This window comes from Leopardus geoffroyi, chromosome C1 (genome assembly GCF_018350155.1).
Source record: "Leopardus geoffroyi isolate Oge1 chromosome C1, O.geoffroyi_Oge1_pat1.0, whole genome shotgun sequence".
Classification (NCBI taxonomy): domain Eukaryota; kingdom Metazoa; phylum Chordata; class Mammalia; order Carnivora; family Felidae; genus Leopardus; species Leopardus geoffroyi.
In genome coordinates, this window is record NC_059328.1 from 125,772,294 (window position 1) to 126,925,726 (window position 1,153,433).

At 41.4% G+C, this 1,153,433-nt stretch overlaps 7 protein-coding genes, 3 long non-coding RNA genes and 1 pseudogene across 31 annotated transcripts in view; 5 read left to right on the forward strand and 6 right to left on the reverse strand.

Moving 5' to 3' along the window:
• Positions 1 to 14,119, reverse strand: part of LOC123598844 — a 233,583-nt gene extending 219,464 nt beyond the window's left edge. For both annotated transcript variants that reach the window (XR_006712823.1, XR_006712820.1), the window contains exon 1: positions 14,032 to 14,119. This is a non-coding gene — a long non-coding RNA (uncharacterized LOC123598844). The remainder of the gene's footprint in view (positions 1 to 14,031) is intronic.
• Positions 14,120 to 116,495: 102,376 nt separating this feature from the next.
• LOC123596741 lies at positions 116,496 to 118,855 on the forward strand. Its single transcript, XR_006711843.1, has 2 exons — positions 116,496 to 116,545; positions 118,284 to 118,855. It is a non-coding gene; the product is annotated as an uncharacterized LOC123596741 (long non-coding RNA).
• Positions 118,856 to 148,769: 29,914 nt separating this feature from the next.
• On the forward strand, positions 148,770 to 488,344 carry MGAT5 (alpha-1,6-mannosylglycoprotein 6-beta-N-acetylglucosaminyltransferase). 6 transcript variants are annotated; one of them, XM_045479603.1, is made up of 19 exons: positions 148,784 to 149,179; positions 195,762 to 195,811; positions 273,004 to 273,386; positions 291,673 to 291,837; positions 338,323 to 338,439; positions 345,148 to 345,224; positions 346,282 to 346,371; positions 361,864 to 361,935; positions 364,315 to 364,476; positions 367,857 to 368,026; positions 371,278 to 371,412; positions 377,800 to 377,933; positions 393,548 to 393,681; positions 438,643 to 438,792; positions 448,300 to 448,446; positions 456,098 to 456,214; positions 463,546 to 463,620; positions 476,515 to 476,672; positions 482,231 to 488,344. In XM_045479603.1, the coding sequence occupies exons 3-19, from the start codon at positions 273,146 to 273,148 to the stop codon at positions 482,427 to 482,429; spliced, it is 2,343 nt and encodes a 780-aa protein (XP_045335559.1). In that variant the 5' UTR covers positions 148,784 to 149,179; positions 195,762 to 195,811; positions 273,004 to 273,145; the 3' UTR covers positions 482,430 to 488,344. The 6 variants fall into 6 exon arrangements, with proteins under 6 accessions (XP_045335563.1, XP_045335559.1, XP_045335560.1 ...); XM_045479604.1 differs by having other exon boundaries at positions 273,007 to 273,386; XM_045479605.1 differs by having other exon boundaries at positions 148,797 to 148,891.
• Positions 488,345 to 489,309: 965 nt separating this feature from the next.
• TMEM163 (transmembrane protein 163) lies at positions 489,310 to 729,975 on the reverse strand. The gene is made up of 8 exons (XM_045479622.1): positions 729,664 to 729,975; positions 723,998 to 724,117; positions 592,852 to 592,895; positions 591,378 to 591,469; positions 538,136 to 538,232; positions 500,066 to 500,177; positions 491,599 to 491,740; positions 489,310 to 490,323 (listed from the first exon to the last, which is right to left on the reverse strand). Exons 1-8 carry the CDS (start codon positions 729,863 to 729,865, stop codon positions 490,263 to 490,265), a joined length of 870 nt encoding a protein of 289 aa, XP_045335578.1. The 5' UTR covers positions 729,866 to 729,975; the 3' UTR covers positions 489,310 to 490,262.
• Positions 729,976 to 826,726: 96,751 nt separating this feature from the next.
• LOC123596877 lies at positions 826,727 to 827,039 on the reverse strand (annotated as a pseudogene).
• Positions 827,040 to 831,938: 4,899 nt separating this feature from the next.
• On the reverse strand, positions 831,939 to 837,184 carry LOC123598857. The gene is made up of 2 exons (XR_006712831.1): positions 836,965 to 837,184; positions 831,939 to 832,201 (listed from the first exon to the last, which is right to left on the reverse strand). It is a non-coding gene; the product is annotated as an uncharacterized LOC123598857 (long non-coding RNA).
• Positions 832,151 to 889,812, forward strand: ACMSD (aminocarboxymuconate semialdehyde decarboxylase). Of its 3 annotated transcripts, none has more exons than XM_045479620.1 (10): positions 832,151 to 832,266; positions 838,371 to 838,415; positions 847,054 to 847,150; positions 852,339 to 852,388; positions 853,818 to 854,054; positions 858,873 to 858,966; positions 861,544 to 861,639; positions 862,674 to 862,846; positions 882,467 to 882,565; positions 889,743 to 889,812. In XM_045479620.1, exons 1-10 carry the CDS (start codon positions 832,210 to 832,212, stop codon positions 889,782 to 889,784), a joined length of 990 nt encoding a protein of 329 aa, XP_045335576.1. In that variant the 5' UTR covers positions 832,151 to 832,209; the 3' UTR covers positions 889,785 to 889,812. The 3 variants fall into 3 exon arrangements, with proteins under 3 accessions (XP_045335576.1, XP_045335574.1, XP_045335577.1); XM_045479618.1 differs by lacking the exon at positions 889,743 to 889,812 and adding an exon at positions 886,990 to 888,085; XM_045479621.1 differs by lacking the exons at positions 832,151 to 832,266; positions 838,371 to 838,415; positions 852,339 to 852,388; positions 889,743 to 889,812 and adding an exon at positions 886,990 to 888,085 and having other exon boundaries at positions 847,076 to 847,150.
• Positions 889,813 to 897,281: 7,469 nt separating this feature from the next.
• CCNT2 (cyclin T2) lies at positions 897,282 to 938,184 on the forward strand. 9 transcript variants are annotated; one of them, XM_045479612.1, is made up of 11 exons: positions 897,313 to 897,527; positions 898,332 to 898,413; positions 900,349 to 900,375; positions 918,552 to 918,680; positions 920,070 to 920,130; positions 922,405 to 922,467; positions 925,623 to 925,668; positions 927,276 to 927,439; positions 931,413 to 931,483; positions 932,006 to 933,164; positions 933,266 to 938,184. In XM_045479612.1, exons 1-11 carry the CDS (start codon positions 897,370 to 897,372, stop codon positions 933,331 to 933,333), a joined length of 2,028 nt encoding a protein of 675 aa, XP_045335568.1. In that variant the 5' UTR covers positions 897,313 to 897,369; the 3' UTR covers positions 933,334 to 938,184. The 9 variants fall into 9 exon arrangements, 8 of the variants coding, with proteins under 8 accessions (XP_045335569.1, XP_045335568.1, XP_045335566.1 ...); XM_045479613.1 differs by lacking the exon at positions 900,349 to 900,375 and having other exon boundaries at positions 897,282 to 897,527; XM_045479610.1 differs by having other exon boundaries at positions 932,006 to 938,184.
• Positions 938,185 to 941,641: 3,457 nt separating this feature from the next.
• On the reverse strand, positions 941,642 to 1,013,166 carry MAP3K19 (mitogen-activated protein kinase kinase kinase 19). 2 transcript variants are annotated; one of them, XM_045479588.1, is made up of 16 exons: positions 1,013,041 to 1,013,166; positions 1,006,592 to 1,006,690; positions 1,001,774 to 1,001,876; positions 996,002 to 996,197; positions 984,272 to 984,460; positions 981,636 to 981,790; positions 979,341 to 979,456; positions 977,194 to 977,309; positions 968,622 to 968,718; positions 960,313 to 960,391; positions 959,064 to 959,314; positions 955,215 to 955,258; positions 950,769 to 953,216; positions 948,409 to 948,558; positions 946,641 to 947,338; positions 941,642 to 941,995 (listed from the first exon to the last, which is right to left on the reverse strand). In XM_045479588.1, exons 4-16 carry the CDS (start codon positions 996,173 to 996,175, stop codon positions 941,929 to 941,931), a joined length of 4,584 nt encoding a protein of 1,527 aa, XP_045335544.1. In that variant the 5' UTR covers positions 996,176 to 996,197; positions 1,001,774 to 1,001,876; positions 1,006,592 to 1,006,690; positions 1,013,041 to 1,013,166; the 3' UTR covers positions 941,642 to 941,928. The 2 variants fall into 2 exon arrangements, with proteins under 2 accessions (XP_045335544.1, XP_045335546.1); XM_045479590.1 differs by lacking the exon at positions 946,641 to 947,338.
• A 54-nt stretch (positions 1,013,167 to 1,013,220) lies between these two features.
• On the forward strand, positions 1,013,221 to 1,128,162 carry RAB3GAP1 (RAB3 GTPase activating protein catalytic subunit 1). Of its 5 annotated transcripts, none has more exons than XM_045479597.1 (25): positions 1,013,221 to 1,013,291; positions 1,013,392 to 1,013,447; positions 1,017,877 to 1,017,952; positions 1,035,350 to 1,035,482; positions 1,039,419 to 1,039,497; positions 1,065,231 to 1,065,350; positions 1,066,845 to 1,067,010; positions 1,071,770 to 1,071,869; positions 1,075,176 to 1,075,257; positions 1,081,778 to 1,081,846; positions 1,083,368 to 1,083,441; positions 1,086,538 to 1,086,630; positions 1,087,106 to 1,087,275; positions 1,089,056 to 1,089,145; positions 1,090,276 to 1,090,448; positions 1,091,638 to 1,091,692; positions 1,091,938 to 1,092,297; positions 1,102,118 to 1,102,255; positions 1,106,186 to 1,106,413; positions 1,120,290 to 1,120,386; positions 1,120,480 to 1,120,583; positions 1,120,716 to 1,120,831; positions 1,122,264 to 1,122,366; positions 1,125,485 to 1,125,505; positions 1,126,367 to 1,128,162. In XM_045479597.1, exons 1-25 carry the CDS (start codon positions 1,013,274 to 1,013,276, stop codon positions 1,126,601 to 1,126,603), a joined length of 2,958 nt encoding a protein of 985 aa, XP_045335553.1. In that variant the 5' UTR covers positions 1,013,221 to 1,013,273; the 3' UTR covers positions 1,126,604 to 1,128,162. The 5 variants fall into 5 exon arrangements, with proteins under 5 accessions (XP_045335553.1, XP_045335554.1, XP_045335558.1 ...); XM_045479602.1 differs by lacking the exon at positions 1,017,877 to 1,017,952 and adding an exon at positions 1,027,575 to 1,027,630 and having other exon boundaries at positions 1,013,276 to 1,013,291; XM_045479598.1 differs by lacking the exon at positions 1,125,485 to 1,125,505 and having other exon boundaries at positions 1,013,222 to 1,013,291.
• Positions 1,075,622 to 1,076,593, reverse strand: LOC123598855 (40S ribosomal protein S27-like). The gene has a single exon (XM_045479623.1). It carries the CDS (start codon positions 1,076,429 to 1,076,431, stop codon positions 1,076,141 to 1,076,143), a length of 291 nt encoding a protein of 96 aa, XP_045335579.1. The 5' UTR covers positions 1,076,432 to 1,076,593; the 3' UTR covers positions 1,075,622 to 1,076,140.
• Positions 1,128,163 to 1,153,433: the final 25,271 nt, after the last annotated feature.

The following is a 1,153,433-nucleotide window of genomic DNA, read 5'->3' on the forward strand; positions in this document are numbered from 1 at the left end:
CTTCCTCAAACTAGACACAAACACACACAGACATACATGCATACACACACAAATTCTAGATAGATATTGACCACAGTGATAATAATGGGATTTGAGTGGTGGAATTATAATTTTTTAAGACTTCTCTTATTTTTCTGATATGTATTTCTGATATGTATTGTTTTCAACATACATACCATTTTTTGTAATAACGTATTTTGAAATATTTTTAAAATGTGCCAAGTACCACTACCAAGTATTTAATAACAGCTAACATGTAACCAAGCTCACTCTATGCCAGATTCTGTGTCAAGGGCATTACAAACATTTTCTTATTCAGTCTTCATGAAAAGTTGGGGTAATTGGCAGCAATATTCCCATTCCACTGAGGACAAAACAGAAGGCCTGACAGGTTGAGTAACTTGCTAACAGACACATAGATAGTCAGTGGCAGGGGCAGAACCCAACTCAGCCTGTCTTCCTGTCAAGCATGTGCTCCTGGCCAAACTGTCATGCAACACTCACTGGCCAACAGAAGCCCGAAGGAGCTATACAATGCCAAAAAATGTTAAGGGTCTAGGATTTCACCTTACATTTCAAGCTAATAAGCTACCCTGTTGCTTTTTCATGGATATTGGCAGAAGACACAAGACTCATGGGTCAGAGACAAAAGCCTTTGGCAGTCACAACCAATAAAGCATGAAAATTCTGTTGATTTGTATCCATTCCTCATGCCCCTCAAGTACCAGAGGGTGACACAGGCGGACGTTGATGAATGCCTGCACACACGGTGGACAGTGTGGCAAGGAAGGAACACTGGAGGATCCACCACCTTCACAGCAAGTGGAAGCAACCTGCTTTTTGTCTAAGAGATTATCCCATTTTTCAAGTTGCTTGTTGCAAACACAGTGCTGAGAAATATCTCAAGAAAAGATCACTCAGTGCCTTGCATATCTAACAAGAAGGTGCAGGGCCCATGGAAGGTTGCTCCCCAACATATAACCAAGACTCTTTGAGCTGCAAATTCTAGAAATCCAGCTCAAATTTGTTGAAACAAAGGATGAAGAAAAATGAATTGACTTAAAACTCCTATTTCTTTTTCTTTCATCTCCTTTCTTCTACATTGTCCCCACTCACTGATAAGCATTCTCCTTAATATCATAGGAGGGCTGCCTGTAACAACAATCCCAAACCGGAACATGACTTGTTCCAGCCCTTCTAATAGAAGTCCTGGAGTTAAGTCTCAGTGGCTATGTTTGATCTGCATTGGGTCCCATGTCCATCCTAAACCAGTTGCTGGGACCAGGTGAAACAGTGCTCTGGGTCCCTTCCTGGGTCCCTTACCCACTTCTAGAGCCAATGGTGGGGTCCATCCCACCCTAATCATCTGTACTGACGGTGGGATTTTCCCTACAGAAAATCAGAGTGCTGTTAACAGAAGACAAAGTTGTGGATGCTCCACAGACAAAATACACGCTGTGTCTAGGAATGGGCTGTCTCTAAAACATCACACATAGCAGACAGTAAGCTAGTTGGACTGACAAGATGAAATGTAAGGTATTCTGATAAGATTTGCAAAATTCCACATATCTCAGGGGTACTTATGCAGAAATGGTTCCCAACTACTGGTGCTCCCCATGACTTTCGATATTTGAGGCAATTATCAGAAGGTTGTAGCAGCTTGACTGCACCCAAATGCAGTGTGCATGGGGATTTGCCAATACAAAAAGGAGGAAGAAAAAAAAGAATGAAACAATTCCAAGCTAATTGGTTTATAATTGATTCCAGTGCTCTCCTTCAGTCTCATGCGTTCTTTCTTCTCAACTCCCCCTACAATGAAGAACCAGGAATAAATAATATTCAAATACAATCATACCCAAGGGAAAAATTATCTAAATACCCAGGATTGCTTTTGTTAGAACACAATATTTTGGGTGAGTAGGGAGCATACCCTTATAGTGGCTTAAGTATCCTTAGCTAAAAGTAGCAGAGTCAAAAAGATTGCATCACTCCCAATGCATGGGCTAGGTTCAGGCTCTTAAGGAGGAATGATAATTTTCCAATGGAGATTTGTCCAATTTCTCCTTTATAGCTACCACTATCATCACCACCCCTTTCTGTTTTCAATAAAGTAGCACCTAAATTTGTTATAAATGTAGTGATGCCAGATGAGAGACACTCACTCAGAGCTCCCCACCTCACAGAAGGGATAAGGACTAAAGATGTCTCTCACAGGTACAGTCCCTCCTGGCAAAGATGTCCTCAATAAAGGGCTATTCAGTGGAATATAGAACAGATAACAGGGCAGACAAGTATATGAGTATATGAGATGCACCTGAGTATAGAATGGGAGCCAAAAAAAAAAATAATTGGTAGTTTGAGCTAAATTCAATAGTAGAACAGCCTGGCTTTCTCCTCTCTACCATGCAGTGCTACTTCTCCAACTCCTGCCAAGCCATCAAGTGAAAATGCAAATATTGTCATTTCAAGAAAATGAACTTCTGTAAAGAGAATGTGTTGGCTAGAGGAAACGCATCACAGACCTCAAAAGCCATTATTGCCTATTCAACGTTCTGAGTCTCCCCTCCTTCCTTTTCCACCTCCTGAAGCCTAACTAACAGAACCCATGTCATTATGCCCAGCTTTTCCATCTTCATTCTCGGGGATGCTCTTTCCAAAGAAATTTCATCATAGAGAAAGAGTTACTGGAGGGCAAGGAGCATGTACTACTTATTTATTGCTATGTAACTAGTAATTCCAGACCTTACCACTTTAAAACAGAAGACATTTGTAATCTGTAGTTTCTGAGGGTTAGGAATCAAGGTTGCTTAGCTGGGTGTCTCTCCTAAGGCTGCAATCAAGTTGTCAACAAGGACTGAATCATCTCAAGCTCTAACATAGGAAGAAGCCAAGCTCCCCTACATGGCTGTTGGCCAGGGACATGAGTTCCTTTCCACGTTGACCTCTTTATGGGGCACCTCGCAACATGGCAGCTGGCTTTCCTCAGAACAAGCCAAAAGAGAATGAGACAGAGTGAACAAGATGAAAGTCACCTAATATTGGATTCTAATGTTGGAAGTGGCACACCATCACTTCTGCCTTTTTTTTTTTTTTTTTTTTTTTTTTTTTTTTTGCTAAAAGTCCTATCCAAATGGAGAGGACATGGTCATAAATACCAGGAGGTTGGGATCACTGGGGCCTTCTTAGAGGGTTCCTACCCTCTATCCAGTCATGTGATATGCCTCACACCTAATAGGGAGCCAGGCAAATGGTCAGCTCAACAATACTTGCTACACCACAATTAATCCAGTCCAAAGGACTCATACAAAGCAGAATAGGATACAAGGAATAAACAATGGTGTGGTAGGTATGAATTTTATTCTGCCAACTCAAGTGTGCAAGAATTAAATCTTCTATATCTCAGCCTAATTTTTATTTGAGTCCTCATCCTGCCTGGATGGCAAAAATGTACTCTCAGTCCATGGGAATCCACTTCCCATTTGTCCTGGGCACAAATTTGTAGTCCCATTTATAGTTTTTCATTTCAAAAGAGATTATTTAGTGGCAAGACCATGGGGGAAGAGAGTGGGGGGAGGGCATCTCCTGGTCCTTAAGTCACAGGTGTTGGAGGAATTATGTCTCACCCCATCTGCTCCTCAGTCACCCAGGCACAACCTGAGATGTGTGCCTTTAGGGGCCACTCTTCTCCGTTCCACTTATGACCCACTGTGAAGTTTCTGAGCCAGAATGGGACACAGAATTCTCTCTCTGGTCCATCTTGTGAGATATCTTGCTTAGACACCACTCATCTAGGCTCTTGTGGCCTCCCAGGACTATGGTCACAGAGAAAGTTTGCAGAACCCTCTGCTCTCCAGTGCCTCCAAATTCTCTGCAGCTGCACAGGCTCCCAGGCCCTGCCTTTGAAGTAGGGTGAACAATGGTCCTCTCAGACTCTCAGACCTGCTAGCTTCTCTGCTCTCATTGCCACCCCTCTTTCTCTCTCCTCTTCCCTCTCAGCCCAACCCTTAACCCAGAGGACACTTTACTATGCACTGGATAGGAAAACAGAAGACCCGATTCTGTGTTGACCTCGGACATTTTCCCTCAGAGGCACTTTCACTTCCTCTATCTTCACACTTTCCCATTATGCCCCTGCCCTATCCAGGGCATTTCACCCCTTCTCCCTCATGGGTCAGGCTTCAGAAACATAAAGCCAGTGCCTGGCAGGCTACCTCCTGCCCTTCGAAGCCCTTACCTGAGGCACTGAACACAGAATGGAATCTTATTTGCACAGGAAGTCAGAAAGAGAGAGGAGAAGGGAAATCAGAGGGGCTCTTCCTTCCTTCCTTCCTTCCTTCCTCCCTCTTTCTTTCTTTCTTTCTTTCTTTCTTTCTTTCTTTCTTTCTTTCTTTCTTTCTTTCTTTCTTTCTTTCTGTGATTCTTTTTAAAAACAGATCATTTTCCACAAAGGCAAATAGTTTGCACCATGTTGGAGACCTCGGAAGTGTTGGTTGACACTCTGCAAAAACAAAAGAGCAAGCTCAGGGAGCCAAAGGGCACATAAGGGTAAAAGTGATGTTAGTTACACGGATAGGTGGGAGACTGGAAGAACAAAAACTGCTCTGCTCGTCTCTCTGACAGATGACACTTTCTGTCCTCTCTCTGCTGGCTCCCTTGGTCTCACTATACATGGGCCTCTGGTCCACTGCCTTTAACCACTGCTTCAAGCAGACACTCCTGGTGTCTCCTGAGATTTTCATGATGTGGGCATACTCCTGAAAAGGTGCACAGCCTCCACTTGTCCACATAGACCCATGCCCCTCTGGAAATAGATGGCCCTTTAGAAGAATCTTGGAATCTCACGAGGTGGCAGGCACATTATTATTACTAAGGAAATACTATACTAAAAATTTTTAAAGGAGCATTTAAATTACTAAACTACCTTACTTCCTTTAAGCTTCTCCCAATTCTCACATCCAAAAGTTAGCTATTAATAATCGTATCACTGATAAAGAAACTGAGACCAGCAAGACTGGGATTCAAGATGTGAACTCAGTCTCATGCTAAAATCAGTGATCTTTCCATTAAAATATGGCAAAATGAACCTTGGCAAGTAAAAAATAGTAAGGAGCTGAGCAATTTTTTGGACTAGTATAAGCAATCAATGTACTTAATTGATAGACATTCATTTTCTGCACTTTGTTCCAAATATTAAGAAAGGTGGTAGCAGCAGGAAGATTAGAATGTTCTCATGTGATTTCTGTTTGCTTGCTTTCTGCTTTTACAAAGAATGGTAGCTGGAGGTATCAGAAAAAATTTTAAGGTATTTTTGTGGCTGATTTGTTCATCTGAGAATTATTGTCAATTAGCTCAATTGTTAGGGTATCTTGAGAGCAAGTATTCAAAATCCAGGTGAGACAATCAGCATGGTCCACCCAAGACAGCAGGGGAGCAGCTCAGTATAGAAATTCCTTCTCCCATAAAAAAAAAAAAATCAACTCATTACAAGTATTGGGTTAATCATGGGATAATTCGCATTGTTATTTAGTTCTCAGGGGCCAGTTCTGGCCAAGCCTCCTTCTGTGCCTGAGGAATTCTGTACAGAAAGATGGAACTGCTACCACAGAAGGACTTTCATGGGGCACCTGGGTGGCTCAGTACTTTAAGCATCTGACTCTTGATTTCGGCTCAGGTCATGATCTCACAGCTCCTGAGTTCAAGCCCCATGTTGGGCTCTGCACTGACAGTGCAGGACCTGCTTGGGATTCTCTCTCTCCCTCTCTCTCTGCCCCTCCCCTGCTCATGCTCACTCGCTCGCTCTCTCTCAAAATAATAAACTTAAAAAAAAAAAAAGGACTTTAATGCTGACCAAAGATTCTCAAAGTAGGAGCCAGCAATGATTTTGCAACTGGTACAACAGCCCCGAGTAAACCACATGTTTTCTGAAGACAGAGCATTTAATATTTCTCCACATTATCCTTTATGATTTCTCAATTATACATAGATACCATTATGAATTGATAAAGCACACATTCTCATAAAAAGCATTTTTTAATTCATAATAGATTTTGTCTTTGTGTACTAAGATAACAAAAGGTTACTATTATTGAAAATACAATTTTTATCCTTTGAGGAGTCAACAATAATGTTTTGTGTTATAAAGGGATCTTGATGCTTTAAACGGTCGGGAATCACTGATGCAAGTTACCCAAAGGATCCATGCTCACACATTCTGGAAGCAAAATAATTGAAACTGATCCTGGATTAATGCAATCTCTATCAAAATCCCAATTTTTGCAGAAATTAACAAGGTCAACCTAAAATTCATATGGAAATATAAGGAACCTAAAATAGCCAAAACAGTGCTGAAAAAGAAAGAACAGGGGCCCCTGGGTGGCTCAGTTGGTTAAGTGTCCAACTTCAGCTCAGGTCATGACCTCACGGTTCGTGGGTTCGATCAAGCCCCACATTGGGCTCTGTGCTGAATGATTGCTCAGAGTCTGGAGCCTGCTTCAGATTCTGCGTCTCCCTCTCTCTCTGCCCCTCCTCTGCTCATGCTCTGTCTCTCAAAAACAAATCCATGTAAAAAAATTTTTTTTAAAGAAGAGAAAAAGGAAGAACAAAGTTGAAGGACTCACATTTCCCAGTGACAAAACCTCCTACAAAACTACAGTAATCAAGACAGTGTGGTACTGGTATAAGAATAGGCAAATAGATCAACAGAATAGAACTCAGAATCAATTAATGAAGCCTAACATTTACAGCTGACTGATTTTTCAATGAGGGGGTAAAGACAATTCAATGGGGAAATAGTAGTCTTTTCAACAAATAGTGTCACATGCAAAAGAATGAAGGTGGATCCCAACCTCACACTATGTACAAAAATTAACTCAAAATGGATGATAGACCTCAATGCAAAAGTTAAAACTTTAACACTCTGAGAAAAAAAAAATGGGAGTAAATCTTTGGATTACTTTGGTTCTTTGATATGGCACCAAAAGTACAAGTGACAAAAGAAAAAACAGATAAATAGGACATCATCAAAATTAAAAGCTTTTTCTACTTCCAGGAATGCCATCAAGAAGTGAAAAGACAACCCACAGAATGGGAGAACATATTTGCCAATCTGATAAGAGACTACAATCTATAATATGCAAGGAATTCTTACAAGTCAACAATAAAAAGTCAAATAACCCAATTTAAAAATGAGCAAAGGATTTAAGAGACATTTCTCCAGAGAAAATGTACAAATTGAAAATAAACACATGAAAAAATCAGTATCATTTATCATGAGGGAAATTCAAATCAAAGCCATAATGAAATACCACTTTACACCCACTGGGATGACTAGAATTTAGAAAAACATGCAATAATAAATGTTATTAAGAAGGTGGACAAGCTTTCTAAAACAGTTCACCAGTTCCTCAAAATGTTAAGTGTATAGTTATTGTATGACCTGGAAATTCCACACCTAAGTATATACCCAAGAAAATTAAAAACTTATGTCCACACAAAACCTGTACACAAATGCTCATAGCAGCATTACCCATAATAGCCCCAAAGTGGAAACAACACAAATATTCGACACCTAATAAATAAAATGTGCTATATCTACACAATGGAATATTATTTGGCAATAAAAAGAAATGAAGTCTGATACATGCTACAATATGGATGAACCTTGAAAACAATATGCTAAGTAAAAGAAACCAGTCACAAAAGGCCGCATATTGCATTATTCCATTTATATGAAATTTCAGAAATGGGTGTATAGAAGTATATAGTAGATTAGTGGTTGCTGGGGCCTGGGAGCTGACTGCTAATGGAGGTGTCTCCTGGAGTGATTACAATATTCTGAAATTTGGCAATGTAATGGTTGTATAATTCTGCAAATGCACCAAAAACCACTGAGTTATACAGAGGTGGGCAAACCATTTCCATAAGAGCTAGATATTAAATATTGTAGGTCTTGTGGGCCATACAGTCTTTGTCATAACTACTCAACTCTGTCATTGTAGAGCAAAAGCAACCATAGGTCATGTGTAAGTGAATGGGTGTGGTTGTGTTCTAGTAGAACACAGCTATTATTTACCAAAACAGGCAGCAGTCATCAACCCACAGATGTAGTTGCCAACCCTTACTCTAGATGGTGAAGTCTTTGAGGCAGAGGCTATGCTTTATTCATTTCTAGGTCCCCTGAGTGAGTAGGGTGTGCTCAGTATATAACTACTTGAACTGAACGAGAATGCCCTTGCACCATTTTCCTTCTCTGAACATAAGGAGTTGCTAGTATTTCTTATTCCTCTTGCCCTCTGGAAGCACGTGGGGATATAACAACCAGCTGTCCCCTGGTTGGCTGTGGAAGGAGCACTGCAACCTGCAGAGAGCTGGCCTTAGATTGAAAGGAAAGGGATGGAAATAGGATAAAAGCAAGTACCAACCAAGTGATGAAAATTAAACAGGAAACCCACTTAACACTTGAGTTGCTGCCATCTACAGCGTTCCTACCTAGAGCAACAGTACTGGTCAGAGGAAATAGCTCTGGTCTAGATGTCTGCCTAGAGGTACAATTTAGTGCAGACCCATGCATCTCTAAAATGTCTATCACACCAAGTGGAAATAGAGTCTGTGTTTCTCCCCCAAGAAAGACTTTGACCCATTTTTCTAAATCCAGCTAAGGCTGTGTTACAGTCTTTACCCAGGAAGCCCACTTGCAACATTTATCCAATATCTCCAAGGAGGAAGGAGGGTAAATGCATTACATTTGCCATCCTGACTTAATGAGGTTGTTTCAAACTGTGCATGTCCCCAGACTCTTTGCTCCAGCACGGGCTAAGAAGAGAGATGGAGCAGTAGGGTTGTGTTCCTTTAAGGGCAGTGAGAGAAAATAGGGCGCATTTTCCCTCCCTGGGTTTTCCCAGTGATGAGTGATGAGGATGTTCCATTGATCATTTCTGTTCCTCTGCATTCATAGGGCTCAGCTCTCTCCAAATAACACAGCCCTGGTGTTCTCCCTTTGGGAAGACACCACAGAGTGAGCAATAAGAGCAAGCTCTGAGCTGTCTGCCAGTGGCAGGGATGGTCACCCTCTCCCTCTGATCTACTTAGAACTTAGTGACCTCAGTACAGTGGCTTATTGTAGATACCACTAAGATAATTAAGGATAAAAACCAACCTCTATAACACCACCTTAGAGTTGTTTGCTATTCAAGTAGAGAATATGTTGGGGGAAAAATTAAGGAATGTATTAAGGAATCTTCCATGTCACAGAACATGTCAGAAATGGTGCTATAAGGCTGTGCTTCTGTTTTTGCACAGGGCTAATTTGCATGTTTGTTATGTCAAGAAAAAACAGAATATGATATTTAGAAGATATAGGTAGTCAACATATTCAACATCTTGATCTGTGTGTCTTTTATTATCTTTTTAAGTTTTGGATACCAGAGGGAAAAGTTAGCAGATGCGTTAGCATTGAGCTAGAAGGGACAAGAGAAGTATCTCTGTCTGGTGTCTCCTCAAAGGCACATGGGAACAAGGATAAATGGGTATTGCCAACTTGGTCACAAGCTAACAATTGGAATCAAAGATCTGTCTTTGTTCAAGACGAGCACACATAACTCATAATAATTCTGCATGGCTGCGATGCTCTGAAATTACCAGCCTGGCTCCTTGCTGCATCCTATTGGCAGGCATTTCAGAAATTGTTACTGAGGGTACCAGGCTGGGATAAGTTGTGGACATGAGGATAGAGCCTCCCCATTGAAGAAGTGAAGTGGTTTGCAAACATTTTTACTTACAGAATTTCTAGGTTGCAGTAAAAACCCACATCATTGTGTGAATTTTACTTCCATAAATCAAAAACAACAAAACACAAGGCTATGTCATTAGGACACTTGCTGCTGCCAAGTAACTGAACTTACTAAGAAGCTTATACCACAAGTTATTAGATCACGTAATATGAAGACCAGAGGCAGGGAGGGGACCAGGAGCAATGTATCAGAGTTCAGCTCTGTATCTCTGCAACTTCTTACTCACACATTCCTCTTGTGCTGCCGTCATCAATAGACTAGTAGCTAGATGGTTATAGCTGGTCAAGGCATCTGGACAGTAACAGCGCTGAAAGGAAAAGGTCTCTACCTTGCAGCCCTTTGTTGGGATCAAGAAACCCTAGATGCCTCCCTGCAGGATCACCTTCATGCTTCATAGGCCAGTGGCTCAAGGGCCAATTCTGACTGAGATGGGAACCTTGTAAGTAGGAGGCCACGTGTTTCAGTTATCCATTGTTGCATAACAAACTGCCCCTGCTTAACAGGATAACAGGCAGTTAACCATTGTTGCATAACAAACGGCTTAAAGAAACTGTTATTGGGGTGCCTGGGTGGTTCAGTCGGTTAGGTGTCCGACTTCGGCTCAGGTCATAATCTCCAGGTTCGAGGGTTTGAGCCGCACATCAGGCTCTGTGATGACAGCTCAGAGTCTGGAGCTGCTTCCAATTCTGTGTCTCCCTCTCTCTCTGCCCCTCCCCTGCTCATGCTCTGTCTCTCTCTCAAAAGTAAATAATAAAAACATTTTTTAAAAAAGAAACTATTATTTTATTTGCTCACAATGCTATGAGTCAGGAATTTGGTTGGACCCAGTGGAGAAGATTCATTTCTATTCCATGATAACTGTTTCTTTGGACAATTGGATAAGACTGTTCAATCAGGGCTATATATCCGGGACCTAGAGTTTGGTTCTTGGCTGAGTTTCTTGGTTGTCCTCCATGTTGAGAGCTCATATGGTTAACTTGAGCTTCCTCACAGCATGGTGATCTCAGAGTTCAAAGAGCATAGTTCCAGTGTGCAAGTGTTTAACAGACCTCTAGTTTATCACATTGCCCAATATCTCATTGGCCAAAGCAAGTTATCTGGCTGAGCCGAGAGTCAATATGGGAGGGAATATACAAGTGTAAATACTGACAGACATGGCTTACTGGGGCTATGAATACAACAGTTATCACATCAACAGTCTGGTTCATCCTGAGTCCTATCCAGCCCTGATCCTGTGTCCCAGTTCTGATGATTGTGCTTCTGTTGTCTCCAGTGAACGTCTACCTTTAGCAGCTTTCTCTATACCCACAATCTAAGTCACAGGTAATCTATAAAAATACAGCAACACCTTTCTCCTCTGCACCTCAGAAATTTTTCCAGACTCTACCTTTTTCACTCCCCTTTGAACCTCTTCTCTCTCATCTGCTTATCCATCTTTTCTATCTATGAATGATACTATATCCACCCTCTCTTCCTAGCATCTTTCAAATGACAACTACTACATAGGACAAGCTGTTTGAGTCTGGGCTTCAACCCAGATTCTGCCTCTTAGACTATCTCCTTATTTACATGCACCAGAGTCTACTGGATGTGATGCTCATCCCAGGGTTCTGCCTGGGCTTCTGGGTCCAGCACTTTAGACTCTGCATGGCTGAGGAAAGCACTCAGATGTCTGTGTTTGCCTCATGATCCTGAGCCCTTGACTTGGAATTTATTTCAGACCATGTTCCTCTACGACTCAGCTACCCCTGTTCTCCCCACAGGAGAAGCCCATCCCAGATGTGGAGATTTTGCTGTTGGCTGAGACTTCTCCGTGGTAAAAAGAGTTACCTATCTTTTAAGATGTCCAACATCCCCAGGTCCAGGGATCCCTTTACATACTGTCTGCCTGGGAGGGAATCCCTGCTGCTTCATTATGAACAGGACACTCAAACCAGCTTAGGCAGGAGATGGGGATTTATGGGCTCACATAATGAAACCATGTGAAGGTGGAACCAGCTCCAGAAATAATGGATGCGAGGACTGGAGCATAGTCTGGACCTGCTTTCTAGTTCCACCTCTCACCGTGATGTCTCCAAATGTTGGCTTCACCTTCACTTTCTTTTTTTTTTTTTTTTTTTTTTTTTTTTTACTTTTTTTTTTTTTTTTTTTTTTTCAATGTTTATTTATTTTTGGGACAGAGAGAGACAGAGCATGAACGGGGGAGGGGCAGAGAGAGGGAGACACAGAATCGGAAACAGGCTCCAGGCTCTGAGCCATCAGCCCAAAGCCTGACGCGGGGCTCGAACTCACGGACCGCGAGATCGTGACCTGGCTGAAGTCGGACGCTTAACCGACTGCGCCACCCAGGCGCCCCCACCTTCACTTTCTAAAGACAGCTTTCTCTAATGTCAGGAACTGTGGCCATCAGGAGTCCTGGAGTCTCTACAACACTCAGAGTAAGATTCTTTAGCTTTCTCTCAGAGCAGATGATTGTATGCCAAAGCTAGTTAGCAATAGAGACGAAAGACAGGTTTATATCTTCTTTTAAAGTGTTTATTTTTACTTCTTTTCCCACCCTGTTATGACCTGTATATGGAAGGGAGACAAGAAGTAGGAGAATGGAGAATAAGCAGCTCAAGTCCATAGGTCTCTCGGGTCCTAGGAGTCCCCATGGCAACCAGGTGGGTCCAAGACCCATGAAGCTTCCCCTCCTTAGGGTGGCTAAGGAAAGGCTTTTACACACTTGGCTGGGTATATAAATCCAAAAACCCTTATCCAAGACCTTTAGAGTCAGATGAGTTTTAGAACTTCCCTGATTTTAGAAACATTATGTATAGAGTACATACCATGTATTATATATCACCCCCAGTGGGGTGTGAAGCCACATTCCATAATCAAACTCATTAACTGTTCTATGATAGAATGTATGAATATTCACACTTCTAGGATAAATGATGTTTATATGGATCCTCTTGTTAGGTCAGCCTTTGCTACTAAATGCATAATGTAAAAACCTGTTGGTTTTCAGAAATTGAGGATTTCAAAATAAGGGATAAGAGATTGTGGGTCTATAAGGAATGTGGAAAGTGATAACTAATACCTGGACTATTGGTCCCAGTGTTAAAGACGATCTCTGATGGATCTTGAGTCTGTGATCAATTGAACTTGAGTCACGTGCTTATGCCTGTGTCCCACATCCCTATCCTACCACACCATGGCTCCACTATCAGGAACACCACAAAGCACCCCTTCCCCAATATTCCCTGCCTTACTGCTACCATCTGACAACAACCTACTTTCAAAAAAGAGGTGACACTTACAATGGATTGTCTGTCTCCTATCAGAAGATCATCAGTGCCACCTCCATATGGCCCTACATTCCTGTTGCCCTAGATTGTCATAAGATGTCCACAATCTCAGGTCTCTCTTCTCCACCTGGCCTCTCATCCTCATAAAGTTCAAAATATCCCCTAATCAAACCCAATTTCCTATTCCTTCAAACTCTCTTACTGTTCCCTCTGAAACTTACAGTACACCATCAGCAAATTCTCTCAACTCTTAAGCACTGAATGTTTCCTTCTCCTTATTCTGGTGAAGGTATGCTCTTCCTGAGGACCCCTTCCCTCACCCCCATAGTCCTCTCAAGTCATAGATTTATCTCACCCCACTCATACCACTAAGCCTGAGAGCAGAAAATGTCCTTACTCCTCACTGCCATTTTCAGACTTTCATTTTTCCTGTATAAACACACACATACACATACACACACAACTTCTTTGAAACTTATGCCCCATACTACAGCATCTATTGCTCCTCCTTATTGGAGTCATTTAAAGGTCTTTGGGTTACTCCTCTTCATTTCCCTTTCTCTCCCTCTTACTGCCCCTACACAACTTGGTGATTTTGCTACAGATGATAACTCCAGGACCTTTACTTCTCAATTTCTCGATCTCATCTCCACCTGCTTTGCCCACCCAGCCTCTACTTACCCTCACGTTATTCTTGTCATTACCATTTACTGAACCCTTCCATAATCTGTATTTTGAATATCCCATTCTCCAAACACAGTCTCTCAAGCTTCTTCCCTCTGTACTGCAATTGTACTGATTTTTAGACCACATTGAGACCTCTAACCCTGCCATCATTTGACTGTCCAGTTGTACCCCAACTTCCTTCATTAGATTTCATGCTCTATTATCATAAACATTCCTTCACAGATATAATCAACTCATTTGCTCCATTCTTCTTCCGTCATACTCACCTGGCAGAAAACTCAGTCCTGGTTAAATCCAACTTTCTGCCTGCTCCATACCCGCAGAGCTGAAAGTGGTCAGAGAAAAGGCATAAAACTAGGATGACTTGTCTCTGTTTAGTCACTCCAGTGAGCCTATAGTGCCATTTGTCACTCCTACCACATTCCTTAGTCAGCTCACTCCCACTCAATGGTGAGTAATTCACACCTTCTTTTCTCTTCTCAACTTGCCCACCCTCTTCCCATTCCTACTCTAAGCTGAAGACCTTGCCTGTTATTTCATGGAGAAAATAGAAATAATCAAGAGAGAACTTTCATATGCCTCCATATGGTTTTCTCACCCTCTTATACTCATACTTTTTTTTTTTTATTATTCTATGTGATCTTTCATTTCAACTTTTCTCTGGGTGTTTAGTTCAATCTCTTCCTTCTGAAGATCATCATTCCCATCTCACTTTTTCATTACCATGAATTCCACTATAGCCACCTCAAATAGGTAATAGTAACTTCCAAGACCACCTAACTCCCAGTAGGAAAACCTGATTAGTCCAGCTTGGGTCAAGTGTGGATCAAGTGCACCTCCAGTCCAATCAGCTGTGGCCATGGAAGAGGAGTTACATTGCACATGAGACTCTTAGAAAGAGACCTTGCTCTGAAAAGATGGTGTCAGGCAATTAAAAATAAAGGACGGGGAAGAAAAAGGGAGAAGAAAATATAGGGTAGCAAATAGCCAAAAACAAAACAGAAAACCACTCCAAAATTCTGTCTTCCACCAAAAAAAAAATATGAATATAAGGCATTTAACAATTTAAAGAACATGGCTTTGTAGAAACTACTGAGGAGAAAGGGAGCATTACAAGAAAAATCTGAGGAAAGCATAAGTATAATGAAATACATATTCTTTCTGCATCTCATAGACTGTAAGAGTTCCAGAGCCCATAACTGTCCCTACCGATATTTATAATATAGTATGTAACCTGGTACCTAGCATCCAGTATTTGTTGGATTTAATAGAATCCTCTAGAAAATAATGTGGGGGAGGGGGGTGGGAAATGACAGAATCATGAGCCCTGCAATTCTCCTCATCTATTGACAGCCAGAATTCAAGTTTTCCTGGAGAGGTGAATTTTTCTCTAGCACTGAGTACTGTAAGGAATTATGAAGATAAATCTTTATTTGGGTGACATTTGGTCACATAATGGACAATGGTTTCATCTAAAGCTTTGCAAAAGATTTAGAAGTGCCCTTCAACTGTCTGTTTCTTATATTATCCTTCTCTAAAAGCCAAGGGCATAACGCTACATCATAACTTCGGGATGGCATTTCCATGGAGAGATGAGCTAATGTGGTGAAGTGGGCTGCTTTCTGACCAAAGGCAGGAAGAAAGCTGAGAAAACCTGGGTATGTGGTACTGAGCTATGGGTGGAGGACCGGGAGACAGAGAGATAAATCAGAATCATCTGGGAGAATTTTTCAAAATGTAAATCTTCCTCCCCTGCCCCCAAACACTGTGATTCTAATATTGCCTGGGTCCCTGAAAGTAGGGGTAGGGAAAGATCAGAAAGAACACTGGCATATATATTTTGAAAAACACAGCTCCCTTTCCCCACCTCTCCCCCTCCTTTTCCCCTCACTGTCTTGAATACCAATGACCTAGACCGATGCATTTGTATTTGATACGTCTTTCTCAAATATCAGTATACATTTTATGTATGCATATATGTACATATTTATATGCCATCTCATTCCAGAAAGGATGGCAGATGGCTTACAAAGCTACACAAAATACAAAAAAGGAGCACAAAAAATAGAAACAAAATACCAAAGAGAAAAAAAGTTGGAAATTTAAATGTGAGTAGCCCTAAGTGCATTTTCGCAAAATTCAGTTGGCTTCGACTCAAGAGAGGCTGAGCTCACTGAAAGGAGACACAGAGCTGAATGCAAGCTGGGTATTCAGGGAGCACATAAGACTTAGGCACCAGAGAAACCAACCATCTGTCACCTGACTCTTGAGTTCTTACAAAATGGAAGCAAACTTACCTGAAAGAGAGGTGGGCAGCAGGAGTCCCATTTTGTAAAACCAGGGGTGTTTCAGGGCCCCCATTAGAAAGCCTGGCAAAGATAAAAGTTAGAATTTAAGGAGTTAGCAGACAAGGTTAAGGATTATTATTATTACTTGGTCTTCTTATTATCTCTCCTACTCAGAGAGATGCCTCAGATTGAGACATCTGGAATCCAGCCTGCCTTTCTTTCTTTCTTTCTTTCTTTCTTTCTTTCTTTCTTTCTTTCTTTCTTTCTTTCTCTTTCTTTCTCTTTCTTTCTTTCTTTCTTTCTTTCTTTCTTTCTTTCTTTCTTTCTTTCTATTCAAGTTAGTTAACATTTAGTGTAGTATTGGTTTTAGGAGTAGAATTTAGTGCTTCATCATTTACATATAACACCCAGTGCGCATCTCAACAAATGCACATCACCCATTTAGCCCATCCCGCCACCAACCTTCCCTCCAGCAACCCTCAGCTGCTTTTCTATATTTAAGAGTCTCTTATGGTTTGCCTCCCTCCCTGTTTTCATCTTATTTTATTTTTCCTTCCCTTCCCCTGTGTTCATCTGTTTTGTTTCTTAAATTCCGTATATGAGTGAAATCATGTATTTGTCTTTCTCTGATTGACTTATTTCACTTAGCATAATATACTCTACTTCCATCCCCATTGCCACAAATGGCAAGATTTCATTCTTTTTGACTGCTGAGTAATATTCCAGTGTGTGTGTCTGTGTGTGTGTGTGTGTGTGTGTGTGTACACATACATGCATACATACCACATCTTCTTTATCCATTCATCAGTCAATGGACATTTGGGCTCTTTCCATAGTTTGGCTATTGTTGATAGTGCTGCTATAACTCAGATTCCATCCTGACCAGTCACTGAATTACAAATTAGATGTCTATGTCTTCCTAATCCAGGTTCTATTTGATTGATATTGCTTATTACATAAAACAAATGTATACCTGGAACATGACCAGGCATTTATGTGAGATCCCATGATAGGACTGAAAATATTGATATACATGCAGACTGTTAGGGCTGGGAAGACATTTAGGTGAAGGAAGGCAGAGTATCAATTAATTTCATCCCTGGATAATAACGATTATACCTAATATTACTCATGACTTGTTTAGTGCTGAATAAAATAAACCAATCATGTATATGTCTTAATACTCTGGGAAGAGTACATTCTGGTTTGCTCTATGATTTCAAATCCTTCATGTAGTTATCATAAGGAATTGTATATAGGTATTAAAGATATAATTTACTAATTATACAAGTTTCAGGATATATAGGGACAAATTAACAAGGTAAAGCAAATACTTAAGAGTATTTATGTAAAAGGATGAGAAGAAATTTTTCTCTCATGGTTAGGTCTAATGATAAGAATAGATACTAAGTATTTACTAAATGCCTGCTATATACCAAGCTCTTTACAGTGTCTCTAATCCTTGCAACTTCCATGAAGCCATACCCCATTCAAAGAGGAAGAAATTGGAATCCAAGTTACGTTTCTCACAAAAAAGGAAGAAATAGGAATAGAATCCAAGTGACAATAGCATCCTTTCCCAATTCTGTCATCAATTCACCTCAATACTGAAAGTTAATGATGCAAAGATAAACTAATTAAGAGAAAAATGAGCTGCCTTGTTAGTTTGGAGAGGTGCCTTACTAATCTCCTTGGGACCCAGTAGAATGTATGTCATGATATAAATGTTGACCAATGAGGTCATTAAATTATGTTGATTCTCTCTCCTAAATTCCTCCTCCACTCCTTCTCCACTCCTGCCTTAGTTCAGCTGGAAGAAATGTAAACTTGAACCAGGCAAAATTTACTGGTAAGGGCTCTCTAATGGTTAATTTTATGGGTCAACTTGACTGGGCCACAAGGTGCCAAGATACTTGGTCAAAAATTATCCTGTGATGATGTTTCTGGATAAGATTATCGTTTAAGTCTGTAGACTGAGTAAATCAGACCTCCCTTCCTAATGTAAGTGTACCTCCTCTAATCAGTTGAAGGAATGAATAGATCAGAAGAGCTAAGCTTACCCTCAGTGGGGGAGAGTTCTCCTCCCGGAGAGCCCTCAAGTGAAAATATCAACCTTTTCCTGTCTTCATACTTGAAATGACACCTCAATTCTTCTGGGTATCAAGCCTGCCCACCTTCAGACTGGGACAAAACCATCACTTCTCCTGGGTCTCCAACTTGCCAATTCACCTTACAGATCTTGGGGACTGGCTAACCTTCATAACTGCATGAGCCAGTTCCTTATAATAACTTTGTGTGTGTGTGTGTGTGTGTGTGTGTGTGTGTGTGCATGCATGCACACGCACACACACACACATCTCATTGGTTCTCTTGAGAACTCTAATACAGGCTCAATGAGCAGAGAATCGATATCTGATGATTTAGCTCAAGGAGATGGGAATATGGGAATAGGTATTAACATTTTGCTTGGTTGGTTAACAGAAATATGCATCCAAAGGTGGTCTCCAATAAATGATGAAATGCTATAATATCCTTGGTGTACTGTACAGGAAGGTATTCAAGGGCCCAAGGAGATTAGAATGCTAGAATGGATTAATCGCATAAGACCTCCTCATCCATTCTGGAAGGACCCAGAGGACACACTCTTCGCTAAGTCTGTAATAATCATGAAGGGACCTTCTCCCCCAGCATCCTTAAAAGAGTTGGTGGCTGCTGTTCTCTGTAGGTCAGATATTAAAGGTGAATTGTGATTCCTAAATGCATTGGGGATTATAGGATTCTGTGGGGCCAAGTGACAGAAGAGTCAACACAGTAATCAAAATAGTCTGGCTCACAAGCTCTTTGGTATTGACTGGTTGATCATGCTGTCCTTAATACTAAAATAGGGAGTCTATTAAAGTCTTATTTTAACTGTATAGGCAGAAAAGCTCTACGTCTAGTGAACAGAAATCTGGTTTAAGTCACCAAACTATACAGTCTATAGAGTCTACAGCCTCTCAATCAATTCCCAGGCTTGAGCCAGTTTACCAACACAGAGTCTGTGGGCCCTTAAAGAAAAGGTCTACTACACTGTTTATGTTGTTTACCTCCCTCCCTGCTTTCTCCAAAAGGATCTGTGACTATTTACCAGGGTGGCTATGCATTAAGGAAGGAGAAACAATAAGACTTACCAGGTATTAGTGGGACACACAGTCTGAATGGCACTAATTCCTGAAAGTCTGCAGTGTCACTGTAGTCTACCTGCCAGAGTAGGGGTTTATGAAGGTCAAATGTCTAGTGGCCTTTGGTTCAGGTCCATTTCATAGTGGGCCCAGGGGGTCCCTGAAACTATCCTGTTATTTCTCCAGTTCTGGGGTACATCGTTATAATGTACATACACAGCAGAATCCCCACATTGGTTCCTTAGTCTGCAGAGGGGGGCTAATATGGTAGGATAGGCCAAGTGGGAGCCACTAGCCCTCTATACCTAGGAAGATAGTAAACCAAAAGCAACACCACATTTATGGAGAGACAGAAGAGATTAGTGTCACCATTAAGAACTTGAGAGATGTACACATTTTTCTATAACTTTGTATAACTAGCCTGTAATAGTTTGCCTATAAGGAAAACAGCTGGGGAATGGCTGTCTTAAACATAATAAGGTGGTGACTTCTATTGTAGCCACTCTTTTGATGTGGTTTTGTTGGTTGAAGGAAACCAACACACCTCATGGGACCTGGCATATGCAGCTATTGGTCAAAACTCTTTTCTCTATTAATAAGACTATCAGAACAATGCCAGCAATTCATCTTCACTGTTCTACCTCAGAGCTCTAGAAACTCTCTAGTCCTATCTTATAATTTAGTCTATAAGGATATACCACCTGGTCAAGATGATGAAATGGCCTTTTGAAGACTCAGTTACAGCTCTGGGTAGGTGGCAAAATATTGAAGGGGTGGCACAGTGTCCTCTAGGAGACAGAAAGTGCTCCGAATCAGCATGTGATGCTATTTCTCCATAGCCAGGATTCACAGGTTTGGGAATCAAATGGAAGTGGTACCACTTACCATGACCCTTAGTGATCCACTAGAAAACTTTTGCTGTCTGTCCCCTTGACTTTAGATTCTGCTGGGCTAGAGGTCTTAGTTCTAAAGGGAGCAATGCTTCCACTAGCAGCACAACAATGACTCCATTGAACTGGACTGCCATCTGGCGATTTTAAGCTCCTGTTCAAGTTAATCAACAGGCCAGAAAATGTGGGGAGGGGGGAGTTACTTTCTAGGCTGGAATCATTGATCCTGCCTATCAAGGGAAAATTGGGTTGCTACTACACAAGAACAGTCAAGAGGAATATATATGGATTACAGATGATCCTCTGAGCCACTTCTTAGTATTCCCATGCTTTGAGATTATATTCAGGTAGGACTACTAATGGCCCAGACCCTTCAGCAATGAAAGTTTGGGTAACCCACCACCAAGCAAGGAAGCTCAATAAGATGAGGTGCTTGTTGAAGGCAAAAATATGGAATGAGCAGTAGAAGAAAATAGTTATAAAAACCAGCTACAACTCTGTGACTAGTTGCATAAAAACTGTAATATTTATGAATAGTCCTTATGTCAGTATGAATGTTCATATGCTTACTGACTGAATATGTTCCTTCCTGTCTTCCCCTTATCATCCTACATCAGCTGTATTCATAGATATTAACTTTATTTGTGAGTATTTAAAGTAGAAGATATACAAGAGGGAGTATGGATCTCCTAGGGGAAGAATGAACATTATCCAGAGCCAAAAAAAAAAAAAAAAAGAACTTTATGTCCTCTTTAAGAGAAAGAGTATTTCTGTTTGCCCATAGGTTAGTTGTGTTACAAGGGAACTTGGCTTCATTGTCTTTATTTGGAGATTAAGTATGGTTTCAGGAGTGTGTATGAGTACCAAATGGTCAAGAAGGGGACTGTGGTAACTTTGCAATGTGTCAACATGAGTTAGGCTGAGCTACATTTGCTGGAATTCCCTTTCCTGTATGTTTCTGGTCAGGATGAGCCACAACAGCTATTCTTGAGGGAGACTGGGGTGGGTGCTGGCAAAGAAAGAAAAGCGGCAGGTGCTTTGTAGCTCACACATGTTCTCACTTATCTGCTGGCTCATCTCATTGGTGTGAGGGAGTGCTCAGGCCTGCAACTGCTCTAACTTCCCCTAAATCCTTCTTCAACTTCAGCAACTCCTGGGCCTGGTGTGTGTTTCACTCCCAGATGAAGAGCCTGAGCTTTTGCGGGATGCCCATAACACCAAGGACAGAGGCAATGAGAACTGACAGGGGTTTCAGTTCATGCTCATGCTCAAGGGCTCCAATTTGCCCTTACTCATACTTCACAAAGTTTATATGTATATATAATGTATTACATATACTTGACTGTGTAGAACAGGACAGTCCCCACTATTTATTGGTAAGGAGATACAGATATATAGATATACCTAGACATATATTCCCCTGGTGGTTCTGCTTCTCTGATTGAATCCTGACTGGTCTGATACGGGATACTGGGGGAGCTCTTGGCGACAGAGACCTCAACCACGCTGGTGTCAGGTTCTTGACTTTGCGAGAAAAAGATTCAAGTATAACAAAAGAAGTTTTACTGCAAAGCAAAAGTACATGGTAGAGAAGAGAAAGTTTGGGCACACTCAGAGAAAAGATCTGAGTCTTGTGGATCTGGTGGATGTGGAACTCTGATTCTTATGTATACAGAACATTCACCTGGAGTTCTGGGAATAGTGGGGGGGATTTCCAAGAACACTGTGTATCATTGCACATGTTCTATGTTAGCTACTATGTGTAGGTGCAGTCTGATTTTTCTGGCATATACACCAAATATACTCTGAATGTGCTATTGTCCCTGTAGTGTCCCCAGTGGAGGGGTCATTCACGGTCACTTGCAAACTACATGGGTCTTGTGCCTGTGCATGCCTTGGGCTTTAGCAACATTAGGATTCTCGTGACACTGAAAAACTGCAGGTGTATTGCAAGGTTGCCTAATGGCCACAAACTATGTTAGGTGTCAGACTCAGTTCCCTGTTTTTTGTTCCTCGGGCAATTGCCCAGCATTTCCCTATTCTACCTGCTTCAGGTACATAGGTCTAGCTCAAAGGGCTAGAGACTCGTGACCACCAGGCACACATCCCATGAGACTTTGGAGAGTTCCCATCCTGGGCAACTGCCAGCAAAAAACTCCTAGCTCTGTGTCTAAAGGAGAAGACTTCACACCTTCACGGCCTCTTCTTCTAGCCTGATTCTTTTTCCCATTGCACTGTCTCAGGGAGTGGTTTATGATAGGGATGATTGCAGAGCAAGAAAAGCTGAGTAAATGAGAAATGACTGCCAAGACCCTTGAATTATGTCCCAGGACTAGAAAAATCACACATCAGCTGTGCTTTTCCAGGACCCAAATTTCCTTCCTTATCCCTGACCATCTTGAGAGAATATGATTTCCTGCTCCTTCCCAGTGAACCATGAGCCTCCTCCAGCCTTTGACTAAGAAGCACATATTCCTGTCATGTGAAACTGCACATATTCCTGCTCTTGTGTGATAAAAGGCTGTGAGTTCCCATTCTAAAAGACTTCTGTCCTGCCACCCACTATCTCTAGTGTCTTCTCAGTAAACTCCACCGCTCCCCCACACTAGCAGTTGACCTGACCATTCCTGGAGGGCCGATAACATCATCTTCCACCTTTAATCATCCTGATAATATCGGGTGTGTAGTCTCCCAAAGCTATTTTTCTAGTATGGATCAGGAGCAGGGAAGGAGACAGAATTTTCCACTCAGGAGTGAAGAGGAAGGCAGGACTCCCCAACTCTCCCCCCTCACTCTGGGTGTCAGAGGGGTGCGATAGGAGCCCCCTCTCTCTCCAGGACATCTCTACCCCCTCTGACTCCCTCACACTTCTCCTTCCTCTGGGACAATATCACCCGAGTCATAACCAGGGGACCCTGTTTCTCAGCTACACTGCAGGGTGCACCCAAAGGGGCTTGAGAGACTGGCCAGAGTGAGGGGTGAAGTCCGGAGTAAGATAACACCAAAGTCAAGAGCCCTATTTGGAGAGTGAATCCTTGATACTGACTCACTTAGCATGCAGGAGTCATTAAAAATACCCTTACATTCTATAAACAAAAAAGTATATATAGGGTGTTTATCTCAAGCACTCTGTGGAATACTCAAAAATGCCAAACAAGGTGAGTGTTCAATAATAGAATATTGAGCAGCTATGAAAAATCATGTTTTCACTATTTTTAGTAAAAAAGAAGTGACCACAAAATTCTAAATCCTTTTTAAGAGTAAGTGAAAGAATGATATAAGCCCATTAGTTTATTTGCTTCAAATTTTAAATTACTATGTGTCTCCCCACCCCCCAAAAGTCTCAAGCTTTTAGCAGTGTTTCCTTTGGGAAGTACATTTGGAAAGGCAAAAATTTGTCTTTCTCATTATATGCAATTCTGAACCTTGGGTTTACTTATCAATAATTATTATTATTGTATATTTTTAAATTACAATGGTTTTGAAGACTGGAAGAATGGTTTTAATTATCATGGTTTTGAAGACTGGAAAATGACACAAAATGTTTAGGACAGGTTAGTTTTTTTTTTTTTTTTTTTAATTTTTTTTTCAACGTTTATTTATTTTTTTTGGGACAGAGAGAGACAGAGCATGAACGGGGGAGGGTCAGAGAGAGAGGGAGACACAGAATCGGAAACAGGCTCCAGGCTCTGAGCCATCAGCCCAGAGCCCGACGCGGGGCTCGAACTCACGGACCGCGAGATCGTGACCTGGCTGAAGCCGGACGCTTAACCGACTGCGCCACCTAGGTGCCCCAGGTTAGTTTTTAAAAGTAGGACACAGAATACGTAAAGGGTAAAAACCCACAAAATATCACTAAGAAAAGGTGGTGGGGGGGTGGAGAGAAATGTATTGAAAAGAACGAAATAATTCAACACGTAAATGCAGATCATTTCTGGGTATTAATATTATATGTGACTTATGTCCTCCAGGATACTTTTTGTATTTTCAAAACTTATTTTTTTAATGTTTATTTTTGAGAGAAAAAAAGCATGAGGTGGGTGATGGGAGGCAGAGAGAGAGGGGACGGACAGCTGATTGCTGACAGCAGAGATCCCAATGTGGGGCTCGAACTCACAAACCATGAGCTTATGCCCTGAGCCAAGTCAGATGCTTGACTGACTGAGCCACCCAGGCACCCCTGTATTCTCAAAATTTCTAAAACATAAATTACTTTTTAAATCAGAGAAGATAGACATTATTTATTTTTATAGTCAGGTTTTCTATTAATATAAAGCAAAGCACTAGGGCCAGGGCAGCTGTGTGGAGCTCACATTTCTTTATGTTTTTCCTCCAAAACAAAATTCTTTGGGGACGGTTTTTCTCATGGATACTGCAGTGGCTGTGTTCTTGTGGAGAAAGTTAAGGAAGAAAACTTGGGACCATCTTGCTCCGGGAGTCAGCTCCATGGGCCACTTGGACTGTTGGCTGCCTGGTCAGGCACTCCCATTGTCAAGGGCAGCTATTGCCTCCACCTTATCAATTAACTAGTTGTTAATTAGCCTTCCTCTTACGCAGACTCTTTTTATCCAATTCTCTAATTCATTTCTGCTTTCAAGCATCACTCCCTGTATTTTACCCATAATATATATTGAGTGGACAGTATTTACCTCATTGCCAAAAAAGCTCTTTCATAGCAGGGCCAAAACCAGACATGCAACTCAATTATTCCACCATTTATTCAAGCTCCTAGTGTGTGCCAGTCATTGCTGACGCTAAGGATTTAAAACTTACACTGGCATAATCCTTGTCCTTTGGGTGTTCATAATAAGTAGACAGGGAAGGGAGCCAGGGAGGAGCAAGAAACAGGTTTAAAACTAATGGGAGGGGCGCCTGGGTGGCTCGGTCGGTTAAGCGTCCGACTTCGGCTCAGGTCATGATCTCACAGTCCGTGAGTTCAAGCCCCACGTCGGGCTCTGTGCTGACTGCTCAGAGCCTGGAGCCTGTTTCAGATTCTGTGTCTCCCTCTCTCTCTGCCCCTCCCCTGTTCATGCTCTGTCTCTCTCTGTTTCAAAAATAAATAAACGTTAAAAAAAAATAAATTAAAAAAAAATAAAACTAATGGGAATCACTAGTAGTGATGCTAATGAGCAAAGGAAGACCATAGTCATTGCCATAGAAATAGAAAACGTAGGATAGGGCAGTGGAGGAAAGCAGAGCTCAAGCTTATCCATTTTCTGAGAGGTGTGGTCCCAGAATCAACAGCAGCAGCATCCCCTGGGACCTTGTTAGAAATGCATATTACTGGGCCCCACCCCATCATCCTAGAAATCAGAAACTCTGGAGGTGGAACCCAGCCATCTGCACTTTAATACATCCTCTTCCTTCCCCCCTTCTGTCCCCTCAGCCCAGCCCCCACCGTCACCATGGTGTTATTCTGACACCAGCTGAAGCTTGAGGACCACTCATCTCAAATTTAGTGAGTGGCAGATTCTAAACTCAGGAATGCAAAACCACAGCAGAAAAAACCTGGCACAGATGAGTCACCTACGCCTCCTGGAAAGACCAGAAAAGGTGCCCCTGATAAAGGCTCTCTCAAGATAAGCTACCAAAATGCCCCATTCCAATTGCAAATTGAGATCTGGGACCATTTATGATATGCTAGTTCCAAAGGTGAGTTCAATGCCTATTGGAACAACTCTGAGGAAGTACTCTATCGCCTGTATTTCAGCCCTTCCCAGGAGTGCTGAGCTCAACAACAGCCAAAGTCCATGAATCTAGAAAATCATGTAAATTCAAGCCTGTACAGGTGGTGGGATGTGATAAGTGCTTTATTAGAAATTTGAACACAATGCAACAGAGCACACAGGAAGCAATCACTGCTGCCTGGAGACAGTTGAAAGAAGGCTTTACCAGCAGATGACAGTTAATATGGAGCTTCAATAACTGGTAGAATTTTACCAGGTAGAGAAAAGATCAGGAGCAAAGGTCAGGGACGTCCCAAAGGGCTCTGGGTGGGCGAGAAGGATAGAAAGGTATCCTTGGGCCACATTAGGAAGAGCCCAGTACCGGGCCAAGGAAGATAAACTTGCCTCGGCATAAGGTGGAGACCTTGGAAGGATATGAAGCAGAGAAATGGGGCGATGAAATAGACAAATAGATCATTTGGTACAGGAGAAAATGGGTTGTAGAGGGGCCAGTTAAATGAGATGCTGGGTGATTATTATTGTTAGTTTTTTGTATTTTTTTTCCATCACAAATGTAGTTTAACGACCACTTCCTTTGTAATTAAGAAGTGCAGCCTTGGGGCACCTGGGTGGCTCAGTCGGTTGGGCGTCTGACTTCGGCTCAGGTCATGATCTCGTGGTCCGTGAGTTCGAGCCCCGCATCGGGCTCTGGGCTGACAGCTCAGAGCCTGGAGCCTGTTTCGGATTCTGTGTCTCCCTCTCTCTCTGACCCTCCCCTGCTCATGCTCTGTCTCTCTCTGTCTCAAAAATAAATAAAACGTTAAAAAAAATTTTTTTTTTTTTTAAAAAAGAAGTGCAGCCTTGAAGAGAAGTGACAGAGGACACAGATGCCCAGGAGAGCCACCTAGACTTAGGAGCTGAGAAGAGCAGGGATCAGGGCCACAAGCAGAGCATTAGCACTGGCAAAGAGGAGGGGCCACTTGTCCTTTGAGATCAGAAAGAAGGGGATAAAAATTCATGAAATACAAATTTTTGGAAGTGGAGTAGAGTTGAGATCATTTGTGCCAGAGTGCTCTGTTTCCTCAGCAATGAAAACAGCAGGATCATCGCCCGAGAATCCAGGGCCAGGGCTGGAGGTGGGAGCTGGAGGGGAGCAGCAAAGATCTAGAACTAACAGCCAGCAACACCCCCTGTGGTGTGTGTTATGCATCAGGCACAGTGCTAAGTGTCTTATGTGTATCAGTTCATTTAATCCTCACAACAAAATCAGGAGGTAGACACTATTATTATCATACCCGTTTTATTTTTTTAAACATTTTTTAATGTAAAGTTTATTTACTTTGATAGAGAGAGAGAGAGAGAGAGCTGGGGAGGGGCAGAGAGAGAGAATGAGAATCCAAAGCAGGCTTCACGCTGCCAGTATGGAACCTGATGTGGGGCTCAAATCTACAAACTGTGCGATCATGACCTGAGCCGAAATCAAGAGTCGGAAGCTTAACTGACTGAGATACTCAGGCGCCCCTCTCATACCCATTTTATAGAAGAGAAAACTGAGGCACAGAGAGGTCACAATCATACAGGTGGTAAAAGCCGAAGGCAGGATTTGAACCCAGGCAGTAACCAACCGGTGTCAGGCTTTAGAGAAGGAGTACTCTCCCAGGATGACCAAAAGATCATAAAGTGGTACTGAAACCTCAGACGACTTTAAAAAGCACCTCTGTGCCATGGAGCCCATCAGAAGTCCTGTTTGACCCTCTCCTACACGGAGAAGGCTGAGAAGGGCTGTGGCACGTTCTCTGGAGGAAAGACTTCCGGGCCACCTTCAGCGCTGCGGGGCGCAGATCTGCAGCCCCCACGGCCTGTGAGAAACCCGGGGCTGGCGCGTTCCCATGGGGAAGGCCGACCGTGGGCAGCAGGCGCCTGCTGAGCAGCCGGCCTCGTCTGGTAGAGCGGGAGCTGCGGTGGGAGGAAGGCCGCTTCCCAGCCCGGAGTCCTCGCCTCATCCAAAATGCCGAATTGGAAGTTCTTCAAGTATTTGGGGGAAGAGCAGCTGCCAACTCAGCTGAATCAAAAGATCTAAAAATAGTTAAAGAAAACACAAAGACAGAATGTGAAAATCAGATTATTTGGGAAGCCGAGCCAAACTTAGGAAGACTACAAGATGGGGGTGGGGGGGGGGCAAGAAAACAGAAGGGCAGCCTCCCTCCGCAGTGACAATTACACCCTTGGCTGTTGTCTCTTTGCTTAGCTGTGCTCTCTCCACCGCTCCTCGTTGGTGGAAACTCTCAGGTCACCCTCACTGTACACCAAGGCATTCACCTTGGCAGCCCACCTTGTCTAGTCCTGTGCTCGCGTCGAACAAAATCCTGGGATGGGAAAGGGTTTCAACACCATTCTCTCCCATCTGTGGGATGGACCCGCCTTACATGCAAGGGTGCTAATTAAACCTAAAAAAGTGCCCAGGCCCTTGGTCCTTACATGAAACATTTTGAGGTGCTCACAGGAGACCCAACTAAGGTTTGGGTCAGTTAGGATGCATTTGGCTGCCACATCAGAAAACCCTCCCAAACAGTGACTTCACCCATATATATATTCACCCTGCATTGTCAGTGCCTCAGTGTAGTGGGGGCCTGGAGGCATCCTCAGTGTCTGCCACCTGAGTTAGAGGAAGGCTCACAGTCTGCTCAGGCTGACTTCTTAACACCCTCCTCTTCCTAGGGGGTGACAACAGGTTTCCCAGCTATGACCTGTGTTAGTCCCTCTGGCCTTCTCTGTCTTCTGGAGGCAACTTGCATTCCTCAGCTTATGGCCCCTTTGTCCATCTTCAAAGCACGTCACCGCAACCTCTGTTTCCAAGGTCACATCTCTTGCCCCCTCTTCTGACCTTTTTGCCTCCTTCTTTATAAGGTCCCTTGTTGTTACATTGAGCCCACCTGGGCCATCCAGAACAGTCTCCCGATCTCAAGATCCTTAATGTCATCTGCAAAGTCCCTTTTGCCATGTAAGTTAAAATAGCCATAGGTTCTGAGGATTAGGACATGGACATCCTTAGGGGGGCGTTATTCACCCTACCAGAAGGTCTGAAAAGTATTTTGTTAGCTATGTTCTCTCTGCTCTCACTCTAGGGAAACAAGCCACCCTTCCTAAAGATTTATGTCAGATAATTCTAGAAATTTCCACATGTGTTCCTTAGCCCTGTGGGCTACCCTGTGGCAGTTTGGCTGTCCCATGGCAGATATAATTAGGTTAATGGTGACCCTTTAATTTAGATCACCATGGTGATGCTTCTTGACAGTGTGTGTCAGGGGTTTCCCAGAGAAACGGAATCGATTAGAATATAGATAGAGCTTTGTTATTAAACATTGGATCACACAATTATGGAATCCAACAAGTCCAAAATCTACAGAGCCCAGTTTGAGTCCAAAGGCCAAGACCTGCCATAGAACCAGGAAGAGCCGACGTTCCAGTTTGAAAGGTACCAAGAAGGAGAATTCTCTCTTACTCAGGGAGAGTCAGCCTTTTTGTTTTATTTGGGCCTTCAACTGACTGGATGAAGCCCACCCACATTAGGGAAGTCCATCTGTTTTACTCAGTCTGCCAATTTAAATATTAATCTCATCCAAAAATACTCTGAAAGAAACACCCAGAATCATGTTTGATCAAATATCTGGGCACTTCGTGGACCAGGCAAGTTGATGCCTCAAATTAACCATCACACAGTTTCTGTGACAGAGGTGGCAGATGTCCTGCTCAGGCCCCACTGAGCCCTGCTGGCATGGGTGTCACCAAGCACTGACACAGTCACTGGTACCCACTGGTCTGCACTGGGGGTGCCCAGAGGCCCCCAATACTAATGCCTATCAGCATAGTCGACACCAGTGGGCTGCTGCAGGCAGCCTGAGGTCCCACAAAGAAGGCAATAACATAACCAGTGTTGTTTGCATCAACCCCTTATTGGGGTCCCTGCTCCCAGCAGAGGCACGCAACATGGCCCACCTCACTTCATCTCCTTCCTTACTCTTTGAACCAAACCATGCCCTTGAACTTTCTCTTCCCTTGCCTCTCTTACCTCCTCCCCCACCATCAGGTATCCATGTGATCAGCAAGCCTGAATCGAAAGATAAAAACAATCCACAATTTCAACCAGATTGGGGAGCCTGCTGAAGATCTCAAAGTCTTTGAAAGGAAAAGAATTAGTCTTTGATGTCAGCAGTGCCCTAAGTATCTGGGGGTGGAGAAGAAGTGGGAAGTTGGGAGGCATTGGGATAAGACTGGGGGCCTCAAGTTATACCAGATAGGCCCTGTCCTGTCTGCTGGCTGAACAGTTTTTCTAAGAACAATCCGGTTTACCAGCCACCCCCGACAGAATCCGGCCTCCGGCAGCCTTGCTGGTCTTGAGCCACCCTGGAAACCTGAGCATACGCCCTCAGGACTCGTCTCCCTCCCCTGACAGTGAAGGGCAAAGCAGCTGAACAAAAGAGTGGCTCTCCTCAGCCTGGCTTATCAGTCAGCCCAGCTGATCTGGACAGATACAGATTTCCCAAGACCATAGGAAAAAAGCATAAATATTTCATGGAAACATAATCTAGTTGAGCGTGTGGAGGTTGGATAAGAAAGCCCTCGGGGGTGGGCAAGCAGGATCAGCACAGTGCAGGTGGTGCCCTGAAAGCTGAGAGCTCAGAGGCCCCCCAGAAGGTGGCTGACTTCTTGGGCCTGGCCCACAGAGGTAGGCGACAGCAGGGCCATTGAGCAGGTTTCAGGTTCAGGGAGCACAAGCTACTCAGGGGCCCTTAACAGAAACCTTCCAACCGGGTCAAGGAAGGGGCTGACTTTCAATCTGCCCCAGACAGGCACCTGTACAGCTTGTTTCCCAAGGGTGAGCCATGAGCACTCGGCTCGCAGCACAGGGTAGCAGCTAAGAGCACAGGTTTGGAATCGGCCAGCTCTTGGTCTCAATTCCTGCTTGGCCCTTTGTAGGAAGAAGATATGAAGCCATTTCATCTCTGAGTTATGATTACATATCTATAAAGACCTGTCTCGTGTGAAATTTAATGCCAGCATCTTGAACAGCTCCACAGTGTCATTAGGGACCTAGATTTCTCTTTCTACTGTGTCTTCCTAGCATGTGGCTTCCATTCTCAAGGTTACTAGTGACCTAAGAAAGCCTTGGAGCTTCCAAATGGCAGGCTAGAAGGAGGAAAGTCAAATGGCAAAAAAAAAAAAAAAAAAAAGAGAGAGAGACCTCTTCCAGTTTATTTTTAAGCAGCCTATCCTGCTCATGTGACATACATGTATGCTTCTCTTTCAAAGAGGGAGCCTGGTCTCATGACCAAGCTACAAGGTACAGGGGCACCTGGGAAATATGCTTTTATGGGATTTGTTGAATTAGGTTTATTGCTCACCACCTCCAAATAAAATCAGGCTCCTGTTACTAAGGAGGTAGGAGAAATGAATGTCCAGGGAGGCAACAAACAGTTGCCACAAAGCCTCTATCCTCATGAGTCCCCTTTTAGGTCACCCCATTACAGCTGTCCTGCTCACTTCCTCCACTGGCTAGGACCAGGGGCGGGCTTCCAGGGCAGGACTGGGGCTAGGTCACAAAATGTAAGGAGGCCGTCGCTCTCAGGTTTGTGCCAGTGCTGACATTATACTTGCGTGAACCTGAGAGTGAGATCCTCCTTAAATTTTGCATCTAAGGCACCTGTTGTGGGAGGGGGGCGGGAATCTCATCCCTTCTTTCTTCTTATTATGCAGAGAAACTTCTTTCCATTCCATCTGGTTTTCCACAATAAACAAACCTATGTGAACCTCAGAATTTAGGTTAGCTTAGAGTTCTCAGAGATCTTGGACCTCTTCTGACCCTCTAGAACACAGAGGTCTCACCCTCATAGCCACATACTCATGCCCCCCAGAGAGCAGATGAACATGTGTGGATGCTACCTTGCCAGGATGGGCAAAGCCAGTCAGCCCCATGGCACAGCTTCTCTTTGCTTTGGATTTCAGAACTGCTGCAGAAGGCTTGGAAAGAAGCAAGGGCTGCGGCTGGCATTGTTTCCCGCCCCGCCCCCCCACCTCCCACCTCTGTTTCAAGTTCTTCCAAGAACACACCAACCACACTAACACTAGCATTTCTATACCAGCTGGCCGAAAACAAGTTTGGATATGTTGTGGCTTCCATATACAGTGGGTTAATTTCCAGTCCAATTATAATAATGGTAATAATTGGCCACACGCAGGGAGCTGGAAATTACCACTATTTTTAACTTGCATCACTAAGGCAAATGGTTTTATGTACAGCTGGTTCCAAGAGGGCTGAGTTTTCTCCAGCTGGGAAAGTCATGTACCAGAGTTACAGCCCATCCCTCTTTTCTGATGTTCTTATTCTAGTATGGCATCACCCACGAGTCCCAGGCTCACGGGACCATCAACCTGTTTCTTCCTTCTTGCTCTTCCTTCCCAGTTGGCTCTCCAAACCAGCAGAGATCTGATTTATCCTATTACCACCAGTGGATACCCAGTGTCTCTTGAACTCTGAGCCCCACTCAGGGGCTCTATCCTTACCCCAACATTCCCAAAGAATGTGTATTCCTAGTTTTATTTTGACAACGCTCTTTCTGAACCCTGGCTTGGGTCTCCTGGCTCCAGGCATTTTTCTGACATCACCACAGGGCTGATCTCCTCTCTCACAACCTTTGCCAAGAGAGAGGAGGTGTTGGCAGAACACCAGGAGGCCCACACTTACTGGGAATCAGGAGGAAGGGAACAAGGCAAAGGAGACCCTGCAGCTTTCATGTCTTGCCCCATGGATGAGAAGGAGCGGGTCTAGAGAATTTCTTGTGAAGGGCCTAGAAGACTTCTGGGGCAGACAAAAGCCCCTGGGGAGGGGGAGGGGCCTGACCCTTGGTTGCACCATCTCTTTCTGTGATGCTTGGGTCTATCTCGTATCTCCCCTTCTATACCATGAACTCCTTAAAGGCAGAGGTTGTGTATTTTGCTGTCGTCAGCCAGGACAGTTTCTGACCCTGTCTGTCCCTAGTAAGTATTTGCTAAATGAACAAATACCATTGGGCACTTCTACAACCTGGATATGCTCAGACCTCACCAACCGAAGATTGAAAATAAGTCAATGATAATATCATTCATGTATCATATATGTCATATTGGAAGAAGCCTATAGACAGTTTTCCTCTGTGTGTTCCTCACTGGTTGTAACAAATGGATAAAGGAGAGGACAGAGAACACTAGGGTGAGGAGAGAAAGGCATTCAACTTGGGTACAAAATTTAAGAGGATACCAAAAACTTGGTGATCAAGATAAATAGTATTGTGGGGCGCCTGGGTGGCTCAGTCACTTAAGCGTCCAACTTTGGCTCAGGTCATGATCTCGCGGTTCATGAATTTGATCCCACATCAGGCTCTGTGCTGACAGCTCATAGCCTGGAGCCTGCTTCAGATTCTGGGTCTCCCCCCTCTGCTCCTACCCCACTCATGCTTTGTCTCTCTCTGTCCCTCAAAAAAAAAGTTAAAAATTTTTGAAAAGATAAAATAATATTTTATCGCACCTGTGTTAGTTTCCTAGGACCACCGTTATAAAGTACCACAAGTGGATAGCTCCAAACAACAGAATTGTACTCGGTCGCAGTTCCGGAGGCTAGAGGTCAGAAGCCAAGGTGTCAGCAGAGCCGTGCTTCCCTCAAAGGCTCTAAGGATGAATCACTCCTCGCTTCTTCCTAGCTTCTGCTGGTTGAACAAGTCTCTGGTGTTCCCCAGCCTGTCACTGTGTCACTCTACTCTCTGACTCTGTCTTCATGTGTAGGTCTTCTGGTCTTCTTTTTGTGTCTCTGTGTCTCATGTGACCCTCTTACAAAGGCACCAGGCACTGGACTTAGAGACTGTCCTGCCCCAGCATGACCTCATCTTAACTAATTACACACACAAACACCCTGTTTCCAAATAAGGTCACATTCTGAGGTTCTAAATTTGAGGGGGCATTATTCAAGCCAATAGAGCAATATTTTTTAATCAAAGTTAATGCAAAAAAAATTCATGAAGAGGAAAATTTTTAAATTCTAAATAATTTTTTGACTTTTTTTTTTTTTTTAAGTTTTGAAGAGAGACCGAGTATGAGCAGGGGAGGGGCAAAGAGAGAGGGAGACACAGAATCTGAAGCCGGCTCCAGGCTCTGAGCTGTCAGCACAGAGCCTAAGGCAGGGCTCGAACTCATGAACCGCGAGATCATGACCTGAGCCGAAGTTGGATGCCTAACCGACTGAGCCGCCCAGGCATCCCTTAAAATTCTAAAGATAGGATCCGCCCCTGCACCAGCATGACGCACTTCATTCACCTCCCCACACGCCCAGCCCTGATGGAAAAAGCCTCCACAACAGTGTCGGGGAGATAGAAAGACACTATAATCATGGGTTTCTTCTACCAATTTGCTCTGTATACCTTCTGAGGAACTGCTGTCTGTTTCTGGGATTTGACCTCTCAGGTGTCAGGGAACACAGGCAGTGTTGCAAATACTTCTTTTCCCTCTGCTGCCAGTTGTCCATACTCACAAGATCCATTCCTAATGAAAGACAGGCATTTTGGAGAGAGGCGGGGCCCATGCTCCCTGTCAGATGAGATCTAATTATTGCCAGTGAGGGTCTGAGAGAATAAGTCTGAGAGAATGAAGACAAGAAGAACCCTCCCCAAGGCTCCAGCCCTGCAAGGAACCCTAGGAAAACAGACCTGTGTTTGCACAGCAGACTTACCAGAATTTCCAGAGAAGCCTACCCACCCTTTTACAGAACTCACAATTTCTACTTGTCCGTTGGTTTCTCAGCAAGGGAACATAAGAAATAGCACCGCCTGGGTTGCAGTGATTCAAAAAGTAGGTCATAAATATCCTTGAATCAAATTACTGGGGCTAATGGCTGGCAGCGGACACCAGAGCGTGCAGCTTCCACATGGTTTGTTTTTCTTTCCGGAGTTGCGGAGGCAAAAACACCAAAATTTTCAAGTCTCTCTCACTGTGAAGTAAAGAAATGGCAGATAACTCAGTATGTTTAATATCTACGGATTTTTTAGTACCTACAAAATTCCGTGTGCTTTCTAAATGTAATTTCCATGAAATCAAACCTATGAGGTTGATACTGAAATGAGGAAGTCTCAGAGAGATATCTGACTGGCCCAGTGTGGCCTTAAGCGTGGTGTCAGGATCTGAACCCAGGATGTAGGCCTTCCTCCGAACACCCTCCATCTGCTTCACAGACCCAAAGAAACTAGGAATTCTGATAGATTCATGATGCTACAGCTGACTGTTCTCCTGGCAAATTCAAAGACTGAAAACAAATTTGCTCTATATCACAAGCCTTTGAAATGGGCGTTCCATGACCCAAGCAAGTCCACTTCTGGGAATTTGCCCCAAGGACACAACAGATAGTACATGCAAACTTGATCTATAAGGCTGCTTCTAGCCATGTTACCAATGATAGCAGAAAATGGGGGGTGGGGAGGGGAATATCCCAAATAAGAAATGTTTAAATAAATTAATATACACTTACGGTTAAGGTAACCCAGTCTTGTGTAGTTACCCCGTTATTTAATACTCAAGTAAAATAACTGGACTTCTCATTCTTTATGACACAAGGATTCCTGAATGTGTCTCACAATCCATGGGAGTAACGGTAGTAGTTGGAGGCAGCTGTCACTCCTGACTTATGCTGCTCTTAACGTCTAATGTCTTTTGGCCGTATTGTTACCCTCCTTCCACCTTACTGAAAATATGGAAACAGCCCCCCTTCCTTCCTTTCTCAAGGAATCAATGGGGTGTACAACTGTGTGGGCAATAATCTTTCCTTGATTTTTATGATAAAATAATATAAGATAAAAATAAAGCTTAAGTGTCAAAGTCAGACATCAGCATCCCTACATCCATCTTTTGTGCTTCAGTACAATGAGCTTCTTGCTGACAATCTCACCTCTTTGTCCTGGCCCATCTTCTTATTTTCTATCCAAGTCCTTCTCCCTTTCCTGGGTCCTAGGCCACAAATCCCTGACTCCAAACTCCCAAAGAAAGTCAAAACTCTACAACTCTCAGAACAACTCAAGGAGACAACATTTTTGCTGACATTCATCTCCCTTCTTAAAAAATTTTTTTTAATCTTTTTTAAGTTTATTTATTTATTTTGAGAGAAAGAGAGAGAGAGAATCCTAAGCAGGTTCCTCACTGTCAGCGTGGAGCCTGATGTGGGACTCAGACTCACAAACCATGAGATCATGACCTGAGCTGAAATCAAGAGTCAGGTGCTCAAACGTTTGAGCCACCCAGGCACCCCATATCTCCCTTCTTCATCTAAAACTTTGGCTCCAGTGAAGGCATTAGTTCTTGCCTTTGTATAATCTAAAGGCTCATTAAAGTGTTTCTTTTATCCCAATTAAACAATAATAATTTCTCCCTTACATAAATTGTGCTGCCACACCCTAGAGAAACCAAGAAAAACTGCCAATAGCTTTGAAAATAGCAATGTATTTTCCTTCCCACCAGACATTTAATTGAATTCCTCAGAGCCATTAAAAGTCATGTTGTAGAAAAGTATTTAATGACATGGAAACAGTGTTCATGGCATATGGATAAGTGACAAAAAAAAAAAGACCCATCACAAAGTACGTGCAGCAGAATCCAAATTATGTGAACGTTGTGTATATATTTGATTATGATGAGAGGGTAGGATTTGGAAACATATTGTTGTGTTTTTCTATTTTGCCTTCCTACATCCATCTGCCTCTGGGCCAGGCATTGTTACAGATGCCAAGAGAAAGAATTACTCTTCAGCTTTTGACATTCAAAATAGGAATTTCTACCTGAGATGAGCTTGAAAGCTGGGAACTAGTAAAAGAGGGTCATTCAATATATCAGTGGCTTTGCATAAGGGATAAGAGGGAAGAGAAATGGAGACAGTTGGGGAGATATTAGGGAGAAGAAGCTGTGTCCCCTGAGCTCAAGGGACCGAGGGCAGACAGAACCTTACCCTAGTCCCTCTGGAAACTTGGGGCAGAGACCACTGTGCAAGGCAAGCTCAAGGCACATGACCAGTAAGGCAAAGAGACACAACTGAGTCCAGCTAGCATCCCCTAAGGTCATGGACTCCTAGTTAGGACAGGGACAGGTGACAGCATGAGGGGACCAAGCCAGTCAAGAATAAATACAAGATACAGCAGAAACTAAGGGGTCTATAGTACCTCTGGGAGCTATGGAAAGACCTAGCAAGCAGGGGAAGGTCCCTGGCCCCTAGCCAATCTGAGAAAGAACAGGGCACACATCAGCAGTCACAGATGTCAGGAGCACATGCCAGCAGAATGTCCAAAGATGAGACCATGCCAGCTGTCTCTCAGCACCAGGGAGGAACACCAGCACAAGGCCAGGGGTCCCTCTGGCCATGTGGACAAGGACATCCAAGGCCCATATTCCCAAATGCCATTTTGAAAAGACCTGGATGAGGCGGGCAAGGAAAGAATCTGAAAGACTGAGCAATTGTCCCAAGAAGACACATTAAACCTGAAGGGACTGTGTAAATTATTGGCATGAACTAAGCTGAAACTCCAATGAGCTAAACTGAACATCTTTTCTAGCAGTCCCATGTAGCAGATGGAGTAGGAGTCAGAGTGGGGCACAGTGGTTCACAGGGTCAGATTATAGAGCAGTAGTTCTCAGACTTCAGTGAACATTAGAGTCACCTGGAAGGCTGGTTAAATCAGACCATCTCTGGGCCCACCCCCAGAGTCACTGACTCCTGAGAGGTCTGAGGTGGGGCCTGAAGAGTTATATTTTTAAGGAGTTCCCAAATAATGTCTATGTTGTTAGCCTGAGGATGACACCCCGAGAACCACTCTTATGGAGAGTCAAGAAGCTCCATTTTCTTGGCAAAACTAAATGTAATGATGTTAGGCTTGTCTATCTACCTACTGTCCTGTCTATGACCAGAAGTACATATACCAAATGGTAGTGAGGCTATGTGGCTATAACAAAGGTGTAGGATTATAGACAATTTGTATATTCTGAACTTTTCTAATGACCTAAAATGCACATGTACTACTTTTAAAATCTGAAAATATATATATATATATATATATATATATATATATATATATATATATATATATCAAAATTGTTATTCTAAAGATAAAAAGAGTTGGTAGTTGGGAACCATCTTACACAGTCCAAGAAAACGAGACTGATCAAGAGGTCAGACTCTCACTCTTCCTTCCAGGCATGGGCTGGTCCTTCCCTTATCTGAACCTTGTTCTGTGGATACTTTACAGGAAAGACCGGTCTCTTGTATAGATAAAGCAGTCACAAATTAGGTGTTATTTAAGTGATGAAGCAAATCCCACAGACCCTTAAACATCTCCTTCACCTGCCTGCTGTGGTACCAGAAATTATTCAGTAGACTAAGCCCTAAAGAACTGTTGGAGATGTCCAGTCCCTGACTTGGCCTCTGTGTTACCTGGTAAGGATCACTGCTCGCTTTCCAGACAGGAAAGCTGTCATATAATAGAACATCTAGATTGACCACAGGTTAGTAGGAGACAGCACGGGTCTAGGGGGCTGGGACAGGTGACAGAATGGTTTTTCTGGCAGGTTCAGTACCAAAAGTTCAGTGCACACAACCCAGCCTGAAGTGGACAGCTGTGGACATCCAGAGCTCAGTCCAGGGAAAGCGGACCTGGAGAGAGGGTCTAACGATGGACTTGCACAAACAATGTTAAGATTGAGAAGCTCGTGCCCCTGGCTTGGCAACGGGGCAACTTGGGATGTGCTGCAGTTCCCAGCCGGACCCGCGCTGCCTCAGGACAGCTAATGTGCACAGGGGTTTGGCGGAAGACTTGCTGCAAAGGCCAAACGGCCAACACAGGTGCGGGTAGTGCATTTCACACATGCTTAACTTTTAAAAGCAGTGGGAGTGTTTGTCCTTTGAATGCATTGGGATATCTCATTTTCCTAAGGCAAAATTGTCCACACACGAAGTGGTGCTGGAGGCTCAAACCTGGCTCAAAATGAAAACCACAGAGTGTGTGGGGATTCTTTTTTAAGAGAAACTTCCAATCTTACAGAGACCCGACCTGCCCCCCCACCAGCACCACCATCCCACCTTATTTCCAGTCTGTTGCCTTTGTTTATAAAAACAGCTCAAATATAGATTTCTTCAACTCTGCTTCAGGGGCATCCCTGGCTTAGAGGCTGAGCAGGCTGATGTATGGCTCTGAGCACACCAAAAGGAGCCATTTACTTAAGGCATTAGAATCCATCCTGTTTGGCTCTAACAGTCTGTTGATGTTATTGCCCTCCCTGCTCAGGGAACAAATCCTTCAACAGACAACATTAACAAGCTGTGGAGTGGTTCTATTGAATTCTGCCCCTGAGCTGACGATCCATGACTTCTGTATACAGGGTGACGCATACATTGCACACAGGGACACGGACGGCCAGCTAGCTATACAGCATTTGTCCATTCCCTGCTATTCTCCCTACTTGTCTGTGAGCTTCTCCAGGACAGGGTAGAAATCATGTCTGAATCTTCACTGTAACAGTGAGTGCTTAGCCCTGAGCCTGGTGCATGGCAGATTGATCAATGTGTGTTGAAGGAAAGTACAATTCAGTAAATACATAATAATTATAATGGCTCCCATAGAGACAGCATTTACTATGTATCTGAGAGTATGTTAAACAACTTACTTTTGTAATTCCATGTAATCCTCCTAACAAATCATTATATGGATAAAAAAAATGAGTGGGGGTAGGAGAGAATTAAATAGGAAAAGAAAAAAGAGGGAAGAAAGATGAAGGGAGGGAAGGAAAGAAAGGCTGAGGGGAGAGGGAAGGAAAAAGGGGTAGGGTGGATAGGGAGGACAGGACAAGGAGGGAAGCAGTGAGGAGAGGTGAAAAAGAAAGGGATTAGAATGAGAGAGGGAGAGACGGAGGGAGGGAAAGATTTAGAGAGACAACAGCTGGCATGTGCAAGAAGCTTTGCCCAAAGGGAAGCCCTGGTCCAGCACAAGACACTGGAGATTCTAGCTGCACCGGCAGAGTGCACCATCTGGAGGGTTGACCAGAGGAGCCTGGTGCAACGCCAAGACAGCAGTCAGCACCAAGGGTCTGACGAGAGTGACCTGCTGGACAGTGGGCTCTGGCCAAAGGATTCTCCCTGCTGGCCAGATTTGAAAACCGAGCAGGCAGGCTCAGTACAAGTCTGTCAGCAAGTAGTGAAGCCGGACATGCTGGATTAGGAACAAGAGCCCACACTCTAATCCAACGTTACAGAGAGGCAAGAATCCAGTTACAAGACAGAAGCACAAGGGGAGACTGTTGCATCCACAGGACTCCTGAAACAATGCTACAGGCACCAGTGACAGTCACAACAAAGTTTATTGCGATGAGAGGCAAGGCCTACTGATCGGGACGGACACTCTTGACCAGAGTGCGGTCTCTAACAGCCGGGATACAGAGTTTTTATAGCTGACTACATCATCTTATTATCACCTGGGAACAGAACAAAGGAATAGTTCCCAGGTGGAAACAGTTCAAACAGGCCCTTGCCCCAATCCAAGCGCTAATCCGTCCCTTGATTGATAGGATAAGGCTGTTATCTCTTAACCTATAGTGTTAAAACAAAGCTGTTATCTCTTAAAGCTACAGGTTAGCCCTACCCTTTCAGAGACCAGGCAAGATGTCTCATCAGACACTAAGGGGAGATAGTTAATATATTACAGCAAACTGTTCACCTATTTGTTTTTAAAGTAAGGGCTTCCTTGGGTGGGGTGGGGAATGTGATCATGATAAAATAAAATTAAGCAATACAAAATAGAACAAAGATCAAGTAGAACAAAGGTCACAAAATAAAACTTTTTAGATTGCATTGCCTAGGAGTAAACCTTGTTACTGTTAGATAGATTTCATTTCAGACAGCTCTCTAAGCACATATACACAGGGAAACATAACTAAATAGATGGATGGACTCACTTATGGAAACTTGGATAGGTAGATATTTAACAATTGTTACTTTCGGAATATTAAAATTCATTTTACTTGATTTTACTTAAATTTTACTTAAATTTGCATCCCAAATTCCTACTTCCTCATGGGTTGAAAAACCTTAAGCCCAAAACGTGTTTTCAAATCATACCAGACTGTGATATTGCCTTAAGGCACTGAGCAGAAGCAAAACGCGTTTCTTCTTTGGAGGATCTACCTTTATCCTGGGTCCCTGAGAATTACTCCAGAACAAATTCCAAGGAATACAAGCAGCTTAGAATTTAATGTCACAAAACAGAGGAAAACAAGGCATCATGTTTGAGAGTAAGCCAAAAGAAAAAAGGTCTGAAACAATATGAAATATTTTAGGTATTAGAATTGTCAGATGTATAATTTATAATTATGTTTAATATGTTTAAAGGAATAGAGGGGGCACTTGAAAATCAGCAAGAGCTAGAAACATAGAGTATACCCAAATAAAAAGAGCTGAAGAGAAATTCCAGAAATAAAAAATAAAAAATAACCTAATAATTGAACTTATAACTTCAATGGCTACAAAGCAGATTAGTCACTACTGAAGAGAGATATGGTGGACTAGAAATTAAGCACAGACAAGGAGATGGGAAAATTAAAGAATAACAAAAAAATAAATAAACAAAGTTAAAAAGTATCAAGGATGAATTAGGAAGGTACAACATATGTATACTTAGAATTCCAGAATGGAGAATGAGGCAGAAGCAATCTGAAGAAATAAGAGCTAACACTTTCTAAAGGTGATAAATTAGTCTTGTCCACAAATTTTAAAAGGAGAATAGATAAAGAGAAATACAGCCTGGGATGCATCATAGTCAAACTGGAAAATACCCAAAACAAACAAACAAAAAAATAAAAAAACTATCATAAAAGTAGCCAGAGAGAAAAGACAAATTAATTTCAAAGGAATAAATATTAAACTACAAACCTCTTTACAACATAAACCAGAATGTAGTGGGATGAGATCTTCAATAGTAGAAATAAGCAATTATGTGGTATCTGTAATGTGCCTAGAAAAGTTCTAAAAGCTTAACTTGCATTAACCCATTTAATCTTCAAACTCACAATGAGGTAGGCACTATTATTACTCTCATTTTGCACACAAGAAGACTGGAGCAAAAACCTTAAATAATTTTTCCACATTTATACAGCTATTAGGTGTCAGGATCAGAATTCAAATTAAGTTAGCCTTGTTTCTGAGACTATGCTGTTGACTACTAAATTAATTTTCTATATTGAGAGAAATAACTCAATTTTTTACCTGTGAAAGTATCTTTCTATAATGAGGCCATAGGTAGTTTCCTCCTCTGGTAATGGCAGGCTACATAATTCAATTAAAATCTTGAATCTGTAATTAAAAGCTTTCCCACAAGGAAAATCCCAGGCCCATCTGGCTTCCCTCACAAATTCTAACAAATATTTAATAAAAAATGAAGCCAATATTACCCAAACTCTACCCAACTAAAGAAACTAGGGAATATCCCAAATTCATTTTTTGAAGCAAACATAATAATACTGATTACCCAAATGTAGCAAGAACATTCTAAGCAAGCAAAATTATAAGTCAGTCTCACTCATGAACATAGATGCAAAATTTTTAACCTAAGCATTAGCAAGCCAAATCCACTAGGATATTTGGAAAAATCTGTTCAGTTAAAAATGCATTCATTCTATGATCAGGCAATCACAGTTCTGGGAGTTTGGTCTATAGATTTAACTGCCCTCATATAAAATGACAGTGTTCACTACAGTATTCATTGCATCATTGTTTGTATTAGAAAAAAATTGGAGACAACCCAAGTTTTTAACAATGCAGTCCTCATTAAATAAATCATTGTACATCCATACAGTGGAATATTGTACAGCTACATTGAAATAAATAATGACAATCTTTATGTATTGATATGAAAGATTTCTAAGATATACTGTTAAATTTTAATAATCAAAGTATAGAACATATATTTACAGTATGCTGGCTGTTCTGTAAGAAAGTAGAAAAATAGGGGCGCCTGGGTGGCGCAGTCGGTTAAGCGTCCGATTTCAGCCAGGTCACGATCTCGCGGTCCGTGAGTTCGAGCCCCGCGTCAGGCTCTGTGCTGACTGCTCAGAGCCTGGAGCCTGTTTCCGATTCTGTGTCTCCCTCTCTCTCTGACCCTCCCCTGTTCATGCTCTGTCTCTCTCTGTCCCAAAAATAAATAAACGTTGAAAAAAAAAAAAAAAAAAAAAAAAAAAAAAAAAAAAAAAAGAAAGTAGAAAAATAAGAATTTATATTCACAGCTATTTGTATGTGAATATTAAGAAACACCAGAAGATTACAAAAATCCATCTTTGTGGGAAAATGTGTGAGGAGGTGGATTGTAGACAGTGATAGGAGAAAGAATTTTTTATTGACCTTCCCCTTTTATACCGTGTTTTGAATTTTTGAACCATGGGACTATATTATAAAAATGAAATGAATAAATATCAAAGAATAATAATGTGGGAAAAAGTAAAACAAGATTACAATGAAAATATATGACAAGAACGTATAAGGAAAGAAAGTAGAGCATGACTGGAATTGATATCCATTATTTGAGATATTGAGCAAACATGTTGGTTAACCTATTACATTCATAATAAGTTAAGTATTAAGGATTTTCATTCATGTTCATAGGCTTTTACCAGAAGAATAGATATGGTATTAATTAACTCCTGAATCCATAAGAGAAAAAAAATAGAATAAGAAAAAAATATTCAACTCTTCCAAAAGAAGAGAAAAAAACCACAATGGAAAAGGCACAACAAATACAACTAAATATAAATAAATCTAAAAATATAAGTAAATAAATAAATATATATAATAAATATATAAATAAATCTAAAAATATAAGTAATAACAATATACGTAAATAGATTGAATGTTCATTAATAAACAGACTGCCAGAATTTTTTAATTATGTGCTGTATATGAGAGTATGTAAATAAAATGTGCAGATACAGGAAGCTTGAAAAAAAACAAAAATAATAGAATGGAAAATCTATGCCAGGTAAATATTAACCAAAATAAAACTATGGAAGTTATACTAATACCAGAATATATCAATTTTAAGGCATAAAGCATTTCTTGAAATAAAGTTTAACTTATTGAACATTTGATATAAGATTTATTTAATTGAGGGCTGCCTGGGTGGCTCAGTTTGTTAAGCATTCAACTCTTGATTTTGGCTCAGGTCGTGATTCCAGGGTCATGGGATCAAGCCCCACATTAGGCTCCGTGCTGAGCATGGAACCTGCTTAAGATTCTCTCTCTCTCTCTCTCTCTCTCTCTCTCTCTCTCCCTCCCTCCCTCCCTCCCTCCCCCTACCCCTCTCCCCAACTCACACTCTGTCTCTAATATCTATTTTAAAAAAGATTGCTTTAATTGGTATAATATGCATCTAATAGCATAACCTCAAAAAATATAAGGCAAAATTTGACAGAACTGCTAAGATATATAGATATGTATCTCACAATCATAGTGAGAGATTTTAATTTACTTGGAAAGGTATGGTTTCAAGCAAACAAAAAAATAAGTGAGGATTTAAAAGATTTGAACAACATAAACTATCTTGACCTAATATCCATACATCTAATTCCAGACCCAATTATAAGAGAGAGCATGTGAAGCACACATTAGCATTTGTGAGAATTGACTTTGTACCAGGCCATAAAATACATCTCAATAAATTCCAAACAACTAGTAGCATCAGACTATGCTTCATTACTTCTCTGCTATTAATATAGAAATTCACAACTAAAAATGCATATTACATTATAACATCTAAAGAAAATCAATTCCAATCTTACCTAAGCTACCAAGAGGTTATAAAATAAGAATAGCACACTCCAACTCATTATGAGGTGAACATAATCTTGATTTGGAAACCAAGCAAGATGCTATGAGAAAGTAACATTACTGTCCAACCCCACTCATGAGCACAAATCCAAAAGCTCTACAATAAACATTATGCTCTAGGGGCACCTGGGTGGCTCAGTCAGTTGATCCTCTGACTTCAGCTCAGATCATGATTGCACTGTCCGTAAGTTTGAGCCCCATGTTGGGCTCTGTGCTGTTAGCTTCAGACTTTTTGTCTCCCTCTCTCTCTGCCCCTCCCCTGCTCTCTCTCTCTCTCTCTCTCTCTCTCTCTCAAAAGTAAATAAAGATTTTTTAAAAATTTCTTTTTAACATTATGCTCTATTAGAAGAGCAAGAAAGAGTGGTAGAGATACCGAGGCCAGAATAGGGGATGGCATAAAGGCTGCATCAGACCAAGGAAGAAGGCACCCATAGCCCCTGCTCATCACTAGAGGACTTCAGCTCCCTGTTTTACAAGAGTTCTGGGTCTCAGCACCAAACCCAACTTTAGCGTGTGTGTGTTGGGGGCAGGGCACAGAGGGGAGTCTGCACCTTTCTACTCTATGATCAACTTAGCTGTAAAATCTTGGAGTAATTCTATCTTTGCCGCAGAACTTTGTACGTGTTATCTCACTGTGTTCTTTCACGTCTTGTTCCACCAGTTCTTTTTCCCATGGCCTCTTCATTCACCTGTTGGTTGACTCGATTTTATTACAAAACAGTTGTTGACTTCTTTGCTTCCAGAATGGCTCACATGTACTTATTCTCTATTCTTTAATGTTTGTTAATTTCTGATATAAGTGTTTCTTCATCATACCTTCCCTCATATGATTGTAGATACTGTTTCACTGAGTGTTGCTATGGAAGGTCTAAGGATAACCTGACTCTTGTTAAAAAGACTTTCTTGTCCTTCATGGCAACCTAAAAAAAAAAAAAAAAAGATTCTTTTTTCTTCTCCAATAAATTTAAAAGGATATATCTCAGGGTCTACCATCCAGACTAATGTTTTTCTACAACACAGTGGTCTTTTACATCCAACTCAGGCATTCCTTTCAGGGAAATTTTTCTTCTATTCAATCTTTTAATAATTTGTTTTTATTCCATTTGTTGGGTATTCTACTTCATATTTTTCACCACCTGATTATTACCACCTTTCTTTCATAGTTGTTATCTTTTCTTTTTCTAATTCCTTTAGTTTCTTTCAAAATCATTTAAATTTATTGAAATTATCTCTAGCTTTTCCTGGATCTCAGTGATTACATTTCCAGGCATAATTATTATATCCCTCCCTATTTCTAATTTAGTTATTACTTCTATAGTGATAGTGTTTTCTTGAGTCTTCGTTTTTGTTCCTTAGCTTTGCAACCTTCATTTTTAGCTCTTTCACATGCTATTATCATGTAATTTCTGGGCTCTTCTAAAAACTGAATTCAAATTCTTGTTAAATGGTATTAATATAAATATTTGCAGAGAATTTTCCTCTGTTTCTTGGATTACTTTTCCCCAGAATAGAATCTTCAGCTGTCAACTACATTCTATGCTCCTTTCTCTTATTGTTATTATTTATATTATTACTATTATTTTTGATTGCTATAGGAGGTTGACTTAGTGTTATTTGGTTTCTTTTTATCTTGCTTATGCTTACCAGGGATGATTTCTCCTCTGATGGAAGAGGAATGAATTCTCACTGACTTCCTTCCCTCCTGAAATCTGTTTCCCATCACTCCAAACTTTAATTGAAGGGCTAAGTATGAAACTCTATCTACGTGAAGGCAGAGGAAGGAATTAGTTTGATCTCTGTAGGGAAATTGGAAAATGTGTCTTGGTTGGAAGATTTTGTTGGAAAATGTGTCTCTGACCTCTCTCATGTTAGCTTCAGCTAAATGTCTTGTAAAGTGTTCATTCCACTTAATAAAGTGGGCAACGTTAGTGCTACACATCAGCTCTGGATTATACTCTTAATGCAGCGTGACTCCTTAGAGACTACATGTCATAGGAGACTGTTGGCTCCAGTTGCTTCCTCTTTGCGCCCATGTCTTCCCAGCAGCTCCTCTTACTTCCCCACATGGAAATGATCCTAAGCTTCCTCTTCAGCTCTTATTCTTTTTCCTTACCAATTTGTGGGTATTTTCAAACATTCTCAGGATTTTGTTGATTAGTCTTCTTTTCTCATGTCCTACTTCTTGGAGTTGGAAAGAGAAGTATTCAGCTTCTCAATCACCACTTTATGATGGTGTTGTGTGTGTGTGTGTGTGTGTGTGTGTGTGTGTGTTTTAATTTGGTTGCTGTTAGTTTTATATTTGTATTTGGTTTTGTTTTTTTGATGTTTTTATCTCTTTAGACATAGAGGGAAATAAATCCTATGCCCCAACTTCATTCCACTACATCTATGTGGAAGCTAGATGAATACATACTGATATAGAGAGATAATATATAAGTTGTTGAATAAAAAAGCAGGTTATAAAATAGTATTTGCAACTATTTTGTTCTTGAAACATTTGATCAATTTAGGTGTGCACGTATCTCTATCTATATTGATGTGTCTAGATATAGATATAGAGATATAGACTGTATATGTATCAATATATATAGATACATATAACTACAATATATACATATTATTTTTATATAAACTTATATTGAATAAATCTTACATATAAATTTGACAAGATATATACCAAAATGTTAATATTGGTATTCCCTAAGTGAATAGTTTTCACTTTCTTCTTTTTCCCTTACTACATTTCATAAAATCTCTATAATGCACATTGCTTTTTTTTTGCATTGCTTTTTTTTTTTAATGAGACATGCTATTGTTTCCTTTTGCTCTTGATTTTATTTATAGCCTGTCTTTTTCCAAAATGTATTTTACAGGGTTTTCAGCAGAAGAAACATACAATGAGATTAATGAAATAGAAAATCAGGACCCAGGGAAAAACAAAGAAAGCAAAAAAGAAAAGGGGGAGGAGGAAAGGAGCTGCAAGGGTGCTATAATTCTGTCGCAAAATAAGGTGCTACCATCTCTGGCCTGGAGGGGCCAGAGGCTGTGTTGTTAGTCAGTGGGATCCACTTAGGAAAGGGGAGTCATGCAAGGGGATGAAGCGGAGACTGAACCTACCTCTGCCCTGGAGCTGGAGGTTATTTGCCCATATATCCCAGCAGAAATTACAATATGTAGCCATGTCTTCAATAAAGAAGCTGCTCTTTCCGCCCAGAGGCAGCCCAGCCAGTGCCATCAAGAAACAGAGGAATGTGCTTATAGGACGATTCAAACAAATCAACATTTGGAACATTAAATAGGACACTAAAACTGAAAGCTAACATGGAAACAGTTTTGGAAAATGGCTAATTATTCTCCGCTGTAGGAATAACGCCTTCACATGACTGTAATGTTTGAGGTAGATTATTATCTAAGTATGTGGGTTGGATGAGCAACCCAGCTGCCCTTCCCAGGCACACATACCTAGACTCTTCTCTTGTTTGATGCTGCCTTATTTTTGTTAAGCATGGCAGAGTCCATTTCATCACCTACCGCCTACCCAGCCCCAATCCTAATGCCTCCTCACACTGTCTACAGGATAAAATACAACTTCTGCAAACTGATATTTAAAGCTCTCAACAATCAGTCACACCCCATCCAACTAAATTATTTCCAACTCAATTAGCAAAGACTAAATTAGACTGATAGATGGGGGTGTATAATGCATAAGCTGCTCCCTAAAATCTGATTGCTTCACAGGAGAGATAAGTATACAAATGCCAATAATACAATGTAATGGTAGAATAGTTTATTCCTCTCTGTAAGGTGAAGAGGCTGATAGAGAACCTGAAGTGGATAGGTGTCATCTGAGCTGGGTCTTGGAGTAGGAGGGGAAATTTGCTGGTAGGTAAGCTAAAAAAGGTAATTCCAGGCAGGATGAGAAAAAAGTACAAAGGTGTGAATGTACATTTGGGGAGGGGGGAGACAGAGAGCAATCCAGAGATGGTAAAGTATAGCAAGGCTGTTTCTACAAAACACAAGGATATCGATGACATCACATTCAATGGGAGGCCATGTGTATGAAATACCATGTGAATAGTGCCCCATGAAGATGTGCAGCATCAGTGGCCCCTAAGCATCCAAGGGAGAATAACTGTACATGTGCCTAAAAAGATAGGTTTAGACGAGGTTATGAGAGACTTGAAATTCTAAGCAATTTATACTGTGTTCTGCAGAAATTAAGAGAACTATAGGGAATTGGTAAGTCTTGGAGTGACTTGATCATGTTTGAGTGTTCAAAAAGATATATTTCTTGAAAGATCATTCTTAAAGGAGGCAGAAATGTGTGTGTGTGTGTGTGTGTGTGTGTGTGTGTGTGTGTGTGTGTGTAGAGAGAGAGAGAGGGAGGTGGGGAAAGAAAGAAGCAGAGACTAGAACTCATTGAGGAGGTGATTATAATAGTTTTGGCCAGTGATCACAAGGGCCTTGACTAGAGCAGTGGCAGGAGAATCAAAGGAATGGGATACATGAGACTTTTCAAGATGGACTCCGGTGAAATCAGTGACCCACTGATGCGGTGGTAAGAGAAAAGGGGGAGTCAACACACCCAGGGATTGGGTGACTGGATGCATGGAAATGGTATTCAGCAAGACAAGAAATTCCAGGTAGGAGCCCAGTTGCAGGAAAAGATGATGAGTTCCATGTAAGATATGTAAATTTAAGAGGCTTACAGAACATTAGGATAACTAGAGAGGTTTGGGATTCATTAGCAAGGTCCTGACTCAAAATAAAGAATTGGGAATTATCATGTCAGTAGCAGTTGAAAGTCATGTAGTTAGGTTTCCAGCTTTTGGCTCTGATGTAGACAATTACAGTGGATCATCACACTCTCTGTAACAACCAGAAAAAAAACAACTATGACTTCCCCAAACTGTATTTTTAGATAACATTAGAGAGTTGCAGAAGGAAAGAAGTCTAAAAGACCAAAGTACCAACAAAGGGTGAGACCTCCCTGAGTGAGAAGAGACCAGCATGTCTCTCTGTGAGTCTTGACCCAAATCCGTGGAGAATCTAGTCTATGATAGGTAGAAGAACTTTATAGGGATAAGGAGAAACCAGTGGAGCTTAGAAAAACTTTGTGGCTGGCAAGAAAATTGCAATCTGTAAGAGCTTTAAATGCTGAACTAGTCCCCTGTGCACCGATTCTGCCTGTGTCACTTTTGCTGGGTCTGCAGTCACAGCAGCAAAGGAAGCTAGAGCTGGGCTGGAGAGCAGAGAGAGACATCCACAGTCATACAATGCTTGGCATCCAGAGTCCTGCTGGAAGCAATGGCTTATAACATATACAGGACAGTACCTTAACCTCTATCTCTCACCATGTGCAAAAATTAACATGAGGTGGATATGTGAAATGCAAAGGCTGAAATTATTTTTTAAAATTATCAAATTGGACTTGGTCAAAATGAAAACCTGATAAAACACCATTAAGAAAATTAAAAAGTAAGCCACAGCCTGGGAAAAAAATAGTCACCATCTATATCTGCCATAACTTGTATCTAGAATATGTAAAGAATGCCTTGGAAATCAGTAAGTGAAGCTACCCAATTAAAAAAAATAGACAAAAGAGTTGAGAAGGCATTTCAAAAAGGAAGATATCTGGATGGCCATAAAGCATGTGAAAAGGTGCTTAAAATAATTAGTCATCAGGGAAATGCAAAAGAAAACCATGGAAATACCACAATACAACCACCAGAATGAGCTAAAACAAAAAGCTGACAACTGCAAGCATTGGTGAGGATGTGGGCGATTAGATTCTCAGAAATGGCTGGTATGAATGTAAAATGTAAACCACTTTAGAAAACTAGCACTTTCTAAAACATGTAAGCATAAGCTTTCTCTATGGCCTAGCAATTCCACTCCAAGCTAATTATCCAGGATATTATAAAACTATATATCCACAAAAGTCTTATAAAAGGTTTTTCATAACAATTTTATTCGTAATGGCCAAAAACTACAAATATTACCCATCAACAAGAAAATGGATAAACAAATTGTGAGATTTTCATACAATGGAATACTAACAGACAATTAAAAAAAAACAAAGAATGAACCAGTGATGTATACAACATAGAAGAATTTCAAAACATTGTTTTAAATGAAGGAAGTAAGACATAAAAGAGTACCAACTGCATGATGTTATTTATATGTAATCCAAGGACATGGAAAAGTAATATACAGTGATAGAAGGAAAAATAATGTTTTCTTGGCATGGGGGGTGGGAATAGGCATTGACTAGGAAAGGGCACAAGAAAGCTTCTTGAGTGGATAGAAATAATCTAGGTGTTTTTTTTTTTTTTTTAAATGGAGCCCAACGCAGAGCTTGAACTCACAAACCATGATATCATGACCTGAGCCAAATTCAGATGCTCAACTGAGTGAGCCACCCAGGTACCCCATGAAATATTCTAGATTTTTATTTTGTTGGTTATGTAATATACGAATATGCAAAAAAAAGTCATCAAACTGTACACTTATGATTCATGCATTTTCCTGCAATAAATTATATACCTCTAGATCTAAGACTTTGAAAAGACTATAATTTTACCTATGCAGTATTCTGGCAGAGAATGCATAGCCTCAATCTAATCTCAAGGAAATATCAGATGAACACAAAAGGAGAACATTTCTATTTTTTAATAAAAAGTTAATGTCATAAAATATAAAGAAAGCCTGTGGAGAAGTCCAAGATTAAAGAAAGCTATAGAGACATGATAACTAAATGCAATGCCTGACCCTAGATGGAATCCTGAATTGGAAGGAAAGAGTGCTATAAAGGACAGTTATTAGAACAACTGGCAAACTGGGATGTAGACAGTAGGTTAAAGCATTGTATCAGTATACATCTGTGAAGTTGACAACTGTACCATAGTGATGGAAGAGAAGAGCCTTGTTCTTAGAACATACACCCTCAAGAATTTATAGATAAAGGGTCATGATATACATAACTTGCCTTCAAATGATACAGAGACAGAGCAAATGATAAAGCTAACAAGATTAAGATAAATCTAGGTGAGTTTACGTTTCATAGTATTGTTTTAATTTTTCAAATTCTTGTTGATATGAAATTATTTCCAAGCAAAAAGGTTTTTAAAACAAGAACATTTTTAAAGATGCCCATAGAGTGCCTGGATGGTTCAGTTGGTTAAGTATCTGACTTCCACTCAGGTCATGATCTCTCTGTTCATGAGTTCAAGCCCCACATTGGGCTCTCTGCTGTCAGCACGGAGCCCGCTTCAGATCCTCTGTCTCCCTCTCTCTTTGCCCCACCCCCCATCCCCGCTCATTCTCTCTCTCACTCTCTCTTTCTCTCTCTCTCACTCTCAAAAATAAATTAACATTTAAAAATAAATAAATAAAAGAGGCCCATAATAAGAAAAGAACAGGTTATGTTGGATATGTGTTAGATGACCATCCCAGATTGTTAACAGTTGTTGTTTCTCAAAGGTGGGTTTTTGTAGAGATAGGGGATAAACATTAAATTTTTCCCTATTAATTGAAATTTTCTGTTTTTAATATTATCAGTGAAAAGGTTATTTCAGCCTTTCAGGTAAAAGGTTGGGTTTTTTGTTTTTTGTTTTTTTTTAAGTAAAAAATGATCATTGAAATGTGCATTGACACATTTTCTCTGGTAGCTCAGGCTTGGAGCAAAAACCAAAACTTAAAACACCTAAGTCTGTTTCATCATTTAAGACTCAGCTCATATTCCACCTCTTTTGCAAAGCCTTCAGAAAGGATTCTTTTAGATTACAAGTCACACACACCCAACCCAAACTAATAGATACCAGTGGTGAGTATGTTGGCTGTTGAAATACAAGGAAGGCTTGAACAAATAATACAAGGAAGGAAGAAGTTATGGCTGGGCTGTCTGAACAGTGGGAACCATGGGATAAAAGGCCACCAGACTCTCCATTTTCTGAATCTCTCTTCATTTAAGCCCATTCTTTCACTGCAGCCCATTTTTCTCCAAATGGCAAGAAATATGCTGCCTACAGCGCATTGGAACTTTCCCTCTTATAATGTACACTCTTAGAAAAAAACGGTAACTCTCAATTTTAGTTTGAAATATTTTAGGGAAGGAAGTAGATAGGTCAAGCTTTGTCGAGTTCCTTCCCTGGATCAATCAACTATGAAATCGGAGGTATGGATCAGCTTTTGTGATGTCCCACCATTAGACCAAGACTTGAAATTATGTACAGAGTTGGAAACTCTTTCAGAAGACATAAAAGGAGATAATACAATAACACTCTCCCATAATTCTTAGTTTCCAGCTCTCAGATCTTCCACTTGTGTTATGCTATTTGTGTGTTTCCCATAACTCATCAGTAGACTGTAAGTTTATTGGGGTAGGGACTATATCTTTTTCTTCACAGATATTCTCTAAACTGATGGCATAATGTTTTCCATATAACAGATAAATTATAAGCTATAAGAGGAGAGAGATGTTTTCCACCATTTTCACTGAAACTTGAACTGTGTCTGGAGCATGGTAGACAATAAATATTTGTTGACAAAAGAATAATATATACTCAATCTATATAAGATGGATGGGTGGGTGGATGGGTGGGTGGGTGGATGGGTGGATGGATGGATGGGTGGATGGAATGGAAATATGGGTATTCTTCTGGTAAAGAAGATATCCTCTGGGGAAACCAAGGTATGCTTCCTAGTCCTGGGTTGGTGGAGCTAATTGTGGCCACGAGGCAAGCACAGTTAATTAGCATTGGAAAGATTAGGCTCCACTCTTGACTTCATCATCAGCTACCTGTGCATTGCAGCCTTAGGACTGTGGGTGAATTGGAAGCTAAATCAGTCTTCAAAAACTCTCTCTATGAAAGATGAAAAGATATCTAAAAACTCAGCATAGAACACTTGATATATGTATGAATTCAATTAGCAAACTTTTTTTAATATGTATATTTTTAAGCTTATTTATTTATTTTGAGAGAGAAGTAGAAGGAGAGAGAACTTGAATAGGGCAGGGGCAGAGAGAGAGAGGGAAAGAAAGAGAATCCCAAGCAGGCTCCACACTATCAGTGCAGAGCCTGATAAGGGCTTTAACCAACTGAGCCACCCAGGTGCCCCTCAATTAGCAAACTCTTGGATACTTACTGTGGACCAGATCCTATTCAACGTCTGGGGGCCTGGTAGAGAACCAGACAGAAATAGATGTGATAGTGCTGTGAAAGAACAGTAAATATGCTAGCAAGGTATACAACAGAGAGATAAATCTAACCTAGCCTTGGGTCAGGAAGGTTCCCTAGAGGAAGTGACATTTTAAGCTCAAACTTGAAGGGATAGACAGAACTTAACAAATTAGAGATCCTGGAGACAGGGAAGTGTTTCAGGTAAAGGGTATGAAAACCCACAGCTTGGCACTTAAGAGAGCTGAAAAATAACCAACTATGTGAATCAAGAGTTATCAATAAGAATGACCATTATAGTCTCATTTATAGGACTGAAAAATAAAAACAACAAGGGAATGATTCAATAAACTGTGCTGTAGAGAATTTTTAGGGCAGTGAAAGTCATGGATACATGTCATTATATATTTGTCCAAATCCGTAAAAAGTACAAGAGTCAGCCCAAATATAAACTATGGACTTGTAGTGATTACATGTGTCAATGTAGGCCTACCAAGTGTAACAAACATTCCACTCTGGTGGGAGATTTTGATACTGAGGGAGGCTATGCATGTGTGGGGTCAGAGGGTATGGAGGAAATTTCTGTACCTTCCCCTTAATTTTGCAGTGAACCTAAAACTTCTCTTTAAAAAAAGTCTTAAAATAAATTAAAATGTCTTAAATAAAAAACCTTAAAAAACACAAATAAGCCATGCTATCTATACAAAAGAATCCAACAAAGCATTAAAAACAAGACTACAGGTGAGGTGCCTGGGTGGCTCAGTCAGCTGAGCATCCAGCTCTTGATTTCGGCTCAGGTCATGATTTCATGGCTTATAGGATCCAGCCCCACATGGTGCTCTGTGCTGACAGTGCAGAGCCTTCTCCAGATTCTCTCTCCCTTTCTTTACCCCTCCCCTGCTCATGCCCTCTCTCTCAAAATAAACATAAAAACAACAACAACTCTACAGATGACAAGATACATTAAGTTTTAAAAAAGTGCAAGGTGGGGTGCCTGGATGACTCAGTCGGTTAAGCGTCTGACTCTTGATTTCGGCTCAAGTCATGACCTCACAGTTCATGGGTTCAGCCCCACATCAGGTTCTTTCCTGAAAGTGCAGAGTGTGCTTGGGATTACTGTCTCTTTCTCTCTCTGCCCCTCCGCTGCTCACTCTCTCTCTCTCTCTCTCAAAATAAATAAACATTAACAAAAACAATTTTTTAAGTACAAGGGTATACAATCAATATGATCAAAATTTTGCTCTATCTCAATTTTATTGTATGTGTGCATTGCACGTATAGGCTGATCATCCCACAACTCTACCTATAGTATCTGAGTAGTGGAATCCAAGTGACGATTTTCTACTTTGTGCTTTCCAGTATTTTTCAAAAATTTTTCAAATGAACAGATACTACTTTTGTTGCAGAAAAAAATGTTAAAGAAGAATCAGTCTTGCTTTCTTGCTCCCTCTCTCAGTGTGTTCTCCCCTGTGCAGAGCACCAGTATGCCTAACGCAGGCCAGGCTGATTGCTCAGCTAGCAGGCCGGGCTGTGCCACACAGCAAATCTGCATCCCTGGGGTCCCTGTGGTGCCACATTCCATGGGAGCCTTCACTCAGGGTTACCGGGGGTTGTGCCGATCCTGTTCCAGCCTCCTGATATGCAGGCATTTTCTCCCTCATGCAGGTTGTTTTACCTTCACTGCATGAGTGCCAATGCTCTGAAAGTGACCTGGCTCAATTAAAGGAGCTTTACTGAGAGACTTGACGGCAGGAGGAACACAGGAGATGGAGCCAAGCTGCTCCTAGTGAGTAGTCTGATGACAAGGGCTCGCCCCTGTGAACACAGCCCCAGGAGCAAGTAGGCCTGAGTCTCCGCTGAGCAATTACAGGCTGCTGCCTCTCTGGCACCCATCACCACCTCCCCACCCGATGCAGCAGGGGAGTCCCTCTGCCTGCAAACAATGGACTCCTTCCAAGATGGGAAGATCCCATGAGCAAGGCAGGAATGGGGTGGGTGGACGCTTCTGAATATGTATGCATGCAAGTCTTGTTTCCAAGCATTTGCTCTCAGCCTTGCCCCACAGTGGGAATCCCTTGGAGAGTTTTCCAAACTACTAAAGCCTGAGAGCCACACCTAGAGGTCCTGACCAAATTCAGCTGAGATGTGACCTAAGCCTGGGGATCTGATGCCCTTTTCACCTTCCCTTTAAGCTTTCATTGCATTTTCCCTGTTGAGCTGTTCCCTGAACAGGAATGCCCTTCCCATGTGGCATACTGCCGTCTCTCTCTCCTTTCCATCTTTTTTTTTTTTTTTTTTTAAGAGAGAGAGAGCACACACCTGTGAACAGGGGAAGGGCAGAGAGAGAGAGAGACACAGAATCCAAAGCAGGCTTCAGGCTCAGCTGTCAGCACAGAGCCCGACATGGGGCTTAAACACACAAAGTGTGAGATCATGACCTGGGGTGAAATCTTACGCTTCACTGACTGAGCCATCCAGGTGCCCCATCTCCTTTCCATCCTTTAAGCCAATTCTGAGATCCCATTTCCTGGAGGAATTTCCAGTTCTGCTGTTAAGGCTGTGTGGTCTTAAGGCAAGTCTTCCAACACTGTAGGGTCAGCTTCAAGGTGTCCCCTCCCTGAGATGTCAGTAACAGCCAGAGTGCAGCCCTCCCCTCAGCAGTCTGAGTTTTGGCTCCTCCAAGTGTTAATAATTCCAGCCCCTTCTCTTTGTTCCCCAGTTCTAGAGATATAAGCTGCTTCCTACAATGCTACCTCCTTGATACAGTAATACTGAGCAGGAGTAAGCAAATCTTTCCCTGGCAAAGGACCATATGGCAATTATATTACACTTTGCATACTACATGGTCTCTTTTGAGACTATTTAATTTTGTCATTATAGCACAAAGCAGCCATAAACAATATGCAAGTAAATGAGCATGGCTGTGTTCCAGTAAAACTTTATTAACAAAAGGGTACCTCGGTGACTCAGTCAGTTAAGTGTCTGACTCTTGGTTTTGGCTCAGGTCATGAACCCAGGGTCATGGGATGGAGCCCCAAGTTGGGCTCTGCACTGGGCGTGGTGCACTTAAGATTCTACCCCTCTTCCCACCGGCTCATGCATTCTCTCTCTCTCTCAAATAAAAAGAAGGGGGAGAAAACCTTTATTAACAAACACAGGCAGTAAGCCAGATGTAGCCCACAGATTGTAGTTTGCACACCCCTGCCATACTCTCTTTTTATCCACTCAGTTACCTAGTGAACAACTTTATACCTAGTTATCAATTCGTTATATTAAATTCTTACTGTTCAAATAACTATTGTGATTTCTGTCTGCTAACTGGACTCAGCCTGATATATTTTATATTAAGTAGGGAGAAAAATTTAATGTATTCTCTTCAACACTACTGGATTGTTTGAATTTTTTATAAGCATATTCTTTTTTGGAAAAATTAGACCTAAAAATGTGTTTGCCTTTAATAAGCACTTAGTACTGCCGTTTGTCTGCTTTCACAGCAGAGGGAGATTATTTGTGCTACATACTTCATTTCATTTAAATTTTCCCTCTGAGGATGAAACAGTTATATTCTCAGAAGTATCGCTGCTTATTCCATTGTGAATTTTTGCTCAGATTTTGGCAAATTGTGTTTGAAATATATATTTTTAGGAGAGGAAGAAGTTAAAAAAAAATCTGCCCTGTCAACCTTAGGGTGGTTGTGAAAAACCAATTAGATAATAGATGGACAAAAAGCTTTGAGAAGTTAAGAGTGCTGCACAGATATGAGGAGGTAGAAGGAAACACAAAACCTTTTCAGCCTTCCTAATAGCGGCTCTTAATGTACCTTAGGGAAATACTTAATCTACTTATTTTCTGGTTTTTAAGTGTATTTCTTGTATGAGCGGATATTCCTTGTGTGTTCTTCCTAGTCACCTGCGTTATGTGTGCACAAGATGTGGCAGGCAGGGGCCATGTGTCCACCCTCAGCAGAGCAGAGCCATGGGTCATTGAGCACTTAGTAAAAAAAATGCCTTGGGATTAAGAGTTGGTAGGTGATAGGGCCTGCATCCTACTTCTTTGTCTGTGATGGCCCCTAAGAGAATCCCCTCTCATGGAAGCTTTGCATTCCAGGGTATTCTTTGCCAGGGAACGTCTGGGGAAGGAGGAAAGTTACATTACACCCTAGAGCAGAGTTCTTGTCTAGGGTCTGTGTCCTTGGTTGAACAAAAATACTGAAGTAAAGCATTTCCTTTCATTCTAATATAGGTAACAGTGTTGGCAGTACCTGTGACCTTATTCCTGCACTAACAGAAATCACGGGCATTTTCACATCACATTACAATTGTTATATCTGGAAATATATCCTATGCTCACCATTGCTTTGAAATCCAGGACGGTTATTAAACCCACTGCTTTTTTTGGGTAAAATGTTACTACGAAGCACATATGTTACAATATCTTAAATTTGGGTTTTTTATGTATTTTGGTAATTAAATTTCAATATAATTGGTTTCCTTTATAATAATATATATTTCATGTTATGCATTTAAGGAGACCTATAGTCTTCACCAGACTGCCAAGGAGTACAGGGCATATAGAAGGTTAAGATATGGAAAATAGATATGTTCTCCAAAGATGTTTTGTTATTTTTGTTTTTCAGTATATATCTTCATCCTCACTGGGTGTGCTCTTTAACTCCCAGATTCTTATATGCACTCATCCCAACTATAAATTCCTCACCCCACTCAACTACAGAGAGCATTCACCTCAGCAACCTTGTCAGGTTGCTCGACAAAATGAGGGTCCCTTCCTTTGAAGATGATTGACAGATTATGGGTATTTTTTTTTCCCTTGAAGAAGACCTTGAGGTCTTAGTTACTACATCATTAGCTTATTAAACTACTCTGCTCAAGAGTAATTTTAATACATTATTGAAGAAAATAAGACCTCAAATTCCAGGTTTTGAGGAAATCTTTATTATTTACCCAAAAGCCTTGGGGCGTCTGGGTGTCTCAGTCAGTTAAGCATCTGACTTCAGCTCAGGTCATGATCTCACAGTTCATGAATTCAAGCCCCAGGTCAGGCTCTGTGCTGACAGCTCAGAGCCTGGAGCCTGCTTCTGATTCTGTGTCTCCCTCTCTCTCTCTGCCCTTCCTCTGCTCACACTCTGTCTCTCTCTCTCTCAAAAATAAATAACATTAAAAAAAATAAACCAAACTGATCATGGCTAAATGTGCCAACATGGCAAGATAAACTCTGTGGTTGTTTTATTTTCCTTTCCTTTCCTTTCCTTTCCTTTCCTTTCCTTTCCTTTCCTTTCCTTTCCTTTCCTTTCCTTTCCTTTCCTTTCCTTTCCCTGAAAGAGAGAGAAAGAGAGAGTGGGGGAAGGGCAGAGGGAAAGGAAGAGAGAAAATCTTAAGCAGGCCTCACGCCCAGTGCAGAGCCCAACTCGGGATTTGATCCCAAGACTCTGGGATCATGACCTGAGCTGAAATCAAGAGTCGGATACTCAACCAACTGAGCCACCCCAGGCACCCCAATTATAATTGACTTTTAAAACAGGTCACTCTATTTGTTCAGGAGAACTAGAACTTCAGGGGTTTGTTGTTGTTGTTTGTTTTCCAAGGTCTAAACCAGCAGTATGTGACATGCAGTTTTATTGCTGGGGGATGAAAAGAGGATAGATTTCTTCTGCAGAATGTCATGTCTCCATCTTACTATACCGAATTTATAGTTTTTTGTATGAATGACACAGGGAAATGTCACATGGTAACTATCAAGTCAAGGAGTTGCAGGGCAGGGAAAGAACAATTTTTCCTGGCAAACAGTGGCAAGCTGCAAAAGCAAGCAAAGAATGTTGAGAATCACACAGGCCACATTAAAACCCAAATGAGCCTACCATTTGGGCCTCCATATGATTCACTGAGACTTCCTTAAAATCTTCACGACCTCTATAGTGGATGCCAGAAAACAACACTTCGTGATTTTTGACCTCATCCTTGAAAGATATTTTCAATGGGTACATTGAGTTGTAAGTTGGCAGTTGTTGTTTTGAACCAGATTGAGGATATGATTTTCTGGCATCCATGTTTGGTGTTGGGAAGTCAGGTGACAATCTAATTGCAACTCCTTTGGTTGTGACCTGTCTTTTCTTTTGGTCTTCTCTTAAGATCTTTGCCATTAGTTTTCTGTAGTTGTGGATTTCTTTCTTTTCTTTGTACTCTTCCTTAGGATTTCTTATACTCCTAAATCTGAGGATTTGGGCAATGTTCTAAAAAAAAAAATCTCATAACATTGCCTCTATCCCATTTTCCATCTCCTCTATTTCTGAAATTCCAATAGCATGTATGTTAGAACTTCTCACTATATTCTCCTTGTCTCTTCATTGCTTTTTCATATTGTCCACCTGTTTGTGTCTCTGTGTGGCTATCTGTAATTTCCTCTCACTCAGATTTTGGCCTGAAAATTACAGGCACTCTTGTCATCTCTTCAATGCTTTTGAGAAGATTTTAAAACTATATTTTGTACAGCATTTCTGGTAGTTTTCATTAGTACAGTTAGTTTGTATCCTTAGGTCACCATATTCCCAGTGGCTAATGTCTGTGGTTGGAATCTGATGATTGAAGCTATACTTAGGTGTTAGAAAATTTGTCCCATTAAATGGGAACCTGGTCTAGGTGATTTGTAGGGAACCTAAAATATGTAAACATGTTTGACCACATGCATGTGTTTATTTCTGGACGCTGTATTGTATTTCATTGATCTATGTGTGTTTTTATGCCAGTACCATACTGTTTTGATCACTATAGCTCTGTATTAGAGCTTGAGATCAGGAAGTGTGATGCCTCCAGCTTTGTTCTTCTTTCTCAAGATTGCTTAGTCTATCTTGGGTCTTTTATGGTTTCATACAAATTTGGGGGCTGTTTTTGCTTTTTCTTTGAAAAATGCCATTGGAATTTTGATAGCATTTGCATTGAATCTATAGATGGCTTTCAGACTATTTAGTAATATTTAATAATATTAGTTCTTCCAATTGATGAACATGGAATACCTTTCTAATTTTTTGTGTCTATTCCATTTCTTTTATCAATGTCTTGGAGCTTTCGGTGTACAGATTTCTCACCTCCTCGATTAAATTTAGTCCTAAGTATCTCAATGTTTTTGATGCTCTTGCAAATAGAATTGTTTTCTTTGTTTTCCTATCAAATATTTTATTGTTAGTATATAGAAATGCAACTGATTTCTGTATGTTGATTTTCTATCCTGCAACTTTACTGAATTCTTTTATCCTAACAGTGTGTGTGTGTGTGTGTGTGTGTGTGTGTGTGCACGCGTGTGTGTGTGTAATCTTTAAAATTATCTCTATATAAGATCATGTCATCTGTAAACACAGATAGCTTTACTTCTTCCTTCCAATTTGGATGCCTTGTATTTCTTCTTGCCTAATTGGGACTAGGTTAGAGTTGAGTATGATGTTGACTATGGGTTTGTCACTTAGGCCTTTATTATGTTGTGTTATATTCCTTCTATACCCAATGTTGAAAACTTTTTTATCATGAAGTGGAGCTGAATTTTGTCAAACAATTTTCTGCATCTACTGAGAGGATAATATGATTTTATCCTTTATTCTATTAACATGATATATCATATTTATTGATTCAGATATGTTAAAACATCCTTGCATCCCAAGGATAAATCCCAATTGATTATGGTGTATGATATTTTTAATGTGGAGTTGAATGTGGTTTGCTAGAATTTTGTTCAGAACTTTTGCATCTATATTCATCAGGGATACTGGCCTATAGTTTTCTTTTCTTACAGTGCCCTTAATTTCAATTTGGTATCATGGTAATGCTGGCCTCATAAAATGAATTTGGGTGGGTTCTATCCTCTTCAATTTTTTGGAAGAGTTTGAAAAGGACTTACATTCATTCTTCTTTAAAATTTGGTAGAATTCACCAGTGAAATCGTCTGGTCATGGGCTTTTTTTGTTGAGAAATGTTTGATTATTGATCCAAACTCCTTACTTGTTATTTGTCTCTTCATATTTTTTATGTCTTCCTGATTAATTCTTGGCAGGCTGTGTGTTTCTACAAATTTTTCCATTTCTGCTAGGTTATCCAGTCTTTGCCAGGTGACGTTTTTGTAGTTTTGTGGTATCGGTTATGTTTATTCTTTCATTTATAATTTTGTTTATTTGACTCCTCTCTTTGTTTTTCTTGTTGAGTCTCACTAATGGTATGTCATATTTGTTTATCTTTTCAAAAAACAACTCTTAGTTTCACTTTTTTTTCTATTTTCTTTCTAGTTTCTTTAATTATTTCCTTCCTTCTGCTAACTTTGGGTTTACTTTACTCTTCTTTTTCCAGGTCCTTGAGGTGTAAAATTAGGTTGTTTATTTGACATCTTTCTTTTTCTTTAATGTAGGCATTTATTATTATAAATGTTCCTATTAAAACTGCTTTTGGCTATATCCCATAAGTTTTGGTATGTTGGATTTTCATTTTCCTTTGTCTGAAGATACTTTCCGGTTTCCCTTTGATTTCTTCCTCTATGACTCATTGGTTATTCAGTAGTGTGCTGTTTAATTTCCATGTCTTTGTGAACTTTTCAGTTTTCCTCGTGCTATTAATTCCTAGTTTCATACCATTGTGCTTGGAAAAGATGCTGGATATTGTTTCAGTATTCTTAAATTTGTTTAGGGTTCCTTTGTGGCCTAACATATGATCTATGCTGTCAAATATTCCATTTGTGCTTGAGAAGAATATGTATTCTGGTGCTGTTGGATGGAATGTTCTATATGTCTGCTAGGTCCATTTGGTCTGTAATACTATTCAAGACTACTATTTCCTGAATAACTTTCTGTATGAATGATCTATTCAGTGTTGGCAGTAGACTATCAAAGTCCCCTGTCATTAGTGTATTGCTGTCTAGTTTTCTTTTCAATTCTGTTAATATTTGCTTTAAGTAGATGCTCCAATGTTGGGTGCATATATATTTACAATTGTTACATCTTCTTGATAAATTGATCCCTTCACCTCTACGTAGTGGCCTTCTTTGTCTCTTGTGATCAATTTTAGCTAAAAGTTTATTTTGTCTGTTGTAACTACTCCTATTCTGTATTGGTTACATTTTCATAGAAGACCTTTTAGCCAGTTTATCTATGGGTAAATACAGTATTAGGGTATTCTGAGTTTGACTACATATTTATGTTTACTAGTGAGGGTTTTTTTTTTTTTTTGAAGTTTATTTATTTATTTTTGAGAGAGAGAGAGAGAGGCAGAGAGAGAGGAAGAGAGAGAATCCAAAGCAGGCTCCATATGGTCAGCATAGAGCCTGATGTAGAACTTGATCTCACAACTGTAAGAGCATGACCTGAACCAAAATCAAGAGTCAGATGCTTAAGTAACAAAGCCACCCAGGCGCCCCATCAGTGAATTTTTTTACTATTATATGTTTTCATGTTGTTACTAGTGTCCTTTTATTTCAACCTGAAGAACTCCCTTTAGCATTTCTTGTAAGGCAGGACTCATGGCAATGAACTCCCTTAGCTTTTGTTTGTCTGGGAATGTCTATCTCTCCATTTATGAGGGATAATTTTTCTGCGTATAGTATTCTTGGTTGGCAGGGTTTTTTCTTCTTTCTTTCAGAACTTTGATCATCCCGCTCCCTCCTGGCCTGGAGGGTTTCACAGAGAAATCCTCTAATAGTCCTGCTAGGGGCAGGAGTTCCCTATATGATGAATTGTTTTTCTCTTGCCACTTCCAGAATTCTTGTCTTGTCTTTGACATTTAACATTTTGATTGTGATGGGTCTCATAGTAATCTTTGTGATGATCACATCTGGGGTCCTTTGAACTTCCTATACTTTAATGGCCATATCTTTCCCAAGATTTAGGAAGTTTCCAGCTACTATTTCTTTAAATAAACTTTCTTCCCTCTTTTCTCTCTCTTCTTCTTCTGGGACTTCCATGATGTACATGTTCATTTTCTTGATGTGTCCTATAATTTACATAAGCTTTCTTCACTTTATTTCATCCTTTTTTGTTGTTGTTGTTCTTCTAACTGATTATTTTCAAATGATCTGTTTTTGAATTCACTGATTTTCTTTCTTCTCCTGATTATCTGTGGTTAGAGTTCATCACTGAATTTTTCAGTTCTGTTATTTATTCTTCAGCTCTAGGATTTCTGTTTGGGTCTTTTGTATGAATTCCATTTTCTTTATTAAACTTCTCATTTTCATCATGCATTTTTTTTTTTATTTTGTTGTCTGTGTTCTCTTGAATTTCATTCAGTTTTGCTAAGATAATTATTTTGAATTGTCAGGTGAACCATAGATGTCTATTCCTTTGGGGTCAGTTATTGAAGATTTATTACTTTCATTTGGTGGTATTATATTTAATGGTTCTTTGTGATCCATGTAGCTTTGCATTGGAGTCTGTGCCTTTAAAGGAACAAACATCTCTTCCATTCTTTATTAGGCTGATTTCATTAGGTAAAGACCTTCTCCTGTCCGTTCCCTGGGCTGATGGGATCACCTCTGGAATCATAGTTGTGCTTGGTTGAAGCCAGATATGAGGCTGTTGTTTGATCTGCATTGGAGTCCACAATTGGCCAGCTTGTTATGAAGGGCTCAAGCAGGCTTGGATCCTATCTAGTCCCCAGATGGATGGCACTGCTTCCAGTACTTTGTTCAGTTGATGGCCCTAGGACAAGAATTTCCAAGATAGGGTCCTCAGTCAGCAAGCCCATTCCCATGTGCATGGTGGGTATGGCTCCCACCAGGCTCCTGGGAGGGCTGCTGACTGGTTACTGGATAGGTTCCTGAGTAGGAAGGAATGGCCCTGTACTACAGCTGGAAAGGGCTGGAACAAAGCCCCTAGGCCATTTCAGGTTCCACATCCATCATTCAGGTCTATAGACCTGGCTTTGTTACAAGGACAACAAAAATTAAAATAAATAACTAAGACTACATCAAACTAAGAAGCTTCTGCATAACAAAGGAAACTATAAGAAAAAAGAAAGGCAATCTTCTAAATGGGAGAAAATACTTGCAAATCATATATCTCATAAGAGGTCAATGTCCAAAATACATAAGGAACTCATACAACTCATAGCAGAAAATCAGGTAATCTGATTTTTTAAAAGGTCAGAAGATTTGAACAATTATTTTTTTCCAAAAAAGGCATACAGATGACCAACAAGTACATGGAAAAGTTCTCAACATCACTAATCAGCAGGGAAATGCTAACCAAACCATAATGAGATATCACCTCACACCTGTTGGAATGGCAACCATCAATAAGCCAAGAAATAGCAAGTATTAGTGAGGATGTGGAGAAAAGGGAGTGCTTGTGCACTGTTAGTAGGAATGTAAAGTCGTACAGCCACTTTGGAAACAGTATGGAGAAGGTTCCTCAAAAAAATAAATAAATAAATAAAACTACCATATGATTCAGCACTTCCAGTTTGGCGTATTTATCTGAAAAAAAAAAAAAAAACAAACACATGAACTTAAAAAGATATATACACCCCCATGTTTATTGCAGTGTTATTATATTATCCAAGATATGAAAATAACCTAAGTGTCCATCAATGGATGAATGGATAAATACATACACACGATGGAGTATCATTCAGCCATAAAAAAGAAAGAAATCTTGCCATTTGTGATAACATGGGTAGACCTGAAGTGATTATGCTATGTGAAATGCTAAGTGATTATGCTAAGTGAAATAAGGCAAACAGAGAAAGACAAATACCATATGATCTTACTTATATGTGGAATCTAAGGGAAAAAATACCAAGCTCATAAATACAGAGTAGATTAGTAGTCACTAGAGGTGGGGGTGGAGGATGAGAGAAATGGATGAAGGGGGTAAAAAGCTACAAACTTCCAGTTATAAATAAGTCATGGGGATGTAATGTACATCATGGTGACTATAATTAATAATATTGTACTGTGTATTTGAAAGTTGCTAAGAGAGTAGATCTTAAAAGTTCTCATCACAAAATAATCATAACAGATTTAGTGACAGATGTTAACTAAACTTCTTACTTCATTTCACAGTATATACATATATTGAATCATCATGTATACCAGAAATGAAAACAATGTTATATGTCAATTGCATCTTAATTTTTAAAAAAGAATAATAGAAAATATAACTGAGTTTAACAAGATAAAATACGTTGTATGATAAACAAATAGTAGAAAAATGTAACAGATATTACACTGTGAAATTTTACTCAGAACAAGAGAAAGAACTACATATAATTGCTTAAAATGGAATGTACAAAACCTATAAAGGAAAACTGTAAAACATTCCTGAAGGTAACAGGAGCAAAAGATTAGAAACAAGTAGGATTCCAGCAGTAAGAGATCAGGTGAATAGAGCATGGCAAAACCATGCAGTGGAGTACTCTACAGCTAGACAAAAAGGAATGCAGAGACTTTCTATGTACAAGAAAAGAAAGATCTACAGGTTGTACAGTAAGTGAAGAAAGCAAAATGTTTAACAGTGCCTTTACTATGCTACTTTTTTATGAGAGAAAGCAGGGAAATCAGAAATATTCATACTTCTACTGCAAAAAAAAAACTGGATAATAAACCAAAAATTAATGTAAATAGTTACCTATGGGGAACCAGCTGGGTGGAATTGATGGAAAAAAACTAAGAGTGAACATCTCTTACATACTTTTTTGTGTTGTTTTGATTTGATTGAAACTGTATTACCTATTCAAATAAAATAAAATTTATCCAAAATGTTCAGGCAGGAACATTTCTTTAGATGCATATATATTTTTTAGACTCTACTAAAGGTTTTATTAGCACCAATTTACAAAAGGTGCCATTTTTTATAATTGTAACTAGCATAACACAATTTCAATTCGTTTCAACTGAAATCCCACATTATGTTACATTTGCATAAAGCAATTACTCCTCTCTATGGAGAAAAAACAACAAATCACATTCTCAATATTAAAGTAAAATGTTAAATTTCCCATTCTCATTATATACTTGTTTTTTAACTACCTTCTAAAGTTTAAAGGGATATTACACAAAGTTCTCTATATTAAAAAAAAAAACATGTTTTAGAATAACAAGATTCTGAAAGTCACAAAAATCTTTAAAACAAAACAAAACAAAAAAAATACCTCCACATTCTTGCTATTTCTAGAACCAGAAATTTTTATTCCTTGGCTTGTGTTCTTTTAGTAACAAGTTAAAGGTTTTTGAGCTTAACACTATGGTGGAAAATAAAATTCTTGTTTTTCAAGGACCTTAATTCATAATTTTTAGTTTTATACAAATAAATTCCCACACTTTTCCTAGCCATGAAAGCACACAGATTTTAGGAAAATATTTCAACAGAAGCACTTATAGCTTTATCAATAGAAGCTTCATATTTTCAATTAAGTATTTTTGAACTATTTAGTTGGAAAGAGTGTTCCAACTTGTCAGTCATCCTTGAGACTCTGCAATCACGAAATAGCATTTTAATTCAGTACTCAAACAAATCTGTGTTTGTTTTTCTGAATGATTTTATCTTTGGGGAATTTGTCATGATCCAGTATGTTCCATTGTGACCAGTCATATGAAATTTTGAGACGCATAATGGTTATGCGTCACTCTTGTGAAGCTTGCTGGGCCTGTATGTGACCACGCTGATGGGTGTGCAGTAACTTCCCTGGCATAATTCCACCTATATTTCTGTCTAGAGGGCTTCACCCAACCAATGGAACTATTCCAAAATGAAATATTTATAGTAATGCCATGAAGAGAAGACTCACCATCACCAAGGAGGCCATACACTCAAGCCCATTACTGACGTGTTTTCTAGTGCATATCTGCTGAGGTTAGGAAACTGATTACTAAACTATCTGCTGGGGGTATTGGGCACAGACGATCCAGATGAGTAGGAGCTCAGAGACACTGAGATATGAGGAATGTGACAAGAGGGCAGGAGGAAATGTCTTTCTAATAGACACAGCTAATGGCTAAAGCAAGCGAAGTAAAGATGGTTAACAATTCTATGGGAATATGGAAATTCAACACTTTCCAGTCTATGTCTCAAGTCCCGAGGTCATATGACCTGCATCTACGAAGAGTTCTCTACTACTTCTTTGCCAGCTTCACATAGTCTCCACTCAGTGGATTCTACAAGGTGACCCCTTTCCCTCTAAAGTAGGGGTCAGCAAATGTCTTTTCTATGGAACCAAGGGACCCTGGGTGGCTCAGTTGGTTAAGCATCTGGTCTTGGTTTCGGCTTAGGGCATGATATCGTGGTTTCGTGGGTTCAAGCCCTGTGTCAGGTTCTGCACTGGCAGCATGGAGTCTGCTTGGGATTCTCTGTCTCCCTCTCTCTCTGCCCCTCTCCCACTCGTGCTGTTTCTCTCTCTCACTCAAAATAAATATAAATTTTAAAAACATCAAAAAAACCAGATAGTAAATATTTTAGTCTTCGTGGATCATAGTAACTCAATTGCAACTTCTCAACTCTGCCAAAGACAACACAAAGACAATGGACATGGCTGTGTTCCAATAAAACTTTATGGACAGTGAAATTCGAATTTCATATAGTCTTCACATTTAATGAAATAATTGTTTTTTTTTTTTCTCTTAACCATTTAAAATGTAAAAACCATTCTTAGCTTGCAGGCCATACAGAAACAGGTGGCAGGCCAGATATGATCTGTGGGCCATTCATTGTGTGCCAACTGCTGTTAGCGCGAAAACAGAGTATAAGTTGGAACCATCCTGGGCCATCCCCTTACAATATTACATGGGCTGAGCTCTCTGACTGCAAAACCACATGTTCATTATGATAATTGGTAAGGCCTCAGACCATTAAAAGTCTGAGAAAACTTTAAGATCTTCATCAAAAAGTCTACCTAATTCTTGCTTAATGTCATAATTTTTGCTCTCTGTCTTACCCAAAGCAATTCAAGCTTATGGATCTTGGGGTTAGAATTTAATGTTTAAATCTTTACACAAAAATTGGAAAACTTATACCATAAAATTGTAAATTTAATCTGAGTCTATGTTGAGGTATGTGTTTTTAGAACAATGTCTTGGTAGGGGCCTCTGGGTGGCTGAGTCAGTTAGCCATCTGACTTCGGCTCAGGTCATGATCTCGCAGGTCACGAGTTTGAGCCCCACATTGGGCTCTGTGCTGACAGATCGGAGCCTGAAGCCTGTCTCGGATTCTGAGTCTTCCTCTCTCTCTCTCTCTCTCTCTCTCTGCCCCTCCCCCACTTGTGCTCTGTCTCCCCCTGTTTCTCAAAAATAAAAAATGTTTAAAAAAATAGAGCAATGTCTTGGCAAAGTAAAACATCTGTTTTCCTCTAGGGCAATCATTCTCAAAGTGTGGTCACCAGATCTATAGCATCAGCATCACCTGGGAATTTAGAAATGTAGATCCTTAGTCCCACTTTAGACCTATTAAATGAGAAATTAAAGATGAGGCCCAGAAATTTGTGTTTTAACAACCCCTTCAAGTGGTCGTCATATATGCTATAGTTTGGAAACTACTCTCCTAGGAAAATCTTTGGACCCTCCAGAAAATAAGCATATTATAAGTAAGACTTGGGATTACCATTTCATAAGAGAAGGTTGAATGTGTTTGACCTGCTGGTGGGTGAAAGGCATCCAGTTTCTGGTCAAGTCTGGGATGGTTCTGGACCAACCTTCCTGCACTACAAGCAGAGAGCACACATGATGACAAGCTGCTATACTGGATAATCCAGGCACACTGGTGGTCCTGATTTGTTCTGGCCCATCTCCTTTCCCAGGTGTCCCCTCCAGCTGATAATATTGACTATTAGAAGGGGCATGGAAGTTAAGGGATGACTGTATGGGTGTAAACAAGCTGTAAACAGGGTAAAGGAGACACACTGCTGGCTTTCTGATGGACTGTTTCTCATCAGGGCCCCATTCTTTAAGTCATATAGTTGTATCATGGTTGGTAAGTGGCAAGAGGAAATAGATAATCCTTAAGAAAAGCAGCTTTAGTGGTTGCCACAGCCCACACAATTTCCTGACTAATCTCATCTGTGTAAGTGATATGAGATATCGGCCATGGGAGAAGAGTTAAAAGGTATTGGGAATGAGAATATCCTGGAGAGGAGAAATAATGCATTGGTAAAGTGAAACACCAGAGACCTGAGTTGGGATCCTGAGTTAGGAACGATGGCATGAACAGGGTGACATATGCAATAATGTGCTGTAGGTTCTCAAAAAAGCAGCAGACTCCTCTGTTCACTTTGAACACAGGTGTTAGGGCATCAAAGTGGCCACATAGACATTTTGACTTCGGTTAGAGCAGAGGGTGCTCTAAGCTGATTTCTTATCTCATTCAGGTAGCTGCCCACAAACAAATGAGACTTCTGCAAGGGTTAAATCCAAGCTGTATAGTGCTTGTGCCTTAGTCATTGTTAGTTTTCCACTGTAGTTTGTCCAGATAGGAGAACCTGGTCCATATATTCCATGTTCAAAGTGCAGAACATAGCTATATTTAATTTACAAAGTAAGTATAAATTCAGTATACATAAAAGCCAAGGAGTAAGGTGTGTTCCTTCATGAAGGGTTCAGAGATAGTTTGAAGTCATCTAGTGAGATTATGACTTATTGCTTTCCTTTTGTTCTTATAGCAATAATCATATAACCATATAGTGGACAGCATACACAAATGACAACATTGAAAAAGAAGCCCAAGTGTAAGAAAACTGTGTATTTCTATCTGTGATGGGATGTAGGATTGGTAGGTGAAAGGCGAGAGAAATGTTAGCAGGAGTGGTTGAAGCAAGTTGGAAGGACATCTTACATCCTGTTTAAATATAGGGCCAATATGTGGTAGTTTCTGAGGTCTCCTAGGACATTAATTTTGCCAATGCCCTGAGTTTTAAAATAGTAGCAATTTATGGATGGGGTTTAGAGTGTGAGGTTATGATCCATTGCTCACACTTCAGAGTGTGAGGTTATGATCCATTGCTCTTGTAAACTTTTAACTTGGAGGAACTTAAAATTAGCTTCCTCCCTTTCTTTAAGTTTTAAAGCAGGATGGCTGCTCAGATGAATTCAATAGTCAGTCTTGGCTTATTGAAGGCTGCATTTTGAATTCTCTCAGAAACTTGGGGAAACTGTCCATATACTAAAATTTGGAGAATGTTCCCCACAAGGCCTTCAATATTCTCCACCATGGAAAATTGCCTGTAGAATTTCAAGCATAAGACTGAGATAGGCAATTCCCATCCATGATATTTACCACGACCTGGGATAAAAGTACAAATGGATATCCACATATCATTTCTACAAACACTTAAAAGTTATAAATCAAAGTTGCAAATTTTTAAATAAAAGATGTTCTATCATCCTACGTAGAAAAAAGATACTTTTATAGTTTCCTGGAAGTCCATATTCAAGTTAAAATTCTCAGACTCCTGAAAATTCCATATCAAACATGGGAACATGGACAGAGTCAGGCTCAGGTCTGGCCTTACTCTTCCCAGCCATGCTCTGTTGCATAGTCCCAGGGACTGCTCCATGTGCATAGACACCCAGCCATATGGCTAAGCTCCATCCAGACACCTGCAAAGATTCCCCTTCTCCCCACATACTTACTGTGGGCCTACGCGAATGGAAACCAATGGTACAATCAAGAACAAACTCAAGAGAGAGCACTGTGCAAGTTCCAAAAGCAGTCTTGGACCTATTTGTACAAGGAATTCTGGGTACCCAAGCACCCAGAGCATGATCTAAAAGATGATAGTGGTGGAGGTGGCGTGGGCTCCTGGAGGAAATTAGAGGGACCAAACTGGTTTGTCTGGATCTGCCTGACATGCTTTTAGCTCTGAAAGTCCACTTTCCTGGGAAACACTTCAGCCAGATGCTAAAAGTCTCACTTTTCAATGTTATATCAAAAGATTAAAGACAAATTCAATATCCATAGGACAGCCTTCAAAATAGAAGCTGAAAGCAACACTGTTTTTAGTGTCAAATGAATATGGTATAGATTATCCATCTTCCACAATCACTGTCTCATTTTTCCCCTGGCCCACCCCCACCAAAAAAAAAAAAAAAAAAAAGAGGAAGACTTTCCTAATGTGATTTTAAGAACCTTGAGGGCATTTGTCTGACTTCTGTTTATACCCCACTAACTTTTGGATAATTATCTCTAATATAGAACTCGTAGGTACACTTTCCTTATGTTATGTATTAATTTTTTTCTATTTCAAGCTAGCCTAACACAGAGATAAGGAGTTCTAAAGGGATCTAAAAGTTCTTCAGATGGAGGGACAAAGATGTGGCTGGTTGACCTCAGGAAGAATTAACAGTCACCCTTGTTGAGGCTCAAAGCTCCTGCCAGAACCGTTTTAACCTCCTCCTCTGTAAGATCTGCTATATCAAAAACACTTTCAAGCTTTGTAGTGAGTCTTCCCAGTTCCTCTCTAAGTTTTGCGAACATTGTGGACATGGCTACTACTTTAAACCCAGCCCAGGAGACACAGGATCCTGAGGGACAGGACAATAGATGGATTTTGACAAAGTGGTTCTTAGGGTATAAGTTTAGAATTATAGATAATTATAGAATATTATATATTATAGAATTATAGAATATTATAGATAATATATAGAATTATAGACAATTGTAGAATTATCAACATTAGTATAATATTCATTCAGTGGAGGCCACCATATCTATATAATATGCATTCAAGGACTCTTTCTCATTTACCATGAAAAATAGAACTTCCTAGTGTTACCAAATGATCTATGCCAGCTGCTAACTCAGGAAAGGAACTTGTGAGCCCTGGCACTTCCCCAGCCAACTGCTCCGACCCAGGGAATCCCAAGGGGGCCGGACAAATCGGAAGCACAGCTCCTGGCTGGGTTTGCCAACACTGTCGCCAAGCAAATTTGGATAAACTCCTCGACACAGAAGCCAATCTTCAAGAGTTGAAGATTTGGAAAACAGAAAAGGAGAAATTTATTTCAGGTCCCAGCAGCAGGGGGAGGTGGTTGTAACCCACCTCTCCGCCTGCAAGATGGATACTAGAGTTTTATAGAGAGAGATTTTGGGGGTGAGGGTGGGAAGGACAGGCAGTGTGTACAAGAGAGCAGGCCTAGAGCTTGTGGTCATGGGCGGAGGTTGGTATGTGTTCAGCTCACATTCATGAGCAGGGAAGGGGATGTGTGGGGAGTCATCTTGTGGGCATTCCATTGCAATCAGGGCTTTTGTGGCTTGGCAGTTGGAATGATTTAATCATTGCAAAACACCTTCATCAGTGCCTCAAGAAAGCACATTGAAAAATAAGAACAGTGGGTTTTGATTAGAGCATGAGTTAAGCAATCTTGTCTATTTCTGGTTTTAGCTGTTGGGGTCTATAGATGAGCAAGAGGGCTTCCTACCCTAGGGTAAAAAGCTCAGTATTTTTTATTCATTTTATCTAGATAATGTTCTCTAAGGGAATTCTCAGCTCTTATCAAGATGCAGAGGCCAGGAAACAGTTCCAGGGCCATACTCTGGTAGGGCTGTGGGAAAAGCACTCAGGAAGTCTTTTCTGGGTACCTAAGAAGGCCTTTTTTTTTTTTTTTTTGAGTGTTGAGTCAAGTTTTACACACTTTCTAGGGTATTTGTGTGGGAAGCACTCCAAAATGTATCTCATGTAAGCATCTCTTCCTGCTTCCATCTTAACTCCATCTGCTCAAGATAAATACTCCACAGGTTTTCCCTACATTATGACCCATCAGAAGGAAAGCATAATTTCAAGTCCTCCCTTTCCATATTTTAACCAACTTTATAGACCAAGTAATCTAGTGGCTTCACATGAGCTAAGTAGTTATGGGAATCTTTTTCAAATCCTTGGATGCAGCAGTGCCCTATGTGTGGTCAACTGATTTCGACCAGGGATAAAAACTGGACACTCAAATGTTTTATGGAGTTATTGGGGAGGACAAATTTTTCTTTACCTGTCAAGGTAATTGTGGCTGGTCTAAGAATAAAATTGATATGAGACAGATTAACAGGAGAAAATAGGATTTAGTTATCTACTGACAGGGTCTCCATAAGAATATGAGGCCCATGGGTAGGCAGGCAGGCAACTGAGGCTTGCAGCCATCCAGAGTTAAGGAGAAGAGGGTAGGGAACTGCGGCTTCAAGGGGAGGAAGCCAATTCATAGGAAGATGGAAAAGAGTAAATGTTTAGTAAACAAATGTTTGCTGGGCCATCCAGAAACAATAGGACAGAGAGGAATTTTAACAAACACACTTTGCAAAGTTGCCCCCTGTCTACCAACCCTTAGTTCATATTATAATGTAACTATCTATGGTGTTGATTCCTTCCTGGGACAGCATCTCTAAATTCTTTCAGGCAGTTAGGGGACGGAGACAGATTCTTCCCTTTATTTCATAAAAATCATCAGACTAGGGAACCCTGGGTGTCTCAGAGGGTTAAATGTCCAACTTTGGTTCAGGTCATGATCTCATGGTTTGTGAGTTTGGGCTCCACATTGGGCTCTCTGCTGTCAGCACAGCGCCTGTTTTGGATCCTCTGTCCCCCTCTCTCTGCCCCTCCTCTGTTCTCTTGCTCTCAAAAATATAAAAACTTTTTTTTTAATTTTATAAAAAAATAATAATAATCAACTAAAATAATCTGGCTAAAATAATCCACATGCCCAAAGGACACATTTTGTGTGGCAAATTTTGCTTCCTCCCAGGTTTTTACAGAAAAGCTATCATAGGTAGAAATGGGTAACAAAGAATAAAATCAAGGACAGCCTCTGTTTATGACCAGAATTGAAATGACCAAGCCTTGGGGCACCTGGGTGGCTCGGTCAGTTAAGCGTCCGACTTCGGCTCAGGTCATGATCTCACGGTCCGTGAGTTCGAGCCCCGCGTCGGGCTCTGTGCTGACAGCTCAGAGCCTGGAGCCTGTTTCGGATTCTGTGTCTCCCTTTCTCTGACCCTCCCCTGTTCATGCTCTGTCTCTCTCTGTCTCAAAAATAAATAAACGTTAAAAAAAAAAAAAAAAAGAAAAGAAAAGAAATGACCAAGCCTTCCAAACTGAAACTGTGTGGGTTCAGCGACAGCAGCGTGGACCTCAGATAGTAAAGGGAAGTCAAGAGTAAGAACTGAAAGTCCAGCAGTGGAAGGCTACAGTGTCTGCCCTTGGTCCCCACGGTGCTGTCCTCTTCACTGGCCTCCGGGGCCACAGGGTCATAGTTCCTGCTGACTACCTCAGATTGGAAAAAAATGCCAGTGCCTCATATTTTTTAGTAAATTCTGTTATCCACTAAAATCAGCAAACAGGACAAGGAAGGAGGAGCACATTATTTCCCAAAAGCAAGTATTTCATTTCCCCGGTCTTATTACTACCTTAAATTTGGGGGTCAGCAAGCCTTCTTTATAAAGGGCCAGAAGGAGAGTAAATATGTTAGCCTTTCCAGGCCATATGGTCTCCATCATGGCTGCTTAACCCTGCTGTTGTAGTGGAAAGCAGCCACTGAATGAGTGGGGCTGTGTTCCAACAAAACTTTATTTGTGGATGCTAAAATCTGAATTTCATATAATTTTCAGATGTCAGGAGATATTATTCTTTTGATTTTTTTCAAAAGAATTAAAAAGTTTCAAAGCGAGGTGCCTGGGTGGCTCAGTCAATTGAGTGTCCACCTCTTGGTTTTGGCAGGTCATAATTTCACGGTTCATGAGTTCAAGCCCTCTGCACTGACAGTGTGGAGCCTACTTGGGATTGTCTCTCTCTCCTTCTCTCTCTGCCCCTCCCCTACTGGGTCTCTCTCTCTCTCTCTCTCAAATAAGTTTTTAAAAAGTTTAAAAGCCATTTCATTAAATTACACAATTTAAAATGGTTAATGGTTCTTTTTTTTTTTTTTTAAGTTTTTATTTTAATCACCCTGTGCTCATCACAAGTACACTCTTTCATCCCCATAATCTATTTCACCCATCCCCACCCACATCCCCTCTGGTAGCCATCAGTTTGTTTTCTATAGTTAAGAGTTTGTTTCTTGCTTTGTCTCTCTCTCACTTTTTTTTCTTTGTTCATTTGTTTTCTTTCTTAAATTCCACATATGAGTGAACTCATATGGTATTTGTCTTTCTCGGACTGACTTATTTCACTTAGCATAATACTGTCTAGCTCCTTCCATGTCATTGCAGAAGGCAAGATTTCATTCTTTTTATGGATGAGTAATATTCCATTGTGTATATATACCACAGTTTCTTTATCCATTCATCAATTGGACGATGGATCAATGACTACTTCCATAATGTGGCTATTGTAAATAATGCTGCTATAAACATAGCATATATATATAGCACATATGCTATAAACACAGCATAGCTATAAACATGTATAAAGGGGTACATACATCCCTTTGAATTAGGTGGTTTTTTTTGTTTTTGATTTTGGTGTGTGTGTGTGTTCTTTGGGTAAAGACCCAGTAGTGTAATTGCTGGATCATAGGGTAGTTCTATTTGTTTAACTTTTTGAGGTATCTCCATACTGTTTCCCAGAGGGGCTGTGCCAGTTTGCAATCCCAGGTTAATGGTTCATTTTTATGTTACAAGAACCTCAACTCAATTAAAAAAAATAATTAAAGCTATTTTAGCTTATGTGCTCTACAAAAACAGACAATTGGCTAGTTTTTGCCTATGGGCTATTGTTTGTCAACTCCTGCCTTAAAGATACAAATGTTATTTTAGATACCTTTATGCAGAACTAGATTAATACTTAATACATTATTTTATGTAAGATCTACTAAGTAAGCTATGTGTGATAATCAATATTGTTTTAGAAATGAAAAAAAACAAGGTATACATAGATTCATTAATCTCCCCCAGATTAGGTCCCACAACCTAATTGTCAATGACAATGTAAGGATCCTAGGTCTTTCTGTGTAACTTTTCTTCATGAAAATTATAAAAGCTAATATATATTGAGTATTCAGCATGTGCCAAACACTGCTCTAAGTGCATTGGAACAGTGCTTCTTAACCAGAGACACTTTTGCCCCTCGGGAGAGGGACATTTGGCAATGTCTAGAAGTCTTGTCAGTTGTCACATTGTGGGGAAAAGGTGTTTACTTGCATGTAGCAGGTAGGGGCCAGGGATGTAAACATCCTGTAATGCACAGAACAGCCCTTCATGACAAGGAATCAAGCCCAAAATGCCTATCAGACTGAGGCTAGGAAATCCTACCTTAGATATATTATCTCATTTAATCTTCAGCATAACCCTAAGAGATAAGTGCCATTGTTATTCCCCATTCAACAGATGAGGAAACTGAGGTATGGAGAAGTTAAGCAACATGCCCAATGTCACCCAGCCAGCAAACTGAATTTACACCCAGGAAAACTGGCTTCCCCATGCTATACTTCAGAATCACAACTGAAGTTGGTAACTATGCATTAATTGGTGAGATAATTTTATTCTTCCCCTAGACTCAAAGGGGCTTGGACCATATTCTTACCATTCTCTTCTTACCATTGTATCCCCACTACCTAGCCCAGGGCCTGCTCCAGGGTAGATAGTTGGTGAATGAATGAATGAATGAATGAACGAACGTATACTTTAAACACAGGTGACTTCAGAACCTCTTCTTTTACCATCAGTGGAACTTTCCATTTCCCTCTTTTTCTCAACAGATAGGTAGGTAAAATGATAGATAGATAGATAGATGATAGATAGATAGATAGATAGATAGATAGATAGATAGATAGATATCCACATAAGTAGATTCTTCACTGAACTAAAAATCACCTCTTTCCCTTCCAAAACCCTTTTCCTCCAGTTTTGGCGAGAGCTATTTTTAAATCTTACTGCACACATTTCTTTGCCTTAAACATTGAGCTGAATAATTAAACTCAAACATTTACTTAGTGCTTTTAAACTCACAGAGGACTTTCTATCTATATTATCTTGTCTTCACAAGAACACTGTAGCAGGTGTTCTACTATTATTATACACCTCACCCCCATTTGGCAAATGTGAAACTGGGGCTCTGAGAGGGACAGTGACTTGCTGAAGGTCACACAGCCAGTAGATGGTGGACCTGGGACTGACCGCCATGTCTTCTGAGTCATTTCCTCATTTTCTCTTCACTTAGGCCTGCTTCTGCCTCCCATCAGGTAACTCTGCCTTGAGAATTCAGGGTCTCCTTCTGCCCGTGGGTTGCCATATGCAGGATCCACTGGGCTACATGACAAGTGGTTATGCCCCAAACAGTTCCAGGTACTGTGTTTTCTGTGCATGTGCATTTATTATGTATATAATAATACAGGTTCTTCTTCCCTCAGTCTTTCAGTCAGCATGCCCATCTACAGCAGCCTCCCCCCCCCCACACACACACCCTATGTTGGCCAGGGTTCTCCAGAGAAACAGAACAAACAGGATACGTACGTAGGAAGAGATTTATTGTGAGCAATTGGCTCATGTGATTATGGAGGCTGAGAAGCCCCGTGACCTGTCTTCTGCAAGCTGGAGGCCCAGGAGAGCCAGGGGTGTAATTCTACTCTGTGCCCCGAGACATGAGAACCAGAGGGGCCAATGGCATGAATCCTAGCCCAAGGGCAGGAGAAGACGGATATCCCAGGATTAAGGGATATCTGTCAAGCAAGCAGGAAACAAGAGGCAAATCCCTCCTTCCTTGGCTTTTTGTTTTATTCAGGCCCTCAAGGGATCACATGATGCCCACCCACACTGGGAAGGTCCATCTAACATTACTGATCCACAGATTTGAATGTTAATCTCCTCTGGAAACACCCATACAGACATACCTAGAGATAATGTTTAATCTGGGCATCCCTTGGCCCAGTCCAGTTGACATGTAAAATTAGCCATCACATATCCCAATCCCTTCTAACATGATGCTTCTAACCTGCTTCAAGATAGAAAGCCAGCTATGTGGACTGATCAAAGTCATACCCAATAAGAAAATAAACAGGTTTGAGTGAAGGCCTGGGAGGTGGTCTTTTGAGTAAGAAGTAGGAGCTTTGAAAGCGCCTGGGTGGCTCAGTCAGTTGAGCACCCAACTCTTGATCTCAGCTCAGTTCCTGATCTCACAGTTCATGAGATCAAGCCTCACATGGGGCTCTGCACTGACAGTGTGGAGCCTACTTGGGATTCTCTTTCTCCCTCTCTCTCTGCCCCTCCCCTGCACATGCACTCTTTCTCTCAAAATAAATAAATAACGGGGAAAAAAAAAGAAGGAGTAAGAGCTTTCGTGCCTGGTCTTCAATTAGTTGTCATGTAGCTGAGTATGCAGGATAAGGACAACAAACTCGATAATCTGCATGCTGGGTCAGTAGCATGGGGTTTGGTAGAGCTTCATAAGGTGGCCATCAGGAAACAGGCCACTAAACAGTTTTAGCCTGGGCTTTCTAGAGGATAAAATTGGTCTCAGAGGTGGGAAATGTTCAGGCCAGCTCTCAAGTCTGAGTCAGAGATTCATCTAGGAAATGCTCTCTATAGTCCTGGGTAGCTGTGGGAGCAGCAGATTTCCATCTCCTTTGTCCTAAAGAACCTAGGACTCCTGCCATCTGCCACTGGCTGTCCCCCCAGCCTGTCTAGATTTAAAGAGACATCTCTACCTGAAAAACTCCCTCCTTCACCACCAACATGATTCTGATGGAGGCAGAGGTCTCCCCAAGAAGAACTGACATGGAATCCATACGGCCCAGGGCTTAGGGTTGAATGATTGTGTTAGGGGTTGTAACTATTGTACAAGTGAGATGAAAGTATGCACATCAACGGCTTCAAACCATACTTGAACATTCAGTCAACTCCAGTTACTATTGCTGCTTCTATTATTTTACTACTTACTATTCCGTAGAGATCAGTCTATTAAATCCATGCCAATAACTCCACAGCTTTCGGGGAGCTTCTCAGTAGAAAGTATCTTCCATTTTGTGTCTTGCAGTGATGTTGTGAATGGATAGAAAATCTGGACAAATGGCCTTATAAGTGATGTGTGTAAGAAAGTATAATGTAAGCAATGTGCCAGCACCACATACTTCCTATGTGCCTAGGCGCTTTTCAAAGTGAGTTCTACATAGGTTAATTCATTTCATCCTCATATAACAAAGAGGGAGACGGTATTATTATCCTCATTTTACAGATAAGGAAATGAAGGCACAAGTTTATTCATTTACTAAGTTTTGCTGTCAAGATCACACTTCATACTTCATCCGCCTGGAGCATTCTCCTTTTTCCTCATGCTTTCTCCCCCTTTATCCCCTACTCACAGTTGAAATCTCACTGAGATTTGGAGGTAGATTTCTGACAGCAACCTCCTCCCAAGTGACCTTTCATGATCTTGCTAACTCAGTGGGTTCCTTCCCTTTTGTGAATCCTCCGGAACTTTCTTTTCTTTCTCCACCTCACGCCCCAAACCTGACACTGCCTTATAACATAGCTATTTGTGGTTTTGTCTATATTCTATAGTAGAGTTTGTCAAAGCACAGGTGTGAAACCAACTAATGTGTACTGAAATGAGTTGTGAGGTCGTGATCAGCATTTTCAAAATTAATTAGAATAGAGTAAGAGTAAGAGTAAGAATCAGAATAGAGAATAGAATAGAATAAAAGAAAATATCAGAGTGTGTCCCATGCAGTGAGAGCAAGTATCATTTCATGAGATTTTTATATCAGTGAGCTGTATGTATGTGTGTGTGCACATGCTGTGTTGCAACATAAAATAGACTTCTGCTGGAGTTGTTGTTTAATGGGTATGGAGTTTCACCTTTGCAAGATGGAGAGTTCTGGAGATCTGTTACACAACAATGGGAAGTACTTAACACTACTGAAGTGTATACTTAAAAACAGTGAAGATGGCAAATTTTGTATTATGTGTTTTTTACCACAATTACATATAAAATTTTTAAAAGGTATTTCTTGCTATATATATCAAGGTCCTAAAATTTTGAGAAATGTTGTTCTACTAGACGGAAATCATTTTAGGGCTTAGAACATGTGTGATTTCTCTTTTATTCTAAGCAACATACACCTAGCACAGCTCAGAGTAAGCTCATTACATGTCCCTTGAATTGAGTATGTCACTTATCATGAATGTGCTTCAGTGGCCCATTGTGAATAATCCATGCTCTCTCCCTCCCATAGTTACAGCTGCCACAACTGTCTCTGACAGCAAATACTGGGGTAGGAAAATGGGGAAACCCAGGGTGAGGTATATGAATGGAAAACAGTTCTCTGGTCCTCTATGTCCCCTGCATTGCATTAGGGTAGGTAATCTGTTTCCTCTTTGAATGGGGATCCTTCCATACAGCCCTCAATATCCCAGCTGTGTACTGGACAGTGTTAGCTGCTTTGTGCTTCTCAAGAGTTCGTGCTGTCCCTGCCAGGGGAAGGCATGTCTTCCCTGGGTGTGGAGAGCCCCCTGAAAAGCTGATGCCTTAATTCCTCCCAGGACAGGTCCCCAGTGACTGCCTTCCTGCCGCAGAGCTGAGAATGGGCATAAAGGCTGTGCCTAGAAGGTGCCTGGAGGTTCTCATGGAAACTACAACCACGTGAAATCAGAGAATGAGTGTCCCTCCCTGGAGAGCAGTATTCTTTGTATTGCCGCTAATGGATTAGTGGTCTCTCAGTGACACTATTCTTTCGCAAAGGCCCAGACAAGCCTAGAAGGATTGAGGTGGGGTGGGCAGGAAGAGTGTTCTCACATGACCATAAATAGTACTAGAAAATAATATAACCTATTGTGGGATGGGTCCAGTGCATGAATAAATGTTCTATGTAGGGAGATATTTTACTTTATTAATATGGACTAGAGAAATTGTGATATCTGAGAGAATTAGTGTATGTCTTTGGGAGTTGAGTCCGTAATTACCCCCAGGAAAGCAGAAAGAACAATCTGTGTGAGTAAACCTCACATTGACAGCAAGAGCTCAAAAGCGACCCACCTCGAGTGCCAAGGCCCACAGAAGACAGCCCTGCTCTGCTTAGTGCTGGAGATGGCTGTCTCCAGAGGGGTTGGATGGAGGAGAGGGAAGCGGAACTTAGGTAAGCCCAGCCCTCTGGGCCAAGGCAGTGAGCCTTTCCTGAAGCCCTGGAGGTCTGAAGGGACTCCTCTTCAGGCTGCTGCACTACACAACTCCAGGGGCACTGTTTCCACTACACTCGAAGTAAATGGCACCTCTTGAAAGTGAGTAGCGAATATACCAGTAGCCTCTGGTCCTCTTTCAAAGGAAGCTGACCTGAGGGGAGGGAACAAGGCTAGGACCTGGGGCATGTGTCACTCTAGGAAGAGCTAGTGGGCTTTTCTCACAGTTACCACAGATGATAATATAAAGTACAGTGTAATAACTGTTTTCCTCCCATGTCGCCATTTCCTTCCTTACCCCTCCCCACCCCTCAGTGAAATCACACTTCCCCAGATGGCCTTAGGAGAGGTTGCTGGGAAAAATAAAGGGATAGGGTGACAGGTCAGAGGCTCTGCCCAGGTTCCTGTCCTCCGGGTGGAGGCAGTGACACCATGGGGCCAGGAGCAGGAGTCCAGGGCTACTGAAGCTGGCTGGTGTGTGGAGGTGGCTGTGGTGTATAGGAGGAGGCACATGGCTGTGCTGGGGGAGGGGAGAGGAGCCTGACTCACAGAGGAATACCTCAGGGATGCACATTTGATAAAAGATTCTTCCCCCTGCAAATATTTCAGAGGAAGCACCCCTCAAAGGGAAGGGCAGACACTTGGGTTGCACATGCCTTTTGGGTCCAAGGGGAATGAATTCACTGTTCTCAATTTTTCAGAACTGTGGAATGTTGTCTGACTTTTGACCTGGAGAATCTTTTACCTTTTTTATTTTTTCTCTTTTTAAGAGAATGGCATAAAAAAAAATAAAAAAATAAAAAGCTATGATCTTACAAATCAGAGGAAAAATATTTTTTCCAGCTATTTTCTCTTGGAAACAAATTTCCTGTTCACATTTCATTCCTTCAATCTTCGATTGATGTATCCATTGAGGAAAACTCTTTTTTATTTTATTTTTTGAGAGAGAGAGAGAGTGCGGGCTGCAGGCAAATGGGGGAGGGGCAAAGAGAGAGAGAGGAGAGAGAGAGAATCCCAAGCAGGCTCCGCCCTGTCAGTGCAGAGCCCAACAACCCATGAATAGCTAGATCATGACCTGAGCTGAAACCAAGAGCTGGACGGTTAACTGTCAGGACCACCAAGGCACCCCAAGACTTTTTTTAAGTTGATTTATTTATTTATTTTGAGAGAGAGAGCATGCACACGCAAGTGGGGGGTGGGGTGTGGAGCAGAGAAAGAGAGGGAGAGAGAGAATCCTAAGCAGGCTCCTCACTGTCAGTGCAGGGTTTGATCCCACAAACAGTGAGATCACTACCTGAGCCGAAATGAAGAGTCAGCCACTTAACCGACTGAGCCACCCAGACACCCAGAGGAAGACTCTTAATAAGTTTCCCCCTTGCTAGGCCTGCTAAGTGCAAGAAACCAATAATGGCAGACCAGGTCCTAACATAGGAATTGCTGATGTCCGTCCATTTGAAGCCAAATAAAAGCAATCAGTGACCAATGTCAGCCTCTCATAAAAAAAAGCATGTGTCCCTCACAGGAATTCTCTCCATGGAGGGAAGGAGCAGTGAATCAGAATCTCAGCTCTGAAGGGAATCTGGTATGCCCACCTGCAGCAGCCTTGTTCCCAGGCTGGGAACCCCTTGTTCCCAGTACTGAAGGAGCTCCATCCCCAGTCCTTCAGAAGAAGTGACATTTTAGCAGTCTTGAAGTGAAGGAAATGTTTCTCAGGTAAAGAAGGCAAGGAAGGCTGCGACTCAGGCAAAGGGACCAGAATATGTATACAGAGGCACAGACCCTTGGAAAAAATGTGAGCATTTAGGAAACTTCTAGAGGTCAGTCTGACTGAAGGGTGCCCAGATGGGTGGCAGGTGGGAGCAATGAGAAGCGAGCCTGAGCAGGGAGAACCTGATCAGATCCAGGCTTGAAAAGCTGGAGAATCCATGCAGCTCTCAAGTATTTCCTATGTGTTTGCAGCAAACTTGTTTTCCCCTATTTGGATAATAGTAAGTATTCAGCTGCCAGAGAGGGGGGGGCGGGGAGAACTTTCAACAAGGCTCAAAGAAACCCATACCTTGACGATTCACTCTATCTGATGAGCACTAAATTAATTTCCATATTAATGCATTGTGTGGAGATAAGACACAGAAACACGAATTTCAAAAGATACGTAGGACTCCTTCTAAATTTCTGAGGAATGTAGCGTGTGCATTAGTCTGAAGCCCAGGAAACCTAATGCAAGAGAGATTTGCAGGGAGCAGCTGAACAGAGATGGATTACCCTGAGAAATAGGTTTGGCTCTGGAGCCGATGTTTTCTTTTCCTCTGTGAATGGAACAAGATAAGACACATTTCTTACAAAATGTAACCATTTCTGGCATGCTTTCTCCCAGATTCCCACCACCCTGGTAAGTGCTGCCAAGCACAGTGGCCTGCTCTCAGCAAGACCCAGAGAGTTCATTATCCAGCCCCGTGGGCCTCTCCAACCAGGGCCCCGGCGACCCCTGCTGATGAATTGTGCAAATCCAGGGAAAATGCCAGCTCCTGAGTGTCTCAGGCTTGGCTCTGCCCTCTGTCAATCCAGCTTTGGATGATGAATAGATGAATTTCCCATGTGGCCAGAGGCATCAAGGCAGCAAAGCACCATCGTCACTGGACTTCATCCTAATGCCCTTTTAACCAGGCACCAAGGAGAAAAGATTGACTTGAAAAAAATTCCCCAGACAGGCTCAACGGAAGCCAGCAGGATAAGTGCCACTTTCTTGGAAAGGCTAATGGACTGGGGGTAGAAGAGTTTTTAGAAAGTACCAATAAGGGCTTCAGGCCTCCCTGGCCAGGGCGGAGACTGGCTGGTGGCACCCTCAGGACTGCTGGTGGCCTGCCTGGTACCTTTCTACACTTCTGCAGAGAGTCCCTCACATGCAGAGCATGTGAGCTACCCTGTCCTGGAAAGAATGGATGGAGACCAGGACAAGAATTTTGTCTGCCCTGACCTGGCCGTGTGACCTGAGGCGAGCCATTGAAACTTTCATTTTCCTCTCCCATTCAATGAAGAAGTTGCCCTGAATGATCTTTAATATCCTTGTAAATGTTAATATCCTATTATTCTTATTATCCTGTTAATTAACAGCACCTTGTGCTTTCACATTGTGGAGACACTGTGATGAGCCTCCTAGATGACCCTTCAATGAAACCTTTAATTTCCTAGCAGTCAAGAACATGAGTGAGAAGATCTGACCCTGCGGAGAGAGCTGCCTTGCCAGAGTCCCAGCTAGTCCTGAGACATCTCACGTGGATGGATGTGGGGTATAAAGGCCTCTCCCCCCCTAATGACGCTACACCAAGAGGCATTCTAGCTCCAGAGCTCTCCACGCAATTGGCCAAGGGCTTCATTGGGTCTCAACTTCTCCTTCTGTCAGTCATGCTCCAGCCCCTTGCTTCCACAATGGTGCTCCTACAACTCCTTCTTAACAAGCAGCCTGCATGCTAACCCCCTTCTCAGAGTCACTTCTAGGGAGCCCAGCCTGCCACGCCATTTCCATAGAGGCGTGCAATCTGAGCCTCTGACTTCACCCCTACCCAGTCCTTCTCCTTCATTGTACAAATGAGGAAATGAAGACTCAGAGAGTGACTCACCAAATTCATTCCATTGGCAGAACTAGGGCTACATCTTTAGTCTTGGTCCTGTCACCTTTCCATCATAACCTGCTGCCCTCCCCAACCCATCTCATTTTCCCTGAGCAGTGGAGAGAGATGTGTAGGCAGAGAGATGAATCAATTCATCCATCCATCTCCACGGCAAGGAAGAATAATAAGCAAATGCATGAATTCATGAGTTATTCACTGCCTTTACTTTAAATAAATAAACCATCAGTTTTCATTTGGGAATTTTTTTTAACCTTCTTGAGAAGCCAGATCACGTAGTCACAATGAGCTCTGGGTTAGGAACCAGGAAATGAAGTTTGGTCTCAGCTCCTCACGCTTGCATTGCAAACATGCTGCTGTTTGATATTAGGCTTTTTCAGATTCCAAGACAGACTTCTGGGGGAGAGAGGGCTGGGGAGGTGGTTAATCATGCTGTCAAATAATAACCAGTGATGATGATTATGTAAGATGTCATTGGGGGAAGCCGGGTGAAGGGTACATAGGAACTTTCTGTGTTATTTTTGCAATTTCTTATAGTCACAATTATTTCAAAAGAAAATAGCTTTAAAATAATAGTAACCAATGATTTCATTTATTCCAACAAGAAATGGATAACTTGAGGTGGGTGAAGGGGAAAGGTGGGTGGGTAACAGAACATATCCAGATTCCTTTGTTGCAGGCCTAGTATATTCTAAATGCCACTCAGAGAGATGGGGAGTAAAGAAGATTGTACCATCAGGCATGTATTTTTAAAAGTATGTCCTTCGCTGTACGCCTGGCTGGCTCAATCAGTGGAGTATATGATTCTTGATCTCAGGGTTGTCAGTTCAAACCCCACATCGGGTATAAAGATTGCTTAAAAATAAAACCTTAATTAAAAAATGTTTTCAAAATATGTCCTTCGTGTCTGAAAAATCTAATGACTGACATTCTTTAAGTCAAAGGCTTGAAAGGTGTCTAATGTAGCATGTGCTATCCTATTTGAGTTGAATCTCCAAGTGAGTCTCCCCTGCAACCAGGACTCCCCTCCACTGTGTCTGACAGGCTTCCTCATTTTCCAGGTGAAAACCTGAAGCCCTGAGAGGTAAACAGCTTGTTCAGGTTGCCCAGAGAGTGGCTGATTTAATATAATAAAAGCAGACAATTCCAAGTTGTAAACAGACACCCAGCCAATGGTTTGGAGAGCATCTTGTCATGTTTCAAGAGCCTAGTGGGGGCAGCGGGAGCCACGCACAGCTGGGACCGCTGGCCTGTGCAATGGCATGAGGGATTGTCCTCTCCAGCCACAGTCTCCAGTGAGCACCACCAACAGCACAGTCAGGCAGGGTGTCCAGGGCAGTCTCCTGGGAAAGCAACCTGAAAGCAGGAACTGTTCACGAATCACTCAAGAACTGAGCATTTTCAGTTTCAAAACCGAACCGCATTCCAGCGTACTGTCAACTATAAATCAAATGTCACTTTGAGAAGAAAAAGAACCTAATCAACTGAATGGAGACCGCTGCCTCCTATTACAATGCCATGCAATAAAAGGTCCATTTCTTACCTAGCTCTAATTTCCTCCTAGGAAAAGGCATGTTTTTGCAGTTCCTAACTGCAGTTAATTTTTGCAGTACTAAACAAAACTGCTTTTGAGTCAAATATAAGTTACCTCGGCAGTATTTAACATCCAGTAAAATAACAATGGCCTCTATTTTGTGTTTCAAAGTCAGAAGTCCTAAGAAGAAGGGTTTGAGGTTTTATCCATGCACATTTAAAAGCATATATATATATATATATGCTTTTAAATACATATATATATACACATACACACGTAACACACATAGACACACACACATATATATATTTTTTAATGTTTATTTATGTTGAGGGAGAGCATATGCACATGCACAAGCAGGGGAGGGGCAAAGAGAGAGGGAGAGATAATCCCAAGCAGGCTCCGTGCTGTCAGTGCAGAGCCCGACACAGGGCTTGATCTCACAAGCCGTGAAATCATGACCCGAGCCAAAATCAAGAGTTGGCCATGTAACCACCAACTGAGCCACCCAGGTGCCCTGAAGGCATATACATTTTTCTTTCTTTAAAAAAACATTTTTTTTTAATGTTTATTTATTTTTGGGAAAGAGAGAGAGAGAGAGAGAGAAAGAAGGCAGGGGAGATGCAGAAAGAGAGAGGGAGACACGGAATCCGAAGCTGGCTCCAGGCTCTGAGCTTTCAGCACAGAGCTCAACGCAGGGCTTGAACCAGGAACTGGGAGATCATGACCTGAGCTGAAGTTGACGCTTAACTGACTGAGCCACCCAGGCGCCCCAAGGCATATATATTTGTTGTTGTTGGAAGTTTATCAATTATAGATTTATAGTTAATTTACATATGGCATATATATTTTTAACTACTTTTTCATTGAAGTATAGCCTCTATACACCCAAGTGTATAGAACTGATTATACATATTATATACCTACCAACAGTCTCTCTGGCCAAGATAGAGAACATTTCCAGCACCCCAGAAAGTTCCTAGAGTGCACAAATGTTTACATAATATGTAAATATTATGTAAATTGAGGCCACCATCCTTCGCCATCTGGTTGGCCATTTCATCTGAGACCTGGGATAGACCCCGCCCCCCCCAAGGTAGCCAGCTGAGATGGGACGAAAGATTTATCCTAAAGACACACTAAAGGCACACTACTCCAGCACTCCCCACCCATGCCCTTGAGGATATTTTCTTGACAAAGTAAAAGAAGCTTTAAGGCAAGGAAAAAGGGGTTGAGTGAGGATGGTAATGAATATGAAATTTAAGGAAAATCCAAACTTGGGCGACGGCAGAAAGGTAACAGTGAAAACTGAGAGGCTCAATGTGTAAATTACGGTTTTCAATTAGGAATAATAATGCTTATAAGTTTAATAGCTACTGCGTGGTAGAAACATCCGTCTTGGTATTTTTAAATCCCTGAATTGGCGTTTGCATCCAGCTGCCTTATCTCTCTTTTTGATTGTTGAATCAATGACTATGCATCAGTCTTCATTTTTGTTTTTTCCAGTGGGAAATTTCCTTAAACTCTGAAGTGAAGATTGAAAAGCACACAAAGCCCCTGTCAACCCAGGATTTTGGATCTGACTTTGCCAACCTTCTTCATTTTAGGACACATTTAAAAATCCTTCATAATTAGAATCTTCTCCCCGGAAGGTTTCCTCTATGGGAGGCACAACTATATACTCCTCAAATTTAATAACTTCTCTCTATCTTCCAAAATTCAAATCCTAGTTCAAAACAGAGGTTTAATAGCTTTCCCCACCTCCCAAAAGCACAGCCTCACATGTTTCCCATTCAGGCCTGGTTAGCTGATGAATTGAGCCAAGCTGTATTAAGGACTTTTTTTTTTTTTTTTTTTTAAGACTTCACGCCCAGTGTGGAGCCCAACACAGAGTTTGAACTCAAAACCCTGAAATCAAGATCTGAGCTGAGATCAAGAGTCAGAGACTTAAGCAACTGAGTCACCCAGGTTCCCCATATTAAGGACAATTTTTTTTTAGTTTTTAAAACTTTTTAAAATATGATTTATTGTCAAATTGGCTAACATACAGTGTGTATAGTGTGCTCTTGGTTTTGACAGTAGATTCCCATGATTCATCGCTTACATAACAACACCCAGTGCTCATCCCAACAAGTGCCCTCCTCAATGCCCATCACCCATTTTCCCCTCTCCCCCCTCCATCCACCTTCAGTTTGTTTTCTGTATTTAAGAGTCTCTTACGGTTTGCCTCCCTCCCTCTCTGTTTACAGCTATTTTTTCCCCTTCCCTTCCCCCGTGGCCTTCTGTTAAGTTTCTCAAGATCCACATATGAGTGAAAATATATGACATCTATAAGGACAATTTTAAATAAGACACCTGACACTGTGGACTGGAGGGAGGCCTTTCATATCAGGTGGGATTATTACCCCATTAGGTGACCCCTGACCAGCAAAGGAAAGAAGACAATAAGAAGACAGCATTTCTCAGAGGAGCCAATTCATTCTTACAATCTGTAAGCCCACTTAGCTCCCCTTGCAATCTACTTTAAGTGAGAATTTTGAGGAAATACCACCTCCCTAGGAGCTCAGAATTTTCTTTTTCTTTCCCAAAAGTTGGGGTTTGAGTCATCCTGTTTCAATAGGGATGGAAGACTATGCACATGCAGAACAAGGGATCCCAGTTGAGTTCAAATTGAAGTCTTGCCCCTGCTATGGAGCTACAGGGCTCTGGTCATGCCTTGGAATTTCTATTTACATTGAACCGATATATACAGAGAGATCTGTTTTCTGGCTTCAGGAAGGAAGAAGTGTTTTGTGCACAGATGTTTGGAGAGAGAAATCCCACCTTGGCCTGAAGTCTTACTTTCTTTCCCACCAGTTATTTCTTACAATGTTTTTCTGATCAGTATACATAAATATCACACGTTTATTATAAATATTTCAAACAATTTATAAAAATACAATACAGCAAAACCTTGGTTTGCAAGCATAATTCATTCCAGAAACATGCTTGTAATCCAAAGCACTTGCATATTAAACTGAATTTCCCCATGAGCAATAATGGAAACTCAGATGATTCATTCCACACCCCAAAAATATTTATATAAAAATGATTACAATACTGTAATACAATACAAGATAATAAAAAAAAAACAAATATAAAGAAAAAGAAACAAATTAACCTGCAGTTCGCTTTGAAAACCTTTGTGGCTGGTGTGAGGGAGATGAGAGAGGAAGGTTATTGTAGGATGACTTTCACTGTCACTAACCGAATCACTGCTAGCCTATTGGCTCACTGGAATCTTTTTCTTTTCCATGCAGCTTTAAAAAGGAACCTATCCAATGATACTTGCTTTTGCCTCCTTTTAAGGATTTCACAGAGATGTGACATTGCATGGTCATTAAACAGATTCATTGATCACACTGCTACAGCCTTATTTGGGTGGTGATTTTCTAAAAATTTTGCACGGTTTCCCACATTTTACACATCTCCTTAATCTCATTTTAAGTGAGGGATTCCTCTGCCTTTTCCTCCTCCTCCTCTGCAGATGAGATCTCCTCCATAACCTCTTGCTGTTGCTCACGATGCAGATCCATCAGTTCGTCAGTGGTCCGCTCCTGGCCATGTTCCTCCACCATCTCTTGAATGTCATCCTCATTCACTTCCAGTCCCATGGGCTTCCCCAAGGGCACAATTTCATCAACACCTGGTGGCTCCCATTCACGGCAAGCCCCTCTAAGCCATGTCCAAGAATGCAATCAGACCACAGTTTTCTCCTAGCAGAGTTGAGGGTTCTCTTTGTGACCCCATCCCAGGCTTCATCGATGATCTTGAGGCAGTTCACAACATGGAAAGGATTTTTCCAAAACTCTTGGAGGGTAAGGTCTGTTCCTTTGGTCACTCGAAGCATCACTGAAATAGTGCTTTGGTGTAAAGCTTTTTAAAGCTCAAAATAACTTGCTGATCCATGAACTGGAGGATTGGAGTGGTGTTTGGAGGAAGGAACTTGACCTTCATGAACTCAGATTTCTCCAGTAAATCGTTCTAAGAGCCTGGAGGATGAGCAGAAGCATCATCTGTAACCAGCAAGGCTTTGAGTGGCAGATTAATTTCCAAAAGGTATTTCTTCACTGCAGGACTGAAGACCTGGTTGAACCACTCAGTGAACAAGCTACGAGTGACCCAAGCCTATCTGTTGGACCTCCACAGACCATTTAACTGGCTCTTCTGCACCTTGCATTTCTTGAAGGCTTGTGGATTCTCGGGATGATATATGAGCAGGGCTTGACTTTAAAATCCCCGCTTGCATTAGTACAAAACAAGAGAGTGAGATGGTCTTTCATGGGCTTGTGACTGGGCATTATGTTCCCTTCTTAGGTAATGTAGGTCCTCTTTGTCATCGTTTTCCAAAAAAGCCCCATCTCATCTCAGTTAAGAACTTGCTCCTGCAGGTAACAGTTGGAAACCATGAGTTTCTGGAACTTGTAGCGAACGCCTCAGCTGCCTTAGCATCTGAACTTGCAGCCTCTCCATGCCTCACTACTCTACAGATGCCACTTCTCCTCTTAAAGTTATCAAACCATCCCCTGCTTGCCTTGAATCCTTCTTTGTTTTCTGTTGACGTACCTGGCGGTTTATTTACAAGGTCGGTATACAAGGCCTCTGCCTTCTTGCAGATAAAGTTCTCAGTCACAGTATCACCTGCTAGTTGCTTCTCGTTTATCCAAACCAGAAGCAACTTTTCTACATTTTCCAGAATATGTGGTCATTGCTTTGATATTCTTGTGACTCCTTTTGCTGCATCTAGGCCCCTTATTTCTTCTCTCTTCTTTAATATTTTGCAAATGGCCAACATAGACTTCTTATAAAATCTTGCAATTTCAGCCACTTGCATGCCTCGTTCATACTTCTCAATGATTTCCTTTCTTAACTTCCATGATAATCATCTCCTTCTGCTTACTGCCTTTCTGTTCAACCTCCTTCTGCATGGGAGCCATTGTATACGCTTGCACAGATGTTGACTACAGTCAACTTTTGTCATACACTGTAACTGGCAATAAGACAGCAGAGAAAAGGATCTGTGTCTGCAGGCAGCCTGACCTAGAATGAAGCAAAGCGTCCCTAAGCTTACTCTTTTATGGGAAAGCAAAGGACTGTCCATAGGTGCTTTGAATGACAAAATATACATAGTGCCAGTTGTGGGCACCTTCTAATGTTCTGAAAAATCACTGATTTCTTCCAAACACCATGGCCTGAGACCAAACATCTGAGCATGGGAGATGATCACCCACAATCTTTCAGTGAGAGAGACAGAGAGGGAGAGAGAGAGAGAAGCGATTGGCTCAGTTGTGATCATGTGACATTCAACATCACGTAATACTCGTATTGCAAGACATCCCTGATTTATCAAGTTAAAATTTATTAGAAATGTTTGCTCATCTTGCAGAACACTCACGGAACAAGTTACTCACAATCCAAGGTTTTACTGTACTTTAAAAGTATAAAATATAATAAAATATATCACACTATTCTAAGATAACCAACACGAATGTTTGGGTGGCCATCTTGTAAGCATCTCTTTATGTCTACATACACACAACAATGTCATTTTGCAAAAATTGGACCTAGCACAAATGATGATTTTTCTTGAGGATACCTTTCCCCACCTCTCTCTATCCTGACCCATATCAGCAGCCCACCCCCATTTTCCACAAGTAATTCATGTGTCTTAGCCAGAAAGCAGAGCCTTTGGCAAGGGTTTGCATGCAAGTTTACTTGGGGAAGTGGCCCAGGGAACAGGAATGAGGGGAAGTGACCCAGGGAACAGGAATGAGGAAGTGGAAAGAGTATAAAGCAGGGTAGGAAAAAAAGCAAATGCAAGGGTGCTTTATTGAGCTGGTCACTCCATGAGCAACCAGGGCTCCCTCTAAGGAGTTGTGTAGAATATACCTCAGAGTTGTCCACCTGTGGGAAAGAAGGTGGAAGCACATATTCATTCACTAGCTTCTATCTCTCATTGGCTAAGGATTGCCACATGGAGTATTAATGCTCTCTTAGAGATTGTTCATGAGTGAGCAGATGCCAGACTGGTTCAGAAATCACCTATAGGGTGGCTTCAGAGAGGCCCCATGTAGACATTGAGAAATGAGATACAGCTGAGGGAAGATGCTGGAAGGTTATATATCTGCACAAAGCTGGTCACTGCAACAATAGACACAGTTAAAGATAGGCTGGAGAGATGTAAGGCATGAGGCATGAGAGATGTCAAATGTGGTTTACTTCTTACACCACTCAGAAACACTCATGCCCTCCTTGGAGTCTGGTCAGTCACAGGGTCCTTAATGTGGTAGCCAACAGAAATTTCTACAGAAGGTGTCATGCAGGACAGTTAGTGGACTAAGCTTCAGTCCTCCCAGCTACAGATGGTCCCAATACCATTGGTGTTGAGTGTCATGTCTCCCCTACACCCATTCCAGACTTCCCTTACCTTCAGCCAGACCTCCATCTTTGCAGAGTTGGGCCTTAGTTCCCTTACCCCTATTGGGTCATGGTTACTGGGATGGACCATTTATACATAGCACTTGGATTGAAGCATAAACATTTCATAGCTTCCAGACATGCTCCTTTCTTACCCCATTGGGAGTGGCAACCCTAGGTCTTCATAGTATTCAGAGTCAATTATCCCTAACAATAGAGTTCTTTATGATCCACTGACTCAAGGAATCTAAAATGACTAGGCAACAGTTGTAATTTCGAGTTCATCAGAGCCCTCTGGTGTAAGCATGCCTCAAAACCACTTACCTTCAACCTGGGAAACTTCTAATCTAATAGAATATAAAGTTAAAAGTGGGAAGTATAAATTCCTCAAGTGGATCACTGGGAGTAATGGCAAGAGTGGCTAATCCTTCTTTTACCCCTTGGTTCTAGGATCCATGTATCTAGCTATCAAGACACAAACCATTGGTATCCTGACCATTGCTATCCTGACCATTGGTTCAGTGCATATAACACATCCTGAAAGCTACACTCCAACACCACTGAGTGTTGTGCCCAAGATTACATCTTAATGGAGTCTTTAGCAAGTTTTCATCCTTCTATTAAGCTGTAAACTTCAAGGTGATGTGCATTATAATAGAATCAGTGACTCCTACAGTTATGCATTCAATGGCACACCTCCTTTACTTATCTGAAGCAATGCTGTATATGCTCTATGCTTGTAAATCGGGCATTCTGTAGGCCCTTGGATGGTGATGCTGACAGCTGGGAAGGGGATCTCATATCCTGAGTAGGTGTCAATTCTTATAAGAACCAATTGCTACTCCCACCAGGGTGAAGGCATCTGAAGAGATCTACCTGCCACCAGGGAGCTGGCTGATCTCCTTGAGTAATGTTATCACATCAAGGGCTTGTCTACAATTTATTTGGCTGGAAATCTGGCATTCATAGTGGCAGTGGCCAGATCAACCTTCATAAGAAGAAGCTCGTGCTGTTGGGCCAGATGTATAGCCTTGATCTCTGTTACTCTGGCATTCAGGGAACTATTGAAGAAGCCCTGGGGTGGCCAAGGAGAGAGGCTGGCTGTTATTCACACAAGGTGGACATTCTCCATGGGAGATGCTCTCTGGTGAGAATTAACATGAGACCCAAAAATCTTACCACCGTGCCCACTCCAATGGGCAGTTATGTCCTTCCATTTGGTTCTTTATACTAATAGAATCTTACATAAAGACAAAAGTAAACAACTCCTTTACATATACACATATACTAAAACATATGTTGGGTTGAGTTGTGCAAAAATGGGACCACATTTCATATACATTTCTACAGCTTTTATTTGCAACTCAAATCCCTCCAAATCATCCAAAAGATTTCTAATTCATTCTGATGTCTGCATATTATTTCACAGTACAGATATATCACCATTTATTCCACCAATTTCTTCTCCTGATGGAAAATCAATTTATTTCCAGTTTTTTTTTTTATGTGAAATTTATTGTCAAGTTGGTTTACATACAACACACAGTGCTCATCCCAACAGGTGCCCTCCTCAATGCCCATCACCCACTTTCCCCTCCCACCCCATCAACCCTCAGTTTATTCTCAGTTTTTAAGAGTCTGTTATGGTTTGGCTCCCTCCCTCTCCAACTTTTTTTTTCCTTTCCCTGCTCCATGGTCTTCTGTTAAGTTTCTCAGGATCCACATAATTTCCAGTTCTTTAATATAAAACACATCTGCAACATACATTCTTATGCACATTTCTGACATGTGCATAGTCAGAGTTAAGCTCTATGTGCATAGTGTTAAGCTCTATGGAGAGAGGGATTCAAGGCTGAAAGTCATAAGGACATATTGAGACTAGATATAAGCACTGATGCTTCAGGACCTCAATGATAAAGCACAAGAGCTCACCATAGACCATCCAGAAGTCTCATCATTGGAGGACACAAATAGCCCAAGGGTTTAAGGAACAGTGGGTCAAGAAGAGAGTGTTCTCTCAGGGACATCGGCAGCAGGCAGGACAGGAGCAGATGTGTTTCTTTTTCTTTCTTTCTTTCTTTCTTTCTTTCTTTCTTTCTTTCTTTCTTTCTTTTTGATGTTTTTTATTTATTTTTGATAGAGAGAGAGAGAGAGAGAGAGCAAGCATGAGCGGGGGAGGGGCAGAGAGAGAGGGAGACACAGAATCTGAAGCAGGCTCCAGGCTCTGAGCTGTCAGCACAGAGCCCCATGCAGGGCTCAAACTCACAGACCATGAGATCATGACCTGAGCCGAAGTCGGATGCTCAAGTGACTGAGCCACCCAGGCGCCCCATAGCAGACGTGTTTCTGAGCATAAGTGAAGCACTCCTGGAGACTCCCAGAAATCACCGGGGAGACTGTGCCCAAACCTTGCATTTCCACAGTTGCTCCATGACAATTTGTGCCATTGGGTTGCAGCAGCTTGGGGACATCTGGGTTAAACAGGAAAGGCCCCCATGTTCCTTTTCAAAGTAGCCATGGTTCACATCTCTGTTTTGAAAAATTCAAGGGATTTTAGACACTTGAAATCATCACAGGGGTTCTTCATTTTGCAGAGCAATCTAGAGAATTGCCTAAGCAGCTTTGTTTCTCCTCAATAGTAAGAGTAAAATAAATCTGGCAGGCAAGGATGCTGGGAATATAAATGGCAAGTGTCAGAATGATAAAAGATTCCATAAAGTGTGTGGTATGAATAAGAGAGAGAGAGAATTTGGACACGTTATCCATTTTCCCTCCCTCTTGTTGGCTCTTAATTCTCCATTTTATTATCATCCTTTTAAAATTAAATTCTCCATGAGGGACTTCCAATGGAGGAACTATGTCCGGAAGACCCTGCCCGGGGACCCACTCCATTCACGTTTATCAGTCACCTGGGTTTATCCTTAAGCTCACAGTGTACTTAAGTAGCCAGTAGAAGAATGGTCAAGTGTTCACTCTGGGAACAGTCTGTGTAACTGCTAAGTCATTTACATAATAATTTCCATGGATCTCTGTGCTGTCTTCACCTGATTCTACTCTTCCTATGCATTCAGACATAATTACAACATTTTAGATATCTTTAAAACTCAGAGGGTAGAGAAAAAGACAAGGCAGAGCAAGAAAGGAAAAAATAATTAATTTCTGAAATGGCCACAGATTTCCTGCCCTACTACCTGTTCATTGCTATCTTTGCTGCCTCCCCCTTTCAACTAGAAGCTTGAAACCTATCCCCAGGGCTCTGTGATGCTTGCAGGATAACATTCAGTCTCCCCTACCAGGTTTTCCAGGCCACCCCCAGAACTCACCTTTCAATTTGATTTCCTGCTGCCCCCCTCCCTAAGCAAAAACTTGTCTTGACCACTCCTCAAGTCTCTCATTGCTTCCCACTGTAAATATTTCTTCTGTCTGGATTTCATACTCTTTGTCCCCCCTCTGATGTCTTCTCTCTATCCATCAGTCTCCCCTTCCTTTAGAATCCAACTCAAGCCCCACTCCCTTCAAGAATGTTTCCAAGAATGTTAGCTCCCCATAGGGAGGGACTTTTCAGCCTAATTCATTTACAGATCCTTCCCCACGGTGCCTGACACATAGTAGCTGTTAAATAAATACATTTGCTAAATGAGTGAAAAGCTAAGTCTACTCCTGACTCAGTCCATCTCACCACCCACCAACTACGAGAACATCTTTCCCTCTTACCACCTGCACTTAAATCCTTCATGGTACATTGCCTCATCTGATCAGGCAACTGTTGCACATTTTGTCTTCTTGTCTTCCTTGTAGACAGAAGGATCCTGGAGGCTAAGGATTTCTTTCAATTCACCTTTCCTTTGAGCTGTCAATTGCTAGCACATCACTTGGTTAATGCTGTCAGCTCTGTACTTTACTTTTAAATTCTGCAGCATCAACAGTGTAATAAATACACACATTAATTTTCATCCTCTACCACCCCCAAGGACAGGGGTTAGTTAGTTTGAAATTTCTAATCAGGCATCCACACACCATGAACCTTTAACCACTGTTATATCCAGTCGACACTAGAGGGTTTCCTGAGAGCCTAAGGGATGCTAGAAAGTTTTTTTTCATCTCTGAAATGTGTAGTGTTCCAGGTATGTGAATTGCCTACAAATATTGTTCAGGCATCTCTGACATTGCTTAAACAGAGCACCAGCCTCTCTCTCTTGGAAAATAGCAACAGCTTCCTAGCGCAGTTCCTTGAACCCCTCTCTCTCCTGTATAGTCTTCAAGGAGACTATCCAACTCTAATCCAATCTTCACCATGCAAAATAATATTTCAAAAACATGAATATAGCTGCTGTTTACTCATTCTCTTAAAGCTTCCAGTGGCCTCTGTGTGATGCACAGCAGCTGAAGAATTTTAAGGCCACTGAGTACCCATCCCATGCACACTTCTCTATCCTCATCTGTCAACATTGATGCCCTGCTGTGCCTCCTCCCACCACACACACATACACACAACCTTTTTGTTCCACATGTACTTAGACCATTCATGCTGTTGGATGAACAGAGTTTGGGGATTCAGACACATGCCATTTCCCACCTTATCTGTGCCTGCTGAATGACAAATGGTGAGTTGTGTCTAATAAGCCTCTGTAAGCCACTTCATCTGTAAAGCAGAAATACTTCTCTCACTGCTAATTCTTCCCTGCAGGGATTTCAACGAATCCATCGAGGATTCTATGATTTTCATTTCTCAAAGTTTGGAACACAGGGTGACTAGAAAAAAAGAAGCTTTGAGCAGAGGGAGAAGTTGAGGGTGAACTCTGTGTATCTTTGCCTCTGTGTAAATTCTTTTCAGTCTTGGGATATAGAATAATATACTAGTCAGGAGAAGCTGTATTCAGGGATTGAATCTCTGAAGCTGTATTGTTTGAGCTCATATCCTGGTGTCATCACCCACTTCCTGTGAGACCTCAAGCAAGTTATTTAATAGCTGAGTGACTCATTTTCTGGATCTGTTAAATAATGGTAGTAACAGCATCTATTTCTCTGGATTTTCATGAGAATTTAATTAATTAATTAATTAATTAATTAATACCTGTAAAGTACTTAGCCTAATGCCCGACACATACTGGGGAATCAAAAGGGCATTAATTATACAGCACTCAACTGATAATCCAGAGATCACTTTATTGTTACCTGGATGGTATTATCACAGGCAGAGGGCAATGGAGCTTGGTTGAAAGAACACTGTGTTGGAGACCTAATTTCCAGTCTCACTCTGCCACTTACTGTGTGACATTTGCTAAGCCCTTCCCTAACTCTGCCTGGTTTTCTCATTGAGAGTATTGCAAGAAGCAATGCTATTCAAATTTTAGCAGTGGAACCCTTTTTCTAATGATACCTTTTTTTTTAACGTTCATTTATTTTAAGAGAGAGAGAGAGAGAACATGAGTGGGGGAAAGGCAGAGAGAAAGAATCCCAGGCAGGCTCCCCACTGTCAGCATGGAGCCTGATGCAGGGCTCGATCTCACGGTTTGTGAGATCATGACCTGAGCTAAAATCAAGAGTCAGGCACTTAACCTACTGAGCCACCCAGGCGCCCCTCTGATGATACCTTTTATGGAATTGCCGATACAGAAAACAGAATAATGCTGTTGCTACCTTCCAGCTATCCCTGCCCAAACCCTCCGAGATCCCTCTGGGCACCTCAGAAGTTCTGGCCACATAGTTAATACTCAATAAATATTAACTATTATCATTGTGGTTGGTTGTGGATGATGACAAGGGAAGCACTGCTGTGCTTGGCATCCTGACTGGCCATTTATTCATGCACGCTTTCAACAAATATTTTTCAGAGAGTTGGGTCATTTGAGGCACGTTGTCTTTCTACCATGAGGGTGGTAAATTCTCTCCATGGCCCAGTCGCAGTCATAAGTCATAAAGAATCTAACACAGTGATGGGCGTCTGTAGGGACTGGTGCCGATTCCAGGTGCATTCCACAGTCACTTTACTAATTGTTCAAAAGCAAAACCAGTCTCTGCCAACTAGTCATTTCCTTTTTTAGGAATAGCTTTGCAGGAGGTAACACTGAGGAAACAGCCTGAGTTGTCAACCCAGGAAATTCCTAGATGACTCAGTGTGCAAATAAGTCAACAGTGGGGAAGTGGTCCCACCTGGTTGCTTGTATATACCAGGGAAGAGAAGAGAAAAGCAATGACACCTTTGGGAAGGACATCCTTAAGAGGGAGTAGAAGTCCCTTCGTGGCCACCATTAGTAGGGAGAGGCTTCTGGAGAGAAGGATAAATCTTTGGGGCCCAGTTTCCAGTGATCACTGCACATGTGGAGTTTCTCCCCTCACTTGCAACCATATAGGATGGGATGGCAGTTTATTAAGGAAACCAGGGAGATCTCCTCACAGATGCTGCCCTTTACTATGTATCACCCTATGTGACACACAAAAGCTGTGTGTTTTCCACCTATTTCTACATTGGTCTGTGCCCTTCCCATCTCTTTAAAGAACTGGTCCATGCAGAGGCAGGTGGGGTGAGGGTATTGGCAGGCTGACCCCACAGAGAGATTGGGCTCTCCAAAATTCAGTTTTAGGACACTGCTAGGGAGTGAATGGTGTTCCCCTCCCCCAAATTCATATATTGAATCCCTAACCTCTCATGTGACTATATTGGAAATAGGGTCTTGAGGAAGTAATTAGGATTAGATCAGGTCATAAGGGTGGGGTTCTAATCTGATACAGTTGGTGCCCTGGAAGAAGAGATACCAGAGAGTTCCCTCTCTTGCTCTCTCTGCACACATGCTTGGAGCAAAGGCCAAGAGAGGACACAAGTGGGGACACAGAGAGAGCTGCCATCTACATCACCACAAAGAGAAGTCTCACCAGAAGTCAAACCCTGCTGACACCTTGATCTTGGACTTTCCAGCCTCCATAACTGTGAGAAGATAAATTTCAAGCCACGCAGTCTGGTATTTTGTTATGGCAGCCCAAGCTGACTAAGACAGAGACGTTTGTATGGTTTAAGGGGATGTCTCGCATAAGGCTTGGGCTGCTGAGCTGGCTGAGGAAATGTATCGGGGCATTTTATCATTCCCTAGACAGAGACTTTATGCTGGCAATCAGAGCTGACTCCATTCCACTCTTTATAACTCTCTGGAAGCATTCAAATCCTCTCTGGCAAGGCATTTGTTCCTTTGCAATGTGGCAAATAGAGCTTCAAAAGCCTCTGTGAGACCAGGTTTTTGAAAACCTGGCTTAGAGTATAAATGACTCTCGGGGAGGGTTTGGGTTTGTGCAGCATCACTGCTAACGAACTCAGAGTGGGCCCCAGGCTCCTCCACACAGCACGGCTGAGTGCCTGGTGGATGGTGGTAGAAACATGCTTCCAGTCCAAAACAAACCACATTGTAAAATAAATAGCAATGCATCCACATAGATGAGGCTGGTTATGACTGTAAAAATGCTCATTGTAGAAAAATTGAAAAATTCATTTAAGCATGAAGAAATTTTAAATTGCCCATAATTCCACTGCCTAGATGCATTTCCTTCTAGTCTTATGTGTATGTGTATGTGTGTATGTACTTTTTTGAGAAGAATTGTGATCATACTATATAAAGTAATATATCTTCCTTTGTCATTTCATGTTATGTATTATAAGCATTTTATCAAGCCATTAAGTCTTCTCCGGGAAAAAAAAGATAGTATTTTAGTGACATTTAATAATGTCATGTGATTTTTACCTAACTCTCTATATTTACTAATATAAAAACATGAACGGGTACCTGGATGGCTCAGTCGGTTAAGCGTCCAACTCTTGATTTCAGCTCATGTCATGATCTCATGGTTTGTGGGATTGAGCCCCAAGTCAGGCCCTGTGCTGACAATGCGGAGCCTATTTGGGATTCTCTCCCTCTTTCTCTGACCCTCCCCTTCTCACTCTCTCTCCCTCTCTCAAAATAAACAGTTTTTAAAATTTATAAAAAACACTAAGGGTAAAGGGAAAGGGGATGATTGTAGCTGAATTTCCCCATGTTTAGCACTCCTTAGTAGTGACCGCCAGTTACTAGAATGGTCTACCAAAAGAAACTGTATAATGTTCTTTCTCTAGAAGAGTTTGAGAACAGAATGTAGCAGGATTCTTGCACAGAGAGTCGTGACACTGAGGCTTTTCTTTCCAGGAAGCAACTTTACTCTCGCCGGCATGGCACAGCTCAGTTGGGTTTGTATCCGAAGAACTGAGCCCCGAACACCATGTTGCATAGTTTTTTATATATATTTCTACTTCTTTGTCTCCCATATATGGTAACACACAAACATGCGGTCTGATTAAGTGGTCTCATGTTACAAGGTCATGAGGGATATTGTCACATATGCATATAGCCAGGTTGCCTTGAGGGTTTTTTTTTTCTTTCCTTAGGGAGGGTACCCTACCACAGGAAGAGTTCCACCCAGCTGAAGTGGCTTCAGCAGGTGCTGCAGTAGCAAATCAGGACAATTTTTTTAAAAATATCCAGGCATGCTAGGCATTTGGGTTCTACTTAGTCACTTAGTTTTTTACTTTTTTCCTGTTGTCCAGACACAGCATTAGGAGGATGCTGACAGACAGGCAGGGGCATTGGTCTTCCTGCAGCCTGACACCCAAGATCCTAGATTGACGAGGCCAACCCTTCATCTCATGGGTCAGAAAATGAGGCCAACAGAGCCAAGGGTGAGCATGTGTGGGGGCAACGCTAAGAACTCAGCCCTTGCCCTTGATGTTGACTTCCTGTCTTGGTCTATTCCAGCAGCTGTAACAAAAATGCTACACACTGGATGGCATATAGATAACAGACAATTATATCTCACAGTTCTGGAGGGTCTACGTCCAAGATCAAGGTGCCAACAGGTGTGGTGTCTGGCGAAGGCCCACTTCCTGGTTCATGGATGGCTGTCTCCTCATTGTGTCCTCACATGGTGGAAGGGGACAGGGAGCTCTGTGGGGCCCCTTTTATGAGCACTAATCCCATTATGGATTAGTTCCATTAGGAGCCCTCATGACCTAATCATGTCCCAAAAGTGCCACCTCCCAATACCATCACTTTGGGGGTTAGGTTCTAACATATGTAACATAGATTTGGGGTCACATTCAATCAATAGTACCCTCTTTCTCATTTTTTATTATAATGAAGACTTTTTCAGGCATAGAAAAAAGCACAGTAAAATAAGGCAAGTACTTTGTGGCCACCACTCAATTTCAGAAATAAAAATATAAACAAAGCCTCCCATGTTCCTTTTCTCCCATCCTGCTCTTCCTCCTCTCCTGACCCCCAAGTGGTGACCACTGTCCTGAATGTCATTCTTCATGCCCACAAGGATTTCATTATCTTTACTACACCTGTACATATTAGATAGTATATATTCTGCATGCTTTAGTTTATATACTTACTGTCATACTTTGGGCTTCTGCAACTTTCTTTTTTTCATTCAACATTTTAAAAACAATTTACCCATGTCTTAACACCTGTAGTATTCTATATTAGGGATATTTCATAGTATTTTTACCTATTGTCAGGTTGTGAACATTTAGGATATTTTCGCCATGAATATGGTGAAAATGAATATTCTTGCACGGGTCTCCTGATACTTCTAGTGCTTTCCACTAGGCTACACAGCCTGTGATGATAGTAGTGACTCCACAAATATGTGTAGATTCTAGTTACATACATGCTGTCAGTAAATGTGTGTTGTGCCATCCTGGAGAGAGTGAAGAGGGAACAGAGAACCAGTGGAATGGATGAGCTGGACCCAGAACAACATGGCAGGTAGAACTACATGTAAGAAAAACCCTGCTAAAAAGTGGAATGAGGATGTTTACAGCAGTGTATTGACAAGAACCAAAGCATGGAGAGAGCCCAAGTGTCCATCGATGGATGAATGGATAAAAAAGATGTGGTGTGTGTATACACACACACACACACACACACACACACACACACACACATACACACACACACACACACACACACACACACACAACACAATGGAGTATTACTCAGCAATCAAAAAGAATGAAATCTTGCCATTTGCAACAATGTAGATGGAACTGGTATTATGCTAAGCGAAATTAGTCAAAGACAAATATCTTATAACTTTACTCATATGAGGACTCTAAGACACAGAACAGATGAACACAAGGGAAGGGAAGCAAAAATAATATAAAAAAGAGGGAGGGTGACAAAACGTAAGAGACTCTTAAATATGGAGAACAAACAGAGCATTACTGGAGGGGTTGTGGGGGGAGGGGATGGGCTAAATGGTTAAGGGGCATTAAGGAATCTACCCCTGAAATCATTGTTGCACTATATGCTAACTAACTTGGATGTAAATTGAAAAATAAATAATTTTTTTAAGTGGAATGGGGGAAAGAAGCTCCAGGAAAAAGTGTGTACCCCACCCCTTCCCCAATCAATTCCTAAACTCCTCTCCTGGAGGAGCTCTGAGGCCTCTAAGAGATGTAGGGTCATACATCAGTATTTACTGGTTAGAAAGGGTTCAGTCTGACTCTGATTTTGTTGATCATTAAATTAAAAATGCCATGAATGTGAAAGTTCTTCTGAAATATTTGACTAATTACCTGGATCTGAAACTTTTTTCCACCACTGTCTCTGAATTTTTTGGAATAGCTATTTAAAAAAAAATTGTTTTAATGTTTATTCATTTTTGAGAGAGAGAGAAAGAGACCGTGTGCATGAGCAAGCAAGTGGGGGAGGGGCAGAGAGAGAGGGAGACACAGAATCCAAAGCAAGCTCCAGGCTCTGAGCAGTCAGCACAGAGCCCAACGCGGGGCTTGAACCCACAAACCATGAGATCACGACCTGAGCTGAAGTTGGAGGCTTAAGCCACTGAGCCACCCAGAGGCCTCTTGGCATGGCTATTTTTTAAGAGAATGCATGCTCCAGAAAACTTCAAGTAACCTGTAACCTGATGTTTATTCGTCTGAAGTTCTACATCCATCACCCTCTGGTTTTTGTTTTATTTTGTTTTAATTCCAGTGTAATTAACATACAGTGTAATATTAGTTTCAGGTGTACAATACAGTGAATCAACACTTCCCTACATCATCCAGTGCTCATCACCACCAGTCATTCCTTAACCCCCACCACTTACCTCACCCAGCCCTACACCCACCCCTCTATTCTGTTTTCAAGATTCTCAGAAAAAGTTAAACATTTATTATTCCAATTTAGTCTGCTATAGCAAGTGCTCAGATTTTTGCCCTGAGTTTGGAGTTTTTAATGAAGCTAAAATTAAAACTGCTCTCTTGACCCAGCTACAAAGGCCCTTCCTTTATGTAATGGCCTTCACTCACATGAGAATCAAGCTTATTAGTCAACCATCCCTCACAGTAAATGAAATTCTCTAAATCTCAGTGAAACAATGTTTGCCTTTGGCCCTCTTTAACTAAAAGAGAGAAGGGTTTAGACACAAAGAAAACAGTTAAAATTTGGGTTCCTTTCCTCCCCAGAATGTGCTTGCTCCAAAGTAGGTCAGACTGTGGTGTTATAAATCTTAACAATTCTCTTTAATTCTTTCACTGCTACACTTGGGGGCTTGGAGGAAGGGGGAACTTGTCCAATTAATTAAAGAAAAATCACAGTAGAAAAAGAAAGGCTCCTCAAGTGTTGAAGGTCTTCATCTCTACCCCCAATGAGTTCATCAACGTGAAATTTATTATCATAAGAATCACTGGTGCCGAGGCAGTTATACAATGGATGCTTCAGACCGCAAACATTCAATCTCCCTCCTGGTGTCTAAGAAGGAAGCTGACCCAGCTCCGGAGAAAGGGCAAGACTGAGCTCCTACAAGGGGAACCTATAATGAACCTTCACCATTCTGAGCTTGATGTTCCTACCCAGAAAGCCCAGAGAAGGGCTTTTCCAACTAAGGATTCGGCAGAAGCTTGCTAGAAAGCATAGAATTTAATGGAGGTGTGTGTGAGTGATGTGAACACGCTAAACGCTTTGATATTCTCTGTGTGCATATTTTTCCTGAATCCAAATCCTTTCTTTTCTTTGGCCCCTAACTTATACTTCTACCTTAACCGTGGAGCGGTACAATTGTTCCCAAGAGCAACCTTGCCAGAAAGTAAGTAGTATAGTTTTGCCACCTGATCCAAAGTTTGTCAGTTAAATTTTTTTTTTAAGGTTACATATCTGTGTCTTCAAAAACGTTTAAATTCCTTTTTCTAAATCATAACAGGCCAGCAAAATCTGCAGGGCTTTAAGGGATTAAAAAAAAAAAAGAAAAGAAAAACCTATAGCGTATTCTCTTACCATGTCTGAGTCTGCAAGAAATTATTCCAGAAAAATGACTCCTTATTAAACTATCCTGGAATAAAACCTTCCAGTGTCCTCCAATTAACCAATCCAGGACAACGCAGTTATCATCAACACTCTTACTTCTATGTGTCTAAAAGATAGAGGCCCTTTTATAGCTTTCACTGAAAGGAAATACATTATTCTAATTAATGTCTATAAAGTTACAATCTTAAATACATTCATCAACTATTGCCCAAAATATGTGGCCTAGTAAACAATCCCAAAACTCAGTGATGTAACGGAAGTATTGATTTCTTGCTCAGGCATCTGTGTGGGTGGTTAGATTGACCTCAGCTAGGTTGGCATCAGGCTGTGGGTTGGAACTTGGGCTACTCCATTTGTCCCTCATTCTCCTCAGATCAGTGGTTTCAGATGATCTCCTGGTGGGGAAATGCAAGAACACAAAGAATGAGTCCATGCCTACTGATAGATTTAAAGTTTGTGTTCGCTCTGTGAGTGAATTGTTTTTGTTTCTTTTGTGGGGGGTGGTATTTTTAGTTTAAATGAAATATTTATTTTAAATTAAAAAATAAAATAAAGTCTATGCTCACTTTCCAAATAAAAACATTTCTTTGGCCAAAGCAAATCACATGGCTAAACCCAACATCAGTGGAGTAAAAAAATAAACTCCACTTCTCATGGTAGGAACTGTATACTCACAAGTCAGAGGGTATGGATTGAAGAACAAGTGGGATAAATAATGTGATCTATCACTCTAATGTTTTCTAGTTTATTTTTTAAATTAACAAAAATTTTTTTAGAGAGAGCACAAGCAGAAAAGAGGGGCAGAGAGGTAGAGAAAGAGAGAGAGAGAGAGAGAGAGAGAGAGAGGATCTTAAGCAGCCTCCACACTCAGCATGGAGCCCATTTCAGGACTTGATCCCACGAGTCTGGGATCATGACCCAAGCTGAAATCAAGGGTCGGACGTTCAACCATTCAACCAACTGAGCCACCCAGGTGCCCCTTTAAGTTTTTATTTTAATCACCTGGTGCTCATCACAACAAATGCACTCTTTATTCCCCATCACCCATTTCACCCTTCTCTCCCACCCACCTCCCCTCTCTAACCATCAGTTCTCTAAGAGTTTGTTTCTTGCTTTCTCTCTCTGTCTCTTTTTTTCCCCTTTGTTCATTTGTTTTGTTTCTTAAATTCCACATATGAGTGAAATCATATGATATTTATCTTTTGCTGACTGATTTATTTCATTTAGCATTATACTCTCTAGCCCCACCTCCATCCATGTCGTTGCAAATGTCAATATTTTGTTCTTTTTTTATGGCTGAATGATATTCCATTTTATATATATAAATACACACACACACACACACACACACACACACACATCCCATCTCCCTTATCCATTTATCAATTGACAGACACTTGGGCTGCTTCTGTAAGTTGGCTATTATAAATAATACTGCTATAACATAAGGGTGCATGTATCCCTTTGAATTAGTGTTTTTGTATTCTTTGGGCAAATATCCAATAGTGTGATTACTGGATATTAAGATAGTTCTATTTTTAACTTTTTGAGGAATCTCTTTACTGTTTTTCAGAATGGTTTCACCAGTTAGCATTTCCACCAACAATGCAAGAGGACTCCTTTTTCTCCACATCCTCACCAATGCCAGTTGTTTCTTGTGTTTTTGATTTTAGCCATTCCAACAGGTGTGAGGTGATATCCCACTGTGGTTTTGGTTCACATTTCCCTGCTGATAAGTGATGTTGAGCATTTTTTCATGTGTCTGTTGGAGGTCTGGATGTCTTCTTTGGAGAAATGCCTGTTTGTGCCTTCTGCCCATTTTTAAATTGGATTATGTGTCTTCAGGGTGTTTAATCTTTTCTACTTTAACTAAAGCAGCAGCCTATAACCCTTTTAGGAACCTTAGAAGACTCATACAATCTGATAGACACCCTGGATTTGAATGTTGGCTTTTCCACTGACTGACTAGAAAAACTATAGGAGATTATTCATTTTTTCCAGGCCCAGTTCCTGAATCTGTAGAATGGGAGAGTAAATAACTTTATATGACTATTCAAGCAACTGAATGAGTCAGTATATATATAAAGCTTAGAATAATGTGATGTCCATAGTAAAATGGGCTCAGTTGATAGTAGCTGCTGGTATAGGGTCATTCAATAGACATTTATTGAGAATTTACTACATGCTAGGCATTTTGCTAGTGTGTGGTGATAGAAAGATAAACGATACAGTTCCTGAAGATGAAGAGTATTAATTATGTTTGAAACAGGTAGCAGTCACTAGGATAGAAATGTATGGGGAAGGGAAGAGGTACCTGAAGCATCGGGAAAAGACTCCTGGTAGAGATGACACATAGAGTCTTAGAAATTGAATAGAAATTTGCCAGATAGGTGAAGAAGGGGATTCAGAGAGGGCATTTCAGGCAGAGGAACAGGCAAATAGCTCAGATGACAGAGTCATTCAGTGGATATGTAAGAAGGAAGGAGAGAAACTGAAGAAGTATGGTTGGGACAGGGGACAAGTTCAGTCATCAGAAGTTTACTAAGAAGTTAGATTATATTCCCAAGTCCAGTAGCCCTCCAGTTGTGTTCAGACTGGAACTATTTACTTAATGACATCTTCTCCAATTTGCATCAATGTTACATCATCCCATTTAAATTCCTATGACCTGGTACAGAGAGAAGTTTGGAGTCTGTTGGAAGAGAGATCTTCAGTTATAGTTGCTAGAAGAGAGACAGGAACTTGGCTGCACCTTCAATTCTATGAAATTCAGCAAGGGTTTAATGGAGTGTCCTTTTGTGCCAAGCACTCTCCTTGGCACGTGGGATGGGGGATTGGGGTGGGGTGAAAAAATGGGACCAGACATGAGCTCCGCTTCCAGAAATTCCAAACCTAAGGGTTGGGTTCTAGCTATAGGAAACCCACAGTATGTCCCATAGAATAGCTGCAGCGGTCACATGTGCCCTATTCCTTCAGCCTCCAACAAGCTCCATTCACTTTGGGGGTTACACTTCCTGCATCAGTAAGTGGGGATCACCTCCACTGGGCAGGATGGGTGAGAAATGCTTTCCTGGGTTCCACCCAATGCTGACCTTTCCTCTCCTCTCCACACTCCCCACTGTTATCCTGAGGAAAGAAGATGGAGTCAGCAGGGGGAAGGTTGAGGAATAGGAGAGGCTTGGACACAAGATATGTTGCCTCTACTTTGGAAAGATAAACTGCTTGTAAAGCCCAATTCTGTACCTCATGAGCATTGAAGACACAGATTTTAGGAATGAATCAGTAATGAGTTTCTGCTGAATTTTTAAGTTTTAGCTGTCACACCATTCAGTGGTCATTACCCCTTTTTGATGAATCCACAAGGTTTAGCTTTGTAATTCCCAAGAAATTTTGAGCTTCAAGAGAGACTCTGTATTGTATGCTAGTGAATCCCTCAGGCCATGATTTTTATTTATTTATTTATTTTTTGTTCTGTTTTTGGAGAGAGAGTGTGTGAGCAGGGGAGAGGGGCAGAGGGAGAGGGAGAGGGGGAGAGAGAGAAAGAGAGAGAGAGGGAGAGAGAGAGAGAGAGAGAGAGAGAGAGAGAGAGAGAATCTTAAGCAGGCTCCATGCTCAGCCCAGAGCCCAACACAGGGCTCGATCCCATAACCCTGGGATCATAACCTGAGCCAAAATCAAGAGTCGGATCTTCAATCAACTGGGCCACCCAGAAGCCCCCATGATTGCTCTTTCTAACAGTGGATCTATACCTCCCCATCTAGAGTGCTCTAGTCCCTGGGGACCCCTCATGCTGCAGCATCCTCCTGCAGGATCCACCTCCCTAGATCCTCATCAACCTTTAGGCCAAAACACACTCTGCTTCAGCCACCTGAGTTCATGCCCTTCTTTCTCACCATAGCTGGCCCCAACCCTTAATGCCTGGACCTCTAAGAAAATGGTCTTGTCGTCTCCTCTTATGAATATTGGGTGCCATTTTATTTCATCTCACCTCAAGACATCTGGAGCCAAAGATCAGCTCCTGACATCTGGAGTTCCTTCTAGGCCAGTGGATAGGATTCACCCTCTTTTATGGATGATGTTGATGGAACTGACCCCCACTAGGAAGACATTGGAAGCAGGCCTTGCCTTGACCTGAGTCAAGCAGGATCCAATTTTCCAATTCTGTTCATTCCCTGCTGCAGCTGTAACAACTTACCACACACATGGTGGTTGAAAATTGTCCAAAGGGATTATTTTACAGTTCTGGAGATCAAAACTCTGAAGTGGATCTCACTGGGCTAATACCAAGGTGTCAGTAAGGCTGCATTCTCTTCTGGAGACTCTAGGAATCCTTTCCTTGCCCTTTACAGCTTACGGAGGCCACGGGCAGCCCTTGGCTGGTGGCCCCTTCCTTCATTGTCAGAGCTAGCAATGGCGGATTGAGTCTTTTCCCTCTGCATCACTCCAATGCTGGTTCTTCTGCCTCCCTCTTCCACGTTAAGGACCCTGAGATTACACTGGGCCCCCTCGACAATCCAGGATAATCTGCTTTAATCAGTCAGTTGATTAACAAGCTTAATTCCTTTTGCTCCTTTAATACCCCCTTGCCAGGTAACCTACCATGTGCACAGGTTCCTGGGCTTAGGACAGGGACATGTCTGGGGAATCACGGTCCTATCAAGCACACTAATCAAGGAGAGGTGCAGGACAGACATTTCCCAAGCCTGGTTAGTGGGACAGACACAACCGGAGACAGCCACAAGGTGGAATGCTTCCAAATCGGAAGGGCAGAGGAAATACAGTAAAGCATTTCCTCCCCTCAAACTTGTCTTATCCTCAGTATTTCAAGCTGCCAAAAAAGCTGTGGCGGGGGTGAGGGGTGGGGGTGGGCTTTCCCTTTGTTTAAAGCTGTTGCTCTGACATGCTAATGATGGAGAACTTCTCTAAGCCTTCAAAGAGTGGAGAGGGCAGATGAGACAGGAGCTAAAGCCTGCCCTTCTTCCATCTGCTAGGGGTTACTTAACATTGTTCTGCGGAGGTGTTCCTCACATATTCCAAGAGGATTAGGCCATCTGCCTCCCTGTCTGTAATTACTTGCACACTTGTGCTTCTGCTCCTAGTGCACTATGTTATTATGTTTTGGGCTTTTAAAGTATGACGTGTGCCTCCCTTTTCTGAATTCAGACTTCCTCAGACGATGGCACAGATTTTCACTTTGATTCTAAGCCTCTGCCCCTTCAGTGCCCGAGAGAGGGCACTGAGCTTAGTGGGTGCCCAAGCGGCTATGGCACTGGCTGTATAAGGAATCTCTGGGGGATGTTTGGAGTCCTCGAGTGGCAGGGAAGCCATAAGCATGCTCTCGCTTCCCGGGAAGGAGTTGCAGTAAACAGGAAATCGTCTGCCATCAGTTGTTAGCCTTGTGCGAGCTGTTCTGCTTTATAACCCAGGACGGCATGGAAGGGCTGCTGGGCATCTAGAGCAGGAGAGACTAGGAGGGAGGGGGGAAGGGGATGGTAAGCTGAGCGTGGTACATCTCACCACTTTGTCAGCAAAGAGAAAAATACTGGGATGAGAGCCAAGCAGAGGAATGGACAGATTGTCCCCTGTGTCCCCAACCTTAGAGGCAGGGACAGTGATGGCAATGGCTTCATAGGTGATCGGAGAGTGAACAGGTTAGAAAAAGAGCAGCAACTTCCTCTGCCAACTTTGTCTGGTGTCACGTGCTCTTGTTATAATTTCAACATAATACTAACAACCAGCAAATCAACAAATTACCTGGTGGGAGAAATTATTGAAAGAGCTTTCCTTTTAGAGAATGTGCTCAGAGAAAGTAACTGCTGCCCTGAGCACCGGCCCCAGCCGCATCTCTACATCTCTAGTCCATTCCACCTACCCACCCATCCACCCATCTGCTCACGTGCACTCATGTGTCCACCTGCCCATGTGACCACCCCTCATCATTCTCCACCTGCCCACACCACTAACCTACACCACCACAGCATCCAGCCTCCAACTGCCCGCCCCCCACTGTCTTACACCATCACCCTCAGCCAGCATCCACCTGACTGCCCCCTCCTCCCCTGCTAACCCACACCACAGCCAGTTCATCCATGCTCCATCTTTTTTGCTGAAAAGGAGACTACCTCAGCAAGATGGCAGGATAAGAGGTTTTCATTCCCAATGAGGAGGACTGGCAGACTGGAGGGCAAGAGAGTCAGAGCACGTAGTCTGTGGCTCTCCCAGAGGCACATGCTCTTGCGGTGCGAGGAACCACACATCCTACAAGGATGGACATCTTGTCTGAGTGTGTGTGCTGGGGAGAGTTGACCTGGGACCTGCCCTAGTCCCCAGCCAGGATTCTGTTGCCATTTTTTTTGTTGGAAAGGCACAGAAAGCCCCAAATGAGTATTCAGAATTCACCTGTATCATAAGACTTTAGCTAAAGCAAATTCTGGGTGTGAACATAGTGTCTATAGGTGAGATCTTTTCTTTTTGAGTATATGACATAGTCACATGCTATTAAATTTAAAAGGAACAAAAGGATACACGGTGAAAAATCCTTCCCCCACCCAACCCCTGGCTCCAGGTACATAATTACTTCACTGAAAATAGCTAATGCAATTAATTTCTTGCATATCCTGCCAGAAAAATGAAATGCATGCACAAGTAAACGTGTATAAGTATTCTCTCCCCTCCCTTTCTAATCTTATTTTTAAATTTTTAAAAATAGACTTTTCTTAAAAAAATCAAAATATATTAACATACAATGTTATATTAGTTTCAGGTATACAGCACAGTGATTCAACAATTCTACACATTAGAATTGTTCACCATGGTAAGTATAGTCACTGTCACCATACAGTGTTACTGCAATATTATTGACTGTATTCCCTATGCTGCACTTTTCATCCCTGTGACCTATTTATTTTATAACTAGAAGCTTAGAACAATTTTAGGTTCAGAGCAAAATTGAGAGGTAGGTACAGAGATTTCCTATATACCTCCTGCCCCCACACATGCAGGGCCTTCCCCATTAGCAATACCCCCCACCAGGGTGGTACATTCACTATAATTGATAAGCCTACATGGACACATCATTATCATTCAAAGCCCATAATCTATATTAGGGTTCCCTCTTGGTGTTGCACATTCTAGGGGTTTCGACAAATGCCTGTTGTGTATCCATCTTTATAGTATCAGACAGAATAGTTTCACTGACTTAAAAATCCCCTGTACTCCCCCTATTCCCACTGACCCCCTGGCAACCACAGATTTTTTTTTACTGTCTCCATAGTTTGGCCTTTTCCAAGATGTCATATAGTTGGAACCATACAGTATGTAGCCTTTCCAGATTGGCTTCTTTCACTTGGTAATAAGCAATTAAAATTCTTCCGTGTCTTTCCACGGCTTGGTAGCTCATTTCTTTTTAGCACTCAATAGTATGCCATGGTCTGGATTTACCACAGTTTATTTATCTATTCACCTACTGAAGGACATCTTGGTTGCTTCAAAGCTTTGGCAATTATGAATAAAGCTGCTATAAACATCTATATCCAGGTTCTCATGTGGACATTAAGTTTCACCTCATTTGGGTAAAATACCGAGGAGTATAACTGCGGTGTTGAACAGTCTCCCGTCTCTTTTTATCAAAACAGTAGCTTTCCATGCACAATGTTCTGCATCTTGCTTTTTAAATTTATGTTTTGGAGATCACTCCATATCAGTTCTGCTTAATTCTTAATGGCAGTTAAAAAAAATACATGGAAAGGATCACGAATCTAAGCCTATAATAACCAGGACAGCTTTTCCTTTGGTGGCTTTCTTACGAGACATAATCTGGAAGATGAAATTTCCTGTTGAGGAAGAAAAACATGGTACAAGTAGTTCATCAGCCTTAAACAGTTGGGCAGGGGATTACTTTCTGGAAATAGGGACATCACCATGGGGTACACAGGATGGTAGCAGGATTTGAAAAAAAAGAACAAAGGATCTGGAGACTGAAGCTGATTGAGAGTCTGGCTTCCTCTCTTACTAGCTGTGTGGCTTTAGATGGGTCATTCATGAATAAGGACCCTCCGTTTCCTCATCTGTAAAATAAAGCCAATAAAAGTGGGTATCTCTGAGGTTTTGAAAGAACCAAAGGAGATAGCACCAAATGGCTCGCTCTGTTTATTCTCGCAGCAACATTTGCCAAATGCTGGCTGTACATCACACAGAGTTCCAGGAACTGGGATGCTGGGTAAAAAGATGGCAAATTCCCTCATGCCGGTGAAGCTTCTGCTCTCCTGGTATGGGGAGACTGAACATATAAGCAAACAAAAGATTTCGAGATGGGGAGCTATGAAGGAAATAAAACACGGGGACCCAGTAGTGAGTGGTTGGACGGGGAGGTCGTAAAAGTGGCCTGCTCAAGAGCCTCTGCAGGGCTGGCACCCCACCCCTGCAAGGAAGGAAGGGTGTCGAGGCTGTGAGCAAATTCTCCGTGCCCACTCAGTGCCCAGGGAATGCCACCCTCGGGAAGGAAGGTTGGAATCTTTTTTTTTTTTTCCAACAGAATCTCCTCTTCCTAATACTTTCTCTGCCATAGGCATGTCTGGGGCCGAGGGCACGAAGCAGGGCAACAGAGGCCATGGGCCTGTGTAATACTTCTCTGGAACAGATCTGGACAGAAGACCAGGGGGTGAGCTCCCCCAGCGAATGCATCTTCAGTGCTCTGCAGCTGGGACAAGCTGCTTGTTGTTTTGTTTGCGTTGTAAGGCGCTTTTTTTTTTTTTTTTTCCTGCTAACACTGCAAAGCCGTGCATTTGCGTATATCTGTGCTTGTAAAATGGTGTGCATCTAAAAGGGGAGAAACCAACACATATATAAATGTATACACATATGCAGCAGTATTTCTAAGCTCTTGTGTACTTTTGAAGTACATTGAGAACAAAACAACTTCTCAGATTCACCCTCCGTTCAAAAGAAGGACTGGTGCAGCCCCAGGGGAGGTGAGAGAGGGCTGGTGTGTCTTAAACAGCAGTAAACTAATCCGCAGAGGACTCGCCTGGACTCCTCTCCCCAAATACCCCAGAGATTACTGAGAGGCTCCCAGCCCAAATCCAAGTCATTCCCTAGCAACCTTGTAAATAGTAGTAGTAGTAATAACCATCCTTTATTGAAGCATGCTGTACACAAAGTCCTCAGGCTAAGTATAGTCCATATATGTCTAATTCTTACAACAAAACTCCAAGATTATTACTTCTGAGGTGGGTCTTAGGAACTTGTAGGCAGGGGAGAAATCAAAAGGAGAATCTGTGCCATTCTCCAAGGAAGGTTTGATTTAAGTCATATAACTTGACTAAAGACACAAGCTAGTCAGTGGCAGAGCTGGGATCCCTACACAGACCTATCTGATTATGAATTCAGCATCTGTCTACCTGGAGCACTCCATTCAGGCCCATGTCTCCCCCTACAAGTCACCGGAACTGTCAGATTGCTGATCTGCTCCTCAGGGATCCCACTAGACCGCCAGGCAGAGCCAGTTTCCTACACAGTGCCCGTGTTCTGGCTCCTGGTGGTGAGAAGTTCCGTGTAACCTCTGACTGCAGCTTGCAGCATGGAGGGAGGCCTGGCCCTATCTGTGTTGCTGTCCCATGCGGATCCCTGCCTCTGTCTGCCCTCCACTGACCAGCCTTAGCAAGATGGAAGACAGAATAGAAATCTATTCCGGTCTTTTCTTCTTCAATCAAAGCTTACCTATTCCAAAAGTAGTTTAGTTGTTGCCCAAGGCCAGGTGAGTGGGGGAATGGGGCATGACCACTAATGGGTAATGGCATTCCTTATTGAGGTGATGAAAATGTTCTGGAATTAGATAATGGTGATGGCTGTGCAGCACTGTGTACTAAAAATCGCTGAATTGATCAATTGTATGGTACATCAAATATACCACAATAAAGCTATTGAGAAAAAAAAAAAAATCCTTAGCTGCCCCATTCCCCATCTTTTCGTGGCTAATGGGTGATCAGGTGTGGTGAGTTTTAAATATGTCTACAAATCTTTGATACTCTTCCATTCGACAGATGGCATTTAATTACCTTCCCCTTGAGTATGGGCTGGACTTAGTTACTTCATCCCAAGGAATGGCGTATGCCAGCAGTGAGAGAGTGTGATTTCCAAGACTAGGATATGGACGACATTTGTAGCATCTTCCCTACTTCTCTCTCTCTCTCTCTCTCAGGTCACTCACTCTTGAGGAGAGCCCACAGCCATGTTGTGAGGATACTCAGACAGCCCCCCAGAGAGGTACACGTGATGAGGAACTGAAGCTTCTTGCCAAGAACCATATGAGTGAGCCATCTTGGAAGCGCTCAAGGCATCACATGCAGACTGCAGCCCCTGCCAGCATCCTAACCACATCCTCATGAGAGACCCTGTACCCGAACTGCCAGCTAAGCTGCTCCCAAATTCCTGACCCACACAAACTGTGAGATATAAATTTTTACTGACTTAAGCCACTAAGTTTTGGGACAATCTATTACACAGGAAGAGATAACTTTAGATACAGTAAAATACACATTAGATGGTTCATTAGATTTTATTGGCTAACAATGTGGACAAATGTTGGGTTACTGTTTTATCCTTCCAGAATAACACCTTTCTATTTTAACAGAGGGACCCTGGAGACACAGTGCCCCAATTCAGAAGCACCGTGACAATGGTGAGCATTTCAGGCTTGGTGGCAGATCTGTTGGGAGGTTATTTTTGGTCCAGGGCTGGGAAGTTTATGTGACTTCTAATCACTCCATGCAGCCAGCTGCCTGTTCTTGGTAGGAGTCTCCCTGCCCATTCCTCAGGCGTCCGAGAGAGACAATTCCTGTCAGAGGCAACATGGGCAGAGACTCAATAATGTCACCACTGTCCAAGTGACAGGAGAATGCTCCTCTCTCTGCAGGCTCTCATTCCCCTTGCTTTTTTTCATGGCACCAGCTCCCTTCACTTTATCTCATCTCCCATGAATAAAGGTCAGTCATTCTCTCCTTTATCTCTTTCACTGAGGGGGTCTTTCTATCGCAAGTAAATTATGTCTTTGCTGCCTGCTGACTTTTTCTTTTTTCTTTTTTTTTTTTCATTCCCTCTGTCTCCTTTGACATTTGTTTCTGCTACAGTCCTCTGGAAATCCTAGAATTCTGCTAATTTACCCAAAGCTGGGGATTGGGGTATAAGAGCCCCGGAGACCATAGCAATTACTTCAGAGGTTTTTATGCTTGGCTGAAACAGAAAAGATGAGCACACGCATGCACACAGCACACCATCACAAAAACAGCAAAAAGGGGAGCGTAATGGCTCAAACTTCGCCATTGACAGGCCTTCCTCCTCACACTGAGGCTGAGGATTGTCACTGTATAACAAAAAACAAAACCATTCCTAAAGGATTAAAAATAATCTGTCAAGCCTATAATATCTCCTTCTCTATAATCTGTACCTTCCAGTGTTTCATTTCTCCATCTACTTTGCATATGTTCATAAATATTCCGTCTTTCCCTAACAGTATAAACAATTGCTCAGTATCCTAACTCCAGGTTTTGAGTTTCGTGCTTTCATTGCTAATCCTCTTTTAGAAACCAAGAACTATGTTGTGACCCCAGGTTTCCCATATTGAGTCCTCAAAGAGCACTGTAGGGAACTCACAGGGGAACACAGGATATTTTACCTCTTTTGATGGAAATGCAGCAAGACCCCACATGGGGGGAGAGTAGTCTGAGATAGTTCACAGTTTCACCTTAGCCCCAAATAGATTCTTTTTGAGAACATTATGTATTTGAAAAGCTGGGGTTTTTGTGGGCATGATGATAAAAAGGAAATGTCACCCCAAATTCAATGTGGAACAGAAAATGAAAATGGCAGTCCCCAATCTGATTCCAAGGTTTGAGAAATTATATAGTATCCAACAGCTACATATGCCCCATTCATAAGGAATTGTGATCTTTTAAGAATGGAATCATGATACTAGTTTTTTTCTTTAATTTATGTGAGTTTTTTTCACATGGCAATGATTGTTAGGACATAAATACCTATTATGCTGCTTCGACCCACCTACTTACCACGTGGTATTTCTTTGGGCCTCAGGGCACTGGGGAAAAATAACTGACATACTAAGAGAGCAGTGAACTGAGAAAGTTTAGGAATCTCTCTTGTGACCTGTTGTGCCCTGGCCTCGCCCCATCCATCTCTATATTCCCCTGTCCTCTGCATCCTATGCCTTGTCATACGTAGAGCACTGGGCTCTGTTCCTCGCACTCACCATGTCTCTTTGCCTCTAGGATTTCACGCATGCCCTCCTCTCTGTTGGGAATGGCTCTTTTCTTTTCCTTGCTGTACCCTCTCATAACACCTGTATTTGCAACTATAATAGCACCTATCACATCGTGTTGCATTTATTTGCTTGCTCCCACTAGGCAGCGAGCTTCTTGAGAGTGAAGAACAGATCATGTTCGCCTTGGTGTACCCAGCATTGGCTGACAAAAGGATAGGGGGTAAGCCTGTTACTGGAAGCTTAATTGAAAATTCTGCTGGCTAGATGCTGCCTCTTACCCTCTCCTACACAGACAATCCTATTATCCCCAACCTCCCCTGCATCATCTGTACTGCAAGCACAGAGACCAATCATGGATCAGGTGGACTTTCTTCCCCCAAAAAGAACATCATTTAACATTTAACATACTAACAAGGTGACTTTCTGTTCCTCTGAGCAAGGCTCTTCCTCCCTTGGGTGCTCAGTTGAATTACCTGTGAAGGTGAGTATAAATATGCTCTATCTGCCCAAAGAGAAGGCAGTTACCAGTTCACCTCTGAAGGTACACTCACTCCAAGAATCCAGGATTGTACAGTGATTTATGAACTTAGAGTTTCCAAACCACTAGAGCAGAATTTATGTGCAAGACAAATGGACCAATCACGTGCAAAAAGAACTTGTTCTTAATGTGAGTGATGAAATTCATTAAATAAAGGAAACTCTTTTTAATTGGTATGTCCAGATAATTGAGGACTCAGTTCTTTGTCCTTGGCCTAAATCAGTAGATATTTTGCATGGGTTTAGGGCAGGTCTGAACCTTCAGTAAGACCTTCCCAGGGCCCAGGTTTATTCCCAAGGCCAACTTTGAACCCAAATAATTAATTTTTCCCTACCTTTCCCATGACACTTTGCTCAAAACCACACGATGGTCTCTGTCATTGCCTTCTTTGATATTTTGGATTGTTTACTCACAAATTTCACCTTTTTTCCCTGAACTATTCTCTCCTAGACCTTCTACTCTCTTTTTCAGGTTTTAGACCCCATCCCAACTGGTTCTTTGCCGAAACTTGTATGCGTATTTAAGCCTTATCCAAAAGATAAACCATCTTCCTTGGTCCCTACACGATCCCGTAGTTCTCCCTCCACCCCATACACCCAAGCTTCAGGAAAGAGTGGTCTGAGCTTGCTTTAACCAGCGTTACTAGGACTTACCTAACCTCCATCTAGAACATACCCTCTTCAGGGCTGATGTACCCGACCCTATGGTCAGATGTCCATAGCATCTGCCTCTCTCTTCTCTGATATTACTGGTTCTCAGATTTCCCTGGGAGGGCTCGTTCAGACAAAGATTTCTGGGATCCATCTGAGAGTTTCTAACTTGGTATACCTGGTCTAGCACATACGTTCCTAACAAGTTCCCTGGAGATGCCAAAGCTTCTGGTCTTCGGGCCACACACTGAGAAGCATTATGGGGAATAATTTTGTCTACTCTCCTGTTTGCAGTGCCCTGACCTTCAAACATTTGGAAGTATCTTGAGACATTTTTTGGTAGTCACAACTTAGGGTGGGTGAGTGGTACAGGGATCTAGTGGGCAAAGACCAGGGATGATGCTAAACATCCTAAAATGTGTGGAACATTCACACACTTACCCCCAATAAAAAATTATATGGCCTAAACGGTTAGTGTTACTAAAGAACCCTTGAGAAACCCTCCTCTAGAGATTCTGTCCCAGGCTGGCTGGTCTCTGGTCACCTGCTCTCTGTTTATCCACTCGATCCCTATTGCCCTCTGTTCCTCTTCGTGTATATGTCTTATCCGTCTCTAATTTTTCATGTCACTATCCCTCCTTATTTAAGATTTCATCATCTCCCATATGGATTACTTACTGCAGTAGCTTCTTCAAGGACTTTTTGACAATAAGGTCATCCCTTCCAAATTGATACAAATTCTGAGCATGTGGCATCCCTAATTAAAAGCTATCAATGCCTCCCTTCCCCATCAGTGCCTCAATGAGGAGATGTCAGGACCTTGGAACATGCTGACTTCTGCCAGCCTCATGAGTCTGTTCTGCCCCTTCCCCACACACCATGTTTCTGCCCTGCAAAGATAAATACAGTTGCCCAAAGATGCCACTTACTGCCTCATCTCCAGGTACATATTCTGTTCCTTCTTTCTAGAAGACTCTTTATTAATCTCTGCTTGGCTAATTCTTTTCCAACCTTTAAGACTCAACTCTAAGTGCCACATCCTCCAAAGAACATTTTCTGAGCCTACTCACTGGCTGAGTTAGGAGTTATATCTGTGCTCATCTATCCTAATATGAATCTCATGGAAGGGGCAGCATAGCACAGTATTCAACACTATACCTCTGACCTGAATTGCCACGACTTAAATCCCAGTTCTGATGCTCACTAGCTGCGTGATCTTGAATAATCTACTCAACTGTCTGTGTATCAACTGTTTGTCTGTGAAATGGCAGTGATATGGTACCTACCTCATCAGGTTGTTGTGAGAATCAACTGAGTTAATATGCAGGCATACCTTGTTTTATTGTGATTCACTTTATTGTGCTTCTCAGATATTGCAATTTAAAGGTTTGCAGCAACCTTTGTGTCATGCAAGTCCATTGGTGCCATTTTTCTAACACCATTTGTTCAGGTCATATCGCTTTGTCACATTTTGGTAATTCTCTCTATCTTTCAAACATTTTCATTATTATTACACTTGTTATGGTGATATGTAATCAGTGATCTTTGATGTTTCTATTGTATTTGTTTTGGGGCGCAGTGAACCACACCCATATAAGATGGCAAACTCAATAAATGTTGCATGTGTTCTGGCTACTCCATGAAATAGCTATTCCCCATCTCTCTCGCTCTCTTTGGACCTCCCTATTCCCTGAGACACAACAGTATTGAAATTATGCTAATTCATAACCCTCTAATGGTCTCTAAGTGTTCATGAGAAAGGAAAAGTCACTCATTTTTAATTTCTTAAATCAAAAGTTGGAATGATTAAGCTCAGTGAGGAAGGCACGTCAAAAGCCAAGATAGGCCAAAAGTGAGGCCTCTTGTGCCAAACAGTTAGCCAAGTTTTGAATGCCAGGAAAAAATCCTTGAAAGAAATTAAAAGTGGTACTCCATGGAACATATGAATGGTAAGAAAGCAAAACAGACTTATTGCTGGTATGGAGAAAGTTTTGGTGCTCTGTTTAGAAAATCCAGCCAGCCACATCATTCCCTTAAGCCAAAGCCTAATCCAGAGAAATGTCCTAACTATATTCAATTGTCTGAAGGCTGAGAGAAGTGAGGAAGCTTCAGAAGAAAAGTTGGAAGTTAGCAGATGTTGGTTCATGAGGTTTAAGGAAGACTGTATCCATAACATAAAAGTGCAATATGAAGCAGCGAGTGTTGACGTAGAAGCTATCCAGAAGATCTAGCTAAGATAATTAACAAAGGTGGCTACACTGAACAACAGATTTTCAATGTAGATGAAACAGACTTCTACTGGAAGAAGACACCATCTTGGATTTTCATAGCAAGAGAAGAGAAGTCAATGCCTGGCTTCAAAGCTTCAAATCATAGGATGACTCTCATGCTAGGAACTAATGCAGCTGGTGATTTGAAGTTGAAGACAATGTTTATTTACCATTCTGAAAATCCTAGAATGTTTAAAAACTATGCTAAATCTATTCTGCCTGTGTCCTATAAATGGAACAACAAAGCCTGGATGACAGCACATCTGTTTGCCATATGGTTTACTGAATACTTTCAGCCCACTGTTGAGACCTACTACTCAGAAAAAAAGATCCTTTCCAAATATTACTACTCACTGACAATGCACCTGGTCTCCCAAGAGCCCTGATGGAGATGCACATGAGATGAATGTTGTTTTCTTGACTGCTAAAACAACATCCATTCTGCAGTCGATGAATCAAAAAGTCATTTCAACTTTCAAGTCTTATTATTAAGAAACACATTTCATAAGACTATAGCTACCATAGAGAGTGATTCCTCTGGTGGATCTGGGAAAAGTAAATTGAAAAGCTGTGGAGAGGATTCACCATTCCAGATGCCATTAACGACATTTGTGATTCATGGGAAGGGGTCACTATATCAGCATTCACAGGAGTTTCAAAGAAGTTGACACCAATCCTTATGGATGACTTTGAGGGGTTCCAGACTTCTGTAGAGGAAGTAACAATAGGTGTGGCAAAAATAGGAAGAGAACTAGAATCAGGAGTTGAGCCTGAAGATGTGATGAATTGCTACAATCTCATGAAAAACTTGAACAGATGAAGAGTTCTTCTTATGGATGAATGAAGAAAGTGGTTTCTTGAGATGGAATCTACTCCTAGTGAAAATGCTGTGAAGGTTGTTGAAATGACCATAAAGAATTTAGACTATTGCATATACTTATATGATAAAGCATCAGCAGGGTGTGAGAAAACTGACTTCAATTTTGGAAGTTCTACTGTGTGTAAAATGCTGTTGAACAGTATCACATGCTACAGAGAAATCATTAATAAAAACAGCAAATCCACGCAGCAAACTTCATTGTTGTCTTGTTTTAGGAAATGGCCATTGCCACCCCAACCTTCCACCATCCTCATCAGTCAGCAGCCATCAACATCTAGGCAAGGCCTTCCACCAGTAAAAAGATTACAACTCTGATTACGACATCTGAAAGCTCAGATGTTGGTTAGCATTTTTTTTTTTTTTTTTAGCAATAAAGTGTTTTTTAATTAAGGTCTATACATTTGGGTTCTTTGGAGATAATACTGTTGCATACTTAATAGACTCTTGTGTAAACACAAGATTTATATGTACTGGGAAACCAAAAAAATTTATTTCACTCACTTTACTGCAATATTCACTTTATTGCAGTGTTCTGAACTGAACCCACTATACCTCAGAGGTAGGCCTGTACACGTAAAGCACTTAGAATAGGGCTTAGCAATTAATAAGCAGTTTCATAGTGATGGCCATTATGATTATTATTTACTTCTCCCTTTACCTCACTGAATGGTAAGCTCTGTGAGGATAGCAACACGTCTTTGATTTGAGGCTTTGCACCTCAAATAAGGATAATAGAGTTTCTCGCTTTCTTCTGCTACCATAATGGAAAGCCATCAGGAGATAATGAATGTATGAAAAGTATAGAACAATCATCAACTGTAAAAGATTTATTTTCCTTACCCACTTTTTTTTTAATGAATCTGGAACAATGGTCACTGGACTAACCTATGATTATTTGCATACTGCTCTTCACAGAAAAGTTACAGAAAATGTTAAGTGAGAAATAAATTTGCTGAGGCTCTAAGAAGCTAGAAAATGCAGGGAACATCTTCAGGTTACAAAATCATGCTGGTCGGTGATCAGCATTTTCCAAGGAGTATGTCAAATCATTGTTCCAGATGATACTAACAAATGTTTTCTGCTTTTTAGTTTGGGGTGGGAGAGTGGATCTATAGTGAAATAAATTTGAGAAATACTAGATTAAACAAATCTAAACAAGTTCCTTTGTGGGATGACTTTTCAGAGACTTTAATAAGCTAATCAGCACCATGAATTTCTAGGAGGGGATCTCAGATTCATCAAGGGGACAGAATTTCCTAAAGCTATCTGACTTTAGAACACTTTTCCATCAAGGGTCTTGGGAAACAAGTGTTTCGCTGTACACACTTTCAAAACACATGGTGGAAAACATTGATTCAGGCTAGCTCTCATGGATATAACATATATATTTTATGTTATATCCATGTCTGTAAATAACTTAAGATATTAAATAACTTACCCAATTGACACAGCCAATGCAAGAGTCTGAGTCCTGCCTGGATTTTTCCAAACCATACTAATGCCATTCTCTTCTTAAACTCTCAGAAAATAAAGGCCTGATGCTTCTGATTTTGTTCCAAAGTGGTTTTCAACGTCAAATTCCAGATTCTCAAATTCTCAAGAAATTTCACTGCGAAGTTTGCGAAAAACATAAATGAAGTAGATTTCATCTACTTTCCAGTCAAATTTTGAATGATCCTAACTTCTCTGAAGTTCTAAATCTAACCTCCCTCTCAAGACCTCTTCTTTCAAGGCCTACATATAAGAGGAGCTCAGTTAATACTCACTGAGCATTGAATCTTCCATAATTTTTCCTATCAGTGAGAGACCATCTCCTTCCCCCCAAAATACATTTTCTGTGCTCTTCAATGGTAGTTTTCATAACCTCCCATATAACTATTTATACACATTCTCTTTCCAGTACTAGATTACAAAATCCTAAAAGAAAAGATCTTTGTCTCATCCATCCCTATAAATTGATACCAAAACTTGATCCCAGGGAAAGAGCGCCTATAATCATTTACACATTACTATAAATTAATGTTCATCATTTCTCATCCCATATTAAACCAAGCAGATTAAATTTATGCTGCAGTAACAAACAGCCCCAAGATCGCAGTGATCTAAACCAATAAAATTTCCTCACATGTGTTACAGGTCTCACGTGGGTCAGCAGAGAACTCTGCTCCATATAGTCATTCAAGATCTAAGCTCATGGAAGGCTTGACCAGTAACCTCCTCGGTCACTATAGCTGGGAAGAGTGCTAGGGTCTCACATTCAGCATCTCCTGTCTTGACCCAGAAGTGACACAAGCTACTTCTGCTCAAAGCCTGTTGGTTAGAACCAGTTGTGTGGTCTTTCCCGACTGCAGAGCTGGGGAGGGGGGCAGAGGAGCCTAACCATCTCATGTGACCAAAAGAGAAGGAAAATCAGGTGTAGGTAAATTCTGTAAGTCTCTACCATACTGTGAGTCTGTAAAAATTAAGCTTTATTTCTAATAATGGAATGAGGACATTATACCCTTATTAAATGCTTAGGGTAACTTGACTAATGAATGAACTGAAAGTTAGAGGTATTTCCAAGAACAGAGAGTGTTCTCTCTGACCTTGGGCAAGTTTGATCACCACTCTGGATCCTAGTTTTTTTTTAGTCTGTAAGACAAGAGAGTGGATGACATTACTTCTAAGATCCTTTCTTGCTCAAATATTCTAATATTCTATGGTGTAGTAGGGGCATTTATCTCCCAGATTGTCCTCTTTATCTATAAAAGAGATCTTGTTAACAAAGCCCCAGCCACACTGGACAGAACTATATCTTGAACACCAGTTGTTTTTTTGTCCGAAATAAATGGGAAACTACAGAGGAGAGAACAGTGCAGAAAGAAAGGATCCAGAAATAGCCTTTCCTTTCAAGCTGGAGTCAAGCAGGAGCCTTGAGCAGACTGGAGACATCCACTTTGCTTTGGGGAGATGCCAAAGTTGTCTCTTCAATCAAAGAGGATTTTAAGAGGAGCACAAAAATTCTTTAACGTTCTCTGAGCTGCTCTCTGGCCCTGGCCCAGGAAAGAATGTTATTGTAACTGAGACGCCAGGACATCTGGCAGTGTTATATTCTTGTTTGGCCCAGTACAGCTCTTTATTTATTAAAGCCTCAGGTCTCCTCAGGCCATGGTTCAGTGTATTAATTTATGTAGTTTGCCTCCCTAGAGAAAAGACCGATTTGAATACCCTCAGCTTCATTATGACCAGGTTTGTTGCTGAGATATTAATGCTGAAGCTTTTTATTTCCTCTCCTTTCTTATTATGTCTGTAATAGGAATGTGGGGCCCATTCTAGGCAACATTCAAGATCCAACACCTCTCCCTTCCCCTTTCAAGTGCCCCTTTCTTGCTTCGCTGTACCAATATGAATTGGACTCTGGATTTAGTTCATTCCATTGCAAGTGAACAAAACTGATATTTCTTGAGTGCTAAATAGATGCAAGTCCTATGTTAGTGTGAATTAAATGAGACCCAGTCCCTGCCTTCAAGAACCTAGGAATGGACAGACAGTCCCTGACAATAGTTCAACTTATGATTTTTTGACTGTAGGATGGTATGAAAGCAATAAGAACTCAGTAGACACTGTGCTTTGAATTTTGAATTTTTATCTTATCCTGGCTATATGTTATACAGTATGATATTCTCTTGTGATACCACAGCTCCCAGTCAGCCATGTGATCAGAAAGGCAAACAACCAATACACTTACAACCATTCTGTACCCATGCAACCATTCTCTTTTTCTCTTTCAGTACACTATTCAATTAATGATGAGATAGCCAACACTTCATTATAAAATAGGCTTTGTGTTAGATGATTTTGCCCAACTGTAGGCTAATACAAATGTTCTGAGCACATTTAAGGTAAGCTAAACTAAACTATAATGTTTGGTAGGTGAGGTATATTAAATGCATTTCCACTTATGATATTTTCACTTTAGGATGGGTTTATCAGGACATAATTCCATCTTAAATCAAGGAAGGATTGTACAGGGGAGCCATACATGGAGACAAACTTCTCCAGAAGAGTGTGGCAGGTGCAGAACTAGAGATCAGTCCAAGAGGAGGGTTGGGGAGGAGGGAGTGGGCAACCCTGCCCAAGAGGTACAGGTGAGGCAGATTTCTAGAGAAGGATACTTGACCCGGGTCCTGAAAGATAGGTAAGAGTTTAGCAGATGTGGAAGGGTATGTGTCTGGGACAAAGTGTGATGGGGTAAAATAACATTCCATGCTTGAGGAACTTCAAATAATTTCAGTTGGCTCAGGCATGAATTCACTCAAGCATGAGTGAGAAGAAGTACAGAAGTGAGAAAGGGGCCAGATCATGGTGGACCTTGTTCTTTGAAAATGATTTAAACCATTGTCCTTCCCAAGAGTGTTTGGAGAATGGGTTCCCAAAGACCAAAATGTCTCCTGAGGTCCTAAAATACATTTTGATTGTCAAGCAGAGTCCCAGGGGAAAACAGCACTCTCACATTATATGTTTATTTACAAAGGGACCATTGGGAGGGGCATGGTATAGAATAGCCACAGGGAAAGTTCAGTGTCCAGGAGGCCAGTGGCAAAGGAGCTGTCATCACCATCAGGCTGAAGGGATGAGGGGAAGGTGTAAGTCTTGGACCTCAGAAGGGGAGAGTCATGTAGAAGAAAGATGTGTAGAGTGCAACCAGTAGAATAAATCCCCCAAACACCATCTCTCTTTTCCCTCCAGTCTTCTGCCAAGTCTTATCCGTAGGCCCTAACTTAACCAGAAGCTAGAGTCCATTGACATACCTAGAATCTACTTTGCAGGGTATGAAAGACAAAATGCACCAGATAATTAAAAAGATGATATGCAGGCTATTGCAATAGAGAAAACATTAATAATGAGCAATGACTCAAATAACAGGAAAGGGGTCTGGGTTTTGTAGAAGCAAGTAAAGAGGGGAATTATGAAGAAGAGTAGAGATGGGTCTTACCTACATCATATGGGAAAGGGTGATTTTTTGTGGTCAGTCATTTCCCTGAACACAGAAGGATGGGAGAATTTCTTGACTGTAACTTGAGCATAGACCTCAGATGAAGTTCAATATTGTTGATTCCTCTGTCATTCAAGATGAATGTGTATTATTCATTCCTGAACATCTCGGAAACAATCATAAGCCTCCTGAGTGGGACAAAGCAAAATCTAAGAAATAGTCTATCAAGTGGGAATGCAAGCTGGTGCAGCCACTCTGGAAAAGAGTATGGAGGTTCCTCAAAAAACTAAAAATAGAACTACCCTACGACCCAGCAATTGCACTACCAGACATTTATCCACGGGATACAGGTGTGCTGTTTCGAAGAGACACATGCACCCCCATGTTTATAGCAGCACTATCAACAGTAGCCAAAGTATGGAAAGAGCCCAAATGTCCATCGATGGATGAATGGATAAAGAAGATGTGGTGTATATATATACAATGGAGTATTACTCGGCAATCAAAAAGAATGAAATCTTGCCATTTGCAACTACGTAGATGGAACTGGAGGCTATTATGTGAAGTGAAATTAGTCACTCAGAGAAAGACAAAAATCCTATGACTTCACTCATATGAGGACTTTAAGAGACAAAACAGATGAACATAAGGGAAGGGAAATAAAAATAATATAAAAACAGGGAGGGGGACAAAACAGAAGAGACTCACAAATATGGAGAACAAACTGGGGGTGACTGGAGGGGTTCTGGGAGGGGAGATGGGCTAAATGGGTAAGGGGCACTAAGGAATCTACTCCTGAAATCATTGTTGCACTATATGCTAACTAATTTGGATGTAAATTTTAAAAAATAAAAAATGAAATTAAAAAAAAGTCATTTGTATAAAATAAATAAGTTAATTAAAAATTAAAAAATTAAAAAGGAGTGCACATCCTGTGATGAGCATCAGGTGTTGTATGGAAGTGTTGATTCACTATATTGTGCAACTGAAACTAATATACTGTATGTTAACTAACTGAAATTTAAATAAAAACTTTAAAAAAAGAAAAAAAAAAGAAATAGTCTATCAAGGATTGTTGTTGGCATTGTTCCTATAAAAATCAGTTGAACCATTTGTTAGGGGTGATGGCAAAAATCAGGGTTTTTTTTTTACTTGTTTTTTGAGAGAGAGAGAGAGAGAGAGAGAGAGAGAGTATCTGTGTGTGAGATCCAGGGAGAGGGCCAGAGGGGGAGAGAGAGAAAATCCCAAGCAGGTTCTATGCTCAGCACAGAGCTTGACATGGGGCCTGATTCCATGAACCTGGGATAATGACCTGATCAAAATCAAGAGCTAGATACTCAACCAACTGAGTCACCCAGGTGCCCCCAAGATCAGTTTTTTTGAAGTTATGGATATCTGGCATCTTACATGAAAAAGAGAAATATTAATATAGAAGGTTGTATGTAGTCAGGAGTTGAAACTTGAGGGTAACCAGTCTAGTGGAATCCAGGTCAGTGGAGGAAAATCTTTCAGTTATGTAACACCACTCATTGGGTTTCTTAAAGCTAGAATGTCAGTGCTCTGGGGATGTGCATGGCATTGGTTACCTCTCATATATGGACATACATGATCTGAGCATTTCACTGGACCTGCTTCCTTAGTGGCCCCGACAGCAGCTTGTCCAAGAAGACATCTGGCTTATGGTCTGCTACAGTGATGACTCCTCCAAGGCTTATATCAAGTCATTGGACTTTGGCTCTCAGAGCTTCTTCAAAGGCCCAGAGCAAGGCAACTTAGAGTTCCAATAGACAAGAATCTGGCTGGTCAGGTTTTAGTTCTCCATGACACCAGGTCAGGTGCGAGGGAGAAAAATTGAAAAACTTAGTGTGGAGTGTTGTAGCTAGATACCTAAGGAAATGAAAAGAATTGAAAATTTGGTATTATTGACAATGTGAGCAAAGTGACAGGATCCAATCCAATTTTCAGATAGATACCACAAGTGGTTTTTCCAAGGGATGGAGAAAGAAGAAAGTCAGCTAAATTTCTATCACATAGTGACAGAATTTGTTTATCAAATTATCTGCTCTTTATGTAGGAGCACAAAATAGCTCAAAGGCAATGAACAACAGGGCCAGAATCTGATAACTGGGAAAAAAGTGCTCTGGGCCATGCAGTTTTCTACTGACACAAAATTTCCCTTTACACTCACCCTCCTCTTATTCAAAAATAATCTCAAAGAAAGGCTATTCCTGATCTGCAAATAAGGATAGTCTCATCAGATATGGCCTGATGATTTATATAAATGAAGCAAGAATCATAATTTACCATTATATAGGTCTTCTTAGGTTTGCTCTTCTGGAAGCTTTCAAAAAGAATCTCAGATTGGACTTTTAAAAACCTTAGGAAGCTAGGAAGTCAAGGCAAGAACTTACCACAGATCTCGTCTGTAGTACCTATAGATTTTAGTGAAATCCACTCTTCTTGGGGTTCCAAAAAAAAAAATCCTAATTTGCTGGTCTTCCCAAATATGTGACTTTTATACTCACCTGTTACACTAGAAACTCTTAGTATAAGGCAGATATAAGGACAGTTTTTCCAAGACAGCTTTGTAAGCATTGGCTCCCTGAAGTCAACCTTTGTTTCTTATAAGTGGTCATGGAGCATCAAGGTGATTTAGTCAATTGAGTGTCCAACTTCGACTCAGGTCATGATCTCACAGTTAGTGAGTTCAAGCCCCATGTCAATCCGAGCCTGCTTCAGATTCTGTGTCTCAGTCTCTCTGCCCCTCCCCGACTCGTGCTCTGTATCTCTCTCTCTCTCTCTCTCAAAAATAAATAAACAGTAAAAAAAGTGTTTGGTCATATATGGTTAAATGAGCATCAATCTCAAATATGTCATTCCAAATAAGGCCATGGTTGCATGACTAATGTTTCCAATTGTGTTGCTAACATGGAAGACTGGTAAGGATTGAACCTATTCAAATAAGTATATTGCCATGAAGAGAGAATATTTAATAGTTCCTGAATGCTGGAGAGCTCAGGCAGGGAGAAAAAGTTAAATGTGTTATTTCTGGTTTTTGGGTTTTTTTTTTAATGTTTATTTATTTTTGAAGGAGAGAGAGGCTGAGTGTGATCAGGGGAGGGGCAGAGAGAGAAACGGAGACACAGAATCTGAAGCAGGCTCCAGGCTCTGAGCTGTCAGCACAGAGTCCGACGCAGGGCTCAAACATGCAAACTGTGAGATCATGACTTGAGCTAAAGTCAGACGCTTAACCAACAGAGCCACCCAGGCACCCCTGTCATTTCTGTTTTTAAAAGCACAATCTATTAAATTGTTATGAGTTATAGACAGCTTAAGAGAAAAGATACCTTAGTGGCTTCTTTATATCCAGAAAATAGGATATTAAAATATGAACACTATTTCTAACACAAGCCACATTCATCCTTCATCAGTACTATATAATAAATTCTCTTTCCACTGCAACTTGAGTCAGCAATCTCATGAACCCATCTGTTTTTTGACTAATGTCTTGGAAATTCTGATTCAGTCCATTTGTCTCTAAGTTGTTTAAGTGAGGCTTTCAGAAGTCTGTGCCCAAAAGTACCTGGCAAAGTCCCTTTCCTCGGGTCTCCTGTTGAAGAAAATCCACTTGGGCATGTACCTAAGTGGTACAGGCAAGACCACTCACGGAAGCATCAGAGTAAAGCAAAACTTATCTGTAGGTGACAAAAGACTCAAAATGATTGTAGTTAATTTATTACCGATCATGTTCAAAAGTGAAAGATCTGAGGGCATGTAGCTTGCTCAGTTGGTAAAGCATGTGACCCTTGATCTCAGGGCTGTGAGTTCAAGTCCCATGTTGGGCACAGAGCTTACTTTAAAAAAAAATTCAAAAATTAAAGATCTGATGAAAGTTCATTATAAGAATAATGTAGCTGAAAAGTAAATTGAGATGTTTCTGTGGTGTGCAAAACAAAGTGAATCTAAGACATGTTTTAGATAAACTATAAACATGATGATTCGTCCTATTTTCAAAGAACAGTAGATATTGCATCTTTTGTTGTTTTTCAATCTTTATTTATTCATTTTGAGAGAGAGAGACCGAGAGAGAGAGAGATTGAGAATCTCAAGCAGGCTCCACACTGTCAACCCAGAGCTTGACACGGGGCTCAGTCTCTTGAATGGTGAGACCATGACCTGAGCCCAAATCAAGAGTTAGATGTTTAACCGACTGAGCCACCCAGGCTCCCCTTCATCTAACTTTTAAAAATGAATGAACATAATCTTTAAGAGAAAAATATCATCAGATATAGCATGTAATAATCCTGGGACATAATATACAATGAATATTAAGTGCATAGTTAAAATATACCAGGAATATACTGATAGCATCAAGTAAAGAGATTCAGTAAGTGTGGACTAGGTCCTAAGTATCTGTATATTAATAAAATTCTGTAGGTAAGTAATGTGAATCCTCACTTGAAAACCACTGGCCTGGATGCTAGATTCAAATTAAAGAAGTAAAGTTGTTACCAAATTAACATTAAAAAATAAATTATGACAACAGTACTGTTGTTTAATATTATGCAAAGTAGCACTAAGACTTTCGTTAATAGAAGCATATCACAGATGGGGAGACTGGGTGGCTCAGTCCGTTAAGCAGCTGACTTGAGCTCAGGTCATGATCTCAGGATTTGTGAGTCTGAGCCCCGCATCAGGCTCTCTGCTGTCAGCAGAGCCTGCTTCAGATCCTCTGTCTCCTCTCTCTGCCCCTCCCCTGCTCACTCTCTCTCTCAAAAACAAATAAACATTAAAAAAAATAAAATAAAGAAGCATATCACAATGAGGGAGCTTCCCATACATCATATCATTTCTAAACATTTATATTAGTAACATTTTACCCATACAGATTTAACCTAGGGAAGGTTAGCTATCTTTTCTGATTTGACAATGTTTTCCATACAACTCATCTATGGTAACATATCAAATAAGCCTAATTATTTCCAGCACCTCTCTTCTCATAAGGGAAAAGAACAAATCGCTTGCGATTTTTCTGGGGACCCTCTGGGAAATCTTAACGACAGACTTAAAGACACCATTTAGGATTCAATTTAGGAAATGCAAAATACCAAAACTTGTCAGGAGAATTTGAACACTGGTTAAAATTAGGTCATAGTGGGAGTTGGGGGGGGGGGGGCACCTGGGTGGCTCAGTTGGTTGAGTGTCCGACTTCAGCTCAGGTCATGATCTCACGGCTTGTGAGTTCGAGCCCGGCGTCAGTCTCTGTGCTGACAGCTCGGAGCCTGGAGCTTGCTTTGGATTCCGTGTCTCTCCATCTCTTGGCCCCTCCCCTGCTCATGCTCTGGGTCTCTCTGTCTCTCAGTAATAAATAAACATTAAAAAAAAAAAAAGATTAGGTCATGGGTTACTGAGAATAATACATGAATACCAATGTAATCGAAGTGACAGTAACAGAATTAAAAAGCAAACATAGGAGATACTGTGGTGATAACCTAAAATAGCTCTTTCAGAAGTGAAAGACTTTGTTCTCAAATAATCACAGACATGACAAAGTCAACATAAAGCACAGGAAATTATTCTTATAATACACAGAATCTTTGTCATCTGGGCAGATTACACAGAGGATACCAATAAACTTTGATAAAGCAACCAATAATCTCAGAAAATCTTGTCATTTTGTTAGGGAAAAATCTGTTGTATCATGGCCGACAGGACTGATAAGGGAATTTCAGTCCTTGCCTCAAGACGTCCCTTCCCCTTCCCGGTTCTTGTTCCCACCCTGCTTGCTTCAGGCGCCAAATTACTACTAATGAGGAATGCGGAAATGGCAGACTATAAATTGTCCCCTCTGTTGATGCTCTGGGCTCAGATCTCTGGAGAATGATCTCCTCTGGGCCCACCAGTGTAAAATAAACCTCTTGCCTTCCAAGATCTCCGTGTGCTGGTTCTTCTGCTGGATGATCCAGACCAGTTTCCAGAACAATTTTAATTGAGAAAAAAGCAAATTCTAGTTTTCATCAGTACAATTGGCGCTAAAGATTGAGAAAAAAAAAAAATTAATGTTTATTTTTGAGAGAGACAGAGTGCGAGCAGGGGAGGAGCAGAGAGAGAGATAGGAAGATACAGAATCTGGAGCAGGTTCAAGGCTCCACACTGTCAGCACAGAGATGGATATGGAGCTCAAACTCAGGAACCGTGAGATCATGACCTGAGCCAAAGTCGAGGCTTAGTCGGTTGGGCAACCGACTTTGGCTCAGGTCATGATCTTGTGACCTGACTGGGTTCATGAGTTTGAGCCCTGCATCAGGCTCTGTGCTGACAGCTCAGAACCTGGAGCCTGCTTTGGATTGTCTCCCTCTCTCTCTGCCCCTCCTCCACCCTCTCTCACTCTCTCTAAAAAATGAATAAACATTTAAAAACAATTAAATTTAAAAAAATCTTGTAAGTAAATTATAAACCTTAGCCAACTTTGATCATGTCAAGTAAAATTCCCTTCCTTCAAGCTTCCTATAAGCTTTTATACTTATTGAGGTTTATCCTAAAAGTTCCTATTTCTCATTTTGGAACAACCAATCATTTTACTTTAGGACAAAACTGCTGTCTCTTTCTCTCTCTCCCCCACCCTTTTTTTTTTTTTAAACAAAAACAAAAACACACCCCCTTTAGTACAATTTCTGAAAGTGGCAAAAAGTAAACAAGTTTGTTAACAAACCCAAAGATATAGCCTCTCTGTATCCTATGAGAACTTTAGAAATATTCATTTCATGTAAGTGCTTATTTATCTTTAAGCCAATCAGAATAGAGTTCTTTTAAGAGATTTTATAATCTAATTTGATAATACCATCTGAATTTTAAAATATATTATAAACTCACAGACACATATACACATGAATCCAGATAGTGTATAGATTCAATTTTAAATTTCACATAAACACAGATATAGAAAACTTCATATCAAAGAGCTGTTCTCTTATTGGGTATAAATTCTTAATCGATTTGAGCTAAAAACAGACCAATTGACAATGGAAAAGAGTAACATGATAGATTATCTGTCATCGCTCACCCATCAGAGACAAGAGCTCTATAAACCATCAATCTATTTGCAGAAATCACAAATGGTCAGATCATAAAACTGGATAAAGCTGGGATTCAAGCAAGTAAAGGTACCTCTGCTTCCCGCAAGTTTGTGTTCTGCCACTCCACTGTCAGGAAAGACCTACATGAGAACAGTACCGGCTTTTTCCATAAAACTGAAAATCCTTTTCAGATTTCTTCCCATTACTAGAAACAGGTACTAATGTAAGTCTTTCATAAAAGCAAAATGGCATAACTCGAATTTTGGGAAAGTGGACATGTTCTTTGTTTTATACCATTTCAGTTTACAAAAGATTTCATAGGAGCGCTCTACTTTCAAATAGTGGGGGGAAACTGTCCTCAAAAAGAATCAAAATAAACTCCTTACTGTACTGTCAACGGGCAAGAGTCTGCAACAGGACTTGAAGTCAGACGCACCAATGGGTCCCCCAGTCACCAGTCACAAATGGAGCACAAGGGGTCAACACAGGGGTCTGGTTACTTGGGTGGAGTAAGTGAGCATCTGAAGGAGAAACCCAAACCTATCTGCGTCATGGCACCAAACTGTCAAAGACAAAATGCACTGGATGATGGAGGAGGTGGGTTGATTCAGGCTGTTGCAATAAGGAGAAAGTCTATTAATGGGGAATCCCAAAGAAAAGGAAGAAGATCTGGGGTTTTATAGAGCCACGTAGGTAAGGGAATTGTGAGGAGCAGTGGAGGCTGTTGTGATCTAAGTCATAAAGGAAGAGGGAATGGTTCTTTGCCTTCGGCTGTTTTCTGAAACTCCAAAGGGTGGGGGATTTCAGAAAACCAAAGGATAGGAGGATTTCTTAACCATTGTTGTTTTCCTTGGGCTCAGGTAAAATTTAACATTGTGAGGGCTCATCAAGCAAATACACGTAAGCTGATGGTTATTATTGTTACTTTAGTGGCTTTGACTTTGGCATCATACCACAACAATCATTGTAATCCATTATAAGATGCAGCATCAGATTTTTTTTTTTTTTTTAGTGTATATAATTCAAACACTAACATTTAAAGGTGATTTATCTTTTGAAACAGGCCCCATGGAAGCACACAGCTTGTGCAAAAGCCTCCACAAACTGTGCTGGAGCTTCGGGGCCTTGAGGGTTAGGTGAGAAAAGGTGAGGCTGAAGAGACAGCTAAGGACAGGGTGAGGAGGGCCCTTTGGGCCCCTTCACTAGTTAACAACCCAGGCTACAGAATAAGGGGCATGATGCCATTTTGCTAAGAGCCTGAGACTTGGGGCCAACCTCTCTGGGTTTGGAACCAGATTTTGCCTCTTACTGCCTCTGTGATCTTGAGCAAGTTACTTAACCTCAGTTGTCTTTAGTTGTAAAATGATACTAACAGCATCTGCTTCCAAGGACTTTTGTGATTTAACACAAATAAAACACCCAGAACTGTGTCTGCAATGTACTGTTAGCCACAACGACTACCAGAAATTTGATTGTTGTTGTCACTCTTTTCTACTTTTCTTGGTTAAATGTTGCTCTCTGGGAGCACTGTCACAATGCTGATATTCCCCTATAGGTGTGGCTCATTGACCCAGTCGGGCTGGATTTGGAGTTGTGGGGTGGGTAAGGGCTCCACTTGATACTGCCTCTGCATAGCTATTTAGGCAACAGTGACTAGAGTAATTGATCAAGTCAAAGAGTGAGGTTTTGGAGATTGGGGTGTGGGTTAAGTCCTGTTTTTGTGAAACAAAGTGTTAATAAGGGTTTGCACTATATGGCTCCAGGAAGCTTCCCTTGACATCAGTATCTACCCAGTGCCCCTGTCTAAACTTCTGCTACAGTGAAAATGGGGAATTCAAGTGAAATGGACAGGAAGAAGCACCAAGGGCCTAAATATGCCTGAGGCTTGGAATGCACAGAAAGTCATGAAGCAAAAGCAAAACATTCAGGGTGCGCCTGGATGGCTCAGTCGGGTAAGTGTCTGACTCTTGATTTTGGCTCAGGTCATGGGATCAAGTCCCACCTTGGGCTCCGGCACTGAGTGAGGAGGCTGCTTGAGATGCTTTCTCTCTCTCTCTCTTTCCCTTTGCCCCTCTCCCTCCCTTGCACACACTCTCTCTTTCTACAATAAAAATGATATATATATATATGTACATATATACATATATATATTTAAAAAATCAAAGCGTTCAGTTTGTTTATCGAAATACATAGTGTGTTTCATCAAAATATAGAAATTCAAAGAAAAGCAGCATCTCACCCTTCTCCTAAGGGTAGACACACAAAAGTAGATTTGAAGATTCTTGTCTGACACAGAGATTGTTCCAGACTTCATTACCAATGCAAACTTGATTTGCATCTAGTTCCCAGTCCAAGAGAGCTGGTGAATTATTCTGGAGCCTGAGGTTTCTTAGATCACTGTGCAAGTGCCTGCTGGCTGCAGACAAGAGCCACTAGCATGGTTCAAAGCCAGCTCTGTCCCATCTCACTCAAGAATGGCACTGCTGGGGCATGGAGCATGGACTGAGAGAAGGTCAGCAGGGACCACCACTGTCTTTGGAAGTCATGCAAGCAAAATCCCCATTCTTTCCCCATTACTGACATAAACTGTAATTTGTAGCCTGAAAACATTAGGGTGAAATATTCACACACGCACACATACACACACACACACACACACACACACCCTATCCCCCAGCTCCTGCAGCTGCATGGAGGACAAAGAGCAATACAGAAACTGAACACCCACAGCAGAAACATCCATAGAAAAATGCCTATTTCCAAATTAATTTGGGTAGTGTCACCATTTGCTTTACTGCCGTGTCAAGCTCTGTGTCCAGGGGCAGAAATGTTGTACACAAATAGATTGTTAGTACTGCAGGGAGTTGAAGTTTACTCAATCACTATAAGGGCCATGGCCTTCCAAGCTTTTGACCATGACCCAGAGTAAGAAATACACTTCCTATTAGGACCCAATGCGCACATCCATAACTGAAGCAAGATTTCCATGATCTAAAAACTCCCACCATGGCTCAATGCTAGCTATCATCCTGATGTCACCAAACCACGGAACACGGAGTCAGTGAGAGATGCACACAATCGGCTGTTGGCACACAACTGCTACACACCCACAACAGTAACAGCATAATTAAGACAGCTGAGGGGCGCCTGGTTGGCTCAGTTGGTTAAGCATCTGACTTTGGCTCAGGTCATGATCTCATGACTCGTGGGTTCAAGCCCCGTGTGGGTCTCTGTGCTGACAGCTCAGAGCCTGAAGCCTGCTTTGGATTCTGTGTCTCCCTCTCTCTCTGCCTCTCCCCCACTCATGCTCTGTCTCTCTCTCAAAAATGAACATTAAAATAAATAAATAACTTTTTTAAAAAGACAGCTGAACAGTATTGCAAAAAACACTTTCAGAAACCCTTTCTAATTTCCAAAATTTGTAAAACAAAGAAGAGCATCAACACAAAATGCCTGAAAGCGTTCTTTAGATAATTTTCTGGTCTTTGAAAGTCTTTTTCAGTAAGGCTGAAAGTCTCCCTCATTATTTTAACTTCTGTTGAGGACATTCCAAGAAAGATGATCCCTCTCTTTTACATCATTGCCTTCTCCAATTTTTCTCTGGTCCCACTTTGATTCAGCCCAGACATTTTCTTTGGAAGCAGTTTTAGCAAAGCCCTGACAAATTAAGTTTAATAAGCTATAAAATGAAGAGTGTGTATGTGTGTGCTAAATTCACATGACTCTAGGTATTCTGAACAAATGTGACCATTGGTAGCTCTTCCTTAGGCCTTAAAATTATTGTGCAAATAAAAGAATTATATTGCTGTTTAATAAACTACCCTAAAACTCAGTGGCATTCAACAATAAGCATCCATATCTCAGATCTGAGTGTTAGCTGTGGAGACTATCTGCTCTTACCTGGGCTTACTCTTGTGTTTGTGGAGCAGCTGGGGGCTCCTAAGCTATGTTTGCATGGGGCGGCTTTTCTCCACAAAGTCCCTCATCCAGCTCGTGGGATCACTGGACTAGACTCATAGAAACACTCCTCGGGGCAATGGAAATAGCTCAAAAGACAGGAGGAGATTTGAAAGACACATTGAAAACATCACTTTTGCCTCCTGTCTATTAGCCAAATCAAGTCACAGGGCTAGGCCCAGAGTTCAAGGGTGGGGAGGACACCCCACCCACAGAGAGAGGGTGCTACAAAATGACACCACAAAGGACATGGTTCCAAGGAGGGGTGAAGAATTAGGGCCAGTGGTAGGCTGAATAATGCATGCCAGAATGGCACATCCTAATCCCTGGAACCTGAAAATATGACCTCATATAGCAAAAGGACTTTTCAGATGTGATTAAAGTAAGGGTTTTAAGATGGAGAGATTATCTTGGATTTTTGGGTGAACCCAATGTAACCACGGATACTTCTAAGAGGGAAGTAAGATCAGAATTAGAAGAAGAAGACGGGGGTGCGCCTGGGTTGCTCAGTCTGTTGAATGTCTGACTTTGTCTTAGATCACAATCTTGCGGTTTGTGAGTTTAAGCCCCACATCGGGCACTGTGCTGACAGTTCAGAGCCTGGAGCTTGTTTCGGATTCTGTGTCTCCGTCTCTCTCTGCCCCTCCCCTTCTAACGCTCTCTTTTTCTCTCAAAAATAAATAAACATTAAAAAAAAAAAAAAAGAGAAGAAGGATATGGGAAACAGAAGGAGAAAAGGTGATGTGATGCAGGGCCACGAGCCAAGGACTGAGGACAGCCTCCAGAAGCTGGAAAAGGCAAGGAGACAGAATGTCCTCCAAAGTCTCCAGAAGCAATGTAGCCCTGCCAACATCTTGATTTTAGACTTCTGACCTCCAAACTATAAGAGAATACTTTTATGTTTTTTTAAGGCACTAAATTTGTGGGTTTTTTTTTTTTTTTTTTTTTTGTATAGTGGCAAATGAAAAGCAGTACAGATTTTGGTATCTGAATGTGAGGTGCTGCTGTCACAAATACCTAAAAATGTGGATGTAGCTTTGGAATTGAGAGCATGATTTAAAGTTTGAAAAAGACTAGATTGCCTTGAACAGACTGTTAGTAGAGATATGGATGTTAAAAACTGCTTATAAAGGCTCAGGAGGAAATGAGAAATATGTTGTGGGAATATGGAAGAAAGGAGATTCTTGTGGTAGAAAGGTTAGCTAAATTGTGTCCTATATTTATGTGGAAAGAATTTGTTAGTGATGAACTTGCATATTTCACTGAGGAGATTTTTTTTTTTTTAAGTTTATTTTGAGAGAGAGAGAGCATGTGTGAGCAGGCAAGGGATAGAGAGAGTGGGAGAGAGAGGATCCCAAGAAAGCTCTGTGTATTTGCACAGACCCTGACACAGGGCTCAAACTCATGAGCCATGAGATGCTGACCTGAGCTGAAACCAAGAGTCAGACACGTAACAAACTGAGCCACCCAGGCACCCCAGCTGAGGAGATTTCTAAATAAAGTGTTGAAGATGCAAACTACCTGATTCTTATTGTTTGTAGTAAAATACAAGAGGAAAGAGATAAATTGAGAAAAGAAATGTTAAGCAAATGGAACCAGGAATTAATAATTTTGGAAATTCTCAGCCTATCCAGATTACAAAAAAGACCAAAATTAGGAGACTTACAATCAGGAAAGAAAGCCTGGAGAGGAAGCTGAGTGTGTGGGTGGGCAATCTTCTGGAAGTACCTGGGAAGAAATAAAATGTCACTATATTCTGTCTCACAGAGGGCTCCTTGAAAAGATAAAGCATGTGACTAATGGATTTCCTCAGCCATCTCATGGGCCTATCCAGGAAGAACCTGTAGAGGAGACTTTTGTCTAATGGTGGGAATCTCTGTAACATACATGGGAGACCCACAACGTTCTTGATGATGTTATATAAGAAATGTTGTCACTTTGAACCAAAGGGGACACAGAGGGGACAAAGTAAAAACAAAACACTCTTGGACTCCCCAAGTTCCATAGGCAGGAAACAGGTGGATCAAACTACTTAAGTGAAAACATGTTCTACTCTTCATGAAAAAGAAAGAATGACTCAGGATAAACTCCCATCCTCAGGGATTTGAACCAAAAGCCACAGAGGTTTTTAATCACAGCCCTTGAAATAGTTTTCACAGGTGGATTTCAAAATTGTTTGGGATGAATGACTTCTTCTTTCCCTCTATTTTATTCCTTTTTGAATGGGAATGTCTATAACTATAGTCCTAGGTCTGTCTTACCATTGTATTTGGGGGAGCCAGTAACTTGTTTGTTGGTTTCACAAATCTTTGGATGGAGAGGAATTTTGCTCCAGGATGAATCGTACCCAGAGTCTTATTCTTGATTTAGATGAAGTGATTTGGGACTCTTGAACGGATAATATTCAGAGAGATTTTGAGCTTTGGTTTGATGCTGTGACAGGTTGAGAATTTGGGGCATAATGGAAAGGGGTAAATGTATTTTTCTGTGGGATAGATGTGAATCTTTGGGGGCCAGAAGGTAGAATGTGGTAAGCTGAATAAGGATCCTTTAAATATGTTCACATCTTAATCTCTGGAACCTGTGGATGACCCTCTAAATGGCAAAAGGGAATTTGCACCTATGATTGTTAGACTATTTAGATGAAGAGATTATCCTGTATTTTCCATGTGGGCCCTAAATATAATCACAAGGGTCCTTATGAAAAAGAGGCAAGAAGGTCAAAGCAGGGAGAAGGTGATAGGATAACAGAAACTGGGATTGGAGTGATGCAATGAGGAGCCAAGGAGTGCCAGAGCTTCTAGAAGCTACAAGAAGCAAGGGGCAGATTCTCCCTTGGACCATCCAGAAGGAACCAACTCCTGTTGGCACCTTGATTTTAGCCCATTAATACTCATTCTGGACTTCTGATCTGCGCTGTAAGATAATACATTTGTGTTATTTTAGGCCACTGTGTTTGTGGTAATTTGTTACAACAGCAACTGGAATATATATATAGGACCAATATAGGACCATTAACACAATCTTATGTAGAAATAAGCCTAGCTCCCCCACTTTTACATACACAGTAAAACTTTGGTTTGTGAGCATAGTTCATTCTGGAAACATGCTTGTAATCCAAAGCACTCATACATCAAAGAGAATTTCAAGAACCATTGGCTCAGTTGTGATCATGTGATATTCAGTATCAAGTACTACTCTTATTGCAAGACATTGCTTATTTATCGAGTTAAAATTTATTAGAAATGTTTGCTCATCTTGTGGAACACTCACAGAACAAATTACTCACAATCCAAGGTTTTACTATAATGCCATCTTAAGCATTAGAATTATTTTTTAAATATAGGCTGTTATTTCTAAATATAGAAATATATTTAAATATAGGCTGTTAATGGGGCGCCTGGGTGGCTCAGTTGGTTGAGCGTCCGACTTCAGCTCAGGTCACGATCTCATGGTCTGTGAGTTCGAGCCCTGCATCGGGCTCTGGGCTGATGGCTCAGAGCCTGGAGCCTACTTCTGATTCTGTGTCTCCCTCTCTCTCTGCCCCTCCCCTGTTCATGCTCTGTCTCTCTCGGTCTCAAAAATAAATAAATGTTAAAAAAAAAAAATTTAAATATAGGCTGTTAATATAGGCTGAGCATTCAAAGATATGCACTTTGTGGACATTTGACATTCTCAAATGTGACTTGGTCTTCTACTGGAACCAGCTCATTTTCCAAGAGAAGGCATCTTTACTTTAAAAATGAAAGTCAATGATAGGGTGCCTGGGTGGCTCAGTTGGTTAAGCTTCCAACTGTTGGTTTTGGCTCAGGTCATGATCTCAGGGTTTGTGTGTTCGAGGCCTGTGTTGGGCTCTGTGCTGACAGCACGGAGCCTGCTTGGGACTCACTCTCTCTCCCTCTCCCTCTCTGCCCCTCCTCCACTTATGGTCTCTCTCTCTCTCTCTCTCTCTCTCTCAATGAATAAATAAATAAATAAAATAAAATGAAAGTCAGTAATAGGATCTGAAATACAGAAATCTATAAGCAACTGTAAACACAATTAAAAAGTTAAAGTAAAAAATTATATGTGATGGAACAAAAATTATTGATGTAGGAGCGCTGGGCATCACTGAAAGGAATTTTGCAGTTACAAGGCCCCTTCCTCCCTTTTCATTGTTGCTTGTTGGAAGCCAGGAAATCTACATCATAAAGGTGGAAGCAGTAGGAAAGGAGCAAGGAGAAAAGAGAGAGAAAAAGAGTTGGAGCAAGATGCCCTGGAGCTTTGTAGGCTGTGATCAAAGTGGATAGAATATCGAGAAAGGGAATTTTTAAAAATATATTGCTGTAAATGATATAAATGGATCCTCTTTAAAGTTTTCAGGCAAGACAGAATAGCAATATATACAAGTTTTGGATTTCTTCTGTGTGTTGGAATGAAGATACATAGTACATATCTGTATTGTTATTTTGGATCCTTTCTCAAGAGTTACTTTATCGTTGAGGAGTACTTTGGTTTGCCAAGTGTTAGAAAAGGGAGATAGATTATATCTTAACAAGTAGGGAGGGATTTGTTTCCCTCACATAACAAGAAGCCTGGAGGCACATGGTTTTGGGCGTGGTTCTTCAAGAGCTCAGGTTCTTTTCATCATAAGTACTGATCACCTGAGTGGCTTTTACATTTAGACTTATATCCTATATTTGAATGATGGCTGCTACAGTTCCAGGCATCATGACCTCATTCAAAGGCAAGAAGTACAAGGGTGGCCAAGGTGAGCACCTATCTCCTCCTACATCTCTATTAAAAGGAAACAAATCATTGTTTTCAGCATCCCTCAGCACACTTTTCCTTAGATCTCATTGGCCAGAACTGGGTCACTGGTTGCCCCAACACCCAGTACTTGTAGACAGGAGAATGCAAGAATCTGGCTTTCCAGACTCTGTAGTAGCATGTAGTAAAGAAAATGGGACTGGGAATGGCTTTTGGATGGTTCTCCATTGGGGTTTGAGGAAATGAGCAGTCTCTCTTATTTTCAAGGGGCTCCTGGTTGGTGGTCAGCAGATTTGGGAACTGAGTGAGGGCTACAACTCTGTTGTGAGGTCTGGCCTCCAGAGAAAAGCCACAGCAGTGCTTTTCAAACATGCTGGCATTCCCTTCCCCAGTGGGCTTCTCAGTGCTGAGACAAATATGTCTTCTGGGGCATCTTGGAGAACATACTAGTGGAATAGATAAGTAGGTGACACCTGCTGAATCTTTTATGTCATTTTCCCTAAATTGTTGGATTGCTTTCCCTACATAGTATCAAGGTATTTCTGGCATGTTGCCTTCATAAGAACTTCAGCATAGATCTTAAAAACCAAGACTCTAGAACCAAGCTAACTGATTTGAATCTCAGCTTCACCACTTACAAGCTGCATATGGGAAATTGCTGTGTTGCATCCACATGACTCCTGAAACAGAATGCTATGGGCACCAGTGACAGTCACAACAAAGTTTATTGCAATGAGAGGCAAGGCCTACCGATCGGGACAGACACTCTTGACCAGAGTGCGACTTCGAACAGCCGGGGTACAGAGTTTTTATAGCCAACCACGTCGTCTTATCATCAACTGGGAACAGAACAAAGAAATAGTTCCCAGATGGGGGTAGAAACAGTTCAGGCATGCCCTTGCCCCAATCCAATCAAGCACTAATCCAGTTGATTTTCCTTGAACTTTTGTTCCCTTGATTGATAGGACAAGGCTGTTATCTCTTAACCTACAGTGTCAAAACAAAGCTGTTATTTCTCAAGGCTACAGATTAGCCCTACAATACAATTTAACCCTTACAGTTGAAGCTTCAAATGCCTCAGTTTCCTCTTTTATAAGTAGGCATGATAATACCTATCTCAAACTTATTCTTAGGATTGAATAGCAATATATGAAAGTATTGCCTTTTTTATAACTTTTCTTCTTAAAATTTTTTAAGTGTTTATTTATTTTTGAGAGAGAGGTTGGTGGAGGGGCACAGAGAGGGATCTGAAATGGGCTCTGAGCTGACAGCACAGAGCCCAGTGCAGGGCTTGAACTCATGAACCGTGACATCATAACCTGAGCCAAAGTCGGATGCTTAACTGACTGAGCCACCCAGGTGTCCCAATATGTGAAAGCATTTTAAATAGTGCTTGGTACCTAGCAAGAGCTACATGTGTGTCAGCTAGCATTATTATTTATGCTCCCCATGAAGTCTGGATTTCAGCACCAACTGAGCAGATGATTAATATTATCCCCAACTGCTCACATAAGCACTTTGGGTCTAGAATTTTGATAACTGCTTCCATATCAATAGAGTCAGCCCAATCTAAAGCTGCCTTCTTCCTTTTTTGGTCTAGAATTTTCAGAATCTCTTGCCACATGTATTTCCCGGACTTTGCTCTTACAAGTTAGCAGACTGTCAAAACTCCATGTGATGGTTAAGTTTTCTTCAGGGTTTATCTTTTCATTTGGTCTCTTGAGGTATGCTAGGAACCTCATCATTGCCTTCATTTGTTTGGCAAGGGAAGCCAACACATAGAGGGGTGTGATGTACATTAAGTCATCTGAATTTTCTCGTGTCTCTCCATTCAGTCATCAGAGTCCTGCTCTGTTCTAATCAATGTCCTTGGTTTCAGATAAGAGAGTGTTTAGGCTGTGAATTTAAGTGATTTTGTAATTCAGTGACCCACAAGATCAATTTTTGTTTTTAGTTTTCACCTATCTTGACTTCTAGTTGCTAGAAAAAAGAAACTTTATTGTTATTGTTGTTGTTTGGTTGTTTAACTGTATTAGAAATCACAGAGAAGTCCCTCATGTATATGTCCTTTGAGCTGAAAATTTAGGAGTTTGAGCTGAGAAATTAGGAGTCAGAGCTCATTGTTCTCTTTCTCTAAGCTAACTCCAGGAAAAAAAACAACAGTGACAGCCACTTTACTCCCACTTTAGTTCTTGTGTTCCTAAGCTGCTACTTGGTTTCCCCAGAACTGTTTTCAAAGGGTGCTTCATTCTAGGTGAGCACAGTGTTAACTGAATAAAGCATTTTGCTACTCCATGCCCTAAACTGCCTGCATGAAAACCCTGTCAACCAGCTGGACTTTCAGTCCTCCTTCTTATTCAAATTAGATAACCCAGCCTTCACTTCTTCTGTTTTCCTGAGGGTTTGTGTCTGTTGATCCTAATGTCTGTATCAGTCAGGCTACTTAACTACAAGGAACAGAAACGTACTCTACCTGATTTAATGAGAAGAGGAATTTATTTAAAGGAAAGCTTAGAGTTGGGCTCAGAGGCACATGCATTTAGAAACAACGGCTCAGATCTTTTCATAGAACTGGTAAGGTGAAGACACGGCTTTCTCTACCACTGTATACGAGCCATGCCAGCTTCCACTATCAATACCATGGCACTGGTCATTGTTACCACTGTCAGCAGAGCCATCTCAAAAACTTGATCACCTTTGCCATTGGAGTCTTTAACTTCCACAGGGATTACATAGTACATAAATCCCAAGCTTTTAAAGATAGTTCAAGTCCTGAGCAGGAAAAAAAAAAACAAAAAAAAAAAAACAACCAAAACATATTTTTATTTCACAGAGACCTGCTTTAAGACTGAAGCACATAGTCCCAGCTTTATAAGGTTTAGGTACACAATTGTTATTTGTTGCTTATAACTTTCATACAACTTGAATAGGTTAAGAAATGTGATTTGTGTTTCTTACCTTAAATATCCCCTTTAGATTTTAGTGTACTCTTCAGAGTGATTTCTGCCCTGATCTTCATTTCTTCTTAGTTTCCTGGAGGTGGGCATCATAGTGTAATGGAAAGATTTGAGCTCTGTAGTTTGGAAAACTTTGGATTCAATCCTGACTCTGGCCCTAATCAGCAGTGCCTGTTGGTGGGCATATTACTTAATTTTTCAAAGTCTTGGCTGCTTCTTCTATAAAATGGGTATAGTAAATCTGCTCCATGAGTTGTTATGAGATCAGTATAATTCACACAGAGCTTAGTAAGAGATGCTGAGAAACAATGGGTTTGATTGTGTAGACAGAATTGTGTTTTCTACATTTATAATTGAGCAATTATCTAAAGTATGTTACATGGGACGAATATATGGAAAGAAGTAGAGGAGACTTAGGAATACCAACAGACACTGTTGCATTGTTGTGAAGTAATGCCAAACATCTTCCTTCTTTTAACCTAACATCCATTGTTCACAAGTGGTGGAAATGCCAAAAATCAACCACAGTTCATCCGGTAAGCATGACCTTGACCATCAGCAGCCAGGGCTTTCACTATTGAAATCTCACTGTGTTATTTTCTTCCTCTCTAAGTTTATAATGAATTCTCTCTTGAGAGGACGTGATGAAATACACAACTCCATCCTAGTGAGTATCTTTATGTTCATAAGCAGTATCCTTTAGTAATTATTAATATAAATTATATGTTAACTCTATAAGAAAAATACTTGAGATAGTATTAATTTCCTTCAAAGGCATTGTAAGTATATTATTTATATAAATAAATAGAATCTATATATATAATACAAATATATTTGTATCATATAAATACATATAATGTGTGTACATATGAATATTACACCCTTAAACTTTATTTCTCTATATATACATATATTTTTTAAAAGGTCCTGAAATAATCACTGTATGTAATATTCTCTATAGCAGTGGGTCTGTGATGTTTAAATGACTGATGTCTTTCAGAAATCTCTAGGCAACCCAGTGGTACAGTTATTAACCACCCGCAGGAACTTGGCTTTGAAGCAAATCTACTAGATTTAGAATTTGTACCATCCATATTCAAAGCCCAGAAAGTCTTGGCCACCAGATGTCACTCTTCTTCTATTTCGCTTCTAGTGCCCTAAGCACTGTGAGACCTTATTTTCTAACAAGGGACTGAGAAAAATACGTGCCTTGCAACGTTCCTGGGATTTCACCAAAAGGTCTTATTAAGAGGAATAGTCCTGCCCTTACAGATTTCCTTGTGGCTCTTGAGTATCACCTGGAGAGTTTCAGACAGCTGAGAATTGGGGGCTCATCCGTTCAAAAAATGTGAGAGCTGTTTACTTGAGCTTGAAGTAAAAGGTAGGACTGACCTAATGTGCCTTGAGATAAGAGCTAGCTAAATGTAAGAGAGGCCATGAGGTGTGTTCTACTAAGATCCTGGGGTCAGAAGATTTCCCTAACCACTTGGGTGGCCCTGAGAGCTCACTTACAAAATGAGAAAGTGGGGCTAAGTCATTTCTAGGGTCTAAAAATTCCATGATCAGTTTTTAAATGCCTCTGTTGAGGATTGTGGACAGTAAAGTGGGGTGATCTAAATTCAGGACAGAAGACCCTAAGGAGGACAGGTAGAGATGGAGAAATCCCACAGGGAAGGTAAAGGGAAGTTGAACCTGATGTAGTGACTAGTTACAGGGCCTGAAACTTGCTGTGGTTATGAATCCTGTCATTTTGACCCCTAGGTGATCCACCAGGCCACTCGTCTTCCATTCTAGATCCTACTTAACAATGATCTATAATGCTCAGCGATGCAACTGTACAACATTGTCTCTCCCAGGGTTTGGTTGGATTTAATATGTCTTCTCAGTCAATGTTTGTGGTACCTTTAGGGCATGGGATGTGTTTTATTTCGTTTTGAATTTACAATAGTACAATGTTCACCTAGCTCATCCGGAGTGTTTGTAGAATCCAGGGAGGGAAGGAAGAAAAAGAAAGAGAGATGGGATTCATTTATTGAGCGCCTACTATATGCCAAATATACCTAAATACTTTTCACATATTTTATTTCATCTCCAAAATAGACTCCTGAGGCAGCATCATGCTCATAAAGAGGCTGAATTCAAATGGCTAAGTGACTTGTCCAAGGTCAAAAAAAAAAAACCAAGTGGTAGACTCAGAAGGCTACCTATAACCCGTTCTGCAAAGGACACTGAGACTCAGGACATTTATTAAAGTTGCATGCACCTGTAAATGGGTGAGCCCCCAGTCTTCCCTCACTGGGCTTCACTGCTGGAATGCCCCTAGTGCTTAAAAGCCCCTGGACTGCACCACTCGGGAGGATGCTTCGTCATATGAACATTTGCACACTAACCCTGACCTTGCTAGAATATTATTTATGGCTACGATTAACCTGTCTCCCTCGCTCCTTTCTCCCTTTGGGCTGCGGAATTGAAAGGTTGCTAGAAGTCCTCTCCCACAGAGTTGAGAGTTTGCAGACGGCCCCTGAAAAGCTGGGGCGTTCCGAATTGGCTGAGCGCTCTGCCTGGGAGGGCGGGGAGTTTGCCCAACGTCTCTGACCAGAATCCTTGCCTTCAGGAGCCGAGAGCCCAGAAGCGGGGAGAAGTTGGAGAGGTTAGGCAGGGGGGTGTTGGAAGAAATTGCGGACAGACCCTCGCCCTGGTAGGCTAAGTCCCCGAGGAGTGTTTCTGCCGCGTCCGGGCCGTGTGTGGACGCGCCGCGCGCGGCCCCGCCAGGGCTGGGAGTTTGTAGACCGTCCCTGCCGCGGCCCGCTCGGCGGCGGCCCTGCGGCTCCGGCGGCACCCGCGGCGGCCCCGGGCGCGATCCAACCCAGGTAGCCGCGCCGCAGGCTCGGGGCGCCGCGACCCCGTGCCCCGCCGTGTCGTGGGCCCCGCGGGGACAGCGGCTGGCGGGCGCTCCCTGCTGCTACTGCTGCTGCTCAACAAGGAGGTGAGAGCTACTGGGTCGGGGAGATCGCGTCGGGCTTGCCATCCCCGCGGAGAGATGCACGCAGAGGGGACCACGGAGGGCGCGGGGAGCTGAGCGCGGGCGGCGAGAGCCTGCACCGAGGGCGGCGCGGCCAGGGGCTTCCGCCCGCCGCCTGCGTGGGTGCCCTGGCTGCAGCCGCTCTGCGGGACCCGGGAGTGCAGCGGGGGACGCGCCTTGAGGCGCCCACCTGCCCGGGGCAGCCCTCCCCAGGGGAGACAGGAGGCCCCCCCAGGGCCCTTTGGGAAAAGGACTGACCAGAGGAGGCTTTGGTGGCGCGGACCGGAGGCGAGCTGCCGGGGATGGCAGATGGGCGCTCGGACCTCGGAGGAGGCTGGTGGGGTCGCGCTGCGGGTGTGGGCCGAGCTGGGGTCCCCGGGACCCGGGCGCACAGGGCGGGCTCCGCCACCGGCCAGGGGAGAGGAAGAAGGGAGGTTGGCCCCAGGCCCAGAAGAGAAGGGATGCGGCGGCCGGAGCTCCTCCGGGCTGGGGGACCAAGGAAGCCCGAGGAAACCCCCACCCCTAGGGGCCGGCCGCCGGCCCCGCGATCCCACCCGCGCGCTCCGCCAGGCTGCCTGGCCGAAGAGGCTGCGGGGAGCTCAGAGCCCACACCCGCGCACACACTCCCCGAGAGCATGCTCAGTGCGGCCCTGGGAACTTCCTGCCGAGTCGCGAGCCGCCCCGGCCCCCTCCGGGTCGGCTGCGAGCTAAGTTGGGGGAGACCGAGCGCGTGGGTGGGGGGCGCGGCGCCCGCCTGTAGCCCTTTGGTGCCCCTGGCCCCTGCCTAGCCTTTGCTCAGCTCCCGACGCTACTCGCGCCGACCGCCCCCGCGGCTGGGAACGGGGGTGTGGATGTCATCCCTCGCTCCCCGAGGCCAGGTCCGAGGCTGGGAGGCCAGAGGCCTGGCGGTGCGGTCGGACCCGCTCTCTATGCACTCGCTGAGCGCGCGGACCTCGCGCAGGAAGCAGACTGGGTGGAAGGGGGTGTGTGAGCTGGGGACGTTCGCGCACACACTTGCTGTCACACACAAAGCCGTGGTTTCGTAGCTACCGCGCGCAAGAGGGAAGAGGTGGCGCTTGCATTGTCCAGCCGCGTTGTGAGCGCCAGCGGGGTGCTCTGCGGGAAGCAGGCGATGCTTGAGGTTCTCAGATGCCGGGGTCGGGGTCTAGAGCCCGGTGCTCCTGGTTCTGATTGCCAAGCCCGGCTCAGGGGAGGGCACAGTTTGTTTGCACCTGGCTGTGGCCGCCCGTTTAGGGAAGGTTGGGCATTTATGGAGCTGTGAAGTTGGGGAGGGGAAGGCTAAGGCTTGTACCGGGCTCGGTGGGATGGCCCGGTGCACCTGGAAACACAATTCAGATTCGAGCATGAGCAGCAGGATCTCATTGTAAAGAGAGGCAATTGGGGGGCTGGTGCCCCTGCCTGTGTTCATTATCAGGACCTGAGCAACTTGGCTGGGTTTTACTCCTCGAGCACCCCCTCCCCACCCACCACCATGTTAGCTACTGCATCACCCTTATCCTGATCCTTGACGCAGGATCAGACCTGCCTTGTTTTGATTCAAGAAATCAAAAAACAGTTTTTCGCGATGGGCAAGCCCATCACAGATCTGACTTAATAAATGAGTTTTCACCACCACCCCCACTTCCTGCTTTCCTACAAATTCTTCTTGTTCTTGTTCTTGTTCTTGTTCACGGCTGAGGTAAGCAACCTTAACTTTGTCAGGATTAGAGTGACGCTCCATTTTCTAGAGGCCTTTTTAGTTTTCTCCAGTTACCAACTCAATGTAGTCGGAGTGAAGTGGAGAGGTTCTGAAAAAGGCCACGATAGAGGAGGGTGAAGAGGATGGCCCTTCTGCCCCTTCTAGGTGCTGTGACAAGAGGAGAAGCGAGTGCCTCTGCCTGACACCTACACTCTGGCAGAGCTGGGTGCTGGCTTTTCCTTTGGTCTCCACCTTTGTTCCAGCTTGCCTGGGTTTGGGACACTTGTGACCAGAATCACTAGGAGAAAGGAGTCTGCAGGCCTGGGTTGGGGCTTTGGGGGTTTGCACCTACAGGAGCAGTTGCCGGCTGGTGTTAAGGTGGACTGCAATGGCGGGAGACTGGGGGCTCAGACTCTGCCCATATCTGTCAGTGGCATATGGGTGCTCCAGCCGTGCTGCAAAGCTGCTCAGGAGCTTTGTGATCCCAGCAGTGCACATTTCAAGCGCTTTGTGTTCCAAGTGTGAATAGAGCAGACATACACACTCACACGTATGTATGTATATGTACATTCTCATAAAGAAGTATGTGCCTATGCAATGTTCTTCAGTAGCATCTTGGAGCTGGAAGGGACCTCATTTCAGGAGAGCACAGGAATTCAAATTTTCTCCCTTCCCATTCAGTTTCTCAGTTTAAAAATAACTAAGCCAGCCTTCTGCCCAGCTGGCCTCCAAAAGCATTGAAATGCTAGTCCCCCTGTGATTCTAGCCCAAGGGGAGGCCTTTGGTTCCTCCCTTAGAAGTGTGGCTCCTCAGGGTCCATTGTAGATGTCCCTCACTTAACACCACCTTTCCAAATGCTCCATGTGGCTTGGGATCTAAGTCATTGCAGAGTCACCCTCAGATTGATTTTGGCAGGGGACAGACAGTGACCGGTATGTGCAGCGGAGATGTCCAGAAAAGTGCATAGAGCGGTCATCATAAGACTTGGGTTGGGAGGTTCATGTCCTCTCTCACACTTGTGATCATCCAGGTGGGTAATTGCCCTGCTCCTTGCCAAGAGATGTAAAAAGTAGTGGGTACTCATTTTATTCCCTCCTCCTTGTGTCTTTCGGCCTTCTGGGCCCAGAAAGGAGGGGTGGTGGTGGTGGGGGGTGGCTTTCTTTGTTGATATCATTGTAGTAAATATCAGGAAAGCACACACTGCCAGGAGCTTTGTCTCAGAGGGTTTATTGTGATGAGTGTCAAAGTTTGAGAAAGGGTCCTTGTGTCAGGTGATCAGTTAATTGATAGTTTTGGCTGAAGGAAGATGTATGTGTTCCAGAATCCAGGTACTTTTTAAAAAAGAAAGGGAATAATTTTATATTGGGGGAGGATGCCATTGTGGGTGACAGTTGAGAGGTTTGGGTCACAAATAAATCTGGTACTTGTCAATGCAAGTTTTACTAGGCTGCCTTTAAAGTTCTCAAGTGCTTTGAAGTATAGAGTCACTCCTAATAACCAGAAGATAATTGTACTTTCTAATTTGTTTGAAATTGAGTAAAGATCTCCCGACCCTTGTTAAAGTTTCTTTCCTTAAAGATTTTTTTAAATGTTTTTTTTTTTTTTTTGAGAGAGAGAGAGAGGGAGAGAACGAGTGGGGGTAGGGCAGAGAGAGAGGGAAACACAGAATCCAGAGCAGACTCCAGGCTCTGAACAGTCAGCACAGAGCCCAACATGGGGCTTGAACTCACGAGCCGTGAGATCATGACCTGAGCCAAAGTCGGACACTTAACTGACTGAGCCCCCCGGTGCCCCTTAGAGTTTCTAATCTAAGTCTTGTCTCTGTGGTATCTTGCATCTTGTGTCAACATTAAAAATCTGAGCATGGTGTGACCTCTGCCAGCTGCAGGTGTGTTCATTGAGTGTTTATATGGCAGCTGCCATGAGCCATGCCCTGTGCCGGTGCTGAGTATAAAGACGTCCTTCTTCAAAATTACCTTCTCACTTTTAATTTATCTGACCTTCTCTTTCAGTGTGTTAATGCAAACTAATAGCTCTTGGAAGGTCGCCAAGTTGGGTCCCAGGAGCCTTAGTGCTTTTAACCATGTTCTCTGTTGGCTGGAAGCATGGGGACTTGAGCTGTGTTTGCCCACTTGGGCTGTGTTATTTATTTATTCTTTCATTGCTTAAATTCATGTTTCCCCGACTTTGTCGCATCTGGAAAGCTGTATGTGTGCAGGAGAGGGGTTGGAAGAATCACTTTATTTCTTCAAAATCCCGGAGCTGTCTTGTCTGAACACATAACTTTCTGCAAAGAGAACAGGAGCCTTTCTGTCGAGGCCGTTTGTCAGGTCTGAAAAATCTGGACAGGCCATGGGGATCAGCTTTCATGGCTGGGTTTGGTGGGGTTTTCCCTGTAAACCGCCCCCACCCTGCGATGCTTGTGTTAAGGCCTGCTGGACCTTGGCCCTAGCTGGGGAGGTTATATATGATGGCGAAGGAGTATTTCTCAACCCTGTTGGCCATGGCATGAATTTAGGAGTGAGGTGTATCTAAGTACTTTATTACTTGCAAGAGCTAAATACTGGTGTTTGCATTTGATTCACTTTTTACACCTAGAATAGAATAACAGCGTCACTTTTGCATCCCTCTGTGATTTTTGTGGCTGGCCCTGGTGGGAACGTGTGCCACCCACCCACTCCTGTCTAAGCTGCAGTCCTTAGTGTTGTAGTTCTGAGCACAGACGGCTTCTAAGTCCTGTCATGCTGGTGAGATGCTTTTCATAAGTATCCTACATAGAACAGTCTTCCACTATAATAGTTTTGGAAGTATAATAGTCTTTCATGTCTCAGTCCACCCATGGAAGTGTGTTGTGTTGGTGATCATCACAGATATTATGTGTCTTAGTGGAGAAGTGTCAAGAAGAGGTGAGCAAGAAAATAGAGATGGGATGAAAAAAAATTACCTTCTGTAATTGACATGGTTGCAAATGTTTCTTTTGTATTTCCTTTACTCTTTGCTACAACAGTAAGGTGGATACTATTGTTATTCCCATTTTATATATTGGGAGACTGAGACCTCTGCAAGGTCGTGAAACCTGGCCCAGGTCACGTACAACTGGCAAGTGGCTGGGCCAGGATTCGAACCCAGGTGGTCTAGGTCTAGAGTCCATATTAGCTGCACTATGCTTAGTTAAGGCTAGCAAGCTCACCCTGTTCCAGCCAGCCCTTCCTTTCCAACCAAAGCCAAGAGGAAGCTTAGACACTCAGGGGTTGAAAAGCAGCTCAGGGAGATCCCTCCTGATTCCTTCTCTTTCTAGCTGAGGGCATAGAGGTGCAGAGGGAGAAGGGCTTATCAGCCAGTGGGCAGTAGTGACAAAGCTGGGTTTCACTTCTGACCCTTGGTCTATAGGAGCAATTGATAACAACTGATAACAGATGTGTACCTGCTTTGTCTTCAGAAATGATTCAGGAAGCAAATGTGATAGTTTGTCATTTGACATCTGTCTCTCCCACTCCTAGAACCCCCTGTAGGCACACATCCGACTTCACCTTGGAATCTGGTGGGGAGCAGGTGGTATGTCCACATCTTTTTACCATCCCCATGTGGGAGAATCTGAGCAACTTATATTATACCTTTAAGTGAGGTATTCCCTTCTGAATGTTAAGTTTGACATTTTAAGAGTACAGTCTGGTATCGATTTTACATTTCACTCTTAAATTCTCCCTCTCTCCTTTTCTGTGTGTGTGTGTGTGTGTGTGTGTGTGTGTGTGTGTGTGTATGTGTGTCTGTCTGTTTCTGTCTCTCTGTCTATGTGTGTCTCAGGGCTTCTGGCCCCACTCAGCATTGATTTCCATTCTATAGGAGCATGGGGTAGGCAAGGGGTGACCTGGCAGAGGCCTCAGGGCTTCTAATAAAGGGCCCGTGAGGACAATCCCACAGTGTCTGTGGATTCCTGGAAGGATTGCTGAGGCCCTGAAAAATATTCCTCTGACCACTGGAATTACCATACTTGGTGGAATCTTCCAGTTGGACGCAACAGCAAGCACCATTTCCTTTCATTTTATTCCTTGAGTAGGACTAGCATTGCATTGGGCATCCCGGGGCTCCTGCCTGTTCCAGATTCTGAGTGTTTCTGGTTAATAAGTAGTCCCTAGGTGCTCAAGGAGTTTAAAGTCTAGGCCTGGTCAGGGCCACACAGAAGAGTTAAGTTCAGTTAGGAGGCAGTATGCAAATGAAGAACACATTAAGTCAGCCCTTGTGACCACTTTGGGCCTCAGTTCTTCTGTGGAAAAGTAAGAGGGGATTGAATGAGCTCCAAAGTTCTGTTCCGTCCTAACGTTGTATAATCCCATACATATGGCAAAGGAGGTGTGGCATGAAGAAAGAAAATTCCCTTACTGAATAAAAAAAGATTGAGGAAAACTCAAGTTGTTTTTGCTTTTGCTGGTAGACTCCCTGTAGTAGACAGTTGAAATGCTTACCTAAGAGGAACCAACCCTCTATTATCACTATTCTTCTGGACTGTTTATTTTTGTATATTTAGAAATAAAAAGCCTTGGTTCTTACTACTCCGCCTAGAAATAACCTGTTTCCCCTAGTGAAGCTGTTTTTTCCTTTGGGAACTTGAGATTCAAAGAGCAGAAGATGACCAGGCTCGCGGATTTCTGTGGTTATGTGGCACAGTGCCCTGGGGAACGAGGCTAAGGATTTACCCTGCCGCAAGCTGGGCCAAATTCTGTGTACATACGTTCATTACAGCTTCCCGCCAAACAACTACATTAAAAGAACAGGCAGTTTGATATCAATCTCCTTGTAGGTCCTTTTTTTTTTTTTTAACCATCTGTTATTTTCACTTCCGATTTTTTTAATTTACTAGTGCTCCTGCCAGTGAGTTTTCTACATGACCGACTCTTTCTCTTATGTGTTTTAGGAGAGCTCCACCTCTGCCTCATGCTAAGTAGGATCTTTCTGTGTTCCTTCGGTGCATTTCTTGATATTTCTTTCCTATTTCTGTGGGATTTCCCTCACCCCCTCTCCTGTAATTTTTCAGAGCCACTGGGGTTAGAGGCAGAACTAAGTGGGGATTTGGAGGGGAAGGGCCTCCCAAGGGGACATTATGTGGGTGATCTTTCACTAGTCATCATTTAGGACATACAGATGTAATTCTCTTAGGTGAATGTTACCATGTTTCTTCTGTAGTTTCACCATTCCTTTTTTTTTGTTTCTTATTTGCTTTTCTGAGGTCCAATAAGCTTCAGAAAGGGAAAGTTGTTTCCTAGGTTGGCTAAAAAAAAAACAATGCATCTAGCCCCAAGGACTTCTCAGAAAGGAGTATAGAGCTCTAGAAGGCACCCTCCCACAAGGCCTGTGCCCCTGGCCGCTCACATAATCAGCTGGGCATCCTGGCATCCTGGGTAAACTTCCACCGTGACAGGCGGGCCTGTCTGCAGTTAGCCGGCTGTCTACATGCAGGTCAGTTCAACGTTCTGTGATTTTGTTTCTTCATGTGTCATACGAGGCATCTCTTAGCTTCTCCTACATACGTGGGATTCTTCTAGTATGCCTTCTTGGTTGGGTTCAGCATGCTTATCTAACTCTTCTTTCCGTAATCTGTCCTTAATATTCTAGGTGTTTTCCTAGTTTTGAGGGCCTCTTTGGTTGTGCTTGTTTACAGTTCTGTTGTTTAAATCAATCAGAGGACTTTTTGTGGACATTTTTTCCATAGTAAGAGCACAATTCTTGGGCTCATGAAACCCAACAAACTGGTACTACTGTGTGAAATTGTGTGTGTATTCATGTCTACGCTGTTAGCACTCTTTGCCTCATTGTTCTGTTATCTACAACAAGAAGTAGGAGTGGTCAGATTGGAGCTGCAGATCTGGAGTAGCCCTCAGTTAAAAGAAGTCTCCAGAAAGTTGGTGTAGAAGGATTTTGTTAATACTGTTTTTCTCCTAGCACAGGCTTATCAGCTGTAGCTAGGATGTCTTTGGAGATTGTATGGCTAATGATTTTATTACACTCTCCTATAGACTGCAGTAAAGTGTTTTCCATGATAATGAGTTGCTTATTCTATCATAGTGCCTTTTCTCTAATTGCCCCTAAAACAGAATCAGATACAGCTTTCCATTTTTGATGCCGTGCCTGGTTAGTGTTCTCCAAGTTCCGGTTTCTTCCTCCCACTCCAGTGACTTTGAGAGAGACTTTTCTGTTTTCTCATCGTCAGCCTTTAGTATGAAGATTATAAGATTACGCAATCTTTCTATATATAGCCACAAATTTAGTGGCTTAAAGCCACACAAATTTATTGTTTTATATTTCAGTAGGTCAGAGAGACAACACAGGCCCCTTCGGCTAAGACCAAGTGTCCACTTCTGGAAACTCTAGGGAAGAATACACTTCCTTGCCTCTTTCAGCTTCTAGAGGCCACCCACATTCGTAGGCTTGTGCCCCCTTCCTCCGCGGTCAGAACCAGTGATGCTGAGCTGAGTCCTTGTCCCTCTGCCATCAACCTGGCTCTCTGATGATAGCTGGGAAAGGTTCTCCGATATTAAGGATCTATGTGATTAGATTGGGCCCTCCCAAATAATCCAGGATAATCTCATCTCAAGGTCCTTAAAGTAATCCTGTGTGTCCTGTAAGGTAGTGTGTTCACAGGTTCCAGGGATTAGGACGTGAACATCTCTGGGGCCATTTTTCTGCCTCCCACAGTGCTCTAAACTCTTTGTAAAGAATTGCTTTTTGTTTGTTTGTTTGTTTGTTTGTTTTACTGTTTATGTAGATCTCCTTCTTTCTGTTGAGGAACTTTACTGTCATAGGAAATTTAGGCAAGTTCCCCTCATCTTTTTGAATATATTAAAGTCAGCTATTTGCAAAACACTGTATTTAGGATTTGAGTCCTGCTTTGGTTGGACATTGAGCTATGCACATTTATGTGTCCAGCCTTGTGTAATTATTACCAGTCCTACTTCTGTGAGGAAACTGAGGTACTAAGGAAACTTGCCCAGGGTCATGAAGCCAGAATGCAAAAGTGGATCTCATTGATTGTGAAGTCTGTGTTCTTTTCACTCTGTCTTTCTGCCTCAGAAGTGATAATGGAAAAACAAAATGAGAAATGGTAAGGGAAATGTAAAATAATGTCAAATTTCTCTGCTTCTGCCAACATGATAACAGACAATAAATATTGCCTGTGGTAGATTAATTGCACTGATGGCCCCAGTTAATGGCCTCCCTGTCTCTATACTTTTTGCCTTATAACTCTATAGTCCCCTTTTCTTCCCTCCCCCACCACTGGGATTGGCCATGTGATGCTTTGGCTAGTGGGATGTTAGCAAATATCCTGTGAACAAGTTTAAAAGAGCCTGCATGTTTCTGATTGCCTTTTACACAGCTGGACTTGCTCTCTTAGATCCCTGCCACCACCTGGCAAACATGCCTAGGCTAGCCTAATGGAGAGTTCTGAGAGACACACGGGATGAGCCAAACTGTGTCAGCTGAGGCCACCCTGGACCAGCCAGCCTCCAGCTGAACTGTTGGGTGCTTAGAGTCTCCTGAACATGCCTTGGCAAGGTCAGGTGAATCTGTCCTAGATCACCAGAACCATTCAGCTGACCTGTAGAGCTGTAGAAATAATCGCTGATTGTTGTTTCAAGCCACTGAGTTCTAGGGAGCTTTGTTACACAGCAACTGCTAACTGATACACCCCTCGTCTCAGATGTTTGAATAGCATAAGAAGTATTTTTAATGTCTGTTTGAATATCATTTTGGACTACTCATAACTAATTAATATTTTTATTTTTTAATGTTTATTTTGGGGGGGGGAGGGGCAGAGAAAGAGGGAGACACAGAATTTGAAGCAGGTTCCAGGATTTGAGCTGTCCGGCCCAAGAGCCCGATGTGAGGCTTGAACTCATGGACTGCGAGATCATGACCTGAGCTGAAGTGTGACGCTTAACCGACTGAGCCACCCAGGCACCCCTAATTAATATTCTTGTAACACATTTAATATATTTTAAAATATTCTTTTAAGGTTATAGTTTAGGCTGGAGAACTTGCCCATTGTATCTACCCTTTTTCTTTTTTTTCTTTTCTTTTTTTCTTTTTTCTTCTCTTTTTCTTTCTCTCTCTTCCTTCCTTTCTCTTTCTTTTCTTTTCTTTTCTTTCTTTCCTTCCTTCCTTCCTTCCTTCTTTCTTTCTTTCTTTCTTTCTTTCTTTCTTTCTTTCTTTCTTTCTTTCTTTCTTTCTTTCTTTCTTTCTTTCTTTCTTTCTTTCTTCCTCACCTGAATGTCCTTTAAATTAGTCCTAAGCAGACTTGCTTTTCCTCTTCAAAGTATTTGTTATTTCTAGTACAGTGAGTTTGACCCCAACCTACAGTAATAAACACATATTAACTCTTAACTCACATATACATGTATATAACAGTAGGAAGAGTTTCAAGAAACGGTAGCTACTCCCCTGCCACTGATGTCCTCAGATGTTTTCTATTCCAGGGGAGCCTGGTGTCTTGATTTTGACTTAGATTATGATATCACAGTTTGTGGGTTTGAGTCCTGTTATCAGGCTGTGAACTGACAGCACAGAGACTGCTTGGGATTTTCTCTCTCCCTCATTCTCTGCCCCTCCTTCACTGTCTGTCTCTCTCTCTCTCAAAATAAATAAATAAACTTAGAAAAGATCTATTGTATTCTATTCTATTCTATTCTATTCTATTCTATTCTATTCTATTCTATTCCATTCCATTCCATTCCATTCCATTCCATTCCATTCCATTCCATTCACTTAAAAAGTGCTGGTCAGGAGGCAGCACTATGGCCTGCTGCTTATTTTGTAAATAAAGTTTTATTAGAACACAGCTACTCCTATTTGTTCATGTTTTTTTTTTGTCGCTGCTTTCAAGCTCCAATGGCAGAGTTGAGTAATTGTGACAGAGATCATCTGGCCTGCACAGCCTAAAGTATTTACTACCTGGCTCTTGAAGAAAATGTTTTCTGACCCTTGCACTGAATTGATTTCATAACCCATCAGTTAGTTGCAAACCTCCATTTAGAAGACACTGTTCAGGTGACCTTTAGCTCTCCTGATACTCTTCTGCAGGTTACACTAAACAAATCTGGCACATGTGAAAACTACTTCTTTTCCTGGGTCATACTCAGACTTTCTTTTCTATTAACTTAGATTCAACAATTAAGGTTTTGTGATTTAACATTATACCCGACTGGGTTATATAGGAAACTTTTTAACCATTTCTAAAATGTTTCATTTACGGGCGCCTGGGTGGCTCAGTCGGTTGAGCGCGTCTGACTTCGGCTCGGGTCATGATCTCGTGGTCTGTGAGTTCGAGCCCCGCGTGGAGCTCTGTGCTGATGGCTCAGAGCCCGCCCGGAGCCTGCTTTGGATGCTGTTTCCCCCTCTCTCTCTCCCCTCCCCTGCTTGAGCTCTGTCTCTCTCTCTCTGTCTCTCTCTCCCTCTCTCTCTCTCAAAAATAAACATTAGAAATTTTAAATAAATAAATAAAATGTTTCATTTTAAGAAATATTATCCACCCCCTACCCCCTTTTCAAATGTAAATGAGGCTTTCTTGTGGAAACTAGCTGGAATTAAAATGGACACAAATTCCATTCAAGTGCTAGTTATTTATTCATTAGATTGCAGCAGTGCTTTTTTTTTGTAATATAATGGAGTCCATTAGTGGAAGAGGTAGAGAAACAGTGATCTTGGCCTCTTTCACCACACCTTTCTGGCAACTGGTCCTTATTGCCACATTTCTGAATTAGGGTGCTATTATTCCTGAGCATAATACACTTTAAACACATTAAATCATGGACTTTTGGAGTTGGAAACACTTTGGGGAAAAAAGTGTTTTTTTCATTCAGACCCCCCCATTGGGCTCTTAAAGGCCAAATTTTTCTCACACTTAAATTTTCCAACTCTGTCAAGGAAGGACAAAAGTGTTATTTATGTTGTAGGGCTAACGTGATTGATGAGAAGGAGCTGAGGCAGGAAGGGTTTCAGAATGATCTGGATATATCTTTCTAGAATCTGAAATGCCAGGTGAAGAATGGTCACTGGCTCACTTATTTATTGGCAGTAAAAAAGAAATCAAAACAAATGAGCTTCAACTATAGCATGGAGAGTTTACGTAAAATCTGAGAAATGTCCCCCAAATGAGGTAGCTTCTTTGACATTAGAATAGATTCTCCTGAGAATTTTTTTTTTAATTTTTAATATTTATTTTTGGGAGAGACAGAGAGAACACATGGGAGAGCAAGGAGACACAGAATCCAAAGCCGGCTCCAGGCTCCAGGCTCCAGGCTCCAAGCTGTCAGCACAGAGCTGGACACGGGGCTCACACTCACAAACCGTGAGATCACGTCCTGAGCCGAAGTCAGATGCTTAACAGACTGAGCCACCCAGGCGCCCCTCTCCTGAGTATTTTTGATCCTAGCTGCCTCCCTTAGTTCAGGTGGGTGATTGGACAGTTGTTATTAGTAAGACCCTTCTGGCAACAGAAACCTGATGGAGCTTGCTTCAGTAAAAGTGGAGAATTCATATTAGGGCTCCAGGAGCAGGAAGCCACAGTCCATCTTAATTCTCCCCCTGCTTTGTGTTTTTTTTTTTTTGTTTGTTTGTTTTGTTTTTTGTCCCAAGGACAGGACTCTTGGTAATAGCATTCATTAGCTACAGGGGAAGCCACCCAGCAAGACTAGTCGTTCCTTTGTAACACAAATTCCAGTTTCCTGGGCAGTATGTCTTCAGTGGCCCAGCTTGACATCACCCAGAAGTGGCCAGAACTGGAAATTGCATTGTGGATTTGGGCTAGCTCCAGGGAGTCTTATGGGGGGCTTTTTAGAAATTTCTGGGGGTAGTTTTGGTTGTTAATGATTGAGGAGTGCTACTAGCATTTATTGGTGGGGACCCAGGATGCTAACCATCTATGATGGGTAGGACAGTCTTGCACTCCAAAATGTATCCCATGTCCCACTATGAGACAGTCATGGACAACAAAGCCTGTTTACTACCAGAACCTAGAGACCTATTTTAAAAGAAAACAAAGAACATTTTGTATGTTTTACTTAGCATTGACTTTCTCAGCTGAAGAAGAAGGATTGTGCTTTGTTTTGTTGGGAAATTTACCAAGAGGTGTTTTCCATTTTGGAAAAACATACTACCCATGGCATCACCATGTTACCCGTGTCAGTCCACATTTGTAGCTGACCCATTTGTTTTTTTTATTTGACATTAATACACAAGCATCTAATGACCCCATTATGCCTTCTAGATTTGTCTTGCCCAACTAATTGCATATGGAAATACACGTTAGGTTTGTTATCAGTTATTTTCCTTTTATTCTCATTTATGTTACTCTTAGGGCAACAAGTATATATGTTTGAAATTGTGTTTAGGAGGGTTATCTAAGAATTTGATTTCAGTTAGTAAAGGGATATTAGAAGTTTGTATAAGCTGGGAACTTTAAGGCTGATAGAGTTTAGAACACAGCACTAGGAGAAGTCATTTGTAAAGTCATTTTTTCCTGTAGCCTAATGATTCAACTGAATTAAATACTCTTGGCACTAACCATGTAGAAAAAAAAAAAATGTGTCTCCTGCCTTTTGTGTAGCTGACTGTGAAAAAAGGAATAGAGATGTTGGCCCCATACTGCTTCTGTCTGTGGATGGTGGACTCTCCATGGTGCAGACCCTCCCCCCGCCCCCACCTCCACCTGCTCTGTTTGTGGTTTCTTGCTCCTGCTGGGCCAGGGCTTGCTTGTGGGTCTCCTCATCATCCTCTCCTGTGGAAGAGCCATAGGAATAGAGAATGAAATCAGATTATCACATAAGTTTCATATGAACTACTGCAGTCCACTCTGTCAGGTTTCAAGCTCAAGCTGTGAACTTTCATGGGAAAATATTCACATCTTGATTTTCACTAACCTCTAACCAAAATGGAGCAGTCCTTAGCTCTTGAATATTGGCTATAAATTGCAGTAATATTGGTATTGTCTATGACTTTGTCACCCATAGAAATTCAATATTTTCATATCATAGATGTCTGACAGATATCTGAAAATATCAGTACTCATTATGACTTTAAAACTATGGTGGCTATTACACCTGCTGCTAGATAGTGTTATTTAATGAATGAATAAAGGAGCATATGTGTTGTTATATCACAACTGAAAAAATATTTTGGTAACTGTATTTAAATATAATTGACTTCCTCCTTAATCCTTTGTGTTTCATTTTATGCATTTAAAAAGTCCTGAGAAGGGGTCCATAGATCTTCTCAGTCTGCCAAGGGGATTGATGGTGCGGAAATCCCAGTGTAGAATGGTAGAGTGCTCTGGATGGTGCTGTCGCTGTCCTCTCTCTTCTGTGTCTTGGTAGTTGACAAGGCCTCTTAACATGGCCTTTCCCCAGGACTGCCAGATATGGGTGTGGAAGGGATGTGGGTTTATCTCCAATTGGCTTATTTTCTTCTTAGACCAGACCTGGTCAAAGGAATGAGCTTGATTCACCCTTGGCTCATTCCTTTATCAGACATGAGGAGACAAGTTTGTCAGAACATTCCTCTGGCAAGGCTGTATTGATCAGTACAAGGTACGTGATGCATTTAAAGCCAGAACATACTGGTTATCTGAATCCTAAACAGAAGTGTGATTTCTGGTTCAGTTTTTCAAGTAGAGAAAAACCACAGACATTCCGCAAGAAAATTCCCTATGTACATAAGAACTTCTGTCTTCCTCTTTGTCTGCTTCAGAGTTACATAATCACGACACAACTCTAAGAAATGCCCCTTGCCTAAGAAATGTGTTGCACAAATGGCTGTCAGGGGTGTTCTTCTGTTACTGTATGGCTTGTGGGGGAGGGGCATTTCCTAGAAGTTAGGGTTTGGGGTCCAGGTAGAGGCTCCATGGATGGTCTCATTGCTGCCTTGCCACCCAGTGAGCCCAGCCTTGGAGGGTGCTGTGCTGTAGCTGTAACTGGATTTCTGGGAGTGGCCTTAACCTTTTTCTGTTTCTGGAAACTTCTCAGTAGGAAATGACTTTGCCATGGAAGAGCCCACTGCACTGTTCTTTGCTGTCCTCCAGACACAGAGTCATTGTGCTGCCATGTGCATCTTTTTCCTCTCACAGCTTCTAAGTCTATATTTAGAGCATGAAAATGCTGAACATTTCCTTTCTAATTTTTTAGAAGTTGAGCGTCGGGAGGAATCTTCACGCATACAACATTAATATCCTGGACAGCCATATTACATAGTAATGGGAATAACATTTTTTTATTCTTTGTTTGAAAAACATATGCTGAAGATTGGAACTGAGTAGTTTCAAATTTTTAACCTCCTTTTTCCTGTGGGTTTAGTGATTGCTCACATTTCTCATGGAGCTGCCTACCCCTGCCCCCCGCCGTTACCTGATAACGTTTCTGTCGTGTTGGACTGAGGAGAACATACGTGTATGTAACAAACTTATTAATGAAGTGACAGCGTCTCTCTCACTCTCTCTGTCTCTTTGGAAAAGGGAACAATAACATTCTATCGATCGTGAGCTACCAACTGCTGTAGATTTATATGCAAGATTGGGGGTACCACGTGGCCTAATTTTGTTTTTTTTTAAGTTTTAAGTAAGTTTTTATGCATAGCCTGCTTATTGTTTTTTATTTTAATTCCAATATACTTAACATACAGTGTTCTATTAGTGTCAGGTGTACAATATGGTGGCCAACAATTCTACGGTATTCAGTGCTCAGCATGATGTGTATGCTGTTAGTCCCTTTCACCTATTACACCTGTGCCCCCACCCACCTCCCCTCTGGTAATCATCAGTTTGTTCTCTGTAGTTTAGAGTCTGTTTTTTTGGTTTCTCTCTTTTTTTTTCTTCGTTTGTTTCTTAAATTCCACATACGAGTAAATGAAATACGTTATTTGTCTTTCTCTGACTGACTTATTTTGCTTGGCATATATACCCTCTAGATCCATCATTTGGCCTGATTTTTATTTTATTTTATTTTTTATTTTATTTTATTTTATTTTTTAATGTTTATTTATTTTTGAGAGAGACAGAGTGCGAGAGCATGAGTGAGGGAGGGGCAGAGAGAGAAGGAGCTTCAGAATCTGAAGCAGGCTCCAGGCTCTGAGCTGACTGCAGAGAGCCTGATGGGGGCTCAAGCCCACAAACTGTGAGATCATGACCTGAGCTGAAGTTGGATGCTTAACCAACTGATCCACCCAGGCGCTCCCGGCCTGATTTTTAAAGTGAGATACCTCAGATCCTTTTATCAAGGAAACTGCCCTACATTGGATCCATAGGCCAGGATTCTTTTGGGGAAAAGTTTGAGAAAGCAGGAAATTCACCAACTTCATTGGCTGAGGAGTGGTGATTTTTTGCTCATTTTGAAGGCTCTCTTACCTCTCCCCTCCCATTTTGAGCCCCATTCACTTGGTCTGGTGTAGTATGAATTTTGATCTTAATCCTGACTTTGTGGAAAGAATCAAAAACATGCAAAAGACCTGGAGGACAGGGACTTAAATATCCATGAGTGATCATCTCCTGGTCAGGTGAATGACAGAGTTAAATGTGCAGCTGCTGGGTTCAGATAGATGCTGTTACCATTTCATAGATCTTATCACAATGAAAAGTGGAACATCTATGTGCCGTCTTCAAACAGACAATCGGAAGGTGAGGACCTCCCATACAGAGTAATACCTCTAAAAGTGGACCTCTTGAGCATTTAGCTGGTGTTCAGGGGAAATACCAGGCACTCCTGGGAACCAAGCCTGGAGCATATTGTCTAATTTCATGCTGATGACAGTCCTGTAAATTAGATTCCCTTTTTTTCATTTAACAAATGTGAAACGAGGTTCGGAGAAGTTAAGTGTCTCATCTGCAGTGACTCACATGATTGTCAGGTGGCCATATTATTTTATCATCCAAATCTGAACACTTTTGAGTGTAAAAGAGGATGCTAGTAATGATTATGCTGGGATTATAGGCATCCGTGGTAGTTATGGCCCCCTTGCTAATAAAGTGCAGATTGGGAGTTTAATTCAGGGCTCTGGTTCCAAGGCCTGCCTATTCTCCATGAGATGTATTAGATCAGGTTGCCTCATCTACCGATGAGTTGGTCAGGCATACACTGAATAACCTTCTAAAGAGGAGTTTTACGCTAGGTATAGAGCCAAAGAGAAATGCCTCTGAGGCTAGGTAAAAGTTCCCTTTGGCAAGAGAAATGTCTCCTAGGGATGTTCTTTCATATAAAAATGTAGAAAGGGTTTTCTTGGGAAGGCAGATGGTTTTTCTCTTCCTCAAAAGTGGTTTTCCATTATTTGTTTAAAAGAAGGGGTCTGCTTTAGCATTTATAAGAAAGATAAAGTGAGACTCATAAACTCTCATATCCAGGCAAACATCTTCATAGCCAGTAGCTGTGATGATACAGAGTGATATAGTAGATTCTTCCATAGTGAGGTGTGTAGATGAAATTTACTACCCCTGTTTTTAGCACTCTGTCCATGACTGTTATTATCAAGGCAGATTTGTGTGGGATAATCATTACTGAGGGATGTTAAAATGAAATCCCAGCACTTGAATATATAGCACTGCCAGTATTGGACATTCCGGCTTGTGATGAGCCTCTGTGCCTCTGTGAGCCTCAGACACACACATGTGAACACACTCAGCAGAGGTGCAGACACAAAGATAAATGAAGCTCAAGGTACTCATAACTGACATTACAGCCCAACCATGAAAAGTAATAGAGAACATCACATAGCTCCCCAGGATTATTTATTCCCTATGTCATATTCTCTTGCTGCCTTCTAGGCCCATTGAGGTGTGAAAGCAAAAGTTTCCTAACAGCAGTTCTGTAAACACCAGGCCCCTAAAAAAGTCCTGCCGATTGCCATTCATCAAGTCAGCGGTGTCAAAGAATGACATGCCATTCAAAGGCACTGCTGGAAACCTAGACCCTGCAGGTGGATGGGTAAGAGGTATGTGGTTGGAAATTTGGGACTTGGCTTTCAATTGAGAGCTGTTACTTGGCCTTCCTTCTACACCCAAGTGCCTTGGGGCTCTGCCTTCTGAACCTTGGAACACCCCTAAAAGACAGTCCCCGAGTGAACAAATGAAACCTTCGGTGATGAAGCCTTCTGCCATCAGGAGTGACCAGTGGGCCAGGAGAGATGGACATTGGGGGGGCAGGGGGCTCAGGGATTTGCACCTGCTCCTGTGATTTGTTTAAGCCACTCCCTGAAGGATACAACAATCTCTGGTTGTTGTCTTTCTAACATCCAGACTGTAAAAACTACAGATCACAAGACGAACAAGAAAACAGGGCTGGAGGAGAACTGTGAGAAGGGGAAGCAGGGGATAAATGAAGTGGCCTAGGTAGCAAACAGCAGCCTTTCTGTTGTGGGAAGTGACAGATCATGGAAGCTGCAGAACAGCTGTACTGGCTTGGGTAACGAGGGTCTTCTGGAAATGGAGGAGGAAAGATAAGCTGGGAAGTCAGAGGTCTGAGGGCTCATGCTTTCCCTGCCACTAACTAGCTCTGTGAGCCCCTGTCTCTTCTGCAAAAGTGGTCAAGTTGGGTCAGATGCTCTCCAGCGTGACTTCCAGCTCTATAAGTCTTTGATGCTGAGCCACCAAACCGTCTTTGTAGGGCTCAGCAAACATTTACTGAGTACTTAGAGGTCAGGCATAGGGACACAAAGGTGAGTGCAATGTCTGACCCTGTGTCTACAGTGGGGGCCTCTCAAACCCTCCCCTTGTTCCCATAGTAATAAGAACAGCTGAGTCTTATCAGTGTTTGTTATGTGCCCGGGAGTTATGGATACTTCCCTTTGATTTATATCTGTTAGCTCTTTTAATCTCCCCAAAAACCCTGTAAGGTAGGTACAATTGTCCTAGTTTTAGAGATTAGGAAACCGTGACACCGAGAAGTGAAGTAACTTGTCCAGGTTTTACGGTTAACATGTGGTGGAACCAGGATTTGAACCCCGGGAGCCTGGCTTTAGAACCCACACTGTAGCTCCTGTGGTGTGTTTGTGTATGTGGTGGGGGTGGGAGTGGGGCATCACACCTTCTTGTTGTCACCTTTGCTGGACTGTCAGCTGCTTGAGGGCAGCAACCATGTTTGCCTTGTTAACTTGTATTCCTAGTGTCTGGCTTAGTGTAGGCCCTGGGGTGTTTTTGTTGAATGGTTGGGTGGGTGGGTGGATGGATGGATGGATGAGATCAATAGGGTCTTCCGGGGAGCTTGTAGTCTCAAGAGGAAGACAGATCCATAAACACCTAATGGTGGGCATTGTCAGGTGGAAAGAGTGCTTTGTCTAATCTGGGGCATCAGGGAAAACTTCCTTGCAGATGATGCCTCAACTGAGCCTTGAAAAATGTGCTGCCGAATTTGAGGACATCAGGTGGGAAAGGCATGCCAGGCAGGGAGATAATACTCAGAGATAATGTGGGATAACTCTGGCATTGCTTCAGTGGTCAGCTGTTCCTGGAGCACCTCTAGAGGGCAAGGCAGAGAGGCTGTTGGAAATGGGGCTTTCCCTAGGAAGGTGATTGGGCTTGCTCCTGAGAACTGTGGAGAGCTCCTGAAAGGGTTTAACCAAGGGAGTGACGTGGGCAATTTTGATTTTCAGATGGGGTGTTCTGGCTGCAGTGTGAGGGGTGGAAGGAACAGGAATGAGGTTGGGGCAGGGGAAAAGCTCCTGTGGTGGTCTCAGCAAGGGATCATGGCAACTTGAAGTGGAGGTGCAGGGAAAGAAAGGAGGCTGGAGGGGTGAGAGGGGAGGGTGACTCTTATCTTTGGACATGGTAAATTCAAGGCATCCTAGGTACTTCCACAGGAGTGCAAAGCTGGGCTGAGTCTGGGAGGCTAAGGACCGGGGTCAGTGTGGGTTAGGCATTGCTCATATCAGGTGGTGGTTAAAGCCTAGAGAGTGCATGACATCACCCTGAAAACAGTGTTACCCTGGGAGAAACAGTCCCTGGAGGCTAAGCCAGAAGGAAACCCTGTGGGAATATCTAGAGAGGCCTGGTCCTGCCAGAGCAGAACATGGGTTTTATGAGATGGATAATCCTCATTGTAGTGATAACATTTTTTTGAACCCTTCTGGGGTGTCGGGCATATTTATGAGCACTTTGGGTACTTTTACTTCTTCTTCATAGAAGCCCTATGAGGTAAGTGTTCTGATCCCCATTTCACAGCTGAGCAAAGTGAGGCACAGAGAAGTCACAGTTACCAAAGTCCACATGCATTACATGACCAGAGGGCTCTGGTGAGATGAGGCTGCCTAAGTTTTTAATGTGGAAATCTCTGAAGACCTTTGCAAATTCCACCAAATGAATCAGAGTCTGAGAAGAGAAGGGAGGGTATTGGAGCTGTCTTGAGGGCAGGAGGACTTAGGGTCAAGGTGGTTTTAAAGAATGAAAGAGCCAGCTCAAAAGGGGATTTTGAAGATGTAGTCAGGAGCTGGTCTGGGGTCTCAGGACCACCGCATTAGGTGAAGGATCATTACCTGCAGGAGGAGGGAAGAGGCCTGTGGGAAGGGGGAGAAAGAGGAAAGGGGGAGGGGAGGGGAGAAAAGTCAGGGAGGGGAAGGAATAAGAAGGGGGAAGCCTGGAGGGAAGAAATCTGGAGGAGCAGATCTGTGGTCAGCCAGGAAGTATCCAGAAAGGTAAATCCCCCTAGACAGACTGAAGGCAGGTTAGTGGTTTTCAGGAGTTGGGATGAAGGGGAAACTGGGGAGTAACTACTTAATGGGTTTCTTTTTGAGATGATTAAAATGTTTTGGAACTAGACAGAGGTGGAGGTTGCACATTATTGTGAATGTACTAAATGCAACTGAATTGTACATTTTAAGGATTAATTCAATGATAAGTGATTTCTGTCTCAATAAAAAAAAATTGAAAGGGGAGAGGTGGGAAGGAAGCAAAGTGGGTCACATCCGACGACCAGATTTTTCTGGCCCCTGCCCGCTCCCTGTTATGTAATGGTTTTATTTTCATCACCTGCCAACAACTGACAGAATGCTAGCACTGTGAGATTCAGTTCTGTCTCCTACAGGAACAGCATGGGAACAGCACGACACACAGGGAGTGCTCAGTACTGAGCACTGTTGGAATGAATGAAGGAATGTTGAGTGGATGGATGAAGCAAGTCAGGCAGGCTTCTGGAAATAGACCCAGGGAAGGGGGTGCCGGTTTGGAATCCTTGGTTGAGGATAAAGGGAAATTGGAGCGCCCTGAGGACAAGAAAAAGCCCGAGTTTCTGGTGTCAGAAGAGCTGAGGAGGATGGGAGCGTGAAGTCACCTGGTAACACTGTTCATGTGCTTTCTGTGTATTCATCTCCTTTTTCTGGTACTGCTCAACTGCCTGAGTGCAGAAGAGAAGGTAGACTCTTGTGTGAGATCAGGTTTGTTGGGCATTTTGCTGGATGATGAGAGTGGGAAGACAAGGACTTGGGAAGAGAGGGCTTTGGTAATAAATGGCTCAGGGAGGTAGGGGAATCTGGGAGGGGTCAGCTCTGAGCCCTAGAAAATGGAAACAGAACTCTTAGGTGTGGGGGCAGGCCATCAGTGTTGGGAGTGGAGACCAAGACAGCTGACCTGGATAAGGTATCAGGGATGTGGCTCAGGTGGAATGAAGGTGAAGGTCACTGGGCTCCAGGTGGCTACTGCGTTGCAAGCCCAGACCAGTGATTTCCAAAATTTGGGACTCAGGATACCCCGTGGGGTATGGGAAAAAAATGTGAACAGTTTAACTTACATTTATTTCCATTAAAATCAAGGGCCTATGTGTTAGCAATATATACATGTTTATTATTTTAAAAAGAATGAACAAATCTTAGGGGTGGATGCTTACTTCTTACGAATGGGATAGGTGACCAAAGTAGTGGTGAGGACTACTGGTTTGGTCAGTTGGACAGGTCCTTGGATAGTCATGTTTGGAGGTGAAGTCATGTACAAGAGCAGGTCACATGGCTTGCTGAAACAGAAGTTCTGTGTCTCCTGTGTCTCTGTCACCATTTTCTGGTTGACCAAGTAAGGGTGGATACCTACCAGAAGGGCATAAGGTTTCCCTGGAGTGAGTGGCTCTTTGCAAACCCCTTATGTGCTACAGACCACATTTTTCAAGTGACTACAAACTATGTGTTCAACATTCCTCGTAGAACTTGAATACCCACCAACTTCACTAGTTTCTAGAATTCATTTCCACCCCTGAAACCTGTTTTTGGGGGGTTGGGTTTTCGTTTTTGTTTTTTTAAATTGGATATTTTTTCCCATTTTTTTTCTGACTTTCTGGATATTCACTGATGTTCTCCCCTCTCCCCAAGAGATTATGACTTAGGGAAGTTTTGTTTTGTTTCGTTTTGAACCTGGGATACCTTTTTCCTTGCAATTGAAATTTGAGCTGAGACTGGCTCACAAGATCTGAGGAGGGGAGGGGGTGGGCATGGAGGAAGAGACTGGCCCTGAGCCAAGGTGACCTGGCTTCTAATTCTGACTCTGCTGTTCTGTGCTTCTGGGCAAGTTGCTTCACCTCTCTGACATCTGTTTCATCTTAAAACTGGAGGGGTGATTATTTGATAGGTTTGGGGGGAAATTAAAGGAATTAATGATACATGCAAAAGTCCCTTAAATGTGCTAGGACTCCATATGCTAGTTCTTTCTCCTTGACACTTCCCACCCCACCTCCAGTTTCCTCTTAGGCTCGCCTCTAGTGGACTACCACTCTGACGGAAGAGACGGATAAGAAAGAACAAAGGGCATTATCTCTGAGACTTCCTCTGGGGCTGGATTAAAGGTGTCCATGATGTGGGCCAGCCCATGTTTTCCTCGTGATCTTTGGTGTGTTCCTTGCCCCAGCCTTTATTCTGATTTAAGGACAGTTTGGGGCATCATCCCAAGTTCTTTTATGGTGTTAATGTTGAAACAACTCATTAATTATGAACCTGCCCCTGTGTTGTTAAATGTGTTCATAAGGAACCGATTTCATAGGGGGCAGAAGAGAAAGTAATGTTAACCCCCACCCCTAACCCCATTTCAGATATTAAATCAAAGGAAATGAGTTCTGAGAATATTTTGAATTAACATGTTTGAGTCGGGTCATTTCAAAAGCCCTAGTGTGCTTTTGGACTAGGAAGCTTCCTGTTTGAAGATCATCATGTTGTCCGTGGCCAGGAGACCCTTCCCAGCCTGTTTGCAACATTCTGTAGCCAGGTCCTGGGGAGTGCTGGGTGCCTGTCCCCGAAGCCAGGTCTTTACCTCTGCATGAAGACATGTGCTTGCTTGCTGGATCTGACTGTGCTTCTCTCTGCATTTATTTGGAGTATTGTTACTCCTTCAAGAACGGAGGAAGAATGGCAGAAGTTTAAACATCATTCTGGAGTCTTTAGAAACGTTGTGAAGCAGAATAGGCCTGTGAGCTCCAGGTGGCCAGTGATTTCCAAAATATGGGACTCAGGATAACCCTTAGGGTATGGGGAAAAAATGTAAAAAGTTTAACTTATATATTTTTTTCATTAAAACCAAGGGCCTGGGTGTTAGTAATATATTTATGTTTATTATTTTAAAATGAATGAACATATCTTAGGAGTGCATGCTCACTTCTTACGATTGGGATAGGTGACCTGTCTGTTGCTAGGATAATTGGGTGTGAAGGTCCCTTCCTACCCCAGGAAAATATTTTGTTGTTTAGTTAAAAATGACTACCTTTTCATTTATAACTGGAATTTCAACACAGATATTAATGTATTTGGGGCTTTCCCCCCGCCCCCGCCCCAAGAGAGTTATGATAACATCAGGCTCTGTTTTGAAATTCCTAATCACTTTACTTCTGTATTAGTAAGTGGGCTAGTAGTACAACCCAGTCGTGAGCATCAGAACTAACTCAGGAAGAGAGCCTAGCACTGTCCCTGAAGTATAATGGTCACTCAAGACATAATAAGTGGTATTCTAATTTCAGTTTAAAGAAAAAAAGCACTCCGATTCTATGCAGGCAGTGTAGCAGTGTATGAAAAGGAACCAATTGATTAAACACTTAGAAAGTTTCAAAAACCTCCTTTTAAATCCCAAGATATTGGCATTCATGTGATGGATGTCTTAAGGAAGATAAAAACAGTTGAATCTTTTTAGTGGAAGAAACAGATCCTTTCACAGGAAGTGGTACTCGAAAAATACTGCTGTAATTAAAATATACACTGGAGTTAGTTTCCAGGAAATGTACCGTTTTCATGGCTTGAAGGAGCCTATCAGTTAGGAAAAAAAAAGAAAGAAAGGAACAGCCTCTCCTGGAAATTAGCATTTTTCCCCCCTTCTCTCCTGTTTGGGATCTTTCACCTGGTGATAGAACTGATGTTGGGATGAATGGCTCCTGGAACTCTGTTGTAACAGCGCCTCCCCTTCCCCGTCTATTCCTGGGAATCTGTGAGGTTGAGAGGGAAACACATTCCATCTTTATGCACAATGAATGCTAACTGGAATTCGGCATTTTATTCATTTGTGAACATAGGCAACAGACCACAGTAGTATTAGAAGTATCCTGACATGGTGCGCCTGGGTGGCTCAGTCGGTTAGGCATCCAACTCTTGATTTCGGCTCAGGTCACCATCTCACGCTTCCAGAGTTCTAGCCCCACATGGGGGGCTCCGTGCTGCCAATGTGGAGCCTGTTTGGGATTCTCTCTCTCTCCTTCTGTCTCTGCCCCTCCCCTGCTCGTGCAATCTCCAAATAAATAAATAAATAAATACTTAAAAAAAAATTTATGGAAGTATCCTGATTTCGTCACCAGTAAGTTCATGTCACATTTTGGTGGTTGCAGATATCCCCAAATATTATTACAGTCCTCACTACTTCAAAATGATTATAGATAACAGCTGCTATTAGATCTTGTTACTTGGTGTCTTGATAAAGAGCACCCATTTTTGTATCACAGTTAAAAACTAGTGTGATAACTAAATCTGAGTATAGTTTGTTTACTCTGAAATTCTTTGAATTTCATTTGATGCCTTTGAAGAGAATTATTCAAACATCCAGGGGTCGCACTCGTTTGCCAGTGGGGTCCATGGCATACAAAAAGTTAAGACCCTCCTCTTCTCCTGGGGTTTAAACTTTACCCTAACAGACTAGGACTGGTGGAGTGGCTCTCAGCTCTACCTGCCGATTAGAATTGCCTGGTGATTCCCAGTGCCCAAGCCATACCCCACACCAATTAATTTGAACTCCTGGAGGTGGGACCTTAGTGATTACAGGTGAACCCAGTGTGCAGCCCAAGTTGAGAACCATTGGTCTGTATGTTCAGATCAACCATTCTCCTCTTTCCCTTCCTTGCTTAATGTTTAAATAAGAAATTAAGTTTTATGCTCATGGCAGAAAATTCCAACAGCACAGAAGAGCAGAGCTCTCCCACTTTTCTAGGGATAACTGTTGCTAACAATTTTTGTGCATAAACAGTCATTAGAGACCCACACATCCACACGGTATATCTACAGTGGGATTGTATGCATGTGTTACACCATACAGACATATTTTACACATTGTTTTCACTTCTATCATAGAGAGCTCTCATTACAATTTCTGAGCTAGATTGGTCCTTGAGATTAGAAATTCTCTTTCAGACTTTGGTGTTTTTCATTTGCCTAAAACTAGGGAGCCTGATCCCTGTAGGCCCAGTTCAGGAGTAATTTGGAGACCATGTATCCTTATTTCCTTTTTTTAAGAACTGGTGCAGTAGAGAGGAAAGAACAGCATCGGCCCATCTGGGGTGTGGGACTCTTGGGGGGCATATTGCTTATCCATGTAAACTTCTTTGAATCTGTGTGCTTATCTGTCAGTTGGAGACAAAGAATGCCTCCTCACAGGGCTGTTGTGAAAGGTGTACGAGGTCCGTGACAGGTAGCTATTATCATTATCCTCCTTGCTGATTGTGTTCCCCAAAGGAGGTTGAAATGTTCCTTGGGCGCCTCAGAGTTCCTTTTCCTATTAGTGTGCAGGTAGTGGAAAGCACAAGGGAAATTAAAAAAAAAAAAAAATCCTCGCATACCTACTATAGAGACTCTACAGACCCTACCCCTATATCTTGGGGTTGCTATCCTCTGGTTGGATTAGGAGTTAGGTTCAAGGCCACACTGATGATGATTTTGCCTTATCAGCTCTTCTTAGCTTAGTGCATATACCTGGTTAACAAACTCATAGAAAGGCCTCCACATGCTTATTGACCCACATCTTTGCATTTCATCTCACTTGCAATTTGTGTTCAGAGTGAGAGCCAGTATCAGAGCTCCTGGCAGGAAACCGAATTCACCCCACATGGTTTGAATGAAGACTAATGAAAGGGACAGTCAGTCACAGAGGTGCTGGCTAGACATGATAAGGCACCCAGGGACTGCCAGTAGGGGAGAACCAGTATCCCACTAGGGCCAAGGAGGCAAGAGGAGGAAGTAGGTTCACCAGAGCCCAATGAGATCTAGGATTGGAAAGGGGCTTCCCAGAAAGAGCTGTAATCTAGAAGAATGGTGCCCAAAGATGTGGCATCCAAGGAGAGAGGGAGCTTGGAAGGAATGCCCTCACCTCTTTCATCCTTTCTGCAGTCCCCTACTGGGCCTTTGGTTAGCTGCCTCAGTGGGAAGGCCAGCAGGCAGGGGAGCCCAGGTGATGTAGTCTGCAACTGTTGGTGGTCAGGGCACAGAATAGGTCTGAGAATGGGTCGGGCCGGACAAACAATAAGCACGTAACCAGCACAGAGCCGTTAGATGTTGAAACTGTGTGAAGTGCCTTCCAGAGAACGGAGTACGTAGATGGTGCACAGTAAAATTTCCTTCTCCTTGCCTTGTAGGATTTGGATGGCAGCTTATTTACACTTTTCTTAAAAGAGCACAAGGCCATTGAGGCAGAGAGCAAAGGAGGAAGAGCTTCACGTACTAAAAAGCAAACCCTTGAATCAAGATTTGTCATATTTTTCTGAGCTCAGAGAAGCTGTCCATGTAAGTTGTCCCCCAGTTCATGGCTGCCACAAGACAGGCAATATCCCAAAGACATGAAGGTCCAGTCGAGGAGATGTTAATTTGGAAATTCCCTCTCTTGCTCCTCGTGACACCCATGCCTGGAGGTTTCCGGTAGTCATCTCTGGTAGCTAGGAAATCACACTGGTGCTGGAGTGGCCTCCCTTTCACTCTACAGGTTGCATCTCAGTGCTCAAGACACTGAGCTGCTTCCGTAAGTTGAGCCTTCCAATGTATTTGAAAAGTGAGCAAATTCATGTTAAGATTAGAAAAACCATAGGGAATCTTAAATGTTTGCATAGAAGAACGGAACGCTTTTTAACACAGGGAAACATAATACAACTTAATCATGCTTCTCGCAAGTTAATTATAGGAGTTACAAATATATGGAGACAGCACGCTATAGGTGGTGTGGTCTGGTAATGAGGTACCAGTTCAAAGTCAATGACAAAATGCCTTCTGTTTCAACTCCACTGTATCTCTGTGAGGCTCTGTGACTTCTAAGTGTTACAAGTCTGGATTTGAGGCTGCTGTAAATTGGGCTCTTGCCAAATCTACACCCCGTCTCTCCATGTTCAGTGCCCTTTGATTCTTGTTGCCTCTGTGCCTTCTCTGACTCAGGCTTGGAAAGAGTCAAGGTTGGAGTGTGTCTGCATTTTGCATAATTATCCGGCTGACAGAGCATGAGGAAGTGAACCTTGCAGGAACTTCCCTTCCATGGGGACAGCTCTCCCTTTTGTCTCCAGATGTTGACTTTTTTAGATCACTGCTAGTCCACAGAGACCTTAGTGAAGGAAAAGAAATGAAGTAAATGTAAAATCAATGTCTTTTTATTTATTTTTTTAAAATAATTAACCACTGTTGAAAGATGTGGGGCCCGAGTCTTGGCTGATGAACATGGAGAACTGTTTTTTGTTTTTTGTTTTTTTTGTGAACTGTTTTGTCTCCAAGTTACATGCAGGTGTGACTGAGACCCTCTTTTAAAAGTAGAATGGTTCTCTGACTCCAGCTGTAGATCATCAGTGCGTTAATGAAATAGAGAAGGGGTTTGAAGCATCAGTAACATAAGGACTGAAGGAGCTTGTTAAAAAGGCAGGTAGGTCTCAAGCCGGTCCCCCATTCCAGTCCCAAGGTACGGTGGTGCCCCATCTCAGGTGGTTCAAGAAACAGAAACACTGCAACATAGGACGTCGACCCCCTGTAGCCTTTTTAAAGGTGCTGATGCTTGATCAGATCTTTGGTCTTTTTTTTTTTTTTTTTTGGTCAAATCAGCATTGTAAAATTACTCTGCACCTTCCTCCAGACTACACTTTTTTGTTGAGTTTCATTTTGACCCCCTGAACTTCACACAGCCTGTCATTGGCAGGACAGATGCTCAAGGGCTAATTTCCCTGGAGAGGGATCCTGCTGTCACATGGTGGGAGATGCTGTCTTGTTTAAAAACAGAGAAATAAAACCCTCCATTGAACTCAGTGGTCTCCCTGAAGAGGTCTGAAAAGTAATCCAGTGGCGTGTGTTTGTTTCAAGCCTGTGTTGTTATTAATCCTGTTACAAATGATAATGCTTTCCATTTACAGGCTTGCTGTCTCAGAGGAGTTTTATGTATTGCATACTAGACCCTGCTGGGTGATTAAGCCACTCACTCGGCATCTTACAGGCCACTCGAGGACTATTTGCTTATGGCAGACTACCGCACTTCTTGGAGCGTTTGCTGAGTGGCGCATTCACTGGTGGTTATGGCTCCTTGGGAAGGGAGTGTCCTCGGGGCCTAATGCTTTGGGAGTTGAGGCCCAGAGAGATGGGGCTCTCCTTCTGATCCTATCCCTTTATCTTTCCTACATCATTAGAAGCTTCTTTGTGGGGCAGGGGCAGGACTGTGGCTTTGTTTTTATGGTCTCTTATCCCATGGGGAAAAAATACGGGAAACCTTTAAAAAACAAGAGGTGGTTATCTCAGTACTTTTGTAAATAAGAGGAAGACACAGCATTTTCCACTCCGTGTTAAAGTTTCAACCTAGAAGACAGAGAGACCTGCTGGCTAATTAAGGCAGTGAGGGTAAGGAGGAAGAATATGGGACACATGAATGGTGGGGGGATGGACAGATATGCAAGAGAGCTTCCGAGGGGCAGTTTGCCCACTTCTGTAGTGTTTTAAGACACAACGCTTCCAAGCTCTGAAATCCATGTGGCCCTTTCAGAACTGAAGTAGGGAGGCTGTGACTGATTTACCTAAGGAACTGGTGCTATCATTGTCCGCCCTTTCCCCAGGCTCTGTGCTTGACCAGTCCATGCTGCGACCGGACATGCCAGGCAGAGGGTGAAAGCAAGTCTCATCTGGGGAGACTGGAAGCCCAGCAGAACCCCCATTCCACCTGTCATGGGAGACAGGAAACCCAGCGGCTCTACTGGTTGGTTGGTGTGTCCCCACAGCTGGCACGGATCTCAGTCAGTGGCTCTGATTCTCAGGCTCTGTAAGATGACCCTTTCATCTGAAGTCGGCTAACAGTGATCACACCCCTCAGACTCTAAAAAAAAAAATTTTTTTTTAATGTTTATTCATTTTGGAGACAGAGGCAGCATGAGCGGGGGAAGGGCAGATAGGGAGGCACAGAATCCAAACCAGCCTCCAAGCTATCAGCACAGAGACTGATGTGGGCTCAAACTCACGAACTGTGAGATCATGACCTGAGTCAAAGTCGGATGCTGAACCAACTGAGCCACCCTGGTGCCCCAGCTCTCCTCAGACTCTAAATCTAACCCAAGAAAATGGCCGAATACCAGCTCTCTCCAAGACCTGTACATTTTACCAAGTCAGAGGTAGATCTTTTGCAAGCCACTCTGACAAATGTGCTGTCTGTCATACCCTCACTAATGAGGGGTGAGGCAATCCAGGCAAATGAAACTCCTTGCTCAAGTATGACCGAGAAGCCTCTTTTTACATCTAAGTTTGATTCTGATCATTGTTTATGAGGGTCCTGTGTGAGGCTATCTTGGCCATGTGTGGCCTTTCCTGGTGAGTAACTGCATCCATTCTAAACAGGGAAGGACTTTTTCCTCAAAATGCTAAAGTTTAGGGAAAACAGTGGCTCAGATTGAAGAGGCCGAGTGTGATATTTCTGTCACAATGACAGCCCTGTGTTTTGGGTTAGTCCCACAGGATGGGAGCCCTCTTTTTAGCCCTTATTCTAATTCTGTGATGGGAGATGCAGGGGTGGGTTAGGACGCGTACTGACTTTGTTTGGGACTTTTAGAACTTGGCAGGCAGCCTCTGGGAGAATCCCTTCTTTCTCTGCCACCTGGGCATTTCTCTTGCCTGGACAGTTGTCTCCACCACCACACTGGCCCAGGCCACTACCACTTCTTGCCTGGAGGATGCAGTGGTCTCTGCCTCCATCTGTGTACACAGCATCCACAGAGAGCTTTTGGAAATGCAAACCAGATCACTGCCATCAGCCCACAGCTCCTCTCTCCCTCTGAGAAGCAGCCTTTCGAGGCGGTTGAGGGCTTGAGTGCTGAAGTTGGCTCAGCTCTGTTCTAATTTTCACCAGCTGGGTGACATAGGGCAACTTAATTAACCTCTGTCCTCATCTGTGGAGATGATGATGCTATTAGAACCTGCATATGAGTGGTTATAAGGATTACATGTTTATTGGAGTATTTAGACCAGTGCTGAATGTTAGTTAGGTTTATTGTTAGGGTTCTGCCTAAAATTCACGGCATCCTTACAAGCTTAGACTCCATCTCATGCTCTTGATGAAGCCTATGGGGTACAGCAAGATCCAAGGCCAGGCAGCTTCTCTAGGCCAGTTACTCCTGCTTCCTTCTGAGTTTTCTACCCATGCTGGCTTCTCTAAAGCACCAGGCTCTCTTCTTCCCCAGGGCCTTTGCACAAGCTTGACCTCTGCCAAGAATGTTTGCTTCCTTTCCTCTTTTCTTGGTCAACTCCTGCTCCTCCTTCGTATGCCAACGCAATTGCTTCTTCCTCAGGGAGGCCTCCCTGGATGACTGAGGTGAAAATAGGTCCACATTATTGTCTGTGGTATCCTTCCCCACCCCCATTCTTTTCTTTCATAGTGTCTGCCAGAGTTGGTAATTCTGTATTCATTTGTATGTAGGGTTGCTTGATCTTCAAGCTCTCCTGTGCTTTAGGCTCCATGAAGCCAAGGATGGGCCTACAGCACCCAGCACAAGCCTGGCTTAGGGCCTGCACTACTCCCTAACTTGTGATGAATGAGTGTTCCTACCCTAGCTGGAATTGTGAGCTTCTTTCCTGGACCCTCTGTTGTTGTATGACATGGTGTTTATTTGCAGAGACCTTTCCAAATAACATTTCTAGGTCATAGGTCAGCCGTAAGGCCAGGAGATAGAGCTTAGTGGTTCTCAAACTGTAGCATGCATTAGAAACACCTGGAGGGCTTGTTAAAGCACAGATTGCTGAGCCCACCCCCACAGTTTCTGATTTTGTAAGCATGGTGTGGGGCTCTAGAAGTTGCATTCCTTTTTTTTAATTTTTTTTTATTTTTTGAAGTTTATTTATTTATTTTGAGAGAGAGGAAGAGGGAGACAGAGAAAATGCGAGGGGAGGAAGGGTAGAGAGAATCCCGAAGAGGCTCCACACTGTCAGCGCAGAGCCCAACCATGGGGTTAGAACTCATGAACTGTGAGATCATGAGCTGAGCCCAAATCAAGAGTCGGGCCCTGAACTGACCGAGCCACCCAGGCGGCCCTAGAATTTGCACATCTGACAGGTTTCCAGGTGATGCTGGGGCTGCTGGTCTGGCGGCCACTCTTTGAAAACCACTGCTAGGGGAACTCCAACAGTGCCCAGAGGCCTGCTAGGTCATGGAAGGTCACGGAGGGAATAAAGGGCTAGGAGAAAAATAAACAAGCTGGCTTGTTATGGGCGCTTCAGGTAAGTTTGTCCTGCTTCCTGCCGTCCTCACTGAGCATAATTCTCTGTGCGGTTAACAACCTCAGAGTGGGAACACCTGCTCTTCCTACTTCTTTTATTGCTCAGGTGGCCAAATGCAGGGGCTATACGGGTTTGAGGTCTGGGATCCCTCAGGAGAAGAACGTTTTAAAGGAGCTTGTTGTAATCATGCTGTTAAGACCCCAAAGCTAGGACCCCAGGGGTTTGATTGAAGCTAGATTTAGCATAGTTCTTGACGGCAGCTCCTTCTGCGGCGTGTTCTTGCAGAAACGCGCCTTGTGAAGGACACTTGAGTGGGCCCTCTCGGGCTCCTCTTCACTGACTGAGAGCGACAAGAAAGCTCTTAGTTTGCAGTGGTCCTAGAATAGGTAGGCACTTTCCAGAAGCGTGATCTCCTTCCTCATCATCACAGCCACCATGCTGTGTTCATGGCTTTCAGGGGCTTTCATGGGCCCCAGCGGCAACTTCTCCCCCTGTGTCGGAGCGGGGGACTGGTGTTGCCGCAGCCAGGCCTTTGGCATCCGGTACATCCAGGTTTGACGTCGCTCCTGTGGATATGCCTTCAGGTAACTAGCGTCTCGGTCTTTCCTGGCTTATAAGATGGGGATGATGCTACACAGGGCAGCCTATGGTGTAGGGGTGAAAGCAAAGGAATCAAGTTGAAAAGGCTTGCCACTTCTTCACTGCTGTGACCCCGAGCAAGGTTGAATGTTCTGTAGTCTCCGCATCACCCTTCATCGTGTGGGGATTAGAATGGTACTTGCCTCTTGGGGTTTTTGGGAAGATGACATACTTGGGAGAGCTAGTGGGATCCAGGGCAATCTGTAGTTGAGATAATGGTGTTGTGCCGACGTTGAATGCTTGGTTTTGAGAAATGCATTGTGGTTGTGTAAGATGTTCACGTTAGGGACTCTGGACAGTATACAGGGAATCTGTACCGTCTTGGCAACTTTTCGGGAAATGGGGAATTATTCCCAAAGGAAAAGTGTATTTTATCTTAACATTTATTCATTTTTGAGAGAGCGTGTGAACGGGGGAGGGGCAGAGAGCGAGGGAGACACAGACTCCGAAGCAGGCTCCAGGCTCCGAGCTGTCAGCACAGAGCCCCACGCGGAGCTTGAACCCACGACCCGTGAGATCATGACCTGAGCTGAGGTTGGATGCTTAACCAACTGAGTCACCCAGGTGCCCCAAGGAAAAGTATATTTTAAAAAGTGTGAAGCATCCAGCAAAGTGCTTGGGATTTAATAAGATCTCAGTAAACGGTAACTCAAAGGGTCATTTTAACCAAAGTGTATTGTCTGGCTGACTACTTTACAAATGATATATTAGGGGGCACCTGGGTGGTGCAGTCAGTTAAGCATCTGACTTCGGCTCAGGTTCGGTTTGTGAGCTTAAGCCCCACTTCTCTGTCTCCACCCTCACTCATTTGCCTGCTCTCTGTCTCTCCCTCCCTCTCTCCCTCCCTCTCTCCCTCCCTCTCTCCCTCCCTCTCTCCCTCCCTCTCTCCCTCCCTCTCTCCCTCCCTCTCTCCCTCCCTCTCTCCCTCCCTCTCTCTCTCTCTCTCTTTCTCTCTTTCTCCCCCTCCCTCCCTCCAAAACAAAACAAAACACAAATGGTATATTAGTTTTCTACTGCTGCTATAATAAATTGCTAACGAGTAGCTTTAAATAACACAGATTTGTTAACTTAGGGTTCTGGAGGTCAGAAGTCCAAAATAGGTCTCATGGAGCTAAAATGAGGGTGTCAGCAGGGCTGCATGTTTCCTGGAGGCTCTGGGGGAGACTGTTTTTTCCAGCTTCTAGAGGCAGCCTTGTATTCTATGCCCCATGGCTCCGTCTTCGAAGCTAGTAATCAAAATCACTTTGACTTCTGCCTTCATCGTTATATCTGCTTCTGACTCTGACCCGCCCCCCCCTCCCTTTTTTAAGGATCTTGTGATTACATCTGGCCCATTTGGATAATCCAGGATAATCTCCTTTTAAAATCCTTAACTTAATCATATCAGCAAAGGCCCTTTTACCTTGTCAGGTAACATGTTCATAGGTCCTGGACAGAGATATCTGTGGGGGAGCATTCTGCCCACCGCAAGTGGTACCTATTCTTTGATTTCCTTGGGTGAAGTTTATGTGCAGGGGGCAGAGAAAGGAGCTTTGCTCTCCAGCTGTTTACCTTGGAGGTGTGAGCTCTGTGTGGGTGGGTGTCAAGGGTTCAGGCCACTGTTTAATGTCTGTAGATGTGTGTGATGCACAGCTGAGCGTAATGTTACTGAGTGTCCATACGGTCCGTATTCTTGACTTGTGGGCTTGATACTTTTGGGCACAGAAACGGGGATGCCAGGTATGTCTTAGCAGATCATGCTAATGTATGTTCTGTTGAGTCTGAAAGCTGATAACCCCAAACCCCTTATAAGCACGGGTTGTGGGTCATAGATGAGACTGGATGCCACACTCCCTTAGTTCCTTGTTCAAGGCCCTTTTCCTACTGCTTCTCTTTCTCTTTACCTGCCCCTCTGTCCGTCCGGGCTGTCTAGCATGGAAGCCACTTAGCACCGTGTGTTTGGCTGTTGAGTACTTGAAATGCAACTCATCTGAATTGAGATACGCTGAAAATATAGAATACACATCGAATTTTTTGAGGTGAATGTGCTAACCACTATACTAGGGACACAAGAATACACATTGAATTTTGAAGACAGTGTGGAGAAAGGAATGTGAACGAGTTCATTAATGATTAATACCAATTACATGTTTTACAATACTTTGTCTACGTTGGGTTAAATAAAATACGTTATCAAAATTAATGTCACCTGTTCCTTGTTACTTTGTAATGTGGCTTGGAGAACATGTAGACTTACATATGTGGCTCCTATTATACATATTTTTTGGACAGTGCTAGCCTAAATTCTGCTAATCTATGGTCTGTGTATGAAGGGTCCCCGTTATTTCTGTCCGTGTCATGTAAAAGCCTTCCCCAGAACTTCTTTCTTTCTTCCCTTCCCCCCTCCTTCCACCCTTCTTTTTGTCTTTTCCTTCTCTTTCTCACTCCACACTCCTTTTCTGTTGGCTTGCAAGGAGCCTGCTAAATGAATCCGTGGAGTTGGGAGTGTTAAATCATTTGAATCATGACAAGGTTGCTCAGAGAGAAAGGTGGCTGGTGCTTTACGCTGGCTCGCGATGTCAGGAAGTTAATCACTATTTGCAGCTCACGATTCTTCCTCTTTCCTCCCTAGAAGATTCTGGGTTTTTTGTTTATCTGTTTTGTTTTAGTTGGGGGGTGGTAGCATTTTTTTTTTTTTTTCTTAAGAGCTCCCTCCTTCTCTCAACTGTGCCTTGAAAATAGCTGCTCTGGAGAAGGGCGGTGATCTCATGCTCGCAAAAGGGCCCCAGAATCATCTGGGGAGCGAAAATGCAGATTCCTGAGCTCTGTGCTGCTGAGTTTTGCCCAAAATGAGGCTGGATTTAAACCCAACAATTCAGTAAGCACATGTGTCCGACTGGTGTGGCCGTACAGCCCAGGCTAACATGGTGTGCCTCAGTTTCCAGTCTTGCAAAGTGCCCACTGGTTTGCCAGAGCCACTGGTGGGAAATACTGATGAGGAGGGGCACCAGCTGTCCCTGGGGATGGGGTTGGGGGGAGGGGTCGGCCAGTGTCCTGGGGACATAGGTGACCATCCCTGCTTCCTAGCACCCAGCACCTGAAGATGGCTTGTCAAACCTGAGACGTCATTCTTCATTAGCACTCAAGTGAGAGGTCAGTGAAAGGGCACACGGTCTAGAGGGGCCAGTCCCGAGGTGATGAGCGAGAGCTCTGTGGTGAGACAGTTGGGGTGCACGTGCTTGGCTCGGCCACCTGTCAGCTGTGCGACTTTGTGAAGTTGTTCTGACTCTGTGTTGCAGTTCCTGCTTTGGCACGTGGTTGTAGCTCCCAAATGGGGCTGTCCTGGAAACTGCACGGGGGCCTTGGCGGGTAGGTGAGCGTCCAGCAATATCAGCCGCTGCTCTGCTGCCCTGCAGCCTTCACTGATGTTCTCCGATACTTGTCGGGAGCGTCAGGCTTCCACCGGCCCGGAGGGTGCAGCTGACTTGGCCGTGTGATCGAGCCCCACCTGCGAGCCCCGAGGTGGTTGTGGGCCGGGGGAGAACAGGGAGAACCGGGCAGCTGGAGCAGGTGAGGCGGCCCGGGGCAGAGAGCTGCCTGCAGTACTCACAGATGCGCAGTGAGTTGGCGGGTCTTCAGAGAGATGGAGGCCCTTGTGAAGCAGCCCGGTTAGCTCACGCCCCTTGGATTCTGACAAGCTCTCCCGCCTAGGGCCTGCATCGGAGGGGAAGCTTCTCTCTGCACCAGATGACTTGGTAAGGTAAGAGCCTGTGTGCCCCAGCAAGCCCAGTGTGGTGAGCCTGCTGGGCCCTGCTCTGGTGGCCGGGGCTGGGCCTGGGAGCCCCCAGAAGAAAGTGAAGTCATTTTCCAGCACTGTGCAGTAAGGCTGTGGCCGAGAGGACACGTATTTCTGGCGCGAACCTGGTTACCTGGTAACTCCTATAACTTCTGAGCGCTGGCCTCGTGCCCTTCCTCTGCCCTCCAGCAGTTGAGACCTGGGACAAGGATTCCACCACCTCCCACCCGCGATGCACCCCCCCCCCCCCCCCCCCCCCCCCGTGGGCTCCATGACAGGACCTTGAAGGAGCAGAAAGAAACTAAGTAACCCCCCGGGGCCCTAGATAGGCAGAGAGTGGGAGCTCCTGGCCTCCCTGTGCTGTGACTGCCCCTCTGAGTTTGCAAAACCTTGCAAAATGTATCTGAAAGAGCTTTTTGTTTCTTCCGGTTAAAGGGTATCCTCCTGGCTGGGACTGTCTTTAGTGAAGTTTGTAACATCTTATCCACTGGAATGTTCATTCCATATCAGTGAATATTTTTTCTCTCTGCACTTGGGGCTCTTTTTTGTTAGACTGGTTTCAATCACAGATTCATTTTTCAAAAAGTAACCAATAGTAGCAGTGTGTTTTCCATTCAGGAATGGCCTTGCTAGTGTTATGTGTAAATATGAGCAGCTATGAATATTTAGAGATTGACGAAGCTATAAAAATGAGGAGGCACATATTTGCCTTGAGGAAATGAGTCTCCTTGCAGCTCTCAATGTAATTTTTATGCATTCCCTGTGTGAGGACTCTGGCTCATGACCCAGGAGGTGGGGGTTGTCAGCCGAAAGGCCGGCCTGGTTTACGAGCTTAAAGAATGTGACCGGAAGGAGATGACAGATGTGAGCAAGGAGCACGATGGTTTTTTTTGTTTGTTTTTTGTTTTTTGTTTTGTTTCCTTTTCCAGTTGTGTTTTGTTTTGAATTAAAATCCTCTTTAGTAAATGCCATTAATTGAGCTGCTCACCATGTACTGGGAATTTCAGATATAGTCCCTCACTTAATCCTTAGACTGACTCTTTGAGGTTGATTATTTATCACATTTTAGGGATAAAGATACTGTAGCTTAATGGTTGAATAATTTCCCCCGAGGTCCCACGGCCAGGATCTGAATAGAGTTGGGATTTGAACACAGGTGATTTTAATCCTTGTAACCGTGTTGTTTCTATGCTACATGTCCCCCCCGCCCTTTTAAATGTTTATTTTTGAGAGAGATCCTAAGCAGGGAAAAGGGCAGAGGGGCGCAGACAGAGGGTCTGAAGCAGGCTGTGTGCTGATAGCAGAGAGCCCAATGAGTGGCTCGAACTCACAAGCCGTGAGATCATGACTTGAGCCAAAGTCGAATGCCTAACCGACTGAGCACCCAGGCGCCCCTCCTGTCCTCTGAAGGAGGCTTACTAATAATAGGAGAAAGAAGGGTAGAGTAACATTTGTTGAATGTCTACTGGGTGCTAGGTGCTTGGCTACGTGCTTTACCATTGTCTTGAACCCTCCGTGCTCCTGGGGGTAGGTACTATTATTACCTGGGTTTCACAGAAGGTGAAAGGGAGGTGTAGAGGTATTAAATGCCTTGCCAAGCAAGTGGTGGAGCTGGAATTCATGAGGCAGAGGCAGCCCAGAGTCTGGGCTCCGTCCTGCAGCATGGAGCCTCCATGGGCTTATGGTGAATAAGGGGTCTTAGTGGTCTGAGAATCCAGTCAGACTAATGGGCTTACAAGCATGGATTGGGGCTATTTTCAGTGGATTATCAAATATTTGAGAAACATCGGTTTTGTGTAAGATTCTGAGTCTAACATGCTCCTCAGAGATCTGGAAAAGTATGACCTGCCCTGTTCTTGAGGAGCTGACATTCTGGTTGTGAATGTTACCACACACAGGAGGGAACAGCACTTCAGGTTTGGGAAAGTTTCCCAGAGTAGATGTTTGTGATGTGGGAGGGGTAAGTTGGATGTGTTGGGGGCAGGGAAGACATGGTGACAGGGAGAAGAGAGACTAGTGCCTTGTCTGCCCTGATTGAGGAGGGCTGACAAGGCCAGGGTTTGATCTTAGAAATGGTGGCCTAAGCCACCTTGTGGGACGGTGTGCGTGCATGTGTGTGTGTGTGTGCGTGGGTGGGTGTTCCTGAGGTGCATCTGGCAGGTTATCAGGAATGGATTGGGAGCGAGGGGGATGGGGCGGGAGAAGGTCCACCAGGTCACAAAGCTATTGTTGTGAGCCACTGAGCAGGAAGGGTTAATGCTAGAACTTTCATTAGGTCTTGTAATTCCATGGGCAAAGGTGAGTAATGCCCTGAAGATAGGCAAGGGTGGGCCTTACTGATATGACTGAGGTGAGAGAGGAACATTTATCCAGGATCAGATGATTTTCATAGGCTCTAAGAGAGGAATGTGTTAGTTTATCTCCCTTTCACTCCACAGGAAAGAATTGATTTGCATTTTTATTAGAAAACTCTCCACCTGGATTTCTTTTCCTAGCTCTACAGAGTTCCCATTCATTACTTTCTCATCGTGGTGAGAGAGGCCCAGGTGTGATCTGGAGTCTGGGACTGATAAGGGCAATTACCTGAAGGAGTTGGCATTGAAGGTGGCACGTGGACTTGGGTCCGCCACTTTATAACCCATGTTGGCAGCCATGGAGACTGACTTGTCTTGGGCATGTTGTGAAGATAGGAGGGAGCATGGGAGAGGAAAGCAATGAAGAACTGACCAAGGGAAGAGCTGCTATGCTCAGTGCACTTGGAGGTTGTAATCCTCAAAGGTCAGGTCAGTGACCTTGATGTTTAACACTCTGTGTGCTGTACCCCAGGCTTTCTAATCTAATAGTAACCAACAGTATGTTCTAGGATCTTGGCCTAGATGGGAGCTGTACCCAGAGTTTCTCAAATTTAATTCCTGGAAATCTTTGAAGTAACTCCTTCCAGGTCAGATGTCACCACAGGGACAGAGGCTCTCTTTTCTAACCTTCTGTCAGACTTTGATTGTCGCCAAAGGCTTGTCTCATTGCTAATTATCCAACTTTTAGTGAAGCAGTTGGGTGAAAGTGATTTGAGAAGTGGTGTCCTTGCATTGATTTCTTTAATCATTAGAAACAAGAGACCAAATTTGGGGATTTTGTCTTGCCAAGGAGGAATCGGGGAGATTAACTTCTTGAGAGAGTGTTTCAGTGAGGGTATGCCTCAGGGACGCCCTTGTGCATGCGGCTGTGGTTGCTGCTGAGTCTTTCCTGACCTACAGTTGGTTAGCATGGTTATTCTCAAATGGAAGGGCTTAAGATGATTGTGTCTTCTCATTTCTCTTCTGCGAGGCCTGTTCTTTATTTCTAAGTCTACAAATGACCTAACTTGTCACGGAATGTTATTCCTTAAAGGATGAGCTCCAAAGACCCATAGGTATGGCCACAGTTGGTCTGATGGTGCCCTTGATGAGTTCTATGGCGAACAGACTCAGTCCTCCTGCACACTGTTGGTAGGATATTAAATGAGAGCATGCCTTCTTAGAATATCTCTGCACCAGCACCACCCAGTAGTACTTTCTGCCATGACGGAGATGTTGTGTAGCTGAACTGTCCAATATGATAGCCACTAGCCACATGTGGACATTGGACCTTTGAAATGTGGCTGGTGTGTCTGAGGAACTGCATTTTTAATTTTATTTTGTTGTGATTGAATTGAGCCACATGTAGTAAGTGGCTACCATACTGGACAGGACTGCTTGAGACCATGACCAGAGATGACCGATCCCTGTGTTAGGACTTGGATATAGGTCTCAGTTGGGCAGGTTTGTCTGTGCAGGGAGGGTTAAGACACTGCATACTCTAGTGGACATTAGTCTAATAGCACAGAACTGTGACATTGTATTTAAATGTTGAGATGCAAACAAGACTTAGGTCAGTTGGAGCTAGAGTAGGCAGGGAAGTTTCTTAGAGGAAGATGGCATGTCTGTAGTTTTCAGGTCTTCTGGAATAATGTCTAGGAGCCATAAGTGTTCTATTTACTCATGCTCTGGGGAAGTAGTGTGGAATGGAAGACTCCAGGCTTGGGAGCTTGACAGATCTGTGTGAAGATGGTGGTCACTTAAGCAAGCTAGGTAGCTTTCTGAGCCTCAGTTTCTTCATCTGCAAACTGTGTGTAATTGTACCTCAAAGAGCTGTGGTTATGTTAACTTATACAAGGTACCTGGTGTCTTGGTACATAGCAGGTTCTCAGTTAATGTAGGCATTATCCTAGAAAATAGGATTAGCATGTATGTGCATACTGAAGCTGCATGTTGAGCCTGAGTTTATGCTCCTTTTTATCCTCTGTAGAAGGCAACCTGTCTATTCAATACCTATTGAGCTAGGAGTCCTGAGACTGTTGTAGAGAGCCTAGAAAACAACAAGGGTGGGAAGAGATAAGTAATACACAGAGGGACCCTTGGAAAATTGAGAATTGTAGTGTGATAAATCAATTCATCTCTGGAGTCAGTGGTAAGGGCACAGGTTTATTGGTGCATATTGCAGTGTTCAGAACTCTGGCCTTTATTCTCCTCCCCTTCTGGAGTAGTCAGTGGAGTTTACAGCTTAAACACTCTGGGTTTCTGGGCATTTATTTGCATGGCACCTTAAACACATCCTAGAGACAATTCCATTATCATTTCCTTATCTGCATTCTGTGTTTACTTGAACATGAGGTTGATTTAGTATCTTACAAGAACTGAACACTGTCTTCCAGACATCATTAATCTAACCTTTCTTATCCAGCATAAGTGTGAAATTAATCAAAAAGGAAAGGGAAACTAATAATATGCTGGTATTCACAATTCATCAGGAGACCTCACAACAAGTATGAAATTAACTTCTCCAAATTAATTCACATATCAACAAATTAAAGGTAGGGAAAAGGATTATTTATTATTTAGGAAATGCTCCTTAATGCTTCCTGCTTTGATAATTAGTTAGATGATGGGTGTTGTCTGGTGGTAACTGTTGAGTATTGTGAGGTTACCTTAGGACCACAGAATGCATTAAATCACCTCCCCCAGCCCCCATATTTCACTTAAATAAATGAGATACAGCCGGATGGCTAACGTGTACTTGTTTGATGTCAATTGGAAAAGGTGTGCCCAAACACTTGGAGTTTTGATTTCTATTTACAATAAGCTAAATTTGATCCTGGGTTCTGTGTTTCCTTGTTATGACATGTGGTATGATCACTTTCAAAGGATACATTATTGTGAACACATTATGGGAAAGAATGGAGTGTTATAATTATAACTCTCTATTACAGCTTTCGCTGAGGTTGATAAAGGACAAGCTTTTGTTACTGAATTTTTCCTGTAATTACAGCAGAAATAACAGGCAGCAGTCACCTTCCATTAGGGGTGGGCAAGAAGGATCCTTACTATTTAAGTGATCACATAAGGTGCCGAATGAATCATCATCAGCCTCATCATGAAGAATTAAAAATAAACGGAACAGCTGACATCATCCTATAGCAGGTTTTATGGATCCGAGAAATGCCAGATAGTTGAAGGAAAAGAGCTGTATGTTCTGATGCCCCAGCCCATGTGTTAATAGCCTATTGGAAGTGGTTCTTAAACTTGAGCCAGCATCCGAATCTCCTGGGTCCCAGCCTAGTGTCTCCAATTCAGTAGGGGTGTGGTGAGGTCTGAGATTTTGCATTGCTAGCTTCACAGATGATGTTGATATTGTTGATTTGAGACTGCGTGTTGAGACCCTTTGGGCCAAAGGACAGAAACAGGTGTAATTTGGGGAAGGTTCAAGCAACTGAATTCCAAGATTAATTCCTTAGTGCCTGTTAAAATAATCTTGATGAAAATACTGATCACTCTTGGGGATGGTGTGCAAGCTTTGTCAAGGGATTCTGCTCTTCCTGATGTTGTGAGTGAACCATAAAAAACAGGGGCAAACCTAGATAAATGGTGTCCCTGGCTCTCCCGGCCCACTGTCCTCATGTCTTGGTAAAATCTTGGATAAATGTGTTTTTTTAGCATTATTTTATTAAAAAATTTTTTTAATGTTTATTTATTTCTGAGAGAGAGAGAGAAACAGAATCCGAAGCAGGCTCTGCACTGTCAGCTCGGAGCTGGACACAGGGCTCAAAGTCACAAACCATGAGATCATGACCTGAGCAGAAGTTGGATGCTTAACCAGCTAAGCCACCCGTGTGCCCCTGAATCTTGGATAAACTTTGATGGATACAAATATCTCTAGAATTCAAGTTACCTATGAATTCTCAAGTTGCAAGGTTTGAATTTTTTTTTTACTTGTCTATCAAACACATTTTACCTGGGGACCATCTGGAGGAGAACAGTCATTTTAACTAAGGGTATTGCAAGTCCCCGGCCACTGAATCATTGTTATTGTCACACCTGCCGTGCAAAATAGCTGTTAGCAAAATGAAAGTCTGATGTAACCAGCATTACGAGAGGCTGCGGTTCCAGGCTTCTGACTGGTTCTAGAGCTGCCTTTTTTTTATCCTATGAATGATCGTTCAGCAGTAGCAGCCACAGCGGTAAGAATCCCTAATATTTGTGGAGGGTTCCCTGTCTGTCTGAGGTGGTAGCTGTGGTTCTGGCTGTGTTGTGTTAGCTCAGATGAATCCCACTGCCGTTCTGTGAATGAGACACCATGATCACCTCTGTTCAGACACAAGAAGATGGAGACTGAGAGAGCCACTTGGTGGTCCTCACACAGCTTGTGAGCATTGGACTTCTCTCTTTGAGTCCAGGCAGCATGAGCAATGTGGGGCAGATTTAGATTGGACTGTATTTGGGGGGAAAGTTTCAATGGCATTGCGATGAGAGGCCTCCCTGAAATGGAAAGGTGCTAGAAAGTTTTGAAGTATGTTGCAACCAAAAGTATTTAAGGTTAAGGTTGTGTAAGTTCTGATGTCAAGGATCGCTTTAGATCTTTGTAACTGTGCAAAATTTCACTGTGTGGTGAATTTAGCTGCCCTGCCCCACATAAGATGAAAGCCATTTGAAGCCAGCATTGCCATTGTGGTTTTGTTTTGTTTTGTTTTTTTGCTATGTGACTATCTGATATTATCTGATATTTGATCAGGAAGATTGAATGATAAAAGCTTATAAACATGCTTATGATTCTCTCGTGGGTACCAGTAAGTACATCTTATCATTTGAAATGATTTCTGTAGGCATGAAGATACTTTGGACAGAGCCATACGCTCCCTTCAACTATTTTCTCACATGAGTACATGTATGGAACAGCGTTGGTGCTGTCCGTGAGCCACCTTGGCTTATTAACCTCCAGGAAAGGAGACAGGGAAAGACTGTTTTGAGCTATGTCCACGGTTGTTTGGCATCACGATTCTGAGACATGGAGAGACATGGTTCATAGGGAATAAGACGGTGAAAAACTTGAGTGTAAACTTGAGAAGGGGATCAACCCAGAAGATTCTGGTGCAGAAGGACATGAGGGGTGAGGAGGTGTGAGACCCCTAGGTCTGGAATTGGCCACCATCGTCATGTGTTACTGGATCCAAAGGAGGTTCTGTGGTGGTGATTCTCAAACATGCAAGGGAAGGGGGTGGGAGGCAAGAAACTCCAGGGCAGATTCCTTATAGAATACCACCCTAGAGTGCAGAGCTGGTCAAGTAGGGTATTTTGCTACCCATTTGTAATCTCTTTTATCCAAAATAACAAATCATGGGGCTAAATGTTGGTTGAAAATGGGATTCCAGCTTTTCCTGGCTACTTTTTCACTTTGTCTCCTGTGATCACCACCTTTTTCTTTTTAGATTGAATTGAGTTCCCATGATGCTTTACAAATGCTCTCCTAATTTAGGTGTAATTAAGAAAGGGAGGAAAATCAAAGCGTGAGCCCAAGAAGAGAGTGAGGGAGGCTATTAATGCCCAGAAAACAAACGTGTGGGTGAAATCTTCATGAAGCTGTAAAGTGCTGCTGTTCTGAAAATGTGGAAGGAGAGGGGTGCCTGGGTGGCTCAATGGGTTAAGCATTAGACGCTTGGTTTCAGCTCAGGTCATGATCTCATGGTTTGTGAGTTTGAACCCTGCATCAGGCTCTGTGCTGACAGTGCAGAGCCTGCTTGGGATTCTCTCTCCTTCTCTCTCTGGCTCCCCACTGCCCATTCTGTCTCTCTTTCTCAAAGTAAATAAATAAACTAAAAAACAAAATGAGGAAGGAGAAAAGACTTCCTTCCATGTTTTCTTGATCTAGAGACCTAACTAGAAGTGACTATAAGTTCTCAATGTTTTACTTATTTAGCGCCTCAGCAAATGATAATTTAAGATGAGTTGAACATGAAAGTTTGCTGAGGGTAGGAATGAATGGCCCTTTGGTTTCATAGTGACCATGAATTTTGCTAATGATAGAGCCAAGGGTAATGCACTCGTTTTCATAGCACTTGAGGAATAGCTTGTCTGATGCTTAAGGGGAAATCAAGGTTGAGTTTTTAGTTAATGTATTATCAAAGAAAAATTCAGATTTGAGAGCATTGAACTTTTTATGGGGGGAGGAGGCACATCATGCACATTTAAAAAATCATACAGTCTTAACTGCTCGATCCCAGCCCTCACTCAGAAAATTGCCCTGTAATGCACCAGTTGAGATGTTGATGAAAACAGACAGAAAAGAGCAAAAACACAGAAAGTAGGCCTTTATCATTTAGGTCTAAGGCACATGGACATTCATTTTGCTAGCTTATGCCACTACACATGATTGAAGGGGTTTTGGTATTGACCAAAATGCTCAGGATTGTTTTCTTAAAATACATCTTGATGACTGGACTTGGTGGAATTAGCAGCTTCTTTGGTTTCACAGTATTGCATCCTTATAAACTGTTCTTTCACCTCAGAGCTGTGTCCAAATGGAGACTGATATGAAAAGGGGGCCACACGATCACTGACACTGACGGAGTGCTTTCTAACCTTCCATCCTTCCTTTTTTTTTTTTTTTAAATGAAGTCCACTTAAAAATTTTTTTTTAATGTTTATTTGAGAGAGTGCATGCAAGTGGGGGAGGGGCAGAGAGAGAGAGAAGACAGAGGATCTGAAGCAGGCTCTCTGCTCTCAGCACAGAGATGTGGGGCTCGAACTCCTAACCATGAGATTATGACTTGAGCCGAAGTCGGCTGCTTAACCGACTGAGCCACCCAGGTGCCCCTGACCTTCTGTCCTTCTTCAGTAAACATTTCTGAGGTAGGACTGATGGCTGGAGTTGGTGGTTTGGAATGACCGCTGGTCGAGCCTCTTCCAAGTGCCCTGGCACACAGCTGTCTGGTATTGCTCAGAGATCATTGACACACAGGTGTTAATGCTGCGAGGGGTAGTTAGTTGTATGCTGTAGACCATATAACAATTTTGATGTAAAAGATTTTGATTTAAAAAATAACCAAACTCAGGGGCGCCTGGGTGGCTCACTTGGTTAAGCATCTGACTCTGCGTTTCGGCTCAGGTCATGGTCTCACTGTTTGTGAGTTCAAGCCCCCGCATTGGGTTCTGCATTGTCAGTGCGGAGCCTGCTTGGGATTCTCTCTCTCACCCTCTCTGTCTCTGGCCCTCCCCTGATTGTACTCTCTCTCTCTCTCTCTCAAAATAAATAAATAAACTTAAAAAAATAGCCTAATTCAGTCATTTTGTATCAGAAAATGATGCATCATGTTCTTCCATGAGGTTCTTCAGTGGTGAAGCAGTTGGTTAGTCTTAGAATACTTCTGGGCAGTCCGCTTGAAGATGGGTCTGTGCAGCATGGTTTTTATTTTTTTCTCCTTCTTCCATTCCCCCTGTCTCCTTCCCTCCCTCACTGTTGAACTATTTCAGTTTTCTAATTCTCTGATGACAAATTCCAGGAATATCAGAAACATGCAGTATATATCTATTAAAGGACATGTACCCCCCCCCTTTTATTTTATAAAGGAATATTATAGAGGGAAATACTAGCTTTATCAGAAGCACATAGATCTATTTCTAAAATGCTTTTCACTCTTTTTTTTTTCTTCTTGAAGGTGAAGTGGCTACAAGTAATCTGTTCCATTTGAATGAACAGGCATGTAATTCAATTGGGTTTATCTTCTATTGCAAACTCTTTAGTTTTTGGTAAAAGAGCTATCCGTTTTTAAAAATGTGTGCATACATATATTTGGAACTGTGTGTGTATATTAATGCAGTCTAGTCCGGAAAGCATTAGAATTGGTAAAAGCTTGGGTTTAATGCCTCCTGAGATTTGGAGAAGCCCCATCATTGCCAAACATAGTCTTGCTCCTACTGAGCTAATAATGGATGATTTGGGGTCTTAACACGTGCGATCATACATTTTTTTTTTTTTTTTTTTTTTTTTTTTAGGTGACTGCCTTTGGGTGTTGAAGTGATCGGGCTTCCCAGCTGGCTATTTTTAGGCTATCTCTTTTTGGGAGACTGTGTTGAAAGGCAATTGGGTTCCAAAATGGGAGAAATAAAGTCCATAGAAGGTCTTTGTCAACCTGTTGGCAATAGATCAAGTAGTTAAAGAGGAGAAACTTAACAGTGTCTTTGTCTTTGTGATTTCAGGAGTGATTACTGTTCTGAAGTGAGCATTGGAGGAGAATCCACTAGGCCATGTAAGTACTGAAGTAAGCAGATATTCATGTGGCCGATTACAGACCCAGGATATTTGCCGTTGGGAGGGAGAAGTGCAAATAGTTGAGTCAGATGTTAGCATTTGGAACTGTGAGAATATAGACACCTAGTCCCAAAGGGCTGAGAGGTGGCTTTGCTAGTGCTGCTCCAATCCTGAGGGGACATCTCTCGCTATCTGGTTAAGGCCTGGTGGAGCTTAATCTTTTGGAATAATTGGGCAAGGATATTTTAGCTGGTTAGAATTAGTCAGGTGACTAGAGCAGAAGTCCATTGATTATTTTATTCAGTCATTATCAAACACAACTTGATTTAGCTTGATCATGGCCAGTTACCCTGACATGGAATGGCTGGCTCCTTCAGAGCCAGTCATCCCAAACCTGACACAGAGGGTCATGGTGGGAATAGAAGTCAAACCGATGAATCGGACAGAATGATTCCTAAAGACTGCACAGTCTCCGAACTGTCTATATCAAGGAGCCATTGCTCAAGAAGTACATGTACTAAGTCCTCAGTTACGAACATATTTTATGGGGGAGGAAATGTGCTAAGTACTTTATTATTTGAACTGTCTGAATAGCCTGTAGCAATTAAAATCAGTGTCCAGGCCACCCTTGAGGGTTACCTTGATGAATGAGATGTTCGACTTGGGAGCAGAGTATTTGGATTTCACAGTCTGATAGGATTTGGGTGTCAAGGTTATGGGGCTAACAAAATGAAACATTAAACATACTTAATTCCTGTTTCTTTGATGTATGTGGGTCTTTGAACACACTTTGTCTCTAACAACATCACAGGGGAAAAAAATACCACAGTGGGGGGAAAAAACACCCCAGCAACTCACAAGCAGACGAATGTCTGATAGGAATAAAAGCCTTAATGTTAGAGCTAGAAAATCATATGACCATGTGACTTTTATCAGAGGCTTCTCTCTAGCTGTCACCTTCAGAGTTTGTCCTGCTGGGAGGAACCAGAGAAACAAGAAGTGTCTCTTTTGGAACCTCAAAGGGATTCTGAATTTCTGAAGATGTGGAATTTTGTCTAAGATGAAACAGGCACATTTAATCCATCTCCCCCACCCCACCACGTACACACATGACTTAATTGTAATGGGACTTCATTTCAGGGGCTGGACAACTGAACAGTGTATCTTCAGGAGTCTGTTTGGAAGTGAGTTCACTGCTGACAGAGCAGTTCGTTTACTGCCCTCTGAGACTTGGCAGGCATGGCAGCTGGGGGTAGTGGCTGATGTCCTGGAGACCTGGAGCTGGGTCTGAGGTCCCTGATCCCCAGCTGCTGGGGCTTATGCTGTGGGAACGATGAAGATCTTTCTGCCTATCCTGTGCTGTGATCCCCTCCTCCCACCACCCCGTGTCTGTGTCTGCCCTTACCTCCTGCTCTCAGCTGTGCACTCTGTGGGGTTGACAGCCTTCATGGAGCAGACAGACGTGTTGGCATTGTGTGGCACCCCTGGGCTTTGTCTATCTGCCACCAAATATGTTGTCATCTTCCCTTTTGAGCCTGCCATATCTAGCTGCCTTTGAAGGAGGCCTGTTGGCTCCTTTGGGAATGACTACTGAAAGAGCAGCTGTCTGTCAGCCTCCTCCAGAGCCGTCGAATTGGGCTATTGTCAACCTGTTGTTGGAAGGGTTCCCAACACAGCAGACTTGGCTGGCATTGACATTTGTAACTGGGAAGCCATATCACAGATGAGTTTGCATTTCTTTTTTTTTCTTAATTTATTTATTCATTTATTTAGGGAAAGAGAGAGCATGCATAATCAGGGGAGGGACAGAGAGACAGGGTGAGAGAGAGAGAATCCCAAGAGGCTCTGCAGTGTAAGTGCCGAGCCCTATGTGGGCTCAAACTCACGAACTGTGAAATCATGGCCTGAGCGGAAACCAAGAGACTGACGCTTAACCGACTGAGCCACCCAGGTGCCTGAGTTTGCATTTCTTATAATCCTTTTAAGTAGCCTTCAGAATAGGAAGCAGGTGGCTTTCACACACTTAGGCACCCCCCAAGAGTGTGGACGTTGTTGGGTCTTCCTGAAGGCAGAGAAACAGATCACCATTCTTCCCCCACCATCTCCATTCTCACTTAGGAAGTAGTTGCCCTGGCTTTATCTTTATGTTGATGCGTAACCATATGAATCAGTTTAGGTCAGGCTCTTAAGAACAAATAACTGTTTAACTCTGATTACCACAGAGCCTGTGAAAAGAGAGGAAAATAGATGTCAGATAAGGCTTTTCAGGGGTACCTGGGTGGCGCAGTCGGTTAATCGTCTGACTTCAGCTCAGGTTATGTTCTGATGGTTGGTGAGTTCGAGTCCCACATCGGGCTCACTGCTGTCTGTCCCGCCCCCCCCCCCCCCCCCCCCCGGCCCCATCTCTGTCCCTGCCCTGCTCTCATGTTCTCTTTCTCTCTCAAAAATTCAACAACAACAACAACAAACAAACTTAAAGGCTCTTCAGATGGGCCTTGTAGATCCCATACCTGGTTTTTTTAATGCCCCAATTTTTCAAAGAACCACCTTCTAACTTTGATTTCTTAAGACCTGACCTGAAGAGAAAGATGCAGTGTTTGTGGTAAAAATAAAAACCAGAGCCACACCGGGAGATCTTGTGAACACATACAGCCAAAGAAAGTGAAGAAGGTGTGAAGTGGAATCAGAATGCCTTTTACTTACTGTGGGTCTAGTAGACTGTAAATTCCTTGAGGGCTAGGATTGGCCTTAACTGTTCTTCTCAGCACTAGTGGCTGGCACAGCTCCTGGCCCATGGCAGCACAGCGAGCTGAAAGAATGAGTCTAGAGCGGGAAAGGTTTTTGGTAGAAAAAGGTGTGTGTTTTATTATTCCGGTAGTATAGACATTGAAATATGTTCATCACATGAAGATTATGGGATTTCAAGTTAATGATGTTTTCCTGTTGGCATCAAAGATGAGTAATCTTGGAAGAGGTGGGGGCTTAGATGGCAGGCCTGAGATGTGATTGAAATGAAACCCCTTCTCTGCCTGTGCTCAGATTTCTTTCTGCGGTTCTCAGGACATTAGTCATGTCTTAGGAAATTTCAGTGCCTGACCTTGGCTGTGTGCTGTGCAGCCAAGTCCAGTGTGTAGGTGGCTAGCCTGCCTGCAGTGGGGGTAGGAAGAGACTCTTGAGCCAGCTTGATAGTGACCACAGGCTTTGGGAAGACTGGTACCTGAGGAATATCTGTCACCATCCTGGCCCTTTGCCTGTGGTGCACATTGGCATCTCATTCCTCTCTCTCAGAGCCCAGCAAGTGCCCCAGAGACGGTAGGACTGCATGCTGGGTAGCCCCCGCCCAGTACTGATGGACGGGCACGGTGGATGAAACCCTGCTTCTCTCCCTGCCCGAGGGAAGGGACGGATGTGGCTGCGGGGGTAGAGGACGTGTCATCGCCAGGGCACATGTGTAAGGGTAGAGCAGTTGTCTTCATAAGACATGCCTGGCTTTGACTGGACCTAATCACAATTCTTGGTCCCTGGCAAGAGCTTTCAAAACAATGTCATGTATCTTTCTCTGATTTTACCTGAAAAAAATAAAATGTTTAAATATTTCAAGTATCCAGAGAAGTGCGGAGACTTAACTAAAACACTCAGGTACCCCCTCCACCCCTTCCTCACCGTATCTGGTGGCTCCCTTTCTGATCTCCTGATTACACATGTCTTCTTAACTGTGAAAGATGCTTCTGTTAAAATTACCATACTTCTGTCCTTGGACATTAAAAAAAATTTTTTTTTTAATGTTTACTTATTTTTGAGGGGGTGAGAGCGTGAGCAGAAGAGGGACAGAAAGAGAGACACAGAATCCGAAGCAGGCTCTAGGCTCTGAGCTGTCACCACAGAGCTTGATGCAGAGCTCGAACTCATCAGCAGTGAGATCATGACCCGAGCTAAAGTCGGACGCTTAACCAACTGAGCCACCCGGGTGCCCCAAGTCCCTGTACATTTTTAAAAATGGGGTCTGCCTGGAACCTAGACCTGTAGCACCCCCCAGCATACCCACACTCTGAGGATGGTTGGTGCTATCTGGATCTACCCTTATCTGTGGTTTCCTTTGTTCATTCTTTCCTTATGTCCTTGCTATCAATTTGCTTTTCTCTCCATTCAGTTTCAAGAAGATGTGTATGTGTTTAAATCCCTCTCCAGCTAGTTCAGGACTTCCTTGTTTTTTGTTTTTTTTTGGGTTTTTTTTTGAAAGTTTGTTTTTTGAGAGAGACAGTGTGAGTAGGGGAGGGGCGGAAAGAGAGAGGGAGGCACAGAATCCGAAGCAGGCTCCAGGTTCCAAGCTCTCAGCACAGAGCCCAACGCAGGGCTCAAACTCATGAACTGTGAGATCATGACCTGAGCTGAAGTCAGATGCTTAACCGACTGAGCCGCCCCTAGTTTAGCACTCCCTTGTAACGGGCAATTCAGTTTGCTGCTTGGCACAGCTAATGCTGTCTCCACGTCCTATGGCCTTGCAATGATGAAGGCTGTTCACTTCATCATACCTGGTGCCACACGCAGAGACGACTCACTCTGTTGAGAGCCTCTTATGTCTCCCAAAGCCAGTATGTAATTTCCCATGTATGTCAGCCTCCCTGGAGGGGAGAGGTGATGGCCATTTTATTTTGTCCCTTCAGGCTTGGAGTGATGGATAGACAGCATCTGTGGGGCAGGCTGAGGCTCTCCCTCAGGTTAATTAACATGGGTAAGGCCCATGGACAGGTTTCTAGTCATTTATTCTCTTACTGTGACCATTTTCTGGGACCAGAGTCCTGTGTTATTTTAGCTGTGTTGATTGATCATTCACTTAACTCTTCATTTTGATCAGAGCCTCCTGATAGCTTACAGGAATCAGTGCCCACAGCTCGTGTATCAAAAAGGCTTCTGGGAAGTTTGCTGCCACTTAACTAATGAGATACCATCTTGAGAGGGGGTGGGTGAGCGAGTTGCCCAGCCAGGAGGTTGGAGAACAACCCAGGTGAGGCAGGGAGGATTGGGGAAGGCCATGTGGGAACCCTGGGAATTGGGCTGAAGAGTTTGGGGGTTCTTGATGACTGGAGAAACAGCGGTTTTTAAAACTTCTAAATTGGGGCGCCTGGGTGGTGCAGTCGGTTAAGCGTCCGACTTCAGCCAGGTCACGATCTCGCGGTCCGTGAGTTCGAGCCCCGCATCAGGCTCTGGGCTGATGGCTCAGAGACTGGAGCCTGTTTCCGATTCTGTGTCTCCCTCTCTCTCTGACCCTCCCCCGTTCATGCTCTGTCTCTCTCTGTCCCAAAAATAAATAAACGTTGAAAAAAAAAAAAAACTTAAAAAAAAAACAACAAAACTTCTAAATCATCATAGATTGGTACAACAAAAATAAATGATTAGGAAGTGAAATTAAAAGAAAACAAAAAAAAAGTCCAGAATACAAGACTTCAGTTTTATTAGTGGATTCAAAGCCAGAAAATTATCCTGTCACATTGCCATAAAAGCTTCCAAAATACTTACCCTCAAGTTTGGTGCTTATTCTTTACACACTAAGTACTTTGTACACTGGCCCTGCTCTGTGAACCCCCCACCCCCAACTTTGAGTAGCACTGGTTTAGGAGACGTGAGTCTTAGCTCTGTACCTCATATGCTGGGAGGCCCACCTTTGCATCTCTGCCTCTTGGTTTTTATGCTAGAAGTTGAAAATTGGTTAGCACAGCACTGTTCTCCCCGACAGGAAACAGGGGACCAGGAACAGGTGCTTATTCCTGAGTCTCCTGCCCAAATGGGTTTCCTTGTAGAAATCTTTATAGAAGGAACATGCTGGGGATTATTTCATATGCTCCTTTGGTCATCTCAAGCAGATGTCTGACCAGTTCTTTCGGAAGGTGTGTGTCCTGCATGAGGGACCTTCTGTAACAAATGGATCTCCCTTCATGTATGTGTGTGGCTGTGTGTGTGGTCGGTTTGCACCCAGTGTAAGTTTTTTCTAGTTCGTAGTTTTAGGCTAGTGGTGGTGGTGTGGGGTAATGATCCTTTTAGAAGTCATTTGGTGACCAAGACCAAATCGGTCCTGACATTGAAGACAGGCCCTTCCAGATGCACTCTGCAGGGGTGTCTGTTGTAGTCTGTGGTTTGTGGGGAGCATGCAGCAGCCAGCCACGTAGAATATTTCAGCCAGGCCTCGTAGCACATAGCCCCTTGCCATTCATATTCCATTACCCAGAACTCAGTCACCTGGCCCACCTTGCCAGAAAACGTAGTCTACCTGTGTGTTGGGGGAGAAGAGAACGTGGATTCACTGAGTAGCGAATGTTGTCCATAGCCTCCCTTCTCCCGATTCTCTGATTGACTTAGCAGAACCGTGTTCGCTCTTACATTCTTTTATCCACGTGAACTCATTTGTTCCCCCTTTTATGCCTGCTCATGATGATGGTCAGGCATTACATTTTTATGCAGTGGGGTGAGAAACAATGGAAAGCAAAGAGAATGGAAGTTGCCTCAATTCACGGACAGTGATTACACAGGCTGCTGTCAGCAGCCAGGAATGACCAGTGCTGACTAGGAGAGAACATTGGCTATGTGCCATAGGCCGCATTTGGGTTTTTTTTTTTTTTTCCAATCCAGGTATTTATGAGTTGAGAGTAATGCTTAGTATTTAAGAAGTAAATAGCACTTAAGCAGAAGGAAACCATTGGTGCAGGGGCAGCCAGTAGCCCATGTTGAAAGGTGGCCGTGGTGATGTAATTTGATAAAAAGCTGAAGTAGCTCTAATGTTTCCATAAGTACGCTTTTTCTTCCTGCAACAGTGAATTGAAAAGCGCACACACATGCAAGAAACCCCCAAACCCTGAACACTTTTATTTGCTCTCAATCCAGGGAAGCCAGAGAGTCAAAGTAAGGGAGGTGAGATTGTGGGAGGGTGCGGGGTGCAGGTGAGTATGGGGGGAGAGTCTGGACAGAGTTGCAGGGCATAGCATCCTTTGGGAGCCTGTGTGTACTTGAGTGGCGGGAGAACTCGACTAGAAAAGTGAGTATGGAGGGGATGGAAGTGGTGAGATACCAAAAAGGCTATCTGTGGCAATCCAGAGATTAGCAGCCAGGAGGTTGTCACACCCCTGGGGCTGCAGCATGGTGGGAGCTGGTGGTGGAATCACAAAGGTAACACGGGGCCTTGTGGGAAGAGCTGCATCCATGGAGGAGATGCTGCTGGGCAGAGACCCTGGCTTCCTCCCTGTGCTGCCCTCCTGGCTTCTGCTGGTGCCTCCCGTAGGCCAACCCTGCATGGAAACCAGATGGCAGTGGGCTTTGGGAGATGTGGTTTCCTAGCATATGTTGCAAAAAGGGCACGGCGTGCAGAGAATGGATCTAAGAACAAAAAGGTAGATGGTTGCCACAAGGTATGTACCTCTTGGTGGAAAGGAAGGGAAATAAATAGATACAGTGAGAGATTGAGGGAAAGAAATAGGAGTTTTGGGATCTTTCCTCCATGCCATATTCCCTCTGTGTTTCTCTGTTACCACCCATGTACCCCTTTCATCAGTTTGTTAGGCTTTTTACACCATGTAATGTTTTTTGGAGCCTTTTGTCTCCCCAGTAATGGCTAACATCTATTGAATACTCACCGTGTGCCATGATGGTAGAGTTCTCAGTGCTGTATCTGTCTTAATTCATTGAATCATCCGAGCAACTCTGTGAGGCAGGTTCAGTCAGTCCTCGTTATTTGAAGATTCTGTGAGATATTTGCCTCCTTGTTATATCTGTAACGGCAAAATCAATAGTTGCGGTGCTTTTGTGGCCATTCACAGACACACCCAGAGTGCAGGGAGATTTGAGTTGCCTGATGTGCACATTCCTAGCTGACACTGACCAATGCAATGCTCTACTTTCTTGTTTCAGGTCTCACACTGTGCCTAAGTATTCTCCTTGTGGTCTAATTAGTACCCCTCCTTTGGGGGAACTTTTGAACTTTTCTTGGGTGATTTTATGGTTTAAAATGGCCCCTGAACATCGTGTTAAAGTGCTGTTTCGTGTTCCTAGGTGCAGGAAGGCTGTGATGTACCTTACAGACAATTGATGTGTGTTAGGTAAGCATCATGAGGCATGAGTTACAATACTGGCTGTGTTAATGAGTCAACAATATGAAATAGGTGTCTTAAAACAGAAACACAAAACATGATTATGAATTGATCAGTTGACAGAAATGTGGCTAGAGGCTCCCAGGAACCTAATGCTATGTTTCCCGTGGGAGCACTCGTTCAGCATTCCCTAATTCAAGGTTCACTGTGACTTTGTAGAATGTAACTGTGGCAACTAATGACCATCAGCTGTACTAGTGTTATCCCAAATTTCTAGACAGACTGTGGGGCATGTAGAAGTGAAGGAAGTGGCCCAGTGTCACCCAGTAGGATCAGAACCCAGGCAGTCTGGCGCCCGTCACTTTGCAGCTCTGTGCTCTACTGGCTGTGTTACCTGTTTCATACTTGTTTCCACCCTTATGGATCTGCTGTTGCTGCTGGTGAGTCCAACCCTAGGGCTGTTTTCAATGATACAACTCCTTGTGGTAAAGCCAAGGGTTATCTCTGGTTGGGAATCATGATGTGCCTAACTCTGCAATAAAGGTAATAATATTTGACATGTGCATAAAAACCTCTGCGTGTTTCATGTGAGTTAGTTCTCCCAGAGGCTAAGAAGGTGGTAGAACAGAGTTTCAGAAACCCAGGCTTCCTGGCTTCAAATCCTTTGCTCCTTTTGCAAAATTGATTAGGGCTCTCACTGAGGCCCTGGGGACTGGATGCCTGCCTGGCCACGGATACTCTCCTTTTCTGTTTTCATTCCACGCTGATCTGGAGCAAGTATAGAATTGTGTGTAAAATAAGAGATTCCAAGGACAAACCAGAAATATTTTCTTTAAAATGACTGTGTAGGGGCACCTGGGTGGCTCATTCGGTTGTGTCTGACTCTTGATTACGGCTCAGGTCATGATCTCATGGTTCAGTTTGTGAGTTTGAGCCTGGCATCGGGCTATGCCCTGTCTATGCGGAGGCTGCTTGGGATTCTCTTTCTCTCTTTCTGCCTGTCCCCAACTTGGGCGCATGCGTGCGTGCTCTCTCTCAGAATAAATAAAAATAAAACTTAAAAAGAAATAAAATGACTGTTTATTTCCATGTATATAGAAAGTCTTTCATGGGCTAGAATGAACATTTCACAAAGATGTTGATTTGTTTTTTCTGTTCGTGAGGGAAATATTTGAACATAAATAAAAAATAAAGGAAAAATAATTTGAGAGGGCTGCGGGCATTTCCACAGTGGCATACTCTTGCCTAAATATTGTTCCTGCCTTGTCTCTTTAGTTTTTTTTTTTGTATTTAAGTTTATGTTTCAATAAGAAATAGATGTGCTTGTGAAGAGTTAAAAAGGTACTGTGGAAAAAAAAAAAGCAAACCAAAGTTCCCCTTCCCGGGGGCAAGCACTGTGCCTGATTTCTTGTGTACTTTTCCAAAGGTGTTCTAACGTCCAACACAGTGATTCTCAGCTGGCGGTGATCAGGGAACATTGGCACATAGTGGGTGGAAGATGGGAGAGTGTTACTGGCCCTGAGGTAGGTAGAGCCCGGGGGTGCCCATGCACACCCTACAGTGTTCAGGACAGCCCTACAGCAGAGTATCAGCCCCTATACTCAATAGTGCTGAGGTTGAAGAACCCTTCCCCACCTTCAAAGTAAACTACAAGGGCCTTCTTAACGTGTGAAATACAAAAGCTTTTATGTTTGAACTCTGACATGTATTTTGTGTCTTCAGAAGGCTTTTGTTTGCTTTTTTTTTTTTTTTAAGTTTATTTATTTTGGGAGAGAGCATGCGCGTCCCCACCCTGTGTGCATAAGCAGGGGGGCAGAGAGAGAGGGAGAGAGAGAATCCCAAGCAGGTGCCTTGCTGACAGCATGGAGCCTGACACGGGGCTCGAATCCAAAAACTGAGATCATGATCTGAGCTAAAATAAAGAGCTGGAAGCTTAAGCAACTGAGCCGCCCAGGTTTTTTTTTGCTTCTGGTTGTGCCGCAGCTGCTGCTCCCTGGTGGGTCCCTTGGGCGTGGTGGTCTCCAGGTGTGCACCAAGGGGTGTGTCAGCTATAGAGACTAAAAGCAATGAAACTGACTTCCGCTCACCTGGTCTGTTTTTTTGTTATCACAGTGCGTGGTCGGTTCTAAACAAAGCCAGTGATAAAATACTCATAAAATACTTGGGGGAGGGGGGGACGCTGGTTCGTCTAAGTTCTAAATAATTGCTGCTAATGATGTTATGTAAATAGAATATTTATTTGTACGTACACGCTTAAGATTAGTATATGCTACTACTTACCATTTAATAAACGTTGTATTCTATATGAAAATTAATTGAGAGAATTCCCTGTCCTGGCATTCCTGACACTCGTGGACTGAGCTACAAACGTTGCTTTGATAGTAACTTCCTAACAGTTCAGAGCTGTTGGAACTCGCTTTAGGTGCACTTGCTGCCTCCAGCCCTTGTGGTACAACATATCCCTGTGTTTCCAGAGAGCTTTACAATAAATGGTAGCGCAGTTTAAGAAGAAAAAAATGGAACTTGAGTTTCTTCAGTTCTGTCACTCTGTGTGACCATTTGGAGTTTTTACGTGTGATGGAAATTTAACCGTGAAAGATTGAGAACTCCTAAGTGTAATGCTGTTTGGTAAGTATATATTTCACTTCATAGAAGAAACATGGTACTGAATTTTAGAAGTCACTTTAAAAAGTGACAGGTTAAAAAAAAACGTTGGTTTAAAAACTAAAGAAAGACTCAAGAATGTAACGATGATGGATTATTGTATGCACATTGCTGGAAATAATGTCAAATGGAAGTGGGACTGTTAAATAGTGATCTACCCTGAGTATCCCCTATACTAGGTATGCTGTGAGGAAGATTGAGATCTTTAAGAAAAATAGAGGTGCACCTACCTGGGTGGCTCATTCAGTTTAATGCCCAACTTCAGCTCAGGTCATGGTCTCGCAGTTTGTGAATTTGAGCCCCCATTGGGCTCTGAGCTGATAGCTCAGAATCGAAACATTCTGTGTCTCTCTCTCTGCCCCTCCCCTGCTTGCTGTCTGTCTGTCTGTCTCTCTCTCACAAAAATAAACATTAAAAAAAAAACATTAAAAAGAAAAATAATTGAAATGAAAGTGGGCCAGGAAAGCACTTGGTTGCTTCTGTTGATCTGGTTTCTGTTTGTGTAAAATCAGTGCTCTTTGAAACACCACACAGGATTGAAGTTCTGACCCATTAAGGTCTTTGTGAAAGTAGACATCTTGCCCTCCATTGTAATGTTTTATTTTTATTTTTTAAAGTTTATTTATTTTGAGAGACAGAGCACAAGAGCAGGGGAGGGACAGAGACAGAGGGGGAGAGAGACAGAATGCCAAGCAGGCTTTGTGCTGTCAGCGTGGAGCGCAGTGTGGGGCTCAAACTCGGGAGCCAAACCGTGAGATCATGACCTTAGCTGAAATCCAGTCGGATGCTTAACTGGTTAAGCCACCCAGATACGCCCACCCTAATGTTTTAAAACTTTGTTGATTTATACGTAGAGAACAGTGTACAAGTTAATTGTGTGCCGTGTGATTAATTGTCACACCTAAACACTGCTGTGTCAGTGTACCCAGATCAAGAAACAAAACGTGAACAATACCTGGAGGCCCCCGGTGCCCCTTTGTAGTTGAGATTTCCAGTGACCCCCATCTCAAGCATAACCACTGGCCTGACTTCTAACAGCACAGATCAGTTGTGCTGTTTTTGGATGTTACATAAATGGAATTCATCATACAGTACATAAAGAGAAGACTAATTTTAACCCATCTCTCAAATTTGATTGTGACTAGAGACATTTGAAATATTTCAAAATGTGCCAGTTAAACATCTTGACGACTTTCAGTGGTAGATTAACACAAATTTCCAGTCTAGTTCGTGTGTGGCTTGACCAGTAGAAGTGCTGGCCTTCAGGGTAGTACCATTTAATATGCTTGTTTCTGTAATGAAGAACATAAGGAACTTAATTATGATGTGACTTGCTGGGCTTTGGAGTTTTATGCGGAAGGCAGAGAATTGTATGGACATTAAATCGGAATTTGTGTATTGAAGTAATCCAGTTCATTGGAAGCTAGAGTAGCTTACGGGCTTATAGTGTGGTCAGTAAGTTGCATACACCATCTAGAAGCTTGTAATTGGATTTAGATTGGAAACTATAACATGGCAGTGGAAATGTATTGCATCAGTGTATTAGTTTCACACTAACGTTTTCTGAGGAGTAAGCATATCTTGTCCATGGAGACAGAATGGATGGGCCGTTGAATAGTTTGGGCCGCGAGGGTCTGAAATTGCCCTTCACGTAATGGGAGGAATTCAGCACTCAATTTGAAGGCCCCTGGGAATGTTGAACTCTTCAATTAACATAAAAGTATTATTTAGAAAAAAATAGCCTTGTCTGCAACCGTCATCCATGGTGAGAATCTGTCTTCTCACCCGTTTCTGGATCTGTCAGAGGCTGGCTCATTCACCATGAGCTGTGGCGGCCAATTCGGGAGGTTGGTGTGGCTCCGACTGAGGTGTTACGTGGCACCGGGCCACACAAGATGTGAAAAGTGTTTGCCGCACAGCTTCTCTTAGTCCCAGCAGAGATGAAAAGGAACAGCTCTAGCGAAATTGCTAAGTCAGGGATGTTTGTCTCTGGGAAGCTGCTTTTTGCTCACTTAATTTTTTGGTCTATAAAAAAACATTCTTTCTTCCCTGCTTAGGGGTGTCTAGCCATCTCAAATTAAAGCAGGGAAGAATCCTATATGCCTTATTCTTTGAAACTTCTTTATATCCCCTTGCGAAATACGGGTTTTTTGTGTGTTGGTTGGTAGGTTGGTTTTTTTTGCATCTTCAAGCCTCAGATGCAGGAGAGGCAGTGCTTGCGAATAAAAACCAGTTCAGGAAATTGTATCTGAGAGGGGAATTGGATCATGTCACTCCTGGCCTTCAGGCTCCACCGATTCTTCAGCTACAGGGGAGCCGCAGGTCCTGCTGTGGCATTCAAGGTCCCTGGTCACCTTGTCTTGCTGCTCAAGCCTTGACCTGGCACCCCTGTTACCCCCTGCATCCCAGGCAGGTAGGGGAATATGCCCTTGAGTGTGACTGTTGATTGGTGCCTCTGTACCATGCACAGGTTTTTTTCCCTGTTGGGGATGCCTTGCTCTGCCATCCACATTTCATCTTTCAGGGTTCCTTCCAGGGCTTTCTTTTTTCAAAGAAGGCTTCCTTGATCCTCCTGGATAGGATGAGAGGCATTTCTTCTGTGTTCTTGTGATATCCTGCATATATCATGTACTCTTTCGTGCATACAAGTTCTGCTGTGCGTCCCGCATCTAGAGCAGTACCCTGCACATAATAGGTGCTCAAATCACTTGTTGAAGTGAATGGACTTCACTTTTTATGTTCTAATGATCAATGGATGTGTCTGTCCCCTCATGACAGTGTGAGAGCAGGGCTTGTGCCTGTTCATTGTCACATACTCTATGCCTGACGAAGGTACTCAGAAGTGTTTGAATGGAAGGCAGGGGAGAGCATTGGAGAGGCAAGGGAGAGTTTTCCCTGTATTATAGTCATCTGTATTAAGTCATGAGTGTATGCACAGAACCTACTCCTGTGGCTTTGTGGTCAGGTGTATCAGAATCCCAGAATGCTGTGGGGTAAGAACTCTAATATTCGTCCCACCCCAACCTCATCCCCACCCCTTGTTTTCCAAATGGGAATGTCTCTGCGTATGGAAAAGTGTTGATGAGAGTGTTGATCTCCCAGAGAAAATGCTTGACAGTGATGATGTTGATTAACTTGCTGATTGCCAATGCAGGAAAATAATCAGTAAAAAAGAAAAACTAAAAAAAAGGAGGAGGGAGGTAAAGAAAAAGTGAGTTATGTAAAGGCAATATTAATTATCATCCTTTAGAAGAAATGGTTGTCATTTTCGATATAATTACTGTGCAGCCCCATAAAGGCTCTGTGTGTGGCATGTCTTATTTTGTTGCTATAGTAATTTTGGTGTTGTGTCCCCAGTTCATTATAAAGGTGTTCTTTTTTCATTCCAGAAAAAGACAGTAAGTGATGGGGTAGAGCTTTCCTATATATTTGAGTCTTTCTTTCCCTAACCTGCTCAGATCTTTGGCATTCACTTACTTGCCAGTGAGTGCCAGTGGGTAGTGAGATGAAAAACTAAGGAAAAAACAAATTCTGTAGAAAAGCAGAGAGAGGTGACTTTTAATATTGAATGCATTCTTTGAAGATGCAGAGGCCCCTGCCCATATGTGCCCTGTCCTGTCGGTTGGATTGTTCCTGGTTCAGAAGAAGGGATTCCATGTTGCAGGATTTTCCCTGGTGTCCCGAGAGCCCACTGTGGTAGAGGCTCTGCTGCCTTCACAAGTTTGAGGACCCCTGGATTACAAACAAATATCAAAAGGACATTTCCTTTCCCAGGCCTGAGCTGGGAAGGCTCTGTTAGTCATGGTGAGCCTGTCTGCTGCATCACTACCGTTGTCCAGGGTAAAGTTGGCTTTGACCACCTTGAAAGTATCGAAGGCAGCTTTAGGGGTGAAATTTCAGGCAGCGGTGAGGTTTTCCTCCCCGTCTTTCTTCCCCTTCCCCAGTCTGTGATGAGATCCCCACTTTTCACTCAGGCCTGTGTTCCATTGAGGGGGCCTAGAACATACCCTCCCAGACCAGAACACCTGTCAGTCACTGATTCCTCACAGTAAGGTGTAGGGACAGATACATGTTTTCCCCAACAGCAGTTTTAAAGTACAAAGCATTGAGGTATATAAGCGGTGAGCTGAAATATCACCAGTCTTGTCTGTCTCCCCTACTAGACTTCAGGAAGCCCTCTGACCTAGGGCCTGTTGGGGCTTATCATGTTCCCAGGTCTGGGCCCACAGTCACCACATGGAAAGAACTCAGTGAGAGGTGGCTGAGTCTGTGCATGAAAGGTGGGCACTGGAGACATTTTCTGCCCACTTGGAAATTGTCTATCCGTTTACTCATGGAAAGGATTTGAAATGTCTACTCCTTACTTCACATTATGGGTGAGTTTATCAACTGAGTGGCTCTTTGGGGTCTTTGTGTAAATGTTGGGCTGTCAAGTGGTTTTGTAGGGTGACCTTGTCCTCTTAGTATTGGAATCATAGGGTGATTGGAACAGCTGGCTCTGTGGAAGGGAAGACGTTGCCTTCTGGGTTTGCAGCCAATAAAAACTGATCCAAGAGTGGGTTGTCCCTGAACAGGTGGTGTGGACAGCTTGGATGCACAGGATTGAAGATCACGAGTTTGACCGCATCATCAAAGTCATTCATTCCTTCATTTGACATGTATTTATTGAGCTCCTACTTTGTACCTGGCTCTGTTCTAGGCAGTGGGGATGCAGAGGTGAACAAAAACAGAGGAAGTAGAGAAACTGGCGAGTCACCTGTCAGGTGGAGAGGTGGGAGAAGAAGAATCAAATAAGACAAGGGGTAGAGAGCGAGTGTTGGGTGCCGTGTTAGATGTTGTGGCCCAGGAGGCTGCTTCAGGGAGTGATGTTTGTGCAGACACCTGCATGGCAACAGAATCCAGGCAGTGTCCTGGGTGAAAGGAGTTCCAGGTGGCGGACACAGTATGTATAGGTGCTTGAGGCAGGAACAGACTGGACCCATCATGGAGGCATGTGGGTAGAGTGAAGGGAACAAGGTGCTAAGTCTAGAGGTGAGTAGGGATAGAACATGCAGAGCCTTGCTGGCCAAGGTACAGAGTTTGGGTTTCATTCTGTGATGTATATGTACAGAGTTTTGAGCCTGGGGGTCAGGGTGACCTGATCTGATTTGTATTTATAAAGGTCATTTGGCTTGTGTGGAAAACTGGCTGTAAGGGGCAAGGGGCATAGAGCTCAGGTAGGAAAGTTGTCCAGTGTAAGGTGTTGGTGGCATAGACTCAGGAGGGGAGGGAGATGGTGACAAGGGGTTGGGTACCTCAGGTCAGAAGGATGTGACCCCTCTCTGTCTTTATCTCCCACTACCTTTCCCTTGATTGATTTTACTGCAGCCATATACATCTTCTTGTTCTTCTCCCACATCTATACTCATTCTGTGTCTCAGAAACATCACTTGTCGGGGCACTTGGGTGGCTCAGTCGTTGAGCATCTGCCTTCTCCTCAAGTCATGATCTCGTGGTTTGTGAATTTGAGACCCCGTATCGGGCTCACTGCTGTCAGCACGGAGCCTGCTTTGGATCCTCTGTCCTCTTCTCTCTCTGCCCTTCCCCTTCTTGCTCTCTCAAAAATAAAAATAAAACTAAAAAAAAAAACCCCCAAAATGTCACTTGTCATAGCCTCGAATTCTACACATGTATGCACGTACACATATGTGCTCGCACTCACTCATTGCTTCTTTGTGTCTCCTGCGGACATGTGAGTGCCATGGTGTCAGGCAGGTACTTTTGTCATATTTATTGTGGAGCCTGAGTGCCTTAGAATGCTGCCCAGCACGTCGTAAATGCTCAAAATATTTACTGAAGGCGTGCATCAGGTGGAAGGACAGCCAGCTGTGGTCTTTTCTGTATAATTTCTGCTTGAAAAATCAGCACCATGACTGCCCGAGGTTCTAATTGCAATGCTAAAGAAACCGAAAACATCAAAGTGTAATACCAATTTAATCAAAAAGGGGAGGCACACTGAAGAATATAAGTAATAGGGAAAAAAGAGGGGGGAGGGGGTTTGTTGATCATGGGAAGGTTCTGCCTATGGTAGGGGAAATAACCAAGGAGCAACTAACTTTGAATCTGTTCATCTACTGCAGTGAAATTTGCCAGTTTCATTTACATCTAGTACTGTCTAGCTGTTTGTTGTCGTTGGAAAAGACTTTCGGGGATATAATTAATCTCCCCCAGTGTTACCTGTGTTCTCAGTTAGTTTTCCTGAGCTACAGTTGAAGCTGGATAATTCTGTCACCAGAATGCACACATTGTACAAGGAGATCAGCTTGTGCCTGTCCTAAGGACAGAGAATGGGAACAAGTGGGGGTAGAGAAGAGCGGTGACTTGGGGCCCCTCAGAGGGGTGGGTGGCCAGCATTCATGAGTTTTCCACCAGGCTTGTGACTAGGGGTCAGCTTCTAGAGACAGAGGGACTTGTTTTGAATCCTGGCCCCTCTACCCTGTGACTTTGAATAAGTTCCTCAACCTCTCTGTGCCTCAGCACCATCGTCTATAAAACAGGAGTAACAACAGCACAGACCCTATGAGTTTACTATGAGGAGTGAGTGAGTTAATACACGTAGAAATTCTTAGAATTATGTCTGGGATAGCAGTTACTCGAAACATTTCAGTTTTTATTAAATGGGGGAAACTTTATGATCATTAATAGTTGGCATAAAGTTTAGCGGTTAAAGGTTCTGTCATTTGAACCTGGGTATTGGATCCCTGTACAGCACCTGAGTCAACTGGAAATGTGTGTGTTTGTGTGTGTGTGTGTGTGTGCGCGCGCGCATGTGTGTGTGTGTGCGCGCAAGGTGGGGATGGACTCTGATACCAAATGATATACTGCAATAAATTTCTGATGCTAACCACCTGGAATTAGTGCAGATCCCATAAATTAAAAGGTACAGTCCCCAACAAGACAGCTTCTACTTCAGATGCCAGCTGCAGGTAGGGTCCCCAAACCACTAACGCTTCTAGCCAGCTGGCTACTAATCTAGGAGTTCATGACTCCCTCAAGTTTGATAACTCACTAGAATGACTCACAGATCTCAGGGAAGCACTGCATTTAGGATTACAGTTTTAATCTAAGGGATGTAAATCCAGGCCATCCAAATGAAGAGACACAAAGGGTGAGGTCTAAGAGGATTCCAAAGCTGAGCTTTCATGCCCTCTCCTTCTGGGGTTAGGGTCACCTTCCTGTCACATCAACATATTCATCAACCAGGAAGCCTCACTGAGCTTGGTGTCCAGAGCTTTTATCAGGCTTTTCGTTGCATAGGTATGATTGAGTTCATCTACGTGGCCAATGATTTAATCAATCTGAGCCCCCCTCTACTTCCCAAGATTGGGCAGGCTCAAGATCCAGCATTCTAATCGCATGGTTGGTCTTCCTGATGATCAGCTTCCAGTCTGAGTCTTCTCATCTCTTAGCATAAACTCAGGTGTGATCCAAGGGGCTTGTCAATAACAGACACTTTTGTTACTCAGGAAATTCCAAGGAATTAGTATCCCTTTTAGGAACCAGGGACAAAGGCCAAATTCTTTATTGTACAATAGGGGATATTTAAGAGAGCAAGGCACAAGATGGTGGCCTGGGAAGGGAGCCCAGCTCTTTGCTTGTCTCTTTGTTAAGTGCTCTAATGCAATGTCAGATTGGACTTCCTGTGTCAGGTTGGGCTGATGATGAGGTAGTAGTAACATATATTAGCTTTGATAGCTCTAGCTTTCCTTTCTTTGGAACGACTTTATTTAGTCTCATGGTGATGAAGTGGTCTTTTGGGATTTTAGAATGACCTTCTATTAAATAAGTCACTAAGACAGCTTTTTTTGAATTTGAGTCTTTAAAAAATAGAGCTTTGAAACTATTCTGTGGTGCTGTGTGAATAGAGGAAGCTGCTGACTGAGTTGTCTTTTTGAACCCCAGAGGTAGCCTTCTCAATAAGTTCACCCCAAATCTGATTGGACATGGGGTGCTAGCATTTGGATGGGCAGTCTTTCTGCATCAGATGTTCTAAACCACTGATGACCTCAGCTCTGTTGATCTATAGGCTTGTGATAAGACCTTTTCCTGGGGCTTCTTTGTTATTCTCAGTAGTCATTCCTGAAGGCTCACCTGATTTTCCCATTTGTTCTTTGATTCCTGTAGCAAATGCGGTTTTTACAGTCTATTTGATTCTGTTTTTCCTTCGGTATTGCAAAGAAAATGTGAACTCACTTAATGTGAGCATCACAGTATAAGCTGGTCCCTGCAATTAAAGATTTAGTGTTTCCAGAGACTTTTTTTTTTTTTTACCTTTTATGAAGCATTTATACCATGCTCCCCAACTTCTGTTTGATAGCACTTTCCAGAAGGGCTTATGAGGATCTGATTAGGGCCCAAGTGGCTGAGGCACCCTAAATAGATACAAAACTCATAGGAGGCCCTTTATTTCCAAATCCTGTTTTGTTTTTATTGTGGTAAAATATATATAACGTAAATCGTATAATCATTTTGTAGTGGTCAGTGGCATTAAATACATTGACCTTGCTGTGCAACCATCACCGCTACCATTCATCTCTTGAACTTCTTCATCTTCCCAGCTGAAACTCTGTACCCGTTAAACAGCTCCCTCTACTTCCCACTCCAACCCCTGGCAACCACTGTTCCTTTTCCTGTCTATAACTATGCCTATTCTAGGTATGTAACGTAACATAGAATCCTACAGTATTTGTCCTTTTGTGTCTGGCTTCTTTCACTTAGCATGTCTTCAGGGTTCATCCGTGTTGTAGCCTGTGTCACAGTTTTCTTCCTTTCAAGGCTGAATAATATTCCACTGCATATATATACCACATTTTGTTTATCCACTCATCTGTCACCGGACACTTGGATTTCTTTCATCTTTTGGTTATTGTGGATAATGCTGCTGTGAACATGAGTGTGCAAGTATCTGTTACGGTCTTTTCAGTTGTTTAGGATATGTACTTACAAGCGGAACTGCTGGATCCCAAATCCTTTTTTACACAAGAAAACAAGCCCATTCTCTTTTGTGTGATTAGTGTGAACAGGTATATTGTTAGATGCCAAAGGAGTAAACCCAGGTGACTTTTTGGTGAGTGAGCCAATGAAAAGTTAATAGTCTACTTCCGATTTAGTTTGCTGGATCAGAGGATGGTGTCCATCACTTAGAGGACTACCACACAAATAATCATGTTGAATATGTTGAATAAAGATTAGGGAGCGATTGGCACGCTACATTTTCATTGATCCCTCTACCATGTGTTAATCTTGTCCTTTCCTCTCATTCTTTTTGATAGTTGCCTGTGTGATTGCATGGTGTCATGGTTAAGAGTCTAGACTCTGGAACCATTGTTTGTGTGGGTACAGACTTCAACTCCAGTTTGCAGGTGGACACATTACCTCACCCTCCTGTGCCTCATTTTTGCCATTCATATGATGGAATTAATATACCTCAAACATGTAAAACCCATAAATAGTACCTGGCACATAATAAGTGCCTAGTAAATGTTGTTGTTGTGGTTTTTATTAGCAATAGTCATTTGCACCTATTTAGTTGGCAAATAATTTAATTGGCACCTATCTGATTGGCAAAAAATGGTCAAATTTAAGGGACAGTAGAATATAGATAATAGAAGCTTTGGTAAAAGCATATGGGATACGGGCATTCTTGCACTTTATTTCTAAGGAGTGTAAATTGATATAAATTTTCTGAAAGAAAATGTGGGAATATTATGACATCAAAAGCCTAAAAATCTTGTTAGTTGACTTTGCAATTTCTTTACTCTAAGGAAATATCTGAAATTGTAAAGGTAGGACTGAAAATTTATTATTTTTTAATATAGAAGAATAAATGCCTAATACTGTGGGATTATTTAAGTAAAACATGTATGTGTAGCAGAGTACTATTTAGTTTTTAAATTGTGGTTGAAAAATATTATCATGGCAGTGTTTAAAATGTGTTAAGACATAAAAGCAGGCTATAAAAAAGCAAGTATAATAACGTGATACATATATACGTGTATGTACACACTGTGTGTGTGTGTGTGTGTGTGTGTGTGCGCGAGAGAGAGAGAGCGAAAGCGAGAGTGAGAGAGGAGGTGGAGGGGTGGAGAGGAAGGAAGAACTATCCCAGAATCTTACTAGTGATATCTGCAGGTGGTGGGATGATAAATGGTTTTTAAAATTTTTTTGTGATTTTCTGGTTTTTTGGCATTGAGTAAGTGTTATGTTTCCATTAGAGAAAAAGGCAGTAACTTCACTTGGGAAAAAGAAGATTCTTGTTGGTTAAGATGAGGTTCAAAGACAGCAAGCCCCAGAGGGAGAGCACTGCCAGGTGGGTTCCTGGCACCCAGCGATTGGCTGGCTTTGTGCCCAGGCTGTGCTGTCCTTGCCCCTCTGGCCCTTCTGCCCAACCAGACTCCTGAGTCTTGGCTTCAGCGTGAGCAAACCGTCCCCCTCACCAAGTCTTTTGGCTTCCGTGAATACAGAGCAATCTCTCCTTTACATGCCCAACGTCTTCATGGTTTCTTAAAGAGTTTCTAGCGGAGACACTGTGGTGTTTGCTGGGATTCCTGAACGTTGGAAGGACGTTGTTTAATCAAGCACGATGAAAACTGGTTTTTGCGGGATCCCGTTTTTGGATCTCATTTTCCAGTCTCGTTAAGTCTTCCTGGCATGCCTAACGCAGACACTTATGTCCTTGTAGTTTTGTGCATAAAAGGGTAAAAATAAACTTGCTTGCTGCTCAGCATTGATCCTGAGCAATATATCTTCTGCTGGACACGAGCGCCAGATGGTGTTGCACCTCCTACTGGTTTAATGAATAGGCATTTGCCGAGAACCTTGAATTGCTCTTGAATCGTTCTGTGCACCTTAAATGTGAAACTCTGCCAGTGGCAATTTGCATTTGTTTCTTTTTTTTTTTTTTTTTTTTTTTTTTTTTTTCCTCCCCATCTTGATTTTAGGAAGGAGAAAGAGGTGACATTGTCTCTCTGGAATGATTTCCTATGAGTTGAATTAGTTTTATTGCTGGTGTTGTATAGATAAGTCTTCCTAAATAAACATATGCTGTGCCAGCTTCTGGGAAAAGTAAATTTCTTCTCTGAGCATTCTTCAACAGAAGCTTTAACACATACTTGTACTTCTGCATTAGGTGGAACAGGATGCATTAGGTGTGCATGAAGGGGGCCAGAAAAAGTGGTGCTTGTGGCTGCAATATCACCTCTGTTAGGATGGTCCACCTGCTTTTGGGATCATTCATTCTCAATAAAACCTTGGGCAGTGACAAGGAGGCAAGTGGTAGAATATGACCTCTTGAGTCTACCCAGTAGTTGGCCAGCAGCTTGAACGAAGATGAGGTGTCTTGCAGTAATAAAAAAACGTTTGAATCAGTCTAGTCTTTGGCTCACAAAGTTGTAAAATAACAATGGGGAGGATGTTTAGAATTAAGAGTTTTGGTCTTCCCAACATGAATTCATTTCCTGCTCCTGGAGGTGTAGACTCTTCAGACTACATATGGAATTACGGTTTTGCTCCATTCGTTCAAGTGGGTTCTGAAATCCTGCCTCTTCACCCCCCCCCCCCCCCCCGCCTTTCTAGAATCTTCCTCAATATGGCCCTCATTTTCTGTACTGGTTAAGTCCCTGGTTAAATACCTTCTGTGAGTGTTTGTATCTCTCCTTGTAATTGGTATTTTGTGGTTCTCAGGGTCCATGCTGCCCTTGGAAGCCAGTACAGAGCTGAAGTTGAGGGCTGTTGTGTACTGATGTACAGGAGTCTCTTCTCTGTGGTCTGTGTGAGTTGCCCAGGCTCTTTAGGTCCAGCAGTATTTTATTAGTGGCTGTGGCTGTGGCGGTCAAGTGTCCATTTTACTTCCATGGTCTTTGATCTCCCCAGAACACAGTTGCCATTGGTGTTGTGCTGAATGGAGACTGTCAACCTCCAGGACTTTGGAATATTCCTGTCCACATTTGGGATTTGTTCAGGTTCCCAAACCAGTGGTTCATTCCTCACCCGCCCAAGAAGGTACTTGGTTCTCAATTAGCAGGTATTGTATTTCATTCGAATTCGTTTTTGAACTTGACTTTGAAAAAATTTTCAAGTATGAATTTCCTTTTTTGGAGAATGATTTATCTTTTCAAACGTTCTGAAAGAGTCTTTTGATTTCAGTCTGGGCCTTGTGTGTAACAGTTGTTACTTTTTAATTCACTTAAGTTAGAGTATAATTTTCTAGGAGCTACCCTAGAAATTAGAGGAAAGAAAGATCCAAACGTTTTAATCATGGAGTCAGAAATGTCCCGTAATACCCTGTTTTTATCTCCAGTATTGGCCATAGCATGTGGTTTTGTAATTCATGTAGGCTCTTTTCCCCTTCACTTACTGTGAGCTCCTTGTGGAATGCATTTGCTTTGGTCTCCTTGATCTTTGAATTCTTAGTACCTGCTGCATTAAGTGAATCCCATTGTAAGGTTGCCCTTTTAAATGTCTGTAATCTTTATTGCTGGGATGTGTGTGTGCACCTGCCTGTGTTTGGGAAAGATCTTCATAATGCGCTCTGTGATCACCTTTACCAGAATTGGTTTTGTTTGTGGAGATGGTATTGTGGGAGCCTAGTAATCAGTGCTGTGCCGGAGAAGATCCCGGGTTAGATCTGTGAGCACCTGGGGATGGGGGGTGTGGTCTGGGCTTTGCTGTGTTTACCACTGGTTTGTGTTCTCCAGCAAGTCACTTAATATACCTGGGCATCTAAAACAAGTGATTTTGAAAGTTAAGATCCACCTTTAAATGCTATGATTTTAAGAATAAGGAAGATCTGTTTTACTTTTGGGAATTCCAGGGTAAAAGGTTAAGATGATCCTCGCAGAATAAAAAATAACTTTATCCCAGTTTATCATTTGAGGTAGCTCCTCTTAGGCCTCTGTTGAGTACCCTCAACATGGTATTTTTAATAGTTGAATTTTCTCAGTGGCTGTATTGTTCTCTAACCTTTGTTGGAAATTTGTTTAGTCCCTCTGCCAAGCTATATGCAAATAACAGAAGTGGAAAATTTCTGAGCCTAGACTTGGTCCAGACAGACTTCCCTGTGCTTGGGAATTAGGACCTATGACCTATCCTTAATGTCTGAAATAATAGTTTCTTTTCTTTTCTTTGAAAAGATTTTAGGCTGTTGCTCAGGTACTAGCATGGGATGTATGTAAGATTTTTGTTTTCCAGATCTTAGTGTTAAAAAAATGGATATATCTAAGAAAGCTTCTTAAAACAGTGTTTAATGTATATATAAGTGTTTTCTTTTTGATTCAATGTAGGATTTATTTTCAAAGCAAAACGATAACAAAATGACAGCTCAGATTTCGTAGTGTGCTAGCAAATTGTTTTTCTGTTAGATGTAAAATTGCTTTTCCATTAAGTGCAGCTTCTAATAAATAATAGTTGATGCTCATAAGTCTCATGGATCTTTAACTCCATGTTTATCCTTAAAGGCTGTGTTTTCTAAACAGACTAAGGTGTAATAGTTTCTGGGGGATACTTGTATTTATTGGATTTGCCAGATTTCCTTAAGTCATAGGCTGTGCCTTTGAAGTTTCAAAATTCCTCTCCAGATAACACAGTTAATTCAACAGTTTCATTCATTAGTTGACTGAACATTGATGGTGTTCCTGCTCTCCCAGGTACTGGCATGTAGTGGTGGAGGTCGGGGGGTGTGGTCAAGGATATAAGGATGAATAAGTAGTTCCTACCATCGAGAACCTGGCAGACTCAAGGGTTAACAGGAAAATACCCCACAGTATACTTCAGTACATTTTTTAAAAGTCCTCTAAGCCCTTAGGAGTTGGGACATACTTACATTTTAACTTGGCTGTGATGTTGAGGAATTTTCTAGGTCAGGAAGGGCCTTCTAGGCAGAGGGAACAGCATTAGCATTGGCAAAGCCATGCTAGACTTGTTCCAGAAATTGTGAATAATTTACATGGTAATTATTGGAAGAAAATTGACTTCAAAAGGTAGATGGAGGCATTCATTGGCCAAAAGAGGAAAGCTTGTATTTTCAGGTGGGTCTAACACTTAAAATTTGAGATTTTGGATTTTAGAGAGGTTTTGAGGTCTCCTGATTAACTTGCTATCCTTTGGAGTCAAGGACGATAGTGTCTGCCATATTGTTAGGTGAAGGAGGAAGAGGTGAGTATGGAGGGACCGTTTCTTGATATCAGTTATTCTTACCATATTCCCTGTAGAAACGAAAGCCCTTTTATAGGATTCTTGTGTAGCTGCTTTAACAGAAACCCAAGACAGCAGTGACTTATACAAGATACAGTTACACTAAAGTCACCTAGGGTGGCATTCTAGTGTTCTGCTGAAGTCTCCGGCCCAGGCTTCTTCTATCAGGTTGCTGTCCTGTCTCCAGTACTGCTCTTTGTATGGCCCAGGATAAGGGAGGAGAAAGGATGGGTAGACAGGAGAAGGGGGGGAATATGACCCAGAAGTTGCACATATTTCCTTTACCCCTATTACACTGGGCAGAATTTTATCTTGTTGCCACCCACTGCAGGAGATACTTGTGCTCTGCTCACTTTGTGATTCTATAGAAGAAGGAGAATTTGGGGGAATGGTAGCTGTCTAACACAGCTCTTTTTGGACCTTGTTATCCATAGCCGAATCTGTTGGTAACTAGAAATAAAAGGTGCTTTAAACCCTGAGTAACCAAGAAGGGTAGCCATAGCCTAGTTTCTTGGAGTTCCTTGTATTAAAGAACGAAATAGATGTTATTATCTCTCCCTCTTCAGACTCACTGAGTCTATTAGCCATCGTCAAGCAACCCTCCATGAGCTTCACCATCCTGGGCCATGCAAATGCAGTGCTGGGCATGCATATTTCTTGCTCTCAACGTCTGAAGATTTCCAGCTTTCTGATGCAGCATTCTGCAGACCTGTCAAGCAACTGGTAGCAGTGTCCAGGAAGTTTACTGGAGGATGTCTTTTGCTCTTGAGTCCAACTGGATGTGAGGCATGGCTGTCTTGGGCCATCTGGACTCCCTCCAAGGTGGCTGAGATCTTTGGGGGCATTTGGGTGGAAAGCAGCCTGTGAACCTGAGTTCTCTTAGTGTGGGTGGACACAGTCAGCCCACTCTTGGCATACTTCTTAAAGCAGCTGCTCACAAACCTTTCTCATGATCAAATCACCTGGAGGAGGGGCGGGTTAAATTTGTGGCTTCCTGTCATCCACCATAGCCAACCAATTAAGCAGGTTCTCAGGGGTGTACAGGAATCAGTAACATCCTCTGCCATGTGGGTTTGGTGGTGGGCCAGATTTGCCGGCCACTGCTTTGTTGTAACCTTTCTCTTACTACTTGAAACTCTTAGTAACTGTATATATCACATTTCCCCTCCCACTGAAGAGTGTATATTACAGCTCAACTTGTGTTAGGCACTGGGCTGTTTCTGACCCTCAGTAAGTATGAACAAGACAAAAGTTGACTTTCTGAATGAATGGTATTTGCGTGTAGCTCCCTGGTTCCCTTGAAATGTATTCTCATGGCATACTAAGTTGTCTTAAAACATTTTGGTTAACAGAAGGTAGAAATTAGCACACCAGGAAATGTTGCATGTGTATCATTTCAGAGAAATTAAATACTTATCATATCTTCCAAAATTGGTGATAGCTCTGAAAGTAAACATTAAATTCCGTTCTGGAGTTTTTCTGCGAAGCCAGTGTTTCTTAGGGAAATCTTTGCCACATCATTTGACTACATTCTTCGAGTACTGAATTCCCTTCCTTTCTGAACGGTGTGTCTGTGCCTCCCTTCCGTCACTGCTCACAGGAGGGCAGTATGTTTTCTGGTTTGCTCCGAGGACTCTGACGCCTGTGTATCTTGTAAGACAGAATCTCCTAGGATGGGGCTGGGGAGTCTTGCTGCCAATCAGGCAAAGTGGTAAAGGCTTTGGGACCAGCTGTTGATTGAAAGCCACTTTCTTTTTTGTGCCACCTATGGACCGTCAGGCTGCTCTCTTCTGGAAGCTGGCTTTTCAGGGCTGGTTGCTGGCTGCAGCTGTATTTCGTGTGCTTGTTCCATTTTTTTTCTAAAAGCAGTAGCCAGCACCTCGTTCTTCCATTCGCTCTGTGGGGATGGAGCATTAAATCTCTGTTTAGAAAAACATAATGATTTTTACCCTGTTCTGCATGCTGGTCCAACAACTCACAAATCACATTGTGTGATTTTTTTTTTTTTTTGTAACTGATCATTCAAATACCCATCCTGTGGTTTTGTTCCTCTCCCCAGTCATGATTTTCTTTTGAGGGCTGACCTGGATTCCTTTGCCTTCCCCCACCCCGCCTCGTTATTAGAACCTTTAACTTTGGGGAAGGTTACCCAGAAATCCTTCCCTTGGGAAATGTCTCTGCATAATGGTTAGTATCCATTGTTGCTCATCAATGTTGGTGAGTGAGGGAAGCAGGTATTAATTGGGTACCGACTGGGTCTCTGTATGTGGAGGTAGAGCATATGGCAGTGTTGAACATGGTCCTTGCTTGCAAAGGACTTCAGTGGCCTGACAAAAATAGCGCCCCATACACAAGGTCTTAAAGTCATTGACTGAAAGTATGTTTTGGAATACTTGAGGATTTATTTACTGTCTCAGGTCCATGCCTTTGAGATTAAGATTGGTTACGTAGTCCTGTGCAGACAGCGGTGTCTTTTGTTTGGACAGTCAGGACTATTTTACCTGGCCCTCCTGCTCCACAATAAGGGATGAAGAAGTCACAAGTTTGGGGAAGTATTCCAGAAATAGGTGGATGACTGACCTTGGTAAGGGCATTACTAATAGTCAGGCTTGAAGGGTGTTAGCAGTTTTTGTGCCAAGGGAGTGGAGCCTTTGGCCTGAATGCTCCAGACAGGGCTGCTTGGAAGTCCCTTGATGTCATCGTCCTTTGTGAGTTCTTCTGGAAACTTCTCTGATACCTGAAGTGATGCTGCCTTGTCAGGGAGGGGCACAATTGTTCTTCTGGACCATGGCAGGTGTTGGCAGTTACTCTGGTCTCTCTCTCTCTTTTTTTCCCACTATTTAGATGCTCTGTCTTTCACCTTCACACTCTGTGCTTCTGTCCTTGAATGTAATTTGGTTCAGGTCAAGTGTCCTTCAAGATGTCACCTCTGATAGCTATTAGCTCTTCTCCATTCATTCACTCACTCACTTAAGGAATAGTTGATCACTTACTGTGCACGAGGCCCTGTTCTCAACACCAAGGATGCCGTGGTGAACAAAACAGATGAGTTCTCTGTTCTCGTGGAGCTTATATTCTGGTATGCAAAGTAACCAGGGTAGTTTCAGATAAATATCCACCTGCGAAGGAAAGGAAAAGTTAAAGAGGAATAGGCATTTCATACAATGGTCAGGGAAAACCTGATCCCCAACACTGGAATTACGAGTCCAAGAGGAGTCAGCGTGGAAGGGACTTGCCGTCAGAGGAGAAAACATGCACAGAGACCTTGTGAGGTGGGAGCGAAGTGCTGCTTTGTGTCGGGGGTAAGAGAGTAGGATGGAGTGAGGTTGGTGAGGTAGCAGAAGGCCAGATCTCCACCGTCTGCCTGTGGCCAGAGGAAGGAGTTTTGAATTTCCCTCAGGGGCAGTGGGAAGTCCATGGAACAAAGAGGACAGCCCTAGGGAAGCCGTGTACGTGGCCTCATGTCTCCATCAGTGCCAGTGTTCTTGGTTAGCTGCTTGTGTGTGGACATTGGAGACCCACGGGCCAGTTACAAATTCTGTTTCCTTCCTGGAAGTGACATGGCCTGCCATCATCACTGCCTTAATAGATTGATCCCACACAATCAAGGCCTTGATCTGCCACAGCAGAAGCTGTACTTTGTGATCATCTTGACTAGTAGAGGTGCTGCGGAAGGAAAGTTTGGGCCACTCTGCCTGCCTGCCTATCCCCATGTTGCTGTGCTCCTTCTTAACTCCCACTGGTGTGGTGACAGGAAAGGGAAGGTGAATCAAGGGTGTCTAGGGCCAGTCACTGTTCCCCACATTCCCAGGGCTGTGGCTCTCTTTGTGTGTTCTCCTCTTCCTTTTCCTTCCCCATTTGGGGCTCTGCCTAGTTTTCATCTCCTCCTCTATGTTTCCTGTAAAATATTATCAGGGCTCATAAAGACTGAAAGGGCTATATAGCATAATGAAACACACGTCCATGGACTTTCAAGTTACAACACTGCCTGGGTTTTATATAATCTACTTTGGATTTTGAATACAGATGGAAAGAAAAATGGATTTACCCTTCAATTTGTGTGTGTGTGGGGGTGCTTATTTACCTGTGGTATTTATTTGTTCAACTGCCTTTATTAAAGGCCCTCTTTGTGTTTGCTCTTACTCTTGGTGCCATTTCCCAAATGGGTATGGGCATGGCCTGATGCAGGTTGACCTGTGAACCAACTGGTGGAATCAAGTGTTAAGTGATAGTATAAAGGTGGGGTCTGTGGGAGCACCAAAGAGGTGCTCTTTGGTCTGCTGTCTTTGAACTGGTAGAATTGGGAGGTGGGATGTTAGAATCCTCTCTTAGGCTTTGGCCATAGTAAGTAAATTGTTTTTGCCCTGCCCTTTGTATTAACGAGCTTCTTTGCTTTCATATTTTCTCTCTGGGAACCAGTGAGTAGGAGAAAAAGATGGGATGATGGGGAGGGTTGGAGGAGAGTACGCAGCCACATGCCCCTTCAAAGCCCCGGGAGGCCCCTTGGAAAAGAAGCCACTGTCTTCTGCCACACCCAGTCAACCTATGACAGCTCAGAGTCAGGGTGGAACAATTTTTATGATTTGTCTTCGGATCCTTTTCTCCTTTTGCCTTCAGGGTGACCTGTGCCTGTCAGATCCCCGGAGGCATGTGTTATTGTCGAGTGAGGTAACAGCTGCACAATGCTAATGAGAAAACTGAGTGGTGGTTTGAGGTGGCCTTGGTGGCCGCCAGGCGCCAGCATCTTTATCTGCTTGACACATGGCTCAGGAGTCCACGTTCCCCATGCCAAGTGCCTGCTGCTTTTTCTTTATTGTTATTAATATGAGAACAGCAACTACCCATCCCTCCAGAAGCTGCTGATTAACACTCAGGCTTAAACTGCTCCAGGCTAATATGTAGTTTGCTGTTTGTAATACAAGCTGTCAGCATTGGGTATGGTTGTTAAACTATTTTCCTTTCTATGATTATTAATATAATAGTTGAGTGATACTAATGAATACATGCAAATAGTTTTATAACATTATTATTATTATTACTGAACAGCCTTGAACCCACCTAATCTAAGACCTTGGACTTGCCAGTAACCCACATCTGTGTGTTCCTGTTCTCTCCCAACCCCTGCCTTCTGCCCCAGCAACTGCTGATGAGAATTTGAAGTTGATTGTGCTCTTGCCCAGCCTGTCCACCCTGTGGCTGGCCCAGGGTCTGTACCCTGATAGGAGTGCAGCTGTGGGTGTCCGCCTCTTGCTGCCAGCCTGTACGGCCGGCTCACTTTTTCTTTCTTTTTTTGTGAGTCGGTAGGTGGGGGGTGTCTTGGGACTTCCCCTGATAGTGAAATTAACAACAGCATCTCAAAGAATAGGTTTGAGCCACGACCTTTTTTTTTTTTTTTCACTTAAAAAAATTTGTTTATTTTGAGAGAGAGCACGAGCAGGGGAAGAGCAGAGAGGGAAGGGGAGAGAGAGAATCTCAAGCAGGCTCTGCACTATCAGTGTGGAGCCTAATGTGGAGCTTGAACCTGTGAACCATGAGATCATGGACCCCAGAACCCCAGAGTCAGACGCTCACCTGACTGAGCCACCCAGATGTCCTGAGCCAGGACCTTTTAAAATCCTTAATCCCGTAAGGCCCATTGTTTGCTTTTACAACAGTTACTTTGTAATGCTCTCTGTGCCATCCCAAATGCAGGTGATAAATAATATAACCTACTAGCATGCACAGTTAAAAACACCAGTGCAAGTTCCTGACTAATATAAAAGAGAAATGAAAGTAATGTGTAATCATATAGGTAGTTCATTATCTAAATGCTTGCCCCTCCCGTCCCCTGCTACACTGAGAAGACGAAAGGAGGTAGTCAGATCCCGGTACTTACTGGTAAAATCACCTATAAATGTAACAACTCTGAATATGGGGTCAATTTGGTGACTCATATTCCAGAAGTGTCATTGCCATCAGTGATGCAATTTTATTTTAATGGTTAATAGCTTGGGGTAAACTTCAGAACAAATAAAGTATATTCTTGGCTCACTGTACATGATAGTTGCATTCTGGGAAAATTGAGATTATGTTAAAACTGTGCAAAAAAGTAGTTTGTCCCCATACATGCACCTGTCTAGTAGGTCCTAATTTCCACAGCAGGTCAGAATCCCTGGCACTGCTTCTCATTATAATGCAGATGCCTGGGCTCTACCCCTGGTGATTGTGCAGCAATGGGCTGGGACTCTGGAATCTGCATTTTTAGGGAGCATCCTAGGTCATTCCTGTGTAGTTACTGGGTCCGGGGACACGATTTGACACACTATGTGAAACTGTCAGTCTTGACTCACCTTGAGTGCTCTCTGAGAGATGTTCTAGGGAAAGGGGCTACTGAGGGCTTAATATTTGTTAGGAACAGTTGTCTTCTGGGGTGCCTGGGTGGCTTAGTCGTTTAAGTGTCCAACTTGGGCTCAGGTCCGATCTCACCATTCTTGAGTTCAAGCCCCGTGTTGGGCTCTGTGCTGACAGCTCAGAGCCTGGAGCCTGCTTCAGATTCTGTGTCTCCCTTTCTTTCTGACCCTCCCCACTCACACTCTGTGTCTCTCTCTCAAAAATAAATAAACGTTAAAAAAAAAAAAAAAGAACAGTTGTCTTCCAAGTAAGCCTTGGGTCAGTCATAGGAGGAATGATCAGAATTTTGGTGATTCCTGTAAAGTACATTTCTAGCTCCATGATTCTTGCATTTAAAAAATCCATTTCTTCTTTTTTTTAAATGTTCGTTTTTTGAGGGGGGGAGGGGCAGAGAGGGATGCATAGAATCTGAAGCAGGCTCCAGGCTCTGAGCTGTTAGCACAGAACCCGACGTGGGGCTTGAACTCATGAACGGTGAGATCATGACCTGAGCCAAAGTCACACGCTTAACCAACTGAGCCCCCCAGGTGCCCCTATAGTCTGATTTTAGAAGAACAAAAGTATTTTCGTGGGCCTGTGAAGGTGTCATGGGCCCTAGGTACTGTGCGTGCTAAGCTCTGCGGGTGACCGGGCCTTGTACCTTTCTGAACATTGATTTCTGCACCTGAAGAAATGAGATAGTAGTTACTTGGCTGGTATGTTGTAAGCATTTGATAGTATGTGAGCACAACCTCCAGCATAGCTACTACCTGGCACAAATGGGAGGGTTGTACAAGGGCCAAGAGGAAGCATTGTATGTAAGAACGAGCTTTTGTACTGGCACTTATAAAAGGATCAAACTTGTCCTTTCACTGCTTAATTTTTCGTACTTAATCATGTTTGCATGGAGATCCTTTTCCTTATCTTCCTTCTCATTCACGCCAATATTCATTGCATGTATCCTCGTGATTCCCACCATCTGTTAGGTTTGACACCCCTCCCACCCCTTTGAGAGGATCCTGCGGTCACGTACAAATCTTTTAAGGGAGAGTGAACCAAAATGCATTTGCTCTTACTACTGGTGGGAGTGTTTTTCATCCCGGTACTAGAAATTCTAATTTCCGCCTAAACGCACTTGTGCTGTACTGTGTCTTCTCCTTCCCAGGCCGCTGACATGAGCTCTTGGGAAGGTGAATTGAGAGACTCGAAAGAAAACTTGAGTGTTTGCAAGTGGTGTGGTTCCCTGGGGTTGAGAACCTGGGCAAGCCAGAACTCTGTGAAGGAACAGAAACAATACAAAATGGAACATTAGGGAGCCAGCTGGCTGGTGGAAAGGAGAGAACAGGGCACACGCAGGGCAGAGAAGCCAAAAGAGGGAGTCAGGATGAAGGGCATGACCCCAGGATGGAGAGCTTGGTGCCTTCTTGTAGTAGCCCAGGAAATCATTCTTCCTTAAAACCAAAGACACGGACTAAAACAGTACCTTTTAAGCTAATCTGATAGTGCCCTTGGGTCGTAAATCCACTCAGCAGCTCATGAGCAAGTATTTATTGAGCTCTCGACAGGTGCCAGGCGCTGGGGATACTGTGGCACAAAGGGATCTGCCCTCAATGAGTGTGTATTGTACTGGAAGGAAATCACACCCTGCATCAGTAAACTAAGACCATTTCAGGTATCCCTGTGTGTTCTGAAAGTGGCAGAGTAGGGCAGTATGAAAGCATGTGACTGAGGGGTTGCTCTCACTAGGCTAGAGTGAAACACGTTTGAGACCAGGCTTTAGGGAGGGAAGAGGACAGTAGTGCCTAGATCTGGAGGAAGGGTATCCACGGCAGAAGGGGCAGCAAGTTCAAAGGGCCTGAATCGGGAACAAGCCTCAGCATGTTCCAGGAGATGACAGGTGGCCAGTGCATGTGCCTGCTGGTAAACAGGGAAAGGAAGGAGAGATTGAGGGCTAGTCCGTGGCCAGACCACATACATCGTGGCCCAGTGTGGACTCTGAGTGTATCTGGAAGCCCCTGGATAGTTCACACTTGGGAGTGACCTCTGATTTATACTTGAGAATGGTGACCACCTGCTGTGTGCAGAGTGAAGGCTGGTGGGTGGGACCTGTTGCTGTGACCTGGGTGGGTGGTGAGGTAGCTGGGATTGGGATTGAGGGGGTGCAGATGGTGGAAAACAATCAGATCTGGGGGAAATATTGGAGGCGAGCTGAAGGAATTACTGATGGAGTAAATATGAAAGGTGGGATGGAATGAGGAGGATGTGAGGGAGGATGGGGTTTTGTTTGAGCAGTGGGTACCATTTATTGAGCTGACGTGTGCCTCCGCATGAAATGAGCAGATCTGTTTGGGGCCGGCTGTGTTGAAGATGTTCCTAAACGTTCCAGTGGAGCCTATGAGCAGGCACTTGGATATTTGGCTCTGGTGCTCACCCATGTGAGGAGTCCAGGCTGGATAGATGAATTTGATGTCATGGGACAGGGTGCACACACTAGAGGAGAGAATAGAGCAGAGGTCTGAGGACAGAACCTGGGGGTGTCCCAACGTGATGAGTTCTGGGAAAGAAGTCAGCCAGGGAATTGCTGTAGTGTCCTGAGAGGGCAGATGAGTGAAAAGGAGCAGTTCTAAAAATAGAAATAACTACAGATGACAAAGAACCAGCAGTATAATGTGCCCTGAGAAAGATTAGTGATTAATAGGTGCTTAAAGCTAGGATGTTCTAGCCCTGGAATGCTCAAGAGCTACCTGAAGAGGCTCTTCCTAATTGAGGAATATGATCCTGTAGAGTGTTACATTGTCTTATATTTGTGGTAGGGATTATTGGCTTTCTGAGCAAAGCCCTTTGACATTTGTGGATGGGAGTATATTCATTATTATTAACAGGAATTCCCTGAAACGAATGTCAGTTCTTTTTTCCCCCTAAGCTTTGCTGTCTGAATTACCATAAAGTTTATTTAAGGAGCTTGTGATTGGTGAGAGGAAAGAGGGAAGGGTGATTTCTGAAGCTTCTAATGGCCACTTCCTGCCAAATCTTGGCATTCTTTCACAGCGGATGGGGAAGAGGGATGTCATCTGTAGATACAAAGGGCCCCCAGGGTGCTGCTGGGAATAGTAGGGACGGGCTGACTCCCTCAACTCACCCGGGCCCTCTCTTGATCTGTAGCATATTTGGGAGAAAGGGGGGGGGTGTACTAGTCTCCTATTGCTGCTGTAAGAAATTACCACGCTTAACGGCTTAAAACAACACAAATTTATCTTAAGGTTGTAGAGGTCACAGGTCTGAAGTGGGTCTGTAATAGGCTGAACAATGCCTTCCAAAGATGTTAGGCTCCAACTCCTGGACCCTGTAAGGGTTCACTAGATGGAAAGAGGCTTTGCAGATATGAGTAAATGAAGCATCTTGAGATGGAGAGAGTATCCTGGATTATAGAGATGGACCCTGAATGGCATCACAACAGAGCAGCAGAGAGAGGAGGGCTGTAGAGACACAGAACAGGAGAAGTGTGGTCATGGAGGCAGAGATTACAATGACGGAATCACAAGCCAAGGAATGCTAGCAGCCATCAGAAGCTGGGAGAGCAGCGAATGTAATGTCCCCTCAGGCCTCTGGTGGGAGCATGGCCCTTCTGACATTTCATTTCAACCCACTAAAATAGATTTGGGACTTCTGAATTCTAGAACTGAGAAAGAAAAATTTCTGTTGTATGAAGACACTAAGTTTGTGGTAATGTGTTAACGGCAGCAGTGGGGAAACTAAATACAGAGTCGCACCGTGATCTTTTCTGGAGGCTCTAGCAGAGAAAGTTACCTGACCTTTTCAAGCTTGCACGGGCTGCCCCCTTCTTTACCCCGTGACCCCTTTTCATCTTCAAAGCCAGTCTTTCTTGACACTTTTTATTGATTGATGCTGAAATCTGGGTCAAACATTTGTTGACACTTTTTATTATTATTATATTTATTTATTTTTTAAATGTTCATTTATTTTTGAGAGAGAGACAGAGTGTGAGCAGGGGAGGAGCAGAGATAGAGGGGGAAACAGAATCCAAAGCAGGCTGCATGCTCTGAGCTGTCAGCCCAGGGCCCGACACGGGGCTCAAACTCATGAGCCGCGAGATCATGACCTGAGCCGAAGTCAGAGGCTTAACCGACTGAGCCACCAGGTGCCCCTTGTTGACACTTTTTAGACATTGACTCCTGTGCTTCTTTCATCCACATGTCCCTTACAATTACATGGGACCCACCTGGATAATCCACTATACTCTTCTTAAGGTCCTGTGCTTAGCAGCCTTCATTCCGTGTGTACTTGTAATTCTTCTTTGCCATGGAAGACCCTCCATTCACAGGTTCTGGAGTAAGGACAGGGACATTTTGAGGGGCCATTATTTGACTTACCACAGGGTGGCAGGTATTCAACACTGGTATGTCAGGTGAAGAACTAGCTCTTTCTGAGAAATCTAACTCACTCATCTGTGGTTACACGGCATGTTTTCTCCTCCTCCACCTGAGGCTGACACACATTCACGTTTTGGCCTTCCAGATCAAGCTTTCTTAAGGCACAGGGCAAACCCCATGATGATCCTAACAGGACAAAAAAAAGATAGTTGCCTTCTGGAGACTCTAATCATTTGCTCCTTCCAAGCTCAAAAGTGATTTTAAGAGCCTAGCAATGAATGAGCTTCGAAGGCCCTGCCTTGCACAAGTGTCACTGAGATGAGACACCAGGCTGAAATGATACGTCTTGTTTGTGCTTTGCTCGGTGCCGTCCCCTGCTGCTACCAAGCCGACCCCAGGAGGTCAGTGCCTGCAGTCTTGACAGAATGGCTTTCCACAGCTCAGGGAAGCTGCCAGGAGAGGGATTCACTTTTACTCTATTGGCTTGTTACTTTGTGGTCAAAACTCAGTAAAGGTTCATGAATCTTAGCTGGACAGAAGCCACACCTTGTTTGAAGGTGAAAAGACCTTGTGTTCTATTTTTCAAAGATTTCCTATTTGTCACACTGTCTCCTAACCCCATCAGTTTTGTTGCTGTCATTCTAGTGAGGCCTGCCTGGGGAAGATAAGTGAAGGATCCCTAAGGACACAGCCAGTCAGCCCTTAGAACCAGTGGTTTCTGAATCTTGACTGATTTTTTTTTTTTTTAAGTGAACCATTATTTTCGAAACTTCAGCCACAGTTTTTATTATGTCTGTGTTACTCCCTGTGTTAGTTCCTTAAAATACTTGTTTTCACATTTATTCTAAGTCATTTATTTTGTTTTATCTCATTCTCATTGACAGCCTATGCACACTTGGGGATTTCATGTGCTTGGGCATGCTAAAATAAATACTTCACTGTTAGAGTAGAGTGTATGTATTGTGTGTACCACAGTTTAAATATACCACACTTAGAAAAAACTGTATTAGACCATGCTGACTTTCTCAGGAGTCCAGTGGCCAGGGAAGATAGTCTTTGATGACTGAGTCATCAGACAGACTTGTTTTACCTTCAGCAGCTAAGCAGGTGGCAGCCTAGCCAGTTAGGAGCTTTTCAAGCAGAGTACCTGTCAAGCAGGGAGTGGACATACCTTTATTCCCGGCAAGCAAAGGGGTGCAGCTTCTTGTTCTAGTATTTGCAGTATAAATAACATGCATATGTACATACATGAAAAACCCTTATCTCTATCTCATTTGGGGATAGAGCTAAGGGAGAACTTACATTACTTGTGTATGAAATGTTAAAGGAAATAGGGTCAAAATAGAGCCTTTGCCTGAGCCATGGTAAGCCGTGAAACTCAATATCCAAGGGATGTAAAAATTTAATAAACGTAACTTGCTGTATCTACTTGGTCTTGTTGGCTGGGCTTTTAAAAAAATTATTATGGGGCACCTGGGTGGCTCAGTCAGTTAGGCATCCTACTCTTGATTTCAGCTCAGGTCGTGATCTCATGGTTCGTGAGTTTGAGCTCCACATTGGGCTCTGCACTGATAGTAGTACGGAGTTTGCTTAGGCTTCTCTCTCTCTCTGTCTCTCTCTGTCTCTCTGTCTGTCTCTGTCTCTCTCTGCCCTTCCCCTGCTGTCACTCTCTCACTCTCTCAAAATAAATAAACTTAAAAAAATTCTTTTTATATCATGTTCTTTGTTTAAATAAGACTTTATCTGACTCTCAGCCTCTGGTGAGAATAAAAGAATTAAATAACAAAGAGAATCAGGAAAGGAAAGGCCCCATTGGTGTGATCAATGTCAGTTTTTCCAGGTGTTGCCTATTGGTCACTGTTCTCTCAGCATAGAGGAAGCTACGTCCATGGAAAGACCATGACCTGTCCTGGTACCCTGTGTCACCAGCATTTACCTGTCTTCTTCTTTCTATTGCTTTGGGGTCTTCTTTAGGGGCAGGGAAATTGTGCATGGGATTGGCTTCTTTGTACAACATCCTAGAACACCTTAAAATGATGAACTTGATTTCTGGGCCTCTTTTGGGCCAGCTTTGAGAGAATGTAAAATCAGATTTCTCTGGAATTGGGGAGCATGCCCAACTTCCTTAAAAATTAAGGGCCTCCTTTTACCTGGAAAATTATGAGCAAGACTTGGATTTCCCATGCTTGCAGTGTGTTTCCCTCCTCTCCATCGTCTTCCCATTCTTCTCCAGAAATACTCTTTTATGATTCAGTTGTGACGTATTATTTTTTAAGGAGATGTCAATAAGACCCTGAGACGTGCGTGTCTGTTGAGTGACCGTAGTAAATGGACCTTCTGGGATGCTGAGCTCCACGTGGCATAGTTGCTGATTTGCTGAAGCTGATGCTTAAGTGAAATGTTTGACTCCTCTGCTCCTTGACATTGAGATACTGTTTTGCTTTTTGGAAACGCTCCGTCTGGACAGGCCTTTTGAATATTTGCATTTTATTTCCAGAGAGCCTATGCTGCTGACTTGGATAAGGGCCTCATGTTGCATACCCTCTCACTTCATTTTCCTGGAGGAAAGAAAGGCAGCCAAGTGACAGGCTGGCAGCACATTGGAGTACCGGACTGAAATTGCAGGGCCATAAATAGGTGGCTTGGTGGCTGAAGTGCCATTTTGTCTAAACAGATATTGGCTGGCTTTACAAACGTTAAACACATCCAGGTAGTGAGACTTGGGAGTCTCTCCTTTGAAATCTTGCATTCTGAGATAAGGAGAGTCATTGTCAGATGGTTTTAGGTCCCAGCTGGACCCCAAACCCTTGGCCTGCTTCCACCTGTGATTCTGATGCACATCATGAAATCCAGGATTGGGGGAATGAATGAGAATCTTAGAGTCTTTTTTTTTTTTAATGTTTATTCATTTTTGAAAGACAGAGACAGAGCACAAGCAGGAGTGGTGCGGAGAGAAAGGGGGATACAGAATCTGAAGCAGGCTCCACGCTCTGAGCTGTCAGCACCAGAGCCCGACGCGGGGCTCGAACTCCCCAACCGCCAGATCATGACCTGAGCTGAAGTCGGACGCTCAACTGACTGAGCCACCCTGGCTCCCCAGAGAATCTTAGAGTCTTGAAAAACTAAAGCTGGGAGCATACCCAAGCCAATATTCTTGCCTTTTTTTTTTTTTTTTTTTTTAACCAAATGAGGGAGGTTCAAAGAGTGAAAGAATTGGCCCCAGGCCACAGCACCAGGGAGTGCCTAAGCTGACTAGGTACTTTTTCTAGAGTAGCCATCATCAAGAACCTTGGACCCACCTAACTAATCTGCATTTTGATGGAGAGTCACTGAGGCAAATAGTCACATAATTAAGAACCTAGTACCCTTGATTTTATTTTTAACTTTTTATTGAGATACCATCTATGTGCAGAGAAGGGCGCCCCACAGGTGTGTAGCCTCATCGATGAAATTCCACGGACTGCACACACACTCCCCCTCACCACCCAGATCAACAGGACTTTTGCTGGCACTTCCAACACCCCCTCGTGTTCCTTTTTGGTCACTCCTTGTCCTATGCCTGCAACCACTGTCCTGATGTTTAACAGCACATGCTACTTTGTTCTGTGTTTGTATTCCTTCTGTAAATGAACTCATGCAGTATGTACTGTTGCATGTTTTACTTCGGCTAAGCATTTGTGAGATTCATCCGTACTATTGTGTATAGTTGCAGACCATTCTTAACTCATTGCTGTAGAGTATTCCATTGTGTGAATATGCACATTTATTGGTCCATTTATTGATCTGTCCATTCTACTACAAATAGGCAATTGGATGATTTCCAGTTTTCCACGATTAGGAACAGTGCTTCTCGAAACACCAGTATATTTCTCTTGGTGAACATAGGTCCATTATGGTTGAGGATACCCTGACTGGTGGAGCTTCCGGGTCACAGGGCATGTGCATGTTCAGCTTTTGAGATATTGCCGGTTTTCCTCAAATATTGTACCAACTTAGACTTTTGCCAGCAGTGTCTGAGCACCTCTGTCCCTTATATCCCCAGTACGCGTAGCATTTGCTGTCCTTTTCACCTTGGCCATGTTGGTGGGTTTGCATTGTTTCAATGTTGGGGATTTTCAGCTGACCCTTTATATTTGATTCTGAAGGAGTTGCTTATGGGCTTTTGTTTTGTGCTCATAATGGCCTTTGTAATCTTCACTGTTTTTAGATCCTGACCTTAGAAAGACATTATTAAGTTTCCAAAGAGGCTGATGTGTTGTAACAGACTTCATGATCTTTCAGCTGTTCAGCCAGAGAGAAGCTTGTGGAGTTGGTGGCTTTGACGAAATAACATTCTGCTCTCACCATATGTTTGGTCTGTTGCAGTGAGATCAGCAGGAATAAGGAACAAGGTCCAGATCAGGCTGGCTCAGTTTGGTCTGGTTGAATTTGTTAGCACCAAACCTGGACACTTTCAGTTCTACATGGGGGACTCGGCAGGTGAAAGATGGCTAAGTCTGAAGCTTGTTCACATCCAAGTTCTGAGACTAAACTCGATTTGCTGCTTTTGAGTGGGAAATTTCCCCTGTCTTAACCATGCCAGAGGGGTTGCAAAGACGGAAAATGAAGATGAAGTAACTCAGAACCACTTGACAATTGAAAACACTACCATAGAGCTGCTTCTTAGTCCAGGCTTTTTGTTGTAGTTGTTGTTGCTGTTTGTCAAGGCAGTTTAATGATCTAAAGACTTTAACGTGAAGATTCTGGACGCAAATTGAAGCTTAGCTAGAAAACAGTGCTGGTACGTGAAGCCTGCTGGAGAGACCCAGGTCTCCTTAAGTAAGCAGGTAATGAGTCATTTTCCGGCTATTTTCCTGAGAGTTTCACACCCAGCATAGGAAGGTGATTAACGAAGACAGATCTGGCATTGTTTTTAGGCTGCTTTCCCATGTCTGCTCTTCATCTAGGCACTGTCTTAGGTGCTCTGTGAAAGAGGGTGGTGGGAGTTGGGGTGAGGTCTCTAGAGATGTGATTCCTGTGTTTGACATCCCTTGAATTGGGGGCCAGCTGGCTGAATAGATTGCAGGTCTGGTCTGCATAAGACAGGAGTCTTGATTAGCATAGGGATGCTTTTGCCAGAAAATAAAGCCACTGTGGGCTTGGCAGAGAGACTGCCTTCAGTAGGGCAATGGGATGCTGTTTCCTAGGACCCTGATGACTTGTTTCCTCATTAGCTACTCTTTGGATTGTGTAAGGAGGTTGTTAGCCTTTCTAGGAAGAGAAAAGTCCCCAGAGGTTGGTAGGATCCTTAGGGGCTCCATGTCTGTCATACCCAGCATGGTGTTGGGGAGAAATTGAATGAATATCTATGTTTTCGGGATATGACTTTCAGGACTTGGTTATTACTGTCATTACAAATGTGTCATTAATATTGGGTGGAAGGGGATGAGTGTGGCCTGAAGGAGTGTGTGTGTTGGGGTGTGTGTAGTGCACTATAGCAAGTGTGTTTTTGTAGCTGAAATGAAGGAAAGAAACTTTTTTTTGAGTACTGATAGCTGCCAAGGACTGTACCAAGGCTTTGGATTTTCATATTCTCTCATTCAATCTCATTTGATTCTCCACTCGCATTATGTGAAACTGAGGCTTGCAAGGCTTCCTAATTTGCTAGAGTCTCCTGGGAGAGTGTTGGGAAATAGGTGTGGCTAATAGCTGAAACTGAACTGAAAGCCACCCTCAAGAGGAAATACATCAAGGAAAGACACTGTCAGCCCCCAATGCATTGTGTGCCCTCAGCAAGGCCGTTTGTTAACGTATTTTATTTCAGAAATTTGGTGGAGTTCAGAGGCTTGCTGCACCACTGCAGCTACAGCCAAGGCAGGTTTGGTCACTAGGACTTTTTCAATTTTGAAGGCAAGCCCTGGGGTTCCTGACCTGCTGGGCATTTCTGACTTTTACAATCAGAAAAGAATAAAGTGGGGCTCTTATCTAACCTCTTGCTGAGAGAAGAGGTCCACCAGAGTGAGTTTGCCGAGTGCTGAAGACCTGTCTGTACTGAGACATGTGGAGCACAAAACGAGGCATTTTACTGACTAAAGGGGGGAAACAGGGAGGGAACTGAAGGACAAAAAGGGATCCTGACTAGAAAAATGTTTTTATACATTGCCCTTTCCAGAAGGATTTGATGGCATCACCAGAGACTATTGGGTAGGTTCACTGAGAGCTGGCTCACGGGCAGGTGGTGTGTGTAGAGGGTGGACAAGATCGGCCACCAGTACGTGTGAACCACTGTTACTATTGGCTGCCAGGAAGGGTGATGGGAAGTGCATTCTTGATGGTCCTTTTATACTTCCTTTCCTCAAGAAAGCTGATCAGAATGCAGAGTGGTAGTGTTACAGATAAGGGCACTGAGGAAGCTAACTTCAAGTAAATCTCTCGTACAGTTTAGAAATCGCTTGTTCAGATACCTTCCAACAGAGCACGTCCTGAACACCTCTTAACATGTGGCCATGCCGCCCAAGAACTGTGGTTCTCAGTGCGGCACAGAACAAAAAACTCCTAGTCCTTCATTCTACAGACATCGCTGCCTAGAAGTGAGACTGTTAATTCATTGTCAGTTAGCTATTGCCACATGACAAGCTACCCCAGCACTTAGCGGTTGGAAACAGGAAGACTTTTATTGGTGTTCCTGGGTGTGGGGTCAAGTGGTTCTTCTTGTTGCAGCTGGATTCACTCACATGACTGGGGGTCAGTTTGCTGGTCTTAGCTGGGCTTTCTTACATATTTGGGGCATTGGCTGGCTGAGTCTGGTCTAGGATGGTCTCACCTGGGATAGATGGACTGCCTTCCACATGGTCTTCCCTCTTGCAACAGGCTAGCCCAAGTCATTTTTGTTATGCTTATAACATATAAGCACATATATGTTATAAGCTTGTAACAAACCATAAGCTTATAACAAACCACAACATATATTTGTGGTTTTAAGAGGTAAACAGAACCATGCAATGAAAATCTTTTGATACCCAGGTTCAGAACTGGCATACCTGAACTTCTGCTGCATTATCATTCAAAGCAAGGTGCAAGACTAGGCCAGATGCATAGGGTAGGGACCCTTTTCGATGTGAGCTGCTATAGAGTCTCATTGCACAGGCCATGGGTATAGGGAGACCCTTAATTGGGGCCTTCAGCCGTTCATTCTTTTATTATTTATCCCATAATCCTTGGGATTCCTGAGCAATCCTTCATTGTCTTGTTCCATTCCTTAGTCATTAAAACTCAGGAGTCGGGGGCACCTGGGTGGCTCAGTCCATTAAGGGTCCAACTTCAGCTCAGGTCACAATCTTGTGGTCGGTGGGTTTGAGCCCTGCGTTGGGCTCTGTGCTGACAGCTCATAGCCTAGAGCCTGCTTCAGATTCTGTGTCTCCCTCCCTCCCTCTCTGCCCTCCCCCACTCATGCTCTGTCTCTCTCTGTCTCTTAAAAATAAATATTAAAAAAAAGAAAAACTCAGGAGGGACTATGTACCATTTATTGTGCATAGTCTCTAAGGAAGCCACCAAGACTAGTAAGATACCAGCCTTGCCCTGCAGAAGGTCATAACCAAAAGGATGGGAGATGGACATGAAGGTGACCAAGAATGAGAGAATTAGAGGAAGTCTGGAAGTCTGTGTCCAGAATGGCTGGGAACCCAGATGGAGTGCCCCAGATCTGAGTGGTGCAGCTTCCAGAAGAGGAACTGAGTCACCCAGGAACTGGGAGCAGGACATGACTGAAGACAAGGGCTGAAAGAGAGGGTGCCCAGCAGGTGGAGCAGTGCCTGCCTGGGTAGGGGAGGCAAAAGAACCTCAGGAGCTTCTTCCGGAATGCTTGGTTTCCTGTAGGGGGGGAATGGTGGGAATTAAGGTTGAAGAGTGTCCTTGGGCCAGGTGGAAAAGCTTGCCATCAAGGGCTGAGACATAATTGATGGCCAAAAGGCCCTTGTTAGCACAATTTTTTTCTCCATCCCAGTGACTCATGCACTAAATTTAAAGAAGAGACAAGACTGTATGATTGTTGTACCCTAATGCTCTTTCCTGATCAAAAAGAAGAAGGCAGGGAAATGTAGTTCTGTGGATTCCAGATCATGTGCTGAGGGGCTCTGTGGGGATCACAGGAGAGTCACAAGGGTGCCATGGGATATTCCCAAGTTTTGAGGAAAACACAGCTACATCTGCCAGACACTACTCAACTATTAGCATTGAGTTGTTTGGACCTAACTGCATAGGAAATGGAGCTTTTACTATTACTTTTGAGCCTAAGGGTATCATGAAAAACTACCGCATCAGTAACGGCGCCGTAAAGTGAGCAAGTTTGAGCTTGGGTACCTCTGGTGAAGTCATTAAGAGTACTTGGCTGGAATCCTGCCCTGTCCTTTTATTAGAGGTGTGACCTTGGGCCATGCATGATTTTCTGTGACCTGTTTCCTCATCTGTGAAGAGTGGAGATGGCACTCTCCCCCCTCCCCAACCCCCACCCCCTCCCCTCGCCAGGTTATTTGGAAGGAATAAATGAGTTTACAGAAGCAAAGAGCTTTAAATGGAGCCTGGCACAGTGTAAGCACTAGTAACAGTGGCTGCCTTACTACCCTTGTTAATTCAGCATTGCCACCGTAACTGGACTCTTGCTAGGTCAGTTGTCTTTTCTTGAAGGCAGGGCAAACACAGCACAGGTACCCCTGTTGGGGAAAGGAAGGTCTGCAGAGAAGTTCATGAGCCTTTGAGCAGCAAATAGGACTTGAAATTGTGCCTGAGATTGGAGCTGAAATGGGACACTGCTGCACATCGTTATCCTCATCCAGAGGATCTCCCTCCCCCCACCCCCCAGGCTCTCATTTCAGGAAACTTACTTTCTAAACACAGCTCTGGTTTCAAAGTGATGTACTCAGGCACATGCATTCATATTTTGTCCCTTTCCTATGTACCACTTCCCCCACCCCAAGTCAAATGACCCATCTCTTTAGAAAAAGGCTCAGATGAAAGGAGCACGAGATAATGTCTCTGCCTTGTCGGGTTGTGCATTAATGGAAAGGAGCAGGCCGGCCTGATGATGTGGGGGTGCGGGCAGGCGGGAAAGGCTCCTGCAAGTGCGGGCACATCCTCTCTGCACATCAGGTAGGCTTTTGTCTGTAAGTATAAGCTGATTTGTGGCAGCTCAGGCGGCTCATTGTCCCCCATTTCCAGTTGGTGTCTTTTTTTCTGATGAGAGCATCAGCTTGCGATGGGGTAGATTCGTGGGCTGTGTGTGTGTGCACACGCAGGCGCACACACGTGTGAGCCTGTGGGATGCTGCTGTGTTTCGTTTTCTGTAGCAGGGATCTACCCACTTTCCTCCTCATCCCTCTGTCTCCGACAGTCAGTCCCCTTTTGTCCAGGGAACTTTTTTCTTGCCTTGTCCCACAAATGTCGCTCTGACTGCTTCTGTCTCCAGCTCTTAGCTGGGAGTTGGCTGTGGCCTCATTTCTCATTCTGATCGTGTTCCTTTCGGATTCTGCCAAATCTCTTCTGCATTTGTTTTTCACCTCGGCACTCTATTCTGTCAGCAGTTCAGTGAGCCCTTTCCAAGCTAATTTTTCCCCATTTGCTTTTTAATTAGTTTTCCTCTCCTGCTTCTCCTCTCCATACCTCCATCCCGCCGTCCTTCTGTGGATAACCAGCACACATCCCACGATTTCTTGCACGCTTTGAAGAAAATGTGGGTCGGAGCAATGCCAATCATAGTTATTGTTTCCAGGCTTGTGGCTTTGTCTTGAAATTTTCAGTTCATTTGTCATCTTGCTCTGGAACAAGGTATGCGACCTGTTTGCAGGCATTTCGTGATCTGCAGTAAGTTTCCAGAGACAGGGACTTGGTATCTCCCATGGAGTATTTGTTGGAAATGATTTGCATTTTAAAAATGAAGTGCTCTGAGTGTTAACCTGTATCTTTAAAACAAGCCTTGCAGAAGCCAGGCTTTATTGTATAGATTCAGGCACAGTCTAGGAAACTCCTGAGATGTTAAATAACCTTTAGTGTCTGTGTGTTTTTGGGGGGAAGAGTGTTCATAGCTTTTATCAGATTCCCATAGGAGTCTGTGGCCTCCAGATATTAGGACGCCCTGCCTGGGTTATTTAGAAAGCCTACAGAGACTTGAAATTATAATATGTGATCTGGAAGCAAAGGATAGAGGCTGCAGGAGCACACAGAAACCTGTTTCTAGGGAGGATGAAGCCCTTTTGGGGCATCTGGTAAGGCACAAGTCCAGGATCCAGAACTATGACATTTAAACAAAGTGGTACTAAAGGAGCTTGAGATGAATTTTTGAGAATGTGTCCCCTGCCACCCCCACCCCCACCCTCTGTACTAATCCCTTACCCCTTAAGGGGTGGCTTCTGATAGATTGATTAAAAAAAAAAAAAAATGTCGTTGCCTTAGGAATTTCCATTCTAAAGCACACCGCACCAAGCTCTGTCCTCTGTGGCAAGTTTCGCTCCGGCCCCCAAGTTAGAGCAGGGTGCAGCTGCAGGGAACAAAGATGGCAGTGACCCCTGCTGGAGCTCCTTGGTCTTTGCTCCTCAAAGTGGGGGCGCACAGAATGGCAGTGTCAGCAACACCCGGGGCCATATTAGATAGGCAGACTTGGAAGGCCTAGTGATTCACAACCCACCGAGTAACCAGATTCCGAGGTGATTCGCAGGCACAGTAAAGTTCAAGGAGTCAAGTTCTCTTGCAGCCAGATCTCTCTGAGGCATACTGTCATGGGTCTGTCCCCTCGGTGTTTCAGATGAAGTTCTGATTGCCTGTCATGTTGATGATGAATTTTCATGCAAACTGATTTAGACACCTGTCTATATGCCTGTATCTGATTTTCTACCTTTGGTTTTGTACCTTTCTGTAAGCATTCACAGGCAAATGCATTGGATCAGAAAAATAATCCTTTTTTGACTATCTCCTTGAGGTGGGGATAGAAAAATAACATCATGCCTGCCAGGTGCAATCACCATAGAAGGTCTGGAGGATTCAAGCACTAAGACACTGGTTGTGCTTGTGAGAAGTCTGCTCCAAGGAGACAAACATAGAAGAGGGTAATTTCATCTCCTTGTATTGTGTCTTGTGATGGCATAAGGGACAACACAGAAGAGAAGGTGGCTCTTTGCCCTACTGCCCTGTAGTCGCTAACACCAATATACATTGGTAGGTATGATTAAGACATTTCTAGAGCTTTTCCAGACTTCTGACCTCTTGAGGGAGCTGCCCTCCTGCCTCCTCAAACTGAATGAATAGCACCTTTTGTGTGTTCACGTAAGTAGCTTAAGTAATCATTTGTTTGCTTACCAGCCTGCTGGTGTGTGGCTTGAGAGACAACTGTGTGTTGAGTACTTGTTCCACTGCTTTACCACTTGGCTAAGAATTCCTGCTTCCGTTAAGGGGAATGACTTCCCCTGCTAAGACTTTGTGTCTTCATGATCTCCAGTTGAAGGCATGTTACGTGATCTCCAATTAAAGGCACGTCACGTTTAAGTGTAATGCTTTTCCTTCTGAATTGCCTAGCGGAAACATGGTCACTAATCTCTGTGGCAGAATAAACCCCATTTGAAGATTGAGGAGGTAGATTTTGGCTCTCTTGATGCAAGATTGTTAAGAGGTTTGCAAATGACCCTACCTTATATTTATTTTCTGGTTACAGTTACGGAACAAAGACTATCTGGGAAACAAGTCTCTTGTTTGTAAATCAGCCTTTCATTTTTTTTTTTTTTTCCTCTTCTTTTTGAAGTAGGATCTCTTTTTCTGTACCCTGACTTAATTTTCCACACCTCTTCCTTTGCTTTAGAGTCCAATAAACTTGGGATCAAATTCTGGAATCACTTACTTGCTGGATATGCTTTGGGAGTACAGTTAGCTAACTCTCTGAACGTCATATGTAAAGTGGGGAGCAAATATTTTAACAATGATAATTAAGAATGAAATGTGATGGTGTATGCAGAGGGTCCAATAGAATTTAAGCAATCATTTATTTGATACTGAGCGCCTAGTATTTAGCAGTTGCTGGAACTATGTGCTAAGCACTACATTGAAATATACTTTGAACGAAAGCAGCAAACATGACCTGCCATCGTTAGATCTTACAGTGCTTTACTGTCCAACTAAACCAGCATGTGAGTCAGGGAGCACAGAGGTGTGAAGTAGCCTGCGTTAGGTTCCGTGGGAGGTTGGAGAACCACGACCCAGTACTCCACTCCTGCCAGGGTCCCCTCATAGGAATGAGTCCAGTCTTAGTGGCTAGTCCCATTTTTCAGGAGATGCCAGAAACCCAGATTTTTATGTGAAATCTCCCTGTTTTTCACTTGTTGGTAACTAATTAAAAAATAAAGAGTCTTCCTGACCTGATTTCTAGTCTAGCATCAGATAACAAGGGTGTATCCTTATGAACAAAAGTATTTTTGATGTTCTGCCCTCTCTGATTCATTGCTTCACCACAAAGCACAGCCCTTATCTCCCTCCCATCTTTTTTCCATCCTCTCTCCTGCCAAAAGGATACGTACCCAGGGTCTGGGTCCCAGGGCATGGTCTCTACTCTCCTTCTTGGGAATCATGGGTTATAACAGTAAGAGACTTGACCGTGGAATTGTCATAGTCTGTGAATCAAAACAGTTTAAAGGGCGTATAGTGGATTGAGCTCTGGGTGTCGTCTTTTTATGACTTTTTTGTTTGTTTGTTTTTTTACAATTTTTTTTTTACATTTATTATTGAGAGTGCGAGAGATAGAGCACAGCAGGGGAGGGGACAGAGAGAGAGGGGGAGACACAGAATCCAAAGCAGGCTCCAGGCTCTGAGCTTGTCAACACAGAGCCCGATGCAGGGCTCAAACTCATGGAACTGTGAGATCATGACCTGAGCCAAAGTGAGATCATGACACTTAACTGACTGAGCCACCCAGGTGTCCCTTTATGACTCTCTTCTAATAGCTGTTTATGATTGAACCCCAAAATTAAAACCTGAAATGGTAAGTTTTAGAGACGAGCTCATCTTGGCAGGACCTGCATTCATTCTCCACAGGGTCTTGCATTTATGAGCCCTCAAGTTCTGAGGTACAGCTTTTGCCTTAAACAAATAAAAATGCCCCCCCCCCCCCAAAGTTGGCACCAGCCTCTCTGTTAGTAGGATGTTTTTAATAGGCTGTATTCTGGAAAAGTTCAACTCTTAACACACACTTTCTTACCTTTGAATTTCACTGCATGGTTTCTGAGGGTGAACTGGGCAGGGAGGGCTTCTTCAATGAGACAAGGCTCTTGGCTTACTCTAGGATAGCATCTCACATGGCCTCAGAATGTTTGGTGAGCTTATGGTGGGTGGGAACTGCACATGCTTCTGTCACTGCATGCATTCTGGAACGGCAGCTGCTGGTGCTAACAGGTTGGTCAGTAGCTCTGGAGATAGCAAGTGGGAAGGAGCCATGTTCCTTTTACCTAGACCAGGGCCCCAGCATAGATTTCTGCTCACCTGCTACCCATTAGAGAGATCAGGCACAGCCTGGTGCTCCAGCAGGGAAGAATTGGATCCAGAGAATACCAGGCTCGTGGCAGTGGTTTCCAAGTGAGAATAACAGCACAAAATTGGAAGGATTTATACAAAGAGAGTAAGCTTTCTGATAAAAGAGGAAAGGTCAGAGATCTCTTGGTTACTGTTTCAGGGCATGGTAATGAGAATAGCACAGAATTAGCATGGGATCAGTCACAACAGTAGCACCTGTCGTTATCGTGTGTGTGTGTGTGTGTGTGTGTGTGTGTGTGTGTGTGTGTGTGTGTGTGTTTAGGAGGGCAGAGACAAAAGAGTCAAGTGGAAGTGAAGAAGGGTGTTCCTTTGAAAGAGACTTGAGAAGGATTCTTAGTAGTAGAAGGTAAGCCTGTGGCAGACGACAGGGCAAAATAGGCCCCAGCCAGAGGGTAATACACAAGTGACCTTCCCTAGATACATGTCTGCCATTTCCTAACTGTATTTGAGAAATGTGTCATTACTGACTTGTGGCCTCTCAACTTCAGATTTGTTGCTTTGTCTGTTCTGTGAAACTTGATCTGGGCCCTGAAATAGTTTTCCTTTGCAGCTGGCACCACATTAAGCTTTGCCAGTAGAGGGCACTGGAGAAGCATTGCAGGAGGCAGGAGTTTTAGAGTCTGATTCTGCTCTCTGGAAGGGCTCTTCCAGAGTATGGGTCTTCTCCAGTGCCCTGTTCCAGTGGCCTTTGGCAGCCAAGAGCACATACTGACCAGCAGTTTCCCCTGGAATGCCTTTGGGTGATATTGTAGCACAGTGCCCCCATTGAGATACCTCTTTGTTCCAAAACTGTTCTAAAAGGTTAAACACGTTTCTTTAGTACCCTAAACGACACGTTTCCAGATGGCCAACTGGCACCACAATGGCTTCTGTGTCATATAGCAAGTCCTAGATGTACCCTTTCTTACAAAATCAGTATCTCTACCCTGTGGTGGGTGCTTCTTCCTTATGTGTTCTGTCTCATGCCTGGAGTAATAGCCAGTCTTTGTCTATGCTTTAGAATTCCTTGTATTACTTGGTGCTAGTCAGCCTCTTGTCAGCCCAGTCCCTGGTTGGAGTTCATGATCGTTTATGTTAAGATTTTCTTGTTCAACTTCTTGTTCAGTTGCTGTGTGATTTCCATTGCATGATTGAATGCTGAATGATGTAACACACCTTAAAAAAAAAAAAAAAAAAAAAGAATTGTCAGGAAAAACTGGGAAAGACTCTGAAATAGGCAAAAAAGATCACTTAGTATCCAGTGCACCTTTCTGGGTTATCTGTGCCTTTCATTTTCTTTGAACTGTGTTTAGTTTGGCAAGTTATAGAAAAGGATGAATTATAGTAATGGATGCAAGTGATAGTAATGGAAACGATTCTTGTTCAGAGAAATTGAAATTAATTCTGTTCAGTGGAGGGACTGTTGATCCCTCCCAAGAAACCAGTTTTATATGAACAAATTTATTTTAACTTTCCTGATTGCCTACATATGTGTGTGTTCTTTGTATTCTCTTTGAATCTGTTGTGATAGCCTTCTGATTCCCTTTTAATTAATGAGCTAAATAAAATCTTTGATAGATGTTCATTTTATATTTGTAAGATATATCTTTATCTTTAAAAAGATTTTATCTTTAAAAAGAATCTTATAACAGTATGATGTGTTAAGAAGCTCATGAGATATGCCCACTTAGATTTAAAAAATACCACAGCAAATGGTGATAAAAATAGCTAGAAAACAGATTTAAATGCATTTTTAATTCTTTATAACTGGACACAAATGAATAAATAACACCATTTTATTTATAAAGAGAAATATTACAATCAGTTTTGAAGATGGAAGGTAAGACTCATACCCACAGAATGGGAGAAAATATTTGCAAATTACATACCTGATAAGGAATTTGTATTAAGAATATATTAAAAACTCTTAAAACTCGATAATAAAAAAACAAGTAACCGAATTAAAAATTGGGCAAATAATAGATAATCCCCCTAAAGAGACACAAATAGTCAATTAGTGCATGAAAAGACGCTCACCATCATGAGTCATCAGGGGTGTGCAAATCAAAACCAGAGAGATACCACTATATACCCACTAGGATGACTGTGGTCACAAAGAGATAAATGTTGTTGAGGGTGTGCAGAAATGAGAACCTTCATACACTGCTGGTGGGAATGCAGAATGTTGGAGCCTGTTTAGAAAACGTTTTCATAGTTCTTTAAAAGGTTAAACGCGGAGTTACCATATGACCTATGCTAGGTCATATGGTATAAAAACAAGAGAAATGAAAATATGTCCATACAAAAACTTGGACATGAATGTTTATATAGCATATTTAGTCATAAGAGCCATCAATTGATGAATAAACATGTGATCTATCTGTACAGTGGACTGTTATTTGGTTATAAACAGAATGAAGTATCCATCCGTACTAGAAGGATGCACCTTAAAAACATTATGCTAAGTGAGAGGAGCCAGTCACAAAAGACCACATATTCTATGGTTCCATTTATATGAAACGTCCACAGGAGGCACTTTTAGAGACAGGAAGTAGGCTAGTGATTGCCTATGGCTTGGGGTAAGGATGGAGGTGATAACTAAAGGGAATGGGGTATCTTCTGGGGTGATGGATATGTTCTAAAACTGTTGCCATCATTGCCCAACTCTGTGAATATACTAAAACCTGGTGAATTGTATCCTTTGACTTGGTGAGTTGTATGGTATGTGAATTGTATCTCAATAAAGTGATAGAATTACCAAAGAAAGACAAATAAGCACCAAATAGGCCACATACCTCAGTGGGGGGTGGGGGAGGTGGGTAAATGCTGCTTGTGCATGAATGTACAGATATATTGTCCACATGTCAGAAGATCACCATAGATTTTCCTTTTAAGATGTCCTCTCATAAGGAGCTTTTCTTTTGTTTTTTTAATATTTTAAAGTTTATTTTTATTTTTTTAGAGAGAGCAAGTAGAGGAGAGGGACAGAGCGGGGGACAGAGAGACAGAGACAGAGAAAATCTTAAGCAGGATCCACAGTCCGTGCAGTACCTCATGCAGGGCTCAATACATGATCATGACCTGAGCAGAAATCAAGAGTCAGATACACAACTGATTGAGCCACCCAGGTGCCCTGGAACTTTTCTTTTTAACTGGGGACACCATTCTTTCAGGGGAGATTACTGCACAGTGAAATGAACAGTTGCACGATTTCTTGAAGGGTGTACTTCCCACACCCTTCAGCCTCCATGGGGAGCACTTTGGAGAATTGATGGTTTGTCTGAACTGTTACTTTTCCTCTTTTTCTATCACTACTTAGTTGTTTGTTTTATTTTATATCCTTGTCTCTCAGGATCTTGTGATAGTGATTGCTGAAGGAATCTAATTTAAAATTATCTAAGTTACAAGTGATAGGTAAAAATGACATCTAGAATTTTGATCTACAAAATATTCAAAGAAAACCAATGGGCTAGAACAATGGACCACAGTAACCATATGAAATGTATTGGGAATAAACAGGAAGTTTTGCACCTACATTCGGAATAATCAATTATACCAATCCAGAATGGAGAAACCTGGCTTAATGACCATTCCAATGATAAATAAAGCCATGTTGATTTTTAACTGGGGTATGGCGAGGAGGAAGGTTGAATAAGAGCCAAAGTTTGCTGTGGCTTTCAGAAAAGTGAACTCCGTTTTGTTCAACCACTTACTAACTGAATGGCCTAGGGCAGGCTACTTAACCTTACTGTATTTCCATTTCCTCATCCATCAAATGGGGTAAGAGTATTAGCCTTAAAAGATTATTGAGACTTTAAGCCAGGTTAATGTTTGTGAAGCCTTAAGGTTGTACACGACATGTAGCAGGCGCTATATGATGATGATGGAAATGATAGAAAAGTTACAGAGGTAAGGGAACCAGATTAAGGGATGTGACAGTGCCAGTCCCAGTGCTTGGCAAGACTCAGGCCCCACTGGGAACACTGGGATCTGGTTAATGGGATCATTGATTTAAAGAGCGTATGGGCGGAGGGTGGCCCTCATGGGGGAGGGGCTGGGAGCTGTGAATGCAGTTTAAGCAAATAATTACTATCTTTTGTAGGAAAGAACTTTGGTGTTAGAGGACATGGGCACAAAAACCTCACACATCACATATGTGATGTGGAGTAAACTAGGGCCTACCAGAATGGCACTCTGGGTTAGCACAGAGGGTAGGGGCTGTGCCCTGTAGTAGTGTCTCAGCCTTGGGTTTCTCATCCATGAAGTGGATATTATATTGGCTGTGAGGATTAATTCAGACATACATGAAGCACCTAGGTGGTACATAGCAAGTGCTCAAGAAATAGTACCTCATTTTTTTTTTTTTAATGTTTGTTTATTTTTGTGAGAGTGCATGTTGGGGAGGAGCAGAGAGAGGGAGATAGAGGATCTCAAGCCAGCTCTGTGCTCACAGTAGAGAGCTCGATGCAGGGCTTGAATTCACGAACTGCAAGATCATTGACCTGACCCGAAGTGTGATGCTCAACCGACTCAGCCACCCAGGTACCCCAAGAAATAGTACTTTATATACAGCATCCCCAGTAAAATAACCAGAGAAATAAGACAAATACAGAAACAGCCATGGCACAGACATTTAATGAAGGTCAGGAGAGCGGTACAGCGTGCTCTGGGATTTGGAGAAGGGACAGATTGTGTCTGTTGAGGACTTGAGGTGGCAGTGCTACATTTGAAAATGGCCTCTCTGTCGATGAAGATAAGGGGGGTAGAAGATGAAGAACATGGTGAAGAGGCTAATTTCTGATAATCAGTGACATTGTAGAAAGAATCCTTTTAGAGAAGGTAATAGGGGCTGGCTATTTCTCAGCCCCCTTCTACCTTTACGAATGTTCCTTTATTGAAGGGGTTCCTGGAGTTTTGATTCTCTTCTCAAAGAAATGCATTTCTAAGTGAAACTTGAGCTGTGGCGCTCTGCCCGGGAAGTGTTTGTGCAGGACAGGACCCTCTTCCCGTCCTCCATAACTGGACTCCTACCAGAAAGAAAAATGTGAAAACATTGGTTGTAAGCAGTTCAGTTTTGAAGAAGGGATGGGGGGAGTCTTTTTTTTACCTCTGATTCCCCGTGGCATTTAGTTCCTTTTATAGGAATACTAGAATCCAAGAACCTCTAGATCCTGTGGGGCATCTCAGTTGGGTAGTTGGATAGCCCTTTTCTAACCGGAGGTCTGTGGGGTCATGTGACTGCATATGTGGTTGGATGGGAGAATGAACTGATCACGGCTGCTGTGGCAGAGCAGTGATCGCCCTTGGCACCTGCTGTGCCAAGTTGTGCATCTCCTGGTACTTTATGCCCAGTCAGCTGAGGGAGGGGGAATTTTTACACTCAGGAAGAAGACTGTTCTGTCAGCAATATATCATCGAGTGCTGTAGAACCTTCAGGCAGGTTTCTTAATCCTCCCTCACAGACTGGCTCCTCCCATTTCCTGTCTTGGTGAATGACACACTACTTTTTCTCAGCTGACCAAGCTCTAAGTCTAGTGGTCATCCAAGCTTCCTTCTCCCCCATTCCCTCCACTGGTCACTGCCCATTGTTCTGCTGATTTGACCTCTTAAATGTTTCTGGCTCCTGGTTTCTACCTATTATCCCCACCACTACTCTGTTGAGGTCTTTATTTGACTCATTTGTCACCCAGAGTTGCACGAACTGCCTCCCTGGGCTCCTGGGCTCCAGCTGTGTTTCTTCTTCAAATTCCCTACACAGCAGCCAAGATCACATATGGAGTTCTCTCCATTCTTAAAAGTCTCCAGTGACTTACGTTGTTGGGGTAGTGGTTCTCACCGAACAGGGGAGATTTTTCAGAATCCTCTGTAGACCCTTTTCAAAGTATTTAGGGATAGGTCCCATGCTGGACCCATAAGTAGAAGGGGAGCACAGGGAAAGGGGTTTGGGCTTCTGTGTCATGAAAAATCTTCCCAAATAGGTAAATAGGCAATAATTAATGCTTTAAAAAAAAAAAGCTATATTTATAAATAATTATTTCATGAGAACTTGTGTGAAGAGTGTCCCATGAACCTAGTTTTTCCCCGATGGTGTCATCTGATATGCTCTAATACAATGTTAAAACCAGGAAGTTGACGTGGAGATCTTGCTGTTAAGTAGACTACAGACCTCAGTAATGCATTTTAACGCCTATTTCTCTTGCCAGGTTGGAACGTAGCACTTCCTGTTTCATGGACTATTGGATTATTTCTTGACTTCATTGGCAAACACTTTAGGAATAGCATGGACAAACTTGATTCTGGGAGTGGTGGTAGTGTGTGTAAGATTTTGACAGCTACTACTTGTTTATCCTTATAAAGTGGATTATATCCCAGAGAGCTTGCCAAGAATAAATTTGAGCAGCGTAATTCTATCTGGTGACCTAAGGTCATAACTTTCTTACGTGAAAAGTCGAACTGCCACAACAGGTTTTGTGCTAGAAGAATAGTACAGACATTTATTCTTCTTGAATCTAAGATGCAGTTCTCTTAAAATTATGTCAGTGTGAGTTGTTTCCCAGGCATGTGTAAATCTTGTTTTGTTTTATCTTGTTTAGATTGTAAAACATAAAGGCACAGAGCTTATTTTATTGTTGTTTTTTTGGTCTTGTTTTGGTCATAATTCTAAAATACAGCATCCGCCAATGTATGGCTCCATACAGTGAATCATAAAGAGTAGTTTTGCTGCGAGAGGTGGAATATTACTATGGGTTATAATGAATTCAGTGGAATGCATCTCAAACTTGTAGGTGCTAACCTAGGAGATGGTTTGAAGTAGCCATCTTTATTAATACTGGGAATTCGTTTTGGTGACTGAGTTCAGCTTGGCTTCCTTATCAAAACTGATGGACCAGATAGAAGCATCCTTTGTATCAGTTGTGGTGACATTTTGCTGACACTTGCCTGCATTTTTTGTGTTTCACACAGACGTGCTTGCATCTTCTGAGAAAGGGAAATAAAGAGCAATAGGAAAACCACTATCTGCTTCAGAATAAAACTGGGTCAGAGAAAGCAGATAGTAGGTTTTTAAATGAATTCTCCCATCTGAATCTCAGAAGCCTTTGGGGCTCCTTACAGGAGTCCTGAGACTTCTTCAGGAATACCCATCTGTTATCAAGGGCTAAGCAATGGACTAGACCCTTTGCAAAGTAGACAGGATCTCCATTTCTATAACTTTCCAAAGGAGAACAGGGCCAATTCATGCCAGTGCTGAGATTTGAATCTAGATCGAATTCTCAAATCTTTGTACCACTTCCGATTTCTTCCCTCTCCAAGCAAGATACTCTGCATTCAGTTCTGACCCTCTTGAGTAATTCTAACGCAGGCTTCTGAGAGGAACACAAAGGCAAACTTCTTTCATGGGCGAGGAGCTGCCTTCTGAGGTATATCTCTGAATGGAGAATTGGGAACACACTAGGTGCCATTTCCCTTGTTGGTGGGTAATGACCTCATTAGAGGAGAAGGAGACTTCATGGCCCAAGGAGAGAAAGAGGCATCCAGCTTAAAGTTAGTTACTCATTTGATTCATTTCTCTGTTTCTCCTACTTCGTGTTAGTGAAGTAGGAGAATGCCTATATTTTCCAAGGACAACACCAGCAGGCATCTTTATTGACCAAGGGACTTCAAGGACTTTTCCCACCGTATATTGAGTCCATTTGTAGAAGGACATGAATCTCTTCATTCAAGGAGTATGAATCTTAACAAGGAGCAAACTGTGAAACCAACATGTATGTTCATATAAAGAATTATCAGATTATAGGGGGTGGGCGGGCATGCACAAGGGACAGCAGTGTGGTTCTGTCTTTCCTCTAGGGTGACCGACCATCTTACCCTGCCTGTGATGGGAGGGTTTCCCCTGGGGGGCATTGCCAGTGCAAACACTAGACAGGATTGGTCATCCTTAACTTCAGTCTTTGGTGGCCCTGGGCCTGTCACTTAGACTTTCTGAATACTGGGGCCTGCATCTCTCTTTTTCTCTAGATGACTTAGAATCAGCCATCTTTCCAGTTTCTTAGGATTGGCAGTTAGATGTGACTCATTCACAAAGTTGCACTGGGTAGAGCATGTGGACTAAAAGCTAGTGCTCTGTAGCCACTGACAGTGATGATCAGAAATCGTTTTTTTTTTTTTTAATTTTTTTTTTTTCAACGTTTATTTATTTTTGGGACAGAGAGAGACAGAGCATGAACGGGGGAGGGGCAGAGAGAGAGGGAGACACAGAATCGGAAACAGGCTCCAGGCTCTGAGCCATCAGCCCAGAGCCTGACGCGGGGCTCGAACTCACGGACCGCGAGATCGTGACCTGGCTGAAGTCGGACGCTTAACCGACTGCGCCACCCAGGCGCCCCCAGAAATCGTTTTAAGAACAGTACTGTCTGCGGTTGAGAATGTTAAGAATGGTTAGACAAATAGGATAAAGTAACACACTTGTTATGATGTGGACTGAGCAGATGAGCAAGATTGTAAAACTCCCTTAAACTTTGGCCCACCTAGAATTCAAAGAAAAAAAAAAATGAAAACAAACAAAAAAACTAAATTAATGCTACCATTTATAAACAGATCTGACCCAAAACGCTGGGTTTCTGGATTCTCTGGAAAGTGTGGACAATCTGGTCACCCCAGACTATGTTCTCCTAAGTTATCCAGGGGCTGGAGCTGAGAGGTGGTTCCCTTTATAGATGGGGCATGTGGTCTCTGGCTCATCCCAGTCCCCCCTCCTTCACCCCCCCCCCCTTTAGATGCGTTTCTCCTCTTTGCTCCCTGCTTACTTAATTATCCATCTGGTAAGATGTATACTTTAAGTCCATAATTCTCAACTCTAGCTGCACCTTAGAGTTTTGGGGTGCTTAACATTTATAATGGTTTCCTGACCTTCTCAGACCAATCGAATTGTAGTCTGGAGGAGGGGGCTGGGCTGATAGGTACATTTTAAAAGTCTGTCCTGGTGATTTTGATGCCCAATGAGGATTGAGAAAGTGCCTTAGCTTGATCCAGTGCCTTAGCTTGACCCTGGGGTGTGGTTTTTGATGGGGAGAATGCTCTTGGAGGAAATGAGGAAGCAGTTTACCTGATCCCATTGATTTGGGGGCAGTCACAGTGTCAGTTAAATGTTAACTCACTGGGGAAAAAACTAGGAACTTTTAAAAAGTAAATATCCCAATAGCATATTCACAGCACGTTTTGCTAAGGTATTAATAAATTCCCCCCAGCTGCTGCTGTACTTCTGTAGGCATTTAAATCATTATAGTAATGACCACGGTTTTTTGCATGGAGTGATTATAAAAGTATTTTTAATGGGCTTGTAAATCTAGTGGTTATGAGAGGCAAGTGACGTGAATTTAGTGTATTTGAAACAAGGGATAAAATGGAGGGGGCACAGTTAAAATGAACTTTGGTGGTTTTCTGTTTGCATAATGGCTTCATTTGTCTATAATTCTCTCACTGTAGATCAATTTCTATAATCTGTTGCCCCCCCCCCCCCGCCCCGCCTCCTTCCATGATCATATTCTGGTCATCCTGAATTATTAAAATAGCTAGCATATAAAATTTTGTTCTTCTCATTTGATACTTAAAATGGTAGGGACTTAGCACCTATTTCTGCTGCTTGATTTTAAGGACAGACAAAACGAAGTCTTCGAAATGTTAAGTGGCTGGTTCAAAGCTCTGCCCCTTGTCCTGGAACTCTTTGCCTCATGGTTCCCTCCCTTTAGTCCAGGGTGGTTCCCCCCAGGTCTGTTACCTGCAGAGAATCCAGCTATCTCCAGCGCTGTGTACCTTTCCCTAAGCTTGTCACTTGCACTCAGTGACTTCAAGAACTTTGTTTTATTCACCTTTTATCTCCTGGTGTCTAACCTGGGGCCTGGCAGTAGCTGGAGTTCTGGAAATGATGGATAATGAAGAAAGAAACTCAGTTCAGTTCATGGGTCTCCATGAAACCTCCTGGGGCTTCTGTCCAGTCCCTGAATCTTTGAGACCCACTGGTAGTGAGCCCTGGCTAGAGGTCCCAGTTGGCAGCGTTCTGTGCTGCCCTGTGTGTGTTGGGGGGAGTGGGAGTTTTCTCCAAGGGCAGGGACTATCTCTTGAACCTTCAGTGTTTTCCCCATGATCTGTAGGACCCTGGAGAGCACACATCGAGCCCTTTCATAAATGTTTGTCTGATGGGGTCTCAGTTCTCTAGTTGGCCTCTCATTGCCCTTTTGTCCAGTGTTCTGGAAAATACTCTAAAATGCCACTCTGATGTCACTTTGATGAAATTGCAAAAGAAAAATAGATTGATTTCTCTTTCTAAACTGGTGACATGTGTTAGTAATCTCTCATTTTCCCCAGGATAGCTTCTGCAGTTGACGGGATGTGCCCTCTTGCTCTGTACCTGGCTGGCTAGTCCTAGGAGCATACCTGCTTTTGCTCACTGCTTAAATTTTACCTGTTCCTCCTCATCTCTTTAAAATTAAGTTCCCACCATGAGGTTCCATACTCAATTTGTTCTGGGTTCTTCTCTCTGTCATGGGAGCCAAGACACCTTGTAGCAGAGATGCTTCCCTGACTGGGCTGGGGGTTAAGGGGAAATGAGGGGGTGTTTGTGGGATCACTTGGGAAGTTGTTATCATTTAAAATCCCCAGAGAGAAGTCCAACCCAGAATGAGAAAAACTGAATTTGGAGAGGAGGATAAGCGAGGCCTCTGCTCAGAGCTGTATTTTTTTAAAAAAAATTCCAGGTTTTGAAAAAAATTCCAGGTGATTGTTACATACCTTTCCGGTTCCTCATTTGAAAATATTTGGCATACAGGGTTTCCTTGAAGAAGCGGGGGCAAAAGCCCAATCCTCAGTGGAAAGCAGGTCATGTTGATGAAGTGTTTATTGTTATATGCCCAGTCACGTGATTTAATCCCTTTGGTTTTTTTTCAAGGTTGCTCCATGTATTTATTTCAAAAATTTGGATACCTTCTGGACATCAGGCTATCTGGCTAATGCATCCTAGAGCACTGGTTAAGAGGCTGGACAGCTAGAGTCTCTAACAGCTCTACCGCTTGGTAGCTGGCTGACCCTGAATAGACTGAGTAGTCTGTGCCTCAGTTTCCCCCACTGTGAATGGGGGCTGTTGTACCACCTACCTCATAAGCTGAGAGGATATATAAAGGTGATAACTGCCAGCTTTTACAACAGTGATGATTAGGACAGCCCCACCTTCATGGAGCAGATCGTTTGGTCGCAGTCAGGGTTCAGAAGAGAAGCTGCATGGTCAGCATATGTGACATACGGGGGGCTTTTGACCCCATCAGTGCTTTTCCTGTCTTATCATACAGTCTTCTCTCCTTTCGCACCCTGTCCCCCTTCAGTGCCTTATTTATCTATAGATGAAGAGCTCACCTATACGAATTTTTCTAGAAATCTTCCAGAACTCTGTGTTTACATCCTGTTAATGAGTGATGTGGTGTCATTATTATGAAAATTGGCTTTGGTTGGAACCTACTTAGAGTGGTGCTCCCAGGCACTCCTGAGATCTCTCTTGCCCTTATGCTAACTGGCTCTCAATGACTGTCCTTTCCTGCAGCTACCTTTTGTGCTGTAGTCTTCATTAGGGAACCCTCCATACTTTGAAGATTCCTGATCTGTTACTACAGGAGTAGAACTAGAGGTTAACAGTAGAAACTAAATGACCAGACTTGTTATGTCAGGGTCCTTGGTTTTATACAAACAACTTAGTAAATAGATTTCTTGAGGAGAGACTATTCTGTCTTTGTGATCTATCTTCTTCTTTTTTCCACTTTGAAGGGCTCTGTGATTACATGGAACCCCCCTAGGATAATCCAGGATAAACCTGTGTTATGGTCAGCTGCTTAGCAACCTCAGTTCCATCTACACCCTTAATTCCCCTCTGCCATGTAATATAACAGGTTCTGGGGATGCGGGTGTGTACATTATTCTACCTACCACAGCTGTCTTGCTCTTCCTTGTTTAATTATGTGGTATCATGATATGTTCCAAAGAGGATAAACAAATAATACAGGAAGATAAAAATACATTTAAAATTTAGTCAGAAAAAAAAAAAAGTGAGGCCAGGAGAAAAGAAGGATGGGAAAATAAGAGTCAGGAATAAGGTTTAAATCCAAAATAGACACCAGTTTACCTTCTGGAAGGGGACTGTGATTTTGGCTCTGAGCTTTCCCTACAAGCTCTCATGAAGAGGGAAGCAATGCCAGTTAAGAGTGTACTGTGTGATGGAATAAAATCTGACCAGTTGTTCAGATGCCTGGATGGATATTCTTCCCATCAAGATGAAAGAGAACTTCCTTCTCTAGGTCCTCCTGGGTGCATGCAGTATAATCAGCAAAGCCTTTGCCAAATTAAAAAAAAAAATTAATGTTTATTTATTTTTGAGAAAGAGACAGAGTGTGAGTGGGAGAGGGGCAGAGAGAGAGGGAGACACAGAATCAGAACTGCTGAGCTGTCAGCACAGAGCCCGATGCAAGGCTCGAACCTATGAACCGTGAAATCATGACCTGAGCCAAAGTTGGACGTTTATCCAACTGAGCCACCCAGGCGCTCCAGCCTTTGCCAGGTTTATAGTGAAAACCTAGTGATTGGTTTTACCCCTCCCTGCTTTTAACTGCTTTCTATTTTAGGTCAAATATGCATTGCTTTGAAGACTTCTTTCCAGATCTGTGGTCAGCACCAGGGCAAATCCAGGAAGATTAGAAATCTCCAAAGCCAGTGGTTCCCATCTGGTAGTTCTCAGGCCCTGGGGATTCTTGAGGGTACCTTGCCTGAGCTTTCATTCCAAATGACAGTGATGTCTGTCTGTTGTACCTTTTGTTTGTTTGTTTGTTTGTTTTGAAGGCCATTAAATAAAACATGTTTTTACATACACAATCTTGATCCCTTTTTAAGATGGGAGAGTTGGGAGACCCACCAGCATTTACCGAGAGCTTAGATCATGGTTAGTAGCTTTCAGAGGAGTATTCTGCACTAGGAGGTTGGGAGGTGTTTGAAATGATATGTTATAATAAGAAAAAATGTTTATTTATATCCCTAATGGACTGTTGGTTAAAGGCAGGATGCATTAGGAACCCTCAGGTCAAAGTATGAATTATTGAGCATTGAGCTGATAATTCTGCCGATTTTCCTCCGGATTATCTTCCCTCTCGCCAAACGTTGCATTCATCTGATCGGAATTCTTTTTTGGCATATCTTACAGTATTTCTTAAAAATCAATATTTAGAAAGAGAAAATATTATGACTGTGATAGTCATTTCATCTTTTAATTCATTAGGATTAAAGATTCATACACCTGCAATGTGTTATTTTGGAGAAATGCTTTCATATTTCTACTGGAAACCACCTGTCTTACCCTGATATTTAGAAACCAAACAGAAAAAAATATAAAAATAAACTTCTGGGGGTTTGAAGATGCCAGTTAATCACACCCTCCCTTCTGGGTTCTGAACTAGAGGAAATAGAAGAAGCCAGACAAAGATGAAAGTACAGTGCCAGGTACATTAGAGTAAAGCTGAGTTGGAAGATATGTCTAGGTTGCAAAACTTTCTGATCTGCCTGAGATGGAATCCACACTTGTGCCCAGGTGATGGCCTGGTAGCCAAGGGTGGGCTCTGCTGGGTGGGGAAGCCCTGTCCTTTTGACCCTTGGAGGCCAGAAGAGAGTGAGAGTGCCCCTCCCCCCCCCCCCCCCCACCAGGGCAGGAAACCCAGCAGCACCCCCCTGCCACTCCAGCTTAGATGCTGTCCTTCCTCCCCTCCCCAGGGGCCTATGAATGTGCTGATGTAGGAGCAGGAATAGTCCCCTTTGTGGTTTCTTCTGCAAAATGGAGTGCACATTCTGCAGGAAGACATGTCCAGAGGAAGTGAAGAGTCCTTCCTTTATAAACCATTTGGTTTGTTTTTAAACTCAGATGTAAGAAATCCAAACATTGGGCAGTCTTGTTTTGATGCTTGTCTTGTTTTGATGCTGGGGCTATTAATTAGATTGCTATCTGGTTTTGAATATACATTGGTTCCCACACCAAATGCATACTAATAAGATATACTTTTGGGGCTCCTGGGTGGCTCAGTCTGTTAAGTGTCTGACTTTGGCTCAGGTCATGATCTCACGGTTCATGAGTTCGAGCCCCATGTCTGGCTTTGTGCTGACAGCTCAGAGCCTGGAGCCTGCTTCGGATTCTGTGTCTCCCTCTCACTCTGTCCCTTCCCCACTCTCACTCTGACTCTGTCTCTCTCTCAAAAATAAACACTAAAAAAAAAAAAAAAAAAAAGACATAATTCTGGGGGTGCCTGGGTGGCTCAGTCAGTTAAGCATCTGACTTCAGCTCAGGTCATTATCTCATGGCTCATGAGTTCAAGCCCCGCATCGGGCTCCGTACTGACACACCCGAGCCTGGAACCTGTGTCAGATTCTGTGTCTCCCCCTCTCTCTGCCCCTCCCCTGCTTGCACTCCATCTCTCAAAAATAAGCATTTTAAAAAAATTAAAAAAAATATATACTCCTGGAATTGATTTTATAGACAAATCATACTTTTTTCTTACAGAATTAAGTGCTGTGTGTTACAGACTAAATGGGCAAAAGGTGATTTGTCATTAATCATTTTGAACATTAACAAAGATGATATCAAGATGAGTGGACTTCATAAACCTCACTATCTTGTTTTAAAAATGAAATGTGATTTTATTTTAATGTTCCATCTTGGCCATATGTATGTAAAAATTAAGACATGACTAAAAAGTTCTAAGGGGTGTGTGTATGTGTGTGAGGCGGGGGGAGGGAGAGAGAGAATGTTAAAGGAGATCATTGTCACAAAAAGTTGAGCTAAGTCAATCTAGAACAGTGGATGGATTGTGTATCCCTTAAGTCATCCTTCAGATATAGTTTCTTTCAACAAAGCTTTGCAAGGCTTTCAGTGGCTCTAAAGTCATTTATGTGCCCTGGAAAATATCAGATATAGAGGCATTTCCAGAAACTCAATATTGGTTGAGATCGTCTATGCCAAATTAAGGCAGCTTATGAATATGGTTACCTTATTTGAAGGCTATTCACTTTGAATTCAGCTGGGAAAGTACTAGTGACTGGTAAGTGGGTGTTCTAAAGCGAGCCCGTCAGCAATTATAAAACAACAACTCAGCCCCAGTGATGTTGAGCTTTGAGCAGAGCAAGGTATATGTTGAGAGGGTACCTGGGGTGACTCACTGTATGGAATTAATTGCTATAACAGAGTTAAAAGTTGGAAGACATGTATATAAGCTGTCTTTGATTTTAGCACAGTGGGTCAACACCCCACGGTCAGAAAGCATGACCAATTGTCTTACATGTCCTTGTAGTTCACAGTGATAAAACCATGCCCTCTGTATTTATAAGTCTCACTTCAGCTGGATGTTTTTTACAGTAATAAGAGCGTAAGACAGCTAGTCTTAGTGACATGACTCCAGCTTATTCAAAAGTAATATCAAATCACTGAGTTCTGTGTACATTACAAAAAAAGGGAAATTGCACCATATTCATCATCCCCTCCTGAAAACTAGTGTCTGATTTGCCCCCATTCGTACTATACCAGATGAGAGAAAGAGCAATGCGTGTCAGACTTTAATGTGCATCTTGTTGTAAATACCATTTCTGATTCATTCAGTCTGAAGTTGGTTCTCAGATTTTGCATTTCTTTTTCTTTTGAGAGAGAATGCAAGAGCCAGGGGAGGAGGGCAGAGGGAGAGAGAAAGAGAATCTTAAGTGACCCTGGGGTCGTGACATGAGCCAAAATCAGGAGTCTGATGCTCAACCAACTGAGCCATCCAGGTGCCCCAGATTTTGCATTTCTAACTATAGTCCTCTCAATGCTGCTGGTCCACAGACCAGATTTTGAGTAGTAAGGTTAATAGAAGTGCTGGTAACTACAAACATTGGTAGACATTGAGGGTGTTAGAATAACCTCAAATAACTTCTCATCTTTGGAGCCAGATGCCAAGGAGAGGTTGATAAAAGCCCTAACAGTCCAGTTTTATTCTCAGTAAGTCCTTCCATGGTCTGGTGGTGATCTAACAGGGCTCTGTAGTGGACTACCTCTTCCTGAAAGGCTGCCTCCTTGGACAGGGTTCCTTGTTCATTGGCCTGGTAAGAGCAGCTTGCAGTTCTTTAAGGAGAAAATCAGTGTACCTTGCAGAGGATTGTATAGTAAGCCAGTGGATCTACATTTGGGAGCAGAGAGTTGATCACAAGATAAACTCTTTTGAAATGTTCAGATAAGGTCACATTTTGGGTCCCACTGGATAGGAACCACAGAGTTGATAAAAGGATCATCTTTCCGAGGATGTCATAGTTCTCATGTCTGGCCTGGTATTAACATCATTAAAGAAGCTTTAAAATAAGAATACCCCTGCTTGGGCCACACCTCAGACAAAGTGAATCAGAATCTTTTGGTGTGAGACCTGGACATCTATGTTTTTTAAAAAAGAGCCCAGGTGATTACAGATGGCATCAAAGTTGAGAGAGTCCCAGGTTTAGGCAGTCTGTAACTTGGAGAGCAGAGAACTCTACTGAGATGCTTCATTCTAGCTTGAGTTAATTTATCATTTCGTGTAATCTGAGGGCTTATAACCAGGTCACAGTCAGGTTGACCCAAGATACTTAGTTTTTTAGGAGAGTTAACTTAAATTTAATAATTGGGGGACAAGTCAGCTTATCAATTAGCACCTGATGATTGAATTTTTCCCTAAGAGAATCCAGTTTTGGGGGCACCTGGGTGGCTCAGTTGGTGAAGCATCTGACTTTTGATTTTGGTTCAGGTCATGATCTCACGGTTCATGAGTTTGAGCCCTGAGTGGGGCTCTAAGCTGACAGCGCGGAGCCTGCTTGGGATTTTCTCTCTCTCTCTCTCTCTCTCTCTCTCTCTCTCTCTGCCTCTCCTGCTCTCTCTCTCTGCCTCTCCCTCACTCTCTCTCTCTCTCTCAAAATGAATAAATGAACTTAAAAAAAAAAAAACTCCAGTCCTGAAGCATTTATAACTTGGATCTGCCAAAGCTTAGGGGTCTGCGCTCCATGTGGATTTACTGTAACCCCATTTTAGAAGTGATGAGAAGTTCATTAGAAGCTTTAAATTGGATAAGACTCTGGCCACGTCACATTGTGTGTGTTTGCACATACGCATGTGTTTGCACCTTCTCGCTTACCAGCTAGTTTAAAAAACAAACAATTTAACTTGGTTGTTTTTATCAAATCAAGTGCTTGGAAGGCCATCCCATTTCTGCAGACAGTGCAGCTGAAACACTCATGGGATAGGCCAGCACCCAGCCTATGTCTGCCAGCTGGAGAAGGAGAGGTCTTACGGGTGGGGTGATTGGTTTCTAGGGTTCAGGGAGCACTTAAAGAATAATGAGCTGCTATCTCGAAGGCATTGCCCCCCTTTTTGGAAATGATTTTGATGGTATTTTTGACTTTTTAAAATTAGTGATGCCATTTGGGGCCTGTTGTTTTCACGGGTGCTTTCTGGATACAGGAAGTTGCCAGAGTCTGATCCTCAGAGAAAAAAGTGTATTGTATACTTACCATAAAATTATTTTGTAGCTTTTCTGTCCTTTGGCTTGCAGTGAAAGTGAATCTTTTGAGCATTTTAACATTGAGGAGACCTACCTAACAAATTTACACACTGTGATCTTTTCACAGACCATTCCTTTCTTTCTCCTTAGTCATCAACCTGTGATAATGTGAGTTCCTGGTTTCTTGGGCTAGAAGCCAGGTGACAGTCCTGCTGGATTTTTAAAAACTGATGCAGCTCGTTTTTGCCTTCTCCAAGACTTCTTCCCTGTGTCTGTTGATTTATAGACTAGGGTCTTTGTGGGGTAGAGCCCCAGTGCCATATACTAATTAGTAAACGGTGGCACAGCCAGCCTTGGAATGAGCTTCTCATCTGGCACCAAGATAGTTTTGGCAGTAAAGGATGTGAAAGAGAGACTCCTCTGTCTGTCAGGCAGCTAGGGGCAGCATCAGGAATCAGCCCTCCTCCCTGTGGCCTTCAACGTTAGCACAGGGTCTGTGCCTGCTCATCTTCAGGGCTGGTGATTGATTCCTGAATTTACCTTGGTTTGCTTCTCCTCACCTTGCAACCTCGTCCTTGGGGCTGACCTTTTTGGAGTCTCTTCCTACTGAGTGGGTAAGGTCCTCCTAATTGGTTAAGACAGTAGTTCTTAACCAGGATGCTTTTTTCCTTTAGGGAACGTTTGGCCGTGTCAGGAGGCATTTTTGATGGTCACAGTTGGGAGTGGAGGGTTCTAATGTCTTCTAGTGGCGGAATTTCAGAGATAGTGCTACATCCTACAGTATGCAGGACAGTGCCCCATGACAAAGAATTGTCTAGCCCAAATGTCAGTTATGCCAAGGATTGAGAAGCCCCTGGATTAAAGGAACTTACTATATTTTTCAAAAAGCTGTGCTTTTTGCTTTGTTTTAATAGATGTTTCTGAATTCTTGGAGTTGCTGTGGTTTCAATTTTTTTGGATGGGAAATTCTGTGAACTGTGAATAACCTATGGGCGTGGTGAGTGAAACTCACAGAAAATGTGACGATCTTATCTGATCCACCAGCGACGGCTTCATTCTTACTCCTTTGTCCACCTGTCCAGTAGTGTGCACACCCAAAGAGGCTAAGCCAGAATGAGATCAAGTGTTGGTTTCCCACTGTTTGCCTTCCCTACCACGCCCTCTGGTGGAGATGGCCCTCTGTGAAATGGCCAGAGGACGGTTGGGAGTGAGAATGAGGGCGGGGTTAGAATAGGGCCGGCAGGAAGGAGGGCCTGTTCTAGATGCAAAGTCATTAACGTTATTACTGTATTCGAAAATTAAGTTTGCTATTGATGCTAGATATGGAGCCCTGAACTGCATTCGGGAGGCAATGTAAGTGCAAGGCAAAATACCTACTTCAGGTGGGTGGGGTTGGAGGTTTCTCTTTCCCCACCCACTAAGAATGCAGGTGCAGCATAAGAAATGAAAACACTGGGCACAGGACTGTCTTGGTTTGATTGCTTCACATGTAAAAGGGACTGGGCCATTTAAAACCCAGACATAAGAGAAGAACAACACTGAAACCCAGACATGAAAAAAGCTTCCCCAAGTATCCTAAAGGTGTGTTGTTTTAATGGGTGTCTTTCAGTTAGTGACTCAAAATAGGACTTATTTAACCAGGTCTAAAGGGAGCAGGCTGTTTTCACTGAGAATGTGTTTTTCCTGTTTATAAAGAAAAGTACTAGAATGGGTCAGAGGGCCAAGTCCTGAAAGTGGAAAGGAAGGGCTCCTGTTCACACCTGTTGGAGCCAGCACTGCAGTTGGTTCCTGAGATCCTCTGCTCCCCAGGATGGGAGGTGAGCTCAGTGGTCCTCACAACTGTCAAGGATTCCCACTTGAGATTTGGGGCTCTTGCTGGGCAGGCCCTACAACTGGTTTCAAGATGGTGGTACTGGGCCTATGTGTCAGGGCCCTCCAGGTTAGTGAATAACCTCAGAGCCACTCCCCAAGACTTTGGACTTACTTTGGAGGGAAAACGTGCCTCTGTTTCCTTCTGTTCTCCTCAGCCTCTACGTTTAATGGCACGAGGCCACCCTATTTAGAGCAAGAATCTCCCCCAGTCCGTCTCTATTCCCTATACTAGTAATGCCGTTAATGTGTATTTTTCTTCCTATCTGTTGATTCTTCCAGCCCCTGGAGGTTGGTGGGACATGGCATTAGACTTAGAGTTCCTGCATATCACTGGAGTGTGATTTCTGATTTGTGTTTCATATTGGTAAGTCTCTTCCATTTTGAGTTTCTGCAGGCAGCTGGTTAGATGTGGCTAGGTATGCTGGAGACCACATCGCGTTAGGAAGCAGGACCTGGCTTGATTCTGACTCTAACTGAAAGACATAACGTTTTCTTGTCCTCAGTGTCCTCTTTTGTAAGTTGAGGGTCTGTACCTAGTTACTGTTTTCCTAAGAAAGACCTAACATAGTGTCCCAGTCTGTCTGAAGGTATTTTACATATTTTAATTCATCATATTTCCTTTAAAAGTCGATTAGGCCAGTGAGTTGCTCTGGGGAGTGCAGTGGGTTGTTTGGTAAGATGGTGTATGGTCTTTACAAGGTTAGGACCCACTTGATTTCTGTATCACATTTTGGTTGCAGACTTGTGGAAACACAGATTCATCTCAATGGCAAATGGTAATGATGCCTGTTATTTTTTAAAAGTAGTTTCCCAGGAGCACCTGCGTGGCTCAGTCAGTTAAGCACCTGACTCTTGATTTGAGCTCAGGTCATGATCTCATGGTTCGTGGGATCAAGCCTGCATCGGGCTCTGTGCTGACAGCATGGAGCCTGCTTGGGATTCTGTCTCTCTCCCTCTCTGGGGAGTCAGACAAAGAAGTCTCTGAAACTTAAAATTTATGACTGACCCACATCTAGCATTTAATTAGGGTATCAGACAGTTCTTTGTCATGGATATGTAGTCTTGAATTTTATAGAACAAATAAGGAAACAAAACCACTGCCAAGCCTTAACATTCTGACCAAATAACATAGAAATTCAAATTTCAAACTCCACATGTACAAAGATAGCTAAGGAAGTTTTGTGTAAAAATTTTTCCAACAGATTTTTTTAAAGAACATATTTTAGGGGTGCCTGGGTGACTCAGTCGGTTAAGCATCCAACTCTTGGTTCCTGCTCAGGTCATGATTTCACGGTGTCGTGAGTTCGAGTCCCATGTCAGGCTTTGCACTGGCAGCATGGAACCTGCTTGGGATTCTCTCTCTCTACTCTCTGTCTGCCCTTACCCTACTCGTGCTGTCTCTGTCTCTCTGAAATAAATAAATAAATAAATAAACTTAAAAAAAAACAACACATTTTAGTTTTTTTATTTTTTATGTTTTTATTTTTGAGAGAGAGAGAGACAGAGCGTGAGCAGGGGAGGGGCACAAAGAGAGAGAGAGAGAGAGAGAGAGAGCCACAGAATCCAAAGCGGGTTCCAGGCTCTGAGCTGTCAGGACAGAGCCCGACACAGGGCTCAAACTCGTGAACTGCAAGATCCTGACCTCAGCCAAAGTTGGATGCCTAATTGACTGAGCCACCCAGGCGCCCCCAAACGGACATACTTTAAATGAAGAAAACCAAAATTCAAATGAAAACATTTCTGGAGCCTCAGAGATGGAAACCTCTCTGGGAACCCTGAAGTCCTTTAAGCCACAGTTTGAAAACCAGTAACTAGGATCCTTTACCCCCTACTCATCCAGCTCTGACAGTGTTCTGTGCTTCTGTGACTTTCCCCCTTTCATACATGTAGAAACTGAGATGGACTCATCTAGGATAACATGGCGCCAGTGAGTGGAGCAAGCTGTAGACCCAAGGTTTAGGCCTGGGAGCACGTATTCTTTTGGCTCCTCCTCACCACCCCTTCTGGCATCTTTCTGTGATCATACCATCTTGGATAACCGGTTATGAAACAAGCACCCGCCCCCCTCCCCCCCCCCCCCCCCCCCTTTCCCCTTCACGTCTCTTGTCTTAGATACCTTTTTGTTCCCACAGTCATTGTCCCTTCTGGAATTTTTTTTCTAGAGGTTTGTGTTTTTTTGTTTTTTGTTTTTTTTTCTTTCTCTTTTATTACCTATCTGCCACCATATCCTCTGTAGTTTAACCCCATCTAATCAGGGCACAGTCATTTCCCACTGCGACGTGACAAGATCTTGGGGTAAAAACTTCTGACGGGTAAGGTACAAATATAGACTCAGAGTGCCCACGTTCTTTGTGGTTCGCACCAGAAGGAGGTCTTGGAGGTCATTGCTCACTTGTGTTTCTTCATCTCATTTCCACCATCCTGCCCTTTCATCTAGCAGACACTTAATGACCATCCACTGTGTGTAAGATACCACTATTCCTTGCGTTTCCTGTCTTTAGGGTGCCTATACACCCTGTAGCAGAGATGTAAGAAAGGATTATCCTATAGAGTAGTAGGTAAGAAGCCCCTCAGAAGAAGCACAGACTGCTCTGAGTGTCCCAGGGAGGATAAGCTCTCTTCAGTTTAGGGAGTCATGGGAGGCTTTATGCAGAAGGTGGGGTTCAGTTGTGAGATATGGGAAGGATTCCCCAAGGTGACATGGATGAGCATGGTTGACTTAGGATTTCTTGAATGTTACTGCACAATAGGAAGGAAGATAGGAAGTAGTTGAAGTGGTACGTGGTGCATGGCTAGGACAGAAGAGGGATGTGGATGACTTGGTTTAAGCACACCTGGCCCATGTGAATGTTGGACCAGCCAGCTGTGAAGGGATTGTCCTGTGGGGCCGTAGGAAAAGATGAAATCTCTGTGGTTGGGGTTGGCATTGCTCCTGAAGGGACAGGCAATCCCAGCCTCCTTCATCTTCTAAAGAGAATGCTCCTGATGTAAGAAATGGGCCCCCCAAGGATATTGGATGGGTTCCTGAAGGAACTGCTTCCTCAGTCTCCATTGGAGCTGGGCTGTTGTTCTCTGTGTTCGCACGTGGTTTGAGAAATTGGCATCTGGCAGGCAAAACAGGCCTTGCCTTGTAGGGCAGCGTGTGAGGTTGATTGGGAGCTTGTAAGAGCAGCCATGTCTGGTGAGCTGGTGGCAGATTTCTCCATGTAATTTCCTTCTCTTAGTAGGCCTGTGGTCAGCCCTTAGTAATGGTACCACTGGGCTGTGGGGAGTGGGGAGGCGGGGAGAGGTGGGTCCTTGCTGGGTCTGCAGTGGTCCATGCCACTGCCTTTCATCTGCCTTTCTCCTAAGTACAGCTCCTCTTCGTGCCCCCAACTTTGGAGGTGAGTTTGCTTTTTACAGTAACAGCTTTATTGAGATATGATTTATATATCCTAAAATTCTCTCATTAAAAGTCTATAATGCAGTGTTATGAATACATGCACAGGATTGTGCAACCATCACAATTAAGTTTGGAACTTTTTCATTATCCCCCAGATAAACCCTTGGTCGTCACCTCCCAATTCCTCCATTTTTGCAAGCCCTGAACAATGACTGCTATATTTCCTGGGTCTGTAGATTTGCCTCCTCTAGACATGTTATAAAAGTAGAATGATACAATATGTAGTTTTTTTGTGTGTGTGTGACTTTTTATCGCTTTGCATAGTGTTTTCAGGGATCATCCATGTTGTAGCACATATTGCAACCTAACTTATTCTTACTGATTTAGTAGTATTCCATTATATGTATTTTTCTCATCTATTTGTTGGTTGAGGGACTTTTGAGTTTTGGGAGGTTTTCTGGTCTATTATGAACAAGGTTGTTGTGAATGTTTGTGTACAAGTTTTTATGTGTGGGCATATACTTTAATTTCTTCAGGGAGAATTTTAGGAGCGCAGTTATCTGGGTCACATGGTAATTCTGTGGTTAACCCTTTGAGGAAGTGCCAGAATATTTTCCACACCAGTTACACGGTTGTACATTCCCACTCATAATATATAAAGGTTCCGATTTCTGTACATCTTCACCAGTACTCGTTCTTGTCTATCTTTTTGGATTATAGCCATTCTAGTGGGTATGAATTGGTATCTCATTGTGGTTTTAATTTACATTTCTCTAATGGCTAATGATTTTTCTCATCTTTTCATATGCTTTTACTTTTTAAATGAAGAGAACTGACATATTTCCTTGCCAAAGATCTTTGATCAGTTTTGGAAAGGTGGAAGCCAGATTTTATTGTGTGGAGGAGTGAATGGGAAGGAAGGAAATGAATGCTGCTATTTTTGAAGCACAGGAATGGAAGAAATGGGTCTTAGGGCATTGAGTGGCAGGGATGGACCTAGAAGCTTAGCTCATTGCAAACACACTTGGTGCAGACTTCTTCATGGAGTCGTGACCTTGGGCTGGCATTACTCAGGTTGGCAATAAGGGCTTCTGAGATAGACTGTCTGCCCTTTTAGTGTCTATTGGCTCCATTTTGCCAGAGGATTCTACCTACATTAGAAAGTCTGGAGACAGGCAGATTCTCTGCTGGATTGACTGCTTTTCGATCACTATTCTGCAGCCTCTTGATGAATTTTGTGGCCATTACTGATGGTGATCATTAAGTCCTTTCATGGCTCCAGCACCTTCTGGTGAGGATTGCTGTCCTGTTGTCCTCCCTTTACTGTGGAAGTTAGGGGTGTCTTCCTGATAATGATTTGAAGAGGTTTTTAAAATTCTATGTTGGTAGGAATTGTACAGATGAGTTCTAATCCACTTCTCTGCATGTGCTGTTGCTGTGCTAGAATAGGTGCTGTTATTTCACACTGTAGATTCCACTGGAGAAGAGACTATTCTGACAGCTCTGTGGTTACTTGAAATCTGGGCCTTCAATAATCAGAGCTATTCTCTGAGTTTGGGATTGGGGATTTTCACTCCCAATTTGTATGTCTCTGAGCTGGTGTCATTTAACCTTGGCTGGCTTTCTCGACCACCTTTTTTGCCCTGCAAATGTGCCACCTGGGCAGTTGTGACTCTTCCCAAGGTCAAGGCAGAGAAGCACGCCACCTTCTACTGGGGGCCCTTGTTCAGTTTTTGGACCTGGCCTTGCCCTTGCTTCCACTTTGCAGCCTTTAGCAGCTTCTTCACGGGATTCACTGATGAAGTGGAGTGGAGTTGCGTGTCTAAAAGTTAACAGGTAATTCTTGCATACATTTGGGGTTCCCCCTTAAAATAGTAAAGAAGATTGCCAGATGACTGTCATTTTAGTATAGCATCTAGTGTACTTGCCCTAGGAAAATCCCTTCAGCCCTGGGGTACAGTTGACTCACTGCTGTGAGTTATCAAACAGGAAGTGCAGTCACTTCCTAAGGACCCAGGGGCAGCCCCCAGTTCGAGTGGTGGCTTTAAAACAGAAGCCCCATGAGGCTGAGATCTCTCTTGTGTTGCTTGTTCAGTCCCTGGGGACCGGTGGCAGGAAGTGCTCAGGATCCACCATAGAAGGAGTGGAGGAAAGAAAAGGCAGGTGCTGCTCACCTTTATTTAGAAGGGCTGAATAGGGGCGTCTGGGTGGCTCAGCCAGTTAGGCATCCGACCCTTGGTTTCGACTCAGGTGGTGATCTCACAGTTGGTGAGTTTGAGCCTCATGTTGGGCTAACAGTGCAGAGCCTGCTTGGAACTCTCTCTTTCCCTCTTTCTCTTCCCCTTCTCTACTCACGCTTACTTGCTCACTCTCTCAAAATAAAAATAAATATATTCAAAAAAAAAAAAAAAAAAAGAAAGAAAAGGAAGGGCTAAATAAAGTGCCAGAGTGCCTGGAGGACAAGTTTGCTGGGCAGCAGGTGGTGTATTGTGCCCCTGGGGCTGGTGTCTTTCTCTGAGAATGCACATGGAGGGAGGGTCCCTTAGAGGATGTCATGGGATCCCACTCAGGTGAAACTGGCAAATAATCTATATAGACAAGTGTTTTATTTTACTTTTTATTTAAGAGAGAGACTACACACATGGAGGGGTAGAGAGAATCTTAAGCAGACTCCACAGTCAGCACAGAGCCCAATGCGGAGCTCAGTCTCATGACCCTGAGATCATGACCTGAGTCGAAGTTAAGAGTCAGATGCTTCTTCGGGCTCTGTGCTGACAGCTCAGAGCCTGGAGCCTGCTTCAGATTCTGTGTCTCCCCCTTTCTCTCTCTCCCTCCCCTGCTCATGCTCTGTCTCTTTCTCTCTCTCTCAAAAATAAATAAACATTAAAAAATTAAAAAAAAGAGATGCTTAACTAAGCCACCCAAGCGCCCTAACAGACAAGTGTTTAAACTGAAGACTAGCAAGGGACCTTATGGGCTGTCTGAAGGGCTGTCTGAAGCCATTGTGACCAGAGTTGGGGCTTGGGGAACAGACCAGGTTTGGATTTATCAGTGTGATCTGCAGAGGGCCAGCCAGGTAGGGAGAGCAGCTTGAGTGAATACGGGGAGACCCTGGAGAAGGAGTTATGGTGTGGGGTTATGGTGATAACTGACCAGCAGGTGCAGGGGGTGTGCCTGGGATGGAAGAATTGAAGTGTTACAGTATTGCAAAAGGGAGTTTGAGCCACACTGTATAGACAGTGCAGTGGTATAGCATAGAGGTGACATCCATCTGCCTGGGTCAGAGGCTCTCAGACTTGAGTAGGCATCAGAGTCGCCTGGGAGACTTGTCAAAGCACTGATTGCTGCCTGCCCCTCACCCACCCTCCAGAGTTGCTGATTAAGTAGGTCTGTGTTGGGGCCTGGGCATTTGCATTTCTCACTGGTGCTTCTGCTGTGGAGTTAGGGACCATGCTTTGCAGAGCCAGTTGCCTAGAATTCAGAGGGTGGTAATCTTGCTCTGTTAAGGGCCAGTAGTAAGTGTTTTAGGCTTCTGAGCTACATAGGATTTCTGTCACATTTTCTTCTTTGTTGCTTTTTACAACCCTTTAAGCGTGTGTACAAACAGATGTTGGCCACAGATAAACAGGCTGGTGGGGAAAGAGGGGTGGCATAGGGGAGACAGGGCATGGTGGGACAGGCTGTACTATCCTAGGCTGTCCCTAGCTTATCTTTCTGCCTCATAGCTGGTGACCTTTGGCAAGTCCATCTCTCTGTGCCTTTGTTTCTTCATCTCTAAAACAGATGATATTAGTAATTTTTACCATATAGGACTCTTCTAACAATTTAGTGAACTAAGGCACAAAAAGCATTTATCCCACTCCCTGGGACATACCTAGAATTTATTTATCAGTTGCTGTTGGCAGTGATACTACAAGCTACTAATGGCTGTTTGCAGGTGAGGAAACAGTGAAAAGGAAGACCAACATAGATCCACCGTATTATAGATCCTGAAAGCCAAATGCTCCAAGAGCTCACCATCATTTCTTCTTAGATGGCGTACAAAGAAGAATGCTTTGAACTAAAACATAACGCACACTCTGAATACATCCTGGGTTAGTACCCCATAGGAGGTCACTGCTCAGCTTTTCCCTTGGCACACTTAGGAAATGGTGCCATTTGTAAGCTGGCTGGTCCTTGGGCCCAAGACTCTGATTGAGGGGTTGGAGAGTTTGGCCTACTTATAACCCATTTACAACCTCTACTTGAGCCTCATTTTTTTAGGAAGACTGATTTAAGACCTTGGCCCGAATAGGGCACCAAATAGGATCTGCCTGATCAGGATCGAAACTGTGCCTTTGTACCTCACATTTTGCTGCATGGTGTGAGTGAAAGTGAGAATTACAGGAAAGGAGTCTTAATCACGTGCTCCATATTTTCTGAGTTGAAGTATGCAAATGAGTGCCGAGGTGCCTCTTTCACTCATGGTAGCCAGAACAGGAAGATCACCGGGTACCCTGGCATAGCTTCTCTGCGCTGGTGCCCGGGGAGAGGCCACCTGGTGGTTCCTGAGAGATCCAACTCCTCTCTCTCTGGACACTGCTAATGAGAGCTGGCCACACTTACATAATACGGGGACTTTCTCCCCTTTCCTGGTCTAGCCCCCTGAGGAGGCGCCCACTTTCTTGCTCACCTCTCCAGCAGCATGCTCAAATCTTTGCCAGAGCACATACTAATGACTTTGTAAGCTCAATTTACAGATGCACACGACTACCCCATGTTGATAGGGCTCTGCCCTCCAATTGGGTTTTTGCTGACATTCAGTAGAATACTCTTCCATCTCCTCCCCACCTTGTAAAACAGGCTTCCTGTTTTTGAACTTGGTCCAGACTGGAACAGCCCTGCTACACCTGTTAACATAGTCAGACACACATTTCCTCCTCTGTATTTGTGCAGCTTTTGTCGCCTAGCCAGATTTCCCCTCTCAGCTTACAGATCTGGAATCATAACATAAGATATTGAACCAGCAAATGAAGAAAAAAGGAAGTTTGCATTTTGGAGCCAATTGAGTGAAAACGTGGCTTCTGGTTTGTTTCACTGTGTTTGGCCACGACCACTCTACTAACTTTCCCCCTTCTTCACAGCAGAATGGAAATGAGGAAAGGAAATCAGCTGACGCAGGAGCCGGAGTGAGACTGACGTGCCCACAAACCCAGCCTGCACCATGAACTTGTGTCTCCCTTCTGCGCTTTAAGAGCCAAGGGCAGGTGAAGTTGCTGGAGAGCAATGGCTTTCTTTACTCCGTGGAAGTTGTCCTCTCAGAAGCTGGGCTTTTTCCTTGTGACTTTTGGCTTTATCTGGGGTATGATGCTCCTGCATTTTACCATCCAGCAGCGAACTCAGCCTGAGAGCAGCTCCATGCTGCGTGAGCAGATCTTGGACCTCAGCAAGAGGTACATCAAGGCGCTGGCAGAAGAAAACCGGAATGTGGTGGATGGGCCATACGCCGGTGTCATGACAGCTTACGGTAAGCGCGGTGCTTCTGGGGCTTCTCAATGGGATGTGGCTTTGCCTCAAAGTGACTCCAGAGGCTCGCAGCCTTGGTTTTTATCATGGATTGAGTGCCTCCCTTGCCACTGCCTTCGTGGCAGGGAGTTGCACACAGAGGGACACTTTTAGAAAGTTAAAGCCATGTCCTTGGGGAGACTGAGTTCTTGTGCACACTGACACTCAGTCCCAGGACCAGTGGGGGCAGAGCAGTAGCACTCAGTTGGTTGTATGTGCAGCTAGCTCCCTTTCCCACAGCACATTTCTGGATTGCACGATCTCATCCGGGAGTATGATCAGGGAATGTAGAAAAATATTCTTGTTATCTTTCCCTAAACAAAACTTAATTAAGGCTGTGTGGTGGTAAGGTACAGAGGGTGGAGAGGAATGCAGGGTCGAAGGAGGACTAGGGGAGGAGGGTGAGGTAAGGACAGGGGGGTGCGGGGGGGGGGGGATGAGAAACTCAGTCCGATGTGTGCATCCCTCTGGCTGGTATGTAGGACACTTGGTCTTATGTGCTGGCTGATAGCTTTAGTCTTCAGCTTCTTCAGTGTTGCCTGCTCTTGTTTCTTGCCCTTGCCTCTCATTGCCCTTATTTCGAAAGAAGTCTTTTTGTACATGTTGCTTTTTTTTGTTGGGTACCTAAAAACTCTTCTAGAAATGAGGTTGAGGGGAAAAAATACATACAGAATATTATTTATTTTTCTTTTGGCAAAAGTTATGCTTAATATAGAAAACTTTGGAAGCTGTAGACATGCAAAAGAGAAACCCAAGAATAAAGAAAATCACATATAAACCTACTCTAGGAACTAACCACAATTAACATGTCACTGTATATTTTTCTGATATTTTATGTATATGCACAAAAATATGTGTATATGGATATATGCAAAATACTTGAAAAAAAGCATACATACACAATACAAACAAAAATTGTAGATGAAATTTGGATCGTAGGACGTCGTGGGGCGCCTATCTCCCAGCTCTCCTATGATCACCAAGGATGAGAATGGACTTACTCCATAGAAGATGTCCTGTCATTCTTGCTCATTAACAAGTCTAGTCACTGAATGCAGACTTTAGTGGCCTCAGGGTTTGGGACCCAGAGGTGTAATATAAATGAGATGCAAGAATGGATTTGGCTGAGGTGGAAGGGTTTGCTGTTATACATTGTGACACCGCAGTTACGGACTCTAAAGTATATGAAGTTCAAATGGTGATTTCCTGAAAATGTATAGCAGCATTTTGAAGCTTGAATTCAAAGACAGGAAGTTATACTTAATTTGACATAATTTGCTTTTCTTTTTGAAAGGATCCAGGAAATGTGGTTACTTTTAAATTTCAGCTATATGTTTTGGTAAGGAGAAAATGGTTGCTTTTAACGTAGAATGTGGAAATTTCTTTTTCACTGCCTACTGAACACTGTCAGTAGTGCCTACTGTTGGAATAATCACTCTGTCTGCTTTTAATCTGTTGGATTTGGCAATGTCAATAGGCATGGGCTCTCAATATGCCTGAATAAATGCCACCTTTTTTTGATCTGATGGATTAAAAAATGAGACTCCATTTTGAGAGTCCGCACTGAAAAACAACTAGGTAGTTTTTCAGAGTGGATTTTTAAATAAATCATGGACTTCAGTCTTCTGTATTTCCCAAATATTGTAGGTAAGCCATCAGAACAAATAAATAAAGCAAATCGTCACCATTAGTGTCACTCATGTGTAACAAGTCAATATAACAAGTAAAATAGACGCCTCTTTCAGGTTTCTGGTTCGGTACATTCCGTGTTAAATATTTTGGGGAATAGGGGAGTAGTTTCTCTGTAATTTCCTCCTTCTGTTTATCTCAGTCTGTCACACTTTTTCCGTGGGAAAGAAGAAAACCCATAAATGATAAATTTATAGAATTAAAATTTTCCTAGTTGTTTTGAATGTTTTTATTTCTTGTTTGCTGCCGAACATCTTCCTAGGCTAGGCTTCCTCGGTTTTCTAAAGGGTAGTGATCTGGTCTTAGCTTTCAACCTCACAGACCTCATGTGTTGTAGAAAGTTACCAGAACCCCAGAGTAGTCTGTTAGAACTTCAGCCCCACATTATATGCTTATAAACATAGGAGTTTGGAGCTCAAAGATACTATGAAAATTGATTCCAATTTCCTTTCACAGATAAACCTTAGCAAAGTAATTTTTCTTTTTCTCAAAAACAACAAAGAAACAAACAAACAGGCCCTGTCGGCAAATGCAACACACACTGCTGTTTTTCTCTTTTCATCTCATCAGCTAGGCATGTCAATCAAAGTGGTCTTTGGAGCTGAGTTTGTGGAATTTAATTGGACTGTGCCTGTGTGCTTGAGGCATTGGATCATCATGTGGTGAAATCCCACTGAAACAGTTTGTCACCTGGGCACTTGTGGCATGTGGAGCTAGATAATTCTTTGTTGTGGGGATTGTTCGTTCATACAGGATGTTGAGCAGCATCTCAGGTGGCCCTACCCACTAGATGCCAGTAGCACCCCCCCTGGTTGTAACCACCAAAAATGTGTGTAGACATGGGGGGCAAAATTGCCTCCCTCCCCACCTTGGAGAATCACTGCACTAAGAGTGAAACAGCAAACACTAACAGCATCTTATGGAAGTTTTCAAGCAGATACCTGGTTCCTGTCACTTAAAATTGGACAGCTTAGCTTTCTCCATTTCTCAGTTCTGGGCACCAACAACTGGGATTGAGCAAGGCGATATAGTCCAGGGCCAGTCATAGAAAGCTGGAGAGCCATTCTGCTGATGTGTGCTTCCCCTGGAATCCATCAGTACCAGTTGTGGGCACATCAACAGCCAGGCAGCTCTGGTGGTTGATGTCAGAAGATGATGCCGGGGCGCCTGGGTGGCTCAGTCAGTTAAGCGTGTGACTCTTCATTTTGGCCCAGGTCATGATCTCACGGTTCATGACTTCGAGCCCCCCATAGGGTTCTGCACTGACAGCGTGGAGCCTGTTTGGTATTCTCTCTCTCTCCTGTCTCTGCCCTTCCCTTGCTCGCTCCTTGTTTGTCTGTCTCCCTCTCTCTCTCTCTCTCTCTAAAAATAAATAAATAAACTTAAAAAAAAAAACACATGAAAAAAGATGCAGGGACTGCAGGATGTTCAGTGGTTTAGTTGGATTGGTGGAGTGGGGATGAAGACGCATGAGACATGGGTTTGCAATCTCTTTTTCGGCCACAGATGCAGCCCGTGTACAGAGCGCTGGCTAGACGTCTGCTCTGAGAGAATGAAGAACTGATCCTTTATGGCTGGGATCTGTGCCCACTACGAAGTAATCCCATTAATAGACCAGAAAAGAAAACCACCCTCTTTCTCCCATCCCCATATTGGCATCATCAGAGGCTCTCAGTATGCTACAAACATGTCTTCAGTAGCCCTGGAAGGTATTTGAGGAATTGTATAGCTAACTTTAGATTATTACTGATTTTTTAGAATCCCTGGCTTGAGGTCCTAGAGCTGAAGAGTTCAGCAAACTATTCCCTGTGGGTCAAATTCGGACTTCTGTCAGTTTGAGTAAATCAACTTTTACTGAAACAGAACCACTCCCAATTATTGATAACAACTGTAGTAACAGAGAAACATGGTAAAACAGGATTTATTTTACGGGACACCTAAAACCTGCTGACTCCATCTTTCAGTAGTCCCCATAATTCAGTCTGAAACACTCATTGGTGTGCCCCTCCTTGACTCCACAGTTTCCCAGGACTTCCGGGGTCTAAGCTATGGTCAGCAAGCTCACCGTGGGTCATAGCATCCTGTTCTTATTTGTAAAGCCTTTGGAATCCTCCTTGTCTCTTGGTTTGTCGCCTAGGGGTTTTTGCATTACAATGGCAGAGTTGAGTAGTTGCCACAGGGACTAAAGCCTAAAAGGTTTACTGTCTGCTCCTTTACCAAAAATGTTTTTTCTTTTTCTTTTTTTTTTTTTTTTAAAGTTTATTTATTTTGTAAGAGAGGGAGTAGGGGAGGAGCAGAGAGAGAGGAATGGGAAAATCCCAAGCAAGCTCCTCACCACAAACACAGAGCCCAACTCAAGGCTCAAACCCAAGAACCATGAGACGACAACCCAAGCCAAAGCCAAGAGTCAGTCCAACCTACTGACTGAGCCACCCAGGCGCCCCCCCTCCCAAATGTTTGTTAAGCCCTGATCTATCCCCAGGGGAGTCTCTCTAAGGGATTTTGTTTGGTATGCTAAGACTCTTTCATCTCTGCGTTTGAATTCACTGAAGACATCCTTATAAGATGTACGTCAACATGTCTTACTTCTCTGTTCTCTGAAAATGCTTCTGAGTGGCAGGTATGAGGTTAGTGGTTAGGGGGAGCCAGCCAGTTTGGCTTTGCCACATCCTGGCTGCATGGCCAGGGCCTTAGGGACCCATACTACTTTGAGAGTGGGTATCCGTTCCTATCTTACCGTGTGGTTGTACCGTGTGAACAAGGTGCTGCATGTCAGGGGGTGTTAGTTTGATTAGTCCTCAAACGATAGCAGGACTTTCAAACTTCTCATCCCCCATCCTTGTTCTGACTTGAAAAGAGACTTCTCAACTTCTTTTGGGGTTTGGTAATTCAGAAGTAGTGCCTGGAACACGTCCCGGGTAGCCCGTGTAGAACAGTTGGAACATTCGTCCGTGGGGGATGGAGGGCGTTTCTCGTGTGCTCGTCTGTCAGTCCATTCTTGGGGGAATGTGCACAGCCAGGGCCTTCTGTGCAGCCTGAACTGCCTCTCCCAGGCCCGTGTGGCAGGGCCATGCCTGTCGCGGGGATTGTGTCATGAATTCTGTTACCCACCCTAGTCAATGCCCTTCTTATTTCTGAGGTGAATTGATCTCTGTCTCTGGTGGCCTGACCCAAATTCTGATGCTCAGTGATCACCTCTTAGCTATGACACAGGCCCGGTCCACCTGTGTTCTCTAAGTTAACAGGAATGGAACCCGGGGCAGTGAGAGACTACCTCCCTTTGTGGCCCATCCACATCTTATTCACGTTGACCTTTCTCGCCTGTTTGCTGCTCTGGATGCCGGGACATGGCTCTGGACTGGTCACCAGCTTTTCTGCTCCCCCCTTCCCCTATGCCCAGTATTCTGTTTCCCTGCTGCCGGCTTCCCTGCTTGATCTCCTGCTCTGCCTTAGCTCCTGTCTCCTGGTCTCCCCTGACTTCTTGAGCCTCTGCTGTCCCCTTGATTGGCTGTTAGCCTTCAAGCCTAGCGCTTTGGGAAATGACTGTGCCCTTCACAGATATATAGCAGTGCTGTATAAGCTTTGTGCATACAGCTAGGAAAAGATGAACAAGGTCCTTGCTCTCATGGAGGCTGTGCTCATTATGGAAGGGAGAAACACTAACTAACATAACCATCAGATAGTAATAAATTCCAGGAAGAAAAATGACACAGGGATATGTGATTCTATTATTTTTTTAACGTTTGTTTATTTTTGAGAGAGCGAGGTAGAGAATGAGCAGGAGAGGGGCAGAGAGGGAGAGAGAATCCCAAGCAGGCTCTGAGCTTTCAGCACAGAGCCCAGCGTGGGGCTCAGTCCCACGAACCGTGAGCTCATGACCTGAGCCGAAATCAAGAGTTGGATGCTTAACCGACTGAGTCACCCAGGCGCCCCGGGATATGTGATTTTTAAAAAAAAAAAGCACTTGAGGAGCTACTTGGAATGAGAAGGTCAAAGAAGGCCTCTCTCGGGAGGTGTCTATTAGCCCTACTGACACCAGAGGTTGCCGGGTAGGGTGCAGAGGTGGGGGCAGAGCTCAGTTGAGGCAGACGGCAGGGTGTGTGCCTAAGGCCTGCATGCACCCTCTAGGGACCCAACAGACTTGCTGTAGCTGAACGAAGTAAGCCAGGAACCATGTGGAAGGTGGGCCCTGTGGGCTGTGGACCTCAGTGTGATGGGAGAGGGAGGGAGGTGAAGGGGGATGGATGTTTCTTGTGAGTGAGCCTGGCCTGCCCCTTCTTGGGGGCTTTGACCCTGCACTGTTATCCACTGTTACCTCCACCATGGGAAGGGAGGTAAGTAGAAAGGAAGTGCTTCCTGTTACCTTAACGAGGTGGGGCTTGCATACCGCAAGCCCTGGAGAAACATGGTAGGGTTTTTGGTTGCAGATCAAGGTGCAGCAGAGCAGTAACCCCTTTGGGCTTTAGGTGACCCTCATTGACCTGGGGATTCCCATTTCTGAGATGTTAACATCACTTGGGGTTCTGCTCATAGGCTAACGGGAGACCCCCACGGTGATGCCAGTGTGGCTGCCTGAAGTAGCTCATAAAAGGTAGCCCCTGCCCTGTATTGCAGACCGGGGTAACGTTTGGAGAGTCAGAAGAGTCTTTATATGTGTTTCATTCCACCTCTGCTATGAAAAAGAAGATGAAGAAAACTTAGGTTGGATTTCACTGGAGATAAAAAAACCTGTGGGGACACCTGGGTGGCTCGGTCAGTTAAGCATCTGACTTCGGCTCAGGTCATGATCTCACGGTTCGTGGGCTCTGTGCTGAGGAGCCTGAGGCCTGCCTCGGATTCTGTGTCTCCCTCGCTCTCTGCCCCTCCCCGACATGCGCTGTCTCTCTCTGTCAAATATAAATAAACATTAAAAAGAAAAATTTTAAAAAGCCTGTGAATGGTGTTTTAAAATTTTACTTATTTGCTTTTTCCTTTTTGCCTCTGTTCCTACAAATAGGATCAAGGGCCTGTTGTGTTGGAGGGCTGGGGTGATGGGGAACACCACCACTGTCGAAGCAACGATGCTCACCCTTGAGGGAAAACACACTGATTTGGAGGGACACTGGTAGGCAGAAAAAAAAAAAAAAAAAAAGAGCTGGGCTGTTTGGTGTGTCTGAGGAGGACGTGATTACAGGGATGTGGCTGGTGTGATTAAAGAAAGGCCTTTTCTGCTTTCAAAAGCTTAGGACCTAAACCAGGGCTCTCTGGGCTTGAGGGCTTCTCCAGGGGGGTGTGGTGGCTGTCCCCCCACGTGGCTCTCCTCTCCAGGCTCCCCGCCTCTGCAGAGCCAGGCCCGGTTCCCAAGCACGCCCAGCGAGGCCCCACGTCTGAGGAGCGCCTCAGGGGTGACAGTCAGAGTGTGTGTCTCCGGAAGGGACTGGAGCCTCTTCTGCTCCCCTGGTTGATGAGGCCTGTTGTTTCCTGCTTCACTGTTGCTTCAAGTCCCAGCTTGAGGAGAGAATGTGCGTGGTGGGGTGTGCCTCTTGGACTCAGGGTGTCCTGGGCCCTGAAGTGAGGTTGCTCCCCTTGCCTGGCGGCCTGTCACAATGGCATGCCAGTGTGGCCACCCTCAAGAGCTGTTGACCCTTCCCCATCTGCCTAGAAGCCACAGCTGTCTTCTGGGACCAGCTGCGTGGTGGTGGCTGAGCGATGCTGGTCCCTGAGAATCTGCCTTTGCTCTTCCATGTGTGTGCCTTCCCTCCCCCCATAGCTCCTCCTCTCCTTCTGTTCTTTCTCTCTTTCATTCTCAGTCTTCATAACGTTTAAATCTCCTATCGGCACGTATTCATTGGATTTGTTCATCGTCTCTCTCCCCCACGTAGCATGCAAACCCCCAGAGGGCAGGGGTTTTTGCCTCTCTGGTTCCTGCTGTAGCCCAGGGCTTAGTGTGTACCTGGCACTTTCTAGTAGCCAGAAGTGATTAGCAGCAGCCCCCTTGTCCTCACTCTACCTGTGTGGAACAGTTACAGCTGGGGCTAATTTGAAAGTAGTGTTTTTAGTAAGACTGGGAAACAGAAAGAGATTGCCTGTGGACTGTCTGTCCAGGTGGCTCCAAGTAGCTGTTATGTATGATTCTGACCTGGGGGCAAGTGTTTATTCTGGAAGGTAGTTAGAGAGCGTTTATAGGTGGCTATAGAAGGATTCCTTACCAGGTGTGTGATCTTGGGCAGGACACTGATGTAGTGTTTTGTTTGTTTGTTTTTTAATTTTTAATGCTTGTTTATTTTTGAGAGAGAGAAGAAGGAGACAGAGTGTGATCAGGGGTGGGGCAGAGAGAGAGAGGGAGACATAGAATCTGAAGCAGGCTCCAGGCTCTGAGCTGTCAGCACAGAGCCTGATGTGGGGCTCCAGCCTACAAACTGCCAGATCATGACCTGAGCTGAAGTCGGATGCTTAACTGACTGAGCCACCCAGGCGCCCCGGTAAATGAGGTTTTAAAAGCCTGCTTCCTCTTTTTAAAAATAGAGATATAATAATATCACTTACTTCATAGGCTTGTTGTAAGGATTACATGTTACAAAGCTTATTTAAACGCTTAGATTAGTGAAATGCATTCAGCGTGGTGAATTATCACTAACCTTGGCATGTATGTACCTATATCTGTTACCACCCAACCAAAATTCTTCATGTGAACCAGACACTGTTTCTGTGTTTGAACACAGGGCTTCAGGAATGTGTTCCTGTAGCTGTCCTCGGCATTTACAGGGGATGACCTGAGCAGAAGTAAGCTCTCCCCCAGAGGGAGGAAAGCAGGCTTGCCACTACCCTCCTTCACAAGACTGGGTGATGCTTGTCTGCCAGAATCACCCTGGCAGCACCCTTGATGGGTCCCATGCTGGCCAGGCTCGAGGACAGCTGCCCTGGTCTCCAGACACATGCTGTTTGGCTCCTCCCTGGATCCCTTTTTAAAGCGTGTTCACTCCACAGAGTGACTTGAGCATTTTGGAAGTGGGAGATGTGATGGTCGTTACCCTGTTCAAAAGAGAAGGCTTTCCCTTGCGGGCTGTGAGATGAGCTGGATTTGGTGAGCTCACTTTGTCTCTGAAGAAGGCATTGCTATGGGTCCTGTTCCTGGTACAGGAGGTGAGGGAGAGGGAGTAGTGGGCTGTGGCTGCCCTTCCCTGACAGGGAGGTGTGGGCCCACAGGTCAGATCGGGACCCTCCATAGCAGTGGGCTTGACCTCCCAGAGCCCAAGTTCATTTCTCTTCTGTAGAAAGGGCTGAAATGCTTGACTCCTATTACGTGCAGCTGGCTAGGTATAGGAAAATTGACATAACAGCCCAAGAGTTCCATTCTGGATATCTGTAGATTCCATAAAGCACTTGATATCGTCAACGGGCCTAGATAAGATCTTTTCTCAGATTCCGCTGCCTAGAAAGTTCCTTGAAATACTAGCGACACCCCCTTAGCACCTCAGGAATAACATTTGCTTCTGGTATGCACTGGACTCAAAGCTTAAAGTGTGTCTTTGCAGCCTAACCCGGGAGAGAGCAGTAGTCAGCAATACTGAGCATCTGAGACATGGTGTGGGTGCCTGTGACAGCTACGGGAAGAGGGCATGTTTGTGACTTTAAGTACAGGTGGGTTACCCACCAGGTGGCTTTAAGAATTCAAATGGGAGGGGCTCCTGGGTGGCTCAGTCGGTTAAGCTTTGGACTTTGGCTCAGGTCATGATCTCTCCCTTCATGGGTTTGAGCCCTGCGTCAGGCTCTGAGCCTGGAGCCTGCTTCAGATTCTCTGTCTCCCTCTGTCTCTGCCCCTCCCCCACTCACACTGTGTCTGTCTCTGCCTCTCAAAAATGAATAAATGTTAAAAAATAAATAAAAAAGAATTCAAATAGAAGGCAGTGAGGGTCAGTCACTGAAATGTTTCCAGAGGTGTCTTCTTACCTGACATCAGGTCTTGGGGCCACTATCTTTGAGTTGTAAGGGTAGAACTCACTGCACCGTATGTATTTTCAAATAGCTTTTTTTTTTTATGCCTTCATGATTGTCAGAGTACAGTGAATATTCATATAAAACTGAGGGCACGTAGACTGGAGGTAATGAAAAACCTTGGACTCTTTTCGGCACTTAACCTGGGTAGGCTTGTTTTCTCTCCTAACATGAAAGAAGAAAAGTTCATTTTCAGCTTATGCAGCTGTTTGAGTCACCATTTCCAAACGATTCAGCACAAGATAGAAGATGCTGTCAATAAAACACACAAGGGCAAGGATGATCCAAGCCCATTTTTTTAAATGTTTGTTTATTTTTGAAACCGAGAGAACATGAGCAGGGGAGGGGCAGAGAAAGAGGGACAGAGGATCTGAAGCAGGCTCTTCATCGACAGCAGCGAGCCCCAACGCGGGTCTGAAACTCGCCAACCGCTAACCGAGAGATCGTCACCTGAGCCAAAGTCAGACACTCAGCTGACTGAGCCATCCAGGTGCCCTTACCATTCTTAGAAATAAAGAAGAATATAATGTAAAATACTTCTCACCTCCAAATCCAGATAAATTTTGATTTCCCTCCTGTCCTTTTTTAAAATGTGGAGAGATACATGCACATCTGCTCATTTCTAAAAAAAAATTGGAACACTTTATGCGCAGCTTTTAAAACTCTTCTTTGTTGTATTTCCTTATGCCATCAGGTATTTTTAATGGCCATACATGTGTTTTTCATCCATCCATTCAAAAAATAATCAGTGAGCTCCTGATGTTAATAGCCAGTGGTGATAAACAGAGATGACAAGACACCTGCTCTGCCCTCCCTGAGTTCCAATCCAGTGATTTATTCTCTTATGAATGGATGGACATAGATAACTTAATTTTTTTCTTGGGCATTTGGGTAGTGTCCCGATGTGTCTATAATAAACAACACTACAGTGTCCTTGTATGCGATGAATGGACTGTATTTTGCATATTACTAAAACTGTATTATCTTTCTGTGGAAAGGTCATTTTAAAATTAAAAAAAACATAACTGATGAAAGTTGACATTCCTGGCAGTGAGTGGAAATGAGAGGTTGGGGCTAATTCTTTTTTCATTAGCACCTTCCTTTCTCATTAGCGCCCTGTCTTTGCTAGTTTCTCCCAAGCAGCAAGTGAAGCCGTTTCTTGTTGGCACTCTGCCTCTCAGGGCAGCCTTGGTGAAGAGGGACTTGGATTAGGAGCAAGGACAGATGCAAATTATTTTTTGAAGTTCATATGTAAATCCTTGTTCATTGCACAGTTGGTTCTGTGTCAGCGAGTCATGGTGGCCACACCTTAAACATAGCCAATCGTGGCTGTGCCCAGAGTCCTTGATTCGTGGGGTTCTATAGATTCTGATGGAGTGCCTTGAGGACAGAGCCTGGTAACGGTTGGCCTGGAGGACAGCAGGCTGGAGAGCCACTGCTTTGGAAGCATGAGCCAAGGGAACGGAGTAGGATAGCATCTGCCCCAAGTGCTGCCTTTCTTGATCATTCCTCAATTACTGATTGCCTGGGTGATCTGGGCAGTCGGGGTTTGCTGTCATGTCTCAACAGCTTTAGCCAATAGACCTATATACTGATAGACCTTCTTCCTACCAGTAGGACTCCCTTTCTACTGAAATCCCATCTCCTTGGGCTCCAGCTCAGGCAGCAAGTCTAGCTGACAGTGCACTCTCCTTGGCTGTCCTGTTCAAGAATGTGGTAGCATCTTCCAGCTCCTACTCACCCCCTAAAGTCATGGCTTTCTGAACGTGAAAACTTAAAGAAGCTGTCAGGGCACCTGTTCTGAGATTTTTGTCGATCTTGCCCTTGATCAAAGCACTTCTGGCATGATAGAAAGCAAAGCTTACTTTCCCCAGAAGGACATTTTATATGTTTTCAATTGCTTTGATCTCATCTTTATCATGTACAGTAAGTTTTAGGAATACAGAATTGCGGTAGTGATGTTGGGATTAAATTTTTATGGCTAAGGCTTTGAAGCACAAACAAAATTTTAAAAGCCTTTTAGTAATTGAAAATTGTAATCCTGCTGAGGACACATTTTACTGCTATAATAACTGTAAAACACAATGATAAATATAAAAATGTTACACTAGAATTTGGAGGAATATATTTGCCCTAATTTCTTTGCTAAGCTCTGTAGAAATTATTCTTGGGTGAACAGTCTTATTGGATAAATGGATTATCATTAAGACTAAAACACAAAATGTTCTAGTATTAATTTAAAATTGCAATAAGACTTGTATTTTTTGCAGGTTTAACTGTAAAATGCAAAGGTGAGAAATAATTTCATCACCTACAGAGGTATAATTTCTTTAGCTTTATTGGTGGGAAGACCATAGTCCACTTACTTGTTGGTTCATTCATTCATTTGTTCATTTACTTATGTAACACACACATAACTGAGGACTATCATGTGCCAGTTGGTAAGGATACAAAGATGGGCTTGAAGCCCTGTGTGTTTTATTGACACTATTTTTTATCTTGTGTCCAGCTATCTTAAAATAGTGACTCAAATAGCTGCTTGTTGCAAATGACCTTCTTTCATATTGAGAAAGAAAACATGCCTGTCCAGGTAAAGTGCCTAGACAGTCCAACTTTTCTGATTGCTTTATATTCCATTTTCATTTCAAGGCTGCAGGTTTGGAAATGGAGACTCTTGATTATTTTTGGTGTTGGGGAGTTGCTCACAGAAGAGTGGCATCAGTGAATCTTGAGGATGGTTGGCATATGATTTAACAAAAACACATGGCAGAAGCCCAGAGGTTAGTCCCGAGAAGTGTGTTCAGAAGCAGCAGGTCAGAGATGCTTGCTGGCTGGTAGGTCCATAGTGGTTCTTAAGAGGCAGTGTGGCATGGTAGGGAAGAGCTGTTGGGTCTGGAACCAGACTGTTTGAGATTGAACCCTCAAGCTGCAGTCACCTGGAACAAATTACTTAACTTCTCTGCTATGTTTTATCATCTATGAAGTGGAGATGGTAACAGTGATACATTCCTCATACTCTCATGGCAGGACTGCATGTGTTAATCTGTGAGAAGTGCTGAGGACAGTAGCTGACACACAGAAAGAGCTCAATTGATGGCAGCAGCGGTGGCAGGGCAGTGGCGGTGGTGGTGGTGGTGGTACAGGGTCGTTGTTGTGATAGTGACCGTCGGCATCCTTCTCATCATCGTGACTTCCTTTAGTTGTACCATGTCACACAGTCAAAATGGTCACTCTCTGGTAGGTGGTGTCAACAAGAGATGGTGGGTCACCCTTATTGGGGACTGTATTTTAGGAATCAAGAAAGACTATCTTCTATTTATTTTGACTTTTTTTTTTTTTTTAAGTATAGTTGATGCATGTTATGTTAGTTTCAGGTCTATGACTTAGTGATTTAATGAGCTTATTCGTTATGCTATGTGCACCACTAGTGTACCTACCATCTGTCCCATCACGTTGCTGTTACAATATCATTGACTCTATTCCTTATGCTGTGCCTCATATTCCTGTGACTTACACATTCCATATGTGGAAGCCTGTGCCTCCCACTTCCCTTCACCCATTTTGCCCGTACCTCACCCTCTCCTCTGTGGCAGGTATCTGTTCTTTGTATTTATAGGTCTGATTCTGCCGTTTTGTTTTTCTTTTTTCAGATTCCACTTATGAGTGGAACTATATGGTATTTGTCTTTCTTAGTCTAACTTATTTCATTTAGCATAATACCCTCTAGGTCCATCCTTGCTGTCTCAGATGGCATGATCTCATCCTTTGTTATGGCTGTGTAATATTCCTGTATGTGTGTGTTTGTGTGTATGTGTGTACCACATCCTTACCCATTTGTCTATTGATAGGCACTTAGATTGCTTCATAAATGGTTACTGTAAATAATGCTGCAATAAACATAGGGGTGCATATATTTTTTGAATTAGTGTTTTCATATTCTTTGGGTAAAAACTAGTAGTGTGATTACTGGATCATAGGGTAGTTCTATTTTTAATTTTTTGAGGAACCTCCATACTGTTTTCTAGAGGGGTGAAGCAGTTTGCATTCTTAGCAGTAGTGCACGAATATTACTTTATCTCCACATCCTTGCCAACACTTACTGTTTGTTGTGTTTTTCATTTTAGCCATTTTGACAGGTGTGAAGCGATGATACCTCATTGTGGTTTTGTTGTACATTTCCCTGATGATGAGCTATGTTGAGCATCTTCTCATGTGTTTGTTGGCCATATGCATGTCTTCTTCAGAGAAATGTCCATTCGTGTCTTCTGCCCATTTTTTAATTGGCTTATTTGCTTTTTTGTGTTGAGTTGTGTAAGTTCTTTATATGTTTTGGAGATTAACCTCTTATTGGATATATCATTTGCAAATATCTTCTCCCATTCAGTAGGTTGTCTTTTTGTTTTGTGGATGGTTTGTTTCCTTTGCTGTGTGAAAGCATTTTTTTTTATAAAATTCATTTTTATTTTAGTAATTCATTTTTGCTTTTCATTGCCTTGCCTCAGGAGACATATCTAGAAAAATAATACTATGGCCAATGTCAGAGAAATTAATATCTGTGCTCTCTTTCTCTTCCAGGATTTTTATGATTTCAGGTCTCACATTTAGGTCTTTAATCCGTTTTGAGTTTATTTTTGTGTACGGTGTTATAAGGGGATCCACTTTCATCCTTTTATGTGTCCAGTTTTCCCAACACAATTTGTTGAAGAGCCTGTCTTTTTTCCATTGAATATTCTTGCCTCCTTTGTCATAGATTAATTGACCATACGGTCATGGGTTGATTTCTGGGCTCTGCATTCTGTTCCATCGGTACCTGCGCCTATTTCTGTGCCAGTACCATACTGTTTTTAGTACTACAGCTTTGTAGTATATCCTGAAATCTGAAATTGTGATACCTCCAGTTTTGCTCTCCTTTTTCAAGATTGCTTTGGCTCTTCAGGGTCTTTTGCAGCTCTGTACAAATATTAGGATTATTTGTTCTAGTTCTGTGAAAAATATTGTCGGTGTTTTGATAGTGATTGCATTAAATCTGTACATTGCTTTGGGTAGTCTAGACCTTTTAACAATATTCTTCCAATCCATGAGCATGGAATATGTCTTTCCATTTGTTTGCATAATCTTAATGTTGACGTGACAGTTGTGTAATCTACCTAAGAGGGTGCTCCACCAGTGACTGTCACCAGTAAGTTTGGGTTAGGGGGCTCTGTCCAGTAGTCCTTGTTGCCTTTTAACAAAAAGGCAAAAAGTTGCAAAAGATTACCAGTCCTTGAGAGACCATCACCCTGGGCTAGGCTTCGCGAAGCCCCTGTAGGGAGGAGGGCCGATTCTTTCATTGTTTTTCCCATTGTATTTGTAGCAATGTCTGCAATGCCTCAGGGGCATCAGTGAATTGAAGTCACACATAATGCAAGTTCAGTGACTGTTCTCATACTTCCGTTTCCTCTCTACAGAGGGGCAGTGAGGAAGATGAGGGTTAGGAGAATATGCTTCATTCTGTGGTTCTCAAATGGGAGCAGTTGTTTCCCCCCCTCCCCCTGGGACATTGGCAATGTCCAGAGACATTTTCTGTTGTCACATGAAAGGATTGCTACTGTTATTCACTGGTTAGAAGCCAAACACCCTTCGGTGCACTGGCCAGCCCTCCACAACAAATAATTACCTGGCCCAAAGTGTCAATAGTGTGAAAGCTGAGAAACCCTGATTTAACCTGTTCTAGAGGTTCAGGGCTTCTGTGTCTAGCTAATCTCAATTGCTGGTAGTAGTTAAATACCATTTTTACCTGTGTGGACTCTGGCTGGTGCGAGAGCCTGCAGGCAAAGAGGCTGGAGGTGGAGGACGTTGCTGTCCTTTATCTGAGGGGTGGTTTCTTAACACTGTGGCTGCTTCCTCGTGGTACCATTGCCCCCATCTGCCTGGCTGGCCCCTGGCAATCTTCAGAATTCTGGAAAAGCAGTTGATGCTTTAGGTTCACTGTAAGAGCAGAGCTGGTGGCTGACCCCTGCTGTTTCTGCCAGCTAAGGATGTGCCAGGGGCAGACTGTGAGTCATGCAGACCGTGGGACTGCAACTCTTGGAGGAGAGCGAGCTCATGACCCTTTGGATAAAGTGGCAAAGCTCTCTGCATCACTCAGGAAGAGATTTCTTGAGGAAAGATGAGAGCATTTCCCAGAGGAAGGTTTCATTTTTTTGTCTATGTGTATTGCAGGCTGTTACGTAGTGATTATTAAGGACATTTTATACATAGTAACTCGTTATGCCCATGTAACAACCCCAAAGAGGCAAGGGTTCTTACCACTCTTTTACAGATAAGGAAATAGGAGTGGAGAATGAGGACGTAAACTCAGAAACCTTGGCTCCAGAGTCTGGGCCCTTAATCACAATGGTATGGGTGAAAGACACCGAATTTCACACTTGGTTTCTTCTTCTGCTCTCGCGCTTGACTTTTGGCTGGGCCAGTGAGGCAGCCGGAAATTAGGCCAGCCTGACTCAAGTCCCCATTCCGGTTTATTATTTCTATAGCTGTGAGCATGTTATTTCATGTTCTTATCTGTAAAATGAAGTCATTTTACCTCACCTACCTCACGGAGAAGGGGGTTTCTTAGATTTGCGTGTGGCTTGCAATGGGCATTGGGGAAACATGAGTTCCCTTCTGCCCTTCTCGGTTATAATGATATTTGTAGCTCTGTTGCTCTAATGTTGTGGCCAGCTTCTTCTTACCTGTAGGAAGTATATATGCTGAAGAGCAAAAAAATAGGCCCACTCTGGTGTTTGTTAGAATGAACCGACGAATCACTCCAGAAGTTAACAGGGTGAACAAGTCTAATGTTCGGTTTGGGGAGGGTGGTGGGGAGACCATGCTTCTGCCCAGCACAGAACACCTGGCTTCCAGGACGAAGGTGTAGGCTTGGTTTCTGCTGGTAATTTTTAATCCACTCCAGCCATGCCTCCCATCTGTAAACCACTAAGAAACACGAACTTCCATGCTAATGACATACCTTTGCTTCCATTCTGAAGACTTTCCTGTCCCCTTGGCAAAATGGGACTGCCCGAGTGCCTCGCGGCCGGGGTTCAACGTCAGTTGGCTGTGTTCTGGGGTTGGTGAATTGATCTGGTGTATACTTCTTTCCTGGCCAGGTGAGATCACCTGCTCGGCTCAAGTTCACCCTGTTCCTAGTAGGACGGGAAGTGGCATCCTTGCATTTGTCCCTGTTTAGGACTTTGCACACCCTACTACGCACATCATGCACTTCTCCCCTGGACGGCTCCCAATTCATTAATGAGGCTCGATTCTATTCACATGGGTGGCTGGCCTGTTGTCCTTCTGACTTCCTCACATGTACAAGTCAATATCTTTCTTTAATTATGAGTTTCCAGAGAAGAGAAGCTAAATTAATCTTGTACATGTGGAATACCTTGTGTACAAACTTAGTAAACATTTACGTATACATGAGGATAAAGTGTCTGTAGTTTGTCCAGAGAGAAGTGCAGCATTTAACCCAGTCAGATGTGTAGGAAAGGAATCCAACTCTATTTTTTACTTATGTTTATTTTGAGAGTGAGTGCATGAGCAGGGGAGGTGCAGAGAGAGGGAAAGAGAGAATCCCAAGCAGTCTCTGTGCTGTCAGCACAGAGCCTGATGTGGGTCTTGAACTCATGAACCATGAGGTAGTGAATGAATGACCTGAGTTGAAATCCAGAATTGGACACTTAACCAACAAAGCCATCCAGACTCCCCAAAAGGGAATCAGCTCTTTAATATAAGCATCACGAGAAAATAGCCCCAGCATCTGGAACAGTGCCTGGCACGTAGCACTTGTTTCGTAAAAATTTCTTGCATGAATGAATCTGGTCTTAATTTAAGTATCTTTCTAAATTTCACTACAGATACCTTTGAGTTACCCAGCATGCCTAGAATCTAGAATTGTAGTTTCTATTATTTCTGTAAGTAACCAACCGAAATAAAGACTTTGCAAAAAAAAAAAAAAAAATTAGGACATACTAGAGTATATAGCACTAAAAATAACAATGAAATTGATAGGATGCTAAGTAACCCAGAGTCTTCTCTATCAACTTAGTAGCTGGAATTAATTTTATGTCACTTACTGCCTTACATGGACTGCAGAACAGACTGATTTGTGCTCTCTGGGCCACTGTCATCTTTAAGGTATGGTTTGTTAAAGGGGCATCTGGGTGGCTCAGTCAGATAAGCATTTGACTTCAGCGCAAGTCATGGTCTCACGGTTCGTGAGTTCCAGCTCTGTGTTGGGCTCTGTGCTGACAGCTCGGAGCCTGGAGCCTGCTTTGGATTCTGTGTCTCCCTCTCTCTCTGCCCCTCTCCCCTGCTTGTGTTGTGACTCTCTCAAAAGTAAAATAAACATTAAAAAAATAAAAAAAATAAAAAAAAAAAAACAGATATGGTTTGTTAGGGTAGGTGTTTAAGCAGTACTTTTTGATTGTGCCACCCTTTGTTCTTCATGTCAGAGACAGAGAGGTGGTGGGTGGGAGAAGAGAAAGTGTGAGCGAGCGCATGAGCCAGACAAACATACAAGGGCCAAAGAATTTTTCAACTCTTTGCATTTTCTTTCACAGATCTGAAGAAAACACTTGCTGTGCTTTTGGATAATATCTTGCAGCGCATTGGCAAGTTAGAGTCAAAGGTGGACAATCTCGTAATCAATGGCACAGGAACAAACTCGACCAACTCCACCACGGCTGTTCCCAGCTTGGTAGCACTTGAGAAAATTAATGTGGCAGGTAAGAGCAATTGTCCCTGACATGGAGTCAGACCCCGCTTACAACTGGGAAAAGAGTAAAGCAGTACAGTGGTTCTTACTGGTATAAATCCCATAAACGTGGTATGGCCCTGGAAAAGCTCATTTTAAATTTATTTTTGATGAACATGTTAAAACACGTTTTAAGTCTCATCATGATGTGTAATATCTGGTGGTTTCTGTGACACATTTCATGAAATGAGCTCCTGGAATTCACATTTAATGAGGAGATTTGTAGCATGGATAAAGATGAAATGAAACAGGTTATCTGGGAAGCTCATGCCGGTTAGAGGTTCTTTCTCCTTCCCATTTTTATCAGTTTCAAAAGTCTGTTCCATATAATAGACTGTCTCCTTCCTGTTGTTCAAGAAGAGCCACCGTTGTAGAAAATGCCTCCTATGTGTATATGGGGAAATGTAAATTCTAGAAATGGCACTTAGGAAATAAATGGCCCCTGCCTGATCTTGGCCTGATTCTGTAGCCGCTCATGGACAAAACCCTGCAGTTTTCACTGGGATGCATTTTGTCTAGTCCCTTCTTAAAATTGGATGAGAGAAGAAAAATGGATTAAAAACAATGCCCACGTCACACACAGCACATATTGTCCATCGCTTACATCAGATTCCCCATTGCACTGCCTGGGGTTGGCCTCTGGGTCTTTGTGGTTGAGCCAGGACTTGGTCTTCTTAGGGTGACCACTGTCATTTCTTAGAAACCCAGGACAGAGCGAAGAGCTCAAGGTTAGGATGAGGTGCTTTGAGTGAACAGTTGTGAGTTGTCTACACTCGTGGTGGTGGTATCCAAATTCTAGTTAGTGGATAAAATAAGTAGCTGGGTTATTTTTTGGTACTTTGAAAATCTAACTTAGTACTTTCTGGTTTACCTCTACCCCTGACTTGTAGAAGTGCATGGACTTAAGTGGGAGCAATTCTTTTCCTTTCCTACCTCCCAGTGTCAAAACATTTAATTGTTTCACATTATGCAAGCTTGTTGTATTACCTTTTTGTTCTGTTCTGCCCTTTAGCAAGTATTAAATTACAAAATATATTTCTAATAATCCAAAGTATCCAACCAAACAAAGGTATTAAAAATAACTTTTAATTACAACACAGAGACAGTGTCATCTGGGCCATAAATCCTATCTTCCCTGCAGTTTCCAACAGCTTCTGTAATTAGACAAGAAAACCTCCCACTGTGTTGAGCTGCTTATTAATAAATGGAAGCCATGCCTCTCCGGTCTCTACTCCCCCATTCCTGTCCCCAGTAGGAAATGCTATTGAAGAGGTCCTTTCTGAGTTCATGGCATTCTGCATTATCCTGTTTCCAGACGTGGAGTGGGGTGTTCTGCCTTTAGCTTTGCTGCCTCTCACTGCCTCTGTTCTATGAGGCCCACGTAAACATACCTGTTGTCATTCTCGGCCCTGGTAAGGGATCTTGCTGCCACTGACTGTCCTGTTTGTGTGCCAGGCTTACAGGGAGACTTCGCTGCCTGGGCTCCAAGCCCCAGGGTATAGAATTGTGGGTAGACGTCCAGGAATGAAATAGGGGAGGGAGGGAGTTGGTGGCTCCTTCTTTCACATGGGGTTCCAGCCCCACGTATGGAGCTAGCTTACTCAGGTAACACAAACCTCTTGAACACATTCTCTAAGTTGTTGGCTCTGAGTGGGTCTCCTTTTGATGTGCCACTGGTTCTGCGTTTACGAATAATTAAAGAACCAAAGTATTTCATGTGTTCTTTTAGGGGGGAGGAGGGAGAAAATTTAGAGTTGTGTCTAATAATTAATTAACCTCATTGTCACTCCTTGGTATATTTTGCGTGTGATACACTTTGAGACTTTTAATGGACACTTAGGAAAATAATATATATGCATAAAATCACACAAATGGTGATCCTGTAAGTGGAGGTAGCTGTGAAGGCTTCTCACACAGGAAGGTAAATTTTGAAGGTGGGTAGGATTGAGGCATAGGGGCCTCATGGAAGAGTTACAGACTAGAAATGCATCGTGACCCAGAAAATAATTGGAAGGAAGAGAAGGAAACTAACATCTAGCAACCTCCCAGTAAATAACCAGTTACTGTTTGGAACTCTTGGAGGCACATGATTGTACTCTGTCTTCTCAACATCTACAAGAAGCTAGTGGTTTCACTGGTTTCGTGGAGTTTAAGTGTTTGGGCAAGGGGGGACCTTTGGTAGGGACCTGGAACCCCCTGAGCTCAGCTTAAGACCAAGCACCATATAGAGTGTGTGCTCCATCTTACTTATAAATCATCTTGTAGGGGCGCCTGGGTGGCGCAGTCGGTTAAGTGTCCGACTTCAGCCAGGTCACGATCTCGCGGTCCGTGAGTTCGAGCCCCGCGTCGGGCTCTGGGCTGATGGCTCAGAGCCTGGAGCCTGTTTCCGATTCTGTGTCTCCCTCTCTCTCTGCCCCTTCTCCGTTGATGCTCTGTCTCTCTCTCTGTCCCAAAAATGAATAAACGTTGAAAAAAAAAAATCATCTTGTAAATCATCACAAATGGGTGAGTTTAGAAAAATAGGTTACTATTTTCTTAGAGGTTCCTGGAGAGCTGACAGTTTTCTGGGATATTTAATAACCTGTCTGATAAAAAAAAAAGTTCTCTGTGTCTAATTGTCTGTTTCTTTGACCAACCTTTGCAAAAGCAAGCTTGTCCCTATGTGTGCATGTGCTTTCCTCCCTTAGCCACTGTGATGGCCACAATGGATATAGAAGTGAAAGAAAGAATGGAGGCATCCTACTTTATTTCTCCCAGAGGGTGGTGGGGCCTTTATATTTTGTCAGTCAAACAACATATTTCTAAACTATTTGCCATACCTGTAGATTGTGGTGCCAAAAAGAAGGACAAAAACTTAAATTTATAACCCTTGTTCAGGAAAAAAAAAAAAAAAACCATTTATTGCTGCTTTTGCCCTCTCTCTGATCTGTGGCCATACGGTCCTCATTACCTCTCTTGTCGTAGCAGAAATGGCACTTGAGCTGTGAGAGGGTTCATTTTTATAGGGTTCCAATGCTGATTGAATGAAGTTTTTCTTTTTCTCTTTTTGCATTAAGACATGTGGTAATTGCTCAGAAACGTTCTCCCTGGTGTGTCTTTACTGCTTACTCTGGTGTCTTATTGCTTGCTGATGTTTCTGATTGCTTACTGTTGTGTCTTATTGCTTGCTGATATATCTTCTGGTTGGCTATAAACTGCTTCTAAATTGGGTACCATAGCAGTTGAAGAAGGGTTCCTTAAATTTATTTTCTTTTTAGGGATAGCTCTGTGTGTGTGTGCGCGTACTCGTATGCATGTGTGCACGTGCGCGTGTGCACGCATGCGTGAGTGCTCCCTTTCTCTGTTTAGCTGTGTTCTCTGTACCTTTTATCCAAAATGGCTTATCACTCCTGGGCTTTTTTATTATGTGCAAGTGATGTTCCCCTAGAGAAGTTTAGCTGGAAATGAACTTGATTGAAATCAAGAATTAGATTGAACTGCATTTTCGAGCTTGGTTTATCTTGTTGAAGATGAAGGTGAATCGAAGAAATGAAAACCCAGATTTAAGAAAAATTCACACCCTGCAACCAATTGCATAGTAAATCAGTTTCTCTAGATATATTCCCTGAAAGAACTCAAATGTTTCTTTGCCAAAATTATCCACTTTCAGAATGACATTTTTGTTTTTGGAAAGACCAATTCCTCTTTTCTCTACTTTTGTTATCTTAAATGATGAAGTGGAGGGAATGGCATTGGAACTGGAATAGCATCTTTGCCATGTGCTAACATAGGGAGAAGGTAAAAAAAAATATGTGACAATGACAATGCTGGCCTTCTGGGGACTGACAGTGTCCACTGAATCTGTTTTGTCCCTAACGTCTTATTCAAAGCCTCCCTGTTGGGAATGCTCAGTAAATGCCCACATTGATTGGATTATGCTGGAGGGGATGGCATTTGGTTTCACTGCTAAAAGAAGTTTCTCCTTCTGGTTTCTCTTTTCCATTTCTGCTCGTGGGGAATTGCTTGGAAGTGGTGCTTGATATCTTATTTCCCTCTCTCAGACCTTAGAAGACATCATCAATGAAGTCGAATTTTTTTTTTTTTTGGGGGGGGGGTCTGTCATGTCTGAGCTTTGTAGAGATCCTTCTGTGCTGTGGAGCTTTTATAGAATGTGATGGGTACAACTCTAGATTATAATATTTTGGGTAATGGGCGCATTGTGCCTCTCTCTCTCCATCAGTTGAGGCAATAAATGCATGTGTTCCTCTGCATTTATTTATTTATTTATACTTTAAAGAGCTAGTTGTTGTCATTCAACATAAGCTGAATAACTGGCCAGCATTCAGGGTTAGCTAGAAGGCACAACTTAATGATAACATTTCTTTCCTGTTACACTTACAAGGTCATTTGGGAAACACAGCCACAAAATTGAAGATGCAGGCACAACTCCAGTGGCTGTTTTCTAATATTTAGTCTAAACTGAATGTTAGCTAGCCCAGCATTTTCCAAACATCAGTAGCCACATGCAATGTATTGCAGGTGAAGTGCAACATATTTGAGCCTGGATGCTGTTCTCAATAATAATAATAATAAAAAAAGAACCATAATTATTATTCTACCACTTAAAAGTTGAAAATGAAAAATGTCCCTGCTGAGTTTCAGGACTTGCATTTGGAAGTGCAATTTTCCCCCTTTCGTGCTGCTAATGGACCTTGAAATTAAGTTGCATCTGTGTTGTTTCCTTGTTTGGGTTACCCACACTGTCATTTGTGGGTTGGGTAGCACCTGAAGTGCCCCAACCCTGTGCTCAGCTTAACAAGTGGCTTTCTCAGGATCAGGTAACAGCCGGGCAGTGGCACCCCCCCCAAATGCTACCAAAAAACGGGGCAGAGAGCAAGAGACAACTGTGTCTTTCTCCTGCATGTCTCTTTCTGTTTCATTCTTTGTAGGGGCAGGAATAAATATGTGGCTACCTGTCAGGAACAATTCTTATGGTATCTTCCTAGAAAAATCTGTCATTGTTGGTGTGGTTTTCACATTGTGTGTGGTCATGGTGTTTTGGTTTTTATCATGAAGAGGGAGGAGGGCAGGAAGAGGAAGACAAAGAAAACTATAGTTCAGAAGAAATGATGCTGACCTTTGAGCATGGTATTTATAGCTCTCATTCTCAGCTGCAGGCGATTTTGCCCCCCTGGCCATACTTGGCAGTGTCTGCAGACATTTCAGTTGTCGAACTGAGGAAGTGTTATTGACGTCCAGTAGATAGAGGCCAGGGATGCTGCTGAACATTCTACAGTGCACAGGCTAGCTGCCACTACAGAGAACTATCTAGCCCAAAATATCACTTGTACTGTGGTTGAGAAACTCATATCTACAGGATATTGTTGGAGGTGTTCCACTTATTACCATTGCAGAAACATGCTGGAGATGTTGCACTTTCCTGATGAGCCAGCTGAGACCTAAAGTCTCCTCTTCTCTTCCTAGCAAGGTTTGTTGTTGTTGTTGTTGTTGTTGTTGCAAGTCCTCAGCCCCAACAACTGTTAGCTTTGCAACCGATCTTTGAGACCTCCAAGAAAGAGATTTCCATAAATTCCCAGAAGGCACTTTTGGGCTCCTGACCTTAAGAAACTCCTTTCCTGGACCCAAACCAGTAAATTTTTGGCAACACACATTTTACTCCTGCTTATATAGAAGGTAATTATTTCTTTTCATGAAAGAGCTGCTAATTCAGAATAATGATGGCAAAGTAGTCTGAGTGGATTTAAATTACAAAAATGTTTTAGAGGAAATTCTATTTTATTAATTTTAAGCAGAGTATATAATTATCAAGACATGAGAGAGTAAATTAAATTAGTTAAGGAAAATAAGACAGGTCCCCCAAGATCTACTTTACAGCATGGAACACCCTACACAGCGTGTTTGGAGCAGTAGAAAAGGAGACCATCCTGAAAAGGTAGGTTGAGGGAATATATGAAGAGTTTTCCTTGTAAAACTCAGGAGTTTGTATTTGTTCTGTAGGCAGTGACAGCTGAGGAGGGTTTAAATAAAGGAGGATAATAAGATGAGACCTGTATTTTCAGAGAAGAATTGGTGGCCATGTGGAAGTGGGGTGCTTTAAAGGGGGTCCTCTGGGAAGCCAGGTGAGAGAGTTTAGTGCACTGGGCAGGGGAAGGCCTAAAACGAGGCATGTGCGTGATGCCCAGGGGAAGGGGGGGTTGGAAACCCATGTCTGGTGGAGCTGATGTGAGCAGGACCTGGTGGACCATGAGCGAGGATGAGGGAGGAGCTGGTGTCATGACTGGGTGATGCCTTTATTGATGAAACAAGCCAGCAAAGACGGGATCTTGTGAAGACAGTACCCATATGTCAATGTGGATTGCTTTGTTGCGAGCCACTTGTTTAGGAATATCAGCGTAAAGGAAGTTGGGACATTGGTTTCAGTGCTCAGGACATGAAAGACTTCGCGGAGGGCAGTGTTTTGCAGCCAGGCTGCCCTGGTTCAGCTCTCGGCTCCGTCAGTTCATTCCTTTGTGACTTTAGGCATCTTAACCTTTCTATGGCTGTACAATTGGGGAAAAAATAGTAGTTACCCATTTCATGGGGATTATTTGTGAGGATTGAGATAAATAAACTACTTAGACCATGCCTCATACAAAGTCAGCCCTAAATGAGTGTTTGTTGTTTATTAGAATATCACCACTGATAGTGAATGAAATGACTAATATTTGTGTAGTGCTGTATAGATTAGAAAATATTTTCATACATGTTTCTTCATTTGAGTGCTTTAAACTTTCAGTTTCCAAATAGACCTTTTTTGTCAATCCTTCCTGACCTTTATGAAAGGCTTAGTAGGAAACCCACCTGTTTATCAATAATTTCTTTGCAAGAAGCAAAAAACCGTAAACAGAAAGGGAGTTTAGGGCCCATGCAGTTAGCTAGTTCCAGAGATGGTGCTGAGCTCAGCACTGCTGGCTATAGACGTGGGGACCATCTTTAAGAAACTCAGCTGTACTGCCTTCTGAGTTGGCTTCATTCTAAGTCCATCTTCCCAGGGTGGTGGCAGAAAGGGTCACAGAAGCCTCTAGGTTTCTGGCAACATTCTCGGGGAAGATTCTGATCATCTTGCCTATCCATGACCTAGTCACAGTGCTCAGTGACATCTTGATTGGATGTGACTGGATCATGCAGGTCACCCTGGGGTTTCAAACTGGGGACAGGGTCCCTAAACAGATTGCAGGCAGCAAGCAGATAAAATAGGAATGACTACCAGAGACCCTTACCACACTGTGGTTTGGATTCCCACAGTTGTCCTAAGGCTGACTCCAACTTTTCTTGAGGGTTCAGAGGACAAAGCTTCTAGAATGCTGACCTTTCATCTCCCATTTTATTTTATTTTTTTAGATGTTTATTTTTGAAACTGAGAACAAACTGAGGGTTGATGGGGGGTGGGAGGGAGGGTAGGGTAGGTGATGGGCATTGAAGAGGGCATCTTTTGGGATGAGCACTGGGTGTTGTATGGAAACCAATTTGACAATAAATTTCATATATTAAAAAAAAATGTTTATTTTTGAGAGAGAGAGAGAGAGGGAGGGAGGGAGGGAGCATGAGCAGGGGAGGGGCAGACAGAGAGAGAGACAAAGAGAGAAAGAAAGAATCCAAAGCAGGCTCCAGGCTCCGAACTGTCAGCACAGAGCCTGATGTGGTACTGAAACTCATGAACTGTGAGAACATGACCTGAGCTGAAGTTGGACACTTAACCAACTGAGCCAGCCAGACGTTCTCTCCTGTGTTAAAGGCTGCTGTGGCTGAGTGCACCAGCTGTGCTCGAGCCAGCCACACCCATGCCATGCTGTTTGTTTATGCTCTTATACATTTACATGTTTTTGTCCTCAGCCTGGAATGACCTTCCGTTTTCCTGGCTCTAATTTACCATCTTTTCCAAGACTCATCTGAAGCACTGTTTCCCATAAAAAGTCTTCCTGAGATCCTTCCAAGCCTTCCGGTGCCCTTGCTTTGTATTCGCACGAGTGCTGTGTACATCCTTGGACTTTCCTATGCTTTGCCTGTCTCCACAGCCAGGCTCTAAGCTCCTTAAAGGCATGGGCAAAATACCCTACATTTTTCTTTTGGACCTAGTACCTAGCTGGGAGTCTGGCAAGATAGCAGATTCTGAATAGGTATCCAGCTGAATACCCTTCTCCCTCTCTGGGACATGTGCCAGGTCAACCACTGTCTTAGAACTTTTATCAGGACGGTGGCGACCACGTGGTCAGTTCTAGATCACTGTGTCTGCCATGGCCTGCTTTGACAGTTTCCTGAATAGTTTAGTAAGTCCCAGAAGCACCTGGAAAGCTGACTGCTAACTTGTTCAAAGGGGAAAATGCTTTTGCTCTACTACACTTTCTGAAAACTAAGGTGTTGTAATAAGATAATCATTTTGTAACTTTTGGTGGCTAGTTATTAAGTAGGATTTCAACAGTTCGAACTAGCTATACTACAAGAGATTGCCCCGAATGAATAGTCCTTGCAGAAATGCAGGAACCTACCAATCTTAATGCCTTTGGACTTCTTACTGACCTTTCAAAGAGTACGTGGCTTTTCTTCATTTTAAAACATCAGAGTATGTATTCCTGTGGAGAATCCTGTTCTTCCCAGCCACTTGAGGGTGAAGAACAGGAGCCCTTAGGAACGTGCACTGTGGGACTGACCTTGACACTTGTGTAGGCTTTACTTTTGTTTATAAAAATGTCCCCACCCAGGGCTGTTGAGTGGATCAGAGATGGGACATACTGAAATAGATTTGTTTGTTTTAATCAGAAGGCAACCGATCCCACTTAGTCTAATTTGGCTAAATGAGGTATGTATATACAGTTGTGCTATCAGTCTACATATGGTATTGATTTAGTAGACATTCTGCAGCCACAGCATAGCATGTGGTTTCTCACAGATACTCCCTTGTCTTGGGCACTCCATCCTTTACCTGTTTGTTTGTTTGTTTGTTTGTTTGTTTGTTTGTTTTAATGTTTATTTTTGACAGAGAGAGACAGAGCATGAGCAGGGGAGGGACACAGAGAGAGAGAGAGAGAGAGAGAGAGAGAGAGACAGAGACAGAGACAGAGACAGAGACAGAATCCAAGGCAGGCTTCAGGCTCTGAGCTGTTGGCACAGAACCTGACCTGGGCTCAAACTCCTGAACCATGAGATCATGGCCTGAGCCAAAGTTGGAAGCTTAAATGACTGAACCAAACTGGCACCCCCATCCTTTACCTGTTTTTGTTGACACATATTTTAGTAGAGGCATTCCAAAGCCTGAGATTTAAAAATTGGGAAAAATTGTAGAATTAAAGTTGTTTCAATGAGGGTGGGGGACTGTATCTGTTTCTGGGTAGTTAAAACAGTTTCTTAGGTACAGAAGCTTGTGGGGTTTTGATGGATTTTCTTTTAAGCTGTGCTTTTTGGCTTTGCATACCCATAGCTTCTAAAATTAGATGATCTAAATGAAAATCAGTTACTAGTTTTTGTTGATGTTTTTTCCTTCTCAGTGTATCTCAGAAAAGGAAGAGAGAAGGCCGATGTGGTGAAGGTGGCCTAAAATTTTTTGCTGAGTTTAAAAAGGAAGCAAAGAGGTATATAGTTAGATGTGTCACTCAGAAGGACACAGCTGCCCCACAGTTCTGGGCAGCAGATGTCATCTTCATTACTGGCCACAATGGTCTCCTTTTTCTATGTCTCCTTTACCTTTGCACGTTCAGCAGACCTCATGCTCAGGATCACAGCACCCAACTCCATTTATGTCAAGCTGAGGACCTGTAGCATTGACAGAGCCAGCAGGGAGCTATGTGTCTGGGGTCGACAGAAAGTTGAAACTGCATTTTGATTGGCCTTGTGAGAGCTGGCCGATGACACTGTTAGCTGGTTTCAAACTGTCTTGACCTTTCATGTTGGTGAGCTTTTTAAGTCAACATTCACAGTGGGAACTTTCTACCTCCATGCAGCTAGAGATGGGCTCTTAAAACAGTCATTACAGAAGGGCTACAATGAGCGTCAAATGAAGGATTTGTGCTGATGCTCTCCCTACACCCCCTTGTTGGTGACAAGATTGAATGGCAGCTATAGGATTGTGGTTTAGACACAGACTGGACGCTGACAGCCTGGATCCAGTTCTAGCTGTGCTACCTATCTGTGTGTCTAAAGTGTATCTGTGTGTCTGTGTAGACCCAGTCAGTTTCCTCATCAGTAAAATAGTGATAAAGTACCTGCACCAGGGGATTGTTTTGAGGATTCTGAATTCATAAATGGGAACCACTCAAGGCCAGGCACAAATTAAGAGCTTGGTAACTTTTGGCCATTGGGACATGCACTTCTTAACCGGACTGAGAATTTGACCTGTGAGCCAGAGTGTACATGGTCATTGCTTATTGAGTATGTAAATTACCCAGTCCTAATGCTGTATTTTGTAGGGAAAATAGTATAGACAACCTGGGGAAAGGGATTTTTGGAAGCTGCTTGGCAGTCACAGGCTAGACCTAGTCTTTGGCGTTAGACACTCTTGAACAGAACTCCTGGCCCCCTTTTTTTACTCCTTGTTGGCATCTAGTTTCCACTGAGCCTCAGCCTCACTCTCTGTACAATGGAGATAGTGATGCCAACGCTTATCCTCACATGCCCGTGAGGATGCAGTGAGATCATGTATCTGAGAGCCTGGCATGGTGTCTTAACCCCACTTACTCACAGACACTGCCCTTTGGGGTTAATAACCTCATTAAGAGGGAGGGGGCACAAACAGAATCTGGCAAACACTGTCGTATGTTTTATACAACCAACACTGCCGGGATGGTGCCAGGCCTTGAGTCAGACAGCGGAAATGCAGCCAGGTGAGAAACTAGGGCTTCTGTTGTGAATGGAGGACCACACCACATACTGGAGGAGGAAGGAGCGAGTATTTGGCAGTGCTCACAATACCTTTCTTGACCCTCAGCCTAGAGCTTCTTTCACCCTAGTTCAAGAGGACCTGTTGGCTTTTCCTGACCTTTTGGCCTTGGGAATGACCTTTAAACTCTGTAGCCATCCTAAGGACAAGGTTAGGGATAGGAGTGACTGACAGGAATTGGCACAGAGGAGTTTTCATAATCCTATGGTAGAAGTCATGCAGTCCTGGTGACAGCAAACTGCAGAAGTCTAGAAACTGTGCCTGACCCCTCCCTGTCTTCTCACTCCATAGTAGGGAGGATAATTCCTGTACTGTAGAGCTCAGCTCTCAAGGGAAGACAGTCATTAACCTGTCTAAACTTTATGCTAATAGAACTTTCTCAATAATTGCTTTCATTAAGTATGGTTAATATAAGCAGTACAAGTTATGGCAAGATTAGCAGGAGAACAAAGTAAATATTTAGGACTTTATTTCAGGGTTCATTGGGGTTGGGGCAAAGAGAAGATTAGTAAAAGCTTAATCTAATGGTGTCTGCCATCGAAACATAATAGACCACTTGACTGAAGTTCCACTGGTTTCTCCTCAGTGGCTCTCTTGATCCCAACCGGGTGTCTTACAGGTAATGGTTTGAGCTATGTTCTCTCCTTACATTTTGGCCCCTATCAAACAGAATAACATGGTGAGAAACTGCCTTCCCTCTACTTCCAGCAATGTTGTGAGGATTAACAAGGTGGGTTTTGGCCCATGGCTATGCCATGTAGGGAGGACTGTTATTCCCTTAAAGTAGAGGGCTGTTAGTAGCAGCTGAGTTGGCCAAGAAAGCCCATGATGAGTGCTTGCTTGTGGCTGGACATGCTGACCTGTCATCTAAGTGTGCCGAGGGGTTCCCTTAGCTGTGGTTTTCATGCTTCTAGGCTACCAGTGACGAAAAGTAGCCACAATCTCTATCTTTGACTTTATGTAATAATAGGGTGGTGTTTTCAAAAGGAAAGACTTTATGTACTTTTTTATTATAAAAAAGGATAAAGTTCTGCTAAAAATTTGCAAATCAAGCAGTAAATCAGGTGAGGAGAGAGTGGGGAAGGGGGTACTGTTTCACATTGGGTAGGTTGTCAGGACAAACCTCTGAAATGACACTGAACAGACACTGAAATGAGTGAGGGAGGGATCCATGAGGATCCCTGAGGGAGGTTGTTCCATGTAGACAGAACGTGATGAGACCCAGGTGTTTGCAGCGACAGGAGTACAGGCTCCATGCTCAGGCTGCTGGGGTTTGAATCTGAGTTCCAACAGTGGTGTGACTTGGGCCAGCATGTGGAGGGAAGTAACATCTCTATCCCCTCATCTCTACTGTAGAAGCTAGCTCCCAGGACATTGGGAGGCCACATGAAAAAGTGCATATGAAGAAGGGCTGGCACACAGTGCTCGGAAAATAATGGTCATCGTTATAATGATCAAAATGGTTTTGGCAAATGGTTTTAAAAGGCTCTCTGTGTGACTTTGTTCCATAGACCTTTTAACCAACGTTAAGGAGCTTTAAAATTGTATGAGAGGCACCAAAGTGGGGGAAAGTTCTATTTATTTCAAGGAATAAGCTAAATATAGTCAAGACTTTAGCAGAAGGATCACACATTTTGGGTGGGATTTGGGCTTTTGGTCATGAGGTGGGCATAGTTTGTGGAGATCAATTTCTTGTATATATGTTCCTGTCTATTCAAATAAAAAAACATTATTGAAGAATGTAGTGTTCATTTTTTACAGAAACCATCCTCTGGTTTGGGAGTGTTAGTGTGTGACCTTGAGTCCTCAGAAAGCCACAGTGAAGTTGTCATTAGTTCTATGTGGTATTTGTGAGGCTTGACCTACACTGGGTTTTTGGTCATGGTTTAATGTGTCCTGAAAGATGGTACTTGGATAAGTAAGTCATAATGGTATGTCTAGACCCAGGGTCCAAATTTTCTTACTGTTTGAGTTCAACTACTCTGCTCCCTTTGACTTGGGTTAAAATCTTGGGAGTCATGGGGTGAAGGTCTGGCCCTACCTCCCAGTCTGCAAAAAGCTCCCTTCTGTAGATGACATTCGGTCTCTGACAACTCTGGTCTTAGTCTCCTGGTGGGGAGACTCACAGATTCCCCTGCCCACTGGGTTCTCTCTGTGTGTTGCCAGGGCAGCAAAGACTGGCTTGGTGGCTGGCTTGGCTAGGTGGCATTAAGAAGATTTCAGAACATCAGCCAGCCACAAGCTGAAGGATACCAGGCTAGGAGCTGTGAGCTCTGTTGAAGGAATATAGGACCAGGACCCAGAAGGTCTGGGTTTTGGGCCTGCTGCTGTCAGAACTGACTGTGAGATCATCCATTTTGTCTATTTCTCTTTTCAGAGCCAGGCTTTCATGGCCTTTTATATTTTTTATTTTTTTAAGTTTATTTTTAGAGAGAGAGACAGACAGACACACACACGCAGAGGGACACACAGAATCCAAAGCAGGCTCCAGGCTCTGAGCTGTCAGCACAGAGCTGGATGTGGGGCTCACACTCAAGAACCACGAGATCATGACCTGAGCCAAAGTCAGACACTTAACCGACTGAGCCACTCAGGTGCCCCTCATGGCCTTTTAGAAGTGAAAGAGATTAGCATGACCTAATCTTCCCTCCGAAATGAGGAACTCTGACCTTCCAAAATCCTTGATGCATGATCCTCCAGCCTTATCTGAACAATTCTAGATGTCACACGAATTCCGTGGACCACATTTGCATCATAGTCTCCGTCAAAGAGTAGCTGACTGTGGCCCATGGGCCAAATCTGGTCCACCGCCTATTTTTGTAAACACAGATTTAAAATACAGTCTTGCTTGTTTGCCTTCCTTACATGGCTGCTTCTGTGCTTGTGCTCCAGAATCGATAAGTTGTGGAAGCTGTCATGGAGACCTTATGGCCCCCAAAGCTGAAAATACTTATGATCTTGCTCTTCATAGAAAAAGTTCTGTGGCCCTTGGTCCAAATGAATGGTGCTCCCTGGAGTGCAGCACCAGCCTGTGCCCTGGGGCCCTGGGAGGGCTCAGCCACTGTAAAAGATAACTGCCTAGGTTCTTCGGGCAACCCTTGGTGGGTGCTTCCACTTGCTGATCCTGGCTTCGCCTTCCAGACAAAGTCCTACTCATCTTGGCAGACTTGGGTGATGTGTCCCGTGGCGTATTTCTTTTCAGGCATACGTACTCGCCATCCTCGGGTCTGCCACCGGGCCATTGCTGGTACAGAATCTTGATCCCTTCCCGTCCGGTTGCCCTCCTTTGAGCACACTCCAGTTTGCCAGTACTCTCCACATACAGTGGGAAGCCAGAACTGTGTTCATTCCTCCAGAAAAGGAGGGACCCAGAGCTCAGAGGAAAAGAGGGGCCTTGCCCTCTGGTTCTGTGCCCTGGGCCTCTGTGTAACCTGAATGCATAGCAACCACAGCATGCTACAGCTGTGACTCCAGGACCAAAGCTTCCAGTGTGTTCTGTATGGGCTCTTGTTAAGCCAAGTTGTCTCCCTATCCCTGTTCTTCTTTGGCCCCCCTGTCACACTCATGTCAAACTTATTTATATTCCTGGAATATGGAATTTTGCCTTGATCCCTATTAAGTATTATTTTACTTATTTTGTAAATATTTAAATGTTATATTGACTCTTGAACGTTTTTGTTGTCTGCTGAATTGTTAGTTTTCTCTTCCAGATGGGTCTTCAGTATTTCATTTGGCTTTCAGTCCACACTTGAGATAGCTTCCAAGTTGACATGGTTCCATAGGTGAACATTGTTTTAGTATAATTGCTCACCCCGTACAAATATAGCTAGCTAGCCTGTCACTCTCCCATCATAGTGTGAAGGGGTTAAAGTCAAGATGTCCTGTCATGGGACATTTCCCTTTTTTCCCCATTCCTGGTCTTAGTACCCTTTTAAAAAGGGGCAGGGAGGCAGCTGTGGATACTGTTAGTTTAATTGGTATTCTCAGTACTGTTAAGTCATCTGTTTAATAACGTTCTCTAGAATTTTGCCAGAAATTCATGAGAAGCTTATTCTAACTTTTCATAATCGTATGCATTTTACAATCTCTGGTCTTCTCAACACTTCCTTAATCATGGTGCAAACCTTCCTCATCCTTCAAATCTCATCATACTTTGCCGTTCTATAGATTTTGACAGTAGAAATTCAAGGCAGAGTTATTGAAGGCGATACAGAAAATACTTAAAGCATTATATGAAATTATGGTGAAAATAATCACCTAGGTATGCCTCGTGTGGCTCTAACACATTGTCCTCGGTAAATGCCAATCCAACTAATAGAGCTCTGATTCATTTGCTTTCTAACCGAATAGCTTGTTACTTTGCTGCTAAACATCTCTTGTGTCTCTTGAACCTTCGTTACTTGCAGAAGAGAGCTCACACATCCTTTCCAAGTTGATCAAGTTCCCTTTGAAACAGCCACTTTCTTAGTAAAAGCTGCAGTTGTAAACATTTCACACGGTGGGCAAGTCACTGCCCAGTACTGGTCTTTGTAGCCATTCTCCTCTCACCCATTCTCAAACCTGGCACTTGGGGCACATCGATTCTGAGGAGTCCATGGAGGGCTGAGTACACGGTGTTTATTCCTGAATGTAGCTGAACAGATCAGATCTGTGGGTGTTTACAAAACAGAACCAAAAAAGATAGGACCACTGTTTATCGATGGTAAACAGACACAAATAATCATTTTAAAATACTTTATTTTTCTTAGAGCAGACCTACAAAATAATTACTCCAATTTCAAAAGCAAAGCAGGGTAGGACATGGTGTCAAATCTGCCCAAGCTGGTGAAAGCCTGAGCGGGATTCAGACCGCAGTTGGATTGAACCTGAGTCTGTGTTCAGAAATGCTGCCCACAGCTGGGATGATAGAATTTCACTGAACATCATGCAGAAAGATGACACATGGGGTGTTTTTTAAAGACAAGAATAGTTTAAGCCCAGGAGGGAAGACAATCTAAGAGCCAGGACCTTTTTGTGATTTGGATGTGATGGTAAATGTTTCCAGTGCTAAGCATACTTTGTTTTCTGAATTTTGATTTTTTTGGTCTTCTTTTTGTTGTTGTTGTTGTTTTTGTTTTTTGATGTCATGTATTAATTGCCGTTGAATTTTCTTCTTGCCGTTAAATATTCCAAATGAGATCATTTTCTCTCGAGAAATACTAAGAACTGTTTTCCAATTTTCATTTTTTTTCCTGCCTTAAAAATTGGAAACACTGTAAAAATGCTTGATAGAGTGATGCAAAGTCATTGTAGGAAATTTGGAAAATAGAGAAAAGAATAAATAAGAAATAAAAAGGACTTGCAATCCTATTATCTAGAGCACATGACTGTTAACATATGATTATTGTTTTCTACTCTTTTTCCTATGCATAAAAACGACAGTTGCACTCCGTGTAATTTTTAAGTCCTGATTTTTAAGGGAGCATTCTCTCATTTTTTTTTTATTCTTTAAAAGCTTTAATTTTTCTTAAAATTTTTTTTTAATGTTTATTATTTTTGAGAGAGAGCAAGCAGGGGAGGGTCAGAGAGAGAGTGAGACACAGAACTGGAAGCAGGCTCCAGGCTCTGAGCTGTCAGCACAGAGCCCGACGCAGGGCTCAAACTCACAGACCGTGAGATCATGACCTGAGCCGAAGTCAGCTGCCCAACTGACTGAGCCACCCACGTGCCCCAGCTTTAATTTTTTCTTAAGTTCATGTATTTTGGGGGATGAAATGGGGAGGAAGGGCAGAACAAGAGTAGAAAGAGAGAATCCCAAGCAGGCTCCACACTGTCAGTGCAAAGCTCGATGCTGGGCTTGGACTCAGGAACCATGAGATCATGACCTGAAGTCGGACACTTAACCGACTGAGCCACCCAGGTGCCCCTAAAAGCTTTATTTTTAAAGTAACTATGTAATATAATCTTATTTCCTTAACTAGGTTCCTATTTTTAAATCTCTCCTCCCTTTTTTCCTGTTACAAAGATGATTGTAGTGAACCCATATCCCTATCTCTGATTATTGTCTTGGGAGAAATTCTTAGATCTAGAATGACTAGGCCTGAAGTATAAGCATTTTTTAGGTTTAATTTTAATTTTTTATCAAATTAGGACATGTACATAATTTTAAACCTCAAATACCATGGGCTTATAACAGTCACAGTCCCCTGCCCTATACTTCTGTTTCTGCCCCCATTGCTGACTTCAGTTCCTCAAATACAAATATACCTTTAACTTTTTGAGTTATTTCTTCTATGTTTTCATATTTCTCATTAACATGTTTATCCTGCTTTTCTTTATCTTGCAATTTTCAACATTATCTACTGATTTTCTGTAACAGGGGATGGGAGCTTAGCTTTTTGACACTACTTACAAACCTACATTATATTTTGTGGTTCTACACCATTGCCCACACATTCTCCCTCATCCTCCAGAACCCTGATATCCTGATGCTGTTGTTGTTGAATGAGGGGTCAGTGCTTACTCTATAAAGACACTGCTTAGCCATCCAGTTAAATGGTATGATAATGAATTGCCTTTTTGGTATATCTTTTTGTTTCTCTCAGAGTTAATTCTTAAATTTCTTAGTTTTAATTAATTAGAACAATAAATATTTACTAATTACTTTCAGAATGCTGGAAGTACATCAGTGTGAACAAAACAGACAAAAATTCTTGGCCTTACCAAAATTCAGCTCTGAGTTTTTCCATCAGAATTGCTCTTCATATGGCCAGCAGATCAAAGAGTCCATTAGATACATTTTTTTTTTTTAATTTTTTTTTTTCAACGTTTATTTATTTTTGGGACAGAGAGAGACAGAGCATGAACGGGGGAGGGGCAGAGAGAGGGAGACACAGAATCGGAAACAGGCTCCAGGCTCTGAGCCATCAGCCCAGAGCCCGACGCGGGGCTCGAACTCACGGACCGTGAGATCGTGACCTGGCTGAAGTCGGATGCTCAACCGACTGCGCCACCCAGGCGCCCCGATACATTTTTTTATTGAACACCTTTCTTCCCAGAGCCTTTTACCCTGCTGTAGTCTGACCTGGTGGCTTTCTGGACCTGCTGTTCAGTTGTCCTGGGGTTGTCTGTTCCTGTGCCTTGGGAAGAACCTTTCCCTTCTCCTGTGTTGTTGGGTCTCCTAGTTCCTGGATTCATGTCTTCCTCTTTTTTGGTTTATTCCCTCAACCGGATAAAGCTCATCTTCTAGTAGTTTCCTCAGTACAAGGGGAGAAAATTTTTGAAGTTTCTTGAGTATTGGAAAATAAGATTTTAAAAAATTGAGGCATAATTGGTACATTATATTAGTTTCTGATAAACAATACATTGATTTGATATTTGTAATAAGTCTAGTTAATGGAAAATATTTTTATTCTATCTTGAATGATACATTGGTTAAATGTTAAATTAGTTGAATGTAAAATTCTAGGTGTAAGAATTATTTTCCTTAAAAACCTGAAAACCTGTTTCTTTGGTTTTTGGTGTTGTTTTTGGGAAGTCCAGTGGCATTTTCCTACCTGGGTGTGACCTGTGGCCCTTCTGAAAACTTCTGGAATTTACTCTCTGCCCTGTGTTCTGACATTTCTTGAGCTGGTGTGGGCCATATTTCATCATGATTCTGACCCCTTCATGGACTCCTGCCATTGAGATGTTTGGGTCTTCCTTGTGTGGAAAGTTTTCTTGAACTATTTATTTAATCGTCCTTGCTCCTTACCCTACCTCACGTTTCCTTTTAGAACAGTAATTGGAATTTGCACATACATGATTGATTTCCCCTCTCTTTATGCTTAACTTTGCTCTCCTCTTACCCTTCTGTTCATCTTTTTGCACTATTTTCATAACTTTGTATGCAGCTTTTCTCCTGAATGTGTTAATTCTTCTATTTTAGTCTTCATTTACCAGAGTGCTTGTTCTCTCAAGGTTCCTTTTTTTTTTTTTTTTTTTTTTAAGTTTGTTTATTTTTGAGAGAGAGTGAGAGAGAGCAGCAGAGGGGCAGAGAGAGAGGGAAACAGAGGATTCAAAGCAGGCTCTGAGCTGTCAGCCAGCACAGAGCCTTGATGCTGGGCTCAGACTCATGAACCATGAGATCATTACCTGAGCTGAAGTCGGATGTTTAACCTACTGAGCCACCCAGGAGCCCCATCCTTCTCTCTCTCTTTCTTTCTTTCTTTCTTTCTTTCTTTCTTTCTTTCTTTCTTTCTTTCTTTCTTTCTTTCAATAGCATCCTTTTCTTGTTCTGGTTTTATGAATCAATATATTTTTTGCTTATCTGTTAGATATTTATTCCAGGATTACCGTATCATTAAATAATTTTGTTTTCTGCATTATTGCTGTTTCTTCTAAGTTTTGTTCTTTTTCTCTTTCTCTTAAGGAGTTCATTTTGATTTCTTTCATGTTAGAGTGTTTTCTTGAATGTTTGGTAACCTATCGGTGTTACTTCATATTTGAGGGAAGGCCGTATGCAGTGCTGTGGTTTGCCGTGGATGAGGGTTGACAGCTACTGGGTCTTCTCACAGGGAACCAAAGATGGCATGAGAAGACCCCAGATGTTTGTACTTGTCTTTTCTCTCTCTGATTAGTTTCCTCAGAGATGAGTTCGCAAGTGCCCAGGGGACCAAAAGTGTCACTGCTAAAACTCTGCTGCACAGCTGGACACAGGGGCCTTTGAAAATAGGGAGTAGAGACCTCACTTGCACTTCTCTAGTCTCTGTGCTACTCTAGGTCTAGAACCTTTTTTGTTCCAGCGTCTCCAGAGAGCGAACCTTTGCTCTTTGTGACCTGAAGTCTCTCTTGTTAACGTGTTAAGACTTGATCGACATTACACGTTACACTCTCACCAATTAAATGAGTATTCCTGTTTTACATTCTCTAAATACTTGGTATTTTCTTAAAAAAAAAAAAAAACTTTGCTGATATAATATATAGAAAATGATATTTTACAAGTGTTTCTGTGATTACTAGAGAAGTGGAATGTTTTCCCTGTTTCATGGGACTTGTATATTATATGAATGTCCTGTTCTTGTCTTTGTTTTTATTCTCCTGAGCACCCACTGAAGTTTGGATTCTGTTGCTGCTGTCTGGAAATGAAGGCCTCCTTTATTTTGTTGGTTTTGTATGATTATCTCCCCGACATGGCATTAGCAGCCTCCTTTGAGGATAGAGGCACTGAAATGCTTTATCTGGCACATGATAGGCATTTCTTATCAGAGAGGTCAACATCAATTCAGCTAAAAGCCTCAGTGGCCATTCTAGACCTGTTTCTGCCTCTTAAAGTGCTATATATGAGTTAGACCAGATGGCCCATAGGCCAAAATGGACCCCACAGCCTATTTGTGTAAATAAAGTTTTACTCGAACACAGCCATGCTTATTGGTTTAGGTATTGCCTATGGCTGCTTTTACATGACAGTGGCAGAGGTTGAATACTTGTGATAAAGATCATTAAAATCTACAACATTTATGGTCTGGCCCTTTAAAAAAAGTTCACCAACCCTTGAACTAGACATTTGTTTGTTGCTTAACACCATGTAAGTATTTGCAAAGGCTCGTGAAAATTGATGGTTCCTTATTCTCATGAATAAAAACTAATAAGTGTGATTGTCAGGCCTGCTGCAAAAACTAATAACTAAGCTGACACTGGCAGTTCTTTTTCTTCAGACGATATATGTGAGTGAAATCCTACCCCTCTGTAAATTTCCCAAGTACTTGGTTTCCAGGAATATTGCTTTTGTAGCCAAATGGTACCCAAAAGCCATCCCACTTGCATTTTCCCTCTCTTTCTCCATTCCCCACACCTTCTAGAAATACCAGATGTACAAAAGGGGCTTAATGTGCTCAAACCTCTCGTTGTTGCTGTTTTCACAGCACTGCAGAAAGAAATTGTGTTTAAACAATAATAAGCAGTAGGGGCCCCTGGGTGGCTCAGTAAGCATCTGAATCTTGATCTCAGCTCAGGTGATGATCTCACGGTTTGTGAGTTCCAGCCCCACATCGGGCTCTGCACTAACCATGCTAAGCCTGCTTGGGATTCTCTCTCTCTCCTCTCTGCAGCCCCTTCTCAAAACAAATGAATTTAAAAAATAACAAGCAGTAGACAGATGCCAGTGGTTAGCATGTGGAAGCTGAAAGACTCTTCACGTGTTTAAACCACCAGTGGTTTTTGGACATCCTTCAGCTCACTTGTCTGTAGGGCCCCAGGCTTCCTCCTGTGGCTTCACCATTGGGGCCATCACCTCCATCTCCTTGGAATCCAGAATTCTCAAGGGCTGTATTTCTGCCGGGGTGGAGCACCCTGGCTTGGCTGTCGCCTGTTGCATGGTCATTGCTTGATGAGGCTGCTTTTCTGCCGTGTAGACCTGGCCCTGCCTCGCGGACTTTAGGAGGAGAATGACTGCTGGGCGCCATGCTCTCGGAGACTGCCTCTCTCTTGCTGTGTGCTCACATCCCCTCTGTGGCTCTTCCTGAGCATATGCCAACACAATGCCCATCGTTCGTGGCCTGGACCCAGAGCTGTCAGCGACTGCTTCTCACGTGCTCACACGCGCTGTGTGAGGCAGGGCGTGCTGACGGCAGCACACTGTGTGTTAACGGATAGGGATGTGACAGACTCAGGTATGGTGTACAGCTGTATATGCAGAAAGGGTCAGCACAGCAGGTCTGAGTGCTGTCCTTGGAAAGCCCTGCTGGCAAGGTTGGCCCCATGGCTGGCATCTGGGAAGTGGGATATTGGGAGTGTTCCTGCCATTCCCCAGCAAGAGTGGCTCACTCTGCCTAAACTGTGCAAGTAATATGTTTATGCCAAACATGTGCTTTCCTCCTGGAAGTCATTACGGTTGTCATTTGTGAGTCCACTAGGAGAGGACTCTAAAGCTTAGGCCTGGTGACCTCTGGACTGCACCCCCTGTGCCTTTCCCTTTCCTGACCTCGTCTGGCATCCCTATGCTGTAATAACTCTTAGCTATGAGTCCTCCACCAAAGTTGGGAGGGGTCCTGGACACCTCCCTCTGGTAAAAGGCCTTATTCTCAGGGCTGGCTCTCAGAATGTCCAGACGTCTCCAGGCTATGTGAATTCGAGACAGACCAGTTAGTGTCTGATCGTTCTACACACGTATTCTTACGTCCATTCTCTCTTTCAGAAAGCGTACACTTGAAACCAGTGGAGCGATATCCAGAAGAGCCACCCCCACCAGGTTTCTCGTGGCCAGTTGATGCCCGGTGGTGTGTTCTTCTCTTTGACTCTTTGACCATTTCTGGTGGGAGCTGTGTGTTCGTTCTTTCTCTGGTTATGTGGCCAGAGGGGGTTTTGTGGGAAATTAAAGCAAGTGATAGAGACCATTTCCACTTAACAGTGCAATAAATTGGGGGCTGGTGGTTTGCTTGCCTTCTTCCTTCTTGTTTTGTCTTCACATGCAAACCTGCATTCCTTCCCGCCTCGTATTATGTCTTAACACTTTGGTTTGTACTGAACTCCAACCCCATAATGGTCCCTCTGAAACCTCTCCGGATCTTCCTTCAGTTCCCCATTGGACATGTGGCTTCCATGGCTGGTTTTAAAAGGGGCGTTCCTTCCCTTCCCATGCCCCCCCACCCCCCACCCCTGCCTGAAAATGGCCACCATCAGGTTGTCCAGGCATAACTAATCACTGTGATGGAGGGGCTTGCCAATTCTGTGGCTTTGTCTCTATTTGGTGTCTGCTGTCAGCAGAGAAAGAACACACCAGAGGGACCGAAATGCAAAGCAAGACCCAACTCGTTAGCAATTTACCATAATGATAAAAAAGCATAGCAGAAAACACTTCTGTTTGGTGGAGCCAAGTAGAGCTAGAGCAATCACTTGGTGATTACATAGGATACATGGAGTCTGAAAATTAATTGAGCCTCTATTAGCTGCTGGGGCCATAATGTAAGATGAGGGCGACAAAGACATCACTTTCAGGGAGCTTGCATTCTAGTTGGGGATACAGGCAGTAGACAAACAGGTTTGTGTATGATAATAATGTCAAGTAGCAATAAGAGCAATAAAAACCAGCAAGGTTAAGAGAGAGAAAAAATTACCTCAGACAGGGTGAGAGTGCATTTTGCATGGTTGGGAAAGGCCTCAGAGAAAGTGCAGTGTGAGCCAAAATCTCAATGAACTGAGGGAGCCACTACCTGGAAAGACACTGAAGACTGAGGAGATGGCCAACTGGGAGACAAATGGTCCAGGAGTCCATTCCGTGGCATGTCCATAGTCCAGAGTGAGGCCCCAATGCCCCAGTGCAGCAAGTGAGGGCAGGAGGGATTGGAGCTGAGGTAGGAAGCTTTGTAGGCCAAGTTAGGGTCATTCATTGGCTGGTGTGAGGATATTTTTATGCTAACTATGGAGCAGCTGCCAAGATTACTTGTAGAGTCAGTTTTTCCTAGAAGCTTATAAAACTTGGGCCCTGCTAGAATAATATGATGTTCTTTATTTGGTGGTCACTCAGGCAGCATCAAGCGTTGCTTCGTCTCCCCCTTGTATCAGACAAAAACTGGTCCTCTTGGGACCTTCCATGATTATGTATCTACAGGGTTCCCCTCACAAATTTTTTCACACGGAGGTTGTGTCAGACCAGGATGGGATGACATATGTGATTATATCATCTTTTCTTTGTTTGGCATTTGACATTTTTAATTTGTGAAAGTGTCAGGCTCACTTAGAATGAATGAGTAAAATGGAAGCTTTCCTTCACGTTGGCAGATAAACAGTGCCTCATTTAGTGAGTCCTTTTTAGGTTGTGTCTGTGTCTTTGGAATGGAGTGTCTACCAGGAGAGGTAGAACAGGAAGCAGTACTAGAATGTTCACTGGTGGTCTGTTTTGGAGAACCGTGAAGAATGTCATGTGCTCAAATGGTCCTGCCCTTAAGCAGGAGAGCTGGCTCCATGCTCTTTCCAGTCTGTCGTGTGGTATCTGGTAACAGGAGGGTCTGCTTCTGTTGCCAGCTGTAATCAATATCTTTTTTAAAAAAAGTTTATTTATTTATTTTGGTGGGGGGTGGTGCAGAGAGAGAGGGAGAGAGAGAGAAAATCCCAAGCAAGCTCTGCACCATCAGCCCAGAGCCTGATGTGGCACTTCGTTTCACCTCTGAGATTGTGACCTGAGCTGAAATCAAGAGTCAGTCACTCAGCTGACCAATCCACCCAGGCACCCCACTAATCAGTAGTTTTCATTAAGGATACATTCAGTTCTCGTTTCTTTAATTATGAAATTAGAGGATTTGGGTTCCAACCCAGACTTCTACAACTTTAATAGGATTTAGGTTTATTCCCCGCCCCCACCCTGCCACACCCCTGCCAGTCCAGGGTCCCAAATGTCACTGAGTGGGTTTTCTTCTTCTTTAACTTGGGCCATAGCTGGTGGCTGAATTTCCATTTGAAGTTCTCTGTTCCATGAACAACTCTTGGAACCATTGGTTTACCTCCTATAGACTTTCCATGACACACAGGGAATCTATCAAAGCACGTGACTTCCTGCTTATACAGCACTTTAAAGAGTCACTGTAGTTGAGCCAGATACCTAAGTTGATAAGAACTGGTAGGTACCTGGAAGGCTGAGTTTCAAGGCGGGGCCTCCAGATAGCTTCCCGATGAAAGAGGTTATGGGCCTCCACTCCTCCCTTCCCGGATAATGTGCCTGGCTCAGGGCAAATCCACTGTTGTCACTGGTAAAACTAGCAAGCAGTCATGCCTCTAGGTGAGTATAGGTCCTTAATAGGCCTTCATACGTGAGAGGTAGTGTATTCTTGTTTAATGACAATTTGTTTTGGGTACCACTGTGCACGCTGGCCCCTTCTGCCTGCTTTTATAACATGTATATGATAATAAGTGTTACTATTCAGTGAGTGGAAAATATGCAGATGGAAAAATGGATGGTGGATTCATTAAATTGCAAACAAATGCATTATCAGTGGGCATTTGGTTCTAAGCACTAGGATGGTTACTCATGCTGTGATTTTAGTATAAAAAGTGTGAAGGGAAATTAATGCATGCCTGCAGGTATTAGTATGAATAAATGCTTTGCTGCTTTTTTTTTCTTCCACATATCTACCTCCGTCTTTCTCCTTCCCTGCCTCTGTTTATTCCTCTTCCTGTAAATTGAAGAAAAGCCAAGCTGGAAAACTGTCTGTATTGATAACGGCCAAGCCCCTTGAAGCTAGATTGACTGACATGGGGCTATACAGCAGCTCCCAGGGCTGAGTCTGTGGCTTTGCTAGAATGAAGTGAGAAACTCTTCTGTCCTTACTCTAGGTCCCTTCTTGCACAGAGCACTATGGCAGTTGTAAAACACACTGGGGAGATGGGAGGGCTGGACCACATGCTCTGGAAGGCAACTTGATCCCTTGGCTCCCCTTCCAGTTTCCTGCCTTCTTGTTCTCTGGATGTTGGAGTGTCCAAGCAGGTGAATCATGCAGGGAGTAGTGTTTGAACTGCTTCACACAGCATTTCCAATTCAGTAGAGAGGGCCTGTCCACTTTTCTGGTGCCTGAGTGAGGGACAAATAAAGGAGAGAAATGAAATTGTATTCCACATTCTTTCATGGTGGCTGACCTGCACTGTTCCTGATATTCATTACAAATAGCACCACCTGTTGTGTGGCTTCATGGACCTTTTAAGCAGTGGGAAGACCTTCATGCCAGCATTAAAGTAAGTGTCTACATTTTCATGTTTTCATTTTTATTTTCCTCTATTTCCAAGTCTTAACCTAGAGTCCCTACATAAGGATTTTATTGGGATGTTACATGATTTTGCTTCAGAAACCACTAGGATTTAGTAGTCAGGGTATGAGATTCATACTTCTGGGACAAATATAGACAACAAAGTAACAGAGTCTAACAAAGGGTTTTTATCCCAAGTTCTTCCCAGTGCAGGTCAAGTTCTGTCAGAGGCCATGGTGGTTCTGCATGGTGAGGGCTGTGGTTTTATAAAAGGCAGATCCAGATACGTGGTTGTCGATGCCATATACATCAATTTACATTTGGTGGCTCTGAAGGGGTTTGAAGATGCCAGAAAAAAGAAAAAACTGGAGACTTGGAGTGGGCAGAAAAATCTAGAAATTACGGTTAAGTTGAATACAGTCATAGTAGAGCCAGACTGTGCTAGAAGGATGTGCTGAGGCTGGCTGTGGAATAGAGACCCATATCAGCTATGTGACTCTCCTCAGTCAGGCAAGGAAAATGCAGTCATTCTGGGGTCCTCTTTCAGTCATGCCCAGACATTAGAGCTATGAAATAGAATGTAATAGGAAAGTAATCTTCATGGTGTCGATAATGGATTTCCCTGTGATTGGCCTTCTCTTTTGTTCTCTTTCTCTCATCTCGGTCTTTATTTTAGTAGGTGGCTTTATTATCATTATGATGGATATTCATTCCATTTTGAACAGCACACAGATTCTCCCTAAGTATTACAAGAGCAAAAGTAGTGGCCTTGCTGGTGACCTGTCAGTGATGTTGCTGGCTTCAAACAAACGGGCAAGGGCTATTGAGAGTTTCTGTAGGAAGCATCAGGAGTACTGTGGGGCAGTGTTGATACCCAGCAGGACCGGGTTCAGGAAGCTTGAGTGACACCAAGCTGCAGTTTGTATTTCAGTTTCTTAAACCTTCTCATGACAAATACTCCCCCATCTTCATCCAGGTTCTCCTTGAGGATAAGGGGGATGAGTGCTCTGATTTCACAGCTTTCCTTCCAAAGCATGGGAATCTCTGGGTTTAGGATTTGTGGTGGGACCTCAGAATGACTGCGGCTTTATTTGAGAGGTAGAAAGCAAGGTGAAAGCCTTCGCAGGTGAAGGGTGGTTCATCTAGTAGCATTTGGCAGCTTCAAGCACATGTTTGTTTGTTCATATTTGAATTTTGACTCTTTAGATTTGCCATTTAGGCCAGGAGGGGAGGTGGAGGGAGAAGGGAGTGGGCAACAGACTAAATGCATTAAATTTCATCTAGCATGGAGGCAGAGCCAATTATATTTGAGCTGCTGTAGTTTTCTACATGGCTGTGTACCAGCAAATTGGGGTGGACACCTAGTACTCCAAAAATACAAAAAACAAAAAGAAAAACCTCACACAATTTAAAAGTCCACTACTACCTTATATAGCTAGGTGAACCTGGACATCAGTTTCTGGAATTTGTGGGCACTAAACACTAAATGTTAAATTTCTTGGTTTGTTATTGAGGGAGTGGCTGGCGCATTCAGTTTGTCTGATTTCCTGTTCTTAATATCCTTGGCATCAAGTTTACATTGGTAGAAGGTTGTTAAATATTCTTTTTTTTTTTTTCCCTTTGTAGCATATGACTAGAATTTAAGGTTCTTTTCCTTCCTCTTTCTTTTTGACCCTCTTTTGTTTCTCCCTTTCACTTTCTGAAATTAATTTTAATCCTTGGAAGAAAAACCAGTTATTCTTTACAGCATATATGAAAGACAGACAAAAATAGAGAATCTTTTTATACAGCTGACCTTGTTTTGTACATGTTGTAATCTATGTCATGTAACCTCTCTTTTTTCCATTACTTACCTTACCTTGCTAAAATAGCGGAGTTGATAGCCTTATGCCTGGAGTTGCTGCTGTTCTTGACCCCAGCTCAGCAGGGTATTTTCTAGCAGGGCAGGGCAGGCTGAGAAAACCAGCAGCTTCATTGACATAGAGGGGGAGGCTGATGTGATTTGGAGCGGAGTATAGCAAAATCCCATGTCCAGTCAGTAACAGTAGTGATCTTCGGAGACAAAGGGGAGCACAACTGGCGGAGCTAGATTAAGGTTGCCTTCTGGTTTGGGGCAAGCAGTGAACCAGAAGACTAGCCACATGTTTAGTATGGAGATCTAGGAAAGAAGCCTGGCATAAGTAGCTTTTCTAAGCTCTTCACAAATCTGTGCAGGAGAGAACAGAGAGGTCCACACTGTCTTCTCCTCCTTAGCTGACTATGAACTTGTGTGTACCTACAGAGGCAACACAAGAGGACACAGCAGAAAATAAGAGCCTGGAGAGATTTAAATACTGCTGAATATTGAATATGCTACTGACAAACCGATCTCAGACCAATATTGGCTGGCTACTAAGCTGCACAGACATAAGGGTGATCCCTAGGACTCTAAGCTTAAACACTTTAAAAACTTAGAATTAAAACACAAACCAGGGGCACCTGGGTGGCTCAATTAGGCAGCCGACTTTGGCTCAGGTCATGATCTCAAGGCTCGTGGCTTTGAGCCCCACGACGGGCTCCGTGCTGACAGTTCAGAGCCTGGAGCCTGCTTCAGATTCTGTGTCTCCCTCGCTCTCTGCCTCTCCCTGCTCAGGCTCTGTCTCTCTCTCAAAATAAATAAAATAAACATTAACAAATTTTAAAAAAACTCACAAACTTAAGCACAGACATCTCAACAGCCAGATACAATGGAGGAAATGCATTCCACAGATTTAGTCTCAGTAAATTGCTAAACATACAAAAAAAATAGCAACAACAGCTCTGGAGGTGGAGTGAGGATCAGAGTCCAGAGCTGCTATAATATATATCCAAGATGTCTATTTTTAGCAAAAATTTATGAAACATGCAAAGAAACAGCAGGTGATGTATACTTGTGGGGGAAAAGTGGTTACTAGAAACTGAGTAGGCTCAGATCACGAACTTAGCAAAGACTTCAAAACACCTTTTAGAAGAATGTCAGGAAACCATGTTTTAAAAATTCACGGAAAATATGATGACAATGACACAATTAGGGAGAAACTATAAAAAAGAGCCAAATGGAAATTCAAGAGTTCAACAGTAAAATAACTGAAATGAAAAAGTTCACCAAAGGGACCCATGGTGATATTTGAGATGTCAAAAGAAATAATTAGTGGGCCTAAAGATTATTACAAATGATCCAATCTGAAGAATAGAGTATAAAAAGAATGATGAATAGTAAAGTCTCAGAGACCTGTGTGAATTCAAGCATATTAGTATGCTATATATATATATATATATATATATATATATAGCATACACACACACACGCACACACACACCAGGAGCTGAAGAAGAAGAGGAAAAAAAAAAAAAAGATCAGAAAAGACATTTGAAGAAATAATGGCTGAAAACCTAAAAAAAAATGATAAAGACCAATATATTCAATGAATCCAGAGTAAAAAACACAGAGATTAAAAATAACTATAACGTTGAGTTGATAACACATATTGTGATTTAGAAGTTTAAACATTAATATTAGAAGAAAGGTTTCAATCAATAACTTAAGCCTCTACACTAAGAAACAAGAAAACGAGGAGCAAAACCAACTCAAAGCAAACAGGATTCAGAAAATAATATAAGGTGAAAATCAATGAAATAGAAATCAAAACAATAGAGGAAATCTGGGGTGCCTGGGTGGCTCAGTCAGTTGGGCGTCCGACTTCGGCTCAGGTCATGTTCCTATGGTTCATGTTCCAAGCCCTGTGTCGGGCTCAGTGCTGACAGTTCAGAGCCTGGAGCCTGCTTCAGATTCTGTTTCTCCTTCTATCTGGCCCTCCCCTGCTCACTCTCTCACTGTCTCTCTCAAAAATAAATAAACATTAAAACAAAATTTAAAAACGATAGAGGAAATCAGTGCAACCAAAAGTTGGTTTTTTGGAAAGATCAAGAAAATTGACAAACTCTTAGGTAGATTGATGAAAAAGGGAACAGGAGATAAAGCTACCAAAATCATGAATGAAAAGGGAACATTACTAATGACCTTACAGAAATTTAAAAGATTATAAGGGAATACTATGAATAAGTTTATGCCATCATAGTAGATAATTTTGATGAAATGGACAGATTTCTAGAAAGACACAAATAATCCATACTGACTCAAAATTGTCTGAATAACTTGATAACAAATAATGAAATTGAATTAGTCCTGAAAACTCTTCCTACAAAGAAAACTCCAGGCTTACTTGGCTTTACTTGTGAACTTTATCAAATATTTAAACAGGATGTAATCCCAATCTTTCACAAACTTTCATAAACTATAGGAGGTATTCCCTCCCCACTCTTTCTATGCATCCACTCTTACTTAGTTGAACAAAAACCTCACAAAGAAATCTACAGACTATGGACTCCTATGAACACAAACACAAAAATTCTTAAAATCCAAAAATACCAAGTCCAGCAACATATAAAAAGGATTACACATCATGACTAATTGAAATGTATCCCAACAATGCAAGTTTGGTTTAACATTCAGTAATTATTCACATAATGCCATAGTAATAGAACAAAGGTTAGAAATCACACATCACCTTAATAGATTGAGAAAAAGCATTTGAGAAAGTTCAACATTGACTCATGAAAAAAATTCTCAACATCATAGGAAAAATCTACAGGTAGTATCATATTGAATAGAGAAGAACTGAATGCTTTTCTCCTAATATCAGGAAAAAGGCAACATTAGCAAGTTATTTCCATAAAGACTTAGAAAAAATAACCTAGATTATTAAAAAAACTATTAAGTCCATAAGAATGTTGTGTTTTCTTTTTAGCTAAATTGCTTAAGGTCAGTTATTTTCTTTTAGAGTATAAATGTGTATCTCTTTATATGTTAATGTTGAATTCTCTGAATAAATAATATAATTAAAAATTTAGCATTAGAATATTATTTCCATTTTCCACTCCATAAGTCTTGTCCATATTTTTTTCACCATCTCTAATAATGCCCAGAGAATTGCAGAGCTATTTTTAAGGGAACTGGACATCATTCAAATCAAATTCTGTTGGTACAAATCTTTGCTTATCAAAATTTAACACCAACAAAATAAATTTCTGAGTTTCCAGTTCTTGGAAACTATTTTCATTGTGACATAAATTCAAGACCACAGATGAATTTGTATGGTCCCTTGAAGTCTGTTTCCGTTAGATGTTACCCGAAGTACCTCAAAGAACCAAATCTGGGCTGGGAACAGGGGAAGGGGTGGTTTTCTATGGTGGTTGAGTGTTGATGTTTGGTTGGGGGCTATTTGTGTTTGGCTCATAGGGGCCATGGGTTGGAATTGGGCTGGTTAGGTATAATGTGTAAAAGCTGAGACGATTGCAAGGCAACAAGCATGAATGCAGGTTCAAACTCTAACTTGCTCTGAATGAGGAGGGTGAAAGAAGAATGGAGAAAGAAAGTGACATTTAAAAAATGATTCTTCCCCTTTCCTCTGAAAAGAGAGATGTCCCCATTTGAGAATAATATTTTTGCCCAGGTCTTTTTGACAGCACTTTTCCATCTTGACCAGAAACACATGAGCTTGTCATTTCTCCTTCTCCCTAGGGGTTCATATTTGAACCTTCCCCACCACCATCACCATATTTAATTCACAGAACCTGTATCAATTGTGGGAGATGTTGTTGTTCTGTTATTCTGGGGAATACAAAAAAATAGACTGGTACATGGCCACTGACCCTGCAGAATTTAGTCTTTATTGACTTTGCAATTATTTTTGAGTTATGCTATTGTGCACATGCAAACATACCCCAATTAGAGGACAAAGTGAACACAAGACAAGCTCTAGAGGGTGCAGTACAGACGAAAAATTTTACGGAAGTTCACAGGCAGCCTGTGGGTATCTACTTGAGCTGATGTATTCTTGCAAAATTTCACGCAAAAGGGAGAATTTGAGCTACACCTGCAGGCTGTGTTGGATATTGGAAGTTACTTGAATGACCTTCAATAAGTTGAATAAATGGAAACAAGATTTCTATGTAAACTTCTGTAACTCTTTGATTTTGCTTTATTTTTGAAAATAGGGGGCACCTGGGTGGCTCAGTTGGTTGAGTGTCTGACTTTGGCTCAGGGCATGATCTCCCTGTTTGTGAGTTTGAGTCCCGCATTGGTCTCACTGCTGTCTGTGCTGTCTGTGCGGAGTCTGCTTCAGATCCTCTGTCCCCCCCCCCGCCCCCACCTCTCTCTGCCCCTCTCCCACTCGTGCTCTCTCAAAAACAAAATATTTTTTAAAATGGGACGCATCTGCATCAGGATCTTGTTTCAGCATGATGAACTACTAGTATTGATGAGGGTGGTTGCACTGTCTGTTCTGATTCCATAGTGGTAGGTCCAAGCCAAATGGGAGGAAAAGCTAAAAGAACTTGGAGAAATTCTTTCCCTCTCTTATCTAGGATTAACATAATATTTAGATAAACATTTAATATTTACCCCCTCTCTCGTCTTTTATTCCTTAACAGTTTCAAAATGGGTATGGATAGGCTCCATCCAAAAAAAAAAAAAAGAAGTTTCCTCTTCAAAGCTGTCTTTAACGCCATAATGTGTGTCCAAAAACCTCCTTCGGCAATGTTCCCTTCCTATAGGAAGCACTCACCCCTGGAACATATAAACCTTGCCTCTTCCCAGCTTCTACCTCCCTGGCTTTCCCTTTGCCATTCATGGAACTCTATGAATATCTCTCATTTGGTATCATTCAGTTTTTGTCAAATAGTTATGAAACTCATTAGTGATTACTTTATAAAATTTTTTTATTATCTTTAATAATATCCTGTTCTACTCTTGTGATTCTAGGGAGTTTTCATTCCAAGAAATGAGACATTTATTTTTTATGTTGCTAGAATCCTTGCTTTTTACTTGTATATTTCATTATCATTTGAATTACTTAAAAAAAAATTTTTAGTATACTTAACATACAGTGTTCTGTTACTTTCAGGTGTATAATATAGAGATTCAACAATTCTACACATTACACAGTGCTCATCATGATAAGTGTACTCTTAATCCCCATCACCCATTTCTCCCATTCCCCCACCTGAAATCATATGGTATTTGTCTTTCTCTGATTTATTTCCCTTCACATAATACTCCCTGGATCCAGCTGTGTTGTTGTATTGGCAAGATTTCATTCTTTTTTATGGCTGAATAATATTCAATGCTATATACACACCCCACATCTTTTTTATATGTTCGTTCATTGATGAGAACACTTGGGTTGCTTCCATAATTTAGCCATTGTGAAGCTGCAGTAAACATAGGGGTGCATGTATCTTTTTGAATTAGTGGTTTTGTATTCTTTGAGTAAATAGTAGTGGAATTACTGGATCGTATGGCAATTCCATTTTTAATGTTTTGAGGAACCTCCATACTGTTATTCACAATTGCTATACGAGTCTGCATTCACACCAACAGTGCCTGAGAGTTCTTTTACCTCCACATCCTCAACAGCACTTTGTATTTCTTTTTTATTCCAGCCATTCTGACAGGTATGAGGTGATGTCTTACTGTGGCTTTGGTTTGCATTTCCCTGATGATGAGTGATGTTGAGCATCTTTTCATGCGTCTGTTGGCCATCTGGATGTCTTCATTGGAGAAATGTCTGTTCATGTCTTCTGCCCATTTTTAAATTGGATTGTTTTTTTGTTGTTGAGTTGTAAAAGTTTTTTGTATGTTTTGGATATTAACCCCTTATTGGATATATCATTTACACATACCTTCTCCTATTCAGTAGATTGTTTTTTTGTTTTATTGATGGTTTCCTTCACTATGCAAAATCTTTTTATTTTGATGTAGTCCCAAAGGTTTATTTCTGCTTTTTTTCCCTTGCCTGAGGAGACCTATCTAGAAAAATCTTGCTATGGCTGATGTCAGAGAAATTTCTCTGTGTTCTGTGTTTTCTTCTAGGAATTTTATGATTTCAGGTCTCACATTTAGGTCCTTAATCCATTTTGAGTTTATTTTTACATAGGTTGTAAGAAAGCGGTCCAGTTTCATGCTTTTGCATGTAGCTGTCCAGTTTTTTCAACACCATTTGTTGAAAAGATGGTCTTTTCCCATTGCATATTCTTGTGTCCTTAGTCATTGATTAATTGGCCATATAATCATGGGTTCATTTGGGGGCTCTCTATTCAGTTCCATTCATCGGTGTCTGTTTTTGTGCCAGTACCATACTGTTTTGATTACTACAGCTTCGTAGTATATCTTGGGATCGGGGATTGTGATACCTCCAGTTTTGCTCATCTTTTTCAAGATTGCTTTAGCTATTTGGGGTGTCTTGTGGTTCCATACAAACTTTACGATTATTTGTTCTGGTTCTGTGGAAAATGCTACTGATACTTTGATAGAAATTGCATTAAATCTGTACATCTCTATGGGTAGTATGGACATTTTAACAATATTTGTTGTTTTAGGCCATGAGCGTGGACTATCTTTGCATTAGTATTCAGTTTCTTTCATCAGTGCTATATAGTTTTCAGAGTACAGGTCTTTCTTTTCCTTAAGTTTACTCCTAGATATTTTATTCTTTTTGGTGCAGTTATAAATGGGATTTTTTTCTTCATTTCTTTTTCTGTTACTTCTGTTAATGTATACAAACGCAATGGATTTCTGTATGTTGATTTTGTATCCTGCAACCTTACTGAATTCATTGATCAGTTCTAGTAGTTTTTTGGTGGAGTCTTTAGGGTTTTCTTCATGTAGTGTCCTGTCATCTGCAAATAGTGAGTTTTACATTTTTCTTACCAATTTGAATGCCTTGTATTTCTTTTTGTTGTGTGATTGCTGTGGTTAGGACTTTCAGTACTATGTTGAATAAAGGTGGTGAGAGTGGACATTCTTGTCTTATTCCTGATCTTAAGGGAAAAGTTCTTAGTTTTTTACTGCTGAGGATGATGTTAGCCATTTTTTTAAATATATATATATATGTATATATATATATATATATATATATATATACATATATATATATACACACACACACACACACACACACATATGTTGAGGTGTGCTCCCTCTAAACCTACTTGGTTGAGAGTTTTTATCATGAATGGATGTTGTACTTTGTCAGATGCTTTTTCTGCATCTATTGAAATGATCATATGGTATTCTTTCTCGTTGATGTGATGTATAGTGATTGCCTTTTGATCTGCTAGTAGGTGGCAGAAGTTATGATTAAATTAATGTCTATGTTCTAGTGAACAGAATGGAAGTAAAGTGAGATTAATTCCTCCCAGTATTGGTTGTTCACTGTAACTTTTGCAGGAGCAACTGTTCTCTGACCCTTCAGTTAATTACTGTATGATCGCTGAAAAATGAAAAATTCCTAATTACTCCTGTTTCCCTCACTTAGACTCTTTTTCCCTTTTCAGTACTTGTTTAGGCACTTAGTTTGAGAGGAAGCAAGCCACATATCACAGGCTGAGAAATCAGGTTGCATGTTGTAAACTGAATTCAAGTGATTTCTGTCAAAGGCTACAGACAGGGAGGAGTGAAATCACAGGCTTTCCTCTGTAAGTGTCTTTCGGATGATTATGTTTCAGGACTGCTGACTCTTTGTGCACACACGTGGCTACATTTTAGAGCAAAGGCCATTATTTAAACCCCTCTTGAGCTTCAGGCTGAGCACTGTAAATACTCCATTAACTAGTCCACTCCAAATAAGGGGCACCTAGATGCAGTCAGTAATCGAGAAAAACACATTACCAACAGATTGTACTTGGCTCTGAGATTATAATTTCCAGAACAAAGATTAAATGTCAGCTCTCTCTGTGCTTTTTTAACCAGTGTAAACTAAGGGAGCCCCTAGCACAGTCACTCCACAGTAGAACAGGTGATATTGGAGGCCCTGGAAAGTACAATTATTTGAGATGCTTTAAGACCTGTATGAGTTTATTGGAGAATAAGCCTTGCCTTCTGAAGGTGCTTGGCAAAGGGTTAGTGGAGATTAGCAAAGGAAAATAGTGTTCCTTCATATGTACTCCTCAATCGCAGAGAAAGCATACATTTTTAAAGCAACTTAGCTTAATTTTTATGTCAGAGCAAAATTACATAGAATGCAAGGCACAGATCTTAAGTGGCACCATTTGATGAGTTTTGATAAATGTGTACATCCACAAAACCAGCCCTGCAGGGCAAGATACAGAACATATTCATCACCCCAAAATGTTCTCTCCTGCCTCCTTCCATTCAGTCTCCATCCCCCATAGGCAGTCATTTTTCTGATTTCTATCACCATAGATTAATTGTATCTGTTCTTGTGCTTCATAAAAATGAATCATACAGTATAAACATTTTGTTGTGTCTGGCTTCTTTCAACAAAATATTTTTTTAGAAATCATCCATGGTGCTGCCTATATCAGTAGGGTTTTTAAAAAAAAATTACAGAGTAGTTTTCTGCTTTATGAATATAGCATAATTGATTTATCTGTTTTCCTGATAATGTACCTGTGAGTCATTTCCAGTTTTGGACTAATAGGAATAATGCTGCCAGAAATACACAAGCTCATCATTTCTTCTAAGTAGTAGACTGTATTCCTGTAAGTTGTTAATAATTTTCTCTTATTCTTTTAACGTCTGCATGACTTGTAGTAACATCCTTTTTTTAATTGTTTATATTGCTCATGTATGTTTTCTCTTTTTTGTGATCACTTTTGCTAAGGGTTATACATCTTATTCATCTTTTCAAGGAACCAATTTTGGCTTTGCTAATTTGTCTCGCAGTTGGGATTAAATAGAAACATAGAACACTCGGAGCGGATGTGTGTGGGTGTGTGTGTGCAGGTACATGCCCACACAAGTGTGTATGTTAAGGAATTTGTTGAAGGGCTTTGACCTTACAGAGTAGTGGGAGCTGGTTTAACAGTTTCTCTAAGTCTTTGTGTCTGACCCTGGAGCTTGAAATGCAGGCTAGGCAGCCAAGAAGTGAGGATATATGTTAACTAGAGTAAAGTAAGAACCTGCTGGAACCCAGAAGACTAAACTGGAGTCCATGATGACAATAGTAATACCTCTTGTTTTTATTTTTTGCCTCTCACCTTGGGATGTGGATGTTCTATAGAAACTGGGGCCCTTTGGGGCGCCTGGGTGGCGCAGTCGGTTAAGCGTCCGACTTCAGCCAGGTCACGATCTCGCGGTCCGTGAGTTCGAGCCCCGCGTCGGGCTCTGGGCTGATGGCTCAGAGCCTGGAGCCTGTTTCTGATTCTGTGTCTCCCTCTCTCTCTGCCCCTCCCCCGTTCATGCTCTGTCTCTCTCTGTCCCAAAAATAAATAAAAACGTTGAAAAAAAAATTAAAAAAAAAAAAAAAAAGAAACTGGGGCCCTTTGCCTTGAAATGAAAGAGATTTGGGTGGAAGTAAATCATTACTGCTCTAGCTCCTAGATACCAAAAAAAAAAAAAAAAAAAAAAAATCTGTAAATAGTCACACTGACAAAAGGACTGTGTAGGAAAGGGGTTGACAAACTTTTTCATAAAACACGAGATAATAATAAATAGTTTAGCTTTGTGGACTGATGATCTCTGTTACAGGTGTTTGACCCTGCCATTGTAGTGCAGAAGCAGCCATAGACACTGTGTAAATGAATGGTGTGGTTGTATTTCATTACAGTTTATTTACCAAAAAAAATCCACAAAAAACAAACAGTGGACCGTGAACCATGGACCAGATTTGGCCTCTAAGCTGTAGTTTGCTGTCCCCTGTTGTAGAGATTTTGATATACCTTTTCAACTTAGCCCAGTCGGCCTAGGGTTAATATTTATTAACTTTGTGTTTAGTTCCATTAATCCTGTACCCTTGGTTCTATTGTTAAATATTTTACATCTTCAGATGTTTTTAATTTATTTTTTAAGGTTTATTCGTTTTTCAGAGGCAGAGAGACAGAGTGTGAGTGGGGGAGGGGCAGAGAGAGAGGGAGACACATAACCAGAAGCAGGCTCCAGGCTCTGTGCTGACCGGGGCGGAACTCAAGGACGGCGAGATCATGACCTGAGCTGAAGTCGGACGCTTAACCGACTGAGAACCCCAGGCGCCCCTACATCTACAAATGTTTTAAACCTCACTATACCCTATTATGACTTTCGTATTAGACGGTCAACTGATAAAGAAATTAAGGGAAGGAAAAAATGATAGTCTTTGATATTTCCCCCGGTAGTAGCATTTATGATGCTTTTCATTCCTTTCTATGATTCTAATTTCCATTTGATGCTATTTTCCTTTCAGCACAGAGAACTTTTTTCTTTCTTGCTTGCCATGCAGGTTTGCTGGGGTGAATTCTCTCATCATTTACTTACCTGAAAATGGCTGTTGCGGGGCCAGCATTTTTCAAGGGCAGAGATAAAGAATGCTGGTAGAAAATTCTAGGTTGATGGTAGTTTTCTTTCAGCACTTCAGAAATACTGTTTCTTTATTTTCTGGCCTCCATCTTTTTCTGATGAGAAGTCAGGTCACATTTCTATCTCTGTACCCTTTTATGTAATGTGTCTCATTTTTCTCTGCTGCTTTCACCATTTTATTTTTGGCTTTTAGCAGTGTGGTGCTGAGAAATGTCATTGTTTTTGTCTTTATGTTGCTTGTGTTCCATTGAGATACTGGATCTAAAGTTAATGTTTTTCACCACATTCGGAAAGTGTTCAACCATTATTTTTTAAAGTATTTTTCTTCCCCATTTTGTCTCTTTTCTATAAGTGTTTTCTCCTTAGTTTTTATTGTCTTCTGTCTTTCAGATTGAATAATTTCCATTTGTTTCCAGTTGATTGATCCTTTCTTTTGCATCTCCAAACTGTTGTTAATTCTGTTTTGTGGATTTTTCATTTTAGGTGATGAACTTGTCAGTTCTATTTTTGTCAGTCTATTTTTTTTTAAGTGTTCCTTTCTTTGTCTTTAGTCATATTTATAATAGCCACTTTAGTTTCTTTGTCAACTGCCACACTTACATCATCTTGGAATATATTTTTGTTTACTGCTTTTCTTGACTTTGGTTCACTTTTTCCTGTCTCTGCCTGTATACTAATTCTTTATTATATATTGGACATAATAATGATACATTGTAGTGTGTCTGTATTCTGTTATCGTCCTCAGAAGAGTGTTGATTTTTGTTCTAGCAGGCAGTTAAATTACTGACTTACTACCTTGAACTTACCAAGACTTGATTTTATAGTTAGTTGGGTATGCCTGTTTCAGTTTTTTTCCTAGTCTTAGGAAGTATTAAGTCCTGGAGCTGATGCAAGGACTTTCTGGGGTTCCAGTGGAAGGCCCGAAATGTTAACCAAACCTCTCTGTATTGTGAGGATTCAAATTCAGACTCCCCTTCAGTAAATAGCAGCTCAGCCTTTGAATACCTTTAGAGCTTTCCATGGAGTCTCTCCTACAAATGCTCTCTTATGGGGCAATTCAAAGATTTCAGGGTAGTTTACGTGCGGATTTTAGGGCTCCCCTTCTTTGGTTCCCTCTTTCTGGGAATATCCTATCTCAATTTCTGGCTACCCTGATTGCCCAAACATAATCCTAAGACTGTAGCCTTTTACTTACCTCCTAGTCATCTCTCACCACCCAGACTGAGAGGTCCCCCTCAGGGGCAAAGTGATATAAATGTGGATCTTATCCAGGGCAGTGCAGTTCACTTCTTTTAAGGATCAACTTCCTTCTGTCTACCCCTTTTCCTTACTCTTCATTGTCTTGTTGTAAGTATTACCTGTGGGAAGATTATGCCAGGGTAAGCTTCTCTACAATTGCCAGTATATAATTTCTCAGTTTTGTTTTATAAAAAACCCGAAGTTAAATTGATCACCTAGTTACTGCCCTAGTAGGACAGTTTAGCAGTCTGCCACGGCCAGCAAACAGTTGGAGTTGTTTTCCTATCACTGCTCTGAAGTTCTCCTGCCCCTTGGTATGTATGTCAGGTCTTTTTTGCTTTTGATACAACAACCACCATTTCTAGGTTGGCAAGGAGAGTGTGCCCCTCCCTCTGCCCTGGACACCTTGGCTAGGGAGTAAGTGAGTGAGTGCAGTTTGTTTTGGATACTGGCATGGTGAGACGGGTCTTCTGAAGGAGATCTTCAAGTAGTAATCCCCCCACTAGAAGATGAGAACCCTCAAAGAACTGACTGAATTAAAAATGAAAATTCCAGTCTAAGGATAGACCACTTCCTGAAACAAATTCCCAGGCATTTGAAAACCTTTGAGTTTCATTTACTAGCCTTTTCTATTGAGTAAATGAATAGGATTTCAGGGTAACACAGTATTTAAGAATATGCACATTACTCTTACAACTTGATAATCTGAGTATCCCTGTCCAAATTTACATGGTCTAAATACCAGGCATGATTTCTTTCCACAGGAAGAAAAACCTACTAAGGGCTAAGAGAGGTAAAAGGAATTAAGTTGTAAGACAGCCTCATTTTTAAGAGACCTACCTAGCCAAGCACCTTTCTAACAGGCATGGTGTGTAGGTTTCATGCCAATGGCCTAGCGGATTTCATGCAACTCTGGGTAAGTCAAATGAGACCTAAAAATTAAGCAGCTCTCAGCCTTTCTTCAAACTTACATCCTCAGTATTCTGGGACGTTAGCTTCTTTTTTGATTTTCAGTTTCTTTTTCCAGTAGCCCAAACTTACTATCGGGGTGTCATCTTAATTCTAAATTAACTTATAATTTATTTTTCCATGCTAAAAAGGGAGAAGGGAAGCTATAACCAAGAAACCAAAACAAAATGAAAACCTCAGTTCCTATGAGAGAGTGAAAATAAAAATTTATCTTGATCGCCTATGTAAAGAATAATCAAAATACTTCCTTGTTGCCTGTAGATGTCTTGGGTGTCCAATTAGAATCTCTGTCCTTTATAGCAGCTGCCATAAAGGCTTGTGACAGGCAATTCAAAAAAGGGTCATTGTGTAATGTGGAAAGAAAACACCTATTTTTGACAGTTGGTACAATTAAAATAGCCTAGCCCATCTCCCACAGTTACTAACTCTGTATTTCTTCCCTTTCTTCAATTTCAACAAAGAAATAAACACACACTTGCACACGCGCGCGCGCACACACACACACACACACACACAGTGTAAACATTTCTCTAGTTTCCTAAGAAAACCCAAACTCCAAGCACCTTTGGCAATTTGAGAGAACAGTCAGAAACGTGTGAGCTTTGCTTAAGTCACCTGTTTTAGATGAAAAATGGAATCACTTGTATTTGGAGGAGATGAAGAAAGGGGCATACACTCCACACTCCAGGGGCATGCTTCTGTTCTAACTGGGGCGTTATGCTTTCTTTCCTCTACCAGTAAACTTCATATGAGAAGGGCAAGTTATTTTTTTTTCCAGTAAGCAAGGGCTGTGTGCTACCTGGCTTATTGAAAAAAAATAGGTGTAAAAATCACTTTGGGTCCCCAACCTGAGTATTTGATGTAGTTTTGCAAGCATAATGTTGAATTTTTAATGACTGTCACCTACTTTCCAGCATATTTTCTTAAACATAAATTGACGACCGGGGATGCACCCAAATCTGTCAGTATGGTATGTTATTTTGAAAAATATTACCTACTGAAACTTTATTTCCTGGAAATATGACATCAGTATAATTTTTTTCTTTTGTTGTTTTCCTTTTTATTTCTTTTGCTTTTCATGTATTCTCCCAATTTAATGACTGCTGTGCTCATTTATTGTAACTCTGTGTGTGTGTGTGTGTGTGTGTGTGTAGTACCCATGTGGAATATTTTATGTCCCTTATATTATTACTTAAAATGCTAAAGAACATTTTGTTGCAGAAGAAATGATAGCAGAAATTAAGTATAAACTTACAGAATATGGCATTTGCATAGAAATGAATACATGTAGATTTATGCATAAAGAGAACTCTGATTATCCAAATCAAATTGCAAACTCAGTTTTATTTTCTAATCCCAGAGCTATTAGAATATATAGTGCATGCTGTTGTGCTATTTATTTCAAAAGACTTGAACTTTTTTTCCTTCCATAAATCCACAGCATTTTTATCACTGCCTGTATCTCACACTCTCCCAAACATTGTGACATAAAATGAATCAGAGATGGGCAACACAGACATAAAGTGTATGCAGACAGTAGGACAAGGGTATTGAGCAAATAGATGAATTGAGTGAATGAGAGCTGGTGTGGGGACGTTTCTGTGTGTTGGAGGCAGTCTCTCTTCCTCATGGTCTTATCTCCCTCGGCATTCCACATTTGACTTTGAAGGTGTCCTGAGGGTGACGTGAAGCAGTAGAATGAACACCAGGCATAGTACCTGGCATGGAAGTGGTAACTCAGATGTAGAAGGTTTTGCTGACTTTATTTATTGCATGAGGAAATGTAGACTTGTGATGGTTCACTAACTTGCCTAGGTTGTCTAGCTGGTCAGTTGTAGAGAGATATTCCCTGCTGAGGTCTCTTAGATGACCCTTCCAGCCCTGCCCTTTACAGTACAAATTCTTTGCTCACCTTTTCTACCATTTCCATGGCTGAGGCTGTGATGTGGTCAAGTACTTGAAAATAACAGCGTACAGGAGTGCTGCTCTGTCTTAGGATGTTTTACCATGCCTCCTCCAGGAACAAGTTGCTTCCTAGTGAGAAGACATCCAGCATGGTGGCCATGATGGCATTTTTTGAGAGGATTAATCTACCTTTTGAAGATTAGAGAGCACAGGTTTTTATGGCTTTATAACTTGAGAGGCTGATGTCTTGTCCTCTTAAAAATACCTGTGAAAATTTGCAAAGGATTTACTACTTACTTACAAAGTAGGCACTAGTGAGAGTTTAATTAAGTGAAAATGACATTTTCAAGGGCAATTTAAGAAAGGCATTAGAAACTGCTATCATTGAAAAGGAGGGGTTGAATCTTGACTACTGTCTTTATAGACCCTGTGTTGGAGAATATCTTGAGTTTCCTGACCAGCAAAAGACACATTTTGACTCCTTGATGACAACTCACTTTAGATATAAACTCTTTTCCTGAAGACTTCATACAGTAGTATCTTTTAGAGTGCTATGGTCAAAATTTTATTCTTAAACTATGGCTGGTGCCCCCTTAAAACTTTTTTTTTTTTTTATTTTGTATTTTTCAGCATGTTGCTTCTCTACTCAGAGACTGACTCTGAATTACTGCCCCACACCATTCTACCCAACTTTGCAAGTGTGTGCAGCCATCCTCCCTTTTCCTGTGGACGCGAATTGTGTTCTCCTAAGCTGGAATTCACGATTTTGTAGCGTAACGTGCTACAAAAGCTTGCCCTTTCCAACCTTATTTCTTGTCCTGCGTCCTCTGCTTTAGCCAACTTGGTCCCCCTTCACCCTCCCCACCCTCTCAGACATTGATGATTGATTGGTAATGCTTATCCACTGGGGATGGACTTGCTTTTTTGGTAGAACACTCTGGGAGTTGGAATGTGAGATAAAAATCTGTTTTCCATTTCTGGCCTTTCCTCTTCTTGAGTTTCCCTGCCTTATTTTACCATTTAGTCGACTGGTTCCTAACGGTGGCTGCCCATTAGAATCATCTGAGGTGAGGGGAGCATAAAAAGGGACAGTGGCTGAAGCATTCCCCAGACTATTTAAATCAGAACCTTGGGAGGGTGGGGTATCTTATTAAAAGCTCCCCAAGTGATTTTAATGTGCAGAGAGGGTTAAGAAGGACTGATTGATTCTGTGATCTTGGCCAAGTTACTTAATCTCTCTGGGCCTCAGTGTCTTCTATGAAATGAGGATTACATGCATTTATTGCTTGGGCTTCCTGGGAGGAGGATGTGAGATAATGCACGGGAATGAATTCTAGGAGGGCGTAGTCGGCGTTCTGTCCACGTTGGCCGTTGCTATTGCTGTTCATCTGTGTGCTCAGCTCTCACATTCCCTCCTTACTATTCCTACTTGTACTTTAAAGCTCAACAGAAACCTCACTTGTTTGCTGATGACCACACATACAAATTAAGCTCCTGTAACACCGAGACCTAAAAATGAGTGTTCAAATGAGACGGGGTGGTTTCTGTTTCATGTGATAACCCAGTAACAAGCAGTCCAGGCCTGACGGTGCTGCTCCGCACCGGCCCTTCAGGACTCCTGACCCCCATGTTGCCGGGCCGTTGCGTGTCCATCTTCCAGCCCACAGGAAGTGGGCCAGAACTATAGATTCAGCCACATGGATTGGCCTGAAGTTGGAGGTTGCTGACAATTTCCTCTCCCATCCCATCTCTTTGACCTGAACAAAGTCCCACTGAGCTACAAGAGAGGCCCTAACTGGGTGGCCAGGTGTTCAGCTAAACGGTGGCATGAAGGGAGATGAGAACTGAGAGAAGGGCAGGGGGCCTGAGAAGTCTAGGCCACTGCACTCAGCTTCTTCCTCTTCTTGCCTGCACATCTGTGGTCTGTTGTTGCCAGACCGTATTCTGTATTGCACAGTATGTTAACTACCCTTTCTGTTTTGTGAGTTTTAGTTAAATTCTAGACTCCCTCGAGGTAAAGGTGGCTTTGTATTCCTGCAGACACACTTCTTAGGAGGGTGCTAAAAGCATTACAGATGCTCATGTAGGTGCAGTCTTTGTTGAAAGAACCAGTGGCAGATTTTTGTTTTTTTTATGATTTTTTTTTTTTCAACGTTTATTTATTTTTGGGACAGAGAGAGACAGAGCATGAACGGGGGAGGGGCAGAGAGAGAGGGAGACACAGAATTGGAAACAGGCTCCAGGCTCTGAGCCATCAGCCCAGAGCCTGACGCGGGGCTCGAACTCACGGGCTGCGAGATCGTGACCTGGCTGAAGTCGGACGCTTAACCGACTGCGCCACCCAGGCGCCCCGTTTTTATGATTTTTTGTAACAGGTTTATTGAGATAATTTGCGTACCATACAATTCATCCATTTAAAGTATACATTTCAGTGGCTTTCAGTATATTCAGAGTTGTGCTACCACATCACCACAATTTTAGAACATGTTTATCACCCCAGAAAGAGATCCTGTACTGTGAATTTTAACTACCCCCTCCCAACCTCTACTTCCCCCAATTCTAAGCCACCACCAATTTACTTCTCTCTCTATAGATCTCCCTATTCTAGACATTTCATATGTATGAAATTATTTGTCTTTTGTGACTGCCTTCTTAGACTCAGCTTAATGTTTTTAAGGTTCATCCTTGTTGTCACATGAAGCAATATGTCATTCTTTTTTATGACTGAATAATAGTCACATGGCTATGACACATTTTGTCTATCCATTTATCACTTGATGAACATTTGGGTTTGTTGCCACTTTTGGCTCTTAAGAATAATGCTACTGTGAACATTTGTGTATAAGTTTTTGTGTGGACAGAACATTTTCATTTCTCTTGGGTGTGTACCTATGAGCGGAATTGCTGGATCAGATGGTAACTTTTATTTTTAGCTTTTTAAGGAACTTCTAGACTGTTTTCCCGAATAGCTGCACCATTTTAGATTACCACCAGCAGTGTTTGAGGATTCTGATTTCTGCACATCCTTGCCAACACTTGTTACTATCTGAGTCTTTAATTATAGCTCTTTTACTGGCTGACATGCTATCCCACTGTGGTTTTGATTTGCGTTTCCCTGATGACTAATGATGGTAAACTTTCTTTTTCTTGTCAGTGGCAGATTTTCTGCCCACTACACATATGTGCTCCTAGGTGTGTGATAACTACCCTTTTTTTGCCTGGATATTCCTAGGAATCTGACATGTTTTTATCAATAGAAAGTGCCCGGAACATTATCAGAATGGAGGGTGGTGTGTGTGTGTGTGTGTGTGTGTGTGTGTGTGTGTGTGTGAGACATTCTTTTAGACTTGGCCTCTCACACTGGAAATCTTATGCTAAGGTCCTCTTTTTAATTATGTTTCACCAACAACATGGAAAACGTTATTAATGGTGACTTAAAAGTTTGTTTGGCAGATAACCCTGAAAAAAACCACAACAATATTGCAAGAGGGTATGACAAAGGAGAGCATAAATACTCTAGGATTATTTGGCTGTTACTGTGTTTTCATGGTCCTCACAACTGCCTTCTTTTTCCATATTGGTTCCATTCTTGAAAAGTACCTGGAGAAGCTGTACATTGAATATGATTTTCTCATTGACTTGCATGACGCCCACAGCATTGGTGTGTGGGCAGTCCTGAGGCTCTCGGTGTTGAGCAAGTCCATAAGGTCCTTGGAGGTGTAGCAAGGAGTAAGAATTTGTCATTTCAGTCTTCATTATTGACTTTTGAGATTCCCTGTGCAGAACGTGAAGGTGGTGGTTATGGTAGTGGTGGGCCTTTTAATAGCTGGGAACAGTGTGGTGGTAATATCTTGACTAGATGATAGAGGCCTGGCTTGAACATGTAGCATACCTTGCATATGGGAGATGCTTAATGAGTTTTCCTTAATCACTGGATGAATAAAGCACTTCATCTCTGTAAACCTCTGTAAAACGCATCAGGAAACATCAGCAATTTGCTGATAGGGCTTCAGAAGTCCTTTGCAAAAATTTCTGGTACAATGATTGTATTTCTAGCTTCCCAAGTTAAAAAACAAAATACACACCATTCTTTTCAAGGTGCCCAGTATATATCCCTCAGGGTCTGTGAGTGAGTTGTGTATGTTACCCACTGTTGTCCCCGGCTCCTTTTGGTGGGCAGAGAGCTTCCTGTTCCCGTGAACCCTGGGGCTGGAGTGACTCAGTTATAGAAATTAAATCACTTTTTTTATAATGCCAATGTAAAGTGGCCCTTAATGAATATTTGCCAAGCTGAGAATGACCGGTGAGGTCATTTTTAATGGGAGATTATATTTCACCATGGCTGATTTCTGTCCGATTTATTGCTATTAGCTCCTGAAGCCAGGCCAGCTGATGGAAGTGCTGGCAGGAGTTTCGTCTCCAGGCTGAGAGCAGAGATGGAGTCTGTTCCCAGATGGCGAGGAACAGCTGGGCCAGTGGCGTGCACACGTGGGTGCTCTGCAGGGGCCATCTGATAACGGGGGCTGCATGTTCCTATCAGGTGTTCTGAGAGAAACACTGCCTTGTCCTACACACAAAATGCAATCACTGGAGACCCTTTATCTTTTGAGAGGAAATATATGTGGGGTGCCTTTTGGCGGAATCGAGCCCTCACTCGTGTAGATGGTTATCTAAGCTTTTGGCAACGGAAGTGGACGAGGATACTAAACTCAGTTCCCTAAAACTTCCTGGGGTGAGGTTTCTGAGATTTTTTTTAACCTACTTTTTTCTTTACTTTCCTTCCCCCTCCCTATAAAATAGCTCTGAGGGAATCAGACATCCTTAACCTCTCAGATGCATATTCAGTTCTAGATCCAGAGTTAATGGTACTGTTGTATAAGTATGTTCTCCAGTGTTCCACACTTGAAAACAAGTGCCATTTCAAACACTAGTCATCCTTTTTATAATTAATATACAGAAAACTGTGTGTTGACAGAGGAAGCTGTCTTCTTGGTAAGGTCAGCTTTCACTCTGAAGTAACTGTTCTGTGTGGGACTCACTTATGACCACCTCCCCCTCCCCTTCTCTGTCCCCTCCACGTCCTCACTTTATCATCATTGCCTAGGATTATGGACTCAGGTTTCTTATATACAACGCCACCTAGGAGCCTTGATAGAATCAGGATTAAGGATGACACCTAATTACAGCCTCCTCTTTTTTTTTTTTTTTTAAATATATATGTATATCTCTTGATTTCTCTCTTGTTCAGCAGTAAAGAGCAGTTATTAACTTGAAGTTAGCATCGGTGAGTGTTTCATGAGGCAGCATGGTTAGTAGTTGACGATGCTTTGAATAAGCACACGACAGTCTCTCCGTGTATGTGTGTTGAAGTGGGCAGCTAAAACAGAGGGATCCTTGTACGGTACCCAGTGAGTCTTACATCGGATATAAAATGTAATGACATACATGCTGTATTTCTCACAAAACTTATAAGCCTCTCTTTTTAAAATCCAGTAAGGTTGGGGCGCCTGGATGGCGCAGTCGGTTAAGCGTCCGACTTCAGCCAGGTCACTGTCTCGCGGTCCGTGAGTTCGAGCCCCGCGTCAGGCTCTGGGCTGATGGCTCAGAGCCTGGAGCCTGTTTCCGATTCTGTGTCTCCCTCTCTCTCTGCCCCTCCCCCGTTCATGCTGTGTCTCTCTCTGTCCCAAAAATAAATAAACGTTGAAAAAAAAAAATTTTAAATCCAGTAAGGAGCTATCAGTAATTCACATGGGGGATAGGCCATGTCCTGCTCCATGCGTCCGAAATGACTCTTCTTTGATTGCTGCACCTTCCTGCCATTTTTCCTTATGTCAAACCCAAATTCCTTTGCCTTTATTGATGTGTAATCCAGAACTTGAAATGCTTGGTACAGTTACTAGACATGAGGATTTCCTACCCCCTTTCTTCTGTCTCTCTTACTCCCTTCTCTGGAACTTGAGCTTTTCACTCCTTTGTTATATTCGTCCATCTGTTTGTTGATAAGAGTTCTGTGCATCTGGCAGTGTGCCAGGTGCTGTGTTGGGCACTGGGCCAAAGCACTGAGGGGCCTGTCCTGCTTTCCAGGGGGCTGGCTCAGGTAACGTGTATCTTGCTCTGTCATATGAGGACCCTCCACCCCCACACCATGAGGGCGCAGCCCATGTCTTGTAGGGATACAAGCTTTGACATTTCAGCACGTGGCAGGCAGCAGGCGTTTGAGAGACAGTCCTGGTGACTGTGGGCTGAGTTTGGAGGTACATGCTGAGGATTTTAAAGTTTCCCCTTTCCAAGCTATAAGATGAGGTCACTGCCTTCCTTTTCAGGAGGCTGTGGTTAGTATAAAATGTAACCATGTATGTGCCAGCACCTTAGGAAGGCAGGTGATACCTCCGGGGAAGTTAGCACCCGTTTTCATTTCCTACATCACCTATTTCTGTCCTCAACTGTCTCTGAGCCTGTCTGTGCCCTCCTTCCTTCCTCAGAGGCAGGCAAGCAGGAGTAAAAATCCTCAGTGTGTCTGATTCCATCTCTTTGTCTCTGTTGCTTCCATGTATTTATTGAAAGTGCCACTGTTTCAGCACATCTCTCCCTCAGCGTATATGCCTATGTGGGGACTGTCACGGAGAACTTGACTCCACACTTGACAGGGACACCTGCTCTGTGTGTGTTTATGACCTCTTTTGCCACTTCTGTTCCTCCTGCACATGTGTTGTTCCTGAGTGGTGAGCATCTTTGAGCATAAGAAAAGGGTTTTTTTTTTTCTTTTCTTTTTTTAAAAAAAATTGTTTTTTACATTTATTTCTTTTTGAGAGACAGAGAGCACAAGTTAGGGAGGGGCAGAGATAGAAGGAGACACAGTATCCGAAGCAGGCTCCAGGTTCTGAGCTGTCAGCACAGAGCCTGATGCGAGGCTCTGACTCACAAACTGTGAGATCATGACCTGAGCCGAAGTCGGACGCTTAACTGACTGAGCCACCCAGGCACCCAGGGTTTTCTTTTTTTCTTAATGTTTGTTTATTTTTGAGAGAGACAGAGTGTGAACCAAGGAGGGGCAGAGAGGGAAGGAGACACAGAATCTGAAGCAGGCTCCAGGCTCCCAGGTGTCAGCGCAGAGCTCATTGTGGGGTTGGAACTCAATGAGCTGTAAGATCATGACCTCAGCCGAAGTTGGATACTTAACTGACTGAGCCACCCAGGTGCCCCAAGAAAAGTGTTTTCTTAGGTTAAACCCAATATCCAAGCCCCTGCTGTACTGTGTGGGTCCAGGTGACTGATACAACAACACAATTTTCACGCCTAGGCCGTCTGCCTTTTGTGTAATACCTGGTTGACAATGCTATACGGTCAGTGCAGAGGTGAAGTCTTTGGTGAAAGACACGCTTGGGCTGGTTTGGGAGGGTAAGGGATGAAACTGAATCCTGAACAGTAGTCAAAGCTGAGCTTCTTTTCTTACATGATCGTCTTTCTTTTCCCCTTGCCTTTTTACCATGAAAAAATTTGACACTGGGAGAAAGAACCTCAGGTGAATGTCAGAGAGAAGAAGCTTCCGGTAACATACTGTGGCAGAATCCAGTCCCTTTTTTGAAAGTGCTTAATATATAGTAAGCTAAATCTCCCCTGAAAAGCGGTAACATTAACCTTTTTTGACCTGAATTTTTGTTTTTTAACCAACCTTATATTGCAGGGTCTTTCTCTAGGTAGCAGTGTCTTCTGTGTACAGACTAATAAAACGTCATTGAATGAGTTTTCGTCTTTGTGATCGAAACAAAACGGGGAGCTTTCCTCTTAGATGTGCTGAGACCCCTTAGGACCTGGGAGGTGATGGGGGGTTGTGCTCAGTTTCCTGGGAATCAGGTTACTGGTGGTTGGATTTAGGGAGTAGCTCCATCCCTCCCTGGGAAGGCCAGCACTTTCTATTTCTTCCTTTCATGGATCCCTCCAACCCCAGAGCCTCAAGCCATTTAACTCCACTTCTGGACGGCATTGCTTATGCAAACTCGTCACTCTGTAACTAAATAGAAAACCCGTCATAAATTAATGGAATTGCAAAGAAAACCCTTATGGATTAGTTGACGAACTGCCAGGTGGAAGAGAAGGAAAAACGCTGCTCCAGCACAGGTCTCTCTGCTCAGTCTGGTTGTCCGTGAGCTGAAGAGTCAGCGGGGAGAGGCGAAGCAGGTGCAACAGGTGTGTTTATTCAGTCAGCCAGCACTTACTGAGTGCCTGGTGATGGGGCATGGAGACATAACGTTCCCATCACCGCCTTACATCCTAGGAGGCAAGTGGGCACATGTGGAGGAAAGAACGAGATCACTCACTGCTGTGAGAGAGACTTGAGAGGGAGGCAGCACTAAATCCTAACTAAATTCTGGTTTGGCATGGGAAGGAGGGATTGGGCCTAATTCTTCCCTGGGTGAATCTTGGGCTGGGTCTTCAAGGGCGGGGCTTTAACCAGGTGGCGAAAGAGTAGGGGCAGAGGAGTGTCTGCAGGAGTCCTCAAAAAAGTCATTTCATCAGATCTTTGCAGCAACTAGGATCCTCATTTTGTGACTGTCTTGGCATAGCAAATATAGGGGTCTGTGCCTGTTTTTGAAAACAAAGTTTTATTGGAATACAGCCACGCCCATTCATTTTCCTATTATATGTGGTTGCTTTCCTGTTATAATCCACAGTGGCATAGTTGTGGCAGAGACAGTGTGGCCTGCCAAGCCTCAAATATTTACTCTCTGGTCCTTTGGAGAAAAGGTTTGCCAACCCTTGGCATAACATATTGTTATTCCTTGAAACTCTTTATGGAAAGGACCCACGCTGTCAGCAACCAGGCTTTCCTTGCAGGCCTTCGTGGACTTATTGGTTTATGTTACCATCTGGTGATTTCTGTTCACTCCATGGTACCGTACCTCTAACTCTATAGTCTCTAGTTTCCATAATTTCTGGCTCTGGATGTCTGGAACTGGTGTAGTGCTTATAGTGTGTGAAAGAAGGGGGGAATTTCTCTGTAATCATCCCTCTAAATGTCTGATTGCCCCGACCCCCAGCTGTTTCAGACTCTGCTGTCTTGGATCCTGTGCTATTTATTTGCTTGGTAAATGTTACCAAGCAAAATCAGAGACAAAAATAGGATAAGTAGTCACTGAAAAGTGCCTCTGTCCTTTGGTGAGGCATTTGTTAGTGGATTCTGAGGCTGGCTGTCCCCTTACAAGTGAGAAAGGAGGAGAGCTATAGGGAGATGTACCACCTCAAGCCTGCATTTATCTCAAAAACGCAGAGAATGCGTTTCTAGAAGATCCGTGCTTTTGAAATATTGCTTTCTTAGATAGAGTATAAGTGGCATGGAATTATATAGTGAATGCCAACTTTTTAAGCACGCACTGTGGTCTGTGGTGAGAGTCAGCTGTTGGGAGTGCCAGACTAGATTTTGCACAAATATTAACTTACTTAATAAGAGCTGGATGAAATAATGGTACAGTTATTTCAGTGCTACAGACAGAGAAACAGAGGCTCTGACAAGCTAAGTATCGTCCATGTTCACTACTAAATGACACTGCCTCCAGTCCATGAGAAGGAGGGTATTGATTTTATGCTGTAGTTATCCAGGTGGCGGGTGGAATGGTGATGAGAACACTGAATCAAGAGGTGAAGAATCTGTTTCAGACTGTCAGAGGAACTAATTTTCAAGGGACAGGTACAATTTCTGTTTTAGCCCCAGCAGCCACCAACATTGTTTGAATAGCACTGTCAAACAATACTGTAGTTTGGGATCTAATTTCTCATTAGTACTTTGAACAGAAAATTGTCAGCCATAAGTAATCGTGGCATTTTCCAAACGTGTCTGGAAAATACAGTTGGTCCTCAAAGAGAAACATGTAGTTTTAGAGCTGTCCCAGTTTCCAGCTAAAATGATCATTCCTAAACATAAGGCTGATCTTAACTATTCCTTTCTTAGAAGCCTTCAGTGCCCTGCCCTTCCCTTCCCTCAGCTTAAAGTCTTTATCAGGGCAGGGACGCCTGGGCGGCTCTGTCCATTAAGCATCTGACTTTGGCTCAGGTTATGATCTTGTGGTTCCTGAGTTCCAGCCCCACAACGGGCTGTCTGCTGTCAGCACAGAGCCCACTTTGGATCCTCTGTCCCCCTCTCTTTTTGCCCCTCCCCCTGCTCACTCGCTCAATCTCTCTCTCTCTCTCAAAAATAAACGCTTGAAAAATAAATAAAGTCTTTATCAGGGTGCTTGCTTGAAGTCTTTCTGGTTTGGGCCCTGCCTGATTTCCTTTCTGACCACTCAGTACCTCCCATTTCTGCATTCGACTCAGTGCGCGTCCTTGCATTTGGAGCCTGTTCCTTGAACACCATCTCTACCTTGCCCCTTCACCTGGCATACTCCTGCTTCATCTTCTTATCTCCACTAAGATGTCACTAGATCCAGGAAGTCATCTTTGACCCTAGAGACTGGGGTGGGTGTCCTTCCCTTGGCCCGCCCCAACATAATGTCTATTACACTGTTGTTCAGTGGTTTACTTGTTTGTCTGTGGTCCACCACTAAACAGCAAGCTTTTTAAAGGCGTTCTTTTTTGTTCTGACTCTTGTCATCAAAAGGAATAGGAATCCCCTAGAGCTAGCTAATAGAAAGGGAGTTTACTGTGAGGAAATATTTGAAGCATAAGGAGATCTTTGCAGAAATGTAAGAACCACGTCCAGAAGATGCTGTACCTTGCTGATGTGTCTGGTGGCTTTCTCCTCCTCTATACTACCGTTCTATTTGCCTATTTTTTGCCAGCTTCTCAGCTCAAGCACATGTCACGAAGGTATTCCTGACCTCAGTTTGTCTGCACAACCTGACATGTTCCTGGTGGTCCCTCCCAATCTCATGGCTTCATCTCCTGCTCTCCACTTGTTTGGTTTCTCTTACCAAGTTGCAAATTTCCAAGCAAACCCTCTGATTGGTGTAGCTCACCCGTTCAGGCTGGGCCACATGCATCATAGGTCTCTGGCCATCCTACAGGTGGGCTGTTCTTGGGCCAGGTCCTCACTGCAGACCAGCTGGACCTATTGGCAGCTGGAGAGCTTCCACAGGTCAGAGCATGGCTCCCAGTATAGACTTCCTGTTTCTGTTTCTTTCCCTGCCCATTGCTTACAAAGATGGTAGGTTTGTGTTTCATAAACTTCATGGTATCCTTTGTTCTGTTTCATCTTTACAGATATCATTAATGGAGCTCAAGAAAAATGTGTATTGCCTCCTATGGATGGCTACCCCCACTGCGAGGGGAAAATCAAGGTAAGGCCCAAGTAATGTCTATTCATTCCCTTCACCTTTTGTCTTCACTAACACCCTCTTCCTCTCCTCCCCTCCCCTCTCTCTAACTCCCCAGCAATACAGATGGCAAGCAAGCCCTTTAAGGGAGTCATCGAAGGGATGCCTCAATTCTGCCAGTTTGGGGCTGTGGCCATGACAACCCTTGTGTGCTTATGCCAACTTCATGGGGTCAGTCCACAATGGCTCTAACTGGTCAGAGTGAAAGAGCCTGGGCCACTTCGGGCTCCTGCTGTGTCTTTGAAGCTGCCTCCCCCTGGCTTCCCCAGCCTCCAGCAGGTGATCCTTGAAGGGCCATCGACAAGGAGCTGCCATTATATAGAGCCCAACTTCCCTCTCCCCCAGTCCCCAGGCCCCCCTGCGACGAGGTCTCCAGATTGTGATTTAAATGTCACATTTGCATTTGCAGCTGAGTAACCTGAGACATTTGGACACTCTTTCACTCTTAGGATTTTTTTTTTAAAAAGTTCTTTTTATATGGCCTGCCCTGAGGGAGACCACAACCCTACTCACTAGTTTTCAGAGAAAAGTCTTGGTTCCAGTGTATGCTTAGGATGGTGAGCGCAAACCCCAGAAGCATTAACATGGTTCCTCTGTGGGACTCACACATGCCATGCACACCTTGCACGCCTGCTCTAATTCACGCTGTCTGTTCCAGGACCTGTCCTGTGGCTTATGCAACTGTAGCTCTCTGGGCGAAAGGGGTTTTGATTAGGCAGTTGCTTTTGATAAAACTCGCCTGGCCACTGCCTGTCCTGGGCTTTACTGCCTGGTGGTCTCACGGCCTTCCTCCACCCTGTGCACCTCTGCTAAGGCCCAGCTCAAGCCAGCGTCTACCTGTGAATCATCTGGAAACTGGGCATCTGTTGTCCTGACCTCAGCTCACTGACAATGAACCTCAGGCCCCAGTCTGAGCCATTCACTTCTCCTTGCCCTTCATAGCCTTCTCTGTCATGGGATGTACAGGGCCACCGAACACGGTCTGCTTGTAGATGTCCTTACCTGGCTCTTGTTGTTTCAGTGGATGAAAGATATGTGGCGCTCGGATCCCTGCTACGCAGACTACGGAGTGGATGGGTCCACCTGCTCTTTCTTTATTTACCTCAGTGAGGTGAGTTACTTCTTTGGCTTCAGGGTGTGGAAGTAAGTGGTGAGCCTGTTGTACAGCCTGAAATTTGTGTATTGTTTTTACATGGTGGACCTGTCGTTCCCTTCTTTAATAGGTTCCCTGCTCTTTAATAGGGTGATTTTTTTTCCCTTGAGGGGGGAAAAAAAAAAAAAAAAACCGGGCTAATGTAGCTATTTACATTTTCTTTCCTCAGTTAAAAACGATCTAGTAAAATAGGGGCACCCGGATGGCTCAGCTGATTGAGCATCTGACTCTTGGTTTTGTCTCAGGTCATGATCCCAGGGTCATGGGATCAAGCCCCATGTGGTTCTCCTGGCTGAGCCTGCTTGAGATTCTCCCCCTCTTGCCCCTCTCCCTTCCTCCCTCTCTCTCTCTCAAAGTAAAAAAAAAAAAAAAAAAAAACAATCTAGTCTAATACATGTAACATAAAATTTGCCATCTTGACCATTAAGTATATAGGTCAGTGGAATTAAGTATATTCATATTACGATGCAACCATCACCACCATCCACCTTCTGAACATGTCATCTTGCAAACCTGCAACTCTACCCATTAAACAATGACTCCCCATTCCCTCTTCCTCCTGTCCCTGGAAACAACCATTGTAATTTGACTTGTGACTACTCTGCTTGTGACTATTCTCATTATTCATATAATTATACAGCATTTGCCTTTCTGTGAGTGCCTTATCTACGCATCATGAAATCAAGATTCATCCGTGTCATATTATAGCGTATGTTAGGCTTTCCTTTTTTTAAAGCTGAATAATACCACATTATATTATATACCACATTTTGCTTATCCATTTATCCATTGTTGGATATTTGGGTTGCTTCTACCTTCTAGCAATTGTGAATAATGCTGCTATGAACATGGCTGTACATCTCAGTCTTTGAGACCCTGCTTTCGGTTTTTTTGGGTGTATATCCAGAAGTGGAATGGCTGAATCATATGGTAATTCTGTTTTTATTTTATTGAGGAACCACGACACTTCTCCAAAGTGGTTGCTCCATTTACATTCCCACCAGCAAGTCATGAGGCTTCTAGTGTCTTCACATCCTTTCCAGCCCTTGTTGTTTTCTGTTTTTTGAAGTAACCGTGCTAATGGATGTGAAGTGGTAACTCATTGTAGCTTTGGTTTGCATTTTGTTTTAAAAATTTTTAAAGTTTATTTATTTGTTTTGAGAGTGTGTGTGCACGCAAGAGTGTGTGTATGTGTGTGAGTGTGTGTTCAGGGAAGGGGCAAAGAAAGAGGGAGAGAGACAATCTCAAGCAGGCTCCATGCTGTCAGCATAGACTCTGATGCAGGGCTCGATCCCATGAACCATGAAATCATGACCTGAGCTGAAAGGGATGCTCAACCGACTAAGCCACCCAGGCGCCCCTGGTTTGCATTTCATTGATGATCAATGATGTTGAGCATCTTTTCCTGGGCTTTTTGGCTGAGTTAGCAATTTGCTTACAGGCTGAGTTATTTCCTTTTACCTTTTTATCTGAGCTTCTTTTCCATTTCTACCCTTGAATTTAAATTGCAGCTTATTTTCTTTTAAGTGTTGCAGGACATTTTACAGACCATCTGAAATTTGTCCCAGGCTTTGATGATTCTCATGTCACCCTGGAGAAAATGGTGGACGTGGGGTAGATTCAGGACCATATGGGGACAAGTACAGGGGAAGAACTGAGTAGGGGATCAAAAACTGGCTTCCCCTCCACGCTTCATGGACAAAAGCAGCCCGAGGGGCTTGTGAACTGGGTGCTGTCTAATTTCAGAGGATGTGCCCTTGCGTGTGCTATTGCCATAATAACAGCTCCATGATGCTACCACACAGGAGAATGCGTCCGTTTTGAGCCTAAATGACATAGTCTTTCATGTGGGACTCAGGCACCTCTCTTCTGTGTCACGGGGTGACAGGGAACAGCTTTGGGGGATGGAGGCCAAACCAGTATTGCCACAGGGCCTATGGCCCTGAATTCTGTGCAATGTGTCTCTTTACTTTATGTCCCTTTCCTTTTTAAGATCCACTGAGACCTTTTTTCTTTTTTTTTTACATGGTCACACCATGGCCACCCCATGAGACTTTTTTTTTTTTTACATGGTCACACCATGGCCACCCCATGGCCATCATAAGAAGCCTCAGAGCTAATGATAGTTAAAATACCTCTCGGAAATTAAAAGCCCAGAGAGTTGGTTGTGTGATGCTCCTATTAGCAGACTGCCGGCAAATTAATTCTGTAGCATTTGAGCATGTTTTTGGCTGAGGTGGCCTGTGCCCCACCTTCTCATCTCCTTCTCCAGAGGAGTAAGGCCTGGGGTCTTGGGTGAACCTGTACTCCAGTGAGAAGTCAATTTAGAAGCACCTTTCTAGCCCTGAGGAAAAGGTTCCTCATTCAGTTTAATTTTCAAAAGTTGCCTTCCTCTTTCCACTTGATGGAATTCAGCCAGAGTCCAGCTGTGCTCCCTGATTGACAGGTGGGGCTAATTTCATGCCTTTCTGAGAGTTTGCATGTTGGGTGTGCTACTGAGTTACAGGTAGAGCATTACCTCCCATGTCAGCCTTCCCTCCATCTCCTGAGCCAGAGCTGGGAAGGTGTGGGAGAACAGTCCAGATGGAAAGGGACTGCGATTATTGGTGACCCTGTTCCCTTCTGTTGAAACTGCCATGCAACCCAACTCACAGTGAAGGCAGGATGTCGATAAGGTGAGAGAAAAGTGAGGTTCTGATGAGTGTGGGACAGACTGGGCTGTGCAAAGATGTGATGAATCATATATTCTTTTTTTAATGTTTTTTTGTTTTTTGTTTTTTGGTTTTTTTTTTTGAGAGAGTGTTAAGTAGGGGAGGGGCAGAGACAGGGGGACAGAGGATCAGGAGTGGGCTCTGCACTGACTGTGGCAAACCTGATGTGGGGCTTGAACTTAAGCTTGAACTTAAGGGATCATGACCAGAGCTCAACTGACTGAGCCACCCAGGCGCCCCAATGTAGCCTTAATACTGGAGCCCAGGTGTTTCATTGCAGAACCTGTAACTATTTTTTCCCTTTCCAAGGTGTGGAATGGTGCTTTATTAACCTTTACCTCACTCTTCTTATGCAGATGATCAGGCTTTTGTTTTTGTTCAGCTGAATTCAGTTCAGTGAGCACTTACTGAACCTCCCTTATATTCATTGAATGTCAGCAATTGGTGAGAAGGAGTTTTCTTGGCACCATGGTATGCATTCATTAAGAGTCTAATGGAAGAGGAAGAATGGAGGCAGGTGGTGGAGCCAGGACAGGGTAGAGAGAATTTCCCTGAGGAGAGAACCAGGAAACCCTTTTAGTTTAAATCTGAAAATAACCTTGGAACGCTGGCCTTTTAAAAAAAAAAAAAAATGCGTTTTATCGTAGCATCTTAATAGGTACTCTTTAAGAGCTGGAGAAGAATTTCACCACTGTGGCCTCTTGGATGGCAAATACTGCCTTTCAAAAGTAGTAATTTTAACTTTGTCTTTAAAGGATCCTACCGTGAGGATTCCTGAGTGTATATGGGAACATGGTTAGAATAGAGCCGGGCAGATGGATGACGTTCAGTAAACATGGTCGGCACTTTTATGGGTTTTGATATTGTCATTATTTGCGTTCAGTTATGGGGACATTTTATGTGGGAGCTCGATTTTGTTTTATAATTAGAACCAATTTCTGGTTCTAATTCATCATTCTAATTTAATTTTAGATCCTTTGACTTCTGGTAACGTAGAAATTCAGCTATTCCCTGTGACTTCTTCTCTCTGCATATGGCCCTTGTGTTTGCATTGGAGCTGTGAGCTGGCCCTGTGGAAGAACATTGCGTCCCTGCCGTCGTTAATCTGAAATGACTAGAGGTGGTTTTTAAAGCCAGTTAATTCTGTGCTAGTATTTTAAAAATCCTGGACAGCATCTGGTTTCTGGTCTCGGCTTTTGTTTTGTTTTCCCTCTTGCTTTCTTGAAACCTTCCTTCTTTTTTTTGTTACTTCATTTAGCCACATATCATATGCCAGGTTTCTCTTGGAATTGGAAAGACAATTAAGAGAGACATCTTCATTTGATTTGTTTATTTGATCAACAGATGTACCAGTGACTTTTCCTCTTAATCCTTCTTGAAGAGCCAGTTCTGGCTTCTATCTCTGTGTTTAACCTCAGAGCTTTGACAGATAAAAAAAGGACTTGAAGTAACAACAGTCAGTCACCAGTTGAATTGAGGCATTGAGATTCAGCCCGGTCCTAGGAGGTGGCACTCTGCCTTCATTTTTCTTCCCCTGGGTCGTCTCCATGTGCCAACTTCCACTGAATTATGGGGCTGTAAACTTGTGCTTGTACCCTCACCAACTTGCAGTCTACACGTCTTTCTTAGTAAATTCCAGAAAGTGCAACCATCAATATTTCCCCACATTATTCCCACAGATGCTTGCTATGTGTTTGACACTGGACTAGGGACTGGATGTGGTGGTAAGGAGTTTGGTGTTGCCCTTGTTTGGTGGAAGACATTAGGAGAAGAATGAAACATTACTGAGCCCCACTGTAGGCCAGACACCTCAAATGTACAACCTCACTTAAACATCTCCCCCGCTCAGAGTAATAGCCAAATCAGAGCGGCTCAGAGAGGTCAAGTGCTTAGTGTTTCTGCACTTGGTGTTACTGTTGCCCCTTCATGTCAAAGGAAAACTGAACTCAGGTAAATAAGTGATTTACTACCTTTGACTTTGCATTCACTTCTATGCTCCAAGCCTGTTGTGTTTGAAATATGGCTCTCTATTTGAGCTAATTTGAATTAATGAATCTTCATTGCTAGTTTTTGAATACTCAAAATTTTGATACCCTCCCTCAAAAGGAAAAACAGCACTGATTGTCCTGAGGATGTAACTCATGAAAACCAGGTGCTCAGCCATTCCTAGTGGTGACAGTGAATGAATGATTCATTAGGCAGCCTTGCATTTCCAGATCATCAGGCAGTTTATTCTCTGTATCTGTTTTTGCGAGCCATGTAACTATTCCCCTCATAGAGACAAGGCTCTATAAAGTAATTACTCTGTCATTGTTTCAGGTATATTAACTTAGCTCTCTGCAGGGCCTTTTACTGCTAACAGATTTTAGGAAATTTAGAATGAATTTCTTTACCTCTCTTGATATTACATTGATAGATGATGCTGATATACCTGACACCCACATAGTTTTCTTCTTCTCTTTACACAGTTATTCTAGCAACTAGCAACTATCATACCCTTCTAGACTTCTTAATTTGTTTGTGCTGTTTTTTTAAACACTTATGTTGCCTTTGCATGTATAGTTGCTCGGAAGTAAGCAAATTACCCAGCGATCGATGGCTGGATCTTAGGATTTATACAAGCCTGTTGCTTCAAATGCCAATTTGGGCTGGACTAATGAGTGTGTGTGTATGTAGGTGTGTGAGACTCCTTCATGAAGGAACAAAAGAAGCAATTTCATGCCTTACTCATCAATCTGTGTCTTCTATTTCACGAACAACAGGCAGAAAGGTCTTTGCCTCTTTCTGTTTTCCCTTGGCAATATGTAAAACTAATATTGGCTGAGTATGCTATTAACCTTGAGTTTAAATTCAGCGTACTTAATCCCTTGATTAATGCCAAGATTAATGCCCAACAGCAAAGGTTGAAAGCTTAAATGTTTGTGAATGCGAGCATGAAATGAAATCCTAATAACCAGTACAATGATTTGGATTTATGGGCTGTGTTGGCTGCTAGAGATAACTTAGAAATGGTGTTGCATAGACTAATTTGTCAGAGTGGGCAGCGATGAAGAATTGACTGTTTCGGTTGCGGGAGAAAACCTGAATGAAAAAACATAAGTAACATTTTGGGACAGGTCAGGGAGTTCTTTAAAAATATCACTAGACTGTTGCCTGAGAATACCAACACATACCTTTTAAACGTGTAACCATTTGAGATGGGAAATCCCCTTTCTGTGAGATAATATTTCTTGGCAGTAAAGCAGGTAGCAGAAATTTATGATCTTCTTCTTTCTACTTTTTGAGCTCAGCCTTTACTGGTACCTTTTTCATCCGTGTGTTTTCGCTGCTCTTATTACCTGAATTCTAACGCATCCTTAGAAAATGATTTTTTTAAAACAGTTCCTGAGTCTACAGCTCAGTGTTTGTCAGTCACCCTAACGGATCTGTTGGTTCTGTGGGCTCAGACTCCCCCACACTCCTCCAGGCTTATCTTCTTGGTGACGCCTCCTGTTGGTAAGTTTCACATACGACATCATTTGTGCTTAGAATTCTTGCTCTGCCTGCCGCCTTAACAAAAATTAGAAGGGAAAATTCCAAGACTGGCAAACCCCACACCAACACCCCTTGGCTCCTTCCTTGAAACCCATGTGTCAGACAGGGCTTCAGTGCAGTCGCCTCCAATTTGTGTTTTGCCAACTTTTCAATACTGTCTCTTGCCATTTCTATTGCATGCCAATAAAATCACTGTAAAATTTTTATGTTTTGAACTTTTTTAATGTGGAAAATTTCAAACATACCAAAGAGAAGAGTATAACAAAGTCCCACGTACCTATGACTCAGTTCAGCAGTTGTCAATTCATGGCCAATTTCATTTACTCCCTCCGCTGGTCCATTATTTTGAAGCAAATCCAAAGGTCTTAGGATCTGTGAATGTTTCAAAATGCATCTTTAAGACTCCTTGAAATCCTGAATCTACTCCCAGTGTAACTGATAATAATACCATCTTATATCTAAAATTAACATAATTCCTTAATATCATATAGTCCCAGGTTAGTGTTTGCATTTTCTAGGCAGTCTTGTAAATTAAAGGTTATTTATTTGAACTGGGTTTCAAGCAGTGAGCATACATTAGAATTGTTGGTGTCTCTAAAGTCTCTTTTTAATTTTAGGTTTCCTTCCATCTCTTTCCCCACCCCCTTTTTTTTCTGTTTGTTTGTTTTGTTTTTAAGAAACTTCTTCATTTGTCTTAGTTTGTTATACTCTGAATTCTGATGATTACATCCTTGTGTCATTGTATAATCAGGTTCTCTCCCCACTTTATTTCCTGTAAATTGATAGGTAGGTCTGAGACCTGATCAGAGTCAGAATTAATTTTTTTTTTTTTTTTTGCAAGACTTCTCCATGGATGGTATTGTCTACTTCTCTCAGGAGGCACACAGTGCCCAGTGTCTCTGTTTTTATGATGTTAGCACCTGTTGATGATTGGCGCCTGGGTTCATTAATTCATTAGGGGTTCCTTCTTAATATACCAGGAATACTTGATGAGGAGAGGTGACCCCTCCTCTAGTATGTAGTTGCCAGGAGAGGCGGCTCATATAGGAACCATTGTGTCTCTGTTGGTTTACTAACATCTTCCATTGGGCCAGTATTTTGTTAGTATGCTTTTTGGTTTTATCATTATGAAGTCATTGATCGAAACATACTTGATATGTTCAACCTACTCCAATTATTTTCTTACTGGTTCTCAAACTGCCCTTTCGTTGGCCAATGGGAGCCAATTAATACTGTCTTCTGAATCCTTTTGACATGACTCTCATGGTTTCTAATAGTTTTTATTTATCTAATATGACAAAATCTTCCAGATTCATCCTACACAATTTCTACCCTAGACCTGAAATCGGCCGTTTCTTCAAGAATCACTCGTTCCTGTTAGTAGGAGAGCACAGTTTGGGTGCCAGAAGCCTTCATTGCTCTCGGATTTTGCTGGGTGCTGGGGGATATAACAATGAACAGAAAGGTGAACATTCCTCATTAAGGTTATGTTTTTATAGGGGAAGACAGCCAAAAGCAAAAGTAAAATATATATCTTTTAGATTGCAATAAGTGACGTAGAGAAAAATAAGACAGGAGAGGGTACTAAGAAGTGCTTACGAGGAATGATGGTGTCAGTTTTATTTTATTTTTTTAAGGTTTTATTTTTAAGTAATCTCTACACCCATCGTGGGGCTCGAACTTACAACGCCAAGATCAAGAGTCACATGCTCTGCCGACTGACACGAGCCAGGTGCTCTGATGGTGTCAGTTTTAGATAGACCAGTAGGGAAATGCCCTACTGAGAAGATGACAGGATGATATTTGAGCACCAATTTGAAGGAGGTGAGAGAGTAAGAGGTGCACATGTCTGGCAGAGGTGTTAAGTGAGCAGTGGCAACAATAAGTTCAAAGGTCCTGGGGTGACCATCAACATCCATTATTTTTTTTTTTTAATTTTTTTTTTAACATTTATTTATTTTTTGAGAGACAGAGACAGAGCATGAGCAGGGGAGGGACAGAGAGACAGAGAGAGAGAGACACAGATTCTGAAGCCAGCTCCAGGCTCTGAGCTGTCAGCACAGAGCCCGACGTGGAGCTTGAACTCACCAACCGCAAGATCATGACCTGAGCCGGAGTCGGATGCTTAACGGACTGAGCCACCCAGGCGCCCCTAACATCCATTATTAAAAACAAGTGCATGGAAATTAATCTCTGGGGAGATTTTTGTCTCTTGTTCACAGAAATAATGGTGTCTGGCATACATATTTATTGAATGAAATATTTTATTTTAAAGGCTTTTTAAAAAAAAGGCAATAGAAGTTTTATTTGTTCTGAGTAACTTCTCCCAGCTATCACCTTTCTAACCTTGAGAAAAATGTGAAATTTGTAGCATTGAAAATCTGTTAAAACATTAAGTTTGAGATGTGAAGCCAGGGGTATTTCACGCACTTATTAACAATTGAAGATAATACTCTTTCATATTAGACGTATGAGGCGTTGCAGGGGTTCAGATTGGACGGTTAGAATGGAATGGACCAGTTTTATTAGAAGGCACAGGTTTTTTGCCCAAGTTTTATTCTCACTGTCACTTTAGCATTATTTGCCTGGAACTATGCCTCAGGCAAAATTGCCCATGAACAGAGAAGAGGAACTCTACCTGCGTTTAGAATGTGACTACTTGTGTAAATTGGGTGCCTTTGGCTATCAAAGTGTGATGCAGCCCAGTGGGTCCAGTTTGCCACTGGGCCTTGCACAGCAGGAAGCATGCCTGGGGACAGCTGGCTGGTCATAGGAAGCATGTCAGTGCATCTCCGTGTGGTTGGCTGCAGAGGAATTCATTTGCTGCCTCTCCTGTGTGAAGGAAGATTGACGCTGCTTCTCCTGCAGTGATTTGGGATGGATTTTTGAAACTCTATGACATGCTGTCTTTAGCACCTAACTAGTTTTTGGCACATGGAATAGTTACTGTAGCTTTGGTTTAAGTTCTTACCCTTCCCTAACCACCAGAGAACTATGTTGGATTGCTCAGCCCTTGGCTCCCTCTTGCACATTGGGACTTTTTGCTGAAAACATTCCTGACTCCCTTGATAGGGAGCAATAGTACCATATTCTAGAAAACACATGAGGCTCCATTGCCTGCCTGGATACAACTACCTATGTTGCCTATAGCTTTCCATCTCGTTCTTCTTCACTGAGATCAAGGGAAAGCCTGTCTCACCTGCCTTGGTTGTATTGTTGGAAGGTTCTCATGAAGTGATGAAAATGGGGAAATGCCACATATGTGGAAAAGCATATCCTCATGAATATCTTTAGTGCTCAAGTCATGTCTTTGAATTATTCACCACTCAAACTGTGAATATAATTTGCACAAGTAGTGAGTGTTCCAAGGGGGGAAAAAAAAAGTAGAGTAAGGACACAGAGTGGCCAAGTATGTGGGTCAGGAAGGCTTCTCTGAAGAGAAGTTAGAGCATAGTGTGGAAGTAAAGGACTGACATATGGAACTCTCTGGAAGGAAGAGTGTTTCAGATGGAAAGAATAGCAAATGCCCAAGTCCTGAGGGTTACCAGGTAAAATACAGGGTACTCAATGATAGTTGAATTTTGGGTAAAGAGTAATTTTTTTAAAACTCTAAGTAGGTGACAAAGACTACATGGGACATACTTGTACTTTAAAAAAATCATTATCTGAAATTCTGATTTAACTGGGTGTCCTTCCCCCACCCCCACCCCCACCCCCAATATATACACATGAATCTGGCAAGCTGTGTGAGGTAGGAATGTTCTGTTTGGACTGGCCAGGATGGTCTCATGTGTAGAGAAGGGGGAGTGAGGCAGGCAACGTAAGGATTGAGGTGAAATTCTATAGGATCTCAGTATGAATTCTGTGTTTTATTCTAAGTACAAGGAGAAAGCCACTGAAGGGTTTGAGTTAGCGTAGGATGTGATCCAATTTAGGCTTTAAAACAATCACTCTTGCTGTACAGAACAGACATTGGGGGCAAGAGTTGCCAGCAGGGAGCCATTCCTGCTTTCATTGCTTTTATAGCACTTGCCACACAGTAGGAGCAGAGCAAACTTGTTTTGAAGGATTTTATATAAAAGATTTAGGCAATAATATTTTAACATTGAAGACCATGCTTGCGGGAGTGTAGGACACAGAGGTCTGGTTTCTGTGCACATCACGTGGGGATGAAGCATATAGGCTCTGGGGCAGGACAGATGGCGTATCAGTCCTCAGCTGTGGGTCCTTCCTGTTCTGTGTCTTCATCTGGCATGATAAGCGGCCTTTCCCAAGGGATTATTTGAAGACCAAATGAGGTAATCAGGTGCTTATCCTAGTGCTTGGCTCCCAGGACAGTATAGCTTTTGTTTTTATCCTTTTTTCCCTCGCCTGTCCCCCATACACAACCATTTTGAACAAACAGTATGGCCAAAATATTAATCAGCTCAGGTGTTTCATGCAGAGGACCAGTCTGGAGAGCTAAACCACTTACTGATGTGTAGACATCTTTGACCATTTTCATTGGCATTTTGAAACTTGAGAAAGGGGAATGAGTGGGGTAGGGAGTGGGATAGAGAAGTCTTTTTTTTTTTTAAGTATATATCTGAATGAGTAACTTGATTTGATATGTCATCAGTATGACAAATGCATGTATGTATATGTGTGTGCCTATATATGTATAGTCAGTGTATTAAATGAATAGGTACATAGTCAACTATATCCTTTGGATATATAACCAACTGGCCCCATAGGATGATGTAAAATTATCTTTTCCAGATGTTAGAGTTTAATCAGTCGGATTACAAGAGGTGAGTGGAGCCAGCTCCTTGATTTTGTAGTTGAGAACACTTAGAAGCCAAGTGGTTTAAGGTTATATGCTAGTTGTTGGTAGAGCTGGGCACAGAATTCATTTTGGCCAATTCCACATTCAGGGCTCTTTCCCTACTCAGCAGCTATCTGTTCTCCATGAAGGTTGACCTTTAAGGATGGCTGTAATGTGTCCCGGTCAGGGGAGAGGCAGGCCGCATTCGTCACCCACCCCTGCAGCTCACTGCTGAGCTTACCTCTGGAAGTCCCCAACCCCTTGGAGCCTTGATTTCCTCACATGTAACCTGGTGATGGTGCCTGTGTCACAGGGCTCTTCAGGGGTTCAAATGATGTAATGCATGCTAGCTTATTTGTTTCTTTCCCCAGAGACCTTCACTTATTATAAACCTTCAGTAAATGTATGCTTGTATAATGTCATTCCTTTAAAAATTATTCTATTAATAAACATTCATTATAAAAAATCATCGTGTGCAGATTAGCATAAAGAAGAAAATGAAAAGCACCCATAACACCATCATCCAGAGATAAGCTCACCTTTCTTATGCACTTTTCTCATTTAATTTTGATTGCACTTACTATCTGAAAAATACAGCACGAAATTCTATATGTCAGTGATCCATTAGAGCAAAACACTTCACATTAATCACAAGAGAAGAGGCTGTAACAGTGCCTCATCATTATTCTTTCAGAAGAGTAGAACGTTACTATAAAGAGTTATACCAGTTATGCATAAATACATGCATCTGTGTGTTAAATCTCCTATTAGTTTTTGCTGTAATCTTATTACTTCTTTTCTCTCTTGTAAGATCTAACTCAAGGGGCACCTGGGTGGCTCAGTCGGTTAAGCATCCAACTTTGGCTCAGGTCATGATCTGGCAGTCTGTGAGTTCGAGCCCCAGGTCGGGTTCTGTGTTGACAGCTCAGAGCCTGGAGCCTGCTTCTGATTGGTTTCTCCCTCTCTCTCTCTCTCTCTCTGCCCCTCCCCCGCTCATTTTCTCTCTCTCTCTCTCAAAAGTAACCATTAAAAAAATAAATATATAAAATCTAACTTGAGTCGTAAATGTATCTACCAGCAATTTCTTTTTTCTTAAGTATAATGAATTGTCCATTCTACTACAGAACTTGAAAGTAAGCGTGACCTACTTGAGCCGTTGAGGGCCTTTGTTTTTATTCACATTGTGTGTGATTAAGCTGCAAAACTTTCTCAGGTCAAAGAATTTTACATCATTGGGAGGGGGCATGTCAAAAATCAAATCAGTTAATTTTGTATCTCCTCATTCCAGAAAGGTGATATATAGGTCCCTCTCTGTGGAATACATTTTAACGTTCCAAATTTCTAGCGTAGCTGGTCTTTTTCTGTTTTTCCTTCCTCTTCATTTTGTGGCCTGAAGATAGTGTGCTAAAAAGATTGGTTCTGTGAAAGGAGTTTGCCTTCAAATTGAAGGTTATTTGAGTAATGGTTTGGCTCCTCTATTGATTTTTGTGTGCCTACTGCCATGAACTCAGGTGGTTTTCAGTTCTTAGACGTGCTGTGGTGATTTGCGGACTATCCTTGGAAGTGGGAGTGAGGAAGAGCTCCCCCAGTGCCCAGGAGCCAGGCAGGGGTGGGAGTGGACAGTGCCACATCCTGCGTTCCTGCTCCCAGGGCAAATACAAAATCCTGTCCCAGGGAAGGCCCCCAGGGTCACAGTTAGAAAGGTATGGCTAAAGGAATGGGTGGGAAAAGGGAGCAGGCCAATGCAGGCCCTGAGGGTTCTGAGAACAGAAGAGTTGGTAAGAATGATTTGGACTAGAAATCATCCACAGCAGGAAAGCGGTGGGCTCATGCTGGGGTCCAGCTTTCTTGGTAGGATGCCCTGCTAGGGGGTTAGACTCCTTAAACGGCCCCAGGTAAATCAGGCAGAAAACAAAATTAGGGATTAGGAGGTTGAGTTATTAGCCTTGAGCAAGATTTTCCCTGAGTGTTATTAATGACACTCTTATTTAGGAAAATGTTGCTCATTTGAAGGCTGTTTGTTTCAGTACTTAGAGTTATTGCCAGTACTGGCTTGCTTCCAATCTTGGTAATCCTCTGAGGTTTCAGGGGGAAAAGAAAGTGTTTTTTTCTCCCCATGGAGAAATAGGTTTATGTATAATTTAATTATTTTGTTGGCCAGTCACCCTATCACTGTGTACAAAAACAGCAACCTTAAAACACCGCTATCTTCATTAGGTGTCAAGATGTTCATGATTGGTTTGTCCTCCATTACGAGTGAACATGTAGCAGAAAGATGCCTTGCTAAAAGCTACAATACACTGACTCCATATTCTGCACTTTCAGGGATGCCCTTGAAGCCTTGCAAAATATTACCCAGTGATTTAGAGTAACAAGAAGTGAGATGGGTGATCAGTTTCAAAGAGGAATTAAAGTTTTGAATATTCTGTAGCGAAGTCATATTTCAGAAGATCACCTTGGACAGTATTTTCATCAGAGGGAGTTTTGGAAGGTTCTTTTTAGGACGGAAGAGTGAGGAGGGAATGTGTTCTCCTTTATCATATCTCGTCTCGCTAATCCCTCTCCTTTTGGTTGACTTTCTTTATTCATCGTCTTGTTTCATCTTTCCCTATTATGCTATTTGTGGGGAAATTTTTTATCCTGACGTGTTGCCGTGAACATTTTGTGACTGACTTAGTGTGAGGCTGACTTCAGATCTGTGCTCTGGTTGCTCGTCATCCTTCTTGTATGAGGACGAAGCTCTCACAATGGAAAATGCTAGCTGCGGTCCATTCGAAGCCTTCACGTTGCAAATATGCTTCATAGCAATGTTTTATTTAGTGCATTTACAAAAATTTAATTTGAATTAAATAATTCATTCTGCTCTAAGAATACAAGGTACAGATGTTTGCACTGCTGCTGGGACCAGCTGAGGCTTCATCTGCTTGCAGGCTGCTTTTCGGCTGATTTTGTCTCATTTTTCACATTTGTGGAGCTCCAGATATTGCTTCTCCTGGTGATATTGCTGTAAGGTCTCCGTAATTAGACACGGGCATCCAAGGCAAGCTAGTATTTTCGTATTTTATGAGTAGAAGCCATTTCAGCTTTCCTCCTGGGGAGTCCTTTTGAGTCTCTGAAGTCATTCACAAATATGGTAGAGTCTAATTTTGTGCCACAAGAAAAAAAAGAGAATATTGCTCTTTTCCTATCCAGGGATTCCACCCTCCCCCAAGCTTTGTTCCCCTCCACTTACTGCTTTCACTTCATTTGCAGCGGCAGATGGCTTTATGCAAATCACCCGGTTATTTTGGTCATAGTAAAAATCACCTTGCATTAAGAGCAATTTCTAGATTAGGGAAACTGCTGTGTTTATTTGAAAACACACCCAGGGCTGGAGAGCAGACCATCCCGACCGAGCCTGTGTCACTGACCTCCAAGGCAGTGGCTGTACGTGTACCTGCCTGCTCGCTGGCCCTCCGAGTGCCCCCTGCCCACTTGCTCTGTTCCTACAAGTCCATCTCACCAGAGAAAAATTGTAGAAAAAAATACTTTACATGGCTCTTTCTTAGCCATCTTTAATAATCTCACTGCATATTTGTACGTGGGTAACGTGCCACCTTGGAATTGTATGGCCAGCAAGGTTAGTCAGTGCAGTTCTCTTTTTTCTTTTATTAGAAATGGTGATTTTTGCCTACTTTTCTTCCATAACCTTTTTGAAGTAATTTCTGTAAAACCTTTTCCTCTTCCCCCCAACTCTCTCAACTTTTGTGCATTTGACAGAGCAGTCCATCTTCTAGAATGCCTCTCACAAGATTACTGAGGTGTTTTTTTTTTTTTATCCTTTTTCCTTTGATCTCTTTCTCCAATAGTTTTTACCATCTTCTTCCTTGAGATGAGATAGTGTGCAGTGAACAGCCAGAAAATGAGGGAAAGCCTTGATCAATTAGCCTTAAACGATCAGCTGCTTTCCTAATTCTGAGATAAAAGATTGAGCTCCGTGCCTAAAATGCCCTGCTGTTTCCTTTCCAGACATGCCACAGCAGATAATGAATCATTCCTGCCTTCCATTCTCATTCCCCTGCAATCTCAGTCTTGTCCCTTTCTGCCGTAAGACCCCCTCTCCTTCTGGTGGAGACACGTGAGGCTTACCCGGTGAAGGAATCAGTCGCTGTGAAGTACTTTGAAGGACAGATGTAAAGTGTGGACTGTGGGCTTCACAAGACCTTTGCTATTATTGTTTCATCTGAGGGGGCACCTGTCTCTGTACTACTAGCTGAAATCATGAAAGTCTGACTGATAGTAGTAATAACCACTTAAATGTAGTGCTCACCATGTGCCAGGAAGGGTGTGTGGTGCTTTGTTCATACATGAATTCATTTCCAGGTGAACCAGCATACTTAATGTCTCCGATGTATTTTTCAGGTTGAAAACTGGTGTCCTCATTTACCTTGGAGAGCAAAAAATCCCTATGAAGAAGCTGATCATAATTCATTGGTGAGTTGGAATGTTGGGAACTAGGCTTACAATGTGGTTCTGATGCTAAGTAACACGTGTGAACTCTTCTAGAAATGCCAACTGTAACCTGAAATAATGGTAAACTGAAGAACTTGTATCCGCAGGCCTGTGCAAATTTGGATGGTCAAATCAGTTAAGCCGTAGTGTCTGTTTATTGAGCAATTCTCTGAGGGTTCCTGAGTGATATGCTACCCATAGGAATAAGACCTGGTGCCAGATGTGGGGGCGCTGTATGACCTAATGAAGGTGATGGTTGAAAACAATGTCCGCACCTGTGCAAATGCTGAATGACAGTCCGGTGGAAATGAATGTGGAAGTGATCTTAGCCTTCAGGGCTTAGGACGGGTCCACAAAGAGACAGTGTCTTTAGAGCTGAATTCCAAATGATGAGTGAGTTCATAGTAGATCAGGGAGAGGAAGGTGTATCTGATGTGCAGCAGAAAGGTGCACGTGCAAGAGTTGGTTTTCAGGGAGTAGAGCATGATTCAGTGGAGAGGCCATAGGGGTTTGGATGAAGATGGTTTGGGGGAAGGTGAGATTGAAAAGATCACGAGTGACGGTGAAAGGTTTTCTGTGCCACCCCAAAAGCTTAAGTCTTTATTCTTTAAACCAGGGATCAGCGGAGTTTTCCTGTAAAAAAGACCAGATGGTAGGGGCACCTGGGTGGCTCAGTCGGTTAAGCGGCCGACTTCAGCTCAGGTCATGATCTCGCGGTCTGTGAGTTCGAGCCCCGCGTCGGGCTCTGTGCTGACAGCTCAGAGCCTGGAGCCTGCTTTGGATTCTGTGTCTCCCTCTCTCTGACCCTCCCCTGTTCATGCTGTGTCTCTCCCTGTCTCAAAAATAAATAAACGTTAAAAAAATTTTTTTTTTAAAAAGACCAGATGGGGGGCGCCTGGGTGGCGCAGTCGGTTAAGCGTCCGACTTCAGCCAGGTCACGATCTCGCGGTCCGTGAGTTCGAGCCCCGCGTCAGGCTCTGGGCTGATGGCTCAGAGCCTGGAGCCTGTTTCCGATTCTGTGTCTCCCTCTCTCTCTGCCCCTCCCCCGTTCATGCTCTGTCTCTCTCTGTCCCAAAAATAAATAAACGTTGAAAAAAAAAAAAAATTAAAAAGACCAGATGGTAAATATGTTCATCTTACCAGGCTGTAAGTTCTCTGTTGGAATGGCTTAGTTCTGACCTTGAGTGCAGAGGGCAGCATAGACAGGATATAAATGAGCAGGCATGGCCATGTTCCAGTGGAACTTTAGGTTACCAAAATAGGCAGCAAGGAGGATGAGGTTCTGGCCCCCAAGCCACAGTTTGCTGACCCATGCTGTAGACCGTGAGAATCTTGGGAGATGGCTGGGTCAAGGAGGGATCAGGTGAGTTTTGAGAATGAAGTGTGATGACTCCTGAGAGAGGGAGTTAGCATGTTCTACATGTTAGATGAAATAAATACAAGTGTTACTGTTTTTCTGTTATTTCAGTCACTGGTTGTATCCAACTACATTAGAAAAATGTTCTTCCTGGCTTTTAAATTATTCTGTCCTGAATTTTAAATTTTATTTATTTATTTTTAAATTTTTTTAAATGTTTATTTATTTTTGAGAGAGAGAGACAGAGTATTAGTGGGGGAGGGGCAGAGAGAGAGGGAGACACAGAATCCGAAGCAGGCTCCAGGCTCTGAGCTGTCAGCACACAGCTACAAGCGGGGCTTGAACTCACACACTGCAAGATTATGACCTGAGCCGAAGTCGGATGCTTAACCGACTGAGCCACCCAGGTGCCCCCTGAATTTTAAATTTTATTTAGCTGTGGTAGGAAAATGGTATTCCTGGCTTTAAAGTCCTTAGAAAATAATGAACTTTTGTTTGTTTGGGACTGGGACAAAACTGTAAGATGAGCATTTGTCCCCTGCTTAACTTTGTGGACACAAGAAGGATTTTTGGCACCCCCATAATGCCAACAAGCCTGTTATGAATTGATTTTACTTTTTCCTGGAGTCTGCTGCCTCTCAGTAGATCCAAGGGGTGATAAATTCGGGTGTGGAGAATTTCAAGGTACATCAAGCATACCATTTGTAAAAAAAAAATAAAATAAAAAGGCATTTTAATATAACTCAGGGCTTTGCAATGACTGTGCTGCCTTTCTCAATTTCTAATTTTTTAATGATGTCCCTTACAGCATATCAGCAGTCAGGGGCCTTTAATTTGTAATCCTGGGGCCTTAAAGTAAAGCTGTGCAGCAGACAAGCCTCACTTTTGAAGCCCTATATTTAATTGACTATCTCTTTCAAGTTTTCAAATGTCACATCATGACAACTATTATGCTTTCTGACTTTTTATCTTCTGTTCATTTTTTATTAAATTTCTGTTTCTAGGCAGAAATCCGTACAGATTTTAATATTCTCTACAGCATGATGAAAAAGCATGAAGAATTCCGGTGGATGAGACTCCGGATCCGGCGAATGGCTGATGCATGGATCCAAGCAATCAAGTCCCTGGCAGAAAAGCAGAATCTTGAAAAGAGAAAGCGGAAAAAAGTGAGCTTCTGATTAATTCAGTTCAGTTAGATGCCAGTTTTCTTTTAAAATCGGATTTTGCTTGGAAACAAGACTAAGAGGAATGTCATGTCTCCAGTGATATTCCCTCAGGGCGAATCTGCTCAGTGTCTTGTACAGCCATTTTTGGGCTTTCCTCTCCCCAGTTAAAATAATCCTGCTTACCAGGGACCGGCACACATGTTTCTTGGGTGAAGCCAAGCAGGAATCTCTGCCTGTAAGATTTCCCTCTGAACCATCCTGACTGTCTCCTCTTGTGGCATCAGGAGACTTAACTAACCCTCTTGGCTCTACCCAGGTACAGCCTTGGAGAGCGGGCTGTTCCATTATAATGGCAGTCTCCTGTTTGGGGTATTTGTCAGTTCTGGGGTTTGGGCAACTGGTAAGTTCCACTGCTGCTACGTTGGGTTGGTACTTGGGCTTATGTTCCTGAGAGAGAGAGATGCTGTCAATTAAACTAGAGGCAGTTTGTTTGAAGTTCATGAGGACTTTATTCGAAAACCTCTGGAATAACCCTGAGCGTGAAGGATTTTATACCCTGTTAGTTATAGGTTCAGTGGCCTTGGCTTTAGATTAACTGTTCAGATGACAAACAGCAGAGCAAATTAAACAGTCTTTAGTATCCGCATATAAAAATTAATTAAAAATGACTTTGGTATTCCTAATTTGACTAATTTGATATCCTCAAGAAAAGGAAATACAGATGAACTTGCGGAACCCCAAGTCATACTTGATTGCTTCCATTTAGTTTAGATTCCTTGAGTTTATGAGACAGCAGTTCCAAATGTTCAGGTACCAAATAGTCCTCTGTAGAAGAGTATGAGGTCCAAATTCCAGGTGAGCTGTGAGAAATAGAGTATTTTTATATAATCCTATGCAATAATCTCTAGGATATATTGTTGGAGGAATAAATATTAGGTGGAGAAATGTGAACATTATTTTTAAAAGGAAGAATTGTATATATCTGTATACCTACAAGTATACGTAAAGTTTTGTACATATGCACACATGACCTATATATAATATTACATTTATGCTTCCTCATTGTTAAAAATAGAAGGATAAACCATGAAATTAAAAATAAAGGAGATGGATAATGGTGTTGGTTACACAACATTGTAGATGTATTTAATGCCACTCACCTATACACTTAAAAATTATTAAAACGTTAAATTTTGTGTTAGCGTATGTTGTACCACAATGAAAAGGGTCAAATATGGGGAAAGAGGGACTAGCATGGAGGCATAGAAACTAGACTTATCTAAACACATCTTACTTTGTAGATTTGGTGCTAGAAGCATTTTACATGGTGTAAAACAAAATTTCACTGCAAGAAAACCGTACCTAAAAATCACTAGGAAAAGAAAACATGAACTGACTACATACTCAGTTTTGCAGTAAACACACAGAGAAGGGCTGTTCTTAGTGACTAGAGCACAGTCAGTCAGCATTTCTGAAGGAGTATCACAAAGGACCAAAAAACTGCAAAATATTTTAAGAGTTTTACTAATTGTGTAATTGGTGATGGTGTAGATATTCTCATTGTGAATCCCTTGAGCATATTAGAATAAAGCAAAATACTTATATTAGTATCCTTGAGAAGTGGGATTTTCAGTGTGGGAGAGAGGAAATAACATATGTAAGGTAATGTTGTGTAAAGATCCTGTAATCCTGAGTTTGAAGGGGAAGTACCAGAATGAATTTATGATGTTTTATCCTGGAGGAGAAATAAATTTCCAGCTACATCCATCGAAAAAGGCTGTGGACATTGATCAACCAGAGTCCCCTAGGCTCCAGACCTTGAACTTTGGATATCATCTCCACTGGATGGTATAAGAGGTTCTTGGAAAAATTGTGAAGGTCTGAGATAGAAGTTGTACATGATGAGCTTGGGACACCTGTCATACCAGAGAGCAAAGTAACTCTCCAAGCCTACTAGAACTATGTCAGGAGAACTTAGAAGCCAACTTGAACAGCCTCCCATTGGCAAGAAGGGACAATGTGATAATCCATAAGGATTATAACTACGGTTTATTGAAACACATCAAATATACTTCTATCCATGATTTGATAATGACACCTTTAAAAAATTTCACTGATGGTCTTTAGAGTATGCTAAAGAGCAAATTGGTAGTTTAAAAACCGGTAAGTGAAGGGCAAGAGTCAAGTATTTACCAGGCTTTTTCTATGTAAACTGTACTTCAACAGAACCAAATAGTTGATGGAGAGGGGGATGTTTTAGCTAGTAAGTACAGAAGGAGTGATAGAATATGACCATTTTGCGACCCCTGTGGATTAATGCATCTAGTTAGTGATCATCAGTAGCTGCTAACATCACCAGAGACACGCGATGTCCCCACTGGCGGAAGTACACGGCACTACCCGATGCGGTAGTATTGCCAGAAGCATCCAATGTGAGTTTGATCAGGCCTGTATATCTAATTACTAATTTACTATAAATACAAGGGATGGAAGAGTCTGGTGTATAATCAGCAAAATCCAAAGTGTAAGAGACTCCACTGGAAATACTACCCAGTCCCTTGGACAAATAAGTGACAACTCTCCCCACCCCCAAAGGATGGGGTTAAAGAAGCCTAAGACGTAAACGAGACAATTAACAGTTTATGTACTTTATTTGACTTCTGACTCTAAAAACTGCCGTTGGGGAAAAAAAAAAAAAAAAAAAAAAGGAACAGTTGAGGAAGTATAAACATTAGCCGGAAAATGAATGATATCAAGGAATTAATAGTTTTTTAGGGGTGATAGTGATGTTACCGTTATATTTTTAACTGAAGATTTTTTCCTTCTAGAGATACAAACTGAAATATTTGCAGATGAAAGGGTATCTTCTCTAGGATTTGCTTCACCATAAGCTATAGTGGTTGGGAGAAAATGAAGGGTATACATGAAATAAGATTTGCCATAAGTTAATAACGGTGAAATTTATGTGATGAGTATGTTGGAATTGACTACATTGTCATGTCTGATTTGGGATATGTTTGAAATGTTCTATGTTAAAACCTTAAAAATATCCCAACTGTGGGGGAAAAAAAAAACCCAATATTGTTAAAACGATATTTTATTGCTCTGGCTTACTCTCCATTAATTCTGATTCTCCAAATATATCCTTATTTTTCAAAACAGATTGTCCATATCCTATTCATAGCCATAGAAAGGGCAGTAGTGACCTTATTTCCTTCCATTTTTGGGGTACTTTCTAGAAAAATGTTACGGCACATTATTTCATTAGAACGTAAACAATACTTTAGAATTGGTTGATTGCTTTTGGTGTGTTACTATGGAGTTTGTACTCGGTTCAGTAGGAATCAATATATGCCTCTCCTTTGTTTTGTTTTTTTCAGGTCCTTGTTCACCTGGGACTCCTGACTAAGGAATCTGGATTTAAGATAGCAGAGACAGCTTTCAGTGGTGGCCCTCTTGGTGAATTAGTTCAGTGGAGTGATTTAATTACATCTCTGTACTTACTGGGCCATGACATTAGGATTTCAGCTTCACTGGCTGAGCTCAAGGAGTAAGGAGATTACTTTTCAATTTTAAAATCAGAATACAAAAAAGAAATTGTAAACTCTTAAAGCCCTCTATTAGTGTGTAATTTCTTGTGGAGGAAAATGAAAGTGATAATTCACTAAACAGGAGATAAGAAGATTATTTTCAGGAGCTAAATACATACACTGTGAAAAAGATAATATGTTTTCATTGTAGCTGCAGGCTCCAGAGGCTTCGTAAATGAATGCCAGAAAATTCAAACTAAGGAGCTTATTCTTTGCTATTACAGGTGCTTCCAACATGTGCACCACAAAACATTATTGACTTCCCTAATTCCCTGTCTCTTGCTGAAATTCATACCACTCCCTACTCAACTTCAAGTTTTCTAAATCTTAAAACAGAGCAGATTCCTTTTTTATAATTTAATTTGGGTAGAATGAGTTTCTTGAAAGCTCTGATTCCATCCTTTTTTTCAGTAAAGCCATCTTTCTAGTCTGACTCTGTTCACTCTACCTGGCTTTTCTGTTTCACTGAAACCTACTTCTGGCTTTAGCCCTCTCTTAATCTCTTTTTAGATTGACACAGCTGGCTAGGCAGGAATGCTTATAGCCCCCTTCACTCCTTTTGGATAGCTGCCCACGGAGACTTTCTACCCAGCAGCCAAGTGATTGTGTTGCAGTGTCAAATGTTCCAGATGAAATGCCTTGAGAGAACATTCTAGAGCTGGAAGGGTGTTAAAATATATCCCACCCTGCGTCTACTTTATTGTCCAGGATACTGATGCTGGGAGAGGCCACATGTGTTAGGTCCAAAGTCCACATACCTGATACGTGGCCGTGTTGAGGTGAAAGCAATAATATCAGCAAGATGATACAGTGTCATATTTTAAATGAGTTCTATATGCTAAAACCATGATAAGGGCATTAGTTAGTGTAGTGTCAACAGTTATGACAACTGGAATATTGATGATGACTAGTAACAGCCAACATTTGTCAAGCACCTACTGTGCATCAGATACTGAGCATTTCATGTATTCTATATTACTCAGCCCTTAGCACAAACTTTTGGAAATAAGTGCCATTGCTTTCTGCATTTCAAAGATGAGGAAACTGAGGTTTTCAAGGTCACGTGGAAAACATGTGAGAGAGCTAGGATTTGAGTTTTATCCTATGACTGTGTTCTTGACCACTATACTACAATGCTTCTTTCGGATCTAGATCAACCTGAGATCTTCTGAACCCCTAAACACCACCCTTGTCCCTTCCACGTGCTGCCTCCTGCTTACTTTAAAACATGTTGTGTACATGACCCATGAAGTAGATGCATTCGTACATTCAGTAGTCGTTCATTAGTGCTCTCTGTGCACTAGTTCTTGCTCTGGGATGTAAGGAGATGACCAGCATGTGTTCAAGGAAATGCCAATCTTTTGGTAATCACAGCTAATATATTATATAATAATTACACTAATTGCACTGTGATTAGTACTAATTGAGGCATGAATGCTAGAATGTAAGCCAAGGGAGTGCAGAAATTGAATATTGCTCACTATGGTGTATGTGGCACCTAGAATAGTGCCTGGCACCCATTGGATGCTCGTGACTATTTACTGAGCAAATGAGAGATGCGGTGAATGAATGAATGAATGGGTGAATAAATGGAGAGCGTGGGATCCCTAGGGACAAGTGCTTCCTAGGGAGATCAGAAAAGGCTTAATAAGGGCCTACCAGGCAGAGACTTAATTTGTTGGTCAAGAAGTCTATAGAGGTCTTTAAGCATTGGTGATGGGACCAGAATTATGGGCACAACATAGAGCAGCAGTTCCTGAATATGCCTGCACATTAGAATCACCTGGGGATCTTTATAGACTCCCAGAGCCCAGACTATGTCCCAGACTAATTAAATCACAATCTTTGGGGATAGGACACAGGCATGAGTATCTTGATGTCTCCAGGTAATGCCAGTGTGCAGACAAGTTTGGGAACCCCTAAAGAGACAAGGTGGACCAGGAGTCTACCAACTCTGGCTCAGCGGGCCGAATGCAGTCCTCTGTCTGTTTTTGTTACTAAGTTTCCATGGGAACACAGCCACACAGATTGTTTGTTTATGTATTGCCTAAGACTGCTTTTATTCTATGAGGGCCGAGTTGCGTAGTTGAGGCAGAGAACATGTGGTCTGCAAAAATGAGAGGATTCACTACCTGGCTGTGTACAGAAGTATTTTCAAATTCTCGGGAAGAAATACACAGCCTCGTAAGGTCAGTAGGCCAGATGACAGGCGAAGGGTGCCTGAAGCAGTGTCAGTGTGGAGCTGCAGAGCAGAGCCCTCCTTTGAAGTAGGACCGCCATAATTCGGTGAAGGACAGTTATGGGGTGTGGGCAGGGATAAAAGGCACCAGTGATGACTGATGTTTGGGTGAATGGCAGTGTAGTTTGGTTAGCACTTTTTTCTCCCGCATCTGAAGTTGGCATACAATCAGGTACGTGGGTGCTCTCAATGCAAGGGTGGGTTTCTATGGATGGGTAAGGAGATGGGTGGATGGAAGAAAGGGTAGTGAAAAACCATAAACCATGGTGCCAGGTATGTAATACAGTCTACTTGGAAGGAAAATTTGACACAGAAAAAAAATAGGAAACAATATAAGACAGTATAGAAGTTTATATTGTAGCAGCTAGAAATGGACATTTAGGAGGTCAGTATGGTCTGGAGTAATGAGAACAGATTATGTGGGGGAAAGTGAGAGTCACAACTCAACGAGTATCTGATATACATTAGGCACTTTCTACTTCATGCCTCATGTAACCACCCAAAGAATCTCTGACAGGTTGCTATCTTACTGTCTTTTCTGTAACAAATCCTGTTTTGTGGTAGGTTGGGGGTTTTTTTTGTTTGTTTTTGATGAGAAGGAAAGACCCAGAGAAGTTAGTGACTTGTCTGAAATCTCACAGCTGCTAGTGGATTTAGATAGTAGAGACAGATTCAGAGCCAGCTCTTCCTTAGTTTCAAAGTGTGTGTGTGTGTGTGTGTGTGTGTGTGTGTGTGTGTGTGTGTGTGCGCGCACGCGCGCCTCACCATTTGCTTTTGCCAGAGTCAGAATCTGGGCTCTGGATAGGCCTTGATGAGTGGGTAGAATTTGGATAGGCAGCAGATTGGGACAGGCTATGCCATCCTCCCCGACAAAATTCTTGGGAGGTATATTTGGGTATTAATGTTGCTAAGTGTAGTTAGCTTGAAATAAATTATTTTTTCTATGTTTCCTCTCTTGTGCCCTTTTCCTAGAATAATGAAGAAGGTTGTAGGAAACCGATCTGGCTGCCCAACTGTAGGAGACAGAATCGTTGAGCTCATTTATATTGATATTGTGGGACTTGCTCAATTCAAGAAAACTCTTGGACCATCCTGGGTTCACTACCAGTAAGTGCTACATGCTGTCCTAAAGTTTATAGAGCTATTTTATTTTTTATTTTTTTAACAAGGGTAACATGGTTACAGACAGAAAAAGCTTCTCAAATATTATCTTTTGAATAGTGTGGAGTGGGTTTCTCATTCCTAATTGAAATTCAGATTTTCCACAGTGACTTTATACTTTCAAAGGCTATTCATTCTTTTCACTGATTTCTTTTAGAGAACAGAAAGGGTCCAACTTCCTCTTTACCTTCCCTGATGCTCAGCTTACCTCTCTCAGTGTGCCTACGCCATTCTCATTTGTTTAAGTAACAATTCGGATAAAACGTGGAAAATGTCACTTCTTGTGCTCCTCAGATTTGAGAGGATGACTCATTTCTCTTCGCCTTTCCCTCATCAGTTGTCATTTTTGGAAGAGAAAGCTGTGAATACGTTGTCTGAATGCTGGGGTCTTGCACTTTTTAGGACAAGACCCCTGCTGAGCATGACTTGAGTGCAGGTCTTTATCACTTCAGAGAAGAACCCATTGTTCTCTGCAGTGTGGGAGTGGGGCCATGTTTTTTTGTTTGAAATGATTTTACATCGTGCACAAGCATGGCACTGAATAACAGTGAATTACATAATGAAGTTTACCAATTTTTCCATTTTCTTCCATTCTTTCTAAAAAAGGTTTACTTTGATGCTACCATACCTCCAGCATGTCTTATAACACTTACGTGCATTTTTAACAAAATGAGTGTAGCTGTAAGTTTCAGCCTTAGGCAAAGTATCCACTTTGAATTTAATAATAATTTTTGAAGAAGCATGCTTTTTTTGTTAGCTTCCACTTACTACAGCTGGTACTGACTTTTATTTATGGTCTCTCAAACTTTACAATAAATGTAAATAAACATCATATTTTATTTAATGGTGTCAGTGGTACCTAAATTTGGTTAAAAAGCATGATGTTAGTACCACTTGACTGATAGCGAATGTTGATCTACAGTTTAAACCAAATTCCTAAGAAAACATTTGGAAAATCTTTCAATTAGCATGACTTAGAAATTCCTCCATGTGTTTCTCTTTTATTGTTTTTGGGTAAAGAGATGTTTTGATGTGTTCTTCTAACTTAACCAGTAATTGAATCCTTAACGACTTGAACTAGGTCTGTTTCAGGTTAGTTTCTAGTTTAACATTATTTATTAACTTTAAGCTTATGTCAGATTGCAAGTCCTTTAGAAATTCAAAAGAAATAAAAAGTCAAAATAGTAGGAATCTTCTCCAAAACACAGTAGAGAAAACACCCATTTTCTGTAGAATTTTCTTGTCAGTAGCTGTAATTTTTCTCACTGGGCGGTGAAATAGTGACAGAGGAAAGGGATTCATTGAGAAGAGATTGTGTATTTTTCATTTTGTTTTGGATATAGTTTCATGAGAAAGCAAAAGCAGAATCTTGGTTTGGGCCAGGATAACACTCTACCTTCTGCACCCCTTTTTTCCTGTTCTTTTTGGTTTTTTCCTTGAAACCTTCATACATCTCAGTTATGTTCTCATCACATTTGTTCTCAGTTATGTGGAAATAACCATCTTTCTTTCTGGTTAATAAGCCATGTAAGTAAATAATCATTTTTCCCCCTTTTTAGCTTCAGTATTAAAAAAAAAAGAAAAAGAAAGAAAGAAAAGCAGAGCTCTTGTTCTCTGGCATTTAGCAAATGGCAGGCATCTGGTAGATGTGAAAAAGGAACAAGGCCTTACGGGCATCTCTAGACTCACATATCCTCACCATTAAGAAGGGCTGTTGGGTTGGAAAAGTGTCCTCAGTGGTAGTGTTTAGGTCAATTAAAAAGGACTGTTTCATTATTAAAATGGTTACCACTGATGGGTATTTGAAACTTGTTGGATGAAAAGGGACCATCTCAGAGGGGTTTTATGGAAGGGTGTAATATTTATCTTCCCTTTCTTTAATTAATTATCTACATTAGTGATACTAGCTGGCAGGAGGTCTGTTAGGACTTTGGCCCTGCGGTCTTTGCTATGTGATGAAGGTAAGATTTCATCCAAAGACCAAACAGGTCCTCTAGAAAGTTACTTGCCCATTTCTTTCCCTTTTGAAGATTAGACATTTTCAAGACTGTCTGAATTCATCTTTGTGGATGGTAGATGCTATGAATTCCCTTAAATCCATTAACTCTGATCTTTCATTTAGGAGCAAACCTTGAGTCCTGTTGATCTTGGAAGAATACTTTTTTTAAATTTTTTAATTTTTTAATGTTTATTTATTTTTGAGAGAGACAGAGACAGAATGTGAGTGGGTTAGGGGCAGACAGAGAGAGAGGGAGACACAGAAGCAGAAGCAGGCTCCAGGCTCTGAGCTGTCAGCACAGAGCCCAACGCGGGGCTCGAACCCACGAGCTGTGAGATCATGACCTGAGCCAAAGTTGGACGCTCAACCGACTGAGCCACCCAGGCGTTCAGAAAAATATTTGTAAATTCTGTCCAGTTTATGTGGGGACCCAGGAAATTCAGTTAAACCTGTTTGCAATGCCTACATGCAACTAGTATACCTAGGGACTGCAAAACTCATAACTATTTTGCTTCATATGAGTTTTTAGCTGACATTGAGGACACACAGGAAAGTGAAACACAAATAGTACAAGATATACCATGGATTTTTTTTTGCTTTATTTTAGAGAGAGAATGTGAGTCGGGGAGAGGGGCAGAGGGAAAGAGAGAAAGAATCCCAAGCAGGCTCCACGCTCAGTGAAGAGCTCAGTGAGGCTCGATCCCCTGACCCTGGGATCATGACCTAAGCTGAAATCAAGACTTAAACATTCAACTGACTGAGCCAGCCAGGCGCCCCAAGATAAATCATATTTTACATCAAACTCCAAAGTAGAAAGTAAGTCCTGCCAAGGAAGTTGTGAGCGTCCATCTTATAGTAGTGTGGCTTGCAGCTAAGAGAATGTTCCAAGAGTCATTTGGCATTACTGCAGCGATTCCTGTTAGAAGGAGGCCAGCTGCCTCGGGCAGCAAGGCAAATATCTTTTTAAGTCATCGGGCTGTTCCTGATGCTTCAAACACACAAAAGGCATTAGAGGAACTACATAAATATTAATAGCACAAACCCAGTTCCAAACACACAGCTGTAGAATGTGATCGAAGAAGCAAAACTATAATGTTAAAACTTCTCTGCTGTACACAGAGATCATTCCCCTGCCTCTGGTTTATAAAACAAACCCAGGTCAGCTAAAAAAAAATGGATGATTCCCAAACCAAGGCTTAAGTATAAGGATGTAGAATTACCAGTTTCTCAGACATTCAGTCATTCATTCTATGGCTTTCTGCTGGGAAGAAGCCAAACATCAATAGCGCTGTGTCTAAGTCTGGGCTTGCAGGCGTTAGGCTCCTACCAGTCCTCTTTACTCATCAGGGTTCATCTTAATGATCCAAATTCACAATAAAACCAATAAAACACAAAGTTAAAATAACAAGCCAAAGCTAGAGAGGAATATACCCTGCTAGAGTCGATTGCAAATGAGTAGAAGTAGCCAAAGCCTTCAAGACAAAGGTTTCTCATGATAAGGGTGACCTGTTCCTCCCCACTGTGCCTGCACAGAGCACTGTAATCTTTGAGTCCCAGCCCTGGCCCTTCGACAGGAGCTGAGCAGCTCCATCTGTCAGTGTGTGTCCCTCTGTGTCCTACTCTTCTCCAACGATCTTCTACAGAGCAAGCACTGTCATCCCTGCTGTTTTCTGAACGATGCCATCTTTCGCAGAAGAAAATGCACTGGTTTCAACCAGTGGCTTTTGTATCTTATTTAAAAATATAAGTTAAAGGGTTAATTAATGTTAGAAGTTTAAATTTTAAAAAGGGATTTTTATATAAATTTTTTAATGTTTATTTTGAGAGAGAGAGAGAGAGAGAGAGAGAAAGCGAGCATGTGTGATGGAGCTTGTGGGAGGGGGAGAGAGAGAATCCCAAGTAGGGTCCATGCTGTCAGTGCAGAGCCCAATGCAGGGCTTGATCTCATAAACCATAAGATCATGATTGGAGCTGTAATCAATAGTTGGATGCTTAACCAACTGAGCCACCCAAGTGTCCTTTCTTTTCTTTCTTTTTTTTTTTTTTTTTTTGTTTTTTACATAAAAGTTTTTGTATTAAAAGGTATATAAGTTAAGGAATGGGAATCTTTTATTAAGAGTAAAGGAAGTTCCCGAGCTATTCAGAGAATGGGGAAAACACACACTGGTCAGTTCTTGGGTCCCTAGCTTTCTTTTTCCTGTACTGTGGGCTTCCATTTCTGTCCATTTCTTGGCTGCCAGGCTGAAGATGTGTTCTTTGTGATATTGTGAAAATTGTCAGTGTAATGGTAGCATGTTCCTTGAGAGCCACACAGGAATCAAAAATAAGGAAACATTTTGTATGGTCGGCTTGTATTTCCTTCTGCCCTCTTCCTTTTCCTCCCTTCCTTGTCTAAACAAATGGTGGTGATCTCTGATGAGAAAATCCTCACACTAAAGTGGCAGTCTACTCTTGATTTTTCTGGAAAATCCAATCTGATGTTTGCATTTTATTTTTCTGAATCACACAGTGATGTAAAAGAAAAAAAAAGTTGAGAGAATGCCTTCATAATAGTGAGAAAAGGAAGAAATAAATGGAATCTGATACTTAGAACTCACTTGCTATTATCTGATTCTAAAATGTGGGTTTTAAAATGTATTTGCTTTTATGCTTATTGGTCCATTAACAGCCATCCAGAAGTTTGGCGGATGTATAACCACAGAAAACAGAGCTATTTTTATTGGCCAGGCACAAGCTAAATTTACATTAATGTTTTGAGAATCAGTAATGAAACGAATGTAAGCAAATTCAGTAAATTCTGTTTCAGCATCGATTCCTTTCTTGGGATTGGGATTGGTCACTCTCTGAGTACTCTAAAGCAGTGATCGGCAGGCTCTTTCTGTAAAGGGCCATGTAGTAAATATTTTAGGCTTTGCTGGCCACATGGTCTCTGTGGCAACTACTGAAGTTAAATGTTAGTGAGTAAAAGTAGTCATAGACCATAGGTAAACAATTAGGCATGGCCATGTTCAAAGAAAACTTCATTTTTGAACACTGAAAATTGAATTTCATCTAATTTTCATGTCACAAAATACTGCTTTAAAAATTTTTTTTGACATAAAGATCTTACAATAAGTGGTAGAGCAGATTGGGCTGACCAAATTTGAACACTTTGCTGAAAAAGCCAATGAAACATCTTCAATTTCACTTCTTCAGGCTCTGGAAGAAAAGGGTAATGTTCTGTTACCGTTAAATACTTGTAATCAACACTGCCTATTGAGTGAGATTCTAAATTCTACCTAAAATTAAATACTCTTATTAATTGATGAAAATGATAAGTGATTGTTGAAAGAGATAAGGTATGCCGCGTGCTTTCTGGAGACTAAAACCTCTCTCTTAGTCTGTCTGGGCTGTCGTCACAAAATGCCACAGTCTGAGTGGCTTAGAAATAACAGTTATTGCTCACGGTTCTGGAAGCTGAAGTCCCAGATCAGGGTGCTGGCGTAGTTGAGTGAGGCTCTCCTTCATCCACATCTCAGACTTCTTGCTGTGTCCTCACCTGCTGGAAGGGACAGGGGAACTCTTTGGGATCTCTTTTAAGAACACTGAGCCCATTCATGAGGGCTCCACCTTCATGACCTAATCACCCCCAGAGCCCCACCTACCAGTACCTTCACCTTTGGGGACTAGGATTTCAACATAAGAATTTGGGTGGAGGGACACAAATATTCAGACCAAAGCCACTTATAAAAATGGTAATTCTTTGTTTCTTCAACAACTGCTCATAGGTACCATGATATGCTCAGCCTTAGCTAGGGGTACAGTAGGGACCATGGCAGTCTACAATGCCAGCTATCATGGGACTTTTTATTTTGCTGGTATCTGAGCAATCTTCTGTAACTAGTCCGCTAACCTGAAGCAGATGGGATCTGCTTATAATGGTTTGGGCTCAGAAGTCATACATGGCGATGTTTGGTATATGTATTCTGGAGTCTCTCACTACCTGCCCAGTAGGGTTTCTGATTAAAAGTATTTATCAGGCCACCCCATGGGCTCAGTCGGTTAAGCGCCCAATTTCAGCTCAGGTCACGATCTCATGGTTTGTGAGTTCTAGCCCCACATTGGGCTCTCTGCTGTTGTTGTGAAACCTACTTGAGACCCTGTCTCCTCTCTTTCTCTCTGCCTCTCCCCCACCCACACACAGGCACTATTTCTCTTTCTCGAAAATAAATAAACATTAAAAACAATTAAAAAGTGTCCATTTTTGGCTGTCCCTGTAGGAGGGGTTAGAACTTTTAACTTCGGAACTTCGGGGTCAAGGTTGTAGTTTTATCCACATTGCTTTTTCCTTTTAGGTGCATGCTCCGAGTCCTGGACTCATTTGGCACGGAGCCAGAGTTCAACCATGCTAACTATGCCCAGTCTAAAGGCCACAAGACGCCCTGGGGCAAATGGAATCTGAACCCACAGCAGTTTTATACCATGTTCCGTGAGTATTCATGCCTTACCTTGGCTTTTCAGAATGCCACCGAAGACAAATGGGAAAAGAAATTAGATGGCCATGTATTTTGGGTTATGATTTCCCAGGGCTCTTAGCTGTAGGAATGTGTGCTGTGGAGTCTTCCCTTGGGAGTAACTGGGTTTTTTTGTTTTTTTGTTTGTTTAATTGGAATTGAAAGGCCATGTGAGCATTTTGCGAAAAGCCTTAGAAATTTTCTAGAGGAAAAAAATGTTCAACACGAAGTATCACTGGAAACCATTTGGGAAAGTACTTCGCGTGGACTCTGGACTGGCAGCCACTAAACACAGTTCATTCCACTTGGTGCTGCATAGGATCCCCTTAATTACTGATGAGGAATGAGGTCTTTCATGTAGACACACTTTCCAAAAAAATAAGTCTTAATTATTTAAGCATCAGACCTTGTAAAGAAAAAAAGTCAGCTTTTTTTTTTTTTTTTTTTTAAGTGAAACTATTTTAAGCTCAGTTTCATACTTAATCAGCTTCTTAGGTACAGGCCCCACAATGAAATCTCACTTTCTCTTGCTCACAAGGTGTCATTGTTGCCAAGAGCAGTGATAATTTTAGGAGGTGTTAAATGGACACCTAAAAAATGATGTCCTAACTGACCCCAGCAGTAGGTATCTGCGTTTTCCGTATTGTTCCTTTCCCACTTTCACCATTTCTTACTGCTGCTATCAATTTATCACCTCTAGCCTCATTACATTTATAATTAGCTGAGGACTGTGGAGGAAAATCCCAAATTTGATAGTGATCATGCCAAAAATAAGTTCATGGTTGAAGTCCACATACCTTAGTGATGAGATGAAGTCCTATTCTGGAAATGAAGGTCATGTGAGTGAAACATCAGTTCATTTGGATGCTCAGAGTGGAGAATTCACATTTTCCAAAATTATCAGAATGATTTTAATCCAGGGATTTTCATCCTGGAGTTAGCATCTGAGCTGTGAATCTCTTTGCTTTGCTAAGACCCAAGGGACCTGTGGCCTAGTTTTTCCCTATGTGGTTGCCCCTCCCCTTTGTCTGCAGTCACCTGAAGATGACCTTTTTCTCAGTTTCACTAAACATCACGAAGAACACATTGGACTCATGCTTACAATGTGAGGTATGAGACCGAAGAGTTAAGAAGGGTTATGGCAATTGGGAGATGGTGATTTAAAAATCAGCTCATGGCCAAGCATTTTCTTTAGCCCGGAAGGATTTGTGAGAGCATGTTACATGCATGGTGAACATGATTATTGTCCCTGGAGTTAGATCATCCTGCTATTGCAGCCTGTCCTGGAGCACAGTTTAGGAGATAAACTAATATATGGCATGTTGGGTGTCAGATGGCTGGCCAGTACAGTAAGGCATGATTGGAGTTAGCCTTTGGTTTGACTTTGTTGTGTAACTTTGAGGGGCTGGGATGAGGTGGTACAAAATAACATAAGATGCGATCCAGTGATTTTCATCAGATCAAATGTTAGTTGTGTCTAAAATGGCCAGACTTGTCTGAATGATATGCTATGTGTATGCCATCCACAAGATGGTGTTGCCCGTATCCAGGAAATAGAAATAGGAAGTGTTCCAGAAAGTATAAAGTTCTCTTTTACAGTGTTGAAATTCAGAGTCCTAACTACCTGTTTTATTCTCTGTGAATGGAGGATTTCAGCAATGTTGGTTGACTGAGTTGAAAGAAATTCACTGCTTAAAATTAAAATGAAAACATAGATTAATTCCCATTTACCTGGGAAGCGGATGAATTTCCTAAGTGACTCAGAATTCAGCAGGAATCGGGGAAAACGGATACATTTGATGACCTTTGAAAAAAAAAGTAAAAAGAACCTATGGGGCAAAAACATAAGCAAATTCTATCTTGGAGGGTTGTATTGTTTAATATATAAAGAGCTTCTAAAAACTGAAGAAAAAGTGGTGTGATGCAATAGGAAAATGGACAAAGGCCATTACTTGTTTAGAGGAAAAAGAAGCTTATTGTTCCAAACATTTGAAAACACATTACCCTCACTCATCATAAAGAGAAATGCATATTTTAACTTCACCAAGACACCATATCCCAAGGATCAGGTTGTCCAGAATCCAAAAGTTGGCAGCATAGCTATTCCAGTGGTGAGGGTCCGTCTTTTCCCGCCCTGCTAGTGAGCATGGTACTAACTGGGGGACTGTAGTTGTCACAATTTAGCAAACCTACCAATACATCTTTCCTTTGACTGAGCAGGTCATATCTAAGAGTCTATCCCAGAGATAAGTGAACAAAAATTAAAAATGGTGTGTGCACAGGTCATTTGTTGTGGCACTATTTGTAATAGGCAAAGACTGGAAATAACCCAGATGTTTTTAATAGGGGACTGAGTGAATGACATGGTCCACTGATAGAGGGAAGCAATGTGAAACTGTAAAGAGCAGTGAGGGCAGATGGGGCACCAGGGTGGCTCAGTCGGTCAAGCATCTGATTCTTGATTTTGACTCAGGTCATGATCTCACGGTTCATGATTTTGAGCCCTGCATCCAACTCTGCACTGACAGTGAAGAGCCTGCTTGGGATCCCCTCTCTCCCTCTCTCTCTCTGCCCCACCCCTGCTTACACTCTCACCCTCTCTCTCAAAATAAATAAATAAATAAACTTAAAAAAAAAAAAAAAAAGGCAGTGAGGGCAGTCCCCACTGTCTGGGGAGATGACTGGGATACTTTATGTGATAAAACCAAAATGCAAGGCAGCTTCTCAACCTGTTCCCTTCTGTCTAAGAAGGCAGTGTGTGTGTACATTAGTGTGTATGGATTTGCCTGTACTTTTGAAAGAAATTATGCAAGGATAAATAACAAGCCGATGAAAGTGACTTCCCTTGGAGGAAAGGTGTGCAGGATCAGGGATAGAAAGTAGATGTTTTTTTAATGTACCTTATTTTGACTTTGCAACCATGTAAATGTTTTATGTAATTAAAACAAATTATTCACTAAAAACTGAAAACAGATTGAAAACATGAAACAGGCCCAGTGTTCTATCTATCAGATGAGTGTGAGTGTCCCACACAGAGAAAACAATTACTTCGGGAGTGACTTTTAAAGCTCAGTCTTTGGTCCATACATTCATAATGGGAAATACTTAAATTGATATTTGAAACCTTTACAGGTATACTCTAAGAGCCGCAATTTTCAGGATATGAGATCAGGGGGAATATTTAAAGAATTTAAGTAAAGACTGTATCATCTTCAGCTTAAGTAGGAAGTATCAATATAAACTCATTCTTTATCTTTAAGAAGGAAACGTTTCCTAGCTCTGTACTTTGCAAAGGATCAAGAGTAAAGACAACCCAGTAGTAAGGAATATCCTTGGTGCTCAGACTGGGAACCCTTACATACCTTTCCCACTACAGGGAACCTCATACTCAGATAAATAGCTGACCCCAGGTCTAGCGTGGGAAACTTTCATAATGGGACATGTCGACATGCCGGAAAGCAAGGAAACTGGGGTGGAGTCAGAAGGATGGCGGAGTCAAAGATGGGGTAGTTTGAGAATCACAAAGAACAGCTACAGAGGACTGCAGTCAAACCGATGACAGATAATCCATGAGTCCAGGATGATCCTCCAAACAAGAAAACCCACAAAATCAATCTGTCTCCCTTTCAAAGTTGCCAGGACACCACTTCAGTACTCTGTAAAATAAAGGGAAAGAATCCAACTTTGATGCTGCCTTTCTAGGACAAATTGTACTTGAAGATAATCAAAGAGCTGATGAAAGAAAATTGTTAATCATGAAGAAATCACAGCTAATAAATGCCAAAGGAATAAAGAATTAGAAAATCAGCATTTTGGGGGCACCTGGGTGGCTCAGTTAAGTCAGTTAAGTGTCTGACTCTTCATTTCAGCTCAGGTTGAGCCCTGTATCCAGCTCTGCACTGAGAGCACAGAGCCTGCTTGGATTCTCTCTCTGCCTCTCCTTCTGCCCTTCCCCTGCCTGCACTCTCTCTATTTCTCTCAAAATAAATAAACTTTAAAAAAAATCAGCGGGGTGTTTGGGTGGCTTAGTCAGTTAAGTGTCCGACTTTAGCTCAGGTCATGATCTCATGGTTCACAAGTTTGAGCCCCATGTTGGACTCGGTGCTCACAGCTCAGAGCCTGGAGCCTGCTTCAAATTCTGTCTCCCTTTCTCTCTGCCCCTACCCCACTCATGCTCTGTCTGTCTGTCTCTCTCTCAAAAATAAACATTAAAAACTTTTTTTTAATAAACTTAAAAATATAATCATTTTGGTAGTCCTGAAGAGACAGTTGAGCAAGGCAGGGGTCGTCTGTGGTTGCTTCAGCCATCACATCACAGGTTGATGGCAAGCTTTCTCATGGATGACACTGTCTTAAATGGAGGAAATAGGGACATGAAGAAGGAAATTAAGCAGTTTGAGACCTTTATCATGTTGTGATGTGTCTGGGCTGGAGAAGTGACACAAAACAGTGACTCCCAAAGTCTGCCCACAGAGAACTCGAGTGCCTCCTCAAGAGGGGGTCCCATTCTTTCCATGTGTCAAAAGGGTGGATCTGGTCTACCATAGTCATCCCCACAGAATCCATTCCCTCACCTTCCGGATAAATGTGGCTATTCTAGTGGTCTGAAGGGGAAGACTGTTGCTTTGAACATGAGGAAGTATCAAGTTATATTTGTGTATTGTTAATTTTTTTTAATGCGACAAATTTACTAGCGTTTACTGTGTGGGTTGATAGTAGGCATTGTGTAGTTGAGGTATAAATCTGCACATGTATTACAGGCACACTAGATGGTGCTCTGCTGGTAAGTTGCAAAATGGAAAGTGTGGCTCCGCAGGAATAGTGTTGCACTTGTAGAAGTCTGTTGTCTTTCCAGTCCGGCTGTTGTGTGACCAGATTTAGCAGTGTTCGGGCACGTGTGGAGTACAGAGGGAGGCTGGGGAAGCTGGTCAGAAAGGACCCAGAGGAGGATAAAAAAAGAAAAGGCACCATTGCTGACACATCTGGAGGATCAGTGACCTGAGGTTGTCCTGACCAGAGCGCTTTTGCTTTTAAACATTCAGAGCACACTTCTTGCTCTAAAGCAGCTTCTATTTCTGCTCTAACTCATCTCCTCCCTAAGTTGGTGGAGTTTTTACAAGTTGAAAAACCTGATTTTTCTTTACTGTTTGCCCCAGATCTCAGAATTTCATGGAAACCGTTCTCTTTGTGTATTCGGTTTGCATTAGGGCATTTTTGTGCGTGTCATCAAAGACCATTCTGGACGCCTCCCTGAGTGGCTTCTACACGGACCAACTGAGTGGTCAGACAACACTGAGTCCTTTCGGCTACATGTACTGAGTGATGATTTTTTCCAAGAAGCTGCAAAGTCTGGTGGTTCCTCCCTCACGGCGGGCCCCTCGTGCTTGCACTCACCTCTTGTCCACGCTCCAGGTGGCCTGTGGGCTGGGCACTAAGGCCATCTCTTGCCCCACAGTGAGATCTTGAGAGCTCAACTTGGTTTGGGCTATCCCTGATCAGAGACCACGGTGCCCTCCCTATGCCCTTCTCTCTCCACCTCCGTACCCCTCCCTGGATGCTGGCCCCAGTCCCCCTGACAGCCTGCTGGTCTCTGAAGATGCCCCCCCAGATGCCTCCCCACTCTTGCTTCCTTCAAATCACTTTGAGAGCAAAACTGTATTTTTTTTTCCTTGAAGACTCTATTTAAAAGACTTCCTCTATCATCCCAGTTAAGTTGAAGACAAAGGTAACCCAATTTCAAAAACAGAAAAAGCTTCCCCTGATGGAAAAAGGCCCCCCATACCCTAATATAAGCATTATTTTATTTTTCGTGGGTATATTTTTACATAGTTGTAAATACATAATGAAATTCTGTATCTCCTTTTTTCCTCCTTCACTTAAGAGATCATAATATTTTTCAAGGTTCTGCTTTTAAAATCACAATTTCCAAGGCTGTTTTATAGTCCATCAAGTGACTAGCTCCTAATTTGTACCTATTTGGGGAAACTTTTGTTGTTTTTTGTTGAAAATTAACTGCTTTCTCTGGGCTTGACAGGGACTTGGCTTGACCCTATATTTAGGCATTATTTCAGTCGGCAGTCTGTGCTCTAAGGTACATACTGCTTTTTCTGAACTCCTAAAGGCTGTCTTTTATGTTTCTCAGTTCCCGACAAGGTGTATTGTACCTCAATAAATGAATGCAAGCCATTTTCCCATCCCATTTCCAAGAGAAAATAAAGCCCTGAAGTTGATGACTTATACCTGGAGTTACCCGTACTTGGATAGCTATCATTACCTGCATGACACCCTCTTCCACAGCTTCATTTGGCTTATGTAAAAACATCATCAGTGGTAAAACGTCTTTATCTGAGTTGTGTTTCTTCCTCCCCTTCCCTGGAGACGATAGCTGAAAGTAGAAATAGCAGTGATAACCAGATTCCTCACCCCCGGTCTCAGGCAAGTTTGTCCCAGACATCCCATCATTGGAAAATTTCAGTAACATCCAACTGTCCGCTGAACAACCTCACCGTTTATGTCACCATCAGAGAACATTTTCTGTTCCCTACACAAAATCCATTTGTATTGGTTTATTTTTAATTAATTAGTGAATTAATGTTTTGAGAGCCTGCAACATTTCGGCTGTCATTCACAATCTGAAGACACCAATTTGGCTTCTGGGCGCTCACATTGTGCACTTGCAGTCAGGGCTGGGGAGTATTCAGCATTTCTCCATACATGTAGAAGTTTGGGGCAGAAAAGACAGGGAGCTGTCATGGAGTTAAGTGAAGAGCAGGCTGGGATTCTGGAGGCATTAGTTGAGAGCCTTCCCATTTCACCTCCACCCCTCTCCTTTCTTTACACCATCTGGCCTGTCTCATGCTGTTCACCTCCTCTTGGCTTTTATGCATCTTCCAGGGTGTCACGTTTTCTCTGACATGCACATTGCGTGTGTGTTCCTGGGTCTGGAAGCCCCTAGCCCTTACCCCCAACACATATACCCTTGGTTATCCTTCAGGGAAGCGTCCCGTCCTCCAGAAAACCTTCTCTCTCTGAGCAAGGCACTGCTGCTCTACGATTCTTGCACCTGTGTTCCAGCCCCAATTCCTACCTTGTGAGCCCCATAAGCGTACTCACTGCTCAGTCCTCCATACCTAAAGTGGTAAACATCACTGGTGATAAATAATTGTTGAATGAAGAATAAAAAAAGACTCCATTTTCCCCAACTACAGAATGGCACTAATGAAAACATAAGTTAGATCATGACACCAAGATGCTTACAAAGACATGGCATCTTACTGTAGGGAAAGACCAGTCATCCCAGTGGCCTCAAGGCACCAGTACCTGTCTGGCCTTGTCTCTTACTCCATGTCTTCTTCCTCACTGCTCTGTAGCCCCCTGCCCTGTGCCTTAGGTGGGCCAGGCACGCTTCTACCCCTGGACCCTTGGATTAGCTATTCCATCTTCCGAACATTCTTCCCTTAGACTTCTATGTCTCTTTCTTGAGGTTTTTAACTCAAATGTCACTGCAGTAAGACCAACCCTGAGTCCCCCTCTTTTAAATACAACTTCTTTTTCGCCCCATTTCCTGTGCCCCTTCCCTGCTTTATTTTCCATGTATTACCAGGCAACATTTATGCTTCACTTTTTTTTTTTTTTTTTTTTTTTTCCCTGCCCTGGAATCTGAGACATATAATAGAGCTTTTGTCTGTTTGGTTCATTGCTGAAACTCCCAACACCTTGAAGAATTCCTGGCTTCTGGTAGGCATTTATAAAATAGTAATTGAGTTAAATTAAATTGAACAATATTGCCTGTTCTGTTTTAGTCCATGCAACAAGGTAAGGAAGAGTGAGATGTGTTATACAAACTTAAAATTACAGAAGCTTCTCTGTTGAAATTGCATTGTACACCTGAAACTAATGTAACATTGCATGCCAGTGATACCTCCCCCTCCAAAATAGGTTAAAAAAAAAAAAAAACAACTTACAAAAGTTTCTTAGGGCCAGTGGCTTCGAGTTGCTCTCTTTTCTTCCCATGGAATTTGTTCATGTGGTTGGGATTTCCAGAGTTCATTTCATACTCTTCTTGTCGTTGACATTCTAACTCTGAATTTCTCCCAGAATTTGGGGCTCACAGTCACGTTTATTTGCATGATCCGGTTGAAATAGTGGCTTGTAGACCAAAAAATTCTGCCTGACAAAACAGGACTTAAAGAAATGAGCCACTTTCCCTTCTTGCAAATGATAAACCTGTTGGCTTCAGCTGAGATCAGTTGCTTCCATATACAATTTTATTTTTAGGGCCTGACAAGCCAAGGAGTTGTTTGTGATTCAAACTGCCTTTTGGCCTTTGACTTCGATCAGGAGGACTCTTGCCTTTTATTTCTGTGCAGACCGGTGAGTGATAGCATCAGGCTTACAGTTCCTTTGTCTGAGTCTCAGCCTTCAGAAGCGATGTTCTTCTGAGGAGTCCATTCCCTCCTAAATTGCTTTTTGACACTTGAGAAATTTGCTCTCCTGTGCCTTTGTCAACATTTCAGGTGCCCATCATTTCGGCCCAGCTGTACATAGTAGTTTCCCTAGCTTGCATCCTGACCTCTCCTCTCCTCTCCTCTCTCTCTCTCTCTCTCTCTCTTTCTTTCTCTCTCTTTCTTTCTCTCTCTGAGCTCATCATCACCACCATTTGAAAAAATTCAGTTTTGGTAAAATTTGAAGTATAACATCACTAGCTGTGTAGATTTTTTAAAAGCAGGTAACTTCTGGGGTGATGTGACTGCATTTTTCAGTAAAGTTTTTTCTATGATGCCAGTTACATCATCAGAATCCGCACCAACATCCTGAATGGCAGTCAGTATTCTTCTTACCCTCTTTGTTAACAAAGTCTTCAAATATACAAAAAGGGTGAAAGAAGTGTACAAAAGAAACCCATAGCCTAGACTCCACAATTAACAGTTTTCTTTACTTGCTCTGTTACCTATCAATCCATATGTCTCCCTTCTCTCTATTCATCAGTCCGCATTTTTTTTTTTTTTATGCGTGAAAGAAAATCCATAGGTGTTCAGCATATCATTAACTAGACTTCAATACTGGTCACCAAACCAATTGTTTTTCTTTTTTTATCTGTAACATTGCATTATTTTACTCTTTGTGTCCCCAAATGAATGTAAGCTCAGTAAAGGGAGCTTCATTTATGCTGGTTTTGTTCACTGGTCTATGCTCAATTCTGCCCAAGTTGTTTTCTGGCTCATAGTGAGTATTCAACAAATGTGCTGCTGATAAATGAGTTGATAGTACTTAGAAACCTGTGATGTTAAAATTTTACAACTCGGCATCACTCATTTGTTTCCCTTCTTCCCACCTTCAACTTTGTGACCTAGATTCAAACATAGGTCAGTTTATCAATTAAAAAAATATTTATTGAACACCTGTCAGTAGGCATGAACTAGGTTATGGAATAGAGTGATAAGCCGCCTTGGCAAATGGTTAATTCCACAAAGAACAGGCTTTAGTTGTGGAACTTTTGTGCAAAGAGCCTGGTGCTGGGAATAGTTTAGGCATGACCTCTGATGCTTGTTAATGTAGATCAACCTACATCACTGGTGTGAGTCTGTCACACCAGTTAATTAAGCATTCCCCGTTGACTTAGTCATGTGTGCTAAAGATATTTGCTCAATTCCTACTATGCTCTGGGAGTCGGCATAAGACATGGTTCAGCCTCAAAGAGCATGCAATCTGTCATGGGAGATATTAATGTGTGAACGGGGCTGTAAGTCTTCCTGGACTAAGAGGAGGGCTACTTACCTCAGTGTCAGGAAGTTAGGGAATCCCTCAACTAGGAGGTGGAGGGAGCTGAGCCTTCAAGGGAGGAGGAGGTGAAAGGTACACCAGACATGTGCTAGCACAAGACAAGATGGAGAACATGCATTGCAAACCCCGAGTAGGTCATTAGCAGAAGTATCAGAGAGTGACCTGAAATGAAGCTGGGATGACAGGTAGACTGGCCCGTGCTTCATCCGGAAGGCGGTGAAGATTTTTAGCCAGAAACTGCCACAGTTACATGGTTGTTGCAAAGAATACTGTGTTATCACAGATGATGTATTGGAACAGGGAGCAGGGAAGGAGGAAGGGCAAGGCTGACGGTACAGAGACCACTCAGAAATCCACTGCAGAAGTTAGAAGAGCGAGGGACGCCTGGGTGGCTCGGTCAGTTGAGTGTCCAACTCTTGATTTCGGCTCAGGTCATGGTCCCAGGGTTGTGGGATCGAGCCCCGCATTGGGCTCCATGCTGAGCGCAGAGCCTGCTTAAAATTCCTCTCTCCCTCTCTCCTGCTCTGCCCCCTCTGTCCTGCTTGCTTGTGTGTGCTCTCTCTCTCTCTAAAAAGAAATAAAGAGCTACAAGAGTGTGATCATCTACAATACTAGTTGATTTCGAGTTGGAAACATCCTAAACATCTTGTAGGATGTATTAATCTGGATTTCTGTCTTGTCAACTTGGTCACAAGGTTTCTTTGGCTCTTGTCCCTGGGAATTGTTGAAACCAGCTTTAGGTTGAGCTGGATTTGGGCTTGGAGGATATCTTTATTTTCTCCCTCTCTTGGCTTTGCCTTTCTCTGGATTCGCTGGCTTCATTCTCACATGGGCACACAGATAACATCTGCAGCTCTAGACTTCCACCGTGTCTGCTTGGTGATTGAAGTAGCTGACTTGTCTTGGAGCAGCTGTGATACGTGGGACTTGGATCACACACCTATCTTTTAAAATGAGCCATAGTCACGTAGAGTCTTCTGTATTATGTGTCTATCCTTGGAGGCATGGGGCATGGAGACAGCCAAGGGGTCAGGACTGGTGGCACTCCAACCACCTAAATAAAACAGAATTACATGACTTGGGGTAAGTGTGGTTCTATAAAGCGATCTGGCAGACCAGAACCATGGGGCATCCCAGCTGATGGAAAGAGTTCATGCCCTGAAATACTATACTAATTTAACAATCAGTGATGAGCTGTGGGTATTAACCCACAAAGATGCCTATGGTGCATTTGTAAGTGAGTAAGAGTAGGTATAGTAAGATCCGGTTTTGATTTTAGGATAAAAAAAGTCGTAAGTATAGGGGAAAAATCCACCAATGGTAGTTATTTCTAGGTGGTAAGGTGATGGATGGTATCTTTTTTTCTTACATCTTTATCTATGGTTTACAGTAGAAAGTTTTACACAGAGGCTATGTCTCTGTTATAATCAGGAAAACCTAAATAGTCATTTCGATGAGGCCAAAACAAAACAAAACAAAAAAAAAAAAACCTTCCCTATTACAGAAGTCCTGACAAGAATCAAGGTCAGAACTAAGAGTGGTGCAGAGGAGGAAGAGGGTTGAGATTTTGGAGCAAGTGAACATCATCAGGACTTGATAAGGGCTGAGGGAGGAGCCCAGGGTGGGTCTGTAGTTTCTGCCCTTGGCGACCTGCTGGTGTGGGAGTCCTCAACGCGCGGAAGCACCAGCTGTGGTTAAAGGCCAGCACAGCAACTTTTAAAACGAATATTTGCACATTTTAGTGCAAGTGCTTAGGACTTAGTGGTGGAAAGACAGACTTCAGAGATGTAGGCACTGAAAGAAGGGTCGATTTGACTGAATGCAATTTTTTTAAGCTTATTTATTTGCGAGAGAGTGTGCTCACGCACACACATAAGTGGGCTAAGGGTGGAGAGAGAGAGAATCCCAAACAGATTCCCCAAACAGATTCAGCACCAAGCCCAATGTGGGGCTCAAACTAACAAACCAGGAGATCATGACTTGAGCTGAAATCAAGAGTTGGGTGCTTTAACCAACTGAGCCCCTGACCAAATAAAATTCTTGAATTAAATTTGAAATGAGGATGTTATTTATTATTGCTTAGTAGGAATAAATGCCTCATTTATTAAGTAGTTGGCAAACTGTGAGGGCAGAGACTCCTCTTGGTGTTGTCATCTCTCAACACCTCGCATTTAACCTGGTTTTTTACAGAGTGCTCTAAAATGGTTGTTGTTGAATGAATTATCAAGCTAACCTCCCCATAGTTCTTAGAAGAAATCATCGCTGTGATCTGCTTAGGAAGCCCATCAGGCTGATTTGTAATCATTTGTAAATAGGTGCTTCCAAAGTACTTAAAATAATGCTTTTCTTAAAAAAAGAAAATACTTGTTCTGAGTTATTTTAAGGCCACTGTTAATGTTTAGCAAATCCCCTTCTGTTTGTCACATGTAAAAAATCAGCTTGGTCCCACAAATATGTAGCATAAGTCACTCAAGAAACTGGGGTAATCTTAGACACATTTTTTCCCCTTGGGTCTTTTCGTGTGTATTTTGGTCTACCTTGTAGCATTATTTTCCTCAGAAGTGTGTTTACCACTGTAGACAGAGCCCAGAAAATAAAATATTTGGACCACGAGGCTGTATGTTAAAATGTTTTAAGGAGCTTGAGCTCTGAGACCAGCTGGTGTGGCTCTGAATCCCAATGTGTAATTTCCTCGCGTGCAGACTTGGGTAGTTGAAGTATCTCCCCCCATTTTCTCATGTGTACAAACAAGTTAAAAGATTGTCATGAAGATGAAATGAAACAGTCACTGTAAAGCACTTAGCACAGGACACCGCACATAGACAGTACTCAAATCTTAGCCATTTAAAAGAAAGTCACATTTGTTCACCACCTGGGATGAGTAATTTCCAAAAGTGCAGGATTTCCTGTATCCCACTTATGATGAAAAGTTTTTTTAACATTTATTTATTTGTGTGTGTGAGAGAGAGAGAGTGTGTGAGAGAGATAGAGTGCGAGGAGGGGAGGGGCGGAGAGAGAGGGAGACACAGAATCTGAAGCAGGCTCCAGGCTCTGAGCTGACAGCACAGAGCCCAATGCGGCGCTCAAACCCACGAACCAGATCATGACCTGAGCTGAAGTCGGATGCTCAACCAACTGAGTCACCCCGGTGCCCCTATGATGAATTTTTTAAAATTTGCCTTGACGTGTAAATACTTTCTCTTTGAAACCCTCCCACCACAGCTAAATTCTCTATTCCCATCTTCAGGCAGAGCAAAAGACAAAGCTTGGGATGAAGTTGGATCTCCACAGAAAGGTCATTTCAGAGAGCTTCAGTCTCTCTTGATGACTTTTGACTTATTATTAACTGATTTTAGGAATATGTGTGTTGAGACCATGGCCCTCAGGGACGATGTCACCAGGCAGGTACCCAGCTGCTGGCCAGCTCCTTGGAAGGGAGCCACATCAGGGCCTGTGGCTACTTCTGAATCACCGGCTGGGCAGGTTTCAGCTGCATGACCCCTCCTGGCCCCCTTGCCCGGTGTCCTGTGGCAGGTTCGGCATTCCCTGGGAAGATTCATGGGAGGTCTGACCAGCGCCAGTGAAATGTGGCCGTGCCATTGATAGGTGCAGCCTTGAGTCTTCTCCATGGTCCTTACCAGCGCTTACAGGCTGCCCATCCCCAGCTAACACCTCCAGACCAGGGAGAGGAGTCAAAATAAAGTGTTGGCGTGAAAACTCAGAGAAGAGCATGTTTCTGTAATTGTTCATACAATGTCAAAATTGATTTAGTACCAAATGACAGTCGTAAAGAGCCCACCGTTTCTCACAAGTTTTTTAAATAGGTTGTTGGCTCTCTCACCCTCACTGTTTAAGCCATAAGCTATGGGAATTTTTGACGCAAAAGTACATACATGTATGAGTTATTCTTTTCTTTTTGGGGCTTTGATGATTTTATTTTTGACTCTACCTTAGTATGTTATATTTTTTCACCTTTTAAGTTGTTTCAGATGATAGATTCAAAATTCACCCTTTTAATGAAGTGCCCATAGAGGGACTGGATAACTGAATTTCAGAGAAGATTACGTAAAGCATGGAGGTTTAGTCACCGTATACATTTTCTGAAGGTAAAAAAACACAGACTCAAAGTTTAGACAGTTTTTATTTCAGAATTTTGACAGCTAGAAGTTTCACAAAGAGATGTTTTAAGCTGCATTACTGACCTTTTGAATGTGCTGCGCTCTCTTCCCCTCCCTCATCCTCCTTCAAAGCCCCTCACCACCAGCTCCTCAAAGAGAAAGAAAAGGCAACCATTGCCCCTTGTTGACAGTAGAATTTATTCACTCATTTACTTTCCAGCCAACTGCAGCCATTGCCGTCGCCTCTGGGCACTTGTTCAAGAACACAGAAATGAAATAACAGATTGGCCAGACTGAACACAACTCCCCAGTCACAACCCTATTATCTCCTCATTCTGTCACCCCCATTAGGCAGAAGCCTGGGAGACTAGATGGTGATAACACAGTATTTACGCAGCTCGTTCATGTCCACAGTTCACGGCTTTCCGCTGGCGTTCCCTCATTCGTCTGTGTGCGAGGGCAGAGGAGAGTGAGGCCTGGGGCTTTAGGTTCCTAGGTCTTTGCACAGGCCTCCCCCTGCCCATTGTAAAGGGTTTCTGTGCAGGTCCCCTGCCTGGGAAAGAGCTCCTGCAGCCTGAGGAAACCAGAGTAAAACAAGGGGGCCAACCTGCTCTGTGTGCTTACCACCTCCTTGGGGAAGGAGTGTGATCAAAGCCATACGTACCCTGCATTGTGTGGATTTGTCTGAATATTAAGTGTCTCTCCATTTAGGGTATTCATAGCCGCTCTATTCAGGTCAGAATCAAGCAGAGCAGTTGCTTTATTTAATATTATGGGGCCTCTGCAGGGTCATTTCCTGAAAAACACATTTCTCTGGGCAGAATGTGTAGCAGAGGAGGGTCTCTGTTTCGACTACAGAGAATTGTTTTCTGATTGTTGCCTTCCAGTGAAATTCCTCTTAAAATGATAGGCACAAGAGACCAGTGTTGGAGGGAGATGTGGGGTTGCTTCCCCACTGGATCAAGTGTTGAACTAGAGAAGCTTGAGAACTCATGTGAAAAGTGATCCAGAGGAAGATGCCTTGCTCTTCCAAGATAGTCTGTCTTGTAGACGAGACACTGCTCCTTGTGGTGGTTGGCTTCTCAGGGTGGCTTACATCCCAGTGAGTTTCACCTTTCTTTCTGTCTTCATTCCCTCCATCTGTTCAGTGTAGTTCCATAAGGACATCTCCCATTAGTGAGTAATTCTTAGGGGAGGCGTTGATTGGTTTGGCCCCCATCTCCCTTTTTACCCAGCTGGCATGAGATCACATGGCATGGGGCTGCCAACAGCGGCCTCACCCCTATGAGAACCCTTGATTCAACCCTGCTGTGGCCATTTGTTGGTAAAGCCAGGAAGGCAACATTTCTGTCGGGAGATAGCGGGCCTTGTGCTAAGGAAATAGGAAGGAGGAGAGCACACAGCAGAATGCTTTTCAGACAGATGTATTTTATAGGCGGGGGTGGCGGGAGAAAAAGGCAGGATTTGGTTCAGGTTAATCCATCCTGGAGAGAATTCTTATGTGAAGGTTCTGCTAGGAATATGTGGGAGTAGGTAATCCCCTGCCTCCCCCTTCCCAGGTTAAGAAATAGAACAGGGTAAAATGAAAACATCTAATTATGTGCAAGGTGGTTTATCTCAAATTTGTGATTGTTGCTTCTTCTTGCTGATTAAATCCTAACTGCCCTGTCCTTTCCTTTCCACATCAGCTCATACCCCAGACAACAGCTTTCTGGGATTTGTGGTTGAGCAGCATCTAAACTCCAGCGATATCCACCACATTAACGAAATCAAAAGGCAGAACCAGTCCCTTGTGTATGGCAAAGTGGATAGCTTCTGGAAGGTGAGTCAGTCTGTGTGTGTGTGTCTCTCTCTCTGCCTCTGAAAAGAAGCTTGTTGGGTAATTTAATTTAACTTTGATCCAGGGAGTAATCAAGCCAAGTGCCCAGGGCTTAATGGGATCTGCTTAGAAGTGAACAAGACTATGCAAGGATTTGGCGGTTCAGCATGTGGGGGTCTAATAAAGGCTGTATCTGCTCGTTTGCACAGTGGCTGCACAGAAAACCCCTCCACTCTTTGTTGGAAGTGACATGTTACAGCTTCTTTCACATCCTGTACTTGCTTCTGAAAGCGAGGGCCTTGCAAGGGCTGGATATCTTTCTGGAGCAAGGCATTGCACGGAGAGCTCCCGTACCAGGTGACTCTGCCTGTGCCTTTTGGGACATGGTGTGTGAAGCTAGAGCAGTGCTCTCTGCCTGGGGGAACGCAGTGGTCTTCTTGTGCCCTCTTAGCTGTGGGCAGCACCAACTACCCGGGAAGGGAAAACACCTGCCAGAGCTGACTACAGGCACTTTCCTCTGAGGGAATCTCGGGTGAGGCCACATCCTTGGCTATAGCCTGAGCCAGGTTTTCCAAAATCACTGGACTTGGGGACCTCCTGGATGATTTCCAGAGTCCATCTGGGAGAGGTACAATAGGAGAGGAGCTGGACGAGAGTGTGATCTGTTGACATGACTTCCAAACCTTTTTATATGCAAAGTCTGCCTGTGTATGCCACTGCCATAATTTTGATTGAGGACATGTTTGTATAGGACACAACAGTCTCCAGAACTTCAAAACATGACTCTTCCTAAACATAAAAGCGATCACTTTCTAGAATGATCAGGGACTGTGATCTCTTGTGTCTCTTGTATTGAGGAAGTTGGAAATCTGACCACTGAGTGAGCACAAGTGGTGTATGGGGTAAAGAACTCCCTGCTGTTGATTTTCTGACCCCGTGTTCAGAAAAGGAAAAGACTTGCTGTCCTCTCTTCAGTTCTGTGATGCTAATGATACCAAAGGGACAGTTAAATCAGCCTATTTCCAGGGAAACTGATTTAATTCCAGGTAACTGTCTTTGCTATAAACAACTAGAATTCTCCCTTAGTTTACTACTGTGATCCTCATCGGGGGACACTTTCACCCCCAAGGGACACTTGGCAGTGTCTGGAAACCATTTTGGTTGCCATGACTGAGGGAGGTGCCATTGGCTTCTAGGAGGTAGAGGTCAGGGATGCTGCTGACAGGGCACAGGACAGCCCCACAACAGAATTACCCGGCACAAAATATCAGCAGTGCTGAGGCTAAGAAACCTGAGCTGGTAAATAAGATTTATTTCTTAAATCCATTATTTCGCATTTTCTCCTCTTGAGTAAAATAAAATCATGCAAGACTAAATGGTTATTTAAGACGTTCCCATGCACTTAGACATCTTTGCTTCCTTTGCATCAAAACCTGCCCTGTGTCAGCAGTTTTCAGCTGACTTTCAGCCAAAGAGGTTAAAAAGAACACTTTGGGTGTTGTCATTCTCAGCTCAGTTGTGAAGTGAGTGAATCATGGCACTGGGTTTAGGAAGACATGGGCTCTTTAAAAAAAAAAAAAAAAGCGTCACTCCTTTCTCTCCTCCACACCTGCTCAAAGGAAATAGTTTGCATGTCTGTGTGAACTTGACCTTGCAATTATATCACTTCTGTTTTGGAACCAAGTGCAGCTTCCTTTTAGGTGCCTCTGGCAGTTTTTCAGTTTCCCTAGAAAAACAAAATAATACATTGGTTCTGAAAGCTTTTTGATCACCTTTTTTGGGATAAAGGAATATTTGACTCTGAAAGAATGATTTTGTTGATGCCAGTCAGAATCCCAGAAGTGTTAGCTGTGTTGGCCCAAGGGATTTGTGGCATGATTTGGAAATCCTTCTGAAACTCCACAAATGACCCAACCTTCCTCTTACTATGAGTCATCCAAGTATTAAAAATGGGTGAGTGGCAGTGTGTCTAAATTAGTCTTCGAATACCTCAAATCTGGGGTGTTAACTTCACTTTTATAGATTATTGCCCAATACTCTTTCTTTTTAATGTTTATGTATCTTGAAGGGGGGCGAGGAGGGAGGGAGGCCGGTGGTGGGTGGGAGCGGGGAGCGGTGGAGAGAGAATCCCAAGCAGGTCTACGCTGTCAGTGCAGAACCTGTTCACAGGACTTGATCTCATGAACTATGAGATTATGATCTGAGCCGAAATCAAGAATCAGATGCTCAACCATCGAAGGCCACCGAGGCACCCCTATTGCCCAGTATTCTTGGATGAGAAAAGGCCCAAAGGATGAAAAATGTGGTGAGGTTTTTACATCAATTCAGGACATCTCAAACTTTTGAACACAATACAGTGTGTGAGAATTGTTATTTTTAACAAGACATCCCCATCCTCATAGTGGCTAGTGAGTGTGCACAGAAAACAGACGTACCTTAAGTGTGATGTTAGTGCATCCACATTTCCAGGGTTGCATTCATCACTGCCTTTAGTCCGCAGGAAGTATTATATATTGTTTTTCCTAATCCATGCCCAGTCTCTCCCCCCCCCAATCTCCTTTGTTTCTAATCTCTTTGGGAAGAGGGGTGACCTCTGTCCTGGGAGGCTGAGGATTTTAGGGGGGGCATGTGGGCAGGTACATGTTTGAAGTCGACCATCTCGGGATGTTCTCCTTCTCCCTCAGATTCTAAGACTCGCTGAAATTCTGAATGTATCTGCTGTGCCTTCAATCCTGTTGTATGTCCTCCCCTCTTTTGAGGGAATCTGCCTAGCTGCTGGGGCACTTGAGTGGGGGATGCCACCACATGCCCCCTCTGCCCTTGGCTCAATAGCTCAGTGGGTTGTCCTCTGACCCAAGGCAGCCCACAACACTGGTGTTTGGCAGCCATGATTCTGGCTCAGAAAACCAAGCTGGACCCAGGAGATTCTTCCCTTGGCATTGGAAAAAAGAGGGGACCATGAGCCACACAGACAGGAATCAAAAGGATATGTCCAGAGTTGTGATCAGGCTGAGGCAGAAGCTTCCCAAGAGTGCAGTAATGAGGAAGTGGGACCGATTTGGAAACAGGATGCTGTTGAGAGAATGATGGAACAGAACCCCAGGGAAGAGAGGTACCACCCTGAGAGAGGTGGGGTGCTCTGGAGGAGCCAGGAAGGAAGAAGGACAGAAACCACCCATGCAATGTGCAGAGAAAGAGAAAATAGCTGCCAGAGTTCCTCAAAGTTTTTTTTTTTTTTTTTTTTTTTTTGGTAGATCATATATCCCTTTATCACGCTCTGTTCCCTTGCAATATCCTAAGGGGTTTCTGTTCCTTAGAGTCATATGTAGGATAGCTACTAAATATTTGTCTTCCCTGCGTTGGAAATGCTTATGAAGAAACATAATTTGTTAAATACAGAGGCTAAGAAGGAGTGGGCTACCTCTTAAGCTCCCCCCAGTTCTGCCTGAAATTGATGGCAGACGGACCTGTGGTCTTATCCTGATGTTACAGTACATAGTAGAGAGGTGGGAGGGGACCTTGCTGCCAGAATGCCAAAGGCACCCACTTAGGAAGCATCACTAAGCAGCCAAGACCCTTAGCACCACATGAGACTGCTAACAGCTTAATCCCAAGTACAGATGTCTGTTTTAGCCCAGGAACCTATGGGTCTGAGTTCTTGATGTCTTCCTCTGGGGCATCCACTGATCAATGTGATCACTGGCATCCACTAACACGTGCCTAGAAGAGAAGTCTACCCAATGTGGTGGCCAGATTCAAGGCCCCTCAACATCCTATTACCAAAGTCATTAGGAAATGAAAAATTGGTTGATTTTGTAAAAACAAGACATTTAAAACATTGTGGAAAGTAATATTAATTGCTGTCTTGCTTAGCTGTATTATTTATTTCCATATTTCTTTAAAAATCCTATCCTGAGGGGCGCCTGGGTGGCTCAGTCGGTTAAGCGTCCGACTTCAGCTCAGGTCATGATCTCACGGTCCGTGAGTTCGAGCCCCGCTTCGGGCTCTGTGCTGACAGCTCAGAGCCTGGAGCCTGCTTCGGATTCTGTGTCTCCCTCTCTCTCTGACCCTCCCCCGTTCATGCTCTGTCTCTCTCTGTCTCAAAAATAAATAAACATTAAAAAAAATAAAAAAATAAAAAATAAATAAAAATAGTATCCTGAGCCTAACTGAATCGTGTATTGATGATGCAGGGTCAGCATTTTACATAGTTGTGATCCCACCTTCGTGTTCTCATTACTTACCGATGTATCATTGCTGTGAAAGTAAATGTCTTTAAGGTCTTGCTTTGAGCACCTCAGGGGAATAAGCACAGCCTCTGAACAACCAGCCAGGGCAGCTTGTGAGGTAATTAACTGCTTTGAGCCTTAGGGTCCTGGTCTGTGAAATGGGTATGATAACACTACCACATAGAGCAGGGCTTCTGGGATGTACTCTTGCATATGAATCACCCAGCATCTTGTTAAAATGCCGATTCAGACTCAGACCTTCAGGGCTGGGGCTGAGACCCCCCCAGGGGTGTTTCTCACAAGCACCCAGGTGCTGTTGATGAAAATGCATTTCAGATAGCATGGCCTTGGGGGTGTTGGGGATTGTGTGAGGTCCCTGGCCCTGACTAGCTGGCCAACCAGTGAATAAATAATTCCTTTTTCCTCTTTCTTTTAGCTTTCCTGCTATATTTGTCAGGCTGCCAGCTATCACTCTACTTCTCACTACTGTTAGCACCTGATTACAGTGACCTACTCACCCCCCCACCCACCCAACCCACCCAGTCTCATTTCCCACTAGCACATTTGTGGAACCTGGCCCCTTAGAATGGGGTAAACCTGTGGTAGGCTGCGGGCCCTGAGAGGAAGTGAGAGGCGTGGTGTCATCTGCTGTCCTGCTTTGTAGCATCTGTGCCTGCTGGGTCGTATTGCACAGTGGTCAAGGACACAGGCTCGAGCCGGATCGCTGGGTTCAAGTTCTGCCTCTTGCATCAGCTGCTTGATCAGGAGCAAGTTCTTAACTTCACTTGGCCTCTTTTCTCAGAGGGATGGTAACAGGGTTTCTATAGCGATTAAATGACTTCATATTTGCAAAATGCTTGGAAGAGGGCTTGGCACACAGTGAGTCCACACAGTGATATTAGGAATAGCACTACTGGGCCAGATAGAAGACATAGAGGGAATTGATGGGAGTATAAGATGGAGAATAGAGCCTGTGAGGAACAGGTAAATACAAGCCTGTCCAAAGATATTCAGATTCCATTTTTTACAAATACTTTCTCATGTTTATTTATTTCTTTTGAGAGAGAGAAAGAGACAGGGCACAAGCATGGGAGGGGCAGACAGGGGGGGGGGGGGGAATCCGAAGCAGGCTCCATACTGTCAGTGCAGAGCCCAACGTGTGGCGCGATCTCCTGAACTGTATGGTCATGACCGGAGCTGAATTCAAGAGCCAGACACTTAACTGACTGAGCCCCCACTTTCCAGTTTTTTTAAACTATGTCAGTGGTTGGCAACCTCTGGCTCTCTAGCCAAATCTGGGCCTCTACCTATTTCTGTAAATAAAGTCTTACTGGAGCACAGCTACACCTGTTTGTTGTCTATGGCTGCTGTTGCACCCAAATGGCAGAGTGGTATAGCTGTGACAGAGACTCTATGACCAGCAAAGCCTAAAATACTTATTATCTGACACATTACAGGAAGTTTTCCAACCCTGAAACTACACCATGTCCCATGTAAACCAAGTCTCTCTTGGAGGACACATTTGGCTAACCATCCTAGGCATGGATCTCATCAGATGTCTTTTTAGCTTATTCCAGGGGCTCTTGATCATGTTCTGTATGATTGAGGCTGATGGGTAAGCAGCACATGGAAAAACAAAGTGTCAATTTACCAAATTCCCTGTTACTCCATGACAAAGCCTCAGTCCCTGAGCCCGGCATTTCTTAACAGGCATTTCACACAGTCTGCCGCTTATTGGATAACTGTCGCCTTGGTGGTGAAAGAGGATCTCAGCTTAGTGCAGGGTTAACATTTCTCTGAGCCCTCCATAGCCATCACTTAAGGAGGTACTCTCCGATTCCTCATGAGATGGTGAGACAGCGGCAACCCTCTTTCACCATCTTGGTTTATAGATGAGGAACTGATTCAAGGAGGAGGAGGGACTTGGCTAAGGTCCTGCAGCACATGATGTGACAAGTCCAGAACCAGGATCAGGGCTCTCTCTGTCTCTCACCTCCCCTCTTGGGCACATGCCTCCTTTGCTTGAGGAGCTGTCCTGTGTCCTTCCCCTGGAAGGTGGTTCCATGTTGAGAGCAGGATTCAGAAGCCAGGAAGCAAGGTCCGCATGAGTGGCTAACATGCACAGCAGGCGTCCTGGGCAGAGGCTGGTGTAACAGGTAAAACACTGCTCCTGGTTGCTCACTACACAAACGGGGAGGCCTGCAACGGCCCTGCAGCCAGTTTTGCAAAGGGTAAGTAATAGACCTTTGTGAGCAATTCAAATTATTACTGGCTCTGGACCCACAGGGCCTGGCTTACCTGAGCCCTAGCCTGCTCAGCAGCAGCCAAATTCATCTAGTCCCCACTGAATTTGAAAAGCTTCTTTTTATCTAAACATCAACGACCATGTAGTTCTAAAGCATGGTCTAAGACAACATGTAGGCCCATAGCCAGAGGCCTAAGAAATTGGGCACTAGGCCATCTAGAAATGTGATGCAAGCTTTGCCTTCTCTGTCCCTAACTTCCTAGCTTTCTAACTTTGTTTTCTGTGCAGCAGCAGCTGCCAGAGTGATTATTTTATATATATATTTTTTTAATGTATATTTTTGAGAGACAGCAAGTGGGGGAGGGGCAGAGAGAGAGGAAGACACAGAATCCAAAGCAGGCTCCAGGCTTTGAGCTGTAAGCGCAGAGCCCGACCCGGGGCTCGAACTCATGACCGTGAGATCATAACCTGAGACAAAGTCAGATGCTTAACCGACTGAGCCACCCAGGCGTTCCAAGAGTGATTGTTTTAAAAATATAAATGGCATTGTATTACTCCCTTTCTCAAAACCCTCCAGTGGCTTCATTTTAAACTTAGAGCACCTTACATTTATGGTGAAATGCCGTCTCCGTCAAATGGTTTAGTGAGGTTCTCTGCAAGCAAGCCATGTCTGCTCTGCACCCACCATCTCCCTCAGCTCCCCTAGGCTCTGGCTACATGGAGTCCCACACACCGCTCCCTTCCCCCCGAGGGGCACAGCTGCCGGCTGGAAGGGCTGGCTGCTTCCGGCTCTGGCTTGCCCCAGCCCTAGCCTCCAGGGGCCACCCTGTCACATGCACCCTCAACCAGATGTCATCCCCCCCACCTCTATCACAGCATCCTCTTCCTTACTTTTAAACAATTTTAATCATTTTGTGATCATGTATTTCTTTTTCTGTCAGCCTCTCCTGGTTAGACTCTAAACTCCTTGAGGGCAGAGCTCACTGATGGTGCTTTACCCAGCACAGTGCCTGGCACATAGTAGGTGCTTACTAACTACTGGATGAATGAATCCATCTCCTCTCAATTTCATCTAATTTATCTGATTTATCTGGGAATCTTCACATATGGCTTGGAATGTGTTTCGCTCTGGGCATTGCCCTATGCTCTCTGGTCCCAGGGACACAGGAAGAAGGGATTTGAGGAAACGGAGTGGAGCTACATGGGTGCCAACTCTGCAGCCCCCACAGATGTGTCAGGAGGTTTTCAAAAACCCTGGTGACGTGAGCAGTGAAATGGCCTGGAAGGAGGACATTGCGCGGGGAGGCTGGGGGCCCGGCTCGGGGCCAGCCCGGCTGGCATCTCTGTGATTTGGGGGCAGGCACCCCCAAAAGTATGCATGGAAGTCTTAGGGAAGAGGAATGAATTACTGATCCACACAACATGTGTGTACCTCAAATTAGTGCTGAGGGCAAGAACTAAACATCAAAAGAATCTACAAGGTTGATTCTGCCTATATAAAACTCTGGAAAATGCAGATTGACCTATAGCGACAGAAAGCAGATGGGTAGTTGCCTGGGGAGGGGTGAGAGACAGGCGGGCTCATGTCCACTGTGGTTGATGATGGTGTGATGGGCTCACGGTAGATCTTTATGTCAGCACGTATCAAATCGTATGCTTTAAATATGCATGGTTTCTTATATGCCCATTATACCTCCGTAGGGCTGTTAAAAATAAATCCATGTTGGCCAACAGTGACCTGTGGGACAAACCTAGCGTCTGGCCTGCACACTAAAAATGGTGTTTTTACATTTTGAAAGTCATAAAAAGAAAAACCAAAAAAGCAAAAGAATATGTGACAGATCTTGTATGTTCCCACAAAGTATAAAATGTTTATTGGCTGTCCCTTTGCAGAGCAAGTTTGCTAACCCCTGAGTGAGAATAATAATTATTCCCCTATGTTCTTTGGAGCCTTGGGGACTAGCTACTATGGGAAGTCAGGGGGCAGCCTCACAGTGGCCCCACCTATCACAGCAGCTCTGATTTACCTGTGGCATAGGTTTGGATTCCCAGTAAGACTTCACTGGGGAAAGGGTTTAACTGCTTTAAACAACCAAACGTGTTGAAAGTCTCTAGACTAGTCAACTTCTGAGTCTGAGATAGAATCCCATTCTAAAAACTATATAATTATCTAGCTTACTAATTTGGTTGACTTGGGCTCAGTTTAAATTAATGCAAAATTGGAAATGGGAGTAGTTTGGAAAAATGCCATCTTATTTTGCAATAGGAATTAGCTGCTCTTAGTATATTGTTTTAATGAACCCCCAGGGACCTTTGTAATTAAAGAATGTATTGGAATCCTTGAAGCGAACACAGTTTTATAGGTAGGTTAAACCTTGTCCTGTTTGTTTTTCTGAATTTTTTTTTTTTTTTTTGGCTAGACTTTTCTTCCCAGATAATGCAGAGATAAACCAGATAAATTTAAACCTACCTTGAGTTAAATGGGTATACGTTTTGAAATAATGAAATTGGAATCAGTTCTATTGAGTTTGCTTGAAAATTAATGCAATCATGGTTCTTGCTAAAAAGGTATTCCAAAACATCCTTCTCTCTCCCCAGTTTTATTCCCCATGGGGGAAAGCTTAGGTAGGAAAGATCCTCTGGGGGTATAAGCCTCTCTAGGGCAGACACTCAGCCATCCTCAGTCACTTGTGCATGGTTTCCTCTCTGGCTCAGTTTCTGGCACATGTTAAAGTGCAGTCAAATCACATAGCCTTTCTGCCAAGTTGAAGTACAAGCTTGGAGTTGGGGGGAAGGGAACAGAAAAGAGAAACCAAATTCAAAGAGAAATATCTGAAACAAACCATCGGCTTTTAAGTTCTAAGGACTATGGTGCAGGTGACTTAAGGATTGTTCAAAAACAATGTTGGTTGCGTGCTAACTGTAACCGAACCCCGGGTGCTATCCGCTGTAAGCACATCATTGTGCGGTAAGCAAATGAATGCAGGTTTGAACATCACATTGGGAACTCAGAGAAACAGTGGGCAGCCTTTTTTCCTGTCTCATCAGCTTTGTGGTCTGTTGTTTCTGTTGCCTGTTTCAGCAAGCTTTTTGCTCTCATCTTAAACCCATTGAGGTTTCCTTGTCCACTGGCAGAGAGAACATATTCTCCTTGTCGTACTTGTCGTACTTCTGTTTCAGCCCAGAAACACTGATTAGAGACAGTCTAGAGCAGTTGGAGGAGCCCTGGATGGAAGAGCAGGCACCCAGATTCTAATTTCAGCCACACCACTCCCTGGCCGTGCCTCCTTGCAGTTCATTAGCCCTTGGGTCTTGCTTTCCTCATCTGTAAAATGAGGCAGAGGACTGAATGTTCTCTTGTTTTGCTCCCTAGAGTTCTTATGATTCTGTAATCTAAACTCTTTCTTGGCCTTCTCTAATTCCTTCAAGAGCAAGGGCACAGAGAAGATGGCCTACAGGACAACTTTATGGGCCATTGGAAATAGGGCACAGGGATGATAATTGGGCCAGGCCAGGCACAGAGTCCATAAAACCCACTGTCCAAGAAAAGGATGAGGTTGCTGTGACTTAGCGTCCATGTGTGTAAAAGAGATTTAAGGGATTAGTTGACAGTAAGCTCATGTGAGTCAACAGTGTGGGAAGCTGCCAAGAATTGATAATGGACCTTCAGTTGAGGCATAACATGTAGAATGAAGGGCCAGTAGTTCCCATCCATTTGAGAGCACCTAGCATCTCCAGTTCCTGCTAATGCTCAGGGTATGTTGGGGCACTTCCTTCCTCTGCTGGGTGAGGCTGGCAGTGCTACAAGCATGGACTGCAGGGCTAGACTGGTGGGGCTCCATCCTGGCTCTACACCGATGAGCTTGTGATTGCAGGCAGGTGCCTTAATCTTCCTATGCTTCTGTTGTCTAATCTATAAAACGAGTGGTAATAATAGCACCTACTGGAGGGTCCCTATGAAGATCACATGAGTTAATAAATGTAAAACTGTTAGTTTTATAGTTCTATAATGCTTGGTATTCATTAACGTCTGTTAGTTTTTGCTGTTACTAATATTATTATCTAGGCAAATTAGAGCTTTTGGGTTGAAAGGAGTAAAATGTGGGGAGACTCAGAGCTTACTTTATGTAGGCTGATGGAAGAAATGACATGTCTGGCCAAGAAAAAAAGGCTTCACTGAGGCAGGTGGGTGGGTGAGGACTCCAAAGGGATGGCAAACAAATTCGGAATCAGATTGTCCTGAATGACCTTCTGAAGGGTGGGAAGTGGACTGCTAGTGAACCTTCTGAGCTTTCAAAGAATAACGGAGGAAGCTCAACTCAACTGCCAGCTCCATCCAAAGATGAGGTGAGCCACCTGAGAAGCCATAACCCCCTGTCATTGTTGGCTGAAGGGACATTGGCAAGGCTTTGAGAGAGGTATCCCTAATTCCAGTAGGACATTGGACTGCCGAAATTGTACCAGTGACTCAGAGTTCTGTGTTTGTAGAATTCAGGTGGAAAAGGGTAGGAAGACGAGGGACAGGAAGGAACACTCCAAGGAGGAAGAATTTATTCATGGGCTGACACTATCGAGAAAACATGCTGGGGAGGGGGGCATCTGGGGGGCTCAGTCTGTTAATCGTCCAACTCTTGGTTTCGACTCAGGTCATGGTCTCAGTTCATGAGTTTGAGCCCTGCATTGGGCTCTGTGCTGACAGTGTGGAGCCTGCTTGGGATTCTCTCTTTGCCTCTCCCCTGCTCGCTCTCTATCTCTTTCTCTCTCTCAAAATAAATAAACAAACATTAAAAAAAAAAAAAAAAGGAAAGAAAGAAAACATGTTGGCCAGTTGACTGCTCTTTTGTGAAGGCCCAGCTGTATGCCTAAAGTAACAGATACAGCCTCAGACCCCACAGACCAGTTTTAACTCACAGACATTTTTCTTTAACCAGTATAATATTTTTTAAATTGGGGAAGTTTTCCACTTGGGAGAGTTCATCTGAAAAGCCAGAAGTCTCAGCTTCTCTTGACAATGCAGATGGTGTGGCAAATTGGACTCTTAATTCCTCACATGCCAAGCATTGGCTGGAGCTTAGTGGTGGCTGCACCAACATATAGGTTAGGGGTTGTTCTGGGGATGACAGTCCTTCCAGGACCTTCTCTAACCCCTGTGTTTGTCCCTCAGAGGTATTTGAATATTTGACCTTGTACTGGGGAGGCAAGGGAGAAGATATTTTTGTCTAGTTCTCTCAGAGAATAGGTTTCCTCTGAAGAAGGTAAAGTTCGAGAAGGAACTTTGAATGCAATCCTGAATTCCATGTTTCATCCAGGCCAAATCATCTCTTGAATGGCCTGTTCAGAAGTCTGGCACTTTTTGAGGCATGAGGGTGGGCCAAGCAGAAGACCGAGTTCCTTTTTCCCCTCACACAGCTCCAGCAGGAACCATAGGTTCTTAAAATCTTTGTTAGACTCAGAGACTTTTCTTTCTTTTTCAGAGCCCATCCCATGAGCACTTTCCAGTCAGCAGCCCAGCTCTAAAAGGAGCTTCCAGAGCTGCCTCTGACAGGTTACCTTGTGGTTGAAACTAAGTTTTTCCTTAAGTTTTTTCTTTGGGTTGGCAGTGAGGGGGTGGGGGTTGGCATTGTTTAGGGAAAATGCATGGCTGGAAACTCTGTACCTAGTACCTGGAACCTGTTGGGTCATTGCTCTTGCATAATGTAATAAAGTCTTCAGGTTTCTTTCCACCTATGAATGGAGACCTCTCTTTAGAACTCCACTGACAGATCCCCCCATAGCTGCAGTTGGAAACCATAACTCTGTGTTAAGTCCATGCAGACACCTGGTGTGTTCTTTGGCATAGCATTGATTTATTGGTTGTTGTTGTTTTTTTTTTTTTTTTCCTACTGAAATGATTTCCAATCTATGTTCCAGGGGATGGCCCAAAAGCTTAAGTTGGTTCTCATAATCTAGGTCAATGGTAAACAAATTTGCCCGATGTTAAATTCCACCTGGGAATTTGTTAAATACCCAGATGCCAGGGACTCCCCTCCAGCTAGTCTAATCAGAATCTCCGGGGAATTGTATGTTCAACAAATGTTCCAGGTGATTTCTTTAAGAAGGCAAGTTTGGGAAACACTGTGCCAGCTAGTCACCCATTTTCCTACAACAGAAAAATTCTACTTGCTTCCTTTCCACACACGATGCACAGCTGCCGTGTGGTCAACAACCACCTCACACTGTGAGCAATACTTACGCCCTTGTTTTACGAGGCTGAATCCTGAGTCTGGGCCCTTGATTCCCAGGGCAGCACACCAGCCTCATGGCCCGTCCCCCACAGATCCGCCTTTTTATTTCCATGGTAATAGCAAGTCCCCTAAATAAATCCATGCAAGGGTACAGTCAGCTGACAGAGGTTCTCAGGAATGCTTGCCTTTTAGCTCAGTCACTCCTATGACACTTAGCAGAAATGGGAGTGGCTACAGAGCACTTGCACATAGAAGCACGTATCAGTTTCACAGGTGATAAAACAAAGTCTGAGAGATGGTTAGGAGAACCAAACCCACCTTAAGGTATGGAGGAGTGATAGTCTTGATGTCATTCCTTGGACCGCAACATTTATACTTTAGAAAAGTCACTGATGGTCCAAAGGTTTGGATGATGAATGGGAGAATTTTAGGCCTTGTCTCAGGTGGCTGGGGAGGCGTTTGAGGGGCCTCAGGGTGGAGAGTAGTTTCCTTGGTGCCCCTCGTGAGAACCGCCAGCAGTTGCCTACTCTGTCAGAGACTGGCAATCCTCCCAGAGGCATAAACAGCTGAGTGCGAATGAGTGCAGCTGTGAGAAGAAAACATATAAAAGTATCATGGGTGAAAAGAGGCCCCTTGTGCTCAGCAGAGGGTCTCCTCCAAAAGCCAGGACTGGCTTGGGTAGCAGGAGGCTGAGGCAGCCAGCGAACATCCTGAGGGCGGGGTGCTTCTGGAAGGTTCCAAAGCACTGCCTGCCTGCTCTAATTGTGCTGGGATGAGTTCATTTGTAACTCTTAGTAAACACAGCTGTTGTGGTTGTAATTTGCCTCGAGGCTTTTTACTATTACTCCAACCCTAACAGTTTGGCAGCCAATCTGGGAACAATGGTGATTAGGGGATGGGGAAAGAAGTTGCTGTCTGAGAACCAGAGGGAGAAGAGCAATGGCTGTCCGTGGACAGAAGCCACTAAGCGAGTCCAAGTGTGTGAAAGCACACACTGTAGACAGGGGGACAGCATCCAGGTGGTGACCAAAGGGCCTTAGGTGGCCAAATGGTGAATAGCATGGGGAGAAGTCCAAGAACCCGTGCAGCATGGCAATATTGTTCATTCAAACAAGAAAGGGTTAAGACTGTGCTTGGAAGGAGAGACCTAATCCTGTGAACTTAGGACAGTCTGAGAGTCCCAGCTTTCTGAATGTGATTGGGCACTGATGTGTAAGAATAACTGAAATGATGTATCGATGATGTTATTTTCCCCCTATTGGACACTGTTAAAGCACAGCGTATAGGAAAACTGTTTGGGATGAGAATTCTAGGTATAGTCTGAACTCTTCCAAAGGCAGAGTTGCAGCTTGAGGGGACATACCTATACCCAGCCATGCCAGGCAGCAGTGGTTGGGCCAGGGGGGCAGAGATGCATTGTTGGATCCTGAGATACTGAGGACCAGGGCAAAACTATGGGGGGGGGGGTAGGGGCAGGTGGGGTTCCCACACACCTCCTTGCAGCTTCTCAGCCCGACTGAAGTTGATCAGTCCCAGGGGACTTGAGAGATTGCCAAGGACGCTGCCACCCTCCCAACTCAAGGAAGGCTGCCTGGGGAGGAGAGGAACTTGGATATCTTCATTCTTTCTTTGGTTCAGGATTGAAAGTCCCGGGGCTGTCCCAGCTTTGTCCTGGGAGAATGAAGTTCATTCCCCATGAGCACTGCTGGGGAGCAGTTCAGACATACCTGAGAAAAGGATGCTTTTAAATGAGTTCCCTGTGGTCTTTACATCAACCCTTGTTTGGAAGCTTAGCATAGAGAGCAAACTCGTGGCTGTAGAAAGAAATCAGAAATTGGATTTCTGGTTGTTCTTGGGAGAGAAAAGCAAAGTAGCAGTGTTGTTTTAGAAGGAAATAGAGAAGCAACTGAAAAGTCTGGGAATGTGGATTCAAATAGTCCAGTTGAAGGCAGTTTGACCTCTTTCTGCTGCTGTCTGCACTGCCATGGAGAAAAGGTATGTGGCTGCTGGTGTGAGATGGCCCCCAGTAGTTTCCCATTCCCACTGGAATTCTTGAGAAATAATTTTTGGTAGAAGCTTAAACCATGGAATTTACACTGTGGAACCTGCTACCTCACTGAAGAGTCCTGTCATTGAGACCTTAAAACAGGTCCTGCAAGGACAGAGCTTGTCGATAGAGTTTTATGTGAAAAATACAGAGTGGGAGCATATTTCACCTTGTGGGGTGTTTGTTGGAAACATCATCCACCATTGTATTATACAAAGAGGTAATATAACATTGAGACACAGTGATAAACCAATTTAGAAAAAAATTATAAATGTACTGTGTGTGCTTCTAAAATCATATTTAGTGTCTATATACAATTTCATACTTAAATAAAAATCATATAAGCAGCATATGCTCATAAAATCTGGCTATGCAGCCCCCAGTACTGAGAGTCCATCTGTACTCAAGATAAGTCAGGACTCCCCCTCAGGAATTCTGGTCCAGCCTCTAGGGACTGTGGAGCTCCAGGGAACACTGGAGTTACTCTCTGCTCATTTGGAATGTTTACAGCTGGCTGGCCTTTGCTTCTCCCTTCCCTGATTCTATTTCTGACTGGATAGAGCCCCTTGGGGAAGTGACGATGGTAACTGCCAATATTTGAGCACTTCCTGTGTGCCAGGCATGATCCTCGAAACAAAGCGGTCAAGTCAACACTGGTATTAACCCCATTTTCAAGTGAGGCACGAGGCAGGTGGAGGTGAAGTTCTCCCAGGCAGTAAATGGCTGAGTCAAGCTTTGAGTTGAAGTGGCATATACTGTAGCCAGTCCTCTCTATGGCCTCCTAAGGAATGGGCTCTGTCTCTCTGTGGCAACTTCTTCTTTCTCGTACATGTCTCCTCAAATCTCAAGAGGCCGAATTAAATCCATGATGGCATAGGACACATTTCAACAAATAGTTCTGTAGCATTCTTAGTGGAAGAGCTAGTGAAACTGAATGGGTGAGACTTCTTTGCCTTTGTCTCAAATCTAAAGACTTTTATAATAATATAATACAATAATAAAAATCTGGCCATTTTTATTATTTGTAGTGATTTGTTGTAATGACTCTTGTCATCTAGGACCAGTTAGGAACCTACTTGTATATCAGGACTTGCAGAGACATGTCTGCCCTCTGGGAGCTTGGTCAGAGATAAAAGTACTGATCTGGCCATGTGAAAAACAGGGGAAATTGAAAAATGAAATCAAACACTAGGTGGTAGAGTACCACGTGATTTTGAAGGATAAGTCAAGAGTCTCCACACAAAACTCACAAGACATAAGTTCTGGTCCACGTGCTCTTGGTTTGGGGGAATCCACCTCATTTCCTTAATTAAGTTCCAACAGGCATCTCCTAGTGAAAGAGGGAAGAGAGAGCCAGTGGTTATGATTGGTGGGAGGCAAAGGGCCTGTGAAGCCTTGACCTCTGTCCTTCTCCGTCCAGGCTGCTGAGGGGTGTTGACTGCAGAATGGGAGTGTGTAGGGCTACCCCATAGACTTGTCCACTGTACAAGCCCAGAGGACACCATTCCCATTGCACGGAATGGAGTAAAACAGGGTACACCCCCGTCATTCCAGACCAATTAGTGATCATTCCAGGTCGTCAGAACCTGCTAAGATTTGGCCAGGCCTCCAGATGGTGCTAGCATACTTGCCGGGAGTAATGCCAGACAGGCAGGAGCTTCCCAGCAGCCCTATGGGACAGCACAGCTACTGCATTTTCCCAGGAGGAAATCAGGGTCTGGGAGACACGGATTTCGCGCCCCCTGCCAAAGAGAGGCTGTGCCTAGTCTAAAGGCCTCCTTTTTCCTTTTTTCCTCTATTTCCTCCCTTCCCCCTCCTTTTTACTTTTCCCTTCTTTCCTCTCCTCCCCCTCCCTTCTTCTCTCTTTTCCTTCTCCCTTCCCTTTTCTCTTCCCATTTAAAATAAAATTTGTTTCATTGGCTAGAAGTGATGTAGATCATTGGCTGCAGTTGATGGAAAGAATTGTCCTAAATTAGTGTCTCTGTTTTTTGTTCCTCGGAACTCCACGATATTTTTGTGGAGTTGGCATTTGGGTCATTTAAACCAGTGGCAGTTTGAGGGGTGCCTGGGTGGCTTAGTTGGTTAAGCATCCTGACTTCAGCTCAGGTCATGATCCCTCAGCTCATGAGTTCCAGCCCCGCATCAGGCTCTATGCTGACAGCTCAGAGCCTGGAGCCTGCTTCGGATTCTGTGTCTCCCTCGCTCTCTGCCCCTCTCCCACTTACACTCTGTCTCTCTCTCAAAAATAAACATTTAAAAAAATTAAAAAAAAAAACAAAACAGTGGCAGTTTGTGTAATAACTCGGAGAGGGAAAGGTGTGGCTGCTTTTGCAGACAAATCCCTCACCACTTGGACCACAGGGTAATTCCTCCTCAGGCACCTCTAAGCACAGAGTGCCACCTAATCTGGAAGAACCTTGTTGGTGAGCCATGGGTAGGAGGCAAATGATCCCTCCTCCTTACCCAGTACCCTATTGGATGCAGCTGGAACTGCCAGGCCTTCTTCCATTCTTCACCTGAGGCCAGGATCCAAAACAATACATGAGTTTTGCTTACTTACATCTTGTGAGAATGTACTAGCTCTTGGAGGATCATAATGCAAGGGTTGCGCCTCCCAACCTGAAACTCAGTTGGCCAACAGGGTAGGTGTTTCTACCGATGCCATCCAACATGTGACGACCTCCGTAGACCTGGACAGATCCCAGCTCTGACCAAATCACATCAGTGCCTCAACCATGTGCTTACCCTTCAGATGGGCTCAGAGCACCTGTTATGCCTGAAATAAGAGTCAGACAAGAGATACTTGTGAAAATACTTATTAAACTATCCCAAGTTGGACAGCATGCCCATGAACTTCTCCCTTGGATCCACCAGAAGTGCATTCAGCTGAAATGAGCAAAATGCCTCACCAACAGGGATCAAACAGGGCTTACCCCTCTCACATAACAAGGTCTTGATGTCAGCAGCCTGGGGTAGGGGCAGCTTGTCCACATTAGAATCACTAAAGACCCAGGTCTCTTCTGTCCTTCTGCTTTGTCATCCTTATTAGCACATTGGCCTACTGCCTTCTGCTCACAGAGACTGCTGCAGCTCCAAGCAAGTATCATATCTGTGGTCAGAGCAGAACAAAGGGTGAAGGGGTTGGAGCTGGCTATGTCTGTTCCTTTTATTAAGAAACAGAAGCTTCCCGGGGCACCTGTGTGGCTCAGTCGGTTGAGTGTCCGACTTGCTCCCATCATGATCTCACAGTTCATGAGTTCAAGCCCCGCGTCTGTGTTAACAAAGCAGAGCCTGCTTGGGATTCACTGTCTCCCTCTCTATCTTTCCCTCCCCCATTTGTGTGTACACTCATGCTCTCTCCCTTTCTCTCTCTCTCTCTCTGTCTCTCTCTCTCTCTCAAAAATAAATAAACATTAAAAAAAAAAAAGACACAGAAGCTTGCCCTGGTCATCTTTCCAGTATATTTCTCATCATTCAACCTGGGTCACATGGCCATCCTTGGTCACAGGGGAGGCAGGGAAAGTGGAGGAGGGGACAATTGTGATTGGCTTATCAATCAGATTCATTGTTCCTCAAGAGTGTTCAGATTCATATAACAAGGTAGAAGGGAAGGGAAGGGAAAGGATTTTGTGTGTATGGCACATTCGCTTACCCCTTTCTCTTTCATCAAAACCAACAGTTGGGATAGCAGAGCACATCAGACACAGTATTGGTAGAGACAAAGTCAAAAGCCTGTGTCCTCCCAGGACTCTGGCTTCCTTAGCTGACGTGACTTGGTTTTTCAAGGGATCCTACCATCAAAACTGGTAACTTTTTTCATAGGTTGGTCCTTTCTCCTTGACCGGTTTCTCTGCACCTCTTTCTAGATCAGACCTGCTGCCAACTTCTCTTGTACAGAGAACAAGCTAATGCTCACACTGGCCCTATCACCAGGTGTGTGTCCAGGCAGGTTCCTCAGGCTTCATTCTAGCAGTCTTCAACAAAATCCGTGTGGTTTCTACACCCAGCATGTGCCTAGCCACTTTTCCTAGCCCTCCACTCTCTGCCAGCTGCTGGCTTAGTGCTGCTCACCTCCAAATTCATCCTTTCTAACTGCTCTGTGAAAACGAATCTGGGCCCTAGAAATATTTTTCCTTTGCAGCTGGCAGTAGAGGGTGCTGGAAAGACATTGCAGAAGGAAAAGGATTTTTGTGCCTGGTTCTCTAGTGGCCCCTACAGCCCCCAAGTCCTGCAGCCGTGGAGGGGACATGGGGACCATGAGGATGGGCCAGAGTATGTGAGCTCAGAGCTTATCAGCTGGGACACAGAGCCTGTGGCAAGGTTGCAAAAAAATTTTTTTTAATATATCATCTCTGTCTCTCTCTAATTTACCCCTACCACAGTCAGATTTAACAGGCTGTCCAGCCATATAAGTATAGAAAACCCTAGAGGCAGGATGTAGCAATTAAGAGCATGGGCTTTAGAGACAGATCAGGATTCATTTCCAGGCCCTATCACTTACTCTCTATGTGCTCTTCTACCCAACACCTCACTAATCTGAGCCTTAGTGTTCCCAGCTGTAAAATGGGGGTAGTAAGTACTGACCCACAGGGTTATCTGGAATGCTTGAGGTCATTGTCACCAATGAACATATGTACTATAGGGCTGGGCACATAGTAATCTCTCCATAGATACTCAATAGCCGTGGCTATTGTGGAGGCACCCCGGCTCTCAGTGGGTGGTTGGCCTGGATAATTCCTTAGTGCTCACCACTTTGCATCCTGGCTGTAGTGGATGGGCACCTGGCTGCAGGCCTCCTGCCTTGCCTCATCCACGTATCTGCTGTCCCCTCTTTCTCTTCTCTGTTCTTACCTCTCTGTCCTGCTCTTCTTTGTTCTAATGCTTCTCTCAGTTCTTTCTCCCTATATTTAAGCTTCTACTGTAATGAATTAACAATGTTGGATGAAACAATTTAGAAATATTTGCTTAGGGCTTTGCAGAAACACATGTGCGTTTGTTCTGAATATTTTATTCTCTTGTGATGACGCGCTAGTATTACTTGTCTCCAGGGTCCCGTGTTCCCTTCTAGTTTTGTTCTTTCAGAAATGAGATAAGAAGGAAGCATGATTCTGGCCGTGACCCAGAAGACAGATGAGTCACGGCTCAGGAAGAGACACAAAGGTCCCGGTGTAAGCAGTTTCTTGTCCTTGTGGGGAAACATCTGTAACTTTCGAGGGCTCCCCTTCACCACCTGGATATGGAGTTCAAAGAATTAAATTTCATGCAGGCAAACCAGCAGACAGCGACAGTCCCCTGGCACCTGGAACCCAGAAAAAGTGGCTGTGTAGGCGAGTGCTGCCTCTGATGTGGCCGGGACTTCCACAAGCCAGCGGCTGGGGCCATGCTGTGGCTTCCTGATGGCAGGCACCCAGGGTCCCATTCACATGGTGAATCCTCACTGCCTGGCCAGGCCCTGGCCACAGGAGTAACAAAATAATATTTGAAGAGAGTGAAATGTGAACATGTGGACCGGTGGACCCAGAGAAGTGTGCTGTTGATTCCGTTAATAATAGCAGCTCTAGCCTTTTTCAGGGAAAGAAAAAAAAAAAAAAGTGGTTGGCATCCTGGAGCCGTGTTCCCATGGCGAAGGAATTAGGCCATGGGTTCTGGAGTTGGTCCTGACTCCATCAGTTGCCCCCTGGCCCTGGATACATTTTAACCTCCATAGACCCAGCTTTGTCCTCTAGAAAAACAAGAATGACACCGACAGTGCTTGGGTCGTAGGGCTGTAGAGATGAAATAAGGAAGGTCAAAGAGGGCTTAATTTAGTGTCTGCCACATAGTAAGTTCTCAAGGAAGGTTTGCGGCAGCTTCCTCTCCCTTAAGTCAAGGAAGGTGTCGCTCAGATTCTTAGAGCTAAGAAAGGGATTAAGAGATCATTTTCTCGTCCTCTGTTTCTCAAACCTCTTTACCCACCAACTTTTTTAAACTTCATCAGGAAATAGGGATCATAGTACACATCTCACAGGCTTTGGGGCAGGAGTAAGCTAGAAATATACATGCAGCGTGGTTCCTGGCATATGGTAAATGTGCAATAAATGGTAGCTATTATCTTACTACATCTTATTATTCAGCACCAAATCCTTATTGTCTGTGATTGCACTTAAGTTAGAAAACAGCTTTATGCCATTACAAGGCAGGTGAACTTTTCCCAGGCTTGCTGTGCTGCAGGTAGTGTGGAAGTGGGGGGGCTCTGATGAGGGGCAGACCACTCCCCTTGCCCCCTCACCACCCAGCACCTGTAGCTTTCAACAAGCCACCTGTTCTCTCTGAGCTTCGAGTTCCTTATCTACTGCCAGCAGGTTTGCTATGGAAGATGTCAAAGGAGAAGGGTGTAAATGTTGGGGCCATACCAGAATGGGAGCCGTTGTTCTTAAGATTCTGTCTTAATTCCGTGTTATTTCGCTGCCATCCATGTGGTTAGCTGTTGACATATTTAGCTATTTGTGTATTTGCTCTGCCCCAGCCAAGTGGGTTATATTCAATTTCTAACTTTCCACAGGGCAAGAACCTTGCTTCATTTATTCAAAATACATGTGTCTTGGGTGCCAGACATTGTTCTAAGGTCTGGTACTGTAAGAGTAAATAGGTTGTAAACTTGCCTTCAAGGAGCTTGTATTTGAATAAGGAAAAAGAGGGCAATAGATCACTAAATAATTATATAGTACAGGGAAATGTTGAATAAGCAATAGTAGAACAAAGTAAGGACATGGAGAATGATGGAAGCCCCTCTTTTTTGAGTGGGGTACTCTTTTTAATGTACCTCTACCCTCTCCCCAAATTCTAGTAAAGCCCTTAAAAATAGAAGAGGCTGTGCATTTTGTGTGGAAAAGAGTTCTGATTTCTTTCTGAATCATGGGAAGGTTGAATTTCTGTCTTTGACCTGATTATCTTGACTTTATAGAATAGTTGTGGTTCCAGGTATCCAGATAAATGCCTGATAAGAGTGGTTGTTTCCAGAAATGGCAACATTTTTCGGAAATCCTGCCCAGACTCCCTAATGAATTTCATGGTCTTAGCAGTTTCAAAACTTGCATTCAGCTGTTGTGAACTTGGCCTTTAGAGGTCTGTTCTCTCAGTCATTTCAATGAGCAGTTCTTTAGAAGTTGATTTTAGCTGCCTACATTCCCTGGGCCCTTCCTAAGTATGGATGTAGGTCTTTTATGGGAAAAATATATTCAAAATGTGTATTTTTTAATGAAAACGGTTACTTGCCTAATAAACTCCAGTGATGTGAGACTGGTTTGAGTTCTCAGGAATGTGGAAGAGCCTATAGGAGCTGCACATTTATAATGTCAGCCCTGGAGTGTTGTGGTGGTCCCCAGCCCTACCTGCCACTCTTAGGTTACTTGGAGAGCTGTTAAAAATACCAGTGCCCAGGCTCCTCCCCCGACCAGTTGGATCCCAATCTCTGTCACCCAGGTGAAAGCTCCCCAGGTGATTAATGGGCACCCAAGGCTAACCACCACTGTTGTAGCAACTTGTGGGAAGTTTTAGGCTGCCAGGCAAGCTATTTCAAAGGGTGGTTTTCAAATAGAGCATGCATCAGGATCACCGGGAGCTCAGCAGAAGCAGGGATCATCCCAAGATTTGGATGCAGTAAGACTGAATGGGACCTCAGGATCACAGATGTTTGAGATGATTTTGGTATAGGTAGTGGGTGAACCAAACTTAGAGCTTTTCATCCTCTGCACCACCCCCACCATGATTCCAGGGTTGAGAACCACTGTACTGGAGAGGTGAGGGTAGAGATAAGGATCTCTTGACCAACCTCCACTTCTCAAAGATCTGGTTAATCTGTGTCTGCTGTTGCCTTTGTCAAACATCCCAAGGCCAGCAGCCCTCAGAAAGTTGGAGCTACCGCAGTCTCCCCCACCCCCGGCCAGTGGCCATGACCTTCTGCACCCATGTTTTGAGTTGTCTGCACAGCAAGCGTCAGGTGTGTCTGCTACAAAACCTGTTCATGCCACATACCTGTTTGGAATTACATAGTCCCATTAACTATTATCTATTTACGTAAACCAATGCAATGTAACGTGAAAATAAAGAACAGTCATTTATGTACCAACATGGTTGTAGCTTTGAACGGATTTGATGAAGGTTAGTCCTCCAAGAAAACAGATTTGCTGCTAAATTATGGGTGGTTTAGAAACCAGTAAAATAATGGGAAAATAAAAATTTCGAGGCTCCATTTACATTGTTCCGCAAGTACCTTTAAGTTTACATGACATTTTAAGGAAACTTGAATGATCACATTATAGTTTTAGGTTAAAATAAAACATTCATGATATATAGGTATCTTTTACCATTTTTCTCTGCTTTAAAGGATTCTATTAGCTGATAACTACTTCTCCCTCTTATGTCGACTAAGAAACAGTAGTGATGTCTGTTGTGGGTGAGAGAAGCTGTGGTTAGCAACTAACATACTAATACAGCATCAACTTTCTACTTGATTGTTATTATTTTTTAAATTTTTTTAATGCTTATTTTTGAGAGAGAGCATGAGCGGAAGAGGGGCAGAGAGAGAGAGGGAGACACAGAATCCAAAGCAGGCTCCGGGCTCTGAGCTGTCTACACAGAGCCTGACACAGGGCTTGAACCCACGAACTGTGAGATCATGACCTGAGTTGAAATCAGATACTCAACTGAGCCACCCAGGTGCCCCTCTACTTGATTATTTAATGTTTGTTTATTTTTGAGAGAGAGAGAGAGAGTACGAGTGGGGTAGGGGCAGAGAGAGAGAGTGAGACAGACTCTGAAGCAGGTTCCTGGCTCTGAGCTGTCAGCACAGAGTCCACACAGGGCTAGAACTCATGAGCAATGAGATCATGCCCTGAGCCCAAGTCGGATGCTCAACTGACTGAGCCACCCAGGTGCCCCTCTACTTGTTTATTTAAACAACAGTACATAACTTACTGAATTTTCTAGTTTTCTTATAAAACAAAGCACCTCTAATTTAAATTAAACACTGAAAAGAGAAATTATCCAAGGACCCATTATTTATCTAGCTAGTGAACTGTGTACTTCTTTAAAAGATTTGCTTTTGGCGGGGGGGGGGGGGGGCATGTATGTATGTATGTTATTTATTTATTTATTTATTAAATAGTTCTTTAACAAATTGGTTTCCATACAACACCCAGTGCTCAATCCAACGAGTGCCCTCCTCAATGCCCATCACCCAGCTTTTGAGAGGCTCCTGGACGGCTCAGTTGGTTGAGCATCCAACTTTGGCTCAGGTCATGATCTCATGGTTCGTGAGTTCAAGCCCTGCATCAGGCTCTGCACTGACAGTATGGAGCCCACTTGGGATTCTCTCTTCCCCTCTCTCTGCCCCTCCCCCACTTGCACTTTCTATGTCTCTCAAAATAAATAAACTTTAAAAAATAAAAATAAAAAGATTTGCTTTGAAACTTTCCTCTCGCTGGCCACCCTCGGCTACTTTTGGTACTGTTGTTGTTCACTTTTACCAGCTGGTATCCAATTGTTATTTATACGTGGTTGATTGCATCCTTAACAGATCTCAAACCTTTGAATCAGGGGTTGGCAAACTGACCCAGAGGCTCACCATCTGTTTTTGTATGGACCATGAGCTAAGCATAGTTTTTATGTTTTTAAATGGCTTAAAAAATAAAAAAATCAAAGAATAATTGTGATATGTGGAAAAATACATGTAATTCAAATTTCATTGTTTCATAAAGTTTTATTGGAACACATCCACACCCATTTTTTTTTTTTTTTTTACTACTGTCAGTGTGTGCTCTCACCCACAGTGTCAGAGGCCAGTAGTTGGAACAGAGACTTCATGGTCCGCAAAGCCTAAAATATTTTTTTAATTCAATTTAAACTTTAAAAAATAAAATTCACCTATTTCTTCCACCTCCTCGACCCCCCACCTCTGGTAACCACCAGTCTGTTCTCTTTATCTATGCGCCATATATATATATATACACATATATATATACATACACACACATACATATATTCACACAGAAGTGAGATCATATGGCATCAGTCCATCTCTTTCTGACTTGTCCTTCTGACTTATCTCACTTAGGATAATGCCCTTAAGGTCTATCTTCTCACAGTGTTGTCACAAATGGCAAGATTTCATTCTTTTTTTTATAGCCGAGTAATATTCCATTGTATGTCTATACATCTTTATCCATTTATCCATTGATGGACACTTAGGTTATTTCCATATCTTGACTATTTTTACATAATACAGCCACGAACATGGGGGTACCTATATTTTTTGAATTAGTGTTTTTGTTTTCCTTGGATAAATACCCAGGAGTGGAATGGCCGGGTCATAGAGTAATTCGATTTTTAACTTTTTAAGGAAACTCCATATTGTTTTCCATAATGGTTGCACCAATTTAAATTCCCACAAGCAGTGCATAAGGGTTCCTTTTTCTTCATACTTCACCATTACTTCTTGTCTTTTTGATAATACCCATTCCAGTAGGTGTGAGGTAATAGCTCTTTGAGGTTGTGATTTACATTTCCCTGATTAAGGATATTGAGCACCTTTTCATGTACCTGTTGGCCTTCTACATGTCTTTGGGAAAATGGCTATTCAGATCCCTGCCCATTATTTGATTAGGTTCTTTTTTTGCTTTTGAGTTTTATGAGGTGTGTGTGTGTGTGTGTGTGTGTGTGTGTGTGTGTGTATGTATGATATTAAACCCCTATCAGATAAATGACTTGCATATATTTCTTCCCATTCTCTAAGTTGCCTTTTCATTTTTTGATGGTTTTCTTTTCTGTAGAAGCTTTTTATTTCGATACATTCCCACTTGTTTATTTTTGCTCTTATTACTTTTGCTTTTGGTGTCAGATTAAAAACATCATTACCAAGACCCATGCCAAGGGCTTATCACCTACGGGCTTACCACCTATGTTTTCTTCTGGAGTTTTATGGTCTCTGATCTTACCAAGTCTACAATACATTTTGAGTTAATTTTTGTGATTGATGTAAGAAGTAGTTGTCAGTTTTTTCAACACTATTTATTAAAGAGACCATCCTTCACTCATTGTATATTCTTGGCTCTTTTTGCATAAATTAATGAGCCATATATGCGTGAGCTCTCTGGTCTATCCCATGGATCTAATGTCTGTTTCTATGCCAATAACATATACTGTTGCAATTATTATAGCTTTGTAATGGGAGTTTGAAATCTTCTTTCTCAAGATTGCTTTGATTATTTGGGGTCTTTTATGGTTCCATAGAAATTTTAGGACTGTTTGTTTTATTTCTATGAAAAATGTCACTGGAATTTTGATAGAGATTGTATTGAATCTATATATTCCTTTGGATAGTATGGACATTTTAACAATATAACTTTCTCCAATTCATGAGCACCGAATATGTTTTCATTAATTTGTGACTTCTTCCATTTCTTTCATTAATGTCTTGTAATTTTCAACATACAGGTCTTTCACCTCCTTGGTCACATTTATTCCTGGGTATTTTATTCTTTTTGATGGAACCTTAAATGGGATTGTTTTTCTTAATTTCTCTGTCTGATAGTTCATTATTATATAGAAATGCATCAGATTTTTGTATATTGATTTTATATCCTGCAGCTTATTGAATTTCTTAATTCACAAAGCCTAAGGTTTTTTCTTATCTGGCCCTTTAAGAAAAAAGTGGTGGACCCCTGACCTAAATGCCAGCTCTGCTTGAGACTCTTGCTTTTTCAGCTGTCCTTCCAGGCGGCCACTGTTCCTAGTCCTACATTGTTCCACTGTCCTTGAGGGCTTGCTTGTAGCCTGCCTTTAAAGGAAATGTGTTGAATGTAACTGGGTCAGTTTTTCAGGGGTTCTTTGTTCACCTACTTAATTCTGGCCAATCCTCTGGTGTTTGAGAACCAAGCTCCGAGTTCTCTAAACCATAAAATATTTATAAAATCAAACCCCAGCTTTTAAAAATGCAAATGGTTTCATAACTATTTGATTTTTTACGAATACACATTTATTTTAAGTTCTGGAAATTTATTTTGGTGTCACCATTACATTTTTGAAGTTCGATGTATGAGCACTTCTGATAGATCGTGGTATTTGCATTCCTGAGAAATCTCAAATTATGAAGTCACGGACTAATAATAGAATTTATGAGAAAAGCAGAGTTGAGCAAGGCCAATGCAAATCTAAACACCTTTAACCCACAGCCATTATAAAACATAACAAGCCTAGTAAAAATGGTATCAGAGTTTCAAAGGACACATTTAAAGCCTAAAAAGTAATATACTAGAGTAAATACACAACTTTACCCTTAAACAAATCCAATTAGCATGCTTGGGTAGTGGGGGACATTGGGATGATTTGAGGCTACTTTTACTATATGAAACAGGGTAGTGTGCACAGTGAGGGACAAGAACCCCACAGGAGCACTTCCATGACGGAGCCTGTGGCCACAAAACAGGCGTGTTGTGTATTGTGTACTACCATGTCCCTGTGTGGCTTGTTGCATGCATCTAAGTGATGTATTTTGCATGAAGCTGCTGTTACTGAGTCTACAGAATACTAATGTGCTGGGGAAAGATAGAACGTGAACCACAGTGACTTACGTGCTTCACCGACATCCTTCCCTACTTTATCCTTCCTGTATGAGCTTATTGACCTTGAAGAAACATGCATTTTAACAGAACTGCCTGCACCTCCTCCTTTATTCTCTCTCACTTCTTTTCTTTCTCTAAATAATATTACTCATGAAACAGCAGGATTGGCAAGAGAAACTGAATCCAGTGACTGGCCCCAAAACCAAGTAGATTTCAAGTAAGCGTTAAAAATCTCAGGGCAGCAGTCCCGTCAAGACAGCATGTATACACCACAAGGTATATTAAATCTACAGAAAATGAAGAATAAAAGGGTGACTGGAATGCCATTAATCACTTAATCCTTCTCCTGCCATTTAAAGCCCCACTTCTGGCTCCCAGTTTGGGAAACTCTCAGCTGCTGATTGAATAGCCTGTTCACATGGGCTCCATTATGTACAAATACACATCAGACAAACTGGGGTGAATGTGGAGGGCAATAGTGTTTGTAATGCCACTAAAATGCAAGGTAGCAAGGTAAGCCCCAAAGAGCAGGTTATAAACATACATATGAAAAATTTTAAAGACATGTAAGGTTGGGTACTTACTTAAAAATATGTTTCAACACATGTATGGGGCATGACAGCAGAAAATGAAAAATTGTTGTTAATATGACACTAGAGAAAGATAATAAAACCACTGATGATATAGAATATTGAGCATTCTCTGGAGGAAGAAGAAATACAAAAAAAATGAGACTTTGATAAATGCTTGTTAGAAGGAAGATAAATCTAGCATTTTTTACACAGGGCTTATAAAGTGAGGTCCTGTTGTTCCTAATGGATGGAGAAAATATGGAACAGCTAAGCAACAGCCATGCTAAGCAACACTAAAGCCTTGGAAGGTGAGATAAGGTGTGAGTAGCACCTTGTTATCAGCCAGAATCACATCACAGTAAGCTCTGAGAGCATTTTGGTATGCTGACAGAAATCCTTAAAAGAATGTCAAAGCAAAAATTTGTTGCAAAGTATAGTAATGGGTTATTTTTAAATGTGCAGAATTAGCTTGTGAGTGGACTATGGAGAATCTGTTCAGTGTCAGAATATGAGCAGCTGTCAGAGGCAAAATAAGAAGTGTTTGAACAAGCTATTGATGGAAACTGCAGAAAGGTGAAATAACGTCAGAGGTGTTAGAAGAAATGCCATTCAAATGAGGGACTAACTAGATAAAATGGTAGTAGTAGTTTCCCAAAACTAGAATGTTGCAATGGGTAAGTATATCAATTAAATTAGGAATTTAAAAAAGGCAATTTAGGGCTATTTTAGTGGCCTATTATCAGGGACCCAGGCTGCTTCTGTCCTTCTACTCTGCCATCTTAGTAATGACGCCTGTCTTCAAAGTTACCTCTTGGTCCAAGATGACTGCTGGAGCTCCAGCTGTTATGCCCTCAATCCACTTAGGATGCAAGAGAACGAAGGGAAGGATAGAAAGGGTGTACTTCCCTGCGAAGGCAAGCCACTTTAAAGAGCCCTCATGGAAGTTGTACCCAGTCTTTACCTCACTTCCTAATAACATTGGGAAAAATGATCTCTCAGTGAGGACTGTTGCTGCCCCAGATCAAAGTGTGGTTCTGTTGAAGGAAGAAGAGGGTAGCCAACAGCTGTCTCTACCACAAAGTGGATATGTGCTAAGCCAATCTTTGTATTGAATGAAAGGGTAGGGGGAGGGTAGTAGTATATACCCAGGTAATACATTTGCAAGGGACATCTTAGCATAAGCAGCAGTTAGGGTGAAGATGAAAATAAAAACACAACAAAAACCTTATCAGAGTAGGTTTATGTCAGAGGCCACTTGCCCAGATATAAGATACATATATTGTGTTCTCTTTAACAAGCTGGCACAAAGACTGGCTTTTGTAGAACGGTGGCAAAGAGCTTCATTCCAATCCTGATTCTGCCATATAACTTATTAGATGACCTTACTGATGCAAGTGTTTTGATGTCTGTGGGCCTCAATTTGTCCATTTGTAAGGTGTAAATAGCAGTTAGTCCTTTCCTCCTAAGACGGTTGTGAGGATTAACTGAAATCCTGCATAGAAAGTTGTAGTACAGAGTTGTGAGCTCAGCACACAGGGGCACCACACCCACTAGTCTGGCTGTGTCTGTGCTGCTGGAAGTCCTCTCTAGCCAAGAGTAAGTCACCTGCTGGTAAGTCACCTGGCGAGCTCTTGCGTCATGTCCCCTTATGCTGGAGGGGGAGGGAGGAATCACACCCATCCTCACGGCCAGTCCTGAACAACACAGAGAGTTTTTTGTTGAAGGGGAACAAGAAAGAGCAGGGAATAGTAGGGGAAAGCAGTCGTCCCATAGCTGTGAAGGGTTGGATATTCAGTTATGTGCCCAAGAGCTCCAAAGCCAGAAGAAAAATGTGTCTGTGAATGGGAGACTGTCAGTGGAAGGCCCCAACAGAAGATGAATGGTTGGGTGATTGTGAGAGAATCAGGACACTTGCCACACAGAATTCTGTGATCACAGCAGACACAGGAGACAACAGAATCACCAGTTTGATTTCATGGGGGTCAGAGCTGGGGTTTTAGGATGCAAAAAAAAAAAAAAAAAAATGAATTAAGGAGAGGCAGAGAACTAAAACATAAGGTTAGAGCTGTCTAAAGCTTAGAAGTTGCCACCTCTTACCCCAAAAGTCAAGGACAACAACAAAAAAGCGTTCTCCCTTTTGAGAGTTTGAAAGCTTTTCTCGGAATAAATTATAGTGACTCTTATTTAGGTGGAAAATTTATCCATTTATCATAGAAAAAAAAATTAAGTTTATTTGAAAGAGAGAGAGAGAGAGAGAGAGAGAGAAAGAAAGTAAGTGGGGGAGGGGCAGAGAGGGAGAGAGAGAATCCCAAGCAGGCTCCGTGCTGTCAGCACAGAGCCGGACGCGGGGCTCAGACCCACGAACCGTGAAATCATGACCTGAGCTGAAGTTGGATGCTTAATCAACTGAGCCCCCCAGTCGTCCCTATCATAGAAAACTTGTAATGAAAGTATAACATAATGAGCTCCCATGCACCCATCCAGCTTCACCAGTTATCAACTCCCAGCTCTTCCTGTCTCCTCTGTATCCCTCACCCTCAGATTATTTTAAAGCAAATCCAAGACATCATTTCACCCCCACGTATTTCAGCCTGTACCTCTAAAATACAAGGACTCTTAAAAAAAATTAACCACAATACCATTATCACACCTAAAAATAATTGATAGTTCTTTATGTTGAATACACAGCCCGTGTTCAGATTTCATAGATTGCCTCATAATTTCTGTTCATTTTCTTCAATCAGGTTGCCAACAGGAGCCACACACTGTGCTTGGGGGTGTTCCTGAACTCCCTTTTAATGGGAGTCTGTTAAAAGAACCAATTTATCCCATAGAGTTTCCCCCAGCCTGAATTTTACTCAATGCACACCCGTGGTGTGGTTTACTTTCCTCCTCTCCCCTCTTTCTTTGATGGGTAGATAAGATATTACAGCTTGATCAGATTAAGGTGTGATTATGCAAGGCCACTTCATAGGTGTGGCTGGGTAGTAACGTTGGGAGACACTGAAGTCTGTTTTTCTTCCTTCCCTTGATGTTCTCAGCCATTATGACTCATTGCCTACATCCATTAGTTCATTAGTGCTCGCAAATGGTGATAGTCTAATTAAGTGTCTTTATGAACTCACTTAATTTAAATATATTTGATGTTTCTCAGCCTGCTGAAGTTATTCTTACTGATGTTTTATTGACTTTTAAATTTAGCCCATTTAAATTTCATAAATGCTAAGTTTGGGAACGTCTGAAAAGCCATCTGAGGGGAAAAGACCTAGCTAACATCTGCACTGAGATAGCACCCCCTGCCTTTTCCAGAGTCCCTCCTTTTTTTAAAGGAAAGCTTTCTTACTGTGATTTTTTTTTTTTTCAAGTAGAGTAAAGCCTTGGCCTCTGCACTACCTCCATATGCTTTACCAGCTGAACTAGAAGACCTACCAGCTAGATGGGTTCCCCCATGATTAATTTTTTTTTTTTTTTTTCCTGGAGACCCTGAGGCCTGCAGTCATGCACATATGGTACCTAATGGCTTGGTGGGTAACTTAGTTAATGGTGTGTGAAGGTGACCTGAATAAATTTGAGATCAGAACTAATGTGGAATATGGCAAGCTGCTCTGATAATAAATGTGGAGTACTTGTGTTTCTGCCTAAGTGGGTGTTAGGTGACTGTGGGGGAGAAAGTACATAGCCCTGAGCTCAGAAATTCTGTCAAGGACACAGGAGACCAAATGCCTCCTCTTCTGAACCTTTTTAATGAGGATGTTCACTGTCCCTTTACCACATTCTACTGGAATTTTAAAGCTAATTGTCACTCCCCTTTTATAATTACTCTTTCTCATTGGGAACTGCAGGTGACCAAGACAGGGGCATTGGTGTGGTTTCATCAGGTTTTTCCCAGCCTTCCTTCTAGGAAAAATAGATGAAGACAGAATTTTACTTGTTCACTCCATTTTGTTGACAAGTGGTTATTTGCAAGCTTCTCTTCAGGATGAGACTGCCATTTGGTCTTCAGTTTGTTTTTGATTGTGGCAACCACGTCAGTGCAAAAAAAAAAGCTGGGGGGGTCAGGACCTCCCAATCCATGGGTATTAATTTATTAAAAAATGTATAGTGCTGTAATAATACTATGTACATTATAATAACGTTGAAAACCGTAAGCACAGATTTCCATATTTTTTTCTGCCATCCCGGTGAATCTTCCAGTGCATGTTACTTTGTGCAGTCCACTTGATTAGTTAGATCAGGGAGAGTGTGAGGTTCCAGCAAACACTTGGTACCCTCCAAAGAAACCAGACCCCAAAAGCAAAATTCAGCTTCAGCTAATTTTTATAGTCAGAAAAGGTGGAAAGAAGTTAATTATCTTCAACATAAAAGTTTCTATTGTTTGCAGAAGTGGAATTTTATTTTGAATCGCATGGCAGGGCCCCATAACCATTTCAGAGGGAGGACTTCTCCAAAGACTGTACTCTGTTTCCACTAGTATCTGTCTGGAGTTGCCTGTGCCGTCACAGAGGACACATTTAAGTCACATGATGTCTATTCTAGTCTATGAGAATTAAACCCCTCAACCCCGGAATCTGGGACCATGGTCACTGAATTTTGCTAAACAGTCACTGCAGAGTTCCTTTCAAACATGAAATGATTTGGGCCCAGATCTTCCCCAGGAGTGGACCCCTTCTTACCCACTGCATGGTTTGTCTTACTGAACAAATGTCACATCTTCAGTATCAGGCCAACTCTCAGACTTCTGTGCTCTTTGCCTTGTTTCAGACCTTAGAGGTCTCTGTTCTTGGACTCCTGTTTCATTTAGTTTCTAGACTAATGATCAGAGGTGTATGGACTAGGTCCTTGCCCCTCCCCCCCCCCCCACACACACATACACCCCAGGAGCTTGGAAATGAAGGACAGTAAGGACACACACCCAGCTCAGTCCGTGTTGAGCAAGGTAGGAGACAGTACAGAGGGGGGAATTAGGGGTCTTTTGGCAGACAGGGCAGGGGGAGGGTACAGGTCATGCTATTCGTGATTTGCTTGAGGAAAATGTCAAGAAGAAGTGTCACTCTGAGTACTTCAAAAGGAGGACTGCCTGGGATGGTCAATGGCAGGCAGCATTTAAGCAGGAAGGAGTCTCTAAAACAAAGACTGGAAGCAACAGTTAGCCATGAACATGGCATAGAGAAGAAAGGCTTGACTAGTATAGAACACAAAGTTTAGAAAGTGAAGTCCTGAGAAGATCCAAACCATGGCACAGCCTTTTGTAGTTCCAGAACCACTTATGCACATCATCTCCTATGATCTTTGGGGCCTCTCTGGAAGGGAGAGTGGTTATTACCTGAAGAATCTGGGTGCAGGTGGGTGAAACCACTCACCCAAGGGCACAGAGGGAGAGCTCAAGCTGAAATCCAGATCTGACTTTGGTCCTTTTCCCTGTACCTACCTCCCTAGGACAAGTTATGGTGGGCATTTGAGTTGGGGAAAGACCTTCAGAGCTCGGTGCCTGAGAAATGTGAGGAGATGGAGGAAAGGTACTGATTGTGTGGGAGAGAAGAGTATGGAAAGTACAAAAGAGATTTTCCAAAATGATAGTTGATTATGAGACCTCAGCTTTGCTTCCGCGTGTATCATAGTTGTGTCTGTTTTCAAGCTCCTGCTTCTAAATTAGATACTGTAGCTGCTCTTCCTTCTAAAAACACTTATTTGCAGCATTTTAGATTCAAATGTGTATGAATTAAGCTGATCACTTTTACTTTGCTCTCTTTATGTTTTCAAAAAGTCAGGAATGAAGGGAAGAAATTTCAAGAGATGTGATTTATTTCAAGGAGGTATTTTTCACTTCCTTCTTAAAAAACAATCTTTCATGTAAAGGCCAGTGGTTAGCTGTCCTTTGAAGGGAACCTTCACTGCTGTGCCAAAATCAGAATTTCAGTCTGGACACTGTGGCTTCCTCAAAAAATGCAGAGAGATTATGCCTGGAATTTAGAACATTGCTCTCCATTTGATTGGAGCAGGGGAAGGAAGGGGCCCAAGAGAGACTTGTGTTTTAAATGGCCTGGTTTATCACATGTCAGGTCCTAGCCTTTACAACAAAGATGTGTTGACACTTACTATTCTGAGGAGAGAGATTATGCACATTATTACAAAGTGACACATCCATCATGATGAAGTCGTGGGTATTAATGGGTATGGCACTGGGCTGAATGCCTTGGAGAGGAAATTTACCAAGCACAGCCCTTATGCACTCTAGCTTGACAGAGATGAGGAGCACCAGAAGCGAGCTTGTGCTGTCCCACTCACAGGTGGAGCTCCCCTTGGTCAGAGGCCCAGTGTCGAGGTCAGAAGACCCCTTGGGGAGTGAAGGGTCTGCCCTACAGCACATGGAGACATTGCACGCTCTGAGATCTGTGCCTTGTCTCTGACATAACAGAGTGCTGGGTGGAGCTTGGAGAGGCACAGTGGAGAGTGGGGTGTGTGATTGTGTGTGTGTGTGTGTGTGTGTGTGTGTGTGTGTGTGTGTCTCAGACAATGTAGTGGGAATTGTGACCCCTTCACATAACAATAAAAAAAATCTCATTTGTTTTTGTGGATGCTCCAATGAGATAATAGGGCAGGTAAAAGAATAAAACCCTACATCTCTTTTCATTCTTGACCCATACTGCCTACTGAAATTTACACAGATGTGAATGGATGCCCAGAAACAGCCAAATTACTTCAGATTAATGCAGGGATAGGGGGTGAGGGGTGGAGGCCTGGCCTGCCGGTGGAAAGGCAGCCACAGGCAGAGACCAGTTCTCTCCTCTCTGACTCTGAATAATGAAGCAGGATTGGTGACAGGTGACCCACCCTGCCATCCATTGTCGAAGACCGTTTTTACCCTGAATGCCTGCTGCTGGTAAGAGCCACCAAGCAAAAGGATCTCCAAAAAGTCCTGTGTCTTTTTGAAGCAGTGCTGTTCACCCTGGCTATATCCAGGGAGAACTTCCTGGCACACTAAATTATGTCTTCCTCGGAGATGTCACCCTCCCGTGCGGACTTTGCACTCATGATCTGGGATGGCATCAGAGGGCACGTTTGTGATCTGTATGAATCTGTTTATTTGTCCTGATTACCCCCAAAGAGGTGCTTTTTATACTCATTAGGGCTCCGAAGAGAAGAACTAATACTACCATAGCATCAAATCATTGTATTCTCTTAGAGGAAATTAAGTAGAAAATGAAACGTTTTTCAGTCCCTGACTATGTGTTGCTGTGTTTCTCTACAACATGGTATCCTAGTTTTGTATTTTTTTTTTTTTAATTTAGAATCACATTAATAGAACTGGTCACAGTCACCCACCCCCTCCCCCCCGATGCTTTTGCACAGTCCACGGAGAAACACTTCACTGGAGTATAAACCCCTGTCCTTTGTGTGGGGTTCAGCAGACTGTAGCTTTCCTTCTCATTCTGGGGTGGGAGAGCCTCGCAGGAGGGTGAGGCCTGTCGGGGGCCCTCTCTCTAGAACGCACGCAGTATGCACTTCCCCAGGGAGGTGGGTTCTGGCTCATAATGACTTTTCTCTTCCTAGTTGCCCCCTCACTTCCCAGATTTCTACCTTAGTCACTACATGTGAAATGTGTCCCTTCAGGACTGCCAACTGTGATTTTGGACATAAGTGTTATTTTTTTTTTCCTGTTTGTAAGGTAATTACTTGTGGAAAAGCTAGAAATTGCAGGAAAGCAATTACTTTTCATCCCAGCATGCAGTGATAACCAGGTTAGATATGTGTCCTGCCTGTCACTTTGTGGGTTGTATATGTATCTTGCATCATATGAAAGAAATTGTTTGAAATTGGTAAAAGTGTTCTGCGGTGAACTATAAGGTAGATGGACAAGTACAGCTGTACTGTCCATTAGCATGAATATATGAAGAATGGATTCTGACAGAGTCAGTGACAGATGTACAGAATTTATTAACACATGAATGAAAATAGAAAACGTGATGGAAGAGATGAAAATAGAGATAGGTTTTTCCCCTTTTATAAGAGTATATTGAAGTTACTAAAAAGTTTTATAATCTATTACTTTTTTGTTTTCACATGGTAATCCTTTTTAATTCTTTATTGACATATCCAAAGTTCAGAAAATAAGGTGTCCACTTTTCCGGTCGTTATTCACTTTATTCTATGGTTACTACTGAAAATAATCTTTGACCTAAAGGTGGAGTGTTAACAAATGATCCCCTTTGGGCGGCAAAGGCTCCAGGTGCAAGTACTTCACGCATTTTCACTTGGAGACCAGCCTGGGTCTGATTCTGAGGGAAGTGGAGGTGGAAGGTGGATGGTTCCAGAGTTGGAACCGCCCCCCCCCCCCCCCCACCAGGTCATTGGCTGTCTTCAGTGGAGGGCAGTTTTCTATTCACCTTAACAATAAGCACTAAACAATCAGGAACAGGTTTGCTGGTAGGAGAGGGAACCTGGGTGGCCATCAGCAGTCTCTGCGCCTCATTTCCTTTGCAGACTATTAGCTGTGTAGCCTCTGGGAAGGCATGGAGGAAGGTGCTTTAAGTCACAATTTAAAAATCATGGACAGGGTGCCTGGTTGGCTCAGTTGGTCAGTTGGTTATGCCTCCGACTTCAGCTCAGGTCAGGATGTGTGCTGATAGCTTGGAGCCTAGAGCCTGCTTCAGACTCTCTGTCTTCCTCTCTCTCTCTCTCTCTCTCTCTCTGTCTCTCTCTCTCTCCCCCCTCCCTCCTTGACTTCCTATCTCTCCCTCCTTCCCTCCCTCCCTCAAAAATAAATAAATATCTTTTAAAAATCGTGGACTTTAGGGCTCAAAGGACCTTCAAATCAACAAGCCCCTCATTTTACAGCTGAGGAACTTGAACTTGCAAAAGATAAAGCAGGTTGTCCAGGCTTATCTAAGCAGTACTGGGTAACCTGCAGGTTGTAGCCCGGTCTGCTGTCTCCTACACACTTCACCCTGAATAGCCTTGCACACATTTACCCAAGAAAAAGACTTTCTTCAAATAGTGTGAGAAGTTCACCAGGGAAAAGGTCGTTCCAGGTCAGACCCGGGGAGTGAACTTCAGGCACGGTGTTTGCCGAGGAGTATGCAGTTGGCAGCTCCCACGGGGCAAAAGTGTGGTTTATGAGGAAGCTTTCCATCCCTGGATTTTTTTGCAAAGTGAGATGACATTAAGGGAGGGGAGTTTACCACCTTTTCCTTTAGACTCTCTGACCCATCCAACCACCCACCTCTTCTCTCTCTCTGCACCCTTATTGCTTAGATTTTGCCTGGTGCCTCTTGCCCTTCTCTGTCCTGCTGTCTGATAAAGGGAGTGACCTGAGTCCCCTGCCATGATCTTGCCACCAGTGTGGTTGGAAGGATGGCAGAATGTGGCCTTTCCACACCTCTTAGTGAAGTGAGGCTCTCTATCACACACTTCTTTTAAGCATTAGGTTCCAAACTAAAGTCATCCACACCAAATCCAGATTTGTTACATGCATACCCCACCTGGACTATTAATTACTTAGTATTTTTAATGGACTCATTTTGAAAATAGTTATTTTAGCTTTTTCCTGAAGAGTTAATAAACATGAAACGCCATGGGTGTGTTTTTCTAAGCCATATTTAATAGGCTTACAACTATTAAAATTAAGAATTTTTATCTGTGCTCTACCTAAGATCATCTCGTATATGTAAACATTAAGTTGAAAGAGTGGGATTCTGTTGAATTCAAACATGAAACAACTTTTTTTCTCTCTTGAATTGTACAAGTCTTTTTTGCCCCTTGGATGCAGTTTTGGGCAAGTCCTATAAAACTCGCAATTAATAATTAAAAAAAAAAAAAAACAACTCTGTTACTTTTAGTTCTAAGAACCGTCCAAGTGCAGTAATTAAAATACCTACTCTGATTTAGTAGTGGAAACTTTGAACATCATCTCAAGTTAAGCTCCTTTCCTTCTGCTTCTAAGTGCTGCTTTGCCTGAGAAGCCTGAGATGGACTTATGGCACCCTCCCAAGGCTGTTTCCAGCAGCCCATCCTCCCAGTGTCTCCTCCTCGAACAGAGCCCTTCCCCGTAGGATCCAGCTGGGCACCACTCTGTGTGGTCCACACCTGCACCAAAGGAAACCATTATCCATTCCTTGGAGAAACCCTGGGAGCTCTGGACATTGCTGACTCCTCCTGGAGGGCATCCTCCCAGCTCCAGGCCCCAACCATGAGGCGTTTCAAAGCTTGGGTCTGGCACTAATCTGTGTACCCCAGAAGTGCCCAGGGATTCATGTGAGGCTCTCTGAGTGGTCCTCTAGAACCTTGCTCACCTGCTTAGGTAGAGAAGGGAAACCAGCCAACAGCTTCCCAGGGATGACCTCCCTCCTCCCCTTCAGGGTGGTGGTACTTTGAGTACTTGGTACCTGTTGTTTGGTTGCTGGCCTTTGGGACCTCAACTTAATTGGCAGGAGAAGGCCCAGGTTCACACCTGTTACACCGCCTACCGGTGTGAACATGATTCTTTGAATCCTTCCCTGAAGACACACAGGACAGTCCCGCCAAGTGGCCACTTGTCCTCTGCTTTTAGACCACATCTGGTTGTTGGGCTCTGGTCTAAACCCACCAGGACCACATCTCCTCCACTCTGTCAGCAGTGGATGAGACTCCTGGGTCACCTCCATTCAGTCTACAATTCACTGACCCCATGCATGCTCTATTAAAAAAAAAAAAAAAAAAAAAAAAAAAAAATGCAAGTTCAGTTTTGCCAAGGCCACCTCTTGGTTTTCTTTTCCCTCCATTTTGACACCTGGAGGGGTGGCAGGGTCTGTTTTCAACCCATCAGCCTGTTTTCTGAGCACAGTAGCATAGCTGGTGGGCTTTGTTGCTCTTGGCCTTAGCAATCAGAGCAGAGTAAGGGGCATCATTATCCCTTAGTGACTGCATTTGCATGGGAGGGAGGGGATGTGAGGGAAGCCAGCTTTACAATTTGAAGACCTCCTGCCCTTCCCATAGTAGAAAGGAGAGTTGATTGTTTTCACAAACTGGCTGGCAGGTCCCCAGAGCCCTTTAAGAGGCATTTGTTAAATTGCAGAAAGCTCTCGTGCTGAGGCAGAGATCCCTGAAACCTGAAAGTGCTGGGAAAATGGGGAAGTGTGCCAGCAAATCATTGGGTTCAGACAGAAAGGTCTGGGGGTGGGGCGGGCTTGGGTTCCAGTTGGGCTGGGAGGCGAAGGCTTTAGCCATCTTGGGACTCATTTCTAGCTTGTCCCTTTTTATGGTGTGGGGGTAGTGTGAGCACTATATATTTTTAAATAAAGGTGTATATTTAAACAGCTTTCATGTACATTGTATTCCCAATTCTAGCTCAGCACATATAAAAGGTGTCTAATATAATTGGGAAATGATATTATCCCATATTCCTCATTCTATCAGCAAAAACAGGGCTGATGGCTCTTTGCACATTACCCATTCAGCCACAGAAGTCTAAATTTCTTCTGAGAAATCTCCGAAATTTCAGCACCTCTTTAGGCCAAACACCAAAATGTTCACCTAACCAGACAGTAGAGAGTAAGTCAAGGACTGGTGAATATAGTCTTCCCTTTCCCTCATTCCACATCCATTCTTTATCCTCCACCCAAAACTCTGAGGTAGGTAGGTTCTAGAGCCACTGGTATCATACTTACAGAGTGCAGCTTACATGCAACTACTCGCCCATTGCCCTGGATGAGTTGTAATTTATGCCACATGAGGTCCAGTCAAGAATAAGTGTGGAGCCTGGCACAGTGAAAGGAAAAAAATTCCCTTCTTTTTGTTTTGCCCATGGGCTCGTAGGTGAGCCACAGTCCAGGCTGGAGACAAGAGTGCAAGTTTCCCCTTATTATTCCCACTATAATTATTAAACATCATCCTTTCTCCTGGAAAGGTAAGGATTTAGAGAGAAGGGGTCAAGGGTGGTAGGTTTGTAGAATCTTAGCTTCCCAGAGACTTCCAGATTTCTAGGAGGCCTGACTGAGACTTAGCAAGGACCACCCCTCCCCAACACACGCACCCAATACACACCTTAACCTTGGGTGGTTACTTGCAATAAATGAGCCAAGGACTGTAACATCTAATTATTCTATAATGCAAATTGTTTCTACTTCACTGCTGAAATTCACAGATTTGCATTTTAGAACTTCTAATCTTGCAATAAAAGAATTGTTCATCCTTGTTGAATTTTAGACTTCAGAACAGGCTGATGAGGTAGGGTTCTGTATTTTATTTTATTTTATTTTATTTTATTTTATTTTATTTTATTTAATGTCTCTGTCCCTTCCTCCCTCCTGTCTTTCTACCTCAAAACTCCTGAGAGAGCTAGGTTATAAGGAAGACAGCTCGTCTCTGAAATACAGCTTGTGTGGTTTGTACCTCTCATTTTATTTTCATTAAAATACACCCTTAGGTAAAGTCATGGACCTTAAGCTCATTTGCTGGGAGAAGGTTTTGTTGCAGAAAGAAGAATCTGGCTTCTGAGGCAGGGTGGGAAGGTGGGCAGGACTGAGTGGCAGAGTTAAGTCTGAGATCCATTAATAATATTGTGCTCGGTGTGTCCTCTCTGTGTTCTCATACAGCCAGTACTTGCTTCCTGAGCTCCTGCTCTGTGCCAGGCCCCTGCACACTGAGTCTTCAGTGTCTGCCCTTGAGAAGTTCACAGTCCTGTTGGGTGGGAAGACAATGATAAAGCAGCCCAAAGAGGCCAAGCAGGAAGTGACTGTTAAAAAGATAAACTGAGGCACATTAAAAAGGTTAAGAGTTTATTGGAAGAAAAATCAAAGTCAGGCAGCTCCAAACCTGATGCAGTTAGGAGCACTTCCCTGACAGTAGCTGGGGAAAGACTTACGTAGAGGAGGTGCGAAGCAGAGAAAGGAAATTATCTCATTGGCTATGGCTTACAGCCTTGTTGGCTGTTTGTGATTGGTTGTCTCCGGTGTTTTTATTTCATAACCTTGAGGCATTTGCCAGCTCAGCTTATGTAGGCCACCGTGGCATTCGAGCCACCTCAGTCTAATGGCCTCCTTGTTTCATTAATTTAACAGTACTAAAGACACAGAGGAGGCGGCAGCTAACTTCACCTGGGTGAGCCCAGGGATTGCCATCTTGCAGAGGATGAATGGGGAGGAGTCCAGGAGAGAAAAGGAGGCCAGAAGAAAGGGGGTTTCAGGCCAAGGCAGTGGCAGGTGATATGTATGCAGGAGAGCAGAAGAGGTTTGGGAGCAAAGACTGAGCCAAATGTAGGTAGACCTGACACAAAGGAAAAGAAATAACAGGAGATGAAGCTAGAAAGCTTGGAGAAGCCCACATTGTGAAGGGCCTGTGTGCATAGCTGAGAAGCTGATCTTTCACTGCCATGAAGAGCCTTTGAAAACTTCATATAGGGGAACCAAATCTTCATTTTTGGAAACTAGCCCTGAGGACAGTAAATTGAAGGGTTGGGGGCTTAAGGTCTTAGCCCAGGGCCTCTAGAAAAAAAGGCCTGAGGCAGATGCAAGTATTATTCCTTACTGGGGAAGGAGGTGCAAGGCCAGAGGCTGTAGGAGTGGAGGAGGAGGGAAGCGAGGCCAGGAGAAGCTCATGGTGACAAGATGGAGCGGACAGCCATGTCGGCTCCTGCTGAACAGACATTGCAGCGTGGTCCCTGGGCGCTCCGCGCTCCTGGAAGGTTTGCAGGGAAGAACTCTACTTTGGTATAGTCTGCAGAAGAGAGAAAGAGGGGAGTTTTATTTGCCCTGCCCCCTTCTGTATTCTCATTGTCCCTGGCTCACCTCCCCGGAAACTAGTGGCCCTGTCCTTCTGGGATGCTCTTCAGCATAGCAGGCCCCACGATCCCCCACCGCATCTCACAGTGTAGCTTCTGTCCTGTCTGAATGCACAGGGCAGCGTCGGTAGCATGAGCACCGACTGAGTGAGAAAATAGAGTAGGCAGTGAGTGGTGTGTGTGAGCGGCTCCCCTGCACCTTTACCTGGAGCCCATGGCGTGATTCACCCTCAGCACATTTCTGCGCAACTCTTGACAGGCGGCAACAAGAGGCCTGAGGTGAATCACCTAGCTGTCAGGTCAGCTTCAAAGCTTAGGGTTCTGTTGGAAACATTTGTTTTCCTCTGATAACCTGTTTGATTTTGTTCTCATTCCTGAAATTACCTCTCTGAAGGTAATTTCTCCTTTATGATTTGACCCGGCCTTAATGTTAATAAATTCACAGACTTTATTATTAGCCCCTGCACATGCTTCCTTCTGAGCTTGCCCCCTTGTTGTGTTTCAAGGAGGCCCAACCTCTTCTGGGATTGATGGTGATACATGTGTTGTATCCTATATATCGTTCACTCCCCAGGCATTCGGTCCAGGAATCCCAGTCTTGCGAGTGTCTGTCTGCAGTGAGGATGCTCCAGGACAGGAACCAAGTGGGCCATTCACTCTTCTTTGTCACCCGCTGGCCAGACCTAGTTCATGGGCCTTTGGTCTATCTTCACTAGTTAGCAGCTGGCTTTTCACAAGGAAATGTCTCTTTTTACTTAAAGGAGAGAGGCCTGGCCTGCCCAATCCCTGAACAAAAGCCCAGCAAGATGTCCTGACCGGCCTCCTTTTGGATGATAAGAATCCACCCAGAGTAGCTCAAGCAAACTGTGGGGTGGGGAAACGTTTGGGCAGCTGCTGTTGTTATTACTGGAAGAATCCAGAAAGATCTGGGAAATTTAGGATAGGGAACAGCTGTGGATGGAGTGGGACCGGGTTTTCTCTCTTCTGGGTCTCTCTGTTTTCTTTTCTCACTCTATCTTATCATCTCCTTTCCTCCTCCTATCCCTTTCTTGCTCTCTCTCTGTGTCATGCTTAGAGGGGTGATGTCTAGGTCCCTATTATTACCAACTGTCTGGCTCAGTCTTTCCCTTTCCTCCTTTCAGCTCTCATCTGGTTCTCTTTCTACTTCCACCCCCCAAAACTGGCAGCTGGCTTCCTCAGAACTTGTATCTGGATCATAATTACCCAGACTCCAGCACTGAGTGACCTTTTGGCTCTATAGCCCACAGCCATCTGGCAGTGATCTCTCTGTGTACAAGACTCTGAGCTCCTGAGAGAGGCTCCTATTGGCTCAGCTTCTCCTCCCGAGCCTGGCCACACTGCCCCAGGCTCCTGCCTAGCCTAGAGATGGGTCCCCCTTGGGTCAAGCACACCCCACCCTGGGCTGGTCAGCAGTGTCAGGGGGCAGGGTCACCAGATTTCGTCCCCACCTACCAGGGGCTGTGGATGAGGTTGGGATCCCTGAGAAGGGGTTTTGTGGGGACAGGAGTTACCGGGTACATGTGGCACAAGAACTGTATGATAGAACCCCTCAAAGTAATTTATATCAGCGAGGTGATCTTAAGTTTGTTTCAGCCTACAAATAGGAAGCCATAGTTTATAAAACTGTTTCTAGTCACCTCTGCATTATTTCAAGGGTGTACATCTCTGAAGTGATAAATTTAGTATCTTCCAGCCATACTAAACATGGCATGAAAATTAAACTTTCAGTCCACGTGTTCATTTTCTTTGTACAGTAGGGGGCAGGCATGGACTTGGTTGATTCTGAACAAAATCATCTTGGTGCATAAAATGGGGAATGGGAACTAGACTTGTTTTTCCAGCCATGAAGACTTTTGATAATGGGGTTTGAGATATGCGTCTCACAAAATTGAGCATCCTTTGTGATCTTCTCTACCAGGGCAGTGCCTGGCAGAGGGCAGACCCTGAATCCAGCTCAGAACTTTGTGGGGAGGCAGAAAAGTGCTGCTGCCCTCCCCCCATGAGAGCCCCTTGCCTGTCTCCAAGCTCTGTGGCTGCTGATGCCACATGCCTACATCCCTTGCAGTCTTTACTCATAAAACTGGCTATTAATACATTTTCCTGGAGTGTGTGAAAACGGGCTTAGAATGGGGGAAAAAAAACTTGTCCCACTTTTATACAACTGGAAAACATTACAGAACTTGAATTTTTCAAATTGAAAAAAAAAAAAAAAAAAAAAGCAACCTACCAAACCCAGCCTGTGCTTCTTAGTCACACGGAAATGTGAAGAGGAAAGGAAAGTCACTTCTGCCTCACAGGTGGTTTTGATTTAGAAAATGTGCCTCGAAATTCAGTACAGAAAAGAGGTTTTGTTTTGCTTCTAATAAAAATAAAACTACTTTTGAATGTTTCAGGGTTCATCAAAGTTTACATTTAGTCTTTTTTACATTTTTGTCTACCTGGCTATTCTCATGATCTCTCCAGCTACCGAGCCAATCAGTGTATATTGTGGGAAACTCTCATCTTCCCCCCGATCCGAAGTAGGTGGGATCCAGTTCTGACAACATGCGTTAATCATAACTAGAAATGCTGGCAAGAGCTGGGGATGTTTGCATTCCTCGGGGACAGCTTAGCATCTCCAGCTAAATATTTCAGCCCAACTGACTGCCTTCTCTGGGCTTTCCTTCCCCAAACATCCTCCTCCGTAAGGCAGAGGAGCCAAATGCAAAGTGTTGGGTCCCTAATAATTTACAAAGTGAGGATAATACTTTAAAATTCTTGGCCTTGAGAGGCACCTGGGTGGCTCAGTTGGCTAAGCCGCCAATTCTTGGTTTCAGCTCAGGTCATGATCTCATAGTTTGCAGGTTCGAATCCTGCATCAGGCACTGACAGCATGGAGCCTGCAAAGATTCTTTCTCCCTCTCTCTGCGTGTCCCCACTCGTGCTCCCTCCCTCCCTCCCTCTCTCTTTCTCTCTCTCTCTCTCTTTCTCCCTCTCAAAATAAATAAACTTTAAAAAGATAAAAAAAAAAAAAGTTGGCCTTGAGCTATCATTGGTATTCAGTAATATACTGCTATATTTTCTGTTCTTCCTTACAGAATTGTACAGCAGCAATATGACTATGTTTGCCCTCAAAATCCAGGCATATCACTTTTAAAAGAAATATTGGGGGTCAGATTGCCAAATTCCTACAATTTCCATATTAAGAACTCCATCTCTGTGGCCTCCAGCTATGAGACAGGTTGTTAAAAGGATGAAAGAAAAAAAACGCCTTCCCCTTGTGTCCCCTCTTTAGAATAAGAAAATCTACTTGGACATTATTCACACGTACATGGAAGTGCATGCGACCGTTTATGGCTCCAGCACGAAGAATATTCCCAGTTATGTGAAAAACCATGGCATCCTAAGTGGGCGGGACCTACAGTTTCTTCTCCGAGAAACCAAGGTAGGTTTATAGGAATTTTTAAAACATCCATCAGTGATGTCTACTGGTTGTTTCTGTTGGTGTTGAAAACGGGATCAGAATCTCTCGTGCTGTCTTTTCAATGCTGTAGTAACTTACGAAGTCATTTCTGGGCAGTGGTTTTCTAGATCAGCTATAGCTTAAAAGTTCGTGAATTGTGGAAAGAGGTTGCTACAGTTGAAAGCCTGCTTACCCAGGACCTACTCCGTGCCAGGCATCAAGCGAGGGGCTGGGGATACAGTGGCAAACAGAAAAGGTAAGGTCCTGTCTTGAGGGTCAGACCTTGCGATAAAGAAGCAGCTTTCCCAGCAAGCCTGGGGTGCTCAGCTCCCCTACCTGTTTAATCAACATCGCTCAAGGAATCGGGCCACCAAGTGGCTTTTCTTGCACCTCTTCATTCACAGATTTGTACTGGACCCTGAAGAAGTTCAGATGGGGGAAGAGTCCCTTCAGGCTCTGGGAGCAGGGAAGACACTGTGAAAGATGTGGGAGATGAACAATTGGCGGGTGGGGGGCAGGTGATACCCAGGACACACAAGAAGGAGAGTCAAGTGGTGGAGACAGAGATGACACATTCAGGAGAGAGCCACAAAGCAACCCAGCTGCTGTATTGCTGGGAAATAGTGGAAGGTAACTTTTGGTAAGGAGCTGAGGGGCTGGTTGTCCCAAGCATAGACCCCAGGGTGTAGGCAGCTTCAGACCCCATGATGCAGGCAGCCGGGGGAGCCACTGAGCGAGGTCTATTTTAGTGACATGCTGAATGCGTCGTTTTGAACCGGTGCCTGTAATTCGGCCATGAAAGTACCAAATGATGTTAGGGACTTGCAAATAAACCAGAGTTTGGCCTTAAAGGGCCAGACCTAGTGCAAGGGATGTAAGAGTAAGAAAGCCAGTGTGAGCCCTGCCTTGAAGCATAGGACAGCTTATTACCAACAGTGATTTTCTCAGTTCTGGGCCCTGACTGGCTGTGTTTTCATTTTTAAGGTAGCAGGGAGGCTGAGTGGGTGAGAGGCTCTGTGGCTTAATAGTGACTTTTTATCATTTTATGATACTTGGATTTGGGAGAGCATATTCACATATGCTGCCTTGTTTGATTCTCACAAACAAGGGAAGGTACTGTTAACTTCATTTTAAACAGCAGAAAGTAGGCTAGAGCATTTGGCTTGCTCACAGTCACTGACTTTGCCTGGGCGGGGTGACCCTTACGCATGATTTTTTTTTTTTATTGCAAATTAAAGGTCTGTTAGGCCCTCAAGGCACCATCCTCCTGAATAAACACCCAAACTGAAGAACATTTATTGGACACTCCCTTCCCAACAGAATAAGCATATCCCTCCTGCCTCAGTTTCTCCATATGTAACTGCATTTGATTCTTTCTATCTCTAAGTCGTTCGTGTGGTGCCATGAATAAAATAGATGGATGAATTATTTATCTCCTTGGCCAAAGATCTGGTTTGTATTTATTAAGATTTCATTTCCTTACAAGGTCATCTGTAGTCTCATGCCCGTGTGTGGCAACCCCGGAGTGAAGTGTGTTCCCCACTTTGTACTCTTGGCTTTCTGTTCTTTTTCTGTCTCAGGATGACATTTTAGAATCGTGAGGATGTCCGGGCCCTTTAGTGGCAATGCTATTTTTGCCATTTCCCTCATTTTACTTCTCCCCACATCAGCTGGTGGAAAAAGCTCGAGCCTCTTTAAAATTACATTTGGCAACGCTGGCTCTCAACAGCGTGTCATTACTGTCTCGCGCACTCCTATTAACCCAGCCTCGTGAATGTCTTACTCAGCCTTGGAAGTTTTAAAAGAACCCTGACTTACCTCCCATCCATTTACCCTGTCAGAGAATGGGGAATAGGCCGAAGCAGAGGCCGCTGATATCCCAGGGAGGAAAAGAGAAGAGGCTTGGAATATCCGGGCCGTGATGTCAGAGACTGCCTAACAGCCAAGGACTGCAGACCGAATTTTGAGTGTGAGGGGCATATATTTATCCTTGAAAAACGGGTGCCTTCACAGGATGTCACTGATCCCATTTTGTATTGCCTATTCATCTGACTAGAATATATTAAAGCCCTCCGAGTGGAATTATGGCTAAAACAGTTGGCAAATATGATGGAAATGAGGCGCTGTGTCGCCGAGACTCCCCTTATACCCAGAACACAGCAGCAGGCACTAAAATGAATGGATCTTGGGCTTTGAAATAATGACACTAAAGACCAGTCAGGCTTTGCATTTATAACCCTTTCTGCCTCTAACTCCTTCCTCTGTGTCTCTGAGCAATTTAAAAGCGATTTATTCCAATCCACGTTGAAAGTGGAGAACTGGAGACACAGAGAAGTAAATGTCGGTAGAACGAATGGGATTCACACGCTCCTCGGGCTCACTGGAGAGGAAAGCGAGTCTGGTGCTGCTTCAGGTTTGGAGGCGGGCTGAACTGACTGATGTTTAATCAGCTCCTCTCTTATTATTTTTCTTTATGAGACGTCTTTGAAGCCCTGCACCCAGGCCCAGGAAACCCTTTGCTCAGCAGTATTTCGCCCTGGCATGCCACAGGGGCCCATGTGTCATCAGCGGAGTCCGGCTGCCGGGAGCCTATGAAGATTGAGGAATTTGGTGTGACACTAAAAAGGGGCTAAAAGAGCCAGGGAGTTGTTGAATCTAAAAGACTCTTCTAACAGGCATATAAATTTGGATGCATTAATTATTTATCGGCAGACTATAGACAAGGCTTTCAGTCCAGCAGACTCCGGGAGTGCAGTTGAAGCCAGCACAGGGTGGCATGTTTTTATTTTGGGGTTAAGTCCTCATCGCTTTTGATGTGATTTCTTTCTTCTTCCTAATTTTAGCCTCTTCATGTCCACCTCCTCCCCAGTCTTAGCATGGGAAGCTCCTGATAGTATGGAGCATTCCTATCCTGTATTAGATTGGAGGCACGTTTGGAGTGAGCCACAAGAGAACGTATTTTTCTACAGTAAAAGCCGAGAGCAAATTCTGGCTGTGGCAAACAAGCAGGGAAAGCCACTGCTGTCTGTGGTGTTACCCTTGGTACCCAGACCTCTGGCCATTCACCCTCCAGCACTTGGGTGGGTCATGACCTGTTTCCCTAATCTATCAGCTCATCAGCTTAGCTGTGGAACTCACTTAGAAGCCTGGGCAGGATTGGAGGATATGCAGTATATGCTGTCCCTTTTCCATCCCATCCCCAGCTCTGGCACCCACCTCCCCCGCCCCCATCAACCATGACTCTTCCCATGAGCTTGGATATAGTTGCCCAGTCTCTCAAGAATCCAGGGCTACCACCCCTGGAACCAGACTCTCATGCAGTTCCATGATGGCAGAGGGGCTTTGCTTGTTCTGTTTACAAGTACATCTTCAATGTCTAGAACAGTGCCTAGCTTGTAGAAGGCTTTCAGAGAATTATATAAAGAATGAAGGAAAGAGTCAAGATGAAATCCATTAGCCATCTGGGATCTTGGGACCATGCCCGAAAAACTGAGTTCTTGCTTTGCTCATGAATCACGCACCTAAATCTCCAAGACTTCCACAGCAAGCGACACTGTCCTTCTGACACTGCACGCCTGCCTCTCCGTGGTATTGCCTACACATCACACAGGTGTCGCCTGTGAGGGAGAGCCCAAGGGCTTACTTACCGACAGAGCAGTCCACGTTCTGTCTCAGATGCTGAAATATTCACCCTCAGACAGTCAAGGAGGCTTCATCTTATGGCCAGTATCTAAGGTTATTCCTATTCCAGCCAGATGGGGAAAACATTTTGTATACACATGTAATCCTCTCTCCCTCTTTCCCTCCCACGTATGTATGTACAATTGCACAGTTGTAGCGAGATGATTCAGTACTTGCTCTGACTTCAAGGACAAAAGTGCATCCACACACTCAAATACACACAAAAACATTCAACATCTCTTCATCCTCATGAAGACACATGACTGCTGGAAAGATCTCATCTATTAGTATTTATTCTTTTGCTCATTTTACCTACTGAATACATTCCAGGCCTCATTCCAGGCATTCTTGCTGCAGGGATGACTAAGGAGTTTTGCCCAAGACGAGCATACAGGCATGGTAGAGGAGACCAGCACGGAAACTGGGGACTATAGCAATGCAAAAAGTGCACAGGTAGAGGTAGTAATAATAAAAAATAGTAATACCGATGTAGAACTTCTGGGATATTATAAGCAGGCTCAACCATTTAGTTGTGTAAAATGTTGCACCGTGACTTGTGAAGCCACTCATATAAGAGGATGAGCCTGCTCCTGGAGGACAGGAACTGATTATCAGCCACATTTTAACACAGCGCATCTGTGTCATCATGGTGCACATGACTGTGGGGATTTATTATGGCAGTGACAGCCATTTTCTCTCACCCTCACCTGTGCCTTCTCCATGAATTATCTCTTATCGTGAAAGTCCTCTGTGCTCAGTACTATGAGAGCCCATCCTTAATGTGACGTGAATAGGCCTGTTGTGCTGCCTCGCACCTTCTAATGGTAAACATTTCATGCTGTCATGGCGGAAGATGGACAACATCCACAGTTATCAATTTACCCAAATATTTGCTTACCCCCCCCCCCCCACCATCTCCATCTCCAAGTCAGTGCATGTATAGTGAATTGTAGCACATTGGATTATGAACTGGGGTTTCCAAATGACTGAAGTGTATGAACTTTTGGTTTTGATATTGTGGTTTGTGTTTGGTTGTGTTCTGTTTCATTTCTGAAAGTCTACTTAGAAAACAAGGATAATCTGGGTGTCTACCCAGTGAGCTGGTCTCCAGGAAATAGCCTCTGACATAGCAGCTGACTCTGACAAACTTTGGGCACTTAAACATACTTGACACGTATCATTGTCTTGTCTCCTTTGCCTTTCTACCTCTTCACAAGAGAATCTTTTTGTAGTTTAGGTTAGGGGCTTGGGCAGCCCATGAGAAAGTGTAATAACCAAACCTGTATGGAAGAGATTTTGGCCACTGTTCTGTTTCTTCATCATCAAGTACAAAAGGGAAGACACATGTCCAGAAAAGGACCCTTCAGGCCACTTGAAGGCATAACCTCTCAGGAGAATACATTTCCTCCACAATCAGCCATTGTATGGATTCTTTTTAAAGATATAAAATGTATACCTATTACCAAAAATCCGGGGATTTCCAATCATTATATGAAGAATAAACAAGTAAGGCTTAGCAGTCATACATGCTCATGGGACTGGCCTTTCCATGAGGCAGTCACTGTAAACCATGTCTGCTTCCTCTTCTAATGGCCATCTCTCCCTTTTTTCCTAAAAAGTCCAGCTACTTTATGAAACAGTGAGAATTCGTAAATACACATGCAGGTGCTGAACATTGTGTAAAACCCACAACCACAACTCGGGCACACCTAAACCCCAGCTAAACAATACAAGGTCACATACATGCAGCTGCATGAAGTTGAATCTGGTTTTGAATTTGGACTACTGTTCAGTGAACGTTCACTTCAGTTCCAAACCTTGAAATACATCATGTGCATGAAATACCTCATTTAAGCCTCACACCTGCCCCGTGAAGTAACTATTATTTTCACCATTTTACATATGAATAAACAGTGTAGAGAGCTTGCGTGACCTTGACTCCGGTCCCATAGCTGGAGAGAATGTTATAAATGGACCTCAGATAATCCATAGGAAGTGGCAGGTAATGCTTTCCCTCAGTTACAGAACTAAGAAGTGAGCTGGTCAGGATTTGAACTTTGGTCTGCAGTTAGACCCCGTACGGTTAGTTACCGCATTGTCCCGATCACTGGGCCAATATTCAGTTTATTGGATAAGCTGAGATTGATTCGTTGCTCAAACTCCCTCCCGAGCCACTCCGCCAATTTAGCTAGTTCAAACTAGTCAGAAAAGCTTATGTTGAGAGTGTGTCTTCTATTTTGGATTATCCTGCTGTTCCCCATCAAGAGTGACTGGAAACTGGATAAACCCATGTAGAGTCTTCCTATGAGCCACCTTTATCCATGTTGAAAGGAGTCCATGTTAACTACTCCAGTTAAGGGTTTAAAACAATTGTTTCTCCTTTCACACAGAGTAATAAGACTGAGTGGTTTTACTGAACCGTTTGTCAACATGTAGGAATGTCAACATGTAGGAATCCTATGCTGTGAATAAAATCTGTGGTGCTCCATCCATTCTCTTTTAATAGTACTTCAAAAACTTAATTTCAGAGCATTTAATCCCTGGATTTAGAACTGCTTATTGAGGGCACCTGGGCGGCTCAGTCGATTGAGCGTCCAACTTCAACTCAGGTCATGATCTCACGGCTCGTGAGTTGAGCCCCGTGTCGGGCTCTGTGCTGACAGCTCAGAGCCTGGAGCCTGCTTCAGATTCTGTCTCCTTCTCTCTCTCTGCCCCTCCCCTGCTTGATCTCTCTGTCTCTCTGTCTCTATCTCAAATGTAAAAAAGTAAACATTAAAAAATGTAAAAAAAAAAAAAAAAATGCTTACAGATGGGACAGAGTTGCAGCCGTGAAGATGTTCTGTCATCTGGAATATCCTCATTAGATTCTGGGCTTCTGCAGGCCAGATGAAGTATAAATAAAATATGCCCAGTTTCCTTCTGAAAAGTTAAGCCTCTGTGCTTGAATGCATTCTTAATGGTGTGCCTGTTTCCCCCATGCTAAAGATATCTGTAGGGAGCACAATGGAAGCTGGGGACTAGGGGAAAGGAAATTTAGTGTGGTAAAGGCACCAGTGTGGCAAGGCCATGGCATTCAGAAGTTTATGGGATGTTCTTTGGTGGTGATGAACTCTCTCTGCCTATGCTTTTGTGATTCAAACCTCAAGTGTGTTATTTGACCTTAATACATCTGCTCCATTATAACATCACAGGTAATGAGTACACGGGAAGCAAGAAAAAATTGCTTATTGACAGAAGTGACAAAGAACTGTTATTTTGGTGTTTCCAAGTCTTGCATTTCCTGCAATCCTAATGAGTGTGACGAGAAAACTCGTTGCCAAGAAATTGTATGGTATTTGCTTAAGCTTCATTCTAAAATTGTGAGGCTTTGGAGAGTTAGCCTAAAATGTTTACTTTATGTGTCCTGAGATATTTTGATGCCAGCAGGGCAGCAAAGATGGTGCAAATTGTTATTCAGATATCATTAAACCTAGGTCACATTCAAGTCCATTAAACAACAGCTTCAAATCCTTTTAATTAATGGGTTCAGATTGGTTGGTCTGAAGGAGCTAATTACATTTTTTTCCCAGGATTTTCTATTTAAATAGACAATCATTGTGCTTCCTACATTTCCTCCAAAGTTCTTTGCAATTTAGAGTTGATGAAGGTATCAGCACTTTATGGCAGGCCCTGATTTTCAGAGGTCAGGACTCACTGTAGGCTCAGGTCTCTGGCTAAACCCACAGAGACCCCTGTCTGCATGTTCCAGCACCTTTCTTCTCAGAGTCAAAAGGATCTGGAAACCCTGTGCTTTCCTGTACCCAACCACCACCTGAGAGAGGTCATCTTTCCCCCTGGGGAGATCTTTCCCAAATTCTGATAGGGAGCAGATCACAGAGCTCAAGAGCCTGAAGGATGGTAACCCTGGATTCTTCATATTTAACAAAGCTGTGATCTCTTGGGACTAGTCCTTCTCACTCTTGCCTTCCATTTCTCCTGCTGCTGTCAGGCGTCCGCCCCCCATTCCCACCCCTGAGCCACATGCTCAGGCCACACCCTGTATGCTTAAGTTCTCTTTGATAATCTCACTCCTTTCAGCTACTTAGTAAGAATAAAGAACATCCAGAAAAAGGGCCTCCAGATGGTGGTGGAAATGCCCCTTAAATCCTCTATCTTCCAGGCTCCTGCTAACAAAGTGTTCCTCACCCCCATGTCTCCAGTGGATCTGCCCAAGGGGAAATGCCCCCAGCCAATAGTGGGAGCTCTGCTGGCCACTCAGAGCCTCTCTCCCCAGTTTACCCAGTGGATGTCCCTGATGGTATATTTGGTCATGTCAAGGTTTACAAGAAACAAAAGGATAAAACAAGCAAAAAAAAAAAGTTAACTACCCTGTTTCGTGCAAAAAAACATACAGTCATAGGATAGGGAGTCTAGCCACAAAACCTGGGATTTTGTTTCTTGTCCCAGAAAAACTCCTGTGGGGGCTCCGTGATTCTCCTGTATGCCCAGCAGGTGCCAGCTCAGTGTTCAGTCCTGGAATTGAGTGCCCAGCACATACTTTCTGCATCTCTCAGTGGTGCCCAGGGAACCTGGCAGCTTGGACTCCAGTCTCCCCAGACAGAACCATTCTAAGTAACAGTTGATTTTAGCAGCTGCAAAAGATAGAATTGTTGGGGAGAGGGCCCCAGGAAAGGAGAATCAGGCATGCAATATATCCAGTTCACCAATATCCTTCCCTCTCGGGGGGGCCTGGCTGTGTGGGTGTTCCTCAGTGATGGCAGAAGGAACGATACCCTGGGGCCCAGTTATCCTTTGGCGATTGATATACCCTTGGAGGCTGGAGTGATCTCAGCATTGGCTCCTTGGTGTGGTAGGGAAATCTCAAATCTCACCAAGCCCAGACTTGGACCCTGCCGTCGATAGCTTACAGCCCTCCAGCAATGTAAAAGGTCCCGAGAGGGGGAGATGCAGTGAGGCATTTCCCTGAGATGCCGTTTCATTTTTGGACCCAGGAACCATTGCCAGGGAGCTGCAGCAAGGCCCCTTTGTCCCAGCAGCTCTGAGCTAGTTTGCGCGAGGACTTGAAGAGTGTGTTTTTGCCGCCATCTATTGTCTGCCATTGGGAAAGCAGACTGCTGGCTGCCCATTTAGCCACTCAGCACCCTCTCCCCTCGACTGAGGGGGGAGATAAAAACAAAGTTGTTGGTGTCCCCCAGTGAAAACCCCATTATGAAAACCTGTGTTTACTGACCTACCATCATTTTAAAGCAGCTCCGTTTGAACTGTAATCAAACCACCAAGTGACCTTTCTGTCCCTCCACCCAGCATCACTGAAAGGGCCTGTTGTTCCTTTGCTTCAATGAAGAAACCTTCTGTTTAGTTAAGCAAGTGTTTTTCCAGTCATGTCTCCTGGTGAGTTACAGAAAGATTATTGTTGGGTCTTGGTTTTTGTTGTTGTTTTTTATTCTTTTAATACCCCCACCTCCGTACCTCCTCAACCGCCCACCTCCCCCGCAGCCCCCTCCACGCGTATTTCTTCACTTTTGTTTTTGTTTTTTTTGTTTTTGTTTTTGTTTTTACAAAGGAGGAGAACATAATGAGCTGAGCAGCTTCATGATCCTGCAAAGGACTCTGGTACTGTTTTGCAGTTCCTGATGTGAGCTGCCTTCTCTTCACCACCACTACCCCCCATCCCCGCCCAGGGTCTGGGAACCTTCCAGAGTCTCTGGGCCTTCCACATGGGAATGAAGCACAGAAGAGCCCCCTGTGAGCCAGGGATGCCAGTCCTGACTGATGTGTTTATATGTGGTGTGCTTTTCTGTGTTACAGTTGTTTGTTGGACTCGGGTTCCCTTATGAGGGCCCAGCTCCCCTGGAGGCCATCGCAAATGGATGTGCTTTTCTGAATCCCAAGTTCAGCCCACCCAAAAGCAGCAAAAACACAGACTTTTTCATTGGCAAGCCAACACTGAGAGAGGTAAGCATCTATCAAAACAATCATTCTACTTTCAACAATATGAATACCAGCTACTTACTGAGTGCTAGGAGCCCATTCAGATCCCCTAACGTTGGGCTGTTGGTATCATCAACCTCACTGGACATAGTTGGACGGAAGAAGGAGGCAGAGGATGGGCAGGGGCTCAGGGAGGAATGGCCGATGCTGTCTTCTAACTTGGTGGTGGCACAGCCAGGACTTGCATCCAATTCTGTCCCTCTGTGAACTGTGGCGTCTTTCCACTCTGCCTCAGCCCTCTCCTAAGGCACGCAGACATCTCCAGCCTTCTAAGTAACTGAGCTCTTTCTGAATGTTTAGAATTTTTTGAATAAAGAAATCAACTGGCTAATGTGTATTTTTGAAGAACCAGCTCCCACGATAGGCTGTGAGGAATAAAGGGTGGGCAGTGGAGTCCTTAACTGTCAACCTTGAGAGACTGAAGTCATGTGCCTGGTATTTTAGGCCACCATCAGGAGGCACCGTTCTGATGCTTGAACTGTTTGCAGAAGCCTTATTTGAATTGCTTTCAGAGATCCTCTTGAAAATCCATAGTGGGTGATGAATCACCACTGAAGGCAGTTGGATTCGATTTGGGGCAATAAACAAGTCATTTAGAGCATGTGAGTTATCAAGCTGGGTGTTTCTGTATCTAGTCAGAAACAGGTGTGTGCAAGAAACCGTAAGATTGATTTTCTTATTATTTCTGTGGCTCTGTGGGCTGCTCACAAGGAGGAAACCTCTATGAGCTAGAGTCCTTGGATTGCCCCTGTCATTTGGGGCTTTCTACTGGGGGACGACACAGGTGGAAACCCATGACATAGATGCAATATAGCAGCACTATTATTTTTTTTAAGATTTTTAAATTTTTTTATATGTTTACTTATTTTTGAGAGAAGGAAACAGAGCGTGATTGGGAGAGGGGTAGAGAGAGAAGGAGACAAAGAATCAAAAGCAGAATTCAGGCTCTGAGCTGTCAGTACAGAGGTGCAGGGCTTGAACCCACGAACCATGAGATGGTGACCTGAGCCGAAGTCAGACGTTTAACCGACTGAACCACCCAGGCACCCCAGCAGCGCTGTTATTAAAGCATGCGTTTTTCACTTCTGCTACTTTTAAACCTTTCCGGGTAGATTCTTCTGACACCTCCCCCACCACACACACCAAAAAAAAAGAAAGAACATGAAATGCATTTTCCATGCTTATTGTTTTTGATCAGTCAGAGATCTTACCAATTCACCGAGCTGATTATTTTGAGAGTTCTCTTTTCTGACCCTCCCTGTCAGTCAGGGTGACAGTCCCAAAGGGGATGGAGGAAGAGATCCATAGGTTTTTGCGATCTACAGATTATCCTCAAAAAGAACCTGTTGCCCACACAACCTCTGAAAAGGGTTAACTGTGTGTGTGTCATCTTGCATACTTGCTTTTCCTTCTGCTAATAAAATAAATTTGAATTCTTCACATTGAGGAGTTGTTCCTGTTGGGGAAGTCATTCTTCAGCAATACCTACTGCACACCTGTGTGCCAGGTGTTGTGGGAGGGGCCAGGGCACAGTCCAGGAGCGTTCAACCTGGCACTGAAGAGCTGATTCTTGGAAAGATTCGAGAAGATGTTCCATGGCAGTGAGAACATCTCAATCTAGGAATCTCTGTAACTGACAGAGATGTAACTGACTTCTCTGGAAACTTTGGAGTTTGGGATAGAAAACTTAGGCTGATAACTTCAGCTCAGGTCATGATCTCATAATTCATGGTTTCAAGCCCTGCCTCGGAGTCTGTGCTGACAGCTCAGAGGCTGGAGCCTGCTTCGGATTCATATTTTCACCTCTCTCTCTCTCTCTCTCTCTCTCTCTCTCCCCCTCTCTCTCCCCCTCTCCCCCTCTCCCCGCCCTTCCCCTGCTCATGCTCTCTCTCTCTCTCTCAAAAATAAATAGATGTGAAAATTTAAAAAAAAAAAAAAAAAAGAAAATTTGGGCTGATAAATCATGCCCACATTTTAATTTAAGTGTAAGAAATCTCTGAAGTTCTTCTGCCCACCTTGTAATAATTATTTGTAATTTTGTTTCTTTTTCCCCTTTTTTTGGGATTAAACATACATAATTTAAAACTTAGCATTTTAACCATTTTAAGTGTACAGTTCACTCGTGTTAAGTATGTTCAAAGTCTTGTGCAGCCATTGCCACCACCTACCTGCAGAACTTACTCATCATTCTAAACAGAAACTGTGTTCATTAAGCACAACTCCCCATTCTCCCCTCCCCACAGCCCCTGGTAACTTCTCTTCTATTTTCTGTCTCTCTGAACTTACCAAGTGAAATCATATAGTATTTGTTCTCTTGTGACTGGCATGTTTCACTTAGCTTAAGGTTTTTAGGGTTCATAGCATGTGTCAGAATACCATTCCTTTTAGCGGCCAGATGATATTCCATTGTGTAGATATACCACATTTAATTATTTGTCTGTTCATCTGTTAATGAACACTTGGGTTGTTTACACTTTTTGTCTGTTGTGAATAATGCTGCTGCGAACATTTGTGTACAGGTATCTGCCGAGGTTCTTTTAATTCTTTGGGGCATACACCTACAAGTGGAATTGTTGGAATTTACTTTTTGTTTTGAAATAATTTTAATCTTATGGAAAAGTTTCAAAAATAGTACAGAGTTTGGGTATATCCTTCATCCAGCTTCCCCTAATGGCAACACATTACAAAACTATGGTAATCAAAGCTAAGACATTAACCAGTGTTACCTAAACTACAAACTCGATTTGGACTTCACCTTTTTTTCCGCTAATATCCCTTTGCTCTTCTGGGATCCAATCCAGGACCTACGTTGCATTTAATTGCCACAGCTCCTAATCTCTTCCAATCTGTGACAATTGTTCAGTAACTTAATTGTCATTCAGTTTTAACACTTTGAAAGAGTACTCGTTGGGCTTTTTGTATACTGTTGCTCACTTTGGATTTGACTGATGTTGTCTCATGGTTAGTTTGAGATGACGCATTTTTGGCAAGAATATCACAGAAGTGATGTGGTCTTCTCAGTGTATCATACCAGGAGGTGTGTGATATCAGTATGTCTCATTCCTGATTGTGTTAACCTTGATCTCTTGGTTATGGTAGGGTCTGCTAGGTGTCTTTACTATGAAGTTACTGGTTCTCTCTATAATGGAAAAAATATTTTGAAAGTATGCAAATATTCTGGTTTTCTTCAACCTTTTGCCCATTTATTTTTACGATATGTTGGTTGGTCTTGCCTACAACAGTTATTCTGGTGGTTCTGTACTGATTTTCTTTTTCCCTCATTGTGATTTTTTTTGAATACATGAGCAGCAAAGAAACCTGTCTCTTTTTACTGCTGTTTCTATATATGAGCCTTTGGACAGTGATAAATCAAAAGCATCTTTACGACTATATTGACAACTGGCACCTTTTTTTATTGGTGATTCTAAAGATTTTGATGACTCTTTGCTACAAATGAGTATTTTTTCCTGAAAAAAATTTAGGACACTCAAGCACAATCTGTTTCCCAGTGAATGATGTAATGTCACATAGATCAGAGCAGCCAGTATGAAATTATTGAAGAACGAATGTTCATCATTTCCTATCAGTTGTCATCATTTAGTAATTTGCTTTTCATTGAGATCGTGAAGGGCTTTGATTTTTCATGGCTTAAAGAGAATAGGCGTAAGAGCTGCCCCCACCAGGCGCTTGGTCCCTCCCATCCCTTTAGATAATTCCACCAGTATGTAAATGAGACTCGAGTTAGAATGGCTCTCTGGGATCCTCAGCCATTGCTCAGCAAGTGACTTCACACAGATGACTCCATCAGTCCTGGGCTTCCGCAGGAGGGCCTGGATACAGAAGGTCAGTTGACAGATGCTCGTTGTGTCCCCACAGGGTCCATGGTACTAGTTGCTGCATTGGGGAAATTTATCAAGACCCATTTCCTGTTTTCCAGGAGCTCAAATTTTGATATGGAAAGAAACAGCTAGGTCAGTCACTGAGAGGGTGTCGCCTGGGAGTTCTGCCAAGTGGAGAGTGTGCTGGGTTAACTGAAAAGGAGGTGGTGCAGGAACTGTGCTATAAAGGCAAAGGAGGAAAGGGGGTTTCACACTTAAGAGGCATGAATGTTGATGAGCTGCAGGGAAATCCCGAGAAGGTCACTTTGCTTTATGCAGGAGGGCAGGTTCCATCCGATGTCTGTCTCCTCTGCTAGAGACAGTGCAGAGAGCAGGCTGGGAGCCAGCAACATCACACAGTTTTGGGAAGACTCAGTGAAGTTGACCTCAAGGCCTGGTGGGCCACTCACTCTGCTCTTTCAGCCCACAAAAGCCACAAAATCCCCCTGGCCAAAGCTACTTTTCACAGGGAGAGAGCTATCGAGAGTTCTATAGATGTTGAAGGGTCAAAAATCTCTAGAAATTATTTATTTATTTTTTTTTTTACTCTGCAAATGGAAAAATTTTAACCCAAGTAGACATAATTACAAAGCAATTTTTTGGCTCCCTTGCTAGTCTTTCCAGTTAAGCAAAAATTGATCCGTATAAATCAATCCATATAAATTGCATATATGTCCCTCCTTTGCTTTGAAGAGAAAAAAAGTCTAAGTTTCTAAATGAGAGTTTCATTTTATTTTTGTCTTTTACATTGGATCAATTTTTAAAACCACGATGTACACTCGAGGGAAAAAGTTCCATAACGCCTTAAGTAATGTTGTTGGTTCAAGCCATACTTTCAATGTGATATAAATTGGATTTTTATCTTTATACTGGGAAACACATTAGTGGGTTCTTAATCATTATTTGGACATTTTGTAAACCATTAGAAATTCTCTGGCTTCAGGATTTTTTTCCATAAAGAGAACTCATGTTCTCCTTAGAAATTTAATAGCCGCTCTGAAGTAATGTCTCATATTTAATAAGATTTTCATTACTTTTACAAACTATACTCCAGTAAATTTACTGATTGATGTAGCTCAGATCAGACGGTTCTCAATAAATTAATGGGGAGGAGCATAACATTCAGAGGGGAATAATGAATCACAAAACGCCTTACTCATAAAATTAAGTAACTCTCAATAAATGTAAATGAATAAAATAATAAAGCCTCGGCATTTTGTATTTTCCAAGTGCTTGGAGCAACCTTGCAAAAAAAAAAAAAAAGGGACCTTATCAAGGGGAGGGGGCGAGAGACTGCCAGTATGTAAATGGCTGCATAGGGACATTGACAGCAACTTTAATTTACCCTGATTCCATTGGAAGAAGTCATCAGTTTGTTCTCCAGGCCACCAAGTGAAATGGTGTGACGTTTTGCTCATCTTCAGGAAAGGTCTAATTCAGGCATAAATTCAGTCCTGAGGTGTTTTTTTCAGGTTGGCAAGTTGTAAGAGCGGATTAAAAGCCTGGAGCTTACTTTGAGCTTCATTTGGTCTTTGCTTAAGAACCCAATAAATACTTTAAATTTGTCGTCTTCCTTTCTGTCAAAAGCTAATATGTTGTTGAAGGATCTAGATTTGAATTTACTCTGCTCCTTCCTGGCACTGTGGTCTTGCAGAATTGTAAACCGCTGTAAATCTCAAAATCCTCATTGATACCCCGGAAACCTGGTAAATTATGCAGATGCAGGTGATTAGCACAGTGCCTGGGCCAGCCAGGGGCTTCATTGATAGGTGTTGAATCTAAAATGTGAGCTGAGGGGAAAAAAAGAAAAATTGATGCTTCCAGGCCTATGAGGCCACGGTCATCTTGTAGGTTCTATCACTGACCATGTGGCTGAGCAAAAGAAGAGGGTACATGTCAGAAGAAAGGGGAACGTAACAGGCCAGCAAGGGGCATGATTCTGACAGAGGAGGCAGGAGCAGAGTCTAGGATATCTTCTCTTCAGAATCATGCTTTTCTTGAGAGGATGCCGCTGACGGCTGGGGGCTGAGGCCTGGTGACCTATATTCTGAGTTCCCTGCCCTAAGTAGTGTGGGCACACAAGTGGTGAGGTGGGATACGAAGAATGGCAGCTAGGAGTGAGATGGAGAGAGGCCAGTTAAATCACCCCATCCTCTGAGGATACCAGAGACGGAAGAAAGAAAGAGAACCAGCTTAGCCTCTAAAGCAAGAGCCTCAACCCTACCAGACCCAGCACCTGTTTCTACTACAAATATATTATAACATCCACTCTTGTGTCCTGAAACAAAATTAATAAATAATATGCCCTGCCTACTTATGTAATTTCAAAAAAGAATGATTCCCTTAACTCTAATATAAAGGAAAATCATTCACAATAAGGAAATACATATTTCAGTTTGTAAGTAGTTAAGAAGTATACCATTCCCAAGAACTATAGTAGAAAACATGTCTCATCCCTCCTTAGAATGAGTAAGTTTGTGTCTGAGAAGAGTAAAACATACAGCTGAACATGATTAGCTCTTTTTGCTTATGAGTGATATTATAAAGGAGAAGCCAAGTTAAAAAGTGTCTATACATACATAAGTATATATGTAATTGCCGTTTATGTGAGAGCTACAAACACAGACTGGTTTTGGGTATGTTGTAATGGAGACTCAGGTAATCTGAGTGACATTGACTTTGCTGCCCTAGTTTTTCCAAAGTTGGTAACAGCTTATTGGTGAAGTTCCAAAGAAAACAGAGTACAAACATCCCTTGATTTACATGGTAATTATGTTCCTGGGAAATTCAATCTATATTAAAACTGTGCCAAAGAGTTAGATTCTGTGAACCCACATGAAAGCCAGCGGGGCACGTGGAAGCTGTACGGGAAGTGGATGGCCTGCCTTGGGCAGGACTGTAACCCATAGTGAGGCATCATCTACACTCCCTGGTCCTCACCCACGGATTCACAGATCAAGGGTAGCACCCCCAGTATTTGTGCAAGCTGAGAATGCTCTCACAAATGTCCAGAAAGCTCCCTTCACCACTGCCTGAAAGGATACAAGAAAAAGGTGGAAGGCAGTTGGAGGGGTAAATTTAGCTGTCAAAGAATGGACTCTTCAAGAACTGAGAATCACCAGCTTTCATACTGGGTTTCTTTGGCCACCTTTGTTCTTAAAATAAAACCTCTGAATTTAGAACTTTGCTGAATCCACATTATCTTTAGAAGTATTGAGGGTCCAGTGTTATGCTAATGATCACTCCTGAAAGCATGTCAAAATTCTCTGTTTTTCTGTAGCCTTATTTCTTTCTGTCACATTTCATATATACAATTACTCACCCTCCTATGACTTTAAAGCTTTTGACTGTATTGTAATTTATTTATGCTTGCCTGTCCCAATTGGTGTTTTATAACAGATACTAGTTTGATCTAGGTGATTTTCAGGGCTGGGTTGTGACCAAGAGTGAAATGTTCATTATATCTTGGTGTGACTTTGGGGGTTGAAGCCACCTGTACCAACTGCTGTGTTCTCTGGTTTTGACCTTTTTCCAAGTGGGATTCAAGCTGTGGAGCTCTGACAGTTTTGTTGGTCTCCACTTATAGGTCCTCAGGAGGTTTTGATCATCACGGAAGGACAAAAATGTCTTGTTACCTATGCAAGCACAATGCCATAAAAAGCATAACACTTCATCTAGCACAGAAGGTGGAAGAAACAAAAAGTATCTGTGAGACTGAGGTGCTCTTTCTTTTCCAGCTGACATCCCAGCATCCGTATGCTGAAGTGTTCATTGGCCGGCCCCATGTTTGGACGGTTGACCTCAGCAATCAGGAGGAAGTGGAGGATGCCGTGAAAGCAATTTTAAGTCAAAAGGTTGTCTCTTTTATTCCATTTTCCCCCATCTGTACTGTGAACTGAAATGTGTGGGCCTCACAGGCCCTCTAGTTGAGTAATTAGAAGTTTTCCTCGCCAGCTTCCCTCTGGGATGAGAAAAGGGCCGTGGTGTAGGATGTGGCCGGGGGAGGGTTCATGAGTGCTCTGGCAGACAGGAGCAGAGCTGGTACTCCTGTGTGGATTCTACAGACCCTTTTGGCATGACTGCTGGATCCCAGATACAGTAGTAGGAGTTTGAATTACACTTGTTTTAGTGCCTAATTGTGTACTTCTCACCGAGATTGGAAAACACAAACCTGCTCCCCTACAAAAACTAAGAATGATAGGAACTATTAAGGAAATACTGGGAAGTGTTTTTATATAACATTTATTTATTTGGTTTTTTTTAACCTACACATCTTTTTGTTTAAGTTTATTTATTTTGAGAGAGAGAAAGAGCACATGTGTATATGTAAGTCAGGGAGGAGCAGAGAGAAAGGGGGAGGGAGAGAGAATCCCAAGCAAGCTCCTTGTTCAGCCCGATGCCAGGTTGGATCTTACCAACCATGAGATCATGACCTGAACTGAAACCAAGAGTCAGAAGCTTAACTGACTGAACCACCCAGGTGCCCCCAATTAAGTACCTACCATATGCAGAGCACCCCTGGAGTCCCTATAGGGGACACTCACTTCTGTAGACAATTGAGGCTAGCTCCCTGCCTGTAGAAGCTCACCACCCAGTAGCAATGGGCCAAATTAGCCTCTCCCAACCCCTAGACTGCCTTGGATGCTCTTTGGGTGCACCCTGCTCTCTGGACTCCTCCTTCCAGACACTGCTTACACTCTGTCACAGAGAAGCATATAGACATGGCTGTACTGAAGACAGGCTGGAACGCTTGAGTTGAGGTTCCAGCTCTACCACCTACTTGTAGTGTCCCCTAGGGCAGTTACTTAATCTCTGAGCCTTAGTTTCTTCATCTCTAAGTAGGCTTGTATTACCTACTATATAGGTATTGGTAAGGATTCAGTGAGATAATGTAAAGCCCTTAAGCATACCATCTACCACATAATAAGTGCTTAGTTGACATTACTAAGTCACTATTACTAATACATATATAATCATCTTATTTTTGTTACCAACAGTCTGGATTTGCACTAGACTGTCAGCAACATGAGGACAGGAAATCTCTCTCACTGCTGTACTCTGTACCCAGTATAGTGATTTACCCTGTGGATTAAGAGAGAGAAGAATAGGTGTTTGCAGACTATGTTCAGTGCCAAAAATAATATGCAAAAGGTCAAGAAGCAGAAGTAGGGGGAAGTTTCAGGAAAATGCATCACTGAGTTAAGTCTTTTAGGATGAGTAGGAATTTGCAAAGCTAAACCAAGAAGTGGACCCAGATGGGCATGGGTCCAAGGCACAGTGTGAATAAAGGGGAAGAGGTTGAGTGGAGTGTGGCCCCACTGGGCTACCTCAGAATATCTGCCACACATCCATGGCCCCACCACCAGGGAGTCATTCCTGTGGAGATCGATGGTTCTTTCTTTCTTTCTTGAGTCCCTGAGTCCCTCAGAGGATTAGCTTCTTAGGGCTACCATAGGAAAGAACCACAAACTTGGTGGCTTTAACAACAGAAATTTATTCTCTCACAGTTCTAGAGGCTAGACATCCAAAATTAAGATGTCGGCAAGGTCATGTTCCCTCCAAACAAAGCCTATAGTGGGGGAGTTCTTCCTTGCCTCTCCCACCTTCTGGTGGCCCCAGGCATTCCTTAACTTGCAGCTGTAGCACCTCAATCTCTGTGTGTGTGTGTGCACCTGTCTTTCCCCTTCTTGGAAGGACATTGGTCATACTGGACTAGGGCCCACTCTAATTCATTACGACCTCATCTTAACTTGGTTACCTCTGCAAAGACCATATTCTCAAATATGGTCACGTTTACAGCTCCTGGGAGTTTGGAATTCAGCATTATCTTTCTGAGGGACATAATTCAACCCACAGCACTTGCTTAAGTGCACATGCCCTTGAAGATGAGTAATTTAAAAGCTAATATAAAGGCAGAAAATATTGGATCATTGTGTACAAACTTTTTAGGTACTAGATCCCTTTTGTCCACCAAATGGGAATGCCTGATACAAAGCACAGAGAGTGAGGCACACGGAGTTGTACTTGATCATTCCTACATGAGATTGACTTCACCCCATGGAACCTCTGGTGCTCTACATTTTAAAACCCTGATCAATCTTTTTCCATCTTATTCCAAAAACTATTTAAGATCACATAAGGGGGGAAAAAAAGTTGTTATAATAGTAGCTCTTATGTAGAGAGAACCTTCTACACATCTAGAATCTATCTATATCTATATGAGCCTAGTCTCATTTAATCTCACTTAATTCTTGTACAGATGAAAAGATTGAGGTTTAAAAAAAATAACTATGAAAAAAAATTAACTATGGGCATCTGGGTGGTTCAGTCAGTTAAGCATCTAACTTCGACTCAGGTCATGATCTCATGGTTGGTGGGTTCAAGCCCCACACTGGGCTCTGTGCTGACAGCTCAGAGCCTGAAGCCTGCTTCAGATTGTGTGTCTCCCTCTCTCTCTGCCCCTCCCCCACTCACACTCTGTCTCCCTCTCGTTTTCTCTCTCTCTCTCTCTCAAAAATAAATAAACATTAAAAAAAATTTAAAACAATAAAGAAATAAAGAAATTAAGTAATTTATCCCAGATCACATAGCTAGTAAGTAGTAAAACACCTGGATTGAAACCTAGGTCTTTTTGACTAGTGTGTTAAGATAATATAAAATTTAAAAAGGAGAAGAAACATGGAATGAAGTAAAGGGAAGGATAAGTAAGTAAGTTGAGTAAATAAATATCTTTTAAATGAAGGCTGAAGTCAGTAATGAAATTAATGCAAAAACTTATTGCCATAAAAATCCTTATGCTTGTTAGAAATGGGTCAGAAATTTAGTGCCAAGCTTTCTCGTATTTAATTACAAGACTTTAAATTTCATGACATTCAAAAAGTCAAGGTAGTATGACCCACCTAGAGATGACCCAGATGTTGGAATTTATTCAAAAGCAACTTGGAAGTGCTAAGATAAAGTATTAAAAGATTTGTTAAAAAAGGTGGGCAGTGGGGCGCCTGGGTGGTGCAGTCGGTTAAGCGTCCGACTTCAGCCAGGTCACGATCTCGCGGTCCGTGAGTTCGAGCCCCGCGTCGGGCTCTGGGCTGATGGCTCAGAGCCTGGAGCCTGTTTCCTATTCTGTGTCTCCCTCTCTCTCTGCCCCTCCCTCGTTCATGCTCTGTCTCTCTCTGTCCCAAAAAAAATAAATAAACGTTGAAAAAAAAAAATTTAAAAAAAAAAAAAAAAAGGTGGGCAGTATATGTGAGCAGATGGGGAATTTCAGCAGAAAGATGGAAACTTTTTCTCAAAGCCAAAGGAAAAAATACTAGAATTGAAAAATACATCAGAAATGAACAACTCTTTCGGTGGTCTTATCACCAGAGGAAACTACCAGTGAACTATTCAATAGACTTATCAATAGAAACTATGCAAATTGAAACAAAAAGGGGGTGGGGTGGGGAGAATGAAATTTAAAAAGAATATATGAAACCTGTAGGACAATTTCAAACAGCCCAGTTTATGTGTAATTGGGACCGCAGAAGGAGGAGAGAATGGCCAGAAGAAATACTTGAAAAGATAATGGCTAAGAATTAATGAATGACATCACCCTGCAGACCCTGGGAGCTCTATGAACCCCAAGCAGGATAAATATGAAGAAAAACACTTAAGTATACATCGTTGCCAAACTGCAGAAAACAAAAAGTTAGGGGAAAAAATCCTGAAAGCAGCCAGAGAAAAAATGTGAAAGCAGCCAGAGGAAAATGTATTACATTTAGGGAGATAAAAATATGAAAGACCACCAATTTCTCATCAGAAGTAATGGAGACCATAAAAAGATCCCTTGGAGGCAGAACGTGTAGGGCCTTTAAAACAGGCCATGACAAGGATTCTGAGCTTTATTTTAAGTATGATGGGAAGTTTTGAGCAGGGGAATGGCATGACCTAGTTGCCATTTGAAATCATCAACAGAAATTGCAGAATATGTCTGATGTAAAATCCTAAAGTTAGTAGAGGAGATCATTAGGACTCAACTCCTGGTCTTCTGGTACCTTCTGAGACCACCTCTCATTGAGTGATGCCAACCCGCGTCTGTCAGGTGGGACCATGGTGGGGTCAGCTGATCTCTGAGAGCATTTCCCAGTAGGAACTGTACTCTGACTTAATGAGTGGGTACTGAAGAGACAGTACATCTCAGAAGAAGGGAGGTAAAGAGGAAAAAAGGAAGGAGAAGGTGGGAAGTTATTGGGAAGTTTGTAGCAGGAACTACACAGTGCAGCCTGCAGGCATCCATCCTGTGGCCATACGAGAAGCAGTCCTTTTCCCACAAAGCAGGATGACCAAGAACACTTCCCCTGTTTCTCCACAACTGGCCCTACTTGGGTTTCTCCAGGTAGGGATGTGGACTGAGCATTCCCTTACATTCTATTCCCCAAGGAGGCCTTGACTTGCTGAAGGATTGTCATGCAGAAAATTATCACACCCCCCCTACTCAAATCCACACAATAGCTCCCACATCAAAGGCTTAGCAGTGTTCTTTATATCAAAAGCCAGGAGTCTAGAGAACTTTCCCACACAGAGGGCCCTCCCTGTTCCTGTCCACAGCAGGATGGCTAATGGAACTCACTGGTAGGGCTGGTTTAAGAATACAATTACCCACTTTTTTTTTTTTTTTCTTTGCTTTTCCTGTAGAGGAAAATTATTTGGCTTCATATTATTTAAAATAGTGAATGGGCCACAAAGCAATTAATGAGTCAGCATCCCTTTGGTTAAATTGGGTTAGATTTGTAGGAGGATACAGAAAGAGCCGTTTTTCTGTATTTATTGCATTGAGCCCTTTGAATTAATTCACTTCCATTTCTAATAAATGACCTTTGGAATAAGTTGTAGGAATGGCCCCAGAGTATTCAGCCTGTTTCCCATCACATAATTGGATCTGTTGATGTCATGGCAGATGGCCACTCATGTTTATTTCACTCTAGAAATTCAACTTGTCACCATATAAATGAGCTTGAAATGCCAAGTCTTCTGCTGTAGTTTCTTTCCATTCCTTCTGTGAGCCTTTAAGAGGAGACATAGCTGTAGGCCAGTCATAGAAAGCTTCTAGAACCACTCATAAATTGAGTAAATAAATATCCTTTAAAAGAAAGGGCTATGAAGGGCTATATCTGGGTCAGAGAGGGCAGAGCAAGTGTAAAAGCTTGAGATGAGAAGTGGCAGGCTTGCAACATGGAAGTCAGTTTTCTAGGTATTTTGAGCTCTTTTGAGGTGATCTATTAAGGAACAAAATGACCTGTGTTCCTGCAGAATAGCTTTGTCTTGATAGTATAATACTTATGGCTCAGCCTCTTTTAGCTCTATCTGGATGGTTGTGGGCAGGAAAGGCTGAGATAAAACCTGTGTGATTTTATGATTGCTGATGTGAAGATATATTATGAAATTAACAGTCATGGTTAAAGAAGATTTCACATATAATGTGTGAATCAACACACACACAAAAGGGGAAAAAGTGCCTTGATACCAGCTGTTTGGCTGCCCGTGGAAGGATGTCTTCTCTGTCAACTGTTCCGTTTTACTCAGGCTTCAACTCTTAAGTGTTTTATCCAGTTCTCCACCCTATAAATTTGAGATAAGCAAGTGTAGATAGACCTAAGTGGGAGATAGTGAAGGTGGCCCTCTATCCCGTTGCTGGCAAGTACTGTTGGGTTCTCTGAAGCTGTAACAGACTAGATTGCTAGTGATTTTGTGCCAAGTGAAATTTCCATTTCAGTTGGTGATGTTTGCTGGCTGCCCCCAAAACACAAGCCTTGTAACGTTGGCATATTATACTGTGCAGCAGAGATCAAACCTACATTCTTCCCCTTTACCAGGTGTCAGTATGTTGATCATATTGTCTCCCCAACCCCAGAGAAGCACCTTCTGGGATATCCCAGAATCTGGTAAGATGCTCAAATTCATAAGAAGGCAATTGTTAGGAGCAGGGCTTTAATGGTGAAGTTGACAGTGTATAATTCTGGTATATACCATCAAATAAAGCTTAGGCTCCTTAGTGTAAAAATCCCTTTGTGGAAGGGTTGCCTGGGTGGCTCAGTCAGTAGAGCATCCAGCCCTTGATTGCAGGTCATGATCTCTCAGTGGTGAGATCGAGCCCCACATCAGACTCTGAGCTAGGTGTGGAGCCCTCTTGGGATTTTCTCTCTGTTTCCCTCCACCCCTCCCGCACTTGTTACATGCGTTCTCTCTCCCTCTCCGTCTCTCCCTCTGTCTGTCTCCCTCTCTCCCTCCCTCTCTCTCTCTCTCCCTCTCCCTCTCCCTCTCTTGAAAGAAAGAAAGAAAGAAAAGAAAATTAAAAGAAAAGAAAAATCCTTTTGTGGAAATGCAGTGAACCTCTTCCCAGCCTTGTTTCACCAGCCTTCCTGATCCCAAGCTCTACCCACCTGCTGTTCTTCTTGAATGTCTAACCCACTACTTGCTCTACCTGAAATGCCTTCCCCATTTTGGCTTGCTAGAATCATAAATGGCTTTAAAAGCCCAGCATAAGCAGAAGTCTGCTTTGACCTTCTGGCCTCCCAAGACCTATGGCTGAACCCTTGGCGGCACTTAATTACTCTTTCTGCCCCACAAGTTCTTTACGTATGTGCTCACCTCACCTGCTAATGCAGACCAATGCCTTAGTCACCATAATGGGTCCTTAAAGTAACCATCATGTGCTTTTCTTACACCATTGAGCATTCATGTATTCAACAGGTGTTTGCTGAATTCCTACGTGTGCTGCCCAGCTCAACACTGGGATACAAAGACAGCCCAGCAGCCATGGAGCCTGCCTTGTGGGGCTTTCACTTCTAACAAATGATACGCTCCACCTTTTCTTGAATGCCTACTGTGTTCTAGACCCTGAACTAAGCACTTTACTCTTTTTTTTTTTTTTTTTTTTATTCATATAACCTTCAGCTTAAAAGAGGTAGATTTTTCTTATCACCATTTTACACATGAAGAACCTGAAGCTCAGAGATGCTAGGTAATTTGGTCAGGGTCCCACAGCTAGTGTGGAGCAGAGTGAGGTTGTAAACCCAGGGCTGTTGACATCTAAGTTCATAGTCTTATCCCCTCATGAGGCACCTGAGTGTGAGTGAATCAGGGGAGGATTGGGTAAGTGTCCTAGGTTCTGTGTCCTCCTCTTTCATGATACCATGTTCTGTTTCCACAGATTGAGCCATACATGCCATATGAATTCACATGTGAGGGGATGTTGCAGAGAATCAATGCTTTCATTGAAAAACAGGTAAGGCTCTTCAGATGTTCTTTTGGCCCATGACCCCAGGGAGCTCTCATGAATAGCTAAGAGCTCACCATGTTTCTGTGGTTATTTTCCTGCTTTGGAAGACTCCAGAAGCTGGATAAATGCTTGGTGAAAATTTGAAGCACACACTGTCATGGTCATGCAGGGGACTTAGCCTGTCCTTGGGTTAAGAATGTTTTTTATGATGGTAGAAAGTCATAACGGAAACTTAGGATGGGAGAGACGGGATGATCAAGGTGAAGACCTCCATAACTATCAGACTTGTGCCCAGAATGGGTTCTGAGGGGCATCACAAAGACTTGGGTGATGAGGGAGAGAGAGAAATGGTTTTCTGATCTTGCTAGATCTTCATTTATTACCCTAAAAAAGGCAAGGATTAAAACCAGGGGGTTCTAAGCATTCCCTTAATACATGTTCAAAAATTCCAAATATGTTAGGACTTTTCAGTGGTTTTCAAACATCTTTTAAAACACGACCCCTTTTCAAATGAAACTTTACACAAAACCTAAGTATCTAAAACAGATCAAAGGAGGGCTTTGGTTCTAAAGTAGGGGGAGGGTTCCATGAGTCCCATCACCCCCAACAGAGCTTGCACACTGTGGCTTGTGCTCGGGGCAGTAAAGGCCAAGAGCACCATTGGCATCCTTCTATAAAATCTCAATTCCTTAGTCTTCAAAAGCAGCTCAGAGCTACATATAGATTCAGAACCCCTGTGGGCAGAGCAGTATGAACTCCTTGACCACATTTCAGAAATGGGGGTCTCCTCTTCAAGGGCAAAGCAGAATGTCTTGGGGCGATAAAGAGATCTTTACACAATAGGGGATGAGGACTGTGCAGGCTAAAATAGAAATGGCTTGTTGAAAGTGTAAGTAGGCATAGACTGGAGGTCCAGGGTGGGTTTCCAAGGAAAGGTTTGAGGTGGTGGACTGGATGCTGCTGTTGGAGGGGGAGAGCAGGAGGCACAGGCTCCAGGGTGGCATGTGTGCTGTTCTGGGTGCTTGTTAGTGGCCAGAGGGCATGCTCTGCAGCCCCCACAACTGTTTGATTGTATGACTTGGACACGTTACTCACCTTTCTGGGTCTTAGTTTCCTCTCCTATAGAATAAGGACAATAATAGAATTTGTAGGCACGAAGTGGTTAGAACAGAGCTAGCACATAGTGCTCCATACATGCAAACTAGTACTGTTGCTTACATAATATGGTGCTATATATCCTATCATAGTCTATAATTATATTGTGATACAATATAATGCAATACGATACAACTCATTGGACTTCACCCCAAGAGCTAAGCATCTGAATCATCATCTTATTCAGTCTTTAAATTTTTTTTTAATGTTTATTTATTTTTGAGAGAGAGCATGAGTGAAGGAGGGGCAGAGAGAGAGAGAGCAAGGAGACACAGAATCCAAAACAGGCTCCAGGCTCCACGCTGTCAGCACAGAGCCCGATGTGGAGCTTGAACCCACAAATGGTGACATCATGACAGGAGCCAAAGTCAGATGCTTAACCAACTGAGCCACTCAAGCACCCCTCATTCAGTCTTTATATAATGCCTCCATTAAGAATGACCACATCAGGAGCACCTGGGTGGCTCAGTCCCTTGAGTGTCTGACTTTAGCTCAGGTCACGATCCCATAGTTTGTGGGTTCGAGCCCTACGTCGGGCTCTGTGCTGACAGCTCAGAGCCTGGAGCCTGCTTCAGATTCTGTGTCCCCCTCTCTCTCTGCCCCTCCCCTGCTCATACTCTGTCTGTCTGTCTCTCTATCAAAAATAAATAAACATTAAAAAAAATTAAAAAAAAAAAAAAAAAAAAAAAGAATGACGACATCAGCATCCTAAACTGGAAAAGCCATTTACCTACAGATGTCATGGCCGTGAGTACCAAACATGTCACGGGCACACCGTCTCATTTAATCCTCGCAATACCTGGGAGGTGGTAGGAATAACTGCTGTCTGCATAATGGGGACCAAGATCTGCAGTTGTGGGCTCCAAGTTTGTTGCTGGTTTGGTCTGAGCCCAGGCCTGTGGTGGTAGATGCCCTGGAGCTTTTCTTCCCATCTTCTTTTACCTCACGGAGCCAGCTGCTGGCCCTTCCCGAAGGTGCAGAGAGGAGCAGTGGGTTCTCCCCTGGCAAAGAGTTTTAAGCTATCACAGCTCTTACCACCATTACAGGAACCAAGCTGAGATTTTACTAGAATCCCTGCAGCAGCTTCTGAAACCACTTCCTCCTTTCCTGTCTCCACTTCCTCCCAGGGAAGATGGTTACTCACCACCACGTATAAAAAGACTCTTTATCAAGTTCATTTGGAGGCTTGAAGACCGTTGAATCTCAGCCAGTCCTTAAAAGTTCTCATGTGGGCTGTTCACTGTAAATCTATTACTAGCTTTCCCTTCACACAGGAAGCTGGTATTCCCCACATTGGCCTTGCTAAACGCTCCATAATGCAGGAGCACACCTGGTCCATTCACCTCTATGTCCTAAGTGCCCCACCCAGCACACAGTAGGGGCACAGTAACACCCATTGGAAGGAAAGAATAAATGAAAGAGAGCATGTGCACGTGCTTATGCTTTTATTCCTGTGTCCCAGGAGCTAAGAAGCTCATCTTGAACCTTAGGATTTGGAATACACGCTAATACAACCGCTTTCACTCTAGCTCCTTGGCCCAGACTTGTGCAGAGCTCTGCAGTTCGCAGAAATCCAAAGGCTTCTTTTTTGCCTGCTGTTGTTGATTCACCCATCCACTGGGTGAATGGTTGTCAGCTGGAGTTCCCTCTGGACTGTGCTGGGAGGCAGGGAAGATGTCAAGGGACGAATTCCCATCCTCAGGTAGCTTTGGGTCTCACAGAGACGCTGGTCAAGTCCATAGGCAATGCCACCATGTAACTGGGATGCTTAGGGATCACATCACTCAGGGGGAGAGATGGGGAGAGTCTATCCAGAAGCATTTTGCAGGAGAGGAGTCCTGACGGCAAACTGGGGTTGGGGAGGGGCGATGGGTACAGGGAGGACTCTGCAGGTCACTGTGCAAAGGCCTGGGGAATAAAAGAGAAATTGTGGTGAATTATCAGAAGTTTAGCTGTGACTGAAGAGAGGTGAGGTTGGACAGGCTGGAGGAGGAAACACATAGTAAGACGACACTCAGTTTCAGCTGAAGAATGCAGATTTGATTCTGGCACAACAGGATGAGGGCAGGGGGACTGTCACATTGGTATTTTAGGAAAATCCTTATAGGAATCTTGGTTTGGGGCATTTCCTACTAAACATTCTTTCAGTACTGCCCACAATCCCTCAGGAAACCTGTTTCAAGTTCATCCCAAGCCTCTATGGGAGAGTTTTGTTGAAGCCGTAATGTTGCCCCAACTTCAGAGTGGAGATGGGAAGTCAAGACCCCATTGACTCACAGGTTGGGTCTTCTACCTCTGACAAATATCTCCAGGCCTCAGGATTTTAGAGTGTTTGTTATTTCTGCAGCGAGAATATTATCAAAGAGCAGTGAGACTGGAGAGAGGGGTGTTTCTGGTGTGAACAGGAAAGCCTCAAGCTCTGAAGAGGTGCTGGCCGCCCAAGCTTCTGGTCCCTCGAACGGTAGGAGTGCTGCAGCCCTAATTAGGCTGATCTCTGCCTTCAGAGTCTTCTGTGTGATCTGCGAGGGGAACAGGGAAGCTTTTATCTCAGAACCTTTTCAAGGTTGTCCGTCATGCTCACACAAGGCAGCAAGAGCCAGAGGAAGCCAATTGACTGCAACTGAGAAAGCCCCAGGCTTCAATGTACCTTGAGCGGTTGACAGCTGGAAACCTACCTCATACCCAGCCAACCCCGGGCTCACTCACCCAGTGGGAAAGAGTCCTGACTTGAGGAAAACCACTTGCTTTTTTCTCCTAATGTCCCCCTCTACACACCACCCCTGCTTTGCTGGACTGGAAATGTTGATTGTTGCGTGCTCTTCTAAAGCAGATCTCTGCAAGAGGTGCTGTCTCTAGCCGTGGGGGAAAAGCCAGAGGGTGGTGGCAAGGCAAAAATCCCTTGTAATCTAAAACCAAGAGCATTTTTCTTCGCTAACCTGAACATCTAGGCCTGTTAAGGTTCTCATTACGCATTTCTTGGGAAGGATTTAGGTATTTGCCTCAGGCCAGAGAGTATAGAGCAGGTCCTTCCCAAGGAACGGCAATGTTCAGGTTGATTTCTGAAAACCATGCATTTGTTCCTCAGTCTTGTTTTCTACTTCCTGTAAAGACCCTGTAAATACACAGAATGACTCTGCTCATATTAAAGAGCTGTATAATTCATGGGAAAAGCATTCTGAAGATACAGAGGGAAAAATGAGTTAATTCCCAAGAGTCACTGTGAAATCAGCTTCAGCTCCTGGGAAATACGGCTTATCGGGGACCATCTTAAACCTCCCTGGGGAGTGTTCTAGATGCAAAGACAAGCCTAGTAGTGAATCTGAATAGTCCAGGGTAGCAAGGAATGGTGGACAGAGGATGCAGGGAAAGATGTAAAGGAACTAAAGAGGGGAGAGGGTGGCCTTTAGTTTGGGGAATGTTTGCTCTTTGGAAAAATGGATGGCTGCTGTTTGCCTAGCCATTCTCCATCTCAGAGAGACTGAGTAATGATTAAGCACTGGAGCCTGGAGTCTGGCTCTTGCCCCACTCTCTGTAGCCTTGGGCGAGTTCCTAACCTCCCTGTCCTATTGCTGCTTCTGTGCAGTGGGGATAACACTACCTACCCCATAAGGTGGATGGAGGAATCATGTAGGGCTGAGAACAATGCCTGACACAGAGCAGGTTCTCGGAAAGCCTCAGCTACTTGCTGCTGCAGAAACCCAGCACCCAACTGAGGTATGCTTTTTAAACAGTTTCATTGACATGTAAGTTACAGATCATAAACTTCTCTGTGAAAGGATACAATTCAATGATTTTTTAATCACATTGATAGAGGTGTGCACTTACCACCACCATCTAGTTTTACAACATTCCCATCACCCCAAAAAGCTCTTTGCCTCTGTGCCTCTTAGCAGTCAGTCCTCACCCCAGCTCCCAGTGACACACTGGTCTGTGTTCTGTCTCTGTAGATTTGCCTTTTCTAGAGACAGCTGGCTTCTTTGACTCATCATGTTTGTGAGGTTGATGCAGTCGTGTAGCAGTGCTTCATTCTTTTATTTATTGCCGAATAGTGTTCCACTGTATGGATACATCACTGTTTATCCATTCACCAGTTGACGGACATGTGTGTTATTTCCTGTGGTTAATGTGAAGAGTGTGGCTATGAACAGTCACATGCATGCAGATGTACGTTTTCCTTTCTCCTGGGTAGTGTCTCAATACAAGATAAGTAGAGGATGTGGGACATCTGTGTCTAACTCCTTTAAGAGTGAGCTTGTTGGCTCGTTGATTTGCACGTGTAGAGGTCATCCATGGAGACCAGTCGCTACACTTCAGCATCACACCCACCTCCTGTTGTACCTGTGGAGACACACATCCACGCCCACTGCTAAGAATCAGTCCAGGGACCACCTGTGGACAAAATTGACTCTTTTGAGGACAGCACAGGTCAAGAATGGTGGGTACCAATGGGTAACAGAAGTCTTTAATCCAGTCTTTATTAAACACCGTTTTTGTGCCAGACCCTGTGTCTCCCAGCTATAACCTAAATAACAAATGTGATCCTTACCTTTCTGATAGCTGGCTGAATTTGGCCCAGACCCCAATTTCAAGGCCTAAAACCTGTCCCTTTCCCTCCCCCCGCCACAAATTCCTGGCCTTAATTTCTCTAGATCCTGCCCCCAGACCTGAATCTGAACCCATCTTCTTGGCTTCACACAATGAATTTCTGCAGAAATCCACTTGGACCTAATCTATCATGGATGTAGTAATGGTTTGGCCAGGACGGATGGGACTGGAGGGCTTGTGGAGGAGATCCTATCACAAACAAGGAGAGAGAGGAACAGGCAGGCCCCTCCCCTTCATGGGGGAGGGGCAGAGAGGCAGCATTCCATCATCTTCTCTAGCTCTTTGGCTGTTTCTGGGAGTCACTTTTTCTCCATGCTCGGACTAAGCCTTCACTGCAAAGGCAGCACTCTTACTTCTTTTCCACAGTAAGTTGTCTTCACTCATTCAAACATTACTTTTTCTCATAAATTTGTTGACGGTAAACCTTCCTTATTAGAGTCACTGCAGGAAAATTTCAGAATTGTCATGCAGATTTAAGGGAATTTGGTAGCTGGTTGGAATAGTTGTTAGAGAGGAATGCAAGTGTTCTCTGCTCGAAGTGGGCTTATTAACCAGATTGGAAACAACTGTGTCTCATTCTGGCTGTATAAAGCCGCTCTGAGTTAGGAAGATATTGTCGGTTTCTCCTTCTACTCTCAAAGCCTCAGGACAAAACCATTCATTTCAGTTCAACAGCTCTTTATTGAGCACCAGTTATCTGCAAAGCACCATGTTTGTGGTACTTCCTCCTGTTCAGCCTACAAAACCCAACCCAGAAGTCTCTATTTCCTGGGACCCTTGACTGAGTGCTCCCACCACCACACTTGCCATCCCCTGAGAGTTAGTCATTTACCTCCTCTAGGTGGCCTTTACATCCTGTTTGGACCTCTACTTTCTATTCTTCTGTAATTCTTTAAATGTTGGCCTCTCTTGCCAGACTGTGCGCTGAGGCTTTGAGCCTAGAGACTGTGTTTCACGTATGTTCATGTTTCCAGCACCCAGCGTAGAATTGAATAGGTTTTGGTGAATGGATGAATGAGAACCTTCAAAGCCACCACATGATACAAATGTTTCACAGAGGTGTGTTTGAACTCCAATGCCTGGGTCAGTCCAAGGCCAGCCTCTCTATCCTGCCTCTGCTCCTGCTCTTGCTGTCTTGTCTGAGCACAGCACATCCTCTCACTCCTGCCCAGAACTTTCCAGTGGCTTTCATCTTACTCTTAAGGAAAAGCCAAAGCTGTGTGGGGTGATTCCCTCGGACCTCCTGGACCCCATCTCCTGCTGCTTTTGTCCCCCAACACGCACACACACTCTGCTCCTACTACGTGTAACTCTGTGGTCCCCTGGAAACCTGCTAAGCACTCCCTTGTCACAGCCTGTGATCTTGGTTTGCCTCTGCCTGGAATGTTCTTCCCAGATGCTTGCAGGGCTCATTCCTTTACTCCTTGAGACTTTTCTGAAATGTCCCCTTTGTCAGTGGTGCCTTATCTAGACACCCTCTCCCCTAACAAATCTTAATCCGTTTTTCCTCACTCATTCTTTCCTAGAGCCCTTACCACCTTTGAACATATATATATATATATATATATATATATATATATATATGTATATGTGTATGTGTATGTGTGTGTATATATAAATGTATGTATACATGTATATATAACGTATGCATGTACATATATATGTATACACACATATATATACATACATATATATATATATATATATATATATATATATATATATCTTTCATATTGACTATAAGGAGGCAGGGGTTTCATTCCTTTTTTCTGAGTCACCAGTACCCAAGGGCCTAGAAAAGTCACTTGCACAGAGAGTAATAGTAAGAGCCAACCTGTAGATGGCAGTATTTATATCAGGCACTTTTCTGAACACTTAAACATTATAGTAGCTACCCCTGATCTGCAGGGTATGTGTTCCAAGACCCCCAGTGGATGCCTGAAACCTCGGATAGTATCAAATATATATTATATGTTTTTTCCTGTGCACACATACCTATGATAAAGTTTAGTTTATATATCGGCACAGAAAGAGATTCACAGCAATAATAAAACAGTTTTAACAATATAGTGTCATAAAAGTTAGGTGAATGTGGTTTCTCTCAGAACAGCTTATTGTCTTGTGTTCACCCTTCCTGTGATGCTATGAGATGATAAAACACCTATGTCAGGAGATCAAGTAGGTGAATCACTCAGGCACTGTGAGGTAGCATCAGGCTTACTATTGACCTTCTGACAAACCCTCAGAGGATCATCAGCTTTGGGACTACGGTTGACCACAGGAAACTGCAAATGGCAGTAGGTTTGTGGGGGGATGGAGGACTACTGTGTAGTTAATTGAATCCCCTCTGCAGCTCTGTGAGGTAGCAAATGATACTTTATCTTAAAGTTGCGGAAACTGAGGCAGAGAAAGATTATGCAACTAGCCAAGATTACTTAGCTAATAAATGGAGGAGCTAAGATTCAAACCCAGACAGTCCAGAGTTCTGAACCCATGGGCTTTCCTGCTTCTTAGCAAGTGTTTTGTTGACTAGATGCATCTGTGAATGGGTAAGAGAGAATGAGTGCTTCCAGCCAGAAGACGAGGCAGATCGGCACTGACATATTTGCCTGTTCCAAGCTTGGAGGAAACAGTGAGGGCTTGCACTCAGAGGTGAGGCGAGACCTGTTACCGGGCTACCAGTTTGGTTGTGCCCTGCAGGCACCTGGGCAAAGAGGTGGCTTTCACAGGTGAATTGTCCTGTCCTGTCCTATTCAACATTTACCTCTGGATCTGGTAGCAAATAATGTTCTGCCTTGCAATATTATCTCTACCATCTCTAGGTGCCTTCTTGAGAGTCCCCTCATTTTATCTCACCGGAACTATATAAGGACTGAAGGACAAATGATATTTTCTCCATTGTAGCTGTGAAAGCAGGCAGAGAGCTCGAGGGCCATCTGTGGGTGTACCATACCTGGTGGCCAGAATCGTAACCCTGGTCCCCACACTTCCTCCTGCCTCACCTGGTGTCATGCTTACCAGGACATCTTCAGAGTTTCCAGATGGCTCACCAAACCTTCAAAAGGTCCCGCTGCTGTTTTTACTAATTTTTATCCTACTGGCCCCCAGACCAGCCCCCATGAGCCATGAAGCAAGCATGACTGGGGCCCAGAAGTTCACGTGCGCTTGAGCTCAGCTTGCCTGTTGAAGGGAGCCTGGAAGAGGCTGGCTAGAGTGGTTGACTAAGAAATGAGCAAATGGGGGAGGTCCACCCTGCAGCATAGCTTTGAGGGCACATCCCTTCACGCAGACCTCACAGTGCCAACCTGCCCTTCATAGGATGTGCTGGGCTCCACGTATCCAGGGCCGCCCTGGCTTCCGCAGACGCCAGCGCTGCTGTGCCCCCAACCCCTGTACAGGGCAGAGGCGACCCCTCTGTGGAGGGGCAAGAGTCAGGAGATGAGTGTCAGTGCAGCACCTGGCTGTTGGCCAGCCTTCTGTCAGCTCTGTCCCTTATAGTCTGTCAGCATCGCTCCGCGGACAAGCAGTGCAGGCAGGAGCAGAGCGGGTAACCTGCCCGAGCCAGAATGGGGGCACAGCTCACATCTGCTCTCTCTTAAATCGAAGCACTTTCCTTGGCACATCACCTCCTGGCCTAACACAGCAGACAGAGTATTTCTGCTTGTTCCGGTTTTACTCCTTGGACTGCTTCACATTCTTCACAAGGCTGAGAATTAATGAGAAACAGTGTCTTAAAAGAGTCTACCAGATTCAGGGATGCGTAGGCGGCTCAGTCAGCTAAGTGTCCAGCTCTTGATTTCTGCTCAGGTCTCACACAGTTCATGGGTTTAGGCCCCACATCCGGCTCTGCATTGGCAATGTGGAGCCTACTTGGGATTCTCTCTCTCTCTCTCTCTCTCTCTCTCTCTCTCTCTCTCTCTCTCGCCATCTGTCTCTGCCTCTCCCCTGCTTGCGCTCTTTCTCTCTCTCTCAAAATAAATAAATAACTTTAAAAAAGAAAAAAAAGAGTCCACCAGACTCAACAAGTGTAGAGATACTACCCTCCACTCTAACTGCCTGTAGGTGTCATCTGAGAAAAGACATTCTGTGTTTTCTTACAAGGTATAAAAGCCAGAATTTGAGCCATTAGCTCTCTTGGGTTTCCAGTTCCCCAACCTAATCCAGGGTTGGGCCAAGCTAAATTCTGGAAGCAAAGAAAAATTCTCACTTGGCTCCTAGTATAGACAGTATAATCTGATTTGATTTCCTATGTGTTTGTCCATCCTGTCTAGTCACACAGCAGGCTTTGGTGTTGGATTCAAAATCTCTTTATTATAATATTTAAAGTCTGTAGAAGTTCTAAGATAGCTTGTAAAGAATTATAAGCAAAGTTGCTTGCATTAGTGAGCCAGAAAAAGAGCCAAAAAGCAACACTTAACGTTTTCCAAATATCTGTGCACCTACTCAGTGCTGACCAGTAACTCCAGTGATCATCACGTGCTTTCCTTCTTCCTGTTTGGTGACAGCCACCTTCATGGGATGGACAGAGTACCAAAGGCCAGCCAGTGAATTTCCATATGCTCCCAGGGAAGGGAGGGACAGCCACCAGTGAACAGTGATCTTCTGTGGGGTGCTGTGGGTCTGTGCAGTCACCCAGTTATTGTGCTGCCCATGGCTTAGCAGGCACATGGATTGTGTTCAAGATCATCGTGAATCTGAGGAGTCAAGTAGGGTCTGCTTACTGCTCTGTCTGTGGTAAGCCCAGACACTCTGCTCCCCCTCCCACCATGCATCACTTTCAGCAGGTTAGCCTGGATCCTAATATCTCTAAACAATCCAGTGTATTTCTGTCATCTCTGCATTGTTAGGCTCTCTGGAATCTTCTGTCTTCAGCTGATGTGAGTCGGTGTTCAAGGTATCTCAACCACACGCAGTAAAGGCTTTGTCTTCGTTAGCCACCAAACTCACTCAGCCTCGAGCAGTCCAGTCCCCTCATGATAGAATTGTGTGATATGGAGGGCCACAGTGGGTTTGCCCTACTTGTTGGGGTCTGCGTCACTGATTTGAGGAAACTAGAATAGAACCCAGCACTGACTACTCACTACCTGCCAGTCAACTTTCTCACCATGTAACAGTATCACGTCTTTCAGGGAGGAGGCGAAGAGAAGCAGGAGCCTTAAGAAGTCTCAGTGTCATCATCTTCACTTTCCTAATGAGTCAGGATGTACCCTCAGAACTGGCTGCCTGCAGGGCCTGGGGAGTGTCCCCTTTGCTCTTTTCTGTTTTCTTTGGCTCACTAAAAGTCGTACAAACCCAAACTTAAAAAAAAATGCAAGCAGTACAAAAGGGCCCTCCTGGGTGTAGCTCCGGCCCACTCCCTGGGGCTGCACCCACTTCATTACTAAGGGACAGGACAGTGGCAGGCCCTGCCTGCAATGCTCCAAGTGACCAGCCCAGGGGCCAGGGGGGGTATGAAACATTTCCTCTGCTGGTGCCAGTTCTGGGAGCCCAGGGTCCTGAGATTACAAATCAGCTCATGTACACAGAGCAAGGAAAGGAAACATGAGGACACAAAATATTCCAGGAGGATGTACACTGAAAAGTAAATTTCCTTACCACTCCAGACCATGTTACTTAGTTCCCTTCTCAGCACCACCCACACCAGGCAGATTCTTGTAAGGAGCTGATGCGTGTTTGGAAGAACGTTTCCAGCTCCTCCCCCACTGCTTGACACAAATGGAGACACCCTGTACACCAGCCTTCACCCTGCTTCTTTCAGCCCTTAGTATGTCCTGAAGAGGTCTGCATGTCAGGACATAGGAATCTGTTACATTTTGGAGTATAGTTTGTGTTTAAACAGTTAGCTGTAGTCTTTTGCTTCTACTCTGGCAGTGCCGCTGTGATACCCTGTGTGGGTTTCTTTGAACCCCATGTGTCCCTCCCTGTATGTCTGTAGGGTGCATTCCTATCAGTGGAATTCAGAGCCCAGGGTCCTGAACCCCTCTGAGTACTCCCAAGAGCTAGTCTGCCCCAAGAACAAGTTAAGCACACGTGGCTGCTCAGGTGTCCTGCCCAGACGCCACCTTCTGCAGCCTGGACAGCCCAGGGACTCCGCAGTTTCCCAAGATTTCCAACTACACTGTGCAAGCCAAGCAAGCTCTGGGAGCCAGATGTGCATGAGTTCCCACCACTGGTACCTGTTCAGGGTTGCCTCAGCACAGCCCAAGTGCAAGCCTGGGGCTCCAGGTCACAGAGAGCTTCCTGCTCCTCATCAGCCCTTTCTCCAGCTCCTCCTGGTCTGCTCGTCACCCAAGGCACCCGATCGTGCCACACAGTGGCCCTCCCACCCACATCCCTCTACCCACACTGTGACTTCCTGGGACACGGTAGATTCCTGAACTCCCTCTAGATCCCAGAATGACTGGCCCTGCCTCATTCTGCATAGAAGCTACAACGGGTAGCTGTAGCTTCTATGCTGCAGGTGCCTCTCTGTGGGAGGAGGGGGGGCAGGAGGGGAGGGAGTTGGGGAGGCAGGTCCCTTCACGTCCTATCCTACATCTTCTATTTCTCTAGCTGTGACATTTGTGCCCCGTTATCATTATTGTCACCTAACGAGCCCTGAGCGCCACCAAGGCCGTGGCCCCACAGTAGGCTCTCTCAGCCACACCTGCACACTCCCTTGCTTCATGAAGTCTGAACTAGCACTCATACGAGGTAACTGCCAAATTAGGTAGACACGGTCAAAGCCTTGGGAATCAGAGCCAGAACAGAACAGCTGGTGAAGGTGGACCCAGAGGTAGACCTTCAGGGGCAGTGACTTCTCATGCTGGGTGGATGGGAACGATGAAGATTAACAGCAGCTACTGGCAGGCACGATGCTGTGCACATGCCTTGTGCTCCCATTCATCCTCAAGCCCTGCGTGGAAGATACTGTTGTCCCCCTTTGTGGCTGAGGCAGCTGGTGGGTAGAGAGAGGTAAAGACCTGGCCCAAGGATGTGTTCCAGCTGAGCCCGGTTGCAACCCAAATGTGTGTGGCTCCCACCTCCTGGCCTTCGCTGCCCTCTCGGCGGGATGCTTCACCTTGTGTGGGCAGCTTGGCGTGACAGGCAACCCCACCTGAGTCCTTGGTCCCTGGACTGATGGTTTCATTGTCATTTTAGGATTTCTGCCATGGGCAGGTGATGTGGCCGCCCCTCAGTGCCCTGCAGGTGAAGCTCGCTGAGCCCGGACAGTCCTGCAAACAGGTGTGCCAGGAGAACCAGCTTATCTGCGAACCTTCCTTTTTCCAGCATCTCAACAAGGACAAAGACATGCTGAAGTAAGTGCAGGGGTGGGGAGGGCCAGCCCAGACTCCAGCTCACCTCCGGGCTGCCATTGTGCCGAGAGGGACAGGGTTTGGGGAGCAGGTGGCAGCATGGGCCCCCTCCCCGCCCTGCCCCACAGAACGTTAGGCCAGCAGTTCTGGTGTTAGATGAGATCACCTGGCATGCTGATATATTTGGAATCCATATGGGGGTGTTGTATTTGCATAAATAACACGGTGTTTGGAATTGGATATTGTGGGATGTGTTCATTTGGCTCATGTTACACCCAAGATCTGTGGGAATGGAGATGGGCACAGAACCACAAACATGGAGGGTCCTGCCCCTGGGCTCCCCTGGCAGAAGCCAGGTCTGCAGAGCTTGATCCGTGCAGGTGGCAGGTCATGGTCCATGCTGAAGCGTGGAGCCCGAGAGGAATGTAAAATCAGCGTAAAGAGCTGGCTTAGAACTGCCCACGGCACATCCCTTGCCACCTTCCCCAGCTGTGGCTCCCATCCCCTTTTGCACTTGATTGCAACACCCTTGGAATTCGGTACATTACAGGGGCCTGAGCAGGCCTGACTTCCCAGCCCCTTGGCAGGGAGGTGGGTGCAGCACAGGCCAGAGCTGTGCCCAGAAGAGGCCTTCTGTATCGCTTGAGTTTTTTCTCCTCTTGCCTGCATTACTTTTAGTGATCCCATTCATTTCCCTTTGCTTGGCATTTTGATTTTGGCATTTGCAGATCCCAAATTTCTACATGAGGATTCTTCTGGCCTCTGAGTCATGACCTCTGTCCGTGCTAAATCTGTGCTCCCAATTTCTATTACACCCACCCTGGGCCACATATTACTTAATTACCTAGCCCCTCCCCCTCCCCCCTTAGTTGCCCTGATTAAGCACTTTCCCTTAAGAGACTTGCTGTGTCCCAACCCTAGGTACTGAGGAGAGCCGTGGTACCATCCAGTGGTACCGTCCAGTCTCGAGCAGGATGTTTCAGGATTAGTGCACTCACTGCCCATGGCTTGCCTGTCTCCCATTCTGGCTTCCTGCCCTATTACAGCGGTTGGCCACTGTGGTTGTCTGTGCACAGAGGTCTGAGCTGGCCTGGTCCTGTGTGTATGTCTTCTTATTCTCAAATGTGGTATAAAACCCTTCTTAGAGAGTTTGGCCTGTAGCATCTCAGCTGCAAGAAAGCTCTCAAGCAAGGATGTGGAGCATGCTATTTTTTTTACCATTCTTTTTATGTGAAGGCCGAGTTCAGAGGCTACCTTGATTCCACTATCAAAACAAATGCCAGAAGAGAGGCAGTGTGGCACCCTACTCTGCGATCAGTGAAACTTTGTGACGGGGGGGTGGTGGTCTGATATTTAAGGAAAGACTCATGGTACTAGAAGCTTCCATTTCCAAAGTATATATCCTGAATTCTCGGGTTCCAGGAGGGGCTTCCTATTGGCTCCTTTTGCAGATAACTTCTGTAGCAAGGTTGCTTTTTGAGAACCCTGAGTATCTCTCTCTGGTTATATTGGAAGTGTGGTTTCGCTGGGGATAGACTGGGGAGTGTACATTCCTTGTCTCCACCTCTGGAAGAGGAAACATAAGGAGCTGCATCCTGGGAATGGAACCCAAGTGAGACTCCTCTACTGCATGGTCCTTGATTCCCGGCCAGGCAGGAGTCCGGGCTCCCACCTATGTATGATGATCACGACCTGGTTCAGATAGGACAGAGCCCCACACAGCAGGCCTGTCTCTGGGACAAAGGTCTAGATCCAGTGGAGGGACAGGAAGGAGAGCCAACGGGTTAATTTCCTCTGCTCCACCCATTTTCTTACCTGTAAAATGGGAGTATCCTGTGTGAGGGTGAGATAATGTGTAGCTGGTGCCCAAGACAGAGCAGAACAGCCCCTTCATCCAAAGAGCCTGGGCAGTGGAGCAGGCTTGAGGCTGCCACGCTGAGACCAGAAAACCAGTCGCCTCCCCAGCCTCCCTCTGCACCTCCCCATACCATGCAGAGCCCATTAGAGTGGAAGGCCTTGTGGGGCTGTCCCATGGCCAGGCCCTGTGCCATGGGATTGGTTAACAACCCTCTCCCAAACCCCATCATAGCTACGTGGGTTTTCTCCCAAGGAGGCTACAGTGAATGCTAATTTTGCAATAAAGCTGCCTGAAATTAATTCTCTGAATGTAAGAGCCCTATTGAATACCTTGTTCTTGCACTTGTAAATACCAATAATGTTGTAGAACCCCAGCTATCTGGTGGTCTATTGAGTACCTCCTCACTATGACACAATCCTGGCTCATCCATATTCATGGCCGATTAGCAATGAGTGGCTCCCACAAGCCCATGCTACTTTTTCTTCTCCAACTTGGGGCCTGGTCTGAGCGTAATCTCCTTTTAGTCTTTGGGTGTCCGTGACCTTGAAGGTCCACCTATCCTCATATCACATAGATCAAGGCCTTTGGAATGTCCGGTGCTCTTGTCCTGAATCAGGGGGAATCAGGGAGCTGATGCTGGAGCTCCTGTTCATGCAGAGCCTGTCGTAAGTGCTGGAGAGGCGACCACAAAGTCTTGTGCACAGAACATGCATGATTCAGGTGTGGCCTGACCTGACACAGACAGACCAGGGGCGGGGGTCCAGAAGCAGAGGCCCCAGCAAGAGCCAAAGTCCATGCTGGTGTGGCCCTGTAGGGAGGACATCAGTTCCATAAACAGGAGCATGTGTTCATGTGACACCTCATTTGTAAGTTTGCTACCTATTTTGGTGCCTGAGTCCGAGTGTTCACAAGTGAGTTTGGGGGACTTGGTGGATTCAGGGTTGGAATAGGCAGGGGGAGGGGGTGAGAGAGGGGAGGAACTCAGGAGCAGGGAAGAGACCAGCAGATGGGACCCTGTTTGCATCCCTTCACCCTGTGTGTGTCTGTATGTCAGGAGGAATGGGTTGTTTCTATCCCCAAAGTTGGGGCTTTGCCTTTTCATTCTTGGTCAAGAGCTATAAAATGTAAAGCAAGAGCTGATGGGCCTCAGAATCCCACTGCCATCCTGTAAGAGGCCATTTGGGGAGAGGTCATCACCACAGGGTCCTACAGAGAGGAAACAGTGTGCTAAGGGTCTCTGAGAGAGAGAGAGCGAGCGAGAGAGAGGGAGTCTGTGTGTGTGTGTGTGTGAGAGAGAGAGAGACAGAGAGACAGAGACAGAGACAGAGACAGACATCACAGGAACAGGGAAACTGAAACAACACACATGCTCTGAAAAGGCAGGGGATCCACCGGTGAGGAGTGAGGACTGCTGGGGCGTGGAGGCTGGTTTCCAGATGCACTCTAGCAACTAATTCAGCAAGGATGGTGGAGTGCTCTTCCTGCCTGCCCAGTGCTGTGGGACAGGGGCCTACATGCTAATAGAAGGGAAAGCTCCCTGGGGGCCAGGCGGTTGGATGGCATCCACAAGTGTGTGGGGCCCCATATTAGCCGAACCCTCAGGGAGCTGCCTCGTGGCAGGTCACATGGAGTTCTGGGGAATACCAGCTGCTTGAGCATTGTGTGGTGGTATTTGGACCCCATCCCCAGGCAGGCCGCTTCTGCTGCAGCCTCAGCTGAGATGTGTTCACAGACAGGCACACGTGTGTGCTCACATCCCAGGAGCATGTGCCTGGGGTCTGAGTTATGTGACCGGGGGCAAGAGCCAGGAGGCTTTCTTCATGGCTTCTCCCAATTATACCCCTCCCGTGGGGTCTCAGACTGGTTGTAGAGATTTCCAACTCGGGTCAGCATCTACTAGGCAGATGGCTGGAGCTAAGACTTAGCAGCTGCTAGAATTCACCTAAATAAAGAAATAACCTAAGCATAAATCTGTATTCTAAAGCTACATTCCATCTGGACATTTCTAATGCACAGTTGAGTTTTGGAGGAACCCTTTCTGTGCGTAGGCCAGTGGAGGGGTCCTGTGAGAAGGACCTGATAGCCCCAAATCTCTGACTCCTTTTTTCTCAAGGAAACCCATAAATCCCCACTTCCTGTCTGTGCTGTCACTGTCTGGGCACCCACACTCCGCAGCTGGCACACCAAGACCAGAGGTGTTAGGGCATTTAGAGAAGTCACAGAGCTCCCTGGTGACTACAGGAACAACATGACAGTGGGTGAAGCCCTCCTGAGCACCAGGGACCAGGCAGGCAGGCCCAGAGAACTCTTCAGAAGCACCAGCAGACGTGCTGGGAATTGCCCAGTTCACATTGGCAAGGTCAGGCGCGGGCCGGATAGTTTATCGGCTGGAGGAAGACGAGAGGGGGCAGGAATAACAGTGAGTACGATGCTTTTCCCCTGACATTTGGAAGCTTCCCAGAGGCAGCAGGAAGCCTAGAGTGCCCCATCTGGGTCCCCATCTTGTCAGCAAGAATCAAGATTTATGTGAACAAAGCAGAACAGAGATGGTTGGCCTGTGTGTAAATTCACACCCTCCGGCAAGGGAGGCAGGTGACAGAGCCAGTGTCTGCCAGGCCAGGGTGATCATGGTGACAGTGGCGGTGGTTGTAGTAATGATAACGGCTGCTGTTTATTAAATACTTAACCCAGAGCTACCCTCTGTCCAGTGCTCTGGAAGCACTAATTTAATTTCTGCATCTCCCCTGTGAGTTAAGGATTATTTGTCCCCCCTCTACACAGACAGGCTTGGTCATTTCTCCATGGTCTCACAGCTCATAAGGGATAAATTCAGGACTCATACATCTGTCTGGCCCCCCTATACTTTCTTCTCTGAACTAGTCCCCACCTGGCATATAGGACACGGTGCTGGGCACCTGCTGAGGCCTCCTTGTTCAAGGGGAGACCGTGTGGGTGGGACCAGTGTACCTCAGGCCAGAAGAAAAAGGATACAGCTCTTCTTTGAGGTAACAGGCCAACACGGTTGGTTATCCCCAACCCGAGGAAGCAAAGCCACAAGGGTTTGCAGTCAGGGCTTGGATTCAGACTCATGCTCCACATGTCCAGAAGCCTCAGGCGCTCATGTCTCAGGAAGTGGGCGGGAGGGAGGCCGCTATTGCCACACACCAAGGTGACTGTGGAGGTCCAGTGAATTGATGCCCTGGGACAGCACCCTCCCCTGGGAGACCATCTGATTGCCCTCCAGTGGGAGACTAAGGCCATGTCCCATGAATTTTTTTAAACCATCAATAAAAACATTAAACATCATTTTTGGAAATAATTAAATAATGTCCATCTTTGCCCCAGTCTCACTCCTCTGAAGTAACCATTGTTAAGGCTTTAGGGTGTAGCCCTCTTACCTTTTTAAGCACAAGCTGATCCCAGTCTCCATCTCATTCTGTTACTTAACCTTCCTCAGGTTACATTACAGACAGTGCTTCTGTAAGCAGCCTTGAATACACATTCGCGCGCGCACACACACACACACCTTTCTCCAGCCTGGATTCCTAGTGGTGGGGGAATTGCTAGGTCAGAGGGTGGCTACCCTGTCCTTTCTACAGCAGATGAACCAAGTGTGCTCCCCACCCCTGAAGTGGGATGGAAGTGCCAATGACTAGGACAGTGCCCGCATCTCCAACCCTCATGCCTTTCTCTTCCTCTCCAGATATGAGGTGATCTGCCAAAGCTCAGAGCTGGCCAAGGACATCTTGGTGCCCTCCTTCGACCCCAAGAACAAGCACTGTGTGTTTCAAGGTGACCTCCTGCTGTTCAGCTGTGCGGGCGCCCACCCCAGGCACCAGAGGGTCTGCCCCTGCCGGGACTTCATCAAGGGCCAGGTGGCTCTCTGTAAAGACTGTCTATAGCAGCCACTGACTCGGCCCCACACACACTCTGCTGGGGAAACGGTGGCCCCAACACCATCGGGGCAGGGCCAGGGGGCAGACGTCATTCAGGGACTCTCGCCAGAGCCTGAATTTGATGGTGGAAGGTTTCAATTTGGTATTGCTCCTTCTGTGGTCAGAGCACCATGGCAGAGTTTTCCCCAAAATGAAACAAGAGCAGATGTCAAGTGGGGAGCCTGGCTTCTCGCTGGCACAACTTCATTTTTTATTTCTTGAGGAGACTGTGTCTATGAGGCTGCTCCGAGGTAGAAGGAGAGTCTCAAGATGCATTTAAAACAGAACCAGAGGAGGAATGGAGCTTGTCGGAAAGAACTTGATATGGGAACATTCCTAAACCCATTAACTTATTTATTTGGGTGGGTGGGAGGGGGAACAGGGGAGGGCAAAGAGGGATTGATCACATGTCTTGTTTCTTTGATTTCCCACTGTTTACTGTCCACCTTCACTGTATTATTATTCCCGTCTGCTTCCGGAAGGAAGCAGGAGGGAGACAGGGTGCACTGTGGGGCTGGTGGCTCGCTTGAGGGCAGCTGCGGGGATCTGGCTCCTCAAAGTGGATGGTGGCAGAACAAAAGAAAATCTTGTGTGTGCTTGACAGATGGCAGCTAGAAGACGTGCACCTCCTGGGTGCGGGGACGTGCCTGTGTTGTTCTGAGAGCCCAGCCAGGGACCAAAGATGGGGCTGCTTTGCAGTGAGAGCTCCTTTCCTTGACCCTCCCACTCGCCCATCACACACACACACACACACACACACACACACACACACACCTCGGCCCTAATTTCTGATGAGGATCTCTTTGGGAAAGAAGGAACACGACTGGGAAATTGACATTTGCTACTTTGTGGTAAATCTACCCTCCCTTAAATGCCACTGGAAGGAGGAAAGTACAAAAGGGGGACTAAAGGTCATGCTTATTTACCCCTAAAGAGGCTTATCTGAGCTGGGGTGTGGACACCCGTGAAGCTGGCCCCTGAGAACCAGTTCCACCACCAGAGCTGTGCTCCAGACACATGGACTGTGTCTAGTCCTTCTCATGTCTCATGTCACCGACATCCCTGAAATGAGGCTCTCAGTGGACCTGATGTTGGCCAGGGGAATAGGGCAGGCCAGGACGAATGTGGTGGGCAGTGCTGGCCGCTTACCCTTGGGTGTGGGTGTGTGTGTCTTGCATGGGGTTGGAGTCTGATGCTGCCTCTTCCTCAAGGCGTGACTATTCTGAGGGGCATATTCTGAGTTGGCAGGTTGGCCCCGTCCGTCATTGGATGCCCCTTCCAAACCCTGGAGTCCCCAGTCTCTGCCTTGGTGTGAGTTCCCCGCCCCCACCCAGCACTGTTTCAGTGCTCCGGCCAGAAGTGTGTGTGTTTCCTGTGAAGCTCCTGGCATCTCCATGCTGATAACAATGAGTCCTTTTCTCCCTCTTACAGAACATCCCAGTTATGAGCTGTGGTGTCATCCATCTAGCCCTCACTGGTGGTTTTGAGTGCCTTGGTCACCTACCACCGTGCTCCCCACCTCCCCCAGCAGTCCTGTGCTTCCTAGCCCACTCCCTGCCATCTGAGACAGCCAGCCCAGCCTCGGCCAGACAGAACTGTTCGGCAAGGCTGATGGCTGGGTGGGCCTTAGAGAAGTGAGCTAAATCACAAGGATCACACGGCAGGTGGAGCCTTTAGGTAGCGGAAGTTAGATTGTGTCTGCTTCTCGATTCTTCCCTAGTGCAGAAGTAATATCAAATGCACAGCCAGCCTTTTTTTTCTTAGTCTATCAGTGGGTCTGAATTGTACCTCTGATCCCAGAGAGTGAAGGGGGTGAGGCGGAGCAGCCAGGGTCTTCCCCACCTCTCAGGTGGCCCCTGAGCACATGTGACAGACTTCTGATAGGGAGACCTCTGCCCTGAGCGTCAGTGCAGGGGCCCCTCAGGAACTAGCAGAGAACAGCCTCTACCTGGGCCCAGCAGCAAGGGTATAAGTCTAAAGGGAGTCTTGGTTATAGGGTGTGAGTGTGTGTGTGTCTGTGTCTGTGAGTGTGCGTGCATACGTGTGTGTGTGTTCCTGAAGTTTTGCAAGGGCAATGCCTGCTGTGAGAGAAGCAACGGCCTTCTGTGTTGTTAGGAGCAGCTCTTCCCTAGGAATGGGTCTCTTGGTTTCACCCTAGGTTGTAGGAATTTGCTTGAGTTCCCAGGGCTGCAATTCCTGGGCCAGTGCCGCCCTCTCCTGGGCTTTTGTGGGAGCTTCCAAAAGTGAAGATATCCTGCAGGCATTGGACCAGCAGGGGGAGCCTACGGGCTGAGACCGATTTCTCTAGCTCAGCCAGATTAACCCATTTTGCAGAGCTGTTTAAATAAGCACAGGGACTCAGAAAACAAGGAAGTTGGAAGGCAACATTCCCAGAAAGATGCTGTGCCTGCATGGTATTCCAAAGGCTGCAGGGATTTATGGATTTATGGCTGTCCCGTTTGCTGAGCTCAGGGCCTCTCCGCCTCCCCATTCCTCTCCTCTGTATCAGGACTCAGGTCAAGCAGTCCAGCAGAGCACTTTATTTCCTGCACTTGAAGATCCCAGCTGCCCACCCCCCAGCCCAGTAGTGGCCGGAAGTAAGAAGAGTTCTGCAGGTGGGGAGCTGCTGCTTCCTGGGCAAACCCACACCCCAGCTGTCCAGGGCTTTATGAACAGAGGCGGCAACACCCAAATGTACAGCAGCTCCCAGGCCACCAGAAGCATGGCCCAAGTCTCGTCTGTGACCCACAGGAGGAAATTGGAGAGGGCATCTCCATCTGCACTGTGTGAAAGGGGCACATTCCCTGGCTGCCCTGGGAGAGAAGGGTGCTTCTCAGAGTAGGAGCTGGGAGCCTTTGGTGGTTCTGCTACTGCCAAACTGAACAGAACCCTAAACCCATTTTTAATTGATGATTTCCACAGGGACAGAAATCCCGAATCAGGATCAGTGTCTTCCTGTGTCCTAGGCACACCTTGCCTGGTCTGTAAGTTTTTGTATGTTTTTTTTCTAAGTGAAATTTGGCTTCCTGCTCCCCACCCCCCTGCAATGTTATCCTAAATTCTTAAAAAAAAAATGAGGAAAATTTAATTTATTAAAAGAGAGAAAGCTTTCCTTTGAAACATAAACACTTTGAGAAGTAAAACTCCTGAAAGGGGAAACACACTTACTTTAATGCCAGTAAACACCTCATGTATCTCATGTATATAGTTTGATTTGCACATGTACAAATGGAGATACTTTTTGCATTTTTGCCTGGATTGGGTTTTTGTCACTGCTTTAGTTGGCTTTTTTTGTGTGTGTTTGCTCTGTGTTTCGAAATATTAGGAATCTGTTTCTTTGATATTTATTGTTTTCACTTTTGATGTGCCTTTTCACTTTTCTTTGGGATTGGTTTTTAGAATCTGGGTACCATTTAAGGAAGATCACAGACTCCTCCAGCTTAGAAGACACATCCTTGTATCACTGCAGATGCGCAGGCTGGGCTCCAGAAATGCCCTCCAAGCCCCCTGGACCACAGCATAAATGCCCACACACCCGTACGAGGCCACAGGAACCCTCAGGAGAAGGACTGGCTTCCTCCAGACCAGTCTGTGCCTCCCTGGCCGCTCCGGGTCTTTGGCTCCGAAGACAGCTGGTTGCCAGTGTGCTAGTGGGCCCGTGCTGCCTGCCAGCCATTCCCTGGGTGAGGTCTGAGTTCATGAGCAGCACTAGCCCCAAAACACTTTTTCTGATCATCATAAAGGGAAAAGAATAGGCACCCTTTTTGTTTCCTTAGGGAACACAGGGTTTAGTAAAGGTGATGAAACCATATGCTATGTACAGGTGCGTTTGTGCTTTTTAGACCAGACTGAGGGAGGCCACCCCATTTCTCCAAGATGGTTTACCTAGATTGTGTATATAATTGGGACAGTACTAGCCTCTTCCATGACCCCCAAATCCTTGATTTAAAAAAAAAAAAAAAAAAAAAGTCTATTTTGTTAACGACAGGCTCTGTTGTGTTACTGTTCCAAGCCTGGATTGCTTTATTTATTTGAAAGTATTTTATTTTCCATATTGGCTTTGTTCTAATCCCATCCATCCCGTAGGGCTGCAGCGCGCCCCCCAAGGGCAAGAGATGGATGGACATAAGTAGATCCAGACTTCTTTAGGAAGGTGGTAATTTCCTAAAGCCGAGGGTGAGTTCCTTTCATTCTTGTTGGCTTCAACAAAAACCGGAAACTCAAGTTTTTATAGCAAAAGGCCAAATTAGCTGTACAGTCTCAGAGGCAGAAAAAAATTACCCTAGCTTTTGTAGCACCTAGGGTTTTTGTGAGGATTCAGTGTTTAGCAGTGTCTGGCACGTAGTAAGCCCTCGTAAATGTTAAGTATTGTTATTATTAGCATTTCATAAAATTTGAGAAATAAGGAACTAATACCTACAGGAAAATACTATTCCCAGTTGATGGAATGTGGTAGGAATTACTGGTATAGGTTATCCAAGCCCCTTGCGTGCCTGTCCTGCTGGTTGAAATGTTACTGAACGCACTGATTTGCAAATATGCCTGACTTCAGCCCCAGATGAAACTAGGCTGTATGAATGTGTAAACTGGAGATGAGAAGGGTGACCCACATGCTGGACTTCACCCCTCTGGTGTCTTCTGGACCATTCCAGGGTTCTTCTCTGCAGAACTTTTTGAGCTAGAAATTAAAAATAAGTTCTCTAACAGACTCTACCCCTTAAATCAAGCTTAACTACATTCCTCTGAAATGAAATAATAAAGACTTTCTGTGTTGTTATTTACGGAGAAAGGAATGACCAATTGAACACTTTCTCATCCCCCAGGAAGTCCCTTTGCTGTTCCCTGCCGGCCAGGGTGGCTCCTTCACAGTCCAACCCACAGGGATCAGACCCTGGGCTGGTTAGCTGCCATGTGTTTGTTCTGGCCCCAGTCCCCGAGAAGACTCACCTCCCCTCCAGGCCAGCTCAGCCTGGGGACCCCCAAGACTGACCAAAAATGGAGCCATGGGGCATGAAGGGGTGGCAGGGGAGGGGGGGGTTAGAATCACTCCTGAGGGCTACTGCGTTTCAGTGGTGTTTTCCCAATACACCTCTGTCAGTTTGCTTTTTGTTTTATTGGGTTTTTAGTCTCTCTCTTCCTTGATTTATTAGAGTTTTGTCTTTCTTGGCACTATTCTGGATAGACTGCAATTGGGAATATGGAGGAATTTGCTGGAGTGTAGGGTTTTTCTAGGTTCCTTTGGATGCTTTACTGAATCAGCAGTCCTGTACATCTTTGGGTATAAGATTGGAATTTACCTTCTTAAAAGCATCGTTCCCTTTACCCCAGATTCTTTGGCGCCTTAGGACCATTCCCACCCTCCCCGTGTGTTGAGGCACAGCAAAGGGCAGCTGTGTGCTCCTGTGGTGGGGGGCCCATGTCTGGGGGGGGGGGTGGCAGGGCTGGTAGCGGGCACTCAGGTGGGCAGTGCCACGGGCCTTGAAAGCCTTGCTGGCACCGGAGGATGGGAACTTAGCAGAGTCCACCACCTCCTCCAATGCCAAGGTGGGACAGACCTGGGAAGCATTTTGCTGTCATGCCCAAGTATTAACAGGACAAGAGCAGGATAATCGATGCCAAAGGAGATGGTGATACCCCTTCTACTGTAGTTGCTGTCATAACCTTGACGTCCTTAAGCTAACGGCCGTTTGCGTCTGTGTCCCCAAACAGCTCCTGGTACCATTTTCTACTGTTCACTTCTGGGGTGACGTAGTGCAGGATTCTACAAATAAGGTGTCGCTGTCCAAGTGTACTGTACCGGCATAGAGAACACTGCTTTGTTTTCCACTGTTGTAGAGAAAACTAGGGAGAACTTTATTTTTCAATAAACTTTTGTTGTGTGACAGGTGGCAGTGGTTTTTGGGGGTCGGTGGGGGGGATGGTGCAGGGTCACCGATGGAACAAATCCAGCTGTGTCCTCCAGTGCCGGCATCCACTTGAGGACATCCCACCATCTGCAAACACCCTGTGGAAAATGCTAATGAGAAGGTATGTTTAAGGGGTGGGGAGGGAAGGGTTTTACTATGGAGTGTTCTATCACATCCCCCAGTACTGATGTCAGAGCACTCCCCCTGCTTTACATTCACCTACAAGGGAACAGAATTGGCAAGAGGATTCGTGGGCTTTGTTTTCTTTTTGAGATGCCCTGGAAACAACAAAGGTCACGGCCAGCCTTTCTGCAGCCGGCGGTATTCCTGGCTACTGCCTGGAACGCAGACACCATGCAGTTCTCATCATGCATCTATGGGACTCAGGTCCCCAAAAGTGCCAGCAAAAACTTGAATGCTTAAGTTTGGGGGGGTACTACATCATAGCTTCCCCTCCCTGAGCTTCCACAATGTAGATAAGCTACAGGGAGAAAACGTGCAAAAAAGAAACCTATCGAATCTTGCATTTCCCAGACCCACTCATACAGTCGACCCATTTTCCCATGTGACATTTTAACATCCCATAGAACCTCCTCAAAATGCTGTTGGAGGAAGGAAGCTATGCAGGAAGCGTCAGATTGACTCAAGGTCAGTGACCCCTCAGAACAAACCACCTCCCCTCAGCCGGCCTGAGACAGCCCCATGGGAGATGGGGCATGGCGGGCAGGGGTGAGGGCTGGGGGGCAGAACCCGGCAGTCCCAGGCACCCCCACATGCATGTGCAATCACCCTACCTCACAGGGTCTGCAGAGCCCATTAGGACCGTCCTTCAGGGTCTCCCCACTCACCACCCCCAGGCACAAGTGACTCCTTCCACATCATCCTTCACACCGGAGTACCTACCCAACACGGTGACGCTCCAAGATAACCTCCCCGTACCATACAAAACAGGTAAAGGTCTTTATTGGTCAGACACTGTTGCTTGGACAAGCTGCAGTGCCAGAGGTACAGAATGTTGTGTGTCAGGGGAACATTTTTACAGAATCTATACCTAACGTTACATCAACGGAGAACATCTTGTTCCTTACAGAGGGGCAAGCCATCTCTAACAGACTGTAATGTACCATTACCACTTAACACAGCATATAGATATATGCATAAATGGATAGATTATATAATTATTTATTACAAATAAACTGTAGTTTCACATCTCTCAAAAATGGATCCTGTTTTTACATGTATGTTCAGGTTCTGAATGTACAAGAAAGGGTCATGTGCTTAGTTCAACCATGCAAAGCTCATACGTGTATCACTAAGTACTTTTAAAAATAGAATGGTCTCCTTTTGAACTCTGTTTAGATTGGGGATTAGTAAAACAGTATGAAACTAATGAAATACCTTGATAGAAATTAGGAAGTGATCTATACTGATGGTTCTGGGTATGTAAAGGGGTGAGGGACAGAAGGTATGGTCTTCCCTTAAAATCTGCCAGGAGATACGAGAGTCTGGAAGTGGAGGTGGGTCTGGGCAGGTGCTATCCAGATCAGGCTTCAAGCACCACAGAGGAGCTTCCTGCCACGTAGAGACTGTATCCTACCCACAAAAACATTTTTACTCCAGGAAGTAAAAAAGGTCAGTTCTCGCTGGAGGTGGGGAAGCCTGTCCTCACCCCTGTGCGTGTTGTCCTAACATATTTGACAGGGGCAGTGGAGCAAGGGGGAGCGGTGTGGACCGACCAGCTGGGCAGACCTTGTTCCCAGGAACACAAAAACCTCCTAAAAAGTAACTGGACGTTCAGTTAAATATTGGCACCATCTGCCTGCGTGGAAACCTGGTCCTCTTGACTGTCTTCCTGCGGATGCCGAGCAGCCCGCTCTGGCCCCGCTGGCCGCTGTCACTCAAACATCTCGTAGTGGCGGGTCTGCCTCACCCTGGGCACCATGTCAATGAGGAGTCTGCAAAAAGCAAACACGCAGGTCACCCCAACAGCCCTGGAGCTTAAGCACTTGGGGAAGCAAACAGAAGGCTTTTTTAAAGCTATAAATCACATACAGTAACATTCAACCTTTTTATAAGCAATTCAGTGTGTTTTGGTATATTCATAGATTGCACAAACCCTAATTAGCCACTGTCGAATTCCAGAACATTTCTATCGCCCCATCCCCCCTGCAGTCAGGCCCCGGAGGTCCCCTCCTCTGGAACCTACTCATGCACTCTTGGTCTTTATGCTTGGGCCTATTCTGGACGTTTCGTATGTGTGGAATCACATACGTGATCACATAACGTGGCCTCCGTGACTGGCTGCTGACACCATGTCTTTGAGGTTCCTCCATGTTTTGGCATGGGGCAATACTTCGTTCTTTCTGGGGCTGAGGAATACCGTGCGGCTCTACCATACTCATCCACTCACAGACTTTTGGGTTGTGCCTACTATCAACAACTTTGCTGTGATAGTTGATGTGCAAGTCACTGCGTGTTTTCATGGCTCCAGAGTAGACAGCAAGAAGTGGGAACTCCGATGCTGAACATTTGCGGGAATGACTCCTGTTTGACATTGAAACCAGCAATGGGTGATGCTCTAGTGTCTCCTCATCTTGGCCAACGCTTATGGCCCATCTTTATTATAGCTATCCTCACGGGAGCCAGGAAGTATGTCAACAATTAGAAACACAACACCTTTTAGAAACCGTTCTCTCAAAGCCTGGCTCTAGCCCGGATGTGTGAACACCGAGTCAGTGATGGCTGGGCAGCATTTCTTCAATGAGAGGACTTATGGTGGGTTTATCCTCACAAGTGGTCCTTTTGCACTGACAAGTCCCTTTTGTAAAAAGTTTCCTTAGGTGGGGTCTGTCCGGGTGGTGCTGCTGGGCCCTGACCCCTAAGCATTCCACAGAAGCAGGCAGCAGGAGGTGCATACCCAGTGTATCATTACAGAGAAAGGGAAGGACACACATCCTCAAGCACAAAGAGTGAAGAGGAAGACCATGGAGCAAGCTGTCAAGACCACAGATAGAAGTAAGCCTCTGACAAGTGGCCTAGGCTTTAACTCCTAAAAGCCCTTGGCTCCTTTCTGTGCCAGCCACAAAAACCTCTGACCCCTGCTGGGGGCTTTTCCAGTCACCTAATCTCTCCCAGGCTCAGGAGTGTCACAGGTGCAAGGGGTGACTGTCAGGAGTGAAAAATATGGCACTCCTGGCCACTGGGAAAGCAAAGACAAAAGGAGAACTTACTTGACCCCGTAGGCAAATATGGTGAGGCCGATGAGGACACCTATACTGCCGTCCAGGTACCAGACGGCCGCGTTATGCTTGAACACCTCCGCGCTCAGAAGGATGGAGAAGCCCATCACGCCACCCACAAGGGAGTTAAACCCTGGAGAGACAGCAAAGAGAGGCTGACAGCAGTGCCAAGTAAACTTTCTTAGCCACCAATGAAACCACCCAAAGGCCAGGCGTGCCTCCACATCCCTGAGCATGTACCGCAAGGAACATTGCCCAGAAGCACTCGAGAGTGACAGCCACCACCTCAGACACCCACATGGTGCCTTGGCAAGTGTCCAGGCCCTGCCAGGTGCCGAGGCCCATGTGACACGTTTGTCGTCACTGTCCCACACATGAGAATGCAGACCTCAGGAGTAGCAGGGGCTTCTATCCCTGTTGAACTTGTAGGGTCCAGGACAGCATCTGCACACAGGAGACACTCAAATCCTTGGTGGCTCAAATGTCTGCTGGACCAAAGACCAACCTGGAATCTTCTGCATCGTATCAAGTCAGATTTTTATCCCACTTAACCAGCGAGAGAGCTAAGCTGAGCAGAGTGAGGTTCAACCCGTTGACCGAAGGTTACACAGATTGAGAAAGGCAGGGCTGGGACTCTACCTGAACCCATGTCCTTTCCCTCCAGAGCCTCACATCAGCTAGGGATTTTCACTCTCCAAGAAAGGAAATGCAAAGTCTAGAATTTGTGACAGGGTTGCAGAGATGGCAATCAAAACAGAACTGGCGCTAACAGATACTGACCAGAGTCTCCTTTCACAGATGGTGCCTCATTTGATCCCCACTTCATTTGACCTATGAATTTTCAAAAGTCACATGGGAATGAAGAGCTTGGAGTGGCTGCCGGGGGTCACACCTGCCTCAGCCTGACAGTAACCCCGAGAGAAGCTCTAGGCCCACGCACCTCCCCCACAACAGGCGCCCCTGCGTGTCTGGGGCAGCCCCACCTGCTCAACTCAAAAGCGTTGGCATCAGGTTCAAGCACGAAGATCGGGACTGAACCACCTCATGTGCATACACAGGGGGCCATACATGTGGAGAGAGGTTCTAGATAAAGAGCAGGGGAGAGAGGAGCTGAGCAACGCCTACATCCAACCCCTTTCTCAGGACCCAGGGAGTGGACTTGGGCAGGCCACTCCCCGGTGATGGGAACAGCTGGACCTAGCGGGCAAGGACTGATGGTCACTGCATGGGACCCTCCCTCTCTCCCCTCAAGTCTGCCTTCTCCCCACTCCAGCTGTCTGCTGCTGCCATGACCACGGACTGCTTAGAGCACATTGGTCCAGACAACACTACATCATTTTCCCATCACCAACCCACCACCCACTGTCCGCAGCTGCTGTCCCTGCATAGAGCCAACTTCATCTCTGTCCCCGCTCCTGAAGCCTCCTTCCTGGGAGAAACCTCACATCCCCCTTCTCAGACTCCTTCCTGAACTCCATGCCACCTCCACCACAACCTCAGCTCTGCTGCCCTTCACACAACTCCTGGAAGAGCTGTCTCCCTGCCACGGCTCCTGCTCCAGTCACCCTTCCTCCTCCGGCTCCACCGTGGTGAGGTCATCAGTGACCAGGCTGCCACCTGCCAGGGATCATAACCTGTGCTCTACTTCAAAGGGCTGGCTCTCCTCTCTGTCCTCCACCCATCCCTTCCCCATCCTGCTGCTGGATCCTTCTCCTCTCCCCTGGGGGCGCCCCCTTCCCCAGTGCAGTTGTGGGAACCCCTCCTCTGCCTGTGCCCTCCCCACGTGCTCTCTTTGTTCTGACCTTCTGCTGAGCTGGAAACCCACCCCTAAGCATCTCCAACTGAATATGGTTGAAGCGAAAATCTCAATTTTTGCACCCAAACACCTGACCCTCTTGCTACCTTCTCTGTATATGGTGCCACCATCCACCTAGTCCAAAAATCTAGGACCCCGTCCTTAACATCGCTCACACCCAAAATATCAAGTCTGACCAGTCAAGTGATTCTTTCCAGCTGTTACCTCCCAAAGTCTACCTCTCACCACCCCTGTGCGCCTGCCCCTTGACTGCACCCCTGCAATAGCCTTTCAGCATCTTCCCTGCTTCTCTCCTCCCCACACAGCAGCTGAAGGCCTCCAGTTGAAAAGCTGCCCAATTCTGAATAGCATCCAAACTCTGCAAGGCTGACATAAGCAACCCCAGCCACCTCTCCCCCATCACACACACGGACCTCCCAGTGCATTGTGCTCCAACCACACTGCCACCTGCATCAGTCAGCCCTGGCATCCCCCAGAGCCTCTAGACTGATCACCGTCAGCCTGTACCCCTCTTTCTGGGGTGTCTCATGCTGCCTCCTTCCCAGCCTGAACTCTCAGCGCCTGAAAGTGATTCCTCCGTACCCATCCCTCCTCTCCTACCTTCTCATTCGTGCTGTTATCATCCTTCTGCAGAGCTCTTCCCTTCCAAAGATGGTATTTGTACTGTTTTTCTTGTTACAGACATAAGCTTAAGGAGAGGGGTTTTCTCTCTTGATATATTCCAAGTCCCAGAACAGAGGCTGAGGTGATTACTGCATTAATTAATGAGTTAATAGATGGAGGAGAGGAGGGAAGGAAGGCATGGAACATGGCCTGGGCTGTGCCAAGAGGGCTCCTACTTAGCAGCAGCTGGACTCAGCTGTCCTGAGAGAGGAAGCCATCCCAGGCAGGGCCTGTGGTTAGAGTGCTGGAGAGACACCCCAGCTCCCCACCTGAGAGGGGAGGTTGGGAGCTCAGGCAGAGATTTTGTTCCCGCAAGGCAGAGGGATAGTCAGATGCTCCCTGGAGACTCAGCTTCCCCACTCCCTTCCAAGCTTGCTCAAGGGTCATGCCTGGAGAATGCTGCCAACTCAATTTCACCTGAATAAAGGTGATGGGGACTGGAAAAGGCAAACACCTCCACCTTCCTCCCATCCGGGGGCCACATCCTCCAAAGGCCAGGCCAGGGAACTATGAGGACACAGAGGCCAGGACTTGCTGGGAGCCTGGAGCTAGGGAGGGCTCTGCCTGCACTCCCATGTCTAGCCAGGCCATCCCTGCCTGCCACCCACAGTAAGCACCTCCACCCTTCACCAGAGGTCTCCTCTGATGGCCAGCCAGCCCAAGAGCTAGCTCTAGGTGCCCTAGAGAGAGCAGGCCCCACCCCATTTTGCCTCCTCGCTTCCCCACGTCAGTGTGGCCCCTGTGTGGTTGTTATTTATGGCTTCTCTGTGCTCACCTACCTCTAGACCATGAAGAAATGGGCTCACCATCCTTTCCATCTCCACTGTCCATGCAGCGCCTGTAGCAGACACTTCTAAACCCTATGTTTTAAAAGCATCACGGCCCACCTGTAGCCCTTTGCCACGGCAGTGGGAAGCTTTGTGCCAGCTGAGTCCATCCCAGGCCCTGGCATGTGGAGCACCCGGGCCCTCCCTCCCTCTTTGGTTAGCCCATGATGTTGCCCTCTGCAGTCACATCCTCAGTGGTGCCTCCACCCCTCGTGAAGTAGGCAAACAGCAGGTCCGGAGAAGCAGAATTTCCTTCCTGTCCACTGATCCATCAAGATCCCATTTCCCCTTCCTATTATGAGAAGCACGCATTGACGCTCTTGCCTCCAGCTGTCCCTTGAATCTTCCTGTCCTTTTTAATACAAGGACACAGGCTACCTGGGCTGCAATTAACATCTTGGGCTTTCTCAAAGTTGGGGGAGTTTTGTTTCAGGGTGGCTAGAAGAAAGAGGGAGACAGGGAGGAGCTGACCACTGCCCCAGGGCACACTGGATTCATTTGCTCCCCGCTCCATCTGTATCAGGGGCACAGGTGAGCCCCTGGAGCCCTCAGAGAAGCAGGTGGAGCTGAGAAGATGCAGAGAACAGTGAGAGTCCCCCAGTCAGCCACTAGGTGTCCGCTCGGCTCCACCAAGTCACTTGCTCTGCGGGGGCCCAACCCACGCAAGCAGCTAGTACACAGCTAGTGAATTCACCGAGTCTCCCCTCACTTACACCTTCTGGGAGCAGCTTCCGACTTGTTTGGCTCTGCTCACCTTTGCTTAGGGCGGAGCCTGATGCAGTTCAGCCCCACCTCCATAAGCCTGCGCAAGAACACTGGGACAAGCACCAGGGACTAGGAGACAATCCCCTCTTTGCCCTGCCACATCCTTCTGAATTGAGAGCCTTTGCAGCCAATCATTTCACATGAATCCGGAGCTCACAGTAATGCTGGCCAGGTGCATGCAGCACACAAGGCCCGGTGATCACTCACTGCTGGGTCCCCCCCACCCAGGCTCACAGCTTGTTCCTGACCCCTTGGTTAAAACCAGAGCTGTTGTGAAGCGTAAATGCCATTATCACATTAAGAATGCAAAATAACATCAGAGGCTTTAAGTAGAGGCTCTGCGGCAGCTGGGTGGCTTAGTGGGTTGAGTGTCTGACTTCAGTTCAGGTCATGGTTCACGAGTTTGAGCCCCACGTTGGACTCTGTGCTGACAGCTCAGAGCCTGGAGCCTGCTTTAGGTTCTGTGTCTCCCTCTCCCTCTGCCACTCCCCTGCTCGCTGTCTCTATATTTAAAAAAATATTAAGAAGCTCTGACCTTAATGACTAGGTAAGAGTCTGCATAATTAAACACATTAATTTTTATGCAGAAAATTCTAATTAAAGTTTTTCATGTGTTTGAAAGCCATCATAGCCTCTTGGTGTTCTAGATCTTGAGGGAATGAGGACAGTTGGCCCAGACCCAACTCAGGTTTCCATCTGTCCCTGCTGGCCCCTAGCTCGGAACCTCCCCCAGGCACCTTTCCACAATCTTCCTCTGTTTGATTTGTACTATTACCTTGCTGCACAAAGTCATTCTACCTTAATGTTTATTTTGAGAGAGAGGGAGACACAGATTCTGAAGCAGGCTCCAGGCTCTGAGCTGTCAGCACAGAGCCTGATACAGGGATCGAACCCACAAACCGTGAGATCATGACCTGAGCTGAAGTTGGACACTTAACCAACTGAGCCACCCAGGCGCCCCCTTGAATAACACAAAGCCAACTTCAGCCTAGTGCTGACAGGAACAATCTCATGTTGACTGAATATTCAAAGCAAGAAAACCAAATAAGATTTATTGCACTGTGTGGCAAGAGTGGGAAATTCCAGAATTTGCCCATACTCTGTTGTCCCCCTTTTCCTAAAGATCCGCTCTCTGGCTGTAAGGACACAACCCAGCGACAAAGGATCTGGTGGAGTCAGCCCGACCCAGTTCACACACAGCTCCAACGTGGGAAGGGCCACCACTCCAGGTGACAGAGGAGGCCTGCCCACGCTTCCTGCACCAGAACTTACTTCCCTCTTGGGAGAGAAGCTCCGGGCTTGCCCCCAGCCTTTGGCCAGACCACAGGAGGGGCACTCCCAGGCAGCCACAAAGGATGCCCTCCAGAACCAGCCCCTCGGAAAAGCCCCTGACAGTAAAGATAGGCATGGCTCCTGAACCCCACTCTGCCCCTGCCTCCCAAAGGGATGGAAGAACAGAAAGGAGATAGTTACACACAGTTCCCTAAGATCTGCTAATGAATGAATGAGCAAAACTGGGACCCCAGATGATCCAGTTAGCAGGAGGCTGTAATTACTGCTGCACAGTTGGCTGGTGCTCCCACCAAGCAAGGGCCTGTAGAGCTCGCGGACCCCCCAGGGGCCACTTATGGGTAACAGGCTTGGGATGGGGAACTGGCCACTCTGCACTTTGCAACAGTGCTCTCTGTTCTTCTGTGTGTGTGTCTCTCATCAACCCCATGGACAAGTCAACTCGGAGCCCAGCCCATTTTACAAATACTATCACCATTTCAATTCCCCCCATCCTCCAGCCCTCTGCCCTCCTCCGTCCCCAGCTTCTGCCACCCCCTTGGCTCCCCAGAGACTTCTCCCTGCTGCAGATCTCCTTCCCTTCACTCTGTCCTCCACCCTGAGAGCCAGAGGGCTCTTTAGAAAACATCCATCATGTCACCTCCTCTGATAAATATTTAACAAAACATCCAGAATCCTACTGTGGATCTGAGGTCCTGCAGGATCTGCCCTGTGCCCCTTCCCCCTGCACCCTTCAGGTACCCCAGGCTCTCTCCCCATACCATCCCCTCTGCCCAGGAATGCCCCCCCACCAACTTCTACCTGTTGGTGGAACAGTTATCACTCAAACTGTCCACTTCTCTTTGTCATGACCCCTCCCTGGTGCAAGACTGCTTGTGTGTAGTTGGTTTTGTGTGTAAAAATTAAAGAGTCAGAAGTGAAAATTTTAAAAAACATACTTATGGGGGCACCTGGGTGGCTCAGTTGGTTAAGCATCTGACTCCTGGTTCCGGCTCAGGTTATGGTCTCATGGTTCCTGAGTTCGAGCCCCTCATTGGGATCTGTGCTGACAGTGCAGAGTCTGCTTGGGATTCTTTCTCTGCCCTTCCCCTGCTTGCTTGCAAAATAAATAAAAATAAACTTAAAAAAAAACAACAACATACTTATCATTGTGGTCTTCTTGATACACCTTATAAAATGGTGGGAGTTTAGAAGGACAATGAAGCCTAAACAGAAACTCAGTATCTGGAATATCTAACTTTAAGTAAAACTATCACTCAAGGCAGAGGGCCCCTTATTCTGAGAAGAAGGAGTCAAGCTCCAGGATCATGGTGGGGGGTGGGAGGGCGGGTCTGACTGCTGGGTCCACACTCAGGCTTCTGGGGAAACACTGCCTGTGTCTCCACTGCAGTCAAGTAAACAGATAAAATGCTGGTGCTCTGCAAGCCAGGGGGCTTTGTGATTTAGGGGCCCAGCTCAACACTGGAAGAAGAGCCCCAGGTGAGGACGTACCACTGGGAGCCTGGAAAGCTGTGCTGACCGGCCCAACCTGCCCCACACCTGCCTCCTTTGCCCCTCATTTTCCAGGTAAAGAGACACAGAGAAGGAGGCACAGAACCGCCACTGGAGAAGCCAGGGTCCAGCCAGGTCCAGTCAGGCCTCTGCCCTGTTTGGGCCTACAGGGCCCTGTCAGAGTGGTGTCCCTCAGAGAAACATAAAGGAACCTCAAAGGTGGCTGGAGAACCCACACCCAAACCCCTGCCTGATGCCCATACAGCCTTTAGCTCTCAGCCAAGCACACCCTGTGCTGTTCATCCTGGAGTAGAGAAAGACTCTGTGTCTACACAAGGCATTTTCTTTCTCAGGTTACAAAACACCAGACCACAAAGATCACAGAGAAAGACCACTCCTGCTCAGATTCTGGGTGTGCCCCCAGAGAGAGAAGGACACCCATATGGGCCAGGGTCTTATGGGACCATATACTAGGCTCAGCTTAATGCAAACCGCCTATAAAGCCACAGTGTCTCAGTGGGTGACAGAGACCTCAGAAGATTGGTCCAGGCTGTGGCCTCAGACATTCTCATGTGACTGAACCACAAGTTCTTCAGATCTGGCTCTGGGAGAAAGCAATCCATGTATCTCAGAGAGGTTATCTAATTTTCAACTCCACTTCTGGGAGCCAGGACCCTTCACAACAATGTGACAGAAACCTGAAAGAGGTGATTCTGATCCTGTGTTAGGAGGTGGTTTCCACAGCTAACGTGGCACTTAGCACAGTACCAGGCACAAAAGAACTCTGTAAAACCCAGGTGGTCCCTTGCTACTGCAGCATCATGTTCTAACAGCAGCAAACACAGGGCCTGATGTGGGCCGAACCCTGCCCGCACCCAGCCTGCCCCGGGATTCACCTGGGAGCTTGAGAAGCCAGGTTGGGCCACCTGGGTTGCACACACAGCGTCCCTCACATTGCTGAACACAGAACAGCAAAGAGGAGGGCTCAGTGCCAGTTGCTGATCCTTCTGCTATTTTAAACCGCTTTTACTGCTTAAAAAGCTTGGGTTTCATATGGGCAAACGGCCTCCGCAGCCCAGGAGAAAGGTGGCACGTTCCAAGTCCAGAAGCAAACACCAGGCCCTGTAGGAAGTGGCACTTGAGGAAGACTGGAAAGCTGGTGGTCAAAATGTCATGTAGGAGCGCTAGACACGACAGGGTCCATCTTCCCTGGTGTGACGTGGGATCCTGGCCCCTTGGACTGGCCATGGAGGCAGCACCAAATCTCAGTGTGCATCGAACGGGCTGGGGCGCTGGTGTAATTATGACTTCCTGGGGTCTGGCTCTGGAATCTGTATTTTTAACAAACACCACAGACTGGGAAGCCCCAATCTACCCTGTTAAGAGTTCCGAGTGGAGGTGACTCATGAAGTTTATTAAATTCCCAGGGTACCAGATATCTGCCCTAATATGGGAACTCTGAGAGTCATTAAACAGCCTGGGGAGGGGAGGATGGTGAGGAATAGATTCCAAATTGTTGAGCTCTTGTACAGGACAAGCAACTGAATAGTATCTTCCCTCACTGGGAGCTCAGCCCCCAAAAATCAGGCACACTGGCCTTACTCACCATCTGTTATGAGTGCTCTGCTGGTCAGAACCTTCCCCAGCATAAACTTCAACACAGCCAAGATGCTGCAAAGGATCCCACTTAAAATGGAGACGCTGAATAGGAAGTCATCCTAGAAGAGAAAAGTTCCAGATTTCAACAGTTCACCTCCTGCTAGAGCAGATTATCTGCAAACCACTTGCCTTAAAGATCAGCTTTGTTCCCAGAACAAATAATCAGGTGAGTATGCTGCCACCAGGTGGGAGTATGTTGCTTATTCTCATACCTCAGTTACCTGTGTCACTGGGAATTGGAAAAGATGATCAAAAACAATCCAGATTTATATTTCCTTAGACATTAAGTATTTCTTTTCCTTCACGATATTCCCCTTCATGCTATTCTGCCAAAGTGTTTGGCAATCACTGATCAATAACAGAATTGGTCAAAATGCTAAAATCAGCATGTGCTATGTGGGGTTTTTCACAAATAATTCAAAAAGCAGCTGGAGAATAGGAAAACATGTAAGTACACCACTGGACTAAGAACACTTCAACACAGAGCCGACTGAATTGGCCACAGGGTCAATTATGGCTGAAGCTACCTAGAACCATGTTTTAGCCTTAAATTCACACAATGCAATTAGAAGTTCAAATATAGCTGTCAAGGTGGGGAAAAGGCATCTAAAAATATAGCCTGCTATTGACGTTATCTTAGCACTTCCTATAAGTTTTTACCTTCGCTTTGCAAGCAAATGAATGAGTCACACACACAAAGGCAGGCACCACTATCTCATGACATTACGGTCCACCGAGCTCCTCAGCCTGGAGCTCCCATGCGTCACTGCCATGAGACTCAGCCTCCAGACTCTCTCCAATATTAAAATGCAACTTCCAGCAGAAATGTGATAAAGCATTACATATACACAAAGAAATAGGATTCCTTAAGCATCTTATTATCTAAATTCACTAACCTAGCAACAGAAAGCTGGGAAGAAGGAAGACAGCCTGTTTTCCCAGTTTTGAAACTAAATAAAGTCATTTGAAAAGTCACCTCCCTGGAAACATGATATCTGCAAGGCATGAAAGCATCCCCCCCACAATACTAATCGACAGTGGTTGATTTTAACTTAGGTGCCCAGATCCTTTGCGAATACTTCTGGGAGGTGCAGCTTAATTCCCTCCTCCCTGAGTGTGGGCTGGGCTCATGATGGGTATCTAACAAATAGGGCATGAAAAGGGGAAAATAGTAACCTTTCAGTGGAGAAGCCTGGCATTAATAAACCCATTAATAAGTTATGCCAATACCATGTGCTTCCTGATGTGACATGATGAGAACACGTCTTAGTGTTCTATCCAAAAATCCATAACCTCAGCTGAATCTTGAAAACCACCAAACAAACTGAGGGACAGTCTACAAAATGCCTGACTACTACTCTTCACACATGTCAAGGTCTTGAAAGACAAAGAACAACCGAGAGAAACTAATTGGAGACTAGGGAGAGAAGGAGGACTAAATCCAACATGGCGTCCTGGATGGGATCCCTGAAAAGAAAAAGGATATTAAGTGGAAAAGCTGGGGAAAAAGGAATGGAGCCTGGAATTTTGTTAACAGTTTCGGTAATCTCATAGTTTGGGCAAATGTGCCCTAGTAATCTATGTGAGATATTAACCTCCAGGGAGGCTGGATGAAGGGTATACAGGAACTCTCTGTAATATCTTTGTGACTCTTCTATATATCTAAAGTTATTTCAAATTTTAAATTTCTTTAAAATAATCACCTCACTGAATTATTATTATTTTACCTCCTCAAATTATCAAACTTAGCCTCTTGGCAGATCCCAAGTCCCTGCTGTGGATGAGGTGACAAAGCAGGGTCAACAGGGGATGAGGATAAGCGTGGGGCAAGGATCTCCAAATCCCATCACCCTTTGTGCAGGGACTCATTCTAATCATGGGTGCTGGCACCCACAGGACATAATGCAACTGTGATTAAGGAATCACATATCAACGTAGACCCAGCTGCTGACAGGCTTCAGAAAGCCTAAGTTGGGAGAATGACACAGTCAAGCACACTGAGACCCCACATTCAGAGGCTGAATTCTCACTTTGTTCTCCTCATACCTGAAGCCTTTCTGATTCCATTCAATCTCTCTGTTGACAAAGCCCTCATCTCTAAATTCCCAGAAGGAGAGAAAGTCTGCATTCACCCCATCTGAGTCCCAAAGAGCTGGGGTGCCCCCCCAGGTGCATCTTTAGAAGAGCCACTATGGCTTTGGCAGTCCTCTCCTGGGTCTGCTAAGCCCAGGGGGCTCACTGCTGAACAGGGGCTTGGCTGAAGGGCAGTGATGCACCAGCAGACCTTTGCTCAAATCTGGACTCCACTGCTTACTGGGGAAACAAGCCTGAACTCTCAAATCTCAATTCTCTCTTCCATGGGGTAGCAGATAATGTGCAATAAAAGGTAGCAATTGGTGTTAAAGGGCCCAAACACATTATCCATGCACTAACTGATTCCACCAAACAGCCACACTAAGTGCTAATGACAAGCCCCAAACTATGCTAAGCATTGCTGTAAAAGAAACGTAGGGAACTTGTTACCCAGAAAAAAAGTATGCACAATGAAATGTAAATAAATAGAGGAAAAACTATTAGTGGGACCCACAGTGGCTTGTCAAAGTTTCTGCTACAGATCACCCATGTCTCTGAGGCTAGGCCAGTAGGGGTCAAATGCAGTTCCAGTCCATCTTCCAGTACCAGTTGTCCTTGCTCTGCTTTGCTCTACACCCACATTTCCTTCCTTCCAGGCAGCCCTGCTGACTTCAAGGACAACAGCCCGACAGATGCTTTTTCTGCAGCCCCCAACCACCCTGCAAAGTCTCATCCCTGCAATAAAACCCTATTCTGTACTATTCAGAGTGGTTCCAGTTCTCTGATTGAACCCGAAATACTACTTCAGAAGGGTGCTTCAAAGTGCTTAAAACGGTGCCTGGCTGCTGAAGAAGGTCATCAAGAAGACGTACTGCCAGGTGACCTGCAAGCTGGACCGGGCAACTGGAAGCTCCCCAACCCCCACTCTGTCCTTAGAATGTGATTTCCACTTGCCTTCCCCACTACCAGAAGCTGTCCCAAGGATACAGCCTTGAAACAGAAACGTGGTGTTGGGGCTGTCTGGACGGGGTATGTGTCTGAACCCAGTTAAAACCTCTATATACAAACGTTTGAGATCTGGTGTACAGGTTTATGGAAATCTGCTTATCTTGTGGCCACCCAAGACAAGCCTCATATATAAGTTCACTTGCTAATAAAACCTGCCACCTACCAATCTGAAGTGGTCTTCCTCTTTCTTCTATCTCTCCCTGCCCTCAATGCATGGGGGCCAGTTTCAGATTACACCTGGGAAGCCCTGAGGAGCTTGTGAACTAACAGCTGGTGAGCCAGCCAGGAATGAGGCATCTGCAGGGTAAATCCTAAATTGGCCATCAACTTCTATGTGGGGAGAGATGGCCCATATATTAGATGCTTGTGGACCACTATGTGAGAGCGGAGGTGGCCCAGAAATACCAGTTGTTTCAATGCACTCATCTGAGGAACCGCACAAAGGACACCGAGCAAAGAGAAACAAATGGTGCCACAGTGTGCTGGCCTCAACTGTGGGCAGTTCGGCTGGACACTGATGGCCAACTAGAGGCTGGAGTTCAGGTTGGAGTTGGAGGAACAGCTGAGGTTAGAGAAGGACATGCAGTGGTGCGATATTCTGCTGGCTTCAGGGCTGGCCAACAAGGTGGGAGAGCAGGATAAACAGCCGGAGCCCTTAGTATGCCCTTTGGCAAAGCTAGGAGGGTGCAAGGACCTTGGGTGAAGATCTAGGCTCTTGTGACAAAGCCTTGTTAGGATGCTAAGCGGTGGAATCTCTGGTAAAGTGAGGAGAATGAAGAGGAGGATGTGGTGGTAACTGGTGAGGAAACAGACCAAAGAGCCCCATGCCATCAACCTTTAATAGAAAGGAAAATTTTAAATGGCAATTAAAACACTCCTAGGAGAAAACGTGCATTCCTTCTCGGTCCCTTTAAGTTGTAAATCTTATCTTGCCTTTGAAATGTAAGCACCCCAGGAGATAACCACAAGAATCCTCACAGAAACTGAGGAGGAAAAGGGAGAAAGAGGATTTTTAAGTACAGACTGCTAGAGGAATTTCTTTGTCCCAAATCTAGTCATCAGCCTCCATCAGGTTTCAGAATGAAAGTGATGGGGTCTCTATTTATATCTGTATGTTTATGTATGTCTATGGATCTATGTTATGTGTGTGTGTTGTTTTTATACCTCCAGAGGGTACTGACAAAATTATTCTGTAAAGGAGCCCTATTTAATTAGCTTTAAGAAAAATAAGCTTTAATAACAAACATGAACTAAATAACATAGAACTAAATAACATAAAACTAAAACATAGTTTTCTTTCATCTGCTAAAAGGACAGTTTTCTTGCACTATTGGTCTTCTTTTGATGAGATTATGAAGTTTTTATTTACCTTTTAAGTAATCTATCCAGGAAAAAAAAAAAAGATTGTTTTGTCAAAATAATTTCCTGTGCTTCATGTTATCTCTATCATGTCTTTGATTACTTAACAAAACTGCGTTTCTGACAAAAAGGGAGTGTGTTTTTTACAACTGTGTAACTTTCTGTATTTGCCTTTGAAGTCTTTGTCACTTTGGTTAAATAGATAACTAAATATTATTTCACCGTGACCTGTGATCCTATTTAATCAAGTGTTTTTAAACCTTTGGGTATTTTTTATAAGCTTCCCCAAAATCAAATTCTCAATGAAATCTGAACTATGAAAAAACTTTGGAATATTCCAGAGGGTCGCCAGAATATTTCAAAAGATACATGTTCTTGAATGAAATCTGGCCATTTGTAGCAACGTGGATGGAACTGGAGAGTGTTATGCTAAGTGAAATAAGTCAGGCAGAGAAAGACAGATACCATGTTTTCACACCTATGTAAATCCTGAGAAACTCAACAGAAGACCAGGAGGGGAGGGGAAGGAGGAAAAAAACAGTTACAGAGAGGGAAGGAGGCAAACCATAAGAGACTCTTAAATACTGAGAACAAACTGAGGGTTGATGGGGGGAAACGGGGAGGGGAAAGTGGGTGATGGGCATTGAGGAGGGCACCTGTTTGGATGAGCACTGGGTGTTGTATGGAAACCAATTTGACAATAAATTTTATAAAAAAAAAAAAAAGATGTATGTTCTCCTTATGAAAGGAAGATGTTGAACTAATTAGGCTTATTTGGTATGTTAAATTTCTTGGGAAGCATTGTCAAATATGAATGCTGCTAAACTTCCTTTAGGCATATTTGTTTGAAATTTCTAAAAATCTGGTATGTCCTGGTAAAACACTGTCAGTCATAATTTCAAAATGTATGTCATAGAAATAACCACATTCTCTTAATTATGTTTTAATGAATTCTCTTCAAATCTTTAACCTTGGACATTTTTAAGTCTTTTGTCATTTTCAGATTTTTATTCTGATGCTTTGACAAAAAGTGTTCCTGCAAAAGTACTTCATCGTCAAGGAGATTCATAGAAAAGATTCTGACTAGTAACGGTTTCCGATAACTAAGATCCATTTTCCCTCATGTGGAAGGGACAATAATGAACTTTTCAAGTACTCGCTCAAGGCTACCTGCATAGCCCCACAATATGTCATGGGATGGTAACTTAAGACCTGTCCCTGTGTCTCCTTTCCCCCTATCGGTAAAACAGGCCCATGACACTGATGATCTAACGTTAACATGTGAAGACTGCCTTTGCTGCAGGCACTGTGCAGGCTTCACTGGAGTATCTGCAAGGGGGAAAATGGGCAGTGAACCCACAGAAAACTCAAGGCCAAGGTGCCGCAATAAGGCTCAAGGAGTTGTTTGGTCAAGTAAGATTCTCATTGTCTCAGAAGCTGTGACTGATAAGACACCAGGCTGTTCATCCCCTAGGAGTGTGAAAGAGATACAAGCCTTGGTAGGGATCTGGAGTTTTTAGATGATTTATATTACCCACCTGGCACACTGCCCCTCTCTCTCATGCCACCTGGTAAAGAAAGGGCACATATGGGACTGGAGATTAGAGCAGCAAGTCATGTTTGAGAAGGCAAGAATATTAATGACACAGATGAAAGCTCTGGGCATCTCCCATCGAGAGCTACCATTTGAGTAAGATGTGTCTATGACTCCAGAAGGTATGAGTCATACCACAACATGTGGCAGAGACAACAAAGGAGAAAGTGCCCCTAGGATTTTGGGTCCCAAATCTGGAAGGGGACAATCCCTGATATACCCCCACAGAGCAATTGCTCCTAGCACTGTGTATAGCATTCCTCCAGATGGAGCCTCTCCAGAAGGAATCAACTGCAACAGCCACTTGGCTGCCCAGAGCTATCCGTGAAACCTAGCTATTAACTCTTGGCACTGACAGTTGGGCTGTCCTAAAGAAATTAACCTATGGCTTAGACAGTGAGAAACCAAGGGATGGATGAATCATAAGTAGACCCTTGTGGGATCAGTATGTATGGAGGGGCATTAGGTCTGCCTGCAAGAGCCCTAGGCAGTCCTTGCTATTTTCTACATCCTGGCTAATAAGGCATTGGATACCTCTGACAATCAAGAAGCTGATGCCCTAAAAAATTAAAAAAAAAAAAAAAAGAAGCTGATGCCCTATCCCAGAACGAGCCCCAGAAATGGACCCTTCAATAGATACCAAAAGAACATTGGGTACATAGAGAGTGGCCAACACAATGTCATGAGATGGCATATTGCCAAGGCTGCCAAACGACACTTGAAACACAGTGACTTGGATATTGCTGTAACAGCGTGTCATGTGTATTCTAAACACCCAAGGCAACTGCCAAAGGGGTCCAAGGCCAACTACCACAATTCTCAACCGGTGAGGGTGGCAAATTGATTAAACGGGTCCCCTCCCTCTGAGTGAGGGTTCTAAATATGCCTGGTTTGGGCAGACACTGAACCTGCCCTAAGCTTTCCCATATCACTGTGCAAATCAGGCTGCCCCTTTAGGGGATTTAAAAAGCTAAGTACCATGTATGGACACCCTTGTTGAACAGACAGTGATCAGGAGGGGTCACATTTCAAACATCACAACAAGCAAGACCAGGCAAAAGAACATGACACTGAATGCAGGTTCCACCTCCCCTATAACCCATAAGTAGCAGGGTTGGTATAAAGGAAAATAAGAGTATTAAAGCAGCAGACTAAATTACTAACAAGTAAAACCACCGCAACTGGGTGGACTAAAGTACTGTCTCAGGTCTTAATACATTTAAATGAGCAATCAGGAGGGTCTGTAATGCCATATGCCAGACCAGAGACCCCTGCCGAGACCCCCAATACCATAAAGGTATGGAAGCTGCCGTAAAGAGCCACTGCCCTGACTCTCACTGTGGATCAACACCGAGAGAATACCAAGCCCTCTGACATCAGGGAAAAGGAGTTACCTACTGGAATTTGCAGTGGGATGTCTGCCAAGGTGGGTGAGTTACTTCAAACCCTGGGGTAAGGTGGAATTAATCTCCACCGAGATCCTGTTGCCCTGATGCATGCACCACTGAAAGAGGGGCAAAGATGGGGGTCTGGTGTGTCACATCTCGCCCCCAATCCATCATCCTCATACCTGACAGTGCTGCGTCCCCCAGCAAACACATAGGGCATACACCACCAGGTCAAGTTTCTAAAGCTGCCAACCTCCCCATCCTCAAAGCTAGGTGGGCATTTTTTTTCTTTCCCACTGGTACAATCATTTGACTGCCATCTTTGTTCCTTCTACTGGCCTGGGGATAGGTTATAGCCACCCAGCAATCCTTAAATGATAGCCAAAAGTCCTGTCCTTATTGAAATGTCGGTAATGAGAAAGCTATCCTCCAAAATTGGATAGCCTTGGACATTATTACTGCACGATTATCTGAACAGAAGGTTCTCTGTTCGTATCTGATGAGTCTGCTAGTGTGTCATCTTTATTAAATCACATGATGGTACAAGTGAATACCGAGTGATGTGATCCCCAGCCTAGGGAACTTACTAAATTGTTTGAATCATGGGGCTCTTGGTGGAAAAAGCTGTCACCTGATTATGGGAATCACTGTCTTACTTGTTTTTTCTCTTGCACATGCCTGCATGGTTGCTGTGGCATCTGCCAAAGAGCTGCCAAATGAGCCACTTCCAAGCCAATGGGCCCCCTTGCTTGACCAATCAGAGAGAACGGTGGAACAGGGGCATGTAAGATTGTAAAAGCCGGTCATGAGGGCTGAAATGTTGGAGGAGGTCATCAAGAACACATGACCACCAGCTGGCCTGTAAACTGGACCTGAACACTTGGAGGTTCCCCACCCCCTCCTCTGTCCTTGGAATGTGAGTTCCACTTGTCTCCGCCACCCCACCCTCCCATTCCTAAAAGGTGCTCCAGGGATACAGCCTTGAGACAGAAATGTGGTGTTGAGGCTGTCTGGACAACGTATGTGACTGAATGCAGTTATAACCTCTATATAAACTTTTAAGATTCTGGCAAGCAGAAATTACTCGTCTTGCAGCCGCCCAAGACAAGCCTTTTAAGTCCCCTTGCTTATCACACCCGCCACCTACCTATCTGGAGTGGGCTGTCTCTCTTTGGTTTGTCTCTGCCCTCCACTTATGGGGGACGGTTTCAGATTACACCCGGGAAGCTTCCAAGGAGACTGCAAACTAATGCTGTCACAGAGTAAATGCTATATTTAAATACGGAGAAGCCAATATGTAAAACTCAGGCTTTTCCTGTCCGTGGATTATTTCTACCAACCACCCTCTGCTTCCAGGATCAGCTCTGAAGGAAAAACCACTTTCCTAAAGTCTGGGAGAACAGAGATTGTGGCCATCTCAAAGCCTCCTCCAGAACTAGGAGGTTTTGTTCACCACTGCTGCACTGATCTGCCTCAGAAAAAAGTAAACCCTAGGACCTAGGCTAGCATAGACCTGCCAAACTCCCTTTCCCAAAACCAGCTTTCAACATCCTAGAAATCCTCTGTAATTTCCCCACCCAAGCCCACCTGGCTCTCCTCTCTCCACATAATGTCACAGAGAAGTAGTCATCAGCTTGCTTGACACATCAGTCCCTGTTATGGACTGTCTGTGTTCCCCCAAAATGTGTATGTTGAGCCCCTAACCCCAATGCAATGGTTGTGAGATGAGGCCTTTGGGAGGTAATTAGAGTTAGATGAGGCCATGAAAATGAGGCCCTCATGATGGGATCTGTCCCCTTCTAAAAAGAGGAGGACATCTCTCTTGCTCTACCTGCATGCCCTGAGGAAGGGCCAGGTGAGCCCCTTGTGAGAAGGCAAGCTGTTTGTCATCTAAAGAGAGATCCCTCACCAAACTCTGCTCCTGTTGGCACCTTGACCTTGGAGTTCCAGGCTCCGGAATCATGAGAAATAAATTCCTGTTGTTCAAGCCCCCAAATCTATGGTATTTTGTTACAGCATCTCCCACGCTGACTGAGAAAGTCCTGAATGTATATAAAAAGGAGTTTCCGTTGGGGCGCCTGGGTGGCGCAGTCGGTTAAGCGTCCGACTTCAGCCAGGTCACGATCTCGCGGTCCGTGAGTTCGAGCCCCGCGTCGGGCTCTGGGCTGATGGCTCAGAGCCTGGAGCCTGTTTCCGATTCTGTGTCTCCCTCTCTCTCTGCCCCTCCCCTGTTCATGCTCTGTCTCTCTCTGTCCCAAAAATAAATAAACGTTGAAAAAAAAATTTAAAAAAAAAAAAAAAAAAAAAAAAAGGAGTTTCCGAGAGGATCCCTTCCCAAAGGTCAGGAAGCCAGAGCAGATATGGCTAATGATGAAAAACTGCAACCCGCGCAGGTATGTGCCGCCACTGACTTCTTTCAAAGCATAGCCATACCAGTCATGTCGCATTTAATTCTCACAGCCCAGCCACGTGGGAATCTGACGTGGAGAAACAGATGCACAGAGGCTAAATGACTTGCTCAGGGTCACTCAGCTAATGGCGGGACCTGGATTTGTTCCCAGCTGTAACATGTACCAGAGTGTCTCCTCTATGGTCTCGTCAATCTCTCTCATGTTTTACTGAACTGTGGACTCTGTTAAACAGGGTGATAGCCTTCTCCTGGTTAGGTATTCAGTTTTCACTGTTAAAGGCAGTGGGCCCCATGGTTTCTCACAGCTGAATCTTTATTTAATGAATAGAAGATCAGGGCAAAAAGGTTAAAAAAAAATAGCTACTCACTCAGAAGCCATGGACAAAAATATATTAAAGGTAAATGATACCTGGGTTATGTCCATGCTGGCAAGCCTCTTTATGACCTTGTCATGATGCAAGCCTTTTATAACCATCTCAAAGCTACAAAAAATTGATATACTTTACTACACAAAAAGTAAAACATATGCAGGGGATATGTTATATACAAATACACAGTAGGAAAAAAATATTATCACAAAGGGTTAACCTCCCTAATATATAAACAGTTCTTAGAAATCTCTAAAAAAAAAAAAGGCCAAAAAACTAACAGAAAAGTGTGCAAAGGACAATTAGAAACAACAATTAATTTTAAACCTATGAAAGACACTTAAACTTACTCCTAAAAGCAACAAAACCAAATCTACACGGAGATATTTTTACCTAACCAAAAATATTAACAACTTTTGCTGCTTGAAAGACACTATTGAGAAAATGAAGGAAAAAATATTTGCAAACATATTTGTTAAAGGACTTGTATCCAGAATATATTAAGAATTTCTACAACTCCCTAAGAAAACAGATGACTCAGTTTTTTCTTGAACGAGCAAAAGATATGGATAAACATTTCACCAAACAAGATATATGACTAGCCAATAAGCACATGAAAAGATAGCCAAGATCATCAGTCAATGCGGAAATGTAAATTGAAACCACTGAGATATGACTACATACACACGCATTAGAAGCAGTAAAATTAAAAAGAGGTAATACCCTCAATGGTGAAGATGTGGGGTGAATGGAATTCTCATATGCTGCTGGTAGGAATATATATCACTTTGTATAAACAGACTGGCCATTTCTTATAAATGGAGACTTACCATAGGACTCAGAAATTCATTGGTATTTACCAAGAGAAACAAAAGTTTATGTCCACACAAAAGCCTGTACACCAGTGTCCTAAGCTACTATTTTTGTAGTGTCAAAAAACTGAAAGCAACTCAGATGTCCAACAACTGGTGAATGGATAAACTGGGATGTGTGCCTACAATGGCATACTAGTCAGCAGTGAAAATGAACTAACACATTCAGTAAGAACATGGCTGCACTGCAAAAGCATTATGCTAAGTGAAAGAAAGCAGGCATGAGGGACTAAATTTATTATTTCACTTCTATCACATTCTAGAAAAGGAAAACTATGCTGACAGAAAGCAGTTCAATGGTTAAGGAGAGGGGGTAATTAATAACCTCAGAAATGCATAATGGAACTTTCGGAATGACAAAAATATTCTATATTTTCATGGTGTTGGTAGTTCTGTGACTTATATGCATCAAAACCCATCAAATCCTATGGGTGAATTTTACTGTATGTACATTATATTTCAATACAACTATATTTTTTTAAAAAGCAATTCATCAGGGCATCTGGGTGGCTCAGTCTCTTGATCATCTGACTCGATTTCAGCTCGGGTCATAATCTCACGGTTTCATGAGTTCAAGCCCTGCATCAGGATCTGCACTGACAGTGTGGAGCCTGCTTGGGATTCTCTCTCCCCCTCTTTCTCTCTGCTCCTCCTGTGCTCATGCCATGTCTCTCTCAAAATAAATAAATAAACTTTAAACAAATTTTAAACATTAAAAAAATTAAAAAGCAATTTATCTCAGGGATCCTTTTAGGTGATCCTTACTAATATTTACATAATTTAGCTTATGAAGATTATCAAAATGTACATAATGTTCATTATCATAATGTGAGTCTAAAGACAGAGATCAAAGCACAGTCATTACGAAGATTAAATCAGAGGCTTAGAGAGGTCAGTAGTAGAACATGGGCCCCAAGGGTCTGACTTCCAGTCTCATGAATTTCCGAATGATGTATTTGCACTGTCTGAATGAGTCAACACTCCTTTTTATAGACTTATCTCAAGTGTTTCCTCCTCTAGTAAGTGTTTCCTGACAACTCACATTCTAAGAACTAACACTTGTACTCCACGCCCCTCCCTCTGGACCGGGTTCACATGGGTCCCATGACACGGCCTTGCACTTACTTCCGACAATGTCTCTCCCTCCTACAAGCTCACTAAGAGGAGAGATCTTTTCTGATCTACCTCAGTATCTACCCCAATGTAAGAAAAAGTTTTTGTGATATGACCCCAGACCAATCAGAATGACTAGTATCAAAACCACAAGAAAGTAAATGCTGGTGAGGATGTAAAGAAAAAGAATCCTCATGCACTGTTGGTGGGAATGTAAACTGGTGCAGCCACCATGGAAAATAGTACAGAAGTTCCCCCCACCCCAGATGAAAAATAGAACTACCATATGATCAAGTACTTCTACTACTGGGCATTTACCCAAAGAAAACAAAAACACTAACTTAGGGGCGCCTGGGTGGCGCAGTCGGTTAAGCGTCCGACTTCAGCCAGGTCACGATCTCACGGTCCGTGAGTTCGAGCCCCGCGTCAGGCTCTGGGCTGATGGCTCATGATGGCTCAGAGCCTGGAGCCTGTTTCCGATTCTGTGTCTCCCTCTCTCTCTCTGACCCTCCCCCGTTCATGCTCTGTCTCTCTCTGTCCCAAAAATAAATAAAAACGTTGAAAAAAAAATTAAAAAAAAAAAAAAGAGAGACATGCTCCCCATGTTTATTTCAGCACGATTTACAATAGCCAAGGTATGGAAGCAACACAAATGTCCATCAACAGACGGGTGGCCAAAGAAGGTGGTATATATACTGGAATATAATGGAATATTACTCAACCATAAAAAATAATGAAATTGTTCCATTTGCAACAACACAGATGAACGTAGAGGGGGGCATTATGTTAAGTGAAATAAGGCAAAGAAATACAAATACTATATGATTTCACTTACATGTGGAATCTACAAAATAAATGATCAAACCAATAATAACAAAAAGAAACCAATTCATAAATACAGAAAACAAATTGGTGGCTGCCAGAGGGGAGAGGGATGGGGAGAAATGGGCCAAATAGGTAAAGGGGATTAAAAGGTACAAACTTCCAGTTATAAAATAAATAAGTCATAAGAATGAAAAAAAGACCAGCATATGGAATATAGTCACTAATATCGTAACAATTTTGTATGGTGACAGATGGTAACTACACTTACTGTGATGAGCATTTGTAATATATTTAATTGTTGAATCACTATTTTGTACACCTGAAGTTATTATATACAGAGTATACTTGAATTAAAAATTTTTAAATTTTTTTAACGTTTCTTCATTTTTTTGATAGAGAGAGACAGAGCGTGAGCAGGGGAGGGGCAGAGAGAGAGGGAGACGCAGAATCTGAAGCAGGCTCCAGGCTCGGAACTGACAGCACAGAGCCCAACATGGGGCTAGAACTCACGGACCGTGAGATCATGACCTGAACTGAAGTCGGGTGCTTAACCGACTGAGCCACCCAGGCGCTCCCATTCAATTAAAAATTCTTAAAAACATACTGTAGTATACAGAGGGATGTCAAAATCATAATCAGCAGTCTTTTACAAGCCATTTTATGGAAGACACAGAAATGTTTATCCACATAGCCACTGCATCTTAACCCTCAGGAAAAGCCAAGAGCGTGGTGTTAAAAACCTAACTTAGGAAAGGCATTTTGGGGGTGGAGGGGATGCATAAAGAGGCTAGGCTGACTGGTTCTCTAATGGTCAAACAGGATGCTGGGATGTACCTTGGAGTGGGAAGATGTACCACCCAGGGAGTGTTCTTGAGCACCAACTGTTTACCTGGACTGTTGGAGGGAAGCAGGAAGTCAGTGAGAACAAGACTGAAATTCTGGGAGGCCTGACCCTCACACTCACGCTCCAAGATATCAGACAGACATGGGATGGACCTGAACATATCCCTCTGTTCCCTGCCAGCCAGGGCTGTGGGACATAGAGGCTTGATGGCAAGAACACTCCCCATGCCCATCACCACGGTTGCTGAGCTCCTCTTGCCCATGATCTCCCAACCCAAACTTCAGGACAGCTTAGCAGAAGCTACCTTAGCCTGCTTTCAACACAGACTCTGTCTTTCACACCACATGTGACAAAGGCCAATAGTCCATCGGCCTTTTAGAATAAATATATAGAATGTTTTTCCAAGAGCTAGTAATGCCTCTGTAATTTTCCTACTTCCTTGATGTCCAAATGTGAAAAGGAATGCTTTAACTCAATGGAATAAATCTCTTCAGGATGAATTCCAAGAATCTGACAGACTTCAGTGATACAAAAAGCTTTCCACCCCATTCATTAGTCTACACCAAGACTAATCCCATCTTATCTAAGAGACTGAGTCATTGAGACACGCCCCAGCATCACCACAGCCAGCCCCCCAAATCTGGACCACCACCCGACAAGGGGGAGCACACCTTATAACATACTCTTAAAATGAAAGAGCATTAAAGCTGGAAGAGGACTTAAAGACCATCTGATCTGGGCTGCAGATGGGAAAACTGAGGCTAGGAAAGAGCAGGTGATTCCCCCCAAAGACATCAGAGAAATAGTAGCAGAGCTCAGTGTTCCCAGCCATGCTCCACCTCTCCCGGGGCAGCCTGACACTACCAAACCCCTTCTAATTCTCTAAGCCCAGGTTGGGATGTGGTGAAAGCCACAGGATTAGTTTTAGGATTCAAAGGCAATTACGGGAGGCAATAAATCCTGATCTGGGGGAGGACCTTTGTCAGATGTGTGATAGTTATCACATATCAGCTCAGGAGAACTTGGTCTGCCGGATCTGGACTTTGGGTAGCTCTTCTCTAGGAGAACACAGGGCCCCTGCACTGCCTTACACTGCCTGCTGACCTGGCAGATGAGAGCCACCACGACCTGATGTGCACTGATAAGAGGAAGATCTTTTCCACCTCTTCCCAGCCAGCCAAACTGAACCAAACCAAGTGGATGAAGCGGACTCCTCTGCCCTCACCTTTACCACTCTCCCCTTTTCTCACTTTGCTCCAGTCTCTGCCCTTCTCCTCTAGCACATGGAACATGCTCCTACCTCAGGACTTTTGCTCACGCTGCGCTCCCTCATTCCCTCACTTGCATCATACTTGTGCTCAAATATCACCTGCTCAGTGAGGTGATCCCTTCCCATCCCCTGATCTTTTTTTTTAAAAATAGTATTTTTCACATTTAAACATATGTGTGGCCATTTAAATTTATAAGTAACAAAAGTGAAAATTCAGTTCCTCATTTGACTAGCCACATTTCAAATGCTCAGTAGCCACATATGGCTCTTGGTTATCATGTTGGAGAGTGCAGATTTAGAACATTTCCATCATCACAGAAAGGTTTCTTGGATAGTACTGATTTGGAAACAAGCAGGTTATTGTCTCTGAACTGGGATAAAGCTAGGCTAGGAGGTGGTCGAGACAAGAGCAGGAGAGGTGCCGATAAACATTACGACCTGGCAAATGGTCAAAGGAAGCAGTTAGGCAAGGCAGTCAGCCTTGAGTTCAGCAAACAAACACAGAGCTAACATTCATCACAGCTGACTAACACCCAGCCTCAAAGGGGCATCTAGGGATTAGTTTTGTTTGTTTTAAATATGATATACCTTTTTATTGAGGTGTAATTAATATACAATAAAAGGCACAGCTTTTAGACATTTGATTTGACGCATTATGTCAATAGTAACACCCATTTAGCCACTCACAAAACAAAATATAGAACATTTCCATTACCATAGAAGATTCCTATGTGTCCCTTTCTCCACCCCCTGCGACCACTTTCTGACTACAATCACCTGAGAGTAATTTCGTCTATTTTCTGGATTTTACATACACAAAACCACACTGTATGTATTGTTCTGTCTGGCTTCTTTCTTGTCAATATAATGGGGTTGAGATGTAGCCATGTGCTGCAGGCACCAAGTATGTTCTGTATTGTCATTGTGTCTTACTCTAGTGATTAGTTCCACAGCCCTCCACATGAAAGGCTTTTTTATAATTCAATCTAAACACCTCCTGTTGACACCAGGTTTTTCTAGTCAGCTTCCCTAAGGAGATGGGGGGTTGACAATGTACAGAACAGGTGAAGAAACAGGAAGGAAGCTGGTGGGGTCTGGTCCCCACACCTAACACAGGAGACCACCTGCTGTCGAGAGCTGTACCTACAGGTCAAAATACCAGGGTGAAATGAACTCCAGTGGACAAGCTGCTAGAACAATCTCTCCCAGCAGCCTCTAAAAAGTCCAGCCTAGTCATTGACCAAGGTCTTGGCTGTCAGGCTGTCTCAAGGAAACCTTCTAACCCCTTTGACTTGCTAGGCTCACACACCTCCACCTGTTCTCCCTGCTAGGGATGTGTCCTCCCCCACCCCAAATCATCTGTTGTAGCCCTAATCCACACTGTGATGGCATTGAGGAGTGGGGCCTCTAGGTGGTAACTGGGTCAAGAGGGTGGCGTCCTCATGAATGGGATTAGTGTCCTCACAAGGATCTCACTCTCTGTCATGTGAGGACAACAGCAAGAAGGGAGCCATCTGAGGGCACCTAGGGGGCCCAGTCGGTTCAGCTTTCAACTTCGGCTCAGGTCACGATCTCATGGTTCATGAGTTCAAGCCCCTCTTTGGACTACACACTGACAGTGCAAAGCCTGCTTGAGATTCTCTCTCCCTCTCTCTGCCCCTACTCTCTCTTCTCTCATCCCCCCCCCCCCCCACAAAATAAATAAAATAAACTTTAAAAAAAAAAAAAGCCAGGGGTACCTGGGTGGCTCAGTCAGCTAAGTGTCCGATTTTAGCTCAGATCATAATCTCACAGTTTGCGAGTTCAAGCCCCGTGTCAGGCTCTATGCTGACAGCTCAGAGCCTAGAGCCTGCTTCAGATTCTGTGTCTCCCTCTTTCTCTGCCCCTCCCCCACTCACACTCTGTCTCTCTCTCAAAAATAAATAAAACATTAAAAAAAAAAAAAAGGCAGCCATCTGTAAGCCAGGAAGAGTGCCTCTCACCAGACACCACATCTGCTGGTAGCTTGATCTCAGACTTGCCTGCATCCAGAGTTGGGAGAAATAAAGGTTTACTGGTCAAATCACCCCATCTATGATATTTTGTCACTGCAGCAAGACACGCTACCACATTGCCCATCACTCCCACCAGTAACCCTTGCCCCAAAACAGAGGTAAGCGAACACCTGCCAGCCAGAGTCCTCTTGTGGCTGATTCACACCATCACATAAAATGGACAACCCGTGTCTCTGGCTGATCAGCAGCCAGAGGCAGTTTCTAACACCATAGCACTGAGTTTCTGCATCCTTCCTGCAACCACCCCCATTTTTCCATACAGCCTCATCTCAAAGCAATTTTATTCATGGTGCTGCTCACAGGAAAACCTTTCGTACAAATGATTTTTTTTTTTTTTTTTTGCAGTTTCACTTGTCACCTCCTACTTTAAGCTTATTCCTTATCACTGTTGACATCAGCAGTCGCAATTTGAGGTCACAGTGAACTGTGGCCACTAACACCAGACAGGGGCTGTGTCTGAAAATCCAACTCGCCCTTTCCCCAAGAACAACACTTTCCCTTTTCATAAGATGTGTGACAGCACGTGGGGGGATAGGGAGGCTCGCTTGCTTATGCTTGCAAAAAAAAAGGCGTCCTTTGCTTTCCTAATGAGGACAAATTTCAAATCATCCTGACACTACATGTGTTACAGAATTATCCAGGGAAATGCTAGTGCTGGCTGAATAATAAATGTGTATCGATTTATGGCCCCAGGTGAAATTAAAAGTCACTCTCATCCTCAGATCTTTTCATCACACCCCCCTTCCCCAGCCAATGAGAAAAATGGCAGATGTGGAGGAAATTACACCAAGCATGAGCCCTCAATTTCCCCCCGGTTATTAAATTATATTGACAAATTGCCACGGATTCACATTAAATGACTTCACAATTTTTAAATTAGCATCAGACCACTTTGATGTCAGGCAGTCAAGAGTTGGTGTTCACACACTCATGCAAACAAAGGTTGTGTAGCCACTGGACCTGGGCCACTGGTGGGGCTTGGGATCCCAGTCCCTTGGGATTTCTGGCCAGATTGGCCAACCTGACAGTGGAGGACCTGCAGTCGTGTGAAGGGAACAGATGCCCAGCTCCATGGGCACCACAGAGCTGACACTGCCAGGGTCACGAGGTGCTTCAGAGGAGGACAAGATGGCGTCAGCCGAGGCCCTGTGACTGCGTCAGGGACAAGGGGGGCACTTTCAAGTGCTTGGCTGCCATGCCAAGAGGCAGCCTGGCTTCTGTCACACGAGGCGGCAGTCTGATTGCTGTTTTCTGATGCAAGATAGGAAAGCCAGGCTCACGGGGAGCAAGCATCCTAACCCCTGAACACTGACTGCCACAGAATTGGAGATGAGCCATTCTGGAGGCAATCACACACTTTCTCCCCCTGTAACCATGGGACATTTAAAGGAAGTGATCCCTCTGGGGGTCCCTAAAACCTGAACAAAGCATGAAAACGCGTCAGCTAACCCCTCATGACACAGAGCTACTGCTGCGTTTGAACAGCTCTGTTTCACAAAGAAGCACAATCTTCTGGCTGCCTGCTTTCCTACCTTTGTTGGTATGAATAACATGCCAATATCCCTATATCAAACTAGAGATTTCCTTATGTAACAATCCTAACAATGCAAGCCATACTACTATTAATGCCCATTACAGACAAGGCTTTTTTCCAAAGCCTTAATAGACAATTTAATCTCATTTTAAACATAAACATTTCAAGATTCCTGCTATGTAGAAATTATGACTACAAACAAAAAGGCTAAGTAACCCACCTAGGGTCGTGTCACACAGCTGGCCAGTAATACAGAAGGTATTCAAACCCCTAGCTGTCTGACCTAAATTCTACTACACGTAGATATATAGGACAGTCTTCCTCTAAAGTTGCCTGATGGCCCTGACTTTCAATGTTGATGAAATAAAAGGAAAAGAACAAACAATTCACAATGCTAAGAACATTGACAATGCCTTAAAAATCAGAAGAGATTCCAACTGAAGATACTGAAATAGTCACAAACATACAGGTTTTCCAAGAACTACTGAATGGAAGCACAGGGATTTTTCTTTTCTTTTCTTTTCTTAAGCATAAACCCCAAGGACAATAGCCACAAAACTATGTCAGTTGGGAAAGTAGACAAAAGAGTTGTACCTGCCAGAAGGTGCAAAAAATGGTGGAATCTTAGAGCAGGCAGTAAGGGCGAGAACATATCAGAACTCCTGAAAGCTCCGGAATCAATGCCACTAGGTGCTACTCCAACAGCAGTGAAAGAGGTAGGACTAAAAGGCGGGGGTGGGGGGGTGAGGTTAACTGACAATGTCCCTAAGAGGCCTGGGCCCCCTCCCCCACTGCTGAGTGTGTTGGTACAGTTCCCCAACAGGCAATAAAGCATATGCACTGCAGAGAGCAAAACAAAGGCTCTTCACACTGGGCACACCAGGTTCCGCTGGAGGCAGGGGTTATTACTGCATTGAAAAGAGATGTTAAGGTAATTTACCTACTACCCCACAAAGTTGAGTAACCCACAGAATAGAGAAAATGACTTTAAGTGCATAGAATAAAATAATAAAATATGTAGACTTAGAAACAAATTATAGTAGCATACATCTAGTAAGATATAAAAAACTGTGCCTTAATAGGTGCTTCTAAATTAATGTATTAAATCGCAAAATATAAAAGCAGATCAATTAAGAACAGTTATTTTGTGATAAGCACAAAAAATATTTTGAGATATCTGCCAAAACTAGTCTTAGACAAACAAGATCTGATTTTCATTGGTGACAAAGTTACAAGGACTCTAATATTACCAGCTGTGGTTTATTGCCTAATTTTATGATGGAAGAAAAGGCTAAATTTCAGATAAAGGGTAAATGCAAAAGAAGACATGATTTCTTCCCAACCGAAGTTCATGGATCCTCTAAATACCATCCATGAACCCAAAAACTAGGTTAAAATCTCCTGCTCTAGCATTAAGATCATATTTGAGAAGTCTCACCCCCATACAATCATAAATACATTTTTCTTAAATATAATCAGATAGCCAGCCTTTGGGAAAGCCAGAACACTGAGGATGAATGGAAGATCTTGCCTTCTAGAGGGACCAAAGGGCTTTAAACAACAAAAACAACAACAAAAGCAGGTTATTAAATAGCATTAAATTTCTAAAAAGCAACACTAGAAATACTAGAAGACAGTGGAGCTTCAGAAACTCACTTCCATCCAGGAAACCTACCAAATAGTGTGAGGCTAGAACAGCAACAGTTTCAGACATTTTAACTCTCAAAAAATGTTGCCTTCCTTCTATCTGTTCTTAGAAAGCTACTTAAGGATAAGCTCCTCCCCAACAGTGGAGCACGCCATGAAAGACAACAACATGGGATCCAGTAAGCTACAACCCAGGATTACAGTGAATGAGATCCCAAGATAACAACTGTGGAGCTGACCTAGAATGTGCACATATGTATGTGTGTATGTGTGTGTGTGTGTGTGTGTGTGTGTAATTTATATTACATGTCATTTGCTAGCATCAGGGAACACACAGTGTAATGCAAGAAAGAAAAAAATAAAAGAAAAAAGTAAAGCCATGTAGGCTCAACTACAAATAATATTTACAATCCTCATAATAATATGGAGTGTTGATCTAATCAAAATGCCAATGCAAATACACTGGGAGGTAATGAGGGATGCTTAAAGAGCCCACCAGAGTAAGAAGTCAAGAAAGCATGCCTGTAACTGACAAAGCAAAAAGTAGCAACATATGCATGCTGCTTAGAGAAGTGGAGGTTGAAAGTTATAAATGGCTGCTTCTAGAAAGGGGGTGATTTTTTTTTTAATGACTCTTGTAGAATAAATGGTAATTTAAATTATAAACATGCACTACTTGGATAAAAATCAAAACTCAATATAAAGAAAATACTTCAGGGCAGTAATTTGTGAGTATATTAGTCAGAGAAAGAGAACCAGTAGGGTACCCATATTAAGAGATGTACTGCAAGGAGATGACTTGTACGACTGTGGGGACAGGCAAGGCAAGTCCAAGATCCAGGGGGCCAACTGGCCAGAAGGGTAGGCTGGAACACAGGCACCAGCTGAAGCTGCTCTCCACAGGAAGAGTTGCTTCTTCCTCAGGGAAGCCTCCTCTCTCTGCTCTTAAAGTCTTTCAACTGACTGCATCAAGCCCACCCAGATTACTGAGGATCATCTCCTTTACTTAAAGTCAACTGATTACAGACATTAATCACTTCCATGAAATTCCTTCCCAGCAACACCTGAGTAGTGTTTGACTGAATAACTGGAGACTACAGCCTAGCAGCTGTACACGATGTTCAACACGGAAACCTGATATCACACTGGGTAACACACTTACACTCCTGCCCTGCTCTGTTATTCGGTTACCCTAAGAGCTCTCACTGTGGTTCAGTCACCAGAGAATCTGAATTGTTTTTCACATGTATAAATATCAGGCCTTCAGGACACCTGGGTGGCTCAATCGGTTAAGCATCTGATTCTTGATTTTGGCTCAGGTCGTTATCTCGTGGTTTGTGAGTTCGAGTCCCACATCAGGCTCTACACTAACAGCACTGAACCTGCTTGGGATTCTCTCTCTCTCTGCCCCTCTCCTACCCTCGCTGTGTCTCAAAAAGAAACAAAAGCTTTAATATACATATTATATAATATATAATATACAATACATAATGCATAATACATTAATATATAATATATAAATATATATATTTATATATAATAAATATTATATATAAATATATATAAATATATAAATATATATAAAAATATATAATATATAATATATAATATATAATATAAAATATAAAATATATAATATATAATATATAATATATAATATATAATATATAATATATATATCAGGGGTCCATCAGAGGTCCTTATCTGGCAGAGTGTAGGTGAGGTCAGAATCTAAAACTTGCCCAGCACCTAAAACATACAATGTGCAGAACACACTTCTGTGCAAAGTGTTTTTGCTGCACCTTCCATAAATGTCTATTTTGTCCCTCTCTTAGTCTGAAAACAAAACGGGGGAAAATGAAACGCCAACAGCAAAAATTAAAAAGGAAAAATAAAAAACATAAAACTTACTTACCCGCCCCCAAAAACCAAGTGTGAACAAAATAGCAGGAACTACTAAAGATGAGAGCTTAATGAAGTAGAAAGCAAATCAGCGTGATCCATGAAATCAAATGCAGGTTTTCTAAAAAGATGAATAAACTTTTGGTAAGCTGGCTTAAAAAACAAAAAGCAACAGCACAAATAAACATTAGCAATAAAATAAGGCACATAGGTACAGATGGATTTAAGGTTTTTAAAAAATCTTTTGCGAATAATATGAGCAAATTCAATGCAATAAATTTGAAAGCCTAGATAAAATGGGGAATTTTCTAGAAAAACTAATTTTGAAAATTGTTCCAAAACTATAAACTATAAAAATGTTTGAGGCAGCAAGGGCAAAAAAATCAGGAATAGTGGTGATAATAATAATAGAACAAAGTGCTGAACACTTTTTAAAATGCTTTTTACATGAATTAACTGGGCTGATTCTTACAACTCTATGGGATAGGTACTAATATTTTGTTTATTATACGTATTTTACAGAGGAGAAAACTGGAACCAAAGCAGTGAGATAACTTGTCCACGTCTCACAGCTAATGCACAGAGGCAGTCTGGCTCTAGAAATCACTATCTTAACAGAGGATGTACTTTACTGCCTCTCCAAAAGGCAATAGGTTCCACCTGGCAGGTAAGTTCTACTAAAACTTAAGGAACAAATAATTTCTACAGTATAACCAGTACTCCAAACCACAGAAAAAGAACAGAAAAGCTACAGAACTCATTATATGTGGTACACAAGGACAGGGTCTTTAGACTAATGTCACTTATGAGCAAAGATGAAAAAATCCTAAATGAAATAGTAAGCAAAAATGAGCAATGAATTAAAAGAATAATACTTTCTGGATGAATAGGGTTTGTTTCAAGAATTCAAGGATGCCTCAATATTAGAATATTGATTAATTAAAAATATTAATCTCTTAATGGAAAATAATTATCTCAGTATATACAGAAATCGCACTCAAAATTCAGCATCTATTTGTGATTTAAAAAAAAAAAAAAGTGCTCTTAGCAAACAAGAAATTGAATAGTCACTCCAAAATCAGCAGCAAACTATTTAATATTGTATTGAAGACCTTGGCTAATAAATAAGAAAAAAAGAGAAATATTAGAATTGGAAAGGAGAGAGGAGCTGTTGTTCAAATAATACATCAAAAATAATCAACTGATAAAACAAAACAAAACCTAGCAAGGTTATAGGTTAACAAGATCAATATCCAAATATCATTAGTGTTAATTCAGTAATAATATAGAAGTGAAAGAAGTATTAACCCTTAAAATAGCAACAAAGCTCACAAAATATCAAGGAATAATCTTAAAAATGTATAAAGTCCTTATGGAGAACAAACTTTCACTACCGGACACAAAGACTTTATGGAGAAAGACGAAATGGAAGGGAGGATTCCCTTACTGGGTTGTTGATCTTATTATCATCAGCTCTTCTTTATATATTCTGGATAGAAGTCTTTTGTCTGATATACATGTGTGTTATCTGTGCTATCTGGTCATTTTCTTAATGGCATCTTGGAAGAGCCAAGGTTTTTTTATTTTGATAAACTTCAATTTTCAATTTTTTTTTATTTTAATGGTTCATGCTCTTCATGCCATACCTAAGAAACTTTGCCTGTCCCAAGACTGCAAAGATGTCCTCCTTTGTTTTCTTTTGGAAGCTTTGGAGTTTTAGATTTTACATTGAGGATTATGATCCATTTTGAGTTAATTTCTATATAAAGGCTGGTGTCCATTTTTGTCCATATGGCTACCTAGTTGCTCCAGAAACATTTACTGACAAAACTTTCCTTTCCTCCATTGAATTGCCTTAACACCTTTGTCGAAAACTAGTTAACCAGATATGTGTGGATCTATTTTTGGACTCTTTATTCTCCTTGAACTCATTCAAGCCAATAAGAATCTGCGTTCATCCGTGCTTAGTTTCTTCTGTGTAGAAGTCTGTAGGCCCCTGGCTATAGGATGAATGAAGAGGTCAGTCTTGCTGAGGTAATGGAATTATTCTGTTTGAGGTAACAAGCCTGGGACAACAATGATGTCTGACACCACAAATTTCTGCCTTTCTTTGTGCAGTGCTGAGGAGATATTGGCAGAGGGGATCTCAAAGACCTTGAGTGTGTGTGTGTGTGTGTGTGTGTGTGTGTGTGTGTGTGTGTGTGTGTATGTGTGTGTTTTAAGTATGAGATAATACAAATCAGAGTTATGCTTCAGAGCATGTCATACTGAAGATGATCTGTCTATTGCTGATGGTAGATCCAGAAATTATAGATCTAAAGGTCCACCAGCTTCCTTAGAAACTTCTTCTCTGGTCCAACAGCAGTATCAGCCAACATTTATTCAATAGTTATATGCTAAGTACATTACCCACATCTTTTTGTTTTCTTAACAGTCTTATAAAGAGAGTACCATTATTAATTCTATTTTAAAAACAAAGAAACTGGGATGAATGGGTGGCTCAGTCGGTTAAGCATCCAACTTTGGCTCAGGTCATGATCTCACAGTTCGTGAGTTCGAGCCCCATATCGGGCTCTCTGCTGTCAGCACAGAGCCTGCTTCAAATCCTCTGTTCTCCTCTCTTTGCCCCTCCCCCATTGATTCTCTCTCAAAAATAAATAAACATTAAAAAATAAAGAAAGAAACTGAGGCAGAGAACGGATAAACAACCTGCCCAGATAGTTCTAGTTAAAAGGTGGCAGAGTTGGGACCTATGTCCCTGACTTTAGTTCCCACATCCTTAGCCACAAGACTACACTGCCCCAGAGTACTCACTCACAGCTGAAGGAACCGTTAAAAACTCACTCCCACGAATGAGGCACTTGCCTCAGGCAACCTGAGGCTGGCAAGCTGACTGGTGGGCAGCACCTCTGTGAAGCCACTTACCTGGCCCCAAACCTTTATGCTTGCCCCACCTTTCTTCCTCATTTCCTTCTGTTCAACAGGGTTTTTTTTTTTGTCTCAAAAAGGACACCATAACAAATGGGCTTGTAAGACTGACAAGTGCAGGCTGAGGGGAGGCAGGGTTTGAAACTGAGGTGACAAGAATAATGGGAAGGGAAGGGTGAGTGTTTTCAGATAGAGCACTTTCAAGAACAGCACAGGCTGAAGGGAGGTGGGGGGAAAAAGGGCTAGAGAGAAAATGCCTGGGTAAGAAGGCAGGGAGTGACTAAAGAGGCCAGAAAGAGAAGGAATGAGGATAGAAATGAGATTTCCAAGGAGGTGGGCAAGGAGGGAGCTCAAAGGGTTAAGTGTGGGAAGGGGAGAGGTCCTGAGAGGAAGGGTAGGAAGAAAGGAAACTGACAACAGAGGTGTGGGAAGGAGACTTGTCAACTTGTCTCCACCCTCTGCATAAGGTAGAGACTCTCTGAGAGCATAGTAATTGCGGCTTAAGAGCCTAGAAATAACTCCTACCAAGCAAAGCTATAGTGCAGTGCTGAATGCTAAACACTTCACAGTCAGTACAGATTACTGCACAAGGAGGAGCCTACAGCATTACACAACCTGAGCTGGGAACAGTATCAAATCCTACAAATCAAAAGCCTATGAATTCAAGAATCAGTCACTTCCACAGGTAGGAAAATCCTTGGGCACGTTCTTGGCTGTAACCTTGCAAGTACAATCCTGAAATGTCCTTTACGAGAGATTTATCTCTGGTTTTGCTCCTAAGAGTGGAATCCCACCTGTGGCTCCTGCGGGAACACCACAGACCTTCTGCAGAGCCAGGCCAACCTTCAAGTGTGGGAGACACTTGTTGAACAGATACACCAATGCAAGAAGATGGCCACTATGCCAGGGGCTGCCTTCACATTCAGCAAGGACTGGAGATGAAACAGAGCAAGAAAATGAGCAGCTGAAAGGGGTTCACTTTCATTGCTAGAAGTTCCTTTGTTCTGGTGGGTAAGCTGGCATCTGAGACAAGAACTTAGTAGACAGACAGTCAAGGGAGACTTGAAGGACAACCTTGCTACTAAAGGAAGAATCAAAATTATGCTAAGCAAACATTTCTAACTTATAACACAAAGTTATTTTTCCCTTCTTCCTTTGCCTCCTCCTTCTTTGCATTTTTCTCTCTCAATTCCTTCCTCCTACCCAGAGACACTGGTGCACAAAGGAAACAGAGAAGAGACAGAGGGGGGTGGGGGAGAAACATGAACACAGGCTCCTGCTGCCACTGCTATGCCTATAACAGCCTCCTCCTCCTAGACTTCACCCTACCCCCTTCTCTGCAAAAGCCCACCTTGCCAATTCCCACTCTTCCTCAGATGTTATATGGAGGGTCTGCTCCTCCAAGAAAGCCCCAACACACCTCCTCCACCTCTAGGCTTAATATGGAAGCATTCACTGTATTCTCACATGATTGTTTCTATCGCAACCCTTATCACCATAAACTGAATGTATCAGTAGATGGGGCTTTCTCCAACTGTGAATTCCCTGGGAGCAAAATCCAGCTCCTATAAGAAGTCAAGGGCTTTGCAGAGCAATGAAAAAACTCTAGCCACTAGTGCTACTTGACTTTGAATCCTCAGTGCCTAGACAGAAGGTCTGGGGACTAGCAGACATTCAAATGGTATGATTATTATTATCAACACATAGCCATATATTATTTATCACCAATCTGTAGCTATTTTAATTACAATTGTAATCACTATTACTGCCACATGACCACTTAAGGAGATTGGACCCAGACAATAGCTAGGAGCTCAGGGTGAAGAAGTCTTGGTCCACTACAGGCAGAAGAAGCAATGAGCCAGTCCAAATAAACAGGACACTGAGAAGCTCATGAGCAAGGATGGGACTGCTATGGCCTTAGAATCAGAACCAAGATACACTCTTTCTTTTGTGAAGCACAACAGCTTAGAGAGCATTTTCACATTTATTGTAACATTTCTTTCTGGTGGAGTAGGTGACCTGACGCCCATCTACACAGATGAGAGTCTTGCTCATAGAAGAGACATGATTTACTAACAGTCACAAATCTGATCAGTTGGGAGGTAGGCTTGGAGGCCAGGTCTTCCCACAATGTGTTGAGTGTTCTCCCAAAGACTGGCCCAAGATTAGCTATGGTCCCCTAATCTCAGAGAAAACACCACCAGCTCCATCCAGCCAGAGGACTGAGGGACCAAGTCTGTGGTTATCTCAGGTCACAACTCAGGGTGACTTTGATCAGTGATTCGGAAACACCAAAAATCAGAATGTTGGGAGCAGCAGCCTCAACAGTAGCACTGTCTTCTAATGACTGTTATTTTAAATAAATGACTCATTTGATCTTATCCTAAACCTCTGACATGAGTATTATCTCCAGTTTACAAATGAGAAAGGGTCAGGGAGGCTAAGCAACTGGTCTCATGGGTAAGGACAGGCCAAGAGGGGCCCACACCTCCAACAGGTCAGCCTGCCACACCCACATACCTTCTGCCATGCTAAGCAGCTCCCCTAAAGCGCTTCCTTCCATGTGGTTCCATGCATCCCATGGCTCCCTCATTCCATACTTGTCCCACAGCATTCTGCATCGCTTCTTGGCTAACCTGCCTATGGGGTTTTCAAGAGGCAAATAATCTGGACAGAGAATGGTAAGGAGTGGAGGTAGCAGGAGTAGCCAGAAAGGCTAGAGATGGGACTTGCTGGGGGCCTGGACCTCCCCTTCCAAGACAGCCCTAGCAGAAGCCCCTCTCAGTACAAGAGCTCAGGAGGGCCAGAGCTGAAAAGCCAAAGAACAACAGGACCATAGTAGCCCCAGAGTACCAGCAGCCAAGACAGCTATGAACTAGGAGACAAAGGTTCAAGCCTAGGCTCTGACGCTGACCACCTCAAGGAGATCACTTCAGCTTCAGAGCCCCCACGTCTACCAAAAAGGAGAAACACACCACCTGTCCCTTCTCAACATAAGCAGGGCATGCTGGGGGTAAAAACGGTAAGAAGGTGATGTTCTTTTCAAAGCAACCCGAAGACACAAGGCAACCACTACACTTGAGGCACTGCCCATTCTCCCGACTTCTAGAAGCACAGTTCAGATAGAGTGTCTGAGAAGGTTATTTTGGAATCTGTTTCATTAAGGATCCTATGTGGTCATGTGCAGGTTGTGCAGGACAGACTGCACCATTTAGTCATGAAGCCCTTGCAGTAGAAGGCACAGATTCCTGTGCTGGAGCCCCTGGAGAGCCCACTGGTCTGGCTTCTCCAGCACGACACCAAGGGCCCAGCGACACAGCCACAGTTCAGTCACTATACTTCATAGTTGGGAAATTCTTAATTGCATAGCTTTCTTAGTCAAAGCTTACACATTCTTGCAATTATTCTCACTCTGAGAATTGTGCAGCTACATTAAAAAGAAAGTCATTGATGTGCCTGGGTGGCTCAGTTGGTTGACTGTCCGACTCTCGATTTTGGATCAGGTCATAGTCCCATGGTGGTTGGACTGAGTCATGGTCAGGCTCTTCACTGAGCATGGAGCCTACTTAAGATGAGAAAGAGAGAGGTGGGGGAAAGGGGAGGGAGGGAGAGGGAGAGAGAGAGAGAAAGAGAGAGAGAAAGAAAGAGAGAGAGAGAGAGACAGACAGACAGACAGACACAGGGGCAGAAGGTTTACTTGAACAAATTATAGCTGAGAACTTCCCTAATCTGGGGGAGGAAGCATACATCCAAATCCAGGAGGCACACAGAACTCCCTTCAGACTCAACAAAAATAGGTCTTCACCATGGCATGTCATAGTGAAACTGGCAAAATACAGAGATAAAGAGAGAATTCTGAAGCAGCTAGAGACAAATGGGCCTTAACCTACAAGAGTATTACCTTACTACATAAGGGTAGTAGCAGACCTGTCCACTCAAACTTGGCAGGCCAGTAGGAAGTGGCAGGACACATTCAATGCACTGAATAGGAAAAATATGCAGCCAAGAATCCTTTATCCACAAGGCTGTCATTCAGAATAGAAGGAGAGATAAAGGCTTTCCCAGACAAACAAAAACTGAAGGAGTTCATGACCACTAAACCAGCCCTGCAGGAGATCCTAAAGGGGACTGTGTGAGTGGAATGCTGCAAAGATTACAAAGGACCAGAGATATCACCACAAGTGTGAAACCTACAGATAACACAATGACACTAAATCCATATCTTTCAATAATAACTCCGAAAGGAAATGGACTAAATGCCCCTATAAAAAGACATAGGGTATCAGAATGGATAAAAAATTAAGATCCATTATATGCTGTCTACAAGAGACTCATTTTTTTCTGTTTTCTTTTTAAATTTTACATTTTCATTTTACATTTACAGTTTTTTTTAAATATAATTTATTGTCAAATTGGCTAACAGACAGTGTGTACAGTGTGCTCTTGGTTTTGGGGGTAGATTTCCGTGATTTATCGCTTACATACAACAGCCAGTGCTCATCCCAGCAAGTACCCTCCTCAATGCCCATCACCCATTTTCCCCCTCTCCCCTGTCCCCGCCATTAACCCTCAGTTTGCTCTCAGTGTTTAAGAGTCTCTTATGGGTTTGCCTCCTTCTGTGTTTGAAGCTATGTTTCCCCCTTCCCTTCTCCCAAGGTCTTCTGTTAAGTTTCTCAAGTTACACACATGAGTGAAAACATATCTGTCTTTCACTGACTGGCTTATTTCACTTAGCATAATACCCTCCAGCTCCATCCACATTGTTGCAAATGGCAGGATTTCATTCTTTCTCATTTCCAAGTAGTATTCCATTCTATATACAAACCACATCTTCTTTATCCATTCATCATTTGATGGATATTTGGGCTCTTTCCTTGACTTAGATATTGTTGAAAGCATTTTAGACCTGAGGACACCCTCAGATTTAAAGTGAGGGGATAGAGAACTATCTATCATGCTACTGGAACTCAAAAGAAAGCTGGAGTAGCCATACTTACATCAGATAAACTAAATTTTAAACTAAAGACTGTAACAAGAGACGAAGAAGGTCATGATGATATAATTGGGGATTTAACCATCAAGAAGAGCTAACAATTGTAAATGTTTATGCATCCAATTTGGAACACCCAAAAATATAAATCAAGTAATCACAAATATAAGCAATCTTATTGATAAGAATATTGTAACTGCAGGGGACTTTAATGCCCCACTTACAACAATGGACAGATCATCTAGCCAGAAAAATCAACAAGGAAACAATGGCCTTGATGATACACTAAACCAGATGGACTTGACAGATATATTCAGAACTTTTCATCCAAAAGCAGCAGAATACACATTCTTCTTGAGTGCACACGGAATATTCTCCTAGACAGATCATATACTGGATCACAAACAGCCCTCAATAAATATAAAAGAATTGAGATAATATTGTGCATATTTTCAGATCACAATCCTATGAAACTTGAAATCAACCACAAGGAAAAATTTGGAAAGCCTCCAAATGCATGGAGGTTAGAGAACATCCTACTAAAGAATGAATATGTCAACCAGGTAATTAATGAAGCAATTAAAAAATATATGGAAGCAAATGAAAATGAAAACAGAACAGTCCAAACTCGGTGGGATGCAACAAAGGCAGTCTAAAGAGTAAAATACATTGCAATCCAGGCCTATCTCAAGAAACAAGAAAAATACCAAATACAAAACCTAACCACATACATAAAGGAAGTAGAATAAGAACAGCAAAGAAACCCCAAAGCCAGCAGAAGAAGAGAAATAATAAAGATTAGAGCAGAAATAAACAATATAGAATCCAAAAAACAAAAACAAACACCAGTGTAACCCATCAATGGATCTAACAGCTGGTTTTTTGAAAGAATAAACAAAACTGATACACCCCTAGCCAGACTTCTCAAAAAGAAAATAGACAGAACCCAAATAGCTAAATCATGAAATGAAAGAGGAGAGCTCACAACCTACACCATAGAAATATAAACAATTATTAGAGGATACTATGAAAAATTATATGCCAACAAGCTGGACAACCTGGAAGAAATGGACAAATTCCTAAACATCCACACACTACCAAAACTCAAATGGGAAGAAATAGAAAATCTGAAAAGACCCATAACTAGTGAAGAAATTGAATCAGTTACCAAAAACCTCCAAATAAATAAGAGTCCTGGGCCAGATGGCTTCCCAGGGTAATTCTACCAGACATTTAAAGCAGAGTTAATACCTATCCTTCTCAAGCTGTTCCAAAAAACAGAAATGGAAGGAAAGCTTCTGGACTCAATCTATAAAGCCAGCATTACCTTGATTCCCAAACCAGACAGAGACCCCACAAAAAAAGGAGAATTATAGGTCAATATCCCTGATGAACACAGATGCAAAAATTCTCAATAAGATACTAGCAAATCAAATTCAACAGTATATTAAAAGAATTATTCACCATGATCAAGTGGGATTCATTTGTGGGCTGCAGGGCTGATTCAATATTCGCAAATCAATCAATGTGATACATCACATTAATAGAAGAAAGGATAAGAACCATATGATCCTGTCAATAGATGCAGAAAAAGTCTTTGACAAAATACAGCATCCTTTCTAAATAAAAACTCTCAGGCAAGTCAGGATAGAAGGAACATATGGTAAAAATCATATAAAAATCATATACGAAAGGCCCACAGCTAATATCCTCAATGGGCAAAAACTCAGAGCTTTCCCCTGGGATCAGGAACATGACAGGGGTGTCCACTCTCACCACTGTTGTTTAACACAGCGTTGGAAGTCCTAGCATCAGCATTCAGACAACAAAATGAAATAAAAGGCATCCAAACTAGCAAAGAAGAAATCAAACTTTCACTTTTTGCAGATGACATACTCTACATGGCCTCTACCGAACAACTGCTAGAACTGATATATGATCACCAAAGTCGCAGGGTACAAAATCAATGTACAGAAATTTGTTGCATTTCTACACACCTATAATGAACAGAAAGAGAAGTCAAGAAAGCGACCTCACTTATAACTGCACCACGAACCATAAAATACCTAGGAATAAACCTAACCAAAGATGTAAAAGATCTATATGCTGAAAACTACGGAAAACTTACAAAAGAAATTGAAGAAGGCACAAAGAAATGGAAAAAAACATTCCATGTTCATGGATTGGAAGAATAAATATTGTTAATACTACCCAAAGCAATCTACACATTCAATGCAATCCCAATAAAAACTGCACCAGCATTCTTCTCAGAGCTGGAACAAACAATCCTAAAATTTGTATGGAAATACAAAAGACCCCAAACAGCCAAAGTAATGTTGAAAAAGAAAACGAAAGCAGGAGGCATCACAATCCCAGAATTTAGCCTCTACTACAAAGATGTAATCATCAAGACAGTATGGTATTGGTAGAAAAACAGACACATATACCAGTGAAATAGAATAGAGAACTCAGTATTGGACCACAAATGCATGGCCAACTAATCTTTGACAAAGCAAAAAAAGAATATCCAATGGAATAAAGACAGTCTCTTTAGCAAATTGTGCTGGGAGAACTGGACAGCAACATGCAGAAGAATGAAACTGGACCACTCTCTTACACCATACACAAAAATAAACTCAAAATGGATGAAAGACTTAAATGTGAGACAGGAAACCACCAAAAACCTAGAGTAGAAAGCAGGCAACAACCTCTTTGACCTAAGCTGCAGCAACTTCTTACCTGACATGTCTCTGAAGGCAAGGGAAATAAAAGCAAAAATGAACTACTGGGACCTCATCAAGATAAAAACCTTCTACACTGCAAAGGAAACAATCAACAAAACTAAAAGGCAACCAGCAGAATGAGAGAAGATATTTGCAAATGACATATCGGATAAAGGGTTAGTATCCAAAATCTATAAAGAACTTACAATCTCAACACCTGAAAAACAATCTAATGAAGAAATGGTCAGAAGACATGAATGGACACTTTTCCAAAGAAGACATCCTGATGGCCAACAGACACATGAAAAGATGCTCAATAGCACTCATCATCATGGAAATACAATTCAAAACCACACTGAGATACCACCTCACACTGGTCAGAGTGGCTAAAATTAACAACTCAGGAAACAACAGATGTTGGCAAGGATGTGGAGAAACGGGAACCTTCGTGCGTGGTTGGTGGGAATGCAAACTGGTGCAGCTGCTCTGGAAAACAGTGTGGAGGTTCCTCAAAGGGTTAAAAATAGAATTACCCTACAACCTGGCAATAGCACTACTAGAAATTTATCCAAAGGATACAGGAGTGCTGATTCGTAGGGGCACATGTACCCCAATGTTTATAGCAGTAATATCAACAATAGCCAAGTTATGGAAAGAACCCGAATGTCCTTCAACTAAAGAACTAAAGTCCAGCAACTAAAGAAGATGAGGTTTATATATAGAATGGAATAATACTTGGCAATGAGAAAGAATGAAATCTTGCCATTTGTAACAATGTGTATGGAGCAGGAGGGTACTATGCTAAGTGAAATAAGTCAGTCAGAGCAAGACAGGTATCATATGTTGTCACTCAGGGTCGAATTTGAGAAACTTAACAGAAGACCAAGGGGGAAGGGAAGGAGGGGAAAAATAGTTTCAAACAGAGAGGGAGGCAAACCAAAAGAGACAAATACAGAGAACAAATTGAGGGTTGATGGAGGGGGAAGTGGAGGAGAGCGGGAAATGGGTGAAGGGCAATGAGGAGGGCACTTGTTTGGATGAGCACTGGGTGTTGTATGGAAGCGATGAATCATGGGAACCTACTCTTGAAGCCAAGAGCACACCATATACACTGTATGTTGGTTGGCAATAAATTATATTTAAAAAAAAAAAAGATTCTCTCTCTCTGTCCCCCTCTGCCCCTCCTCTGTGCACATATACATGTATGCACACACATGTGTATATGCATCTCTCTCAAAAAATAAATAAACATTAGGAAAAAAAAGAAAGAAAGAAAAATAGCCACCAGGGATCAGGCCTGGGGTAGGGAAAATGCTGCTTCTGACAAACCCACAGTCAAAACAACCTGATAGAAATCACACCTAAAAAGGTAGTTCTGCTTCCATTGATTGGCTATTATAAATAATGCTACAATAAACAGAGGGGTACATATATCCATTCGGATGAGTGTTTTTGTTTTCCTCAGGTAAAAACCCAGCAGTGTTATTACTGCATAGTAGAGTTTTTTTTTTTTTTAATTTTTTGAGGAACCTCCATACTCTTTTCATCAGGGGCTGCACCAGTTTGCATTCCCACCCACAGCACAGAAGATTTCCTCCAAGTGTCCATCAATAGATGAATGGATACAGGGGTGCCTGGGTGGCTCAGTCAGTTAAGCGTCCGACTTCAGCTCAGGTCATGATCTCGCGGTTCACGAGTTCGAGCCCCATGTTGGGCTCTGTGCTGACAGCTCAGAGCCTGGAGCCTGCTTCTAATTCTGTGTCTCCCTCTCTCTCTTCCCCTCACCTGCTTGTGCTCGCTCGTGCGTGCTCTCTCTCAAAAAAATAAATAAAAGCATTAAAAAAATTTTTTTAATAGATGAATGCATAGAGAAGATGTGGTATATATATACAATGGAATATTATTTATCCATAGAAAAGAATGAAGTCTTGTCATTTGCAACAACATGGATGGAGCTAGAGAGCATAATGCTAAGTGAAATAAGCCAGTACGAGAAAGACAAATACCATATGATTTCACTCATATGTGGAATGGGGAAATATGTGGAATTTAAGAAACAAAACAAATGGAAAAAGGGAAAAAAAAAAGAGACAAAAGAAGAGACAAACCCAAAAACAGACTCTTAACTATAGAGAACACATTCATGGTTACCAGAAGGGAGGTGGGTGGGGGAATGGATGAAATGAGAAAGGTATTAAAGAGTACACTTATGATGAGCACTGAGAAATGTATAGGATTATTAAATTACTACATTGTACACCTGAAACTAACACGTTATATTAACTACACTGGAATTAAATTTTTTTAATGTGTATTCATTTTTGAGAGACAGAGCATGAGCAGGGCATGGGCAGAGAGAGGGAGACACAGAGTGTCAGCACAGAGTCCCATGTGGGGCTCAAACCTACAAACTGTGAGATCATGACCTGAGTCAAAGTCAGGCACTCAACTGAACCACCCAGGTGCCCCTAATTTTTTTAAAAGGCTGTTCTGGGGTGCCTGGGTGGCTCAGTCAATCATCTGACTTCAGCTCAGGTCATGATCTCATGGTCTGTGAGTTCAAGCCCTGCACAAGGTGAGCTCGAGCCCTGCTTCGGGTGAACTGGAACCCCGCTTCGGGTGAGTGCCGCTTCTCTCTCTCCCATCCCTCCCTCTGCCCCTCATTCACTTGTGCCCTCTCTCTCCCTCCCCCCCCACCACTCTAAGGAAAAAAAAGGCAGATATGCAGTTGAGGGCAAGGATGAGGCTGTAACTTGGACCTAAATTCATGACATCATGGCCCTGAAGACCAGTCTCCTGGTTTCAACCACCACAGGCATACTTTATTTGGCCTTCATGAAATTGTCCACCCACTCCCAACCAGGGTTTTCAAAAACATTTAATGAGCTGTCCATTTATTTCACATTAAACACAGGCTTCCACTGTCTGGAAGACTTGGAAGGTTTGACATCCCCGGGGCCACAAACCCGCACAGCAAGTCTGCACGGCACCGCTAGAGGGCAGGCCTTTCCTCCAGGCACACTTTTGTCCCCATGGACCACTGGTTACACTAGAGCTTCTCCTGCGTTCAAGACTGGCTTCTGTGAGCATCTGATTACACCTCCTAATTCAGATGTGGACAAATACTCATGCTGAATTACTGCAGGCCAGGGGTCAGGGGTCTGGCCATGGCCTGCTGGCTTCCCCAAACTTCCAGAGCAGTAAGTGGGAACCCAAAGACTTGGGACTGAAACACTGTCAACTACCACCTGCCCCCCCCCCACCATGTGCCACTCAGCTGATGACAAGAAGGCCTTCTTGCTGCCTCTGTTATCTTTCCATAATGCTGAACTCGTAAAACAAAACAATAAAACCGCCTTATTCTTTTCTTAGAGTTCTGATGAGATGCCCATAAATGGGTCTGATTCTTAAATTCCACACCAGAACTGATAAAAGATGCAGTGGGTGTGACTTCTCCAAGGACAGATCCAGTCTTGTGCAAAATCATGGACCTCTTTGCCCTCTCTGAAGCCCACATGGGACAGGGCATCAGACATTTTTATCTTGGTGTGCAGTTTCAGTTGGTGACCTTCTTCCCTTAGGAGTATTTTCACTACATGATATGAGACTGTTCCCAGGTAAAGAGAGTTCCACTAGCAAGAGAAAGACAAAGAGGGTCCTTGCAAAGGTCCCTGAGCACAGATACCCATTCCTTATCAAGTTAGCCCAACATCAAATTAATGGTTAATGCTTAAATAAATGAATGTCTCAACTAGCTTAGTGCTGAAAATTCTCACCAATAAACATTAGAGTGGAGGCATATTTCCATCCCCTGTAAAACGCAAAGATATTATCTGACAGACATCTTAACTAATCATACTTAATGCTTTCAGCTGTAAATTTTACCTAATGTCCGGGTTCTGACAGAATGGAACATAGGATAGCAAGTTTGATGGAGAAAAAGGATGGAAAAGTCCAGGATGCCAGCCCACGGGGAGATCAGAGTTAGGGAATACAATCAATCGTGAGACTAAGAACACAGAGGAGTAAATAGGAATATTCCCGTCAGCTAGCTCTGCTCTCAACACAGCCTGAAAGCCATGGGCAGGTATCCATCTTTCCTCTGCCATTGCTGAGATATTAAAGAACAAGCTTCTGGCCCCTGTGACAACAACAAATAACAGTGAAGATCCTGGTGAATTACCGAAGGATGGCTCTGATCTCAATTTCAGTTGTGGGAGGGGGGTAGCAAGTTCAGGCAGCCAGTGTCATTTTTCTCCTAAATGCAGTGAGATGCCCCATTCGTTTTAATCCTCCCCATAAACACAAGCAATACCTCACTCCAGAAAGAATTAACATATATTTTTCTAAAAGTGAGACGAAAGTTCTAAGAATTTAGGCCTTGTCTAAGATGGTGCATGTAGCCAAACTCAAATCAAACTCCATCTTAAGAGAAAAGCCCATATTTTTGCATTTAAATCACTATGTGACTTTTAAAGAGAGAATCACTGTAATGGCAGCATCTTCGTCTCTTGGTAAGTAAGCCAGCTGCTCTCTATGAAGATAACCCGATAGGAGACTATAAAAGATTTTTTTTTTTCAGCATTACTAAGAGAGGAGGGTGAGAATCAGACTGCAGGTAATGACTCTCACCCAAAGAACAAAGCAGTCAAAGAGACTTTAATATGAAATTGCATCCTCCAGTTTCTGCATCCAAATGTCAGTTGCGCCAGAAAAATCCAATGTGAATGGATTTATGTGAGATGCAAAAGAGAAAAATAATTCTTATTACAATAACCACTGAATAGACAAAGGGCACAGATTGGATCACTCTGCTATACAAGCATCATCCCATTTCTTCTTACATAAAAGACATATTGCTCTAAAAATAGTCAAAAAATCTAAGGAAAGAAACACAGAACCCAGAACCATCTCAACTATGTGAAGTTTTTTCGTCTTGCCCAGGGCTTCTCTCTGCCAAATCATTCACATTCTTCAATGAATTCTTCTACACTCCTAAAACATTGTTTATTCTCTCTCCACCTGCCCAACTTTCCCCAGTAAATCCTTTGTAAGAGGTAACATAGGAGGCTGGTACCTCCAGGAAAAATTGTTAAGGAAGAAGGACCTTACCACTTCTGGGAGCAGCCTAGTTGAGAGGTCATGGATGGCTTTGACCACTATGCATATGGATGACAGAAGGAAGATCACCCCCAAGATGACACAGGCTCTGTAAAGAAACAAAACATTGAGAATCTTAACTGTGAGAAGTCCACTCTGCTGATTCATGCAGTAACACAACACAAAAGGCACTGGTACCCAACCATAATTTGCCACACTCCCACCATGACTGTCCATAGTCTCAGAATTGTTACTGAATCATCTCCAGGAGAATATAATTTAGAGTGTTATCAGCAAAATCAACCCCATGGAAAAAGGGCTCACTATCCTACATAATTGCAGAGCATCCCATGAGTGCCAACATGGGAGGAACTTCAAGACCGTTAAATCCATCCCTCAGGCCCAGCAACACAACACGTTGGTCCTCTTCCAGCTGGAAGGTTCGGTGTTTAACAGCAGAGTGAAGGCTCTGGCATGAGACATCCCAAGTTTTACCATTTACCATGTTTTCTCTTGGCTAACCTACTGAACTACTTTTAGTCTTTATATCCTCACCTGTAAAATGGGAATAAAATTTCCCTCCTGAAGATGAAATGAGCATCAAAAAATAACCCATCGATGTTGGCTTAAACAAAGGCAAAGTCTACTCTGGCTATCTCTTTCTGATATGGCATGATAGACACTATTGTATTTTCCCAAAGATAAAAAAGAAGAATTATTAGTAACAACAAAAGATAGAGCATTTATGCCAAAGGGGAGTAGAACTCTTTAAAAAGGAGAGGAGAGGAGAGAAGGCAGGATGAGATCAACCAAGGCACCACAGGAGGAGGCAGGAGCAAGTTAGGGATGAGGTCAAGGGGAAAACCAGAGGATGTACAGCCAGGGGAATGGGGTGGGGGCTGGTAAGAAGTCTGTGAGGGCTCAGGACATAGGAGCTCTCTCTGGCAAATCAGACACAACAACTTGTAAGAGAAACAAAGATGAAAATGGAAAGTAAACAGGAGGACTTGATGATAATAATACAAGAGTCAAAACATGAAATGAAAACGAAAAAAAGAGGAAAAAGTGAATGACTACAGTTAGCCTTAAATCATTTCTATCCCAACCTGATGCCTCCATCACTTGGCAGCCTCCTCAACCCTTTCCCCTGAGCTATCAAATAAAACCGTTTTTCTTCGTCCATCTTGGAGTCCCTTCTCTGGATTAACAGAACGGCCTCAAATTGCCCACCTAACATTGAAGTAACACTTGCTTAGAATCCTAATGAGCCTGTGGACAGACATGGTCCCCAAAACCTAAAAGTCAGAAATAAGCAGGTAAACAAGGTTGCTTGGAGCTCACTCAGTAGGCTTCTAATGCACACTCTAGTTGTAGGTTTTAGTCTTTCAAAAACACAGACAGGAAGAAGGGATCATTGCAGACTGGTGCAAAACACAAAATATAGAGATTGTAGGAAAAGCAATGAATGGGTTGGGGATCCTGGTACAGAATCGAGCAAAAGAGGATCTGGCCCTATGAATCAAATGGGTGAGCTGCCCCCGGTGCCATACATCCTCATAATGAGCCTGGGGGAGAGAACACATGCTCAAGATAGAGAAAAGACACTTCAGGCAATAAGTATTCACTGATGCAGTGGCAGGAGGGAAGAACACTGATTTGAGGCATTGAGCCTGGGGCTGGTAACCCAGTCCTGGCAGGACTATGGGGCAAAAGAGGCTGCAGCCAAGAGAGGTATCGTGAGGGAATGAGGCCCATTTAATAGAGGGTCTTTAGTGACAAGATACTGGAGCAAGACCAATGAATCCCAGGGCTCGGGGAATCAATGCCCCCAATGCTCTGGCCCCTGAGACCTAGCTATGCCCACAGGGAAGACTGCTATAGGCCAGCTGTGACCAGCACTTGAAATAACCACTCCTCTCTGCAAAGACTGTGAGTAGTCCCATTATAGGAAAAGAGCCTAAAGTCAGGGTAGGGCTCCAATATAAATTTTGTGATGTGCTTTTCCCCATTCAAAAAAATTCCTGAGTGTCTACAAGAGAGACTCTCTGTGATTCACCCTTTCAGATAAATTTAACCACCAACTCAGTGCTTCTCAACCCAAGGGCATGCTGTACTCGTCTGGGATGGTTTGTTTGTTTGTTTGTTTGTTTGTTTTTTCAACAGCTGCTCAGAGACCACTCCAACTGTACCAGAATCTCTGGGGGTGAACCCAGACATCTACGTTTTTTTGAAAGCTCCCTAGTAATTCCCACACGCACTGGGGCTGAGAGTCCTGCACCTAAACCCAGGAGAGGCCCTGTCCTTAGGGAGCTTCCACTGTGGTGTAGAAAACCACAACTCCCTGGACAGAAGGCAAGGAGGGAGCCGTCGTCCCAGCTGGTGAGGAGGGAACAGGTCTAATGATCCCTAAGGGATGTGTAGTGTATCTTTTTACTGAGCAGCTTTCTCTCCCTGAGGCACAAATAGGCCAGCCACCACTTAGGTGCTAGAACTTCTACAGACAGTTTATTACATCTTCAGGAAGTTTTCATCTCCATACTTCTCTGGAGTAGGGGGTGGGAGAAGAAACAAATGTCTGAGCTTCTAGCTGACAGGCAACAGTAATGCTACAGGAACCTATTTTCTCCAGATGACTGCAGACACATGACTGCAATGCACAAAAAAGTGGATTTGAATTTTGTTTACATTTCTTAAGGAGACAAGAGGTAAAGGATGTGATGGTCGCCTTACATAATATCTTGCTTATATATCTTTAATCAAAATTTCACTACAAATCCCCTAAGGGCAAGAACCATATTTTTATTTTTTTTTAATATATGAAATTTACTGTCAAATTGGCTTCCATACAACACCCAGTGCTCATCCCAAAAGATGCCCTCTTCAATACCCATCACCTACCCTCCCTTCCCTCCCACCCCCCATCAACCCTCAGTTTGTTCTCAGTTTTTAAGAGTCTCTTATGCTTTCGCTCTCTCCCACTCTAACCTCTTTTTTTTTTCCTTCCTCCCCCCCCCCCATGGTCTTCTGTTAAGTTTCTCAGGATCCAGATAAGAGTGAAAACATATGGTATCTGTCTTTCTCTGTATGGCTTATTTCACTTAGCATAACTTCCTCCAGTTCCATCCACGTTGCTACAAAGGGCCATATTTCATTCTTTCTCATTGCCATGTAGTACTCCACTGTGTATATAAACCACAATTTCTTTATCCATTCATCAGTTGATGGACACTTAGGCTCTTTCCACAATTTGGCTATTGTTGAGAGTGCTGCTATAAACATTGGGGTACAAGTGCCCCTATGCATCAGTACTCCTGTATCCCTTGGGTAAATTCCTAGGAGTGCTACTGCTGGGTCATAGGGTAGGTCTATTTTTAATTTTTTGAGGAAACTCCACACTGTTTTCCAGAGTGGCTACACCAGTTTGCATTCCCCCCAACAGTGCAAGAGGGTTCCCGTTACTCCACATCCTCTCCAGCATCTATAGTCTTCTGATTTGTTCATTTTAGCCACTCTGACTGGCGTGGGGTGGTATCTGAGTGTGGTTTTGATTTGTATTTCCCTGATGAGGAGCGACGTTGAGCATCTTTTCATGTGCCTGTTGGCCATCTGGATGTCTTTCTTAGAGAAGTGTCTATTCATGTTTTCTGCCCATTTCTTCAATGGATTATTTGTTTTTTGGGTGTGGAGTTTGGTGAGCTCTTTATAGATTTGGATACTAGCCCTTTGTCCGATATGTCATTTGTAAATGTCTTTTCCCATTCCGTTGGTTGCCTTTTAGTTTTGTTGATTGTTTCCTTTGCTATGCAGAAGCTTTTTATCTTCATGAGGTCCCAATATTTCATTTTTGCTTTTAATTCCCTTGCCTTTGGGGATGTGTCAAGTAAGAAATTGCTGCGGCTGAGGTCAGAGAGGTCTTTTCCTGCTTTCTCCTCTAGGGTTTTGATGGTTTACTGTCTCACATTCAGGTCCTTTATCCATTTTGAGTTTATTTTTGTGAATGGTGTGAGAAAGGGGTCTAGTTTCAACCTTCTGCATGTTGCTGTCCAGTTCTCCCAGCACCATTTGTTAAAGAGACTGTCTTTTTTCCATTGGATATTCTTTCCTGCTTTGTCAAAGATTAGTTGGCCATACTTTTGTGGGTCTAGTTCTGGGGTTTCTATTCTATTCCATTGGTCTATGTGTCTGTTTTTGTGCCAATACCATGCTGTCTTGATGAGGACAGCTTTGTAGTAGAGGCTAAAGTCTGGGATTGTGATGCCTCCTGCTTTGGTCTTCTTCTTCAAAATTACTTTGGCTATTCGGGGCCTTTAGTGGTTCCATATGAATTTTAGGATTGCTTGTTCCAGCTTCGAGAAGAAAGCTGGTGCAATTTTGATTGGGATTGCATTGAATGTGTAGATTGCTTTGGGTAGTATTGACATTTTAACAATATTTATTCTTCCAATCCATGAGCACGGAATGTTTTTCCATTTCTTTATATCTTCTTCAATTTCCTTCATAAGCTTTCTATAGTTCTCAGCATACAGATCTTTTACATCTTTGGTTAGATTTATTCCTAGGTATTTTATGTTTCTTGGTGCGATTGTGAATGGGATCAGTTTCTTTATTTGTCTTTCTGTTGCTTCAGTATTAGTGTATAAGAATGCCACTGATTTCTGTACATTGATTTTGTATCCTGCAACTTTGCTGAATTCATGTATCAGTTCTAACAGACTTTTGGTGGAGTCTATCAGATTTTCCATGTATAATATGTCATCTGCAAAAAGCGAAAGCTTGACTTCATCTTTGCCAATTTTGATGCCTTTGATTTCCTTTTGTTGTCTGATTGCTGATGCTAGCACTTCCAACACTATGTTAAACAATAGCAGTGAGAGTGGACATCCCTGTCGTGTTCCTGATCTCAGGGGGAAAGCTCTCAGTTTTTCCCCATTGAGGATGATATTAGCCATGGGCTTTTCATAAATGGCTTTTATGATGTTTAAGTATGTTCCTTCTATCCCGACTTTCTCGAGGGTTTTATTAAGAAAGGATGCTGAATTTTGTCAAATGCTTTTTCTGCATCAATTGATAGGACCATATGGTTCTTATCTTTTCTTTTATTAATGTGATGTATCACATTGATTGATTTGCGAATGTTGAACCAGCCCTGCATCCCAGGAATGAATCCCACTTGATCATGGTGAATAATTCTTTTTATATGCTGTTGAATTCGATTTGCTAGTATCTTATTGAGAATTTTTGCATCCATATTCATCAGGGATATTGGCCTGTAGTTCTCTTTTTTTTACTGGGTCTCTGTCTGGTTTAGGAATCAAAGTAATACTGGCTTCATAGAATGAGTCTGGAATTTTTCTTTCCCTTTCTATTTTTTGGAATAGCTTGAGAAGGATAGGTACTATCTCTGCTTTAAATGTCTGATAGAATTCCCCAGGGAAGCCATCTGGTCCTGGACTCTTATTTGTTGGGAAATTTTTGATAACTGATTCAATTTCCTCGCTGGTTATGGGTCTGTTCAAGCTTTCTATTTTCTCCAGTTTGAGTTTTGGAAGTGCGTGGGTGTTTAGGAATTTGTCCATTTCTTCCAGGTTGTCCAGTTTGTTGGCATAGAATTTTTCATAGTATTCCCTAATAACTGCTTGTATTTCTGAGGGATTGGTTGCAATAATTCCACTTTCATTCATGATTTTATCTATCTGGGTCATCTCCCTTTTCTTTTTGAGAAGCCTGGCTAGAGGTTTATCAATTTTGTTTATTTTTTCAAAAAACCAACTCTTGGTTTCATGGATCTGCTCTACATTTTTTTAGACTCTATATTGTTTATTTTTGCTCTGATCTTTATTTCTATTCTTGGGCTGGGTTTGGGGTGTCTTTGCTGCTCTGCTTCTAGTTCCTTTAGGTGTGCTGTTAGATTTTGTATTTGCGATTTTTCTTCTTTCTTGAGATAGGCCTGGATTGCAATGTATTTTCCTCTCAGGACTGCCTTCGCTGCATCCCAAGGCGTTTGGATTGTTGTATTTTCATTTTCATTTGTTTCCATGTATTTTTTGATTTTTTCTCTAATTGCCTGGTTGGCCCATTCATTCTTTACTAGGGTGTTCTTTAACCTCCATGCTTTTGGAGGTTTTCCAGACTTTTTCCTGTGGTTGATTTCAAGCTTCATAGCATTGTGGTCCAAAAGTATGCATGGTATGATCTCAATTCTTGTATACTTATGAAGGGCTGTTTTGTGACCCAGTATGTGATCTATCTTGGAGAATGTTCCATGTGCATTCGAGAAGAAAGTATATTCTGTTGCTTTGGGATGCAGAGTTCTAAATATATCTGTCAAGTCCATCTGATCCAATGTATCATTCAGGGCCCTTGTTTCTTTACTGACCATGTGTCTAGATGATCTATCTATTGTTGTAAGTGGGGTATTAAAGTCCCCTGCAATTACCACATTCTTATCAATAAGGTTGCTTATGTTTATGAGTAATTGTTTTATATATTTGGGGGCTCCGGTATTCGGCACATAGACATTTATAATTGTTAGTTCTTCTTAATGGATAGACCCGGTAATTATTATATAATGCTCTTCTTCATCTCTTGTTACAGCCTTTAATTTAAAGTCTAGTTTGTCTGATATAAGTATGGCTACTCCAGCTTTCTTTTGACTTCCAGTAGCATGATAGATAGTTCTCCATCCCCTCACTTTCAATCTGAAAGTGTCCTCAGGTCTAAAATGAGTCTCTTGTAGACAGCAAATAGATGGGTCTTGTTTTTTTTTTTCTATTCTGATATCCTATGTCTTTTGGCTGGAGCATTTAGTCCATTTACATTCAGTGTTATTATAGAAAGATATGGGTTTAGAGTCATTGTGATGTCTGTAGGTTTCATGCTTGTAGCGATGTCTCTGGTACTTTGTCTCACAGGATCCCCCTTAGGATCTCTTGTAGGGCTGGTTTAGTGGTGATGAATTCCTTCAGTTTTTGTTTGTTTGGGAAGACCTTTATCTCTCCTTCTATTCTAAATGACAGATTTGCTGGATAGAGGATTCTCGGCTGCATATTTTTTCTGTTCATCACATTGAAGATTTCCTGCCATTCCATTCTGGCCTGCCAAGTTTCAGTAGAGAGATCCGTCACTAGTCTTATTGGTCTCCCTTATATATTAGAGCACGTTTATCCCTAGCTGCTTTCAGAATTTTCTCTTTATCTTTGTATTTTCCCAGTTTCACTATGATATGTTGTGCAGAAGATCAATTCAAGTTACGTCTGAAGGGAGTTCTCTGTGCCTCTTGGATTTCAATGCCTTTTTCCTTCCCCAGATCAGGGAAGTTCTCAGCTATTATTTCTTCAAGTACCCCTTCAGCACCTTTCCCTGTCTCTTCCTCCTCTGGAATACCAATTATGCGTGTATTATTTCTCTTTAGTGCATCACTTAGTTCTCTAATTTTCCCCTCATACTCCTGGATTTTTTTATCTCTTTTTCTCAGCTTCTTCTTTTTCCATAATTTTATCTTCTAGTTCACCTATTCTCTCCTCTGCCTCTTCAATCCGAGCTGTGGTCATCTCCATTTTATTTTGCAGCTCATTAATAGCATTTTTTAGCTCCTCCTGGCTGTTCCTTAGTCCCTTGATCTCTGTAGCAATAGATTCTCTGCTGTCCTTTATACTGTTTCCAAGCCCAGTGATTAATTTTATGACTATTATTCTAAATTCACTTTCTGTTATATTGTTTAAATCGTTTTTGATCAGTTTGTTAGCTGTGGTTATTTCCTGGAGGTTTTTTTGAGGGGAATTCTTCCGTTTTGTCATTTTGGATAGTCCCTGGAGTGGTGCGGAACTGCAGGGCACTTCTCCTGTGCTGTCTTGAATAACTTGTGTTGGTGGGCGGGGCTGCAGTCAGACCTGATGTCTGCCCCCAGCCCACCGCTGGGGCCACAGTCAGACTGGTGTGTGCCTTCTCTTCCCCTCTTCTAGGGGCGGGATTCACTGTGGGGTGGTGTGGCCCGTCTGGGCTACTTGCACACTGCCAGGCTTGTGGTGCTGGGGATCTGGCATATTAGCTGGGGTGGATCGGCAAGGTGCACTGGGTTGGGAGGGGCAGGCTCAGCTCGCTTTTCCTTCGGAGATCTGCTTTGGGAGGGGCCCTGCAGCACCGGGAGGGAGTCAGACCTGCCACAGGGATGGCTCCGCAGAAGCACAGCGTTGGGTGTTTGCAAGGTGCAAGCAAGTTCCCTGACAGGAACTGGTTCCCTTTGGGATTTTGGCTGGGGGATGGGCAAGGGAGATGGCGCTGGCGAGCGCCTTTGTTCCCAGCCAAGCTGCGCTCTGCTGTCCGGGGCTCAACAACTCTCCCTCTCAGTGTCCTCCAGCCCTCCCGCTTTCCGAGCGGAGCTGTTAACTTATAACCTTCCAGATGTTAAGTCCCGCTCACTGTCAGAACACACTCCATCCGGCCTCTCCACTTTTGCAAGCCAGATTCGGGGGCTCTGCTTTGCCGGCGGGCTGCCCCTCTGCCCTGGCTCCCTCCCGCTAGTCCGTGCAGCGCGCACCGTCTCTCCACCCTTCCTACCCTCTTCTGTGGGCTTCTAGTCTACACTTGGCTCTGGAGAATCCGTTCTGCTAGTCTTCTGGTGGTTTTCTGGGTTATTTAGGCAGGTGTGGGTGGAATCTAAGTGATCCGCAGGACGCGGTGAGCCCAGCATCCTCCTAAGCTGCCATCTTCCGATGTCATATTCTGTTTTTCCAAGAACCATATTTTTATAGCTCAGTGTCTACAGGAGCACATAGCAGGTGCCCCATATGCATCTGTAGAATGGATGTAGTCACTAACCGATTAAGTAATCAGGAACTGATTTCTAAGTGTTCCCACATGGAGTTTAAGGGACATCAACTACTTACTCACACATACGTGAAGGGGAAAGACACTCTTAATACCTTAGCCAAAATGCCTATGGAATAGCTCACATTGTAAACCCACTCTGAAATGTAATGGAAATCAAAAGAAATTGATGGTTTGGTTTATTAATGTTGAATTTTACCAAAGTATAATCATATTTTCTACACAAACATACCTGTGAATACACTTAAAAATGTTTTAAAGCCCTATTTTCATCCTGTTTTAAATGTGTTGCAAATTCAAAAACCACAGTCACCCTTCCTTAAACAGTGCTAGGAGCTTGCGTGTCAAAGTTGCTCTCACAGCCTAAACCAGCTATTATTAGCACAGAGTGTGATGCTATTTTTTAACATTTTATTAATAATATATTGTGTTTACATAGCAGCTTTGTCCTCAGGCACTCAGAGTTCTGCACATCAGCTCATAAATTCCCTGGAGGCCACTCACCAGATCTGAGTTTCTGTTATTCTGCTATTTTTCAGTCTGAGAAGGAAAGAAGTGTGTTTCATAAACACAAGTGGTCAAAATAGGAAAGTCAAGGATTAGGGGGCTTGCCCAGTATCACCCAAGGAGTTTGAAGTCCACTCAAATACAACTCAGTCTCCTGACTCCCTCCCAGAGGCCAGCATCAGTCAACCACCTGGCCACTAGAAGGTTCTTGGCATCCATGTCACATCCTCACAACTCCACTACCCTGGGAGAGCTGTGGCCTCCAGGATGCAGGGAAGATTTGGGTCAGGAGCCAACACTATATGGCTGCTTCTTTCTGCAAGTGTATGCTGCTTCCTGCTTTGGGAGGAGGCAGAAGGGGGAGCAATGGTGGGTAACTGCCCCATCAGCACATCCTGGCCTTTACCTGGAGAGGCTGGCCTGGCAAGTAAAGGGCAATGTGTCCATGGGCCTGACAGCACTGGGCAGCCAGGTCACTGGAATGAACACAGATTCCTTCTCCCTCCTGCCCAAACCCCAGAGGTGAAAAACATAATGATTCAGAAAGAGGCAAAAGCATTGTCCCCATCAACATAATCCCCCAAATGAACACATACTGAAGTTGAATTTAACCAGGACTACTGGGTGTCAAAGAGTGGTCTACAGATCAGCAGCACCAGCATCACCTGGGAACTTGTTAGGAGAGCAAATTCTTGAGTCCACCCCAGATCTGCTGAATCAGAAACTCTGGGGACGGCAGCCAGTGATCTGTGTTTTAAGCCCTTCTGGTGTTTCTGATGCACAGTCAAGACAGAGTCTGTATTAGTCTTACCCAGGACACATTTAATGTCTGAAAGAAGACGAGTAAAATCTAGAGAAATGATTAAAGCCACTGGACATCTCCTTTTCTTCTGCTAAAGGCGACAAACTGCTCACTGTGCACGGCACTGTAATTCTATGAATAACCTTGCAGTAAGCATTCATTTTCTTGCCTCTGAAATCATAACGGCAAAACCTACTGACAGATACCCTCACATCCAAAAAGATGTCAGGTTGAAAGTCTTGTCCCTTATCAATTGTTGGTTTGCTGGTCTGTGGTTCACATTAATAAAGCATAAGTCTTATACCAATCCTAAGTTATTTTCCATGAGACCCAAACAGCCAAACAGAAGAAGTTTTGTCTAGTCATCCCCTAATTTACAAAAGCCCTAAAACACAGTAGCCCTGGTAATTAATCAGTTCAGTCCACAGCTTAAATTGTCAATGTTTTATTTATCATCTTTCACCCTGGTGCCCAAAGCACTTGTAATCTGGGCCATCATTCAAATGTGAAGTAATGAAAAATAAAAGACTGTCAAGTGATGAGCATACACACAAGTACTTAGAGAGGCACAATATCTGTGTTATTTTATTCTAGGTCCTCTCTCACTCCATGTATTCTTCCATTTTAAATAAAGCCACAAAGTCCATTTAGAGGCAGGATAAAGGGAAGGAGAAAGTGAGCAATGAATGCTTATCAGCCATTTCTCATTCTCTATAATGGCTATGCCAAACATTTGCCTCAAGATCACCATCTTCCTCTTACCCTTGATTCTCCTAAAACTCTAGACCCCATCTCCTTTCCTACCCACATTCCCATCTCTCTTCTCTACCTTCCATCCATGTGCTGCACTGTGAACAGGTTGTGATGTGAAGGGAAGTGGCTTGGATGAGGAATGTTCCCTCAAACCAGAGCTCTCTAGGCAAATGGTCCTTACCTTCCCCTGGTAAGATCAGCCTCAGCATGTAACCACCAACTCACACATAACCACCTCCCTCAACAAACAACCCTTTGTTCATATCCGTATGAATATACAAGCTGACTAGAACCCACCCAAGTAAAATCTCATTTACACAGGACTTTTTTTCCTAGCTTCAATGTTAGGGACAAAAGTCAACACAAGGGATTTATAAAAGAATTAGATTCTATAGCAACACAGTCCAATAGAATTTTCTGTGATGGTGGAGTGTTCTATTCTGCACTAGCCATATGTGTCTATTGAGTGCTTCAAATGTTGCTAGAATAACTGAAGAAATGAAATTTTCATTTCAATTACTTTCTATTAATTACAATTTAAATGGCCACATATGGTTAGTGACTACCACATCAGGTAGTGCATCTCTAAAGGCTGCACTGAAAATACAGAGGTTCATCAATGTATGTATATATGCATGCTTTCTGTATATATTCTCTTTATATCTATCCATCCATCCATCCATCCATCCATCCTCTATATTTTCTTGATGAAAGGAAGGGAGGAAGGGAGGAAGGCAAGCCCAGAAGCTACTTATCAGAATCAGGTAAATTTATGTGGGCTAGCAGGGTCTGCTGTAGGAAATTTTGCAAAGATGCATCATGCCTTTAGTATCCTCCACAAATGAATGCATCATTTCTCTATCCAGTAAAGTCCTCCAACTCCCCAGGTTTACATGCCAAGTCTCACTCTTGTTCTCATCTAATGTTAGCCAATCGCAGCTATAGCTACTGTTCCACCAGAGGTAACTGCATTTTAGAAGGGGATTTGTACTTCAGTCATTCACATTTTAAGGTCTACATGCCAAGTCCTGAGGCTAAGGAAAATGTCATCTATTCACAGCCACCGGAGAGCACAAATGTAGGAAAATCATCAAAGGATGTCATTATTTATGAATGTGAAAATGGGCAAGGAACAAAATGAACAAATGGAGTAAGGTGGTGAAATACAACCTGGGGACAGAGTGGGAAGGAAGGATTGCTCTGCAGTGAGACATTTGAGCTGGGTCTAGAAGAATGGACAAGAATCATCAAGCAGGAAAAAATGGAAGGCTAGGGAGGACACTCAATGCAGAGTGGACTTAATGAGCAAAAGTGTGAAGACATAGCACTGTGGGGCCCTGCTTCAGGGAAAAGTGGAAATGCTGCACATGGATATGTTCATGCCCCTATTCAGGACAGGTCACATGTTAGGCCACAAAACAAGTCTCAATAAATTAAGGAAAACTGAAATCATATCAAGCATCTTTTCTGGCCAAAACGTTATAAAACTAGAAATCAATTACAAGAAAACAAGTGGAGAAAACCACAAACATAGTGGAGAAAACCACAAACATGCTACCAAGCAACCAATGGGTCAACAAAGAAATCAAAAGGGAAATTTAAAATACACCCAGAGACAATTGAAAATAGAAACACAATGGTTCAAAATCTTTGGGACGCAGCAAAAGCAGTTCTAAGAGGAAAGTTTATAACAATACAGACCTACCCCAAAAAACAAGAAAAGTCTCAAATAAACAATTGAACTTTATGCCTAAAGGAACTAGAAAAGCCCAAAGTTAGTAAAAAGAAGGAAATAATAAAGATCAGAATGGAAAAAAAAGAAATAAAAACTAAAAAAAAAATAATAATAATAATAAATGAAACCAAGAGCTAGTTATTTGAAAAGATAAACAAAATTGATAAACCTTTAGCCAGATTCATCAAGAAAAAAAGAGGGGCACCTGGGTGGCTCAGTCGGTTAAGTGTCCGACTTCGGCTCAGGTCATGATCTCACAGTTCATGAGTTCAATCCCCACGTCGGGCTGTGTGCTGACAGCTCAGAGCCTGGAGCCTGCTTCACATTCTGTGTCTCCCTCTCTCTCTCCCCCTTCCCTGCTCATGTTCTGTCTCTCTCTGTCTCAAAAATAAATAAACATTTAAAAAAGAAAAGAAAAGAAAAAAGAAAGAAGGGTGCTGGGATGGCTCAGTCAGCTGAGTGTCCAACTTCAGCTCAGGTCATGATCTCGTGGTGTATGAATTTGAGTCTCGTGTCAGGCTCTCTGCTGTCAGCGCAGAGTCCACTTTGGATCCTCTGTCTTCCTCTCTCTGCCCCTACCCCACTCTCACACTCTCTGCCTCAAAAATAAATTTAAAAAAAGAAAGAAAAAAAATAAGATTCAAATAAATAAAATCAGAAATCAAAGAGAACTCAAAATCCAAACTACAGAGATACAAAAGATTATATACAATACTATGAAAAAATATATGCCAATAAATTGGACAACCCAGAAGAAATGGATAAATTCCTAGAAACATACAATCTTGCAAATTAGATTCATGAAGAAATATAAAACATAAACAGATGAATTACTAATAACAAAATTGAATCAGTAATCAAAAATTCCCAATAAACAAAAGTCCAGGACCAGATGGCTTCCTAAGTGAATTCTACCAAACATTTAAAGAAGAGTTAATAGCTTGTACACCTGAAACTAATGTAACACTGTATATTAGCTATACTGAAATTAAAATTAAAAACTTAGTAAAATTAAAAAAAAAAAGAATTAGGAACAGAGGCTTTGAAGAAGTAGGGGTGAAAAAAGAAGAGTTAATACTTATCCTTCTCAAACTATTCCAAAAAATAGAAGAGGAAGAAGTGCTTTCAAATTCATTCTACAAGGTCAGCATTGCCCTGATAACAAAACCAGATAAAGACACAATAAATAAATAAATAAATAAATAAATAAATAAATAGTTATAGGTCAATATCTCTGATGAACATACATGCAAAAATCCTCAACAACATATTAGCAAACTGAATTCCACAACGCATTAAAAGGATTATTCACCATGACCAAGTGAGATTTATTCTAGGAATGCAAGTGTGATTCAGTATACACAAATCAATCAGTATGGTATACCACATTAAGAAGGTGAAGGATAAAAATCATATGACTATCTCAATAGATACAGAAAAAGCATTTGACAAGATGCAATATCCATTCATGGTAAAAACATTCAATAAAGTGGATTTAGAGGGAATATATCACAACATGATAAAAGCCACATATAACAAACCTACAGCTAACATATTCAATGGTGAAATGCTGAAAGCATTTCCTCTAAGATCAGAAGCAAGACAAGGATGCCCATTCTCACAACTTTTATTCGACATAGTACTAGAAGTCCTATCCATAGCAATCAGACAAGAAATAAAAGGCATCCAAACTGGTAAGAAAAAATGAAACTATCATTATTTGCAGATCACACGATATTATATAAAGAAATCCTAAAAGACTCCACCAAAAAACAAACAAAACCTCTTAGAAATGAGTTCAGTAAAGTTGTAGGATACAAAATTAGTAGAGAAATCTGTTGCATTTTTTAAAAACGTTTTTTAATGTTTATTTTCTTTAACATTTATTTATTTTTGAGAGACAGAGAGAGACACAGAGTACAAGCGTGGGAGGGAGAGAGAGAGAGGGAGACACAGAATCCAAAGCAGGTTCCAAGCTCCAAGCTGTCAGCACAGAGCCCGATGTGGGGCACGAACCCAAGAACCGTGAGATCATGACCCGAGCCAAAGTTCAGTGCTTAACCAACTGAGCCACCCAGGTGTCCCAATGTTTATTTCTGAGAGACAGGCAGATTATGAGCAGGAGCGGGACAGAGAGAGAGGAAGACATAGAATCCGAAGTAGGCTCCAGGCTCTGAGCTATCAGTACAGAGCCCAACGCGGGGCTCAAACCCACAAACCGTGACATCATGACTTGAGCTGAAGTTGGACACTTAACTGATTGAGCCACTCAGGCACCCAGTTGCATTTCTATACACTAATAATGAGGTGGCAGAAAGAGAAATTAAGAAAAAAATCCCATTTACAATTGCATCAAAAAAGAATAAAACAGCTAGGAATAAATTTAACCAAGGAGGTGAAAGACCTGTATTCTGAGAACCATATGACAATGATGAAAGAAATTAAAACAAGATAAATAAATGGAAAGATATACCATGGTCATGAATCGGAACAATACTATTAAAATGCCCATACTTCCAAAAGCAATCTACAGATTCAATGCAATCCCTATCAAAATGGTGATAGCTTTTTTAAAAGAGTTAGAACACATAATCCTAAAATTTGTTATCAAACCACAAACACCTCAAATAGCCAAAACAATCTTTAGAAAGAAGAAAAAAGCTGAAGGCATCACAATCCTGGATTTCAAAATATACTACAAAGCTGTAGCAATCGAAAGAATATGGTACTGGCACAAAATTAGACACACAGATCAGTGAAAAGAACAGAAAGCCCAGAAATAAATCTATGCTTATATGGTCAAATTAACCTACAACAAAGGAGGTAAAAATACACAATGGGGAAAAAGAAAGTCTCTTTTGATAGATGGTATTGGGGAAACTGGATGGCTAAATGAGAAAGAATGAAACTGGACTACTTTCTTATATCATACACAAAAATAAAATAAAAATAAATTAAAGACCTAAATGTAAGACCTGAAACCATAAAACCACTAAATGAAAACACAAGCAGTAAACTCTGGAACATCAGCCTTAGTAATATTTTTCTGGATCTGTTTCCTCAAGCAGGAGAAACAAAACCAAAAATAAGTGGGACTACATCAAACCCAAAAATCTTTTGCACAGTGAGGGAAACCATCAACAAAAGGGGAATCTATTGAATGGGAGAAGATATTTGCAAATGATATATACAATAAGGGGCTGTTATTCAAAATACACAAAGAACTTAACTCTATACCAAAAAAAAACATACTCCAAATAAAAATGGGCAGAGGAACTGAATAGATTCTTTTTCCAAAGAAGACCTATAGATGGCCAACAGACATGTGAAAAGATGCTCAACATCACTAATTATCAGGGAAATGCATATCAAAACCACAGTGAGCTATCACTTCATACTTGTCAGAATGGCTAGTATCAAAAAGACAACAGAAAACAAGAGTTGGTGAGGATATGAAGAAAAAAGAATTCTTGTACACTGTTGGTGATAATGTAAACTGGAGCAGCCACTGTGGAAAACGGTATGGGGGTTCATCAAAAAATTAAAAATAGAGATACCATATGATCCAGCAATTCCACCTCTAGGTATTTACCCAAAGAAAATGGAAATACTAATTTTAAAAGATATATGTACCCCTATGTTTACTTACATTATGCAAGATATGGAATAGAAGCACCTGAATACCTAACAACAACTGAAAGGATAAATAGGATGTGATATTGGGGCGCCTGGGTGGCTCAGTCGGTTGAGCGTCCGACTTCGGCTTAGGTCATGATCTCACAGTCCGTGAGTTCGAGCCCTGCGTCGGGCTCTGTACTGACAGCTCAGAGCCTGGAGCCTATTTCAGATTCTGTGTCTCCCTCTCTCTCTGCCTCTCCCCCGCTCATGCTATGTCTCTCTCTGTCTCAAAAATAAATAAAAACATTAAACAAAAATTAAAAAAAATAAGATGTGATAGATATAGATCTATAGATATACACACATACATATACATACATATACATACATGCACAGACAGACATACACAGAGAGAGACACACAATGGAGTATTAGTCATAAACAGAAGAATGAAATCAGGGCACCCAGATGGCTCAATCAGTTGAGCCTCCAACTTCAGTTCAGGTCATGATCTTGGTTTGCGGGTTCGAGCTCCACATGAAACTTGTTGCTGACAGAACAGAGCCCGCTTCAGATCCTCTGTTCTCCCTCTCTCTGCCCCTCCCCTGCTCATGCTTTCTCTCTCAAAAATTAAATAAATATTTAAAAAATTAAAAAAGAATGAAATCTTGCAATTTGCAACAACACAGATGGACCTAGAGGGTATAATGCTAAGTGAAATAAGTCACTCTAAGGCAAGTAACATATGCTTTCACTTACATGTGGAATCTAAAAACAAAAAAGCAGAAACAGATCCATAAGTACAGAGAACTGGTAGATGCTGTTGAGGGCCAGGGGGAAGGGCATGGATGAAATAGGCAAAGGGGACTAAGAGGTATAAACTTCCCAATACTGTATAAAATAAAAAAGTCACAGGGAATGAAAAATACACCATAGGGAATATAGTCAATAATATTTTAATAACTTTGTGTGGCAACAGATGAAAACCACACTTAACCATGGTGAGCATTTTGTAATGTGTATAATTGTCAAATCACTGCATTGTACACCTGAAACTAATAATTGTCTGGCAACTGTACTTTAATTTTTAAAAAATGTTTTGATTTAAAAAAAAGTGAAGATGCTATTCCTAGAGCATTTGCCTAAGGAGAGCAGCCATGTGAGGACCACATGAAAAATGTCCTTCTGTGTCCTCAAAGTCCCCTCAAGATGGCAGATGCAAAATCCATGGCACACACAATGGCTCTTAGATGGTTACATGGACCAGAGTGTCGTATTTAATAGTCATGTATTTCAACATACAGAAGGAAAAAACTTGGTTATCATCCCATGCCTCCAAAGACTCTATTGGGAAAAATTAAGATTATATTTAGACAAATATTCAGTAAATAACAGCATAGGTGTTATGCAGATAGGACAAAGATGATCAAGGTGAAACACACATGTCTGAGTAATGACAGGAAGTCACTGGAGGATTTTAAGCAAGGAAGACCCATGGTGTCTGTCATCAGGGCTTTACAAAGACCCTCTGACTGGGGGTGGGGTTTGACAGGGTTGAAGGGAAACTAAGAGGGGATCAGCTGGGAGACAGTGCTAGTGGCCATGAACACAAAGTGATGACTCTCTACCAGGGGGCCAGGACAGCTGAGAGGGATCAACAAGGAAAGACACTAAGGAACCTAAATTGATCAAACTTGGGAACTGACTAGATATGGACAGTGGGTGGACACCAGGACAACCTCGATTTTGAAACTGGCTGAAAGAGAAGTGGTGCCCATTGATGAGCAGGCATCATGAGGCTGGAGTGGGGAGCTGGCAGGGAGTCTAGTTTGGGACTTGCTAAGCTTGAGGAGGAATACCCAGACAGCCAGATGAGCTTAGTCAAAGAGGCATCTCTTAAGGCTGGCCTCCCAGGGCCATTTTCCTGGGGCCCCCAGGTCTCACAATGTTGTTTCTGTGGTGTGGAGAGAAGGAAGGAGAGAAAATAAAAAGGGAACAGCCATCCTAAGAGTGGACAAACCCTACCTAACACCTCTACTTCCAATATACACTACAAGGGAAATGCATGTCTAGACCCAGGACCCAGGCTCTTTGAACCCATCAATACTGATTTGACACCTACTGTGTTCTGATGCAAGGATTCAGCCACAAACAACAAAGTGAATAAACACTTGCTCTCCCAGAGCTTACCCAGGGAGAGTCAGACAATGAGAAGGTAAACAAATGAGCATATGCTGTACAGAAACATAAACAATATAGAGGAGGAGAATGAGGAGAGTATTATTTTTTTTTAAGATTTTATTTTTAAGTAATCCCTACACCCAAGGTGGGGCTCGAACTCACAATCCTGAGATCAAGCATCACCTGCTCTACCCACTCAAGCCAGCCAAGCACCCCAAGAGTGTTCTCTCTGATGATAAGACACTCAGCTGAAGACCTAGAAGATAGGAGAGTAAGCTGTGCAGCTAACTGCCTGGGAAGAACACTCTGGGCAGGGGGAACAGAGGGCAAGGGCTTGTGCACAGAAGAGAACTCAGCTTATTCAGTGAAGAGCTAGGAGGCCAGCATGGCTGGAACGCAGCATCCGCTCAGGGCCTCAAGGTCATACCCAGAACGTGGGCCTTTACTCCAGGTGGGATGGGAAACTGACAAAGGATTGATCAGAGAAATGATTTCCGTTTAAACAGGGTGGCTATGGCCACTCTGCTGGGAACAGGCCAGTGGAAGCAGGAAGACCAAAGGGAAGGTAACTGCAGTGAACCTCAAAAGAAATGATGCTAGCAGAGGGCAAAAGTGAAGGTGGGGAGGGGCAGCCTATGAGATCCAAGGCACGTTTGCTGATAGTTCACTATTTGCCACCTAGTGAAGAAAGAAGGGGACTGGTGGTTTTTAGAAAGATTTGAAAAGAATTTTCAGGATGAACCTTTGTTTCTCAGGAGAATAAGAATATCCAGAAATCACTACTTAGGCAAACCGGTTATTCGAAGTGAACCATTTAGGAATTTTCAGGAAAAATTTTTTTTCAGTGTCAGCTCAGTTATCTGTATCAATTTCAATTTTGTCTATGCATAGTACATGGTCATAGCCTCTGCAGAGAACAGAGGGGGGAGGAGACGCTTGCTTTTCCCTTCATACCGTATCATGCTTTTTGTGTTTTTTTAAAAACAATGTGCAGGTACCACCATTTAAATAAATAAATAAATAAATAAATAAATAAATAAATAAATAAATAAATAAATAAATAAATAAAAAATAAAAACACCGCATCAATCTTGAGACTAAGGTTATTTCCTGACAGTCTACCAGATGCCAAAAAGCCTGCCATGTACTAGATACAATGACACAAGAGTCCTTTTCCTCAAAGAGTAGAGAAAGAGGGTATCTAAACCACACAGGAATCTCCTAGGGGCACCTGGGTGGCTCAGTTGGTTAAGTGTCCAACTTCAGCTCAGGTCATGATCTCACGGTTTGTGAATTCAAGCCCTGCATCGGGTTCTGTGCTGACAGTTCAGAGCCTGGAGCCTGCTTCAGATTCTGTGTCTCCTTCTCTCTCTGACCCTCCCCCACTTGCTCTGTCTCTCTGTCTCTCAAAAATAAATGTAAAACAAAAAAAATTTAAACCACACAGGAATCTTCTAGAGAAGTTGAGATTGAAGGTGACTTTGAAACAACCCAAAGCAGCTAGGTTGGTAAGCAGGAGTGAAGAGTATATTCCAGGAAAAGGGAAAGTATGTGCAAAGGTGTATTAGAATTCACTTGTTCAGCATGCTTTCATGACAAACCTACTTTGTGCCACAGGCACTGCTCTAGGGAGGGAGTCATGCAGATACAGGGGGAAGAAGGTTCCAGGCAGAAGGAAGAGCAAGGGTCTGAGGCAGAAGACTGCATGCCATGATGGAAGAACACCAAGGCAGCTGGTGGGCTAAAGAGGAGCGAGGGAGGGGGAAAAGGATGAAAGTGAGGTCAGAGGGTAGGGGTCATGTAAACTCTCAGATCTACTCAAAGGATCTAGGCCTTTATAAAGATAGGAAGCCACTGGAAGCTGTGACTTGGAGATGCTGGGATGTCACATGTTCTAACAGGATCACTGCTGCCTGCCAAAGACAACCAGGGAGGACAGTCAGAATGCTGCCGCAGTGACACAGGCCACAGAGGGGCAACCAATGGGTTCTGGACCAGGAATGCAACGTGCAAGGGGTGAGCCACTGGATATCTTCTGATTTCAAATTTTGGTCTGATCAGGGATATATTCTGAGGGTACAGTTGACAAGTTTTGCTGACATGCAGCCTGAAATAAATAAGATTCAATGATTGGAGGTTTGTGACCTTGAAGGATGGTGATACCACTTCCTGAGCTAGGGAAGACCACAAGAAAGGCAGGTTTCTTTGAGGGGTGGCGGGAGAGGGGGATCAGGAGTTCAGTTTGGGACACACTATGTTTGGGATGTCTGCTAGGCAGCCAAGTGGAGGTGCTGAGAAAGCAGATGGAGATAAAAGTTTTGTTTTGGAGAAAAGCTCAACTGGGGACATAAACTGGAGTCAAAAGATTGTATTTATATCCTTGAAAGTGGACACGACCATTTTTTAAGAATCACAGTGCTTGAGTAAGACTGGAGTGAATTCTCCAAAAGGGATCCTGGCCAGGAAGCCAGGCAGAGAGGTAGACAAGGGTCAACAGTGAAGAACATCATGTACTAAGCTAAGGTGTATATCTTTCTTATGAAAACCATGCAGAGTCTCTGACCACTTTGAAAATGATGGAGTAAGAGGATTAGAATTGCATTTTCTTTTTTTTTAATGTTTATTTATTTTTGAGATAGAGAGACACAGCGTGTGAGCAGGGGAGGGGCAGAGAGAGAGGGAGACACAGAAACTGAAGCAGGATCCAGGCTCTGAGCTGTCAGCACACAGCCCGATGCGGAGCTGGAACTCATCAACTGTGAGATCATGACCTGAGCCAAAGTCAGAGGCTTAACCAACTGAGCCACCCAGGTGCCCCTAGATTTGCATTTTCAACAGCTGATGTGGGCAGCACCTCTTAGGAACATCTGCTGGGGCTTCTCTGCTCCACATCCATTCCCCTTTCAGTGGTAGCAGGCCTCAATCCTCCTCATCATCCCCACTGTTCTCAAAGGGGGAACTGATAGCCACTACAGCCTGCCTTGAACCAAGCCACCCAACCCAAGCTTGGCCTGATCAGATATTCTTCCATGGACTCTGAATCCATGATAAATGATAACAAGGAAGGGAAAACAGAGATGCTTCATCCCACTGTAGGGATGACCGGAAGGTCAAGCTCAGCTGGGACTCAACCAGAGGGGTTAACCAATGTCTCTCCAGGTAGTCAGGCTTCCTACAGAATGGCCAACTCCCCCAAAGCAAGTGTTCCTTGAGAATCAGGTAGAAGCTGCCAGGCCTTCCTTGGAAGTCATGCAGCATCGTTCCAGAGTGTTCCATGGGTTACAAGTGAGTCACAGACCCACTGAAATTAAAGGGAAGAGAGAGATACCACCTGTTGATGGGAAAATGACAAGGGAATATTGGGAAGGCCACAGAGTAGGTTAGTAAATCCTTTGCTTCTGGAGACTTCCTTGCACTAGGGCAAAGGTAGTTCATGCTGAGAGCCAGGTTCTGCACGGCAGTGAACCAGAGGATGAATGCATGTCAGAAGAAACTGGGGAGGTCAGTTCCCAGGAGGCCTGTGGCAGATTGCATCACTGTTCATAACAACTTGATCCTCCACATTCCTTCTCTTGCCACGTGCTTCTCAGCAACTCTGTGCAGGGGAACTGTGCATCCCACCCACTGTCAGTCTTGGACGGGGGACTTGCGTTAGCCAATTGAATGTGAGTAGGGATGCCATACACCACACCTGAGCAGAAGCTCTGCATGGCTGGTTTGGCCTTACTTCTGTCCTGTGAAATAAGCACAGTAATCCTCCAAGAGGAGTTATTTCCCCAGCCCAAGACTTGAAATACAAACTCCATTCGTATGAACGTGGCTATCATCAAAACTTGGCTTAAGTGGGAAATGATGGAGAAATTCACGTGCGTGGTTTAAGTAAGTCACTGAGATCTGGAAGTTGTATGTTACTGCAGCAAAACTGACAGATAGGAGGTTCCTGGAAGAGAAAAGTCTTACGGTGGTAGCAGCAGCAGCAGCAGCAGCAGCAGCAGCAGCAGCAGCAGCAAAAAGCTATCTCAAAAAAGGAGCCCCTGCACCGGAGCACATGGCTGCCAGTTAAAAGCCATGAGAGAACACCTGTCCGATGGCAGCTTTGTTTCTGCAGGCAGGAGTCCACTCAAGGTTTAGTCCACCCTGAAAAGCAGGCAATCCCATTGTCACAGATATGTACAAAAACCACTCCTTGAATGATTATTTTTACTGAATCAAAAAAATATATACAAGAACAGAAGCCTCCTTATGACCCCTGGACCACCCAGGAGGCACCAGGCACCAACCCTCCTGTCCTGTCTCTCTGGGACCTGAAAAGCTCTGCACCTTCAGGACACATGCTTATCAGCAGGATTTGGTTAATTGAATCTTTTCTTTCTCTTCATCCCTAAAAAATACTCTTATCATTTGCTCAGTAACATATTCTCCAGTGTTCCTAGCCTACTTGATTGTGGTATTTAAAGTAATTGGGTTAAACTGTACACTCCCTTTGATCCACTCCTGGGAATCTATCCCTAAAGAAAAAGCTTTTTGGAGAAGAATGTTCATAACAGCATTATTTACGTTGAAAAGTGGAGAAGTTAAATGTGCCACAAAAGGAATATTGAAGTTACTGTGATACACTAATTCAGGAGACCATTAAGTGCTATTTAAGAGTGCTTTTGACGATAACAAAGTGTCCAAGTGATAAAATATTAACTGAAAAGTCAGGATATAAAATTTCATATATACAAATTAGAAATATATAATACAGAGGCGCCTGGATGACTCAGTCAGTTGAGTGTCCAACATCAGCTCAGGTCATGATCTCGCAGTTCGTGGGTTCAAGCCCCGCATCGGGCTCTGTGCTGACACAGCTCAGAGCCTGGATCCTGCTTCGGAGTCTGTGTCTCCCTCTCTCTCTGCTCCTCCCCTGTTCACACTCTGTCTCTCTCAAAAATAAACATTAAAAAAATTTTTTTAAATACATAATACAAATAAGTCTAACCTAAACTAGGGGAAAATTTTTGGCAGAAAATATACTAAAAAGTAACAAAGAGGGAGAAGATAGACTTCTTTCTCTTTTACTTTTCTGTATGTCCTACTTTTATAATGCAAAGAAAGTTTCTAAAAATGCCTTCTCCAGCTACCTCACTTTTAACATTTCCTTTTATTGTATCCTCATAAGACATCAAATGATGCTCACTATCAAGTTTCAAACTTGGTGCAAATTAATCAGGTTTTAACAGAGCATCTCCTGCGTGTCCTGCACAGTGCGGGGGCACAGGTAGAAGCTGTGCTCTTGGGTCAGTTACAGCACAGTTGTGGGGACAGTATAGTAAGCTTCTATTCAAGCTCAACTGTTCATGTTTCCTCTTCCAAGACACGGAATTTTTCAATTATACGTAAAAAAGGAATGATAAAATAACAAAAACAAAAAACACTACTTCCCTCCGAAAATTGTGAACGTAAGTAAGATGATGAATAAAATGCCACATGTCAGTAAGATAATATTGAACATTGGTAATATGTAGGTAAAGAAAACATTTCTAATTTAATCCTATAGCATTTTCTTCCAGTCCTGGGACTTCTGGTAAAACCTATCACTTAGCATGCCCTATCCGAAAGAGAATCTTAGGACCAAGTGCTATGGATATGAATTCCTCGAGGCAGACATGCCCTGGCATGTGGGCAAGAGTCTGTGACTTCCAGAGAACTTTCACAGACTTGTGGACTTCTCATCAGTGATGCTTCTGACAAGTTAGGCCGAGAGAAGGGGATTCCAGGCAAGAGCGGAGAAAGGCCTCAGAAAAGTCCAGGCCTGACCAGGATTGTAAGGCTAGTCAACAGCTGAATTGGACTCAAATCCAAATGTGAGCCTTGAAACACAGATAAGTTGGAATTTTATCTTTATCAATTTGAACATACAAATTGTTGCACAGAGTTTATGTCCAAACTGTTGGATTGCTGGACTCACTGAGTTGGGGTGGGGCTCAGGAGTTCTGAGTTCTAGATCTATCACTGCCTTTAATTTAGGGAAGAATAAGAAAATAGTCCAACTTCTCTAGACCTCGGTCTCCTCCTTTGAAAATGAGCAACTTTGACTTAATCATCAAGGTCCTGACACTCTCAAATTCTAGTCTAAATGTAGCAATAGGAATTCTGGCTCACTAAAGATTTTTATTTTAAATCAATAGGTTTGAGGCACAGATTTATTTGCATAACCAAAATATAAGTGAACAGTAGGTATCATTTACCTACTGGCAAGCTAGAAGAAAAAAAAATACAAGTTTCACACTGAGCAATGTGTGAATTATGGGCTTCCTTTAATATATTACTACAGAGCTGTCAGATGGCAAAAAAGATCCACCATGTTTTTGGCTGAATCTTACTTATTTCTGCAACTTCCTTGTGACCTATACGCTCTACTATTTTGAAGGGCTGACATTTCTCAGAGTAAGAGAGAAAAAATAGATAATACAAAAAGAGAGTATTTTAAAAGAAAATGTTATTCATCCACTGAGTTGAGAAACTGGTTTTCTAAACAGAAAAATGATTTTAAATTGTTTGAATATCAATATACTCTACCCTCACTCTATTATAACTTAGGAAAAGCACAGGAATGATTAATCCTAAAGCCTTTGCCTCAAGGAGCTAGTTCCTAAAAATTCTGGAACTTTAAGCTACATTGCTATCTCTTACTAGATTCGCAAAAGGCTAAGTCTTCTCTTTAATACACAGAACTGAGTTTACATAGGCCATTGATTTGGTCCCTAAATCAGTAGCACAAGCTAAAATCACCACCCATCACACCATCTTAAGAGATAAACGTTAGTGTTTACACATCCATTATCATTCTGCCTATCTTAGGACTGCAGAAATTAAGGAATTTAAACATAACCTGCCATAGTGCTAAATAAATACAAAGACATGTCAAAGTAAACTTGGGGCCAGATATTTTTACCCCCTGGGGATCACCTGAAATATCGCAGGGGGCTGGGAGGTATAGCAGACGGTTTTGAAGTCACACAACATCCCCTGGGCCAGTTCAGACTGCAATTGTCAACCCAGTGGGTGACTCCATGCTCTGCAACAGAGTCCCAGCCCAGGATGCCATGAGGTATACTTCTCAGAGGCTGGTGGCATTAAGCCCCCACTACAGAAGCCACCACAATAGCACATCTTCAGTCTTTGTCTCTCTTCCTGTCTATTTCCCTCTCCCCTCTCCTCCCTTCCCTCTCCTGGGATCCTGCTTCCTGGGATCACTCTCAGAATCACTGCCCCATCAACTACTTGCAGCCAGGTCCTTGGAAAGAATTTGAAAGACAGGGATGCCTGGGTGGCTCAGTCAGTTGAACATCTGACTCTTGATTTCAGCTCAAGTCATGATCCCAGGTTCAAAGGATCAAGCCCTGCTTTGGGCTCTGCACTGAGCATGGAGCCGGCTTAAGATTCTCTCTCACTCTCCTTCTGCCCCTCTCCCCCAATCACACTCTTAAAAAAAAAAGACCATGAAGGACAAACTCAGAGTCTGACCACCAACATCCACATGAGCAAACCAAATGTGGATCCAGGACAGCAGCTTCAACATTCTCCTGTTTTTGCAGATTAAATCTGTCCACAGCTCTCAGAACTGGGTGATTCACCCAGACTCAAGTCTCCAACCAATTGGGCACAACTGTTATAGGAATTTATAATTCCCTGTTATCTTACAAGAAACTCACAGATCTAAGAGCAAGGCAAATAAACAGGATTGGAGAGCCAATAGAAGTGAGACTTTCAGGGGCGCCTGGGTGGCTCAGCCGGTTAAGTGACCAACTTCAGCTCAGGTCCTGATCTCGCAGTTTTTGAGTTCGAGCACTGCGGCAGGCTCTGTGCTGACAGCTCAGAGCCTGGAGCCTATTTCAGATTCTGTGTCTCCCTCTCTCCCTACCCCTCCCCTACTCACGCTCTGTCTCTGTCTCTCAATAATAAACGTTAAAAAAAATTTTTTTTAAAAAGTGAGACTTTCTCCCTTCAAATCATTACAAGGGGCAAGGAGGCAGAAAGAGATATGGGCTTCCTGTGGCCAGATGAACACTGAGAGTCTGGCCCCCAGTCCTCCTGATGGCTGGCACTGTCCAGAATGGCGGGGAGGGCCTGAGGGCTCTGTCATCTGGAAAAGCTCAGAGAGTCAGAAAAGGAAAGTGATGTGAGCAATCTCTAAAACACATGAATGTCCACTGTGATGGGCGACTACAGGGAGAGGCAGGTATGCATAACTATATAACTACATGCCAAATGCATTCAGGGCCACATTTTTAACACAAAGCAGAGGCAAAGACAGGTCACATGACCAGTCCACCATCGACATACTCATCTGAAAACCAAACTCTTATGCCAACAGGCGGGGGGGGGGGGGTGCAGGGGGGATGCAGAATGATAGAGGGAAGAAACCTTGTTATAATTTATCTAACTGTACACACTACCACCTTAGAGAAGAAGGGAGGAAGGAATCATTTTAATAAGACAACCTGTCACTCTGTAGTTAACACAGCCATACATTACCCCCCAAAAAGAACTAGGTCAATGTCCTAAAAATGACTGAATTGTCAACTCGTTAATTAAGGATGTGGACACCTCCCATCAGGAATTATCATACACAATTTCTGTGACATCCATCGTAATGCCCTGATTATTGGCAGCAACCATGAAAGCTCAGCTGAGCCATCCGTCTGAGGCAGCAGAGCAGTGCTCAAAGTGTGGGCTCCAGAACTGGTGTCTGGCCACACTGCAGTGTCAGCACTTAGTGGCAATCGAGACCTTAGGAGAGCTTATTTAACTTCTCTTTCTGCCACTCTCTTGTTGTCTGTGTAATGGGATGGCAGTAGGAATGTTGTGAGTTAACTCATGAATAGAGCTTATTTAGCACAGTGCCTGGCACAGGGTTTAAGGAATAAAAAAGGAGCTATTTGGATCATGCACAGGATGTAAGTGATCCAAACGCCAACTCCTCTCATGTTCCTGGCCCATACTCCCATGTATCTGTGATAGAGGCCCACAGCTCACCCTCTGAAGTCCAAAATGCCTCTTCCTCAACAACCTCACTTTCCCATTACTCACCCCATGGGCCAGTAGGGCAGATAGTAAACTTACATGCAGAAGACAACTGTAACAAGCACGTCTACCCAGAGCCCCTGGCAAAAGGACCATGACAGGAAGCCTCTGGTCCCCAACTGACTGCTCATCAGAATCAGCTGTGGGCCCTTTAAAAATTCAGACTACTGGACTCCACCTTGATATTTCTGACACTATAGTCTGTAGTAGGGCCTAGGCAGGCGTTGTTATTTTTCATTTTTTTGTGTTTGTTTATTTATTTTAATCTTTATTTAATTTTGAGAAAGAGAGAGAGACAGAATGTGAGCAGGGGAAGGGCAGAGAAAGAGGGAAACACAGAATCTGAAGCAGGTTCCAGGTTCTGAGCTGTCAGCACAGAGCCCACGGGGCTCGAACTCATGAAACACAAGTTCATGACCTGAGCCGAGGTTGGACACTTAACGAACTGAGCCACCCAGGCGCCCTGCTTGTGTTTATTTTTTACAAAGCTCTCCAGGTATTTTATGAAGCAAGAGGCCAGAGAACTTTTGTTCTAAGGCATCAGCAAGTTAGTGGTTCTCAACCAGAGTGATTCTGTTCCCCAGTGGATAAGAGGACATCAGCAATGTTCGGAAACATTTTCTACTGAATTAACTTGGGACAGGGGTGCTACTGGCATCTAGTGGCTAGAGCCCAGGGATGCTGATAAGCATCCTAATGTACACAGGATAGCCCCACACAACAAAGAATTATCTGGTCCAAAATGTTAATCATGCCAACCATGCCCATGACATGCCAGCATATGAATCCTACTCTATGCCCTTTTTAGAGTGTAGGATCCTTTTGGGGATGCCCAGAGAATGGATACCAGGTTCCCCATTTCATCAATGGGGGCCAACTCACAGAGCCACGAGAACCAAATTGGGTAACACATGTTGGAATGATGAAGAATAGTTTTGAAACAGCACTGATGAGTTCACACAAAACCACCATAACCTCTGTGCACAACGGGTAAACATAAACTTCATGTAGGAAGAGCTCACCGGTAATTCCAACACTGGAGACATGTCAGATGACAGAGCTGTTCCTTTAGACCAGTGAGTTCCAGCCCTGCATGATGAAGAACACCTACTAAGTGGCGGGCACTGAGGAGAGGCTTTGTCTACACTACCCCATTCACTCCTCACAACTGTCCCTTAAGACAGATATTATCAACCGCCTGGAGCAGTTGAGGAAACCAAGGTTCAAAGGATTTAAGGAGCGTGTTTAAGCCTGCCAAGCTGGGCTGTGGACCTCCTCCACATGTATCACTAGAAGCCCATACCATGGCCACCTAGCATCCTACAGTCACCAAGCAGTGTGCTTGTCATCTTGCTCCACATCTCTGTTTCTCCAAAGCATGATCTGAAGCACATATTATACCTTGCACACCATGGCCCCACCCTGGATCTGTGGAAGAGAGAAAAATTTCTGAGAACCAGACACTGTCCTTTGATGGGCTTTGTTTGAGCATCTTACTGGGGCTGGTTACTGGGGTTTTTTTCCTACAAGAGGCAGAGTCCAATTCTGCTGATAAGCCCAACACCCAAATCCCCTGAAGACAAAACAAAACAAAAAAAGATGTTGGCTCAAATGATCAGAGAGAAGAAAATATCTGAATTTGCACCCCTTTATTTGGGGAAGCTAGCTCCAACGAAAAGAAAAGAGTGCCACCACACAGGTTGGTCTCTTAAACTATTCTGGTACTAACAGTGTCTGAAGGGCCAGCATGTTGGGGCTTTGTGGATCCATGGATTGGATAATTTGCCCCCCAAAAGTCTTACAGTGGGGGTGCATTTATAAATAATCCACTGTGCCTGTGTGGGGGCCTCAGATCTAACAGAGACTTTATCAACTGTGACTGTTATTTTGCCAACAACAGAAGCAGTCTTGTAGGGACAGGTTGCCAGCCACATGGGACGAATGATTATGGGAACAATAAAAAGGAGAATCATTTATTATTCCCACCATAATATTCTACTGGCTTATCTAAGGCTCATTACAATTTTCCCTACTGCTATAAGTACCCTATTTTGCTCTAATTTCTCTGCCCAATAATTTTGAATTAAAGTAACCTGCCATTGCTTTTTTTTAAACAAAGGGGAATGAAAGATCAGATTCGATACATGTTGAAAGAGAAATGCCATGTGGCTCTGAGCAGCCCTTGCAATGCCCATTGCCTTCCTAATTACCAGCCCATTGGCTTCCTGACAGATGGAAAAGAATGACACTGCCCCTCACAGAGCTTATATAATGAGGCCCTGGGTAATCACAACTCAACATTCAATCTCCCCATTAATGCCAGAGGTGGTTCAGCCAAATTAGAGAATTAGGGTCTGTGGATAAAGACTGACACATGTGTACACAGTAATTTTATTAACTATTAACATGCTTTGTGTAAAAAGGTTTCCAGCTCAAAATCATGAAAGACATCAGCAATTTGCACCCTTCACTGACTTAATAGCTTGTCGGTGGGTGTGGAGGTGGGGGCTGGATTGTGTGCACTGTCACTGAACTGCTACATCACAGAATAAAAACATCACCAGTCAGTCAATTAAGAGAATTATTCATGGACTTGTTAAAAGGTCACATGCCAAAAACTTCATTTAACAGAAAGGAGCTGAGGTGTGGCATTCAATTTTTTTTTTTTTTTTTAACTCAGAGATCACTGCAATGGGGACAAGCAAAATCTCACTTAGAAATAAAGCTATCACTAACGTCTTTCAAAACCCATTATTCAGAAAACTACTAGGGCACTTCTGTGCCCCATCTCAAACCTTCCAACTTCCCAGGCATCTACTATTTCATCACTATCCTGCCACCTTCCTCTGCCTTAGGCAAAGGAGCAGATATGTAACTCATCTTGGTTTGAATTACTCCAGTCTCTTCCAGGCACTTAGGATCAGTATGAATAAGTAGTTCTTCCCATGATCAAAGGAATAAAACTTCCATTAACAGAGAAATGTGAAGAAGTGGGGAAGGACTCTTGAGTCCAGCCTCAATAAGTCATGTACCTCCATTGATTTTCACCCAGGGGAGATATCTATTCCACCATCACCCCTGGGAGACATTTGGCACTGTCTGGAGACATACTTGGTTGTCACAAGCAGGTGGAAGGTCCAAGTAGTATCTAGTGAGTAGAGGCCAGTGATGCATAGGACATCTCTACAGCAAATAATTATCCAGCTCAACATGTCAATAGAGCTGAGGTTGACACATGCTGTTCTACTCCAGTATTTTAGAGCTTCATAACCCAGTGTGACTCATAGACCAAAAATATTGACATCACTTGGGAGCTCATTAGACTCTCAAGTCCTTATCCAGATCCCCTGAACCAGAATCTGCATTTCAACCTCCCAGAGTGATATGTAAGTCATTAAAATTTGATACACACTCAGAACAATGGTTCTCCAAGTTGCCTACTCACTGGAATTACCGGGATAGCCTGATAAGCATCAAGCATTTTAAAAGCTCCTCAGATGATTCTAATATGTAGCAAATGTAAGAATCATGGTCTTCAAAAAATTACGTTACTGCTACTCAAAGTGTGGTCCCTGGACAAGCAACACCAGCACCACCTGGTAACTAGTTAGAAATGCAAATTCTTGGCTTTATTCCATCCCTCCTGATCAGACACTCTGGGGTGGGGCCAACAGTGTGTGCTCTGACAAGTCCTCATGGGATTCTGGGGCCCTGAGTCTGAGCAGCACTGCAGCAAATAATATGTTCCCAGGCACCTAGCAGTTACTGATCATTTTGAATTATATCACTGTGTTCTTCCACTCATCATAAAATCAGTCACTGAGGAGCATTATGAGGGCTTTAGTTTCCTTTGTTGTGACCCCGTAAATATTGTATGAAGGTGTGCCCAATAGAACAGATGGTGTGTTTTTCAGACTGACCTCTGGGTTAAAGGTGCAAGTGTACACAGTTTGGAACCACTCAAAGGAGCTTTGACCACTAAGCCTATATTTAGAGACTCACTGAAACCAAATTTGCCCCCTACTCCTGCCCAACATACCAGAAAGGAAGATGGGCACCACGTGCAAAACACTACAGAGAGCCTGCCCTAGCACCTGTTTGGACTTCATGGGGCATCTCTTCCAATCAGCCTTCCAGACCAGGAGACCAGGTGTGGAATCCAGAAAAGCTTTCCGGAGGGGGGTGTCTCTCTCAGGGCACTAAGGTTAAAGTAAGTGGAGTGAAGAGCCAACAGGAAGGAGAACTTCACGAGAAGAAGAAGATAGGAATGCCACAGGCCTGCATATAGCACAACAAATTCATCTGCCAGGCTATAGAAAAGGATTTCTGAAGAAAGAAAGCTGGAGAAATAGTTTGGACCAGGTCTGGGATATCCCCTGGGTGTGACTGCCTCTGGTGCCAACCACAGGCCTGGGCATAAACCTTTCATAGCTGTTTCAAAGCTAGATGTGCTCAGCCTACAACTGGTCAAAAACCATGGCTACTTTCACTCTTCACATTTAACACTATCTTTTCTGATGCCAGTAGGGAGGAAGAAAGGCATTTTTCTGTGGTTTAATCAAAGAAAAAGGGACACTTCAGGGATCATTTAGCCTAATGATAGAATTTCATAAAACCACCAACTTTGTAAAAGATTTTAAGTAAATTATCCATGTCAACCATCTCTCAGAGAGAAGCTTTATTAAGATCTACTGTACAACTATGTTAGACAAATCGACTGCCTGACATCAGCCTTTATGCAGTTAATAAAATTGCTGTACCTAAAATCAGAGCTAACATTACTTTGGACATGGCAGTGAAAACACTCCAGCAATGCAGCAGGCTAATAGGTCCTTTAGGAAATCAATTCCAAATGTTACCGTTTCTAAAACTCTATGTCTGGCTTTGTCCTAATTGGGCCATTATAATTTATTTTAAGAAGGACATGGTTAAGACTCATCTTCCATGCCTTGTCTTTTACCAACCCCAATCAAATTTTCACTGGGAAAGCTAATAATAAAAGCTTATATAAAATATCACTATGAGACAGCAAGGTGCAGTGGGTATACTGGTAGACACAGACGAAATCTCCCATCATCCATGGTCTAAGCCCTGACCCCTGAACTACGTTACATCCTATAAAAATCCTCACCTCAAAACTAAGCAGTGGCGAATAACTAGTTTTCTAGCAAGCAACTAACTCCAGTAAGTCTATCTCCTGTGTTCCTCACCTCCTTTCCAATCATAGACTATTTTTCAGACATGACTACAGATCTTCCTTGACTTATGATGGGGTATGTCCTGTTAACCCATTATAAGTCAAAAATATCTTAAGTGGAAAATGCATTTAATACATCTAACCTACCGAACATCATAGCCTACTTTAAGAATGCTGACAACACTTACATTAGCCTACATCAGGGCAAAAACATCTAATGTAAAGCCCATTTTATAGTAAAGTGTTGACTATCTCATGTAACTTACTGAATGCTATACATGTAATTTACTGAATAATGTACTGAATGTGAAAATCAGAATGGCTCTAAGAGTATGGGGTGGTTTTGACTATATAGGGTGCTTGTTCTCATGATCATGTGGCTGACTGGAAGCTACCACTGCCCAGCATCATGAGAGAGCACTATAGTGCATATCACTAGCCCTAGAAAAGGTCCAAATTCACAATTCAAAGTATGGTTTCTATTCAGTGAGTACTGCTTCCCCACCATTATAAAGTCAAAAAGATCCTAAGTCAGCCACTATCTTTATTGGCCATAACTAGGAAAAATCTCACCTTCTTGGTAATTAATTCTTCATCACTTCACCTCTGTTCCTTCATTCTCACTTCCCCTGGTTCTCCACAAATCTCTATACAGGCATGCACACATGTGCAAGTGTATGTCTACATATGTGTGTACATGTTTATATGTGTGTGAGCAATTGTGTATGTATATATATACATGTACTATACAGAAAGACAGAGATAGACAGAATGGAGGGAAGGAGGAGGAAGGAAAAAACGAAGGGGAAAGAACTTTCAAAAGCATGTCAAGACACTTCAGAAGGCTTCAGAAAAGTCAGAGAAAATGCTCCAGAGAAAAACAGCAAATTATTAACACTTGCAAAGGATATTTGCCAAAAAAAGTCCCAGAGTCACAAATCCTACTCTATTATAGCTTGAGGCTAGGGGGTGAAGGGGAGGAGCATGTATGAAAGAAGTTTTCAAAGTATAAGGGCTTTATAATTTCCAGAGAAGTATGTGGCAATGAGACCACCCTCTGATAGGCCTTCCTGTTTCTGCTCTTCCAGTGTCCTGGGCAAGGTCACCACTGTTACCTCTCCTAACCTCGGGACTCATTCTGGTCCCAGTTGAAACCAAGAACACCAGCTTGAAAAATGTCAAGACTGAAAGAAAGGATGCTCAGAAATAAATCATCATGACAGCGGGGGAAACTCGGATTAAGTGAGATTTAAGAAAATACTCAGTCAACTTAGTCAAAGTCACAATCAAAAGAATAGTGTAAAAGTCTATGTTAGACATAGGTCCAAAATAGGCTGAGCTTTGAAAAACATCTTTTTGATATTTAAGGCAAAAGCAGGAAATCTTTTCAAGTGCCATTCAGAGCAAAATTCTCAGGTAGGCTGCAACTCAAGACAAATGGTCCATGTTAGAAGACAAAGAAAAGCCAAAAAAGTACCACTTCCTCTTCATTTATTTCTCCTGGCCTTCCAACCAGTCAAGGAACAGAAAATAAAACTGCTGAAGAGGACACAGAAGTGCAACAGGACAGACTTGTGTAGAAACCCCTGGTCTCTAACAAGATCCAGGTCCCAAAACCCATTAACCCAAATACAAAAGATCATTCAATGTTATTGTAGAGAATCTGTCAGGAGTCTTTGAAAAGGAATCAGTGCAAGGAAGAAACAATTCTTCAAGTCTGGAAATAGGTTTCCATATTTTTAAGTAGATCTTAGAAATTAAAGATTAATAAGAACTTGACTTCAAACACTTAGATGACTTAATTCAGCACATTTATTAGATTTATTACAAACATTCCAAAATGAAAAGATTTCATCCAACTAACCAAGGTTCACCAAGAATAAATCACACTGGCCTAACTTAGTTTTCTTTATAGATGGCTTTACTACCCTAGTAAACCAGGATATTGCCTTGGCTTGTACACTTTGATTTTATGAAGCCATCTGTCAAAAGTTTGTCATAACATTCTCATGAACAAGACAGAGAAATGAGGGTGCAGTTAGGTGGACTAAACTCCTAATTTAACACAACATTTCCAGAAATTTTGATCAGTTACACACAATCAATTTGGAGTGAGGCCTCTAGTGTCATTTAAAAAAAAATTATTTTAAAAAGTAAACAGAGTTGTAATGGACATCACTTTGCCTCTTCAAACAAATTTTTAATGAAAATAGCCACTTATTAGGTGGAATATAAATTGCCATAAACTTCTCAGAGAATAATTTAATAATATGGATCACAACTCTGACTAGCAATCCCATCTCAATGAATTTTCTTCCTAAAAAGTAATCAGACACATGCAAGAATGTACAAGACTCTTCCTTGCTGTATTATAATGAAGAAAAACAAGTATTTAACGAAAGGAGAATGGTTAATAATGGCGCATCCAGAAGATGCAATATTAAGAAACACTTAAAGTGAAGTCTATTAAGATTCTTTATGACAGAGATGTTCATACTCTAGAAAGTTAAGTGAGGAAAATGTAGGATGCACAACACTTAATATTAACTCAATTTTGTAAAAATGCACTTAAACCTGTGCACATGCATTAAAGAGATGGAAAGATTTTTTTTTATTTTTGTTTTGTTTTTTCCTTTTTATTTTATTTTATATTTTTATATTAAATATAATTTATTGTCAAATTGGTTTCCATACAACACCCACTGCTCATCCCAACAGGTGCCCTCCTCAATGCCAAAATGGAAAGAGAATTAACCACTGTCTCTGGGTAGTGGGATGAGAGGTGATTCTGATTTGTACACTTTGAGATTTTCCAATTTTAAAATAATGAATAAAGGGGCACCTGAGTAACTCATTCAATTAAGAATCTGATTTCAGCTCAGGTCATGATCTCATGGTTCCTAAGTTCGAGCCCCATGTCTGGCTCTGTCTGACAGCTCACAGCCTGGAGCCTGCTTCAGATTCTGTGTCTCCCTCTCTCTCTGCCGCTCCACTGCTCACACTCCGTCTCTCTCTTCTCAAAAATAAACATTAAAAAAAATTTTAGGGGCACCTGGGTGACCCAGTCAGTTAAGTGTCCGACTTCGGCTCAGGTCATGATCTCACGGTTCATGGGTTCAAGCCCCACGTCGGGCTCTGTGCTGACAGCTCAGGGCCTGGAGCCTGCTTCGGATTCTGTGTCTCCCTCTTTCTCTGCTCCTCCCCTGCTCACGCTCTGTCTCTTTCTCAAAAATAAATAAAGATTAAAAAAATTTAAATAATGAATATGCATTAATGTAAAATCATTAACTGTTATTCAGATTTTTTTTTCTACTTGGTTTTCAAAAATCATAAAAAAGAATGTTTCGGGTTTCCAAGTGAGGGCTGATGGACCAGCACTCAGGTTGTAACAGCAATGCAACAGGGAGGGTTTCTTTTTCTTTTTTAAGTTTATTTGTTTATTTTGAGGCAGAAAGACAGCATGAGCCATGGAGGGGAAGAGAGACAATCCCAAGCAGGCTCCTCACTGTCGGTGTGGAGCCCAATGTGGGGCTCAAACTCATGAAATATGAGATCATGACCTGAGCCTAAGTCAAGAATCAGATACTTAACAGACTAAACCACCAAGGTGCCCCAACAGGGAGAGTTTCTACACAGGGCGAGGGAAACAGAGCACCTTAGGGCCCCAACGCCACATCCAATTTAGAGACTAGTCCAGGCCGTCACAGGAAAATTATAATCATGCAGGTTAGGAAGCCCCATATCCTCATTTGAGTCCGAAACCAAAAGTAAGAAATATGTAGGGGGCTGAAGGAGGGGCAGTCTCCTTCTCCTTTCAAGTTCATCTTACAAAAGTTCCCATTTCTTTAGATACCCAAGGAATAACTTCACCATGGACACCCTATGACTTTACTCTTTAAAGAGGCAGTTAGGAGGAAATAAATGGAGTTCCCAACATGTAATGGGTCCAGTGAAATTCCCCAAAAAATCTTCCTCAATAAATCTACACAAATCATTCTTATGCATTCAGAAAAAAGCCCTGAATTACTAGTTTAAGGCTTTTAACTCAATAACATATGCCGTCTTTGGAACAAAATCTAATAACCTGGGCCCCCCACTGGGATGGGAGGGGAGTAGAATAAATCAAAGTAATTATTTCTGGAAAGTAGCTAATGTGCAAATAGATTTTCTCTCACAATAAAATTTTCCTAACACACACACACTTCCTCTGAAATGAGTCAATCAAATATTATAAAGCTTAAAGTGCAAAAAGAAACTGATTTACATTATTTTCTATATTTCCTCAACTATGCCTTGATTCTTTCCAGCCTGAACTCCAACTTTTATCAGCTTATATCATAATCTGGTTTTGATGCAGAAGAGGGAGTAAGGAGGTTTACATTTATTCTGCTTTGCCATCAAAATTCCTCCTTTAAAACGGGGGATACATATGTTGGCTTATATGCTAAACCTATCCCCAAATAGTATCTCATGGAGGTGCCTACCTCCCCTGCCCTGGAACAGGTAGAAAGAAGTAGTGGACAGAGATTGACCACAGTATGGTGAGGTAGACCTGAACCTCAGGTCCAAACAACACACAGCTAGTCTCAAGCACTGTGCAATTCCTCCCCAAACCTTTCAATAAGGCCAGACTTCTTGGACTGCCACAGAGATCAGGCGCAACAACACATGCAGAAAATAACTCTCAAGTCATTTCTTTCTCCCAAACCTTTCATCAGACAAACCCTCCTCCCACAGCTCCTTTGCTTTTAATAAGATATGATATTTGCAAAGCATCAATTCAATAATAAGGAAATGTGTATTTGGTCCTGACCATGCTTGCCACTGCCTCCAACAATCACGTTGCTGGAAACACAGAGTCGCAGGTTAATTATGCAAAGGGCAGACCCAGCTTTGCATAGCCTATTGTTTGTAAGCCTGTCCCGGGCTTTAGTTACTCATGATATTCGGGAAAGCAATCTCACACAGACCTGCAGCTGTGCCCACACAGTGACAGGGGCTTGGGGAATAGTGCTGGCTTGACGTGCATATAAAAGAGGTGAGCCTACCCTTCCCTGCATATGTTCCTCCTTCTCCCGTGCATTTGTGGCTGGCAGCATTTCCAATCACAGTGACCACCCACCCCATGAATAACCAAGATTACAGATCAGTGGCAAACAACAACCCCACCATACTTGGGGACCGACAGGTCTCCTGTGTAAGGCACGTTCTTGCCAACAGACCAGCCTTCACCCTCATTCGGAATACAGACTGGGCTAGGATGCACCAGGGGATTGTTAAACTCACAGTTTAGTTTTCTCTCATTACTGAAAAAGTACCCCATATTTCAAACACAGGGCCTAGAGGAACACACAAAGAGGTGTGCATAGATTCAAGCAGAAGCAGTAACAGCAACACAGCTTAAAACAGCCAAAGCTGAAACAACTCAGATCTCCTAATACGACACTGCAAAATAAATTATGGTGCAGCCAACAGCAGAATTCCATGAGGCCATTACAAAGAATGAGTGAGATATACAGGCAGGAAATTTTTAAATGTCCTTGGTTTTGTATTAGGAGGAAAAAAGCATGTTGCAAAAGCACTGTTGACAAAGACAATCCTATTGTCATTTACACTTAGTCATGGATGTATATAAAGCATATGGGTGTGTACCATATTTTATTTACACACAAAATATTCTGGAAGCACACACACCAAACTGTTCATTGTGATTATATTTCATGGGGGAGGGAGGAAAGGATGAGGGTAAGTATGAAAGAGAGAAAACGTTCACTTTAAATTTTGTTAATTTAAATGTATTGTTCTACAAATATGTACCACAGTCAGTGACATGAATAACAATATTTTCATTTTTTAAAGAAATGACATAGGGCCTCATATATGAACAAGAATGGCAGAATTCCCTTATGACCAACCACCTGAGCTCTCTGACATTAATTACATAATCAGATCACTTCACCCCCAGCTTAATGACTTGCCCATGGCTTCCCACTGTTCATATAATCAAGATCCCTCCCGAGGGTCCCCAAGCCCTGGCTGCCTCAAAGCATCATCTCCCTCACTAACTGAGTCCAGCTACAGGAACCTATTTTTTCAACCCTCCAGACACACCAAGCTGGATCCCACCCTTAAGCCTTTGTTTTGCCAACCCGACTGCCCAGGGATACCTTTTCTCCAGGCTTCTTCACACCATCTGAAGTATCGGTTCAAGGACCTTCCTTGACACCTGGCTTCAGAGGACCCCTCCCCATAATCCCAGTTACATTTGCCTGGAAGATTTTCTTCACAGCTCTCACTTGTCTCTGCAATTACATTACTGTCCATCCTCTCCTTTCAGGCCCATGAGAGCGGGACCTGGTGGGTTTCTTGTTTCCTGGTACCTCCGGAAGTACCGGCACATTGTGGGCTCTCAGCAACTCGTTGTTGGGTGTTAGATAATGCATCTCCTGATAGGAATCTGATCAGCACAACTGGACCTTTTCAAAATACATTTCACCTTCTCACATATGAAACAAAATGGACACCACCTTGACAGAACAGCTACCTGACCACAAACTGGATGCCTAGATCGTCATTCCCCACTCAGAAATGCAGATTACCTGGAGAATTCAAAATCAGGATGAAGTTGAGATTCATTGTTATTTCCGGGAAGTCCATCAAGATTTATTTATCCGTGAATCCTTACTATGCTTGGGAAAGGCAGGAAAGTAAGTTTCTCCGTGACCACCTTTCCTGAGTTGTCAATCCAAACGGCCAAATGAACCTTGAGGAAGGTGTTTAGCCAGGTTGGTCTTAACTGGAGCCAGCAAAATAGCTTGCTCAAAAAACGGGTAAAAGAGGGTATTGAGATACAGGGGCCTAAATATGTCATTTTTTCAAACTTCCAACTGTTCTCTCAGACAGGACTTACCAAACAATTCTTCATATCACTGCTATTTTTTAAGGATAGTCAATTTCAGATGCCAGCATGTACCTTAATATTCTGGAAGAATTTCACCTGTGATAACCTGGTGTTCCCATGATCTCTTAGTCGTTTTGGGAGAGAGGGAGAATCCAAACTTTAAGAGCAGGTAAGGTCAGTGTATCGCTTGTTTTTAGGGTACTTCCATGCCACTGACCTATCTTTTGCATAGGTTTTCTCATTGAAAATGCATGCACAGAAAAAGACAAAGATTTCTTGGCTGAAAATGCCAAGGAACAAATCCTGTTGGGTGCTAAGACTCACACTAAACAATCACTTTGTAGCAACAAACACAAGAGCAAATAGAGACACCTGGCCTCCCTGTCGCCCTAGGAAGGCTACGGAGGACGGGAGTTTAACCCTCCCGTTTAAAACTTAGAGCAGCCTTCCTGCCCAATACTCAAGTCCTCTTGGGGATCTTCCCCTCTGGTGACCTGTGTTTAAGAAGTTAAAAGGAAGGGATAAACAGGGAGCTGCCCTATCAAAAGGCATAAGTTTTCAGTCGTACAAGATGAACGAGTTCTAGAAGTCAGCTAGACCACACTGTGCCCCTAGTAATAATGTTGTATATACACACTTAAACATTCCCTTAGGGTGGATCCTACATTAGGAGTTTTTACTACAATAAAATTTTTTAAAATTTAAAGAATTTAAGTTTATTAATTTAATTGCATTTAAGAAATATATTACTTTTGGGGTGCCTGGGTGGCTCAGTCTGTTGAGCATCCAACTTTGGCTCAGGTCATGATCTCGCAGTTCATGGGTTCAAGGTCCGCATCTGGCTCTGTGCTGACAGCTCAGAGCCTGGAGCCTGTTTCAGATTCTGTGTCTCCCTCTCTCTCTGCCCCTCCCCTGCTCATGCTTTCTCTCTCTCTCTCTCTCTCTCAAAAATAAAAAAAAAAATTTTAATTCAAAAAAGATGTATATTACTTTTATACACAAAATTTAATATGTATTTACTATATACCATAGATATCTGTATGTGTGTATACACACACCTTTTTCAATCCTTCAAAACATGTTCTTTTCTGATATCTCCTGCTGGGCAGTTAAGACAGTAATCTTAATATTAACCTAACAGATAAGGAAATGAAAGCAAAGGATAGTTACACTATGTGTAGCAGAAATAGACTTAAAACACAGATTTTTTTTTTTTTTTTTTTTTTTTTTTTTTTTTTTGCCTCTCAAGTTGGGGCTAAAGTTTGGGGCTGTTTACAGCTGTTTTCTGCCAAGTCTTCTTACTTCTGAGCCCATGGTCACACCTGTCATCAGCACACAGGGAATCCATGGGGCCTCTCACCTGAGCAGGACAAACACAGTACTGCCCCGAAATGAAGGCAGCACCAGGCTTTGGAGTCCAGCAGGGCTTGATGCAAATCACCAGCATTAATCCCAGCTCTACAACTCTGGGCAAGTCACTGTACCTCTCCATATCCATTTCCTCATCTATATAATTGGGGTAGTGATACCTGTACCTCATAGGATTGTTCTGAGGATTAAATGAGACAAATCAGAGAAAGTACTTAGCACAGTCCCCAAACCATGGCAAGAAAATCAGTGGTTAAGACTGGCCTAAAAATTTAACTTCTAGATCAAAACCTATCAGATCAGAACAAAAATTCTACAAAAACCCCTTGACTTCCTACCAGACCATAAAACCCACAGCTATATGTTTAGGGCCTACAGGCACTCTGAAAACATGCAATAGAAAAGGAAAAGGAAAAGGAAAAGGAAAAGGAAAAGGAAAAGGAAAAAGGAAAAGGAAATCTTCCATTGCCAGCAGATGCTGATAGTATTTCTCCCAACAGGGAGAAAAATTAAGAAAACCACATGGATATCCAGACAAGATTCTTATGATGACCATACTACACATCCACTAATAAATTGGCATCCTGTTTTTATACATCAGTTCTATGAGCCTAATTAATCTGAGTCTCCTGTATTTGTGTCATTAAAACCAAAACTCAGTCTATAAGGCCATAAGCCAGACTCTGCAGAGCCATAAGGGGGCCAGAGGACATTATCAACAGGGTGATGGGCCTCTTGAAGGAAACTTCTTCCAGACAAACTATTTTACTAGCAGGGGTAACATAGCTTCTAAAGGTTCTATGGCATCAAGAGGAAGAAATAAACAGGGGGAAAGTATGGTGACTTTTCAAATGCATAAGAACCTTCAAGTATAAATCAAAACCACGATAAGACACCACTCATACCCACCAGGATGGCTAGAGTTAAAAAAGCAGATAATAACAAGTGCCGATGAGGATGTGGAGAAATTGGAACCCTCATACACTGCTGATGGCAATTTAAAATGGTGCAGCTACTTTGGAAAAGTTTGACAATTCTTCAAATGTTAGATATAGAGTTATGATATAGCCCAGCAATTTTCACTTATAAGTACAAAGCCAAAAGAAATAAGAACATTATTTCCATACAAACACATGTATACAAATGTTTACAGCAGCATTATTCATAATAGCCAAAATGAAACAACCCAAATAAATGTCCATCAACTGATGAATGGATAAACCAAATGTGGGACATCTATATAATGGAATATGATGTAACAATAAAAAGAAAGAAAATACTGATACACGCTACAAAGTAGAGGAAGGCTGGAAACATTACGCAAAATGAAAGACTAAGGGAAGGAAGAAAACATGTGGAGCCACAAAGGACCACAGAGTGTATAAATCCACTTATATGAAAGCTCAGGATTAGGCTAAACTACACAGACCAAAAGATTAGTGATTGCCTAGGACTAGGAGCAGGGGAAAGGCAAGTTGGAAGTAGAGGAAGCTAAAAGGAGTGGGGCTTCTTTTCATGGCAATGAAAATGTTTTGATCAATGCTATGAATATTAAAAACCATTGACTTATACACTTTAAATGCATGAGTTGCAGGCTATGTGAATTATATTTTAATAAAGTTATTTTTTAAAAACATGGTTAGGGGCACCTGGGTTGCTCAGTTGGTTGAGTGTCTCTTAATTTGGGTTCAGATCATGATCCCAGGGTCATGAGATCAAGTCCTGCATCAGGCTCTACACTGAGTAGAGAGCCTGCTTAAGATTCTTTCTCTCCCTCCCTCTGCCCCTCCCCCCTCTCAAAATAAATAAATAAACATTTAAAATCAAAACACCCTTATCTCTTTTTTTCCTGGCCAATCTACTATTAAAAATAACCCCCTTTTATGAGATACCTACTATTTGTCAAATGCTGTGCCAGGCAACTTACTTATATTATCTCATTTGTTTCTCCTAACAATTTTATGAGGTAGGCAAAAAACAAACAAACTAAAAAAAACCAAACAACTCAAATATTCCTGTAGATGCCTTCTACTTAGTGATATGAGTAGGCTGAATCCTGATACAGGGAGATGCTGGTAAAACCCAGATGACTAAAAACTCAAAGGGTGCAACTATTTAGAGAAAGGCAGGAGATGGGGAGAAAAAAATCACCATAATTCCATGAAAATGGAAAATTCCATATGAAAAATTCCATCATTTCAGAGACATCCTTGCCCAAGGAAGGCTGCATACACTGTGGCAGGTCCCTTCAGAAGAGGAGTAATCATATGTAAAAGCACCCGGTGGTGCTGAGGTTGAGTACAATAGCACCCAGTAGGATAATCAAAGGAAGGCAGCATAAACATCAAGGAGATGAGTGAGAGTTTTATTCCTTGTTCCCAGCCTGGCTTGCTTTTTATATTCCCCCAAAAGGAAAAAGTATCTTTGATAGGATTACAAAAATAGCATATGTACCTTATAAAATATTTTTCAGAAAATGCAAGCTGTAATAAAGAAGAAAGTAGTCATCAAGCCATAACCAGCACCAAGAGTTGGTGTTCATCAGTAGTCAATGGTACTACACACAGTTAAATTGAATTGTAATGTTCAACAGCTAACACACAGGAAAAGATCTGGAGACCAAAGGGAGAAGAAATGTGCCCTGAAAAACTCTGACCCTGAAACTTCAAAGACGACTATGGAGAAACCAAGTCCACAGACCTGTCCTCTGAAAATAGGACCACTCAGAGAAGGCAAAGAGCCTGCTGAAATCTCTCACCACCAAAAGTGGTCACAAAAAGAGAATGACCCCTTTCTCACCTGTCTATCTTAAACCTCCCCACTTCAAGGAAGGTTCCTGAATTAAATCTGTTCACCACAAAGCACAGGGACCAGAGTGGAAGATGGAGAAATGACAAATATGGTGACTTCCAGGCTCAGGTTTCCAAACAGTGACCATCCTCAGGTGAAGGGGCCGGGCCCATTCACAGTGTTGGGCCCTGGTGTCCTTGGGGATGGAACCGTCTCCACTCAACAAATGCCTTGTTCCAACAGTGGGTGCCAAAGGAGAGGCCACAGCCACGGACAAAGGTGTGTTCCTGCTCCTTCATAACAAACCCACAGAGCCCTTGGCCCAGGATCCAGTAGGTCCTATGCAGCTGCCAACTTGGCGTGAAAATAAGAACCAAAGCTTCAAAGAGCATGCAAGAAGTCCAGGCTGCAGCTAAGACAAATGATCTTCATTTCTAAGACCTTTGAGACACAGGAGGGCCATGGTACTTGTCACAGCAGCCATTTGCCAAGGGACCAAGACATGACAGCTGCTCCTGGGCATGGCATCCTGCCCCTAGACTGCCCTAGCAGTTTATCTATGTCTGGCCAGCAGCCAACCATTTCCCTACCTACCAGAGTTAGAACCCAAGCCCAGGACTGAATTTTCAGTTGTATTTTTTTATAGCTCTTAATCCTTCTGCATCCGTACCACTTTTCTTCTCCCTTACAATTAAATCTGGCTTGCAGCAAATTGCTAAGAAAGGGCATTTCCAGGAGGAAGGGTTGGGAGGCAGGGCGGGGGAAGGAGCTGGAATGAAAAACTGGTAAAACAAAGACACACAAACGATCATTTGAAGAGGCAGTGTTGCATAATGAGTACAAGGAAATTTCAGAGCAAGCAGAAGGTAGGTTCAAACCCCAGTTGTATCCATTACCAGCCATGAGCCTTCAGAAACACTATTTCCCTTCTCTACCAGGTGTCAAATAATACCTCTACCTAACGCAAAGCCCAGCATGATACCCAACACACAGGAGGTGTTGAATAAATACTTACCATCTTAATAAAAGTTATTGCAACTTTACATAAGATGAAGAGCTCCCATGATTCAATCTTTCATTCTGCACCTCTTTAAATGAGCAACTAGTAAATGCCAGGTGGAAGAAGGTTAAAAGATTAAGACACTTAAGGAATACCCTTGCCCTTGTGAGCTTAAAGTCTTCTGAGGGCAGTAGACACTCAACAAATATACATACATAAATTAATGCAGGTATTTAGATCTGTGAAAGAAAAAAAAAAAACCATGGCACTGCAAAAAAAGAATATGGTGGGGGTGGGGTTGGGAGGGGCAAGGCAGGAAGGATCTGATCAGTTATTAAGTTGTACTTTCTTTGTCACCTAAGTTCTATAGCCTGTGTCTGGGAAATGGTTCAAAAAGGAAACAAAAGGATCCTCATTCCCATCTGAAATTCTGGCAACCCAGTTCCCAAAAGAAATACAAATGCCAAAACAAATCTGAGAATATGCTCAGCCTGATAACTAAACATGTGCACCTTAACGTGGAGAATTCGATTTCCCACCTGGACAAGTAGCTCAGCTCAAAAAGAATGGTAACACTTAGTGCTGGTAAAGGTGAGTCAACAGACATCCTCACCCATACTGGTGCGAATGTAAATTCGTATGACCTACTTGGAGAACAGTTTCACACTGGGCATCAGAACTATAAGCATATTCTTCGACCCAGACTTCTAGTAATTTATCCTCAAGAAATAAGAAGACAAGCATTACAATACGAACGTGTAAGGACAGTTATTTCAGGTTGCTTCTAGCCCCAAGAAGCTGGAAACAACCTGCATCTTCAGTAGAAAAGTACTTAACAAAATATGTTAAATCCATGCACAGAATACTGAATAGCTTTCAAAAAATAACATACCTCTATTTATCCAAAGATGGGAAAATGTCCAAAACATGGTGGTAAGTAGAGAAAAACCAGTTTGCATAAGGGTATATATAGATTATCTCTATTTATGTAGGAAAAAAAAAGATGTATGCGCACACACCAACACAATACACAACTAAACTTTAGCTATGGTTCTCCCTGGAAGGCTCTCTGACAATTGCTATGTCCTTTGTACCTGTATGAATTACCTTAACTTTTTACAAAAATCATATATTACTTTGTTGTGCTCCACACAGATGAGATTTGTTTTAGGGGTGGGATGAAGAAATGAAATCAGGAAATCAAGCAATAATAGTCTTTTTTTTACCTCACTACACTATTACCCCATGTCCCTAGGTCAAAAGCAACTTTCTCAATATGCGAGTATATGTCTGGGTTTCTAGATTTTTTTCCTTGCAAAGTCCTTTGTTCTATACTGTTCAAAGGAAATTAAAACAAAAGCGTAATTTCAAAGTATCCCAGTATGACTATTGAAAAAACATTTTCAAAACTCCAAGGATGGAAAATAAGTGATCTAACATTTTTTGAGCACATACTCATGTCACATTCAGTATCGTGTCTTATCTTCACCACAACACCATTTGGTAGTTGTCACAGCCCACCCCCTTTCACAGAGGAGGTAACTGAGGTTTTGAAAAATTCGTGCGTCACTCAAGGTCACAGAGCAGTTGAGTGCAGGTCTGATAGAAGATTCTTCTCGGGGACAGCAGCAGTTTTCCAGTGGCTGCTGTAACCAAGCACCACAAACTTAGGGGCTTAAATAAAAGAAATTTACTCTCTCACTGTTCTAGAAGCTGGAAGCTCAAAATCAAGGTGTTGGCAGTGGGCCCACGCTCCCTCTGAAACCTGTAGGGCAGAATCCCTCCTTGCTTCCTTGAGCTACTGGCGTTTGCCAACCATCCTTGGAGTTCCTTGGCTTGTAGATACAGGACTCTGAACACTGCCCCTGCTGTCACATGTGCTTCTGTCTTGGTGTATCTTCTCCTCTTCCTATAAGGACTCCAGTCAAATGGGATTAGGACCTCATCTCACTTAGTTGTATCTGCAAAGACCCTATTTCCCAAAACGTCACATTCTGTAGCAGTGGGGATTAGGATTTCAGTATCTTTTGGGGGACACATTTCTACCCATAGTAGACTAAGGACGCCTACACTTCTTTCTCTAACACATCCTGCCCACAGCACTACAACCCATTAATATCATGCCTGTGTCATGGCAGGTTTCATAGAACTTCCCACGACTGTGGAACTTCCCATGGCAACTCTCTTTGCCTTCAGGCAAGACTAAATCCAAACTGGTCAAGGCATGTGAGCTCAGGTCCCGCTATCAAGGCTCTCTACCTTCTACACTGGCTCTCATCAGCTGTTGAGGGACTCTCTGAAATTATTTATTCTTCCAGTTCAGGTGCTGCTCTTGAGTGTATTTTAACTCAAAATACACTCAAGAGCTTGGTAATGTTAAGAACACTAGAAAAGTGTGGAGGAAAGATGGTTCACTCTTCCAAAGCCCCTGATTTAGGGTCAGACCGAATGCTCTGTGCAAAGAGGGGGAGGGAGGCACGGTACTACTTCACTATGTTCCTGGTATAACTCCTGGCCTTTGCAGTCCTCTTAGATCAGACACCAAAAGCAGATTGCCGATATGCTATTTCTTGACTGAATCAGTTTCTTTTCTTTTTCAATTTCCAGAGCTGTTTCCAAAAGCAGCAAGAATGCTGCTGAAACCAGTCATCAAAAGCTATCCTGTTGACTGGTAGTTTTCAGGCCAAGGCATTTGGCTCAGCAGATTGGGGGCAGGAGGGAAGACAGAGCAAGGACCCTGCATGGGTGAGAACTGGCGTGCCCCATTTATTTCACATGAAGAGACACACCAGGATTTATGCCTCTCTAAGAATATCTACCCCAGAGCTCTCAAATTTGCTTTCCAATATGCTGCTGAGCATCATGCCATGTGGAGGTACATTTGGAACAAGTGAATAGCCTCCCAGGTTGTGTTTTTGCCTCAGTGTTGCAGAAGTTCAAGCCTGTAAAGGTGAACAGCCTCCCATCTGCCTCCACCTCTCCATCTCAGCAAGCTGACGAATGGCCCAAGGAGACAGCTGGGACTGGGGAGTGTTCACGGGCCTCCCACCTGTGTTGAAATCATGCAAAATGTCAGAGGCCTCCAATGAGTGTCAAGCTGTACCTTCCATGGCAAGCATCCTGATGGCCCTCCACAGCTGATGGCAGCAGGAAGCTGTACTTCCTATGGCCTTACATAGTACACAAGGCTGACAATGGCTGAGTCAGGTGCGAAATGCCCTGTGTCATTTGGCCATGCCAGGTTCCTCCTACACTAATTTCTCCCACACCCACCTCCTCCAGCACCTCCTTCCTCCCCTACCTTTCGCTCATTTCCAAGTCCCCTGGACTTTGATTTAGTAACAACTTTGTTTTTAAAAAATGGATTAGGGGCGCCTGGTTGGCTCAGTCGGTTAAGCATCTGACTCTGGATTTCAGCTCAGGTCATGATATTCATGAATTTGAGCCCTGCATTGAGCTCTGCACTATCAGGATTGGGATTCCCTCTCTCCCTCTCTCTGTCCCTTCCCAGCTTGCACGTAGTCTCTCTGTCCCTCTCAAAGTAAATTTTAAAAGTTAAAAGAAATTTTTTAATAAAAAAAATGGATTAAAAATGATCGAACTACCTAAAGAGGTACTGTCCAATACAGTAGCCACCAGCCACATGTGACTATTTATGGTTCAATTAATTTAAATTAAAGTTAAAAATGTAGCCACATAGCAAATGGTCAATGGCCACATGTGGGTAATGGCTTGATGATACTGCACAGTGCAGCTATAGAACATGTCCATTATTGTAGAGACTTCTGCTGGACAGCTCTGGTCTAAAGGATATAAAGAGCATCTCCTCTCTTTCTTCTGTCCCCAGTCCCCCTCCCTGAGGAGATCTTGCTGCCAGTCTCCTTTATATCCTTGTAGAGATTTTTTTTTATATGCCTAAACAGTGTGTGTGGATGCAAACCTCTTTTGTTAAAACAAATGAGAAGAGACCCTAAACGCTGTTTTGCTCTATGCTTTCTTTACTTAATGACACTTGGACATCACAATGCACATGTACACATAGTGCTTCATTCTTTTAGTGGCCTCAGAGCAATCTACTATCACCAGGACAACCGTCACCACCCTACCCTTCTAGCCACGCTCCTCTGTGTCCCCCTGTGTGGCCCTGCACCCTTCCTTCCCCAAAACACATTCATCCTATCCCACTCTCCACATCCTCAGACTCTTTTCCGACTCTTGCTCTCACCAGTTGGCTTAAGAAAAACCTGGTTGCCTCCTGAGGAAGCTGCCTCCCCCACCTTGGAAGCAGAGGCAGTGTGTTCTCTCTCATCCACATACTCGCAGCCTATGTGCCTCATGGTGAATTCCAAACCAGTCCTCCGGCTTTTTCCCCTCCATGCTCCCAGTCAGTCTCAGGCTAAACCAGCCAGGATGCCTCCTTGCCATTAGCCCCAACCACCTGGTCCCTCTCCTTTCCTGGCTGATGGAAACAACACCTGCTTCACCGCCTTCATCTCCTCCCCAACTCTGCAACCATTGCTTCAATCCCAGATGGAGCATCTGGCCAATACCTGGTGGAACGTACGTCCCTGACCTTTTGTTCTTGCCTGACGTCAGCCACCCATTCCCAGCCTAAATTCACACCAGTAGGCAAACTGCCTGTGAAATGCTGGATTTGAGCATCTCATTCTCAGATCAGTGCCCCACACCTAGGACTGTCTACCTAAGTAAGATTTCTCAACCATGAGGGCCATTTGTTAATCTTGCCATGGCAATTACATTTAGTGAAAGAAGACAGTCACAAAACAAATAGCTTATGATTGTACTTATGTGAGGTACCTACAGTAATCAAATGCATAGAAACAAAGTAGAATTATGGCTGCAAAGGGCTGGGGGAGAGGGAAAAGGGAAGCTGTTTAGTAAGTATGAAATTTCAGCTTTGCATGATGAAGGAGCTCACAACCATAAAATGAATATATTTAATACTACTAAACCATACACTTAAAATGTTTAAGATGGTAAATCCAGTGGTAGTGTTATTTACCACAATAAAAAAGAGTGCAAAACAAAACGATTGAGGGCTACACCCTATGGTGATGCTAAAGGCATCCTCTCTTCCGCTGGGCATCAAGCACCTAGCCAGCACACACAGTATCAGGCAGCAAGGCTGACAAAGGTCCCACTGCTCCTTGTACTGGCAATTCCAAGCTCAAGATTCTCTCTGAAGCTTAGAGTCAAAGTAGGACAAATTAGAGGAATTAACTAAGGACCAGTTGGGTATTTCCTCATTTATTATTCTCCAGCAACTAACTGAAAACCAGTGGTTTTTCTAGCTATGCCTCTCATAATTCATTCATGCCCATTAATACGCAAACATCAGTTTCTCATCTGGCAGTGATTCCATGAATTTTTAATTTACATGGGATGAGGCAGAGATTAAAACTTTAAACTAAAGCCAACAATACAATGGATTGTGGGATATTGTTTTAATCCCTACATTTAAGAATCTCCAAATAAATTCATTGGCATCATTGCATGAACTATCATCTGGGAATTATCAAAGCAACTACTCGGAATTTTTGCCTTTGGGGTATCATGAGAGATATACATTTTTGTAATGGTACCTATTTTGCAATCACTGAAAACCAAAACACATTTCTTGTCATCAGTCTTTTCATCTTGGAAAACTCAAGGCCACCTGGCAAATGCTCAAAGAGATCTTGACTCTATGGAAAAGCTACAATAATTTGTAGATTTGTGACTAATACGTAAGAAACTCATTTCAGCATAAAGGAAATCAGATTTAAAAGAGCAAATTAGAAGAGAGAAATTGAGTAACACTGAACTCAATTCCTTCTGGAATCGCAAATCAAATTCTGGATTATTATTTCTAAAGTAAGAAAAGACAGAGAGGGAAGAGCTTTCTCTTTTGAGGTCAAGGCCCAAAAGAATTATAATATAAGCCACATAAGTAATTAAAATTTTTTAAAAGCCACATTAGAAAAAAGAAACAGAAGTAAAATTAATTATAATAGTTTAATCCAATATATCCAAAATATTCTTTAAAAAAGAAAGATTTGGGGGCGCCTGTGTGGCTCAGTCAGTTGAGCATCCAACTTCGGCTCAGGCCATGCTCTCACAGCTCATGGGTTCAAGGTCCGCATCCGGCTCTGTGCTGACAGGTCAGAACCTACAGCCTGTTTCGGATTCTGTGTCTCCCTCCCTCTCTGCCCCTCCCCTGCTTGTGCTCTGTCTCTCTCAAAAATAATAAACATCTTGGGGCGCCTGGGTGGCGCAGTCGGTTAAGCGTCCGACTTCAGCCAGGTCACGATCTCGCGGTCCGTGAGTTCGAGCCCCGCGTCAGGCTCTGGGCTGATGGCTCGGAGCCTGGAGCCTGTTTCCGATTCTGTGTCTCCCTCTCTCTCTGCACCTCCCCCATTCACGCTCTGTCTCTCTCTGTCCCAAAAATAAATAAATGTTGAAAAAAAAAAATTAAAAAAAAAAAATAATAAACATCATTAAAAATTTTTTTTTTTAATTTTAACTTTTAAGTAACCTCTACACCCAACATGGAACCTGAACTCACACCCCCCCACCCCGAGATCAAGAGTTGAACGCTCTACCAACTGAGGCAGCCAGGAGCCCCATATCCAAAATATTCTTATATCAACATATAATCAATATTTTTAAAGTTATGAATAAAATGTTTACTTTTTTTTTTTTTTACTAAGTCTTTGGGATGTAGTGTGTATTTTATACTTACAACACCTCTTAGTTCAGACCAGCTACACTTAAGTGCCAGAATAGCCACCAGCAGCTATTGCACCAGACAGTACAACTATAGAACCAAAGAACATATCATCCTCGGAGAGAGACAGGACTAACTCTTAAAATGTGAGCATATTTCTAGATTGTTCTCACTGTATTCCTCAAATCATAGCCAGCAACCACTTGGGTTGTTGCATTGGCTGCTTCTTTGGCTGGACCACTGTTAATTCAACTTTGATCATTATAGTACCATAATTTGAAATTTCACAAAATCAATTTACTACAATTGTTCTCTTAAGTTTTTCAACCATAAGTTGACTCAAAAAAATCAACTTTATCCTGAACAATATCATCTGGGGCATCACACATTTGATACTTCATATTTGTTAAAAGAGCTAATGTACATTTAAATAAATATGTAACACTTAAAAGAAGTTTCTATGTTCTACCTAAAGCCAACAATGAAATAAAATGTGTTCTCATTTGTGAATCAGCTATAGCATCATCTTTCAAAAGCTTTCCACTTGGCATATGCAACCCCAGATATATTACTACCAGAGTCCCCTAGCACCTAACATTTGTATCTCAACATTCATACATTTATGTATGACACAGCATCCTCATCAAGAGAACCTTCTGTCTGGGCACCACACAAATCACACTGTGGATAACATTTACTCATTTGTATTAAACTGTCCAAAAGTACAGAGGTGGGGTAAATGACCAGTCGTGGCTCAGTCTCAGGGGAGCCCCCTTAATAATTACCCAATAATAAAGATGGCAGCTAAGGTTTCCTGAACTACACGCCAAACTTTATATATATATATATATATATATATATATATATATATATATATATATATATATATATATATATATATATATATGTTATATAGATATATAGATATATACACAGACATTATATATACATACATATACACATACACACACATATACATACTGTTCTAATATATATATTACATTATATTATACATATATAATATATACAATATCTCTGAAGGAGTTATTGTTGTTTTTCTGCTTTTCTAGATGAGGAAACAAGGCATAGAACAGTTAGCAACTTCCTATGGTCACAGAGCTAGCAAGTGGTAAGCTAAGATTCAAAGCCAAGATATCTAACTCTGGAATCTGTGCTATCAGCCTGGAGATTTAAAATGGAATAAAGAGATGCAAGTTGGAAAAGATGTGTTTTATGGTCACAAACTCAAATTCCTCAAAGACAAAACCATCACCCACAGGATGTAAAGACTGGGAGAAACCACACCCTCTAATAGAGGAATGTAAGACCAGTAGGGTAATCTAGAACACCCTCAAGATATCTCCCATAAATTACAGTGGAAAAGTCATCTTACTTATAAAGAAAAAAAAAGCATGAAAATTCCAGAGAACAAAGATTCCAAAAACACATAGAGAAAAAGGATGGAAGAATGGATGGATTAAAGCATAGGTAGATCGATGGATAGATGGACAGAAGGACAGACAAATGAGCATACAAACATTCACTCCAGACTCTAGAGCAGAGGACAGGGAGAATTATAAAAGGATGTCCCATCTCTGTGACCATCCCAGAAGGTGCCTATCATACGGCTGATATCACAGCAGGCACGCTCAAAGTAAACTTGGGTCCTCATTCTCATCCCTGGAACCAAAGTTGCAAGGTGAGTTATGCTGACAGCCTAATTACGTGGCCTTCCTTTGCAAGGGTTCGGCAGCCTGGGACAAGATAAAAATCCACTTACATGTACTCCCTATGGGCAGAGTGTACAGCGGCAGCATTGCTGTAACGCCACAGGACAATCGCCGATGACAGGACGTCGAGGATGGCATCAAACTAGGAGAAGGAGACATGGCATTAGTGTTTTCCAGCATGAAAAAGGCATGACGGTGAAGACACAAGACACAAAGGCTTGGAATCTGAGCCAGTGATCTCAGAGCAAAGAAGCTTCACATCATCATGATATAGGCTACTCATCATCCTCATGTTGGGTCCTGGGAATATGGAGCTGAGGTCACCCGACATGCCGGCCTGGTGGCAGTGCCATGGCTTCTCCTCAGACCTCCCACTGCTCCCACAGACTGAGAAAGCACACTCTGTGGTGCAGTGGGCTCTGCTCCCTGGGCTCCAGCTTCTAGCGCTCTGGAGATACAGGGAGATATGGGGAGAGTTGTACTGTTCTGACCCATATCCCCCAGCAGACAAATAATTGCAGCACTTTCCCCTACATCCCAAGTAAAAGATTCAGGATAAGGATTCTATGTTTCCGGCTCCCGATGCGATTGTTCTATATAAGGTTCAAGGGTGAGACTGAAAGTAAGGTTCAGGGCAAGATACCCCAAGGATTCTGGGAAATCTAACATTTCAGAATTGTATACAAAATTCAATGCTCTGGTTTGAATGAATAAGTGAACGTGTGAGGGACAGAGACAGAAGAAAGGGGATAAAAGGGAGGGGTGGGTGTGTGTGTGTGGGGGGGAGGCATTTTTCTGGAGAGACTGTCCATACCTTTCAAAAGATTCTGAAAACAATCTACAACCTCCAAAACTTTAAGTTCTCGCATCAAAGGGCAGAAGTGGGTTTGGGAACAGGAACACATGCCCTCAGGTACAGGAAACCCTAAAGCTACATAGGAGGATGTTGGAGCTCTCCAGATGAGTCACTGCACCACATCTCACTTTTCAGCTGGAAAACTCCAAGCACTAGCACTGTCTTGAAGGAATGTGGGGAAACTACACCCAAGCTTGCAACATGCCTAGCCTATAAAACATCTGAGACCTGTTTTCTCTGACCAATTCCCATCAGGAAACAGGTTCAGGACCCAGGTTACTTCTAATGGGGCTACAGACTGACTTGTCTAGTGCCAGCAGCCCCAATCCTAACCCCAACACCTCTGCCTGTACCAGTAAATGCTTCACTCCAGTGTGTACCCACTTTCAAACCTACAACCTTGAGGGAGAAAAACAAGCTAAAACCATCCTCTCAACCAGGTGTGGAAAATGAGGTCCCCTCATCTGTTCTGGAGACGTGTAGAGTATCATTGTTGTTTCCTTCAAAATTGTAGTTGGTTTTTTTTTTATAGAAGCTATTTCCATAAAAGGTTTGTCACGCTAAGCTCTCTTCAGCTAACCACCCTCTGAACTACCAGCCCAGAGTGAGATTTGTGGGCTCAGGAAAAACGTGCAAAACTTCATAAAAGTACATTTCAGGTTACTTACTGCAAACCCAAAAGCAGAGGCGCTGTACCTCATAACGGAGACAGCTAAAAAGAAAGAAAATATTATTCAGCATATTTTAAGACCTCATGGATATTTTCTCTCATTTATGAGTATATTAATATAGTTGATAGGGCCTTTTAAACATCAGTGGAAAAGTTCCAAGAGCATTAAGTTAAAAATTAACTGTACTTGTCAACCCTATGAACTGAAAAAAGTAAAGTGAAGGTGAAAAGATTGTGGACTCCACTGGCAACAGCAACCCTTCCCATTGCATCCTCTAGCACCAAAGGGCTGGCTTCAGAATGAAAATGCCCAAGCACCTGTCAATCAAATGGCTGCTGAGACTTTGAGACTTTAGCACTTGGGAACAGAGAGCTGGGAACCACATGAAACTGCCAGGGTAAAAGTGCCACCATCCACAACGTTCCCATCATCAGGTAATTAGTTGAGGTATCTACACACACATGCCACTGCTAACACAGTTCAGAGAAATCTCTTTCCCATCAGAGCTGAAAATCCAGTGTAGGCGTCAAGAAAACAGTTTGGAAAAACCATAGCAAATGATCTTAAATAAGAGATGTCTACAAATAAGAGATGTCTACAAGTTGTAATAAGGACATTTCTCCATGTTCAAAAATCTACCTGCCTTTTTGGGGGGAAAGTCAACTGAGTGGTGTGTCTGTCTAATTCTGTGATCTGTTCTGTGCCCATGTCCAGCTTCAAAGACTGTTGTTCTCAGTTTGACTTAGAGCCATATTATCAAGCATATGTCCACCCTACAACAAAGAATAAAACCCTACCCAGTGGGTCAGCAAAGGTTTGAAGTAGATTGTCCCAGGCACAGGTGTGAAAAACATTGACTCATGGAGTAAGTGAGGCGTAGGTGTGGGGCATGGAGGTCCATACCCTTTGAGCCCCAACTCAGCTCACCACATGGCCCCATTCTCTGTCCTCCCCATAACATCCAGGAATGGGCCCTGGACAGCCATATTGTGCTTTGTGCCCCTGCCCCCAGCTTTTATGGGGTCATCTGACCCAATGTGAACCAAGCACACTTCGTTTTCTGTGAATTAAGAATTGAAACCAAGAGAGAATCTAGATGGTTGATTAATGTTGTGAGAATTGAAACCTAAGAACACAGAAGTGGAGTTGGCCATCGTTTGCTATAAACACCAAGGAGTGGAGAGACAAGCATAGGGTAAATACAATTCTGGGGCAAGAGAACCACTGGCTTCTTCACATTTCCAAGCCCTTCCAGGGAGTCAGCTACACTCCAGCCCTCAGGCTGTGTAAGACCAATGCAATTCATTCAATTCCCAACCATCTCTGGCTCTTGCAATGAGCTGCGTCATTATCCCTGCATTGTTCCTGGGCATAAGAAGGGCAGAGCCAGCTGTGAGCAGTGATGGGGTGTAGCTTTTGTGGGCAACACAGCCGTGGTGATGCAAAGGGGCTCTGGCTCTTCCCAAAGAACTCAACTCACAGGCCACACTGACATGAGCAAATATAGCAGGAGATCCCTCAAGGAATTGCACTGAGCACCAAGATACACTAGAGGACTCTAAGCCTGACTTGCACCAAGTTCTCGGTAACTTGTTAAGCTTCAAAAATTTCACAGAAACAAGTATTGGGTTGTTGTTTTGTTTTGTTTTGTTTACTTTACAGCCTGTTTTTACAGTATCTTGGCTCTGTGCTTTTTGTGGATTACTTGTTCATCAGCAGTGGAAACCTTTTTAGCTCCTACTAACATCTTTCCCAGATGCTCAATATACACAGCAGATAAAGAAGAGCTCCTGCACTGTCCCCACCCATCACTGTCTGCCCTGGGCACCATGGAATGGAGGGCACAATGGATAAAGTACCACATTTGCCATCCCAGAAGACTGCCTGTTTTCCCAAGAGGTAAACTGTTACTGGTTACTGTAAAAGGCTTTAATCAGCTATTCAGTAAGACCACACATTTACACAGTGGATTAAAGATTTCAAAGAGGTGTACACCCAGTTGATTATGTTGACAAACTCAAGGAACTTTACCTTAGAGACTCTGGAATCCCACAAAGGAGATGGCCATTGATGAGGGGTTTCCCTGATTCAGCTGGAGTCAGTGTCTATGATTTCAAACCTTCTCAGAATCATATGGAAAGTTCTGACTGGGTGAGTACTTCAAGCCTGCCCAGGGGACGAATAACTTAGAGTACAAGTGGAATATTAATATTATTCTATCCTCCATGCACCAAGGAAAGTTTGACTAAGAGCTCCAGGTTAACCAGAGTCCTTCACAGAAGGGAAGGACTAACATGTATCATTTACTTATAAATTGGCTCCATCGGATCTCCCTGATAAGCTGCAAAGGGAGATAATGCTAAATTGTGTGGGGAATCTGGGGTACACTGAGGGGCCCTCCACAGGGCCTTGGCTCTGACAGCTTCCCTTTGTGGGCAGTTCCCACTTGGAGAACAGCAGACCAGAGCCAAGATGACTGACCACAAAGGTAGGGATTACAAAGCAGGTGCCCCCGGAGCCACAATCATACTTGGCTGAGGGTAGCTGAAAGCCACCACAGGTCCAACAAAAGTCTAGCAATACCTTGAAGGCAGGTGCACATTCAACAGTGGATGACAGATAAGGACCCTTTCGACCTCAAAATTATGCTGCCAGCTGGCAAGAGGCACAGAGAGAAGGCAGTGGGGCTGCCGTGAAGCAGAGCTCTCTTACGAAGATTTCTCTGGGTCAAGGCAAGGGCCACAGAAGCTGCTGAGGCTGTCAGCTGGCAGTGCAGGGCCTGCATGACAAACACCACCGCTGCTCTGGAATGGAGTGCCCTACTGTCAGGAGCCTCTAAATTCATCCGGAGAGCATTGCTATCAGAACACCCTAGGGAAATTTTCCAGAACACTTCTGCTCCTCACATTTAGAACTTGTCTCCACTGCTCATAATTTAAACATGCACTCCGGGAGCCAGTGGCCGCCAACAGCCGACGAGGCATGCAATCACAGGCCACTGGAGCCTCATTCCCCAGGGAGCCGAGGCCTGCGTTTCCCCCTTCACGCCTGCCTCCCTTTCCCTGGAGAGAGCAGCAGTAGACCACCATCTGATTGGGCTGGCCTCGCACATCCAAACACGCATGCTTAGGATGTAACTGGACTCCCTTCATTTTCTGTGCCTTCTTTTTCTCCCCTATGAAGGCACAGAGTTCCTAAAATGTTCCTAAGTAAAATGAAGATCTGTAGTTTTGGGGCCTTCCCCACATCCATTCCCCATTGAGGTAAGAGCACCCTGAGTCTCCCCTGGGGAGAGCTACGTCCTTATCCTCAGCGTGTATGGTTTGTGTTGAATGACATCATCAGCTCCACTCTCATATACCCTTGTCCCACAGCCAAAGGTAAAGATTCAAGAGGGGCACAATTCAATGTGAGCCAGCGAGAACCTGTCCGGAGTTTGTGCCAAAAATACTGGGAAGGGGATGTCTTTCCAATATGGGACTATATAGTTGGCAGCATGAAAACAGGGGCTACAGGTAGCAATTTTGTCCTAAATGGGGAGAAGCTGACTTAGAATGAAGCCAACACAAAGGAAAGCAGATATGAAGGATATCAGATCCCTGATAACATGCACTGAACCTCTGGAATCAGCCCTAACTGAAGTCTACCCCTGTATTTTTCAAATATGTCAGCTGGTAATTTCCTTTAATTTGCTTGAGCCAGCTTGAGTTGAGTTTGTGCCACTTGCAGCCATGAGTCTGAATACAATTTACCTTGTTCAGTAATCCCATGTCCAAGAATCTCTTTTAATGACTAAGAAATGGAAAAACACGTTATGGGGTGCCTGGGTGGTTCAGTCGGTTAAGCATCTGACTTCAGCTCAGGTCATGATCTCGTGGTTCACAAGTTCAAGCCCCACATTGGGCTCTGTACTGACAGTGGAGAGCCTGGAGCCTACTTCATATTCTGTGTCTCCCTCTCTCTTTGCCCCTCCCCAACTCGTGCACTCTCTTCCTCTCTGTCTCAAAAATAAAAACATATTTTAAAAAAAGATATGGAAAAACACTTTATACACAAAAGGTTCATCATAGGTTTATGTAATTTATAAAATCAAAACACTGGATGCAACTTAAAAGTCCAGTAACAGGGTGATGATTAAAGTACAGTCCATTAAAAAATTAAGCTACATGTAAGGTATTTCAAAATGTTGACAAAAAGTACATTTAGTTAATGCTTCTATGAGCACATTAGTTAGAATAATGATATTGATAATAAACACATAGGTGGCATGATAGGTGTCATCAGCACTGGGTGCCATGAAAAAGGATGGGCCTATGTCAGGAGGCATCTGGCTAGCACAGGTGAAAACTTAATGGGGAGGTCGGAAGAGGCTTCACTGCAAAGATGACATTTGAGCAAAGACGTGGAGGAGGTGAGGGAGTGAGCCATGCAATCACCTAGAAGAAGAACCTTCCAGATAACAAGAAGGGTCAGTGCAAAGGCCCTGAAATAGAATGTCTGGTATGTGTGAGGCCATTTTGCCTGATGCAAGAAGGAGTGGAGGAAAGTTATGTGAAATAATAGATTTCCTTATTGTTTGAGCAAAAATATGAGGTAGTAAAGGGTAATACGTGTGTATAACTAGCTTTACAGTACAACCATGTTTTTAAGATGCATTGCAAACAACTAAAAAAAAAAGCTCAAATGGTGATAGTGGTCAGTCTTTGGTGGGTGGGGATATTTGAGTGGATTTCTTTCCTATCAATTTTTTTTTTGTATTTTCCACATTTTTCTACAACCATCATACATGGCCATTCAAATTAGAAAAAGGAAATCCATTTTATTGGGGGGAAAAATTACCCAACGCCTAACAATATAGCCAAAGATCTAAAACAGAAGAGAAGAAATCAGATTTATGATGTACACTGGGGGGCAGGCTGCAGGGCTTCTGGCTAACAGGAAAACGTACTATCATACATGTCTTCATTACAGCTCAGTTTCTGAAATCCATTTCTCTGAGCTAAATCACCTACCTGAGTGGACTGCTAATGCCCCGGAGAGTTTGCAGAAGCACACATCAGGGTCAGGTGAGCCAGGGTGTGGCACATAAGTAAAATGTCCCTCTCTGTCCATGGAACCTCCTGTCTCCCAGGTCTTCTCTTGTCCTACATTCTACTTTCATTTCTGTGTCGAAGGGGTAATAACAGCTACACTCTGAGAAGCACACAGACAACAGAAGTCTTAAATAAATATTTATACAGGTCTGGTTAAAGACCTTCCTCGACTAAGTCACACATGGGCCAGAAAGTCCATCAGACTGAAAACTCAAAATTCAAACAGAAAGACAGCTGGGAAATGGAGCAGACCCAGGCAACCCATTGTTAGGGCAAAGCCAAATGCAAATCATGCAGTTGAATAAGCCCCAAGCTTGAGAGAGGGGTGTGGAGGTTCAAAGTGCCTTGGAAATGCACAGAGAGGTGGGAGCACCAGCAAGGCAACTGTGGTCTGAGCCAGAGAGCCCCTCAACAACGTTACACAAAGAATGCCATTTCCATTGCAGGCTAGATTTACAGCAACAATGAGGTCCCATCTGTCATTCTCTCCTAAGTAAGGCAATAATTATCTTGAGCCTTAGCACTCTTTAGCAATACCCCAGGCCCCGTAACACCTCCGAGTTGCTAAATTATGTGGCCAGTAAAGCACTAATAAATCAATCCCACTTTAATTAAACCATCTCTGTCACTCAGACGCCTGGCAACCGCCTCACCCACAGCTTCATAATTAACCCAACTTGAGAATTCTTTCCATCACCACCTTCATCGTGCTTGCTACTGCCTAGACGGCAGAAGAGGTAGAGCTGAGAGGAGTCAAAATTAACTGATCCAGGTTCCAACTCACTTCCACAGAGTGTCCAATAACTTCCAGACTCTCTCACGCACAAACAGATTAGACTACAGTCATCTGCGATAGGATGCTGAATTCAGTTATCACTGGCGGAAAAGAGGGAGAAGTGGTTTGAAAACTCAAAACTGCTTTGCCCATTAGACTACTCCTCCTCAGTCGCAGCATAGCAACTTGACTTTGTATTTTATCTGTTTAGACCAGAGTTGGCAAAAGGGCCACCTGAGGATGAAATTTGAAAGTTTTTGTTTGACCTATATAGTACTCTTCAAATATTAGAGTTGGCTACTGCCATTTTAAAATCAGGAGACTTCATGGGGCGCCTGAGTGGCTCAGTCGGTTGGGGGTCCAACTTTAGCTCAGGTCATGATCTCACTGTCTGTGGGTTCGAGCCCCACATTGGGTTCTGTGCTGACAGCTTGGAGCCTGGAGCCTGCTTCAGATTCTGTGTCTCCCTCTCTCTCTGCCCCTCTCCCACTTGTACTCCATCTCTCTCTCTCAAAAATAAATAAACCTTAAAAAAAATTAAATCAGGAGACTTCACAAATTAAAACAAAGAAGAAGAAGACCTGGATTTTTGGCTTCTCTGGAAAACCTGAGATCAGCCTGTGTGGGTCTATCCCTTTCTCCCAGCGAGGGCATTGCTGGACAGGGCATGTGCTCTTGGTCACCTGCCTCTCCTGCAGCATCAGACCCAGGTGGCCTCCCTTACCTGCCTGGCCACCTCTGCTATCTAGCTGACCCAGCAGGCTTGATTATGGGACTTTAGATGCAGCCCACGAGCAGCTTAAGGGAAAGGACAGTAGATTCATCTCCATATCTGCAGTCCTCAGCAAAATGCCTGCCAGTCATTGTGCTGCTTGGACAGCAGCCTCTGGTGTTTCCTACTATAAATTACAGTAGGAATTTACAACAAGCTCTACCATGGACTAGGTTCTAAAGCCTTTATCATTTCTGTAGAGCTTCCCCAGAATGGAGACCCATTAGTTAGTCCCAGGCCTGCTATGGACACTTCCCTCTACCTTCCTGGGCTCTGTCAGCCTGTAGACAAGCAAAGCCTTGCCAAGACCCCAGGGATAATCGTGAGACTCTCCTTCTCTCTTTGACATGACCTAGAGGTATGTGGTCATGTATAGAAAGTGGCCAGATGTTCCCTCTCCCAATTACATACCCACAAGACCATCTGTAACCCACAGCAAGAGAGGATTTGAAGAGGTTGGAGAATATTGCCTTTGTGCTAGTGCTGTGGAGGTCCAAGTGTCATTTAATAGTGGCCTGGGCCACTTTACAATGAAAGATACATTTGCATTCAGGTTTGTAAGAGGGGGCAACCACAAAAATGTCTTGCCTAGACTCCTCATATTCTCCTAGCCATCCCCCCTGCCTGTACCTCTGCCCCTGCATCCATGACATGCAGCCAGAGTGGTTCTGCTTGTTGTACTCCATGTAAAGGCCAAAATCCCCATGCACTGACCTCCTCCCCCACCAGCTACACCAGCTCACTGCTTTCTAGCCCAGGGGCCTCCTCACTGGCCTCCTGCCAGGTCTGGGCTCTAGCAGAGAGCATTCCTACCCCAGGATGCAAATGGTCCATTCCATTCCTTCAGGTCTCTGGCCAAAGCTCATCTGGGCCTGTCCCAGCCCCCCTATTTAATACTGAAGTCTGCCCCAGTTCCCACATCTTAGTTCCCCCTGATCTTGCTCTACATTTTCTTTAACCAGAGCACATATTATCTTCTACCCCACTATCTGATTTCTTATTCATAAATATTGCATACCATTATGCCCCCCTTGACCCATTAGAATGTAAGCACTACAAAGTCCATAAGCTTTTCTGCTTTGTTTCCTGATGTCTCCTACATACCTATATCAGTGCGTAAACACATGAAAGCATTCAGATTGATTCCTTGATTGAATGACTGATTGAAACAACAACTTCTCCTTAGCTCCAGCTTGCTGTGAACTGAGTCTTCAGAGAGAAGGCGGACAGGACCACAGATTCAATACATTGAGGCCCATCTGTGTTACCAGGCAGCCATTCCGTCAGCAATTGGATTGACAGTTAGCACTTTATGGGGCACAATGGAGAAACTGGCCTCTATAAGGACCATTCTTCAAAGAGAACTTGGAGCATTTGCAAATAGCAAAGACCTAGGACTATGGGAAGGGCAAGAACAGCCCTAAAACCAGAAAGCTAAGAACTAGCACAGAATAGTACAAATGAAAAAAATTAGAATGAAAACAACCCAAGGAGAGTTTTCCCCCCAAGGAGAGCAGGGCACCCTGACTGCCTCCGACACACACAATATATTCACCCTGCTTCAGTTAGCGTAACATGAAACACACCTGACCCCCATTCCAGAACTACAGTCAGTGTTACCGGAATGTAGGCAGGACAACCGCCACTCAACAGAAGACACCTAGTTTAGACAGGTTCTCAGAAGTACCACACACACAGGAGGCACCAGCTCAGGGACAAAAAACCAAGAGCCATGCTGGTTTTCTCAACCACACACACCTTCACTTTGCTTCTTCTACAAAGAAGAGGGAATGAAGAGGAGGGAAAGCTGCTTGAAGCCCTGGCTACCTAACTTTTATGAATATTTATGGACTATGTTCAATCAAGTGAACCATCTTCCCTCACTTGTTGGTACATGGACTCCAAAGACCTCACTGACCAGAACAAATAATAGGAGCAGGGTTCTTGCTGAATGTCAATTACACATTTTCCACTACATGTGATTTGACTCCTCTCTGTGCTGTGGTTCCCTGTGATCCCAGCATGGCTTTCAAGAAAGTAGTGTGTTGCCTGTGAGCACTGGGTGTGCTTGGGCATCCTCAGACTACACTCAGACCTTGTCCTGCGACCCACCCTGTCCAGACAAACACGGACAGCCTGAGCTCACCAATTATTCTTTCATTTAACAAACAAACGTTTACTGAGTATCTACTACATGCTACCTACTGTTGCGATGAGCTGGGGATATCGTGGTGACTTGCTGAACGATTTGATGAAATATGCCTCTTAATGCACTAACTAGCCCTTCATCACAGAACACTGCTATTTTCACCTAGTAAATAAAGCATTCATTCAATAGAAAACAGAGATGGGGAAATTTTTACAAAACAGAACCCTCACAGTTGGGTCTTCTCTAGCCTTCTGTTCTGAGTGCAGTTGCTGGGAAGTGCAAGCCTGAATGCTCACTCACAGCCCATTATTTATTTAAAAAAATTTTTTTTATTTTTTAATATAATTGTCAAATTGGCTTCCATACAACACCCCCAGTGCTCATCCCAACGAGTGCCCTCCTCAATGCCCATCACCCACTTTCCCCTCTCCCCCACCCCCCATCAACCCTCCATTTGTTCTCTTCAAGAGTCTCTTATGGTTTGCCACCCTTCCTCCCTGTTTGTAACTATTTTTCCCCCTCCCTTCCCCCATGGTCTTCTGTTAAGTTTCTCAAGATCCACATATGACTGAAAAAGTATGCCATCTGTCTTTCTCTGACTGACTTATTTCACTTAGCATGACACCCTCCAGTTCCATCCACATTGCTGCGAATAGCATGATTTTATTCTTTCTCATTGCCAAGTAGTATTCCATTATATATATAAACCACATCTTCTTTATCCATTCATCAGTTGATGGACATTTAGGCTCTTTCCATAATTTGACTATTGCTAAAAGTGCTGCTATAAACTTAGGTGTACATGTGTCCCTATGCATCAGCACTCCTGTATCCCTTGCTCATGGATTAGAAGCACAAATATTGTTAAAATGTCAATAGTACCCAAAGCAATCTACACATTCAATGCAATGCCAATCAAAATTGCACTAGCATTCTTCTCAAAGCTAGAACACACAATCCTAAAATTTGTGTGGAAACACAAAAGACCCCAAATAGCCAAAGTAATACTGAAGAAGAAAACCAAAACAGGAGGCATCACAATCCCAGACTTAAGCCTCTACCACAAAGCCGTAATCATCAAGAGTGTATGGTATTGGCACAAAAACAGACACATAGACCAATGGAATAGAATAAAGAACCCAAATTGGACCCACAAATGTATGGCCAACTAATCTTTGACAAAGCAGGAAACAGTATCCAATGGAAAAAAAGACAGTCTCTTTAGCAAATGGTGCTTGGAAAACTGGACACCAACATGTAGAAGAATGAATCTAACTTGGCCCAGGACTCCTCCTCTGCCACCCAAGGCTCCCACTTCTACTGCCCTCATCTTGTACCACACAGAAATGATCCTTGTCTCCCCCAACCAGCTTACGAAAACCTAAGTCAGGGGTTATATTGTATTCAACTCTCTATACCCAGGGCCTGTGAAAGCACTAGTACCTAGTTGGTGCTCAATAATTGTTTACTGAGCAGGGTACCTAGGTGGCTCAATCACTTAAGCATCTGACTCTTGACTTCAGCTCAGGTCATGATCTCAAAGTCTGTGAGATCAAGCCCCATGTCCGGCTGCACACTGACAGCACAGAACTTGCTTGGGATTCTCTCTCCCCTCTCTGCCTCTCCCCACCACTCATGCACCTGCGTTCGCTCACACTGTCTGTCTTTCTCTCTCCCCCTCAAAACAAATTAGCATTTTTTAAAAATAGTAATTTCTTACTAAAAAAAATAAAATAAATGCTTGAGTAATCCCTAAACCTAATACTAAGGTCTGGTTTTTATTTAACATGCAATGATTAATTCACACCAGAACCAAAAGCTAATGTCCTGGGCAATGAGAGCTAGCAATAGCATAGATGTTGTCACTTAAGGTCATCCTTGTAAGATCACTAAGATGGCCCTTCATCTGACACATAAAACCACACAATAGACCCCTTTGGTTTAAAGAGTTACTAAAGAAATTAAAAAAAAAAAAAGAACATATTATGGGGAAGAGGAGTACACTAAATAAGACTTCAAAAATTTGGCTTAATGAAATGGTGCTGAATAAATATTTACTCAATGGCACTAAATCAAAGCCATTAGAAGATCATCAGCATTATCACTTGGAGAATAAAAGTCAAACCTGATAGAATAAAGACCTTCTGTCTCCTCCCTTCCTACCGCTCTCCTCTACAAAACCCACCAAAGCATGGAATGCTAGAGAAAAAATATAATGATCAAAGAAACTAGCCAATGGTCAACCTTGAAGCCCCAATTACAAAGAAAATCTACAAATACATTAAAATTTACATTATACTGAGGAAGATGTTGAGAGCTGATAATATACCTGAATCTAATCTTAGGCAGAGCTCAGAGTTTTCCACAATTTGATGCTATAGCTTATCTATAGCCCAAACAATTACAGGCATAGCCAAACCACTTACAGGCATAACAAGTTTGGTTGTAACTAGATGGGGCTCCTGATCCAGAGCCACTCCTTAACCTTTTCCCCATAATCCACACACTAGAGAGAAAGGGAAGTGAAACTAAAGGAGTAAGGGCTCAGACAGCCACTGGTGTAAGTATCAAGCAGCTGGAAAACCAATGGCATTTTCAAAGAGAAGAGCAGAGGTTGCACAGCGGACCATGCAGTCTTCTCTTGCTCACAAGGAAGCAAGATGCTCGTCAAGGTAGATTATTAAGATTAGAGGTAAAGCACCCTGAGAAAAGATACTCAAATTAAAACTGCATGCTGCTCCTTTCATGCCCACCTCTCCATAAAGCCCCAGTTTTTGAACAGTGAGGTACTGGCAAACTGGCAGACAGAATCAGAGAAGCAAAGAGGATTAAGATGTGCATTCAGCATATATAAAACCACCAGGCACTAAATCAACACACAAGAACCAGTTATTTCTATATTAGTCACCAACAGTGAGAAAATGCAAGTCTAAAAAGATACTATTTTGAACAGAAAAAGTCAAATATCTAGAGATAAACTAATGAAAATGGTGTAATACCTCTGCCTAGAAAAATAATAAAACATTACAGACAGAAGTTAAGGAAGACTAAATATATGGAGGAATATACAATGTTCATAGATTACAAAATTCGATATTAGCAACCAAACTTCTAGCAGGTTTTTTGTGAGACAATAAGATGATTCTCAAGTTTAAGTGGAACTTGAAGAGTCAAGAATAGCTAAGATAATACTCAACAACCAAAAAACCTGGAAGACAGTCACGACCAGATATCAAGATTTATTTCAAAATCTTCTGCTAATTGAGACAGAACAGTATTGGCAAAAGGATAAACCAAAAGACCACAGGACAAAATAAGATCCACATATATGTGGTCACTTGATTTATAACAAAGGCACTGCTGAAGTATACTGGGGATAAGAAAGGTCTTTTCAATAAATGGTACTGAGACATTGACTCTACCTCACCATACACAAAAAACAACTGGAGATGTTCTGTGGGTGTATATGATAAGTACAAAATAATACAGTAGATATCTATTTGAGACATGTATTTCATAACACAGGAGAACATTTTCATAACTTTGGGGGAAGGACAAGATTTCTTAAACAGGACATAAACACATTAATCATAAAGGGAAAGATCAGTAAATTAAACTACATTATAAGATCCTATTAAAAGAGCAAAACAGCAAGCCAAAGAGTGGAAGAAGATATTTATATACTAGTAACCAACAATGGACTGTATCCATTGTAAAGAAGCCTTACAAATCAATAAAAGAAAAACAACCCAAAAGGAAAATGGACAAAAGATTTAACAGGCTTCTTATGGAAAAAAAATGATATACAAATAATGAATAAACACATGAAAATATGCTCAACTTCGTTAGCATCCAGGGAAAAGAAAATTAAAATCACAAAGAGATACCCCTACAGAAGAAAAATGGCTGACCATTTCAAATGCTAGCAAGGATGTGTTCCAACTGGAACTCTTAAAAACTGCCGGTGGAAATGTAAATTGGTATGAATGCTTTAGAAAACTGGCTGCCAGTATCTATAAAAAATTATCACACTCTACAATGCAGCCATTCCACTCCTAGATATATACCCAAAAGAAATATATATATATGTGGATATGAAAAGACACTTACAAAACCATTCACAGCAGCATAGTTCACACAGCACATTTCCTAATTGTCACAACTGGAAACAATCCAAATGTTCAACCGTAGAATGGATAAACTGGTGGTATATTCATCCTATGGAATAGTAGACAATTGTGACAATAAATGAAATACAGCTACTTGTAATTACAGTATGAATCCCGACAAATAATGACAAGGGGAAAGGAAGGAAAATAAAGCATTCACTGAGCAGATGATCTATTTACGGTTCTGTTTGTATAACATTCAAAAAACAGGCAAAGCAACGTATGGTGGTAGAATTCAAGATGTGATTACCTCTGGCATAGGGAGTAGTGAGTGGGAGGGGACAGAAGAAGGTCTTCTCAAGTAAAAAGATGAGTAAGTGTGAGTGGTCATTACACAGGTACATTCATTTTGTGAAAATTCATCAAACTCTCATTTTGATCTGTGCATTCTTCTGTATGTGTATTATACTTTAGTTCTTAAGAAAGGAACACTTACAAATCAGCATTTAAAAAAAGCAAGAGGGGGTGCTGGGTGGCTCAGTTAGTTGAGTGGCCAACTCTTGATTTCAGCTCAGGTCATGATCTCACAGTTCTGAGTTGGATCCCCATGTTGGGCTCCGTGCCCAACATAGAACCTACTTAACATTCTCTCTTTGCCCTTCTCCCATTCACGTACACACACTCTCTCTTTCTTTCAAAAAATTAAATTAAAATAGAATAGAATAGAATAGAATAAAATAAAATAAAATAAAATAAAAATACCCCAAGAGCCTAAAGGATAAGAACTAGCAATTTCACAAAAAGACTTTAAACATCCAATAAACTTAAGATGGCAAAATTGGATAAAAGAAAACATCAGTTTTATTTCATCTGTCAGAATGGCAAGAATAAAAGAACTTTTTAAGTGCCAAGGGTTGGTGAGGGTATGGGGATACAAATTCTCTCCTGCAGTGCCAATGGGAAAACCTCTTTGGAGGGACACTTGGAAATGTTTAGCAAAATTTATAACACAGATCCAGCGAACCCAGCAGTTCTACTTTGAGAAATGTATTCTGTACTTGTACTGGCACAGGTGCAGAAAGAATACACACAAAAGTGTTTATTACAAATGCATAATGGCAAATCATTAACCACATAGCCATTCATAAGAGAGTAATTTAATAAGTCATTGTACATTCATACTATGGAATACCATAAGCTCTTCAAAAGATTTGTAATGATGCAAAATGTAATGAGTGATGAAAGGAAGTCAATTAATAGAGTGATTATTAAAGTGTGTGTGTGTGTGTGCGTGTGTACACATAATTAAGAACACACGTATGCAGATAAAATGTCAGAGAAGTTATGTAACAGCCTGTGGATGGCGATCGCCTCAGGAGTGACTGGCAGTGGAGGTGGGAAGAACGCCTTCATTCCACTGCATATCCTTTTGTGTGCTTTGGTTTTCTTACTCTGTGCATGTGCCTTCATGTATTCCCAAAGTGGAGACAGAGGTTCATGTGCCACAACCAAAGAAAGAAGCCTAATGCCTTGTGACATGGCCGCTGTGGATGAGTTATTATGTGGTTGCTTGCTGTCTTGGACTTAAACTGGATTTAGCCAAAAAGGACTTGTGCAGATAGAGATTTGAGCAGTGACTGGCATTTTAGACTACCTGGGCCTGCTCTCCAGTGAGAGATCAAATACATCTACTATTTGTGAACACCCACAAAATAAAATAAGAGATCTCCCAAAATTAAAGCCCCCCAAATAGCACCTTTCTCCACTTGCAGCAAACTGTTTTCTTTCCAGCTGAGTGTGACACTAATGGAGAATCAAGAGGAGGAGGAACAAATGTGAATATTCTCGAAGACACAACTGTCCTGGACATTCACTGGGTATACACAAAGGTCAGGAAACTTATCTTGCACTGGTTTTGTGGGTCAGGTACTCAACTACACTGCCTCATTTGTTAGGGCCTGAAAACTTCTAGGTTCTCTTTTTTAAACACTGCTTTCATACCTGAAGTAGTTAATTGCAAAACCTTAGCATTCTCATCACTTAAAATAATAAAACTAGACCCAAATAAGATTTGTAATAGAATACGGTAATTTACTCAACAAATAGGAAAGCTTGTGTTAACTGATGTATTTGGGGATAACCAAGGTCTGTTACATTCCAATAAAGTATCACCAGCTTTCATTAACCTTGAGCATGAGTTGTTATGGCCTACAAAATGATAGAAACAAGAACAAAAGCAAAGAAATTTTAAGGCTAGGTTCTAAGTCAACAAATGCATTAGCCATAACAGGTGCCATGTGAGCATTCTGAAGGGAGAAGAATATACAACAGCAAATAAAGACATCATCAGATCCATCATACAATCAATACAACTTCACAAGAGAAGGCTAGGGATGAGTCACATGAAGAAACATGGAAGATACAGCCCTCTGAAGTGATTTACAGAGACACCACGATGTCACTAAGCCAAAGACCCATAGAGCAGCTAGTTACCCTGATACAAATAACCTGAACTGAGCTCCGATAGGATGTTATAGATGGAAAGCTGTGTTTTTGCATTTTACATGAATGGGGACAATCTCCCACTGATACTGAGCTATAAATCAAAGATGAATCAGTGCTGATGCCCCCAAAAGAAAATAAGAGTAAGAAATCAAGCTTTTTCTTGATCCTATGACAATAATTCTTCCCTGGATAGGATCAACTTTATTTCTACTCAGTGCTGACAAATAACTCATAACTAGGCATCAGGACAGTGAAGTAAACATTTCAATACTCTCTGGCATGGTTGGCCCATCCAACACAGAGTTCTTCAAAATAATTTCTCAGAACACTATAGGTTTAAGCCCTGAGGGATCACACAATGATTTCTTCTCTCTCTCTCTCTCTGACACACACACACACACACACACACACACACACACACACGCTCACTTCAATCAGAGCAACTTCCTTCTCACCTCTGTTAAAAATTAGAGGCCTCTCCATAAATAACACTTTTCCAAAGAAGACCTCCAGATGGATAACAGACACATGAAAAAAGATGCTCAACATCACTCATCATCAGGGAAATACAAATCAAAACCATGATGAGATACCACCTAGCACCTGTCACAATGGCTAAAATTAACCACACAGGAAACAATAGATGTTAGTTAGGATGTAGAGCAAGGCGAACCCTCTTACACTGTTGGTGGCAATGCAAACTGGTGCAGCCGCTTAGGCTGTATGGATGGCACAGTATGGACATTCTTCAAAAAATTAAGAATGGAACTACCTTATGACCCAGCAATTGCACTACTAGGTATTTATCCAAAGGATACAAAAATGCTGATTTGAAAGAGAACATGGACCCAACGTTTATAGCAGTGCTATCAACAATAGCCAAAGTATGGAAAGAGCCCAAATGTCCATCAACCGATGAATGGATAAAGATGGTGTGTCATATACAGTGGAATACTGGCAATCAAAAAGAATGAAATCCTGCCATTTCCAACAAGGTAGATGGAACTGGAGGGTATTATGCTAAACGAAATAAGGCAGTCAAAGAAAGAAAAATATCTTATGATTTCACTCATATGTGGAATTTGAGAAACACAACAGATGAACATAGGGGAAGGGAAGGAAAAATAAGATAAAAACAGAGAGGGAGGCAAACCATAAGGGACTCTTAAACACAGAGAACAAACTGAGGGTTGCTGGAGGAGAGGTGGGGAGGGATGGGCTAAATGGGTGACGTGCATTAAGGAGGGCACTTGTTGGGATGAGCGCGGGGTATTACATGTAAGTGATGAATCACTAAATTCTACTCCTGAAACCAAAACTACACTATATGTTAACTAACTTAAATTTAAATTTTTAAAAAGGGGGATCTGTCAAAATTTAACTGCATCGTTGGGGCGCCTGGGTGGCTCAGTCGGTTAAGCAGCCAACTTCGGCTCAGGTCATGATCTCACGGTCCGAGAGTTCGAGCCCCGCGTCGGGCTCTGTGCTGACAGCTCAGAGCCTAGAGCCTGTTTCAGATTCTGTGTCTCCCTCTCTCTGACCCCCGCCCCCCATTCATGCTCTGTCTCTCTCTGTCTCAAAAACAAATAAACATTAAAATTTTTTTTTTTTGTAAATTTAACTGCATGGATTCATTTAAAAAGAACACTTGAAAAACACTTATGTAAATGAAGACTTCCTATCCATATCAATAAGGGGGATGGTCTTCACACTGCATACCATCCTTTGTAGGTAGGACTAGTGCTCTAACCACAATCGCATCCCCAGTCCCTAGCCCAGATCAAGCCTCTGATACAGTTACTGCCCATCAGCAAAGTAAGGCCATATTCTGGTTCCATACTCAGAGATGGTCCTCAAAGATGTCCATCAGCTACCACCAATCAATGGGACCCACAACACTCAACTTTGTGGATACCATGGAAACTTTTCCTGGGATCCACACAGACATATACACTAGACAGCTGTTTTTGCTCATTCTGTTTTCTTTTTTCTTTTGGTAAAAGAAATCCTCTTTTCTTTTTTGGACTCCTTTCCTTCCCAGGAGGGGTACCTTGCCTTCAGGGACAATGCAAGGCCACCACATATTGGAGAGCTGGCCTGAGAATGAAGAGCTGACACAGAAGAAAGGTGAGAGGACAGAAAAGGAAGGAGGCAGGAAAGAAGGAAACAAACAGAATTCTGACAATATCACTTGAGGCCATGGATCCAGACAAATGCATTCTGTAATATGTTCTCCTTTATTTTGCTTAAACTAATAAGAGGGCTTTCTATTGTCTGTGTCTGGAACACTCTTGACTGCTACAACATACGTACGCCTCTTTCAATCAGATCACTCAATGCTAAGGCTCACACTCCTCCCCCACTCAATTTGGCTTCACTTCAAAGATAAATTAGGAATCAATTCACAGGAGGATTTCTTCAAACAATAAGCTCCCCTCAAATTATAAATAGCCTCAGTCTTAAGACTCCAATTATATTCAATTCAACAACATAGAAGGACACACAATGGGTAAAATATAAAACTAATAGGATAATGGCTAAAATGATATTGCCTGGTTACCGTCTTACTTTGCACTGACCTTTTCTCACTTGTATTTATTTTCTTACAGTCGAAAGCACACCTCTAATGGCCAACCAAGCTATGGCTTGACCACAGAACAGGGGGATTTCTGCCAGCTCACTCTCTACCATGACCTTGTCTCACTACCAAGGTAAGAGGGGGAAAAAAGCCTAAGATACGGAAGTAATTTTTATTCAGGAAAAAAAAATCCCAAGAATTCTACTTTATAGATTTTTAGAGAGTTTTAGAATATTTTTACCAGAGGTCCTCAAGACCCCAGGTTTGGTGATTCACCAGAAGGGCTCACAGGATTCAACATGTAATTCTACCCATGGCTGAGATTTATTACAGCAAAAGGATACAAAAGCAAATCAGGGGAGGGAAAAAGTGCATGAAGTAAAATGCAGAGAAGACAAGGCAGAAGATTCCAAGAGGCCTCTCCCAGAGAATTCAGGAAGGGTGTGTTTAATTCCCCCACCAAGTTGTGACAACACGTGCAAAGTGTCGTCTACCAGGAAAGCTTGTTAGAGTCAGCACCCAGGGATTTTCTCAGGGGCTCACCACGTAAGAACCTTCTGTCTAGCACATACCAAAATTCCAGAGTCCCAGAAGGCACACAGGTGTTCAGCATAAACTACACTGCTTGCACAGAACGTTCAGGCTCAGTGAGCCACTCTTACCGCTGAGAGAAAGTTTAAAATCAGTGTAGAAAAGTGTTTATTTGCCAGGTGCCCAACATGCCACCCAAAGACAAACCTTGCAAGCAGGCTTTTCTAAGGACAAACAGGCACATGTGTTATGTGCACACCTTTTCTGCACAAGACCAAAGCCCAATTCCTCACATTAGGGTGACAGCTGAACCCTGAGACATGGAGTGGCTTGCCCAAAGTCACAAAGCACAGCTAAAACTAGCACCCAGGTCTCCGAATTTGCAGAGAGGGGAAAATACGGCCACCCTCACCCTCAGCTTCCAGACACATGCACACATATTTTCCAATGAAGTTCGCTTCTAAGGCTGTAAATGAAGAAGACACAAAGGCAGCTGTGATTCTCAGTCCACAAATTCTCCATGGCAACATTAATTACATCCATCGGTTGAAAGTTTCACTGATGGAATAAATATAACGTTTAAGCTCCTACCACTATCCTTCCTCTTAGAAAAAGACACCTTTCTGACTCAATTTAATTTGAAAACTCCAAGCTCATTATCACTTTAATTAAAATCATACATTTTCACTTAAGCTAGAAGAGTCCTCAGAGGTGGTCGGTCTATCTAGTACTATATCTCTATTTAACAGAAAAAGCACTGGGCTCCAGACAGGGAAACAACTTGACGGAGACTGCATCAACATGTGCCACAGTCCTGCTCTCCTGACGTTAAGTCACGTGCCCTCCTAGTGCGTCTTGCTGTCCTATCAGTCCAAGCTCGGAGCGCAGAAGACCACGTGCTTATTATAGGCCCCGAAGTGCATAATGATCTGAAATGTGTTCCTTCTCATGACCTGTGCGGGGAAGTGTCTACAGTTCCGTAAAAAGCCAATATTCTTCATATAAGAGAGCTAATAAAAATGCTATACTGGAGGAGACTTCATAGGACATTTATGTGCTATTTGTATGCATTCCCTTTTAAATATTCTACAATTACCCAGATGTAAAACACAGTGCTGAATCTGCAAAGATTCAACATGCCTGAGACATCTATAACCCACAGATGAAGCCACTGGGTTGACCATCAAGGGGCCTTCCACACTCTGTGGACCTGCTGAGCAAGCTGTGCATGTATACAGGAGAGAACAATATGGGGCTTATTTACATGGTCAGAGGAAACAGAGATTTTAGGCTTCCCTGCACATTATCATTGCACACCACAAAAAGACAGCCAGCCACAAAGGCACATGAAGACCAGTCATTTCTCTTCAGCACAGATTCTTATTGTGTGCAATCTACCAACTGGGAAAACCAAAATGATGAGGATGTTTCCATAGTCTAGTATGAAATACAGGTCAAATTTAAAAACTGATGGATTGAAGGAACTCAGTCTAGACAGTGACATTCAAGCTGTATGAGAAAAGTGTAAACCCACTGCTTCTCAACCGGAGGCATGTTGGCCCCCCGGGGGACATTTAGCAACCTCTGGGGACCACTGTTTGTCGTCACAGCTGAGGAAGGGGGCAGATACTCCAGGCATCTTGTGAGTAGAGGCCAGGACTGTCACTCAACACCCTATAATGCACAGGAAAACCCCGTCCACAAAAATGATCTAGCCCCAAGTATCCAAAGTACCAAGGTTGTGAAGCCCTGCTTTCAAGAGATAAAGGCCAATTCACAGTTCTCGACAGTATCTGGATAAATTAATTCTGAGATTTTTGTGCTGTTTTAAGTGTCGAATACGAGGATAAAGGTAAATTCAATTCAAACGATAAAATGGTATTAAAGGCATAATTCAATTAACCGGAGGAGTCCAGATGGCATAAATTTTAGACAGAGTTTTAGTATGTTTAATTCAGTGCTTTAAGGCTCGTGTCCCTTCATTCTGCAAAACTTCCAATGCCGTTTGGCTGGAATTTGGTCATTATTCTTGGGACAGCAGGTGCAGATCTGCCTCTATTATTAGAGCTCCCAGGGACTGAAGGATCCTCTGTAAACCTGGAGAGGGACCCACAGAGCAGAGCTTGCTGAGACAGCCAGCAACCGTTACACGGCCTTCAGGCCAGAGCCTCTAGCTACCGCTCAGCAGTTTGTATCTTTAATTACATTTCTAAGGGTTTCGAGTAAAATTTTCAAAACCACTATGAAAACACTGGTAAACCAAGGGAGCAATTAGGATTGAGAAATAAAACCCATATTGCCAAACAGTAAAGAAGCAGCAGATCCTGGTAACTCAGGAAACCGAGTAGGTGAATACAATGAAGATAAATAAGATCTGTACACGGTATGTTTACAGAAAAAGAAAAACAGCCAAGCATGAAGACAGCAAAACACAGCCAGTGCAGGCTGTACCAGAGACCGGGGGAGGTGTGTTCAAATATCACCTTCTCCAGAATTATTTACTACCTGCCAAGGATTTTTGTTGTTCTTCAAATTTGCTCCCAGAAAAAAATTTAAAAAATAAAAAATAAAATAAAATAAAATAATAAAAAAATATAAAAAAAAAACTAATTTGCACCCAGAAAACACCTATTTAGATGAAGAAATTATCTGAAAACCAAATGGGAGGGTAAACTCATTAGTGGGAGCTGATATGCTTGCAGGTTTCCCAGCTGATTGCATGATGGCTACATGTGATACAAAACCCCACATACAGCTGTGCAGGCTGTTCACTGCCCAAGGGCTTCCTGTCACTGAGAGCAGAAACCTAGGCCAGTGGGCCAGCCAAGCTGAGCACCCTGATGAGAGAAGCATATCCACACTCCAGAAAGACTTTTATTTTTCTAATACGCTCAAAGGTACCTCACAGCAATTAGAGTGCATAGTAGAGACAAAGAGGCAGGAACCACTTGCCAAGAAAGGCAGCCCAAACATGTGGGAATGTGGGGAGAAAAAGGGGCAACATAGGGTTCCTGAGCATGCAGAATGAGGGGCCAGATGGAGGGTGGGGGAGGGAAAATCACCTACTTGCCCTTGGACTTTTTTTCAGCATGGCTTGAGTGAGAAGAATCAAGAAGGAAATGATCACAAAGCACAAGTACAGATATTTGGGGATAACTTTACAAAGATGCTTGCCCTAGGGGCACCTGGGTGGCTCAGTCAGTTAAGCATCCGACTCTTGATTTCAGCTCAGGCCATGATCTCACAGTTCATGGAATCGAGTCCCATGTCAGGCTCCGCGACTCTCTCACTCTCTGCCTCTCCCTTGCTTGTGCTTGCTCGCTCTCCCTCTCTCCCTCTCAAAATAAACTTAAAAAAAAAAAAAAGAAACAAAGATGCTTGGCCTTGATTTTTCACCTACAAAATGGGACCTGGTTAAAGCAGTCTGGAAATAAATCCACCTCAACCACAGTCAGAGGTCCCCCACCCTCAATCCCTACCATTCCTGCCTCTGTTCATCCAGGAGGCAAGGCTAAGAAACTGCCCCCTCCATTGTCAGACAATTTCCCTGGTCATGCTCACACCTGCCTTCATTTTAGCTCTACACACTCATTACCAAGGGCCTGCGGTGTGGGCAGGGTTGCAGGGCTGAAGTGAGCACAACAATCCCTGCCCCTCAGCTCATATTTGCTGGGGGAGACAGACACACAGGCAGGATTCATGGGATTATTTCATGCCATGCCACCCATGTGTCACATTCCTGCAATAACACTCTCTCGCCTCAAGAGGTTGGCCATTGCTCAACCCCTAGGAAGACACAATAAATTTGCTGGTCTGTCTAGTTTGGCTGGGAGGAAACAGAGAAGATTTCACCAGGGAGCCTAGTTCTATTTCCAGTTGGGTAGGATTTCACCAGGTAAGCAGAAGAGAACATCCTATGTTAAAACAAGGCAAGTTTTGGGGAGACAGGCTTCCAACTAGTGCCGAGCCTCAGGACAATCACTAAGCTTAGGGAGGGTCCTGGGACTTGCCCCCCAAGAGTCAGGTCCAGGGACATGGAGGGATAGTTCTCCATGTCAAGAAGAATGAAGAAGGACCTTGGGCAACGCCTATGCTTAAGAGGTGAGCAAAGATGGGAGAGTCAGGGAGAAAACAAAAGGAACCATGTGAGTGGACAAATGAGAGCTGGAAGGTTTCGTACCTTAGTGGTTGAGGGAAGGGTTTTCAGAGGTTGACCATCAACAGCGTCCATGGGTGGATAAGCCCCTGAGGAAAGGACACTTGACTGGTCAGTTGAGGGGGGCAGAGGGACACAAAGTGAGAATAGAGGGGATATGAGGATTTTGAGATCTCTTGGTGATCTGAAGGAGAAAGTCATGAAGTATTAGGTAGGGGATTATGACCTGGCTGTGAAAGTCTATGAAGTGGTTTTAGTCATCCACGAGCCTGTTACTGAAATATTTCTCACTAAGCCCTAAATCAGGATACCAAAAATGCCGATAAGGCCTTTTGAAGTCATGTTTTTGGGAAAGCTGCAACCCTAGTTTAAGGGCTTGATCCCAGATGAGCCTAATTTTAGCTTGCAAGGTAGGCTTTCTCAATATAAAAGGCTACCCATTAAGTGGAAGTAAGAATTTTAACCTTGAACAAATGGCCCAGCAGGACTCCTTACCAATCAAGCTGAATGCCTTTCAGAGGCCAAGATTTTCTTTTTAGGAGAGAAAGGTCTCCCACACAAACCAGCAGGAGAGGCAGATAATGGCCTAGCCTCTCCTGAACCACTTACAAAGCTGAGGGTTTAGGGCCTGCAGGGGACAAACCTTCTGAAAATCTAATGCATCTGCAAACGTTTCAAGTCCCCAACAGAAAAGGCAACTGTGCGCTTGCAGACAGGTCCACCTCCATGCTTCTGATGCACATGGTGTCCTTCCTTCCTTCCCCTGCTATAAACGCTGCCTCAAGATGAGAGGTAGGAAGAACCCCTTAAAATCCCCTCAACTGAAGTATCGTTAAACAAAGACACTAATATGTGCTCCCTGCTGAAATGCTGCACAGCCAGCTATTTCTAAAACTTGTAAATCCCTTCAGCCATCCCATCCACACTACTAGGGCCCACAACTACCTTATTCTTATTTGCAGACCCCTCCTCCAAGCTTGCCCCAGTGCTAAGCAAAGAGGCTGACACAAAACAGCATCCAATAGATATTTCCTGAACTGAAGGCAGCTGACATTTTTTTTTTAGCATTTTAGATAGACATATACAGGTCACATACATGCACATATATACACTACACACTGTAACACACCCACACATACCCCCCCCCTACCCCGCACACAGAGAGAGATGTAAGCATCAACTCTAAATCAACTTCTCTCAAGAGCCAAAACCTATGTTCTTTATGGGAATCACATCATCTCTCTTCTGGATGGTCCTTTCCTTCCCCCAAAAGTCCCCTCTATTAACCAAAGTCCCGGCAGGGAACAGAAGTCACCCTAGATGCCTCAAAAGAAGAGACTTTACCTTGTAGGGTTAAAGGTCAAAACTGAACCCAGTGAGTCACCCAGAAACCAGTAACAGTCAGAAGCAGTTCCACACTAGGGCTGGAGTGACAAGGGGAGGAGACAGTGTCCCCAGAGCCAGCAGGAACTGGATCCCTGCAAGGGGTGATACCCCAGAAAAAAGCTACCATATATGTCAGAGGCTCAGAGCCCAGACTGAGAGAGTACAGGGAAGTGTCTGGACCACTCTCCCTACTCCCTGCTATCTCCTCCAGGTGTCCCCAAGGTACTCAGGCCACACCCACACCAGCTGGGAGTCATTTCCCCAGCTCTCCCCCACCTGCCACTGTGAGCAGCTGTGCCCACAGGGTATTTACTTCTGTCCTAAACAAGGGGAAATTATGGCTGACTGACTCTTTTACCCCTCCAATGTTCCTACCTTTGATAATACAGTTATATTTGTTTCATAATTTCAAAGTAAGAGGAAGAGAAAGGATAGTTTTCAGATGAGATGTGCACTATTTTGGCAGTCTTCCATTTAAAGTCTTGATCACAGGATTTAGCTAGAAAAAGCAAAGTCCACATATAGATTTTTCTCACACTATTTTGGGTTGTGGATTTGCCCATTTCAAAAACGATTACTCTCATCAAAGCCAAAGAGGAGAACCCAGACTCACCCACCTCAGGGAAGAGCAGACGTTTTGGTTATGTTCATGGCTCCACTGCACTGGTACAGCCTTTCTGGAACCAGAAATGTAATGGGTGACATTCATATCCACCAATTATATTTACATCTTGCTACACACACGAGTTGTGAAGCATTTACCACGTGGCTAGATTTTGCATGTGTAATGTCGTGTGCATCCATTTGGAGAAGATTAATTTGATAATGAATTGCAAAAGGCATCAGACGACACTTCCCCATGGTAGAGCTAATATAAAAAATAGTGTACACATCCAAAATAATATTAATATGCAGCTGTGACTACTCTCCATCTATCTTGTCCCAGTAATCTGAAACACAGCCTGGACATGGTAATTCTGATCATGTAAAACCTCACAGCCTAAGTGGATTATAAATAACTAAGTCTGTGTGAATGTGCATATACAAAGCAATAATTTCTCGACAGCTCAGCCAAGTGGAGCCTACCGTGTTCTAAAGAAAGAGAGGGGTGAAAAGAGACTGAGTGCTCTATTCCCCAAGAGCTTCTTCCATCCCCAAATTCCCCACCACAGAGATACAAACCTCTATCCTGAACCCATCCAGTATTTAAATAGACAATCAGAAAAGGAAATAAAATGGTTCAATTATTATAACAGGAGATCAAAAGAAGGGATAGATGTTTCCAGCAGGTACAGTGCTTGGAAGGAACCCCAAACAGTAGGATGGCATCAAACCCTCCTAGAACTGGAGGGGGGTCTGGTGTATCACCCCCACCCCACTTTACTACAGCAACCTCAGCTGTCCTGTGACAGCTTCCCCACAGCTCCCAGCTCCAGCTCAACTCAGGTCTATTCAAGGGGCAACTAGTCCCATAAGAGCTTTCAATGCAAGAACTATCATTAAGTTTTCCAGTTTTTCCAAAACACATATAATATGGACACAGAATTCTTTTTCAAAACTCCATTTGTTTTGTTCATACTATAATATAAAATGGACTTAAAACCACTCCACCATAAACCTATTTACCTACATGACTCAGACCCTATAATTACCTCTGGTAATTTTTCAGGATGATTCCTCCAGGATATTTTCTTTGCAAGTAAATCTGAAGTTTCTTCCACAAAGTACTTTTTGAGGGGTTAAGAAAAATGGACAGCCACTGAATTACAAAGTTCTGGATTCATCTGAGTTCTCAATATTCCTGCTGTCATTGCTGAATCACATTCATCCCTTTACCCCCTAATCTCCCCTTTAAGAGGGACCCAATGGGAAGGGCAAATACTCTTTCAGGAATAGCGTGGTCAGGTTGGCTGCACACAGCCTTGAGACAGACACTCGTGGATTTGAATCCAGTCACGACCCTGTATCAGCCATGCAACAGGACAAATCATTCAATGTCCCCAAACCTCAGCGTTCTTATCTGCAAAGTGATATAATGACTTGAGAAGTTGTGAAAATTAGAAGGAGTATGAGTCACACAGTGAACCGCTTACCTCTTACCGCTTACCGCATGAGTATTTCTTGCTAATTTCTTTCTCAAGTACTTCTTGCTAAAGAAACAAATTTTTGGCCCTTGGTCAATAGTAATGATTTCTTGGGGCTCCTGGGTGGTTCAGTTGGTTAAGCATCTGACTTCAGGTCAGGTCATGATCTCACCGTTCAAGAGTTCGAGCCCTGCGTCGGGCTCTGTGCTGCCAGCTCGGAGCCTGGAGCCTGCTTTGGCTCCCTGTGTCTCCCTCTCTCTCTCTGCCCCTCCCCTACTTGCTCTCTCTCTCTGAAATAAACATTAAAACATTTTTTTAATCCTATAAAAAATAGTAATGATTTCTTACATATGACATGAAAGATCTCAAGATACCAAATTGGTAAATCTAGTCATAAAATAAAGTAAAATAAAATAACAAGAAACAAGAAATACCATAATTATCAAAGATTAACTATTAAGCCAGAAGATTTGGTACCTAAAAGAAATCTCAACCCCAGGCTTTAATCACAAACTTCAGTAAACAGCGGAAGTATTATATGTGTCCAATTACTCAGTAGTAAAGGAATTTTCTTAAATTGAGAAGATGCATTTTCGTGGCACATTAAAAGCTCCTCCCTAGACCTCAAGGACTTTTTACAGGGAAGGAAACAAAGGTGAAAAGAGAATTCATTCAGGGTTGAAAATTAATTAGTCCATATCAACCCCACAAGTCACAGCCATCAATTTAAGAGACATAATACCATACTCTGGATTTTAATTAGGAGGGTTATAAAACTGTTTAAGAACCAAAACTTAACTGTCAAGCCCAATTAAGCAGGTTGATAGAACATACAATGTAATGCTACAATGTGTTCTTTTTTCAAAAGAAGAGTAAAATAAAATCCTTGTTCAGGGCTCACCAGCTTCGCTCCAAAATATATATTAATATATACATAATATCATTCAATAATTCATTCATTCATTGTGCAAAGGATGTCAGTTTTGGGAACAGTAAGAAATTAATCTGGAACTGGGCCCAAGATCAATGCTTTTGTAAGTCACCACACAACCCTGGGACAGAGGCAAGAAGTGGATGGTGGATCTGGCTCAGTCCAGCTCTGGTAAACTTCCCTCCCCAGGAGGGGTTTCATGAGATGACCACCAAGGCTCAATTCAGTTCTGAGATCACGTAAAGAAGACAAACCTCCTGACCATTACTGATGCTGGTGCCAGGGAGAAGTCTGCAATAAGGGTCAGAGACACATGAGGCAAATCAGGTAGACAAGAGCACTGAGTCCAGAATGTATCATAGCATCCTGAGACACCATCTCGGTTGGCCCTCATCTTCCTTTTGTTTTTTTAAACCAAGCTTCTATCACCAAACATAGCTACTTGAAAAATAACTCAACAGTCTTCTTCCCATTAAAATCAATTACTTCTGGGGCGCCTCGGTGGTTCAGTTGGTTAAGCGTCCAACTCTTAGTTTGACTCAGGTCATGATCTCACGGTTTATGAGATCGAGCCTCGCGTCTGGCTCTGCTCTGACAGAGGGGAACCTGCTTGGGATTCTCTCTCTGCCCCTCCTGTGCCTAAGGTCTCTCTCTCTCTCTGCCCCTTCTCTTTCCCTCTCTCAAAATAAATAAACTTTTAAAAAACCTTTTAAAAAGTCAATTACTTCTTAAAAAATAACTAGGAAATACGTATCACAGAAACAGTTTTCACACTCTCTTTGTAAGTGTCTACATGCAAATAGCCTCAACAACATGTCATACTTGCCTCTTTCAGAAAATCTCTGAAATTCTCCACTTTGGTGAGGAAAAGTGAATGTCAACATTCACATTCATTTCAGAACTAGGTCCATTTTCACCCAAATATAAGATAGCAGCTACCATCTGATCCTCCCCAATCCCATCCTCCAACAATCCCTTCCCTATAGGAGCTTAAAACATTCTTTGGAGGTGGGAAGAGCTTTTTATGAAGGTCATGAAGAAATATTTTACTTTTAGTTTCCTCATCCTTTCCTATTATACACATCAGCACATGTAACTGATTATTCCATGTTGACCATAAAGAATTCCAACTTTACATGAAGCAGTAGAATCAAAAAGGCAACTATCCCTCCTACCTTTGGACCACTGGTTCTCTTTTTCAAATATTCAGTGGCTCGTCATATGACTACCTGCATTTGAGGACTTTGTCCTTCCTGAAGATTCATGAAGCTTGAGGGGTGTCTCTGCAACCCTGAGTTTTGGTGGAAATATCAAGAGATACTTCTATCAGAACTTCTCAGGTTTACACATAGACACACGCACACCCCAAACAGCAGAGGGTCATGACAGAACACAAGAAATGCAAGAACTTGAGGAAGTTTTCAATGGGTTTCCTAGAAAGGGTGATCATTTCAAAAAGTGGGGAAAGATAGCTGTATGCTATGGAAAGCTGCCTTCTGAGACAGAAAGGAACTAAAAAGGGGGCAGAAGTTGGGGCAGGCAAGGGTAAGTTTTGCAAAGGCATGTCTAAATTTTGCAAATGTATGCACTTGGACTAATCAGAAATCCTAACCCACAAGCTGGTCTTGGTGCACAATGACTTGCATTCTATCAATTAGTCATAAGAAATGCTGGAAGGAGGAAGAAAATCCAACTCATGTCTTCTTTTATGGCAACATTAAGTCACTGGCGGCTGAAGAAGAGGAGGTGATGGAGCTTTGTCAGATGGGAGTGATTAGGGGCAAACTCCACCTTGAGAGGAGGGGAAGCAGGGGCAGAAAAACTGCTTCTGACACTCAAGAGGCCTAAGTTCTCTCTTAGCTGGAAGCAGTGGAAAAGAATCCACCTGCTGGAACATACACCAAAGGCTTCCTAAGACATCTCTACTTCCACTTCCACTAAAAATGGCACCAAAACACACTTCTCCATTTGGGAAGGAATCTCTGTGTAATGGTTCCTTGGAGAAAAGGATATACTCATTTTTGCTCACTCCTGTGGAAAAGAGAGAACTTGGAGCTTCTAAAGAACATTAGTATTGGCATAGCAGTTACTTAGAGAGCCAGCTTTGTGAGCCAGCTGCCTATACTTGGATCCTCATCCTACCCTCGATAAGCATGTAAAGATATTTCTTTAATATCGTTATGTGTTGGTTTCTCTACCTGCAAAAGGGGAATAATAATCTCTAACTGACGGAGTTGCTGGGTACTGAAGGCATTGACACAGGCAAAGCATTCACAGCACACAGTAAACACCTACTGGCATGCAAACTTTAACTCATCAGCTCTCCTCAGGCGTACCTCTGGATTCTAATATTTGTCATGCATGTGATAAAACTTTCAGAAGACAAAAATCTGCTAAGAGGTTCCTATAGATTAAAGGGGAAAAAATCAATCAAGCTAAACCCAGGGCTAATGAAGCCTCTTACTCAAAATTCCACAGAGAAGAGGGTGCCTGGGTGGCTCACTTGGTCGAGGGTCCGACTCTTAATTCAGCACAGATCATGATTCCAGGGTCATGGGATCCGTGCTGAGTGTGGAGCCTGCTTATGATTCTCTCTCTCTGTTGCTGTCACTCTGCTTTCTCTCTATTCTCCTCTCTCCCCCTCTACCCCTGTCCCCAGCTTGCATGTGCTTGCTCTCTCTCTCTCTCTCTCTCTCTCTCTCAAATTAAAAAAAAAGACAGGGGGAAACAAGACAGCAAACACATCACTAACAGCCCTCACTCTTCTTGGATGAAATCACATTTTTGGATGCCCTAAGTAATACCATGTAAAGTTTCTCAACTGTTGCCAGGAGCAGAGCTTAGAAACAACACAAACTCCTGAAATGAATAACAAACATATCACACTGCCAAGAAAGGGCTGGATCAGAGAAGGGCATCACCTCAACCCACTGCCCAGCCATGGTATTCAAAGCAACATCCACAAAAGCGTGTATTCACGGAGCTCCCACAAAGTCATGCAACAAACACCCAGAGAGTGTTTAGAAAGGTTGCCAGGTGATCTGTACAACCACCTCACTGTCGCCCATGTGAAAATCCCAGGTAGGAAATCCCTCCCAGAAACTTGGTTTCAAACCTCAACATTTATTTGAAAAGCAAAGTAACCCCAACCAGGAGTTTGAAGACCATTTCATTTTAGAAGACCTGTCTGAAACTGCTTGTAAAAAAATAAAAGTCCAAAAACACAGGATGAAGACCCATATTCTTGCTAACGAAAAAAAGGAAGTATGGGCAGAACTTGTACTGGATTCATAAGAGACAGTTTGTCCAAATTATCTACAATGTGAAACTATAACAACATGCCTGAGCAACGCACCTGGCACGTAAACTTATGTAAGCTGAGGCCCACCGTCAGCTGTGATTTGTCCAGAAGCAAAGAGCAGGTAGGCTGTAGAACCCGGTTCAAGGCCCAGAGCTGGATCCCCAATGCACACGGTGAGATTGGCTCACTACCTCACAGAGCTTCACGGCCAAGACAGTTCCAGGACACTTCAATGATCTTTGGCTAGGAACTTTAGAGACAGTCCCCAAGCCTCCATGCTCTGCCTGCAGACATTTTCATTCTATCATAACCACATCACATGTAGAGGTGTTTATTAAATGTATACATTCAATTTCTACTTCTAGAAATAGGAGTATAAAGAGTTCACAGCCTCATTCTCTAAACCTAATCACTTCCCAGGTAATGGCTGCAAATTGAATCATCTGAAAAGCCCATATAATCTCATCTCCACTTCCTAGCTGGGTGACTTTGGGCGAATTACTTACTCTCTCTGTTCTCCTCTATTTCCTCTTAGAGCACTGATGTAATAAGGAGCAAATGAGTTAATGCAGTAAAGTGCTTAGAATGGTACCCAGCATAAGTGATGCTCAGTAAGAGTTAGCTATTATTATTTCACATAAATGTAAGACAAAACTGGGATATTTCATTAAGGCAAAGTAACCATGAAAAGAAAGGAATAGCTAGCTGCCTTTTTATTTATTAAATATAAATAAAGCCAAAATTTTAGTATCAAAGCCTTATCATAAATGTTCCTCCCAGGGAGGATTTTTGCACACATGCTTTTTGAAATAAGAGCTCAATGAAGTCTGTAATGAAGAGTGAGCGAGGCTCTAAGGACCTCTAAACAGTGTTCAAAATTTGGGTCGTCGGTTGTAACAAGTTTACAGTTGAGTCCAAGTACATAAATGCCATTCAAGGTGTTTGGATGATACTTGTTACAGAAAGGGCTGTTTCCAGGGCAACTTGCTTTTCTTTGGGGATCCCTTAATCTCAGCCAAGCTTGTATTAGTCGGCTAGGGCTGCCGTGACAAAGCACCACAGACTAGGTGGCTTAAACAATAGAAATATATTGTCTCACCATTGTGGTGGCTGGACATCTGAGATCAAGGCGTCAGCAGGGGTGGTTCCTTCTGAGGGCTACAAGAGGGAAAGGGCTCCATGCCTCTCTCCTAGTTTATGGGGTCTGCTGGCTCTTTTCGTCTTTCTTTGGCTTCTGTTCTATCATCCCAATTCTCTGCCTTCATTTTCATCCTGCGTTTCACCCTATGCATGTCTGTGTCCAAATTTCTTCTTTTGAGAAGGACACCAGTCACATCGGATTATGGGTCCAGCCTACTCCAGTATGACCTCATCTCAACCAATTACATCTGCACAATCCTATTTCCAAATAAGGTCACACTGTGCAGTAATGGGGGTTGGGACTTCAACACATGAACCTGGGGAGACACAATTCAACCCACAACAGCTGTTGATGGAGTCTAGTAGGCTTCTACCAATTGGATTGGTGAGCCACCCCAACAGAACTCGAAGCCCACCATGAGAGGGCCATAAGTACCAGTGCTGGCTATTCCTGAAGGCTTTATTTAATTAACCACAGAAATGTAATATACTGGCAGGGGTTAATAGAGCAAGCCATCTTAAGTCAAGAATCACCTATATTTGGTCATTTAATCCACCAGAAAAATTCAAAAGGATCCTTTTCTCCTTTCCACACCTAGAAACAGTAGACAAAGTGGCACTTCCTTTCTCATGAGATCTGGGCAAAATAAAAAAGGTGGGAAAACTGGGGTCTAAGAAAGGGCAATTCTGATTTATTATCTAGTCCCAGAGACCTGAAAAACTATGGCCTTTAAAGTCCTAAAAACAGAATCCAAAAAGATCTACCCTTGACCTTGAACCAAAGTACCCTGCCCCCCACCATCATGCAGGAAGCTGGGTTAAGGGTACTATGTACAGCAAACTGAACCTCTGCATAACTCTCAGTCCCTGATGCCAGCCTTCCCACATGTCCAGGTGTAGATGTTTGTGCCAAAGGCCACTGCAGACACAGAAGAAACCAGAACACGCAGGCAAATCACACAGCAAGGGCACCGAGGAACTCTGTTTCCTCACTATTCTAATTCTGGAGTACTAAAACCTTAAATAAGAAAGTAGTTCCGGGGCGCCTGGGTGGCGCAGTCGGTTAAGCGTCCGACTTCAGCCAGGTCACGATCTCGCGGTCCGTGAGTTCGAGCCCCGCGTCGGGCTCTGGGCTGATGGCTCAGAGCCTGGAGCCTGTTTCCGATTCTGTGTCTCCCTCTCTCTCTGCCCCTCCCCCGTTCATGCTCTGTCTCTCTCTGTCCCAAAAATAAATAAACGTTGAAAAAAAAAATTAAAAAAAAAAAAAGAAAGTAGTTCCTTAACCAAAGAGCCCTAAATGCTACGTCAGGGTTTCTGGCTGGTTGGACTCCTTTCTTTGGTAACAAATTCAGTTTCGCCACATGATATCAAAAACCTGGAAGGCTCCAGAGACCTCCTAGGCACTGACTGATGAAGAGGTATTCAAACACATAACAAGAAGGGATGCACTCCAAATCCAATTACTACAGAGCGTGTACATTTAATTTATTTTCAGAAGGAAATCGACTCATAGTATTCTCTTGTGTTACATGAAAAATCATTCTGTCCTGTACAGTCTCTGTGAATCATCACATCCAAATAACACATTACAGAAGCCCAGAAAAAAAAATTGGATGTGAATGCCTTCAACGTCATGTAGATTTGTATCCAGCTTGTAATATTTCCCTAAGCCAAAGTCCACTTCCCTTTGGGCCCTACATGAACACTTCTGGAACAAAGAGAATTCACCAGGTAAATATGAGGACTGTTGTCTTTCCAAAACACCTACCACATACAGAGCTCAAGAGGAACCTGGACAAACAGTCCAGCCACAGGCTAGAAAGTTGGTAACTTGTCAATGGAATTTCCTTTCTCTGACAACTCCAAGAGAAAAGAGTGAGTCAGAGAACAAGAAAGGGGGGCGGGGGGCGGGGAATAACTGTGATCCTGCAAAAGAGACATCTGCCACCATATCTAAATTATGCCAGTCACATCTCGTCACATCATCATTTGGCCAGAGAAGCAAAGCCAAACAAAGAAGACAATTATCACCTTGGGGTCCACTCTACAGCTCCTAAATCAGATGAAAATGGATAGGCGCTGCATCTGAGAAGGAAGACAAGGCCATCCCAGGGTGTAGGGAGATGACACTCAACTAGCACATGCCATCAACCAAGGCAACACCACAGCTCCTCTCAGAAGGATAATCTTCCATTCAGACAGTCATTAAATGCCTACTGTGTGCAAAGGCCATATGTAAATGGGGTAGAGGAGAACCTACTTATGTGTATATCCCAGAATATACACGTGGACCTGAATGCCTAGAAACTCACTCAATATAGCAAATGTATCACAATGTAAAGTTTTCTATCAAAGTATACAAAGGGCCATATGATTTATCACTTGATGATGGCTGAATCAAGAAGGGCTGCATGGAACAGGTGACATATCAGCCAATAATGAAGGGTGGCAATCAGCAAATATTGCAAAATATGAGAGAGATATGCAAAACTTTGTAGAGGAGACTCCATTCCCAGTGGAGGGCAGAGAAGCAGACTGAAGTGTGGGGTTCATCAAGGGTCCTCAAGAACAGGATGGGCTGTATTTAGCAGGTAACAGGGGCCATTTAATGTCACAGAGAATACAAGATGTGCTTTCAAAAGTTTACTCCGTTATCCAGTAACCCCTAGGATGGACTGGATGAGACCAAGGCTAAAGGCAGGGAGTGTAATTATGAGGCTATCACAACAGTGCATGCACAAGGTCATGATATGCAAAACTGAGAGGCAGCATAAAGACATCAGGGACGTGGATGAGCTCTGATACACAGAATACACAGGATCCAGGCACTGAAAGGGGGACAAGAGAAGGCAACAATCAAAGAGAAATCAATGCTTAGGGGAAAATGGTCCATTTAGCCCTCTCTGAGTGCCTACTGTGTACACTGCACTGGCAATGCAAATATATGATTAAGACACACCCTAACCCTCCAGAAACCTAAGAGAGGCAGAAAATCAGCAACCACACTATAATGCAACAGCTGTACGATTGGGGTTTAAGGATAAATAGATTTGCTTTTATTTGTCACTTAGACTTAAACTTCCCATCATCTTCCAGGCCTTCTCCTACCATCCAGTCCAAGCCTATGATTCTTATTTTTTCTAAGAGTATTGACAACCTACACCCAAACCAGTAATATGAAGTCCCCATTTTCAGACAAGGATCTAGTGGAGATTCAGAAAGGTTAAGTAACTTGCCCAAGGTCACACATTCAGTAGCCAAACCAGCTGGTGTGTGTCTCACCTCATGTTCTCACTTGTGTCCCCTCCATGAAACTTCCCACCCAGCCCACTCACTCTCAGAGCCCTCAACTCAGCCTGATCACTGTCACTTGCCATCTGAGCTACTGTGACTACTCTTAACAATACACTGCTGATCTGGTTTCTCCCAGTTCTTGCCCAGTGCTCCCACAGAAATCTGCCTAAAACCAGATTCGTATCACACCACTTCCATTTACAAACGTTCGTAGCTCTGCCAAACAAAGCTCAAATTCCATAGTCTGACATTCAGGGACTCCCACCACTGGTCAAATGCCACCACTTACAATATGTTGCTACCTCCCATTTGGCTTTTAGGAGCAACAACCATTTGAAGTTTTTCTGCAGCCTTCACAGCCCATAAATGTGCACATATAAGGCAGTCATTCTGATTTTATATATATACACACACACACACACACACACACACATATATATGTGTATATATACATATATACACACATATACATATATATGAGAGAATATGTATATATACATATACATATATATGAGAGAAAAGCAGTGTCATAATTATCATGCTCTGCCCGGCTTTTTCCCCAAGTTACATAGCATCCTCAGGCTCCAGGAGCTTCTGTTTCATTGGGAATACAAAATATGAAGCTTTTAGGAAGACAAGACAGTAAGTGATCGATACCTGGGTTGTGTGGGAGAGATTAAGCTCCTGTGAGCTCAGAGAAGGGAGAAATCCATGTGAGCTGGCACGACCCAGCATCAAAGACGGATGAGCTCTTGGGCTGGCTTTAAAACTGAGGGCAGAATTAAGACATATGAAGAAGAGACCAACAGACACTCTCAGCTTCTCAGAAAACATGCAAATTCCCTCAAAATTCCACTGTGATTCTAAACACATTCATTTCAGATTTCATTAGGAACCCCCTTTCTGTAACACAGAGCCTGAGAGCTGACAATAAAACCAGACCAACACCACACCATCCCCCTGGGTCTGACTGGGAAAAGAGCTGCTCAAGCTGACAGGTCCCACTCCCCCACCATGAACATCTGCCAGGATCTGAGCAGGACTGGTCACCACCAGGCTCTTCAGAAGGCACATACCCAGTGCTATTCTATTTGAAAGAGATATTCTCAGAAACTGCTCTGTTCAACATCCTTGTTGAAATTCAGGTGCTGAGAAGGGCGGGATGTGCAGGATGGAGGGGGCAGGAAAGGAGGGGAGGGGTGGAAGGTAAGCCGAGCCCAGAACTGACTGCGATTGCTTCTCCAAATCAATCAGTCTGGGTCTAGGCAGTTCAGAACATGCACTACTGCAGGGTTAATAGTTTCTAGTGCCTAAAAGCTTGATTCATAAAAAATTGAACATGACTCTGAATCTAGGATTTTTTTTACATGCAGAGGTTTAACTCAAGAAGATGCTGGCTGCCTTGTAGCGATTAACCCCTACAAAGGTTGCTCAGCTGCCATGCAGTCTTTCTGGAGCATTCCTTCCAGGGGGAAGTGTGGAAACCAACACTGGAGACAAACAGGAGGGTCATCTAATGAAGTGTTCAGGTTCTCTAGGTGGAGAATTTGAAGGTCAGGGGTAACTTCTTAAAGATGAAAGAGAAAAGTCCAGTTATAAGTACAACAATGGGAGTGCTGGGAAGAGCTTCCCCCATGGTACCCAGCAACCAAAAGCGTGTGCCATCTAGCTCACTCCAGACACACTTTTAATCTACCTCATTCCAATTTGCAAGAAATGAAGGAAGGAGAGAGGTGGGGGGGGTGGTTGAAGAAAAAGGAGGGAGAGGGGGGAAATGCTGGACATTAAGGTAGCCTAAAGGTTGTCTATTTCGTCACCAGGTTTATTTTCTTCCATTATATGTGGACCTTAACATTACCGAGATTTTTAATGAGTGTGATGCTGCCTGATTTCTGCAGAAGTGGTAATTACATCCCATAACTTATTAAATAAGAGATTCCATTTTTTTTAAATCATTACCACTAAAAATAAAAATGGAAGCTAGCTATTTATATGCTGCCTGTCACAGTGCCCTCTCACACACACAGCAGGATAAAAACAAAGACATATGTGACACAAAAAGTTACTCTCCCGTTCCCTGAGAGCCAGGATGTAGCAGAACTGTAAATCCGGGAGGCGCACCCATTGGCAGAAATCCTGCTTGCTGAGTTTGTTAATTTAGAACCGTTTCCATCTACTAGTTTAGATGATCAGCAAGTAAATACTGTTTCATGGAGCACACACACAAGCATGCTGGCAAATCCTCTGCATCCCATGGAATCTGCAGAATATGGACTCTACAATGCAACATGCAGCATGGGGTCAAGGTCGCTCACTTGTGCACACTCCTGTGCTCTCACTCTCTCTCCGAATGGCAAGGAGAAGTTGCGGCAAAGGAGCAAGGTAATGAGTTTCAATGAACAACAACAAAAAAGATGGAAAATATATTTCCAGGCAGCTTCATGCATGTTCTGAATTCCAGTATGTACAAGTGGATGATCAATTATATAAAGAGGAAAACCTCTCTTAACTGACCTCCACTTGAGCACTTGCCAGAGTAGCGGCCACTCCAGAATACTGACCTATCTAGGCTACCCTGTCTGGATGCTGTTTCAGTTTTACATCATGAGTTTTTAGCCAAGAAATCATGTCATCTGTTTCAAACCTGCTTCTGCCATTGTATTTGTTAGTACAACTACATAATACTAAATATTTATAGTAACAATGATAGCTAACATGTACTAGTACCATTGTTCTAAGGACTTTATTTATATTGATGGTTATAATTCTCACAGCAGTCCTATGAGGTATGTCTGATCATTAGGCCTATTTTACCAATAAAAAATCTGAGGCCATAGCCCGAGTTTAAGCTAAAAGTAGCAAAGCTCAGAGAGTCCGGCTCCACAGCCAATGCTTTTTTTTTTTTTTTTTTAATTATTTAAGTTTATTTATTTCTGACAGAGAGAGAGAGAGAGTGCAAGCGTGAGCTAGGGAGGGGAAGAGAGAGAGGGAGACATAGAATCTGAAGCAGGCTCCAGGCTCCGAGCTGTCAGCACAGAGCCTGACACAGGGCTCGAACTCACAAACCATGGGATCATGACCTGGGCTGAAGTCAGATGCTTAACCGACTGATCCACCCAGGCACCCCATCCACAGCCAATGTTTTTAATGACTATCCTTTGCTGCACAAATATTAGGTAAATTGCTATTCATAAAGCAAAAAGAAATAGTTTTTAGGGGTACCTAGGTAGCTCAGTAAGTTGAGTATCCAACTCTTGATTTCAACTCAGGTCATGATCCTGGGGTCATGGGGTTGAGCCCTGTGTTGGGCTCTGTGCTAACTGTGGAACCTGCTTAAGATTCTCACTCCTCTCTCCTCTCTCTTTCTCTCTGTCTCCCTCCCTCTCTCTGCCCCTCCCCTGCTCATGCCCTCTTTCTCTCAAATTAAAAAAAAAAAGAAATAGATTTTAGAAATTAGACTTAACACTTAAAAAGACTCACTGAAACTATTTTGTGGAAAAACAGTTGACCTCATACCAGGTTTACCAGGTGTGGTAAAATAACTGTAAAAGATTGGGGGGAAATCATTAAAAATGTGTAATTCTGGGCTCAGATGACAAGTATGTACTTGCTCATTCTGCTTAAACTGCAAGCAAATGGAAATCAGAGGCAGTATGTTCTAGATACGGCTTATAACAAGTTGAATTCAGAACTCCGGCCACTGTATCTATATTCAAAGAAAGGGTCTACATGTTGTAGGTATAGACATGTAAACTTTATATATATAAAGTAAAAATATGACAGTAAAGACATGTATGTCCCCAGCTTTACCCTACTTTTTTTTTTTAATTTTTTTTTCAACGTTTATTTATTTTTGGGACAGAGAGAGACAGAGCATGAATGGGGGAGGGGCAGAGAGAGAGGGAGACACAGAATTGGAAACAGGCTCCAGGCTCTTGAGCCATCAGCCCAGAGCCCGACGCGGGGCTCGAACTCACGGACCGCGAGATCGTGACCTGGCTGAAGTCGGACGCTTAACCGACTGCGCCACCCAGGCGCCCCCCCTACTTTTTAATAAACCCAACACCTATTCCTAATCACCTCTGGTAAAGAGGCTTCCACTGTGTGTAGGTATGTTGATACGTACACATCCCACACACATCCAGAGCTATCAAAAAACAGAAAATTCCGTCTAAATAAGTCTAGTGTTGCCCCAAATGTAAACCAAGCTCCTTAAGAGCTGGGTTTGCCTGCTCTGTTCACTTCTATATACCCTAGAAAAACACCAGCCACATAAAAGGCAATCCACTGATCTTTGCTGAATGAATGACTTTATAACTGAATGAACGAGAATTATGCACAACTGTAATATTTGCTAGGTGAAATAAGGTCTGGATAAGCAAAATCGTACAAGAAATTGGAAAAGACCCTCACAGATAATGAAGGTGAATGTGGTTTTTATCTGTCTTAATTATTTAATGGTCTAATTCTTCAGCTGTCTCTGATCCAAGAGTGTAATGAGCAAACAATGGCAAAAAGTATAATGTGTGCAGAGGACTCAAAATGCTATCTAGTGGAAGGAAAGGAAGGGAATATATAGGGGCGCCTGTGTGGCTCAGTCGGTTAAGCATCCAACTTCAGGTCATGATCTCGGGGTCCATGAGTTCAAGCTCCATATCAGGCTCTGTGCTGACAGCTCAGAGCCTGGAGCCTGCTTCCGATTCCGTGTCTCCCTCTCTCTCTCTGCCCCTCCCTCACTCACACACTGTCTGTCTCTCAAAAATGAATAAATGTAAAAAAAAAATGTTAAAAAAAATGTTAAAAAAATGTTAAAAAAATGTTTAAAAGAAAGGGAATATATAATACCTGAGGGCCTACTAAGTACCAGATGCCTCCAAATACATCTTCACTTTAAACACAAAAATCTGTAAAGGAGGTCTTAACCCCTTTCTGAGTCTTAACGGCTTACCTAATAAGTCCCTCCCTCCCTTTCAGACTTGGCTGATTAGCAACACAGTAAATTGTGTGCCTCACAGAACGACAGAATGGAATGAACACAGCCACTGACAGGTGACCTCTTTACAAATGACTAGGGGATGCAGCATCAATAAGCAACTGCTGAATAATTAAAATAAATGAAATACACTTAGAGACAACACTCATCTAAGCTACTTCTTTGGAAGGTTTTTCCAAGAAGCATTAGCCAGTGGCTCAAAAGAACTGAATATGACATTAACAGCACACCAATGTGGTTTTCAACCAAGCACAGCCTCTCAGTCCCCAGTTCCCTCATCCGTGAAAGGGGCTACATTTTCCCCAAGAACTTGAAGACAATTTTAGACCCAAGTCCACCAGATTCTGACCCCAGGCAAGTTCATAACCAGGGCTACATTATGATTTTTGTGTGCTCTGGGCACTTTTGCCCCTTTGTCCAGCAATTACATATAAATTACATAGCAAACACATTAATTACACAGTGTATTTTACCACTGTATAGGTAAGTACTGTAATATCATATATTAAAACATTTTCTTTGACCTAAACATTTTCTATTGATTTTTAGAGAAACTAAAATACTTCCATAGGCACCATATGAAGGCATCACAGACCCTAGAAAATGTCTGTGGAGACAAGAGAGTGCCTCAACCTAAACATATTCCACATGAACATGGAAGCCAGCCCTCCTCCCCACCTCAAACTAGACCATGCACAGAGCTGGTTCATACAGCACACGGTCATGGGATCAGGGGAGCACCACAGGAACACCTGTCTGGCTACATGTCCAACAGGTACCGGAGAAGGCCAGGCTGGAGTCCTGGGGGCAAGAAGGCCAGTGAGGCAGAAAACAACCCAACGGTGTCGCAGTAACTCAACGAGGAATATGCCGAGGAACAGATGCTAAGGCAGCTAACTGCAAAGACAACTCTGTTGACTCGACCGCCAACCATATTCTTCCTGTCCTCCTACGTCCTCAACTGGCTCCAAGATTTTCTGGTCTAAGTTTTTCAAATTCAGTTCACTCAACAAAAATTATAGAGTGACTACTCTAGGCCAGACACTGTTCAAGACAGTTGATCAGGAAATAAAACAAACATCCCTGCCCTGGGCTGATATTCCGGGACAATAGCTAATAAACAAATAAGCCTAACAAGTAACGATATTGTACATCCAAAAGTAGTAGGAGATATGGAGAAAGAGGTGGGGGCAGTGAAGGAGGATCAGCAATTCTTAGTGGGGTTGGGTGCTGAACACAGGGGACAAGCCCATCTTCACCACGAAAATGAGGTTTCATCAAAGACATAAGTGCAGGGAGATAAAGACCTGGGGGAAAAGCATTCCAGAAAGAGGGGACAGCTTGAACAAAGGTTGGAGATAAAAATGTACCTCTTGGACTACTCCCTGAAGGAGAAAATTAAAATCTGTTACCAGAAGCTGAAAGCAATCTCTACTTTACCTTTTTTTTAATGTTTATTTATTTTTGAGACAGAGAGAGAGCATGAACAGGGGAGGGTCAGAGAAAGAGGGAGACACAGAATCAGAAACAGGCTCCAGGCTCTGAGCTGTCAGCACAGAGCCCGACGCGGGTCTCAAACTCACGGACTGTGAGATCATGACCTGAGCCAAAGTCAGACGCTTAACCGACTGAGCCACCCAGGCGCGCCCCTAGCAATTTCTACTTTAGATGGAGCTAGGGAGTTAAGATCTAATTCGAGCGAGTTGAGTCTGAAATGTCCACTAAGAAATTAGACATGTGGACTCAATAACTGGAGAGAGAGGGGAGGACTGTAGGTATGCCTTTGATATTTTGGCAGAGAAGAGTTAAATGCTCACCAATTCTGTTTCTTAGTCTTGGCTTTCCTGTACAATTACGTTGAGATCATGTGATGTAGTTCTGGTCAACAGGATGTGAGTGGAAGTTAATTATGCTGCTTCCAGACCTGGCCATACACTCCCTGCATGCATGCTGGTCTGTGCTTCGTCTTGCCCCTTCCACAGCAACTGCAGTGAGCTCTTTTTTTTTTTTTTTTAATGTTTATTTTTGAGAGAGAGACAGAGCATGAGTGGGGGAGGGGCAGAGAGAGATGGAGACACAGGATCTGAAACAGGCTCCAGGCTCTGAGATGTCAGCACAGAGCATGATGCAGGGTTTGAATCCACAAACCATGAGATCATGACCCGAGCTCAAGTCAGATGCCCAACTGACTGAGCCACCCAGGGGTCCCTGCAGTGAGCTCATTTTTAATGGTAGCATCAGGGGCACCTGGGTGGCTCAGTCAGCTGAGCATCTGACTCTTGATTTTGGCTCAGGTCATGGTCTCACTGTTTGTGAGATCAGTGCAGATGCAGAGCCTGCTTGGGTCTGTCTGTCTGTCTCTCTCTCTCTCTCTCTCTCTCTCTCTCTCTCTCTCTCTCTCCATCTGCCCCTCTCCTGCTCACTCTGTCTCAATCAATCAATCTAATCAATCAAAGATGGCAGCATCCTAAGATAAAAGGCTCTCAGATTCCCAAGTCACTTCTGGGAGGACTGCTGTCCAGGAGAGCTGCCCACACAGGACATGGTATGAGCAAGGAACCAGGAGTTCATTTGGTTAAGCCCTGAGATTTCCAGGGTTGTTATTAAAGCAGCTGGCTTGAATTGCCCTGACTAATGCAGTAGACATCTCTATGGAGCAGATACTTAAAGTGGAAAGGACCAACATCACTGAGGTTTTATGCCTCTTTTGAAACTGCCCAGAAAAGCATGAAGGAAGATCTCCTTATTTCTGAGGACAAAGGACACTCATTAAACCTTTATCCTACTCAATATGTCTACATTATTTTGTCTTTTCCTGGTTAAAACTCTGTCTTCCTTCGGCTTCTAGAACCAAGTCCTTCCCTGGTTTTCTGCTTGTCTTATTGGCCATTCCATTTTTTGTCCTGCCTATCCCTGGGATGGCTAACATACTTTCTCCCTGGGGATCCTACTTGCTCTGAAAGCTTCAATTCCCTCTTGTACAGTCAAGAGTTTTCCACCTTATCTATAGTCCTTACCTATCTCTTGGGCTATAACCCCTATTTGAACACATCTGTCTGACGGGGTGTGACAGTTAATTCTATGTATCAACTTTACTGGGTCACAAGGTGATCACATATTTGGCTAATATTATTTCTAGGTGTGTCTGTAAGGACATTTCTGGATGAGATTAGCATTTGAATCAGTAGACTGAGTAAAGAAGATTGCTGTCCCCAAAGTGGGTGGACATCATCCAATTCATTGAGGGGTTGGATGAACAGAACAAAAAGGCAGAGAAAAGGAGAACTTGCATCTCTGCCTGACTAGAGCTGGGACAATGCCTTTCCTGCCCTTACGTGGAGACTTATCCCAATGACTCCTCTCATTCTCAGGCCTTCAGACTCAGACTGAACTACACCATTTGCTTTCCTGGGCTTCCAGCTTGCAGACAGCAGATCATGGGATCAGGGGAAGTCCCAGTTTTCATAACTATAAGAGCCAATTCCTGAAAACAAACCTTGTATGTGTGTGTATACATACATACACACACACATACACACACACATATATATATGTATGCATATCCTATTCGTTCTGTTTCTCTGGAGAACCCTAATGCATGGTACATGGGCACTGTAAACATAAAACTGTATCTCAACACAGATTTATCTTGGCTACAGAACATGCTGTCCCATCTACAGTCAGCTGGATCAGCAATACCATTACCCTTCTGACCCCCTGAATTACAAACTCAGAGGTTCTCATGACTCTTAATTTTCTTGCCCAGGCCCCTAACCAACCACAGATCATTGCCCTCTTATTTCTTTCTGCGGGAAGAGATCACCCAAGAAATCTTCAAGAAGCATGTGCAGATGTTACCTTTTTAAAAACTTTTTTTAATGTTTATTTATTTTTGAGAAAGAGAGAGACAGAGTATGAGCGGGGGAGAGGGAGAGGCAGAGAGAGAGGGAGACACAGAATCCCAAGCAGGCTCCAGGCTCTGAGCTGTCAGCACAGAGCCTGAAGTAGGGCTTGAACTCACGAACCCTGAGATCCAAAGTCTCAACCGACTGCGCCACCCAGGTGCCGCCAGATATTACCTTTTAACAAGGCTTCTTCCTGTTGGTTACTAGACTCTCCCCTAAATTAGTTCAAGTTCAAAGGCTCTAAATGCTATTTTAAAAGATGTTAGAATTTCATTTTACTAAAATAGTGTGGATGTGGCCATAAAGGCTACATTTGAAATGAAGAGCACCAAAGATTTTAGTAAAGTCATTTAAGATGGTAAGTAAATGTGACCCATGAACTCCTGGATGTTCTAGTAAAAGAAGTCCATAAAGAAGGGATCTTCCGGCCTTCTTCCCAGGGTAAGGTGAGGTGACTACTGTGGCATCTTCTGGAAACCACTAGTAGAATTTCTGTCCCTTCCCTGATATATATATATATATATATATATATATATATATATATATATATACATACATATATATATACATACACACACACATATACATACACACACACACACACACATACATATACACATACATGCCATATAACACTCCTCAGGACTCCAGGTGAGACCACATGTGCATGCACATGCACACAACACATACATGCACACACAAGCCCACAAGCATGCCCACACCCATGATTTCAGCATATGCCAGGTCCTACCTGGCAGGTGACAGCTGTAACTCTTAACTGTCCCTGGGATAAGGACTCTCCCCTTCTTCCTCTGAGACCATCAGTCACCCACAGTGCTTATGAAAACAGACTGCTGGGATCCACCTGAGTTTTTGATCGACCCCAGAATCATGGACAGAGACCCACGGACGTATATTTCAAATGAATACCCACTTAGCATTAGCATCACCTGTGAATTTGATGCTTTAATTTTTCTGCCCAAAGAAGGTATCTGCATCCAAAAGTTCACCCATGTGTTGGCAGCACCACGTTTAAAAGACCTCCAGGATGCATGCAAGGTTTGAGTCTCAACCTTGCCTGCACCTCAGTCACCTGGGAAGTTTTATGAGAGATCCATCCCTGGGTCTCCCCCCAGAAATCCTAATGCAGTTTGTCTGGGGGAGGGGCCCAAGAATATTTTTTTTAAGTTCCCCTGGTACAGGCAATGAATAGTCCCGAATGAAAACCACAGCCTTAGGGCATCAGCGGGAGGAGAGTAAAGATTATGAAGAATCCTTAAATCCAAAGAGCTTCTTTACCAAGACAGTAATTTCTACTGCCAAACTGTCTTATGAAAGAGGCAGGTCAGTGGTGTCTGCGTAACTAGCACAAAATTTAAGGACTATTACCCAAAAAATCTACCTGTGGCCAAAAGTCAGTCACTATTTATCTCCATTAAAAAACAAACAGGGGCACCTGGGTGGTTCAGTCAGTTAAGCATCTGACTCTTGATTTCAGCTCAGGTCATGATGTCACCATTTATGAGAACAAGCCCCACATTGGGCTCTACACTGAGAGCAAGGAACCTGCTTGAGATTCTCTCTTTCCTTTCCTCTGCCCCTCCCTTGCTCTCAGGAGTGAATGTGTGTGTGCTCTCGCTCTCACTCTCAAAGCAAATAAACATTTAAAACATACACACAAACAAACAAACCTATGATTTCCACCGAACAGCAAACAGGATATCTCAGAATGGCAAAAATCATGATCACTTACCTATACTTGGGCCTCACCCAATTTTCACACCCATTCAAACATTTACTGAAAATCTAGTAGGTCCCCAGGCACAGTACTAGTGATGCAAAAATTAATAAAACAGAGAAATACACTCCCTATGATTCATAGAGATGCACAGGCTAGAGAGAAGAGACAAGTATATAAACAAACAAACAAAAAGTATAATGAAGTGTTAAAGGCACCATGACAACTATTTCTATGGAGTACAGTGCAGCCATAAGAGTCAGTGCATTGTATTTATCTAGGGGAGCAGGGATTGGTAAGTATGATTCCACAGAGATACAGACAATCGACTGAGTCTTGAAATATTGAGAGGCGTTTACTAGGGTGGAGTTGGGATAATAAAAAGGAAGGGCATTTCAGGGAGTGAAAAGCAAAAGATTAAAGACAGGCCAATATACATCCCATTATTTTCCTGAAAATAGTGCTGGACTCAACCCATTTAACACATTTTTTGTAAGTCGAAGGAGACCTGCCACAGTGGAATCTTTGCACTTTGAGTTTACACCAAGACTTTTCAGAAAGAGATGCTGACCCACCAGAAACCACCTGCAGACCTCACATCCGATTACAAGAGCAGAGAGCAAACAGCACAGCATCATACTGGAGTGAACAGGTGTAAACAATGGGCACTTGCAGAAAAGTAATCCAAACAATAGCCATAATGACAGGTTCATAAGTGAACCCAGAAGTTTGCCCAAAAACATTGGCCCACCTGGTACGAACAGAAAATATACTGAATCCTTATATCACTTAAGGCACAATGTAGCTCAAGGAACGATACAAAATCACTATCATCAACGAAAACTAAGTGCTAGTTTTAGCATTTCCCTCAGCAATTGTAACCTAGAACTGCTTCATATCCAAGACTCAAGCACCTTAACTGAAAAATGGATATGCCACCTTCTTCACAGAATTTTCAAAATGACTAAATGAGGATATGTATCTCAAGGGCTTTTGCATGATTCCCAGCAATTAGTTAGAAATGTTGATTGTAATCAGTATGTTAAAATAATAAGCTGATAATAAGTAAACATTGTTCTATGTCTCTCAAAGCCCCTCAGGGAATATGCAACAATAAAAAGTTCTAGAAGATGATGCACTGCCTTGCACTAAATATAATCTCCTTTACTAGAAGCCCAGTGAAAACCTAACAATTCATGAACAGAGAAGACAATAAAACAATTAATATGGAAAGACATGTTTTGATAAATTCAAGAATAAATGATCCCTATGGAATTCCCATGAGAAATAAAGCTGTTTTTAATAGCTTTATTGAGTTATTATTCATATAACATAATTCACTTATTTTAACAATGTGTTTCAGTAGTTTTTAGTATACCAAAAAAAAATTTTGCAACCATTACCACAATCAACTTTAGAAGATTTTCATCACCCTAAAAAGAAACCCTGTACCCATTGAGTCATGCCCCATTCTTCCCAAGCCCACCATCCTAATCTACAAATGAACTTTCTGTATATATTCCATTTCATATAAATGACATCATACAACATATAGTCTTTCACTTGGCATAATGTTTTCAAGTTTCAGCCACGTTGTTGCCTATACCAGTACTCCATTCCTTTTTAATGCCAAATAATATCCCATTATATACATACAGCACATTTTATTTATCCATTCATTGGATGATCAACATTTGCATCATTTCTACTTATTAGCTTTTATGAACATGCTACTGAGATCATTCAAGTTTTTGTAGTGAATGTGTGTTTCCATTTCTCTTGGGTATACACCTAGAAGTGTAATTGCTGGATCGTATTGCAATTGCTAAACTGTTTTCCAAGCAGTTGCACCACGATACATTCCCACCAGCAGATTCCAATTTCTCCACATCTTTGCCAACATTTGTTATTGTCTTTCTTATTAATTATGGCCATCTTGGTGGATGTGAAGTATTATCTCATTGTAGCTTTGATTTCTATTTCCCTAATAACTAATGATGAACAACTTTTCATGGTTCTTTTTTGAACATTTGTATATCATCTTTGAGGAAAATGTCTATTCATCTTCTTTGCCTCTTCTTTTTATTTATTTATTTATTTTGAGAGAGAAAAAGAGCAAACACACATGCAAGCGAGAGAGAGATGGAGGGGTGGGGAAGGAGAGAGAAAGAATCCCACGCAGGCTTTGTGCTCTCAGTGCACAGCCCCATGTGGGGCGAAAGCTCAAGGACCATGAGGTCAAGACCTGAGCCCAAATCAAGAGTCAGACGCTCAACTGACCAAGCCACCCAGGTGCCCCCTTTGCCTCTTTTTAAATTATTTTTTTTCCCTTCACTTGTAAGAGCTCTTTATGTATCCTGGATACTATTGCCTTATCAGAGACACAATTTACAAATATTTTCTCCCATTATTTATCTTGTCACTTTATTGATGGCAAAAAAGTTCTAATTTTAATAAAGTTTAATTTATCTACTTTTAATGTTGTCCCTTGTGCTTTTGTAGTCATATCTATGAAGGATTTCCCTAACCCATGGTCACAAAGACTTAACTGTATTTTTTTTCTAACAGTTTTGTAATTTTAGCTCTTACGTTAAAGTCTACGATCTATTTGGAGGTAATTTTTGTGTATGGTGTGATTAAGGAGGTCCAGCATCAATCCACTATTTCTCAGGTGGATATCCAGTTGTTCCAAAACCATTTGTTGAAAAGTCTATTCTTTCCCTCATTGAACTGTCTTCACAATTTGCTGGTCTATTTCCAGTTCTGTTCCATATGTATCTACCCTTATGCCAATATCACACTGCCTTGATTACTGTAGTTTTCTAGTAAGTCTTGGAATTAAGGGTTAGTCCAATAACTTTCTTCCTTTCAAGACCGTTTTATCAATTCCATGTCCCTTGCATTTCCATATGAATTTCAGGATGAGCCTGTCAATTCCTGCAAAATAAGAAGCTGAAATTCCAATAGGGATTGCATTAAATCTATAGATCTATTTGAGGAGTAATGCCATCTTAAAAATATTAAGTTTTCAGATCCACAAACATGGGAGGTATTTCCATTTATTTGTGTTTTCTTTATTTTCTTTCATCAGTGGTTTGTACTTGTAAGATCAAGTTGTGCACTTGTTTGTTAAATTTATTCCTAAGTATTTTATTCTTTTTTTTGTTGTTAATGTTTACTAATTTTTGATAGAGAAAGAGAGACATAGAGCAAGTGGGGGAGAGGCAGAGGGAGGGAGACACAGAATCTCAAACAGGCTCCAGGCTCTGAGATGTCAGCACAGAGTCTGACATGAGGTGCGAAATCACAAGCCATGAGATCATGACCTGAGCCAAAGTTGGACAATTAACTGACTGAGCCACCCAGACACCCCTATTCTTTTTGATACTATAAATGGAATTGTTTTCTTAACTTCATTTCCAAACTTTCATCATTACTGATACAAATATACTTGATTTTGTATATTTATCTTGTTTGTATCCTACAACCTTGCTAAACTCATTTATTAGTTCTAATAGCTTTTTAGTAGATTCTTAGTATTTTCCAAATACAATACTATGTGACCTGCAAGTAGAGATACTTTTATTTCTTCCTTTCCTATTTTACATACATATATATATATACACACACACACACACACACACACACACACACACACATATATACACACATATATATACACATACATACACACACACACATACACATATTTTGTTTCTTTTTTTCCCCCTAATCATCCTGACTAAAACTTTCACCACGATATTGAATAGAAATGGCAAGAGAAGATATCCTGATCTTAGGGGGAAAGTATCCAATGTTTCACCATTAAATATGATATTAGCTGCTTGATTTTCATAGACATTCTTTATCAGACTGAGAAAGTTCCCTTTACTGCTAGTTTGTGGAGTGTTTTGATCCAGAAAGGGTAAACTTTGTAAAATGCTTTTTCTCTGTCAACTCAGATTATTGTGTTTTCTGTCATATTCTATTAATATGTGGTATTGCATTAATTGATTTCCAGATGTTAAACTAACCTTGCACTACTGGTTATTGTGTATAATGTTTTTACAACCTGAAGGATTCAGCTTAATAGTATATAGCCTATATTTTAACTTTGCAAATAAAATAATTTTGCCTTTTTCAAAAATGATCTTTGGTATCTCTGTCAAAAATGGAATAGTGCATTGAAGAATGAGCACTGGTCTTAGGAATTTAAAATAATATTGCATGGGGGTGCCTGGGTGTCTCAGTCAGTTAAGCATCTGACTTTGGCTCAGGTCATAATCTCACGGTTCACGGGTTCAAGCCCCGCATCAGGCTCTGTGCTGACAGCTCAGAGCCTGGAGCCTGCTTCGGATTCTTTGTCTCCCTCTCTCTCTCTCTGCCCCTCCCCTGCTCGCTCTCTCTCTCTCTCTCTTTCTCCCAAAAGTAAACAAACATTAAATTTTTTTTTAATAATATTGCATGTGTTAGGTGATTAGTGTAATACCTGAGACTTTTAAAGCTCACAGTAATCTTCAATGACCAACCAAGAAATGACTAAAACAGTATTAATTATATGATCTAAAGGGCATTGTTAAGTTGGATTATAAACTGTATTTTCTTCTGTAAATTCCAGTGAAGCTCAAATAGCAGGCTTGAATATTCCAGTATTAATGTCTGTAACAAATTAACCAAGCCCAGTTTTAATAGTATTTTAGTTTCTCTTATATAACATCCATTAATTGCCCTATCTTTATGGATTATCACAGAGAAAAATGAGCACAAAAATATTTTTCTTTATTTCTCTAAACAAGAGGTATACTACAACAGCAGAATAATCACGATGCAGGATCCCATAACCTAGATCAGTAGACTCAGTTTGAGTTCACCTTACTAAATGATAAAAAGTATTTAACTGAGAATGTCACATCCATGTTCATTATAAACTTGTTTTTCTTCTACTAAGCACTAACATATCCTCCACCAAGATGTTTTCAAATGCTCCACATATTCCAGACATTTTAAATTATAGGCAAGACTGCAGGCAATGAAGGAGGGAAGAGGTCACTAAATCCTTTCTCTAAAATACAACACTGTAAGTAGATAAAACTGTCAAAAAAAAAAAAACCAATAATTTTAGGTCTCTGGAAATCAACCAGAAGACATACAATATATTGAGTGGGAGTCTGTTAGATTCTTGCCTAGAGCTACCATCACCCCCAAGCCCAGCTCAATAAACAGAACAGTTACACAAAGGCAGAGCTAGCTACAAAAACCAGTAGCTCTGCTGCTAGGAAGGGGCTGACTTGATTTGGACCCCAGGGGGGAAAACCCATGCCCGGTGAATAATATGAAAAGCCCACCTATCCTAGCCTGAAGTTGTAATTCTTATTGGGGTATGCTGACTGAAAGATAAGCCAGATATTTAACAGGAACTGTCTGTGTGGGACTTGCAGAATGATGGACCAAAGATCTAGGTTAAAAAGGACCAACAATATTATAAAAAAAAAAAAAAAAAAAATGGTCAAAATCAACTTCTTAAGAAGTCTGGGTATTAACCAAAGACTTAGAATACTTCAATCAGCATTTACAATTTATTAATATGTTGAACCTCAGTAAGTATATTTGGCTCAGGGCATCTTAACTCAGCTTACTCCCATCCTTCTCTCTCCGGCTCCACAGTAGCCTTAACATCCAGCAGCCCTGCAACCACAATGACCGAAAAGCAGTAGCTTTGCGGCCACCAGAGGGAGCAAACTGGGCTTTGGGCTCCCTAAAAAGCCCATCCCCACAGTACTGCCTCTTTCTGACCTTTGTCTCATGAGTCATCATATCCCCAGCACCGGTGTCAAGACTCTCTGTGTGAGAATCCTGCTACATTATCTCACATCATCACACAAAAAAGAGTACAGTACAAGAAGATATTGTAAGAGAGAGACCACATTCATATCAGTTTTTATTATAGTATATTGTTATAATTGTTATTTTATTATAAATTAAACAATAACAAGTTAATCTCTTACTGTGCCTAATTTATAAATTAAGCCTTATTACAGACATGTATGTACAGAAGAAAACATGGTGTGTGTGTGTGTGTGTGTGTATGTATGTGTGTGTGTGTGTGTGTGTATGTATATATATATATATATATATATATATATATATATATATATGTGGCTCAATATCATCTATAATTCCAGGAATCCACTATTGGTCTTAGAACATATTCCTTGTGGTGGTGGGGGGGGGGGGGGCGCGGGGGGAAACTACTGTATTTCTATATCCTGTATTCTAATAGTGAACAATCTGAAAATGACATTAAAAAACTACTCTCACTCAAAATAGCTTAAAAAAAAAGAACAAAATTAACCAAAGAATTTCAAGACTTGTACACTAGAAACTACAAGTTTTACCAAAAGTAAAGATTTCAATAAGAGGAGAGATATTCCATGGTGGTAGCTGGTAATATCAAGATGGCAGTTGTCCAAAAATTGATCTATAGATCTAGTACAAACATTATTAAAATCCAAGCCATTTTCTGGGGCGCCTGGGTGGCGCAGTCGGTTAAGCGTCCGACTTCAGCCAGGTCACGATCTCGCGGTCCGTGAGTTCGAGTCCCGCGTCAGGCTCTGGGCTGATGGCTCAGAGCCTGGAGCCTGTTTCCGATTCTGTGTCTCCCTCTCTCTCTGCCCCTCCCCCGTTCATGCTCTGTCTCTCTCTGTCCCAAAAATAAATAAACGTTAAAAAAAAAAAAATCCAAGCCATTTTTTTAAGAAATGGACAAGCTGATTATAAAGTTTATATAGAAATAAAAAGGACCTACAAAAGTCTAAACAATTGTTTAAAAGAACAAAGTTGAAAGACTACATTACCTTATTTCAGCAGGATAAACTACAGCAATCAAAACAATGCGGTACAATGCGGCATAAAGACAGACCTCATCAAGATAAAGCACTTCCGCACAGCAAATGAAACAATTAGCAAAACTAAAAGGCAACCGACAAAATGGGAGAAGATATATGCAAATGACGTATCAGGTAAAGGGTCAGTATCCAAAATTGATAAAGAACTTATCACACTCAATACTTAAAACACAAATAATCCAGTGAAGAAATGGGCAGAAGACATGAATTGACACTTTTCCAAAGAAGATATCCAGATAGCTAACAGACACATGAAAAAATGCTAAACGTCACTCATCATCAGGGAAATACAAATCAAAACCACGAAGAGATACCACCTCACACCTGTCACAATGGCTAAAATTAACAACTCAGGCAACAACAGATGTTGGCAAGGATGCAGAGAAAAGGGACCCCTTTTGGACTGCTGATGGGAATGCAAACTGGTACAGCCACTCTGGAAAACAGTATGGAGGCTCCTCAAAAAATTAAAAATAGAACTACCCTACAACCCAGCAATTGCACTACTAGGTATTTATCCAAGGGATACAGGTGTGCTGTTTCAAAGGGACACATGCACTCCAATGTTTATAGCAGCACTATCAGTAATAGCCAAAGTATGGAATGAGCCCAAGTGTCCATCGATGATGAATGGATAAAGAAGATGTGGTATATACATACAATGGAGTGTTACTCAGCAATCGAAAAGAATGAAATCTTGCCATTTGCAATGGTGTGGATGGAACTAGAGTGTATTATGCTAAGCAAAACATGTCAGTCAGAGAAAGACAAATGATTTCATTCATATGTGAAGTCTAAGATACAAAACAGATGAACATAAGGGAAGGGAAAGAAAAATAATATAAAAATAGGGAGGCAAACCATAAGAGACTCCTAAATACAGAGAACACACTGAGGATTGCTTGTAGGGTGTTAGGTGGGGGGGAAGTACTAAAGGGATGAGGGGCAGTAAGGAGGACACTTATTATGATGAGCACTGGGGGTTATATGTAAGTGATGAATCACTAAATTCTATTCCTGAAAAAAATAAATAAATATATTTTGATTAAAAAAATTAATTGAAACAGAATTGAGCATCTAGGAAAAACAAACCTTACATTTATGGTACATTAATTTTTGACAAAAGTGCCAATGCAATTTGATAAAGGAAATACTAATCTTTATCAACAAACATCACAGGGAAAACTAAATATCGAAATGCAAAAGCAGAAAAATGAACTCAGACCTTTTTTTCATACTGTATACAAAAATTAACTAAAATGGATAATAAACCTAAATGTGAGAGCCAAAACTATAAATCTTGTGAAAGGAAACGTAGGAGAAAATCTAGGTGACCTCAGACTAAGTGTCAAGGTTTTTTAGATATGACACCAAAAGCAGAATCCACAAAAGAAAAAGTTGATAAATTGGACATGATCAAAATTAAAATCTGTGCTTCAAAGCCATTAAGTGGCCCCTGAGTGGCTCAGTCAGATAAGCATCTGACTCTTGATTTTGGCTCAGATCATGATCTCACCAGTGGTGAGATCAAGCCCCACGGCAGGCTCTGCACTGGGCATTCTGTCTCTTCCTCTCTCATGCGCATGCTCACACTCTCTCTTTCTGCCTCAAAAAAAATAAATAAACATTTTTTTAAACAGATAACATTAAGAAAATGAAAAGATCAGCCAATACTGGGAAAAATCTTGTAAATCGTTTTTGTGATAAATGACCTGTATCTAGAAAAAATATATATACATGTATATGTATCTCATATCATTCAATAAGTCAAACAACTCAATTAAACAACAAGCAAATGGGGGTTCTGGGTAGCTCAGTCAGTTAAGCATCCGACTCAGTTTTGGCTCAAGTCATTATCTCACAGTTATGGGGTTTGAGCCCCGTATCAGGCTCTGGGCTGTCAGTGCAGAGCCTGCTTGGAATTCTGTCTCTCCCTCTCTCTGCCCCTCCCTTGCTTGTGCTCTCTTTCTCTCTAAATAAATAAATAAACTTAAAAAAAATAAATACACATCTATTTTTTTTAAAAAAGCAGGCAAATAATTGGAATAGACATCTACCAAAGAAAACATGCAAATGGCTAATAAGCACATGAAACTATGCTCAGCAACATGAGTCATATGGAAAATACAAATTTAAAAACAATGAGAAGCTGCTACATACCCATTAGAATGGCCATAATCAAAATAAAAACAGTAATAAGTGAAGGCATAAGATTTAGGAAAACTGGAACTCTCATACATTACTGCTGGGGATGTAAAATGCTACAGCCACTTTGGAAACCAGTTGGACAGTATCCTAAAAGGTTAAACATAAAAGTTACCATATAATCCAGCAATTCTATTCCTCAGTATATACACAAAAGAAATGAAAACATATATCCACACAAAGCCTTGTATGGAAATATCCACAGCCACATTATTCATAAAAGCCCTGAGCTAGAAGCAATCTGAGTGTCCATTCACTGAATGAATAAATAAAATGTAGTGTACTCATACAATGGAATACTTGTCAATCATTAGAAAGAACACACTACCCCCCACATACACAGTCAACTAATATGGGACAAGGGAGCCAAGAACACTCCATGGAGAAAGGTAAGTCTCTTCAACAAATGGTGCTGGGAAAACTGGGCAGCCACATGCAGAGAAATGAAACCAGACACCTGTCTTACACCAGTCACAAAAATTAACTTAAAATGGATTAAAAACTTAGATATAAGCCCTGATACCATAAAACTCCTAGAAGAAAACATAGGGAAGAAGCTCCTTGACATTGGTCTTAGCAATGATTTTTTAGATAGAAAGCACAGGCAACAAAAGCAAAAATCAACTACATAACACTAAAAAGCTTCTGCACAGCAAAATAAACAATTAACAAAATGAAAAGGCAACCTATGGGAGGGAAGAAAATATATGCAGAACAAATAGGGAATAAGGGGTTAATATCCAAAATATACAAGGAACTCCTACAACTCAACAGCAACAAATACCAATTTTAAAAATGGGTAGAGGAACTATATAGATGCTTTTCCAGAGACATCCAAAAAGCCAACAGATAAATGAAAATATGCTCAACATCATTAACCATCAGAAAAATATAAATCAAAATCACAATGAGATATCACCTCATTCCTGTTAGAAGACAAGACATAACAAGAAGACAAGACATAACAACTGTTGGTGAGGATGTGGGGAAAAGAGGACCCTAGTGCACTGTTCATGGGAAGGTAAATCAGGAGAGCCACTATGGAAAACAGTATAGAGGTTCCTCAAATAATTAAAGATAGGGACACCTTTGTGGCTCAGTCAGTTAAGCTTCTGACTCTGGATTTTGGCTCAGGTCATGATCTCATAGTTTGTGGGCTGGAGCCTTGCATCAGGCTCTGGGCTGATGGTGCAGAGCCTGCTTGTGATTCTCCCTCTCCCTCTCTCTCTGCCCCTCCCCTGCTCGTGCACTCTTTCTCTCACTCAAAAATACACTACACACACACACACACACACACACACACACACACACACACAAATGTATCAAAAAGATACATGCACTCCTGTTTATTGGAGCATTATTCACAATAACCAAAATATGGAAAAAAAACCTAATTGTCCATCAATGGATTAATAGTTGAAGAAGATGTGGTACATACATACAATAGAATATAATTCAGCCATGAAAGGAAATCCTGCCATTTAAATGGGACAACATGGTTGGAGCACATTGTGCTAAGTGAGATGAGTCAGATGGTGAAAGACAAATACTTTATGATATCATTAACATGCAGAATCTTAAAAAAGCCAAATAAGTAAAAACAGAGAGTAGAAGCATGGTTCCCAGGGACTAGGTAACGGGGGAGTAGGAGAAATGCTGTTTAAGGATACAAACTTGAGGGGAACCTAGGCAGTTCAGTCAAGCGTCTGACTCTGGATTTTGGTTCAGGTCCTGATCTCATACTTTGTGAGTTCAAGCCCAGTGTGAAGCCTCCTTGGGATTCTCTGTCTCCTGCTCTCTCTGTTTCACTCTCACAAAAATAAGTAAATAAACATTTTTTAAAATGTAGTTTTCAAGATACAAACTTGCAACAAGTAGATAAATAAGTCCTGGAGGTCTAACGCACAGCAGGGGAATTACAGACAATACTGTGCTACAGACTTCTAAGTTGCTAAGAGACTAGACTGTAACCATTCTCACCACAAAAAAGAAATAATAACTATGTGATGTGATTGAGGTGTTAGCTAACACTATGACAGTAATCATATTGCCACATCTACCCATGTGTATGTATCAAATCAGCATGTTTTGATACACAAAATGTCAATTATATTTCCTACGCAATAGTTATGTCAATTATATGTCAACTTATTTAAAAGAATTAACTACCAGCACTTGCTACAACATGAAACTCAAAGACATTATGGTAGATGAAAGAAGCAAAACACAAAACATTCACACTGCATGGTTCCAGTGATATGAAAGTTGCAGAAAAGGCAACACTAGAGAGACAGAAAGCAGACCTGTGATTCCTTGGGGCTGGGGGCAAGTAATGAACCCAAATGACATGAGGGAACTTTTCTGGGGTGATAAAATGTTTTATAACCAGATCACGGTTACATCACTTTATAAATTTTACAACTGGCAAATTTCATATGTAAATTGTACTTCAATAAAAATCATAGCGTGGATGGTATGGCAAATATGTTTGTTTTCCATCCCCACATTGCCACTGTCACTTCCACAGCAGAGAATCAATGGCTTCACTTCCTTACAGGGAAGGTGCTAATTGTGTGATGGAACATGCCAAGAAGATCATTTTGCTAAATTACAGCAAAGGCTATGTCTTCGCATCACCAACAGATGGGTAAAAGTGAGTCGCAGTGAAGCATCTGGCTTCAGAGTGCAAAAGGCACCAAGACTGATAGTCTGATATGCTTACTGGGGCAAATGATAGTGGTTACTGCTTATCCCACTGACTTAAAAGCAAATTCCCAGTAGAAAGTACTAGGAGAGGCAGTGGGTGGCTCATCCAGTTGAGCGTCCGATTTCGGCTCAGGTCATGATCTCACAGTTTGTGAGTTTGAGCCCCATATTGCACTTTGCACTTAATAGCATGGAACCTGTTTTGCATTCTGTCTCCCTCTCTCTGCCCACCCCCATCTCAAAAATAAGTAAAACATTTTTTAAAAAGTACTAGAAGAAAACTACAAATGCAGCACAGATAAGACCATTTAAGTTGTGGTGTGCATTGATTTTCATTATATTAAGTAGTTCCCTCAAGTCCTGAGAAACTATCAGGCTACTTGCTGAACGAGGCACTGATTGTCTGGAAGCAAAGGGCAGGCCCTTACTTTAATATTAAACAAATCTCCTTTGCCCACCACAAGTAGAAAAGAGGAAGGCAGAAGAACAGAGGTGGTATCTAAAACACATAAATGACCAAGAAATGTTCCCTAACCTCAGACCCAAGTGCCACCAAGTTCTTAAGAAAGATTTTCAGTGGGCTGCTCTAATTCTTCCCTCCCCTCCTGTTCTCTCTCTCTCCTGAAGATTTCTGATGGTGGTGCAAAAGAAAATATAAAGGAATAGAAACTTCATGTTCTCATCCACACTGGCTTTGTGTATTTCTTCCTCCATACCAATGCAGATCACAAAGTCTGATGAAAGCCACCAACTAAGTCTACATACCCAGGACTGCACTTAAATTCATCTATAACCTCCATTTACACTTTGCCAAGTAGCATTCATACCTGAGGACTAGATTCAATTAAGAATTCTAGAACATTAGACATGGAAAGGACCAGAAAGTTCACAACATCAAAATTCCCCTATTTTATTAAAAGGGACATAGGCATATGGGGCCAAAAGGGGTGAACTGAGTTTTACAAGGTGCTCTTAGCAACAGGCTAGAGCAAGAACTCTGGCCTTCTGACTGAGTTTAGTGCTCCTTCCATAATTCCAGGTGTCACTTATACAACACAAAAATCATCCAAGACCAAAGACAGCAGACAGTAACAGAACTGCTTGCTTTTGCCAGTGCACACATACAAATATCTCACTCCACAACTAGAATTTCTTAATCAACATCAAGACATTATAGTAAGGAAATCACTGAATGAAGACAGCAGACAATCTCTGGTCTATAGGTTATTTCATCAATGATCAGAAACAAGAATCCCCAGGCACCACCATCTACCACTTCTTTGATATAAATCTAAGTCTTAAAATAAATACCTGCTAACACTAAGAGTGCTTAAAACTACAGTCAGGTAGTAGAGTTACATAGAAAGGAGCATCAAGTGTACCTAGAAGTTTCTCTTCCTTTAAAAAAAAAAAAGTACTGCTATATTTAAAGAAATCAATATACATTCATTGCCAGAAGTAGACTCAACAAAGGAGCATTGACAAGAAAATAGAAATCACCCCTAACCACCACCACCCCCACCTAGAATCAGTCACCAGCCTTTTTTCTGCCTACACAGAGCCATCTCTTAATGGAACAACGCCACACAGACACATTTCCCTTCAGTGGGAGAGTGGTGGGTTCGTGATTACACATCACATGCAGTTCCCAGAGTCACTATGGGGAAATGAGGATTTGGGGGATATCAGGAAGTTGGAAGCAGGGATACCTGCAGAGTGGCTCTGACTCTTCTGTGAGATGTCGCCTTGCTGATACTAACTTTAGCCTCAAAACCCAAATTAGGTCCTGAATGGCTGAAAATATTACCTATTGAAAAAAAAAGATCCTTTCATAAATCATTCCTGAACAGCAACAAGAAAGAGACTATGACATAGGACAAAATTAAGCCTGAGCTTTTCTAATCCGGCAAGCTTCTACTTTTGGCAGACAGGGTCAACAGCTTATCCACGAGTCTGTTGCAAGGGGGAGCACGTCAGCCCACCAATCATCTCCCTGTGATGACATCCTGTCTGCCAGACCCATTTCCAGCCTGTGAGCTTTTCCCTAGTGTACTGGTTTCCTACTGCTGCTGTAACAAATAACCACAGACTGAGTAGCTTAAAGCAGCACAAATTTATTATTTGACAATACCTGAGATCAGAAGTTCATAATCAGTCTCACTGAGCAAAAATCAAGGAGTTGACAGAGCTGAATTCCATTCAGAGACCCTATAGTCTATTTTCTTGCCTTTTCCAGCTTCTAAAGGCTACCTGCATTCCTTGTCTCACGACCCCACATCACTCTGACCTCTGCTTCCATCATTAAATTGCCTGCTCTGACCTTGACCCTTTTCTCTCCTTCTCAGGAGCTCTGTGATTCCATTAGAGCCACCCAGAAAATCCAGAATAGTCTTCCCATCTCAATATTCTGAACTTAATCACACCCAGTTCTGCAAAGTTCATTTTGCCATGTAAGGTAACTTATTTACAGGTGCTAGGGAGGAGACATGGACATCTACGGGAGCCATTATTCTACCCAACACACTTTAGTATTGAAACATTCTTCAGGAATATTGATTTTAACGCACCCTTAGTAATCCATTTTGTAAATAAATCCAATATTCTCTTGTTGTTTTGGTTAGGTTGTTTCTAAAATTTTTGCTATTCTCAATAATGCCAAAATAGATACCATAAAAAGGAATGCATGTCTGTGTCCCCCCAAAATTCATATGTTGAAATCCTAACCTACCATGAGATGGTAGTATTAAGGGGTGGAGCCTTTGGGGCTAATTAAGTCATGAGGGCTTGAATGGAATCAGTGCCCTTATGAGAAGAGATACAAAAGCTTGCTCCACCTCACTATTCTCTGCCATGTGAAGGCTCAATGAGAAGTTGGCTATCCCCAACCAGAAAGAGGGTCTACCAGAACCCAACCATGCTGGCACTCTCATGTCAGACTTTCAGCCTCCAGAGCTGTGGGAAATAAATTTCTGTTGTTGGGTTCATCTCTTACAGGCATATTCTTCAAATATCCAGTTCTTCATTTTCTTTTTGCATTATCTTCCATATGATACTTATGGAAGTTTAGGACTAAATAGTTGAATCCTCATAAAAAAAAAAATTTGTTTGATTGTCAGGCTTTTCCCTTTAGTATGTATTTTCCCTTATGTTGACTTCCTTCATTGTTTATAAGCCTAAACTGGAGTGTAACCGAATGCTGAACTGCAAGCAGCAAACGTCGCATATTTGAGTTTTAACACAAAAATATTCTCATATTAAAATCAGATAAAAACCATGTAAAAACAGAAGGACTTATTTTTTACATTAAGTTATTTAAATGAAGGATCAGCAAACTTTCTGTGTTACTTATTTTTTATGGCCTATGAGTTGTTTGTGAGGGGACAAAGAGGGATGTGCAACAGAGATAGTTTGGCCCACAAAGCCTCAAGTATTTACTACCTGGTCCCTTATAGAAAAAGTAACTCATTGGACATGTCCAGGAGTGGGGGGGGGGGGGGGGATGGGGAAAAATATAAACCTTTTTCTTTCAAAGAAATTTGCAACTGCCCCAATACTTATGTATTATACCTTTCCATTCTTCTAACTCAAATGCCACTTAAATTCAAAAAAGCTATCAAAATGGCCAGTACACATAAAAAAAAAAATGCACCTAAAATGTCCTAACTACAATGAATCACAAATTAAATTTACATGATGTCACTATCAGACTAGAAAAGAGCATAAAGATCTATAATATATAAATAACATTGGAGAGGATGTGGGGCAATATCAACCCTGATTTTCTTGGTGGGAGTGTGAGAGCAACCTTCTTAGGGACAATATTATAAAACTATCAAAAGTTGGATTTAATTGGCCCTTTGACCCTAGAATTTATTTTTTTATTTTTTTTTTTAAATTTTTTTTTCAACGTTTATTTATTTTTGGGACAGAGAGAGACAGAGCATGAACGGGGGAGGGGCAGAGAGAGAGGGAGACACAGAATCGGAAACAGGCTCCAGGCTCTGAGCCATCAGCCCAGAGCCCGACGCGGGGCTCGAACTCACAGAGTGTGTGAGATCGTGACCTGGCTGAAGTCGGACGCTTAACCGACTGCGCCACCCAGGCGCCCCGACCCTAGAATTTAAATTGTATTCATTTTTAACCACAAAACCTCTCACAGGAATTTATAAGACAATGTGTGTGCAGCTACCTCTTTAGTATTATTTACAAACAACACTAGCAAATTACTATAAATGTTCTAAATGCCTACTTGTGCTGGTTAATCACCAAATCTGGATTCATCAAACTCTGCACATTCCCAAGAAAGAATTATCTCAGGAATGGCTCTTGGCTAGCTCTGGGAGCTCTGAACTCTTAGAATATTCTGCCTGATTAAGATTGCTTCTGTATGCCTGAGGCTGTGAGCCATGCAATACTGGTTTCATCAGACGGTTTATGCTAACAATATGATATGCGGCTGACACCATTTTTTTTGTTTTTTCTGAAGGGCTGGAGAGTGATGTGCTGAGGCCAGTCACACAGGCACCACATACCTACATAATGGCTCTCAATAAAAATCCTGGACACCAAGGCTTGGTGAGCTTCCCTGCATGGCAACACTTGGTGTATGTTATCACACACCATTGCTGGGAGACTTTAACGCATCCATGCAACTACACTGGGAGGACAACTGGAAGCTTGCGCCTGGTTTCTCCTAATTCACCCCATGCACCAAGTGCCTTTTCCCTTTGCCGACTGGAAATTGTGTCATGTCACTGTAATAAACCATCACTACATATATATATAACAGCTTTTGAGTCTTTCGAGTCATCCTAGCAAACCATCAAGGCTAAGGGTGGTCTTGGAGACCCCCAACACACTACAACAAGAATTTCAATAAACTGATACAATGCAATAACACAACCATTAAAAGGAATGGAAGAGATATATGTGGGTAAGTATACACTCACAGTAGATGCCTACAGTATGTTGTTAAATGACCAGTTAATTCCGTATGGCCTGACATGTTTATTTTTCTTAATGTTGATTTATTTTGAGAGAGACAGAGAATGAATGAATGAATGAATCCCAAGCAGACTCTGCACTCTCAGCACAGAGCCTGATATGAGGCTTTATCCCACAAACCTTGAGATCATGACCTGAGCCGAAATCAAGAGCCTGATACTTAGCTGACTGAGCCACCCAGGCACCCCAGGCCTGGCATTTTTTAAAGCTAAAATTTATTGGGGTGCCTGAGTGGCTCTGTCAGTTAAGCATTGGACTCCTGATTTCGGCTCAGATCATGATCTCCAGGTTCGTGAGTTTGAGCCTCACATTAGGCTCTGCTTGGGTTTCCCTCCCTCTCTCTCTATGTCTCCCCTGCTCATGGTCATGCTCTCTTGCTCTCGCTCTCTCTCTCGCTAAAAATAAACTTTAAAAAAAGCTAACATTTATTGAACGTTCGTGATGTGCACCAGGCTTTATACAAGTGTTTTATATATATTATTACTCCATTTGATCCTCACAATGATCCTGTATGTACTGCTATCATCATCACTTTAAAGATGAGAAAAACTGAGGCACACAGAGATTAAATAACACATCCAAGGTAATACATCCAGGATTTGAAATGAAGCTGTCTTACATCAGGGGCAACATTTTTAATGAATAGCCCATGCTGCCTCTCTTTCAACATGTGTACATATCTCTAGGTATATTTGTAATATACCTCAAAAAAAATCAGTAACAGTTTCTTGTTGGGGGTAAGATTACAGGAAGATAGGACTTCTTTGAACATTCATATGTATTGTTTTTGATGCATAAGCACATATTAATGTTATAATAATTATTTATAGGTTATGAGATCTGCCTATCATATGCCCAGTTTTATTGACACATTGGCACAGGCCTGTTTTGGTGTTCTCTTTCACTGATCACACCTTACACCACTGTGTTTTATTTTAATGCCCTCAACTTCACTGTGATTCTGATTATACTTGTCCTTCCTTACCAACCTCTGTCCAAATTGTGGGTTATTTTTGCATATTTTTCTTTTTTTTTTTAATTTTTCTCGATGTTTATTTATTTTTGAGAGAGACTGACCAAGTGCAAGTGGGGGAGGGGCAGAGAGGGAGACACAGAATCCAAAGCAGGCTCCAGGCTCTGAGCTGTCAGCACAGAGCCCGATGTAGGGCTCGAACCCATGAACCGTGAGATCATGACCTGAGCCAAAGTTGGACTCTTAACTGACTGAGCCACCCAGGCACCCCTGCATATTTTTCTAAATAAATTTCAGTATTGCTCTGTCAAGTTCTGCAGTAAAACTTCATTACTATATTAATCAGAGTTATTTGCACAAGTTTCACACAGGGGTACAGCCTTATTAATAAACAGAACACCAATTCAGAACTTGTCAATTCAAGAGGGCTGGCTCAAGGTTGACATCTGCTGCTTGTGAAGACAGCATTGGGTGGACAAACTGATGGGTACTGACCAGGCATTCCAGATAGAGGTATAAACTAATGGGAAGATCTATATTTAACACTGATGATCCACTTTTCTAATCTGAGGATATGTTGAACTGTGCCTCAATATCAGTATTCACAGGTCCTCCGAGGACCTCGTCAGTAGTGATGCATTCTCATTGGTGCAACATGCATGCTACATGCCTGCCGTCTATCAAGACTGTTCACAGGGCATGACTGAGTAACAGCATGGGTGTTAGTTAGAACTTCTGTTACTTAGTAGCTGTGTGATCTTAGGCAAGTTACCTAACTTCCCTGATCCTAATTTTTTTCATGTGTAAAATGAGAATCTTAACAACACACCTTGGAAATTACTATGAAGATCAAATTAGGCAGCACACAATAAGTTTCTAGAACATGGTAGGTACCTAAGAAATGGAGAGTTTCATCACTCCTAATGCCCCTGCCACACAACTAGCCTATTACCAAGTCAGAGCTTATTTCCAGAAACACCAAAAAAAAAAAAAAAAAAAAAAACAAACCTCTAAATAATACTCCTTTTATTCCAGCATTTTCTAATCAGTGATGTCCAGCTCTACCTGAATGTCCTTTATTAAGTCCCTCATCTCCAATGTAGCACTGTGCAGAGAATAAGAGATGCAGAAAGAAAGGGAAAACACCTGATACTGGAATGTGACAGAACGGCACCAGCAAATAACATACATAAGGGCCCAGCCAACAAAGCCACCTCCACACAGGCACTTCCATTGTGTTCTTAGAGAGTCACACACTAATCCCGAGAGTGAAGTAAGAAGTAAGACATTTCTGTGGGACCAAACAGGGGTCTGACAGCCTGGCCCCTCTACCCCTCCCCCCTCCAGGTTGAGTTAGCTGTCACACAGTCACCATGGCAACCCTCCCTGAGAAGACATACCACCTCCAGTCTGAAGCAGGCAGCCTGTTCTCTTCGGCACTGTGAAATGTCTAGAATGCTTTTTGAGACTAATTTTTTTCTATCTGTGATCTGTGTGGAGATGTGTGAGAGGAGGGGGGAGTTCTGGCTGTTAATGCGTGGCTCAGCAGATTAAACAAAAACCACTACAAACACACACAATGCAGAGCTAAGACACAGTATGCTAATGATAGAAGTAAAACATTTTGACAGCCTCACTCAGCTAAGTGTCAAACACTTGAGAAAAAGAGAAATTGGTTTAAAAAAGAAAATCAGCAACCAAGTACAAGAGCAAGCCTAAAAGGAATGGATGAAAAGGCAGCCCAGAGCCTCTCTTCCAGTCATAGAGAAGGATGTCCCAATAAAAAGGAAAAAGCAGACCCGAAACAGACTTACCAGATCTTTGATGGGGGTGGATGGAGATAAATGAAGGTGCACAGAGAGGTTCTAACTTCACAGGCAGGTGAGAAGGATCAAAATAAACATAGCTTGTTCAGTACTCACAGCAAGTAATAAAGAACAATAAAATGTGGGCAGGCATGTATACACACACCTTACAGACACAGCACTTAAGCCTATACCTATGTGGCCGTCACCACTTACAGTTTCCACAAAACTGCCACCCGTTCATGAGTAGAAAATTCCAGAAACACAGGTAACCTGTACAGCTGGGTCATCCTTCTCTCAAAAAACATCTCACCTCACACTTAACCAACATGACAGTAGAAGGGGGTTTTCTTGCTCCTCTGAATTAAAAAGTGCCCCCATTATATAGCCTCTCTCACTGGAGCAGCCTTCAAAGGCCTTTTAGCCAGATTGATGCCCCAAAGAGGGGAGTTAAAATTTTAGTCCTGGTAGAGAACTCAAATAGTCCGATGATGCTGCACACAACAAAAGACAGTTTTAAAGTTTTTCTGGTAACAAAAAGGAATCCTGATATAAGACAACCACTTTTGGCCCAGCCAGTGAAACAAAAAAGTAGCAGAGAAACACAGGGAAAAAAAAAATTTTTCCTGATTTCTCCAAGGCCAACAAAGGAATGAGTTTGCAATCCCTGCCTGGGTCTGCTGGATGATGGGCGAGAACATCGATGGGCAGACACTCCTAGTGCCTCCCCAAGATCCATTTTCCTTTATCTCTTGCCATGAGAGCTCTTGTTCTTTACAGTCTTTAACACAGTTTTTCTTTTTCTTTTTTTCTTAGAGAGCACACGAGTTGGGGAGGGGGCAGAGGGAGAAAGAGAGAATCCCAAGCAGGCTCCACACTCAGCACAGAGTGCAACGCACTGGATCAACTTGATCCAACAACGCTGGGATCATGACCTGAACCAAAGCATGAATTGGACACTCTAGAGACTGAGCCACCCAGACACTCTGAGAACTTTTTTTTTTTTTTTGAGACAGCAGAGAGAGACAGAGGGAGGGCACAAGTGAGCTAGGACGAGAGAGAAAGAGAGAGAGAGAGAGAAAAGCAGGGCTCACCTGAAACGGGGCACGAGTTCACGTGAAGCAGGGCTCAAACTCAGGAACCGTAAGACTATGACCTGAACTAAAGTCAGATATTTAGTGACTGAGCCACCCAGGCACCCACGAACTCCAGTTCTGATGGGACAGCAATATGCCAGGTTAGGCTGCCTGATTCCCAGCCTCCCTTGCAACTAGAGGTGGCCACACAAATCAGAACCAGCCCCTGAGATGCCAGTTGTACATGCTCTGACCTTCTGCCAGGGCTGGGGCTGCCATGCGTGGAGGTAAAACAACTATCCTATGAGCATGACAATAAAACTCCCATACTGTTAAGGCTAGAGAAGCGAAAGGTAGAGGGCCTGGACCCCTAACAGCATTGTGGACTGCCTTCAGTGGACTGAGCTCATTCCAAAAGAGTGATTCTCCATAAATTAAATTATGCTTTTCTCTTTTTGCTCCTGGTGGCATTCCAAAGCTCACCTGTGGGGAAAAGACTGGAAGAAGAGAGGAAGGACAAATATATGATCTTGTTTGCCCACTTTGCCCCAAACCCTTACATGGTGAAAGGTAATCCCCCTTGGTGTCTGCCATTGGCAAGGGGAGCAGACTAGGTTGTCAGCATCCTAAAGGAACAAGCACTGTGCCTGGAGGAAACAAGCTTTCTTTGTTTTTTTCTTTATTTTCTTTGGTGTTTTTAACAAAACAAACCCTCTAAACTGTAAAGTACCACTCAACTAGGTACATTTGCAGGTCCCAAGGAATGGCAAATATTCCCACCTTCCAGCTTCCCAGACTCCACCCTCATCAGGCCTTCAGGAACTTCCCCAGATAAAACCTTTAAACATGGTACTTAGGGGATTAAGGGGGAAAAAAAAGTTTCACTTTTATTTCTTCTGGTTATTTAAAGCCCATGCATGCTCAGCCCACTTACACATGGTTTCCATTTCTTTTGAACTTCCTCCCCACAAATTCTTTCAAATGTTCTAATAATGAGAGAGAAGCCCGGAGAATTACTGACCCGATGTGATGAAGGTGGGTATTATTTTATATTACACACATTTTAAGCCTCCATAATGATGTTAATTATCCCCATTAGCTTAAACACTACGAAAATGAAAACAATTTTGCATCTTAGTACACCTCTTGAAAAAGAAATGTCTATTAAATTAAAATTAAAATATCAGGTTTATAATACTCATTCAATTAATTAAAATGAGACTCTGAGTCACAGTCTGCTCTACTTTAAGATTTTTCAACCTCAATGCTATTGCTTTGTTGCGAGGGTTACCCTGTGTAATGAGAGTATTTAGCTGCAGCCCTGGGTAGAGACAAAAATGTCTCCAGACATTGCCAAATGTCCTCTGGGGGAGCAAAACCACCCCCTGGTACTGCTGCTCTACCTGAAAAGGGTCATTATCCATATCCACTTTACAGATGAGAAAACTAAAGCCCAGAATGGCCAAGAGGCAGGTCCAATGTCATAGAACTGAATTAGCAGCCAAGACAAGGTACATGCCAGTGAAGCTACTCCTTCATCCTTCGTATTCCAACACAATGAACTAGCATGCGTTGGGACTTAGGCTGAAGACAACAACAGTATTTTAATTTAAAATAAATGTTACCCAAAGCATGTCTTGTTTTTCTTTTTTAGTTCCTTTAGCTATAAGGTTAGATTATTTGAGATTTTTCTTGTTTCTTGAGGTAGCCTTGTATTGCTATAAACTTCCCTCTTAGAATAGCTTTTGCTGCATCCCAAAGATTTTAGACCATTGTGTTTTCATTTTCATCTGTCTCCATGTATTTTTTTATTTCCTCTTTGATTTCTTGGTTAACCTATTCATTGTTTAGTAGCACATTACTTAGCTTCCACGTATTCTTTCCAGATTGTGTTCTTACCACATTTTTTCTTGTGACTGGTTTTTACTTGCATACCATTGTGCTTGGCAAAGATGCATGATTTCAATGTTTTGAATTTACTGAGGCTTGATTTGTGGCCTAATATGTAATCTGTTCTGAAGAATGTTCTCTGTGCACTTAAGTAGAAGATCTAATCGACTGTTTTTGGATGGAATGTTCTGAATATATGTTAGGTCTATCTAGACTAATGTGTCATTCAAAGACTGTTTCTTTGCTGATTTTCTGTCTGGATGACCTACCCATTGATGTAAATGGGGTGTAAAGATCCCCTACTATTGTTGTATTACTATCAGTTTCTTCCTTTATATCCATTAATAGTTGCTTTATGTATTTAGGTGGTCCCATGTTGCATACATAGATATTTATAACTATTATATCCTTTTGTGAGATTGTCCCCTTTATCATTATGTAGCGTCCTTCTTTGTCTCTTGTTGTAGTCTTTGTTTCAAAGTCTACTTTGTCCTATTTAAGTATTGTTACCCTAGCTTTTTTTCCCCTTCCATTTGTGAGATAAATGTTTTTCTATCCCTTCACTTTCAATCTGCAGGCGTCTTTACGTCTGAAATGAATCTCTTATAGACAGCATATAGATGGGTCTTCCATTTTTTTCCATTCAGTCACAGACATAAAGGAAGAAATTGATTGGAGCATTTAGTCCCTTTACATTTGAAGTAATTATTGACAGGTATGTACTTAATGCCACTTTGTTACATCTTGTATGACTGCTTTTATAGTTCTCTAATCTTTTCTTCTGCTCTTTGTGGTTTGATGGCTTTCTTTAGTGTTATGCTTGGATTCCTTTCTCTATTTTTTATGTATTGATTATAGGTTTTTAATTTATGGTTACCATTAGGTTCATATACAACATCTTACACATATACCAGTTTATATTGATAGCCATTTAAGTTCAAACCCATTCTAAAAGCACTCAATTTTTACTCTCCCTGACCACACATATCTATTATGTATTTGAGTCATATTTTATATCTTGTTTTTATTTTTTGTTTTATTTATTTTGAGAGAGGGAGCATGTGCATGAGTGAGGGAGGATCTGGGGCGGGACGGGGGGGCGGGGGGAAGAATACCAAGCAGGCTCCATGCTGTCAGCACAAAGCCTAACACAGGGCTCACTCCCATGAACCATGAGATCATGACATGAGTTGAAATCAAGAGTAGGACACTTAACTCAGTCACCTATGCGCCCCTTTCATCATTTTATTTTGTGAATCTCTTGACTGATTTTTGTACATATTTTGTAGACTGATTTTATTGCTTGTGTGCTTTAACCTTCATGCTGGTTTTATAAGTGATTAATCTATTACTTTTATTATACGTATATGTAACCTCTCAGGGGGCCTCACAGGGAGAGCACCCTGCAGTTTGGTGTGACAGCAGCCCTAGCAGATAGACTAAGAACAGTCATATGGTCTAACTGGTGACACTGCTCAACCATAAGCCTGCAGTAGCCCTAGGCAGACCCTCTAACAGCAGAGAGACCAAACTCTGCCCAGTGAGCCTACAATAGGCAAAGTGGGCCATTACAGCCAACTGGACTGTAGGCAAATGTAGCTCAGCCACGACAGTAAAGTGCACACAGCCCACATAGGAAACACCCCTTAAGCACCTGGTTCTGATGAACAGGGGGCATTGCATTGCAGGGTACCATAGGACCTCTTCCTTATAAGGCCACTACCTTCAAGATCAAGAGAGGTAGCTGACTTTCCTAAACATAGAAATATAAAAAGAGAGTTAGTCAAAATGAGGAGACAGAGGATTATGTCCCAAATGAAAGAACAAAATGAAATCACAAAGAGCTAAATGAAATGGAGGTAAGCAATATGCCTGATAAAGAATTCAAATTAATGGTCATAAAGATACTCACTGGACTTGAGAAAAGAGTGGAAGACCTCAGTGAGAACTTTAACAAAAAGGAACCAGTCATATGAAGAATTCAATAACTGAAATAAAAAATACACTAGAGGGAATGAGTAGTAGACTAGAGGAAGCAGAAGAATGGATCTGCAAGCTGGAAGATGGAATAATGGAAAGCAATTGAGCTGAACAAGAAAAAAATGAATAAAAAATTTGAATACATTAAGAGAACTCAGAAACACCATCAAATGTAGTAACACTGGCATTACAGATTTCCTAGAAGGAGAAGACAGAAAAAAGGGGACAGAAAATTTATTTGAGGAAATAATAGCTGAAAACTTCCCAAATCTGGGAAGGAAACAGAAATCTAGAACCATAAGGCACAGAGATCCTCCAACAAAATCAACCCAAGAAGGCCCACAAAGACACATAATAACAAAAAATGGCATAAAGTAGTGATACAGAGAAAATTTTTAAAACAGCAAAAGTAAACAGTTACATGCAAGGGAGACCCCCTTAAAGCTATCAGCTGATTTTTCAACAGAAACTTTGCAAACCAGAAGAGACTGACATGATATGCTCAAAGTGCTGAAAGGAAAAAAAACCTGCAACCAAGAGTACTCTATTCAGCAAGACTATCATTCAGAAGAGAAGGAGAAAGAAAGAATTTTCCAGACAAAGAAAAGTTAAAGGAATTCATGACCACTAAATCAGGCTTACAAGAAATGTTAAAGGGAATTCTTTGAGTGGAAATAAAACGCCATAATCAGGAGTCAGAAAATTATGAAAGGAGAATATTTCACAGATAAATGCAATCATATAATAAAAGTAGATTATTTATCAAATTACTTATTTATAATTATTTTATATTATAAAATTATTTATAAAAATTATTTATTAAGCTGAGTGAAAGAAACCAGTGTCAAAAGGTTACATGGTATACGATGCTATTGTAGGGCACGCTCAAAAAGACAAAACTAAGAGACACAAACTGGTGATTGCTAGGGTATAGGTGTGGGGAGTTGGTACAAAGGGATTTTGAGGGAGGTATTGAAACTATTCTGCATCCTAATTATAAGTTATAGTTACACAAACCCAAACATGTACTAAAAGTCACAGTACTATATACATCAAAAAACAAAGTCAATTTTACTCTCTGGGTTTTGTCAGTTTTTATTTATTTATTTTGAGAGAGAGTTCACGAGCGAGTGGGGGAGGGGCAGAAAGACAGGGAGAGAGAGTGAGTGGGAAAGGGAGAGAGAATTCCAAGCAGGCTCCACACTGTCAGTACAGAGCCCAACAGAGAGCTCGAACTCACAAACCATGACATCACGACCTGAGTCGAAGTGGGACGCTTAACTGCCTGAACCACCAAGGGCCCCTTACTCTATGTTAATTTAGAAAGTAAAGTTTCAGGGGCGCCTGGGTGGCACAGTCGGTTAAGCGTCCGACTTCAGCCAGGTCACGATCTCACACACTCTGTGAGTTCGAGCCCCGCGTCGGGCTCTGGGCTGATGGCTCAGAGCCTGGAGCCTGTTTCCGATTCTGTGTCTCCCTCTCTCTCTGCCCCTCCCCCGTTCATGCTCTGTCTCTCTCTGTCCCAAAAATAAATAAACGTTGAAAAAAAAAAAGAAAGAAAGTAAAGTTTCAGGGGCATCTGGGTGGCTCAGTTGGTTAAGTATCCGCCTTCAGCTTAGGTCATGATCTCACGGTTCGTGGGTTTGCACCCTGGGTCAGGCTCTGGACTGACAGCTCAGAGCCTGCAGCCTACTTGAGATTCTGTGTCTCCCTCTCTCTCTGCCCCTCCCCTGCTTGCTCTCTGTCTCTCTCTTTCAAAAATAAATAAACATTTAAAAACTTAATTTAAAAAGAGAGAGAGAGAGAGAGAGAGAGAGAGAGAGAGAGAGAGAAGAAAAAAAAACAAAGCACCAAAGTGTAAGGTTTCGTCTTGAGAAGGCAGAGAAAAACACTGGATTAATCTGCCATTAATCAGTTATGTGTTCTTGGCCAAGTCATCCAACCTCTCCATGTCAGTATCCTCCACATTCCCTTCCAGCTCAAATGGAGTTCATATTATTCATTAACTCATTAACCAAAATGTTTATGAAGTTTTTAGTGAAAAACTGAGGAAGCACTTATGTCCCAAAGAAGGTCATAAAAAGAATAGTCTCAGTCTTGTTATGCAATTTTAACAGCAGCCCACACCTCTCAAAAGGAGCTAGAATCTAATGATTTTTCAATGTCCTACCCACATCTAAAATAACCTACAGAGGATTCTCTTCAATAATTCCCAAGCACTCATAGACCCTCTAGACCTTCATTCCATCTGTATTTGACTGTACATTAGGCAGTCAAGTTCGATGTAAATTGTGGAGACTGTAGACTGAGTCTCCTGGCACAACTGATAGAGGAATTTATGTTCTCTATGCCCCACAGATGTTAATAGCTAACAGATGAAAAACACATCACCCACCACCAGTTTTGAGTATTCAGAAAACCTTGCTGAGGAGTAGACAAGACTCCTATTATGGATATGAAGAAGAATACCATCAAGCTGGCAACAACCACAAATTATTATATTTACATTTCTATTTGAATCGCATGCTCAAAGACATAAAAGCAAAAGACAACAACTCCACACAAACTCGTAAGTAGTCAATCTGTGTAAGTATTATCACTTCTAATTATAATAGGCTTTCTGAAATGGGTAGCAAGATTCGTGGTGCTAAGAATTTGCTTCCTGCCAATAGTATTAAATTGTAATATTTCTCATCTCTTTTTAGCCCTTGCCAATATGGGACATACATGATTCACTTCAACCATGAGTAAACACTTCCTCAGGTACAAGAGTTGATGACTCATGGCAGAAACTTCCACGATGCTGAAGAATCATTTTGACGACTAAGGAATTGCTATATATCCATTTATTTGTAGTAGGAAAAGACAAAATAGAAAAAATGAGTATCAGAACTGACATGTCAGAATTGAATGGCAGAGTTGAATGGCAGAATTCTCAAGACATAATTCTCTGTCCCATGGCATATCAAAAGAAAACTTTAACATTTTTGAATGTATCAAAATAAAAAAGTGTGTGCAACAAAATACAAGGCAAAAGGGTTGAAGAAACTATTTACATAAAATATAACAAAGCCTGACATCTATAATGCATAAAATTTTCAATCTCATAAAGAAGTCAAAACTTCAAGAAATAAATGAACAAAACGTATGTAAAATTAACAGAAATGCAAGGAAATACTTGAAATGTTCTTTCTCAATTAATAACCAAACAAAACTTAAGGGATCCTCCTGCTTAGCAGAACACAGATACTCATTCTCACTCTTCACCCTCTCATGCTCCAGTGCTCAGAACCAGCACACGCGACCAATGCATCCTCAAAGTGCTAGCTGCACTGGAAATGTTTACAATCCTCTTTGCAAACAATAGTGCAATGTAACCCATTGAAGCATTCTCTATACTAATAAAAAGGTGGGATTAGGAGCATAACAATTGGGCAATGTTTAGGGACTTTATGGCTAAAAACTATAATCTTAATAACAAACAGAAACGTGAATAAATGTTTATAATTGCTAAAAACCTGCAAGTACACTGAAATTCCATTAAAATATGAATGCATAGGGGTGCCTGGGTGGTTCAGTCGGTTAAATATCTGACACCTGATTTTGGCTCAGGTTTGTGAGTTCGAGCCCCACGTGGGGTTCTGTGCTGCCAGTGCAGTGCCTGCTTGGGATTCTCTCTCTCTGCCCCTCCCCTGCTCATGCGCATGCGTGCTCTAAATAAATAAACTTAAAAAAAAATATGAATGCATATTTTAACAACTCAAGATTTGAAAACACTTAAATGTCAACCAGTATTGAAATGGGTAAAATGACATAAGGTACATCCATAGAACATAAAGCCATGATAAAGAACACAGCAGGTCTGTGTGTTTTGGCATGCAAAGATGTCCACAGTATATTATTGAGAGAGAAAAGGAGGGTGTTAGGGCAATATGTACAACATGACCATATTTTTGTATAGAAAAAATTACACTCGGGGCACCTGGGTGGCTCAGTCGGTTGAGCGTCCGCCTTCAGCTCAGGTCATGATCTCGCAGCTTGTGAATTCGAGGCCCACATCAGGCTCTGTGCTGACAGCTTGGAGCCTGGAGCCTGCTTCTGATTCTGTCTCCCTATCTCTCTGCTCCTCCCTGTTCTCTCTCTCTCTCTCTCTCTCTCTCAAAAATTAATAAACATTTAAAAAAGTTAATTAAAAAAAGAAAAAAACTACACTCTACCATATCTTATTATGTATGTGTATGTGCGTCAACAAGTTAGAATTACATACATCAAATCATTAACACTTTAAAAATGTGCCCCAAAACTTAAATTTTTAACTTTATTCCCTGCTCTATCATATATATATTAACAACTTAAGTACTTTCAACTTAAAATAAAGACCAATTGTATATTCAACTACCAAACTGAAATCAACAAAAAATTAAAATAGTAATGCTGAAGCAGTGATATTACAGATGACGATAGAAAACAAGCTTCAAAGGTGTATTTCTAAATAAAAGTCTGTTTTTGCAGTTGCTCTAACATGCAGGATTGAGAATCAACTATTTCATCATTCAGTGGCAGGCTGGGCACAGCCATCCACCTGCAGACTCCCAGAAAAGTTAGAGAACTTCTGAGATGTGTGAGTGAAAGCCTGTGAGGGCACAAGGCAACACCCGCCAAAGATCAGCAGAACTTGCAGGAGAAAAGCAGCTAAGAAAAAATTCAGCAATGTTCACTCTCACAACTTAACAGCTCTAAGGTCACAAAAATCTACTGTTCAATTCAGGATTCTGTTTGCTTCCGAGGACAAAAGCAACATGCGAAAGGGCCTTTGTGTAGTTTGGTTTAAAGGGTTAGTTCTCCTGGTGGCATTATGCTGAAAGGTAGTCAGTGTATAAAATGGAAAAATTATACATATATATTTAAGATTTTTTTAAGTTTATTTATTTTGAGAGAGAGAGAGAGAAAGATGGCGTGTGAGCGGGGAGGGGCAGAGAGAGAGAGGGAGCAAGAGAATCCCAAGCAGGCTCCACACTGAGAGCACAGAGTTTGATGTGGGGCTCAAAGTCATAAACTATGAGATCATGACCTGAGCCGAAACCAAGAGTCAGATGCTTAACCAGCTAAGCCATCCAGGCACCCTATTTTTTTTTTTTTAAGATTTTTAATGTTTATTTTTGAGAGAGAGAAAGAGAGAGAGAGAGGGAGGGAGAGAGCAGGGGAGAGGCGGAGAGAAGGGGACAGAGGATCCAAAGCAGGTTCTGTGTTGACAACAGACAGCCTGATGTGGGGCTCAAACTCACCAACCGTGAGATCATAACCTGAGCTGAAGTCAGATGCTTAACCAACTGAGCCACCAGGCACCCTGAAAAATTATGTATTTTTAGTAAGTTTCCAGAACAAATATCCTGGTCTTGTTTTGAGTATTAGTATGAGCAAAACAACTATCATGCTAATGGAGGAAAAGCAAAGTGCCCAGTCCAAAGCAGGAGATAATATAAAAATCCTTCATGTTTTTATGACACTTGGGCTTGCAAAGAAACTGAAAATACTTCAGAAAGAATGGAGATAACAGGCTTTGAAATCTGAAGATCCCGGAAGACAACTGAGACCCCCCCCCCCCACCGACCCCCATACTGAGCACGCACTCTATAATGACTCTCAGACTATAGCATGGGGTGACTCTGAAGCAGCTCTTAGGATGCCACTATCCAAGACACTTCATAAATAGCTGGAGATGGCAGCGAACTCACTTGCTTCTCAGCAGGGACACACCATCTCCTGCTGGCATGTTGGCTTATTTACTCCACAAATATTTGCCATGCGCCTTCTATTTGTTCTAAGCTTTGAGGTGCAAGAGAAAGACAAGTCCCTGCCACTGTTCTCAGGGAGCTTACATTCAAGCAAAGGGAAACAAATAGTTAAGTCGACAAAGGAAAAAAAAAAAAAACTTCACATAATGTCAAGTTTCTGAAGAAACAGAACAAGGTGATTTAATCGAGTAATATGGGCAGGGAGGTGCTACTTTAGATGTGGGTCAAGACAGTCCTCTCTGCAGAGGAGATACCAGAGTCAAGACGTGAATGAGTGATCTGAGCACATGGGGGGGTTGGGTGCGGGGACGGAACGGAAGGTGACTGCAGTTGGAGGGGAATGAGTGAGGCCAAATGCTCCTATCGGCCCAGAGGGCTGGCAGGGGTCAGACCACTAACCATGGTGAAAAGTTTAGATTTTTGTTTAAGGGCAATGGTGGACCACTGAAAGATGATAAAGGAACAGAGTAGGAAGATTTCATTTATAATTCAAAGAGATGATCTAGCTATTACGGCAGGGGAGGGGGAAGCCAGCTTGGAAGGGACTGGAAACAGGGCTTGTGGGAGGTCACGGGAATGTTCAGTCAAGAGATGACAGTGGCCTGAAGCAGCAGAGATGGCAAGGAATGGGTGGATGAAGGACACGTTTTGGACAACTGCTAACAGAATCCACAGACGGACTGGATGCAGTGGTAAAAAAAAGGGGGGAGGAGGGTCAAATCAAAATCTCAAAGATGATATTGAAAGTAATTGTTTTTATTTAAAAAGCAATTATCTTCCTAATGCCCAAATCAGCAGTGCATGCTATATGATGTCTCTCTGTAGGCATACTGATTTGCCTGATCTTCCAAAGGGGCCTACCTGCTAACACATAGCCAGCATTAGAAATCCAGGCCTGAGGTCTACTGTGGAGCCAGTTCATGACAGAGACAAGCAAGAGAAACCAGTCCATCAGAGAAATCCAAGTCAGACTCTCACTAGCTTTGCACTTAGAACAGTTGAACCAGGTGGGCACAGGCATCCCCAGGGGTATTGCTGGAGATCTCTAAAACAACTGCCCACTCGCTTTAAAAAAGAGAGAGAGTAGTTTTTTACTGACAGTTCAGAAATTTAAAAAAGACCTTGTTAAAAAGACCTTCACGTACAAATGCATCATTTTCACCATATTATTCACAGAACTTACTTCATTAGGCTGGTGAATAAAATCTGCCACCAGATTCCTCTTCCCTAACAATGACTTCACGCAGGCAGGCACACAGCATCATTCCTAAGGGTTTTTTACAGCAGATCTAGATGAAGCTCATGCAACCAAATCCAAACAAGGTTCAATGTTATGGCTCCTGAATCTTTCAGGTGGGACACAGCAACATTTGTAAAGTTTCAAGAGGCTTATGATGCCCTCAGGGAGTCGTTTATAATACATAACCCATTTAAATTCTACACAAAAAATTTAACTTTTTTCATTCAGACATTAAGCAAATGTGTGCACAATTCACACACTTACACACTCTTGAAAAACTATTTTGCCAGCTAGGATCCCCAGTTTTCGGGAGTGGGGGGATACATGTTTTGGAGAATTACATGATTTTTAAAAAGGGTTGTTGTTGTTGTTTTTAATGGACCTCAGAGTGGGAAATAAAATGTTCAAGTATTTCAAAAAAGTATTCTTGGGTTTATTACTTTTCATCCATTCAATCTCCACTCTTGGAACCACTGTGCATCATATTATATAGTTCCTCCTTCTTTAACATGGGTATTTGAACTGGCTAGGATGTGAGCTCTTCATATACAAAGATGTAAGGAAAGGTTTATAAAAGTACAAGAAAGATAAATGCCAAACTCATAAAAGTGGATATCTTTAGATATGGAGGAGACAAGGCCAAAACGGAAATGGTAATCAAAAACTTTAGATTTATCTGTAATGTTCTGTTCATGAGATAATTTTTCATCTAATTTCAATTCCTGTATGCATACAGAAAAAAAGACCAGCTACAAATATGACTAAAATGTTAATAATGATTCACTCTGGGATTTGAGAGGTGAGTCATCATTCTCCCCTTTATATTTATTTCCTAGGAAAGAAAAAAAACGAAGGGAGAAAGGGCATAATTTCTTTGTTGTAATCTCTTAGCCTTGCTGACCTGAAATGCACCACGACTTAACAGATCACGGCCTTGTCAGGAGTGAGGGAGAACGAGAAGCTTTCCAAGACCTTCAGTGACACTTTATACATAATAACTGAATTACGGTTTCTCTGTGCCAGGCCTGGCAGACCCTGGGGCTGTCTGCCCAGCTGAGAAAACCCCCCTTTCTCTGGGAACCAGCATGCACCAAGCCCACTCCAGTAGGTGCCTGGTGGTGACAGTATCCTCCCAGCCACCGCTGACACCACAGCTCAAACCAGCCACCGACGGTGGGCCAGTCAGCCTCTCTGGACTGGAAACCCCAAACCAGATCTGCGGGACTGTTTCATCTTTTGGTGTGACTGACCCTCTCTCGTAGGCAGCCATACTTCACCCTGTGGCCTGGAGAGTGAAGGAAGCCCAGTGCAGAGCCCTGAGAGAGGTGGGAGATGATGGCCAGAGCTTTCCAGGGCCTGAAGGGGTCTAGGGTCCTGGCTCTAAGCTTCTAGATCCTCTTCTTATAGGAACAAGCTTTACGATTAAGCTCTGATTTTCACCTAAGATAGCTCAGGCTGGTTTCCGTTACTTAGAAATGTGTTAGTCCTAATATTCCAAAGCCTGCTGGGTGGCCCCCAAGATTCTTGGTCTGGTTAGTGAGGCAAACATGCAGGACAGAATTCAGCAGAGGTCCCAGAAGCTCATCAAATTCAAAATTCCTCATTAACTTCTTGCTACTTCCTAAAAATTCAAAGCTAATAAACCCCTATGGGAGGCTCTGGCTTTGGCTCTTCAGACCAGTACTGCATTCTGTTCTGGGATGGATCTGGAGAGAAACATCTTAGAAGCTGTGGTCAAGTGCTCTAAATTAGTGCACCATGAGCCCTTTCAGCCTGATGTCCCTGCTGCAGCCTCAGTTTGAAGCATCACCAGGAGCAACGTGCTGATCTTCCTTCTGTTTGGCACAGACACTGAATGCTCTGCACACACACTCCCCCACCTTGCAAGGCAGAAATCACCTCCATCCCATGGCTGGAGGTGGGGGGTGGGGAGGGGTGCTGGGACATTAGGCAACATGTCTAGGATGCCCAGCTAGTAGGTGGCAACACTAGGACTCTCAACATCTGATTCTCGCCCTTTCCACCACGCAATGCTCTGGAAGCTACCAGTGAGGAGTTCCTACCTCAAGGCCACCCCAACAGGTGCACTCCCAACCTGGACAATCTGCTGACCTTCAGTGACCCTGCAGGCATGGTCTTGTCTGAAGGACCAAACAATGTCATCTCTCCCATTTTTGTTCCATAGCTCTTCTCTTCCCCCACCTGTCCCGTGGCATTTTCATCTAGACCCACGTGCCCTTATGCCTTCCCAAAACCAGGTCTGGATTTTTCAGACTAGCTTTCCCTGTGAGCAGCAAAGACAGGTTCTCATCATGGCTAATGTATCCTGGTTCTTGTTACCACTTTATATCCTTGAGGAGAAATGAATCAAGGACAACACAAGATGCACAAAGCTTTAACTACCATTTCTCAGCCCATGACTCAGTGGACAGTTTCCAAGTAAAAACTGAGCTGTGTGGGCTCAATGCCAACTTCAGCATCCACAGTGTGATCTAAGGGGCTCATTAAAACTCAGATTGTTGGCCCCATACCTAGAGTTTCTGATTCAGTAATCTGGGGTGGGGTGTAAGAATTTATGTTTCTAACAAATTCCCAGGTGTGGCAAGCTGCATAATGCCCTCCCAAAGATATCTAGGTCCTTATCCCTGGAACCCATATTTGTTACCTTGCTGATGTGGTTCAGTTAAGCATCCTGAGATGGGGAGATTACTCCAGATTGTCTGGTGGTCATAAATACAATCTCAAGGGCCCTAATGAAAGGCAAGCAGAAGAAGGTTCAATGACAGATGAGAAGGCAATGTGACAACGAGGAACAGAGACTGCCATAAAGCAGTCTTAAGCCAAAGAAGCCTGGCAGCTGCCAGACGCTGGAGAGTCAAGAATGGGCTCTCTACTGGAGCTTCCAGAAGGAGCCAGCCTTGCTACCTTGATTTTAGCACCCTCAGAACCGGCTCAGACTCCTGGCCTTCAGAACTGTAAGAAAATACAACTGAAGCCACTAAGTTTTGATACTGATAACAGCAGTTACAGGAAACTAATTCAGCCAGTGATGAACTGCTAGCTGGGGTTCACACTTTGGGAACCCTGCACTCCCTCTATCCCTGACCATACCTAATGCCACTTGGAAGATCAAGGTCTGTGGAAACAGCAGCCTGGAAGATCTGATGACAATTCTAAACAGCACACTACAAGGGGAGTACACACCACACCAGCTCCTTCCCTTCTCTTTAACTCCTTGAGCAGGAAAGAGCACAGCAAAGTGGTTACAGAACTGAGTTCAAAACCTGGCTCTGCCATTCTCTGGTCCTGTGGTCTGGCCAGTCTCATAACCTCCCTGTGTCCCAGTTTCTGCGTCTACAACTTGGGAAGAACACCGCCAGCCTCAAAGCACTATCGACAGCATTAAGTGAGATGATGTGTTTATGTTCTGCCTGGTTCATAGAAAGCACTCACCAAACATCTGCTACTAATATTATTATTTTACTTAAAGTAGCTGAACACATATGCCCTGCTCTGATCAACAGAAGCCTTCTCCTTGATGAGGTGCCTTTATTGACAAAAATTAATGAGGAGCTTCCTCTGAGATCTCACTGTATCATCTATAAATTATCAAAGTTTTTTCTGTCACAGGACCTAGTCTCTGAAACCTAATTTCTCACTCCTCACCCATACCCACTCCCACATAGACTATAGACTTCCAAACTTACTAAACTACTTCTTCAAAATCCACTCTTGTTTCTGCTTTCACCTACACCTCTTCCGCTGCCCTGAAAGAGTTTTCCTGGTCTCCACCTTCAGCACAGCCATGATACATTGACCGTCTTCAGGAAGGAGTCCTCTGTGCTCCTGCCAGGTTACGGGGCAAGGGATGATAAAAGTTGGGCTATTACTGTTCTGGAACAAGGGGGTGAACACTACTACAAAGTTTTACTGTCCAGTGGGGAGAGTTTCACTCAAGACTAAGAACAGGAACTCTGGGGCCAGTGTGCCTGGGTTTAAAACCCTATTCTACCACTTCTTCATTTTATAACCTTGGGCAACTTATTCCAGTTCCTAATCTATGAAAAGGAGATTAAAATAGCATTAGCCTCCCACACAAGGATTTTATGTGGATTAAATGAGATAGCCTATGTAACAAAGGATGTCTACCATACAGTAAGTAAGTACCTAGTAAAAGTTAACTGTTAACCAGGACTCACACCTGTGAGCGTTCTCCCTCAGAGACATCATCCTGGGATACGGTCTTCTGTCAAAGCTGCCACTCTTCTGAATATCACCAACGCCCCTCTGTGATATTGTACCTCTCAGAACCAGTATATGAGCCACGCTAGAAAAAGCCATTCATCACTGATGCTTGCCCCTTGTTTATACTAGGAGGAGCACAACCAGTGCTGGAACATCCTTATTCATCAGACTTGGCTCAAAGGGCCAAATGACACTCAAAAGTCAAACCCACACCCAATGATGTGCTCCTTCTGAGAATCATCAAAAATAATATTGGGACAGGGGCGCCTGGGTGGCGCAGTCGGTTAGGCGTCCGACTTCAGCCAGGTCACGATCTCGCGGTCCGTGAGTTCGAGCCCCGCGTCGGGCTCTGGGCTGATGGCTCGGAGCCTGGAGCCTGTTTCCGATTCTGTGTCTCCCTCTCTCTCTGCCCCTCCCCCGTTCATGCTCTGTCTCTCTCTGTCCCAAAAATAAATAAACGTTGAAAAATTTAAAAAAAAAAATAATAATAATAATATTGGGACAGAGGCTGTTGGTTATCCTCAGATATTTATCGCCTCCTTCTTTTATAGTAACAACTCCAGTTTTTAGCTGGGCACATGGTATCGAGAAGGATTTCATTTCCAGCTTTCCCTGCAGCTGGGGATGGCCATGTGAAGAAGTTTTGGCCAATGAGATCTGAGGGAGAACCACATCTTCCAGGTGTTTCTGAAACAGAAAAGGATAATCCTTCTGCTCCCCTGTTTCCCTTCAAACAGGTATGCATGTGGATGTGGTAGCCATGGAATGTGAAATGTGGAAACCTCTTCTAACCACATGGACATGATCAACATGTCCATGAGTAAACAGAGCAAAAAGAAAGGAAACAGTGTCTCTGATATCATGGAGCTATCATAGCAACCTCAGAGTGCTTAAGGCCAGGCTACAGTTTAAGCCACAACTGGCATCTCTTACAGCAACTGAACCTGTATTTTAACTAATTCAAACATTTAATAGCTTCTTAAGGTATCCGCAAAAGTTTAAAATATATTTTAAGCAAAGATAACATTGTGTGACATTTCCCAAAGTGACTACTTGGAAGGTAACACTTGTTCAGCTACAGTGTTAGAGTATTATTTGTTTAATGAGTCACACTATGTATAGTTAATCATTACATCTCCTGAGATGGGAAGAAAAACCTATCCAGTGGTCTAAATCCACCAATATGTCCCAAACACATTCAGTGACATCTACAAAGTTTTCTTCTAGCAAATTTTTGGACCACAGAGTTGGAAGAATGTAGGCTGTTCTAACGGACAAAGCTCTGGAGTAGCTGCTGGAAGGTTTGGGCTGTGGACGCAGCCCTTCCAGGCCTCATTTTCTATATCTGTAAAAGCAATGAGGCTGAGAGACTCAGAAGGGAGGAGAAACCAAACCTCCACAACCAAAGAAAGACGTGGCCCAAAAGTAGCAACTGGCAGGAGAAACAAAACTAGTAAGCACAAAAAATGAAAAACCTGAACCAAAAAGAATAGCCTGTGGGAATAAGCTTCAAAGTGGGGAACTTGGGGACTAAGCTCAGGGAATTCCTAAGCTTATTCCCCACAGTAGCCCATCAAACCTGTAGCCCATGGCCATAGTACCACCCATCCCCAGTCAGCACACCACCCTCTCCTGGAACAAGCCCAGAGTTTCCATCTGTGTTCACTATTGGACACGTCTTCCTCTTGGCCAGGTAATTCAGAGGGGAAGAGAATGTAGGGATGGGGTCTACAGAGCCCCATCTCTTGCTCATTGCCATTAACATTCTTCCAAATACTCAGACCCAAAATTCAAGTCCTCAAAGCCCAGAGAGCAGATCCTCACTCATTTGGGGGGAGTCCTTTTGGCCATTTCTGGTTCCTCTTTCACTAGGATTAAAGAACATAGTTGTAAAATATGGGCCTTCAGGAGCCCTTTCTCTTTTTCACATCATAATGTGGGCTTACCACACGGTAAGTACATAGTTAATTTGTTTCAAAGAAATGACTGATCCCCAAAGAAGCCAACCACAAAATAGCCTACAAAGGGGGTTAAATGTATACATCATTTTCCTTTGGAGGCAGGATGAGCCCATGTCTGCTTCACATGGGCAAGACCAAAATTTACCACCTATTGCCATTTCTCCACTTCACTTACCAAACTACATTTCCTAAAGAAACTCTTACACCGAGAAACACACTGGCTCACAACCTCCAGGGTGTTCTACATCAAAGAGACCATGACCAAGGAGGGAATCAAACAAGAGGCCAGGGCACCCGTGGCCACTTCCTAACCACAGCAGTATCCTGTGAGAGCAGAGCCTCAGGCTACTCTCCCTCACTTCTGAAGAACAGGATGGTAGCAATGAATGAAAAGTCTTTTGATCACTTTCAGGATATATTGGCACTGTAAGGACCAAAAGTCCCTCCCCAGAGCTAAGACTAACCCCTTTTGAAGGCTGTTCCTGTGTTCTAAGCTGCTTCTTCCCTTCAGAAAGTCTTTGCTTGGTCAATGGCCACTAGGGACTTCCAAAGTCTAGCTCTGTCCTCCAATCACCGGGCAAAGAAGTGTCAAGAGTCATAAGCTCTGGCCACCTCCATGTCCTTTTCTTCTTGCTCTCGCTTCTGACCGCCTCCAAAGGGAAGCAACTAAAGAAGACTCTAATACTACTGTCCCAAAGCCCGTCAGCTTTAGTAAGTCAGCTTTGAACAAAATTCCCTCACCTAGGGTGTGGCAGATTGTAGTCTCCAAAGACGGCTACACCACTTTCTTTCCCCTTCTGTGTGGACATCCCACAATGTAACCCTGACACTCCTCATTGACAGGTGGGTCTAAATCTCCTCCCTGGAAGTTGGGCAGATCTTTGTAACTCCTTCAACCAAGAGAATGCAAAAGGGATGCAGCACAACTTTTGAAGCGGGGGTGTCCAGGGCAAATCAGCTTCCACCTGATTCTCTCTTGGGACACATACCTTCAGAGCCTTGAGCCAACACAGATGAAGTCTGGTGACCCTGAAGCCACCATGCTAGAGAGAAGACACGGACAGGCAATGAAAGGATGGAGAGAGATGTCCAAGGAGCCCCGTTTGTTCCAGCTCCCTGTTTTTCAAGGGTTCCCTGACCAGACCCTCAACATGTGAGTAAAGAAGGCTTCAAGATGACCCAAACCCTAGCAATTCTCTGAATACAACCTCACCAAGGACCCTGGGCTAAAACCAGCTGAGCTGCTCCCAAATTCCTGACCCACAGAAACCTTGTGAATTGTTTTTAAGCCACTATGCTTTTATGCAGCCACAGTGACTGGAACACAGGACCTTTAGAAGACATGGCCCCTTTTCCCAAGATGGCAATTTACCTCCTCTATAGTAGGTTTAGAACCTTGTCAGTGTTTCATTTCACAACTCAATCTCCTAGTAAAATAATGGCACTTCTATCTTTATACATAAGTGTTTAAATTTTTACTTCAACATGTTGAGAATTTCACAATACCTCTTTCAAGACTTCTTGATAGACCTTGAAGCATCTCCAACTGGAGTTAGGCAATCCCCGTAGCTAAAAGCATATGACCCTACGGTGTTTCCCAAGGGTGACCCAGAGCCAGGGAGGAGTGGGGGGAAGGGTAGAGCTGGGCAAAATTTGGACCTTCCCACTGCCTCTTGAATATTCTTGCCCTTACACCACCCTTCTTCCCCCGTGACACCACACCGATGGAGCAGGCCTCTAAAAACCAAGGCTCACTTATTAATAAAGAACAACAGAACAGGACTGGTGACATTCACTGAATCGGCTACAGTTGCTGGAATCCAATGGCTGTGGATAACAATGGCAAATGACATGTAAGGGGAAGAAAGGCTTATTATTAAAATGAGCTGAGGCCAAAGCTGGGAAGAGAAAGGGGTGTGTCATGGGAGTAGGGAGGTTCCATTTCAGAAAACCAAAGCCCTTTTAACTGAGTTTGGCTGGAATCTGAGATCACCTGCTCCCTATTTGTAACTGGAAACCTTTCCATAAAGAGTCAATTACTTGACATTAAAGTCCCCGATTTTAAAGGACTTTGAAACCAACACCACCTAAGTGCTTGCATTAACAAAATATCTGTCTGTGAGATTCTGATTCATTTCTTCCCTTTTTTTTGTTTGTTTCAAGTATTTATTTAAATTCTAGTTAGTCAACACATGGTGTAATATTGGTTTCAGGAGTAGAATTTAGTGACTCATCACTTACATGTAACACCCAGTGCTCATCCTAACAAAAGCCCTCCTTAATACCCGTCAGCCGGGGCGCCTGGGTGGTGCAGTCGGTTAAGCGTCCGACTTCAGCCAGGTCCCGATCTCGCGGTCCGTGAGTTCGAGCCCCGCGTCGGGCTCTGGGCTGATGGCTCAGAGCCTGGAGCCTGTTTCCGATTCTGTGTCTCCCTCTCTCTCTGCCCCTCCCCCATTCATGCTCTGTCTCTCTCTGTCCCCAAAATAAATAAACGTTGAAAAATTAAAAAAAAAAAAAAAATACCCGTCAGCCATTTTAGCCCACCCCCTATCCACCTCTTTCCATCAATCCTCAGTATGTTCTCTATGATTATGTCTCTTATGGGCAGAAGACATAAATAGATATTTCTCCAGAGAAGACATCCAGATGGCTAACAGACACATGAAAAGATGTTCAACATCACTCATCATCAGGGAAATACAAATCAAAACCACAATGAGATACCACCTCACACCAGTCAGAATGGCTAAAATTAACAACACAAGAAAAGACAGATGTTGGTGAGGATGTGGAGAAAGAGGAACCCTCTTACACTGTTGGTGGGAAGGCAAACTGGTACAGCCACTCCAGAGAACAGTACAGAGGTTCCTCAGAAAGTTAAAAAATAGAACTACCCTACAACCCAGCAATTGCATTACTAGGTATTTACCCAAAGGATACAAAAATACAGATTCAAAGAGCCACAAGCACCCCAATGTTAATAGCAGCACTATCAACAACAACCAAATTATGGAAAGAGCCCACATGTCCATCGATGGATGAATGGATCAAGAAGATGTGGTCTATATATACAGTGGAATATTACTTAGCCATGAAAAAGAATGAAATCTTGCTATTTGCAATGGTGTGGACAGAGTCAAAATGCATTGTGCTAAGTGAAATAAGTCAGTCAGAGAAAGACAAATACCATATGATTTTACCCATATGTGGAACTGAAGGAACAGAACAGATTAACATAGAGGAAGGGGAGAAAACAAAACAGAATGGTTCATTTTTTTTCTTTCCATCGCTGATCCCTTGTTCCTAATAGTTTATGCATCTTGACACAAATCTAGGAACTCAGTGCCTTGTCCTGTGAAAGATCTTCCCTCTGAACACCACATTATTTGCAAAGGCTTCCCTCTGGGGATGATTTCTGTCTTGTCAAGCCCTGTGTGCAGCCCTTTGACTGGGATGGTGTCCCCATCCTTCCTCACCAGCAGTCTGTGGACCCATAACAAAGGGCAATAGCAAATAATGCAAAGACTGGCATCAGACCCACAGCGCTCAGGTTCCCAAAGGCTCCAAGTCCCACCTGCTGTTCAGAATCCTCACAACTAGCAAAGCCAATAAAACAGGGCCAGAGGAACTTAAGTTGATTCGCAAGAGCCCAGACACTGTCTGAGGCCAGCCCAAGTAGCAAAGAGACCCAACCCTCCCTGACTCCTGGTCCTAGGATCTATCACCAATTCTTCCAAAACTATTTTGGATCCAGTCACAGATGCCCAAAGAGCTGCACTCCCTCCCTTGTGCCTGACATCTCTCTCTCCCCAGCCTAAACCTGAGAACACTGACTGACCACCCTGGGCTAAAGCTCCAAATCAACCCCTCTGCCCATAGCTGGTGACTGAGACCCCCTCCCTCATGCTGCAGACCCCAGGAATGTGGCTGCTCTCTGCTCCTCGCTGACACTCCCCTCCCACCCTCTCCCAGAGGTCTCTTCTCCCCAGAACTGGCTATCTAACAGAAATGTTGTTACCTTCCCCCACATAGCTCACTTAACTCTCACTTCCTTGGAGAGACAGCATGGCAGAGTAGAAGGGGCACAGGAAATGGGCTGATAATCATGAATACAGCCTGAGCCCCACCACTGATGGGCGTCACACAGGCTTTAGTAGTCACATTGATTCTCTGAGTTCAAAGCCTAGCTCCATACCTCACTAACTGTGTGACTTAGGGCAAGTTACTCAAGCCCACTCTGAACCTTCACTGCCTCATCTGCACAATGGGATAATAAACTATCTTATAGGGCTATTGTGAGAATGAATCAAGCTAATAAATAATGATAATCTCAGAACCTATTTTGGCATGGTAAATGCTCAATATATATTATCTATAATCATTATTTATTATCATTACTGTCACAAGGCAGTTACAGTTCACCCAGCACCACCCTTCACATGACTGCTCTAAGGATAAAATGAAATTTGGTTTGTGAAAGTACAAAACCAAATTACAAAAGCACACAAAATTTGTTAGCTGTGGCTACTGTCTGAAAAAACTTCCTGGGGCACCTGGGTGGCTGTTAGCTGAATGTGTGAATCTGGTCATGATCAGCTCAGGTCATGGTCTTGAGGTTCATGGGATCAGGCTCTGTACTATCAATGCGAAGAATCCCTGCTTGGAATTCTCTCCCTCTCCCTCTGTCTCTCTCTCTGCCCCTCCTCCACTCATGCTCGCTCGTGCGCGCTCTCTCTCTCTCAAAATAAATGAATAAACATTTTTTTTTAAATTCCTAACCTAGGTCCTGCTCATTTTAAAGGTTAAATGCTACTGTAGAGGGGCAGAGTGATGGGTATCAGTAGGAAGAATTTAAAATACAGAAATATAGTTCAGGAATATCTATACCTGTATATTCTAGAAATCTCTATGCCTTTTTATTATATACTACTCACCTCCATGTGGATGTCCTATAGCCCATATGACATGAACATACACAAAATTCAATTTATCATCTCCCTCTCACCCCACAATGACCCCCACTCCTGATCATCATCCTATATTCCCTAAGGCCATGAACAGGGCCTTCATTCGTCCACAACTCCACCCTCCTCGGTCAATGTCATTGAAGTTCTGTCAGTTCTACCTCCCTTATCTCCTGCAGACCAGTACTGCTGCTCTGTTCCGTCACCTGTCCAACCTCATCATCCCTGGCTCCACTGCAGGGATCTCTTAAGGATGTCTCAGCCTCTCTCCTCTTCGACCCCAGGCTGGTTTTCCAAAATGCAAATTTAATCATGTCATTTCCCTAAGTAAAGTCCTTTGAGGTTTCATCGACCACAGCTGTGGCATTGAACTCTGAGTTCACAGACCCCACTGCAAATCTGATAAACATCATAGACCCTCTCCACGGGAAAATGCACGCATGAGCTCACACAAGCACTTGTTGGTCTGCCTCCAACTACCCACTACCTTCATTTCTAGCTCTTTTTTGCCTTGTACTAGAATGACCCTCTAGCATCCCCCATTCTTTCATGAGTCCCCTTCTCCTTTCAAAGCTCTGAAACCTGCTGAAAAGCAAAAAACTACACCATTAATTTCTGTCTCCCTAGGACCAAGAGTTCAGACATGGAAATGGGTGCTAGAAAATAAGCAAGCTTACTCTAAGCTAGCAGTTTGTCTTAAATTTTGTGGTTGACAGAATCAAGCCCCTCAAAGATGGCCATGCCCTAAACTCCAAAACCTGGGAGGATGTTACCTTAGTGGCCAACAGGATCTTGTAGATGTGATTAAACGAAGGATCTTCAAATGGGGAGATTATCCTGGATAATTCACTTGGGCCCAGGGTCATCACAGGAGTCCCCACTAGGCAAACAGGGAGGTAGAAGAGTCACAGAAAGGGATCACATTGCAAGCAGATTGCAGTGATGGGATTGCAGGCTGGATGCAGGCCCCAAGTCAAGAAATCTAGATAGCCACCAGAAGAGCACCTGGGTGGCTCAGTCGGTTAAGTGTCCGACTTCAGCTCAGGTAATGATTTTGTGGATCATGGGTTTGAGCCTTGCATTGGACTCTGTGCTGACAGCTCAGAGCCTGGAGCCTGGCTCAGATTCATTCATTCATTCATTCATTCATTCTCTCTCTTTCTCTCTCTCTCTCTCTCTGCCCCTCCACTGCTCACGCTCTGTATCTCTCAAAAATAAACAAAATGTTTAGGGGCACCCGGGTGGCTTAGTCGGTTAAGTGTCCAACTTCGGCTCAGGTCATGATCTCACAGTCCGTGGGTTCGAGCCCTGTGTCGGGCTCTGTGCTGACAGCTCAGAGCCTGGAGCCTGCTTCAGATTCTGTGTCTCCCTCTCTCTCTGACTCTCCCCTGTTCATGCTCTGTCTCTCTCTGTCTCAAAAATAAACATTAAAAAAAAATTTTTTTAATGTTTAAAAAAAGAAAGAAAAGAAATCTAGACAGCCAGTAAAAACTGGAAAAGGCAAGAAAACATTCTCCCCAGGGCCACCAGAAGGAACACAGTCCTGTCAACAACTCGATTTTAGCCCACTGAAGCAGGTTTGGGACCGCTGACCTCCAGAAATTTAAGATAGTAACTTTGTATTCCTAAGCCACCACATTTGTGGTCATTTGTTACAGCAGCAATAGCAAACTAATACAAACTACTATACAAACCAATGTTGTTGTGTATTCTAGTTACATAATGTTAGAATTCTAAAGCTGTGATATTCTCAGCATCCATCCATAGGAGCCTGGTTAAATATATTATGGTCCCTACATATAATGAAGTACTTCACATCTATGAGGAAGGAAAAGATTGCTCTATTTGCTCATTTATGTGCATGTGCATATGTACACACACATGCTTACACACACTTTTGTCGAGGGCAGAAATTCTTCCATATTTGGGGGTATACTTTCTGCACAATCACATGACACTGTGTACAATGTTCTCTAATCTGCTTTTTTCACTTAATACATTACACATCACAGGGATCATCACAATTCATTCAGAAGTATTTCTTCCTCAGCTCTGAGGACAGGATTAAGCATCAGCTTTTACTTTCCATGTGCTAACTGTATTTAATAATATGTATCATCAAGAGTGCCTTGGTGGCTCAGTCAGTTAAGCGTCTGACTTCGGCTCAGGTCATGATTTCACAGTCCGTGAGTTCAAGCCCTGTGTCAGGCTCTGTGCTGACAGCTCAGAGCCTGGAACCTGCTTCAGATTCTGTGTCTCCCTCTGTCTCTGCCCCTCCCCTGCTCACACTTAGTCTCTCTCTCTCTCTCTCAGAAATAAATAAACATTAAAAAAATTATAATATGCATTATCAAAAATAAATACATGAATACATTTCCATTTGAAGAAAAGACTCTCAGAAAAATTTCATGTCAAAATTTCATTTTGGTCATTGCACAAAAAGTCATACAAATTTTAGTAAAATTTATGAAACATATCATCCTGCTACTCTTCTTATTAATAAAAAAAAATAACCATTGAAAGAAATCTGAACCATGTAGGTGTGCAGAGAATTCTATCTGAATTTAAACTTTGGCTGCCTGTATCACCTGAGATTTCCCCAAACCCTCTATTATCTGCACAGTTTCCAGTGTGGCTGGCTGTCTAATTACTAATCTCACTGAGAGCTGTTGACAAACTCACACATAGGAACAGCAGTAAGATATATTGCACTGATTTCTCAAGGGACCAATATGCACAGTTCATAATGGGAAAAATATGAATAATTCAGATATTTCCTGTCTGGAAAAAAAAATGACTTTTAGGTATATAAGCCTAAATCAGATTGAATTAATTAAAGAAGATGAATAACAAGCAAAGTGTATTCTGCGCCTTAACTTCACAAGTTCCAGTTACAAATTTCACGGAGAGCTCAAGGCAGGTAGGGCAGCCTCTAAGTGAGAGAATGATGCTCATGAAAAAATTTGCTCTCAGGATCTGGGAAATCAAATTGTCTTCTTTCTCAAAAGCAAGAGACCATGCCAACGCAATCACCACTTACCAGCAGACAGTCCACAGAGCTGCCGTTTTCAAGCTATCAACCTGATGTCACCAGTTTACAAAAATCCTGAAAATTTAACAGTTGCCTTTCACAAGCCAGCCAACTCCACTGAGTAGCTCTCTACTTATGCTTCAAATAAACAGGGGCACCTGGGTGCTCCTTCAGTTCAGCGGCTGACTTTGGCTCAGGTCATGATCTTGTGGTTCACGGGTTCAAGACCCACCTCGGGCTCTGTCCTGACAGCTCGGAGCCTAGAGCCTGCTTCAGATTCTGTGTCTCCCTCGTTTTCTGTCCCTCCCCTGCTTGTACTCTCTCTCTGTCTCTCAAAAATAAATGAACATTTTTTAAAAATTAATAAAAAGAAAAAAGAAATGTAAATCTCTCACAACTAGATGCATTGTTATGCATTAAGGAATTCTCTTTTTAAGGGACATGTCCTTCCAATGGGTTATGTATTAACTGCATTGTTTAGTACTGCAGTAGACATACATAATTCATATTTTTTTCAGTTTATTGAAACATAATTTACACACCATATTCACTGACTTAAAATGTATAATTCAATAGTTTTTAGTATATTCAGAGCTATACAGCCATTACATTTAATTTTAGGACATTTTCCATCACCCCAAAAGCTCCTTACCTTTGAGGGTCACCTCTCACTGTCCCCCAACACCCCCAGCCAAAGGCAACCATTCATCTACCTTCTAACTCCACACATATGCCTCTTCTGTATATTTCACATACGTGGAATCATATCGTATCATACATATATTTGAGGTAAACAGACCATACTTAATTGATACTGTATGAGGCAGTGGTCATGAAAAATAATCACCCTCACTGTTATCTTGTAAAACCAACTGATAAAACACCAAAAGTAGAGTGGGGAAAAATCCAAGAGAATGTGACACATTCACATTTCTGTCAGCAACTGGTCTCCCACAGTTCTCTGAAGAAGGTATTTTAACCAGACACGGGTGCCTAGGAGAAAGAGATAAAAAGTATTAAAAGGTCACACCCCATTAGGGTGATGCGTGATGCTCCAAAATCAAAGCAGGTCCGCTTCTGGTGATCTTGCTCTGCCAGCTTCCTCCCACAAACACTGTGGCATTGACCTTGCAAACAGAATGACAGCTTTGAAGATGTTCCAGGATCCCACATCCGGACAGAGGCTGTAGAGGCTGGGTGTGGCCCCGGTGGACCACCACGTGGAGCTATTTTTAAGGGTGTTAGCTGCTGATCTTGCCACGGACCTCCCTCAGAACAAAATGCCACTCCTTGTAAGAGAAACACTACAGGCAAAAGGCTTACTGCAAAATCAAAGCAGGATAAGGCACAGGGAAGACTGAAAATAAAGATGCCTTTTGAAACAAACCACCTTTTTTTTTTTTTTTTTTTTAACTATACCATCCATTATTACTTTTGTAAGCAAAGGGCAAATTTTGTATTTGGGGGAAAGGGAGATAGTTTCAGTCTCTGAAAAGTCTTTTTATAGAAAGTCACCCAAAACCAGAATACCAAACTCTATTTATAACACGACCACAGCTATGTTTCTGAAAATGGATTAAGAAACTCATGGGGATGGGGCGCCTGGGTGGCTCAGGGATGGTTAAGCATCCGACTTCAGCTCCAGTCATGATCTTGTTGTTTGTGAGTTCAAGCCCCGTGTCGGGCTCTGTGCTGACAGCTGAGAGCCTGGAGCCTGTTTCGGGTCTGTCTCCCTCTCTCTGCCCCTCCCCTGCTCATGCTCTGTCTCTCTCTCTCTCTCTCTCTCTCTCTCTCTCTCTCTCTCTCTCTCAAAAATAAACATACACTAAAAAAAATTTTTTTTAAAGAAAGTCATAGGGATGAACCAAAAATAGTAAAATGACTATCCCTGGGAAACAAGAGAGTGGAAAATTATTTTCTCAGTTTTCTTCAAAATGAGTGTTATTTTTATAATATTACTTTGCAATAAATACCTAAGTAAGCTTTATCTTTCTAAGAAACACACCCATATATCACCCACTCATAATGTAATAATGGACAACTGTTCCTCCAATATCGCTGGACACATGGGGCTGAATGAATGAGGTCACTCCATGTAGTTGGACAGCAAGGTGAGCACTCCAGCTGTGAAAAGTTCCTCCACCTTCCAGGAAACCTGCCTACAACCAGATGCAGCAAACGAGTGAGACCCCTACTGCCCCACCCTGACCTGCACTATCAGGGTTTCTTTCTGGTCCCAGGAAAGCAGATGGATCCTAGCTAAGTGGTTCTACTGTTTCAGTTCCAGAATGCACATTTTCAAGAACTGCACTGAGCTAACTTAAAATCATTTTTAACACATCTGCTTCCCCAGTCTACTAGCCAACACCCACAGGTAAAGAGAGCTGAGACAGGCCCTCAGAAGCTCTGAAGGTTCACATCCGAGAACTACACCAGAGCAGGGAGGAATCTTCATGCTCTAGAATGAGCAAATGTCTTGTGAGGCTCAAGGTCAAAACAGTGCAAAAGGCATGCCCACTCAGGTCAGCACATGAATTTGTTGATCTGGGTATGTTCTTAGACTTTATGGGTTACCAGTGGCTCTGGAGGGAAAAAAAGAAAGGAAAAAGAGTTTTGTCTTTTGGTAAGTAACATGGCGTATGGGGACTATTCATTTTTCTATCAAGATCCTTCTCACTAGAATGAGATCCTATGGGAAAGGACAAGGGTGTCTCTATCTTAACTTTTCCTTCATGTCATCTAGCAGGAGAGAGGCTAAAGGGTATCGAAGTTAGAGCGGCGGGTCTGGAACCTTCACGTCTGGGTTCAAACCCAGGCTTTGCTCCTCCCAAAATGTGTCACCCTGCAAAGTTCCTTCTCATCCCTGAACCTGTACAACAGGAACCCCAGCAGATTCACTGGGCCGCATGCACCATAAGCCTGGCATGTTCATGTTAGGCAATCCAATGATAACTGTTTTAGAGAAGTTATTATTTTTCCAAGCACAAAGCAGGTGATCAATAAATGTCTGCTAAATAAATTAATCCTTGCAACTTATTGGGTATTAATTGCTTCAAAATGATTTTTTATTGAGTTGTTTTGTTCTACTTGAACTTCAAGTAGATAAGCCACATTTAATGAGGGTACTGTATTTGTGAACAACTGTTAATTCAACTGCTGCTACTGTCTTTCACCGGGTTAAAGAAAAAAAAAACTTTCCAAGATCCATCTATGTACATGATAATAATGGATTTGCACACAGGGGTCACAATCAGAATATTTAACAACTAGCAGAGCTCTGGCCCCCATCAGCCGTAAGGGACAGCATCTGCTCCCTGGCTGGGGTAGGCCCCAGGGGCCCACTCCCAGGCATCAGCCCTTTGGGCTGCCAGGTTTTTGGTATGACCCAAGGAACGAAGAAGTGGGGGTGGATGCAAGGGTGGAGGCAGGAGGCTTGGGGCAGTGGCTGATTACCAAGCCACTCTGCTGTTTTACGAGCCAGTCATCCTGGTAGGTACCCACTGACCGCCAGCCTTACAGTTGGTGTATGTTGCCTGACCGCATTTATCTGTTCCATCAGCTTTTGGACAAGTTCACTCACTTCAGGTCACATATCCTAACCTTAGCAGAGGTTTTCCTCACTTCGGGCAAGACGGGCATTTCACGTAGGTGACAGGTGTGTGCCATCACCCACCCCACCCACTTCTCTTAGTTCCATACACGCCTGGCCCCTGTGAGAATTCACATTTGCAAAGAACAATTTCACCCAGAGTGAGAGTGAACGACACAGTGCTCTGGGTTCAAACGAAGAGCACAACCTGAAGCACAAACTGGTTCTGGAACTTACCGGGGCTTTCGAAAGCATTTTATTTGATTCGTACACCTATGCTGGAAAGGACCAATGATGATTATCACTTCCACATTCTACAAATGATTAAAGAGGCTCTGAGAGACTCAGTAGATTGCACAAGGTCACAGACATAGTAAGGGGTGTCCTGGCTAGAAACAAGCTTCCTAAGTCTGGATACTGCTCCCCAGCTCCCACCACCACCCCACAACTGACTGATGCAGAGGTGAGGGGCTCAGCCACAGGGCCCTCACTGCCCCTGCCCCTACTAGCCTGCTGTGTCCTTCTGCAACCATATCTCTTCCCATTCCCCTAACCATGCCACCCTGTGCCTGCCAGAATAAACCTATTCTGACACACTCCTTTATCACCAATTCCTACAAAAATACAAAGCAACCAACAAACCACAAAACATGTGCAGGAAATACCTCAGGTTATGTGGTTCTGTGCCCTAGGGCACAATGGCTGGAAAAGGGACATTGCTGAGGCAACACTTCGGAACTGTTAAGAAGTCTCTTAACCTCGGAAACAGTTTCATGAGAAAATCAGGTTTTCTACAAAACTTTCTGGAATAAACCATTTAAAATGAGGCCTTAAAAGAATTTTTAATCATTTTCTAAATAATTCAACCCTGTTGTCTTTTCACGGAGTCTTCATTTTAAATGGACATTTACCCTCAAGGGATAGGTAAAAGGATTAAATAAGAAGACTAAATCAAAGAGGGATTTAACACACCAAGAAGAAACCCAACTAGCCTTTAAAAAGTCACTGGTCAGGGTACCTGGGTGGCTCAGTCGGTTAAGTGTCCAACTTTGGCTCAGGTCATGATCTCATGGTTCATGAGTTCAAGCCCTGCATCAGGCTCTGTGATGACAGCTCAGAGCCTGGTGCCTGCTTCTGATTCTGTGTCTCCCTCTATCTCTACCCCTCCCCTGCCCATGCTCTCTCAAAAATAAATAAACATTTAAAACTTAAAAATAAATAAACATTTAAAAAACTTTATCTATAGATAAATAGATAAAATAAAAAGCCACTGATCAAATTTAGCCAAACATCTACCTCCTGCAAATCCTTCACTTTTTCATTACATAAATCACCAAATCTAGATATTTCCTTCCAGTGCTGTATTCTCAAACGCTGGTCAGGGACCAGATCACAGTGCAAGCTTCCTATCAGCCTCGTGAAGGCCAATCTCTTCGCAAGGAGAGTCAGAGAAGGCTGCAGGCAGGCACAGCTTCTCCCTGGTGCATGGAGATGTCCAATGACCACCGTCCTGGGCCTGGGTTTGAATCCACGCCACCATGTGTGGCACCAGTGTGTTGCACATATTGTTAACCTCTCCATGCTTGTGTTTCATCATAGTTGTTGTGAGAATCACACAGAAATACATGGAGGACTCAGAACATCGCATGGCACACATTACGTGCTCAATAAAGATTCGCTTTATAGTTATTACGGCTACAACCACTGTGGACTACTGGAATGCAACACAGTGAAACAGGCACGTTTGATAATCTGGGAGGGAAATGGAGTAGTAAAAGCATACCTTCTCCCAGCTCCATCACCACTTCGATCAACTGCCTGAGATGCTGGGGCAGTTTAAGGGCACCTTAACAGCTACTGGAATTTCCTCAGTCCCTCGCCCATCTCCACGCAATTCACATGGGACTCGTATCCAAGGCAGTTCTTCTGCACGAAAACATCGGCCACAGCCTGCTGGCGTGGCACCCTGCTCCATGCCACTGGACCGGCTCGGGCCATGCTCTCAACTCACCAACCGTGGCACACCTGCTCGGAACGAGAACCTCAGCTACGCAGCCCTGCGTCCCCTGCCCCCAGCCTCCTCCTGCTTAGCTTCTCCTACCTCCTCTTGCACAGACCCGACCCTGTGCCCCTCCCAAACTGATCTACCCTCCTGCCACTCCCCAAAGGCACAAGGCTTTTGAGAAACCCTATCCTAACACACATGCGCGCGTGCGTGCTCTCTCTCTCTCTCTCTCTACCCTCCCCCCCCCCACCCCAACCCTAACAGGAATGAAGTCTGGAAGTCCCACTCTTCAGCTTCCATAACTGGGCTCAGGCATCATGCCTTCCCCTAGCAGAGCATCCCCGCAGCACAGGGTATACTCTGGGGTTTACACATCATCCCTGCCTGCCTGCCCCAGGACAACACCCTGGTCCCAGGCATGCAGAGACCTCAGTCAGGGTCTGCGGAATGGACAGGTCACCAATAAGCACCTTTTTCCTCCAGTAACAAAAGATCCTGATGTCCTTATATGGCCAAGTTAGTTTTCCTATGTCCAAAAGCACCCTCATAGTAGGCATATTTTCCTAAGTGTAAATTTGGAACTCAGACACAAAGGGATTTTTTTTTTTTAAATAATGGTGTGAAGAAACAGGGATGCACATTACACATGACAAACAACTTTTTTTCATTACATACCTACTTAAGAGATGTCTGAGGAAAACATACAGAATCTGTATGCAATGAACCCAAAGGACACTTAGCCTCACAAGCCCTTCTCAACCAGGAGTCCTCATCTGAGCCACAGACCACAGAAAATGATTGCAGTGAGTTTTCTCAGCTCCCTGATTCATGGTGCGTGGCTCCTCCAATTCTAGATGCATGAAACAGTGAATTCATTGCATACAACGCTCTAGGGCATCGGGGCTTACTTCTCTTGCACAACTGAGGTTAAGAAAGGCTGGGGAAAGGGGACCTTCCTGCAATTTTTTATTTTCTTCATCACTTTACAAAAATGAAAATGTGTCTTTATGTCTGTGGAGGCCAAGAACACGCACACTATCAAGCCTCATTTATTTTGGGGGCCAAAACTGTGTCTCAGTTAGCATTTTGTGCCTCAGCATTGTCCACAGTAAACCAAGGCAAATGGGGCCCATCCCTTTATAAGAGACATATGGAAAGAAAATCAGGAGAATGTGGGCCCAGACTCGCAGAACCACTGGCTGTTAAAGCTGGAGCATACTTGATAGAGTCCTTCAACCTCATACCTTACAAAAGAATATGGAAGCCACGGCTCCAGGATCTACAATCCCTGAACCTCAGAGCTGTCAGAGCTGGGGACTCCGGTTTCATACTCACTCCACTGCATCCAACTCCTTAATTTAAAACCAAATGTATCTGGGGTGCCTGGGTGGCTCAGTGGTAAAGCATCCAACTTCGGCTCAGGTCATGATCTCACGGTTTGTGAGTTCGAGCCCGGCATCAGGCTCTGTGCTGACAGCTCAGAGTCCAGAGCCTCCTTCAGATTCTGTGTCTCCCTCTCTCTCTGCCCCTCCCCTGCTCACGCTCGGTCTTTCAAAAATAAATAAATGTTAGAAATTTTTTAAACAAATGCATCTGTTAAGCTATAAACAATTAAAATAACTTTCCTAGTAAACAACATGGCGATTTCAAAGTCTGACTCACTTAACACGAGAACCTAAATTTCTGTGTAGTAAAGGTTCTGCAAATGTATTCATTAAACCTGTAATAAGTCATGCTCATTTCCAGGCATGCTGAATGGCAGGTGGCAGGTCTTAGTGACTCCTGTGTCCCCCACACAGCCTCTGCTTAAAGGCAGGTGTTTGGTAGACATGTGGGGGTGGGGGGAGAGGTGGGGGAGCTTATCAGATTTTGCTATGAAAACAAATACGGCCAGTGACAGGTGAAGGACAATGAGGGCACTAGAATGACCTGCTTCAGCAATTCCCTAAACCTGATGTGTCAACACTAAGATCCCCACCAGTGGGAAACACAGGACAAACACTTATTTAACACTATGCCCTTAGTTTCTTTTTTTTTTTTTAATGTTTATTTATTTTTTTGAAAGAGAGAGATACAGAGTATGAGCAGGAAGAGGAACAGAGAGAGAGAGAGAGAGAGAGAGAGAGAGAGAGAGAGAGAGTCAGTCACAGAATCTGAAGCAGGCTCCAGGCCTCAAGCTGTCAGCACAGAGCCCAACACAGGACCTGAACCCACGACCATGAGATCATGCCCTGAGCCGAAGTCAGAAGCCTAACTGTCTGAGCCACCCACACACCCCCCTTTTTTGTTGTTGTTTATTTATTTATTTTGAGAGTGACAGACACAGAGTGCAGAGCACACAAACAGGGAAAGGGCAGAGAGAAGGAGAGACAGCATCTCAAGCAGGCTCCGTGCATCAGGGCAGAGCCCCATGTGTTCGTGACCTGAGCCAAGATCCAAAGTTGGTTGCTTAACCGACTACACCACCCAGGTATCTCTATGCCCTCAGCTTCTACTGGTCTCTAAAGGGGATCAGATCGTTTGAATCCAAAGCAGCAAAACAGGCAATTTATTAACATTGACTGATGACAATTGTGGCTGCTTGTTTGTACTGTAACAACCTAGGCAGTGGCATACATTGGCCCCAGTACTCACCACAGCCCTGGGGTCAGTACTGTTCTCTAGCCTTACAGATGAGGCAAGCAAAAGCTATAGAAAAGTTCAGTAAGTTGTCCAAGGCCACGGAGAGAACAAGCAGTACTTGGTCTTTACCTCAAACTATACACCTCCCCTGCCCCATTCATTCACTCTCTTAACAAATGTTGAACTGAGTAACTTCTATCAACCAGCACTTGAAAAAATTTGTCAACATCTATCTTACCATTAAGGGGCTTCTCTTATGAGGGTTACAGACATATCCAACTATCACCCACCAGGCAAAATGAAATGAACACCAACTAAAACCCTGAGTAGCAGTGCTTTAAGAGCACGAGTGCAGGGGAAACATAAGTAATTCTGACACTGAGCATGAGCAAAGGCTCAGAGCCTGGAGATGGGTGGAAGATTCTCCCAAGGCCAGGGACAATGGGAAGGGGGTTTTCTCCTGAGGGAAACCCATGAGTATGGTGGAGCCACCAGCTGGTGGGGCTGGACTCCAGGGGTACCAAATGAAAGGGCACAAAGACAGATGGAGCCCTACAACCCCAGTGTTCTGGAAACACAGAGAGACATCCTAAGAGCCAAGAATGCATCAGCTCCCAAGAACAAAGTCCACACAAAGCCAGACACTCCAACAATTCCCACACCCTCCAACCTAGCTCTCAGCCTTCATGTCCTCACCATGTTGGTGTTAGAACTAAAATAAAGCCAGGTCTGCTTCTCCAAACCTGCCCTTGGAGATTCAGCTGGCAAGTTAGCTGAAGGTGTGCCTAGTGAGGGGTCACACATGGTATCACGTTTAAAGATCCTGGCTGAGGGGTACCTGGGTGGCTCAGTCGGTTAAGCGTCCGACTTTGGCTCAGGTCATGATCTCACAGTTCTCGTGGGTGCGAGCCCCACATCGGCCTCTGTGCTGACAGCTCAGATCCTGGAGCCTGCTTCTGATTCTGTGTCTCCCTCTCCCTCTGCCCCCTCACTTGTGCTCTGTCCCTCTCTGTCTCTCAAAAATAAATAAATGTAAAAATTAAAAAAAAAAAAAAAAAAGATCCTGGCTGAGCCAGCTCCTAAAATCAGTCATCACATCTCTGAGATGTCTGATCCTCAAAAAAATAACTGTTTCCAGAAGTCCCATTGAGCTGCCCTAGACTTCCACCATAACCCCAGGCCTCAGGACTTTCTCCCTCTAAACAAGTCTTCCAAGGATGTGTTACCTCTTGAGTAACACAAGAATTCCTAATCCAGGAAGATCTGTGAATAGATAGAAAACAACCAACAACCCAATCAGTAACTCTAAGTTTCTATCATGAGCAATTTGGGGGGGAACAATTTGCTCTTTGCTAAAAATAGCAGTTCAGAAGGCTAGGAATATCAAATTATGGAAATGAATTATTTATGAGTACAAAAGCAGAATTTGGCATCATATTACACCTATATGAGTTACAAAGTAAGGAGTTTCCCAAAAAGTCACTGTAAGGTGTGGTAGGAGCTTAATTAGATCCGAATCCCCCCACCATGGCCTCTACACACCACGCATCTCCATCAGCATTTCATGCAATCACTACAAAACTATTATGAAAGGAACATGTAGAAGGAAACACAGTCAAAACAAGGAAAAGATTCTCTGTCTACAAATCAATCACGTATCATTAAACCTGGTTTCTGAAACGATCACCTTAGAGATTCTTGGAACATAATCATGTTCTTTGTTACCTATTCAGGGAAGGCAACCAGGTTTCATATTCATTTGGACTTTTTCAGCACAAGAAGTGGAAAATCCAAACCAAACGGGCCTCAGCAAAATGGAAATGTATTGACTGACTCGTGTCACAAAGAGAAAAAGTCTAAAGCAAGACTGGCTTTAGGTATGGCTTCAGCACAAGGCTCTACCATCCTGTGGACCCGTCACACCTGATCAAAGAAACGCCTGCCAGGTACTATGCCTACAATGAAGCCAGTAGAAAAGGAATACTATATGGGTCCTTCCTGTTCTTTTTTTTTTTTTTTATAAGCTTCATTTTTTTTTAATTTTTTTTTTAACGTTTATTTATTTTTGAGACAGAGAGAGACAGAGCATGAACAGGGGAGGGTCAGAGAGAGGGAGACACAGAATCTGAAACAGGCTCCAGGCTCTGAGCTGTCAGCACAGAGCCTGACGCGGGGCATGAACCCACGGACCGGGAGATCATGACCTGAGACGAAGTCGGACGCTTAACCGACTGAGACACCCAGGCGCCCCCTGTTCTTTTTTTTTTATATATATCAGAAAAGCAAAAACTTTCCCTGAACCCAGCACCATAATGACAAACCTCTGCTCATGTGTCATTGCCAGAAAACTTGCACACCTACCCTCGATGGCACAGGAAGCTGGAAAATAGGAAATATACCTTATCCAGTCTCTGAAGCAGATAGAAGAATGGAGAAGAGGTTGTGAATGGGGGTTGGGACCCTGCCACCAGGCTCAGCAAAAGCAGGTGCACAGCTCCAAACTCAGGACATAGTGGGGGACAGTTACTGCTCCGAGAAGTAGGTCTCCAGTACAAAGGAAGATCTGACACTTTAGCCATGCGTTGTTTTTTTTTTTACATATTAACAAGTTGTTAGAGAGCAAGGGAAGACTTGACTAGAAGTTCAAGAAAAATCATCACATGAATATTTTTTTTAATTTTTTTTTAACGTTTATTTATTTTTGAGACAGAGAGAGACAGAGCATGAATGGGGGAGGGTCAGAGAGAGAGGGAGACACAGAACCTGAAACAGGCTCCAGGCTCTGAGCTGTCAGCACAGAGCCCAACGCGGGGCTCAAACTCATGACCGTGAGATCATGACCTGAGCTGAAGTCGGACGCTTAACCGACCAAGCCACCCAGGCGCCCCTCACATGAATATTTTTAAGAGGCAACTAATGACTTCAGGAGCAACAAAAGAGCTACAGAAAAGGAGATATAATCAGAGCATGCTACTCAGCTCCTCAGCGTACAGCTTGTATATAGTCAAAATTATAAATATACCTGATACAGATGTAACCCAAAGACCTAACTGGGAAAACTGGGGATATGGAAATGAAAAAGCATGAAAGGTCTAAGATTTTCCCTGACTCCAAGCTAACGAGTTAGCTTGCCAGCTTCACAGATCCTGGCAGAAGGCATGAGATTTGGGTCAGAGACAAAGGACAATGTATTACTCACAGCAATAGCAGCAGCCAGGGGATCAACATGTTTGCCTTGATTCCCCAGGTCCCCGTTCCCCCTGGCCATGCACCAAGGTCCTGGTGATACCTGAACACACAGTGGGCTGTGTTACAGGAGAGGAACCCCACGTTTAGAGAAGCTGAGTCTTTCATCATGGGCAGGAGGCAGGCCTGCTTTTGCTCTGGTGTGAGACATCATCTCTGCCTTCCGAGGCTGTAAACCAGCCGGCCCTCTGCTCTGGAGGAGATACTGTATCTACCTTCCAAGGCTGGTCACTATAAAAGTATCTTTGAAAAGAAAATCTGAAACAAAGGAGTTACATGAGAGACCCAGGAAGAATTATCTCCCAACATGGAAGAGAGTTAAAATCTCTACCTACGAAAATAAGTTAGTAGAAATGCCAAAAAGTGATGACCTTTAGAAACACAGGGTTTATACAAAAGCACAAAGAACCATTGAGAAGTGGTGGCCTCTGGTGTAAGAAGTAGCTGTGTGAAATGACAGGAGAGAAGAGGACACAAAGGGAACAGGTTTTTTGTTATCAACTTTAGCACTATTTGACTGAAATCATGAACATGCATCATTATGATAAGTAAACTTAACCTTCAAATACAATTCCGACAATGTTCAGGCTCTGTGCGGACAGCTCGGAGCCTGGAACTGCTTCAGATTCTGTGTCTCCCTCTCTCTCTGCCCCTCCCCCAGTTGTGCTCTGTCTCTCTCTCTCTCAAAAATAAAAACATTAAAAAAAAAAACCAATTCTGATAATGTTATGCAAACTCTGAAAACCAGAGACCTCTCTATGAAGGACACAGCATGGCTGCGATGAAGTACAACCAGCAGAGGTGGCCATACTCATTCTTACATGACATCTAACTGTGAGATGCGTGACCCAGCTGACATTTAAGTAAAGCTATTACAAGGGGAGGTCAGGTCTTTATAAATCACACATGCCACGATCAACATTTATGTATCCCATGTTATTTTCATCAGAAAAAATGGATCTTTGGCAAAAAGCAGAACCTAATTTTTCAGCCAAATAATGGAACACCGAACTGTGTGCCAAGTACAATGAGGTGGTCCAAGGAAGTATTCAAATGATTCCCAAACTCAAGGAGCTTCAATCTAGACTGCCAACACCATCCACCAACTCTGGTTAACAAACAGAGAAGGGGCTTGCCCTGGAAGGAGTTCAGAGAACTGATGCAAAGATTGACAAAACTAGCTCTGGAAGCTGGGGGAAACTGAGAGAGGCCAAGTGCTGACAACGTCGTGGAGAGTGTGGGTTGCAAAGCCTCCAATGGTTGCTCAGCCCCAAGTACCTGACTCCCGGCTGGGCTGCTCTCTCCGCCGTGGAGCCCGGGGTGCTGCAGTCATCCCCAAAGCTGGAGGGACTCTTACAAGGCACTCCCACCACACCCAAAACCCCAAGTGGGAATTTCCATATTGAGATAGCTTCACTTATGTGCCTTAGCCCTAGCTGCAAGCATCCTGGGAACACAAGTTTCTTCCAGCCTCCCAGAGCCCTGCCTTCCCTCTCACCAACACACAAATGGTGAGTGTCCTCAAAAAGGAGAGAGGGGTTCAGAGGCTGGCAGACAGAAAATAAAACAAAAGCGTCATCATAGTGGGTGTACAGAACACACCATGGAAAGCTAGCAATTAGCCAGTGACCAAGGAGAAGGTAAAAAAAATCTGTTGCCCCTACAAATTTCCTCTTCATACAAATCCCTACTAGATGTGGATGTTAATCCTCAAAATTTGCTTAAACAGGTAAGAATAATCAGCCACATTTCACTTGGGTCTTTAGGTAGAAAATAATTTTCAGCCTCCCATCAGCCATCACTGTGCCTCCAATAGACGCATTTATACACGCTCTTCTTTACGTATTTCCAGGGAAACAAAAGACATCTGGCAGCAATGGAAAAAATGACCCTCAGTTTTCATCAAAGTTTGATCCTACTCACATATCTCATAATACTGAGCAATGGAGTATCTTCCTCCCAGGACACAAATACGCACACTCTCTAGAACCATGAAGTCCAACATGGTAACCACTAGCCACATGGAACTACTGACCACACGAACCATGGCTGTTCCACACTGAAATGTGCTTCAAGTGTAAAACACACATTGGATTTCCAAGATTTAGCATGAAAACAAAACATCTCATCCATAATTCTTTTTAATTTCTTTTAATGTTTGTTTATTCTTGAGAGAGAGAGAGAGAAGTGGAGGGGCAGAGAGAGAGGGAGACACAGAATCCCAAGCAGGCTCCAGGCCCTGAGCTGTCAGCACAGAGCCCGATACAGGGCTCGAACTCACGGACCTCGAGATCATGACCTGAGCCGAAGTTGGATGCTTAACGGACTGAGCCACCCAAGCGCCCTTCTCTTTAATAATTCTTATGCTTTATTACTAAATACTGAGATACTATTCTGGATATGTTGGGGCAAATAAAAAAAAGATCTATAAAATGAATTTCACCTGTTTCCTTTTTACTTTGTTTAAGGTAGCACCAGGACAAATTATAATTACATATGTGGCTCACATTTGTGGCTTCATTCTATTTTATTTCTATTAGAGGGCACTGCTCTAGACACACAGTTCATCCAGCACACCCCAAAGTGATCAGTGCTGTAACATCCCCTCCAAGCTGTCCCTCCCAAGAGACCTGTCACAACTCAGGGGAACATGGACCCAGAGGCTTTTGGGGAATGGGGGGCACCCTGCTCCAGGACTGGGAGAAAGAGGTGGGAGAATGTTTGCACTTCCTCTTTCTATGGCACATAGAAAAGGTCTGAAAAACTAATAGCTTGAGGTTTTCTGACCAAATACTCTGGCTTCCTAACTTCAACAACAACAACAAAACACAGACACACACACACACACACACACACACACACACACACACACACACACTGTAAAGTTACATGTGGACTTTATTTCAAACAAATGACCAAGCAAGTATACGCCCCCCTCAAAAGTCTCTCCCAAGAACTACATGTACAGCCCAAGAAAACAGTTCACACTGCCCTTTGCTTTTATGTGAACTAAATAACCACTGATTTATCAAACTTTAGCTACATCAGCAATTCATACAAGAGAAAAGTCACTAATCAAGTTGAAGGGTGGATTTAATTTCATCAGAGGAGAATTAAATTAAATTTAGCAGAGGAGAACTAAATTCTTCAGAGCCTTGAACCAACTATCAGAAAACACAATGCTTCCCTTTGACTTCAGCTCAGTACAATTAAAAACTTCCTGACCTTGGCTCTCTTTACTCTGCTATTCTCCAGGCTACCTAATCGGACCTTGAACAATCAAAATTGTGGCTGTTCCCACCACTGTCTAATCAGACCGTGAACATTCAAACTTGTGGCTGTTCCCACCAGTGTAAAGCCTAATACTAGCAAAACGCAAATGCCAATGAAACCCAAACACACTACTAAAATAAAGATAGAGCCCTAATAACAATTCTGAGACACCTTACTCGTTAATTTATTCAGCAACCCGACTGCCCGTCTACCCTCCTCCAGACAGACAGCATCCGAGGTGCTGACCAAGGGAACAGAGAACTGCTGTTGAGATGCTCACAGTGCAATGGGGGGTTCAGGGGGAGACACGCTGACAACCAAGGGGGACACATCAGGTGGTGGTCCATACAGAGGGCAGCAGGGACCCAGAGCAGGGTGAGACTTCCGGGAGAACAGGAGAGCAACTCAAATGCCTGGTGAGTGTCACAAAAAGGCAGAGCAGCGCCCCCTCCTCGGCCCTCTGCAGCTGGCCTCCAGCGGAAAAGCCTCGGAGTCAGCACCTTCATTCCAGGGCAGTGTGGAGAGGCAGTGTGCCTCCCTGGAGCAGGCAGCAATCAAGTCACTACATCTGTCTAGTTTAGGCACCAAATGCAAAGAAGTTGTTGAGACTCCATCGAAAGCCCCATTCTCCAACCTGGGTTTATCAGCAATGCAACTGATAGTTTGCTCTCCATCTGTCTGACTTCTCTCTATCCTTCTCTCAACTGGCTCTGAACTTCAGAAGAGAAAATGGATGTCAGTTGCTGGGTCACCAAGAAAAATTTTAACATAAACAACACCCACACACCCACACCCTTTTAACACCACCTTGAGGCATCCTCAAGTTTCTCCAACAGGTAACACTGTGCTGACAGTGCCTCTCCTTCTCCAGGGCCCACTCCTATCTCCTGGCAGCCTACTCTCTTGCCTTAGCACTCTGACATTATGTTGTCTGCAAGGTCACTAGTGACTTCCTCAACACCAAAGGTAATGGACAGACTCCTCAAGCTTGACCCCACGCAGCCCATCATGCTGCTGGACACACTTTTACTTCTTCAAGTGTTTTATTCGGCACCCATATCCCTGTACAGTTTTTATTCCCTGTGGTAGGCTGAAAAATGGTCCCTGAAAGATATCTGCATCCTGTTGCCTGGAGCCTGTGAATATTACCTTAAATAGGGGAAAAAAGTTGGCGGGGGGAGGGAGGGAAGTCTCTGCAGATGTGAGTAAATGAAGAACCTTAGATGAAGAAATAATCCTGGATTACCCGGGTGAGTCCTAAATGCCATCAGAAGTGTCCTTATAAAAGAGAGACACAGGGAGACTGGACACACACAGAGGAGAAGGTGATGTGAAGAGAGAGCAGAGATTTGGAAATGCCTGAAGAATGGAGTGAAGAAGCCAACAAAAACCAGAAGGGGCAACGAACAGGTTCTTTGCTAGAGCGTCTGGAGGAGCACTGCCCTGCTGATCACCGACTTCAACCACTGGTACTGATTTTGGACTTCTGGCCTCCAGAACCCAGAGAGAATACATTCTTGTTGTTTCAAGTCCCCTGCCCCAGTTTGTTACCACAGCCACAGGAAGCTAATACATTCCACCCCAACTGTTCTGATCTCTGAGTCTTCTGCTAGTTCCTTGTTGTCTTCCCAAAAGGGGTCAGTCATTCTCCAAATTCTGTCTTCTACCCTATCCCCTCCTGGCTTAGCTCACGCTGTCATAAGCAACACCACAGGCTGGTGGCTTAAACAAAAAGAATTTATTTCCCACCATCTGGTCACTGAAAATCCAAAATCAAGGCACCAACATGGTTGGGTTATGGTGAAGGCTCTCTAAGTTGTAGACTGTCAACATCCGGAGTCCTCACATGGCCTTTCCTTGGTATGTGCAGGCAGGGAGAGAAAAAAAGAGAAAATGCTCTCTGGTGCCACTTGTCTATTTTTTAAGGACACTGATCCCATCATGAAGGCCCCACCCTCATGACCTCATGGAAACCTAATTACCTCCCAAATGCCCCATTCTCAAGTACCATCATATTGGGGGGTAGGGCTTCAACATATGCATTTTTGGCTACGCAATTCAATTCCTGGCACCTTGTCTCTCAGCATGATCCTACACCACTGTCTTACCCACCCCACTTCTCTAAAGCACAACACCCCCACTGTCTCTCTCTCTGCCCTACCTATCTCAGTCTCCAGGAACAGGTTTCCAAATGGCCACCAGATGTTTCTTCTCCAAGCACCAGCAGGACCTCTACTCAGTATCAACAACTGAAGCCACCCCCTGCCCTGGCTTGGCCTCACCCTCATCATTGCCACCAAAACCAGCTATTTTTCTCAAATCATCAAAAAACCATGAGCATCAGCAGTTATTGGTATGAACCCTGCCTGAAGAACAAAATGTAAAAAAAAAAATTAAAAATTAAAAAATAAATTTTAACTCCAACATTTTAGGTGACAAAAATTGAACCAGAGCCTCCAGCATGAGGCGTCTAAAACAAATGCCAACTTTCCCCATGTTCATGTGACTTTGTGTGACTTCTGCACTTCAGAGGTAATGGCTGATAAAACATTCCATGTTGAGGACATAACACAGGACAGTATTCACCTCTGAGGATCACTTTAAACAGGACACCTCTAGGTCCAGACAGTGTTGGCCAAGAGGGTAGTCTCCAAAAACCATCTCACATGGAAAAAACTGAGGAATCCGAGATGCTGAGGTTTTAGAAGAGGTGACAAGAGGGAAGGGTCAACACACCCAAGATCTGCCTCTTGGAAAGTGAGAACCATCTTGTGGTTCAGAGCACAGACTGTCAGGTAGATCAAGATGTGGATCCAGTCTCTACCTCTTACTAGCTATGGGACCTCCACAGAGTTCCATGACTGTGCTGAGCCTTAAAGTTTCCATCCACAAAGTGGAGATGAAAATGCTATCTCAGAGCACTGAGAGAATTAAGTATAATTACACACATAAAGCACTTAGCACGGTGCCTGGAATGCATGTGCTTGGTAAGTGTTAGCTAAAAAAAATAATAATAATAATTACTAAGAAGCAGTTCTTCTGCTGACAAAAAATATTCTAACTTAGGACTGGATAACATAAACTGGGTCTCAGGAAATTACTAGAATTTGCATGACTAGAAGTATTCAAACCAAAGAAGTATTCAAGGACTCTTAGAATTTACCTGAACAGAGTTAAGAATCTCAGTGATGACGATTTAGACATGCTGGTATCCGGAAAGAAGCAATTTTCCCACTGCCCTATGGCAATCACAGCATTGGACAACTGGAGGACAAATGCCATTAGCATGGTGACTTTGCCATTTAAAGGTAATGAGATTGGGGAGCCTGGGTGGCTCAGTCAGTTGACCATCCAACTTCATTCAACTCAGGTTGTGATCTCATGGTTCGTGGGTTCGACCCCCCATTGGGCTCTGCACTAGCAGTGCAGAGCCTGCTTGTGATTCTCCCTCTCTCTCCGCCCCTCCAGGACTTGCACCCTTTCTCAAAATAAATAAGTAAACTTTAAAAAAATAAAAAAATAATAAAGGTAATGAGATTTATTTACAACTAAGAACTTATTCTTATTTTCACCAGAGATAAATTGCACCTCTCCTTGCTCAGAACAAAATATAGCCACCTCTTGTCATTTAAAAATCATTCCCTAAGATTGCTCTCTTTATGGGTCATGTAAAGTCTAAGCTTCTGCTTTCAAGAGACTGGTACATCAGTAGCTCCACGGTAAACATCTGTTCAGTTCTGATACCATATCTCCTCATTTGCACTAATTAACAACCTGGCATCAGATCCAAACTGTCACACAATGACTACATATGTACATACTCTTTTTCAAAAAAAAAAAAAATAGCAATAAGTCTCCATTTTGAAAACGTACCTCACCACCGATAAACCAAGTTCACTTGTCATCTAAAAATGCCAGTGTTTCTAATTGCAGTTAACAGGAATGCCAGGAAACTCCCTGGATAAATAAAGTCATCCTGGAAAAGGTACCTACGTAGGAAAGACAAAACCCAAGATTTTCTGTAAAGATAGAAATGGTGGTGAATGGTTTTTTTAAATCTCCCCAAGTACCCCGCTAAAAACATTAGAGAAACTAGGATAGAAAAACCAAAACCTCGGGGTACCTAGGTGGCTCAGTCAGTTAACCCACCAACTCTTGATCTCAGCTTACGTCTTGATCTCAGGGTCATGAGGAAGGGGGAAGAAGCCTTTCTCTCAGGCTCCATGCTGGGGGTGAAGCCTACTTTAAAACAAAGCAAAACAAAAACCTCAAAAATCTATAACATTTAAGTGAAAGGCTTGCCGCAAAATATAAAATATGAACACTGACCTATATACTATTGGCAATGATCAAAAAGCAGCAGAGGAAGGAAAGAACCCCCAAATCAATAGATAATTACTGGAATGAATAGGTCAATCTAAGAAAAGTAGCCAAAGATGAATGAAAATTTTACAAGCTCCAATTTGTAGTGAAGTCCACAGGAACAGCAGCAAAGTCCGATGGTGCAGACGCTGTCTGCATGCTCTGAATTAACAAGTCAAAGCTCCCTTTTGGAACAAATCCCCTCACTGAGAAGAAATTACTACAAGTAGAAGCCAAATTGAATAGGCCAGAGACAACAAGAGCAAAGGAAAGCTGAATCATAATGGAAAATAAGGAAAAGGAGCAAAATCAACGAACATAAGGCAGAACCAACAGGGGAGGCCATATTTTTTCATTACTCTGTGAAAAAAGGAAAGAGAAGAGTTCTAGGGCCATGATGCTCAGAAAGTTCTCCAGACTTAACTCTTCTTGTAAAAGTACAAGACTCATTTCTCCTTAATAGGACTAACAGAAGAAGTTTCAAACTCAGATATTATACAAATAAATACAAAAGCAGGAAAATGTCCCGATATGTGATTAGCACACACCAAGAAAAAACATGCTTACAACACTGATGCAAACTCATAGTTTCTTAAAACAAGCAAAAAGAAATGAAAATGATACATGGATGGAAATGTACACATAAATCTGAATTTAAATTTCAGATACGTGTGATTAGAGAAATAAAGCACGTGTGGGGAAAAAAGATACAAGAACTCAGAAAGGCTTAAAACCCATTTCAGCAATAAACAGAACACTAGAAAAAACAGAGAAGCAAGAACAGTACTACTTTTAAAGAGCTCAAGATGGAAAGGAGAAAAATCTTTACACTCAAAAAGAAATGAAAGATTTGAGGGAAATGAACAGATATAGATGACAGATAAGGAAGATCCAACATACATATACCAGAAATTCCTAAGATGTAAAACCAAAAGCAACAGAACCAAACTAATTCTAAAAATCATAAAGCAAGCAATAAAACTTTTCTGAAACAGAAAGACAAGCAACTACACCCTATACTTAGGAAAAGTCAGAGAAATAGTCATCACCAAAACACAGTTTGGTAAAACTCTCAGACATTAAAAACAGAAGAAGAAAAGAAAAAAGGTAATTATTTGGGCATCCAAGAAAAAGATCAATTCACTTTTAAGAGAAAAAAGATCAGACTGTCAGCAAACATTGATAGCAATGCTTTACAGCACAAGGCAACGGTGTATTATACCTAAGATATTTAGGGGAGAAAATGTGAACCAAGCATTTTACATTACCAACATGTCCTTTCAATATAAATGCCACAGAAAAAAGTATTATAAACATGCAAGAGCTCAAGAAATATTGTTCCCATGAATTCTCCCTGAGGAATCCAGGGGATAAAGAGCTGAAATGAAGCATCAGTATAAGAAAGGCAGTGACTATTAAAAATATATTAACCCACAGAACTAAAACTAAATGATGGTTATAAGGAAAACAGTAGAGTACATAAGATCTGTATGATCTGACAACATAGATGCTATGCACTGTTTTAAAGGAGGGGAAAGCACTGGAAAGAGTACATGAAAGAAGAATAGGTTCACTGATGGCCTTATGGATACAGACTGTGAGTAAAAGGTTATTATTTCAAATTAAATGCTGTGGGAAACAGGGGTGTGTGAGAAAAGGTTACAGATTCATAGCAAGGAATTAACAGACAGCAGCCAAAACTGTTGGGGTGGGGAGAACAAAAGGAATCCCATAAAGCTTTAGATACATGGTAACCATTTATTTGACCTTTTGACCTTTGTCTTACTCATTCTTTTGCTTGTTGTCTCCAGATTATTCTATAAGGTGTTTTCAGCATATAATGATATAAAAAACGATGAGAACCAACACGAGCATATTCTCCACCCAGTTGTGACAAATGCTAACACTTTACACATTTGTTCCAGAAGTGGCTGGAGGTTTGTTCATTTGTTTTTTGTTTTTTTTACAGACATCACAGCTATGGTTGTAGCCTTCTGCATATCCTTCCTTACTCCCTTGTCTTGCCCACCCCAAGACATTCACCATCCTGAGTTTAGCTTATCATTCCTATGATGGATGTTATTCTCTACTTATGTATCCACAAGCAGTATGTTGTGTTCGTTAAGATTACATAATTGATTGAGTCTTACAATTTTTTTATCCCTCAACATTGTCTTTCAGATCCCCCACCCACACCCACACCCTGAGTTAGAGATTCTAGTTCAGCAGTTCTCAACAGGGCAGTACTGCGGCCTAAGGGGCATGTTGGAAATCTGTAGGACTGTCACTGGACTGGGGTGATCACTGTATTTAGCAGGTGGGTGGGAGCCAGGGATCTTAGTATCCTAAAATATTCAGGAGTCCTCCACTATGAAGAATTTTTTCTAGTCCCACAGGCTTTCAGAAAATCCACAAGATACATATTTAGGTGAAAAATTATCTAAGTCTAGAACTCAACTCTATTTAGAAGAGTTTGTATAGGGAGAGTTTGTTCATCAGCGTATACTGATTCTGTCCAGGAAAGTAACTGGAGTGTAAATCAAGAGCAGAGTGTATTTGGTTTTACTCAGGCCTTTACAGAGAGTGATAAACCAATTCACCAATGTCACCAATGGCAACTTCATTCCAGGTACTCAACACATAATACAAAATACTTGTATCAATCTGTTCTCACAGCAGTCACATTCATGATGATACTACACATGTATAACCAGTACACCCATTTAGCCCTTATTTCAAATGTCATACAAAAAAAAAAAAAAAGGTCACAATATACATGAGTCTTTTCTTCTCTTAGAGTCCAACTTTCTCATTATATGCACATGTAAGCAACTACATACTTGGTGGTATCTATTAACATCAAAACAAATATTTATAGATTCAAAAATACACGATTTTCTTCACAATTACCTTCCTTTGATGTCTCCACTATATTGCATTTAGGATAGAATACCTACTTTTATAAAGGGTACGTATTGATAAGAATTAATTAGAAGTGGGGTGCCTGGGTGGCTCAATCAGTTAAGCGTCTCACTTCGGCTCAGGTCATGATCTCACGGTTCATGGGTTCGAGCCCTGCGTCAGGCTCTGTGCTGACAGCTTAGAGCCTGGAGCCTGCTTCAGATTCTGTCTCCCCCTCTCTGCCCCTCTCCCGCTCACACTCTGCCTCTCTCTCTCTCTCAAAAAAAAACATTAAAAAAAATTTTTAAAGAATTAATTATAAGATAGAAAAATGGGCATAAAATATTAGTTATAAAAAGGGTACATTGGGTCTGATAAAGCAGAAAACTTTATATGTAGACCAACTATATTAAGACACTATATGAAGACACTAAGACACCGCAGTTTGTTTATCAAATGCCCTGTTAATTGACATCTGTCTCCCTCCCAGTTTTTTGCTGTTTCAAACAAAAGTGCTATCAATAGTCCACACACCTCCTGAAACACATATAAAAGTTACATGTTTATAAATATCTTCCCCCAGTCAGAAGGTCATCTTTTGTTTTATGTGGTTTTTCTCATGCCCAGTGTTCTTAGTCTGCTTGCAGTTAAACTGAATGATGTTTACTTTATGGATGTCTATTTACTGATGTGAAATCTACCATTGTGTTAAATTTGCATAAACTTGCTATAGTTTATTTATTTATTTATTTATTTATTTTAATTTATTTTGGCTACAGTTAAATTTGTTGATGTTTGTGCTTTCTGTGTCTTAAATTCTAAAAATCTTTATGTCCAGGTCATAGGGATATTCTCCCATTTTCATCTAAAAGTTTCAAATTCTTACCCGAAAAACAACCCAGTGAAGAAATGGGCAGAAAACACGAATAGACACTTCTCTAAAGAAGACATCTGGATGGCCAACAGGCACATGAAAAGATGCTCAACGTCGCTCCTCATCAGGGAAATACAAATCAAAACCACACTCAGATACCACCTCACGCCAGTCAGAGTGGCCAAAATGAACAAATCAGGAGACTATAGATGCTGGAGAGGATTTGGAGAAACAGGAGCCCTCTTGCACTGTTGGGGGGAGTGCAAATTGGTGCAGCCACTCTGGAAAACAGTGTGGAGGTTCCTCAAAAAATTAAAAATAGACTTACCCTATGACCCAGCAGTAGCACTGCTAGGAATTTACCCAAGGGATACAGGAGTACTGATGCATAGGGGCACTTGTACCCCAATGTTTATAGCAGCACTCTCAACAATAGCCAAATTATGGAAAGAGCCTAAATGTCAATCAACTGATGAATGGATAAAAAAATTGTGGTTTATATACACAATGGAGTACTACGTGGCAATGAGAAAGAATGAAATATGGCCCTTTGTAGCAACATGGATGGAACTGGAGAGTGTGATGCTAAGTGAAATAAGCCATACAGAGAAAGACAGATACCATATGGTTTCACTCTTATGTGGATCCTGAGAAACTTAACAGAAACCCATGGGGGAGGGGAAGGAAAAAAAAAAAGAGGTTAGAGTGGGAGAGAGCCAAAGCATAAGAGACTCTTAAAAACTGAGAACAAACTGAGGGTTGATGGGGGGTGGGAGGGAGGGGAGGGTGGGTGATGGGTATTGAGGAGGGCACCTTTTGGGATGAGCACTGGGTGTTGTATGGAAACCAATTTGACAATAAACTTCATATATTGAAAAAAAAAGTTTCAAATTCTTGCTTCTCAGGTTAAGTCTTTTAATCCACCTGGAATTTATATTTGGGTACCATGGGAGAGATCTTCAGGTTTTCTACACCATCAATTGCCCCAGTATCATCACTGTGCTCCCTGATGTGTGATGAGCAATGATGCCTCTCTCACATATCGAATTCCCATGTATGTGTGGTACTATTTCTGAACTCCCTATTCGACTTCATTGGTCTATTGGAACCAACTTCCTTGGTCCCTAAAAATATCACAATCTGCCCTAGTTTTTAAAATTTTGACAAGTTTTCTCCACTAAGGAATTGTACATATATTAGATTCTGTTCGGTTTTTAACTCTAGGAAATAGTTCCTTATGTCTGTGTCTCCCTCTCTCCCTCTGCCCCTCTCCCCACCTCAAAAAATGAATAAACACTAAAAGAAAATTTTAACATTAAAAAAAGGATGGGAGCACTGGGGTGTCTCAGTCGGTTAAGCGTCCAACTTTGACTTAGGTCATGATCTCACAGTTCTTGGTTTGGAGCCTCCTGTCCGGCTCGGTGCTGACAGCTCAGAGCCTGGAGCCTGCTTCAGAGTCTGTCTCCCTCTCTCTCTGACCCTCCCCCACTCGCTCTTGCAGGCTCTCTCAAAAAAATGAATAATCGTTAAAAAAAATTTTTTAAGGAATAGTTTCTTATGACAGTTCAAAGTTCTACTTCTGTGTTGCCATTATAGAAGAACACAATTGATTTTTGTATATTAAACTTCTATCCATCCACACTAGCCTTGCTAAAGTTTCTTATTTCTTCTAGTAGTGTCTGCAGGCTCCCTTGGCTTTTCTACATAGACTATAATTCCATGAGTAGTGGTTACTTTTCTTCCCTCTCCATTCCATATACTTTTACTTCTTTTCTATACTGGCTAGGGCATCAAGAATAATGTTGAGAATAACTGGTAATAGCAGGCATTCTTATCTTCATTCCAGATTTTAAGGGGCTGCTTCTAATATTTACCACTTAACAATTGTTGCTGTTTTAGGTTAGAAATTCTTTATCACATTCAAACAATTCCCCTTTCTTAGTTTGCTTCAAGTTTTTATCTTGCCTTGAATTCTATCAAATGCATTTTGTACATTTACTAATTGTATATTTTTCCTCTTCACTTACAATCATGGTGAATGATATAATACTTCAATTACACCATTCTTGCATTCCTAAAATAAACACCATTGCTATTGATGGTTATTTATTATTTCGTTACATAAACATAAAGAGATTCGGTTTGCTAATATCTTAAGATGTTTGCATCTGTATTCATGAGGGATACTGATCTATAAATTCTTCCCTATGGTCTTTGGTTTGGGTATCAAGTTAGTACTAATCTCAGAATGATATAGGAAGCTTTCCTTCTTTTGCTGTAGGAACAGAGTACATGAGGTTAGGATTATCTGACGCTAGAATATTCATAAAAGCACCAATAAAAAAAAAAAAAACATGTTAGCCTAGATCAGCTTCTCAACCTCGGCACTACTGACATTTGAGGCCAGATAATTCTTTGTCATGGGGGCCTGTCCTGTATATTATAGGATTTGTAGCAGCAACCCCAGCCTCTGCCAACCAGATGTCAGGAGTATCTCTACTCCAAGTTGTGATGATCAAATAATGTGTCCTGATATTGACAGAATGGAACGGGAATAGAAGGGGATGCAAAACCACTGGCCTACAGTAACTGTTTAAATTTAAATCAGGTGTACTTGGGCATTTTTTTCCTTGAGACATCTTGGCAGATTATTATTCTATGACACTCTGCATTTCACCTCAACTTTCAAAGTTATAGACATAAAACATATAACAATAGTCTCATTTTCTAAATTTTTCTTTTTTCTCATTACCTTTTATTCATTGCTATTCTTCTGTGATCAATCTTGCCAGAGTTCAGCATGTTTTATTATTCTTGATTAGCTTTTGTTTTGTGGATTCTACTGTTATCATTTTCTTTCATTAGTTTGTACTTTTAAATGCATTATTTTCTTTTTTTCCACTTACTGCGGATGATTGTTTTTCTGTTTCCTAGCCTCTGTTTTAGGCAGTTTTGTTCACCAATTTCAGTTTCTTAAGTTCAAAGTACTTTTTAGTATTTAATAAAACTTTTCTCCTTGAAATGCTCAGAAATGTGTTCAATTTCCCAACATAAATCATAATCTATAGGGGTATTTTAGCTATATTGATTTCAAATGATCATTGCATTGTAGGCAGAGAATACGATCTATAAAATACCCATCTTAGTAATTTGATGAACCTTTCTTTCTCACTATGGAAGTGGTCACCTTTTATACATGTAACATGACGTTAAAACATACTGTAGAATGCATGCTTCTATATTGACCTATTGGACCAGGGCTTTTTAAACTAAACGTTAAAACTCACTAGTGGGGCATAAGATCAATCAGATAGGTTGTGACTAGCACTTTTTTAAATGAGGGAAAAGAGAAAGGATCATAGCGCACATCATTTTTCTTTCCTAATTTTAATATATCTGACATCAGGTCACTTACACAATGAATTACATGATATAGCTCAATGGCCGCACTTTTTAAAAATTTCCTAGTAGCACAAAAAATCATGTTGCATATTATAATCAAAAGCTTACACATAGGGGCACCTGAGTGGCTCAGTCGGTTAAGCGTCGGACTCCTGATTTCGGCTCAGATCATGATCTCAAAGTTTGTGAATTCAAGCCCTGCATCGGGCTCTGCACAGACAGTGAGGAACCTGCTTGGGATATTGTCTCTCTCCCTGTCTCTGCCCCTACCCTGCATGCGCTCACTCTCTCTCTCTCTCTCTATTGCTGACTCAAAACAAATAAACTTTAAAATAAAGCAGGGGGATGCCTAGGTGGCTCAGTCTGCTAAATGTCGGACTTTTGGTTTCAGCTCAGATTTTGATCTGATGGTTCATGGGTTCGAGCCCCGAGTCGGGCTCTGAGCTGACAGTGAGGAGACTGCCTGGAATTCTCTCTTTCTCCTCCCTCTCTCTTTCCCTCCTGGGCCTGTGCTGTCTTTCTCTCAAATTAAATAAACTTAAAAAAAAAAAAGGCTTACATATGATGACATGTAGTATATATACACATAAGTTCATTCATACTAGGCCACATATGCTTATCTCACTAAGGACAGCAGTCAAAAATGTTTGAAAAATATTCAATTACGTAAGTCAAATCTTCGGGTGCCTGGGTGGGTTCAGTCATTAAGCATCTGACTTCAGCTCAGGTCGTGATCTCGCAGTTTGTGAGTTCAAGTCCCACATCAGGTGAGCTCCAGCTGTGCATCACGTGAACACTAGCCCCGCGTCAGGTAAAAGCACGAGCCCTGGGTGAGCCCCACTTCTCTCAGTCTCTCTCTGTCCCTTATGGGATTCTCTGTCTCACTGCCCCTTACTCACTTGCACCTTCCCTTTCTCTCAAAATAAAAACTTAAATCTTCAATGTCTTGGCTAATTTTTTATCTTTCATTTACTGACTACTAGAAGATGTACAATAAAGGCTACCATTATGATTAGGATTTGTTCGTTTCTACCTGTAACTCCACCAATTTTCAGTTAGGTGCCTTGGAGTGTTTCTGATGTATACAAACTCACAAATGTTGTCTCTCCACGATGGATTGACCCTTTGTTTATATAGCTACTCCCTTTAATGCCTAATAATGTTTTTGTCTTTAAGTCTATTTTCCCTGATTAATATAGCTATGCTAACTTGATTTTTTTTTTACACCAACTTGATTTTATTGGTATTTGCCAGATAGATCTTTTTCTGTCCCTCTAGTTAAGCCATTCTGTGACCTTCTGTTTTTAATTTGTCTCCTATTAACAGTAGAGCCATAGATTTTTAAAATCCAATCTATGTCTGATTTTAACCTGATGGATTTAATCCGTGTATACTTTTTTTTTATTTTTATTTTTTTTTTTGAGAGAGAGAGAGAGAGAGAGAGAGAGAGAGAGAGAGAAAGAGAATGCAAGTGGGGTAGGAGCAGAAAGAGGGAGAAAGAGAGAATCCCAAACAGGTTCCAAGCTGTCAGTGCAAAGCCTGACATGGGGGTCAATCCCATGGATCATGAGATCATGACCTGAGCTAAAATCAAGTCAGATGCTCAACCAAATGAGCCATACAGGGGCCCCTCCATTTATACTTTTTTAATTACTGAAATGTTTGGGTGGATTTCTACATTTTATTTTCCTTTTTTTTGGTGCCATTTTTTTCACTTCAGCTGTCTACAGAAGAAAGTCTGTTTCCTCATTTATTTTTCCCTCCAATGGTTTGAGAAGTACTCCATCCCTCCCATCAATTCCCAAACAGTCTCCGACACTCGTAAAAACACTAGTCTCTATTTCCTCTCTTCTTTGCTATCAGAATTCTTACTTGTTTCCATTGGAACTTTTCCTATCTTCCATGTCTCTTGAATAGAAAATATGAAAGGGAAGTATCACTTTGTGCTATATTCTGGGTAAGTTCCTCAGACTATATTTTGGTTCACTATGTCTCAATGGTTTCTGATTCACTTACTATATATTTCATTACAAATTGCTCTGTTTAACATTTCCAGAGAAATGTGGCAGCATAGTTCCTCACGTTTACTTTTGCTTCCTCTAAAATACCCGCTAAACTAAGAGTAGAGGGATTTTTTTTTTTAAGAAAACTCATTAGAAAAAGAAGATAGAGGAGGCAACAAGAACTATTTTTAGAAGGTAGAAAACATATGGGCAAGTAGTAATTTATTTAACAGACTCCAGAAAGCAAATTCCTAAGACAGCCCTGTGAAAGCAAAAAGGCAACCCAATTTACACCTCAGGACACCAGGAAACAGAAAACTGGTAGCAAGATGTAACAAAGACAAGACTGAAAATAGTGTGTTTGGTACAAGGCCTGGTGGACAAGCAGTTCTCTGGATTCCCTCCCCAGTTCTGCACCAAAAGGCAATACCCTGCCCCCACCCCAAACTCGGCTATCAGATGACTGGAGGTTTATCTTCTGGATGAGGTACAACAGCCTCCGGTGTCAGGGACACCAGGCTCAGCTCAAGGTGGGAAAACCAAACTGAAAATAGCAAAGTTAAGAATTCCAAGTAGAATACTGAGAGATCAAAATCTTCCTCCTCAACTCAGCTTCCAGAATTCAGGCAGTCAGGTGCTCAAACTCCAGCCAGATCAGAAGGCCCTCCTCTGGGGAACATGTGCAACCCAAGAGGACGGATCTAGAAATGTTAAACCAGAAACTCCAATGAAACAGTCTGTGTCTCTACAGTAAAAGCCACCACAAGCTTGGAGCTCTGGTCAGTTTAACACTCACTGTCACTATGAGCAAAGTATCAAAGATCACCTCTCACAGGATCCCTCCCCTAACACTAATACTAATGATGAACCCAAGGCAGAAGGGGGGGGGGGTCAGGAATCTTGGGAGAAGACAAGAAACAAAAAAGATGTTTTTTTTAACTATCACTAATAGTTTCTCAAAAAGATAAGATCTATTAGAAAGATCAATAAAATAAGAGTTGGATGACTTTTAAAAGGAACACTCAGACAATTTAAAGCAAAACTTGACAGTAGCAATGACAAGTTCAATAGAAAGGTAGGAACATAAAGTTGAGTCAATTTCCCAGAAGTAGAGCAAATAGAAAACAAAAGTAGGGGGTACCTGGTTGAAAAAGACCCCACCACAATGAGTCTCATGCAAAGGATTAGGATTTTTGATAGTTTAGGACTTTAATACCAACACCAAGAAAAAGAATAGAATGGAGCAAAATCTTCAAAACTCTTAAGGAACACTGTTTCCTAATGAGAAGTTTCTATTTAGCCATCAATCAAGTGTCAAGATATATTAACAACATTTCAGGCTTGAAAGCTTCGCCCCCTGCATGCCACTTTCCCAGGGAGCTAGGAGAAGTTGCGTTTCCTCCAAATGGGTTTATACCAACCAGAGAAGAGAAAAACATGGCATCCAGGAGACAGGAAATTCAACAGAGGAGAGAAATAAAGGGAATACCCCAAGAGGTGGTGAATCGCAGGTGATCCCAGGGCACAGCTATGCACCAAATCAAAAGGGCAACCAGAACGAATCCGAGAATGTCAATCGGCTCTGAGGGATTTCTTCAAGAAGAGGCTAATAGAATTATCTATGCATCTGAAAATACCACAAGGAAGTTGAGGTTGGAAGAGAAATGCTGAGTTCAACTTGAATAAGAAACAGATTCAGAGAAAAGCAAACACAGGAATAAACAAAACAGATATTAAAATCAGAGAGAATAAAAAATAGGGCAGGCAAGAAGTAATCGTTCTTCACCATATGGCTCTGTGAGCAGGATTTATATAGTCGTAATAATGCCAAGTATGGCTATTATGCAAGGATAAAAACTCAGAAGTCAGCATGTTTGTATGGGGCCAGGAAGAGGGTATAAGAGTAAATTATCTTTCATGGTGAGAAGTCAACAAATAATGGCTAAAGACACACACACAATCACGAAGCCTGTTATTTATACATATACAGTTGACCCTGGGACAACTCAGCGGTTGGGGCACTGACCCACCGTACAGTCAAAAATCCAGATATAACTTTTGATTCCCCCCAAATTTAACTACTAATAGCCTACTGTGGACCAGAAGCTTTACCACTAACAAAAACACGTATTTTGTATGTTATATGTATTTTATATTGTCATCTTCTAATAAAATAAGCTAGAGAAAAAATGTTATTTAAAAACTCATAAAGAAGAGAAAATGCATTTACAGTACTGTATTTATCTCTAAAAATCTGCATAAAAGTGGACCCATGCAGTTCAAACCCATGCTGTTCAAGGACCAACTGTATACGTAAATAAAAGAATCCCTTAGAAGAAGTAAAATGGTTGGCGAGAGGAAGACAGGGGAGAGAGAATTTGTCAGTAATTCTCTTATCTCGATTTAAGTTCTAATCATGCTGCTTGAATGTTTCTCAGTCCTATGGACCTTTTCCCCAGGAGCTGATCAATGTTAGATTGTGAGTTCATCTTTGGTAGAGCTTCATCCATGAGACACTGCTGGGCCTTAGTTGAGGCTCTCCATATGCTTCTTTCAGACACTCCAGAGCATTTCCAACCTCAGACCACATCCATGTTGTACCTCAGCTTGAGAGTTCTTAGGCTAAGTGGGTAGTATAAACTCTTATAGTGGATGCCATGGTGTATCTCTTGGATCCTCCCTCAAGATCTGGGCACTCAGTTCTCCTGGTTGCCAGAGGTGAGGGCTGCTGATGGCCCATAGCTGCATCCTTCTCCTGAACTGCCCTATACTCTCTACAAAAAGAAACTGCCTCTCCCGGTGTTACACTTCTCCCAAGGTTATATATACCTCTCCCTGGGGCAGCCCTTCCACACTGGTCTGGCCTTATGGCTCAGTTGGACAACTGCAGGGCCATCCCAGCTCCTAAGTCCCTCTGGGGAAAAACTACAAGGCAACAGCACTGAAGTTCAAATTCTCACTCTGCCCAATCTTGCTGCCCTTGCTCCCTTTCATGTATTATTCCTGACAACCTCCTCCAGCCCCCCACCCCTCCAGCACTGGCAATTTAATGCACTTCCTGCAGTAAATCTCAGAGTCTCAGAGTCTATTTCCTAGTATATTGATCTATGAAAACTCCAAACACAAATATAGATGAAGTCAGTCTCATGGTTATAAATTCTAGTGGAAGGCTCCCCTACCCTCACTCCACACAGAGCTATGCTGCGACAGGCAACCTTTCTCATTGTCTTGGTGGTGGATAGGTTTACTGTGGTCCACCCTTTTACTGAAGGTCAAGTCCTCTAGTGTACTTACTTTATTCTGAGAACTTAGTTTCTTCCACCTGTCTGGTGCTGGCCAAGGCCATTGTTATGGACTGAATTGTGGCTCCCCCCAACCCCCCACCAATTTCATATGTTGAAGACCTAACCCCCAATACCTCAGAATGTGACTGTGTTTAGATATGGGGTCATTAAAGAGTGAATGAAGTTAAAATGAGGTCACCAGGGTGAGCCCTAATCCAATAGTGTCCTTTTATGAACAGGAAATTAGGACATAGATACATACAAAGGGAAGATCAGGTGAAGACACAGTGGGGAGACCACCCTCTACAAGCCAAGGGGAGAAGTCCTAGGAGGAACCAACAGTGCCGACACCCTGATCGTGGACTCCAGCCTCCAGCACTGAAAGAAAATAAATGCCTGTTGTATAAGCCTCTTTGTGTGTAATGCTTTGTTAAAGCATCCCCCAAAAACTTCTGCCACTACGTTCCAGCCCTGTATGGACATCACAACCCAAGCCCCTCAATCTTCACGAATTCTCACTCCAGGGAATATCCCATATTCTGTATCAATAGCTCTGATTTTCAACTCATCCTTTTTGGGCAGCAGAGGGCTCCTGGGGGCTGGAGACTGTCCTGCCTCTAACAGATCAGTGATGTCTTTTCTTGAGTATTCTATGTGTCTAACAGAGGAGGGTGAGCAGGTTCCAGTTTATCTATCCTACCCCACTGCCCTATCATTTGCCCTGACAACTATAGGACTCATCTTCCCAGGAGACCTGAGCTCTTCCAGGGGCCTGAAGGACTGTCCCACTTCCCAACGTCCTCTGTGTCACCTGGCACAGCAGACTGTGCTTTGCCAACAGGTACTCAGTAAGGATTGGATGAACACATTCACTAGCTGGAAAAAAGGATGGGCAGTTGGGTATGGAAGATGGTGTCAAGTGAGGAACAGGTTCCTTTCCTGGGGACAGAGGTTCTCTGCCTCCCTCTGGCTTCATCAATCATTTCCAAATCTCACTATGTCTACACTTTGACCCCTGGGAACAGAGTACCAGAAAATAACCTCTTGTCCAGGAGCAGCTACACTGAAATTCACCTTCAAGAGACAACTCCCAGAGGATGAAATCACAGCCCTGGAATACAAGCAGACCCGAAAAACCCCTTCCTCTCCAACTGGCCAACCAAGATGACTCAAAAGTGACTGAGAGGCAGTAGGGAAAGCCCTCACAAATTTCCCACAGGGAAAATTTGTGCCCAGGGCTCAAGCAAGGAGAGGCAAGGACCTGCTGGGCCTATTGAGAGGAGTCCAGCTGGGGCTCACCACCCAGCTCCCGAGCCACTGCCACGGCTGTGTGATGAGGACATCCCTGTGCTGATGACTCTGGACACGTTTTTAATTAAATGCTATATGCAGCACACAGAGAGAAAGGGGGGCAGAACATGCAGGTAGAAACAGCAGCTACGAGTACGTCATCTGGGGAAGATGTACTCTCCGAACAGCAGCAAAGGAGGCCCTTTCCATAGAACCCTGGACCCTTCTATCCAAGAAGAAGCAGAGGGTGGGGGGAGGAGGAGGGGGAGACAAGGGGCTCTGGCATCCCAACTATTTACGAAGTTGCAGTTTCCCCCTATTTTCATTCACTTGAAAAAGTCACTATTCCTTTTTCTGGGATCTTTACCTGCAAACATACATCCTGAACCTGCTGCAGCCATGGAGGCCTCAGCAGGGAGAGATCAAAAATTAGTGTAGGTCACCAGATATCTGAGTACGAACTGTATCAGGGGCTAAGAATACAGACTGGAGAAGACAGGGCCCCTACCTTTGAGGAGTGTGCAAAGAGCAGTAATTCAATGTTTCAAGTATTATGTCAAGTTTCTGACTGACAGGTGTCCAATGGGCTACAGGAACCAAAGATAATTTAAATCAGCATGGAGGGCAAGGGAAGGCTTCCTGGAAGAGGTGATCTTTCATACAATTTAAAATTTAACTAGGAGGGGCGCCTGGGTGGCGCAGTCGGTTAAGCGTCCGACTTCAGCCAGGTCACGATCTCGCGGTCCGTGAGTTCGAGCCCCGCGTCAGGCTCTGGGCTGACCGCTCAGAGCCTGGAGCCTTGTTTCCGATTCTGTGTCTCCCTCTCTCTCTGCCCCTCCCCTGTTCATGCTCTGTCTCTCTCTGTCCCAAAAATAAATAAACGTTGAAAAATAAAAAAATAAAAAAAATTAAAAAAAATAAAATTTAACTAGGAAACAAAGGGTGGGGTCAAGAACAAAGAGCATCTGAGGGGTGCATGGTGTTGGGGCCAAGGGCAGGACACAAGGTTTGGGGTACTACAAGAACATTTGTGGGCTGGAGTGGTAGGAAGATGGGAGACGAGAAGAGGAGTCCAGCCAGGAGGGAGGGTCAAGACCACCGGGGGCCTCATGGAAAGCAAGGCAAAGGGATCTGACTAAAATGCCACTCCATATTCCCTGTGCCCTCAGTGAGCTAGTGCCCTGAGAGAATCCTTGACGATATGGCCCTGAGGGTATGAGGGAGGAACCTGGGGGCAGGGAGCTTTGTCAGGATGAGGTTCCCCACCACATTTCCGCACTTCGGCCTGTTCTCCCCTCCTGGCTTCCACCTCTCAGAAGCACCCGTAGTTATCATTCACCCAGCACACTGACAGGAGCAAGCTATCCCACTGAACACCCCCAGGATGTGGCTCACAAGCTTCCTGCCCACATCCCCCTCACCACGTCACCCGCCTCAGAAGTGGCAGCCAGACGGTGGTTGGGAAGTTGTTCCTGAAGGTTCTCCACATCAAATCCACTTCACACTAAACTGTGAAAACAGCAGCCTGTGAAGAGGCCCGTGCTAACTCAAAGACCAGCAGGGATAAGACATCCTATCTAACGTAAGTAGCAACCACAAGCCGGGTGTCTCTGGGCTTATAAGCGCACACAAATATCTTGAAGGAGATACGAGGCACTGGCAACAAAGCTCGTCCACAAGCAGCAGGATCTGGGGAAGAAAGAATTTAGGATGGGACAGAGATTTGCACTCTGTGTCTTTGGTCTCGGGAACTTTTATCATGGCATATACTGGTTTTATCAATAAAAAGATCAACAAGCTACACAAAAGATCATTCTACAAGCAGAATGTGAAGTGCGTGTTTACAGGACGTGGCACAAAAGACTTGGGCCTCACAAATGACATTATCTAACAGAGGTGGGGCACAATGAGAAAAACTGCAGTGAGGAAAGTACACAGTGTGATGGATCACATGCCTGTGGGGGATGGGTCCAGTCTGTGTGCCTGGTGAGGCTTCTTTGAGGGGTCAACCATGTAGAGATCAGTGGAAAGATGAGCTTGCCTCAAAGACATGCTCTCCAGCCCTAAGGAAAGGTTGGGGTGTCTGAGAAAGGGGGGTAAAGGCCAGGTCAGGCCTGACCTTGCAGGCCACTGTCACTATTCAGATGTCACTCTCAGAAACCACTGGGTGGAGGGTGTCATGCCTTCCCCATCTCACAATATGTCAAATGAGAGATTGAGATTAAGAAAGTTCTCAGACCTGCTTTGCTGGGTTTATAGAAGACATGTGTAATCCACTCGAGGCCTCACAATTTACAAATAAAGAGAATTAAGTCCCTTTATCCAATCATTTTTAAGGGACAAGAGTTCACCCTAAAATCAGATACATTCTTTTCTAAATCCCCACATATAAAAAGAAAACCATCCCTTTCAAAAAATTTTTTCTAATTCTTAAATCTATTGATTCACTAAATTTTTGAGTGAGCTTTTTCTGGGATCTTAGTTTGGAGTACTTTTTTTATTTAATGGAGCTAGGTATCTTAGGAAAGTTTTTCCCCTGAGAATGTTTCAAATATATCTTCATTCCCCACAGAACGTGTATTGAGTGACTCAAAATTAATTTGCACTCATTCAAACCTCAAAAAAGAGTCAGAATGCATCTTCCTAAATCATTCCGACAAAGACATCAATGATGTCAAAACCCTGAGTTTTGAAACACAACTTCTGTTCTCTTTCTAGCCTTACTATTAAAATAGACTTTTTTCAGTTTGTCCCTAACACGATTGGCATTTTCCGTGCTGCCTACCAATTATAAACAGAACCAATTTTAAAACCAAACTAGGGCTCTTTCTGCAATATTCAAGATGTATTACCATCTGGTCTTATATCGGCATTTTTAACGGGTCCAAAATCTCTTTATTACAAAGTATTATCACAAATGATCCATATCCCTTTCAAAGCACACATTCTTTTCAAGACACTTTCAAGTCACAAACTTTGAAAGCTCACTTAATTTTTCAAGCTATATCAGACATGAGAATGTCAACCATAGTTACGTACACAACTGATTTATCACAGATATAACTTGGTAATACTGACCAAAGCTAGTCTTTTAGGAATTACTAACATGAGAAAACACAGCATACCAGCATACCTGAGTACCTGGAAGCTTAACAGGAGGTGAAGGGTCTTTATTTGCAATGTACATCCTATGTAAAAGATACGAACCTTTCCAATAGACTGAGAAAAGAAGCATCCCTAAAACTTACACAATCCATCATCACTTCCAAACACAAAAAAGACAAGAGCATTTCTTTAGAAGATGCTTAGCAAAAATCAGCATCCAGGATAAAATAGAAAATGGCAGGTAAGGAGATCAAGATGGGAATTCCAAGTGACTATGGTAGATGCCACTCCAAGACACTGCCCTTAGCAAGAGAATGGCCGTGATGAGGAACAGACTGTCCCAAAAACGTGTCAACAGTTTGTAAAATAAATGAGATCTAAACCTGGTATTTAAATATACCTTTAGACCACATTTGTCTTTTTCTAATAAATATTTTCCTTCCACCTGATTTTAAAAACAAAAAGAAAATGGGGCATCTGGGTGGCCCACTCAGTTGGGCGTCCGACTTCGGCTCAGGTCATGATCTCATGTTTCGTGGGTTTGGGCCCTGCGTCAGGCTCTGTGCTGACAGCTCGGAGCCTGGGGCCTGCTTCGGATTCTGTGTCTCCCTCTCTCTCTGCCTCCCCGGCTCATGCTTTGTCTCTGTCTCTCAAAAATAAATTTAAAAAAAATTTTTTTAATTAAAAAAAGAAAGAAAGAAAAGTGTTTTTTTTTTTTTAAATCTCTCTCAGGTCATTCATTCAACAATCTTGCGTACTGATTCCATACAAGGATGGATGCTCCTCCTTCTCCCAGAGTGGCAAGACATAATGATTACTAGCCTTCTTCTCATTGCCATGATTATCAGCCCCTGTCAACACACACACACACACACACACAAATGCAAAGACTTCTCTGCCATCTCAAAGCATCACAGGTAGTTAGTTATTCAACAGCAATTCTCTTTAAAAAGCCTAACTGTTCAATAGGGGCACCTGGGTGGCTCAGTTGTTTAAACATCTGACTTCAACTCAGGTCATGATCTCGCAGTGAGTGAGTTCGAGCCCCATATCGGGCTCTGTGCCTACAGTTCAGAGCCTGGAGCCTGCTTGGGATTATGTGTCTCCCTCTCTCTCTGCTCCTCCCCAGCTTATACTCTGTCTCACTGTCAAAAATAAATAAACATTAAAAAAATAATAAATAAATAAATAAATAAATAAATAAAAATAAAGACTAACTGGTCCAACCTAACCATTTCGTTGGATAACGCAGGAGTTCACCAAGCTAACCTACCCCATTTCATCCCACATCTCTGTCAACAGCCTCCTTGGAAAATAAGAGTGGGGAGGGGATCAGCGTTCTTGTGACAATTTTTTTTTTTTTAATATAATGGGGCACCTGGAGGGCTCAGTCAGTGGGGTGTCCGACTTCGACTCAGGTCAGGATCTCACGGTTTGAGAGTTCAAGCCCTGCAACAGGCTCCCAGCTAACAGTGCAGAGCCCGCTTGGGCTTCTCTGTCTCTCCTTCTCAGCCCTTCACCTGCTTGTGTGCTCTCAAAATAAATAAATAATCCTGCTTCGGATTCTGTGTCTCCCTCTTTCTGCCCCTCTCCTGCTCACGTGAATGCACTCTCTCTTGTGTGCTCTCAAAAAAAAAAAAAAAAAAAAAACATAAAAAAAATTTTTTAAGTCTACCAACATGTAAATGTTGCTTTAAAAAGTGTTTGAAATATTTAATATTACAAATACATTTAGGAACCTAAAGGGTAAAAGGAACAACCCTAAACAATACAACCAGAGAGGAGCACAAAGCTTTAAAATATGAACTATAGGGGCTCCTGGGTGGCTCAGTTGGTTGGGTGTCCGACTTCGGCTCAGGTCATGATCTCACGGTTTGTGGGTTCGAGCCCTGCGTCCGGATCTGTGCTGACAGCTCAGAGCCTGGAGCCTGCTTCAGATTCTGTGTCTCCTCCTCTCTCTGCCCCTCCCATGCTCATGCTTTGTCTGTATCTTTCTCTTAATAATAAATAAATGTTAAGAAAGATAAATAAATAAAAATAAAATATGAAATATAAACACACGCGTGCGTGCACACGCACACACACACAATAAAGCTACTCTTCATAGTTAAAGTGGGGAAAAATAGAACTCCTACATTTTTTCATTTAACTTGAAACCAACTTGGGAATAAACTGAATGTACTACAGAAATTAACACAGATCATGATATGATAGGCCAATGCCAACATTTTATAGGCAAGAATTTAGAGGATTTAAATGAAATACTTGCTAAAGAGTTAAAATCGTTTTAGAAGAAAAAGAAAACCCTTTTCAAAAGCAACATTCTAATTCCATATGCATTATGCAACAGTCTCTTCCTATTCAAGGAAATGGAACAAAATTTTCAAGATAACCCAACTGATCAGGCATGACATATGAAACCAGAATTTCCTCATAGTTTTTCCTGGTTATGAGATTAAGTACATCAAATGTAGTATTATTCTCTCAAAGGAAAGGCTTGTTCAGTATTTCTTCACAGTCACGTCCCCATTCAAACACCCATATGATAAAATCAAAACAGCTCTATTAGGCACATGGACAAGTCTGAATAACTATTATTCTATTGGGAAATCACCACCCCTCATACCATCTCTTTCTTTACATATGTAAATGATGGTGTGGATCCAGAACCCACCACCAGCCACCACAACCAAATTACCCTCCAGGGACCTCAAAGGGACTTGTTATTCTTGCTTTAGCATTTAAAAAAAAAAAAAAAAAAAAAGGAGGCAAGAGGAAGGAAGGAAGAGCTATTTTCAGGAATCAGAATTTCTCTTGATTAGATTTCTGGCTCACTGTAAATGTTTATACTCTGAAATGCATTACCCTCTGCTTCTAAATGTTTGGCTTTTTCTAGAGCCAAGATAAGGTACAGTGTTTCCAATATAAATTGCGTCAAGTAATATATGCCTAGTTTTGCAGGGAGCATTTGGTCAAATTCTAATATTGCCTCTTGGGAGCCAACACCAACTTCCAGCAGCCAATCTGTGCAGAATAGAATTTTAAACACACACAGAGCAGACACAGCCCTTCCAGCAGACACAGCCCTTTCTTCTCCCACTGAGGAATGTCACATGAGACATCTTGCATGACACTTATCACTAAGAATATAGATCTTCCTGTTAAGGTAATGAATCAATCACAAAATGCACAAAGTACATTCCTCTTACCCCAGCATTAAAAAACATGGTGGTTTCTACCAAGGTTGAGATGAAGCTTAATGTCATTGCTTAAGCTTATAAACCACTGCACAATTAATAAGAATTAATAGCACATGCACATTTCTTCAGGCTGCAAATGTTAGCTGAGAAAATGCACATCAGAGGGCTTCCTAACACCCAAACAGGATTATCCACAGACAGAAAGTAGATTATCCATAAGCAGAAAGTGTTCAATTATCTTAGTTTTTCTTGATTGTAATAAATGTTTTTGTTTGCATTGCCAGTGAAAACTTGACAAAGGACCTCCCATTTCTCTTTCATTAAAATGTGCACATGATTTTCATCCAAACCTTACACAGATATAAGGGGCAGAGAGAAGATGTACTGTAATATTGTACTCATCTGGTTGCATTAGGCTCAAAATACAAATCTCAAGGATATAGATTTGTCACATGTCAGCCCAAGCTGAAGGCATCCACCAAGAGAGTATTTTCCCTATTCAAGCTGGCAGCCAGAATTCACTGCCACAAACCGGCATACTGATGAGAGCCAAGGTTCCCAGTGTCCCTCTCCATTTCTTCTTAACCACCTCTTCCCTCTGCAGAGAAGCCATTTTACTAATTTATAAGTACCCTGACTCTCTTACCATCTACAAAAATTTACTCGTCAATAATAGTCAACTAAAAGCAAAAGCACATCCCACAGGAGTCAGAGAATAAAACACACAACAGCAGCACGGATCGATCAGCAGGACTCGGGCTACTTACTAAAGGCAGCCACCGCCAGGGCCAGGGTGACAATAATGGAGAACCAGGAGACCCACAACGCCTTCTTTCGGTAGTTCTGGGCTTCGTGAGGTTTGAGTCGAGTGCTGCTTTCTAGTAAGCCTGACAAAAACAAGGAGAAAAGGAAGTTAGACATTTCCTTATTAAGAAACCCACAGCCAGAGCTACACTTTCTTATCCAAGGATTGCAAACTGACAGCCTGTGGGCCAAGATGTGTTTTGTTTGGCCCACGCTGTGTTTTAACAATTAGGAGAGTTCACATGGAAATCAGGCTCTCTGGCATCTCTTGAAAAATCATAGGCTCTAGCAATACGGGACATGGATTCTTGCAGTGTGACAGCACTTGTACACTTTAGAAGGAGCCCACAGACCCACTCACCATATCGGTCATCCCCTGCCCTCATATTAACTCAGCTATGTAAGTGTTGCCCTAACAAGGCCCTTCAGTTAAGAAAACAGCACAATTAGTCCACATTCAACTGGGCATTCAGGCTCCTCAGCTGTAGGCATTGATTTGCATTGATCCACCAGCACTGCCCCAACTCGGTCAAAGAAACTTTTCCCAAAGAGTCACGAACCCCAAATACCTTCATTGCTCCCTTCAACAATTAACGGGAAGAGAAGGAGGATTTCTCTTTGATCACAACCAACAACGGTCATCAGGCCTACATTATAGGCCATGTTTTCTTCCCTTCTCTTTCTGCTCTATAGTATGTATCGCTTTGTACCAAAGCTATGTCACACAACTTTCAGATTATTAAAGAAAGCTAAAACCGGAGGTCACTTTCTGGGCAGGCCATGTGTAAGAAAGATTTGATTTTGTCTCCGATGCTTTCAATGTTGAGGGTCCTTGACACCAACAGAAATTCATGATGTCTTAAGAGGCAAGGCTCAAGCTTCATTTGCCTTGGGTTGAGGACTAAAACATCTTGAGCATGATCCTGATTTATACTTTTTCTTCTTCTTTGGAAATAGATCGTATATGGCATCTCTTAGTTGCATGAAGAACCAAATTCAGTGATGCATTCCGTATCAATAGGAGCTTAGAACAACATCTCTGGCTGAATAGCCCACAATACACCTTTCAGAGGTGAAGCTTCATCCTACCAGCTCCAAACAATGAAGAAATAGGTGGTCAAAGCTTAGGCACCCATTTGTACAGTGTCTCATGGCATGCAACAGACCACACCTGGCACACCACGTAAAAGACATCATCCCATTTGACCAGTGAGGCGCCACACTCAGCTTCTGGCTGCTGAATACTGCACCCTCTTCAAAAATTACAACAAAGACCCTGATAAAACTTCTCAACTCCATTTACTACCCAGACTCAAGCACTTTGAACAAGTCCTTAAACAAAGCAAGAGGAAATGTCAAGGAGACCGCCCAATGAACCCAGCCTACAGCCCAGAGATTTTTAAATAATCAAAACCTGTAGATTTACATCAGAGCAAAAGGTAGAAGAGGTTACAAAAGGTAGATATAAACACATCTCTATCACCTCACTGTAAAAATCTCCCCAAACCTTCTTTAATACATGTACTTGAATGAAAAAAGAAAAAACCTCTCTACTCAAATTCTGCCTTAGGTACAAATGATTTCAAATTAAAATCCCTTGTCTATTTTTCTCCCTTTGTCTACTTTTCCCCTAGCTACCATACAACACCTTATTCTAATTTTCAACGACAATCACCCCAGTCTCCTGTTCTAGTCAACCTAGATCAAGCGAGTCCTACAGCCTCCCAATCATTTATTTTCCTTTTCCAGAAGGACATAAAAATTTTCCTTTCATTCTGGACAATTGATTTTGAGGAGAAGTGAAGCTGTAACACTCACGCACTGACTCAAATAAGCAGTTCATTTGCTACGTATTCTGACACCAACAATCTTAAGAGGCCTATCCACTGGGGGTAAAAACAAGGTTCCTTTTAGAGGATTTAATTTTCTAAGATAAAGGACAACGATCTGGGTTTTCCATTCTGCCGTATAACATTTATTTTTCCTTCCAAAGCCAGCTGTTTGCAACAATAGGACTGGTCCTGACCACACACACCTGCCACATGCTTCACCCCACAGGGAACCAGCACTCTGCTGAAGGAGTCAGCACTCTGCTGAAGGAGTCTCAGGGGTTGGCGCACGTGGGCTGCACTGCCCTAAGAGGGCACCTGAGTCCTCAAAGCAGCAGGACTGGAGATCCCTCCCCAAATCTGATCCTGTGTGTGTCCCCCACGAGAGATTTTCCATTTTAAAAATTAGGGGTGCCTGGGTGGCTCAGTTGGTTAAGCAACTGACTTCAGCTCAGGTCATGAGCCTGCAGCCCGTGGGTCTGAGCCCCACATCGGGCTCTGTGCTGAGAGCTCAGCGCCTGGAGCCTGCTTCAGATTTTGTGTCTGTCCATCTGTCTGTCTCTCTCTCTCTCTCTCTCTCTCTGTTCCCCCACACACACTTGTACTCTGTCTCTCAAAAATAAAAAAATTAACATTAAAAAACATTTTAATAAAAAAATAAAAACTGGAATAATTGTAATGTGAAGACTGTCCAAGAAGGCAGGTACTTCCCCATTTCCAACCTTTGTTTATCATCTCCTCCTACTGGTTTTCCCCGTAGAATGGAAAAACTTCTCCAAGGGGAGTATGATGACCTAGGAAGACCCATTAATGACCTGTCTACATACAGGTGCCTCTACCTCTGCCCCCACACTGGCTGCACGCGAACTCACAAGCAGTGAGGAGGATTCCTAAAGTTTTCAGGAGGCTGTGCTTCACAAGTAAAAGGCAGCCCAGCCTAGAGAAGCTAAGGCAGGCCGCTTATTGCATGCAGGGCTGTGTCCCTTGCTAAACATAGTAGGCCTACACATGCAGATTTCCAATCTCACTCAGTTTCCATATATTTGTAATCTGGGCCTGACATTAGTAAGCTTAAGCATTGTATGAATGAAAGACTGATAACTTAGGATTTGAGAGGGAAATGCAAATATATGTGGTTAGGTTGAAGCCATTAGTCATTTCCATGCTAGTATGAATTAGTCCCAATTGCTTTCTCATAATAGTCACACTTGGATTTTCTGGAAAAATGGGGAATTTTTATTATATAGAAAGGTAGTAAGAAATGCAGAAGCATGTAACACTCTAAGCCTACTTAGGATTTGGAGCACAATGAAGGGAAAATACTTGTGTTAAGAAGAGTGGATATTAAAAGAATGGGGGTGGAAATCCCAAGATAAACTTAGCCTATTTGTGGGGTGTCTAACCCCTATAAGTCTTAGACCACAGAACTCTTGCTCCCTGACTGCAAGGCTCAACCAAATGGCACTGCACTATCAGCTAGCTGGGTTTCTGGGAAGCAGCCCACATCACTTCTAAGGAGAAAATACCTCTAAAGTCCTAAAATACTGGCTAACAAAGCAAGCTTTTGATGGGAGTTAGACACAGTCTGCAACCAGGTCTAATAGCTCCAAAGGAAGTTAGGACAAGGACAAATACAGGTAACATGTCCAGGGTACCCACACCCCACCCCCCGCCCCCCACACACATCCTATAGATATTTAGGCCTAGAAAAAAGCAAGCCAGGCATGATGGAGAGATGCACAGCAGGCGAGTGCTTCGGCTTCCTCCTCCCCGAACCCTCTCACCATTAGGGAAAAGGTAGCTGCAATCGAACTGTTCCCAAGGGATACAAAAATCGATATGGGAAAGATGCAGCCCCTAAGAAAAAATAACACAAACACAAAAAAATTACAATAAACCTCCCCAGGTAACCTGGTCTATTTAATAAAAATGATTCATCCATCATTAACTCTTTCCTGTCAGCAATAGGTCAAACAAAAGAATGTCACACTGACTTTCAGCTTTCAATGCCACACGGCAGTGGGTTCTTTGGAGGACAGGGTCCATCCTAACAGAGAGGCTGTGTGTGATATACAGTGCTTTCACACAGTGACAGTTTATAAACAGTGAATGCTTTCATGCTATAATATAATGGAAAATGAAATTCACTTGACCAGTGAAAAAGAACCCTAAGATTTAATTCACAAGGGCTTGTTACACTTGAGCACGAGCTACAGAATGATGCTAAATATTAACTCGCCCTGGCACTTTTTTCTCCTCCTGCCGTTTTGTGGGGTGGGGAGAAATAGGCCAGCTTTTACAAATGACCTGCAATGCTACAAAAATAAGCTCAGCCCAGACTTCTTCTGTTGCTCTTCCACACAAAATGTTTAAATCCTACAATATTAGTTGCAGAGAGGGAAAGGTAAGTAACGTGCCCCATAATAAAACCGATGGGTTTTGTCGGGTGCTGGTGATGTCACCCACCTTCGGCTCTGTCACAGTAACTAGTTGTATCGGAACAGGGGGGAGAGGAACCGCAACAGAGGTTATGACTGGAACAGCCCCAGCTCTCCCGGAGCAATCCCGGCCGGTTCTCTGGGATTGCTGTTTCCATGTCATTCTATCTCACATGCCACAGTTTAAAATTTCTAAGAGGAAAAAGATCGTGCATCCGAACACTAAACCGGAATAAAAATGTACAGGAGATACTAAGAATAGGACGGAAAACCTGCTAAGACGAAAATATAAAAATCCGCCACAGCCAACAAAATAAGGCTTCCAAGAAAAGGGGGTGGAGTGGCGATGAGCCGGCTCTCCCTGACAAGGGCCTGGCTGCAAGAATGCCGCTTCGGCCACTAACCGGTTTTAGCCCAACCACTGAGTCTTTTTTGAGGGGGCCGAGCTGAATTTGGATTAAGAAGCAGAGAATATAGACGTGGCCAAGAAAACGGCTCCCTCCAGGCGGAAAGGAAACGAAGCAGGGAGGGAAAGAGGGATGGAGGAGAAGAGGCACGGGAATGAACAACGGAGTCTCTCCGGTTTCGTGCGGGCAACTCAAAGGGGGCATCGGCTGTGTGTCGGGAAGTTAGGGTTGGCCTCCCAGGAAAGGGACGTTCTCGGGATTCCAGGCCAGTGTCTCAGGAGGGGCTGGGGACGTGCGCTCCAGAAAGCACCAGGTTTCAGTGGCATCCATCCAGAGGAAGTTGGTGGTCCAAGCACAAGTGCCCCGGTCCTCTGCTCCCATCACCGGGGCAGCGACCCGTGGTAAACTGGATCCCCTGTAAGTGAGGGCCAGGGGCCGCCGGACTTGCCTTGCCAGGACAGCCAGCTAGGCTCTATGGACCAGCTCCCCGAGGCTAAACCCGCAGACGGAAGTTCTCCCGGGGAGCCGCCGGGGGCCGAAGGGAGCTTGGAAGGAGGATGCACCGAGCTCAGGACCCTCCGAGCTGAGCCGGGCCCGCAGTCCCCCGGGAGCACGGGGCTCCACAAGCAAAAAACCGCCCCCCGCAAACTTTTCCAGCGGGCTGGCCGAGAGGAGAGCACGGGCCCGCGCGAGGTCGGCCCGGAGGCTGCCCGGTTCTGGGGCTCCGGGGAAGGAGCGGCTGCCCGGGCGGCGCTGGCCCCAGGAGGTGGGGCTGCCGCGCTCCGCGCCCTCGCGGGGAAGTCCCGGCCCCGCGCCCCCGAGCGCCCCGAGGCGCCGAGCACCGCGCCCCGCCAACCTGCGAGTCGGGAGAGGCGCGCCCGGAGCAGCGGCTCCGCGCCTCGCCTCGCCTCGCCTGGCCGGCCGGGAGAAAGGGGCCGTGCCGGCGTGCGCTCACCTCGATCCTCCAGCCCGTCGCTGAACTGGCCGCTCTCGCTGATCCGCAGCTGCCGCTCCTCGTCGGGCTTGGGCGGCTCTCGCGCTGGGTAGTTCTGCGGGCCCGGGCCGGGGGCGGCGGCCGAGGGCTCGTGGCCCCGGGGCGGCGCCGGGACCGCGGGGCCCGGGGGGCTGCGGCGCTCGCTGCCCGCGGCCGGCTCCATGGCGCGAGGCGGCGGGGACTCGAGTCAGAAGTGCGAGGCGCCGCGGCTTAGGACCGGCAGAGGGACGGACCGACCGCTCGCGGAGGGAGGACGGGCGCCGAGGAGCGGAGGTGCGCCGACAGCAGGCGGGGCGGGGGTGTTGGAGAGCCGCGCGGCTAGCGCGGCGGGTGGCAGAGGCTGGGGCTGCGCGTCGCCGCCGCGCTCCGCCCACGGGGGCAGGTGCGGGCTGCAGGGACCCGCCCCAAGGCCCCGGCGCCCGAGCCCGAGCCCCGAGGCCGGTGGGGAGGGAGGGATCCTGCCGAGCCCGGCGCCCGGAGGCTCGCGGGAACTGCTGGGAGGGGGGAAGGAGGGGGGCTGACGAGGGTGTGACGGGAGACCGGCCCCACCCGCGCCGCGGGATGGTGCCCGGAGGGGACGCGCTCGGACCCGGTTCCCCAGCCGTCCGGGAAGGTGACGGCCGCGTTCGCGCAGGAGAGCGGGCAGCGCCCTAATTTGACGTCCTTTCTCCTCCTGAGCTGCACTAGCTTCCGAGGCTGTGCAGGGTCTCCACCTGGGTTACCATCCTCACCGCCCATCGCGGGAAAACGAGATTCACCTGCCGCCAAGCCCTCCCGGCTCTGGCTTTCCTCTAAGGAGCTTTGATTGCCCTCCCAATTTTTCTCTCCAGCTACTTAAGGGAACCGGGCAACCTTGGAACCACTCGAGCTCTAGAAGATGTTTCGATGCCAAGGCTCCCCCATTGCAACTATCCCTGGGCCTTTGTCCTGGCTAGTCCCCTGCCAGCTCGCTATTTCCTCTCGCGGTATCCAAATCTTGCCATTTCTTCAAGACTCGGACGGAAGCCTCCCTCCTGCAAGAAGCCTCCCCTGACTGTCCTGGAGCAGCCGACCGCGCGGAGCCCGCACCCTCGAGCGGTCGGGCTAGTCTGCCCAACGAGGCAACCACCTTGCCCACGCCAAGGCCCACGCCAGCTCTCTTAGAGCTCCGGGAGGTGCAGGGGGCAGGGGGCGGGGAGCGGGGAGCTGTCGGGGACCGGCCGTTTATTAGATTAAGCTTGAATTGAACGGTATCAACATCAAAACTCCAGAGTCTAGATTTCATCTGTAGGTGAACATCAGACTTCAAATTTAATGAGTCCCTTAAAATGCCAGCTCCTCACTTAAAGCCTGCCTACTTTTTTGAAGAAGCACGCTTTTTTGAAGAGTAACCAGTTTCCTTTCTCATTTTCATTTTGCCTACAACCGAAATCAGAGTGGAATTTAAATGTCTTTGTGGTGCAGTGTACACTATAAACGGGAAGAATGTCTCGTTTTACTTTGTGTTGTCGGGTTGGGATGAGAAAAGCTTAGTTGACCTTGGCCAACTCACTTTACCTTTTTTAACTTTTTTTTTAATGTTTATTTATTTTTGAGAGAGAGAGAGAGAGAGACCGAGCGCTAGCGGGGGTTGGGCAGAGAGAGAGGGAAACAGAATCTGAAGCAGGCTCCAGGCTCTGAGCCCTCAGCACAGGGCCAGACCCTGGGCTCGAACTCACCAACAGCTGGATCATGACTTGAGCCAAAGTCGGAGCCTTAAACTACTGAGGCACCCAGGGGCCCCTACTCACTTTACCTTTTTAACCACTAATTTCTGTACAGACTGAAAGGGTTGGACTAGGTCATTTCAAATGTCCTTTCTTGATAGGGAAAGAGGGAGCAAGGGAAGTAAGAAAAAATGAAAAGAAGGAAAATCACTGCTTGGATTTAAAAAACCATGAATACTTATACCCACCAGTCCTGGTCCTGTCCTGGAGACAGACAAGCCTTCAGATACTGCAGACACCTTCCCCCACCTCGTTCGTTGCTCGTGCTCACCTAGACTTTTTCCCTCTAGGTTATCCCCACTTGATCCCTCTTGTCAGTGGCTCTCAAACAGTAGAATCACGGAGAGGAGACTTTAAGAACAAAAATACGCAGGGCTCTGCTGCTGCTGCTGCTGCTGGAAATCTGATATCATAGGTGATGAAATTGGTCTGGTCTGGAATCTTAGCTTGGGTATTTTTTAAGCTCCTTTCCCATTCTAAGAATCACTTGGGAAGTTATTTATTTGTTTAAATGCTGATCCTGTACAGCTCCTCAAGATTCTGACTTAATGGATTCTGGGGTCTGGCTAGGAATCTTCGTTTGCATATCACACACACATACACACATACATCTCCTGGTGTAGATTGTTCCGGGACCACATTGTAATTCTCATTACCTTACCACCCTCTACAATGTGGACTGTAGCTCTGCCCCTGCATGCATGCACACACCCCTGCTCGCTGGCGCTCTCTCGCGTGCTCTCTCTCTCCCCCCTCCCCCCACAAGGTTTGTGTTCTCTCAAAGGAGCATGTAGCATTGTTCTTTCTTCTGGTTCATCAATTGATTCTCTACTTCAGCACCTCTGAAATGTGAATGTGCAGGTGCATACCTGGGCTTCGTGTTAAAAGGCAGATTCTAACAGTTGGTTTGGGATGGAGGCTGAGATTCCTTGCAAACCTCCAGGTGCTGCTGAGTTGCTGATCTGAAGACCACACTTTGAGAAGTAAGAATCTAGGAGTTATTTATTATTCATGGAATAAATATATTTTCCTTCAAGTTCCAGCTGCCCTAGTTCACTAAGTCATTCTTGTCTCCTCCGGAAAGATTTATCTGACTCCAGCTCCCCCTGGGTGCTCCTTTTTGTGAACTGTAACTGTTTAATAATTCACTGCTTATTTCAAGTGTGAGGCAGGAAATGTGGTGCTTGTCTGATCCTCGTTTCCACTCACCCACCCACATCTACCTGGATGCCAAGGACACAGTGTTCCCCCAATCTCTACTGATTGGGAGATAATATTAGCTTACATTCTTGGAGGACATACCGCGTGCCAGGCACCTTGCTAAGTGTTTTACGTGCATTGTCTCCGTTACTCAACTACTACTATCCTTTACAAAGGAAGAAATCAAGGCAAGTCTCCTGTTTAAACTCTAGAACCACAGCCCACAGTGGTACCGCCCCCTAGGGGATATTTTGGAAACTTGCAGGTGCTTTAATTTGTTACCCCAATGAGGGGCAGAGCTAGGCTGTGGCATTTAGTAGAGGAGGGTCAGGGATACTGGGGTCCTGCCCTGCACAGAACGTTGCAGCACAATGAAGATTATTAGTGTCCCACATGGATTTTATATGTCAGGCTGGACATTTGGGTTAGTTAAAATGTGCTTCTAATTACATTAGAATCCTAACTCTGTTTTACATATAAACACAAAATATTTTGCACCACACTGAATTTTCTGTAAATGCAACTGTATATGTCCAGGGAAAATCGCACTTTGCTCACTGTTTTGGAAAAGCAGGACACTGAAGCCAGTTCCACTCATGGCCTCTGAGTCAGCAATCAATACATCTGTGCCAGTCGAATGTATAACTGCCACACGGGCCCAGTAATTCCATGTGTGTACATGAATATTTTTATTTAGTTCTTATTTCAAAATGTCAAAAAAAGGTGTCAATAATATTCCGGAGTCTTGTCTTAAATTATAAGTAGGTGCAAATACCTCACTACTTCCCTTTGACTTCTGAGGCAATTCTGACTAAGCATCTATAAAAGCAAATACATATTAGACTTTTTTGGCTTTATTTTTACCCCTCCTTTATTATGATTATGTCATTATATTGATGTTTGAGCGTGTAAGTGTTAGCTATGAAATCCATTTCTTGACCACCTAGTGAATAACACAAAATAACCATTCTCAAAAGGGAGCCCTAAGTATCACAGCCAAGAGGAGCCTAAGAAGACACAACTAAATGTAACACGGTATTCTGGAAAGGATCCCAGAACAGGAAAAAACATTAAGTAAAAACTAGGAGTATCTAACTAAAGCATGGACTTTAGTTAGTAATGATATATCAATTATGGTTCGTTAGTTGTAGCAAATTTATCATACTAATGTAAGATGTCAACAATAGGGGAAGCTGGGTGCAGCATGTATAGGAAGTCTCTGTAACCATCCTCTCAATTTTTCTGCAAATCTAAAACTGTCCTAAAAAATAAATTCTACTTAAAAAAAAAAAGGTAAAACAAAGTGGCAAGAGGATGGAGGGAGATCAGAAGGCTTGAGTCTAGAAGGTAGACATCCTAACCTTGAACTATGAATGCCCATTACAGAAGAGAGACCATGGAAAAACAAAGTGTATGAGGTATTTGGAAACTCTAATATGGTCATCCAAAGAGAAATGTTCACCAACAATGGCAAGAAAGATAGAACAGGACAAGAATTAAACTAATATTTGTAATATTAAGCCTCTTCCACTGGCTTTTACCAGAATGTATTCTTAGTATCTTTAAGGATTTAAGAAATTTTACAAATTTTGTGAAATCTCAAATTTTCAAATCACCAGGCTTCCACCAGGACATTTGGGAAAGGCACATTTGGGTAAGAGCTTATAGACATATAACTTGACTGTTGAAAGATGAGAAGTTGAGTGATGGCTTCTTTTTTATTCTTATCTATTCTTTTTTGTAATTTCAGTAAATGTCTTTAGATCCCTAATCCTAGAAATACACACGGAGAAGAAAAGCCAAGAAGCTGAAGGAAACAAATAAGGCAGGAAGGGCCTCAGCGGGCACAGAAGTCACAGTTAATCTTGCTGGAGCCACCTGCTGAGGGTCATGAGTCCTAAAATGCTCCACTAAGAGTCCACTTAGTCACCACAACCCTATAAAGCAGGTATTATCAGCATCCCCGTGTTGAAGATAAGGACACTGAAACTCAGGTTACATACCATTGCCAGCGGACCCAGCAGTGGAGCTCCGAGGACAGTGCCCCTAACCACTGTGCTACAAGGCCACTATGGAAGAATCCAAAGATGACCAAGAGGATGGCTTCTATACCTGATTACCCTACACCATATTTTAGATTAAAGTATACTGTTTTTATTTCGTTTGCATGTAGACTTTGGAAACCCAACTACAAACATATTATTCACCTTTTTGAAGTCTCAGAGAAACGTACATGACATTTAGAGCTACTTACTGCACCTTACAGTAAACTGTCCCATGACAGAGTATCTAAACTGAGCATCAGAGTCAACCCAGAACAGCATTTGTATAGAAGGACCCTAAGATGTTTTCTTGGAAAGTGAGAAGTGTCTGTATGTATGCTTGCCTATAAGTGTGACTGTTAAACTATAAACTCCCTTCCCCATACAAAAATTATAAATGAGGGCATTAGTATGGAACATTTGGAGAAACACCGTATCAGTAGGAAGCATTATGAAGAGGCTTGGTGTGCAAAATATTGTAATATTAAGACATACAAAAGAATTGTTAAGTGCTAGTTCTGCCTTAAAGGGACTCACATTCTAAACAGGATGGTACAGTCCTGCACCCCGCCCACCTTAGCATGTGCTTTCTCCAAGTGTGTCTCCACTCAGTCTGCATGTTACAATCACCAATTTGTCCTGCTTTGTAGGGGATAATTCCTGGTTTTAGCATGAAAAATCTGAGTCCTGGGAAACCCCCTCAGTGGGTCACCTTACTGGGATGCTTCTAAATATCCTGCTGCCCAAACCAATCCCCTGCCCAGTTGAATCAGGCTGTCGGGTTTCCCTGGCACATCCAGCCCTCATTGTACGATCCCGACTGCCAAAGTCCACCTGGCCCAAATCCTCTGGGCTCTTCAGACCGCTGAGTGGCAGCGAGCAATCCTTCCCTTCAGGGGGATGCTGGGCTTCACATGCTGGCAGATGGGGCCCAGCACCACTCACAGTGTTTCCGGACCTGGTAGCAGTGCGTCAGCACACATGCGATGGTGAGGACAGCCAGAACCACGATGGAGAATATCACCAAGGCGGTGATGGCCCGCTTTTCCTGGTTGGCAGCCACCATGGCCAGGAAGGTTTTGGAAGGAACTCCCTCACCCCACCCCACCCCCACAAGCCCGCAGGAAGGTGATTCCATTGTGCAGCCAAGGGTGAGAAAGCACTGCTCAAAGACAGTGCTTCTCCACTTGAATGTGCACATGAACCACCTGGGGATCTTGGTAAAAAGCAGATTTCAGCTAAGTAGGTCTGGGGTAGGGTGTGATTTTCTGCATTTCTGACAAGCTTCCAGGTGACACCAGTGTTGCTGGTGCACGGACCACCCTCTGGATGGCAAGGGTCTGGCATGCACTAGCATTTCTACTTTGAAGGAAACTCCAATATTGTCGAGAAGGGGGGAATGTGGGGGCAAAATTAACAAAAAGGAAAAATCACATAAAATATAAGTAACTCATGATATACAATGCAGAGAGTGAGCAGGTTCTAAGATAATACTCCTCTTCTGAATTTCTCAATGCTCAACATACACAGTGGGCATTCAACACATAGAAAAGGGTAACTGGAAATGTTTCGTGGGGGTGAGTGCTAACAGTGGTTTGCAGGGCTGGGAGAGCATTCCAGGAAAGGCCAATGGTGAGCATGAATATTCTGTGAGAACATCAGCTAAAACTTTGTATAAATGCACAAATCCACAAAATGGTTACTCCTGGGGGAAGAAGGGGATTGGGATTGGGTTGGGGCATGTTGAAAGGGCTTCTGGGTGCCTGCTTCTAGTTCTTGACTTGGGCAGCATTTACTCTATAGTAATTTACTAAGCCACACATTTGATTGGTGTGGTTTTCAGTGTCCATGTTTTATTTTACAATAAAAGTGTTGATAAGAAATTCTATCCAGAACAGCCACATAAATTGCGAGGGCGAGGTCTTCCCTGGCTAAAGCAGTTTGTACAGAACCCAGTCAGAGGTTGCTAGGGTAGACTGCATGTGCAGGGCTAATGACTCATCTCACTCAGCTCAATGGAATGTCAAAGATATGAAGACAAGTAGAGCATTAAGAAGAATAAAGTTAGCTGAACCTTATAGGGGGAAAGGGAGTTATATAAGCTTTAAAATACTGTTATATTTTCTTTGCTCATGTGAAAAATAAAGTTATGGTATCTACTCTCCCCTGATTCTCCTCCCACCCTTCTGACCTTTTCAGCACCGTGGACCCATGAATCCAACTGTCCCTGACATTCTCCAACTGAGTAAGCCCCCCTAATTCAACGTGTCCAAAAGCAGAATTCATTATCTTTCCCTCGCCAAACATGTGCATCTTCGATCTCTCAGTACTAGCAAATTGCAGCACCATCCGCCCTGTCATTTTCGGACAGAATCCTAGCAATACTTCCTCTTCACTCTTCCTCATCCCTTCCAAGCAGCAGGTGACTAACTTCTGTTGATTCTACCTTCTTAACACCCCTGTTATATCATCCCACCTCTCAACTATGTTGCTATTATTTTATGGCAGAACCCACGCACTCTTGCCTGTATTATGGCAGTCATCTCCTGGCCAGTCTGTCTTCCTCTGGTCCAGCTCCCCCAGCATCCTCCACACTCCAGTGACAGTGCTTTCATCCAGAAATCACTTTAGCCATGCTGCTCTTCATTCTTCAGGAGTGAAGCCTTAAATCTTTCGGGTTAGTAGGGAACCTATATCCTGTCACCTCTCTCTCCTGTACTGACCTCTCCCCTTCCTTCTAGCCCCTATCTCTCCAAATGGGCAAATTTTCTTTAGCTCCCCAAGTTTTCCTGGATAATTCATTTATGCCTCTATGCTTCTGCCCTTGCTATTACCTCTTCCTTGAAGTATCTTGTGGGCTCTCTCTCAACCCCAGCCTAATGCAGGTACACCCCAGTACCTTCTGGTCTCTCAAGAGTTGAGTTCTTTACAAGTCTTTGCTGATATATCTATCTACTAAAGGGTTCTGATTTGTCTCTCTGCTTCTCTCCTACTATTTATATCCTAATAACACTTTATTTCTCTAAATGTGTTTATATATCAACTTCTTTCTGCCTTATGGGAAATTTCTCAAGGCAAGAACACAGTATATTTATCCTAGTATTTCAGGCATTTATCACCATGCATGCAGAGAGTTAAAGAGGCATGGGGAGTGTTGAATGAATACATGAAATAACTCTTGGGGCACCTGGATGACTCAATCAGTTCAAGCGTCCAACTCTTGGTTTCAGCTCAGGTCATGATCTTGAAGTTTCGTAAGCTCCATGTTGGGCTCTGTGTTGGCAACACAGAGCCTGCTTAGGATTCTCTTTCTCTCTCCCTCTCTCTCTGCTCTCCCCAACTTGGGCTGTCTCTGTCTCTCTCAAAATAGATAAATAAACTTAAAAAAAAAATAAACTCTTAGTTACTGCCATATCATGCCTTAGATAACTGAGTTGACCAGATTGTTTGTGACTGATTTCACAGCCAGCCAATGAGGCAGTTCCCAAAAATTTCATCTCCCTCCAATGCCCCTGCATCAACAGGAAAAGAAAGAGAAATCCATGTTCTACCTTTTTAAATTGCTAAAATGGGAGAACTGACAGGAAAAAAATATATAATTTGTACCACCCTCTTAAAGATGGCTGACAACCCCTCCCATCTAGCTCTCAATGGCAGATGCTGTTGAGATTACATGGTTTTAAACTTGGTGGTTCCTCTTCCCAAAGCCTGCACTATTTTATGTAAGTATTTTGTTGAGGTTTCACATACATGTAGAAGAGTACACAAGTCTTAAGGTTAAAGCTCAATTTTCACAAAGTGAACATGGAACCACTTCAATAAACAGAATACTATCAGTCACCCAAAAGCTCCCCTACTGTCCCATTCAATCACTAAACCCCCACATCAAGGGTAGACTGAAACAATCCCAACATTGCTTTGATACAAAACTATTTTGTGAAAATTTTATGCATTTTTATGTTTTATATACCAAAAAAAGTAAGATATGTTCATGGTAAAAATTTGAAACTAAACAGAAGCGCAAAAATGTAGAAAGAGTTGGCAAGAATTTCCCCACATTAACCCTCTGGCCAAATACATACATGTACAAATACCCCATTCCCAAGGTTTAACACTTATAACGGTTTGGTGCATGTATCAGTGAAGACTATTTAACAAATAAGAGATAATTCTAGGGGCACCTGGATGCCTCAGTTGGTTAAGCAGACGACTTCAGCTCAGGTCGTGATCTTATAGTTTGTGAGTTTGAGCCCTGCGTCAGGCTCTGTGCTGATAGCTCGGAGCCTGGAGCCTGTTTCGGATTCTGTGTCTCCATCTCTCTTCCTCCCCTGCTCACACTCTGTCTCTCTCTCTGAAAAATAAATAAAGACTAAAAAAAAGAGATAATTCTACTCAAAATGGATAGAACAATAGTATAACATATTGACTCATAATTTATTTAATCATTTTCTGAATGAATGAATATTTAGGTTGTTTGCAATGTTTTGCTGCTACAAATAATGCCATATCCACCATTTCATTTTGAAATGTAAAGTTATTCTGAAAGTCCAGAGGTAGAGAGGCTTTAGGATTTGTTTTCAGCCATAAAAATATGTCACCAAAGACTCTATCATAAAAATATGTCACCAAAGGTTTCTATCTCCTTGCTCTGCCTTCCAAGATACCAGCTTCATCCTATGCCTATCTCCCTTCATGACTGAAACATAACTGCCAACAGGGCCACATGCTTCATCAGAGGGAAGTAGTGAGGGAAAGGAAAGAGAGAAGAGAGAGAGAAACTCAACAACCATGGAGTGAACATCCTAGTTTTCATTCTGATTGGACCAAATATGGCCATGTGCTGATTTATGAACCAACGATTGAGGCTTGGGGAATGCCATGTATTGATTAAATCAGTTCCCATTCCTGAATTGATCTGTGTGGCAGGAATTATCCTACTTACTTCTTGAACAGGACCAACCTCTGGAGTTGGGCATGGAGTCATTTCTACCCAAAGTGAGTAAATAGCTACTACACAATAGGCTATGGTTGGAATGGATGCTGGGAAGGCCACCATTTTATTCACTACAGTGAATATTCTTTGAGACTTTTTTTTTTTTGTCTAAACATAGATAGATCGATAGATTCAAGTTTTAACTAAAATTAGATCACATTATCCTGTAACTCACACTATTCTGCAACTTTATTTACATATAAATCTACCTTGGCTTTTAAAATTGTAGAGTCTTCCATCATATGGGTAAATAATAATCTATGTAACCATTCCCCTGACAAACATTTAAGGTGTTTTAAATATTTCTCTTACAGGGGCACCTGGGTGGCTCAGTTCATGGAGAGCCAGCACTGTGGCTAGATACACAAACTCTGATCAGAACTCCCAGCCTTGGGAGCACCTGGGGGGGCTCAGTTGGTTAAGTTTTTGACTCTTGATTTCAACTCAAGTCATGACTCACCATTTGTGAGATTGAGCCCAGTGCGTTGGGCTCTGTGATGAGAGCATGGAGCCTGCTTGGGATTCTCTCTCTCCCTCTCACTCTCTGCCCTTCCCCCGCTCATGCATGTGCACTCTCTCTCTGTCTCTCTCAAAATAAAGTTTAAAAAAATGTAAACATTTCTCCTACAAAAATTCTATGATGATCATTTCTTTCTGAACACCTTAAACAGACAATATAAATTTTGAAAAAGATATTTTCAAATGATTTTATTATACCCTAAGATTCATGAACACAAGAGGACAGAATATTCTTTAAAAGTTAGGTAAGGACATTTCTATTGGTCACTATCCAAAGAATGATTCCCTTTCCTTTTACCATTTTGTTTAATATATATGTGTATACAGACTCACACACACACATGCATATATATATATATATATATATATATATATATATATGCATACACATACTATACTTCCTCTGTCAAGGGGGTAGTAAATATTTCATTATTGCTTTAGATTGAAAGGAAATAAAAGCTAGTTGCAGAAACTGAATTCAGATTCGGAGATGTGGAAATGTTATTTGGCCAAGGAGAAACCTGAAATTGATGGAATCAGAGGATTGAAATGAAGTCCAGCGGCCATCCAGCTGTTCCCTTGCCTTCACCCTGGAATTCATTCAAACACCCAGAAACTTAGCTAGAAAGCCTCCTGGGAGCAATTTGGAGCTGTAATACAAAATATGTGACTCAAAGAACTTTCATGAAGCAAACTTCCCATTGCATTCAACCATGAACACAATTCTTTATTTTCCCCCCTCCGTAATATTTTTCTAGTTTTCATCATAACTCTTGTCCCTTTTATCCATCTCCTTGACGGAGAGTTGATTCAGTCTCTGAATGAGGGTTCTAGTCTTTGCACCCTCCTTTCTGATATCTAGTCTAAAATCCCCCTCATCTGTTCAGGCCTGTGTTCTCTCACCCTGTCCTTGATAGAAAGACTCCATTTATGTGCTCTCTTTTCTTGTGGGTGTCAAAACCTGTCTGCCCTATTATCCCTTTCCAGCTCTGACCCTTTCTAACCCCCAGTACCTCAGAATGTGATTGTATTTGTAGATCTGACCTTTAAAGAGGTGATTAGGGTAAAATGAGGTCATTAGGGGGGATCCTAATCCATCCTGATGGATGGTGTCTGTAGCCCTGTTCCTCCCTGGTTCTGCTCGTTACCTCCTTCATCATGCCTACAGAGCAGTGGTTTTCCAGTCTTGGAGAGCTAAGAATCACTGCTTTGAGAATTCAGCTACGCAGACCAGGGCTCCAGAGATTCAGAATCACTAGTGCGGTAATGGGCCTGGGGAACTTGCACTTTAAATAAACACTCCTGGGTAATTCTGAGAAGCCCCATCGGAGATACTTCCTCCTTCCTGTCTCTCTGACTCAGTCGTCTTCCACACTGACCACACATTAGAGTCACCTGGGGAGCTTTCTAAAACTCATGCCCAAGCCCTTCCAAGAGACTCTGAGTTAATTAACCTGGGTTGGGGCCTGGATATTGGTATTTCTTTAAGTTTTCCAGGTGATTCCTACGTGCAGCCAAAGAGGGAACTGCTGGTGCAGCCCCACTGCCATGTTCCCTAAAGCCAGGCCATCCTCATAGTCACCAGACTTGAGCAAGAGCCTCCCTAATGTCTCACTGGGTTTCCAGCTCTCCTGCTCTCCCCACTCAACTCACACTCCCCGATGCAGTCAGAATAACAGTTCTAAGACATGAGTTAGTCATGTCTTTCCCCAGCTACAAATGCATCAACAACTCATTACTTCAGGTTGGTGTACACAGCCTCCTAAGCCTGATATCCAAGGCCCTCTGTGTTGGGCCTCTGAGGGTCTCTGCACCTTTATATATCCCCCCTGGGCTCTCCCAAGTCGCCAAGCTCCCTCACACTTCTGTCATCACACTTGCTTTCCCCCTGCCTGAAATGCCCTTCTCCCTGACTAATGCCTTCAGTTCTGTGGTGGCATGGTCTGGGCAAACTTCTCTGATGCCCTCCCCATGCCCAGGTGAGGAGACGAGCCACTCCTTTCCTAGAAGCCCACCAGTGCACGCCTGTCTCAGAGCACTCATGACCTCTCTGTGTTGTCACTGCTGCATGTCTGTCTCACCTGACTTCCCCCTTCTTTCCTCTTAGCATCTCTGGGTCCCAAACAGTGTGTGTTTATGCAGAAGGGCTTGGTGAACATTTGTTGAATAAGTGAATGAATGACTCATTGGCTTCCCTGCCCCCTCCCGCTGTGCCCACTGCCAAGTGCCTGCTGTCTAATGACCATCCACACATGGGCTTGGCTTCCTCAGTCCCAAAACTCCTCCTTACTGCTGTGTCCCACACCTACTTTAAAAAGTGTCTGCACTGGGGCTCATCCGGCCAAGAACTAGGAATGAGAACAGGTCATAGAATCATAGCTACTCTGGACTAGGCACTTTCCAGTCTTTAACACTCACAACAGCAATACAAAATAATCATTATCATCTCCATTGGAAACAGGAGCTCAGGGAGTTTGAAAGTGACTTTCCCAGGGTCACAAAGCTGGGGGTGGCTGACAGAACTGGAACCGAGAATCTGGCTCTGTGAGTTCCAGCCTTTCCTGCTGGGCCACATGGACATACACCGAAAGGAGATACAGCTAGGTGGGTGGGAAGGAGGAATAGCCACCCAAGACTCAAGCTGACAAAGTGATTCCATTCCCATGAATAGCCCAGGGGCAGTCCCCCCATTCTACAGCCTTCAGAGCTTCTCTCATTGGTCACATTGTACCCAAGCGACCTATCCATAATGCCACCCTCCATCAAATATGTTTAGAATGTGTGGCCCATACAAACAAGGGCTTTTGCCTATTTTGTTCACTGATGCCTCCAAAGTGCCTAGAATGGTGCCCGGTATTAGGTAAATGTAATAAATATTTTTTGGTTTAATGGGAAAACAAGTACTCAGTGTACTCCTCCTCAGTACCGTGCAGGCTTTTAGAACCCAATTCTCCGTGAACCCACAGATAAGGGTTGAAAATATGTTCTTTTCTCTCCTCTGTGATGTATTCTTCTCCTTTTCCTCACGCAGAGACTGAAATTTTTAAGTACTCAGTGGTAGAAATACACCTTAAGATCTTCTGATGAAAAGCCCCCTAATAGGTGAAAAAATGTCCTGATGTTACTTTAATTCCAAAATAGTAATCCTGGGTGACACAACCTCGTGAGTGCTTTGTAGCTGTTTATAAACTTGAGAATTGGTTGTAATTCATCACCATGAGCTATATTGCTCATCACCTTGACTCTGACTTTCAAGTCCTCTCTGAGTCTGACCTTGAGCTCTCATCTCCCGATACTAACACCACTGAAATAGGCTCAGATTGTTGTATATCCAAACAAAATACAGGCAAGAAGGACCTCTTCTATGACTTTTTAATCTAATGAGAACAAAGAGACACGTGACTGGGTTCTCTAGTTCATCTCTGCCACAGCAATGTGTCCTCATTATATCTCACTGGACCTTGATTTCTTAATGTCCAAAAGAGACATGGACATGTATTCTATCTAGCCCAAAGGAAAGCCAAGATAATAACTGTAAAATGCAAATATGAGAATGAGAGTTAGAGGAGGCCTCAGAGGTCACCTAAGTTTGGCCAAGTCCCCCCTATATAGATGAGGAACTTTGAGGCATAGTGGGGAACATTATTTTGCTATTGCTGCCATAACAAATAATCACAGACATGGTGGCTTAAAGCAATACAAATGTCTTCTCACACAGCACGGGGTCAGAAGTCAGAGATGAGTCTTACAGGGCTAAAATCAAGGTGTCAGTAGGGCTGGCGGGAGAATCCATTCCTTGCCTCTTCCAGCTTCTACAGGTGCCAGCTCTCCTTGAATTCTGGCCGCATCACTCCCATCTCTCTGCTTCCGTGGTCACATCACCTTCTTCTCTCTTTGATCCTCCTGCCTACCTCTTACAAGGACCTTTGTGATTACCACCTAAATACTCTGAAATGATCTCCTTATCTCAAGATTCTTAGTTTAATCACAGCAGCAAAGTCCCTTTTGCCTTATAAAGTAACATCACAGGTTCTGGAGTTTAGGATATGGACATCACTGGGGGCCATTTTCAACCTACCCCATAGAGTAAAGATATTTGCTTAAGTTAACACCAGGAAGAAAGAGCCAGGCCTAGGGCAGAGGTCTCTCAGCTGCTTCTGTTTATTTACCACCTGGGTATCAACAGTGGCCTCTCTGTCATTCAAGATTAAGTAAAACTAGATCCAGCCCCCATCCTACGTTCTGTGAGTTATTGAGCTCTATAGATTGGGCTAACACCCCTACTGTGTCTTTTCAAGGTCACCTCTCCCTGACACCCTCTGAGCTCCTGCCACCATTGAACTCCTGCATCTCAACCCATGTGGCAGTTCTTTTCTCTGGGTCCCTTGCTGTCCCTCATTCTGTGCTGATCCAGGCATGGGACTCAGCCCCTTTCCTTGATTTACCTCAAACCACTCACATTGGCAATTACCATCATTCATGCATATGTTCATTCATTCATTCAGAGTTCTCCAGGTGGACTGAGGTTCAGTTACACACTGGGTTAACTGACTTGATAACACATCCCAAATTTGTTACCCTTCTCTGCCTCACTTTCCTACCCCACTACCAGCACTTCTTAAGATTACTTCCCAAATAAATTACTTGTATCTGAATTCTTGTCTCGGAGTTGGCCTCAGGAGCAACTCAATCCAAGGCAGCACGCAAAATCAGTCCACTAGCATTAATTAGCAACTTCAGGGAAGACAGAGTCTCCAAAAGGCACCCATGATCATGTACTTGTACTTCCAGGAAGAGAATAAAGCCTCCACAGCACTTTTAGCCAGAGATATCTTCATATATATAAACAAGAGGTTCTGGAAGGATGGTTTTTTCCACTCCATCAAGAAATATCTCTTATAATCCTTACTCCCTAAAGTCTTTAAAGTCTCTTAAAGTCCTGTTTTATTATCCAAATATACACCTAGCTTCCATATTCTCCTGGAGAAAAGCATGCAACATTCTAAATTCACATAAAGGTGTAGTTGACTGATACCCAATCCTCTCTTGAGAAGAGACTTCAATGCAGGGATGAGTATGGGCACAGAAAATGCAGGCCATGTGATGCAGGAGGACAGAGAGAGAAACTGACTAGCACCTCCTGCTTCACCCACCACCAGAGCTGTGGCTAGATCCCACCTGCACAAACTCTGGTCAGAACTCCCAGCCTCGGGACGCCTGGGTGGCTCAGTCGGTTAAGCATCTGACTTTTGATTTCAACTCAAGTCATGATCTCACATTTCTTGACATCAAGTCCCACATCAGGCTGACAGTGCAGAGCCTGCTTGGGGTTCTCCCTCTCTTTCTCTCTCTCTCTCTCTCCCCCTCACTCTCACTCTCTCTCTGCCCCTCCCCCACCTGCGTGCACTCTCTCAAAATAAATGAATAAACATTAAAAAAGAAGAACTCCCAGTCTCACCCTGAGTATTAGCCCCTTCTTCCAACTTCATTTCCAGATCTTTCACTGCAGAAAAGAGCTGAGACAGACGGTTCTGCCTAGGGGATTCTGACTGGATCAGATTCCTCAGCTCAGAGGGCCCTTCCAGCTGATTCACATCCTGGCCATTCACTACTAGGTGCAATGTTTGGTAACTATCTCCCTGTAAAAGCTGGGGGGTTGGAATAAAAAGAACAGGACCTGTTGTAGGAGACCTTATTTCTGGTCCTAATCTGTACCCTCTGAGCTGCTGGGGTAAATCTAGACTGTTCCCAAGAATTCTTGCACCTGGAAGTGGCATCTAGCTGTGTTCTCTGTTGGTCATAACTTTTTCAGGTGCCACAAACTGAACTCAATGGAAGTCTTACCCTGGCTTGTGTAAGCAGGAAGGAAAGGGCACATCAAGTGTGAGAGACCTACAACTGCTTCGGTGTGGTCAAGATTTCTCTCTACCTCTTGGTGCTTTTCGTACCTGGGTGTTAGCTTTTCTCCATGACCTCGTAAGGGCTTTTTCCATGCATCAGGGAAGATGACTGCTGACAGCCTCAGATTTAAGTCTTTCCAGCATCTCAAAGGCAGAAGGCTATCTTTCTCCTTGGTGTCTACAAAATAGTCCCAAAGAAGGGCTCCGATTGGCCTGGCTCAGGCATGTACTCATTTGTGAACCAACCTCTGCAACCAGCAGAGGATGGTTCACTGGTCCAGCCTGGGTCACCTGCCCACACTGTGACTGAAGTAGGGGGGCAGGGTGTGCTATCAGTGAGACAAGAGAAAAATCAGGCTCAGCAGCCACAATCCATGGCTACCTTAGCCCCTAGCTTGTCTATGTGTGTCTGATAGCCATGGTCCATGGTGGTTGGTGAGAAAGAATAACACAGGAGCCAGGGAGAGAATAAGGATGAGAGAGAGTGAGTGCAGAGGGTGTAGGGGCTGTGAAGGTAAAATTGCTCCTCTTAGCTTTCAAAGGCAGTGGATTAAAAAAGGGAAGCTGAGGAAAGCACTCCCTGGTGAGCAGGGAGCCCGGGGTGATGTCACGCCTCCAGAAATGAGATGGAGTGTCTTTAAAAGTGGAGACGGTACCTCCAGCTTCACATTCTCCCTCTGTAACATGCAGATGGTAGTTCTGGACTCCTCAGGTTTGCCTAAAATTCTACAGAAGCAAGATCTGAGATGGGGATTCCTGGTATGAGTGCTCTCAGGAGGAGAAGGAAGGAAGCAGCCAAGAAAGATGCAGGTTCACTGAATTCTAACTTCATCCTGATCCCACAGGGGGCTCAGTAGCACCAATGGCACCACAGAGTTATCCTGCCTTGAGACAAGGGACCAGGCTTTTGCACCACAGATCTGTCAGTCATTGGCTGAAGGTCACCTCCAGAGGGAAAGCAGTCATTTCTAAGCAGCCTGGAGCTCAGAAGGAAGCGTATGAGAGCCGGGAGCCGCCCAAACTCACAGCTGCTGGAGGCAGGGCATAGAGCAAAGTAAAGGCTATCTGGTGTGCCCTGACAGCATCCCCTATTAAAGTACCCATCCCAATGCTGGGAGCTATCATCATCATCATTATTATTTTATCCCTGTTATGCAAAAGTAATAGTAAACATCAAAATAATGCATGATTCTCTGCCCCACACCACCCAACATAGGCATGAACAGATGGTAGGAATCTAGACAAACCTAGCTTCATATCCTGTTCCAGCCCTGCCATCAACGAGTTCTGTGATTCAGGGTATGCAATTTAACCCCTTTGAGTCTCAGAGTTGTAATCCACAAAATGGGCTAATCACCAGAGCTGCTTCCTGGGGCTGTTGTGAGAATGACATGACATCACCTCTCAGAAGCTCTTGGTGCAGTGCTTGGAGAAGAGGAAGCTCTCAAGCGATTCTTAGTTATTATTAGCTTCTGTGGCTGGACTATCTAAAATAGCCAGTACTTTAGCTCACAGACATGTGAAGGTCATGTGGACACTGACTGGTCTCACAAAGATAGGAATAAGAATTTGCATCATGTAAGAGATGAAGCCAACTGTGTTTAAGAGAGCGAATCCAGCTTCAGAAAAAGGGATGTGAAAACCCAGCCTGAGTGCGCTCTGAAGATGTCTGCAATTCATCAAGCTGGTGTGGAGTCCGGGAGCCTGTGCAGCCACTCCTCGGGTCCGCATGGATCACTGTTCACAACACAGGGGCCTCGCCCCTGTCTTCCACAAAGATGTGTCAGCCCCAGGTCACTCCCCGTAATTTCGTGGATCAGCTCTTCCCGCCTATAGCCAAAGAGGATGTATGTCCAGGTACAGATTAGCATGGGCTCTACCATCTGACAAACCCAGGGCGTGCCCTGGCTTTGCGCTCTAACAGCTACATGGCCATAAACATATCGTTTAGCCTCTCTGAGTTTCATTTCCTTCTCGGTTAATAGGGGGAGATAATATCTGCATTTAGGGTTATTACAGAGAATTAAATTCAATGATATTTGTAAACACTTCAATCACTGGTTCTTAAATCAGTGCTTTTAAATCAGTGCCTGGTCACAATGAACAGCAATTATTGTTGTTATTGATGTTAATGTGTGTAACCAGTATTCCTGATCACCTACTATGTATCAGCACCGTCTCTGGTAGTGGGAAGACATTGGCAAGAAAAAACAGAAGGTTCCTGCTGTTAAGGAGCTTCCATTCAAGTGAAAAGAGATAGTAAATAAACAAGAAACACACCAGGGCATGGTTAACTGTTGAGAATTAAAATAGTGTGATGTGATAGAGTGATGAGATAGATACTTTAGTCAGCCACTTCTTTAGAAAGGAGGGGAGCTTCAGGCTGAGATGTGAAAAACGGGATGGCACCAATGACAAAATGTCCTGGGCAACCTACAGGCAGGCAGAAGAAGCAGCTACTGCAAAGGCCCAGAAGTACAAGTGAATTGGGCATAGTCAGAGCAAGGACCATATGTTTGAGGGACACACAAAAGACTAAGATGGTGCAAGTCCAGTGGAGACCATGGTGGACAGGTAAGAGATGAGTTTGGAATAGTACAGAGAAGAGACCCTGTAGGATTTTTGTACGCAAAATGAGAAGTTTGGATCTTAATCAAAATGGGATAGAGGGGCTCCTGGGTAGCTCACTGGGTTAAGCACCCAACTCTTGGTTTTGGCTCAGGTCATGATCTCATGGTTCATGGGTTCGAGCCCTGTGTCCAGCTCCACTCTGACAGCGTGGAGCCTGCTTGGGATTCTCTTTCTTTCTCTCTCTCTCTCTGCCCCTTCCCAACTCTTGCATGTGCACACATGCACTCATGCTCTCTCTCCCAAAATAAAGAAATAAACTTAAAAAAAAGTAAATGGGATAGAAAGCAATAGAAGGATTTTAAGCTAAAGAGATATATAATCTGACATAAGCTTTTAAAAGTTCACCCGGATAATTTCATAAAAATTTTAAAGAAGTAACAATACCATACTACTTTATCTTTCAGAAAATTAAGGACACAGGAACACTTCTCAATTTATTCTATAAGGCTGGTATTATCCTAACAACAAAGCCAGACAGACTTCATAATATCTACAAAAATACAGATTCAAAAATCCTTAACAAAATATTAGCAGTCTGAATCTAGCAGCATATCATTAATGACTTTGACCCTTCAGCAGCAACCTTCCAGAACTCCCTCTCCTAGCTCCACTCATGGTCTGAGTCCAATATTGAGACTATTAAATCACTAATCTTGTAAGAAAAATGCGTTTGACAAAATCCAACACCCATTCATGGTAAAAAAACAAAACAACTTTCAATAAAATTGATAGGACTTCCTTAATCTGAAAAAGAATATCTGTAAAAAACCTGCAACTAACTTCATACTTGATATGAAATTGCTTGGTTTACCTTTGAGACCAGGAATAAGGCAAGAATGTTCCCTCTCACCCCTCTCATTTACCACTCTACTAGAGGTTCTAGCCACTGCAATGAGGCAACAAAAAGCAAGAAAACACACCCAGATTGGAAAGGACAAAGTAAAACTGTCTTTATTTACAAATGACATGATTCTTATGCAGACAATCCTAAGGGACTATCAAAAAACAAACATACCAACAAACAAACCCAAACCACTTCTAATTAATAAATTCAATGACAAACAATCCAACTTCAAAATGAACAAAGGATATGAATAAACATTTCGCTAAAAGAGGATATTTGAATAGCTAATAAGCACATGAAAATATGCTGAACATCCCAAGTCATTAAAGAAATGCAAATTAAAACTAAAATGAGCAAACTGGTGCAGCCAATCTGGGAAATAGTATGGAAGTTCCTCAACAAGTTAAAAATAGCACCACCCCATCACTCAGCAATTGCACTACCTGGTATTTACCCAAAGGATATGAAAATATTGATTCAAAATTGCACTCCAATGTTTATAGCAGCATTATTTACGACAGCCAAATTATGGAAACAGACCAAGTGTTCATCGACTGATAAATGGATAAAGAAGTGGTATATATATACACAATGGAATATTACTCAACTATCAAAAAGAATGAAATCTTACCATTTGCAATGACATGAATGGAGCTAGAGTGTATTATGCTAAGTGAAATAAGTCAGTCAGAGAACGACAAATACCATAGGATTTCACTCATGTGTGGAACTTAAACAAAACAAATGAATGTGGGTGGGGGGGGTGGGCTGGGGAAGAGAAGCAAACCAAGAAACATACTCTTAACTATAGAGAACATGGAGATTAAGGAGGGCACTTGTTGTGATAAGCACCAAGTGTTGTATGTAAGTGTTGAATCACTAAATTCTATACCTGAAACTAATATTACACTATATGTTAACTAACTGAAATTTAACTAAAAACTTGGGGAAAAAAACTAAAAAGAGATATCACTAGATACCTACTAGAGCTGTCAAAAAGATTGACAATACCAAGTGTTGGCAAAGATATGCAGAAACTGGAATGCTCATACACGCAAGTGGGAACGTCGGATAGCACAGTCACTTTGGAAAATATTTTGGCGGTTTCATAAAAGCTAATAATGTACTCATCATACAACCAGAATTCTACTCCTAGATATTTACCTAAAATAAATGAATCAAAATGTCTATTAACTAGTGAAGAGATCATCAAAATGTGGTGTATTTCAGCATAAGACTACAGAGGATCAGAGTAAAAGAACGATCAGTTAGCAGTCTGTTGCACTGGTCCAAGTTGAAGGGGATCGTGGCTTAAACCAGCAGAGTAGCAGCAGATATGGTAAGAATTGGTGGGATTCTGGACACATTGGCCTCATAGAGTTGACAAGACTGCTCATGATTTAAACATTCACTGAAGAAAGAGAAGGGTAGAGAGGAATTGTGCTGTAATGATAGTTGTGTTATATTTTGCAGTTAAATTCTGATGGATCCCCAGCACCCAATGCTGAGGGCTTTAGCCTGTATGTGAGTGGAGAGATGGGATGCTGGGAGAAAGCACTTTTTGTTTAAGTGCAGATCCTGCGGTCCGATTCTACCAAATCACAATTGCTAAAGATTGTGTCATGTTATCTGCGTTTTTGCAAACTCCCTCAGATGATTCAAAAGCGCTGCAAGATTTGTAAACTACTCTGTTACAGACATTATTTTAATTTATTGTTCTGTTTGTTTTTATATATGTTATATAGCATACCTATGTCATATCTGTTTATTTGGGGCTTCTTCAATTTCTTTCCTTAGTGTCTTGTAGTTTTCAACATACAGGTCTTTCACCTCCTTGGTTAAATTTATTCCTAGGTGCTTTATTATTTTCGATGCAATTATAAATGGGATTGTTTTCTTTATTTCTCTTTCTGATAGTTGCTTATTAGTGGAGAGAAATGCAACAGGTTTCTGTATATTGATTTTGTTTCCTGCAATTTTACCAAATTATTATTTCTAAAAGGTTTTTTTGATAGAGTCTTTAGGGTTTTCTTTATATAATATCATGTCATTTCCAAATAGTGACACTTTTACTTCTTCCTTTCTAATTTGGATGCCTTACCCCCGCTAACTGCTCTGGCGAGGACTACCAATACCACGTTAAATAGAAGTGGTGAAAGTGGGCATCCTTGTCTTGTTGATCTTAGAGGAAATGTCCTCAGCTTTTCAAGACTGAGTATGCGGTTTGCTCTGGGCTTGTCATATATGGCTTTTATTACATTAAAGTATGCTCTCTCTACATCCACTTTGAGAGTTTTTATCATAAATGAATGTTGAAATTTGTCAAAAGCTTTTTCTGCATCTATTGAAGTGATCATATGACTTTTTATCCTTCATTTTGTTAATGTGGTGTATCATATTCATTGATTTTGGATGTTGAATCCATTCTTGCATTCATGAAATAAATCCCACTTGATCATGGTGTATGACCCTTTTAATGGATTATTAAACTCATTTTGCTAATATTTTGTGGAGGATTTTTGCATCTATATTCAGGAATATCGACCTGTAATTTTCTTTTCTTGTGGCCCCCTTGTCTGTGGCCAGGGTAATTTTGGGCTCATAAAATGAATTCAAAAGAGTGCCCTCCTCTTTTATTTCTCACAAGAGTTTGAGAAGGATAAGTATTAATACTTCTTTGAATGTTTGGTAGGATTCACAAGTGAAGCCATCTGGTCCTGGACTTTGGCTGGGAAGTTTTTGATCACTGATTCAATCTTCTCACTAGTGATTGGTCTGTTCAGATTTTCTATTTTGTTATGATTAAATCTTGGTAGGTTATATGTCTCTAGGAATATATCCATTTCTTCTAGATTGTCCAATTTGTTGGCATATAATTGTTCATAGTAGTCTCATGATCCTTTGTATTTCATGGTATCAGGTTGTAACTTCTCTTTCATTTCTGATTTTATTTATTTGAGTTCTCTTTTTTTTTCTTGGTGAGTCTAGTTAAAGGCTTGTCAATTTTGTTTATCTTTTCAAAAAACCAGCTCTTAGTTTCACTGATCTTCTCTATTGTCTTTTTAGTCTCTATTTCATTTATTTTTGCTCTAATATTTGTTATTTCCTTCCTTATACTAACTTTGGGCTTTCTGTGTTCTTCTTTTTCTAGTTCCCTTAGGTATAGAGTTGGGTTGTTTGGGACTTTTCTTGTTCTTGGAGTAGGCATGTATTGCTATAAACCTCCCTCTTGGAATTGCTTTTGCTGCATTCCACACATTTTGTTTTATTTCCATTTTCCTTTGTCTCAAGATATTTTTTGTTTTCTCTTTTGATTTCTTTGATTCATTGGTTGGTCAGGAGTATGTTGTTTAATCTCCATATATTTATGAATTTTACAGTTTTCTTCATACAATTAATTTCTAGTTTGATACCATTGTGGTCAGAAAAGATGGTTAATACAGTTTCAGTCCTCTTAAATTTATTGAGACTTGTGCTGTGGCCTAACATGTGATCTATCCTGGAGTACGTTCTGAGTGCACTTGATAAGAATGTGTATTCTGTTGCTTTTGGATGGAATGTACTGTATATACCTACTAAGTCCATCTGGTTAATGTATATTTTAATACAAATGTTTCCTCATTGATTTACGTCTAGATGACATTGATGCATGTGAAGTATTAAAATCCCCTAATATTATTGTATTTCTCTCAATTTCTCCCTTTATATCTGTTAATATTTGTTTTCTATATTTAGGTTATCCTATGTTGGATACATAAATATTTACAAATGTTATATTCTCTTGCTGGACTGACACCTTTATCATTATGTAATGCCCATCTTTGTCTCTTATTACAGCCTGTGTTTTAAAGTCTACTCCAGCTTTCTTTTGGTTTCCATTTTCATGAAATATCTTTTTCCATCTCTTCACTTTAAGTGTGTGGATCTGAACACCTGAAGTGAGTCTCTCATAGGCAGCATACAGATGGGTCTTTCTCTTTTTTATCCATTCAGCCACTCCATGTCTTTTGATTGGAGAATTTAGTCCATCTACACATAAAGTAATTGTTAATAGTTATGTGTGTATTGCCATTTTGGTAATTATTTACTGGCTATTTTTGTAGCTCTTCTCTGTTCCTTTCTCTTTATCTTGCTCTCTTCCTTTGTAGTTTGATGATTTTTGTTAGTGGTATGCTTATATTCCTTTATCTTTTGTGTTTTTACTATAGGTTTTTTGCTTTGTGGTTATGATGAGGCTTACATATCACCACTTATAACTATAATAGTCTATTTTAAGTTGATAATAACTTAAGTTTGATCTTATTCTAACTTTTACTACTTTTGTCTTTTAAACTCCATACTAGCTATATGAGTGACTAACACTACCTTTGCTATATATTTACCTTTCCAGCGAGATTTAGACTTTAATATATTTCAAGTTACCAATTAGTGCCTTTTCTGTTCAGCTTAAAGATGTCCCTTTAACATTTCTTGAAAAACCAATTCAGTAGTGATGAACTACTTTAGCATTTGCTTGTCTGGAAAACATTTTTCCTTCAATTCTGAATGATAAATTTTCTGGGTAGAGTATTCTTGGAACTTTTTTTCTCTAAGCACTTTGAATATATCATGTCACTCCTGGCCTGCAACATTTTTGGTGAAAAATCTGCTGATAGTCTTATGGCAGTTCTTTTGTATGTAATAAGCTATTTTTCTCTTGCTGCCTTTAAGAGTTTCTCCTTGTCTTTAACTTTTGACATTTTAATTATAATGTGCCCCAGTGTGGGTCTCTTTGGGTTCATCTTATGTGGAACTCTCTGTGCCTCCTGAATCTGGATATCTGTTTTCTTCTCCAAGTTAGGGAAATTTTCAGTCATTATTTCTTCAAACAAAATTTCTGTTCCTTTCTCTCTCTTCTCCTTCTAGGAGGCCTATAATGTGAGTGTTAGTCTGTTCAATGTTGTCCCATAAGCAACTGAAGCTACCTTCACTTTTTTTCGTTCTTATTTTCTTTTTGCTGTTCTGATTAGGTGTTCTTGAGTTGACTGATCCTTTCTTCCACTTCATCCAGGCTGCTGTGGAACCCCTCTAGACTACTTTTTAGTTCAGTTATTGTGTTCTTCAACTCTCTGGATTCTATTTGGTATTTTCTTCTATTCTCCATCTCTTCACTGAAATTCTCATTGTATTTATCCATTCTACTCCCCAGTTTGGTGAGATCTTTATGACAAGCACTTTGAACTTTTTGCCAAGTAAATTACTTATCTCTCCTTCATTAAGGTTTTTTTTTTCCTGTGGTTTTATCTTGTTCTTTCATTTGGAACATATTCTTCTGTTTCTTCATTTTGTTTGACTCCCTGTGTTGGTACTATACAGTAGATGAAACAACTACCTCTCTCAGTCTTGAAGGGGTGGCCTTGTGTAGCAGATGAATCTTGCCATTCAACCCTGCCTCAGGTCTTCGTCATCTCTCCAATCTATGTGCATGTCCAAGCAGTCTATTATATTTTAATGACTCCCAGTAGTTGAGGATATACCAAGACCTGTCCCTGTCCCTGTCCCTGTCCCTAAGGGGAGGATCTTAGCACCTAGATTCATGCTATTGGGAAGCCAGACCCTCAAGCAGCACCTTTTAAAAGTATGCAAGTATAGGGGCACCTGGGTGGCTCAGTAGGTTAAGTGACTGACTTCGGCTCAGGTCATGATCCCATGATTCATGGGTTCGAGCCCTGCGTCAGGGCTCAGAGCCTGGAGCCTGCTTCAGATTCTGTGTCTCCCTCTCTCTCTCTGTGCCCCTCCCGTACTTGTGCTCTGTCTCTCTCTGTCTCTCAGAAATAAACACTAAAAATATTTTTTTAAGTATACAAATATATATAGTCCTATGGGACTGCAAGCATAAGCCCTGCTGGCCAGGTCACCTGAATGTATTCCCTGAGTGGCAGTCACAAAAATTGAAGCTTCAGAAGGGTGTATAAGCTCTTTGCTGGGAGATACTAGAAAGCTGGAGCAAGACAGAGGGCAAGCACCAAATTGACATCCGCATTCTACATTCCCTGAGTGCAACCCCATTGCCCACTAAATGTGTGCTAAACCAGAAGCCTGCCCCTCAAACCAAAGCTCCTAGACAAGCCAAGTGGCTTCCTTCACAGAAAACTGGAAGGGGAGGTGTGCCTCAGTCTGCCATCTATATAGTTTTTCCAAGAACTGTCTCTCTGATTGCCATAGTCCTGTGGGACCCAGGAATGCAAGCCCCCCTCACCACCAGATCAAGGCAACCAAGGGGCATCCCTTGGGTGGCAGCTGCAAATATCAGGGCACCAGCCACATGTAAAGATCCCCTCCATAAGACACTAGTGCTCTGGAGCACAGTAGAGGGAGAGCATACAGTTTCCATCCTTGTGGGGTCTGGAAAGGGTGATGATTAGCTCATAGATGTGTTTTAAATAGGGGGCATACCTCTCAAGCCACAGCCATGTTAATGAGCTAATAGTCATCTTTCACAGAAAGACTAAGTTCTTGGGTATATTGCTTTTTGGTGTGCCCTGGGATGGTAGCTATTTAAGAAGTCTTTCTCCTTGGTTACAGTCCTGTGGGACCCACAAGCATAAGCTGCACTGGCCAGGTGACACAGAGGTATCCCCTAGTAGCAGCTACAAAAATCGGTGCCAGACAGGGTACAAGCTCCTTTCTAGGTGACGCTGATTATTACAGTCCCATAGGACCTGGAAAGTAAGTTACCCTGGCCTCCAGAGCCAGGTGGTCAAGAGGCATCCTCTGGGTGGAAGCCACAAAGATTGGGTCACCAGACACATGAAAGAGCTCCCTTCCAGGAGATACCCGTGCTCTGGAGCACGGCAAAGGGAGAGCTCAAAGATGTGCCCACCAGACTCCAACCCTAGAGAGTATTCCAGCAGGCTCCTAGGTGTATGTTTTTAAAAGATGTCTACCCCTCAGGCTGGCACTTTAATATAAGCATGGTGGCCTCCTTCACTTCACAAATTGTGGGCATGATTGACCACCTCTCAGCTGGGCCATGGGGCAACTAAGTCTGAGTTCTTGAGCCCTTTAAGAGCCATTTCTCATAATCATAATCTTGTGGGTCTTGGGACATGAGCCCCATTGGTTTTCAAAGTTAGATGTTTGGGAGGTTTGTCTTTCAGGTACATATCCTGAAAGTAGAGGTATCCTATGTGGAGTTTAGACCCTTTTCTCCTTGGGGAGAATCTCTGAGTTTTCTCCTGGTTGTGCATTGCTGCAGTGGAGGGTGGGGTTTATGTGATATTATGTCCTACTCTCTCCTACCTGCTTCAGTATGGTTTTCTTCCTGTTTGCCCTATCTATAGTCTTTATTCAGCCAGCCTTTAGATTTTTTAATGAAGAAATTGTTCCATATGTAGCCATAGACTCACTGTATCCATGGAAGGAGGTGAGTTCAGGATCTTCCTACCTCACCATCTTGAACCTCCAGACATAAAATGTTACAATGCTTGACTCCTGTTAATTGGTTCCTATAAAGTTGTCTAGTGTCTCTTCAGTGTCATAAGCATGGGTGTCCTGTTCTCATTCACATTTCTTTAGCCCTAAAAACACCAAGATCAAAAGCCCAGCATTCTCTGTAAACTCTGTTCTTTCACACTTATGTTCTCTTCACCCAGAGTGGGGAGCACCACTCCCATGGGAGGGCATGGCTTTGGAAGAGAAAGGGTGAGCAGAGCTGGTGTCTACAGTTCCCCATGCCATGCCCTCTCACTAGGGAACATTTTAATGTGATCCAAACACAACTCCTGGATGAACCACAATACACTATTTAGAATTCAGTGAATTTACAAGCATTTCCACCAACCCTTTAAATTGATCTTCCCCTCTTTTCTCTCTGGCAATGCTTTCCTTTTCTTAAAACCACTGACAGAAGATTTATAAAACCTGACTTTGAATCCTCATATAGAATCTAATGAGCCATGCGGTCTTATTGTAGTTCTGGGACACAATGAGTTTATCTATAAAGGGAAAATGGAACAAAGCCTGTGCTTAATCCTGGCTGCATGCTATAATCGCTGGGGGAGAGTTGAAAATTATTGGTGCCCTGGCCACATCCCAAGTGATTACATCATAATTTCTGGGTAGTGGAACCCAGTATTCTTGGAAGATCCCCCAAGTTGATTCCAATTATAGCCAAGGCTCAGGACCATTGATCTAAGTGATCATTAAGAATTCTCAAAGTTTTTTTTGCTGATTTATCTTTTCCTTGACTCCCATGACCCCACCCATGGCTACCACTCTATGGCCAGGGTGATTAAGGACACTTTTTTATGGCTGGGTATCTGGCCAGTACTTCAGAGGGTGCATCTACTCAATTTGATAAGGACCATATCTTGTCTGGCTGCTGAAGAACCAGTATTTGAAGGTGTGCTTTTGAGCAGGTAAGCAAAACCAACCTCTCTGGGTTGCATTTGAAACCCTGCCTTTGGTGTCCCCTAAATTAAGAAAAACTACCATTTTATGGAGAACAGGAGATGTAGATTTTAAAGACATTTCCAAGAAGTCTCCAGGGTCTACAGAAAGGCAAAGATGGGTTGATTTTTATCCTTTGTTTGTATCAAGTGGAGTGAGTCAAAGAGAGGGCATGTTCACTTCACAAAGAGACTATTTTTATTTATTTATTTTTTAATGTTTATTTATTTTTGAGAGAGAGGCAAAGAGAGTGCAAGCAGGGGAGGGGCAGAGATAGACAGGGAGGTACAGAATCTGAAGCAGGCTCCAGGCTCTGAGCTGTCAGCATAGCCCCAAGTGTGAGGCTAGAACTCATGAACAGCGAGATCATGACCTGAGCCGAAGTTAGACGCTTAACCGATTGAGCCAGGCGCCCCAAGCAAAGACTACTTTTAAACTTCAATGTGACTTTTTAAAAGATTGATCAAGGGGTGCCTGGGTGGCTCAGTCGGTTAAGCGCCAACTTTGGCTCAGGTCATGACCTCGCTGTTCATGAGTTCTAGCCCCGCACTTGGGCTCTGGGCTGACAGCTCAGAGCCTGGAGCCTGCTTCAGATTCTGTGCCTCCCTTCTTCTCTGCCCCTCCCCTGCTCTCTCTTTCTCTCTCTCTCTCTCTTTCTCAAAAATAAAATAAACATTAAAATTTTTTTTTAAAAAAAAAGATTGATCAGATGTGGGGCACCTGGGTGGCTCAGTCAAGTAAGCATCCAACTCTTGGTTTCAGCTCAGGTCATGATCTCATGGTTTGTGGGTTCAACCCCCACATTGGTCTCCATGCTGGCAATGCAGAGAGCCTGCTTGGGATCCTTTCTGCCCCTTCCTCACTGATGCACACATGTATGTGCCTGCTCTTTCTCTCTCTCTCAAGATAAATAAATAAACTTAAAAAAAAAAAGATTGATCAGATATAAACATTAGGTAGCAGATTCCTGGGAAATTTGTAAGAAGCTAAATTGCATGGAAATCTCTAGACATCTTTTATATCTATGGATTAGACATTTCCCATTGTTCTATATGACATAAAGTATTCCTAAACCTGTAAAATGAAGAATTTGAAGGTAAGAATATTTGAGGGGCACCTGGCTGGGTTGGTCAGTGAAGTGTGCAACTCTTGATCTCAGGGTTGTGGGTTTGAGCCCCACATTGGGTGTAGAGATTCCTTTAAAATAAAAACTTAAATTAAAAAAAAAGAATGTTTGAAAACTTCATACTTCCTTCTTCCCATTTTAGCCATGGTAATTCTAACCGTCACCACCCCCGCTCAAGGTTTCCCATCTCAGCAACATCTAAAAACCCTGAAGCATCCTGATTTGGGTTTCTCACACCTATATGCCTATGCCATCAGCAAATCCTATTGGTGAAACCTTCATACTATATTCCTAGTCTGACCTTTCTCCCCCACTATTTTCTAAACCACTGTCATCTCTTCCCTGCGTCTGGCTCTAGCACCCACTTGCTCTGTGACCCAAAATAGGAGGCATTGGCGTAGCTAACCTCTGAGGTCCCGGTTAGTACTAAGAGTCTGGTCTAACTTAGAGAAGGGAGTAAACTGAGCTCACTATGGCCCAGGTGATCTACTTTTGTTATTTTATTTCATCCTCATAGCAACCTAATGAGGCAGGTACTATTCTCCCCCTTTGAAGGAGACTCAGACATTGATGGCTGCCCACCCAGGACCATTCTCCCTTGCCTCTTTGTTACCAGAGCCTGATTTTGTTGAGCAGTGACAATGAGCCCAGTTCACAGTGAATCAGCGAGTCAGAATTAGTCAAAGCCAGTTTGGGTAACCATACTCCACTTTATTCATGATTGCTACAGACATGGACACAAGACATATAAGGGAAAGTCTGCTGGGAGTTCATGGGAAGGTGTTTTCTCCCTGATGAGGGAAGAGAAAGCCCTTTATGCCGTGTCCCTGTTGCTTCATGCTTTGGCTATTATCAGGAGAGGAGGTGTGGCTGACAGCTTTGTCAGTCTTGTGACAGTCATGAAGAGGGGGGATGGGATGTGCCTGGGGATGGATGAAGGAAAGGATGAGAAAAGTTTGGTCCTTGGTGGTCTCATTGAGCCTGGTACTGCCTACCTCTGAGCTTCTTCTCAAGTAAACCATAACGTCCTTCTGAATTAAGCCAGGCTAGCTGAGAATCCTGTTACACGGAAACCAAAGCATCCTTACACAGAAACAACTCACTTGAGGACATGCAGCCAGAAACGGTCAACACAAGGCTGTGAAGCCACCTGTCTGTCTGTAGAGCCAGAGTGGACAGGCTCTTGCTTCTGCCCGACCCCTAGTTTAATTTGAACTCTACACCACTGGAATGGCATGGGTTTAAACAAGTATGCTAGCATTTATCCTCCGCCACAGCTGGTACTGGATCCTGATCTGAACACAGCTGCACTCCTCACCCTTCTCAGTGGGGCCTTCCTGAATGTTGCCCCCGTAGGAGCCAGGTTCCCCCCTCAGCATTGTGGAGACAGTTGTCAGATGCCATCATAATACCCAATGAAACTCATAGGAAGTCACTGGCATCCTCACTCATCTGCCTTCAGGGCATCCCCTTCATTTGACTGTGCTTATGTCTGGAGCTTGATTGACTCTATTTGGCCTGTTTTCAGGAGTTAAGGTAGATCCTTCCCTCAAATGAGCATGTTCTCATCAGAGGCCTCAGAAATCAAGCCACTCATTATTTTACTGGACTCAGAGAGCTTGGTGGGGGGGGGCTGTAATTGGAATGTTCTCTCTCCCCACTCCTGGTCTAACCCTGCACCAGAATAATTTGACCTATAGATGTTCAAGTAAATAGTTCCAAGAGATGTCAAAAGGTTGGGCTACCTTCAAATGCCTCTCCCACTAACCTGCTCCAGGGTGAGAAATTCCTACCCTTAGTCAGTCCTAGGAAATAGAGCATTTCCAGAGTGTATCTTTTGCAAAACAAATATTTTGCTTAGCAGGGATAGCACATCATCTCCCTTGCTATACATAAGACTCTCACATGTTGCCTCCATTTATGTGGACATAAAACCCATCTCTGTTTGAAACTCTGTACTTTTTAAATGTGACTTATTATTATCTGTTTTTCTTTCTTATATTCTGTGAGCTTTACAAATGTGAGAGGCCTTATTTTTTTTACTTGCTACTGGAGTCTGGGCATCTAGGATGGCACTTGACATTTAATAGGTATTTAATAAATCTAGATGGAAAGAATAAATGAACTGAAGCACAAGGGAGAGTGAAAAGAGGAAGGAAGTGGAGATGAGTGCAAATAATTCTTTTAAGAAAAGAGAAAAAGATAATGGGTGGTAAAGAGGGGCACGGAGAGAAGGGAGATTGTTGTTAATGGCAGACTGAGAAGAAGGGGATGTAGGGAAGTAGGACTTTCAGATAAGCACTGTCTACTGCCAACTCTGGGTGGCATAATTTGCATTGCATTGCATGTGATTAGCACCCCCTACAGTTGTGCAATGCAGTGGTCCATTTATGTAAGATGGTCCAGTTATGTAATAACTGATGAAGAAGAAGACAGGGCGGGGATAGAGAGCATAGGATGGCCTTAATTAGAGTGTTCATCCTTTGAGACTGGACAGGGGTAAAGTGGGAGGGAGGAAATTAGGGCAGTTCTTCCCTGATGTAAGCCATTTTTTTGGTCATGTAGGAGATAAAGCCATCCAACTATGAGAGAACTGGGGTTGTGTAAAGGGCTTAAGGAAATTAATGAGGGTTTGGAAAAGAAGGGAGAGTGGACTAAAGACAAGTAAAAGGATGTAACTAAACCACAAGGAACGTTCTAGGGATCACAGATCTATTCTGGCACCAATACAAGAACTGGAGATCTGGGATCACCCAAGAGAAAGAAGAGAAGGCTGGGAAATACAGTGGTGGGGAGCGGTCAAGACTGGAGAACTGTCTTCTATGCACAGCCTCTAATTGACAAGTGTTTACAAAACTTGTTAAGTTGTCTAGACACAGGAAGTATATTCTTTTTTTTTTTAATTTTTTTTAACATTTATTTGTTTTGTTTTGTTTTTTTTTGAGACAGAGAGAGACAGAGCATGAACGGGGGAGGGTCAGAGAGAGGGAGACACAGAATCTGAAACAGGCTCCAGGCTCTGAGCTTTCAGCACAGAGCCCGACGCGGGGCTCGAACCCACGGACCGTGAGATCATGACCTGAGCCGAAGTCAGCCGCTTAACCGACTGAGCCACCCAGGCACCCCCACAGGAAGTATATTCTTATTAGAACTACAGTTTACAATGGTTTGATTCTCCGGCCAGCAGTCTGTCAAAACCCATTTATTCTTCAGAGTCTGTGAAGTCATGAACTAATGTTGTATTAAGCCTTCAATGTCATCTCCCACTATTACTAATTATAACCTTTCTGTGGGAAAATGTATTCCAGGTTACAGTTCAGTAGACCAGGAACACCTCTCCCTACCACCATCCATCTCTGAGGCTCTCACCTTGCTTGTCAGTCCAACAAGTGGTGAGAGTTCAGAGCTAGCCTCATCAGTGGGACCAAACCTCTATACACTATTGTTAGTTGCAAAACTCTATACACCCTTGTTAGCTTCATTCACTGAATCAGGCACTGGACCCATATGCATTTGTAAAGGGACTGAGAGCTCCCCTAGGAATTCCAAATTCCACACTGCTGGCAGTGCCACCATTTGGGCTTGGGGGAGGGTCGTGTTAGGGAAGGGCACATTCTCAGAGAGTGGTCATTCCTAAGTCATAACACTTCACCACGGAAAGGACCTCTAGAATTTGACCCAGCAGATCTATTTCTAGGAATATATCTGGTTGAAATGCCTGCACAAAGGTGCAAAAATAATGCTCAAAGCTGTTCACTGTAGCATTGTCTGTAATTTTAAAAAGGTGGAAACAATGCAAACATTCGTCTGGGGGAGAATGTGACCTTTAAAAGGATATGGTAGATCTACAAGTATTAACATAGTATATGACTGATATATTCATGATACAGAATTGATTTTAAAAAGTGGATTATAAACAATATGTGTTATGTCAAATGAGATATAGCTTTATAACAGAATATACACAGGTTAAAATATGTATGTATATGCATGGCTACAAATGTACTTATTAAAAAACACCTTCTAGGATGAACACCTCATCACTAACAGTGGTTACCTCTAGGGGAAAGATTGAAGTGAGGGGCTGGAGGAGAAATGGAACTTCCATACTCTACTTCATACATTACAGAATTGCCAGAACTTTTTTACAATGAACCTGTATTATTTCTATGATAAAAACAGCATTTGAACTAATTTTTAAAGGATATTAGACATTGTAAATGTATCAGTGCACCATAAATTAATCTATAAATAGAATGTTTTCCCAATGAAAATGCCACAAGGACTTTTTTGGGAATATAACCAGCTGATTCTAAAGTTCATATGGAAAAATAAACATACCGGAATAACCAGAAATTTTCTGAAAAACAAGAGAAATGAGAGGAGACAAAACCTACGCATTAAAATGCACTATCAGGGGCTTCTGGGTGGCTCAATCTGTGAAGTGTCTGACTCTTAATTTCGGCCCAGGTCATGATCTCTAGAATCATGAGATTGAGCCCTGCATGGGGCTCCACCCTGTCAGCTCAGAGCCTGCTTGGGATTCTTTCTCTCCCTCCCTCTCTACCCCCTACCCCTTCCATGCTCCCTCTCTCTCTTTCTCTCTCTCAAAATAAACATTAAAAAATGTATTTTTTTAAACTTATTCATTTTGAGAGAGAGAGAGAGAGACAGAGCACATGAGTGGGGGAGGGGAAGAGAAAAGGAGAGAGAAAGAATCCCAAGCAGGCTCCACACTGTCAGCACAGAGCCTGATGCAGGGCTCAAATTCACAAACCACAAGATCATGATGACCTGGTCTGAAACCAAGAGGCGTTGCTTATCTGACTGAGCCACCCAGAAGCCCCTGCAAAGATATATATTTTAAAAATGCACTATCAAAGCCACAATAATTAATAGAATTACCTGGGTAGTGACCTGTGATTCAACAGGCAGCTCAATTCAATAGAAAAGAGCCCAGAAATAGACACAAATGCTTATGAAAATTTGTTAATGGATAAAGATGGCACTTCAAACCAATGAGGACAACAACTCCTTCATTAAATTGTATCGGGACAACTAGGTTTCCAGCTTTGGGGGAGAAAAGAACTGAATCCTTCATCTGATCCTATATCTAATAAGTTCCAGGTAAATCTAGATATGACATTAAAGATAAAACCTATAAAAGTATTAGAATAAAGTATGAGAGACTATGAGAATATTTTACACTATAGGAATGGAGAGTGTACTTCCAAGCAATATGCAAAGCCCAGAAGCCATAGAAAAAAATCACTGATGTATTTGACTTGATAAAATTAAAATTTTTCTACATGACAAATATCATGAGCAAAGCAAAAACAGACAAACCACAGCCTGAAAAAAAAAACACCTGTATAATAAATGTCAGGAGGCTAACTTCCTTAATATATATATGCCTTCTAAATTAAAATTTTAAGAGTTCAATGAACCAGTAGAAAATGAGCAGAACCATGAATAGGAAATTCACGTAAATATAAATACCGGGGCACCAACCAGAATCCAACTCTTGATTTCAGCTTACGGTTCACAAAATCAAGCCGCATGTTTGAGGTTCTCTCTTCCTCTCTCTCTGCTCCTTCCCCACATGCTCTCTCAAGCACATGCTCTCCCTCTCTCTCTCAAAAATAAACTATACACACACACACACACACACACACACACACACACACAAAGGGCTTATGACCACATAAAAGATGGTCAACCTTGCATGAAACATCACAGTATCATTTTTCACCTATTAGCTTGATAAAGATTTTTTTTTAAGTTTAGTAATAAAGTTTTAGTAAGGCCATGAATAAGCAGAGACCCCTACAATGTCAGTGTGAAGGGGAACATCCTCTTTGGAAAGGCAGTTGGTGGTACCAGAATAAAATGGGCACCCATGCCTCGATACTGTGTTCCACTTCTAAAAGTTCATCCTTTATAGCTATGCATGTGTGTAAAGATGTATATTCAAAGACTATAGGAGCGAAGACTAGACACAACTAACCTACAATTACTAGGGAAACTGGTTAAATAGACTGCGGTACACCCACATCAGGGAATGAAACATTATGCAGCTCTGGAAAAGAATCAGGAAGTTTTAAGTATGCAGATATGGAACAATCTTCACTATATTCTTTAGTGGAAAAGCAGTGGCCAAAGCAGTGTGTGTAATATACTGTAATTTGTGGACAAAGGGGGAAATGATATCTGTATTCATAGAATCTCTGGAAGCATGTGTAAGAAAGTGGTTACAGTGTTTGCATCTGGGGAGAGAGACAAAGGACTACAAGTTTGGGGTATAGGAGACTTATTGTTCTTACACTTTATTCAGAGTATTTAAATTGTTTCCCAAGCACATTCACTCATTTTCAGTTAAACAAACAAAATATGTTTTAAAGTACAGCCTGAGAGATCATTAACTAAGTCCAAGCCTTGCATTCCACAAAGAAAAGGAAACCCAGCCCATTCACACATTTCCTCAACGGACGTTTTTGAGTGCCATAATAGGTTCCTATTGCTGCCTAGCAAATTACCACAAACTCATTGGCTGAAAACAACACAAATTTATTCTCATATTTCTTGCGATCAGAAATCTAAAACCCGGTGCCAGGTCTGTATTCCTTCCGGAGCATCTAGAGGAGGATCTTTGTCCTGGCTTTACCCAGCTTCAAGAGGCTGCCCACATTCCTTGGCTCATGGACCTTTCTAGCAACTGCGTCATTCCAACCTCTGCTTCCCTCATTGGATCTCCTTCTCTGACTCTGCCCTCCTGTTCCCTTGCTTATGACGTCCCTCATGATTTTGTTAATCCAGATAATCCAGGACAATTTCCTGATCTCAAAACCCTTAATCACATCAGCAAAGCCCAAAGAGCAAAAGGCCAGGTAAGGTAACATATTCCCAGGTTTTGGAGATTAGCACTTAGACATCTTTGGGGGCCCTTGTTCTACCTACCACAAGTTCCTTCTGTGAGCTGCTGTTCACTGAGGATACAGCAATGAAAACAAGATACACAATTCCTGCCTCATGGAGTTCACATTTCACTGGGGTCAGGGGAGATATAGAAGCAATACAAGTAAAATAAATAACGTTAGATGGTGACTGGTGCTTTAGAGAGAGAGAGAGCAAGCAGGAAAAGGACAGTTGGGACTGGGAGAGGGGGCATTTTTAAACTAGGAAGCCCTCCCTGGGAAAGGGATATTGGTGAGAAGATGTGGAGGAGGTGAGGGAGAGGCTATGCAGTCATCTGCAGGAAGAGTGTTCCAGGTAGAAGAGACAGCAGATGCAAAGACCCTGCAGCTAGAGTGCATCTGCCATGTTCATGGAGAAGGTGATACATGTGGCTGGAGAAGGTAAGGGAGATGGTAGGAGAAGAGGCTAGAGAGTCACAGGGGGGCACATGGTGCAGGGTCTTCCAGCCCACTGTGAGCCTGCCTTTTACTTGGAGTGAGATGGAGCTTCTAGAGGAATTTGAGAAGAAACAGTAAAAAAATCCATCTTTTCAAAATGTTTATTTATTTATTTTGAGAGAGAGAGAGCATGCGTGCATGAGTGGAGGAGGGGAAGAGAGAGTGGGAGAGAGAGAGAATCTGTCAGCACAGAGCCCCATGTGGGCCTCAATCCCATGAACTGAGCCGAAATCAAGAGTCAGAGGCTCAACCAATTGAGCCACCCAGGCACCCCAAAACAGTGACAGGATCCATCTTAACTAAAATTCTGCTCAAAGGCAAGTGAGGAAGCCAGGAGACTCCTGTGGGAATCTGGGCATCAGACAGTTGGTAGTGTGTTCGTGGCACTACCGGTGGAGGTGAAGAGAAGTGATTTGCTTTTATGATATGACAGGATGTGACATATATGCTAGCCAGATTTACAGACAGATTGTTTGTAGGATGTGAGAGAAATTGGTAAGTCAATACTGATCTAAGGATTTTGGCCTGAGCAGTTGGGAGAATGGTACTGCCATTATTAGAGAAGCAGGTTTTCAAGAGTAGTGGACTTGAGGGGGATTATTAGTTCAGTTTTGGAAATGTGAATTTGGAGATTCTATCGGATGTCGAAGTGGAGTTGCTGAATGGGTAGCTGTAAATTCAAATCTCAAATTCAGAAAAGAGGGCCAATCACAGATGAAAATGGGCATCAGAGAAATGGCATTTAACAACATGAGCTTGAACAACAGGCCATCTGTTGGCTAAGCCAAAGCTTGACCCCAGATCCCCTTGCTCCTGCCCTTCTGCATTGGTGATATGAGGTAGAGACTGACTATTATTCCTTATTCTTCCATTTATAAAAGAACTAATTTCTCTTTTTTAATAGGAAAGTATTTCATGTTCAGTTTATAGACTGAAAGCCAGATAATAAACGTCAAAAATGCAAAAGACCTATAATCCCACTTACTGTAAATAATCGCTATTAACCATTTGACATATCTCCCTTTCGGACTCTTGCCCATGTAAAATACACATTTTTGCATGTTACAAAATGCCCAAAAGGGATTCATTGATTTAGGTGTTTTGTTTTGTTTTTTTACCTTGTAAAGAAATATGAAAAAGGAAATGAAGGGCCCCTTGGGAAGCTCACCTGGTGAATATCCATCCATGAAATTATCATCACCATCCCAAATGCAGGCTTTCTGCCCAGGATGCTTCATTTTGCAGGATGGCCAGTGCCTCATCCTAGGGTATACGGCCACTCAGCCCTGCCATCTGTTGAGTAGACAAGGGAGCCTGGTTTCCTCACAAGCACCCCTGGCACCTGGTGATAAATACATAAATGAGCACTGGGCTGGTATGACTGTGTTTTATATAATATGCCTCACCACCACGGAGCTCCTACCCTACACCATAGTTGAGTAAGTCAGAGGCTGTTTCTGTGGCAGCAGGAAATTTATTTCTTTACCCAAACTGTGAGGTTCAGGAAAGGTTATTGAGCAGTGGTTTCACAGTGGAAAGAGAATTGTCTCAGACAACAGGGGGGAAAAAACCCTTGGGAATTCATTTTGTCTTTTCAGCTCCCAGAACATCTTATTCAGACGGGAACTGTCACCTTTCTATTTCAGACCTGGTATGACGCTCAGAACTAATGGCCTGCCTGCCTTTCTCCTGAATTTCTTTGAAAATGTGAGGCCCATGTGCTCGCTTCGGCAGCACATATACTGAAAATGTGAGGCCCAAAGAGAGTCCCTGGGGAGCATCTGCTCCAAATACTGAATGGCAAAAGGAACAAAGGGTGTGGAGCAAAATCTGTTAGCTCCACCTCCTGCACCCCCCCCCCCCACACATACTCCCCGCCCCATCCTCCCAGCTGCTACCACCAGGACAAGACAAAACTGTGCCACGACCACTGGGGCCCCACAGAGTTTTCCTCTCTTATCACAGCAACTTTAGGACATTAACTGTCACTCACCCCTGCCAAGAGCCCAGCATGTTGCACTTGTACAAGCATAAATTGTAGAGGCAACACAACTGTGCTCAAACCCCACCTTGAACAAGTTACTCAGTCTCTCTCTGACTCAGTATCCACACCTGAAAAATGGGGATGATAATACCCACCTTTTATGTCTGTGGGGCAAGACTAAATAAGATGTCTGTAAAGCCCCTGGCTCTTATACGGTGACAGCAAACATACCTTCCCTCCCCTTCACTGAGGCCAGCCTTGTAGATATAGATTCCCCCTCTGTATGCTCCTTTTGGAGACCTTAGAAGGTCATCTGGTGACACACTTCTCCTTTAGCATCTCCAATGGTGCTCCAGAAAAGGAATCACACGTCATTACCTCGACATTTGCAGTCAATACTAAAATAGATGTGATATGAAGTGCAAAGACTCAAAGTCACAGTTCAGGGCCTAAAAAGGGTTCAAAATAAAAATGACCTGGGGCCAGACATTCAATTTGGGAGAATGTGAGTAACTTTCTTTGGGGGAGTATATAGATGCTCTCCAAAGTTGCCTCAACAGCAAAAGTCAATAGGAGGGAGGCGTGGGGGTGGCCTTCATATAGAAAAGAAGTTCCTGTCCTGTGGTCTGAGGGATGTCCTAGGATTAGAACTGCTGCTCTAGTCCAGGTGAGGTCGTCAGAATAATTGTGCATGTGGGTCTTGAGAGAAATGCCTGAGCCCTGCTAGTATGAATCGTTTCCTCAGATAATCTCGCCGACACCTCACAGATGGGAAAGCATGAGATAAGCGATCTCATCCTTTCCTACATAGGCATCGTTAGAAGACACACAGAGGACAGCAGTGGTGAATAAAAAACAATTTTGATTTGAAGTAAAGATCTAGTTGTAAGATAATTCATACAAATGAGTATTAAATGAGTAGGGTGTGACAGGTAAGACAAAGGCCAACTCCTCAACTTGGCAGGCTATGCCCCTGCATCCTTCCTTTACATGCTCCCTACCAGTCGTCCTGAACTCCATTCACTTCCTCAAACACATGTGTCTCACACACTTGTGCACCTGCACAAAAACCCTTCATTCTTCCTATCTCAGCTCCAGCGGTGAATAGAGGTTGTGTCCAAGGCCAGTCTTGGTGGATCCATTTCTCACACAAGTCACTGGTTTGGGTATCACCTGGAAACACAGTTGTGGCAAAGAGATGGAAGGGAAATGTGCTAAAGGGGAGAGAGGATTCAGGAAAGAATTTTATTCACTGATTAAACACAACAGCGCATTAAACAAAAAGTTCTTATTCTGCCAGACATTGTCACATGTGTGTGTGAAGCCTGGAAGCATGGCAGTCATTTTGTGACAGGGAGGGTAATAAGCAGATATGATGAGGACTGCAAAGTGGGAAGATGGAAAGAATCTGGGGTTTTGACATTCTTTGAGTCACTGTACTAATAAGCCCAGCAGTTGCCCTATCTCAGGACTTCTTGCTAAGTAAGATAATACATTTTCCTTACAGTTGTAGCCATTTTGGATTCTCTATTCATTGCTACCAAAAGAATCCTAACTGATACTTGACTTGAGGTCAATTTTTAATCACATAAATTTTAGTCATATAAATAGTTGCAAGGCTTAATTGTCTCTCTCTGAATTTTCTAGTTTGCTTTTTGAGGGGGTAGGGGAAATTGAGGCCACAGTGAGGGAGAGAAAGCAAAATCTTTCTTGTCTGTCTATAAACTAGTGCTCACCTTTGCCTGAACGTTTGCTCCTGAGGAGATGAACAGTTACTTTTCTACATTGTATTAGGGTATGTGTATGTGTGTGCTTTAAGATGAGATACACTTTGACAATCATTTATAAAGGATGAGAAGCTGTGCTTTAAGATGAGATACACTTTGACAATCATTTATAAAGGGAAAATGGGCTTTTTTGGTGAGAGGTTTTATGGGAGTCTACACTTGAATGGTCAAGACTCTCCCTCCACCTGACCAAAGGAGTGAATGGGCACAAAAGTCTAGCCCACTCTGTTCACTGAGTCAAGTGCCTTGACACAGGCTGCATCCACCTGGAGGAAGGGGCATGTTTTTCTAATCTTCACAAAAAGACTATAAGGGCTAGTGGTAGCCTAATGGGAAAAATATCGTTTCAAGGCCAGTAACTAAGTGTGGCATAGAGGTCATAGAACAGGAAAGAGGATCTATGTCCATATTTTACCCAAGAATGTTCTAGAAGTCCAGAAGTAGGGAATTTAGCAATAGCAGAAGAGAGATCCTTGAAAGGGATGTTCTTGATAACTTCAGGAACATGCTAATGTTTCTTTAAATAGCTTTAAATATTTCATCATAGGGCATTGAGGAGGGCACTTGTTGGGATGAGCACTGGGTATTGTATGTAAGCCAATTTGACAATAAATTATATTCATTAAAAAAACCATAAAAATAAAAATAAAATAATAAATATTTCATCATAGACTAGATGTAATTATACACGTGCTAGTTAGTTCAAGCATCATCTCTAAGCCTGTCAGCTGTCCAAACCAAGAATATGTGTTCTAAGGATGATCAGTTCTGTCAGAAGGACCACAACAAGTGCTTCTTAAATCAGTATTTCCATCAATGCTTCAATTGTTAGAATAGTAAATGTCAGAAATTGTTTTCACGAAAGAAGGGAACATGCTCCCAAGAGTGACTGACTCTTCCTCCAACTGCCTCCAGATAGTTCAAGTTGGCAACATAGAAAGATCCTGACCTCACCTTCTATGGACACACCAAATACACACCTACATACAGAGCAATTACTCCTGAAGAAGACCTGTGGGCTGAATGAACAGCTTCTGAACAACAAATGACAGAGAGACCACATAGACAAAGGTATGAGAGACTGAAACACAGTAAAAACAAGAATCCCACCCCTGACATGGCGACCCACAGTAAGAAGGGATATCACTGAGGGGCCTGCATGTAGACTCACCCACCCTGGGACACAACAGAAAAGTTTAAAAAAATAGCATTTTTTAATGTTTATTTATTAATTTTGAAAGAGAGAGAGAGAGCGGAGGCAGGGAAGGGGCAGAGAGGGAGAGAGAATCCCAACCAGGTTCTGCACTGTCAGCACAGAGCCCGACATGGGGCTCAATCTCACCAACTGAGATCGTTACCTCGCCAAAATCAAGAGCTGGACGCTTAATGGACTGAACTACCCAGGTGCCCTAAAATAGCATTTTAAAAGACAACTAGACCATAAGTGAAAGAAATGGGCAGGAAAATGCTCTCCAAGGTCAGAAATGCCAGTGAGAACCATTTTTTACATTTCCCCCTCATCTTGATAGTGTGAATAGGACTAGGCCCAGGCACCCTAGCTGGCCTGCTCAGGCCACCCCAGTGAGCTTCAAGCCCCTAGCATATACCAGCTAGTCCCTCAAGGTAGCTTGGGCATGGCATACCCTAAGCCCCCCTGCCTGGCCTTCCCCAACCCCAACCATCCTGCCAAAGCAGCCTCAATGCAACATACATCAGAACTCTCCTGGCCTATGCCCAACCAAGGTGACCCAGGATGGCATACCCTAGAACTTCTCCCACCCCAGCCTTTGCCACCTTCAGCTCCAGCCATCCTGTCAAGGTGGTCCAGGATGGCAAACTCTGGGACCCCCACCCTATCACATTCTTACTCCAGCTCCAGCTATCCCTCCAGGCTTCCCTGGTGTGGAGCACATTAGGAACTCCTGGATCACACCTACACCAGCTCCAACCATCCTGTCATGATGGCCCAGGCATGGCATACCCCAGGACTCCTCCCACCTCCATCCATGCCCAATTCAGCTACAGCTGTCCCATGTAGCGCCAGCATGGCAAGATCTGCAACAGCCCCTCCATCACATGCCCACCCTAGCTCAAGCCATCCCATCAGGATGGCCCTGGTGTGAAGCACTCCAGGACTCCCTGAACTACACATGCCCCAACAGCTTACCTGCTTACCTGCCCAGTTGGTCCCAGCAAAGCATACCCTGGGGTGCCATTGCCCACACATGCTTTAGTTCCAGCAATTCTGCCAAGGTAGCCCTAACATAGTGCACCCTAGCCTAAGCCTGTTCTAGCTCCTGTCATCCTGTCAACAAGGCCCCAACACTACATATACTGAAACTCCACTGGCCTGCACCCACTCCAGCTCTAGTCATCCAGCCAAAGCTTTCAGGTACACACAATCTACACAGGGAATGCTCCTACACACTGCCACTCCTTCAAAACCAAGAGAACTAGCTGTTCTAACTAATCCATAGAAACAAAAACAGGAAGCCAAACAAAATGAGGAGACAAAGGAATGTGTTCCACATGAAAGAACAAGATAAAACCCCAGGGGATCCTGAGAAACTTAACAGAAGACCATGGGGGAGGGGAAGGAACAAAAAAAAAGAGGTTAGAGAGGCAGGGAGCCAAAACATAAGAAACTCTTAAAAACTTAGAACAAACTGAGGGTTGATGAGGGGTGGGAGGGAGGGGAGGTTGGGTGATGGGTATTGAGGAGGGCACCTGTTGGGATGAGCACTGGGTGTTGTATGGAAACCAATTTGACAATAAATTTCATATTAAAAAAATAAATTTAAATTTAAATTTAAAAAAAACCCAAGGGGAAAAAACCCAATGAAATGAAGATACATAATTTATCTGTAAAGAGTTCAAAGCAATGGTCATAAAGATGCTCACCAATGTTGGGAGAACAATGTTGGGAGAACAATATAGTGAGAATATCAATAGTTAAAAAATATAAGAAAGAACCAATCAGAGCTGAAAAATACAATAAGTGAAATAAAAATAAATACACTAGAGGGAATCAACAGCAGATTAGATGACACAGAAGAATGGATCAGTGATCTTAAAGACAAAATAGTGGAAATTATCCAATTACCTAATCAGAACAGCAAAAGGAAAAAGGAATTTTTAAAAATGAGGATAGTTTAAGGAACCTCTGGGACACCATCGAGTGTAATAACATTTGTATTATAGGGGTCCCAGAAGGAGAAGAGAAAGAAAGGGGCAGAAAACTTATTTGAAGAAATAAACAGCTGAAAATTTCCCTAATCTGGGGAAGGGAACAGACATCTAGGTCCAGAAAGTACAGAGTCACAAACAAGATGAACCAAAAGAGATCCACACCAAGACATGCTATAATTAAAATGGCAAAAATTAAAGATAGAGAATCTTAAAGGCAGCAAGAGAATAAGAAGGTCACATACAAAAGAACCCTCATCAGACTATCAGCTGATTTTTCAGCAGAAATTTTGTAGGCTAGAATAAAGTGGTAAAATATATGTAAAATGCTGAAAGGGAAAAACTTAAAACCAAGATTACTCTACTCTGCCAGATTATCTTTCAGAAATGAAAAAGAGACAAAGAGCTTCCAAGAAAGCAAAAACTAAAGAGACTAATCACCAATAAACTGGCCTTACAAGAAATGTTAAGATATCTTCTAATGTTTTTTAAATAAATTTTTTAATGTTTATTTATTTTTGCAAATAAGAGAGACAGTGTGAGTGGGGGAGGGGCAGAGAGAGGGAGACACAATCCGAAGCAGGCTTCAGGCTCTGAGCTGTCAGAACAGAGCCCGATGCAGGGCTCAAACTCATGAACCATGAGATCATGACCTGAGCTGAAGGCAGATGCATAACCAACTGAGCCACCCAGGCACCCCTTAGGTATCTTCTTTAGGCAGAAAAGAAAAGGACACAGCTAGAAATAAGAAAATACATGAAAGGAAACAAATCTAATTTGTAAAAGGCAAATATATAGTAAGGCAGTGGATCAGCCCACTTAAAAAGGTAGTGAAGGTGAAAATAGTAATATCAATTACAACTATAATAAGTAGTTAAGGGATATATGAAATAAAAAGATATAAAATATGATGTGAAAAACAAAAGGTTAGGGGGAGTAAGATGTAGTGCTTTTAGAAAGCATTTGAACTTATGCAACCATCAGCTTAAAACAGACTGCTACATATATAGGTCAATATATATGAACTTCATGATAACCATAAGCCAAAACCCACAAGACACTCAGAAAATAAAGAGAAAGAAACCCAAACATAACATCAAAGAAAGCCATCAAACCACAAGGGAAGAGACCAAGAGAAGAAGAAGGGAACAGAGAAGAACCAAAAAACAAGCAGAAAACAGTTAATAAAGTGGTGATACCTATCAATAATTACATCATATGTGGGGCACCTGGGTGGCTCAGTCGGTTAATCATCCGACTTTGGCTCAGGTCATGATCTCCCGGTTTGTGGGTTTGAACCCCGTGTCAGGCTCTGTGCTGACAGCTCAGAGCCTGGAGCCTGTTTCGGACTCTGTGTCTCCCTCTCTCTCTGCTCCTCCCCTGTTCACTCTCTCTCTCTCTCTCTCTCAATAATAAATAAACATTAAAAAAAATTTAAAGATGCACATAGATTGAAAGTAAAGCAATAGAAAAAGATATTCAATGAAAATGGAAACAAAAACAAATCTGGAGTAGCAATATATTCATATCAGACAAAAATAGACTTTAAAACAGAGACATTAACCAAAGACAAAGGGAATTATGTAATGACATAGGGGTCAATTCCAAGAAGAGGATATAACATTCATAAATATTTACAATCCCAATTTAGGAGTGCCTAAATATATAAAGCAAATATTAACAGACATAAAGTGAGAAATTGACAGCAATTCAATAATAATAGGGGACTTTATCAATGGACAGATCATCCAGACAGAAAATCCATAAGGAAACACTGACCTTAAGTGACACATTAGACCAAATGAATTTAATAGATATAAAGAGAACATTTCATCCAAAAACTGCAGACTACACATTTTTATCAAGTTCATATGGAGCATTCCTCAGGATATATCACGTTAGGCCACAAAATCAGTCTCAATAAATTCAGAAGACTGAAATCCTATCAAGCACCTTTTCCAACCAAAAGAATATAAAACTAGAAATTAATTAAAAGAAGAAAACTGGAAAAACACAAACATAGAGACTAAGGAACATGTAACTAAACAATCAATAGCTCAACAAAGAAATCATAGAGGAAATTAAAAAATACATTGAGACAAATGATATTGGAAACACAATGTTCCAGAATCTGTGGAATGCAGCAAAAGTAGTTCTAAGAGGAAAGTTCATATTGATAGAGGCCTATCTCAACAAACAAGAAAAATCCCAAATAAACGATCAAGCTTTGCATCTAAAAATTTAGAAAAAAGGAAAAAAAGAGCCTATTGCTAGTAGAAGGAAGAAAATAATAAAGATCAGAGCAGAAATACATTAAATAGAGACTTTTAAAAATAGAAAAGATCAATGAAACTAAAAACTGATTCTTTGCAAAGATAAACAAAATCAATAAACCTCTAGCAGGACTCGTCCAAACAACAACAAAAAAAGAAGGCCCAAACACATAAAATCAGAAATGAGAAAAGTTACAACTGATACCTTAGAAATACAAAGCATCATAAGAATTTGCTAAAGGGGCTTCTGGGTGGCTCAGTCAGTTAAGCATCCAACTCTTGATTTTGGCTCAGGTCATGATCTCATGGTTTGTGAGTTTGAGCCCCACATCAGGTTCAACTAACACTGACAGCGCAGAGCCTGCTTGAGATCCTCTCTCCTCTCTCTCTGCACCTCCCGTCCTCTCAAAATAAATAAATAAGTAGCTTAAAAAAGAATTTATTACAAATATTAATAAGCTAACAAATTGAACAACCTAGAAAAAAATGAGTAAATTCCTAGAAACATACAACTCTGTAAGAATGAATCACGAAGAAATAGAAAATCTGAATAGACCAACTACTAGAAATGAAATTGAATCAGTAATTGAAAAACTCCCAACAAACAGAAGTCCAGGACATGACAGCTTTGTAGGTGAATTTTACCAAACATTTTTTTGAAAGTTAGTACCTATTCTCAAATTATTTCAAAAAATTGAAAAAGAAGAAATGCTTCCAAACTCATTTTAAGAAACCAGCATTATTCTAATACTTAAATCAGACAAAGACACCACAAGAGAAGAAAACTACAGGCCAATATCCCTGATGAACATAGATGTAAAAATGCTCCACAAAACATTAACAAACTGAATTCAACAATCCATTAAAAGGATCATACACCACAATCAAATGGGATTTATTTGAGGAATGCAGGGATGATTCAACATCTGCAGATCAATCAATATAATATATCACATTAACAAAACAAACAATAAAGATCATATAATCAGGGTTCCTGGGTAGCTCAGTCAGTTAAGTGTACAACTTCAGCTCAGATCATGACCTGATCTCACGGCTTGTGTGTTCCGGCCACGTCAGGTTCTCTGGTGTCAGTGCAGAGCCCACTTTGTATCTTCTGTCTCCTTCTCTCTCTGCCCCTTCCCCACTCTCACACTCTAGCTCTCAAAAAAATTTTTTTTAATATTTTTTAAATGTTTTTAAAAAATCATATGATCATCATGGGACACCTGGGTGGCTCAGTCGGTTGAGTGTCTGACTTCAGCTCAGGTCATGATCTACCCAGTTAATGAGTTTGAGCCCGACGTCAGGCTCTGTGCTTGACAGCTCAGAGCCTGGAGCCTGCTTCAGATTCTGTGTCTCCCTCTCTCTCTGCCCCTCCTCTGCTCATGCTCTGTTTCTCTCTGTTTCAAAAATAAACATAAACATTAAAAAAATTTTTTTAATCATATAATCATCAATAGATGCAGAAAAAGCATATGAAAAATTCAACATCCATTTACAATACAAATTCAACAAAGTGGATACAGAGGGAATGTACCTTACTATAGTAAAGGCCATATATGACAAGCCCACAGCAAGCATCATACTCAATGGTAAAAAGCTGCAAGGTTTTTTCTCTAAGATCAGGAATAAGATAAGAATGCCCACTCTTGCCACTTTAATTCAACATCATAATGGAAGTCCTAGCCAGAACAATTAGGCAAGAAAAATTTAAAAAGCCACCCAAATTTGAAAGGAAAAAATAAAACTGTCACTATTTGCAAATGACATCATATTATATGTAGAAAATTCTAAAGACTCCATCAAAAAAACCGTTAGAACTAATAAATGAGTTCAGTAAAATAGCAGGATACAAAATCAATATACAGAAATCTGTTCCATTTCTATACACTAAGAACCATCAGCAAAAGAAATAAAGAAAACAATCCCACTTACAATTGCATCAAAAAGAATAAAACACCTAGGAGTGAATTTAATAAAGGAGATGAAAGAATTGTATGTTGGAAACTATAAGACACTAAGGAAAGAGATTGAAGAAGACACAAATGAATGGAAAGATATACTGTTCTCATGACTGAAAGAATTAAAATTGTTAAAATGCCATTATTACCCAAAGCAAGCCACAGATTTGATGCAGTCCCTATCAAAACACTAACAACATTTTTTGAAGAACCAGAACAAATAATACTAAAATTTGTATGGAAGCTCAAAAGACCCTGAAGAACAAAGCAATCTTGAGAAAAAAAGAACAAAGCTGGAGATATCACACTCCCTGAATTCACACTATACTACAAAGCTATACTAATCAAAAACAGACACCTAGATCAATAGAACAGAATAGAGAACCCAGAAATGAACCCATGCATATTACTTCACAACAAAGGAGCCAAGAATATACAATGGGGAAAGGACAGTCGCTTCAATCAGTAGTGTTGGGGAAACTGGACTCCTATCTTACACCATACACAAAAATCAGCACAAAAAGAATTAAAGACTTGAACATAAGACCTGAAACCATAAAACTCCTAGAAGAGAATATAGGCGGTAAGTTTTTGACATTGGTCTTCTTACTTTTTTAAAGTTTTTATTTTGGAGAGAGAGAGAGAGATAGAGCACAAAGAAGGGGAGAGGCAGAGAGAGGGAGACACTGAATCCGAAGCAGGTTCCAGGCTCCAAGCTGTCAGCAAGAGCCTGACACAGGGCGGAAACTCATGAACTGCGAGACCATGACCTGAGCCAAAGTCAGACGCTGGACTGACTGAGCCACCAGCTACTCCAAAATTGGTCTTCTTTTTTAAGGTTATTTATTTATTTTGAGAGAGAGAGAGAGAGAGAAAGTGCAAGTGGGGGAGGGGCAGAGAGAGAGAGGGATAGAGAGAATCCCAAGCAGGCTCTGCATTGTAACACAGAGCCTGATGTGGGACTTGAACTCATAAACCAGAGTCAAAACCAAAAGTCTGATGATTAATTTCTGAGCCAGCCAGGCACCCTTTGACATTGGTCTTATCGATATTTTTTTTGGACGAGTCTTCTCAGGCGAGAGTAACAAAAGTTAAAATAAACAAATGGACTTATATCAAACTAAAAAGCTTTTGCACAGGGAGGGAAACCATCAACAAAACAAAAAGGCAACCTACTGAATTAGAAAGGATATTTGCAAATTACACATCCAATAAGGGGTTAATATCCAAAATATGTAAAGAACTTACACAACTAAATATTTAAAAAGCACAAAACTACCCAATTAAAAAATGAACGTGAATAGACATTTTTCCAAAAATGACAGATGGCCAACAGGCACTAATAATATGCTCAACACCACAAATCATTGCAGAAACGCAAATCAAAGCCACAATAAGACATTATCTCACACCTGTCAGAATGACTAGGCTCAAAAAGACAAGAAATAACAAGTGTTGACAAGGATGTGCAGAAAACAGAACTCTCACGCACTGTTGGTGGGGATGTAAAATCATGCAGCCACTGTTGAAAATAGTGTAGAGGTTACTCAAAAAATGAAAAATGGAAATACCATATGAGCCAGCAATTCCAATTCTGGCCATGTATTTGAAAAAAAACGAAAACAATTTGAAGAGATACATGCACCCCTATGTTCACTGAAGCATTATTTACAATAGCTAACAAATAGAAGCAACTTAAGTGCCTACCAATACATGAATGGAAAAAGAAGATATGATACACACACACACACTGGAATATTACTCAGCCATAAAAAAAAAGAATGAAATCTTGGTATTCATGACAATATGGATAGGCCTAGAGGGTATTAGGCTAAGTAAGTCAGACAGAGAAAGACAAATTTCATACAATTTCACTTATATGTGGAACCTGAAAAATAAAACAAACAAATGAACAAAACAAAACAGAAATTGACTCACAGATCCAGGGGGGGAAAAATGTTGGTTATCAGAGCAAGACGGGTTGTGGGGAGTGAAATAGGAGAAATGGATTAAGAGGTATAATCTTCTAACTATAAAACAAATAATTCATGGGGGTATAAGGTACAACATAGGGAATAAAGTCAATAACATTATAATAACTTTGTATGGTGACAAATGATAACTAGACTTATTGTAGGGATAATTTCTTAATGTATAAAAATATTGAATCCTGGGGTGCCTGGGTGGTTCAGTCAGTTGAGCATCCAATTCTTGATTTTGGCTCAGGTCATGATCTTGTGGTTTGTGGGATCAAGCCCCATATCAAACTCTGTGTTGACAGTGCAGGGCCTGCTTAGGATTCTCTTTCTTCTTCTCTCTCTGACCCTCCCCTGCTTGCTCTCTATCTCTTCTCTCTTTGAAAATAAATACACATTTTTAAAATATTGAATTCTGAATTTAATAGGATATTGTATGTTGATCATACTTCAATGAAAAAGAAGTTGCTTTTCAATGATGAAATTAGCAACTTTTTTTTAGTGACTTTTTAATTAACATGATTCATGGTTAGAAACACATTCTCATTAGTGAAAAAAATGATATTTAAGATATGCAGGCTGGATAAAATATTTCAGTGACACTTCCCATCTTTCATAATCAAGATGTAAGAATCCTGCACCCTGAGGAAGAATTGTGCCTAATTGGTATCATATCCAGTCATTGTTTCAGAGAGTGTCTGGTTGCCAAAGCCAACTCTAACCCAAGCTGAATTTAGCCTCTAGAATGTTGGAGTGACTTTCTTGATTGAACTTTCGGGTAAGGATGTGGTCAGAGTAACCTACAAGACAGAGAGCTGGAGCTTCACTGAAATTACACAAGAGGTTTTAGGGACCTTTTTGGTCCCTGTTGCTTGCTAATAAAAGTTTGTGTAATAAATGTCTCCGGGGGTGGCAGAGTTTGGTCTGAGGTTTGTTTTTATTACAACAATATTGTGGAGGTCCACTGAAATTTCCCATAGACATCCCTAGGTTAGTTTGCAATAGAGAACCATCATCAATGGCAATATGCAGTGAGGTTACTTTAGGAAGTTTCTAGATCAATGGATATTGAGCCAAAACATGGCAGAATGTGGTAGATAAAAGAGAAGGAACAGGGGCACCTGGGTGGCTCAGTCGGTTAAGTGTCCAACTCTTGGTTTCCGCTCAGGTCATGATCTCACAGTTCATGGAATCAAGCCTCTGTTGTCAGGCTCTACGCTTGGGATTCTCTCTCTGTCTCTGGCTCTCTGTCTCTCTCTCTGTCTCTCTCTCTCTCTCTCTCTGTCTCTCTCTCTCTCTCTCAAAATAAATAAATAAATAAATAAACTTCAAAAAAAGGAGAGAGAGAGAAAGAATACGGTGATGCTGCATGGTAACTAGTGGACAAACAGGTTTGTAAGCACTTGTGAGACATCCCTTTAGAGACTTCCAGAAATAAATAGGAGGTTCTTGATAAGAGACTGCTGAAATTTCAGAGTACAGCTGGTTGAGGTTTGATCCATTTTAGTTTGATCCATTTTAGTTGATCCATTTTAGTTTAATCCAAATGTTAACTTCAAATATACCTACCTACATTTAAAAACTGTACTGGAAAAACCTGAAATATTAGTTACATCCAGTGAAATTAACCATAGTTATATACAATAAATCATTTAAAAAATTTTAATGTTTATTTTTGAGAGAGGGAGAGACAGAGTGTGAATGGGGGAGGGACAGAGAGAGAGGAAGACACAGAATCTGAAGCAGACTTCAGGCTCTGAGCTATCAGCAGAGAGCTGGACGTGGGGGTCTAACCCATGAGCCATGAGATCATGACTTGAGCTGAAGTCGGATGCTCAACTGGCTGAGCCACCCAGGCGCCCCTACAATAAATCATTTTAAACGTACAGTGGTTTTGGTTATAAGCTATCCTGGAAAAAAACAGCTGAGACAATCCAAGACTGGAAGCTTTGATTCAAGCTATGGCTTCTACAAGGTTTAATGGGGACATAGTCCCTTTACTCTACTAGACTTATAAAGAATTCTTATCAACTGCTTCCAATAATTTTACATGTATATTCCTAGGAAGGGTTGAGGAGTGGAGTGGGTGGTAAACATTCTGCCAAAGGCTTGTCATGGGAACCTTCTAGTTGACAGTACCAAAAAACAATTACTGAGACAATTGGGAGATTTGCGGGTGTCTTGGATTTTCATTTCACCTCAAGGGAACATTTTGATGGGATGACTATTCAGGAGAATAGGCACCCCACAGAAAGAGAAAATTTAGACGGGGTTTTAAAATGGGTACTTCACTACCACAGGTTAACAGGACTCAGCTGACCTTAGTCAACTGTGTCCAGGAAAACAAAATGGAAAGTTGAACTAGTTCATTAGCAAATAGGTTTTGTGCTCTTGTTATGTGTCAAGCCCTGTGCTGGGGACTGTGACCCAGTCCTGCTATGAATAGTCTTGTTAATAGCAAAGACAAAATAAAACATTCCAGTAGTTGCAAATCAAGTAAGGAAAAAAAGCCTATGCCTTTAGGAGCCAGGGATTGCCATTCTAGTCGATTTGTTAGCACCAATAAGTAGAACCTCTTTAGGGATAAAACTTATTTCACCTGAGCCTTGACGTGCAGCACTCTAGATTCTCTTCTCCTCCCTTACTTTCTTCTAGTAATGGAAGAGTTTTGAGCATCTTATGATTCTGATGATACAGAGATGAAAACACAAGTTATGGCCTTCTGGAAGTCATAATCTTGTGTGTGTGTCTATGGGAAGACTGTGATTTAAAAAAATAGCTTGATAAAACAATAAAAATACTGCTTGAAAAACACAGTGAGAATAGTGGGGCCACAGAAATCTCAGAGGAGATGCATCAACTCAGAAAATATGTTGAGGCTATAAAGACAATCTCCTTGGTGGTGATACCACTTGAGCCGAGTCTTGAAGGACAAGCCAAGTGGCCAGGGCAAATGACCAGGATGAAAGACACTCGAGTTGTTTGGCAGCATGTGCAATATTTGGCGTTATGACTGTGGGAGGCTGAGGGGAGACAGCTGGGGTACAGGATGCACTGGGGGAAGAGGAATGCGAGGAGAGGGGTGGCATCAGAGAAAACCAAAGCTTTAGGCCAAGCCCAGATCAAAGAGGAAATTCAACTTAATCCTGATGTGCTAGAAAGTCAAGGATTTAAAACAAAGAAAGAACAAAAAATTTTTTGATGATGGAGGAAGACAGACTAGAAAACAAAGATAGAGACAATGCCATGGCAGTGGTTTATACTGTAATTCTTTTATGAGCCCTTTCAGGTGTATTTACCCATATCAGTCTACTCCCATAGGCAGTCTATAAATAAGATTTAAAAAAAATTTTTTTAACGTTTATTTATTTTTGAGACAGGGAGAGACAGAGCATGAACAGGGGAGGGTCAGAGAGAGGGAGACACAGAATATGAAGCAGGCTCCAGGCTCTGAGCTGTCAGCACAGAGCCCGACGCGGGGCTAGAACTCACGGACCGCAAGATCATGACCTGAGCCGAAGTCGGCCGCCTAACCGACTGAGCCACCCAGGCGCCCCTATAAATAAGATTTTTAAGTTGACATCTCATTACTCTTTAATACTGGTATTTGAATCAAAGAATACTATTCATCATTTCTGATAAATCATGTTGTCACCTGTTGCTTCAGCAGTTCTTCAATGGTTCCTTGCTTTAGAGACAATCAAAGAAATCATAGCTCAGCTTTAAGTTTCAAATCAATTTGAAGTCCATAGTGAAGATAATAGTCTTAAGAGCTAGGTTTTGTGGAGTGACGAAAGTGGGTTTTTTTTTTTTTTCCAAATTCTGAAAATTTCCCTTTAAATAACAAGAAGCAAAGCTTGGATCATAAAGGCAATAACTTAGATAAAGCACAACATTTGAAAAGGGAAAGGAAGAAAGAGCAAAAGGTCAGATGCTAATGTCCTGACCTATCCAGATGCTAATGCCATTGTCTTGTGGGGTGGAAACTTCCAAATATGTGTAAGGAGCCAAGTGTTATGTTTTCAGAAACTCTGTGCCAGAGGAGACTGCAGGACATTCAAAGAAGATCCACAGTGGACAATTCAGCCCTGCATCTGAAGCCTCACAAGGAGTGATGGGGCAGCTTCATTCAAGTGCAGTTAGTGACCCCAGTAGACCACAACCTACATACCACATGTAGGGCCCCAGGAGAACCTACGAGTGCCAATGGTGGATGTGGGGGTGCAAAGAGAACTGGTAGACCAGTGGAAGCCTAGACAAGAAGAAGAGGAGGCTACCTATCATAGGATTTTGTGACTAAAGGCTGTAGCAGGGGCTCTCAACTTCATCAGTGACATCAAAATTCCAGCCAGGACGCAGTACTCCTCAGAATCATGGGTAGAGATGCCCCAGAGACCCTGCAGGTTGGGGGTCATCTCACGAAAGACAAGGGAGACCCAGAGACCCCCTCTTTGCTCCCAAGTATCCAGGGAGAGGGGAGATAGAGCCCTGAGGAAGAATGTGAATTAGGATCCACTATTTACTCCAAATTGACAGTTTTAAACTGGAATACAGAGTTCAATATAATAAACAATTTTAAGTGTCTTCGTTAGCATAGGTTTAAAAAAAAAGGCAGGGGCAGTCTCTAGCAGAAGGGGCTCAGTTCCAGGATATAAAGTAACTAAGTAACTTTTTAAAAAAAAAATTGAGTTGTGGTGGGCAAACTTCTACTCTGCTTTATCTACATACCACACACACACACACACACACACACACACACACACACACACACACAGGCTTTTGGATGCTTTCTCCAACAAAAATCATCATGTCCAAAAATATGATCCAAAATATCAGACAATTCAAGATCCTGGGGAAGGCTGGCTTTCAAATGGAAAGGCTGAGGACTCATTTACTCATCAGGAGGCAACAGAGTGTATTAATTAAGACCATGGAGCCTGAAGTGTTGTATTCAAACCTTGGTTCTACCACTTATTAGCTGTGACCTTCGGCAAGTCATTTTTATCTCAGTGCCTCAGTTTCTTCATCAGCAAAATGGAAATAATAATCATACCACCCTCATAGACTCATTATGAATACTGAGTTCATATCTGGAAAGCACTTGGAATAGCTCCTGGCATACAAGTAGTGCCATGTAAATGTTTAACAAACTAACTTTGGTCTCAGAACCTCCTATGCCTGAAGGACTTGTGATTGAAGGCAGGGTCATGTATAAAATGGTGATTTAGATTAAGAACCATAAGTTTTTTTGTCCATACTTCTTGTGAAGGTGGGCAGTTCTTTTGGCCATAGTCCTTCCTTTCCCATAAGTCTCTCTGTCTATACAGTGCTATACAGTGGATAGAAGATTATTTTGTCTGTTTCAGACACTGAAGGACTGTGAATATTAATGAGGAAGATGTCTGTAAAGTGCTTTGGATTCCTTAAAGGAAAAGTGAATCATAAAGAAAAGGTAAAAGGGAAAGATGGCAGCAGAACAGGAGGAACCTAGACTTGCCTCGTCCCCTGAATACCAAGAGATAACTATCAAATAATCCTGAATACCCAAGAAATTGATCTGAAGACTGGAAGAACAAATCTCACAACTAAAGGTAGAGAAGAGGCCACATCAAAGAAGGTACGAAGTGTGGACACATGGTTTGAGAGAGAAACAGGATCTACAGCCACTGTGCTGGGGAGGGAGCTGCAGTTGCAGAGAAGGGCAGAAGACAGACAAGCACACAGGAGAGCACTGGGAAGACAATCCCCAGAGCAATTGACTTGGAAAGAGAGAGGGCCCAAATTTCATGAGTTTTTGCAACCAGTGGAGCTTTAGAGCCTGGAGTTTTAAAGGTCTGCATGCTTGGCTCTGGGAGAGCTCAGAGGATATTGGGGCTGCTGTGGAAACAGCGATCTGAAGAGGGCCTGGGGCCCACGTGGGGAGGTTAGTTGCTCTTCTTGGAGTGTGTCCCAGAGAGGCACCATTCACGGAGAGACTCCTCCTTCCTTCTTTCCTTGGAAGGAAAGACCAACAATGGCAGTATGAAGGTAGGAAACACAGAAGCAGTAAAAATGAATATTTCTGTAAAAAAATCAGTTAAGGAACTCACAAAATAAAAGGATGGAAAAATATGACACCGTATACCTAAAATGTGGGGAGGAGAGGAGTAAAGAATAGACTCTCAACTCAATATAGACCGCTATATGCCGAAGAGGTTATATACAAACCTAATGGAAACCACAAATCAAAACCACCAATAAATATGCAAAGAATAAAGAGAAAGACATCCCAATATATAGTTAAAGAAAATAGAGAAAGACAAGAAATGATCAGAGAAAATATTCAGAAGCAACTACAAAACAAGTAATAAAATGACAATACATACATACCTATCAATAATTAATTTGAATCTAAATGGACTAAATGCCCCAATCAAAAGACATAGGTGACAGAATGGATAAAAAATAAGACCCATCCATATGCTGCCTACAGGAGACTTATTTTAGACCTAAAGTCACCTGCAGATTGAAAGTGAGGGTATCCAGAACCATTTATCATGCAAATGGATGTCAACAGAAGCCATAGCAGCCATACTTATATTGGACAAAATAGACTTTAAAACAAAGACTGTAACAAAAGACAAATAAGGACACTATATAATAATAAAGGGGACAATCCAACAAGAAGATAAAATAATTTTAATATTTATTTATGCATCCAACTTGGGAGCACCCAAATACATAAAACAATTAATAACAAACATAAAGGAACTAATCAATAATAATACAATAATAGTAGAGGACTTTAACACCCCACTTACATCAATAGATCATCTAACAAAAGGAAGGAAAAATAAAGATTGGAGCAGAAATAAAATAGAAAGCTAAAAAAAATAAAACAGATCAATGAAACAAGGATCTGGTTCTTTGAAAAATTAATAAAATTGATAAACCTAGCCAGACTTACCAAGAAAAAAAGAGAAAGGACCCAAGTAAATAAAACCACAAATGAGAGAGGAGAAATAACAACAAATACCACAGAAATACAATTATAAGAGAATATTATGAAAAACTATATGCCAACAAACTGGACAATCTAGAAGTGGGTAAATGTCTAGAAACATATAAGCTACCAAAACTGTAATAGGAAGAAATAGAAAATTTGAACAGACTGAAAACCAGCAAAGAAATTGAATCGGTAATCAAAAAACTCCCAACAAACAAAAGTTCAGGACCAGATAGCTGCACAGGAAAATTCTACCAAATATTTAAAGAAGTTAGTACCTATTCTTCTCAAACTTTTCCAAAATATAGAAAAGGAAGGAAAACTTCCAAATTCATTCTTTGAGACCAACATTACCCTGACACCAAAATCAGAAATGACCCCACTAAAAAAGAGAACAAGAGGCCAATACATCTGATAAACATAGATACAATGTGATACATCACATTAATAAGGGGAAGTATAAGATCATTTCATTTGTGCAGAAAAAGTGTTTAACAAGGTACAACATCCGTTCATGATATAAACCCTCAGCAAAGTAGGTTTAGAGTGAACATACCTCAACATAATAAAGGCCATATATGAGAAGCCCACAGCGAACATTATCCTCAATGGGGAAAAACTGAGAGCCTTTCCCTTAAGGTCAGGAACACGACAAGGATGTACACTCTCACCACTGTTATTCACTATAGTACTGGAAGTCCTAGCCACAGCAATCAGACAACAAAAAGAAATCAAAGGCATCCAATCAGTAAAGAGCAAGTAAAACTTTCACTATTTGCAGATGACATAATACAATATTTAGAAAACTGAAAAGATGACACCAAAAAAACCCTGCTAGAACTGATAAATTCAGGAAGTCACAGGATACGAAATCAATGTACAGAAATCTGTTGCATTTCTATATGCCAGTAGTAAAGCAGCAGAAAAAATTAAGAAAACAATCCCATTTAAAAGTGCACCAAAAATAATAAGACACTTAGGAATAAACCTAACCAAAGAGGTAAAAAATGTGTACTCTGAAAACTACAAAAGATTGATGATAAAAATTGAAGATGACCCAAAGAAACAGAAAGACATTCCATGCTCATGGATTGGAAGAACAAATACTGTTAAAATGTCTATACTACAAAGCAATCTACACACTTCATCCAATCCCTATCAAAATATGAACAGAACTAGAACAAACAATCCTAAAATTTGTATGGAACCACAGAAGTCCCTGAATAGCCAAAGCAATCTTGAAAAAGAAAAGAAAATCTGGAGGCATCACAATTCTGGACTTCAAGTTATATTACAAAGCTGTAGTAATGAAAACACTATGATACTGACACAAAAATAGCTGCATAGATCAACAGAACAGAAAAGAAAATCCAGAAATTAACCCACAATTAAACGTTCAATTAATCTTCGAGAAAGCAGGGAAGAATATCCAATGTGGAAAAGACAGTCTCTTCAACAAATGGTGTTGGTAAAACTGGACGGCAACATGGAAAAGAATGAAACTGGACCACTTTCTTATATCATACACAAAAATAAACTCAAAATGGATTAAGGACACAAACGTGAGACCTAAAGCCATAAAAACTCTGGAAGAAGCACAGGCAGTAATTTCTCTGACATCAGCTCTAACAACTTTTTTCTACATAGGTACCCTGAGGCAAGGGAAGCAAAAGCAAAAATAAACTATTGAGACTACATCAAAATAAAAAGTTTCTGCACAGCGAAGGAAACCATCAATAAAACTAAAAGGCAACCTATAGAAAGGGAGAAGATATTTGCAAATGACATATCTGATAAAGGGTTATTATCCAAAATATAAAAAGAACTTATAAAACTCAACACCCAAAAAAACAAATAATGCAGTTAAAAAATGGGAAGAAGATATGAACAGACATTTCTCCAACAAAGACATACAGATGGCCAACAGACACATGAAAAGGTGCTCAACAACACTCATCATCAGGGAAATGCAAATCAAAACTACAATGAGATTATCACCACACACCTGTCAGAAGGGCTAAAATCAACAACACAAGAAACAAGTGTTAACAAGGATGTGGAGAAAGGGGACCCTCTTACACTGTTGGTGGGAATGCAAACTGGTGTAGTCACTATGGAAAACAGTATAGAGGTTCCTCTAAGAATTACAAATAGAACTACCCTATGATCCAGCCAATGCCTTACTGGACTTTTAGCCAAAGGATACAAAAACACTAGTTCAAAGGGATACATGCACCTTGATGTTTATAGCAGTATTATCTACAATAGCCAATATATGGAAGCAGCCCAAGTGTCCATCAACTGATGAATGGATAAGGAAAATGTGTGTGTGTGTATACTATGTATAGTATATACATATATGTACAGTATATGTACATACTATGGAATATTACTCAGCAATAAAAAGGGATGAAATATTGCCATTTCCAATGACATGAATTGAACTAGAGAGTATAATGCTAAGTAAAATACATCAGAGAAAGACAAATGCCATATGGTTTCACTCATGGTTACCAGAGGGGAGAGTGTGGGGGATAGATGAAATGGGTGATGGGGATTAAGGAGTATACTTCTAATGACCACCAGGTGATTACAATAAAAACTTGAAAAAAATAAAGGAATGTATAGTATATTACCACAAAAAAATAAGGAAAAGGCAATATAACTTTTGAGGCATTTTTATCACAATCTTTAACATTCAAGTGTTTCATCATTGTTGTCGTTCTTCTAGCATTCTCCATTTATTTCCCAGATAAAAAAGAGAGGCAATAGCAATCAGAAATATATTTATGTTTCATGATGTTTGGCATTTAAGTCTCTTATACAATTTAGAACTGAATGGTCTACAGTTTTGATACATATGCTGGTAGATTTTTTAAAATATGTATTTTATCACAATGGTAGCATTTAGCACATAAGAAGGGATTTTTCTTAGACCTGAAGCCAGAAAATTAATCTGATGTCTATCTAAAAATAGAGACAGTTTTTCTTCTATATCTTTTTCTCTATTTTTAAAAGCCCGCTACTTATTCATTCGCCTTTCCCAGACATTAGCTGGGAAATCTAAATCTCTCTCTCTCTCTCTCTCTTTTTTTTTTTTTTTTTTTTTTTTTTGCAGCCTTGCTAGAAGAGCTCATAGATACACAAAAGTGTTGATAACACCAAAGGTGCAACTTACATCAAAATCTCACGGAATTAAAAAATTTAAGTATCTGTTGTTGCCACTTCATCTTCCATTATTCCATGCATAAAAATCACAAGGTATGTACCTGTGAGAATTTCATAATTAACAAACATCCAAAATGTAGTACTAATGGGAATGACATTTAGGTTTTGAGGCAGAGCTAAATTCAGATTTCTGAAAGGTTGGTCAGCTGCTCCATGCAGATGTTGTTTTTATCTAGTGTTATGATCATTTCATCATATAAGCAGGTTTCTTGAAGTGACAGGAAACTTGAGGTTTGAGACATTTTTAGAAAAGGTAGTTCCTATGATCCTCCTGGATGCACATATGAATTACATTCAGCTGGGTCCACTCCCATGATCTAAAACAGTGCTTTTCAAACAGGGTCATGACCCAGTCATAGGTGTTGAAACCACCATGTGAATCAAAGCCAACATTTAAAAAAATAGAAGAGGGGTGCCTGGGTGGCTCAGTCAGTTGAGCGTCCGACTTCGGCTCAGGTCATGATCTCACAGTTTGTGAGTTCGAGCCCCGCATCGAGCCCCGCGTCGAGCCCCACATCCAGCCCCGCATGGAGCCCCGCATCAGGCTCTGTACTGACAGCTCAGAGCCTGGAGCCTGCTTCTGCTTCTGTGTCTCCCCCTCTCTCTGCCCCTAACCCAATCGCATTCTGTCTCGGTCTCTATCAAAAATAAATAAACCTTAAAAAAAAATTTTTTTTTAAATAGAAGATAATAGAAAAACATAGTATCATACCCATGTAATCTATGTCAAAAGAGGAAGCTTTGTTTCAGTGAGTCAGTGTGTGTGTGTGTGTGTGTGTGTGTGTGTGTGTGTGTGTATTGGGTTATGATACAAAATGTGTTTTTTGGGGTGAGTCAACAAATATTTCAAAAATATTTGAAAGCCACAGATATAATATGACTATATGCATGTTTCCCAGCCAATATAAATTACTAATAAGAGGAAATTAGTTCAAACCTGATGGAAACTAACATTTCAGAAAGTTTCATAGACCTTGAAATTATCCACAATCTCTAAACCAGTTATTCCACTTTCAACTATATACTTTAAGGAAATAATCCAAATTTCAGACAAAGATTTTTACATAAGAATATTTGCCACACTGTTACTCATTGTACCGGAAACCCCAAACAGTTGAAATACTCAATAACATAGCAACATTAAGTCCATTTTAGAACATGAAATTAATTGAGCACTGTGTCATCATTAAAAGCAATATTTTCAGAAGATTTATAACGATAAAGAAAATGATCATGACATAATATTAAATAGAAAGGATTCAAAATTGTTAACACTCTAGAATCTCAACTGCAAAAACTTGTTAGAAGAAAAATGCTAAAGGAGTGGTTTTCTGAGAGACTGAGTTACGATTTTTGATCTGTTTTTCTATATTTTTCAAGTTTTTTTACAGTTCACATGTGACATACTATCGTCTAGGGTAAAAAGTATTTCTTTAAAAAAAAAAACAAAACAACAAGTTCCCTCTCACCAGGATAGTTTGTATTGTATTCTGATTAGCCAGGTAATAATGTGGTGTTCGTCACAGTTTGCTTTTGCAAAGATGCCACCTTGATTGACTCCCCTGTTGGGCCAGAGAGAAGAAGATTTCCCTTCCTTTAAATTCATTTTCACAATGTGATGATCTTCAAGGATGTGTTTCACATTCTTCCTGGCTGATTCACACCAAAGCAATAGTACCAGGGTCAGGGTCTCAGGCCTCCCAAGCAGAGTGCCCCACAGGTGCTCTTTTTCTTTCCTCAAGACCAGTGTGTTAGCTTCTTACCCCTACTGTAACAAACTACCACTAACCTGGCAGCATAAAACAATACACATTTATCTTCCAGTTCTGGAGGACAGGAACCCAAGATGGTTCTCCCAGGGCTAAAACTGAGGTATCACCAAGCCTAAGGTCCTTCTGAAGACTCTAGAAGAGAATCTGTTTTCTTGCCTTTTCCAGCCTCTAGAGGCCACCTACAATTATGGCCTTCCCTCCATCTTCAAAGCCAACAACTTGGCATCCTGACCACTCTGTCTGCTTCCATTTTCACATCTCCTTCTCTGACTCTACCCTTGCTGTCACCCTCTTAATAAGAACCCTTGAGATACACTGAGTCTACCTGGATAATCCAGGCTAACTCCCCATCTCGGATATCCTTAAATTAATTAATGACATCTGCAAAGTCCCTTTTGCCATGTAAGTAACATATTCACAGGCTATGGGGATGAGGACATGGACATCTTTAGGAGGACCATTACCGCCACAACCAGGCTTCACAGAGCAGCTTGAAACTGGGAGTTCATTTCTCTTGCATTGCAGACAGCCTGGTCTGAAAACTGCACTGTGCCCAGTTAGGGGTCCCAAATGTGTATGGCCTTGTGATTTTCCACTAGAGGGCAACATCCAATGAGAACAGGGTCTTCAATAAGTCATTGGCATTGGCCAAAGGTTAATTTTTTTTTTTAACGTTTATTATTTTTGAGACAGAGAGAGACAGAGCATGAACGGGGGAGGGTCACAGAGAGAGGGAGACACAGAATCTGAAGCAGGCTCCAGGCTCTGAGCTGTCAGCACAGAGCCCGACGCGGGGCTCGAACCCACGGACCGTGAGATCATGACCTGAGCCGAAGTTGGACGCTTAACTGACTGAGCCACCCAGGCGCCCCTGGCCAAAGGTTAACAACCAAAGAAGCGATGGTTTCTAGCTTTCCTGTTAACGATGCAAGTCCACAGCATCAAGGTGCACAGGTGTGCACAAACAGATGCTAGAGCAGATGCAGCTGCAATCACAATCCCTTTCTATCGTTACCTCTCGGGCTATTGCTGTGTAGAAGGCAAATGAACCAGAGGAAGGAGATGGAGGGGTCAAAAAAATTCCTAAGTTATTCTAACTTGCTTTTGTTTTTATTTTAGAACTTAAGCTCTTTAAGTAATACCACATTGTAAAAAAAAAATTGGAAAATACAGTTAAGCAATAAGAAAAGTATTGTTTTTATGTCTCTTTTGGCTCTTCAAAGCTGGATACAAAACAACTAAGTGTTGGCGTTTTATTTTTTAAAGACGTTTTACTGAGTTGTAGACTTAGAGGATTAAAATCCATTTAAACAACTAAATTAAACTTCAAAGCAATAAGAACAGTTGGTTATTAGCCTAACTATCTTCACACCTACTGTTTTTGGATTGTCTTAAACTCAATAGCACACTATTTAAAAAAAAAAAATTAACTTCACTGGGGCGCCTGGGTGGCTCAGTCGGTTGGGCGTCCAACTTCGGCTCAGGTCATGATCTCGTAGTTCGTGGGTTTGAGCCCTGCATCGGGCTCTGTGCTGACAGCTTGGAGCCTGGAACCTGCTTCAGATTCTGTGTCTCCTTCTCTCTCTGTTCCTCCCCTGCTCACGCTCTGTCTCTCTCTCTCTCTCAAAAATAAATAAAGATTTTTAAAAAATTTTTAATTAACTTCACTGAAATTAATTAATGTAGAGTCATGGAATTATCCACGTCTGAGCAGACCCCTCTGTTCTGCAGCTCTTCTTTTATAGATTCCAGTTAGTGTTTTCCCTGCTTTTCATCAAAGCTTGATAAATAAAATAAAATGTCAGCATTCACCAGCCAATGAGAATTTTCTTTTAATTCCTCACTATGGAAAATAAATTTGATTCTTTCCTGTCTGTCTCTTCATTTCCTTTAAGCTTTTTCTCCTCAAGATATCATCCTGCCTAAGGTATTCCAGCTTCATCCCTGCTTGCCTAATTTCTCCCCACCCTCTCAGAGCTCAGTTCAAACACTGCCTCTTTCATAAACCCTGAGAGAACACAGAAGCCAAAGCTGATTTCCTCCTCTCAGAGTTTCTATAGAACTGACACCCTACCCCACATCTGACACTTAATCACTAATGTGTTTACCCCGCACCTGCATGCAACCCAGCATTAGTTTCCTCATCTCTTAGGCTAAGGGGCCTCACCTTGGAGAGGTTAGATAGCTGTCCCAGAGTCTCACAGGACACTCAGCAGCAGCCTGGGCGCTCCATACAGGTCTCCTGACCCTTTCCCAGGGCTTGAGTCACTACCCTATGCCACCTCTTGGGCCCACTAATTTGCCAAAAACAGGTATTTACATTTGACGATGGGATTAAGCTTTCAAATATTTGTATCTTGTCCCTAGACACATTAGGAACTGCTTCAAGGTGGAGATCACATTCATTCATGCCAAGTACAGTGAACATAGATGGAGGTCCCACTCTTTGCCAGGCACTGTGCCAAGTGCTAGAAATGTAAGGATAAAGTAAGATAATCCTTACCTGTAAAGTTGTTAGAGTCTGGTGCAGAACAAAGAAGGACACTGGGTGTGAAAAGCATCCTAATATAGGAAAACACAGGGGGTGGCACAGACAGCCTAGAGATGGGGAAAACCTTTCCAAAGGAAAGGTCCTCAAACTGCGGAAAAGGCAGGAAAGTAGAAACGAGGGGGATTTGCATTTATTCAGCGTGCACGCTGTGCTCAATATGGACCAGGTGCCATTCATATATCACCTGATTTAATCCTTACAGCAAGCCTGGGAAATGGGTGGGGAGGGCAGAGGAAACCAGACAGGTACTGCTGCATTTCACCATCCGTGACTAGTAGCAGCAAAGTCCAATGTAGCACTTCTTATATGCCAGCACTATTCCAAATACTTCACATGCATTACCCCTTTGATCATTACAACAACCCTGCAAGGTAAATATTGTGGCTACCCTGATTTTACAAATCAGGAGAACAAGCACAGTTCCCACAGTCACTCAGCAACTAAGTGGGTGGGCTGGATTTAAACCAGGAGGTCTTGCTCCAGAGTCTGTGCTCAGAAACCACCACACTAAGTGACCTCTACCAGACGATTTTATCACCCTTCAATATTTTATTAGTAAAAGTAATTATTCTTACTAAAGAAGTCAACAACTCAAAATTATATAAAATGTCAGTTTCCACACTTCTCTTTATTCCATTTCCAGTATTATTGGTGAGTTTTGAGGCTAAATCTTATTAACTCCATTTTACAGATGAGAAAAGTGAGTCTCAGGCATGTTAAGTGATTTTTCTGTTGTCACACAGTTAGTAGGTGGAAAACTGGGATTCAGATCCAAATCCATCTAGCTCTAGCAACTGTGAGGGATCTACCAAGCAAACTAGGGGTTCTGGAGCAGAGCCCCCAAGCAACAACTAGCATGTGCTCCATCGACAAAATCAGAAGGGCTGCACATGCCATGCTGATGTAACTGGGCCCTTCTCATTGGTGATGCACAAGTTGGGGGACGTGAGCCTACTGGACTTTTAGGAAGGTCTTTCTGGTGACAGTGTGGAGGGTAGATCAGAAACCACAACTTGGAATGAGGTAGTGGAAAGGATTGACAAATATTCATGATATTAGTGGACAGAGTGATAGACTTGATGACAGATCTGTCGTGGGGATTGAGGGAATAGGACATGTCTGTCATGCGTCCCTGGCTTCTGGCCTGGGTGACTGGAGGGTGGGCACTGGTACCATCCCCAGAGGTAGGGAGGAAACTTTTTCCCCATGAGGAGTTTGCTTGTTGCCAGAAGCTGATGCGTGGTCAAATTCCAACATCTGTTCTAGGTAGAAAAAAAAATTGTCTTTGTTATCGTGGTTGTGGAGCTGCTAGGAAATTTCCTTTCCTCAAAGTAACATCTCATTAAAAGTTCTAAAAGATTGCTTCCGATGGTTCGGGCATTCTGAAGTTACTTTCCTGGTGCCTTCCTTCTCTAGCCACTCAGGGAAAAGTCTGCCACTCCTGTAATTTTCTACCTGTTGAGTTTTCCTTTCCTGCCAATTTCTCTACCTCTGAGCAACGAACTTAATTCTGGGATACGGTTTACCAGCTGCACACAGTAACAACCCATCTCTCTGTCCAGCGGCACCAACCTCAATGGCTAGACTGTAAGGTGAGTGAGTAGTGAAGAAAAGAGTGGCCACAGAGCCCATGCTGAATGAAAGCTATGTTGTAATGTTTGTCAATCAGCTTATAAAGACCACTGTGTGAAAAACCTGAGTGGTCTTGCCCTAGGGAGGCCTAGACCAGGGCAAATAGGAGTAAGAGGTCTTTGCCTCAGAGTCCAAAGTCCTGACCAAACCACAGGACATACTGACTCAAGGAGGGCCACTAAAGTACTAATCCTTCAGAACTCTCTAGAACTCAGAGTCAGCAAGCAGATCCACTACAATATCTACTCTGGGGTTTCCAGACTTTTTTTCCCCCCTGTTTTTGTAGGCTTAAACAACTCAGGCCTACCCTGCTAAGTCTGACCCTGACAGTTTTCTGGACTCCATGAGAACACTGATATCACTTATGGTAACCATTGATCAGCTGAAAGATCTGAAAATCCAACAAACGATATACAAAGTGATCTACAAAAGGAAAATAAGTGAGGGTATTCAGTATAGGAGTCTGCACCCTAAGAAAATCACTGCAGTGCAAAACTATATTATATGAAGGGTAATGCTATAGTCATTTATGTACAATATCATCATTTTCCCTGGTGGTAAAGCAAGATATTTATTTTAAAAAATCCCTTCAGATGGCTAGAAATTTAAATTTGTGTGCACAAAGGATACATTTCAGGTCCTTGGAAAACTTACTCCTCATGGCTATGAATAGGTAATGGGAACTTGTCTGACTCATTATCTTCCCCACTACCACCCCCCCCCCCCCCCCCCCGCCCCAGTTTGGATGGCCCAGGGAGAGACCACTCATCTGAAACTACAGGGAAATGTCCTTAGGGTGGAACAAGAAGGTCACCTGCTTCGGCCCCACCTCAATGGCCTGTAGAGGAGGGGTGGGAGTTCTGGAGCAGAGCGTGGCAGGCAGAACCTTCCACAGTGGGTTACTTGAGAAAACTGAAGTTCAGGATCTGAATCACAACCTGACCCCACCAGGGCAGCCAAAAGAACATCTCTGCCATCCCCTCTCTTTGGCTACCCCTGTTTCCTGTGATTTCCTTCCCCCTCCAAGTCTCATTTAACCCATTTCTCTCAGACAAATATAACCCAGTGGGTGGTCTCTCAGACCTTCTCTTGACAGGCAAATCTTTGGCAAACCGCACTGAAAGTTCCAGACTCCGATGCCTCACTGGCCAGGTACGTAAGGGAAACGTGTGAAGCGGTCAGCTATAAACTGGAAGTGGAAAACGTGGCAAGATCAAGAATACGTTTCTGCAAGCCTAATAATTCCAGTTCAATTTTTTTTCTTTGAATCACCATGCTGGCCAAACAAAATACAGTCAATCCTCATTACTTGGGGATTCTGAATTTGCAAATTTGCCTACTCACCAAAATATATTTATAACCCTAGAATCAATACTTGTAGCATTTTTATAGTCATTTGTGGACATGCACAGCTCCTGGGGCACATGTTACCAGCTGACACTGAACAGGCCAATGCTCTGTGCCTTCTTGTCTCAGCTCTCATACTGTTAACAAGTGTTCATCTCCCTGGTCAATTTAGTGCCACACTTTTCTCATTTTTATGTTTTTTTTGTTGGTGTTTTGCTGCTTAAAATGGCCCCCAGTGTAGTGCCGAAAAGCTGTCTACTGTTCCTAAGTGCAAAAATGCTGTGATGCGTGTTATGGAGGAAACACATGTGTTAGATAAGCTTCGTTCAGGCATAAGTTACAGTGCTGCTGGCTGTGAGTTCAAGGCTAATGAATCAACAATATATATTAAATAAAGGGTCTTTAAACAGAAACACACATTAAACAAGGTTATGTATTGACTAGTTGATGAAAATGCTGTCATCAGAGGCTTGCAGGAACCGAAACCTGTATTTCCCCTGAGAGCACTGGTTCAGTTCCCGCTACAACTTTATAGAATGTAACCGCCAATAATAATGAGTATCATCTGTACGCAAGAGCTGTTCACTCAGCTGTCAGTTTGGGAGCTCCTATTCCATTACCTTATCCTGGTGCTCAACATTCTCAGAGTTCTCAATCATGGGACTTCTAGAGTATGGTAGGTTATCACCTGGGACTTATAGTCAAGTCCTAGAGTTTGTGTATGATTTTTTAATTATTAAGCAAAACTTGAGGTTCTTTCTCTAATAATATCACTTAACATACTGGAATGCTTTCTAGAATGGGAAGACATACCAGTCAGAGCCCCCACCTCCTAATATACTGTGGAGACAGCTCTCAGATCTCTTGCCAGGGCCTTCCCGTTGACCAAACCCAACTGGAAACAAGCTGACAAAGGAACCTGGGGCTGACCTCTAAAGCAAAAAGAAGGACAAAGAATGGGTCTGGGGGAGGGGTAAGTGGAGAATTAAACTAGCACGGGGAGCCAGATATTAATCAGGCAATCCTATTACTAATGTATAGATACATACTAAGTGCTCTGAACAAAAAGAACTTGGTGTTCTGACAGCTTAGGAGGCAGGAGCATGACCCAGACAGGGAGTGAGGGGAGACTTCCCAAAATAAAGCTTAGTAGCATTTGAGCTGAGATCTGAAAGATGAGTAAGGAACAAGCATCGTAGTACAAGGAACAGCATGTGCAAATGCCCTTAGAAGACAGGGAGCAGGGTGCTCACAGGGAGCTGTTGGTAAGATGTAAAATCAATAGATTTCTGAGGGGTAATTTGGCAATTGCTATAAATTTTTTAATGTGCATACTCTTCAACCCAGCAAATCTCATTTAGGTTTCTATCAGAGAAGAACCAGTTGCACATAGGCACAGAATAGCATTTAATTTGATGTTGAGGACCACAGGCTTTATCATAACAAAACTCTGGAAACAGCTTAAGTGCCCATGAGTAAAGAAATGGTGAAATAAACTATAGAACTTCCATCTTATGAAAAACCAAACAACAATTAAGAGAAGTGAAGTAGAATACGATATGATAGATTGAAAATATCTAGAAGACTTAATGACTAAGAAAAAAACCACAAAATTTGAAAACAATATAAATAGCATAATCACATTTATGTAAAAATAAATCTATGTTTATAATACATATACAAATATAATCACAATGGGAAAGTCTGAATGGATATACACCATACCAACAAGGGGATTATCTCTGGAGTGGGGGCAAGAAAGAACAATTTTTTGTTTTTCTTTTTAAAGTTTATTTTTATTTGGGGGGTGGGGAAGCACACGGGGAAGGGCAAAGAGAGAGGGGGAGAGAGAGAGAATCTTAAACAAGCTCCACACCGTCAGCTCGGTGCCTAAACTGTCAGCCCGGAGCTCAACACAGGACTCCATCTCACGAACTGCAAGATCATGACCTGAGCTGAAATCAAGAGCCAGACACAATTGACTGAGCCACCCAGGTGCCCCCTAATCCAGTGAGCTTCTTATAAATTCTGATGCTCAGGCCCATATCCAGAGATTCTGAGTTAACTGGTCAGGGTTGGGGCTGAGCATGGGGATTTCTTTTTTTTTTTTTTTTCTTTTTTGTTTAAATATGAAATTTATTGTCAAATTGGTTTCCATACAATACCCAGAGAGCATGAGGAAGTGATTCCAATGTGCAGCCAAGGCTGAGAAAACCTGCTCTATGACATCTTTATCCTATGGGTTCTTAGAATCAAAATCTGTCTGAGAGAGAGAGGTTTAGTCACCTTGGAATTAGCACTCTCTTGCACCACCTAGTGGCTGAAAAGGGTATTGCTAAAGCTGACATCACCCAACACTATGAGTTACTATTGAACAGAAGGCACACACCTTGGCGGTGGAGTTGAGAATCTACCACTGACCTCCATAAGATTGCAAAAGATGCACAGGCAAGAAATAACTTTGAAGACAAATATAATGACAGATGCCTTTACTCATGTAGTTATTTACTGAGCACTTACTATGTTCTAGGTCCTTTAGAACCGAACACAGATTCTATGCTCAATGAGAGGTGAGAGTATCAGATATTTCTTAGAGCAAAGGAAGCTTCAGGTGTGTTTGAGACTGTGTTTACAGGGTGGACAAGATATTTATTTTAGCTCTGATCCTTTGTTGCTTTCTTATTGCTGGCACTTTATATTAATGGGCATAAAGCAAGAACTTAAGGTTTTTAGCTCCAATGATTTTAACTTTATATGCAAGCAGTTAAATGTCCATTTGAGGTTTAGTCAAAGTGGGCTGAGTCTGTTGGAAATTCAAAAGTGAAACTAACATCTGTATGCTCTTTATTCTAAGAAATCTGAAGATGGGGAAGGTGGGTCACCCATGGGTGACCACTGTCCCTGTTTGCCTGGTGCTATGGATTGAATGTTTGTGTACCCCAAAAGGCATATGTCAAAGCCCTAACCCTCTGAGAGGGAATTAGGTTTAGAGGAGGTCATGAGGGTGTGGTCTTTGTGAAGGGACTAGTGCCCTTATAAGAGATCAGGCATCTTGAACTCTCTCATGTGCTCCACCAAGAGAGGACTCAACAAGAAGGCAGGTGGTCTATAAGCCGAGAAGAGGGTGCTCACTGGAACCGAACCCTCCTGGCAACTTGATCTTTGACTCCCCAGCCCCTAGAACTGTCAGAAACAAGTGTCTATGGTTTAAGCCACTCAGTCTGTGGTATTTTGCTACAGCAGCTGAGTTGCCTAAGACAGACACCCAGGATGCAAGACTTTCACTTTTAAAACACAGACAGTCCTGGCCAACCATTCCAGATTGCTTGACACTGAGAAGTTCCCTGGGACTTGCATGTTCAGTGCTAACACCAGGAAATTCCAAGCAAGCCAGTACAAGTTGGTCACCCCAGTCACTATATACAACACTCCTCTTTCCACAGGAAGTTTTTCTCCCTTTATTGGACACGGGCAGAATTGTTGGCAACTGTGCACCAGAAGTTATCCCAGATTCCATCACCCCCATGATCTGGCCCCTGGGTGGAGGAATTTACAAACAAAATCTAATCTTCCCTGGACCCTGGACATACTGTTTTCAGAAAACTAAAGTGGAAGGCTCCTTCGTGAGTAAGACCTCCATTAATTTCAGGACTAGTCTGACTGAGAAAGCATTGTATTTATTCTCTATTAATAAATCTGGGCTTTTCTCAGGGTACCAAGGTAAGCTTGATTAAAGTTCCCTTTGAAATGATCCTGGAGTGGTAGCTTCCTTGCCTGTTATTCAAAGTCAAGTGCGGCTCCTTGTCAAATGGTTGCCAGGAGATAGCATAAGAGCCAACTCCCCACTTCCTCTGCTATGGCAACGCACCCTTATTTCCTAATCCGGCTTCTTTCTGCTTGAGTCTAGATCTCTGAGAGTAGTATGCTACCCTTGATTATTTAGTTAGCCCTGCAGACAGAAACCAACACTTCTAACCTCCCTTCTTCACAGAGACCTCTTCATGTGTTAGCAGCCTACTACTGACTTTTCTTTTGTGATCATGTGCTGTAGCTGCCATCATTCTTTCTTATCCTCTCGCAAGGCCTCAGTGACACACATCTGGAAGCAGAAATACACTCTGAACCCTTAAAAATAACAATAGTTCACTTAAATGGTGACTTCACAAATAGGAGGCAAGGTCTTTGTAATATTTTCTTAGGAGCCGAAAGTGTGTTGAACATGGAGTTGATGGAAATGGGGCTCACTAAGTGCCTCAGTTTACCCATCTGTAAAATAGGGATATATTACCTTGTAGGTTACTGTGAGGATGAAATGAGAGAGTGTATTTAAAACTCCTAGAACAGTGCCTGGCACACATTAAATGCTCAGTAAATGTTAGCTATTATATCATTATAAGATTTGTTCCCATCCATTTTTACCAAGAGTTCTAACCAAATCTACAGATAAAAAGAACTAAATGTGAATTGTTAGGACTGTTTTGTTTGTAAGTAATTACTCAAGTTAGCCTATGTGGAAAAGACACTGTACTGGCTCCAACTGCATTCATTCATTTATTCCCCTTTTACTCTCTACTTGGTGTGAGGGATACAGTGATCAAAGACACCACCTCCTGTGCCTGAGAAGTTCTTAGATCACTGGAGAGAGACAAAGAAAGAACCCAGACATTGACAAGACAACACAATAAGGGCTATAATATATAATTTTTGCATGGGGTGATATGGGATACAGAAAATGTTGTGTGGGGGCTGTGGGAGGCTGCCAGTATTTACCTGTCTGTATCTGCCCCCACCCCCCAGACTCTAAGTCCTTTGAGGGCAGGGATTTATGTGTTTTCATCTTAAATTTCCTCAGGTCCAAGGGAGGATGGGGCAAGAGTAATTCTGAGGCAAATCCAGGTTTGGTGGGGCCCAAAACTTACATCATTTGGAGGCTCTCTTTAAGAAAATACAGAATTACAAATACATAATTAGATATAAGGATGAATATGTATTTAGAATGAGAAAAGAAATCAGAATAAACTACTTTCCCTTTAATATGAGGTCCCTTTAAACAATTCATCAAAAATCCTTATAGAGCATTCTGTTTGCTAGCTGGTTTTGCTTCCCCACACAGCATACTCTACACCTTTCAGCAGCAATCAGCCCCCAGGGGCCGATGTGAATGAGGGGCCTTCAGGCTTCAATTTCAAGAGGTTCAGGATAAATTCACTTCTGATGGAGTATTCCCTCCTCTCCCTGCTTCTCCACTGAAGATCATAGCTCCACACAGCTCTCTCTCTGCCTCTGGGTTCTGGTAACTACTCCCTCCGCTATCCCTTCAGGCTTAAAATAAGTAGCTATACCCACTGTTTCCAACTTTGGAGTATTGCACTATCCAAGTAGCTTCCCTACTCCCTGTTCCCTACTTTGTAAATAGTCCCTTAATTAAAGACTTTCAAATTTTCTAATTTGAAAATGCTATCCATTTCTGCCAGGACCCTTGTTTGATATAGAGGATAAAATGTGTTCATTTTTTTGGCCCATGAGTAAGTGGTGTCTAAGTATTATTACATTATATGCACCCCATATTTTGTGTTATGTACCCCATATTCTACATGATTGTCATTATTATGAGTATATACACCATTGCCCCAAAGTCAAATAGGGACTTGGTGGCAACCGACATCACCTATAGTTCAGGGGCCTGGGCTGCTTAGGGAGCAAATGTGTGAGATCTTTGCTTCAAGCAAACAGTTCATCAACAAGTTTCAGCAGGATGCCCCACAGACCACATCACCCCCAGCAACTAGCACTTTTTCAATGTGCCAAAAGAAGTAGCAAGTAGAATGAATACTAGAGTCATCCTGGAGCTCCAAACTTTAGCCAATAAGCAGGATTTTAACATACCAAAGAAACCAAGTTTCTCTCTCTCTCTCCCTCTCTCTCTCTCCTTTTTTTTTTCTTTAAGAAACCAAGTTTCAATAGCAAGTGATACATATCAACTTGAAGTGCCTTAAGACAAAAAGAAATGTATTGACTCATGTCACAGAAAAAGTCCAGGGATAGATTTTTCTTCGAATGCAGTGGGATTCAGATGCACAAAGTGTCATCAGAAATCTCAGTGCCTCCCTTCTTCTCTCCATCTCTCCTTCTCTTCCTCTCTCTCCCTCTCCTCTCCCTGTCTCCCTTTCTCCCTCCCCATTGCTCACCTCACTCGCTGCTTTTCTTTCTTTCTCAGCTCTGCTTTCCTCAGAGTTGGTTTGCTTCTGGGTCAGGTTTTTCCCAAGTGGTGGCAAAATGAATATAAATACCTCCAATATTACATTCGACCAAATAGTCACTATCCTTCTCCATAGCAACGAAGACCTGAGACTGAATCTGATTGGCCAGATTTGGGTCACGTGTTCATATCTCTACCAATCATCTTGACCACTATCCAGGCTGGAACCAAGGGCTGTAGTTGGTCCCACTGAAACCAAAAGAACAGAATTGATGCTGTTAGGTAGAAGAAAAAATCCTAAATGTCCATCACACCAATCAGGAAAGGATCCTTCGATCCTTGGATCCTTGGATCACTGTCTTTCGTTTGAGGGCAGCGCTGTCCCATTGGTCAGATGACCACTGATAGTGCCAAATCAAAGCTGAGAAGGAGTAAGTTTATAGTGGGAAGCTGCACACCAATATCAATGATGGGCAGAATTTGGAATTTCAGTCTGTCAAAAGTATGTAGAGACCTTGATACTCATTTGAACCCTTTAGGCACCAATTGAATTCCATTTGCTACTGAAGCTAAATATCCATTAATCTCACTGCTTTCTTTTCTATAGAAATACAACCACTATACTTCAATCGGGACAGACCCCACTGAGAGCTTGAGGTCTCATTGGGTGATCTGGAGTTGGAGCCTGGGCATGGAAAGCAGAAGATCTGGCCTTAATATTTCCAATCTGGTTTTTCCCAAAAGGGTAATAAAATCAAGGGATGATCAGAACAACAGTATTTAGACAATTACTTGCCTGCTGGTTTCTGGTTAAATTGATTATCTGCTTAGTTACCAGTGCCGTTAACTACATGTTATTTACATGTATTTATCTCTGAAATCCTGGCCACCAGTAAGGAAAATGACCTTTACTACAACCACTCTTCATTGCTTTAACTCTGCTCTGACTTTCTGGGTAAGGGTTATATTATCTGTCTTGCAGTGGTTCTCAAAAATTTTGGTCTTAGCACCTCTTTTCATACTTAAAAATTGTTAAGGGCCCCAAAGTACTTTTGTTTATGTGCATTATATCTATGAATATTTACTATATTAGCAACTGAAACTAAGATTTTTAAATTTTAATCCCAGGATAATTAACATACAGTGTTATATTATTCAGGTATAGAAACTAAGATGTTTTAAAAATATTTAATATTTTATTAATTTAACTCTTATATATATGCTATTAATATATTAATTTAAATACTTAAGTCACATTTTATTTCTATGTTATGTTAACATAACATTTTATGAAAAATAGCCATTATAAAGTGGTAGGGAAAGAAGTATGGCAGTGTCTTTTCATTTTTCTTTTTTTTTTTTTCTTTTTTTTTTTTTTAAACGTTTATTTATTTTTGAGACAGAGAGAGACAGAGCATGAACGGGAGAGGGGCAGAGAGAGAGGGAGACACAGAATTGGAAGCAGGCTCCAGGCTCTGAGCCATCAGCCCAGAGCCCGACGTGGGGCTCGAACTTACGGACCGCGAGATCGTGACCTGAGCTGAAGTTGGACGCTTAACCGACTGCGCCACCCAGGCGCCCCTCTTTTCATTTTTCAAATCTCCTTAATATGTGGCATAGTGAAACACTCCTAGATTCTTATATCTGTTTGCACACTCAGTTTGTTATGATATGTAGTTTTGGCTGAATGATATGAAGATTATCAGGGCACATATAGTGGGAAAAGAGAAGACTATTGCAATAGCTTTTTCAGATAATTTTGGATATTCTTCAATAGTAGACTGAAACTTGACAAGTGGTAGTTTCTTTTTTTGTTGCTTATTTATTTATTTATTTGTTTATTTATTTATTTTGAGAGAGAGAGAGAGAGAGAGAGAGAGAGAGGAGGGGAGGGGCAGAGAGAAAGGGAGAGAGAAAATTCCAAGCAGGCCCCATGCTACCAGTGCAGAGCACAACACAGGGCTCAATGCCACAAACCGTGAGATCATGACCTGAGCCGAAACCAAGTCTGATGCTTAACTGACTGAGCCACAACAATTACCCCAACAAGTGGTAGTTTCGTAAAAGTTAGTTGCAGTGTGGAAACTGAAACCATGTCAATGAATTTTTTGTGATTAAAATTCATTGGTCTATCTTGCATTTGGAATGATTTTATAATGCATGTATTCCAACACTGGGAAAATATTGTTTCTCTGAATTATGCAGATCTCCCAAACACCGACACATTTCATTATATAGCATTTTTAAAGTCACATGCATTTAGGGACGCCTTAGTGGCTCAGTTGGTTCAGCGTCTGACTTCAGCTCAGGTCATGATCTCACAGATTGTGAGTTTGAGCCCCCCATGGGGCTCTGCACTGACAGCTCAGAGCCTGGAGCCTGCTTTGGATTCTGTGTCTCCCTCTCTCTCTGCCCCTCCCCAGCTCATGCTCTGTCTCACTCTGTCTCTCAAAAATAAATAAACATTAAAAAATTTTTTTTAAGTCACATTCATTTATATTACTATCGATCTCATCAGAAAATTCTTTTAAGTATTGGGAAACTATTAACTGCATGGGTGTAGATGGAAGTTTTCCAAAATTAGAATTTTGGAAAGCTTGCTAGAATTTTATCACTGGTAAAAAAAAAAAAAAAAAAAAAAAAAAGACGTTGCTAGTTGTTTTCCTTAAAACAACAGATTCATTTTGTCAATTTTCAAGAAAATGTCAGCCATCCAAGTCTCAATGGCTACAGTTTATCTGCTACTCATTCTTTTAAGTAAAAATGGTATTTAATGAAAAAGGTGGCTAATTCAGCTCATAACTCAAATAATCACTGAAGTACTTTCCTCAAGATATGAATTCTTCAGTATGCAGCATAAGTTCTTTATGCAAACATCCTATTTTGCCACACAGGGTATTAAAAAGACACAGAATCACGACTTGAGATTTCATGAAATGAATAATTTCTACTGCCTCATCAAGGACATTCTTAAGTTAAACTGGCTTTTTCTTTAGAATGCTAGTGTGTAGTGGTAATAATACAATCACTGCTAGTACAGTTCCATGCCATTGCCTTGATTCCAGCTAAGGCATCCGCAGTCTTATCCATCATTGCTTCGGCACTTCAATGCAAATGCCAACACAGTGAAAAAGGCAAATAACATTTTGGTAAGATTAACAAAATAGTTTTGATGTGCACTGCTGTGTGACTTTTCTCCAGTTCTTGTCAGCTGCTGGGTATAAGCGAGGCTAGGATTCTAGCAGGCAGGTACAAGAGAGACAGAGAAGACCAGGTAAGCTAAGAGTCTTTTATTTGTTTGTTTGTTTGTTTATTATTCATTTATTATTAAAAAATTTTTTAATAAATTGACTGTTTTTCATTGAGAGAGAGAGAGAGAAAGAGGGAGAGAACCTTAAGCAGCCTCCACACTCAGGACAGTGCCCATGATCCCACGACCCTGGGATCATGACTTGAACTAAAATCAAGAGTTGGATGCTTAACTGACTGAGTCACCCAGGTGCCCCAAGTTAAGGGTCTTTTAAAGGGAAGGTGTATAGTATGTATTTGGAATCTGAATTGAGAAAAAAAGTAGCTGAAAACTAAGAGGGTGATGGGCAGTAAGAAAGTGGTATGATCAATGGAAGGACAGAGGTGATGTTCCAAATGGGATGGTGGCCATTGAGATGTACAAGTAGTATAGTTACTGATGGTTTCAAGCCTCAGGTTTTACTCTTGACAGAAAGTAAAAATGATTGATAATAACAACAGTAGTTGGTATGTGGCGCCTGGGTGGCTCAGTTGGTTAAGCATCCGACTCTTGATATCAGCTCAGTTTGTGGGATTGAGCCCCACGTTGGGCTCTGCGTTGACAGTGCAGAGCCTGCTTGGGATTCTTTCTCTCCCTCTGTCTCTCTGCCTGCCCCGCCCCTCCCACTGGCTCTCTCTCTCTGTCTCTCTCTCAAAATAAATAAAGAAACATTTAAAATAACAACAATAGCTGGCATTTACTGAGGAACTATGCAAAGTACTTTATAAAGGTTGTATCATTTAATCTTTATGTCAGTTCTGTAAGAGAGGTATTATCATTACCCACATTTTGCTGGACAAAAAAAAAAAAAGTGGTGGGATTAGGGAAGTCATATTCTCTACTCAAGATCATTTTGTATTGGAATTGGGTTTCAAGCCCAGGTCTGCTGACCCAGAGCCCATCTTTTTCATCAAAATGCAATAGTTTCCTATCCCCAAGAAAGCTCAGACATTTGGAAGTCAGGCTTGGTCAGCTTTTGCCATTATAATGGAAGAATATTTGTATGTGTGAGGTGATGAGAATTAATAAAACACCATGGTGAAGACCTAAACAGACAAATAAGAACACATGGTGTTTTTCTTAGAGGTGACATTACCTCTATTTTTTCCAGCAATAGTTGCTTCCATTCAATGCACAGAAACTGAGTTCTTCCCTGCTTGTATATTTGAACCTTTATTATAGTCTATTCCTTAGTCCGTGGACATGTGACTCAGTGCCATGAGTCTAGAGAAAGTGGGACACACTATTTGCATGTTAATTTGAAATTGAAAATCTTTTTTTATATATGGGCAGATGCATTTTCTTCATTGAGATATACAACATATGTTTTGAATAAGAACAGATTGTATTACTGATTTGCAGAAGTTGACAAAATAATGGCTCAAGAGTTCACAGTTGTGTCTTTACCACAATTCTCTATCTAATGAGACAAGTTTTTTTCCAACTGGGATAACAGATCCACTTTTGAGAAAAAAATAATAATGGCTTTTTTGCATAATGCTTTATATTTTTTCCAAAATTTCATTCTTTCATATGTTAAAACTTAAATATAAATATATAAAATAAAAAACAATTATATAGAAGGTCTATTCTGTGACCAAATGGTACCAGGCTTAAACACAGAGTAAAGAGCTAAACCAAATACACACTTCTATTATTATAGTCTAGTTGGGGATATGTTAAAGGAAACAGCAAGCTATATAATTTTCTACAGGTAATTTCTCTATCTCAACCCTCCCAACATCCTGCCCAGTAGGTAGTTGCAGTAGGCAGAATAATGGCTCTCCACAGAAGTCCACATCCTTATCCCCAACACCTGTGAATATGTTACTTTACATGGCAAAAGCAACTTTACAGATGTGATTAAGTTCATCATCTGGAAATAGGGAAACCATCCTGGATTATCTGGGTGTAACCCAAAGTAATCACAAAGGTCCTCTAAGAGGGAGACAGGAGAGTCAGAAGATGTGACATTGGAAGAAGATGTGACAATGGAAGCAGAGGTTGGAGTGATGCAGGGCCACAGATCAAGAAATTTGGGAACCTCAAAATGTTGAAAAAGGCAGGGAAGTAAGTTATCTTCCATACCTCCAGAAGGAATGTAACCCTGAAAATACCTCCATTTTAGCCAACTGAGACCCATCTTGGACTTCTGGCCTCTGGATAATAAATTTGTGGTGTTTTAGTTGCCAGAGGGCAGAGGGTGGGAGGGTTGGGCAAAATGGGTAAAAGGGAGTAGGAAGTGTAAGTTTCCAGTTATGGAATGAGTCACGGGAATGAAAGTTACAGCATAGGGAATACAGTCAATGGTATTGTAAAAGTGTTGTATGGGGACAGATGGCAGCTACGCTTGTCGTAAGCATAGCAAAATGTACAGACTTGTCAAATCACTATGTTGTACACCTGAAACTAATGTGTAACATTGTGTGTCAACTATACTTCAATTTTAAAAATGTGATGATTTATTATACCAGCAACAGGAAATTAATACAGTTGGATACCATTATTGGCCCTATTTAAAAAGAAAAAAATGATTGAAAAGTTCACATGACTTAAAACTCATATATTCTGGAGGGAGTACAAAATGGCATAACAACCATGGAGGACACTTTGGCATTATGTATTGAAATTACCAATGCATTTACTCCACTTATCCCAAAGCTACAGATATACATGCTCAAGTTCATTCACAGCAGCATTGTTCATTACAGCAAAATATTGTAAACAATCCAACTGTTTATCTCCAGGTAAGTAAGGAAATAAACTTCACAGTGGGATATTATGCAGCTGTGAAAAATAATGAGGAAGCTCTCTATACACTGATATGGAAAGATCTCCAAGATTTATTCTTAAGTGAAAAAAACATATAGTGTGCTACTTTTTGCGTATGAAGAGGAAAAAAATCAGAACATATATACATACTTACTTACACTTGAATAAAGAAATATTGAAAGGATACACCAAAAGCTAACAAAAGTGGTTCTTACCTACAGAAGACATAACCGTATGGGATGAGGTGGATTGAAATAGGGGTGGTGGAAAGATTTTTCAATGTACATCTTTCCATGTCTGATTTTTTAACTATGTGAATGCACCAACTATTTTTTCTAATTAATTTTAAAATGAGTTTAGGTAACTTACTGGCCTAAGGCTGCACAATCAATGATAACAGTAGTAAGAAGAGCAGTACTGGCAGCAGCTACCTCTTGTCAAGCATGCTGTGTACCAGGCTCTTTCAGGTCTTTCGCATTAAATCCTTCCAATACCTCAGTAAGGCAGGGATCACTCTTATTTACTACAGATGAAGAAACTGAGGCTCAGAGAAGGTGAGACTTCCCTGAGGTCACTCAGCTTATGGGCAGAGGAGTTGACCTCCTAGCTTAGGTCTCTCTGACTCCAAAGCTCATGCTCCTGGTCACCAGGTTATAGTGCCTAGAAACCATGTCATTGATTTCCAGTGTTAGTGTTTTCAATATCACAACTCAGCTTCTTACATACAAGTTGTTGATGGGCTAAGGTGAGAACCAAGTTGGCTAAGTGAAGCATGAGGGCTTTTTTTTGAGGGAGTGGGGACCAGGGGATGGCCAGGCTTTTCTGTGAGGCTCTGGAGAGCTTGATTTGGGAACAATCCATTGTAAATCTGTAAAATTAGATGGTCAAATTGGTATCTTTAGTGGTTACTTTATGGAATTAAATTGACAGGTTCTTCCTTACTCTTCCAGGCCAATATCTGGGTGCTAATCTTTTGAGTCCTCCACCTGCCCTGCCCCACAGACCAGACTCTAAAATTTATGGGGTCTGGGGCCAGGATATAAATGGAGATCTGTGTACCATATTTATGACATTATTATAAGTTATAAGCCAAGCTAAGAAACTGTCAAAAAGAATATATTCTATCCACCCACCTTAACAAACACACTTGCAGAACCATGTGAAAGGCCATGTTTGAAGTTAAAATTCTTGGGCTCCTAAAAGTTCTGAGCCCAAAAATGCTATTACAGAGAGTTCCAATCTCTGGCCCATGAACTGTGCTCCCTCTCTTCCCATCCCTATATCCCTCTCCATGCCAGAATCAGCCTCAAAATCCCAGCCTACTTGTCCAAACTCCATTTACACACCCACAAACAGCCACCCTCAGGCCATCCTTTGGACCTAGGGGTATGTATTCACATTCTGTCTTTGGGAAAATGGACCCAGAGACAAAGCCCACATAGACCCTAGAAGCAGGCTCAGGGCCATTGGGAATTCCAATTCTAAGACAATGGTCTAAACGGTTAGAGGAAGGGCTACATGAGTCCATGGCCTCTGAGACTTCTCACCCAATGGGGAGAGGGAAGCCAGAGGACAGGCAGGGCCAAAGTCCACTAGGTTATGGGGCCCAGAGAAAGTGGTCTTCTTTCTCAAGCCCGATAGAAATACTGCCTTCCCCTATAAGTGTTCACAAAAGTGATCTTACGAGGTGGACAAAATAGAGGCTCAAGCTCAATCAATCACTTAGTGAACAGGAGAAAATAGTGAGGAGGAAAAAAATCACATGGTTCATGGTAAATTAATGTGTTACACAAGCAAATATTGGGGAAAAGCAACTAGAGTAGACTCAAAACTCTGGTGCAGTGATGTTTTGGAAATGTCTAAGCTTTATTTTAAAAGAGGAGCAGTTTCTAAAAAAAAAAAAAAAACTATACAAAAGACCAATGAAGACAATGAAACCTGGTTTTTGAAGAGATAAACAAAATTGATAAACCTTCAGCTAGATTGATTCATCAAGAAAAAGAGAATGAGAGCTCAAATAAATAAAATTGGAAACAAAAAAGGAAAAGTAATAGCCAAGACCAGAGAAACACAAAGGGTTATAAGAGATTACTATGAAAAATTACATGCCAAAAATTGGACAGCCTAGGAGAAATGGATAAATTCCTAGAAACACACAATCTTCCAAAACTAAATCAGGAAGAAATAGAAAACCTGAACAGTACAAATACTAGTAACAATATCAAATCAGTAATAAAAAAACAAAAACAAAAATGTCCCAACAAATAAAAGTCCAGGACCAGATGGATTCACAGGTGAATTGTACCAAACATTTAAAGAATTAGCACCTCTTTTCAGACTATTTCAAAAGCCAGAAAGGAGAAGAAAGCTTCCAAATACATTCTATGAGGCTGAATACCTTGATACCAAAACCAGACAAAGACATTCCAAAAAAAAAAAAAAAAAAAAAAAAAAAAAACCACAACAGGCCACTATCCATGGTAAACATACCTGCAAACCACATTCAAAATATTAGCAAACCACATTCAAAAATACACCAAAAGGATAATTCACCACGATGAAGTAGGACTTATTCCAGGGATGCAAGGATAGTTCAATATTTGCAAATCAATCACATGATAAACCACACTAACAAAGCAAATAATAAAAATCATATGATCATCTGAATAGATGCAGAAAAGGCATTTGACAAAGTATAACATCCATTCATGATAAAAAAAAAAAACTTTCAACAAAGTGAGTTTAGAGGGAACATATCTCAGCATAATAAAGGCCATATATGAAAACCCCAGAACTAACATTGTACTCAATAGTGAGAAACATTGAGCATTTCCTCTAAGACCAGGAACAAGACAAGATGTCCACTCTTGCCACTTTTATTCACACAGTACTGGAAGTCCTAGTCACGGCAATCATACAAGAAAAAGAAATAACAGGCACCCAAATTGGTAAAGAAGTTAACTGTCACTATGTGCAGATGACATGATACTATACATAGAAAACTCTAAAGACTCTACCAAAAAAAAAAAAAAAAAAAACCTGTTAGATGTAATGAATTCAGCAAAGTTGCAAAATACAAAATTAATACACAGAAATCAGTTGTGTTTCATATACTAATAACAAAGCAACAGAAAGAGAAATTAAGAAAACAGTTCCATTTACAAATGCACCAAAAAGAATAAAATACCTAGGAATAAATTTAACCAAGGAGGTGAAATCTGTTTTCTAAAAACGAAACAATTTTGATAAAATGAATTACAGATGACACAAAAAAATGGAAAAATATTCCATGCTGATGAACTGGAAGAATCTATATTGTTAAAATGTCTATACTACTGAAAGCAATCTACAGATTCAATGTGATCCCCACCAAACCATCAACAGCACTTTTCACTGAACTGGAACAAATAATACTAAAATTTCTGTGAAATCACAAAAGACTCCCACATAGCTAAAGCAATCTTGAGAAAGAAGAACAAAGCTGGACGTTTCGCAATCCCAGGTTTCAAGATATACTACAAATATGTAGTGATGAAAACAGTATGGTACTGGCACAAAAATAGACACATAGATCAAGAGAAGAAAATAGTCCACAAATAAGCGCATGCTTATATGGTCAATTAATCTTCGACAAAGGAGGCAAGAATATACAATGAGGAAAAGATAGTCTCTTCAATAAAGAGTACTGAGAAAACCGACAGCAACATTCAAAAGAATGAAACTGGACCACTTTCTTACACCATACACAAAAATAAACTTAAAATGGATTAAAGAATAAATGCGAGACCTGAAATCATAAAAATGCTAGGAGAGCACAGTCAGAAAATTCTCTGATATCAGCTATAGCAACATTTTTCTAGATATGTCTCCTGAGGCAAAGGAAACAAAGGCAAAAACAAACTATTGGAACTACATCAAAATAAAATGCTTTTGCACAGTAAAAGAAGCTATCAACAAAATGAAAAGACAACCGATTGAATGGGAGAAGATATTTGCAAATGATATATCTGATAAGGAGTTAGTATCCAAAATATACAAAGAACTTATGCAATTCATCACTGGGAAAACAATAATCCAATTAAAAAGCAGGCAGAGGACCTTAATACACATGTTTCCAAAGAAGACATACAGATGGCCAACAGACACATGAAAATATGTTCAACATCACTCATCATCAGGAAACGCAAGTCAAAACCACAATGAGATACCTGTCGTAATGACAGTGAGATTATCTGTCATAATGACTAAAATAAAAAAGACAAGAAATAACAAGTGTTGGAGAGGATATGGATAAAAAGGAACCCTCATGCACTGTTGGTAGGAATGTAAACTGGTGCAACTACTGTGGAAACCAGTATGAAGGTTCCTCAAAAAATTAAAAATAGAATTACCATATGATCCAGTAATCCCACTGTTGGGTATTTATCCAGACAAGACAAAAACACTAATTCAAAAAGATATGTGCACCCCTATGTTTATTGCAGCATTATTTACAACATCCAAGATATGGAAGCCACGTAAGTGTCCATCAATAGATGAATGGATAAGGGAGAGGTGATATATACATATAGTGGAATACTATTCAGCCATAAAAAATAATGAGATCTTGCCATTTGCAACAACATGGATGGACCTGGATGTTGCGACCGGCGCAACAAACACCGAGATCAGGGTCCTGAGGGTAGGGGAATGTAAGAAAAAAAAGAGAAGAGAAGCCAGTTTGGGAACAGGAGGGTCCCCTGGGCTGATGGCCCAAGTGACGGCTTTATTGTTGCTGTACACAATCTTTTATATCAAGACTGTTATGGGTCAGGCCATTCTAAGAATAAACAGGTTTCACATGATCACTGCCAATCAAAACATTTAGTTCTGTGTACCTTGTGAACTTTCTAAACGGGTCACAACAAGACCTTGTTGATAGATTGCTAGCAAAACACAGTTCCCATGTTTGTTTCTCTTTGACCCGGGGTAGAAAGGGGGGTTACATTACTGCCAACACCCACAGACCACAGGCTTCAGGAATTAGATTTCTCAGCCTTGACAAGGCTTTCGTATGCTTTGCAAGTGGGGGAATGGGAGGGGGAACCACCGGGTTGGCTGAGTTAACAGGGAGCCGTTGCTCGACCAGGTCTCAGCCTGGCACTGGGGTCCGGCCTCCCACACCTGGAGGGTATTATGCTAAGTGAAATAAATCAGAGAAAGACAGATATCATATAATTTCACGTATATATGGAATCTAAAAACAAAACAAACAACAAAAAGCAGAAACAGATCCCTAAACACAGAGAACACACTGGTGGTTGCCAGAGAGGAGGGATGGGGAGAGAGGCATAATAGATGAAGGGGAGAGAGATGCAGGCTTCCAATTATGGAATGAGTAAGTTACAGGGCTAATATATGGAATATAGTCATTAGTATTTTAACAGTGTTGTATGGTGACAGATGGAAGCCACACTTGTGGTGAGCACAGCATAATGTACAGACTTATCAAGTCACCATGTTGTACACCTGAAAGTAATGTAGCATTGTCTGTCAACTATACTTCACTAAAAAAAAATTTAAGTAAATTACCCCCCAAAAATACCCAAATAACTTACTTTAAAGAAATTATCAATTTTATTTTATTTTAAATTTTATTTAAATTTACATCCAAATTAGTTAGCATATAGTGCAACAATGATTTCAGGAGTAGATTCCTTAATGCCCCTTACCCATTTAGCCCATCCCTCCTCCCTCACCCCCTCCAGTAACCCTCTGTTTGTTCTCCATATTTATGAGTCTCTTCTGTTTTGTCCCCCTCCCTGTTTTTATATTATTTTTGTTTCCCTTCCCTTATGTTCATCTGTTTTGTCTTTTAAAGTCCTCATATGAGTGAAATCATATGATTTTCGTCTTTCTCTAATTTCACTTAGCATAATACCCTCCAGTTCCATCCACGTAGTTGCAAATGGTAAGATTTCATTCTTTTTGACTGCCGAGTAATCTTTTTGACTCCATTGTGTGTGTGTGTGTGTGTGTGTGTGTGTGTGTGTGTGTGTATACATATATATATACCACATCTTCTTTATCCATTCATCCATCAATGGCCATTTGGGCTGTTTCCATACTTTGGCTATGGTTGATAGTGCTGCTATAAACATGAGGGTGCATGTGTCCCTTCGAAACAGCACACCCCTCTATCCCTTGGATAAATACCTAGTAGTGCAATTGCTGGGTCGTAGGGTAGTTCTATTTTTAATTTTTTGAGGAATCTCCATACTGTTTTCCAGAGTGGCTGCACAAGCTTGCATTCCCATATCTTATCAATTTTAAACCTGTACTCCCTACTTAGCAAACAATAAGCATCAGTACTTAGGGAAAATATATAAATAAAAGATAAGCAGTTGAGCAATGATGAAAATTTATCATTTTCCTTGCTAATGTTGTCAGAATATTTAAGCTCCACACACACAGTTTTTACCTTAGAAATCATCCACTCTTGGTATGAAAGTCCCTATCTAAGTTTGGACTCTATTGATTACAAAGAACTGAATGTCCCTCAGGACCCTCAGGAAGCTATGGGGGTTAGTTGTTAGCATACAGTGGGTCAGATTATTAACCTACTCATATCTTTAGACTTTCCTCCTCCCACCACCACAGAGAAGTCTGCTGGGGCTGCTCAGGCTGGTCCTACCCTTTTTGCTAAATCAGACCTTTGGGATTTGTAATGCACAACTCAGAGTAAAGGGAAAGGAGAAGAAAAACTAAAAATCCAAAGGCCAGGACTAGATAAGAATTGGGGGCATGGAACTTTCTGTGGAAAATAACACATATAAAGAAATTTTAAGATGTCTTATTTTGGTCTATGTGTCCCCTTCATAATGTTTGGGCAATATAAGTTGCAAATTACTTTGCAGTTACTTTTAATTGCCAGGATACCCTCTGTTGGTGGTGACTTGGTAATGTGACTAGATCCCATAGGGGAAGGCTTTAGGAGCTTACAGGTGGATGTGGGAACAAGGATCTTGGGAATCTCATAGAGATGGGGGAACAGCCCTGTTAACACATTTCATGGTGACCAGAACATAATCCAACAACTAAATGTGGGTCAGGACCAAAAGCAGCTTTGGCCATTGTCAACCATTGCATCACTCTATCTCCAATTACTCCTGCCACTACCAACCAAGCAGACGGGGGTTTCCTCAGTTCATGGCTCTGATGGTATCACACCCTGTGCATGCTATTCTCTTTCTGTGTGTCGTTTTTAGTGGCAGTCTCATGTGGTCATTAGAAATCAGTCTGCGAATCTTTTGGCTCCCTCTCCTTCTAAGCAAATGCTCAGATTTTATTCATCTGTTCCACTAGAAGTTATGTGTGGCCATATGATTGTCTTTAGCCAGTAAAACTGAATAGAAGTGACATGTGTCACTTTTGGGAGAAAACCTAAGAGCCAGGGAATGTTTCACCATGGCCAGAATGGTCCAGATAGAGGCTGCTCCATCAGTCTGGGTCTCTATGAGAAGGCTGACATTACAGAGCAGGGCACCCAGAAAACTTATTACAAACATGTGGCCCAAACAAGAAATAAACCTTTGTTTCCTTCATCCCCTGAGATTTGGAATTTGTTTGTTACTACCACATAAACTAACCCAGTAATTCTCAAAACGTGGTCCCTGAATCTAAAGTAGCCGCATCACCTGGAAACTTGTTAGCAATGCAAATTTGGGGGCTGCAGCCCAGACCTACTGAATCAGAAACTCTGGGGAAGGGGCCCAGAATTCTGTTTTTTTTTAAATGTTTATTTATTTATTTTTGAGAAAGAGAGAGAGCAAGCAGGGGAGGGGCAGAGAGAGAGGGAGACAGAATCCCAAGCAGTCTCCGTGCTGTCAGCACAGAGCCCGATGTAGGGCTCAAACCCACAAACCATGAGATCATAACCTGAGCCAAAACCAAGAGTCAGACACTTAACTGACTGAGCCATCCAGGCACCCCTGGAATTCTGTCTTTTAATAAGCCCTGCAGAATATTCTAAGCTCATTAAAGTTTGAGAGCCACTGACCTACCTATCCTGAATGATTCTGCTTCCATTACCTATAAACTGACATTCTGTACCCAAAAATAAAATTCCCAAAGGAAGAATCTGGTCTAATTTAATTATCATCAACCCATTGGGTGGAACTCTTGTACCACAGCACCTCATAGGCCATAACAAACACCTCATAGTTATAACAAACACAGAATAATATACAGAATATAGGACAACAAAATAGAACACTCTAAAGGAGTTGCAATAGGTTCTACTGATCTGTCAAGAATCATTTCCCATCCTTCTTTTTTCCTGTTTCTGTCAATGTTAGTCTACAGAGGAGACCTCTGAAGCTTTAGCCACTGTTTCTGAATCTTGGTGCACATTGGAAACACCTGAGGAACTTTAAAAAATACCTAAACTGTTCATTCTGAATCTGGGTGGGATGCAGTGGCAGGAAGCTGCCAGATTTAGCAACTAAAAATACAGGATGGCGGCGCCTGGGTGGCTCAGTCAGTTAAGCATCAGACTTCCGCTCAGGTCATGATCTCGCAGTTCATGGGTTTGAGCCCCGCGTCAGGCTCTGGGCTGATGGCTCGGAGCCTGGAGCCTGTTTCCGATTCTGTGTCTCCCTCTCTCTCTGCCCCTCCCCCGTTCATGCTCTGTCTCTCTCTGTCTCAAAAATAAATAAACGTTGAAAAAAAAAATTAAAAAAAAAATTTTATTATAGGGTGCACGGTGAAATTTGAATTTTGGATAAATAATGATTTTTTTTAGTATAAGGGTGTCCCATGCAATAGTTGAGATATACTTATACTAAAAAATATTATTCATTGCTTATGAGTTTAAATTTAATCAGGCCACTCTGGACAGGGGGAACAGGAACAGGGACAGAAGGAGGGGGCAGGCAGATCAGTATTTTTAAAGTTCCTCAAGTGATTACCATTTGCAGTTTAAGATTATCAATCTCTAATTTTGTTCAGACCATACTTAACCCCACGGGATAAATGATTATTATTATTCTCTATCATCAGAGTTTTGAGTAAGTAGAGAGTGGAATTCATTCTTTTCTAAACACACTTCAGGTGACGGATTTCATATTCATTTATTTTTGCTTCTCCCTCCATAGCACTGTAAGAATGTGCAATGATTGACAACCCTACCATTGCTATTATGAGTGAACAGCACATAATCCCCTGTTATGCAAATACCTACCACCTCATTTCTGAATTAAGTATCAATTATTGCAATAGCAAGTGAAGGGATTTAGAGAGAGAGAGAGAGAGAGAGAGAGAGAGAGAGAGAGCTGATCTCTGACTCAAAGTCACAGGGAAAAAGAAGATGAATAAAATTCAAGTGTACAACTAGCTTTTAGGTTGCCACCCATAAAGCTCATTTAGTGTGAGCAATTCATTTTCCTGAGTTCCAGTAGCCATAGCTCTTTCCAGGAATATAGAATGGTATCAGGTTATTCTGATCTGGCAAAAGCTAATGTAATCAGAGGAGATCCTGGATTGGATTATAATTCATGGTTCCTGCAGTTGATTGAAAAAAATAGTTCAGGGGGAAATCAGAGTAGAATGTATATTGCTATGGGATTACTGACTCAATCATTGGAACAAACAAGTAGGCTGTATCATATCTAGGTTATCATAGTGAAACAAGAATATCAGATTAACCTATGATAAAATAGGTAAAGGGAATTAAGAGATACAAACTTCCAGTTATAAGATAAATAAATCATGAGGATGAAAGGCACAGTATAGTCAATAATATTATACATTGACTTGTATATTATATATTAAATATTACTGAATGTCGTCAATAGCATTGTAATAACTTTGTATGGTGACAAATGGTAACTACTCTTATTATGGTGAGCACTATGTAACATATAGAATTGTCAAAGCACTATGCTGTATGTCTGAAAACAATATAATATCTATCAACTGTATACTGCATTAGAAAAGAAAATTGCTTGGAGAAGACAAACCATTATGATTCATAGCCAAAGATGACACCAGATATAGTGACTTTTGAGAACACTGACAATGTGACACTTCATACATTCTTTTTAAATAAATACATATATATATATATATATATATAAATATATATATGTATGTGTGTGTGTGTGTGTGTATATATATATATATATATATATATATATATATATATATATATGTTTATTTGTGGGGAATAAGCTTAGGAATTCCCTGAGCTTGCACTGATGGGTTAACAAGGCGTAAAGAAATAGAAAGTCACAGGATGTACTCCTCCAAGATAGGGTAAAACATATTAGGTAAACAGGACAAAGGTCTAGAGATAGGAAATCTCAGGATGGAAGCATCCAAAATTAGGTAAACAAGATTAGGTATTCAGGGTAGAAAAGCCACCCAACTTAGTACAATCACAGAAAGCTGTTTCACAGGAAGGAAGGACCAAAATTGGTCAACAGGTAAACAGGGCTATAGACCTCAGCAGGGCAAAGTTGCCCAGAGAGGAGCTAATTAGCAAAAGAAAGTGCCTTGTTGACCTTGAGGCAGCATGCTCTGTCTGTCTTGTCCCCTAGGCTAGCTAAGATAAACAGATGTGGTGCCTCACGCCTGCAGTAAACAACCATCTGCCTGGCACCAGGACTTGGTTTTGTATTGACCCAAACGCTTAACACCTTATATCTTCAAAACCCCCTTTCTTTCATGCCCAAGACTTAATGTTCCTGATTTTGTTGTCTCTTTGTGCAAGTCCATCATGCTTGTAAGCCTTCTGATCCTAATAAAAACGGAGCAAGAACCCTTAATTGGGGTTCTTATCTCCTCCAGGACATTAGCCTCTCTCGCATTTCAATCCTGTATCTGCTCTCTTGCTGAACAAGAGAGAACTCCAGACCCAGAGTTTATGACATTTATTTATTTATTTATTTATTTATTTATTTGAAAGAGAAAGAGCTGGAGCAGGGAAGGGGCAGAGAAAGAGGGAGACAGAGAATCTGAAGCAGGCTCTAGGCTCTGAGCTGTCAGTGCCAAGTCTGACGTGGGGCTTGAACCCATGAACTGTTTAAATCATGACCTGAGCAGAAGTCGGAGGCTCAATGGACTGAGACACCCAGGTGCCCCTAAATATATATATTTTTTTATTTTTTTTTTCCAACGTTTATTTATTTTTGGGACAGAGAGAGACAGAGCATGAACGGGGGAGGGGCAGAGAGAGAGGGAGACACAGAATCGGAAGCAGGCTCCAGGCTCCGAGCCATCAGCCCAGAGCCTGACGCGGGGCTCGAACTCACGGACCGCGAGATCGTGACCTGGCTGAAGTCGGACGCTTAACCGACTGCGCCACCCAGGCGCCCCATATACACATTTCCAATAACCAGAATATTATAACTTCACTATAAAATATTTGAAAATGTAGACATAAGTTATTCAGAATATCACTATTCTAACAGAATCATAATGTGAACTTGGCTGTCTTTTCTTCTGTTTAAGTTTATTTTTATTTATTTTGAGAGAGAGAGAGAGCAAGCAGGGGAGGGGCAGAGAGTGAGAGAGACAGAATCCCAAGCAGGCTCTGTGCTGTCAGCGCAGAGGCTGATGCAAGGCTCAAACTCACAAACCATGAGATCATGACCTGAGCTGAAGTCAAGAGTCTGACACTTAGCTTAACTGCCTGAGCCACCCAGCAGCCCCAGCTGCATTTTTGTCTAGACTAGAAATTCCTTTGTGTGTTTTCAAGTGGTTGTTCATCAAGCATTCTTAAAATCCAACTACACTGTAGCCCCAATGCTGCTCTTCACTACCTAGCAAGCAACTCAAATGCCATTTTAAAACTATTCCTTTCTTTCCTTTCTTTTTAAGTCTCTAACCCTATCTTGGTGGATGACCTTACTTCTTACCTCAAAAAGACCATAGATACTAGTAACTCTTGAGAGTTGATTACCTTCAGTTCAGCACATCATGGTCCCCTCACATCTTCCCCTTCACCCTCTAAAGAGAGACAATCCCTCCTCTCCTAAGCTAACATTCTTCCTAGTCTCCATCACTTCCTGTCCCCCGAGTTAACCCTCCACCTGTTCCCTGGTCCTCAACACTCCATGCTCCCTCCCCTGCAGTAAATGAACCCTCCACCTATACTCTGATCTCCATTGCTCCATGTTTCCTCAAGTGGCTCACATTCATTGATAATATGACTTATACATGGTGGGATTATCAATCCTAACATCCCCCCAAAAAACCTCCCTACCATATAATAATACCTGGAATTCCTAGTTGAGCTTGCCAGAATTTCAGATGTCTCATTGTACAAATGTATATAAAATATAATTGTCTCTAATTTTCTGTAATACCTCTCAACTGTTAATACAGGTCTTTATGCCATCAGATGACAGAAACAATCTCAATTACGTCAGGATTTCTCTTGCTCACGCACTTTCTTTGAGGTTTTGTCTAAATTCTGGCAGGCCTGTGTGATAACAATACTACGAAAAACAATGACTAACCCTACGTGCCACTTACTCTGTGCTAAGCATTGTTTTATATGCCTTCCATGTCTTAACTCATTTGATTCTTACAATAGCCCAAGGTAGGATCTGTTAATCTCCTATTTTATGTATGGGAAGATGAGTACATAGGAAATTAGTTATTTGTTCAAGGAAACAAACCTTTTTTAAAATTTTTAAAAAATGTTTATTTTTGAGAGAGAAAGAGAGAGAGAGAGAGAGAGAGAGAGAGAGAGAGAGAACATGAGTGAGGGAAGAGCAGAGAGAGAGGGAGACACAGAATCTGAAGCAGGCTCCAGGCTTTGAGCTGTCAGCACAGAGCCCGATGCAGGTCTTGAACTCAAGAACCATGAGATCGTGACCTGAGTTGAAGTCGGATGCTTAACCAACTGAGCCACCCAGACGCCCCTTAAGGAAACAAAGTTTTATAAGTCATGCTATAGTCCATACTCTAAACCATTACCCAAGGCCCCCCTTAGTCTGTAAGGGCTCTGAAGCTGCCTCTGTCTGGGTACATTTCAACCATGTATCTTTGCCATCCTCCTAGGCAATGCTTGGGAATGAAGTCACAGGTCCCTTCTACTACAGATGAAGATCTTGTGACCTATCTAGAGTTTCTTCTACCACTCAACCCCCAGGCTTGGCCATGGAAGGCAGGCATGTCCTCCTCAGGGACCCACAGTAACACTTGTCTCTCCTTCCTGACTCCCCTCTTTCTTGTCTGGGAGGTCTTTACTTAGAAGGAAATTTGATCTCAACCCTGGATCCTCTAAATTTCCAAAGTTTATGGCTCAATCTTTCTATCAATCACTGGAGGTAACCAAGGCTTTTAAAACTCAATATCCAAGAGTTGGCTTCTGTTTTCACTCTTAAATACCTAGTCTTCCAAATACAAAAAGGACCACAGCACTCACAGAAATACTAAGAAAGGCACCTGTTGCTGCATGATATTGAGTAAAGGTTAATTTTTTCACATAAAAGTTTCATATGAGGTTTAGATAGAAATGTTCCTGAAAAAGATATTTTATCCACATAGTCATGCTTATTTACTTATTTATTATTTAGTTTGTTGTTGAGTATTTATGAAACATTTATAAAACACTATATTAGTCAAAGTTTCCAGACAAATAGAACCAATAAAATATGTATAGATAGAAAGACTTATTTTAAGGAATTACTTCATGCAATTGTGGAGGATGACAAGCTGCAAATCTGTAAGGCAGGCTGACAGGTTGGAGACCCAGGGTAGAGTTGACACTGCAATTAGAAACTGAAGGCTGGCAGAATTCCCTCTTCATGTGGAGAGGTCAGCGTTTTTAGATTAAGACCTTCAAATGAGTGGAGGAGGCCTATCCATATTGCAGATCTGCTTTTCTCAAAGTCTATTCATTCAAATGTTAATCCTATATCCCCCCCCCAAAAAAAAAACCTTCACAGAAACATCTAGAATAGTGTTCAACCAAATATCTAGAGACTGTGGCCTAGCTAAGGTGACAGATAAAATTAAGCGTCACAAGCACCTCCTCAGCTGTTTTTCACTAGGGATGTAACAGACAAGACAAACATGGTCCCTGGCCCCATGGTGTTTATTCAGAAATTCATTAATTCAACAGTGCTTGGATGTAAACAAATTCAAACTCAAGTGCAAAAGATTGAAACTAGCTCTTTTCCAAGTAGCAAGATTGATAAGGAAGAGAAAGAGATAAAGAGGTCTCTCGGTGCCAAAAGCTAGAAGCCAGGGACAAGGTAGTAGAAGGGGATTCTGGTATCCTTGAAGATGAGCTTAAAATCATTCACAGCTTTGTCAGGGTCATTCCTACTCATTCCCCCAGCTAACTCTTCCAGGAGGAGGTAGTCCCCTTTTGCCATTTGGAGATGGGTATTGTCAGGAAAGGCTTCATAGAGGAGGTGATGTTTCAGCTAAATGTTCAGTGATGGATAGATGTACATTTGGCAGGAAGGACAGGGAAAGGTTATTCCAAGCATTAGAGGTCAAAGAAGCCGTAAAAAAAAGAGCAAAAGGGAAATATATCATATTTAGGGAGGCACGGATATTCTCTGTGGCTGGAACACAGGGCACAGTGGCCAAGCACAGAGACAGAAGAGGTGGAGAATTACCCAGGGGCTTTGTTTCCCATGCATGCTTGGACTTAGCAGTGATAAACCATGACAAGTGTTACACTGAAGGAGAAGCGATTGTTTTGTGTTTTAGAAAGATCATGCTGGTCAAGAGTGCTGGGGATGGATAACAGTGGGCCAAGACTGGAGCCATAACCATTAGTGGGCAATTAAACAATCCTGAGAGAAATTGTGAGAGCCTCAAAGTGAGACTGGAGAGAAGAGAACAAGGTTGGAAGATGCAATGGGATTAGAATAAAAAGACTTGTTGGTTTATTGATGGTGGGGGGCGGGGAGTGGGGGAGAGGAGTGGTCCTTTCAACCAGTGGAGCTGCCCACCTTCAAGTGGAACGCACAGGCCTGCCCAAGGAGAAACATAATCATGGTGACCACAGTAGAGGGCACACCCCTATCCCATAGTAATGGATCACATAAACCCAAGGTTCTTATATAATCTAGAAAAGGGGGAGTAAGCTCCCTCAAATTGACTAATATCAGACTTACTGCCAGTCTTTGCATATGGCAAACTAAAAAATAATTGGATTAGGTGTCATGGTGTAATTCATAGCTGGTAGTTTTATATTACTCAAGTTAACACTTACAATAACTCTATGAGATCAATTCTGTTATCACCCTTATTTGACAGAGACCTTGTAACTTCCCCAAGACCATCCAACTGATAAGTAGTAGTCAGGAGTCGAACCTTGGTATTTAAGCTGATTCATCGCCATCAGATTAGGGCCAGGAGAAAGGAGCTACCTAGACTTAGTCTAAGCCATTTTTTTTTATTTGTATATAATCCAGTAGTGAATAATTTAAGGATTTCTTGCCTCTTTCCACAAAGGAATGCCAATATAAATGAGTATAAAGCTCATCTGATTTATAATTCATTTTCTTAAATGTGAAGATGAGATCTTATACAATTTTCCTTTTTGTTGTTACTTTCCTCAGTACCGTAGTGGGAAATGAGAGGATATAATGTGTTTGCTTGAGGACCCTACAACCTCTTGCCCATTTATTCAAAAAGCTTGCCTGTCTTTATAAGCAAAAATAAAAGCACTGCCCTCTTCTTCTGTTATAGGTACACCAAACACACAGGACTCACTGGATGTCATTACATATGCATCATTTTTACATTCCCACTTTCCCTTTAATACTGCTTGGTGAAAGCAGTCTTCCTCCTCCCTCTGGATGAAAACCTATGCAACTTACTCACTTTTAGGTAATAAACATTCTTAAGATCATTTTAAATTGCAAACCCAGTCTTAGCTGGAAAGGTTAAAATACTCACTGAAATATATTGATAATCTCTTCAACCCTCATTGAAAGGTTAGGCTTCTCCCCCTGAAGGCAGGCACATGAGTCTTTCTTCTCCTTTCCCAACTGGCATTTCTCCTCCTCCCTGAGCTTGATCTCTTTCCCCAGTAGGACCAAAGCAGAGAGGGAGAAGAAATGTTAGGACTACAGGACAAATGCTAATTAAATGACCCTGTGGTAAAATGGCTTCAAGTTCTATGGGCAGGCGGGAGCTTAACATGTTCTCTTTCTCTTTCTCTTGTGAAAAGCTTTTGAGTTTCTTTAGTGGCTTCCCAGCATTGGCTCTTTCTCTGCAGCTCCCTGTAGATAATTTTTATTTGACTTACCGATAATTGAGAGACATGTGTTGGAAGATTTTTCAAATAAATATACATTTGCAATACATGTTGTGGGCATTGCATATTTTGAGGCAATCTGGTATGCCAAATTTAGAATTATTATGGCTTTGTATTAGCTGAGCCTTTTATTATAGTGATCCTCCTTTGCCTTAACAATGCTTTTTGTATTGTATTGTAGTCTCTTTGATTTGGACTAACGCGAAGTATTTATGACAGACTTGGCTATCATGATTTTCTTTTGGTTAGAATTTGCTTATTTTCTCTTTCCTTTTTACTTTCAAACTGTCTCTATCCTTGTAATTTAAATATGTTTCTAATAAACAACACTTAGCTGGATTTGGTTATTTCTGAAATTTATTTTGTGCTTTCTATTTGCCTACTTTTTCTTTGCTTCTTTTTTCCTCTCTATTGCCTTCTTTTAAATTGATTTGGGGTTGTGGGGAGGTACCTGGATGGCTCAGTCAGTTAAGCGCCTGACTTTAGCTCAGGTCGTGATCTTGCGGTTCATGGGTTTGAGCCAGACATCAGGCTCTGTGCTGACAGCTCAGAGCCTGGAGCCTACTTCAGATTCTATGTCTCCCTCTTTCTCTGCCCCTCCCCTACTTGTGCTCTGTCTCCCTCTCTCTCAAAAATAAACATTAAAAAAAATGTTTAAAGAAATAAAGTATCTTTAAATTGATTTTTTTTTTCTTATTCTGGTTTCCACTTAATGGGGTTGAAAGTTGTATACTCTGTGTATATTCTTTTAGCAGTTACTTTTGAAATTTTAGCATGCCTGATTGTGGTAGGCTGAATAATGCTCCCCACTCAAAGGTTTCCATGTCCTATTCCCAGAACCTGTGAAAATGCTACTTTATATGGCTAAAAGGTCTTTGAAAATGTGATGGTGTTAAGGATTTTAAGATGGGGAAATCATCCTAGGTTATCTGGGTGAGTCCAATGTAATTACGTGATTTTTTTTTTTTAAGAATTTTTAAAATTTTAATACAGTTCAAATCAGTGTGCAGGGTTCATTTCAGCTTCTTTACTGCCAAACCTGGGGGCAGGGACTGTTTCAGTTTCTGTGCCTACTCTTTGTCTGTGATGACCAAAGCGTAAAGGTGTCCCCTGCATCAGACTTTAAACTTCACATTATCCTTATTTCTCTTGATCTTGACGGACTTGTCATCCTTTTGCCTGGCTGTGAGAAGAAACTCCTTGATTTCTTCAATTTTGCGAGGCGTGGTCACAAGGGGTGCAGGTGAGCGCACAGCAGGCAGCCCGTAGTGGATTACCCCGGATTACCCATCAGAGCCCACATGAATCTTTATACGAGGGAGATAAAAGGGTTAGAGTCAAAAACCGTGATGACAGAAACTGAGAGAAGGACTGCAAGATGCTACCTGGATGGCTTTGAAGATGGAGGAGGGGATCTGAACCAAGGATACAGACAATGTCTAGGAGGCAGATAAAGCAAGGAAACAGATTCTTTTCTAGAACCCTCAGCAGGAACGCAGCCCTTTTAGACATCTGACTTCCAAAACTATAAGAGAATAAATTTGTGTTGGTTTAAACCACAAAGGATGTAATCTTTGTTACAGCAGCAATTGAAAACTGATATAGTTTTCAAAAAGAGGGTAACAAATACAACAAAATGTGAAAGTGGCTTTGGAACTGAGTAAGGGGTAGACACTGGAAGAGATTTGAGGTATGCAATAGAAAAAAATCCTAAATTGTCTTGAATGGACTGTTAATAGAAATGTGAATGTAAATGATTCTGCCAGTGAATCCCAGAAAGAAATGAGGACTATGGTAGAGAAAGCCTATATTATGTAAGATAATATGTAAACCATCATAAATAGATCATTGATAGAAATATGGTGAGGGCTCAGAGGGAAATGAGGAGCATCGTAGAAAGTGAAGAAAAGGTGATCCTTGTTATACAGTGGCAGAAAACGTAAGTCAATTGTGTGTTCTACAGTTGTGTAGAAATAAGAATTTATAAGTTATGATTTATAAAGGAGATATTCGGCTGAGGAAATTTCCAAGCATGTTAAAGGTTCTACCTGGTTCCTTCTTGGTACTTATGGTAAAATGCAAGAAGAAAAAGACAGATTGAAAAACTAGTAAGAGGGGCACCTGGATGGCTTTCAGTTGAGCATCTGACTCTTGACTTTGGCTCAGATCCCAGGGTTGTGGGATCCAGGGTTGCGGGATCAAACCCTATGTTGGGTTCCATTCTGAGCATGGAGGCTGCTTAAGATTTTCTCATGCTCTGCCACTCACGTTCTCTCTTTCTCTAAAAAAACAAAAAAAACAAAAAACAAAAACAAAAAAAACAAAAAACAAACTAGTAAGAAAAAAGGAATCAGGACTGGGTGATTTAGGAAATTTTCAGCCTATCCATATTGCAAAAGATGTTAAAATTAGGAGATTTGCTGGCAGGAAAGCATACCTTGGAGAGAAAGCCAAAAGTATGATTGGACAACCTTTTGCAAGTAATAGAACTCTGAAATGAAGACATTATCATTGTTATTACTGGCATTATTTTAAATATTTAATATTATTTAGATTTACTTATATGATTACAAGTTTCTCACCTTCCCACTTATTCTTATATTGCCAGAGTCTTTTTCCCTCCTTTCCAAAGTACATCATTCGGAATTCCTTAAGAGAAGGTCTGTTGGTAGCAAACTCAGTTTTAACCTGAAGATATCTTTATTTCTCCCTCACCGTTAAAATTAAATTTTACAAAGTAGATGATTCCAGGTTGACAGTTCATGTATATCAGCCTTTTGACTATATTTTCTATTGTCTTATGGTTCCCATCATTGCGAGAAGTTGGCTGTCAGTCTAATTGCTGAGTTTTTAAGGCGTTAATTCTCTCTATAGCAGTTCATAGGATCTAACCTTTATTATTAGTGTTTTGTAGTTTCACTACAAGGTTTCTAGAAATGAAATTCTTTCTATCTTTCTTGATTAGTTTTTGATAATTTTTGGTTCTTGGATCTGTTGGCTCATCAGTTCTGGAAAATTCTCAGCTATTATCTCTTGTGTTATCTCTCCTCCTGTGGGAAATCAAGTAGACATGTCCTGGGTTAGGAGATTATAGGGAATGCATTGCAAAAACAGCAGAAAACAGCCTTTGGTCTTGCTGAAAACAGAGGCCATGCTTTGCTTATCTAGTTAATGTATTTCCAGGTGGCACTCACTTCGCTTAACTAGTAATATATATCTACGTGTTAGGTCCTGCCTATACTCATAAATTCCTTAGGCCATGTTATCACATGGAATATTTTATCCTGTCTTAACTTGTTTTTATGCACATTTTCTATACATTCTTACTGGCACGTAGCCCACCAATGTATTGCTCATTGTTTCCCTAAAGGTATGCTCAATAAATACGGGAGCTTGTGACTAGCTTGGGAAGACTTCCCTTAGCCCCTCTTTCACCTCTCTTGACTTGCATGGAGTCCTTTCTGCCATTCTCAACCTTGTTGGACAAAGCCAAAAGCCAAACCCACATCCTCCAACGTCTCTCTCCTCTCTTTTAGCACTTTTGTCAGACTCCTTTTAGACTTTCTTACTCTATCCTTTGTACTCTGTGATATTCTTAAATATGCTCAGTCCCCTCATGTCTCTGCACAAGTCTCTCTTCCCGTTCATTAATTCTCCATTCAATTATGTCTATTTTGCTGTTTAATCCACCCATTGAGTTTTTTACTGAAATTATTATGTTTTAATTTACAGAAGTTTTATTTTGTCCCTTTTTTAAATGTTTATTTATGTATTTATTTTGAGAGAGAGAGAGAGAGAGAGCAGGAGCAGGGGAGGGGCAGAGAGAGGGAGAGAGGGAGAGAGAGAATCTCAAGCAGGCTCTGCACTGGCAGCACAGAGCCTGATGTGGGGCTTGAACCCACAAACCATGAGATCATGACCTGAGCCAAAATCAAGAGTCAGAGTAACTGACTGAACCACAAGGTGTCCCTATTTTGTCCGTTTTCAAATTTGGTCAATCATTTGATAGTCTCTCATTTTTTTAAAAACATTTCATATATAATAAACATATCCTATGCTTAACAATTCCAATATATATGTCCTTGGAGGCCTAAATCTATTATTTATTATTTCTGTGGACATTCCCTTACGGTGGCTTTTTTCCTCACGTGTGTAGAATTTTATACTATGAGCCAGTATATTCTTGGCCTTATTCTGTGGCAATACTGAAGGGACTAAGTTGATATGCTCTCCTTCAGGAAAGATCTCCATTTTCTTTCTGGGCATGAGTAGAAATAGAGTAGTCAAGGATTACCAACCTGGTACCACTTTAATTAAAACCTTCAGGGGTGCCTTTGTTGAGCACCCAACTCTTGATTTTGGCTCAGGTCATGGTCTCATAGTTTGTGAGCTTAAGCTCTGCATCAGGTTCTGCACTGACAGCCCAGAGCCTGCTCAGGATTCTCCCTCTCCCTCTCTCTCTGCCTCTCCCTGGTTTATGCTTTTGCTCTCTCACTCTCTCTCAAGATGAATAAACATAAAAAATAAAAATAAAAATAAACCTTCAGTACCTGTGTTTGGATAATACTTCTCAAAGAAATTCTCAAAGAAAACTGTTATTCTCTTCTTTTTCTTCCTTTTTTTCTCATCATGGAAATAGATGTCCTTACAGACTCCCTTTGTTGACCAGTGGATTTTTTACTTCTAGTATATTTATTTGCTAGGGGTCTAGCCCCTTCAAGAATTCTAGTTTAATGAAGGGGTCTCAGTTTTGTACAACTCATGGTATAATATCCTATTAATCTGTGGTATATTTATCCTCAAAGTTCTAGAACTCTGACTCTACACTTCCAGGGTTCAAGTTCTGTCTCTATCACTTATGGTGTGACCATGGACAAGTTACCTAACTTCTCTGTGCTTCAGTTTCCTCTTCTATAAAATGGATATTGATAATAGTTCCTCTTTCATAGGACTGTTACAAGGAATAAATGAACTGATATGAGTAAAATGCTTGGAACAGTGCCTGAGCCATAGTGCTCAAAAAGTGCTTCCTTTGGGATTAGCATGTGCCTCCAGGTTGATTTAAGGCTCACTTACTCAGTTTCAGCTCCTTGAACTTTTTAAAAATGATCTTGAGGATTCCTGTATTTTTTTTTTCAAACTGAGCAGCACTGAAAAGAATGTTTGTTATAATTTATCCAGAATCTAGTTTAACTTGTTATAATTTACCCAGATTCTAGTTGAAAAGAGTATTTGTTACAGTTTATCTGGAATCTAGTTGAATAGCCTAGTAGGAAGGCCATGACTTAGTCCCTGTGCTGTGGAGACTGAAATGAAGGGAGCATCCCAAAGGAGTTTCAAGGCTGTGCCAGGGACCCCAGGTCCCTGAAAATTTCGAGCTTTCCAGGAATAGGAAAGGTTAACATAGAATAACAAAGGGCTGCTTTGTTCTAGGTTCTCTTTAGAGGCATGACCATGAGCCCCACTTTCTGTTCCAGTGGAAACCCTCTCCCAACTGCTTTGACAACTCCCAGGGGAATGGCTACTTCGTTCTTTCCCCTGTACTTAGGCAGCATACAATCATCTATTACAACATGTGCATTATTTTACCTCATTCAACCTTATATCCTTAGCACATAGCAGTTCTCAATAAATGTTAAATGCATGAGTGAACATATGAAAGAAAAAGACAATGGAAGAAATTACATGTATGAAGGATGGGCTCTTTCTCTGATTTAACGGTAAAGGTAGAGACATCTGGCTGGCTCAGTCAGAACAGCATGCGACTCTTGCAATCTTGAGTTCAAGCCCCACATTAGGTGTAGAGATTACTTAAACAAATAAAACTTTTAAAAATAATAATAAAAAGGTAAAAGTAAAGGTGAAACTTCACCCACAACTTTTCAACATGCTAAATCTTCATGAACAAGCCAATTGATCAATATTGTTTAAAGACATAAAGGTAAATAGCTGAACAAAAAGCAAAAGCATTAAAATTGGTTGCTTCTGAGAAATGAAACCAATGAAAAGTGAGTCAGTGATCTATTGTTTTTAAAAACCCTCTGTACTATTTGATTTTTAACCATGCCCTATTTTATTTTTTACTATGTATATCTTGAAAACAATTGAAATATTTAAAAACAAGTATTAGCCAATTTTGGACCTGTTGGAAAAAAAAGCACCCAGCAGTACATTTGACCTTATGAGGTTTAGTACAGTCCTTTATTTTATTTTTAAATTTAGTACCCAGAGTCCCGATTACCAAAGAGTTGATGACTCAAAGACAAGTTGACAAATAAACAGAATTCTGAACTTTAATAGGGCAGCTCCAGTGGACCTAGACGGAGCCGAGTAGGCCTACTGACTGGTGCCAGAAGGGGCAACGTAAATCAATTAACTCCATGGTTTTTATGGAGATCTCTTGATACCAAAACTTCTTTCTTCTTTACATGCTTCTCCTCTGATCCTGTGGAGATGAAAATTGACATCCATAGTCATATTCTACCAAAAGAATGGCCAGATCTAAAAAAGGTAATGGTGGTTAATTTACTGAATTATTTCTGGAACTTTTCCAGGGTTTCTTACTGCTTCTACTACAGATCTATCTCTTCTTTGGGGAATTAGATGTTAAGTTTCTCTGCTCTAGGAGTGATATAAACTTATTTGCTATCTCTGATTTCTTAGTTTTTAAAAATGACTTTTACATTTGTTTTGAAAGAACACTGATCAAAGAAATAAGTGCCTTCTCAAAATCCCCTTTTCCCCTCAAATGAAGCATTCTTTAAAATTTCTGGCCAATTTAAGTCAGGCAGTTTTACTTCCATTTAAATCACATATTCAGCTGCTTGGAAGATACGTGCCAACTACAGAATTTAAAGTTACAGTTTCAAGTAAAAGACTATTAAAAAATGGAATGTGATAGGCTTCCAGGACTTCTAAAACACATCTCCTTTCCAAAATGTTTAAAATAAGTTTTAGAAGCACCAAGACATAGCTTTGTGGAATTTTTTTTTTAAAGTCTATTTTAGGACACTGTCTGAAACCTTTCCTTTTGATGTTCTTTAAGCTGTAAATCCTTGTTATGAACTAGAGAGTAGGAACATCAAAAAAACCCTAGAGAAAATGACATGAAGCCTTTGTACAATGAGTGTCTCTTTCTCTGTATTTCTCAAAAGAGGGAAATTTCCTTTTGTCATTAAGAACTTTTGAATGAATACTAAAAGAAGGAGGTGGAAACATGAAAGAAATTTACAATTGGCTTGAGTTTTATTCAGGCTAAGTATCAGGTTTTATTCAATCTTCAGCCTTCTCTAGTATTTTCATGCCACTGATAATGTTTCATCTTTTTTGTCCCAAGTGGAGGAAAATGAATTAACCCAAACTCTAATTAAAATATGGTTTATTGTGCAAGCGAGTGAAACTATTTTTTTCTCATAGTTGTCTCCTGGGAGAATGTTAATCTTATTTCTTCGTCCTTTGGCATTTTAAGTAAGATAGATGGTAGACATGTTAGACTGAAAAATACAAATGATGCTGAACCATCTTTGAAAGGGTTTTCTGCTATAGCAGGTAGTGAAAACTAACTGCACCAACTGACCCTCCAGAAGGGGTCTAAGTGCCTACTTGGGAACTTGCTACTCTGAATGCTACTGTCCTCGTCATGTTTTATTAAAGTGTAAACACCACTTCATCAAGATTAGTGATGAAGACCCATAGCAGCCTTAAAAGGTACCTCTTCTTTGCTGAAGGGGGAAAACTTCCTACTGAGTATCCTGTGCCACAATTCCACTTCCTGTTATCTGCCTCCCACCTGGAAGCTTGCCTCCAGTTTGAGCAAAGAAGTTCTCACCAAAAGCTGATAATTTCTAGGTGCCCTCACCTAATGCAGGGCCCTAAAGGCAATGTTAAATCTGCTTAGGAAGCTGAAAGATACAGAGCTCAGGGAGGCTATAACCATAAATGTGTGCCCTGGAGACTTCCCAAGCACACTTGCTGCTGGCTCTTTTTCCCCCTTCTCCTTTTTAACGTCTACCTGTCCCCTCAAAAGAGGGGAGGGGCATTTGTCCCAATAAACCAGGCTAGTAGTCTCACATGCTGTAAGCAGATAACTGATACACTTAATAACATTGATGACATAATGATAGTAATAATAACCATTATACTCTTATACTTCCAGGGAGCAATATATATATTTGATTCACATAAAATCATGTGAATTGCAGATAAAATTTATATTATTAACCTCACTGGACCAATCAGGTAACTGAGACTCAGAAATGAGCCTAGAATCCCAGAGCTATATGGAACCATGGTGGTCCCTCTTTCCCCCAGTGCCTTTCTCGACACCAGACTGTTCCCCAATTCCCCACACTCAATAAACCCATGGAGGGCCTTGTCAAAGGGTCATTGGAACCTGACTTCAACGCACAGGTCAAGCAAGTGGATCTGACATGTGATAGAAGTTTTCATCTGATTGCAGGTAGGCCAGTGATGAAATAACCAGAAGAAAACAGTTCTATGCTTTCAAACTGGGAGGAGTGAGATAAATAAATAGACATGTAAATAGTGCTAGTATCCTTCTCCCTCTCTCCCAGTCTATATTGTCACAGTAAAGTGAGTATTAAAGTGATGTTAGGCAAGAGCACAATTTCCTTGGTATTCAGGCAGTTCAATAATTACAGTAGATTTTCCTTTGTCTTCAAATTGTTTCTTAATGGGTAAAATATTATTTCAATACATCAGTCTCTGATCTTTTCTCATCACGTTTTCAAACTTCCCAATAAAAGAATGAAAAGAAGCCAGTACTAGTTTTATTTTAGAAGATGAAGCCTCTTTGGAAGAACTAGTATCTGTTTTCCAACTTGCCTTTCCTCATTAAACATTAATGGACACACCTCAATAACCTTGGCCTCTTACTCCAGTGAAGAAACAGAAAAGCAGAATCAACATTCCTGGATTGATAATTAACTAATGATTACAAAGGATTAGGATTTGAGAAATGTTTCCATTTTCACTTGCTAATGATGACTTTACTCAGACTTACAGTTAAGATCCTTAGGGGGCAAAATCTATCTGAGGTGGAAAGAGCATATTCAGGAGGCTCTTGATTAAATTGTTTCTGATGAATCAAGAGACCCACTCTCTGCTGTCATAAACAGGAGGATGGTGGACCAAGGAACCATGGTGAATGTTGTTTCAGGTTGATCCACAATGAGATTATTCACAGCAACAACGATGATGATAAGGTCATGGCTTTCTCCTTCAGCAAGACTTTATGGACCACCTACTATGTGCCCAATAGTAGGATTTGCAAAGATTCTCCTAGTTTTAAATGGGGTCAAAAGTTCTGGCCTTTCCTTTAAAAAAATTATATACTTACATCTTTTTTTTCATTAGCAATGATTTAATTACACTTGATCATTGTAAGGTTATAGGAGTCAAAATCCCAGACATAGCCTGACTTTCAAACAACCCCTCTGAGGAAATAGATACCTGTTTTTATCACACAGGAGGTTCCTTATTCACCTCATGGAAGTATGAGGTCCCCAAGACAGTAAAAATGCCATTCAGTTCATCCACCTCTGATTCATACAAACCAATTTCAGAAACACATCTTTTGTATATAGAACTGAATTCCCTTGAATCTTTTAGTTTGGTTTTTTATTGTCATGCCCTTAAATGCCTATGGGATACTGGTCATTGTCAGTCAAACATTTTCAGACAGTAAATGCTTCTAGGCATATGCTCTCATTACAACTCTCAAGGTCATAAATTTCAGACCCCAAGCTTGGTTCAACCTAGGATGACAGCTGTGGAACTATGTAGAGCCTGGACTTGGAGCAGCTGCCCTAAATAGGTTAGGCCTTTGCAGGGGGCTTAGGAGAAGCACAGAGTATTCAAATTTTGTGCTTCCCAAGAAAGGGGAAGGAGGAACACAGGGTGACACACCTAAGGATAAAATAGACTGTCACCACTATGCTACCCCCAGTGCTGTCCATCTGCCACCCCCACCACTGCCAAGCTCACCAGCACAACCATCACCACTACCACCTCACAACCTCTCCCATTGCCAATACCGCCACTGCCATCCCTACAAACGCCACAACCATCGCCATCACCACCTTTGTCACCACCTCTTCCACCTCCAGCACCACCAATGCCACTGTCACCACCATCATGATCACTGTTTGCATTGATGAGGCCCTTTCTATAAGCAGGGTCTGGAGTCAATAGCTTTCTATGAATTTTATCTTAATGAATTCCCATAAAACCCTATGTCACAGCTACAGCTATCAGCCTCATTTTACACATAAGGAAACAGTGACTTTGAGATGCTAAGTTACCCCAACAAAGCCAATGATAATAGAAGTGGTTTGTCACGTGTGACAAGATCCCTTTGTTCGGCCTCCCTCTGCCTTTCTGTTCTTCCTCCAATCGAATACTTTAGCCTGCTAGCTTACGGGTTAAGGTTCCTTAGCAAACTAACAAAATGTAAGAAAAAGACTGAGGAAAGAGGGAACAGAGAAGGAAAGAAGAAAAGGAAAGAAGGAAATAAGAAAACAAAACTTTTCTTCTACAGTAAAGTAAAATTTCAATGGCAAATTTTAATTTGAGAGAAAGTTTGTTTACTCTAAAATGTAACTGGTTGAGGCTTTATTCCACCCCCTCCTCCAATATACATCTCTCAGCAGCTTTAGCCAGGAGAAGACAATGGGGGAAGCACTATGGTATCAAATGCATGAAAGGAGGAGAGTGGGGTGGAGGGGTGCAGGCAAAGGAGAAACTGGGTACGAAGGAGAAGCTAAGGCCCCTGGTGAATAGTTTCTTCTGCATGCCCACCCTACTACTCCAGGTCCCCTATTGTCACTTAGGAAGGAGGCAGGTAGACTTTCAGGGCTAATATGATTATTTGGAGTTAGAACTCAAGAACAGACCTTATGCCAAGGTAGAATAAAGCTGGTACAGAATTGACCAAATCTTAAATCTGACTGGCAGTCCCTGGTCACAGACACAGAGACATACAAACACCCTTGTGCTGTAGGCGCAGACCTCCCCTCTCAGTCTGGAGGTGAGAGGGCTGCTAGGAAGAGGACCTGCCAAGACCTGACTCCCTGAAGACAACTTCCCTGTAGCATGGCATAAGAACCAACCACTGTTATCTGGTCTCATCCAACTACAACAAGCAAGAAGTTGAGCTAATGTTCAAGTTCCCTACCCATAACTACTGACCAGAGTGTTGATGAGCTTCTCACACCATTGTTTCTGGCCCAATACCTTCTCTTCCTCCATCAAGAGGCACTCATCTGAAGCATGGAAATACAGAACATTGGAAGTTACTCTCCAATATGATCCCAGACTATCTTTTCAACCTCCCTCCTTAGACACCACCTAACCCAAGTTGTGCTTTTCCCGACTCCCAAAGACCTTGTGTGTTACTCAACCACAGCAGGTCTCACACACCATTACCCTTTAATACTTGCCAGCCCAGCCCCACATGTTCAAGCCTGTGTTCCACACAGGCTGGAAGTGTTCTTTTATTTTCTCTGCCCTAGTAAGGCTGGTTAAGTGTGGGGGTTCCTTGAGGGTTTGAAGAATGAATGAACAAAATGAGATTTTATTTATTTGTTTGTTTTAGAATAGGGGATTTTTAAAAGTTTATTCATTTATTTTGAGAGAGAAAAAGAGAGAGAGCACAAGTGGGAGGGGGCAGAGAGAAAGGGAGAGAGAGAATCCCAAGCAGACTCCACACTATCAGCACAGAGCCCGATGTGGGGTTCAAACCCATCAACTGCCTAGATCATGACCTGAGCTGAAATCAAGAGTTCAACCAACTGAGCCACCCAGGCATTCCATGAACAAGTATCTTTTAATGTTAATCCTCATGTATTTTTTTTTAATTTTTTAAAAATGTTTATATTTGAGAGACAGAGAGAGAGAGAGAGAGAGAGAGTGTGTGCAAGCAGGGGAGGGGCAGAGAGAGAAGGAGCCTGAAGCAGGCTCCAGGCTCTGAGATGTCAGCACAGAGCCTGACGCAGGGCTCAAACCCAGGAACCTCAAGATCATGACTGGAGCCTAAGTTGGACACTCAACTGACTGAGGCACCCAGGTGCCCTGATGTTAATCCTCATTTAAAAACTGCAACCTAGGGGCGCCTGGGTGGTTCAGTCGGTTGAGCGTCCGACTTCGGCTCAGGTCATGATTTCACGGTCCATGAGTTTCAGCCTCACGTCGGGCTCTGTGCTGATGGCTCAGAGCCTGGAGCCTGTTTTAGATTCTGTGTCTCCCTCTCTCTCTGACCCTCCCCTGTTCATGCTCTGTCTCTCTTTGTCTCAAAAATAAATAAACGTTAAAAAAAATTTTTTTTAATAAAAAATAAAAAAAATAAAAACTGCAACCTAGATAAAACTAGCATTTCTATGATACACAATTTTCTTCCTGAATAAATATATTTGAGGGAAAAAAGTAAATTGACTTAAATATCAATATCGAAAAAGTGATACATGGGTGTCAGGGCAGAAAATGGGAAGGTCATAACCTGAAAGATTGGAGCTCAGGACCCTCTGCCACAGGGATACCCCTTTATTGCAGTCATCCCTATTTTGTTCCTCCAGCCTGACTGTGCTTCTCCTCCACAGAGATTCGGCTATGGAGGCTGGGTGCAGCTCCAACATCACAGCAAGGTGAGTTTCTCCAAAGTGTGTATGTACCTTGGACCAGGGACATCCTGAGCCTGAGACGTTCTTGCAGGCAGGCCTCCATGGAGCTCAACTCAGGTCCTCTTACTGACTTTGTAGTAGGCAAGGGAGCAGCACTGAGTTTCTCAAAATGACTAGGAAAAATGAGGGTGACTTCAAAGAGCAGGATTTAGGAAACTAAAATTGCAATTTGAGAAGCCATTAAGAAATCTTTTTTTTTTCCTTTCTTTTTTTTTCCCTCCGCCCTAGAATCAATTTTAGCATTTATTGCTCTGCCTCAAGGAAGAGAGGTGGGCTCCTTCCATAGGTTATTACATTATATTAAGGCCAACCAAATAAATGGCACAGTTTAAGTTTGAGCACAAGCTGGAGATATTAAACACCGGAGACAAGGAGGAGAAAAAGCCATCGCTATTAAGGGTTGAGTTTGGTAAGAGGAAAAGCAAGAGGAGGAAGGGCTGGGGCAAAGCATTCTGCAAATAACGAGGCCCACCTAAAAGTGAGCTGAAGTCTAGCCCTGCACACAGGTCAGGACTGACTTCACTTTCAGAGGCATTTTCTGCTCTGGTGGAACTCAGAGGTAACATTCCTGAGCTTCCTGCTAGACATAGACAGGCCCTGGGAGCAGGCCCTGGAGAAATTGTGGTCTGGGAGGACACAGTTACCATGTGCAGAGGTAACTTGGGAGGAATGTAAATTTGGGGGTCTCACCCCAGATCTACCAACTCAGGGACTCTGAGGGTCAGGATGGCAATCCGTGTTTTGACAAGCCTCTGGGGATTCTGAGAACCACTGGCTTAGACATTCATTCAATTACTCACTGATTTATATTGACTCCTATTTTGTGTTAGGCCCACCAATCTAGACACCAGGAATATGCTGGTGAACCAGTCTGAGACACTTGCTGCCCTCATGGTGCTCAAATTCTAGGGGATGACAAATGTGATCACTACAGAGAATGGAATGAAAAACAGTGCTGTGGTTGCAAGTGACTGGGGAAGATTCACTGGGCTGGCTGCTCAGGAAGCCAGCTAAGACTTAGAAGACAGGAAGGAAAAGCCTGGGCAAGTGTCCCTGGATGAGGAATAGCAGTTGCAAAGCCCATCAAATGAGAAAGAGCTGTGTTCAAGGAACAGAAAGGAAGGGAATATGGCTGACATGTAGTGAAAGAGGGAGACGATAGAAAATGAGATTGGTGAGGTAGGCAGGGGCTAGGTCATGGAGGGACGCTGGGGACATGCTGCAGAGTCTGGATTTATTCTCAATGCACAGATGCTCTGGAGGGTCTTAATGGCTTAAAAAGACCACCTTGATGGCTCTGTGGAAAATGAACAGAGACAGGCAGAGTTTAGGGAGCCAAGGGGTGTGAAGAAGCCAGAAAGGTTGGGCAGAAGCCTCATCAGACGGGGTCTTGAAGAACAGGTGTAGGCCTTTGTACTTGATCCTGAAGGCAGTGGAGAATAAAGAGTTCTGAACATCAGAATCTCTGGGGTGGCTCGTTTTCACCTTCATTAAAGAATGCCCACTAAGTGCTGGTTTAGACACTGTGCTACACTCCTCCCATTAAAAGTGCTAGTTCTACCCCAGGAGATGATGATCTCAGCTGGCCTCAAATCTGCCTAAGGAAGAGAACAGTTTGGGTGGAGCTGATTACAAGGCTACTGAGAAGCCCCAAATGCAGGACTGGGAAGTCTGTGATTGGTTTTGAAGTCCAGTTTGTAACCTTGGTACTGCATTTGAATGACTTTCATTTCATTTTGTTTTTATGTCAAGAGATTCATAAACAGGGGCGCCTGGGTGGCTCGGTCGGTTGAGTGTCTGACTTCGGCTCAGGTCATTATCTTGCGGTCTGTGAGTTCGAGCCCCGCATCAGGCTCTGTGCTGACAGCTCAGAGCCTGAAGCCTGTTTCGGATTCTATGCCTCCCTCTTTCTCTGCCCCTCCCCCGCTCATGCTCTGTCTCTCTCAGTCAAAACTAAATAAAACATTAAAATTTTTTTTTTAAAAAAAGAGAGATTCATAAACACTAAATCTCCTAAAGAAAACAGGAAAGAAAACATTTCATATCTACCACCTACATATTTCCAGCAAAATTGGATACAATTAAATAGAACAAACAGTAACACTCTTCTTCCCTCTCAAAAACAAATCAAAACACAACAGAACCGGATCTGTATTTTTCATAATTATAGTGGTCAGGGATTACAGTCACTGGAAAAACAACTTGCAAATGTAAATAAATATGGAAATTAGGCTAAGCAATGAGAAAATCCAGTATTTGGTAGTTGAAATTTCTTTCTGTTCTCCCACATTCTTTTGAACAAATATTTTGTAGCCCCCATGACTGATTTACCTCGGAGACTCTTGTCCTCTGAAAAATCTTTCCAAAACATTTCTCTGGTCTTCCCCATGTGTTTGTCTTCTTAACCTTTGGTTTTTCATTGCTCTTGGAATGAATCGAGCTTTGTTCACAACTGAAACACACCATTTGTCATTTGGCTGAGTATTTATAAAAGTATAGGTAGCAAGTCAGTTTGTATGGCCTCCTTTCAGAGCCGGTGGGGGGAGAACACCTGGGGGCATTTCAGAGGGTAGGCATGGGGTCCTTTACAAATCCTTGGGTCAGAAGCATCAAGAACATCCACTGAGTGCTTTTCAGTCCCTTGGGAATACAATACAGACATGCGTGCACATGCACATACACACATACACATTATTTCTGTTTAGCATTTTCACACATACTATTCTGCGTGATCTCATTAGGTTCCTGCTCTCAAGATTATTTCCCCCATAAAGAAAAACCTGGAGCACCTGTGTGGTTCAATCAGTTGAGTGACTTTGGCTCAGGTTGTGATCTTGTGGTTCTTGATTTTGAGCACCACATTGGGCTCTGCTGTCAGTACAGAGCCCACTTCAGATCCTGTCTCTCAGTCTCTCTGCCCCTCACCTGCCCATGCTCTATCTCAAAATAAATAAACATTAAAAAGAAAGAAAGAAAGAAAGAAAGAAAGAAAGAAAGAAAGAAAGAAAGAAAGAAAGAAAGACCTACCCAGTTTTTCACCTGGGTCCCAAGCTCAGGACCTTCCATCCCTATAGAGTTGAGATGCATTCATCCTCCTGCTGTGGATGTGTTCTCCATTCTGGAAGCTCCCAGAACCCCATGCTATTGGGATTCTTTGGAGGCTTTCTCATGTAGACATGTTCAATTATTAACTCCATTTCTAGAAGTGTGGGAGGACTGGAAATTCTAAGCTTCTCATCATGGCTTGGTCTTTCTGATGACCAGCTGCCATCCAGGAGCCATCCAGAAGTCTACTCAGAGTCACATCAATAGAACAAAAGATGCTCCTGGTGCTCTACCACTTAGGAATTTATGAGGGTTTTAGCAGCCCTAAGTCAGGGGTTCAAAGACCAAATGTTAAAGTAAGAGATGCTCCTAGGGTTCTTATTACTTAAGAAATTACAAGGGTTTCGGGAGCTTTGTGCCAGGAACCAGGGGCAGAGACCAATAAATATTTTTTCTATTATCTCTCATTCCGTCACTGGGGAGCCAGGAAGCCACTCAAGTGGATAAAGAACACACAGCTCACCCTGCTTCGGGATTCTGTCTCCCTCTCTCTGTCTCTGTCCCTCCCCAGCTCATGCTCTCTCTCTCTCTCTCTCTCTCTGTCTCAAGAATAAAAAAATAAACTTAAACACACACACACACACACACACACACACACACACACACACTTTTAATGACACATGCAGTAATGGTCATTTGAATACCAGACACTGAAACTAATTTGTGGATAGTATTAGAATTAGAATGTGAAGAGCGCCTGAGTGGCTCAAGCAGTCAAGCACCTAACTTTGGCTCAGGTCACAAGGTTCTTGAGTTCGAGCCCCACGTTGAGCTCTGTGCTGACAGCCTGGTGTCTCTCTCTCTCTCTCTCTCTCTCTTTCAAAAATAAATGAGCATTTTTTTAATTAAAAAAAAAGAATTAGAATGTGAAAACCAGAAGTGTCACAGATTAGGGTCCCTGGAAATCAGACTCTGAGACAGAAATTAGCATGCAGGAGGTTTATCAGGAAGTGTCGGACAATGGACACCAGTGGGAAGTGAAGAGAACGAAGCAGGATAGAATAGAAGGCAATGTTGAGCTGTGATGTTTCAATGGAGCCTCAGCCAACCCTACCTGGAGCTCTAAAGCTAACCTTCAGAACTGTCCCAAGTTGGGGGTGTGGGAGGACAAAGAGAGGGGCCTTTATAACTCTGTGTCAACCAGTCATTGAAATGGGCTGCCCTGGAAATGAAGCAGGACCTGGAGGGAGGGAGGTGACTCTTCTCAACTGAGGCAGTCTTCCTATCTCCCCATAGGGGCTGATAGCCCAGAGCTGTCGGCAACACTTCCAGAAGCTGGGAGAAAAGGTCTTTTATTCCTGCAGGAGGATTGGAGCAGCATATTACACCATCCTGGGAAGAGACCTTACACATCACTTACTCTAAACTCTTATTTTATAGTTAGTATCTGAGGTTCTGGGAGGTTAAGTGTTTACACATAGGATCCTGGTCTCCTGACTTCTTCAGTACCATGATTTCTATTATGCCATGGTGTTCTGGCTTTAAAAATATTAGAGGTATATTTGAAATGGTTTTTCTGGGTGGCAATCATTGGTTGGGAAGCTTTTAAAAAAAAGAACTTGGTTTTCTTTAGAGAGTTTAGAAAAATGAAATTTGTTTGTGGGTTGAATTAGAGCAGCTTACTCCAATTACTTGGTTATTAGTTTAGTTTAAGATCTTGGTTGACACTGATGTTAATGTTAAAAACATAACCCAAGAGACTCCTCTGTCCTACCCCCAGCACCAAGTGCTGCCCTCTGAGGCACATTTGCAGCCCTGAAAAGACACTGGGTCCCCAACTGTAAAGTGAGAGGGATCAAGCACTGATTCTTAACAATGGCTGTCAGGTCTCAAAATTCTGGCTGAAGAAACAATGAGAATTGGGAGCCTATTATGGGACACAGCCGCTTCTCTGTGGTACTTGACAGTCAGAAAGAGTTCTACTGACAGTTACTGTCATTCATTAGCCTTACCATGGATCCAACAGGAAGGATGTGGAGAGAGAGGTTTATTGAGTCTGATTCTCCTGCCATGCAATGAGTACAATCCCCTCAAAAGATCAGAACGTTTAGGAAATGATAGTAACTAACCTTTGCCTACTAGATAGCCCCCAATTACCAATATCAGTGTGGTGGTGTGGAAAATGGCTCCATAAACTTGGGTCTTATCCCCGCCCTAAACCAACTTAGTGTATGACTTTGGACAAGTCACTGCATCCATAAGATGCAAGAGTTGAACTAAATGACTCATTTCTTCTTTAATGTGCTCTTCTTTGTCTGAAACCAAAACTTACTCCTCTATCTCCCAGAGAAACCCAACTTCCTCCCTTGCCATTGATAATATATGGTAAAATTTGGTCCAAAATGATTGAGCATATTCTCTGACCTGGTGCTAAATTCTTTACAAACATTCTACTATTGGGACACCTGGGTGGCTCAGTCAATTAAGGCTCAGGTTGTGATCTCACAGTTCATGAGTTTGAGCCCCGCATTGGGTTCTCTGCTGTCAGCACAGAGACTGCTTCAGATCCTCTGTCTCCTCAGTCTTTGCCCCTCACCCGCACACACACTCTCTCTCTTTCTCTCAAAACTAAATAAACATTAAAAAAATTTTTTTAACATTCTATTACTGAATCTCCTGTTTCACTCAGTGTTCTAAGATGCAAACAAAAGAACCCACTCTAGCTTGCTTAAGTGGAAAGGCAGCTCACAGACCTCCTGGGAGGACAAAAGATCAATCCATGAGGCTGCGCTAACATGCACAATGTCCAATCATACCTGGGGGTGGGGGGGCTGCATCAGCAAAGATGCAAGTGCTGCCTCTTCTAGCCAGAGACAGGAACCTCACACTCAGGCTGAGACTGGAGACCAAAGTGCTACCATTTCTGCTCTAGCCACGTCTGATACCTCAGACAGCACCCATACCAGAAGGTAGCTTTTGCATGCATGTTAGTACCCTCACTACAAGGGACGCTGGGAAAGTGAAGTCAGGAATCTCCCTCATAAACTTCCCTTACACACAGAAGTGTTCCAAGGATGCTGGGTGGCCACAAGCATGACAAATATAATCATCTACATTTTGCAGATAGAAAAAGTGAGGCTTCAGCCCAGAAATCCCCTAACTTGGCCAATTCTACTGTAGTAAGTATTTTCATGAGATTTAAACCCAGGTTTGTCAGAATACACGCTCTTCAGCACTCTGCTATTCTGATTATTTTATGGTGTTTAAGCTTCCCTACTTAGGAGTAAAAGAAACATAAAGCCTCTAATTTGGCAAATAAAAGTTTATTTCTTGATTTTTTCTTTTACCGTCATTCCTCTCCCCTCCCTTCTTCACCAAATGGAAAGACATGTGTTCCTATATTCTCTTTGTGCAATCAGTATCATTCAAGATTCTTGGTGGCAAATAACAAAAACCAACAATGGTTAGTTTAAGCAGAAAAGGAATTAGTTGCAAGTATTTTAAGCCCCTCAAGAATTACACATGCCTAGGTAACCACAATCATAAGATGTGCAGGTGATTGAAGCCACAGCCAATGCCAATGCCACAGCCAATGCCACACCACAGGACTAGCCTGGCTAGGGCATTGCTGCCTCCTAGCTGGACACTGGACACTGCCACTGGTACTACTGCCAATGGACACAGCATGTAGCCACTGCTGGCATCGCTGGGAGAATAAATTCACTGATCCTGTCTTTTTGCATCCCTTGATCTTGATTAAAACCCAAGCATTGACTGGTCAAGCTTGGGGCAAGGAGAGCAAGTATTGGAGCTTTGGGGCTTTATCAAAGGGAGTCTGGGACCTACCTCCACCAAGATTCTCATAGGAGATTCCCCAATCTGGGAAGGTTGTTCAGATGCTGCCAAGGTCAGAAAAGGATGGGAACTGAAATCAATCCTGATGTCCAGAGACTCAAGTCTGCTGAGTTGTAGACATCTGTCTCAGTTACACAAGTCACTTGCTTGCTGACCTTTTCCATAGCCATCAGAAATGAAAACATAGGGTCGCCTCAGTGCCTCAGTCGGTTAAGTGTCTGTCTTTGGCTCAGATCATGATCTCACAGCTCATGAGTTCAAGCCCTACATCAGGTTCTGTGCTGACAGCTCAGAGCCTGGAACCTATTTCAGATTCTGTGTCTTCCTCTCTCTCTCGGTCCCTCCCCTGTTCACTCTCTGTCTCTCTCTCTCTGTCTCAAAAATAAATATACATTAAAAAAATTTTTTACAAAGAAATGAAACATGAATTTGAGGTCTTACTTATGCATGCCAAATATGAACGGTCTGCCACACGTGAAGGTAAAAAGTAGCTGGCTTTCTCCATGTAGGAGGCAGGGAAGGTCTTATCCATGGAATAGAAGGATGGAGAAGGAAGCTGTGGCAAGGCCTGTGTGCAACTCATGATCAAGCCAAGAGGACGAGCAGAAGGGCAGAGGACTCCACCAAGCAGAGCACAAGGCCTTTGATCACCACATACCCACTAGGCCAAATCATATAGGGCCAAAGGCAAGTCTGAGCCCCTGAAGCACCACAGAGGTAGTGTGCCCTCAAAGCAGGGGAATATCAGGGGATAGTCTAGTCCCTAATTAGCCATACATCATGAATAGCAAATACTTAACACTTAACACTTAACATGTGTCAGATACTCCACTTATATGGATTACCTTATATGGTAATCCTTATATGGATTACCCATTCCATGCTTACAACATCCCTTTAAGGTAAGTAACATTATTATTCCTATTTTAAAGATGAGAAAACTGAGTCTCAGAGATGTTTTTTTAACTTGCTCAAGGCTACACAGTAAGTGGTAGAATGGTGATTTGTACCTGATCACTCTGATATCAAAGACCTGGATAAGACCTTTCCCTTTTCTCTAGGGATCACCAAATGGAAGTCCAATTTAGAGGATCCCTGCACTGAGTATTAAACATGGTGTATACAGGCAGACATGATGCCTGGTGGAAGCCAGCAGCTCAGCACCAAATTTCATACATGCTACTAAAGTGATTCACTTCATTGCCTGCCTCCTACTGCAGGTGTTGACATCAGTGAGACTTGCTCTGTTAGATAAATCATTTACTGTCACTATCCATCTGTTGCTCCTCTATAAAACAAAAAGGTTGGACTAGATGTCTATCTTAGAGGCCCTTTCCAAATCTAAAATGTTATGGATCTGGATTTTTCCAGACACTGGGCCATCCTCTCAGGTCTTGCAGTGAGCAGTTCAGATCAGCAAGGTGACCAGCCATCCTCAGTATGCAGCCCCAAAGGGCTATGGCCATGAACTTTTTCTCTCTATGTCCAGGCACAGACACTCACAGAGCACACCCCTTTGATTCAAAGTCAACATTAAGGCATGAGGATAAAAAGCTGAGGCCTGTTAAATGAACAACTTCTACTTCTTTGAGGACTAAGTAAAAACCCCTAAAAACATTAGGGGAGAACCACGTTCCAAAGCATACAATGAAGAATAAGTAAGCTTAGGCCGCCTTTTGCTGATGTGAGTTTTGTCTCCTAGGGGGAAGCAAAGATGCTGAAAGATGGGAGGGTCTTCAGAGTGGTCCAAGAGAACTGCTGGGATTCAGAAGTTCGTATTAGAGAAATGGACCAAACAGGTACTTACGACAAGAAATGCTACCAATGTTTGCATCTAATGTAAAAGGAATGTCTGTGTCTAAAATCTGTTGACCACCACTTTATGTGATTTGTGTGATAAACAGCTTCTGATTGCCTTTTTACCACAGGCCAGCCTATTACAGCTTTGCTGGGGGAGGGATGGGACCTTCCACTTACAATGTTTTTAGAGTGTGGATTTAAATTTTTTTTTATTAGGTATACCCTATTTTAAAGTAGAATGCTATGTCATCAAAAAAAGATAAAAGTGGTATTTTATTACTTTAAACTTTTTAACTTCAAATGTCTTTACTTACTATAAAGTCAACTAAAACAGTAAAAATTAGAATTCACAGATTAAGGATGGCAATTGCTTGTTTAGTCAGATTTGGGAATCCATTTTCTTTCTATGGTTTGTCTCAGTGCACAGTACACAGAACATCCCCATTGACATATAAGGGGTGGGAAGGGTAATAGTTAAAAAGAAAGTTAATCATATAATCTCAGAATACTCTACAATGAAACTAATCCAGAACTCTGAAAGAGGAGAATTAGGAACGTCTTGTTTCAAAGCTGAATCACTAACAATTTCTAAGAACTGCTTGGTTTTCCTTATCTTATATTTAAGATATAAAGGATTTATAATTTAAAATTAGAATTAGAATTTAAAAGAATTTCAGGGCCACCTGGGTGGCTCAGTCAGTTAAGTGTCCAACTCTTCATTTTAGATCAGCTCATGTTCTCACAGTTAGTGAGATCAGGCTGCACGTCAGGCTCTATGCTGACAGCGTGGAGCCTGCTTAGGACTCTCTGTCTCTCCCTCTGTCTCTGCCCCTCCCCCACTCTCTCTCTCTGTCTCTCTCTCTCTCAAAATAAATAAACTTTAAAGAAAAAAGAATTTCAAAGACTATCTAAAATAAGGTATGATGGCCATGTTGTGCTTTCACTTATTACTACCTGGTTGACTGTGCCACCTGAGGAACATACGCTCCAAGAAGCTACACTGAGCCTTCTGGACATGCAAGAGCTGTGCCCGTGTGTTATGACGGGGAACTCACCACTGCAACACCATCAGGCCTAAAAGTTGACATTAGTGGTCTAGATTTAAAATGGAAAACAAATAATGCATAGACATAAATGAAAGAGCAGCTTCTTTATCAAAGACCAATTTATAAGATCTTCAAATATATACAGAGACAGCAGAAGATGTTTTATTCCAAAGTCTGTACAAAATGAGTAACCTGCCAGCCCCAGATGAGGAGGTAGTCTCTAGCATGTTAGAATTTGTTCTAGGATTGGGGCACCTGGATGGGGTGCCTGGATGGAAGTTAAGCATCCAACTTCAGCTCAGGTCATGATCTCATGGCTTGTGAGTTTGAGCCCCGCACTGGGCTCTGTGCTGACATCTCAGAGCTCAGAGCCTAGAGCCTGCCTCCAATTCTGTGTCCCTCTTTCATTCTGCCCTTCCCTTGCTCATGCGTTCAGGCACTCTCTCTCTCTTTCTCTCTCAGGAATAGATAAACATTTAAAAAAAATTTTTTTTAAGAATTTGGTCTAGGGGCACCTGGGTGGCTCAGTCAGTTGGGCGTCTGACTTCGGCTCAGGTCATGATCTCACGGTCCATGTGTTCGAGCCCAGCGTCAGGCTCTGTGCTATCAGTTTGGAGCCTGGAGCCTGCTTCAGATTCTGTGTCTCCCTCTCTCTCTGCCCCACCCCCACTCACTCTCTGTCTCTATCAAAAAATGAATAAACATTAAAAAAATTTTTAAAAAGAATTTGGTCTAGGATACTTTTGGTCAGGTACTGTTTTACATATATTTTTTAAACAATTAAAAGTATATTTAAATGGCATTCAGGGGCACTTGGGTGACTCAGTTGGGTAAGCATCCAACTGTTGGTTTTGGCTCGGGTCATGATCTCACAGGTTCGTGAGTTAGAGACCCACACTGGGCTCCAAGCTGACAGTGCAGAGCCTGCTTGGAATTCCTTCTCTCTCTCTCTCTCTCTCTCTCTCTGCCCCACCCCACACGCATATGCTCTCTCTCTCTCTCTCAAAATAAATAAATAAAGTTTAAAAAATAAAAAAAATAACTGGCATTCAAATTGAACATTGCAGAAAGTCTGAAGCATTTCTGTAGACTATTCCACAGAACACAAGAGTATATGCCACATGGGGTGGGAGGGGAGCAAGACAGAACAAGCTTCCCAGACCTAGAGCAAAGAGCAAGGTTTTGCTCTAAATGTGAAGCTTGAGGGGCCCCTGCATGGATCGGTTGGTTAAGTGTCTGACTTGGGCTCAGGTCATGATCTCACGGTCCATGGGTTCGAGCCCCGCATTGGGCTCTGTGCTGACAGCTCAGAACCTGGAGCCTGCTTCAGATTCTGTGTCTTCCTCTCTCTCTCTGCCCCTCCTGGCTTATGCTCTATCTCCAAAAATAAATTTAAAATGTTAAAAAATAATTTAAATGTGAAGCTTGAGCAAGGACCCACCCTTTCAAAGAAAACTTAGTGGAAATGACACTCAGATAACTAGTGTCAGAACCACTGCCTATGACTGCAGTTTAGATGAAGTGTGCTTCCTTCAGTTTTTGTTTTGTGTTTAATTCCATGGCTATCCTTGAGCGAACCATTGTGACTAACCTTTGCTGAGCATTTACTTTGTGCTAGGCACAGCTCTCAGCACCTACCATGTATTAACTCAATTAACTAACTATAAATTAACTCACTATAACAACACTAGGAGATAGTATCTATTATTATGCCAATTTTATAGATGAAGAAACTGAGGGACGGAGGTTAAGCAATTTGTCCAATATCACGCAGCTTGTAGAGAGCAGAAACAGGATTTGAACCCAGGCAGTCTGACCCAAAGGCTTAACAACTATATCCTACCACCTCCATGGAGGTAAGAAAATAAAATGATGAAGGCCCAGCATAGAAGATTCCAGAAATCCATGCCATCTTCACCGGGAGGGAAATGTAACTGGCAGCCGCTGGGTCTCTTCACTACAAGATCCAACACAGAGCTGAGAAAGACCAAAATAAGATATCAATGAGATGACATTTTTGTGTCTCCAAAGCCCTCAACTAGGTTGAATTCTTCTTGAATCTGGTTCTGGAACCAACCCAGGAAGGTTAGAATTGGTGAGGGATGGAGTGGGAGCTCAGTCCTCTCTACATGAAGGAAGCTAAAAGTCCCAGAGAAGTCAGAGGGATGTGAGCACATACGTGCTCACATTTAATCCTCCCTCAACAGTACCTATTATTACCTAAGGAATGCAAGGAGGTTAAGTAATTTGCTCAGGATCACACAGCTAGTAAATGGAAGAGCTAGGATTGTACCTAGGGCCGCTTCTCTCATTCCACCACAAAAGCTTTCCCCAAACCTCTCTCAGGATAAGGATCACCTGTGGTGCTTGCTAAAATTCTTTTTTGGGCCCCATCCACTGAATCAGAATGTCCAAAGGAGGGCCTAGGCACTTTTTTTTACAACAACATCCCTTACCATTTTAATCAACAGGTAAATTTGGGGAATATCGTGCTATGTCATAGGGTCCAAGACCCCTGTTTTAAAACATATAAGCTCCAATTGGATTAGATTTGGTTTTTTTCCCTTTCAGCTCCCAGAGACCAAAGAATATGTATCCAAACCAACCAACTCACAAATTGTGCAATTTACCATGCTAACATGAGATCTATGACATGCAATGGCCACTGGGGTATAGGGAAAGAGCAACGCTGGACAAGAGCCTCATTCCACCACTTTTAAGCCATGTGACCTCACACCTAATCCACAAACTGTAGAAATGAAATAGAGCAATGTAAGCAAAAATATTCAGGTAAAACGTAAAGATTTTACAATTGAAAGGAGCTTATCTGTTTTCTACTAATCAATGAACGTAAATATTATCTTGTAACAATGTTTTGACAGTGCTCTCTAATCAAACACTGTCATCTCTAGTCCTCACTAAATAATGGTTTATTCTTTCATTCATTGGGTCTGGTCTACATGCCAGATACCTCTCTGGACACTAGAGATATAGACAGGCTCATGTGGTTTTTACCTTCAAGGAGGGGAAACCACAGAGTGAGCCACTAAACACAGTAGTGACAGACTGCATAGAAAAGGAAAGGAATGGAACAATGGGTGAGAGAGTGGCTGGAGTTGGGGAAGACCTCTCTGAGGAGCTGACATTTCAACCAAGAACTAAAGGTGAAAAGGAACCTATCCTATGATGAGCCAAAACAAGAGCATTCCAGGCAGGTGGAACAGCAGGACAGTAAAATGCTCCAAAGAACAGGCAGGAGGCCAACAAAGAGCAATGGGAGCCCTGGGAGAGACTGTGTGGGGCCTCCTACACCATGTTCAAGTCTAGATTTTACTCTAAGTGTGATGAAAAGTCCTTGGAAGCTTTAAGCAAGGAAGTGACTTGATCTGAGTTTTACCTCTTACTCTGATTTCCGAATAGAGAACAAATTGTACGAGAACAAGAATGAGGGTAGGAGACCAGTTCGGAGCTTCTGTAGTGGTCCACATACGCCTGTGGCTTGGACCAGGTAGTAGCAGGAAATGGGAGAGATGGGCAATGAAAGGAACTGGAGTAGAGCTAACAGGACTTGCTAGTGGATTGGATGTGGGTAAGGCAGAAGGAGGAACCAGCTTGGTTGGGCAGCATCTCTCCTAATACCCCAGCTCCAGGAGCTTGAAGACAAGAGATTTTAGGCATCCTGGTTGCTGGATTCTGGGACCAAACCCAGAGACCCATTCTGGGCATTCCATTCCAGACAGTGGGACTCCACCCAGAGTCCCTTAGGAGATGAATTAAAAGGGAAGGTGGCTAAGAAACTGTCACCCATGAACTAAAATGAAAAGCTCTGAAAGAATTAATGGAAAAATGACTTGCTTAAATAAAACTTCACAGGAAGGAGGGTAGAAATAGCTCTTGACAAATGGGGCAAATTAATTTTTTCTTGAATGATGTCATTTTTGTCCAGCCTTCATCCCTCCCCCTAGACTTGGGGCTGAGGGATAAGGGAGGCCTGCGGCAGAGAGCCTGAGAGAAGAGAGACAGGGAGGAACAGCAGGGGAGGGGAGATTGAGATGGAGACTTCCTGGGCCTGGGGAAATGCCGGAAGAGTGACTGGACTATTCATGTCGTTGTCTTTGTCTTTCTTTGTGTCTGTGTCTAGGGGTGACCGTGCAAGCTCTTTCCACAGTTCCTGTCATGTTTAGTTACTGGGTAAGTGTGAACCTGAAATCATCTCCTTGGTGGATGGAGGCCCATGTCAGGCTCACAAGAGAGTAGACAGATACCTCAAGTCTTGACATCACCCCCCCACACACCAATTCTCTTTCTCTTTAGAGACCAGCAGTCACCCCCAGCTTCTCACACTGCAGTGTCGCTTCCCCCGCCTTTTTCCTAGTCATGTTCTTGCTCTAGACCCGCACGGTCCAGAATGGTAGCCAGGAGCCACGTGTCAGTAAGTGACTTACATTACATTTCCACTGAATGGGTCAGTTCTAGACTCAACCTTAATCCCATCAGAACTTGCCTGTCTCATGATTCATTCCTGCACTGCCTTGCTGAGTAAATGACAAGCAAGTTTATTCTGAGACGACAATGATTACAGAGTGAGAGCGATAATAATGGCCTCATATGTTGCCTCTCCCAGGGAAACACACGGTTCAAAATGGGATTCCTGCAGTTGGATGCGTTTCCCCAAGTGATCAAGTCTCACATGCTGAGTTTCAGGCATGATCGCAAGCCTGTGGAAGGTCATTTTTGTACATAGCTGGGGGTGCACTAAGTATCCATTCAACCAAGTAAATATTCATTTGTGTTGTGATTTAAGGAGCAATGGAAATAGCACCTGCTCCCACATAGTTCCCCCCACCTGTGCTCATAGTCCAGCATTAGTGTTTTAGTCTTTACCCGTTCCTGTGATTAGACTCATTCTTTAAAATAAAAATGCCCTAAGATTTCAATATGGTCAAACTTATAAGATTGCATACCATTTTGACTGGACCACTGGAATTTCAAGAGAGTACCAAATTCCTGGCAGTGGGGTGGGATGAAGTTAAAAGGAAAGAGAACAATAAAGAAGGGAAAGTTAGGGGAACAGAGAGCCAACCATCTGCATTCAACATTTTGCTAAGGTAACTCTTGAGTGTCACCGCCAATGGGAAGGATGCAGAGGAACACAGACAGGGACAGGAGGGGGTCCCATGATGAGGTATGCCAAGGAGGTGTGCTGCTGGTGGTGTGGGGCACTCACCAGGCCTTGCCTCCTGCCTGGAGGAGCTGTGGTGCTCTGTGTTCAGCCTTTCAGGCCCTTGTCTGAGCTGGGGTGGGCGGGGGAGTGTGGCCCATCCTCATTCCATCTCTTCTACAGAATGACAGCAGGTCCAGTAACTGTGTCTATCCCTTCCAATGATAGCTTCAATTTTCTAATCAATCAGCAATATACTAGCAGTTTTCTTTGCATTTACAGTGATCTGCTTCAGGGTCCCCTGCAGCCAGTGCCTATTTGAATGTGCCCCAGCTTATTGAGGGGTAAAGCCATAGAGAATGACAAATGGTTCAGCCCAAGGGAGGTGTTGTTCAGAGCAAATATCTAAAGAAGTATAGGTTTTGAACATTATGGTTCTCCCTTACCTGTTTCTACCAGGCCAAACCTCAGGACACTCTAGACCTGTGCCAGCTTTTAAACAACGACCTAGCTGCCACTGTTGCAAAGCACCCCAGGAGGTTTGTGGGTCTGGGGACATTGCCCATGCAGGCCCCTGAGCTGGCCGTCAAGGAAATGGAGCGCTGTGTGAAGGAGCTGGGTTTTCCAGGGGTCCAGATTGGCTCCCACATCAATGAATGGGACCTGAACGCGCAGGAACTCTTCCCCATCTATGCAGTGAGTATGCAGCGCTCGCTCAGCCAACGTGCAACTGGGCCAGGCACTGTGCTCGGTGCTGGAGGACAGAATATCAGTGTGCCACTCCCCTGGCAGGGGGAGAGAAAGATGCCTGATGACATGCTACACACAGCAGGAAACGTGGACAGAGTCCCCCAAAAGGAATGGGCCATTCCACTAGAAGAGGGACAGGTAGAAATGCTTCCCTGATCAGCCCAGAGTTGGCTCAGGAAAATCTCTTACTTTCCATCCCTCATGCTATCTTCCTACTCTTTCATTTGGCAGCTGAAATTTTACCCTCATCGCAGCCATGGTGTAAAAGACCATGCTAGTGACATGCAAAAAAAAAAAAAAAAAAAAAAAAAAAAATTATTTTGCTTTAGAAAAAAATACTTTTTCAAATTATGAAGTGATTTTGAAGAAATTCTGGAAAATACAGAAAAGCCCAAAGAGAAAAACAAAAATAAACCATAATCCCACTACCCAAAGGTAAATAACCACTGTTATTATATATTTCATTTGACTTTTTGCTTGTGTGTTTCTGCATATATCTATATTTTAAATCTGAATTCTACTACATATGTGATTTCATATCATAATCAAGAATTTCCAATATATATCAAAATTCTTTTAATGTGTGATTTTTAAATAACTGCATAATATTCCAACATATGGATATATTTTCATTTATTTAACCAGTCCTCAATTAAGATACTTTCTAAGCCATATATTTTGAAAATGTATAATTAAAATATGTAACACAAAACAAAGCCACAAAATGCTAACATTTGATGAAACTAAACTGGTGAGTATATATGGAAGTTCATGGTACTATTGTTTACAACTTTCTATATTTGAAATATTGCATTACAAAGTATATTTTTAGGAACTCAGCGCCATTTTCATCTCTTAAGTATCCCCCTAAAGTGTCCACAGTCCCATGATCCTCTCTACCAGTCTTCCTCCACCCTGCTGTTCTTTCTGCAACTAAATCTGCTTTTTTTTTTTTTAATTTTTTTTTTCAACGTTTATTTATTTTTGGGACAGAGAGAGACAGAGCATGAACGGGAGAGGGGCAGAGAGAGAGGGAGACACAGAATCAGAAACAGGCTCCAGGCTCTGAGCCATCAGCCCAGAGCCCGACGCGGGGCTCGAACTCACGGACCGCGAGATCGTGACCTGGCTGAAGTCGGACGCTTAACCGACTGCGCCACCCAGGCGCCCCTAAATCTGCTTTTCGTAGTATCAGGAATCAAGATGCACAATTCTACTTTCAATTGCACTTTTTTATTTCTTCCCTCCTAGAATTATAACAGTATTGTTTTCTATTCTTTTCATTGCAAATGGAAAATCTTCAATAATGCATTAAATAGATGTAGGTGGACTCATTAGGCACTGTAATCACTGATCATTTATGTATTCTTTTAATATTTATTGAGCTCTGACTACATGCAAAAATTTTTCCATGTCTGTTATCTGTGGACGCTACCCACCAGTTGAGGGTGGGGGGTTACCTATTAAATTGCCTCCTAAATAACCTGAAAAATTTAATGTTCCTCTAAATATTGAACTCCCTGGAGATTACTGCCTGCAGTGGCTGACTGATGCAATGAATGTTTTCTAGAAACTTTAATGGGCTCTGAAAGAGGATTTATTTACTTGTGCATCCAAGTTGTTTTCAACACAATGTAAGAAGCCTTCGACTGCAAGTCATTTTATTATTCACTGGGATAGGGTTTATGAATTACTAAGGAGCTCAAAAAGCAAGAGCTACAAGTTGCCATCCCAAAGGATATTTTCCATATAACTAGCTCAACCCATCACTCATTCTAAATAAGCTGTTTTGGGGGCTGGTCTCTTGAGGGATTCAGGAGAGCATCCAGGCCCTGGCTGACTTGTGGTATCTTGGGGATGGCAGCACAATTGTTTGGTTAGCAAGACTTGGCAGCTTCACTAGTCTCTAACTTGTGTCAATAACATGGCTGAAGCAAATGAGAGGAGTTACCATGAGCCAAGCTGACTTTGTCATTTCAAGGGGATGCTGGAGTTCCAAAGTGTCTAACCATCCCCTTTATCTCCAAGACTACCATTCTTAGTGGGTGAACCCAACCACACATGCTCAGGTCAGTTTTCAGGCACAAAAATGATCTTGTTACAAGTATGAGGCAGACAGACTGATAGTGGCAGATTGCCTGCCTCTCCCATTTATCAGCCGTAAGACCTGAGTGAGTTACCTAGCCTCTATTTGCCTTAGTTTCTTTCTCTGTAAAATGAGAGTAATAACAGTGCTCATCCTAGAAGGTGTTATGCTAAGTGAAATAAGTCAGAGGAAGACAAATACCATATGATTTCACTTTTATGTGGAATCTAAAAGACAAATGAACAAATAAGAACAGTAACAGAGGGGAAGAAGCTGTGGGATGGGCAAACTGGGTGAAGGGGAGGGGGGGTACAGGTTTCCAGTTATGGAATGAATAAGTCACGAGGATGAAAGGTACAGCACAGGGAATATTGTCAACGATATTATAATAGAGTTGTATGGTGACAGAAGGTAGCTTAGTTGTGTGAGCACAGCATAAAATACAGAGTTGTCACACTGTCATATTGTACACCTGAAAGTAATGTAACATGTGTGTCAACTGTATTTCAATTTTTAAAAGTACTCATCTTATAAAGGATTAAACTAGTTAACAACTGTAAAATTCTTATAACAGCTTTGGCACATGGCAAGTTCTCAATTAATATGAGATATGATTTTGAGAGTTTAAGTGCATTTTTGTGTTCTCTACAATGCCTCACATACAGAAGGGATCAAAAGTATTTACTAATTTGAATTGAATAGAAATGTACTGTAACAGTCATATAGAATAAAGTTACATCCTAATGAGGAGTCAAATCTCACTGAGATACCATGATTTTGTAACTTTGTCAAGTCAATCCATCCAAAAAAGATGACCCAGACTAATTATCAGAAACTAATTAGCTTCTCTTCCTTCTGCCCCAGGAACCTGATGAATTAGAAGCCCTTTCTCTCCAACCTACTCTTTACCTACCACTTCCAGAATCCCTTACTTCCAAGAATTGCTTTTCCATTTTATTTTTTTTATTTGTTTCATGTTTATTTATTTATTGTGAAGGAGAGAAAACACATGCATGAGCAGAGGAGGGACAGAGAGAGAGAGAGAGAGAGAGAGAGAGAGAGAAAAGAGAGAGAATCCCAAGCAGGCTCTGCACTCTCAGCACAGAACCCAATACAGGGCTCGATCTCATGACTGTGAAATCATGACCTGAGCGGAAATCAAGAGTCAGACACTTAACAACCGAGCCATCCAGGCACCCTTCTTCTTCATTTTAAAAATGCTTAAGCCCAGAACTTGCATTGCATCAGCCCATTTAGCCCACATATTTATATGTAAAGGTAGGATGAATCACTCCAGCACGTCAATATTATTTGGGAAAGATGCTCTAAGGAAAATCTGTTTTGAACCTTGTTAAGCACTCATACTCAATGCCTATTGAGGGAACTTTTTTAAACTAAACATTTTGTTGCACAAAAGTCATTCCATCCAGATAGGATTTCCATTTGCCAGAAGGCCCTGGAAGGTTTGCCCATGATATTCATCTCAGTACCTGCCCAGCTGAGGCACTGACGGCTCTTGATGTTCTAAAGTCATCTCATTCTCAACAGACTGTTCAGGGACTCAGCTAGGCTCCTAAGGCTTCATGAGTACCCAGAGATCCCCGGAAATTTCCATCTGGTGTCACGCTCTGAATGGCTGACGGCTTGGGTCAGGCCAGCCTGCTCCAGGCCAGTCATGAGCCCCTGGCCACCAATGCATCACTTCTTCACTTTCTACATCTTCAGGTTTCTAAGTGGGGGGAAATAAGGGAACACGCTAGCCCTGACTGTATGGATACAATCTGAACAATCCTTTTCTTTTTTTTTTTTTTTAATTTTTTTTTTTTTTTCAACGTTTATTTATTTTCGGGACAGAGAGAGACAGAGCAGGAACGGGGGAGGGGCAGAGAGAGAGGGAAACACAGAATCGGAAACAGGCTCCAGGCTCTGAGCCATCAGCCCAGAGCCTGACGCGGGGCTCGAACTCACGGACCGCGAGATCGTGACCTGGCTGAAGTCGGACGCTTAACCGACTGCGCCACCCAGGCGCCCCTGAACAATCCTTTTCAAAGAATGGATCAAGTCGGAACCAGCAGGGAGAATTTCACCTGCATCTGATGTGTGGGATCAGTCCTTAAGCATTTTGCTCTCAGCCAAAACAGTTGAATGATGGATACTTCCTGTGACTTTTTTTTGCCAAACAACATATTAAATTCATCAACCTCAATGGTAAATCCACCAACCCCCTTATTAATTCTAAGTGACATTTTTATTTTCTAAGCAGGAGCAGAATTTCTCAATGACTCTTTTACATAGATCAAGAAACAACTTCAAAAATATTTTAACTTATTGGGGCACCTGGGTGGCTCCATCAGTTGAGCTTCTGACTTCAGCTCAGGTCCTGATCTCACAATTCGTGGTTTTGAGCACTGTGTTGGGCTCTGTGCTGACAGCTCAGAGCCTGGAGCCTGCTTCAGATTCTGTGTCTCCTGTCTCTCTGCCTCTTCCCTGCTCGTGCTCTGTCTCTCTCTCGCTCTCTCAAAACTAAATGAATATTTAAAAATTTTTTAAGTATTTTAGCCTATTTACTCAGATCAATATAGACCCAGAGAAAAATAGTTTTCCTAAAATAGTCCACTATATTTGCTGGCTCATCCAAATAACTCTCACTTTCTCTCTCTCTCACTGCTTCTTTAAAGGTGGCTGAAAAGTTGAACTGTTCCCTATTTGTCCACCCCTGGGACATGCAGATGGATGGACGAATGGCCAAATACTGGCTCCCTTGGCTTGTAGGTTTGTGTCAGCTCAGAGTCTGGAAAAGAGGACCAAGCCTTTGAGTTTTTTTCCAATTATCTCTGGAACACTACTATGTCAAAAAGAGAAAGTATGAATAATGAACAGGATTGTGAGTTCCTGAGCTTTTAGATAAATGCTGTATATATTATCTTATTTAATTTTAGTCATATCCACACAAAACTCTTTGATGTTGAAATCATAATAACCATTTTATATGTAGAGAAACTGAGTCTTGCAGTGGTTAAATAAGTTGTCCAAGTCATGCCATTAATAAGTGAAAATGGAATTTACACAAATCTGTCTGACTCCAAAGCTACCTCATTAAACAGACTCCCAAAAAGGTCCCCAAAATAACTAACCATGCCTATCTAATAGATTTTTTTAAGGCGCCAATAATAGCATCAGGTCTTGCAAATGAGAACACTGGAGTTACAAGTAGAATTTCCAACACCAAAGGATCTGAGGCCCTATATTGTAGATAACCCAGGCTTTTAATTTTCCTATTATCTGCTTCTCTCTTCTGCTCTTTGTTCCTGCACTATTCATTCACGGTTCCACATGAGAGTAAGGGAGAGGAAAAGAGGAGAGACCTCTGCTTGGCCTATCCAATTTCTCCTTATTACCCCTGATAACAAGAAATGGAGACAGGTATAACTGTGGCCACAAGTAAAAAGTGCAGCTCATCTATAAATCCAATGAATAGTGGGGTTCCCAGATGAACAGCCCAGGATTTTCTTTAGGGAAGCCATTATCCATTCTCCCCTCAGCCCAATTAGTACAAGTAATTATAAAGGAACCACAATGAAGAATTAAATGGAGCCATATATTGAAATTAAGAAAACTGAATTTCAGTTCCAGCCAGTCTCTATTTCTATAACATGTGGCAAATCACTTTACCTTCTTAGGCTCATTTCTCATGTTAAAATGGGAGAGCTGGTCTGGATTATCTTTCTGCTCTGACATTTTATGCCTCTGTGATTTCTTTTTTAGACCAATGTATTTAGTAAGGCAGCTTCCTACCCATCCCCCACCAAATTCTTGAGCAACAATTAGCAAGAAGAGATAACCTAAGGGCGACCAATGCTGTCCAGCTCCAAAGAAAATCTCATCCTAACTCACATAACACTTTGACAAGTCCCACAAACTTATTTATATTACAGCCTCCCACATGAAAAATAGAGGAGAACATATGCATAAAGAGTCATTTCATTATTCATTTATGCAACAAATATATGTTGATCCTCTCCAGCATGCTGGGCCCTGTACCTAGCACTTTGGATATTGACATGGACAAAAAACCTCTGCCTTTCTGAAGCCTATGTTCTGGTTAGAAGAAACAGGTGACAAGCAAATATACAGACCATAAACAAACAAACAGGCTAATTTCAGAATTCTATTGTGAATGGAAAAGTGGTCATTAGCAGATTAGAGAATTCCCAGCAGGGGAGGGCCATGATGCAACAGACACTGAAAATATTCCACTTTGGCTCCTGTATGGAGAATGGAGTATGCAATCATGGTCCAAGTAATTGATGGAGAGCAGAACCACAGGACCAAAAAGAAGTGATGCTGTCCATCTCCATCTCCCTGCCTTCAGGAAGTTCTGCCCACGAACTTCTCCCAGGTAGATATGAATCATTGTGCTTCCAGAATTCCCAAAAGGTCAGGGAGCCAGAGGTATCTCTGTCCATAGAGCAATGAGAGATTTGGAGCAGGATGAGCATCTAGTAAATCCCCACTCGGCAGCCAGAGAGTCAGTCTTCCCCAGAAGGTACAGGCTTGCATATGGATTCCCCCAGAGATTTTTTAGTCATAGTCTGAAAAGCAGTAGCCTGGAAATGTAACCCAGAATAACTCTGTGGAGGTAAAGGGGTCAGCATGGAACAGTTACTTCTAGGAGCACAAAGAACTTGAAATAATTCATTTTAATCCAGTTATTTTCAACCTCATCTCTAAGATGCAGCAAAGATTTGGCAGGAATTATAATTTTAGTTGATATTTATTGAGGACTAGTGGCAAGAACAAACCCATTGTACAGATGAAGAAACTGAAGCACAGAAGCAACTAATATTTGTTGAACACCTCTAATGTGAAGCTCTGGCCAGTGGCCAGGAACTTTCTCAATATCATCATTTGCAAGGTTCCATAATAGTCTTGCAAGATGGGCAACAGTGTCCCCATTTTACAGGTGAAGAAGCACAGGCCTGGGGTGTTAAATAATTTGTCAAAGGCCAGGAAGCAGAAGATTGGAAGAATTAGGGTTCAACCCAGACTCATTGCACTCTGCTTGCCCTACAACATCCTAAAGTGAAGCTGGAGGAATCAGGACAAAAGCTAGGTCCTCTGGCTCCTTGACTATATTGGCCATTAAATGACTCCACCTGCAAGTGGCACATAGGAAACTTCAGATGGTCTGCTTGCCAAAGTAAAGGTTGTCTACAACCAAGCCATGCTGAGGCAGCAACCTCATGTTTGTCACAATCACAGCAAGCTGACGTTTCCCAACCACTAGCATCACTGAGCTTCTTGCTGGAGATGACCAGCTCTGTGCCCTGTGACTGCTTCCTCTTTCAGGAATGCCAGCAGAGACCACCACGGCCATCTGCTCCATGATCATGGGAGGAGTGTTTGAGAAATTTCCTAAACTGAAAGTGTGTTTTGCACATGGAGGTAAGACCGTATCTGCATTACTCAGCTTGATCTACCATAACAAAATACCACAGACTCGGTGGCTTAAACATCAGAACCTTATTTTCTCATAGTCCTGGAGGACAGAAGTCCAAGATCAAAGTGCCAGTGGGGTTGGTTTCTGGTGAGACCTGTCTGTCGGGATTACACGAGGCCACTTACTCACTGTGTCCTCACATGGCCTTTAATCTGTGCATGCACAGAGAGACAAAGATCTCTGGAGTCTCTTCTTACAAGAACACCAATCCTATCAGATTAAAGTCCCACCTTATGACTTCATTTAACCTTAATTACCTCCTTAAAAGCCCTGTGTCCAAATAGAGTTATATTGGGGGTTAGGGCTTCAACGTATTAATTTGGAGGGACATAATTCAGCCCATAACAGGCTTGCAGCCATCATTCTAGTCATAAAGTATATGATGGTTTGGGAGCCAAATTCCATTTTTGCAGTCAAGGTTAGTTTGGTTGGCAAACTAACAAGGTTAGTTTGTTTTATTTTGTTTAAATTCCTCTAGTCAGACTATAAGCTCTCCAGTTTGCAAGAGTCCCTACCATTCACCATTATTTACAAATAGGCCTATTTCAGTAATTTACATTTCCTGCTTGATCCTTACGGGAACTGGAGTTTGTGACTCTTGGGCACACACACACATACCCCCACAACCACCACTTTTGATGGTTGCATGCGTGGCAGTACATTTATGGATAGGCCATCATTATTTGGATATTTCCCAGCTGATAGGTTGCCTCTGTATTCTGCTATTTTAAGCATGCTACATTTGAAAACCTTGACCACATAACTTCACACACTTGTCTTCTTTCTTTAGAATAAATTCCTTGAACATGAATTCATAGATGAGTTCATATCATTTGTTTTGGGTCATCTCCCAGCATTTAGGTTCCAGTACATTCTTTGTAAATAATAGACTACAGTAACTCCTCTTTGCATACAATATGAGGATTGAAAAATATCTTTTCCAATGACACTAACCTCTCACTAATGGGTTTACTTGCAGGTGGTGCCTTCCCTTTCACAGTAGGAAGAATTTCCCATGGATTCAACATGCGCCCAGATCTGTGTGCCCAGGACAATCCGACCAACCCAAAGAAATACCTTGGTTCCTTTTACACAGACTCCTTGGTTCATGATCCTCTGGCACTTAAACTGTTAACAGATGTCATAGGAAAGGTAAGTCAGGTCTGCCATGTGGATGGCTTATGGGAGCAGAGTGTAGGATCAGCAACCAGTTACTTGGCCTCTCTCTAAAAAAGGGATGGAAGAAAAGGCATTAGGAGAAAGGGGAGGGACAGTGAGATTTAGAATTAAATTTACTTGCACAGAAGATCTTCTCCAGAGTCTCCTTCAACATAGAGTGTGGACCACCAGGGAACCATTATATATGCCAGAGAAATCCCACATAATCCACACAGCTGGGTAGTTCCCTTACAACAACTCCTGCGCCTTAGGGACATCTTTGTACCCATCCAAAATGACATGTCACAAGATGGTAGGCAGGAAATAGCTACCAGTTTTGAAGTCAAATTGACCTGGGTTAAAATCCAGGCTCTGCCTCTTACTGATTTGGTAAATTGTAGTGTCTTCTTCCACTAAATGAAAATTGGAACATTAAAGAAGGAGGAAATGACACTTCACAGGGAGGCAGGGGAAGGTGATAAAGGGTCTCTGTACTATCTTAAATTTCTTTCTGGAATAATATGGCCTTCATTTTGAAAACAATTCTCTCATTTGGCCCCAAAGACCAACATGGTATTACTTTAAACTTCACAAGAAAAAGTCTTTCCTTTGTTGTCATCTGCAGATCTCTCTGTTGGTGACATTTCCACTTTTAAGTATTTTTTGAAAATGCTAATTCAGCAAATTACATCATTTTTAAGACAAAGTCCAGTTTGAACTAGTGAAGTCTGAAATATTTACTATTTCAATTCAATATTATTTCTAAATATCTATAGACAGTTTCCAAATTCTAAGGAAAAAATTTTTGAGGATTTCTTTAAAAATATGGACATATTTTGGGGCACCTGGGTGGCTCAGTCAGTTAAGCATCCGACTTCAGCCCAGATCATGATTTCATAGTTCATGGGTTCGAGCTCCACATCAGGCTCAGTGCTGACAGCTTGGAGCCTGGAGCTTGCTTCAGATTCTGTGTCTCCCTCTTTCTCTGCCCTTCCCCTGCTCACGCTCTGTGTCTGTCTCTCTCTCTCTCAAAATAAACATTAAAATTTTTTTTTAAATATGGGCATATTTAAAGATTTTCAATATGGTACTTGGATTGAAAGTAGACTCTAAGGTTTTTAAAATCTTTCCTAGCAGAAAAAGAGGTCCATCATTTCAAAGTTGCAAGAAGTTCTCTATCTCCAGAATGGGGACCTATCTTACTTTAAAGCTGTTTCTCTGGCTTAAGAAACTCACTAGAATATAAATGTTAAACATTCTGGTTTGGTAATAAATTACATAGTTGAGCTGTGCTTCTGAACCTTCTAGCTTTTATGTTGTTCCTGACAAAATGGGTACTGCATGGGTTGTGAATGCTGATGATTATTGGTTTGGAGAGAGGAAATTACAAAAAGGAAAAACTGAAAGAGACTGTGAGTTCCACAGTACAGCAGTGGAGGAGGGGGTGTAGGGAAGTGCGTAGACTTGGGGAAAGAGTCATTGATGACCTCCCATCAAACCTAGTACCCCTGGCATTCTTGGAAATAGTAACATCAGGAGAAAATGCCCCTGGCAAATATAACATCCGTTTTATGAGGGATACTATCAGCACCTTCAAACAATATTCAGGGCAAAACATATTGCCGGGGAGTCACAGCAAAAGAGTAAGAACATGGCAAATGCCTTGTGGTGACCAGCAGATGGACTAGCTAGTGAGCACACATGAGCATAGTCCTATTAGGGATCCCCAGAAAAACTCAGCGGGAACTTTGCAGTTAGTGGTGTGCAGATCTTGCATTCAAACTGTGAAGGCTTGAGCCATTATAACTTGGGCATCAAAAGCAAATGTGACCTCATTTTATGTGACCTCACTGGCTGGTGAATCCAGGACATAGAAGCAGTATATATTAATAATTTGAATCCAAAATATTAATGCTTCCTCATTCTAGTTATATTCACATTAGCAAACTCTCTCAAAAAACAAGCCCCAAACTAAAATGCTAAGGAAAGTCCTAGCATGACATTTAGACAAGAGAGCAACCTGTCCACATTAGAGCACAAGGACAGAATCCTGTGAAGGGAGGTCTCCACGACAGAAAAAATGGAACTGATAGATTATTTCATGGGCTTTTGAGTTTGAAACAATGATTACCAGGCATTCAACAGATCTGTTGATGTATTAAGAACAAACAAGCCAGGGGCGCCTGGGTGGCTTGGTCGGTTAGTCGTCCGACTTCGGCTCAGGTCATGATCTCACGGTCTGTGAGTTCGAGCCCCGCATGGGGCTCTGTGCTGACAGCTCAGAGCCTGGAGCCTGTTTCGGATTCTGCGTCTCCCTCTCTCTCTGCTCCTCCCCTGTTCATGCTCTGTCTCTCTCTGTCTCAAAAATAAATAAACGTTAAAAAAAAAAAAGAACAAGCTGTATGTACATAGAAAATTAAGCAAATGAAAGAAAAGGAAATAATTTACTCCAAGAAAACAAACACCTATATGAGGGCAGATAATCATTGTGAGTTACTTGACTCAGCAGTGAACAATATTTATGGTTGTAATAGTATAAATACGATGTACTAGTTTAAGTGAAAATTCTAATTCTACTGGGAAAATGGAGGGGAGAAGTTGGGATAAGAAAGCAATTCTCAAAGGTCATAATGAGAAGTCAGTAAATACTCTCTAAAGCTAATAAATAGAGAATAGAATAAGCTAATTAGAGAACAATGAAGGTGATTATCAGAAGATGCAAGTTACATAGTAAATGTGGCTGCTTTGGAGGTAAGAGTTAGGAAAGTAGGCACAAGACTGCTTTTAATGAGAAAGATACTTCAATGATATTTGATTATTTATGTATAGGAATTACTTTGATAAAACAAAATTTTACATAATACCCTAAGAGCAAATAAATAGAAATAGAGAAGAATAAATAGAATAATTATATATATATATATACCAACACTACTTATTGAGTCCCTACTATTCCTAAAACACTGTGCTAAATGGAGGACTTAAATTACATAATCTCTGACAGGTGTGAGGTGATGTCTCATTGTGGTTTTGATTTGTATTTCCCTGATGATGAGTGATGTTGAGCATATTTTCATGTGTCTGTTTAGCCATCTTAATGTCTTCTTTGGAAAAATGTCTATTCATATCTTCTGCCTATTTTTTAATTGGGTTATTCATTTTTGAGGTGTTGAGTTTTATAAGTTCATTAAATATTTTAGATAACAGAGATACAGATAATTATGTATAATTCAGATATATCATTTGCAAATATCTTCTCCCATTCCGTAGGTTGCCTTTGAGTTTTGTCAATTGTTTACTTCACTGTGCAGCTTTTCGTTTTGATGTAGTACCAATAGTTTATTTTTGCTTCTGTTTCCCTTGCCTCAGGAGATATATCTAGAAACATGTTGTTATAGTCGATGTCAAAGAAGTTACTGCTTGTGCTCTCTTCTAGGATTTTTGTGGTTTCAGGTCTCACATTTACGTCTTTCATCCATTTTTAACTTATTTTTGTGTTTGAGTTTAAGAAAGTGGTCCAGTTTCATTCTTTTGCATATTGCTGTCCAGTTTTCCCAACACCATTTGTTGAAGAGACTATCTTTTTCCCACTGGATATTCTTTCCTGCTTTTTAATAGACCATATAGTTGTGGGTTCATTTCTGGTTTTTCTATCCTGTTCAATTGATCTATGTGTCTATTTTTGTGGTACTGGCATAAAATTGTTCTGATCACTCTAGCTTTGTAATATAACTTGAATTCTGGTATTATGATGCCTCCAGCTTTTTCTTTTTCAAGGTTGATTTGGCTATTTAAGGTCTTTTGTGGTTCCATGCAAATTTTAGGATAGTTCATACTAGTTCTGTGAAAAATGTTGTTGGTATTTTGATAAAAATTGCATTAAATGTGTAGATTGCTTAGGGTAGTATAGACATTTTAACAATATTTGTTCTTCCAATCCATGAGCATGGAATGTCTTCCCATTTCTTTGTGTCATCTTCAATTTCTTTCATCATTTTTTTTTATAGTTTTCAGAATACAGGTCTTTCACCTCTTTGGTTAGGTTTATTCCTAGGTATCTTATTGTTTTTGGTGTAATTGTAAAAGAGATTGATTCCTTAATTTCTCTTCCTGCTACTTCATTATTGGTGTATAGAAATGCAACAGATTTCTGTATATTGACTTTGTATCCTGTGACTTTACTGAATTAATGTGTTTTTTTGGCAGAGTCTTTTGGATTCTCTATATAGAGTATCATGTCATCTGCAAATAGAGAAAGTTTTATTTCTTTCTTGCCAATTTGGATTCCTTTTATTTCTTTGTGTTGTTTAATTGCTGAGGCTAGGGCTTCCAGTACTATGTTGAATGAAAGTGGTGAGAGTGAACATTCCTGTCCTGTTCCTGACAAAAGAGGAAAAGCTCTGTTTTTCATCCTGAGGATGATGCTTGTGTGGGTTTTTCATATATGGCTTTTACTATGTTGAGGTGTGTTCCCTCTAAATCTACTTTGTTGAGTGAGGGTTTTTATCATAAATGGATGTTGTACTTTGTCGAATGCTTTTTCTGCATCTATTGAAATGATCATATAGTTCTTTTCCTTCCTCTTATTCATGTGACGAATCACATTGATTGATTTGTGAATATTGAACCACCCTTGCAACCAGGAATAAATCCCACTTGATTGGGGTGCATAAATTTTTTAATGTGTTATTTGATTCGGTTTGCTATATATTTTATTGAGAATTTTTGCATCCATGTTCATCAGGAATATTGACTTATAGTTGTCTTTTTTAGCGGAGTCCTTATATGGTTTTGGTATCAGGGTAATGCTGGTCTTATAAGATGAATTTGGAAGTTTTTCTTCCTTTTCTATTTTTTTGGAATAGTTTGAGAAGAATAGGCATTAATTCTTTAAATGTTTGGTAGAACTCACCTTTGAAGCCATCTAGCCATGGGCTTTTGTTCTTTGAGAGTCTTTTGATTACTGATTCCATTTCTTTGCTGGTTATCAGTCTGTTCAGGTTTTCTATTTCTTCCTATTTAACTTTTGGTAAGTTATATGTTTTTAAGAATTTATCCATTTCTTCTAGGTTGTCCAGTTTGTTAGCATATAGTTTTTCATAATATTCTCTTATAATTGTTTGTATTTCTGTGGTGTTGGTTGTTATTTCTCCTCTTATTTGTGATTTTATTTATTTGGTCCTTTCTCTTGTTCTCTTACTCACTCTTTTTTTTTTTTTTTTTTTTTTTTTTTTTTTTGATAAGTCTGGTTAGAAGTTTATTGATTTTATTGATTTTTTTTTTCAAAGAACCAGCTCCTGGTTTCATTGACCTGTTCTATATCTTTTTTAGGTTTCTATTTCATTTATTTCTGCTCTAATCTTTATTATTTCTTTCCTTCTGCTGGCTTTAGGATTCATTTTTTGTTCTTTTTCTAGCCCCTCTAGGTGTAAGATTAGGTTGTTTGAGATTTTTCTTGCTTCTTGAGGTAGGCCTGTGTTACTCTATACTTCCACCTTAGGACAGCTTTTGCTGCATCCCAAAGCTTTTGATGTTTTCATTTTCTTTGGTTTCATGTATTTCTTAATTTCTTCTTTGATTTCCTAGCTGATCCATCCATTGTTTATTACCATGATGTTTTACCTCCATGTATTTGTGTTTTTTCCAGATTTCTTCTTGGGGTTGACTTCTAGTTTCATAGCATTGTACTTAGAAAAGATGCATGGTATGACTTCAGTCTTTTTGTATTTGTTGAGTCCTGTTTTGTGACCTAATATGTGATCTATTCTAGAGAATGTTCCACTTGCACTTGAAAAGAATGTGTATTCTGGGTCACCTGGGTGGCTCAGTCAGTTAAGTGTCTGACTCTTTATTTTGGTGCAGGTCATGATCTCATAGTTTATAAGTTCGAGCCCTGCATCAGGCTCTACACTGACAGTGTGGAGCTGCTTGGGATTTTCTCTCTCTTCCTCTCTCTCAAAATAAATAAACTTAAAAAAAAAAAAAAGAACCATTTTTTAAAAGAATGTGTATTCTGCTGTTCAAAGATGGAATATTCTGAATATATCTGATAAGTCCATCTCGTCCAATGTGTCATCCAAAGCCATTGTTTATGTGTTGACTTTCTGTTTAGATGAACTGTCCATTGGCTTAAGTGGTGTGTTAAAATCCACTACTATTTATTATCAATTAGCTCCTTTATGTTTGTTATTGTTTTATATAATTGGTGGCCCCATTATCATGTCCCATATTTGGGTGCATAAGTATTTACAATTGTTCTATCTTCTTGTTGGATTGTCTCTTTCATTATTTTATAATGCCCTTCTTTGTCTCTTGTTACAGTCTTTGTTTTGAAGTCTAGTTTCTCCAATATAAATATGGGTACTATGGCTTTCCTTTGACATCCATTTGCATGATAAATGTTTCTCCATCCTCTCACTTTCAATCTGCAGTTGTCATTAGGTCCAAAATGAGTCTCAAGGCAGCATATAGATGGGTCTTGTTTTTTTATCCATTCTGACACCCTATGCATTTAGTCCATTTACATTCCAAGTAATTATTGATAGATATTATTTACTGCCATTTTATTGTTTATTTTGTGGTTGTTTCTGGAGATTTTCTCTGATCCTTTCATGTCTTCCTCTCATGATTTGCTGATTTTCTTTACTGATATATCTGAATTTCTTTCTCCTTATTCTTTGCATGATTATTAGTGGTTTTAATACATGGTTACCATTAGGGTGTATATAACCTCTTCTGAAATAGCAGTCTATATTAAGTTGATGGTTGCTTAAGTTTGAACCCATTCTCTTCTCCTCTCCTCCTATTTCAGATATGTGTTATTAAATATTATATCCTTTTTGTGCATTTGAGTTCCTTGACTGATTTTTACAGAAATACTCATTTTTTCTGCCTTGTGTTTCCTGCCTTTATCACTTTTGGTTTCTCCTTCCCACTCAAAGAATCCCCTTTAATATTTCTTGCAAGGCTGGTTTAGGGTCATGAAGTCCTTTAGTTTTTATTCATCTAGGAAACTACCTCTTCTTCTATTCTGAATTATAACCTTGTTGGATAGAGTATTCCTGGTGGCAGATTTTTCTCATTCAGCACTTTGAATATATCATGCCACTCCCTTCTGGCTTGCCAAGGTTCTGTTGAGAAATCTCCAGCTAGCCTTATGGGTCTTCCCTTGTAAGTTAATGACTTCTTTTGTCTTTAAGATTTTTTTTTCTTTATCACTATATTGTGCAAATTTAATTATATGTCTTGGTGTCGGCCTGGTTTTGTTGTTGTTTTTTTTTTAATGTTTATTTTTTGAGAGAGAGAGAGAGAGAGAGAGTGAGCACATGAGCAGGGGAGGGACAGAGAGAGAGAGGAGACAGAGGATCTGAAGCAGGCTCTGCACTGACAGCAGAAAGCCTAATGCAGGGCTTGAACTCATGAATCAGGAGATCATGACCTGAGCCGAAGTCAGATGCTGACTGAGCCACCCAGGTGCCCCTGGTTTTGTTGATTTTATTGGGAGTTCTCTCTGCTTTCTGGATCTGAAGGTCTGCTTCCTTCCGCAGATTAGGGAAATTTTCAGCTATTATTTCTTCAGATAAATTATCTGCCCCCTTTTCTCTCTTCTTCTGGGACTCCTACAATATGAATGTTATTACATTTGAAGGAGTCACTGAGTTCCCTAAGTCTATTTTCATTTTTGCATAGTTCTTTGTTTTGTTCAGCTCCATTGCTTCCCAACACTTTGTCTTCTAGGTCATTAATTTGTTCCTCTGCTTCTTCCAGTCTGTTGTTCACTGTGTTAAGTGTGTTTCTAATCTCGTTTACTGCTCTCTTGATCTCTGATTCTTTTTTAACTCTTATCTCTGTGGCAAGGGTCTCACTAATGTCTTCTTTTCTCAAACCCAGTAAGTATCCTTATGATCATTGCTTCAAATTGTCCTTCAGGCATGTTACTTATATATGTTTCACTTAGATCTCTGGCTGTGGCCTTATCTTGTTCTTTCATTTGTGATACATTCCTCCATCTTCGCATTTTGTCTAAGTCTCTGCCTCCTCTCTGTTAGAAAAGCCAGTTATGTCTACTGCTCCTAAAAGTAATAGCTTATGAAAAAGAGGTCATGTAGTGCCCAGAGCCTGGCACTTCAGGGAGTGTCTCTGGTGTGTGCTACATACGCTCTGCTATTGTGTTATGGCTGCTCTATCCTTCATGCCAGCCATCTGCAGAGGTTCTACTTGCCAGCTGTGGGCAGTGTTTGGTCCCTGACCGGAATGTGGCGAGTTTTAGCTATGTGTTCTCTGGCCTGCTTGTGAAATGAAATCTGTTAACCACCTCCACTAGAACTGAAGCCATGCAAAGCTCTCTGGTTGGGAGATGTGGTATAGGCTGGAGTTTGTGCTGGTCTTATGAAGGAGGGGCCACTATGTTGTGACTGAGGCAAGCATTGACTAAGAAGGGTGGTTCTTCCAGAATGTGTGGGAGTGGGGCTTGGTGTAAGCAAGTTAGGCAGCCAGTGTCTGCATTGTGCTGCTTCCCACAGATGGCTCTGTGCTTATGCTGAGGGGCAAGGGAGGAAAATGGCATGGGCTTGCTCCTTTGTTCCCAGAGAGGTGTCTCCATGAACACTGCCTCTCACGGATGTGCTCCAAGAAGAGCAAATAACCTCCCCTCTGTGTGTCCCTGGAGCTCTTCAGATCACTGCTTCCATGCTGTCTGCCCCTGGGTTGTTTGCCTGACTTCTCTCCAGGAGCAGTACAGTGCTCTCCCAGCTTTATCCCAGCCAAGGCTTCTGACCTTTAAAACTCCAGGCTTTAAGCCTTGACTGTTGTTGAACTCATAAAATTCAGTCCCTCTCATTTTCCAAGTCAATGGTTTTGGGGTAACATTCTCTTTGTGTGTTCCCCTGTGTGCTCCTCTCTCTCTCCCGTCTCCATGACAGCAGCTCCCTCTCCTCCACAGCAGCCATGAACTGCTTCTCCCCTAACCCACATCTCCTCACTTCTTATCTTCTTCAGGGTGGCTCTTCTTTCCCTTTAATTGTGGGGTTTGTTCTGTCAGTTTTCAGGTCAATTTCTGGGGTATTTAGTATGATTTAACAGTTATCTCAGGGCGCCTGGGTGGCGCAGTCGGTTAGGCGTCCGACTTCAGCCAGGTCACGATCTCGCGGTCCGGGAGTTCGAGCCCCGCGTCGGGCTCTGGGCTGATGGCTCAGAGCCTGGAGCCGGTTTCAGATTCTGTGTCTCCCTCTTTCTCTGCCCCTCCCCCGTTCATGCTCTGTCTCTCTCTGTCCCAAAAATAAATAAACGTTGAAAAAAATAAAAAACAGTTATCTAGCTGTGTTCATGGGATAAGGCAAGCCTAGTATCCTCCTATTCCACCACCCTCTTCCTCTCCTCTGATGCTCAGGTGACATTTCATATTAAGTCATTTATCCCTCTCACCCTCAGGTTCCTCAAATGTAAAATGGAAATGATAAAACCATGCAGAGTTGATGCGAGGAGCTGATATAATACTATGCCAAAAGACTATACAAATGTCAGCAATTTGTATCACCTACTCTAGTGCTTTACAAATAGGAGGTGTTAAGTTAATATCTGTTTAATTGAGTTTGTATAATGGTTTTGCAGATATAAGGCTAATCTTACTTTGCATTGATTAAATTAACCAGGCTCCTCCTCTAGGAAATTATGTCTCAGGGAAACTGAATCCTTGGTAAGGTAGAATTTTTGTAATAAGCTACATTATAATAGAGTTATGTTGTATTTACTGCATATGCTACTAATGGAATAGGCTAATGAGATGATGGCTAATTGTTCCTTATCTAGAAGACAAATGAACTCTCTTCTACTGTTTGAATTTATTTAGCAAGCCACATCTTTCAGTGTTTGCAGCATTTCCTGAAAATGTGAGAAGTTAGTACATCCCAGCAGGTGAGCAGTTTCTTTTCCCTGGCAGGAATATTAATCATTACTACTATCCTCTCAGTGAGTTTTAGACCTCATAGGGAATGTGTGTTACCAGCTTTCAGGAGGGAAACGTATGTTGGGGTAGTGTTGGTGCTGAGAAATCAGTCAGGATTATCCATTGCCTAATAAAGAAAGCCATGGTCTATGTAGACAATATAATTTCAGGATCCCAGAAGAAGCAGCCGTGGTAACTAAAAGGCCCACCATTAGAATTATTCCTTTGGGTTTACAGACTCTTTAGAAAAGTCCTCTAAAATGTAGATGTTGTCAAATGTTACATTAGCACAGATGTCCTTAAAAATTGGTTCATGAGCATGGTGGATCCCAGGGGAATAGAATCCTAGACCAAAGAAGACAGAAGAAAGTTCTAGCTTTGGGGAAGTCAGAATCTGGTATGTTACTTAGGAACCTGAGATGTCATGAGAGCTTGGGTTTCCCCAAGAGCTTGGAAATGGGGCAACAGTCATCCAAGTCCATACTTTATGCCTCCTTAACCAGGATTCTCCAGGTAATCCCTCTAAAACACAATCAATTTGTAGTTATGAGATAACAGGTGGTAAAAATAGCAATATAAAAAGTATTTTTAACTCAAGAAGTATTTACTAAGCATCTATCAAGTGGAGGTTGCTATTAAGCAATAGAGTATGTGACCTTCATCATTCAGGACTACACTGAGGAATTTCTTCTCCCCACCTCTTCCCTGCTACTCTCTCTTCTTCCTCTGAACAAGAAATTCCGTTAATTAGAACTTCATTTCCAGTTCTTCTACGCCCACTTCATTCTCCCTTATGAAATTCCTACCAAGTTAGAAATGGTTGAAAATTTACCAGACAGTATCAATAAAAGTTGTACAGATAAAGGGTATGAAAAATTAACGAACCAGATTATCATAAGTGGGTAATCAACCTCCCATAGAGAGGAACTGTGATCAATAGCTACTAAATAATAATTGAATACTGCCAAACCATGAGTTTGGAGTTTGGCAAAAGGCATAATCAAGTTAGCTAGGAGAGCAGGGAAGTATCCTAACCAAGAAGGATTAAAATGCAGAGAAGTGGTTTTTATTTCTGCTTTAAAATTCTTTGCTCTCTCCATATTAAAATGGGACAACCCCCCCGCCACCACCACCACCACCAAATGTATTTGTACCCAGGAAGGCCATAATACTGGGAATGGAAGAATTCTTGACTAGAAAGCAAAACAAATTTCTAAATTTCAATTTCATGTAATGTAGTTAACAAATGTAATATAGCATGGGACTTTCTAAAATTATGTTGTGTTTTAGAATTGTAAACAGCTTTAGCAAGAGGAGCAGAAATAAGGACAAATGAAGCTCCAGTGAATATAAAACAGGCAGTGCAGAAGGAGATCAGCTGTTGGCACAGATGTGAGTAGACATAACTTCGGGTCTTTAGGGCTTCCATCAGCAGGTGTATTTGCTTGGTTTTTTACAGTAATGAATACAAGAATCTAGAAATAGAGTTGTTAGTCCATCATGGCCTTCCTCTAACTTTCTTATACACTTTCCCATATTATTTCATGTAAATGTATTCATAAAACCTAGGAAAATCTTTTTTTTTTTTTTCTGGTAAAGTGTCATTTATTCTTACAAGAGGTCAAATTTAGCATATTCAAAATATATTTAAGGGGCACCTGGGTGGCTCAGTCAAACATCTGATTCTTGATTTCGGCACAGGTCATTATCTCATGGGTTGTGAGTCTGAGGCCCACATCAGGCTCTGCACTGGCAGTGAGGAGACTGCTTGGGATTCTCTCTCTCTGCCCCTACCACACTCATGCTTGCGCGCGCGCTCTCTCTCTCTCTCAAAATAAGTAAACAAACAAACAAACAAACTTAAAATATATTTAATATTTCAGGCCTAGTAACAATCAAACTTCCCTCTTTCATACATTCAAGTATTCATTCCTTCAACACGCAAAGCCACTCTCAGATTGATTATATGCATGTCAGAGTTTTATTTCAAACATGTTTCAAAAACAGGCTTTCTGAAAAGTCCAATTCAAAGAATCCTGGCAGAGATATTTTATAAGGGAAAAGATGGTTAGTTATTTTTAGACTGGATTTTAAGAAAGAAGATAACTATCTAGTTAAGGACAATTAGCCTGTTTACATTATTGGTTACAATTCTTAGTCTAGTTTGAAGACTAATAGTTAATGTAGGGTATGTCCTAGGAGCTCTTAAACTCATTAAAGTCTACCAAAAAAAATTACCCAAGTATTTTATCAAGAATGCTAATCTATGTTTGGTGACAAATGTTAACTAAACTTATTGCGGTGATCGTTTTCATAATATATGCAAGTATCGAACCATTATGCAAGACAGCTGAAACTAACATAATGTTATACATCAATTATGCCTCAATTTTTAAAAAAAGAATGCTCATTATTCACCAGGCAGAATAGATAGCCATATCAGGCCACAAAGCTCTGCCCCAGTTTAGATTTGGGACAACTTTTTTTCTCACATTTACTGGGGGCATTTTGTTCCTTGCTAAGAAATTTGGGTTGTACCTTCTGGACAAGAGGAAATTATTGAAAGAGCTTGAGCAGGGATGTGGTATGATCAGATTTATATTCAAATCAGCACTCTCCCCAGTGTTAGATATTGATTAAAATGGATGAGACCGGAATCAGTTATAAAATTATAGTAGTGGTCCAATTTAATTCAATAAACATCTACTCTGTACCAGGCCTTTGGCTCAGAGCTAGAGAAAACTTCTATCCCACTTCTTAGCTGAGTGGAAGAAATGGAGACACAAGCCTGGCTCTACCACATACTAGCTGTGCAACTCTAAGCAAGTTAGTTTTCATCTCTGTTTCCTCATCTGTTGAATGGGGACTGTCACGACCGGCGCAACAAACACCGAGATCAGGGTCCTGAGGGTAGGGGAATGTAAGAAAAAAAGAGAGAAGAGAAGACAGTTTGGGAACAGGAGGGTCCCCTGGGCTGATGGCCCAAGTGACGGCTTTATTGTTGCTGTACACAATCTTTTATAATGTAAGACTCTTATGGATCAGGTCATTCTAAGAATAAACAGGTTTCACATGATCACTGCCAGCCAAAACATTTAGTTCTATGTACCTTGTGAACTTTCTGAACGGGTCACAAGACCTTGTTGATAGATTGCTAGCAAAACACAGTTCCCATGTTTGTTTCTATTTGACCGGGGGTAGAAAAAAGGGGGGTAACATTACTGCCAACACCTGCAGACCACAGGCTTCAGGAATTAACTTTCTCAGCCTTGACAAGGCTTTCCTATGCCCTTGAAAGTGGGGGAATGGGAGGGGGAACCACCGGGTTGGCTGAGTCAACAGGGAGCCGTTGCTCGACCCGGTCTCAGCCTGGCACTGGGGCCCAGCCTCCCACAGGGGACAATGATGGGATCCTTCTCCTAGAAAGGCTGTAACGAGGGTGTTTGCGTAGCTCAGTCGGTTGAGCATCTGACTCTTGATTTTGGCTCAGGTCATGATCTCATAGTTCATGAGTTCGAGCCCCACATCAAGCTCTGCACTGACAGTGAAGCCTGCATGGGTTCTCTCTCTTCCACTCTTTCTCTGACACTCCCCTGTTCTCTCTCTCAAAAATGAATAAACTGAAAAAAAAAAAAAAAAGACTTAAAAAAAACCTTAAAATTGGACATGAAAGAGAGGCCATTACTACAGATCTTACAGAAATAAAAAGAATTATAGGAAAAAACTATGAGCAAATATATGCTAACAAATCAGATAACCTAAATGAAATGGAGAAATTCCTAGAAAGATGACAGAAACTGACTCAAGAAGAAAAAGGACATCTGAATAGACCTATAACAAGTAAAGAGGTTAAACTCGTAATTTTAAAATGTCTCACAAAGAAAAGCCCAGGACCAGATGGCTTCACTGGTGAATTTTACCAAAAAATTTAAAAAGAATTACAACCACTTCAATCCATCACAAATCGTTTGAAAAAATACAAATGAAGGAAACACTTCCTAACTTATTCTATGAAGCCAGCATCACACTGATACCAAAACCAGACCAAGTAATCACAAGAAAACTACAGGCTAATATCCTTTATGAATACAGATGCAAATTTCCCCAATGGTATTTATTAAACTCAATCTAGCAACAGATAAAAAGAATTATACACTATGACCTACTGGGATTTATCCCAGGAACACAAGGTTTTTCAACAGACAGACAGACAGACAGACAGACACACACAGACACACACACACACACACACACACACACACACACACACACACACCAATCAATAGCATATTAATAAAGAACAAAAGCTACAAAATCATCTCAATAGACGCAGGAAAAGTACTAAGCAAGATCCAACAGCCTTTAATGATAAAAACACTCAACAACTAGAAGAAGAGAGCTTCCTCAACCTGATAAAGAGCATCTATTAAAAATCCGCAACTAGGGGCGCCTGGGTGGCACAGTCGGTTAGGCGTCCGACTTCAGCCAGGTCACGATCTCGCGGTCCGTGAGTTCGAGCCCCGCATCAGGCTCTGGGCTGATGGCTCAGAGCCTGGAGCCTGTTTCCGATTCTGTGTCTCCCTCTCTCTCTGCCCCTTCCCCGTTCATGCTCTGTCTCTCTCTGTCCCAAAAATGAATAAACGTTGAAAAAAAAATTAAAAAAAAAAAAATCTGCAACTAACTAACATTAACACACTTAATGGTGAACTGAAAGGTTCTGCTCTCACCATTTCTATTTAATGATGCACTGGAGATTCTGGCCAGGGAAATTAGGGAAGGAAAATAAATAAAAGGTATCCAGATTGGGAGGGAAGAAGCATAAATATTTCAGATGACATGACCTTATACATAGAAAATCCTATGCTGTCTCTCTGCCCTTCCCCTGCTCACACACTGTCTCTCTCTCTCCCAAAATAAATAAATATTACAAAATTAAAAAAAGAAATGGGGGGCACCTGGGTGGCTCAGTCAGTTGAGCGTTTGACTTTGGTTCAGGCCATGATCTCATGGCTGGTGAGTTTGAGTCCCGGGTCAGGCTCTGTGCTGACAGCGTGGAGCCTGGAGCCTGCATCTGGTTCTTTGTCTCCCTCTCTCTCTCTCTCTCTCTCTCTGCCCCTTCTCCACTCACACTCTGTCTCTCTCTCTCCAAAATAAATAAACATTAAAAAATTTAAAAAAAAAAGAAAATTCTAAAGAATCTACAAATAAACCATTAGGGCTAATAAACAGATTCGGCAAGACTGTAGGTAACAAAATAAATATATAAAACTTGATCATATTTCTATATATTAGCAATGAAAAATCCATAAAAATAATCCATATTATAAATTTCATCTATAATAGCATTCAAAAGAATGAAATACGTAGGAATAAATCCAACTAAAGAAGTGCAAGACTTGGGCACTAAACTGTAAAACATTGCTAAAGAAAATTAAAGACCTACATAAATGAAAAGACATTCCAGGGTGCCTGGGTGGCTCAGTCAGTTAAGCGACTGACTTTGGCTCATGTCATGATCTCGCAGTTCGTGAGTTTGAACCCCACATCTGGTTCTGTGCTGACAGCTCAGAGCCTGGAGCCTGCTTCAGATTCTGTGTCTCCCTCTCTCTTTGCCTCTCCTCTGCTCACTCTCTCTCTCTCTCTCAAAAATAAATAAACATTAAAAAAATATGAAAAGCCATCCCATGTTCATTAAAGAGTGAACTTGTTATGATGAGCAGTGGGTGATGCATGGAAATGTTAAATCACTATACTGGACACCTGAAACTAATATTACACTGTATGTTAACTAACTGGAATTTAAATAAAAACTTAAAAGAAAGACATCTCATGTTCACTGATTGGAAAACTCCATACTGTGAAATGGCAATAGTCCCCACATTGACCTACAGATTCAATGCAATCCCTATCAAAAATCCAGGGGCCTTTTTTTTCTGTTGCAGAATTGACAAGCTGATCCTAAAATTCATCTATGAAAGCAACAGACCCAAAATAGCCAAAACCAATGTAAAAAGAAGAACAAAGTTGAAGGACTCACACTTCTAATTTCACAACTTTTTACACAGCTACAGTAGTCAAAACTGTGTAGTACTAGCATAGGGCAGACATAAAGATCAACTGATTTTGAACAGAGGTGCCAATGGAATTAAATGAGGAAAGAATAGTCTTTTCAACTTATAGCAGGAAAATAACTGGGTATCCACATGCAAAAAAATAAAAATTAAAATTAAGTTGTACCGCTTATTTATACCCCACATAAAAATGAACCCCAACAGGGGCGCCTGGGTGGCGCAGTCGGTTGGGCGTCCGACTTCAGCCAGGTCACGATCTCACGGTCCGTGAGTTCGAGCCCCGCGTCAGGCTCTGGGCTGAGGGCTCGGAGCCTGGAGCCTGTTTCCGATTCTGTGTCTCCCTCTCTCTCTGCCCCTCCCCCGTTCATGCTCTGTCTCTCTCTGTCCCAAAAATAAAATAAAAACGTGGAAAAAAAAAAATTAAAAAAAAAAAAAAAAATGAACCCCAACAGATCAGAGACCTAAATGGACAAATGAAAACTACAAACACTTAGAAGAAAATATAGTTGTAAATCTTTGTGACCTTGGATTAGGCAATAGTTTCTTAAATATGACACCAAAAGTACAAGGAACCAAAGTTTTTAGATAAATTAGACTTCATCAAAATTAAAAACTTTTGTACTTCATATATACTTCTAGTAAAATGAAAAGATAACCCACAGAATTAACAAAATATCTGTAGATATATATCTGATAAACCTCTAACATTCAGAAAATATTTTAAAACTCTTACAACTCAACTATAAAAAAATAAAGGGGCTTGAATAGACACAATGTTCTGAATAGATATCTCTCCAATGACATAAAAAGGCCAATGAACACATGAAAAGATGTTCAAGATAATTATTCATTAGAGAAATGTAAATTAAAACCACAGTGAGATATTATTTTATATCTATGATGGCTATAATTAAAAAGACAGACAATAGCAAGTGTTGATGAGGACTTGGAGAAATTAGAATCCTCAGACATTCCTGGTCAGAATGCAGAATGCTGCATCCACTGTGAAAAGTAGCTCCTCAAAATGTTAAACATGGACTTACCACATGACCCAGCAACCCCACTGATAAGTGTATATCTAGGAGAAATGAAAGCATGTTGATGTAAAAACTTGCACAAAAATGTTCAGAGGAGGGGTGCCTGGGTGGTTCGGCCAGTTAAGCATCTGGCTCTTGATTTCTATTCAGGTCATGATCTCTCAGTCATGAAATCTGCAGACAGCACAGAGCCTGCTTGGGATTCTCTCTCACCTGCTCGCTTTCTGCCCCTCCTCCACTCATGCTTTCTCTCACTTTCAAAATAAATAAAAATTTTTTTAAAAAGTATTCAGGGGCGCCTGGGTGGCTCAGTCGGTTAAGGGGCCGACTTCGGCTCAGGTCATGATCTCGCCGTCCGTGAGTTCGAGCCCCGCATAGGGCTCTGTGCTGACAACTCAGAGCCTGGAGCCTGTTTCGGATTCTGTGTCTCCCTCTCTCTGACCCTCCCCCGTTCATGCTCTGTCTCTGTCTCAAAAATAAATAAACATTAAAAAAAAAAAATTAAAAGTATTCAGAGCAGCATTATCATAATAGCCAAAAAGTAGAAACAACCCAATGTCCATTATCTGGTAAGCAGATAAATAAAACATGGTACATCTATACAATGGAATATTATTCCACATAAAAAGGAAAGAAGTACTGATTTAGGCTACAACATGGATGACCTTGAAAACAGTACACTAAACAAAAGATGGCAACATAATACATTATTCTGTTTACATAAAATGTCCAGAGCAGGCAATCCCTAGGGTAAATTAGTTTACCCTAGGAAGGGAAGAAAGAGGGAATGGGAAGTGCCTGCTAACAGGTATGGGATTAAATTTGGTATGATAAAAACGTTCTGGAATTAGATGATGGAAATGATTACACAAATTCAAAAATATATTAAAACCCACTGAATTATATATTTTTAAAAGGTATATTTGTATTAAGCTAATTACATTCCAAAAGGGGCGAAGGGATCTGCTCCATCCCCAAATCCTAACGTTCTTTTCCAGAGGCAACTAATGTTACTTGTTTCTTGGGTACAATTCCTTAAATAGACTGCATACATACAAACATTCATTTGCGTATCTATATATTCCTTATTAAAAACAGAAATATGAGCATAGCAGATACATTGTCCTAGACTTTTTTTCTCTTTACAATTTAACTTCAACATCATTCTACCTTACAATATAACTCTGTGATTATTCCATTTCAACATAGGTAAGTATTCCTCATTCCTCTTTATTTCTTAGATACGCTATAATTTAGTTTGCTAGTCTTTTAATGCTACAAATAATGTTGCAATTAATTTTCTTATATATATTTCCATTACAAGTGTATTAGTGGAACACATTTCTAGAAGTAAAATTTCTGGTTGAAATGTGTTTTTCTTATTTTATTTTAATAGACTTCCATTATTGATTTAATGTCACTCTTTTTTACCGAATTACAAATTCTCTGAAGACAGAGAACGTTTCTGTTTGTTGGCCAGGATAATCTAGATTCTAACACATTGTTTGACATACCACTTTATATATTTGTAGATGGACAAGCCTTTGTACTTTGTTGTACAAAGTATCAAATAGAGATTCAAGGGGCGCCTGGGTGGCGCAGTCGGTTAAGCGTCCGACTTCAGCCAGGTCATGATCTCGCGGTCTGGGAGTTCGAGCCCCGCGTCAGGCTCTGGGCTGATGGCTCAGAGCCTGGAGCCTGTTTCCGATTCTGTGTCTCCCTCTCTCTCTGCCCCTGCCCCGTTCATGCTCTGTCTCTCTCTGTCCCAAAAATGGATAAACGTTGAAAAAAAAAAAAATTAAAAAAAACAAAAACAAAAAACAAATAGACATTCAAGCTACATCATTAAAAAAAAAAAACAGACAATGGTTCAGTTTATAGAGATAGGAATTATTTGGGCATTGGTTTTTGTTTGTCTTTACTTTTTATCCAGTTGTTTTTTATTTTCTCCCTTCTAACTCTAGTATGTTTTCAAAAATCATGGGACCAGGGGTGCCTGGCTAGTTCTGTCCATGGAGCATGCAACTCTTGGTCTCAGGGTTGTGAGTTGAAGCCCCACAATGAGTGTAGAGATTACTTAAAAATAAAGTCTTTAAAATATATACATATGGGATATATATATGGGATATATCCCACATATATATGGGATATCCCATATATATATATACATATATATATATACATACATATATATATATATATATATATATATGATCAATTGCAACATGTCATTCTAAGAAATACAGAATCTTTATTTTATCTAAAGATATCAGCATGCTTTATTGAATAAATACTTGCTTCTTATATTTGAGAATTATGTATTCAGTTATTTTAAAAAGGGAGGATGGAGGTTGATTTGCAACTTTAAGAAACCAAATAGCGACACCTGCTGGAGAAAATGTCAGAATACGTTTTGAATTCATTAAATCTTTTAACATTTTAGATCAGTTTGTTTCTATTAACTGGAAGGAATTTGTTATTTTATCATAGGAGTGCTTGTAATAAGTTAATATAATTGTATTTAGAGGAGGTTTTTTGATGCTCTATAAAAATTTTTTTTCAGGATAAAGTCATTTTGGGAACTGATTACCCCTTTCCACTAGGGGAGCTGGAACCTGGAAAATTAATAGAGTCCATAGAAGAATTTGATGCAGAAACAAAGGTATATGCCTTTTACTTCATGGTCTTCTTCCTGAGTTTTCCTGCTCTAATTCTTTGGTTTCAGAGTATGTACTTTGGTACGTGACAACAAAGAACAAGGGAAACATTACACCTAATATTCCTAGAACTGTTACTGGAAATAGCAAAACTATTAAAGAGCAAAGGAAGATGTGGTTTATATATGTGTGTGTGTACACACACACACATATATATTACTCAGCCATAAAAAAAGAATGAAATCTTGCCTTTTGCAATAACATGGATGGAGTTAGAGTGTAATACTAAATGAAATGAGTCAGTCAAAGACAAACACCATATGATTTTTAGTCATATATGGAATTTAAGAAACAAAACAAATGAACAAAGCAGAAAAAAAAAGGAAACAAACCAAAAAACAGACTCTTAACTATAGAGAACAAACAGATGGTTACCACAGTGAGGTAGGTTGGGGGATGGGTAAAACAGGTAAAGGGGATTAAGAGTACAACATCTTGATGAGGACCAAGTAAAACTACTGAATCGCTATATTATACACCTGAAACTAATACAACAGTGTATGTTAACTAACTGGAATTCAAATTTTTTTAACTACTTTTTTAAAAAGCTGAAAGCCAACCTAGTACAACTAAATTCATAAAGCAGAGAAAAAAAACTGTCAAGAAGCATATCACAATAACACATTTATGTTTACATGTTAGATGAATAAGGAAAATGCCTAAGTTTTTCCTTTAATATTTCTGTAACAAATCTACCAATCTCAAAAATTGTAATGATTCCCATTACTTGGATCTTAAGACTAAAGTCTTGATTAACAGAACTCAAAGAACCAGAACTCTCAAGTAACAATTTTCTTCTTTCGGCATTCGACTTTTAGGGTGGGTAAATGATACTAAAATGTGCTATAATGTTGCCACTGCCTATTCTGCCCTTTAGGCTTATGAAGTCAGATGAGTTTATAATGAGACGCTGTGTCCCCAGATCCCCTTCTCCTTTGTCATCCTCTCCCTTCCTCACCCCTACCCCTCAACAGAACAAGTTCTTCCTAAGGGCCTCACCATTAATCACAACTGGGGTCAAGGGTGGCCAAAGATGAAGACATAGGGACAATTATTAACTGGGAAACTTCAGACTGCTTTCTACAGAAAGTTTCCCCTTTGCCACTTACCCGTCGTAAAGCACTGAAAGTCTTGGATTGTTAAATATTCACTTATTTAAAGTAGGCAGCACGGTGCCTAGGTGGCTCAGTTGGCTAAGTGTCTAACTCTTGATTTTGGCTTAGCTCATGATCTCGCGCTTGGTGGGTCTGAGCCCCGCATTGGGCTCTATGCTGACAGCATGGAGCCTGCTTGGGATTCTCGCTCTCCCTCTCTCTCTGCCCCTCCCCGACTCATGCACATCCACTCTCTCTCTCAGAATAAACATTTAAGTTAGCTTAAAAATAAATAAAGTAGGAAGCTGTATGTAGTAAGGTTTTTTTTTTTTTTTTATTTTTCTTTTTGCAACAAACATTGAAAATGAAAAACTTTCTATAAAGGTAACCAAAATTAAACTGAAATCAAATTATCCTAAGTATCCCGATTAAAACTTTAATGGAGGGGCGCCTGGGTGGCTCAATCTGTTAAGCATCTGACTCTTGATTTTGGCTCAGGTCATGATCTCACAGTTCGTGGGTTCAAGCCCCACACCTGGCTCTGCACTGACAGTGTGGAGACTGCGTGGGATTCTGTCTCCTTCTCTCTCTGCCTCTCCCCTGCTTGTGCTCTCTCACTCTCTCAATAAAGTTAAAAAAAAAAAAAAAAAGAACTTACAAAACTTTAATGGAAAAATAACTACTATTATTTTATACCTCTAGTTTTTAAATTTTATGTGCTATGATGTTTTTTAATATTTCTTTATTTATTTTGAGAGAGAAAGTATGAGCAGGGGTAGGGACAGACAGAGTGGAGAGAATCTCAAGCAGGCTCTGCACTGTTAGCATGGAACCCACCATGGGTTCAAGATCATGACCTAAGCCAAAATCAAGAGTCAGTCACTTAACCAACTGAGCCACCCAGGTGTCCCCATGCTTATGACTTTTAAGGTCAAAGTTTTTAAAAACTCTTGCATGAAAATTTTACACTGTCACAAATTCATGACATTCCTTAAAAGACTGCTCACTGTAACATTGTTTACAATAAAAGACTGAAAAGAATCTATAGGGGAATAAACAATAATATATCCATACAATGGAATGTATAAAAAAATTAAAAATCAATTTCCAAGATATATTCAGTTTAAAAAGCAAGGTACAAAACAACACATATAGTGTACTTCCATTTGTGTATAATATACTAACCATTTATGAAAAAACCTATATACCTAAATACAAGTATTTGCTTATATATGCATAAATACGTTTGGGAAAAACAGACAAGAAACTAATAACTCTGGGAAGAAAAAGTACTGGTTGGGTGGCAGTAGTGAAAGGAAGCATCCATTTTGTATCTTTCGAATTTTGAGCCATATGAAGGTAAATCTCACTAAAACATTTTTTAAATTTTTTTTTTCAACGTTTATTTATTTTTGGGACAGAGAGAGACAGAGCATGAACAGGGGAGGGTCAGAGAGAGAGGGAGACACAGAATCGGAAACAGGCTCCAGGCTCTGAGCCATCAGCCCAGAGCCCGACGCGGGGCTCGAACTCACGGACCGCGAGATCGTGACCTGGCTGAAGTCGGACGCTTAACCGACTGCGCCACCCAGGCGCCCCAAACATTTTTTAAATGAAATAAACAAACCCATTTGCTGACCATAACAACACTGGGAGGTAGACAGGTAGTTGCATTCCAGCATGCAGATGCAGAGGAGGAAAACAAGATTTGGATGCTGGGTGATTTACCAAAGGCAATATTAACCGTTGTATTACAGCACATGGACCCAATCCCAAATCCAACACGCCAAAATGTATCTTCTTCAAACGGTAGTTGGTACCAACCTATTTGTAAAGGTAAAGCACACAGTTTCTCAGAGCAGCAGGAGTCACTTCTAAAAGCTTTCTTTAGAGGGAATGGTCCAAGTGTGGATCAAGGAAGAACCCTGAATAAGAGGTGTCTGCTCAAATCACCCACTCTCCAAGGCTGTTTGAGAACCCTGAAGCTGTTAAGATACACTGAAATGCATTAATATCCACAAATGTTACACAACTCCATACATTTCCTTCCATTCTTGCCTGCCCTTTGCAAGCTGGACATATATCAATTAGGGTACCACAAAAGTTACCCCTTAAGTCACAGGAGTTTCTTTGTGGAGCTGACCTAGTCTATAACTGGGAAGAAAGTGAAGAAAAATTTAAGAGTCCTTTTCTCATCTGAAATTTATAAATCTACATACTTGTACCATATTCTGAGGTGCTTCATCTGTCACTTTTCTTGCACCAAAAGAGCTTACCTTTTATTCAGGGCCATGTGAAGGGATAACACATATGCCTAGAAAGTGAAGGATGGCTACAAGATTTCTGGGCACTGTTTCCAGCTCTCCTGTCCCACAGACCTACAGTGTACCTTTTCTCTATGCGGTTGACCTTTGAAAACACTGAGTTAGGGATGCTAACTCCTACATCGAAATTCATGTATAACCTTTGACCCCCCCAAAAACTTAACTACAAATAGCCTGCTGTTGACCACAAGCCTTACCAATAACACAGTCAATTAACACATATTTTGTATATTACATGTATTATACACTGTAATGTTACAATAACACCTAACTTTTTAAAAAACTTTTCCTACTTTTAGGTTACACAGTTTGCGAGTTTTTCCAAATTGTCACAAATCTCAAAAAATTTTTCCAATATATTTATTCAAAAAAATCCAAATGTAAGTGAACTTACACAGTTCAAACTCCTGTTGTTCAAGGGTCAACTGTATTTGCCTCTAAATAGTCCTTGAAACCCACTAGAGGGTCCTGCAGAGGTTTCCAAAGAAAGGCGTTTTTTCCTAAGAGAGCTCTCCCCCTTATAATTCTCCTTTGTTCCCATGACCAAGTTTGAAACAGATTTCAAATAGTGGGGCAAAACAGGGGTTTTGAAACAAGAGATTCATTGTTTAACTTGCTAATATTTTTCTCTCACATTGGGAAATTCATCTTTTAAAAACCTGATAAAGACACTCAATAAGTATTTTAAAACAACCATTAAATAATGCTTTAAAAAAAAACTTTGGGGCACCTGGGTGGCTCAGTTGGTTGAGCATCCCACTCTTGACTTCAGTGCAGGTCATGATCCCAGGGTCATGGGATTGAGGCCCACACTGGGCTTCTGGCTGAGTGTGGAGCCTGCTTAAGATTCTCTCTCTCTCTCTCTCTCTCTCTCTCTCTCTCTCTCTCTCTGCCTCCCCCCCCCAAAACAAAACAAAATAAAATAAAATAAAACTTTTTTTTCTTTTGCAGGATAGACTCAAAGCTGGCAATGCCCTAGCATTTTTGGGTCTTGAGAGAAAACAATTTGAATGACTTGCATTTACTACAAAGACAAACATTCAAGAAGATGTTTTATTTTTGTTTTTAAATATGTATCACACATGCATTACTAAAATCTTATTTTGAACTATTTTATCCAGAAATAGGATATACACAAATGTTCTAAATTATTCATAACAAAAATGAGTCACAGAATTTGTTTTCATTCTGAAAAGCAATATATTATTTCATGTGCAAATCAAAAATGATTTTCCCAGCGCTTTTTAAATTAATGGCAGAAATAAAAACCAAATGTCATTCATGATTTATATGGAGAAAGACCAAAACCATCCTGGAGGGCTGAGGTAGGTTCTCCACTTTGAGCAAGTATATGTGAATGGGGCCCAAATAACCTGATTTCATTCACTTTTAACACCTTCCATTGGTCCACAACTGGACTGGGAATGCTTTAGAGTCCAAAAAAATAAGTGATATGTACACACACACACACACATATATATATACATACATATATATACACATATATACATACATACATATATATATAATATATCCCATAATCCCTAGAGAGTTTATAGTCCAATTAAAGAGGCAAGACACATGTTCATGGAATAATTACTAAACAATATATTAGGAGTTATAGAAGTTTCAGTAAGAAAAATTCATTTGGATTCAAACTGGAGCAGATCTGCATAGAAGTTGGGCTGAGTCTCTAAGGATAGAAAGGCTTGTTCAGAGTTGGAGGATGGGAAATAGACAAAGAGGCAAAACTATAAGAACAGGGGTTTCAAACTGAATGAGAACTTACCTATTCTGGAAAACAGTTCCAGTCTATAATTTACCTTTACCAGAAGCTCTTTTAATTTAAAATACTGAGCAAAATGTGTAAAGCTAGTTATGGAGATTGAGCAGAGTGATACCAGGGTAGCCTTATTCTACTTACTTCATTTATGGTGGTCTCATCTGGGCTGCTGAAAATGAACTTGGTCTTGGAGCGGTGATGAACATCTGTGGTTCATGTACCTCTGGCTGAATTCTAAAAACCAAATATAATTTTTCAAAATTACCCTCTTGCCTTGTATTCATTCATAGTTCTTTTCCCTTCCATTAGTTCAGAAAACCAAGAGTTCAGTATTGGCATGTAATTTTTAAGTTTTTTTGAAAAGTCAATACATGAATATATTAGAAGAGCTCAAAAAGATCAAATTCAACCTATGCTAAAAGGAACCCATTTTAACTGTTCTTTTGAATATTCTTGCAGAGATCATCTAGGACAATACAAGTACTTACATGTGCAGATTCCTTTGTTCATTTTACCCAGACAGTGGCATCTTGCTTGTTTTTTCTACTGAATACCTTGGTGACCATTCCACATTTAAGCTGCCTTCTTTTTATAACAGTCTATCTTCGTTGATAAGTTTGGATGCATTCTAAAGCTCTACAATTAAACTCAGCCCCCACGTTTTATATCTTTCATACCACAGTTTATATCTTTTTATCTTATGTATCCGTTAACAAATTATTATAGTTACAGTTAATAATGCTTTTCTTTTAACCTTCACACAAGATTTAGAAGTGATTAACCCAACACCTTTGCAACATTAGATTATTATGATTTTTACTACATACTTACCTTTATCGGTGAGATTTATATTTTCATATGTTTTCTTGTTACTAATTAGTACCCTTTAATTTCAGCTTAAAGAAGTCCCTTTAACATTTCGTGTAAGGCCAGTCTAGTGGTGAGGAGCTCCTTGAGATTGTTTTTGTCTGGAAAATTCTTTATCTTTCAATTCTGAAGGACAACTTTGCCAGGCATTCTTAGTTGACAGTTTTGTTTTGTTTCCCTTTCAACACTTGGATGCCTTCTTCCTTTTACTAGCTGAACAGTATTACATTGCAATTCAATTCAAGGACAGTCATGCTTCCACTCTTTTGCAGTGATAAACTACTACTAAGAACACCCTTATGACATAAAAATGTTGAAAATCTTTTCCTATGCTTATTTGCCATCTGTATATCTTCTTTGTGAGATGTGGGTTCAGATCTTTTACCCAGTTTAAAAGTGGGATGTTTTCCTCTCAACAAAGTGGGTTTAGAGGAAACATACCTCCTAGCCACAGCTCAGACAACAAAAAGAAGTAAAAGCCATGCAAATTGGTAAGGAAGAAGTAAAACTCACTATTTGCAGATCTTATATATAGAAAACCCTAAAGACTCCACCAAAAAACTATTAGAAACTGGTAAAAAATAAAATATCCAAGAATAAACTTAACCAAGAGGTAAAAGACCTGCACTGTGAAAACTACAAAACACTGACACAAACAAAAGGAAAGCTATTACATACTGATAGATTCAAAGAATCAACATTGTTAAAATGTGCATACTACCCAAAGCAATCTATAGATTTAATGCAATCCCCATCAAAGGTAACAGCACTCCAGATGATCTTATGTGTTAACTTGCCTCAAGATAAAACATTCCTTACTTGCTGACCTGAGTCCCTTGATCTGTAACAGAACTAATTTACTTTCTTTGAGATTTGCAGACCACTGATCTTGAGGAATAAGGACCAGAACTTTCCCAGGTCACAGAAGCCAGCAATTCTGTTTGAAGCCACCTAGGCTTTCTCATTAGCCTAAAATTTTTTTAGCAAAATGTTTTTCTTTTTTTAGGCCACACAAATGATTTTACTGACCTCTCATTGTTATCTGTAAACCCAGCCCTTCTCTGCAGAAAGAACAGAGTACTACTGCATATCATGAAACAAGAACCAGACTCTGTTGCACAACCCACAAACACTGAGATAATTTTTGTAGCTGGCATCAAGTCTTCACATAATCAAGAAAGGTTGCAGGCCACTGCACTCTGTTTGCTGATTAACCACCCTAAACCTCTTTAAAAATTCCTGCACCAGGCAGAAACCTCGGAGTTGGCTTTTGTTTTGTTTTTTTTTAATTTAAAGTTTTATTTAGTGGGGTGCTTGGGTGGCTCAGTTGGTTAAGTCACGATCTCATGGTTTGTGGTCCTTGTGTCAGGCTCTGTGCTGACAGCTCAGAGCCGGGAGCCTGCTTCAGATTTTCTCTCTGCCCCTCCCCCACTCACTCTATCTATCTCTATCTCTTGCACATGTGCACGCTCTCAAAAAATAAACATTTAAAAAATAAAATAAAGGGGCGCCTGGGTGGCGCAGTCGGTTAAGCGTCCGACTTCAGCCAGGTCACGATCTCGCGGTCCGTGAGTTCGAGCCCCGCGTCAGGCTCTGGGCTGATGGCTCAGAGCCTGGAGCCTGTTTCCGATTCTGTGTCTCCCTCTCTCTCTGCCCCTCCCCCGGTCATGCTCTGTCTCTCTCTGTCCCAAAAATAAATAAACGTTGAAAAAAAATTTTTTTTTAAATAAAATAAAGATTTATTAATTTTGAGAGGGAGAGATAGAGTGTGAGTGGGGGAGGGGCAGAGAGAGGAAGACAGAGAATCCCAAGCAGGCTCCACACTGTCAACACAGAGCCCAACGCAGGGCTTGATCTCACTGACCACGAGATGATGACCTGAGCCGAAGTTGGACACTTAACCAACTGAGCCACCCAGAGGCCCCTCGGAGTCAGCTTTTGGACAAGAGTTCACCTTCTCCTCAGGTTGCCAGCCTTCAGATTAAAGCTCAAATTCCTTTCAAATCAAAATTTGTCTCTTGAGTGGCACCTGAGTGGCTCAATCAGTTGAGTGTCCAACTCTTGATTTCAGCTCAGGTAATGATCTCACAGTTCATGGGATCCAGCCCTATGACCAGAGCTGCATTGACAGTGGGGAGCGTGCTTGAGATTCTCTCTCTCCCTCTCTCTCTGCTCCTCCCCTGGTCATGCACATGCGCTCTCTCTCTCTCAAAATAAATCAATAAACTTTTAAAAAACAAACGAAAAAATTTGCTCTTGAGTAATGGCTTTTCAAGCAATGGGCAGCCGAACTTGCTGGAGGTATCACAATCCCAAATTTCAAGATATACTACAAAGCTGTAGTAATCAAAACAGTATAAAAAATGGACACATAGATCAATGGAACAGAATAGAACCCAGAAATAAACTCATGCTTACAAGGCATGAGGCAAAAATATACAATGAGGAAAAGACAATCTCTTCAATAAACAGTTCTGGGGAAACTGGACAGCTACATGCCAAAGAATGAAAGTGGACAACTTTTTCACACCAGACACAAAAGTGAACTCAAACTGGATTCAAGATCCGAAATCATAAAACTCCTAGAAGAAAATATAGGCACTAATCTCTTGGACATCAATCTCAGCAACATCTTTGTATGTATGTCTTCTCAGGTAGAGGAAACAAAAGCAAAAATAAACTACTGGGACCACATCAAAATAAAAAGCTTTTGCATTGTGAAGGAAACCACCAAAAAAACAAAATGAAGATATTTGCAAATGATATATCCAATAAGGGGTTAATATCCAAAATAAATAATAATAATAATTATTATTTACACCAATAATAATAATAATAATAATAATATAATAATAATGAAATTCCAATTAAAAATAGCCAAAGGAATTTACACCAATAATAATAATAATAATAATAATAATAATATAATAATAATGAAATTCCAATTAAAAATAGCCAAAGGAAAAAACATTAAAAAAAATTTTTTTAAATGCTAAGGGGCTCCTGGATGGCTCAGTCAATTAAGTGTCCGACTTCAGCTCAAGTCATGATCTCACAGTCTGTGAGTTCAAGCCCCGCGTTGGGCTCTGTGTTGACAGCTCAGAGCCTGGAGCCTGCTTCAGATTCTGTGTCTCCCTCTCTCTCTGCCCCTCCCCTGCTCATGCTCTGTCTCTCTCTGTCTCGAGAATAAAAACATTAAGAAAAAATTAAAAATGGGCAAAGGGCCTAAACAGTCATTTTTTCAAAAAAGACAGATGGCCAACAGACACATGAAAAGATGCTCAACATCACTAATCATCAAGACAATGCAAACCAAAGCCAGAACGAGACATCAACTCATACCTGTCATAATGGCTAAAATTAAAACCACAAGAAATAGGGGTGTCTGGATGGCTCTGTTGCATCCAACTTTTTATTTCATCTCAGGTCATGATCTCACGGTTCATGAGATCAAGCCCCGCATTAGGTTCTGCACTATCAGCAAAGAGCCTGCTTAGGATTCTCTCTCCCTTTCTCTGCCTCTCCCCTCCTTGCACATGTGCTCTCTCTAAAAATAAAAAATAATTAAAAAAAAAAAAAAAAGAAAGAACAAGTGTTGGTGAGGATGTGGAGAAAAAGGTACCCTTATGTAGTATTGGTGGGCATGTAAACTGGTACAGACACTGTGGAAAATGGTACGGAGGTTCCTCAAAAAGCTAAAAATATGGGAATGCAAGCTGGTGCAGCCACTCTGGAAAACAGTATGGCAGTTCCCCAAAAAACTAAAAACAGAACTACCCTACGACCCAGAAATTGCACCACTAGGCATTTATCCAAGGGATACAGGTGTGCTGTTTCAAAGGGACACATGCACCCCCATGTTTATAGCCGCACTATCAACAATAGCCAAAGTATGGAAAGAGCCCAAATGTCCATCGATGGATAAATGGATAAAGAAGATGTGGTATATACATAAAATGGAGTGTAACTCGGCAATCAAAAAGAATGAAATCTTGCCATTTGTAACTATGTGGATGGAACTGGAGGGTATTATGCTAAGTGAAATTAGTCAGAGAAAGACAAAAATCATATGACTTCACTCATATGAGGACTTTAAGAGACAAGACAGATGAAAATAAGGGAAACAAAAATAATATAAAAACAGGGAGGGGAACAAAACAGAAGAGACTCATAAATATGGAGAACAAACTGAGGGTTACTGGAGGGGTTGTGAGAGGGGGAGATGGGCTAAATGGGTAAGGGGCACAAGGAATCTACTGCTGAAATCATTGTTGCACTGTATGCTAACTAATTTGGACATAAATTTTAAAAATTAAAAATAAAATTTAAAAAAAAAAGCTAAAAATAGAGGGTGCCTGGGTGGCTCAGTCATTTGAGCATCCGACTCTTGATTTTGGCTCAGGTCATGATCTCATGGTTTGTGAGTTCAAGACCTTCAGGGCTCCATGCTGACAGTGAGGAGCCTGCTTGGTAGTCTCTCTCTCTCGCTCTCTCTCTGCCCCTCCCCTGCTCTCTGGCTTGCACCCTCTCTCTCAAGATAAACTTAAAAAAAAAAAAAAAAGTTAGATGGGGCACCTGGGTGGCTGAGTTGGTAAGCATCCGACTTCAGCTCAGGTTATGATCTCACAGTTTGTGAGTTAGAGCCTCGCGTCGGGCTCCTTGCTGACAGCTCAGAACCTGGAGCCTGTTTCAGATTCTGTGTCTCCCTCTCTCTCTGCTCCCTCCCCTGTCCATGCTCTCTCTCTCTCTCTCTCAAAAATAAATAAAACATTTTTAAAAAGTTAAAAATAAAAGTACCCCATGATCTAGTAATTCCACTACTAGGTATTTACCCAAAGAAAATGAAAACACTAATTTGAAAAGATACATGCACCCCTATGTTAATTGCAGCATTATTTACAATAGCCAAGATATGGAAGCAATCCAATCACGCATCTATGGATGAATAAAGACATCAAGTGTGTGTGTGCACACACACACAATGATATATTACTCAGCCATAAAAAAGAGTGGGACCTTGCCATTTGCAACAACAGAGATGGACATAAAGGGTGTTATGCTAAGTGAAATAGACTGAGAAAGACAAATACAATTTCACTCATATTTGGAATCTAAAAAAACAAACAAAACTCTTAAATACAGAGAACAAACTGGTGGTTTCCAGAGGGGAGGTTGGTAGGGGGATGGGTGAAATATACAAAGGGGATTAAGAGATACAATTTTCCAGTTATAAAATAAGTCAGTGAGATAGAGTACAGCATAGGAAATATAGTGAATAATATTGCAATAACATACAGTAACAAATGAAAAAAACATATTGCAGTGAGCATTGAGTAATGTATAGAATTGTTGAATCTACATATTCTATGCCTAAAACCGATATGTTAATTATGTTTCAATTTTTTAAAAATTGGGATGTCTTACTGTTGAATTCTAAGAGTTCTTTTATATTTTGGATATGTTTTGTTTTTTTTTTAATTTTTTTTTTCAACGTTTATTTATTTTTGGGACAGAGAGAGACAGAGCATGACCGGGGGAGGGGCAGAGAGAGAGGGAGACACAGAATCGGAAACAGGCTCCAGGCTCTGAGCCATCAGCCCAGAGCCTGACGTGGGGCTCGAACTCACGGACCGCGAGATCGTGACCTGGCTGAAGTCGGACGCTTAACCGACTGCGCCACCCAGGCGCCCCCCTGGATATAAGTATTTTATCAGATACGTGTTTGCAGATTTTTTCATATTTTTACTTTCTTTGCGGGGTCATTTGCAGAGCAAAGGTCTTTAATTCTAGTGAAATCCAACTTAATCTTTTCTTTCATGGATCATGCTTTTGGTGTTGTATGTGAAAACAATTGCCAAACAAAAAAAAGGTCACCTAGTGTTCTCTTGTGCCATCTTCTAGAAGCTTTATAGTTTTGCATTTTACATTTAGGGACATGATCTATTTAGAATTAATTATTGTGAACAGTGTGAGGTCTGTGTGCAGCTTTTTTTTTTTTTTTTTGCATATGAATATCCAGTTTTTCTAGCATAATTTGTTGAAAAGACTATCTTTTCTCAATTATATTGCTTTTGCTCCTTTTTCAAAAATCAGTTGACCATTTTTGTGGGTCTATTTCTGGGTTCTCTATCCTGTTTCACTGATCTATTCTTTTGCCAATATATGCTGTCTTACTGTAGCTTTGAGATCAGGTAGCGTCAGTCCAACTTCTTCAGATTGTGCTGGTTTTGGACAGTCTTTTGCCTTTCTGTATAAACTGCAGAATCAATTTGTTGATATCTACAAAATAACTTGCTAAAATTTTGATTGAGATTGCACTGAATCTATAGATCAAGTTGGGAAGAACTGACATCAAATGATAAACCCAAATTGACATCCAATCCATAAACCCAAAATATTCTTCTTTTTATATCTTCTTTGGGGGCGCCTGGGTGGCGCAGTCGGTTAAGCGTCCGACTTCAGCCAGGTCACGATCTCGCGGTCCGTGAGTTCGAGCCCCGCGTCAGGCTCTGGGCTGATGGCTCAGAGCCTGGAGCCTGTTTCCGATTCTGTGTCTCCCTCTCTCTCTGCCCCTCCCCCGTTCGTGCTCTGTCTCTCTCTGTCCCAAAAATAAATAAATAAACGTTGAAAAAAAAAAATTTATATCTTCTTTGATTGCCTTAGAGTTTTGCAGTTCTACACATAGATCCTGTAACATATTTTAGATTCATACCTATTAATTTTTATAAATGGTATTGTGCTTTAAATTTCAAATACCAATTGGACATTGCTGGTATATGGGGAAGCAAATGACTCCTGGGTAATAACTTTGTATCTTAAAATCTTGCAATAATCACTTGTTCCATTTTTTTTCAATACTTTGAAATTTCCTACAAAAAAGTATGCTATCCCTCAACATATTTTTTTTTCCTTCTCAATCTGTTCACTTTTTACTTACCTTTCTTACTGTATTAGCAAGGATTTCCAGTACAATTTTGAAAGGTGTGATGAGAGGGGACATCTTTGCCTTAGCAGGAAAGCTTCTAGTTTCTCACCATTAATTATGATACTAACAGGAGGGTTTTTACAAATTTTCTTCAACAAGTTGAGAAGTTCTCTTATATTCTTAGTTTGAGTTTGTATCATAACGAGTGTTGGGGGTAAGCACCTTATAAATGGTGCTTTAAATCAATCTATCCCAGAACTTCTCTAAGCAGGGACAGATGTGAAGCAATGTAGGTAAGAAATAAAGTTACGCAGACAACTGTTACAAACTGCATACTGTAACCAAATCAATAGCTCTATATTGAATATGTAACCAATACAGCCAAAGCCAAAATACGGCAATACACTGTACATAGGCTAAGCCCCCAAACGAGGACAAAGGCCTGGAGCATTAATAAGAAACTCACTTAAAAGCATTATCAGTTGCTTTTTAGAAATACTTCTGCCTGTTCTCTGTAGTCTTTGCCAAATAAAGTTATTTATTTATTTATGGGAGCAAGAGAGCACACGCGAGTGGGGAGGAGGCAGAGGGAGTGAGAAAATCCCAAGCAGGCTCTACACTGTCAGCACAGAGCCCAAGGTGAGGCTCCATCTCAAGAACCTCAGGATCATGACCTGAGCTGAAATCAAGAGCCCAATGCTCAAAGACTGGGCCACCCAGGTGCCCCCAAATAGTTACAATTTAGAAGATAAATTTTATTCACAGGCCAATATGCAATGGCTCAGAGTCGGAGACCTATCTATTCGCGGAAACTCTACTGCAGTAGTCTCTTACAAAGGCGGAAGAGATTAATCAATTGATACATGTGGTGTCAGTCTTAACCACTAAGCAAAAATTTTACCTTGTACTGTTTCTCCTTTTACTTTGTTTTCAATCACAGCGTGGTTTAAAAACACGCTACCGAAATCTCATTTAAAAATTCAGCTCTTACACTTTCTAACTGGATACCCTTTGGCCCAGAAATCTCAAAAATAAACCCCACGGTCTAAGTGGCTGTGGACAACATAGGGGGAAAAAAAGCACTCAAGCACAACACACAGGTGGAGCGCTGTTACTCATGAACTCTTCCCAGGTGCGTCCTCCGCAGAGCCGCCCGAAAGCAGAGGCTTTTCCGTCATGGACACTTTTCCAACTCGGGGAAATGCCTACGAGACTGCGCAGACCAAAACGAAGAAAGTGGAAGTTGCGGCGTGCGCCTGGAGAAGGGAACGGCTTTTCTCCCTTTCGAACGCCACCAGACTCCCAGCCCTAGACGCCACCGGGACTTCAAAGTCCACGCCCAGGCCTCACGGCACAACTGCCCGCCCGCTTCCCTCTCTACGCGACCTCTGGCCAGCCCCTTCCCTCCTCTCCTCCCCGCCCCTTCACCCAGCCAATCCTAGACCCAGCGTCCCTCGCGCCGACCTTTTCCTTCCGAGCAGACCCCCACCTCCAGGCGCCTCCAAATGACAAGCGGCGCGGGGCATTGTGGTCCCGTGCGTAAGAGCGAGGCCCCGGGCAGGAAAAAGAAAGCAAAAGACTAGGGCGAGGCGGCAGGGCGGCCCCGCGCACGCGCACGGGCAGCGACAAGAGTAAAAAGGGGCGGTGCGTATTCTACGGCGAGCGGACTGGGGCGGGGTCGCGCGGCCTTGGCGGGGAGTCCGCGAGCCGGGAGGGGAGGGGGGTGGGTGAGGGAGCGGGCGGAGGAGGAAGTGTCATGGCGTCGGGCCGTGGAGCTTCTTCTCGCTGGTTCTTTACTCGGGAACAGCTGGAGAACACGCCGAGCCGCCGCTGCGGAATGGAGGCGGATAAAGAGCTCTCATACCGCCAGCAGGCGGCCAACCTCATCCAGGACATGGGACAGCGTCTCAATGTGTATCCTTTCCTGTTCTTGGCCCTCCGCCGCTCACGCCCTGTCCCCCCTCACTATTCTCCCGGTCGCCTGTTCTCCGGGCCTGGTGCCCCGCAAACATGGCGCCGCCGCCTCGGCCTTCGCTGAGACTCGCCCGCGCCGTAAGGGAAGGCGAGCTTGGGCTCGGGAGGCCGAAACCGGCCAGTGAAAGAGGGGAGGAGAGGAGTCCTGGAATGCGGGCTAGGAGACTGCGTTGTGTAATCTGTTTGGGGCCGCGCGTGGTGGCGGCGGGGGATGGGAAGGCCGCCGAGGCCAGGGGGGAATTTTAGGGATTATCGCAGAAAAGAGGCAGCTATTTCCACTTCTCGTCGGAGAAGAGGCCGAGAAGTGGAAGGGTTACCGATGCTGAAAGGCGTGAAGTCTTCTCCGCAGCTACTCCCCGCGTTCCTCGCTGGTTTGATGGCGGGTCTCGTACCTTGGGAGCTCACTGGAGGTCTTTATGTTCTTGGCGTGGTTTTGTATGGATGTGCGCGCGCGCATTTCAACTGTCTGATGCTGAGTTTAGTGAGTCGTAGCCATTGATAAATCCTTCCCGGGCTGGCTTAATAGCAATATTGGAGTGAAATGCTCAGCACTTATTAATAGTTGTCGTCGAGCCTACCATCACCACCACCCTGCGGGGTTTTGTTTTATGTGTATAGTTTTGGGGTTCGTTTTGAGTGAACTTAAGCATTGGAAAAATACCGTAGGTGGGGAATTTTCCATCAAAATTGTTTTGAAAATTAGGTCCTGTTTTTCTCGGCTATTTCCTAAATGTTACGTTCCAGCTCTCAGCTTACAATAAACACTGCGATTGTTTATATGCACAGGTTTTATATGCACCATTCTTTCACCAAATTCAGTAGAAATGTAAGTACTATCTTATTGCTTGTTCTTACCATAACCAAATTTTGAAGTAAATCGATACGCAGAAAAAAGTTGGTCGTGGATTTCACTTTTGATTTAGTGTTCTAAGGTAACAGTGAATGTAAACCGGGTGATAAACGTTTTGGTTGAAATGCAAAATGTTTCTAGTTTTTTAATTTGTGATGACAAGCTGCTGGGCACTTTGTTAGGCTTTGCCAGGTTTTTGAGATAAAAGGTAAATAAGAAACATTTACTCTAACAGTTATGACATCGGTATTCATTTACATTTTATAGTTAACATTTGAATAATTTTAAATAGTAATGTACAGTGTAATTTAGCCTAGTCATTCTGTTGTACATCTTAATTGTATTGGACTCATTGTTTCAAATATTGTGAATTGGGCTTAATTTAATTCAAACATTCTTTTGAAATGATCCTTTGAAAGTTAAATGTTTAGCAGAAATATTTGATTTGCTAACAGTAATTTCTTACGGTGTCAGCGTTCCTGTTTATCACAGCATTTGCTGTCTCCTTAAGTTTTTGGTGACCTAAACGTCAAATTTTCCTTCAAACATAAAATGGCAGAGGTGTGTATAATTAGTTTTGAAGTAAAACTTATTCTCCAGTACTAAAGAATATAACCTGCAACCTGTAAATCTTGAAAAGTCGAGTAATGCTGTTTAGTTGAAAATTTTATTTTAATTTGTGAAAGGTGTGAGTTTGGTCTTTTTTTTCAGAGTAACTTGCATACTGTGTTGCATCTGTTAACAGAAAGTTGCATATTGTTTAAACATACTTAACCTTGTCTTAATTCTCACTATATTTTTTGCTCTTTTTATCACAGCTATTTTTAGAATGTTATTCTGAAAGGCGTGTGTAGAAAAAATAGACTGTGGAAGACTATGCTATTGGTAGATTGTTATTAGGACCTTTTTGATAAGAAAACAGTCTTTGAAAAGGTCCATAAAATATTTTTTTTTTTCTATTTGGAAGGAACAGCTTCATAGCTTAGATTGATTCCTGTTGTAATCTCTTCTGATCATAAGTGATTTGGTTTATCAGATTGTCATAGAGGTTTATCTTGTTTGAACAGTATATGTGTTTGTATACATTTTGGTCTCCCGCAGGCTCCTTTGCTTCTCTTTCTCTTTTAAATCTACATGAGTCTTATTCTATTTCCATTTTCCTAGTTATTTCTTGTGCACAGAACTTAGGTCAGTGATAGTGTTATGGAAGAGAGAGGAAGCCTCTTTGGCAATAACAATTTAGATCGAGAGAATTACATTTTTATTAAATTGGCTCCAAAGGCAGTAGTAAACTAATGAATACTAATACAAATGTGGCTTTCCTTAAGTAGCCTTGGAAAATGCTGGTAGAAATCACAAGTCAAAATAGTTCTGGAAATTCTTTATGTGGCTACAGAGGTCTCATTTGCTGAATCAGGCTTACTTTTCTACTTCTAGTAATGATCTCACCACAAGACTATACTTCTCTTTTTGAACCCTCCCTCTTTCATAATTTGTCTCTATGGCCTGGTTGGTGTGCTTTAAAACAGGTATCTTGCTTACAGCCAAAATTCACAGCTTGACCTTTAAATTAAATGGTGAAGCCTGGGTCACTTGCATTCTTTCCCTAATTTACTTAAATGCCATCATTCATTAAAAAGCCAAAGTATTATTTTTATTACCCCACTTAATGCCATATATGTATGAAGGTAAACTTCAGCATTTTACATTAAATTGTTATTAGCAGGATATTGAAATCTGAAAGCTGATGTTAATTTCTATTTTAAAAAGTAACATTGCACCCTTCATATCTAACTGTTGTCTTTTTTGCCTTTGCTATTTTATCAAAAGTGGTTTTAATATTTGTATTGGTGCTCTTGCATCAATTGCACAGCCTCACTCTTTTATCTTTTTTTTTCCCTATTCTTTTAGGGTGAAGGGGGTGGTCTCAAATTGAATGTGAGTCACTTTTAAATTCATACTCCCCCACATCATTGGGAAAATTTTTCTTATAGGGTTATAATGGAATGTCATAGTAAACTTAGAAAAAGCATGAGTTTCACCACAAACGGAACACCAGTCAGTAAATTAAACCCTAACAAGCTTAAATTTTGAGATGATAGTTACAAACTTTATGTAGTTTTATAATATATGCATTAATTATATCAAAATATGTTTAATGTTTATGTGGATTTATTGTATTTTCCCACAGTGACTAATTTAAAAGTAATATCTCCCCTAAAATTTAAGCGCTGTTGTGTTTGAGAATAAAGTCAGTGTGGACATGTGTTGGTGACCCAGAAACTGTCTTTTATCATTGAGTTTTATTGTCAATTTCTCTTGGAGGGTTGGATCACTGTCCGCACTAAGTGACTTCTATATGTAACCTAATTAGATAAGTCTACCCTTTGCTCACTGGATGCAGTAAGGTTTATGTAATTGGGGTTAGAAATTAAAGAATGGCCTTACAACGTGAAGCTCAAGATAAATCTGGTGAAGTAGAAAAGCCCTGGCGCCAGCAGTATCTCCAAGTTCTATACTGTGGGAGGACATCCTCTCCAGTATCAACCTTAGAATAAATATTGATCCAGTTTCTCTTAGAAACTCTGTTCATTAATTTCATTAGTCAAGTTTATGATGCATTTGTTTCTTATATTCTAATGAATTTTCTTAAGATGAGATTGTGGAGAGTACACTGTTCTCTCTGTATTTTTGATGGTCATGGTCTGTTTTCATAGGTCTGTTCTCCAAATCCATGGTCATTTAAATCTCTTTACTTAGTTTTATTGCCTGTTTTTGAGCTGCAGCAATCGGAGCTGTATCCAATATGCCAGATTTAAAAGTATTGTAGTTTTTATTTAATGTATTATATTTCTGCTAAGGTCCCAAGAGTATACAGTTAAGGATGGTATTTAGGACTGATGATTTTAAGGAATGACTATAATGATTTCTTTTTTCTTTTTAAATTTTTGTTGTTGTTTTTTTTTTAGAGAGAGACAGAGAGCAAGCTGGGGAGGGGCAGAGAGAGGAGGGAGACACAGAATCTGAAGCAGGCTCCAGGCTCCAAGCTGTTAGCACAGAGCCTGATGCAGGGCTGGAACTCACGAACTGTGAGATCATGACCTGAGCTGAAGTCGGACGCTTGACCGACTGAGCCACCCAGGTGCCCCATGACTGTAATGATTTCTAAGATTGCATCATCTATGTCATATCTACATTTCATTTTATACATCTAAGTTAGCTGTACACCTTAAGTGAACTTGTATTTTTGCTTGTGATAAAATTTGATTACCACTTTTTGTTCACAATGTTTATAATCTTAGTTGACTTTTGATTAGTAGATGTCATTTGGAAATTTGCAGATGTTCTTTTTGCATTCCTTTCATCCCCTGTAAAGACTTAAATGAGGAAAGCTATTCTTGTATACATCTAGAGAAGTGCCCACAGTCTCTGTTCTTTAATAATATAGCATTCTGCCATTATAATTATTAATTACAGTCTTTGCAATAGAAATTTATTTAAGACTTTTTTAAAAGTAGGTTTTATCCAGTTTACACTAACTGCTTTTTTATATTCAAATTACTGATAACATTGTCATACAATTGCATTTTGTGAAAGAAAACATTTTGGGGGAATTGGTTAGTTCAAGGCTTTTGTTTATATTTTTACCGTGAAAGCCCTAAATTTCTCTCAAACATAGTAACATAGATGCAGTTAAATGTAAAAATATCCCCCAACACATCCATTCAGGCTAGAAGGTAAACAATGTAATGGATAAAATCTTGTTGCTCACAGGTCTGTTGAATGACTCCTTATACATTTTTCTCTGTATATGTCCTCTCCCTAGTGACAACACTTTAAATGCTTTCTTTTATTTTTAAAAACTAATACAGGTATATGGTAAATGAAAAAGGTAGAAAGGGAATATGATAAACCTCTCTTCAGCTTGAGTAAGCCCACTGCCCTGAAACATTTTCTGTTAACAGTTCTTGTGTGCCCTTTCAGAAATACTTTTTGCTTGTGAAAGCCTATATATATGTATCTTTTTCAGCACAAAAAAAGGGGTTGGTTTTGGTTTCCCAGTTCTTAGATGTGACACAGCTGTTGTGTGAGAGCGTATAGAATTGGACTGGTCCTAGTTGGGTTTAGGTGTGGCTACTTCTGGGGAAGTAATTTTTAAGATGGCACCAACTGCTTTTTAATTTAATAAAGCTGTTAATCCAAGAATAATTCTATGTTCAGAATCCATTAATACTACTGGGAAATACTGCAGTGCTGTCCAGTAGAACTTTCTGGGTAATGGAAGTATTTTGTATCTTTTCTGTTCAGAGTGATACTAACCAAGCACATGTTTCCTGGGTTGTAAATTTGAGATTATTAGACTAGATGATTTCTAAATTTACTTTTCAGCTATCAATTGCACAGATGCTAAAGTATTATCTTCCTGAAGAAACAGATACAGTTACTCAGTGACTTGTCCAAAATCAAAGCAGCCATTATATGATAGGCATTTGATCCTAAATTCCTTGCCTAATCCCATACTATTCTCACTTTTGTCTGACCCTAGTGTATTTAAGAAATTGGGCAGAGTATTGAAGCTAGTGTTTTATTTTATTTTATTTAAAAAAAAAAATTTTTTTTTCTTAATGTTTATTTATTTTTGATAGAGGGAGACGCAGAGCGCGAGCAGGGGAGGGGCAGGGAGAGAGGGAGACACAGAATTTGAAGTAGGCTCCAGGCTCTGAGGTGTTAGCACAGAGCCAGACACAGGGCTCGAATCCACAAAATGTGAGATCATGACCTTAGCCGAAGTCGGATGCCCAGCTGACTGAGCCACCCAACTGGCGCCCCTGAAGCTGGTATTTTTTAAAGAGATGATCAGTAGACAAGTAAATAATGAAAATATTTTCTCAGATTTTGATCTGCTTACATCAATTGGACAAAATCCAATAAAGTCTTCTTTTGAATTAGGCCCCAGATTCCCCTTTTAGCCCTTTTAGACTTAGCATTTATGCATTGCACATCCTTCTTTTTCCAAATGGTGCAGTCTCTTCACTTTTCATGTGAATGTGATCTGTCAGATTTTAAAACAGGTGAAGTTTCAACTCTTCATGAAGCATTCCCAAGATAACTCCACTCTTGTACTTCTTAATTTCTGTCTCTATCTTATTCTTTGGGTCCTATTCACATCCTTTTGTACTCCATCTATTTGGAGTCCTTTATTGCTATAGCATAACTATATTATGCGTTGAAGTAGGTTTTTCTTTTTATTAGAAGATAAAACACAAACATAAAACCACCAAACAAATGAATAGCTGAAAGGCAAACAACCTCGTAACCCAAGAAAGAGAACTTTGCCACCTTTCCCAGAAGTGTTTCCATATGCCCCACCCTTATTTCAGACCCTTTCCTCCCTCTACAAAATAACCAGTATCCTTGATGTAGTAATCACTTTCTTCGATTTTGATACAGTTTTACCACCTAATTCTGCACTCTTAAATGCCACAGTTTAGTCCTGTGCATTAAATATTTGATTTTTTAAGTCTCAATATATAGGTCTTCCCTCCAGCCTTTTCACTTAAATTTTACCTGTTGAAGAACCTAGAGCATTAGACCGTAGAATTTCCAACTGTCTTCATTTTGTTGATTGTATACTCCTGCTGCAGTTTGTCTTGCTCCTTTGTTCTTTAATTCCCTGCAAATTGCCAATTGGATCTAGAAATTTCATCAAACTGACTTTAGATCCCTTTGGCAAGACTGCAGGTGGTTTTATGTTCTTTCATCAGATCCCTAATGTCTTATCGTGTATGATGTTAGTAGCTGTTGATATTCAGTGCCTAGATCCTTTCGTTCATTGTGATACTCTAATTCTATCATTTCTGGGTTTATTAATTGGAATATTTTTATAATGAAATGCTGTGATTCATCTATTTAGATACCCAGTGGTACAGTTCATAAAGGAAAATACATGATTCTTGCCCTACATTTACCACCTTTATTGAAATGTGATTCATATACTGTACATTTCACCCATTGAAAAGTGTACAGTTCCATGCAGTTTTTTAGGTGTATTCACAGAGTTGTGTGTGAATTTAAAAATTTTTCATTACCCCAAGAAGAAACCCTACATTCTTTGGCTGTCTATTCCCATTCTTCCCTCCACCCCCAACCTATTCCAGACGTTTCCTATGAGTGGAATCATACAATATTTGGTCCTTTGTGACTGGCCTCTTTCTCTGACCACATAATGTTTTTAAGGTTTATCTGTGTTGTAGCACATATTAGTACTTCATTTATTTTTCTTGCGGACTACCATTATACCACATTTTATATATCCATTCATCAGTTGATAGACATTTGAGTGATTTGCACATTCTGGCTATTATTTTGCTCCTGTGAACATTTATATATAAGTTTTCAGGGGGACGTATGGTTTTGGATTCTCTTGGTTGCAGGAATAGCATTGCTAGACCATATGGTAATTCTATACCCCAATAATCTTGGATAGCTTCCTCACTCTGTTATAGCACGATGTTCTACGCTCATCTTGTACATTTCCTTCTCCACAGCTGTAATAGCCATTTCTTTCAGAAACTCTCCTTTCTTTTAGTAGGAAGTGGTATTTCAAAACCAAGAGCTGGATATTAGGGATACTCATTGTGTTGGTCTTGTTTGTAGGCATCTTCAGTGAACAGAATGAGGAAATATTTAGTATGGTAAATATATATTCATTATGTACATTGATATGTTAAATGTTTATGATTTACTTACACATTAAATATATAAAGTATACATTAACCAGACTTGTTTTATCTATTTATTTTAAATGTATTCTTTACCTCAGGAATTTGCTAATTCAAAATAACAGCATTTTTTATTTAACCTGTCTTTTGTACATTTCTGTGACCTTTCACACCAAAATCTTAGTTGTTAAGAATGTGGGATTAGAGACTTTATCCCATAATCACTCATTAACTTAACCCCACATTACACAAGTAAGTCTCAGACTAACAGTACTTTTGTCATCAGCAGTATAATTATTGAGAACAATAAAATGTTTTTGTTTTGCTCTCCCATCTCATCCATGTTTTTTAAGGTCATATAGCTACGTTATCTTAAGTAGCTATTACACAACTTTTCTTTTCAATCTTTATTTAATCTTAGTTCTGCAAGTAACCATTTTTGTTCACTACCAGTGCTTCTGTTTAAGTCTCTAGTTATTTTGATTGTTACAAGCTCTCTTGAAGATGATGGAAACCATATTCTCTGAATCCTTGTGTGTTGATAATAATTTATCTTTGCCCTTTAGACCCAAGGTCCGTTTTGCTGTGTATAAAATTCTCGGCTCCTGCTTTCTTTTCTTAGATATCTTAAATATGTAACACATTTTTTTTCCTGGCATAAAGCACTAGTATTGGTGGTAATCTAGTTTTCTTCAATTTATTTTTGCCTAAATGGCCAGTTTTTTTCCTTTACAATCCAGTAATTTTACTACAGTGTGTCTTGGTGCTGGTTGCTCTGGGTTAATATACTCAAGTGTGTAATGTGATCTTTCGATATGTGATTTCATATCTTTTTTACTTACGTTTTGTGTTTTGAATCATTTTTAGTGTCTAGTAGTTTGGAAGTGTGTGACTTTTACTTTGTGATTTTTTATTGTAAAATAGACTTAACAAAATTTATCATTTTAACCATTTTTAAGTGTACAGTTAAGTGACATTAAGTACAGTATTCACATTGTTGTGCAAACATCACCACCATCCATTTCTAGTACTTTTTTATTTTTTCTAACTGAAATTCTGCTCATTGAGCGAATGCCACATTCTCCCACTCCTCCAGACCCTTGGAACCACCATTCTATTTTGTCTTTGAATTTCACTATTCTTGTATCTCTTAGAAGTGGAATCATGCAATATTTGTCCTTTGTGTGTGTCTTATTTTACTTACCATAATGTCTTCAAGATTCACCCACGTTGTAACGTGTCAGAATTTCCTTCCTTTTTAAGGTTGAACGTTACTCCATTGTATGTATGAACCACAGTTGGATTCCTTTTATGTTTTGGTTATTGTGAATAATGCTGCTGGATTGTGAATAAATGTGGGTTAAGTTCTTGCTTTCAACTCTTTTGAGTATATACCCAGAAATGGAGGATCACATTGTGATTTCATGTTTAATTTTTTGAGGAACTGCTATATTTTCCATAGCAATAAGCACTATCTTACATTCCCACTAGCAGTGCACAAGTGTTCCAAGTTCTCCACATCCTCACAACACTTGCTCTTTTCTGGTTTTCTGATAGTAACCATCCTAATGAATGTGAAATGGGATCTCATTGTAGTTTTAATTTGCATTTCTCTGATGACTTAATGATGTTTTAGCATCTTTTTGTATGCTTATTGGCCATTTATATGTTTCCTTTGGAGAAAGTTTAACCAGTCTTTTATCTTTTTTTTTTTTTTTTAAGTTGTGGGATTTCCTTGTATATTCTGGATGTTAATCTCTTATCGGGTACATGATTTGCAAATATTTTCTTTGATTCTGTGGGGTGTCTTTTCACTTTCTTGATGCACAAAAATTTTTTGCTTTCAGGTTTTTTATTTTGAGAGAGAGAGGGAGAGACTGAGAATCCCAAGGCTCCACACTGTCAGCACAGAGCCCGATTGAGGGCTCAAACCCATGAACCGTGAGATCATGACCTGAGCCGAAATCAAGAGTTGGATGCTTACCTGTCTTAGCCACCCAGGTGCCCCTGCACAAAAGTTTTTAATTTTGATGCAGCCCAGTTTACCTGTGATTTCTTGTGTTTTATGTGCTTTTGGTTCCTATCCAAGAAATCATTGCCAAACCCAAAGTCCTGGAGTTCTTGTTTTCTTCTACGGGTTTTATAGGTTTAGTTCTTACATATAGGTCACCAATCCATTGTGAGTTAATTTTTGTATATGGTGTAAAGTGAGGGTTGGATTTCATTCTTTTGCACTTGGATATCTGGTTTCCCTGGTACCATTTGTTTTTGTTTTTGTTTTTGTTTTGAGCAGTTTTTTCTAGTGTGATTTTTGTTGCTTAGAGTTAATTCTTCTGATTTGTTTCTTACAGTATTTTTGTATGACCTAAATACTTTTCAGTTACATATGCAGATATATAGCTTGCTTTCTAAGGTTCCCTGGCTGTGTTCCCCCCTCCCTCATTTTTATGTTTTCTTTGCCTTGTCCCTATCCTGCCATTTCTGCTTTGGAAGTTTCTCTTCAATATTGAGTCCTGGAAAAGAGCCTTGGGAGATCGATTTGAAAAGTACATAGAAGTTGGCTTGAACCCTTTAAGCCCTACTCTAGGCATCTGGCATCCACCCGCTTACTGAAATTGACAAAATTCCTCCCTGGTTTAGCTGTTGTTACCAGATTGGCCCACCATGATTTCCAATAAATGCTTGGGGGCTACTTTGAAGTTCTTAACCAAGTCCAGCAAATGCCCCATTCCGTTCCTTTGCTTCTTTTTGCATAGATGCTTATAGTGGGAGGCTATTGTGGCTACACAGTAGCCAGTTTTGTCCTTAACCCGTTCAGTATTTTGGAATTTCCTAGGAATGCCTTGCCAAATAGTTTAGTTATAAATATCCGTGGGTTTTTGCTTTTGCTCTAGTTACTCCGGTTTTCTATGGGAATTTGGTTACCACCTCTGCCAATATCTATCTTCTCAGAATAATTCTTAAGATAAAACATTAAAAGGTAATCCACAGTCCCTTTAAGAGATATAGTAATTTCCAAACACTGCAATAGACTATCATTTAAATGTACAGTTGACCCTTAACATGGATTTGAACTCCATGAGTCCACTTATACACAGTTTTTTTTTTCACTAAATATATTGGGAAATTTTTTGGCAAGTTGCAACAATTAAAATTCAGTGACAAACCACATAGCCTAGAATTACTGAAAAAGTGAGAAAAATGAGGTATTATGAGAATACAATAATATGTGTAACATAAAATATGCGTTAATTGACTATTTATATTATCAGTAATGTTTCCAGTCAGTAGTAGGAGTTTGGAGAAAGTCAAAAGTTACACATGTGTTTTTAATTCAGGGTGGGAGTGGGTTGGCATCACTAATTTAGTGGGTTGGCCCACACTGTTCAGGGGACAACTGTACTTTAATAGGTATAAGTTCTTCTAAGAAGATAAGGATATCATTTTTTAAGAATCATTAAGTCACTTGAATTTCATTCTGTTAAACAAGGAACATAACCCATTTGGGAAATTTTATTAATAGACATAAAAGCGTATGTGATATTCTTGATTGATTTTGCATATTAATTTTGAAAAGAACTCTAGAAAGTTCTCCCACAAAGCTTTAATGTTATTTTGAAACATGGCAGTTTGCCTAATTACAGGGATGTTGACTGATATATATTGGGCTATATATTATAGGTCTCTATAAAGTCTTAATGAATCACCTTGTTTTCCCTCCTCAAAATTAGATGATTGTAACAGGTCCAAATCACATCTTTTGTACACACACACACACACACACACACACACACATTTATGTTCATATGCTTCTATCATAGCTTTAGCTCATCTGTTCCAGAAATAATAAAGCATTTTATTTTTATTTTAAGAAAGCATTTTATATAATTTGGTAATGTAGTGCTTCTACACTAACTCTGGTCTATAGAATAGAGCAGAATTTTACATTAACAAATGTGCATTGAGTATTTGCATTAGCCAAGCCACACAAAGGTCTCTGCATAAACATTGACTGTGTAATTTATAAATGGATTTTGAAGGCAGAACAAGAATTCTGAAGATGTTTTTATGGCATAAAATCGATAAGGTAATGTTTTTAAGGGAAAATCAGATTGCTGTGTACTTGTTAACGGTTCTAGTTGTAAAGCTGCTGTATTAAGTACTCCTATGATCATATTTAAGGAAAAACATGTAATATGAAGTTTTTCTTTAAGTCATTTGAGTCTGGAGGTGCCTGGGTGGTTCAGTCGGTTAAACATCCGACTTTGGCTCAGGTCATGATCTCACAGCTCGTGGGTTTCAAGGCCCGCTTCTGACTCTGTCCTGACAGCCCAGAGCCTGGAGCCTGCTTCAGATTCTGTGTACCCCTCCCCCTCTCATGGTTTCTCCCTCAAAAATAAATAAATATTAAAAAATAAATAAAATAAATTATTTGAATCTGATATAGAAAAAGAAGCAAATGAGGACTTGTTCGGTGTAAAATTTTAAATGTTATAGTTTCAGTGGCTTGTACTTAGTTACCTGATGCTGTGTGTTTATGTGACAACGTAACAATGTTATTCCACAAACATTAAGTATGTATTATGTAACAAGCAGTATGCAAAGAAGGTATGTATTTTCTTATAAATAAATAAGAAATAGTGCTTTTCCTAAGGTACTTACATTCTAGTGGGAAAGGAAAAAAAAAAAAACATTTGTCTACTGTGGGAATGACTAGGAACAGTAACCAATTTGAGCTATTCTATGGTGCCTATAACGTGTAATACATTTCCATCTGCTTCATATCATTTTAATGAACTTTGTCTTCAGAATGCCAATTGTGGGGGTTAAGCCTGTGTGCTAAATATATATAGCCACTAACTAGAAGTGGTTAATTTCACATTTCTTTACTATTTTAACATGGCTACTAGGAAATTTTTAATTACATTTGTGGCTTACATTGCATTGCTCTTTGATAGTGCTGGTTTGGGCTATAAACTTATTTTAGTTTTTTTTAATGCTTATTTATTTTTTGAGAGCGAGCAGGGGAGGGACTTTGAGGGGTGGGCGGAGAGACAGAGGATCTGAAGCAGTTCTGTGCTAACAGCAGAGAGCCCGATGCAGGGCTCAAACTCATGACCCTTGAGATCATAACCTGAGCCCAGGTGGGACACTCAACCAACTGAGCCACCCAGGCGCCCCGGGCTAAAAGCTCTTAAAAAGTAATACCAGTCAACTAATGAAAAGTATAGACATTTGTATCTGTGAACAAAATTATTTTGGAATTCAGACTGTAGTAATTTGTTCCATAGAAAAGTTTGCACGTTCAAACTAATCTTAAATAGTGGCCTTATTTACAAGTTGAAAAAAAAAATTCTTTTCCAGTCAAGAATTAAGAGCATGAAAACTGTCATAGTTTCATGCTTGGGGAAAGAAAAAATAGCTTTGAGCAGGGAAAGGAAGTTCTGAGGATTTGAGGGCAGTCTTTAAATGGTATTTTGATTCAGAGAAGATACCAGATTTTTACAAGCTCCCGTATCCTTGGATAGTTGGTATTGCTCTAGCTTAGTGATTGCTATTTAGATCACTAATAGAAGTAGCCATTTGAATCAGTGGTTTCCTTTATGTAGACTTAAACATCTGTTCAAATTATTTTTGTTAACTAAACAAACAAAAGTTTCCTGAAATAATTACATAATTTAAATATCAAAATTAGGTACGGCTGGGTGGCTCAGTCGCTTGTCTGGCTTTGGCTCAGGTCATGGTCTCACTGTGAGTTCGAGCCCCACATTGGGCTCTCAGCTTTGGGTTCTCCACCTTCTTTCTCTCCCCCTCCTCTGCTGGCACACTCCATTCATTCATTCATTCATTCATTCATTCTCTCTCTCTCTCTCAGTAAATAAACTTTTTTTTAAAAAGTCACAATTAGGGGTGCCTGGGTGGCGCAGTCGGTTGAGCGTCCGACTTCAGCCAGGTCACGATCTCGCGGTCCGTGAGTTCGAGCCCCGCGTCGGGCTCTGGGCTGATGGCTCAGAGCCTGGAGCCTGTTTCCGATTCTGTGTCTCCCTCTCTCTCTGCCCCTCCCCCGTTCATGCTCTGTCTCTCTCTGTCCCAAAAATAAATAAACGTTGAAAAAAAAAATTTTTTTTTAATAAAAAAATAAAAAAAAATAAAAAGTCACAATTAAATGTTGTTTAAGAAATGGATATGTAGTATACCTTCTTAAAAAGAAACCTAATTTTCCTTTTAAATTAACAAACGTGCTATGAAGTTTACAGGGTTAAGATAAATGTTGTTTACCAGTGTTTATTGTGCTGTGATTAGGTTTCTGGTTTCCTAGAAATTCCCTTTATTGGCAATAACTTAAAAAGGGAAGTCTTTGACATTAGCTCCTTTAAAAAAAAAAATCTTTATTGAAATCATTCACAGACCGTAAAATTCACCCATTTAGAATGTGTAATTTAATGGGTGTGTTTACAGAGTTGTACACTATCATTGCAGTCTAAGTTTGTAATACTCTCACCACCCCAAAGGAAACCCTATACCCATTAGCAGTTGTTCACTGATTTCTCTCCCCCTTTCAGCCCTGGACAACCATTTTCTGTCTCTCAGTAGATTTGCCTATTCTGTGCATTGCATATAAAATAAAATTATATAATATATGGTCTTTTCACTTACAACGTTTGCAAGATCCATCCATGGTGTAGCATGTATCAGTACTTCATTCCTTTTTACTGTCATCATTCCTTTTTACATTCCATCATGTGGATATACATCATTTTATTTATCCATTTATCAGTTGATGAACATGTGGTTTGTTTCTGCTTTTTGCCTATTGTGAGTAATGCTGCTGTGAACATTCCTGTACAAGTTTTTGTGTGGACATTTTCATTTTTCTTCGGTATATACCTAAAAGTGGAATTGCTGGGTTGTATAGTAACTCTATAGACCTCAGTAATCTTGGAAAGCTTTTTGAAAACATTTTGAGAAGCTGCCACACTTTTCCAAAGTAGTTATACCATTTTACCTTCCCACAAGCATTGCATTAAGGGTTCCTTCCAGTTTCTCCACATCTTTGTCACAACTTGCTATCTTATGTCTTTTTCTTTTTTTTTTTTTTTTTTTTTTTTAGTTTATTTTGAGGGATGGGAAGAGCAGAGAGAGAAAATGAGAATCCCATGGAACTCTAACTCAGAAACTGTGAGATCATGACCTGGGCCAAAATCAAGTCAGACACTTAACCCACTGAGCTGCTCAGGCACCCCTGTTTTTTTTTTATTATCATTATTATTATTATTGCCATCTTATGGGCATGCTAGTGAGTATAAAATAGTAGCTTATGGTTTCATTTTGCGTTTCCATAGTGACTGGTGGTGTTGAGCATCTTTTCATGCATTTATTGGCCATTTGTAGTATCTTTGGGGAAATGTCTACTTAACCCTTTCCCATTTTTTAAATTGTATTGTCTCTTTATTAAGTTGTGAGAGTTCTTTGTATATTCTAGATAACAGTTTCTTATCAGAGACAGGATTTGCAAATATTTCCTCCCATCCTATGGGTTAGCTTTTTCACTTTGTTGATGGTTTCATCTGTAACACATGCATTTAATTTATTAAGATTTTTCTTTTGTCACTTGTGCTTTGATGTCATATCTAAGAAAACATTGCTTGATCCATTGTCATGAAGGTGTATTCCTGTTTTCCTTTACAAGTTTTTATCTCTTAAATTTAGGTCTATGATCCATTTTTAGTTAGTTTTTGTATATGGCGTAAAGAAAGGGATGGATTTCATTTTTTTGCATGTGGATATGCAGTTGCCCCAGCACCATTTGTTGAAAAGACTGTTTTTCCTCCATCCAATTAAATGTTTATTTCTGGAATCTATCCTATTCCATGATCCTTATGTCTTTCTTTATACTATTACCACATGGTCTTGATGACTGTAGCTTTGTAGTTTTGAATTCAGAAAGTATGAGTCTTCTAACTTTGTTCTTTTTCAAAACTGTTTTTGCTTTTCTGGATCCCTTGTGTTTCCATATGAATTTCAGAATCAGCTGGTCAGTTTCTGCAGAAAAGAAGCTGAGATTCTGACAGGGATTGTGTGAATCTGTAGATCAATTTGGGGAATACTGTCCACAATATTAAGTCTTCTGTAGTATTAGTTATTTGTTTAGCCATCTGAAGGAAAGGGGACTTTGAAAGATTGATGTGGAATATTTGAATATCTATGCAAGTTGCTTCCCAATATTCTATGACTATTTACGATTGGCTGGTAGGAGCTGAGTGTATGAGGGAAAATAGAGACTTAACTGAGTTTTTTTCATTTTTGTAAGTTTCATAATGGTAACTTATCCTCCATAAATAAATACTTAAATGTCAGTTTACAGTAAGCATTTAAATACTTTTAAATATAATGTTGTTATTCTATGGAAATCAGGCCTTATTCTCTTAATTATTACTGCTTTTCAGCAGTACTGAATAATAGTATTTTTCAGTCTTATATAGCCAGCTCTCTTCAGATATAATTAGAAATCTAAAATAACATCCAACCTGAAGACTTTTGTATTTCTCAGCATAAATTTTCTTATGTTGACAGTATTACACTCACACATAATTATATGGGTAGGAAAACTAAAATACCAGGCTGAATTAATGACATTTTTTGTAATACTGGAATGTCAGTCTTTTCAGTACAACAAAATTAAGGATGTAAACCAGTTTGTACTGAAATTTTGGCTTAATTGGTCAAGCTTGGTGAGATCTTTACTTTTTTTTTTTTTTTTTTTTTTTAATATATTTTTATTTGAGAGAACACGTGAGCAGGGGAGGGGGCAGAGAGAGAGAGAAACTTAAGCAGGCTTCTGGCACAGTGCGGGTTCGATTCTGCAACCCTGGGATCATGACCTGAGCCAAAATCAAGAGTTAAGACACCCAACCAACTGAGCCACCCAGGCACTCCAGTGATCTTTGTTATTAACAAATGGACATTTTAACCTATTTTCCTCTTTGTTGAGGAGCCATTACCCCCCTTTATTTTTCCATATATCTAAGCTTATACTTCTCTTTTCATATTCTAGACCTTTCTGGGAATCTTCTAAAGTTATGCCATTACCACTTTTCTTTAACTGTAGCCTTAGGCATGTGATTTCCCAGTTTTTAGCTGTGATACCTAGAACTAACTGGATATTAATGAAGTCTTTTGAAGGCACAGGGAATAGTTATCCTAGTCTTAGGAGAGGGGGAGTTTGGAGGCAGTTAACGAACGAGGAAGAAATGGCTTCACCGGCTTATAGGACCCAAAGATGAAAAATAACAATAGGTTACAATAAGCTTCTTGATGATGTATTAGCAAATAGAAGGCAGATGTGGAAGTCTTTTCTTTGTTTCTCTTAGGACTCTTTTGGACTAGGAAATTTAAATTTGAAGAGTAATAAAACAGCTGTGGCTTCTTAAATACAAATGTATACATAAGGTGTATGCAGAAAATATATTACTAAAAGGATGAAGACCGGAATGATTTCATTTGAAATTGACTGGTATGGCCATCATCAGTGGCTTTTGTTAATTCAAACTGACCTTGCCTCCAAATATCAAGGTTGAAGCCAACATTGGAGAGTGAAGAATGTCAGCAGTGAGGGCATCATGAGCAGAAGGGGGAGACAGCGGCCAGGAATGGGCAGGAAGAGAAAGGATGGAGAAGGAAGGGAGTCAGATCAAGAGGTAGGAATGGAAACATATAAAGGAATAGAAAAAGAGAAGGGGGTGAAAGGAGGGGAAAGGGACGAAAGGAATACTGGTGTAATCATTGAAGTAATGTCGTGTATCATCATTTTGGTGTGTTTGAATCCGCTTAGTTAGGGCTCCAATGGAACCTTTAAAGAATTGAGTTTAACTGTGGAAGGAAAAAGGTGAGCAAGAAAGAAGGGAATTTTTAAAAGCATGTTAAATCACCTTTAAATTTTAAGATCAGCATTAGCAATACACAATTGTTGTTTACAGCATAATAATAATAATGTACTTTACAGCATAATAATAATAATTTCAGTGATATTACTCTGGGCACTATTCTAAGTGCTTTATGTATATTGATTGATTTAATTCTCACCACAACTTTATAAGCAGATACTATTTCTCCCATTTTACAGATGCAGAAACTGAGCCACAAAGAGAATAAGTAATTTGCCTAGGCTAGTCAGATAACAGAGCCAGGATTCCACTGAGGCACCCTGACTACTATGCTACAGCTGGCTTCATCACCTCTACCTCCCCCTCTCCATGATTTGTATGGTATATTTCTGTAGAAATTTGTCTTGTTTTGAGAATGTGATAGCCCTTGGAAACAGTTGTACATTTGCTAGGCTGACAAACTTGACACTATTTAAAAATCAGTTTTTATTTCCTTCATTTATAGTAATTCAAGAAAGTTTATTAAAACAGATAACAGAACACAAAGATGGATCGTGCATGGTCCTTGTCCCCAGTGAGCTAAATCTCAGGTTGTAGTTGCTCCCTTGAACCAAGTATCTACTCCAGTATTGGTGTGAATTCTTTGACTTTGAACCAAGTTTACATGCACTAATGAATGTCTGTTGCCTTCAAAAGGATGCTCCCTTTAAAAGCCACAGGCCAACTAATAACATAGCCATTACTTAAAACTTTTTGGAGTTCTTTTCCTTTCAGTAAGCCACACAGCAAAATCCGCTTTCTATATAAAAAAGCAGAGGTACCTAGCTTGGTTACCTTCTTTAGTCATTCTTAATTAAAATTAAAGCCTCACATGGATATTCACAAAGTATTTATCTAAAAAGGTGTTTTGTTTTGTTTTGTTTTGTTTTTACAGCCCTGATGGAGTAAAATGTTTGCAGGCTGTAGAGGAGGAAATGTGAATGGAGTTAGTGGATTTCACCAGGAACTTTGGAAGAGTGTTGGGTATTAGTGTTGCACTGGAGGAGGATGAGAATTGAGCCCTATTTAGAGGGAACAGAAAGACTTCTGTGAGGAGTGTGGGTAAATAAACCAGGAATCTACCCTGAAGATCATTGCTTAGTTCCCCGAATATTTAATTTTCTTAATTATTTGTAGAATTTTAGAATCATTCATTAGTAAACATACTTTGTTTCCATTGAGACTATATTATAAGGAGAAAAAAGTCTGTGGTTTGAAAGTACTTGCTATTGAGGCTTATAAAAAGTCTGAAGAGAATGGAGCAATCACTGGGAATCCTAAGAGGCTGTGCCAGGAAAAGCTCATTGGAGACTTTCAGAAGGTACCTTTTAGGCAAGTAAGAGAAATCTTGGATCATCTGGCACTTAGGAAAAAAGTTTATTAAGTTCAGTCTAATTTGACATGTGGCTTGAGCCTGTATTGCTTCACTCTTTGGTAAATAGTGCTAGCATTTGATGGCCGGCTTAGCCATTCCCCTCTTAGACATGCATTAGGTAAAAAGTGAGAGATTGTGGGACACTGAGAGTATCTTTATTGTTTCTTGCATTTCTTACCTTTGTATTGGCTGTTAGATTTTTACTGTGGGATTTGGAATACCTAGAATTTAACATTGGTGCCTTTATATTTTATATGTGGATTATCCACCTATCATTCGCTTGGCAAATATACTGAACAGCAGCTGCACAATGCAAGACAATGGGAATGTGAATGAATAATTCAGTGTCTATATTTAAGCTGCTTCTGGACTAGTAGGGCAGACAAAATTAGTAAGCCAGAAGTTAGAATACAGCGAAAGTACAATGACAGAGGTGTACACAGTTTCCTATTGAATAAAGAAGGGCACTTCATTTTGACTGAGGAATTTTCCTTAGGATGAGGTAAACATTTAAGTAGAAAAGGAATTAAAGTAGGTAGCATAGGAAATTCTCAGTATGTGGAAAAAATAACTGGGATAGGAAATGATTGTCCACTCTCTTGTACTTTCTACATTTCAGAAAAATCCCTGCCCTGTATGGCTGCTGTTGTACTGGTATTTCAAGAATATTAACTAATTTTCATGTTACTTAATTAAATCTTTGGTAAAGAATAATAGTAGTTTATTCTAAATCTAAGAAAACTAAGAGTAAGTTGCCTTTTTGAGTATTCTTAATTTTTAAGTCTTTTCCTTGTTTTAATTTTGAAAGATGGAAATAAGTTGGAAAGTCCAAGTTGAAATTATTCAGTCCTTTTAAGATAACATTACTTGTTCTTTGGAGCCAAACTGATGTAATTTTACGTCTGTTTTGAAGTCATTTTCACTCCATTTACTCATCTGCAAATGAAATTGGACTAGCTAGAGAAGGTCCCTTTCAGATCCAAAATCCAGTGATTAAATTTCATGGCTCAGCATTATTTATAAGTTGTTTTAAAAGCTCAGAGGAAAGAATCTACCTTCTGGTATCAGAAATTTTGTCCTTAACTACCCAAATCATGTAGCATGCTTAATGCCTCTTTCTGTCCTCCCCTCCCTCTTCTGGCATTGTTTCTGTATAGTGATTGGTGATCCCTAAGATACAGTAAGATTCAGATGTTCATCTCTTGAAAAATAACCTGAATCTTGACTTCTAGAAATCATCTTCCCATGAAAAATTTCTTCTGTGTAATCTTAGAATATTATTTGAATTTAGAGTATGCCTGTTTTCTGAGTCAGCAGTTAATTTGGTTTATTACTTTTTGGGTAAATATTGCTCAGAATTGATGTTTCTCTAAGTCAATGTCTTTATAGTGCTGTGTTCTTATACTTCAATCCCAAGAACATGTAACTTAACTAAAGCTTAAAAAAAAAATTGCTTATTTCTTGATCTCCATTTGGCAATGTCTCTACTCTGTTGATTTATCTTACATGTTCATTATCTGGTTCTTTAGCTATCGTTAATATTGCTATAGTGAAGTAATAGAGTTACTCAGTAGCAATTTCATGTTCAGAATCTTCTCATTTTGCCTTGTAGATCCTTTTTCTGTCCTAAAGCAATATTGCGTAGCTCTTAGCCACACAAGTGAATTGTTGGTTAATTTAAAAGAAACCTAGAAAGTAGTGGCTGTATCTAAAAAGAAGGAAAATCTAGGTATATTTTACCTATTTTTCATTTTTTTAAGCTACGACTTTATTATTTTGCTTGAGTTTTTATTTTACCTCCACAATATGCATTAATAATAAGTTAAACTTTATTTTAGTTTGCCCAAGTGTCTTTTTCCTTTTTCCCATTGCTATTCTATTTGCAAAACAGTAAAGCAAGTTTTAGAAACTAGGGTAACTAGTTTTATTTAATGAATCACTTTATTAAAACTCTTACATCCGTCTTGTTATAGCCCAAGTCACAATTCATATTTTTAATACTACATTCCTTCCTTGCACGCCCCACCTTAGAAAGTAGAAGGTTTTTCCAAAATTTTTTATTTTTAAATCACCAAATTTTTATCTTTTCTGCAGATAATATCACCTACTGCATTATTTTTGGCTGCAAAAGTGGAAGAACAGGCTCGAAAACTTGAACATGTTATCAAAGTAGCACATGCTTGTCTTCATCCCCTAGAGCCACTGCTGGATACTAAATGTGATGTATGTAAAAATAATTCAATTGGCGTTGCCTTCCAACTGCTGCTTGTTTCTTTTACCACTTAGGAATGCAATACCAGGGAGTGATCTAACAGAAACATATTTCATGTATATACATGAATTTCAGTATCATTCTGAATCACGTTAAGGCTGTGATTCAAAGGTGGTTTTAAGTGTTTCACATTTTATTGCTTATCTTCACAGCAAAGCTGTGATATATGTAGTGGTGATCTTATATCACTTCCATTGTTTGGGTGCATTTGAGACCAAAGATGAATAACTCTTAAAATTTGTCAGCAATGGAAAAAACAAGAAAGAAAGACCTCTGGTTTTGCCTGTAGACCAGTAAATAGTAATTTTACAGAATTGTTCCTTTATTAATGCATATATACTAATAGTTATCTCTGTCATATGTAAAAATGCACTGAGATAATGTCATTTAAAGGAGTAAGATAATGATGTTAGCCATTTAATAATAGAGAATGTATGATGATGCAAAGATTGTTCTTGTAACTTCTATTAACATAAATTCGGAATTATTTTTGGTGAATACTTAGGGTATTGTTCAAATGATAGAAATCTATGTTTAAAAAATTACTTTAGTGACCTTTTCAAAATGGGGCATAAATAGAGGTGTTTTTCACTCTTGAGTTTAGCAACATGCCCTTACATGAATATTGATGATGTATTTTTTTTTTTATCACCTTAGTTGTTACAATTTAAGAAATTTGACGGTGATAGAAATTTTTTTCATACATCTATTCCCAGAGCAGTTGCAGTAGGAGAATAATTTATTAAAGTTGAAAGAGAAGGCCTTCTGTTTCCCCATGGTGTGTGATACATCATTTTGGTATTTTATATCTAAAATGTTTTAATCTAGAGATTTGAGGGTTTGCTTTGATTGTATTTGTCTTCTCTAAAGAGAGGAAATTCTACACAATAACTCTGACTGTTAAGGAATTTCCACTTGAGATATCTTAGGTTGAATTGATAAGCCTTTTCTTTAACAGGCAGGTTTGAATTTGATTTTCTTACTTGAGTTGGTGCTTCCTTTGGTAAAGTGTCTTGAAGCACCACGGCCTATGTCAAGTTTTACGTTACAGGCTGGAGCGTTTGTTGTTTTCAATGAAGCTCTACCTCCTTTCATGTTATCGTTGTCTTGAGGGGTTTTGTTGCTATTTACCTTGTTTGCATATCCTGTATTAGAAGTAATTCAATTTAGATTGGTTGCAAAATATAGGATTTCCCTGTCACCCTCAATGTACTTCCTTCATGTTCCTAAACTAATCTGGCTCTTCTGTAATCAGTCTGTGATTTACATGAGACTTAGCGGTCCCATAGTCTCATAGTGTTGATCTTAAGCATTTTAATAGTATTATTTTTACCTGGCAGGCTTACCTTCAACAGACTCAAGAACTGGTTTTACTTGAAACCATAATGCTACAAACCCTAGGTATGTACTCACGGCTGATGCTATTTTTGTGGTGTTCTAAAGAAAGAAAAAAATTTCTGGAATAACTTTATCGTTGAAGATGTTTCATTTTAAAACAAGGTTTGGGGCCAGAATAGTATAGCCTGGTTATAAGAAAAACTTTTTTTTTTTTTTTATTTCATTTGGCATAATTTAATTGAATGGTAAACATAGTTTTCATTGTGAAAGGCTGTTGCATATGATTGTAATGTGCACAAGTATTCATGGCAGTCTTTGCTCTCATAGCACTTGTAGTCAGTTTTTAATGAATTTATCACATCATTTTTAATATGACATAGTGTAGTTATTTAACCATTCATCATCCCCTTCTAAAAGTTATATTGTCTTCAAGTTTCATGCAGTTTAAGTGATCTCTAAAGATTATTTATTTTGATCTTTAACTTTACTTATGAGGAAATTGAGGCCTGAGAAGGTTTATCTTGTATAAAGTCATATATTACTTCTGGAAGAGCCTAGCGAAGTGTGATGGAATCACATGGGCTTTATGGAGACCTTGGTTTAAATCTGTAGGCCTTTGACTTGCTTTGTAAACTTAGGCAAAGTTCTTTGATCTTGTGTACCTCCATTCTGTATATGCAGGATAGAGTAATAATGTCTTAAGTCTTAACATTATGAACTTAAGAATGAGAGATAATGTATAAAAAATGACTACATGGTGTATATGTCATAAATAGCCATTATTCGTTATGGTAGTTATTTCATATGTTACTCCATTCCCAATCATTGAAGAGAAGTGCAGTAATAGTCTCCCATCATGACAGATTCTTTTTATTAGAAAAGTAGTTTGTTTGAAATAGATACAACTTATTTGATGTTGTAATAGTATAAAAAGATACAAAAATAAAAGTGAAAATCTTATTCTCACCAAATCCACTCACTTAGCATGTTATTTTTTATATAAAATTATATAAATATGAAATTTATAAAGACTTGTGTAATAAAGTTTGAAAGGAAAATTATATTATTTTAAGGGGAACATTATAATTGACAGTATACACCTCTGGCTTTGATTAAAGTATGGTTTTGCAGGTTTAATTACAGTAGAAATATAAATAGATCACACAACAACTTTATAAATCTAGATTACCTGTGTATTAGGATGTCACTCGTTTACTGCTTCTGAAGATGCTAGATGTGACCTCCACTTTAAAAAAATTTTTTTTTTAATCTTTAGTTTTGAGAGAGAGACAGAGTGTGCGCAGGGGAGGAGCAGAGAGGGAGATACAGAATCTGAAGCAGGCTCTGAGCTGCAGCACAGAGCAGGACGCGGGGCTCGAACTCAAGAACCGTGCGTGACCTGAGCCGAAGTCAGGACACTCAACTGACTGAGCCACTCAGGCACCCCAACGACCTCCACTGTTTAAAAAAAAAAAGAAAAAAGCCTGCCTTACCTAAGGGTTGAATAGACATTAAAAGCTCTTTCAGCATTTTATCTTTGGTTTTAGAAAAAGTGATTTAAAGAATCTTGAGGCTACAAGGTTTACTTGTCTTAATCACTTTATTATTAATGAAACGTAGTTATAAACTAACTGGTTGAAACCCTTTGATTTAAGGCATACTAAGAAAATAAGAGGACCATAAATCATTGAAATGGTCTTTCTTCCCACTATGGGGCAGATTATATTTATTAAACATACCCTTTTTACATCTTATAAAAAGGAGAGTTGGAATACATTTTAAAAATATATTACATGGACACCTGGGTGGCTCAGTCAGTTGATCATCCGCCTCTTGATTTTGGCTCAGGTCATGATCCTAGAGTTGTGGGATTGAACCTTGCGTCAAGCTCTGTGCTGAGCATGGAACCTGCTTAAGATTCTCTCTCTCCCTCCCCCACTCACATGCATGTGCTCTCTCTCTCAAAACCTATATGTATATATATATATTATGTAATTGAGTTTTTATTAATGGTTGTATTTTTCATATATTTCAGTTTGTTTTTAACCTGAGGGTAATCGTAATTAATTGTAAATCAGAATTTTTAATAACTATTACTGTAACCTATAAATAACTTTGCTATCAGTTTTCCTAAGTGGACATTGTTTTTGAAAAGAAATTATTTCTCATCGTTGATGGTATAATGAGCATGTCAGTGACAGAAAATAACTTTGCCTTTGGATCTTTTTAATAATGAACAATATATTATACATTTATGGTTGTGCTGATGAATGGCATTTCTCAGTCAAGTATTGTAGTGTGATAAGTGATTGGGAAAAAAAGTGCTTTTCATTTCAGGTTTTGAGATCACCATTGAACATCCACACACAGATGTGGTGAAATGTACCCAATTAGTAAGAGGTAAGTGATCTTTGAAATTTCTGAATTAAGTGTTAATACTTTTTATTGTCTATAATTGATTTGAATGAGTTTTATTAAAATGGGGGAAATACCATTTTGAAGCAACATCTTTTGTTGTTCTACATCTACCTCATCATCTTCTTCTGTATGTGGTGAATTAGCTTCCTTTAAACTTAGGTGAGAATCTTTCAGTAAAAAAACTAGAGGGCTTCCAATTAATAGGACTCTCTCAACCTACTTATTAGGCTAATAAGCCAGTTCCCATTTTAGTTAATGTTTAAGAAGTTGACCATTAACACATACACACAGAAAATTTCTGGTTTCTGTCAAACTTTCATTGACCTCTAGGAAAATGATGACAGTTTAAGAATTTGGAGGCCATCCTCATGTCTTTCAGATAAAAATTGTCTTAGCAGATTTGCCACTTTGGAAATGTTTTCCCCATATTCATTTGAAAACAACAGATTTAATACATTTTTCAAAGTTCTGTAGCATTTCTAAAAATAATTTCCTTTTTGTGTGTAATGGGGAAGTATATAGTATGATACAGGCAGCATGTGATGTGCCTTTTAAGCCTTTTAAAACAGGAGTAGGAACTTTTTTTTATTTGCTTTACTGCTTATAAAGCATGTGGTACACACTTTTCTACTCTTGTTAATGAATTCTATGTATCTGTTCATGTATCCCTAGAAATATTTTTTACATAGTTGCATGTTGTTACACTACTTCTTACTTCTTCTTTCCTGTTTGCCATTTGAAGTGTTACTGTACTAAGAGCAACCACTTGGAACCTTCAGTGTGCCTTTTTCTGTTATTCTTTTTTGAAAATTAAATTTTGCAGTTTCATTCTTTTACCACCAGACTTCTTTTCTTTAGGTTTATTCTAAACAGAATGGGTAAGACTTTTGAAGGCCTTTTTTGATTTTTAGTGTTTACCTGAAAGTCTCACATTTTATTCATTTTAAATTGAATTCATATACCTACGTAGGATTTTATTATGTTAATGGCTATATTTAAAACAAACAAACCTGTTGCCACAGTGTCATTGTTCAGAACTGGACTTCTGAAAGAAAGTACCTTGTTTGTTTATTTTTGGTTTTTAATAGCTAGCACCTGTTATGACTTGCAAAGTAGAACATATTTAATTATGGTTCCTGTTCTTCAGGGTTATCTGAATATGATTGATAGCACATTTTTATCCACCGAATTACAGTGTAGTATAGAATTCATATAGATAACTAGTGTACATGTTGAATTAAAAAAAAAAGCCTTAGAGTAAGCTATTTCTGTTAGAATAATGGAGAGCCATATAACTTTGCTCTAAACTAAGCCTGGTGAAGAAAGACATTTTTATAGCTTAAAATACATATACACAGATACTTCACACACACACTTAGTAGGAAATGAAACTGGATTTTCAGCTTGGTATTATAGTGACATTTGAGTCATCGTTAAGATCCTTAAAGTTTAGTAGCTGTTGTACGTGTTCCCATATATCTAAAGCTAGAGACATGAAGTCCATTCATTTGCAAAGTTGAATAGTAAGTTTTAAAAACATTCACAAAAACTGCAAATTTGATATTTTATCCAAAACAGAATACTTAAATCTAATTTTTTGTTGTTAATGTTTAAAATGTGATCAATTCTTAAATTGTAGTGCAAATTTTATATATGTTTAACTTCATTTTGTCTGACTAACATTTCAGGTAACTATGGTTTACATCTCACTCCATTTAAAAACATTGTTTCATGTTTGGTGTCTGTTTTCTTTGTTATAACTTTCTGCTAACAAAAGAACATTTTTCCTGCATTCTTCCTGTGTTGCACACTGATTATTAATAGGTTATTTTGAATTTAGATATATTCTGAGGTGAAAACTGCTATGGCAATTTAAAATTATTTTTACTTCCTTCTCTACATATTTTGATTCTTTGTGGGGATGGGGGGTAGTAGTGGTTTGGTTTCTTTAAGGTTCTCCCCACCACCCCCACCCCAAGATGAGAAAGTTGATATTATGCTACTTTGCTGAAGAATTGGCTAATGTCATTTTACAGGGACCTTTCATTTCTGTGATTTCTCCTTCCCTCCCCACCAGGAAAGAATGCCATACATAAGTCACACTGCCTCCAAGACATCTGATGCTTTGACACTCTTCCTTAGCACAACTCTGCTAAGCCCAAATCCCTTTTGTATACCTTATGTTGGTGATCCACATGGGGCAGCAGGGATTACAGGTGCCACGAATAAAAATAGAGGGCAAAGAATTTGAGGCCTGTTAGAGAGGGGTGAGTTGAGGTGAACTGATCCTAGGTGAGCAGAGGGGAAAGGTACATCAATGATTATGAATGTAATTGGGGGAAAAGGGAAATTATAGCAAAAGAATCCCCGTTGGGAAGAATAAGAAAGCAGAAAAAAAGTGAGCGGGGTACTACTATTTTCAGTTTCCATGACTTAAACTAGTTGTTAAAAATTGCTTTTCTTTTGGGGACCAGTGCTGAAGCATCCTGATTGCCTAGAGTATGTGTATCTTTTCTAAAGTTGACAATTGGATACTGTAAGAAATATATATGCAGTGGAGTTTTCTATATCTACGCCCTTGGGATGTTTCTAGGTTGTTAATTCTCTGTTGATGCTTAGTAGCATGAAAAACAGCAGTTTGTGCTGTCTTGAGTTTGGGGGGTGGGGGTTTGTTTTGTTTTCTTTTCTTTGGATGGAAGTACTTAAGCCAACTTAAATATGATGACTGAGGATTAAGTCTGGCAGGCAACTCTTTGTATTTTGTACTAGACTTCAAAATCTTTTCTTCTTCTTCTTCTTCTTTTTTTTTTTAAATCCAGGAGAATGCTTTATTGCAACTTTTAGCTGACTAGATGCTTAACTTAGTAACAAGTTTAGCCCTTGTAACTGGCTAGCTAAAAGCAAATCGGCTTGTTTCTCAGATCTTTGGGGGATAGCAAGAAACATTTGAGTGAATGTTGTTGAAGATTTTCAGTAGTATAGAAAATGATGGCGCTCTTGTGATATTTGTAAGTAGTAAGTAAAATTTACTTTTTGTGTACAAAACTTTGAAGTTTTTGTTGTGTTGAGAACTTTTTGATGATAGCACATTAGAGCTGACAGTATTGTCTTCGTTTTTTTTTTTTCTTTTCTTACAGCAAGCAAGGATTTGGCACAGACATCCTATTTCATGGCTACCAACAGGTTGTTATCCTGACCCTCTTTGTTGCACTGTTGTAGCACACTATAGCTTCCTTTAATGCAGGGCCCCCTCAATGTGTCTCTTACCCTTGTTGCAACAGGAGACTGGACCATCTACTGTGGTGGTACCTTCCTGTCTGCTTTGCGGTGTATTGTACAAGGGACTTTTGGCACAGAGGGGTTAAATGCACATTGTGAAGTGTAGTGGTGCTTTCTGATGACATATTCTCGATTTGTGAGTGCATAAGTCTAAAATTGGTAGCCTGAATAGCAGCTAAAGATTACAAAGAGCTAAACTTAACGTAGAAATTCGAGCAACTTGGTAAGTATAAAGCTATTTCTAGTTTACAATTATAGTTAAATGACATTTTTTTTAAATTTCACATTGATCCAATTTTAACTTTAATCATTAAAGTTTTTTTAATAAATAAAATTTATATAACTTGGGTTTTTTTCCAGATAATACCCACTAGTAGTAAATCAGAACTAGCCAAGTCCTGTCAGTGCCTAGATTTGCAGAAATACAATTTTTACTTTAAGAAAACTTAACTTCCTTTTCATTTTACATAAAAATTTTGGTGTGGGTTTGCAGTTGATGAACATTTTTCATCTCCATCAATTCTGAACTGAACTGAAAGAATAATTTTTTAAAGCATTTAATATCTAATACATAATTCTGTTCTGGATTGACTATATGAATGCCTTAAATTTGTTTTTTAAATGGGTCATTGGGGAGGAGGGCACCAAAGTAGCATTGTATGGTCCTTAATTTCTTGTGACACTGTTTTAACTTTTATTTAAAACTTTGGATTGGCAAATACCAATATATTTTCTTAGGTATATGTTGTTGGGATTTAACTCCTATCCCTAGGAGTTTTGAACGACAAAAAGAAAGTACTAAATTTAAAACTTTGGTTAGAAAAGGCATGCTGTAACGTGTTATCACATGCCCAAATTTGGGACATAAAGTGGAAGGAGAAAAGTAGCATTTTTATAGTATTTAGCAACATTGGGCCTTGAAGCTGTTCAGCAAAAGGTAAGTTTTCTCTGTGGCTTTGCTGAAAAGACAGAGGTTTACATAGATAAGTGTTAGATTCTCTTTAACTTACTTGAGAATTCTGTTAACCCACATCAAATGGTGGAATCCCTGATTCTGACTTCATTCTGTAATGTGATGTTGAAATTACTTGGCAGTTTTATGGAGAATCTTCTGCTTTTTCTTTACTTTTTTGCCATGACATTACAAAAGAAGCAAAAATACCACAAAAAATTAAGATGTCACACTTGTTTATGCTGATTATTAGAAATATGTCTTCCCCTCCTTTTATAAAGAAGTAAAAGTACTTCAAAATTTAGAAATATTAATATATTACTATTGTTAAAATATTAATATAATGCTCTGGGAGTCACAGTGTGGAGAATGTTCATAATCTAGTATTAGAATTTTATAACTATAGTGTTAGCTTTTAATTTAAAAATAAGGTTTATACTCGACTTGAAGAAAACCTTTATAATTATGTTTGTGCTCTAATCTTACTGGTAAATGTTTTTCTTTGTTTTACATACTTGAATTACTATGGTTCTTCGTTTTCAAACCTGCTCCACAACAGTCTACACCTTACCACCTTCTGTCTTCAGTACAAACCAACAGTGATAGCATGTGTATGTATTCATTTGGCTTGCAAATGGTCCAATTGGGAGATTCCTGTGTCAACTGATGGAAAACATTGGTGGGAATATGTCGACCCTACAGTTACTCTAGAATTACTAGATGGTAAGTAGAGAAAAAGAAATTTTTTTTTTTTTACATTGAAAATATTTTTTTATTATGGAAAATTCTACCTACTTTTGTATAGGTTTGAAAATAGCGAGTCTCCGTAGACTCATACTTAAGTGAACAGTTACCGATTCTGGCCAATCCAGCATCTCCCTGTCCCCCTGTAGTTATTTTGATATTAATCCCAGATCTCTTTATTAATATTTGTTTGTGTTTCAAAAGATTCCTCAAAAACATAACTATAATTTCATTTTAACAATTTGGTAATAGAATTTAAAAGTATAATTTACACGATCAAGTGAACAGGATGAAAATAAGGATTTGTTAGCCTAAAGAAAAACAACTAAAAAATAAAAACTTGAACATATTTTAACCACCAATGAATATCTATAGCCCTATCAGGACTTCTCAAAAAACATTATGATTTATAATGCTATAGGTTGACAATGCAAGAATCTCAAAGTCGGGTATAATTTATTGTAGAAGATGTGAAGCTATGAACTAAAGGTATTTTCAGGGTAACATTCCTTGTTCTGTAGTTCCACTGACAGTGAAGTGTGTCATTGTTGCCTTGTATTATTAAATATGAATTGAAAAAATCAGGGGTGCAGATTCTGTAAATTGTGAACCTGGAATTGAGCCTTCTGATAAGAAATTTCTTTGGTAAGAAATAAGCTGACCAGAGGCAGGAGAGATTCTTGGGGATTAAGACATTTTAGCCAGATACTGTAGATTTCAGAAAGGAAATAGATTATGCTTCTTGCCTAAAAGATATACTGTTAGGTTTTCGGCTGCTTCTTTTTGTGAGCTTTCCCCAACTTCTGTTGCAAGATTGAAGCTCATGGGAAAACAATTTATATCTATTCCTATTGAGGACATCTGTTACATAGAGACCCCTTTGGGTTTCACATGTGATCTTCCAATAAAATTTCAACATGTTTCTGTAAGCTAGATGTTTCTTTTCTCTGATGAGCCAAATAGTAATAACTCTTTCAGAGTTTATAGACTCTTTGGTCTATGCCAACTACACAACTCCTGCCCCTGTAGCTGGAAAGCAACCATGAGCAATCCGTAAATGAATGGATATGGCTGTTCCAGTAAAACTTTGTTTACAAACATGGGGGTATAGGTCATAATTGTGATAGTTTGTCTTCCTTTTTTCTAAAATATGCCTCCTTTTTAGATCTCTTGATTTTCAATTTTTGTTTCCTCCGTGAAAAATTTCATCCAGTGTATGTATCTCGTACTATATTACTGCCACATGATTATGCTCTTTTCCTTACATTGCCAGAGGTTTTTTAAAGTTTAACAAGAGAAGGAATCTTCAGTGAGTTAAATGGCATCTTTTAAAAACCAGTGGGGGGCGCTTTTTTTTGTCATCTGTGACTTGAAAATTAGGTTATCTGTGCTTCCATCTTTCTTTGGCAGTTAACAGATGAGAAGAAGTAGGCATCGTCTGAATAAAAATAGTTTATATACATGGTCCTAAAGTAAAGGTCACAAAAAGCAAGTGATCTGCCTTTTATACTGCTCCTAAATTGTACTTAAAGTTTTTTTTTGACATGACAGAGGCCACCCAAATAACCATCTGCTTCTGTGCTGAAAAGGCTCAAGTTTATTAAATTGGAGAGCCACTGAATATGAATCTTGGGACATGTAAGACATTGACAGTTTCAACATGCTGTATAGCAGCCTTTCTCGGTGTTTTGATCACAAAAAAAGAAAAAACAAAGTTTAAGATATATCTGAATTTGAATCTGGTGTTGAAGCATCAGTGTTCACTGATATAATTCATGTAATGACTCTTCCAAAAACAGCTTTGGCTTGGACTTGGCCTGCCTGTAATATTTTTTGTTGTTGTTTTTGTTTTATAATTAATAACAAACCCTCATCTGTTTTTTGTATTTAATTTTTTTCTGTATACTTAGCCTTGAGAGAAAAAGGCTCTCTTTTAAGGACCATACTGTGATTTTTGTGTATATAACTAATATGTTGGCTGTGATTATTTGACAGATTCTTTTGATTGTCCATTGTAAAATTTAATAAGAAAGTAAAAACAAGCCTTATATTTTATACCTGCTATGTAGGCAGGTTTGGGACCAAAAAACTTTTTTAATTTATTTATTTTGAGAGAGAGCAGCACAAGCAGGGGAGGGGCCGAGAGAACGGGAGAGAGTAAATCCCAAGCAGACTTCGCACTATCAGCACAGAGCCCTATGCAGGGCTCTATCCCATGAACCATGAGATCATGACATGAGCCAAAACCAAGAGTGGGACGCTTAACTGACTGAGCCACCCAGGCATCCCTGGACCAGAAACTTGATGTGCATTTGATCTTTGACAACCACACTGTTAAAGAAATTGAATTAAAACAATTTCTTGTTAATTTTGAACCCAAAATTATTGTGTATCTGCTAGATTTATTAGTGTCCAAGTGGAAAGGTGTTTGTTTGCTTATTTGTTTGAAATTAAAGAGTAGTGGTCCAGGCATTAGATAGCTTTCATTCAAACTGAATCAGAAAGTTCATGAATCTTGAGCAGGTTATAGTTATCACAGCTTATAGACATATAATAAATGCTAAGTTTTTGCATATTTTTTACTTTAAGATAAATTCTGTATGGTCTTAATTTTCATTATCAGTTTAGCATGTTTGCCTAGAGTAGTTTACAGAGAAGCTTACTATGTATACTAAAAAAATAATAAATGAATCTGTGTAGTCTCTACTGAATTGGCATTATTAATATTATGTGATACTATAATTCATTTGACTGGTATTAATATTTGTCTTGAGTGGTCAATAGCCTAGTGGTCAATGTCACTATTTGGGGGTAGAAAAGTATAATTCACCATAACCACACCATTTTGGAAGTGAGTCATTTCACTGTGATCCTAAATTTAAGGGAAAAATGAGGTAAAAATATATGACCCAGGGTAGTTTTAATAATACGTTAATAGTAATGATTGCTAGGAGAATATGAGTGTAGGTCGAGGAATTCTTTTCATTTAACTTTGAAATAATTTTAAACTTAAACTACAAAATAGTAGTTTCTATATACCCTTTACCTGGTTTCTCTAACGTTAACATCTTATAAAATAATAAATGATTATCAAAACCAAGTAATTAATTAACATTGGTACAGTAGTAACTAAACGACAAGTTTTATTTGATTTCCTCAATTTTTCTGTTCTAGGATCCTATGTTCCATTTGGTTGATGTGCCCCTTAAATCCCTTCCAAACTATGAGTTTTTCTATCTTTCCATTTTTTTATGACCTTGACATTTTGAAAAATAATGGTCAGTTATTTTATAGAATGTTCCTCAATTGGACTTTGATGTTTTCTCATTATTAAATTGAAACTTTGTATTTTTGGCAAGAATACCACATAACTGGGAAATGGGTTTTGCGTTACTCAGTGCACCTTATCAAGGAGTCCTTCATATATCAAGGGGTATATCTTACTGGTGATAATGATAACCATGGTCATCACTTGGTGGTATCTGCTGGGTTCCTCCATTGTAAAGTTACTCTTCTTCTCTTTGTAATTAAATATCTTGAGGAAGGTATGTTAGGATTATACAAATACCTCCTTTTCCTTTAAACTTCTGCCCATTAGTTTTAAAGAATCTATCGATGGATCTTGCCTGCAATAATTATTACTATGATGTTTGCCTAATGAAGATTTTCTATTTGGGGGGAATTTTTTTAATGCTACTAAATTTTCCAGAGATTCTGAGTAAGCATGGGGGCAGGGGGAATGATATTTATTTATTCATTCATCCGTTCATCTGTGATTCATCTTTGAAAATAGTTCAGATCTGTGTCTAGTTCTTTATTTGCTGAAGGTTGAGTAGGAGGGTAATAGTGAAGTAGATGAACTCTTGAGGCCCGCTTTTTAATATTGCCCACTTGAGAGAAATATAAATCCTAAAGACACCTTCTAAGTTTTAAATTTAAATTTTATTTTTAGAGCTAACACATGAGTTTCTACAAATATTGGAGAAAACACCTAGTAGGTTGAAGAGGATTCGAAACTGGAGGGTAAGAGAATTGGCAGGGTTTAATAGAATATCAGTTTGTCACTTATCTAACAAGTACATAGCTAACCAGTTTGAATTTTTTGGTTAAATATTCTTATTTCCGGTATTCCTAACTAATTACAGTGTATCATAAACTGCATACACTCAATAGTTTATTCAACTGCTGTGTCCAGTGGACTTTGCTAATAAGTACTTTATAAATTTCTTGTTTAATTCTCACAGTGATTATAATGGAAATATTCTCCTTATTTGACAAATGGGCAAATTAAAGCCTAGACACGTTAAATTACTTTCTCAAATGCTGGGCTAGGATTTAACCTGTATCTAACTCTGAAACCAGCGGTTACCACTTTATATAGCCCCCTTTTGTGCCTCTAAATAAGATAGTTACTTACTGGCAACATAAAGCCTTGAACCCCAGGTGGTTTTGTTTGCATATATTTAATAGAGATTTTTATAAGGCAGAGAAAATTGTATTAAATCCCTTTGCTGTCATCACTTCTTTTGTGTTTTATTTAAATAGGCCACTCAGGCGGCTAAGAAACCAAAAGTAGATGGACAAGTTTCAGAAACGCCACTTCTTGGTTCATCTTTGGTCCAGAATTCCATTTTAGTAGATAGTGTTACTGGTGTGCCTACAAACCCAAGTTTTCAGAAACCTTCTACATCAGCATTCCCTGCACCAGTCCCTCTAAATTCAGGAAACATTTCTGTTCAAGACAGCCACACATCTGATAATCTGTCCATGCTAGCAGCAGGAATGCCAAGTACCTCATACAGTTTGTCATCACACCAAGAATGGCCTCAACATCCAGAATCAGCAAGGACAGAACAGATGTATTCACAGAAACAAGAGACCTCTTTGTCTGGTGGCCAGTACAACATCAACTTCCAGCAGGGACCTTCTGTATCACTGCATTCGGGATCACATCACAGACCTGACAGAATTTCCGATCACTCATCCATTAAGCAAGAATATACTCAGAAAGCAGGGAGCAGTAAACACCATGGACCAATTTCTGCTACTCCTGGAGTCATTCCTCAGAAAATGTCTTTAGATAAATACAGAGAAAAGCGTAAGCTAGAAACCCTTGATCTGGATGTAAGAGATCATTATCTAGCCGCCCAGATAGAACAGCAGCACAAACACGTGCAGTCACAGTCAGCCAGCAGCAGTTCTGTCACTTCTCCCATTAAGATGAAAATTCCCATCACAAACCCCGAAAAACCTGAAAAATACACAGTGGATAAGAAGGAAAAGAGTGGATCGCTGAAATTACGGATTCCTATACCACCCGCTGATAAGAGTGCCAGTAAGGAAGAACTGAAAATGAAAATAAAAGTTGCTTCCTCAGAAAGACATAGCTCTTCTGACGAGGGCAGCGGGAAGAGCAAGCATTCCAGCCCACATGTTAGCAGAGACCATAAGGAGAAGCACAAGGACCATGCCGCGAACCGCCACCACCCCAGCGGGCACAAGCATTCCCACTCCCACAGTGGCAGCAGCAGCGGTGGCAGTAAACACAGTGCCGATGGAATCCCACCCACTGTTCTGAGGAGTCCTGTTGGCCTGAGCAGTGATGGCATTTCCTCTAGTTCCAGCTCTTCGAGGAAGAAGCTGCATGTCAATGATGCATCTCACAACCATCACTCCAAAATGAGCAAAAGTTCGAAAAGTTCAGGTAGTTCATCTAGTTCTTCCTCCTCTGTTAAGCAGTATATATCCTCTCACAACTCTGTTTTTAACCATCCCTTACCCCCTCCTCCCCCTGTCACATACCAGGTGGGCTACGGACATCTCAGCACCCTCGTGAAACTGGACAAGAAGCCAGTGGAGACCAACGGTCCTGATGGCAATCACGAGTACAGTACAAACAGCCAGCATATGGACTACAAAGACACATTCGACATGCTGGACTCGCTGTTAAGTGCCCAAGGAATGAACATGTAATCATTTGTTTAGGTCCATTTTTCCTTTACTTTTTTAATTTAAAAATGGTTAGAATGGAAAACTTCCTCCTGATCTAGCAGTGGTGACACCTGCTATTGCTGCCACTGTTTCAATATTTGTAAGTGCTGCTTTATTCTTCATTCTGAAAAGAAGAGATTATAGTAAACAAGTCTTTATCTCCACATATGATAGTGTTATAAATACTGTAAAAGCATGGAAGGTGCAAAACTCAGTATTTCTACAATTGCAGCTAAGAACATTAGGATGAATGGCTGGCTGCTTCTAGGAATATAAGATGCCTCAAGCATTCATTATTTATAATTTGAATACTGTAGCTATTTTATGTTGTTGCTTGGCTTTCGAATGAGTGTAAATTGTTTTCTTTTTGTGTATTTATACTTGTATGTATGATTTGCATGTTTCGATGATAAAGGGATAAAACAGTATACTGACAACTGTTTACAAGAAAGTGGAGAAAAATGTACATACATTTTTGTATGTTTAGATATTACCATAAATACTCAGGATTGGAGCTGCTTGTAAGTATAACAATATAACTTTATTTTATCTTGTCCGAGTCCATCACTAATCTAAAACAAAGGTGGCACTTTTTCATGTTAACCTTAAACTCTAGGCCTTACTGGAAGCCACTGAAGGGGGACACTTCACTACAGATGGGTATGCAGTGCCACAGATGGTCATTTATTTACACTGTGAGGCACTGAACTTTTGCCTTCAGAGCTTCTGACCAGGTTGGCTGCTGAAATAGCCCCTACTTTTCTGAAGGCTTGAAGAGGAAAAAATAAAGTTTACATACTCTTGATGTGAAGTGCATTTTAAATGTGTGTTGGCTTGTTGCAGTACTATAAACACAGAGCTGTTAATAATGGTTATGTAGATTACTGTGATTTGAAAACTAAACTCACAAAAACTTATATAGTGAAGAATTAGTAAGTTTTTTTCTTAAATAAAGAACTTTAACACTACATATTTTACCAGTAAACAGGGATTGCTTTTCCTTTAGTGTTCAGAATGACACCATATTCTTAAACATACTCCTCCCCTGAAGTGTGTTCGTGTGTGATGCCATATTTCTTTTTCAGGTAAATGCAGTCTTCCTTATAGAAATGAAATTAAACCTGTTGCTCTCTCGGTTCTTTTATATTCTTCTAACAATAAATACAAAGAAAAGATCATTGACTGTGCATTGTACCTATATATACAGCTTATGGTTGTTACCAAGAAGCTCTGTGAGAAAAAAGGGTTAGCCTCCGGGTGAACAGCTAGTGGAGGTTTTCCGTTTGTTGCACATCCCAGTATATTCCTGTTGAGGTCAGGTTTGCACAGTCATCTAACTTCTGAACAAACAATAGACTTTAACTTGTTTAAAATTTGTCTGAAACACCAATAATGTGGCTCCAGTTTCTCAGCTAATCTTGAATTTATTCTGTGGTAAATCTTTGAGCTGTTGAGTATCTTTAGATGGGGTGAATTCAACTTTTGTTGAACTAAAAACTGTCTTAATTTTTTCCTTTATGTATATGAATTATTTTTGTTAAAAAGCCACTGATACGTGCACAATTGTAATTTTACTCAAGTATGTTGCAGTTGTAAATATTAGAGTTTAATCTCGTGCTCTACTTTATTTAGCAATTACTTAATTTGCCAGTAGCTCTATAATTTTTTTTAAGATAATTGTTCATTATTTTGTCAATGCTATTTGAACTTAGGATACTAGGAGCCTCTTTCCAGGGACTTTGCCTAGGGAGCATGTCCTAACATTTGTTCTTGTCTTGCATAACTTTAGTAATCTTTGTCATTACGTGTAACTTTGTTGCTCTGTATGGCATATTATTGTATCCATAAACACAGTAATTTTGATACAGTTCTACTTTTACAGTGGTACATAATTCGAGGACTAGTATAGAATTAAGCTGAGTGCAAGATGAGGGAGGGAAGGGTTTTGTTCTTGGTAATTTAGATGTGAAACCTCTAAGGAGCTATCATGTGAAACGACATAGGGTGGTTGTGCTACTGTATAATTGGGGATGATAATACCAGGAATTTTAATAAGATTTTGTAAAGAGTATCCAAAAAGTAGTGAACTTATTTTCAGTATGACATAGAAACAATGTGAATATTTAAGGTCTGTGACTATACTTAAACTTCACTAAGAATTTGCAGAACTGTTTCGAGATGTGGGAATAAAGGTAATTTTGTTGAATCTTTATTGGTGCTAATGATGGACAGTTTAAAAGGTAGCTAGTATATATTGTTATGGGTCAGTACTTATTAGTACTTCCAGAATTGAATTTGAAATGCTATGTATTCACTTTTCACTCTGTAAATGTAATTCTTTACGATGACTTTATTTATTAAAGGGCAGCCAGTTGTAATTTGTACAGGATTGTGTGAGCTATTCAAACTCTTTAACCTCTGAACAGGATTATAGCTTCCAAATGCACCGTGGGGATGAATATGAAAATCCTTTTAAGTTTCATTTCCATTAAATGAAAACCCCTATTACTCATATTACTGTTAATTTGCTTTACTCATCTCATTTGCATAAAATAGTTCATCAGCCTAGTCCCAATAGGCTCAACCAAAGAAAAAGACTCCAATGAATGGACGTTATTACCGAGTCTTTTTGTAAGTAGCCATAAGTAAACCAAAATAGTATCATCAAATTTAGGTATGAAATTCCACATGTGCAAAGTACTGTTAAGGTGATTTACATTTTTGATGAGATTTTTTTTAAATATTTGAAATATTAAAAAGCATTATCTTTAAACATCCTTTAAAAGAGTGATTCATTTTTTTAGTTGTCTTTTCCCTAGGTCATAGTTTTCTTACCTTTATGCAGAAGCACATTGCATAGAAAGGCTTTACTTCTACCTCTCTAAGTAGTTTTCCAGTATTGAGCTGTGCCCCCCTATATATTTGCCTTAGCTACTTTAAAATATGCTTTCGGAACCAAAAAGCAAAGGAGAGTTTGTTTTTCACTGAGACATTCTTGGAGGCCTGCTTAACCAAACTAGTGGTGATATCCTTTAGTGGTACAACCTTGCAAATTGCCCCAATTCCTTCTTGTTTTACCTGAGGTTCGTTTCTTAGGTTTGTCTTTGGAAGCAGTTAAAGGTGCGTCTTGGTCTTTCTCTGCATGTGCAGATGCATTCTGGTTAGAATCGTTGATCCACATTTCTTCCATGCCATGTGAGAGGTGCTTGCATCACTTTGTTACCAACAGGTTATAATTAGGGTAGGAGACCTTATATTTTTGGCCTACCCTCCTCCAACTTAACGAGATGACTAGTCTCCTTCAGAGAACCAAATTTTAAATGTGTTTGTTAGTTACCAGTTGCCTTGCCTTAAAGCATTTTGAGCACATTTTTTGGTTAGATTTGAGAATTTAAATTGCTGATTTTTATTCTTTAACCAACCTTAGAGATAAACCACTGCTTGCCTATGCATCACTGTTGTGTACTGTAGAATTATCTTTGGTTGATCAGCTATTTTAGGGTATTTTGCATTTACTACGGAAATAAGGAGGGTTGTTTTGGGGTTTGTTTGTTTGTTTACATGGTAGTAGTATCTCTAAAGGAAGACAGTTACGTTCTCAAGACACCTCATCATTCCCAAATTTTATCTAATCAGTGAGCAGTTGTTTCTTGCCTAGTACTGTGCACTTTGAAGATCTCTTTGCTGAGAAACATTAGAGGGCTCTTGTGGAAGAATTCTTGATTCAGCAGTCTCTTGCTCAAGAGGCTTTCTTGGAAGGCAATAGGGTTTGCTAACTGTATTTACAGATGAAGGATCAGTTAATCCCATGCCCAGGTAACTTGCATTAACTGAGCTAACAGAATGATACTTGTTAATTTTGTGTACCCATGTATTTATGACAGGTGATTTAGAAAACAGCGCATTCTGTCTCTCGCGTCCTAGGGTGTGAAGTTACGATACCATCGTATTGAGAATTCACAGTTACGTTAAGATCTGAAATTTGATTGCTGTAAGATGATGTATGTAAGTCAAATAGAAGTTTGCTTGTTTTGTAAGGGAAGTTTGCCTTGGAAACGTCTGTCTTTATAATAGAGATGATCTTGCCAGTGGGACTGGAATGCTCAGTGTTTGAGGTCTGATGCCGTGCATCTATTTTTTATTCCACAATGTTGATGTGTGCGCTGCCAGCTTTTGTTTCTGTGACTCCTCTTAACTCTTTTCTATGTAGTTTACTAGTATCTATTTTCACCTGACAGATTCTTTAGACTAGGTTGATAAGCAAGACACATTGAAGGTTGTGTGGCTCCAGCTACGAGTAATTGTGTTTTCATCAAGGTGAGGTAACCCATTCCCTGTGATTCTTTAACCCCAAAGGAAATTCTGAGGGCTAATTTCCTTTATTTCAAGCTTTTGGGAGGAAGCCTTCCTTAAAATTTGTTTAGTAGTTGGTTTAATTTGATTGCCTGTTGTTTGTTAAGTAATGAGTACGTTCTTTCTTTCAAGGTGTGTTTTTCAAGTGGATCTACTTGGTTTGTAAAACCTCACATGTACTCATTTGTTGTCAGCAACGATTGGGATTTTGTTTTCTGAATGTACTCAAAACCCCCAAGGACTACTGAATAGGGTGTTTGCTAATAGAAAATCCAAAACAGGAATGTGTATATGTGGCATGAATTTGATTAGTCATTGAATTTCAGCTCCGTATCTATTACGAGGAATTATTAATAAAATGTGTTTATTGAAAATGTCAATCCAAGGCTCTAACATGTCTTGTTAATGTGAATCAGAGATAATTTTCAGTCCCTGGGAAATGTGGGAAATCAGACCTTAATGTAAGTTTCTCTTTATCTGAGTAACTTCATATAATCAAGGAGTGTGTTCTCTCATTCAGATTGTCCATATTCTCGTCCCAGACCCACCACTTAGCTGATATCCTTGGGTGAATTAGTTGACTTTGTGCCTTGATTTCCTTACCTACAAAATGTACCTATTCTTAGGGTTGTGAAGCTAAGGAGGGAAGGCTAAAGAGAATAGATGGCATTGAAGAGAATCTTGCCAGAGGTATATTTTAGATATCGGAGGGAATGAGGAAGCCCAGTCCAGGTGCATTAAACTTAGGTGTGTATTAAACTACATGCCTACTGTTTCTAGAATTTCAGTTCGTTCTGATTCATACTTTGTGGTTTTCTTGGTTAAACTGTTGCATCAACTCCCCAAAAAGCAAAGAGGAATTGCAGTTATCTGGAAGGGGAATTATCCATGAAAAAAAATGTTTAGTCATAAACTGCTTTATTATTACTGCCCTGTCCAACCCCTTGCTTTCCCCACGATTTGCCCATACCCTCCACTTGAAAGAAAATTGAAGCCATGCAGGATAGATAGAAAAGTTACTTTCTCTAAAATGCATCTAAAGCCTGAATGTAAAATAAATGTTTTGAAATCAATTAAAGGAGAGTTGTCTTCATCTTCTGTTGATAACACCAGTAAGGGCCTATTGTATTAGCATATAAAAAGTTACATGAGTTTGATTTAGGAACATTACAAAAACAGTTAGTTCCACTTAAAGTTAATAATTCCATTTTGTAATTCATCCTACTCCATTGTGTTGTTGGTTTTTTTTGCCCTGTTTTCAATATAATGAAAAAATTGTACATTTTTGTTTTAGCTCTGGTATATGACCTGCCTTTTTCTTCTCCCCAATACTAATCTCCTGTGGCAGTGAAGAGCCTCACTAATGAAAGGGTTTTTATTTTATTGGCATGAAATTAAGAGCTTTCCCACCTTAGTGTCCAGTCATACACCCAAGATCAGTTTGGGCGTACTGTTGTTTTTAGTCTTTCAAGGCATAAATCTGCAGGAGTGGTTGCTCCAGAGATGAATTCAGTCATAGTTTTTCACAAGTTTGAGAAGTCATGCAATAGGATGAAGTACTTTAGCTTTTCTCAGGCTTGTTTGCTGTTCTGGTTTTTCACTCTTGTTAATTTTGTTTACCACCAGTGAAGATACAGACTGCCTACATTGGGTACTTTTTTTTTTTTTTTTAAGTTTATTCAGAGAGAACGCGAGCAGGGAAAGGATAGCGATGGAGAGAGAATCCCAAGCAGGCTCCATGCTCAGCACAGAGCCCAACTCAGGGCTCAAACTCATTAGGGTGAGATCATGACCTTACCCAAAATCAAGAGTTGGGTGTTCAAGCGACTGAGCCATCCAGGCGCCTCTCCATTGGGTACTTTGAAGTTGACAGAATCCCCTGGAAAGCTGTTTTAGATGCAAGGTTCTAAGTTACATAGCCGCTTTAAGCTGAATTAATACTTACAAATGCAAGAAGTAATATGACTAAAGATGGCCCGGTAGGTAGGTGATGGAGGCTTTTGACTGCTTATTGAACAGATTAGGTGGTTTTTATTTTGTAGCTACTCATTACCATATAAAAGGCCCAGGACTGCTGTAGTGCTCATGCAGGAGGAAGTGGATAATGGAATACTGTATGCTCCCCAACCCCATATTCCAGAGCTTGCTCTTTTCCACTATGGCAGTTCTCTTCACTCAGCCACCGAGGAATGTTTGTTTACCCTGTGAGGGCTAAAATAGGTTAAATGTAGGGAAGTGCTGTAGAGTTGGAACTACTCTGACAGTTTTACCTGAGGACTTAAATTTCTTTTGGTCGAGCTTGGGGCCCAGGGCATACGAGAAGATTTAGTACATAGTGAAGTGTACTTTTGAATATAATTAAAAACTTGAATTGTGTGTGGTGAAAAGGGAGGTGGTCATGGAGAGGAAGGTGATACTGTTGCTAAGTGAAAAATGAAAAGCTTTTCATATCATTAACCAAGTTCACTAACCAGACTGGTGGAATTTGTTTATCAGCCTCCTCGTGAGGTTTTGTCTGAGTAAAATTTGATGTAATTTTACTTATAAATCACACATCTGAGAGGCAGCAGGGAAAGGGGCTGTAAAGTCACACAAATCTGGGTGGCTGTCTCATCTTCCACCTACAAGTAGGATGGCCTTGAGAAAGTCACATTTTCACTAAGAAAATGAGAATAATACAAACCCAAACCAACCAGAATTAAATGAGGTGCTTTTTTATATCAGGAGCTCAGTAAATGCCCTTCCAGCCACCACCTATCTGCATACCCAATCTCCTTTCAGACCTTCCTTCTCCCAAAAGAACATAATAAAGGGAGCAAACATCTAGGCAATACTAAAAGCATAATTCCAACCTGTTACAGGTCTTAGGCACAAAAGACTAACAAAATGATATTTTAGGTTATGCTAATATACAAGTAAATAAGGGACATAGCTCTTAAATTCTTACCAAATACGAGAAAAGAACTGTACAAATTGGAAAGAAGGCATAACCACAAAGACCCATCTAAACGTGTTGACTAAAATCTTTTACCTCCAGTTGACTGCATTTCAGTTACTTCTCAAAAACTTCTAAAAAACCAGCTTGCTTTTGAACAAAATCTGACAACTGGTGTCGGAATACACCTAAAGTTAGTTTGTAATTGTGCCGCTTTGAAATGATAGCAGCCAGTACAAAGATTCTGTAGAGAGAGCTTCAACCAACAGGAAATGTAGCAGATGAGTGGAGTCATGGCAATAGAAACCTTATCAAAAACGTTTAATCCACCAACTTACAACAAGGCCTTGTAATAATTCAGACAACTTGTCCACTTTTTCTGGTGAGGTTTCCATTGGTCTGAAAATGGAAATGAAGCGTGACCTCAGTGGAGATGTCCATTCAAGTGAAGTGAGCAAAGTGCCCTGAAAAAGTTGATACGCTGACCCCCCCCCCCCCCCGCCGCCCCTCTTTAAGATCCAGCTTTTATTCTACTAGCTGGCTTAGGTTTAGCTAGTTCTAGATGTGGCCATGACCTAATTGACTCTGCAAATAAGCGAAGTCTTCAAGTCGTACTACAAATTTCAGGGGAAGCAACCTGAGGCTTATGGGGCCACCTTGAATAGTACAGCTTATTATAGGCAGAAACTTGGGAGGAAATAGGGGACCCTCTGATAATGAAATGCCAAGACCCTTAGCTCTTCCTGTTAATTTTGAGGCTCCTGTAATCTGCAAAGGTTACTGCTAAACAGAATCTAGCATCCTCCAGTTTTTAATTTATCACCTTCCTCTGGTTTCCTTTCCAAGAATTAAGTGTCTTTACCAGCCAAGCAAGAAATAAACAATTTTCTTCTTGTTTTTACAATTTATTTTAAAGACATTAAAACTGACAGGCCAAAAATGAAGGATAGTCAAAACTGTAAACAATACATTTTGTTATTGTTTAAGAAAATTTTCTCATATGCATGGGTAACCACGCCTGAAGCTTGAGGTTAGTATTTACCTAAAAACATTTTAGTTAGGGACACTGCAGGATCTGGTTGAGTTGAGCTGACTTAACAATAGGAAAAGTCCCTTAACCATCATTCCCACAATGAAGCAGTCACGGAGTGTATCTATAATGGAACTGGAAAGGAAAGTTGATGTATGTTCAATGACTTCTTATCAAGAAGGAGTGCTTCAGGAGCTGGGCAGCAGAAGGTCTCTCATGCTGGTCCCTAAGAAGGGAAGAACACTTTAGAAACAGCACCCAATAAGTGCCTCCCAACTGGATCCACTTGCCAACTTAAAAATGGAAGTACAGGGGCGCCTGAGTGACTCGGTTAAGTGTCCCAACTCTTGATTTCAGCTCCGGTCATGATTTCACAGTTTGTGGAATCAAGCCTTGCATGGGGCTCTGCACCTGTTAGCCCTTGGGATTCTCTCCCTCTCTGCCCCTCCCCTGCTCGCCCACACTGTTTCTCTTTCAAAATGAATGAATAAGTAAATAAAATGAATCTGCTTACAGGTGCTCAGGAAAATAAAAATAGAAGCACAGTCTTGGCCAAACAGACCTGAGGTGAGTCTACACTTCAGTTTTGATCAGTATGATTTTAAGTAAGCAACACAAAGTCTTCTCATTAGTAAGATGGAGATAACAATAACAATTCTTTGGAGAATTAATGTACATAGAGGTTTTGAACAGTGTCTGCAACACAGTAATAGCTCAAAAAGTAGTTGTTATGATTAAAAACTAGTCCCTACTTTACATTTTACTGTTGTTCGATTTGGGTATAACTTACACAGTAAAATTCTCACTTTTGGGTGTACAGTTTAATGTGCCTTTAATTAGCATTAAATTTACTTTTAAAATGGAGAGGCACTGGAATCCAGAATTGAAAAGCCTTTAAAAAGCAGGGATGCCTGGGTGACTCAGTTGGTTAAGCATCTTGACTTCGGCTCAGGTAATGCCCCCACAATTTGTGAGTTTGAGCCCCACGTGCATCGGTCTTGTGTCAGCACTGAGCCCACTTTGGATCCTCTGTCCCCTTCTTTCTCTGCCCCTCCCCAACCCTCTCTCTCTCAAAAATAAACATTAAAAAAAAAATAGCCTTTAAGAAGTAGACATTCAAATGCATTTTGGTGATTAATTGAAATAATCCCATTTGGGGCCCTCTTAGATGAGCATAAAATAATGGAAGACAGTACTATTTTGGTTTAGGTTATTTTTCCTCAAGAAATTAAACTTTTGCCAATGAACTAGTCAATGAACCAGTGAACCAGTCAATAGTTACCTGCAATGACCTACTTGAAAGGCATTATTTTGGCTAAATTGGCTATCTTTTGATAATTTGTGCGAGGAGGATTAATACCAGGAATAGCCCAGGTGAAAATGGACATAAAAATAAAGTGACTATAAGTCATTTTGAAATAAAAGCTCCCCTTGTGGAGGCCCTTTCTTTTGTCTTGAAAATACGCAGAGATTTCTCCTCTCTCCAAAAATCTTTTCCTTTATGTAGCCAAACCCAGTGGCTTTTTTTCAACCTTCATTATCCTAAATCCTTACTTACTCTCTGTCCCACTGCACTCTAGAAATTGCCCCTTAAAATTTACCATGATATTCTCATTAAATGAGTTCATCCTCCTTGTCATCTCTGTAGTAGCATTTGAAGCATTCACTAACCTCTCCTTTCAAAACAGTCTCTGCATAGACTTCGGGAAAACTTCTCTTGGTTCTCCCGCCTTGGGACAACTCCCTTCCCTCCTTTCTTTCCTTCAGCCATGTGCTAGACTTAATGCCATGAAGGTTGTTACTTCTCCTCTGAGCATTTTCAAAAACATTTTCCTATGCCCTCTTAAATGGTTCATGACTATAGCTACAAATCTCAGGATTTCTAAATGTGTACCTCCAATCTTACTTGCTTTCCTGGACTCCAATTCCATAGCTTCGAATGTTTCCTTAAATGGTGGATCCGCTGGGGCACCTGGGTGGCTCAGTCAGTTAAGCGCCTGACTCTTGATCTTGGTTCAGGTCATGATCTCACAGTTCCTGAGATCAAGCCCCATGTGGGGTTCAGCACTGAGCATGGAGCCTGCTTGGGATACTCTCTCCCAATCCCTCTCCCTTTGCCACACACCCGCATGCCTGTTCTCTCTCTCTCTCTCTCTCTCTCTCTCTCTCTGTCTCTCACAAAACAAACATTTCTTTAAGTGGTGGATTGTCTTCAATTCCCTCCCCTGCTCCCCTTTCACAACTTTCGATTATTTCTTCCATTATCCATACTCAAAACTATGCAGCCTCATCGTGCCTCATCACCAAGTCCTGATTCCCCTTCCCCTGGAATGTTTTGGAACTCTTCTCTTTACAGTTCCCACTGCTTCAACCACAAAGCTCTTGATTCCTGCATGGCCTTCTAGTCTCAAGCGGCCTCCATTTGAGGTCCTTAATACACTGTCTTCTGACCTGCTTTCCCAAAGGCCATTTTCTTTATGGCATGATCTTTCCCAAACTCGTTACAGTCCCCTGCTCTTTGCTGCCTACTGCAACAAAGCCAAACTACTTGGCCTGACTTCCCAGAACTTTCAACCTGCCCATAGGAATACCCCCACTCAAAGTTCTTACTGCTCCCCAAAGTTCATTTCTGTTCTATTCATTTGTTCTATTCAGTCCTTGTTCCTTCTCAGTACCTAGTCATCTATACTTCTGAATCTTTAAGAATGCCTTGCCCCCACTTTATTTCTGACTATCCAGACATCCAAGGAATACCGCCATAGAGCAAGATTCTAGAGTCCTTAGGGTCTTTTCCATAGAATTTCAAAAGATAATTTTACGCTTGTATGTGACACTAATTAGGTAAAATGTATTAGTATTCTCCCAAGTAGTATTAACTGCCGAGCCCTAATTACGTGCCCCATACTCTAAGTAATTACATATACCAGTTCACTTAACCCTCACAACAACCCTATTAATTGATCCTTAGTGGTGTGAGTTGTGTATTAGTTAATGAAGCAGTGGTTCAAAAGGAAAGTCATACACATACATACACACACACACACACACACACACACACACACCGTTCACGTGAATGTGAAAAACATTTGGGTTTGTTCTGATCTTCCTGAGTGTTAGAATGCCCAATGTTTACAAGAGCTTGCCTTGAAACACATTAAATGGAGCTCGTTTACAAACTGGTGTTCGCAATAGCATCCTGAGGTAGAGAAAACATCTCACACAGATAACACCTATGGACATAGATACACAAACAAGATGCAAACCAGCGTTAGCCTTTGTTTCACTCCTATCTGTGGAGAGGACATGAAAGACCCAATGGTCAAATCTCCCCTATAAAAAAAAAAAAAAAAAAAAAAAAATTTAAAAAGGAAAGTCATAAAGATTTCACCCTTTCTCTTTAAAGCTGTGTGTGTGTGTGTGTGTGTGTGAGAGAGAGAGAGAGAGAGAGAGGTGACAACTGGAAAGAAAATGAAAATAGCATGTATTTTCTATGGCTCAATAATAGAGAACTGTTCAATTCAGAACATAGCAACTATAGTAGTCTTAAGAGCTAAGACCAATTCTAAAACTAGTACTGGTTCATATGACATTTCTAACACCTTTATGTCTCTTGTGAGGTTTCTTTGGGTGAGCAGGGGGCAGCTCTGTGCCTGGGGCTCTGTCCACACAATCCATGCTGGAACATATCTACATCTAGGAATACCCAGAACTGGAGTATGAAGTATGTATTCCTGCCTTGGCCTATATGATCCCCTGAAATCAACCAGGACACTCTGACACACATCTGGGAGAGAGAAACAGAATCTGAAAGAGAGAAGCACATTTGTCAACAGACAGGGAGAACTGCAGGTTCTGAGATTCATTAAGAAAGAGAAAAACCCATTTTGGGAGTTGAGAGGCACTAGAATTTTTCATCCAGGAATAAGAAAGCACATGTCTCAGAAAGCAAGAATTGTGTTTAGGTCTCAGGCTGTCCTCACCTTGTACGTATGACTAAATGTTGAGCCTCACTAGGTGCATAGAGGCCAGGTGGGTGGGCTCCACGCCCCCCCTCCACCTTACTGTTTAGCTCTCTCCCTCATCATACACATACAGTCATACTTTAACCAGAGTCATCTCTCTGCTTTGAATTAAAATCTCATGTGAGTAAAGAGTACCTGTCTAAGAAAAGTTTGAAAACCACACGAGTGGGTAATCTCTAAGGTCCCTTCTAACATTTTACCCAAAATTTTATTCCATAGATACTAGGGAGCATCCGAACAGGAAAAAACAAGCAACTTTCTGGGCCTTTTCTGCTTCCCCAAATACTCTCCACACTTAATGCATGAAAAGCTTCAATTAGAGATTTGTTCCTTTGGGTCAAAATGTTTCCCTTCATTTTAAATGCAAGTATTTTGGGGGCGGGAGGACCAATACATTAAATTTTCCAGTCATCGATCAATTGATTCATATCAATCCCTCAATATGAATGAATTTCTCACATACTTTCCTGAGAGCTGGTTTTAGGAAGGAAATGAGACACTGGTTCTCTGAGAGGGAAGGTAGCTCAGGAAAGGGAAACTTAAGGACAGGCAATGTCATTTCACCATGACCAGTCCCTGGGAAGATGTCCCTCTCATGTTCATGCTCCCATTGATTTGGGGAAGTATTGTCTGTCCCTGATAAGTACTGTCAAACATTTAATTGAGGCACCTCCTACCTGAAGCATTGCCCCCATACCCTGATGCAACGAGGAGCACAATCACCCAATATAGCTAATCATCAAAATCACTCCCTACTTGCCTTTTTTGTGGGCCATAAATTTCAGGGGGAAATGTCAGCAATCTTGGAATCTCTGGTGATTTCTCTTCCTCCTGTTTTCAGTTTCTTACCTGGTCAGGCACACACGCACAAAGTCCACTGCATTTTCTGAGAAGTGTTCTGGTAAAGGAGGCATCAGCCCTCGGTGTGCTCCAATGTAAAACATGGCTGCCATCCTGTCCATGGAAGCCAGTGGAGGCTTCCCTGTGGCCATCTCAAACACGGTGCAGCCAATGCTCCAGATATCTGACTTCCTTCCATATCCAGACTCATTGATGACTTCCGGGGCCATCCAATATGGAGTCCCATGCATGGACTTAAGCATGTCACTGTGGGTGCCATTTATGCCAGCCCAAGCCAAACGCTTGGCACAGCCAAAGTCAATTAGCTTTATTATTCCAGTTGGCATGAGCATAACATTGTTTCCTTTGATATCTCGATGCACCACACAGTTCTCATGGAGATAAGCAACACCTTGCAGAATTTGTCTTGTATATTTACAGAAAACCATCTCAGGCAATGGCCCAAAACGGCTTATAATACTAGAAATTGAGCCACCAGGAACAAATTCCATGAAAATGCTTACGATGTTCTCTTCCAAGCATGTCCCCAGATAGGCCACAATGTTGACATGTTTCAGTGCTTTGAGCAAATCTACTTCTTCCTGTAGCTTCCGGTATTCTTTTTCAGTAGCTAATTTATCAGAGGTATCCAAAGCCACCTGTTTTACAGCTATTAGCTGTCCTTGGCTAGTAAGACCACAATATACCTAGAAGCAAACCTTATTATTAAATATAAATGATAGAACTTGTTCACAAAATGCCTCAGGTGACACTTGTCTTTCCCTTCTCCTCCCAAACCCTGTCTTTCTCTAAGTTGATTCATCCCTACATAAATGCAAAGTACTTAAGCAAAGTCAGTGTTTCAGTGAGGCCAAAACGGGATGAGCAGCATGGTGAATGGATATCATAATGGCTTGGAGTTCAGTGGCCTGGACTGGTTAGAATTCTGGCTTTACCATTCCCCAGCTGTGTAAATTTGGGTAAGTTGTATAATCGTTTTGACTTCAGTTTTTCTCATCTATAAAACTGGGGTAATTATCCCTCACAGATATCTACATGACTACAATGGCAAAATTGCTCACCAAATAAATGAAATAGGGCTGTTTCAGTGCCAAAGCTCTAAGGAGAGAGAGGAAGGCAGAACTGGGGCAACTTGTCAGTGACCCCATCATGCATTTTCAGTGGTTTCATGTCTTCCCACCTTCTTGCTGATATGTCCCCAGCTAGAAACATAACCTATCTTCTTTGGGGATCAGTCTTCTTGTAACTGATGCATGTAAATACTATCTAATGTGCTAGGACTTTAGATGATCTTTCATGCAATTCAAAAAATGTAAGGAACAGCTTTTGTTTTGGCCACTCAGCAATGATTCTCAGCAATGGTTAACATCCTGAGCTGTTGAACAATGAGACATCTTTCCCACTGGACTTGGATCCAGGAGAATGAGAGGCTAGAAATACATTGGTTATTGTACCACCACATGTACCCTGAGAATAAGACCTATTAGAAGAGATACAAAGAGGCCAGACCCTGGTGATATTTTTTTGACCCCTGAAATCACCTCCGCCTAGAGCCAGACCTACTCCAGACCTTTCAGTTACATAAAACAGTGAACATCCTTTTCCCTGGATTGAGTTTCCTGTTATTTCCAACTGAAAGAGTTTCAAGTAGAAGAGCATAGAGGGTGTGAAGGGTGCACAAGAGGATTAGGGAGGAAAAGGTAGGTCAAGAAGAAGTGGGGATTTGGGATTTCATCATGTTTCCCATTTAACTTACTGTGCCATAGGCTCCCTTCCCAAGGACCTCTCCCTTAGTCCACAGGATAGATTCTTCATACTTTAAACTATTTTCAGAAAATGTCTTCTTTTCATTTGAGTTGAGAAATTTCTTGTCCTTGTCATATATCCTGAACCCATTACTATATCTCTGGGACAATGAGAAAAAAAGAAAAGTCACCATTAAACTCTGAGTCATTGGGATGGGGAAAAAGGGCTAAAGAGTAGAGTCTTACTTTCTTCTAACTTGGGACCAACTAGAGAAAGCCAGATATGCATAACTAATCATATAGGATGCCACTTGTTAGCCTGCCTACAGCTTCCCCATGCCTACAGCCTCCAATCAGGGCGTAGTAAAGGCTTCCCTTTTTCCTGCCAAGAATCTTGCCCACTCCTCTGCCTGCCTTTGAGTCTCTGCCAAACACAAGTGATGGTGGCTGACTTTTTTGCTATAGTTAAGTTCTGAATAACCTTGTTCTTCAATTATTTCCACAACACATAGAATCAAACACACACACACACACACACACGCCTATATACATACATATATATACACTTATACACAAACATACATATATATACTCTTTCACCCTCTCTCTCTCACACACACAAACACACAGCCACAATGAGCAGGTCTAGTGATCAAGACTAGCTGTAATACACAGAAGATCTATGGTCTTCTAGACCCTTGCTATTCAAAGGAGAATCTGCAGACAGGTGTACCAACATCACATAGGAGCTTGTTAGACATGCAGAATCTTGGGCCCCAGACATACTGAATCACTGTCTACATTTCAATATGATCCCCAAGCGATTTGCCTTCACAGGAAACTTTGAGAAGCCCTGCTTGTCAACAAATATCTCTTTGAAGAACTTAGACCATGTTTTCCAATTGGTTGATTGGATCAAACTGCTTTGCTTTGATCTCTTCTACAAGTTCTTAAAAATAAATGATGGTGACATAGAGACATGGTGAAGGCCACTGGAAGCAAGACTTCCTGCAGGGTCTCTCCATCATGAAAGAAAGGGCCATTTGGGTTCCTCTTCCCCATCCTTTCATTGTTTCTATCCCAACTAAATTTTAAGGACTTCTTAGGGAGGAAAAGGCTGTAAAAAGTCAGTTTTGACTCCATCATTGTAGGATGAGGTTACAGGCTGAAAAGCTTGTTAGCTTTTCTTAAATTTAAAATGACAGAGTGGTAGATTCATCTCCGACACACAGGTGTGCACACACATATCCCCATTTCCTACCCAAGCCTGGAGGCCTCCAGGGATCACTCTCTACCCCCAGGAGAGACCAAATTCACCATAAGGACAGGGCTGATATTTCAGGACAAAGAACAATCTCACTGTGTCGTGATTAAGGGTGCGGTCCCACCACTCACTGACTGTAACTTTCTAAGCCCCAAATTTCTCATCTGCAAAATTGGGACTTGTTATTACCTTTAGTTATCTCATAGAGCTGTTCTGAAGCATATAAAGAAGACAGTATAAAATCCCACGCTCCTACATGGTAAGTTCTCAATAAACCTGGCTATGATATAACTATATACTTTATGTATCCTTAGATAAACTATCTAAAATAACTGTTCCTGATCGTGATACAGTGTGATACAGCCTGAATCAGTGTTCAATAGATGATATTTCAGCTAAGCCTACTGTTTCTGTCTTTAAAATTTGAATAGGACAGGAGGCTCAAGTATTTCAGTGAGAACTGAAACCAACAAAACAATGATCCCAATGATCTGTTGCTATTCTTCTTCCCCATGCCCACTTCCATGCCAAAAAAATTTTTTAAACATTTTTCAGGATTGTCGCTTATCTTCCTTCAGAACAATGGCTAAGTCTTGTTCTAGTTCTTAGCCCAGCGCCAGCAACACAGTAGGCACCAATGGTATTTCTGTGTTAAAGTTTTCATATTTCATGTCTTCATATGTTTTTTGGAATTAGGTGGTGATCTACTCCAGGGGCTACATTCAGTTCTTTCTATCTCACATACCACCTAGAGCAATACTTTCCCCATAATTACCTCTCTGCTATTTATTAATTGAAAACATCTTCACCGAATAAAATATGAACCTACTTTAAATAAATAGTTTTGCTATATTAATGTACCCAATGTGATTCCATTTGCAGTGTTAGGCTAGCTGAACTCCAGAATCAATGTGGCATAATGAAAACATCTTAGCCTGCAAGTCAAATAAACTGGATTCCAAACTTGCAACCGGACAGTGAGACCTTGCCAAAACTCTTAACTGTTTAGGGTTTTTGACTCCTTGTTTGAAAGTAAGGAGTTTGAACCAGACTGTCTCTGAGGTCCCTTCCTGCCCCTAATGAATCACTGATTCTAATTATACCAACCTGTATTTTAACATTGGTTGTCTCTCCGCCCAATTCTTGTGTGGTTTGTCCTCTCCTACTGAAGACAAGATTTAGATTTTCAGGATCTGTTTCATTTGCCATTATTTGGCAAGAGGTGTTACCTCTCTCGTCAAGAGCTAATAGTTCTGCAGCTAGACATCCTAATAGTTCATCCGTCAATTCTTCATTCTTTACAGAATCTAGAATTCCTTGCGAAATTGAATTTGCATAATTTAAAGTTTGTCCAAATGTTTGATATGTAATTGATTCAGTAGCTAAACTATCATGATCCAAAGAATGTGCCCAATGTTGATATGCTTGGGAAGATGCACTCTGTTGTTTCTCTTGGAAAGAGAAACTCAAAAGTCTCTCAGACTTACCTAAAACACTTTCAAACCCTACATCATTAGTTAAAATTTGGTTGGCATCTATTTTAACAAGCGATGCTGTATTCTGCTTTTCTTGCAGTACATGTTTATTGGAATTCTTCTCACTGGGCATTGCCCAACTGTTTTCTGAAAGGACAAATGGGGTCTGGTGATGTAGTTCTTCAAGTTTCTGTAGATCTCTGAGGCTCGTGGCAAGTATTTGATTGTTAGAAATGTCTCCTTCATCAGCAGACTCTTCCATAGAGACTTCTTCAACAGTGGACAAATCTGAAACAGGAATGACTTCATTCTGTTCAGTGGACTGCTCACAAGGCAGAGCCGAGTTCAAAGGTTGAACTTGATTATTAGAAGACAGAAAGTCATCTCCTGAAGACTTTATCTGCCATTGTGAACCTGAAATATCATCACCATTTTCCATGTCTTGTACGTTGCTACCTACAGCCTTGTAACCCTTTTCTTTAGAAATTAAAATTTTGTTCTTTTGTTTAATGCCAAGTGAGACCTTTACAGGTTTAACATGTGGTCTTTTCTGAGAAAATCTTGTTCTGCTGTTGCTGCTCCTCTCACTGTGTGAAGATCGACATTTATTGGTAATACATCTGCTAAATGGAGCTGAGCATATCTCTCGATAATATTTGTTCTCATGACGTTCAGCCTCTCTCATGTGACAATAAACAGGGGTCCCAAACATTTCATAGATTCCAGGACCATTAGCAGTTGAATTGATTTCTTTGAACATGTCACTATACTTAAGATCTAAGTAATTTAGTCTTGGCTCTGTTGGTTGAGCAGAGAGAGGAACAGAAGACTTTTTTATTCCTGAATTCTTACCGATGCAAGGAAAAGATTGCTTTTTAGGTTTCAGAGCCCGGTAAGTTGATTGCTTCTTTTCTATCTGTGGCATTCTCCTTTGAAACTTGGGTGGTTGCCAAGGTCTGGGGTCAACAAGCCCCAAAGCAGGGAAAACTGGAGTTTTTATACTGGTTTTATGTATGGCAGGCTTAATGGAACCTTCAATGGAAATCGTGAAATTCTGGGGTGTCCTATTACTGGTCTTGGTCTTTGAATCCAACTTATTTCTGGGGGTTTTCATCTTATGTCTGTCATTTTCTTGATGTACAAGAATATTGAAGCTATTGTTGCTATGAAGAGTGCCCTTTCTTTTTTGGAGGCTTGGTTTGGCTACTGCTGGTTCCTTGGGCGTTTCATCTCCAGGGAAAGTGATGTGGATAAGAGGCACCATCCCATTCATTTCCGGTTTGGTTGCCTCCGCCATTGACATTTTTATGTTTGTCTCTGTGCGTCTAGGATCTTGCGGAATCTTTTCAGTGGGGCCATCAGGGACTACATTGGACAAACTTTTAAGTACAGTATACTCTTCTAAAATATGATTTGGCTCAACTGCTTCACCTTTATGTACTGAAGTACTTTTTAAATCAGCTTTATCATTTCTAGTCTCTTCATCCTGGCTTAGAATTATTTCTGAATGCTGGGCTTCTTGGAACTTGACTGGCATGTTACATCCAACTTCAAAATCTATAAACAAGTTTCTGGCTACTGAACCCTCTTTCTTTCCTGATAAAAGATGTTGAGAATTCTCTTCTGCTTTTCTCATTTCACAACCAAGGTAGTCAATATCCACTTCCCTATCTGTAGGAAAACTGCGTTCCTTACAATTCTCAAAGGACACCAAAGATTGTCCTTTTTCAAAGTGAGAGATTGAAATTTTGTCACTTTCTTCTGTTTCCTTGGATTTCCTGTTCTCCATCTCCATATGTTGTCTGTGATGGTTAGCCTTCCAAAAAGAGCACATGTTTCTGGACCAAATAGAGCTATCAGAGCACCTGAGAGTCTGATCCACAAACACCTTAAACGGAGCTTCCTGCTGCTTGTTCAATGGTCTAACCTCATCAGATTGACTTCTGGGCTCTGAGAGCTTAGGTTTGAAAGATACAAAGTTCAGAATATTTTTTTCTCTCTCCTTTTGATCCACGTGATCTTGGGGGGCAGTATGAAGACCAGGTTTCATGGGCAAAAGTGACAATGCTGGCAGAGGGAACTAAAAGGAAAGAGAAAAAGCTTATGAGCTTATATGCATGTCATGTTAATTGGTTTAAAGTAATTCAAAGGGATTCTAAGATTCTCTTTTTTTTTTTTTAATTTTTTAACATTTTTTTTTTTTTTTTTTTTTTTTGAGAGAGACAGGGCACAAGCAGGGGATGGGCAGAGAGAGAGGCACAGAATCTGAAGCAGGCTCCAGGCTCTGAGCTGTCAGCACAGAGCCCGACGTGGGGCTTGAACTCACAAACCATGAGATCGTGACCTGAGCCAAAGTCAGTCACTTAACCAACTGAGCCACCCAGGCGCCCCTCTAAGATTCTTTTTAGGGAGGCCTTTAACAAAGTACAAGGCTATCCTAGAGATCCCAATTAAAAAAAATAAAACCTCATTCCCAGTATTTTTGGTAAAATTGTACTTCTAAAAACCAAGATTTTGGGGGGCACCTGGCTGACTCAGTCAGTGGAGCATGTGACTCTTGATCTTGGGGTCATTAATTCAAACCCTACATTGGGTGTAGAGATTACCTAAAAATAAAATCTTTTAAAATTGAATAAATAAAAAATAAAACCCAAGATTATTATAGACATAGATTCATGTTTATGTATTTAAAATAAAGGCCCTACAATGTAAACATTAAAATTTTAAGATGAGGATTTTATTTTTTTCTTTTCCATAGAAGTGATCTAAGATTTTTAAAATTCCCACTTAGAACAGCTTAAAATTTGTTACATTTACCTTAACAATGATCATTAGCTTACAGACTAACTCAGATTTTGTATCTGGAACACAACTACTCCGTATTGTTTTACTGAATTGTTTTGTTGAGGTGCGGTCATAAACATGCCACATCATACACTTGAAAGTTAGCAACCCTGAATGGTTTTTACTTCGTCCGCCAACTACTTTCAAATTAAGTTGGTTTTTGTTACCATTAACCTCTAGAGGTCAGTGTAATGCAATATATAAAATACAGCTTTATGATCATTAAGCTATAAACTCTAACTTTAAGCTTTTTTTCCATTGTGGCTTTTTCCATGTATACAGATTTGATACCTAATTATATTAGAATATTTATGAGCATGGATCATGAGTGGTAATTGAGAGCTGTCTGTTCAATTTTCACTGTACTGCCACCTGTGTGTAAGAGAATAGGAAACTGACATTAGAGATCTAGGCATTAGAAGTAGGTGAGGGGCGCCTCGGTGGCTCAGTCGGTTAAGTGTCTGGCTTCGGCTCAGGTCATGATCTCATGGCTTGTGAGTTCGAGCCCTGCATTGGGCTCTGTGCTGACAGCTCAGAGCCTGGAGCCTCTTCAGATTCTGTGTCTTTCTCTCTCTGTCCCTTCCCCGCTCACACTCTGTCTCTCAAAAATAAATAAACATTAAAAAAAAATTTAGAAGTAGGTGAAATGCAGTATAATCCCCCAGTTTTATTGCCTTGATGATTTTCTTCCATCACTGAAAAATTACTTTGGAAATAAAGACAGATTCTGCCAGTGCTAAAACATCTCCCTAGTAGCAGCCATTATTATTTTTTTAAGGCTAATAAACTCTAATAAACTGCTTTTTACAACACTAAGCAGGACCCATGCACTTTCTCAAAGGCTCATAGGATACAGAAGACACAGATAGTCGAGAGGTTCACAGGAATATTTCCAAAAGCTGTACTTACTAATGAGACAATTAGGAAAACCTTTCTACCACTAGGGAAAAAATTTCCCTAATTTCTAGACATGCTAAGAGAAGACAAATTAAAATACGTCTAAAAGAGTTACTCACCTCATTATGTAGAGAACAGGAAACACCCCAGGAAAAAAACATAAATGGCAAACTAGCACTCTCCCAAAAGTTATTTGCGACTCTACAAACTATATAGTTTTCCAAGCTAAGCTGCTGAGGATTTTGGTTCTGAGTTCTTTGATAGAGTTTGTCTCTACCAAAGACAACAAAGTTCTTGGTTTTAATTCTTAAGTCAGAAATGCTAAAACTAATCTTACCTCAATTCTTCGGCTACTATACTTCATATCAGGAGTAGAAAACTCTATAACAAGAAAAAATAAAATAATTAGATATTCTTAGTAGTAGAGTGAACACAGCCAGCCTTAAGCCAGAGTTTGGAGATGGAGTGATCGTGATGTTGGTGCTAAGGTCTGAGGAAAAGTCAAAATTAATTTTTTCCTGTTGTAATCCATATGGAGTTGGGCATGGAATGATTACACAAAACTTTAGGCTACTGGCACTGAAGGGGGTTGTTGTTTTATATATAATGTCTTTTTTTTTAAGTTTAGTTATTTATTTGAGAGAAAGACAGACAGACAGACAGACAGACATGGAGGGGCAGAAAGGGAGGGAGAAAGAATCCCCAGCAGGGGTTCAAATTCACAAACTGTGAGATAGTGACCTGAGCTGACATCAAGAGCCAGAAGCTTAACTGAATGAACCACCTAGGCACCACTATAACGTTTTTATATACAGTTGACCCTTGAACAACACAGATTTGAACTGCATGCATCCACTTACATGTGGACTTTTTTTGATAAATACATTTGTAAGTATTTTATAAGTACTTACTATACTGATAAATAAGTACTGTGAATGTATTTTCATTTTCTTAATAACATTTTCTTTCCTCTAGCTTACTTTATTGTAAGAATACAGTATATAAAACATGTAACATACAAAATATGTGTTACTTGACTGTTTATGTTATGGATTAGACTTCTAGTTAACAGTAGTAGTTAAGTTATACATGGATTTTCTACTGCACGGGGTCAGTGTCCCCAATTCCCACATTGGTCAAAGGTCGACTGCAAATGTATATTATATATATAACATTTATGTACATATGTTTATGTTTGTACTTACATTCATATTCATAATTATGTTTATATTTATTTTTTTAATTTTCTTAGTATTTATTTATTTTGGAGCAAGACAGAGTGCAAGCTGGGGGCAGGGGAGCAGAAAGAGGGAGACACAGAATCTGAAGCACACCGCAAATCCCCACAGGGCAACACAATGGGCACCAGATGTTTACCTGTGGGGAACCACCATAGGAGTGAACCCTGAAATTATGAGGCTCAGAAATTATACCAAGTGATTGGCACTCCAACCTATCCCTCTTTCCCAAGAAAGAGAACTTTACTATGAAATGTAAGCAAATATTTCCTGGAGAGAGGGGAAATGTGTCTCTGGGTTTTATAACTCTAGAATGTAAGCAAACATCTCCTGAGGAAATAAATGTCTGAATCTCTCTGGAACAATAAACGAACTCTAATTTCTAAGACATGTTTATCACTCAATCATCTTTTAACCTAGTTTCCTAGCGCTTTTTGGTCATAAAGCTTGGACTGTGCAGACATGTTAAAAATTCACGTATAATTGTCTCCCAACAGTTGTTTGAGCTCAAACATGGAGTAGATCATAGATGGGATATACTAGGTAGTGTAAAACCTAGTTGTCCTCTTACCAAAAACCCCACCCACCACCACAGCTTGAAGTTGAAGCCAAAAGCTCCCATGTGTCCAGCATCAAAGCAGATCACATAAATGGATGAAGTGGGGCAGATAGACAGTAGTGAGCTGAAGTTGTGTGCCCCAACAAAAGGGACAGCCATTATTACCCAGTCCCAGGTGATGTTGTCCATTCCAGATGGATAATCTAATACTGCTAGATTCTCTAATTGTCAAGAGAAACCAGAGAGCTGCAGACTTTATGTGAAATTTCCCTCCCACCCCTTTTTTAAGTGCTGTGAAAGCCAAACAAAATATATCACAGGTCCATTCTAGCCATAGGCTGCCATTTTGAAATTTGACTTTGAAACAGACCTCTCTAAGATGTAGCACAGGTAAAGAAGATATTCACAGATGAAAAATGGTAACTAAGAAGAAGATACCAATAGGAGGGGTTCAAGCATTCCCCTTAGCCACAGCTACCAAAGGCACCTCCCCCCAATTCTTTATGCATTTAATCAACAAATAGTAATTGAGTGCCTAATGAGTGACTGATACTGTCCAGAAGATGGCAATATGGTTGTGAACAATAAAGACAAAATCTTTGCACTCTAAGAGGTCATATTCTAGAGGCTGAGGTTTCCCTGTTGAAAAGATGCCACGAGTTAATACCAGAAATTCAAATGAATGGGCGCCTGGGTGGCTCAGTCAGTTAAGCATCCAGCTTCAGCTCAGGTTGTGATCTCACGGTTGGTCAGTTCAAGCCCACACTGACAACGCAGAGCCTGCTTGGGATTCTCTCTCCCTCTCTCTCTGCCCCTTCCCACTCGTGCTTTTTCTCTCTCTCTCAAACTAAATAAACTTGACAAAAGAAGAAATACAACTGAGTATAATGTATAATTGTGTGCATATGTATAAACTGATTTAAAAAAGAAAAAAAACCTTTCAAGTGTTATAAATATTTGGATAAATATTATCCAGTGTTGGTAAGAAATGACATGAGGTAGAAAGAAACGCAAACATTTCTGGTGAGAATGTAGAAGTGAGGTCTGGCTTACAGGTAATTTGGCAATATATGTTGAAAGCCTTTTACAATGTGTATGAAATTCCAGTTAAAAGATCAAATGTACCAGTTTTTCTCCATTTCATAAACCTCACTAAAATGATAGTAAAGGAAAGTAAAAAGGAGTAAATTAAAAAGGAAATGAAAAGCCCAGAGGATTAGACAACAGATGAGCAAAGTCAAAATATTCTGGACAGTGAAAATTTTATGGATGAATAATAATTGATTAGCTGTCAGCTTTCTCTGTTCTGCTCAGTGCCTGCAGGGGGAGAACTCAACAAGAAGTAAGAACTCCAGAAAGGAGCAGGAATTGACGATACCGGATACCTCTGAAGGTAAGGATGAAGGTAAGACTGGAACAAGGGGTTGCTTGTGAATCTGTGGAAGAAGTAGTTTCGCCATTCCCTGTCCTGCCCCATGAATCAGGAGTTGCTCTTCTCCATTCCTGGCAACTGGCTGGAAGTTTACTTTCCAGACAGTTTGGAACAAAGATGCTAAGTAGCTAGGTATAGCTGAGAGTAGCAACAGGGTGCTGGAGTGACAATAAAAGGATGAAGGGGAAGTCTGCACATTGATAGGTGAGTCCCAGCCTTTCAACCCACAGTCAGGGGCTTGGGTTATCCCTGTCTAGGGAAAACTGGCCAAGAGAAAAATCTGTCTATGCACACTGACACTTGGGGACTCCCTCACTCCACCATCTAGGTCTCTCTATGCAATTTACCTGGAGCCCACAGCACTTTTTAGTACTGCCAAGAAACACAAATAGATGGCCATGGAACAGTGGATATGTGAGAAAAGTCTCTAATGTGAAAATACAGAGAACAAAACAAATGGAAAGAAAAGAGTTCAGAAGAAAAAAGAGACGACGAAAAACTATCATTAATATACTTCATGTGCCTTTTCTCAGGAAGCTACTGGAACTGCACCAAACTAAATACCCTACCCATACAGTTTCTCTGCTGTGCGATCTCTCTTATTGCAATAAGCCAAAAAATGCAACTTGTTGGATTACAGGTTTGTTCCCAGAGGCTTAGACCAATTGGTTTAGGACAGTAGTAAGCAAATATCAAAGACAGCATTGCCCTAAGAGGAATGTGCTAGCTAGTAAACAAGTCTTGGGCTAGAGAGAGTGGCCAACTCAAATCCTGGAGGAAAGCATCCTCCATGTAAGGCCCCAAAATTCCCACAGGTAAACATCAACCAAATGGGAGTTTGTGGTAAAGATTTTTCAAACACTGAAGAAAAAGAAAGATGATAGATAGATATAGATAGATAGATAGATAATTTATCGACAAAAGGATAGAGAAATCACTCTAATTAAATGAACTCACCTTCAGATTTTCTTTGCTGCTCCTTCAGAAAGTGAGGAACATCTTCTCTGGCTACAGATGTGGAGATGTTTGGTTCTAAGCAAGGTCTTGGCAACAAAAAGCCCACATTTGCATCACAGAGCTCCTTGGAACTTTCCTCCTTCTTCTGACCCATGGTCAGGGTCTTTGTCCGGAAGTCCACCACGTGAATTTCATTTGGAAGAGAAACAGAATGTGCTTGTGCCCTTTCTTGATTCACTGGGGTTATCTGACTAGAAGGGAGGAGAACATGGTTTCATTCAAAACTCATTCCCTATATCTTCTGGATCTCCACTTCTCGTCTAGACTGAGATCACCAGAAAGCTCAGAGAACTATTTCCAAATGATGCTGCTGAGTGGAAGAGCTGTATTCTTCAAAGAACAAGACCTCTCCACCCTCCTATTCACTCCCCACCTCGTCTGCCTTCTGCACTCTACACTTTAGTTTCCCCAGCCCCTATTTCCTTAGAGAAATCAGGTGGGCAAAGTGCAGGCATAGACGATGCACTCTTTTACTTCTCCAAATGCTTTAACCAGCTCAGTACTTCTCAAACTATCTTTGGTAAAGGACCAGTTTTAAAATTTTCCAGTCCATTGTGGAATGAAACTGTTGTGAAACTTCTGTAATAAAAGTGAATTACTATAAGAATAAATCAAAAATAAAAAACATGAAAATAAACCCCAAGTTTTTCATTATCAGATCAGTAAATCTAAGATTACTTTGTCAAACTGTAATACAACTCTTTAAATGTTTACATTTTCAAGTTCTATCCTGACTTCATCATGGACTGGTAACAGAAGGACCACAGAATCACATTTTAAGTGGCACTGCCTCAGGGTCAGCAAACTATGACCCCTGGGCAAAATCTTTTTTTTTTAATGAAATTTATTGTCAAATTGGTTTCCATATAACACCGAGTGCTCATCCCAACAGGTGCCCAAAATCTAGTCTTCAGTCTGTCTTTGTAGTTTTATTGGACCATACTCCTTTGTTTTCATATTGTCCGTGATGACATTCAAGCTACAATCAGAGGGTTGCCTCATTGCAACAGAAACAATATGGTCCACAAAATCTAAAACTGGTATTATCTGGCTCCTGCCACAATAATATTTATTACAACCTGTGCTTGAGAGTGTTATTTGGGAGGTGAATTACTAAAAATGTAGGTTATCACACAAGTATCACTTCATACTTAAATTTCAATCTAACCTTTCAAAGTATATTCCTTACTTGTTTTCTTGTAAATCTTCTCGGCTTATTTCTTGGGGATAACTGACATCTCTTGGAAAAGTAACAATAATCTCAAAACCTATAGAAACACATGACAATAATAAAAAATAAGAAAGTAATGAATTCCAGTGGCAACTGGGAACTAAGTATTTTATTCCTGGTTAGTTAGCTAATCTATTTTTAATAATTACAGAATGTGGAATAGAATAGAGAGCCCATAAATAACCCACAATTATACAGTCAACTAATCTATGACAAAGGAGGCAAGAATGTGCAATGGGAAAAAGACAGTCTCTTCAACTGGGATGTGTTGGGAAAACTGGACAGCTACATGCAAAAGAATGAAACTGGACCACTTTCTTACACCATACACAAAAATGAGCTCAACATGGATTAAGGACCTAAATGTGAAACCTGAAAACATAAAAATCCTAGAAGAGAGCACAAGCAGTAATTTCTCTGACATCAGCTGTAACAACATTTTTCTACATGTCTCCTGAGGCAAAGGAAACAAAAACAAACTATTGAGACTGCACCAAAACAAAAAGCTTCTGACAAGCAAAGGAAACAACAAAACTAAAAGACAAGCTAGAGGATAGGCAAAGATATGTGCAAATGACATATCTGATAAAAGGTTAGTATCCAAAATATATAAAGAACTTATAAAACTCAACATCTAAAAGCAAATAATCCAATTAAAAAATGACAGAAGAGTTGGGGCGCCTGGGTGGCTCAGTCGGTTAAGCATCCGACTTCGGCTCAGGTCATGATCTCGCAGTTCGTGAGTTCAAGCCCCACGTCAGGCTCTGTGCTGACAGCTCAGAGCCTGGAGCCTGTTTCAGATTCTGTGTCTCCCTCTCTCTCTGACCCTCCCCCGTTCATGCTCTGTCTCTCTCTGTCTCAAAAATAAATAAACGTTAAAAAAATTAAAAAAAAAAAAAGAATTGACATTAAAAAAAAAAATGACAGGGGCGCCTGGGTGGCGCAGTCAGTTAAGCGTCCGACTTCAGCCAGGTCACGCTCTCGCGGTCCGTGAGTTCGAGCCCCGCGTCGGGCTCTGGGCTGATGGCTCAGAGCCTGGAGCCTGTTTCCGATTCTGTGTCTCCCTCTCTCTCTGCCCCTCCCCCGTTCATGCTCTGTCTCTCTCTGTCCCCCCCCCCAAAAAAAAAAAATGACAGAAGACATGAGTAGACATTTCTCCAAAGAAGAAGTACAAATGGCTAACAGACACATGAAGAGATGCTCAACCTCACTGATCATGAGGCAATGGCAAATCAAAACCACAATGAGATATCACCTCACACCCGTCACAATGGTTACAAGCCAAAAACCCATGGAACAACAAGTGTTAGGGAGAATGTGAAGGAAATGAACCCTCCTGCACTGTTGGTGGGAATGCAAAGTGGTGCAGCCTCTGTGAAAAACAGTACAGAGGTTCCTCAAAAAAATTAAAAATAGAACTACCCTACAATCCAATAATCACACTACTGCATATTTACCCAAAGACTACAAAAACACTAATTCAAAAAAACATATGCACCCCTATGTTTATTGCAGCATTACTTATCATAGCCAAATTATGGAAGCAACCTATGTGTCCACTGATAGATGAATGGATAAAGAAGATGTGGTATATATACACAATGAAACTCGGCCATAAAAAAGAATGACATCTTCCCATTTGCAACAACATGGATGAATCTAGAGAGAATAATGCAAAGTGAGTCTGAGAAAGACAAATACCATATGATTTCACTCACATGTGGAATTTAAGGGAAAAAAATGAACAAAGGGAAAAAGACACAAACCAAAAAAACAGACTTTTAACTATAGTTATTCAAACTGATGGTTACCAGAGGGGGTGGGGTGGGGAGGGTGAGTGAAATAGGTGATCGGGATTAAGAGTACACTCATCATGATAAACACTGAGTAATATATAGAATTGTTGAATCACTATATTGTATACCTGAAACTAAAAAATAATAATAACAATAAAAATAATTACAGATTGGTATCAGAGTAATGCTGGCCTCACAGAATGAATTTAAAAGTTTTCCTTCCTTTTCCATTTTTTAGAATAGTTTGAGAAGAACAGGTATTAACTCTTCTTTAAATGTTTGACAGAATTCAAACCTATGAAGCCATCTGGTCCTACTCTGATTTGTTGGGAGTTTTTGATTACTGATTCAATTTTGTTGCTGGTTATCAGTCTGTTCAAGTTTTCTATTTCTTCCTGCTTCAGTTTTAGGAGGTTATATGTTTCTAGGAATGTATCCATTTCTTCCAGGTGTCCAATTTGTTGGCATATAGTTTTTCATAATATTCTCTTATAACTGTTTGTATTTCTGTGGTGTTTGTTTTATTTCTCCTCTCTCATTTGTGCTTCTTTTTTGGGGTCCTTTCCCTTTTCTGTTTGATAAGTCTGGCTAGAGGTTTATCAATTTTATTGATATCCTCAAAGAACCAGCTCCTGGTTTCACTGAAAATACTAATTCAAGGGTATACATGCACCCTGATGTTTATAGCAACATTATCTACAATAGCTGAATTATGGAAACAGATCGAGTGTCCATCAACTGATGAATGGATAAAGAAGATGTGGGGTATAAATTACTAAAATGTATTGTAACTTTACAAATTAAGAATAATTTTTAGGCCATTAACTAGTCTTAGGGGAATGTTATTGGAATTGAATCAATGTGCTATAAAATGCAAGTAGCAATGTCAGAGACTTAAGACTGATGACTCAAAAAAAGTACAATATATGTTCTGTCAATGCCTTTTTGTTTAACCATTTTGTCTAACTATTTTATTTTAAATACTATATTCTGTGGATACAAGGCAGACACATTAATCAGGTGACATTGCTTTATTCAGCTCTGTAGATGTTGTTGATCAGTAATTCATTTCTGTTGTGAAGAATTTGTTAACAAATCCTGAATTTATGTCTGATGGAGAAAAATAAACACTGACCATATTTTTATACTTAAAAAAAAGATGTGGTATTTATATATATACAATGGAATATTAGCCATAAAAAATGAAATCTAGGGGCACCTGGATGGCTTGGTTGGGTGTCTGACTTCGGCTCAGGTCATGATACCATGGTCTGTGGGTTTGAGCCCCACATCAAGCTCTGTGCTGACAGCTTGGAGCCTGGAGCCTACTTCAGATTCTGTGTCTCCCTCTCTCTCTGCCCCTCCCCTGCTTTTGTGCATGCTCTCTCTCTCAAAAATAAATAAACATTAAAAAATTTTTAATTAAAAAAAATGAAACCGTGCCATTTGCGATGACATGGATGGGTCTAGAGAGAATAATGTTAAATGAATCAGAGAAAAACAAATACTATATGATTTCACTCATATGTGGAACTTAAGAAACAAAACAAATGAACAAAGGGAAAAAAAGAGAGAGAGAGAGAGAGAGGAAAACCAAGAAACAGACTCTTAAGTATAGAGAACAAACTGATGGTTACCAGAGGGAAGGTGGGTGGAAGGATGGGTGAAATAGGTGAAACGGATTAAGAGCACACTTATCATGATGAGCATTGAGTAATGTATAGAATTTGAATCACTATATTGCACACCTGGAACTAATATTATTTGTATGTTAACTAACTGGAATTTAAGTAAAAACTTTAAAAAATTACAGGGACATTAACCAGGGACTGAGTTTCAGCCATCTTTATATTTTTCCTATCTAGCATATGACGGGTCCTGAATCAATGCTTGCTTAAAGAGCAAAAAAAAAAAAAAAAATATGTAACAAAACTTTCCAGATATAAAATAAAGTTTTATGGTGAGCAATGTTTTCTCCTTAGATGGAGAAAACAGGCCCTCCTGTAAAGTGTAACTAATGACACCTACTTCACAGGACCATTGTGAGATTTAAATGAAATCATTTATGTTGCCCCATGGGAACTTGCTTGTTATATGAATTTTGGTCAACTCCTTTCTGATTCCATGGAATGATTCCCACTATAACCCTTAAGCCAGATGGTTCCAGCTTGTAGCATCAATGCTTGCTTATAATATAACATGCTAAATTTACATTTAAAAAAACTAGTGGGAACCATGCCACTTTTAAGATTTGTTCATCTATTCGTGTTTTTCCATTCAACAAAATTTTATTAAGTATATGCCAAGCCCAACTCTTTGTGCTGAAGATACAGAAATAAACAAGGTGCTACTGTGACCTTAGTAAAGACAATAAATAAGAAAGCAAAGAGCATTTCAATGTAAACATTGTGATAGAAGTGTGCAAATGGTGTTGTGGGAACACAGAGGTGTATGCTTTCCAAACAACCCAGTGCTTGTCCCAGAGTTCAGTCCTGTCTATGTATTTTTGAAGGCCATTTAGGGCATCTCCCTATGTCTAGGGGGGCTATGGTTTTAAATAGCCCCACTGATGGCATGCTAGGGAAGAAGTAGAGCAGAGAAGATAAAAGGGTATGAATCAGACAGATCTGGATCTACATCCCTCCTCTGCTTTTTATGGGTGATCTCGGGAAAGTTACTAAATAATCTAGCTTTGGTTTTCTTGGTGTTTCTCAAATATGACAACATGATCGGATGTTCTCTGCTATTATAAAATAGCAGGGATCACATCTCCAAAAATGAGGTTTCCTTGGAATGGCCAATATATTTTTAAAATTTTTTCAAAGATGCTACCATCACGCTATTCAGCGACACAAAATAAGATGTTTGGAATTACAGAGCTGGAAAGAACTTAGAGACCATCTGATCCAAGCCCTTCATTTTATAGACAAAGAAACTGATAACCATGAAGTTGTGTGACATCATCAAGGCTGCTCTCATACTTGAAAGGAAGATGGATGTCTTTTATAATATTTTTGTAGCCATCTTCAAGTGCAAAATCCTAGCTGACATGTTAAAGTAAGAAAAACATACAGCATACATTCCTAATAACTAAACTGTCAGTGAAAAGGATAGTCTATACAGAGGCTAGCTGCAGTTAGTACTTTGCTGTGAAAGTTGGAAAACTGTGTGCAGCATATTCATGTGAACACATTCTTAAAAATGACTGTACTTTTACAATTATTGAGAACTAATAAACCTAGAATGTTTTTAAGCAAATTTAATGTGTTCAATAGTTTGTTAATTGGTTGATTTCTTTTTCAAACCAAGGAACAAAAGATACAATAAGCAAATATAAGAAATACCTGCCCTTGCAGAAATTGTTCAAAGTTAATGGCCCCATCCTAGGGGTGCCTGGGTGTCTCAGTCAGTTGAGCATCCAACTCTTGATTTTGGCTCAGGTCATGATCTCAGGGTTGTGGGATCAAGCCCTGTGTTAGGCTCTGAAGTGAGCATGGAGCCTTCTTAAGACTCTTTCTCTCTGTCCCTCTTCCCTGGTCATGCTCTCTCCTTCTAAAATTAAAAAAAAAAATTAAAAAAAAAAGCTAATGGCCTCATCCTAATCGTTGGGTCACAAATGGAGGGCAAAAAGGTTATAGAATGTATGGACTCTGAAATCGACTGGGAACATACAAATGTTCTCCATTTTGTCTCTTCATTGAGGATGAATGGTCATGGGAGCCTCTGAACCTACCAGGTTCCAGAACCACCAGGAAAGATGATGCATTGTCACATGTAAAAATAAAACACTTGTTCTTGAGTGCATCTTTCCACATAAGAAGAGGTAAAGTAACCCCATCAGAAAATGTTACAGTAGAAAGAAACTAAGAGGCAGCATTTAAATATAGCCAGAAACAATTTCACAGAAGAGGTGAAAATGATATTCAAAGTGGGAAAACGATCATTAATTTGTTAATGTTAAGCCATTATTAAAATGAAAACTGAAAATTGTCCCAGTCTAATTCATTCAATGAAGAAAAATTATTGCCTCCAGAAGAGTCTTACTCTCCTGTGTTTTCTGCTTGTTGTGTTTAAAATATTTTTAAATACCCTCTCCACATTTTTATAATTTCCTAAATAGTGACTCTCGACACAGGTTTTTTAAACATTTATTTATTTTTAAGAGTGAGACAGAGACAGAGCATGAGTAGGGGAGGGGCAGAAAGAGAGGGAGACACAGATTCCGAAGCAGGCTCCAGGCTCTAAGCTGTCAGCACAAAGCTCAATGTCAGGCTCAACCCCATGAACTGCGAGATCATGACGTGAGCCGAAGTTGGCCGCTTAACTGACTAAACCACCCAGGCCCTCCTCTATTATCTTTTAAAACCTTCTCCATTGCTAACTCAACCAGAGTAAATTCTGTTATCTGCAGTTAAGAATCCTGATGGATACGCACTGCGTTAAAAAATTCTTTTAAGCCCAGTAATTTTCGTATATAGGTTCTTATCCATTTATGAAAAGAGTAACTTTACATGCTCAATGCAGTCTACAACGTTTGCATCTGATCATCGTTCTAGGAAAACAGCTGAGTGAGGAGTGCTAGATTTTTACACTAAGGAAAAGGATGAAGGATTTTTAGGGGGCCATAAATTGTATTTTACAAATTATCATCTATAAAAGCCTATAATTAAGCCAATGCGTACAGCAGGAATACTTAGTTGTTAAAGTCCGTGGGTGTGATCCAAACATTATATATATCTTATTGATGCTCCCTTTTGAATAGAATACAGTGAACAGAGATAAATTAAACAAATGTGTATGTCTGCAACAGAATAGATACTCATATGGCATATACATAAAGTTTTTATAAAGTGTGCAAGCATTTAAACATTAACAACTTCAAGTACGTTAGAAATGTGTAAATGGGGTTTAAAGAGATTTATTGATACTTAAGATGAATACAGTGCACAATAGTGCCCCAGATGTTTTTATTTCACACTTGTGACTTAAGAATAACTAATAAAGACCATGAACTATGAGAAGAAAATTAAACAGACACATAATTGTTTCTTTCCAGTTTGTATCCCAAGTTATTAAAGCTCAAATTTTAGGCAAGAGCTTAGTGGAGATGCTACATAAATGCTATGGCTCCTATACAAAAACCTTCAATTATAAAACATTATAAATCATGTAAAAAGAATTAACAGCAAGTCATCTCCAAACTGAGTAGAATAAAGAAATTATTTAACCTCTTGGAAGGTGCTTCGGACACAACTGTTCCTAGAACTCTGCTCTGAAATGTCTGAAAGTCGAAGTCAGACCACGAGGAGTGTTTGGAAGGAGGCCAGGATTTTTAAATTTTAATTAGATGTTTCAGGTTTCGTGGTGTTAATTATTTCAAATGTTACTAAATTATTCTCTGCTCTCGGCCTGGAGAAAGGAGATTCCAAGTGAGTTTGAGAGAGGCAGGAACTCCCCAGGAGAGGGCAGCATCACATAAGGCGACAAAGGAGACAGTGGCTCGGACAGCAAAGCAGTGTTCGGGGAGGTTGACGGGGTTGCGGAAGAAAAGACATCCAAGAGGACAACCTCCCCGGGGTTTAGAAATGGAAGTCAGAAAACTGCCAGAGAGAAATTGGAACAGTGCTAATGAACATTTAATTTATGAAGTTTAGGGACGCCTGGGTGGCTCAGTCGGTTAAGCATCCAACTTTGGCTCAGGTCATGATCTCGCAGTTGGTAGCAGCTCAGAGCCTGGAGCCTGCTTCAGATTCTGTGTCTCCCTCTCTTTCTGACACTCCCCACTCACGGTCTCTCTATCTCTCTCTCAAAAACAAATATTTTAACCAATTTTTTTAAATGAATAAAAAGAAGTTTATAGGTGAGTAGATGACAGATCATTGTGATTGCTGTCGAGACTATTTTCTGAGGGGAGAATCTGCAAATACCTTGTGGTCTGTTAAATGCAAAGGCTCTTAAGGATATGACAGGATAACATATTTGGAATGGGTGTTGTTCTGGAAAAATTCCAGACTTATATACTCATAGAATAAAGGACTGAGACTTGGGGCTTTAGTGCCTTGTTCAGTCTCCCATCTTTCCCTGAAGAAAGGAGCTTTGGGATAACAGCTGATGGAGAAATGCTTGATTCTGGAAGAGAACAGATCCCTGGAGCCGATAGAAGATTCTGAGAGGCAAAAAACGGAGGGAAAGATGTTGTCAGAGAAAAAGGAAAGAGGCAGAGAATGGCTGGCTGAGCTGGAGCAGGGTGGAATCAAGAGAGACACATAAGAGAGACAGCCATTTGGGCCAGCAAGTTGCCAAGACGTGCTGATTGAGATAAGAACCAAAGGATAGGATGATGAGTGGGTCCTCTTTCCCTTGTGCTGTTTTCAAGGTTCTGCACCAAGCACTACTGAAATTGAGGTGGTGGCAGGAATCCAAATAATCAATGTTAACTTTGTGAACGCATCAAGGACAGAAGCCAGATACCTTCTGTCCTGGGTTGCCAATCTTGTCCATCACCACTTGGATCCCCTCCTTCACTAAGCAATATGGAATGACTGCAATCCTCGTCTTGGTCAAACTCCTGCAGTATCAGGAAAGAGTAACTCAGTTATTCAACATACTACTTTGCTGACAAAGTGAATATCGATTTTCCTAAGCTAAAGTTTCATACCATGGATTCCTTTTAAATTAGAGAAAGTATTTAGAACTAAAATAATGGGAAAAGTATCTGCTCCTGGAGCACCAGGCCCAGACAGATGTGGACATGATTAACTGTATAACTGAGAATGAAGATCAAAGCTAAAACCACATAGACACATAGAAATTCAGTATTTTACACTTTTTTATCATGTCAGTGTCCAGGCTGCTAAGCTGCCACAAATTCCATCTGGGTGGGTAACTGGAGAGAATCCTTTGGCCACAGCAGTGAAAAACCCCAAATGAATGTGGTCTTTTCCATAATGCCTCCCTGGGGCATCATTCACAATTGGTGAGGATGGAAATCCCTGCCCCATATGGAAGCTACAGATATAACTCTGGACTGAAAGGAGGCAGCAAGGCTTATTAAAGTTTTCACTATGACATCTTTCTGATCTAATCATGGCACATAACCTCTCAAGGAAGGAAAAACTTCCTTTTTATCCTCTAGAAAATAATCATTATGCTTAAAAAACATGGTAGAAAACCAACCTGATTTATGAAAAGTACTGCTCTCTAAATAAGTGTTTTCTTATTAGATTTCATTGTTGTTGACAGGTTCCTTCATTAGAAGTTGTTGCCGCTGGTGATTTTGCCCTATTTAATGTATCAAACAGCGACAGATGCAAATAGTAGTTAAAATACTCCATCATAACCCAGAAGTTACAATTAGCTCTCTGGTTTCTATGATCTGTTATCTATTACCACTATTTAAGAGAACTGTTGGATAAAGTCTTTGCCCTAGGCTCAGATGCCTGTCACACAGGTGGGAAGTCTATCATTCTGATATTTCATTCTTTCATTCCCAATCAAGCTTGGGAAGTTTTCCACTTTGTTCATTTTAATTATCACAGAAAACAATCAAAATACAATCCTTTATTTACGCTGCCATTAAAATATTTTAGGTATTCAGGGGCACCTGGGTGGCTCAATATGTTAAGCGTCTGACTTCGGCTCAGGTCATGATCTCACAGTTCATGAGTTTGAGCCCCGTGTCAGGCTCTGTGCTGATGGCTCAGAGCCTGGAGCCTGTTTCTGATTCTGTGTATCCCTCTCTCTCAGCCCCTCCCTTGCTCATGCTCTGTCTCTCTCTCTCTCTCTCAAAAAGAAATAAACATTAAAATTTTTTTTTAAAAATTTTAGGTATTCAACTGTAATAACTTTATAGTCCTACCTTTTACATAGCAGCAGTACCTGCTTTTTAAAACTTTTTTTTTTTTTCTAAGTAGGCTCCATGCCTAGTGCGGAGCCCAAAGTGAGATGTGAACTCATGACTGAGATGAAGATCAAGAGTCTGATGCCACTTTTTAAGCCACCCAGGTGCCCTTTTAAAAGCATTTTATTAGGTTCCTGGGTGGCTCAGTCAGTTGAATGTCTGACTCTTGATTTTGGCTTAGGTCATGATCCCAGGGTTGTGGGATAAAGCCTAGCGTTGGGCTCTGCACTGAACATGGAGCCTGCTTAAGATTCTCTCTCCCAATCTCTCTCTCTCTCTCTCTCTCTCTCTCTCTCTCTCTCTCTCCCCCTCTGCCCCTCTTCCCCACTTGCACTCTCTCTCTCTTAAAAATTTTTTTTTTTTTTGTAATAAAGCATTTTCTATTTCCTGGCAAAGGAGGTACCCTGTCTCAGACCATCCTGGTTGTCAGTGGCAAAAAAGAGATGGGGGCTGGTTCACCCTAATACTAATACTAGACTGTTGTGAATTTCACTGCTTGCTCTTTTCTGCATTTCAAAAATTCTGTCACTGTGTGGCAAATTTCATCTCCTTTCCATGCAATTACAATGGTTGGGGGGGTGTTCTCTTTTTAGATTATATAGAAATACAAAAAAGCATTTTTAAAATGCACTAGAGTGGTGCCTGGGTGGCTCAGTCGGTTGGGCGTCCAAGATCAAGCCCTGTGTCTGGCTCTGTGCTGACAGCATGGAGCCTGCTTGGGATTCTCTCTCTCCCTCTGCCTCTGTCTCTCTCCCAATAGTGCTCGCTCGCTCTCTCGCTCTCTCTCTCTCAAAATAAATAAATAATAATTTTTAAATGCAGTAGGAAAAAAATCTGTCATCTTACAAATAAAAAAACAAACACGATTAACATAGAAATAATATTTCATCTTTTTCCTAAGTATTTAAAAATACAGTTGCATCACATCTTATTTTGTCCAGCCTTTTCACTTAAGGCAAGTACAAATTACATAGCAATTTACTAAGTAAACATCATTTTAATGTAATTATAAATTCTTTCTCTCAACAAGTATCTATCAGAGGGTCACAACAATGTTTAGTAAACCCCATGAGTCTTACAATATAAGCCCCATAATGCTTATTAGTCAGTTTTTAATTCTTCATTATTACACATAGTGCTGTGGACACCCATGCAATTAATACCCAAATTTTTATTATTTCTTTAGAGTAGGTTTCTAGATATTGAATTATTGATCCAGAGAATATGAACATTTTTAAGTTGTTTTACACATACTACTTTAAAAGTCAAGTTTCCACTTAATGCTTACACTCTACCAGCAGTTCATGAACGTGTTTCACTACATCTTCTCCTCGATTTATCAATTATCATCACTTTTCATTTTTAGTACTGTAATTTATGGAAGTGGTCATCTTGTTGTTTGAATGTGCACATTGTGATCAGTAGAAAAGTTTGGAGACAGTTTCACATGTTTATTGACCACTGAATTTTTCCTTTTAATAGATATAGTCTTGTTCAGATCCTTAGTCTGGGAACACTCTTACAAGACCTCAAAATATATTCCTACCATTTCATATAATTACAGATATTCAATTAAATTTTTATGATAAACTTTGGCAAATAGCAGCCTTCATGTGGCAGTGTTAATATATAACTGGGGGGTGTCTGGGTGGCTCAGTCAGTTAAGTGTCTGATTTTGGCTCAGGTTGTAATTTCACGGCTCATGAGTTCGAGCCCTGCATTGGGCTCTGTGCTGACAGCTGACAGTCTGGAGCCTCCCTCAGATTCTGCATCTCCCACTTTCTCTGCCCCTCACCCACTTGTGCTCTGTCTCTCTCAAAAATAAATAAACATTAAAAAATACACACACACACACAAACACACACACACACACACACACACACACACAACTGGCTCTCATGTCAGGTGTCTATGTTGATTAATGAGCTGTGATCAGTCTCAACTGCTCAGTTCATTTATTAGTTGGTCCTTTAGGAAAGCTGAAAGACGCAGAGTGTGGGCGCACCTACCAACAAAAATCCATTTTGATGACTAGCATCTACACATGTAGGGTCAGACACTCCTCTATGCAACTTATATATATTAAATAATTTAATCCTCACACCAACTGAAGGTAGGAATTATTGTTTTCTTTTTACACATGAGGCCCAGAGAGGTTAGCCAGTGGCAAAGTCAGGATATACACCCAAACTCTGAAGTCTGGTTCCAGAGCTCTTAACCCCTCTGCTTTCTTGCAACCATGGAAAGTTCAAAACAAAGAATCCCAAAAAGAATCAGAAAGAAAAGAATCAATAACGGTAAGCAAAATTAAGAGAAAGGATACTGAAACCTAATTTATAAGTTTTGCATGGGAAAAAATAAAAGGTATGTGATACCTGCTAGCATCTGACAAAAATTTCTTCCATAGAATAAACTGAAAAACCGCAAACATCACACAAACCCAAAAGGATGTAGGGAATAATATATGTTTTGAAGGCTTATCATGGAAACGAAGACTCTAAAACAGAAACAGCTTTGGATTCTCTAATTTATTTTAGAATGCTAAATATGAAAGACTTTAAGATGTACTTGGGTGCCACAAGGACAATTGAAATAATGACACTCAGTCATGAGTGAAGAAGAGAAAATATTAGAATAGCACACCCCCAGTATAAATGGATTTCATAAGCCACTGACAATGATGCAGGAGGTGACAATAGACTAGAAAAAGTATAGCATTCTAATCAGCAAACAACAGAATCTCAAACATACAGAAAAGAGGCATAGAAATCATACATAATTAAATTTGGAAGGAAGAGTCTCTTTACATGAAAGGAGACTCAATTTCAAGTACTGTGATTGGGAGAGGCTGTAAAGTCTCTCAGAGGCACTCCTACAGTCAAGGCAGCTGCTTATATTTGTAAACTATGAAAACCTATTGCAGACCACCAAAAAGAAAAGCAAGCTTTCATTTAAAGAAAAGAAGTGAAGGATGACCTTGGGTTTTACAATTTAAACCTTAGAGAAAGCACTAGAGATGAAAAGACAAGTTCAATAGTCGGAGTCTATTTCTCCCTCAGAAATGAGTTCAAAGTTATTTCAACCATAATAACAAAAATATAGAGTGAGGTTCAACAAAAGTTTTTAAATTGCATGAAAAAAATGTACTAATATAAAGGGATGTTTAGTCCTTTTACAAAAGAGAATTACTTAAATATGCCACAAAAAACGAAAAGCAAATGTGTTTTTGTTTAGCAATTTCTAATGCATAACAGTCACTTAAAAAAATTTTTTTTAACATTTATTCACCTTTGAGAGACAGAGAGAGACAGAGTGTGAGCAGGGGAGGGACAGAGAAGGAGACACAAATCGGAAGCAGGCTCCAGGTTCTGAGCTGTCAGCACAGAGCCCAACGTGGGGTTCGAACCCATGAACTGTGAGATCATGACCTGAGCTGAAGTTGGACGCTTAACCAACTGAGCCACCCAGGCACCCCAGTCACTTTTTTTTTTAGTTTATTTGTTTACTTTGAGAGAGAGAGAGAGAGAGAGAGAGAGAGAGAGAGAGAGAGAGAAAGAATACGAGTGGGGGAGAGGCAGAGAGAGGAAGAGAGAAAGAATTCCAAGCAGGCTCTGTGTGTCAGCAAAGAGCCAGACTTGGGGCTCGATTTCAAGTACTATGAGATCATGACCTGAGCCAAAACCAAGAGTCAGACGCTTGATGGACTGAGCCACCCAGGAGTCACATGACGGTCACTTTAAAGACTGATCTCTAGGTATTTTATTTCAATTACTATGTAATATTAGTAACCAAAAACAACACAGCCTTTACGGTTGTGACAAAACCTGCTGCGTAGCAGGGTTTCTCAGCCTCACCACCTATGGCATTTGGGGCTGGATAATTCATCATTGTGGGGCTGTCCTGTGCCCTCTAGGATGTTTAGCAGCATCCCTGACCTCTACCCACTAGATGCCAGTAGCACCTCCACCCAGCTGTAACACCAAAAATGTCTCCTAATGTTGCCAAATGTCCCCTGGGGACTCTCTGTTGAGAACCAGTGTACTAATGCAACTGTGGTTTGGTTTTTGGTTTTAGCCTGTTTAAAAAAGTTGTAAAAGAAAAATATTCAAACAGTATGAAATATGCTATTGTTTAATATTAAAAAATAGTAATAATAGTATTAAAAATAAACATTTCCATTCTACCCCATCCCATCTCATGCCCGAGAGGAGTTTTTTTTTTTTTTTTAATTTTTTAAATGTTTCTTTATTTTTGAGAGAAAGAGAGAGACAGAGAATGAGCAGGGGAAGGGCAGGGAGAGGGAGACATAGATTCCGAAGCAGGCTCCAGGCTCTGAATCCTCAGCACAGGGTTCAACACAGGGCTCGAACTCATGAACTGTGAGATCACGACCTGAGCAGAAACCAAGAGTTGGACGCCCAACCAACTGAGCCACCCAGGCGCCCCAGAAAGAGAATCTTGAGCAGGCTCCATGCCCAGCACAGAGCTCAGATGTGGGCCTCAATCTCACAACCATGAGATCATGACCTAAGCCAAAATCAAGAGCATGATGCTTGACGCTTAATCAATTGAGCCTCCCAGATGCCCCACCATTACTTTCAATTTAAGTGTAGCATACTTTCAGAAAGTGCATAGATTCATGAATGTTTATAAACTGAACATAATTGTGAAACCAGGACCCAGATCAAGTAAAAGAATTCTTAGACATGATGTAAGAATTAAGACCCATAAAAAATAGATAAATTGGTTTTCATCAAAATGAAAAGCTTTGGGGGGTGCCTGGGTGGCTCAGTCAGTTGAGCATTCTGCTCTTGATTTCAGCTCAGGTCATGATCTCACAGTTCGTGAGATCAAGGCCAGTGCTGGGCACTGTGCTATCAGCATGGAGCCTGCTTGGGATTCTCTCTCTCCTCTCTCTGCCTCTCTCTTGCATGTGCTCTAACTAACTAACGAACCAACTAACTAAATAAGAAAAACTTCTATTCAGTGAAAGACCTGTTACAAAGGTGAAAATAACAAGCCAGTTCTTCTATTAACTAGTAGAAAATATTTGCAAATGACATATCCAGAATATATAAGGGATTCTTTAAACCCAACTGTAAGAAAACAAACAATCCAATCAGAAAATAGATTAAAAATTTGAACAATTCATGCTGATGGGGAATAAACCCATAGAAAAATGATGTTCAACATCAGTCATTAGGGAAATGGAAATTAAAACCACAATGAGATACCACCATACTTCTACTAAAATGGTTAAAATAAAAAATACTGACACTGCCAAATGATGGCCAGGATACAGAGATACTGGATCTCTCTTCATTGCTGATGGGAATATAAAATGATAGAGCCACTCTGGAAAACTGGCAGTTTTTAAAAGGGTTAAACATACATTTGCCATATGATCCAGTATTTGGATTCCTGGACATGTATCCTAGAGAAATGAAAACGTATGTTTATATAGAAATCTGTACACAATTGCTCATAGTAGCTTTGTATATAATAGCCCAGAACTGGAAACAACCCTAAATGTCTCTCAACAGGTGAATAGTTAAGTAAACTGTAAACACCTGTGCCATAGAATACTCCTTAGCAATGCAAAAAAAAACTTGATACAACTTGGATCTATCTCAAAAGCATTATGCTGAGTAGAAAAACCAATTTCAAAAGTTTATACATATGAGAATTCCTTTTATATGACATTCTCAAAATGACAAAATTATGGAGATGGGTAACAGATCAGTGGTTGCCAGGCGTTAAGGATGGAGGAGGGTGTGGCTATTAAGAGGGCAGTAGGAAGGGATTCCCTTGGGGTGACAGAACAACTCTGTATCTTGACTGTGGTGATTCAAGGGATAAACGTCAAAGAACAGTACACTCAGACACATGCGCAAACAGAAAAAACAATGCATGCAAATACTAGTGAAATCCCAGCAAGGTATGTAGCTTAGTTAATTATAATGTGTCAGTGTCAATTTCCCAGTTTTGACAACCTGCTAGAGTTACGATAATAGTTCCCTTTTGGGGAAGCTGGTGAAGGTTACACAGGACTTCTATGTACTATTTTTATAAGTTCCTGTGAATCTGTAATTATTTCAAAATACAAAAGGTTTTTTAAATTAAATTTTTGTTTTTCTTTGTTGTTTTGGGATGATTTTTGGAAGGAGAAAAGGACTCAAAAATATTTACCATCTCCAAAAGTCCTCATTATTTATTATATTATAGTCCACACCTCATTAACTTTGTAAAATATATAATTTGTGGCCATATTGTTTTCTTACCAACAAAATATAGAGCAGCAATACTTTTACCTGTCTGGGCTGTGTTAATTTTTGTAAAAATTCAAAAGGTACAAATGAATACACAGCACAGAGTCCTCTCCAATTCTCTCCCTATAGGCAACAATTGTTACCATGTTACCAGTTTGTTGTATATCTTGGGTATTGGTCCATAGTTTTCTATGGATTACACTGTTTGTTACTAGTACGGTTACTGTACTGTGAGGGACTTCATGTGGAGTCGTTCATCATGGTGGGGGGCCGGGGGTGACCAGGGCCAAGAGGAGGCACCTTCTTTGTGGTACCCTGTGATGGATTTGACATGATCAGATGAGTGATCTTCTCCTTTTCCACATGAACACACATAAACACAAGCTGCATTTTATTATTTAGTATCGGTTCAACTGCAACAATATTCTGTGGTATTAGATACATACACACAAAACACAGGAGACTCTGAGCTGACTAGCTAATTACAGCTCTGAGATTAAACTTGTGGAGCACTGCCTTATTAATTTTGCTTTTAATTACCTTATGATTACATTTAGAAATAAATTGTGATATATGATTGCTGTAAAATATTCAACACACATGAGGTAGTAGATGGAGTAGGTTATCCATTTTTTGTTAGTTTCTTTTTTTATATAAGTTTATATATTTATTTTGAGAGAGAAAGTGAGCAGGGAAAGGGCAGAGAGAGAGGAAGAGAGAGAGGGAATCTCAAGCAGGCTCCTCACTGTCAGTGCAGAGCCCAACACAGGGCTCAAACTCGCGTGACCTGAGCCGAAACCAAAAGTCCAACACTTAAGAGATTGAGCCACCCAGGTGCCCCTTGTTGTTAGTTTCTTTAAAGAGAACATCTTACCTCACTGCTGCTGATACTTTGCAAGATTATATTTTGGTTTGTAGTAACTGTCATCCTATCAGTTGGAGAAGAGTTAGTATCATGACAAATATCAAGCAATGATTCAGCATGTCTTTCTGCCAAAAGAAACAGAATAATGTGTTTTGATAAGACTTATCTCCATCAATTTCGTCAGAAGATCTAGCTCTATGTTCTAAGACTGGTTCCATTCTGTCAAAGATTTTCCTAAAATAGTGGTCTGGGATCCTGATGAAGCTTTAGGCAATACTTTTCACAGGGAAGGATGTGAGTGAGGATAACAAGAGTCCACAGAATGGATGTGTTTTTGTTTTTGTTTTTAAGTTGGGCAAAGCTGCCAAGTGAAACCCCTAACAATGGGCTGGAAATTACATTTGCTCTATAGTTACCAAAGACATGGCACATTTTCTGTGTAGCAGAAGTCACATTAAATTGGCAGAGTTCTGAGCACCCATGAACTCCCAGTTAGTTCCCAAGGGACAGTGCTCTCTCATATCATCCCCCTCCTGCTATCATGACTTCTTCAAAATAAGCATGGGCTCTTCGATGAAAACGTCTTTCTCTTCCAGTGGCTTTTCCATTTATTTTGTAACTGATACAAAATTGCACAAGATTATCTCTACTCAGATCGTCTATTTCTTCACCATATTTCCGCTCTGCAATCTATTTCCTGCCTCTATCTCATCACTGAAACTTCTCACTTCCTTGCCACATCTGCTTTGTAATCTCTTTTCCAATTTGACATTGTTTCCCTCTCCTTGCTTCTTGTAACTTTCTCCCAATCCCCTCCTCTCTCTCTCAGCGCCCTGAGTCCCTGTGTACATACCACCCTCTAACTGTGGGTACACCTCCTTGGCTTGACCCCTTGCAGTTCTCCCACCATCCTCAATCCGCCAGGGATCTTACCTACTCCAGGTCCTCACAGTCTCTTTTTTGTAGTGAACTCCCAAACTAACATATCAACCCACCCCTTCACACAGGCCTGTCCAACAGAAAATCGCTACTTGCAAGTCCCAAGGTTCCATCCAAATACAATGCTTTAGAACCCATTGCCTTCTATATCCTCACCAAACCAGAGTGGTCTTCTATTTTATTGATTGCATTTCCATCTCCTCACTTCCCAGGGCTGAAACTTTGGAATCATATTTAACTCAACTCTCTCAACTTTTGTCTCTCTCAGCTTTACATCACTAAGTTATGTGAATTCTTCTTTCACAATAGCTCTTAGGCTCACCACACTCAGCACCTGTCAGGCACACTCCCACACCAAGCCCAGGACTCTTCCTGGTTCCTGTCACCACACACAGGCACTTCTATAGTTTCTTAATAGAGCTCCCTGCCATGAGTCTCTTCCTTTGAATCCATTCTTCACAATAACAACAGCTTAAATTTCCTAAAACATGGTTTTCATCATTCCCTGGCTTAAAATTCTTTAGTGACTCTGTTTTATTGGGGGAAAAAAAAACCTTCATTTAGTGAGTATTCAATGGACCCAGTTTCTTTATGTATTTAATTTCTAGTCTCTTATTTGCCCCTATAAGTGAGGCTCATTTACAGCATGATGCCTCTGCTCCACAAAATTAAATCCCACTGTTTTTCGAGGACCAGATTGAATCTTACCGCTTTCATGAAACCTTCCTGGGAACAGCCTTGTTCCCTGCCTAGAAGTTTTGAATAAAAGCCAATCAGACCATAAAGTCAAGCAGCTTTCACAAGGTCACATATTGCTCAGTGGTACTTTCTTTCTTTCACTTTTCTCTGTGGCTGTTTCTGTCTTTTTTTTCCACCTATATCAAACCGCCTCTCTTGTTCTCTTCCTTCCAAATCTTACCCAGCATTTAAGGAACATGGTAAGTCCCTTCTCCTCTTTCAAGCTCACAACAAGCACTTTCTCTACTGACTTATGTGATGTGTCCCTTACCCTATTGAACACTTTCAGGAGTTTGGACAATGTTTTAGATTTCTTTACAACCCTTAAGGGTACCTAGCCTTGGACCTTGTATATAGTCACTGATCAATAAATAGTTGTTGATTTCTTTAAATGAATCCATCAAACACATGTAGAAGAAAGAGTTCTAATAAGGCTTTTATAGTTGGGGAGCTTTTGAAAGTGGAATAGAAGTATTTACCTGGTTTTGGCATAGAGTTCATTAGAATGTCCAATAACTGCTGTTTCCTAAAACTATGTATTTGCGACACATAATGTATTGCTGATTTTCCACTAAAATCACAGAGTTTAGGATCTCTAGGAAGAATAGAATTAACATAAAAATTATTTAGTTAAATCTATTGAAAAAATATGAGAAGAAAAACATTGACATCAAATAAACAAAAGTAATCATGTGCTTTGGGGCTAACAAGAATGATTTTAAAGTGTATGGGATAGAAAGTGATAATTTTTCAAGATTTTAAATTAAAGGAATATTCTGTATATCTTATTCCCACTCCGTCCTAAAAGTATTCCAATATTTGCAGAAAATGTCAAACTTTGGATAAAACTTTTCATAATTCTTTAATGATGAGTAAATCAAGTAAGGATCAAAACATCTTGATAAGCTGTTGTCTTATTACAAATAGCTGACTTGCTTAGCTTTTTCTTTCCAATGAGTTAAGCTTGCTTTCTTGATAGTTTTTTTTTTTTCTAATGCTAGCAGCTAGCCTTTTTGCCAGTCAAAACTGTAGAATAGAATAGAATCTCTCTTGAAAAGTAAGCTGGGGGCACCTGGGTGGCTCAGTCGTTAAGAGTCCAACTTCGGCTCAGGTCATGATCTCGCAGTTCACGTGTTTGAGCCCCGCATTGGGCTCTGTGCTGACAGCTCAGAGCCTGGAGCCTGCTTCAGATTCTGTGTCTCCCTCTCTCTCTGCCCCTCCCCTACTCACGCGCTCGCTCTCTCTCTCTCTTTCTCTCTCTCAAAAATAAATTAAAACATTTTTAAAAATGTAAAAAAAAAAAAAAAGAAAGAAAGAAAGAAAACTAAGCTGATATGCTTATTTCACAGGCTCTTGGTTGAGTGGAGTGAACTTGTCATAAAGTCCCTCTGCATGATCTCTTCATCTTTCTTCACCTTGCCCTGTGATTGTTAAGCCTGACCGGCTAATCTCAGGGCTCCTTGCAATAGCACAAATATCCTCTCCATGTTGCACTGAATCTGAGGATTAGATAGATAACAGCTCAGAGAGATTCAAAGGGCCAATAGTAACAGCCCTATTGGCAGATTATGCTGTGGGAAATAATGATTACACTTGCTGCACTAGTCACATTCTGGGACACAGAACAGGCTGAGCATGGTCTCCAACCTAACAGCTTTGAATTTGAATCTTTTTATTGCTATTGGACTGGGAAATGTTTTATCCTCTGAAAAAATAACCCCTTATGAGCTTTTCTCCATCAAAGGTCGTGATTCAAAAGAAGTAGGATAGGACCAAGAATCAGGGGACTGCCTCTGCCTTGATAAGTGGCCTTAAGCAAGTCACTTAACTCCTTGGGACTTCAGTTTGCTCATTTGCCTTGATTAGTGTTTCTCAATGTGGCACTTTTTGATTTCCTATATTCTGGACCCCACTCCAGGCCTACTGAACACCATCTCTGGGGTGCTGTCCGGTACTCTCCATGTTAAACAATCTCTTTAGTTGTTTCTTAACACTAAAGTCTAAAGTAGCTTCAAACTTCCATCTTTATCCTATTATAGTAACTGGTCCTTTTACAATAGCTCGTGTTCTTGACTATGCTTTTGTTCTTGAAGCTCCCTTCTACTTTTTTTTTCTTTCCAAAACAAAATTCATATGAAATTCTGAGAAAGAGCTGCCCATCTGTTCTTATTGGATGATAAGATATCTAGGTAATAGCATTAGGAAACTGCAATTCTAACATGAAAAACTGCTTATTAACCTACTGATTTTTTTTTAAAGTCAATTGTTTACTTCCCCTTCCCCTAAAAGAACATGCTGGCATACAGTAATTTTTAGATAATTAGAAATCAGTATTATAAATTGCTTTTGATAATTGACAATACTTTCTGAAATAATTAGTAACATGTTGGGGGTAAGGAGCTACACACTCAAGGATTATCTGACATTCTAAAAAAAAAAAAAGAAGAGTTATTATTTGATATTCTTCATAAGTACCAAGAGTATTTACACAAATAAAACAAATAGTCGATATCATAAAAATAATAGATAGCAACATCTAACATTTGCACATTACTTTGCAACTGCTGAAGTCCCTTTTATGAACATGAATTTGCATTCGATATATAAAAATTTTTAAAGATTTTATTATGAAGCAATTTCTACACCCAATGTGGGGCTTGAACTTAACAACCCTGAGGTCCAGAGTTGCATGTCTCTAAGTTTACAAGTGACTTCTGACAATAACAATGACATAGACTCTCTTCCACTGGTGCCAACTGACCACTCATACTCACGCATGATGCCTGAGGAGCTCAGACAGAACCTCCACAGGTCTGTAGACTGTTAACATATCAAGACTCTCAAACAGATCCACATCCCTCACAGCCAGCATCAGAGGGGTCAAGCCATGTTGGTTTGGGAAATTTATATCCAGGAACTCTTCAGATGCCTTTGAAAACATGAAGCTTTATTTTTATTATGTTTTTACTATTTATACTAATCTTTGCATTTTCCTTGCTTAGCCAAATTCTCATTTTAACTTCAACACATTCTTTTTCTGTTGTTGTTTTAAGTTTATTTATTTATTTTTGAGGTGGGGGAAGGGGAGAGAGAGCAAAAGACAGAATCCCAAGCAGGCTCCATGCTGTCATCACAGAGCCTGATATGGGGCTCTGGCTCACAAAGCATGAGATCATGACCTGAGCCAAGATCAAGAGTCAGATGCTTAACTGACTGAGCCATCCAGTCACCCCAGCTTCAACACATTCTTTCTCAATATCTATATTGATGAGGAGCTGATGAATTGAAAGAACACAGGCCTGAGAGACAGACCCGGGTTTGAATTTTACCTCCTTAAGCTGATTATTTAACCTCCCTGATAGGATTATATCAAGGGCACTTGACAAGATCACCCTGTTAAAATAAAGGATATCCAGTTAAACAATAATTTTCACTGGCGGCACAGTAATACTAAAAAATTTATTTGGTATTTATCTGAAATTCAAATTTAACCACGTGTTCTGTATGTTTGTTTGTAAAATCCAGCAATCCTACTCACTGACCTTCAGAGTCCTCAGCTCTAGAGTAGGAATAACAATGTCTTCTTTGTAGGGTTGTTTTGATGATTGGTGATAGAATATGAAAAGCACTGAGCAGAGTGTTTGACACATGCTCAGTAATCATTTCTGGAATGAATGAATGAGTTACAAAAATAAGGCAGGTGTGTGTGTGTGTGTGTGTGTGTGTGTGTGTGTGTATGTATGTATACACACACACACACACACACACACACACACACACACATATATACACATATAGTCAAATGCAGGTGGATATACAGATGATATTCGTTGTTTTAATGAAAGTAAAACTTAATTTGGATAATTCAGAACTGAAAAACCACTGTAAGGCCAAATTATCCAAATTGTTTATTTTATTTACCAAAATAATTTGCTACTTTCCATCTCTATTTCACTTTATGCCATGTCAGTATAGTCTTGTGTTTCTACCTCAGTTTCTCTAGGGACAAACTAGAGATAATGATATTACCTCAGAGGGGTGCTATGGGAATTAATTAATTTTTTTTCAGTCTCTGAAAAGAAGTCACCTCTTATATCACTGTTTATTATTAGCTAGCACCAACATGAAAGGTTTGAACTGAGAGTAGTCTTGCAATAGCACATTAATTCAGCACCTGCTTATTAAACTTTGGATTCAGGTACAGACACCAGTTTCTTAAAATGTGGCTGCTAATCTTTATGGATGAAAATGTGGTTATGAAAACAGATATTGGATTATAACAACCATTATGAATACCATTAAAATAAAATTTATTGTCTTTCAAAAAATTTCTTAAAAAAATTTTTTTTTCAATGTTCATTTATTTTTGAGAGACAGAGAGAGAGTGTGAGGGGAAGAGACAGAAGGAGATATAGAATCTGAAGTAGGCTCCAGGCTCTGAGCTGTCAGCACAGAGCCCAATGCGGGGCTCAAATTCACGAGCCATGAGATCATGACCTGAGTTGAAGTCAGACGCTTAACTGACTGAGCCACCCAGGCACTCCTAAAAAATTTCTAAGCTTTAGTCATGGTTTACGACAATTTTAGACTATTGCTTAGTACAACAAAAGTATTTAAGGAGTTCTTTGGATTTTGTTGTAGATCCCCTTGAACTCTAGGTGACCAGAATATTGTTCACTTTTTCTTTATCTGTTTGTGTCTTGACCATAAGGGAATGGAAGAAACTGTTTCCTAGCAGCAATTGATTTTCTTTCAGTTGGAAGGTCATGTGATCTGACAGTATCTCTGAAGGTAAATACCAAGAATAGACAGTTGCTGGTCACCAACAATTAGAGTCCTTGCTTATGCATATGGTTTTGTAAGTTACTTCAGGAAAGAGTATCTATGGGTAGAAAATCTAAATAAGAAAATCAATAACTTGGGAAGAAGGCATTTTAAAAACATATCCTTTTAACTCCTTTAGTTACAACTAAATATTATGCAAAGCATAAGCTCTCTGATTCCTTTTTCAGGCTAAAGATAATAAGTGCAGCTGGTCCAAAGGGATCTAAACAGCAATTGTACAATAGGCAATGATGTCAAGGGAACTCCTCTAAGCAAGTTGACAGCAGTTCTCTGGGGGGCATCCTGGGAGCATATTATTTCCCATGGGTGCTATGTGACTTCTTCTAGCATCCAGCTGGAGGAAGGTAGAAATAGCCTGCTGTTGTGTTCTTTTATTATCCTGTTTTCCACCCTAATGTCCTATTTGATCTTGTTTCTTTCTATTTTCTGCCTGAAACTTTCTGGGACTGCATTTGAAAAGAACTCATTTTTCTTTAAAATGAGTCATATGTAGTCTATGCCTTTCATATCACTTACCCACCCACCTACCTACACAAAGGCAGAAGCAAACATCAATATAACTGACCAGCAAGTGTTGAAGTTGTTCAAGATCACCTTGCCATGAAGTTTGTAGAAGTTGCATTTGGGGAGCCTGGATTCCATTGATAGCCAAGAGTTGTCTTTGGATGTGGCAATTAGCCACATGAACCGCAGTTTGATTGCTGTAATTACAAAGGGTGATATCTGCTCCCTTTTCCAGAAGAAATTCAACAACCTGCAACAGCACAACATTCTTATGTAGCATCTTTGAGTGCAAAAAGTATCTTCAGGGCTATGCAGAAAACTTAGACATGACTTTGATTCATGATACAGAAAAACAGAATAAGAGGAGCATAAAAATGAAGAATTGATTTTGATGCAGCTGACTGCTATTTGCCTTTTTTTTTTAAAGATTTTATTTTTAAATAACCTGTATAACCAACGTGGGGCTCAATCTTTACAACCTTGAGATCAAGAGTCACATTCTTTACCAGCTAAGGCAGCCAGGTAACCTTTGGGGATACTATCTTTGTCTTAAAACTAGACGTCTGTGAGTATTTTATGTTAAACCCACAGAAAGCATCAAAGTCCTACTAGTATCACCTACAACTTGGAATATAAAACCCCTAAATTTAGACATAGATCCTTGAATGTTGCAAGTATTTCCACAAGCATTTCTAGGGAGCAAATAAATGCTATTCAAAATATTGAATGTATAATTTATTCAACAAATAGGATTGAGTGATTAGCATTGGTCAAGAACTGTCCTTGGTGCTGAGACTTCAACAATGAAGAAGGCAGGGACCAGCCTTGAAGGCATTTACAAACTAGTGAGGAAAAAAGACAGATAAAAAGACAATTGCAACACAGTGTGTTAATGCATTGACAGGGTAAATATAGAAGGCTGAGGGTGTACTTAGAAGAAGTGTATTAAGCTGTCTTGGGACAGTTTAAGTCCAAGAAGACTTCTTGGAGAAAATTTTGTCTAAGCTGAGAACCAAGGGATCAGAGATGCAGTTAACCAGGCAAAGACTGGGGGAAAGATTGCTTCAAGCAAAGGATATAGGATAAACAAAGTACTGTGGATGCTATGGACTGAATCGTTTCTCCTCAAAATTCATATGTTGAAGCCTTAACCTCCAATGTGACTGTATTTGGAGAGGGGGCCTCTGGGAAGTAATTAAGGTTAAATGAGATTGTAAAGATGGGGCCCTGATCTGATAGGATTAGTGTCACACAAGAGAACTTGTTCTCTCTCTCTCTCTGCCAAGTGAGGACACAGAGAGAAGGTAGCCTTCTACAAGTCAGCAAAAAAGTTCTCACTAGAAACCAAATTGGCCAGAATCTTGATATTGGACTTCCCAGTTACCAGAACTATGAAAAAAATAATTTCTATCGTGGAACTAAGGTTCCACAGTCAACTGACTGGCTCAGTCAGTTAAGCATCTAACTCTTGATCTCCCTCCAGGTTGTAAGTTCAAGCCCCATGTTGGGCTCCATGCCAGGTATGAAGCCTACTTAAAAAAAAAAACCACCTAATTTCCATTGTTTAAGCTACTCAGCTATGGTATGTTTGCTATGGACAGCCCAAGATGACTAATACAGAGGGCAAAAGAACAAATAACATTTAAAGCTCTGGAAGGAATTAGGCATAGCTGGAGCTCAGGATGGGGGAAGGAGGGTAAGGAAATGTGGTGGAAAGGTCAACAGTAGCTAAATCCTAAAAGGCTTTACCAACTCCATTCAGGAATATAGTTGTATCTCCAGTGAAAGATTTTAAACAGAGAGATGACATGATGAGATCGGCATTTCAAAAAAATTACTGTGGAGAAGGGTAGAAGTTGGGAGACCAATGAGATTGCTACAGTAGCTTCATGGAGAGAAAATGGCTACTGAATCAGGGAAATAGATTGATTCTACTGAATCAGTCAGTAGAAATGGAGTGACTGAGGGTATAATCCATGAACACTTAGGAGGTAGGGCTAATTAGATGTTGGTGTTGATGGTGAGTCAGAAATCAAGATAACTCTCAGGTGTTTTACTTCAGTCCATTTTTGTCTATCTTTCCTACTGTCACTGCAGACAGGGCCACCACGATCTGTTGCCTGAAACAATGCAATGACCTTCTAATAAGTCTCTCCATTTCCAAATACCTTTGTCTGAAACTCATTACAATAGAATAAAAAAGTTAGATAACTGTAAGTGTTACGAGGATGTGAAGAAATCAGAACACATATACACTGCTGTAAATGGTACAACCACTTTAAAAAACATTCTGGGGACACCTGGGTGGCTCAGTTGGTTAAGTGTCTAACTTTGGTTCAGGTCACGATCTTGCGGTTTGGGAGTTTGAGCCCTGCGTTGGGCTCTGTGCTGAAAGCATGGAGCCTGGAGCCTGCTTCAGATTCTTGTCTCCCTCTCTCTTTCTCTGCCCCTCACCCTCCCTCTTTCTCTCTCTCGCCCTCTCCCTCTCTCAAAAATAAGTATTTAAAAAAATTTTTAAAAACCATTCTGGGATTTCCTCAAATGATTAAACATACAGTTTCCATATGATTCAGTAACTCCACTTCTAGGAACTCTAGGAGTGGAATGAAAGAGAAATTAAAATATATGATCACTGGCAGCATTATTCATAGTAACCAAAACATGGAAACAACCCAAATTTCCATCAATGGACAAATGAATAAATAAAATATAGTATACCCATATAATAGAATATTATTCAGCTATAAAAAGGAATGAAATACTGATGCATGCTGCAACATGAACCTTGAAAACAGTATGCTAAGTAAAAGAAGCAATCACAAAAGATCATATATTATATGATTCTGTTTATATGAAAGTCCAGAACAGGAAAATCTACAGAGACAGAAAGTAGATTAGTAGTTGTTTAAGGGCTATAGCAGGGAAAGGGAGGAAAGATAGAAAGTGATAGCTGAAGGGACAGGGCTTCTTTTGGGGGGGGGCAGGGAGGTATAGAGTTCTTTTGGGGATGATCAAAATGTTTTAAAATTGACTGTGGAGATGATTGCACATTAATGTGATTATATTAAAAACCAATGGATTCCACACTTTAAATGGGTGAATTGTATGACATGTGAATTATATCTCAATAAAGCAGTTTTTAAAAATCCCTCTGCATGCCTTTGTGGCCCTGCAGGATCTGTGCCTGGCCTTCCTTTCCAGCCTCATCTTATGCCACTCTTCCTCCTTCCTCTGCAAGTTCTAGTCACATTTTTTGCCTTAATATGCAAGCTTCTTCCTAACCAAAAGGGTTATCTCTGTTATTCCCTCTCCCCCAACTGCTCTTCCAATGTCATCATTCATCATTATTTTACTTAGCATAAATGTAACCACCTCAGTGGGGATTTTCCCAGCCACCTTATCAAAAGATGATTCACTCTACTGGTTACTTTAAAGAACTAAGAGTAATTTGTAATTTAACTAAGCGCTTTTTGTTTCCTTATTTGTTGTGTTTCACCTTCAATAGAATGTAAGTCCAACATTGCAGGAGATCTTATCACATGAATAAATGTTTAAGGAATGAGTGAATGAACAATTTAAGATAAATAGATGGTGAGGCTATTTAATAAAATGGAAAGCACTGATGCTGGCACTCCTCAGAAGAATTAGATTTGGGGATAAAGACAAAGAAGACAATGAGGACACACTGTGTTTGAGGTCTTTGACATGACATGTAAATGGAGATATATGGTTGGAAGCTCAATATACCATATATATACACAAACAGATCTAGATCTAGATCATATATGTATATGTCTATGTCTATGTATACAGTGTATATATACTATACACACACACAGAGGAATCCAGGTGAGAGATGTGGGCTGAGGTACAGAACTAAGAGCTATCCCCACAATATTAGGCAACACCAATATTTAATGGATGAAAAAAAAAAAAGAATCCATAATGAGACTAGAGAGATACTGCCTGGGAGGTGAGGTGAAAATACAGGAAGAAGCTAATGGAAGAAAGCATTTCATGAAAAATTCGTGTTTAAAGTCGCTAAGACCTGATAGGTAACAAAGGACATTATAGGGCATGTTGGCAAGAGCAGTTTCAGTGGAGTAGTAGGGAACAATGCCCAACTGCAATAGTCTTAAGAGGTGAGAAAGTGGAGGCAGTGAGAATCAACCAAAGGAGCACTCTTTATAGGGGCTGTTGAAAGAGAATTCTCCAAGGGCACCTGTGTGGCTCAGTAGATTAAGTGTCTGATTCTAGATTTCAGCTCAGGTCATTATCTCTCAGTTTGTGAGACAGCCCCATGTCCGCCTCTGTGCTGACAGTGTGGAGCCTGCTTGGGATTCTTTCTCTCTCCCTCTCTCTCTCTCAAAATAAATAAACATTAAAAAAAGAAATGGGGTGCCTGGGTGGCTCAGTCGGTTAAGCGTCTGACTTGGGCTCAGGTCATGATCTCACAGTTTGTGGGTTTAAGCCCCACATGGGGCTCTGTGCTGACAGCTCAGAGCCTGGAGCCTGCTTCGAATTCTGTGTCTCCCTTGCTCTCTGCCCCTCCCCTTCTCCCGCTCTCTCTCTCTCTCTCTCTCAAAAATAAATAAACATTAAAAAAAGAGAGAGAAAAATAAAAACAATTCTCCAGAAACTCCGGGAACTTGTGTTTTTGTAGGTCTTGTGAAGAGAGGCACTGACTGCCTTTGCTCTAGACCATATTTAAAATTTTTTTTCTAAATTTTTATTTATTTCTGAAAGAGTGAGCAGGGGAGGGGCAGAGAAAGAGGGAGACAGAGGATCTGAAGCAGGCTCTGTGCTAAGAGTGGAGAGCCTGATGCAGGGCTTGAACTCATGAACCATGAGATCATGACCTGAGCCAAAGTCGGACATCCAACTGACTGAGCCACCCAGGTGCCCCTAGACTATGTTTTCAAAGATGTTTGTATAGTGAGTGACTTTGCAAGGTAGAGATAATGTCTCTTCCTGGAGCATTGGGAAAACATGCTTACTTTCCTAGGTTTCCTAAGCTCAGGTTTCCTCTCTTATAATTCAACCCATTGTATGTATAGGTATCACCTCTTCATACTGCCCTGTAGAAACTGGGGCTCAGAGAACTGAAGCAAATGCTGATACTACTATCATTACTATTGTGAATAGTAAACTGTCATTTTTCTGACCCAGGAGTCTCATGTCTTCTGCCAGACTCTGGAACTGTGGTAGGCTAACTTATTAGGTAGCAAGTAAGGAAAAATCTCAGACACTTCACAGTTCCTAATTTTTGCAAAAAAATGAGATGATTCTGAAAGAGATAGGAATGACAGAAGAAGAACGAGGGCTTCGTGGGGGGTAATTAATGAGATTTAAAGAAAGTTCATGGAAAGTGGTAGCAAATACATTGACCAAATTGTATGGTCAATTAGGTAATAAATGATCCTCCATTTTATTGACTATTAATGCCCGTTTAAGGAATTGGGAGGCAGTTAAAGGCTAAGTGCCAGGAAATAAGTTAAAAAACAACTGCTTCCTGGTTTTTGATGATTTTTCTATGGGTGTTATCTTCCTCACCAATGTGGCAGTCAGCCTCACGACCATGTCACTATAACAAATAATACTAAGATTTGTCCTGGGTGGGCAGAAGGTTCTACTTCCTTTCAGACAACAGTTACAGAGATGCATATCTTTTCTGGGCTGGAAAGAAGGAAAATTCATGACTGATATGGGCAAAAACCAGGCAAACTTGGAACTTTGGCTCATTCATTTGGGATATGGGTATTGAGATGCATTATGCTTGTTAAGGAAGAGTGATATTCATTATCTTAACAGCTCAGTCCTTCCTGCTGACAACCTTAGATCCATTTAATGATGATAGTGAGGTCTCAGAATTTTTTGCAGTGGGTTTCAGCCACTGTAAGGGAGCTTTAGACCTCCTGGGGAGATTTCCTTGAGTGGACGAATTCCCATGATAAACCACAGAACTAGTGTTCAGGTTCTTATGCCCTGGATTGGATTATAATACTGTTGAAGATGACCCAATGGTAAGACAGAAAATAACACAAAGAAATCTAACAAATTTTTTTAAGTAAAGTTCTTTTTCTTTTCTTTTTTTATTTCCTTTTTTTTTTTTTTTTAATTTAAGCCTTATTTATTCTTGAGAGAGAGAGAAAGAGAATGAGTAAGGGAGAGGCAGAGAGAGAGGGAAATAGAAAATCTAAAGTGGACTCTGAGCTGACAGCAGCGAGACAGATGCAGGGCTCAAACTCATGAAATGAGAGATCATGACCTGAGCCAAAGTCTGATGCTCAACCAACTGAGCCACCCAGGTGCCTCACTAGCAAATTTTTGTAATTAGCCCTACTGCCCTGGAAAACTCTCCTATTCCTTATGTTAAAACCAAGTAAAAATTTAAAGATGTTATCATGACAAAGGATTATCAAATGATTCAGATTAAGGTAGAATCCTTAAAAGAAAAAAAAAAAAGGCCCTGCTATGAAAACCCAGCCTGAGTCAACCAAAGGGTACAAACCCTGAAGCTCCAGTAAGAAAGTAATGTGCCTATGGCCACTGAGTCAAGGGATCCCTGAGGCTGAAATCGATGGTGTCAGTAATAATGACCTTGCCACCTGATAGAGCGCTTGGTATGGAGGAAAAACATTATAAGTTCATTTTGTTGAACAAGAAGAAGCTTCAATGCTTCTGGAAACCAAAAATAAATATGCTTTGCTTATTGGTCTGGAGCCATTCTCTTTCACCATGTTCCTAATCCCTCCCTCCCCCTGTACCTCAACCTCAACTGCTTTAAAGATAAAGATCATTATAAGTGGGGCCAAGGATACCCAGTCTTCAAAGGGGCCTGAAGGCTATAGCCACTGACATGACTATGTTGATGAACAGTGGGAAAGGAGAGACTCAAACTTTTATGGGTCTCTTAGATGCAGATTCCCAAGTCACCATCCTGCCTAGTCCCTTGGGAAAAGTGGGTGCGTGAACTCAGTTAATGGAGTTTGAGCAAAGTTTGCAGTAGGTAAGGAAAGCTAAAATAATTCTGTGGGCGGGGCCCCTTAGGCCAATTCAGTGGATTATAGCTGTGGCTTCCATCTGAATGTGTAATGAGAATTAATGTGTTATACATGTATACTCCCTAATTCCATTAAGTGTCAAGAGGATTCTTCTGATTGTGATGAGCTAGTATGTAGAGAAGTGCTGGTATCTTCAGAGTTCCTGACCCTTTTCAGTCTATGACTGATAATTTTGCCAATTGGGGAGTTTCTGGCAAAGGGAGGCAGCCTCTATCTGGAGGTATTTCTTGGGGATTTGGACTTGTTACCTCTTTGGGATGTCTATTAGATACATCACTTTTAAAAAGCAGACATTAGGGGTGCCTGACTGGCTCAGCTGGTTAAGCATGCAATGCTTGATCTCAGGGCTATGAGTTTGAGCCCCACACTGGGTGAGGGATTCCTTAAAAAAATAAATAAATACATTTTAAAAGGCAGATATTAGCTTGCTAGCGGGTTCTTGTCAAAACTGAATGCCTAATCCAAGGAGATCTTATGGCTCTCAAGTGCAATATTTCCATTTTGGGGGTGAGTCAACTAGAACTCAATGAATAACAAGGTAGGAAAAGCCCAACAAGCCTTGTTTGTCAAGTGGAAATGGTGTATTTAAGAATGCAACCAGTCTGGGCACATTGGCATCTCTGATTTACATGAAAAAAAAAAATGGTATCTTTCCCTTTGCTGGAAATTTTAACCCCCACGCCACCACCTGAAGCAAAACTGCTGGCTTACGGGTACTTTCCTTCACAAGGATTTCCCTTGGTGCCTGGGTGTATGTCACTAATGGTTTAGCCAAGATGAAATCTGATGGTGTGCACTGGACTATTGCAGCTGTTTGGCCTCAGTGCCAGCTATGCAGAGTTGACAATGGACATGTTATTCCACTCAATGGGTAGAACTCGAGGCTGTTCTCAAGCTCTGACCAATACTCCCCTTGATGAACCTTGTTATATTTTTATGGATTCTTGGGCTGCTGCTAATAGTCTAGCTCTTGGGTCTACCACTAAGAAAATTCCAGACTGGCAGATTAAAAACACTTCTCTTGGAGCACCTGGGTGGCTCAGTCAGTTAAGTGTCTGATTCTTGATATTGGCTCAGGTCATGATCTTAGGTTGTGGGATCCAACCCTGTAATGGGCTCCACGCTGAGCATGGATTCTCCCTCTTCATCTCTGTCTGCCCTTCCCCCACTCTTTCTCACTCTTTCTCAAAACAAATAAATAAACATTTAAACAAAACAAAACAAAACAAAACAAGATACTTCTCTTTAGGGACATGACCTATGGAAATAAATTGTCTGGGTCAACTCATGTAGAACCCCAACGCAAGGATCCATTCTCTGATAAGATAGACTGGAATAAAACTACTGAACGATCCTGCACAACCCAGATTGCCTCCATTTCTGCCTGAACCCATCATCTTATTAGACACGGCAACACAGCCATCAATACAGACTGGGCACAAAGTAGAGAATTCTGTTTCAGACACAGGGGTGAAGTTGCAGCCATTGAAATGGGATACGCACTCTTTGTGGTGGTTGAGGGCAAGCAAAGACCCTGGTACCTAAAAAGAGAACACCTTCAGTCCCATGAAGTATAGGGAAGGGAGGGACATTGATGGCCTTTGCTCTTCAGAACGACCCTGGGAATTTCCCTCATGAAAGAAAATGTCCTGGTGTGTCTCTCCCAAACCATTCAAAGCAACTTAAAAGTAACTGACTACTAGGTCTTCTATCCCTTGCCAAACATCCCTGTTCATGACATGATTGCCAATTTCCTTAGCCTTACCAGGAAGTCTATTACTAACTGCAGCCAACAGCTTTACCTCTTGCACTTTCCATCTAAAAAACACTTGTCTACACCTCCAGATTTCTTCCCACTACCATCCCTGCAACCACCACTCCTCATTCTGTAGGGTGCATGAATGCTGCCTGGCTGTTGGCAGGGACAAATAGGACTGATAATTCTCCTAAATCAAGGGCCAGACTCCATTATTCAGATTGAATTGGGAATCCTAAGATCTACCAGCCAGTTGAGAGATCACAGGGAGACATTGTCAACCTGTGCCCCTTGACTAATGTAGGTCCCACTCAGAGGGGCCCAATAATTATAAGCACACCTTTTTGTCCCCAAGGGATACCCCAGGATTATATTTTTTGTAGAGAAACCTGGCATTAACTTACATGCCTCCTGAAAACATGATGACTTACGCTTTAGGGGTGGTCATAAGAGACCTTCAAATCTTTAAGTAAATACCATCAGTAGATGACGTAGCCTCAGATGACTTCAGAGCTCTCCCCAAAATGATGCTGCCAGGTTACTTGAGGGAGCTTCCCAGAGGGGTGGCTGACTTGTCATTTATGTGCCACTGTGGACAATTATCCCTAAGACAGATGTCCAATTAGAAAAAGTAGAACAAAATTTGTTCCTGCCTTTACCTAAACTTATCAGGTATAAGGTGATATCACCTCACCTCTGCAGGACATTCAGGTCATCAGTCAAGACACTGGCCAGGGTTGTTATGAATGATAAAATTGCCCTAGTCTTCCTCCTTGTGGGCCAAGATGAAGTCTGTGCAATGGCTAATACAGACTTTTATAGTTGGGTTGATGACTTGGACCAAGTGAGAAGATCAACAGAGAAACTTAAGGAGAAAATCATCTGGCTTATGGGATTTGTTCAGCTGGTGGTATTCAGGACCATGGATTGCATGGTTGATGCTAATCTACAGTATGGCCTCATTCTGCTCTTTGGAGTTCTATTGATAGCAGTTTTAACTGAATGTTGTATGAGACAAATTAATGGATTTGGTTCCAGCCTCTGTTGATCAGATTAGTCAGAGTGGTGTACTCATGGGAAAATTCACCAGAAGCCAAGACAATGTATAAATGAAGTGTAGATATTTTTAGGAGACAAGTCTCCCTTGGTCTCTCACATTTCTACAAGTCTTATGAGCAGAGGCATTGACTGCCTTTGTCCCAGACTCTCTTTTCAAGCTGTATAGTGAACAGCCTTGGAAGATATCTCCCTCTCAAGCAAGGAGTAGCTTACTACTCCTTACTATAGGAGATTTGGGTTCCCTAAATTTAGAGTTCCTCCCCTACAATCCAATCTACTGTTTGAGCAGAGGTCATCTGGTTCTCTTCCTACCATCCTGTGGGAATCAGGACCGAGGGAAATGATACAAAACTGATAATACTCTGCCTAATGTTATTGTTATGAGTAATAAACTGCTCTTTGTCTCTGAACCAGTTTTGTTCCTTATGCCAAGGGTCTAAGAAATTGGAGCAGGCTAACCTGTTAGCTTGTAAGTATGGTAAAATCTTACATCTTTCATAGTTCTTGACATAGATCTACAGATGAAGAGGTCTGAGAGAGGAAAGGATGTGATTAGAGGATGATGTGGGATCAGTGTTTGTTTATATGTCATCAAAAAGGAGATATCTAAGCACGTTAAGTTCTAATGGAAAGTAGCATCATTGTTGGTAATAACATAAATATGGACAGCACACATGTGTCCATCAAAGTAGGAGAGACAGGTAAGTTGTGGCATAAATAGAATACTAGATATCAGTAAAAGTGAAAACCCATAACTACATGTCTCAAAATGGGTGAATCTCAAAAACCAATAATGATCCACATATGAGTGAAAACATATGGTATCTGTCTTTCTCTGCTTGGTTTATTTCACTTAGCATAATACCCTCCAGTTCCATCCACGTTGCTGCAAATGGCAAGATTTCATTCTTTCTCATTGCCAAGTAGTATTTCAGTGTATATACAAACCACATCTTAACAGAAGACCATGGGGGAATGGAAGGGGAAAAAAAAAGTTACAGAGAGGGAGGGAGGCAAACCATAAGAGACTCTTAAAGACCGAGAACAAACCTAAGAGTAGATGGGGGAGGGGGGGTCGGGGAGAGGGGAAAGTAGGTGATGCGCAGGGAGAAGGGCACTTGTTGGGATGAGCACTGGGTGTTGTATGGAAACCAATTTGACAATAAATTACATTTTAAGAAAAGAACAAATAATGAAGAGAAGGAGCAAGTTACAGAGGAACACATGTAGTATAAGTTTGTTTTTATAAAGTTCAAAAACAGGAAAAAGTACATTATGCATTATTTAGGAATATAAGCAGAGATGGCAAAACTAAGGAAATGATTACCCTAAAATTCAGGATAACGATTATGAAGAGTGGGGGACACAATTCAAGAGGAGCACATAAAGGGCCTTTGAGGCAAGGCAACGTTCTAATTTTTGGCTTGGATGGTAGGTACCTGGGTGCTACTGTCATTTTGTTTAAGTTGTATATATGTATATATATTAGCATATATGCTACGTCGTATATATATATATAAGTTGTGTACATATATATATTTGCATACATATATATATTAGCATATATGCTACATTTTATAATTTGTTTAAAAAGTGTTAATAGGAAGGAGCCAGAAGAGAAAAAAAGCTAAGAATACAGTGAAAAGAGAGGCTAATTGAGATGGCCAGGCAGGGTTGAGGGTTCACACGCATTTAGACTCTCAAGAAATTACAGAGGCATCAGCCTGCTGTGTTGAGTGAAATGTGTCTTATTCATCCTAGTGTCCTCATTCTAAGCCCTTTCCTATCCCCCTTGAAGCCTGTCTTCAGGCATTCTTTCATGGAGGTAAGTGATTGTGCTATTCACAAACATCTCATTCGTGGAATCTTTAGCTTAGAAGATTACCCATGGGCCCAGGACATCACATGGTACCTCTGTTAGATTTTCTTCTGCTGCAGTAATGAGAGGTGTATTTCCAGTCGTTGGATGCTGAAAGTTAAGGTTTCCAAGGATGGAATGGACTTTACTAATATAGTCACAGATGAGTTCCACATCACCCCTTGAAACTACTTCCAGGAAATCATGAATCAGTTTATTTTTATTCATCTTGCTAAGTCCATAAATTTGCCTGGCAAAGAAGAGAAACAATTAAATGAGAGTCAACAAAGCATGGGTGGTTCAAATGTAACATAGTCTATCTTTAGTGTCACCTCTTTCCCTCTTTTATGTATAAAATATTGTAACAGTTTTAAAGACAATTTTGAAAAAGAGGAAAACTCAATAATCCCACCAGCCTTGGTTTTTTGCATACATTTTAAATTAGAAATAACAATTTTCACCAACACTTTGTGAGATCTGCTGTGGTATAGGAGAAGAAAGGATGGATCTACACCAGAATGGAAAGAGCATAGGCTCTGGAGCCTGAAAGAATTTGGGTTTCAATCCCTCATCCATAGATTCCCAACTGTGTAACCTTGAGCATGTCATTCAACTTCCCCAAACTTAATTTCCTCATCACTAAAATGGAAATGACAATTCCCTCTTCAAATGGTTGGTGAGGATCTGAAATACTATATACAAAGAGTTGGCACATTCTTTGGTGAAAATTCTTGCAGGATTTTATTTTCTCTAGCATTGATTAGTAAAATCCCTGTAACTATTTTCTTTATGAAAGTCCTATTTTCCTAACAATAGTATAAACTCCTCAGCAGCAGGGACATTCCATGCCTTACACTTTTGTATACTCAATGACTCTAATACAGTGTGAGTCATTGAAGAGCATGGTGGCCACTGTTCTAGATTTTCCAGGAAAGTCCTTATTTTAAACATCCCATTTTGGTTTTCCAAATCATTGAATATCTTAGACTGCAAATTTTGAAATCACCAGATTACCTTCTCCATGGAGCCTCTTGCTGCTGGACACAGCAAAAAATCATGTATCAGACCCTATATTCCAACTTCAGCTTCCAATACCATAGTCACTGCATGTAGACACACGCTATTTCATTGAATGGGCAATTTACTTGCAATGAACTGGCATTTTGTTGAAAGCAAGAGAACAAAAAGCCCATTTCATAGTACAACTTTGTAGATAAAAGTTAACAAAAATAAGCAAGAAAATGTCTAGAATTGGCCTTTAATGTTCTAAATACACAAATGCCTTCAGAATTCATAGACCAGACTACATAGAGCTTTTTTTTTCAAAGAGAACATGTACTTCACTCCAGACATAGTACTATTTGATAAATTCATCCATTTGTTTAAGAGGATACTGTATGTCCTTCAGTTGCTTTCATTGACCTATTCACAATCAAAAATAACATAAAATAGTTAAAGCAATGGGGTGCCTGGGTGGCTCAGTTGGTTAAGCCTCCGACTTCGGCTCAGGTCACGACCTCACGATTCATGAATATGAGCCCTGCATCAGGCTCTGTGTTGACAGCTCAGGGCCTGGAGCCTGCTTTGGATTCTGTGTGTGTGTCTCTCTCTCTCTGCCCCACCCGTGCTTGCACTCTGTCTCTCTCTCAAAAATAAACATTAAAAAAAATTTTTTTTAATGTAGTTAAGACAAAATGTGAGAAAAAGTGCATGGTTAAGAGTCAAAGCAAGCAACAAATAATGAATCTTATGATGTCAGAGAAATGGGATGGCCACATGGCTGAAGCACTCCATGGGAAAAAAGGTATCAATAATATTTGGAGAGCTGGAGAGAAGAGGAAAAGACAGTTTTGATGAGGGAAAGGGCAGGAACAAGGCCAGTACCCAGGGTCAATGAGGAGAAAGTGGACCAGATGGGAATTTATACTACTTCTAACCAGGATGGGAGGCCCATAGAGAGTTTTAAGTAGTGTGTTATATGGGGTGCCTGGATGGCTCAGTCAGTTGAGCAACTGACTTCGGCTCAGGTCATGATCTCATGGTTTGTGGGTTCAAGCCCCGCATCAGGCTCTGTGCTGATAGCTCAGAGCCTGGAGCCTGCTTCACATTCTGTGTCTCCCTCTCTCTCTGCCCTTCCCCACTCATGCTCTGTCTCTCTGTCTCAGAAATAAATAAACATTTTTTAAAAAAGGAGTGTGTTTTAGGAACAGTGGGACTTTGGGAAGGTTATTATGATATAGAAAGGTAAAAATAAAAATTGAAAGTAAAGCTTAAAGGGTTTGTGACTGATCGACCATGAAAAATGAAAATGAGTCCAAGAGGCAGTGTTTGAGCAACTGGGGAAGACCTGATGCTGGGGGAGGGGGGCATTTGTTTTTACAGAATGATAATCGATGAGGTCAGCAACAGAGCCAGAAAGTAAATAGGATATCTTGTTTCCTTGAATCAAATAAATGTGGCCTTAATTTAGTGGTTTCCTAAACTAGCTTGAGCATAAGAATTATGCTGTCCCTTTGTTATGAATAAAGATCCCCAGGTTCTTTTTGATTTAGTATGTATGGTTTGAGGCTGGAGACTCTCCGCATTCTTTGTTTTAATTTAAAAAATAATAATACACTGGTTTTATTTATTTTTTAATAGACTCGGGTTTTTTAAAAAAATGTTTATTACTTTTGAGGGAGAGAGACAGAGAGAGGGAACGAGCAGGGGAGGGGCAGACATAGAGGGGGACAGAGGATCCAAAGCAGGCTCTATGCTGATAGCAGAGAGCCGGATGTGGGGCTCGAGCTCACAAACGGCAAGATCATGACCTGTGCGGAAGCTGGACTGAGCCACCTAGGCGCTCTTATGGATTCATTTTAAATAGACTTTATTTTTTGGAGCAGTTTTAGGTTCACAACACAATTGAGTCGAAAGGGTAGAGAGTTCCCATATACTCTTTGACACCACACATACACAGCCTCCCCATTATCAACATCCAGCACCACAATGGTCCATTTGTGACAACTGATGAACCTACATTGACACATCATTATTATGTAAAGTTCAGAATTTACTCTTAGGGCTCACTCTTGGTGCTGTACACTCTAGGACTTTGGACAAATGTATAACGATATGTATCCACCTTTATATTATTTAGAGTAGTTTCCCCTAGAAATCTTTTGTGCTCCATCTATTCAACCCCCTGCCCCTGTCCCTCAACCCCTGGCAACCACTTGTTATTATTATTATTATTATTTTTTACCATTTCCAGGGTATACCTTTCTTTGTGCAAGCATTCAGGTGATTTCTATCATTAGACAACTTCTGGAAACATTGACCCAGTGATGAGAATCCAATCCACAATCTTTCTTGCAATTCATTTTATTTTATTATTGGTATTTAACATTACCATGTAATCCTTTTGACATAAACTTCCTAGGATAAATACCCATTCTTTCCCCCTAAATTTCTAATAGAGAATAAGCTGCAATAGAGAATCAATTCCTCAAGTCTCTCCTTACTTTTGTACAAAGTACCATTACATGGGGGTGGGAGGGCGGGGAGGGTGGGTGATGGGTATTGAAGAGGGCATCTTTTGGGATGAGCACTGGGTGTTGTATGGAAACCAATTTGACAATAAATCTCATACATTAAAAAAAAAACAAAGTACCATTACATAATGATAACATAATAATTACAGCAGTAATATCCAACATTTATTGAATGCTGAGTACATGCCATATGTTATTCTAAATAATTTATATATAGTTTATCTATTTTATTCCAAACAACACCATCAGGAGAAGAGGATTATTATCCATATTTTACAGATGAGGAAAACGAAGCACAGATGTTGGCAAAATGAGGTATCACACGGGAGATGTGTGGGCGCTAGTGCCCAAAAAGACTTAACGCAACTGGCATTTAAAGGAACATTTATAAAATATGCCTATTTTCATCTCCTTGTTTGGATCCTAGCTAGAAAGGTTGGGGTTAATCATACCCATTAGCAGTACTGGGCTGGGTCTAGCTTTCCTCTTGTTTTATTTTATTTTTTCTTTCTTCACTTTTGATCTTTTTTCCCGCTCCCCTGTGCCTCACAAGACCCAATCTAATGTGCACAAGAAGCCTCAGACATGCAGATATCTTTAAAGGCATATGGTGCTGTTATGTATGTGTGCATGTATTGTAATATATAGATCTTGTTGCTTACTTTTTAACTTAACGCTTTGTTTTTAAGCTTTAACCTTATACTTACATGCACCTCTGGTTGTTTGCTTCTAATGGCTGTATAGTATGCTTCCACCATACTTTATTATCCCATCCCTTGGTTATGGACATGGAAGTTGCCTCCAACTTCCCACTCCATAAACAGCACTGCAGAAATACACTTGTTCAGGTCATGTTATACACTGTGCAGAAGTTTCCCTCAGGTGAATGAGCCGAATATACCTGATTTCACTAAATACTGCCAGATTATTCCCCAGAATAGCTGTATCAATTTATACTCTCACTGGTAGGGCCTGCCTATTTTCTTTAAGTCCTTCTAAGGGAAGCAGACATTTGGTTGATTGCTGTCACTTAATCATCATTAACATTAGCATTGAATAAGCAGTGTACTTGGAATTTTGCTAAGGGATGAAGGATCAAATGATACACTTGAAATTAGGCCATAGATAAATTTAAAATCAGTATACATATCTGTCCCAGCAAACAGCTTCAAGCATGAATTTATGTACTTATTTTGGAAAATGCAACGGTATTTGCAATATCACAGGTAAAAGAAACACCTTCAGAAATAAAGAGTAATTAAAACCTGTCTTTCAGCTAAAAATCTTTAGCTTTAGCTAAAGCTAAAAATCAGATACTCAAATAACGACTAGGCAAGAAATATATATTTATATCACCAGTTTACTCATAAAGTGAAAATAAATCCCCAAAGGAATTTCTTTCCAAAGTTATTACCCTTAGCATTGAAATGACAATAAGTGTTTAAGAGTTGTGGTTTAATTCTTTAATGTAACCTTTGAGTGAGAGCATTTCACAAGTAGTATTTACTATTTCAATAAAAAACAAACATTAAGATTTAAACCAAACTAATTTAAGGCTGTAATTTTAACTACACTGGAATTAAATTTTTTAAAAGTAGGCTCCATGACCAATGTGAGGCTTGAACCCCTGACCCTGAGTTTAAGAGTTGTATGTTCTACCGACTGAGCCAGCCAGGTGCCCCTGGAATTTAAAAAATGTTTTAAAAAGAAATAAACTAGGGGCATCTAGGTGGCTCAGTTGGTTAAGTGTCCGACTTCAGCTCAGGTCATGACATCTTAGTTCATGAGTTCGAGCCCCACATCGAACCTACTTGTAAAACAAAGTATTTTATTACCCTGCTTATGTTTCATTTGACATCTTATGTAATTAAGACTTAGAGCAACAGGAATCTCCTTTCACGTTGAGAAAATATGGCTAGGACTCATATATATCATACTGAATGTTTACAAGAAGATTTATACCATGCAAACTTATCACGTATTTAAGTGACTAAACTAAAATAAAAGATTGTCCCTAGGATATTTAAATCGAACCAAGTATTGTATACTTTTCTTCCCCTTACCAGTTTAGCTTGTGATCTAGATTGCCTAAATATTAGAAAGGATTGTCTCAATATTTGAAAAATCAAAGATAGTTTATTATGGCAACTCTAAGGATATAATTATTTGAGATTAGGACAGTTTCCTCTATCAGTTTACCTGATGTTCCTCCTCTGGGACAACCTTTGGGGAGAAAAAAATGTTGCAACATATGGCATTACCTAAAGTGGGCTGAAAAGGAGATTTGGCTTACCTATGTCGTGTTTTGCTGTGGGAGCTGATACACAGTTGAAGAAAGATGGAGAAAAACAGCAGTCCACGTCATCCTAATTTTTGGTGGCAGATTTCTGGGGCAGCTGTCAACCAACACTTCAGTGAGGGATCCATTTAAAAGCAGCATAGATATAGATTTTTTAATCTTTGATTATTTTCCAATGTTGCACAGCTCAAAGTACTTAAAAAAATAATTAAAGCTGGTTCTGTGTGCACAAACCCTTCAGGTAGCTGCAAAGAGACTGCTTAGTTTACAGGCTGTCACCCAGGCAACCATCCACTGTGCATTTAGCTTTGAGAATTGAAGGCAGGACAATCTTGTCCAGGAAGGAAAACAAGCACTGTACACTCTTCAAAGCTGCCATTTAAGTGCTTAAAAGAATTGGATGTTAGTGTCCTTCCACGGTTGGCACAACTGCCGTTATCATCTTATCCAATGAAATTTTCTCCAGGAAAACCATACCTTTGTAATTGCCATAATGTGCTAGAAGGATGCCTTTCTGAATCTGAATATAAATTGCAGCATGAGAGAAACCAACAGGTTAACCCCAAACTGGTTGCATTCTTAGAGTCATATTTGAAAAAGTACCAGTGAATGGAAATTCTTACATGAGAACATATTTCTTGTCTAGAGTTGTGATATTCCCAAACAAGGTCTTCAGTAAACAGACTGCATGTTTGTCCCAGTCATAAACGCTAATAAACCCAGCTGAAAGAGACTTTAAATTCTGGACAACAAAAACACTCTCATGAGGAAGTAGACTCAGGCACTCTAAAACATAGGGTCATCTGCCATTTGTATGCTGCTAGATTTTTTTTTTTTTCAACGTTTATTTATTTTTGGGACAGAGAGAGACAGAGCATGAATGGGGGAGGTGCAGAGAGAGAGGGAGACACAGAATCGGAAACAGGCTCCAGGCTCTGAGCCATCAGCCCAGAGCCTGACGTGGGGCTCGAACTCACGGACCGCGAGATCGTGACCTGGCTGAAGTCGGACGCTTAACCGACTGCACCACCCAGGCGCCCCTGCTGCTAGATTTTTTAATGGAACTTACTGGAGGATGCAGGGGGTTTTCTTCTACAGATATACTTGTTATATATGTTCAACTGAAGAGGGTGAAAAAAATACTTTACCATAATAACAGCTAACATTTATTAAATGCTTACTAGGTTAGTCCTTTACATGAATGACGTCATTTAACCCCTACAACAGCGCCAAGGAGTTGATTCTATAATCACCATTATTCATCCATTTTACAGATGAGAACATTGAGGCTTAGAAGAAATTTAAGCTAATAAATGGCGGCACTAGGGCCTGAATCAAAGCAACCTGACTGCAATGTTGAAATATTCACCACTTACTATGCTAACACGCAACAACCACACCCACACTCAGTCACTCACATACTCCTCAAATGAATGAACACTTCAGGGTAAAAGACCACTCAGAGATTGCTAGGTTTATGTATACTCTTCCATCACCCATTCAGCCTGGAGCACTTTAACCCTTATCCAAGCACATGCAGGTTGTTACTCTGTTTTACTTTCTATTTTTTACTTTTATTTTAGTGAGAGAAAGACAGCAGGGGGAGAGGGACAGAGGGAGAGAGAAAGAGGAAGATCCCAAGCAAGTTCCATGCTCAGTGCAGAGCCCAGTGTAGGGCTCGATCCCATGACTTTGGGATCATGACCTGAGCTGAAATCAAGAGTCGAAAGCTCAACCGACAGAGCCACCCCAGTATCCCTCTCTATTTTGCTTTCTACAAACTTCCTTGTTTCTGCTGCCAGCAGGAATGGTATTTTTTCTTAGCTTTTATGCCAAGAGGAAGTTATAAGTACTGTACTTTCTCATGTTTAGGATTTCTGCAGTGTTATCTTTGGGCTTAGGCTGGTCCGCAATCCATGAATCTTTGTGTCGGTTCCTAAAAACAGTATCCTCCTCTTGTCTCTCATTTTGAGAAACAGTCATTCATTCAAATCATGTTTTTTTCAAGAAACATGAGTTTTCAGAAACAGTGGCAAGATAAGCACGCAAACAAGAACAATCCAGTAGCCCCCCCTTATTGTCAGGGGATATGCTTCATGACTCTCAGTGCATGCCTGAAACCTCAGATTGTACCTATAATAAAGTTTAATTGTAAATTAGGCACAGTAAGAGATCAGCAACAATAATTACTAAGAAAATAAGAAAATAGAATAATTATGACATGATACTGTAATAAAAGTTATATCAACATTGTCTTTCTGTCTCTCAGAACAATTTATTGTCCTGTGCTCACCATTCTTACGATGCTGTGAGATGATCAAATGCCTATGTGATGAGATGAAGTACGTTAACAACGCAGGCATTGTGCTATAGTGTTAGGCTACTACTGACCTGCTGACAATCCATCACAAGGAGGATATTCTGCTTCCTGAGGGTGGTTGACCTTGGGGAACTGAAACTGGGGAAAGCAAGACTGAGGACAAGGGGAGACTCCTGTATTGTATTAGGAGATAAGTCTGCCACAGAGCTATGTAGTAGGCTCTAGGGAAGCATGGAAGGGGAATGCCTAGCTTTCTGAGTTGGAAGGGCTGGGGTATATTAACTAGTTTGCTAGGACTTCCATAACAAAATACCACAGACTTGGTGGCTTAAGCAACAGTTCTCACAGTCCTACAGCCTAAGAAATCCAAGATCAAGGTGTTGGCAGATTTGTTATCTCCTGAGGCTCCTCTCCTAGGCTTGCCGGTGGCTGATTCTTACTGTTCTCATACGGCCTTTTCTCTGTGCACAGGCAACCCTGATGTCTCTCCACATGGCCTAATCTCTTTTTTTTTCTTTTTAATAAAAACACCAATATGATTAGATCAGGGGCCACCCTAATGGTCCCATTAACTTAATCACATCTTTGCAAGTCAACTCCAAATATGCTGGGGTTCTAGGGATTAGGGTTTCAGCATATAAATTTTGGGGGAACACAGTTCAGCCCATAACAGAAAGGCATAGGGAGCCTTCAGAGAATTATCTGAGCTGAATTTGAAGGACAAATAGTTCACCAGGTAAATCACAGATGGAATGATACTGCAGGATAAACTAAACAACAGCATGTCCAGGGGAAAGATAAAAGCATGAAACGCTGAAAATACTGTTTCGCGTGTGTGTGTTTGAAAAGCAGAACACACATGGCAGGGCTCGGGGGGATGGTAGGGGTGGGGTGGAGGGGAAGTGGGACTATTTCCAGCTGAACTGGGAGACAATGAAAAGATTTTATTCATGGAGAGACATGATCATATCTGTATTTTAGGAAGATCCTCCTGACTGCAAGAATGAAAATTAATTGAAGAAGAGGTGCAGATAGAAATGATTAAAGATTATTAAAATGGGTCAGGAAAAATATGATGGTGACATAACCTAAATCAATGGCCGAAAAGATAAATGACCAAAGAAAAACAAGTGAAAGATGTGAAATTACTCTTTATAGGAGATGAATACAAATGGCCAAGAAACACTTGTAAAACTGGCTAAGCTCACCAGGGATCAGGAAAACATAAATCAAACCATGTTTTGTTTAGCATACTGACAAAAATTTAAAAGAGTTATTATAATATTAAATGTGTGAAAAAATGGCTACAATTATACACTATTAGAGGGTATGTACATTTGTAACATTCACTTTGGACATTGCAATCTGGTGTTATCTATTACCTTAAAAAATTTGCTCATTTTTTGAGAGACAGAATGAGTAGGGGATGGACAGAGAGAGAGGTAGACACAGAATCCAAAGCAGGCTCCAGGCTCCGAGCTGCCAGCACAGAGCCCGATGCGGGGCTCAAACTCACAAACTGTGAGATCATGACCTGAGTGGAAGTCAGAGGCTTAACCGACTGAGCCACCCAGGTGCCCCTTTATTACCTTTTAAAATGCACACATTCTTCAGCTTGGTATCCCCATTTCTCAGTATTCACCCTAGAGCATTGCTACAGGGTGCATTCTGACATGTGATCATAAAGATTCAGGTATAATGAAATTTTACCCTAGTTTTTTTTCAGAAAACTTTTTTTAGAAAATTTATTTTGGAAAATTTCAAACATGCAAAGTAAACAGTATAGTATAATGAGCCCCCACGTACTTGTCATCCATCTAAGGATGTTATTTTTTTAATTATTATGTTTTTGCAGGGGAGGGATGGTCAGAGGGAGGGAGGGGGAGAGAGAGAGAGAGAGAATATGAATCTCAAGCAGGCTCCATGCTCAGCACAGAGCCCAATGTGGGGTTCGATCCCACAACCCTGGGATCATGACCTGAGCCAGAATCAAGAGTCAGATGCTCAACCAACTGAGCCACCCAAGCATCCCGAAGGATGTTATTAATAGCTTTAAACAGATCACTCCCATGTCAAGTCACAGAAGACAAATAAAAAGTAGTACATCTATGCTTTGAATTCTGGAATGCTGTGCAGCAGATTAAAAAAGGAGGAAAGAGCTCTATAGCATGTCTTTTTTTTTTTTTTTTTTTTTTTCAACGTTTATTTATTTTTGGGACAGAGAGAGACAGAGCATGAACGGGGGAGGGGCAGAGAGAGAGGGAGACACAGAATCGGAAGCAGGCTCCAGGCTCTGAGCCATCAGCCCAGAGCCCGACGCGGGGCTCGAACTCACGGACCGCGAGATCGTGACCTGGCTGAAGTCGGACGCTTAACCGACTGCGCCACCCAGGCGCCCCTCTATAGCATGTCTTAAATGGGATCCAAGTCATATAGTTTAGTAAAAAAAAGCGGGTTGCCGAATAATGCATATACAGCAGCATGATACTTGCATGATGTGGTTGGGAGCACACGCTCAGGAGCCAGCCTGGCCACTTAGTAGGCATACAGCTTGGGCAAGTTACCAATGCTCTTTCAGCCTGTTTCGTCATCTGTAAAGTAAGGGTGTATAATAAGAACATTATCTACCTCACAGGGCAATTATAAGAATGAAACGAATTAAATATGAGTAAAACAATTAGAAGAACGCCTTAGAATAAGAAAAACTCTTAGAATAAGACATTCTTATTTGTGCAAAAAATTGATTAAAAAGAAGGTAAGAATATATTTTTCAAATACACAAATATGTATGTAAAACATAGGAAGAGGTCTGAAAAGACTCATGCTTAACTCGTATGAGCAATTTTATCTTGAGGATATGAGAATTGAAAAGACAGTCAAGGAGGCCATTTGTTTTAAGCATATGATTTGAACTTTTTTATGATAAGACATTCTCATTACTTGTATAACACTTGAACAATTTAAATTAAAATATGATTCTTAGGTCTACCTCTGGTGACAAATAGTGATTTAAGGATCTCTTACCAGGCAGTATATTGCAGTACATAAGTGGGCCAATGCAAAGAACAGAGATAAATGGAAAATAGGAGATTATCTGCAGCAAAATGGCAGATGCAGATGAGATGGAAATTAGCCTATGTAGTTTAGTTAGAAACTAGACTGAAGTGAATGTTAAAAGGGATCCAAGCAGGGGTGCCTGGGTGGCTCAGTTGGTTAAGCATCCAGCTCTTGATTTCAGCTCAGGTCATGATCTCACAGTTTGTGAGTTCGAGCCCCAGGTTGGGCTCTGTGCTGACTGTGGGGAGCCTGTTTGGGATTCTTTTTCTCCGTGCCCCACCCCCACCATGCTCGCGCGCGCGCGCGCGCTCTCTCTCTCTCTTTCTCTCTCTCATTACCTCTCAAAATAAATAACTTAAAAGGGATCTGAGCAGATCAGCAAGCAATTGAAGATACTATTAATGTAGAAGTAGTTAATGAGCCTTAGAACAAGCAGCACAATGCAAAAGAAGGTTGGGATTAGACCCAAAATCTTGCCTTTATTAATCATCTGTGGCTAAAAGAGTTCACTCTCCCTAACAAGAATGGGGTTTAATCATTTCTCTTAAAATTCTCCAGAGATTCCTTGCCTTGGTGACTGAACCTCTTTCTAGTTCAAGAAATAGTGGAGCACTTGTTTAGAATGTAAAATATTGTGTGGAACACCTGGGTGGCTTAGTTGGTAAAGAGTCTGACTTTGGCTGAGGTCATGATCTCACAGTTCATGAGTTCAAACCCCCCATCGGGCTCTCAGCACAGAGCCCCTTTTGATCCTCCATCTCCCTCTCTCTCTGCCCTCCTCTGCTTGCACTGTTTCAAAAATAAATAAACATTAAAAGAAAAAGAGAGAATGAAAATATTGTGTGTTCTGAAAGGTCACTTGGATATTTTTCAACCACTTGATTTAAAAAAGAGCTTTAAGAAGTTGGATTAGCCATCACACATCTCTTTCTAAACCATATTATATTTATGTCTTATCTCAGACTGTGAGCATCTAGAGGGCAGGGATTAGTCTTTGAATACCTCCGTAGGACTGACCATTGCTATGACTTGATTAATATTACTGAATGAGTGAAAACAAATGCTGTCTGAAAATTGTGCTTTAGAGATTTCTCTCTTAAGGGTTTCTTATTTTCATAGCAGGTGTTTGTCTTCCAGGTGTACCTTCTATTGTAGTTGCTGTCGCGGCACAGAGGCATCCAGGTAGATGGGGATGGTGTAGTCCCACTGCTCTTTCTCCTCTCACAATATTTGCTATCTCGCTAAGACCTAATTAAACTGTTATGCCCCCCCATTTCTCTGAGGACTAAGCCAACGGTGATTTTTTTCCAGGCATCTAATCCCTTAAATTGCCTATGCGTCAAAATTCTCCCCCTGGCTATTATTGGTTAACACCTTGAAATAACTGAAAATTATGCCAGGGGGGAAATGTGCTTGCAACAGAAAAACCCTTGCCTTTGGACGTATAGCAAAAGAGCTCTTAATACTGAAGAAACAAAATCTTTTCTGCCTTGTGAACCAGTGAAAATCTAATAAAAGTGTGTCTCCCCTGGGTACTTTACATCATTAGCATCCTGGTTTCACACTTTGCTTTAGCAAATAACTTATTTTAAAAGTTTCTCCAGGGAGAAGACAAGAAGCCAAAAATATCTCGGAAGAAAACTTTACCTAGCAACTCAAGAAAGCGATTTCATACAGTTTCTAAGATTTAACTTCATGTAGCAAAGTCTTTGTGATTTTTTAGTTTCTGATTTTGGTATGTACTGAAACTTCTTCATGGATAAGCAGGGAGGAAAAACAAAGTAATGCTCAAAACCACACTGAGATACTACCTCACGCCGGTCAGAGTGGCTAAAATTAACAAATCAGGAGACTATAGATACTGGAGAGGATGTGGAGAAACAGGAACCCTCTTGCACTGTTGGTGGGAATGCAAACTGGTGCAGCCGCTCTGGAAGACAGGGTTGATGTTCCTCAAAAAATTAAAAATAGATCTACCCTATGACCCAGCAATAGCACTGCTAGGAATTTACTCAAGGGATACAGGAGTGCTGATGCATAGGGGCACTTGTACCCCAATGTTTATAGCAGCACTTTTAACAATAGCCAAATTATGGAAAGAGCCTAAATGTCCATCAACTGATGAACGGATAAAGATGTGGTTTATATATACAATGGAATACTACTTGGCAATGAGAAAGAATGAAATATGGCCATTTGTGGCAACATGGATGGAACTGGAGAGTATTATGCTAAGTGAAGTAAGTCAGGCAGAGAAAGACAGATACCATATGTTTTCACTCATATGTGGATCCTGAGAAACTTAACAGAGGACCATGGGGGAGGGGCAGGGGGAAAAGAAGTTACAGGGAGGGAGGCAAACCATAAGAGACTCTTAAATACTGAGAACAAACTGAGGGTTGATGGGGGGTGGGAGGGAGGGGAAAGTGTGTGATGGGCATTGAGGAGGACACCTGCTGGGATGAGCACTGGTGTTGTATGGAAATAAATTTGACAATAAATTATATTTAATATAAAAAAAAACAAAGTACTGCTTTACATGTGAGTAGCATTTTCTGGTTTTCATGGTGCATTCATTATAAATGCTACCACCACAGTCGATCACCTACTACATGCCAGGACACTGTGCTAACCATTTTACATAGAGACAGAAAATCTTTGCCATAATCCTTTGCAATAAGAGGTCTTAGAAGTCCTATTTTACTAATGAAGGCACTGGGGTTTATAGGAGTTAAGTAATTTTCCCCAAGTCATCTACTGTAGTTAGTAAATGGTTGAACCTGGATTTGTCTGACCTTAAAACCTACAGACTTATTTCAGTTGGTGGGAATCTTAAAAAGTGAAGTGAACAAGTAACTCTCCTCCTTTGGTATGTACAAATCTTCAGTGTCTATGTCTCTACCCATTTTTTCTTCCCTTCTTTCTCTTCTCAAAAAAAGCCAACCTAACCACATATCCTTCCTTCACTGGTATACATGCTCTGAATTCCACCTTGCTGCACATAACTCCAGGGAGTGCTACTCATGGGGTGGGGGTGGGGAGTCCCTTCTGAAGCAGGACTTCCCAAGGCAATGTAAATGGTGCCACCAGCTCTGGATTTCCTCCTCTCTCACCTTCACAGGAACTTCAACTCTCCCACCTCCCCTTCATCATCAGTTTCTTAGATTATCATCAATACACAAACATATCTGCTCTCCTCTGCCTCAAAGACAAAGGAAAACCCCAAGAAACAATAACAATTGATCACCCTTGACCCTATCTTTCTCTTACTTGCTTTTCAGGACTCGATATTTACTGTCTTGAAACACTCCTCTCTTGGGTTCTGTGCCATCCTCTTTCCTTGCTTTCCTATTTCTCTAGCCATTACTTTCCTCCCTCTTTCATGGCATATGTTTCCTTTATCCATCCTCTAAATATCAAATGTTTTCAGGTCTTCAGATGAGGCTCCTTTTCTTCTCTTTCTATATTCTTCTTTAAAATTTTTTTTAACGTTTTATTTATTTTTGAGACAGAGAGAGACAGCATGCACGGGGGAGGGGCAGAGAGAGAGGGAGACACAGAATCGGAAGCAGGCTCCAGGCTCTGAGCCATCAGCCCAGAGCCCGACGCGGGGATCGAAGTCACGGACTGCGAGATCGTGACCTGAGCTGAAGTCAGACGCTTAACCTACTCAGCCACCCAGGCGCCCCTATATTCTTTTCTTAAATCACTTCATCTGTTCTTGTGTCTTAAAATCTACCAAATTATTATCTTCACTCCCAGGTCTTGCCTCTGAGTCCTAGTCTTACACTCAGTTTTCTCCTTAACAACTCTCCTTGAGTATCTTACAAACCTGTTGCACTTCACACTTCCCAAAGCAAACACTGGTTGCCTTGCTCCATCCAGTCTTGTTCATCTCAGGAAATGGCACCATCCCGACACATTTGCTTGGGCCAGAAACCTGAAAATTATCTTTGATTCCCTCCTTTCCCTTATCTCTACTTTTATTATTTTTAAATGTTTATTTATTTTTGAGAGAGGGAGAGAGAGATAGACACAGCACAAGCATGGGAGGGGCAGAGAGGGAGACACAGAATGTGAAGCAGTCTCCAGGCCCTGAGCTGTAAGCACAGAGCCTGACGCTTGGCTTGAACTCACAGACCATGAGATCATGACCTGAGCTGAAGTCGGATGCTCAACCGACTGAGCCACCCAGGCACCCCTCCCTTATCTCTACTTTTAATCCATCATCAAGTCCTGTCTATCATATCTCCAAAATGCATATCAAATAAGTCACCATGTGTGCTAACCACCCTAGTCCAAGCCTTCACATCATCATCTTTCACTGGATGCTTTAATCGTCACCAGCTGTCCCTACTTCTTTTTGCAACCCTCCCCCGGTTCTGTTCATAAAGCATCTAGACTTTTGCAAAATGTAAATTGGATCACGTTGGTCTCTTGCTTAAAACATTTCAGTGACTTTCACTGTGCTTCAAATAAAGTCCAATCTTGGCCTAGAGTGCCCTATATGGTCTGGCCCATTCCTATGTCTCCAACTGCATCACCAATACTGTGCTCTAGGTGCTCACTTTTGGTTCATTGGTCAGATCAGACTTTCCTACCTTCGAGCCTCTGGACATACTTAGAAGCCTTCCCTTCCCCACTCCCAACCTGGTTATGATATCTTATCCCTCTGCTCTCCTCCAAGATTCTTCTTGTCAAGATTACCATTGACCTTGTGTTGCTAATACTAATGCTGATATATGCAGCACCTCTTCTGTTGTGCAGCAAACTTCTGGTTTCCTTATTAGACCCTGAGTTCCTTGAGGTCAGGGACCACATCTACAATACAACTTACTATTCTAAGTGACTGGCTTATAGTTAGGTGTTTAATAAGTGCTTGTAAAATGAATGGAGGATGCAAGTTGAGACCTCTTGGGAAAGACTGCTGCAGTAGTAACTCACAATCCCTCATTGATATGGTAGGCAGAAACCAGAAGGAACATTAGAAGACAAGGGTTCAAGGTTTGGCACTAGCAATACCTATTGTTGTTAAAATTCTTCTGACCTTAGATTCCTCATCTGCCCTATCTATATCATAAAATTTCTGATATATCTAATGCTTATTTTAAGATTAATTTTTTTTATTGCTGAAGCTGAATTTCTTAGTCTTCTATCACCAATTTCCTTTTTGTAGGTTGCAAAACTTAAATGAGATTTAATCTTTTTAAATTTGTAATCATGAAAGTTATCAGACCTAAAAGAAGTAGGGAGAATAGTATAAACACCCATGTACACATCATTAGCTTAAACTATTATACACTAATATCTAATCTGGTTTTATTCCTAGCCCTACTCATTTCCCCCTCCCATTATTTTCAAGCAAATCCTAGATACGGTGTCATTTCATGACATATACTTCAGTATGTATGAATTATAATTGTCAACTGCTAGCTGCCACCCCTTCTGTTCCTCAATGGCTTAAAAAGTGAAGTATTCATTGAACACTATGTTGCTTTTCCCAGAAACCAGAAAACTAGCACGACTTTATCTCATGACTGAACCAAACTGTGTAAATTCTTTGAGGGAGGTAGAGGAGGGTGGACATTACAACACCTAGCTCTGAGCCTTGCAATCAATAAACAGATGTGTAATGAAAAATTCAATTCAACGTGGTTGAGGCTTAAAAAAAAAATTTTTTTTTTAATGTTTATTTATTTTTGAGAGAGAGAGCACGAGCAGGGGAGAGAGAGGAAGACAGAATCCCAAGCAGGCTCGCAGGGCTCAAAACTCACTAACCGGAAATCATGACCTGAGCTGAAGTTCGACGCTTCACTGAGCCACCCAAGCGCCCCTGGAGTTTTTAATATAATTTTATCCACAGGAATCTAGGACCTTGTCTTACCTCTTTGCTTGTGTTCTTTTCCTGAATTCATTACTTTACAGGAATATTCCAAATTCAAAGCTTTTTTGTTTGTTCTAAATCAAATGATTGCAGCCTTTGACGACTTCCAAACAGGACTCACTATCAGGGGGCGGTGCTGCGCCGAGGCCCGGCCCCGCCCTCCTTTCCCCCCTTCTCCAGACGCCCTGCTCTTCTTCCCAGCATACCTAGCGCCCTTCGCGGCGCTCCTCAAGATGGCGGCCGACAGTGAGGTGAGGTGTTTGCTCTCTTTCTATCCCTGCCTGTAAGTTCTTTCTTCCGTGTCAGCGCCCCGGGGCTCAATCTGTTTTTCTTTCCTTCCTTTTCCCGTAGCCCGAGTCCGAGGTATTTGAGATCACGGACTTCACCACTGCCTCGGAATGGGAAAGGTGAGTGAGTCGTATCCTTGGTTATCAGTACCTTGGGCCCCGGAGTCTTCGTGCCACTTCCCCAACATAGACCACACGTGACACTAATTCTGCGGTAAAAGTAAGATCCGCGAGCCCCCAGCTCTGCGTCTCCTCTGGTTTCTAGGCAGCTGTAAGTAAGCCTCTTGCGTCTGAACAGCCCGGGCCCGCCCCCATCAGCCAAACACCTGAGATGCGGCTTTCAGAAAAAGTTTTGTTTACTCTGAGAGCACTTTCCTTAGAACGGTTGTTGACCACCCGCAGAAACAATGTCCGTGGCTACCACGTCCGTTCCTGTTTTCATTTCCGTTTAACACATTTTGTGATCATAAGCAGTGAACTTCGCAGCTGCTTTTTCCTTCTGTGTACGTCGCATATCCATTTCTGGAGGAGGCCTTCATAGTGCTGGTGGTTGTCCATCTGCTACTTTCCTACCATCTCCATCCGGTCTTTTAAGACAGGCTGCAGATGGCTTTGGAACCCTTCGGTTCAAGTTGTTACATTTCAGTGGGTCATGTGCCCAGGCTTCCTATGCTCAGCAAACCTCTCTGAACAGCTGAGAGAAATCGTTGTATCATTGAAATTAGTTGAAACTCAGCTTTGTGGAGGAGTGATAGCTTAGATGGAGAAATTTTCTGGTCGGTATCACAGAGACCCTTCCGGGTGTCCGATCAATATTTAGTTTGTTGGAACATTTTGTAATCTTTCTGATTGTAGAGGAAATTTGTACATGTTATGTCATTAGATGACATAGTAAAATATAAAAGATCCCTGCTGGTATAATAGTTTGATTTGTGGTGCCCCCCAAAAAAGAAAAGTCAGTTAGACATAATTATACTGGCAAGGCTGTATTGGGTAGATATTCTGTGTCCAGAATGTTTAATATTAATGGAAAAGAACAGAATAAAACCTTTGATCTGTGTGGGGTTTTTTTTTTTTTTTTTGAGTTTTTTAATGTTTATTTTATTTTTGAGAGAGAGGTAGGGGGAGGGGAAGAGAGAGAGGGAGACACAGAATCCCAAGCAGGTTACAGGTTCAGAGCTGTCTACACAGAGCTGGACAGAGCCTCGAACTCCTGAACCATGAGATCATGACCTGAGCTGAAGTTGGACTCTTAAGCGACTGAACTACCTAGGTTACCCCTGGGATTCTTTTTTTTTAGGTTTATTTGTTTATTTTGACGGTGGGGGGGGGAGAGGGAGGGAGGGAGGGAGATACAGAATCTGAAGCAGGACCTAGGCTCTGAGCTGTCAGCACAGAGCCTGATTCCAGGCTTGAACCCAGGAACCACGAGATCATAGCCTGAGCCAAAGTCAGATGCTTAATCAACTGAGCCACCTAGGCACCCTGATCCACGTGTAGACACCCTGATCAGAGCTTGGAGTCTGCTTCGGATTCTGTGTCTCCCTCTCTCTTTGCCCTCACCCGCTTGCACTATGTCTCTTTCTCTCTCTCTCAAAGATAAACAAACATTAAAAAAAAAATTTAAAAAAAAAACCACCTAACTTTTTAATCACTTATCCTTTGCAGAAATATTTATTGAGTGCCAGTTTGTCAAATACAGTGCAGGGCATAGGAATGTGATCAATAAAAATAGACAACTCCTGCTGTTAACATACAGTCTAATGAAGGAGACAGACATGAGTCAAATAATGATACACATAAGTCTGTAATTAAAATTGAAATAAGAACTGAGAAGGGAAAGAAACCTGGTTTTACAAGAGCATGTGACAAAGGAACCTAACAGAATGAGGAGTCAGAGGAAAAGACCCTTCAGCTGAGGTCTTGAGAGCTTTCAGGGGTAAAGTTATTCAATTTTTTGGTCAAATCTCCATACTTCAGTAGAACCCAATTTTTCTCTTTTAGCTAGTAACTGATAGAATTCATAAAATAAGTACTTTAGTATGTTACTTTTACTGTGAAAGCAATATTATCTTAAACAATTTTTATTAAAATAATACTTCGTAGTAGAATAAAAAAGAAAAATATAAGAAACCTGTAATTGTACCACCAGGAGATAGCTACTATTAATATTTTGAGAAAATTTCTTCTCACCTATGAGTGTTTTGTAAGCATTCTGTGTCAAAACATATTAATACTTGTTTCAATAGCTTCAATTTTTTCACTTAATGTATGAAATGAACATTTTCTTATATCCTCAAATGGTCTTCAAACTTGATTTTTTATGGATGCATACTATTTCATTCAGTGGATATACCATTAATTTACAACTTTTGTGCACTTAAACAATTAGGTAGCTTCCAGTTTTTTTTTCCTTTATAAATACAATGTACATTTTACTTGCAAATTTTTGCTCACATGTGGATACAATAAAAATTTTTATTTCCTTTTTTTGTAAACATGTTAACTTCTTTCTAGAGCATTTTCAAAACTGATAATTAACCTTTTGATTGAACTGCCCAGAAGTGAATCAGCATATTAATACTGCCTTTCATCTTAAAGAGGACTTGATTACAAGGTTCATTTAAATTGTAATAACTCTGGTTTATCATTACTATCATTACTGTCTTAAAACAAATGTAAATATTAACTGATAATGTCACTGAGGGAAAAAACCTGATGGCTTTGAATATATTTTGACTAGAATTAACTCTAGTACTCTAGTAATATGACGTAGGTGTTATAGGGGAGCAATTTTGCTATTAGATTACATCATACTTAAGTTAGCTTTTTGGAGTAATAAAAGCCTTCTGAAAGTGTCTTTTAACAGTACTATTGAGATTTGACAGTTCTTAATTTGCTGATTGAGCATATTACTAGTCAGAATTCATTCTCTTTTTAATAGATCTGGTTCATCAGTAGATTTAAAGATTATATAGTGATTAGTATTAAAATCTGTCATTTATTCCTTAAAGCTGACAAATCTACTTGTTTCTTTTCAGCTGTCCCTTAAAACATGTTTTATTTATTTTTCATTTTAAAGTTTTACTTTTTAAAAATTTATGTATTTTGAGAGAGAGAGTATGCAAGTGGGGAACGGGATGAGAGATGGAGAGAGAATCCCAAGTTGGCTCAGTGCTGTCAGCACAGAGCCTGATGCTGAGCTGGATTCCCTGAACAGTGAGATTGTGACATGAACCAAAATCAAGAGTCAGACACTTAACAGACTGAGCCACCCTGGTGCCCCCAAACATGTTTTATTTTAATGAGCAAAGTTCCTAAATGTTTTCTTTTGAGGGGAGAGGTAGGCAAATCAATTCCTAAATATCTTCAAAGGAAAAGTTAATTTAAATAGATTAGTTACTTTGAGGGTAGGGAAAAGATCATTGGTTTCATAGTTATTTTTAGTAGTATCCTTTTAGTCTTTCATTTTTTTTTTTTAAATGTATGTATGTTTATTTTGAGAGAGACAGAGAGTGCACGCACCTGAGAGGGGGCGGGGCAGAGAAAGGGGGAGAGAGATAATCCTAAACAGGCTCTGCCAATGTCAGTGCAGAGTGCAACATGGGGCTCCAACTCCTGAATTGTGAGATTGTGACCTGAGTGGAAATCGAGAGTCAGGCGCTTAACTGACTGAGCCGCCCAGGCACTCCTGTCAGTTTTTACTTCTGTTCCAAATTTATTATATACATTCTAATATAGAGACTTACTCTTTTTTATTTTTTATTTATTTTTTTATTTTAGAGAGAAAGCATGAGAAGGCGGGAGGGACAGAGAGGGGGGGAGAGAGAGAATCCCAAGCAGACTTCATGTTTAGTACAGGGCTGGACACAGGGCTCAATCCCCCAACCCTGGGATCATGACCTGAGCTGAAATCAGGAATTGGACGCTCAATCGATTGAGCCACCCAGGCGCCCTGAGATTTATTAATTCTTAATTTAAATTTTATGGAAGCAGATTGCCTTTGTTGGGTAAGCATTGGACTTTAAAATTTGGGATGCCTGGGTGGCTTGGTCAGTAGAGCTTGGGATTCTTGATCTTGGGGTTGTGAGGTTGAGTCCCACACTGGGGGGTAGAGTTTACTTAAATAAATAAATAAAATTTATTAAAAAACCAGAATTTAAGAATTCTTGGATTGCAGAGGATTATTTCCACATTTATTCCATATCCATAAATTAGGCTAATGAATACTAAACTTATTGAGCCTTCTCTGATAAAAATGTTGAAATTTAAAAAACACTTTTTTGGCATACCTGGTTGCTCAGTTGGTTGAGTGTCTGACTTTTGATTTTGGCTCAGGTCGTGATCTCGTGGTTTGTGAGATTGAGCTCCACGTTGGGCTCTGTGCTGAGCCCATAAATGGGCCCATTAATACTCATTCTCATTCTGTCTGTCTCTCTCTCTTAAATAAATTAATTAAAAAAATACTTTTTTTAAAGAAATTGTATAACAATAGTAAAAAAGAAAAAAGCGCTGTTACATATTTAGAAAGTTTTTTTCTCATTACTAGGTTTATTTCCAAAATTGAAGAAGTCTTAAATGACTGGAAACTGATTGGAAACTCTTTGGGAAAGCCACTTGAAAAGGTCAGATTTATTTGCTGGTGTCTCTAAATGAGTATTTACTTTGAAACTTCTGTTTTTAAGCCCTTTGCTGCATTTGGTACATTTGAATTAAATGTTTTTTTAAAGTTATATATGATCTATAAGCATAAAGTGGCATCTGGAAGAACTTGGATTTGAATCTGTGGCAAAAAACAATGTAAGACATTTGTGAGCTCTTTTTAAATAAAATTTTATATGTACAATGTCATTCTTTATGAGTGATTTGTATTTCCTCTAATGTTTTCTGCTCTTTTGCTTTCTCCCTTAGAGTATTAGAAAATCTTTTTTAAAGGTTTTTTGTTTTTTTTTGTTTTTTTTTTTGTTTTTTTTTTGGCTAGTCAGAGAAACATTGCAATTACCAATTACCAACTTCTTGGGTAGAGTATTTTGCTTAACTAATGAGGAAAAATCTTGGTCTTAACTGACTTGCTGTTGTTAGCAGCTATTTCACTCAATTTTTGTATTTTACAGTACCATTAATAGTATTTGCTCTCTCCCTCCCCCTTTTTAACTCTGTGGATGTTTTGAGGATATCTAAGAATGAAGAAGTTATTCAAAATTGAGGTAGAACTTTAAGATGTTGCTGGATATTAAGATATTCTTACTGAGATAAACCATGCCCCAAATATTTACTGAAGAATGTATTCTGAGGACAAACCTAGATTTTCTCTTTTTCACTAACAGGAACTAACAATTTGATTCTAGGCTTATGTAGATGCTTTGTTTTGTTAGATAATTTTTTTTTGAAGTAAAAATGATCATTTTTATTATAAGTCTATTATTAACTGCAATTTATCCCTCTGTAAGGAACTCTCAATTCTCAATATTCATGAGTATTTTTAAGCCTTATGGTGATGTTAACAGAATTTGAGACTATCAGAGCATCAGCATTTTCTTTTTTCATATAAATAAGAGCAGAAAAAGTAACACTGCATATAGAAATCACACATCATTAAAAAAATTACATAGCATTGAAAGATATGCTGAATATAAATACATTAAAATATTTTTAGGGTTACATTTTTTGAGTAAAGGGAAAATGAAGTTTTCAAACAGATTATCCTATTCCACTTGAAACAAATATATAACAACAATTGATATAGATGACAAAATTAAGGGCAAAACAAGGTAGATATAACTGGAGTGGGCAATGATTTGCACCACCAAAAAGAGAGCTAAATTGAGTATTTGTGAGCTCTGATGTTATATTCCTTAATTCTTTGATCTGCACGTATTTACTGAGTATCTCCTGTGTGCCAGATCTGAAGAAATACAAGTACAAGGCAAGATCCATGTTGCCATTGAACATAAATTCTGATGAGGGAGAGAAGTAATAAATAAGTAAAGAAATAAGATAAAAATTTTAGATGTTGAATTCAGTTTTGGGATAGAAACTGGGTAATATATTCAAAGTGGGTAGCATACTGCCAGGCATGTAGTGGGGGTTAAAGGAATGTTAACTCACTTCAACCCTTTTCTCCCTATAGATAGTAGTAAATAAATGAGATAGAGAAGACATGAATAGATTGCAAGGTGAGCTATTAACTATGATGAATAAGATTAAAGAAAATGTAAAGGACGGGTTGTTCAGTATATAAAAGAAAGTTTAAACTGTGCTTAAAGAGATTTTAATTCACGGGTGGGATAGTGATTAATTGTCTTCCTCCACTGATGGGGAATTAAGATACTTTAAAAAAAAAAACTTGAATTGTAAAAAATTTCAAACACTTGTAAAGTAGACAAAAATAGTATGATTAACCTCCATGTGCCCATCACTCAGTTTCAACAATGTTCTGCCATTTTCTTCTTTCAGTCGTATCTCTATCAACTCCTACTCCCCACTAGATTTTTTAACTTGTTTTAAAAATAAAAATCGACATATTGCACAAAACTGCTTAATTTTGACAAACGTTTACTTCCTTGTAACAATACTTCTCACTCAAGATACTGAACGTTGCTGTCACACCAGAAAGGTCTCTAGTGACCCTTTCCAGTTAATTCCCATGCTTCTCACTCATGTCCCCCAGGCATCTGCTGTTCTCTTTTTTCTTTTAAATTGTAGACTACTTTTGCCTGTCTTGAATTTTGTATATATATGGCATCGTATGGTATATATTTGTTGTGCCTGACCTTTTTACATTTTTTTGACATTATTGTAGAATATTGCGTGAATCACCATTTTTTCTTTTTATTGCTGAGTAATACTCTGTTGTATGAATATACTACAGTTTGTTTCACTTGTTGACAGACATACTGGCTATTATGAATAAAGCAGAACATTCTTGCATGAGGCCTTTGGAGATGTATGTTTTTATTTCTCTTGGGTAAATATCCAGGAGTGAAATTACTGGGTCATAATATAGGTATACGCTTGACTTTAAAAGAAACTGCTGAAGCTTTTTGTACCATTTTATCCCCCTACCAGCAATACATACATCAGTTTGGGTAACTGCATTCTCACTAGTTGCTTGTTTTCCACTCTTAAAAATTTTAGTTCTAGTGGGTATGTAGTTTGTAGAATTAATTTTTATTTCTTATTCTGGTTTTCATTTGTATTTCTTTGATGAGTATTAGTATTGACTATCTTTCATGTGCTTATTAGTCATTTGTCTTTATGAAATGTCTGTTCAAAATTTTGTCCATGTTTATTTTTATTTTTGAGAGAGAGAGAGATACAGATTGTGATTGGGGGAGGGGCAGAGAGAGCTGGAGACATAGAATCCAAAGCAGGCTCCAGGCTCTGAGCTGTCAGCACAGAGCCTGATGTGCGGCTCAAACTCAAGTATTGTGAGATCATGACCCGAGCCAAAGTCAGATGCTTAACTGACTGAGCCACCCAGGCACCCCATCCATGTTTTAAATTCATACGAGTTTTTATTGATTTGCAGGAGTCTTTTAGTTCTTTTATGTATTCTGCTTGTTAAGTGTTTTCTCAGATAGTTTTGCTAGGTCATGAAGATACTTTTTTAATGTTTCCTTCTACAGGCTTTATCATTTTAGACTTTAGGCCTATGATCCATCTTGAACTAATATTTGTATATGGTTTGAAGTGAGGAATCATGGTTCAGTGTTTACGTATGGATATCCTCTTCCAGAACTCTCTGTTGAAAACACTTTTCTCCATTAAATTGCTTTGTCACCTTTGTTAGACTGTTGACATAGGGAGTCATCTTCTGCAATCTGTATTTTGTTTCATTAATCTATTTGTCCTGATGTCAGTACCACATTGTCTCGAATACTGTAGTTTAGGGTTTCCCCAACCTTGGCATTATTAAAATTTTGGGCCAGATTGTTACCAGGCTGACTCATGTAGTACAGGATATTTAGTAGTATCCCTGGCCTCTAACTTCTAGATGTCTAGCACTCTCCCAAGGATGGCAACTAAAAATGCATCTAGACATTGCCACATGTTCCCACGAAAGGCAACATTGCCCTCAGTTGAGAACTACTGAATAGCTTTGCAGTAAGTCCTGAAGTTAATGTAAATTCTTTAGCTTTTATTGTTTTCCCAATATTGTTTTCTCTGTTCTAGGTCTGTTATGTTTCCATTATGAATTTTAGAGTAAGCTTGACAGTTTCTGTAAAAGGGATTATGATTACGCTGGAACTGATTGGATTTGTGTTCAATTTCTAGACTACTTTGGGGAGCAGTGGCATTTTGACAATCTTGAACATGGCCCATCTTTCCATTTATTTAAGTCTTTAATTTTTCTCAGCACTGTTTTAAGGTTTTTGGTGGAGGTCTTATGTATCTTTTTTTATTTTTAATGTTTATTTTTGAGGGGTGGGGAGGGGCAGAGAGAGAGGATCCCAAGCAGGTTCTGTGCTGTCAGCACAGAGCCCGAGGCAGGGCTTGATCCCATGAACCATGAGATCATGACTTGAGCTGAAATCAAGAGTTGGACACTCAATGGACTGAGCCACCCAGGCGCCCTGCATATCTTTTTAAAAATACATTATTAAGTATTTTATGTTGTATGTAGTTGTAAATGGAATTGTTTTTTAGTTTCATTTTTCATTTGTTTGTTGCTAGGACGTAGACATACAAAACATTTTGTGTGTTGACTTAAAATTTTTTTTATTTGGGTATAGCCAACACATAATGTTATGTTAGTTTTAGGTGTACAACATAGTGATTTGACAACTTTTTACATTATGATGCTCACAAGTGTAGCTATCATTTGTCACCATATAGCACTATTACAGTATCATCAACTATTTTTCTTATGCTGTGCTTTTTTTCCCCATGACTTACTCATTCCATAACTGAAAGCCAGTGCCTCTCACTCCTCTTCACCCATTTTGCCCAGCCCCCAACCCACCTCCCCTCTGGCAACCATTCTGTTTGTTCTCTATATTTATAGGTTGTGTGTTGACTTTGTATCTTGAGACCTGGCTAAAGATTCATAATCTTATTGTTAATTCTTTTGCATTTTCTACATTCATAATCACCTTGCCTGCAATTAGGGATATTTTTCTTTTTTTACAGGTTTTGTACCTTTTCGTTTTTTTTTATTTTAAATTTTATTTTGTTAATGTAGAATGAAATATTGGTTTTTTTTTCATCACTAAGCATTTAATATTTTTAATTTTTTTAATTTTATTTTTTTAATTTACATCCAAATTAGTATATAGTGCAACAATGATTTCAGGAGTAGATTCCTTAATGTCCCTTAACCATTTAGCCTATCCTCTGTCCCTCAACCCCTCCAGTAACACTCTGTTCTCCATATTTAAGAGTCTCCTATGTTTTGTCACCCTCCCTGTTTTTATATTATTTTTGCTTCCCTTCCCTTGTGTTCATCTGTTCTGTGTCTTAATGTCATCATATGAGTGAAGTCATATGATATTTGTCTTTCTCTGACTAATTTCGCTTAGCATAATACCCTCTAGTTCCATCCACATAGTTGCGAATGTCAAAATTTCATTCTTTCTGATTGCCGAGTAATACTCCATTGTATATACGTATACCACATCATCTTTATCCATTCATCCATCGATGGACATTTGGGCTCTTTCCATACTTAGGCTGTTGTTGATAATGCTGCTATAAACATTGGGGTGCATGTGCCCCTTGGAAACAGCATACCTGTATCCCTTGGATAAATACCTAGTAGTGCAATTGCTGGGTCATAGGGTAGTTCTATTTTTAATTTTTTGAGGAACCTCCATACTATTTTCCAGAGTGGCTGCACCAGTTTGCATTCCCACCAGCAGTGCGAAAGAGATCCTCTTTCTCCGCATCCTCGCCAACATCTGTTGTTGCCTGAGTTGTTAATATAAGCCATTCTGACAGGTGTGAGGTGGCATCTCATTGTGGTTTTGATTTGTATTTCCCTGATGATGAGTGATGTTGAACATTTTTTTCGTGTGTCGGTTGGCCATCTGGATATCTTTGGAGAAGTGTCTATTCATGTCTTTTGCCCATTATTTGTTTTTTGGGTATTGAGTTTGATAACTTCTTTATAGATTTTGGATTCTGACCCTTTATCTGATATGTCATCTGCAAATATCTTCTCCCATTCCGTCAGTTGCCTTTTAGTTTTGCTGATTGTTTCCTTTGCTGTGCAGAAGCTTTTTATTTTGATGAGGTCCCAATAGTTCAGTTTTGCTTTTGTTTCCCTTGCCTCCGGAGATGTGCTGAGTAAGAAATTGCTGCTGCCAAGATCAAAGAGGTTTTTGCCTGTTTTCTCCTCGAGGATTTTGATGGCTTCCTGTCTTACATTTAGGTCTTTTATCCATTTTGAGTTTATTTTTGTGTATGGTGTAAGAAAGTAGTCCAGGTTCATTTTTCTGTATGTCGCTGTCCAATTTTCCCAGCACCACTTGCTGAAGAGACTCTTTATTCCATTAGATATTCTTTCCTGCTTTGTCAAAGATTAGTTGGCCATATGTTTGTGGATCCATTTCTGGGTTCTCTGTTCTGTTCCATTGATCTGAGTATCTGTTTTTGTGCCATGTACCTTTTAGTTTTTATTGTTATTGCACCAGCCAGGTCTTTTTTTTTTTTTTTTTTTTATTTACTAAAATAGCCAGTAATCTCTGTCAGTTATGCAGTTATGCACAGTATCATTAGGACAATCTTTTTGTTTTTTTAAGTAAACTCTGTGCCCAGTTTGGGCCTTGAATTCATGACCCCGAGATCAAGAGTCACATGTTTCTATTGACTGAGCCAGCCAGGTGCCCCTAATGAGGAATTTTAGTAACATGTTGAATAGAGCTGTTGAGAGTGGACATTCTTGCCTTCTTCCCATTGTAGAGGGGAAATGTTCAGTGCTTCAGCATTAAGAACATCATAGGTTCTCCATAGGCGTCCTTTATAAGTTTGAGGAAATTCTTAGTTTGCTGAAAGGTTTTTTTTTTAATCACGAATGAGTGTTTAATATATTGAAATCTTATTTTGTATCTATTGAAATAATCATGTGGTTTTTTCTTTTTGTTTTCTGTATGTGGTAAATTGTGTTAATTTTTTTTTATTATGGTAAAATATATATAGGATTTATCATTAGGTGTAAAACTCAGTGGCATTAAGTACTTTGACATTGTTGAAGTTTTCATCACCAACAATCTGTGAACTTCATTCTCCTTAAACAGTAACTTCCTCTCGCCTCCTCTAAGCCCCTGATAATCACTATTCTGTTTCTGTTTCTATGAATTGAGTACTGTAGGTATTGCATATAAGCAGGATCATACAGTATTTGTCCTTTTCTGTCTGGCTTGTTTCACTTAGTATAATGTCTTCAAGGTTTATCCATGTTGTGTAATGTGTCACAGTTTTCTTTTTAAGACTGAATCATATTCTATTGTATGTATATACCACATTTTGTTAATCTACTCATTCATCTGTTGATGGACACTGGGTTGTTTCTACTTTTTGGTTATTATGAATACTGTTATGAATAATGTATCCATGTTTTGGGTATTATGAATTAAATAATAATGCTGCTGTGAATGTGGCTGTACAAATATCTTTTCAAGTCTCTGCTTTCAGTTCTTTTGGGTAGGTACCCAGAGGTGGAATTGATGGATCATATGATACTTCTTTTTTAAAATCTTTGAAGAATTGCCATACTCTTGGTTCTACAAATTCTGTTTTATTTGAAGATATTTTTATTTTACATTGTTTCTGAAGGATAGTTTTGCTGAAGAATTCTGGTTTGTAATTTATTTATTTATTTTTCTTTCATTCATTCATTCATTCATTCATTCATTCATTCCAGTTCTTTAAACATGTAGTTCTGGGGTGCCTGGGTGGCTCAGTTGGTTGAGCACCTGACTTCGGCTCAGGTCATGATCTCCTGATTTCACGAGTTCAAGCCCTGTGTTGGACTCTGTGCTGACAGCTCAAGAGTCTGGAGCCTTCTTCAGATTCTGTCTCCCTCTCACTCTGCCCCTCTCCTGTTTGTGCTGTATCTATCTCTCCCTCAAAAAGAAATAAAAGATTAAAAAAATTTTTTTTAGAAGATGTAGTTCTATTTTCTTGTTTTCAATAGTTCTGGTTAGAAGTTCGGTGTCATTCATATTTATTATATTTTGGCATTTTTCTCACTGACTGGTTTCAAGCTTTTTTCTTTAGTTTTCCAGTTTAGGCCATTTAATTATTATGTGCTTAGGTGTATTTTCTTTGCATTTTTCTTGCTTAGGTTTGTTAATATTGGATATGTAACTTTTTTTTTCACCAAACTAGGGAAGTTTTAGCCATTATTTCTTCAAATACTTTTCTGCCACATTCTCTACTCTTTTTCAGTGACTTAAGTTATGCTTATATTTGAACTCTTAATATTGTTCCACAGGTCTCTGGGGTTCTGCTGTTGTCATTTTTTTTGTTTCCTCTCTCTCCTAGATAATTTCTCTTGGTTTATCTTTCAGTTCATTTACTCTTTCTTCTGCTGTCTCTGTTGTTAAGCCCATTTAGTGTATTTTTCACTTTATTGTACTTTTTAGGTCTAGAGTTTCTGTTTGTTTTTTTTTTTCATAATTTTCAATTCTTTGAGGTTCCTTACCTCTAAATTTGTTTTGAAAATATTTTCCTTTAGTCCTGGAGCATATTTATTATAGGTAGTATAAAGCCAATTGCAACATCTAGGCCTTCTTGGGGTTGGTTTCTGTTGACTTTATTCTCTTGAATATAGGTCACATTTTTTTTTTTTAATTTGTCTTGTGTGTGTACATATCCAGCAATTTCTTAATTTTATGCTTATTATTTTGAATGAAATGTAGAGACTAGATTTTGTTGTATTCCTCTAAAGAGTATTTTGTTTGTTTCAGCAAGCAATTCATTTGACAACACTAAAATTCCACTGTCTTCTCAGTGGTAACAGCAGCTGAAATCTTTTCTTTTAGTTTTCTTCTTTGTCACTCTACTGTGGAGTCTCCACTCTTCATATCTGGTTTAGCAGATAGCCAAAATTTGGGGTAGAGTTTATATACAAATTTCAGTGCTTACCTCCTTTTGGCTTCTTCCCTTCCAGGCTTTATGTCTTAACTTTAGAACTTCTCTGTCATCTTTGAAGTTTGTCCTCTGTTGCCTAAATCCAGTAAAGCTCCATCATTCTGCAACCGTGAGTTGTGCACAGGATAGAGTGCATGAAATCATGCACTGAGATCATGATCTGAACAGACTCTAAAACCAAGAGTCGGTGCTTAACCGACTGAGCCCCTCAGGCACCTCTGGAAATCTAGTTCTGTTGCTTACCATAACCTTTTGTGGCATTGTGCTATCTCAGTCTACTGCTGCACCAGAGGCTTTAAAATGCTATTTGCTTAAGCAGAATAGAATATGAACACATGGAATTACTTAACACTTTTTGCTATAAAATTAATTCATTGTTTCCTTAGAGCTCCTAGAAGTTAAAAATTTAGCATCCAGCTGGGGAGAAATAAAGTATAAAACCTGGCTGAAAAAGCTCAGCTTTAATCTGAGATAGATCAGAGGTGTCTTCAGACATTTTCAGTTCTATTATTTCCTAGATCGTCTTTTCTTTTATATACTTTAAAAAGATTTTTTGCTTGCCATTGAGTTATAGCACATAGTTCTTTCAGTGCGTTAAGTAAAATTTTCAGTGTACATCATGAATTTCATTTTGAACTTTAATTTGGTATAGGACCTGTGCCACTAATTAAACAAATACTGTGTGAACAAATGAGAAGGTTATCTCTACAGATGAAGTCAGATCAAGAGATAAAATGCTTGGGCTGTGGAGGTAGGCCCAAACTCCTGTTACAGCTGAATGCCTGAGGTGGCCCTCAAGAGTACTTATTGCCTCTAATGGAGACTTATTTGTGTCCACCAGTGTATCTTATGTCTACTTAAACCTACTGGTTTTTACCTTGAGGATGAGTATTTGTTATGATTAACTTGTAGTTGACTGTATCCCCTTTCCCTAGGATCTCTTACTGTTGGAGTTTTTAGCTAGTTGAATGTTCTCTGGATGAATTGTGGCTCTTTATTAATTTAAGAGGGACTGATCTCAAGTTCCCCTTTGTTTCCGAATTTCCTTTATTAGGGTTTTTAATAACCCTCTGGAACTAAAGTCAAAGTTCCATGGAGAAGAGCTTCTGGACTGAGCCTTAATATCATTCCCCTCTCCTTCTGTGCTTTTAGTGGGATGATCCTGATCCAGTCTGAGGGCCACCCAGGCTACCTGTGAAGAGTGGAAGGTATATAGATGACTGTTTTTTGGGTTTCTGTGTTTGTGTGTGATTAGATGTAGTTTTTTATTAATCTCGTGTTGTCATGGCCAGTATCCATGAACGTATAATAAATACACTGGAAACTTTGCCATGAAACGTTCATTACTATTACAAACCATATCACATACAAAATACGTGGAAAGTGCAGTGTCAGCTTTCTAGATTAAATATGTTCTTTTACATTTTTGCTATCTTTTAGAGGTTTTGTTTGGAATCATCAGGTATCTGTTGGAATTGAGTTGTACAGTAGTTACCCCTCATCTGTAGGGGATATGTTCCAAAAACCCCTATGGATGCCTGACATCATGGATAGTACTGAACCCTATATATTTTTTTCCTGCATGTATATACATGTGATAGTTCAATTAATGAATTAGGCACAGTAGGAGATTAACAACAACTGATAATAAAATAATAATTAAAACAATATACTGTAATAAAAGTTACGTAAATGTCTCTCTCAAAATATCTTTTTGTACTGTGCTTACCCTTTTTCTTCTTGTGATGATGTAAGATGATAAAATGCCTACATGATATGAAGTGAGGTGAATGATAGGCGTTGTGATGTAGCGTTAGTCTACTATTGATTTTCTGATGATATGTCAGAAGGAGGATCATCTGCTTCTGGACGGAAGTTGACTGTGGTTATCTGAAACTGTTCGAAGTGAAACCGTGGTGAGGGGCAACTGCTGTAGTAGGTGTTTATTTGTTGCTACTTTGCCAACATACTAGCATATTTGTTTTGTTTTAGGAAAACTTCTTGAAAAGCATGTGGTTTTAGAGTTGCTTGTGGCTAGAGAAATATTTGGTTTGTCTTATTCCAGAAATGGATGAATGTTCATTTAGTTTTTTTAAAACTTCTTTTTATGTATGTGTGTATTTTAATGTTTATTTATTTTGGAGAGAGAGAAAGAGACAGCAGGCGAGGGGCAGAGAGAGAGGGAGACACAGAATCCAAAGCAGGCTCCAGGCTCTGAGCTGTCAGCACAGAGCCCGAAGCAGGGCTTGCATTTACGAACCACAAGATCATGACCTGAACCAAAGTCAGATACTTAACCAACTTGAGACATCCAGGTGCCCCAATCTTCTTTACTTAAAAAAAATTTTTTAACGTTTATTCATTTTTGAGAGACAGAGCAAGAGCAGGGGAGGGGCATATAATCTTCTTTATCTTTTAAAGAAGATTGTTGTGAATTCACATTTGAAACTGCCTGGAATGTTTTTTAGACAGAGTAGATAGTTGTAAAATATTGCGACTCAAAAACAGTCTTCTCAGTCTAAATTTTTTATTGAGTTGCAATTTCTATACTGTATAGTTCACCAATTTAAGATATATAATTCAGTGGTTTTTAGTATGTTGACTGAGCTGTACAACCGTTAGCCACAACCAATTAAAACATTTTTTTTGATGTTTATTTTTGAGAGAGAGATAGCATGAGCGGGGGAAGGGCAGGGAGAGAGGGAGACACAGAATCCGAAGCAGGCTCCTCGCTCTGAGCTGTCAGCACAGAGCTCGATGTGGGTCTTGAACTCACGGACCACAAGATCATGACCTGAGCTAAAGTCAGATGTTTAACTGACTAAGCCACGCAGGCACCCTACCACAATCAATTCAAGAACAGTTTCATCACTCCCAAAAGAAACCCTGTACCATTTAGCAGTCACTTATTGTTTTTTCCTATCCTTAGGCAATAACTTTCTATCTCTTTAGATTTGCCTGTTCTGAACATTTTGTATAAATGGAATCATGCAATATGTAGGCTTTGGCATGTTGGATTTTTTTCACTTAGCATAAAGCTTTCAAGTTTGGTCCATATTGTAGCATTTATTACTTCTTCTTTTCTTTTTATTGCTATATACTGTTTTGTTGTCAGGATTCATCACATTTTATTTATCCATTTATCAGTTGACTGACATTTGCATTATTTCTACTTCTTGGCTATTATGAGTAATGCTTCTATGAACCTTCATGTATAAGTTTTTGTGTGGATGTGTGTTATCATTTCTTCTGGGTATATATCTAGGAATATAATTGTTGGTTCATATAGTAACTTCATTTTTAATCTTTTGAGGAGCTGCCTGATTGTGCTGCATCATTTTACATTTGTATTTGTCCTGATCTCTCTACATCCTCACCAACACTTGTTATCTTTTTGATTATAGACATCCTAGTGTATGTGAAGTGATATCTCATTGTTATTTTGATTTGCATTTGCCTAATGGCTGTTGATATTAAACACCTTCTCATGTTCTTATTGGCTATTTGTATATCTTCTTTAGGGAAATGTCTATTCAGATCCTTTGCCCATTTTTAAATTGGATTATTTGTCTTTGTATTATTTAGTGTAAATGTTGCTTATACATTTTGGCTACCAATCCCTTATGAGATTCATAATTTGCCAGTATTTTCTCCTGTTCTTCTGTATTGTTGTGGGCTTTCTTTTCACTTTCTTGATGGTGTCTTTAGTTTTGCTCTTATATTTAGATATGCAGTCCATTTTGACTGTTCATGTCTAGTCTAAGGAAAGGATCCAATTTCATTTTTTTTTTGTTTTTGCATGTAGATATCCAGTTGTGCCAGCACAGATGATTTTTTAATGCTTGTATTTTAATATTGTGTATGGTCAAAAGGGTTTCTTATACCAGTGGATGAAAGCTTTAATTTCTAGCTCTATACCAAGTGTTTTCCTATGTTGACTACATATTGGAACATTTGAAAACTTCTAGTGTCTAGGCTACAACCTCAGAGATTCTGATTTAATTGGTCTATTGTGGAACCTAGTTATCAGTATATTTTTTAAGCCTCTTCAGTGGTTATAAAATGTAATTAGCTTGAGAACCATTGCTTTATCCTCCTCAAAAAAAGAAATGGAAAAAAATTCACTGTTTTTTAATGCTTTACTGTATTTTTGTCCTTTTCAATAATGTGTTGCATTTGGCAATAGAAGAAACAGTTTTTAGTTTGTTAAATAAAAAACTTTTATTTTAAGATGTTTATTTATTTTTGAGAGAGACACAGCACAAGCAGGGGAGGGGCAGAAAGAGAGGGAGACACAGAATCCAAAGCAGGCTCCAGGCTCTGAGCTGTCAGTACAGCGCCTGATGTGGGACTCAAACTCACAGACTGTGACGTACTGACCTGAGCCAAAGTCACATGCTTAACCCATTGAGCCATCCAGGCAGGGGCCCCTGGTTACTTACCCTTTCTCTTATTGATATGATGTATCATATTGATTGATTTGCTAATATTGAACCACCTTGGCATTCTGGGAATAAATCCTACTGGGTTGTGTTGAATGATTTTTTTTTAATGTATTGTTGGATTCAGTTTACTAGTATTTTTTTATTGAGGATTTTGCATCTGTGTTCTTCAGGGATATTGCCATGTAATTCTCTTCTTTTGTGGTGTCTTTATCTGGGTTTGGTATCAGGATAATGCTGCCCTGATAGAATGAAATTTTCCTTCCTTTTCTATATTTAAAAAACATTTTTTTAACGTTTATTTTTTGAGAGAGAGACAGAGGGTGAGCGGGGGGAGGGGCAGAAAGAGAGGGAGACACAGAATGTGAAGCAGGCTCCAGGCTCTGAGCTGTCAGCACAGAGCCCCATGCAGGGCTTGAACCCACAAACAGTGAAATCATGACCTGAGCTGAAGTTGGACACTTAACCAACTGAGCCACCCAGGCACCCTTCCTTTTCTATGTTTTGAAGTAGTTTGAGAAGAATAGGCATTAACTCTTCATTAAATGTTTGGTAGAATTTGCCTATGAAGCTATCTGGTCCTGGACTTGTGTTTGTTGGGAGTTTTTTGATTACTGATTCAGGTTCTTTGCTGGTTATCAGTCTGTGCAAATTTTTTATTTCTTCCATTTTCAGTTTTGGTAGTTTATATGTTTCTAGGAATTTACCCACTTCCTCTGGATTGTCCAGTTTGTTGGCATATAGCTTTTCAAAATATTCACTTAAATTGTTTATATTTCTGTGATTTTTTTTTTTTTTTTATTTCCCCTCTCTCATTTGTGACTTTATTTATTTGAATCCTTTCTCTTTTTTGGGGCGCCTGGGTGGCGCAGTCGGTTAAGCGTCCGACTTCAGCCAGGTCACGATCTCGCGATCCGTGAGTTCGAGCCCCGCGTCAGGCTCTGGGCTGATGGCTCAGAGCCTGGAGCCTGTTTCCGATTCTGTGTCTCCCTCTCTCTCTGCCCCTCCCCCGTTCATGCTCTGTCTCTCTCTGTCCCAAAAATAAATAAACGTTGAATCCTTTCTCTTTTTTAATGATTGGTTTCACAGAATGAGCTCCTGGTTTCACTGGTCTGTTCCAGTGTGTGTGTGTGTGTGTGTGTGTGTGTGTGTGTGTGTGTGTGTGTGTTTAGGTTTCTGTATCATTTATTTCTGCTCTAATCTTTATTATTTCCTTCCCTCTACTGGTTTTAGGTTTTGTTTATTCTTTTTATAAAAGCTCCTTTTTGTGTAAAGTCATGTTGTTTATTTGAGATTTTTCTTCTTGAGGTAAGCCTGTTAGATTAAATTTCCCTCTTAGAACAGCTTTTGGTATGTCCCAAAGGTTTTGAACATTGTGTTTTCCTTTTTCCTTGTAGTTTTTTATTTCTTCTTTCATTTCCTAGTTGACTCATTCATTGTTTAGTAGCATGTATTTATCTTCCATGTATTTGTGCTCTTTCTAGTTTTTTTTCTTGTGGTTGACTCCTAGTTTCATAGTGTTGTTAGAAAAGATGCATGGTATGACTTCAGTCTTTTTGAATTTGTTGAGGCTTGTTTTGTGGCCTAATATGTGATCCGTTCTGGAGAATGTTCCATGTGCATTTAAAAAGAAGGTGTATTCTGTTGTTTTAGGATGGAATGTCCTGAATATATCTGTTAAATCCATCTGGTCCATTGTCATTCAATGCTCTTGTTTTCTTGTTGATTTTATGTTTAGATGATATTTCCATTAATGTCACTGGGGTGTTAAAGTCCCCTACTATTACTATATTATTATTGATTAGTTCCTTTATGTTTGTTATTAACTATTTTATATATTTGGGTGCTCCTCATTTTCTTAATTTTTAATTTTATTGTTAAATGCCTTTTGTGTATTGTACTGTCAAAGGAATCTTTGCCTATCTCAATGTTGTAAAGACAGCTCTGCTTTTCTCCATGAGAATATCTTTTTATTCCAGGGCCATTTGTTGAAAAGATCATTCTTTCCCTACTAAATTGCAGTAGCTCCTCTGTTGTAAAATGAAGTATAAATGGGAATCTATTTTTGGACTCTTAAGTTTTATTGATCTATTTGTCTTTATGGTAGTACTATACCATCTTAATTACTATAGCAAAGTAAATCTTAAAATCAGCTGGTATATTTTTCATCAAAATTATTTTAGGTATTTTAGGTCCTTTGGATTTCATATTACTTTTAGAATCAGCTTGTCAATTTCTACAAAATACCTGCTGGGATTTTGATTAGGATTATATTGAATATATAGATCTCTTTGAGGAGAATGACATCTTACTGCTGTTGCGTCTTCCAATCCATGTACATTTAGCTCTATTTAGGTCTTTAATCCCTCTTATCAATGTTTTGAAGCATTCTTAGGTAGAGTTCTTGCTATTTTTCATTAAGTGTATTCCTAGAGAATTGATTTGTTTTTGATGTTGTAAGAGTGGTATTTAAAAAAAATTCATCTCCCAGGTGTTTACTGCATGTATATAAAAATACAGATGCAGTCTGTTAAGTGTCTGACTTTTGATTTGGGCTCAGGTTGTGGATCTCATGGTTCGTGGGATCAAGCCCCATGTCAGGCTCTGCACTGACAGCACAGAGCCTGCTTGGGATTCTCTCCCCTGCCTCTTCTCTGCCTCTTCCCTGCTCTCTCTCAAAATACATAAATATACTTCAAAAAAATACAGATGGTTTTTGGGGTGCGTGGGTGGCTCAGTTGGTTAAGTGTCCAACTCTTGATGTCAGCTCAAGTCTTGATCTCAGGGTCATGAGTTCAGGCTCTGTGTTGGGCTCCATGCCCAGCGTGGAGCCTACCTAAAAAAATACAGATGGTTTTTGTATATTGATTTTGAATTCCACAACTTTATAAACTCATCAGTTAGTTTTAGTAGTTTGTAGGTTGCTTTGACTATTCTAGGTACATGTCAGATCATTGTGAATGCAGACAGTTTTATTTCCTTCTAGTCTACATGCTTATTTATTTTTATTGTCTGATTGGGGCCCTCAGAGGTTGTTTTTGATGAATCACTAGATTAATATTGGACTAAAGTTGTCATTTCTGAGTGTAATCATAAATATATACCATACTGAAATTTGTTATTAAAGGACTGTATCATAATGGAAATGAAGGAGGCAGGTTAGAATGTTGTTTTTCAATTGAACTAATTATCTTAAAAAGTTTATTTGGGAGACAGAACCTAGATACCTCCTCTTTAATGAATACAACCAAATCCTTCTTGAACTGGCTGTTCATAAGGTCTCCATTGGTACCCAGAATCCAGAGTAGGGTCAGATAATGTTTCTTTATATCATTTAAAAAGAATGTTTCACCTTTTTTGCAAGCTTAACAAATAGGCTTACCTCTCATTTCTTGGGCTTCTTCCTTGTCTGTGCGTTTAGACTTAGCTGCGTTATAGTGGGCGTTCCTCATAGTACACCATATTCTTACGTATATCATTATAATGCTTATTACAGTTTGAGAATTTTGGTATCAGCCATAGATGTCTTAATTTAATACAGGTTAACCACACTTTAGAGAAACTTAACATATAAAAAGTATAGTTTCTGATATGTATCATACAAGTGATTTTTCTCTTAATATAAAAAGATTGCTATTTAATATATTTACATAATAAGATACCTTTAAGACATTTAAAATACGATTTAACTCAATTCAGAATTATGAATACTTTGCCAGCAACAAATATAAAACACTTGAGTGTTATACATAAGGTATGGTTGTGAAAACACTTTTTATAAAAACTCAGTGATGAACAAAATCATTCCTTACATATTTTATTATCTAATTTGGGACTGTCTGTGGTTGGCAAATTGCTGGGTTGGTATTTTCTGCCTCATAGTGGTGCTATGTTGTAATGACTATATACCTCTCCAGTGGAAAGAATAACTATGGGAGATTCAGGGCCCATGGGGAAAATTCTTTTTTATGATTATGTTGCATAAGTGAGGGGACTCTTTGGGACTTTTAATTAAAATGTTTTCCAGTCAAGGAGTTGCAGTTGAAATGAAAATATTTGAATACCAAAGCTTGATAAAGATGCTTGCAAAAACATGTTAAATAAGTGCTACAAATGTCATGTCACTTAAATTGAGTCTACAAACTGCTTTTTTATTAAGCTATTTCTGATGTCTAATAATGCGGTGCACTATATAGTGATGTTATTGGATTTGAGATTTTTAGAATAAAAGTATATTTTATTGCCTTGTATTTTTTCTAAATTTTAAAATTGATAAAATTTAATCATTTTTAGCTAAATGTAACCAGATTCTGCTAATGGTAGGATTTTTTTTTGTATGTTAGAGGCATGGAATTTACTGTATATTATTTTATATATTTATCTCAAAAATTATTTCAGAATTTTAATTTTGCATGTCACTTGATAGTTGATATTCTAAGGGAATTTTCTTTTTAAAAATGGGTATTTTTCCATTGTTAAATATAGGGTGTATTTACTTCTGGCACATGGGAAGAGAAATCAGATGAAATTTCCTTTGCTGATTTCAAGTTCTCAGTCACTCATCATTATCTTGTACAAGACTCCACTGACAAAGAAGGAAAGGATGAAGTATTGGAAGGTAAGTTGTTACTAAATATCTTTATTTTATTTTATTTTAGTTTGTTTTATTAATGTTTGTTTGTTTTAAGAGAGAGAGAGTGTGAGCGTGTAGGGGTGGGGCAGAGAGAGGGGGAGAGAGAGAATCCCAAGAAAGCTCTGTGCTGTCATTGCAGAGCCCAATGTAGTGCTTGATCCCATGAACCATGAGATTATGACCTGCCCCCAAATCAGGAGTCAGGCATTTAACCCAACTGAGCCACCCAGGTGCCCTGTGTTACTAGTTATTTTTAAACTAATGACTATAAGAGTGATTATAATTTTGAATTATGAATTTAGTTCTCTTCATTAAGTACTGTCCTCTGTGGGTGCCTGGGTGGCTCATTTGGTTAAGCATATGACTCTGGATTTCAGCTCAGGTTATGATCTCACGGTTTGTGGGTTCAAGCCCTGCATGGGGCTCTGCACTGGCAGTGCAGAGCCTGCTTGTGATTCTCTCTCCCTCTCTTTCTGCCCCTCCCCTTCTCTCTCTCTCATTCAAGATAAATATATAAACTTAAATATATATATATATATATAAAGTAGTATCTCTGGAGATGTTTTACCTATGCAGAGTTGTTTCACCACATCTGAAACAGAGTATGATCTTTTTTGTTTTATTTTCAGAGTATGATCTTTTTAGAGGAATTTTTATAGCATCAGTCATTTCAAAGTTAATTAGATTAGCAAATATTTATTGAGTGCCTAACATGTTCTAGGTACTTTGCTAAGCTCAGTTGAATCCACAGTTATAAGAAATTTACGTTCCAGTAGGGGAGATGAGGTTTATAAATAAGTCACAGCAGTAGGAGGTAGAAAGTGGTAAGTTCAGTCCCAGAGCACAGATAAAGTTCTTTAAACTTCTGCTGAAGTTTAGAGGAGATGTGGTCAGGTCTAATTGAGAGAGATCAGAGAAGGTGTAATGGAGAATTAAACCTGGATTTGAAGGATTTAAGAATAAAATTACTCTGGGGCACCTGGGTGGCTCAGTTGGTTGAGCGCCCGACTTCGGCTCAGGTCATGTTCTCACAGGTCGTGAGTTTGAGCCCCATGTCAGGCTCTGTGCTTACAGCTTGAAGCCTGGAGCCTGCTTCGGATTCTGTGCCTCCCTCTCTGTCTGCCCCAACCCACTCGCATTCTGTCTCTGTCTCTCTCAAAAATAAATAAATGTTAAAAAAATAAAATAAAATTACTCATTTGTCAGGATAGTGTTTTGGATATGCCCCATAATTTGTCAGATCAAGTGGATTAAAATTCTGGCTTTTCTTCTTACTAGTTACTTGACCTTTCCAAGTCTGAATTATCTCACTTGAAAAGCAAAGTAATACCACCCAGCAGATTAATGGGAAGGTTTAATGAGATAGTGTATATGAGCACCTATATCAGAACCTCACCCGTGCTAGGTACTCAGTAAATAGTGCTTATGGTTGGTAATAGGTCACATTGCTCAAATCTCCGTAAATGGTGCTTGTAGTTCATAGGTCAAATCATCCAAAATTTCTGTCCTGAGATAGAGTGGTATATAATAATGAGCAAGGTGTTAAAACAGTATTAATTTTGCAGTTTTCAGTCAGATGCCCTTCTTAACTCACTCAAAAAATAAATACACAGAATGTGTGTTTAAATTTCTCAGGGCAATTGAAGGCATCATGCTAAGTGAAATAAGTCAGACAGAGAAAGACATTTATTATATGATCTCTTTTATATGTAAAATCTAAAAAACAAAAAAAAAGAACAAAAACAAAACTCACCAGCCTCATAGTTAAAGAGAACAGATTGGTGGTTCCCAGAGATGGAGGTTGCGGGGGGGGGGGTGGGGTGGGGGGTGGGCAATATGGATGAAGAGGGTCAAAAGGTACACTCGTGGTTATAAGTAAGTCCTAGGAATGTAATTAATGTATAGCATGGCAACTATAGTTAATAGTACTGTATTGCGTATTTGAAAGTTACTCAGAGAGTAAATCTTAAAAATTCTTTGACGAGAAAATGTTTTTTAACTGGTGACAGATGTTGACTAGATTTATGATGATCGTTTTGCAGTGTATACAGTTATCAAGTTGTTATGTCATACACATGAAACTAAGATAATGTTATATGTCAATTATACTTCAACTGAAAAAATAAGAAAAAAAAGTTTTTCTGGTCAATACAGATATTATTTGTAAGTATAGGCCTGAAATATTTGTGCCTTTTCTTGTATAGGAATAAAATTATATTACCTTTATTATTGGCATTCTTAGAAACAAAACAAGCAGATAGCATCTGCATTCAGATTTGTAAACTAGGGCAGATCACACTGACTATATATACACATAATTAAGACAATTTATACAGTAAAATAATTAAACCAGAATATGAATAAGTATACTTGAGGAGGAAGGGGAAGAGGGAAATATATGCAGCTGGTGGGAAGTCTGATAATAGTCCAGAAAGTTCCAGTTCCAACATTTTGCTCATTAATGAAGCAAACTGTTAAAGGGAGAGAAATCTTAAGTGCTATTAATTTGAGGAACATCAAGAAGAAGCTGTTAAAATAAGGAGGCTTAGAATCAGTGTTTTTTTTTTTTTTTTAATGTTTATTTGTTTTGAGAGAGAGGAACAGAGAGAGAGTGTGGGATGGGGAAGGGTAGAGAGAAAGGGAGAGAGAAAATCCCAAGTAGGCTCCATGCTGTCAGTGCAGACCCCAACATGGGACTCGGTCTCACAACCCATGAGATCATGACCTGAGCCGAAATCAACCGATTGAGATACCCAGGAGCCTCAGAATCAGTGTTTCTAGGATGAACTGTGGTCTGAGAGAAGATGAATGGATTTTAGTTAAGTCATTATTGTTGTATGTATGTATATGTACATATGTATATATGTATGATGCAGTTTGAATTTGGTTGTGATTGAAGCTGTACCTAGTGGTAGAAGTTACAAGTAAACCATCAATTCATTTAATTTGGAGATACACATTTAAAACTGTATTACCAGAGGTCAGAAGATTTGAGCACTGATAGTTTATTTTGTTGGAGTTGTTTGTTGGCTTTAGTTAAAGCATCAAGTCATTAGTGTTCTATATACTCTTTTTTAAAAGGTAATTAAACATAAATTTGCTAAGGAATTATGACTATACAACAAAGGAAATGTTATAAATATTTTTTATGCTTTGAGTTTATTATGCATTTATAAATAAATAAGGATGACATACGTCAGTATCTTATTATAAATTACAAGTGCTTAAAGATACATGGGTTATAAGTGGGAACCTAGTTAATGGTTTTATAAGAACACTTAAGATGGCCAGAGGTCAGCAAAGGCTGGCCATAGGAGGTGGTAAGGAAGTGACAGGACTGTAAGTGGTTTTGAAGAAAAGTAGAGACAAGGGCAGACCAAGAAGAAGAGATAAAACATGGCTTTCTAGTAAGGCTGAGGAACTGTTTGAGTCATGACATAGAAGAAAGGAAAATATTATAAACATGGGAACAATACTTAGAAGCTGGCTTTTTAGAAATAAAAGACATTGAGAGAGAGACATCTTTATTATATATGTTTTTTTTTTTAATGTTTATTCATTTTTTAGAGGAGAAACAGAGCGCGAGTCAGGGAAGGTCAGAGAGAGAGAGGGAGACACAGAAATCAAAGCAGGCTCCAGGCTCTGAGCTATCAGCAGAATCCAATGCAGGGCTCAAACTCATGAGATCATGACCTGAGCTGAAGTCGGATGCTTGACCAACTGAGCCACCCAGGCCCCCATGAGAAGGACATCTTTTTCACCCCAAATCTTAGAGATAGCCCTAGATATAAATCTTTAAGCAATTGCATAACTATATGGACTAGCAAGACGTATTACGTAATATGGTTTTTTTAAATCATGTTACAAAATTTTGCCTTAGAATGAACATACTAATTTTTTCATTATGAAATGTTTTTGTAGATGTTATTCCACAGTCTATGCAAGATTTGTTGTGTATGAATAATGACTTTCCTCCGAGAGCACATTGCCTGGTAAGATGGTAGGTATACATTTTACTCAGGTAACTTTTGTATGTGTGTTGGGAGACCCCAAGACCTCCCCCAGGTTCAGTGATTTGTCAGGAGGATGAATAGAACTCAGCCCGAGGTTACACTTACTATGATTTATTATGCTAACAATATCAATCTAGAGAAAAGGTGCCTGAGGCAAAGTTGGAGGAAGTGTTTGAATCCTTTCCTAATGGAGTTACTCAGGATATACTTAAATTCCCTTAACAATAAGTTGTAATAACACATATGAAACATCTACCAACGAAGGTTGTTAGCGGCTCAGCTCTCAGGGTTTGTATTTGGGGGCTGGCACCTTCTGACCAGTACATAACAAAATTTCAGATTCCCAGAAGAAAAGCTGGTGTTCAACATAAACCACATTGTGTAGTTTAAGCACAGTAACTCTTATTGAAGAGTTTTTTGAGAACCTTCTCCAAATCCAAATTCCTAGGTGCCTGCCAAAGGTCAGCCTTGCAAGCAGGCCATTCTAAGGATAGTAGTCACAGGCCTGCTGTTTATTCTTTTCTGTAGTTTGTTTCATTATCTAGGGTAGAGCCTAACTATAATTCTGATGACTAGCATGAAACATTTACTTACTGTAGAAAACTTAATGTGTATTGTTGGAAATTAAATTGAAATAAAATGTTGATCTCAGTTACATGATAACATCATAACTCATCATATCTAAATTATAAATGTGATGGATTAATATAAGAGGTACATCACACTTAAAAGGTCTTTATCTCATTTTGGTAGGGGTGGTATTGAAGCATACCACTACCAAAATGTCTCAAGTATGAGTGTATGGTCAAGAAAGGACACCTAGGTAAAATACATTTATATACTGGTTTTATGTTTGTCTGTTGGCATGAGTTGGTCCCTTGATTTTTTATTGAAGAATTTCAATAAAGGGGAAAATGATAATTTCTTTGCTTCTTTTTTTCTTCATTTCAGTGTGATTACTATAGCAAGTAGACTATGTAACTTGCTTAAAAAAAAAAGAAAACTAATTGCAAATGCAAATAAATTGGATATTGTTTCATAAATATGCCTTTCATTTTAGTGTGAACTTTTAAAAACTGAATTTAAACAAGTATAAGAGGAATTTAATAAATTGCCATTTAATGTAATCAATCCAGATTCTCTTCGGATCTTTTAAAATGTGAATATATACATTTAAAATGGCAAAAGACCAGAAGGCAGCATGGTGTCATAGAACATGATTTTGCATGTACTCACTCATTCACCTCATTTACCATTAATTGAACACCTACTGTTTGGGCAGACAGTGAATTAGACATACTTACGTTGAATTTCTAGCTCAAGTACTTATTTTCAGTTTTGGGCAATTTTTCTGAGTTGGTTTCTATGTTTGTAAAGACAGAGTAATAAATAATATGTACCTTTAAGAATAATTGTGATGATTTAGTAAGATAGTGGTACATAATGTGTTTATCAAAATTTGAATGCTGTTATAAAATCTCTGTTCAACCTTTTTTTTTTTTTTTGCTTCTAGATAGACATGTATTTTGAGGGAGCACTGTATGACCCATACAGTTTGACAACTGGTCCCCCCCAAGTCATGTCCATTCCATAGGCAAAATATATTCATTCTGATCAACTGTTTAATATTTATTTCCTAAAATTGTGTTTGACACATAGTTTATAGTTTAAAAATAATTATTGAATGAGTGAGTGAAACCTTTCTATGTATTAATGCAGTACATGTTAGTGATCTATTTCTTTTTATATATTAATGAAAATCTCTTGTTAGTTTTTTTAACCTTTACATTTACTTTAAAAAAATTTTAGTTAAAATTAGTATATAGTTAAATTAACTTTTTTTTGATGAATAGTTCATTGAACTTCAACACATATATATAGGGTTTTGTTTGTTTTAAATGTGTATTTATTTATTTTGAGAGAGATAGGTACAGCACAAGCAGGGAAGGGGCAGAGAGACAGAGAGAGAGACAGGGCAGTGTCAGCACAGAGCCTGACATGGGGCTTGATCTCATGAACTATGAGATCATGACCTGAGCCCAAACTAAGTTAGATGCTTAACCAACCCTGTCACACACATGTTCCTATGTATAGGTTTCTTAAAACTACCGCCACAATCAGAATATAGAACAGTTCTGTAACTTCCCAAAAAACTCTTCTTGTCCATTATAATTTCCTGCAATCACTGATATATTTTTAGTTTTGATAGTTTTTTCCTTTTAAGAATGTCATAGAGATGGAATTATGTAGTAACTATTTGAGACTAGTTTCTTTTACTCAACATAATGCTTTTGAGATCCTTTGAAGTAATTCTGTATCAATAGTTTGTTCCTTTTTATTGCTGAGCAGTATTCTGTTGTCTGGATATATACTGGTTTGTTTATTCATTCACTCCTTGAATGACATTAGGGTTGTTTTTAGGTTTGGGCATTTATATTTATTATTTTTAAAGTTTATTTTTGAGAGAGAGAGAGAGAGAGAGAGAGAGTTTGTGAGCAGGGGAGGGGCAGAGAGAGAGAGGGAGAGAGAGAATCTCAAGCAAGCTTTGTGCTGTCAGCACAGATCCCAGTGTGGGGCCCGATCTCACGAACTGTGAGATCATGACCTGAGCTGAAATCAAGAGTCAGATGTTTGAGCCACCCAGGCACCTCTAGGTTTAGGCATTTAGAATAGAGCTGTTATAAATATTTGTGAACAGATTTTTGTATAAAAGTACATTTTTAGTTCACTGGGATAAATGCCTAGGGTGAGATTGCTAGTCATATGGTAGGTGCATATTTTTAACTTTATAAGAAGTGGCCAAAATATACTATTGGGACTGCATCAAAATAAAAAGCTTCTGCACTGTGAAGGAAACAGCCAACAAAACTAAAAGGAAACACTCAGAATGGGAGATGGTATTTGCAAATGACATATTTGATAAAGATTAGTATAAAAAATATATAAAAAGCTGGTACAACTCAACACCCAAAAAATAAATATCCTAATTAAAAAATGTGCAGACATGAACAGACATTTCTCCAAAGACACCCAGGTAACCAACAGACACATGAAAAGATACTCAACATCAAGGAAATGTAAATCAAAACTACAATGAGAATATCCTCTCATGCCTGTCCGAACGTCTAAAGTCAAAAACACAAGAAACAGTAAGTGTTGGTGAGGATATGGAGAAATAAGGAATCCTCTTGCACTTTTGGTGGGGATGTAAACTGGTTCAGCCACTGTGGAGTACAGTAGGGGGTTCCTCAAAAGGTTAAAAATAGAACTACCCTACAATCCAGTAATCACACTATTGGGTATTTACCCCCTAAAAATAGAAACACTAATTCAAAGGGATGGATACATGCACCCTTATGTTTATAACGGCATTATTTACAATAGCTAAGATATGAAAGCAGCCCAAGTGTCCATTGATAGAAGAACGGATAAAGAAGATATGGTGTGTGTGGTGCACACACACAGACACTGGAATTATTCAACCATAAAAAAGAATGAAACCTTGCCATTTGCAACAACATAGATGGAGAGAGAGAGGATATAATGCTAAGTGAAATAAGAAAGACAAATACCATATGATTTCACTCATCGAATTTAAGAAACAAAACAAATGAGCAAAGGGGAAAAAAAACATAAAAACCGAAAAACAGATGCTTGATTATAGAGAACAAACCAATGGTTACCAGAGGTGGGTGGGAGGATGGATGAAATAGGTGATGGGGATTCAGGAGTGCTTTTGTCATGATGAGCACTGGGTGACGTACGGAATTGTTGAATCACTATACACCTGAAACTAGTATAACATTGTATGTTAACTATACTGTAATTAAAATAAAAACTTAATTTAAAAAAAGGAAAAACAGAAATGGCCAAACTGATTTCCCGAGGGACTGAACAATTCTGCATTCCCACCAGCAATGTATGAGTGTTTTAGTTGCTCTACATCTTCATCAACACTCAATGTCAGTATTTTTTATTTTAGATGTATTCTAATAGATGTATTGTCCTATCAGTTTATCAGTATTTTACTTTATGGGTCATGTTTCATGCTGTGTTTAAGAACTCTTTGCCCCAGGGTACAGAGGTTTCTGCTACTTAAAAAACAAAACAGAACTTGGGGCGCCTGGGTGGCTCAGTCGGTTGAGCGTCCGGCTTCGGCTCAGGTCACGATCTCGCGGTCCGTGAGTTCGAGCCCCGCGTCAGGCTCTGGGCTGATGGCTCAGAGCCTGGAGCCTGCTTCCGATTCTGTGTGTGTCTCTCTCTCTCTGCCCCTCCCCCATTCATGCTCTGTCTCTCTCTGTCTCAAAAATAAATAAAAAAAAACATTAAAAAAAATTTAAAAAAAAAACAAAAAACAAAAACAAAGAAAACTTCAAAACAATTTTGATTTTTTTCAATTTACAGAAAGTTGCAAAGATAGTACAGACTGATCTGCTATACCTTCAACCAGTTTCCCTTACTGTTAATAGCTTATATCACCATGATACGTGTGTCAGAACTGAGAAACTAACATTTCTCCCTTGTTATTAGTTAAACTTCATTTAACTAGTTTTTCCACTGAAGTTGTTTTAGGATCCAGGCATTTAGTCATCATGTCTCCTTAGTTTGTTTAGTCTCTGGTCTTTGAAAACATCTGTATTTCCTTAATTTTTATCTTCTTTACAGATTTAAGGAGTTTGGGTCAGGTATTTTGTTAAATGTCCTTCAGTTTGGGTGTGTCTCTTTTTGTTATGGTTATACTTGGGTTGTGGGATTTTGGAAAGAATACCACAGAGGTGAATTGCCATTTTCATCACATCGTATCAGAAGGACATGCTATCAATATGACTTAATCGCTAGTGATGTTAACTTTACCATGTGGCTAATCCTGTGTTTTATTCTAAAACTTTTACAGTTTGTATGTATATCTGTTACCGATTTCAAGTTAATTTTTGTGTAAGGTATGAGGTTTAGGTCAGGGTTCCTTTTTTGCAAATGAATGTTCATTTGTTCCAATATCATTTGTTGAAAAGAGCTTCCTTTTTCTATTGACTGACTTTTGCACCTTTGTCAAATACCATTTGGCCGTATTTATGTGGGTATATGTCTGGATGCTCTTGGTTTCTCTAGTTTTATTGTTATAAGTCTTGAAATTAGTGTGACTTTACAACTTTATTCTTCCTTTGCAAAGTTGTTTTGGCTTTTCTAGCTCCTTTGCTTTTCCATTTACGTTTTAGAATTGGTTTATCTATATCTACAAAAAGTTTTGCTGGAATTTTTATTGTAATTGCCTTAAATCTTTAGACAGTTTAGGGAAAGCTGATATCTCTGCTATGCTGACTCTTTCATTTGATGAACATAGTCTCTCCAGTTATTTAGGTCTTCTTTGATTTCTTTCATCGGTGTCTTACTGTTTTCAGCATATTGATCCTGTATGTTTTGTTAGATTTTTTCCCCCAAGTTTTTATTTAAATTCCAGTTAATTAACATATGTTGTAACAGTAGTTTCAGGAGTAGAATTTAACGATTAATCAGTAACATACAACACCCAGTACTCATCACAGGTGCTGTCCTTAATACCCATCACCCATCTAGCCCACCTCCCCTCCAGCAGTTATCTATGGTTAAGAGTCTAGTTTATGGTTTGCCTCTTTTTTTCCCCTTATGTTCATCTGTTTTGTTTCTTAAATTCTACATATGAGTAAAATCATATGGTATTTGTCTTTCCCTGACTTACTTCGCTTAGCATTATACACTCTAGCTCCATCCAAGTCTTTGCAAGTGGTAAGATTTCATTCTTAATGATGGCTGAGTAATATTCCTGTGTGTGTGTGTGTGTGTGTGTGTGTGTGTGTGTGTGTATGTGTGTATGTATCTATATCTATATATATCTATATCTCCCACATCTTCTTTATCCATTCATCAGTTGATGGAAATTTGAGTTCTTTCCATAATTTAGCTTTTGTTGATAATGGTGCTATAAACATTGAGGTGCATGTGTCTCTTCAAATCAGTATTTTTGTATCCTTTGGGTAAACACCTGGTAGTTCAATTGCTGGATTGTAGGATAGGTTCTATTTTTAACTTTTTGAGGAGCCGCCATATTGTTTTTCAGAGTGGCTGTACTAGTTCACATTTCCACCAGCAGTGTGAGAAGGTCCTCCTTTTTCCACATCCTCACCAACATCTGTTGTTTTCTTTGTTGTTAATTTTAGTCATTTAGACATGTGTGAGGTGATGCCTCATTGTAATTTTTCATTAGTATTTCCCTGATATGAGTGATGTTGAGAATATTTTCACATGTCTGTTAGCCATCTGTATGTCTTCTTTGGCAAATTGTCTACTCATGTCTTCTGCCCATTTCTTTTTTTTTTTTTTATTTTATTTAAATCCAAGTTAGTTAACATATAATAATGTTTTCAGGAATAGAATTTACTGATTTATCACTTACATATAATACCCAGTGCACATCCCAACACCCAGTGCTCATTAATGTGGAAGTGCCCTCCTTAATGTCCATCACCCATTTAGCCCATCCCCCCACCCAACACCCCACCAGCAACCCTGAGTTCTCTGTATTTAAGAGTCTCTTATGGTTTGTGTCTCTCTCTGTTTTTATCTTATTTTTGCTTCCCTTCCCCTATGTTTATGTTTTGTTTCTTAAATTCCACATATGAGTGAAATCATGATGTTTGTCTTTCTCTGACTGGCTTACTTTGCTTAGCATAATACATTCTAGTTCCATCCATGTTGTTGCAAATGGTAAGATTTCATTCTTTAAAAATTTTTTTTTTTAACTTTTATTCATTTTTGAGAGAGGGAAGGGAGACAGAGCATGACTGGGGGAGGGTCAGAGAGCGAGAGGGAGACATAAAATCTGAAGCAGGCTCCAGGCTCTGAGCTGTCAGCACAGAGCCTGACGTGGGGCTTGAACCTATGCACTGTGAGATCATGACCTGAGCTGAAGTCGTACAATTAACCGAATAAGCCATCCAGGCACCCCTAATTCTTTTAGACCACCGAGTAATATTCCAGTGTGTATGTATGTGTACATACATACATACATAACCACATCATCTTTATCCATTCATCAGTTGATGGACATTTGGGCTCCTTTCATAATTTGGCTATTGTCATTGGTGCTACTGTAAAATTGGACTGCATGTGCCCCTTCAAATCAGCACTCCTGTATCCTTTGGATAAATACCTGGTAGTACAATTGCTGGGTCAGAGGGTAGTTGTATTTTTTATTTTTTGAGGAGCCTCCATACTGTTCTCCAGAGTGGCTGCACCAGTTTGCATTCCTACCAGCAGTGCCAAAGGGGTTCCTCTTTCTCTGCATCCTTGCCAACATCTGTTGTCTGAGTTGTTCATTTTAGCCATTCTGACAGGTATGAGGTGGTATCTCATTGTGGTTTTGATTTGTATTTCTCTGATGATGAGTGATGTTGAGCATTTTGTCATATGTCTGTTAGCTATCTGGATGTCCTCTTTGGAAAAGTGTCTTTTGCCCATTTATTCACTGGGTTATTTGTTTTTTGGGTGTTGGGTTTGATAAGTTCTTTATAGATTTTGGATACTAACCCTTTATTGGGTATGTCATTGGCAAATACCTTCTTCCAGTTCAAAGGTTGCCTTTTAGTTTTGCTGATTGTTTCCTTTGCTGTGAAGAAGCTTTTATCTTGATGAAGTCCCAGTAGTTCATTTTTGCTTTTGTTTCCCTTTCTTCAGGAGACGTATCTAAGTAAAGTTTCCACGGCTGATGTCAGAGAGGTTGATGCCTGTGTTCTCTAGGATTTTGATGTTCTTCTATCTCACATTTAGGTCTTTCATCCCTTTTGGAATAATTTTTGGGTATAGTATAAGAAAGTGGTCCAGTTTCATTCTTTTGTGTGTTGTTGTCCAGTTTTCCCAGCACCATTTGTTGAAGAGACTGTCTTTTTTCCGCTGAATATTCTTTCCTGCTTTGTCAAAGATTTGTTGACATATAGTTTTGGGAAATCCAAATCCATTTCTGGATTTTCTATTCCATTCTTTGATCTATGTATCTGTTTTTCTGCCAGTACCATACTGTCTTGATCACTACAGCTTGGTCATGTAACTTGAAGTTTGGAATTGTGAAGCTTCCAGCTTTCTTTTCTTTCTCAAGATTGCTTTGGCCATTTAGGGTCTTTTGTGGTTCTGGACAAATTTTAGGATTGTTTGTTTTAGTGCTGTGAAAAATGTTGGTGTTTTGATAGGGATTGCATTAAATGTGTAGATTGCTTTGGATAGCAAAGACATTTCAAGAGTATTTGTTCTTCTAATCCATTAGAATGGAATGTTTTACCATTTCTTTGTGTCATTTTCAGTTTCTTCCATAAGTGTTGTATGGCTTTCAGAGTACACATCTTTACCTCTTTGGTTAGGTTTATTCCTAGGTATCTTCCGGTTTTTGGTGCAGTTGTATATGGGATCAATTCTGTGATTTCTCTTACTGCTGCTTCATTATTAGTGTTTAGAAATGCAACAGATTTCTGTACGTTGATTTTGTATCCTGCAACTTTACTAAATTCGTGTATCAGTTCTATTAGTATTATGTCATCTGCAAATAATGAAAGTCATTATAATCAGAGTATTATGTCATCTGCAAATAATGAAAGATTGACTTCTTCCTTGCCAATTTGGATGCTTTTGATTTCTTTGTGTTACCTGACGGTTGAGACTAGGACTTCCAGTAATTTATTAACTAACAATGGTGAGAATAGGCATCCCTGTCTTGTACTTGACCGGAGAGGAAAAAATTCTCCAGTTTTCCCCATTGAGGATTATATTAGCTGTGGGTTTTTTGTATATGGCCCTTATGATGTTGAAGTGTGTTCTCTTTATCCTTAACTTTGTGGAGGGTTTTTATTAAGAATGGATGCTGTACTTTAACAAATGGCTTTTTCTGCATCTGTTGAGAGGATTTATGGTTCTTATCCTTTTTTTTTTTTTTTTTATTAATGTGGTATAGCATGTTGATTGATTTGTGAATATTGAACTACCTTTGCAGCCCAGGAAGAAATCCCACTTTATCATGGTGAATGATTTTTTAATGTACTGTTGGACTCAATTTGCTAATATTTTGTTTAGAATTTTTGCATCCATGTTCATCAGGGATATTGGCCTGTAATTCTCTTTTTTAGTGGGGTCTTTGTCTGGTTTTGGAATCAAGGTAATGTTGGCCTCAGAATGAGATGGAAAGTTTTTCTTCCGTTTCTATTGTTGGAACAGTTTGAGAATAGGTACTAACTCTTCTTTAAATGTTTGGTAGAATTCTTTCGGAAGCCATCTGGCCCTGGAGTTTTCTTTGTTGGGAGATTTTTGATTACTAATTCAAATTCTCTGCTGGTTATGAGTCTGTTCAGGTTTTCTTTTTTTTTTTTTTTTTTTTTTTCAATGTTTATTTATTTTTGGGACAGAGAGAGACAGAGCATGAACGGGGGAGGGGCAGAGAGAGAGGGAGACACAGAATCGGAAACAGGCTCCAGGCTCTGAGCCATCAGCCCAGAGCCTGACGCGGGGCTCAAACTCACGGACCGCGAGATCGTGACCTGGTTGAAGTCGGACGCTTAACCGACTGTGCCACCCAGGCGCCCCCTGTTCAGGTTTTCTATTTCTTCCTATTTCAGTTTTGGGAGGTTATATATTTCTAGGAATTTATCCATTTCTTGAAAATTGCCCTGTTCATTGACATATAATTTTTCATAATATTTTCTAATAATTGTTTGTATTTCTGTAGTGTTGGTTGTGATCTCTTCTTTCTTATTTGTGATTTTATTTATTGGGGTCCTTTCTCTTTGTTTTTGAAAAATATGACTCGGGGTTTTTATCAATTTTATTAATTCTTTCAGAGAACCAGCTCCTGGTTTCTTTGATCTGTTGTACGGTTTTTGTTTTCTTTTGTTTGATTTGTTTTGTTTCTATGACATTTATTTCTGCTCTATTCTTTATTATTTTCTTTATTCTGCTGGCTTTAGGCTTCATTTGTTTTTCTTTTTCTAGCTCCTTTAGGAGTAAGGTTAGGTTGCATATTTGAGATCTTGCTTGTTTCTTGAAGTAGACCTGTATTGCTGTATACTTTCCTCTTATTACTGCTTTTGCTGTGTCTCAAAGGTTTTGGACCATCGTGTTTTCATTATTGTATGTTTCCATGTTTGTTTGTTTGTTTTTTATTCTTTGATTTCCTGGTTAACCCATTCTTTCTTTAGTAGGACATTCTTTAACCTCCATGTATTTGTGGTCTTTCCAAATATTTTCTTGTGGTTGATTTCAAGTTTCACAGTGTTGTAGTTGGAAAACATGCATGGCATAATCTCAGTCTTTTTGTACTGGTTGAGACCTGATTTGTGACCTGGTGTGTGATCTGTTCTGGAGAATGTCCCTTGTGCACTCAAAAAGAATGTGTAGTCTGTTGCTTTAGGATGAAATTTTTGAATATGTCTGTTAAGTCCATCTGGCCCCGTGTGTCATTCAAAGCCATTGTTTCCTTGTTGATCTGCTTAGATGATCTGTCCACTGATGTAAGTGAGGTGTTAAAGTTCCCTACTCTTATTTTATTATTATCAATGAGTTCCTTTATGTTTGTTATTTATTGTTTTATATATTTGGGTGCTGTTAGGTTGGGGACATAAACATTTACAATTGTTAGATCTTGTTGGGTAGACCCCTTTGTTATGATATTGTGCTTTTCTTCATCCCTTGCTGTAGTCTTTGGTTTAAAATCTAGTTTGTCTGGGGTGCCTGGGTGACTCAGTCGGTTAAGCATCTGACTTCAGCTGAGGTCATGATCTCACAGTTTGTGGGTTCGAGCCCTGTGTTGGGCTCTGTGCTGACAGCTCAGAGCCTGGAACCTGCTTCGGAATCTGTGTCTCCCTTTCTCTCTGCCTCTCCCCTGTTGGTGCTCTGTCTCACTTGGTCTCTCCAAAATAAACATTAAAAAAACTTAAAATTTTTAAAAATAAATCTAGTTTGTCTGATATGAGTATGGCTACTCCAGCTTTCTTTTGATGTCCATTAACATGATAAATGGTTCTCCATCCCCTCACTTTCAATCTGCAGGTGTCTTTAGGTCTATAATGAGTATCTTGTAAGCAGCATAAAGATGGGTCTTGTTTTTTAATCCATTCTGACACCTTATGTCTTTTGATTGGAGCATTTAGTCCATTTATATTAAGAGTGATTGTTGATAGATAGTAATTTAGTGCCATTTTATTGTTTTTTTGTTGTTTCTGGAGATTTTATGTGTTCTTTTCTAATCTTTGGTGCTTTTGGTCTGTCTTTCCCACTCAAAGAGTTCCCTTTATGTAAAAAAAATTTTTTTTAATGTTCACTTTTGAGAGAGAGAGAGCGCGCAGCACATGAGTGCATGTGTGAGCAGGAGAGAGGCAGAGAGAGAGAGAAGGAGGCACAGAATCCAAAGCAGGATCCAGGCTCTGAGCTCTCAGCACAGAGCCCAATGTGTAGCTCGAACTCACTAACAGCGAGATCATCACCAGAGCCAAAGTTGGACACTTAACTCCCTGAGCCACCCAGGCACCCCCAAAGAATTCCCTTGCGGGGCTGATTTAGTGGTCATGAACTCCTTTAGTTTATGTTTATCTCGGAAACTCTCTATCTCTCTTTCTGTTCTGAATGGCTGCCTTGCTGGATAGTTTTCTTGGCTGCATATTTTTCTCATTCAGCACATGGGTAACTGGCCTGCCAAGTTTCTGTGGAGAGATCTGTTGCTAACCTTATTTTTAAAAACTTTCCTTGTAAGTTAGGAACTTCTTTTGTCTTGCTGCTCTTAGGACTTTTTTCTTTATCTCTGGTTTTGCAGATTTATGCTATGTCTTGATGTTGGCCTGCTTTTATTGATGTTGATGGGAGTTCTCAGTGCCTCCTGGATTTGTATGCTGGTATTTTTCTTTTCTTCTTTTCAGCTTCATTATTTTCCATAATTTTATCTTCTGTATCACTTATGCATTCCTCTGCTTCTTCCATCGTGTGGTCCTTATATCTAGTTGGTTTTGAATCTCAATTATTGCACTTTTCATTTCAGCCTGACTAGTTTTTAGGTCTTTTATCTCTGAGGTAAGGGACTCTGGTGTCTTCTGTGTTTTGTTAAGCCCCGCTAGTATCTTTATGTTGTTTTAAATCCTGGATCAGGCATATTACTTGTATCCGTTTTGATGAGATCCCTGGCCATGATCCCTGTGTCCATATTCTGTGTGTTAGATCTCTGTCTTCTTCTGTGTGTTAGGAAAGCTTGTTATGTTTCTTGCTCCAGAGAGTAATGGCTCTATGAAGAGGTCTTATACTGTCCAGGGCCTGGCATTTCAGGGAAGTGTCTCTGGTGTATGCTGTGTGCACTGTGCTGCAGTGTTTTGGCTGCTCTTTCCCTAGGTCAGTCCTCTGCAGAGTTTCTCCTTGCATGCAGTAGGGAGTGCTTGGACTTTGGCTAGAGTATGGCAAGTTTTAACTAGGCATGTTCTGTTGTGCTTGTTAAAAGAGACCTGATGCTTTTCCCACTAGAGCTGAAGTTTTACAGAACTCTGGAGTCAGTAGACATACAGGAGGTTTGTGCTGGTCTTCTGAGGGCAGGGGTCACTGCTCTGGTTCTCAGGAACACTTGCCCAAGAAAAGCAGCACCTGTAGAGTGCAGGGGAGTGGGTCTTGATGTAAATAGTTTAGGTGCTGCCACTGTTGGTACTGTCTGCTTACTGAGGTTAGTTTATGCTGAGGTCCAGGAGTGAGAAATGGCGCCAGCCCTCTCCCTTATCCCTGAGAGCGGAGTTCCTGCTCACTGCTATTCAGGAAGCCCGCCCAGATGGCAAGCAATCTCCCCTTGTGTGTCCCAAGCTTCCCTCAACGTCGCTACCTTCGCTCTGTGTCTGAGCCATCTTCTTGCTTGGCAGGGTGGTACACACATGTTTTTCCTAGCCATGCCAGCTGAGTTTTAAAACTCCAGATTTTAGGGAATTGCTGTGGCAAGGACCTGTGCTGGTTCTCTGGGGAGGGTTTTGCCATGCTGGGACTGATGCAAGTTTGTCCCAGAGGGGCAGTTCAACAAAAGCACAAGGCTGTGGAGTTTGGAGTAAAGTTCAGCAAAGAGCTGCTGTCCAGATTAGCCACCCTCAGCCAGTGTCTCTGTACCTATGCTGAGGGGTAGGGGAGTATAATGGCACCTGCTGGCTCTTCTGTCTCTGGGGGGGCAATGCCACCTCTCCCAGATGTACTCTACAAAGGGGGAAATACCTCTCCCAGTGCTTCCCAGGGGAACCTTAGATCGTGCCATCTGCTCCCGGGCTCTCTGCCCTCCTCCTCCATAGGAGCAGAGGGGTAGGGGAGTGTAATGGTATCTGCTGGCTCTTTTGTCTCTGGAGAAGCAATGCTACCTCTTCCAGATGTGCTCCAAGAAAGGGGAGCCATCTCTCCCACTGCTTCCCAGGGGATCCTCAGATTGCACCATCTGTTCCTGGGCTCTCTGCCCTCCTTTTCCACAGGAGCACTGCAGCACCCTCAGGGCTCAGTACCAGCCATGGCATAGACTTCTAAAACTCTAGTCTTTGAGCTCCACTGGTTATAAAAACTCATGGTAATCAGCCCCTCTCCTTTTCCCAGTCAGTGGCTTTGAGGAAGTGTTTTCCTTGTGTGATCCCCTGAGTGTTCCCCTGCCTCCCTCCCTCCCTCTCTCTCTCTCTCTCTCTCTCCCTCTCTGTCTCTCACCTGTCCTGCCTCTCTCTGTGACCAGGGCTCCCTCCCCCTCCATAGTGCTGTTCTCCCCCAAAACATGTCTCTGCTCCTCCTAACTTTGATGATGTTGCCTCTTGTCTCTCTCTGGTTGTGCATTTTGTTCTGTCCTCAGATTGATTGTACAGAATGATTTGATATTTATCTGTGTTCAAGGGAAGAGGCAAGCATAGGGCCCTCCTACTACTCTGCCATCTTAGCTCCTTCTCTTTGTTTTATCAGATTTATACATAATTATTGCTTTCTTTTTTCTTAGGTGCTATCGTTATGGTATTTTAAAATTTTTTCTTTCCAGCTCTTTGTTGCTAGTATATAGGAATATGATTTTTGTGCATTCATTTTGTATTCCATGACTATGAAATCCAATTATTAGTTCTAGGAGGAGTTTTGTAGTGTCTTTTTGGTTTTCCAGGTAAATAGTCACATCTGTGAAACAGGTATAGTTCTGTTTCTTTCTTTTCAATCCCTTTTGATTCTTGCCTTTTTATTTATAATTCACCTTTTTATTTTTTTAGTGCAAAAGGTGATTTTATTAAAGCATGGGGACAGGACCCATGGGCAGAAAGAGCTGCCTGTGTCTTGCTTTTTTAAACTGGCTAAGACTTCCACTAAAATATTGAATAGGAGTGGTGAGAGTGGACATTTTTGCCTTGTTCCTGATCTCAGAGGGAAAACATTTAGTCCTTGACCATTAAGTGTACTGCTAGCTGTAGATTTTTCATGGATGCTCTTTATCAGGTTGAGAAAATTCTGTTTCTAGTTTGCTGAGTTTTTGTCATGAATGGATGTTGACTTTTGTCAAATGCTTTTTCTGCTTAAATCGATACGATCATTTGTTTCTTTAGATTTTTAATATGGTGTTTCTTTACATTGATTTTTGGATATCTAACTATATGATCCCAAGATAAACCACACTTTTTTTGTGGTATAATTTGTATTTGTGCTTGTATGTATTGCCAGATTTAAATTTTTTTTTTTTCAACGTTTATTTATTTTTGGGACAGAGAGAGACAGAGCATGAACGGGGAAGGGGCAGAGAGAGAGGGAGACACAGAATCGGAAACAGGCTCCAGGCTCTGAGCCATCAGCCCAGAGCCCGACGCGGGGCTCGAACTCACGGACCGCGAGATCGTGACCTGGCTGAAGTCGGACGCTTAACCGACTGCGCCACCCAGGCGCCCCATGTATTGCCAGATTTGATATGCTGTTATTTTGTTGAGGACTTTAATGACTGTATTAATGAGAAATATTGGTTTGTAGTTATCATATACAGTAGTACCCCCACTATCCTCCTGCAGTTTTGCTTTTCATGGTTTCGGCTCCCTCAGGTCACCTGCAGTCCAGAAGCAAATGATCTTCTGATGTATCAGAAGGTCATTAGCAGCCTAGTACTATGTCAGAGTGCCTGTATCATTCATCTCAGTTGATCTCATCATGTAGGCGTTTTATCATCTCCCATCACAAGAAGAGAGAGTATAGTACAATAAGGTATTTAGAGAGAGAACATTCACAAAACTTTTATTACAGTATAATTGTTCTGTTATATTATTAGTTATTGTTACTGATCTCTTACTGTGCTTCATTTATAAATTTGTCATATGTGTGTATAGGAAAAAAAGTCTATGTACAGTTTGGTACTATCCGTGGTCTCAGGCATCTCCTGGAAGTCTTGGCATGTATTGCCCATTGATAAGGGACTACTGTACTTTATCTTGATATCAGGGAAACGCTGACCTTATAACATGAGTTGGGAAGTATTTTGTTCTGTTTTCTGGAAGAGATTGTGTAAAATTGATGTTATCTTTGAATGTCTGGTAGAATTTTCCATGCAAACGTTCTGGGCGTGAAGTTTTCATTTCATTGAAGTAGTGGTCCCTTCTGGGGTTTGGGCTTTAAGCAGAAGTCTCGGTTCCAGTTTCTTGCCTGATATATACACTCATATACCTGAGGGGCCATTCAGAACATTACCACCTCTGTGTTGCTTGGGTTGATGGAAAGTCATGTACATACAGTGCTTGAATAAATCTGTAGGTTATAGAAGGAAGATGGTTTGTGGAGAGATTGATGATATCATTGAAAAGATAGGCAGCTTCCTACTCCCAGTGCTTTATAAACAAGGATATAGTGGAGGGTAATACCTGAGTAATGTGCTTCTGAAATTATAGTTTCCAGACTTTACTTTATTTATATTTGTTATGAGGCTGGGGTATTCTTAGACATAGCCTAGCCTGGATGCATGCCTGAGACTACCTCCCCTGGACTGGGTATACCTTATCAGTCTCAGAGTTACATAATTCACATTGTCACTACTAGGATAAAATACATGGTATTCGCAGATGTACACAGACTTTTCTTCTACAATCCTCAATTTCTTGAATCTGTTAGAGCGTGGTCAGTTTTGAAGACATCTCTGTGAGTCATACTAACAGGCTTTTAGCAGCTAAAAGGCTTATCCTGTAAAATCCCAATCCCCAGTTCCTAGCTATTAGGGTCTATAATCCAGAGTTTGTAATCCCCTGGGCTTCGTCAGAATCACCTTGTGTGCTTACTTCTGCCTTTCAGTTCCCACTTTGTTTCTGTCATCCTTTTTATAAGAAATCCAGCTATGTATTAAAAAATTTTTTTTTAATGTTTATTTATTTTTGAGAGAAGGAGAGCGCAAGGGGGGAAGGGGTAGAGAGAGAGAGAGGCAGACACAGAATCTGAAGCAGGCCTCAGGCTCTGAGCTTTCAGCACAGAGCCCCCCAACTCAGGGCTCACAGGCTCAAACTTGGGAAAGGCGAGATCATGACTTGAGATGAAGTCAGATGCTTAACCGACTGAGCCACCCAGGCAACCTTGCAGTTTAGCTCTGTATTTTTAAACATTGTCATATTTTATAAGGTATTTAGGTGTGTTTGGGGGGAAGGGGAGGGTCTGTGTCTTGCCAGTGTGCCACACTGCTTCCATTTTTATAAATTTGATCTTTCGTAAAGATTAGAAGGCCAGCAATCAAACTTTGGAGAATTATTTGAAAATTAACTGTATTAAAGGGATATGTATTTTTTATAATCCAGCAAACATTATTTTTAAACATTTACTGTGAGCCAGATACTGAGATACCAAGGATACAATATGATCCCTAGCTTAGTACACTTTGGGATTAGTAGGAGGCTAGATAAGGGAACAGTGGCAGCATTATTGATAAATGGTGTCATGGAAGGCAGCACTGGGCTTGATTCAAACTCATAGGAGGTGCCTCCTTTTAATCCAGGTCATGTTGGGAAATTGTTTTCAGAAGAGGTACTACCTCACTTGAATCCTGATAGACAGTGAGAATAAACCAGGTAAAGTTGTTTAAAAAAAATTTTTTTTTATTTTTACATTTATTTATTTTTGAGAAACAGAGTGAGACAAAGCATGAACGGGGGAGGAGCAGAGAGAGTAGGAGACACAGAATCTGAAGCAGGCTCCAGGCTCTGAGCAAGCGGTCAGCACAGAGCCTGATGCGGGGCTCAAACCCACGAACTGTGAGATCATGACCTCAGCCGAAGTTGGACACTCAACCGACTGAGCCACCCAGGTGCCCCAAGTTGTTTAAAAAGACATTCAAGTCAGAACAAGAGCATTTGTAGAGATGGTAGTGCTTAAATCAAGAATTTAAAACCTGCAAGTATAGCAGCAGAGCGTTGATAATGACAACTTAAGATTTTATAATGTTCTTATACTTGTTTTTTTAAATAGAATTTTAAAATTATAATTGTTTAAAATTCTGCAGTTTTCGGGCGCCTGGGTGGCGCAGTCGGTTAAGCGTCCGACTTCAGCCAGGTCACGATCTCGCGGTCCGTGAGTTCGAGCCCCGCGTCAGGCTCTGGGCTGATGGCTCAGAGCCTGGAGCCTGTTTCCGATTCTGTGTCTCTCTCTCTCTCTGACCCTCCCCCGTTCATGCTCTGTCTCTCTCTGTCCCAAAAATAAATAAAAAAACGTTGAAAAAAAAATTTTTTTTTAAATTCTGCAGTTTTCAAGACTATTATTTACTTATCATGCTTCTCTTACCACCTGAAGAATAACATGCACAGAAGTATTCACCTATAAACATTTTCCTTTTTAAAAAACTAAAGGTAGTACTAAAACAATGACATTGAAAATTTGAAAACTTATGGAAAATATTTATTTATACATTGTGTACATATACAGTTAGCATAGGTGGACCCTGTCAGAATGAGATAAAACTAATATAAGATTAACTTACATTTTCAAATCAAAGTTTAGAAAGTAGAATTTTGGCATTTATGGCAAATGCTTAGTTCTGATAGTTCATTTGTCTAGTACTTTGAAATCTTGCAGTTTCAATTTTTATATCAAGCACCTGCCAGATTAGCTCTAAGCCTGTTTAACTTTTTAAAGGGTATTTTATAAAACTGGTTTTTAAAAGATATGTGGCCATGATCAATTTTTGTGGTCTAGTCAAGGTAATTGATCTTAATGATGTGGTCTCTTGGATGCTTCTGTCTACCTCCTTATATACTTGTCCTTTATCTTCTAATGGCTGATTTCTGAAACCATCAATAGAGGTTTATTCCCTTTATTGTTACTCCTTATAAAATAAGTAGCCCTGAAAATGATAAAGATGTTAACCTAGGGGACATTTATGCCTAAATGTAAATTTATGAGGTCTTTACTGAGCAGAGGTTTTAATAAGAAGGAATGGTAGGCAGGATAATGAACCTCCCTACATCCTAAAGATGTCTACTTTCATAGGTTACATGGCAAGAAGGGATCAAGGGAGCAGATGGAATTAGGATTGCTAATCATCTGACTTCAAGGTTGGGAGATATGTCCTGGATTATCAGGGAGTTCTTAAAAGTGGAAAAAAGGCAGAAGAGAGTCAGTGTCTGAGTAGTGTAATATGAGAACTTGGCCTGTATTGCTGGATCTGGAGAAGGCAGCCAGGAGCTAAGGAATGAGGGGAACCTCTAGAAACTGGGAGGGATAAGGAATGAATTCTCTTTTAGAGCTTCCAAATGGAACACAGTCTTGCTGACAAGTTGATTTTAGTGTGGCGAGACTTTTGTCAGACTTCTGACCTATATAACTGTAAGATAATAAATTTGTTTTAAGCCACTGATTTTGTGTAATTTGTTACAGCAGCAATATGAGAACAATACAAACAGTGAGAGCATAAATGCTATATGCCTGAGAGGCTCTACTGAGCTTGAAAAATACACTGAAAGTACAGCTGGGTTTAATTCATGATAAATTTTGTCTTTGTGGTTTTGCCTTTGTCTAGTCTAGTGTTTGGACGAACTTTAGCTTCGACCACACTTTAAGGAAATAGCAGCAACAACACAAAGAAATAGCCTACAATCTTGTAAGTTGTGTAGTTGAGTATTATGATGGCTTTTAAAATATATTTATTGTTGTGATTTTAATGCATTTTTTAAATTGGCTACAGAGAGACGTATGTGTAAAAGGACCTGATAGTTTTGAGAGAATGGTATTTTAGAATAGCTGTAAGGACCCATAAAATATTCTTATTCTTTCAAAAGCAAAAATGTTCTGAAGACTTCTGGTAACAGTGACATGACATAAGTTGGCAGTTCCTCCTCTGCAGAAAAAAAAAAAAAAAGAAAAGAAATTGGAAACCATTTTAGAGTACTGGATTGCACAAAGGCAGACAACAAATTGAGAAGCATTTATTTTTGAAAAACTTCTAGCGTTTCAGTTAAGATGGGTGTATCTTCTGGCCCTTTTGCCTGTGACTATTCCTATTACTGCCCTGTTCTCAATCTGTGTTGGTAAGAACTGGCTTTCCAGTCTAGGCTGGTTATGGAACCATCAGTTCTGTTAGTTGATTCTAGGTGGAGGGCAAAAACCCTGTGGCTCTGCCATCTTAAAAGTAGCAGACTTGAGTGAGTGGATGAGGAAAACCTGTATGTGAACTAGGCCAGGATTGCAGTCCTGGTTCAAAGCAAGTGATGGATTAGTCAGAAATTTAATAGGGAGCTACTGTATGTATGAGAGCCATAGAAGAGTTTGGATACATTCCACACACATCCCTATATGATAGGGAAACGTGCAGGGGAGATGCAAGAGAGCCCAAACTTGAGAACTGGGTGCAACTTCAAATACAGCCCCTTTTCCCCCAACAGATCAGTTAGCAGAAAGTGAAAGTCTAATGGTCTCAGGTGTTTGAGCATATTCTGTGCCCAATTACTAGCTTACTACTAAGCTACATTGACAGTCCGTAGCTCCTAGGGAGCCAGGAGAAGAATAAAATGAGTGAATAGAGACATTAGTAGCTAAACATCTTGGGAAAGACAGATTGCACAATTTAAATTTGGACATGTTACTAAATACAAAAAAGAACCTTCAAAAAAGTTAAACAGGACTTGGTTTTATTACAATATATTATCTAATTGTAGTTTTTAACCACAAATTACTAGATCTACAAGACCATACAAGAAAGTGTGACCCGTATGGAAGTAGGAAAAAAGTTAGTAGAAACTATTCTTAGTGGGCCCGGATGTTGGATTGAGCAATAACTTCAAAGCAGTTGTAAACACATGCAAAGAATTAAAAATATGCTACCAATGAGTAAAATAGGAAATCTCAATAAGTAAAAACTAATGAAGAACCGAATGGAAACTCTAGAGTTGAAAAGTATAACTGAAATAAACTTTCATCAGATGAGCTCAAAAGCAGGTCTGAGATGGCAGAAGAAAGAGTTGGTGGATTTGAAAGATTAGTGGAAATTATCTAATCTGAAGAACAGAAAGAAAAAAAGATTAGAGAAAAGTGAACAGAACTTCAGAGATCTGTGGGTCATGGTCAGGTGTTCCAAAGCATACTTGTAATAATAGGAGTCCCAGATGAAGAGAAGGGACAGGGAAAAAAAATACTCAAAGAAATAATGGCCAAAAACTTCCCTAGATTCAATGAAAACAAAACAGAACATTTACTTATAGACCCAGGAATCTCAATGAATTCCAAGTGGGATAGACACAGGGAACCACATCTAGACACATTATTGTCAACTTGCTGAAGCCCAAAGCAAAGAGAATCTTGAAAGCAAGACAAAAATGACTCATTATGTACAAAAGAACAATACTGTTTGCAGAGAAAACATTGGAGACCAGAGGGCAGCACAGTGATACATTCAGTTTTGAAAGAAAAAAACAACAGCCAAGAATTCTATATCTAGGAAAACCATCATAAAAAAAAAAAAAAAAAGATGAAATAACAACACTGTCATAAAGACCGAATTCATTGCAAGAGACCTACCTAATAGGCAGTATTAAAGGAAAGAGGTGATAGATAACTTGGATCCCCAGGAAGGAATGAAGAGCATTGGAAATACTCCAGTAAATGAAAAGAGATATTCTTTTTTTTTTAAATAAAGTTTATTCATTTATTATTTCTGAGAAAGAGAGTACAAGTAGGAGAGGGACAGAGAGAGAGAGAAACACACAGAATCCAAAGCAGGCTCCAGGCTCTGAGTTGTCAGCACAGGGCCCGACATGGGGCTCAAACTCATGAACTGTGGGATCATGACCTGAGCTGAGGTCAAATGCTTAAATGACTGAGCCACCCAGGCTCCCCCTAAAGGGATATTATTTTAATAATAATTTTAAAAACCCTATAAGATTGTTTAAGCCATAATTGTAACACTGCATTGTTGGGTTTATAACATATATGTAACACGTAATGTATGTGACAATATTGCACAGAGGAAGAGGGGAGGAAGTGGAGCTATACTGTGTAAAATTGCTAGATTTTACCAGAATTAATCTGAATAGAATATAAATTAGAAATGAAGATTGCAGTATCCAAGCATCTCTGGGAAGATAAAAGTGAAAAAAGAAACTGTTTATTCATCACCTCCTTTTTCTCAAGTATTTTGTATATGCTAGGTATTTAAATATGACCAAGAAATTTTTTTATTATTTATCATTAGTGTTTTTGGTGATCCAGTATTTTATGAATATATTCTTTATACTATTTGAAGAGGCTCTGAATATATTTCTTTCTAAAGTAAGAAAGAAATTCTACATGTCAGAGATGTAAAATGGTAGCATTCAAAGTTGACGGTATGTTTTTATGATTTTCCTCTGTAAGATAAACAATAGGTATATCAGGTACTAGTTAATTATTTGTCATTTTCAGTATTTATTGGAGCAAGAATGAAAAATGTATGTTAAAATAGATAAAAATGAGTGATTGTCCTACCTTTTTCTGTTGGAAAATGTGATGCTAAGGCACATTTATATTTAAATTTAGTATTTAGTATATGCATATGTAATCTGTTCGATAAAACAGTTCTATTATTAAAACTTGTCATAGTAGGATTTTTATTTGTGTTTATACATTTGAGCTCCTAATACATTTAAATTACTAGACTAGAAATTATAGGATATATAAAGATTTATTAATGATTCTTATAATTTTATTCCCCCTTCACCTTTCCCATTCTGTCCTTCCCATCCCTCCTATGTCTATACACACAAAACAAGGGGGCTAAAGCATCTCATACTTACTAATACGGGAAATACAGGATATGTCCATCTGGGTATTTTATGAGTTTGTCTGTTATATGTATATGCATTTTTGTGCTTTCAGTTTGGGAATTTTTTTCATAAATTGGATTTTGCCATACATAATGCTGATCTACATTCTTCTCAGCATTTCATGATCACCTTTGTGTCAGTAAATACATACCTAATTTTTTTTAAGCTTATTTGTCTTGAGAGTGAGTGTGAGAGCCTGAGAGTGGGGGAAGGGCAGAGAGAGAGGGAGAGAGAATCCCAAGCAGGCTATATGCTGTCATTTCAGAGCCTGACACGGGGCTCCATTTCACTAACCATGAGATCATGACTTGAGCCGAAATCAAGAGTCAGATGCTCAGAAGCAACTGAGCCACCCAGGCATCTCCCACCCTTTTTCTTAATTTTTATTTTTTTTAATGTTTATTTATTTTTGAGAGAGAGAGAGAGAGACTGAGAGTGCCAACAGTGGAGGGACAGAGAGAGAGGGAAACACAGAATCTGAAGCAGGCCCAGGCTCTGAGCTGTCAGCACAGATTGAAATTCTGTAACCATTAAATGACAATTCCCTAATCCCTCATCCACTGGGCCCTGGGCCCTGGTAACCACCATCCTACGTTCTTTGTAAGTTGGACTGCTCTTTGTACCTCATATAAGTGTGGTCTTACTGTATTCATCCTTTTGTAACTGGCTTATTTCAGTTAGCATCAAGTCTTCAGGGTTCATCTGTGTTGTAGCATATATCAGAATTTGTTTTCCTTTTAATGCCGAGTAATATTTCAGTGTGTGCATATATCACATTTTGTGTATCTGTACATCTACTGACAGGCCTTTAGGTTATTTCTACCTTTTGGCTAATGCATAAGCTGCTGTGAATAGGCACGTTTAAGTATCTCTTTGGGTCTGTGCTTTTAATTTTTCTAGGTGTATACCCATATGAGGAATTGCTGGTCACTCTATGTTTAAATTTTTGATGAGTCACTGTACTGTTTTCCATAGTGGGTGTACTATTTCACATTTTCATCCATCATGCTCAGTGGTTCTCAATTCCCCATATCCTTGCTAATAACACTTGTTATCTGTTTTGGGTTTTTTTGCTTGTTGTAAGAGCCATCCTAGTGGGTGTGAAGCCGTATCTCATTGTGGTTTTGATTTACATTCCCCTAATAATTAGTCACTTTGCCCACAGCTTTTCATGTGCTTATATTCCATTTGTATATCTTTTTTGGAGAAATGTTTGTTCAAGTTCTTAGTTCACTTTTTAATCTGGTTGCTTGTTCTTTGTTGTTGGTTTTGCTCACTTTTTAAAACCCCCATTTAAATATTTGCTTACTTGAAGACATCATCTCAGGCTTCAAGTAGGTCTAGTATGGAAAGTAAATCAGTGGTATATATTCATCTTTCAAAGATAATGCTAGTAAATTTTATTTTATTTATTTATTTATTTTTTCAACGTTTATTTATTTTTGGGACAGAGAGAGACAGAGCATGAACGGGGGAGGGGCAGAGAGAGAGGGAGACACAGAATCGGAAACAGGCTCCAGGCTCTGAGCCATCAGCCCATAGCCTGACGCGGGGCTCGAACTCACGGACCGCGAGATCGTGACCTGGCTGAAGTCGGACGCTTAACCGACTGCGCCACCCAGGCGCCCCGCTAGTAAATTTTAAAACATATTAGAATTCGGAGAAGAGAACATATTTAATGGAATGACAGGATGGTATTTGAGGTAAATCTTCAAAAAAGTATCAGTCAGATATTGATAAAATGAGGGGAAACATTCCAGTTAGAGTAAACAAAGGCATAGAGGACACAAGTGAGTTTATTGCAGATATACAGGAAGCAGTTCAGTTTGGCTTATTTATTGTTATTTGGAGTTCACAATGGAACAGTTTGTATATGGAGAGGGAGAAGATAGTTAGGCAGCAGCTATCAGTGTTAAAGATACAGATGTTCTTTTACCCAGCAACTTAAGGGAGGTTAGCCCACAGTTACAATTGTAGACATAGACAGTGAGTGGTAGTATTGTTGCAACCACATAAAACGGGAGACAGAGTACTGATCAGTAGGGGATTAGCATTTGAAAAGGAGGTACAGAAACTGTATTTAGTATAATCTCATTTGAGGGTAGGGTGAGTACATGGACATAATATTTCTGAAAAAATAAGAACTGTTGACTGGTTGCACAGTATGGGTGATGGCATGTGGGGAAATGCTCACCTGTTTTGTTTTCTTTCTTACAAGGACATTAAAAAAAGAGAAAAGTATATTTTTAAAGACCTTTAGAGCTTAGACGTCACAGCTCTGGGTTCTTTCCAGTATTGAATGCTGCTTCTGCATATCTACTTTTGATTTCAGGAGTAGGAGGGTGGAGGGAAGGTGAAAAGATGAAATGAATTTTTGTCATCCAAACAAGAAACAGATTATGGGTTGGACTATTTTTATTTTGTAATCTTTATCACTGGGGGACTTCTTGAGAATGTTCATAAAAATAAGCATTCACAACTCTACATATCCAGAGTTAAAATAAATTAGGCAAATGAGTAATCCCTTTCATAAATTACTTTATTTAAAAAAAAAAGTCATTAAACGGGTGCCTGGGTGGCTCAGTTGGTTAAGCGTCTGACTTGGGCTCAGGTAATGATTGCATAGTTTGTGGGTTCTAGCCCACGTGCGTTCTAGCTTGTGGTTCTCGCTCTCCCTCTCTCTGTCTGCCTCTCCCCTGCTCGCTCTCTCTTTCAAATAAATAAACTTAAAAAAATTAACGTAAAAAAGCCATTAAATAAAAATACATTGAGGAGTGAATAGAACAGAAGTTTTCAGTGGGCAAAATCACTAACTTGACCTTATATTTTTATAAAGTTTGACCACAAATTTGTATAAAGGACTTGACAACTAAGTGAGAAGTTTTCATTTTTCATAGGAAGATATTGTAGCAAGAGTAAGTGATTCTCTGATATTTCGTGATGCCTATCTAATATGTGTTACTGAGTAAAAGAATACAAGAAATCATTAATTAGGATACTTGAATAAACCATGTCCTCACACTTAGCACAACTACATGATGGCTGATTCCCTACCATTTAGGGAATTTATCAAACTTTATCTTTCCACACCAGTGGACTTAATGTTATCAGCTAATTAAAACAAGCTTTAAGTCTTGGAAAATTTTAAGGCAAAACTGTTAATGTTCTTTTTTTGTGTGTGTGTGATTTCTGCAAACTGCTTTTAATTTGTCAAGAATAAAGAGGAAATAGGTGAATAATGGAAGTGTTTTGCTAAATGAAGGAAATTCATGTTATTGTCAGTTGCCATTAAAAAAAGAGAGAAACACCTGTAGTTCAGATGTGACTTGCTAAACTTCCTTCAGGGAAATTTTTTCAAGTTTTTAAATAACAAATTTTTGTACTCTGAAGTTTTCCTTGTTTAATAGCAGTGATTCTTTTTTTTTTTTTTTTTTTTTAAGGTATGGATTGCGGGAGTTTGTGGTGATTGCCCCTGCTGCAAACCATGATGCAGTTCTTAGTGAATCTAAGTGCAATCTTCTTCTGAGTTCTGTGTCTATTGCTTTGGGCAACACTGGCTGGTAGGTGGACATTTTGAAATATATAGACAATGAGTTAAAAACTATTTTTAATTATAATTTATGAAGGAAAAGTTTACTAAGTATTAGATTTTTTAAAAAAATGATCATTAGGGTTCCTACTTGTTCATTATTGTGTTGGAATATCTTATGGAAGAACAAACTCAAAACCTTTAGTGAGTGCATTTCTAAAGGGAAATTTACTGAAATATTCAATGAATATTTGAAATGAAAAGTAAATTGTACTATTTTTGTGTTTTACTTCCAAATGTTTAGTTTATTTAAACTTTTTTGTTACAAAATCTAATTTTAAAACTTGAAAACAGAGCATTGCCTCATTTAGCCTCAGCTGAGAATGTCCATGTCAAGTGACTCAAATTTTTTGCTGCTCTGTGCATGTCTACAAATGACTGAAAGTGCCAAGAGTATTGATTTTGAGGTACAAATAAATTTTAGGGAATAGTCTTATTTGCAAAGATGCAAATCTGAATAATGAGTACTGGCTCTATTTTCAAATGATAAAGTAAAAAATATTTCAGCTACTAATGTTGGTTTAATTTATATTTTCATACCTGTGAATCATATTTTATTTTGCTTTTGAAAAGCTAATATGATAGTGATACCAACAGGCCTGACCCCACGGAGGGTCCCTCAGGACCAACCAAGAGGATCCTTGGCTGTGTGCAGGATAGAAATCAAACATGGCTACCAGGAGATGAAAACAGAGATTATTAAAGGCATAGAAAGAGTGAAAGTACAGACAGAGTGTCTGGGAGACTCAAGATAGGAGGGAGTTTGTCTTTGCTTGGGGTCTGGGGATTTTTATCGAGGATTGTGATCTGGTATACATGTCCTCTCTGGCATCCAGGAACTGGTTAGAACAAAGAGGAGGGCCCAGGTGTTAGTCCTTGGAGCCAGGGGTTGTTGGCATGGAGATGTCTACTGATGGTGGTCTGGAATATGCATATGATAGCTTTGTCTGGTCATTTTCACCTAGTCCTTCCTTAGATGTTATCTGTTCTAATGAAATCGTTAACTCCTTGTCTCTTACAAGGAGGACAAACTGTTTGCATTCTGAAGCACATGTAAAGTGGAGTCGCAGGTCCTAGCAAGAATGGAAACAGGAAAAGGAGCAAAAAGCAGATTTTTATGGAGTCCTTCAATATCCATATCTCAATTGATGGCTTTTATTCAAGAAAATTTTCATTCTGCCTGTTTTGACTTTCAGCTATTTTAAAACAATTTTCTGACTCAAAAGTGCCACTAGATGATAGTTTCTTTAGCTTATTAGTTTAAGGAGAAAAGGAACTAATAGTTTTTAGTATGAGGAGAAAAGGAACTAATAGTGTCTCTGTTAATGTAAGTATGATGAGTGATTCTTGCTTAGTGTTTTTAAATATTTGAGATTAAAGTAATATAATGGGGACATTTTTAGATTTAGGATTACTCAGTGTTTAATGAACTTAAAGTCTATTCCTATTGAATTTTGTCCTACAGCCAGGTGCCACTCTTTGTGCAAATTCATCACAAATGGCGAAGAATGTATGTGGGCGAATGTCAGGGTCATGGTGTCCGAACTGATTTTGAAATGGTTCATCTTCGGAAAGTGCCAAATCAGTACACTCATTTATCAGGCCTGCTGGATATCTTCAAATCAAAGATTGTGAGTTTGCATTGATATTATCATTCTTATCTGGGATCCAGATAAAAGTAGCAGTTTGGTAATTTTATTGAGTATGTAGAAACATTTTTCTATAATACTAACAATGTAATTACTTGGAAGAAAGATATAATGATTACATAAATTATTATGTATGTTTAAAGAAATAGTATCCAATTAGATTTTTAGTGTACTAATGCTAAAGAACAGTTAATCAAAGTAATTTTGTTGTCATTAATATTTATTTACTGTGTTATCGCTTTCTGCTCCTTCTCCTTTAATAGTAATACAGTTGTTGACCCTTGAACATTGCGGGAGTTGGGGCCTAACACCCCACCTCCCACGTGCACAAAAATCCACTTACAACTTTTGACTCTCCCAAACTTAATTACTAACAGCCTGCTGTTGACCAGAAGCTTCACCAGTAACATACACACTTGATTAACACATATTTTATGTATGGTATGTATTGTATATCATATTCTTACAATAAAGTAAGCTGGAGAAAAAAATGTTATTAATTATTAAGAAAATTGTAAGGAAGAGAAAATACATTTACAGTACTAACCTGTAAAAACCTCATCTTTAAGTGGACCTACACAGTTCAAACCTATGTTCATGGGTCAGCTGTTGCCAACCTCCTCAGATGAGTGTGTTTGGAACTTTGAGCTCCTTGAGGTCTCAACACTTTGGATTCTAAATTGCCTTCTCCCTCCCCGCCCCGAATGTTCATTTTATTTGATTTTTAAAATTAATCTGGCTTATGTTTTATGACAGAGAAATAAGGCTAAATGGGATGTACTTAGTACATCCTTGGTGTTGTATAAAAACACTATCACAGAGATATGGAAGACTTGCTTGTGTTACTCTGGGGAAAGAAAATTGGGGCTTAAGTTGAGGAGCTGTTAAAGAGCAAAACTAGATGAGGAAATGGTGGATCGGGTCATCTACTTAGAGAAATATTCCCTTTAAGTGCTTAAGTTACATCCATCTCCCTGAAGTGATCATACTTTACTAACAAATTGATATCAGGCATCTCTTGGTATGATACCTTGAATAGGATATATTATCACCTCTGTTGCATTCCTGCCTAAAATGTTTAACATAAGTCACAACATCTGGGAGCAATCTCATGTTTCCAAAATTAGCCATATTTTGCAAAATTACTGGCCTAGACTCTTAAAAAAAAGTCAGTATCATGACTGCCAAAACAAAGATTGGGAGCTGTTTAAAAAAAATTTTTTTTTAATATTTATTTTTGACAGCAAGAGAGAGTGCGAGCAGGGGAGGGGGTAGAGAGAGGGAGAAGAATCTGAAGCAGGCTCTATGCTCTGAGCTGTCAGCTTGGAGCCCATCACAGGGCTAGAACCCACGAACTGCAAGATTATGACCGTAGCCAGTCAGATGCTTAACCAACTGGGCCACCCAGGCACCACGTGGCAGCTGTTTAAATTAAGGGAGACTAAAATGACCTAAGAGCTAAATGCAATGCATAATCCTTGACTGGATCCTTGTCCAAAACAAAATAGCCAAAAAGAATATGATTGGGACAGTTTTAATATGGACTATATATTAGAAAATACATAGTCCATATTAAAATTGCCAGTTTTCTTTTTTTTTTTTATTTTTTTATTTTTCAACGTTTATTTATTTTTGGGACAGAGAGAGACAGAGCATGAACGGGGGAGGGGCAGAGAGAGAGGGAGACACAGAATCGGAAGCTGGCTCCAGGCTCTGAGCCATCAGCCCAGAGCCCGACACGGGGCTCGAACTCACGGACCGCGAGATCGTGACCTAAAATTGCCAGTTTTCTTAATCAGCTCATCACATCATCTGACAACTTCCACAAAACTCACTCGTCTACATATGAAACGTCTCTCAAAATTAATTTTTTTAAAAGTAGGCTCCATGCACAATGTGGGGCTTCAACTCATGAACCTGAGATCATGAGTTGCATTCTCTACCAACTCAACCAGCCAGGGGCCCGTCAAAATTGATTTGATAGGAGTAGAACTTAAAATAGTTGAGAACTGTTTTGGGTAGTTTAGATGTTTTACATAGTTAAAGCTACCCAATATGTGATTCTTCTGTAATAACTCTAAAGCTGTTTTTATAAAAATTACTCTTTAACATCTGCTTGGAATGCTTCAGGGCACTCACCCTACCCTGAAAATTTATTTCATTTTAACATAGATCTGATTTATTAGAAAAGACTTCTTTCAGGTAAGCAGAGCCGGAGGGGCAGTTTTGCATTTTGGAGTACCTAAAATTTAAATTTGAATTCTGCCATAATCCTCTAAATATTTGAAAACTTACACTATGGTCTTTTTTCATTTAGACATTCTTCCTTCTTTCAGATGTTCTCTTTTTTTTAATTAATTTTTAATTTTTATTTTTGAGAGAGAGGGAGAGAGAGACAGAGTGTCAGTGGGGGAGGGCAGAGAAAGAGGGAGACACAGGATCCGAAGTAAGCTCCAGGCTCTGAGCTGTCAGCATAGAGCCTGATGCAGGGCTCAAACTCACACATCGCAAGATCATGACCTGGGCCAAATTCGGATGCTTAGCCAACTGAGCCACCCAGGCACCCTCTGATGTTCTTTATATTTCATGGTTTTATACTCTTGATGGTTCATTTGGATATTTGTCTCTTTTAGAACTACATTTCTTCATTTTAAAAAAAAAATTTTAACGCGTATTTATTTTTGAGAGCACAAGAGAGAGACAGAGAATGAACAGGGGAGGAGCAGAGAGAGAGGGAGACACAGAATCCAAAGCAGGCACCAGGCTCTGGGCTGTCAGCTCAGAGCCTGACGTGGGACTCAAACTCGCGGACCACGAGATCATGACCTGAGCTGAAGTCGGACACTCAACATACTGAGCCACCCAGGCACCCCCATTTCTTCATGTTTTATGGAAATTTTCTTTGCAGGTGCATTTTGAATGAATGTTATATCTAAAATTTTTAACTTTTTCTCCCATCCTCTCTTGTGGTTCTATAATTTTGTGGTTGCTCCCTACATGTAGAAAATTTCAGAATTGGGTCTTAAAATGGTGTTTGGAGCCTCTTGCTCTGAGGTGTTATTAGGGGTATTGCATACCTGGTCCTGGAATCACTGGATTGCTTGCTCAGGTTATGAGAGCGGTCAGTGACCACCCCCCCCAACCCCCCATAGTAACTCTCCCCAGCCCATAACTTTCAGCAAAACTACCGTACCAAGCAGGTATGCTCTGCTCCAGTGTCTGCCTTAAGCACAGTCTTGCAGTACACTCACTCTGGACCGAGTTGAACTTGTGGTTCCGCTTAATGCAGTCTGTAATCCTAGGCTGTCACTGCCTACTTCCACACCTGGAACTCAGCAGGCATATGCCTTGAAACTTTGGATTTTCTGCAGCTTTCTAGGACCCACAAAGATATTTATGTCATACTTGATCCTAGCTATTTCTTTCTGGTTATCGCTTTCTATATTTATCTATGTTGCTGTGTAACTGGAGCAGAGGTTATGTGTCAAGGCAACTTGGTTATGGTTTCTAGACCATTTGTACCTTATTATGGGTGAACACTCAGTTAATATCTGGACTTGACTAAAAAGTTTATTATTCCTAAACAACCAGAATCTTACCTTGCTTGGCAAGGACACAGCAGCCCAAAACTAAATTATCTTTTTTGGGCAGCCACTTTACATTGTGACTTTAGATTGAGTTTGTATTCCGTTAAAGCTACTAGTGACATTTATAGATGTTGCTGAGCTAAATGTCTCTTATTCTTCCTGATCAGCAGTATCAGGAACACCTGGTACCTGGTTAAATATGCAGAATAGCCTTGAATCTATATTTTCACATGTTCCCTAGGTGATTCCTATGTATATTTGAGTCCTATTCCACATTAATGTAGGTTAACCATTATTAAGGGAAGCAGAGCTTATAGGATGTTTGGATGATATTAATTTTCATGATTAAAAAAATTTTTTTTTAATGTTTATTTGTTTTTGAGAGAGACAGTATGAGCCGGGGAATAGAGAGAGATGGGACATAAAGTTCAAAGCAGGTTCGAGGCTCTAAGCTGTCAGCACAGAGCCCAGTGCAAGGCTCAAACCCATGAGCTGTGAGATCATGACCTGAGCCAAAGTCAGATGCTTAACCAACTGAGCCAACCAGGCGCCCCTAATTTTCATGATTTTTAGTGCATGTAAAGATGAATCTAAATTTTCTATTAGCTGATTGATTAATACAATCTATTTTGCATGAGTGACCATTTGTCTTAGTCTAAAATTATGGTTAAATATTCCAAGACTGGTTTTAATTTGGGTTTATTTTCATTTAAAAGAAAGAGAAGGCATCATCCCCTCAATCCTGGTCTTATACTTGTAATAGTTTCACCTTAATTTAAAAAAAATGGGTAACATTTTTCTCACATTCATTATTGCTGAACAGAATAAGAAATTATATTTGTATAATTAAAATTGTTAATATTTTGAAGGAGCATTTATTTTGTTTCCAGGTAGTTATTTATTTATTTAAGTTCATTTACTTTTGAGAGAGATCTGCACACAAGCGGGAAAGGGGCAGAGAGAGAAGGGGAGAGAGAATCCCAAGCAGGCCCAGCTAGGGTTAGATCTCAGGAACTATGAGTTCATGACCTGAGCCTGACCTGAGCTGGACTCTACGGACTGAGCCACCCAAGCACCCCAAACAACTCTCTGGCATTGTTTTTAAAACATTTTGTTTAAAGCTACACAATATTGTCTTTGCATTTATTTTCTAGGGATGTCCTTTAACTCCTTTGCCTCCGGTTAGTATTGCTATTCGCTTTACCTATGTACTTCAGGATTGGCAGCAGTATTTTTGGCCTCAGCAACCTCCAGGTGAGATAATTTAGAGCTATATTTAACTTACTGAATATAAATGGAAAGAAAATATATTCAGAAATTAAACTTATTTAACAGTGTGTTTCAAGTGTTTTAAATTGGAAATATTTGTAATTCATTCTAAATGTAGTATTGCTGATTTAATTACCTTTATAATTTTGTTTCTCTTAAAAAGAGCTCTGAAGTTTGCTCTAGAGACAGCATTACTCTATATGTGACGATCTATCTTTGAAAGCTAATATTATTTATAAAGCATCCCCCCTGCTGTGGAACATCATGTGCTGCAAATTAGTATGTAGTGAATGATTAAACTGTCTGTTTTTAGAATATAATAACGGAAGCCACCCTCATAAGCTGAGAGCCTTATGGAAAATAGAGTTTGAAGAAGAGTGCTAAATAAGAAAAGCAGGAAAGAGAAAAAAAATGGGTATATACACATATACTTACAAAGAGCTCTAGAATATTTAACTTGCATTTGATGTAATTAAAATCAGTTTACCTCTTATTCATAAATGGTATATACCAATAGACTGATTCATTTAGTAATCATTAATTATTAGCAGGTTGTGTCTGGGTTGCAGGTATAAACAAGACATTACCTAAGTTCTAGAAAAGTTGACCCTGGTGGACATACAGCCTTAATAATTAAGTGAGGATTTGGCTCCTGGGTGTTTCTCTCATTTATAAGTGTAATTATATTCAAGTATTTGTCATAAGAAATTTAACACAAACTTATAAATAATTATAAGTATTTTACCAGCCTGAAAACATTTTCTAGTCTACTCCCCCCTGCTGAGAAAAATAAATTAGAATAAAACAGTATTTCTTTATTGTTTATTTTTGTTCCAAGTAGTTAGTTATTTATAGGATGGAAAGTTGGTAGTCTTGGGATGTTAGAATTAATGTAGTATATCCTCAGACTTTGGTAGTTATATATGCTGCTAGTACCTTATTTATGTACTGCACAATAATTTGAAACTCTGATGTGACAATGAAAGAACTGCATCTAAACTGCAGCAAAGGGAAATAAAAGCTAAGCTGAGAGTAAATTATAAGAAAGACGCAAATGTTTGTTTTGGTAATTTTCGTTCCCAGACAGCAATACCCTCTAGGCAATTTGTAGCCACTTTCTAGGTGAAAGTTTCAATTCCTGCCTTCCTTTTCCTTTTTTCAAAGTCTGCTCTATTATTAGTCAATTTTAAATATTTCCCAAGATAGTATAGTCTGTTGATGATCTAAGAGGAAGCCCAAGATCTAGAATGTTAGCATTATAATTTTGGTTGCCAAAAAGGACTTTGTTAATGTTTACTTCCCAGTTTAAAAAAAAATTTTTTTTTAATGTTTATTTATTTGAGAGAGAGAGACAGAGAGACAGAGTGAGCAGGGGAAGGGCAGAGAGAGGGAGACACAGAATCCAAAGCAAACTCTAGGCTCTGAGCTGTCAAAACTGAGCCTGACGCAGGGCTCAAACTTGTGAGCCTTCAAGCTGTGAGATCATGACCTGAGATGAAGTCAGACACTTAACCCACTGGCGCCTCTCTTGCCAGTTTTTTTTAATGGGGAGGACCAATATATTTATCTTACTCCTCAGTGAATTGAAGGCCATATAAATTTTTAACATTTTCTCATATAAAGGGAAGGAAAGGATTTGAACATGTAATACGGACCAGACATTGTGCTTGGCATTTTATATGTTATTTCATGTAATTATCGTTTATCTGTGAGACAGGTATTATCTTTCTTGGACAACATATGTAACTTAGAGAACATAGGTAACTGGCCCAAGGTCACAAGTGATAAAGTTTGCTTTCAAACATTGGTCAAACTCCACATCCCATGATCCTTTCATTCCATAGTGTTGCTTCTGAGTTTAATTGAATTAAGACTATTATACAGTTATGGTACAAAATTTTTAGTTTATTTATAAAATATGCTTATTATACATTGTGAAACTCTTAAAAATTCACATCTTGTAATAAAGCTAGTCATTGTAATCTTTATTATAAGTATTTGTTAGTTGGAAAAATGGAATGAAACTGACTTGAGAAAATTTACTGAATCAAGTAATTGAGCCATATTTAATGATTAATTTAGTTAGGTGACAGGTAATTGTCAAACATGATTTTAGCAAAACTGGGGAATATTCATAACAATAGAATTTAATTTGAGGAATTTCCAGTGTAGTACAAATAATGAAAAGCAGCCATCTGAATTATTTCAAAGAGAAATAAATCCTTTTGATGTCTTTTAGAAGTGTTTATTACCTCTTTAAGAGGCGTGGAGCTAAGGGGAGTGATTTACCCTCTAAATTCTCCTCTCATCTCAGATACTGTTCATAACAGAAAGGAAATTCTTTGCTAAACTTCAAGTATTTCCGTGTACTATCAACTGAAATAAAAATTTATTAATGATAACTAATTTGCTCTACAGAAATTATTGACAGCGAAACTGATGAATGTAGGTTGGTAATTAAATTTTTAAATACTTGGATAATCTTTTATATAGATAATATTAATCACAGTTTTATTTTATTTATTTTTTTTTTTTTAATTTTTTTTTTTCAACGTTTATTTATTTTTGGGACAGAGAGAGACAGAGCATGAACGGGGGACGGGCAGAGAGAGAGGGAGACACAGAATTGGAAACAGGCTCCAGGCTCTGAGCCATCAGCCCAGAGCCTGATGCGGGGCTCGAACTCACAGACCGCGAGATCGTGACCTGGCTGAAGTCGGACGCTTAACCGACTGCGCCACCCAGGCGCCCCTAATCACAGTTTTAGAAAATGCAAAAGAAAATTACAGATTAATGTTCTCTCAAGCAATATTTAAGGAATATTTCAAAAGGGTAAAATGTAGAATGCATGGCTTGAATTAAACACTGTATAAATAGGAATTAAAGGTGTTCTTTTTTTTTAATTTTTTTTTTTTAACATTTATTTATTTTTGAGACAGAGAGAGACAGAGCATGAGCAGGGGAGGGTCAGAGAGAGAGGGAGACACAGAATCCGAAACGGGCTCCAGGCTCTGAGCTGTCAGCCCAGAGCCTGATGCGGGCTTGAACTCACAGACCGCGAGATCATGACCTGAGCTGAAGTCGGACGCCCAACTGACTGAGCCACCCAGGCGCCCCAAGGTGTTCTTTTATTGTAACATTCTAGGGGGAAGTCTTTAACTAGGCTGCTCTCTACATATATGCTATTGATATAGGCACATTTAAATCTATGATCTCCCAAAGAGCTAACTTAATTAAATACTTATTTCTTCATTTCTTGCTGAATAATGGAATATTATTTCTTTTGTTTAGATATAGATGCCCTTGTAGGAGGAGAAGTTGGAGGCCTGGAGTTTGGCAAGTTACCATTTGGTGCCTGTGAAGATCCTATAAGGTGGGAGTTTCAATATATCATTTGAATTAAGGAATTTACTGTTTATAGTAATACTGATTTTACTGTGCTTTGTAATACCATAGCCTTTTGGAATGAGTATAGTACAGGAAGCAGATCTACATCTAACAATCTGCCCATCTGCTTTTTTTCTCTGTAACTGAAGAAATAAAAGAGGCTACGGGCGCCTGCGTGGCTCAATTGGTTAAGCGTCCAATTCTTGATTTCAGCTCAGGTCATGATCTCATAGTTTGTGAGTTCGAGCCCTGTGTCAGGCCCTATGCTGACAGCGCGGAGCCTGCTTGGGATTCTCTGTCTCTTTCTCTGCCCCTCCCCTGCTTGCTTGCTCTCTCTCAAAATAAATAAATAAACTTAAAAAAATTTCTTAAAAGAGGCTTTAAAATATTACATAAAATGTGTATAATACCATTTATTGATTATTCCTTATAGAAGTGATTCTTGGCCTACTTTTTGGTAAACATTTTATATATTGAAAAGCACAGAGAAAATCATATATAACAAAGTTTCACCTATTCGTCACTGAGAATTAACAAGTGTTTACATTTTCCCTGACCACATTTTCCAGATGTACAAGTTGAGACCTAACTAAGAGCTACAAAGTGACCTCTAGGTTACCCAACTGCTTTTCTAGAAGAGCCACTGAAATTTAAGAAAATTTTATATAAGAAAATGTAAGACTTGGAAAATTTAATCACTGAGAGTAAAATATTTGGGGAATATAAACAGTGTTGATTTAGAAACTGTTTTATTTAGTTAAACTATATGGTTAGTTAAAAAATCTATATACACACATACATACTTTTTTTTTGTATCCAAAATGTGTTTATTGGGATGGTTTTCCCTTCATGATGATTTTAGCGTGGTTTTAGTGCTGCTTCAGTCTGAAGGAACATGCTTCTCTAAGCCTTGCTTTTCCTCCTGTAGGCTGGCAAAGGACAGTGGAGCGGCCAACACACAAAACTGTTTGTGCGTGGCTACAGATGGTGGTGATTTTATAGCATTGTGGGTGCTTCTTGTCCATGAAGTAGGAATTGGAGCTTTGCACCAGGCGCTTCTTCTTGTGCTTCCTCTTTTCCTCTTGCAGGGAGGGATTGAGGAGATTCTTCGTGAGGGGCATGTTGTTGCGGGGGAGATTGTCACATCCGCACAGGCGCATACATGCATTGTTAGTACTCTTGCATAGAGGTAGAAATGATAATACTTTTAATTTAAAATCACTCGAGAGAAGATAAAATAAGTATCTTTTGTAATTGATACTTACATGTGTCAAACACTATGCTGAATTAGGAAGATATAGTAGATAAAACAGTTTTTGGTTTCTTGGCATTTATAGTCTGATTGGAGGAAATAGACAAAATAATCACATAAATGTACAACTACCAGCAGTGAAGGAAAGGGACAAGATGTAAGAATAGTGAAATGAGCTAGTTCTGATTGGGATGCCATCAGGAAAGTGTTCTCAAAGGAAGCATCTCAGGGAGGATTTAGCTGGCACAGAGAGAGAATGACCATTCCTGGTAGAATGAAGAGCTTGTGTAAAGGGCCTTGATGCAGGAGAGTTCAGTCAGTTTACTGGAGGAAACTCCAGTTTCTTAGGAAACTATGCCATCATGGCATAGTGAGCAAGGGAGAAATGGTATATTTGTGGCCCTCCAACAGGTTCATTCATTTAGATTTTGCTAGAGAAAATTATAGGGAGAGAGAATAAAATTGACTTGATCATGAAAATGTGAAGGAATTATTTATTAAATATTTCTTCTTAATTTTAAATCACGAGGAACCATCAGAGAAACAGGTGATTGAAGAAGAATACAAAAATAATTCGGGGGTAAGGTGGTATATATGGCAGGCCATTTAAATCACACGGTGATTAGCAAATACTGTGGGCACTATGCTTTTGCAAAGAATGGTGGAAGAGGTGGAAGAGGAAATGAGGCTTTTTTTTAGTGTCCTCTCCCTGTCAGAGAAACTGTTTTATAGTTAGAAGGAAAGGAGAGGACTTAGTCATAAAAGCTTAGGAACTGAATCTGAGGTGAATACCTAAAATTATTTCAGAGCTTAGAGTTTTAAACTTACCATTCATATCCTCTAATATCATACACTGTCTAGTCATTTTTTTAACCTTAGAATTTTATTCTATTATGAAAGTAATAAATTTATGCTCAGTAAGGAAAATTTAGAAAACATGTAAAAACAAAAAAAAGGCAAAAATCATGTGTTTACCAGTCAAGTTTCTTGGTTGTAAACTGTAGTAGTCAACTCTGACTAACTCAAGCAAAAAATCAACTTACTGAAGAAGTACTTGATAACACAGAGGTTTAATTGGGACCCTTATAGGACCCAGCTCAAAATAGTCTCGAGCCAAGGGTGGCTTGTTGTCCAATTATTAACTGAGATTATATTACATAGTTGTGGAATTCTGGCCCTGTTATCACATTGAATTCTAAAATACAGGGTACAGACTGGAGTTGCCAGTTGGTTGAGCACCACTAAAGATCAGAGAAATAAAAGTAATTGACTCTTTTGGCTTCTTTATTCTCCAAATTTGACTCTCCAAGAAGTGGGTTCAGAATCTAGACAGGAATTAAAATACTTACTAAATTCATAATCCCACTACTTACAGGTGGTCATTGATGACAGCTTGGTCTCTGCAAGACCACTCTCAGGTTCACTGATTTGCTTGGAGGACTCACACCATTTAGTTGTGCTCATGGCTATGGTGTATTACATTGAAAAGATACAATACAAAAAACAGCAGAGGAAAAAGGCACATAGGGTGAGGTCCAGAGCAAGCCAGGGACAAGCTTCCTTTCCCAGTGTAGTCACATAAGACACACTTAATTCTCCTAGCAGTGAATTGTGACAATGTGTGTGAAAGGCTGTCTACCAGAGAAGCGGATTGGACACTCTGTGTATGGTGTGTTTATTTGGGGATGGTCACGTAGGCACCTTCTCCATGTACCAGAAGGAAAGCAGGTGTTCAGCATAAACCATAGTTTTGCACCAGTAGTTTAGGCACAGTGAGCCACTCCTGTCAAGGAATGGTAGGAACCCTCCCAAAATCCAAGTTCCCAATGCCAAGCCAAGGGAGAACTTTGCAGGTTCTCCTTTTCTAAGTATTAGGCCTGCTACAATAACTCTCTTTTTGCATAGTATGTTTGTATATTTTATAAATATATGTCATCCTTTATATTTTTTGTGGCTTGTATTCTTTATAATTTTATGTGAAAACGTTTTGAAACTTAATATTTATATATATGAAGAAGTCAGCAAACTATGACCTGTGGATCAAATCTGACCATTAGCCTGTTTTTGTATAGCCAATGAACTAAGAATAGTTTTTAAATTTTTTAGGGTTTTTAAAGAAAAAACAAGAATATAACAGAGACTGCATGGTTCCCAAAGCCTACAATATTTGCCCTTTGGTCCTTTGTAGAAAAAGTTTGTTAACCTTTGATCTATAAAATGATTTTTTCAAAATTGAGATACAATTCATGTACCATAAAATTCACCACATAAAGTGTACAGTTCTGTGGTTTGTAGTGTTTACAGATTTGTGTAATCATCTCTTTCTAATTCCACAATACTTTTTTTTTTTAATTTTTTTTTTTTCAACATTTATTTTTTTGGGGACAGAGAGAGACAGAGCATGAACGGGGGAGGGGCAGAGAGAGAGGGAGACACAGAATCGGAAACAGGCTCCAGGCTCTGAGCCATCAGCCCAGAGCCTGACGCGGGGCTCGAACTCACGGACCGCGAGATCGTGACCTGGCTGAAGTCGGACGCTTAACTGACTGCGCCACCCAGGCACCCCAACCACAATACTTTTATCACCCCCAAAAAGAGACCCTTCACCTCTTAACTTTCATCCCCTCAATCTCCCAGACCCTCCAGCTCTAGGCAGATACAGTCTACCTTGCCTGTTCTGGACATTGCATATAAATTGTGTTATGCAGATGTGGCCTTTAGTGTCTGACTTCTTTCACTGAGCAATATGTTTTTGAGGTTCATCCATATTATAACATGAGTCAGTATTTCATTGCTTTTTATTGGTGTATAATATGTCATTGTGTGGGTGATAACGCATTTTTTATCCATTGATCAGCTGATAGATATTTGGGTTATTTATATTTTTGGCTACTATATATAGCATGTGGTTTTATTTATTTATGTATGTATTTATTTATTTATAGTTTACATCTAAGTTAGCATATAGTGCAACAATGATTTCAGGGGTAGATTCCTTAATGCCCCTTACCCATTTAGCCCATCCCCCTTCCAACAACCCTTCCAGTAACCGTCTGTTCTCCATTTTTAAGAGTCTCTTATGTTTTGTCCCCCTCCCTGTTTTTATATTATTTTTGCTTCCCTTCCCTTGTGTTCATCTGTTCTGTGTCTTAATGTCATCATATGAGTGAAGTCATATGATATTTGTCTTTCTCTGACTAATTTCGCTTAGCATAAATACCCTCTAGTTCCATCCACGTAGTTGCAGATGGCAGTATTTCATTCTTTTTGATTGCCGAGAAATACTCCATTGTATGTGTGTGTATATATATATATACACCACATCTTCTTTATCCATTCATCCATCAGTGGACGTTTGGGCTCTTTCCATACTTTGTCTATTGTTGATAGGGCTGCTATAAACATTGAGGGGCATGTGCCCCTTGGAAACAGTATACCTGTATCCCTTGGATAAATACCTAGTAGTGCAATTGCTGGGTCATAGGGTAGTTCTATTTTTAATTTTTTGAGGAACCTCCATACTGTTTTCCAGAGTGGCTGCACCAGTTTGTATTCCCACCAACAATGCAAAAGAGATCCTCTGTCTCCAACATCTTGCCAACATCTGTTGTTGCCTGAATTGTTAATGTAAGCCATTCTGACAGGTGTGAGGTGGTATCTCATTGTGGTTTTGATTTGTTTTTCCCTGACGATGAGTGATGTTGAGCATTTTTTCATGTGTCAGTTGGCCATCTGGATGTCTTCTTTGGAGAAATGTCTATTCGTGTCTTTTGCCCATTTCTTCACTAGATTATTTGTTTTTTGGGTGTTGAGTGTGATGAGTTCTTTATAGCTTTTGGATACTGACCCTTTATCTGATATGTCATTTGCAAATATTTTCTCCCATTCCATCGGTTGCCTTTTAGTTTTGCTGATTGTTTGCTTTGCTGTGCAGAAGCTTTTTATTTTGATGAGGTCCCAATAGTTTTGCTTTTGTTTCCCTTGCCTCCAGAGACGTGTTGAGTAAGAAATTGCTGTGGCCAAGATCAAAGAGGTTTTTGACTGCTTTCTCCTCGAGGATTTTGATGGCTTCCTGTCTTACATTTAGGTCTTTCATCCATTTTGAGTTTATTTTTGTGTATGGTTTAAGAGAGTGGTCCAGGTTCATTCTTCTGCATGTCGCTGTCCAGTTTTCCAACACCGCTTGCTGAAGAGACTGTCTTTATTTCATTGGATATTCTTTCCCGCTTTGTCAAAGATTAGTTGGCCATAGGTTTGTGGGTCCATTTCTGGTTTCTCTATTCTGTTCCATTGATCTGAGTGTCTGTTTTTGTGCCTGTACCATACTTGGCACAATCTTGATGATTACAGCTTTGTATTACAGCTTGAAGTTCAGGATTGTGATGCCTCCTGCTTTGGTTTTCTTTTTCAAGATTGTTTGGCTATTTGGGGTCTTTTCTGGTTCCATAAAATTTTAGGATTGTTTGTTCTAGCTCTGTGAAGAATGCTGGTATTTTGATAGGTATTGCATTGAATATGTAGGTTGCTTTGGGTAGTATTGACATTTTAACATTTGTTCTTCCTATCCAGGAGCGTGGAATATTTTTCCATTTTTTTGTGTCTTTGATTTCTTTCATAAGCTTTCTATAGTTACTGAAAACTATAGTTTTCTGTATTTTTTTTTAATTTGTTTTGAGAGAGAGAGAGTCCCAACTGACTCCACACTGTTAGCGCAGAGCCCATAGTGGTACTTGAAGAACCCACCAACTGTGAGATCACGACCTGAGCCAAGATCAAGAGTTGGATGCTTAACTGACTGAACTACCTAGGTGCCCCTAGCATGTTCTTTTTTTAAAAAGTTATTTTAATGTTTATTTATTTTTGAGAGAGGCACAGCATGAGTGGGGGGAAGAGTAGATAGAGGAAGACACAGATCGCAAGCAGGCTTCAGGCTGTGAGCTGTCAGCACAGAGCCCGACGCAGGGCTGGAATTCACAAACTGTGAGATCATGACCAGAGCTGAAGTTGGACACTTAACCAACTGAACCCACCCAGGTGCCCCTAGCATTAATATCTGTAAGATAGTAACTTCATATGGGTGTGCTAAACTAGTTGTCTCCTGTTTTATGGTAGTGTAAGTAGCACCACTTTTAACCTAATTATATGTGCTTTTCTGTTTATTTACTTAGAATACATTTCTAGAAATAGAATTGCTGAGTCAGAGGATATACATACAATATCAAAGCTTTTGGATATATTTTATGTTTTATTTTAGTGAACTCCATTTAGCAACTACATGGCCTCACCTGACTGAAGGTATCATTGTGGATAATGATGTTTATTCGTAAGTATTTAAGAGTTATTATATTGAGTATTATATTTATTCAGTAGAATAAATTAACTGCCAGGTGGTTAGCAACTTTCCTTTTTCTTTATATCAGCTTCTGATAAGGTTAGTTGATTTTTCTACTTTAAAGATTGCTTTTTAGACTGATTAAATATGTATTAGAGATGTGTTTTAAGCTGCTGACTTTGGGGATGTGATCTTTAGCTCAGGGATAATGAAGAATCTTTTTTTTTTAAGTTTTTATTTTAATTCCAGTTAACATATATATTAGTTTCAAGTTTAAATATAGTAATTCAACACTTCCATACATGACCTATGCTCATCACGAGTATACTTCTTAATTCCCACTGCCTATTTAACTCCCCCTCCACTCAAACAATCTTAGTCTTACTTTGTTTTAGCAAGGATGTCTCTAAGCAGATTCTCTAAGCAGGGATTCAGTGCATAATTCTTTTGAATTTTTTTAGCTGGTTAGAAGCATTTCCTGAAATACTTTAAGAAATAATGGTCATCAGAATGTGCAGGAGTAATACTTGATCATTAAATGTCATAAGTAACAAAACATGTCAGTCATGTACTCTTGTGTGATGGAAACAACTAAAAAATTATAGCAGGTATTATCTAGGAAGAATGTGGAGAAAGAGGAACACCATTTTAGTACTTTCTCATGCATGATGCCAACAGTGAGAAGTAGGACACTTTTTTTGTTGTAATTGAAATAAATGTATTGTGTTTGTTAATATTAAAAAAATTACATGAGCTTTCTTAATTAGATAAGTTAGATGGGTACAGAGAAGAAAATAAGGACTACATAGAAACCTATTACTTAAAAAATAGCATTTTGGGGTGTATCCTTTTTTTAAAAATTGAGTTATAATTGATATGTAACATTCTATTTCACATGTACAGCAGAATGATTCTGTAGTTGTGTGGGAGTATATCTTTTTAAAGTTTAAGTTTACATATTTGCTTTATTTAGTGTATTACTTTACATTCTTATGCCTGTAAATATAGGTCTGTGTTGTTATTTTTAAAATTGCTGAATAGTATTCCATTAAGTGTATGCACAGTAATCTATTTAGTTGAGAAAATAGGGCACTTTTGATCTTGTGCAAATTTTTGTGGTCTTTGTTTTTAATATTGTTATAAAGTGATGAAGGTGATTGTGCACACTTGCTTGTTTCTTGTTTCTTTTTTAGTATTCCTAAAATTAATTGTTTTATTAGATTATCAGTGTATATTACCTGTTCAGAATAATTTTCATATGTGTGCTTTGATTATTCTGTTTTGATTGTGGTTTTTCCTTTTGTACTTTTTTGTCTATAAACTTTGACTTCTTAAGATTATATATTTTTTAAAACTTATCCAAATGACTTTATGCATCCGAGTAACAGTAAGTTTAAGGGAGGCAAAATGGATTGCTTGTCGTTTTATATAATTAATTAGACTGCATTTTGATAAATTGATGAGTTGCAGATTGCCATAATTAGGATCTTCCGTTTATTGTTTTGCATTTAGTGATTTGGATCCCATTCAGGCTCCCCATTGGTCTGTTAGAGTTCGAAAAGCTGATAATCCTCAGTGTTTGCTAGGTAAGACATACTTCTGTTACTTTCTTGAAATTATGTTCTTTCCCCACCATTCTGCCTGTCTTCCGGATTAGGAAGACTGAATGTATTCTTTATACTTTATTTCACCTATCAAAAGGGTATATTTGGGTTTTTTTGTGTGTGATCTCGGGTAACATCAGCGTAAAAGAAATCTTTGCCAACAGTAACACACCGTAGTTACTCTTAAATAGCACTAGCAGGATTTCTTTCTCATCTTTTAGCTTTAACCAGATTATACCTCAGAATGCTTGGATGTTTTCTTGTGATCTGAGTTTTATTCTTCTAATGCTTTTATGTCACTCCCTTTTTTTCCTCTTGTGGCAGTTTGCATCTTCCATTCTTGTTAGTGCAGCACTTTCTGTGCTTTGTCATCCTCTGGACCTGTGGTATATGATGGAAGGAGTACTGATTTGACAGTCTAATTAGAGCCCCTCCATAGAGTTGGACCACGTCTGCAAACTTGTTTTCTGATAGAGGAAAAGAGGTGTAAATAATACTGTACGTCTCATAGGCTTATTTGAAAATCAAGTGAAATACTAGAAATACTTTGAAAAATGTTGATTTGCCATTGAAATAATATTATTGTATCCCATATCTGGCATTATCATTCTCTATTATTTTGGTAGGTGTATTTCTTTGATGAAGTCTTTTGAACCCATCTCTCCTCAGTGTGTCTTTGCATTTTTTTCTCATATTTAGTACACATGAAAATATTTTCTCCATTTCCATGTTCATCCAAGCCAGTTCACTCTGTATAACCTGGTATATTACCATTCAACAAATGGAGTTACTACATATTTACTGATGACAGTAATGATGCATTTCTCTAAAGCATCATTTTTTTGGGTTCTTTAAAATTAATCATATGCTAGAGGTGACTGGGTGGCTCAGTTGGTTAAGCTTCCAGCTTCGGCTCAGGTCATGATCTCATGGTTCATGAGTTTGAGCCCTGCATCGGGCTCTATGCTGACAGCTTGGAGCCTGGAGCCTACTTTAGATTCTGGGTCTGCCTCTTTCTCTGTTCCTCCACCACTCACTCTTTCTCTTTCTCTCAAAAATAAATAAAGATTTTAAAAAAATTAATCATATGCTCTTCATTAAATGCTCACTAGCATTTGACATGTTTTGCTAATTATAGAATGGTGAATACAAAGATGTATAAGGTAAAATTCCTTCCATTGGTGAATCTGTCTTGGGGTATTAGGAAGATGGTAGAGGGTTGATACTAAGAGTTTTAGAATTGGATAGACCTTATTTTAAGTCTTAGGTCTGTCAGTTTGAGCAAGTTTCATTAATTTCTTCTCAGTAAAATAGAGATAACCACAGTATATACATAGAGGTCTTGAGAGGATCAAATATGATTGGGCACAAGTGTGTTTGTGTATCACATTTAATACAGTGCTTATCATATAGTAAATGCTCAATAGTTTCTCTTGCTTATTCATTGAATTATTAAATTGTTAAATATATTTACTAAATTGTTTCCTAGTTTCTTATTGTTCCTCGTCCACTGTCTTCTGATAATTGCAGAGGACCTTAGAATTTAAGTATTCTCATTTTAAGGGTTGCCTGGTTGGCTTAATCAGTTAAGCCTCTGACTTACGCTCAGGTCATGATCTCACAGTTCCTGGGTTCCAGCCCTGTCTCTGTGTGACAGCTCAGAGCCTGGAGCCTGCTTTGGATTCTGTGTCTTTATCTCTCTGCCTGTCCCCTGCTCATGCTCTCTCTTTTTCTCAAAAATGAATAAAAAACATTAAAAGATTTTAGGGGCGCCTGGGTGGCGCAGTCGGTTAAGCGTCTGACTTCAGCCAGGTCACGATCTCGCGGTCCGTGAGTTTGAGCCCCGCGTCGGTCTCTGGGCTGATGGCTCAGAGCCTGGAGCCTGTTTCCGATTCTGTGTCTCCCTTTCTCTCTGCCCCTCCCCCGTTCATGCTCTGTCTCTCTCTGTCCCAAAAATAAATAAACGTTGAAAAAAAAAAAAAAGATTTTAAAAAATGTATTCTCATTTTAAGTTATTGTTCCATGATCCCACCCAAACTCTTTGATTTTATACATTTATATGACTAGATTATAGGACTCTATAGTCATATATAATTGACTAGAATCGTGTAGTTTATATAATTGAATTATAGGATTATCTTACTTTTCTGAAGAAGTCCAGAAAGTGTTCTAGATTTACTTAGAACTAGTTGGTGAATTCTAAAACATAGATGTCCTTGTTATTTTGTATTGTGTAGGAATTTTAGTACTGATGGTTCTGGTTAAACACTAATTTTTTGTACAAACATCTTACTGCAGCTTTTTAGAAAATATCAAATCTAGGGGCGCCTGGTGGCGCAGTCAGTTAAGCGTCCAACTTCAGCCAGGTCACGATCTCGCGGTCCGTGAGTTTGAGCCCCGCGTCGGGCTCTGGGCTGATGGCTCAGAGCTTGGAGCCTGTTTCCGATTCTGTGTCTCCCTCTCTCTCTGCCCCTCCCCCGTTCATGCTCTCTCTCTGTCCCAAAAATAAATAAACGTTGAAAAAATAAATAAAAATAAAAATAAAAAAAAAGAAAATATCAAATCTTTTCCCCTTTATAATAATGGCATAAAGTCTACCATTAATATACAGCTGAAGGTAAAATAATTTTATACTATCTAATTTCTTAATCTTCTAGAAACATATCTTTAGAATTTCTTTTTATTTTAATTTTTTAATGGACTCAGAGGTCTAGAAGGGTGGCAGTTAGGGTGACATTATGTGCATATAGTAATATTCTTGTTACTTCTACAACTCAGAACAGATATTATTTATCTTATTCAGGTACATAGTAAGTACGTAATATTTTTAGGTGCAGTTACTTTTCCTTTCATTCTAGAAAGAATTCTGAGGAAAAACTTTTTTTATATCCTAGGACATGGAAAGAAAGGAAGAACAAGGCTACCTTTGACATAGGATTAATTTTTGTCTTGGGTGGAAAAACTGGTTTATTTTTCTACCACATATTAGTTCTAGCTTTTGTGAAAAGACATACTTTAATTTGTAGAACTGATTTCTTTTAGTTAAGTCAAAGATGAGTAACATTTTTTTCTGCATAGGTGATTTTGTCACTGAATTTTTTAAAATTTGCCGTCGAAAGGAGTCAACTGATGAGATTCTTGGACGATCCACATTTGAGGAAGAAGGGAGAGGTGACCTACTTTCTTTTCTTTTCTTTTTTTTTTTTAAGTTACTTTCAAATGTCTAACCCGTTTTCCTTGGCACATTTTTCCGGCAACTTTTCATCTATTTTCACATTTGAATGAAGTTGGAAAAGGAAGTTTTGATGGACTAGACTGCTACCGTTTCTCTCCAGGTTATACCCTGAGCTTAAAACATTAAGCACTTTTAATAAGTTCTTTCTACCAAAAATGTAAGATATTTTGTAAAGCAGGGTTTTTAAAGGTTTATTTTTGAACTTCTGGGGAGAAATGATTTGTGTTATACCATTGTCAATCATGGATGCATATAAAGCTGAATATGTGTATTAAAATTTTAGAATTCTGAGATGATATAACACCAGTGAAAAGAGTGACTAAAATATCTTATACAATCAACTGTTTGCTCATCGCTTTTACTTGCTAAGGTTGGTGATATAATGTGTGTTTGTTTCTATTCTTTTTATAGAAATTGCTGATATAACTCATGCTTTGTCAAAGTTGACAGAGCCAGCACCGGTTCCAATTCATAAATTATCAGTTTCAAATATGGTACATACTGCAAAGAAGAAAATACGAAAACATAGAGGTGTAGAAGAGTCACCACTGAATAATGATGTCCTCAATACTATTCTCTTGGTAACTAAATGTAGTATCTTTGTATGTCTGTGTGCATATTCATTTCTTCATTATCTGTTCAGTTCCTTCTATGTGGCAAGCACAGGATTGGGAGTATAAAATGAGTAAAACAAAGTCTCCGAATACGGTGAATTCCCACTGCTGCACGGGAGAAGCCTGGCATAAAGGCTGTGAGAACACAGTAGAGGATGTATATTTCTCTACCTGGGCAGTTGGAATCAGGGAAGGCATCATAAAGAGGGGCATTTGAGTTGCATCCTGAAGAGAAGGCTGTAGAAAGAGAGAAACAGCAGAGATGTGAGAAAGCATATTGAACGGTTTGATGTATTGTAGGGTGCTTTTCAGGGACAAGGGCTGGAGAGATAGCAGGTAACCCGCCATACTGAAACACTGGGCTTTATATTGCAGTTTCATACTGTTTTAAGCAGAAGGTCAACATCAGAGTTGTATTTTTGAAAACTTTGTTTAACAAAAGTCTAGAGAAACTTTTTAGTAAGTACTAGAAGCAGCTTAGGTGTCTGTTAGGTATAGAGTGGTGGAACAGGCCCAGCCTGGGCCCACCAGGGTTTAATCCTGACTTACTATATAATTTTGAAGAAGTCATTTAATTTCAGTTTTGTCATCTATAAATGAGGGTAATAAAACCCTGTGAGTTTGCTGGGAGGATTAAAGGACCTTCTGTTATGCGCCTGGCATATAATAGGCCTCTGATAAATGATAGCTGTTCTTACTGTAATTGTAGTTATAATAATACTTCTGGCTATTTTTGCATTAAGACCATCTTGGAAACAACCTTTGAGTAGTGGAAAGAAGAGAATACAGGACTTGCAAACTTGATGTTGATCTCATCTTTGCCATTAATCTGAATGAGCCTCTTAACCACATTTTCAGTTTGTATATCTGTAGGAAGTGGGCAGTAACACACAATGGTATTAGTAGGATATTGTTTGCAAATGTACTTGGTAGTGAGAGTTGGTACATAGTAGTTCCTCTAAATTTAAAAAAAAAGTGTCTTGGCATGCTCTGTAATGTGTGGCAACATGTGCATAGTAAAAGGAATCACAAGTCAGCAGTACCACAAAACACTTGGGAGGAACAGTGTAAAAAAGACTGAAAAGTAAAAGGACTGAAAATAAATTTTTGCACAGAAGGCCCTTCTTAAGAATATATCCTTAGAGATTTTATTCTAGTTATTTAGCTTGGCTGTCATAGGCACTGTTTTTTTGTTTTGTTTTGTTTTTTGTTATTTGCTTTTTTTACTATTCCTACACACACATAAACCACATTGAAAAGATAAACTGGTCATTACAGGTTTAGGCAGCTTCCCAATTTCAAGGGGTATTTTGTAAAGTTATGGTGTTAAATATCATACTCTTAATATTTCATGTATGAAAACTCATGGATGATACAACTTCATGGAACCTCATGAATATATGGATGTTTAAAATTTTTCTCTTATGTTTGTCTTTAATACTTTTAAGGAGATTTAATGATCTTGGATCATAATGAAGAAATTTTGGTTTTGCATTGTTTAGTTTACAAATCCAGGTGGTTACATTGGAGGAAAAGCTCTGATTTCCAAAATTGGCTAATTGCTGAAACTGTATTTTCAAAGAAAAACAAAAAATATTTGATACAGTGTAGAACCACTGGCCAGTACAGTGAGAACATTTCCATTTTTAACAGCAAAACCATTAAAAAATAAAATAGTGTTTATATGAGTTATGAATATACACAAAGTAGTAAATTTGGTTGAAATGTGTTTTTTTTTCCTCCTAAGTTCTTATTCCCTGATGCTGCTTCTGAGAAACCATTAGATGGAAGTTCTGCAGTAGATAATAATAATCCTCTATCAGAGAGTGAAGAATATGTAAGTTGGTTGGAGTTTAATATTAAAATATTTAAAATGTATTGAATTTCTAGAGGTTGCTTTATTGCCAGTTTGGTGGCATAAGGATCATTTTATTTTTTATTTTATTTTATTTTATTTTATTTTATTTTATTTTTTTAATCTTTTTTAAAAAAAGTTTATTTACTTAAGAGACAGAGTGAGCAAGCAGGAAGGCTGAGAGAGAGCGAGGGAGAGAGAGAGAGAGAGACTATCCCAAGTAGGCTCCATGTTGTTAGCACAGAGCCTGATGTGGGTCTGTATCTCACAAACCATGAGATCATGACCTGAGCTGAAATCAAGAGTTGGACGCTTAACAGACTGTGAGCCATCCAGGTGCCCTGGATCTTTGTATTTTAAAAATCACCTTAGGAAAATTTGAGTAGACATCATGGCCTCCACTCAGATTATGACCTATTACATTGGCCATTGATCTGTATTTTGGGTAGTAAGAGCTTTTCTGGAAACAGTGAAAAAAATAAATATATTGTGCATGATTGTAGGATTTCTTTCATTGTAGACTTTTTGTAAACTTAACAATTTGATGTTTTGCAACAGTTTCTTCTGTTTCAAAACTAGACAGTGAGTGGAGAACTAATGAAATAAACTGTATAAAATGAAGTAAAATTTTCATGTGTTTCTTACCCAAGTCTTGGATAAATTGAGTAATGAGATGTTTAAGGGACAGGTGTAGAGATAAACTATTTTCGGTAGTTACTCTTGGGAACTAGATTTCATGAAATGAGGAAAAACAGGCTTTTTATTTTTAGTTCTGATTTTGTGTGTTTGGTTTTATTAATAAGTTTATATTCATTTATAATTAAAAGATTTTTAAAGCAACATGTTTGGATTACATCTTGAAGATGCCACAGAAGAAATGGAAAGTTCTGACTTTCACTTCACTGAACTACAGCCTCATTTTTTTGGTCCTTGAAGAAATCTTAAAAACATGGGACTACCTAAAAACAATTTAGGCAGTAATGTATTAAACATTTGATAAAAGCTAGTTTGGTAGGATAGGTTGATTTAGTATTAAAAACTCCCAGTTTTTGGTTATGCCTGCACATATGTTGTTAACAAGTTTTTCTTTGTTTCTACTTTGTTAAATTCAGAATCTCTACAATCAGTTCAAATCTGCACCATCTGACAGTTTAACATACAAATTGGCTTTGTGTCTTTGTATGATCAATTTCTACCATGGAGGATTGAAGGGAGTGGCACACCTCTGGCAGGAATTTGTTCTTGAAATGCGTTTCAGATGGGAAAACAACTTTCTGATTCCAGGGTAATAATTTCAATTTGTTTGTATACGTAGGCTTTTTGTTTGTTAGAAGAATTATACTTTTGACACATTAATTCTCCTCTTCTAGGAAATCTGCCCTAAGAAAGTGGTAAGAAACTTTGAACATGATTTATATTCACAGGTGTTCATTATGTCAGATTTATAATAGGGAAAAAAAGGGAAGCAACCTAAGTACCAAACATAAAAGAGTAGTGTAAATCATAATGTATGTCTACAATGGAAAGTTATGGACCTATTACAAGTTTTTTCCAAAAATCTGCTAACATAGAAAATGATCATAATATTTGCAAGAAAGTAGATTATAGTGTTGTGTACACTAAGTGCTTTCAGTTTTGCTTATCTATATTTATAGAAAAATAATTGGGAAGAAATAAAGCCAAATGTTAACAGAAATTTCCCTGAGTGTGAAATTATATTTTTATTTTTGTTTTTTATAGATTTGTGTATTTTCTAAGTCTTCTATAGTAAACATATATTTTTATAGGTGAAGAGAAAACATCTTTAGAGTTCATAAGTTCAGATATTGAACATTGCCTGTAATTTTTTTTTTTTTGTGGATTTATGTTGACATTTCACTTAATAAAATAGCTACCAAATATTTCGATATTGCATAGGTTACTGCTCATCGACCTATACTAAGGCAGAATTATAATATGAGTAATATGAAATGGTGATTGAGCCAAAAATATTTATACTTGTGTCAGTTGCTAGTCTCTCTTAGCTGAATTATCTCTTGGCTGATTATTGGAAACCTAGTGGTGTAGAAGAGGTGGTTTAAGCTCCCCTTGGCAAAGAGAGGTGGAGATCAGTGGTTTTTTATATTGAGAATAATAATTGAGAACTGAATATATAATCTAATCTGTTTTCTATAGTGTGAAACACTGTATCCTAGCTACTTCCTGAGGTGGATTTAGAGACATTTTAAGTTTCTCTTAGCTTGAGAACTGTTACTAGTTTGCTATTAAGCTTTGAAAAATATATTCGCTGTTGGTGGACTAGAAGGATAAAACAAATTTTGATCTTTTAGTCTTACTTGCTCCATTTCAATTATCTTACTTGTTGAAATCTTTTGATTTCTTATCATTATGGTTAAAATTTATAGTAGCAAAGAAATTTGCATACCTGAAGCCATTTTACTAAAACTAACTTTTCCCACTACTTTATTTGATAGATTAGCAAGTGGACCCCCAGATCTAAGATGTTGTTTACTGCATCAGAAACTACAGGTAAAGATTTCTCAATGACAGTATCTAAATATGGTCTCAATTTAATTGGAGCTTATTCTAATACTAAATGTAATAATGGGTTATATACTATTCTCATCATGCTACTGTAGATTACTTACAGTTACTGTCATTCACAAGAAGGTCCAGGGAAGGAATGGGAAGGCAAATTAAATATTGAAGAAGTGGATAGGTTTTTATTTAACTGTAACTAATTTAAATACAAATGTTATTTCTGTTTTCTTAAGATGTTAAATTGTTGTATTGAAAGAAAGAAGGCCCGTGATGAGGGGAGAAAGACAAATACTTCAGATATGTTTCCAGGGGATGCTGGAAAAGCTGGAGACCAGCTGGGACCAGATAATCTAAAAGATACTGATAAGGAAAAGGGAGAGGTTGGAAAATCTTGGGATTCTTGGAGTGACAGTGAAGAAGAATTTTTTGAATGCCTAAGTGATACTGAAGAACTTAAAGGAAATGGACAAGAGAGTGGCAAGAAAGGAGGACCTAAGGAGACAGCAAGTTTAAAACCAGAAGGACGACTACATCAGCATGGAAAACTCACTCTGCTACATAATGGAGAACCACTCTACATTCCAGTGACCCAGGTAGGATATGGACTGGTCTGTAAGTTTTGATTATTTTTATTTTGTTGTTCGTATCTTCATCCTAGTAGCAAATGGTTGCTTTGGGTAGGAGCAATTCTTTTTTTTTTTTTTTTTTTTTTAATTTTTTTTTTTTTCAACGTTTATTTATTTTGGGGACAGAGAGAGACAGAGCACGAACGGGGGAGGGGCAGAGAGAGAGGGAGACACAGAATCGGAAACAGGCTCCAGGCTCTGAGCCATCAGCCCAGAGCCCGACGTGGGGCTCGAGCTCACGGACCGCGAGATCGTGACCTGGCTGAAGTCGGACGCTTAACCGACTGCGCCACCCAGGCGCCCCTAGGAGCAATTCTTTAAGCAGTCTTTGTTCAAAGATCTAAGATTTGAAATCTAAATTAACTATTGGGGGCTTTCAGGTATTTCCATTTCTGAAATTGAGAAATGCTTTGAAGTTTAGGTAAATAGTAGTTCCTTATGGTAAGGTGATCGGTTATTTCTTAAACTAAGTGGTGAGTACACAGGTCTTTAAAAAATAAAATCCAAAAAGAGGAGAGGGGGAACAAAAGTAAAAATCCTTTTATTTATATGACTATTTTTTTTTTAAATTTTTTTAACGTTTATTTATTATTTAGAGACAGAGAGACACAGAGTGTGAGCAGGGGAGGGGTAGAGAGAGGGGAAGACACAGAATCTGAAGTAGGCTCCACCCTCTGAGCTGTCAGCACAAAGCCCGACATGGGGCTTGAACTCACGAACTGTGAGAACATGACCTGAGCCGAAGTCAGTCGCCCAACCAACTGAGCCACCCAGGTGCCCCTATATGATTAGTTTTATCTGTTCAAAAATAAAGTTTGAAGCCATTTTAAAACATTAGGAAGTAGAACAGAAACAACACAACACCTAAGGTAGAGCAATAGTTTTCTGGGGGTTGTTTTTGCATAAACAACATGTGGGTATGTTTTATTGTGAAAAACCCAGTTTAGAAGTAAAAGCCACTACCCACTAATTCAACTCTCATCTCTAGAAGTAGCCACTATTACTGGTTTGCGTTATAGTTTCTTATACCTGATACTATGCATTGATGTACATACATGTGTATACATATGATACATAGTTTTGTGGATTTTTATGGTTTGTTTTTAAATGTGTGCATTAAACAATTTTTTGTTTAACCTAATATGTCTTGGGATCTTTCCATGTCAGTACATGTAGATCCACTTTATTTCTTTTTAATTGCTGTCTACTATTCCATGGCGTAGAAGAGCCATAGTTTATTTAACCATTTCCTTCTTGATGCACAATAGATGTTATTGCTAGATTTTGCTATTACAGTGCTACAGTACAGATTCTTGTAGTTTCTCACATTGTGTGTTCACATTTGAGTGTTTCTTAAGAAAATAAGAAATGGAATTGCTAGATAAGCAGATATACAAGCTATGAAATTGCTCTTCAAAAGGCTGTACCTATTTTATACTCTAGTCAATGGTGAATGTATAGGAATAAGGAAATATTCTTCTCTATTCAGCTTTCCTTTCTTGTTTTCTTCCTTGCACAAATATTTATTGAGTGCCTAATGTATGCCAACTACTGTTCTATAACTTGGGAATCTAGCAGTAAACTTGACAGTAACGTTCTTGCACTCATGGTACTTACATTCATACTTAATTTTGTTATAAACAATTGATATTACCAGTCATATAAATTTTAGACAGTATGGTGGACAAAAGTATTATCTCAATGTTTTAAATTGTTTTCTCTGATTTTTCATGAACTGAAGCATCATTTAGTATGTTTCTTGGCCATCTTTTCCTTTGACTTGCCTATCATTTTTCATTTAGGTTTCTGATCTCTTCTTACTGATTTGTATTAGTCCTTCATATTTTAGATACATATAAACCCTTTGTTATATATACTGTACATGTTTTTTCCTAGTCATTTAAAAAACATTTATTTGCTTGTTTATTGATTTATAAATTATATATAAAGTGCACAAATTTTAAATGTACAGCTTGGTGAGTTTTTTCATGTTTAAAAACTCATGTAGCTACCATCCAGATCAAAGTATGAAAAATTCCCATCACCCTAGAACAGTAGTGATCATTAGAACTTTCTGTGAAGGTAAAACTGTACATTTCTAGCTCTCTTGTCCAATACTATGTCCATTGAGTGCTTGAAATGTGTATGCAGCTGAGGAACTGAATTTTTAATTTTGATAAATTTATTTACATTTAAATAGCCAGATGTATTGGATAGCATAGCTCACTGCTCCCTTCCAGGTAACTTTTTTTGTAACTTTTATCACTATAGCTTAGTTTTGTCAGTTTTTGAATCTCATAAATGAAATTATGTTCTGCTTACTTTTTTGTGTTTAACATTTAAAAAAATTTTTTTTAATGTTTATTTATTTTGAGAGAGAGAGAGACACAGAGCATGAGCAGGGGAGGGGCAGAGAGAGAGGGAGACACAGAATTTGAAGCAGGCTCCAGGCTCTGAGCCGTCAGCACAGAGCTCAAAGCGGGACTCAAAACCATGGACTGAGAGATCGTGACCTGAGCCAAAGTTGGACACTTAACTGACATAGCCATCCAGGCGCCCCTACTCTTTTGCGTTTACAGTTTTTTTTACATTTATTTATTTTTGAGAGAGAGAGATAGAGCACAAGTGGGGGAGGGGCAGAGAGAAAAGGAGACACAGAATCTGAAGCAGGCTCCAGGCTCTGAGCTGTCAGCACAGACCCCGACGCAGGGCTCGAACCCACAAACCGCAACCGCGAGATCATGACCTGAGCTGAAGTCGGTTGCTCAACCGACTAAGCCATCCCGGCGCCCCTGTGTTTAAATGGAATCGTTCCCACTCTGTGTTGAACTTTTTTTAACTACCACATGTGAGTTCATCCATATTGTTACCTGAATCAGTATTTGTGTGTGTGCTTTATTACTTTGTAATATTCTATTATGTGAACATGCCACAATTTGCTTGTCCTTTCACCTGCTGATGGAATTTGAGTTGTTGATAGTTTGAGCTATTACAAATAAGTGAACATTCTTATGAGTCTTTTCGGTGAACATAGGTTCTTAATTTCTTTTGGATAAATTTCTAAGAGTAGAGTTGTTGTGCCACATGGTAGAAATATATTTTTGCTTTAGTAGATATTGCCAAATTGTCTCCCAGAGTGGCTGAACTAGTTTATATTCCCTCCAACAGTGTATAATACTTGTGCTTTATTCCGCATAATCCCTAACATTTGGTGTGTCACCACTCCCAGGTTTGATGATACGCTAGGAGGACACACAGGACTCAGCACATATATATATAGCCATGTTCATAGCTATAATCTATTACAGTAAAAGGGTACAAAGCAAAATCAGGAACAAGAGGTGGCCCATGGGACAGAGTTTGAGAAATATCAAATACAGGCTTCCAAGAGCCCTCTCCTCGTGTGGTCACAGTCTCCAGTCTGTGGCTTATCTGTTCACTTTCTTAATGATGCCTTTTGTTGAATAGGCATTCTTAATTTTAATAAAGTCTAGTCTGTTAATGTTTATCTTATGGGGACAGTGCTTTGTCTCCCTTTTAAGAAATTTTTAACTACCCCATTGTCCTAGAAACAGTCTCTTATGTTTTCTTCTGGAAGCTTTATTGTTTTACCTATTGCATTTATGTTTGTGATCCACCTCAAATTGACTGTGTTTGGTATGAGGAAGTGGTTGATTCTCTTTTCCCTATAAAGAGATGGAGCTGTGTTCCAACACCAGTATTCAAAAGACTTGCTTTTTCCTCACAGAATGGCAGTGGTATCTTTGTTCTAAATCACATGATCATATGTGTGTTGGTCTGTTTCTGGCTACGTATTCTGTCCATTAGTCTCTTTGTCTATCCTTGTGCTAATAATAGACTATTCTACTGTAACTTACGGTCTTTCTGTCATGTAGCATAAATCTTCTAACTTTGTTCTTCAAGATTATCTTGGCTGCCCATTGCATTCTTACGTAAATTTGAAAATCAGCTTTTCATTTTCCACATACAAAATAATCTTGGTGGGATTTCAGTTCATATTGCATTGAATTTATAAATCAACTTAGGGAGAATTGACATCTTAACAATTTTGAGTCCCATGACCATGAAATACTTCTCATTTTATTTAAGGTTTCTTTTACTTTCCCTTATCAGTGTTTTATAGTTTTTAATGTAGAGGTTTTGCATATCTTTTATTATTAGATTTAATTCAAAAGCTTTGTAATTTCTTAAATGTTACAAATGGCATTTTTAAAAATTCCATTTAAGGGGGCCTGGGTGGCTCAGTCGGTTGAGTGTCTCACTCTTCATTTCAGCTCAGGTTATCATCCCAGGGTCTTGAGATTGAACCCTGCATCAGGCTCCATGGTGAGTCATGAAGCCTGCTTAAGATTCTCTCTCTCTCCCTCTGCCAGTTTCCCCGTCTTGCCCTCTCTCTCTCAAAAAAAAATTTTTTTTCATTAAAAATTTTTGCCCTGATATGTGGAAACAGTTGATTTTTGTATATGGATTTTGGATCTAGCAATCTAAATACATTCACTTATTACTTTTAGTAGTTTGTAGATTATTTGGAGTTTTGTTGTTCTTGTTGTTTAGAGAGAGAGGGCATGTAAGTGGGAGAGAGAAGCAGAGGGAGAGAGAGAATCTTAAGCAGGCTCCATGCTCAGCCCAAAACTCAATGGAGGGCTAGAGATCCCACGACCCTGGGGTCATGACCTGAGCTGAAATCAAGAGTTGGATGCTTAACCAACTGAGCCACCCAGGCGCGCCTGGAGTTTTCTATAGACACTCATGTTATCTGCTAATATAGAGAGTTTGAATTTGATTTTCCAACCTTTACACTTTTTAATTCATTTTCATGCCTTATTGTACTGTATCACCAGTGCAGTGTGATTAGTATATGGATACTTTCTCTTGTTCTCAGTATCAGGAAGAAAGCATATAATAATCATTGAGGGTATCTAATAGAGGTATCATTTATCATATCAAGGAAGTTGTCTTCTGTTCCTGGTTTTGAGTTTTTGTGTTTTTTTTTTTTTTTTTTTTTATGAAGAGGTATTATATTTTATCAAATGCTTTTCCTTCATATTGAGGTTATCATTAAGATAATTGTAAAACCTTGGGGCGCCTGGGTGGCGCAGTCGGTTAAGCGTCCGACTTCAGCCAGGTCACGATCTCGCGGTCCGTGAGTTCGAGCCCCGCGTCGGGCTCTGGGCTGATGGCTCAGAGCCTGGAGCCTGTTTCCGATTCTGTGTCTCCCTCTCTCTCTGCCCCTCCACCGTTCATGCTCTGTCTCTCTCTGTCCCAAAAATAAATAAACGTTGAAAAAAAAAAATTTTTTAAAAAGATAATTGTAAAACCTATTTATTTTTATTTATTTATTTTTTTTAAGTTTACTTATTTCTGAGAGAGAGAGAGAGGCAGAGAGGGAGACACAGAATCCGAAGCAGGCTCCAGGCTCTGAGCTGTCAGCACAGAGCCCGATGCAGGGCTTGAACCCGCCAACCGTGAGATCATTCCTCAGCCGAAGTTGGATGCTTAACCAACTGAGCCACCCAGGCGCCCCAAGATAATTGTGAATTTTAAATGAAATAGCACATGATAAGTGAATACAGTTCTAGTTCACAATAAGCACTCAGTTTTTAGTTGTTATTTTTCAGAGGACTTTCTCTTTATATAAGATATAAGTGGCTAGTATTGCTTCTCAAGAGGCAAGGATTTACTTGAAAGTTTTGTAACCAGTTTTTATATTTTGAAGTGGATTGGTTAATAATCATAGAGTTAGGTGTTGGGATGTTTGCTTGATAATTTTAAATATGGATTCTGTTAACTCTGTTGTCCATGCTTATACTATTTCTTTGCCAGGTGGCTATCATTTACAAGATTAATGTTTTTGTTTGATAGGCCTTAGCCTTTTTGCTTTATTCTTTTAAAACTGAATTCTATTTTTAGGTATTCCATTCTTCATTTTTAGTATTAGGACAGAACATTCTAATGCTAGAAACCAAGAGTGTATTTTTTCTAATTTTGTTTTGGTGCATGCAGTTGGCATTGAGATCTTGTGGTATAAACCTTGGTTTTGGAATCCAATGAAACTAGATTTATATTCTAACACTACCACCTACTAACAGTGTTGCTGGTACAAGCTCTGTTTTCTTTCTGAGCCTTGTTTTAATCTCTGAAAGCAAATAATAATAGATTAGTTTGCATTTTTTAAAATTTTGAGTAAATTTTATTTTTACTTTTTTGTAAGAAGGAATTCTCTCAGCCTCATTATTTTGAGATTCATACATTTTGTTATGTATATAAGTACTTCATTCGTTTTTATTGCTTAGTAGTGTTCCATTGCATGGATATACCACAGTTTGTTTATCTGTTCATTTTTTAATGGATATTCTAAAAATGGCCATAAGGAAACTTTGAGAGGTGATGGATAAATTCATTATTTTGATTTTGGTGATTGTTTTATGGGTATGTACTTATCAAATGTACCCTTTAAATGTCGATTTATACTTCACAAAAGTGGTTAAAAAGTTAAGTGGTCCTAATATCACTGATTGACAAGAAGAAAAGGAAAGTATTTCTATCTTGTTCTAAGATATCTCCAGTTTTAAAACACTACCTATTTATTTGTTTAATAAACAAATATTAAATGGTGTGCCTGGGTGGCTCTGTGGTGTGTCTGGGTGGCTCTGTCGTTTGAGCGTCCGACTCTGGCTCAGGTCATGATCTCATGGTCTCACTGTCCGTGAGTTCGAGCCCTGCGTCGGGCTGTGTGCTGATAGCTCAGAACCTGGAGCCTGTTTCAGATTCTGTGTCTCCCTCTCTCTCTGCTCCTCCCCCACTCATGCTCTGTCTCTCTCTCTCTGCAAAAATAAATACTAAAAAAAAATTTTTTTAAATAAACAAATATTAAATACCTTAAAAACCAATAACAGTTTGTATCACTCCAGGTTGTTAAGGATTAAACCACATACCGTGTTTAAAAACATTTGTCATGTAAGTGTCCAGCAAAAGTTAATTTTTTTTTTATGTCTTTTTTCTTTCCAAGTTTTAATTAACAATATTCTTATTTTTAACGGGCCAGTTGCATATGTATTATCTTGGTTTGATTGGGTTAATGAAGAGTCCAAGAAAGTTATTCTGGAAGCTCAATCTTTATTTTTTTTTCAAAAGGCTATATACTTCCTTTGTTTATTTTAGATGCTTCATTTTTCATATTCAAATTTATTATCTAAATCTAGAATAATTTAAACTTATTTTTTTTCCTCAGCATGCATCATTTTTTTTAGAAATTTCATTTTTATATCTTACATTTAGGCAAATCAGGGCAGATTTTTAGTCTATTTTACTTTCTTTAAAGTTAATCTCACTTAAATTATAATCATTGTATATGTACTTACATAAAATGATTGGAATTCAAAATGGTTCCAGTTGAAACACACTTTCACACTTAAGAAATAAGCTTAAAATGTGCCATTAATCAATTGCCTATATCACACACAAAAATAATTTATATAGATCCTTACTTCATAAGAATTTAAACACTCTTGTATTCCTTTCATGTAGATTTAGTTCAACCTAAAATTTATGGTTAGAAAAAGCTTAAAGACTACCCAATATTCTAGTGCCAGGGCTAGAAGAGAAAACTATGGAGGATCTGTTAGAGCAAGAGTCGTAAACTAGTGGATTGAACCAAACTAGTAGTTCTCAAGGTTGGCATCAGATAGATGTCTGAGATTCTCTCTTCAGTTTGACACTTCGTCGTTTTGCCCCTTGATCTTGGGTAGGGCACTTGTCTCTGTGCCTCTGTTCAATCAGTTGTAAAATGCCCTGACCTCTTCTCAGTGCTCATGTGAGATCGTGTATATGAGAAAGCTTTGGGCATATTTAGAAGGGGTAAATATTTAAGTGTATAGTCCACAGGCTACTTCCTGCTTATATTCCTCTTGATCATGTTCTTTTTCACTTAGAGTTGGCCTGAGATTTCCAGGTAGGAAGGGTTGTCAGTGTCTTTTCAACATGTCATTTCTTTCCTATCATCCTGAGATTGCAGGGCTATAGGACAATGAAAAGTAGCTCCTTCCTAATGGAAAGACTGAAGGCCTGCTTCACTGGGGTTCATTTTTTAATTTGAGGTATTTTGATAATCAATGTGAAGCTCATAATGAAAACCTAAGTATTTTGTCTCTAATTGCTAGCATTTACTGAGTATATGCCAGGCTTTATTCTTCCTGTGCCTTCCCCTCTCTCTGCCCCTCCCCTGCTCATGCTCTCTCTCTCTCTCTCTCTCTAAAATAAATAAAACATTAAAAAAAGAAAAAACTTCCAAAAATGAGGAAGATAGAAGAAAACAGTTATTTTGTTTGTTGCTATGTGTTTTGAATGCTATAGCTTTACCATGCTTCTCTTTTATTATTGACAGATATTTGTGAAAATTATTTATTTTTATGTCATTGGTTCTCAAATGAGGAGTGATTTTTTGACCCCCCAGGGATATTTGGTGATGCCTGGAAACTTTTTTCTGTTTTTTTGTTTGTTTGTTTGTTTGTTTTTGTTGTTTTTGAGAGAGAGAGTGTGTGCACATGAGCAAGCAGGGGGAGGGGCAGTGGGCGAGAGAGAATCTGAGGTGGACTCCATATTCAGTGCAGAGCCTGATGCAGGGCTTGATCTCACAAGCCTGAGATCATGACCTGAGCTGAAATCAGAAGTCAGATGTTTATCTGACTGAACCACATAGGCACCCCTGGAAACATTTTTTCTTGTCATTAGGTGGAGTGGTGCTGTAAGCATCTGATAGATAGAGGCTATAGATACTGCTAAACATCCTACAATGCGAAGGACACACCCAGCACAAAAAAATTATCCAGTCTAAAATGTCATTAGTGCCGAGGCTATGAAACCCTCCTTTACAGTAAGCTCTTGAAATCTAGAAGGAATGTATTTATTGTCAAGGTGCTCTAAACACTTACTTCCACTGGGCTTTATCTTATTATGTAGGAATAGAAAAGTCCATGTTTTTCTGGCTTTAACAACGAAGCAGGCAAGCTTTGTTTGGTTAGTCTCTGGATTGTTGAGTGCTTTCATATTTCAGATGTAAAATCTAATGGAATCAATTCTCAGAACTTTCCTTAAGCTCCTTTCAGCAGTTTTGAAATGTTTTCTGTCACTCTTATAATGATTCTACAGTTGTATCTTCCTTTAGATTTGCCTTAGCTTCTTTTTTATTTGGGGTTACCATTAAAATATATAATGTCTCTGATTCCTAAAACAAAAATCCAAATACTTCTTGTGGGAATTAGTATTTAGAATGTCTTTGGAACCTAAACTCAAAGCAGCTTTGCCAACATAAGACTTAGTTATTTGGGGTCTTTTAGTTGAGATTCAAATCATTTGCCTTTATTTTAATTTTCATATTTATCAATTTTCTTCTCTTACTAGTTGTAATAAAAACCTGGTTGTAACTAATGATGACACACATAAACATATCATTAGGACTTCATTTCTTATCATTAATAGGCAGGAAAATGTTCAGTGCACCCAAATTCCTGTCTTTTGGCTGTTAATCCTGTCAAGAAAAACATGATAATCTTATTTGTTGGGGGGGAGGTATGCTGAAAGTCATATTTGTTATTAATTTGTTAATTTTTTATGTAGGTTCTAAAAAACTTGTGAATTTCTCTGAATTCTTTTAAATACAGATTTTGTGACTGCTAGAGATGAAATAATTGTTGTCTTTATCTATTTTTATAGTTCTGCTTTTTCTAAAAAAAGCTGTTCATGAGCTTTGTCCTTTTGTGCTTCACAGGAACCAGCACCTATGACAGAAGATCTGCTGGAGGAGCAGTCGGAGGTTCTAGCTAAATTAGGAACATCAGCAGAAGGGGCTCACCTCCGAGCACGCATGCAGAGTGCCTGTCTGCTCTCAGATATGGAGTCTTTTAAGGTGGGTCACACTGTCAGAGCTTCGGAGTCTGTTTGGAGCTATTCTGGGATGAAGCTGTGAAAGTCACTCTCTAAAGTGGTGTGAAGGCCTGAATGTCTTTTTTATTAAATGTTTTGAGATCATTAGTAGTTACAGCATCCTACGTTTATCTCCTAAAGGTCATAGCCAGACTTGGTTCTTAAATTTAAAACACGAAAAGAACAATCTTTGAATAGTAGTTGGAAGTTGAGAATTGAATCATTTCTGTATGTGCATTGGAATGTTTTTCTCCTTTATGTGTTTATCCAGTTTAATGCACAGCTTTTAGGAAACCCTTAAGATTTAACATAGGCTGCTTGATTATACTCAGTTACAGTCTACTGAAGTTTTGGAGGGAGATATGTAAACAGTTATGTGATGAGTTCACTTAGGAAGGCAGTGTCAGAAAGGTGACGGACTCTACTGAGTGGGTCATGGAGGGTTTCTCAGAAGAGTCACTACTTTAGGGTAAGTAGGCATTTGCTACCTGAAGAAGAATATTTTAGGGTTAGATATAGTCCTGTGTTGGAACATAGAGGATTCAGAGAATGGTGACATTTGGCTTATTAGCTTAAAAACCCAGGGATGAAAAAGGTCTTTTTTTTTTTTTCAATGTGTATTTATTTATTTTTTATAGAGAGAGCACAAGCAGGGGAGGAGCGGGGGGCGGGGGAGAGGAGGGGACAGAGGATTCGAAGCAGGCTCTGCGCTGACAGCAGCAAGCCTGATGCAGGGCTCGAACTCATGAACCATGAGACCATGACTTGAGCCGAAGTCAGCACTCAATCAACTGAGCCATCCAGATGCCCTTGTTTTTGAATTACTTATTCTTGAAAGTAGAGGCAAGGCCATGTATATTAAAACAAACAGAACAAAAACCCCAAGTGGGTAGCCTGGTGGGCCATAGGCCTTCCCTGTGCCTCCTGCTGATACTCTGAACTGTTTCCCATGCCCAGATTTTCCTCCTTGACCTGCTGCTATCTGTGATGGTCTCCATCTCCCTGTTCCATAGCCTCCAATCAGTCCTGCTTTTGTGCTGTATGCCAACTTGAGTTTCATTTTTTTCTTTCTTTTTTTTTTTTTTTTTAAAGTAATTTTTGTTTTTTTTTAATTTTTTTTTTCAACGTTTATTTATTTTTTGGGGGACAGAGAGAGACAGAGCATGAACGGGGGAGGGGCAGAGAGAGAGGGAGACACAGAATCGGAAACAGGCTCCAGGCTCTGAGCCATCAGCCCAGAGCCCGACGCAGGGCTCGAACTCACGGACCGCGAGATCGTGACCTGGCTGAAGTCGGACGCTTAACCGACTGCACTACCCAGGAGCCCCAAGTTTCATTTTTTCCAACAGAAACAACTTATGAAAACCTATGTCACTTTTATCTTCCCTGTTAGATTGTAGGACAGTAAAAGGGAATGCTTTTATTCCCTGCTTATTTCCCCCATCTTTACCAAAAGGAAAAAAAGTCTTTAGTAAACTTCTTGATAGGTACATGTTTTTCTTAGAGACTAAGAAGATAGGGAATATCTGTGCGTTTTGTTCTGCCATGAGACAAAAGAGATGTATCGTTTTAAAACAAAATAGTAACAATGGAAAAAGAGAGGACAGTTGGCTCTTAGGGCATGTGTTAAATCAAAAAGGTAGAAAAAGGGAATTGGCTTATGATGTATGTGCACAACAGGAAGTACCAGCCTCTGTAGCAGTTGTTTTCCTACTTGACCTCTAGCTGCCTTCATATTTATCTGCCCCTGTGCTGCTACCGCATCCTTGCAGAGGCACTTCTAGGAGGAAATTCATAATCGAAACTGTAAAAGCTTTCCTCTAGAAACATATTAGCCCCTTATGGGAAGGTTCTCTGTGATTCCAACACTGTACCTCAGCAAAACTAAGCTCATTCGACTCTTTTAGACTCATTTGGGTACCTGCAAATCTCTTAAAATATTCTTTTAATAAAAAGATTATATTTCAAATAGCCAACTTAACACATCTGCCCCTGCCTATGTGGGAATCAGTTAATAGGTTTAAGGAAATACATAGTCACTCTAAGTAGATATGGTTGCCTCTCCTTTTTTATATGGGGGTGACTAGTATTAGGGGCCCTTAGGAGAGTCTGCAGAGCTTTGGGTGGATGCTGATAGGTACCTTAGGTACCTGCCCCTCTCAGTTCCAGAAGGGCAGGACCTATTCTCAAGCATTTCCTTGGAGTACATACCTGTAACAGTAGAAAGAAAACACAGCTGAAGTGAGCCTTGACCCTTTTTTGGTAGCTGTAGGTTAAGCCTGGTACATGGTACAGTAAGGCAAGCCAGAAGGAAGAATTTTGGTGTGAAAGGTCTTTTTTAACTTGTGTACTACGGGATGTTTTTATGTGGGTGTGGTGTTGCCTGGTTAATAACCAGATCTTTGTACATGAATCCTGAGTCATGCAGTAATCTTGACCCATTACTGTTTGCAGCATTTTTTTATTTCCATGATGCCATAGTCGTTGGAAGTTTATGTTGCTGACTCTCAGTTAAGAATCTTCCTCTGAGTCCTCATCCTTCAGGAGAATTTCTTGAATTGATAGGGATGGTGAAGCTGGTTCTCAGGGGACTCAGTGAGAACAAATGGGCAGTTTTGCTCTTCACATTTAAGGCTACTATTCTTATCATGTCTGTTTTCATTTTGGTCTGGAGTTATTTTAATTTAAAAAGGAAGAAAATGACCTTTCTGCTTTTTTTTTTTTTTTTTTTTTTTTTAACGTTTTACTTATTTTTAAGACAGGGAGAGACAGAGCATGAACGGGGGAGGGTCAGAGATAGAGGGAGACACAGAATCTGAAATAGGCTCCAGGCTCTGAGCAGTCCGCACAGAGCCCAACGTTGGGCTCGAACTCACGGACAGTGAGATCGTGACCTGAGCCAAAGTCGGACGCTTAACCAACTGAGCCACCCAGGTGCCCCGACCTTTCTGCTTATTAGCACATTCTTGTTAATGTTTATATCACTTAACTATTATAGGCAAATAAAATAGTATGTATAGCAGGAAGTATATGTTGTGGTAGAGAATATAACTAAAAAGGTATGTGTTTAATGTGTGTACACATATTCTTTGAGTTTGTGTATATATACATACATACATGCCCATCCTTAGTACTCTACTAATACATCACTGGACACTTGCAAGAAGACTTCCATGCCTTACCACTAACACTGTGAAGCCTCTACTTTTTTTCCAGGCTTGAATGTAGAATTACTTAAGAACTTTGGCATGCATCATCATTAATTCTATAGACTTATCCAGTAAATGAAAGTTTAATTAGTTGGTTTCAGAAGCTGAAAAGCAATAGTTAGAATTCCAGTTCCTTAACAACACAAAAGCAATGTATGTGATGGTAATTTGTTGTATAAAGTACAAAAATTTGATGACTGAATAGAACATTTCTGAGGTTGGCTGATACTTACTGCAGTACCAGTATTGATTTTTGAGAGAAAAAAAAGAGTAGAACTTTTCCATTATTGTGTTATTATTCTAATTGTGTTGTGTATTATTTAATTACTTGAGTCAAGCTTACTTGATACTTTTCCAACTATTGAGTACTTTTCCAACTATTGAGTAGTTACTATGCTATAATTTTAAACTAACTTATATAACTTATAATCCACTTAGAGTTATTTTCATTTTACAACAGATTTTTATGTCTAAATTCATCGAAGGAAATTGTGTTCTTTTTCTGCAAAGTGGAGACAACAAAAGAAAATTGTTTTGGTACTTGAACATCTGGCCTATTTTAAAGGCTACCCCCACACTCAGGTCACATATTAGATTTTGTAAAGATTAGGTAATTTTTGGTGAAAGTATGATTTTGCAAACAAGCTTATCACTAACTGTTGATTGTTACTGGATTCTGCTGAACTTTTTTTGCCTTATTTTAGGCAGCGAATCCAGGTTGTTTTCTGGAAGATTTTGTGAGGTGGTACTCACCGCGGGATTATATTGAAGAGGAAGTCATTGATGAAAAGGGCAACATGGTTCTGAAAGGAGAACTGAGTGCCCGAATGAAGATTCCAAGCAATATGTGGGTAGAAGCCTGGGAAACAGCTAAACCAATTCCTGCCAGAAGGCAGAGGAGACTTTTTGATGATACGCGGGAAGCAGAAAAGGTAACTGAGGTTTGGGTATCTAACACTATAAAGCTAACTATTGTTCTAACATTTTTAAAACTTACTATAATAGATGTTTAAGCCTTAGACACACTTGAGAAGCAAAGCATTAAAATTTAATGAGCCTTTTATGTATCTGCTATTCATATTTAAGATTTTAAAACTACTTCCAAATAGGCCAAAGAATAAGACATGCATATTTTATATAGAATGCTTACCATCGGACTGCCTCATAGCATATGACAAAAGATGGTCACATCCTTTGACCTAGCAGTTTTATTACCAAAACAGTTTGTTAAAGAAATCATGAGAAATACATAAAGATTATTGTATAAGAATGGTGTTCAACAAAGTTTTCTAGTGACAAAGTAGACACAATAAAAGTTTCCGAAAATAAGCTTGGTTTAATAAATTATGGTATAATCCATTTAGTGGACTGCTTTGTAATTGTCAAAAAACATTTGGAGTTCTGGAGAATAGTGACAGCTACCTGATAACAAATTGTCCTACGCTTTCTCCCTCCCAGCTATCCCCCAAACCCCATGAAATTAATAAGTAAATAAATCTATGGCTTTGGCATTACTAAGAGATAGAGACCTTAGTGACCTTCAGATTAACTCTAAGTTGGGAAATAAGCCAAATTTCAAAGGAGTTCCCAGTACTGTAAGCCTGTGGGTATAGAGAGCAGGGCAGGGAGTCTTCAGAAGAGCTGAGGGATGCAGAAGACTTAGATGGAGCACAGAGCCACCCCAGAAGGAGAGAGCCTAATGTTAATACTCAGTTCAGGTATGGCTTGATAATTCAAAGCACTGGCTACAGAGAAGGGACTTTAAGTAGGATTAGAAGTAGAAGTAGATACTCAGACGTTGCCTTGGGAAGAACTAGATATATGGAGAAGGAATTGCCCCTTTGAGATAAAATGGTGATGGGAAAAAAGGAATAAGGGGGAAGTTAGGAATCCTGCAGAAATGGAAGAGAAATAAAACCTATCAATCTCTGTCACCTCCCCTTCTCCCAATCCATTAAAGAAATGGTGCAGAAGAGAGCACTTTTAAACTGTGACATGACTAGGACTAGTGAAGAGCAGACCATATCCATACAAAACTACTATAAAAACAAAACAAAACAGAAAATGCAGATTGGGTCATTTCAGCTAATGAAAACATTTCCCACAAAATTGACCACGAAACAGGAAAAAATTGTAACACTCCAAAGAAGTAAGTTGTCTTCAAACCAGCATGGGGAATATAAAGAATCATGTTTAATCAGATATACTAAGAGCCAAGAGCAGAAATGGACCAAAAAACTCCATGAAGAAATGAAGCCACAGCTGGTTTAACTCTCAGGATAGGAGTAGAAGAAAAAGACAACCATATCAAAAATAAAGACTAAATTACAAAGGGCCTATAGGAGAATAGATTTACATTTAAATTTGATAAAAGTAAACAAGGAAAAACAGCAAAAACAGCCAAGAGAATGAAAATGGATGTATAGGTAAAGGAGTTGAAGAGAAACTAGTAAAAATGGAAGATAGGAAAAGTAGAAGTAATATTCATTTTATCAGAGTTTTTGAAGAGGAAAAACCAAAACACTGGATCAGAACTAATATTTGAAACTGCAATCCAAGAAACCTTTCTGGAAATAAAAGAAAACCTGAATTTATATATTGAAAGAGCTCCCTGGGTATAGAGGAAGATGCACCAGAAGTAATGAACTCCAAAATACATCACTATAAAACTGCTAGAACTTAAATATTTAAAGAAAAAAAATTCTCAGGACTTCTAGGCAAAGAAATGAAAATAATTTACAAGGAAAGAGAATTAGATGTCAGATTTCTCAAAAGCAAGGCAATGTGGAGCAGCATTTTCAAGAACTGTAAGTAAAAAGTATAAACCAAAGATATTATATGCCACCAAAGTGTCCACATAGTCAAGACTATAAAAATATTTTCTCTGAGTTTTTGTACACACACATTTCTGTACATATACTCACCCTTCCTGAGGAATCTACTAGAGCTGCCCTAATAGAACGTTCTGCAGTGTTAGAAACATTCTATTGCTGTGATGTCCAAAATTATAGCTACTGGCCATATGTGGCTATGATGAAAACTTGAAATGTGGCTAGTATAACTGAAATTTTAAATGGCTACATGTGGCTAGTTGCTTCCTTATTTAACAACATACAGGAGGATAAACTTCATCAAACCAAGATGTGACTGGGGAAACTTTGACAGAGGGCCTGTGGTGAGCATTTTGTTTCTTTAATTTTAGAGCTAAGACTAAAACTGAGGATATAGGTAGAAGAAGATGTAAAAATTGTAGTAGAATGAGAAGTTGGGACAAAAAGAGGATGGGGGGGGGGGAGGGAAGTAGAATGAGATCACTGATTTAAATATAAATAGATAATAAGTGGTAATCAGAAATACCCATTTGAAAATTGGGTTCCACGCTGATTATGGAGCCTGCTTAAAATTCTCTCTCTCTCCCTCCCTTTTGCCCTCTCCCCAGCTCATGTTCTTTCTCTGTCTCTTTCAAAATATAAAGGAGAATAGATTAAATTAAATTAAGTTAAATTAAAATGTCAGACCAATTGCAAATACTTAGAGTTAAAGGGAATTAAGGGCACAAAAAATGTATTACTGCAAAGATAGCTACTAAAATAAAAATATAGAACTTCCTAAGGACCAGCAAAAATTGTTTTAAAAAGAAAGAACACACAACAGATAAACACACATAAAATGATCACATCACACACAGAATAAGTCCTGTAAAATCCAAGTGTCTGCTACAAACAAGGGATTCATTGATTCAAAAAGGCTACAAAGTCAGAATGGCTAAAATAAAAAAGGTAAGAAATAACAAGTGTCGACAAAGATTTGGAGAAAAAGGAACCCTCATGCATGGTGAGAATGCAAATTGATGCATCCATTATAGAAAGTAGTATGGAGGTTCCTCAAAAAACTAAAAATAGAATTAACATGTGATCCAATAATTTTACTATTGGGTATTTACCCAAAGAAAATGAAATCACAAATTCGAAAAGATAGATGTTCCCCTGTGTTTATTGCAGCATTATTCACAAGATCCAAGATTTAGGAGCAACTGGAGTGTCTTTTGATAGATGAATGGCTAAAGAAGATGTGGTATATGTCTATAATGGAATATTACTCATCCATAAAAAAGAATAAGATCTGGCCATTTGCAGTGACATGGATAGATCTGGAAGATATCATGCTAAGTGAAATAAGTTAGTCAGGGAAAGACAAATACCATATGATTTCACGAATATGTGAAACTTAAGAAACAAAACAGGGGTGCCTGGGTGGCTCAGTTGGTTAAGTATCGATTTTTGATTTCTGCTCAAGTCATGATCTCACAGTTCATGAATTCGAGACCCACATTGGGCTCTGTGCTGAACAGTGTGGAGCCTGCTTGGAATTCTCTCTCTCTCCCCTCATCACTCTGCCCCTTCCCCCGTCTCAAAAATAAATAAACTTTTAAAAAACCTTAAAAAAAAAAAAAAAAGCACTGAAACTCAAGAAACAAGACAACTGAATAAAGAGAAAAAAAATGGACCCTTAAGAATAGAGAACAAACTGATGCCTGCCAGAGGGAAGATGTGTAGGGTTGTGAGTGAAATAGAAAAAGAGGATTACGAGTACACGTTTACTGTGATGACACGGAGAAGTGATAAAATTGTTGAAGCATTATTATTGCCTTAAACTAATATAACACTATTGTTAGTTATGCTTCAAAAATTAATCAAAAGTAAAAAAAAAATACATAGAATAGAGATATGATTAGAGTAAGGGTATAGCCAAATTATTCCTTTAGTTTTCTGCCTATGGTTTATTATATAATTAAATTTATTTTATCATATACACAAAAAGAAGGTTACAAAGTAAATAATGGACAGATTCATCAGGTACCTGAAAGCAATAAAAAAAGGGGTTATGATCCTGATATGAAATAAGGTAGAATTAAAGCAGAAGAGCATTAAAAGATGCTTTATAAGCTAAAAATGGTATTTCACAATGAGGGTATAATATTTGTTAATGTTTATACACTAGATAACAGCCATCTGTATAAAATAGGAAACCATAGGAAGTAAGGGAAGAAACAGATTGAAACATACTCATAACAGAGGACTTTGACCACATTACTCTTTGTACAAGACAATCAAGTAGTCAAAACTAAGGAAATATCTAAATAAGATAGTAAGGCTGATCTTTTAGATATATCCCAAACACTGTACCTTAGCAATAGAGGCTGTACCTTCTTTTCACATGCACATGGAGCATTCACAAAAACTAATAGTATATTAGGGCACAAAAAAAACACAGCAGGATTCATCATGAAAATATTATCAGTACTCTGATCTCTGCAGTAAAACTAGAGACTAAAAATGAAACAACGGGGCGCCTGGGTGGCGCAGTCGGTTAAGCGTCCGACTTCAGCCAGGTCACGATCTCGCGGCCCGTGAGTTCGAGCCCCGCGTCAGGCTCTGGGCTGATGGCTCAGAGCCTGGAGCCTGTTTCCGATTCTGTGTCTCCCTCTCTCTCTGCCCCTCCCCTGTTCATGCTCTGTCTCTCTCTGTCCCAAAAATAAATAAACGTTGAAAAAAAAAAAAAATGAAACAGCAATAACAAGGGATGCCTGGGTGGCTTAGTTGGTTAAGCATCTGACTTTTGATCTCAGCTCAGGTCTTAATCTCAGGGTCGTGAGTTCAAGCCCCACACTAGGCTCCACACAGCCTACTTAAATATAGAAAGAAACAACAAAAAAAATCTAGGGCTTCTCCCTGGAAATTTAAAAGCCTTATATTAACTTTTAGGTAAAGGAGAAATACTAAAACTTCTGAAAAATAACGAAAACACTGTATATCTGAATCTATAAGACATATTTAAGGAGTGATGAAAGCAAAATCCATAGCCCTAAATACCTACGTCACGAAAATAGAAGGTGTGCGTGGCTGGCTCAGTCAGTGGAGTATGAGACTCTTGATCTCAGGGTTGTGGGTTCAAGTCCTATGTTGGATATAGAGATTATTCAAAAATAAATGAAAATTACTGAATTAATAAATTTCTAACTCAAAAAGCTAGAGAAAGAACAACAAAAGTAAAACTATAAGAAAACCAGAAGAAGGCAATGCTAAAGATAAAAGAGAGTGATGAAGTAGAGAACAGAAAAACAGATCAAATTAATAAATATGGTTTTATTTTAAAAAATCAAAATTGGCAAATTGTTGCTTTAATCACAAAAGAAAAGGAAAAGCATGCATTACAAAATAAATGATAAAAAGTGCCAATAATTATTGATACAGAGGAAATATTTTTTAAAAATACTTTGTATGATTGTGCATATAAATTTGAAAACCAAGATGAAATGGAGGATTTCTTGGGACAATACATTATATAAAAAAATGACCCCAGTGAAGATAGAATATGTAAACAGACCAGTTTCCATAGAAGAAACAGACAATTATCAAGAAATGACCCCATAAAAAAACACCAGGCTTAAGCTGGTTTCACAGGGGACTTCATCTAAATGTTGAGAGATCAGATAGTTCAAATGCTGCTTAAATTGTTTCAGTACATAGCAAATGAAGGAAATCTTCCAAAATCTTTTTATCGTAAACTGTGACTATGACATTGGTCCCTAAGACTGATAAAGGAGGCATATCTAAAAAAAGTACAGACCAGTAATACTTAAGAAATTTAATGTAAATCCTTTTAAGTTTGTTTAGAGAGAGACGAAGGTGAGGGGCAGAGAGAGCCGAAGAGAGAGAATCCCAAGCAGGCTCCTTGCTGTCAACGTGGAGCCTGATGTGGGGCTCTATCTCACGATACCATGAGATCATGACCTGAACCGAAGTCAAGAGTTGGACGCTCAACCGCCTGAGCCACCCAGGCACCCCAAATGCAAAATCCTAAATGAACAGGCTCTTACTACTTTGAGATAATAATACATGTCAACTGAGTGCAACAGTGATTTTTTTTGAAGTTTATTTATATAATTAACTTCATTAATAGGTCTAAGAAGAAAGTATATCATTATCTTATATGTACTGAAAAAATCTTTGATAAAATTTAATACTCCTTTCTAATAAAAGATTCACAATTAAGAATGGATGGATACTTCCTTAAAATAAAAAAATGTATATAGACCTCAATCCTAAACAAAGCATCTTAATTGGGGAACCCTAGAACTATTCTCACTAAGGTCAGGAATGAGGCAAGGGTGCCTACTGTCTCATTTAACGTTATTTAACGTTATTTTGGAGATATTAGTCAATATAATTAGAAAAGAGAAAACAGAGACATAGAAGTTGAAAGAACTTTTTGTTTGCATCTGCTATGACAGTATACCTGGAAAAATCTAAAGAATCGGTGATAAAAGTAATTGAAAATAATTCAGCAAGGTAGCAGAATATAAAGTTAATATGTATCTAGTAGCCTTCATATACACAAATAATAATAATTCTGAAGATGTGAATGACATTTTCTCTTCATTATAAGTGAAAAAAAAAAAGGTGAAATGCCTAGAAATAACCAGAAATGATAGAAATATGAATAAAGAAACACTCCTGAAAAACACACATGAATAGATATCACTTGTTCTTGGTTAGGAAGTCTCAACATCATTAAGTTCAGTTCTACTTAAATTAATTTATAAATTTAATGCAGTCCCATAAAGTACGAAAAAGTCTTTAGTATGGATCCAGACAAGTTGATACTCAAATTTATCTGGAAAAATAAGCATGCAGGCTTAGGACTCAGAGGTTTGGAGAGTGACTTTTAATGGGGTTTTTTTGGGTCCATGGATGTGTTTAAAATTGTGGTTTTGGTTGTACAACTCTGTAAATATACCTAAAACTATTGGATTGTACACTTTAAATGGGTGAATTGTTATTTTAAAAAAGCATACAAGAGTAGCTAAGAATGGATTGTAAAGAAAGAGTTATGAAAAGAAAGCTATGAGGCAGGTGAATGGTGGGGGGGCGGGGAACTAACCCTACCAGATATTAAAGCATAATACATAGCCTCACTATTTAAATAATATGATAATGGTGCATAACTAGACAGCCCAGTGAAGGAGAATGGAAAAAACATAAATACATATAGAAATGTAGTATATGATGAAAATGTCATCTCAAATCACTGGTATGGATAGACCTTTTAATACATCTATTTGGGATAACTGAGTAACCATTTGGCAGAAGATAAAATTAGATCTGTTTCTCATACCATACATAAGAATGGACTGAAAAAGAAAAGGGTGCCTGGGTGGCTCAGTCGGTGAAGCATCTGACTTTGGCTCAGGTCATGATCTCACTGTTCATGATTTGGAGCCCCTTATTGGATGAGCACAAGCCCCACTTTGGGTGAGCTCGATCCCCGCTTCGGGTGAGCCCTGCTTCTCTCCCTCTCCCCCTCCCCCTCCTCCTCCCCCCCCCCCTTGTGGGATCCTCTCTCTCTCTCTGCCCCTTGCTCATTTGTGCCCTCTCACTCTCAAAAAAAAAAAAAAAAGTCAAAAGACAAATGATAAACTGGGAGAAATATTTGTAAAGTGGAAGAAATGTATGTATTACAGGTAAAGTGCAAAAATACTATAGAAACATGGGCAAGAGATACGAGGAGATAACTCATCTACCCAAAAGATAATTATCCTTAAACCTTTCAAAAGATGTTCAGCTTCATTCATAGTAAGAGAAATGCAAATTTATAAACTTCACTGAGATAACCATTTCTCACACATCAGATTGGTAAAAATTTAAAAGCTTAATAAATACCGAATGAGGCCCTGAGGCAACAGGCTCTTTCGAACATTACTGGTGAGAGGCATGATGGTACAACCCGCTATGGAGGGGAATTTGGCAGTATTTAATAAAACTTACATGTGCATTTACCCTTTTACCCAAAAAGCAATCCCATTTCTAGTAATTTACCCTAGTATTTTCAAAACAAAAATAAAGATGCACTAAGTTGTTCATTCCTGTATTGCTTGTAATTAGAAAATACTGGAAACTATCTGTATGCTCAAATTTAGGAGCTTTATTGAATAAACTGTGGTTGATCTACACAATAGAGGACTTTGCAGTTGTTTAAAAATGAGGAAAATGTCTGTTAACTGATAGCGATTTTTAGGATGTTTTTAAGAGAGAAGTAAAGTACAAATGAATATATGTAGTATGCTTCATTTTGTGTAAAAAGAGGGGGAGATTAAGAAAACACTTACCTCTTTATCTTCACAAAAACGAATTTATCTTCACAAAACTGAAAGCATTGAAATTAGTTACCTGGAATGGTTGAAAGGGGGAAGAAAATATAGAGTAAAAGGAGTGTGGAAGGGAGTGACATGTAGGGAAGAGTATACTTCCTTTACACTTTGACTTCTGGAAAAATGTTAATTGCCTGCATAATCAAAAATTAAATTAACAAGAATAGGCAGGGGGACATGACCAAAACTGAAAGCAAGCTGGATAAATGAACTCGGGTGTGATTCAGATAATAACATAACTACACTGAAACGAGGTCAAGGTTGGGAGGATAATTTAACTCAAGTAATTTATGATCAATCACATAAGATATGTTTGACTGTATACCCTCTGGTTTGGCGGAGGTGGGAGAGCACTGCAGACAAATCCTAAACTTTGTTTTCTAAATTTATTTGTTGTAGTTATGTGGGTAAGCAGTTCTGAAACTTTTTAAGGTGGATTATTGTTTGAGCAAATGAGTAATTAAATGTGTTGGTGATGCTAGAAGCCAGAATTCTTGCTGTGGAAGTGCGATGCAAACATGGAATTGAAGAAAGTGAGGGAGACCCAATGGCAGTGGATTGGAATTGGAAGTGTTGGTGTGGAACTATAGGTTTCTAAAGTATCGATAGGTATGTGGATATTTGCATATGCATATATACAAGCATATATTTCGTAGCTTTCTTCTGAAGGTGTCTAGAAGCAGGGACATCTCAGTAGCAGTAAACACATATATATTGATTTCTAGAACATTTCTTACTAAAAGGAACTGTGTCTTCCTCAGAGAAATGGCTGGTTTGGGAATTGGGATAAAGAAGGTATAATATGAATGTGGAACATTATGTGTTGCCAGAAAATAAGAGACTGCTTAAAAAGAGGAGTATTTCCTAAGGAGGTAGCTTAAAGGAACTCTTATTGTCAAAACCTGGACAAGCTGAATGGCAAATAATTAAGGATGGTAACAAATTATAAACCATTGGAAAAAAGTCAGCACCCATGGGTCTCCATTGATAATTTACAGATAAACAAATGAGAGAGAAGGGAGGTATTGCAGCTCAAAGATGACAGATGAATATGGAGGGTATGCTGGAGTTGAAAACCCTTCATTTTACAGCAGTATTCATAGTAAAGATTAATTGGTTCAAGTAAGAATTAACCAAGAGATGTCCAGGTGGGAATTTGGGTGAAGAGCATCATACTTGCATGGTTTTAAAGTGTTTCTCCACAGATTACTTCTGAATTGCAAGGAAATAATAACTATGTAGTAGAGAAATGGGGTAATACCTTGAGTGGATGGTCAAAATTAATATCACTAATAAGAGGCAGATGCAGATTGTCTACATCGAGATGTGTTGTAAGGATCCACCAGCACTTAGCACTGATCCAAGATTGTATATTTTGCATCAAGTCATGAGGAAACATTAGGTAAACCCAAGATGAGAGACACTGTATTCTAAAAAGAGCCAAAAAAAAAAAAAAAAACCCAAAACACCAAAAAACCCCCCAACATACCATTGTAGGAGTATATTAAAGGGACACAGGAACCAACTAAAACATTTCCCAATGGCCAGTACTGGAACAATTTGAACAATAAAATACTATTGGACTGTAACTCAAAGTATGAAATAAACATCCTTGAGTCTATAGTGATACAAATAAGTAAGTAAATTGGTGAGAAGAGACCAATCTAATGCAGAAGAACTCCAAATCTACTCTGCCTATAAGGAGGTGGAGCATAAATCCCACTCCATAAACATGGGCTGTACAGAGTGATTTCCTTTAAAGAGTACAGTGTTTAAATTAGAGAACATGAGTAACTTTACAGTGCAGACATCTGACAATACTGTCTTAGCCAGGTGAGCGAGGTTAACAACAGGGATAAGTCATATTGGTAGTTTCATGTGCTGTTGATATGAGGTGATGAAGTAGCACTTTACAACTCTTGTCTTCCCAGAAATACCTAGCCCCAGTTTGATCATAAGAAAAACATCAAATAAGTTCGAGTAGAGGCTCTTGTTACAAAATACCTGACTAGAATTCCTTAAAACTGTCAAGGGCAGTGAACACAAAGGAAGTCTAAGAAAGTGTTACATGTAAGGGGAGCCTAGAAACATGACTACCAAATATAATGTATCCTGGATGGGCTCCTGAAATAGGAAAAGGACATAAATAAAAACTAAGGAAATTGAAGGATGCCTGGGTGGCTCAGTCGGTTAAGCATCCGACTTAGCTTAGGTCATGATCTCACGGTTTGTGGGTTTGAGCCCCGTGTCAGGCTCTGTGCTGACAGCTCAGAGCCTGGAGCCTGCTGCGGATACTCTGTCTCCCTCTCTGTTTCTCTCTCTCTCTCTCTCTCTCTCTCTCTCTCTGTCTCTCTCAAAAATATTAAAAAAAAAAAAAACTAAGGAAATTGAATATACAGATATTGACAGTATGATTCATAATAGCAAAAAAGAGGAACAAACCTTCATCTGTCAACTAATGAAGGAATAAATGTGGCATATTCATACAATGGCATACTATTGAGCCATAAAAATGAATGAAGTTCTGATACATGGTATAACACGAACGAACCTTAACATTGTGCTAAGAACCTTAACACTGTGCTAACAGTGTGCTAAGTGCTAAGTGAAAGAAACCAGAAATAGAAGGCCACATGTTACATGCTTCCATTTATAGGAAATACCAGAATAGGCAAATTCATGAAGACAGAAAGTTAGTTTAGTAGTTACTAGGGGCTAGGAGGTGGGAGAAATGAGGGAATGACTGCTGTTGGGTAATGGGCTTCTTTTTGGGATGATTAAGATGTTTTGGAATTAGATAACGGTGATGGTTGTATAACTTGTAAGTATGCTAAAAACCACTGAAGTGTATGTTTAAAGTGGCGAATTTTATGGTATGTAAATTATATCTAAAATTTTTAAAACTAAGGAAATATGAATAAAGTGTGGGATTCCACTTATTCAGAAAGGTGAGGGGAGGGTACTGTATTCAAAATGTCAATGTTATAGGGGCATCTGGGTGGCTCAGTCGGTTGGGTGTCCAGATTCGGCTCAGGTCATGATCTCACAGTCTGTGAGGTCGAACCCTGCGTCGAGCTCTATGCTGTCAATTCAGAGCCTGGAGCCTGTTTCAGATTCTGTGTCTCCCTCTTTCTCTGTCCCTCCCCCATTCAAGCTCTGTCTCTATCAAAAAATGAATAAACGTTAAAAAAATTTTTTTTTTAATGTCAGTGTTATAAAACACTGGAAAACTTCGAGATTTGTTGAGATTAATGAGGTATGACAACTTAAGGCAGTGTATGGTCTTTAATTGGATCCTGTATGGTGGTGGGTAATATAAGTCATTATGTGGTCTGTTGATAAAAATGAAATAAGGATAGTAGACTAGATTAAAAGTATTTGATCAGTGTTAAAGGTAGTTTATATAATCATAATAGTTTATATTTTGATTATAGAAGAAAACATTCTTAATTTGGGGAAATAGATATTTGGGGATAAAGGGACATGATGTATGTAACTGGCTTTCAGATTATTCAGGAAAAAAATGTATGTATGTATATATTATGTGCACAGAGGAGAGAGATGCACGCAATTAAATGAGGTAAAGGTGAGTCTAGGTTAAGTAATCACTTGGCATTGTCTTGTACATATCCTAACTCTGTTTTTAGGTATATACCTTCAAGAAATTCTTCTACATGTGTACCAGGAAACATACCCAATAACATAACAGGAACCTTATTTGTAATAGTCAAAAATTTGGCAGGGGGTGGAGTGGGGAAGTCTATCAATGGAGGAACATTTTATTTTATTATTTTATTTTATTTTATTTTATTTTTTATTTTATTTTATTTCATTTCATTTCATTTCATTTCATTTCATTTCATTTCATTTCATTTCATTTCATTTCTTAAAGTTTATTTATTTGAGAGACACACACACCACGAGTTGGGCAGGGGCAGAGAGAGGAGAGAGAGAATCTCAAGCAGGCTCTGTGCTGGCAGCACAGAGCCTGATGCGGGGCTGAACCCATGAAGCCGCAAGATCATAACCTGAGCCAAAACCAAAAGTTGGACACTTAACCGACTGAGCCACACAGGCGTCCGTCAATGGAGGAACATTTTAATATTAGCATGTATCAACATAGGCAGTCTCAAAAAGAATGCCAAGTGAAGAACAAGTCACTGAGGGAATGTAACTAGAAACATTGCATTTATATAAAGATTAAAACCAGACCAAACTAAGCGATACATTATTTAGGGCTACACAGCTATGTGAGAAAACTATATTATTTGTTGAGGGTGAGGTGCATGAGGGAGGGAGACTTGATCATGGAGGCAACAGGGACTTGGAAAGTGCTGGTGATACTCTGTTTCTTAAGCTGGTTGATGTGTAAATGAGTGTTCATTCTAAACAGTTCTTCTAAAATTAGTGTCTTCTAAACTATTTATAAATACTCTGGTATGTGTATTTCTTAATTAAAAAAATTTTCAAACCACAGAAAACTCTCCAAGCCAAAAAATAAAGGTTATAAGTCATTAAAGGAACAAAGCAAGTTCTAAAATAGTATGTGCATTACGATTTTTTGTTAAGAAATTGCATATGTATCTGTATCTTTGTGTTTAAATGGGAATAGAAATAAGTCTAAGAAGATAAACAGAAAAATAGGTTGCTCCTTTAGGAAGTAGGATTTCTAGACAACTTTTACATTATATTTCTCTGTATTTGTTTCTGAAATCTGTGAGCATTTATCATCCATGCTTACCTATGAGATTATATTTCTTTTATCTTTATTGCTCTTGAATAAGGAGCATTAAGGTAAGGTCCATGTGTTATACATAACTTCTCTGAATTTATTTATTTTTTAATTTTTATTGTTATTATTACTATTATTTTAGAGAGAGCACACATGAGCAGGGAAGAGGGGCAGAGGGAGGGAGAGACACAGACAGAATCTTAAGCAGGCTCCACACTCAGTGCTGAAACTGATGTGAGGCTTGATCCTACAACCCTGGGATCATGACCTGAGCCGAAATCAAGAGTTGGATGCTCAACTGACTGAGCCACTCAGGAGCCCCATCTCTGTATTTTTTTTAATCTGAAAAATAATAAAACAATTTCCATTTTGGAAAAAAAAACAATAAATCAAAACAACTAAGGCAAACAAAAAAATTAGTGGAAGGTCTCTATCAGTGTTTGGAAATGTTAAGCGAGAAGCCGTTTATAGAACAGTATTTTACATATTTAGTTCACCTAATATGTATATTCAGTGTTTTAAAACATCCCGGAATGAAAATGCACCACCATTAACAGTTGTTACCTCTAGGTGGTTTAATTTACAGACCGTTTTTATTTTCTTTGTATTTCCCTTACTTGCATGTATTACATATGGAAGCAAGAAAAGTAAAATGTGGGAATATTCACCACTATTAAAGACTGAAGTCCTGAATTGTTTTCAGTGATATTATTCTTAACATTGTTGTTGGTAGCTCCTTACCTGGATGAGTACGGCAAGGTACTAAGAGAGCTCCCTAATGCAGAGGATTTTTTTCTTTCATAGATGGCGACTTTATTCTTTGACAGCTGCATTGGTCATTTATGTAACTTTATGCCTCCTTCAGGTGCTGCACTATCTGGCAGTCCAGAAACCTGCAGACCTTGCTCGGCACCTGTTACCTTGTGTAATTCATGCAGCTGTACTCAAGGTAAAGGAAGAAGGTAAATGTCTTACTTCATTAGTCATTAGTTTATTTCCAAAATGAAAGTATATTTTGCCTGACTTAATTATGGCTTTGATCTTTTTCAAAATAGAAAATCTGGAAAACATTTCTTCAGTTAAGAAGATTATAAAGCAGATAATAACTCATTCCAGTAAAGTTCTGCACTTCCCCAATCCAGAAGACAAGAAATTGGAAGTAAGTTTGCTGTATGTCGGGGTCTTGCCAAGTGTTCTCCCCAGTTGGCAATGATTATTTTAAAGTTACATTTTTTAAAGGCTGCTTTTTTTGCTGCTTTCCAATGTATGTTTCTCCCTTTTCCACTGTTAGGAAATCATCCATCAAATTACTAATGTAGAAGCTATAATTGCCAGAGCCCGCTCACTGAAAGCCAAGTTTGGAACTGAGAAATGTGAACAAGAGGAGGAAAAGGAAGACCTTGAAAAGTAATTGATATTTGAGTAACTTTTATCTGCAGTAGGAAAAACCACCATTCTCTTCAGAAAACTTTAATAGAATGTTGAGATTCTTTTGTTGTACCCCTATGCTATTTGTAACAAGCATCAGCTAGAGACAGAAAAATATTTAATTATCATAGAATTTGACTTCTCCTGTATTTCTGGGTGTTTGCAAGGTGGATCCATTCCTTCTACATTTAAAAACAAGTCTACCAGGTCCTTTTTTCTAGGAATGTGCCTGCAGTTGCCTGTGGAAGAGCTAGTGATTCTTTGTTACTTGCAGTGCCCCAGAGCTTTGCTTTCAGCTCTCACTGTTCTTTAACCAGTCTGAGGTGTTGTGAAATTGTATTTCTCCCCAATATTCCTAGTTATTTATTTAACTCTAAGTAAGGTTTTTGATAGCAAAGGTGCATATCTTGTGTACCTTGTGAACATGTTTTGAAAGAGTGACCAGATGGCCTCTCCAGGATGATACAGATGACCGGGTCAATCATTTCCTCCTCCTGAGAAAGTCTTGGCACCATTACCTGTTAGTATGAGTCCCTTTCCATTGTTGCTTATGGTACTTGAAAGAAAAATGTTTTTATATGTGATAAAGTGTTTCCAAATTAGCCGCTTCAGCAACTTGAATTTATCATAATTTTAAAGTCTTCATCAGCCTTTTCAGAAATGAAATGGCATTATTGATGCTAAATAATATCATATGACAAGACATGCTATAGCTCTTAACAAGTTCTTGTTAGAATTTTATGTCTTGTGTTCGGGGAAATTTTGTCTTAGCCTTCTTTGCTCTTGAAAATTCCTTCCTTTTAAATGAGAAGAATGAACGCTAATCAAGGGAATCATTTCTAAAATAGCAGTATGAATTAGTGGTGCAGGCACTCTCATAGCTTCAGAACTCTAACATAGGTTATCTGTGATATACATGGAGGTGCAGTGTTTCCAGCACCTAATGGCACAGTTGAGACTTTGCCCAGTAAAATGTATCTTTTACACACACACACACACACACACACATACACACACACCCCTTAAAAGAACAAAAATGAGAAATGTGGATCATTGCTTTGCTGTATACATATAACTTGGGTTTTTTTGTCCAAATTTACTGTTCGAATCTTTTATTTATTGTAGTATTCTCGAAGCTTCTAGTCTGAAAGACAGACCGAATATTTCTTTTTGCCCTTTTACAAAGATGGGTTTTTAAAAATTCTGTGAAAACAGATGAAAGGCAATAAGATTGTCATTTGAGTCTATTTTAATTCCAAATGGACTCTTTTCTCTTGTAAAAGTTCCACTCTAGCCTTGGTAGGTTTAGCCAGTATCAATTTGAGAGTTTTCCACAACATTAATCTGGGAGACTGACACTGTGTGAACTGAGCAGCTCACTTTCTGTCCTTTCATTACCTCTCTCCCCTAGGTTTGTGAGTTGCCTTTTGGAGCAACCTGAAGTGTTAGTTGTGGGTGCAGGAAGAGGACATGCTGGCAAAATCATTCACAAGCTGTTTGTGAATGCTCAGAGGGTATGTGAATATGCTTATTGACTGTGTCATGATGTCTCCAGACCTCTACTCAGTAAGTTGCCAGTTTGATTCCCACACATGGCTGATAATACAGCTGCTGAGTGTAAGTCTCGGCATTGGGTTCGAACAATATAAAAACAGTGACTCTCAACGGTGACTTCTGAGTCTCTGAAATCCATTTTCTTTCTTACATATTTAAACAAAATTATAAGTATATTTTAGGATATAAATTTCAGAAGTCAGAAGAGTCTGAAATCCATTGTTGTAGAATCTAATAGGGACTCAGCAATGGCCACTGCAGTGCGGTAGGAAAAAATGTTGCATGCTTTCAAATAAGAATAGAGTTCAGTTTTACCAATTTTAAACTCCATGTACTCCAAATGGATTCACAGTTTTGCTTGTGAAGTTAGTATATCTGTTTCCGTTATAGTGAATTGATCTAAGGAAGAGCAAGATTTCAGATATGTAGAACTGGGGAAACAGGCTTCAGGACAGAAAGCCCAGTTGCAAAAATTATCTTTGGCATTACCTCTACTACTGAGAGTCCAGGTTCAAAAGTTATGTAGTACTTTCTGACATTCATTAAAATTTGAATTTTTATGAAGGTGATGCTAGTTAACACTGTGTGGATACTCTCTGTACTGATGATGTCAGGGCTCATTAATACTAAAGATTGTGATAAAAGTATTCTAGAGTGTGCTGTGGACAGTCCCTGACTTACGATGATGTGGCTTATGATATTTGACTTTATGATGGTGAGAAAAATGTATATTCAGTAGAAGCCGCATTTTGAATTTTGGTCTTTTTTCAGGCCAGCAGTATATGCTGCACATTCCTCTCTTGTGATGCTGGGCAGGTGCAATGGCCAGTCCCCGGCAGCCACATGGTCATGAGGGCAAACAGTTGATATACTTACTTACAACTACTCTACCCAGACAACTGTTCTGGCGCTCACTTCCAGTACAGTATTTTAATAAATTACATGAGGTAGTCAACATTTTATTATAAAACAGACTTTGTGTGAGATGATTTTGCCCAACTGTAGGCTTATGTGAGTGTTCTGAGCTTGGGTAAGGTAGACCAGGCTGAGTTACAATGTTTGGTAGGATAGGTATAGTAAATGTATTCTCAACATAGGGTATTTTCTTTTATTCTTTCTTTTTTTTTTTTTTTTATGTTTATTTACTTTTGAGAGAGACAGACAGAGAGGGAGGGAGAGTGCAAGCGGAGGAGTGACAAAGAGACAGAGGGAGATAGAGCATCCCAATAAGGGTCCATGCCATCAGTGCAGAGCCTGATATGGGGCTTAAACCCACAAACCGTGAGATCATGACCTGAGGCGAAATCAAGAGTTGGACCCATAACCGACTGAGCCACTCAGGTGCTCCCAATTTAGGATATTTTCAACTTAGGATGCGTTTCTTGGGACGTAACTTGATTGTAAGTCAAGGAAAGATATGTAAGTACAGGGTGTCCTTTACCTGGAACTATGATGACTCTAGAATGACCCACTTGTGAAAGTATAATTCTCAGAATCAAAAAGAATTTTCATGGGTTTACATATGATATAAAAGCTGTATAATCTCCTTTGAGTCTGTCTGGAGTATATCTAGTTAATGTAGTCAATTTGATAGCCAAATGTACTGATCTGAATTTTTAGCAAGAAATGAAACCTGTGATTATGTGCGAGATTGCTCCCTAACTTTAAGATTTCAAGTTAAAAACCAAGTACTTAATTTCCTTATAGAGTTCTAGAAAACAGTAGATGCTTACTTTGATTTGTTTTTGTCTCTGCCATGAAACCAGGAATCAAGTTTGTTTTGGCATCCTATATCCTTTACCAGCTCACTAGCCAAAAGCTAACAACCACATTTCCTTGTCACCACCAATATGAATTTTTCTCCTGTTGCAGAAATTCTTTTCTCTGCCCTCACTTTTAAAAACTTGTGTATTGGGGCGCCTGGGTGGCTCAGTCTGTTGAGCGGCCGACTTCGGCTCAGGTCATGATCTCATGGTCCGTGAGTTCAAGCGCCGCGTCGGGCTCTGTGCTGACAGCTCGGAGCCTGGAGCCTGTTTCGGATTCTGTGTCTCCCTCTCTCTGACCCTCCCCTGTTCATGCTCTGTCTCTCTCTGTCTCAAAAATAAATAAACATTAAAAAAAAAAATTTTTTTTTAAATAAATAAATAAAAACTTGTGTATTAAGAGGACTTAAAATCTAATGTGATTTTCTTTTTAATGCTGAGAGTATTCCTTGTTTTAGATAGTTAAACAAAATTATTTTCCACAAAATGGAAATAGCTTTTCCTCCCTAGAAAGTTAGTAAAGGCTCACTGTAAAAATACAGAAAATTAATACAGAAAATTTACATCAGTAAATATAGGAGTGTCTCATCCTTTCATTGGCCTTGTATAGCTAATCCCCTTTAAGGGATACTGAAATTACACATTTTTCCCAGTTGTACAATTGCACTTGTAAAACATTTCAAACTTTCACACCTTGTAGGGAATGCTTTTGGGAGTTGGCAGACTGTAATCCGTATAACAAGCACCTGATTGGTACATTTTTGAACTCAGATCTTAAATGTCTGGCCGTAAACCACTAAAGTTTATTCATGTAACTTTTCATTATCAACTGACACTTTATATCAATTCTAATAAATCAAGATTTTAACTTTTTAAAAAAGTTAAATTTCACTGAGAATTTTGTGTAGCATACAGCAGCTTTACATATTTATAACTTTGTGCTTAAAATTATACACTTCATTAAGGTTTTATAAACTTCATTATAATTACATGTGTCAGTGGTGGATTCCACTGGAATTCAACAAATAAACCACAGATTGGATTGTGTTTCAGTTTTATCAATTTTTCCCATTAAATGACACATTTGCCTGTTGAACCATCAGATGCATGAGAAGTGGGATATGTCTGCTCAATTTAACAGCTAGGTGTGTTCTATGTGGTGTGTGTTTGTCTTGATATTCTTTTGATAGGATCATGTTCCTTAATGTAGTGCATGCTGTCTCTGAAATGATCTTGAAATCTCTTGTCTAGCTCTTTTTAAACCATCTTGCTTGTTTCCTTTTCATCACTGTTTCTTTTCTCACCCTTTCTCAAGCTGACTGAATCTTCTGATGAGGTAACAAAATAGCCTTTGTCCCTCATAGTCCCTTGTTCCTTCCCATCCCTCTAACTTCATAAGGTCATTAAGACTAACCACATCTTTAACAGTCTGGATTTGGCATACCTTTCATGCTGATGTTGAGTATAACATGATTTCATATTTCCATTGCCCAAACAATATTTTTTTCTAAATCGATGGTATTTTGAAAGAAATTTAATAATCTGAGAAATGAAAGAAGTATAGTGACCAATATTAAAATCAAGGCTCTAAATGAATGTTTTTTACGTAATTTTAATGGAAAACTAGATGCCTTTAATATTGAGAACTTCTCTTTTGTGGCCATTGCTACGTTACATGGACCTCTGTCATTTCTTTATCACTTTAGCCACTCAGCAAACAAAACAAGTGTCCCCAGTTTTAATTTGGCAAATGAATCTTAAAAAGAAAGAAATGAAAGAATGGAGATAAAAACCATCTTTCCAGACTTTGGGGGAGAAGCAGCTCCTTCCTGGACTGAGGACATCAGACTTGAACTTGGGTTGTTGCTAGAAGAAACGTGTAGAAACCAGTACTACATTTTCCCTCTTCATCAGATGTCGGAATATGGTCCTCACTTTTCAGAGCAGATTGCCTGGCATTCGTGATCTCTTTTGTCTCTGTTACCAGTTTATTTGTAATATCTGGCTGTTCGTGCATTGTTTCAAGCTTCTTGCTTTTTCTGTGTTGGTTTTTGAATAATCATAACATGGCTGACTGCATTACTGAGTAATGTAGAACATCTTTTATGTATTTATCATGTTTGTTCATCTGTCCTTCAAAATGATCTAAGTTTAGCATTGGACTTGCTCTTGAATTTAGCATTTGATTCTGTTCAAGGCTGCAGCCATGGCTCCACCGGAGGAGGAACTGAAGAGAGTGAGCTCTCCAGAAGAGAGAAGGCAGAACTCGGTGTCAGACTTCCCACCTCCTGCTGGCCGGGAACTCATATTGCGCACCACTGTGCCACGCCCAGCCCCGTACTCCCGAGCTCTGCCTCAGCGCATGTATAGTGTTCTCACCAAAGAGGATTTCAGACTTGCAGGTGCCTTTTCATCAGATACCTCCTTCTTCTAATTCTTCTAGAGCCACCTCATTTATGGCTTCAGAGACTGCTCTGACCCCTTCTGTAGGAGGGAGTTTGTGTCAGTCAGAACTTGAGAGACCATGAAGAGGACCTGTCCAGTCCAATGATCAGGAATCATACCAGCATCTGAAAGACTTTTCCAGCTTCATGCTTGGGCTTTGTTGTATCTCGGTTTGGGCAGAGAGAATGGGCTTGAGCTTTTGAAAGATTTGCTCCCTGCAGAGATGGCCCTTGTTTGACCAGGGGTAGGGGTAGTGGGTAGGGGGATGTACAGGGACCAGAAAAACAGCAGGAGCTCTCTGTACTCCAGTGGGATTGTGCTCATTTATTCTTTCCTGTGACTGTTCCTTAGGTTATCACCTTGCATTTTTAGTCTGTGTAAACACACTTGTTGTATTTGTTAGTATCAGGTATGCAAAACAGAGTATCTATTAATTCAGATTTCTGGATATTTTGGTGGTAGCTTTTCCCAGAATCTGTGTTTTTGAAATACTAAATGACATTCTGTTTATTCAGTCATCTAGTGGCCATCCTTATTGTATTAATTAACTTTTGATGAGCATTTTGAATATTCTAGGAGAAAGCCTAGAATTTCACACAGTTTCTGTTTTTCCACGTAACTGTGACTTAAATGTATTCCTTCTGAGAAAACTATATATTGAATGTTACTGCAAATTAGTTTTATATCTTGTAAGGTTTGTTTATTTTACGTGTTGGTTGCCAGTGAGATATCAACCTGCAAACTGTTCTCTTCTTGCTCTACAGCATGCATTCCTTTTTTTTTTTTTTTTTTTTTTTTTTTTGTAATTGTTGACTGGACACTATGTTTAATGGAGTAGAGATGAGCACATTGCTACAAATACAGCTTTGGAACATAGAGATTATCATGCAGTTAGTATAATTTGGTGTATATGCTAATGTAATGATTAGAAGATTATTTCAGTGAACTATTTTGCTTTTGCATTCTAGATGAAGTGAAAATAATCGATGGGGATGTATATGGCACCCAGCATAAGAATAACAGCAACATAATTTCTAGTTATGTGGTGATCAAGGTTTATTAAGTCTGTGTTGCTGTATGGCCTCTGTTCAGTAATCTCAAATCTATTTTTAAGCCTAAAATTCCCATTTTAATCCAAAGCAAAAAATGGTTATACTGAAGCATAGACCTTGCGTATATAATTTAAAGAATTAATAGAGCTGTGTAAACCCTGTTATATTATTTTTGTAAAAAAAAAAAAGTGTGTACATATATATGTATATATGCACATATATATGTATATATGTACATATGAAGTAGGGGAGGCCCTGGTTGGTTACCTCCCAGCCTTCACAGTGCTTTTCTCTGAGATGCTTTACTTGATTGCTGTTGGTAAACCATACCAATGCAGGCCTGAGGACTGAGCACTGTACCAGGTAGAAAATGTATCTTTCAAGGACAGGGTTTGTCTGCTTCCCATTGAGGAAGTTAATAGTAAAGAAACATTTTTCAAAGAGGTTGGACTTCAAAATGGCATTGTGAGTCTAATAAAAAGGAAAGTCTTGCTTTCTTTGGCTACTTTTCTTTTCTCTCCTCTGGTAAGCACTTTATTCTTATTTCAGTTAGTTTTATCCTATCTCATGTCTCCCTAAATATTTGCAGCCTGTGGAGTCTTGTAGGGGTCTTAAGAACATGCTTTGTACCTTCTTTTTTATTGGCAGTTACCCCAGTTTACTTTCATTATAGTTATGAGTAGGGGAGGGGCAGAGAGAGGGTGACACAGAATCTAAAGCAGGCTGCAGGTTCCGAGCTGTCAGCACAGAGCCCAACACGGGGCTCAAACTCACGAACCGCGAGATCATGACCTGAGCCAAAGTCAGATGCTTAACCGAATGAGCCACCCAGGTGCCCCTTGGGTTTGTTTCTTGATTGAGAGGGAAGCCATTGGAGAATATTGAACAGGGGAGTGTCATGATCTTACGTTTACAGAATTTGAGTTGTGGCTGCAGTGTGGACAATACACTGATGAGCAGGGGTACAAGTATGGTGTATATTTTGAAAACAATGCACAGAATTTGCTGATGGAATCCATGAAGGTATGAGTAAGTCAAGGATGACTCAAGGTTTGGGACCTGAGTAACAGTAAGTTACTCTGTAAGTGATGCTGTTATTTGTTGAAATGAGGAAGACAGAGGGAAGAGCATTTTGGGGGGTGATATAAGATCCTGAGTTACATTGTATTAATTTTGAAGTAGCATTTAGATACCTGTGGTGTAGCGAGCCTTTAAGGTGGCCCCCACTGATCCCTGTTTCCTGGTATTCACACCCCTGTGGTAGTCCCAGCCTCCATATTTTGACCAATGAACATGGAGAAAGCATTGGTATGGCACTTCCAAGATTAGGTTATAAAGGATGTTGTAGCTTCCGTTTTGGCTGCATGTTCTCGTGTGTCTCTCTGTCCCTCTTGTCACTTGCTGTGGGTGAAGTCAACTTCCATGCCACAAACAACCCTAAGGAGAGGCCCACATGGTGAGGAAGTGAGGACACCTGCTGATGGCCACGTGAGTGAGCTTGCAAGTGGATTCTCCTCGGTCTCAGAAGTCCGTGGCCTCTTGAGGAACCAAGAGCCAGACGTACCCAGCTCACTGTGCGTGGATTGCAGACCCTCAGAAACGGTGTGCAATAATGTTTTTATTTTAAACTCAGTTTCAGGGACAGTTTGTTTCACAGAAAAAATTACAGAATACCCAATTGATTATGTAAATTTGGGGTTTAAGGATGAGGTTAGAGCTTGTGCAGTAAATCGAGGTCAGACAGTATGAGAGCCCTGAGGGGTGGTGAGTACAGTGCAAAGAGAAGGTCTGGGGACTGAACCCGAGATCCGGAAGAGGAAGAGAACTGCCAGAGGAGACTAAGAAGGAGCAGCCACTGAGGTCGAAAGAAAACCATGAGTGTGATGTTCCAGAAGCTAGGAAATAAAATATTTGAAGGAAGTGGGAATTGATCAACTGTGTCAAGTGCCACTGAGATGTGGAATAAGACGCAAGCTCAGAACTGCTTGTTGCAAACCTGTGGATGCACAGGAGCACCTGCATGCAGAAAGGTAACACTGTTTTTACTGGGAAAGAGCAGGGAAGTTCCTGGCTGGAGGGCAGATGGGTGCACTCACCACTTCTACCCTAGCCAGTTGGGGCTGTGGTTGCTGTGCACTGTTCTTTGCCAGGAATTGGAGGCCAGAGGCTATAAGTAGGGTACAATACAGGGTGAGAGCATGAAGCCACTGTTTCAAGCCAGCTGTGACCCAATTCCCTGCCCCACCCTTGCTGCCAGCTCCTTCTGAGCTCGCTGGGAAAGGATAGATCTTGGTGCTCAACAAATGCTGAATGAATGAGTGCCTCTTGATAGCAAGTGGCGGGGTGGGGGGGGGCACTGATTTTTCTGGGTTCTAATTTTGAGCTCTTGGGCACCTTGAAGCCAGAATATTTCAGAATATGAGCTCCTGGAAGCCGGACAACTGCTGCTGTCCTTTCTCTAGCTCTGAGAAGTGGAGCATGGCATCAACCTAGATAAATGGGTTTGGCTAATTCTTTATCTAGAATAAAGCTAGTTCCTAGTAGCGTGGCTTCTTTGCCAGCAGTTTTCCCCCTGGCAGCTTGTGATGTCTGACAGGTGGTCATGGATATATCTCCCTCAAATGAGCAGTCTCATCTGTTGCAGGGAGTGTTCCTGGGGTGGGCTTACCAGCCGAGGAAGGTGGCTGAACAGAAGGCCCCCACTCAGCCCCTGGTCAGAGAAGACAGGGTGGCCCAATCTCTGATTGGTCTCTGGGGAGCTCTCCCCTTGTCCCCTCTGTGTGGCCCTCCTCGGCAGCAGGGGTCTCTGGAAGGTTTTGGCAGGGGCCTCAGTGTCTTCTCAGAGGCACACATCCCCCTGCTGCTTTCCAACCAAATGAGCCTCTCTAAGGAAGCCACATTCCTTCCCTCTCTGGTTGATAAGAAGCTCGTGGTTTCCCCCCCCCCCCCCCCCCCAGGCAAAACCATGATAGAAAATTCTTTGTTTAAGTTTGCAGATTTGTCTTCATCTTGTCCCAGAATAAGGTGGATGAATGGCCTGTGAGGAGATGTGTGCAGGCTGGGCCGGCTCATGCCATAGGAGCTGCTAGTTGGGTTTAAAGCTGGTGAGTTGACTATCTGCAGTACGTAAGCCTGTGATAGAAAGTATTCTCCAGGAAAGAACAGAACAAAGTTCTGTAACAAAGTACCACAGACCACGTGGCTTAAAAACGGCAAAAATGTATGGTCTCACGGTTCTGGAGGCTTTGAGTTTGAAATCAAGGTGTTGGCAGGGCCACGCTTCCTCTGAAACCTGCAGGGGAGTACCCTTCCCTCCCTTTCCCTTGCTTCTGGTGGTTGCCAGCAGGCCCTGCTACTCCTTAGCTTGTAGCTACAGCACTTCTGTCTGGGCCCCTGTTGTCACATGGCTTCTCTCCCAGGTGTCTGTGTCTGTTCTCTTCCTGTGACACCAGTATGACCTCATCTGAACTGACTACATCTGCAATGACCCTGTTTCCAGACATCACATTCTGAGGTACAAGGGGTTTAGGAGTTCAACACGCCTTTCTTTTTGGAAGGGAGCAGGGGGTCACAGTTCAACACATAAAAGCATCATTCACACAGAAGCCATCCGGATGGACAGATGCCCATCCAGTCAGTGGTAGGCCATGGAGACTGATGTGTAAAAGCATCAACCTACCTCCAGACAGCGGTAGGTCTCAATCTCTGCCTTCTTTATGAGCCGCAAGACACTGGGCAGGTACCTAACATCTTCCTTTGCCAAATGGAGACAAAAGTGAGCATCCAACACATTGTAACAAAATTAAGATACCATCTAAAGAATGCCCAGCATGGTACAGGCCATTGTTTAATAAAGACAAGCTTTTTAAAGGAACCGTACTATGAAGTGGTATGGCTGTAGGTGAATGAATGGTTAGCCGTTGTTTAACTTGAGGACACACCTGCCCAGCCAGTGTGCATAGAGATGACTGTCCAAACAGCCCCATAATAGCAAGAGTGACCTCGAATCTCCTACCATCTCATTAAATCAACCGATTTCTTTTGATTCCTTTTTCCTTCCTTGGGTCACAGTGTTTAACAAGCTAAGTAGACTCTGTCTAGGCAGAGGGCTGGGTGGGAAGTTGGGAATAGTTGAAGCGTGTTCCAGGCAGTGGAGCTTATCCGCAGAGGCTTGCAGACACAGTGTTGGGTGTGGCCAGAGCAAAGAGTGAGAAGAGAGAGTCAAGGTAGTAGAGGAAGGGATGGTCCATTCTAGGACCTTGGTTCTAGGAACTTGGACCTTGTCCAGTGACAGTGGAGGAGCTAGAAAGGTTTGCAGTACAGGAGGAGGAGCAAGACTAGACTCACACCCTCAGGAGCCACAGTGATCCCCGCAAGGGATGGTCTTGGCTTGGGTTGCGGTGGTGGTGAGGGTGTGAGAGACTCAGCAAGTGACACAGCCAGGATTTGGTGAAGTGTGGGAGGTGGTTAGTGAAGGCGGATGTGTCCTGAATGCCTGATCTCTGACTCGAGCCCGAGGGGCCAGCTGCTCTGACGTGAGAGGCAGTGCCCGGCATGGATTCACTGTGTGTCATCAGCCCAGCACACCCTGCAAACATAGACCCTCCCGGAAGAGTCCTGCTCTGTCCACACTCCAGTGAAATCCACACCCTTTCTGTTACATGACCCACGGTGGGGCAATGTCTATAAGGACATCACATACAGCGTCCAGGAGTCCTCAGTCTTGCCAGTTTGCTGACGACAGGGAAGGAGAATGAGTACTTCTGCTACTTACCCTTCCTTAAGCACCCTCCTCTGCATACACATTTGTCAGGAGAGTGATATCGGCTCCCTCCAGGGGCTCGTCAGTCCTGATTAACAAGTGATGGGACACAGATCGAAACTTTTCTTAAGTTCTTCAGCCATTTGACAGTTTGAGTAAATAATGACTTCTCGGTGCTATTTATTCTCATTCTTCTTTCTCAGCCCTATTTTTGGCCTAGAACACTTTTTATTTTTGTCCGTGTTACATAATGAAGGAACCACATTCTTAGTAACCCACTGTCACTCCTGTGTTATCTTGCCTACATGAGAAAAGGAAATATTTTTGGAGTGTGAATTTACCAAACGTTCTCCGCTATTCTGGGACTGAAGGCAGCATCAGGGAAGGAACACTGACATGGGGAGAGGGCCCAGTCTCCCTTGGCTGAGGCTGAAACCTGGTCCTTGGAAGCTGGCTGGAGACTTCCTGTGTGCCCTGCCCACCCTGGACTCATGGCAGGAGATCCTCTCTGCACAGGACTGTACATTTGCAGCAGCTCTTTCAGGGGCCCTAGAATATCCTTAATCCCTGCTCTCCATTCCTACTGTTTCTGGATAGGCACAGGATTGGGGAAACAACAGCTGTAGGCAATGAGACACTCTTCTTAAGCAGTCTAGTGACAGGCTGCACCCCTGTAGGGGTCAGACCAGGACAGCAAAAGCACTTGGAGTAACTTTGAGAAGCATGTCCTGGCCAGCCAGCAGGAGGTTTGTGTAGCTTAATTGGATGTGGTGTAAGAACGCAGCTTCCCTAGAATGGGTCTGTGTGGAGGCTGCTCAGTCCCGACTGGATGCGTCTCTGCTGAGCCATAGACAGTCTATAAAAATGAATCTGCCCAAAGAGCCCAGGAGTTTCAGATCTTATGCCATCTGGCTGGAGAGCAGACATGTTTCCTTCATGTGTTTAGGGGATTCCCCAGAAGAATCCTGGTTGGAACCTGCTTCTGGAAGCTGATGTATGACCAACCTGGAGGAAAAGCTGACCTACCTACCTTCAGGCACAGGGGTACTGCTGGGGGCAGCTCAAGAAGGACTGCTCAGGTCCTAATGGGAACATCATAGCTCAGCAAGTCTTTTGAGAAGGTCGGGATATAGGTGACCCTCATTACTGAAGATTTCAGCTGAAACTTTTGCAAATAGTCAAATTATTATAAATGATCTTAGAGCAGGTAATTTTCTCACAGTTAAATAAGCTAATCCAGAGTTTCTCAAGCACAAATAGTATATATCTTTTTAAAAAATTTTTTTAAATGTTTGTTTATTTTTGAGAGAAAGAGAGACAGAGCCTGAGTGGGGGGGGGGGGGGGCAGAGAGAGAGAGAGAGAGAGAGAGAGGGAGAATCCGAAACAGGCTCCAGGCTCTGAGCTGTCGGCACAGATCCTGACACGGGGCTCAAACTCATGGACCATGAATGGCAAGATCATGACCTAGGCTAAAGTCAGACACTCAACCAACTAAGCCACCCAGGCACCCCAGTTTGCATCTTTTTTTTTTTTTTTAAGTTTATTTATTTTGAGAGACGGGGGGGGGTTCAGGGAGGGGAGGATCAGAGAGAGAGGGAGAGAGAGAATCCCAAGGAGGTTCTGGGCTGTCAGCACAGAGCCTGATGCAGAGACTCAATCCCATGAACTGAGAGATCATGACCCGAGGTAAAATCCAGAGTCGGGCACTTAACCAAATGAGCCACCCAGATGCCACTAATGCATGGTATATCTTAAAGGAACAGCTTCATACAGACCTGGTATTTCTCTTTGAATCACTTCGCAGCACTGTGATAGGAATTTCAACTGGGCCCCCAGCCTTCACGTGAGTCAGAATAGCTGATAGTCATTGTTCAGCTTATCACTGAAATGGAAAACAACAATGACAAAACAACACTTTAAAGAAGGGATCACAGAACTCAAAAGACCCTGGGGACTGTATCCTTAGACCCTGTGGTGGGAGAAAGGTCTACAGAACCTGTCAGATGTAGAGAGCTATTTCCAGGTAGAAACACAGTATGTGAGCTTGTTTAACAATCATAGGCCTGAGTTAAATGAACAACACCCAGCTCAAAGAGTTTCCTGCATGTAAGATGCTCCTTGCCTATGAAGAAATGCACATGGGCCCATGGGTGCAGGTGCTCTGCTAGCCCTCCTCCCACCTCTGTGGAGAGAACAACTCTGGGTTTGTCTATGACCATCCATGTGCTCTCCAGGGTTAGTGATGGGAGGAACCGAAGAGGGGGAAGCCTGACCAGGCTGTGAAAGCAGCACACATAAGGGCCTGGCCAGATACATGGGAAGGTCACAGGTTCAGTTGACTCATTTGTCTTGGAGGTAGCATGTAGTAGCCATGGTACGTGGTTACTTGTCATTTGGCTGGTGCAGGTTTTTTTCTTTTTTTTAAATGTTTATTTATGTATTTTGAGAGGGAGACAGTGTGAGTGGGGGAGGCATAGAGAGAGAGGGCGACAGAGAATCCCAAGCCAGCTCTGTGCTGTCAGTACAGACCTGACGTGGGGCTTGAACCCACGAACTGTGAGATGACCCGAGCCGAAATCAAGAGCTGGACACTTAACCGACTGAGCCACCCAGGTGTCCCTAGTTGGGTTTTGTTTTTTTGTTTGTTTTTTTGTTTTCTTTTGTTACAAACACCCAAAGTAAGGAATCATGGGAGCAGTGAGGGCCATGAAATGAAACTGAGCCATCAAAGAACTTGATCTCATGGAGTCTAGAGTCTGGAGGGGGTTAGCTCTAGAGAACCTTAGCTACGGGAATTCACAGCTCCTCCCTGCTATTGTATGACCATGAATGTGACTTGGCTCCAAGTGACTGTCTTTCTGTCTCAGTACCAGCCAGCCTCCTCATCTTGTTCATACTTTGGTTCCTGTGGACTTTGAGCTTGCTCAGGGCCCAAGACAGCATCTCTTCCCTTCCACATCCGCACCTTTCAGTACCAGCTTCTGTTACTTCCTAGCTTGGTCTTTCACTTTTCCAATTCTGTAAAGCACATGATCAGCCCAGTTCATCTTTTCATCCAGCCTGTTAGGCGTAATTTGTGGGCCACTGGCCAGCCAACAGACTAACTTCCTTGGGTTCTCCCTTCAACTGTACCTGAAAAATGTTCATGGATGTTCATGGATTGCCCTCCGAGGAAAGGGTCTTGAACAGGAAAGAATCCTTTGACAGAAGGTGTGGCAGTAACTCTAGAATGGTCGTGTTCATGATTTTTGTTATTCCTGAAAGTTTCTTTTTAACATTTTATTTGGAAATTATTTCAAACTTAGAAAGTTGCAAGGGTAGTACAAAGAAATCCTGTAAATCCATTACACAGACTCACCCATTGTCAGTATTTTCCCATTTTAGTTTTCTAGGCCTAGTTTTTAATCTGTGTTTAATAGAAATGATGAATGTCTTCATCTCCCCTCTGCCTACTTTTCTCCCACTGTGTTCTGCTGGAGAAAAATGACAAAAGCGATGTTGGGTCAATTCTCAGGAAAGAAGTTGTCGGAACATTTGGAGCTGATTTAGGAGATATATTTTCAAATTTGAATCCTATCAGACATAGCAGAGATCTATTATTCTTCTTATTGCATATGATAAAGTCATGCAGTTAAAATAAAATTTAAGAGTAAAGAAAGTGGCATCCTAGATTCTCTGAAAAACCATAGCCAAAGCAACTGAAATACTAGATAAATATTAAAGTGTATATTTTATAAATTTTAATTATTTAAATATATAATTTCCAATAACAACAAAAATTGCCTAGCGGTGAATTTGGCAAAAGATATGCAAGCCTTTGTTTTTAAGGATGTTAAGTACTTTTTAAAAAGTTTTTATTTTAATTCCAGTTAACATACAGTGTTATATTAGTTTCAGGTGTGGAATGTAGTGATTAACACTTCCATACATCACCCAGTGCTCATCACAAGTGCACTCCTTAATCCGCTTCACCTTTGTAACCCCCACTCCCACCTCCCTTCTGGTAACCATCAGTGTGTTCTCTATAGTTAAGAGTCTGTTTTTTAATTTGTCTTTTCCCCTTTGCTCATTTGTTTCTTAAATTGCACATATGAGTGAAATCATATGGTATTTGTATTTCTCTGACTGACTTATTTTGCTTAACATTATGCTCTCTAGCTCCATCCATGTTGTTTCAAATGGCAAGTTTTCATTCTTTTCCATGGCTGAGTGATATTCCATTTGTGTGTGTGTGTGTGTGTGTGTGTGTGTGTGTGTGTGTGTGTGTGTGTACATGCACCACATCATCTTTGTCCATTTATTAATTGATGGACACTGGGCTGCTTCCATAATTTGGCTATTGTAAATGTTGCTATAAATGTGGGGTGCATGTACCCCTTTGAATTAGTGTTTTTGTATTTGGGTAAATACAAAAGTATTTGGGTAAATACCCAGTAGTGATATTGCTAGACCTGGAGGAGATTTATTTTTAACTTTTTGAGGAACCTCCTACTGTTTTCCAGAGCAGCTTCACCAGTTTGCATTCCCACCAGTAGTGCATGAGTGTTCCTTTTTCTCCACATCCTCACCAACACCTATTGTTTCTTGTGTTTTTGATTCTGACAGGTGTGAGGTGATTATCTCATTGTAGTTTTAATTTGCATTTCCCTGATGAGTGATACTGAGCATCTTTTTATGTGCCTGTTGGCTGTCAGGATGTCTTCTTTGGACAATTGTTTGTTCATGTAAGATATGCAAGTTTTTTAAATGAGAAAATCTTAAAACTTTATTGAAACAAATTAAAAGGCTAAATTGAGAGATATACCATTGTTCTTGCATACACGGAATTGGTATCACAAAGATGTCAGTTCTCCCCACAGTGACCTACCTATACTATTCCTAATAAAATCTCAAATGGGTTTTTTTTTTTTTTTTTGAGTTTTGGTGGAATTAGGATAGTTGAGTCTAAAATGTATATGGAAGAACAAAAGGCCATAAATAGCCAAACTATTCTTTTTAATAAAATTTTTTTAATGTTTATTTATTTTTGAGAGACAAAGTGTGAGCGGGGGAGGGAGGGAGGGAGGGGGAGAGAGAGAGAGAGAGAGAGAAAGACACAGAATCTGAAGAGGCTTCAGGCCCTGAGCTGTCAGCACAGAGCCTGACTCAGGGCTTGAACGCAGAAGCCATAAGATCATGACCTGAGCCGAAGTCAGATGCTTAACCAACTGAGCCACCCAGGCGCCCCAATAGCCAAACTATTCTTGAAAAAGAACAATAAATTAGGAAGTCTTGCTTTATGAGATATTAAGACTTATTATAATGCTGTAATAACTAAGAGTGTGGTATTGACTCAAAGTAGTTTAATAAAACAGAGAGCCCCAGCTATATAAAGAAACTTAAGTTCTGGTAGAGACGGTAAGGCAGATCAGTGGGGAAATGATGGCATATTCAATAAATAGTGCTCGGACAAGAGGTTATCCTTGTACCTCAAGAGGGAAAGGAAATGAAATTGGATGCTTAGATCACTCCCTACTCAAAAATCAATTCTTGGCAGATGAAAGACTCTTATATAAAAACAAAGAACAAAAAACAAAAATAACCCACATAAAATGTTTAGAATACTATGTGGGAAAGTAGTTTAAAAAAAAAACTTTTTGAGGGGGTACCTGGGTGACTCATTTGGTTAAGCATCTGACTTCAGCTCAGGTCATGATTTCATGATACATGGGTTTGAGCCCTGCATTGGGTTCTGTGCTGACAGCTCAGGGCCTGGAGCCTGCTTTGGATTCTGTCTCTCCCTGTCTCTCTGCCCCTCTACCACTTGTGGTCTGTCTTTTAAAAATAAACATTAAAAAAAATAAGTTTATTTATTTATTTGGGGCAGAGAGAAAGAGAGAGAATCCCAGGCAGGCTCCTCATTGTCAGTGCAGAGCAGGCAGAGGGCTCAAACTCACAAAACGTGAAATCATGAACTGATCTGAAATCAAGAGTTGGATGCTTAACTGACTGAGCTACCCAGGCACCCCAAGTAGCTTTAAAATTTTAGAGTAAGGAGATTATTCTTAAATAAGACACAAAGAATATATCCATAAAGAAAAATACCAATTAATTTAGCTACATTAATATTAAGAACTTTTTCTCAACAAATACCATAAAGAATATGAAAAGAGAAACCACAGAATGGAAAATGGTATTTGCACATAGACAATTGACATGAATTAGTGTCCAGAATAGATTTAACATATTTAAAAATCATAAATCATGAATCAGTTAAAAAGGGCTGAAAACCTATTAGCAAAATGGGTTTTAAAAAAGACATAAACTGGCCATAGAAGAAGAAAAAAGAATGAGCAAAACGTTTCTGAGATGTTTTTCCTCTTTAGTAATTTGAGAAATGCAAAGTAAATCTATAGCGAGGTACCATTTCACACATAACAAATGGACACATATCTGAAAGTTAGACAATATTCAAATGTTGACAAGGATTTTGAGCAACAAGGGCTTATCCATGGCTGGCAACAGTGTAAATTGGTACAACTTTGAAATATAATTTGTGTTTCCTAATAAAATTTGAACATGTACATAGCCTATAATACAGTAACTTGTCCCTGAGTATGTCCTTTAGGGAGTGCACTAAAGGACACACTGCAATCCCCAGACCAGCAGCACCAGCATCTTCTGGGAACTTGTTAAAGGTGTACATTCTCCAGCCACCCAGACCGGCTGAACCAGAGACTCTGGGTCTGGGGCCAGCAGTATGTTCTTGAGCAAACCTTCCAGGTGATTCTGATGCACATTCAAACTTGGAACCACTGCTTTTGAGAAATGTTTGTGCATTTGTGTACCAGGAGACATGAGCAGGAATGTTCACAACAGCACTTCATGAAGTCTGCAGACCAGAAGCCCTGATACCCTTCAGCAGTAGGAAGGATAATCACGTAACAGTATGTCCATAGAGCAGTGAAAATAAACAATCCGTTTTGACACTAGCATGGGTGACACAGAACTGAGTATGAAAAGCATGTCACAGAGGCATATATGCAGTAAGATTTCATTTATTTAAAGGCCGAAAACAGGCTAGAACAATAAACTGCTTACAAATATGTACATATGTAGTATTCCTATAAAGAAAAGCAGGAGCGGGGCGCCTGGGTGGCGCAGTCGGTTAAGCGTCCGACTTCAGCCAGGTCACGATCTCGCGGTCCGTGAGTTCAAGCCCCGCGTCGGGCTCTGGGCTGATGGCTCAGAGCCTGGAGCCTGTTTCCGATTCTGTGTCTCCCTCTCTCTCTGCCCCTCCCCCGTTCATGCTCTGTCTCTCTCTGTCCCAAAAATAAATAAACGTTGAAAAAAAAAAATTAAAAAAAAAAAAAAAAAAGCAGGAGCATGATTTACACACATTTCAGAACAGTGGTTCTGTTTGTGGGGATGGCAAGTAGATGTAGTTGGGGAGCACAATAAAAGCATTAAAGGTACTGGAGATACCCTATTTTTTTTAACTAGTGGGTATATTGTTTATTTCACTATTTTAAAAAATAGTATATTGTGTGGGAACTGAACATTTCACTCACGTAAGATGTAGGATTGCAAAATTGAGAGGTGGTATTTTCCTGATAATCAGAAAAGACTTTCATATGGAAATGAACATGGATGTAACAAGGAGGAGGGTGCAAATATGCATGATGTTTTAAAATACTTTACAGAAGGTGTGTACAGGTTGGGACCCCCTTGAGGGCTACTCCCTCAGACTTCCTGACAGTAAATGTCACTTTGCTCTCCATTATAGGTACTGTTCTTGGGTAGAAAAGTTGACAAGATGCTCCATGAGCAAGGCAGGGGGTTAGAGCTCATGAAAACTTCCCCTAATGATTAGGGTGTTTAGGCCAGTGGTCTGTGAGCTAAGTGAGGAGGCAGTCAAGGGCCCCAGGCCCCCTCCATCCTTTTCCCTGCATGACGGTCCAGGAGGATCCCATGCTACCTGGTGTAGGTATAAGTGGAAGAGGGTTGCCTGGCCTGCATCAGGCTTTCCACAAGTTAAAGAATAAACTTTATTTTGTTAAGCTATTGAGAATTGGATTTTTTTCTGATGTGGCAGCTAGCATTGGGTATCCTGAGATAATTACTAATAGAGAACAGAGAACAGGTCACACTGGTGTTTTATAATAACCGCTCAGGTAGCCATGTACAAGGCTGGTGGTGTGGTTCCTGGGAGTGTCTTTCTGGGGGCCGTCGCTGTCCAAGTAAATGGATGCTCCCTGTCTCTGAGAATGACAGGTAAGCAAGTGTTGCAAAACACGTGCTGTGGTCTTGACCTGCTTCTTATGGAGAACATTAGATTGCTTGTAGCTCAGGTGAAAGCTGTGGTTGTAAAAGAGCTTGAAGTCTTTTGGAGCTCAGGAAGGGTTGCCCTCCTTTCAGAATAAGTCCATCCTTCCTCAACATCCAAGGAAAGTATTTATGTGAAGACTGGGGTGGACCACGGAGAGAAGGTCTCTAGACCTAAAGAAGGACTCTAGCATCCCCTTCCAATGTCCAGAGATTGGTCAGAGATCCTGTCACTGGGCTGTTAGCAGATCTCAGTGTCTGACAAACAAGTCAGGCATGCCACCAGCCGAAGGCTTCCCTGGGGGAAGGAGCAAGCTTCTCGGGGGAATAATTATCAGCCAGGTATTCTTTCACAGATGGGTCACGATGGACAGTAGACAAAAGGCAAGTAAATTCTGTGAGTACAGACCTGGGTGTGGAGTCAGGATGGAAGCAGGGCATCCATAAGAGTGAAAGGGAGCACATACTGTAGCCTGTTTCCTCTGACTCTGCCACAGCTCCCAGCTCCTACCAGAATGTTCTTAGCTTGCCAAGGAATGAGGATTTGTTTGTTCAGATCATGCTAAAATCTAGTTTTGTTGACTTTTACTGATTTGGAGGGAGAATGGTATAGACCCTTATGTTGCCGGCCTTGAGTCTAAAGGTTACATCATGCTTCACGGTTCATCCTGCCTGTTGTGCTTGATGGCTTTAGGCATGCTGCTGAAAAAAAATGCCACATTCCAACCTGAAATTGTAGGCTGGCTTGTCATAGTGGTACAAAAAGCTAAGAACTCTCGAGCCATTTCAGCAGGAAGGTAATTCCTTTGTTATCCTCCTCTGAAAGAATGGGAAATGTCATTGTGTTCTCAGGTAGAAAGAGCATTCTTTGGAAGAGTGTCCAAAAAATTACACCAAAACAGATCTTTTGCCAGGACACCATTTAATCAGCTGAAAGATATTTATACCTATACTGATAGTTCTTGTGGCTTAGCATGGAAAGGAAGAGGAGGGGGCTAGCAATCAAAATGCTCCCTCATTTTTCAAAGCAGCAATTAGAAGACACTTTGAGAAAACATCCTGAGTTGTTGAGTTGGTATTCACCATCCATTAGTTTTACTAAGAACAGTAGGCTGCTTTCTAAGTAAAACATTTAGAAAAATAACAAAATAAGACAGAAATCATGCCAGTTAACTGTGATGATTCATTTGGTTGTTGTTAATTCAGATCGATGGAACAGTCCATATAGCAGATGCCTTATTAGGAATTTTATAAATTACATTTGTGAAGTGCTGGAATTGGTATTTTGTTCCTCAGCAATCCTGACTGCTTCCTTTTAAGATCCACGTACTCAAGAGCCTTTTTAGCAATAAACCTACTGAGATGTAAATATTAGGTGCAAGGGCCTGGTGCACAGAAATAGGGACAATAGGGACAGTTGGAGGGAAGTAGGAAGTAGGGTGCTAAATGAAAAAGTTACCAATAAAGTAATGGGATCAGCTCCAAGATGATGCCCCCAGCAATCGGGGAAGCTAGCGCTACCCAGGGAGACCTGCATTTCCCACAAATCAGCTTTCAGCTTTTCACCATTGAGTATGATGTTAGGTGGGGGTTTGTCATATATGGCAAAAGAGGTATGTTTCCTTTGTACCTACTTTGTTGAGAGTTTTAATCATGAATAGTTTCTGAATTTTGTCAAATGCTTTTTCTGCATCTATTGAGATGCTGGTGTGGTTTTTATTCTTCATTTTGTTAATGTAGTGTATCATATTGAATAATTTATGTATATTTTTTTAATTTTTATAAATGTCCACCTTTATTTTTTATTTTATTTATTTTATTTTTATTTTAGAGAGAGAACAGTGGGAAGGAGTAGAGGAAGAGGGAGAATCTCAAGCAGGCTCCACACTCAGCACAGAACCTGACATGGGGCTGGATCCCACGCCCCTGGGATCATGATCTGAGCCAAAATCAAGAGCTGGATGCTCAATGGGCTGAGCCACCCAGGTGCCCCAGTTTGTGTATATTGAACCATCCTTTCCCTGGAATAGGTCCCACTTGATCATGGTGAATGATCATTTTAATATATTTTTGAATTCTGTTTGCTAAAATTTTTTTGAGGAGTTTTGCATTTATGTTCCTCGGGGATATCAGTTTCTAATTTTCTTTTTTGTAGTGTCTGTCTGGTTTTCATATAAAGGTAATGGCTGGCCTCATAGAATGATACTGGAAGCATTCTTTGTTTTTTGGAATAGTTTGAGTAGGATAGGTATTAACTACTTTTTTAAAATTTTTATTATTATTTTTAAGTGTTTTATTTATTTTTTGAGAGTGAGCATAAGCGGGGGAGGGACAAAAAGAGAAGGGGGCAGAGGATCCAAAGCAAGCTCTGCACTGATAGGCTGATAGCAATGAGCCCAACATGGGACTTGAAGTCATGAACTGCAAGATGATGACCTGAGCTGAAGTTGGACACTCACCTGACTGAGCCACCCAGGCGCCCTGGTATTAACTATTTAAATGTTTGGTAGATTTAACTGTGAAACCATCTGATCATAGACTTTGCTATATTGGGAGTTTTTGATTACAGATTCAATTTCATTACTAGTAATCAGTCTGTTTAGGTTTCTATTTCATCCTGATTCAGTCTGAGAAGACTGCATGTTTCTAGGAATTTATCCATTTCTTCTAGGTTGTCCACTTTGGTGGCATATAATTGTGCATGGTAGTCTTTTATGGTCTTTTGTATTTCTGTGTTAACTTCTCTTTCTTATCTGACTTCATTTATTTGAGTACTCTTTTTTCTTGATTAGTTTGGCTAAATACCACCATTTATTTCTCAATAGGGTAAGCAAGAATATGTCAGTTCTTCCAGTGGCAAAGTGAGAAGATGATATCTGCCTTTTATTTGACATATAATTCCTAAGATTTAGGGCAGATTTTCAACAAAACTATATAAATGGGTGAAGCATATATTTGAAATCCTGCTATTTGGGAATCCTATCCTCCTCTCTAAAACTAGTCATCCAATTTGCCACTTGGCTGGTCCCGCTCTTTATTTACCCCTCTCTTGTAACAAGCCACCCCTCACTACATTTATCCAACCCTTCAAAGATTTTTGCCAGCTAATGTAAAGCATAAAGGATGCCAGCTGTGATTGTCAGGATACATTAGCAACAGACACAAACGTTGTTTGAATCTCCTAGATCACACAGTATTGAAGGGGGGACACCATTACATCATTCTCTAATCCATCAAGTTCCTGCCACTACATATGACTATTAAGTGAACAAATAATAGAATTGATACAAAACTGCATTTATTACTACATCGTCTCCCCTTATCCATGGGTCCACTTTCCATGGTTTCAGTTACCCATAGTCAACAGTGGTCCAGAAGTAGATGATCCTCCGGTGTATCTCCAGAAGGTCAATAGTAGCCAAACACTATTTCACAGTGTCTGTATCATTCATCTCTCTTCATCACATCATGTAGTCATGTTATCATGTCACAGTATCACAAGAAGAAGAAGCGTGAGTACAGTATAATAAAATATTCTGAGAGAGACCACATTCATGTAACTTTAATTGTAGTGTATTGTTATAAACGTTCTGTTTTATTATTAGTTATTGTTAATCTCTTAGCAATCTGCCTAGTTTATAAAGTTTATCATAGATATATCTGTATAGGAAAAAAATAGTATGTGAGAGAAAGACCACATTCCCATCTTCTATTACAGTATGTCATTATGATTGTTCTATTTTATTACTAATATTGCTAATCTCCTATTGTGCCTAATTTATAAATTAAATTTTATTATAGGTATGTGTGTGTAGGAAAAAACATGGTATATGTCAGGTTTGGTATTGTCTGCAGTTTCAGGCTTCCACTGGGGGTCTTGGAAAGTATCCCCCTTGGATAAGTGGGGACTACAGTACTGGTGAGGGACCTGTGACTTCAACTTGATTGGATAATGCCAAATTGTTTTTCCAAAGTGGATGAAATAATTTATGTTACCACTAGTTTTGGATGAGAGTTCCTTTTCATATTCTTACCAGCTTTTGATGTTGACAAAGATAAATTCTTTTTACCAGTTTGATGTGTGTGAAATGGTAATGGTAGCTTATGGTTTTAACCTGTATTTGCTGACGTTTACCATCTTGTGTTAGTTAACTGAAATTTAAAAAAAAACACGAAAAAGTGAAAAATGCTGAAGTTCCCATTGTCACACTCATTCAGCAATATTAGAAACAGTTTTCCCTGAAGCAGCTGGTATCCACCACATGGATGGTCGCAGCATGATCCCCACAAACAGAGCGGAACTTCCTCAGGGTTGTAAAATGAAACTGAAGCCACAGCCAGCACTGTCACTCTCTTCAGAACTGGTGGGGGGTTTGCTGGATTGAGTGTGAATGCATTGCTGCTTCTAGAATGCAAGACAAGTACTAAATGATTTGTGCGTACTCCCACACCTTCTGGAAACTTTTGCCTAGAAGATCCAGCCACTCATTCATATGCGGTGAGGTGGTCCTTAAGAGGCTACAGCAGCCTGCCAGCCTTCAGCAGATTACTTGATTGCCTTATAAGGTAAGTGTCTAACCTAATCCAATGGACGTTTTGAAAAAGGAAGGGATGGAAAGCCCTTTGGTAAAGCATAGAAGGTGAACCAAACCAAACTTCACCTCACAAATCTCATTTGTGAGATAGGAATCTAGAGCTTTCCTATTCAATACAGTGGCCAGTACCACATGTGGCTACTGAGCAAGTGAAATGTGGCTACTGCAACTGGGGAACTGAATTGTACATTTTGTTTAATTGTCATTAAAGATAAATTGTAAAACTGAAGCAGTATAAAATATTTTTTATCTTAAACATGTTATTATTTTGGTAGTATGATATTTCACTTTAACCACTGAAAATTACCATCTGAGTCTATATATTCTCTAAGTACAAAATATAGACTTTTGAACATAGTAAAAACTTTTTTATATTGATTATATGGAAAAATCATGTTTTTGATACCCTGGATTAAATATATTGTTTTATTTCCTTTTGCTTTTAAAAGTGGTTATTATGCAATTTAAAAGTAAATATGGCACGACATCAGGGAAGGTGAGGGAGGAGGAACCAGGGATCCATCTCCCTACCTAGATAATTGTATTGGCACAAATCTGTCTGATATAACTACTTTAGAGCTCTACAGTCTATTCAAAGACTTAAAACTTCCAGGGCAAGTCTTGGACAGTAAATTGTGGTTAATTTTGGTCAATTTCAGCTCTTAGCACATTAGTGGCTACCTGTTCCCCATTCTCACTCTCAAGGTAGGCAGCCATACACATGTAATGGGAGCAGCTTTGCACAGCTTGTGGGAGCCAGGGTGAGCAATAAGGACTTTGTTCTCCAAAGAGATCTGTGTTCTGATTGTTGCTTATGGTTGCAGAGGTATAGACACAGAGGTGAGCAGTCATTGTCTCAATCCTACCATCTAATGTGGTTTTCAAGGGATTTAAAGACCCAGAACTTATTTTCTTAATCCATTCATTTCCCCCTTTCTCCCTTGTTGGAAGCTAGGCATTTAAGGACTACATCATTCAAGAGCAATTGCATAGACTGGGAATTTAGAAAATCACTATGTATACCCAGGGAAAGGTGCAGGCTTAGAGAAGATGTGAGAAGATCTTTCTTTTTTTTTTTTTTTAAGATTATTTATTTTGAGAGAAAGAGACAGTGTGAGTAGTGGAGGGGCAGAGAGAGAGAGAGAGAGTGACAGAGAGACAGAGAGAGAGAATCCCAAGCAGGCTCTATATCATCAGCACAGAGCCCTGTGCAGGGCTTGAACTCATGAACTGCAAAATCATGACCTGAGCTGAAATCAAGAGTTGGACACTCGACTGAGCCACCCAGGTGCCCCTAGACCTGGGAAGATCTTAAGTTTACATCTCTCTGATTCTAGGCATAGAGATACTGCACAATAACAACAACAAAATTAGCAAGCCCTTGGGCGGGTGGAGAAGCTAATTTCCAGGGTTAACGCAGTATAAGATTTAAATGTCCAGTTTTGGGGGAGCCAAGCTAGTTCAGTCGGCAGAGCATGCAGCTCTTGATCTTTGGGCTGTGAATTCAAGCCCGATGTAGAGAATACTTAAAAGTAAAATCTTACCAAAAAATGTCCAGTTTTCAACAAAAAATCCTAAGACATACAAAGAAGAAAAGAACTATGACAAATTCAAAGTAAATAAAATCAACAGAAACCATCCCTGAGAAAGTCCAGAGGTGGATGTACTACACAGAGACTACAACTGTCTTACAGAAACTCAAAGAACTATAGGAAGATGAGCACAAAGTCAAGAAAATTATGTATTAATAATATGGGTATATCAATAAAGAGGTAAAGTAAAAGAAATTCTGGAGCTGAAAAGTACAATAAGTGAAAGGGAGTGGTTAACTAGAGTGATTCAAAAGCAGATTTAAGCTGGAAAAAGAATCAGCAAACTTGAAGAAAATATGAGTGAAATATTAAGTTGAGGAACAGGAAGAAAAAAGATTGAAGAAAAGTAAATAGAGCTGTAAAGCAGACCAATATATGTATTGTGGTCTCATGAGAACAAAGAAAAGAGCAAGGAGATTATCTGAAGAAATTATGGTCCCAAACCCCAAATTTGATGAAAGACATCAATATTAATACCCAAGAAGTTCAATGAGCTCCAAATAGAATAACTCAAAGAGACCCACATTCAGACACATTCATTCCAACTGTCAAAAGTGAAAGATGAGAGAATATTGAAAGCTTCAAGAGAGAAGTGACTCATCACGTACAAGGGATCTCAAGATTATAAGCAGATTTTTCTTTAGAAACAGTGGAGGACAGGAGGCAGTGGGTTGATATATTCAAAGTGCTGCATGAAAAAAAAAAACCCCAAGAAACCTATATTGGGTGAAGCTGTCCTTCAAATGTGAGGGAGGAATTAGATAATTAGATAATCAGATAAAGAAAGCTGATGGAGTTCATTACCACTAGAACTGCCCTGTAAGAAATGCTAAAAGGAATTCTTCAGGATGAAATGAAGTATACTAGAGAGTAACTCAAAGCTATATGAAGAAATAAATAGTTCCAGTAAAGATACACACATAGAAAATTATAAAACCTGGTAAATTGTAACTTGGGTTTGTAACACTGCTCTTTTTTTTCTACATGATTTAAAAGACTAATATATAGAGGGGTGCCTGGGTGGCTCAGGCACCTGGAGCCTGCCTGGGATTCTCTCTCTCCCTCTCTCTCTGCCTCTCCCCCACTTACACATGTTCTCTCTCTCTCTCTCTCTCTCTCTCTCAAAATAAATAAGCTTAAAAAATTTTAAAAAGACCAACACATAGAAAAATTATTAGTCTATGTTCTTGGACACACAATGCATAAAGATGTAATTTTGTGTAACATCAGTAATGAAAGGGGTTAGGGATGGAGATGTTTAAAAGTATTTTTTGCCTGTTATTGAAGTTAAGCTGTTATAAATTCAAATTCAGGTGTTATAAACCTTAGGATATAAAATGTAATCCCTAGGGTAACCACAAGGAAAACAGTTATAGAGTATACTGAAAAGGAAATGAGGAAGGAATTAAAATGTGTCACTAAGATAAATTAACCAAACAGAAAACAGTAATGCAAGAATGAGGGACAAAAAGCTGTAAGGCATATAGAAAAGACATAACAAAATGTCAGAAGTCCTTCCCCATCATTAATTACTATAAATATAAGTGGATCAAACTCTTCAGTCACAAGAATTTTGTGGAAAGGATAAAAAACAAAGATCAATTTTATACTGCTTTCAGGAGACTTAGTTTAGATCCAAAGACAAATAGGTTGAAGGTGAAAGAACAAAAAAGGATATTTATTGTACCTAGTAACCAAAGAGAGAAGGGGTGATCATACTAATACCTAATACTAATAATATCACACAAGATAGTATTAAGTAAAAAATGGTTACAGGAGACAAAGAATGATATTATATACTAATAAAAGGTTCAATAAATTAGTAAGATTTATCAATTATAAACATAAAGCAAAAATGAAGGGAAAAATAAGACAGTTTTTATATAATGGCTGGAGACTTCAATATCCCATTCTCCACAGTAGATGGAACAAGCAGATAGAAGATGAGTATGCAAAGAGAAGACTTATTTATTTTGTTAGGAGAAGGAAACAATCCATAAAGCAACTAGATCTAACAGAAATATATGGAACATTCCACTAAACATTAATAGAATACACATTCTTTTCAAGTGCACACGGAACATTCTTCAGGATAGATCATAAATTAGGCTACAAATCAAGTCTTAATATATTTAAAAGATAGATGTGTCACAAAGTATCTTCTCTGACCACAATGGGTTGAAATTAGAAACTATTAATGGAAGGAAAACTGGATAACTAAAAAAAAAATGGAAATTAAATATCACACTCTTAACCACAGGGTCAAAGAAGAAATCACAAGGAAAATTAGGAAATACTTAAAGAAGAATGAAAATAACATAGCCTTCCAGAACTTATGGGATGCAGCAAAAGTAGTGCTAAGAGGTTAATTTATAGCTGAAAATGCTTATATTTAAAAAAAGAAGAAATTTCTCATCAACAACCTAACTTAATACCTTTAAGGAGCTACAAAAGAAAGAACAGACTAGAACTAAAGCTAGCAGAAAAAAAGGCATTAATAAACCTTAGAGCAGAGATAAAATAGAGAATAGAGAAAAATGAATAAAACCTAGAGTTGGTTATTCAAGAAATCAATGCCATCGATAAACTTGTAGCTAGATGGACTAAGGAAAAAAAGAGAAGACTCAAATTACTAATTGAAAATGAAAGTGTGTGAATTACTACTGATTCTACAGTAATAAAAAGTATAAAAGAGCATAATGAACAATTGTACACCAACAAACTGGATAACCTAGATGAAATGAACAAATTTTTAGAGACAAAAAAATCTACCAAGACTAGAGCATGTGACTCTTGATCTCTGGGTTGTAGGTTTGAACCCCACATTGGGTATAGAGATTACTAAAAAATAAAATCTAAAAAAAAAAAAAATCTACCAAGACTGAATGAAGAAAGAAAGAAAATCCAAATAGACCTATGTAACTAGGAAAGAGATGGAATCAGTAATTAAAAACCTCCTGACCAAGAAAAGCCTTGAAGCTGCTGGTCTCATTGATAAATTCTACCAAACATTTAAAGAACTGGCACCAGTCCTTCTCAGTTCCAAAAAATTGAACAGGAAGGAACACTTACTAACTCATTCTATGAAGCCACCTCTGTTGTGATAGCAAAGCCAGACAATGACCCTAGAAGAAAACTACAGACCAATATTCCTGAGGAACACTGATTAAAAATTCTCAACAAAATGCTAGCAAACCAAATTCAGCTGCATACTAGAAGGATTATAGGCCATGACCAAGTGGGATTTATTCCTGAGATGTAAGGATGGATCAACGTACAAAAACCAGTGTAATTCGCCATATTAATAGAATGAAGGACAAAAACTACATGATCATCTCAATTGATGCAGAAAAAGCATTTGACAAACTTTAGCACCCTTTCACAGTAAGAACACTTAAACACACTCAGGATAAAAGGAAACCACCTCAACATCATAAAGGCCATGTACTAACATCATTCTTCATGGTGAAAGACTGAAGGCTTTCCCTCTAATTCAGGAACAACACATGCCCAACTTAAGCACATTATTTAACACAGTCTTGGAAGCTCTGGACAGAGCAAGTAGGCAAAGAAAAGAAAAAAGATATCCATATTGGAAAGGAAAAAAGTAAAATCTGTTTGCAGATGACATGATGTTTTATGTAAAAACATCCTTAAAGATTCTACACACACAAAAGATAAAGAACTTATTTTGCTTAGCATAATACTCTCTAGATCCATCCATGTCATTGCACATGGCAAGATTTTATGGCTAGAGCAAAATAAGTCAGTCACAGAAAGACAAATGCCATATGATTTCACTCATTTGTGGAATTTAAGAAACCAAACAAGCAAAGGAAAGAGAGAGAGAGAGAGAGGAGGGGGCAGGCAAACCAAAAAACAGACTTTTAACTATAGAGAACTGATGGTAGAGGGTAGGGGTGGGGGGATGGGTTAAAGGGTGATGGGGATTCAGGAGTGCACTTGTGATGAGCAAAGGGTAATATATACAATTGTTGAGTCACTATATTGTTCACCTGAAACTAATACAACACTGTATGTTAACCAACTGGAATTTAAATAAAAACTCCAAAAAATGAAATAATCAGCAAAAATGAAGGGCAAAACAACATGCAAAAATCAGGTTTCTGCCCACTAATAATGAACAATCTGAAAAAGAAATTCAGAAAATTCCATGTATAATATCATCGAAAATAATACATAAGAACCAAGGGAAAAGAAGACGTGTAAACTGAAAAATACAAACAAAAGCTGAGAGAAATTAAAGAAGACATAAACAAATGGAAAGACATTTTGTTGTGTTCATGAGCTGAAACTTAATGTTGTTAATGATGTCAGTACTACCTCAAGTGAGTCACACTTACCTACAAGCTGCTCCAGGCATGGGGGAACAAAATGGTTCTCAGAGATGCACATTAGGCTAGAGAAAGGGCAAAAATCGATTTCAGAGTGGCAGTTGGCTTCCAGTGACCAAGGGGAATTTAGGAACTAGTGAATACATTGCCAGGGGTCAGGGACACGACAACATTCATTAGGAACTAATTCTGTCACTGTGCTACATGAGACAGCACACAGGAGACAGGTAAACACCTATGCCTCATAACTCAAGTTTTGCTAAAAGGGGAGATGTTTGGCCTCTCTGCTCCCTTTGTCCTTCCTCCCTGATAGAGACAGAGTGACTTATGGCATTGGAGAATTTAGGAGAAGGTATAGAGCATAAAAGTGCCTGTCCCTCTTCTTCTCTCTGGTCAGCCTGTCTATAAGACGGGGGCTTTCTGCTCCACCACTTTCATGTGCTGAGGACACAGTCCCTGAAGATAGGTCGAGAGATGCTTCTCTTGTCCCCAAGATGAGGCCAAGTGGCTGTGGGGTGGGGTTTTAGGGAAGGTGTGCTTGCCCTCCAAGATAGATTAGGCTCCTACTTTCCTGCAAGGGGGCTGCCCCAGGGTCCCAACTCAACGAGAGGCCACAAGTATCAGCTTGACCATGGAACAGGTTCATGCATGATTTCCAATCTACTTCGTTAGCCTCAAAACTAATGTTTTTAATTCCATCAGTCTGACTCCTGCACCTCATTTCTTAACCACTTCCCCATTTGATGTGGGGAAAGAGGCAATAATAATTATCCTCCCCAAACCTAACAGCAGCTTTTAAAACAACAGAATAACAGCAATAGTAACATTTCATGCCTTTTTATTTCATTTATTTTCATTATTTAAAAAATTTCAATTAAAGTGTAATTAACCTACAGTGTTATATTAGTTTTAGGTATACAATATAGTGATTCAACAATTCCATATATTACTCAGCGCTCATCAAGGAAAATGTGCTCTTAACCCCCTTTACCTATTTCACCACCACCCCCCTGCCCCACCTCCCCTGTGCTAGCCATCTGTTCTCTACAGTTAAGAGTTTGTTTTTTGGTTTGTCTCTTTTTCCCCCCTTTGTTTGTTTCTTAAATTCCACATATGAATGAAATCATATGGTATTTGTCTTTCTCTATTTTATTTTGATTAGCATTATGCTCTCTAGATCCATCAATATTGTTGCAAATTACAAGATTTAATTCTTTTTGTGGTTGAATAATTTTCCGTTGTATATATACACTTCATCTTTTCTTTTAATGTTTATTTTGAGAGAGAGAGACAGAAAGCAAGCAGGGAAGGGGCAGAGAGAGAGGAGACAGAATTCTAAGCAGGCTCCACACTGTCAGTGCAAAGCCTCACACAGGACTCAAACTCATGAACCATGAGATTATGACCTGAGCTGAAACCAAGAATTGGACACTTAACTGACTGAGCCACCCAGGCACCCCAATATACCTCATCTTCTTTATCCATTTGTTGATGGATACTTAGGTTGCTTCCATAAGTTGACTATTGTAAATAATGCTGCAATGAACAAGGGTGCACGTATCCCTTTGAGTTAGTGTCTTTATATTCTTTGGATAAATACAGAGTACTGTGATTACTAGATTTTAGTGTAGTTCTATTTTTAATTTCTTAAGGAAACTCCATACTGTTTCCACAGTGGCTACACTAGTTTACATTTCCATCAATAGTGCAAGAGGCTCCTTTTTCTTTACATCCTTGTCAAAACTTGTTGTTTCTTGCGTTTTTGATTTTAGCCCTTCTGACAGGTGTGAGGTGATATTGTAGTTTTGATTTGCATTTCCCTGATGATAAGTGATGTTGAACATCTTTTCATGTGTCAGCCATCTGGATGTCTTCTTTGGAGAAATGACTGTTCATGTCATCTGCCGATTTTTTAATTAGGTTGTTTCTTTGGTGTCGAATTGTAGAAGTTACTTATATATTTTGTACACTACCCTTTATGTGATATGTCATTTGCAATATCTTCTCCCACTCAGTAGGTCGTCTTTCAGTGTTGTTGGCTGTTTTCCTTCGCTGTGCAGAAGTCTTTGATTTGGATGTAGTGTCCCAGGCCTTTCATGCCTTTGAAAACATCCATGTGATGAAGAGTGAGAGTAAAGTGAAGACATAGGCAAAGGAG

Excerpts from the sequence above, each read along its gene's own strand:
- MGAT5 (XM_045479603.1), top strand. The coding sequence starts at position 273,146 with ATGGCTTTCTTTACTCCGTGGAAGTTGTCCTCTCAGAAGCTGGGCTTT. Across the intron at positions 346,372-361,863 it reads TCTTTATTTACCTCAGTGAG|GTTGAAAACTGGTGTCCTCA; the intron begins GTGAGTTACTTC and ends TGTATTTTTCAG. Across the intron at positions 361,936-364,314 it reads AAGCTGATCATAATTCATTG|GCAGAAATCCGTACAGATTT; the intron begins GTGAGTTGGAAT and ends TTCTGTTTCTAG.
- ACMSD (XM_045479618.1), top strand. The coding sequence starts at position 832,210 with ATGAAAATTGACATCCATAGTCATATTCTACCAAAAGAATGGCCAGAT. Across the intron at positions 838,416-847,053 it reads AGCTCCAACATCACAGCAAG|GGGGAAGCAAAGATGCTGAA; the intron begins GTGAGTTTCTCC and ends TTTGTCTCCTAG. Across the intron at positions 882,566-886,989 it reads AATTTGATGCAGAAACAAAG|GATAGACTCAAAGCTGGCAA; the intron begins GTATATGCCTTT and ends TTTCTTTTGCAG.
- CCNT2 (XM_045479610.1), top strand. The coding sequence starts at position 897,370 with ATGGCGTCGGGCCGTGGAGCTTCTTCTCGCTGGTTCTTTACTCGGGAA. Across the intron at positions 898,414-900,348 it reads TCACCAAATTCAGTAGAAAT|GGTGAAGGGGGTGGTCTCAA; the intron begins GTAAGTACTATC and ends CTATTCTTTTAG. Across the intron at positions 925,669-927,275 it reads TATTTCATGGCTACCAACAG|TCTACACCTTACCACCTTCT; the intron begins GTTGTTATCCTG and ends GCTCCACAACAG.
- RAB3GAP1 (XM_045479597.1), top strand. Across the intron at positions 1,083,442-1,086,537 it reads TAATCCTCAGTGTTTGCTAG|GTGATTTTGTCACTGAATTT; the intron begins GTAAGACATACT and ends TTTTCTGCATAG. Across the intron at positions 1,106,414-1,120,289 it reads ATACGCGGGAAGCAGAAAAG|GTGCTGCACTATCTGGCAGT; the intron begins GTAACTGAGGTT and ends TGCCTCCTTCAG.
- LOC123598855 (XM_045479623.1), bottom strand. The coding sequence starts at position 1,076,431 with ATGCGCCTGTGCGGATGTGACAATCTCCCCCGCAACAACATGCCCCTC.
- MAP3K19 (XM_045479588.1), bottom strand. The coding sequence starts at position 996,175 with ATGAATAAAAATAAACTGATTCATGATTTCCTGGAAGTAGTTTCAAGG. Across the intron at positions 984,461-996,001 it reads CAGAAGAAAATCTAACAGAG|GTTGTTGAATTTCTTCTGGA; the intron begins GTACCATGTGAT and ends GTGCTGTTGCAG. Across the intron at positions 959,315-960,312 it reads GAAGATTTACAAGAAAACAA|TCAGATAACCCCAGTGAATC; the intron begins GTAAGGAATATA and ends CCTCCCTTCTAG.
- TMEM163 (XM_045479622.1), bottom strand. The coding sequence starts at position 729,865 with ATGGAGCCGGCCGCGGGCAGCGAGCGCCGCAGCCCCCCGGGCCCCGCG. Across the intron at positions 500,178-538,135 it reads CTAGGCTGCTCCCAGAAGTG|GATGACTTCCTATTCAGCGT; the intron begins GTAAGGTCCTTC and ends TTTCTCTTCTAG. Across the intron at positions 490,324-491,598 it reads ATATTTGCCTACGGGGTCAA|ACTCCTCATTGACATGGTGC; the intron begins GTAAGTTCTCCT and ends TGCTTTTTGCAG.